A 1,153,433-nucleotide genomic window follows, 5' to 3' on the forward strand; every position below is an offset into this window, starting at 1 on the left:
TGCTGGGAAGCTTATGTCGCTGTGATTCAAAGCACCTGGTCTAAGTACTACTTAGAGATCGCGAATATGTGTGTATGTGCTTTGGATGCTATGGGATATGAGCAATAGCAAACCCTGCTGTGAAGATTTGCCTGGATGCTTTATTAGGATAAAACTACGGACAAACTTCTCAATAGTGCTCCTGAAACTTTTATTAGTTTAAGTGCTGGAACACTTTCTTTTTCTATGAAGCAGCAGTTTCCAGTTTCAAGAGATTTAAAACATTGTCTTATCCTGTTCAACTATACAGATGAAACTCGGAGAAACAAAGCATTTTGAATTTCTTTTTGATAAATATTTGATATATGCTGGCTAATAATGCTGCAATAATGTTGCAATAAGAGATTAATGCCTGACAGATGTCTGTTAACAAATGCCGGATAGATGCTTGTTAATTTGCTGCAATAAGAGATTATCTATATGTTACATGTCATTTATAGGTATTCAGGTGGCCTGGTTAATAGTCACTGGTGAATTTCACTAATATCTTATGAGATTTTTGGAAAAAATGCCCTTTTTTTGCTATGAGTTCCATATGATGTATGATAATAGTATCTGAAAACTATTAAGTGTAGAATTGAATCGTTTTCCAGTATTATACACAAACTACGCAGAGTATTTGTAATGATCTGTGATATATGTAAAGCTCTGTGATCTGCAGCAAGTATTTAAGTGAATATTTAAGACCTCTAAGCAGGATAATTAATTGTGGAGTGTTACAAGTTACTAAGTGTGCTTGCTAGTAAGATAAACACTAACTTAATCACTTGTTTTAATTTAGCCTCAGTGATAAGACCCAGTAATATGAGTAGTACTAATGAGCTTTATCTTAGGCAGGTCTTATATTGTGCAACAGGAAGCATAAGGGTTGAACTTAAACAGTATAAGTCTGTAATGTCAGATTCACTGGAGACAGGTGAAATATGCAACCCAGACTGCACAGATACAAACAGGTGTGTTACCGTTCAATTCAACTGTTGTTTAAAGAGTAATGTCAAATGAGTAAACAGAGACTTAAGCACTCTATATACAGAACCTTAATTCAGAAGCAGAGCCTGCGAGAGGAATCCCAGATGCGGGTAGGTAGAATACTTACAGGGAATAGTGAGCGTGCAGCGTGGTAATGGCTCCGTGTAGCTGGAAGTCTGTATGCTGTCTGTTTATACAGGGAGAGTGCGGTCAGAGCGGTAGCGTGAATCGGCGCTGCAGTGACGTCAGCTGCTGTGAGAGCTTGAAGCAGAAGCTGCTTGTAGCGGCAAAAGGTTTCTCTGATCAGGAGAATCTTGTTTTGGTACTCTAGGTAAGGAGTTGAGCTGCTTTACTTTGGCAATAAACTTCAATAAACCAGCAATGCATCTTGGTTACAAGGAGATTAAATAAGGAAACCTGATCAGCTTAATTGAAATAAAAGGTGGTATGACAGGTTAGATACGCTGTGTAAGGTGGAATGGATTTAGACATGACATATCCCCCCTGCAAAGGAACCCCAAAGGTGTCAAGGCGCGGGTCTTTCAGGATGGCGCCTATGGAAAAGGGACACCAGACGGGGTGCAGAGAGATTGGAGGCCGGCTCCCAAGAATCCTCGGAGGAATCGAATCCAGCCCAATGCACTAGGTACTGAAGTTGACCATGGCAACGCCTAGAGTCCAAGTTAGAGTGGACTTCATACTCAGAATCAGGTGCCGGGGAAGACGGTGGAGGGAGAGGCAGACATTGGGAGGTGTCACAAGGCTTGATGAGGGAGATGTGGAACGTCGGATGGATGCGGTAGGAAGAGGGCAACTGTAGAGTGACCGTGAGAGGGTTGCTGATGGAGATGATGGGAAAAGGCCCCACGAAGAGGTTGTTGAATTTCCTACAAGGAGTAGGTATCCTGAGATTTTTTGTGGCTAACCAAACCAGGTCACCAACCTTGTATACGGGAGGAGCCCGATGTCGGAGGTCATAGGAGCGTTTCTGGGTGGCTTGAGCTTGCTGAATGCTATCCTTGATTACGGTAAATGTTTGTTTGATAGAATTGATCAGGTCATTAACCTGCGGACAAGGAGTGTCAGTTGGAGGTAACGGATGAAATCATGGGTGGAGTCCGTTGTTGGCATAAAAGGGTGAATACCCCGTGGAGGTGTTGGTAGTGTTATTAAAGGCGAATTCAGCGTGTAGCAGGAAAGATAGCCAAGAGTCCTGTTTGTTGGAGCAAAAGCATCTCAAATATTGCTCCAACCACTGATTGGTTCTCTCACATAACCCATTAGATTGCAGATGGTATGCGGTGGTAAGATGTTGTTCAATAGAAAGAGATTGACAGAGATATTTTCAAAACTTGGAGGTGAATTGTGACCCTCTGTCACTGAGGACGGATGTTGGGAGTCCATGTAGTCTAACAACCTCTTTGATGAACAGTTCTGCAGTTTTTTGAGCAGTCGGAAGTGATTCTATTGGAATAAAATGTGCCATTCGTGAGAATAAGTCAACAACGCCAAAAATAACCGTCATGCCGTCGGATTTTGGAAGGTCCACTATGAAGTCCATGGACACACTAGCCCAAGGGCGTTCAGGAATAGGTAAATTCTGTAATAGCCCCAGAGGCAATTGATGTGAGGGTTTACAAGTCTGGCATGTGGGACAGGACTTGACATAATTGTTAACAGACAGTCTCATAGATGGCCACCAGAAATATCTGCAAAGTAGATCTAGGGTCTTGTGTATACCCAAATGACCAGCTAAGGAAGAATCATGGGAGAGCGATATGGCTTTGTTGCGGAGCGAGGGAGGTATATAAAATTTGGAGTGGTTGCAGAGAACTCCGTTGACATCAGGTAAGAGAGGGTAAGAAGATTTTGTTGTATCCAGCTGTTGTTGGGTTTTTAGTTCAGCGAAATGCTTGGAGAGGAGACCTATGATGTGGGACTTGGGGATAATAGTTGAGTAGGAGGGGGCTGTCTGGAGTCTAGCATCCTTACGAGAGAGGGCTTCAGCATTTCTGTTTTTTGTTCCAGGACGGTAAGTGATGGTGTAGGAGAATCGGGAAAAGTAAAGACTCCAGCGGAGCTGACGGGCTGAGAGCGTACGGTTAGTCTGGAGGTATTGCAAGTTCTTATTATCCGTGTAAATCACTATGGGTTGTTCTGCGCCCTCCAATAAGTGTCTCCACTGGTCGAAAGATGACTTAATGGCCAAAAGCTCCTTTTCACCAACCGGATAGTTCAACTCCGCTGGTGTCAGAAGTCTGGAAAAGTAACATACTGCATGGAGTGAGTCGTTTGGAGAGGATTTTTGTGAGAGAACGGAGCCGATAGCGTAGTCTGACGCATCCACCTCTAGGACAAACTGTGCTTTGCTATTAGGTAGTTGTAGAACTGGGGATGTGATAAACCGCGATTTTAGGAGATCAAAGGCGTTCTGTGCCTGGGAAGTCCATAGAAAGGCAGAAGTGGTTTTGGTTAGATTAGTGAGGGGTTTGGTGATGGCTGCGAAATCTTTAATGAACCGTCTGTAAAAATTTGCAAAGCCTAAAAAACGTTGGACGTCTTTTATATTGGAGGGTCTTGGCCAGGAGGTGATAGCTGTGATTTTACTGTCCTCCATCATGATGTTACTTTTACTAATATTGTAGCCCAAGAAGGAAACCTGACTGACATGGAAAAGGCATTTTTCCAGCTTAACATACAATTTGTGTGTCTGTAGTCTGGATAGTACAAGCCTGACGTGATTGATATGTTCTGAGTAGGAAGAAGAGTAGATTAGGATGTCGTCAAGGTAGACCACCAGAAAAGTGTCAAGGATATCCCTAAAGATGTCATTAATGAAGTTTTTAAATGTTGCCGGAGCATTACAGAGACCGAACGGCATAACGGTATACTCGAAAAGACCATACCTGGTCCTAAATGCCGTCAGCCACTCGTCTCCGGCCCTTATTCTAACAAGGTTGTATGCGCCCCTAAGATCCAGTTTCGTGAATATAGTTGCGCCTCTTAACCTCTCAATCAATTCTGGGATGAGAGGTAGTGGGTATCGGTTCTTTACAGTACGCTTATTGAGTTCCCGATAATCAATTATGGGACGTAAGGACCCATCCTTGTTTGTAACAAAAAATATGCCGGCTCCGGCAGGGGAAGTGGATGGACGGATAAACCCCTTCTTTAAATTCTCAGCAATGTAAGACTTTAGATGGATTAATTCGGGTCTTGAGAGGGGGTAAATATGCCCATAGGGTATGGTCACCCCAGGGAGAAGGTCAATGGGGCAATCGTAAGGCCTATGTGGAGGCAATGTCTCAGCCTCCTTTTTGTTGAAAACCTCAGAGAAGTCAAGGTATGGAGAAGGAATGGTAGGAGTAGTTGTGGAAAGCAAGTTGGAATTAGGAAAACACGTGGAAGTACAGTAAGGTGATGAGAAGGATAAGGTGAGAGAATCCCAATGAACCGTAGGTTGGTGTTTTTTGAGCCAAGAGATACCCAGAACGATAGGATAAATTGGAGAAGAGATGATATCAAAAGAGATAGTCTCAGAATCACCAGAAGTAGAGGTAACAAGGAGAGGGATGGTTTGTTGAGAGACTAGACCAGATGCTAGTGGTGTACCATCAATGACTTTAAGAGGCATAGGTGTGCTTTTGAACAAAAAAGGTATTTTATTAACTTCAACTAAACTTAAATCAATAAAGTTTGCACATGCTCCGGTGTCAATCATGGCGTTACAGTTTATCCTGTGTCGATCCCACTGCAAAAGTAAGGGTAAAGTAAGATAGGAGGTAGATAAGTTTTTTGTATGTAAGCAATGTTTAGTTGTGAGTGCCTTACCTAACTTCTGCTTAGAGAGTAAAGGACATTCTTTAACTGTATGTTCAGTCCCCCCACGATACATACAGAGATTGAGTGTACGGCGTCTAGCCTTCTCTTGTGGGGAAAGGGGTCCTCTGAGGAAACTGATATCCATAGACTGTTCAGCTGAAGAACTGGAAGTAGGAGGTGTGGGTAAAACCCTGCGTACAGGAGTAGTAGAAGGATTTCTTTCTTGTCTCCTCTCCCTAAGCCTACGGTCTATAGTGATAGTAAGAGCGTATAACTCTTCAAGGCAGTCTGGTATGCCTACCCTGGCTAGTTCGTCCTTAATGTCCTCCGCCAATCCTAGGCGATACTGGTTTTTTAAAGAAACCTCATTCCAGAGGGAATCCCTGGCCTAGATCTTAAAGCGGGTGATATACTCCTCTACTGGTGTTTTTAGCTGCCTGAGGTTTCTTAGTTTACCTTCTGCAGTAACTTGCCGATAGGGGTCGTCATAAAGGGTAGACAAAGCTTTGAGGAATGCATCTAAAGAGTTTAGGATAGGATCCTGGGTCTCATAAAATGAATCCGCCCAGGCCCTAGGTTCTCCCCTCAAGTAGGACAATATAGTGAGCACCTTGCTCCGGTCAGTAGCATAGGTCCTGGGACGTAAGTCAAACAATAGTAGACAGGCATTTTTAAACTGTCTGAAAGTGGAGCGATCACCAGAAAACTTCTCTGGGTATGAGACCTGAGGTTCAGCCTGGTGGTCGTTACCGGTATTTCTATTAGATAAAACTTCCCTTAAACAGGCTTTGAGGCTCTGGTTCTCTACTTGCAGCTCTCTAAAAGTCTGGGTCAGATTATCTAAACGTTGGTTAAGGCTGTGTAGTTGTGGGGTCACATCAGAAGGCTCCATTTTAATAAGGCTGGTTTATTATGTATTAATCTGTGATATATGTAAAGCTCTGTGATCTGCAGCAAGTATTTAAGTAAATATTTAAGACCTCTAAGCAGGATAATTAATTGTGGAGTGTTACAAGTTACTAAGTGTGCTTGCTAGTAAGATAAACACTAACTTAATCACTTGTTTTAATTTAGCCTCAGTGATAAGACCCAGTAATATGAGTAGTACTAATGAGCTTTATCTTAGGCAGGTCTTATATTGTGCAACAGGAAGCATAAGGGTTGAACTTAAACAGTATAAGTCTGTAATGTCAGATTCACTGGAGACAGGTGAAATATGCAACCCAGACTGCACAGATACAAACAGGTGTGTTGCCGTTCAATTCAACTGTTGTTTAAAGAGTAATGTCAAATGAGTAAACAGAGACTCAAGCACTCTATATACAGAACCTTAATTCAGAAGCAGAGCCTGCGAGAGGAATCCCAGATGCGGGTAGGTAGAATACTTGCAGGGAATAGTGAGCGTGCAGCGTGGTAATGGCTCCGTGTAGCTGGAAGTCTGTATGCTGTCTGTTTAGACAGGGAGAGTGCGGTCAGAGCGGTAGCGTGAATCGGCGCTGCGATGACGTCAGCTGCTGTGAGAGCTTGAAGCAGAAGCTGCTTGTAACGGCAAAAGGTTTCTCTGATCAGGAGAATCTTGTTTTGGTACTCTAGGTAAGGAGTTGAGCTGCTTTACTTTGGCAATAAACTTCAATAAACCAGCAATGCATCTTGGTTACAAGGAGATTAAATAAGGAAACCTGATCAGCTTAATTGAAATAAAAGGTGGTATGACAGGTTAGATACGCTGTGTAAGGTGGAATGGATTTAGACATGACAGTATTAAATTAACGGAGTTTTAAATTAACCTTATACCATTAATGTCTTAGCTGTTGGTACAGCTTATTTGAGTAGTTTTTTGTTAAAGGGAATAGGGAACTAGGATAAGCTATTGGATCTAGATAAACGGGAGTGACTGATGTATGAGATTATATCCTCAGCTTCATGTATGAGTGCACTATCCTTCTGTAGGGGCCTGTCTTGGCTTCTAATATATGATTAGTATATTTGACCTGTCTTAGGTCTCAGACACATTTCACAGGTTTTTTTTTTCTTTTTTTTTTTTTTTCTCTCTTCTTTTTTTGTAAGTTTCGTGTTGCACTTAATGGACAAGTTCTTGTCCTCTACCTCCTATACACCTTTAGCTATGCCGCCCAAGTCAAAGGAAAAAAAGGGACCTAGGACTAGCTTAAGTTCCCACGAGGAGTCTATGCCGATACCTATAGAGAGTAAACAGCTATTACAACATATGTCTGACTTATTTACGCTACAATTTACAGAGATTAAACTGGAGATATCTAATCTTGTGACAGAAGTTAGACAGTTTTCCAGTCGGCTTGATGAAGCAGAGCTCAGAATCTCTAGCTTAGAGGACCAGGTAAATAGCCAAGAAACAATGGTATCTGACCATGAAAAAAGAATGGCTGCTATGCAGGCTAAGATTGAAGACCTCGAAGACAGGTCCAGACGTAACAATATTAAAGTAGTTGGCCACCCTGAAAGCACAGAGTTTAGTGACCTCATATTCTTTGCATCAGTCCTGCTGCCTCAGTGTGTGGGCCTACATAAGCAATCTCCTATGCTAATAGAAAGGGCGCACAGATTAGGATCAATTAAGGATAATCCCAGTGGATCCCCTAGACCTAGGACAATTATAATAAAGTTTCTTAACTTTCAAGATAAGATCTCTATAATGCAGAACTACCGTAAAACTCAGGAATTTAAAATGAATCAACATAGATTATTATTATTCCAAGATTTCTCTGCAGAAACCACTGCAAAACGAAGAATAATGGCACCGTATTGTACAAAATTTATTAATGCCAACCTACAAGCCAGATTAGTCTACCCGGCAAAAATTATAATTAATGTGAATGGCACCACTCGAATAATTACAGATGCTGAATCGGCTCAATCATTATGTAAAGAGCTTAAATTAATTAGAAGGACTAGAATACCAGGTCTTATTTCTTTGATATCGTTAAATTATGAATGGTGTTTGGTTTGTATGTCTGTATGAATGCAGTAAGTGTGAGGTTTGCTTTACTTTTTTTTTTCTTCTTTTTTTTTTCTCTCTCTCTCTCTTCCCCTCTCCCCCTTTCCCTCGTCCCCCTCATTTCGATACACTTATCTTAATAGAATAAAATGAGTATAAACGAACTTAATGTGGGTGGAATAACATCCCCAATAAAAAGAAAGTCAATAAAAAAATATTTAAATTCTTTCAACCCACAAATAGTTTTTCTGCAAGAAACGCATTTAAAACCTGAGGAAGCTCTAAAATTAAAATCTAAATGGGTGGGTAACATAATACATTCACCATATTGTGGGAGGAAAAGGGGAGTGGCGATCTTATTCAATAAGAATTTGCAGTGTGATATTCTCTCCCAAACTATAGACCAGAATGGGAGATATCTCATTTTAGAAGTATTGATTTGTGAAGTGAATAAAGCCACCACGGCGAAACGCGTCAGTGGCATCCCCCCGTTCTTCCCTGTTTGTTGCTTTTAATTAATTTGTTGATCTACTACCTTTATTTAAAAAATGACAACGTAATTTGGTTTAAAATGTATTTGCCGCACTAGCAGTCTTTAGTATATGCTGATCAAGCTATGCCAGCTGGACCACTATACTTTAGATTACTCATATAGGTAATACAGGTATCAGGGTTAGGCTTATCCTAATCTATATATTTATAAGCGGTATTTACAAGGTAACACAGGCATAAGAGTTAGGTTTATCCTAACCTAGATATTTATAAGCAGTATTTAAAGCGGTATTAAAAGGTAACCAAACAAAGGAGTTTACTGACTCCTCATAATAATATTACAAGGTATCTTAATGTAATTATCAATCACGGTATTAACAGGTAAAAGTGAGTAGTTTATTAGGCTCTTTCACTCCTTATAGTATCTTGGGTATTGCAGTACAATTTATCTATAACAGCATTGAGCTTTTCTCAATCTAGATATAAATAACGACAACATTAAGGTATAACAGAGTAATTTATTTTTCATACTCCACGGTAGTACATGGTTACTAAGCACATTTCCAATAGTGTCATCTAGGCACAAGAAAGGAGTTTATTTTTTGACTCCCATGATTTCTTAAGACATCTAAATATACCCACAAAAAACGGTGCCATAAGGTATTAGTGTGTATTTATTGTTAAATTAAAGGCACAGGTAAAAGATTCCAAGTTTACTCATATGAATTCAAAGTTACAGGTCACTCTAATGATCATAGTAATACAATAGTGTGAATCACACTTTGTTCACAAGAAGGTAAACATCCAGGAATTCATTTATAAGGGTATCTAAGACTACTAAGCCAACACAATACGAATAAAGGACACCCCAAGGCATAAGCTCATTTTTAGTGATAATCTATCACCAACATGTGGGATATAAAAGGCACAAGTTCATTTTAAATGACATAATATGGCATTATAGCATAACTCAGAGCTTACCAACCTAGGTATCACCAGGCTAGAGTTTTGAAAATAAGCCAACCAAACCACTGTGGAGGTTAGTAAACCTTGTATAGCAATATATTTTTTATTAAAAAACTCTTATTCTATTTACGCATAAATTACTTCCCAAGTGCTTACCTATAAATATTCTACTTTACAAGTGATACACCGCATACCCATTACCAACTATATATTCTTATATATATCGCTTACTTAGGCCTACCCCAATTAGGTACCATTATCACTACTACATGAGTAACATTTAAAGGCATAACCTTGTCATTTCTCACTAGAGACCTCACATTAACCTAACTGGGGTGTTTGTCTCTATAAGCCAGCAGTGATATTGTCTGGCCTTTTGGTAGTAGATCCAAATTTGATTTTAAAATGTATGTCAATCCCCAGTTTTTAACATGATCTAGTAAAAGTTAAATTTTAACACACATATCTTTATTTTGTCATATTGAAACGTTATTTAGAGTGCTACATTTGTACCCTTTTGTCAGTCTCTCACTGATTCTTTGTCAAGTTTGCTAGTAGGTACAAGCACCAACCCCTATCAGATTAGAAATACTGGAGTATACTGATACCAAGTGTACTCATTACTTCGTAAGGGGAACGTCCAATACATACAATTAATTTGAGTAGTGCCAATGGGGCCTAGTTATCAAGCCGTCAACCTCAAATACGCTGCAATTCCGCAGCGTATTTGTGGCGAGGCTGATTCGCCTTAGTTATCAAAGGCTAGAGACCAGCAAAAGTAGAATTTTGTGACGTAAACTACGATCCGCCGGACTCAGTCCGACACAGATCGATTCTTATGTCACTCCAGATGTTCCGCACACAAGTTCGGCACAATCTGACTACTTTTGCTAGTTATCAAAAAACTAGCAGGTACGCTCGGCACTTTTCCGGCCCAGCGTACCTGGTTTTCAAACCGCCACCCTGGAGGCGGCGGATCCCATAGGAATCAATGGGAGTCTGACCATAGCGAAAGTACAAGTTCGCTGCTGCCAGACATCCCATTGATTCCTATGGGAACTGTCTACACCTAACACCCTAACATGTACCCCGAGTCTAAACACCCCTAATCTGTCCCCCCTACACCGCCGCAACTAAATAAAGTTATTACCCCCTAAACCGCCGCTCCCGGAGCCCACCGCAAGCTACTCTATACATATTAACCCCTAAACTGCCGCTCCCTGACCCTGCCGCAACTATAATAAATGTATTAACCCCTAAACCGCCGCTCCCGGAGCCCACCGCAACCTATATTAAATTTATTAACCCCAAATCTGCCCCCACTACACCGTCGCCACCTATAATACATTTATTAACCCCTATCCTGCCCCCCACTACACCGCCGCCACTGTAATAAAATTATTAACCCCTAAACCTAAGTCTAACACTAACCCTAACACCCCCCTAACTTAAATATTAATTAAATAAATCTAAATAATATTTCTATTATGAACTAAATTAATCCTATTTAAAAATAAATACTTACCTGTAAAATAAACCCTAAGATAGATACAATATAAATAATAATTATATTGTAGCTATCTTAGGATTTATTTTTATTTTACAGGCATCTTTCAATTTATTTTAACTAGGTACAATAGCTATTAAATAGTTATTAACTATTTAATAGCTTACCTAGCTAAAATAAAGAGAAATTTACCTGTAAAATAAAAACTAACCTAAGTTACAATTACACCTAACACTACACTATATTCAATCAGCCAATCAGATTTTTCCTACCTTAATTCCGATTGGCTGATAGAATCCCATCAGCCAATCGGAATTGAAGGGACGCCATCTTGGATGATGTCCCTTAAAGGAGCCTTCATTCGTCGGTAGTCCGTCAGTAAAGAAGGATGTTCCGCATCGGCGAAATGAAGATTCAAGACCCGGCTTGGAAGATGACATCGCCCGGATAGAAGACTTCTTCAGCACCGCTTTGAAGATGACATCGCCCGGATGGAAGACTTTTTCAGCGCCGCTTGGAGGATCACTTCATCGGATGGAAAATTTCTTCAGCGCTGCTTGGAGGATCACTTCTGCCGGTCCGGGTCTCCTCTTCAGTTCCATCGGTGGCTCGGCTGAGTGAAGACGACTAAAGGTAGGATGATCTTCAGGGGATTAGTGTTAGGTTATTTTAAGGGGGGTTTGGGTTAGATTAGGGGTATGTGGGTGGTGGGTTTTAATGTTGGGGGGTTGTATTTTTCTTTTACAGGCAAAAGAGCTGAATTCTTTGGGGCATGCCCCACAAATGGCGCTTTTAAGGGCTGGTAAGGTAAAAGAGCTTTGAACTTTTTTAATTTAGAATAGGGTAGGGCATTTTTTTATTTTGGGGGGTTTGTTATTTTATTAGGGGGCTTAGATTTAGGTGTAAGTAGCTTAAAATTTTTGTAATTTTTTAAAATGTTTGTAACCTATTTTTTTATTTTTTGTAACATAGCTTTTTTTATTTTTTGTACTTTAGTTAGTTTATGTAATTGTATTTAATTGTAGTTATTTGTAGGTAATTTATTTAATTTATTTAATGATAGTGTAGTGTTAGGTTTAATTGTAACTTAGGTTAGGATTTATTTTACAGGTAATTTTGTATTTATTTTAGCTAGGTAGTTATTAAATAGTTAATAACTATTTAATAACTATTCTAACTAGCTAAAATAAATACAAAGTTACCTGTAAAATAAAAATAATCCTAAGATAGCTACAATATAATTATTATTTATATTGTAGCTATATTAGGGTTTATTTTAAAGGTAAGTATTTAGTTTTAAATAGGAATAATTTATTAAAGTATAGTGTAGTGTTAGGTGTAATTGTAACTTAGGTTAGTTTTTATTTTACAGGTAAATTTCTCTTTATTTTAGCTAGGTAGCTATTAAATAGTTAATAACTATTTAATAGCTATTGTACCTAGTTAAAATAAATTGTAAGTTACCTGTAAAATAAAAATAAATCCTAAGATAGCTACAATATAATTCTTATTTATATTGTAGCTATATTAGGGTTTATTTTAAAGGTAAGTATTTAGTTTTAAATAGGATTAATTTAGTTCATAATAGAAATATTATTTAGATTTATTTAATTAATATTTAAGTTAGGGGGGTGTTAGGGTTAGTGTTAGACTTAGGTTTAGAAGTTAATAAATTTATTACAGTGGCGGCAGTGTAGTGGGGGGCAGGATAGGGGTTAATAAATTTATTATAGGTGGCGACGGTGTAGGGGGGGCAGGATAGGGGTTAATAGGTATAATGTAGGTGGCAGCGGTGTCCGGGAGCGGCGGTTTAGGGGTTAATACATTTATCAGAGTTGCGGCAGGGTCTAGGAGCGGCGGTTTAGGGGTTAATACATTTATCAGAGTTGCGGCAGGGTCTAGGAGCGGCGGTTTAGGGGTTAATAACTTTACTTAGTTGCGGGGGGCTCTGGGGGCGCCGGTATAGGGGGTAGAACAGTGTAGTTAGTGTGAGTGCTTAGTGACAGGCTAGCAATAAAGCTGGGAAAAAGCCAAAGAGCAGCGAGATCGGATGAGTGATAACTCTCACAGTCCGCTGCTCATCGCCCCGTGGCTTTTTGACAGCTTTATTTGATAACTTAGGCGAAATTATTCAGGTCCGCGGCGGCATTGTGAGGCGAGCTTAGGCGGGCGTATTGGGTCGGCGAAGGCAGGAAAGTTGACACGTTGATAACTACCCCCCCATTGTCTCTTCTTTCTTCATATTTATTTATTAAACGTAAGACCATTCAAGAAGATCTAAAATTGAGAGCTAAATATCAAGGGAATTACGGGAGATCGGCTAGATCTCTCAATTCTAATTAAAAATAGACAAAGCAGCAAAAGAATCCACAAAATTAGAGTGGCGGGTAAATGTGTTACCAATCCTATTGAAATAAAAGAAGCCTTTTATGAATTTTATAAAAAGATCTATAAGAAGGAAGAAATAAATACTCAGAACAAATTGAGCTTTTGGAATAATCTTAAAATTCCTAAAATATCCGCCCAAGAGCTAGATTTATTAAACTCACCGATTACAGTAGAAGAAGTGATAAAGCAGATTAGAATAGTTAAAACCCATAAAGCTCCTGGTCCTGATCAGCTCCCAATAGAATTATATAACATCTTACTTGAGCATATTCCAGATACGTTAGTGAATTTGTTTAATTCTTACTACATTGAAAATAAAAAGCCATCTAGATATTTATCGGCATCAACCATTACTCTTATACCCAAAAAGAATAAAGACCCAGAAAACATGTCTACATATAAACCAATATCACTATTAAACCGTGATTATAACATTTTTACAGCAATTCTTGTGAACAGGCTGAAAGCCTATATAGGGAAGTTATTCCATTCGGATCAAGTTGGCTTTATGCCAGGTAGAAATGTATCTAAAATTATTCGCCGGGTCCTGACGGTTCTAGATTTCTTTTGGACTAAAAATAAGAGCAAAGCATGCCGAGAGTGATCTAACATGGCTTTACTGGTGATCAATGCCGAAAAGGCTTTTGACCTCATCAATTGGGATCATCTATTTTATTCACTAATGAATTTTGGACTTAAGGGCAATTTCCTAAATATGATATACGCAATTTACCAAAATCCAACCTCGAATTTATTAATTAACTCTGAACTCTCGCAAGACATTATTCTAGAAAAAGGTACACGCCAGGGCTGTCCCCTGTCACCCCTTCTGTTCAACCTGGCACTCGAGCCCTTTGCGGTTAAATTAAGGCAAGAACTATCTGGGATAATGGTTGGTAAAATCAAAATAGTCCTCACCTTATATGCGGATGATTTACTTCTATTCTTGAATGAATCTGACTCATCGATTCAGCACTTCTTGACTCTGGCTAAACAATTCGGGTCTTTTGCTGGTTATAAAATTAATCCAGAAAAATCTGAAATCCTATGGATTACTCAAAATGATACCCCAACGCGTAGATATCCTTTTAAATCAGTAGAAACTATAAATTATTTAGGGGTCAAAATACACAAAGATCCCAATGCTTGGTATAAATTAAATTTTATACCATATTTTTGTAAATATAAAAAAGAGGTAGATAAGTGGATGTTGCTCCCAATCTCATTATCAGCCCGAGTTGCCATGGTTAAGACTATTTTTTTCCCACAATTATTATATTTGTTGCAAAATCTCCCGTTTTTGATTAAGAGCAAAGATACAGCCTTATTTAATAGTATTACAGCTGGGTTAATTTGGAAACATAAGCGTAGACGAATATCTATATATAATCTATCTTTACATACAAATGTAGGAGGCCTGGCACTTCCAAATCTCAGATACTATAACTTAGTTACACAAAGCAAATATATTTTAAACTGGATTACGGAAACAGAGTACTCAACCAATTTACACCTAGAAATGGAAATTGTGGCCCCATATGCACTGAGAGCCCTGATACACCTGGATAAGAAGGAGTTACCCAAATGGTTGGCCCGGATGGGGACACTGTTGAATCCCATCCTGGCATGGCATAAATTATGTGATGAGGTAAAAGTTAACTGGAAATCTTCTAAATATCTTCCAATTTGTGGCAATCCTAAATTTCCACCTGGAATCTCCTCTAGAATTTTCAAGGATTGGTCTAACAAAGGATTCCAAGAAGTGATACAAATCAGAGATAATACATTAGATATGGCAAAGTCATTTGCGGATCTTCAGAAAGAATTTGGGATACATAAACATAGCTTTTTTGCATATTTACAATTGAGACATATGTATGGAAATTGTGGCAGGATAATAAAACTGACTGGAAGTTGGGAGATATTAACTCAGTAATCAACATTTATAAACAGGGTAATATGTCTACTTCTTTTATGTACAATCTATTAATTAAAAAGGCCGGCCAGACCCGCTTAGTGGTATTATCAGAGAAATGGATAATACATTTTCCTCTCATTACCCCTGATGAAATTGAGGGCAGTTTTAGAAGACTACGAAAAACAACTAGCATAATCTCATGGAGAGAATCACACTGCAAACTTCTTAATTTGACATATGTTACGTCCGCACACCTTAAAAAATGGTATCCTACTGGTAATAATGCTTGTTTGAAATGTGGTAATTTGGAAGCAGATATTATGCATTGTTTCTGGAGATGCCCGTTAATTAAGCAGTTCTGGAACAAGGTAAATTTCTGGCTATCTTTAAGTTTAGATGAATCATTCATAATAAGCCCCCAGGATATTTTTTTATGTGCAATTATATAAAAAACAAACAATATAAGATAATTAATACAATGATCTTGGCTGCCCGTAATCTAATCCTGTTAAACTGGAAATCCAGTAGACCTTTATCTTTTCAAATTTATAAATCTTCGATTGCCAATATAATCATTAAGGAGCAATATACCAGTGACTTATATATAGAAGGGAAATTGGAGAAGTATTTCCAAAAGTGGCTGGGTATAATGAAAACTTATTCTACTCCAGCTCAACAACAATTTATATCTATTATAAAGAAAACAACTTTTTTTGATATGTTGATGCAGACAGGTAGACTACCCTTGGAGTGGGCATAAAAACATTATACCAGATAGTATCTGGGCATAGACTTCTTAGAATGTAGGGGCACGAGGGAGGGGTAAGGATGCACGGGAAAGTTTTTTTTTTTCTTCCCTTTTTTTTCCTCTTTCTTTTAGGTGGGTGTGTTGAATTTAAAACTAAAAAATCCACCAATAATGGTTAAATTTCACTGTAAAATTGGAGGTAAAAACTGCAGAAAAGAGGATGCTTTACTCAGATGATTGTGTAAAGGCCACTGTTTGTTTTATCTTATTCATTTGTCCTGGAGGGTTATAATTCATCTCTTTTCTGTTGAGGTAAATGTTTAATTAATATATGCCTAGATAAATAATCTGTTTTTTTTCTTTCTTACTTTTTTATACAGGTATATCTTATAACACAAAATGTGATATTATGTGATATGTTTTGATTACCCTGCGTGGTGAAATAATTATGTGATTGTAACATAGCTTTTGTTATGCCACAATAATGCTGTGATAACACTGTTGGTTTATAAATAAATATTAAAAAAAATAAAAATCAGTAGCATGACCCCCTTTTTTCCCTCTCTGCAAGAGACTATATCATGTGATAAGTCCCACATTTTTTTTTATTCTAATCATTGATGAATATTCGGATACGCCCTTGCTGAAGCTTGTCTGATAGGCCCTTAACAGAGCTGAGCATTGATTGGCCCTCGGAGCTGAACATATAATTGGTTATTTGCGAAACGCCTCCCTGAGCAGCAAAATATCTTAATACCATTTTTGAACTATAGGTGGCAGCAGACAACCAGAAAGTAATTTATTTAATTCAATTGTATTTTATTTTAGCTAATTGTAGTTAATTAATTTAATTTATTTATTGATAGTGTAGTGTTAGGTGTAATTAAAACTTAGGTTAGGATTTATTTTACAGGTAATTTTGTAATTATTTTAACTAGGTAGCTATTAAATAGTTATTAACTATTTAATAGCTATTGTACCTAGTTAAAATAAATACAAAGTTGCCTGTAAAATAAAAATAAATCCTAAAATAGCTACAATGTAATTATTAATTATATTGTAGCTATCTTAGGGTTTATTTTATAGGTAAGTATTTAGTTTTAAATAGGAATAATTTAGTTAATAATAGTAATATTATTTAGATTTATTTAAATAAAAATTAAGTTAGGGGGGTGTTAGGGTTAGACTTAGGTTTAGGGGGTAATAAATTTAATGTAGGTGGCAGCGGTGTAGGGGGGTCAGCTTAGAGGTTAATATATTTAATGTAGGTGGTGGCGGTGTAGGGGGGTCAGATTAGAGGTTAATATATTTAATGTAGGTGGCGGCAGTGTAGGGGGGTCAGATTAGAGGTTAATATATTTAATGTAGGTGGCGGCGGTGTAGGGGGGTCAGATTAGGGGTTAATAAATTTAATGTAGGTGGCGGCGGGGTCCAGGGGCGGCGGTTTAGGGTTTAATACATATAATGTAGGTGGCGGCGGTGTAGGGGGTCAGATTAGGGGTTAATACATTTAATGTAGGTGGCAGCAGGGTCCGGGAGCGGCGGTTTAGGGGTTAATACTAGGATAGGTTTATTGCGGTGTGGGCTATGGCGGTTTAGGGGTAAATAATTAGGCTTATTGCGTTGTAGGGGGTTGTCGGTCTAGGGGTTAATACATTTATTATTAGGAGTGAGAGGGGGGGATTGAGGATATAGGGGTATACGTGTTGGGCTTATTTTTGGGAGGCAGGTTAGACAGTTATGGGAGATTTGATATTTTAGTTAGTTTTCTTAGGCGCCGGCAGTTTCTAAAGTGCCGTAAGTCACTGGCGACTCCAGAAATTTGTAGCTACGCTCATTTCTGGACATCGCTAGTTTATCCGACTTACGGCACTTTAGCAACTGCCGGCGCCATATATGTAATACCACGATGTGCGAGGTGAAACTACGGGCGGCGCGGGTTCCCTCGCTTGTGCCGAAAACTACGCTGTATATCGGATCGCATCCCTGTAGTTTATTTAAAGTTACTTCACAGGTACCCTGACAGGTTGTCTCTGCTTCACATACATACAGTATATGAGAGAGATCTTGCAGTGCTGGAGAGTTCTGCCCTTTTTCAAAAAACAAATTCAGTGAGTTCAGCCTTTTGTGATGTTTGAACTACAATTTCTCTCCAAGCCAGGAAATCTTTGAAAATCAGGGCCATAGAGAGAAGCAGAAACCTTTCACAACTATCTAAGCACCATTTCATGTCCCATAAACTAGCTTTAATGTTGGTATATTTGATTTTTATGTTATCATAGCCATCTATAGCCATCTCCTAGGTCAGGTGACACAGTTGCAACATTGGGATCCTCCCCCTCCAGCAGCTATGAGTACCTGCCTGCTCCTATCTCTCTACTTCTCCTCCTTTGAAGACACACAGAGAGCGATCTTGCGTCTTCCAATCATTTATCTATATACAATACATGTTTTTCAGGTATAAAAACAGAAATATTTTAGTTTAATATAAATTAGGTTGTATAAATAATATGAAGAAATGCAAATTAAAAAAACAATAAAAACAAACAAACTATGAAATCTAAAATGAAACCCTATTCATTCCAATAAAATGACTGTGGTGTGATTGTATTAAAATCCATAGTGCATGTCTGGACTTTTTACTGTTGATATTGTTTCTGGCATCCTGGTATTTAAAAAATTAAAGTGAGAGTGCCCTTATATATATATATATATATATGTGGAAGAAGGTGAGAGAAAGCACAAACGGAGATCTAAGTGTAGATTAAACACCTGGTAAGCCCCATGTATTTTTTACAGACTACTCACAAGATAGTATGTGAAAATAAGCACATAGGTAAAGTTGTATCCTTGAGCAGTGTCCAATGAAGAGAACAGCTTCTGTGGTTATAAGCGTTTTATTAATGTTTAAAACAAGCACTAGCTTTGTATATATCAAGCCGGCTACAGCAGATGGAACCTATAAATTGAGAACACACCTTGCCTAGCCATAGGGCAATGCAATTTCATACAATGTAAGCTAGTCAAGTATAAAATACATAAAACATAAAAACCCCTTAGCTATATTGTTGCTGCAACACACTGCTAGCTAACAAAGCTTCACAGGAGATAGTGGGGGGTAGTTATCAAGCCGTCAACCTCAAATACGCTGGAATTCCACAGCGTATTTGTGGCGAGGCTGATTCGCCTTAGTTATCAAAGGCTAGAGACCGGCAAAAGTAGAATTTTGTGACGTAAGCTTCGATCCGCCGGACTCAGTCCGACACAGATCGATTCTTACGTCACTCCAGATGTTCCGCACACAAGTGCAGCACAATCTGACTACTTTTGCTAGTTATCAAAAAACTAGCAGGTACGCTCGGCACTTTTTCGGCCCAGCGTACCTGGTTTCAATCCCATAGGAATCAATGGGAGTCTGACCATAGCAAAAGTTCATGTTCCCTGCTGCCAGACATCCCATTGATTTCTATGGGAGATGTCTGCACCTAACACCCTAACATGTCCCCCGAGTCTAAACACCCCTAATCTGTCCCCCCTACACCGGCGCAACTAAATAAATGTATTACCCCCTAAACAGCCGCTCCCGGAGCCCACCGCCACTCTAATAAAATGATTAACCCCTAAACCGCCGCTCCCGGAGCCCACCGCAAGCTACTCTATACATATTAACCCCTAAACCGCCGCTCCCGGACCCCGCCGCAACCTATATTAAACTTATTAACCCCTAATCTGCCCCCCTACACCTATAATACATTTATTAACCCCTATCCTGCCCCCCACTACACTGCCGCCACTGTAATAAATTTATTAACTTCTAAACCTAAGTCTAACACTAACCCTAACACCCCCCTAACTTAAATATTAATTAAATAAATCTAAATAATATTTCTATTATTAGCTAAATTAATCCTATTTAAAACTAAATACTTACCTTTAAAATAAACCCTAATACAGCTACAATATAAATAATAATTATATTGTAGCTATTTTAGGATTTATTTTTATTTTACAGGTAACTTTCAATTTATTTTAACTAGGTACAATAGCTATTAAATAGTTATTAACTATTTAATAGCTTACCTAGCTAAAATAAAGAGAAATTTACCTGTAAAATAAAAACTAACCTAAGTTACAATTACACCTAACACTACACTATACTTTAATAAATTATTCCTATTTAAAACTAAATACTTACCTATAAAATAAACCCTAAGATAGCTACAATGTAATTAATAATTACATTGTAGCTATTTTAGGATTTATATTTATTTTACATGTAACTTTGTATTTATTTTAGCTAGTTAGAATAGTTATTAAATATTTATTAACTATTTAATAACTACCTAGCTAAAAGAAATACAAAATTACCTGTAAAATAAATCCTAACACTATCCTTACAATTAAACCTAACACTATCCTTACAATTAAACCTAACACTATCATTACATTAATTAAATAAATTAAATACAAATAACTACAATTAAATACAATTACATAAACTAACTAAAGTACAAAAAATAAAAAAAAAATAAGTTACAAACATTCAAAAAATATTACAACAATTTTAAGCTAATTACACCTAATCTAAGCCCCCTAATAAAATAACAAAGCCCCCCAAAATAAAAAAATTCCCTACCCTATTCTACATTAAAAAAAGTTCAAAGCTCTTTTACCTTACCAGCCCTTAAAAGGGCCTTTTGTGGGGCATGCCCCAAAGAAAACTGCTCTTTTGCCTGTAAAAGAAAGATGGCGTCCCTTCAATTCCGATTGGCTGATAGGATTCTATCAGCCAATCGGAATTAAGGTAGGAAAAATCTGATTGGCTGATTGAATCAGCCAATCATATTGAAGTTCAATCCGATTGGCTGATCCAATCAGCCAGATTGAGCTCGCATTCTATTGGCTGATCCGATCAGCCAATAGAATGCGAGCTCAATCTGATTGGCTGATTCAATCAGCCAATCAGATTTTTCCTACCTTAATTCCGATTGGCTGATGGAATCCTATCAGCCAATCGGAATTGAAGGGACGCCATCTTGGATGACGTTCCTTAAAGGAGCCTTCATTCGTCGGTAGTCCGTCGGGAAAGAAGGATGTTCCGCGTCGGCGGGATGTAGATGGATCCTGAAGAAAGAAGATTGAAGACCCCGCTTGGAAGATGACATCGCCCGGATAGAAGACTTCTTCAGCGCCGCTTGGAAGATGACATCGCCCGGTTGGAAGACTTCTTCAGCGCCGCTTGGAGGATCACTTCATCGGATGGAAGACTTCTTCAGCGCCCCTTGGAGGATCACTTCTGCCGCTCCGGATCTCCTCTTCAGTTCCATCGGTGGCTCGACTGAGTGAAGACGACTCAAGGTAGGATGATCTTCATGGGGGTAGTGTTAGGTTTATTTAAGGGGGGTTTGGGTTAGATTAGGGGTATGTGGGTGGTGGGTTTTAATGTTGGGGGGGTTGTATTTTTCTTTTACAGGCAAAAGAGCAGTTTTCTTTGGGGCATGCCCCACAAAAGGCCCTTTTAAGGGCTGGTAAGGTAAAAGAGCTTTGAACTTTTTTAATGTAGAATAGGGTAGGGAATTTTTTTATTTTGGGGGCTTTGTTATTTTATTAGGGGGCTTAGATTAGGTGTAATTAGCTTAAAATTGTTGTAATATTTTTTAAATGTTTGTAACTTTTTATTTTTTGTAACTTAGCTTTTTTTATTTTTTGTACTTTAGTTAGTTTATGTAATTGTATTTAATTGTAGTTATTTGTAGTTAATTTATTTAATTAATGTAATGATAGTGTAGTGTTAGGTTTAATTGTAACTTAGGTTAGGATTTATTTTACAGGTAATTTTGTATTTCTTTTATCTAGGTAGTTATTAAATAGTTAATAACTATTTAATAACTATTCTAACTAGCTAAAATAAATACCAAGTTACCTGTAAAATAAATATAAATCCTAAAATAGCTACAATGTAATTATTAATTACATTGTAGCTATCTTAGGGTTTATTTTACAGGTTAGTATTTAGTTTTAAATAGAATAATTTATTAAAGTATAGTGTAGTGTTAGGTGTAATTGTAACTTAGGTTAGTTTTTATTTTACAGGTAAATTTCTCTTTATTTTAGCTAGGTAGCTATTAAATAGTTAATAACTATTTAATAGCTATTGTACCTAGTTAAAATAAATTGAAAGATGCCTGTAAAATAAAAATAAATACTAAGATAGCTACAATATAATTATTATTTATATTGTAGCTATATTAGGGTTTATTTTAAAGGTAAGTATTTAGTTTTAAATAGGATTAATTTATTCAATAAGAGAAATATTATTTAGATTTATTTAATTAATATTTAAGTTAGGGGTGGTGTTAGGGTTAGTGTTAGACTTCGGTTTAGGGGTTAATAAATTTATTACAGTGGCGGCGGTGTAGTGGGGGGCAGGATAGGGGTTAATAAATGTATTATAGGTGGCGACGGTGTAGGGGGGCAGATTAGGGGTTAATAAATTTAATATAGTTAATTTAATATAGCTATATTGTTAACATTATTATTGTAGATTAAGAAATTGTTATTACCAGCAAGGCTAAAAACAATTGGCTAGATTACGAGTTTTGCGGTATGAGTGAAAAAGCAACGTTAAGACTCTTTTTCACTACCGCTGGTATTACGAGTCTTGTAGGTATTTCTGTACCGCACACTTTTTTGGCCGTAACGCAACGTAACTACCACAGCTTTCAAAAAGTCCTTTTTCAATGGAACTTCCTTTGCGCCAGTATTACGAGTCTGCCTGGGAGGCTAAAAAGTGAGCGGTATACCCTAAAACTTCAAGATCCATAACGTAAACTGAAAGTCAGTAGTTATGAGTGTTACGCTACAAAGGTGTAACATAAAACTCATAACTAAAGTGCTAAAAAGTACACTAACACCCATAAACTACCTATTAACCCCTAAACCGAGGCCCTCCCGCATCGCAAACACTAAAATAAAATTATTAACCCCTAATCTGCCACTCCGGACATCGCTGCCACTAGAATAAACATATTAACCCCTAAACCGCCATACTCCCGCATCACAAACACTAGTTAAATATTATTAACCCCTAAGCTGCCGCCCCTAACATCGCCACCACCTACCTACATTTATTAATCCTAATCTGCCGCCCCCAACGTCGCCGCCACTATACTAATTTTATTAACCCCTAAACCTAACCTACTAACACCTACTAAATTTAATGTAATTAAAATAAATCTAAATAAAACCTACTATTAATCACTAAATAATTCCTATTTAAAACTAAATACTTACCTGTAAAATAAACCCTAAGAGAGCTACAATATAACATAACTAATAGTTACATTGTAGCTAGCTTAGATTTTATTTCACAGGTAAGTTTGTATTTATTTAAACTAGGTAGAATAGTTACTAAATAGTTATTAACTACAGGTAGCTCTCAGTTTACGCCGGGGTTAGGTTCCAGAAGGAATGGTTGTAAATTGAAACCCAGTTTGTAATGAAAGTCAATGGGAAGTGAGGGAGAAGGGTTCCAGGCCCCTCTCAAAATTGTCATAAGTAACACCTAAAACATTATTTTTAAAGCTTTGAAATGAAGACTTTAAATGCTAAACAGCATTATAAACCTAATAAAATAATTACACAATACAGAATATATAATTAAACTAAGTTAAATGAACAAAAACATTTGCTAAACAGAATTAGAAAGCAAATAAAATAATCACACAACACAGACTTCACTTGAATTTTTCTGCAAACAGTTCTTTCTATGCATTCCAATCTGGACTAATTTATAGACGGGAAGATCTTGTTCCTTTGAAATCTGCTCGATAGCTCAGGTCTGGTTAAACTGATTAATTTCAGCTTGCTTGGCTTTGCTGCAACACAAGCAGACATCTCCACCTACTGGCTATTTTAATCAATGCACTGCTTCTCAATGCTTTTCAATAGCAGTTACATGACTGGAAAAAAAGGTTGTTATTCTGAAACGGTGTAAATTGAACCATTGTAAAACGAGGGCCACCTGTATTTACTAACTACCTAGCTAAAATAAATACAAATTTACCTGTAAAATAAAACCTAACCTGTCTTACACTAACACCTAACCTTACACTACAATTAAATCAATTACATAAATTAAATACAATTAACTAAATTACAAAAAAATAAAAAAAAGAAATTATCAGATATTTAAACTAATCACACCTAATCTAATAGCCCTATCAAAATAAAAAAAGCCCCCCCAAAATAAAAAAAACCCTAGCCTAAACCAATAGCCCTTAAAAGGGCCTTTTGTGGGGCATTGCCAAAAAGAAATCTGCTCTTTTACCTGTAAAAAAAAAATACAAACAACCCCCAACAGTAAAACCCACCACCCACACAACCAACCCCCCAAATAAAATCCTAACTAAAAAAACTAAGCTCCCCATTGCCCTGAAAGGGGCATTTGGATGGACATTGCCCTTAAAAGGGCATTTAGCTCTTTTTCCGCCCAAACCCTAATTTAAAAATAAAACCCACCCAATAAACCCTTAAAAAAGCCTATCACTAACCCCCGAAGATCCACTTACAGTTTTGGAAGACATCCATCCTCAATGAAGCCGGCAGAAGTCCTCAACAAAGCGGCAGAAGTCTTCATCCAACCGGGCAGAAGTCTTCATCCAGACGGCATCTTCTATCTTCATTCATCCGGCGCGGGTCCATCTTCAAGACATCCGGCGCGGAGCATCCTCTTCAATCAACGTCTTTTTGAACAATGAATTCATAGAATTCTGTCTGCCAATCGGAATTCAAGGGACGCCATCTTGGATGACTTCATTTAAAGGAGAATTCATTGTTCAAGAAGACGTTGATTGAAGAGGATGCTCCGCTCCGGATGTCTTGAAGATGGACACGCTCCGCGCCGGATGGATGAAGATAGAAGATGCTGCCTGGATGAAGACTTCTGCCCGGTTGGATGAAGACTTTTGCCCGGTTGGATGAAGACTTCTGCCGTTTCGTTGAGGACTTCCGGCTTTGTTGAGGATGGATGTCGGGTCTTCAAAAACTGTAAGTGGATCTTCGGGGGTTAGTGGTTTATTGGGTGGGCTTTATTTTTAGATTAGGGTTTGGGCGGAAAAAGAGCTAAATGCCCTTTTAAGGACAATGCCCATCCAAATGCCCTTTTCAGGGCAATAGGGAGCTTAGGTTTTTTAGTTAGGATTTAATTTGGGGGGTTGGTTGTGTGGGTAGCACAAACCCAGCTATTTCATATACACAAATTAACCTAAAAATTCAATGTTTTATACATTTTATACTCTGCAGCTGGTATAATAAAGTCATTGAAAATACATTAAAGGGCCATAATACCCAAATGTTTAAACACTTGAAAGTGATGCAGTATAGCTGTAAAAAGCTGACTAGAAAATATCACCTGAACATCTGTATAAAAAAGAAAGATATTTTACCTCAAACGTTTTTCAGTAGCCACATCCCATTGTAAAGGACATCTAAGCAGCATATCAGTATGCCTGTCCCGGGACAGCTAAGGGGTTGAGCCTTGTGCACTCTCATATTATTTCCCTATTCAGTTTAAAGGAAGTTTACAATGAAATCTCATGAGAGTTAAGTCAAATCTCATGAGATCACAGTAAAAGAGTTCATGACCTCAACACTGCTGATGCTGATTGGCTGCTGTTCATTTCTTCATTTTTTTATTATTTTTTCCACCTGCAGCTGGGCTGCAGCTGAGTATAACTTTTTACACAGAACTTACTCTGCTGAGCTGAGGAAATTGTGAGGTAAAATATCTTCCTTTTTTACATAGAGATGCTCAGGTGATATTTTCCTGTCAGCTTTTTACAGTTATACTGCATCAGTTTCAAGTGATTTAGCATATGCGTATTATGTCCCTTTAATGGACCGCGCTGCATGAACTGGTGGAAGAAGATAGGGAAGCGATATGGGAAACTCCTCGGGTTTTCTAAATTTTACCTGGCTTTTTTTTTTTTTTTTTTTTTTAGGGAAACAAAGCAGGGATTAAACACATAACCTGGATTTGACCTGGCCGGTTAGTTTTGCAAGTGATAATTGTAGGGGCAAAATATAATTTACTGTAATTTGTTGAACCCCTTAGTGACCACAGCACTTTTCAATTTTCTTTCCGTTTGGGACCAGGGCTATTTTTACATTTCTGCTGTGTTTGTGTTTAGCTGTAATTTTCCTCTTACTCATTTACTCTACCCACACATATTATATACCGTTTTTCTTGCCATTAAATGGACTTTCTAAAAATACCATTATTTTCATCATATCTTATAATGTACTATAATTTTTTAAATAAAATATGATGAAAAAAATGGAAAAAACACACTTTTTCTAATTTTGACCCCCAAAATCTGTTACACATCTACTACCACCAAAAAACACCCATGCTAAATAGTTTCTAAATTTTATCCTGAGTTTAGAAATACCCAATGTTTACATGTTCTTTGCCTTTTTTGCAAGTTATAGGGCAATAAGTACAAGTAGCACTTTGCTATTTCCAAACCATTTTTTCCCCAAAATTAGCGATAGTTATATTTGAACACTGATATCTTTCAGGAATCCCTTAATATCTCGTCACATGTATATATATATTTTTTATAGACAACCCAAACTATTGATCTAGGCCCATTTTGGTATATTTCATGCCACCATTTCACCACCAAATGCGATCAAATAAAAAAAATGTTAAAGGGACAGTCTACACCAGAATTGTTATTGTTTTAAAAGATAGATAATCCCTTTATTACCCATTCCCCAGTTTTGCATAACCAACACAGTTATATTAATATACTTTTAACCTCTGTGATTATCTTGCATCTAAGCCTCTGCAAACTGCCCCTTTTTTCAGTTCTTTTGACAGACTTGCAGTCTGGCCAATCAGTGCCTGCTCCCAGATAACTTCACGTGCACAAGCACAGTGTTATCTATATGAAATACGTGAACTAACACCCTCTAGTGGTGAAAAACTGTTAAAATGCAATCTGAAAAGAGGTGGCTTCAAGGTCTAAGAAATTAGCATATGAACCTCCTAGGTTAAGCTTTCAACTAAGAATACCAAGATAACAAAGCAAACTTGGTGATAAAAGTAAATTGGAAAATTGTTTAAAATTACATGCTCTATCTGAATCATGAAATTTTATTTTGGCCTAGACTGTCCCTTTAACTTTTTCACAAACTTTAGGTTTCTCACTGAAATTATTTACAAACAGCTTGTGCAATTATGGCACAAATGGTTGTAAATGCTTCTCTGGGATCCCCTTTGTTCAGAAATAGCAGTCATATATGGCTTTAGCATTGCTTTTTGGTAATTAGAAGCCTGCTAAATGCCGCTGCGCACCACACGTGTATTATGCCCAGCAGTGAAGGGGTTAATTAGGTAGCTTGTAGTGAGCTTGTAGGGTTAATTTTAGCTTTAGTGTAGTAGACAACCCAAAGTATTGATCTAGGCCCATTTTGGTATACTTCATGCCACCATTTCACCGCCAAATGCGATCATATAAAAAAAGATTGGTAACTTTTAACAATTTTAGGTTTCTCACTGAAATTATTTACAAACAGCTTGTGCAATTATGGCACAAATGGTTGTAAATGCTTCTCTGGGATCCCCTTTGTTCAGAAATAGCAGACATATATGGCTTTGGCATTACTTTTTAGTAATTAGAAGGCCACTAAATGCCGCTGTGCACCACACTTGTATTATGCTCAGCAGTGAAGGGGTTAATTTGGTAGCTTGTAGGGTTAATTTATTCCAACCCCTCATCCTTCCCTGACCCCCCTCAAACAGCTCTCTTCCCTCTCCCACCTCACAATTGTCACCGTCATCTTAAGTACTGGCAGAAAGTCTACCAGTACTAAAACAAAGATTTTATTTTACTTATTTTTTATATTTAGTCTGCAGTGATGGAACCCCCCTTAGCCCCCAACCTCCCTGATCCCCCCATACAGCTCTCTAACCCTCCTCCCTCTGCCTATTTGCTGCCATCTTGGGTACTGGCAGCTGTCTGCCAGTACCCATTTTACCATAAAAAATGAGTTTTATTATTATTTTTTTTTATATTATAAAGCATTTTCTGTAGTGTAGCTGTCCCCCCTCAACACCCCCCCTCCCCCTCCCAGATCCCTTGCCCAACATTTATCCCCCTCTCCCTCTTTCCCATACATTTACAATAGATTTATGTAAATGTGGCGCACACCCCCCCCACCACGTCCACCCAGCCACACCGCGCACACTACTCTATGAACGGATCCGGAAACCAACAATGGGCCACCCACCAGCCACAGCTCCCACCCACCAACGATCAGCATCATTGAGTGGCCCTCTCTGCATCGGTGGGTAAAAAAGGGTATTGCAGTGATGCTTCAATATCGAGACATTACTGCAGAACCCTGAAAGCGTCTGGAAGCGATAACCATCGCTTCCAGAGCTTCAAACCCCAGAGGATGTGTCAGGCATGTCCTTGGTCCTTAACTGTATTTTTTTGTAGGACGTGCCTGACACGTCCTTGGTCGTTAAGGGGTTAAATAACATTTCCTCGGATTTCATTAAAAATACACACTTGCTTCCTTATCTTATATCTATTTGTAAACCAAAGCTCAATACTTAGAAAGAACATTGGAAAATTAATATTTTATGACTTAAACTATCCTGCACCCCAGTGAGAGTGTAATTTCTTCTGCTGGCTAAGTTTACATAAGTTTAATAGCGACTCCAGTATAGAAACTTTCAGGTTGGTATACCACACGTTAAATCAGCTATTTCAATTGCAGAAATATGGGTACAATCTCTATGTTTTTGAAATAAATCAAAGCCTCTTATCATATTAGAGCTTATTATTTAATTTAAAACTAAAACTGAAAACAGATATTCCTGTCATTATTCTTCCATATAATTTTTTCCCTTCAAAACCAAAATCAAGTCAACATATACTCCTCTTGTTCCACCCAGCACAGAACTGCAGAAATAACACACAGCAGATTCTAGCTTCCTGGACTTCTCTATTATTGTGATCATTGCAGTCATGTGACTGATGTGACGTCAGAAGGTCCCTTAGAAGGATGGGACCTAGCCGCTACCACTGACATACCCACTATATTAATTTCTATTCTGTTAGCAGATGTTCTGTATACGTTATTTTTTTTTGTCAGAATTTACATGAGATGTACATGAGAATTCCAAGCGTTTAAGAGCTGTTTGCCAGCAGACATTACTCTATTATTACGGTAAGTTTGCAGGTTCACTTCATGTATTTGTAATTGTTTGTCTGGACTGTAATTTGTTCCGTTTGGAATCCTGTGATGGCAATATGGACATTTCTTGTGACCATGGTTTTTAACTGTAATTGCAGTGTGGGTCACTACTGTTGTTTGTCACGAATTGCCCGTTCATTCATTTGCGGTGTTTAGGCCATTCAAATTATTAAGGATGGATTTGTGATCTATTTGACTTGCATTGCATTTAAAATACGTTTTTAGTTGGAAAATCAGAGCATAACCAGTGCTCTCTCTGCTTGTGTAGCTACGTTATGTAACAAGTAGTGATGTCCAGTTCGTAAACATGAACCGAACTTCCCATCTCTCTACTAGTGATCTCCGTTTGAGTTTGGCGGGATAGCCAGTGCCAAGTGCCTAAGTTGACAGCATAGGGCGGGGCTTTGTGCTCACTGCCCCCGTCCCTCATCTACATAAAAGTGAGTGGTAACGGGAGAGGCATGAGGTAAGGTATGTGTGTAGTAGCTTTGAGATTTTATCTAAATCTTTGCTTTGAAAATAAATTTCCTCTATATCATTTTAGTTTTACCTGGAATATAAACATTGTGTAGACAAGCATCGGAATGTTACCAGCGTTTGAAAGATAAACCCCCCACCCCAAAACCAAATTAAAAAAAACAAGCTTCATTTTTATGTCCAATTTCAGTGCCATGTTGTATCTGTAGATATAAAGGCTAACTGTATGTGGCTATATATTGTTATTTTATATTCCTTAACTCTGTGTGTTTTATGGGTCAGTAAGTTGTTTTATACAGGTTTGCGTTGATATGTGTCAGTGAGTTTTGTATTTATGTCCCAACAACTGAAACAATTAAATAATTACATTTACAAATACAACATTTAAATGAGCATTAAATAATTTGAGATTGTAATATAAAATGTTTAATTATGTTAATAAAAAAACACTACTTTCTATTATGCTTTCATTGTTTATTTTACTTTAAGGGACACTGAACCCAATTTTTTTCTTTCGTGATTCAGATAGAGCATGCAATTTTAAGCAACTTTCTAATTTACTCCTATTATCACTTTTTCTTTGTGGTCTTGCTATCTTTATTTGAAAAAGAAGGCATCTAAGCAATTTTTTGGTGCAGACTCTGGACAGATACATTTATCCACCAATCAACAAGAACAACCCAGGTTGTTCAACAAAAATGGTATGGCATCTAAACTTACACACTTTTCAAATATAGATACCAAGAGAATGACGAAAATTTGATAATAGGAGTAAATTGGAAAGTTGCTTAAAATTGCATGCTCTATCTGAATCATGAAAGAAATAATTTGGGTTCAGTGTCCCTTTAAGAGTTTCTGTAAAGTAATGGGCGCTGCTTTGTTGGAACCTCTTCTGCTAAGAACAATTAAAGGTATAAATAGATATAAAACAGGCAATAAAAGAAAGTGCAAATATATAATTGTGTGGAAGCATTTCCTTTTACCCCTTAAAGACCAGCGCCGTAACCGTACAACACTGGTCGTTCTGTCCTTAAGGACCAGCGACATACCCTGTACATCGATGCAGTCCTGGGCTTCTCTCTGCCGCGATCTCGCTCAAAATAGTGATATTGCTCTATTTCTGCATGCCCATGAGTGGAGCAATACAGAAATAGATTTGCATAGTTACCGATGTCTGTGGTGGTGCCGATCGTTGGTGGGTGGGAGCATAAGGAGGTCTAAAAGTGTAAGCAAGGATAGAGGCGCCTATGGTGCAGGTAAATGGTGGTACAATGAGTGCTAATAGCCCACTCTAACACAATGTACTCACATTTATTGAAGGCACTCACTTGTGCCTATAGAGGCAGGCTGGATTTTAGCAGCAATCCAGCTGGCTGTAACCGGGTGGAAAGGCTGGTTCGTGGGTGTCAGAGTGCAGGAACTCTATAGTAGCATAGCAAGGTGGTACCAAAACAACACTGAGAGTGGATGTGTAATAAAAAATGGATTTATTTAAAACATATAAAAAAAGTTATTCCACTCATCACAGTGTTAAAAACAGCTGGTACATCAGGAATACATGCGACGCGTTTCTCAGTTACAACTGTTTCATCAGGCCTGTTTTTAATAACAAATTTTTACTCCTTAAATAGGGCTATGCTACTCTAAAACACCCACATCCCTCCCCCAACAATTAGCAAGCCATAAACCAATCAATGTCCCTCAAACAAGTATGGGTCAGCCCCTATGTTTCTATAATGATAAAAATGCTATGATAAGAGTACAATGACTTGTGATATGACTGAATACCTGGCTGCTTCTTTGAATTTGTATATGTATGTGTAACTATTTCGGCATATGATCATAAATTTGCACATATTGATGCATCCAAATTTGCACATACTAATGCATCCAATGCCTCAAAAGATGCAATATATGTGGGATGAAAGTAAATTAAAATAAAACTTATTTTAATTTACTTTCATCCCACATATATTGCATCTTTTGAGGCATTGGATGCATTAGTATGTGCAAATTTGTTGCATCTATTGAGGCATTGGATGCATCAATATGTGCAAATTTTTGACGATATTTATTCACATACATATCACTTTTAAGGTTGTGGATGCAATCATACAAATAATTACATAGCACCATTCATGGACACTAACATCACTGTACACGCCATGACACTTCGTTTTCAATTATAACTTTGAAACCCTTCACTTACATTATTATTTTATCCACATTATGTTTATATTCACACATTTGTATACATATCCCGCATTGACTACATTCTGTGGAAGGATGGCTCCTTTTCAAACTGACACTACTCGGGGTCCGGCATAATAGAGCATGGTGTTTATTATTTTTTTTTTTAAGTGACCAATAATGACCCTCGCCTCAATATTGTATCCGGCATTGGGACCAATGGGATACATTGTTTACAATCACCATGGAACATCCTATCATAGTGTAACAACTAATACACTCCCTCGGTGGGCGTTTACTGTAGGTCAACACCGACGTCAGCAAAGATCAGGGGCACGCCTGCTATTAGCTTTTCTATTGGTAGCCCCACTCACTAGCAACAACTGACGAATAACTTTGATTGACAGTCATATGGACGAATCACAAGCACTAAGCACAGGTGTTTACTAACACACTTTGAGTGACGGCTAGGACGCCCAATCAAAACATAGATTTGACGAATTTTCGTTATTATCAAATATCGGTCAGCATTTTATGATCATATGCCGAAATAGTTACACATACATATACAAATTCAAAGAAGCAGCCAGGTATTCAGTCATATCACAAGTCATTGTACTCTTATCGTAGCATTTTTATCATTATAGAAACATAGGGGCTGACCCATACTTGTTTGAGGGACATTGATTGGTTTATGGCTTGCTAATTGTTGGGGGAGGGATGTGGGTGTTTTAGAGTAGCATAGCCCTATTTAAGGAGTAAAAATTTGTTATTAAAAACATGCCTGATGAAACAGTTGTAACTGAGAAACGCGTCGCATGTATTCCTGATGTACCAGCTGTTTTTAACACTGTGATGAGTGGAATAACTTTTTTTATATGTTTTAAATAAATCCATTTTTTATTACACATCCACTCTCAGTGTTGTTTTGGTACCACCTTGCTATGCTACTATAGAGTTCCTGCACTCTGACACCCACGAACCAGCCTTTCCACCCGGTTACAGCCAGCTGGATTGCTGCTAAAATCCAGCCTGCCTCTATAGGCACAAGTGAGTGCCTTCAATAAATGTGAGTACATTGTGTTAGAGTGGGCTATTAGCACTCATTGTACCACCATTTACCTGCACCATAGGCGCCTCTATCCTTGCTTACACTTTTAGATCTTCTTCCATCGGATGCTGATAGAGAGCTGCCACCTTTTGCTGCCTTTCACAGCCAGCTGGATTGCTGTTAAAACCCAGCCTGCGTCTACCGGCACAACTGAGTGCCTCCTCCTATTGTGAGTACCTAGTGTTCACATAAGTTTGATATTTTGAAATACCTTTTGATCTGCACCATTGGCGCCTCTTTCTTGTTACTTTATCTTAACAGGGAGCATAAGGAGGGTAGGAGTGGGTGGGAGGGACCGCTCGGCCATGCTACAGGGTATAGAAAAAAAAACAACCATGTTTACTGGGTCGCGGCTTGTGTGTATGTTGTAGGGGTGTGTGTTGTATGAGTGTGTGTGTTGTATGAGAGTGTGTGTCTGTGATGTGTGTGTCTGGTGTGTGTGTCTGTTGTGTGTGTCTGGGGTGTGTATGTGTTGTATGAGAGTGTGTGTCTGAGGTGTGTGTGTTGTATGAGAGTGTGTGTCTGGTGGGTGTGTGTTGTATGAGAGTGTGTGTCTGGTGGGTGTGTATTGTATGAGAGTGTGTGTCTGGGGTGTGTGTGTTGTATGAGAGTGTGTGTCTGGTGGGTGTGTATTGTATGAGAGTGTGTGTCTGGGGTGTGTGTGTTGTATGAGAGTGTGTGTCTGGGGTGTGTGTGTTGTATGAGAGTGTGTGTCTGGGGTGTGTGTGTTGTATGAGAGTGTGTGTCTGGGGAGTGTGTGTCTGGTGGGTGTGTGTTGTATGAGAGTGTGTGTCTGGTGGGTGTGTGTTGTATGAGAGTGTGTGTCTGGTGGGTGTGTGTTGTATGAGAGCTTGTGTGTGGTGTGTTTATGTGTTGTATGGGAGTGTGTGTGGTGTGTTTATGTCGTATGAGAGAGTGTGTGTTTCTGTGTTTTATGAGAGAGACAGTATGTGTGGGGTGTGTTTCTGTGTTGTATGAGAGTGTGTGTGTTGTGTGTGTGTGTGTTTTTGTATAAGAGTGTGGGTGGTGTATGTGTGCTATTACCTTGTACAACACTTTAAAGTTTTGCTAAAATCAGGAATAAAGTACGCACATTTTAGTCACTTTGCCAAAAATTGCATCTATTTTGTTTTATATTATTTCAGAAATTTTCAGACCAAGCATATAGGGTCTCGAAGGTATGTGGTATCATGGCACTGGGTCTTCGGAAATAAAGTTTGAAGAACCTTGCTGTAGGTGTGCAGGTAGGAACATGAATTTCAACCCTGGAAAGCACAGAAATAGTGACACAGAACAGCACTATTCATGTTTCTCCCAGCACACCCTGCAGCATCTATAACTCTTAAGTGTCCAGGTAAACATGACCGAGCTGGCAACCCTGGCCTAAAGAGACAGATAAAGGGAAAAAAGTACTTTATAGAGACCAAACCTTTACACGTATATACTGTATATTCAAAATTTAAACAACTAATATAATAAATAAAAAAACAAATGCCTCTACATGAGGGTTGCCACCTTTTGCCCAGCCATTTCCTTGACAGTTTTTGAAGGCCAAGTAAGGCTAAAAATATATTTTAACAATCTTATAGAACCTATTTAAATACTCAGATATTTGCTTTTGCTTAAATGTGTTTTTTCTCTATGTGTGCTTTTGTCCTTGCTGACCATAGCAAACATATAAAAAGTGTGTCACAAGCACCAATGAGGAATGGAGAGTGAGCATTGCATACTGATTACATCTTCTTTAACAATGCCAGATGGGTAGGTCATTTCTACATAAACTTCTAATGTACAGATGCAGGTAGTAAGTGTATCACTGCTTTAAAAATGGATCTTGAGTCTGGACTAATTCACACCATATAAATCTGGTGAGGTAGATTACCAAGCAGGTGTGTATGTATTATTTTGCAGCAGTAAGGTGCTTATACTGTATTTATTTTTAGATGTGGAATAACATATTTCATCTAACTTGTCTATTATATGTGTTTTCCACTGATGTACAGTTTGATGGGCAACTTGGCGCAACATGATAGTTGAGGTACCAGTCACATGGAAATAATATATAATTTTAATTAAAGAGACACATTCAACTATGGTGAGGAATGGATCAAATCAATATGTATGCATATGTGTATAAATACAAACACATACACAAACACAATATTGATATATACATACACATATAACAGAACCAGGCTTATCATTTGAGTATTTGGTAACCGACTTAGTCACTGCTGCTTGAGGGATTGTTTTACATGCCACTGACTTAGCACTAATCTTCAGGGCCCAAAGGAGATCTTTGTGCTCCCTTCTGGACAAAGGACTACCGCCCCCAGGGCTGCGGGCAATCTATTTGCAGGCTAGCAGTAAGGATAAACTTCAGGAGTATCAGAAGGAGGTCTATAGGTGGCTCATTTACGCTAGTTCGGGGCGCAGAGGTGCAACAGTAGGGGTAGAGACAACAGCAGCCTGCAAAAAAACACTGCCCAGCTCCCCTGTGATATGATTCACACATCCCTGCTGCAACGGACCTTCAGAAATTGCAGCCGTGGTGGCTGGCCACCTAAGTGCTGGGCTCCTGGACATTCAGAGGATCACACCACGGGATATGCGCCCTCATTCCAGGGCTGCCCCGGTCATACCGGGACGGGTGGTAATCCTACTCTTCATACTATTGTCAGTATATAGCAGGGTTATAATATAATTTATTTAATAATTATACTTTAAAATAACCCCCAATTAAAATGCATATACAAAACAATTAAAATCAATATTTTATTCCTAAATTATTTATATTAGTTAAAGTTATAAACACATTGAATTATATTTATAGAAACCAGATTATTAATCCGATGATACACACTTATGCTGTTACAATATTCTTTACAAAGCAAACCAAATATACCTTTAAAACTAACCTTATTCACAATGAATCTCCCAAATTAGAGTCGCATTAAAATACCACAATATGGACTGCTCACTTTCGGGCAAGTATAATTAAGCTACTTAGCCCACAAATGATTCTATATAACTCAATTAAAAACATCAGAAATTATATATATATTATTAATGCAAACAGCCAATTTGTCTGAGCTGAAATAAATCTTATTCAGCTAAAATAAGGCAAATGCTAATATATATATATATATATATATATATATATATATATAATTGCACATATCAATTACTTAGCACCAAATATGACTAGTTTTAAACTACACAGGACTATGAAGATGAGCTTAAAATACAAAGTATGCTCTTTAAATTTACCAGCTGTAATCCAACTATAGTCTTAGAATGTCTTTGATTTAAATTAAAAAAAAAAAAAAAAAAAAAAAAATATATATATATATATATATATATATATATATATATATATATATATAAATAGTTTCTTATACTTTACCCAAATAACCAAATCAATGTTTGTTTCCAGAATTTCTCGTGAGTCATCTATGGAGGGTTTACTCACAATGCACAAAGGTTCAGGCCTCAAAATTGTTAATCTTTCTTTGTTCAAGAACGTTTCCCCAAAATGGCAGAGAATATACTTGGCACCAAAGCCTATGTATTTTTGTCCCCAAAAGTTAATGCTTCCTTGAGTCTGTCTGTTATTTCTTAGTGTGTATCAACCTTTATTTCCAAAATAATATATTTTCTTTAATCATTCCCACAAGATTTTGATAGGCCCTTACCGGTGCTTGTCTATGATTCGCCCTTGGATCTGAACATCTCATAGGTTAGTTGGGAGACGCCTCCCTGAGTAGCCATTTATCTTTTGGGTGCGATACCATCTCTGATCTATAGGTGGCAGCAGACACCAGAAATGCAGTTTTATCATCAAATATTGCTGCAGTTTAACTATCTAAAAAAAATGATTATCAAATACACTATTTCTTTATATTAATAAACCTGTCTGGTCATATATCTGTCCCATCTAAGATAATCCAGTATGCATTTTTAGACACCAGACATGATTGTATTTCTAGTATCATACTAGTATTATTTTAAAATGCATTTAAAGTTGCATTTGATTATTTTTCACAGTTTAATCCAAACACAGCATATTTCACATTCAGTACACCTCTTGCTGAGTGCACTAAAACATATGACACAATTTTTGGGACAACCACACATGTATTTGTCAGAGGCCTAAAAAAAAAAAAAAAAGAATCTATTATTAATTTTGAAATAGATTCAACATTTTAAATTGACTGTATAGCTACTTATTAAATTCAGCAAATATTTATCCAACATGCTACTGCTATGCACTGCTTCTTTGGTCCACAAATACACATTTTTATACAATATTGAAAATTATACAATTTGTACTTTAAAAATGAATTTCAGTTACAATGCAAAATGTGTTTCTGCTTAGCTAGCTTGATGTGTATCCAACTCAGCAGGGACAATTTAATACTTGGATGAGGACAGCTGTATCCTCTGAATAAGTTTGTATATTCCCTTATTCTTGCAGACGGAGCGACTGTTTTTTCAGATAGGAATAAAATACTTTACACAGGCCTCTTTTTAAATGGATATTTTGAGATATCCTGGCCTGTAATGTGTACCTAGTCACAGCAAGGGGTCTGTGTCATCTTGAGATTTTACAGATGTGAGTTCCTTTGTTCTCAGATGTTCTGTTAATCAGGAGAAAGGGGGACTGTGTCACAAACAGCCTCACAAATAAGTGGATCATTTGGTGTAGATATATATATATATATATATATATATATATATATATATATATATATATATATATATATATATATATACATACATACATACATACATACATACATACATACATGTGGGACTGTTATTGAAAAGCATTGAGAAGCAGTGCATTTATTAAAATAGCCAGTATGTGGAGCTCTCTGCTTGTGTTGCAGAAAAGATATGCAAGCCAAGCACACAAGCAGGCTGACATAAATCAGTGTAGCTAGCTAGACCTGAGCTATCAAGCAGCTTTCAAAGGAACAAGATCTTCCTGTCTATAAATCCATCCAGATTGGAATGCATAGAAAGAACTGTTTGCAAAAAAATGCAAGTAAAGTCTGTGTTGTGTGATTTTTTAATTAGGTTTATAATGCTGTTTTAGCAATTTTTTTTGTTCATTTAACTTAGTTTAATTATATATTCTGTGTCTAGTGCTGTTTAGCATTTAAAGTCTTCATTTCAAAGCTTTAAAAATAATGTATTAGGTGTTACTTATGACAATTTTGAGAGGGGCCTGGAACCTAACTCCCTCACTTCCCATTGACTTACATTATAAACTGGGTTTCAATTTACAACGGTTTAGATTTACAACCATTCCTTCTGGAACCTAACCCCGGCGTAAACTGAGGGCTTCCTGTGTGTGTGTGTGTGTGTGTGTGTATATGTATATTATTTAATAACACTCACAGATATCCTGACACTATTCTCAAGCTAACCTGCTTTGAAAAAATATATAGCATTTATTATTGTGCAGTATCCCTTTTAAATATGTTTATGTAGTCAGAGATTTACTTATCACTTAACAATAACAAGCTACATTGCACAAGGCAGAATTGGCTTATTCTTTTATTATATACTTTATTTATAAAGCACCAACATTTAAATAAAACAATATTTAAAAAAACTTGTAACAGACAAGACCAAATTTGACAAACAGGAGGAATTGAGGGCCCTATTCCTGTGGGAATTTGCAATCTAGCAGAGTAGAAGGGTGAGAAACAGGAGGCGAGTACCACATGGGCGAGAATGATGTTATTACATAGTTTGATAAGGGCAATTATTGGGTAAGTGGAATTCATTTGTTACGGAGTTGGGTGGTAGGCTTCCCTGAACAAAAATGATTTTAGGTAACGTCAAGAAAGCAGATTAGGGAAAGTGATAGTTCAAGGGAGAGCATTCCAGAGGGTAGGTGCTGCACAAGAGAAGTCCTGCAGGCTAGCATGGGAAAAGGTAATAATCGACGATGCAAGGAGCAGGTCATTGTTGGATCTTAGTGAATGGGCTGGAGTATATTTGTTGATTAGTTAGGCTAGGTAAAGGGAACTGCTTTGGGAAGGGATTTAATTCTGCTGTGAGCTAATGAAAGGACTTACAGAGAGGTGTGGCAGATACAGAGGGACAGCAATGTTGGATTAGCCTTGCAGAGGTAGGTTATTGCAGTAGTCAAGTTGGGGAAAATTCAAGGGAATGGATTATTTGCCTTTGTGGTGTCTGCGCTCAGAAAAGGGTGATTTTTGGAAATATTGCATAGGTGGTTGTGATTGGATGTGGGGGATGAAGGACAGATTTGAGTCAAGTATAACTCTAAGGCAGCAGACTTGGGGTGATAGGGAGATAGTGATGCCGTCGACAGGGGTAGAAAAGTCAGAAATAGGAGTAGGCCTAGAGGGGAGTGTGCTTCTTATTCGGCCAGCTTCTTATTCGGCTATTGATTGCAAACTGCAAAATCAAGCTTTCTGAACAAAATATCTAGCATTTTTATTTTAAATAAAATAATACACTTTCCTGAAACCTAAACAAACATACATTTTGTAAAAAAATCATGTTATATTGTAATTAATAGATGGCAAAAATCTCACAATTTTGGTTATGTTTAGAATAAGTAATTTGTATATTGAAAGGGTAAAATCCTTTAGGCCACTGATTTCTGTGTGGATATATACACGGTGTTAGCCCCTTTATAGAATCTACATGTTTTTAGCCTGGCCCAGTGTTTTTATAGTTAAAAAAAAAAAAAAAATTCATGTCATCCATGCCACCTCATATATTTTACCTTTTCTGAAAAAGTAACTAGTATTTTAAAAGGGTTAAAATCCTTTTGGGCCACTGATTTCTGTGTGAATATGTACAGGGTGTGACCCTTTCCATATGACAGACATGTTCTTAGCCTGGTCCTACACTTTTTATGGAAAACAAAGTGATGCTAATGTTTTCACCTCATATATTTTACCTTTTCTGAATAAGTCACTTGTATTTTGAAAGGGTTAAAATCAATTTGGACTACTCATTTCTGTGTGGAAATATAGAGGGTGTGAGCCCCTTCATACAATCCAGACTGTCCCAAAAGTTTCTATGAAAAACAGGTGCCAACTTTGTCACTTCTTATATTTTACCTTTTCTTAATATGTAAATCATATTTTAAAGGTGTTAAAATCCTTTGGGTCACTGATTTCTGTGTGGTTATTTACAAGGCATGAACCCCTTCATAGGATAAACATGTCTCAGCCAGGTCCAACACTTTTTATGGCAAACTGGTGTGCCAACCATGCCACCTCATATATTTGACCTTATTCTGAATAAGTAACTGGCATTTTAAAAGGGTTAAAATCATTTGGGCCACTCTATTTCTGTATGTATATATACAGGATATGAGCCCCTTCATACATTCTACGTGTTTTCAGACTGGCCCAATGGTTTCTATACAAAAAAAAATACTGGTGCCAACCTTGGTACTTCATATATTTTACCTTTTTTGAATTAGCAATTTTTATTTTAAAAGGGTTAAAATCCTTTGGGCACCTCATTTCTGTGTTGCTATATACAGGGCGTTAACCCCTTCATAGGGTAGACATGTCTCAGCTTTCTATGGCAAATAAACTGGTGCCAATCTTGCCACTTCATATATTTTCCCTTTTCTGAATAAGTAACTGGTATTTTCAAAGGGTTAAAATCCTTTGGGCCACTCATTTCTGTGTGGATATATAGAGGGCTTGAGCCCCTTCATACAATCTATGTTTTCAGACTGGTTCAAAGTATGGCAAATGGGTGCCAACCATGCCACTTTATATATTTTACCTTTTCTGAATATGAATATGTAACTGGTAATTTAAAAGGGTTAAGATCCCTTGGGTCACTCATTTCTCTGTGAATATATAGAGGGTGTGAACCCCTTCATGGGAAAGACATGTCCTCAACCTGATCCAATGCTTTTTTTTTTATATATATATATATATATATATATATATATATATTTTTATTAGAATTTTTGAAAAACAAAAAGGAAATACAGATACAAAACGTCAATATCCATGACATTAACATATAAGTATATGAACTACTTCATGAAACCCCAGCAACAACTTTTAACGGATAACATGGAGGTATCCCCAGGATTGATCTAACAATAAGGAAAAGGTTCTTAGAGACCTTGTAGACCTCTGTATGTTTGCATCTTTATATCTCCATAAGGGCTGAAATATATGGGGAAAGATATCATGAGGGATAAACCTTAATGCAAAAGGGGGGCAATATCTCCCCCTGAAGTCACATATTCTTGTATAAGTGAGGGGTACCAGGATAATGGGGAAAAGGGGGAACAGTGGGAAAGGGAAATGGGGGAAATGAGGGGATGGTTGGGGCTCAGATAAAGCCCTATAATGTGGGTGATATATGTGGGTCAGGGCGCAGTCAAATAACTAAGTGTCGTGGGTAACTGAGTTAGGTTTTCAGTCAGTGTTGTATTGCTCTTTCCAATCTGCCCAGACGAGCGCAAACAGATCAGATTTGTTTAATTTATAGAAAATATCCTTTTCCAAGGTATATATATATATATACACCATATTGTTACAAACTACCGACCAACTAGGAGGTAATTCCTTTTTCCATGAACATGCTATAGAGTGTTTAACAGTCATAAACAAATAAATACAAATATATGCATGGTGTTTAGGTAGGGAATGGAAATTTAAATGGAGAGCTGAGGCAACCAATATGGAAAGCGGGATACCGATGCGCTTTAGAACTTTAAAGAATTCCGCCATAAAGGTTGGATCACGGGGCACTCCCACCAGATATGGTAAGCATTACCCCTATGACCACAATTTCGCCAACATTCGGGTGATGCACTCGGGAACATCCTTGCTAGCCTAGTGGGATAAAAGTTTGACGTAAGTCTCGTACAACGTTGTACAATGGATGGCCTTCTGGGTCAAGGAAAAAGCTCGCTCCCACTCATCAGGAGGAACCCGTTTTCCTATCAACGCGTCCCATTGGAACAAATGGGCAGGCGATTCAGGGCATTGTGTGCCACCTAGTAACATATAATGAAGAGAGAGGGGCCTATGCAACCTATCTCCCCTAACCCATGTAGACTCCCAGAGGGTCAGCGGCCTGGAAAGGTTCGGCTTGAAACCCCAGCTATTTAGAAAACTCTTAATCCTGTGGAATTCAAAAGATAAGTAAGGAGGTGTCTAGATATTTCCACTAATTTGGGAGAACTCCCTGAAAGAGTCCTGGAAAGTCGAGGACCAAAGGTCCGATACAAGGTTGATTCCTAGTTGCGCCCATTTGTTAGGGTGGGAGTCCTGCAGTCCCGAAAGGAGGCCTGCCATGGAAGTGACAGGAGAAGGGTGAGGGGCAATATGCGAATGGTGTCGGATTCTGTCCCAAAAGTCAAGGCACTTACACACCACTGGGTTGATCAGCTCCAGTTCTCTGCGGCAATGTGGTGGGGTCCAGATTAGATCCCGCAGACTGATTTGATGGGGTAGAGAGGCCTCTTCAATCGATTTCCATTTAGAGTCGGACATTTTAACTCCCCATTGAGACACATGGGTGAGCATTGCGGCTTCATAGTACCGGGCAACCGATAGTGAAGCTATGCCACCCGAGGTTTTAGGGAGTTGAAGTAATCTATGCGCAACTCTAGGGGCTTGCCCTGACATATAAATTTTGTAAATCCACTCTGAAATTGGAGCAGTAAATGTTTAGGTATTCTAATAGGTAGGCAACAAAATAAATAAGTTGGCTTAGGGAGAAATTACATTTTCAGTGCTGAAATCTTGCCAAGCCAGGATACATGTTGAAGATTCCAATCTTTATGCAGAGAGCGAAGTGAGGTTAAGAGAGGGAGATAGTTATCTTTAATTATTTGAAGAAGGCTGGAAGAAAGTCGAACACCTAAGTGTAAGACGGAATGGTCTGTCCAGGGACAATTAAAACTTTTTGTAAGGAGGGCCAATTGTGCACTTGTAAAGCCTTTTGTGTACACTTGCGTTTTTGACAAATTCAATTTATAGTACGAATGGGCGCCAAAGGTAGTAAGCACATCTATAAGCCTGGGGATATTTGGCTCAGGGTGTGACGAAAAGAGGGTGACATCGTCAGCAAATAGTGCAATCTTATGCGAGGTGCCCATAAGCGTGACACCCTGGATTTGGGGGTCAGCTCTTATTTGCTTTGCCAAAGGCTCAATCGAGAGGGCAAACAGCAGTGGCGAGAGGGGACACCCCTGTCTAGTGCCATTTGTGATGGAGAAGGAAGGAGAGTGAAAGCCCAAGCCGCTTACAAAAGCAGTAGGAGTCGAGTAAAGGGCTTTAATTGCCACTATGAATTCAGTAGGGAGGCGAAATCGCTCAAGAACCGCCCAGAGATATTGCCATCTGACTCGGTCGAAAGCCTTCTCGGCGTCAAGGGAAATGACCGAGAGTGGCTTCCGGAGCCGTAAAGAAAGAGTGAGGATGTTAAGAAGTCTCCTCGTGTTGTCTGGACCTTCTCGTTGGGGCACAAATCCCACCTGATCCGGATCAATTAGGTAAGGCAGCAGATTGGTGAGCCGGTTAGCTAAAATCTTCGAGTAAAACTTGATGTCAGTGTTTATCAAAGAGATAGGCCTATAACTGGCACATAGGGTTGGGTCCCTGTCAGGCTTTAGTATGGTGACTATATTGGCTTCTAAAAATTCCTTCTGAAAGCGGCCTTCTTTTCTGGCTAAATTATAACATTTTAATAACAATGGGGCAAGCTCTTGCGCGAAAACTTTGTAGAAGTGAACCGGATAGCCATCCGGACCAGGGGACTTAAAAGATTTTGCGTTCTTGCTAACCCTCAGTATTTCTGAAAGAGAGAGAGGGGAGCTTAAGAGGTCTCTTTGTTCTGGGGTGAGTGTGGGAAGCGATAGAGTCTCCAAATAAGTCTGCAGGATATCTTGAGGTGAGGACCTAGGCGACTCAGATGTGGCTATATTGTATAACTTAGTATAATAGTCAGCAAACACCTCACCTATCTGAGATGGGATCTGAAGAAGGGAATCTGAGGACCTTATGGCGTGTATTCGAGATGTCCCAGTCCTATTTCTAATTTTGTTAGCTAGTAAGGTATCGGCCTTATTACTCTTATAATAAAACATATACTTTAGTTTAGTAAGGTTGATCTGAGTTCTGCAAAGCTCAATCTGAGAGATGTGGTCCTTTATTGTAATAATTTGAGATGTAATGTCTGCCCTAATAACACTTCTATTACACTCTTCTAATTGTCTTAACTTAATGTGTGCTTGTGAGAGGGTGAGGCCAGCCTGTTTTCTGCTTGTTTGGTGATAAGGAGGCCTCTAATCGTGGCTTTGGCTGCTCCCCATAGGGTATCATCTCTAACTGATGAGTTGTCGTTGGCTTGAATATAGTGAGCAATCTCTTTACGGAGTTCCTCTCTAAAGGGTACATCTTCTAGAATGTGGTGGGGTAATCGCCATTTGGGTCTCGCACGAGTGGTGTTAGTGGTGGTTATGTCAGCTTGAACTAGGTCATGGTCTGACCAGGCGCAAAGGGATATTCTGGCCTGCGTGACTACGTCAAGGGAGTTGGCTGTGGAGAATATGTAGTCCAGTCTAGAGTATTGTTTGTGGGGATGCGAAAAATGTGTATAGTCATGGTCCTGTGGGTGGAGGGCCCTCCAGATATTATATAGACCTGAGGCTGACATTATATGTCTGAATCTACTGGATAATTGCTTTGCTGGGGAGGGTGCTATATTCTGAGACGTGGCTCTTCTATCTATTGTGTGGTCCCATACCATGTTAAAGTCCCCGACAATGAGGACCCTACCCTGCTGGACCTGTGAAAGAACATGAAGGATGTGTTTAAGGTATCTCGGCTGGTTGGAATTTGGGAGATATATAGAGGCCAGAGTGTGAGTAACATGGTCTAATTTACAGATGAGTATGATATATCTCGCCTGAGGGTCTCTAAACACTTGTATTAGTTCAAAGACGAGACGCTTATGCAATAGTATCGCTACTCCTCTAGCTTTTTTAACAAAAGAGGCAGTTTCAACACGTGTATAGGACTTGGAAGTGTGCCTGAGGGGCTCCCTGTCTAGCCAATGGGTCTCCTGAAGAAATACGACATCAGGGTTGTGATGTTTTAGGGATCTGAGTAATAGACTACGCTTATGGGGGGAATTGAGGCGTCTAACATTGTGGGTCAGTAACCTTATAGAGGGCATAACAAATGGAGAGAGACGGAGGGAAAGAAAACTGTATCAGCCCTAGACTATGTAAAGGACCGGGGGTGTGTAGGGAAGGGTTTTAGGGAAAGGGGGAAGGGAATATAGGACGGGCACAAAAAGAGCGCCCAAAAGTGTGGTGGAAATAGTCCACCTCAAAGAGTCCTGGCGTGGACTTCTAAGTGGGGGCGGAGAACTTGAGATAATGAAACTAAATTACGCGAAGCTGAGAATATCATCAGCCCCGCTCTGCAACATATATGTACTTAAATATAAATAAAGAACCATAAGATTTATCTAGAACATCAAAACAGTATTCAGCAGAACATTCATAATACAGACATAATATATATAGTGCAAATATAGACCTTATAACCATAAAGAATAGAGCAAACCTACAAGAGGCGAAAAGCGCAGGTCCATTAGTTCAAGGATTGACTATGGTTTGGGGTAGCTGTGCTCTTTTAACTCTTTGATCTTTGACAGTCCACTCAGGTGCAGAAGCGCGCAATTTAGGATGAGGAGGATCTCGTTGTGGGGGAGGTTCAGGTCTAAGCCCCCAGTTTGTAAGGAGAGCCAGGCCCTGGGCCAAGGTGTCAGCCACAAAGGTTTGATTGTCCTTAGTAATGAAAAGGCGAGTTGGATATCCCCATCTATACTTATGTAATATACCTTTAAGAGTGAACCTCCCATCAACTTCCTACCCCTATTTAAAGCTCACCACATCACTTCCAAACTGCCTGTTAATTGAAGTGTTTGTCAAGCACACTTCTCTATCCTGAGTTTTAGCTATACTTGGGTTATTTTTTCTGCAGGTCTCTCTACGAAATTATCCGCTTGAAGTTATATGCAGATCCTCATCTACTTACTGAGTTCACATCTTACTTGAAGTTCTGTTCTATTTCCTCAATCCTATTTCAGCATTTCTACAAGCAGGTCTGTGTAACTCCGACGGATCAACTGTTACACGGAACGGATCAGCGAATACCGGAAGTAAGTCACGCTCACACCCCTCCTCGGTTTCACTATCCGCTCGAGCCTGTCTCAGGTAAGACGCTCGGCTCTATACCAACTTAAACCGGACTAAGGTAAATTGCACCCTGATTGTCTTAAAAGATTATATGAACTGTGCATACAATTTACCGTAAGACTGATCTCACCTTCTAAATTGTGATATCGCAACTGAATCACCAATTTGCTAGTTTCTCTCTGAAGTGAAGTCTGATAACGCTTAAAGGACTTTTTGTATATATTATTTTATTTGGTTTGTGAGTGTGTGAAGATGAATGGGAAGAACGTTGATCAATTATTACAACTGAATTTTCCTTGAATTGAACAAAGTAATGTAATTCTCTGAAGCAAAAACTTTACTGTTGCTCTGAATAGCAAAAGACCTAACAATACTCATAGCTTATTACATCTAAGTCATATTACTCAGAATATACATGCCTGTATCTGATAATATGATCTTTACCTCTTAACAATAAGCTCACCGTTTCTGTTCTCATTTACTAGCAATAAGTATCTGAGACATACAAAAGAGCAACAGTACTTTTTATTTAATTGTGACAAGTGTGTTACAGCATTAACAGGCTTCAAACTCGCTTACATCACGCGGTTTATCTTGAGCCACATTTCTAGGGCGTAGTGCCCTATGTGCACGCTCCATGGTATTGATTAGGCCTTCAGGGTTGCCTATTAGGTCATGAAACAAATCCCTCAAAAAGTCCTGCAACTCAGCTGGCGCTACTGTCTCCGGAATTCCACGGAATCTGATGTTATTACGCCTGGATCTGTCCTCTACATCTGCCAACTTGAGTTCTAATTGAGAAATTTGATCAGCCAGGCTTTCTGAGTAAGTAAGAAGATTAGATTGGTCAACCACAATGTCATCTTGCTTTCGTTCAAGAGAGTCCACTCTTTCTCCTATTTCAGAGATCTCTTTTTTGAGCTTGGCAGAACTTTGTTGTATTTCCTGTGTAATGAATTTAGTCTGAGAGGCTAACATTTTCTTTAGCGTTTTCTCAGTTATGTAGTGCTGTGAGGCAGACACAGATTGAATACTAGATTGAGACTCCTCATCTTGCGAGTCAGGGTCACTCAAATCCCTTTGGAGTTCCATGTCTGGACCTTTGGGCTGTTGTGTAAAGTGGTCGTAGACCGTCTTCTTAGATTTTGATGTTGACTTAGGAAGCTTCCTGTCTGAGTGTGGCATGTTGCTAGGGCTAAGCGTTAGCGGCGGCCCACAAAAAAAAAAGAAGGTACTTGAGGTATATTTGCAAATTACTATACGGCTCTGCTGAAAGAGAAAGTTAGTAAATCACATGTACATGGCAAGTATTACTCCAAAGACAGCAGGGCGGGGCTGAGTGTTATATTAATTATATTTGTCACATGTTCGGTGTTATCACCCACATCTAAAACACCAGAACTAGCCCCTCACCTTGGGGAACAAGGGGATACAACCCGAAGGAGGAGAAAAAGGATTTGGAGGTGACCCACCCGAACAAGCCGGGCGGGAGCGGGGAGGTGAGGGATTAGCACACAAGAGTTGACCTTTTTAATTGACAGGCAAATTACAGAAATATAGCATACAAAAGAAAAATACAGTAAGAAGCACAAAGAAGTGAGATACCATGGAGCATAAAGACCCCTCTCGACTCAGGGAAAAAGGGTACGACTCGAAGGAAGGGAAAAAGGGAAGTGGAGGTGACCAGCCTAGACTAGCTAGGCCGGAAAGGGAGAGTCTTGAGGGGATATCTCTTAAAAGTACACTTGTTTAGGTTACAGCTAGAACTATTACTGTAGGGAAGACCTGACTAAGAGGGCACTGGATTTGCTTAGTCCTGGGGCGTTCTACCTGGGGCTGGCCTAGATTAATAAGGCAGGTTTTAGTCTTTATTCTTTATTCATTAGACTTCTAATGTTCTGTGAACTCCGACCCCAAGCAAAAGCAGATTGAGCAGGTAAAGGGAGTCCTGATGGGACCTGTGTGAGGTCTCTTGGGATAGGAGTTATTTATAGGGCTAATGGAAAGTAAACTTTTGTAAATTTAGGAGTAAAGACAATTTAGAAAAATAAAAAAGAGAAACAGAGAGACACTCCACTCTGAGCTTAAGCTGCAGAGACACATAAGCTGACGCAGCAGCCAAAATACATTAAAATCACAGATGTTGCCAATGTCCAGGATGAGGGTCTGTCCTAGATCAGTAATGATTTGAGGTTTAGGCTCAGGCAGTCAGTAGGGTGGGATGGTATAAATAATAGTGTAAATTGAAAACACTTCTTAATCCTAGGATATCCCAAGAAGGAGCCTTATAAAGAACCAGGGTGTAAAGTAACCATGTGGGACTGTGTATATCAATGAGTGCTCGTAGATGGCTTCAGAAGAGCGCACTGGTATTGGCCTGGGCCTAAGCACTATACAAAACTGCCACCTAGGGGGGCACACACAGAAGGGACTTCACCTCCGGAGTAGACTATATTTGTGGAGGGTTTGAGTGAAGGCTGCTCTGGGCCTGTGGCGTGAAAGACCTGAGTAACTTGGGGGGGTTGGTCAAGCAAGTCAATAGGTCCTCCTATAACTGTGAGTGTCTCTGAGGCTGATACTGGTAAGACCGGACCGCGACGTGGGGCTGACTGTGAAGTGGCTGGGATCAGCCGTATCAGGTAACTTGGGACTGGTAGGGGAAGAATGTGTGATAGAGGCAGATTCTGTGCAGATCTGTTGAGAGAAAAAATAGAGACTAGGTATGAAAGGATCAGATTTGTGGGAACTTTTAATAGCTCTCATAAAGAGGTTTCTAATATTTAGAATAAATACATGTGCTAACTACAGATGATGACCTGAAACAAATTATGGGTGATTATATTTCCATCTCTTGGAGGAGAGTACCATCAATTAGGGATTAGTTGCTCAAGAGCCATTTTGTGAAATCTACCCTAAGAAGGATGGTTTGAGGGGTACTTTCCCGTATGGTATCTGTACTTATTGTTCATATATTAAAAATGTAACCGAGATTCATATCTTCCCCAATGGAACTAAATGCATATTTGATTTCTTTAGACGTAGAACTATGCAAGTAATATACTACTTGGAATGTTCCTGTTCCAAATTGTATGTAGAAATGTCTATAAGAGAGTTCATGATCAGACTGGGAGACCATTTAAGTAATATCACAAATGCAAAGAAAGACCAAGAAAAACACAAACAATTGACATCAGTAGCTAGGCATTTTCCTACATGCACACAATTGTAAACCAGAACTGAAATGTTGGATTTTACAGAGAATAAGACGAGGCATTAGGGGTGGTAATGTAGAGAACATGCTGTTACAACCCGAAAGTGGATTTTTTGGCTGAACACACTCATGTCTAACGGGGACAAAGAACAAATTATTCAGCTCATTCCTAGGAAACGTGTACAGATTATTGTTTATATGACAGTAATGATGCTTATATAATAAATTTGACTTAAATTTATGTTTGTGTGGTGATAAGAATGCTTAGTAATTACGATATACAATTTAACATCCAATGTGAAATCACACACGCACACACACCAGTAGTTACATTACAAGATATGAAATTAACAATTAACTGGGTGCGATTTCCAGCAGAATCATTATAGCATTATTGTTACCATAAATTTGCAACTGAGTTCTCATTCTGCGGTTTTTACAAGAGTATTACTATCTGTAATGTGTTTAAAAAAATTCGGTATAAAGCCCTTAGTGAGATAGATAATTTCATAGGGATGGGGCATTAAAATCAATCAGGGATTTTACATAATATGTCTTGTGACAAGGGACGGATATTTATTGGCAATAACAGAATGGGCAATAGAGGCTAACTGACAGTATAGAAATTGTCTGGTATGAGGGCTAATCTCACTATACATTTGCCTGACTACGAAGTATTGATACTAATGCAACATGTGATTGATTCTGGTCTAGGCTAATAAATTATAGGATACATGTCACTGAGACAAGGACAGCCTAGATTTTCAAAAAATATATAGTATAGTAAGGATACACAGATTTGAGAAGTCCCTTAGCCTATGATCATACTTATATAGTGATCTGTGTATAATGAATGAATGAATGAGAGGAGGATCCAATTGTGTAGGGGGTTAATAGTCATTCATTAGTGTTACTTGATGTATCTTTTTGAGAGTCAATTACCTGTTCCAATGAGAATCGTCACCCATACTGTTACTGGCCTCAAATCTACATAACTTTTTCGACTAGATTGTTAATACAATCTCTTTCTGTCAGGGTTTTTTCCCTGCTTTGTTTGCCATGTGCTGCTGGCAGCCATTTTACTCACCTGTCTTGCTGACTCTGGTGCATAGTGTGTGATGCTGCTCATTTCCTGCATGCCCTTTTATGGCCAGACTGGTGTACATCATCTGTGTGAGACAGGTGGCAGTCTCAGAATTGTGATGTCATCACGTAAAGGGCCTCTGTTCAGTATGCTTTGCCCTTGCGTTGTCTCAGACCTGTTTGAGTGCCAGTTCCTGTGTATTTACTGGCTGTCTGACGTCCCTCCTGGTTCCTGATCCCTGGCTTGTTCCTGACTCTGCTGTTCTCCTTGTTCCTGATTCCTGCTCGTCTGACTTCTCGCTTTGGCTCCTGACTCGGCTCGTCTGACTATTCGCTGTGGCTCCTGACTCGGCTCGTCTGACTACCAGCTCTGATTTTGTCTCCTGGCTTGTTATTTGACTTGTGGACTTTTTATTATTTTTTTTTATTAATAAAGGTGTGATTATTTTTGCACTCAGTCTCAGTCTGATTCCTGGCACCCTGATATTTTCATTACTTTAAATAGAAGCTGCCCTTTACTTATTTTTTAAAACTGTCATAGTTTTTAATATAGTTTATTAAAGTTAAGTTTTGTTACCCCAACAATAGCGAGCGTTGTGTCTCTCACACTCGGTCGAGCACCACGCCTCTCAGTTTTGCGCTCAATGGGTCTCTGCCTCATAGCGCGAGTTGGCTGCCATGCACGTGCTTAGTATGGGGCGCTAATCCTCTTAGAGAGCTATTTATTGGCAGGTCTGTCATTTCCTCCTTGCTTGTGTACTGGTTTACTCCTGTTTGCAAGTTCTAATGCTGTGATAGTCTTCTGTGTACCTACTTCTTGCCTTAACTTTGACTACTCTTTTTAATTATGAGTCTGACTGCCTATTTGATTCTGTGACCCCAGGCTTTCATTCGACTACTCTTCTGTCTTGTGATATAGTTGGTTATTGTCCCTCTGATATTAGACCTCCTTGCCTTAATTGACCATTTTTCTCTGGTCTATGTTTTGGAACATCCTTTGCCTGGCCTATCTATACTGATCATGTTCTGGGTTACATCCTTTATGCTGGGACACTGTGTTTTCATCTCACTTCCTAACCAAAGTGTCTCTTTCTGAACGGACATTTACCTCTCTAGGCAGTGATAGCTTGTTTCTTATAAGACCCTCAACATATAGATCTTTGTTCTAGATCTAGTCACATTAAGTCTAATAGATATTTTCTATTCCTTAGAACCTTAGTGATTTTAAGAGTTTTACATGTTAGAGTTTTGCATGTTAAGGTAAGATTCCAGATGAATGTATACATTTCTAAAATGTTTGAATATCTGTCTTACTACTATGTGCTATATTTATTTACAATAGTTTATTCTAATATCTACAGGATACTTGTATTTAAAATGATGTGTATTCTTTATTTAATGTGTTTTAATTTGGGGTTTAAAATAAAATATGAGTATATAGACATTTAAAATGTGTCTTCTCAAAAATGAGAAAAGCTGCATAAAAGGATGAAAATATATTTTATAGAATAGGAGCCTGAATAAAACAAGCAATTATTAATAGGCGACTTTGTCCACATATGAAAGTATAGATGAAATCATTAGAGACTTAAAAGGACTGCTGCTGTAACTGCAAAATCATTATCATGTGTGAATTGTGATGATGTTAAGGGGAGTCTTCAGAAGCTGGTAAATATAGGAACCGTTTTTTTTCTCCCTTTCAAAGAGCTCATCACTACTTTAAAAACTGACATGATTAGATTCCATGTGAAAGGGTAATAAGTGGGACTGGCACTATCTTATCACAATATGATGTATTCAACATGAACAATCCCAAGATATATATTGTAGATAATTATTCTTTTACAGAAGATCATTCTGACTTAAAAATGCTATATTAAAATTGATTTTTTATGTTGGTATATAAAGGTTGCCATGGTAACAGTATACAAAAATCTAAAGGTTTGTGTGGTAGGAGAACCTTTTATTGTGTTTTTGAATACAGCTAATTTCAGTATCTAATTACAAAAAGAGTTTAAAAGGGTTAAAAGGCAATCTTTCAGAATACTGGCTATACACACACACACACGATAGCTGGGTGTTTTGTTCAAAATCCAGGAGAATTTTTTTTTTAGCCTGATTTTTAATGTTTGAGTTTTTATTAAAGTTGTTCTGAAACAAAACTATGAACTTTATCTACGGTTTCAACATAGGCAACATAAATATAATATATTGTATGTTTCTAATAGGTAAAAACAAGTAATACACGGCTTGACAAATAAGAAGAATCATTCATCCATAATTTCTACTACTTTAGGTCTTAATTTGTGGATTATTTTAAATACAGTACATCCCTATATGGAAGGACAAGATTTAAGCTTAAGCAGCTAAATTGAAAACCGTAGTGTGACGTATTTATATATTTAAGTGACTAGCTCTTAAATGGACATTTCTTGTGAACGGTATTTCAATTTTTAACAATCTTTACAATAGACAAGATTTTAATTTTAATTTTTTTTATGTGTGAAATCTTTGTGTAGACCAAAAACATCACAAGGTAGTGGTACTGAATGTTGTTTGCTCTGAGATCTTCACAAGGGGAGAATAAAAGATTCTGCTCTTGTACTTTAAAAGCACAAAAGCTGTTTTTTCTCCCTTTTTTAATTTTTTTTGTATTTTTTAAATATAAAAAGATACATAAAACATACTGAGGTTATTGCAGCCCCAGCATGCTGTTCACTAGGCTTGCACCTTATGTTGGATATACAATTTATGAAGAAATAGGCGCAAGGGAATAAGAGAGTTATTTGTTTTAAAAATAGAATATAAATCTGGTTTTATTAATAGAGATTGTTTTGTAATTTTCTGCTTTGTAAATGGGAACAGTGATAAGTGAGCTATTTTAACCTTTTAACTTTTTATGGTATAAGCTTAGTAGTGCTATATGTAGTGGTAATAATAGATTTTTTAATGTAGGGATTGATCACAATCTGTAATATGATAATTATCTGCGTGTTAAAGTGATTGGTAAATCCTAGTGTTTTTGAACATATAGTGTTTATACACGATTCTGGTAATCCAAAAGTTGTAATTTCTATAGTGCTTTTCTTGCAAATGCTTTTTAAATTGATTATCTTTATCGGAACATTTAAAGAGACATTGATAGGTAGAGTAGAAAAACAAAATTGTGATTACAATTTTAAAAGTTTTTTTTCCGTTATAGATCTCACACTTCTTTAATAGAATATCCACAAGAGTGCCATATAAATTCATTTTGCCATCTGATTTTAAAGTATTAGTTTGTGCATCTGTGTAATCAGATGCTATTTATTAACATAGAAAACATGGTGGATAACTGTGTTGCTATATTTGAACAGGTGCTGCACATTTTTGTTATGATGAATTTGCATTATTAGATGAGCATCAAATCTTATGAGATTCTACAGCTATTTTTCAGAATGATGTCTAATAAAAAACAAAAAGGATGTATATAACATAGAAATAAGTATTAAAGCAACAAAATTAAATATTTTGATCAATAGATATTTTATTAATCTGTGTCCCTTTAATGTGAAGAATGCTACACTAATACTTTGTAAAACAATATAAACTTTAGATAAAACAGCTGAAACATTATTATTCGATGTGTGCCTACGGAATCACAGTTCATCTTTGTACAATGCATTTGACTCCATTTGCTGCTTAACACATCTTAACAAGAAATCTAACATTTAGAAACCATCATATCAACATAGTCATCATGATCCTAGGTGCAAATAATAGAGTGTCACTGTCAATTTTGCTTTCTCACATTTGCTTGCCTTCACTTCATCTGATTTTAATAATCCCTGTCAAGCCACAAACAGTCCACATTACTTTCCTGACACAGGAGCTTTCAAGAAGAAGACAGAATCTCAACATTCATTTAGCCACTACAAAAGAAAGCTGTCCAGCTGGACAAATATTATTTCCACACTTGACAATCTCTATAGTTAAGTATGCCTTTTAATTTTAACTCCAGCTGCCAATGGTTTGATATCAGCTTCTTGCTCAGTATAGATTGACTTGCAGGATTAGCCGAGCAACAATAATAATTGGGCTTCAGGAACCCAACATTTTCTCTAAAAGTGAAGTCATAAACTGAATTTAAGCTTATTGTAAGCAGTTAAAATTAATAATATGTTGCTAGTAGATTCTGATGTGTACTATTGTGACATTCTGTTCTAATAGCCATAAACTGTACCTGAAAAATTTCACATTTTCTTGGAAAGAGTCCACAGCTGCATTCATTACTTTTGGGAGATAAGAACCTAGCCACCAGGAGGAGGCAAAGACACCCCATCTTAAATGCTCCTCCCACTCCCCTCATCCTCCAGTTATTCTTTGCCTTTCGTCCCAGGAGGTTGGCAGAGAAGTGTCAGAAGTTTGTTTTGTCTCTTATGGAGGGTTGTACTCTTCAACATGTGACGGGAGTTTTAAGTAATCCCATCAGTCTCTCAGAGAGGGCCTGGATTAAAGTTAGAGTCCGGTGATGCAGGAAGTGTCTTTCTGCGAAACCATCCCAACTCATATTAACAGCTCCACAAGCAATTAGCGTTGTCGAACTTTACTTTGCTGCCTGCTTTCTTCTCTTAAGTCCATGGCGGAGGCGTCACACTTGAAGGGCCGTTTTCCTGTTCCATGGCGTAGATTCCGGTAAGATCGTTTCATTTTACTTCATCAGTATGTACTGTAACATATTTGCTTCCCGTAAGGTACTATCTTGCGGGGCTTATTAAGTATATAATATAGGGCCTCAGTGAGGCTCCTTTGGTATCTTGGAATAGAGGGTTAATATCTCCTGAGGGGGATGATTGAACAGGTTTTTTTTAAAATTATGTTTGTTATGTGATTCAATCTGCTTATATGTAGTGTTAACTGGACTCTCGGCTTAGAACATAAGGGCCTTTGGAAGTGACGCAACGGTTCACCTTGTGACTGGACGTGTTTACATTCTGGGCTTCCATTTCCGCATTCCTGACCGTGTGGCGACTGAATAATTCTGGTCTGCTAGTGTCTGGCTCCTAGGAGGTGGTGAGTGCCCCAGCCATTGTGGGTGTCAGGTGCCGTTTAAAATTTTCTTTAGTCCATATTATTATATTCTTTAGTTATGGAGGATTCTGATGCTGAGACTGTTCAAATTTCAGATTCAGTTTGTGAAGAATGTGAATTGGCCCCGTTGACACAGGTCAATCAGTTGTGTTCAATATGCCGTTTTAGAGTGCCTTGTTCCTCAGGCTCGGAGAATCAAGGGTCCGCTGAGGCATCCGCCTTTGGGGGTTCTGTCCTTCGAAAGGCGAGTTCCCTACCGCTCCCTACTAATACACATGCGCGTAACCCAGATTATGTTTATCCTCCTTGCAGCACGGATTGTTCACCCCGGAGGTTGCAGCTCGTTTTCGCTTTCACATATTTTTGGCGATTATGCGTCTGCAAAGTCCAGATGTTTATTTGTGTTTGTGCTCGTGCCCTATTGTCCCGGGTCTCCCGGCCTTAGGTGGGCCTATTTAGTTCCCTGCAGGTATAGCTGTCCCTGAGTGTTGTGCCTTTCGTTACAGAATAGCGCACCTTCGTGTTTTACTCAGACACGTTTTTGAGTTGTTAGAGGTTCCTATCCGTAAGGTATACGGGAATCCACAGCATTCTACTTCGAATGGCTCACCTCATTAGACATAAGGGGATGACGTAATCTCCTGATTGTCGGTTATTGAGATCTTTCCCAGTTTTTGTTGGAAGATCAGGGTTCCATTTCGGCTGGTCCTGCCGGTATGCCTGTTTCTTCTTGGGCGCTTACCTACGGGTTGCCTTATATTTATTTTATTTTTTAATCTGGTTAGGATGACTTTTATTTTTGATTACATGTTTCCTTCGGGAACTTTCTCTGGGATCGATTCTCGTTGTTTACTTCTGCGGAAGTTTGTTAAGGGACATGTTAGTCCTATGTTTTGTCTGTTATTCTCTTTCCCTCTGAGTGGGGATATAGGCAGCTTGACAGTTATTGCCCTGTCTGCTGGCTGGTCCTGCTTGGGTTCAGATCTTCTGTCTCGTGGCTTGTTCAGACATGTGGCGCCTGATCTGCCTGGCTGGTACGGTTGAGGCGCTGAGTGCTCACTTTATTTGTGTTTCTTGTTTCTCTTTTACAAGTTTCAGCTAAGCATCTAGGCATCTAAGCATCTAATCTAACGAGGACTCGTGGGTCCGTGAGGCTGGAAGGATTGATTCAGTCCTTTTTGAGCCTTCAGGCTGGTTGACTGGGTCAACAACGTTCCGCTGTGTCACTCCTTTTGCTCCCGATTCTCTCGGGACCTAGAGTATTCTTCCTCACATGGGTGGATTGGGGGTTTAGCGCCTCCTTACCGGCTGCTTAAGGCGGTTCGGCCTTTTGGAGGCTCTAGAAATTTGTCCTGTTGGACGTGTTCCTTCCGTGGTTCTCTTGTCAGTGAGACCTTGGACTTCTCCATGTGGGTTAGGTTTCCTTACGGGGCCCTGGGTTTCCCTTCTGGAGATGGTGGCTCTCTTTTTGATACCCTTTAGATTCTGTCCATTTCTCCTCGTCAGTTGGGTCTCCTTTGGGGACCTGAATTTCCCTTTGAGAGAGTTCTTTTGGACTCTGCTTGGGATTTTTCCCGGACCTGGGGATTTAGGGCTGGTTCGGGGTTCTCCTGTTCCGGATATTTGGGCTATGACCTTTAGTCTGGCTAGTAGATCTGGTGACGGTTGGCCAGATTTCCTGTGGACCGCTACTCATTGGCTTTGTCTACGATCAATGATCGGTTCCCTTGGACAGTTTGCTGAAGTAACCTGATGGCATCGCGGTTCTGCAGGCGAAGGGTTATAGGATAACCACTGCAGCTAATACACCTTGTCTGTGCACTAAGTTTTCAGGGGATTCCTTCCAGGTTCATCTGCATTGGAGAGTGCACTCTAATTCAGCCTGAGGTCTTGTGTCTCGTGGGCAATTGCTCTGTCTCTAATGGCCCCCTTTTTCTTAGGAGGGGCTTGTTCTCCTATGGAGGCCTTGTTTTAGGACTTTTCTTAGATTCAGGGAATGGAACAAAGAGTTTAACCTATTTGGAGTGAGACATGCTCTCTGGGTTGTTCAGTTCTATCTGGAGTCTTGCTGGCTCCGTGTCGAGATGGGCCTTTGCTAGATTCCTCTGGGTCTTCGACTTTGTCGACTGTCTTTATGTTTCCGGGGGGTTCCCGGGCTCTGTGGAATGGCTGAAGCCATTTTTTCCGCTCTTTTTTGAGCGGGTGTTGGGGTTCTTCTGTTCCCCTGTTTTCGGACCTACTGACGCTTTGGCTAGCCCAGCTGGGAGTAGGTCTTGGGATTGTTGTTCCTTGGGGGTGTAATGGTAATGGACCTAGTTGAAGTTCTATGCTTCTCCCCTTTTGGGACTGATGTGTTCGTCTGGCGGCTGGGATTGCCTAGAGGGTGCCCTCTGTCTTGGAGTTTTTACCATCCAATATCTTTTTTTTATTTTTTAAATTTTATTTGGTTTTAAAATTAAAGTTACACTTGGGGACACGCAGGACCCATGTTCGAACAGATACAAACAAAAGGTTCGGACACGCAGGTCCGGATACAGTTGCCATCAAGACATTGATACATCATAAGTAAATTGCAAGGATTTGTGGTGAAAATAATTCACCGAGGTTGAACCCTGATGTGGGCTCTAGATATGAGGGAGCAAGAGGTGAGGCGTATAAATTAATTAGTTTTTCACAAAGCAAAGTTAGTACAAGTTGCTTTAGAATATATTAATGAATTTGATCACATTGATTGAAGAGCAGGTTCTGCAAACATGCTAGTTGATAAAAGGAATAAGTGATTGCTTTAAAGAAGAGGCAAAACTATTAGGTAATGTCAGGGCCAGTTGTAGGAGATAGCTGCTTAGAAACTATATAGAGCAATTCTATAGCTGATGGATAACTATAAGATATCTTATATGGGAGAGGTGACTAGAGGCTTGTGTACTTCAAAAGGAGAAAAATTATATTCCAGCGATACAGAATATCATGTCAAACTCTCAATATACTAGTAATTGAACCTAGCGCACGCGCTGCACCTAGCACACATAGCACATATAGTACCTAGCACACATATTATCTAGCACACATAGTACCTAGCACATGTAATACCTAGTACACATAGTACCTAGCACATACAATACCTAGCACACATAGTACCTAGTACAAGCAGTACCTAGCACATACAGTACCTAGCACACATAGTACCTAGCACACATAGTACCTAGCACATACAATACCTAGCACGCATAGTACCTAGCACAAACAGTATCTAGCACATACAATACCTAGCACACATAGTACCTAGTACACAAAGTACCTAGCACATGTAATACCTAGCACACATAGTACTTAGCACATACAATACCTAGCACACATTGTACTTATCACGTACAATACCTAGCACGTACAATACCTAGCACGTACAATACCTAGCACGTACAATACCTAGCACATACAATACCTAACACATACACTACCTACCGCACACATAGTACCTAGCACGCATACAGTACCCAGCACACACAGTACCCAGCACACACAGTACCCAGCACACACAGTACCCAGCACACACAGTACCCAGCACACACGGTACCTAGCACACACGGTACCTAGCACACACGGTACCTAGCACACACGGTACCTAGCACACACTGTACCTAGCACTCACTGTACCTAGCACTCACTGTACCTAGCACTCACTGTACCTAGCACACACTGTACCTAGCACACACTGTACCTAGCAATGTAATACCTAGCTCACATAGTACCTAGCTCACATAGTACTTAGCGCATACAATACCTAGTACACAAAGTACCAAGCACACATAGTACCTAGCATACACAGAACCTAGCACATACAGTACCTAGCACACATAATGCCTAGCACAGACAGTACCTAGCACAGACAGTACCTAGCACAGACAGTACCTAGCACAGACAGTACCTAGCACAGACAGTACCTAGCACAGACAGTACCTAGCACAGACAGTACCTAGCACAGACAGTACCTAGCACAGACAGTACCTAGCACAGACAGTACCTAGCACAGACAGTACCTAGCACATACAGTACCTAGCACACATAGTACCTAGCACATATAATACCTACCACACATAGTGCCTAGCACAAACATTACCCAGCCCATACAATACCTAGTACACATAGTACCTAGCACACACAATACCTAGTACACACAGTATCTAGCACATGCAGCACCATCCGATATCTTGTTTAGCCGCATTTTACTTCTTAGTAAGTATTCTCTCTTGGGTCGTCCTGATGACGGCTGCATGTTCTTGAGCCTGGTGTTTACCCCGTCTGGGTCTGCTCCACGTATTTGTGTTCAATACTTCAGTATTCTAAGTGCTGATGACTTGAGGATAAGTCTTCAGTTGTTGTTTCGGTGCTTTCTCTCGATGTTGAGAGTAAAGATCGCTGTTCGGATGCCCGGTCCTAGACCTTGTGTTAGTGTTGGTCTGGGCGTTACCTCCCCTTATTTGTCATGGATCCATTTTGGTTTTTATGAGCTAAGCTCGTTCTGGGGGTTCTCCTTTATGGAATTTTGTGGTGTCCTTTGTTTTTTTTCTTGCCCTGTCGCTTTGGGAGTTTTGGGCTAGTGTTCCTTTGGCTAGGAAAGGGTGTGTGGGTAGGGGCCGACCGCTGTGCAACGGTGTCTCCTGGAGGACTGTTGGCTCATTTGAGTCTGATTTGCGGTCTCTAGCTAGGCTTCCGGACTATCTGCGGGTCAGTGTCCTTGGGGCTTTTTTCTTTCAATGTTCTGGGCTTCGGAAGAAACAGGGTTTTGTTGGGTAGTGGTTTCAGGCCTAGTGCCCTCAGAATGGGCCGTCTCTTGTACCCTCACGTCTTGGCATTCATTGTCCTCTATAGCTTGGATATTGTTTTTCCAAAAGTAATGAATGCAGCTGTGGACTCTTTCCATTTATGAAAAAAACATATAATATGCTTACTTGATAATTTTCTTCAGATGGAAAGAGTCCACAGCTCCCCACCCGTATTTGTTATGTGCGGCGTCTGTATTTTTATCTTCTACTGTTCCTTGTTCCTCGGCAGAATGACTGGAGGATGAGGGGAGTGGGAGGAGCATTTAAGCCTTTGGCTGGGGTCTCTTTGCCTACTCCTGGTGGCCAGGTTCTTAATTCCCAAAAGTATTGAATGCAGCTGTGGACTCTTTCCATCTGAAGAAAAGAAAATTATCAGGTAAGCATAATTTGTTTTTTTTCTAAAAAGCAATAACAGGTCCAGCACTGAAATGTTTTATTTCCTACCTGAAAATTTGGTTTTGGTGAATAGTGGTAGGAAAATACAAATGTGTGGCCTTTATGGTGTCTACTGCCGAGTATTTCAATTGTGGATCATTCAACAAGTTTAGACGTCTTATCCATATGAATTTAGAGCTTAAGCTAATATATAATTTTGTTCAATTGTACCTAAATAATACAATAAAACAAAACTTTGATATAACAAATATATCATTTTAATTTTAAAATCCCTTTTTTTAGCATTTGTAAGTGGTCTTTGTGTGGGGACATTTGCTGTTTATAAACTCTGGTATATTTACTATTTTTGGTAATTTTCCTTGCACAAACATTGTTGAGTTGAATTCAGTTCTGCTCTGGGACTATGTGCATTGAATGTCAGTGATCTTTCTACTAAAGGAAGGGTGAAATTTACTTTATTTTCTGAACACTCTGTGTTGAAGAGGAGTATTGTAGGATCATAGTACATAAACAGGTTGTACTGTTTTGGCTCATTTGAATGCACTCTTCAATACTTCCATGGTAAAGATAACATTTTGCAGTACTGGAAAATTGTTGGTGAAGTTTTGGACGGGCTACATCTTTGCCTGTTGATCTAGGATGGACAAACTGGAGGACTGGGACTGTGAAGGTCAACATGTAGACTAATTTGCTGAATTCTAACAAATGTGATTGCACGATTGCTATTCATCCATGCTGTGCATGTAGTCTGAATTGTAACACTTCTCTATTTTTATTTATGCAAATTATGACCCTTAGGGAAGTCTACCTAAGCGCGATGCAGGAATCCAGACGTGGACCTGTTGCTCAGTGTGCCTAGAAGGAAATGGGTGCACCTCACTGATGAGGCCCACACTAGGGCCAAGCATATGTCTGGGGTTTTGGCGTTTCTCTCGTTCAGAGAGGGATAGCCTTGTATTTCGGTGGCTAGACTGTACCGTTAAGTTAGGATCAGACTGCTATGCTACAGGAAAGTTCTCTGTGAAAGGCACATGTTGAGCAAAAAGAATCTGCTTCTTGGGTGGTAACTAACCATAGAACAGACTAATATGCTCTTGTTCGTTCCCAGGTTGAGCGCTTCTCTCTTTTTATTTATGCAACTCTTTATACTATAGTTTTGCCTTCCTTAGATAGGGAGAGTCCATGGCTTCATTCCTTACTGTTGGAAATACAACACTTGGCCACCAGGAGGAGGCAAAGACACCCCAGCCACAGGCTTAAATATCTCTCCCACTTCCTCATTACCCTTTGCCTTTCGTCACGATAGGAGGTGGCAGAGAAGTGTCAGAAGATTCGGAGAGTCCTGAAAAAAGGGTATCTGCCCTTCGAGATACGACTGGAGTTTTAAGTAGTCATGTCAACCTCTCAGTGAGAGTATTGATGAAAGTTAGAGTCTGGAGATGCAGGGAAAGTTTTTCTGTGAAACCATCCAGACTACTGCTAACAGCTCTTAAGCAATCAGTGTTGACAAGTTTCACTGCCTGCTTTCTCTCACTCAAGCCCATGGGGCCTATCTATCAAGGTCCGAACTGAGCTTGATGGCCCTTGTTTCTGGCGAGCCTGCAGGCTCGCAAGAAACAATAGTTATGAAGCAGCGGTCACAAAGACCGCTGCTCCATAACCCTGTCCGCCTGCTCTGAGCAGGCAGACAGGAATCGCCGGAATTGGAGTACGATCAGGTTGATTTACACCACCAGCTGGAGGCCCATTGTCCGCGAGTCTGCAGGGGGTGGCATTGCACCAGCAGCTATTTTGAGCTGCTGGTGCAATGCTGAATACGGAGAGCGTATTGCTCTCTGCATTCAGCGATGTCTTGTGGACCTGATCCGCACTGTCGGATCAGGTCCGCAAGACATTTGATAAATAGGCCCCATGTCAGGAGCGCTGCTATAAGACTGTCACACTTGAGAGGCTGTGTTCTGTTTATTGAACAGTTGGGTTTAATTAGTGTATTCATTATTTACATGCTGCTTTGTGTGATTTTATTTTCTGGGCTCATAGACTGTGTGTTTTTGGCTGGAACAAACAGGTTTCACTTTCGTTTTTTAAAGTGTTGCACAGCGCCTATTAACTTGCAGTACTTTTTATAGCATGTGGTCTATGTTCATTTCCTCCATTCCGTTTCCTCTGTTAACTGTCTGGGTCTAAGAGGTGGTGAGTGCCCCAGTCATTGGGAGTATATAAAAAGAACTCCCAATGGTTGGGGCACTCTTGAGGCATAACCTGAGCTATGGGGGGCTCTGACATGTTAGAAGGTACTTCTTCTGTACTAAATCATACCTGTTTATTTTGTGAGAAAGCCATGGTTTTTCCGCCCGCTCAATTATGTTCCACATGCCTTAACACCGTTATAAAGTCTAAGAAGGGAGACAAGCCTTCTAAGGCTATTAGTCTCTCTGAGCCATCTACCTCTCAGGACTCTGCGTCCCATGAGATTACTACCCTTGCTACATTATCCACTCCACATGCAGTTCCCCGCATCTAATCCTCCATTCGGAGGGGGCCTTCTTGCTGCAGACTTTGCCGCACAGTTACAAACGGCGGTGTCTGCAGCCCTCAGTGCATTACCTCGCTTTAACAAATGCAAGAGAAAGGTTAAACATAGCTCTCCTGACCCTGAGTCATCTAAATATTTATCGGATTTAGCTATTATGTCCCAGTTATCCGATGATGAGTTAACCTCTGTAGCTTCAGAGGGTGAACTTTCTGGGTCGGAGTCCTTAGCGTCTAAGCCTCCTGCTGTGGAGGAACTGTCCTTTAGATCTAAAATTGAGCACTTGCATTTTTTTTATTATAGGAGGCTCTGTTTACGTTAGAGGTTCCAGAGGCCGCGCTGCCTGAAGAACATATGATACCTAAATTAGACAGAGTTTACGAAGACAGGAAAGTTCCTTTGACTTTTCCTGTGTCGGTTAAAATGGCGAACATTTTTAACAACGAATGGAAAAGAATTGGATCTTCCTTTTCCCCCTTGTCTACTTTAAAAAAAAAAAGTTGTTCCCGATCCTGGACTCTCAACTGGATTTGTGGATTGTGCTATCTCTACGCTTGCTAAACGTAGTATACCTCTTGCGGATAGTTCTTCATTCAGAGACCCGATGGATAAGAAAATGGAAACCTTTATGAGAAAGATGTTTCAACATACAGGATTTTTATTTCAACCAGAGGCTGCGGTTGCCAGAGCAGTTACCTACTGGTGCGACTCTTTGTGGGAAATCATTGAGGTGGAGTCTCCCCTCGAGGATATTTAAGACAGAATTAAAGCTCTGAGAATTGTTAATTCTTTTATCTGTGATGCAAACGTGCAAAGGCCTCTTTCTTTGCGGTCCTAGCCCGCTGGGCGCTCTAGTTGAAGTCTTGGTCTGTGTATATGACTTCTAAGTCCAGACTCCTTTCTCTTCCCTTCAAGGAAAATATTTTATTTGGTCCAGGCCTGGACTCCATTATTTCTACGGTTACTGGAGGCAAGCGTGCCTTCCTACCGCAAGATCAGAAGAACAAGTCTAAGGGACGATAATCTTCTAATTTTCGTTCTGACAAATCCCAACGACAACAATCCTCCAAGCCCAAGCAACCCAAGAGTACTTGGAAGCTGGCTCAGTCCTGGAATAAGTCCAAGCAGAATAAGAAGCCCTCCCAAAACAAGTCGGCATGAAGGGGCGGCCCCCGATCCGGGATCGGATCGTTTAGGGGGCAGACTGTCTCTTTTTTTCAGAGGCTTGGTTCAGGGACGTACAGGATTTGTGAGTCATGGAGGTCGTACTCAGGGATACAAGAAAAGCTTCAAATCTCATCTACCCAGGGGCAGATTCCTACTCTTGAACTCTCGTGCATTGAAATATTATTTGCAGGCGACTAAGAATTTTCGCCAGTCTTCTTCTTTATTTGTTTTTTTTTTTTCTGGGAAGCGCAAGGGTCAGAAAGCTACAGCTACTTCTCTTTCTTTTTGGTTGAGGAGTGTTATTCGCTTGGCGTACGAGACTGCTGGACAGCAGCCTCCTGTGAAAATCATGGCTTATTCCACGAGGGATTCTTCTTGGGCTTTCAAAAATGGAGCTTCTGTAGAACAGATTTGTAAGGCTGCCACTTGGTCATCTTTACACACTTTTTCTAAATTTTACAAATTTGATACTTTTTCATTCGGCTGAGGCTTCTTTTGGGAGAAAGGTTCTTCAAGCAGTAGTGCCTTCTGTTTAGGCTAACTGTCTTGTCCCTCACTTATCATCCATGTCCTCTGGCTTGGGTATTGGTTCCCAACAGTAATTATGATGATCTGTGGACTCACCGTGTCATTAGAAAGAAAACAAAATTTATGCTTACTTAATAAATCTATTTATTTCTTGACACGGCCCACCCTGTATTTTCAGACAGTTTATTTTTCTATAAACCTCAGGCACTTCTGCGCCTTATATTACTTCCTTTCTCCTTTCCCTTTGGTCGAATGACTGGGGATTATGGGTAGGGGAGTGGTTTTATCAGCTTTGCTGTGGTTCTCTTGGCCTCCTCCTGCTGGTCGGGAGTGATATTCCTAACAGTACTAATTATGATCCATGGACTCACTGTGTCAAGAAATAAATACATTTATCAGGTAAGCATAAATTTTATTAATGTGATTTGCCTTGGACAAGCATGCTCTATTTAGCGATAGTGGCTCCTACGTGTGTCTAGGGTCTGGTGGTTTAAGGAAATAAGTACTGGAGTATTTCACATCACATATATTTTTTGATTTGTACACATAATTTTTGTTTCTTGTAAAATGCTTCCCATTAGCAAAAATGCTTCTAGTAAAAGTTTTGTACTGTAAATCAGTGACGTAGACACATATCCTGTGAGGGCCTGTAGACTAGTATTTAAGCACCACACCTTCTTAGAGAGTCAGTAGTGCGTAGTATGACACAAATTAAAGGGCCATAATACCCAAATGTTTAAACACTTGAAAGTGATGCAGCATAGCTGTAAAAAGCTGACTAGAAAATATCTCCTGAACATCTCTATGTAAAAAAGAAAGATATTTTACCTCAAAAGTTCCTCAGTAGCCACCTCCCATTGTAAAGGATTTCTAAGCAGCATATCAGTATGTCTGTCCTGGGACAGCTGAAAGGATGAGCCTCGTGAACTCTCATATTATTTCACCAATCCGGTAAAGGAAGCTTACTATGAAATCTCATGAGAGTTAAGTCAAATCTCATGAGATCACAGTAAGAGTTCATGACCTCAGCACTGCTTATGCTGATTGGCTGCTGTTCATTTCTTCATTTTTTATTTATTTTTACCTGCAGCTGGGAGCAGCTGAGAATAACTTTTTACACAGAACTTACTCTGCTGAGCTGAGGAGATTGTGACGTAAAATATCTTCCTTTTTTACATAGAGATGCTCAGGTGATATTTTCCTGTCAGCTTTTTACAGTTATACTGCATCAGTTTAGCATATGAGTATTATGTCCCTTTAAGTCTTCAAACATGCAATAGACATCATGGCCAACTCCCTAAACGAGCATGGTGTTTGAGTGCTGGTGCACAGGCCCTCACAGCATATATGCGCATGCTTCTAAAAAAACTCCCAGTAATAACTTTTACTACAAACATTTTTGCTAATGGAAGTATTTTGCAAAAATGCTTCTATTTAAAATTGAAATGTACCCATGCACATTTTAAATTTTGACCATTCTATCCCTTTAATGTTCCTTTCCAAGATAAAAAGCTTTATTATGGGGTACGACTGCTATTCTTGGCTGAATAAGTAGATGAGTGTTGAAACGATCCAAACATAGATGAATAGAAAAATGAGAAATTAACAATAAAGCAATAAAAAGCTGATCTTCTTAAAGGGACAGTCAACACCAGAATTTCTGTTGTTTCAAAAGATAGATAATCCCTTAAAGGGACATAATACTTGTATGCTAAATCACTTGAAACTGATGCAGTATAACTGTAAAAAGCTGACAGGAAAATATCACCTGAGCATCTCCATGTAAAAAAGGAAGATATTTTACCTCACAATTTCCTCAATTCAGCAGAGTAAGTTCTTTGTAAAAAGTTATAATTCAGTTACTGTCCAGCTGCAGGTAAAAAAATAATAAAACAATGAAGAAATTAACAGCAGCCAATCAGCATCAACAGTTCTGAGGTCATGAATTATTTTACTGTGATCTCATGAGATTTCACTTAACTCTCATGAGATTTCATAGTAAACCTTCTTAAACTGAATAGGGAAATAAGATGAGTGTGCACGAGGCTCACTCCCTTAGCTGTCCCGGGACAGACATACTGATTTGCTGCTTAGAAGTCCTTTACAATGGGATGTGGCTACTGAGGATTTTTTGTGGTAAAATATATTTCTTTTTTACATAGAGATGTTTATGTGATATTTTCTAGTCCGCTTTTTGCAGCTATGCTGCATTACTTTCAAGTGTTTCAACATTTGGGTATCATGGCCCTTTAATTACCCATTCCCCAGTTTTGCATAACCAACACAGTTATAATAATACATGTTTTTCCTCTGTAATTACCTTGTTTCTAAGCCTCTGCAGACTGCCCCCTTATTTCAGTTCTTTGGACAGACTTGCCTTTTAGCCAATCAGTTCTCACGCCTCGGTAAATTCACGTGCCTGAGCTCAATGTTATCTATATGAAACGCATGTACTAACGCCCTCTAGTGGTGAAAAACTGTCAAAATGCATTTCGATTAGAGGCGGCCTTCAAGGTCTAATAAATTAGCATATGAACCTCCTAGGTTTAGCTTTCAACTAAGAATACCAAGAGAAAAAAACAAAATTGTAGATAAAAGTAAATTGGAAAGTTGTTTAAAATTACATGCCCTATTTGAATCATGAAAGTTTTTTTTTTTGGATTTGACTGTCCCTTTATATTTGACAACTTGATTCTGAGGGTAACATATCCTCTCAGGCAGTCTAGACGTAGCCTGTGACAAGAAGAGGCAGCACCTTCATTCAGCAGAAGGCAAAGGCATGCAGGATAGTTTCAGCTGTGTAGACTGCACATCAGAAACTTGTAAATGGTTCAGAAGTTGCATGTACAGTAAATTGTTATAAAAATCAAATTTAAACGTTTGTGATTCAGTGCATTTTAAGACAAAATGCATTTCTATTATTAAATTTACTTTGTTTTCTTGCCGAAAAGAATACGTTCTAGGAATGTGCATTTGGATCCTTTTTAAAGATCTGCATGTTGAAGTAGGTGGCTTCTCGTGCCTATCTTTTTGTAGCTGGAGTGATTCTAGTGAAAGATCCCCACACTAAGATCTGTGCAAATTCAGATCTTAATCTGGGGATCTTTCACTAGACTACGAAAGGATCCGAACGGCAGGAGCGGCTGGCTACTTCAGTATTCAGAGCTTCATGAAAGATCTGAATGCACATCTTCTCCCTGTTAAAAGCTACCTGGTGATTGGTTGTTACACATATTTGTCGTCATGTGTTTAGCTAGCTTGCTGCTCTGGAGCTGACTTTAGCTATGTGTTTAACCCCTTTGTACATAAGTTATATGCATTGTTATTTATAGTCTGTTGGATACAGAAACAAATTGGGTAAACTGTGTGTCTGGCATTTCCTTGGAGGGGTTATAACCCATATAAATCAATTTTGATTGAATATTACACTGCTTCCTTTAATTGAAAATGCACAGAAATAAACAGAACACTATATGTAAACCTAAATAAATATCTAAGACAAATATGACTTGTATGACTACAACACTTTTGTTTGAAAAAGACTAAATGTACGTTTTAAATGAAATATGATTGCTACATCAATAGGTTTCAACAGGACATTTGGATTTGTACCACTGAGCACTCCAGGAGGGAGCATGAGATATTATCTTCTAAAAGGCTGATGTTAAGAGCTTTATTCACATTTTTTTTTCTTCTATCTGCAATGTTGTCTTCAAAATGAACTTTCTAGCACAGTTCACAGTTTCACATAAATCACTTTAAAAGTAATTGATTTTTCTGATGAACTTGACAGTATGTTGAATAATTAGTTCTTTATTTAAAGCTTGTGCACGTCAATCAAAATACATTAGACTGCTTAAAAATAGGAAAATCTTAACTATTACAATTTTTTTACTCTGTGCTATCATTCAGTGGTGCATAAACGTTTAACGATTAATACTATGACAAATGCATTTGCTTATTAAGATTGTAGAAGTTGTATGAACATGTGGTCTTTTTCTTTCTTTCGAAATTATTTCATATTTATTGCCTTTCACTATTTTTCAAGTTTATAGTTATGATCTACAGTAATTTGAGTATTCAATGAGAGAGAAGCACTGAAATAAAATGGTTACTAATAATACAATTAGAATGCTTATTGAATCAAATTTAGAAGTGCCAGCCATAAAAAGGACCTTATTTTTTATTGGTTCCCTGTTATCTGCATTGACCCCAACCTTTAAAAATACTAGTAATGTCAGTGAAATTCAGACCGAGTGGTAAATCTACTCCTATAAGGCATATATCAGATAAAATGTTTTTAAGCAAGAGATACAGTATTAGGAAGTTTACTGGCCAAGTTGTTTAACTTTAATATATTAATCCGTCCTTTACTGATTCTAACCGGTGCACAGAATCACACATTATCATTTGGATACTAATGCTTCAGATGAAGTTGAGGTAGGTATGAGTTGTGGGTGATTCCAGCCATCTATAGTATTCATCTACTTCCAGCTTTAACCAACTGCTATTAGTTCCAAACTGCTTGCAGTTGTTACGTGCAACTACTACTTGGGATAGATCATCTACATATTTCTCCTGCTTACAGCAGTTGATACCTCCATTACTTCTGTAGCAGTCTCTGGCCTCATTGAACTTTTCTGCCTCTGGTTTGTACTTAAACTTACCACTTCTCTAGTGAACAGACTGACAGAGCCTAAATGAAGAGAGTTGCATGCCGTTTTAAGATGCAGGTCACTGTTCTCTATAGAAAATGTTGCCAGCCGGGTGGTATTATAAAGTAGCCAGATTAGGACAGTGTAATGTTAAAACATTTTCTGCTATCCAAAGCACAAATTAATTGCATAATTTACCATAATTGTATTTAATGATAATTTGAGCAATAACCTTTTTTCAGTAAAGTCAGCTGGATGGTGCATCCATTAAAAAGGTCCCGGGGAGAACATTCCTTAAAAATGGTGATCACCGTCAACAACTGCCATAATGGAGACTAAGTGAAAAAAGGAGGAGGTGTGGATCTCTTACAGGAATATGTGAACCCTCATTTGAGAGAATAGAAGCCCTTTAAAAAAAAAGGTACCCCTGGTATTACTATGATAAATGGTGGTCATCTACTCTATGGGCCCAGAGACGGAACTTTTTTCACTTTCTGCGATGAGATTTTTTTTTAGCGAAAAAAATTTCTGCAGATCACTTTAAAATTTAATTTTAAGATCTGTGCAAATTCAGATCTTAATCTGGGGATCTTTCACTAGACTACGAAAGGATCCGAACAGCAGGAGCGGCTGGCTACTTCAGTATTCGGATCCTCATAAAAGATCTGAATGCAAATCTCTAATATTCACATATTCTCCCTGTTGGAAGCTACCTGGTGATTGGTGGTTACACACAAGTGTAGGCATGTGTTTAGCTAGCTTGCTGCTCTGGAGTTAACTTTAGCTATGTGTTTAACCCCTTTGTATATAAGTTATATGCATTGCTATTTATAGTCTGTCGGATACAGAAACAAATTGGGTAAACTGTGTGTCTGGCATTTCCTTGGAGGGGTTATAACCCATATAAATCAATTTTGATTGAATATTAATACTGATAAGAAGATCCGTTACAAGGAAAAAACAAACAGCCGCAAATATTGCAAATAAAGGCCGACTTTATTGAAAGTCAAGGTGAAGCCCAGGTACATACAAGCTCGGGAGGGAGCACAAAAAATGAAACGTCCGACGCGTTTCCTGCCCGGAGGCACTTCGTCCCTGAACCTGGGCTTCACCTTGACTTTCAATAAAGTCGGCCTTTATTTGCAATATTTGCGGCTGTTTGTTTTTTCCTTGTAACGGATCTTCTTATCAGTATTCAAGCTTTTCTCACAAGAGACTGAGGAGTGTCTCTATTTCCGAACACAAGGAGCCTCATCATCCACGGAGAGACACACAACGGACATAAGGTATTTTCTTATCACCCATGAAGGGACACACAACGGACACCAGGTAATCTTTATATGCTTAGATACTGTTTTTTTACTGTCCATACTATTTATACCTTAAGTCAGGAGTTTAATGCTCTCTATTCAACAGTGGATCACACATGAGCATATTTGCACTTATACTGTTACACAGTTTGGAGTATCACCTGCATCTGAACTACAAGTTATATAATTTGAAGTATTACCTGCATGAGTGCAATGCAATCGTAGAGTGTCTGAGTGCGACCAACAAAGTATTGATTGAATATTACACTGCTTCCTTTAATTGAAAATGCACAGAAATAAACAGAACACTATATGTAAACCTAAATAAATATCTAAGACAAATATGACTTGTATGACTACAACACTTTTGTTTGAAAAAGACTAAATGTACGTTTTAAATTAAATCTGATTGCTACGTCAATAGGTTTCAACAGGACATTTGGATTTGTACCACTGAGCACTCCAGGAGGGAGCATGAGATATTATCTTCTAAAAGGCTGATGTTAAGAGCTTTATTCACATTTTTTTTTCTGCAATGAGATTTTTTTTTTTTTAGTGAAAAATGTTCTGCAGGTCACTTTTAAAATTAAATTTAAAATTAGGTGGTTTACAGTAAGGGGCCGATTTATCAATGCCTGTCCGACATGATACGCTGTAGTGTATCATATCCGACAGACATCGCTGAATGCTGACAGCATACGCATTACAGAGGTAAAATGTGTATTATTATAACTGTGCTGGTTATGCTAAACTGGGGAATCGTAATTAAAGTGAAGGTCCATTTTGATGAATTAGTGCCCGGTTTTTAATAAACCTATTAAAAACAAGGGCACTTTAATTCATCAAAATTGACATTTCACTGTTTTCTTCAAAAACTTACCTTTTAATCCTGAATGCAGCTTCAGCGATTTCCCCCGGCTGTTGGAAGCCTCTGCAGACGTCAGAAATGACGAATCAAGTTTCCTCCAATCACAATCCAATCCAAACCCGCGAAGATGGCTTGCAACGGGCGGAAAAAGTGCTGGAGCGGCTGCCAGGATTAAAACGTAAGTTTTTGAAGAAAACGGTGAAATGTCAATTAAAGTGCCCTTGTTTTAATAGGTTTATTAAAAATCGGGCACTAATTCATCAAAATGGACCTTCACTTTAAGGGATTATATATCTTTTAAAACAACAACATTTCTGGTGTTGACTGTCCCTTTTAAACATAAAATTCTTCCACCCCCATGGCCCAGGAACATCCTTGAAGCTGTCAACAAAGGACACTTTGGCGGAAACAAGAGTGCATGGCCAGAACTCTCCCCAGTAGAGCTCATGACAGCTACAGGGCAAACGCATAACATCCATGCAGAAATTAGTTAGAACTTGTCTCCGCTGTACCGCAAGAAATCTGGTTCTTTAGCTTACAACAGGTACTCCACATTACTTTAAAAAACAAGTTTTAATATTTAATGTTACTAAACTATAATGAATAATAAATCATCTTCATTGATTGACATTTTGCATTTTCTAAGCGCTATAACTTTTGTACACTTGGGGTAATTTTTTTTTAAAGAGTATATAAAGAGCTATCTAATTCAATATATTTTGTATCTGTGGCACTTTAAAAGAATATTTCCTTCTTAATATGAGGAGAGCCCACGGCATCATTCCTTACTGTTTGGAAATACTGAACCTGGCCACCAGGATGAGGCAAAGACACCCCAGCCAAAGGCTTAAATACTCCCCCCCTCATATCCCAGTCAATCTTTGCCTTTCGTCACAGGAGGTTGGCAGAGAAGTGTCAGAAGATTCGGAGTAGTTCTTTATGAAGGGTATCTTCGAAAACGGACTGGAGTTTTAAGTAGTCTTGTCAGCCTATCAGTGAGAGCATTGACGAATGTTGGAGTCTGGAGATGCAGGGAGAGTCTTTCTGCGACCGCATCCAGACTGGTACTAACAGCTCCTAAGCAATCAGTGTTGACGAGTTTCACTGCCTGCTTCCATCACTCAAGTCCATGTCAGGAGCGATGCTACAAGACTGTCAAACTTGAGAGGCTGTGTTTCTGTTCCACGGCATAGATTTCTGTAAGATCGTTTCATTTTTTTTACACATATGATAACGCAAGAAGACAGGGTCACGGTGTGGCTCCTTTTATCTGTATGGAATCAAGGGTTAATATCTCCGGAGGGGGATTATTGAACAGTGGGGATTAATCACATAAATTTATTTGATTATGCTGCGACATGTGTGAGATGAGGCTTAGGCAGATGTTGCAACATACAGGGTTTTTTACTTTCGTTTTCGGAGCTGCGCAGCCTGAAAAGCTTGGTGTGCTATTTTGCTATTATAGCAGGGGCGACCCTGCATTGGGCACCATGTGACCAGGTGTGGTAACACTTATTTCCTCTTTCTTGACCATGCGGTTTACCGGAGAAGAGGCGGTTTCTCTGTTTGGCCTGGGTCATAGGAGGTGGTGAGTGCCCCAGCTATTGGGGGTATAAAGGTGCCATTTTTTCTTATTATTCAATACTCTGCTTTGTATGCGCAAGCTATGGAGGATTTTGATGCGTTAGAGGGTACTCCCTCTTTACCTAAATCTAATACCTGTCTATATTGTGAGGAGGCCGCGGTATACCAGCCCGCTCAACTGTGTTCCACATGCCTTGATAAAGTAATCATTAGGGTTGCACCAATACCATTTTTTTAAGACCGAGTACAAGTACCAATACTCTTTTCAAATATTTACCGATATCAATTACCAATACTTTTTTTTATGTCATGACAGTTTACCAAGCACAATACAAACTAATGATTTAAGATTGCTTCTTTATAATTATGAACTGTATCTCAAAAGACATTTTGAAATAATAAAACAGTTTTATGTGCTTGTTGTCACCAAGTTCACAGAACATGTTTATAAAAAAAAATATTTCAATAACATATTAATAATAACAATAAATAACATCTGAAGCAGCTGGGTCTGGAAAGCTACAATTTAAAGGGGTGATTACTGGATGCAATTGGGTTGTAGGGTGCCTATATAACTCAATCTGACATTTGTACTTAATACAAAGTAATATAATTTAATTCTGAAAATAATATTAGGGAAGGATTATCCCAGTAATCCCATTTGAGAAAAATGGGGCATTTGCATTCTACTGACTCAACAGAAAATAGGGCTGGTCTTCATATTTCTCTTGTTAAGTGTATCCAGTCCACGGATCATCCATTACTTGTGGGATATTCTCCTTCCCAACAGGAAGTTGCAAGAGGATCACCCACAGCAGAGCCGCTATGTAGCTCCTCCCCCAGCTGTCATATCCAGTCATTCTCTTGCAAGCCTCAACCAAGATGGAGGTCGTAAGAGGAGTGTGGTGTTTTATACTTAGTTTATTCTTCAATCAAAAGCTTGTTATTTTTAAATGGTGCCGGAGTGTACTGTTTATCTCAGGCAGTATTTAGAAGAAGAATCTGCCTGCATTTTCTATGATCTTAGCAGAAGTAACTAAGATCAATGGCTGTTCTCACATTTTCTGAGGAGTGAGGTAACTTCAGAGGGGAATGGCGTGCAGGTTTTCCTGCAATAAGGTATGTGCAGTTAATATTTTTCTAGGGATGGAATTTGCTAGAAAATGCTGCTGATACCGGATTAATGTAAGTAAAGCCTTAAATGCAGTGATAGCGACTGGTATCAGGCTTATTAATAGAGATACATACTCTTATAAAAGTGTAATATAAAACTTTTGCTGGCATGTTTAATCGTTTTTATATATGTTTGGTGACAAAACATATTGGGGCCTAGTTTTTTTCCACATGGCTGGTTTGATTTTTGCCTAGAAACAGAGGCTTTCCACTGTTGCAATATGAGTGGGAAGGGCCTATTTTAGTGCTTTTCTGTGCAGATAAAAATACTGACAGAGACATTCAGCTTCCCTCTGCATGATACAGGACATCTCTGAAGGGCTCAAAAGGCTTCAAAGTTGTGTTTGAGGAGGCTAACAATCACAGTAGACTGTGGCAGTTGTTGTGACTGTGTTTAAAAAACGTTTTTGTCATTTATTATTCTGTTTTTGTTATTAAGGGGTTAATCATCCATTTGCAAGTGGGTGCAATGCTCTGCTGACTTGTTACATACACTGTAAAAATTTTGTTAGTGTAACTGCCTTTTTTCACTGTTAGTTCAAATTTTGTCAAAATTTGTTTCTCTTAAAGGCACAGTAACGTTTTTTATATTGCTTATTAACTTGCTTTAAAGTGTTTTCCAAGCTTGCTAGTCTCATTGCTAGTCTGTACAAACATGTCTGAAACAGTGGATACTTGTTCATTATGTTTAAAAGCCATGGTGGAGCCCCATAGGAGAATGTGTACTAAATGTATTGATTTCACCTTAAACAGTAAAGATCAGTCTTTATCTATAAAAGAATTGTCACCAGAGGGGTCTGTCGAGGGGGAAGTTATGCCGACTAACTCTCCCCACGTGTCGGACCCTTCGCCTCCCGCTCAAGGGACGCACGCTAATATGTCGCCAAGTACATCAGGGATGCCCATAGCGATTACTTTGCAGGACATGGCTGCAATCATGAATAATACCCTGTCAGAGGTATTATCCAGATTGCCTGAATTGAGAGGCAAGCGCGATAGCTCTGGGGTTAGACGAGATACAGAGCGCGTAGATGCTGTAAGAGCCATGTCTGATACTGCGTCACAATATGCAGAACCTGAGGACAGAGCTTCCGTCTGTGGGTGAGACCTGATTCAGAGATTTCTAATTTTAAATTTAAGCTTGAGAACCTCCATGTATTGCTTGGGGAGGTATTAGCTGCTCTGAATGACTGTGACACAATTGCAGTGTCAGAGAAATTGTGTAGGCTGGATAAATACTATGCAGTGCCGGTGAGTACTGATGTTTTTCCAATACCTAAAAGGCTTACAGAAATTATTAGTAAGGAGTGGGATAGGCCCGGTGTGCCCTTTTCCCCACTTCCTATATGTAGAAAAATGTTTCCAATAGATGCCACTACACGGGACTTATGGCAGACTGTCCCTAAGGTGGAGGGAGCAGTTTCTACTTTAGCAAAGCGTACCACTATCCCGGTTGAGGACAGTTGTGCTTTTTCAGATCCAATGGATAAAAAATTAGAGGGTTACCTTAAGAAAATGTTTATTCAACAAGGTTTTATTTTACAGCCCCTTGCATGCATTGTGCCTGTCACTGCTGTGGCGGCATTCTGGTTTTAGGCCCTGGAAGAGGCCATCCATACAGCTCCATTGACTGAAATTGTTGACAAGCTTAGAACTCTTAAGCTAGCTAACTCATTTGTTTCTGATGCCATTGTTCATTTGACTAAACTAACGGCTAAGAATTCCAGATTCGCCATCCAGGCGCGTAGGGCGCTATGGCTCAAATCCTGGTCAGCTGATATGACTTCAAAGTCTAAATTACTCAACATTCCTTTCAAGGGGCAGACCTTATTCGGGCCTGGTTTGAAAGAAATTATTGCTGACATTACTGGAGGTAAGGATCATACCCTTCCTCAGGACAGGGCCAAATCAAAGGCCAAACAGTCTAATTTTCGTGCCTTTCGAAATTTCAAGGCAGGTGCAGCATCAACTTCCTCTGCTTCAAAACAAGAGGGAACTTTTGCTCAATCCAAGCAGGCCTGGAAACCTAACCAGTCCTGGAACAAGGGCAAGCAGGCCAGAAAGCCTGCTGCTGCCTCTAAGACAGCATGAAGGAGCGGCCCCCTATCCGACAACGGATCTAGTAGGGGGCAGACTCCCTCTCTTCGTCCAGGCGTGGGCAAGAGATGTTCAGGATCCCTGGGCGTCGGAGATCATATCTCAGGGATATCTTCTGGACTTCAAAGCTTCTCCTCCACAAGGGAGATTTCACCTTTCAAGATTATCTGCAAACCAGATAAAGAAAGAGGCATTCCTAAGCTGCGTACAAGATCTCCTTGTAATGGGAGTGATCCATCCAGTTCCGCGGACGGAACAAGGACAGGGGTTTTATTCAAATCTGTTTGTGGTTCCCAAAAAAGAGGGAACCTTCAGACCAATTTTGGATTTAAAGATCCTAAACAAATTCCTCAGTTCCGTCATTCAAGATGGAAACTATTCAAACCATTTTACCCATGATCCAAGAGGGTCAGTACATGACCACAGTGGACTTAAAGGATGCCTACCTTCACATTCCGATTCACAAGAATCATCATCCGTTCCTGAGGTTTGCCTTTCTAGACAGGCATTACCAATTTGTAGCTCTTCCATTCGGGTTGGCTACAGCCCCAAGAATTTTTACAAAGGTTCTGGGCTCACTTCTGGCGGTCCTAATACCGCGAGGCATAGCAGTGGCTCCTTACCTGGACGATATCCTGATACAGGCGTCAAGCTTTCAAATTGCCAAATCTCATTCAGAGATAGTTCTGGCATTCCTGAGGTCGCATGGGTGGAAAGTGAACGAAGAAAAGAGTTCTCTATCTCCTCTCACGAGGGTTTCCTTCCTAGGGACTCTAATAGATTCTGTATAAATGAAAATTTACCTGACGGAGTCCAGGTTATCAAAACTTCTAAATGCTTGCCGTGTTCTTCACTCCATTCCGCGCCCCACGGTGGCTCAGTGCATGGAAGTAATCGGCTTAATGGTAGCGGCGATGGACATAGTGCCATTCGCGCGCCTGCATCTCATACCGCTGCAATTATGCATGCTCAGTCAGTGGAATGGGGATTACACAGATTTGTCCCCTCTACTAAATCTGGATCAGGAAACCAGAGATTCTCTTCTCTGGTGGTTATCTCGGGCCCATCTGTCCAAGGGTATGACCTTTCGCAGACCAGATTGGACAATTGTAACAACAGATGCCAGCCTTCTAGGTTGGGGTGCAGTCTGGAACTCCCTGAAGGCTCAGGGTTCATGGACTCAGGAGGAGAAACTCCTCCCAATAAATATTCTGGAGTTAAGAGCAATATTCAATGCTCTTCTGGCTTGGCCTCAGCTAGCAACACTGAGGTTCATCAGATTTCAGTCGGACAACATCACGACTGTGGCTTACATCAACCATCAAGGGGGAACCAGGAGTTCCCTAGCAATGTCAGAAGTCTCCAAGATAATTCGCTGGGCAGAGACTCACTCTTGCCACCTGTCAGCGATCCATATCCCAGGTGTAGAGAACTGGGAGGCGGATTTTTTAAGTCGTCAGACTTTTCATCCGGGGGAATGGGAACTCCATCCGGAGGTGTTTGCTCAATTGGTTCTCCGTTGGGGCAAACCAGAATTGGATCTCATGGCGTCTCGCCAGAACGCCAAGCTTCCTTGTTACGGATCCAGGTCCAGGGACCCAGAAGCAGCACTGATAGATGCTCTAGCAGCGCCTTGGTTCTTCAACCTGGCTTATGTGTTTCCACCGTTTCCTCTGCTCCCTCATCTGATTGCCAAAATCAAACAGGAAAGAGCATCGGTGATATTGATAGCGCCTGCGTGGCCACGCAGGACCTGTTATGCAGACCTAGTGGACATGTCATCCTTTCCACCATGGACTCTGCCTCTGAGACAAGACCTTCTAATACAAGGTCCTTTCAATCATCCGAATCTACTTTCTCTGAGACTGACTGCATGGAGATTGAACGCTTGATCCTATCAAAGCGTGGCTTCTCTGAGTCTGTAATTGATACCTTAATACAGGCACGAAAGCCTGTCACCAGGAAAATTTACCACAAGATATGGCGTAAATATCTTCATTGGTGTGAATCCAAGAATTACTCATGGAGTAGGGTTAGGATTCCTAGGATATTGTCCTTCCTCCAAGAGGGTTTGGACAAAGGATTATCAGCTAGTTCTTTAAAGGGACAGATTTCTGCTCTGTCTATTCTTTTTACACAAGCGTCTGGCAGAAGTTCCAGACGTTCAGGAATTTTGTCAGGCTTTAGTTAGAATTAAGCCTGTGTTTAAATCTGTTGCTCCTCCATGGAGCTTAAACTTGGTTCTTAAAGTTCTTCAAGGGGTTCCGTTTGAACCCCTTCATTCTATTGATATCAAACTTCTTTCATGGAAAGATCTTTTTCTGATGACTATTTCCTCGGCTCGAAGTGTCTCGGAGTTATCTGCCTTACATTGTGATTCTACTTATCTGATCTTTCATTCAGATAAAGTTGTTCTGCGTACAAAACCTGGGTTTTTACCTAAGGTGGTTTCTAACAAGAATATCAATCAAGAGATTGTTGTTTGATCATTATGTCCTAATCCTTCTTCAAAGAAGGAACGTCTTTTGCATAATCTAGACGTAGTCCGTGCCTTGAAGTTTTACTTACAGGCTACTAAAGATTTTCGCCAAACATCTAACCTGTTTGTTGTTTACTCTGGACAGAGGAGAGGTCAGAAGGCCTCGGCAACCTCTCTTTCTTTTTGGCTTCGGAGTATAATCAATGTAGCCTATGAGACTGCTGGACAGCAGCCTCCTGAAAGGATTACAGCTCATTCTACTAGAGCTGTGGCTTCCACCTGGGCCTTTAAAAATGAGGCCTCGGTTGAACAGATTTGCAAGGCTGCAACTTGGTCTTCCCTTCATACTTTTTCCAAATTTTACAAATTTTATACTTTTGCTTCTTCGGAGGCTGTTTTTGGGAGAAAGGTTCTACAGGCAGTGGTTCCTTCCGCTTAATCCGGCCTTGTCCCTCCCATCATCCGTGTACTTTAGCTTTGGTATTGGTATCCCACAAGCAATAGATGATCCGTGGACTGGATACACTTAACAAGAGAAAACATAATTTATGCTTACCTGATAAATTTATTTCTCTTGTAGTGTATCCAGTCCACGGCCCGCCCTGTCCTTTTCAGGCAGGTATAAATTTTAATTAAACTACAGTCACCACTGCACCCTATGGTTTCTCGGCTTGTTTCGGTCGAATGACTGGATATGGCAGTGAGGGGAGGAGCTATGTAGCAACTCTGCTGTGGGTGATCCTCTTGCAATTTCCTGTTGGGAAGGAGAATATCCCACAAGTAATTGATGATCCGTGGACTGGATACACTACAAGAGAAATAAATTTATCAGGTAAGCATAAATTATGTTTCTCCAACATAGGTGTGTCCGGTCCACGGCGTCATCCTTACTTGTGGGATATTCTCTTCCCCAACAGGAAATGGCAAAGAGCCCAGCAAAGCTGGTCACATGATCCCTCCTAGGCTCTGCCTACCCCAGTCATTCTCTTTGCCGTTGTACAGGCAACATCTCCACGGAGATGGCTTAGAGTTTTTTAGTGTTTAACTGTAGTTTTTATTATTCAATCAAGAGTTTGTTATTTTAAAATAGTGCTGGTATGTACTATTTACTCTGAAACAGAAAAGAGATGAAGATTTCTGTTTGTAAGAGGAAAATGATTTTAGCAACCGTTACTAAAATCGATGGCTGTTCCACACAGGACTGTTGAGAGGAATTAACTTCAGTTGAGGGAACAGTGAGCAGAATTTTACTGCTTGAGGTATGACACATTCTAACAAGACGATGTAATGCTGGAAGCTGTCATTTTCCCTATGGGATCCGGTAAGCCATTTTTATTACAGACAATAATTAAGGGCTTCACAAGGGCTTTTTAAGACTGTAGACATTTTCTGGGCTAAATCGATTCATATATAAACATATTTAGCCTTGAGGAATCATTTTAATCTGGGTATTTTGTAAAATAATATCGGCAGGCACTGTTTTGGACACCTTATTCTCTAGGGGCTTTCCCTAATCATAGGCAGAGTCTCATTTTCGCGCCGGTATTGCGCACTTGTTTTTGAGAAGCATGACATGCAGTCGCATGTGTGAGGAGCTCTGATACATAGAAAAGACTTTCTGAAGGCGTCATTTGGTATCGTATTCCCCTTTGGGCTTGGTTGGGTCTCAGCAAAGCAGATACCAGGGACTGTAAAGGGGTTAAAGATAAAAATGGCTCCGGTTCCGTTATTTTAAGGGTTAAAGCTTCCAAATTTGGTGTGCAATACTTTTAAGGCTTTAAGACACTGTGGTGAAATTTTGGTGAATTTTGAACAATTCCTTCATACTTTTTCGCAATTGCAGTAATAAAGTGTGTTCAGTTTAAAATTTAAAGTGACAGTAACGGTTTTATTTTAAAACGTTTTTTGTACTTTGTTATCAAGTTTATGCCTGTTTAACATGTCTGAACTACCAGATAGACTGTGTTCTGAATGTGGGGAAGCCAAGGTTCCTTCTCATTTAAATAGATGTGATTTATGTGACACAAAATTTAGAGAAAATGATGCCCAAGATGATTCCTCAAGTGAGGGGAGTAAGCATGGTACTGCATCATCCCCTCCTTCGTCTACACCAGTCTTGCCCACTCAGGAGGCCCCTAGTACATCTAGCGCGCCAATACTCCTTACTATGCAACAATTAACGGCTGTAATGGATAATTCTATCAAAAACATTTTAGCCAAAATGCCCACTTATCAGCGTAAGCGCGACTGCTCTGTTTTAGATAATACTGAAGAGCATGAGGACGCTGATGATATTGTTTCTGAAGGGCCCCTACACCAGTCTGAGGGGGCCAGGGAGGTTTTGTCTGAGGGAGAAATTTCAGATTCAGGGAAAATTTCTCAACAAGCTGAACCTGATGTGATTACATTTAAATTTAAGTTGGAACATCTCCGCGCTCTGCTTAAGGAGGTGTTATCCACTCTGGATGATTGTGAGAATTTGATCATCCCAGAGAAACTATGTAAAATGGACAAGTTCCTAGAGGTCCCGGGGCCCCCAGAAGCTTTTCCTATACCCAAGCGGGTGGCGGACATTGTAAATAAAGAATGGGAAAGGCCCGGTATACCTTTCGTCCCTCCCCCCATATTTAAAAAATTGTTTCCTATGGTCGACCCCAGAAAGGACTTATGGCAGACAGTCCCCAAGGTCGAGGGGGCGGTTTCTACTTTAAACAAACGCACCACTATACCCATAGAAGATAGTTGTGCTTTCAAAGATCCTATGGATAAAAAATTAGAAGGTTTGCTTAAAAAGATGTTTGTTCAGCAAGGTTACCTTCTACAACCAATTTCATTCATTGTCCCTGTCACTACAGCCGCGTGTTTCTGGTTCGATGAGCTAGAAAAGGCGATCACTAGTGATTCTCCTCCTTATGAGGAGATTATGGACAGAATCCGTGCTCTCAAATTGGCTAATTCTTTCACCCTAGACTCCACTTTGCAATTGGCTAGGTTAGCGGCGAAAAATTCTGGGTTTGCTATTGTGGCGCGCAGAGCGCTTTGGTTGAAATCTTGGTCAGCGGATGCGTCTTCCAAGAACAAATTGCTTAACATTCCTTTCAAGGGGAAAACGCTGTTTGGCCCTGACTTGAAAGAGATTATCTCTGATATCACTGGGGGTAAGGGCCACGCCCTTCCTCAGGATAGGTCTTTCAAGGCCAAAAATAAACCTAATTTTCGTCCCTTTCGTAGAAACGGACCAGCCCCAAGTGCTACGTCCTCTAAGCAAGAGGGTAATACTTCTCAAGCCAAGCCAGCCTGGAGACCAATGCAAGGCTGGAACAAGGGAAAGCAGGCCAAGAAACCTGCCACTGCTACCAAGACAGCATGAAATGTTGGCCCCCGATCCGGGACCGGATCTGGTGGGGGGCAGACTCTCTCTCTTCGCTCAGGCTTGGGCAAGAGATGTTCTGGATCCTTGGGCACTAGAAATAGTCTCCCAAGGTTATCTTCTGGAATTCAAGGGGCTTCCCCCAAGGGGGAGGTTCCACAGGTCTCAATTGTCTTCAGACCACATAAAAAAACAGGCATTCTTACATTGTGTAGAAGACCTGTTAAAAATGGGAGTGATTCATCCTGTTCCATTAGGGGAACAAGGGATGGGGTTCTACTCCAATCTGTTCGTAGTTCCCAAAAAAGAGGGAACGTTCAGACCAATCTTAGATCTCAAGATCCTAAACAAGTTTCTCAAGGTTCCATCGTTCAAAATGGAAACCATTCGAACAATTCTTCCTTCCATCCAGGAAGGTCAATTCATGACCACGGTGGATTTAAAGGATGCGTATCTACATATTCCTATCCACAAGGAACATCATCGGTTCCTAAGGTTCGCATTCCTGGACAAGCATTACCAGTTCGTGGCACTTCCTTTCGGATTAGCCACTGCTCCAAGGATTTTCACAAAGGTACTAGGGTCCCTTCTAGCGGTGCTAAGACCAAGGGGCATTGCAGTAGTACCTTACTTGGACGACATTCTGATTCAAGCGTCGTCCCTTCCTCAAGCAAAGGCTCACACGGACATAGTCCTGGCCTTTCTCAGATCTCACGGATGGAAAGTGAACGTAGAAAAGAGTTCTCTATCTCCGTCAACAAGGGTTCCCTTCTTGGGAACAATAATAGACTCCTTAGAAATGAGGATTTTTCTGACAGAGGCCAGAAAAACAAAACTTCTAAACTCTTGTCAAATACTTCATTCCGTTCCTCTTCCTTCCATAGCGCAGTGCATGGAAGTAATAGGTTTGATGGTAGCGGCAATGGACATAGTTCCTTTTGCGCGCATTCATCTAAGACCATTACAACTGTGCATGCTCAGTCAGTAAATCAGAGGACCAGAGATTCACTCCGTTGGTGGCTGTCCCTGGACAACCTGTCACAAGGGATGAACTTCCGCAGGCCAGAGTGGGTCATTGTCACGACCGACGCCAGTCTGATGGGCTGGGGCGCGGTCTGGGGACCCCTGAAAGCTCAGGGTCTTTGGTCTCGGGAAGAATCTCTTCTACCGATAAATATTCTGGAACTGAGAGCGATACTCAATGCTCTCAAGGCTTGGCCTCAGCTAGCAAAGGCCAAGTTCATACGGTTTCAATCAGACAACATGACGACTGTTGCGTACATCAACCATCAGGGGGGAACAAGGAGTTCCCTGGCGATGGAAGAAGTGACCAAAATCATTCAATGGGCGGAGACTCACTCCTGCCACCTGTCTGCAATCCACATCCCAGGAGTGGAAAATTGGGAAGCGGATTTTCTGAGTCGTCAGACATTACATCCGGGGGAGTGGGAACTCCATCCGGAAATCTTTGCCCAAATTACTCAACTGTGGGGCATTCCAGACATGGATCTGATGGCCTCTCGTCAGAACTTCAAGGTTCCTTGCTACGGGTCCAGATCCAGGGATCCCAAGGCGACTCTAGTAGATGCACTAGTAGCACCTTGGACCTTCAAACTAGCTTATGTATTCCCGCCGTTTCCTCTCATCCCCAGGCTGGTAGCCAGGATCAATCAGGAGAGGGCATCGGTGATCTTGATAGCTCCTGCGTGGCCACGCAGGACTTGGTATGCAGATCTGGTGAATATGTCATCGGCTCCACCATGGAAGCTACCTTTGAGACGAGACCTTCTTGTTCAAGGTCCGTTCGAACATCCGAATCTGGTCTCACTCCAACTGACTGCTTGGAGATTGAACGCTTGATCTTATCAAAGCGAGGGTTCTCAGATTCTGTTATTGATACTCTTGTTCAGGCCAGAAAGCCTGTAACTAGAAAAATTTACCACAAAATATGGAAAAAATATATCTGTTGGTGTGAAACTAAAGGATTCCCTTGGGACAAGGTAAAAATTCCTAAGATTCTATCCTTTCTTCAAGAAGGATTGGAGAAAGGATTATCTGCAAGTTCCTTGAAGGGACAGATTTCTGCCTTGTCTGTGTTACTTCACAAAAAGCTGGCAGCTGTGCCAGATGTTCAAGCCTTTGTTCAGGCTCTGGTTAGAATCAAGCCTGTTTACAAACCTTTGACTCCTCCTTGGAGTCTCAACTTAGTTCTTTCAGTTCTTCAGGGGGTTCCGTTTGAACCCTTACATTCCGTTGATATTAAGTTATTATCTTGGAAAGTTTTGTTTTTGGTTGCAATTTCTTCTGCTAGAAGAGTTTCAGAATTATCTGCTCTGCAGTGTTCTCCTCCTTATCTGGTGTTCCATGCAGATAAGGTGGTTTTACGTACTAAACCTGGTTTTCTTCCGAAAGTTGTTTCTAACAAAAACATTAACCAGGAGATAGTCGTGCCTTCTTTGTGTCCGAATCCAGTTTCAAAGAAGGAACGTTTGTTGCACAATTTGGATGTTGTTCGCGCTCTAAAATTCTATTTAGATGCTACAAAGGATTTTAGACAAACATCTTCCTTGTTTGTTGTTTATTCTGGTAAAAGGAGAGGGCAAAAAGCAACTTCTACCTCTCTCTCTTTTTGGATTAGAAGCATCATCAGATTGGCTTATGAGACTGCCGGACGGCAGCCTCCTGAAAGAATCACAGCTCATTCCACTAGGGCTGTGGCTTCCACATGGGCCTTCAAGAACGAGGCTTCTGTTGATCAGATATGTCGGGCAGCGACTTGGTCTTCACTGCACACTTTTACCAAATTTTACAAGTTTGATAATTTTGCTTCTTCTGAGGCTATTTTTGGGAGAAAGGTTTTGCAAGCCGTGGTGCCTTCCATTTAGGTGACCTGATTTGCTCCCTCCCTTCATCCGTGTCCTAAAGCTTTGGTATTGGTTCCCACAAGTAAGGATGACGCCGTGGACCGGACACACCTATGTTGGAGAAAACAGAATTTATGTTTACCTGATAAATTACTTTCTCCAACGGTGTGTCCGGTCCACGGCCCGCCCTGGTTTTTTAATCAGGTCTGATACTTTATTTTCTTTAACTACAGTCACCACGGTATCATATGGTTTCTCCTATGCAAATATTCCTCCTTTACGTCGGTCGAATGTCTGGGGTAGGCGGAGCCTAGGAGGGATCATGTGACCAGCTTTGCTGGGCTCTTTGCCATTTCCTGTTGGGGAAGAGAATATCCCACAAGTAAGGATGACGCCGTGGACCGGACACACCGTTGGAGAAAGTAATTTATCAGGTAAACATAAATTCTGTTTTTTCCCCACCTCCTATATTTAGAAAAATGTTTCCAATAGACGCCACTACACGGGACTTATGGCACACGGTCCCTAAGGTGGAGGGAGCAGTTTCTACTTTAGCAAAGCGTACTACTATCCCGGTTGAGGACAGTTGTACTTTTTCAGATCCAATGGATAAAAAATTGGAGGGTTACCTTAAGAAAATGTTTATTCAACAAGGTTTTATTTTACAGCCCCATGTATGCATTGCGCCTGTCACGGCCGCGGCGGCATTCTGGTTTGAGGCCCTGGAAGAGGCCATCCATACAGCTCCATTGACTGAAATTATTGACAAGCTTAGAACACTTAAGCTAGCTAACTCATTTGTTTCTGATGCCATTGTTCATTTGACTAAACTAACGGCTAAGAATTCCGGATTCGCCATCCAAGCGCGTAGGGCGCTATGGCTTAAATCCTGGTCAGCTGACGTGACTTCGAAGTCTAAATTACTCAACATTCCTTTCAAGGGGCAGACCTTATTCGGGCCTGGTTTGAAGGAAATTATTGCTGACATTACTGGAGGTAAGGGTCACACCCTTCCTCAGGACAGGGCCAAAGCAAAGGGCTAACAGTCTAATTTTCGTGCCTTTCAAAATTTCAAGGCAGGTGCAGCATCAACTTCCTCCGCTTCAAAACAAGAGGGAACTTTTGCTCAATCTAAGCAGGCCTGGAAACCTAACCAGTCCTGAAACAAAGGCAAGCAGGCCAGAAAGCCTGCTGCTGCCTCTAAGACAGCATGAAGGAACGGCCCCCTATCCGGCGACGGATCTAGTAGGGGCAGACTTTCTCTCTTAATCCAGGCGTGGGCAAGAGATGTTCAGGATCCCTGGGTGTTGGAGATCATATCTCAGGGATATCTTCTGGACTTCAAAGCTTCCCCTCCACATGGGTGATATCATCTTTCAAGGCTATCTGCAAATCAGATAAAGAAAGAGGCATTCCTACACTGTGTGCAAGACCTCCTAGTTATGGGAGTGATCCATCCAGTTCCGCGGACGGAACAAGGACAGGGTTTTTATTCAAATCTGTTTGTGGTTCCCAAAAAAGAGGGAACCTTCAGACCAATTTTGGATCTAAAGATCTTAAACAAATTCCTCAGAGTTCCATCTTTCAAAATGGAAACTATTCGGACCATCCTACCCATGATCCAAGAAGGTCAGTACATGACCACAGTGGACTTAAAGGATGCCTACCTTCACATACCGATTCACAAAGATCATCATCGGTTTCTAAGGTTTGCCTTTCTAGACAGGCATTACCAATTTGTAGCTCTTCCCTTCGGGTTGGCTACAGCCCCGAGAATTTTTACAAAGGTTCTGGGCTCACTTCTGGTGGTTCTAAGACCGCGAGGCATAGCGGTGGCTCCGTATCTAGACGACATCCTGATACAGGCGTCAAGCTTTCAAGTTGCCAAGTCTCATACAGAGATAGTTCTGGCATTCCTGAGGTCGCACGGCTGGAAAGTGAACGAGGAAAAGAGTTCTCTATCCCCACTCACAAGAGTGTCACGCTCAGCTGCTGGGAAGCTCTGCAGTCCTCTCTGTGTGCTTGATTGACAGGTGTCTGAGCCACCCCTTCCTGATGATGTCACAACCAGGCTTTTTATTTCGGGCTTCCTGTTTCTCCAGTGCCAGTTTGTTTGTTTAACTTTGTGGCTTCTGTGGTGAATTCACTGTGGAATCTCTCTAACTGCTGCTTTTCTGTTGCCAATCTCTTCAAGGACTTACTATGCTGGATTAACCTTCAACCTCCTGATTACCTGTCTCCAAACAATGCAAGTACTGTTTGTTTTGTGAAACTTTCAAACTGCCTGATTACTTGTTGCATACTCTGCAAAGACTGTCTGCACAGTGTTAAACCTCAAACTACCTGATTACATGTTGTTAACTCTGCAAGTTCTGACTACACAGTGTTAACCCTCAAACTGCCTGATTACCTGTTGCATACTCTGCAAAGACTATCTACACAGTGTTAACCCTCAAACTGCCTGATTACTTGTTGCATACTCTGCAAAGACTGTCTGCACAGTGTTAACCCTCAAACTACCTGATTACTTGTTGCATACTCTGCAAAGACTGTCTGCACAGTGTTAACCCTCAAACTACCTGATTACATGTTGTTAACTCTGCAAGTTCTGACTACACCGTGTTAACCCTCAAACTGCCTGATTACCTGTTGCATACTCTGCAAAGATTATCTACACAGTGTTAACCCTCAAACTGCCTGATTACTTGTTGCATACTCTGCAAAGACTGTCTGCACAGTGTTAACCCTCAAACTACCTGATTACATGTTGTTAACTCTGCAAGTTCTGACTACACCGTGTTAACCCTCAAACTGCCTGATTACCTGTTGCATACTCTGCAAAGACTATCTATACAGTGTTTACCCTCAAACTGCCTGATAACAAATTACCTACTCCTGCATTATTAACTGTTTCCTGTTTTACCCTTCTTCTGTCTGAGTATAAGTGGACTATCCCTGCTCTCCTGATTCTGTGGAAGACATTTCCTGAAACCAGTTCCTTATTCAGAAGTCTATCTGGCTGATATCTTGAATTACTTTGGGCACAGGCTAACGCTGCTCCATATCGTGAGTAAATTGTTTTTTGGAGGTTGTCGTGGGGTCACGTCCTGGATTAAACTCAGAGTGCAAGGGTGTTGATTAAGTTCGCCCTAGCATTTGGGTCTTCTTCTGGACATTTCCTAACCTGACAAAGAGTCTCCTTCTTAGGGACTCTTATAGATTCTGTAGAAATGAAAATTTACCTGACTGAGTCCAGGTTATCAAAACTTCTAAATGCTTGCTGTGTTCACTCCATTCCGCGCCCTTCGGTAGCTCAGTGTATGGAGGTAATCGGCTTAATGGTAGCGGCAATGGACATAGTGCCATTTGCGCGCCTTCATCTCAGACCGCTGCAATTATGCATGCTGAGTCAGTGGAATGGGGATTACACAGATTTGTCCCCTCTGCTAAATCTGGATCAAGAGACCAGAGATTCTCTTCTCTGGTGGTTGTCTCGGGTACACCTGTCCAAGGGTATGACCTTTCGCAGGCCAGATTGGACAATTGTAACAACAGATGCCAGCCTTCTAGGTTGGAGTGCAGTCTGGGACTCCCTGAAGGCACAGGGATCGTTGACTCTGGAGGAGAAACTCCTTCCAATAAATATTCTGGAGTTAAGAGCGATATTCAATGCTCTTCTGGCTTGGCCTCCGTTAGCAACACTGAGGTTCATCAGATTTCAGTCAGACAACATCACGACTGTGGCTTACATCAACCATCAAGGGGGAACCAGGAGTTCCCTAGCGATGTTAGAAGTCTCCAAAATAATTCGCTGGGCAGAGTACCACTCTTGCCACCTGTCAGCAATCCATATCCCAGGCGTGGAGAACTAGGAGGCGGATTTTCTAAGTCGTCAGACTTTCCATCCAGGGGAGTGGGAACTCCATCCGGAGGTGTTTGCTCAATTGATTCATCGTTGGGGCAAACCAGAGTTGGATCTCATGGCGTCTCGCCAGAACGCCAGGCTTCCTTGTTACGGATCCAGGTCCAGGGACCCAGAAGCGACGCTGATAGATGCTCTAGCAGCGCCTTGGTTCTTCAACCTGGCTTATGTGTTTCCACCGTTTCCTCTGCTCCCTCGACTGATTGCCAAAATCAAATAGGAGAGAGCATCGGTGATTCTGATAGCGCCTGCGTGGCCACGCAGGACTTGGTATGCAGGCCTAGTGGACATGTCATCCTTTCCACCATGGACTCTGCCTCTAAGACAGGACCTTCTGTTACAAGGTCCTTTCAATCATCCAAATCTAATTTCTCTGAGACTGACTGCATGGAGATTGAACGCTTGATTCTATCAAAGCGTGGCTTCTCCGAGTCAGTCATTGATACTTTAATACAGGCACGAAAGCCTGTTACCAGGAAAATCTACCATAAGATATGGAGTAAATATCTTTATTGGTGTGATTCCAAGAATTACTCATGGAGTAAGGTTAGGATTCCTAGAATATTGTCCTTTCTCCAAGAGGGCTTGGACAAAGGATTATCAGCTAGTTCCTTAAAGGGACAGATTTCTGCTCTGTCTATTCCTTTGCACAAGCGTCTGGCAGAGGTTCCAGACGTCCAGGCATTTTGCCAGGCTTTGGTTAGAATTAAGCCTGTGTTTAAACCTGTTGCTCCCCCGTGGAGCTTAAACTTGGTTCTTAAGGTTCTTCAAGGAGTTCCGTTTGAACCCCTTCATTCCATTGATATTAAACTTTTATCTTGGAAAGTTCTGTTTTTGATGGCTATTTCCTCGGCTCGGAGAGTCTCTGAGCTATCTGCCTTACAATGTGATTCTCCTTATCTGATTTTTCATGCAGATAAGGTAGTTCTGCGTACCAAACCTGGGTTTTTACCTAAGGCGGTTTCTAACAAGAATATCAATCAAGAGATTGTTGTTCCATCAATGTGTCCTAATCCTTCTTCAAAGAAGGAACGTCTTTTACATAATCTGGACGTAGTCCGTGCCTTGAAGTTTTACTTACAAGCTACTAAGGATTTTCGTCAAACATCTTCCCTGTTTGTCGTTTACTCTGGACAGAGGAGAGGTCAAAAAGCTTCGGCAACCTCTCTTTCCTTTTGGCTTCGGAGCGTAATACGCCTAGCCTATGAGACTGCTGGACAGCAGCCCCCTGAAAGGATTACAGCTCATTCTACTAGAGCTGTGGCTTCCACCTGGGCCTTTAAAAATGAGGCCTCTGTTGAACAGATTTGCAAGGCCGCGACTTGGTCTTCGCTTCAAAACCTTTTCCAAATTTTACAAATTTGATACTTTTGCTTCTTCGAAGGCTGTTTTTGGGAGAAAGGTTCTTCAGGCAGTGGTTCCTTCCGCTTAATCCTGCCTTGTCCCTCCCATCATCCGTGTACTTTAGCTTTGGTATTGGTATCCCACAAGTAATGGATGATCCGTGGACTGGATACACTTAACAAGAGAAAACATAATTTATGCTTACCTGATAAATTTATTTCTCTTGTAGTGTATCCAGTCCACGGCCCGCCCTGTCCTTTTAAGGCAGGTCTAAATTTTAATTAAACTACAGTCACCACTGCACCCTGTGGTTTCTCCTTTCTCTGTTTGTTTTCGGTCGAATGACTGGATATGACAGCTGGGGGAGGAGCTATATAGCAGCTCTGCTGTGGGTGATCCTCTTTCAACTTCCTGTTGGGAAGGAGAATATCCCACAAGTAATGGATGATCCGTGGACTGGATACACTACAAGAGAAATAAATTTATCAGGTAAGCATAAATTATGTTTTTTCCAGGGCTGTTTTTTATTCCCAGTCCAGCCCTGACTAAGGATGTTCATCAGAATACAGTATGTTGTGAGCATAATTGTGCAAGATGAGAACTAGCAGTATAATACGCAATCTAGCAATTAGAATATTTTTAAAAAAGTTAGTGGCAAGTTCTTATTAAGGAACAGAAGCATCTCTGTATGTTCAGCTATAAGTCTGTTTCTGCTATCAGTAAGGACGTTTGACGCTAAGCTGAACAGTCTTTCACTTTTTACACTACTGCATTGGTCAGAAAAATATTTTTGGGCCATTAAATCTCAGTTTATTAACTGCCCAGTACTTCAGGGGTTTGTCTGAATGAGGTACAGTGATCTCTCCCAGGTAGGATTCCAGCTGTAAAGCGGCAGGTTTTGGAGCACTGCTCTGACGTAAATAATACAAATAACAGCAATTTGTATTAGCAGAACAGAAGTGAACAATTTTTAGTTAAGTCTCCACTCCAGCTTAATATGAAATGGGAACATGCAGTTTGAAAAATGCCACAAGATGGCGTATGGGTAGGAATTGGAGGTATCATTTTAAGTATCGGTGCATTTGCACGAGCATAAGTACTTGGTTGCTGGAGCGGCTACCTACTGGTGCGACTCCTTATCTGAGTTGATCGAGGTGGAAGGTCTCCTCGACGTGATCCAGGAAAGAATTAAGGCCTTAAGGGTGGATAATTCTTTTATTTGTGATGCAAATATGCAAGTTATTCGCTTGAATGCTAAGGCTTCACGTTTTTCTGTTCAAGCCCGTAGGGCACTCTGGCTGAAGTCCTGGTCTGCAGACATGACTTCTCAATCCCGACTCCTTTCCCTCCCCTTTAAGTGAAAGATTTTATTTGGTCCAGGCCTGGTCTCAATTATCTCCACAGTTACTGGAGGCAAAAGTGCCTTTTTACCACAACAAGCCTAAGGAACAAGGTCCTAATTTTTGTTCCTTTCGTTATGATAAATCCCAACGTCAGCAGTCCTCCACAAAGCCTGACCAATCCAAGGGGATTTGGAAACCGACTCAGTCTGGGAATAAATCCAAGAGCAAGAAGCCCGCAGAGACAAATTCGGCATGAAGGGGTGGCCCTGATCCAGTTCTAGATCATGTAGGGGGCAGACTGTTGCTCTTTTCAGGCCCTTGGTTTGGGGACGTACAAGACCCATGGGTCCTGAAGGTTATCGCTCAGGGATTCAAAATAGGCTTCAAGTCTCATCCATGCAGGGGCAGATTCCTCCTATCAAACCTGTATTCAAGGCCAGAAAAGAGAGGATCCTTTCTGGGGTGTGTGAGGGCTCTCTCCTCCCTAGGAGTCATTGTCCCGGTACCTCTTGAAGAAAGAGGTCTGGGGTAATATTCAAACCTTTTTGTGGTCCCAAAGAAGAAAGGAACTTTCTTCTATAAGATTGGACGAGTCCACGGATTCATCCTTTACTTGTGGGATATTATCCTCCTGCTAACAGGAAGTGGCAAAGAGCATCACAGCAGAGCTGTCTATATAGCTCCTCCCTTGACTCCACCCCCCAGTCATTCTCTTTGCCTACTCTAAGTAATAGGAAGGGTAAAGTGAAAGAGGTTATAAAATGTTAGTTTTTATTTTCTTCAAGCAAGAGTTTTTTATTTTAAATGGTACCAGTGTGTGCTATTTCCTCCCAGGCAGCAGATGGATGAAGACTGCTGCCTGGAGGCTGATGATCTTAGCAGTTGTTAGTAAGATCCAGAGGAGTTCCCACAGAATGGCTGAGGAGTACTTAAGAAACTTCAGTGTGAGGTACGTTTTTCATGCTATAGGCAGTGAGGTATGTTCAGTCATTTTTTTTCAGGAGAGACTGTGTTATTTCAGAATTGGCTGACAGTATCCCCATGAGGGAAAGGGTAAGCAGTAATCCTAAAGTATAAAGAGGGGTATTACTGGACTTGCATATTGGGCTACAAAAAAATGGTTGACACTGATGTTAGGATGTTTGTGGGTAAACGTTTTCATGACTGGGAGTTACAGATAACGTTTTTTATGATAGACGTTTTTCTACTTTATTAAGTATAGTGGGTACACATGGCTTCATTTATGGTTATATGAACCGACATGGCTAGGTTTTAGACCGCTCTGGTGTGGTTATTTTAGGCTGTGAGACATCGAGTGAGATGGACTGGGCCTATTTTTGCGCCTCAGTTGCGCAGTTGTTTTTCCCAGACAAGCAGCAAGCTTCAACTCCTCTGGGCCTTTCAGAACAGTATTGGGCCTAATCGAAGGTTTAATCCGATTTTACAGACCCCTGAGGGCAGGTAGGTGCAGGAGGTGTTTTTATTCAAAGTTAACGTTTTATAGCACAACGTTTTTTTGGTAAGGGTTAAGTATTCCTTTGCTTGTGGGGCAAACTTAGCTGACAAGTTGGGATGCTTTTATCATAAAATTAGGATGATTTTATCGTTTTAAAGCAGTTTTGGAAAAATTGTATGCTTTTTTCTCTTAAAGGCGCAGTACCGTTTTTTCAGTTTGTTATTTTTTCACTAAATAAAGTGTTTTCAAGCCTGTTTGTGGTCATTACTAGCCTGTTGAACATGTCTGACATTGAGGAAAGCCAATGTTCCATGTGTTTAGAAGCCATTGTGGAACCCCCACTTAAAATGTGTCCCTCATGTACTGAAAGGTCCTTGCATTGCAAAGAAAATATTTTAGCTGATAAAAGTATGTCTCAGGATGATTCTCAGTCAGAAGAGAATCAGGTTATGCCATCTATTTCTCCCCAAGTGTCACAACCTTTAATGCCCGCCCAAGCGATGCCAAGTACTTCTAGTGCGTATAATTCTTTCACCCTGCAAGATATGGCCGCAGTTATGTCTACTACCCTCACAGAGGTATTATCTAAACTGCCTGGTTTGCAGGGAAAGCGCAGTAGGTCCGGTATTAGAGTAAATGCTGAGCCCTCTGACGCTTTATTGGCCATCTCCGATGTACCCTCACAATGTTCTGAGTTGGGGGTGGGGGAATTACTGTCTGAGGGAGAGCTTTCTGATTCAGGAAAGATGTTCCCTCAAACAGACTCAGATATGACGACCTTTAAGTTTAAGCTTGAACACCTCCGCTTGTTACTCAGGGAGGTTTTAGCGACTCTGGATGATTGTGACCCTATTGTAATTCCACCAGAGAAATTGTGTAAAATGGACAGATATCTAGAGGTCCCTACTTACACTAATGTTTTTCCGGTCCCTAAGAGGATTTCGGACATTGTTACTAAGGAATGGGATAGACCAAGCATTCCGTTCTCTCCCCCTCCTACTTTAAAGAAAATGTTTCCCATATCTGACAGTGACACCATTCAGGATTCGTGGCAGACGGTCCCTAAGGTGGAGGGAGCTATTTCTACCCTGGCTAAGTGTACAACTATACCTATTGAGGACAGTTGTGCTTTCAAAGATCCTATGGATAAAAAATTAGAGGGTCTTCTAAATAAATTGTTTATTCATCAGTGTTTTCTTTTACAACCTATAGCGGGCATTGTTCCTGTAACTACTGCAGCTACTTTTTGGTTCGAGGCTCTAGAGGAGTCTCTTAAGGTTGAGACCCCATTAGATGATATTTTAGATAGAATTAAGGCTCTCAAGCTTGCTAATTCTTTTATTACATATGCCCCTTTTCAAATGGCTAAATTAGCGGCAAAGAATTCAGGTTTTGCCATTTTAGGGCGTAGAGCCCTGGTCTGCTGATGTGTCATCAAAATCTAAGCTATTAGCTATTCCTTTCAAAGGTAAGACCCTATTCGGGCCTGAACTGAAGGAGATCATGTCCGACATCACTAGAGGAAAAGGCCATGCCCTTCCTCAGGACAAGACAAATAGACTGAGGGCCAAAAAAAATAATTTTCGTTCCTTTCGAAACTTCAAAGGTGGTCCCTCTACCTCCTCTGCCACAAAGCAGGAGGGGAATTTTGCTCAATCCAAGTCAGTCTGGAGACCTAACCAGACCTGGAATATAGGGAAACAGGCCAAGAAGCCCGCTGCTGCTACCAAGACAGGGGCAGACCCTGATCCGGGACCGGATCTAGTAGTATCCTATCCACAAAGATCATCACAAGTTCCTCAGGTTCGCCTTCCTGGACAAGCATTACCAGTTTGTGGCCCTTCTTTTCAGGTTGGCCACAGCTCCCAGGATTTTCACAAAGGTGCTAGGGTCCCTTCTGGCGGTTCTAAGGCAGCGGGGCATAGCAGTGGCGCCCTATCTGGACGATATCTTGATTCAGGCATCAACTTACCAGCTAGCCAAATCTCACACGGACATCGTGTTGGCTTTTCTAAGATCTCACGGGTGGAAGGTGAACATAAAGAAGAGTTCACTTGTCCCTCTCACAAGAGTTCCATTCCTAGGAACTCTGATAGACTTGGTAGACATGAAAATTTTACTGACGGAGGTCAGAAAATCAAAGATTTTAACCACTTGCCAAGCACTTCATTCCATTCCTTGGCCGTCAGTGGCTCAGTGTATGGAGGTAATCGGACTAATGGTAGCTGCAATGGACATAGTTCCGTTTGCTCGCTTGCATCTCAGACCGCTGCAAGTATGCATGCTCAGACAGTGGAATGGGGATTATGCAAATGTATCTCCTCAGATAAATCTGGATCAAGAGACCAGAGACTCTCTTCTCTGGTGGTTGTCACAGGATCATCTGTCCCAGGGAATGTGTTTCCGCAGGCCAGCATGGGTCATAGTGACGACGGACGCCAGCCTCTTGGGCTGGGGTACAGTCTGGAATTCCCTGAAGGCGCAGGGTGTATGGACTCAGGAGGAGGCTCTCCTTCCAAGAAATATTCTAGAACTGAGAGCGATATTCAACGCGCTTCAGGCATGGCCTCAGCTGGCTTCGGCCAAATTCATAAGATTCCAGTCGGACAATATCACGACTGTAGCATATATCAATCATCAGGGGGGAACAAAGAGTTCTCTAGCGATGATAGAGGTTTCCAAAATAATTCGATGGGCAGAGACTCACTCTTGTCATCTATCAGCAATCTATATCCCAGGAGTGGAGAACTGGGAAGCGGATTTTCTCAGTCCTCAGACTTTTCATCCGGGGGAGTGGGAGCTCCATCTGGAGGTGTTTGCACAATTGATTCATCAATGGGGCACACCAGAATTAGATCTGATGGCATCTACTCAGAATGCCAAACTTCCTTTTTACGGGTCCAGATCAAGGGATCCTCAAGCAGTACTGATAGATGCTCTAGCAGTACCGTGGTTGTTCAACCTGGCTTATGTGTTTCCTCCTTTTCCTCTCGTTCCTCGTCTGTTTGCTAGAATCAAACAGGAGAGGGCTTCGGTAATTTTGATAGCACCTGCGTGGCCAAACAGAACTTGGTATGCAGATCTGGTGGAAATGTCATCTCTGCCACCGTGGAAACTGCCACTGAGACAGGACCTTCTCATTCAGTGTCCGTTCCAACATCCAAATCTAGTTTCTCTGCGGCTGACTGCCTGGAGATTAAACGCTTGATTTTATCTAAGCGGGTATTCTCTGAGTCGGTCATATATACCTTGATTCAGGCTCGAAAGCCTGTCACTAGGAAGATTTATCATAAGATATGGCTTAAATATCTTTATTGGTGCGAATCGAAAGGCTACTCATGGAGTAAGATCAGGATTCCTAGGATTTTGTCCTTTCTCCAAGAAGGATTGGAGAAGGGGTTATCAGCTAGTTCCTTAAAGGGACAGATTTCTGCTTTGTCAATCTTACTACACAAGTGTCTGGCAGATGTTCCAGACGTTCAGTCGTTTTGTCAGGCTTTGGTTAGCATTAAGCCTGTGTTTAAACCTGTTGCTCCTCCATGGAGTTTGAATTTAGTTCTTAAAGTTATTCAAGGGGTTCCGTTTGAACCTATGCATTCCATATATATTAAACTTCTATCTTGGAAAGTTCTGTTTTTAGTTGCTATCTCTTCTGCTCGACAAGTTTCTGAGCTATCTGCATTACAATGCGACTCACCTTATCTTATATTCCATTCTGATAAGGTGGTTTTGCATACCAAACCTGGTTTCCTTCCTAAGGTTGTTTCTAATAAGAATATTAATCAGGAAATTGTTGTTCCTTCTCTGTGTCCTAACCCTTCTTCTAAGAAGGAGCGTCTGTTACATAACTTGGACGTGGTTCATGCCTTGAAGTTTTACTTGCAAGCGACCAAGGATTTCCGTCAAACATCTTCTCTGTTTGTTGTCTATTCTGGAAAACGTAGAGGTCAAAAAGCTACGGCTACCTCTCTTTCTTTTTGGCTGAAAAGCATCATCCGTTTGGCATACGAGACTGCTGGACAGCAGCCTCCTGAAAAAATTACAGCTCATTCTACTAGAGCAGTGGCTTCCATATGGGCTTTTAAAAACGATGCTTCTGTTGAACAGATTTATAAGACTTCGACTTGGTCTTCCCTTCATACCTTTTCCAAATTTTCCAAATTTGATAGTTTTGTCTTCTTTGGAGGCTATTTTTGGGAGAAAGGTTCTTCAAGCAGTGGTGCCTTCTGTTTAGGTATCTGTCTTGTCCCTCCCGTTCATCCGTGTCCTGTAGCTTTGGTATTGTATCCCACAAGTAAAGGATGTATCCGTGGACTTGTTGTATCTTATAGAAGAAAAGTAAATTTATGTTTACCTGATAAATTGATTTCTTCTATGATACGACGAGTCCACGGCCCGCCCTGTCAATTTAAGACAGATTATATTTTTTGATTTAAACTTCAGTTACCTCTGCACCTTTTAGTTTCTCCTTTTTCTTCCTATACCTTCGGTCAAATGACTGGGGGGTGGAGTCAAGGGAGGAGCTATATAGACAGCTCTGCTGTGGTGCTCTTTGCCATTTCCTGTTAGCAGGAGGATAATATCCCACAAGTAAAGGATGAATCTGTGGACTCGTCGTATCATAGAAGAAATCAATTTATCAGGTAAGCATAAATTTACTTTTCTGCCCGATTCTGAACCTAAAGTTCTTAAACAAATTCCTATCTGTCCCCTCGTTCAAGATGGAGACGATAAGGTCCTTCCTTCCCTTAGTTCAGGAAGGGCAGTTCATGACCACTATAGATCCTTAAGGATGCTTACCTTCACGTTCCAATCCTCAAGGAACACTTCAATTTTCTAAGGTTTGTGTTCCTTCCAGTTTATTGCACTTCCGTTTGGCCTAGCTACTGCTCCAAGAGTTTTTACGAAGGTTCTAGGGGCTCTGCTAGCAGTTGCCAGCATCATAGTTATAGCAGTAGCTCCATACTTGGAAGATATTCTGGTTCAAGCACCTTCTTGTCGTCTGGCAGAAGACCATTCAAAATCTCTTCTGTTTCTTCTTCGATCTCATGGATGGAAGATAAACTTAGAAAAGAGTTCTCTTATTCACAGTACCAGAGTGGAATTCTTGGGTACTATAATAGACTCCATATCCATGAGAATATTCCTTACAGACCAGAGACGTTGCAAGCTAACTTCTGCTAGTCTTGCCCTCCAGACCTCCTTAAGGGCCTCTGTGGCTCGGTGTATGGAGGTGATTGGTCTCATGGTGTCCAGTATGGACATCATTCCTTTTGCCAGATTCCATCTAAGACCACTTCAACTGTGCATGCTGAGACAGTTCAACGGCGATCATTCGGATCTGTCTCAACAGATTTCTCTGGACAACCTGTCGAGAGAATCGCTCTCCTGGTGGCTCTGTCCAGATCAACTGTCCCAAGAGACATCTTTCTTGAGACCATCCTGGGAGATTGCAACTACGGACGCAAGTCTATCGGGATTGGGAGCTGTTTGGGGTGCCAGGAAGGCACAGGGCTTGTGGACTCAAGAGGAATCCCTCCTCCCGATCAACATTCTAGAACTTGAAGCAATCTTCAATGCTCTGCAGGCTTGGCCGCTTCTGGGTTCGTCCCAGTTTATCAGATTCCAATTAGTCAACATAACCTCGGTGGCTTACATCAACCATCAGGGGGAACAAGGAGCTCCCTAGCAATGAGGGAAGTATCTCGGATTCTGGAATGGGAGGAGGCCCACAACTGCTCGCTGTCAGCGATCCACATTCCAGGTGTGGACAACTGGGACGCGTATTTCCTCAGCAGACAATCCTTTCATCCGGAGGAATGGTCTCCATCCCGAGGTGTTTGCGGAGATTTGCAACAAATGGGGGACGCCAGAGATAGATCTCATGACATCCCGGCTCAATTCCAAGCTCCCCAGATATGGGTCGCTGTCCAGGGATCCTCAAGCGGAGCTAATAGATGCATTAGCAGTGCCTTGGAGGTTCAATCTCATTTACGTTTTCTGGCCGTTACCACTTCCTCGTGTAGTGGCCCGCATCAAGCAGGAGCAGGCATCAGTGATACTGATTGCTCCATTGTGGACGCGAAGGATGTGTCCTCATCTCCTCCATGGAAGTTACCTTGTCACAGGGATCTGCTGGAACAGGGTCCTTTTGTTCATCACAATCTAGATTCCCTGAGACTGACTGTGTAAAGATTGAATGCTTAGTCTTAGCCAAGAGAAGTTTCTCTGTGAGGGTTATTGACACTCATTCAGGCTCGTAAGTCTGTTACTCGTCGAATCTATCACAAGGTGTGGAGAGCATACTTATTCTGGTGTGAAGAGCGGGGTTTAGCCTGGTATAAGGAAAGAATCCTGGCTGCCTTAACCTTTCTCCAGGAGGGTCTGGAGAAGGGCCTTTCTGCCAGTTCCCTGACGGGACAGATTTCGGCCCTTTCTGGTTTGCTACACAGGAGGCTCGCTGAGTTCCCTGACGTGCAATCTTTCATTAGGATCAGACCTGTGTTTAGATCTAACGCTCCACCTTGGAGTTTGATTCTTATTCTTAAGTTTTTATAACGGACTACGTATGAGCCTATGCATTCGATTGGTATTAAATTGTCCTGGAAGGTTCTCTTTTTTTATTGGCTATTGCGTCGGTACGCACAGTTTCTGAAATGGCTGCCTTGCAATGTGAGCCTCCTTATCTGGTGTTCCACACTGATGAGGCTTTCCTACGTACCCGCTTGTGTTTTATACCTAAGGTGGTGTCTGATTGTGGTTCCTTCCTTATGTCCTAATCCTCCTTCTTCAAAGGAACGTTTACTTCATACTCTGGATGTGGTTCGAGCCTTGAAGTTTTTTTTATCTTCAAGCTACTAAGGATTTTAGGCAAACTTCTTCCTGTTTTGTTATCTACTCTGGGAAGCATAAGGGTCTGAAGGCTTCTTCGACTTCCTTGTTTTTTTGGTTGAGGAGTGTTATATCTTAGCTTAGTTTAACTTACGAGTTAGCGGGACTTAGACATACTCAGAAGATTACGGTTTGGATTCAAGCAAGGGCCAGAAGGCCATGGCCATTATGTTGGCTTCTTGGAGGAGGAAAGTCTCCCTCAAAGCGTATTATTTCTCACTGTACTAGATCAGTTCCCACTTCCTGGGCATTTAAAAATTATGTTTCTGTAAAACAAATTTGCAGGGCAGCACCATAGTCATCCCTACATACCTTTTTTTTAAATTCTACCACTTTGATGTTTTTGCTTCCTCAGAAGCAGCTTTTGGTAGGAAATTTGTTCAGGCAGCAGTGTATGGAAATTTGGTGCCTGCCTTTTCAATATTTTTTTAACCCGCCCCCATTAATCATGGACTCCACAGCTTGGGTATTAGTTTCCAGAAGTAATGGACTTGTGGACTCTCACCACCTTCCAAAAGAAAACAACATTTATGATTACCTAATGATAAATTAATTTGTTTCGAGGTGTTGAGGTTCCATGAGGCCCGCCCTATTTAATTCTTAATTTTTTCTTGTGGCAGTTCTAGTTTTGAAACTCATTTCCCTGTTTTTTCCTTTCCTAGTTTTTCTGCTTCTCCTTACTTGCCTATACATAAGACTGAGTTATTAGTGAGGTGGGAGGGATAGAATGCTCTTGGGGTTTTTAGGAATCTTTGTCTCCTCCTAGCGGCCAGGAGTTGCATCCCAGAAGTAATAGACTTGTGGACTCTCACCACCTTGAAATAAATTTTTTATCTGGTAAGCAAAAATTTTGTTATTTATAAACAAACATTCTGTGTGAACAAACATATTTGGAAATGTTAATATGTAACCCTTCTTTATGGTAATATGCATGTCAATCGTAAAAGGTGTGTCCTCCATCTGTAGAGGTACTAATAGGAGTATGTTTGTGTGTGTATTAATTACTTGGTCTTTATAACATCTTCTTGACATCTTTACTGCAATGTATTTGTTTTATACATCTTAAGTCACTGAGATCTGTTGACAAATACATCATCTTCACATACTGTAAGACCATGGTGGTAAAGCAGCATTTAAAGGACCACTCAAAGTTGTAGAATTGCATAATTAACAAATGCATAATAAAAAGACAATGATTTTCAAATAAGTAGTAGATTTTTTTCTGACAAGTTAATTTTTTTTCTCCCATGTTTCAGCCCCCTGTATCACGTGACAGACATCAGCCAATCACAGTCTGGTATACATATACCCTGTGAGCTTGTGCACATGCTCAGTAGGATCTTATTCCCCAGAAAGTGTGCATATAAAAAGACTGTGGAGGACTTCTGGGCAGCGGCCATCTTGATGGTCGCACTGAGCTTCAGCTCCTGAGTCATTCACCACTTCTATCTAAAGTCTCACTTAATTCTTGGTGACAGACCATTTAAATTGGTGGAGAAGCTTGGCTGAAGGCACTCTGATCCAAAACTTTGTATATTGAGGCTTTCCCGTATCACTGAGGCCTCATCTGTCCTCATACCTGCCGTGCCATTGTTGCATGGCCAGTGCCCAAACTTTGTGGGAGAAAGTGTCATACACACTGATGCGAAATGATTAGAGACACTTCACTAACGGCTACTTTTGCCAGACTACTGGATGAACAACTTCAAGCAATTACTGACCATCTGACATGTGTTTGGAGTAGTGCCCGCAAGCCTAAGCCCTCGACATGCTCTTCTAAGGTGCCAGACGCCGTTCTCAAACCTGGCGAGCAAATAAGTTGGGATAAACTTGATTACCTAGAAGGGACCATCGCTGCACAGATCCGGATCGCACACAGTACTGCCGCAAGAAATGGAGACCGGAATGAGGGCCTGGACGGAAAAGAGATCCCTTCTAGGCCAGCAAGCAGGAGCCTCTTAATCCACTTGACTACACAGAGGCTTTCAACACAGAGCGTGAGAGCGAGTGCTGAACTAACCTACTGTACCTCTGCTGGAGGTGTGCTGCATCGAATCGGGCCGTCAGCTGCAGTTTCTGATCCGGAGCGTCTGTCACAACACTGTGAAGGAACGTCGGCTGTGTTCACTCAGACCGCTCTAGATGCTATCAGCCACGGAGCCGCTCTCACCGGTGTAGGCTTCCTGGGTGTGCAGCGCTGCATGCTACCCAGCGCAGAAGTGGGCTTTGTGTCTGCCTGTGAAGATGGCGGTGTCGCTCACTATGAACCAAGTCGCAACCTGATCTGGGCGCCTGCTACTCCCAAGATGGTGAGACTTGGTGCACTACACTTGCAGAACTCTGCCTTCAGGCCGTATGTATCTTCTGCTGGGCCTCAGCCTCATAATTCTTTTACTATTCTGGATGGGGCACACACCATTCTCCACACCTTTGGGATTGCTACGCATGCTATTAAAGTTGGAGTGGGCTAAATAGCGTTGTCAGTAACTAATACTACCCAGCTCTGGGGACATGACATTGGCAGACTCTTTAGTATGACTTTTCTTCTGATCCACGAGTTACCCTTCCAGCAATTTTCCACAGCGTTATCTTTATAATCACATGTGTCATTGCTTTAGAATTACTTTTTTTTTTTTTTTTTTACAGGTCTGAACTCACTGTATGTTCACTGCACAGCTCTAAACTACTTGCTCCACAACAAGTTTTGTAATATAATTTATTCTTCCCATCCTAATTTTACCAAATTCCTGGTGCCAGTGAGTGCTAAGTTATACTTTGTGTAATATGTGTCTATCTACATAATGGTCTAGTCCTTAAGGGGGTACTTCTGGTTTAGAGGGGGTCCCAATACATTGAAGGGGTTAATATACCTATAGAGCCTGAGGGATCTGAGTCCACTGTCTTTGTCTGGCTGTAGTGTTATTGAAAGTGTTATACAAGATTACTACAACTGAGCTATTGCTTTTAGTAATGTTATTTTATGTTCAACTAACTGTCCTCATTATATATATAAAAACTTGTTTTCTCCAACATAGGTGTGTCCGGTCCACGGCGTCATCCTTACTTGTGGGATATTCTCTTCCCCAACAGGAAATGGCAAAGAGCCCAGCAAAGCTGGTCACATGATCCCTCCTAGGCTCCGCCTACCCCAGTCATTCTCTTTGCCGTTGTACAGGCAACATCTCCACGGAGATGGCTTAGAGTTTTTTAGTGTTTAACTGTAGTTTTTATTATTCAATCAAGAGTTTGTTATTTTGAAATAGTGCTGGTATGTACTATTTACTCAGAAACAGAAAAGAGATGAAGATTTCTGTTTGTATGAGGAAAATGATTTTAGCAACCGTAACTAAAATCCATGGCTGTTCCACACAGGACTGTTGAGAGCAATTAACTTCAGTTGGGGGAACAGTGTGCAGCCTCTTGCTGCTTGAGGTATGACACATTCTAACAAGACGATGTAATGCTGGAAGCTGTCATTTTCCCTATGGGATCCGGTAAGCCATGTTTATTACGATTGTAAATAAGGGCTTCACAAGGGCTTATTGAGACTGTAGACTTTTTCTGGGCTAAATCGATTCATTATTAACACATATTTAGCCTTGAGGAATCATTTTATCTGGGTATTTTGATATAATAATATCGGCAGGCACTGTATTAGACACCTTATTCCTTAGGGGCTTTCCCAAAGCATAAGCAGAGCCTCATTTTCGCGCCGGTGTGGCGCAATTGTTTTTGAGAGGCATGGCATGCAGTCGCATGTGAGAGGAGCTCTGATACTTAGAAAAGACTTTCTGAAGGCGTCATTTGGTATCGTATTCCCCTTTGGGCTTGGTTGGGTCTCAGCAAAGCAGATACCAGGGACTGTAAAGGGGTTAAAGTTTTAAACGGCTCCGGTTCCGTTATTTTAAGGGTTAAAGCTTCCAAATTTGGTGTGCAATACTTTTAAGGCTTTAAGAATTAAGCCTACCAAATTTTACAAGTTTGATACTTTTGCTTCTTCTGAGGCTATTTTTGGGAGAAAGGTTTTGCAAGCCGTGGTGCCTTCCATTTAGGTGACCTGATTTGCTCCCTCCCTTCATCCGTGTCCTAAAGCTTTGGTATTGGTTCCCACAAGTAAGGATGACGCCGTGGACCGGACACACCTATGTTGGAGAAAACAGAATTTATGTTTACCTGATAAATTACTTTCTCCAACGGTGTGTCCGGTCCACGGCCCGCCCTGGTTTTTTAATCAGGTCTGATAATTTATTTTTTTTTTTTTTTTTAACTACAGTCACCACGGTACCATATGGTTTCTCCTATGCAAATATTCCTCCTTAACGTCGGTCGAATGACTGGGGTAGGCGGAGCCTAGGAGGGATCATGTGACCAGCTTTGCTGGGCTCTTTGCCATTTCCTGTTGGGGAAGAGAATATCCCACAAGTAAGGATGACGCCGTGGACCGGACACACCGTTGGAGAAAGTAATTTATCAGGTAAACATAAATTCTGTTTTTCATATTATCAAGCCCAAAAGTGGCTATAGTCCAAGCTAACTTGCCTCCGTTAAATGATTTACTGTGGCATACAGGTCCAAAAGTGGCCTTTTTATAAGTTAGGAGGTGTATACTAATATAAAAAGAGAGGTTTCAATCATATTTGCCTATTTATAATTTGTATAAAGTTATAAGCATGTGTCATTTTTATGTGGTGAGGTCTGTATTTACCTCTGTATTTTGTTTTTTGTTCTCTTTAAGTCATGGCGAATTTCATCTGCTTTGTAACTGTTTGCTTAAAACCTCAATAAACTATTTAAAAAAAATAATAAAACAAAATAAAAAAAAAATAATTTGATATTGGAAGTAAATTAGAAAGTGTATTAAAACTGCACGCTCTTTTTGAATTATAAAAGTTTATTTCTTTTACAAGTTACGATGAGTCCATGGATTTCATCCTTGCTTATGGGATATCGCCTCCTGGTCAGCAGGAGGAGGCAAAGAGCACCACAGCAGAGCTGTATATATAGCTCCTCCCACTCCAGTTATTCTCTTTGCCTGTGTTAGTGATAGGAAGAGGTAAAGTGAGGTGTTAGTTTAGATTCTTCAATCAAGAATGGTCTTAGAGAGTTTTAACTAAGGCCCTTCTGTCTTCACAGGACCCCAGGAGGAAGAGAAGGACCTCTTGATACTGTGAGACGTTCATGCTGTTGCTCAGCATAGAGGTAAGGGCAGTCTCTTATTTCTGGGGCTCTGCAGCATATCTCAGAATTGGCTGTACTCTGCCTCTCTGTAGGGGACTATGGGCTCTAGTAAGGGCTTCCCTTTGACATTGTATCATTTTATAACAAAAGGGCAATGTGAACCGACACGTTAATATGTTTGTCTGAGGACTTTCTGGCTTTTGACACGGCTAAGAGTATAACTAGCCTTGAAAGGCTGGGATTGTTTATTGAGGGGTACGCTGGCACTTGTGTCTGTCTGTTTACAGACTATATGTATGACGCTGGGAGTAGTACCGGAGTCGGGTATAATGGACGAAGGGCGGGGCTTGGTTTTCGCGCGCCTAGCCGCACAGTTGTTAGATAACGGTGATCCGATCGGCAGCAAGGTTCTTCACGGCTCCTAAGTCCGCTTGTCTCTGTGAAATATCACAAGCGGTCTTAGGCACGCCGCTCTCGAGGGGACAGTCTTGGTCACGTGGAGGTAGGTAGGAGCCGCAGCGGAGCTGTGGCGAGGTGACTGTTAGATATCCGGAGTGCATATATTTTTCTTTTCACTTAAATCAGTGCCACTTGCAGAGAGTGTGTGTTGTATAGAATGGATGTTTCAATAAACGCGCAGTTACCTCTCTGTTTCTTTGCATTTATCACGTTTTGGCCTTTGCAACAAGTTTGTTTTTTAAAGGCACAGTGCACTCTTTTTTTTGTTTTGTTATCATATTAGGCTGATTATCAGTTGTAATTAGCAGTACCACGACCAAGCTAGTTTTTGCTTATTGTTATCATGGAGGACATTGAACACAGTACATGTTCTATGTGTTTAAATGCCATTGTGGAACCCCCTGTTACTTTTTGTTCCTCATGCATTGAGAGGACATTACAGTTTAGAGAGCAGATTTTCTTTAATAAAAGTATATCTAAGGATGTTTCTCAGCCTGATGAGAGTCAGGAGTCAGAGTATGCAACTTTCTCCCAAAGCGTCACAGCCTTTAACACCCGCTCAGGCGACGCCATGTTCTTCAACTGCATCTGCTGTATTCACCCTGCTGGATATTGCTGCAGTTATGTCATCTACTCTTTCAGAGGCGTTATCTGCTTTGCCAGTGCTGCAAGGCAAACGCAGTAGGAGAGAAGCCCCTGTGGTCCATGCGACTTCTGATGCATTGATGGCGATCTCCGATGTACCCTCCCAGGGCTCTGAATTGTGGGGTATGGAGGCTCTGTCGGAGGGGGATCTTTCTGACTCAGGAAGTACTTTGCCCCCGACAGATTCGGACGTGATGTCTTTCAGGTTTAAGCTTGATCACCTCCGCCTGTTACTCCGGGAGGTTTTGGTGAATCTGGACGACTGTGATTCTATTGTGGTCCCTCCAGAGAAATTGAGTAAGATGGACAGATATTTGGAGGTCCCTTCTTATTCTGACGTTTTCCCTGTTCCTAAGAGAACTTCGGAAATTATTGCTAAGATATGGGAGAGACCGGGTATTCCGTTCTCCCCTTCTCCTGTTTTCAAGAAAGTGTATCCTATAGCTGACACCGTTCGGGATTCTTGGCAGACGATCCCTAAGGTGGAGGGAGCTATTTCCACCCTGGCTAAGCGTACTACTATTCCTATCTAGGATAGTTGTGCTTTTAAAGACCCTATAGATAAGAAATTGGAGGGTCTCCTCAAAAAGATCTATGTTCATCAGGGGGTTTCTATTGCAACCCGCGGCCTGCATTGTTACAGTCACGACTGCGGCTGCTTTTTGGTTTGATGCCCTAGAAGAGTCTCTTAAGACTGAGACTTCTTTGGAAGAAATACAGGATAGAATTAAAGCTCTTAAGTTGGCTAATTCTTTTATTACAGATGCTTCCTTTCAGATAACCAAATTGGTGGCTAAGAGTTCAGGATTTTCCATCTTAGCTCGCAGAGCCTTATGGTTAAAATCTTGGTCTGTGGATGTGTCATCTAAATCTAAGCTTTTGGCTATTCCTTACAAGGGAAAGACCCTGTTCGGGCCTGACTTGAAGGAGGTTATTTCTGACATCACAGGAGGTAAGGGGCACCTCCTCCCTCAAGATAACACGTCCAAACAAAGGGGGCGACAGAGTAATTTTCGTTGCTTTCGAAATTTCAAGGGAGTCCCCTCTTCCTCTTCCACTAAACAGGAAGGGAATTATTCACAAGCCAAATCCACGTGGAGACCCAACCAGTCTTGGAACAAAGGTAAACAATCCAAGAAGCCAGCATGAAGGGTCGACCCCCGATCCGGGACCGGATCTAGTAGGGGCAGACTTTCTCATTTTGTCCAGGCTTGGATAAGAGACGTTCAGGATCCCTGGACACTAGAAATTGTGTCTCAGGGATATCAGTTGGAGTTCAAAAATTCCTTCCCCAGATGAAGGTTTCTTCTTTCACAATTATCTGTAAACCAGATAAAAAGAGAGGCGTTCTTACGCTGTGTAAGAGATCTCTCCTCCATGGGAGTAATATGTCCCTTTCCAATACAGGAACAGGGACAAGGGTTTTATTCCAATCTCTTTGTAGTTCCCAAAAAAGAGGGAACGTTCCAACCTATTTTAGACCTCAAGAGTCTAAACAAGTTTCTCAGAGTTCCATCCTTCAAGATGGAAACTATTCGTACCATTCTTCCATTGATCCAGGAGGGTCAATTTATGACTACCGTGGATCTAAAGGATGCATATCTTCATGTTCCTATCCACAGAGATCATCACAAGTTCCTAAGGTTTGCCTTTCTGAACAAACATTTTCAGTTTGTAGCCCTTCCTTTCGGTCTGGCCACAGTGCCCAGGATTTTCACAAAGGTTCTGGGGTCTCTACTGGCGATTCTAAGACCACGGGGCATTGCAGTGGCGCCTTATCTGGACGATATTCTGATCCAGGCGTCGTCTTATCAACTGGCAAAGTCTCATACCGACATTGTTCTGTCCTTTCTGAGAATTCATGGGTGGAAGTTAATCTGAAAAAGAGTCCGCTACTTCCACAAACAAGGGTTCCTTTCTTAGGAACTCTAACCGACTCTCTGTCCATGAAGATCTTTTTGACGGACGTCAGAAAGTTAAAGATTCTGGATACCTGCCGATCCCTTTTGTCCAATCCTCAGCCGTCAGTGGCTCAGTGCATGGAGGCCATTGGATTGATGGTAGCGGCAATGGACATCATTCCGTTTGCTCGTTTTTATCTCAGACCTCTACAGCTGAGCATGCTCAGACAATGTAATGGAGATTATGCAGATATGTCTCCTCAAATAGATCTGGATCAGGAGACAAGGGACTCTCTTCTATGGTGGTTGTCGCCGGATCATCTGTCCCAAGCGACGTGCTTCTGCAGACCCTCATGGGTGATAGTGACAACAGACTGATAGGATGGGGAGCAGTCTGGAACTCCCTGAAGGCTCAGGGTGTGTGGACTCGATCGGAGTCTCTACTTCCCATCAATATTCTGGAGTTGAGAGCAATATTCAATGCGCTTCAGGCCTGGCCTCAGTTGACTTCGGCTAAATTCATCAGATTTCATCACGACTGTAGCTTACATCAATCATCAGGAAGGAACGAGGAGTTCCTTAGCGATGACAGAAGTAGCCAGGATAATTCAGCGGGCGGAGGCTCACTCTTGTTATCTGTCGGCAATCTACATCCCAGGAGTGGAAAACTGGGAAGCGGATTTTCCGAGTAGACAGACCTTTCATCCGGGGGAATGGGAACTCCATCCGGAGGAATTTGCCGACCTGATTCTCAGGTGGGGCAGGCCGAAGTTGGATCTTATGGCATCTCGTCAGAATGCCAAGCTTCCGAGATACGGGTCCAGGTCCAGGGATCCCCAGGCCGAAGTGATAGATGCCTTGGCAATGCCTTGGTCGTTCAGCCTAGCTTATGTGTTCCCTCCATTTGCTCTCCTTCCCTGGGTGATTGCTCAAGTCAAACAGGAGAGGGCTTCGGTTATCCTCATCGCTCTGGCGTGGCCTCGCAGGACTTGGTATGCCGATCTGGTGGATATGTCATCTCAGCCACCGTGGACGCTTCCATTAAGGAAAGACCTTCTAATTCAGGGACCCTTCCATCATCCGAATCTAGTTTCTCTGCAGCTAACTGCTTGGAGATGGAACGCTTGATTTTATCTAAGCGTGGGTTCTCTGATTCGGTCATTGATACTTTGATTCAGGCACGTAAACCTGTTACTAGAAAGATTTACCATAAGATATGGCGTAAATATCTTTATTGGTGCGAATCCAAGGGCTACTCATGGAGTAGGGTTAAGATTCCCAGGATTTTGTCTTTTCTCCAAGAAGGATTGCAGAAAGGGTTGTCAGATAGTTCCTTAAAGGGACAGATTTCTGCTTTGTCTATTTTGTTACACAAACGTCTGGCGAATGTTCCGGATGTTCAATCCTTTTGTCAGGCTCTGACGAGAATCAGGCCTGTGTTTAGACCAATTGCTTCTCCTTGGAGTTTGAATTTAGTTCTTAATGTTCTTCAAGGGGTTCCGTTTGAACCTATGCATTCCATAGATATTAAGTTATTATCTTGGAAAGTTTTATTTTTAGTTGCTATTTCCTCTGCTTGCAGAGTTTCTGAGCTTTCGGCATTACAATGTGATTCTCCTTATCTTATTTTTCATTCCGATAAGGTAGTGTTGCGTACCAAACCTGGGTTTCTTCCTAAGGTTGTTTCTAACAAAAATATTAATCAGGAAATTGTTGTTCCTTCATTGTGTCCTAATCCTTCTAAGAAGATGCGTCTGTTACATAATTTGGACGTAGTCCGTGCCTTTAAGTTCTACTTACAGGCGACTAAGGATTTTCGTCAATCATCTTCATATTTGTTGTTTTTTCTGGGAAACGTAGGGGTCAGAAAGCATCCGTTTTGCATATGAGACTGCTGGACAGCAGCCTCTTGAACGGATTACGGCTCATTCCACTAGGGCTGTGGCTTCCTCATGGGCATTTAAAAATTATGCTTCTGTTGAACAGATTTGCAAGGCTGCAACTTGGTCGTCTCTTCACACTTATTCCAAATTTTCCAAATTTCATACTTTTGCCTCGTCCGAGGCTGTTTTTGGGAGAAAGGTTCTTCAAGTAGTGGTGCCTTCCGTTTAGGTTCCCTGTCTTGTCCCTCCCTTTCATCCGTGTCCTATAGCTTTGGTATTGAATCCCATAAGTACGGATGAAATCCGTGGACTCATCGTATCTTGTAAAAGAAAACGGAAATTTATGCTTACCTGATAAATTTGTTTCTTTTACGATATGATGAGTCCACGGCCCACCCTGTTTTTCTAAGACAGGTTCTTATTTTTGTTAAACCTCAGTCACCTCTGCACCTTGGCTTTTCCTTTCTCTTCCTAACTTCGGTTGAATGACTGGAGTGGGAGGGAAGGGAGGAGCTATATTTACAGCTCTGCTGTGGTGCTCTTTGCCTCCTCCTGCTGACCAGGAGGCGATATCGCATAAGTAAGGATGAAATCCGTGGATTCATCGTATCGTAAAAGAAACAAATTTATCAGGTAAGCATAAATTTCCTTTTTTGACTTGAGTGTCCCTTTAACATAGCTGAACAAGCTTACGGCTAGATTACGAGTTTTTGTCGGTAATGGTGTGCGGTGCTAACACACAGTTTTTCTTACAGCTCACCTACAGTAACGCTGGTATTACAAGTTTTTAGAAACACAGCGTTAGCCGCAAAAAAGTGAGAGTAGAGCAGAATTTAGCTCCACATCTCACCTCAATATCAGCGCTGTTTATGGTAGCGGTAAGCTGACAAAACGAGCTCGTGCACGGAATCAATGGGTCTGATTCGGCTGAAAAAAAGTCTAACACCTACAAAAAAGCAGCGTTCAGCTCCTAACGCAGCCCTATTGATTCCTATGGGGAAAGAAAAGTTATGTCAACACCCTAACATGAATCCCGAGTCTAAACACCCCTAATCTTACACTTATTAACCCCTAATCTGCCGCCCCCGACATTGCCGTAACCTACATTATATTATTAACCCCCTAATCTTCCGCTCCGGACACCGCCGCCACCTACATTATACTTATGAACCCCTAATCTGTCGCCCCCAACATCGCCAACACCTACATTATAGTTATTAACCTTTATTCTGCTGCCCCCAATGTCGTCGCAACCTACCTACAATTTTTAACCCCTAATCTGCCGCCCCCAACGTCTCCGCCACTATAATAAAGTCATTAACCCCTAAACCTAAGTCTAACCCCCCCCACTTAAATATAATTTAAATACATCTAAATAAAAATACTATTATTAAATAAATTATTCATATTTAAAACTAAATACTTACCTATAAAATAAAAACCATAAGATAGCTACAATATAAGTAATAGTTAAATTGTAGCTAGCTTAGGATTTATTTTTATTTTACAGGCAACTTTGTATTTATTTTAACTAGGTACAATAGTTATTAACTATTTAATAACTAACTAGTTTAAATAAATACAAATATACCTGTAAAATAAACCCTAACCTAAGTTACAATTACACCTAACACTGCACTATAATTAAATAAATTACCTAAATTAACTACAATTAATTACAATTAAATTAAATAAACTAAATTACGAAAAAAAAACCCATTAAATTACAGAAAATAATAAAACAATTACAAGTTTTTTAAACTAATTACACCTAATCTAATCCCCCTAATAAAATAAAAAAAAAAAACCCCAAAATAATAAAAATCCCTACCCTATACTAAATTACAAATAGCCCTTAAAAAGGCTTTATTAATGCTCAATGGTTGAAATGTTCATCTTCATCAGTTATATTGATGGAGTGGGACAAGGCTTCAAAATATAATATATTAAAGGGACAGTCTAGTCCAAAAAAAACGTTCATGATTCAGATAGGGCATGTAATTTTAAACAATTTTCCAATTTACTTTTATCACCAATTTTTCTTTGTACTCTTGGTATTCTTAGTTGAAAGCTTAACCTAGGGGGTTCATATGCTAATTTCTTAGACCTTGAAGGCCGCCTTTTAAGAATGCATTTTAACAGGTTTTTCACCACTAGAGGGTGTTAGTTCATGTTTTTCATATAGATAACACTGTGCTCATGCACGTGAAGTTACCTGGGAGCCATCACTGATTGGCTAAACTGCAAGTCTGTCAAAAGAACTGAAATAAAGGGGCGGTTTGCAGAGGCTTATATATAAGATAATCACAGAGGTAAAATATATATAAATATAACTGTTTTGGTTATGCAAAACTGGGGAATGGTTAAAAAAAGGGATTATCTATCGTTTAACACAATAACAATTCTGGTGTAGACTGTCCCTTTAAGTGCAGCAATGTGTTTTTATTTTCCCCCTTATTTTCAATTTCACTGTGTAATAGGCGAAAAAAGAAAATGTATTTACAATATCCCTTAAACACTCATGCTGTATACCACATCATATTTGTGTTGCTGCAAATATTTATTTTCTATTCACCATATTAACTTTATTTTTTATCTAATTGCAGATGGAAGCACCTTTGAACAAGCGTATAGTTCAATTAACAGGTTTCAGAGATGCAGAGAAAGATGCACTAATTGAACAACTCTTCAAGCTTGATTGCATATTTATTGACTCTGAGGTGGGTAGATATGTTTTTAAAATACATTTTATTAATGGGACTCTTTTACAACTTAACAATAGCAATCAATATCTTAGTTTCAATCCTGAGAATAATCCAGTAAAACAAATGTTATCTTCATTTTTCTGTTTTTATATGGAGATGAACCATTGGATATGGAGAGCTTTGTCACTTTAGTGAATGCCATAGGAATGGGACAGATTGGTAAATTGTAAAGTTCTCTGAATTTTTTTCTGATTTTATGCCAATGAAAAAAAAGTCTGCAACAGTCAAGTATAAAGACGATAAAAATAGAGCTTTTTTGGACTTTGATACATTTTTTAATATACAAACAGCAGTAAGTGTAACGGAGTATTGAAGTAAAAAAAAAAACCAGGCGTTTATTGCTTTTTTTATATTTAATGTGTGCGACTGTATATTAACAAGTGCTTAAACAGACATGAGAGTATCCAGTTTTTATTATTGGATAGCATCAAAAACTTTAATGATGTTTTAAAGAAAAAATAAGCAGCATATGATTTTTTTATTTAAAACTTTCCTTTTTCTGAGCTGAACAGAATATTTTTATTTTATAAGGTGGTAAGAGTCCATGAGCCATTATACCTGGGATTCAAGTTCTGGCCACTAGGAGGAGGCAATGATTCCCAACACTACAAAGTTTTTAGGCCCTCCCATGTCGCTGACCATCCCAGTCTTATCTTTGCCTCCACAGGAAGAAGGTGAAGAATAGAGGTGCTCCAAATTCTTAGTTCAAAGGTGTTCTAAGACCTACTTGAGACCCATTTTCCCCTTACAGAGCCAGGAATAGAAGAGAGGGCAGCATGGGTAGTGACAGAAAAAACCTCTTTGGGAGTCCTTTAGCCTCCTCCTGTTGGATCAGCCTGCTACATGACACTGAATGAGCTCTCTACAGGATGCAGTCTTTTCTGCATTTCAGGAAAGACAGGTGCATGTCAAATAAGTACCTCAGGCATTCACATAGTCAACATACATGTGTGTATATATATATATATATATATATATTTATTATAGCCAGGAGATTGTTGAACATACATCAATCTTATTATTTTCACTATCCCTATTAGACATTTTATGTTAAAGTGAATGTAAATTTTGATGCTGAAGTGCCCGTTTTTTAAAAATTTGATTATAAACAGGGGCACTTTAATTAATCAAAATTTATATTTCACTCGTTGTGAAAAAAATACTTACCTTTTATACTTGACGGACGCTCCAGCTTCCCCCGGTCATCACAAAGCCATTTCTGACATCAGAAATGATGGATCGGCCATCCTCCAATCACTGCTTCCCCCCAGGGGCAATCAGTGCTTGATTCGAAGCCATGATTGGAGGAAGCCGGATTCCACATTTTAAACCCAGGAAGAGGCTTTGCGACGGGCAGAGGAAGCTGGAGCGGCTGTCAAGGATTTTTTCACAACACGGGTGAAATGTAAATTTTGATAAAATAAAATGTCCGCGTTTTTTAATAACCCACCCGAACGATAGGGCTTACACCTATTCTTCCCCTCAGCAATCCCACTCACGTATTGATTACATTATGATGGACGTAAACCAGTCTATCAACAGTTAAAAACATCACTTTCTCTTGTAAGGTGTATCCAGTCCACGGGTTCATCCATTACTTGTGGGATATTCCCCTTCCCAACAGGAAGTTGCAAGAGGACACCCACAGCAGAGCTGTCTATATAGCTCCTCCCCTAACCCCCACCTCCAGTCATTCTCTTGCAACTCTCGACAAGATAGGAAGCATCAAGAGATATGTGGTGACTTAGTGTAGATTTACCTTCAATCAAGAGTTTGTTATTTTTAAACGGTACCGGCGTTTGTACTGTTTTTCTCTCAGGCAGAAATTAGAAGAAGAATTCTGCCTGGAGGTTTGATGATCTTAGCGGTTTGTAACTTAGGTCCATTGCTGTTCTCACACATAACAGAAGAGTATGGGAAAACTTCAGTTGGGGGAACGGTCTGCAGATTACCTGCTTTGAGGTATGTTCAGTATTTTTATTTCAACAACGACTGGGATCATGCTTACAAACAAGGTAATACTCATGTTAATACTCATATTACTTAGTGACAAAACGTTTTACATGTTTCATAAATAGGACGTTTTTTCTCTGAGGGAGATAAGTCTTTATTTGGGGCCTAGTTTTCCACATGGCTAGTTAGATACTCCTAGGAGTATTTTCTTAAGGCCCCTCTGACATCCAGTACATGGTGGGAGGGGCCTATTTCTCCAACATAGGTGTGTCCGGTCCACGGCGTCATCCTTACTTGTGGGATATTCTCTTCCCCAACAGGAAATGGCAAAGAGCCCAGCAAAGCTGGTCACATGATCCCTCCTAGGCTCCGCCTACCCCAGTCATTCTCTTTGCCGTTGTACAGGCAACATCTCCACGGAGATGGCTTAGAGTTTTTTTTGTCTGAGGGAGAAATTACTGATTCAGGGAACATTTCTCAACATGCTGAACCTGATGTGATTACATTTAAATTTAAGTTGGAACATCTCCGCATTCTGCTTAAGGAGGTATTATCCACTCTGGATGATTGTGACAAGTTGGTCATCCCAGAGAAACTATGTAAAATGGACAAGTTCCTAGAGGTGCCGGGGCTCCCAGAAGCTTTTCCTATATCCAAGCGGGTGGCGGACATTGTTAATAAAGAATGGGAAAGGCCCGGTATTCCTTTCGTCCCTCCCCCCATATTTAAAAAATTGTTTCCTATGGTCGACCCCAGAAAGGACTTATGGCAGACAGTCCCCAAGGTCGAGGGAGCGGTTTCCACTTTAAACAAACGCACCACTATACCCATAGAGGATAGTTGTGCTTTCAAAGATCCTATGGATAAAAAATTAGAAGGTTTGCTTAAAAAGATGTTTGTTCAGCAGGGTTACCTTCTACAACCAATTTCATGCGTTGTCCCTGTCGCTACAGCCGCATGTTTCTGGTTCGATGAGCTGATAAAGGCGGTCGATAGTGATTCTCCTCCTTATGAGGAGATTATGGACAGAATCAATGCTCTCAAATTGGCTAATTCTTTTACCCTAGATGCCACTTTGCAATTGGCTAGGTTAGCGGCTAAGAATTCTGGGTTTGCTATTGTGGCGCGCAGAGCGCTTTGGTTGAAATCTTGGTCGGCTGATGCGTCTTCCAAGAACAAGCTACTTAACATTCCTTTCAAGGGGAAAACGCTGTTTGGCCCTGACTTGAAAGAGATTATCTCTGATATCACTGGGGGTAAGGGCCACGCCCTTCCTCAGGATCGGCCTTTCAAGGCAAAAAATAAACCTAATTTTCGTCCCTTTCGTAGAAACGGACCAGCCCAAAGTGCTACGTCCTCTAAGCAAGAGGGTAATACTTCTCAAGCCAAGCCAGCTTGGAGACCAATGCAAGGCTGGAACAAGGGAAAGCAGGCCAAGAAACCTGCCACTGCTACCAAGACAGCATGAAATGTTGGCCCCCGATCCGGGACCGGATCTGGTGGGGGGCAGACTCTCTCTCTTCGCTCAGGCTTGGGCAAGAGATGTTCTGGATCCTTGGGCGCTAGAAATAGTCTCCCAAGGTTATCTTCTGGAATTCAAGGGGCTTCCCCCAAGGGGGAGGTTCCACAGGTCTCAGTTGTCTTCAGACCACATAAAAAGACAGGCATTCTTACATTGTGTAGAAGACCTGTTAAAAATGGGAGTGATTCATCCTGTTCCATTAAGAGAACAAGGGATGGGGTTCTACTCCAATCTGTTCATAGTTCCCAAAAAAGAGGGAACGTTCAGACCAATCTTAGATCTCAAGATCTTAAACAGCTGGCAGCTGTGCCAGATGTTCAAGCCTTTGTTCAGGCTCTGGTTAGAATTAAGCCTGTTTACAAACCTTTGACTCCTCCTTGGAGTCTCAATTTAGTTCTTTCAGTTCTTCAGGGGGTTCCGTTTGAACCCTTACATTCCGTTGATATTAAGTTATTATCTTGGAAAGTTTTGTTTTTAGTTGCAATTTCTTCTGCTAGAAGAGTTTCAGAATTATCTGCTCTGCAGTGTTCTCCTCCTTATCTGGTGTTCCATGCAGATAAGGTGGTTTTACGTACTAAACCTGGTTTTCTTCCAAAAGTTGTTTCTAACAAAAACATTAACCAGGAGATTATCGTACCTTCTCTGTGTCCGAAACCAGTTTCAAAGAAGGAACGTTTGTTGCACAATTTGGATGTTGTTCGCGCTCTAAAATTCTATTTAGAAGCTACAAAGGATTTTAGACAAACATCTTCCTTGTTTGTTGTTTATTCCGGTAAAAGGAGAGGTCAAAAAGCAACTTCTACCTCTCTCTCTTTTTGGATTAAAAGCATCATCAGATTGGCTTACGAGACTGCCGGACGGCAGCCTCCCGAAAGAATCACAGCTCATTCCACTAGGGCTGTGGCTTCCACATGGGCCTTCAAGAACGAGGCTTCTGTTGATCAGATATGTAGGGCAGCGACTTGGTCTTCACTGCACACTTTTACCAAATTTTACAAGTTTGATACTTTTGCTTCTTCTGAGGCTATTTTTGGGAGAAAGGTTTTGCAAACCGTGGTGCCTTCCATTTAGGTGACCTGATTTGTTCCCTCCCTTCATCCGTGTCCTAAAGCTTTGGTATTGGTTCCCACAAGTAAGGATGACGCCGTGGACCGGACACACCTATGTTGGAGAAAACAGAATTTATGTTTACCTGATAAATTACTTTCTCCAACGGTGTGTCCGGTCCACGGCCCGCCCTGGTTTTTTTAATCAGGTCTGATAATTTATTTTCTTTAACTACAGTCACCACGGTACCATATGGTTTCTCCTATGCAAATATTCCTCCTTAACGTCGGTCGAATGACTGGGGTAGGCGGAGCCTAGGAGGGATCATGTGACCAGCTTTGCTGGGCTCTTTGCCATTTCCTGTTGGGGAAGAGAATATCCCACAAGTAAGGATGACGCCGTGGACCGGACACACCGTTGGAGAAAGTAATTTATCAGGTAAACATAAATTCTGTTTTTCGCGCTCTAGATGCGCAGTTTTCCTTCAGACTGAGACATCCAGCTTCCCTAGAGGAGTCCTCTGGCATCTGAGGACCATTTGAAAGGGTTTATTTCTGCACAAAATCGTATTTGAGGGCAGGTAGGAGCCTCACCAGAGCTGTGGCAAGGTGCTCAACTGTCTTTTAACGTTTTTTAAATCCGGTTTGGGGCCTAAGGGGTTAATCATCCATTTGCAAGTGGGTGCAATGTTGCTTTAGTCCCTTACACACACTGTAAAAATTTCAAAGACTTTACTATATTTTTACACTGTTTTGCAGTTTAATTGCTAGCTTTTTTTCTCTTAAAGGCACAGTAACGTTTTTGTTTAATTGCTGTTTCACCTTTATTAAAGTGTTTTCCAAGCTTGCTTGTCTCATTACTAGTCTGTTAAACATGTCTGACATAGAGGAAACTCCTTGTTCAATATGTTTGGAAGCCATTGTGGAACCCCCTCTTAGAATGTACTGAAATTTCTATAAACTATAAAGACCATATTATGGCGCTTAAAGATTTATCTCCAACCGTCGAGGACAGTTGTGCTTTCCTAGATCCTATGGATAAAAAATTGGAGAGTCTCCTTAAGAAAATATTTATACATCAAGGTTTTATTCTCCAGCCTCTTGTATGCATTGCCCCAGTTACTGCTGCAGCGGATTTTTGGTTCGAGTCTCTTGAGGAGGCTCTACAGGTGGAGACCCCGTTAGATGATATTTTAGACAGGATTAAAGCTCTTAAGTTAGCTAATTCCTTTATTTCTGACGCCATTTTTCATTTAACCAAGCTAACGGCTAAGTATTCAGGTTTTGCCATTCTGGCGCGTAGGGCGCTATGGCTTAAGTCCTGGTCAGCAGACGTTACTTCAAAGTCTAAGCTTCTTAACATCCCGTTCAAGGGACAGACTCTATTCGGCCTGGCCTGAAGGAGATCATCTCTGACATTACCAGAGGAAAAGGTGACGCCCTTCCTCAGGATAGGTCCAATAAGTTAAGGACCAAACAGAATAATTTTCGTTCCTTTCGAAACTTCAAGAGTGGCGCAGCTTCAGCTTCCTCTAATACAAAACAAGAGGGAAATTTCGCCCAGTCCAAACCAGTCTGGAGACCTAACAAGGCTTGGAACAAGGGGAAGCAGGCCAAAAAACCTGCTGCTGCCCCTAAGACAGCATGAAGGAGTAGCCCCCGATCCGGGACCGTATCTAGTCGGGGGCAGACTTTCCCTCTTTGTCCAGGCTTGGGAAAGAGACGTCCAGGATCCCTGGGCACTAGAGATTGTTTCCCAGGGATATCTTCTGGAATTCAAAGGTTCATCTCCAAAGGGGACATTTCATCTCTCACAACTATCTGCAAACCAGATAAAGAGAGAGGCATTCTTACGTTGTGTTCAAGACCTACTGGTTATGGGAGTGATCCACCCAGTTCCAAGGGAGGAACAGGGTCAGGGTTTCTATTCAAACCTGTTTATAGTTCCCCAAAAAGAGGGAACTTTCAGACCAATCTAGGATCTCAAGATCCTAAACAAATTTCTCAGGGTCCCATCCTTCAAGATGGAGACAATCTGAACCATCCTCCCTATGATCCAGGAGGGTCAATATATGACTACCGTGGACTTAAAGGATGCTTATCTCCACATTCCGAATCACAGAGATCATCATCAGTTCCTAAGGTTTGCCTTCCTAGACAGGCATTACCAGTTTGTGGCTCTTCCCTTTGGGTTAGCCACGGCGCCAAGAATCTTTATGAAGGTTCTAGGGTCTCTTCTGGCGGTTCTAAGGCCACGGGGCATAGCGGTGGCTCCTTACCTAGACGACATTCTAATCCAGGCGTCGACTTTACAAATCTCCAAGTCCCATACGGACATTGTTCTGGCCTTTCTGAGATCTCACGGGTGGAAAGTGAACAGAGAAAAGAGTTCTCTCTCTCCTCTCACAAGAGTTTCCTTCCTAGGAACTCTGATAGATTCAGTAGAAATGAAAATTTTTCTGACAGAGGTCAGGATATTAAAGCTTCTAACTTCTTGCCGTGCTCTTCATTCCACTTCTCGGCTGTCAGTGGCTCAGTGTATGGAAATGATCGGCTTAATGGTAGCGGCAATGGACATAGTTCTGTTTGCCAGCCTACATCTCAGACCACTGCAACTTTGCATGCTCAATCAGTGGAATAGGGACTACACAGATTTGTCTCCTCTGTTAATTCTGGATCAAGAGACCAGGGATTCTCTTCTCTGGTGGTTATCTCGGGTCCATCTGTCCAGGGGAATGAGTTTCCGCAGACCAGAGTGGACTATAGTGACGACAGATGCCAGCCTTCTGGGCTGGGGAGCAGTCTCGAATTCCCTGAAGGCTCAGGGTTCGTTGACTCAGGAGGAAGCCCTCCTTCCGATAAACATTCTGGAACTAAGCGATATTCAATGCTCTTCAGGCTTGGCCTCAACTAGCTGCGGCCAGGTTCATCAGATTTCAATCGGACAATATCACGACTGTAGCCTATATCAACCATCAGGGGGGAACAAGGAGTCCCCCGGCAATGTTGGAGGTTTCAAAGATAATTCTATGGGCAGAGGTTCACTCTTGCCATCTCTCAGCTATCCATATCCCAGGAGTAGAGAACTGGGAGGCGGATTTTCTATGTCGGCAGACCTTTCATCCGGGGGAGTGGGAGCTCCATCCGGAGGTATTTGCCCAGCTGATTCAACTATGGGGCAAACCAGAACTGGATCTGATGGCGTCTCGTCAGAACGCCAAGCTTCCTTGTTACGGGTCCAGGTCAAGGGATCCCCAGGCAGCGCTGATAGATGCTCTAGCAGTGCCCTGGTCCTTCAGCCTGGCTTATGTGTTTCCACCATTTCCTCTCCTCCCTCGTCTGATTGCCAAGATCAAGCAGGAGAGAGCTTCGGTGATTTTGATAGCACCTACGTGGCCACGCAGGACTTTGTATGCAGATCTGGTGGACATGTCATCCTTTCCACCATGGACTCTGCCGCTGAGGCAGGACCTTCTACTCCAAGGTCCATTCAAACATCTAATCTAATTTCTCTGCGTCTGACTGCTTGGAGATTAAACGCTTGATTTTATCAATACGTGGTTTCTCCGAGTCGGTCATTGATACCTTGATTCAGGCTCGAAAGCCTGTCACCAGGAAAATCTATCATAAAATTTGGAGTAAATATCTTCATTGGTGTGAATCAAAGGGTTACTCATGGAGTAAGGTCAGGATTCCTAGGATATTATCTTTTCTCCAAGAAGGATTGGAAAAGGGATTATCAGCTAGTTCCTTAAAGGGACACATTTCTGCTCTGTCTATTCTTTTGCACAAGCGTCTGGCAGATGTTCCAGACGTTCAGGCGTTTTGTCAGGCTTTAGTTAGAATCAAGCCTGTGTTTAAACCTGTTGCTCCGCCATGGAGTTTAAATTTAGTTCTTAAAGTTCTTCAAGGGGTTCCGTTTGATCCTTTGCATCCCATAGATATCAAGCTTTTATCTTGGAAAGTTCTGTTTTTGGTAGCTATCTCTTCGGCTCGAAGAGTTTCAGAGTTATCTGCCTTACAGTGTGATTCCCCTTATCTGATCTTCCATGCAGATAAGGTACTTTTGCGTACCAAACCTGGGTTTCTTCCTAAGGTAGTATCTAATAAGAATATCAATCAGGAAATTGTTGTTCTGTCACTGTGTCCTAATCCTTCTTTAAAGAAGGAACATCTGTTACACAATCTTGACGTGGTTCGTGCTTTAAGTTTTATTTACAAGCAACTAAGGATTTTCGTCAAACATCTGCATTGTTTGTTGTCTACTCTGGAAGCAGGAGAGGCCAAAAGGCTTCGGCAACTTCTCTTTCTTTTTGGCTGAGAAGCATAATCCGGTTATCTTATGAGACTGCTGGCCAGCAGCCTCCTGAAAGACTTACAGCTCATTCTACTAGAGCGGTAGCTTCCACATGGGCTTTTAAAAATGAGGCCTCTGTTGAATAGATTTGTAAGGCGGCGACTTGGTCTTCGCTTCATACTTTTGCTAAAATATGATACCTTTGCTTCTTCGGAGGCTATTTTTGGGAGAAAGGTCTTACAGGCAGTGGTGCCTTCCGTTTAAGTTCCTGCCTTGTCCCTCCCTTCATCCGTGTCCTAAAGCTTTGGTATTGGTATCCCACAAGTAATGGATGAACCCGTGGACTGGATACACCTTACAAGAGAAAACAAAATTTATGCTTACCTGATAAATTTCTTTCTCTTGTGGTGTATGCAGTCCACGGCCCGCCCTGTCACTTTAAGGCAGGTGTTTTTATTTTTAAAACTACAGTCACCACTGCACCCTATAGTTTCTCATTTTTCTTACTTGTCTTCAGTCGAATGACTGGAGGTGGGGGTTAGGGGAGGATCTATATAGACAGCTCTGCTGTGGGTGTCCTCTTGCAACTTCCTGTTGGGAAGAAGAATATCCCACAAGTAATGGATGAACCCGTGGACTGGATACACCACAAGAGAAAGAAATTTATCAGGTAAGCATAAATTTTGTTATTCTTCCCAGAGTTTGGTCCGACCATTCCATGATTGCATGTACCCTTTCTTGGTCTACAGCCCCACTTTTTCCCTTCCAATGGAAATTAGATGAGAACGTGCTCGATGATCCAATTTACTACACAAAAGTGGAAAAAACACTTATTGAATACTTTGCTATTTATAAGGGCACGGTATTGGATGATAGAACCCTCTGGGAGGCTCATAATTGTGTGCATAGGAGTGAATTTTTGAGTATTAAATCTCATCAAACTAAAGTGAATAATGCGAGCCTAAAGAAAACTCTAGATGAGATTACAGACTTAGAATCAGACCAAATAAAATACCCTAATAACTCCATCATCAAAGAAAACTTGGAAATTCAAAGGAACAAAGTTAAAACCCTCTTAGTTGAGGGTAATTTGCTTGTTTAATATTAAAATTTATAAAGAGGTATTAATTACCATGTATCACATAAATGAAGCTCTATGGGTTATGTTAAATATTATATGTATAATAAAACACAATTTGCAAGTAAAAACATTAAATGAATATTTAATCAATATATGGTACAAAGAATAAAAATGAATAGTAAGTTGTGGCCACAACCGTATTGCGCTTATATAAAAACACTAACCAATCTTAGATAAAAAGACTATGCTGATCTATGCTGATCTGAATGCTGAATCTAAATGCTGTATCTAATACTAACTAACGTGCAATTTCAAAAGTGCAATGTGTAAAATAGAAATTTATACAATTAAATTTCCCTCTGTTATACAAATAAATAAGAATGAGAATAGTTTGTTACAAAAAGTATCAAAAAATATAGATCCGTTCCAAAAATGTCCGTGTATTAATCCTGATTTGTATCGATATATAGGATGTATACATACATATTTTAAATCATCAATGTTGATATAAATGGAGATAATCTTCGGAATAGATGTAGACAAATGTCAAGGTATGAGCAAAGTTTATGAAGTGCAATTCTTAAACCCGTGTAAATAGGTAGGTGAATATCCTGTTGATTGTGCAGTGTACAGCTATTTTAGTAATGGTAGCTATTATGCTAATGTTGTGATCCAGTTGTAATAGTGACTTCCTTATGAGTTCATAGATATTCAGTGTTAGATGAAAAACTTCAGCTGATAGACAGACTTACCTGGCTGTGCTCCCTGGCCGGCGTTAAAGCTGTATGTGGCGGAAGTACTCACAGCTGCTTCACTGTCTGTTGCAGCTAGGTCCTTCTGTTTCTCTCTTGGCTTGTATGTTGGCGGAACAGACCGCTAGATCCTTTATGTCCTTAGTCCTCCTGGATTCTATTGATAGAAGTTGGTCAGTAGGTGATGGTCGAATAACTCCACAGATAACTTTTTCAGTCGGTCTACGCGTTTCAGCACTATACGTGCCTTTATCAAGTTCTTGATAAAGGCACATATTTAGATTCAGCATTCAGATCAGCATAGATAAGCATTGTCTTTTTATCTAAGATTGGTTAGTGTTTTTATATTAGCGCAATACGGTTGTGGCCACAACTTACTATTCATTTTTTATTCTTTTTACCATATATTGATTAAATATTCATTTAATGTTTTTACTTCCAAATTGTTTTTTATTATACATATAATATTTAACATAACCCATAAAGGTTCATTTATGTGATACATGGTAATTAATACCTCTTTATAAATTTTAATATTAAACAAGCAAATTACCCTCAGCTGCAGCAGCGCCTTTCATAAATTCCAATATTTGTTTTCCTTTATCGACTAAGTGGAGAGATCTTAGTCTAGTTTGAAAGGCCAAGAGGGTGAGACAGTGTCCAGACTCTTCTCTTATTAAAACCCTTTTAGCTTACGAATATAAAACCCAAGCTCTTAAATTACAGCAATCCTATTACGATGGGGATAACAAATGTAGTCGCTTGTTTGCACGTAAACTGAAACGGAAAAAATATAAAGCCTTCATACTGGAGATAAAGGGCAAAGACCAAAGAAAATGCTCTACAACCGAACAAATAGCTGAAGCCTTTAGATCCTACTATGAATCTTTATATAATTTAACATCTCCAGATACAGCTTCAGAACATATCATATCTCAGACTAAACAACAGAGAATAAATGCCTATCTAGATAAACTAAAGTTTCCCCAAATTTCTAATGAACAATCCGACTCCCTTAATAAACCCTTTACCAACGAGGAGCTAGAAAAGGTCATTAAAGACCTACCGACTGGCAAAGCCCCGGGGCCAGATGGTTTCACCAATTATTATTACAAAAAACTGAAAGAACACCTAATCCCGCACATTTTACCCATTTTTCTCAGAAAATAACCCATTCCCCAAACAAGCACTTGAAGCACATATATCCGTCATTCCAAAGCCCGGAAAGAGTCTTGATAGGGTAGAAAATTATAGGCCTATATCTTTACTGAATTCTGAAGTGAAGATATATGCAAAACTTCTAGCTATCCGATTGAACCAAATTCTACCGGATATTATTGTTAACGACCAAGTGGGTTTTACGATCAGGGCCCTCCACCTTATTGAATATGCATCATCTAAACAACTTCCCCTAGCCATACTGTCAATGGACGCGGAAAAAGCTTTCGACCGCGTCTGTTGGCACTTCCTTAAATCGGTATTGATAAAATTTGGGCTCGGGGAGCCTATCATCTCTAAAATATTTGCCCTATATGTTAATCCAAGTGCCAAAGTTAAATTAAACGGAACCTTCTCCTACTCGTTTATTATTTCAAATGGCACCAGACAAGGGTGCCCCCTTTCTCCCTTACTTTTCGCTTGCCTGGTGGAGGCTTTTGCCATACAGATACGTGCCCAACAAGATATTAAGGGTATACAGATACAAAACACTACACATAAGATAATGCTCTACGCTGATGACATCTTATTTTTTCTTTCAAATCCAGCAGCCTCAATCCCCCCACGCCTGCATTCTTTTTCGGAGTTCAGCTCAGTTTCAAACTTTCTAATCAATAAATCCAAGTCAGAAATTCTCAACGTCTCGTTACCCCCTGACGACATATGTCTGATAAAACAAATCTGCCCTTTTAAGTGGCAAGTAAAAAAAATAAAATACTTAGGTATTTCCCTGACCCCATACTTAAATGATATATTTGAATCTAATTTTAAACCATTACAAAAAACTCTGATAGCCGAAATGTCCTCGTGGCGCTCCCGAAATATATCATGGCTAGGGAGAATAAATTCTTCCAAAAATTCTATATCTCCTACAAACCCTACCATTCCCTCTCCCTACCCTTTTTCTCAACACCCTACAGAAACAAATACTAGACTATATATGGAATAAAAAACCTGCAAGAATTAATAAGCACATTATGTGCCTAACTTTTAAACAAGGTGGGCTGGGAGTCCCTAATCTAACTAGATATAGACAGTCAATTTTCCTACAAATAATGGCCTGGTTCTCCAATTACAACCAAAAGGCTTGGGTTCGCTTGGAACATGACCTAACGGGCTATACACATCTTGGCGCGCTATGCTGGGGACCGAAAACTAATAAACTAACTTTCCCAATTTATAATGCAATCATACATCTGTGGAGCAGATTGGTAAGCCGGCTACCTGGTTCTCCTTGCATACTTTTTCAAACTTTTTCAAAGTTTTCCAAATTTGACGCTTTTGCTTCGACTGAAGCAGCTTTTGGGAGACAGGTTTTTCAGGCTGTGGTGCCCTCCGAATAGGGTCCGCCTCTTTTTTACCCTCCCGTTTTTTCATTCAGTGTCCTCTAAAGCTTGGGTATTTGTTTCCCACAAGTAATGAATGAAGCCGTGGACTCTCCTCGTACAGATGGAAATGAAATTATCAGGTAAGCATAATTTATGTTTTTTAATAAATTATTTGAATACATAATTTCTCCAATATTGGTGTGTCCGGTCCACGGCGTCATCCTTACTTGTGGGATATTCTCTTCCCCAACAGGAAATGGCAAAGAGTCCCAGCAAAGCTGGTCACATGATCCCTCCTAGGCTCCGCCCACCCCAGTCATTCTCTTTGCCGTTGCACAGGCAACATCTCCACGGAGATGGTTAAGAGTTTTTTGGTGTTTAAATGTAGTTTTATTCTTCTATCAAGTGTTTGTTATTTTAAAATAGTGCTGGTATGTACTATTTACTCTGAAACAGAAAAGGATGAAGATTTCTGTTTGTAAGAGGAAGATGATTTTAGCAGACAGTAACTAAAATCGATTGCTGTTTCCACACAGGACTGTTGAGATGAAGTAACTTCAGTTGGGGGAAACAGTTAGCAGTCTTTTCTGCTTAAGGTATGACTAGCCATATTTCTAACAAGACCATGTAATGCTGGAAGGCTGTCATTTCCCCTCATGGGGACCGGTAAGCCATTTTCTTAGTTAAACATAAAAGAATAAAGGGCTTCAAAAAGGGCTTAAAAACTGGTAGACATTTTTCTGGGCTAAAACAATTGCTTTACTAGGCATATTATGCAGATTCTAACTAATTATTGGTATTATAATCTTGGGGAACGTTTAGAAAAACGTCAGGCACTGTGTTGGACACCTTTTTCAGATGGGGGCCTTTCTAGTTATAGACAGAGCCTCATTCTGGGACTGTATAGGGGTTAAATGTAAAAACGGCTCCGGTTCCGTTAATTTAAGGGTTAAAGCTCTGAAATTTGGTGTGCAATACTTTTAATGCTTTAAGACACTGTGGTGAAATTTTGGTGAATTTTGAACAATTCCTTCATACTTTTTCACATATTCAGTAATAAAGTGTTTTCAGTTTGAAATTTAAAGTGACAGTAACGGTTTTATTTTAAAACGTTTTTTTGTGCTTTGTTGACAAGTTTAAGCCTGTTTAACATGTCTGTACCATCAGATAAGCTATGTTCTATATGTATGAAAGCCAATGTGTCTCCCCATTTAAATTTATGTGATAATTGTGCCATAGTGTCCAAACAAAGTAAGGACAGTAATGCAACAGATAATGATATTGCCCAAGATGATTCCTCAAATGAGGGGAGTAAACATGATACTACATCATCCCCTTCTGTGTCTACACCAGTTATGCCCACACAGGAGGCCCCTAGTACATCTAGTGCGCCAATACTTATTACCATGCAACAATTAACGGCTGTAATGGATAACTCCATAGCAAATCTTTTATCCAAAATGCCTACTTATCAGAGAAAGCGCGATTGCTCTGTTTTAAACACTGAAGAGCAAGAGGGCGCTGATGATAACTGTTCTGATATACCCTCACACCAATTTCAAGGGGCCATGAGGGAGGTTTTGTCTGATGAAGAAATTTCAGATTCAGGAAAAATTTCTCATCAAGCTGAACCTGATGTTGTGACATTTAAATTTAAATTAGAACATCTCCGCGCACTGCTTAAGGAGGTGTTATCTACTCTGGATGATTGTGACAATTTGGTCATTCCAGAGAAATTATGTAAGATGGACAAGTTCCTAGAGGTTCCGGTGCCCCCCGACGCTTTTCCTATACCCAAGCGGGTGGCGGACATAGTAAATAAAGAGTGGGAAAGGCCCGGCATACCTTTTGTTCCCCCCCCTATATTTAAGAAATTATTTCCTATAGTCGACCCCAGAAAGGACTTATGGCAGACAGTCCCCAAGGTTGAGGGGGCGGTTTCTACTCTAAACAAACGCACTACTATTCCTATCGAAGATAGTTGTGCTTTCAAAGATCCTATGGATAAGAAATTAGAGGGTTTGCTTAAAAAGATTTTTGTACAGCAAGGTTACCTTCTACAACCAATTTCATGCATTGTTCCTGTCACTACGGCAGCGTGTTTCTGGTTCGAGGAACTAGAAAAATCGCTCAGTAAAGAATCTTCGTATGAGGAGGTTATGGACAGAGTTCAAGCACTTAAATTGGCTAACTCTTTTGTTTTAGATGCCGCTTTGCAATTAGCTAGATTAGCGGCGAAAAATTCAGGGTTTGCTGTCGTGGCGCGCAGAGTGCTTTGGCTAAAGTCTTGGTCAGCGGATGTGTCTTCCAAGACAAAATTGCTTAACATTCCTTTCAAAGGTAAAACATTATTTGGACCTGATTTGAAAGAGATTATTTCAGACATCACTGGGGGAAAGGGCCACGCCCTCCCACAGGATAGGTCTTTTAAGGCTAATAATAAGCCTAATTTTCGTCCCTTTCGCAGAAACGGACCAGTCTCTAATTCTGTATCCTCTAAGCAAGAGGGTAATACTTCACAACCCAAACCAGCCTGGAAACCAATGCAAGGCTGGAACAAGGGTAAGCAGGCCAAGAAGCCTACCACTGCTACCAAAACAGCATGAAGGGATAGCCCCCGATCCGGGACCGGATCTAGTGGGGGGCAGACTTTCTCTCTTTGCTCAGGCTTGGGCAAGAGATGTTCAGGATCCTTGGGCGCTAGAAATAGTTTCTCAAGGTTATCTCCTGGAATTCAAGGAACTACCCCCAAGGGGAAGGTTCCACAGGTCTCAATTATCTTCAAACCAAATAAAGAGACAGGCATTCTTACATTGTGTAGAAGACCTGTTAAAGATGGGAGTGATACATCCAGTTCCAATAAGAGAACAAGGAATGGGATTTTATTCCAATCTGTTCATAGTTCCCAAAAAAGAGGGAACATTCAGACCAATTTTGGATCTAAAGATCCTAAACAAATTTCTCAGGGTACCATCGTTCAAAATGGAAACTATTCGAACGATCCTACCTACTATCCAGGAAAATCAATTTATGACTACCGTGGATTTAAAGGATGCGTACCTACATATTCCTATCCACAAGGAACATCATCAGTTCCTAAGGTTCGCTTTTCTGGACAAGCATTACCAGTTTGTGGCACTTCCATTTGGATTAGCCACTGCTCCAAGGATTTTCACAAAGGTACTAGGGTCCCTTCTAGCGGTTCTAAGACCAAGGGGCATTGCAGTAGTACCTTACTTGGACGACATCCTGATTCAAGCGTCGTCCCTGTCAAAAGCAAAGGCTCATACGGACATCGTCCTAGCCTTTCTCAGATCTCACGGATGGAAGGTGAACAAAGAAAAAAGTTCTCTGTCCCCGTCAACAAGAGTTCCCTTCTTGGGAACAATAATAGATTCCTTAGAAATTAGGATTTTTCTGACAGAGGTCAGAAAATCAAAACTTCTAAGCTCTTGTCAAGTACTTCTTTCTGTTCCTCGTCCTTCCAAAGCGCAGTGCATGGAAGTAATAGGATTTATGGTTGCAACAATGGACATAGTTCCTTTTGCACGAATTCATCTAAGACCATTACAACTGTGCATGCTCAGACAGTGGAATGGGGATTATACAGACTTGTCTCCGACGATTCAAGTAGATCAAAAGACCAGAGATTCACTCCGTTGGTGGCTGACCCTGGACAATCTGTCACAGGGAATGAGCTTCCGCAGACCAGAGTGGGTCATTTTCACGACCGACGCCAGCCTAGTGGGCTGGGGCGCAGTCTGGGAATCCCTGAAAGCTCAGGGTCTATGGTCTCGGGAAGAGTCTCTTCTCCTGATAAACATTCTGGAACTGAGAGCGATATTCAATGCTCTCAGAGCTTGGCCTCAACTAGCAAAGGCCAAATTCATAAGGTTTCAGTCAGACAACATGACGACCGTTGCATATATCAATCATCAGGGGGGAACAAGGACTTCCCTGGCGATGAAAGAAGTGACCAAGATAATTCAATGGGCGGAGGATCACTCCTGCCACTTGTCTGCGATCCACATCCCAGGAGTGGAAAATTGGGAAGCAGATTTTCTGAGTCGTCAGACATTCCATCCGGGGGAGTGGGAACTCCATCCGGAAATCTTTGCCCAAATAACTCAATTATGGGGCATTCCAGACATGGATCTGATGGCGTCTCGTCAGAACTTCAAGGTTCCTTGCTACGGGTCCAGATCCAGGGATCCCAAGGCGACTCTAGTAGATGCACTAGTAGCACCTTGGACCTTCAACCTAGCTTATGTATTCCCACCGTTTCCTCTCATCCCCAGGCTGGTAGCCAGGATCAATCAGGAGAGGGCCTCGGTGATCTTGATAGCTCCTGCGTGGCCACGCAGGACTTGGTATGCAGACCTGGTGAATATGTCATCGGCTCCACCATGGAAGCTACCTTTGAGACAGGACCTTCTTGTTCAGGGTCCATTCGAACATCCGAATCTGGTTTCCCTCCAACTGACGGCTTGGAGATTGAACGCTTAATTTTATCAAAGCGTGGGTTTTCAGATTCTGTAATAGATACTCTGATTCAGGCTAGAAAGCCTGTAACTAGAAAAATTTACCATAAAATATGGAAAAAATATATCTGTTGGTGTGAATCTAAAGGATTCCCATGGAACAAGATAAAAATTCCTAAGATTCTATCCTTTCTACAAGAAGGTTTGGAGAAAGGATTATCTGCAAGTTCTCTGAAGGGACAGATCTCTGCTTTATCTGTTTTACTTCACAAAAGACTGGCAGCTGTGCCAGATGTTCAAGCATTTGTTCAGGCTCTGGTTAGGATCAAGCCTGTTTACAGACCTTTGACTCCTCCCTGGAGTCTAAATCTAGTTCTTTCAGTTCTTCAAGGGGTTCCGTTTGAACCCTTACATTCCGTAGATATTAAGTTATTATCTTGGAAAGTTTTGTTTTTGGTTGCAATTTCTTCTGCTAGAAGAGTTTCAGAGTTATCTGCTCTGCAGTGTTCTCCGCCCTATCTGGTGTTCCATGCAGATAAGGTGGTTTTGCGTACTAAGCCTGGTTTTCTTCTGAAAGTTGTTTCCAACAAAAATATTAACCAGGAGATAGTTGTACCTTCTTTGTGTCCGAATCCAGTTTCAAAGAAGGGAACGTTTGTTACACAATTTGGACGTAGTCCGTGCTCTAAAATTCTATTTAGAGGCTACTAAAGATTTCAGACAAAGATCTTCCTTGTTTGTTGTTTATTCTGGTAAAAGGAGAGGTCAAAAAGCGACTTCTACCTCTCTTTCCTTTTGGCTTAAAAGCATTATCCGATTGGCTTATGAGACTGCCGGACGGCAGCCTCCTGAAAGAATCACAGCTCACTCCACTAGGGCTGTGGCTTCCACATGGGCCTTCAAGAACGAGGCTTCTGTTGACCAGATATGTAAGGCAGCGACTTGGTCTTCACTGCACACTTTTGCCAAATTTTACAAATTTGATACTTTTGCTTCTTTGGAGGCTATTTTTGGGAGAAAGGTTTTGCAAGCCGTGGTGCCTTCCATTTAGGTGACCTGATTTGCTCCCTCCCTTCATCCGTGTCCTAAAGCTTTGGTATTGGTTCCCACAAGTAAGGATGACGCCGTGGACCGGACACACCAATATTGGAGAAAACAGAATTTATGCTTACCTGATAAATTACTTTCTCCAACGGTGTGTCCGGTCCACGGCCCGCCCTGGTTTTTAATCAGGTCTGATGAATTATTTTCTCTAACTACAGTCACCACGGTATCATATGGTTTCTCCTATATATATTTCCTCCTGTCCGTCGGTCGAATGACTGGGGTGGGCGGAGCCTAGGAGGGATCATGTGACCAGCTTTGCTGGGACTCTTTGCCATTTCCTGTTGGGGAAGAGAATATCCCACAAGTAAGGATGACGCCGTGGACCGGACACACCGTTGGAGAAAGTAATTTATCAGGTAAGCATAAATTCTGTTTTTATTAATAGTAAAAGTTAAGTTTGAACTATTTTTCTCTAGGAATTGGTTCCAATTATGTGTTATTTGAGATATTCATTACTGTTCTTTTTATTTCTAATGTGAAACATATAGAGCCAGCTGAGCACAAAAATGCAATCAGTATGGAGCTCAAATATTGCCCGGTATATTGTCATTAAATAAAAAATAAAGCAACATTATAACTGATCAAGCATACCAGGATCCACATCATGAATTTTGTACTGTAGCCATTTTACCTCTTTCAAAACTTCATATTTAAAGGGACATAAAACAGTATGAAATAACATAAGTATCTAAATATATAATGCAGCCAAAGCTTACCTGCAAAACTGTTTATTTAATAATCTCCATTAAGCCCTTTCATTCAGGCATAGTTTTGTTTGCAGCAAGCTCCCCCCCTGGGCATTTCCATATATTGAAGGTGCTATCCAGACCATAGCTTCTGCAGAATGCTCACATGCACGGTAGTGGGCAGAGTCACATGACACCTGACTAAAGCAGTACACAGTATAATGCTGAAGCTTTCACAAAGCATGTGACATTATCCCCATGGAAACGAGCAAGCCTCTTGGCAACAAACAATGGCAGTACCTGCTGTCCCTTCTCAACCCTCTTTCTTGCATAAGTAATTATCCTCACATGCACATCTTGTTATATGATAGCACAAGGTTTGGACTTGGACACTGATAAGGGGGGTGGAGCAGGCTTCACTTGGCAACACTAAAGTGTAAGTAATTTGACAGATTTTTGGAAATTTTATTAAAAAAATATAAGCTTTTATTTACACTTTTTTTCACACACTGTTTCTCTTGTAAGGTGTATCCAGTCCACGGATCATCCATTACTTGTGGGATATTCTCATTCCCAACAGGAAGTTGCAAGAGGACACCCACAGCAGAGCTGTTATATAGCTCCTCCCCTAACTGCCATATCCAGTCATTCTCTTGCAACTCTCAACACGCATGGAGGTAGTAAGAGAGAGTGGTGAAAAATAGTTAGTTTATTTTCTTCAATCAAAAGTTTGTTATTTTTAAATGGTACCGGAGTTGTACTATTTTATCTCAGGCAGAAATAGAAGAAGAGTCTTCCTGAGTTTTCTATGATCTTAGCAGGTTGTAACTAAGATCCATTGCTGTTCTCACATATGTCTGAGGAGAGAGGTAACTTCAGCGGGAGAATGGCGTGCAGTTTACTCTGCTATGAGGTATGTGCAGTTATAATTTTTTCTAGGATTGGATTAATTTAAGTTAAGCCTGAATACAGTGATTTAATAACGACTGGTATCATGCTTACTCTCAGGGGTAATACCCTTATAAAAATGCAATATAAAACGTTTGCTGGCATGTTTAATCGTTTTTATATATGCTTTGGTGATAAAACTTTATTGGGGCCTAGTTTTTTCCACATGGCTGGCTTTATTTTTGCCTAGAAACAGTTTCCTGAGGCTTTCCACTGTTGTATGAGTGGGAGGGGCCTATTTTAGCGCTTTTTTGCGCAGTTAAAATTACAGACTGAGACATCCAGTTTTCCTCAGAAGTCCCCTGAATGCTGCAGAACATATCCAAAGGGCCTAAAGTCGTTTATTGGGGAAGGTAGGGCCACAGCAGAGCTGTGGCAGTTGATTGTGACTGTTAAAAAACATCTATGTTGTTTTTTTGATCCGTTTTTTGAACTAAGGGGTTAATCATCCATTTGCAAGTGGGTGCAATGCTCTGTTAGCTTATTACATACACTGTAAAAATTTTGTTTGATTTACTGCCTTTTTTCACTGTTTTTCAAATTTTGACAAAATTTGTTTCTCTTAAAGGCACAGTACCATTTTTTATATTTGCTTGTTAACTTGATTTAAAGTGTTTTCCAAGCTTGCTAGTCTCATTGCTAGTCTGTACAAACATGTCTGACATAGAGGAAACTCCTTGTTCATTATGTTTAAAGGCCATGGTGGAACCCCCTCTTAGAATGTGTACCAAATGTACTGATTTCACTTTAAGCAATAAAGATCATATTCTGTCTTTAAAAAAATTATCACCAGAGGAATCTGACGAGGGGGAAGTTATGTCGACTAACTCTCCGCACGTGTCAGACCCTTTGACTCCCGCTCAAGGGACTCACGCTCAAATGGCGCCAAGTACATCAAGGGCGCCCATAGCGATTACTTTACAAGACATGGCGGCAGTCATGGATAATACACTGTCAGCGGTATTAGCCAGACTACCTGAATTTAGAGGTAAGCGAGATAGCTCTGGGGTTAGACGAAATGCAGAGCATACTGACGCTTTAAGAACCATGTCTGATACTGCCTCACAATATGCAGAAGCTGAGGAAGGAGAGCTTCAGTCTGTGGGTGATATTTCTGACTCAGGAAAGATACCTGATTCTGATATTTCTACATTTAAATTTAAGCTTGAACACCTCCGCGTATTGCTCAGGGAGGTTTTAGCTGCTCTGAATGACTGTGACACATTTGCAGTACCAGAGAAATTGTGTAGACTGGATAAATACTTTGCAGTGCCGGTGTGTACTGATGTTTTTCCAATACCTAAAAGGTTTACAGAAATTATTACTAAGGAATGGGATAGACCAGGTGTGCCGTTCTCTCCCCCTCCTATTTTTAGAAAAATGTTTCCTATAGACGCCACCACTCGGGACTTATAGCAGACAGTCCCTAAAGTGGAGGGAGCAGTTTCTACTCTAGCAAAGCGTACTACTATCCCTGTCGAGGACAGTTGTGCTTTTTCAGATCCAATGGATAAAAAATTAGAAGGTTACCTTAAGAAAATGTTTATTCAACAAGGTTTTATCTTACAGCCCCTTGCATGCATTGCTCCTGTCACTGCTGCTGCGGCGTTCTGGTTTGAGTCTCTGGAAGAGGCTTTACAGGTAGAGACTCCATTGGATGACATACTTTGCAAACTTAAGCTAGCCAATTCTTTTGTTTCTGATGCCATTGTTCATTTGACTAAACTAACGGCTAAGAATTCTGGTTTTGCTATACAGACGCGCAGGGCGCTATGGCTTAAATCATGGTCAGCTGACGTGACTTCAAAATCTAAGCTGCTTAACATTCCCTTCAAGGGGCAGACCCTATTCGGGCCTGGTTTGAAGGAGATTATTTCTGATATCACTGGAGGAAAAGGTCATGCCCTTCCTCAGGACAGGTCCAAACCAAGGGCCAAACAGTCTAATTTCCGTGCCTTTCGAAACTTCAAGGCAGGTGCGGCATCAACTTCCTCTAATGCAAAACAAGAGGGAACTTTTGCTCAGTCCAAGATGGTCTGGAGACCAAACCAGACCTGGAACAAAGGTAACCAGGTCAAAAAGCCTGCTGCTGCCTCTAAGACAGCATGAAGGAACGGCCCCCTATCCGGTAACGGATCTAGTAGGGGGCAGACTTTCACTCTTCGCCCAGGCGTGGGCAAGAGATGTTCAGGATCCCTGGGCGTTGGAAATTATATCCCAGGGATATCTTCTGGACTTCAAAGCTTCCCCCCCAAAAGGGAGATTTCACCTTTCACAATTATCTGCAAACCAGATAAAGAGAGAGGCGTTCTTACACTGTGTACGAGACCTCCTAGTTATGGGAATGATCCATCCAGTTCCAAAGGAGGAACAGGGACAGGGTTTTTACTCAAATCTGTTTGTGGTTCCCAAAAAAGAGGGAACCTTCAGACCAATTTTGGATCTAAAGATCTTAAACAAATTCCTCAGAGTTCCATCATTCAAGATGGAAACTATTCGTACCATCCTACCTATGATCCAGGAGGGTCAATATATGACTACAGTGGATCTAAAGGATGCTTATCTTCACATTCCGATACACAAAGATCATCATCGGTTTCTCAGGTTTGCCTTTCTAGACAGGCATTACCAGTTTGTAGCTCTTCCCTTTGGATTAGCTACAGCCCCAAGAATCTTTACAAAGGTTCTAGGGTCGCTTCTGGCGGTCCTAAGGCCGCGGGGCATAGCAGTGGCCCCTTATTTAGACGACATCCTGATACAGGCGTCAAACTTCCAAATTGCCAAGTCTCATACAGACTTAGTACTGGCATTTCTGAGGTCGCATGGGTGGAAAGTGAACGAAGAAAAGAGTTCTCTATCCCCACTCACAAGAGTTTCCTTCCTAGGGACTCTAATAGATTCTGTAGAAATGAAAATTTACCTGACGGAGTCCAGGTTATCAAAGCTTCTAAATTCCTCCCGTGTTCTTCATTCCATTCCACGCCCTTCGGTGGCTCAGTGCATGGAAGTAATCGGCTTAATTGTAGCGGCAATGGACATAGTGCCGTTTGCACGCTTACATCTCAGACCGCTGCAACTATGCATGCTCGGTCAGTGGAACGGGGATTACACAGATTTGTCCCCTCTACTAAATCTGGATCAAGAGACCAGGGATTCTCTTCTCTGGTGGCTATCTCGGGTCCACCTGTCTGAGGGTATGACCTTTCGCAGGCCAGATTGGACAATTGTAACAACAGATGCCAGCCTTCTAGGTTGGGGTGCAGTCTGGAACTCCCTGAAGGCTCAGGGATTGTGGACTCAGGAGGAGACACTCCTTCCAATAAATATTCTGGAACTGAGAGCGATATTCAATGCTCTTCAGGCTTGGTCTCAGTTAGCAACTCTGAGGTACATCAGATTTCAGTCGGACAACATCACGACTGTGGCTTACATCAACCATCAAGGGGGAACAAGAAGTTCCCTGGCGATGTTAGAAGTTTCAAAATAATTAACTGGGCAGAGATTCACTCTTGCCACCTATCAGCTATTCATATCCCAGGTGTAAAGAACTGGGAGGCGGATTTTCTAAGTCGTCAGACTTTTCATCCGGGGGAGTGGGAACTCCATCCGGAGGTGTTTGCACAATTGATTCATCGTTGGGGCAAACGAGAACTGGATCTCATGGCGTCGCGCCAGAACGCCAAGCTTCCTTGTTACGGATCCAGGTCCAGGGATCCCAAGGCGACGCTGATAGATGCTCTAGCAGCGCCTTGGTCTTTCAACCTGGCTTATGTGTTTCCACCGTTTCCTCTGCTCCCTCGACTGATTGCCAAGGTCAAGCAGGAGAGAGCATCGGTGATTTTGATAGCGCCTGCGTGGCCACGCAGGACCTGGTATGCAGATCTAGTGGAGATGTCATCCTTTCCACCATGGACTCTGCCTCTGAGACAGGACCTTCTACTTCAGGGTCCTTTCCACCATCCAAATCTAATTTCTCTGAGACTGACTGCATGGAGATTGAACGCTTGATTTTATCAAAGCGTGGCTTCTCCGAGTCAGTCATTGATACCTTAATACAGGCATGAAAGCCTGTCACCAGGAAAATTTATCATAAGATATGGCATAAATATCTTTATTGGTGTGAATCCAAGGGTTACTCATGGAGTAAAGTCAGGATTCCCAGGATATTATCCTTTCTCCAAGAAGGTTTGGAAAAAGGATTGTCAGCTAGTTCATTAAAGGGACAGATTTCTGCTCTGTCTATTCTTTTGCACAAGCGTCTGGCAGATATTCCAGACGTTCAGGCATTTTGTCAGGCTTTAGTTAGAATCAAGCCTGTGTTTAAACCTGTTGGTCTACCATGGAGCTTAAATTTGGTTCTTAAGGTTCTTCAAGGAGTTCCGTTTGAACCTCTTCATTCCATAGATAACAAACTTTTATCTTGGAAAGTTCTTTTTTTGGTAGCTATTTCCTCGGCTCGCAGAGTCTCCGAGTTATCTGCCTTACAATGTGATTCTCCTTATCTGATTTTCCATTCAGATAAGGTAGTCCTACGTACCAAACCTGGGTTTTTACCTAAGGTGGTATCTAACAAGAATATCAATCAAGAGATTGTTGTTCCATCCTTGTGTCCTAATCCTTCTTCAAAGAAGGAACGTCTATTACACAATCTGGACGTGGTTCGTGCTTTAAAGTTTTACTTACAAGCTACTAAAGATTTTCGACAAACATCTGCTTTGTTTGTTGTCTACTCTGGACAGAGGAGAGTTCAAAAGGCTTCGGCAACCTCTATTTCTTTTTGGCTAAGAAGCATAATCCGCTTAGCCTATGAGACTGCTGGCCAGCAGCCTCCTGAAAGAATTACCGCTCATTCTACTACAGCTGTGGCTTCCACTTGGGCCTTTAAAAATGAGGCTTCTGTTGAACAGATTTGCAAGGTGGCGACTTGGTCTTCGCTTCATACTTTTTCAAAATTCTACAAATTTGATACTTTTGCTTCTTCGGAGGCTATTTTTGGGAGAAAGGTTTTACAGGCAGTGGTACCTTCCGTTTAAGTGCCTGCCTTGTCCCTCCCTTCATCCGTGTACTTTAGCTTTGGTATTGGTATCCCACAAGTAATGGATGATCCGTGGACTGGATACACCTTACAAGAGAAAACACAATTTATGCTTACCTGATAAATTTATTTCTCTTGTGGTGTATCCAGTCCACGGGCCCTGTTATTTGAAGGCAGGTAATTTTTTCATTTATACTACAGTCACCACTGCACCCTATGGTTTCTCCTTTCTCTGCGTGTTTTCGGTCGAATGACTGGATATGGCAGTTAGTGGAGGAGCTATATAACAGCTCTGCTGTGGGTGTCCTCTTGCAACTTCCTGTTGGGAATGAGAATATCCCACAAGTAATGGATGATCCGTGGACTGGATACACCACAAGATAAATAAATTTATCAGGTAAGCATAAATTGTGTTTTTACCTCAGTTGATCCTTTTATAAAATGCACATAACTCAAAATGTTTTATGGCACTTTAAGAAGAATATATATATTCCACAGTACAACTTATGATTGGAATAGCTAAATGTACAAAGCACATACTATAAGATTATAGGAAGCCAGGAATGTATCCCTTAGAGGGACATACTACTCATATGCTAAATCACTTGAAACTGATGCAGTATAGCTGTAAAAAGCTGACAGGAAAATATCACCTGAGCATCTCTATGTAAAAAAGGAAGATATTTTACCTCTCAATCTCCTAAGCTCAGCAGAGTAAGTTCTGTGTAAAAAGTTATACTCAGGGGGCGTGTCTGGGCCAGGTCTGAAGATGGCCGCTTATTTGGGAGCTCTGCTCTGTTGACACCGGGTTAACAACAGCATGGAGGGGAATCTATTGCAGCAGGTACAAGCCCTATTGGAAGACTACGAGAAGTGCATATGTGACCGGTTTGACCGGCTTCTGGTAATAGCTGAAACACAGTACAACGTAACAGAGACTACCGGGCTCATTATGGCGGCTGAGATTGGGCCTAGCTTCAGCTCACATCACAACACCAGGGCAACTGCAGGGAGGTCGCATCGCTACGGGGATTGCTCTCTCACGGACCCTAGTGCCTACGCTATTGGAGCCAAGTGCGGTGCCACAGCAGGGGAACACATGGAGTCTACAGTGCGCGGCTCACTGCATTGAGGATGAACTCAAGTTAGAGCCCGAACTGCTGTGAGGGTCCTTACTAATGCCATAATGCATGCTGGTCCATCTTGCACGGAGCCGCTAGAAATCACCACTGAACTGATCCCTATGCAGGTCTGTAACCCTTCTATACCCAGCGAGGTTGTACCGGGGAGGACAACTGACTCCTTCCAGTGCAACTTTACCCCAGCTTGGATACCGGAGAAAATTCACCCGATGTACCTGAAGTACTGTTCCTGTGGCAAGTTAGTCTGTAAAATCAGACGGGCAGGAGTGGGCTAGTCTGTGGTCTTTGCTCAGGGTTTCAGAGCATATTGTGGCTCAACTTTGACTGTTTTTGCTGCACATATATACTGACTCTCACAAAAGGAACTAACTCTATCTTTAATATGACCTGCTTTCTGCCTGACACCCTGTGTTTTCCAACGTTATCCACAGGACAGACTTCACGGCCATTATGACTACTGTGTGTGTTTCCTCTCCTTAAAATTGTGCTTAGAGACCATACATGTACAGCGCTGCTGTACATGTGTTCCTTAGACAAATAATATATGTTTTAGCCAGTCCATGTTTCTTGAGGTCCCTGCAATTGAACACATAGATCGTATTTACCCTTTGAATATTCATGTATTTGTAATATATGTTTTGTTAGCATTAGATAGATATTGGGAAACCTCATTACTGTATAGGTCTAGGACCGCGTGGCATTATATAAATCTGATGTGCAACTCTGGCGTGACCATGTCATGGACCTTACCAAGCTATCGTAGGAGACCTTGAATCTCTTAACTGCGCACAGCACTGGCTATTGCCACTATAATGTTGGAAAGGGCAAAAGATGTTTATGTAATACATTTAAGGTAGACATTTAGATTCATTTGCTGAAGAAGCTTGCAGTATATCATCCCTATTTCATCCACTCAAATTTTTCTTAAAGATTGCGAACACCTGCAGTTTCAGTCCCAGTCCCAGTCTGGTAGTGTCCCAGTAAATTATTCTCTACATTTCCCCTCCATTCTTTTTCTTTTTTTCTTCTGGCAGAGTTACGCAGTCTCTGCCCTGTCCAAAGAGTCTTATCTGCTCTTTTTGGCCCTAAAAACAATAATATTGATGTGTTCACATGCACAGTCTCCTTTACATCTAGCCTGTTTGTTGATGCACTCCTAGATTGGTTCATCTTTAGCCTGAAGATAGTTAAAAATAAGTTTGTTTATTGCTTTTTCTAAAGTGAATTTGATTGTTAATGATACTACTTACGCCCTTGTCTGACCAATGCAAGCTTTGGACCTACTTCTAGGTTGGTATAACTCTAAAGGCGTGACAGTTACTTGTGTATTTATATATTATTTATATTGCATATATGTCATTATCTTATATTGCATAATGTTCAACTTTTCTGATTTACGTCTATTGATGCCCATACAGGTTTAGCATGAGTCTACAGTTTATTTTATGTTTTCTCTCTAACTCTATATATGAACCTACTGTATTAATGATGCGTCCTCATTTATATCCTAGCTTTCAGATCCCTTAGATGGATCTTTGTACCGTGGACAATATGCAGATAAAGTAATTAAATGAGGCATAATAATGAGGGGTACTGTTCAAATTCAATAAGACATTACGGTGTATTCTGTCAACTAAGGTATAGAATTATATAACTAATGTCCCCTGCATTTTTGTATCTTGATATTGCCCTTCAATGTGTTAATGTTTGTAACTGTTTTGATTGCCTCAATAAAAACACTTTAAAAAAAAAAAAAAAAAAAAAGTTATACTCTGCTGCTCCCAGCTGCAGGTAAAAAAAATAATAATTAAGAAATGAACAGCAGCCCATCAGCATCAGCAGTGATGAGGCCATGAACTCTTTTACTGTGATCTCATGAGATTTGACTTAACTCTCATAAGATTTCATAGTAAACTTCCTTTAAACTGAATAGGGAAATAACATGAGAGCGCACTAGGCTCAACCCCTTAGCTGTCCCGGGATAGACAAACTGATTTGCTGCTTAGAAATCTTTTACAATGGGATGTGGCTACTGAGGAACTTTTGAGGTAAAATATCTTTCTTTTTTACATAGAGATATTCAGGTGATATTTTCTAGTCAGCTTTTTACAGCTATGCTGCATCACTTTCAAGTGTTTCAACATTTGGGTATTATGGCCCTTTAAAGGGAGAGTAAAGCCAAAATGAAATATGATTCAGCTAGAGCACTGGTTTTTAAACCTGTCCTCAGGCCTCCCCAACAGGCCAGGTTTTCAAGAGTACCTTGGATCAGAGCAGGTAAAATAAACATGTTTACTAATCAGCTGATTATTTAACCTGTGCTCCAGATCAGATATCCTCCAATGTAATTTTTGTTATTATATTTGTTTTGTTCCCTTTCTATCTCTTGTTGAAAAGCTTGCCTAGATAGGCTGCAGATCAGCAATGCAGTATTGAGAGCTAGCTGCTTATTGTGAGCTACACTATGCATATTGTCATTGGTTCACCCAATTTGTTCAGCAAGCCCTCAGTAGTGTAATGCTGCTTAGTTAACAAAATTTACCAAGAGAATGAAGCAACAATAAGTAAATTGGAAAGTGATTCAAAAGTGTATGCTCTGTCTGTATTGTGAAAGAAAAAATGTAGTCACAGTTATTTATATACCTACCAGTTACTGGGGCAGAGCTTACTGATCGCAGATATAGATTTCTTCTGTTAAGTGTGATCAGTCCACGGGTCATCATTACTTCTGGGATATTACTCCTCCCCAACAGGAAGTGCAAGAGGATTCACCCAGCAGAGCTGCATATAGCTCCTCCCCTCTACGTCACTCCCAGTCATTCTCTTGCACCCAACGACTAGATAGGATGTGTGAGAGGACTATGGTGATTATACTTAGTTTTATATCTTCAATCAAAAGTTTGTTATTTTAAAATAGCACCGGAGTGTGTTATTACCTCTCTGGCAGAGTTTGAAGAAGAATCTACCAGAGTTTTGCTATGATTTTAGCCGGAGTAGTTAAGATCATATTGCTGTTCTCGGCCATCTGAGGAGTGAGGTAAACTTCAGATCAGGGGACAGCGGGCAGATGAATCTGCATAGAGGTATGTAGCAGTTTTTATTTTCTGACAATGGAATTGATGAGAAAATCCTGCCATACCGATATAATGTCATGTATGTATACTTTACACTTCAGTATTCTGGGGAATGGTACTTCACTAGAATTACACTGTAAGAAATACATAAAGCTGTTTAATAACTAGAGATTATGTTTAACGTTTTTGCTGGAATGTAAAATCGTTTTCATTTGCTGAGGTACTGTGTGAATAAATGTTTGGGCACTATTTTTCCACTTGGCAGTTGCTTAATCTGTTTTTCTGACAGTTTCTGTTCTCCCTCACTGCTGTGTGTGAGGGGGAGGGGCCGTTTTTTGGCGCTTTTATTATGCATCAAATATTTCAGTCAGCAACTCATTGTATTCCCTGCATGATCCGGTTCATCTCTACAGAGCTCAGGGGTCTTCAAAACTTATTTTGAGGGAGGTAATTTCTCTCAGCAGAGCTGTGAGAATTATAGTTTGACTGAGATAAAAAACGTTTATTCTGTAATTTGTTTCCTGCTTTCAGAATTTGTTATCTTTGCTAATGGGATTAAACCTTTGCTAAAGTTGTGTTGTTTACAAGGATTGAGGCTATAACTGTTTCAATTTATTAATTTTCAACTGTCATAGATCTTCTGTGCTTCTTAAAGGCACAGTACGTTTTAATATTATTCTAATTGAATTGTATTTCCAAGTTGCAAGTTTATTTGCTAGTGTGTTAAACATGTCTGATTCAGAGGATGATACCTGTGTCATTTGTTGCAATGCCAAAGTGGAGCCCAATAGAAATTTATGTACTAACTGTATTGATGCTACTTTAAATAAAAGTCAATCTGTACAAATTGAACAAATTTCACCAAACAACGAGGGGAGAGTTATGCCGACTAACTCGCCTCACGTGTCAGTACCTACATCTCCCGCTCAGAGGGAGGTGCGTGATATTGTAGCGCCGAGTACATCTGGGCGGCCATTACAAATCACATTACAGGATATGGCTACTGTTATGACTGAGGTTTTGGCTAAATTACCAGAACTAAGAGGTAAGCGTGATCACTCTGGGGTGAGAACAGAGTGCGCTGATAATATTAGGGCCATGTCAGACACTGCGTCACAGGTGGCAGAACATGAGGACGGAGAACTTCATTCTGTGGGTGACGGTTCTGATCCAAACAGACTGGATTCAGATATTTCAAATTTTAAATTTAAACTGGAAAACCTCCGTGTATTACTAGGGGAGGTGTTAGCGGCTCTGAATGATTGTAACACAGTTGCAATACCAGAGAAAATGTGTAGGTTGGATAAATATTTTGCGGTACCGACGAGTACTGAGGTTTTTCCTATACCTAAGAGACTTACTGAAATTGTTACTAAGGAGTGGGATAGACCCGGTGTGCCGTTCTCACCCCCTCCGATATTTAGAAAAATGTTTCCAATAGACGCCACCACAAGGGACTTATGGCAAACGGTCCCTAAGGTGGAGGGAGCAGTTTCTACCTTAGCTAAGCGTACCACTATCCCGGTGGAGGATAGCTGTGCTTTTTCAGATCCAATGGATAAAAAGTTAGAGGGTTACCTTAAGAAAATGTTTGTTCAACAAGGTTTTATATTGCAACCCCTTGCATGCATTGCGCCGATCACGGCTGCAGCGGCATTCTGGATTGAGTCTCTGGAAGAGAACATTGGTTCAGCTACTCTGGACGACATTACGGACAGGCTTAGAGTCCTTAAACTATCTAATTCATTCATTTCGGAGGCCGTAGTACATCTTACTAAACTTACGGCGAAGAATTCAGGATTCGCCATTCAGGCACGCAGGGCGCTGTGGCTAAAATCCTGGTCAGCTGATGTTACTTCTAAGTCTAAATTGCTTAATATACCTTTCAAAGGGCAGACCTTATTCGGGCCCGGGTTGAAAGAGATTATCGCTGACATTACAGGAGGTAAAGGCCATGCCCTGCCTCAGGACAAAGCCAAAGCCAAGACTAGACAGTCTAATTTTCGTTCCTTTCGTAATTTCAAAGCAGGAGCAGCATCAACTTCCTCTGCACCAAAACAGGAAGGAGCTGTTGCTCGCTACAGACAAGGCTGGAAACCTAACCAGTCCTGGAACAAGGGCAAGCAGACTAGGAAACCTGCTGCTGCCCCTAAAACAGCATGAATTGAGGGCCCCCGATCCGGGATCGGATCTAGTGGGGGGCAGACTTTCTCTCTTCGCCCAGGCTTGGGCAAGAGATGTTCAGGATCCCTGGGCGCTAGAGATAATATCTCAGGGATACCTTCTGGACTTCAAATACTCTCCTCCAAGAGAGAGATTTCATCTGTCAAGATTGTCAACAATCCAGACAAAGAAAGAGGCGTTTCTACGCTGCGTACAAGAGCTCTTGTTAATGGGAGTAATCCATCCAGTTCCACGATCGGAACAGGGACAGGGGTTTTACTCAAATCTGTTTGTGGTTCCCAAAAAAGAGGGAACTTTCAGACCAATCCTGGACTTAAAGATCCTAAACAAATTCCTAAGAGTTCCATCGTTCAAGATGGAGACTATTCGGACAATTTTACCTATGATCCAAGAGGGTCAATACATGACCACTGTAGATTTAAAAGATGCTTACCTTCACATACCGATTCACAAAGATCATTATCGGTACCTAAGGTTTGCCTTCCTAGACAGGCATTACCAGTTTGTGGCTCTTCCATTCGGATTGGCTACAGCTCCAAGAATCTTCACAAAGGTTCTGGGTGCTCTTCTGGCGGTACTAAGACCGCGGGGAATCTCGGTAGCTCCATACCTAGACGACATTCTGATACAAGCTTCAAGCTTTCAAACTGCCAAGTCTCATACAGAGTTAGTGCTGGCATTTCTAAGGTCACATGGATGGAAGGTGAACGAAAAGAAAAGTTCACTCGTTCCACTCACAAGAGTTCCCTTCCTGGGGACTCTTATAGATTCTGTAGAAATGAAGATTTACCTGACAGAGGACAGGCTAACAAGACTTCAAAGTGCTTGCCGCACCCTTCATTCCATTCAACACCCGTCAGTGGCTCAATGCATGGAGGTAATCGGCTTAATGGTAGCGGCAATGGACATAGTACCCTTTGCACGCTTACACCTCAGACCACTGCAACTGTGCATGCTAAGTCAGTGGAATGGGGATTACTCAGACTTATCCCCTTCTCTGAATCTGGATCAAGAGACCAGAAATTCTCTTCTATGGTGGCTTTCTCGGCCACATCTGTCCAGGGGGATGCCATTCAGCAGACCAGACTGGACAATTGTAACAACAGACGCCAGCCTTCTAGGTTGGGGTGCCGTCTGGAATTCTCTGAAGGCTCAGGGACAATGGAGTCAGGAGGAGAGTCTCCTGCCAATAAACATTCTGGAATTGAGAGCAGTTCTCAATGCCCTCCTGGCTTGGCCCCAGTTGACAACTCGGGGGTTCATCAGGTTTCAGTCGGACAACATCACGACTGTAGCTTACATCAACCATCAGGGAGGGACAAGAAGCTCCCTAGCTATGATGGAAGTATCAAAGATAATTTGCTGGGCAGAGTCTCACTCTTGCCACCTGTCAGCAATCCACATCCCGGGAGTGGAGAACTGGGAGGCGGATTTCTTAAGTCGTCAGACTTTTCATCCGGGGGAGTGGGAACTTCATCCGGAGGTCTTTGCCCAAATACTTCGACGTTGGGGCAAACCAGAGATAGATCTCATGGCGTCTCGACAGAACGCCAAGCTTCCTCGTTACGGGTCCAGATCCAGGGATCCAGGAGCAGTCCTGATAGATGCTCTGACAGCACCTTGGGACTTCAGGATGGCTTACGTGTTTCCACCCTTCCCGTTGCTTCCTCGATTGATTGCCAGAATCAAACAAGAGAGAGCATCAGTGATTCTAATAGCACCTGCGTGGCCACGCAGGACTTGGTATGCAGACCTGGTGGACATGTCATCTTGTCCACCTTGGTCTCTACCTCTGAAACAGGACCTTCTGATACAGGGTCCCTTCAAACATCAAAATCTAACTTCTCTGAAGCTGACTGCTTGGAAATTGAACGCTTGATTTTATCAAGACGTGGATTTTCTGAGTCAGTTATTGATACCTTAATACAGGCTAGGAAATCTGTTACCAGAAAGATTTACCATAAGATATGGCGTAAATACCTATATTGGTGTGAATCCAAAGGTTACTCTTGGAGTAAGGTTAGGATTCCTAGGATATTGTCTTTTCTACAAGAAGGTTTAGAAAAGGGTTTATCTGCTAGTTCATTAAAGGGACAGATCTCAGCTCTGTCCATTCTGTTACACAAACGTCTGTCAGAAGTTCCTGACGTCCAGGCTTTTTGTCAGGCTTTGGCCAGAATTAAGCCTGTGTTTAAAACTGTTGCTCCACCATGGAGTTTAAACCTTGTTCTTAATGTTTTACAGGGCGTTCCGTTTGAACCCCTTCATTCCATTGATATAAAGTTGTTATCTTGGAAAGTTCTATTTTTAATGGCTATTTCCTCGGCTCGAAGAGTCTCTGAATTATCAGCCTTACATTGTGATTCTCCTTATTTGATTTTTCATTCGGATAAGGTAGTCCTGCGTACTAAACCTGGGTTCTTACCTAAGGTAGTTACTAACAGGAATATCAATCAAGAGATTGTTGTTCCTTCTTTATGCCCAAATCCTTCTTCAAAGAAGGAACGTCTACTGCACAACCTGGATGTAGTCCGTGCTCTAAAATTTTACTTACAGGCAACTAAGGAATTTCGACAAACGTCTTCTCTGTTTGTCATTTACTCTGGGCAGAGGAGAGGTCAAAAAGCTTCCGCTACCTCTCTTTCTTTTTGGCTTCGTAGCATAATTCGTTTAGCTTATGAGACTGCTGGACAGCAGCCTCCTGAAAGGATTACAGCTCATTCTACTAGAGCTGTGGCTTCCACTTGGGCCTTCAAGAATGAGGCCTCTGTTGAACAGATTTGCAAGGCTGCAACTTGGTCTTCGCTTCATACTTTTTCCAAATTTTACAAATTTGACACTTTTGCTTCATCGGAGGCTATTTTTGGGAGAAAGGTTCTTCAGGCAGTGGTTCCTTCTGTATAAAGAGCCTGCCTATCCCTCCCGTCATCCGTGTACTTTTGCTTTGGTATTGGTATCCCAGAAGTAATGATGACCCGTGGACTGATCACACTTAACAGAAGAAAACATAATTTATGCTTACCTGATAAATTCCTTTCTTCTGTAGTGTGATCAGTCCACGGCCCGCCCTGTTTTTAAGGCAGGTAAATATTTTTTAATCTATACTCCAGTCACCACTTCACCCTTGGCTTTTCCTTTCTCGTTGGTCCTTGGTCGAATGACTGGGAGTGACGTAGAGGGGAGGAGCTATATGCAGCTCTGCTGGGTGAATCCTCTTGCACTTCCTGTTGGGGAGGAGTAATATCCCAGAAGTAATGATGACCCGTGGACTGATCACACTACAGAAGAAAGGAATTTATCAGGTAAGCATAAATTATGTTTTTGATACGTTGGTGTAATGTTAATATTTCCCTTTTCAGATATTTGCCAACTGCACTCACCTTATTGCCAAGAAACCATGCAGAAGTGAAAAGTGGTTAGCAGCATGTGCAACAGGTAATTTTTAAGTATATTACTAATATAAAAATAGGAACATAAAATTAGTATGTTTAAAAAGTAATTGGCAATTGAAACCTATCTTGTAGCACTGCTAATTATCTATTGTGTTCTCATGTAATAGGTAAAATGACTTGCCTAAAAAAATATTTAAACATGAGGAATTGTCTAAAACTGTTAGGATTAAATAATTGTATGGATCTCAGCTGCAGACTAGAAGAAATGTCCCTAGAATAAGGGTGAAGTAGTTTCCTTTATGGTAAACTCAGAATACAGTATATGCGAGTTGTTCAGGAACTTTACTATATAGTTATATTTGTATCACTGTCAAATATGAACTACTATTGCTTAAGTAGTTTTATTATTTCTCAAGTGAAGTTGTTTGATTATAAGTAAGTAAAAGTAAACAGTCTGATTAGTTACTGCAGTAAATATGGTAATGTAGCGTTTTTTTTTGCAATAATATATTATTTGTAACGATAACCTGCAGTATAAGGAACAGTCTCTGTGAACAATGTGTCAGGTTCAATAGGCTGATTCCGGCTTGCTTGGATGAGTCAGTATATACAAAGTAAAGACTTGAGTGAAAAAAGGCTATTGTAACCAATGCGTTACTCAGAGAAACCAGCAAGTCCCTTTCATTGACGGATGACGTCATAGGCAGTCTCCGTATTTTTGCGTAACATATAGCAGAGGAGTTATGCTCCGTATCAAGAAAACAACGGATGATTAGTAAAGAACAAGTTCAACATTAAAAAAGGTAAATCACTGCAGAGTAATGTCAATACCTTGTACAGTTTGGTCACACTAGTTGAAGTAGGCAGAAAACGATCAGAGTCGGTATGTTGTTCAGGCAGAAGCCGGAAGCTGATGGCAGATAGTAGAATAAACTGCAGATTAGAATATAACTGCAGTAGTTGTATAATCGGCAATTAACACCCTAGTAACGAAGAGTTGAAGGAAGGTTTAACAGGAACTCAGGATAAAGTAGTTGCGGGCAGTATCCCCTAGGGTAAATTACTCCAAAGGAGCTCATAGAAGACGTTTGCTTAACAGGCTGCAAACAAATTACTAAGCACCTGGATAAGGTGCTTTGTAGATTTAAAGGGAAAGGAGGAGGAGTTTTGATAATACACTCAGAGCATCCAGCAGAGATTAGAATGATCCTGACATGACCCCCCCCCTCAAACAAGCTGTACCACAGCTTGAGGACCAGGTCGGTCGAGATTCTGGCGATCATATAAAGACAGTAGTTTTGGTGCATGGATATTGAATGACGGCTCCCAAGTATCCTCATCAGGTAGGTAACCTTTCCACCTAACCAAATACTGCAATTGCCCATTGTGGAATCTGGAGTCAATTAACGAGTCCACTTCATATTCTTCATTGTCTTGCAAAATACCTTTAGGTGGTATGACTGATCCTGGAGTTCTCATAGGAGTATAAGGCTTTATGAGGGAGACGTGAAAAGTATTATGTACCTTCAGGGTTGGAGGTAACTGTAGTGTTACGACATTAGCATTTATTATCTTTAGAATAGGAAATGGTCCAATAAACAGACCTAGTTTCTTACTAGGGATCTGCAACTTCAGATTCCTTGTGGATAACTACACTTGATCTCCCACTGCTTAAGTTGGTGGAGGTCTTCTTCTGAGGTCGTAGAAATGTTTTTGATTTTGTTGTGAAGTATTGATATTTTCTCTAAGAATTCTAAATTTTTCTAGGAGAGTGGCTGTCAAGTCATATGCTAATGGACAATCGTTTCTTCCACTACTATTAAACAAAATGGGTATGGATGTAGGGTGGAAACCATAGTTAACTTGGAAAGGAGTCATTTCTCCAACATTGGTGTGTCCGGTCCACGGCGTCATCCATAACTTGTGGGAATATTCTCTTCCCCAACAGGAAATGGCAAAGAGCACAGCAAAAGCTGTCCATATAGTCCCTCCTAGGCTCCGCCCACCCCAGTCATTCTCTTTGCCGTTGCACAGGCAACATCTCCACGGAGATGGTGAAGAGTATGTGGTGATTAGTTGTAGTTTTTTATTTTACTATCAAGAGTTTGTTATTTTAAAATAGTGCTGGTATGTACTATTTACTCTGAAACAGAAAAGGATGAAGAGTTCTGTTTGTGAGAGGAATATGATTTTAGCAGCAGTAACTAAAATCGTTTGCTGTTTCCACATAGGACTGTTGAGATGAAATAACTTCAGTTGGGGGAAACAGTTAGCAGACTTTTCTGCTTAAGGTATGACTAGCCATTTTTCTAACAAGACTGTGTAATGCTGGAAGGCTGTCATTCCCCTCATGGGGACCGGTAAGCCATTTTCTTAATCAAACAGAATAAAGGGCTTAATCTGGGCTATAAAACTGGTAGACATTTTTATGGGCAAGATCGATTGCTTTATTTGGGCTTTTTATAAAGATTGATGTTGATATTCACACTTATAAAATTTGGGGAACGTTTTTTTTAACGTCAGGCACTGGTTTAGACACCTTTTCAGTCAGGAAGGGCCTTCCCTGTAGTAGGCTGAGCCTCATTTTCGCGCCATTACTGCGCAGTTTCTTTTGAGAGCAGGACATGCAGCTGCATGTGTGTGGGTCTGAAAGTATTTGAAAAGGTTCCTAGAAGGCTTCATTTGGTATCGTATACCCCCTGAGTTTGGTAAAGTCGCAGCAAAGGCTGTAGCTGGGACTGTAGAGGGGTTAAAACTTTAACCGGCTCCGGTTTCTTCATTTTAAGGGTTAAAGGTCTCAAATTTAGGGTGCAATGCTTTGAATGCTTTAAGACACTGTGGTGAAAATTTGAACAATTCCTTCATAGTTTTTCACATATTCAGTAATAAAGTGTGCACTGTTTAAAATTTAAAGAGACAGTAACGGTTTTGTTTAAAAACGGTTTTTGTACTTTATTGACAAGTTTAAGCCTGTTTAACATGTCTGTGCCTTCAGATAAGCTATGTTCTGTATGTATGGAAGCCAATGTGTCTCCCCCTTCAAAATTGTGTGATAATTGTGCCATAGCGTCCAAACAAAGTAAGGACAGTACTGCCACAGATAGTAAAGTTGCCCAAGATGATTCATCAGATGAAGGGAGTAGACATAGTTCTACATCATCTCCTTCTGTGTCTACACCAGTTTTGCCCACGCAGGAGGCCCCTAGTACTTCTAGCGCGCCAATGCTTATTACTATGCAACAATTGACGGCAGTAATGGATAACTCCATAGCAAATATTTTATCCAAAATGCCTGCATATCAGAGAAAGCGCGATTGCTCTGTTTTAAACACTGTAGAGCAGGAGGGCGCTGATGATAATTGCTCTGTCATACCCTCACACCAATCTGAAGGGTTCCGTGAGGGAGGTTTTGTCAGATGGGGAAATTTCAGATTCAGGTAGAATTTCTCAACAGGCAGAACCTGATGTTGTGACATTTAAATTTAAATTAGAGCACCTCCGCGCACTGCTTAAGTAGGTGCTATCTACTCTGGATGATTGTGACAACCTGGTCATTCCAGAAAAATTGTGCAAGATGGACAAGTTCCTAGAGGTTCCGGTGCACCCCGACGCTTTTCCTATACCCAAGCGGGTGGCGGACATAGTGAATAAGGAGTGGGAGAAGCCCGGCATACCTTTTGTTCCCCCTCCTATATTTAAGAAATTATTTCCTATGGTCGACCCCAGAAAGGACTTATGGCAGACAGTCCCTAAGGTCGAGGGGGCAGTTTCTACACTAGCCAAGCGCACTACTATTCCTATCGAGGATAATTGTGCTTTCAAAGATCCTATGGACAAAAAATTGGAGGGTTTGCTTAAAAAGATATTTGTACAGCAAGGTTACCTCCTGCAACCTATTTCGTGCATTATTCCTGTCACTACAGCAGCGTGGTTCTGGTTCGAGGAACTAGAAAAGTCGCTCAGTAGAGAGACTCCGTATGAGGAGGTTATGGACAGAATTCACGCACTTAAGTTAGCTAATTCCTTTATTTTAGATGCCGCTTTGCAGTTAGCTAGATTATCGGCGAAAAATTCTGGGTTTGTAATTGTGGCGAGCAGAGCGCTCTGGCTAAAGTCTTGGTCAGCGGATGTATCTTCCAAGACAAAATTGCTTAATATCCCTTTCAAGGGTAAAACCCTTTTTGGGCCTCTAGACAAGAGGGTAATGCTTCGCAAACCAAACCAGCTTGGAAACCAATGCAAGGCTGGAACAAGGGTAAGCAGGCCAAGTAACCTGCTGCTGCTAACAAGACATCATGAAGGAGTAGCCCCCGATCCGGGACCGGATCTAGTAGGGGGCAGACTCTCTATTTTCGCTCAGGCTTGGGCAAGAGATGTTCAGGATCCCTGGGCACTAGAAATAGTTTCTCAGGGTTATCTTCTGGAATTCAAGGAACTACCCCCAAGGGGAAGGTTCCACATGTCTCACTTATCCTCAAACCAAATAAAGAGACAGGCATTCTTACATTGTGTAGAAGACCTGTTAAAAATGGGAGTGATACACCCAGTTCCAACCGTGGAACAAGGAATAGGGTTTTACTCAAATCTGTTTGTGGTTCCCAAAAAAGAGGGAACTTTCAGACCAATTCTGGATTTAAAGTTCCTAAACAAATTTCATCGTTCAAAATGGAAACCATTCGAACGATTTTACCTACAATCCAGGAGGGTCAATTTATGACTACCGTGGATCTAAAGGATGCGTATCTACATATTCCTATCCACAAAGATCATCATCAGTTCCTAAGGTTCGCCTTTCTAGACAAACATTACCAGTTTGTGGCTCTCCCATTCGGGCTAGCCACTGCTCCAAGGATTTTCACAAAGGTACTCGGGTCCCTTCTAGCGGTTCTAAGACCAAGGGGCATTGCAGTGGCACCTTACTTGGACGACATTCTGATACAAGCGTCGTCTCTTTCGAAGGCAAAGGCTCACACAGACATCGTTGCGGCCTTTCTCAGATCTCACGGATGGAAAGTGAACATAGAAAAAAGTTCCCTGTCTCCGTCGACAAGAGTTCTTTTCTTGGGGACAATAATAGATTCTTTAGAAATGAAGATCTTCCTGACAGATGTCAGAAAGTCGAAACTTCTAAACGCTTGTCAAGTTCTTCACTCTGTTCCACGACCTTCCATAGCTCAGTGCATGGAAGTAGTAGGGTTGATGGTTGCAGCAATGGACATAGTTCCTTTTGCGCAAATTCATCTAAGACCATTACAACTGTGCATGCTGAAACAGTGGAATGGGGACTATACAGACTTGTCTCCAGTGATTCAAGTAAATCAGAAGACCAGAGACTCACTCCGTTGGTGGCTAACCCAGGATCACCTGTCCCAGGGAATGAGCTTCCGCAGACCAGAGTGGGTCATCGTCACGACCGACGCCAGTCTAGTGGGCTGGGGCGCGGTCTGGGACTCCCTGAAAGCTCAGGGTCTATGGTCTCGGGAAGAGTCTCTTCTCCCGATAAACATTCTGGAATTGAGAGCGATATTCAATACTCTCAGGGCTTGGCCTCAACTAGCAAAGGCCAGATTCATAAGATTCCAATCAGACAACATGACAACTGTTGCTTACATCAACCATTAGGGGGGAACAAGGAGTTCCCTGGCGATGAGAGAAGTGACCAAAATCATAAAATGGGCGGAGGATCACTCCTGCCACCTATCTGCGATCCACATCCCAGGAGTGGAAAACTGGGAGGCGGATTATCTGATATTTGCCCAGTTGACTCAATTATGGGGCATTCCAGACATGGATCTGGTGGCGTCTCGTCAGAACTTCAAGGTTCCTTGCTACGGGTCCAGATCCAGGGATCCCAAGGCGACTCTAGTGGATGCATTAGTAGAGCCTTGGACCTTCAACCTAGCTTATGTGTTTCCACCGTTTCCTCTCATTCCCAGGCTGGTAGCCAGGATCAAGCAGGAGAGGGCCTCGGTGATCTTGATAGCTCCTGCGTGGCCACGCAGGACTTGGTATGCAGACCTGGTGAATATGTCATCGGCTCCACCATGGAAGCTACCTTTGAGGCAGGATCTTCTTGTACAGGGTCCATTCGAACATCCAAATCTAGTTTCCCTCCAGCTAACGGCTTGGAAATTGAACGCTTGATTTTATCTAAGCGTGAGTTTTCGGATTCTGTAATAGATACTCTGGTACAAGCCAGAAAACCTGTAACTAGAAAAATTTATCATAAAATATGGAAAAGATATATCTGTTGGTGTGAATCCAAGGGATTCTCATGGAGTAAGATCAAAATTCCTAGGATCCTTTCCTTTCTCCAAGAAGGTTTGGATAAAGGATTATCAGCGAGTTCTCTAAAGGGACAGATTTCTGCTTTATCTGTCTTGTTACACAAACGACTGGCAGCTGTGCCTGATGTTCAAGCTTTTGTTCAGGCTTTGGTCAGGATCAAGCCTGTTTACAGACCTTTGACTCCTCCCTGGAGTCTGAATTTAGTTCTTTCAGTTCTTCAAGGGGTTCCGTTTGAACCTCTACATTCCATAGATATCAAGATGTTATCTTGGAAAGTTCTGTTTTTGGTTGCTATTTCTTCTGCTAGAAGAGTTTCTGAGTTATCTGCTTTGCAGTGTAATCCGCCCTATCTGGTGTTCCATTCAGATAAGGTTGTTTTACGTACTAAACCTGGTTTCCTTCCAAAGGTTGTTTCCAACAAGAATATTAACCAGGAAATAGTTGTGCCTTCTTTGTGTCCGAATCCAGTTTCAAAGAAGGAACGTTTGTTACACAATTTAGATGTAGTTCGTGCTTTAAAGTTCTATTTAGAAGCAACAAAGGATTTCAGACAAACGTCTTCTCTGTTTGTCGTTTATTCTGGCAAGAGGAGAGGTAAAAAAGCTACTGCTACCTCTCTTTCCTTTTGGCTGAAAAGCATCATCCGATTGGCTTACGAGACTGCCGGACGGCAGCCTCCTGAACGCATCACAGCTCACTCTACTAGGGCTGTGGCTTCCACATGGGCCTTCAAGAACGAGGCTTCTGTTGATCAGATATGTAAGGCAGCGACTTGGTCTTCCCTGCACACTTTTGCCAAATTCTACAAATTTGATACTTTTGCTTCTTCAGAGGCTATTTTTGGGAGAAAGGTTTTGCAAGCCGTGGTGCCTTCTGTTTAGGTAACCTGATTGGCTCCCTCCCTTCATCCGTGTCCTAAAGCTTTGGTATTGGTTCCCACAAATTATGGATGACGCCGTGGACCGGACACACCAATGTTGGAGAAAACAGAATTTATGCTTACCTGATAAATTACTTTCTCCAACGGTGTGTCCAGTCCACGGCCCGCCCTGGTTTTTTAATCAGGTTTGATGAATTTCTTTCTTTAACTACAGTCACCACGGCACCTTATGGTTTCTCCTATTTTTTCTCCTGTCCGTTGGTCGAATGACTGGGGTGGGCGGAGCCTAGGAGGGACTATATGGACAGCTTTTGCTGTGCTCTTTGCCATTTCCTGTTGGGGAAGAGAATATTCCCACAAGTTATGGATGACGCCGTGGACCGGACACACCGTTGGAGAAAGTAATTTATCAGGTAAGCATAAATTCTGTTTTTAGTGGAGGAGTTTAAAGAATCATTATAAGCATATTCCGCCAGTGGTAGGTACTTTACCCAATCACCTTGTTGTTACAAGCAATAACACCTAAGGTATTGTTCCAACCACTGGTTTAATCTTTCAGCTTGGCCATTCGTTTGAGGGTGGAAGGAGGTTGTGTACCGGTGGTCTATCTGTAAATGGTTACATAACGCCTTCCAGAACTTTGAGGTAAACTGAGTTCCTCGGTCTGAAGTTAATTTGGCTGGTGGTCCATGAAGCTTGACGATGTTATGTATAATAAGTTCAGCTGTTTCAGACGAGGTAGGAAGCTTATGAATGGGTATAAAATGAGCCATCTTAGTAAAGATGTCAATTACTACTAATTTAGTGTTCATATTGCTTGATTGAGGCAGTTCAACTATGAAATCCATGGCTAGTTGTTGCCAAGGACAGTCAGGAATGGGTAATGGCATCAGTAGACCATATGGTGGTCTTTTCTCTGCTTTAGAAGTGGCACAAATAGCGCAGGTTTGTACGTATTCCTTAATGGAATCCCTCATGGAAGGTCACCAATATAATCTTGATAGATGTTCAAACGTTCTTAGTTCACCAGGGTGTCCTGAGAGAGGAGAATCATGGTGGAATTGTAGCAGGTGATGCTGTAAGTCTTTAGGGATGTATAGTTTTTCTTCTTTGTAATATAAACCATCCAATCCTTTCGCTACTATAGGTGTGGGTAGGTGATAATCAGATGTTAAGGATCTTTTGAGCTCCCTTAGAAAACAGGGGGTTAGTCCAACAAACCTTTCAATAGATATAATACTAGTGGTGGGGTTATGATAAATGGGTTTGACGTATTTTCTGGAAAGCGAGTCTGCCTTGCCATTGCGACTTGAAGGTCTATAGATTATGGGGAAATTGAATTGAGTAAAGTATAAGTTCCAACAAACTTGACAAGCTGATAAGGTTTTGTTAGATTGTAGAAGTTTTTGTGGTCTGTGAGTATGATGATTTGTAGGTCAGTTCCCTCGAGGAGATGTCTCCAATGTTCTAGAGCTCTTTTAATGGCTAGAAGTTCCTTCTCCCCAATAGGATAGTTGTATTCTGGGGAACTTAGTACTTTTGAAAAATAAGCAACTGGATGGCGAGGGTCAGTTAATGATGTCCTTTTTGATAATACTGCTCCGATGGCGTAATCAGAAGAATCCACCTCCAGGGTATATTAAAGTTTTGGATCTGGAAACTGTAACATGGGTGCATTCGTGAATTTAGTTTTGAGAGATTCAAAGGCCTTTAATGCTTCTGAATTCCAGAAGAAAGTCTTAGTAGCACTTGTGTATTGAATCAATGGTTTAGCGATTTTCAAAAAATCTTTGATACATTTTCTGTAATAATTATAAAAACCGAGAAACCTCTGTAGTTCTTTCTTTGTAGTGGGTTGAGACCAATTCTATACAGTCTCCACTTTGTCGTCTTGCATACTTATACCAGATGGACCGATGTCATATACCAGAAAAGAAATTTTGTTGGTATTAAATACACATTTCTCAGGTTTTGCGTATAACCTATGTATTCTCAATCTTGAGAGAACACGACGGACATGTTTTATGTGATCTTCTAAAGTATTCGAGTAGATTTATCTATCGTCAAGGAAAACGACTAGACATACATCCAGAAGATCTCTCAACACGTCATTAATAAAGTGTTTGGTTTTCTATTTCAAGGTCTCTTAGTCCTTGTCCAAGTTGTTCAACTCTCTGTGAGAGATTATATACAATTTGTGGTAAGCCTGCTGGTTCCATTTATGTGTTTTAGTAATATGTTAGGATTACATCATTTTATGGATCTCAGCTGCAGACTAGACGAAATGTCACTAGAATAAGGGTGAATTTGTTTCCTGTATGGTAAACTCAGAATATATGTGAATTGTTCAGGAACTTTACTATAAAGTTATATTTGAATCACTGTCAAATATGAACTACTATTTCTTAAGTAGTTTTATTATTTCTCAAGTGAAGTTGTTTGGTTATAAGTTGACAATCTTTTACCACAGGATAAAAGTAAATAGATTAGTTACTGCAGTAAATATGGTAATATGGGAGGAGAGTCCACTGCTTCATTCATTACTTGTGGGAAATAAGAACCTGGCCACCAGGAAGAGGCAAAGACACCCCAGCCAAAGGCTTAAATAACTTCCCCCACTCCCCTCATCCCCCGGTCATTATTTGCCTTTCGTCACAGGAGGTTGGCAGAGAAGTGTCAGAGTAGTCTCTTATGGAGGGTAGTACTCTTCGAAATGGGACTGGAGTTTTAAGTAATCCTGTCAGCCTCTCAGTGAGAGCATGGATGAAAGTTATAGTCCGGAGATACAGGGAGGGTCATCTCTGCAAGACCACCCCGACTCATGTTAACACCTCCTTGGCAATCAACGTTGACAAGTTTCGCTGCCTGCCTTTATTAACTCAAGTCCATGTCAGAAGCGATACTACTAACCTGTCACACTTGAAGGGCCGTGTTCCTGTTCCACGGCGTAGATTCTCGTAAGATCGGTTTATTTATACACATATGATAATGCAAGAAGACAGGGTCACAGTGTGTCTCCTTTTATCTGTAATGCGTGAACAGTCAGGTGAAGATCGGCGTGGCCTTTTTTTGGCGCGTTTTCTCTATAGTGCAGGGGCGATCCTGCATGGCACTCCATGTGACCGGGTGTGGCCTTTTCAACTTCTTGATCGGCGTTTGCGGGAGACGTATCGGTTTCTCCGTGGTCCGGGTCCAGAGGTGGTGAGTGCCCGGCTATTTACTGTATCGCAGTCCGTAATTAAAGGCGCAAGCTTTGGAGGCAGGGGTAAAACTACAGGGGGTGCAGAGTACGCAATTGTGACTGGGCCCCAAGGGTGGGGGCCCATCTTAAAAAAAAAAAAAAAAATTATTTTTTTTAAATGAAAAATGTTGACCTGCCAGAGCCAGATTTTACGTTTAAGATGGTGCTTTTGCACTTTTTACTGAAAGAAGTGCTTGCTATGTTGGAGGTTCCAGAACCGAAACTTCCGGAAGAATCCTAAACTATATAGAGTTTACAAGGACAGGCTGGTGCCTCAGACCTTTCCAGTTCCCGTGAAGATGGCTACGATTATTAAGAATGAGTGGGAGAAACTGGGCTCGTCCTTTTCTCCCTCTACCTCTTTTAAAAAGCTGTTCCCCGTTCCGGACTCTCAGCTTGAGCTATGGGGGCCATTCCTAAGGTGGACGCTCACTAAGTGTACGACTATTCCCCTCGAGGATAGTTCGTCATCAAAGAGCCCGTGCCCGTGGTCTGCTGACATGACTTCCAAGTCTAGATTACTATCCCTTCCGTTTCAGGGGAAAGTTCTTTTTGGTCCAGTTCTTTTTGGTCATATCTCCGGTCACGGAAGGCAAGGGTGCTTTCCTTCCGCAGGATAAGAAGAATAAGCCTAAGGGCTCTACTTTTCGTCCCTTTCGTTCGGCCAAGTCTCAACGCCAGCAGCCTGCTGCGAAGACCGAGCAGTCCAGGGGATCTTGGAAGCCAGCTCAATCTTGGAACAAGTCCAAGCAGAGCAAGAAGCCCGCCGAGACAAAGTTGGCATGAAGGGGCGGCCCCCGATCCGTCGCTGGATCGCATAGGGGCAGACTATCTCTGTTCACAGAGGCTTGGATGAGAGACGTAGAGGATCCTTGGGTTCTGGAGTTTACTACCCAGGGTTACAGGATAGGGTTCAAGACTCATCTGCCCAGGGGCAGATTCCTCCTATCAAACCTATCCTCAAGACCAGAGAAGAGAGAGACGCCATTCTAGAGTGCGTGAGGGATCTTTCCTCTCTCAGATTAATTGTTCTAGTACCTCTAGTAGAAAGGGGTCTATAGTACTATTCAAACCTTTTCGTGGTCCTAAAGAAGGAGGGCATGTTCCACTCAATTGGTGACCTAAAGTGCCTAAACAAGTTTCTGTCAGTCCCATCGTTCAAAATAGAGACGATCAGATCGATCCTGCCCCTATTTCAAGGGGCAATTTATAACGACAATAGACTTGAAGGATGCCTACCTTTACGTGCCAATTCACAAGGAGCACGTCAGGTTCCTAAGATTTACATTTCAGGGCCAACACTTCCAGTTTATGGCCCTACAGTTTGGTCTGGCGACTGCCCCAAGTGTCTTTACAAAGGTTCAAGGGGCGCTGCTCGCAGTAGCGAGAGCCAGAGGTATTGCGGTGGCTCCTTATCTGGACGCTATTCTGGTCCAGGCTCCAGGCACCACGGAGGCGTTTGTTTGCTCACAATATTCAACCCCCTACAAGGCAAAGAAGTCTCTAAGAAACGGTCTTGGTGACCGCAACGACAAATAATAAAAGACTTGCTGAGGATCACAGGAAAGGTAAACTTTACCTAATGGGCATATTGTTTGGAAAATCAACGCCCTGGAGAACTACAAGAACACGGTCTCTGTGATCGCAAAGACAAGTATTCAGGAAAAGACCGCAATCTAACAACCACTATCTGGAGAGACATCGTTACCTGGAAGCACAGAGACACAACAATCTCACAAAGACGCTACGAGGAGAACGGCTTGCACACGGCAGCAAGAAAATAAGAATACCAGCAGGAGACACATCACTTTGGCCACACATACCTACCTTTTAAAAAAAATCCACAAAACGGCTGTAAGGTAAAGAATATCCTAGATAAGACCACATATACCGGTATATTCGGCTGCACTAACCTTCAACAAAGGACATAAAGAGAATAAGTCCCGGGCAATAATTTATGGACACTGGTATATCCAATATCCAAATGTTACCAGGTAGTTGTTTGTAACAAAAGTTTCTAAAAGTCCCATATACAGGATCCTTGGTGATAGATGGTATCTCCAATGTGTGTAGCAGGGCGGCTCCTCTTGAACCCGGTGTGCAGGGCAATCTAAATAAATGTGAGAGCAGAAAGAGGGCGCCTCATAATGTAATCCGTCTTATATAATATGGTGTATAATGGTGGTGAATGTGCTTACCAGGCGTATAGGCACCGTACTGTGACCGGTGCAGCAGGGCGTTTCTTCAGGCAATAAAAACGACCAGTGTTTGGTTGAGAAACGCGTTGCTTTGTAACATGAAAGCGTTTTTACCTTTTACATTATCTCTTTCTATCCTATGGGTTGATACACAAAATGGTTTGTATCACTACTGGAAGCTGTGCAGTGCTGGATTTCAGTGGAAAATCTAAAAGGGAGACCCTGTTCAGTGTGCTAGCCACTATTGAGTGCTAGCCTGCCCTGCTGCACCGGTCACAGTACGGTGCCTATACGTCTGCTAAGCACATTCACCACCATTATACACCATATTATATGAGACGGAATACACTATGAGGCGCCCTCTTTCTGCTCTCACATTTACTGAAAACAAATATGCCTCTGCAAATGAGCTTAACTCTCCAGACTCAAAACTAAGCGTGACAGTTGCCCCTTTAAGTGTCATTGTCCTCTTAAGGTTTTCAGGTCTTAGTTAACTGTGCGGGTTGTGCTTTAACTGTAACGAGGAAGTTATTTCTGCAACAAGGGAGAGTGAACGCTACATTAATGATGAAGACTACAGAAATAATGCTGGTTGTTTGCTTCTACAGAGCACAGCACAGAAGTGTCGATAAGGAGAGGGTTAACAGTTTTTCCTGCTTTCAGGGAGTCTGAGTGCACTATCTTTCAGTTCTGGCTTTTCTCTGAGCGGCCATCTTTTGATACAGCAATGATTATCTCTGCTGAGCGGTCTCTCAGAAGGGTGTATAATTCCCTATACCTGAAACAAGGGGGGTCGTTGTAAGGGTATTTATCAATTTCCTTATAGTTTAAAAAAGTTTTGGAAACATTTAACAGTCGTTATTGTTTGTTATTATACAGTGCTTTTATTCAGTGTAGTAGTGTATGTTGCTACTTTACAGTTAGCTTTGTTATGGAGCAAACTAGAGCTGCCCCTTCTGGATCAGACCAATTGGAGTGTAGATCAACAAACAGAAAAGGGGGCGCCCTAAAAGTAGCAAATAGGGATAACTAGAGTCCAGAGGACAAGGAGTGTGGTGGAAAATGATAAAGGACTATAAATCCTTTTGGAGCACCGCTAAGAGATGGTAGGGTGTTGGTGCAGTGTGATAGATATAAAATATATAATGGTTACTAGTGGGGCAGCAACAGATATAAGTATCTGCAAATAAGTGTATAATACACCCTAAACAAGAAAAGACAATATATATTCCATATAATTGGGGATCTACAGGTTAGATCATAGATTTAAGTCCCTATAAAATATCTAATTGTAATAATAAAAAATGGCATAAAATTGTAATAATCATAAAATAAAATGATACAAAATAACACTTATATAATATATAAATGTATAGAGAAAGTCTCTGATTGGGAGATGGAGGCAGCTATCTGTAGAGATCCAGGCCGGGATCCAGGAACAGCAATCTATAAAGACAAGAGGAGACAGATGCGCCACATGGCCCAATATTGTTTGATCCAAAGCAGAATGATAGGCATGTAAGATGTAAACTCACATTTATGAAAGCACCTCAATCAGTGCTATAGAGACAGTCTGGGATCTATTACAGTCACCCAGAAGACCAACCTCCCCCATAAGGTGTGATGTCTGTATTAAAACGATAAAAGAGACACAAGGTGCCTATATGGCCTAGTATTGTTAGGACAATGGTGAATAAAGACCAGAGATAAGAATGGTACTCACAATAGTAGTAGCATCTCCATTGATGCTATTAGAGCAGGATGGGGTCAATACAGTCACCCAACAGACTTGGTAAAAGGCACTCAGGATAAAACAATGGTCCAGAAATCATACAGCAGTCAGGAAAATGCAAAACAACCCTCAGCACAGGGGACCAGGTCCCAGAAAGGAGGCAGCAAGTGTTCAAAGTAAAACATTACTTTATTAAAATATTAAAATCAAAGGTGATGTGTTTCTCAGCCAATGGCTGTTTCATCAGGCTGTTTCATATAAGATATGTGTGTATATATATATATATATATATATATATATATATATATATATATATAATAAAATCACATGTAGAATTCTTAAAATGTTAAGGAGCACTCCTGAAGATAATGAAACCCTTGTCAGGCATAGGGGTATAAGGGGTGGTATAAAAAAAAGGATAATCCAATTTCTTAGCATTTTTATTTTTGAATTACTGACCCTGACTAACTATGTATTTACCTGAAAATGTAAACCTTTGTGTGGGATTAAAATACTGCTTAGGGTCATTGCAGTTTCCGAGTAGAAAAATAATTAATTAATGGGGGGAGAGCAGATAATTTTTGGCTAATTGGCTAGAGCAGGTAATTATTTAATGTTCCTTTAACAAAACCTTTTAATTTGCCTTTGAAATAATTTGAATCACTGTAGTAGGAGGACACATAACAGTTGGGTGTTTTAAAGTTGTTTCAGTACATGTGGACATTTATCCAGACAAAATTAGTATATTTTATTGGTCTAATGTATATTTGTCTCCCTGCATAATTATAGAATATACTTATTGTAGTTACTGGGAAATATATATTATTTTAATAAATTTGCATTTCTTGCAAAGAAAGGATGGAAAGATCCAAATAGCATATTTAATTTTATATACAATTAAATATAGATTGCATATAATGCAGAGTATCAGTTGTTTCTTTTCTAGGCATCAAAATACATTTGGAAAACATCTTAAAAACCTTACGTCATTAAAAGTTAGAAGAGTAAGAATAGATTAAACTTAATTTAAAAATAATTTTACGGTTTTAATTTCACCTTTTTGGTTGTGCTTTTTTAGCTTTATCAAAAGTCATGTTGCAAAACATTTTAATATAGAAATCTTGAATTTATGCAAAATGGCCTAGATTTAATTCTTTTTGTTAATCTCAGTTGCAGTTTGTCTGCATCCATATTCCTTTTTTGGCTTACAGTTCATTTTATTTCCAGGAAAGTGGGTCCTGACTAAAGACTACATAATTAAGAGTGTTGAAAGTGGCAGATGGCTTGATGAAATCACTTATGAATGGGGATATAACATTGAAAAAGATTCCCATTATTCACCTCAGATGCAATCTGCACCAAAAAGATGGCGTGAACAGTTGACATGCTCTGGTGCTCTAGGGGCCTTCAGCAGATGGAAAGTTGTCCTCCTTTTTAAGGATGGTCGTAAAGAAAGGGAGGCTTTCATCAGGTAAGATGTGACATTCATAAAGTAGACAAATTATTGTTAATAGATACATTTTATATAGTTATTTGTAATAATTTGAAAGGCTTGTTTTGTGTGCAGCAAATGTATATGTAGTCTGAAAAATAGTGCACAGACACTATAAAAAGGGAATAGTATATAGCACTCTGTGGCAACTTAAACCACTGTGAGAAGGATGTATCCATTTGAAGTTTATCAACAGTATAATCAGCCTTGAATTAGGGGAGGCTGTGCAGTTAAAACATAACTTTTATTAAAATATTGGAAAATAAAACTAAAAGAAGTATTTTTTTCCATCTAAAGGGGAGGAGAGTCCACGGCTTCATTCATTGCTTGTGGGAATTAAGAACCTGGCCACCAGGAGGAGGCAAAGAAACCCCAGCCAAAGGCTTAAATACCTCCCTCACTTCCCTCATTCCCCATTCATTCTTTGCCTTTCATCACAGGAGGTTGGCAGAGAAGTGTCAGAAGATTTGGAGTAGTCTCTTATGGAGGGTAGTACTCTTCGGAATGGGACTGGAGTTTTATTTGAGAGCTTTGGTGAAAGTTAGAGTTCGGAGATGCAGGGAGAGTCTTTCTGTGAACTCATCCCGACTCAGATTAACAGCTCCATAAGCAATCAGCGTTGACGAGTTTCGCTGCCTGCTTTCTACACTCAAGTCCATGTCAGGAGCGATGCTACTACACTGTCACACTTGAGAGGCTGTGTTCCTGATCCACGGCATAGATTCTGGTAAGATTGTTTCATTTTTATGCACATAATCATAATGCAGAAGACAGGGTCACAGTGTGATACCTTTTATCTTTATAGAATCAACGGTTGCTGTGATATAAGTGAGATGTGGCTCTGACAATGGGTGGACTTTAGTTTAATTTCCGGGAGTATTTGCGCTGCAGTTTTGGCACGTTTTCTCCCTAGTGCAGGGACGGTCCTTTGAGGCATTCCTTCTGTCGGGTGGGGCCTATCAACTTCGTTGCTTTACCGGCAGTGCAGGAGACGTAACGGTTTCTGTGGTATGGGTCATAGGAGGTGGTGAGTGCCCCGGCCATTGGAGGTTATAAAGGTGCCATTTTTATTAGATTATAACTAGTTCATACTAAAGCCGCAAGCTATGGAGGACTAGGGTACTCCCTCTTTAACTAAGTCTAGTACCTGTGTGTATTGCACGGAAGTTCTGGTAGATCCACCTGCTCAACTATGTTCCACATGCCTTGATAAAGTTACAACATCTCAAAAGAAAAAGATGTCTAGTACTACTGAGCCGTCCACCACTGAAGGCTCCCTGTCCCGTGAGGTGCGTTCCCTACATACATCTCCGAGTACATATGCAGAGCCCCAGGGCATGTCTATTTCTCCTACGGGAGAGATAAGTTGGCCGTCTGATTTTGCAGCTCAACTACTACTACTGGAAGAACCTTTGATTCCTAAGCTTGATAAAGTGTATGAGGACAGGGTGGTACCTCAGACCTTCCTGGTTCCTGTTAAGATGGCTAACATTATTAAGAATGAATGGAAGAGATTAGGTTCTTCTTTTTCCCCTTCTTCCTTTAAGAAGCTGTTCCCCGTCCCGGACTCTTAGCTTGAGCTATGGGGGACTGTCCCTAAGGTGGATGATGCTATCTCTACATTCGGGAAGCGGGCGACGATTCCTCTTGAGGATAGTTTGTCGTTTAAAGCCCATGCATAAAAAGTTGGAGAACATGTTAAGAAAGATGTTCCAACACACAGGGTTTGTTTTTTTTTTGTGCAAGTCTCTATCTGACATGGTCAAGAGGAAGACTCCCCTCGACGAGATACAGGAGAGAAATACGCCCTTGAGGGTCACTTATTCTTTATTTGTGATGCCAGTATGCAAATTATTCGCCTGAACGCAAAGGTGTCAGGTTTTTCCGTATTAGCCCGCAGGGCTCTGTGGCTAAAATCATAGTCTGCGGACATGACCTCTAAGTCTAGACTTCTATCCCTTCCCTTTCAGGGAAAGATCCTGTTCGGTCCAGGATTGGACTCAATCATATCCACGGTTACGGGAGGCAAGGGTGCTTTCCTACCGCAGGATTAAAAGGTTAAGCCTAATGGATCTACTTTTCGTCCCTTTCGTGCGGACAAGGTCCAACGCGAGCAGCCCTCCGCGAAAGCGGATCAGTCCAAGGATACTTGGAAACTAGCTCAGTCTTGGAATAAGTCCAAGCAGAACAAGGAGCCCGCCAAAACAAAGTCGGCATGAAGAGGCGGCCTCCGACTGGTCTCCAGACCAAATAGGGGCAGATTATCTCTCTTCTCCGAGGCCTGGTTGCAGGAGGTTCAGGAACCTTGGGTTCTGGAGGTTGTCGCCCAGGGATACAGGATAGGGTTCAGATCTCATCCGCCCAGGGCAGATTCCTCCTGTCAAATCTGTCTTCCAGACCAGGAAAGAGAGAAGCCTTTCTAGATTGTGTGATTGATCTCTCTTCTCTCTGAGTTATTGTACAATTACTCTCAGCAGAAAGGGGTCTAGAGTACTATTCAAACCTTTTCGTGGTCCCAAAGAAGGAGGGCACGTTCCGCCCATTTCTAGACCTAAAATGTTTAAACAAATTTCTGGCTGTTCCATCATTCAAAATGGAAACGATCAGTTCGATTCTTCCCCTAGTTCAAGAGGGTCAATTCATGACAATAGATTTGAAGGATGCCTACCTTCTTGTGCCGATCCACAGGGATCACTTCAGGTTTCTGAGATTTGCGTTTCTCTTGTTAAGTGTATCCAGTCCACGGATCATCCATTACTTATGGAATATATTCTCCTTCCCAACAGGAAGTTGCAAGAGTCCACCCACAGCAAAGCTGCTATATAGCTCCTCCCACAACTGCCATATTCAGTCATTCTCTTGCAAGCCTCAACATAGATAGGAGGTTGTGAGAGTCTGTGGTGATTTATACTTAGTTTATTCTTCAATCAAAAGTTTGTTATTTTTAAATGGCACCGGAGTGTGCTGTTTTTCTCAGGCAGTATTTGGAAGAAGAATCTGCCTGCGTTTTTCTATGATCTTAGCAGACGTAACTGAGATCCATTTGCTGTTCTCACACATTCTGAGGAGTGAGGTACTTCAGAGGGGGAATGGCGTGCAGGTTTTCCTGCAGATAAGGTACGTGCAGTAAAATATTTTTCTAGGAATGGAATTGACTAAAAATATACTGCTGATACCGAAGTAATGTAAGTAAAGCCTTAAATGCAGTGATAGCGACTGGTATCAGGCTTATTAATAGAGATACATACTCTTATAAAAATGTGTTTTAAAACGTTTGCTGGCATGTTTAATCGTTTTTTAACGTACATTGGTGATAACACTGTAATGTTGGTATAGCCTTAAATGCAGTAAAAGCGACTGGTATCAGGCTTATTAATAGAGATACATACTCTTGTAAAAATGTGTTTTAAAACGTTTGCTGGCATGTTTAATCGTTTTTAACATATGTTTGGTGATAAAACTTATTGGGGCTTAAGTTTTTTCCACATGGCTGGCTTAAATTTTGCATAGAAACAGTTAACTGAAGCTTCCCACTGTTGTAATATGAGTGGGAGGGGCCTAATTTAGCGCTTTTTTGCGCAGTTAAAATTACAAAATGAATTATCCAGATTCCCTCAGCAGTCCCATGAATACTACAGGACATTTCTAAAGGGCTAAAAAGACTTCCAAAATCGTTTATAGGGAAGGTAATCCACAGCTCTGCTGTGGCAGTTTTGTTGTGTCTGTTTTTAAAAACGTCTATGTCGTTTTTTTTATCTGTTTTTTGCATTAAGGGGTTAATCATCCATTTGCAAGTGGGTGCAATGCTCTGTTACCTTATTACATGTACTGTAAAAATTTTGTTTGTTTTACTGCCTTTTTTCACTGTTTTTCAAATTTTTTCAACGTTTTATATATTTGCTTGTTAACTTGATTTAAAGTGTTTTCCAAGCTTATTAGTCTCATTATTAGTCTGTTCTAACATGTCTGACATAGAGGAAGCTCTGTGTTCATTATGTTTTAAAGCCATGGTGGAACCCCATCTTAGAATGTGTACCAGATGTACTGATTTCATGTTAAACAATAAAGATCATTTTTTGTCTTTAAAAACATTATCACCAGAGGATTCTGTCGTGGGGGTAGTTATGCCGACTAACTCTCCCCACGTGTCAGACCTTTTGACTCCCGCTTTAGGGACTCACGCTCAAATGGCGTCAAGTACATCAAGGGCACCCATAGCGTTTATTTTACCAGGGGATTCTGTCGAGGGGAAAGTTATGCCGATTAACTCTCCCCACGTGTCAGACCCTTCGACTCCCGCTTCAGGGACTCACGCTCAAATGGCGCCAAGTACATCAAGGGCGTCCATAGCGTTTATTTTACAAGACATGGCAAAGGTGGTGAATAATACTCTGGCAGCAGTATTAGTCAGACTACCTGAAATTAAAGGAAAGCAGATAGCTCTGGGGGTAGATACAGAGCATACAGACGCTTTAAGAACCATGTATGATACTACCTCACAATATGCTTAGTCTGTGGGTGATTTTTTTGACTCAGGGAAGATGATTTAACCTGATTCTGATATTTCTACATTTAAAATTTATGCTTGAGAACCTCCACTTGTTGCTCAGGGAGGCTTTGGCTGCTCTGAATGAATGTGTACAATCGCAGGGCCAGAGAAATTGTGTAGACTGGATAAATAATATGCAGTGCCGGTGTGTACTGATGTTTTTCCAATACCTAAAGAGGTTTACTAAAAAATTTTTTTTTAATAAGGAATGGGATAGACCAGGTGTGCCGTTCTCTTCCCCTCCTATTTTTTAGAAGAATGCTTTCTAATAGTTACCACCACACAGGACTTCTGGCAGACAGTTCCTAAGGTGGAGAGAAGAGTTTCTACTCTAGCTAAGCGTACCACTACCTCTGGCGAGGACAGTTGTGCTTTTTAGATCCAATAGATAAAAAATGTTTATTCAACAGGGTTTTATCCTGCAGCCCCTTGCATACATTGCTTCTGTCACTGCTGCTGCGGCGTTCTGGGTTGAGTCTCTTGATGAGGCTTTACAGTTAGCGACTCCATTGGATGAATATATTTGACAAGCTTATGCTAGCCAATTCCTTTGTTTTCTGATGCCTTTGTTCATTTGACTAGACTAACGGCTAAGAATTCTGTTTTTTACTATACTGGCGCGCAGAGCGCTATGGCTTATATCATGGTCAGCTGTCGTGACTTTAATAAATAAGCTATTTAACTTCCCTTCAAGGGGCAGACCCTATTCGGGCCTGGTGTGAAGGAGATTATTGCTTATATCACTGGAGGAAAAGGTCATGCCCTTCCTCAGGATAGGAATCAAGGGCCAAAAAAGGTCTAATTTTCGTGCTTTTTAAAACTTCAGGGCAGGTGTGGCATCCACTTCCTCTAAGGCAAAACAAGAGGGAATTTTTGCTCAGTCCAAGGCGGTCTGGAGACAATTGGACCTGGAACAAAGATAAGCAGGCCAAGGAGCCTGCTGTTGCCTCTAAGGCAGCATGAAGGAACGGACCCCTATCCGGTAACGGATCCTATAGGGGGCAGACTTTCATTCTTCGCCCGGGCGTGGGCAAGAGATGCCCAGGATCCCTAGGCATTGGAATTTATACCCAGAGATATCTTCTGGATTCAAAGATCCCCCCCCCCCCCCCCCAAAAAAAAAGGGGAGTTTTCGCTTTTCACAATTATCTGCAAACCAGATAAAGAAGGAGGCATTCTTACATTGTGTACGAGATCCATCCAGTTCCAAGAGAGGAACAGGGACAGAGTTTTTACTCAAATCTGTTTGTGGTTCCCAAGGTGAGGGAACCTTCAGACCTATTTTGGATCTAAAGATCTTAAACAAATTCCTCAGAATTCCGTCATTTAAGATGGAAACTATTCGTACCATCTTAACTATGATCCAGGAGAGTCAATAGAGGACTACAATGGATTTGAAGGATGCTTATCCTCACATGGTGATGCATAAAGATCACCTTCGTTTTTCAGGTTTGCCTTTCTAGACAGGCATTACCAGTTTGTAGCTCTTTCCTTTGGGATATCTACAGCCCCAAGAATCTTTATGGAGGTTCTGGGGTCGTTTTGGCGGTCCTTAGGCCGCGGGGCATAGAAGTGGCCCCTTAGTTAGACGACATCCTGATACAGGTGTCAAACATCCAAATTGCCAAGTTTCATACGGACGTAGTACTGGCATTTCTGGGATCACATGGGTGGAAAGTGAACAAGGAAAGAGTTCTCTATCCCCAATCTCAAGGGTTTCCCTCCTAGGGACTCTGATAGATTCTGTAGAAATAAAAATTTACCTGACGGAGTCCAGGTTGTCAAAGTTTCTAAATTTCTGCCGTGTTTTTCATCCCATCCGCGCCCTTCGTTGGCTCAGTACATGAATGAAATCGGCTTAATAGGTAGCGGCAAGGGACATAGTACCGTTTGCACGTCTACATTTCAGACCGCTGCAACTATGCATGCTCAGTCAGAGGAACGGGGATTACACAGATTTATCCCCCTGTTGAACCTGGACCAAGAGACCAGAGATTCTCTTCTCTGGTGACTATGTCGGGTCCATCTGTCCAAGGGTATGACCTTCCGCAGGTCAGATGGGACAATTGTTACAATGGATGCCAGCCTTTTTAGGTTGGGATGCAGTCTGGAATTCCCTGAAGGCTCAGGGATAGTGGACTTAGGAGGAGACCCTCCTTCTAATAAATATTCTGGGAGTGATATTCCATGCTCTCAGACTTGGCCTCAGTTAGCAACTCTGAGGTACATCATACTCAGTCGGACAATATACACGACTGTGGCTTACATCAGCCATCAAGGGGGAACAGAAGTTCCCTAGTGATGTTAGAAGTCTTACAATAATTCACTGAACAGAGACTCACTCTTGTATATCAGCTATCCATATCCCAGGTGTTGAGAACTGGGAGGTGGATTTTCTAAGTCGTCAGACTTTTCTTCCGGGGGAGTGGGATTTCCTTCGGAGGTCAAGACCAAGCAGGAGAGGGCTTTGGTGTTTTTGACAGCGCCTGCGTAGCCACGCAGGACCTGGTATGCAGATCTGGTGGACATGTCATCCTTTCCATTACGGCCTCTGCTTCTGAGACAGGTCCCTCTACTTCAGGGTCCTTTCAACCATCTAAATAGAATCAATCTGAGATGGGCTGCCTGGAGACTGACCGCTTGATGTTATCAAAGCATGGCTTCTCCGAGTCAGTCATTGATACCTTAATACAGACATGAAAGCCTGTGTCTAGGAAAATTGAACATAGATATGGTGTAAATATCTGATTGTTATGAATCCAAGGGTTACTCATGGAGTAAAGCCTGGATTCCCAGGATATTATCTTTTCTCCAAGATGTTTTTGAGTAAAGGGTTGTCAGCTAATTCCTTAAAAGGGACAGATTTTTACTCTGTCTATTTTTTTGCACCAGCGTCTGGCAGGTATTCTAGACGTTCAGGCATTTGGTCAGGCTTTGGTTAGATCCAAGCCTGTGTTTAAAGCTGTTGCTCCACCGTGGAGCTTAAACCTGGTTCTTAAGGCTCTTCAAGAAGTTCCGTTTGAACCTTTTTTGTTCCATAGATATCAATCTTTATCTTGGAAAGTTCCTTTTGGGTAGCTATTTCCTCGACTCGTAGAGTCTCCAAGTTATCTGTGTAACAATGTGATTCTCCTTATCTGGTCCTTCGTACGGATAAGGTAGTCCTGCATACCAACCTGGGTTTTTTCCTAAGGTGGTATCTAACAAGAACATCACTCAAGAGATAGTTGTTCCATGCTTGTATCCTAATCCTTCCTCAAAGAAGGAACGTCTATTACACAATATTGGACGTGGTTTGTGCTTTAAAGTTTTACTTACAAGCTACTACAGTTTTCATCAAACGTTCACCTTGTTTGTTGTCTATTCTGGACAGAGGAGAGGTCAAAAGACTTCAGCAGCCTCTCTGTCTTTTTGGTTAAAAAGCATAATTCATTTAGCTTACGAGACTGCTGGACAGCAGCCTCCTGAAGGGATTGCAGCTCATTCTACTAGAGCTGTGGTTTTCACTTGGGCCTTTTTTTTTTAATGTGGCTTCTGTTGAACAGATTTACATGACGGAGTCTTGGTCTGCGCTTCATACTTTTTCAAATTCAGCAAATTTGATACCTTGCTTCTTCGGAGGCTATTTTTGGGGGAAAGGGTTTTTTTTTTTTACAGGCAGTGGTAACTTTCGTTTAAGTACCTGCCTTGTCCCTCCCATCATCCGTGTACTTTAGCTTTGGTTTGGAATTAAGCCTGTGTTTAAACCTGTTGCTCCCCCGTGGAGCTTAAACTTGGTTCTTAAGGTTCTTCAAGGAGTTCCGTTTGAACCCCTTCATTCCATTGATATTAAACTTTTATCTTGGAAAGTTCTGTTTTTGATGGCTATTTCCTCGGCTCGGAGAGTCTCTGAGCTATCTGCCTTACAATGTGATTCTCCTTATCTGATTTTTCATGCAGATAAGGTAGTTCTGCGTACCAAACCTGGGTTTTTACCTAAGGCGGTTTCTAACAAGAATATCAATCAAGAGATTGTTGTTCCATCAATGTGTCCTAATCCTTCTTCAAAGAAGGAACGTCTTTTACATAATCTGGACGTAGTCCGTGCCTTGAAGTTTTACTTACAAGCTACTAAGGATTTTCGTCAAACATCTTCCCTGTTTGTCGTTTACTCTGGACAGAGGAGAGGTCAAAAAGCTTCGGCAACCTCTCTTTCCTTTTGGCTTCGGAGCGTAATACGCCTAGCCTATGAGACTGCTGGACAGCAGCCCCCTGAAAGGATTACAGCTCATTCTACTAGAGCTGTGGCTTCCACCTGGGCCTTTAAAAATGAGGCCTCTGTTGAACAGATTTGCAAGGCCGCGACTTGGTCTTCGCTTCAAAACCTTTTCCAAATTTTACAAATTTGATACTTTTGCTTCTTCGGAGGCTGTTTTTGGGAGAAAGGTTCTTCAGGCAGTGGTTCCTTCCGCTTAATCCTGCCTTGTCCCTCCCATCATCCGTGTACTTTAGCTTTGGTATTGGTATCCCACAAGTAATGGATGATCCGTGGACTGGATACACTTAACAAGAGAAAACATAATTTATGCTTACCTGATAAATATATTTCTCTTGTAGTGTATCCAGTCCACGGCCCGCCCTGTCACTTTAAGGCAGGTAATTTTTTTCATTTGAACTACAGTCACCACTGCACCCTATGGTTTTTCCTTTCTCTGCATCTTTTCGATCGAATGACTGAATATGGCAGTTGGGGGAGGAGCTATATAGCAGCTTTGCTGTGGGTGGACTCTTGCAACTTCCTGTTGGGAAGGAGAATATATTCCATAAGTAATGGATGATCCGTGGACTGGATACACTACAAGAGAAATAAATTTATCAGGTAAGCATAAATTATGTTTTCTGGACCAACATTTCCAATTTGTGGCCCTTCCCTTTGTTCTGGCGACGACCCTTAGAGTCTTTACGATGGTTCTGGGGGAGCTACTTGCAGTGGCCAGATCCAGAGGCTTTGCTGTGGCGCCCTATCTGGACGACATCCTAGTCCAGGCGCTGTTGTTCAGTCTCGCAGAGGTTTACTCCAGGGCCCTTCTTTCGTTACTCCAATCTCACGGTTGGACGATAATCTCAGGAAAGAGCTCCCTGATTCCCAGCAACAGGGTGGAGTTCCTGGGAACGATAATAGATTCTATATCAATGAAGATATTTCTCACAGATCAGGGATGCAGGAAGATTGCGACCACCTGTCTTGCTCTTCAGTCCTCCTCCAGTCCCACTGTGGCTCATGTATGGAGGTGATCGGGCTCATGATGTCCAGCATCGATGTCATTCCATTTGCCAGGTTCCATTTCAGACCTCTTCAGCTGTGCATGTTGAGACAGTGGAACGGCGATCATGCAGATCTATATCAACAGATTTCTCTGGATGTTTGGACGAGGGATTCCCTTTCTTGGTGGATCCGTCCGCAACAACTGTCCCAGGGGACATCCTTCCTGAGACCGTCCTGGGAGATTGTGACCACGGACGCGAATCTAGCAGGTTGGGGATGCTGTTTGGGGTGCCAGGATGGCACAGGGAAGGTGGTCTCGAGAAGAGTCTCTACTTCCGAACAATATTCTGGAACTTCAAGCGATCTGAAGGAGTGGCCCCTCCTGGGGTCGTTCAACTTCATCAGGTTCCAGACAGACAACATTACCTTGGTAATTTACATCAACCTTCCGGGGGGGGACGGGGACGAGAAGCTCCCTAGCAATGAGGGAGGCTTCTCAGATATTGGAATGAGTCCCACAGCTGCTCGCTCTCCGCAATCCACATTCAGGGTGTGGAAAACTGGGAAGCAAATTTTCTAAGCAGGCAATCCTTCCATGCCCGCATCAAGCAGGAGCAAGCTTCGGCTATTCTGATTGCTCCGTCGTGGCCGCGGAGGACGTGGTTAGCGGATCTGGTGGGGATGTCATTGTCTTCTTCGTGGAGGTTACCCTGTCGCAGGGATCTGTTGGTACAGGGTCCCTTTCAACATCACAATTTAGACTCTCTGAGGCTGACTGTGTGAAGATTGAACGCTTAGTCTTAGCTAAGAGAGGATTCTCTGAGAGAGAGATTGATACTTCCTGGTTCAGACCAGGAAGCTGGTCACTCATCACATCTATCATAAGGTGTGGAGGACTTTCTGTCCTTTCTCCAGGATGGACTGGAGAAGGGGCTTGCCGCCAGTTCCTTGAAGGGACAGATTTCGGCTTTATCCGTTCTGTTGCACAGGAGGCTCACTGAGCTTCATGATATCCAGTCTTTTGTCCAGGCTCTGTCTAGAATCAGGCCTGTTTTCAGACAGTCCGCTCCTCCCTGGAGCTTGAACTTGGTTCTGAATGTGTTGCAGAGGCTTCCATTTGAACCTATGCACTCTCTTGACATTAAGTTATTTTCTTGGAAGGTTCTGTTTTTGTTGGCAATTGCATCGGCACGCAGAGCATCTGAGTTGGGGGCTTTGCCTCATTATCTGTTTTTTTTATGCTGATAAGGCTGTTCTTGGCACTGGTTTGGGATTTCTTCCCAAGGTTGTGTCTACCCGTAACATCAATCAGGAAATAGCTGTTCCTTGTTTGTATCCTAACCCTTCTTCTCCTAAGGAGAGGTTACTTCATAATTTGGATGTGGTTCCGGCTTTGAAGTTTTATCTTCAGGCTACAAAGGATTTCAGACAGTCTCCATCTCTTTTTGTGGTGTATTCAGGGAAGCGCAAGGGGCAGAAGGCCTCTTCAACTTTTTGTCCTTTTGGTTAAGGATCATGATTTGCTTTGCCTACGAGATAGCGGGACATAAGCCTCCTCTGAGGATCACGGTTCATTCAACTAGAGCTGTGGCTTCTTCTTGGGCCTTCAAGAATGAGTCCTCTATGGAGCAGATTTGTAAGGCAGCTACCTGGTCCTCCTTACATACCTTTACAAAATGTTACAAATTTGACGTTTTTGCTTCGGCGGAAGCAGTTTTTGGGAGAAAGGTTTTACAGGCTGTGGTGCCCACTGATTAGGGTCTGCTTTCTTTGCCCTCCCGTTTTTTTCATTCAGTGTCCTCTATAGCTTGGGTATTTGTTCCCACAAGTAATGAATGAAGCCAAGGACTCCCCTCTCCTTTAGATGGAAAATATAAATTATGCTTACCTGTTAATTTAATTTCCATCGTGGGAGGAGAGTCCACGGCTCCCACCCGTTGCTCCGGTGTGCGGACTTCATTTATTATTCTTCTGGCACCATTTATACCCTGATATTTCTCCTGCTGTTCCTTGTTCCCTCGGCAGAATGACTGGGGGATGAGGGAAGTGGGGGAGGTGTATAAGCCTTTGGCTGGGGTGTCTTTGCCTCCTCCTGGTGGCCAGGTTCTTAATTCCCACAAGTAATGAATGACGCCGTGGACTCTCCTCTTCACGATGGAAATTAAATTATCAGGTAAGCATAATTTATATTTTTTTATTTTATTTTGCTACGTGTTACATAAATAATCAGCTTGTGAAGTATATATAATATTTTTTATTTTCTTGGACTTGCACCACTGAATTGATTTTATAAGAGTGGTATCTACTCAGGTAATCCACTTGAAGAATAAGTATTTTGTTACTCGAGTTCTAATAATGATAAATCAATATGTTTAAACAACAATAGAATTTACACTACTAAATAAACTTGTGAGAATGTATTTATGTTCTTAAAAGACTGCACTATATTATAGATCACTGAATGGATTTTCTAGAAAATGTAGCTTAACATAATTTATGAGCAACCAATTCACGCCGAAGGTTTTTGAAAGAGCAAAAAATAATATTTGTAGCTCTGATAAATTTTAAATTTTTACAAATTATAAAAATTGGCTGCTCTCCTCAAAACATTGTTATAAAAAGTTAGTAACAAACAATTTAAAGATTATAAGCAGCATGCCAAGAATATAGCATTTAAAGGGACAGTCTACACCAGAATTTTTATTGTTTTTAAAGATAGATTATCTCTTAATTATTATTATTATTTAGTTATATAGGGCCAACAGATTCCACAGCGCTGTCCATGGGTACAAAGATAAAAAGTACAGTACAGTACAATACAATACAACATTAGACACTGGACAAAATTAAACAAATGAATACAGGGGGCCCTGTTCCCGTGGGAATTTACAATCTAGATGGGTAGGAGGGTGAGAAACAGGAGGTGGGGACTGCAAAGGTGAGAATGATGTTATTGTGGAGTTAGATGAAGGCAACTATTAGGCAAGTGAATTATTTTGTTACTGATTTAGTGATAGGCTTCCCTGAACAAAAAGGTCTTTAGGGGGTGTTTAAAGGGACACTGAACCCAATTTTTTTATTTCATGGTTCAGATAGAGCATGCAATTTTAATCAACTTTCTAATTTACTCCTATTATCAATTTTTCTATGTTCTCTTGCTATCTTTATTTGAAAAAGAAGGCATCAAAGTTTTTTTTTTTTTGGTTCAGTACTCTGGACGGCACTTTTTTATTGGTGTATTAAGTTATCCACCAATCAGCAAGGACAACCCAGGTTGTTCACCAAAAATGGTCCGGCATCTAAACTTGAATTCTTGGATTTCAAATAAATATACCAAGAGAATGAAGAAAAATTGATAATAGGAGTAAATTAGAAAGTTGCTTAAAATTGCATGCTCTATCTGAACCATGAAATAAAAAATTTGGGTTCAGTGTCCCTTTAAATGAGGATTATTGTGGAGTTAGATGAAGGTAACTATTAGGCAAGGGAATTATTTTGTTACTGATTTAGTGATAGGCTTCCCTGAACAAAAAGGTCTTCAGGGAGTGTTTAAAGGAGGACTGATTAGGGGAGAGTCTGAAAACTCAAGGAAGTGCGTTCCAGAGGGTTGGTGCTACACAAAAGCAGTTTTGCAAAACCTGTATGCTTTTTTTCTCTTAAAAGCGCAGTACCGTTTTTTAAGATTGTTATTTTGTTTGTGGTCATTACTTGCCTGTTTAAGATGTCTGATATTGAGGAAAGCCAATGTTCCATGTGTTTAGAAGCCATTGTGGAACCCCCACTTAAAATGTGTCCCTCATGTACTGAAAGGGCCTTAAATTGCAAAGAACATATTTTAGCTGATAAAAGTATCTAAAAGTATCTAAGCGAGGATTCTCTGAGTCGGTCATAGACACCTTGATTCAGGCTCGAAAGCTTGTCACTAGGAAGATTTACCATAAGATATGGCGTAAATATCTTTATTGGTGTGAATCCAAAGGCTACTCATGGAGTAAGATCAGGATTCCTAGGATTTTGTCCTTTCTCCAAGAAGGATTGGAGAAAGGGTTATCAGCTAGTTCCTTAAAGGGACAGATATCTGCTTTGTCAATTTTGCTGCACAAGCGTCTGGCAGATGTTCCAGACGTTCAGTCGTTTTGTCAGGCTTTGGTTAGAATTAAGCCTGTGTTTAAACCTGTTGCTCGCCATGGAGTTTGAATTTAGTTCTTAAAGTTCTTCAAGGGGTTCCGTTTGAACCTATGCATTCCATAGATATTAAGCTTCTATCTTGGAAAGTTCTGTTTTTAGTTGCTATCTCTTCGGCTCGCAATGCGACTCGCCTTATCTTGTTTTCCATTCTGATAAGGTGGTTTTGCATACCAAACCTGGATTCCTTCCTAAGGTTGTTTCTAATATGAATATTAATCAGAAAATTGTTGTTCCTTCCCTGTGTCCTAATCCTTCCTCTAAGAAGGAGCGTCTGTTGCACAACTTGGACGTGGTTCGTGCTTTGAAGTTTTACTTGCAAGCGACCAAAGATTTCCGTCAAACATCTTCTCTGTTGTCTATTCTGGAAAGCATAGAGGGCAAAAAGCTACGGCTACCTCTCTTTCTTTTTGGCTGAAAAGCATCATCCGTTTGGCATACGAGACTGCTGGACAGCAGCCTCCTGAACAAATTACAGCTCACTCTACTAGAGCGGTGGCTTCCACATGGGCTTTTTAAAATGATGCTTCTGTTGAACAGATTTGTAAGGCTGCGACTTGGTCTTCACTTCATACCTTTTACAAATTTTATGCTTTTACTTCTTCAAGCAGTGGTGCCTTCTGTTTAGGCATCTGTCTTGTCCCTCCCGTTCATCCCGTTCGTCCTGTAGCTTTGGTATTGTATCCCACAAGTAAAGGATGAATCCGTGGACTCGTCGTATCTTATAGAAGAAAAGTAAATTTATGCTTACCTGATAAATTGATTTCTTCTATGATACGACGAGTTCACGGCCCGCCCTGTCAATTTAAGACAGATTATATTTTTTTATTTAAACCTCAGTCACCTCTGCACCTTTTAGTTTCTCCTTTTTCTAACTGTACCTTCGGTCGAATGACTGGGGGGTGGAGTCAAGGGAGGAGCTATATAGACAGCTCTGCTGTGGTGCTCTTTGCCACTTCCTGTTAGCAGGAGGATAATATCCCACAAGTAAAGGATGAATCCGTGGACTTGTCGTATCATAGAAGAAATCAATTTATCAGGTAAGCATAAATTTACGTTTTCTGAGGGGACCCAGGAAGGAGTAAGCACACCATTATTGTTATTAAGTGCAATAGAAAGGCACTTATATTGGGACAGAAAGAACTCTCCTAGTCTGGAGAGGTATTGGGACAGCATTTATGTGCACTGGGGCTTTGGATCATTGCTCTGGTGGTTTTCACTTTATTAAAGTATCCTTTGCTTAGAAATGGTGTTCTTATGTGCTAAAACGGAACAGAGTTTTTTCTACTAATGTGATACGCCCACGATGGGCGGAGCTTCCGAGTTAGCGCCAATTCATTTGCGCGTCGGTCAGGAAGTTAGTCAGATCACATTTTCTATGGTGCTGTCTAGAAACGCATGGTCTGTGTAGAGCATGCGTTTCTAGCACCGGTTGGGAAATCTGTACTGTAGCACTCCGGATTGAGGTTACTAGTGCAGCGCAACGGATTGAGAATTTGCTACTGCAGCGCTGAGCGGATTCAAAGGCACCCGTTTTCCGGTCAGGTAGGAGCAGCTCAGCACGGTTGCTGGGGTGCAGAGGTGGTTTTTCTTTTTTTGGCATAGTTTGGTAGCAAAAATAACTTTATAGGCCTTAAAGTTAAAAAGTTGTCACTTTGAAATTAAAGAGACAGTAACGTCTTTTGAGTTCAATTTCAAATAAAAAGATCAATTGTGAACAAGTATGGACCAATGGGCCTTACAAAATGTTTCTTGCTCCTTGTGTTTTGAAGCTAATGTGGAACCACCAATCCCTTTCTGTCCTACATGTATTGAGAGGACTTAAAATTATAGGGAAAGATTTTTTCTGAGCAAAACTTTTCAAAAGCGGATGCTGCCCAGGGGTCTAATGATGAGGGTCAAGTTATGCCGCAGCTTTCTCCCCAAGCATCCCAAAGTTTACCACCCGCACAAGCAGTGCCCTGCACTTCTGCTCTAGCGCCCGCTGGAGTTACTTTAAAAGACATAGCTTCTCTCATGTCTTCTACAATTTCTGATGCATTACCTGCCTTTCCAATGTTGCAGGGCAAACGTAAGAGGAAAACCAGTCATTCAGTAAGTTCTGACGCCATTGTGGCAATTTCAGAGGTACCCTCCCAAGGTCAAGAAGAGGAGGGTACCGCTGAAACATCTGAGGGTGAAATCTCAGATTCAGAAAGTGTATTGGCTTTGACGGACTCTGAGGCAGTATCTTTTAGATTTAAACTAGAACACCTCCGCCTGTTACTCAGGGAGTTTTTGGTTACTCTGGACTACTGTGACTCCACGGTTGTGGTTGTCCCTATGAAGTCTAGTAAATTGGACAGATATTTTGAGGTTCCTTCTTACTCAGATGTATTTCCAGTCCCAAAGCGAGATTCGGAGATCATTACTAAGGAGTGGGAGAGGCCAGTTATACCCTTTTCTCCCTCTCCTATTTTTAAGAAGATTTTTCCCATTGCGGACTCTTTCAAGGAGACTTGGCAAACAGTTCCTAAGGTGGAAGGAGCTGTTTCCACCCTAGCCAAGAGAACGACTATTCCCATAGAGGATAGTTGTGCTTTCAAAGATCCTATGGACAAGAAGTTAGAGGGTCTACTTAAGAAGATTTATGTTTACCAGGGTCTGCAATGGCAGCCAGCTGCGTGCATTGCTTCTGTCACTAGAGCGGCAGCATATTGGTTTGACGCACTGTCTGAGTCTCTCAGGACTGAGACTTCCTTGGAGGAGATCCAGGACAGGATAGAGGCTCTGAAGCTAGCTAATGCCTTTATTACGGATGCCTCCCTTCAAATTTTTAAGCTGGGAGCTAAGATTTCTGGTTTCTCTTTTCTAGCCCGCAGAGCTTTATGGTTAAAGCCTTGGTCTGCGGATGTTTCCTCGAAGTCTAAGCTTCTGTCAGGTTAGGAAATGTCCAGAAGAAGACCCAAATGCTAGGGCGAACTTAATCAACACCCTTGCACTCTGAGTTTAATCCAGGACGTGACCCCACGACAACCTCCAAAAAACAATTTGCTCACGATATGGAGCAGGGTTAGCCTGTGCCCAAAGTAATTCAAGATATCAGCCAGATAGACTTCTGAATAAGGAACTGGTTTCAGGAAATGTCTTCCACAGAATCAGGAGAGCAGGGATAGTCCACTTATACTCAGACAGAAGAAGGGTAAAACAGGAAACAGTTAATAATGCAGGAGTAGGTAATTTGTTATCAGGCAGTTTGAGGGTAAACACTGTGTAGATAGTCTTTGCAGAGTATGCAACAGGTAATCAGGCAGTTTGAGGGTTAACACGGTGTAATCAGAACTTGCAGAGTTAACAACATGTAATTAGGTAGTTTGAGGGTTAACACTGTGCAGACAGTCTTTGCAGAGTATGCAACAAGTAATCAGGCAGTTTGAGGGTTAACACTGTGTAGATAGTCTTTGCAGAGTATGCAACAGGTAATCAGGCAGTTTGAGGGTTAACACGGTGTAGTCAGAACTTGCAGAGTTAACAACATGTAATCAGGTAGTTTGAGGGTTAACACTGTGCAGACAGTCTATGCAGAGTATGCAATAGGTAAACAGGCAGTTTGAGGTTAACACTGTGTAGATAGTCTTTGCAGAGTATGCAACAGGTAATCAGGCAGTTTGAGGGTTAACACGGTGTAGTCAGAACTTGCAGAGTTAACAACATGTAATCAGGTAGTTTGAGGGTTAACACTGTGCAGACAGTCTTTGCAGAGTATGCAACAAGTAATCAGGCAGTTTGAGGGTTAACACTGTGTAGATAGTCTTTGCAGAGTATGCAAAAGGTAATCAGGCAGTTTGAGGGTTAACACGGTGTAGTCAGAACTTGCAGAGTTAACAACATGTAATCAGGTAGTTTGAGGTTTAACACTGTGCAGACAGTCTTTGCAGAGTATGCAACAAGTAATCAGGCAGTTTGAAAGTTTCACAAAACAAACAGTACTTGCATTGTTTGGAGACAGGTAATCAGGAGGTTGAAGGTTAATCCAGCATAGTAAGTCCTTGAAGAGATTGGCAACAGAAAAGCAGCAGTTAGAGAGATTCCACAGTGAATTCACCACAGAAGCCACAAAGTTAAACAAACAAACGGGCACTGGAGAAACAGGAAGCCCGAAATAAAAAGCCTGGTTGTGACATCATCAGGAAGGGGTGGCTCAGACACCTGTCAATCAAGCACACAGAGAGGACTGCAGAGCTTCCCAGCAGCTGAGCGTGACAGCTTCTGGCTATTCCTTTCAAGGCAAGACCTTATTTGGGCCTGGCCTATCGGAAATTATTTCTGATATCTCTGATATTTCTGATATCACGGGAGGTAAGGGTCATCTTCTCCCTCAAGATAAGAGAAACAAGCAGAAAGGACGACAGAGTAATTTTCGTTCCTTTCGAAATTTCAAAGGAAATTCTTCATCTTCCTCCTCCAAGCAGAAACAATCCAATCCTGTATGGAGACCTAACCAATCTTGGAAGGGAAAGCAATCCAAGAAGCCTGCTGTTGAATCCAAGACAGCATGAAGAGCGAGCCCCCGATTCGGGACTGGATCTTGTAGGTGGCAGACTTTCCTTCTTCGCTCAGGTTTGGGTTCAGGATGTTCAGGATCCCTGGGCAATAGAGATTGTGTCTCAGGGATACAAACTAGAGTTCAAAAGTTTTCCTCCCAGAGGCAGGTTTCTTCTTTCAAGATTATCTGCAAACCAGACAAAAAGAGAGGCATTCTTACATTGCGTAAAAGACCTCTCCACCCTGGGAGTGATTGTTCCTGTTCCGGTTCTGGAGCAGGGTCAGGGTTTTTATTCCAATCTGTTCCTGGTTCCCATAAAGGAGGGAACCTTCAGACCAATTTTAGATCTCAAGATTCTAAACAAATTTCTAAGGGTTCCGTCCTTCAAGATGGAAACTATTCTTTCCATTCTTCCCTTAATCTAGGAGGGTCAATTTATGACAACAGTGTCCCTATTCACAAGGATCATCACAAGTTCCTAAGGTTTGCTTTTCAGGACACGTTTTTCCAGTTTGTGGCTCTTTGGGCTTGACCACTGCTCCCAGAATTTTCACAAAGGTTCTGGGGTCTCTGTTGGCAGTACTTTGGTCACGAGGAATTGGGGTGGCGTCTTATCTGGACAACATTCTAGTCCAGACGCCATCCTTTCAACTCCCTGTCTATGAAGATTTTTCTGACCGAAGTCAGGAAATTAAAGATTATAGATACTTGTCTAGTCCTTCAGTCCACTCCTCGGCCGTCAGTGGCTCAGTGTATGGAGTTAATCGGACTGATGGTGGCGGCAATGGACATATTTCCGTTTGCTCGTTTCCATCTCAGACCTCTGCAGCTAAGCATGCTCAGGCAATGGAATGGAGACTATGCAGACTTGTCTCCTTGAATAACTCTGGAGCAGGAGACAAGGGCCTCTCTTCAATGGTGGTTGTTTCAGGATTATCTCTCCCAGGGAACCTGCTTTCGCAGACCATCTTGGCTGATTGTGACAACAGACGCCAACCTTCTGGGGTGGGGAGCAGTCTGGAGCTCCCTAAAGGCTCAGGGAGTTTGGACTCAGTCAGAGTCTATTCTTCTTATAAACATTCTCGAACTGAGAGCGATCTACAATGCTCTCCTGGACTGGCCTCAGTTAACCATGGTCCAGTTTATCAGGTTCTGGACGGACAACATAACTTCAGTGGCTTACATCAATCATCAGAAAGGAACGAGGAGTTCCTTAGCGATGACAGAGGTAACCAAAATAATCCAGTGGCCGCAGGCCCACTCTTGTTGCCTGTCGGCGATCCACATCCCAGGGGTGGACAACTGGGAGGCGGATTTTTTGAGCAGGCAGACCTTTCATCCGGGGGAGTGGGAACTCCATTCGGAAGTGTTCTCTAAACTGATTCTCAAGTGGGGTCAGCCGGAATTGGATCTCATGGCATCTCAACAGAATGCCAAGCTTCCAAGATACGGGTCGAGGTCCAGGGACCCCCAGGTGGAACTGATATATGCTCTGGCGGTTCCTTGGAACTTCAGTCTAGCATACCTATTTCCTCCGTTTGCTCTTCTTCCTCGGGTAATTGCTCGAATCAAACAGGAGAGGGCCTCTGTGATCCTCATAGCACTGGCCTGGCCTCGCTGGATTTGGCATGCAGATCTGGTGGAGATGACATCTCTGCCGCCTTGGAGACTTCCGTTGAGGAAGGACCTTCTGATTCAAGGGCCCTTCCTTCATCCAAATCTAGTTTTTCTGAAGCTGACTGCTTGGAGATTGAACGCTTAATTTTATCCAAGCGGGGGTTTTCTGACTCGGTCATAGAGACCATGATTCAGGCTCGTAAGCCTGTAACTAGAAGGATTTACTATAAGATTTGGCGTAAATATCTCTATTGGTGTGAATCCAAGAGCTACTCATGGAGTAGAGTTAGGATTCCTAGAATTTTGTCTTTTCTCCAAGAAGATTTGGAGAAGGGTTTATCGCCGAGTTCCCTAAAGGGTCAAATCTTGGCCTTTTCTATTTTGTTACACAAATGTCTGGCGGATGTCCCAGATGTACAATCATTTTGTCATGCCTTGGTCAGGATCAGGCCTGTGTTCAAACCAGTTACTCCTCCATGGAGTCTTAATTTAGTTCTCAAAGTTCTTCAAGGGGCTCCGTTGGAGCCTATGCATTCCTTAGATATTAAGTTGTTATCTTGGAAAGTTTTATTTCTTCTTGCTATTTCTTCTGCTCGAAGAGTATCAGAGCTCTCGGCATTACAGTAAGAGTCTCCTTATCTCATTTTCCATTCAGATAAGGTGCTTTTACGTACAAAATTAGGATTTCTTCCTAAGGTTGTTTCTGATCGGAACATTAATCAGGAGATTGTTGTTCCTTCCTTGTGTCCTAATCCTTCCTCTCAGAAGGAAAGACTTCTGCATAATTTGGACGTGGTCCGTGCTTTAAAGTTTTACCTGCAGGCAACTAAGGACTTTCGTCAGTCTTCTTATTTGTTTGTGGTTTTCTCAGGAAAAACGCAAGGATCAGAAAGCTACGGCTACTTTTCTTTCTTTTTGGCTGAAGAGTATCATACGATTTGCATATGAGACTGCTGGACAGCAGCCTCCCGAGAGAGTTACGGCTCATTCCACAAGGGCTGTTGCTTCCTCATGGGCATTCAAAAATGAAGCTTCTATGGAACAGATTTGCAAGGCTGCAACTTGGTCCTTTCTTCACACTTTTTCAAAATTTTATAAATTTGACACTTTTGCCTCAGCTGAGTCCGCTTTTGGGAGAAAGGTTTTTTAAGCAGTGGTTCCCTGTCTTGTCCCTCCCGTATCATCTGTGTACTCTAGCTTGGGTATTGAATCCCATTAGTAATTAAGATGATCCGTGGACTCATCGTGTCATAAAAAAGAAAAGAAAATTTATGCTTACCTGAGTCCACGGCCTGCCCTGTTTTTGTAAGAAAGGTTAGGGGTTATTGTAAACTTCAGACACCTCTGCAACTTGGCTTTTCCTTTCTTTCCTTAACTTCGGTCGAATGACTGGAGTGGGAGGGAAGGGAGGAGCTATTTAACAGCTTTGCTGTGGTGCTCTTTGCCGCCTCCTGCTGACCAGGAGGTGAATATCCCATTAGTAATTAAGATGATCCGTGGACTCATCGTGCCAAAAAATAAATAAATCTATCAGGTAAGCATAAATTTTCTTTTTTTTGTATTAAGCTTATATGAAGTAGATATCTAAGGTAGAAAGTTTCTCCTGTTTTATTTGTTGTTTCAGGCCTGATATTTAAAGAATGGTTTAGACCTGGTCAGAATTGTGTATATTTCTACTAGGTTCTACTAGGTTAGGTGACATGAATCTTAAAAAAATTATTCTGGGCATTGGTGTCCCCCCCCCCCCAAGATATGGTGAGTCCATGGCATCATTAATTACTGTTGGGAATATCACTCCTGGCCAGCAGGAGGAGGCAAAGAGCACCACAGCCAAGCTGTTAAGTATCATTCTTCTTCCCCTAAACCACAGTCATTCTCTTTGCCTTCGTTCATGGAGGAGGTAAATGTTTTTGGTTTGTGAAGAAATGGAATTTTACTACAAGCAAGTTTTATGTGTATAGCCGTACTCCATGTTAATCTCTTCAGTAAGGGTAATAGTGGCTTTTAAGAAGTTTGGTGGGCCTTGCTGTGTTTTCCTAACATTTTTGCTGCCCTAGTATAGAAAATCAGAGTAGGTTTACTCTGGTCTTTCTTTTATACAGGTCTCTGTGAGGAACTGTATCCTTACATACCTAGTGAGCTGTCTACATGCCGGACAGCAGACTTGGCAGGTAAGTGCTTTTTCTCCAGGTGGGGAGACTATGCACTTAAATATTTTCCTGCATATATTATGTTATGGGTCAAGGTAGTCCTTAAGTAAGGATTAGACTGGGCATGGAGCAGGCACTGCATACAATTTGACTTTATAAGTGAAGGGTTATTTAACTCTATTAGTCTTTTTCTGGGGGAGGCTTATTTTTATCCTCTTTGGGGATTATTCGGCTGCTCTTGGTATTAAGAAAGATTTTGGTTGGCCATCAGTGTTGATGTGACATTTGCAACTTTGCGGTGTGTTTTTTCTTGCTATTATTTCCTCAGGGTCTCTGTTTTATAGGCAGTACGCTATATTCAGCGTAACCAGGAAGTCAAATACTTTCGCGCCTTCACTGTGGCACAGTAGTTTTTTTCCCGGTCACGTGATGCTTTAGTGTAAGACGGAGTGGTGTTGGCTGCAAGAATTTGCGCTCTTCTCTGAAGTCCGGTTGTTTGTGGTGAAATTAAGGCGCAGGTAGGCACCTCAGCCAAGACTGAGGTATGGGGTTCCCTGAGGTGATTTGTTTTGAGCGCATTATCGCTCGGTCAGATGTTATATTTTTTTCTTTTTTATTGTTGTGAGTTTATAGCCTAGCTAATAAGTGGTAGTGTTATGTAGCAATCACTGTAAAGATATACCCTAAGCTGAGGTATGTCACTGGCAAAGTTTGATTTTAAACAGTGGATAAAATTACTGAGATCATGTCTGATACAGAGCAAAAACATGCTCAATTGAATGCCTGTCTTTTGTGTTTAGAAGCTCAGATTGCTTCTCCTGTACAATTCTGTTCCTCGTATTAAGAAGACTGTACAGTGTAAAGAAATAATTTTTATTGCTGAGCCTAATGTCTCTCAGGATGATGCTCTTCAGGTAATGCCACAGCTTTCTCCTGTAACGTCCCAAGCCTCAATGGCGTCACATGCAGTGCCCTGTAGTTCATCTATAACTCCTTGTGGAGTATATTTAAAAGCAGAGATTGCCGCTCAAGTATTCTCAGTGGTATCCTATGTTAAATGGAAAACGTAAGAGAAAACTTAGGGATTCAGATGGCAAGGTTTCTGATTCCAGTAATGCTTCTCAGATGGCTCTAACTCTTAAGTCTGATGAGGAAGATGTGTCAGGTCTTTCTGAGGGTGAAATCTCAGATTTGGACAGTGTAATTCCTTCATCTGAAACTGAAGGAAGTTCTTTCAGATTTAAGCTTTAATACCTTTGTGTTTTGTTAAATGAGGTTTTGGCTAATTTGGACGACTCAGACACTCCTGTCGTTGCCCATCCTAAAAAATCTAGTAAACTTAATAATTACTTTGAGGTTCCTTCTTCTAAGGAGGTTTTTCCAGTTCCAGATTGTGTTATGGATATTATCACACAGTAGTGGGAGAAGCAGGGGATATCCTTTCCCCCATCTCCTATTTTCAAGAAGATGTTTCCAGTCACTGACTCCATAACGGAACCATGGCACACGGTTCCTAAGGTGGAAGGGGCTATTTCTACTCTGGCTAAGAGAACTACTATTTAAAAAAAACATTCAAATGTACTTCCATTAACAGAATGTGGCATGTGCACAGTCTTTTTATATTTACACTTTTTGAATCACCAGCTCCTACTGAGCATGTGCAAGAATTCACAAAATATACGTATATGTATTTGTGATTGGCTGATGGCTGTCACATGATACAGAAGGAGTGGAAATAGACAACTTTTTGTCAGAAAAATAATCTATTACTCATTTGAAGTTCAGACTAAGTGCTATTGTATTGTCTTTTTTTCATACATTTGTTGATTATGCAAATCTACTGTATTTTCTGGTCCTTTAAACAACTTTCCAATTTACTTATATTATTTAATTTGCTTCCTCTAGGTTCTAGCTGCTGATTGGTGGCTGCATATACTGATTGTCATTGACTCACCCATGTGTTCAGTTAGAAACCAGAAGTGCATTGCTGCTGCTTCAACAAATGATTCCAAGAGAATGAAGCAAATTTTATACTAGAAGTAAACTGGAAAGTTGTTAAAAATTGTATGCTCTACCTAAATCATGAAATAAAAAAATGGGGTTTCATGTCCTTTTAAAGGGACAGTCTAGGCCAAAATAAACTTTCATGATTCAGATAGAGCATGTAATTTTAAACAATTTTCCAATTTACTTTTATCACCAATTTTGCTTTGTTCTCTTGGTATTCTTAGTTGAATGCTTAACCTAGGAGGTTCATATGCTAATTTCTTACACCTTGAAGGCCACCTCTTTTCAGAATGCATTTTAACAGTTTTTAACCACTAGAAGGTGTTAGTTCATGTGGTTCATATAGATAACACTGTGCTCGTGCACGTGGAGTTATCAGGGAGCAGGCACTGATTGGCTAAACTGCAAGTCTGTCAAAAGAACTGAAATAAATGGGCAGTTTGCAGAGGCTTAGATACAAGATAATCACAGAAGTAAAAAGTATATTAATATAACTGTGTTGGTTATGCAAAACTGGGGAATGGGTAATAAAGGGATTATCTTTCTTTTAAAACAATAAAAATTCTGGTGTAGACTGTCCCTTTAAATCAAATCCCCCAGCCCATCGACTTTGCTCTATGATCCTGAAGTGTATAAATTCATTACGAATTTGTTTTGTTTTTAAGTTCTGTAAACAAAAAAAAAAGTTCCCTGTTTAAATACTTATAAAACTGCTAATCTGAGGGGGATTATTGAACAGGGTTTTTTAAAATTATGTTTATTATATGATTAAATCTGCCTATGTGTAGTGCTAACTGGGCTCTTGGCTTAGAACATAAAGGCCTTTAGAAGTGAAGCGACCTTATGGTTTGGCACGCTTTTTTGGGACTGTATGGTTCACCTTTCTGACTTTGTCTTCCATTTCTGCATTCCTGACCGTGTAGTGACTGAAAAATTAGAGTCTGCTTGTGTCTGGTTCTAGGAGATGGTGAGTTCCCCAGCCCTTGTACTTGTCAGATGCCGTTTAAGTTTTTTCTTAGTCCATATTATTATATTCTCTATCTAGTTATGGAGGATTCTGATGCTGAGACTGTTCAGATTTCAGATTCTTCGACTTGTGAAGAAGGCAAATTTGCCCCGTTGACACAGGTCAATCAGTTATGTTCAATATACCGTATTAGAGCACCCGTTCCTCGGGCTCGGGGATTCAGGGGTCTGCTGAGCTATCCGCCTCTGGGGGTTCTGTCCTCCAAGAGGCGAGTTCTCTACCGCTCCCTACTTCTACACATGCGGGTAACCCAGATTATGTTTATCCCTCCTTACAGGGCGGCTTGTTCCCCCTGGAGGTTGCAGCTCGTTTTCATTTTCACATATTTTTGGCGATTATGCGTCTGCAAAGTCCAGGCGTTTATTTGCGTTTGTGCTCGTGCCCGATTGTCTATGAGTGTTGTGCCTTTCGCTACAGAATAGAGGGTCTTCACGTTTTACTCAGACACGTTTTTTGAGTTATTAGAGGATCCTATCCTTAACGGATACGGGAATCCGCAGGCTTCTCCTTCGAATGGCTCACCTCATTAGACATGAGGGGATGACGTAATTCCCAAATTGTCTGATTTTGAAATCTTTCCCAGTTTTTTGTTGGAAGATCGGGTTCCGTTTGGCTGGTCCTGCGGGTATGCCTGCTTTCTTCCTAGGCGTTAACCTACGGGTTGCCTTATATTTTCTTTTATCTGGTTAGGATGTCTTTTATTTTCGATTATGTGTTTTCTTCGGGAACTTCTGGGATCGATTCTCTCTGGTTGCTTCTTCGGAAGTTTGTTAAGGGACACGTTAGTCCTAGGTTTGTCTGTTTTACCTTCCCCTTTGAGGGATGATTTAGCCAACTTGACATTTATGACGCTAACTTCGGCTGGTCCTGCTGGGATTCAGATCTTCTGTCCTGTGACTTATTCAGACACGTGATGCCTGTTCTGCCTGGCTGGTCTGGTGGGGCGCTGAGTGCTCACATTATTATTTGTGTGTTTTTTCTTGTTTTTCTTTACAAGTTCAGCTAAACACTCTAAAAAGGATCCGTATGACTGGGAGAATTGTGTCAGTCCTTATTAAGCATTCAATCAGGTGACCGGGTTAGTGGAGTTCCACTGCATCACCCTCTTGGCTCCGCTTCCCTCGGGGCCTAGAGTTTCCTTCCTCTCTTGGGAGGATTGGGGGCTTGGCACCTCCTTACTGCTGTTTTGAAAGGTTTGGCCTTCTGAGGCTCTGGAATGTCCTTGGACTTGTTCCTGCTTTGGTTCTCTTCTTGAGACCTTTTGGACTTCGTCCGTTCTTTGGGTTCCTTTGGGGGACCTAGTTCCCTTTGGGAGTTGGTTCCTTTGTAGGGACATGGGCAGTGTGGTCTCCTTCAGCTCTGTTTAGGGTTTCTTCCCCGGAGCTGGGGGATGCTCCGCATCCATCTTTCATCTTCTCCTCTGATTTTTTGTGGGTGATGTGGAGACTAGCCTTTGTTTGAGTGACTTTGTCCTCAAGGTATCCCCTTGTTCTTGGTCGTAGGGTGGCTATTGCGCCTAGGGCTCTAGTGACCTTGTTTCGATCTTTGCTTCCTTAGCTCCTTGGAGCGTTGGACTCTGGCAAGGGGTGGTCTCGTCTTTTGATCGGGACTTGCAAGTTTTTCTCGTTGTCCATTTTACTTTGGACATTGTATGGTATCTCCCGGGGGTCTGGTTTTATATCAGATGGGGATCTCAGTTTCTGGGTTCTTGTTTTTTTGGGGGGCTCGGACCTCTCCTCACTGTGGTTCTTCCGGTGGCTGAGTATCAGGGTTTTTTCCCTGCTTTGTTTGCCATGTGCTGCTGGCAGCCATTTTACTCACCTCTCTTGCTGACTCTGGGGCATAGTGTGTGATGCTGCTCATTTCCTGCACGCCCTTTTATGGTCAAACTGCTGTACATCTTCCGTGTTAGACAGGTTGCAGTCTCAGAATTGTGATGTCATTACTTATTATTTAAAGGGCCTCTGTTCAGTATGCTTTGCTCTTGCATTGTCTCAGACCTGTTTGTGAGTGTCTGTGTTCCAGTTCCTGTGTTTTAGCTGGCTGTCTGATGTCCCTCCTGGTTCCTGATCTCTGGCTTGTTCCTGACTCTGCTGTTCTTCTTGTTCCTGATTCCGGCTCATCTGACTACTTGCTTTGGCTCCTGACTCGGCTCGTCTAACTACCAGCTCTGGTTTTGACTCCTGGCTTGTTATTTGACTTGTGGACTTTTTATTATTTTTTGTTACTAATAAAGGTGTGATTATTTTTGCACATCTCGTCTCAGTCTGATTCCTGGCATCCTGATACTGATGTTTTTCTTTGTTTCCTTTGTGGATCCCGTTGTGGGTTGTACCGGACTGTTAGGATCTAGAGCTGGTCCGGGGTTCCCCAGTTCCAGGAAACTTGGGCGATGTCCTTTGGTTGGGCTAGTTGAACTGGTTCAGTTGACCAGGTTTTTCTGGGTTCCGATGCCGCCTGGGCTTGCCTTTTGCCTTGGTTGATTTCCCTTGATCGGCTTGCTGGAAGAGTGTGATGGCTTTGCTGCTCTGCATGCAAAGGGGTTCGCTGTGGAACCTCTGCAGCTATGGCACCTTGATCTGTGTGCTAGCCTGTTAAAATCTTCAGGGGATGCCTTCCAGGTCAGGGCGTTGGAGAATTGTTCTCTCGGTTCAGTCTATGGTTGTATCCTGGGGGCAGGTGCTCTGTCCTTCCGGCCCCTTTGCCGGCCCTCTTTGTCTTGGGGGGGCTTATAGCCTTCTTTCGGAAGTGTGGTCCCTATCTTAGGGCTTCTCCTTGCTTTGGGAGGTTAGGACAGACGGGTTAACATATTTAGGAGAGAGGTACGCTCTCTGTGTTGTTCTGTCTGTTTGAAGAGTTATTGGCTCCGCCTTGAGTCTATTTTGGGCCTTTAGCTAGATCTCTATTTCTACAGCCTTGTCGACGGTCTCCATGTGGTATTTCGGGTTGGCACCCGAGCACTAATGTAATGGCTGTGCCATTTTTTCTGCTCGTTGTTTGAGCCTGGGGTTTTTCTGGTACCCTGATTTCGGACCTGCCGATGCTGGTAGTTCTTGAGATCTGTTGTTCTCTCGGATCTTGGGGGCGCATTGGTCCTCGTTGAGGTTCTGGGCTCTCCTTTTATTTTGAGACCTATGTGTAGGTCTGGCGGTTTCGGTTGCCTAGAGTGTGCTTTCTGTAGTGGAGGTCTAGCACTCTACATTTTGGTAGCCGCTTCTAGCAAGTATCCTTCTGTGTCATCCTGAGGATGGCTGCGTGTTATTGACTCTTCGTCTGGGTCTGCTGCATGTAATTTTGCCTGAATTCCTCAGGGTTCTGAGTTCGGATGATGTTTGGTTTCCATTTTCAGTTGTTCCTAGGCACTGGTTGACTTGTTGCCTGGCAAGTAAAGGGTTGCTCTTTGAAACCAGCCACAGCTGTTTGCGCCTTGATCCGAGTGCTAGCTAGCTATTCCAATCCTTGCAGGATGTTGGGAGAATTTTTTCTCTGTTCTGCTACCTGTTCTAAACCTTGTGGTTTTTATTTCGATTGGGCATTATCTCCCCTTGTTGTCAGGACCCATTTAGGTCTTTCAAGCTTGGATTGATGGGGGTTTTTCATTTATGGAGTTTGTGGTAACCTTTCGGTTCCCATTTGGTTTTTCCTTGCATTATTCCTTTGGGAGTTTCGGTGGGGGTTCCCTTCGCTAGTAAACGGTGTGTGTAATGCTTGTGGGATACTCCTCTATCAGACCAAACTCGGCCAGTAGTCTTGTTATCCTGGTGTCGAGTCGGAATGATAGGGAAAATCCCAGAGCAGAGAAAGTTAGTAAGATGAGGAAGGCGGCACTCACCACAGGCAGCACAGTCCCCAGCGGCAACGGCAGAGCAGTCAAAGGACAAACCACTAGAATGGTCAGGCAGGCAGGGTTTGGCAACAGCAAAGCTGTTCAAGGGCACACCACTAGAATGGTCAGGCAGGCAGGATTTGACAACAGTAGAGCAGTCCAATGGCACACCACTAGAATAGTCAGGCAGGCAGCGTACGGCAACAAAGAGGCAATCCAGAACAACAGGGCTTAATAAGCAGAGTAGTCAGACAGGCAGGGATCAGCAGCAGTATATCAATCTTGCAAATTAGGGGCTAAACAGGCAGAGTAGTCAGACAGGCAGGGTTCAGCAGCAGTCCAGCAATTTAGGAGTTAAACAGGCAGAGTAGTCAGACAGGCAGAGTTCAGCAGCAGTATATCAATCCAGCAATTCAGGGGTATTACAGGCAGAGTAGTCAGACAGGCAGGGTTCAAACAAATTAAGGCAATACTGTAGTAACGATCTATCACACCCAGGATCACATAAAGTAACACCTATACTTGGGCAGTGATAGATTGTTATTGAGGGACTTACATAGGTGCAGGCAATGAGCAGGGAAGGAGACGCCGTGCTTCTAGCAACAGCTAGAGCAGCGCAGCGTGACAGTGTGTGGTGGGGGGCTGACTATTGGGCGACGGTGTCTCCCGGAGGACTGTTGGCTCAGTTGTGTCTGATGTTGTGGTCTCTAGCTAGGCTTCCAGGTTATCTGCTGGTCAGTGTCCTTGCGGCCTTTTCCCTTTTTGTTTTCTCGGCTTCGGACGAAGCAGGGAATTTTTGTTGGGTAGCAGTTTCAGGGCCGCCTATTGTACCCTCCCGTTTTGGCATTCAGTGTCTATAGTTTGGGTATTGTTTCCCAAAAGTAATGAATGCAGCTGTGGACTCTTTCCATTTAGGAATAAAAACATAAATTATGCTTACCTGATCATTTTCTTTTCTTGAGGTGGAAAGAGTCCACAGCTCCCCATCCGTCTTTTTTATGTGGGGCATCTTTATTTTTTATTCTTCTGGCACCTTTTCACCCAGATATTTCTTCTACTGTTCCTTGTTCCTCGGCAGAATGACTGGGGGATGAGGAAAGTGGGAGGAGTATTTAAGCCTTTGGCTGGGGTGTCTTTGCCTCCTCCTGGTGGACAGGTTCTTAATTCCCAAAAGTAATAAATGCAGCTGTGGACTCTTTCCATTGGAAGAAAAGAAAATTATCAGGTAAGCATAATTTATGTTTTTGCTTTATTCTCTTGGTATTCTTAGTTGAAAGCTAATTGTAGGAGGTTAATATGCTAATTTCTTAGACCTTGAAGACTGCCTCTAATCTGACTGCATTTTGACCAGTAGAGGGAATTAGTTCATGTGTTTCATATAAATAACATTGAGCTCATGCACGTGAAGTTACCCTGGAGGGAGTACTGATTGGCTAAAAAGCAAGTCTGTCAAAAGAACTGAAATAAGGGGGCAGTTTGCAGAGGCTTAGATACAAGGTAATCACAGAGGTAAAAAGTGTATTTATATAACTGTGTTGGTTATGCAAATCTGGGGAATAAGTAATAAAGGGATTATCTTTCTTTTTAAACAACAAAAATTTTGGTGTTGACTGTCCCTTTAATATTCACTAAGCGCTACCAGATATTAGCTTAAGTAATAATGATTTGGAAAATGTCCTTTTAACATAAAACAACTGGTTTACTTTAAACAATGGATGCAACTTGCATAAATTGCAGTTTTTAATAACTGATTTATTCTTTAGAAGTGGTAAACTTCTAATCATAAAGCATCACCAAAACTGAGCTCCTCATTTTCCCCCCTTCTTCCAAAATCTCCACCCCCAATATCTCTATAACTGTCGACAACCCCATCATTACCCCTACCCCGCATGCCCGATGTCTCGGGGTCACATTTGACTCAGATCTTTCCTTCACTTCTCACATTCAGTCCTTGGCTACAGCCTGCCGCTTCCACCTTAAAAACATCTCTAAAATTAGACACTTCCTTACACAAGACACAACTAAGATTTTAATCCACTCTCTCATTCTTTCCCGCCTTGATTACTGCAACTCTGTCCTCTCTGATCTCCCCACCTGCCGCCTAGCTCCTTTACAATCCATAATGAATGCCTCTGCCAGACTCATCTTCCTTACACGTCGCTCTTCATCTGCTGCGCCTCTCTGCCAATCCCTTCACTGGCTTCCTCTTGCCTCTAGGATCAAACACAAAACTCTCACTCTTACATACAAAGCCCTCAACTGCACTGCTCCCCCCTACATCTCAGACCTTGTCTCCAGATACTCTCCCTCCCGTCCCCTTCGCTCTGCTCATGACCTCCTACTCTCCTCCTCTCTTGTCACCTCATCACACTCCCGTTTACAGGACTTCTCCAGACTGGCTCCCATCTTGTGGAACTCTCTGCCTCGCTCCACAAGACTCTCTTCTAGTTTTAAAAGCTTCAAGTGCTCCCTAAAGACTCTACTGTTCAGGGATGCATACAACCTACACTAACCTTTCTTTATACCAGTTCCTCTCCTCCACTGCAATCCCCTGAACCCTCTTAGCATGTAAGCCTAAAAGTCCAGCTGTTTGTAGATCACCTTCTTAAGAGCTGACTACAACAGTGCAACTCTTGGCAGGGCCCTCTACCCTATAATTGTTTTGTTGTACTCCCCCTTTGTTTATAGCGCTGCAGAATCTGTTGGCGCTCTACAAATAACCGATAATAATAATAATAATAATAATAATAATCATTTTATGTTCTTCTCTATAGAGTTTTGAAGGCTGGACAGGCAAATATATGCAACCTACAAGATTCTAATGAAGAAATTACACATGTTTTTACCAGCAATAAAGGTTTATGTACAGGCATCTATAATAAATTGTTTAAAGGAATCTATCATTCTGTACAGTACCTTGGGAAATATCTCTTGGAGGTAAACACTGCACATGTTTTTTACTATCTTTTTTTTTTTTTAACTATAGTAGAGGTCTAATATATGTGGATGAGATTTTAGAGTTTAGTGTTCTAGCTATATGTTCTCCACTTACATAGTCTGTGAGGTTGTCGTTTTATTTTCTTTCTTTTTTCTAGCAAGTACACATTAAGGCATAAATATGATGGAATTTAAATATTATTGTGTTAAAAAAAATAAAAGGCAATTGTGCCTAATTGATTTCTAGGGCATATAGGCAGCAATTCAGATCAGTGATGGGTTTTTCTTTGAGGGAAGGCTGTTTGTTCTATTGGGTGCTCTCTGGTGCAATGCCTCAGGTTTGTTCAGAAGTATAAAAATTAAAAAAACTCCTGGTGTTAGTAAACTAATCATCTTTATGAAGTAAGGATAATGAATAAATATATTGATTCCTACTATTTATGTAAAATTAGTTTAACAGTACCATTTTTTGCATTGCTTTTTTGCACACACACACAAAATTAGGAAAACATGAATAAAGAATCAAATTACAAAAATTATGATGTACTCTTTTGGTGCTTTTTTATGTATATATAAACTACTTTGAAAGCATAAAATAAAGAATTGTCGTATTGTTCTCACAGGAGCCAATAGTACAAATACCAGAAGAGGTTCAAGCCATCGAAAGTTTTCAAACTAATGATCAAGAAACCTGTAAAGAAAATCTGACAGATAAACAGTTTGCTGACATCAGGCATTCAATATGGAAGCACTTTTGTTACACTCAGGTACAGAACAATAAATTAATATTTGTACAAGTTGTGTTTAAAGAAAATGTATTCTTAGCATGGTAGAATACTGCTGTTTGGATAAACCCTTGTTTACTACCTTGTTTGCTTTCTTTTACAGGCCATTTATCATAAATGTATTAAACAGGATGTTATGGGGCAAAATAAATTTAAGGTATGTTATTCTCATTTAAAAGTAATCTAAACAATAAAGTTTTATATTTATTAAATAATTTATGTGTTTAGATTTATGTATATTTAAAGCTTCTGCTAAATAATAGTTTTTAACAGCAGCAACATTTGGCCACAATCTTAACCATTTCAAACATATTCTAATAATCTAATCATTTAGTTTTCATCCTAGTTGTAGATAATTTTTCTTGTGTGTGATGTTTGTTTATTTATATATATATATATATATATATATATATATATATATATATATATATATATATATACATACATACATACATACACCTTGTGTTAACTATTTTATATATAGTTTGATTTATTTGCTGCGATTTTCAGTGCAAGATATTTCAATTCTCTATTGAACTATTAAAAAACTAAATCGGTTTTAAATAAAAATCCATGTATTGAGTAATTATAGACAATTTAGAAGGGGAGAAATACATAACTTAAGGCTTCTAACAAATAGGCATACTCTGTATGTAAATGAGCAAAAACAAAAGATTAATGCTCCTTGCTTTGGAGACTTTGCCAGAAGCTCATAAACACCTCATAACAACATCAAAGGGTATGCATGAACAAAAAATAAATATCAAAGGAATCGGTCCCAAATAGGCTGCCACCCTTAAATTTACGCACAGTACACATCAGCTGTAAGTAACAGGATTTCATGGGAAACATCCGAGCTATGAAAAACATTGATTATATACTCAGAATTGCTTTGAGGGGAGATAACAGATGTTCAGCCTCCAAATGAGCAAATACACAGTGTTTTCTTGTCTACAGCTTGCCTAAAAGAAAATAGAGCTTGTTTTTTGTGTAAAATGTTCTATAATTACTCATACAAGTATGTGTTTCTTGTGCATCCCCCATCAGTAGTGTTCCGATATTGCTGGGGGGTGTAATTTTGAATAAAGGTTACGTTTGGATCTTTAGTCAACTTTAACCTTCTCCAGAAAATGTATGCTTATTGTCTAGGTTGCTATTAAATCTATATACAAAGCTATAATTTAAATTGGGATCTTAATTGCCTAATATCTGTCTTTGAATAGCAGTGTTTTCATTGCATTACTGTTGCAAAGTGACATTTATTAGGCAGTATCTTTGTGCTAAATATAAAATGGGAAGTGTTCCTATAACATCATTATACATGGGATTTAAAAAAATAAAAATAAATAAATATTGCACTCTTAGTAAAAGTTTGCGTTGGTTTTACTCCCTGGTGGATGAAGCACCAGCCCAGAGGAATAGACTTCTTAGCAGAACTACCCCTTTTAGGCATGCTTGAGTGAACAGGCAGGCAAGACAAGTTTTATTGTACAGGAACTGGAGACTCGGATACTGTAAGCAGGATTGGACAGCTGTAATATCCACTGGAACTGAAATAAGAAGTGCCCTCTCTATGGCCAGGAACTGGTGTGCCCCCTCTATGGCCAGGAACTGGTGTGCCCCCTCTAGGGCCATGAACTGGAGTGCACACTTTAGGGAGCAAAATACAGTAGTGCTCACTTTAGGGAGCCGGAGACTGAAGTGCCCACTCTTAAGGCCGAGACTGGAGTGCCCACTTTAGGGAGCCTGAGACTGAAGTGCCCACTCTTAAAGGGACATTAAACACTTTGAGGTAGTAATATAAAATGATAAATCATATATATAAATAAATGTCTGCAATATACTTTATTTATTTTGTCCCCCTTTCCTGTAATTCCATTCTGAAATTGTGAGCTTTTCAGTTCCTGTTAGAAATGTAAGTGCAGTACACTGTTATATTTCACGCAACCATTGGCTGCACACTTTAGTGACCTATATATAACTGTCCCTTATTGGCCACAACAAAGAAGGTAACCTAAGTTACAAAATGGCAGCTCCCATTATTTTATAGAAAAAAATACATGTATACACTTTAGGGAGCCTGAGACTGGAGTGCCCACTTTAGAAAGCCGTGACTGAAGTGCCCATTCTAAAAGCTGAGACTTGAGTGCCCACTCTTAAGGTCGAAACTAGAGTGCCCACTTTATGGAGCCTGAGACTGGAGTGCCCACTTTATGGAGCCTGAGACTGGAGTGCCCACTTTATGGAGCCTGAGACTGGAGTGCCCACTTTAGGGAGCCTGAGACTGGAGTGCCCACTTTAGGGAGCCTGAGACTGGAGTGCCCACTTTAGGGAGCTGAGACTGGAGTGCCCACTCTTAAGGCAGAGACTGGAGTGCCTACTTTATGGAGCCTGAGACTGGAGTGCCCACTTTATGGAGCCTGAGACTGGAGTGCCCACTTTAGGGAGCCTGAGACTGGAGTGCCCACTTTAGGGAGCCTGAGACTGGAGTGCCCACTTTAGGGAGCCTGAGACTGGAGTGCCCACTTTAGGGAGCCTGAGACTGGAGTGCCCACTTTAGGGAGCTGAGACTGGAGTGCCCACTCTTAAGGCAGAGACTGGAGTGCCCACTCTAAAAGCTGAGACTTGAGTGTCCTCTCTTAAAGGGACACTGTACCCCAAAATTTTCTTTTGTGATTCAGATTGAGCATGAAATTTTAAGCAACTTTCTAATTTACTCCTATTATCAAATTTTCTTCATTCTCTTGGTATCTTTATTTGAAATGCAAGAATGTAAGTTTAGATGCCGGCCCATTTTTGGTGAACAACCTGGGTTGTCCTTGCTGATTGGTGGATAAATTCATCCACCAATAAAAAAGTGCTGTCCAGAGTACTGAAACCAAAAAAAGCTCAGATGCATTCTTTTTCAAATAATGATAGCAAGAGAAAGAAGAAAAATTGATAATAGGAGTAAATTAGAAAGTTGCTTAAAATTGCATGCTTTTTCTGAATTACAATATTAAAAAATTTGGGTTCAGTGTCCCTTTAACCCCTTAACGACCAAGGACGTACGCCACACGTCCTCAAAAAAAATACAGTTAATGACCGAGGACGTGTGGCGTACGTCCTTGGTCTGGAAAGCAGCTGGAAGCGATCCTGCTCGCTTCCAGCTGCTTTCCGGTTATTGCAGTGATGCCTCGATATGGAGGCATCCTGCAATAACCCCCCTTGGCCATCCGATGCAGAGAGAGCCACTCTGTGGCCCTCTCTGCACCGGACATCGGTGGCCGGTATCGTTGGCGGGTGGGAGCTTACGTGGGAGGCGGGTGGGCGGCCATCGATGCTGTGTGTGGAGTGGAGGGGGGCGGGATCGGGGGCGAGACCTACGGGGGCGCGCGCGTGCACGGGGGGGTGGTGGGCGTGCACGGGCGGGAGCGGGTGGGAACCGCTACACTACAGAAAAAAAAAAGTTCAAAGTAAAAAAAAAAAAAAATACATTTTCATCATTATAAATTTAATCTAAGGGATCTGGAAGGGGTTGGGGGTTGGTCTTGGTGGGGGGGAAAGCTACACTACAGAAAAGGGAATTTTTTTTAAGAAAAGCCACATTTTGTACAAAACTGGGTACTGGCAGACAGCTGCCAGTACCCAAGATGGCGCCCATTAAGGCAGATGGGAAGGGTTATAGAGCTGTTTGGTGGGGGATCAGTGAGGTTGGGGTCTAAGGGGGGATCCTACACATTAGCATATGTAAATATGCTTCTTCTTTTTTTTTTTTTTTTTTTTAAAAAAAGGGCCAAATACCTTTTATTTTAGTACTGGCAGAGTTTCTGCCAGTACTTGAGATGGCGGGGACAATTGTGGGGTGGGGGAGGGAAGAGAGCTGTTTGGGAGGGATCAGGGGGTCTGATGTTTCAGGTGGGAGGCTGAGCTCTACACTAAAGATAAAATTAACCCTGCAAGCTCCCTACAAGCTACATAATTAACCCCTTCACTGCTAGCCATAATACACGTGTGATGCGCAGCAGCATTTAGAGGCCTTCTAATTACCAAAAAGCAATGGCAAAGCCATATATGTCTATTTCTGAACAAAGGGGATCCCAGAGAAGCATTTACAACCATTTGTGCCATAATTGCACAAGCTGTTTGTAAATAATTTCAGTGAGAAACCTAAAATTGAGACAAATTTAACGTTTTTTTTTAATTTGATCGCATTTGGCGGTGAAATGGTGGCATGAAATATACCAAAATTGGCCTAGATCAATACTTGGGGTTGTCTACTACACTACACTAAAGCTAAAACTACCCCACTAAAGCTGTTTGTAAATAATTTCAGTGAGAAACCAAAAGTTTGTGAAAAAAATTGTGAAAAGTGAACGATTTTTTGTATTTGATTGCATTTGGCGGTGAAATGGTGGCATGAAATATACCAAAATGGGCCTAGATCAATACTTTGGGTTGTCTACTAAAAAAAAAATATATACATGTCAATGGATATTCAGAGATTCCTGAAAGATATCAGTGTTCTAATGTAACTAGCGGAAATAGCAAAGTGCTACTTGTATTTATGGCCCTATAGTTTACAAAAAAAGCAAAAAACATGTAAATATTGGGTATTTCTAAAATCAGGACAAAATTTAGAAACTATTTAGCATGGGTGTTTTTTGGTGGTTGTAGATGTGTAACAGATTTTGGGGGTCAAAGTTAGAAAAAGTGTTTTTTTTTCCATTTTTTCCTCATATTTTATAATTTTTTTATAGTAAATTATAAGATATGATGAAAATAATGGTATCTTTAGAAAGTCCATTTAATGGCGAGAAAAACGGTATATAATATGTGTGGGTACAGTAAATGAGTAAGAGGAAAATTACAGCTAAACACAAACATCTCAAAAATGTAAAAATAGCCTTGGTCCCAAACGGACAGAAAATGGAAAAGTGCTGTGGTCATTAAGGGGTTAAGGTCGAAACTAGAGTGCCCACTTTAGGGAGCCTGAGACTGGAGTGCCCACTTTAGGGAGCTGAGACTGGAGTGCCCACTTTAGAAAGCCGAGACTGAAGTGCCCACTCTAAAAGCTGAGACTTGAGTGCCCACTCTTAAGGTCGAAACTGGAGTGCCCACTTTATGGAGCCTGAGACTGGAGTGCCCACTTTAGGGAGCTGAGACTGGAGTGCCCACTCTTAAGGCAGAGACTGGAGTGCCCACTCTAAAAGCTGAAACTTAAATGTCCTCTCTTAAGGTCGAAACTAGAGTGCCCACTTTAGGGAGCCTGAGACTGGAGTGCCCACTTTAGAAAGCCAAGACTTGAGTGCCCACTCTAAAAGCTGAGACTTGAGTGCCAACTCTTAAGTCCGAGACGTGAGTGCCCACTCTTAAGGTCGAAACTAGAGTGTCCACTTTAGGGAGCCTGAGACTGGAGTGTCCACTTTAGGGATCCTGAGACTGGAGTGCCCACTTTTAAGGATGAGATGAGTGCCCACTCTACGGCTGAGACTGGAATGCCCACTCTAAGCATGAGACGGGAGTGCCCACTCTAAGTCCAAGACAGGAGCAGGATACAGAAGCTGGGCACACGCCGTAGCTGGATACTGGTACTTGGTATGCACCTTCCGGAGAGCTTGGCTGCAGTTTCTGGGGACTCGCACTTGGTAGATACTATTTGCAGAGCTTGGGTACAGTAGCTAAATACAGGTACTTCACATATACCCTCTGCAGAGCTTGAGGACTGAGAAAAATTAGTGCTTGCAGGCGCCCTCTGCAGGACTTGGTGTTGAAGCAGGATACCAGAGCTACAGGATGGTAAGACAGGCAGGTAACTAGAGATAGTAGTCAGCTGAGTGTCAGTTACCAGGAAACAGTCCAATTAGTCAACAAACACTGGGAGAATCCAGAAGAGTAGTCCGAAATCAAGCCAATTTCAGAGTACCAGGTAAGCAGTCTAATCCTTTATCTGGGGAGATTTAAAAGAGAGGTCAGGAAACAAGCCAGATTCAGGAACCAAGAGAAACATCAAACAACAAGAATTCAGGTTCAATGTCATGGCAGGGAGTGGTCTGTGAGGCTTCCTTAAAGGTCATGATACCCAAATGTTGAAACACTTGAAAGTGATGCAGCATAGCTGTAAAAAGCTGACTAGATAATATCACCTGAACATCTCTATGTAAAAAAGAAAGATATTTTTTTTAAGACACGACGAGTCCACGGATCATCTTAATTACTAATGGGATATTCACCTCCTGGTCAGCAGGAGGAGGCAAAGAGTACCACAGCAGAGCTGTTAAATAGCTCCTCCCCTCCCTCCCACCCCAGTCATTCTCTTTGCCTACGTTAGTGATAGGAAGAGGTAAAGTGAGGTGTTAGATTAGATTCTTCTATCAAGAGTTTATTATTTTAAAAGTAGTGCCAGAGAGTGCTGCTTTGTCCTAGGGTGTAGCCATAGTCCATATCAGTCTCTACAGGATAGCTTTGGTGGCTTTAGAGCAATGGAAACTTGTGGGGCATAATTCTCACTGCGCCTCCCATGATTTACTTGCTGCCCTTATCCTTCAGTCTGAGATATGCATTGACTCAGCATTTTGATATCCTCAGGTCGATGTGAGGGACAGGACCTCTCAAGCCTGATAGCTGCCTTACTGCCAGGCAGAAGTCAAGGTAAGTGCTACTTTTAATTTCTGGGGAAAAGGACTCAGAATTTTTTAATAAAAAAAGCACATATTTCATCATAAAGGGCTTTTTTTGAGGCTAAGTTCTTTGTGTGGGGACATAATACCTTTATTTAAATGAAAAAAGGGTTTCTGTGCAGTGTATTGGGCCAGGGCACTGGGGCTGGAGCAAGTTAAACGTTTAACTGATTTATTAGTTTATTTTTTGAGAGAATGGCTCAGGTGGTTTCACAGTATTAGGTGTGCAGAGCGGTTAGATCACGCCCACGATGGGCGGTCCTTCCGGTTTTGGCGCCATTCCGTAGCGCAGCTCATAGTGCGCTCAGTGAGGTGACTGGTCTTTGCTAGAGTTGCATGAGGAAGAATATCATGCATTTCTAGGGCAGACACGTTTTTTTTCTGGAAAATCAGTTGCCTAATCTGTTTTAGTCATCTCGGCAGAGTGAAGAAAACACTGAAAGACCGTTTTGGACATTGACAATTTTTGGTCAGGTAGGAGCACTTCAGCAGTGCTGAGGTGCAGAGGATATTTAGTTTTTTTATTTGTTATTTATCTGTTAAAGAGAAATTATTAACAAAACTGTCAATTTCAACAAAAAATAAAATAACCGTTTAAAATTTATATATATATAATAAATTTGATAATTTGTATTTGTTATTTAGTAAATTGTGTAAAAACATGGACCAAGGAGACTTGCAAGATGTCACCTGTGCCTTATGTTTTGACGCTAATGAGGAACCACCAATCCCTTTCTGTCCTTCATGTATTCAAAGGACTTTAATTTATAGGGATAAGATTTTTTCAGAGCCAGTCTCTTCTATTGCAGATGTTGTCCAAGAGTCTAATGTTGAAGGTCAATTTATGCCGCAGCTTTCTCCCCAAATGTCCCAAATTTTACCGCCCTCACAAGCAGTGCCCTGCGCTTCCGCTATAGTTCCTGCAGGGATTTTGTTACAAGACATAGCTTCTCTTATGTCTTCAACTATTTCTGATGCCTTATCTGCCTTTCCAATGTCACAGAGCATACATAAGAGAAAAGCCAGAAATTCAGTAAGCGAGGTATTTGACGCAATTGTCGCAATTTCAGACGTATCCTCCCAGCAACCTGAAGAGGAGTGTACTGCAGTAGCTTCTGTAGGAGAAATTTCAGATTCAGAGGGTTTAGTACCCCTGACAGATTCGGAGGTGGTATCTTTCAGATTTAAGCTTGATCACCTTAGTCTGTTTCTGAGGGAGGTTTATTTAATGTAATTAGCAAGAGTCCATGAGCTAGTGACGTATGGGATATACATTCCTACCAGGAGGGGCAAAGTTTCCCAAACCTCAAAATGCCTATAAATACACCCCTCACCACACCCACAAATCTGTTTTTACAAACTTTGCCTCCTATGGAGGTGGTGAAGTAAGTTTGTGCTAGATTCTACGTTGATATGCGCTCCGCAACAGGTTGGAGCCCGGTTTTCCTCTCAGCGTACAGTGAATGTCAGAGGGATGTGAGGAGAGTATTGCCTATTTGAATGCAATGATCTCCTTCTACGGGGTCTATTTCATAGGTTCTCTGTTATCGGTCGTAGAGATTCATCTCTTACCTCCCTTTTCAGATCGACGATATACTCTTATATATATACCATTACCTCTGCTAATTTTCGTTTCAGTACTGGTTTGGCTTTCTACAACATGTAGACGAGTGTCCTGGGGTAAGTAAGTCTTATTTTCTGTGACACTCTAAGCTATGGTTGGGCGCTTTTTTTATAAAGTTCTAAATATATGTATTCAAACATTTATTTGCCTTGACTCAGGATGTTCAACATTCCTTATTTTCAGACAGTCAGTTTCATATTTGGGATAATGCATTTGAATCAATCATTTTTTCTTACCTTAAAAAAATTTGACTTTTTCCCTGTGGGCTGTTAGGCTCGCGGGGGCTGAAAATGCTTCATTTTATTGCGTCATTCTTGGCGCAGACTTTTTTGGCGCAAAAAATCTTTTCTGTTTCCGGCGTCATTTGTGTCGCCGGAAGTTGCGTCATTTTTTTTACGTTCTTTTGCGCCAAAAATGTCGGCGTTCCGGATGTGGCGTCATTTTTGGCGCCAAAAGCATTTAGGCGCCAAATAATGTGGGCGTCTTATTTGGCGCTAAAAAAATATGGGCGTCACTTTTGTCTCCACATTATTTAAGTCTCATTTTTCATTGCTTCTGGTTGCTAGAAGCTTGTTCTTTGGCATTTTTTCCCATTCCTGAAACTGTCATTTAAGGAATTTGATCAATTTTGCTTTATATGTTGTTTTTTCTCTTACATGTTGCAAGATGTCTCATGTTGCATCTGAGTCAGAAGATACTTCAGGAAAATCGCTGCCTGGTGCGGGAACTACCAAAGCTAAGTGTATCTGCTGTAAACTTTTGGTAGCTGTTCCTCCAGCTGTTGTTTGTATTAAATGTCATGACAAACTTGTTAATGCAGAAAATATTTCCTTTAGTAAAATACCATTACCTGTTGCAGTTCCATCAACATCTAATGTTCAGAGTGTTCCTGATAACATAAGAGATTTTGTTGCTGAATCTATTAAGAAGGCTATGTCTGTTATTCCTCCTTCTAGTAAACATAAAAAGTCTTTTAAAACTTCTCTTTATCCAGATGAATTTTTAAATGAACATCATCCTTCTGATTCTAATGATTCTTCTGGTTCAGAGGATTCTGTTTCAGAGGTTGATGCTGATAAATCTTCATATTTATTTAAAATGGAATTTATTCGTTCTTTACTTAAAGAAGTCCTAATTGCATTAGAAATTGAGGATTCTGGTCCTCTTGATACTAAATCTAAACGTTTAGATAAGGTCTTTAAATCTCCTGTAGTTATTCCAGAAGTTTTTCCTGTTCCTGGTGCTATTTCTGAAGTAATTTCCAGGGAATGGAATAAATTGGGTAATTCATTTACTCCTTCTAAACGTTTTAAGCAATTATATCCTGTGCCGTCTGACAGATTAGAGTTTTGGGACAAAATCCCTAAAGTTGATGGGGCTATCTCTACCCTTGCTAAACGTACTACTATTCCTACGGCAGATGGTACTTCCTTTAAGGATCCTTTAGATAGGAAAATTGAATCCTTTCTAAGAAAAGCTTATTTGTGTTCAGGTAATCTTCTTAGACCTGCTATATCTTTGGCGGATGTTGCTGCAGCTTCAACTTTTTGGTTGGAAACTTTAGCGCAACAAGTAACAGATCATGATTCTCATAACATTATTATTCTTCTTCAACATGCTAATAATTTTATCTGTGATGCCATTTTTGATATTATCAGAGTTGATGTCAGGTTTATGTCTCTAGCTATTTTAGCTAGAAGAGCTTTATGGCTTAAAACTTGGAATGCTGATATGTCTTCTAAATCAACTCTACTTTCCCGTTCTTTCCAGGGTAATAAATTATTTGGTTCTCAGTTGGATTCTATTATCTCAACTGTTACTGGTGGGAAAGGAACTTTTTTACCACAGTATAAAAAATCTAAGGGTAAAAACAGGGCTAATAATCGTTTTCGTTCCGTTCGTTTCAACAAAGAACAAAAGCCTGATCCTTCATCCTCAGGAGCAGTTTCAGTTTGGAAACCATCTCCAGTCTGGAATAAATCCAAGCCTTTTAGAAAAGCAAAGCCAGCTTCTAAGTCCACATGAAGGTGCGGCCCTCATTCCAGTAAACCCAGTGAAAGCTCAAGCATTTCTGAAATGTGTTTCAGATCTAGAGTTGGCTGGAGTAATTATGCCAGTTCCAGTTCTGGAACAGGGGCTGGGGTTTTATTCGAATCTCTTCATTGTACCAAAGAAGGAGAATTCCTTCAGACCAGTTCTGGATCTAAAAATATTGAATCGTTATGTAAGGATACCAACATTCAAAATGGTAACTGTAAGGACTATCCTGCCTTTTGTTCAGCAAGGGCATTATATGTCTACAATAGATTTACAGGATGCATATCTGCATATTCCGATTCATCCAGCTCACTATCAGTTTCTGAGATTCTCTTTCCTAGACAAGCATTACCAATTTGTGGCTCTGCCGTTTGGCCTAGCAACAGCTCCAAGAATTTTTACAAAGGTTCTCGGTGCCCTTCTATCTGTAATCAGAGAACAGGGTATTGTGGTATTTCCTTATTTGGACGATATCTTGGTACTTGCTCAGTCTTCACATTTAGCAGAATTTCATACGAATCGACTTTTGTTGTTTCTTCAAAATCATGGTTGGAGGATCAATTCACTAAAAAGTTCATTGATTCCTCAGACAAGGGTAACCTTTTTGGGTTTCCAGATAGATTCAGTGTCCATGACTCTGTCTTTGACAGACAAGAGACGTCTAAAATTGATTTCAGCTTGTCGAAACCTTCAGTCACAATCATTCCCTTCGGTAGCCTTATGCATGGAAATTCTAGGTCTTATGACTGCTGCATCGGACGCGATCCCCTTTGCTCGTTTTCACATGCAACCTCTTCAGCTCTGTATGCTGAACCAATGGTGCAGGGATTACACAAAGATATCTCAATTAATATCTTTAAAACCGATTGTACGACACTCTCTGACGTGGTGGACAGATCACCATCGTTTAGTTCAGGGGGCTTCTTTTGTTCTTCCGACCTGGACTGTAATTTCAACAGATGCAAGTCTTACAGGTTGGGGAGCTGTGTGGGGGTCTCTGACAGCACAAGGGGTTTGGGAATCTCAGGAGGTGAGATTACCGATCAATATTTTGGAACTCCGTGCAATTTTCAGAGCTCTTCAGTCTTGGCCTCTTCTGAAGAGAGAATCGTTCATTTGTTTTCAGACAGACAATGTCACAACTGTGGCATACATCAATCATCAAGGAGGGACTCACAGTCCTCTGGCTATGAAAGAAGTATCTCGAATTCTGGTTTGGGCGGAATCCAGCTCCTGTCTAATCTCTGCGGTTCATATTCCAGGAATAGACAATTGGGAAGAGGATTATCTCAGTCGCCAAACGTTGCATCCGGGCGAATGGTCTCTTCACCCAGAGGTATTTCTTCAGATTGTTCAAATGTGGGAACTTCCAGAAATAGATCTGATGGCTTCTCATCTAAACAAGAAACTTCCCAGGTATCTGTCCAGATCCCGGGATCCTCAGGCGGAGGCAGTGGATGCATTATCACTTCCTTGGAAGTATCATCCTGCCTATATCTTTCCGCCTCTAGTTCTTCTTCCAAGAGTAATCTCCAAGATTCTGAAGGAATGCTCGTTTGTTCTGCTGGTAGCTCCAGCATGGCCTCACAGGTTTTGGTATGCGGATCTTGTCCGGATGGCCTCTTGCCAACCGTGGACTCTTCCGTTAAGACCAGACCTTCTGTCGCAAGGTCCTTTTTTCCATCAGGATCTCAAATCCTTAAATTTAAAGGTATGGAGATTGAACGCTTGATTCTTGGTCAAAGAGGTTTCTCTGACTCTGTGATTAATACTATGTTACAGGCTCGTAAATCTGTATCTAGAGAGATATATTATAGAGTCTGGAAGACTTATATTTCTTGGTGTCTTTCTCATCATTTTTCCTGGCATTCTTTTAGAATTCCAAGAATTTTACAGTTTCTTCAGGATGGTTTAGATAAAGGTTTGTCCGCAAGTTCCTTGAAAGGTCAAATCTCTGCTCTTTCTGTTCTTTTTCACAGAAAGATTGCTAATCTTCCTGATATTCATTGTTTTGTACAAGCCTTGGTTCGTATAAAACCTGTCATTAAGTCAATTTCTCCTCCTTGGAGTTTGAATTTGGTTCTGGGGGCTCTTCAAGCTCCTCCGTTTGAACCTATGCATTCATTGGACATTAAATTACTTTCTTGGAAAGTTTTGTTCCTTTTGGCCATCTCTTCTGCCAGAAGAGTCTCTGAATTGTCTGCTCTTTCTTGTGAGTCTCCTTTTCTGATTTTTCATCAGGATAAGGCAGTGTTGCGAACTTCTTTTGAATTTTTACCTAATGTTGTTAATTCCAACAACATTAGTAGAGAAATTGTAGTTCCTTCATTATGCCCTAATCCTAAGAATTCTAAGGAGAAATTATTGCATTCTTTGGATGTTGTTAGAGCTTTGAAATATTATGTTGAAGCTACTAAGACTTTCCGAAAGACTTCTAGTCTATTTGTCATCTTTTCCGGTTCTAGAAAAGGCCAGAAAGCTTCTGCCATTTCTTTGGCATCTTGGTTGAAATCTTTAAATCATCATGCTTATGTTGAGTCGGGTAAAACTCCGCCTCAGAGGATTACCGCTCATTCTTCCTAGTTTCTACTTCCTGGGCGTTTAGGAATGAAGCTTCGGTTGATCAGATTTGCAAAGCAGCAACTTGGTCTTCTTTGCATACTTTTACTAAATTCTACCATTTGATGTGTTTTCTTCTTCTGAAGCAGTTTTTGGTAGAAAAGTACTTCAGGCAGCTGTTTCAGTTTGAATCTTCTGCTTATGTTTTCATTTAAACTTTATTTTGGGTGTGGATTATTTTCAGCAGGAATTGGCTGTCTTTATTTTATCCCTCCCTCTCTAGTGACTCTTGCGTGGAAAGATCCACATCTTGGGTAGTCATTATCCCATACGTCACTAGCTCATGGACTCTTGCTAATTACATGAAAGAAAACATAATTTATGTAAGAACTTACCTGATAAATTCATTTCTTTCATATTAGCAAGAGTCAATGAGGCTCACCCTTTTTTGTGGTGGTTATGATTTTTTTGTATAAAGCACAATTATTCCAATTCCTTATTTTTTATGCTTTCGTACTTTTTTCTTATCACCCCACTTCTTGGCTATTCATTAAACTGATTTGTGGGTGTGGTGAGGGGTGTATTTATAGGCATTTTGAGGTTTGGGAAACTTTGCCCCTCCTGGTAGGAATGTATATCCCATACGTCACTAGCTCATGGACTCTTGCTAATATGAAAGAAATGAATTTATCAGGTAAGTTCTTACATAAATTATGTTTTTGATTACTTTGGATGATAGTGACTCCACAGTGGTGGTTGTCCCTCAGAAGTCTAGTAAACTCTACAGATATTTTGAGGTTCCTTCCTATACAGTTGTATATTCCAGTCCCTAAGAGAGCTACTGAGATTATTGCAAAGGAGTGGGAGAGACTGGGAATTCCTTTTTCTCCCTCTTCTATTTTTAAGAAAATGTTTCCAATAGCCGACTCTGTTAAGGAGGCTTGGCAAACTGTTCCTAAGGTAGAAGGAGCTGTTTCTACCCTTGCTAAAAGAACTACTATTCCCATAGAGGATATTTGTGCTTTCAAGGACCCAATGGACAAGAAGTTAGAGGGGTTACTCAAGAAGATTTATATACACCAGGGTCTGCAGTGGCAACCGGCTATGTGCATTGCCACCGTTACTAGTGCAGCGGCATATTGATTTGATGCACTGTCCGAGGCCCTCAGGACTGAGACTTCTTTGGATGAGATCCAAGATAGGATAAAGGCTCTTAAGCTAGCAAATGCCGTTATTTCAGACGCTTCCCTTCAAGTTATCAAATTGGGAGCGAAGATATCGAGTTTCTCTATCTTGGCCCGCAGAGCCTTATGGTTAAAGCATTGGTCTACGTATGTGTCTTCTAAGTCTAAACTTCTATCCATTCCTTACAAGGGGAAGGCTTTGTTCAGACCCGATCTGAAGGAGATTATTTCTGATATCACGGGAGGTAAGGGTCATCTTCTCCCGCAAGACAAGAGAAATAAACAAAAAGGACGACAAAGCAATTTTTGTTTCTTTCGAAATTTCAAGGGAAATTCTTCATCTTCCTCCTCCAAGCAGGGACAGTCCAAACCTATATGGAGACCCACCCAGTCTTGGAACAAAGGAAAGCAGTCCAAGAAGCTGGTTAGTGATTCCAAGACAGCATGAAGGGCATGCCCCCGATCCGGGACCGGATCTGGTAGGGGGCAGTCTTTCCTTCTTCGTTCAAGCCTGGGTTCGGGATGTCCAGGATCTCTGGGCAATAGAAATAGTGTCTCGGATACAGATTGGAGTTCAAGAATTTTCCTCCCAGAGGCAGATTTCTAATTTAAAGATTATCTGCAAATCAGATAAAGAGAGAGGCGTTTTTACACTGTGTAGGAGACCTCTCCGCCCTGGGAGTGGTTGTTCCCGTTCCAATTCAGGAACAGGGACTGGGGTTTTATTCCAATCTATTCGTGGTTCCCAAAAAAGAGGGAACCTTCAGACCGATTCTAGACCTCAAGAGTCTAAACAAGTTTCTCAGGGTACCGTCCTTCAAGATGTAAACTATTCGTTCCATTCTTCCATTGATCCAAGAGGGTCAATTTATGACAACTGTGGATTGAAAGGATGCGTATCTACATGTTCCCATTCACAGGGATCATCACAAGTTCTTAAGGTTTGCCTTTCTGGACAAACACTACCAGTTTCTTCAAAGGTTCTTCAAGCAGTGGTGCCTTCCGTTTAGGTTCCTGTCTTGTTCCCTCCCTTTCATCCGTGTCCTGTAGCTTTGGTATTGTATTCCACAAGTAAGAATGAAATCCGTGGACTCGTCATATCTTGTAGAAGAAAAGTAAATTTATGCTTACCTGATAAATTGATTTCTTCTACGATATGACGAGTCCGCGGCCCACCCTGTTATTTTTAAGACAGATTTAGATTATATATATTTTTTGTAAACTTCAGTCACCTCTGCACCTTTGGCTTTTCCTTTCTCTTCCTAACTTCGGTCGAATGACTGGAGGTGGAGGGAAGGGAGGAGCTATATATACAGCTCTGCTGTGGTGCTCTTTGCCACTTTCTGATAGCAGGAGGATAAATCCCACAAGTAAGGATAAAATCCGTGGACTCGTCATATCGTAGAAGAAATCAATTTATCAGGTAAGCATAAATTTACTTTTTTAAACAATAACAATTCTGGAGTAGACTGTCCCTTTAAGACATGTTGTATTTTATGCAATGTCATGTCAAATATAGGCATGTTCTGCCTTGGAGCTCTCACCAACTTATGAAATAAAATAAAATATATGCTTACCAGATAAATGAATTTCTTTCATGATTGTGAGAGTCTGCAAACCCATCCCTTCATTGTATACAGTTGTTGTTGGTGTCAGGGTGCCAGGAATCAGACTGAGACAAGAAGTGCAAAAATAATCACACCTTTATTAATAGCCAAAAATAATAAAAAGTCTACAAGTCAAATAACAAGCCAGGAATCAAAACCAGAGCTGGTAGTCAGACGAGCCGAGTCAAGAGCCAAAGCGAGTAGTCAGACAAGCCAGAATCAGGAACAAGGAGAACAGCAGAGTCAGCAACAAGCTAGAGATCAGGAACCAGGAGGGACGTCAGACAGCCAGGTAATACACAGGAGCTGTCACAAACAGGTCTGAGACAACGCAAGGACAAAGCATACTGAACAGAGTCCCTTTAAATAATAAGTGATGACATCACAATTCTGAGACTGCATCCTGTCTCACACAGATGATGTACACCAGTCTGGCCATAAAAGGAAGTGCAGGAAATGAGCAGCATAACACAGTATGCACCAGAATTAGCAAGAGAGGTGAGTAAAATGACTGCCAGCAGCACATGGCAAACAAAACAGAGAAAAAACCCTGACAGTTACCCTCCCCTCAACGACCCCTCCCCCGCGGGAGGACAAAAGGCTTATTGGGGAAACGGGCATGGAAGGCACGGAGGAGGGCGGGAGCATGAACATCAGAGGAGGGAACTCATGATCGCTCCTCCGGACCGTAGCCCCTACAGTGAACCAAATACTGTACGCGGCCCCTGGACATACGAGAGTCAATAATGCTGCTGACCTCATATTCCTCATGGTTGTCAACAAAGATAGGACGGGGACGAGGCAACACAGTGGTAAACCGATTACAAACCAATGGTTTCAAGAGGGAGACATGAAAAACATTGGAGATGCGCATAGTAGGAGGAAGGTCAAGAGCGTAGGCCACAGGATTGACCCGTCGGAGTATTCCAAAAGGACCAACATAACGGGGAGCCATTTTATTGGATACGAAGATTCAAGTTGTGGGAGGACAGCCAAACTCTCTCACCAACCTGGTAGGAAGGCGCGGGCAGACGCCTACGATCAGCCTGGAACTTTTGGCGCTGCATAGAACGATGAAGGCAATCCTGAATCTGCACCCACGTAGAACCGAGTTGCCGGAGATGCTCCTCCAATGCCGGAATACCTTGAGACATGAATGAATCGGGCAACAAGGATGGTTGAAACCCATAATTCGCCATGAACGGGGATAACTTGGAGGAAGCATTAATAGCACTATTACGAGCAAACTCTGCCCAAGGTAACAGTTCAGACCAATTATTGTGGTGATCTGAGACATAGCAACGGAGGAACTGTTCCAGAGCTTGATAAGACGGTTCCGCAGCCCCATTGGATTGAGGATGATATGCCGAGAAGGAAAGCTGGATCCCCATTTGAGCACAAAAGGAACGCCAAAATCTGGAGACAAACTGGCTACCCCGGTCTGACACTATCTCCTTGGGTAACCCATGTAAACGGAAGACCTCCCGGGCAAAAATTGAAGCAAGCTCCTGAGTGGTAGGCAACTTCTTCAAGGGAATGCAATGTGACATTTTTGAAAAACGGTCAACCACCAGAAGGTTAACAGTATTGCCATTGGAAAGAGGGAGCTCGACAATGAAGTTGATGGAAAGATGTGTCCAAGGACGCTCACCGTTAGCAATAGGTTGAAGAAGACCCACAGGAAGACGTCGAGGATCCTTTTTCTGTGCACAAACTGAGCAGGAGGCAACATACGCAGCAACATCAGAACGAAGACCTGGCCACCAGAATTGTCGAGTGACAGACCAAATCATTTGGTTCTTGCCTGGGTGACCTGCGGCTTTAGGATAGTGGTAAGTGTGCAAAAGTTTAGTTCGAAGATTCTCAGGAACAAAACACTTACCACTAGGTTTCTCAGGAGGTGCATTGGTTTGTGCAGCCAGGAACTCCTCCCCCAAGGGAGAAGTCAAATTAGTACGTATGGTAGACAAAATATGGTAAGGAGGTATAACTGGAGCAGGTGCAGACTCCTCCTTGGACAGAGGGGAAAATTGTCGAGAGAGGGCATCAGCCCTAACATTCTTACTACCAGGCAGGTAGGAGACCACATAATTAAACCGAGACAAAAATAGCGCCCTCTGGCCTGTCGGGGCGACAAACGTTTTGCTTCAGATAGATAAGTTAAATTCTTGTGGTCAGTAAGAATGAGCACTGGCACGCTAGTACCCTCGAGAAGATGCCTCCATTCCTTGAGTGCCAAAATGATGGCCAGTAATTCCCTGTCGCCAATTTCATAATTGCACTCCGTTGGAGACAATTTCTTAGAGAAGAAACCACACGGGTGCAAGGAACCATCAGGCGTAGGACGTTGAGACAAGAGGGCACCTACTCCAGTCTCATTGACCTCAAGAACGAAAGGCAGGACAGGGTTAGGATGAGCCAGAACTGGAGCGGCAGCAAAGGCAGTCTTAAGACTATCAAAGGCCTTAATGGCAGTAGGTGACCAATGGAGTGGATCATTCTCTTTACGGGTCATGTCTGTGATAGGTTTGACCAAGGAAGAAAAGTTTTTAATAAACTTTCTATAGTAATTGGCAAAAAACGTTGAATAGACCGAAGACCAACTGGGTGAGGCCACTGCAGAACTGCAGATAACTTGTCAGGATCCATGGAGAACCCTGCAACGGAGATAACATAACCCAGGAAGGTTACTTGAGTGTGATGGAACTCACATTTCTCGAGTTTACAAAACAGGCCGTTCTCACGTAGGCTCTGAAGAACCCGTGTAACATCAGAACGATGAGCCTCAAGTGTGGGTGAGTGTATGAGGATGTCGTCCAAGTAAACCACAACACACTGTTGCAACATATCTCGTAGGACATCATTAATAAATTCCTGGAAAACAGCAGGAGCATTACATAGGCCAAAGGGCATTACAAGATACTCATAATGCCCGCTCCTGCTGTTTTCCATTCGTGGCCCTCCATGATCCTAACGAGATTGTACGCTCCTCTCAAATCAAGTTTAGTAAAGTCAGTAGCTCCCTTGAGGCGGTCAAAGAGTTCCGTAATGAGCGGAATAGGGTAAGCATACTCAATGGTAAGATGATTAAGACCCCTATAATCGATGCATGGTCTTAACTCGCCACCCTTTTTCTTCACAAAGAAGAAGCCAGCTCCTTGCAGGAGAGCAGGATTTGCAGATGATCCCCCGCGACAGAGCATCGGCAACATACTCCTCCATAGCACAATTCTCCGCAACAGACAGAGGGTAAATCCGGCCCCGAGGAGGAATGGCTCCGGGTTGCAGGTCTATGGCACAATCGTAAGACCGGTGAGGAGGCAACGTACAGGCACGCACCTTGTCAAAAACGTCTGGAAACTCTCGGTACTCCTCTGGCAATTGAGATACCTAAGAAGTGCACCAGACTGGTTTCCGAAGACAAGTAAAAAAAACATTGCGGAAACCACGACAAAATTTCGGACCTGCGCCACTCGAGGCTGGGATTGTGCTTTTGGAAAAGAGAAAGAGAACAGCACTCCTGAGATAGAACAAAAGCTAAAATAACTTCTATGCCTGTTCATTTATATTGCAACTCGGGGTGCGCGTTCTTTTAGCACGCTATGCCCCTTCACAGAGAAAAAATATCCTGTAGCATATCAGTCTGATCCTAGCTTTTGTTCTATCTCAGGAGTGCTGTTCTCTTTCTCTTTTTTCACATTTTTGTAAATTACGCTTGGGTCTCCATAAGAGTAATGGGTAATCCAGACGTGGATCCCGTGCACACATGCCCTTAGAGAGACACAACTGCACCTCACTGACGAGGCCCACAGAAGGCCGAAACAATCGTCTGGGGTTGTTGCTTCCCTTGTTCAGAGAAGAATTGCCTGGTATTTTGGCGCTGGACTGTCATTGGGCAGGATCAGACTGATATGCTACAGGATATTTTTTTTTCTCTGTGAAGGGGCATAGTTTGCAAAAAGAATGCGCACCCTGAGTTGCAATATAAATGAACAGGCATGGAAGTTATTCTAGCTTTTGTTCTATCTCAGGAGTGCTGTTCTCTTTCTCTTTTTTCACAATTGTGCTTTTGGAGCCAGGGGTAACCTAGAACAACTGGAAAATGTGGAGAGTTTTTTACCTGGAACTAGAAGGTTTCAAAATGGAGAGCCCCAACAGCCATATATAACGGAGCAGTTTCGTGAGTGCAGGCTGAAGGGGCCTGCCATCAATGGCCTCAATAGCAAGCAGAACGGACCGAGGCAAAACAGGAATGGAGTGCTTTGATACAAAAGCACTGTCAATGAAATATCCCGCAGCACCGGAGTCAACAAGAGCCTGGGTGACTATGGAGGAGTCCACCCAGGAAAGGACAACCGTGACCAAAGGTTTCTCCTTTAGCGGTTCCGGGGACGAGGATTAACCACCCAAGGTCTGCCCCCGACAGGACTTTAGGTGTGAGCGTTTCCCGGCTGTGTAGGACAAGGCTTCAAAAGGTGGCCCTGTAACCCACAATAGAGGCAGGGCCCTTCCCTCCTCCTAAATGCCCTCTCGGCCGCGGAGAGACGCGTGAATCCCAACTGCATCGGCTCAGCAGTACCTGGTGACTCGGGACCATTAGGCATGGGAGGAGAGGGAGGCATGGGTGGGAACGAACATGTAGGAGACAACGGAACAGGAGGCTTCCGCAAGAGCTCCTTGAAAGAGTGCCTCTCACTTGGTCTAATGTCAATTAGGATCAAAAAAGACACCAATGCCTCAAGATCTTTTGGTAAATCTCTGGCAGCAACTTCGGCTTTAATCGCATCAGAGAGCCCATGAAAGAAGGCTGCAAAAAGGGCTTCATTGTTCCAACCTACCTCTGCGGCATGCGTACGGAACTCAATGGCATACTGAGCAACAGATCTTGTACCTTGCTGAATGGACATGAGTCGTTTAGCAGCAGAGGAGGAGTGAGCCGGAACATCAAGTACCCTTCGAAAGGAGGCTACAAATTCAGGGTAATTTGAAATCACAGGTTTATTAGTCTCCCACATGGGATTAGCCCAGGCAAGAGCTGTGTCAGAGTAACGAGATGAGAAATCCCAACTTAGCTCTGTCAGAGGGAAACGCCTGAGGTAACATCTCAAAATAAATGTCCACCTGGTTCAAAAACCCTCTGGACTGATTAGGATCGTCTCCATAACGCTGAGGTAGAGGTGCAGAACCGGACATGCTCCTGGTAGAACTAGGTGCAGCAGCGGAAACAGGAGCAGCCATAACTTGCGGGACACTTTGGTCCTAATGTGCAGTGCGAGTCAGCAGGGTTTGAAGGGCTAGTGCAAATTGATCCAAGCGTTGGTCCTGTTCATCCATCCTGGAAATTATGGCAGGTAAAGGTGGATTATTAGACTCATCAGGATTCATGGCCCTTGCGTAATGTCAGGGTGCCAGGAATCAGACTGAGACGAGAAGTGCAAAAATAATCACACCTTTATTAATATCAAAAAATAATAAAAAGTCCACAAGTCAAATAACAAGCCAGGAATCAAAACCAGAGCTGGTAGTCAGACGAGCCGAGTCAGGAGCCAAAGCATGTAGTCAGACAAGCCGGAATCAGGAACAAGAAGAACAGCAGAGTCAGGAACAAGCCAGAGATCAGGAACCAAGAGGGATGTCATACAGCCAGGTAATACACAGGAGCTCTCACAAACAGGTCTGAGACAACGCAAGGGCAAAGCATACTGAACAGAGGCTCTTATAAATAATAAGTGATCCTGTGTGAGACTGCATCCTGTCTCACACGTATGATGTACACCAGTCTGGCCATAAAAGGAAGTGCAGGAAATGAGCAGCATCACACAGTATGCACCAGAGTCAGCAAGAGAGGTGAGTAAAATGGCTGCCAGCAGCACATGGCAAACGAAACAGGGAAAAAACCCTGAGAGTTGGAACTTGTTTTGCACTTAATTTGCTTCTCTTGACTTATTACTTTCTAGTTTCCTTCTATCTACTTGGTAATATGTATGACTAAGACACTCTGGGAGGATGTGAGAGTTCAAAGTTCTGGTATGTAGGGGTGTTTTGCATCATTCTAGTGGACATGTAATCTACGTGTGATAATCTTGTGGACTCTCACCATCATGATTTTTATTTATTTATCAGGTAACCATAAATTTTGTTTGTGCAGATTTCCCAAGATACAGACAATTCTGGTGGGGGTGGGGGGGAGGTGGATTTCTGGCCTCTCACACCCTCACTGATTCAAGCAGACTGGTAATAAAGGGGAGGCGTTATGAATTTTTATGAAGTTTTATGAATGTTTTTTACCTCCTACTGAAGACATGAAATTATAGCCTTTACATTCCTGATATATGGTAGGTGTGCGTGTGTGAATAAATGGATTGATCTGTAAAATTGTTATTAAATTATTATGCTAATATAAAATGTTTTATTTTTAGATGAAACCTTTTAATAGGAGCCAAGTAACGTTAAACAGGATTGAATGTTTACTAGATGGCCAGTTCTTGGCTGAAACATTTGAAGAACTTCATCGTCTTTTACCCGTTGTGCCACCTGTGCATTTTATTCAAATTCTTCTAAAGCACTTGATACAGGTACAAGCTTTTGGTAAGCTTTCTAAGAACAAAATACAAGCTTGTTTTAGATCGGTAGGCTTTTTAAATGTAGTACTGTTTTTTTTAACTTTTTTTTTTATTGTTCTGAGATAAGTCAAAGAGGGTGGTAGAATGGCTGTCGCTGATGGGGTTTGTTTTTCAAACTCATGAATTATGTTATTATGTAGTATTACTTTTGCAGAGCTTTTTTTTATTCCTTTTGATGTACACATTACAATATTAGTTTTCCGTTATCTTGGTGCATTTTTTTCTGTTTGTTTTTTTTTTCTTTAAAGTACACAAAGATATATTTTTGTTGCCTTCTAAATTCTACTGCATTTAGAATTTGGATTATGGTAAAATACAGATAAAACACATTACGTAAATGTAAGCCTCTGTACTGAAAGATACATTAAAATTGCTCAAACCTTAGGCCATATAAAGGGGATTGTACACAACAAAAATGTAAAGCTCACACTTGTCTTCTTAAAAAAACAAAAATAAAGTGGTAATTGGCAAGAGTCGATGAGCTAGTGATGTATGGGATATACAATCCTACCAGGAGGGGCAAAGTTTCCCAAACCTCAAAATGCCTATAAATACACCCCTAACACACCCACAATTCAGTTTTACAAACTTTGCCTCCTATGGAGGTGGTGAAGTAAGTTTGTGCTAAGATTTCTACGTTGATATGCGCTTCTCAGCATTGTTGAAACCCGACTCCTCTCAGAGTACAGCAAATGTCAGAGGGACGTGAAGGGAGTATTACTTATTGAATACGATGATTTCCCTTTTCATTGGTTCTCTGTTATCAGTCGTAGAGATTCATCTTCTACCTCCCTTTTCAGATCGACGATCTACTCTCAATTTACCATTACCTCTACTAATAACTGTTTCAGTACTGGTTTGGCTATCTGCTATATGTGGATGGGTGTCTTTTGGTAAGTATGTTTTTTATTACTTAAGACACCTCAGCTATGGTTTGGCACTTTATGCATTTATATAAAGTTCTAAATATATGTATTGTACTTATATTTAAGCAAAGGAAAAATGGTTAACACTTTGTCCGTGTGTGAGCAAAAAAGCCAAGCCTGGCACCGGGACTAAGTCGACATAAACACCCCCAAACAGTACATGTATGAGCCAATAAGAGAGGTGTACCTTGAGCACTGAAGAGAGAAAGTCCTGTATATGAACGGAGCGATATCCGATGGCAGCGTGTCTGCCGACTTCTCTTCCGCCTCTGCGCAAAACCCGGTCTGCAGCTCTGTAGACGTCACCACGTGACGTTAGGAAGGGGGTGTGTGTTGAAAGTCTGTGTATTCACCCGGCCCAGCAGTTAATGAGGAGTGATAACCTGGACTCAGTAGCTGGTCAAGGACATCAAAAAGCAAAAGGTGGAGTCCCAGGTCGATAAAGTAAAAACAATTCTTTATTAGATTCGTTAAAAGTTGAGTTCTTGTGAGACGCAGCTCACACGGTCACAAAATCAGCCAAGAAGTGTGGAGAAATGAGCGTAGCACCAATGGCTTACATGTTTCGGCTAAATGCCGTAATCATAGCCTAAGGTGCTAAGCCTGAGAAGTCATTAAGAAAGGTAAAAAACAATCTGATTGGCTAAAACACTACAAGAATTAAAAATGTACGCCCATTTTAACACACCTTGCATGCACATTAAAGTTAACCCTATGTATGCCATAATATATTGAAGCAAGAGTATATTAGAAGATATAAAATGTGAAGTCTCTAATTCACACATCACAGAGTCCTTCACTGAGGCATGTGATGTCTTAAACTTACAGCACTTATACTCCGAGTCTTCTCTTAGCCAGGGAACAATCAACAATGCTGCCACCTTTAAGGACAAGTCTAAATTCTATCCCATCCAATCTAGAGGCCAAATTATAGAGACATTTCACTCTCGGGTGGAACGAGATTTGCAAACTCTTAATGACAATTCTACAGGTTACACCCAAAATTTGCCCAAAAGATTAAGAAAGGCAATGAGTACATTACAAAATGACACGAATATTGTCATACGCCCGGCTGATAAAGGTGGCAGCATTGTTGTTTTAAATAGGTCAGATTATGTGGCAGAAGCACACCGCCAATTGTATAATCCACAAGAGTACACTCCATTGACCACTAATCCCACAGTTAGATTTAAGAATGATCTTCTTGAAATTTTGGACGATGGTGTTGAACATGGGTTTCTCAATGAACAGACTGCTTCATTTATGTATGTACAACATCCTAAGACACCCATGTTCCACCTTTTTCCAAAAGTTCACAAATCTTTAATTAATGTCAAGGGACGCCCCATCGTCAGTGGGGTAGATTCCTTACTAGAAAGACTCTCATCCTGGCTTGACACTATTCTGCAGCCCTTGGTGAACACTTTACCATCTTTTACCAAGGACACAAAACACATTATTAATCTATTGGCTAAGCATAAGTGGAATGACAACTTTATGTGGGTTACAATAGATGCAGTCTCCTTGAACTCCTCTATACCCCATTCAGAAGGTATTATGGCTATAAAATTCTTTTTAGCTAATTATACAGATTACACTGAGAACTTCCAAAGCTTTATCATTCGTGTACTAGAATTCCTACTTACACACAATATCTTTTGTTTTGAGACTAACTATTACCTTCAGAAAAGAGGTACAGCAATGGGGGCAAAATTTGCCCCCTCATATGCGAATCTCTACCTTGGCTATTGGGAGATTAACTGCATCTATGGAGATATTAATCCCTACAGGTCATCTATATATTTCTATAAGAGATATATAGATGACCTGTTATGTATCTGGTCTGGCCCTTCAGAGGATGTGCCCAAATTTGTCTCCTGGCTGAATCAGAATGAGTTGAACCTGAGCTTCACCTTTATTTCTGATCCAGTGAATATTGACTATCTTGACCTAACACTCACTGGTAACTGTAATGGCACTATCTCTACAAAGGTTTTTCGTAAGCCAATATCAGGTAACACACTTTTACACGCTAACTCTTGTCATCCCACCAACACTGCCTATGCTGTGGCGAAAGGCCAATTTATGCGGATAAAAAGGAACTGCAGCAGAGAGGAGGATTTTGAACATGAAGCTAGCCTACTAGAAAATAGACTGAGATCTAGACAATATTCTAAAAGACACATTAAACAGGCAAGACAACAGGTTAATCTCATCCCCAGACAGTCAATGTTACTTGATAAATGCAAGAATACTAACAGCAACTTTCAGGGTATTTACTTTGTAACAGAGTACAGTGCTCAATACTCTGAAGTTTGCAATATTATCAGAAAACATTTTCCCCTCCTAATTGCAGATGACAAGCTTACTGATGTAGTAAAAAATGGTATCAGATGCTCTTATAAAAAATGTGCCACTTTGGCTTCAATTCTATCTCCGACACAACTTAGACCAACCACACAACATACTAGCTCTTGGCTGAGACATCAGGGCATGTATAGATGTGGACATAAAAAGTGTAAGCCATGTGACTATGCACAAATTACGACAGAATTCAGATCAACTGTAACAGGGACTGTTTATCCTATTAAATCTTGTTTAAATTGTACCAGTACCAACGTCATATACCTTGTCACCTGCATCCTTTGCAATATTAAATATGTTGGTCTCACGTCTAGGGATGTTAACTCTAGAATAAGAGAACATATCTCCTCCCTAACAAGGGGCACGGCTACAACTCCTTTAGTGCAACATTTTGCCACCAAACACAACTGCTGCCTTGACTCGTTTAGGTGGATAGCTATCGAAAAAGCCAAGGTCCCTATTAGGGGGGGAGATATAGATAGAGTCCTAGCTAAACGTGAAACCTTTTGGATTTTTCAATTAAAAACCAGACTTCCTCAAGGTTTAAACTCCAAATTTGATCTGATTAATTTTTGGGAGTAAATTTATATGACATTATCTTGACTGTTCTACTTACACACTCTGATATATTCCTATATATCCTGACATGTTTTAAGGTGCTTGCATTTTGTCTACTCTCTAAATAGTTTTTGTTCAAGATCACATGCTTTGTATAATCTGTATTGTGTGCTAAATATAGTGCAGTTATATCTACATGATTCATTTCGGCAGCGGTTCAGTTGTGGTATTTACATGATGTATATAGTTATATTTATATATCATATACACTTATATACAGTGTTAATACACCGTAAACAACTTTCACTGCCCCTTTTCCCACATATTAACATATAAATATAACCATATATATATATATATATATATATATATATATATCTGTTCCCCCCCCCCTTTTTTTCTATACGTGTACTAGGCAGACTAATGTAACCTTGAGTCATAGTTTATTGTGTGGACACTATTTTTACTATTTTTATTTTTATATTTGTTATTATTCTATATTGGCTTTTTCCTCATTTATTGCAGTTGTATTTAAGCCTTTAATAACAGTAATACAGGTACACAATAGGTTTTTATTATTTACACTGTCACACTTCCTTAGTGACAATTGTGCCGTATAGTTGCTTCTTAATCTTTCCTCTTTTTCTTCCCCTTTTCTACTATTTTTCATCTACTCCTTTTCATGCACTTTTACACCTCCTATCCCTTCACATTTTATATCTTCTAATATACTCTTGCTTCAATATATTATGGCATACATAGGGTTAACTTTAATGTGCATGCAAGGTGTGTTAAAATGGGCGTACATTTTTAATTCTTGTATTGTTTTAGCCAATCAGATTGTTTTTTACCTTTCTTAATGACTTCTCAGGCTTAGCACCTTAGGCTATGATTACGGCATTTAGCCGAAACATGTAAGCCATTGGTGCTACGCTCATTTCTCCACACTTCTTGGCTGATTTTGTGACCGTGTGAGCTGCGTCTCACAAGAACTCAACTTTTAACGAATCTAATAAAGAATTGTTTTTACTTTATCGACCTGGGACTCCACCTTTTGCTTTTTGTTGTACTTATATTTGCCATGAGTCAGGTTCATGTATTTCCTTCTGCAGACTGTCAGTTTCATATTTGGGGAATAAAAACATTTTTTTATAAAACAATTTCTTACCTGGGGTTTAGTCTTTTTTTCAATTGACTACTTCTTGCAAATTGCGGGCGGTATTAGGCCCGCGGGTGCGCCAAATGCTAAATTTTATTGCGTCATTCATGGCGCGAAAAATACGTCTATGATGCAACTTCGTCATTTCCGGCGTCATAGTTGACGCCAAAGCCTTACACACGGTTGCGTCATTAGTGACGCGAGTGTGTCATTTCCAGTTATTATTAGCGCCAAAAAAGTTTTCAGTTACGTTGTGCGTCATACTTGGCGCCAAATTTTTTCATTATTTTATTACCCCATTGATGTTTACCTCTTGCCTTTTTCTCTATCAGAGGGCTATGCTATTTGCATTTTTTCCCATTCCTGAAACTGTCATATAAGGAAATTGATCATTTTGCTTTATATGTTGTTTTTTCTTTTACATTTTGCAAGATGTCTCAATCTGATCCTGCCCCAGAAGTTTCTGCTGGAACATTGCTGTCTGACACCGGTTCTACCAAAGCTAAGTGCATTTGTTGTAAGATTGTGGAAATTATTTCGCCGAATGTCATTTGTAATAGTTGTCATGATAAACTTTTACATGCAGATAGTGTGTCCATCAGTAATAGTATATTGCCAGTTGCAGTTCCTTCAACTTCTAATGTACATGATATACCTATGAATTTTAAAAAATTTGTTTCTGATTCTATCCAGAAGGCTTTGTCTGCATTTCCACCTTCTAATAAACGTATAAGGTCTTTTAAAACTTTCAAATGACCAACAACATAATAATTTATCCTCTTCTGATGAGGATCTATCTGATACAGAAGATCCTTCCTCAGACATTGACACTGACAAATCTACTTATTTATTTAAAATAGAGTATATGCGTTCTTTATTAAAAGAAGTGTTAATTACTTTAAATATTGAGGTAACCAGTCCTCTTGACGTTCAGTCTAATAAACGTTTAATTGCTGTTTTTAAACCTCCTGTGGTTTCTCCAGGGTTTTTTCCTATTTCTGAGGCTATTTCTGATATAATTTCTAAGGAATGGAATAATCCAGGTACTTCTTTTATTCCTTCTTAAAGGTTTAAAAAATGGTATCCTTTACCAGCAAATTCTATAGAGTTTTGGGAAAAAATCCCCAAAGTTGGTGGGGCTATTTCTACTCTTGCTTCCTTTAAGTATCCTGTAGATAGGAAGCTTGAATCTTATCTAAGGAAGGCCTATTTATATTCAGGTCATCTTCTCAGACCTGCAATTTCTTTGGCTGATGTTGCGGCTGCATCAACTTTCTGGTTGGAGAATTTAGCGCAACAAGAATTGGATTCTGACATATCTAGCATTATTCGCTTACTGCAATATGCTATTCATTTTATTTGTGATGCCATTTTTGACATTATTAAAATTGATGTTAGATCCATGTCTTTAGCTATATTAGCTAGAAGAGCTTTGTGGCTTGGAATGCTGATATGACATCTAAATCTAGATTACTATCTCTTTCTTTCCAAGGTAATAATTTATTTGGTTCTCAGTTGGATTCTATTATTTCAACTGTCACTGGGGGAAAAGGAGTTTTTCTGCCTCAGGATAAAAAACCTAAGGGTAAATCTAAGGCTTCTAACCGTTTTCGTTCCTTTCGTCAAAATAAGGAACAAAAACTCAATCCTTCCCCCAAGGAATCTGTTTCCAATTGGAAGCCTTCCTCAAATTGGAATAAATCCAAGCCATTTAAGAAACCAAAGTCAGCCCCTAAGTCCACATGAAGGTGCAGCCCTCATTCCAGCTCAGCTGGTAGAGGGCAGATTAAGGTTTTTCAATGATATTTTCAAGGATATTTGGATAAATTCTGTTCAAAATCAATGGATTCAGAGCATTGTCTCTCAAGGGTATCGAATAGGATTCAGAGTAAGACCTCCTGTGAGAAGATTTTTTTCTCTCACGTATCCCAGCAAATCCAGTAAAAGCTCAGGCTTTCCTGAAGTGTGTTTCAGACCTGGAGTCTTCAGGGGTAATCATGCCAGTTCCTTTTCAGGAACAAGGTTTGGGGTTTTATTCAAATCTATTCATTGTCCCAAAAAAGGAAAATGTATTCAGACCAGTTCTGGATCTGAAAATTTTGAATCGTTATGTAAGAGTACCAACTTTCAAGATGGTGAGTATAATGACTATTCTGCCTTTTGTTCAGCGAGGACATTATATGTCCACAATAGACTTGCAGGATGCATACCTTCATATTCCGATTCATCCAGAACATTATCAGTTCCTGAGATTCTCTTTTCTAGACAAGCATTACCAATTTGTTGCTCTTCCATTTGGCCTAGCAACAGCTCCAAGAATCTTTTCAAAGGTTCTAGGTGCCCTACTCTCTGTAATCAGAGAACAGAGTATTGCTGTGTTTCCTTATTTGGACGATATCTTGGTACTAGCTCAGTCTTTACGTTCTGCAGAATCTCACACAAATCAACTAGTGTTGTTTTTTTGGAAACATGGTTGGAGGATCAATTTACCAAAAAGTTTCTTGATACCTCAGACAAGGGTCACCTTTTTAGGCTTCCAAATAGAGACAGAGTCATGGACACTGAATCTAACAGACAAGAGACGTTTAAAATTGGTTGCAGCCTGCCGGCACCTTCAGTCTCAGTCTTTCCCTTCAGTGGCTATGTGCATGGAAGTTTTAGGTCTCATGACTGCAGCATCGGACGCTATCCCCTTTGCTCGTTTTCACATGAGACCTCTACAGCTTTGTATGCTGAACCATTGGTGCAGGGATTATACAAAGATATCACAATTAATATCCTTAAATCCCAATGTACGACACTCTCTGACGTGGTGGATAGATCACCATCGTTTAGTTCAAGGGGTTTCTTTTGGTCGACCAACCTGGACTGTGATCACAACAGATGCGAGTCTTTCAGATTGGGGAGCTGTTTGGGGATCTCTGACAGCACAAGGGGATTGGAAATCTCAAGAGGCGAGATTACCAATAAATATTTTAGAACTCCGTACATTTCTCAGAGCTCTTCAGTTTTGGCCTCTGTTAAAGAGAGAACCGTTCATTTGTTTTCAGACAGACAATATCACAACAGTGGCATATGTCAATAATCAGGGTGGGACTCACAGTCCCCAAGCAATGAAAGAAGTATTTTGGATACTTGCTTGGGCGGAATCCAGCTCCTGTCTAATCTCTGCGGTGCATATCCCAGATGTAGACAATTGGGAGGCGGATTATCTCAGCCGTCAGACTTTACATCCAGGGGAGTGGTCTCTCCATCCAGATGTGTTTTCTCAGATTTTTCAGATGTGGGGTCTTCCAGAGATAGATCTCATGGCCTCTCATCTAAACAAGAAACTTCCCAGATACCTTTCCAGGTCCAGGGATGTTCAGGCGAAAAGTGGATGCACTGACACTTCCTTGGTGTTATTATCCTGCTTACTTTTTCCCGCCTGTAGTTCTCCTTCCAAGAGTGATCTCCAAAATCATCATGGAACAATCGTTTGTGTTGCTGGTGGCTCCAGCATGGCCACACAGGTTTTGGTATGCGGATCTGGTTCGGATGTCCAGTTGCCAGCCTTGGCCACTTCCGTTAAGGCCGGACCTACTGTCTTAAGGTCCGTTTTTCCATCAGGATCTCAAATCATTAAATTTGAAGGTATGGAAATTGAACGCTTAGTACTAAGTCATAGAGGTTTCTCTGACTCAGTGATTAATACTATGTTACAAGCCCGTAAATCTGTCTCTAGAAAGATTTATTATAGAGTTTGGAAGACTTACATTTAATGGTATTCTTCTCATAAATTCTCTTGGCATTCTTTTAGAATTCCTAGAATTTTACAGTTTCTTCAGGATGGTTTGGATAAGGGTTTGTCTGCAAGTCCCTTGAAGAGACAAATCTCTCCTCTTTCTGTTTTATTTCACAGAAAGATTGCTATACTTCCTGATATTCCCTGTTTTGTACAGGCTTTAGTCATTAAATCAATTTCTCCTCCTTGGAGTCTTAATTTGGTTCTGAAGGCTTTACAGGCTCCTCCATTTGAGCCTATGCATTCTTTGGACATTAAACTACTTTCTTGGAAAGTGTTGTTCCTTTTGGCTATCTTTTCTGCTAGAAGAGTTTCTGAGCTTTCTGCTCTTTCTTGTGAGTCTCCTTTTCTGATTTTTCATCAGGATAAGGCAGTTTTGCAGACTTCTTTTCAATTTTTAAGGTTGTGAATTCTAACAACATTAATAGAGAAATTGTTGTCCCTTCCTAAGAATTCTTTGGAAAGATCCTTACATTCTTTGGATGTGGTAAGAGCTTTGAAATATTATGTGGAAGCTACTAAAGATTTCAGGAAGACTCCCAGTCTATTTGTTTTATTTTCCAGTCCTAGGAAAGGTCAGAAGGCTTCTGCTATTTCCTTGGCTTCTTGGTTGAAACTTTTGATTCATCAAGCTTATTTGGAGTCGGGTCAGGCCCCGCCTCAGAGAATTACAGCTCATACTACTAGATCAGTCTCCACTTCGTGGGCCTTTAAGAATGAAGCTTCAGTTTATCAGATTTGCAAAGCGGCAACTTGGTCCTCTTTGCATACATTTTCTAAATTCTACCGTTTTGATGTATTTGCTTCTTCAGAAGCAGTTTTTGGTAGAAAAGTTCTTCAGGCAGCTGTTTCAGTTTGATTTTTCTGCTTTTGATTTGAGTTTTTTTCTTTCATTTATGAGAATAAACGTGTTTCTTGTTTGGGTTGTGGATTCATTTTTTCAGCGGAAATTGGCTGTTCTTATTTTTATCCCTCCCTCTCTAGTGACTCTTGCGTGGAGTTCCACATCTTGGGTATTGCTATCCCATACGTCACTAGCTCATGGGCTCTTGCCAATTACATGAATGAAAACATAATTTATGTAAGAACTTACTTGATAAATTAATTTCTTTCATATTGGCAAGAGTCCATGAGGCCCACCCTTTTTATGGTGGTTATGATTTTTTGTATAAAGCACAATTTTTTTCCAAATTTCTTTTGTTGATGCTTTCTACTCCTTTCTTTATCACCCCACTGCTTGGTTATTCGTTAAACTGAATTGTGGGTGTGGTGAGGGGTGTATTTATAGGCATTTTGAGGTTTGGGAAACTTTGCCCCTCCTGGTAGGATTATATATCCCATACGTCACTAGCTCATGGACTCTTGCCAATATGAAAGAAATTAATTTATCAGGTAAGTTCTTACATAAATTATGTTGTTTAAAATAAGATACAATTTAACATATTTCAATTCATGAAAAGATAAAACCAATAATAATATTAGTATTGCTTAGAAACACCAGTTTAAAAAAAATTAACACATTCATCCAGGTAAAGCCTAACAGATGCTACCTGAAAAGTATACAAAAAACCAGAATCAAATGCTAAGATGTGTGAAGTCAGATGCCAAAAGTATAAGAATAAATTAAATTTGTGATCTCCAGAATACTAATAATGTCTGAACTGATGACCTGTGCTCTCTGTCAGACAGCCTAGATGCTGTTTACAACTAGAAGTACATTTTGTTGATCATGTTTCCTTTAAGACAGATCTTATTAAAACACAGTACATCTGCAGTCACTCATCGGCCCATCCACTTCTTGCTGCATTCTTTTCTGGCACAGTAGCAGGGATCATTATGCATTCTAGGAAACATGAATGCACATTGCAGGAGCTATTTATTTTCCCTACTCTATATATTCATTATACATTATATATATGTCTGCATCAGGTAAGGAAAGGGGGCACCCCTTGTCTGTTACCTGTTTCTGTTGACCATGACAGCCCTAAGAAATATACAGCCATAATCTAAGATGCCTGTTTACAGTCTGGCAAAACTTTTATGCTTTGGTGTTGCTCAAGTAGTGTTACTGAATACTTAACCCCTTAAGGACCAGCGACGTACCCTGTATGTCGCTGGCCTTTTTTTGGGACTTGATTTTTTTATAGCGCAGTCTTGCCACCAGCGTTGAGACTGCTCTATTCCACAAAGCCTGCTGGAGGGAGGGCATTAATAGCGTGTTCTTGATAGACTTGTGCTATTATGTCCTGAAAACCCCCTTAACGACCAGTGACATACAGGGTACATTGTTGTCTTTAAGGGGTTAACCAACTTAACACAGATTCTTAGTGCTCCATCTGACCCTACAGGATCCTCTGATGTGTCAGTCAGCTGTCCATTCTCTTTTTTCCACACAATACATTTACAATGTCTTAGTTATTGGAACTGGTAATATCTCACAGGTTATAAGTGGTCCAATGCTTTCTCCTTCCACACCTGTGCAAACACGTCTCCTTTCCTTCTTAATATGAGGAGAGTCCACAACATCATTCCTTACTGTTGGGAAATACTGAACCTGGCCACCAGGAGGAGGCAGACACCGCAGCCAAAGGGTCAAATACTCCCCTTACTTCCCTCATATCCCATTCATTCTTTGCCTTTTGTCAAAGGAGGTTGGCAGAGAAGTGTCATAAGATACAGAGTAGTTCCTTATGAAGGGTATCTGCCCTTCGAAATGGGACTGGAGTTTTAAGTAGTCTAGTCAGCCTCTCAGAGCATTGACGAATGTTAGAGTCTGGAGATGCAGGGAGAGTTTTTCTGCGAATCCATCCAGACTCGTATTAACAGCTCCTAAGCAATCAGTGTTGACGAGTTTTACTGCCTGCTTCCATTACTCAAGTCCATTACAGGAGCGATTCTACAAGACTGGCAAACTTGAGAGGCTGTGTTTCTGTTCCACGGAATAGATTCTGGCAAGATTGTTTCATTTTTTTTATACACATATGATAACGCAATAAGACAGGGTCACATTGTGACTCCTTTTATCTGTAATAAAATCAAGGGTTAATATCTCCGGATGGGGATTATTGAATGGGGGGGGATTAATCACATATTTTATTATGAAATTAATATGCTGCGTCATGTGTGAGATGAGGCTCAGGCAGATGTTGGAATGTACAGGTTTTACTTTCGTTGTGTAAGCTGCGCAGCCTGAAAAGTTTGGCACTCTTTTCCTATAGCATTGGCGGTCCTGCATTGCGAGCCATGTGCCCGGGTGTGGTCACACTGACCGTGCGGTTTACCGGAAACAAAGCGGTTTCTCTGTTGGGCCTGTTATGTTAAATCATAGCCAGGGTACTTAACTTAAAACTGACATTACCACATTCATAGTAGACTATTTTTGGGTTTATTGTCTTTGGGCCCAAGGATTTAAAAGTCTCTGGGCTGGCGAGATGAGTTAAGAAATCTCGCCAGTACTCCTATTTCCCTGGTAGAATGATCTAAAGCCACGTTTTACCCAGGGTGTCTTGCTAAGGGTCATATACTGCATTTTCGTTTGGGAGGAGATGCATACTTACAAAAGGGCACAATAAAATTTGTTTTTTAAAAATTATTACAAAACAAATAATTGAACTAACTGAAAAACCTCTAAGCGTGGTCACTACTAAATCCCCTCAATCTTCTCGAATCCTGGTACTTGATACCCTCTCCTTTCTTTAAAATTCTTAACACGCTCAGGCCTTTATTGATTCAGGGGCAGCTGGAATTTTTTTGGATCACCGTTTCATGATTCAGGCAGGGTTAGCTCTTCTGCAGAAAAAACACTGTCTTAAAATAACTGCTCTGGATGGCACTCCCCTTGGATCAGGTTTAATACATTTTGAATCAGAACCCCTAACCATGACTGTGGGAGTCTTTCATACTGAACAGTTGCAGTTCAATGTAATTCATTCTCTAGCACAACCAGTAATCCTTGGTCTTTCTTGACTCCGTATACACAATCTACAGTTCGACTGGACTGAGGAACAGTTGGCCTCCTGGGATACATCCTGCTTCCACTCCTGTCTGACTAAAGTTACTTTATTACGCCACATCCCCATTGCCAGCCTACAGACCCCTTCAAGCCTTCCCTCAATTTACGTGGGTTTTACTGATGTGTTTGAAAAGAAAGCAGCTGATGTGCTGACACCCCACCGTCCTTACGACTGCAAGATTGACCTCTTTTCTGGAGACCAACTTCCTAAAGGGATGACCAAGGCCGTGGAGGAGTATATTCAAGGGAACCTAGCTAAAGGTTTTATTCGCCCTTCCTCTTCTCCTGCCGGGGCTGGCTTCTTTTTTATCAGTAAGAAGGATGGTGGGCTCTGACCCTGTATCGACTACAGGGCCCTTAACAACATCACTATCAAGAATCGCTATCCTTTTCTGTTAATCACTGAACTTTATAATTCGCTCCAGAATGCTCGCTACTTCACTAAGTTGGATGTACGTGGGACATATCTTGTTCGTATATTACCAGGGCATGAATGGAAGACTGCCTTCAACACAAGGTCAGGGCATTACGAATACCTTGTAATACCTTTCGGCTGTGTAATGCCCCTGCTGTCTTCCAGGCATTTGTCAACAATGTCTTCCGTGACCTGCTCAATCGCACTGTCATCGTCAATCTGGATGACATCCTTATTTTCTCCTCCACCCTTAAGGATCATCATGAACATGTGAGACAGGTACTTCTTCGCCTCAGAGACAATTCCCTGGTAGCCAAACTGGAGAAATGTGAATTTGACAAAGTTCAGATCCAGTTCCTTGGCTATGTTATCTCGAAGAAGGGTTTTGCCATGGATCCTTCTAAGCTCACCGCAGTCCTGGAATGGCCTCAACCCACCACATTAAAGGAACTACAGAGATTCTTGGGGTTCTCTAATTATTACCGCACGTTTATAAAAAAACTTCTCCCAAATAGTTGCTCCCCTCACTGAGTTAACTAAACGGAACAGAGACTGCAAAAACTGGCCTCCCGAAGCCGTGGATGTTTTCTCTCACCTAAAAAAAAAAAAGGCCTTTTGTTCTGCTCCTGTGCTCCGCCATCCTGATCCTGACATGCAGTTCACTTTAGAGGTTAACGCCTCTGATATTGGAGCTCAGGAAATCTAGAGGCGCCACATAGAGTAGTACAGTCTTGCACAGAAATACCAGCAGGATACCCAAAATCTCTATAGATTGGCCTCTCACCAGATGTTGCGGCACAACCGGAGTGCCAGACCAGACGGCACGGGACCTTCACAGTCGCCCGTAGGACACAGCGGCAGCTTAATGCACGTCCCAACAGAGCAGGTACCGGGGCTATCCAGTCAGAAAAACCAGAAGGCCAAAGGTCAACAGGTATCAGATTCGTTGAATACACAAAGGAGCACGAATAGTTAAAAGTACAATCTTTATTTTGTACACAGTGTTGATAGCATAACAACGTGTTTCTCAGCTTGCAATACCAGCTGTTTCATCAGGCTACATCATGGGCTCCTGGGTTACCTGCCTGACCATTCTATTGGTTTACCCTTGAACTGCCTTACCAATGGATTCCCTACCTATTGCCGTCAGAGACTATCCTGTCTGTTTCAGTCCTTCAAGTGGTTTACCCTTGAATTGCCTAACCGCTGATTCCTACCTGCTACTGCAAAAGACTACCCTGCATAGTGTGAGTACTATTTACCTCATTTTGCGAACTTTCTCTGCTCTGGGATATTCCCTATCATTCCAGCTTGATGCCGGGATAAGAAGACTACTGGCCAAGTTTGGTCTGATAGTGGAATATCCCACGAGCATTACATAAACAGCATTATAAACCCAATAAAATAATCACACAACACAGAATGTATCATCAAATGAAGTATAATGAACAAAAACATTTTTTTACCTGCATTTTTCTGCAAACAGTTTTCTGCATTTTTAGCATGTTAGATACTATAGGGTCTGCAGCTATTCTAGGCATTCCAGTCTGGACTGATTTATAGGCACCCTGACCTTCAAGCAGCTGAGCAGGAAGATACAAGGGAAGTGGCTGCTAGATCTTGTTCCTTTAAAAGCTGCCTGATAGCTCGGGTCTGGTTACACTGATTAATTTCAGCCTGCTTGGCTTGCATATCTTTGCTGCAACACAAGTGGACAGCTTCACCTACTTGCCTGCCCTTTTTTTAATCAATGCACTGCTTCTCAGTGTTTTTCAATAGCAGTCACATGACTGAAAAAAAGTGTGTTATTCTGAAACGGCGCAAAATGAGGGCCACCTGTGTGTATATAGAATAAATGTGATGAATATTGGAATGTGAAATATTCATGTTTCAGGTCGGGTTTAATACACTTGAATAAACGCGGTTGGGTTAGCTTGCGAGTATGGGTGTTAGCGCACTCCATTGAAGTCTATGGGAGAATACGTTAACACAGTCACAATATTCAAAGTTCCACTTTTTGCACACTTTGGGTTATTGATCGCGCTTTAAATTTTTTCTTTTAATATGTAATAGAGTGCAAAATAGCGCTCCACTCATAATCTAGCCCTGAATTTGATATATAATGTAATATTGTATACTTGTTGACTGCATCAGTTTAACTCTTAATATTTTTTTTCCTTTTATGTTTTATTTTGCCTTGCATAGGGGAATGTCGTAAAAAACTGCTTTGGACGTTTTTTTGATATATTATATTCATTACTGAAAAATCATCCTCCATGGGAATCTCCACACATGTTGCAATATTACCTTGATTTTCTTCAGTGTCCCATTTGTAATAAAGGCTCATGGTCTTTTATTGAAATGCTAATTAGGTAAGTGAAAAGGTATGTCTTTCTAAAATAATGCTTTGCTATTGTTTTAACAGTTTATATCTTAATGATTCTGTGACATAGCAGTTTCAGTCCTGTACCCTCTGTAATTTTATATCACAGTTTAAGTTGTATCGGTGTATTTTACCATAACCTGACATTTTTAAATGTAATTTCAATTTGGAGTTGTAGTAATTTTTTTAGATTGATTAATAGTTATTGTTGGTTCAATTTTATGCAGTAGTTAGTTATATTTCAGGTTCGGACGATGCATAGTTTTGAGTACTGGCCTTGCCAAACCAGAAGATTGACAGCCCTGAAGTAAAAATAACCCTTGTTGTCAAAAGTCTATATGATTTTAATAAATAGATTCCAAAGCATTTGTACACTTATTTTAAAATAAGGATTTTATCTTTTTTATGTGCATAGTTTTAAGCATGATCAAATGTTGATTAAAAAATAATATGAATAGAGATCTTGTTTTTTAACACATTTCATCTGTTCCTGTGATTGACCAAGAGTATTTCCCCTCCTTGGCAATGGAGATTACACAATGTCAAGACAGCACAGAAGGTTTTTTCTTCTGAACTTAACATCACAGGTTTTAGAATTATTCAAGACAGTTAATATTTTTGATACAGGGCAATACATATCATTCACAAACAGAGTTTGCTTGTGAACGTTTAAGTTGGTCAGTAGTGATGTTAAGTATATACGTTTCTTTTTTAATGTGGATGCTTTATCACACATTTATGGGCCTCCCAGATATCAAATTGAGAAACATCAGGAGGTGTGTTGTTAACAAAATATTCAGTGATTGACTGTGAGATTTGTTGCCCCACCGATAGGTCCGATAGGAGATAGTCCTCCAGTCTCCATATAAAGTCTTGTATTGGTTTAGTTGGCCAAGTTAGTGTACCTATCACTGATGCATGATCTGAACAAGTCAGCGGGGCAATTTGTGAAGAGTTGAACAACGACCAACCTGTTACATCTGTGAATAGTCAATTCTAGTATAAAGTTTATGGGGATATGAGTAAAACGTGTAATCACTTTTCTCAGGGTTAGAAACCCTCCAAAGATCATGCACACATACACCTAGATCACGAGTTTTGTGTTAACCTTAAAAAGCAGCGTTGAGAGGTCCCAACGCTGCTTTTTAACGCCCGCTGGTATTACGAGTCTGGCAGGTACAGGCTCACCACTCACTTTTTTTTCCGCGACTCGAGCATACCGCAAATCCACTTACGTCAATTGCGTATCCTATCTTTTTAATGGGATTTGCCTAACGCTGGTGTTACGAGTCTTGGAAAAAGTGAGCGGTAGACCCTCTCCTGTCAAGACTCCTACCGCATTTAAAAGTCAGTAGTTAAGAGTTTTATTGGCTAACGCCGTAACATAAAACTCTTAACTAAAGTGCTTAAATATATTAACCCAGCCAATAGAATGCGAGCTCAATCCTATTGGCTGATTGGATCAGCCAATAGGATTTTTTCTACCTTAATTCCGATTGGCTGATAGAATTCTATCAGCCAATCGGAATTGAAGGGACGCCATCTTGGATGACGTCACTTCACTTAAAGGTACCGTCATTTGGTGTTAGTCATCGGAAGGAAGAGGATGCTCTGCATCGGATGTCTTGAAGATGGACCCGCTCCGGATGGATGAAGATAGAAGATGCCGCCTGGATGAAGACTTCTGCCTGTCTGGAGGACCTCTTCTGCCTAGATAGGATGAAAACTTCGGACCCTCTGGAGGACCACTTCTGCCCGGTTGGGTGAAGACGTCTCAAGGTAGGGTGATCTTCAGGGGGTTAGTGTTAGGTTTTATTAAGGGGGGATTGGATGGGTTTTAGAGTAGGGTTGGGTGTGTGGGTGGTGGGTTGTAATGTTGGGGGGGGGTATTGTCTTCTTTTTTTTACAGGTAAAAGAGCTGATTACTTTGGGGCAATGCCCTGCAAAAAGCCCTTTTAAGGGCTATTTGTAATTTAGTATAGGGTAGGGATTTTTATTATTTTGGGGGGCTTTTTTATTTTATTAGGGGATTAGATTAGGTGTAATTAGTTTTACATTTTTTTAATTATTTTATTTTTTTATGTAATTTAGTGTGTTTTTTTTCTTCGTAATTTAGTTTATTTAATTTAATTGTAATTAATTGTAGTTAATTTAGGTAATTTATTTAATGATAGTGTAGTGTTAGGTGTAATTGTAACTTAGGTTAGGATTTATTTTACAGATATATTTGTATTTATTTTAGCTAGGTAGTTATTAAATAGTTAATAACTATTTAATAACTATTCTACCTAGTTAAAATAAATACAAAGTTTCCTGTAAAATAAAAATAAACCCTAAGATAGATACAATGTAACTATTAGTTATATTGTAGCTAGCTTATGGTTTATTTTATAGGTAAGTATTTAGTTTTAAATAGGAATAGTATTTAAGAATAGTATTTTTATTTAGATTTATTTAAATTATATTTTAGTTAGGGTTAGGGTTAGACTTAGGTTTAGGGGCGGCAGATTATGGGTTAATAATTGTAGGTAGGTTGCGACGACATTGGGGGCGGCAAAATAGGGGTTAATAACTATAATGTAGGTGTTGGGGGCAGCAGATTAGGTGTTCATAAGTATAATGTAGGTGGCGGCGGTGTCCGGAGCGGCAGATTAGGGGTTAATAATATAATGCAGGTGGCGGCGATGTCGGGGGCGACAGATTAGGGGTTAATAAGTGTAAGATTAGGGGTGTTTAGACTCAGGGTTCATGTTAGGGTGTTAGGTGTAGACATTTCCCATATGAATCAATGGGGCTGCGTTAGGAGCTGAACGCTGCTTTTTTGCAGGTGTTAAACTTTTTTCAGCCGAATCAGCCCCATTGATTCCTATGGGGAAATTGTGCACGAGCACGTTTTACCTGCTCACCGCTACCGTAAGCAGCGCTGGTATTGAGGTGAGATGCGGAGCTAAATTTTACTCTCCAATCACTTATTTGCGGCTAACGCCGGGTTTAAAAAAACCTGTAATACCAGCGTTGTTTGTAGGTGAGCGGTGAGCAGAAATTGTGCGTTAGTCCTGCAAGCCTTACCCACAAAAACTCGTAATCTAGTCAATAGTTTTTTAAGATAATTGTTAGTGCGGGTAATTTGTGATACTTGTGTTCGAGCAATCCAGCATAGGGTTTAATGGTAAATTCAAGTCTCCACACATTATCAATATTCCTTTTTGGTGTTCTAGAATAAGGTCAGTCACCGTTTTAATAAAATGTGATTGTTTAACATCCGGGGTATATAAAGATACCAGAGTGACTGAGCGTCCATAGAGTAAACCTATTAATATAATGTATCTTCCCTCCCTGTCTCTAATTATTTTAATTGCTGCGAATGGTATGTTTTTCTTAATTAGGATCCCAACTCTGTGTCTCTTAGATTTAGGGTGTGATGCATAATAGCATGTGCCAAATTTAAAAGTCAGTGGTTCTCTGCTTTTAATAAAATGAGTTTCTTGGACAAAAACCAAGTCCGTTTTGTTTCTGTCAAAGTCTCTAAGTGCCTGGGATCTTTTAGATGGGATGTTAAGGCCTTTGACATTAATTGTTTGAATCCGGAGGGTGTCTAACGGTTTTGTGGGGTGTTGTGTTTTAGCCATTAAGAAATAAAATGATAGGGGTTATGTGCAGGTCTAATGAGTACATGACAACTATAATATAGTGTTGTATTATTGTTTATGGTGTAGTGTATGTGAACAAATTTAGCAGCAAGAGGAAAAAGAACAGATATATAACATTTTACATGTAATAAAAACATTAGGATTGTCAAAAGTGACTTCGGCGAGGAAGTGTTTTCCTCGTCATTGCCCATTTAAACATATTCAATGGTGAACAGAATAAGAAATATAATATGTGCACAAACTCTAATATTCTTAACGTAGGGTAGCTGCCTACCCAAACCCATACCTGTGTATAAAAGGGAAAGACGTGCTAACCGTCTTCTAGCGAGAAACCCACAGGTCATATTGCTCCAGTTGCTATGCTGTGTTGGCCTGACCTCCCCACCCAGCTCCCGCCCACCAAACGCAGATTGATATAGCTGTTCATAAAGTTTATATTGGTAGAGCGGGCTCCCCGCGAAGGTACATTCATTCAATAACAATGTCAAACCATCAACAGTAACTATACTATAACCCAAACATAAAACCCATACCCCGTGAGCCCAGGTAATCCCGGGGTCTCAGGGTCATAAATAAATTAAATTAATAACCTTTAGCAATTTTATACACACTTTCGTTTTGTGTTATCATTGCTTGTGTATGTTATGCTAAGTATTCCCAGTAGGGATAGCCTAAAACCAAGTCCCCAACTCTATTTATTAAGAGCATGGGTATTGTGAACATATGAAATATTTCTACATTATCATTCAGAATTGTGAACTTAAGTCTTATACATACAACCTTTATTCAGATGGTTATGCATCTGGAAAGTGTCATCTCAGGTACAGTCCATCACTAAACAAAATTGATGACACTTCATGAAAGTAGAGGATCTTCAGCTCTTTTTTTTCTTGAAACTAGAGTCCATTGAGAGTTGTGTTGATTTGCAATGTCTCTTGAAGCAGAGCCACGTGCTGGCTGTCTGAGGCTGTGGTTGCTGAAATGTTAGGCCAAGGCTTTTAGAGATCTTCTGGGTTTTTATAAATTAAAGTTTCTTTCATGTAATTGGCAAGAGTCCATGAGCTAGTGACGTATGGGATATACAATCCTACCAGGAGGGGCAAAGTTTCCCAAACCTCAATGTGCCTATAAATACACCCCTCACCACACCCACAATTCAGTTTTACAAACTTTGCCTCCTATGGAGGTGGTGAAGTAAGTTTGTGCTTAAGATTTCTACGTTGACTTGCGCTTCTCAGCATTTTGAAGCTCGATTCCTCTCAGAGTACAGCGAATGTCAGAGGGATGTGAAGGGAGTATCACCTATTGAATGCAATGGTTTTCCTCACGGGAGAGCTATTTCATAGGTTCTCTGTTATCGGTCGTAGAGATTCATCTCCTACCTCCCTTTTCAGATCGACGATATACTCTCATATACCATTACCTCTACTGATAACTGTTTCAGTACTGGTTTGGCTATCTGTTATATGTGGATGGGTGTATTTCGGAAAGTATGTTTTTTATTACTTAAGACACCCCAGCTATGGTTTGGCACTTTATGCATTTATATAAAGTTCTAAATATATGTATTGTACTTATATTTGCCATGAGTCAGGTTCATGTATTTCCTTGAGCAGACTGTCTGTTTCATATTTGGGGAAAATAAACATATTAAGAAATATTTTTTCTTACCTGGGGTTTAGTCTTTTTTTTAGATTGACTACATTTTTCTTGCAAATTGCAAGCAGAACTAGGCCCGCGGGTGCGCCAAATGCTAGACTTTATTGCGTCATTCTTGGCTCGAGAATTTTTTGGTGCGAAAGTACGTCCGTTGACGCAAGTTTGTCATTTCCGGCGTCGTAGTTGACGCCGAGTCCTTACACAGGGTTACGTTGTTAGTGACGCAAGTGTGTCATTTCCGGATATTGTTGGCGCCAAAAAAATTTCAGTTACGTTGTGCGTCATACTTGGCGCCAAATATTTTCATTAATTTATTACCCCATTGATGTTTACCTCTTGCCTTTTTTCTATATCAGAGGGCTATGCTATTTGCATTTTTTTTCCCATTCCTGAAACTGTCATATAAGGAAATTGATAATTTTGCTTTATATGTTGTTTTTTCTTTTACATTTTGCAAGATGTCTCAATCTGATCCTGTCTCAGAAGTATCTGTTGGAACTTTGCTGCCTGACATTGGGTCAACCAAAGCTAAGTGCATTTGTTGTAAGATTGTGGAAATTAAATCTCCGAATGTCATTTGTAATAGTTGTCATTATAAACTTTTACATGCAGATAATGTGTCCATCAGTAATAGTACATTGCCGGTTGCAGTTCCTTCAACTTCTAATGTACATGATATACCTATGAATTTTAAAGAATTTGTTACTGATTCTATTCAGAAGGCTTTGTCTGCATTTCCACCTTCTAATAAACATAAAAGGTCTTTTAAAACTTCTCATAAAGTTGATGAAATTTGAAATGACCGACAACATAATGATTTATCCTCCTCTGATGAGGATCTATCTGATTCAGAAGATCCTTCCTAAGATATTGACACTGACAAATCTACTTATTTATTTAAAATAGAGTATATTTGTTCTTTATTAAAAGAAGTGTTAATTACTTTGGATATTGAGGAAGTCAGTCCTCTTGACGTTAAGACTAGTAAACATTTAAATGCTGTTTTTAAACCTGTGGTTACTCCAGAGGTTTTTCATATTCCTGATGCTATTTCTGATTTGATTTCTAAGGAATGGAATAAGCCAGGTACTCCTTTTATTCCTTCTTCAAGGTTTAAAAAATTGTATCCTTTACCAGCAATTTCTATAGAGTTTTGGGAAAAGATCCCCAAAGTTGATGGGGATATTTCTACTCTTGCTAAACGTACCACTATTCCTATGAAAGATAGTACTTCTTTTAAAGACCCTTTAGATAGGAAACTTGAATCTTATCTAAGGAAAGCCTATTTATATTCAGGTCATCTTCTTAGGCCTGCAATTTCTTTGACTGATGTTGCGGCTGCATCAACTCTTTGGTTGGAGAATTTAGCGCAACAAGAATTGGATTCTGACATATCTAGCATTGTTCGCTTACTGCAACATGCTAATCATTTTATTTGTGATGCCATTTTTGATATTATCAAAATTGATGTTAGATCCATGTATTTTAGCTAGAAGAGCTTTGTGGCTTAAATCTTGGAATGCTGATATGACATCTAAGTCTAGATTATTATCTCTTTCTTTCCAAGGTAATAATTTATTTGGTTCTCAGTTGGATTCTGTTATTTGAACTGTTACTGGGGGAAAGGGAGTTTTTCTGCCTCAGGATAAAAACCTAAGGGTAAATCTAAGGCTTCTAACCGTTTTCGTTCCTTTCTTCAAAATAAGGAACAAAAATCTAATCCTTCCCCCAAAGAATCTGTTTCCAATTGGAAGCCTTCCTCAAATTGGAATAAATCCAAGCCTTTTAAAAAAACAAAGTCAGCCCCTAAGTCCGCATGAAGGTGCGGCCCTCATTCCAGCTCAGCTGCTAGGGGGCAGATTAGGGTTTTTTATGGTATATTTAGATAAATTCTGTCCAAAATCAATGGATTCAGAGCATTGTCTCTCAAGGGTATTGAATAGGAGTCAGAGTAAGACCTCCTGTGAGAAGATTTTTTCTCTCACGTATCCCAGCAAATCCAGTAAAAGCTCTGGCTTTCCTGAAGTGTGTTTCAGACCTGGAGTCTTCAGGGGTAATCATGCCAGTTCCTTTTCAGGAACAAGGTCTGGGGTTTTATTCAAATCTATTCATTGTCCCAAAGAAGGAAAATTCATTCAGACCAGTTCTGGATCTGAAAATTTTGAATCGTTATGTAAAAGTACCAACTTTCAAGATGGTGACTATAAGGACTATTCTGCCTTTTGTTCAGCAAGGACATTATATGTCTACAATAGACTTGCAGGATGCATACCTTCATATTCCGATTCATCCAGAACATTATCAGTTCCTGAGATTCTCTTTTCTAGACAAGCATTAACAATTTGTTGCTCTTCCATTTGGCCTAGCAACAGCTCCAATAATCTTTTCAAAGGTTCTAGGTGCCCTACTCTCTGTAATCAGAGAGCAGGGTATTGCAGTGTTTCCTTATTTGGACGATATCTTGGTACTAGATCACTCTTTACGTTCTGCAGAATCTCACACGAATCAACTAGTGTTGTTTCTTCAAGACATGGTTGGAGGATCAATTTACCAAAAAGTTTCTTGATTCCTCAGACAAGGGTCACCTTTTTAGGCTTCCAGATAGATTCAGTGTCCATGACTCTGTCTCTAACAGACAAGAGACGTTTGAAATTGGTTGCAGCCTGTCGGCACCTTCAGTCTCAGTCATTCCCTTCAGTGGCTATGTGCATGGAAGTTTTAGGCCTCATGACTGCAGCATCGGACACGATTCCTTTTGCTCGTTTTCACAGGAGACCTCTCCAGCTTTGTATGCTGAATCAATGGTGCAGGGATTATACAAATATATCACAGTTAATATCCTTAAATCCCAATTTTCAACACTCTCTGACGTGGTGGTTAAATCAACAGCGTTTAGTTCAAGGGGCTTCCTTTGTTCGGCCAACCTGGACTGTGATCACTACAGATGCAAGTCTTTCAGGTTGGGGAGCTGTTTGGGGATCTCTGACAGCGCAAGGGGTTTGGAAATCTCAATAGGCGAGATTACCAATCAATATTTTAGAACTCCGTGCAAGCTCTTCAGTTTTGGCCTCTGTTGAAGAGAGAACCGTTCATTTGCTTTCAGACAGACAATATCATAACTGTGGCATATGTCAATCATCAGGGTGGGACTCACAGTTCCCAAGCTATGAAAGAAGTATTTTGGATACTTGCTTGGGTGGAATCCAGCTCCTGTCTAATCTCTGAAGTGCATATCCCAGGTGTAGACAATTGGGAGGCGGATTATCTCAGCCGTCAGGCTTTACATCCAGGGAAGTGGTCCCTCCATCCAGATGTGTTTTCTCAGATTGTTCAGATGTGGGGTCTTCCAGAGATAGATCTGATGGCCTCTCATCTAAACAGGAAACTTCCCAGATACCTGTCCAGGTCCAGAGATGTTCAGGCGGAAGCAGTGGATGCGCTGACACTTCCCTTGGTGTTATCATCCTGCTTACATTTTCCCGCCTCTAGTTCTTCTTCCAAGAGTGATCTCCAAAATCATCATGGAACAATCGTTTGTGTTGATGGTGGCTCCAGCATGGCCACACAGGATTTGATATGCGGATCTTGTTCGGATGTCCAGTTGCCAACCTTGTCCACTTCTGTTAAGGCGGACCTACTGTCTCAAGGTCCGTTTTTCCATCAGGATCTCAAATCATTAAATTTGAAGGTATGGAAATTGAACGCTTAGTACTAAGTCATAGAGGTTTCTCTGACTCAGTGATTAATACTATGTTACAAGCTCGTAAATCTGTCTCTAGAAAGATTTTTATCGAGTTTGGAAGACCTACATTTCATGGTGTTCTTCTCATAAATTCTCTTGGCATTCTTTTAGAATCCCTAGAATTTTACAGTTTCTTCAAGATGGTTTGGATAAGGGTTTGTCTGCAAGTTCCTTGAAGGGACAAATCTCTGCTCTTTCTGTTTTATTTCACAGAAAGATTGCTAAACTTCCTGATATTCACTGTTTTGTACCGGCTTTAGTTCGTATTAAGCCCGTCATTAAATCAATTTCTCCTCCTTGGAGTCTTAATTTGGTTTTGAAGGCATTACAGGCTCCTCCATTTGAGCCTATGCATTCTTTGGACATTAAACTACTTTCTTGGAAAGTGTTGTTCCTTTTGGCTATCTCTTCTGCTAGAAGAGTTTCTGAGCTATCTGCTCTTTCTTGTGAATCTCCTTTTCTGATTTTTCATCAGGATAAGGCGGTTTTGCGGACTTCATTTAAATTTTTACCTAAGGTTGTGAATTCTAACAACATTAGTAGAGAAATTGTTGTCCCTTCCTTGTGTCCTAATCCTAAGAATTCTTTGGAAAGATCCTTACATTCTTTGGATGTGGTGAGAGCTTTGAAATATTATGTTGAAGCTGCTAAAGATTTCAGGAAGACTTCTAGTCTATTTGTTATATTTTCTGGTCCTAGGAAAGGTCAGAAGGCTTCTGCTATTTCATTGGCTTCTTGGTTAAAGCTTTTGATTCATCAAGCTTATTTGGAGTCGGGTCAAGCCCCGCCTCAGAGAATTACAGCTCATTCTACTAGATCAGTCTCCACTTCGTGGGCTTTTAAGAATGAAGCTTCAGTTGATCAGATTTGCAAAGCGGCAACCTGGTTCATTTACTAAATTCTACCGTTTTGAGTTTTTTGGTAGAAAAGTTCTTCAGGCAGCTGTTTCAGTTTGATTCTTCTGCTGATGTTTCAAGTTTTTCTTGTCATTAAAGAATAAATTTATAATTTGGGTTGTGGATTATTTTTTCAGTGGAAAATGGCTGTTTTTTATTTTTATCCCTCCCTCTCTAGTGGCTCTTGCGTGGAGTTCCACATCTTGGGTATTGCTATCCCATACGTCACTAGCTCATGGACTCTTGCCAATTACATGAAAGAAAACATAATTTATGTAAGAATTTACCTGATAAATTAATTTCTTTCATATTGGCAAGAGTCCATGAGGCCCATCCTTTTTTATGGTGGTTATGATTTTTTGTATAAAGCACAATTATTTCCAAATTCCTTTGTTGATTCTTTTTACTCCTTTCTTTATCACCCCACTACTTGGCTATTCGTTAAACTGAGTTGTGGGTGTGGTGAAGGGTGTATTTATAGGCATTTTGAAGTTTGGGAAACTTTGCCCCTCCTGGTAGGATTGTATTTCCCATACGTCACTAGCTCATGGACTCTTGCCAATATGAAAGAAATGAATTTATCAGGTAAATTCTTACATAAATTATGTTTTTGCCATCTTTTTGGACCAGGAGGCTAAACGGAAATCCCCATCTGTATCTTATTTTATTCTCCTGTAAGACTGTGGTTATGAACCTAAGGGAACAACGTTTTTCAATTGTAGTCGGACAAAAATCCAGAAAAATTTGTAAGCTATGGTCTTGGAAAGATATGGTGCCCTGGGTTCTTGCTTTCTTCCATATAGCCTCTTTGTGTGAAAAAAAAAGCAGACTTCAGGATTATGTCTCGGGGGGACTCGTAGGTTGAGGTCTTGGACGTAGGGCTCTATGAGCTCTTTCCAGAGACCGTTCGGACAGTTCCAGCGAAGGATCAAGTTGTTTAAAAAGTTGGAGTAGGTATGTGACTATATTTTCATTTCATTCTCTGACCCTTAGATTTCTGCGTCTGTTTCTATTGTCAATATCCTCCACTTTTAATTGTAGGTCTTGAATCACAGAGTCTTGGCAGCTTGAATGTTGGTTATTGTTGCTAACTATGGCCTCCAGGTGTTCTTGTCCCTCTTTTAGGTATTCAATTCTGGATCCTAATTCATTGATATCTTTTCGTATAGTGGATATTTCAGACTTGATGAAGGATTTGAGGTCTGCAATGTCAAATTTGGATGGAAGTGCTGCTTTAGTATTTTGAATTTGAGATAACTGGTACAGCGAGGCCTGAGGCAGCTGCGTAGGGGTTGGAGTCGTCATATTCAGGGGTTGTTTGTCACCTTGTATCTGATATGGGTCTTGGTCTTGTTGAGAGAAGAATGAGCTGACAGATGGAGTCTTAGAGGACGTCAGTTTCCTGCCCAATCTGTAAGATTTCCTAGCTGCCATATGCAAAGAAGGGGGCAGAGATGTCTTAATGGGTAGCTCGATTAGGTGTTATTGGGGGCCTGTAGCCCATGCACCATGCGTACACTGTATGGTTAGCCCCTTAACGTTAATAACAGGTTCTGGTTTCTATTTCTTGCCTCTTATTTCTCCCCAAAGAAAACTTGCTAGTGCTGTAGCTTTAGTTTATGTTTTTCACAACTCTGTGAAGTTTGTTCAAGATAGAATGCTTATATCTCAGTTAGTTAAGGGCACTTCCTAACCCCTGTGGTATGCATATTATGAATAGCTTGAACGGCATATTCCAGGGTTGTTATTTCAGCATACAGACTTGTTATACTGTCAGGAGAACCAGACTAATACCCCATTGATGTAGGAGTGCACAAGGGCACTAGGTGTGCGGTTTTTTGAAAAGTAGGTTTGTGACACTATTAGGTGCAGCATGACCTCTTTTGTTTTATGGGGCTTTATGTTACAAAGTTAGTTTTAGCGCGTCTTCTTGTTACTCTCTTTTTAGCGCATTATCGACTCACCTTGCAATCTTAGTGTACGGCAGATGCGGCTTCATTTTCCTGTGTTTGGTCCTGCTGCAGGTTCAATTGTGAGTTGGTTCGTCCTTCTATTTCTGCCCACCGGAGGCTCGAAAGGCACAGGCCTAAATCCAAGATGGCGACCGGGCGTGATCGCGGAGCTGGAAGATGTGCTGAATAACTGCACCGATCAACAGTGCATCTTACCAAAGTCTCTGTCAGCCTGCTCCAGGGGTTTGTATTAATTATAGGTAGCTATTCACCTAATTTCAAGGCATTTGGGGGCCAATGACGTGGAAAATGTCACGGAGCTTCACTGAGGTGCAGCCATTTCCTTGAATGGCTACGCTCCGCCTCCGCATAATTTGTTTTTTATACAACAAAATATTTCACGTAAGTATTATATTTTATTATGATTATAACAAGGTATTTTGTATTTGTCAATTTTGATTGAATTTGATATGCATATACTTACTAATCCAGCACATAGGAATATAGGTAGTTTTCGATAAGAGGATGAAAATATATTGTTATGACTCCTAGCATGTCTTCTACAGCAGCCTTTTACTCTCGACCAGGAGGAACTTGATTATGAGCCTTAGGAGATGGTGAAGGAGGAGATTCTACTGCAGAGGCTGTGCATTGTGGGTTTTTATCCTGCAGTTTCCACCTGTATTGATTATCTCCTTTGCCACCATCATCACCAGTTGTAGAGCAGCCAGTTAGTGAATCGGTGTCAACCACTACCCATGTTGCTAGTTGCCACCTCCACTAGTAGTGTATTGTGAGCAAGAGTTATGAATGTAGGGGCTAATTCTTTTGGCACAAGTAGTTAGTGTGTGCCCCGTAGCACAACAATTTTGTAAGAGAAGTTCATCACCCACTCTAAAATAAGTCAGCAATGGCGAATCAAGTCATTTAGAAATTAAGTGCTGGGCCATTTATTTAACAGAAATCTCCATAATGATTGCTGAATTATGCATGCTAAACAGGCAGCTTGAATTTGTTATTGTGTTACTGCAGCTAGAGTACTTGTAAGAAGTAAAATGACTTGAACATCATCCTTCAGTTGAACATCCGGTGATGGCAAAGGCAAGTGAGAGAGGGAATCAGCTGTCACTTTTTAATTTCCTGCGATATACTCATATTTAAAAGAGAGTAGTCTATTTGACTATTTAGCAGTGTGGTTTCCTGTTTGACCCATTCTGTTTGTAGTTAGTAAAGTTGATATGGGCCTATGATCAGTACGCAGTTTGAATACATGTCCCCATAGATTCATTTATCTTTTATGATTTAATTAAATAGTTATTTATAACTATATATATATATCAGAACTGGCTGGCATTTATTTCCCTGTATGGGAATGGGGTAAGCAGTAAACCTATTATCCAGAAGGGTGTTACTGGAGTCCCTGGATTTTATTTTTAGATAGTTGACATTATAAGTCTGTTAAGATGAGGGGTAAACAAAATAATTTTCGTTCCTTTCGGAACTTTAAAGGAGGACCCTCCGCTTCCTCTTCTTCCACAAAGCAGGAAGGGAATTTTACCCAATCTAAGTCAGTCTGGAGACCCAACCAGAACTGGAATAAAGGTAAACAATCCAAAAAGCCCGCTGCTGCTCTAAAACAGCATGAAGGGGCAGCCCCCCATCCGGGACTGGATCTAGTAGGGGGCAGACTCTCTTTCTTTGCCCAGGCTTGGGCAAGAGATGTTCAGGACCCCTGGGCACTAGAAATAGTGACCCACAGTTAACAATTGGAATTCAAAGACTTTCTCCCAAGAGGTAGATTTCATCTTTCAAGATTATCTGCAAACCAGATAAAAAGAGAGGCGTTCTTACGCTGTGTAAAATACCTTTTTACCATGGGAGTAATTTGTCCAGTTCCAAAATTGGAATAGGGACAGGGGTTCTACTCAAATCTATTTGTGGTTCCCAAAAAAGAGGGAACTTTCAGACTCATCTTAGACCTCAAGTGTCTAAACAAGTTTCTCAGAGTTCCATCATTCAAGATGGAGACTATACGAACAATTTTACCAATGATCCAGGAGGGTCAATATATGACTACCGTGGACTTGAAGGATGCTTACCTTCACATTCCTATCCACAAGGATCATCATCAGTTTCTAAGGTTTGCCTTCTTGGACAAACATTATCAGTTCGTGGCTCTTCCCTTCGGGTTGGCCACAGCACCCAGAATCTTCACAAAGGTTCTAGGGTCTCTTTTGGCGGTTCTCAGACCGCAAGGCATAGCAGTGGCGCCTTATCTGGACGATATTCTGATCCAACATATCATCTGACAAAATCTCACACGGATACAGTGTTGCCTTTTCTGAGAACTCACGGTTGGAAGGTGAACATAGAGAAAAGTTTACTTGTTCCACAGACAAGAGTTCCTGTCTTGGGAACTCTGATAGACTCGGTAGCCATGGTCAGAAAATCAAAGATTCTAAATACTTGCCGAGCACTTCAGTCCATTCCTCGGCCATCAGTGGCTCAGTGTATGGAGGTAATTGGATTAATGGTAGCGGCAATGGGCATCATTCCGTTTGCTCGCTTTCATCTCAGACCGCTGCAGCTGTGCATGCTCGGTCAGTGGAATGGGGATTATGTGGATTTATCTCCTCAGATAAATCTAGATCAAGAAACCAGAGCTCTCTTCTTTGGTGCTTGTCGCTGGATCATCTGTCCCAGGGGACTTGTTTCCGCAGACCCTCGTGGGTAATAGTGACAACGGACGCCAGCCTTCTGGGCTGGGGTGCAGTCTGGAATTCCCTGAAGGCTCAGGGTGTTTGGACTCAGATGGAGTCTCTACTTCCAATCAATATTCTGGAACTGAGAGCAATATTCAATGTGCTTCAGACTTGGCCTCAGTTGGCTTCGGCCAAATTCATCAGATTCCAGTCGGACAACATCACGACTGTGGCCTATATCAATCATCAGGGGGGAACAAGGAGTTCCTTAGCGATGAGAGAGGTATCCAAGATAATCCGTTGGGCGGAGGCCCACTCTTGTTATCTGTCAGCAATCTACATCCCAGGAGTAGAGAACTGGGAAGCGGATTTTCTAAGCCGACAGACTTTTCATCCGGGGGAGTGGGAACTTCACCCGGAGGTATTTGCCTCATTGATTTGCCGATGGGGCAAAGCGGAATTGGATCTGATGGCATCGTGACAGAATGCCAAGCTTCCAAGATACGGATCCAGGTCGAGGGATCCCCAGGCCGAACTGTTAGATGCCTTGGCAGTGCCTTGGTCGTTCAGCCTAGCTTATGTGTTTCCACCGTTTCCTCTCCTTCCACGCGTGATTGCTCGAATCAAACAGGAGAGAGCTTCTGTGATCCTGATAGCGCTTGCGTGGCCACGCAGGACTTTGTATGTGGATCTAGTTGACATGTCCTCTCTACCACCATGGAAACTTCCTTTGAGACAGGACCTTCTCATTCAAGGTCCTTTCCAACATCCAAATCTGACTGCGTGGAGATTGAACGCTTGATTTTATCGAAGCAAGGATTTTCTGATTCGGTTATCAGTACTTTGATACAGGCTAGAAAGCCTGTCACTAGAAAAATCTATCATAAGATATGGCGTAAATATCTTTATTGGTGTGAATCCAAGGGCTACTCATGGAGTAAAGTTAGGATTCCTAGGATTCTGTCTTTTCTCCAAGAAGGATTGGAGAAAGGCTTATCAGCTAGTTCCTTAAAGGGACAAATTTCTGCGTTGTCGATTTTGTTTCACAAACGTTTGGCAGATGTGCCAGATGTTCAGTCTTTTTGTCAGGCTCTAACCAGAATTAAGCCTGTATTTAGACCAATTACTCCTCCCTGGAGTTTGAATTTAGTTCTTCGAGTTCTTCAAGGGGTTCCGTTTGAACCTTTGCATTCCATAGATATGAAATTATTATCTTGGAAAGTTCTGTTTTTGGTTGCTATTTCTTCTGCTCGAAGAGTTTCTGAGCTTTCAGCGTTACAGTGTGATTCGCCTTATCTCATTTTTCATTCTGATAAGGTGGTTTTACGTACTAAACCTGGGTTTCTTCCCAAGGTTGTTTCCAATAAGAATATTAATCAGGAAATTGTTGTTCCTTCCTTGTGTCCTAATCCTTCTTCTAAGACGGAGCGTCTGTTACATAACCCGGATGTGGTCAGTACCTTAAAGTTTTACTTACAGGCAACTAAGGATTTTCGTCAATCATCTTCATTATTCATTGTTTATTCTGGAAAGCGTAGGGGTCAGAAAGCTACGGCTACCTCTCTTTCTTTTTGGCTGAGAAGTATCATCCGCCTGGCATATGAGATTGCTGGACAGCAGCCGCCTGAAAGATTTACGGCTCATTCTTCTAGGGCTGGGGCTTCCACATGGGCCTTTAAAAATTATGCATCTGTTGAACAGATTTGTAAGGCTGCGACTTGGTCGTCCCTTCATTCTTTTTCCAAATTTGATACTTTTGCTTCTTCTGAGGCTGTTTTTGGGAGAAAAGTTCTTCAAGCAGTGGTGCCTTCCGTTTAGGTCTCTGTCTTGTCCCTCCCTTTTATCCGTATCCTGTTGCTTTGGTATTGTATCCCACAAGTAAGGATGAAAACCGTGGACTCGTCGTATCTTGTAGAAGTAAAGGAAATTTATGCTTACCTGATAAATTGATTTCTTCTACGATACGACGAGTCCACGGCCCTCCCTGTCAATTTAAGACAGATTATATTTTTATTATTTATAACTTCAGTCACCTCTGCACCTTTTTAGATTTTCCTTTCTCTTCCTATAACCTTTGGTCGAATGACTGGAGGTGGAGGGGAAGGGAAGAGCTATATATACAGCTCTGCTGTGGTGCTCTTTCCACTTCCTGTTAGCAGGAGGATAATATCCCACAAGTAAGGATGAAATCCGTGGACTCTTCGTATCGTAGAAGAAATCAATTTATCAGGTAAGCATAAATTTACTTTTTCATCAGTGACAACTAAATACAGCAGCTATTTCCCTTAATTTCATGGTCATAATATTGTAATCCCCCTTTTCAAACCATTTTACTTTTGTATGCAAGCTTTTACTGGAAAAAGTTTTGGATGGCCATGCTCAGCATGCAATCTTTCATCTTATCCTTCGGCCTCCTGACAAGTACTGCTACTTCACTACTTAGTATGCCACCAGGAACCACATCACAATTTTCAAGAAAGGCATTCACCTTGCTCAAGAGATGAGTGAACAAGGCTATGATTTAAAATAGACTGACAGTGTTTGTCTCAAGTTATCTGTGATATACCTAAATGGCTTAAGGACTGCCACTAACTGACCAGTCATGGTCTTCTCATCTCTGACTAATGGGCTCCCAATTCAAATTAATTGAAAGGAAGACATAGCTTGGAGGATAGCCCTCTGCTGCTCTAATATTCCACTATCTCAAAAGTGGATTTCTACCTAGTAGTGATGTCTTGCTTAAGACATTGCTGGGAAAACCCTTCCTTCTCCTGTTCCTGCCTAAGAAGGTGACTGCTTTTAGTACTGCTGTGGAAGTGACCTGCAATCCTTCTGCTCTGCAGTCTTATGTTTTGTGTTTGACTGAAATGCAGTTTTATAAAAGCAGATCAAGGAATATGTGCACCAAATTTCCAAATGTAAGTTTTGATAAAGAACAACAGGAATATAATGAGTTTGGATGAAAGGCTTCTAAATGTAATTCAAAGTTGTGGCACGTCTTTGTTTTGTCACCTTGAAGGTGTATTTATGGGGTTGGTTTACTAAAATCTAGAAGGCGGCTTTTTGCTGTTCCTGCTCTTTGGTGGTCATCGGTCATTGACAAATCCTTGGGGAACAGCTAGGCGCACATCTTTTTGTTTTGTTTGGACTTGGATTCTTCCATATGTTTCAGGCCATACCTTTGTCCCAGAGGCAGGAGTTCATAATGACAACTAAAGGTTGGAGGCCGTCCCGGGAGTCGCTGCAGTATTGATGCACATTCCACACGTTTGTGCATTTCTCGATTTTTCCCTCCCTTCACCAATGCATCAGTTTCAAAGTAGATCTCCCCCTTCTGTTTAAGGTGGACTTAAGAGGGATACTACTCTTGCTCACTTTAAATGAATTTGACAAGGACTTCATAAACAGTCTACAAGGATAACTTGAAATGGATTTAAGAAACAGGTGGGTGTGTGAGATTGTGAGAAATTTAAGCAATTCATTGAAAACAATTGTTGCAAAAGTGATGCATTTCTCAGTGTCTTAGCACCATTTCATCAGGCTCATGAAATGGAGCTAAGACACTGAGAAATCTGTCGCTTTTGCAACAATTTTTTTTAATAAATTGCTTTTAACTTTACTTCTACTACTATGTATCCTCTGTGTATTCGGGGACGCTTTAATCTCCTGCTAGCTGCACTTCTGGACTTTGAGTCTAAATTGAAAATCTGCTTGGGAGCAGATTAGAGCATTGGAGAAGAGTTATCTCTCGTTACCGGAGGAGAGTCTGCCGGGTGACTCAGAGGATTTGGCCTGCTTGATATGCATGATCTAGTGCTTTCTCAAATGTGAGTTAAACCATACACCTTTTTAGCACCCCTATCCTGTGCTGTTTGCCTACCCTATGATGTGACTTCTATAATTCACATTTCAGGCTCTCCTTCCTTGGCTGCTGGGACCACCTCTCATGCTCTTGCCCGTCTTTCATGCTCCTGCCCGTCTCTGAATTGAGTCTCCAAGTATAATTAACTACAAATTTGTTATGGTGCATGTGTGAGAAAGTGAGGAATTGGGATACTTATGGGGTATTTGAAAAATAATGAAAGTTGAAAACAAATTACGGAAAGATTGTGGTGGAAAGTTAGAAGGGAGACAATAGGGAGGGTGGTGGGAAAATGTAGTATAGTGAATAATTGAAAGAGGAAAAAGGAATGCAGAGTCTTCAAGGTAGATGAAATGAAGTATTTATTAGGAGCAGGCTTATCTTCAGACACAGGTAAGCTCCTATCTTACGCGTTTCGCGCATGAGCACATGCGCTTCATCAGAGATAATGGTCTCTGCTGGTCAGGGTCTCTATAAAGGTGTAGGTAACCAATCAGAAAGGGTGTCATGTTAACCCTTAAGGTGTGTGAAAACCTACACAATTTGGTTTTCTAATGACATGGTGTACACCTGGCCTAGAGGTCCCGAGCAGCAGATTACATTCTTGAACAGATAATATGCTATACAGAAATATGAATGCATTATGCTTGAACAAACAATTTTCCAATAATTGATTTATCAATAGTTAACTTTGATGCTGTTGCAATGCTTTTATGATGTTATAAAGATTAGTGGAGATGATAGTTTAGTGCATTTAAAAGAGAGCTGTAAGTGAAAATATGTGTATTTGTGTACAAATACTTTCCCTTTTTTTTATATTTTTTTGAATTATGAAATAAGGCAGTTGTATAAAAACATGTTTAGACTTTGACTGCTTGTATTAAGGTAAGCCAAGATGACCACATACAGAATGAATATATTGTATTGCTCTCTATAAGGTCCCGCCATGTGTTTCATTCTTTTTAAAGTATGTATTTTTTAAGGCAGTTACACAAAGGCATAGTGAACTTTATCAATTTGTGTTAAAGTGGACCTTACATGGTCACTAACAAAGAGAAAGCATTATGTGGCTGTCTGCAAAGCCATAGTTATATATAACAACTATTATTTTATTTTACTCTCTATAAAGCAGCAGCAATTAAAAATCATGATGATACATTAAAATGATTAATAACATTTTTAGGACGTTATGGTAGTATCTAAAAATTAGCACTCTATTAGCTAGGGGGTTCTGTGTGAGCCCCTGGCTGATGTGATATTATATATAATATATTTCACATAATTAGTTATGAAACTGTAAAAAGGACTAACTAATAGTCCTAATTTACTAATGTGTTTTTGGATCTAACCCTAAAGATAGAATACTGGGTTATGTTAAGGCATTGGTTCATAACTAGATGGTTTTAACAGTGCTAAGATAATAAAATATAAGGCAAATGGATGGGTTATGTTAAAAACATTTTCTCATGACATAGTTTATGAAAAATTCTTTTTTAATTCTTTCTTTGAGTCATTTTTTTCCTTTTTTAATTTGGGAGGGATGGGTTATGCTTAAATTAGTAAAGCATAGACAATTTTAGCAAACCTTTGGTGGGAATGAGGAAGAGAGAGGGAGAGTAGTGTACTATATTGAAATAACCTTAAGGCCTATATATATGCTATAGGAGCTAACAGGTTAAACCCTATAGTAAATATGGATATTGAAGGATTTAGTAATATTTGTATCCATGTTATTGGAGAACCTAAGGACTGATGTGGTATATATATAGTGTGTTAATATTGATCTTGTCTATAAATTTTGTATGCTATGTTACTGAAATATATCTTGTTTACTCTATATATAGATTGACATCATATCTTTTATTCATGCCTTGTGGTGTTCTAGTTTGTAACATGAATATCCAATATACTTCTCTTTTGGACAGCATCTTGTTTCTGTCACCCCCTAGTGGATTATTTGATATATGTTCTATGGCTTTAAATGTGAAATGGCTAAGTCTGTTATCATGTGTGTGAAAATGTTTGGCCACTGGTGTCCTAGGGAGTTCCTCTTCTATTGATAAGAGGTGTTCTCTTATACGGTCCTTCAATGGACGTGTCGTGATCCCTATGTATTGTTGTTGGCAGTGTGTACATGTGATTAGGTATATTACATGGGTGGACGTACAGTCCATTCTATTAGTTATTGGATATGTTTTGTGTGTCTCTGAGGAACTGAACGTTAGGCATTTTTCAGTATATTTGCAACTTTTGCATGGTACATGGCCACATCTGTAATTGCCTTTGGAAGGACTTAGCCAATTAGTGGTTGGTGAAATTTTGTTATGAAATTTGTGTGTGATCTTATCACGTATGGTTGGTGCTTTTTTGGCTACAAATCTTATATGTTGCTGTAATTTGTTTCTCAAAGTGATGTCACTATTGAGCACTGGTAGATATTTCTTAATGATATTTTTGATAATGTAAAATTGATTGCTGTATTTAGTTACAAAACAGATATTTTCTTTGGTTGTGAAATTTTCATTGTTGCTTCTACTAATTGTACCTGTTATAGTTTTTTTGTTATTGTTGTTGAGTAGTGTGACCCTATCTGTCCTTGCTACTTGGGATTTAATTTTGAGTAACACACTTTTTCTGTAGCCTCTAGATGTGAGTCTATTAGTGAGTTCATCTGCTTGTTTGAAATATAATTGGAGGGTACTGCAGTTTCTCCGTAATCTTAAATATTGGCCCTTGGGAATGCCTTTTTGCATGTGTGGGGCATGACAAGAGTCAGCTCTAAGTATAGTGTTTCTTGATAGGGGTTTTCTAAATGTGCTAGTGATGATGTTTCCTTCATCATTGTGCTCTAGTGTGAGATCTAAAAAGTTGATGATCTTATCATCATTTAGATGCGTAAATGACAGGTTAAGTGTATTGTTATTGAAGAAATCGAGGATTTCTTGAATAGTAAGTTCAGTGTTTTTCTTGTAGATGAATATTAGATCGTCTATAAATCTACCATATACTACTACTTTGTCCTCGAGGGCCAGCCCACCCCCAAAAAGGTATAAATGTTCGAAATACCCCATATATGGTTTGCATAAGAGGGGGCGAATTTGGCTCCCATGGCTGTGCCGCATTTTTGGAGGTAGTACTGGCCCTCGAAGACAAAGTAGTTGTGTGTAAGAAGGAATCTTGTGAGTTCTTCAAGAAATGTGATGAATTCTTCAGGATAACTGGTGTGTCTCTTTAGCATATGTGTGAGGGCTTTTAGACCTTCCTCATGGGGGATGCTAGAGTACAGGGCTGATGTATTGAATAATTGATATTGATATTCCTGTAATTACCAAATACTTTTTATTGCAGTTTATTGTTTGACTTCTCCTAGTAAAAATTGTTCTGGTTCCTCTATGTTCTCATGTCCCAGTTAGCACTGAATCTTTTAATTGTTGGAATTTGCTAGCAGTGTAATGTTGCTGCTGAAAATAATGTTTTGTGGGCTTCTCATAGGCGTTAATGCATTTCAACGAATTTTGTTTTGAAAGAAATTCTGATCCAAATTTTCAGCGAAAGTGAACGCGGCCACAAACGAAATTCTGCCTACCCGAATCTGTCGAAAATTCTGAACCAAAATTTTTGCCTGTGTACGTCTATTATTTTTCCTTATATATTCCTTATTATATTTTTCCTTATATGTGGCATAGGTCACAGCACAAGTAATTATGGTGCAATTCTAACTAATCTGTCCAAAAGCAATGCATATACATAGATCTATATAAATATTTAATTAAAGATTAGAATGATAAAATATGATTGCGCAAGTCACAATCATAGTAATCGTTAAGGGTGTTGCTTAGTGTTGATATAATCTTAAAGGGAAATTCAAGTCAAATGAAACTTTCATGATTCAGAGTATGCAATTTTAAACAAATTTTCAATTTAATTTTGTTACCAAATTTGCTTTTCTTGGAATCCTTAAATAGTATATCTATTTAGAGCAGCAGTGTGCTGCTGAATGCTAGCTGGTGATTGGTGGCTGCACATACATGTCATGTAATCTTACTAGGGCCCTTAAGATCAAAACTGCAATGAGGGATCCTTTGTAATGTTGAAAAAAACGGCAAAAAGGTCAGTTCAGATTTTATTTTCTACAAGTACTATGTGCCAGGGATACTGTTTTGTCTTCAGATTGTGAAGTTTCATCTGATATTTCTTTTTTTGTTTGTTTAAAGTTTAACATATTCGTTCTCTTTTAAAGGAGTTCTTAATTACTTTAAGGGTTAAAGATCCTAAAGTTTCTGATGATACGCCTTGTAATCATTTAAATTAATTTTCTCTTGCAAGGTGTATCCAGTCCATGGATTCATCCTTTACTTGTGGGATATTCTCATTCCCTACAGGAAGTGGCAAAGAGAGCACACAGCAGAGCTGTCCATATAGCTCCCCCTCTAGCTCCACCCCCCAGTCATTCTCTTTGCCGGCTCTAAGCACTAGGGTCTCTCTATGGGAGGGTAAAGTGAATGTGGTGTTAGAATTGTAGTTTTATATCTTCAATCAAAAGTTTGTTATTTTTAAATGGTACCGGTTTGTACTATTTACTCTCTAGCAGAAAAGTGATGAAGATTTCTGCTGAGAGGAAAATGATTTTAGCATGTTGTAACTAAAATCCACTGCTGTTCCCACACAGGACTGAGGAGTACCAGAAAACTTCAGTTTGGGGGAACAGTTTGCAGGCTTGACTGCAATGAGGTATGTTCAGTCATTTATTTCTAGACAAGACTGAGATAATGCTAGAAGACTGACAAGATCCCCATGTGGGGAGGGTAAGCTATGTTCTGAGACTTAGTAAAGAATTGAATGCTTACATAACAGGGCTAATTAGGCTGGTTGACACTAACTCAGGGCAATCGATTATTTGTTTAAGAAATACTCGGAGACACTTTTTAAGCACTTTGGAGTGTTTTTCTGGGGTTATTTTCCACATGGCAAAATTTAGTCACTCAGAAGTGATTTTTGTAGGCCTCACAACTCCAGAGTGGAGTGGGAGGGGCCTAATTTCGCGCCTCAGATGCGCAGTTAGAATTGAAAGACAGTTCATGCTGCTTCACATGGAGGGTCCAGCCGCTGATTGAGGGCCTAACAGAAGCTTTTTTCCCCCAAAACTGATCCCTAAGGGCAGGTAGGGCCACAGCAGTAAGCTGTGGCAAGGTGCTGTAGTTAGTTAACCGGTTGCTGGCTTTAGGCTGCTCCGGTTTGGACATTAAGGGGTTAATCGAAGAGTCTCAGAATTATCTGCCTTACAGTGTGATTCACCTTACCTGGTGTTCCATGCAGATAAGGTAGTTTTGCGTACTAAACCTGGTTTTCTTCCTAAAGTGGTTTCTAACAAGAATATTAACCAGGAAATTGTTGTTCCTTCTCTGTGCCCCAATCTTTCTTCGAAGAAGGAACGTCTGTTGCACAATCTTGATGTAGTTCGTGCTCTAAAGTTCTATTTGCAAGCAACTAAGGATTTCAGACAAACATCTTCCTTGTTTGTTATCTATTCTGGTAAGAGGAGAGGTCAGAAAGCGACTGCTACCTCTCTTTCCTTTTGGCTGAAAAGCATCATCCGTTTGGCCTATGAGACTGCTGGCCAGCAGCCTCCTGAAAGAATTACTGCTCATTCTACCAGAGCAGTGGCTTCCACATGGGCTTTCAAGAATGAGGCTTCTGTTGAACAGATTTGTAAGGCAGCGACTTGGTCTTCACTGCATACTTTTGCCAAATTTTACAAATTCGATACTTTTGCTTCTTCGGAGGCTATTTTTGGGAGAAAGGTTTTGCAAGCAGTGGTGCCTTCCGTTTAAGGTACCTGTCTTGTTCCCTCCCTTCATCCGTGTCCTAAAGCTTTGGTATTGGTATCCCACAAGTAAAGGATGAATCCGTGGACTGGCTACACCTTGCAAGAGAAAACAGAATTTATGCTTACCTGATAAATTACTTTCTCTTGCGGTGTATCCAGTCCACGGCCCGCCCTGGCAATTAAGTCAGGTAAAATTTTTTTGTTTAAACTACAGTCACCACTGCACCCTATGGTTTCTCCTTTTTCTTCCTAACCTTTGGTCGAATGACTGGGGGGTGGATCTAGAGGGGGAGCTATATGGACAGCTCTGCTGTGTGCTCTCTTTGCCACTTCCTGTAGGGAATGAGAATATCCCACAAGTAAAGGATGAATCCGTGGACTGGATACACCGCAAGAGAAAGTAATTTATCAGGTAAGCATAAATTCTGTTTTTTTAAAGACTGTTGTTCATCTCCCTGAGGTTTTTCCTGAGGTTGTTGTTAATTTTGCTGAGGTTTTCCCTGTCTACGGAATGGTCTAAGGCAGGTAATTCCTTTACTCCTTCTGCAAGGTTTAAAAAGTTATATCGCTAGGGGGAACTTCCGGTAGGTGGCCATGATTAGTTGCAAGACTGCCTGCTCCACCAGCTAACAGAACAAATCTGCCCTAAATCTGCTCTTGACTATACCATCATGTGAAGATCTATGCTGCTTGTAAAACAGATGAATGCATTCTTCAGATATATACCACTATTTCCAGGTCTGGTGTCAGCTTCAGTCCCCCGGAGATCATAACAGGTTACAGCCTTTTCTCTACCCCCCGGCAGAGTACCCTAGCATCTTTGTCGTTACTGTGCAGTACACTTGCCAACCACTACAGGGACTTCTAATTAACAGTATCCGTACAAAGATGGACCCTTCAGCTGAACTTATACTAACCCACTTGCCTGGACACCTATGGCTACCCTACTATAATCTCAGACACTTCACCTCTCACTGACAATGAATAGATTCCTGCTATACCTCCCACCCGCGCACAGTGCATACAGACTGATGGCATGGCACCCTCTGACCGCCAAGAAAAAAGGAAAAAAATGTGCTGGCACAAGTCTCCTCTAAGGGGAGCTCTTCAAAAACTAAACATAAAATGAAACTTAACAATTTAATAAACAAAAATCTGCAAACATATAATATAGCCTCAAAATATATATAAAAGTTTATAAACAATCATGTGGGAGAAAAGGCAGCTCTCTGTCATAGGATGGTCAGGATCCTGATGATGCAAACAATCTGGAAGAAGAAAACACAGAGGCGTCATCCCTCTGACTGCGATACACAGGAGCTTGAGATCGGGAGTTACATTGAAGCTGAACCACAGCCTTTTACTTTAAGCGTGCATGCTGTAGTCAATGGTGCCTTCCCCACAGTCATTTCTGCAGATGCCATGGAGTCAACATTATGAGGAGTTAGTGGTCATGATCTTGTGGGGCCCTTGTCACTCTCCAACTCTTCTATTCTGAATTTTCTAGATCTGTGGCCTCAGGAATGATGCTGCAACAGCTTTGATGCCTCTCTACTTACCACAGTTCACCCTATTAGTTAAGTTTGGTTTCAGAGAAATAGCGATATACACTGGTCTGAGATTTCAATATCTGGGCTTTTTACTGGCAATAACAAAATTCCACAATGAGTGACTCACTTATTATTCTATTGGTGACTTCTTGTTTCCTTTATAACTGTTCTAGTCTGAGCTCATGTACGCTGATTGTCACAAAAGAAAGCATAGGCTTAATGTTTACTTTTTTTTCTTCTGTGGCATCCCCAAACAGATTTTGCTGTTGGCAAATGTTTCTGAATGTTCTTTTATTTCCTCCCTACACACCTACCCTAAGTTTATTTGTACTACATATACTCCATTATATTGTCGCGATTTGTTCACAAGGGGGGAGTTGTTTAAAGGAGTTATTGTGTTATGATGGGTGTTATCTTGTCATTTTATATTGGTGTCTGATTTTTCATATCTACATATCAGTGTTTGGATAAGACATATCCTTAGCCCTCCATATACAGAGCTTAATCTCTTCTACATATATTTGCTGTGACACAGTTCCTGACCTGGTGTTGGCGGCCGAGATAGCAGGTTTCGCCAAGATTACAATAGAAAACCACTGTATGCATTTGCCAACGACATAGTTTAATTCATAGATTTTATTTCTCTAGTCTCAGACAACACTGGGATTTCATATACATTAGACTGCCCCTCTTATTGAGATGTAGCCTGCTCATCTGCCTTAAAACATATGGTTTGCCAACTAGCTAGACTGATTGAAACAGAAAATTTAGCAAGTATATATATGATACACAGAGGAATATCCATTTATAGGGGATACAGTTCATCATTCAATCAATTTAATCATTAACAGGGCAGGTGACAGTCATTTTATATTCGGATGTTATCTCTGATGCCTACTGTTTTTTGTTTTTTTAATCAGACATATGATTATTGCCCACTCCAGAGCATGTTTTCTTCTCCTCCAAAGAGGCAATCATACCAGTCAGTTGTAGTGTGTAGTGCCCCTTCCACTGCTTAGTTTAAAATTATTCTATATAACTCTGACCCTACTTTTAAGGCTGATTGTTTTCGGCTTTACAGAAGCTCCTTCTTTTCTTCCTAATGGGAAAGAGTCCACAGCCACATTCATTATTTATGGGAAAATAAGAACCTGGCCACCAGAAGGAGGCAAAGACCCTCCAGCCAAAGGCATAAATACTCCTCTCACTTCCCCTATACCCCAGTCATTCTTTGCCTTTCATCCCAGGAGGTTGGCAGAGATGTGTCAGAAGTTTTCTTTTAAAATTATTTTACTTTTATTTCTTTTTCATATTTCTCTACCCTTCGACATGGGACGGGAGTTTTAAGTAGTACTGTCAGTCTCTTGTGAAGGGTCTGGGCGAAAGTGAGAGTCCGGAGATGCAGTGGGAGCTTCCCCTGCGACACCATCCCCACTCATATTCACAGCTCCGTTTTCAGCACTTGGCATTGCTGAACTTTGTTTCGCTACATGCTGTCTTCTCTCAAGTCCATGACGGAGGCGATGCTGCTATTTGTCACACTTGAAGGGCTGTGTTCCTGTTCCACGGCGTAGATTCCGGTAAGATCGTTTCATTTTATTCCGTTATCTGTAATGTGATTATTATGACAGTTAAGTATGGGCCTCGCCGAGGCACCTTCTGCTCCGATCTGGGAATCATGGGATAATTCCTCCTAAGGGTGGATTAGTGAAAGGGGAAGGGTTTTTGTTTATCATGTTTCTTATGTGATTCAACCTGCTTGTGTATGTGCATGGGAGCTCTGCGGCCGAGACATATGCCTATGTGGCACATATTGGCTTGCTCTTTCGGTTGTGGTTTACACGGCCTAGAACTATACGTTTGGGTTATGCCTATTTTATTCAGACTTGCTTAACTTTTTCTGTGGGCCTAGTTTTTCCGCTCTTTAGTGGCGCGCTTTTTGGGATTTCACTGGGCATCTGGTGACCGGGCGTGTTTTTACGCTTGGGTGGGGTTTCTTCCCCTTCTGCATTTCTGACTAAGTTGCGACGGAGGAAAGAGTCTGCTCCGCTGAGGTCTGGTCATAGAAGGTGGTGAGTGCCCCCAGCCATTGTGGGTGTCAGGTGCCAGTCGCTGTTTTTCCCCCCAAATCCCTGTTTATTTTGTGCAGTCTTAAGCCATGGAGGATTCCAATGCTGGGGCTATTTTTATATCCGATTCTGAGTCATCCTCGGATGAGGATTGTAATTCTGTGTCGTCCTCAGATGAGTACCGTCATTTGGCCCTGTTATCGCAAGTCTGCCAATCTTGTCTCTCATGCCTGGATAGTTTGCCGGGTCCGTCGGGCTTCTCCTCAATCGCATACTCCTTTTACTTTTGAGGTTGGCCCCGAGATTTCGGGACATTTTCGATTTAATATTTTAATGGTGCTGATTCGCTTGCAGGACCCTGAAGTTTCCTTGCAGTTGTGTGCCTGTCTGCCTATTCTGGGTGTTCAGACCGTGAATGGCACTATAATATTCCTACCGGGGTGGTTGTTCCCCCTTGTTGTTCTTTTCGTTATAGTATTGTGCCACTGCATGTTCTATTACGACTGTTTGACTTATTTGGGGATACTTTCCTTTATGGTCGGAGGACTTCTCAGTTCTCGCAAGGTTCTCCGAGATAGGCTAGTTGGGATGTGTCTCTCCCCGGTCGGTCTACTGTGAGTTTTCCCAGTCTTTTTTTCTGGAGGTTACAGTTTCCGTTTGGCAGGTCCTGCGGAGACATAGTTCCTTCTGGGCGGATGCCTGCGGGTGACCATGTTTTTTTTTTTTATCCGGTCCGGATTATTTTTCTTTCTTTTTTCCCTATGGGAATTCTGGGATGGCTTGATTTAAGTTCTTCTATGGAAGTTGTTCCCGGATTTATTCCAGAGTTTTTTGTGTGACCTGTTACTTGTTAGTGACGCATGTTGCGCCTGGCTGGTCCGGCGGGACCTACTGACTCTCTTGTTCAGTTATTTGTTTTAATACACAATAAAAGGAAGAAAGAAAGAATTACACTATTCTCACGGACCTTCGGGTCTGGATGTTGGGAACGCTTGGGCTGGGCCATGTCAGTCCGCACCCAACATCGGGACCGGTGGTATCTCACAGCGTTCTTTTGCATCCCTGATCCGAGGGGTGTGGTCCTTACCGTGTGGAGCGGTTATGTCCTTTTGAGCTGCTGTTGATGGTTCTACTAGAGTCTTTGCCATCGTGTAGTTTAGGCTGTCATGCAGAGGTGGCCAATGTCCTCTTCCTCCACCCCTGGGATCTTTTTAGGCTCTGATAGGATTTTGGATTGACCTTTCCGGTCTTGTCGCTGGTGCCCTGGTCGTCTTTATCGCCCCTTGGGGTGTTAGGACCTAGGTGGGCTTTGTTCTTGGAGTCCTGTGCCTCGGGTCTACGGATTAGGGTTTTTTTCTCTAATGGACTCGTGCTGCAGGTTTTTCACAGTATCTCTTGGATTTTGATTCAAGCTTCTTTTTCCTCGTTGAGATAGCCTACCAGCTTGTCCAGCTTGGGGCGTGTCGCCTCGGGCGCTGACTTATGGAAGTCTGGTTTCCTCCTTTCTGATTCTGGCGGGGATCTCGGGGGAGAGTCTACGGTTCTGGCAGTCTAGCTCTTTATCTTATCTGTATGTCCCTGTTATGCCCCTGGGATTTGGGGTTGGGTCAGGATGGGTCCTATTGTCTCCTTTGTTAGGGAGTCAGGGGTATTTTTGTTTTGATACCTTTGTTGAGGATGGGCACTGGGCCTTTTTGTTAAGGGCTTCCCTTATCTTATTCCTCTTTCGTGTCTAAGACTAGCTCTAGCTTGGTTTGACCTCCTTTTCCCCTTTGTCTCTGTCTTCAGGAGACTTTGTAAAGGCGCATAGGTTGGGATTGTTGGTCGCCTTGCTGCTTGTGTTACGAGGGCTCGAGCGGTTGCTCTCAGTCTTTACCCTTTGGGTTCTGGGAGGTCTGTATTCCTTTCTGTCCTAGGGTTTGTGCTGGTCACTCAACACTTTAGGCGTTCGGTGCCTGTTCAATCATTTGTAAATTGGTTGGGTGCCCTGGGGACACTTGCTCCCTTTCTTGCGTTTTTCTGAGGGACTCTTGCTTCTTTTGGATTTGCTTTACTGCCTAGTAAGCGGAAGGTGTGCTGTTGAGAAACAGCTGCAGTTATTGTACCTTGTCTGCTGGCAAGCTATTGAGCCTAGGTGGCCTAATTGTTAGCTTGTCTGTCTAGGAAGCTGCAGTTCTTGAGTTTGTACTCAGCTGCGATTGCTTGCTATTTTATATCTGATGTCTGTGGGTTTGCCCCTAGGGATTGTGTCCTCGGGTCTGGTTTTCCCGGGGTTCTGGTCGTCTTGCTCAAGCGTGTCTGGTGGTCCTACGGTTAGCTTTGCTACCCAGCTTGCAGAAGGTTACTGTTGTCTCCAGGGCAACTGTTGCTCCTTGAATGCTAACATGCACTTTAGGGTCCCATGTGAGGCGTTTTTCTGAACCTTCTGGGGGAGTTGGATCTTTGGGATCTCTTTGTTCAGAAGGGTTAATCAGGAAGGATGTTCCGCTGCTCTTCGGCCTATAGTGGTTTAGTGTTCTGCACAGTTTCAGTTGCGCAGGAGAGGGATGTTTCGTATCCGTTTTCGGATGGGGGCTCTGCTTATTTTTGCTCCACTAGTTGTTTTTGTCATCCTTTCCCTGTCTCTCTCCTGAGAAAATTTTTCCTTGCTTGTGAGGCGTCCTCAGTCTCTTGTGGTCAGGGGTGTAGAACTTGGTCTGTATTCCTCATAGACATCCACGAACGCTGAACGCTGAACCGCTCAAAGCCCCGAACCAGCTTGTGACTCAGCTTGTGAGTGGGAGGAAAGGTATCTTTGCCTACTGGCTTTTAAATGGAATAATAAAGTATCTTACTTTTAATTCAGTTTTATTTTTTACTCTGCTTGTTGCTGCCGCAACCTCTTGTTTTTGGTCTGTATTCCCCTGCTCACTGGGGTGGGGGCTTTTCATTCACGTCCTCGTTTATGGGGTGACGCGTTTCCACACGGTCTCTCTGTTTTACGTTTGTTGGTCCTTGAGATTCGTTTGTTTCTCTCTGGTCCTTTCTTGACTTTTCATATAGTCTGTTTGGTTGTAGCCTACTGTGTGGCTCCGGGTTGTCTCTTTTGTCACCCTGGACGGTGTTCCTTTTCTTCTGTCTTGTCTCTTCCCTCTGAGAATTTTTAGTCGGGTTCCCTCATTTGGTTGAAGGGCTGTGGTGGGGTTGTTGCCCCTGTCAGATGCTGTCCTTGTGGTGGGTGCTCTCGTTTGGGCCCACTCGTGGTTCTATCTAGGTTCTTTGGACTGTTGGTAGATTTGTGTTTTTGGGACCGCTTTTTCAAAATGTTTGTTGATCCCTGTTTCGGACGAACTGGGAACGTTTTCTTGGGAATCTGTTTTTAGGTTGGTGCCTTTATTAGTTTGCCTCCTACCCTCCTGTTTTGGCATTCTGTGTCCTCTTTGGCTTGGGTATAAATTTTCCATTAGTAATGAATGTGGCTGTGGACTCTTTCCCATTAGGAAGAAAAACATAAATTATTCTTTCTTCCGTGGGAAAGAGTCCACAGCCCCCCGCCCGTTTTTTTTCTTGGGGGGGGGGGCGTTGTTGTTTTTTATCTTCTGGCACCCTTTCACCTTGATGCTTCTTCCACTGTTCCTTGTTCCTCGGCTGAATGACTGGGGTATAGGGGAAGTGGGAGGAGTATTTATGCCTTTGGATGGTGGGTCTTTGCCTCCTCCTGGTGGCCAGGTTCTTATTTTCCCATAAGTAATGAATGTGGCTGTGGACTCTTTCCCAGGGAAGAAAAGGAAATTATAAGGTAAGCATAATTTATGTTTTAGAACAAAAGTATTAGCAGCTACAAGAGTAGCAACTTATTCCTTGGATTTAGTATATCTTTACAAGCCCATTTGGAGACATTGCAGCCCACCAAGCAACTTTACTTCCTGCTACAAACATAGCTTGATTTAAGCACTTATAGAGTTTCTAAAACAATACTAATACTTTCTTGGTTTGTTCTTTTCATAGTTACTAAAGTTTAAAACTTAGGTTTACTCAAACTGGGATCCAAAAGTGATCCCTGTTTTTCAATTGCCTTCTTTGATTGTCATTGTTTTCATTATTGGTAAAGTGAGGTACAAGAGCGACCTCCTTTTATCATCTGGAAGGCCTTAAGACAGGTTTCACAATGCATAATATATATATATATATATATATTATATATATATATATATATATCACAATAAAAGACAGAAAGCTGTTAGGGATACCCCTCTAGCTAACCCTACAGCGCTCCTAAGGTGTAGAGGTACGTACTAGTAATTCTAAAATACCCCTATATACGTGGTATACACCTATACTCTCCTATTAACTGCCAGTCTCCAAGTAGTCGGAGGATTTCCCAATACCTCCCAAAAAGATATGTGTACACAAGATGTATAGAGATGGCGCTGTTAGAGAGAGGTGAGTAAGTGTAAAGACCTATTAAGGTCTATAAATAATGCACAGTAAAATACCAAAGTGTCGCTAATATTTAGACAATAGGTACAGAAAAAGGTACTATATACAGTTAAAAATAGCTGTGAATGTATCCAGAATTGTAAATGAAATTTTAAGGTGTACATAGATATATGACCTATATAAGGTTAGTCAAGGTATAGTCCTTTGATGTAATCACAAATTAGCAGATAAAATGGAATTTCAAATATGATCTTCCAATCCAGTGTGTGTCCCCCTAAGGGTATGCACTTACTTTAATAACCCTCAATCAGATGAGGTAAGAATGATTCGATAATACTGAGCAAGGATGTCGCCTCTTAGATATGCAGTCACTGGCAGATGAAACTTTCTTTCTTTATTAGGAGCTTGTGCCCTTCTTGGTGTCCTGGTAGATGTAAACTTCCAATCTCGGTCACCATAACATGTAAGAAAGTCAGAGAAGAATATATAGTGTATTACAGTTTATTAATATTACATATATATTTAAACAGACAAATGAAAACTCACATTTAAAAACCTCTACAACAAGAGGTATGACAAAGGCATATAACAAATAATCCCAGGTACAGCCAGTTTAGGATTATTTGTTATATGCCTTTTTCATACCTCTTGTTGTAGAGGTTTTTAAATGTGAGTTTGCATTTGTATGTTTAAATATATATGTAATATTAATAAACTTTATTACACTATATATTCTTCTCTGACTTTGTTACATGGTATGGTGACCGAGATAGGAAGTTTACATCTACCAGGACACCAAGAAGGGCACAAGCTCCTAAAAAAGAAATAAAGTTTCATCTGCCAGTGACTGCATATCTAAGAGGCGACATCCTTGCTCAGCATTATCGAATCATTCTTACCTCATCTGATTGAGGGTTATTAAAGTAAGTGCATACCCTTAGGGGGACACACACCGGATTGGAAGAAGATCATATTTGAAATTCCATTTTATCTTCTAATTTGTGATTACATCAAAGGACTATACCTTGACTAACCTTATATAGGTCATATATCTATGTACACCTTAAAATTTCATTTATAATTCTGGGTACATTCACAGCTATTTTTAACTGTATATAGTACCTTTTTCTGTACCTATTGTCTAAATATTAGCGACACTTTGGTATTTTACTGTGCATTATTTATAGACCTTAATAGGTCTTTACACTTACTCACCTCTCTCTAACAGCGCCATCTCTATACATCTTGTGTACACACACATATATATATATATATATATATATATATATATATTCCCTTCTTGTTAAAATTCTAAGTATACAAGATTGTAAGTGAACAATATATGTGCAGATGTCTAACCATATTTCATGTATCGTTATGTAACTTGCCTGTTATATTTTTGGTTGTGAACCTCAATAAAAACAATAAAAAAAAGTTATATCCTTTACCTGTTGCTAATTTAGATTTATGGGAAACAGTTCCTAAGGTGTATGGGGCCATTTACACTCTGCCTAGGCGTACTACTATTTCTTTTGAAGACAGTACTTTTAGACAGAAAGTTAGAATCTTTTCATAGAATGGCCTTTTTACATGCAGTTTATATTCTCAGACCAGCTATTTCTATTGCTGATGTAGCTGCTGCTTCTGCTTACGGGCCTAGTCTTTGAGCAGTATTCTGATGACTCTGTTAGTGGAAATCTATTGGGTTTGCTTCAGGGTGCCAATTCTTTTGTTTGTTATGCTGTTTTCTTCCTAATGGGAAATAGTCCACAGCCGCATTCATTACTTTTGGGAAATAAGAACCTGGCCACAGGAGGAGGCAAATACACCCCATCCAAAGGCTAAAATACTGTGGTAGCCTTATGGATTCACTGCTGTGCAGGCGAATGGGTTTGCAGTGTCTCTGCTGCAGCTATTGCACATTGCATGTGTGTTAGCAAGCTAATTCCTTAGGGGGATTCCTTCCAAGTTCATCTGCGATGGAGATTGATCTCTCCTTTAGCCTGTGGCTTTGTGTCTTGTGGGTAGGTGCTCTGCTTTTTTGGCCCCATCCCTTTTCTTAGGGTTGGGGGCTTATTCTCCTTCTTATAGAGGTGTGGTCCTTTTTTCTAGGGATTCTCTTGGATTCAGAAGGGTTGGAACTGAGAGTTAACCTTTCAGAGAGGGGTGTTTTTCTCTGGGTTGTTACGTTCCATCTGGAGTGTTGCTGGCTCCGTGTCGAGACTATGGTGGGCCTTTTGTTAGATTCCTTTTGGTCTACGGCCTTGTCGTCTGTTTCTAAGGAGTGAGGTTGGCACCCGTGCTCTGTTGGGATGGCTGTGGCCATTCTTCCGCTCAGTTTTGAGCTGGTGTTGGGGTTCTTCTGTTCTCCTGTTTCAGATCTGCCGATGCTTGGGCTGGCCCGGGTGGGAGTGGGTTCTGAGATGCGTCTTCAGGATCTAGGTTGGCATAGTAGCTAGTTCCCTGGGCTTGCAAGCAGAAGGTCCAGGGTTACCATACACCTTCGGTTCTGAGTGTAACCTATCTATCCTGGGGATGCAGTGAGCCTCGTTGAGGTTATGTGCTTCCCCTTTTGGAACCTTGTGTGTAGGTCTGGCGGCTTTGATTGCCCTCTGTCTGGAAATTTTCTTTTGCAATCTGTTCTCTTGCTGGCCGATTTTTACTTCTCAGCAAGTATTCTTCTGTGCCATCCTGATGATAGCTGCATGTTCTTGACACAGGGTTTTTCGTCCGGGTCTGTTACTTTAGTATTCTTGGTTTTGATGATGTGAGGACTCCGTCTTCAGTTGTCTTTCGGGTTCTTTGCATGATGTTGAGAGAAGGTTGTCTCTGTTTAGATGCCCGGTCCTAAACTTCTGGTTTCTGCTTGGTCTGGGCGTAGCCTCCCCTTGTCTTTCAGTATCCATTTGGATCTTTGTGAGCTGGGCTCGCTATTGGGGGTTTTCCTTTTATGGATTTTGTGGTGAACTTTTGGATTCCCTTCGGTTCTTCCTTGCCCTATCCCTTGGGGAGTTTAGGCTGGTGTTCCCCTCTTTAGTGAGTGGTGAGCATTGAGGGGCCGACTGTTGGGCGACGGTGTCTCCTGGAGGACTGTTGGCTCAGTTAAGTCCGATTTTGCGATCTCTAGCTAGGCTTCTGGACTATCTGCTGGTCAGTGTCCTTGGGGCATTTCCTTTTTAAAGTTTTCTTGGCTTCGGACGAAGCTGGGTTTTTGTTGGGTAGTGGTTTCAGGCTCGGTGCTCCCAAAATGGGCCGCCTATTGTACCCTCCCGTTTTGGCATTCACTGTCCTCTTTAGCTTGGGTATGGTTTTCCCAAAAGTAAAGAATACGGCTGTGTACTCTTTCCCATTAGGAAGAAAAACATAAATTATGCTTACCTGATCATTTCATTTTCTTCCGTAGGAAAGAGTCCACAGCCCCCCCCCACACACGTTTTTTTGTATGGGGTGTCTTAGTTGTATTCTTCTGGCACCTTTCACCCTGATATTTCTTCTACTGTTCCTTGTTCCTCAGCAGAATGATTGGGTGATGAGGGAAGTGGGAGGAGTATTTACGCCTTTGGCTGGGGTGTCTTTGCCTCCTCCTGGTGGCCAGGTTCTTATTTACCAAAAGTAATGGATGCGGCTATGGGCTCTTTCGCACGGAAGAAAATGAAATTTTCAGGTAAGCATAATTTATGTTTTTTTGATATTATGAAGATTAATGTCAAAAACATGTCTTTGGCAGATCTAGCCAGGAGGGCCTTGTGGCTTAAATCCTTGCCTGCTGATATGATAGATCTAAACTTTTGTCTCTTTCCTTTGACGAAATAAATTATTTGATTTGTATTTAGATTATATTATTTCTCCTGTTACTATAAGTAAATGGGCTTTTCTTCCTCAAGACAAAAAGTCTAGAGGGAAATCCAAATCTTCTTATCGATTTTGTTCCTTCCGTCAGAATAAGGAACAGAAAACTGACACTTTTGCTCAAAAGAAAGGTTCCCCTTGTTTAGTCTGCAACAAGTCAAATAGTGTAAAAAAATCTATTTCTACAACCAAAACTGCACAAAGGTGCGGCCCCCGAACCCTGGGTTTGGAATATTGTTTCTCATGGATATCCAATAGGATTCAAAACAAGGACTCCCAGAGGAAGGTTTTTTTATGTCCAATGTTCAAGCTTTTGTTCAGTCTCTCTGAGCTCTGGAAGCTCTGGAAGGAATGTACTTTTAGACCAGTTCTAGATCTTAAAGCTCTGAACAGGTTTGTAAGGATTCCATCTTTCAGAATGGAAACTGTCCGGACTAGTCTGCCTTTTGTTCAGAAAGGTCAGTTTATGTCCACAATAGATTTAAAGAATGTTTACCTTCATGATCCTATTCACAGAGATCATTTCCAGTTTCTGAGGTTTGCCTTTCTGGACATGTATTTTCAGTTTTTTTTGCTCTTTAATTCGTTCTGGCTACAGCTCCAAGAATATTCACAAAGGTTCTGGGTGCCATTTTGTTTGTGTTCAGGTCTCAGGGTGTTGCACTGTTTCCATACCTGGACGACATCTTGGTTCAAGCTCCATCCTTTCCTTTAGCAGTATGTCACACCAACCGACTTTTGTTGTTTCAAACAAAGGTAACATTATTGTGTTTCCAAATAGATTCAGTATCCATGAGTCTTTCTCTAACAGAGCAAAGAAGGTTGAGATTGGTGTCAGCTTGTCTGAACCTTCAGTGTCTCTCGTTCCCTTTAGTGGTTCTGTGTAAGTACTAGGTCTCGTGATTGCATCCTCAGATGCAATTTAATTTGCTCAATTTCACATGAGACCTCTTCAGCTTTGTATGCTGCGTCAATGGTGCAGGGATTATACTCAGCTGTATCAAAGGATATTTTTGGATCCCAGTACAAGTCAGTATCTAACTTGGTGGCAGTATCATCAGTTAATTATTTAGGTTTGTCTTTTTTCTTTTTTTTTTACTCATCCTACCTGGACTGTGATCACTACAGATGCAAGTCTTTCAGGTTGGGGAGCTGATTGAGGTCTCTAACAGCACAGGGAGTTTGGGATCCTCAGGAGGTGAGGTTACTAATCAATATTCTAGAAATCTGTGCAATTTTCAGGGACCTTCAAGTTTGGCCTCTGTTGAAAAGGGAGCTTCATCTCAGTTTCCAGACAGACAGTGTCACAGCAGTAGCTTTTATCAACCATCAGGGGGAACTCGCAGTACCCTGGCAATGATGGAGGTGTCTCAGATTCTCTCCTGGGCATAAGCCAATTCTTGTCTAGTCTCTGCAATTCATATTCCAGGAGTGAACAACTTTGAGGCAGACTTTCTCAGTCATCAATTTCTACATCCAGGGCAGTGGCTTATTCACCAGGATAAGTTCAGTCAGATTGTGATCTTTGAGGTCTCCCATTTGAACAATCCTCTCAGGTACTTTGTGTGGTCCAAGGATCCTCGGGTAGAGTTAGTGGAGTTAGTAGTTCCCTGGCCTTTTCAGCCTGCTTATTTGTTTTCTCCACTAGTTTTTCTTCTTAGTGATTTCCAAGATAAGGCAAGAGAAGTCGTCTGTAAACCTGATTGCCCCAGCATGGCCTCACAGGATTTTGTATGCAGTTGTTATTTGGCTATATCGTCTGCTAGTAGAGTTTCTGACTTATCTGTTCTTTCTTGTGAACCTCCTTATCTGTTTTTTTCATCAGGATAAAGCTGTTTTACGGACATCATTTAATTTTTTGCGTAAGGTGGTTTATTGAGACAACTTTAGCAGAAATATTGTTTTTCCTTCTTTGTGTTCTAATCCTAAGAATGCTTCTGAAAGATTTTTGCATTATTTGGATGTTGTTAGGGCATTGAACTATTACATTGATGCTATGAGGGATTTTAGTCAAAGTTCCAGTTTGTTCGTTCTTTTTTTCTTGTCCTAGGAATGGTCAGAAAGCTTCTGCTATTTCTTTAGCCTCTTGGTTTAAACTTGTGATTCACAATGCTTATTTGGAGCCAGGTCAGCCTCCACCGCAGTGGATTATTGCTCATTCTGCTAGGTCAGTTGCCACTTATTGGGTTTTTAAGAATTAGGTTTCTGTTGATCAAATTTGCAAAGCAGCTACTTGAACTACGGTTTTCTACATTGCAGCTCAGTGGCGATGTTGGTGGACTTTTGCTAAAGTTGCAATCCTGATTATATCCTAAGAGAGACACATTGCCACTCGACAGCGCAACAAGGTTCAGCCCACTTTTGTTAGAATATACCGACTGACTGCTAGCCTAGCGAACCCAAACTGGCAATTTCTTGTAGGTGGTTGAATGTTTTGAATATTGGGGCCCCTATGGGATCAGGTAGCTCCCAGTATTGTATTGCTGTTCAGAAGCCTACTTTTTTAACAAAGGATACCAAGAGAATGAAGCAAAATATAATAGAAGTAAATTGGAAAGTTGTTTTAAAATGCGTGCTCTATTTGAATAATGAAAGTCATACTCAAAGCATATTTTTATTTCTTAAATGTCCACAGTGTGCAACCTAATAAAATATACATGTACTTTAACAAAGATAATATTTTTTTCTATCTTAACATGTTATCAATTAGTGTTTTTATCCTGTTTGTAACTGTAGGTCGTGTTTTGATGAAAAACTTTGCTTGTGCCATCAGTCTTCAGGTCTGGAAATAGATCCTGATAACTGCAGAGCAATGCTTTCAGCTCTCCTAAAATTCATTGCTTGTGTAATGCAAGAAGAGGCAAAAGCATTGAGCTTACGGTAAGTTATCATTTACATTTGTTAGTTTATTTATTTAAGTTAAATACATGTTGTTTGTATTGTAAAGGCAAATAATTTGCTTAATTCAAAATCTAAATATTTTTGAAAAATATATTATGGGCTTTATACATGGTTATTGCATCTCTGCAAGAGATTTAGTTTTTTATTCTTAAACGGGAAGAGTCCACAGCTGCATTCATTACTTTTGGGAATTCAGAACCTGGCCACCAGGAGGAGGCAAAGACACCCCAGCCAAAGGCTTAAATATCTCCCCCATTTCCCTCATCCCCCAGTCATTCTTTGCCTTTTGTCTCAGGATGGCGTCAGAGAAGTGTAAGAAGATTGAAGATAGTCTCTCATGGAGGGTAGTACTCTTCGAAATGGGATTGGAGTTTTACGTAATCCTGTCAGCCTTTCAGTGAGAGCATGGGTGAAAGTTAGAGTCCTGAGATGCAGGGAGAGTTTTTCTGCGAAACCATCCCGACTCATATTAACAGCTCCTGGGCAATCAGCGTTGACGAGTTTCGCTGCCTGCCTTTATTCACTAAAGTTTATGTCAGAAGCGAGGCTACTGTCTGTCACACTTGAAGGGCCGTGTTCCTTTTGCACGGCGTAGATTCCAGTAAAATCGTTTTATTTCGATTTGTAAATGTAATGTTACCGAAAGAAGTCAGGGTCCCAGTGGGACTCCTTTATCTTATGGAATAAAGGGTTAATATCTCCTGAGGGGGGTTATTGAACAGGAGGGGCTTTAATCATGTTTGCTATGTGATTTTGTCTGCTATTGTGTAGTGATACTTGGGCTCATGGCTATTCGGACATAACAGCCTTATTTCATCAGTTTTCACAGTCCTAGAGACTGGCGTGTTTTTTTGGCTTACACGATGCACCTTGTTACCGGGTGTGGTCACGTTGTATTCCATTTCCACACCTTAACCGAGTGGCGACGGAGAGAGTCTATTCGTTAGTTGTCTGGTTCACAGGAGGTGGTGAGTGCCCCAGACATTGAATGTGTAAGGTGCCGTTAGTGTTTGTCCATAATTGCAATCTCCAAATTATGGAGAATTCTGATTTTTTTGAGTCGGATATCTCCGATTCGGAGTATACGTCTTGCGAAGAGTTATCCATGCCCATCAGTAATTGTTCGGATTGCCTTTTTTTTTTTTTTTTTTAATACTTTTATTTATAATCCAAGACATTATCCATGAACCAATGTTAACAAAATTTAAACACATAATCATAATCAAAAGAAATTATACATATGTTCATTCACATAATACTATATTTAATTATACATACTAGTATATTTTAACTAATCAGCGTATTAGTATAACATAATCAATCTACTCAATAACACTTCTTGGAGTTTTTTTAGTTTTTTCGAACCTTCCCTGAACCCTCTCCTCCCTCCCCCCCCCATGCGGAAAGGCAATCTACCTAAACCACAATCTCACGAGGAAGGGAAGAGGAAAAAAAAAAAAACCCAACTCTACCACTATCTCTTCCTTAAGCTTACCAATTCCCTAGTAAAACAATTTCTGTATTCCTGAAAGGAAAGATTATATGATTAATTTCTGCCACAGGGAATATCCTTAAAAAAACTGCCCATTTATCAAAAAATCTTTTAATGTCCTGATCGTTGTTTAGGTCCGCATCTCTCTGCTCTAAAATACATTGCTTTTTTATGCTATTTTTAATCTCAGGGATGCTTGGAATTGCAGGACTTTTCCACTTTTTACAAATTAAATATCTAGTAGCGAGAATTGTTGATATTATTATACCTTCGTTATTTTGTCTACCAGATTCTTTCCTAAGACAAAATATTATCTGATATAATGTTAATGTAAGACCTGTTATCTGTAGCACATTTTTAAGCCAGTATTCAACCTTAGCCCATAGATTTTTAATCTTTGGGCAATACCAGAACATATGTGCTAAATCAGCTGCCTGGAGCGAGCATTTCGGACATTTATTAAACCCTCTATTGGTACATCCGAAGCCTCTCCTAGGGGTAAAGTATGCCCCATGCAAAAGCTTTACGTGCGCCTCTCTCCAGGTTGCAGATAATGTTACTTGGGCAATTTTCTTGATTGATAACTGAATAGTTTTCCTTTCAATATTATTCTGGGGAATTAATATATCCCAATAAACAACCATGTTTGCCAGTATTGAAGCCCCTTTATTTGTACTCAGAAGATGATAACACGGCGCAATCGACATATGACCATTTCTTGTTAAAACCAACCAATTCTCCAATGTGCCCAATCCCCAGTCCCAGCCCTCTCTCCTGACCAAATCCTGGACAAAGTGTCTCAGTTGCAGATATGCAAAGAAGTCCTTATTGGACAAATCAAAGTCCATTTTTAATTTCTGAAATGTTTTTATACATTTCCCTTCTTGATCTATTATTTGAATTACCTTTGTTAATCCAGCAGTGTGCCATTTTCTAAATACCTCCGAATACAGACCGGCTTGAAATATGGGGTTTCCTATTATAGGCAAAAGATAAGAGACTTTATTGTTAATAGTTAGAAACGATGCTATTTTATGCCAGGCTTTGAGTGGATTAAAAATGGTTTTAAATTTTTTAATTTCTGCTGGAATGTCTTTAAGTTCTAGATGTGTCAACGCAACTGGAGAGTACGGATGACACACACTAGACTCAAGGTCATTATTCAGTACATAATTATTAGTTGAGATCCAGTCTACTACTATTCGAGCTAGAAAGGAAAAATTATAAAACCTTATATCTGGCAGAGCGAGACCTCCACTCTCTCTTGGTGCCGTCAGTTTCATAAGGGATATCTTTGACCTTTTATTTTGCCACAAAAACTGAATAAGAGAGGTATTGATCGATCGAATATCTTTCCCTAAAAGGATTATTGGTGTATTTTGAAGTATGTAGAGTAATTTTGGAAGGAGGGCCATCTTAAAAAGAGCTATCCTTCCAGAAAGTGATAATGGAAGTTTTTGCCAGATCAGGAGCTTTTCCTTAATTGTTTTAACTACTGGGGGGATATTAAGCGCGTAAAGATCTGAAGTTCTTGTCGGAATGTGAATCCCTAAATATTTAAAAGAGTCTGTTACTTGATGAAAGGGGGTTTCCAATATAGAAGTATTATTCTTCCTAAGCCAAAATATCTCTGATTTAGCCATGTTTACTTTATATCCAGAGAATGATCCAAAATGTTCCAGTATCTGGAAAAGTTTTGGTAGATTCAATTTAGTATTTGCCAGATAAAGCAGCAGGTCATCTGCATACAGACCTATTTTTATTTCAGTATTACGAATTTTTATACCATCCAAAAGATGGCGAATTTTAATTGCCAAGGGTTCAATGGAGATATTGAATAAGAGTGGGGAGAGAGGACACCCCTGCCTTGTCCCCCTACCTAGTAAGATAGAAGAGGAAGTAGTATTATTCACTATCAGTTTTGTAGAAGATTGTTTATATAAATTTCCGATAAATTCAAGGAAATTACCTCCGAAACCGAATCGCCTTAATGATGTTTTAATATGTTCGTGAAATATTGAATCAAAGGCTTTTTCAGCGTCGATAGAGATGATAGCAAGATCAGGTGTGTCCTCCCCCCCGCTACTGGGTGTAATCTCAAAATATTCTGTCACTAACAATACTTCTCTAATTTTTGCGGCCGAATTACGATTATTTAAAAAGCCTGATTGGTCAGTATGAATAATTTCTGGAAGAATCCCTTGCAGTCTTGACGCTAGAATTGCAGTGAGGATTTTATAATCGGCGTTTAACAAGGCAATTGGTCTGTAAGATTCTTTACAATTAGGGTCCTTTCCGCCCTTTAGTATTAGAGTTGTATATGAACTAGAGAATGATGGAGAAATCGAGTTACCCTTTGTGAAAAAACTATTAAAAAGTGTACAGAGATGCGGGGAAACTTCACTAGATAGTATCTTATAAAATTCACTAGGGAGACCGTCTGGACCTGCTGCCTTATTGAGAGAGAGCTCAGATATTATCTTCTCTATTTCTTCTATAGAAATAGGAGCATTTAGATTATTAGACATTTCTACTGTAATTGTCGGATACGTAATATCTCTCCAGAAATCTAAAGATTTCTGTGGATCGCTTGTTTTAAATGAATAAAGCTCCTGATAATATTCATAAAATATATTTAAAATTTCATCAGATTTGGAAGTTTGTAATCCTTTATTATACAGTTTGTCTATTACAGGTTGTTTTTTCTCGTTTTTGATTAATTTGGCTAGCATCTTACCCGATTTATTCCTGTATTTATATAATTTAGCCTGCATTCTTAATTCTCTTTGTGTTTCTTGTGATAATACAAAAGTATCTTTCATTTTTTACCTTAACATATTTCGCCCAGTTTAATGGTGTTTTGTCTAGCAGATACTGGTTATAGGTATTAGTTAACCGTTGACCTAACTCTCTTTCCCTGGATCTAATTTTTTTTTGTAAAGCGATACTATATGAAAGTATTTCCCCTCTCATTACCGCTTTCGCAGTATCCCAGAATAACTCAGGGCAGCTCAGATGTTCTTTGTTAAAATGTGCATACTCCTTATATTTGTTTATAAGCCAGTTCTTAAATTTCATTTCTGATATTAGAAAATAGGGAAAGAAGAATCGCGGTGAAGCAGAACGTGAATATGATATCTGAAATTCAAGAACAATTGGTGCATGATCTGAAAGAATAATTGACAATATATCTGATTTTACCCCGTTCATTAACATATGTTCGTCAATTAAAAATAGGTCTATTCTAGAGAGTGTTTTGTGTGCCTTCGAGAGACAGGTAAAACTCTGAGTAGAAGGGTTTTGGTATCTCCAAACATCTCGCAACGCTAAATTTTGCATGATTCTTTTAAACATCTTGCATTCTAAATTATCTTTCTTTTGTTTCAACTGTTTGACATCTTGTCTTAACCTATCAATTGGGCTTTGTGGAGCCATGTTAAAATCTCCACCCAAAATTAAACACCCTTCCGAATAGGCTAGCAATTTAGATTGGAGAGAGGTCCAGTATTTTGAATCAAATACATTAGGGCCATATGTGTTGCACAGCGTATACATCCTCCGAGAGATCTTTATTTTTAGCATGACATATCTCCCCCCTGGATCAGCCTCAAAATGTACCACTTCAGTGTCAATTTTTTTCCCTATTAAGATTGCTACTCCTTTCTTTCTCTTAATACTAGGTGCGAAGTATATTTCTTTTACCCACGCCGTCTTAAGTTTTAAAGATTCTTCTGCCGATAGATGAGTTTCTTGAATGAAACCTATATCAGTCTGAATTTTTCGAAGCTGAGTAAGAATTGCTTTTCTCTTAATAGGGGTAGATATGCCACCCACATTCCATGACACTATTTTACATTTGTTACTGCTCATATTTATTTATATATGGGGAGATAATAATAATGATGACGAGAGAGAAAAAAAAAAAAAAAAAATATTCCTCCTTTCCCCCTCCTCTTTCTTATGTACAGAAAAATACGTACATTCCGCATGGGAGGAGATTAAACATTGAGACCCATGTTGCACCAAGGAATTATTCACCTTAAAAAAAAAAAAGGAAAAAAAAAGAAAAAGAAGACCTGTATATTTTGCCATGTCTAGAGTCTTATTGTTTAAACCTACTGTCATCGGACCGGAGAATTCAGTGTTTTATAAAAGCTCTCAGCTAGGTGAGCTTCTTCAAAGAAGTGTGTAACATCATTAACTTTAACCTTTAGCTTATAAGGGAATATTATAGTTGCCTGATATCCTTTTTGTATAAACCTAGTACAGATAGGAGCGAGCTCCCTTCTTTTTGCTGCAGTCTCTGCAGAAAAATCCTGAAACATAAGGATTGTAATACCTCCAACTTTAACTGGCTGTTGCTTACGATAGTGCTGAAATAAAGTAAGTTTGTCTTGGAAGTTTAACAATTTAGCTATAACAGGTCTAGGTTTAGTTCTAGTTTTGTTCTCCATACGAATTGGGCCTACCCTATGCGCTCTCTCCACTGGGATAGGATAGAAGATAGATGGCAATTTTAAGATTTTAGGTAGAGTTTCTGATATAAAATTAACAAGATTATCAAATTGTTGTTCTTCTGGAAGTCCTATGATTCTTATATTGTTTCTCCTAGTACGATTTTCTAGGTCTTCTAACCTGTTTTGTATTTTTTGTAAATTGGTGTTGACAGCTTCCAGGTTAGAACTGTGCGCTGTTGTTAGATCTTCCAGGTCCGAGACACGCTGCTCGGCCTCCTGCAATCTATTAGAAAACTGGCGGACTTCCTGCGTTAGTGAGCAGAAGTCTTGTTTGATTTCAGCTCGAAGAGCCTCAAATTTGTGGGAGAGCGCATCTGATATACTAGCAACAAGGTTATGAAGGTTAGTAGGTTCTTGTACCATTGGCATGTTTAGTAGAGCTGATTGTGTATCTGCGACTGTCTCTTGATTACCCTTCATTTTCCTGTCCCTCTGCCTCGCTGCCATGGCCGGAGAGAGAATCTTGGGTGAAGCGTGAAGAATTTTATCCATGTGCCAGTGATCGAAAAATTTACAGATAGAGGAGGAGTGATTAAAGCAAGATTGCGTGAAGATTAGTGCTAAAGTGAAGTGATTGTGACTTTAATTTAAGAGCAGAAAGCTTTCTCTAATTGACGGTGAAGGTAGATGTGAAGTGATGATCAAGTGAAGGAAAAAATAAAAATAAAAAAGAGGGTAAAAGCCCCCCGCCTAAGAAGGGGGAGAAAAAGTGAAAAGAGCAGTGATATTTATTTACGTGAAAGAAGTCCAACCACGGATGCGAGAACCAGAGGGAGATAAAGATACGAGATTATGTCAAATCTATTTAGCAGAGCTAATGGCAATAGCTCTTTTCAAATGTTACCTTGCTTCACTATCTGTACTACAGGCTAATAAAAACCAAAAAAAAAAGAAAAAATATTACTTGTGAAGTAAGGAAAAATAACCTAGTAAGACTAAGTTACAGGAGTTATTTCAGCTATTCAAATCCTGATTCTATGGACTGTGCCTCTACTCCCTTGTACCTTCTTAACCTCTTCTTGACTTGTTGCCCTTTTTTTCTAGGTAGATATACTTTTACCAATGTATTATATCATACTTTAGCATGTGAAGGTATTTAGTTAATATCCTTAGATCCTTCAGCGTTCAGTTATAAGTTATACATTTTTACATTTTAGCTCCCATAAAGCGTATAGACCCTGTATTTTATTTTAAGAGCTTGGACTCTGAAGTAAAAAAAAAAAAAAAAAAATTTTTAGGAATAGCAGAATATTTAGAATTTCTCCGTCCAATTCTCACAATTAAATTTCAGAAAATTGCATAATATATCTTTATCTTATGCGAGAGAAATAATATTTTAGATAGGCAACATTTTTGAAAAAGACAATGAAACAAGAAGAACCACTGTAGAAAAAAAATAATTCCTGCATAGCATTCTTTTACCCCTTGTGGTTAATCCTTATAGTTAATCTAGTTTTACTCAGCTTGTTTTCAGAAGTGTAAATGATATCATCTATAATGACCCTTCAATTATCAATTTTTAACCAAAATAAAAAAATAAAAAAAGTAATAAGCAGACCCAAAAAATTTAAGGAGTAATAGAGCTTAGAATTTTCAGATCATTACTCTCTTTAACTGTCAATGCTAGTTTAAGTAGCTCTAGCCTGCTGGAGCGTTTGCTTGTTCAGTGAAATTTGAGAGACTTCACATGCGTATTCTTCTCGCCACCTTTCCTTGGATTTCAGAGATCAGCGTCCAGCTAAAGGACAGGTGGCCAAGAAGGTCCTAATGTATACAGTGTTTGCCACTATCAAAGAAAGCCCAGCAGTCAGATGTGATGAAGCGTGCCAATTATCACAGCTCTCTGTATACCCCTGATGTAGTATACGCTAAAGGCAACAAGCAGCTCCAGCCGACTAAATAAAGCGTAGCTTAGGGACAACTGCTTTTTAAGCATACAGGGTATCTGAATCAACAAAGTTCAAGCGGAGGAAGACAAAATACAGATTTTCAGCCCTGTAAACACAAGGATAGATCAATCCGGCTATGAGAAATAGCAGTCTAAAATCCAGAAATAAAGAAACCTTTAACAATGCAACAATTTTCAGCTTTTGGTATTTTGTTGTTATTTTATGATTCTGGTCATATGCTCCTTCCTTCCCACTGCTAGGGCTTTTCTCCCTCCTTAGGCTTAACCTCCCATTTTCTTTCTCTAGTGAATTGCAATGCTCTTTACTCTTAATTATGTCCCCTTCTCCTCCTTTGTAGCTTAATTATAACCTCCCGTATCTCAAAGTACAGTTCCTGGGGTATGTCCCCCTCCTGTGGGAGTTTTGCGGTCTCTTTTTTCCCCCCTTTTTTTCTTCTTTTAAAGTGCTATGAGGGTAAGTTATTAGAGGGTCTATGTTAGCCAAAAAATAACAGGTTTAGCGCTATTTTGCAAGAGTTGTTAATCCAAAATTGGCCCCTCTCCTGAAACAGACAATCAGAGCGGATCAGGTTATACACGGCTCACCTTATACCACTGCTTTCCCCTCAGCGCCGATAGATACTTCCAGAGGCAAGAGTCCAAATGGTATGTCCGACTTCTACCTGCGCTGCAGATCTCACAGCCCCTCCTCCTCTCTCGCAGCACCGGTGGGAGAGGAGCGAGGGACACCGGCTCCAATTGCCAGAGCGGGGTAGAGCAGCCGAACAGGCGATGAGGTCCCTCAGCGACACAGCAACTCAACCCCCTCTCTCGCAGCACCGGTGGGAGAGGGGGGGGGGGGTCCAGGGAGAGAAAGGACCAATCCGGATCCTCAGCTACAACGAGAGAAGGCTCAAGCTGTCAATCATGTGGGAAGTCGCCGCCGTGCAGCGCAGTTCCTGGCAGAGACACAGCAGCCAGTGTAAGTGCGGTCAGGGAAGGGGAGGCTTTAGAAAAGCCGGGAGCGGTAAGTCCTGGAGAGGGGAGAGAATAAAGCAAAAGTCTTTGGCTAATAAAAAACTTATTGCTGGGTTCTTGTATCTTGTGCTTTGAGTTTATGAAAGAAGGGTATATTGGGAGGAAGCCCAGAGGGGGTTTTTAAAACACCACGCTTTTCCTAGAAGTAATAGGCAGGTTGATTTGGGCCGCAGTGTAAATTCCAACAGGGCTTATGCAAGGAAACAGTGCGATGGAAATACACTGTTAGGTTCCCGGAGCGATATAGCTAACTGTCCGTGTAGCAGCCCCCGTCCTTGGGGCAGGGCGCGAAAACCAATTACCGCCAGCAGCTGTAAGGACTGGAGCAGGGAGCACAGCCACAAGTGCTTGCTCCTCCTCCACCGGAAAACCCTCCTTCCGATTGCCTTTTTAGAGTACTCTCTTCACCCGCATCAGGGATTTTAGAGTGCGTTGAGCCATCCGCCCCTGTGGATTCCATGTCCCGTGAGGCACGTGCCCCAGAACCTTCTTTTGCTACGCAAGCAGGTGTCCCTATGGCTGTTACTCCTCCGGAAGGCGCTTTGTTTCCTCCAGAAGTTACAGCACGGTTCCGCATGGCCATATCTATGGCGCTGGCGCATTTATATCTTCCTAGAGAGGTATTTTTAAGATACTGTCCGTGTTCTGTTAACCGGGGTTTGTCGGACGTGGGATCGCCTGAGTCAGTTAGACCTTCTGGGGAAGCAATGGCCTCTGAGGCTTCAGGGGCCCCACCCTCGGGACCGAGGTCGCCCATTGATCCGGCGGGGGAACATTTTGTCTTCCGTTATAGACTGCCAAGTCTTCATGTTTTAGTAAGGTATGTTTTGGCCGTGCTGGAGGATTCCAGCCCTACTGGGCCGTGGGATCCTCGGTCTTCTGTGCCGGAAGGCAAACTGGATTAGACGTGTGGGGATGAAACAATCTGTTTAATGTCTCCGTGTTTCTTTTCTTTTGAGTATCTGTTCCAGTTCTGAGCTTGGGCCTCTATAATCGGCTGGTCCGGTTGGCGTGCCATTTTCCTTTGGGCGTTCACCCTCAGGTGCTGCCTTTATTTTATTTATTCCAGTTAGGATATATTTGATTTGTTTTAGGAAGCTCATGTCTGCTATAATTTTCCATTTTGGGAGCATTTCTTCTCTGGAACTGATACTTGCGATTTTGTGGTGGCGAGGGCACTTCCTTTAAAGCTGCATGCTTTCTATATCAGAACTTAGTTATAATTAAAGTTTATGTTTTTCTTGGACAGTTCAGGTGTTCCTTGTACCAGGCAGGTACTGGTTGGGCACTAGCTGCTGTTCCTTAAGGTTCATGTCAACCACGTGGTGATGGTGTGCTGGTTATCCTGTTGGGTGTTGAGTCGTTCACTTTGTTTGGGGTTTTCGTTTTATGTTTATTTATCCAATACTTGAGGAGGTGTTTTCGTTTCTTATACGTCAACCTGCTCCTTGTCCTCGATGAACGGAGTGTCGAAAGGGATTGTATAGGTCCCCTCCCGTTCCTTTTGTGGGAATCCGTCTGACTCCTCTTGGGTTTTGGAGGTTTGCATGACCGCTGGACAGTTGGGATACCAGTTTGGATGATGATTTTCATTTTAATCTTGGTATTCCGGGTGTCTGTTTTTATTGTGGCCTAGTCGCTGGTACCCCTCGAGGTTGCTGGGACTGTTTTTTTCCCTTCTTGAGTGGTCTGGTCACCTGAGTCCGGAAGTTTGGGTATGTCCGGTTCCCCTTTTTTCAGTATATCGCAGGCTCTCATAAGATGGAGCGTAGGGGTTGGGTTACTCTTCTTTCTCCCGGCAACCGCCTCTGGTCTTCTTCTCAGAGGGAATTGTGGGGTTGTCTGTTATTCCTGGTACAAGGATTTCTGGGAAGCTGATCCTGTGAGTAGCTTTGGCTCTCCAACTAAGGGGCTGGTTATGCTTGGCGGTGTAGCCTAGTTGGTCGCCCAGTTGCCCACATGGCTAAGGTTCCGTGTTGAATCCAGCTATTGTGGTATGTTCTCCATTATAAGGAGCCCCGTCCCTGGTAATCTCCAGGGTCCCTGGACTTGGAGTGTTGCACTTGAGCCTCTAGGAGCTCTTGATTTCTGGGGTTGCAAGTGAAGGGTTAGGGTTCGGCTCCACCTACGGGTGCGGGTTGCCATCTCTGAGGCCTGTCTAGATGTCTTTCTATGATCTTGGTCTGAGTCTCTTGCGAGTGTCCAATGTTCAAGGACATTGGGGTGTGGAATACACTACCTAGAGTGCCCTTTTAAGTATGAGGCAACTTGGTGGTTCCTCAGGACATACGGCCTGTCCCGAATTTTGGGGAGAGCCATGTCTCTTGTCTGAGATTTTGGGGTCCAGGTCGCTGCACTCGGTCCTGGGCGGTTCAGTTTCAAACTTTAGGGTTTAGAACATCCGCTTGTCCCTTTGGGTGGTTTGTTTTTATCTCTCATGGGAGATTTGGTATCTACCTGAAGGTTTGTTTTCTGCCTTTCAGGTGGATCTACGGTTGTCGCCAGTGGCAACTTTTGCATTTAAAGCTCAAGGTTGTTTGTCTTAACTGAGCTGGTATTGTTTTACCATTCTATTTGGTCTCTTTGCGTTGCCTATGGCTGGGGAAGCGGTCCCCTTGGCTTTTGTCCTTTTGGGGAGGATTTTGGAAGTAAACAGTTTCCATGGAGACCTATGGGTCCTTATCTTCTCGTTCGAAGATTCTTTTCTTCTCTCCTTGCGTTTTGGATGTCAGAAGGGCTGGCTCTGGTTCTAGGGTATTGTTGTAGCTCTGAGCCCTATCTTCCCTTTTGGGAGTGTTCCTTCTTTAGAGACGGGAACTGTGTAAGCTTTTTGGAACCCGAGCACGTAGAGCCAGCTGTAGTAGCCTGAAAGTTAGCTTAGCTGCCTAACAAGAGGAAGGTTTGCAGTTTGAAACCAGCTGCAGCTACTTGCACTTTGAATGTGTGCTCGCAAGCTTTATATTTCTGTCATGGATTCGTTGTAGCATGCCAGCTTTTAGTAATTGGTCAGAGTGGTTTTCCAATGGGTTAGTTTCCTCTTCGGCCCTCCGCTCTCTCTTGAGGCGGACGTTGCCAGCCCGTTTTTGGGGTTCCTCGGAGGGGAGGTCAGGGATCTGTCTACTCTCTTGGGTCTGACCATGTGTTTTCTGTTGGCCCTGTTATCCTCCCTGGTGGGGGGTTCACGGGTGTTTCTTCCTCCACTGGTTGCATTGCATCTGGTGTTGGATGTCTTCTGGGCTCCGGATTTTCCTGGTCGGCAGTTACCGTCGATAATTCGGCACTCTCTGTGGGATGGGGTCCCATGATCACTGAAGATTCAGCTTTGCTGCCCTGGAGCTGGAACTCACAAGTTCTGTCAGTTGGGGTTTTGTGTTTCACAGAGAGCCCTCTTTTTTTCTGCTAGGACAGTTAGTTTTTCCATCCTGTCGGTGGGCTCTGTGTTTTTCCTTTGGTCATGATATGGTTTTCCTACCTATATGTGGCTAGTTTTAGCAGTTGTGTCTACTAGACTATGGTTCAGTGGGGAGCTTGCGGCTTCCTTGGCGCACCATAAGTTATATGGTGTTAGAGGAGCTGAGGGTGGATTGTTATTCTTCCTAGCGATCGCTCTCTCATAGGTTGTGAGTCTCCCTTTGGGAGATGGACTTTCTAGAGAGTCTTTTTCCTGGGTGGTTGTCTTGTAATAACCTTTGTTTCGCTTTGTCTTGGGGTTTCTTACCCTTTTCTGACGGTCCTTTGGATCTCCTTTGGGTACTCCTTTCTCCTCTTCGGGGTAGGTTGAAGTGCTTTTCCTTCGGGTAAGTTTGTGCGATTTGGCTCCCCGGAGGCACTGTGCTCAGTGGAATCTAATTTTGAGTGGTCTCCAGCACGGCATGCCGGTTGTTTAACTGATGGGCAGTTACTTTTGTTTTCAGTTTTTCTATGGGTAATTTCAGGCTGTGGTGCCCTTCAAAGGGGCCACCTTCTGTACCCGCCCTTTGTTTGCATGGAGTGTCCTCTATAGCTTTTCTTCTATAAGGTACGACGAGTCCACGGATTCATCCTTTACTTGTGGGATATTATCCTCCGGCTAACAGGAAGTGACAAACAGCACCACAGCAGAGCTGTCTATATAGCTCCTCCCTTAGCTCCACCCCCCAGTCATTCTCTTTGCCTATTCTAAGTACTAGGAAGGGTAAAGTGAAAGAGGTGATAAAATATTAGTTTTTTGTTTTAAAAAGTACCGGTGTGTACTATTTACTCTCAGGCAGCAGATGGATGAAGACTTCTGCCTGGAGGATGATGATCTTAGCATTTGTAACTAAGATCCAGTGCTGTTCCCACAGAGGCTGAGGGGTACAAGAAAATTCAGTGTGAGGAACGTTTTCATGCTGTATAGCAGTGAGGTATGTTCAGTCATTTTTCCTGGAGAGACTGTGTATTTCAGAGAGGCTGACAGTATCCCCATGAGGGTAAGGGTAAGCAGTAATCCTAAGAGCTATATAAAGGCATTACTAAGCTTGCATAAGGGTCTAATTACAAAGATGGTTGACACTGAGTTTTGAATTTTTGTGGGCAAACGTTTTATGAACTGGGAGTGCTGTTAACGTTTTGTGGGCAATAACGTTTTTTGGGCAACTTTATTGAGGGTACACTTGGCTTATTTTTTGGGTCTCAGAACCCACATGGCTAGTTTAAAACCGCTCTGGTGCGGTTCTTTGAGGCTGTAGAGACATCAAGTGCGATGGTCGGGGCCTATTTTCGCGCCTCAGATGCTCAGTTGTTTTCACTCAGCAAGCAGCAATCTCCAACTCCTGAGGGCCCTTGTGGATGTTTTGGGCCAAATCGAAGCTTTAACCCCATATTTACTATCCCTGAGGGTAGGTATGCACCACAGCAGGGCTGTGGCAAGGTGCTGGTGGTGTTTTTTCCGGATTTAGGCCTAATTTCAATCAGGTTTGCACATTAAAGGGTTAAATGTTAAATTTCCTTGTGGGGCAAACTTACAGCGTACAACTATACCTATTGAGGACAGTTGTGCTTTCAAAGATCCTATGGATAAAAACTTAGGTTGAGGGTCTCCTAAAGAAAATATTTGTTCATCAGGGTTTTCTTCTCCAACCAATAGCGTGCATTGTTCCTGTAACTACTGCAGCTGCTTTTTGGTTCGAGGCTCTGGAGGAGGCTCTTCAGGTTGAGACCCCATTAAATGATATTCTGGATAGAATTAGGGCTCTCAAGCTAGCTAATTCTTTCATTACAGATGCCGCTTTTCAACTAGCTAAATTAGCGGCAAAGAATCCAGGTTTTGCCATTTTAGTGCGTAGAGCGTTATGGCTTAAGTCCTGGTCTGCTGACGTGTCATCAAAATCTAAGCTTTTAGCCATCCCTTTTAAGGGTAAGACCCTATTCGGGCCTGAACTGAAAGAGATAATTTCAGACATCACTGGAGGGAAAGGCCATGCCCTTCCTCAGGATAAGACAAATAAGATGAGGACCAAACAAGATAATTTAGGTGGTCCCTCTGCTGCAAAGCAAGAAGGGAATTTTGCTCAATCCAAGTCAGTCTGGAGACCTAACCAGACTTGGAACAAGGGTAAACAGGCCAAGAAGCCCGCTGCTGCCACCAAGACAGCATGAAGGGGTAGCCCCCGATCCGGGACCGGATCTAGTAGGGGGCAAACTTTCTCTCTTTGCTCAGGCTTGGGCAAGAGACGTTCAGGACTCCTGGGCTTTAGAAATCGTAACCCAGGGGTATCTTCTAGATTTCAAAGATTCTCCTCCAAGGGGGAGATTCCATCTTTCTCTATTGTCTGTAAACCAGACAAAAAGAGAGGCGTTCTTTCGCTGTGTAGAAGACCTATATACCATGGGAGTGATCTGCCCTGTTCCGAAAACAGAACAGGGGCAGGGGTTCTATGCCAATCTGTTGTGGTTCCCAAAAAAGAGGGAACCTTCAGACCAATTTTAGATCTCAAGATCCTAAACAAATTCCTCAGAGTCCCATCCTTCAAGATGGAGACCATTTGGACTATTTTTCCAATGATCCAGGAGGGTCAATATATGACCACCGTGGACTTAAAGGATGCGTATCTACACATCCCTATCCACAAAGATCATCACCAGTTCCTCAGGTTCGCCTTTCTGGACAAGCATTACCAGTTTGTGGCTCTTCCCTTCGGGTTGGCCACAGCCCCCAGAATTTTCACAAAGGTGCTAGGGTCCCTTCTGGCGGTTCTAAGGCCGCGGGGCATAGCTGTGGCACCTTATCTGGACAAAAGATCTCACGGGTGGAAGGTGAACGTAAAAAAGAGTTCACTTATCCCTCTCACAAGAGTTCCATTCCTGGGAACTCTGATAGATTCTGTGGACATGAAAATTTTTCTGACGGAGGTCAGGAAATCAAAGATTTTAACCATCTGCCGAGCTCTTCATTCCATTCCTCGGCCGTCAGTGGCTCAGTGTATGGAGGTAATCTGACTAATGGTAGTGGCAATGGACATAGTTCCGTTTGCTCGCTTGCATCTCAGACCACTGCAACTATGCATGTTCAAACAGTAAAATGGGGATTATGCAGATTTATCTCCTCAGATAAATCTGGATCAAGAGACCAGAGACTCTCTTCTTTGGTGGTTGTCACAGGATCATCTGTCCCAGGGAATGTGTTTCCGCAGGCCAGCATGGGACATAGTGACGACGGACGCCAGCCTATTGGGCTGGGGTGCAGTCTGGAATTCCCTGAAAGCACAGGGTTTGTGGACTCGGGAGGAGGCTCTCCTCCCGATAAATATTCTAGAACTGAGAGCGATATTCAACGCACTTCAGACGTGGCCTCAGCTGGCTTCGGCCATATTCATAAGGTTCCAGTCGGACAATATCACAACTGTAGCATATATCAATCATCAGGGGGGAACAAAGAGTTCTCGAGGCTACCAAAATAATTCGATGGGCAGAGACTCACTCTTGCCATCTATCAGCAATCTATATCCCAGGAATGGAGAACTGGGAAGCGGATTTTCTAAGTCGTCAGACTTTTCATCCGGGGGAGTAGGAACTCTATCCGGTGGTGTTTGCACAATTGATCAGCAATGGGGCACACCAGAATTGGATCTGATGGCGTCTCTTCAGAACGCCAAACTTCCTTGTTACGGGTCTTGGTCAAGGGATCCTCAGGCAGTACTGATAGATGCTCTAGCAGTACCCTGGTCGTTCAACCTGGCTTATGTGTTTCCACCATTTCCTCTCCTTCCTCATTTCATTTCCAGAATCAAACAGGGAGCTTCAGTGATTTTGATAGCACCTGCGTGGCCACGCAGGACTTGGTATGCAGACCTTGTGGACATGTCATCTCTTCCACCATGGACTCTGCTACTGAGACAGGACCTTCTGATTCAAGGTCCGTTCCAGCATTCAAATCTAATTTCTCTGCGGCTGACTGCTTGGAGATTGAACGCTTGATTTTATCCAAGCGGGGTTTCTCTGAGTCGGTCATAGATACCTTGATTCAGGCTCGAAAGCCTGTTACTAGGAAAATTTATCATAAGATATTTTGTTCTTTCTCCAAGAAGGATTGCAGAAGGGGCAATCAGCTAGTTCCTTAAAGGGACAGATATCTTCCTTATCAATTCTACTGCACAAGCGTCTGGCAGATGTTCCAGACGTTCAGTCGTTCTGTCAGGCTTTAGTTAGAATCAAGCCTGTGTTTAAACCTGTTGCTCCGCCATGGAGTTTGAATTTAGTTCTTAAAGTTCTTCAAGGGGTTCCGTTTGAACCTATGCATTCCATAGATATTAAGCTTCTATCTTGGAAAGTTCTTAGTGGTTCGTGCTTTGAGGTTTTACTTGCAAGCAACCAAATATTTCCGTCAAACATCTTCTTTGTTTGTTGTCTATTCTGGAAAACGTAGAGGTCAAAAAGCTACAGCTACCTCTCTTTCTTTTTGGCTGAAAAGCATCATCCGTTTGGCATACGAGACTGCTGGACAGCAGCCTCCTGAAAGGATTACAGCTCACTCTACTAGAGCGGTGGCTTCCACATGGGCTTTTAAAAATGATGCTTCTGTTGAACAGCTTTGTAAGGCTGCGACTTGGTCTTCGCTTCATACCTTTTACAAATGTGATACTTTTGCTTTTTCGGAGGCTATTTTTGGGAGAGAAGTTCTTCAAGCTGTGGTGCCTTCTGTTTAACCATCTGTCTTGTCCCTCCCGTTCATCCGTGTCCTGTAGCTTTGGTATTGTATCCCACAAGTGAAGGATGAATCCGTGGACTCGTCATACCTTATAGAAGAAAAGTAAATTTATGCTTACCTGATAAATTAATTTCTTCTATGGTACGACGAGTCCACGGCCCGCCCTGTCATTTTAAGACAGATTATATTTTTTTTATTTTAAACTTCAGTCACCTCTGCACCTTGTAGTTTCTCCTTTTTCTTCCTGTACCTTCGGTCGAATGACTGGGGCGTGGAGCTAAGGGAGGAGCTATATAGACCGCTCTGCTGTGGTGCTCTTTGCCACTTCCTGTTGGCAGGAGGATAATATCCCACAAGTAAAGGATGGATCCGTGGACTCGTCGTACCATAGAAGAAATTAATTTATCAGGTAAGCATAAATTTACTTTTTTCTTGTGTTTCCAAAATTATGCTTACCTGATAATTTTCTTTTCTTTTGACGGGAAGAGTCCACAGCTCCCCCCCGCTTTTTTTTGATGATGCGGCTGTAAAAAAGTTTCTTCTTCTGGCACCTTTTTCACCCTGATATTTCTCCTATTGTTCCTTGTTCCCTTGGCAGAATGACTGGGGGATGAGGGAAGTGGGGGAGGTATTTAAGCCTTTGGCAGGGGTGTCTTTGCCTCCTCTTGGTGGCCAGGTTCTGAATTCCCAAAAGTAATGAATGCAGCCGTGGACTCTTCCCGTCAGAAGAAAAGCAAATGATCAGGTAAGCAAAATTTAAGATTCTAAAATATTTTATTTTAGAATTTTTAGAATAAAAGCCCATTATTCACTGTGTTCATTTAAAATACTTAAAAAAAATTGTAGTAGAAATTATTTTAAACCAGAGAAAATGTATAAGATTATTAGTTAATTACAGTAGCTGGTATAAGAAAATTTCAAGAAAATATTGAAAAACAAAATTTATGTCACTCCCCTACCCATAATGCCCAGTCATTTGACTGAAGGGAAATGGAAAAGGAATAACACAAAGGTGTAGAGGTGCCTGAAGTTTAGTAAAAAAATAACTGTTAAAAAAGGGTGGGTTCGTTAACTCTCCATATCCGGAAAGAAAGAAATATATCAGGTAAGCATAAATTTTATTTTCTTTCCTAAGATATGGAGAGTCCACAACGTCATTCAATTACTAGTCTGAGCCAATACCCAAGCCAGAGGACACTGAATGAACAGGGAGGGAGAAAAAGACAGACAGACCTAAATAGAAGGCACCATCGCTTGAAGAACCCTTTTCCCAAAAAAGGCCTCAGCCGAGGCAAAATTATCAAAGTTGTCAAATTTAGAAAAAGTATGCAGAGAGGACTAAGTTGCAGCCTTGCAAATCTGTTCCACAGAAGCTTCATTTTTTAAAGCCCAAGAAGAGGAGACAGCCCTAGTGGAATGAGCTGTAATTCTCTCAGGAAGCTGCTGTCCAGCAGTCTCATAAGCAAAACGAATCATACTTCTCAACCAGAGGGAAAGAGAAGTAGAAGTAGCCTTCTGACCCTTACGCTTTCCTGAGAAACAAACACAGTTGCTGTAGATAGAATTTTAGAGCACGCACAACATCCAAGTTGCGCAACAGACGTTCTTTATGAGAATAAGGATTGGGACAGAGAGAAGGAACAATTTCCTGATTAATATTTCTATCCGAAACCACTTTAGGATGAAACTCCAATTTAGTATGAAGAACCGCCTTATCCGCATGAAAGATAAGTAAGGCGAATCACACTGCAAAGTCAAGAGTTCTGAAACTCTCTGAGCAGAAGAGATAGCAATAAGAAACAAAACCTTTCAAGATAGCAACTTAATATTTATGGAATGCATTGCCTCAAACGGAGCCTGCTGCAAAACTTTAAGAACAAGATTAAGGCTCCAAGGAGGAGCTACAGGTTTAAACACAGGCCTGATTCTGACCAGGGCTTCACAAACGGATTGAACATCTGGCACATCCGCCAGATGCTTGTGTAACAAAATAGATAATGCAGAAATCTGACCTTTCAGAGAACTGACTGACAACCCTTTCTCCAGACCTTCCTGGAGAAAAGACAAAATTCTAGGAATCCTGACCCTACTCCAAGAGTAGCCCGTAGATTCACACCAATAAAGGTATTTACGCCATGCCTTATGGTAAATTTTTTGAGTAACAGGCTCATTTTTTTGAGTAACAGACTCAGAAAATCATTCTCCAAGCAGTCAGCTTCAGAGAAACAAGATTTGGATGGAGGAATGAACCCTGAGTTAGAAGGTCCTTCCCGAGAGGCTCCAAGGTGGCCAAGATGACATCTTCACTAGTTCTGCATACCAGATCCTGCAAGGCCATGCAGGAGCTATTAGAATTACCTATGCTCTCTCTTGTTTGATACGTGCAATAACTTGTGGAAGGAGCACAAACGGAGGAAACAGGTATGCTAGAACGAAATCCCATTGAACCGCAGAGCATCTATCAGAGCGGCCTGAGGATCCCTTGACCTTGAACCGTACCTTGGAAGCTTGGCCTTCTGCCGAGACGCCAACAGATACAACTCCGGCACCCCTCATTTGAGGGTTAACCTAGAGAACACCTCCGGATGGATAGCCCACTCCGTGGGATGAAATGTCTGTCTGCTCAGGAAATCTGCTTCCCAGTTGTCCACTCCACTAATGTGGATGGCAGATAGAAAACAATTGTGAGCTTCCGCCCCTGAATAATCCGTGCCACCTCCTTCATTGCTAGGGAACTCCAAGTTCCTCCCTGGTGGTTGATGTAAGCCACTGAGGTGATGTTGTCCGACTGAAACCTAATAAACCGGCCTAAAGACAATTGAGGCCAAGCCATCAGATTATTGTAAATTGCTTTCAACTCCAAGATGTTTATGGGGAGAGCAAACCCCTCCCGAGTCCATAGTCCCTGAACCTTTAACCAGTCCCAGACTGCTCCCCAGCCTAGCAGACTGGCGTCCATGGTCACTATCACCCAGGAAGGTCTCCAGAAGCATATGCCCTGAGACAGATGGTCCTGAAAAAAGCCACCACGGAAGAGAGTCTCTTGTCGACTGGTTTAGATCTATCCTCTGAAACAGATCCAAATGGTCTCCATTCCATTGTCTGAGCATACATAATTGCAGAGCTCTCAAATGGAATCGAGCAAAGGGAATGATGTCCATGAAAGCGTCCATAAGATCAATTACCTCCATACATTGAGCCACTGATGGCTGAACAGTAGACTGAAGAGATAGGCAACAGGAGAGAATTTTGGATTTTCTGACCTCCGTCAGAAAATTTTTCATAGATAGGGAATCTATAATGGTCCCTAAGAAAACCACACTTGTTGCTGGAACAAGGGAACTCTTTTCCAGATTCACTTTCCAACCGTGGGAACGTAGAAAAGATAAGAAGATCTCTGTATGAGAGTTTGCTTGTTGAAAAGATGGCGCCTGAACTAATATGTTGTCCAGGTATGGCGCCACTACAAATCCACACTGCCAAGAGAGCCCCAGAACCTTTGAGGAAATTCTGGGAGCGGTGGCAAGTCCAAGTGGAAGAGCCACAAACTGAAAGTGTTTGTCTAGAAAGGCAAATCTCAGGAATTTGTGATGATTCCTGTGGATGGGAACATGAAGATACGCGTCCTTCAAGTCTATGGTCGTCATGAACTGACCCTCTTGGACCAAAGAAAGAATGGAACGAATGGTTTCCATTTTGAAGGACGGTACCCTGAGAAACTTGTTGAGGCACTTTAGGTCTAAAATGGGTCGAAAAGTTCCCTCTTTTTTGGGAACCACGAACAGATTTGAATAGAATCCTAGACCCTGTTCCCTTACTGGAACTGGAACCATCACTCCCAGGGAGGAAAGGTCCTGAACACAGTTCAAGAATGCCACTCTTTTTACCTGGTCTGCAGATAATCTGGGACATCTTATCTCTACGCTTGACCAAACAGGGAAAGTCTGCCCCCCACATGATCCACTCCCAGACCGGGGGCCGACCCTTCATGCTGACTTAGACTCAGCTAAGGGTTTCTTTGATTGCTTCCCCTTATTCCAAGATTGTTTGGGCTTCCAAGGAGACTTGGACTGCTCCTGCTTGGAAGAGGGAGAGGAAAACTTTTGACCTTTGAAGTAACAAAATGAAGGAAATTTACTTTGACGTCCTTTGAGTCTGTTCTTCTGGTTTTGCGGTAGAAAAGTCCCTTTCCCACCCATAATATCAGAAATTATTTCTACCACACCAGGTCTGAACAAGGTCTTAGCCTTGTAAGGAAGCGCCAGAAGCTTGGACTTAGAGGTAACATCAGCTGACCAAGATTTTAGCCACAATGCCCTACGGGCTAGGACAGAGAAGCCAAACATCTTGACTCCCAGTCTAATAACTTGCATCTTAGCATCAGAAATAAAGGAATTGGCTAGTTTGAGAGCCTTAATCCTATCTTTCATATCCTTCAGCGACAAAGTGTTGCTCCAATAAGATGCTGCACTTGCTACTGTGGCATTACAAACTGCAGGTTGCCATTGAAGACCTTGATGAACATACATCTTCTTTAAATAAACTTCCAGCTTTTTGACCATGGGATCCTTAAAGGAGCAGCTATCCTCTATAAGGATCGTAGTTCTCTTAGCCAGAGTAGAAATAGCCCCTTCTACTTTAGGCACCGTGCGCCAAGAATCTTTAATGGAGTCAGCAACAGGAAACATCTTTTTAATACAGGAGACGGGGAGAATGGAATCCTTGGCTTCTCCCATTCCTGTGAAATAATCTCCGTCACACGGTCTGGGACAGGAAAAACTTCCACAGAGGAAAGAACATCATAGTATTTATTAAGTTTACTAGACTTCTTAGGGTTGATAATGACAGAAGTATCGGAGTCGTCCAAAGTAGCCAATACCTCCTTTAACAGTACACAAAGGTGTTCAAGCTTAAATCTGAAGTTTACTTCTTCAGTATCAGATAAAGGAATAATACTGTTCGAATCTGAGATTTCACCCTCAAAGGCTACTAACGTGTCCTCCTCATCACACTTATGAGGGAGGGCGACCTGCGTAGCAGTAGGTGGAACAGAAACCTTACTATCTGAATGTCTAATTTTCCTCTTGTGTTTTCCCAGCATAGGAAAAGCAGATAATGCCACAGATACCGCATAAGATACCTGTGCAGCAAAATCTGCAGGCACATAAACTCCTCCAGGAGGCTGAGAGGAACTGCAGGGCACTGTATGTGACGCCGTAGAGCAGAGCTTTCCAAACTTTTCATGTTGGTGACACACTTTGTAGACCTACATCATTTTGCGACACAGTAATTCAGTTGTACTAGCAAAAAGGAGGTTAAACTAACTTGTTTTAAGAGATACGGACACATACATAAATTATATAATAATAAAATGCATTTACAATTAACAGTATGTATGTGCAAGAATAAAAAAAAAAATAATAACACCAATAGCTACTTACTATTTTAATGGGATGTATGAGGTTGATGGGATGAACACAGTTTCGGAATATTTGGTGTAATATTAGATAAAGACACTCGCATTTCATCATCAAGCATTTTTAAGCTTCCACTTCCTATCCATATATCAAGAGCAGGAGCAGCAATGCACTACTGGGAGCTAGTTGCAAAAAATAAACACTGACTTCTGACTTCAGCTCAGCGTTTAAGCTGTCACCCTCAGAGCTCTGTGAGTCCGACTGACTACTGCCCGCACTGCAAATACACTGCTGTCCCACTCACTGGCTACACTTGCAGTCACGAGCCAATTAAGGAGACTACACGTGCAGTCAGGAGCCAATGTGCCGCCAAATCCGCCAATGGTAATAGTTTAAGTTCCCACTGAGCTGTGCCAATTGGTTAAGATGATCTGTGACCCACTAGGTATCAATCACGTGTCAACCATGTGATATGTGTAGCAGGCAGGTGGAAAGTCAGAAACCAAAAAAAAAAAATTAAAAAAATTAATTAAAAAAAATTTGTGCTGAAGCAGGGACACACCTACACACTGCTGCCGACACACTAGTGTGTCCCGACACACAGTTTGGAAAGCACTGCCGTAGAGGCTTGGGACGTATTAGGAGAAAGCTGTGGCATTGCCTGAACAGCATCATCCTGCGAGACACTGGGCTCAGAGGGCAACAATTTATCTTTAAATTGAAGTGTTCTAGCTAAGCATGCAGAACAGAATTGCATAGGCAAAAATAAATTGTGCCTCAAGGCATAACAAGCATTTGTCAAAAGACTTGGTCCATGTCCATAATACTAAATAAAAAATTCCCCAAATTGTAGAATTTCAAGTCTCCAAGACCTAGAAAACAAAAGCACTTACCTGCAGTCTACCAACTCACAAAGGGTGAAAGGACACATAATCCTTACAGAGACCTGTAGAAAAAGATAGAACAGAGTAACCAACTCTGGCTTTCTGTTCCATGGGCAGAAGAGATTGATGTGGACTCGCCTAAACCCAAACCCAAACCTTGCTTGCAGGGAAAAGTACCAGAAAAAGGAATTAATTTCTTCAGACACCAAACTTCACCTCCTCTATTGACAGAGGCAAAGAGAATGACTGGGTATTATGGGTAGGGGAGTGACATTTAACAGCTTTGCTGTGGTGCTCTTTGCCTCCTCCTGCTGGCCAGGAGTGATATTCCCACTAGTAATTGAATGACGTTATGGACTTTCCATATCTTAGGAAAAAAAATTGTGTACCGTTACTTTCTAAGTATGTGTTTAGAATTTTTTGTATTTAAAGTAAAATTTGTTTTTTTTTCTACAATAAATGTCCTTTTTTTTAATTCTTTTTTCCTTAGACTTTGTGAAAACATAGATTTTCACCACCATAGAGCATTACATTCATCAATAATAGTCAATATCTTTTGGTCGGAAAGCAGAACACAAAGGCTTTTAACCGATGTAATGATTACTTTAACAGACTTTGTTTTGAGAGGCCATAAAGACATGTGTCGTAAAGAAAATGTAAGTCCTTGTATTTGAAAGTTCACTCCATTGTATTGCAGATAAAATATTTGTATTGCCTCTGATTTTAAATTAATGTTTAATCCTAGAATTTTTGGAATGCTAGGGTTTACCAATGCTATAAATAAAGGGTACGTTCAGTCATGAAGTATAAAAACTTCATGCTGAAAGTTTCTTTATTTGTATTAGTTTATGCTGAGTTGACGGCAAAACACAATTTTTTCAATGAAGTGACATTTCCACCTGTTAGCCAGTAGCGTGCTATCCATCCAGCATAAAGCCAATTGGCAAGCACAGCTATTGGCTAAGAAGTGGAAACGTCATCTCATTTAAAAAATAGCATTATGCAGTGGTTGGCTAGAGGTGCTCAGATCGGCATAAACTGAAACAAATAAAAAAAACTTTAAGCATGAAGTTTTTTTTATACTTCATGACTGAAAGTCCCCTAATATAGCACTGGTAAATACTAGCGTTTCAAAATCGCTAGGATTTTCTATCACTTTAAAGGGATGTTAAACTCAAAACTTTATCATAAAAATGTTTAATTTTGTTAAATAAAAAATAAATATTGCAATGCACTTTCATGATCTATTTTGCTTACTTTTTCTATAATTTTATCTTAAAATTGTAGTCTTTCTATTTTTTATTTGCATAACCCTTACATGCCTACATGCTGCATATTGGTTGGGTGGTATGTGCAGAAGCTCATGTATATCTGTAGAGCTGCAACAACTAATCAATTTTTAAAATAGTTGTCAACGAATCTCATTATTGATTAGTTGGTTTGCACACCAGCTGCTTAACTCCGATGAACTCCTGTCCATGGTATTGTGTTTAATTGTTATCTCCTAAGCCTAAAGGATGTCTACAGACGTTTACTTTTCACTTTTTCAGGACAGTATAAGTTTCTTTTTAAGTTTACAACTAGGCTTTGCATGATATAGTCCCAAGCTTGTTATTTACACCTAACCCTAGATTGATGGGATTTGTTATTTGAATTGATGTGCACTATTATCTGTTTGCACAATTATTAGCTGATTGCTTGCTTTTGCTGACGAGACGCTAAATTCAGCAGCTCCTACAGCATGCTAAATAATCTACGGATTATCACACAACTAATATGCCATCCTTCAATAATATCCTGCATTTTAATTGAGGAGAAGGTTTGGAGTCGGATGATACCATTATCCCTGTGATCTAGCTACCAGAAGACCCAAACCGACCTAGATTGAAGCTAAAGGTCTGAGTCACCTTACTAACATCACCCCCCACGGTCTTACATCTAGCCAGGTAAAGTCATCTCTCTATCATTCCATAATGGAGGAGTCTTATATAAGCATATTTATACTAATGGAGGAACTGGAGTGCAAGGTAGAAGGGAGCTTCAACGATCTCCTGGCCACTGTCAGAAATACGCATATACAAGATGGCGCTTGACAACTTGCAAGCTATGGAACAGTCACTACTGAGCAGACCGAGAGCCTATCCACCACAAAACAGCCTTCAACACCCAAGGAGGACAGTTCTGGTGGAGTCTCAGAATATTCCACAGATATCAGCACAGATAGAGGAATAGATCGTCATTTCGTTGACAGCTAAATATGCCGCACTGAAATTATGCCGAGGATGAGGCGGGTGAACACTGCCTACGATAAGAGGTCTTCACTGATCACGGAATGTCAGAATTTGCGGTACTTGATCCCTCCCAGACCGTGCTCCCGTGATGAACTGAAGCTTGATCACTTACATCTGGGCCCGTACCTGGGAGGTGTGGCCGACTCCCGCAAATGAGCTCTTGTGTTTATTTTTCATTCAACTAAGGGTCATATGGAGTGGGAGGTGAGAGACTCGATGTCTGGACTTTTGCTCTCTTGTGAGCTGAGCATCCCATTCAAAAGAACAGTCACTTACTGTTACATCCAGACCGACTATAGATCTGGTGTAGGTTAAAGAAACTCTTTACTTAATCTAGAGGATTTCACTCTACACACCCGGAACTGAGTTATAGTATATGTTTGAGAACTTCTCTAGTGTTTGCCAATGTTCATTATTTGTTTCTATCTAATTCAATTATAGATGTTTATGATGCAGTATGGTTTGCAGTACATAGAGATTTTGTGAGAACTGAACTGGAGTAACTAGCTTCAGAATTTGTCTTACCCACTGTATTGGAAATGTTAACCATACTAGATATCCAACCCATATACTATCATGTGAATATTACTAGTTTTCTCCTATAAATAACGACATTTCTGAAGCTTAGACTGCATAAATCTGTATTTTGTGTAATCAAATGTTCTATCTGCTGACTAACTATTATACTACTGTCTATGTCAGTATATGTTTGAGAACTTCTTTAGAGTTTGCCAATGTTTGTTGTTTGTACTACTACTGACTAATTACTATACTAACTACTATGTCCGATATAATTCCATAATCTTCCATTCAGATGCAATTTGTATATAGAAAATCAACGAAGACGCCTAGTTCTCTGTAGTAACAATCTGTACCATGAGGTAGCTTGAGGTACAATTAAGGTGCATATTGACACTATAGGCTCTTATAGCATTATATCTGAGTCTTGCTACTCTGAATTGCATATACAATAGAAACTGCAACTTGCCCTATGTCAACTAGCTAATAGACCTAATGAACTATTGCACATACACCATTACTAAATTGAGCATACGATGTCTGAACCAAGCTCACTTATAAATTAGTATGCTCTTATAGAACTCCTCAACTTTGTAGATGACATAAAACTCAAAGATTACATAGATCCACAGCTCCCTCACTTGTTAAGTCACAATAAGTTAGTTTATTTTGCTTTACCATAAGATTATCCAGACTACATACATATCTGCAGTTCCTCCTCTACCAACATTTGCCCAACTCCTCTACTAACATATGATAGAACCAGTTTAATATTCTAATTTTACATCCCCTATATTATCTCAAGCGGTGTTTACCCGCTGTTAAACATAATTTCTTAAGTGTCATTAGACCCCATTGGGGTCCATAGTATGACTATCATATTTGGCTCATCTTTTAGTTACCAAATGGTCCATGAGAGGCCAGCTAAACAGTCGTTTACAAATTGCTATAATTATTATAAAATTGAGGTTACATAAATCCATGTTATGTCATCCACCCTTTTTCTTACTTATAACATTGTTTATTGTTCAACTGGATTTATGCCATTTAAGTTTCATGGTATGTATTGTAAATTTACTTTATTACAAAACCTCATTAAAAGAATATTTAAAAAAAAAAACACACAAAAAAATCCCACTTTAAATTGGTGGTGTGTTAACAAAGATAAATATCCCACCCTGGCAATATTGTCAAAACCCTACTTATGCATCTCAGGCCCCTCAACCCCATCTGAGCGCCTCTTCTCTGCTGCAGGCAAAATAGCTTGCAAAAAAAGAGCCAGTTCAACTGGATTTATGCCATTTAAGTTTCATGGTATGTATTGTAAATTTACTTTATTACAAAACCTCATTAAAAGAATATTTAAAAAACAAAAAAAAAAACAAAAAAACCCCACTTTAAATTGGTGGTGTGTTAACAAAGATAAATATCCCACCTTGGCAAAATTGTCAAAACCCTACTTTTGCATCTCAGGCACCTCAACCCCATCTGAGCGCCTCTTCTCTGCTGCAGGCAAAATAGCTTGCAAAAAAAGAGTCAACCCCAGCCAGGAGCATCTGGACATGTTGACATTTTTGCATTTCAATACAAAGTTTCTGAAATAACGAATAACAGAATGTTATAAACAGTGACAATCTACCTCTTTCTAGTTCTACCTCTTTTCAAAATGTTTGTTATTTTGCTTAATTATAAAAATGTGCTCTGCTGCTTGTGTTAGAGTAAAGTTTTAGTCTGAAGTTTTTTATATGTAACACTCAGTATGTGCATTTTATTTTAAATGCAGGAAAAAAGTATAGCAGTCCCCGGGTTACGTACAAGATAGGGACTTTAGGTTTGTTCTTAAGTTGAATTTGTATGTAAGTTGGAACAGGCACTTTTTTAGGTGAAACTCTAGCCAAACATTTTTGTTTTGTTTTGGATAGCATAGGATAAAGTTTGTTTTGCTATCTGTGCCCCTGTTCAGAACATTTCACATCACTTTCTGTCCTTGTGACAATTGGATTTCTCCAACATAGGTGTGTCCGGTCCACGGCGTCATCCTTACTTGTGGGATATTCTCTTCCCCAACAGGAAATGGCAAAGAGCCCAGCAAAGCTGGTCACATGATCCCTCCTAGGCTCCGCCTACCCCAGTCATTCTCTTTGCCGTTGTACAGGCAACATCTCCACGGAGATGGCTTAGAGTTTTTTAGTGTTTAACTGTAGTTTTTATTATTCAATCAAGAGTTTGTTATTTTGAAATAGTGCTGGTATGTACTATTTACTCAGAAACAGAAAAGAGATGAAGATTTCTGTTTGTATGAGGAAAATGATTTTAGCAACCGTCACTAAAATCCATGGCTGTTCCACACAGGACTGTTGAGAGCAATTAACTTCAGTTGGGGGAACAGTGAGCAGTCTCTTGCTGCTTGAGGTATGACACATTCTAACAAGACGATGTAATGCTGGAAGCTGTCATTTTCCCTCTGGGATCCGGTAAGCCATGTTTATTACGATTGTAAATAAGGGCTTCAAAAAGGGCTTATTAAGACTGTAGACTTTTTTTGGGCTAAATCGATTGATTATTAACACATATTTAGCCTTGAGGAATCATTTTATCTGGGTATTTTGATATAATAATATCGGCAGGCACTGTTTTAGACTCCTTATTCTTTAGGGGCTTTCCCAAAGCATAGGCAGAGCCTCATTTTCGCGCCGGTGTTGCGCACTTGTTTTTGAGAGGCATGGCATGCAGTCGCATGTGAGAGGAGCTCTGATACTTAGAAAAGACTTTCTGAAGGCGTCATTTGGTAGCGTATTCCCCTTGGGGCTTGGTTGGGTCTCAGCAAAGCAGATACCAGGGACTGTAAAGGGGTTAAAGTTCAAAACGGCTCCGGTTCCGTTATTTTAAGGGTTAAAGCTTCCAAATTTGGTGTGCAATACTTTTAAGGCTTTAAGACACTGTGGTGAAAATTTGGTGAATTTTGAACAATTCCTTCATGTTTTTTCGCATTTGCAGTAATAAAGTGTGTTCAGTTTAAAATTTAAAGTGACAGTAACGGTTTTATTTTAAAACGTTTTTTGTACTTGTTATCAAGTTTATGCCTGTTTAACATGTCTGAACTACCAGATAGACTGTGTTCTGAATGTGGGGAAGCCAGAATTCCTATTCATTTAAATAAATGTGATTTATGTGACAATGACAATGATGCCCAAGATGATTCCTCAAGTGAGGGGAGTAAGCATGGTACTGCATCATTCCCTCCTTCATCTACACGAGTCTTGCCCACTCAGGAGGCCCCTAGTACATCTAGCGCACCAATACTCCTTACTATGCAACAATTAACGGCTGTAATGGATAATTCTGTCAAAAACATTTTAGCCAAAATGAACACTTATCAGCGTAAGCGCGACTGCTCTGTTTTAGATACTGAAGAGCATGACGACGCTGATATTAATATTTCTGAAGGGCCCCTAACTCAGTCTGATGGGGCCAGGGAGGTTTTGTCTGAGGGAGAAATTACTGATTCAGGGAACATTTCTCAACAAGCTGAACCTGATGTGATTGCATTTAAATTTAAGTTGGAACATCTCCGCATTCTGCTTAAGGAGGTATTATCCACTCTGGATGATTGTGACAAGTTGGTCATCCCAGAGAAACTATGTAAAATGGACAAGTTCCTAGAGGTGCCGGGGCTCCCAGAAGCTTTTCCTATACCCAAGCGGGGTGGCGGACATTGTTAATAAAGAATGGGAAAGGCCCGGTATTCCTTTCGTCCCTCCCCCCATATTTAAAAAATTGTTTCCTATGGTCGACCCCAGAAAGGACTTATGGCAGACAGTCCCCAAGGTCGAGGGAGCGGTTTCCACTTTAAACAAACGCACCACTATACCCATAGAGGATAGTTGTGCTTTCAAAGATCCTATGGATAAAAACTTAGAAGGTTTGCTTAAAAAGATGTTTGTTCAGCAGGGTTACCTTCTACAACCAATTTCATGCATTGTCCCTGTCGCTACAGCCGCATGTTTCTGGTTCGATGAGCTGATAAAGGCGGTCGACAGTGATTCTCCTCCTTATGAGGAGATTATGGACAGAATCAATGCTCTCAAATTGGCTAATTCTTTCACCCTAGACGCCACTTTGCAATTGGCTAGGTTAGCGGCTAAGAATTCTGGGTTTGCTATTGTGGCGCGCAGAGCGCTTTGGTTGAAATCTTGGTCGGCTGATGCGTCTTCCAAGAACAAGCTACTTAACATTCCTTTCAAGGGGAAAACGCTGTTTGGCCCTGACTTGAAAGAGATTATCTCTGATATCACTGGGGGTAAGGGCCACGCCCTTCCTCAGGATCGGCCTTTCAAGGCAAAAAATAAACCTAATTTTCGTCCCTTTCGCAGAAACGGACCAGCCCAAAGTGCTACGTCCTCTAAGCAAGAGGGTAATACTTCTCAAGCCAAGCCAGCTTGGAGACCAATGCAAGGCTGGAACAAGGGAAAGCAGGCCAAGAAACCTGCCACTGCTACCAAGACAGCATGAAATGTTGGCCCCCGATCCGGGACCGGATCTGGTGGGGGGCAGACTCTCTCTCTTCGCTCAGGCTTGGGCAAGAGATGTTCTGGATCCTTGGGCGCTAGAAATAGTCTCCCAAGGTTATCTTCTGGAATTCAAGGGACTTCCCCCAAGGGGGAGGTTCCACAGGTCTCAGTTGTCCTCAGACCACATAAAAAGACAGGCATTCTTACATTGTGTAGAAGACCTGTTAAAAATGGGAGTGATTCATCCCGTTCCATTAAGAGAACAAGGGATGGGGTTCTACTCCAATCTGTTCATAGTTCCCAAAAAAGAGGGAACGTTCAGACCAATCTTAGATCTCAAGATCTTAAACAAGTTTCTCAAGGTTCCATCGTTCAAGATGGAAACCATTCGAACTATTCTTCCTTCCATCCAGGAAGGTCAATTCATGACCACGGTGGATTTAAAGGATGCGTATCTACATATTCCTATCCACAAGGAACATCATCGGTTCCTGAGGTTCGCATTCCTGGACAAACATTACCAGTTCGTGGCGCTTCCTTTCGGATTAGCCACTGCTCCAAGGATTTTCACAAAGGTACTAGGGTCCCTTCTAGCTGTGCTAAGACCAAGGGGCATTGCTGTAGTACCTTACTTGGACGACATTCTGATTCAAGCGTCGTCCCTTCCTCAAGCAAAGGCTCACACGGACATTGTCCTGGCCTTTCTCAGATCTCACGGATGGAAAGTGAACGTGGAAAAGAGTTCTCTATCTCCGTCAACAAGGGTTCCCTTCTTGGGAACAATAATAGACTCCTTAGAAATGAGGATTTTTCTGACAGAGGCCAGAAAAACAAAACTTCTAGACTCTTGTCGGATACTTCATTCCGTTCCTCTTCCTTCCATAGCTCAGTGCATGGAAGTGATCGGGTTGATGGTAGCGGCAATGGACATAGTTCCTTTTGCACGCATTCATCTAAGACCATTACAACTGTGCATGCTCAGTCAGTGGAATGGGGACTATACAGACTTGTCTCCGAAGATACAAGTAAATCAGAGGACCAGAGACTCACTCCGTTGGTGGCTGTCCCTGGACAACCTGTCACGAGGGATGACATTCCGCAGACCAGAGTGGGTCATTGTCACGACCGACGCCAGTCTGATGGGCTGGGGCGCGGTCTGGGGATCCCTGAAAGCTCAGGGTCTTTGGTCTCGGGAAGAATCTCTTCTACCGATAAATATTCTGGAACTGAGAGCGATATTCAATGCTCTCAAGGCTTGGCCTCAGCTAGCGAGGGCCAAGTTCATACGGTTTCAATCAGACAACATGACAACTGTTGCGTACATCAACCATCAGGGGGGAACAAGGAGTTCCCTGGCGATGGAAGAAGTGACCAAAATGATTCTATGGGCGGAGTCTCACTCCTGCCACCTGTCTGCTATCCACATCCCAGGAGTGGAAAATTGGGAAGCGGATTTTCTGAGTCGTCAGACATTGCATCCGGGGGAGTGGGAACTCCATCCGGAAATCTTTGCCCAAGTCACTCAGCTGTGGGGCATTCCAGACATGGATCTGATGGCCTCTCGTCAGAACTTCAAAGTTCCTTGCTACGGGTCCAGATCCAGGGATCCCAAGGCGGCTCTAGTGGATGCATTAGTAGCACCTTGGACCTTCAAACTAGCTTATGTGTTCCCGCCGTTTCCTCTCATCCCCAGGCTGGTAGCCAGGATCAATCAGGAGAGGGCGTCGGTGATCTTGATAGCTCCTGCGTGGCCACGCAGGACTTGGTACGCAGATCTGGTGAATATGTCATCGGCTCCTCCTTGGAAGCTACCTTTGAGACGAGACCTTCTTGTTCAGGGTCCGTTCGAACATCCGAATCTGGTTTCACTCCAGCTGACTGCTTGGAGATTGAACGCTTGATCTTATCGAAGCGAGGATTCTCAGATTCTGTTATCGATACTCTTGTTCAGGCCAGAAAGCCTGTAACTAGAAAGATTTACCACAAAATTTGGAAAAAATATATCTGTTGGTGTGAATCTAAAGGATTCCCTTGGGACAAGGTTAAGATTCCTAGGATTCTATCCTTCCTTCAAGAAGGATTGGAAAAAGGATTATCTGCAAGTTCCCTGAAGGGACAGATTTCTGCCTTGTCTGTGTTACTTCACAAAAAGCTGGCCGCTGTGCCAGATGTTCAAGCCTTTGTTCAGGCTCTGGTTAGAATTAAGCCTGTTTACAAACCTTTGACTCCTCCTTGGAGTCTCAATTCAGTTCTTTCAGTTCTTCAGGGGGTTCCGTTTGAACCCTTGCATTCCGTTGATATTAAGTTATTATCTTGGAAAGTTTTGTTTTTAGTTGCAATTTCTTCTGCTAGAAGAGTTTCAGAATTATCTGCTCTGCAGTGTTCTCCTCCTTATCTGGTGTTCCATGCAGATAAGGTGGTTTTACGTACTAAACCTGGTTTTCTTCCAAAAGTTGTTTCTAACAAAAACATTAACCAGGAGATTATCGTACCTTCTCTGTGTCCGAAACCAGTTTCAAAGAAGGAACGTTTGTTACACAATTTGGATGTTGTTCGCGCTCTAAAATTCTATTTAGATGCTACAAAGGATTTTAGACAAACATCTTCCTTGTTTGTTGTTTATTCCGGTAAAAGGAGAGGTCAAAAAGCAACTTCTACCTCTCTCTCTTTTTGGATTAAAAGCATCATCAGATTGGCTTACGAGACTGCCGGACGGCAGCCTCCCGAAAGAATCACAGCTCATTCCACTAGGGCTGTGGCTTCCACATGGGCCTTCAAGAACGAGGCTTCTGTTGATCAGATATGTAGGGCAGCGACTTGGTCTTCACTGCACACTTTTACCAAATTTTACAAGTTTGATACTTTTGCTTCTTCTGAGGCTATTTTTGGGAGAAAGGTTTTGCAAGCCGTGGTGCCTTCCATTTAGGTGACCTGATTTGCTCCCTCCCTTCATCCGTGTCCTAAAGCTTTGGTATTGGTTCCCACAAGTAAGGATGACGCCGTGGACCGGACACACCTATGTTGGAGAAAACAGAATTTATGTTTACCTGATAAATTACTTTCTCCAACGGTGTGTCCGGTCCACGGCCCGCCCTGGTTTTTTTAATCAGGTCTGATAATTTATTTTCTTTAACTACAGTCACCACGGTACCATATGGTTTCTCCTATGCAAATATTCCTCCTTAACGTCGGTCGAATGACTGGGGTAGGCGGAGCCTAGGAGGGATCATGTGACCAGCTTTGCTGGGCTCTTTGCCATTTCCTGTTGGGGAAGAGAATATCCCACAAGTAAGGATGACGCCGTGGACCGGACACACCGTTGGAGAAAGTAATTTATCAGGTAAACATAAATTCTGTTTTTCAGTATTTTGGATTATCCTGGAAAGAAGGATTGTCGATAAAGCTCTATTTTCTCTGTATGTAAGTACGAGTTGTACTTAAGTCGGATGTCTGTAACCCGAGGACTGCCTGTATATATTTTTTATAGCCGATTAATCGAAAAAGTATTCGTCCTATTTATCGATTATGATTATGCAGCCCTATATATCTGTTCATAATTGACCACAGTAAGGGAAGTAAGATGTAAAGCAATCAAGGTTTTTTTTAAGGGGTAATTAATTTATAATGCCCCCTGGTGGAGGCTTTTAGCCAAAGTCTATAGAGGGTGTTTATTTACAACAAACTGACCATACACCTACTACATTTTTACCAGCTTTATTCTCCCTTCTAGATGAGTCTGGCACTTTAAATTACTGTTAGCTTAACTTTGAAAAACCAAGGCTTACGGGCTTAAAATTATTTTATACAGTCTTTCAGGAACGCAAAATGTAAATGTTCTTTTCTGTTGTAAAATGATGATGGAACACAATCCGCGATAGCATATGGGATATATTTCCTGCCACTAGGAGGAGGTCAAGAACCCATATTATAGCTTCAAATCCCACCCATCTCTTTCTTAGTTTTGTTCTTGGTTTCATAAGAGTTGGTTAAGAATAGAGGTGTTTCCAGCTACTTGCTTATGGATTTAAATTTGGGAGCTCAGACCAATGTGATACCCATAATCCGTATGAATTATCATTCACAAAAAAGACAGAAGAGAAACTTCACAGCAGCTGAATAATACAGGGACATAAGAATACCCTGTTATGTGCCCAGTATTTCCCTCAGAGATTTCAGCCATAACTACCCTCAGGCATTGCGGAGACTCGTCCTTTGCCTCCCCCTGAGGGACACAGGTATTTCCTACTGCAATCCTCTGCGGTACCCAATACCTGCACTGGATGGACTCTCTACTGGATACTGCTGCAGCTGCATTGATAAAGATTTGATATGCCTGCTTAAGGTAAGTGACTTTACACAGCACACACACAGCTCAGAGGCTATTTGAAGGTACTCTGATACAAGTACAGCATAGCCAGCATTAGCTTGCTCTTCTCATGACACACTTTTTTTTTTTATTTTTTTTTCTCTACCTACCCTATTCTTAGCCACTATTGTTACATAGCCAGGTAACAATAGTGCCCTTTACATCCCCCTGGCAGCTCTGAGGAAATACTTATGGCACTTACTGTGCACAAAAATGGAAATTCAGAGGGCGAGTCTACCTACAAATGGCTCCATTTCCATCAGTAACTCGGTGCATGGAGGCGGTGGGTCTTATGGTAGCTGCTTCAGGCGTAGTTCATTTTGCCCTTCACTTTTATTGTCTATGCTACCTCAATGGTCAAAGAATGATCTAAATTTGGAACAACAGATAGCTTTGGATTTCCTCATCAGACAAGCTTTTTCTTGAGTACACAAAGTCTTTCTTTGACCCTTGGGACATACTTCTTTCGTCAGTCTTGGTCTATTGTGCCAGCAGACACCAGTCTCTCAGGCTGTGGGTCGGTCTGGGTTTCTCGAAGAGTGCAAGCAGTTTAGTCACCTCTAGAGGCAAAGTTACCAACCAACATTCTGGAGCTTTGAGCGATTATTCAGGTTTTTCAACCCTGGCCCCTATTGAAGGAAGAAAAGTTTATCCATTTTCATTCGGACAATATCACGGCGGTGGCCAAAATAAAAAATCAAGGGGGTACTCACAGTCCACCAACCATGCAGGAAGTGTCTGAAATTCTGTCTTTGGCAGAGAGGAATTATTGTTCCCTATAGGCAATTCACATACCAGGTATGAGCAACTGGAAGGTGGATCATTTTAGCAGTCTATAGGGTTATCCAAGAGAGTGGTCTTTCCATTAGGACATTTTTGAGCGCTTATTGTTCAAATGGGGCTTACAGGACATAGATCTTATTGCATCGCTCTTAACTCACAAGCTTCCAAGGTATTGTGCAAGATCAAACAATCCAAAGGCTCATATGATAGACACTTTGGTATGTCCATGGGAGTTTCAACTAGAATACCTGTTTCCATTGTTCTTCTACCAAGAGTCATTACTCAGATCAAACAGGAGTCAACGTCATTAACATTAATTGCTCCAGTCTGGCACTGCAGGACATGGTATGTAGATCTATTGCAGATGTCCTCTTCTCTTCCATGGATTCCTCCTCTAAGACAAGACCTGTTGTCTCAGGAATTCAAATCTTTAAATTTAATTGTGTGAAGATTGAATGCTTAGTTTTGAGACATAGAAGTTTTTTAGATTCGGTCATTGAAACTTTGATGCAGGCCAGAAAGCCAGTGACACAAAAGATTTATCACAAATATTTGGAAGGCTTATTTCTTCTACAAGATACAACGAGTCCACGGATTTCATCCTTACTTGTGGGATATTATCCTCCTGCTAACAGGAAGTGGCAAAGAGCACCACAGCAGAGCTGTATATATAGCTCCTCCCTTCCCCTCCACCCCCAGCCATTCTCTTTGCCTGTGTTATACTAGGAAGAGGTAAAGTGAGGTGTTAGTTTTATTTTCTTCAATCAAGAAGTTTTTTATTGTACATGGTAGCGGTGTGTACTATTTTCCTAATGGGGTTATGGAAGAAGATTTCTGCCCTGAGGTTGATGATCTTAGCAGTTGTAACTAAGATCCACGCTGGTCCCTACAAGATTTCTGAAGGTAATATATGAGACATCTTCAGTGTGGAGACCTGTTTCATGTTATAAGCAGCATTAAGGTATGTGCAGCCTTTTATTTCTGAAGAGACTTGTTATATCAGAACTGGCTGGCATTTATTTACCTGTATGGGAATGGGGTAAGCAGTAGACCTGTTATACAGAGGGGTGTTACTGGAGTCCCCTGTTTTTTATTCTTTGCTAGTTGACATTATAAGGGCATTATATGACACTATGGGAGAGGCACAAAGAAAAACGTTTATAGAGTTTTTATTTTTTATAACCAGTATGACTTACTGGGATGTGTTTTGGGGTGTATATGTGTTTCCACTCAGTTTGGTGTAAAACCTCTTCTCCATGCGGTTGTGTTTGGGCCTACTCCGGCATAGACCTTAAGGGGCGGGGCTTATTTTCGCACGCTCAGATGCGCACTTCCTTCTGACTAGGCTGCAGCAAGCAATAACTCTGGTTGCTCCTGGACAGTGTATCTCTGGTCCGGAGTGTTGGCAGGTCGTTTCGAAGTACCCTGGGGGCAGGTAGGCAGGGGGTATTTTTGGTGTGAACTGACGTTTTGTTGATCTAAGTTACTTTAGAGCCTTATTCTCCCCTTACTACTGGGGTGCAGTAATTTTTGGATAAACCAACGAGTTTTAGTTAAATTTTGAGACAATTTAACGTTATTTAGGCAATTTTGGAATTTTTTTTCACTTTTTCTTTTCTTAAAGGCGCAGTACACGTTTTTCAAAAAGTTTATTTAAGCAATAAATAAAGTGTTAAACGACTTCTGTGGTTATTACTAGTCTGTTCAACATGTCTGACATTGAGGAATCTCATTGTTCTATGTGTTTAGAAGCTATTGTGAAACCCCCTTTAACATTGTGTACCTCTTGTACAGAAAGAGCCTTACATTGTAAAGACCATATTTTAGGTCAAGAAAGTGTGTCTAAGGATGATTCTCAGTCTGAAGAGAATCAGGGTATGCCATCCAATTCTCCCCAAGTGTCACAACCTTTAACGCCCACACAAGCGATGCCAAGTACTTCTAGTGCGTCTAATTCCTTTACTCTGCAGGAGATGGCTGCAGTTATGTCAACTACCCTTACAGAGGTATTATCTAAATTACCAGTGTTGCAGGGTAAACGCAGTAGGTCAGGTATTAATGTAAATACTGAATCCTCTGATGCTTTATTAGCTATTTCCTATGTACCCTCACAGTTTTCTGAGTTGGGGGTCAGGGAATTGCTGTCTGAGGGAGAAATTTCAGATTCAGGGAATGTATTACCTCAGACAGATTTGGACACTATGTCCTTTAAATTTAAGCTTCAACACCTCCGCCTGTTACTTCGGGAGGTTTTAGCGACTCTGGATGATTGTGACCCTATTGTAATACCACCAGAGAAATTGTGTAAGATGGATAAATATCTAGAAGTACCTACTTACACTGATGTTTTTCCGGTTCCTAAAAGAATTTCGGAAATTATAAAAAAGGAATGGGATAGACCAGGTATACCGTTTTCTCCAACTCCTAATTTTAAGAAAATGTTTCCCATATCAGACACCATTTGGGACTCGTGGCAAATGGTCCCTAAGGTAGAGGGAGCAATATCTACCCTGGCTAACCGTATAACTATACCCATTGAGGACAGTTGTGCTTTCAAAGATCCTATGGATAAAAAATTAGAGGGTCTTCTAAAGAAATTATTTATTAATCAGGGTTTTCTTTTACAACCTACGGCTTGCATTGTTCCAGTAACTACTGCAGCAGCTTTTTGGTTTGAGGCTCTGGAAGAGTCTCTTAAGGTTGAGACCCCGTTAGATGACATTTTGGATAGAATTAAGGCTCTCAAGCTAGCTAATTCTTTTATTGCTGATGCCGCTTTTCAAATTGCTAAATTAGCGGCGAAAAATGCAGGATTTGCTATTCTAGCACGTAGAGCGTTGTGGCTCAAATCTTGATCTGCTGATGTGTCATCAAAAACTAAGCTTTTAGCTATTCCTTTTAAAGGTAAGACCCTTTTTGGGCCTGAATTGAAGGAAATCATTTCTGACATTACAGGAGGTAAAGGCCATGCCCTACCTCAGGATAAGTCCGTTAAGATGAGGGGTAAACAAAATAATTTTCGTTCCTTTCGGAACTTTAAAGGAGGCCCCTTCACTTCCTCTTCTTCCACAAAGCAGGAAGGGAATTTTACCCAATCTAAGTCAGTCTGGAGACCCAACCAGAACTGGAATCAAGGTTAACAAACCAAAAAGCCTGCTGCTGCTACTAAGACAGCATGAAGGGGCGGCCCCCGATCCGGGACCGGTTCTAGTAGGGGGCAGACTCTCTTTCTTTGCCCAGGCTTGGGCAAAAGATGTTCAGGATCCCTGGGCACTAGAAATAGTGACCCACGGTTATCAATTGGATTTCAAGGACTTTCTCCCAAGGGGGAGATTTCAACTTTCAAGATTATCTGCAGACCAGATAAAAAGAGAGCCGTTCTTACGCTATGTAAAAGACCTTTATACCATGGGAGTAATTTGTCCAGTTGCAAAAGCGGAACAGGGACAGGGGTTCTACTCAAATCTATTTGTGGTTCCCAAAAAAGAGGGAACTTTCAGATCCATCTTAGACCTCAAGTGTTTAAACAAGTTTCTCAGAGTCCCATCATTCAAGATGGAGACTATCCGAACAATTTTACCAATGATCCAGGAGGGTCAATATATGACTACCGTGGACTTGAAGGATCATCATCAGTTCTTGGCGTCAAAATATCAACTGACAAAGTCTCACACGGACACAGTGTTGTCTTTCCTGAGAACTCACGGTTGGAAGGTGAACCTAGAGAAAAGTTCCCTTGTTCCACAAACAAGGGTTCCTTTCTTGGGAACTCTGATAGACTCGGTAGCCATGAAAATATTCCTTGCGGAGGTCAGAAAATCAAAGATTCTCAATACTTGCCGAGCACTTCAGTCTATTCCTCGGCCATTAGTGGCTCAGGGTATGGAAGTAATTGAATTAATGGTAGGGGCAATGGACATCATTCCGTTTGCTCGCTTTCATCTCAGACCACTGCAGCTATGCATGCTCGGACAGTGGAATGGGGACTATGCAAATTTATCTCCTCAAATAAATCTTGATCAAGAGACCAGAGACTCTCTTCTTTGGTGGTTGTCGCCGGATCATCTGTCCCAGGGGACTTGTTTCTGCAGACCCTCGTGGGTGATAGTGACAACGGACACCAGCCTTCTGGGCTGGGGTGCAGTCTGGAATTCCCTGAAGGCTCAGGGTGTCTGGACTCATGTGGAGTCTCTACTTCCAATCAATATTCTGGAACTGAGGGCAAATTCATCAGATTCCAGTCGGACAACATCACGACTGTGGCTTATATCAATCATCAACGGGGAACAAGCAGTTCCTTAGCAATGAGATAAGTATCCAAGATAATCGGTTGGGCGGAGGCCCACTCTTGTCATCTGTCAGCGATCTACATCCCAGGAGAAGAGAACTGGGAAGCGGATTTTCTAAGTCGACAGACTCTCTCTTGTAAGGTGTATCCAGTCCACGGATTCATCCTTTACTTGTGGGATATTCTCCTTCCTAACAGGAAGTGGCAAAGAGAGCACACAGCAGAGCTGTCCATATAGCTCCCCCTCTAGCTCCACCCCCCAGTCATTCTCTTTGCCGGCTCTAAGCAATAGGGTCCCTCTCTGAAGGGTAAAGTGAATGTGGTGTTAGATTTGTAGTTTTTGTTCTACAAGCAAAAGTTTGTTATTTTAAATGGTACCGGTGTGTACTATTTACTCTCCAGCAGAAAAGGGATGAAGATTTCTGCAGGTAGGAAGATGATTTTAGCATGTTGTAACTAAAATCCACTGCTGTTCCCACACAGGACTGAGGAGTACAAGAAAACTTCAGTTGGGGGGAACTGTTTGCAGGTTAGGCTGCAATGAGGTATGTTCAGTCATTTATTTCTAGACAAGACTGTGATAATGCTAGAAAAGGACTGATAAAGATCCCCATGAGGGAAGGGTAAGCTTTATTCAGAGACTAAGTATGGAATTACAAGCTTACATAACAGGGCTAATTTATGCTGGTTGACACTATTTTATGGCAAGTTGACACTTTTTTATGGCAAACGGTTTTTATTAATAAATATCGTTTTTTGAGACACTTTGAAGGTCCCTTTGGGTTTCTTTCAGGGGTTGTTACCCACATGGCTAATATTATAACTCTTAGGAGTGTTTCTTTAGGCCTCACAGCACCGGAGTAAGGTGGGAGGGGCCTATTTTTGCGCCTCAGATGCGCAGTTAGATTGACTAGATCTTCAGGCTGTTTCACATGGAGGGTCCTGCTGCAGTTTGAGGGCCTATAAGAAGCTTTTTCCCCACAAATCTGGTTCCTAAGGGAAGGTAGGGCCACAGCAGAGCTGTGGCAAGGTGCTGAAGTCTTTTTAACCGGTTGTTAGCTTGTTATTGATCCGGTTTGGGCATTAAGGGGTTAATCGTTTTTCTTGTTAGTTGTGCAATCTTACCAATGCTTTAGGTACATACTGTGAAAATTTCAAAAAGTTTGCTGCATTTTTCACTGTTTTGGCCCAAGATGATTCTCAGACAGAAGGTAATGAGGTTAGCCCGTTAACCTCTCCCCAAGTGTCACAACCAGTTACGCCCGCTCAAGCGACGCCTAGCACCTCTAGCGCGTCTAACTCTTTTACCTTACAAGACTTAGCGGCAGTTATGGAAAATACCCTCTCAGTATTTTTATCTAAGCTGCCCGTGTTACCTGCAAAGCGTGATAGCTCTGTTTTAAGAACAGATTATGAGCATTCTGACGCTTTAGTAGCCGTATCTGATATACTCTCACAACGCTCTGAAATGGGGGCGAGGGATGTGCTGTCTGAGGGAGAAATTTCCGATTCGGGAAAGGTTGCTCCACAGACAGACTCAGATACGTTGGCTTATAAATTTAAACTAGTACACCTCCGCTTATTGCTCAGGGAGGTATTAGTTACTCTGGATGACTGCGACCCTTTGGTGGTTCCAGAGAAATTGTGTAGAATGGACAAGTACCTAGAATTTCCTGTTTACACTGATGTGTTCCCGGTCCCTAAGAGGATTGCGGATATAGTAACTAGGGAGTGGGATAGACCAGGTATTCCGTTTGTTCCCCCTCCTGTTTTTAAGAAAATGTTCCCCATATCTGACACCACGCGGGACTCGTGGCAGACGGTCCCTAAGGTGGAGGGGGCTGTTTCTTCACTTGCTAAACGCACAACCATACCAATTGAGGACAGTTGTGCTTTTAAAGACCCTATGGATAAAAAATTAGAAGGTTTACTTAAGAAAATTTTTGTTCATCAAGGTTTTCTTCTCCAACCTATAGCGTGCATTGTTCCTGTAACTACTACAGCTGCTTTCTGGTTCGAGGCGCAGGAAGATGCGCTCCAGACGGAGACCTCATATGAGGACATTATGGACATAATTAAGGCTCTTAAGCTGGCTAATTCTTTTATCACAGATGCCGCTTTCCAACTAACTAAGTTAGCGGCAAAAAATTCAGGTTTCGCCATTTTAGCGCGCAGGGCGTTATGGCTAAAGTCCTGGTTGAACATCCCTTTCAAAGGAAAGACCCTCTTTGGGCCTGAATTGAAAGAGATTATTTCAGAAATCACTGGGGGAAAAGGCCATGCTCTCCCCCAGGACAAGTCATTCAAGACGAAGAACAAACAAAATAATTTTCGTTCCTTTCGGAATTTCAGGAGCGGTCTCGCTTCATCCTCCCCTGCTGCAAAGCAAGAGGGTAACACTTCACAACCCAGGGCAGCCTGGAAACCTTACCAGGGCTGGAACAAGGGTAAACAGGCCAAGAAGCCTGCAGCTGCCTCCAAGACAGCATGATGGGGTAGCCCCAGATCCGGGACCGGATCTAGTAGGGGGCAGACTCTCTCTCTTTGCTCAGGCCTGGGCAAGAGACGTACACGATCCCTGGGCCTTAGAGATTGTATCCCAGGGATATCTTCTAGAATTCAAGGACTCCCCTCCAAGGGGAAGGTTCCATATTTCTCGTCTGTCTACAGACACGACAAAGAAAGAGGCGTTCTTACGCTGTGTAGAAGACCTACATACAATGGGAGTGATCCACCCAGTTCCAATTGCGGAACAAGGGCTGGGGTTTTACTCAAACCTGTTTGTGGTTCCCAAAAAAGAAGGAACTTTCAGACCAATCCTGGATCTCAAAATTCTAAACAAATTCCTCAGAGTCCTATCATTCAAGATGGAGACCATTCGGACGATCTTACCAATGATCCAGGAGGGTCAATATATGACTACCGTGGATCTGAAGGATGCGTATCTACACATTCCTATCCTCAAAGATCATCACCAGTTTCTCAGGTTCGCCTTTCTGGACAAGCATTATCAGTTTGTGGCTCTCCCTTTCGGGTTGGCCACTGCTCCCAGAAATTTCACAAAGGTGCTAGGGTCCCTCCTGGCGGTGCTAAGACCGCGGGGCATAGCAGTGGCGCCTTATCTAGACGACATCTTAATTCAGGCATTAACTTTCCAAAGAGCCAAGTCTCACACGGAAATTGTAGTGGCCTTTCTGAGGTCTCACGGGTGGAAGGTGAACATCAAAAAGAGTTCTCTCTCCCCCCCTCACAAGAGTTCCCTTCCTAGGAACACTAATAGACTAGGTAGAAATGAAAATATTTCTGACGGAGGTCAGAAAGTTAAAACTCTTAACTACTTGCCGAGCTCTTCATTCCATTCCTAGGCCATCTGTAGCTCAGTGCATGGAGACAATCGGATTAATGGTAGCGGCAATGGACATAGTCCCTTTTGCACGGATACATCTCAGACCACTGCAACTATGCATGTTCAAACAGTGGAATGGGGATTATGCAGATTTGTCTCCTCAAATACAGTTGGACCAGGAGACCAGAGATTCTCTTCTCTGGTGGTTGTCTCAGGATCACCTGTCTCAGGGAATGTGTTTCCGCAGACCAGAGTGGATCATCGTAACGACCGACGCCAGTCTGTTGGGCTGGGGTGCAGTCTGGGACTCCCTGAAAGCTCAGGGCTTATGGTCTCGGGAAGAAGCTCTTCTCCCGATAAACATTCTGGAACTGAGGGCGATATTCAACGCGCTTCAGACATGGCCTCAGCTAGCTGCGGCCAAATTCATCAGATTTCAGTCGGACAACATCACGACTGTAGCTTACATCAACCATCAAGGGGGAACAAGGAGTTCCTTAGCAATGATGGAAGTAACCAAAATAATCAGGTGGGCGGAGGATCACTCTTGCCACCTCTCAGCAATTCACATCCCAGGAGTAGACAACTGGGAGGCGGATTTTCTAAGTCGTGAGACTTTTCACCCGGGGGAGTGGGAACTCCACCCGGAGGTATTTGCCCAGCTGACTCAGCTATGGGGCACTCCAGAATTGGATCTGATGGCGTCCCGTCAGAATACCAAACTTCCTCTTTACGGGTCCAGGTCCCGGGATCCTCAGGCGTTGCTGATAGATGCTCTAGCAGCGCCTTGGTCCTTCAATCTGGCCTATGTGTTTCCACCGTTTCCTCTCCTTCCCCGTCTGGTTGCCAGAATCAAACAGGAGAGGACGTCAGTGATTCTAATAGCGCCTGCATGGCCACGCAGGACCTGGTATGCAGACCTAGTGGACATGTCATCCGTTCCACCATGGACTCTGCCAATGAGGCAGGACCTTCTACTTCAAGGTCCTTTCAAACATCCAAATCTAATTTCTCTGCATCTGACTGCTTGGAGATTGAACGCTTAGTTCTATCAAAGCGTGGTTTCTCTGAGTCGGTTATCGATACCCTGATTCAGGCTAGAAAACCTGTCACCAGGAAAATCTACCATAAGATTTGGCGAAAATATCTTTGTTGGTGTCAGGATTCCATTTCATGTTTTACTTCTCTCACTTCTCATCACATGGTTCTCTCACTTTCTTGTTACTTAAGGCTCCACCTGTCAGCAAACAGGTGCTTAGTTATTTTCATTAGCAGGAGTAACAGCTTACACACAGTCTCTGAGCTGCATTGTTTTTCTCAAACCAACTGCTTTCACAAAGGACTGTTTGCTTGGATTACTCTGTACTATTTTCTACAAGGATTACATCCCCTGAAATATCCTGTTTGCATCCTTGGACTTACAGCTAAGTTACCTCTTAATTTTATTCCTTGCATACTATTTGAGAACTTAACTGCTGAATTGCTATTGTACACTTACAGCATCACTCTTAATTTAACTGGAGCTGACAGGCACTGCAGTTTTCTAAATAACTCTGCACACTATTTCATACTGGGGAATCAATGTCTCCTTTCTCACTTCATAATATATATGCTGCTTTAAGAACAAGACTTTGAGCTTTAAGTTTCAAGCTTGAACTGAAGAGGATTTAACTATTTCAAAATAAAAACTGTTACTTTGTTTTGCAACTGCAAGTCTGGGCATCTTGCCAAATTCCTCTCTTACTCTGCAGCAGTTGCTCTCAATAAACACAGTTACAAAGTTGCAGCTACAAGACAACTGAAGCATTCTCTGTGACTTGTTAAAAGTATATCTCTTGCAAACCAAGCTTACTTCTTACAAGGATTAACCAACTCTCTCCTGCATTACATGTTTATTTAATGTAAGCTTAAAAAAGAATTTTTGTTCTCTCAAGTTCTTTAAATTAGAAGCATATTTTTCTTCTATCATTTTTTCATTATTTTTTCCATACTGTGCCAGTCTAACAGTATTGGAAATATTGTGCTTAGAAGGATTCATGTTGTGATAGTACTAACAGCATTGAACCTCTAACTTAATATTAATTCACCACAGGTTTACTGGTCTATGCTCACCTAAATAGCCCAAAAACCCTGGTGATACAAAACAATAATTGATCTGCAGTTGCGTTCCACTTACATAGTTGAAATAGACTTTACATAATAACTAAGCCCTACAATGGAACCAGCAGATCTCCCAACAATTGTTTATAACCTTTCTAAATGAGTGGATGAACTTAAGCAGGGTCTCAGGGATTTAAAAGTAGAGAATGAGACCCTTAGGAAGGGTATTCAAGATTCAGTTTCTAGCAAACCTGTTCCTGCACAGCCTGTTACTGAGCCAATCATTGCTCCGCCAGATTTTTTCCATGGTGACAGACGTCAGTATCGTCAATTCAGAAATGCTTGTGTACTAACATTTAGTCTGAAACCTGTCACATATCCTAATGACAGGACCAAGGTGTTGAGCATGATTACTTATCTACGTGGGGAACCCCGCATTTGGGCAGATACTTTGTTTGAGTCAAACAGCCCTCTTCTGTCCTCTTTACAGTCCTTCCTTGCTGTTATGGATGAGTTATATTCAGATTCCAACCTCCAACATACAGCGGATGATAAACTGAGGAAGTTAAAACAAGGCAACCGACCAGTCGAGACCTATATTACTGAATTTAAACAACAAGCTATTGATTCCCAATGGAATGCAGTTGCTCTTAAAAGTCAATTTAGATTAGGTCTGTCTGATCAGGTGAAAGATGAACTTGCTCGTATAGATATCCCAGACTCTTTGGAAGCATTTATGAGATTGGTTATGCAGATTGATAGGAGATTAAGAGAAAGAAAGACGGAACGCCAGCACACAGAGCCGTCCTATAAAAGGCCTACTCACCCCATTCAAACAACTTCCACTGCTCATTCTTCTAGCAGTGCTCCAGAGGCTATGGAGATTGGCTTCATTCGAGGCCCCCTCACTTCTGAAGAAAGATTCAGACGTAAATCCAAGGGACTTTGCATGTATTGCGGTTCCGCTGCTCACTCTGTTCAGGATTGTCCATCTCTAGGCAAGAACAAGAACCGTAAGTCATTTTCTAGTTTGACTTCTCTATTGGTATATGACAAACCCATTCACTGTATTCTACCCCTCTCTTTACAGTGGGACTGCAAACAGCTGAAGAAAGAGGCCATAATTGATACAGGCGCACAAGGAAACTACATGGATGCTTCTATTGCATTAACAAATAAAATACCACTCATAAAAAAAATTGTCTCCTGTTTTTATTCGAGTAGTGGATGGGTCTGAAATTTTTTCAGGACCTATAATACAACATACCATCCCCATTCTGGTTACCACCTTTGACTCACATCAAGAATATATCACGTTTGATATTATCAGTTCTCCACTCTTCCCTATTGTCTTAGGTTTACAATGGCTTCGATTACATGAACCAACAATAACTTGGAGTTCTCTTGACATCAAATTTAATTCTAAATACTGTCAACAAAGTTGCTTACATCCTACAACTCTTTTACATATTACTGAAGTGCCCAGTATCCCCAAAGCTTACGACAAATTTAAAGAAGTCTTCAGCAAAAAGCAGGCAGACAGCTTACCTCCTGATCGGACCTACGACTGTCCTATTGACCTCAAACCAGGAACCACACCTCCATACGGCCATCTATACCCTCTCTGTCAACCAGAGTTGGACCATCTTAAAACCTATTTAGATGAAAACCTGAAAAAAGGCTTTATTCGCCCCTCCGTTTCACCTGCCGCAGCTGGTTTCTTCTTTGTCAGAAACAAAGACAACTCACTTCGACCTATAATTGATTTTAGGGAGTTGAACAAAATAACCATCAAAAACCGGTATCCCTTACCACTCATCCCCGAACTTATCGAACGCCTTCAAGATGCAATTTTTTTTACCAAGCTTGATCTTAGAGGGGCTTATAATCTTGTTCGAATAAGAGAGGGTGATGAGTGGTTGACCACATTCCGTACGAGATATGGTCTCTTTGAATATCTTGTAATGCCCTTCGGGCTTACTAATGCTCCGGCCACATTTCAGTTTTTCGTGAATGATGTTTTCCATGACCTTCTTGACATCTGCGTTGTGGTATACCTGGACGACATCCTTATTTATTCCAAAACTTTAGAAGATTACGTGAAGCATGTTAGCTGGGTCTTGTCAAGACTGCAAGTGCATAGACTTTACGCTAAACTTGAGAAGTGTCTTTTCCACGTTACTGAAATTGATTTCCTGGGTTACAGTATAGGACCCAATGGCATTCAAATGCAAGAAAATAAGGTAGAAGCCGTGAGAAACTGGCCACAACCCACTAACAGAAAAGAATTACAACGCTTTCTAGGTTTCAGTAATTATTACCGCAAATTTATTAGGAACTTCTCCCAAAAGATAAAACCTCTTTCTAGACTCACCAGCACCTGTGTGCCATTCCGTTGGGATAAAGATGCCGATGAGGCCTTTCGCAACCTGAAGACCTCATTCACTACTGCACCTATACTACAATTTCCAGATCCTTCCCTCCAATTTGTCCTCGAGGTCGACTCTTCAGATTTTGCTCTTGGCGCTATTTTCTCCCAAAGGAAATGTCTTACACAACCACTTCATCCAGTAGCTTTCTATTCTAAGCTACTCTCTCCAGCCGAGATTAACTACTCCATCGGAGAAAAAGAACTTCTCGCAATTAAACGTGCTTTCGATACATGGAGACTCATAATCTATACAGATCATCGCAACCTGGAATTCCTGCAGAAAAATAAAACTCTGTCCAGTAGACAAGTAAGATGGAGCCTGTACTTTAGCAGGTTTAACTATCTTATAGTATACAGACCTGGATCTAAAAATGGGAAGGCTGACTCTCTCTCCAGGAGAGATCCCAGACCACCAAATTATCAAGAAGTTACTTCCATCATACCTGCTGACAAATTCTTGGGCCTGATGCCTACATTTAAAACTCAACTCCTTACTGCTCTACAGTCAGATAATCAGAGATCCCATCTACATCTGACTCAAAATGCTGATTTCTGTTATCACGACTCCAAGCTATATATCCCAGAATCTCTCAGGAATGACTTGATTAAACAACATCATGATCCTCCTTTGCTTGGACACCCTGGTATCAAAAGGACATTAGATCTCTTATCAAGACTTTATTGGTGGCCAAACTTGTCTGATTCCGTCCATAATTATATACAACACTGTGATATCTGTATCACTTCTAAAAAGGATAGAAATAAACCTTATGGTCACCTAATACCTATGGATATCCCTGAAAGACCTTGGGCTCATATAGGTATGGACTTTATTGTTGAACTTCCTTTAAGTTCTGGATTTAATACTATTCTTGTTGTTACAGATATTCTCACAAAGATGGCTTTATTCATTCCGTATCACAAGGTACCCACATCCACGGAGACTGCTCAACTTTTCCTGAATGCGGTTGTACGCTTCCATGGGATCCCGAACATCATAACAACCGACAGAGGAGCTCAATTTACTTCAAAATTCTGGAAATCCCTCGCCCAACATCTACAGATTGATCATCGACTTAGTACAAGCCTTCCATAAGCAGACCAATGGTCAAACTGAAAGGTTAAACCAATGGCTTGAACAGTACATCCGCTGTTACTTCTCATACCAACAAACAGAGTGGGCCCGGTACCTATACATGGCAGAATTTGCATATAATAATAGTAAAAACAGTTCAACCAATTTGTCTCCATTCTTTGCGAATTACGCTTTCCACCCTAACTTCTTCATCCATGACTCAATTGCCCCAACTTCTCAACCGGTTGATGACCTTCTACAAAAGATAGCGGAGAATTTTCATTCCTTGCGTCTAAACATCCAGAACGCACAAGCTATACAAAAGAAGTACTATGATCTCCGTAGAAGACCTTCTCCTGTCTATGCAGTAGGAGATAAAGTCTGGCTTTCAACCAAAAATATCAAAATACCTGTTCCCAGTAAAAAATTAGCTGGCTTATTTATCGGACCCTTTACAGTAAGCAATATTGTTAATGCCAATGCAGTTACTCTTGATCTTCCATCATCATTACCTATTCACCCCACCTTCCATGTCTCGCTCCTGATACCGGCTTCTTCTACCTCAATGACTAAAACTATTCTTCCCCCTGATCCGGTGACATTGGATGTTGACATATTTGAGGTCCAAGACCTATTGGACTCTAGATACTACAATGGTCAGTTGCAATACCTTGTGAGGTGGAAGGGTTTCTCGCCAGATGACGACAGTTGGGAACCGCACACCCACATCAATGCCCCTCGGTTGCTCTCCCGCTTCCATAGACGCTATCCACATAGACCCAGGCATCAAGCCGAGGATCGGCTTCCTTGAAGGGGGGCTTATGTCAGGATTCCATTTCATGTTTTACTTCTCTCACTTCTCATCACATGGTTCTCTCACTTTCTTGTTACTTAAGGCTCCACCTGTCAGCAAACAGGTGCTTAGTTATTTTCATTAGCAGGAGTAACAGCTTACACACAGTCTCTGAGCTGCATTGTTTTTCTCAAACCAACTGCTTTCACAAAGGACTGTTTGCTTGGATTACTCTGTACTATTTTCTACAAGGATTACATCCCCTGAAATATCCTGTTTGCATCCTTGGACTTACAGCTAAGTTACCTCTTAATTTTATTCCTTGCATACTATTTGAGAACTTAACTGCTGAATTGCTATTGTACACTTACAGCATCACTCTTAATTTAACTGGAGCTGACAGGCACTGCAGTTTTCTAAATAACTCTGCACACTATTTCATACTGGGGAATCAATGTCTCCTTTCTCACTTCATAATATATATGCTGCTTTAAGAACAAGACTTTGAGCTTTAAGTTTCAAGCTTGAACTGAAGAGGATTTAACTATTTCAAAATAAAAACTGTTACTTGGTTTTGCAACTGCAAGTCTGGGCATCTTGCCAAATTCCTCTCTTACTCTGCAGCAGTTGCTCTCAATAAACACAGTTACAAAGTTGCAGCTACAAGACAACTGAAGCATTCTATGTGACTTGTTAAAAGTATATCTCTTGCAAACCAAGCTTACTTCTTACAAGGATTAACCAACTCTCTCCTGCATTACATGTTTATTTAATGTAAGCTTAAAAAAGATTTTTTGTTCTCTCAAGTTCTTTAAATTAGAAGCATATTTTTCTTCTATCATTTTTTCATTATTTTTTCCATACTGTGCCAGTCTAACAGTATTGGAAATATTGTGCTTAGAAGGATTCATGTTGTGATAGTACTAACAGCATTGAACCTCTAACTTAATATTAATTCACCACAGGTTTACTGGTCTATGCTCACCTAAATAGCCCAAAAACCCTGGTGATACAAAACAATAATTGATCTGCAGTTGCGTTCCACTTACATAGTTGAAATAGACTTTACAGTTGGTGTGAATCCAAGGGTTACTCATGGAGTAAGATTAGGATATTGTCCTTTCTCCAAGATGGTTTGGAGAAAGGATTGTCAGCTAGTTCTTTAAAAGGACAGATATCTGCTTTGTCTATTCTTTTACACAAACGTCTGGCGGAGGTACCAGACATTCAAGCGTTTACTCAGGCTTTAGTCAGAATCAAGCCTGTTTATAGACCTGTGGCTCCGCCATGGAGTCTGAATTTAGTTCTTTCAGTTCTGCAAGGGGTTCCGTTTGAACCTTTACATTCCATAGATATTAAGCTTTTATCTTGGAAAGTTTTGTTTTTGGTAGCTATCTCTTCTGCTCGAAGAGTTTCAGAGTTATCTGCTTTACAGTGTGACTCACCTTACTTGGTGTTCCATGCAGATAAGGTAGTTTTGCGTACTAAACCCGGTTTTCTTCCTAAGGTTGTGTCTAATAAGAATATTAACCAGGAAATTGTGGTTCCTTCTCTGTGTCCTAATCCTTCTTCGAAGAAGGAACGTCTGTTACACAATCTTGATGTGGTTCATGCTTTAAAGTTCTATTTACAAGCAACTAAAGATTTCAGACAAACAACTTCATTGTTTGTTATCTATTCTGGTAAGAGGAGAGGTCAGAAGGCGACCGCTACCTCTCTTTCCTTTTGGCTGAAAAGCATCATCCGTCTGGCCTATGAGACTGCTGGCCAGCAGCCTCCTGAAACAATTACTGCTCATTCTACCAGAGCAGTGGCTTCCACATGGGCTTTTAAAAATGTGGCTTCTGTTAAACAGATTTGTAAGGCAGCGACTTGGTCTTCGCTGCATACTTTTTCCAAATTTTCCAAATTTGATACTTTTGCTTCTTCGGAGGCTATTTTTGGGAGAAAGGTTTTACAAGCAGTGGTGCCTTCCGTTTAAGGTACCTGTCTTGTTCCCTCCCTTCATCCGTGTCCTAAAGCTTTGGTATTGGTATCCCACAAGTAAAGGATGAATCCGTGGACTGGATACACCTTACAAGAGAAAACAGAATTTATGCTTACCTGATAAATTACTTTCTCTTGTGGTGTATCCAGTCCACGGCCCGCCCTGGCTATTAGTCAGGTAGATTTTTGGTTTAAACTACAGTCACCACTGCACCCTATGGTTTCTCCTTTTTCTTCCTAACCTCCGGTCGAATGACTGGGGGGGTGGAGCTAGAGGGGGAGCTATATGGACAGCTCTGCTGTGTGCTCTCTTAGCCACTTCCTGTTAGGAAGGAGAATATCCCACAAGTAAAGGATGAATCCGTGGACTGGATACACCACAAGAGAAAGTAATTTATCAGGTAAGCATAAATTCTGTTTTTCATCCTGGGGTGTGGGAACTTCACCCGGAGGTATTTGCCTCATTGATTCTCCGATGGGGCAGACCGGAATTGGATCTGATGGCATCTCGACAGAATGCCAAGCTTCCAAGATACGGATCCAGGTCAAGGGATCCTCAGGCCGAACTGATAGATGCCTTGCAGTGCCTTGGTCGTTCAGCCTAGCTTATGTGTTTCCACTATTTTCTCTCCTTTCACGCGTGATTGCTCGGATCAAACAGGAGAGAGCTTCAGTAATCCTGATCGCGCCTGCGTGACCACCGTGGAAACTTCCATTGAGACAGGACCTTCTCATTCAAGGTCCTTTCCAACACCCAAATCTAATTTCTCTGCAACTGACTGCATGGAGATTGAACGCTTGATTTTATCAAAGCGAGGATTCTCTGATTTGGTTATCAGTACTTTAATGCAGGCTAGAAAGCCAGTCACTAGAAAAATGTATCATAAGATATGGCGTAAATATGTTTATTGGTGTGAATCTAAGGGTTACTCATGGAGTAAAGTTAGGATTCCTAGGATTCTGTCTTTTCTCTAAGAAGGAGAAAATTTCTGCGTTGTCAATTTTTGTTTCACAAACGTTTGGCAGATGTGCCAGATGTTCAGTCTTTTTGTCAGGCTCTAACCAGAAAATAAGCCTGTATTTAGACCAATTACTCCTCCCTGGAGTTTAAATTTAGTTCTTCGAGTTCTTCAAGGGGTTCTGTTTGAACCTATGCATTCCATAGATATTAAATTATTATCTTGGAAAGTTCTGTTTTTGGTTGCTATTTCTTCTGCTCGAAGAGTTTCTGAGCTTTCAGCGTTACAGTGTGATTCGCCTTATCTCATATTTCATTCTGATAAGGTGGTTTTACATACTAAACCTGGTTTTCTTCCCAAGGTTGTTTCCAATAAGAATATTAATCAGGAAATTGTTGTTCCTTCCTTGTGTCCTAATCCTTCTTCGAAGAAGGAGCGTCTGTTACATAACCTGGACGTGGTCCGTGCCTTAAAGTTTTACTTACAGGCAACTAAGGATTTCCGTCAATCATCTTCATTATTCATTGTTTATTCTGGAAAGCGTAGGGGTCAGAAAGCTACGGCTACCTCTCTTTCTTTTGGCTGAGGAGTATCATCTGCCTGGCATATGAGACTGCTGCACACGAAAATGTCAGCACTCAGGGATAAATGCACGTCACCAACAAGACCTCTGCTCACAAGTCCAATGCAATAACAAAAACAGTCAGGAAGGTGACAGCAAAGATCTAATATTTATTAGATAAGACAGAGAATGGGCAACGTTTCGGGATGTTATCCCTTATTCATGCCATGCCAAACAAACAATTCTCACACCTTTATATACCTAAACACCACTAGGTGGCGATAGAGAGAATTTAACCCTATCAATACATCAAATGTAAAAAGCATACATACACAGATTGTAGCAACATAACATTTCATATAAATGCATCTCATTTTTCAAAAAATTGATATGTGTACAGAGACATTTAAAATCTATGTAATTACCAAAAACATTATTTTTATCTGCAGAAAGCCAATAAGTAACAAGCAAATGACTAACTGATATATACAACTATAGAAAAATAGATAGATCCCATTCCTTATTCATATATCCAAAAGGATTCCTTCTTCAGCAATTGCTCCCTATCTCCTCCCCTACGTGGCAAGAAAATTTGATCAATTATCTGAAATTTTAGTTGGCTAATTGAATGGCCAGCAGTCACAAAGTGATATGCAAGAGAGGCTTTTAGATTTTTAGTACGTATATTACTTTTATGTTCAATTATGCGGTCTTTAGCGCTACGGGTCGATTCACATATATAAACCATCCCACATGGGCATTTAACCATGTAAATTATAAAAGTACTAAGGCAGGTATAGTGACCCTTAATACTATATTTCTTGCCCGTATGGGGATTATAGAATACAGAGCCTTTTGACATATTACTGCAGCATGAGCATCCTAAACATGGAAAACAACCTTTATTACAAGAGGAAATAAATCTAGTTTTAGAAATACTTTTGGGGCCTATGTCTGCTTTTACTAATTCCTCTTGTAAGTTTCTACCTCTCTTAAAGGCTGGCATAGGATAATCCTTAAATTCTTTAATATCAGGATTGCAGTTAGAAAGTATACTCCAATGTTTTCTAATAATGCGCTGAATATCATGACTTTGAGCATTATATTGTGAAACAAAAATGGTTCTAGGGGTTTGGGATTTTTTGTCCACTTTAGATTTTAAGAGAGAATCTCTTGAGATAGATCTTACTGCATTTATATTTTTAGCAATCATATCTTGTGGGTAGCCCCTATCCTTAAATCTTTGGCCCATTTCAGCCAACCTTTTATCTACCAAATCCTCAGAAGAAACAATTCTACATACACGAAGCATTTGGCTATGTGGTAAAGACTTAATGAGGGAAGGTGGGTGCGTACTATCAAACCTAAGTAGGCTATTGCGGTCAGTTGTTTTTCTATATAAATCTGTAATAAAGGAATTACCAACCTTAGTAATTCTAACATCTAAAAAATCCAAAGACTCTTCACTCCATGTGAGCTTAAATTTAATGTGGTTGGTAGATGAATTCAGTTCTCCTACAAAACTTTCCAGGGTTCCAACGTCGCCCAGCCATATACCGAAAATATCATCAATATAGCGCCACCAAGTGGCGCCATATTGAATGAACAATTTGTTACAAAATATATATTTCTCTTCATAAACATTCATAAAAATATTGGCATAATTCGGGGTGACGTTGGAACCCATGGCAGTCCCCTGCAATTGTAGATAATAATCATCTCTAAACAAAAAATAATTACCATATAGGGATGATAGAGAGCAATTGCATAAAATAGTCTATCTGACTCATATTGTACTTTTTATCTGATGACAAGGTGTAATAAACTGATCCATTCCACTGGTGTGAGTTATAGACGTATATAAACTCTCAACGTCTAAACTAAAAAGTATAAATTTATTTGTAGTCAAATCCAGGGCATTCAGTTTAATCAGAAAGTCACCAGTGTCTTTAACAAATGAACTGGACATTTCTACATATGGACGCAAAATTTTATCCAAAAAAATGGAGATGTTAGTAAAAGCAGAGTTAGTGCTGGCAACAATTGGGCGGCCAGGTGGCTTACTTAGATTTCTCCAACATAGGTGTGTCCGGTCCACGGCGTCATCCTTACTTGTGGGATATTCTCTTCCCCAACAGGAAATGGCAAAGAGCCCAGCAAAGCTGGTCACATGATCCCTCCTAGGCTCCGCCTACCCCAGTCATTCTCTTTGCCGTTGTACAGGCAACATCTCCACGGAGATGGCTTAGAGTTTTTTAGTGTTTAACTGTAGTTTTTATTATTCAATCAAGAGTTTGTTATTTTAAAATAGTGCTGGTATGTACTATTTACTCTGAAACAGAAAAGAGATGAAGATTTCTGTTTGTATGAGGAAAATGATTTTAGCAACCGTTACTAAAATCCATGGCTGTTCCACACAGGACTGTTGAGAGGAATTAACTTCAGTTGGGGGAACAGTGAGCAGTCTTTTGCTGCTTGAGGTATGACACATTCTAACAAGACGATGTAATGCTGGAAGCTGTCATTTTCCCTATGGGATCCGGTAAGCCATTTTTATTCAGACAGTAAATAAGGGCTTCACAAGGGCTTATTAAGACTGTAGGACATTTTCTGGGCTAAATCGATTCATATATTACACATATTTAGCCTTGAGGAATCATTTAATCTGGGTATTTTTGTTAAATAATATCGGCAGGCACTGTTTTAGACACCTTATTCTCTAGGGGGCTTTCCCTAATCATAGGCAGAGCCTCATTTTCGCGCCGGTATTGCGTACTTGTTTTTGAGAAGCATGACATGCAGTCGCATGTGTGAGGAGCTCTGATACATAGAAAAGACTTTCTGAAGGCGTCATTTGGTATCGTATTCCCCTTTGGGCTTGGTTGGGTCTCAGCAAAGCAGATACCAGGGACTGTAAAGGGGTTAAAGTTAAAAACGGCTCCGGTTCCGTTATTTTAAGGGTTAAAGCTTCCAAATTTGGTGTGCAATACTTTTAAGGCTTTAAGACACTGTGGTGAAATTTTGGTGAATTTTGAACAATTCCTTCATACTTTTTCGCAATTGCAGTAATAAAGTGTGTTCAGTTTAAAATTTAAAGTGACAGTAACGGTTTTATTTTAAAACGTTTTTTGTACTTTGTTATCAAGTTTATGCCTGTTTAACATGTCTGAACTACCAGATAGACTGTGTTCTGAATGTGGGGGAAGCCAAGGTTCCTTCTCATTTAAATAAATGTGATTTATGTGACACTGAAAATGATGCCCAAGATGATTCCTCAAGTGAGGGGAGTAAGCATGGTACTGCATCATTCCCTCCTTCGTCTACACGAGTCTTGCCCACTCAGGAGGCCCCTAGTACATCTAGCGCGCCAATACTCCTTACTATGCAACAATTAACGGCTTGTAATGGATAATTCTATCAAAAACATTTTAGCCAAAATGCCCACTTATCAGCGTAAGCGCGACTGCTCTGTTTTAGATACTGAAGAGCATGAGGACGCTGATGATAATGGTTCTGAAATGCCCCTACACCAGTCTGAGGGGGCCAGGGAGGTTTTGTCTGAGGGAGAAATTTCAGATTCAGGGAAAATTTCTCAACAAGCTGAACCCGATGTGATTACATTTAAATTTAAGTTGGAACATCTCCGCGCTCTGCTTAAGGAGGTATTATCCACTCTGGATGATTGTGAGAATTTGATCATCCCAGAGAAACTATGTAAAATGGACAAGTTCCTAGAGGTCCCGGGGCTCCCAGAAGCTTTTCCTATACCCAAGCGGGTGGCGGACATTGTAAATAAAGAATGGGAAAGGCCCGGTATACCTTTCGTCCCTCCCCCCATATTTAAAAAAATTGTTTCCTATGGTCGACCCTAGAAAGGACTTATGGCAGACTGTCCCCAAGGTCGAGGGAGCGGTTTCTACTTTAAACAAACGCACCACTATACCCATAGAAGATAGTTGTGCTTTCAAAGATCCTATGGATAAAAAATTAGAAGGTTTGCTTAAAAAGATGTTTGTTCAGCAAGGTTACCTTCTACAACCAATTTCATGCATTGTCCCTGTCACTACAGCCGCGTGTTTCTGGTTCGATGAGCTAGTAAAGGCGATCGATAGTGATTCTCCTCCTTATGAGGAGATTATGGACAGAATCCGTGCTCTCAAATTGGCTAATTCTTTCACCCTAGACGCCACTTTGCAATTGGCTAGGTTAGCGGCGAAGAATTCTGGGTTTGCTATTGTGGCGCGTAGAGCGCTTTGGTTGAAATCTTGGTCAGCGGATGCGTCTTCCAAGAACAAACTCCTTAACATTCCTTTCAAGGGGAAAACGCTGTTTGGCCCTGACTTGAAAGAGATTATCTCTGATATCACTGGGGGTAAGGGCCACGCCCTTCCGCAGGATAGGTCTTTCAAGGCAAAAAATAAACCTAATTTTCGTCCCTTTCGTAGAAACGGACCAGCCCCAAGTGCTACGTCCTCTAAGCAAGAGGGTAATACTTCTCAAGCCAAGCCAGCCTGGAGACCAATGCAAGGCTGGAACAAGGGAAAGCAGGCCAAGAAACCTGCCACTGCTACCAAGACAGCATGAAATGTTGGCCCCCGATCCGGGGACCCGGATCTGGTGGGGGGCAGACTCTCTCTCTCTTCGCTCAGGCTTGGGCAAGAGATGTTCTGGATCCTTGGGCACTAGAAATAGTCTCCCAAGGTTATCTTCTGGAATTCAAGGGGCTTCCCCCAAGGGGGAGGTTCCACAGGTCTCAATTGTCTTCAGACCACATAAAGAGACAGGCATTCTTACATTGTGTAGAAGACCTGTTAAAAATGGGGTGATTCATCCTGTTCCATTAGGAGAACAAGGGATGGGGTTCTACTCCAATCTGTTCATAGTTCCCAAAAAAGAGGGAACGTTCAGACCAATCTTAGATCTCAAGATCTTAAACAAGTTTCTCAAGGTTCCATCGTTCAAAATGGAAACCATTCGAACAATTCTTCCTTCCATCCAGGAAGGTCAATTCATGACCACGGTGGATTTAAAGGATGCGTATCTACATATTCCTATCCACAAGGAACATCATCGGTTCCTAAGGTTCGCATTCCTGGACAAGCATTACCAGTTCGTGGCGCTTCCTTTCGGATTAGCCACTGCTCCAAGGATTTTCACAAAGGTACTAGGGTCCCTTCTAGCGGTGCTAAGACCAAGGGGCATTGCAGTAGTACCTTACTTGGACGACATTCTGATTCAAGCGTCGTCCCTTCCTCAAGCAAAGGCTCACACGGACATAGTCCTGGCCTTTCTCAGATCTCACGGGTGGAAAGTGAACGTGGAAAATAGTTCTCTATCTCCGTCGACAAGGGTTCCCTTCTTGGGAACAATAATAGACTCCTTAGAAATTAGGATTTTTCTGACAGAGGCCAGAAAAACAAAACTTCTGAACTCTTGTCAAACACTTCATTCCGTTCCTCTTCCTTCCATAGCGCAGTGCATGGAAGTAATAGTTTTGATGGTAGCGGCAATGGACATAGTTCCTTTTGCGCGCATTCATCTAAGACCATTACAACTGTGCATGCTCAGTCAGTGGAATGGGGACTATACAGACTTGTCCTCCGAAGATACAAGTAAATCAGAGGACCAGAGACTCACTCCGTTGGTGGCTGTCCCTGGACAACCTGTCACAAGGGATGACCTTCCGCAGACCAGAGTGGGTCATTGTCACGACCGACGCCAGTCTGATGGGCTGGGGCGCGGTCTGGGGATCCCTGAAAGCTCAGGGGTCTTTGGTCTCGGGAAGAATCTCTTCTACCGATAAATATTCTGGAACTGAGAGCGATATTCAATGCTCTCAAGGCTTGGCCTCAGCTAGCAAAGGCCAAGTTTCATACGGTTTCACAATCAGACAACATGACGACTGTTGCGTACATCAACTCATCAGGGGGGAACAAGGAGTTCCCTGGCGATGGAAGAAGTGACCAAAATCATTCAATGGGCGGAGACTCACTCCTGCCACCTGTCTGCAATCCACATCCCAGGAGTGGAAAATTGGGAAGCGGATTTTCTGAGTCGTCAGACATTACATCCGGGGGAGTGGGAACTCCATCCGGAAATCTTTGCCCAAATTACTCAACTGTGGGGCATTCCAGACATGGATCTGATGGCCTCTCTCGTCAGAACTTCAAGGTTCCTTGCTACGGGTCCAGATCCAGGGATCCCAAGGCGACTCTAGTAGATGCACTAGTAGCACCTTGGACCTTCAAACTAGCTTATGTATTCCCGCCGTTTCCTCTCATCCCCAGGCTGGTAGCCAGGATCAATCAGGAGAGGGCGTCGGTGATCTTGATAGCTCCTGCGTGGCCACGCAGGACTTGGTATGCAGATCTGGTGAATATGTTATCGGCTCCACCATGGAAGCTACCTTTGAGACGAGACCTTCTTGTTCAAGGTCCGTTCGAACATCCGAATCTGGTCTCACTCCAGCTGACTGCTTGGAGATTGAACGCTTGATCTTATCAAAACGAGGGTTCTCAGATTCTGTTATTGATACTCTTGTTCAGGCCAGAAAGCCTGTAACTAGAAAAATTTACCACAAAATATGGAAAAAATATATCTGTTGGTGTGAATCTAAAGGATTCCCTTGGGACAAGGTAAAGATTCCTAAGATTCTATCCTTTCTTCAAGAAGGATTGGAGAAAGGATTATCTGCAAGTTCCTTGAAGGGACAGATTTCTGCCTTGTCTGTGTTACTTCACAAAAAACTGGCAGCTGTGCCAGATGTTCAAGCCTTTGTTCAGGCTCTGGTTAGAATCAAGCCTGTTTACAAACCTTTGACTCCTCCTTGGAGTCTCAACTTAGTTCTTTCAGTTCTTCAGGGGGGTTCCGTTTGAACCCTTACATTCCGTTGATATTAAGTTATTATCTTGGAAAGTTTTGTTTTTGGTTGCAATTTCTTCTGCTAGAAGAGTTTCAGAATTATCTGCTCTGCAGTGTTCTCCTCCTTATCTGGTGTTCCATGCAGATAAGGTGGTTTTACGTACTAAACCTGGTTTTCTTCCAAAAGTTGTTTCTAACAAAAACATTAACCAGGAGATAGTCGTGCCTTCTTTGTGTCCGAAACCAGTTTCGAAGAAGGAACGTTTGTTGCACAATTTGGATGTTGTTCGTGCTCTAAAATTCTATTTAGATGCTACAAAGGATTTTAGACAAACATCTTCCTTGTTTGTTGTTTATTCTGTAAAAGGAGAGGGTCAAAAAGCAACTTCTACCTCTCTCTCTTTTTGGATTAAAAGCATCATCAGATTGGCTTACGAGACTGCCGGACGGCAGCCTCCTGAAAGAATCACAGCTCATTCCACTAGGGCTGTGGCTTCCACATGGGCCTTCAAGAACGAGGCTTCTGTTGATCAGATATGTAGGGCAGCGACTTGGTCTTCACTGCACACTTTTACCAAATTTTACAAGTTTGATACGTTTGCTTTTCTGAGGCTATTTTTGGGAGAAAGGTTTTGCAAGCCGTGGTGCCTTCCATTTAGGTGACCTGATTTGCTCCCTCCCTTCATCCGTGTCCTAAAGCTTTGGTATTGGTTCCCACAAGTAAGGATGACGCCGTGGGACCGGACACACCGATGTTGGAGAAAAAAGAATTTATGTTTACCTGATAAATTACTTTCTCCAACGGTGTGTCCGGTCCACGGCCCGCCCTGGTTTTTTAATCAGGTCTGATAATTTATTTTCTTTAACTACAGTCACCTACGGTATCATATGGTTTCTCCTATGCAAATATTCCTCCTTAACGTCGGTCGAATGACTGGGGGTAGGCGGAGCCTAGGAGGGATCATGTGACCAGCTTTGCTGGGCTCTTTGCCATTTCCTGTTGGGGAAGAGAATATCCCACAAGTAAGGATGGACGCCGTGGACCGGACACACCGTTGGAGAAAGTAATTTATCAGGTAAACATAAATTCTGTTTTTTTATGCACTTTTGGTAAAGTGTAGATTACAGGGGTGCAGGGTTTCTCAATTTTCAAAAAAACAGCAACATCTTTGCCTATAATACCATTTCTTAATGCAATACATATACAGTTGTCAATTTCTTTTTGTATATTAAATATTGGATTGTAAGCCAATTTTTTATAGACTGCTGTTTCATTGAGTTGAGAATAAATCTCATTAATGTAGTAATCTTTATCTAATAACACAACTGCACCTCCCTTGTCAGCCCTTTTTAAAATTATGTCAGTTTTTTCCTTTAGGGAGTGCAAAGCATGTGTATGTTCTTTAGATAGATTATTAGCCTTTTTGAGAAAATTCTTGTTTTTATATTTTTCGATTTTATTCTGTAAACGGCAAATATCTTTCTGTACTAAAGACATTTGGAAATATTAATCACGTTATTAATGACAGATTGTCCCATATCTACCATCCCTTCATTGCGCTCTGCGACAGCGAAAGAGACGTGGAGGCCACAAACACCAAGGCAGAAACAAACGCCAAAAAGAAAAAGCAGGAACGTCAACTGAGGTCTACGTCCCGTCACTGAGACCCGTGAATATCAAGGCACCGGATGGCTTGGCAAGAGATATAGCAGAGCGCAATGAAGGGATGGTAGATATGGGACAATCTGTCATTAATAACGTGATTAATATTTCCAAATGTGAACTTTCAGATAAAGAACTGGAGCTATTTGAATAAGGGCTTTGCTTTCTGCCCTGTTAAGAAAGATATTTGCCTTTTACAAAATAAAATCGAAAAATATAAAAACAAGAATAAAAACAAGAATTTTCTCTAAAAGGCTAATAATCTATCTAAAGAACATACACATGCTTTGCACTCCCTAAAGGAAAAAAACTGACAATAATTTTAAAAAGGGGCTGACAAGGGAGGTGCAGTAGTGTTATTAGATAAAGATTACTACATTAATGAGATTTATTCTCAACTCAATGAAACAGCAGTCCTATAAAAAATTAGTTTACAATCCAATATTTAATATACAAAAAGAAATTGACAACTGTATATGTATTGCATTAAGAAATGGTATTATAGGCAAAGATGTTGCTGTTTTTTTGAAAATTGAGAAACCCTGCACCCCTGTAATCTACACTTTACCAAAAGTGCATAAAAATCTAAGTAAGCCCACCTGGCCACCCAATTGTTGCCAGCACTAACTCTGCTTTTACTAACATCTCCATTTTTTTGGATAAAATTTTGCGTCCATATGTAGAAATGTCCATTTAATTTGTTAAAGACACTGGTGACTTTCTGAATAATATGTAGGTGTATACTCAAGCGCCAACTGACACCTATAGGCCCGGCAGTGGTGAAACCTAGCTTTCACCAAAGATAAAATTACAGTAAAAAGAATAGAGTGACCAGGTGCCAACTTACGGAGGCTAGGTGTGAAGGATAACAGCAGGAATTTATTATACAAAAATTAAAAGCAAATTAGACGGTTAAAATTCCTATCTCATGGATCCATGAATCTTACAATAAAAATATTACAATACAATAAATGAATATAATAAGATATATGTGGGTCTAAATAGACATATGTGTATGGCTTGATAAAAAACTGATGCCGCTGAGGATGGTACAAACAAAAATTCAAAAATTCAAGAATACAATTAGATAATAGTGACCATATAGTGATGAAAAAATGTCCAGAAAGTGGTGTCCAAAAAATTAAATCACTAGTGATAACTTTGGGTAAATTAAATCACAAGAAACAATCACAGACAAAAAATCTTCAAAGATGTGTCAGAAATATGTCAGCAGAGTGTCCCAAAGATAGCAGTCCAAACAAATGAGCGCAATCCAAAACAATGAAAAATTGAGTGTTCCACAAAATCTTTTTAAAAAAAACGTGGTTCAAAAAAGATACATTAAAGATACTTTAAATTAGATGATGCAAAAAACAAAAAACATAACAATTGTGCTGGTGAAAAAAGAAATCCAAATAGTTATGAAAAACTTTTCCTCCTGTTTTCTTCCGATGTGAGATGGTCAATTTCACAGGACAGAAGAGAAACCCATATTGAAAACAAACTGTGTGTGCAATATACAAAAAAAATTTTCCTGTGAAAAAGGAAAGAAATGCAAACAATGTGTAGCAGGTTTATGAATAATAGCTCCAATAGAATTAGGCTTACCAGTCTACGCGTTTCGGCCCCTCTTCCGGTGGGTAAAGGCTGCCGTTAATTGCAGCTAGCTCGAATTTTCTTTGTTATTTTACATGATCTATATAGCCGGTTGTTGCGGTTTGCTAAATTTTCTATATTTTCTATTTTCTAGTTGGGTGAATTAAACGATTCGTATTTTTAGTTATGCCGGTAACCCGGCTCTCCCATTGGATATGACGTCACCTGTTGGCCGCGAGGTGATAGGATATATGTAGAGGGGGTGTGTTGACAGTCTTTAGTGTTACTTATGGTTTTTTAATAATAAAACTATCAGCTGAGTGAATTAGTTATATATTATTACTATTCAGTGAAAAAACGAATAGAACTTAAATCAAATCATGAAATGTATTAGATATATTTATGCTTCGATTACTTAAAGCATAATGTTAAGCCGAAATTTCTTATGTATTGTCAGAACTTTCATTACTAAAAATATAAAAAGAACTTTCATTACTAAAAATATAAAAAGAATAAATATAGAGCCACCTATATAATATATAGAGAGATCCTATAATGATGCTAGTTTAAGCGGTATCGGACGTGTCTTCTAGACAGAAGTTAGTCTCTGATGGAGTTGGTGTTACAATATATAAGTATATATGATATTTATATGCTTCAATTTCTTATGAGATATCAAGAGCTTTAATTTCTTATGAGATATCAAAATATAACTAGACCAACTAGAAAATAGAAAATATAGAAAATTTAGCAAACCCGCAACAACCGGCTATATAGATCATGTAAAATAACAAAGATAAATTCGAGCTAGCTGCAATTAACGGCAGCTTTTACCCACCGGAAGTGACGTCACCAATATACGGAGATTACACTCTCGAGTTGAAGTTCAACATTCTTAACATCTTTAATTTTTAGGTCTAATTTTTATGCCACACATTAACACTACATGAAAGTTCCAATAAATGAGGGACTTGAATAAAAGGGATATTTAGAGAAATATTTTGCACCAAAACCGGAAGTAACTGCAATATTGCACATCCGGTCAAACAAAGCAGACAGCTATAAAAGGCCACTAGTAAGTACAATAACCAGTCTTGATAAAGGCCTAGAGGGGCCGAAACGCGTAGACTGGTAAGCCTAATTCTATTGGAGCTATTATTCATAAACCTGCTACACATTGTTTGCATTTCTTTCTTTTCACAGGAAAAAATTTTTTGTATATTGCACACACAGTTTGTTTTCAATATGGGTTTTCTCTTCTGTCCTGTGAAATTGACCATCTCACATCGGAAGAAAACAGGAGGAAAAGTTTTTCATAACTATTTGGATTTCTTTTTTCACCAGCACAATTGTTATGTTTTTGTTTTTGCATCATCTAATTTTAATGTATCTTTAATGTATCTTTTTTGAACCACGTTTTTTTAAAAAGATTTTGTGGAACACTCAATTTTTCATTGTTTTGGATTGCGCTCATTTGTTTGGACTGCTATCTTTGGACACTCTGCTGACATACCGTATTTTTCGCTCCATAAAGACGCACCTGACCATTAAGACGCACCTAGTTTTTAGAGGAGGAAAACAAGAAAAAAAATACTAACCCTAATCCACCCTAAACCCCAAACCCTAATAACCCTAAACCTTAACTCGCAGTGCCAATTTTTGTAGGAAAACAAGTTTTATTTGATGGCTTCTCTTTACAATCAGGAAGTGACATGTTATACAAACTTAATTTGTTACTAACAGGCCCTGGTCAGTTTAGGAGACGTTCCCCTGGATTTTATTGCAGCTATTTTTTCACCAGCAACACAGATTGGGACAGTATACTTCCAGGTGTTTCAGAAGAGGAAATAAATTGTTAGTGCATATTACCCACTTTATTTATCATTTCTGTGGTTGTGATTAGTAGAGTCAGTTTATTTATGTAACAATTCAATAATTCCCCATTATTAAAAAAAAAGAAAAAAACCTTTAAAAATATACACTGTATAATAGCCACTGAAGGTGGATTTTGGCAGAGACTGAAGAGCTTGCTTCACCGAGTTTCCATGTGTTTTATAGCTTGCAACGCATAACGACCAGCAGAATCCTGCAACAGCTTATGGTCAGTCCCAGCAGCTATCATAGTACTAGCCATGTCTTATGAATACCGGTATATACCGTATTAGTTGTCACCGTTTTAAATGATAAGCAGCATAGTGCCGGGAAACACAGACAATGAGGACCCCAGGCATCAGCCTGATAGAAGCAAACGTGTTACCAACAAGGTCACTTCCTGCACTCACTGACAAGCAAGCCGCAGTGCAATTTTTAAAACTTTAAGTGCTAATTTTTAAATTCACCGTACCATAAAAAAAAAATCACCTGCTCCTGAAACTGTAAAAGTAGGTGCAGCATAAGGCTCACCTGTTAACAGTGTTCTTTAAACCGGAATAAGTTTCGTAGCACTAGCTGCAGCAGGCCTTCACACAGCAGCTTCACTCAGATTAGCCCCCAGTCTCGGCTGAAAAAGCTCTGCCCTGCACCGCAGACACTGTGTGTTGGTTATACAGTGCTTCCTCATTCACTCAGACAGTGAAAGATACCGGTAACCTGCGCCCCCCGGCGCACAGGGAAGTGGAAACTCATTTAGGGGATGTGACACCATCTATACTGATCCGGACAAATTATTAAAGCAGTTACCGGTACTTTAGTGCTGTACATTTTTCTTTTTCCAATGTGACACCCATCGCCCACTGTTAACCCTGTTAAATTGGTAAATACCCTAAACATGCTAGACCAGGGTCTGCATAGCTCCATAAGGACGCACAGACATTTACCCCTTACTTTTGAGGGGGGGAAAAAGTGCGTCTTATGGAGCGAAAAATAACGGTATTTCTGACACATCTTTGAAGATTTTTTGTTGTGATTGTTTCTTGTGATTTAATTTACCAAAGTTATCACTAGTGATTTAATTTTTTGGGACACCACTTTCTGGACATTTTTTTCATCACTATATGGTCACTATTATCTAATTGTATTCTTGAATTTTTGAATTTTGTTGTACCATTCTCAGCGGCATCAGTTTTTTATCAAGCCATACACATATGTCTATTTAGACCCACATATATCTTATTATATTCATTTATTGTATTGTAATATTTTTACTGTAAGATTCATGGATCCATGAGATAGGAATTTTAAAACCGTCTAATTTGCTTTTAATTTTTGTATAATAAATTCCTGCTGTTATCCCTTCACACCTAGCCTCCGGTAAGTTGGGCGCCTGGTCACTCTATTCTTTTACTGTGACTTTCTGAATAAACTGAATGCCCAGGATTTGACTACAAATAAATGTATACTTTTAGTTTAGATGTTGAGAGTTTATATACGTCTATAACTCACACCAGTGGAATGGGATCAGTTTATTACACCTTGTCATCAGATAAAAAGTACAATATGAGTCAGATAGACCTTTTCTGTTGCAAGATGTATCCAGTCCATCCCGGATTCATCCTTTACTTGTGGATATTCTCATTCCCTACAGGAAGTAGCAAAGAGAGCACACAGCCAAAGCTGTCCATATAGCTCCTCCTCTAGCTCCACCCCCCCAGTCATTCTCTTGCTGGCTCTAAAGCACTAGGGCTCTCTCTCGGGAGTGTAAAGTGAATGTGGTGTTAGAATTGTAGTTTTATTATCTTCACATCAAAAGTGTTGTTTATTTTAAATGGGTACCCCCGGTTTGTACTATTTACTCTCTAGCAGAAAAGTGATGAAGATTTCTGCTGAGAGGGAAAATGATTTTAGCATGTTTGTAACTAAAATCCACTGCTCGTCCCACACAGGACTAGAGGAGTACCTAGAAAACTTCAGTTGGGGGGAACAGTTTGCAGGCTTGACTGGCAATGAGGTATGTTTCAGTCATTTATTTCTAGACAAGACTGAGGATAATGCCAGAAGACCTGACAAGATCCCCATGGGGGAGGGGAGGGTAAGCTATGTTCACAGACTTAGTAAGGAATTGAATGCTTACATAATAGGGGCTAATATACTGGTTGACACTTATTCAGGGCAATCGATTGTTTGGCTAAGGAAAAATCGTTTTGCAAGACACATTGAAAGCCCCTTTTGGGGTTTTTCTGGGGGTTATTACCACATGGCTGTTTTTTAGTCACTTAGGATGTGATTTACTAGGGCCTCACAGCTTCCGGAGTAGAGTGGGGAGGGGCCTAATTGCCTCAGATGCACAGTTAGAATTGCAGAGAAGTTCATGCTGTTTCACATGGAGGGGTCCTGCTGATGTTTGAGGGCCTAAAAGAAGCTATATTCCCCCAAATCTGATCCCTAAGGGAAGGTAGGGCCACAGCAAGGCTGTGGCAAGGTGCTGTAGTGATTTAACCAGGTGTTGGCTTTAGGCTGCTCCGGTTTGGGCATTAAGGGGTTAATCGTTTTGAAACTTGGGGTGCAATCTTATTAAGGCTTTAGCTACATACTGTGAAAATTTCAGAAAGATTGCCGCATTTTTCACCGTTTTGTAAAATTGTGTGCTCTTTTTATCTCTTAAAGGCACAGTAACGTTTTTTGCAAATTGTGTTTTTTATTTGATTAAAGTGATTCCAAGCCTGTTTGTGTACTCTACTAGTCTGTTAAACATGTCTGACACTAAGGAAAATCCTTGTTCAATGTGTTTAGAAGCCATGGTGGAACCCCCTCTCAGAATGTGTCCCACTTGTACTGATATGTCTATACACTTTAAAGATCATATTGTTGCACTTAAGAATGTGGCCCAAGATGATTCTCAGACTAAAGGTAACGAGGGTAGCCCGTCTGCCTCTCCCCAAGTGTCACAACCGGTTACGCCCGCGCAAGCGACGCCTAGTACCTCTAGTGCGTCTAACCCTTTTACATTACAAGACTTAGTGGCAGTCATGGATAATTCTCTTACAACCTTCTTATCTAAACTGCCCGTGTTACCTACAAAGCGTGATAGCTCCGTTTTAAGAACAGATTATGAGCATTCTGACGCTTTGGTAGCCGTATCCGATATACCCTCACAATGCTCTGAAGTGGGAGCGAGGGATTTGATGTCTGAGGGAGAAGTCTCTGATTCAGGAAGGGTTCCTCCCCAGACAGATTCAGATACATTGGCTTTTAAATTTAAACTAGAAAACCTCCGTGTTTTACTTAGGGAGGTATTAGCTACTCTGGATGACTGTGACCCTTTGGTGATCCCAGAGAAATTGTGTAAAATGGACAAGTACCTAGATGTCCCTGTTAACACGGATACGTTTCCAGTCCCTAAGAGGATTGCGGATATCGTTACTAGGGAGTGGGATAGACCAGGTGTCCCTTTTGTCCCCCCTCCTGTTTTTAAGAAAATGTTCCCCATATCTGACCCCATGCGGGACTCGTGGCAGACGGTCCCTAAGGTGGAGGGGGCTGTTTCTACACTAGCTAAACGCACAACCATACCAATTGAAGACAGTTGTGTTTTTAAAGACCCTATGGATAAAAAATTAGAGGGTTTACTTAAGAAATTTTTTGTTCAACAAGGTTTTCTTCTCCAACCTATTGCCTGCATTATTCCTGTAACTACTGCAGCTGCTTTCTGGTTTGAGGCGCTGGAAGATTCGCTCCAGACGGAGACCTCATATGAGGAAATTATGGATAGAATTAAGGCTCTAAAGCTAGCTAATTCTTTTATCACTGACGCCGCTTTCCAAATAGCTAAGTTAGCGGCGAAAAAAATAAAAAAAATTAAAAAATTCAGGTTTCGCCATTTTGGCGCGCAGGGCGCTATGGCTCAAGTCCTGGTCGGCCGATGTGTCGTCTAAATCCAAGCTTTTGAACATTCCTTTCAAAGGGAAGACCCTATTCGGGCCTGAATTGAAAGAGATTATTTCAGATATCACTGGGGGAAAAGGCCATGCTCTCCCTCAGGACAAAGCCTTTAAAACAAAGAACAAAGCTAATTTTCGTTCCTTTCGCAATTTCAGGAACGGCCCCGCTTCATCCTCTCCGGCTGCAAAGCAAGAGGGTAACGCTTCACATACCAAGGCAAACTGGAAACCTTACCAGGGCTGGAATAAGGGTAAACAGGCCAAAAAGCCTGCAGCTGCCACCAAGACAGCATGAAGGGGTAGCCCCCGATCCGGGACCGGATCTAGTAGGGGGCAGACTCTCTCTCTTCGCTCAGGCCTGGGCAAAAGATGTACACGATCCTTGGGCATTAGAGATTGTAGCCCAGGGATACCTTCTAGAATTCAAGGACTCTCCTCCAAGGGGAAGGTTCCACATTTCTCGTCTGTCTACAGATCAGACAAAGAAATAGGCGTTTTTACTCTGTGTAGAAGATCTACATACAATGGGAGTGATCCACCCAGTTCCAATTGCAGAACAAGGACTGGGGTTTTACTCAAACCTGTTTGTGGTTCCCAAAAAAAGAAGGAACTTTCAGAGCAATCCTGGATCTCAAAATTATAAACAAATTCCTCAGAGTCCCATCATTCAAGATGGAGACCATTCGGACAATCTTACCAATGATCCAGGAGGGTCAATATATGACTACCGTGGATCTAAAGGATGCGTATCTGCACATTCCTATCCACAAAGATCATCACCAGTTTCTCAGGTTCGCCTTTCTGTACAAGCATTTTCAGTTTGTGGCTCTTCCTTTTGGGTTGGCCACTGCTCCCAGAATTTTCACAAAGGTGCTAGGGTCCCTCCTGACGGTTCTAAGACCGCGGGGCATAGCAGTGGCGCCTTACCTAGACGACATCTTAATTCAGGCGTCAACTTTTCAAAGAACCAAGTCTCACACGGAGATTGTATTGGCCTTTCTGAGGTCTCACGGGTGGAAGGTGAACATCAAAAAGAGTTCTCTCTCCCCCCTCACAAGAGTTCCATTCCTAGGAACCCTGATAGACTCGGTAGAAATGAAAATATTTCTGACGGAGGTTAGAAATCTAAAACTCTTAACTACTTGCCGACCTCATTATTCCATTCCTCGGCCATCTGTGGCTCAGTGCATGGAGACAATCGGACTAATGGTTGCGGCAATGGACATAGTCCCTTTTGCTCGGATACACCTCAGACCACTGCAACTATGCATGCTCAAACAGTGGAATGGGGATTATGCAGATTTGTCTCCTCAAATTCAGTTGGACCAGGAGACCAGAGATTCTCTTCTCTGGTGGTTGTCTCAGGATCACCTGTCTCAAGGAATATGTTTCCGCAGGCCAGAGTGGATCATCGTAACGACTGACGCCAGTCTGTTAGGCTGGGGTGCGGTCTGGGACTCCCTGAAAGCTCAGGGCTTATGGTCTCGGGAGGAAACTCTTCTCCCGATAAACATTCTGGAACTGAGGGCGATATTCAACGCTCTTCAGGCATGGCCTCAACTAGCGGCGGCCAAATTCATCAGATTTCAGTCGGACAACATCATGACTGTAGCTTACGTCAATCATCAGGGGGGAACAAAGAGTTCCCTAGTGATGACGGAAGTAACCAAAATAATCAGGTGGGCGGAGGATCACTCCTGCCATCTCTCAGCAATTCACATCCCAGGAGTAAACAACTGGGAGGCGGATTTTCTAAGTCGTCAGACTTTTCACCCGGGGGAGTGGGAACTCCACCCGGAGGTATTTGCCCAGCTGACTCAGCTATGGGGTACCCCAGAGTTGGATCTGATGGCGTCCCGTCAGAACACCAAACTTCCTCTCTACGGGTCCAGGTCCCGGGATCCCAAGGCGGTATTGATAGATGCTCTAGCAGCGCCTTGGTCCTTCAATCTGGCTTATGTTTTTCCATCGTTTCCTCTCCTACCGCGTCTGGTTGCCAGAATCAAGCAGGAGAAAGCTTCGGTGATTCTGATAGCGCCTGCGTGACCACGCAGGACTTGGTATGCAGACCTAGTGGACATGTCATCTGTCCCACCATGGACACTGCCAATGAGGCAGGATCTTCTAATACAGGGTCCGTTCAAGCATCCAAATTTAGTTTCTCTACGTCTGACTGCTTGGAGATTGAACGCTTAATTCTATCAAAGCGTGGGTTCTCTGAGTCAGTTATAGATACTCTGATTAAGGCTAGAAAGCCTGTCACCAGGAAAATCTACCATAAGATATGGCGGAAATATCTTTGTTGGTGTGAATCCAAGGGTTACTCATGGAGTAAGATTAGGATTCCCAGGATATTGTCCTTTCTCCAAGAAGGACTGGAGAAAGGATTGTCAGCTAGTTCCTTAAAAGGACAAATATCTGCTTTGTCTATCCTGTTACACAAGCGTCTGGCAGAGGTACCAGACGTTCAAGAGTTTGCTCAGGCTTTAGTCAGAATCAAGTCTGTCTATAAACCTGTGGCTCCGCCATGGAGTTTGAATCTAGTTCTTTCAGTTGTTATCTTGGAAAGTTTTGTTTTTGATTGCTATCTCTTCTGCTCGAAGAGTTTCAGAATTATCTGCCTTACAGTGTGATTCACCTTACCTGGTGTTCCACGCAGATAAGGTAGTTTTGCGTACCAAGCCTGGTTTTCTTCCTAAAGTTGTTTCTAACAAGAATATTAACCAGGAAATAGTTGTTTCTTCTCTGTGTCCTAATCCATCTTTGAAGAAGGAACGTCTATTACACAATCTTGATGTAGTTCGTGCTTTAAAGTTCTATTTACAAGCAACTAAGGATTTCAGACAAACATCTTCCTTGTTTGTTATCTATTCTGGTAAGAGGAGAGGTCAGAAAGCGACTGCTACCTCTCTTTCCTTTTGGCTGAAAAGCATCATCCGTTTGGCCTATGAGACTACTGGCCAGCAGTCTCCTGAAAGAATTACTGCTCATTCTACCAGAGCAGTGGCTTCTACATGGGCTTTCAAAAATGAGGCTTCTGTTGAACAGGTTTGTAAGGCAGCGACTTGGTCTTCACTGCATACTTTTGCCAAATTTTACAAATTCGATACTTTTGCTTCTTCGGAGGCTATTTTTGGGAGAAAGGTTTTGCAAGCAGTGGTGCCTTCCGTTTAAGGTACCTGTCTTGTTCCCTCCCTTCATCCGTGTCCTAAAGCTTTGGTATTGGTATCCCACAAGTAAAGGATGAATCCGTGGACTGGATACACCTTGCAAGATAAAACAGAATTTATGCTTACCTGATAAATTACTTTCTCTTGCGGTGTATCCAGTCCACGGCCCGCCCTGGCATTTAAGTCAGGTAAATTTTTTTTTGTTTAAACTACAGTCACCACTGCACCCTATGGTTTCTCCTTTTTCTTCCTAACCTTTGGTCGAATGACTGGGGGGTGGAGCTAGAGGGGGAGCTATATGGACAGCTTTGCTGTGTGCTCTCTTTGCTACTTCCTGTAGGGAATGAGAATATCCCACAAGTAAAGGATGAATCCGTGGACTGGATACACCGCAAGAGAAAGTAATTTATCAGGTAAGCATAAATTCTGTTTTTTATGCAATTGCTCTCTATCATCCTATATGGTAATTATTTTTTGTTTAGAGATGATTATTATCTACAATTGCAGGGGACTGCCATGGGTTCCAACGTCGCCCCGAATTATGCCAATATTTCTCTTGTTAAGTGTGTTCAGTCCACGGGTCATCCATTACTTATGGGATATATTCTCCTTCCCAACAGGAAGTTGCAAGAGGATCACCCAAGCAGAGCTGCTATATAGCTCCTCCCCTCACATGTCATATCCAGTCATTCTCTTGCAACCCTCAACAAAGAAGGAGGTCGCGAGAGGAGCTGGAGTTTTTACTTAACTATTCTTCAATCAAAAGTTTGTTATTTTAAATGGCACCGGAGTGTGCTGTTTTTCTATCTCAGGCAGTATTTGGAAGAAGAAACTGCCTGCGTTTTTTTTCTATGATCTTAGCAGGCGTAATTAAGATCCACTGGCTGTTCTCGACATTCTGAGGAGTGGGGTAACTTCAGAAACTGGGAATAGCATGCGGGGTCCTCCGCAAATGAGGTATGTGCAGTACTTTATTTTCTGGGAATGGAATTGACTAAGAAAATACTGCTGTTATCGTATGATGTAAGTACAGCCTTAAATGCAGTAGTGGCAACTGGTATCAGGCTGATAAATGTATGCGCAGTCGAGTTATTTTCTAGGGACTAGAATTTGACTGAGAAAATACTGTTAAAACTGAAATAATACTTAAGCCTTATCTGCAGTGGTAGCGACTGGTAGCGGGCTTAGTGATAGCTTTGCATGACATTGGAAAATGTTGTTTTTTAATAAAACGTTTACTGGCATGTTATTCGTTTTTTGTGAGGTACTTTGGTGATAAATCGCTTTGGGCATGATTTTTTTCCACATGGCTAACATATTTTTCTGCATGGAAACCGTTATATCAGGGCTCCCACTGTTGTGATAGGAGTGGGAGGGACCTTGTTTTAGCGCCTTGTTGCGCAGTTAAAATTCTTGCACAGTCTTCCTGCTTCTTCCTCCTTGATCCAGGACGTCTCTAGAGAGCTCAGGGGTCTGCAAAATTCATTTGTGAGGGAGGTAATCAGTCACAGCAGATCTGTGACAGTGTGCTGACTGTGATTAAAAGCGTTAAATCTTAATTGATATCTGTTTTATCCGTTTTGGGTATTGAGGGGTTAATCATCCTTTTGCTAATGGGTGCAATCCTCTGCTAATAATACACTTCTTGTTAAGAATTGTTTAATTATATCTGTATTTTTGAAGCGCTGCAGCGTTTTTTATATTGCTTGTAAACTTATTGAAAGTGATTTCCAAGCTTGTTAGTTTCATTGCTAAGTCTGTTTAAACATGTCTGATTCAGAGGAAACTGTTTGTTCATTATGTTCAAAAGCCAATGTGGAGCCCAATAGAACGATGTGTACCAATTGTATTGATATTGCTTTGAATAAAAGTCAATCTGTACCGATAAAGAAACTATCACCAGACAACGAGGGGGAAGTTATGCCGCCTAACTCTCCTCACGTGTCAGTACCTGCGTCTCCCGCTCGGGAGATGCGTAGGATTGAGACGCCAAGTACATCTAGGCCCTTACAAATCACTTTACATGATATGGCTAATGTTATGAAAGAAGTATTATATAATATGCCCGAATTAAGGGGCAAACGCGATAGCTCTGGGTTAAGGATAGAGCGTGCGGATGACACGAGAGCCATGTCTGATACTGCGTCACAATTTGCAGAACATGAGGACGGTGAGCTTCATTCTGTCGGTGACGGTTCTGATCCGGGGAGACCGGATTCAGAAATTTCAAATTTTAAATTTAAGCTTGAGAACCTCCGTGTGTTACTAGGGGAGGTATTAGCGGCTCTGTATGATTGCAACACTGTGGCAATTCCAGAGAAATTGTGTAGGTTGGATAGATACTATGCGGTACCTGTGTGTACTGACGTTTTTCCTATACCAAAAAGACTTACAGAAATTATTAGTAAGGAGTGGGATAGACCCGGCGTGCCTTTTTCCCCTCCCCCGATATTTAGAAAAATGTTCCCTATAGACGCCACCACACGAGACTTATGGCAGACGGTACCTAAGGTGGAGGGAGCAGTTTCTACGTTAGCCAAGCGTACCACTATCCCGGTGGAGGATAGCTGTGCTTTCTCAGATCCAATGGATAAAAAATTAGAGGGTTATCTTAAGAAAATGTTTGTTCAACAGGGTTTTATATTGCAGCCTCTTGCATGCATTGCGCCTGTCACGGCTGCAGCGGCATTCTGGTTTGAGTCTCTGGAAGAGGCGATTCGCACAGAGCCGTTGGATGAGGCTTTGAGCAAAGTTAGAACCCTTAAGCAAGCTAATGCGTTTCTTTCAGATGCCGTAGTACATCTAACCAAACTTACGGATAAAAATTCCGGATTCGCCATACAGGCGCGCAGAGCGCTCTGGCTTAAATCCTGGTCAGCGGATGTAACTTCCAAGTCTAAGCTACTTAACATTCCTTTCAAAGGGCAGACCTTATTCGGGCCCGGCTTGAAGGAAATTATTGCTGACATTACGGGAGGTAAGGGCCACGCCCTTCCTCAGGACAGGGCCAAACCTAAGGCCAAACAGTCTAATCTTCGTGCCTTTCGTAACTTCAAGGCAGGAGCAGCATCGACTTCCTCCGCTCCAAAACAGGAAGGAGCTACTGCTCGTTACAGACAGGGTTGGAAAGGCAACCAGTCATGGAACAAGGGCAAGCAGGCCAGAAAGCCTACTCCCGCCCCTAAGACAGCATGAAGACAGGGCCCCCTATCCGGAGACGGATTTAGTGGGGGGCAGAGTTTCTCTCTTTGCCCAGGCTTGGGCAAGAGATGTGCAGGATCCCTGGACGTTAAAGATTATATCTCAGGGATACCTTCTGGATTTCAAAACCTCTCCTCCACAAGGGAGGTTCCATCTTTCGAGGTTATCGACAAACCTAGTAAAGAGAGAGGCATTTCTACAATGTGTACAAGACCTCTTAATCATGGGAGTGATCCACTCAGTTCCGCGATCGGAACAGGGACAAGGATTTTACTCAAATCTATTTGTGGTTCCCAAAAAAGAGGGAACCTTCAGACCAATCTTGGACTTAAAGATCTTAAACAAATTCCTAAGCGTACCATCGTTCAAGATGGAAACCATTCGAACCATCCTACCCATGATCCAAGAGGGTCAATATATGACCACGGTGGACTTAAAGGATGCTTACCTTCATATACCGATTCACAAAGATCATTATCGGTACCTAAGGTTTGCCTTTCTAGACAGGCATTACCAGTTTGTGGCTCTTCCCTTCGGGTTAGCCACGGCCCCGAGAATTTTTACGAAGGTTCTGGGCTCACTTCTGGCGGTACTAAGACCACGAGGCATAGCGGTGGCTCCGTACCTAGACGACATTCTGATACAAGCGTCAAGTTTTCAGAATGCAAAATCTCATACAGAGATAGTTCTAGCATTTCTGAGGTCTCATGGGTGGAAAGTGAACGTGGAAAAGAGTTCTCTGTTACCACTCACAAGGGTTCCTTTTCTAGGGACTCTTATAGATTCTGTAGAGATGAAGATTTACCTGACGGAGTCCAGGTTATCAAAGATTCTCAATGCTTGACGTGTCCTTCATTCCGTTCCAAGCCCATCAGTAGCTCAGTGCATGGAGGTAATCGGCTTAATGGTCGCGGCAATGGACATAGTGCCATTTGCACGCCTGCATCTCAGACCGCTGCAACTATGCATGCTCAGTCAATGGAACGGGGATTACTCAGATCTGTCCCCTTTGCTAAATCTGGACCAGGAGACCAGAGATTCTCTTCTCTGGTGGTTGTCACCGGTTCATCTGTCCAAAGGAATGACCTTTCGCAGACCAGATTGGACGATTGTAACAACGGATGCCAGCCTTCTAGGCTGGGGAGCAGTCTGGAATTCCCTGAAGGCTCAGGGATTGTGGACTCAGGAGGAGAAACTCCTCCCAATAAACATTCTAGAATTAAGAGCAATATTCAATGCTCTTCTAGCTTGGCCTCAGTTAGCAAAACTGAGGTTCATCAGATTTCAGTCGGACAATATCACGACTGTGGCTTACATCAATCATCAAGGGGGAACCAGGAGTTCCCTAGCGATGTTGGAAGTCTCGAAGATAATTCTCTGGGCAGAGTCTCACTCTTGCCACCTGTCAGCGATTTACATCCCAGGCGTAGAGAACTGGGAGGCGGATTTCCTAAGTCGCCAGACTTTTCATCCGGGAGAGTGGGAACTTCACCCGGAGGTATTTGCTCAACTGATTCGTCGTTGGGGCGAACCGGATCTGGATCTCATGGCATCTCGCCAGAACGCGAAGCTTTCTTGTTACGGATCCAGGTCCAGGGACCCGGGAGCGGTGCTGGTAGATGCATTAACAGCCCCTTGGGTTTTCAACATAGCTTATGTGTTTCCACCATTTCCGTTGCTACCTCGGCTGATTGCCAGGATCAAACAGGAGAGGGCATCGGTAATTCTGATAGCGCCTGTGTGGCCACGCAGGACCTGGTATGCAGACCTAGTGGACATGTCGTCCTGTCCACCATGGTCTCTTCCTCTGAGGCAGGACCTTCTAATTCAGGGTCCTTTCAACCATCCAAACCTAATTTCTCTGAGACTGACTGCCTGGAAATTGAACGCTTGATTCTATCAAAGTGTGGGTTTTCGGATTCGGTTATTGATACATTAATACAGGCTCGGAAACCTGTGACCAGAAAAATTTACCATAAGATATGGCGTAAATATTTTTATTGGTGCGAATTCAAGAGTTACTCATGGAGTAAGGTTAGGATTCCTAGGATATTAGCTTTTCTACAAGAGGGTTTAGAAAAGGGTTTATCCGCTAGTTCGCTAAAGGGACAGATTTCAGCTCTGTCTATTCTTTTACACAAACGTCTGGCAGAGAATCCAGACGTCCAGGCCTTTTGTCAGGCTTTGGCTAGAATTAAGCCTGTGTTTAAAGCTGTTGCTCCTCCGTGGAGCTTAAACTTGGTTCTTAAAGTTCTTCAGGGTGTTCCGTTTGAACCCCTTCATTCCATTGATATTAAGCTTTTATCTTGGAAAGTTTTGTTTTTGATGGCTATTTCCTCGGCTCGAAGAGTCTCTGAGTTATCTGCCTTACATTGTGATTCTCCTTATCTGATCTTTCATTCAGACAAGGTAGTACTGCGTACTAAACCTGGGTTTTTGCCTAAGGTTGTTTCTAACAGGAATATCAATCAAGAGATTGTTGTTCCATCATTATGTCCTAATCCTTCTTCAAAGAAGGAACGTCTTTTGCATAATCTAGACGTGGTCCGTGCTCTGAAGTTCTACTTACAGGCAACTAAAGATTTTAGACAAACTTCTTCTCTGTTTGTCGTTTACTCTGGACAGAGGAGAGGTCAAAAGGCTTCGGCTACCTCTCTCTCTTTTTGGCTTCGTAGCATAATACGTTTAGCCTATGAGACTGCTGGACAGCAGCCTCCTGAAAGAATTACAGCTCATTCCACTAGAGCTGTGGCTTCCACCTGGGCCTTTAAGAATGAGGCCTCTGTTGAACAGATTTGCAAGGCTGCAACTTGGTCTTCACTTCATACTTTTTCCAAATTTTACGAATTTGACACTTTCGCTTCTTCGGAGGCTGGTTTTGGGAGAAAGGTTCTACAGGCAGTGGTTCCTTCTGTTTAATGTTCCTGCCTTGTCCCTCCCATCATCCGTGTACTTAGCTTTGGTATTGGTATCCCATAAGTAATGGATGACCCGTGGACTGAACACACTTAACAAGAGAAAACATCATTTTTGCTTACCTGATAAATTTATTTCTCTTGTAGTGTGTTCAGTCCACGGCCCGCCCTGTCTTTTTAAGGCAGGTTCTAAATTTTAAAATTATAACTCCAGTCACCACTGCACCTTATAGTTTCTCCTTTCTCGTCTTGTTTCGGTCGAATGACTGGATATGACATGTGAGGGGAGGAGCTATATAGCAGCTCTGCTTGGGTGATCCTCTTGCAACTTCCTGTTGGGAAGGAGAATATATCCCATAAGTAATGGATGACCCGTGGACTGAACACACTACAAGAGAAATAAATTTATCAGGTAAGCATAAATTATGTTTTTTATGAATGTTTATGAAGAGAAATATATTTTTTGTAACAAATTGTTCATTCAATATGGCGCCACTTGGTGGCGCTATATTGATGATATTTTCGGTATATGGCTGGGCGACGTTGGAACCCTGGAAAGTTTTGTAGGAGAATTGAATTCATCTACCAACCACATTAAATTTAAGCTCACATGGAGTGAAGAGTCTTTGGATTTTTTAGATGTTAGAATTACTAAGGCTGGTAATTCCTTTATTACAGATTTATATAGAAAAACAACTGACCGCAATAGCCTACTTAGGTTTGATAGTGCGCACCCACCTTCCCTCATTAAGTCTTTACCACATAGCCAAATGCTTCCTGTACGTAGAATTGTTTCTTCTGAGGATTTGGTAGATAAAAAGGTTGGCTGAAATGGGCCAAAGATTTAAGGATAGGGGTTACCCACAAGATATGATTGCTAAAAATATAAATGCAGTAAGATCTATCTCAAGAGATTCTCTCTTAAAATCTAAAGTGGACAAAAAATTCCAAACCCCTAGAACCATTTTTGTTTCACAATATAATGCTCAAAGTCATGATATTCAGCGCATTATTAGAAAACATTGGAGTATACTTTCTAACTGCAATCCTGATATTAAAGAATTTAAGGATTATCCTATGCCAGCCTTTAAGAGAGGTAGAAACTTACAAGAGGAATTAGTAAAAGCAGACATAGGCCCCAAAAGTATTTCTAAAACTAGATTTATTTCCTCTTGTAATAAAGGTTGTTTTCCATGTTTAGGATGCTCATGCTGCAGTAATATGTCAAAAGGCTCTGTATTCTATAATCCCCATACGGGCAAGAAATATAGTATTAAGGGTCACTATACCTGCCTTAGTACTTTTATAATTTACAGGGTTAAATGCCCATGTGGGATGGTTTATATAGGTGAATCGACCCGTAGCGCTAAAGACCGCATAATTGAACATAAAAGTAATATACGTACTAAAAATCTAAAAGTCCCTCTTGCATATCACTTTGTGTCTGCTGGCCATTCAATTAGCCAACTAAAATTTCAGATAATTGATCAAATTTTGTTGCCACGTAGGGGAGGAGATAGGGAGCAATTGCTGAAGAAGAAGGAATCCTTTTGGATATATGAATTGGGGTCACTTAGTCCCAAGGGAATGAATAAGGAATGGGATCTATCTATTTTTCTATAGTTGTATATATCAGTTAGTCATTTGCTTGTTACTTATTCGCTTTCTGCAGATAAAAATAATGTTTTTGGTAATTACATAGATTTTAAATGTCTCTGTACACATATCAATTTTTTGAAAAATGAGATGCATTTATATGAAATGTTATGTTGCTACAATCTGTGTATGTATGCTTTTTACATTTGATGTATTGATAGGGTTAAATTCTCTCTATCGCCACCTAGTGGTGTTTAGATATATAAAGGTGTGAGAATTGTTTGTTTGGCATGGCATGAATAAGGGATAACATCCCGAAACGTTGCCCATTCTCTGTCTTATCTAATAAATATTAGATGTTTGCTGTCACCTTCCTGACTGTTTTTGATATGAGACTGCTGGACAGCAGCCTCCTGAAAGAATTACGGCTCATTCTACTAGGGCTGTGGCTTCCACATGGGCCTTTAAAAATGATGCTTCTGTTGAACAGATTTGTAAGGCTGCGACTTGGTCGTCCCGTCACACTTTTTCCAAATTTTCCAAATTTGATACTTTTGCTTCTTCTGAGGCTGTTTTTGGGAGGAAAGTTCTTCAAGCAGTGGTGCCTTTCGTTTAGGTCTCTGTCTTGTCCCTCCCTTTCATCCGTGTCCTGTTGCTTTGGTATTGTATCCCACAAGTAAGGATGAAATCCGTGGACTCGTCGTATCTTGTAGAAGAAAAGGAAATTTATGCTTACCTGATAAATTGATTTCTTTTAAGATACGACGAGTCCACGGCCCTCCCTGTCAATTTAAGATAGATTATTTTTTTATTTACAATTTCAGTCACCTCTGAACCTTTTAGTTTTTCCTTTCTCTTCCTATAATCTTCGGTCGAATGACTGGAGGTGGAGGGGAAGGGAGGAGCTATATATACAGCTCTGCTGTGGTGCTCTTTACCACTTCCTGTTAGCAGGAGGATAATATCCCACAAGTAAGGATGAAATCCGTGGACTCGTCGTATCGTAGAAGAAATCAATTTATCAGGTAAGCATAAATTTCCTTTTTTGAGGGGTGTTCTTCCAGAGAGTTTTCTTGGTATTCCTTTAGGATTCCTAGAATCCTTCAGTTTTTTTATAGGATGGCCTTGACAAGGGTTTGTCTGCTAGTTTTCTAAAAGGTCAGATTTCTCCTTTATCTGTTCTTTTTCATAGGAAGTTGCCAAATTTCCTCCACGTGGTAGTTATAATTAGACCAGTTGTGAAACCTGTTTTTCCACCATGCAATTTGAATCTAGTTCTCTCTGTATTGAACCAATGCATTCTATTGACATCTACTATTATCTTGGAAAGTACTTTTCCTATTAGCAATCTCTTGAGCAAGGAGAGTTTCTGAGTCATCAACCTTGTCCTGTGATTGTCCATTTCTAATAATCACAAGGATAAGGCTGTACTTTGTACTGAATATAATTTCTTTCATGTAATTAGCAAGAGTCCATGAGCTAGTGACGTATGGGATATACATTCCTACCAGGAGAGGCAAAGTTTCCCAAACCTCAAATGCCTATAAATACACCCCTCACCACACCCACAAATCAGTTTTACAAACTTTGCCTCCTATGGAGGTGGTGAAGTAAGTTTGTGCTAGATTCTACGTTGATATGGGCTCCGCAGCAGGTTTGAGCCCGGTTTTCCTCTCAGCGTGCAGTGAATGTCAGAGGGATGTGAGGAGAGTATTGCCTATTTGAATTTAATGATCTCCTTCTACGGGGTCTATTTCATAGGTTCTCTGTTATCGGTCGTAGAGATTCATCTCTTACCTCCCTTTTCAGATCGACGATATACTCTTATATATATACAATTACCTCTACTGATTCTCGTTTCAGTACTGGTTTGGCTTTCTACTACATGTAGATGATTGTTCTGGGGTAAGTAAGTCTAATTTTCTGTGACACTCTAAGCTATGGTTGGGCACTTTTATATAAAGTTCTAAATATATGTATTCAAACATTTATTTGCCTTGACTCAGGATGTTCAAACATTCCTTATTTCAGACAGTCAGTTTCATATTTGGGATAATGCATATGAATAAATCAATTTTTTTCTTACCTTAAAATTTGACTTTTTTCCCTGTGGGCTGTTAGGCTCGCGGGGGCTGAAAATGCTTAATTTTATTGCGTCATTCTTGGCGCGGACTTTTTTGGCGCAAAATTTTTTTTCTGTTTCCGGCGTCATACGTGTCGCTGGAAGTTGCGTCATTTTTGACGTTTTTTTGCGCCAAAAGTGTCAGCGTTCCGGATGTGGCGTCATTTTTGGCGCCAAAAGCATTTAGGCGCCAAATAATGTGGACGTCTTTTTTGGCGCTAAAAAATATGGGCGTCACTATTGTCTCCACATTATTTAAGTCTCATTAATTATTGCTTCTGGTTGCTAGAAGCTTGCTCACTAGCATTTTTTCCCATTCCTGAAACTGTCATTTAAGGAATTTGATCAATTTTGCTTTATATGTTGTTTTTTCTATTACATATTGCAAGATGTCTACGATTGGCCCTGAGTCAGAAGCCACTTCTGGAAAAATGCGTAACTGAGTTTCAGTTCTACCAAAGCTAAGTTCATTTATTTTAAATGTTATAAATGTTTATCTTTAGCTATGGTTTGTAATTAGTTATTATGATATACTTTTACATGCAGATTCCATTAGTATTTATGCTTTATACATTTCCATTCTTAAGTACAAGAAATGTTTAGAAGATTTATAAGAAATATTTTTTCTGATTAAGGCTTTGTCTGACTTCGTGCCTTCTAATACAATTTTTAGGTCTTTTCCACTTCTTTTTTAATTATTGAAGTTTCAAATGACCAACAACATACTGATTTATCCTTCTCTGATGATGTTTTTTTCTCTTTCAGAAATTTTCTTCATCAGATATTGACACTAACAAATCTACTTTTTTATAAATTTTTTATTAAAGTACATTTGTTCTTTGTTGAAGAGGTGTTGATTATTTTGGATATTAAGGTAACTAGTTCTTTAAGACTAGCTGACACTATTTCTGCCTTTTTATTCTTCTGTGATTTCAGAGGTTTTCTTTCCAATTCCCCATACTAGGGAATGGAATAGGCTGAGAATTCTCTTTTATTCCTTCTCTAAAGGTTTTAAACTATATTTTTTGCCAGCAGTTAAATTCAATTTCAATTTATTGGGGCTATCCCTACTCCTACTAATTATGCTATTGTTTCTATAGCAAAATAATATTTATTTTCCTTTATATATATATGTATCTTATTTATGGAAAATTATTTAGTTTCAGGTACTTTTCTTGGTCCTGTGATATTGCAATTGCTTCATTTTTTCTGTTTACTTTAAGATCAAGTATCAGATTATGATTTATTTTTGCATTTTTAAAGGGACAACATTTACTAGACTAGGTGCTGTTGCATTTGTCTTGTTGTTTTGCATTTTGCAAGTCCTCTGTTTTGACTTGTCCTTTAAACTGGACTATCATGCTAATGATTTCATTTGTGTCTTCATTTTATTGAATATATTCGCAAATGAGGGTTAATCTATGTCTTTAGCTATTTTAGCTAGAAGAATTTTGTGATTTAAAAAAAAAAAAAAAAAAAAAAAGAAAATCCATATTTCTTTTGTTCTAAGATAATCAATTATTTGTTTTATAATTGGATTCAATTCTTAACTGTTACTATGGGCTTCAAGATTGAGTTCTAAGACTAAAACTTTAAGCTTATACTAGTTTGGTTGTTCTTATTAAGGAACGAATTCCTGAGTTCTTTCCCAAGTAACATGTTTATAATTGGGGTTCGAATCAGCTCCCTAATATTGCGATGTACGTGCCGTATTCCAGCTTGGCTGGTAAGGGGCAGGTTAAGACTTCATTGAAATTTATTTTGGTTCTATTTTGTCCAAATTTCTTTGATTTTATTCCAGTAAGGCTAACACTTTCTTTCAGTGTGTTCCTGTCCTATATATTCTGGGTACTGTTGAAGCATGGCTGGGCACCCATGGGGTTCAAGCGCTGCTCAGACCTGGAATCTTCTGGGGTATTTCTTCCAGTTCCTTTTTTAGGAACTGGGTTTTGGAGTTCTATTCCAACTATTCTGCCTTTTTATGCTCACTGATAGCATTATTTGTTTTCATTAGATACAATAAATGCATATTTTTCTTTTTTCTGTTTTCATTCAGATTATTTCCTGAGGATGCGGAATCTCATATGATTCACTTTGCTCTTCAGGACATAGTTAGAGGATCTTTTTTTCAAAAGTTCTTGATTCCTCACGTAAGGGTCACCTTTTTTAGGTTTCCAGATGGTTTATGTCACTGTCTTTGTCTCTATCGAACAAGGGACAATTTGTATTGGGTTCCGTCTGTCGGTCCCTTTAGTCTCTATTATTTCCTTCAGTTGCTATTTATGCATAGAAGTTTTAACAGCATTGGATTCAATTTCCTTTGCTCGTTTTCAATGGAAAGATCCTTTCCGGCTTTTTATGAGTGTTGTTTTCTTCTAGAACATGGTTGGAGGATCAATTAACCAATCAGTTTGTTGATTCCTCAGACAAGAGTAACCTTTTTTAGGTTTCCAGATAGATTCAGTGTCCATGACTCTGTCTCTGTCGGACAAGAGACGTCTGAATTTGGTTTCAGCTTATCGAAACCTTCAGTCTCAATTATTCCTTCGGTAGCTTTATGCATGGAAATTCTAGGTTCTTATGACTGCTGCATTGGACGGGTTCCCCTTTGCTCATTTTCACATGCGACCTCTTCAGCTCTGTATGCTGAACCAGTGGTGCAAGGATTATACAAAGATATCTCATTTAATATCTTTAAAACCGATTGTTCGACACCCTCTGATGTGGTACAGACCACCATCGTTTAGTTCAGGGGGCTTCTTTTGTTCTTCCAACCTGGACTGTGATCTCAACAGATGCAAGTCTGACAGGTTGGGTAGCTGTATGGGGGTTTCTGACAGCACAAGGGGTTTGGGAATCTCAGGAGGTGAGATTTCCAATCAACATTTTGGAACTCCGTGCAATTTTCAGAGCTCTTCAGTCGTGGCCTCTTCTAAAGAGAGTCGTGCATTTGTTTTCAGACGGACAATGTCACAAATGTGGCATATGTCTATCATCATGAGGGACTCACAGTCCTCTGGCTATAAAGGAAGTATCTCGAATACTTGTATAGGCGAAATCCAGCTCCTGTCTAATTTCTGCTGTTCATATCCCAGGTATAGACAATTGGGAAGCGGATTATCTCAGTCGCCAAATGCTACATCCGGGCGAATGGTCTTCACCCAGAGGTATTTCTTCAGATTGTTCAAATATGGGGACTTCCAGAAATAGATCTGATGGCTTCTCATCTAAACAAGAAGCTTTCCAGGTGTCTGTCCAGATCCAGGGATCCTCAGGCGGAAGCAGTGGATGCATTGTCACTTCCTTGGAAATATCATCCTGCTATATCTTTCCGCCTCTAGTTCTTCTTTCAAAAGTGATTTCCAAACTTCTAAAGGAGCGTTCGTTTATTCTGCTGGTGGCTCCAGCATGGCCTCACAGGTTTTGGTATGCGGATCTTGTCCGGATGGCTCCATGCCATCCGTGGACTCTTCCGTTAAGTCTAGACCTTCTATCACAAGGTCCTTTTTTTCCATCAGGATCTCAAATCCTTAAATTGAAGGTATGGAGATTGAACGCTTGATTCTCAGTCATAGAGGTTTCTCTGACTCCGTAATTAATACTATGTTGCAGGCTCGTAAATCTGTATCTAGGATGATATATTATCGAGTCTGGAAGACTTACATTTTTTGGTGTTTTTCTCATCATTTTTCTTGGCATTCTTTTAGAATTCCTAGAAATTTACAGTTTCTTCAGGATGTTTTGGATAAGTTTTGTCTGCAAGTTCCTTAGAAGGACAAATCTTTGCTCTTTCTGTTCTTTTTCACAGAAAGATTGCTAGTTTTCCTGATTTTTATTGTTTTGTACAAGCTTTGGTTTGTATAAAACTTGTCATTAAGTCAATCTCTCCTTCTTGGAGTCTGAATTTGGTTCTGGGGGCTCTTCAAGCTCCTCCGTTTGAACCTATGCATTCTCTGGACATTAAATTACTTTCTTGGAAAGTTTTGTTTCTTTTGGCCATCTCTTCTGCTAGAAGAAGTTTCTGAATTTTTCTGCTCTTTCTTGTGAGTCTCCTTTTCTGTTTTTTCATCAGGATAAGGCGGTGTTGCGAACTTCTTTTAAATTTTTTCCTAAGGTTGTGAATTCTAACAACATTAGTAGAGAAATTGTAGTTCCTTCATTATGTCCTAATCCTAAGAATTCTAAGGAGAGATCATTGCATTCTTTGGATGTAGTTAGAGCTTTGAAACATTATGTTGAAGCTACTAAGAATTTCCGAAAGACTTCTAGTCTTTTTGTTATCTTTTCCAGTTCTAGGAAAGGTCAGAAGGCCTCTGCCATTTCTTTGGCATTTTGGTGGAAATCTTTGTTTCATCATGCTTATGTCGAGTCAGGTAAAACTCTGCCTCAAAGGATTACAGCTCATTCTACTAGGTCAGTTTCTACTTCCTGGGCGTTTAGGAAGCTTCGGTTGATCAGATTTGCAAAGCAGCAACTTGATCTTCTTTGCATATTTTTACTAAATTCTACCATTTTGATGTGTTTTCTTTTTCTGAAGCAGTTTTTGGTAGAAAAATACTTCAGGCAGCTGTTTCAGTTTGATTCTTCTGCTTATAATTTCAGTTTTTTTCATTATAAGATTTAAACTTTGTTTTGGGTGTGGATTATTTTCAGCGGAATTGGCTGTCTTTATTTTATCCCTCCCTCTCTAGTGACTCTTGCGTGGAAGATCCACATCTTGGGTAGTCATTATCCCATACGTCACTAGCTCATGGACTCTTGCTAATTACATGAAAGAAAACATAATTTATGTAAGAACTTACCTGATAAATTCATTTCTTTCATATTAGCAAGAGTCCATGAGGCCCACCCTTTTTTTGTGGTGGTTATGATTTTTTTGTATAAAGCACAATTATTCCAGTTCCTTATTTTTTATGCTTTCGCACTTTTGTCTTATCACCCCACTTCTTGGCTATTCGTTAAACTGATTTGTGGGTGTGGTGAGGGGTGTATTTATAGGCATTTCAAGGTTTGGGAAACTTTGCCCCTCCTGGTAGGAATGTATATCCCATACGTCACTAGCTCATGGACTCTTGCTAATATGAAAGAAATTAATTTATCAGGTAAGTTCTTACATAAATTATGTTTTTGTTTCTAAAGTAGTTTCTACGGAAAATAGCAATCAAGAAATTGTTGTTCCTTCATTGTGTTCAGATCCTGCTAACTCTATGGAAAGGCTATTACAGTGAGAGCATGGATGAAAGTTAGAGCCCGGAGATGCAGGGAGTGTCGTCTCTGCGAAACCATCCCGATTTATGTTAACAGCTTCTGGGCAATCAGCGGTGACGAATTTCGCTGCCTGCCTTTATTCTCTCAAGTCCATGTCAGGAGTGATTCTACTCACCTGTCACACTTGATGGGCCGTGTTCCTGTTCCACAGCATAGATTCTGGTAAGATCGTTTCATCTATACACATATGATAACGCAAGAAGACAGGGTTACAGCGTGTCTCCATTTATCTGCTAGAATCAAGGGTTAATATCCCTGGAAAGGGGATTATTGAACAGGGGGACATTTATGCATACTATTTTTATTGTGTTAATGATATTTTATGTGTGAGATGAGGCTCTAGCAATGTGTGAACAGTCAGGCACACTTTCTCTATAGTGCAGGTGCGGTCCTGCATGCCACTCCATGTTACCGGATGTGGCCTCTTCAACTTCCTCTTTCATGATCGGCATTTGCGGGAGACGTAACGGTTTCTCTGTGTTCCGGGTCATAGGAGGTGGTGAGTGCCCCGGCCATTGGTGTATAAAGGTGCCATTTAATCTATCACAGTCCGTATTAAAGGCGCAAGCTATGGAGGACTCTGATATGTTAGAGTATACTCCCTCTTTAACCCCTTAATGACAACTGACGTACCAGGTACGTCCTGCAAGATCTGTCAGTTAGTGACAATGGACGTACCTGGTACGTCATTTGTCTAATTAGATCTCAGGGTATTGCAGTGATGCCTCAATATTGAGGCATCCTGCAATACCCTTTTACAAGCATCCGATGCAGAGAGACACTCTGTAGCCCTCTCTGCACCGGTAGCGATGGTGCCGTTCGTTGGTTGGTGGGAGCTTAGCAGGGAGGCGGGTGGGCGGCCCATCGCTACCCGGCATCCGGTTCCTGTAAGTGTAATGTGCACGCCGGATGCCGGGAGCATGCGTGAGGGTGACTGCGGGGGCGCGCGCGCAGCAACCACTGCCACCAATGATCCATGAAGTGAGAGGGAGGGGTGCAGCTACACTACAGAAAAAGTTATTATCGAAAACAAAAATAAAAAAAAACGTAGTTTCTCCAACATTGGTGTGTCCGGTCCACGGCGTCATCCTTACTTGTGGGAATATCTCTTCCCCAACAGGAAATGGCAAAGAGTCCCAGCAAAGCTGGCCATATAGTCCCTCCTAGGCTCCGCCCACCCCAGTCATTCTCTTTGCCGTTGCACAGGCAACATCTCCACGGAGATGGTTAAGAGTATGTGGTGTTTAGTTGTAGTTTTTTTATTCTACTATCAAGAGTTTGTTATTTTAAAATAGTGCTGGTATGTACTATTTACTCTGAAACAGAAAAAGATGAATATTTCTGTTTGTGAGAGGAAGATGATTTTAGCAGACAGTAACTAAAATCGATTGCTGTTTCCAAATAGGACTGTTGAGATGAAGTAACTTTAGTTGGGGGAAACAGTTAGCAGACTTTTCTGCTTAAGGTATGACTAGCCATATTTCTAACAAGACTGTGTAATGCTGGAAGGCTATTATTTCCCCTCATGGGGACCGGTAAGCCATTTTCTTAGTCTCAAACAGAATAAAGGGCTTAATATGGGCTATAAAACTGGTAGACACTTTTATGGGCTAAATCGATTGCTTTATTTGGACATTTTATACATGTTTATGCTGATAATTCACACTTATAAACTTGGGGAAAGTTTTTTAACGTCAGGCACTATGTTAGACACCTTTTCCAGTCAGGAAGGGCCTTCCCAGTTGTAGGCTGAGCCTCATTTTCGCGCCATTACTGCGCAGTTGTTTTTGAGTACAAGACATGCAGATGCATGTGTAAGGACCTGAGAGTAGTTGGAAAAGTTCCTAGAAGGCGTCATTTGGTATCGTATTCCCCTCTGGGCTTGGTAAAGTCACAGCAAAGGCTGTAGCTGGGACTGTATAGGGGTTAAATCTGTAACCGGCTCCGGTTTTGTTATTTTAAGGGTTAAAGCTCTGAAAATTGGTGTGCAATACTTTTAATGCTTTAAGACATTGTGGTTAAATTTTGGTAAATTTTGAACAATTCCATCATATATTTTCACATATTCCGTAATAAAGTGTGCTCTGTTTAAAATTTAAAGAGACAGTAACGGTTTTGTTTTAAAACGGTTTTTGTGCTTTATTGACAAGTTTAAGCCTGTTTAACATGTCTGTGCCTTCAGATAAGCTATGTTCTATATGTATGAAAGCCAATGTGTCTCCCCCTTCAAAATTGTGTGATAATTGTGCCATAGCGTCCAAACAAAGTAAGGACAGTACTGCCACAAATAATGAAATTGCCCAAGATGATTCCTCAAGTGAAGGGAGTAGACATGGTTCTACATCATCTCCTTCTGTGTCTATGCCAGTTTTGCCCACGCAGGAGGCCCCTAGTACTTCTAGCGCGCCAATGCTTATTACCATGCAACAATTGACGGCTGTAATGGATTACTCCATAGCAAATATTTTATCCAAAATGCCTGCATATCAGAGAAAGCGCGATTGCTCTGTTTTAAACACTGAAGAGCAGGAGGGCGCTGATGATAATTGTTCTGTCATACCCTCACACCAATCTGAAGTGGCCATGAGGGAGGTTTTGTCAGATGGGGAAATTTCAGATTCAGAAAAAAATTCTCAACAGGCTGAACCTGATGTTGTGACATTTAAATTTAAATTAGAACATCTCCGCGCACTGCTTAAGGAGGTGTTATCTACTCTGGATGATTGTGACAACTTGGTCATTCCAGAAAAATTATGCAAGATGGACAAGTTCCTAGAGGTTCTGGTGCACCCCGACGCTTTTCCTATACCCAAGCGGGTGGCGGACATAGTGAATAAGGAGTGGGAGAAGCCCGGCATACCTTTTGTTCCCCCTCCTATATTTAAGAAATTATTTCCTATGGTCGACCCCAGAAAGGACTTATGGCAGACAGTCCCTAAGGTCGAGGGGGCAGTTTCTACTCTAAACAAGCGCACTACTATTCCTATCGAAGATAGTTGTGCTTTCAAAGATCCTATGGATAAAAAATTGGAAGGTTTGCTTAAAAAGATTTTTGTACAGCAAGTTTACCTTCTTCAACCCATTTCGTGCATTGTTCCTGTCACTACAGCAGCGTGGTTCTGGTTCGAGGAACTAGAAAAGTCGCTCAGTAGAGAGACTCAATATGAGGAGGTTATGGACAGAGTTCACGCACTTAAGTTGGCTAACTCTTTTATTTTAGATGCCGCTTTGCAATTAGCTAGATTAGCGGCGAAAAATTCAGGGTTTGCAATTGTGGCGCGCAGAGCGCTTTGGCTAAAGTCTTGGTCAGCGGATGTATCATCCAAGACAAAATTGCTTAACATCCCCTTCAAGGGTAAAACTCTCTTTGGACCAGAATTGAAAGAGATTATCTCAGACATCACTGGGGGAAAGGGCCACGCCCTCCCACAAGATAGGCCTTTCAAGGCCAAGAATAAGTCTAATTTTCGTTCCTTTCGTAATTTCAGGAACGGACCGGCCTCTAATTCTGCATCCTCTAAGCAAGAGGGTAATGCCTCACAGTCCAAACCAGCCTGGAAACCGATGCAAGGCTGGAACAAGGGTGAGCAGACCAAGAAGCCTGCTACCGCTAACAAAACAGCATGAAGGAGTAGCCCCCGATCCGGGACCGGATCTAGTGGGGGGCAGACTCTCTCTCTTTGCTCAGGCTTGGGCAAGAGATGTTCAGGATCCCTGGACGCTAGAAATAGTTTCTCAGGGTTATCTTCTAGAATTCAAGGAACTACCCCCAAGGGGACGGTTCCACATGTCTCACTTATCCTCAAACCAAATAAAGATACAGGCGTTCTTACATTGTGTAGAAGACCTGCTAAAGATGGGAGTGATACACCCAGTTCCAATGACGGAACAAGGAATGGGATTTTACTCAAATCTGTTCGTAGTTCCCAAAAAAGAGGGAACCTTCAGACCAATTCTGGATTTAAAGATCCTAAACAAATTTCTCAGGGTACCATCGTTCAAAATGGAAACCATTCGAACGATTCTACCCACTATCCAGGAAGGTCAATTTATGACTACCGTGGATCTAAAGGATGCGTACCTACATATTCCTATCCACAAAGAACATCGTCAGTTCCTAAGGTTCGCCTTTCTGGACAAACATTACCAGTTTGTGGCCCTTCCATTCGGATTAGCCAATGCTCCAAGGATTTTCACAAAGGTACTCGGGTCCCTTCTAGCGGTTCTAAGACCGAGGGGCATTGCAGTAGTACCATACTTGGACGACATTCTAATACAAGCGTCGTCCCTTTCAAAAGCAAAGGCTCATACAAACATCGTTCTGGCCTTTCTCAGATCTCACGAATGGAAGGTGAACATAGAAAAAAGTTCTCTGTCTCCGTCAACAAGAGTTCCCTTCCTGGGAACAATAATAGATTCCTTAGAAATGAGGATCTTTCTGACAGATGTCAGAAAGTCAAAACTTCTAAGTGCTTGTCAAGTTCTTCATTCTGTTCCACGTCCTTCCATAGCTCAGTGCATGGAAGTAGTAGGGTTGATGGTTCACTCCGTTGGTGGATATCCCTGGACCACCTATCCCAGGGAATGAGCTTCCGCAGACCAGAGTGGGTCATTGTCACGACCGACGCCAGTCTAGTGGGCTGGGGTGCGGTTTGGGAATCCCTGAAAGCTCAGGGACTATGGTCTTGGGAAGAGTCTCTTCTCCCGATAAACATTCTGGAACTAAGAGCAATATTCAATGCTCTCAGGGCTTGGCCTCAGCTTGCAAAGGCCAGATTCATAAGATTCCAATCAGACAACATGACGACTGTTGCGTATATCAATCATCAGGGGGGAACAAGGAGTTCCCTGGCGATGAAAGAAGTAACCAAAATAATACAATGGGCGGAGAATCACTCCTGCCATCTATCTGCGATCCACATCCCAGGTGTGGAAAACTGGGAAGCGGATTATCTGAGTCGTCAGACATTCCATCCGGGGGAGTGGGAACTCCACCCGGAGATTTTTGCCCAGTTGACTCAATTATGGGGCATTCCAGACATGGATCTGATGGCGTCTCATCAGAACTTCAAGGTTCCTTGCTACGGGTCCAGATCCAGGGATCCCAAGGCGACTCTAGTGGATGCACTAGTAGCGCCTTGGACCTTCAACCTAGCTTATGTGTTCCCACCGTTTCCTCTCATTCCCAGGCTGGTAGCCAGGATCAAACAGGAGAGGGCCTCGCTGATCTTGATAGCTCCTGCGTGGCCACGCAGGACTTGGTATGCAGACCTGGTGAATATGTCATCGGTTCCACCATGGAAGCTACCTTTGAGACAGGACCTTCTTGTTTAGGGTCCATTCGAACATCCAAATCTGGTCTCCCTCCAGCTGACGGCTTGGAGATTGAATGCTTGATTCTATCAAAGCGTGGGTTTTCAGATTCGGTGTTTGATACTCTGGTTCAGGCCAGAAAACCGGTAACTAGAAAGATTTACCATAAAATATGGAAAAGATATATCTGCTGGTGTGCATCCAAGGGATTCCCTTGGAATAAGGTAAAAATTTCTAAGATTCTTTCCTTTCTGCAAGAAGGTTTGGATAAAGGATTATCTGCGAGTTCTCTAAAGGGACAGATTTCAGCTTTATCTGTCTTACTACACAAACGACTGGCAGCTATGCCAGATGTTCAAGCATTTGTTCAGGCTCTGGTTAGGATCAAGCCTGTTTACAGACCTTTGACTCCTCCCTGGAGTTTAAATCTAGTTCTTTCAGTTCTTTAAGGGGTTCCGTTTGAACCTCTACATTCCATAGATATTAAGTTGTTATCTTGGAAAGTTTTGGTTGCTATTTCTTCTGCTAGAAGAGTTTCAGAGTTATCTGCTCTGCAGTGTTCTCCGCCCTATCTGGTGTTCCATGCAGATAAGGTGGTTTTGCGTACTAAGCCTGGTTTTCTTCCAAAGGTTGTTTCTAACAAAAATATTAACCAGGAGATAGTTGTACCTTCTTTGTGTCCGAATCCAGTTTCAAAGAAGGAACGTTTGTTACACAATTTGGACGTAGTCCGTGCTCTAAAATTCTATTTAGAAGCTACAAAAGATTTCAGACAAACATCTTCTCTGTTTGTCGTCTATTCTGGTAAAAGGAGAGGTCAAAAAGCGACTTATACCTCTCTTTCCTTTTGGCTTAAAAGCATCATCCGATTGGCTTATGAGACTGCCGGACGGCAGCCTCCTGAAAGAATCACAGCTCACTCCACTAGGGCTGTGGCTTCCACATGGGCCTTCAAGAACAAGGCTTCTGTTGATCAGATATGTAAGGCAGCGACTTGGTCTTCACTGCACACTTTTGCCAAATTTTACAAATTTGATACTTTTGCTTCTTCTGAGGCTATTTTTGGGAGAAAGGTTTTGCAAGCCGTGGTGCCTTCCGTTTAGGTAACCTGATTTGCTCCCTCCCTTCATCCGTGTCCTAAAGCTTTGGTATTGGTTCCCACAAGTAAGGATGACGCCGTGGACCGGACACACCAATGTTGGAGAAAACAGAATTTATGCTTACCTGATAAATTACTTTCTCCAACGGTGTGTCCGGTCCACGGCCCGCCCTGGTTTTTTTAATCAGGTCTGATGAATTATTTTCTCTAACTACAGTCACCACGGTACCATATGGTTTCTCCTATATTTTTCCTTCTGTCCGTCGGTCGAATGACTGGGGTGGGCAGAGCCTAGGAGGGACTATATGGCCAGCTTTGCTGGGACTCTTTGCCATTTCCTGTTGGGGAAGAGATATTCCCACAAGTAAGGATGACGCCGTGGACCGGACACACCGTTGGAGAAAGTAATTTATCAGGTAAGCATAAATTCTGTTTTTTGGGCGAAAACTGGGATCTTGATAGCTCCTGCGTGGCCACGCAGGACTTGGTATGCAGACCTGGTGAATATGTCATCGGTTCCACCATGGAAGCTACCTTTGAGACAGGACCTTCTTGTTTAGGGTCCATTCGAACATCCAAATCTGGTCTCCCTCCAGCTGACGGCTTGGAGATTGAATGCTTGATTCTATCAAAGCGTGGGTTTTCAGATTCGGTGATTGATACTCTGGTTCAGGCCAGAAAACCGGTAACTAGAAAGATTTACCATAAAATATGGAAAAGATATATCTGCTGGTGTGCATCCAAGGGATTCCCTTGGAATAAGGTAAAAATTCCTAAGATTCTTTCCTTTCTGCAAGAAGGTTTGGATAAAGGATTATCTGCGAGTTCTCTAAAGGGACAGATTTCTGCTTTATCTGTCTTACTACACAAACGACTGGCAGCTATGCCAGATGTTCAAGCATTTGTTCAGGCTCTGGTTAGGATCAAGCCTGTTTACAGACCTTTGACTCCTCCCTGGAGTTTAAATCTAGTTCTTTCAGTTATTTAAGGGGTTCCGTTTGAACCTCTACATTCCATAGATATTAAGTTGTTATCTTGGAAAGTTTTGTTTTTGGTTGCTATTTCTTCTGCTAGAAGAGTTTCAGAGTTATCTGCTCTGCAGTGTTCTCCGCCCTATCTGGTGTTCCATGCAGATAAGGTGGTTTTGCGTACTAAGCCTGGTTTTCTTCCAAAGGTTGTTTCTAACAAAAATATTAACCAGGAGATAGTTGTACCTTCTTTGTGTCCGAATCCAGTTTCAAAGAAGGAACGTTTGTTACACAATTTGGACGTAGTCCGTGCTCTAAAATTCTATTTAGAAGCTACAAAAGATTTCAGACAAACATCTTCTCTGTTTGTCGTCTATTCTGGTAAAAGGAGAGGTCAAAAAGCGACTTATACCTCTCTTTCCTTTTGGCTTAAAAGCATTATCCGATTGGCTTATGAGACTGCCGGACGGCAGCCTCCTGAAAGAATCACAGCTCACTCCACTAGGGCTGTGGCTTCCACATGGGCCTTCAAGAACAAGGCTTCTGTTGATCAGATATGTAAGGCAGCGACTTGGTCTTCACTGCACACTTTTGCCAAATTTTACAAATTTGATACTTTTGCTTCTTCGGAGGCTATTTTTGGGAGAAAGGTTTTGCAAGCCGTGGTGCCTTCCGTTTAGGTAACCTGATTTGCTCCCTCCCTTCATCCGTGTCCTAAAGCTTTGGTATTGGTTCCCACAAGTAAGGATGACGCCGTGGACCGGACACACCAATGTTGGAGAAAACAGAATTTATGCTTACCTGATAAATTACTTTCTCCAACGGTGTTTCCGGTCCACGGCCCGCCCTGGTTTTTTTAATCAGGTCTGATGAATTATTTTCTCTAACTACAGTCACCACGGTACCATATGGTTTCTCCTATATTTTTCCTCCTGTCCGTCGGTCGAATGACTGGGGTGGGCAGAGCCTAGGAGGGACTATATGGCCAGCTTTGCTGGGACTCTTTGCCATTTCCTGTTGGGGAAGAGATATTCCCACAAGTAAGGATGACGCCGTGGACCGGACACACCGTTGGAGAAAGTAATTTATCAGGTAAGCATAAATTCTGTTTTTTGGGCGAAAACTGGGTACTAGCAGACAGCTGCCAGTACCCAAGATGGTGGCATATAGGTAGCAGGGCGAGGGTTAGAGAGCTGTTGGGGGGGATCAGGGAGGTTGGGGGCTAAGGCAAGGGTCCATCACAGCTGAATAAATATTTAAAAAATAAAAATAAAATAAACACCTTTTATTTTAGTACTGGCAGACTTTCTGCCAGTACATAAGATGGCAGGGACAATTGTGGGGTGGAGGAGGGAAGAGAGCTGTTTGGGAGGGATCAGGGGGTGGGATGTGTCAGATGGGAGGCTGATCTCTACACTTAAGCTAAAATTAACCCTGCAAGCTCTCTACAAGCTACCTAATTAACCCCTTCACTGCTGGGCATAATACAAGTGTGGTGCGCAGCGACATTTAGCGGCCTTCTAATTGCCAAAAAGCAACGCCAAAGCCATATATGTCTGCTATTTCTGAAAAAAGGGGATCCCAGGGAAGCATTTTCAACCATTTGTGCCATAATTGCACAACCTGTTTGTAAATAATTTCAGTGAGAAACCTAAAGTTTGTGAAAAAATTATTAAAAAAGTAAACAATTTCTTCTGTTAAGTGTGATCAGTCCACGGGTCATCATTACTTCTGGGATATTACTCCTCCCCAACAGGAAGTGCAAGAGGATTCACCCAGCAGAGCTGCATATAGCTCCTCCCCTCTACGTCACTCCCAGTCATTCTCTTGCACCCAAAGACTAGATAGGATGTGTGAGAGGACTATGGTGATTATACTTAGTTTTATATCTTCAATCAAAAGTTTGTTATTTTAAAATAGCACCGGAGTGTGTTATTACCTCTCTGGCAGAGTTTGAAGAAGAATCTACCAGAGTTTTGCTATGATTTTAGCCGGAGTAGTTAAGATCATATTGCTGTTCTCGGCCATCTGAGGAGTGAGGTAAACTTCAGATCAGGGGACAGCGGGCAGATGAATCTGCATAGAGGTATGTAGCAGTTTTTATTTTCTGACAATGGAATTGATGAGAAAATCCTGCCATACCGATATAATGTCATGTATGTATACTTTACACTTCAGTATTCTGGGGAATGGTACTTCACTAGAATTACACTGTAAGAAATACATAAAGCTGTTTAATAACTAGAGATTATGTTTAACGTTTTTGCTGGAATGTAAAATCGTTTTAATTTGCTGAGGTACTGAGTGAATAAATGTTTGGGCACTATTTTTCCACTTGGCAGTTGCTTAATCTGTTTTCTGACAGTTTCTGTTCTCCCTCACTGCTGTGTATGAGGGGGAGGGGCCGTTTTTTGGCGCTTTTACTAAGCATCAAATATTTCAGTCAGCAACTCATTGTATTCCCTGCATGATCCGGTTCATCTCTACAGAGCTCAGGGGTCTTCAAAACTTATTTTGAGGGAGGTAATTTCTCTCAGCAGAGCTGTGAGAATTATAGTTTGACTGAGATAAAAAACGTTTATTCTGTAATTTGTTTCCTGCTTTCAGAATTTGTTATCTTTGCTAATGGGATTAAACCTTTGCTAAAGTTGTGTTGTTTACAAGGATTGAGGCTATAACTGTTTCAATTTATTAATTTTCAACTGTCATAGATCTTCTGTGCTTCTTAAAGGCACAGTACGTTTTAATATTATTCTAATTGAATTGTATTTCCAAGTTTGCAAGTTTATTTGCTAGTGTGTTAAACATGTCTGATTCAGAGGATGATACCTGTGTCATTTGTTGCAATGCCAAAGTGGAGCCCAATAGAAATTTATGTACTAACTGTATTGATGCTACTTTAAATAAAAGTCAATCTGTACAAATTGAACAAATTTCACCAAACAACGAGGGGAGAGTTATGCCGACTAACTCGCCTCACGTGTCAGTACCTACATCTCCCGCTCAGAGGGAGGTGCGTGATATTGTAGCGCCGAGTACATCTGGGCGGCCATTACAAATCACATTACAGGATATGGCTACTGTTATGACTGAGGTTTTGGCTAAATTACCAGAACTAAGAGGTAAGCGTGATCACTCTGGGGTTAGAACAGAGTGCGCTGATAATATTAGGGCCATGTCAGACACTGCGTCACAGGTGGCAGAACATGAGGACGGAGAACTTCATTCTGTGGGTGACGGTTCTGATCCAAACAGACTGGATTCAGATATTTCAAATTTTAAATTTAAACTGGAAAACCTCCGTGTATTACTAGGGGAGGTGTTAGCGGCTCTGAATGATTGTAACACAGTTGCAATACCAGAGAAAATGTGTAGGTTGGATAAATATTTTGCGGTACCGACGAGTACTGAGGTTTTTCCTATACCTAAGAGACTTACTGAAATTGTTACTAAGGAGTGGGATAGACCCGGTGTGCCGTTCTCACCCCCTCCGATATTTAGAAAAATGTTTCCAATAGACGCCACCTCAAGGGACTTATGGCAAACGGTCCCTAAGGTGGAGGGAGCAGTTTCTACCTTAGCTAAGCGTACCACTATCCCGGTGGAGGATAGCTGTGCTTTTTCAGATCCAATGGATAAAAAGTTAGAGGGTTACCTTAAGAAAATGTTTGTTCAACAAGGTTTTATATTGCAACCCCTTGCATGCATTGCGCCGATCACGGCTGCAGCGGCATTCTGGATTGAGTCTCTGGAAGAGAACATTGGTTCAGCTACTCTGGACGACATTACGGACAGGCTTAGAGTCCTTAAACTAGCTAATTCATTCATTTCGGAGGCCGTAGTACATCTTACTAAACTTACGGCGAAGAATTCAGGATTCGCCATTCAGGCACGCAGGGCGCTGTGGCTAAAATCCTGGTCAGCTGATGTTACTTCTAAGTCTAAATTGCTTAATATACCTTTCAAAGGGCAGACCTTATTCGGGCCCGGGTTGAAAGAGATTATCGCTGACATTACAGGAGGTAAAGGCCATGCCCTGCCTCAGGACAAAGCCAAAGCCAAGACTAGACAGTCTAATTTTCGTTCCTTTCGTAATTTCAAAGCAGGAGCAACATCAACTTCCTCTGCACCAAAACAGGAAGGAGCTGTTGCTCGCTACAGACAAGGCTGGAAACCTAACCAGTCCTGGAACAAGGGCAAGCAGACTAGGAAACCTGCTGCTGCCCCTAAAACAGCATGAATTGAGGGCCCCCGATCCGGGATCGGATCTAGTGGGGGGCAGACTTTCTCTCTTCGCCCAGGCTTGGGCAAGAGATGTTCAGGATCCCTGGGCGCTAGAGATAATATCTCAGGGATACCTTCTGGACTTCAAATACTCTCCTCCAAGAGAGAGATTTCATCTGTCAAGATTGTCAACAATCCAGACAAAGAAAGAGGCGTTTCTACGCTGCGTACAAGAGCTCTTGTTAATGGGAGTAATCCATCCAGTTCCACGATCGGAACAGGGACAGGGGTTTTACTCAAATCTGTTTGTGGTTCCCAAAAAAGAGGGAACTTTCAGACCAATCCTGGACTTAAAGATCCTAAACAAATTCCTAAGAGTTCCATCGTTCAAGATGGAGACTATTCGGACAATTTTACCTATGATCCAAGAGGGTCAGTACATGACCACTGTAGATTTAAAAGATGCTTACCTTCACATACCGATTCACAAAGATCATTATCGGTACCTAAGGTTTGCCTTCCTAGACAGGCATTACCAGTTTGTGGCTCTTCCATTCGGATTGGCTACAGCTCCAAGAATCTTCACAAAGGTTCTGGGTGCTCTTCTGGCGGTACTAAGACCGCGGGGAATCTCGGTAGCTCCATACCTAGACGACATTCTGATACAAGCTTCAAGCTTTCAAACTGCCAAGTCTCATACAGAGTTAGTGCTGGCATTTCTAAGGTCACATGGATGGAAGGTGAACGAAAAGAAAAGTTCACTCGTTCCACTCACAAGAGTTCCCTTCCTGGGGACTCTTATAGATTCTGTAGAAATGAAGATTTACCTGACAGAGGACAGGCTAACAAGACTTCAAAGTGCTTGCCGCACCCTTCATTCCATTCAACACCCGTCAGTGGCTCAATGCATGGAGGTAATCGGCTTAATGGTAGCGGCAATGGACATAGTACCCTTTGCACGCTTACACCTCAGACCACTGCAACTGTGCATGCTAAGTCAGTGGAATGGGGATTACTCAGACTTATCCCCTTCTCTGAATCTGGATCAAGAGACCAGAAATTCTCTTCTATGGTGGCTTTCTCGGCCACATCTGTCCAGGGGGATGCCATTCAGCAGACCAGACTGGACAATTGTAACAACAGACGCCAGCCTTCTAGGTTGGGGTGCCGTCTGGAATTCTCTGAAGGCTCAGGGACAATGGAGTCAGGAGGAGAGTCTCCTGCCAATAAACATTCTGGAATTGAGAGCAGTTCTCAATGCCCTCCTGGCTTGGCCCCAGTTGACAACTCGGGGGTTCATCAGGTTTCAGTCGGACAACATCACGACTGTAGCTTACATCAACCATCAGGGAGGGACAAGAAGCTCCCTAGCTATGATGGAAGTATCAAAGATAATTCGCTGGGCAGAGTCTCACTCTTGCCACCTGTCAGCAATCCACATCCCGGGAGTGGAGAACTGGGAGGCGGATTTCTTAAGTCGTCAGACTTTTCATCCGGGGGAGTGGGAACTTCATCCGGAGGTCTTTGCCCAAATACTTCGACGTTGGGGCAAACCAGAGATAGATCTCATGGCGTCTCGACAGAACGCCAAGCTTCCTCGTTACGGGTCCAGATCCAGGGATCCAGGAGCAGTCCTGATAGATGCTCTGACAGCACCTTGGGACTTCAGGATGGCTTACGTGTTTCCACCCTTCCCGTTGCTTCCTCGATTGATTGCCAGAATCAAACAAGAGAGAGCATCAGTGATTCTAATAGCACCTGCGTGGCCACGCAGGACTTGGTATGCAGACCTGGTGGACATGTCATCCTGTCCACCTTGGTCTCTACCTCTGAAACAGGACCTTCTGATACAGGGTCCCTTCAAACATCAAAATCTAACTTCTCTGAAGCTGACTGCTTGGAAATTGAACGCTTGATTTTATCAAGACGTGGATTTTCTGAGTCAGTTATTGATACCTTAATACAGGCTAGGAAACCTGTTACCAGAAAGATTTACCATAAGATATGGCGTAAATACCTATATTGGTGTGAATCCAAAGGTTACTCTTGGAGTAAGGTTAGGATTCCTAGGATATTGTCTTTTCTACAAGAAGGTTTAGAAAAGGGTTTATCTGCTAGTTCATTAAAGGGACAGATCTCAGCTCTGTCCATTCTGTTACACAAACGTCTGTCAGAAGTTCCTGACGTCCAGGCTTTTTGTCAGGCTTTGGCCAGAATTAAGCCTGTGTTTAAAACTGTTGCTCCACCATGGAGTTTAAACCTTGTTCTTAATGTTTTACAGGGCGTTCCGTTTGAACCCCTTCATTCCATTGATATAAAGTTGTTATCTTGGAAAGTTCTATTTTTTTTTTTTTTTTTTTTGAAAGTTCTATTTTTAATGGCTATTTCCTCGGCTCGAAGAGTCTCTGAATTATCAGCCTTACATTGTGATTCTCCTTATTTGATTTTTCATTCGGATAAGGTAGTCCTGCGTACTAAACCTGGGTTCTTACCTAAGGTAGTTACTAACAGGAATATCAATCAAGAGATTGTTGTTCCTTCTTTATGCCCAAATCCTTCTTCAAAGAAGGAACGTCTACTGCACAACCTGGATGTAGTCCGTGCTCTAAAATTTTACTTACAGGCAACTAAGGAATTTCGACAAACGTCTTCTCTGTTTGTCATTTACTCTGGGCAGAGGAGAGGTCAAAAAGCTTCCGCTACCTCTCTTTCTTTTTGGCTTCGTAGCATAATTCGTTTAGCTTATGAGACTGCTGGACAGCAGCCTCCTGAAAGAATTACAGCTCATTCTACTAGAGCTGTGGCTTCCACTTGGGCCTTCAAGAATGAGGCCTCTGTTGAACAGATTTGCAAGGCTGCAACTTGGTCTTCGCTTCATACTTTTTCCAAATTTTACAAATTTGACACTTTTGCTTCATCGGAGGCTATTTTTGGGAGAAAGGTTCTTCAGGCAGTGGTTCCTTCTGTATAAAGAGCCTGCCTATCCCTCCCGTCATCCGTGTACTTTTGCTTTGGTATTGGTATCCCAGAAGTAATGATGACCCGTGGACTGATCACACTTAACAGAAGAAAACATAATTTATGCTTACCTGATAAATTCCTTTCTTCTGTAGTGTGATCAGTCCACGGCCCGCCCTGTTTTTAAGGCAGGTAAATATTTTTTAATTTATACTCCAGTCACCACTTCACCCTTGGCTTTTCCTTTCTCGTTGGTCCTTGGTCGAATGACTGGGAGTGACGTAGAGGGGAGGAGCTATATGCAGCTCTGCTGGGTGAATCCTCTTGCACTTCCTGTTGGGGAGGAGTAATATCCCAGAAGTAATGATGACCCGTGGACTGATCACACTACAGAAGAAAGGAATTTATCAGGTAAGCATAAATTATGTTTTTTTTTATTTGATCGCTTTTGGCTGTGAAATGGTGGCATCAAATTTACCAAAATGGACCTAGATCAATACTTTGGATTGCCTACTATACTACACTAAAGCTAAATTAACCCTACAAGCTCCTTAATTAACGCCTTCAATGCTGGGCATAATACACGTGTAGTGCGCAGCGGCATTTAGCGACATTCTAATTACCAAAAAGCAACGTCAAAGCCATACAAGTCTGCTATTTCTGAACAAATTGGATCCCGAGAAGCATTTACAGTGAGAAACCTAAAATTGTGAGAAATGAAACTTTTTTTTTATTTGCTCGCATTTGGCGGTGAAATGGTGACATGAAATATACCAAAATGGGCCTAGATCAATACTTGGAGTTGTCTACTACACTACCCTAAAGCTAAAATTAACACTACATGCACCCTAATTAACCCCTTCACTGCTGGGCATACTACACGTGGGGTGCACAGCGGCATTTAGCAGCCTTCTAATTACCAAAGAGCAACGCCAAAGCCATATATGTCTGTTATTTCTCAACAAAGGGGGTCCCAGAGAAGCATTTACAACCATTTTTGCCATAATTGCGCAAGCTGTTTGTAAACAATTTCAGTGAGAAACCGAAAGTTTGTGACAAAATTTGTGAAAAAGTGAACAATTTTTTTTATTTGATCACATTTGGCAGTGAAATGGTTGCATGAAATATACCAAAATGGGCCTAGATCAATACTTTGGGTTGTCTTCTAAAATAAAATATAGACATGTCAAGGGATATTCAGGGATTCCTGACAGATATCAGTGTTCCAATGTAACTAGCGCTAATTTTGAAAAAAAGTGGTTTGGAAATAGCAAAGTGCTACTTGTATTTCTCCTGTTAAGTGTGATCAGTCCACGGGTCATCATTACTTCTGGGATATTAACTCCTCCCCAACAGGAAGTGCAAGAGGATCACCCAGCAGAGCTGCTATATAGCTCCTCCCCTCTACGTCACACCCAGTCATTCTCTTGCACCCAACTAATAGATAGGATGTGTGAGAGGACTGTGGTGATTTTACTTAGTTTTTATAACTTCAATCAAAAGTTTGTTATTTTAAAACAGCACCGGAGTGTGTTGTTCCTTCTCAGGGAGAATTTGAAGAAGAATCTACCTGAGTTTCTGTATGATTTTAACCGGAGTAGTTAAGATCATGTTGCTGTTCTCGGCCATCTGAGGAGTGAGGTAAACTTCAGATCAGGGGACAGCTGGCAGGTTCACCTGCAAAGAGGTATGTAGCAGCATATTATTTTCTGAGAATGGAATTGACTAGAAAATACTGCAAATACCTATATAAAGTAAGTTCAGCCTTAAATGCAGTAGTAGCAACTGGTATCAGGCTGTCATGTATGTATATTTTCACTTCAGTATTCTGGGGAATGGCATTTCACTGAAATAATACTGTTTACATAAAGCTTTAGCCTATTTTGCAGTAAAAACGGCTTGCAGCAGGCTTTTTATGACAAATTCATTTATTGATGTTAAACGTTTTTGCTGGCATGTGAAATCGTTTATTTTTCTGAGGTACTGGGTGAAAACTTGTTTGGGCATTAGTTTTATCCACTTGGCGGGCATTTTGTTTAATTTATGACAGTTTACTGATCTCCCTCACTGTTGTGTGTGAGGGGGAGGGGCTGAATTTGGCGCTTTTACTACGCATCAAAAATTCAGTCACAAGTCTGTTCTTCTTCCCTGCATGATCCGGTTCGTCTCTACAGAGCTCAAGGGTCTTCAAAAGTTATTTTGAGGGCGGTAATCACTCACAGCAGACCTGTGAGATTGTGCTTGACTGTGATAAAAAACGTTACATTCTGTACATTTTTTCTGCTATTAAAGGGCTAGTTTTCCATTGCTAATGGGGGCAATCCTTTGCTAAAATTGTATTTTTACTGGGAAAAAATTTGATTTCATAAAATTATCTGTTTTATTGTACTCAACTGTCATATCTTTCTGTGCTTCTTAAAGGCACAGTACGTTTTTTTCATACTATTTGTAAAAGTGAATTGAAAAGTATTTCCAAGTTTGCTGGTTATTTGCTAGTGTGTTAAACATGTCTGACTCAGAGGAATATCTCTGTGCTATATGTGCTAAAGCCAAAGTGGAGCCCAATAGAAATTTATGTACTAATTGTATTGATGCTACTTTAAATAAAAGTCAATCTGTACAAATTGAACAGCATTCACCAGACAACGAGAGGAAAGTTATGCCGACTAACTCCCCTCACGTGTCAGTACCTGCATCTCCCGCTCGGGGGGTGCGTGATATTGTAACGCCGGGTACTTCAGGGCGGCCATTACAAATCACATTGCAGGACATGGCTAATTTTATGACTGAGGTTTTGTCTAAATTACCAGAACTTAGAGGGAAGCGGGACCACTCTGGGGTGAGAACAGAGTGCGCTGATAATACTAGGGCCATGTCAGATACTGGGTCACAGTATGCGGAACATGAGGACGGAGAGCTTCAATCTGCAGGTGACGGTTCTGATCCTATGAGAGTGGATTCAGACATTTCTAATTTTAAGTTTAAGCTTGAAAACCTCCGCGTACTGTTAGGGGAGGTATTAGCGGCTCTGAATGATTGTAACACCGTTGCAATTCCAGAGAAATTATGTAGGCTGGATAGATACTATGCGGTACCTGACTGACGTATTTCCTATACCTAAAAGGCTTACAGAGATAATTACTAAGGAGTGGGATAGGCCCGGTGTGCCCTTTCCCCCCCTCCTGTATTTAGAAAAATGTTTCCAATAGACGCCACCACACGGGACTTATGGCAGACGATCCCTAAGGTGGAGGGAGCGGTTTCGACTCTGGCTAAGCGTACCACTATCCCGGTGGAGGATAGCTGTGCCTTTTCTGATCCAATGGATAAAAAATTAGAAGGTTACCTTAAGAAAATGTTTGTTCAACAAGGTTTTATATTGCAACCCCTTGCATGTATTGCGTCTGTCACGGCCGCAGCAGCCTTTTGGTCCGAGTCCCTGGAAGAGACTCTTGACTCAATAACTATAGAGGAAATTTCAAACAAGCTTAAAACACTTAAGCTAGCTAATTCATTTGTTTCAGATGCCGTAGTACATTTAACTAAACTTACGGCTAAGAATTCCGGATTCGCCATTCAGGCACGCAGAGCACTGTGGCTAAAATCCTGGTCAGCTGATGTTACTTCTAAATCTAAGTTACTCAACATACCTTTCAAAGGGCAGACCTTATTCGGGCCCGGTTTGAAAGAAATTATCGCTGACATTACAGGAGGTAAAGGCCATGCCCTGCCTCAAGACAGAGCCAAGCCGAAGGCTAGACAGTCTAATTTTCGTTCCTTTCGTAATTTCAAGACAGGAGCAGCATCAACTTCCTCTGCACCAAAGCAGGAAGGAGCTGTTGCTCGCTACAGACAAGGCTGGAGACCTAACCAGTCCTGGAACAAGGGCAAGCAGGCCAGAAAACCTGCTGCTGCCCCTAAGACTGCATGAATTGAGGGCCCCCGATCCGGAAACGGATCTAGTAGGGGGCAGACTTTCTCTCTTCGCCCAGGCTTGGGCAAGAGATGTCCAGGATCCCTGGGCGTTAGAGATCATATCTCAGGGATATCTTCTGGACTTCAAATCCTCTCCCCCAAAAGGGAGATTTCATCTGTCAAGGTTGTCGACAAACCAAATAAAGAAAGAGGCGTTTCTACGCTGTGTACAAGACCTGTTACTTTTGGGAGTAATCCATCCGGTTCCGCGGTCAGAACACGGACAGGGGTTTTACTCAAATCTGTTTGAGGTTCCCAAGAAAGAAGGAACCTTCAGACCAATCTTGGATTTAAAGATCCTAAACAAATTCCTAAGAGTTCCATCGTTCAAAATGGAAACTATTCGGACAATTCTACCCATGATCCAAAAGGGTCAGTACATGACCACAGTGGATTTAAAGGATGCTTACCTTCACATACCGATTCACAGAGATCATTTCCGGTATCTAAGGTTTGCCTTCCTAGACAGGCATTACCAGTTTGTAGCTCTTCCATTCGGGTTGGCTACGGCTCCAAGAATCTTCACAAAGGTTCTGGGTGCTCTTCTGGCGGTACTAAGACCGCGAGGAATCTCGGTAGCTCCATACCTAGACGACATTCTGATTCAAGCTTCAAGCTTTCAAACTGCCAAGTCTCATACAGAGTTTGTACTGGCATTTCTAAGATCGCATGGGTGGAAGGTAAACGAAAAGAAGAGTTCTCTCTTTCCACTCACAAGAGTTCCCTTCTTGGGGACTCTTATAGATTCTGTAGAAATGAAGATATACCTGACAGAAGACAGGTTAACAAAACTTCTAAATGCTTGCCGTGTCCTTCATTCCATTCAACACCCGTCAGTGGCTCAATGTATGGAGGTGATCGGCTTAATGGTAGCGGCAATGGACATAGTACCCTTTGCACGCCTACACCTCAGACCGCTGCAATTGTGCATGCTAAGTCAGTGGAATGGGGATTACTCAGATTTGTCCCCTACTCTGAATCTGGATCTAGAGACCAGAAATTCTCTTCTGTGGTGGCTTTCTCGGCCACATCTGTCCAAGGGGATGCCATTCAGCAGGCCAAACTGGACAATTGTAACAACAGACGCCAGCCTGTTAGGTTGGGGCGCTGTCTGGAATTCCCTGAAGGCTCAGGGATCATGGACTCAGGAGGAGAGTCTCCTGCCAATAAACATTCTGGAATTGAGAGCAGTTCTCAATGCCCTTCTGGCTTGGCCCCAGTTAACAACTCGGGGGTTCATCAGATTTCAGTCGGACAACATCACAACGGTAGCTTACATCAACCATCAAGGAGGAACAAGAAGCTCCCTAGCGATGATGGAAGTATCAAAGATAATTCGTTGGGCAGAGTCTCACTCTTGCCACCTATCAGCAATCCACATTCCGGGAGTGGAGAACTGGGAGGCGGATTTCCTAAGTCGTCAGACTTTTCATCCGGGGGAGTGGGAACTTCATCCGGAGGTCTTTGCCCAAATACTTCGACGTTGGGGCAAACCAGAGATAGATCTCATAGCGTCTCGACAGAACGCCAAGCTTCCTCGTTACGGGTCCAGATCCAGGGATCCGGGAGCGGCCCTAGTAGATGCTTTGACAGCACCTTGGACCTTCGGGAGAGCTTATGTGTTTCCACCCTTCCCGATGCTTCCTCGATTGATTGCCAGAATCAAACAGGAGAGAGCATCTGTAATTCTAATAGCGCCTGCGTGGCCACGCAGGACCTGGTATGCAGATCTAGTGGACATGTCATCCTGTCCACCTTGGTCTCTGCCTCTGAGACAGGACCTTCTGATTCAGGGTCCTTTCAAACATCAAAATCTAATTTCTCTGAAGCTGACTGCCTGGAGATTGAACGCTTGATTTTATCAACACGTGGATTCTCTGAGTCAGTAATTGATACCCTGATACAGGCTAGGAAGCCTGTTACCAGAAAGATTTTTCATAAAATATGGCGTAAATACCTATATTGGTGCGAATCCAAAGGTTACTCTTGGAGTAAGGTTAGGATTCCTAGGATATTGTCTTTTCTACAAGAGGGTTTAGAAAAGGGTTTATCCGCTAGTTCCTTAAAGGGACAGATCTCAGCTCTGTCCATTCTGTTACACAAACGTCTGTCAGAAGTTCCAGACGTTCAGGCTTTTTGTCAGGCTTTGGCCAGGATTAAGCCTGTGTTTAAAACTGTTGCTCCGCCATGGAGTTTAAACCTTGTTCTTAACGTTTTACAGGGCGTTCCGTTTGAACCCCTTCATTCCGTTGATATAAAATTGTTATCTTGGAAAGTTCTATTTTTAATGGCTATTTCCTCGGCTCGAAGAGTCTCTGAGTTATCAGCCTTACATTGTGATTCTCCTTATCTGATTTTTCACTCGGATAAGGTAGTTCTGCGTACTAAACCTGGGTTCTTACCTAAGGTAGTCACTAACAGGAATATCAATCAAGAGATTGTTGTTCCATCCTTGTGTCCTAATCCTTCCTCAAAGAAGGAACAACTTCTGCACAATCTGGATGTAGTTCGTGCCCTAAAATTTTATTTACAGGCAACTAAAGATTTTCAATAAACATCTTCCCTGTTTGTCGTTTACTCTGGTCAGAGGAGAGGTCAAAAAGCTTCGGCTACCTCTCTCTCTCTTTGGCTTCGTAGCATAATACGTTTAGCCTATGAGACTGCTGGACAGCAGCCTCCTGAAAGAATTACAGCTCATTCCACTAGAGCTGTGGCTTCCACTTGGGCCTTTAAGAATGAGGCCTCTGTTGAACAGATTTGCAAGGCTGCAACTTGGTCTTCGCTTCATACTTTTTCCAAATTTTCCAAATTTGACACTTTTGCTTCTTCGGAGGCTATTTTTGGGAGAAAGGTTCTTCAGGCAGTGGTTCCTTCTGTATAAAGATCCTACCTGTCCCTCCCGTCATCCGTGTACTTTTAATTTGGTATTGGTATCCCAGAAGTAATGATGACCCGTGGACTGATCACACTTAACAGGAGAAAACATAATTTATGCTTACCTGATAAATTCCTTTCTCCTGTAGTGTGATCAGTCCACGGCCCGCCCTGTTTTTTATGGCAGGTCTAAATTTTTAAATTATACTCCAGTCACCACTGCACCCTTTAGCTTCTCCTTTCTCGTTGGTTCTTGGTCGAATGACTGGGTGTGACGTAGAGGGGAGGAGCTATATAGCAGCTCTGCTGGGTGATCCTCTTGCACTTCCTGTTGGGGAGGAGTTAATATCCCAGAAGTAATGATGACCTGTGGACTGATCACACTACAGGAGAAAGGAATTTATCAGGTAAGCATAAATTATGTTTTATTGCCCTATAACTTGCAAAAATGCAAAAAAATGTAAATGTTGGGTATTTCTAAACTCAGGACAAAATTTAGAAACTATTTAGCATGGGTGTTTTATGGTGGTCGTAGATGCGTAACAGATTTTGGGGGTCAAAGTTAGAAAAAGTGTGTTTTTTTCCATTTTTTCCTCATATTTTTTTATAGTAAATTATAAGATATGATGAAAATAATGTTATCTTTAGAAAGTCCATTTAATGGCGAGAAAAACGGTATATAATATGTGTGCGTACAGTAAATATATTAAGAGGAAAATTACAGCTAAACACAAACACTGCAGAAATGTAAAAATAGCCCTTGTCCTTCAGGGTAAGAAAATTGAAAAGTGTTCTGGTCATTAAGGGGTTAATTAAATCTAATACCTGTGTTTATTGCGAGGAGGTACAGGTTGAACCACCTGCTCAACTGTGTTCTACATGCTTTGATAAGATTACAATATCTAAGAAGAATAAGATATTAAGTAATACTGAGCCGTCTACCAGGTTTTCCGTCCCACGAGGTGCATTCCCAACATTCATCCCTGATTACACATGTAGCTCCTGAAGGCCCTACTAATCCTTCCGCGGGAGGGGCCTCGGGGCCGCCAGCTGCAAGAGGCGGTTTCTGCGGCCTTCCATGCCCTACCACGCCCTGCGAAGCGCAAGCGAAGGGAAAAAGTTTTCCGTCCTAGGGGTCATCTTGGAGCGTTTGCGCTTTTTACTGAAATAAGTGCTTGCTATGTTGGAGGTTCCGGAAACTTCCTGAAGAACCTTCGATTCCTAAGCTAGATAGGGTTTACAAGGACAGGGTGGTTCCTCAGACCTTCCCAGTTCCCGTGAAGATGATTAAAAATGAGTGGGAGAAACTGGGCTCTTCATTTTATCCCTTTACCTCTTTTAAAACACTTTTCCCCATTCCAGACTCTCAGCTTGAGCTATGGGGGGCTATTCTTAAGGTGGATGGAGCGAACTCCACGCTCTCTAAGCGTACGACTAACGATAGTTTGTCATTCAAAGAGCCCATAGATAAAAAGTTGGAATCCATGTTGAGAAAGATGTTCCAGCTCACAGGGTTTGTTTTCCAACCGGCAGCGGCGATCGCTGCGGTGGCTGGAGCGGCTACCTATTGGTGTGACGCACTGTCAGCTATGATCGAGGTAGAGACTCCCCTCAAATAGATATAGAAGATTATGGCCTTAAGGGTCGCAAATTCTTTTATTTGTGATGCAATTATGCAGGGTATTCGCCTGAATGCTAAGACATCAGGTTTTTCTGTTTTAGCCCGTAGGTCTCTGTGGTTAAAGTCGTGGTCTGCTGACATGACTTCCAAGTCTAGATTACTATCCCTTCCGTTTCAGGGGCAGGTTCTTTTTGGTCCAGTCCTGGATTCTATCATATCCATGGTCAAGGGGGGCAAAGGTGCTTTCCTTCCGCAGGATAAGAAGAATAAGCCTAAGGGCTCTAGTTTTCGCCCCTTTCGTTCAGGCAAGTCTCGACGTCAGCAGCCTGCTGCGAAGACCGAGCAATCCAAGGGATTTTGGAAGCCAGCTAACTCTTGGAACAAGACTAAGTAAAAAAAAAAGAAGCCTGCAGAGACAAAGTCGGCATGAAGGGGCGGCCCCCAATCCGTCGCTGGATCGCTTAGGGGTCAGACTTTCTCTGTTCGATAAAGGCTTGGATGAGAGATGTACAGGATCCTTGAGTTCTGGAGGTTATCACCCAGGGTTACAGGATAGGGTTTAGGTCTCATTTGCCCAGGGGCAGATTCCTCCTGTCAAACCTATCCTCAAGACCAGAGAAGAGAGATGCCTTTCTAGAGTTTGTGAGAAATATCTCTTCTCTCTAAGTAATTGTCCCAGTACCTCTAGTAGAAAGGGGTCTAGGGTACTATTCAAACCTTTTTGTGGTCCCAAAGAATGATGGCACTTTCCGCTCAATTCTGGACCTAAAGTGCCTAAACAAGTTTATGTCAGTTCAATCTTTCAAAATGTAGAAGATCAGAACGATTCTGCCCCTAGTTCAAGAGGGGCAATTTATGACAACAATAGACTTGAAGGATGCTTACCTTCACGTGTGAATCCATAAGGACCACATCAGGTTCCTAAAATTCGCGTTTCTGGACCAACACTTCCAGTTTGTGGCCCTACCGTTCGGTCTGGCGACTGCCCCAAGAATCTTTAGAAAGGTCCTGGGGCGCTGCTTGCGGTAGCGAGAGCCAGAGGTATTGCAGTGGGTCCTTATCTGGACGATATTCTGGTCCAGGCTCCATCCTGCAGTCTCGCGGAGGACCACTTGAGGGCTCTTCTTCTTCTCCTTCGATCCCATGGATGGAGGATAAACAAAGGAAAGAGTTCTCTGGTTCCCAGCAACAGGGTGGATTTCCTGGGTACGATAATATATTCCATATCAATGAAGATATTCTTGACAGTGCAGAGACGTTCCAAGATTACGTCCAGCTGTCTTGCCCTTCAGACCTCCTCAAGGCCATCCATGGCCAGGTGTATGGAGGTGATTGAGCTCATGGTATCCAGCATAGATATCATTGCATTCGCCAGGTTCCATCTCAGACCTCTTCAGTTATGCATGTTGAGTCAATGGAACGGCGATCACTCAGATCTATCCCAACCGATCTCTCTGGACAACCGAGTGAGGGAATCCCTCGGTGGATCCGTCCGCGACAGCTGGCCCAGTGGATATCCTCCTTGATGTCATCCTGGGAGATTGTGACCACTAACACAAGTCTGTCAGGATGGGGAGCTGTTTGGGGTACCAGAAGGGCAGAGGGCAAGTGGACACGACTCTACCAATAAATATTCTTGAACTTTGAGCGATAATTAACACTCTGAGGGCTTGGCCCCACTTGGGTTCGTCCTGATTCATCAGATTCTAGTCAGACAACATTAGCTCGGTGGCTTACATAAACCATCAGGGGGGAACGAGAAGCTCCCTAGCCATGAGGGATGTATCTCGGATTCTGGAATGGGCAGAGACTCACAGTTGTTCGCTCTCAGCGATCCACAATCTGAGTGTGGACAACTGGGAAGCAGACTTTCTCAGCAGACAATCGTTTCATCCGGGGGAATGGTCTCTCCATTCCGAGGTGTTTGCGGAGATCTGCATCAGATGGGGGATGCCAGAGATAGACCTCATTGCGTCCAGACTCAACATCAAGCAACCCAGATACAGGTCGCGGCCCAGGGACCCACAGGCAGAGCTAATAGATGCCTTAGCAGTGCCTTGGGAGTTCTACCTAATTTACATTTTTCCACCGTTGCCACTTCTTCCTCGACTGGTGGCCCGCATCAAACAGGAGCAAGCTTTGACCATTCTGATTGCTCCGTTGTGGCCGCGGAGGACGTGGTTTGCGGATCTGGTGGGGATGTCATCGTCTCCATGGAGGTTGCCCTGTCGCAGAGATCTGCTGGTTCAGGGTCACTTTCTACACCAAAATCTTGATTCTCTGAGGCTGACTGCGTGGAAATTGAACGCCTAGTCTTGCTTGGCCAAGAGAGGTTTTTCTGAGAGAGTTATTGATTCTCTCATCCAGGCCAGGAAACCGGTCACTCGTGGCATCTATCATAAGGTGTGGATGGCCTACTTATCCTGGTGTGAGGAACATGGATATCCCTGGAACAAGGTTAGGTTATCCAGAATGGTCTAGATAAGGGTCTTGCAGCCAGTTCCTTAAAGGGACAGATTTCGGCGTTATTGGTGCTGTTACACAAGGAGCTAGCGGAGCTGACTGATATTGAGTCTTTTGTTCAGGCTCTGTCTAGGATCAGACTTGTGTTTAGATATTCTGCTCCTCCTTGGAGCTTAAATTTGGTTCTTAAGGTGTTGCAGAGGTCTCCGTTTGAGCCTATGCATGCGCTTGACATTAAGATTCTTTCCTGGAGGGTTCTATTTATTTTGGCTATTGCATTTGCTCGCAGAGTCTCGGAGTTGGCGGCCTTGCAATCTGAGCCCCCTTATTTGTTTTTTCACGTGGATAAGGCTGTGCTTCGCACTGGGTTGGGATTTCTTCCCAAGGTGGTGTCAGATCGTAACATCAATCAGGAGATAGTATTTCCTTCTTTGTGTCCTAACCTTAAATACTTTTACAAAGTTATACAAATTTGATGTATTTGCTTCGGCGGAAGCTGTTTTTGGGAGAATGTTTCTGCTGGCTGTGGTGCCCTCAGTATAGGGTCCTCCTCCCTTTACCCTGCCATTTTTTGTTCATTCAGTGTCCTCTAGAGATTGGGTATTTGTTCCCACAAGTAATGAATGATGATGGAAAACATAAATTATGCTTTCCTGATAATTTCATTTCCATCTGTGGGAGGAGAGTCCACTGCTCCCGCCCGTTTGCTCAGGTGGGCGGACCTAAATGTAATATTATTCTTCTGGCACCATTTATACCCTGATATTTCTCCTACTGTTCCTTGTTCCCTTGGCAGAATGACTGGGGGATGAGGGGAGTGGGGGAGGTATTTAAGCCGTTGGCTGGGGTGTCTTTGCCTCCTCCTGGTGGCCAGGTTCTGAATTCCCACAAGTAATGAATGAAGCAGTGGACTCCGCTACCACAGATGGAAATGAAATTATCAGGTAAGCATAATTTGTTTTTTCTACAAGAGCAGTTGCAACACTGTGTGTTTTTAAAAATTATGCATCTTTGGTCAGATTTGCAAAGCTGCAACATAGTCTTATCGGCATACTTTTTCCAAATGTTATTGCATTGATGTTTTTGCTTTTTCGCAAGCAGTTTTTGTTTGCTATTTGGCTGTGGTGTCGGCTAAATAGGAACTCTTATAAAAATTGTCCCACCCTTTCTTTAACATAGATTATCTGCTTGGATATTAATCCCATATGTTATAGAGGACTTTGGACCATCATTATTTTACAAAAGAAAACACAATTTATGCTTACCTGGCACATTATTTTAGAATGATGATGGTCCACAGGTCCTGCCCTTTTCAATTTTCGGAAGACAGTTCTAATGACATCTCTATAGACCCTGCTTATTCTTTCTACCTATATGTCTCCTATTTTCTACTTGGCTATACATTAAACTAGGAAGGGCAACAGTGTTACCTGGCTATGTCCCTGATAAGAATAGGGTAGGTATAGACATGGAAAAAATAAAAAAGTGTGTCATAAGGAGAGCAAGCTAAGTCCCCTGGCTATGCTGTACCTGTGTCAGAGTACCTTCAAATAATCTTTGTGCTGTGTGTGTGCTGTGTAAAGTCACTTACCTTATGCAGCACCCCTCCATGGGCTTTCCTGGCATGTCAAATCCTTGTCAATGCATCTGCAGCAGTATCCAGAAGAGAGCCCACCCAGGTCAGGTATCGGGTACCGCAGATGATTGCAGTAGGAAATACCTGTGGCCTTGAGGGAGAGGCTAAGGACAAGTCCCCGCAACGCCTGAGGGTAGTTATGGCTGAAATCTCTTGGGGAAATACTGTGCATAACAGGGTATTCTTATGTACCTGTATCATTCAGCTGCTGTGAAGTTTCTCTTCTGTCTTCTTTGTGATTGATAATTCCCACGGATTATGGGTCTCACATTGGTCTGAGCTCTGAAATTTAAATCCATAAGCAAGTAACTGGGAACACCTCTATCTCAACCAATTCCTACAAGGACAACTGAGAGAGGTGGAAGGGATTTTAAGTTCTTATATCGGTTCTTGACCTCTTCCTAGTGGCGGAAATATATCCCATTTGTTATGAAGCACTGTGGTCCATCATCATTCCGAAAGAAAATAATGTATCAGGTAAGCAATTTTGTTTTTCGTTGTCCACTACATGAGTTAAACATCTAGGAGTTTTTTCTTCCCACAACATTTCTACTCTTATTTCCTCCAATATCACTCCCCTGTTGTCTTTCTTTACTGATAGCACCAAAAGAGGTGGGATGTCCCCTGTCTATATTGGTGGGCTAGAATATCATCCTTAAAATGAACCTTATCCAAAGTAATTTAGTTATTCTGTTTTTTAGTGATTACTATTCCTAAATCTCTTATTGCCCAATTTTAGAAGGTATGCAACACGTTTACTTGTTGAAACAGGTGGCCTAGGATAGTCATGAGGATCCTGCATCAGCCCATTTCGTCAGGAGAAGCAGCTGTCCTTAGTTTTACTGCTTATTATGAGGCATGCTTGTTAGTTCACATTTTAGCATAGGAGGTAACTGACTCTGATAACAAATGTAACAAGCTTGCTGACCTCAGGAAGACTTAATGTTAAACTTTATAGTTACACTTAATAGAATACACTTTGGATAGCCTAATTCTATTAATTATTACTGGTAGCTTTACAAGATTCCCTCCCACATTATGGACAAACTTTTTTGTAAAAATACAATTGGTGCTCCTACTTACCTCTAGAAGTGTCTTTTGCCACCTATTCCACTCAGATTTAAATATATTAAAATTTGTAGTTTCCTGCATTCTGGGGCTTCCTAGACCACCCACCTAGGCAGCTGACTGATTGGAAAAAGAGATGGGCGATAGGGCAATCAATCACTAAAATGCTAATGATTTAAACATTACAAGACAGTCTTGTTTGTGAAGACTGCTTATATTTGGCAGTGGGAGAGTTATTTGACATTTGCTGCAACCCTCAAAGCCTGGAGTAAGGCAATAATTTTACTAAAAAAAAAATAATTGCACCACACTGCTCAATCTGTATTTTCTTCTTAAAACAGGGAGAGTCCACAGCTGCATTCATTACTTTTGGGAAATACAGAACCTGGCCACCAGAAGGAGGCAAAGACACCCCAGCCAAAGACTTAAATACCTCCCCCACTTCCCTCATCCCCCAGTCATTCTTTGCCTTTCATCACAGGAGGTTGGCAGAGAAGTGTTAGAAGTTTACGGACTAGTCTCTTATGGAGGGTAGTACTCTTCGAGATGGGACTGGAGTTTTAAGTAGTTCTGTCAGCCTTTCAGTAAGAGCATGGATGAAAGTTAGAGTCTGGAGATGCAGGGAGAGTCTTTTTGCGAAATCATCTCGACTCATATTAACAGCTCCATAAGCATTCAGCGTTGACGAGTTTCGCTGCCTGCTTTGTTCACTCAAGTCCATGTCAGAAGCGACGCTACTATCTGTCAAATTTGAAGGACCGTGTTACTTTTCCACGACATAGATTCCGGTAAGATTGTTTAATTTTCCTTTCACTATGGGAATATAATGTAATGATAGAACACAGGGTCTCAATGGGACTCCTTTATCTTTATGGAATCTAGGGTTAATATCTCCTGAGGGGGGTTTTAATCATATATGTTTATGTAATTCTATCTGCTTATGTGTAGTGATGTTGGGGCTCATGGCTTTTAAGGAACGTACAGGTTTTTTGAGCTACGCAGTTTTTAAGGAACTGGCACACTTTTTCTTGGCCTGTTGGTTGCACCTCGTGACCGGGCGTGGTCACGTTTTCGTTCTCCATTTCCTTTTTCTTGACCTAGTGTCGGTGGAGAGGGTCTGTTCTCTACTTGTCTGGGTCATAGGAGATGGTGAGTGCCCCAGCCATTGGGGGTGTGAGGTGCCATTTATTTTTTTCTAAAAATTGTCCGGTAAAGTTATGGAGGATTCTGATTTTTCTAAGGAGGATTTCTCGGATTCAGATTCTGTTTCCTGCTTAGATTGTATGGAGGCCAGGGTAATCCAGTCCATTCAATTATGTTCCGTATGCCGTATTAGAGTGCTCTTTTCTTCCTCTAGTGAGAGATTAGAGACCGTTGAGCCATCCGCCTCTGAGGATTCTGTGTCCCATGAGGTGCGTTCCCTGGAGTTTTTTGTTCCTACACAGGCAGTTGTCCAAAAAAGTTACCCCTTCTCCGTAAGGAGGTTTCTTTCCACCAGAGGTTGCTACTCAGTTGCTCATGGCCATATTTCTGGCATTGGCACATTTACAGCTTTCTGAGGGCCAGCTAAAAGCTTATCCGTGTTCTCTTAGCCTGGGGGCTCCAGGTGAGACGGGTCCTTTCTCTGGGGGAGCAGTTCCCTCTCAGGCTTCAGGGGTACAGTTGTCAGTGTCGGGGCCTTTGAATGCCCCGCCAGAGATGAGTTTTGCCTTTAGATTCAGAATGCGTGTACTGCTGAAGCAGGTAGTGGGGGCCTTGGTGGATTTCAGTCTTTATTTACCACTGGATCCTCAGTCTTCTGATTCTGATGGCGAACAGCGCTAGACGAGTGGAGGGATGTGAATCCTACTCCTGATTGTCTTTTGTTTGTGTATCAAATCCCATTTCTACGCTCTTGAGGAATCAGGTCTCTGACAGGCTGGACCTGTTAGTGTTTCTATTCCTTTTGACGTTTTCACCTGCGGGTGCTGCCTACTTTATTTTGATCCGGTTAGAATGTGTTTCTTTTATTCCGGAGCTCGAGACTGTTATAATCTTCTTTTTAGGAAATTCTTTTCTTCTCTGGGATTTGGATACTAGCGATTTTATGATAGCGATGGTTGTTGCTTCCGACGGAAGTCCCCAAAAAAATAAATGTTAAGACAATGTTTAAGCCTCAGAGCTTATTTGTTTGTCTGTTTGTTTAGTCTAGCCCTAGTAGGGTTTAGAACTTTCAGTTAGCCCTTTACCAATTCGGTTGTACCCTGGTCAGCAGACTGGTCCTGGTTGGGTACTAGTTCTCTATGTTCCTTTGAGGTTATATCAGACATGTTGTATCCTTGACAACAGGCTTGTCCTGTTTTGAGTACTAAGTTTGCTTACTTCTTGTTAAGAGGTTGTTTTCTTGTCTTACAAGTTATTGGAGGCCCTTCGTTTGTAGATATCTGACTGGTCCTGGTTTATCTCATCTTGGTGGGCCGTCCGACGTTGGTTCATACTCAATACTAAGTGTTTTGTCCCTGCATAGCTTGCATGGCTAGCTGGGTTTACGAATCCTGCTGTGGCAGTATATTTGTAGTTCCTTAGGTTCTTTGGACAGGAGCTGGAGTCCTCTCTTCTGAGGGTGATCAGATGGCTGCTCGGAGCTCTTCAGTACCTGGTGAGGGGGTGTTTGTTCCCCTCTATTGGTACTCCTTTGTTAATTGAATTATCCTATTTTAAGATCTCCTTCGCCAATGCTTTTATCCTTTTTTTTGAGGTTTGTTGTACTTTTCGTTTCCCCTTGTCCTTTGGGGTTGGACTTCCGGTTTTCTGGTTTAGCAGTATCCTCTTTTGATCCTTATACTTGGGGATCTGGGGGATCTTTATACAGTCTCTCTTGCCGTCGCCTTCTAGGAGTTTTTAGGATGTTCGTTCATTCATTAATTCCTTGTGCTATAGGTTTTCCAGGGTTGATCCAGTCTGGATCTTTAGAGACTGTCATATTTTCTCAATCAGGGATTAATTCCAAGGTTGGAGCTCTGATCTCTTTTGCCTCCTTCTTTATCTTCAGACTTTGTAAGTGTGATCCTAGAAGCCCTTTGGGGCTGAGCGACCAGTCACTGGGATACATTTTGAGAGATCAGAGTTCAAGACCCCATTGGGGTTTGGCAGTGTTTGCATCAACTCTGGTGCACTTTCTTTTCTAGAAAGAGTAACTTGGCCTTTTAATCCGGCTTCTGGTTTTGGGGGTCCGGATCTTTAACCTAACCCTTGTCTTTAACTTGGCATTTGGTTGATCTGTTTTCCAGATTTTTATATTCTTGAATATGTCCGGCGTGCGGTAACAAGTTTGGTTTCCCAGGCCCGGGGATCTCTCCTTATTCCTACTGGGGGCGGCTCTTTTCTCTCTTTTGAAGAGATGGAGGATGTTTTTACTGGGATTTTCTCTGCTGGAGTATTCATGGGTTTCTTCGTTTTCCTTCTTTTGGAAGGATCTGGTCTACTGCACCATTCCATTTGGCTCCTCCAGAGGTAGTTTCCTCTTCTGACTCTAGGAGTTAAGTGGATGAAGGTTTTTTTTCTTGTCTGAAGTGTACCCTGCCTTCGGGTTTCTGAGGGAAAGAGAGGATAGGTATCCTGGAGCCCGAGCTAGTCTCTCAGGGTGTCGGTGCCTCTTTCCTCCTTCTTTCTCCTTTAGAAATCATGGCTGGAGATTCGTTATCTGATCTCTGGGCCTTGGCGATGCTGGGATTTTTTTAATTTTATTTTTTAATCTCTTTTGTCCTTGGGACATTGACAGTCACTTCTCTGATAGACTGTTTGATCGGAGTAGGGGTTAGGAATTCTGACTGCTCTGTTTGGGCATCAACCACGTATCTCGTCTCCCTAAGGATCCTTACTTAGGTTGGGAGGCCTTACAGTTGGTTCGGGACCCTTCCCCTAGCGGGTAGTTTTTTCTTCCTTATTGGTTAGGGTGTTGTCCTCCCTTACCCCGTTTTCTAGTAGGGCGGGAGTTGGTCCTCCCTGCTTTCTGAGTTTTTGTCTCTTGTTCCTTTCCAAGAATGTCCTGGTGCATGTGTGCTAGCTACTCGGTTGGCTAGTTACTATGGTTTGATGTTTAGTCTTACTGCCTAGCCGATGGAAAGCTTTTGTTTGTGGCGTACACGGATGTTACTATTCCGTTCCTGTTCTGCTCCCGGGTTTTTTTTTCTGACCTACGGGTGTTCATTTTCCTGTGCTAGTTAGCTGTCTATGTTTCGGTAGTCTTGTTCTACCTTTTTGTCCTTCCGGGACTTCGGTTTCGATTAAGGCTTTACTTTGGTTCCTTTTGGATCCATGTAGGCGGTGATCTGGAATTTTTCCTTTATTGGCTCTCCTATGTCGGTAGAGTATTTTTCTACGCAACTTCGTTCTCTTGGAGCCTGGTAGCTGCTCTTTTTTGAGTTATGCTAGGGGCTTCTCTCTCTGTTTTTTCCTTGAATCTCGGGGATTGTTTCTGGAGGTTCTTTCGAACCCTCTTATCTAATTCTTCCCTTCTTTCAGTTAGGCAGAATGTGGTGTGGGAGTTTGTTTGTTGTTCCCCTTGCCATTGTTCATGGAGAGGTTTTTTATTTGTGTGCTTCTAGACAGAGAGTGGGACTTTTGTCTCCTCAGAGGCGTTTGTGCTCAGTGGAGTCCAGAATTTAGAGTGATCTTTACCTGGCATCCTTATGGTTCTTATTGATGGGCATTTGCCTTGTCCTCTTTCCATATTTTTGTTCTTCCTGCTTCTGTTGAATTAGTTTTATCAAGAATCTGGGTTGTGTCAGGCTGTGGTGCCATCAGATTGGGCCACAACCCGCCCGTTAGCATTCAGTGTCCTCTATAAGCTTGGGTATTGATTTCCCAAAAGTAATGAATGCTGCTGTGGACTCTCCCGGTTTTAAGAAGAAAAACTTAAATTATGCTTAACTGATAATTTTCTTTTCTTCTGTACGGGGAGAATCCACAGCTCCCCGTCCGTTTTTTTCTGTGGACGGCCTTAAATTCTTTTTTATCTGTTCTTCTGGAACCTTTTTTTTTCACCCTGATATTTCTCCTACTGTTCCTTGTTCCCTTGGCAGAATGACTGGGGGATGAGGGAAGTGGGGGAGGTATTTAAGCCTTTGGCTGGGGTGTCTTTGCCTCCTCATGGTGGCCAGGTTCTGTATTTCCCAAAAGTAATAAATGCAGCTGTGGACTCTCCCCGTACAGAAGAAAATAAAATGTTCAGGTAAGCATAATTTAAGTTTTTAAAGTTCTACTGCACTGGCGTTCAACTCTTTAAAATGTCTAATTCCACTTCCCCACTCTGCTGGAGTAATTGTGATAACTTGGGCACTTGTTCACATGTGGTGGGATTATCTTAAGATGGGTTGTTCTATCTTTTACCCTACAAGCTTCTGCTTCATTGTCAGAATATTTGTGTATATTTATTTATGGCTGTTAAACTAGCAATAGCTAGGTCTTGACAGCTAATGGCTTCTCCCAAGTGGTCCTGGGTCATTACAAATCTGAATTATCTGGAGTCCATTAAATTAAATGTATTTTCTCTCCATAATCAGGTCAATCTTGATAATCTAACCTGGGAACTATAGAAGTTAAATTTCTAGGTCACATGTGGGTTGTTCTAGTGATCTGGTTTTCTCATATTTGGCGTCAGGATATATAGCATCTCAAATCTTTTTTTCCCAACCTTCTTTTCCAGTGGAACTTATTTTCAGAAATTATTAATGCGAGCTAGTGCATAACACTATCTACATTGCTTATGTTTACCGATGCTTGAGCAGTTTAACTTTTTTATTTTCCTTCTTTTAGTTTCTTTATTCAAGCTGCTTCACATCAACATAGTAGATTAGTAGATTTAAAATTTGTTATTTAACATTTGCATTATGTGCCTTATAAGATGTTACAGGTCCCTCAGTGTTTTTTACTATTCTTTTCTTTTTAATGGCAGTGAGAGGCCATGAATCTGTTCATTTAACTATGGGAAAATACTTCACCCAGCCACCAGTAGGAGGCAAAGAGACCCTCAACAAGACTTTACATATGCCTCCCATTTCCTCTTCCCTCTCAGTAGTACTTTGCCTCGTTTCATGGAGGTAGGCAGAGGTGCTGTGTTTAAAGAAGATTTGAGCCCTCATTTTGATAGTTTTCCTTCAAGAGAGGGCAGGGGAAGTGAGACTATGTAAACCTCTAAGTAGAGGAATGGTCTATAGGCTGCTGGTAGTCTCTAAGAAGTTTATCATGCCTCTTTACCAGCTTCTGAAGCCATTTTCCTTTTCTCCCTGCAAATGCCAGTGCCACTTTATTCTGGATGAGTCTGGACTTAGAGGGTAAGTCTTTATTTTCCTATATCTACCCATGAAAGGGGTTTAGGGACTGCCAGCTACATACAGGTGTAATCAAAAATTAGGAAAGGTTTGTTGGAAGAGTAACCCCTAATACGGTAAACTCCACAGGGCTGCTGAGACACACTCTTGAACTCAACTCTCATACAGCTCGTGTGCACTCCGTATTGGCTACGTTATAATAGCCCAGAGGATCAATGCCCCATAAGGTTTCCTACCCTGTCAGGACAAATACTGCTACGGTCCCACCGCTTCTTATAGGTAAAGTCCCAAGAGGTGAAAAAGCAAGCAATATCAAGCTGTAAAATATTCAGATCATGGAAGCACGTACCTTCTGTTTGCCACGGGACCGTTAGGACATTCACTTGGAGCAGTCTGTAGAGTGCCGCTCTCCTCCGTGTATTCAATGCCTCTGTCCGTACCAACGGTTACGTGCAATCCCCGAATGACCTCCACTATCGGTGCGGTAAGTAGCTCCTCCTCCTGTTGGCGTCCCAGACGGTGTACGTGCTAAGCGGTCAGGAACTTGTAAACACCCGGCTCCTGTGCTCACTCAAAAAGAGGGCCACTAATAGCAAATGTAAAAAGAAATAAGAGGAGCACAGGCAAGGGTAGATTGCAAGTAAAAATACATTTATTACAAGTCGCGCAGAGGCGCAAAATGAGTGAAAAAAACACGTTTATATATCAAAAAACAAATGTGAACAAACAGTGTGAGGGGGGAAAATAACCACCCCGGGGTTAGAAACTGTACAAAAGTCTATCTTACAAGCTGTAGACAAGCAGGTAGACGCGTTTCAGCAAATAGCCTTACTCATTACCTGTTTAAAACATTTGTGAGGTGCTCTATAAAAACTAACAGCCTGTCTTCCCATAGGTTTGCAGGGACACACCCCCTTCAAAGGCAACCAATGGGTAGATATTACATGAACAGCAGTTCCTGTATACAATGCTGGTTTTCAAGGAAAGCACTATAACATATAATCAATGCATATTTATAGAAAATACATACATGCACCTTAGCAGTTAAACAAAAAGCAAAATAAATAATAAGTATGTTCTAAAGGAATGAATAGAAATATGGTATCAATCCATGATCAGCAAGTAATCGCGCCGCCCAGATTAGTCGTCAGTATCCCACGCTCACTGAAACACAATATAATATAACATTCCATCAGTTAGTATGCAACGTGAGGTTTAGACCTTAGACTAACGCTATATTGTTACAAAGGGGGGATACAAACAGCATGGAGAGAAATACAGCATGGAGAGAAATACATTAACTGTAATGATTAATCAGGTGGAAGAGAGCGCTGAGAGCATTATAACACTAATATGTGGGTGTATGCGCTAGTTACAGCAGCGAGTATCGTGGGGTGATTAAATGAACCCATAAACAATGATGTACACTATACTATAGGGGCCATATCTCAGACAAGCCGTTGCTGCAAAAGCTAAAGGTTTAGCAGTGGTGGTATATAGTGGATATGGACAGATAGTAAAAAACAGGAGTATACATGTGTATATATAGTCACAAAGCCAAGCCGATAGCTCCCCTAGACTAAACTGTCTTAGACTAAACTGTCATGCTATGCTCAATGTGAGTTTAACGTTACCAGAATATGGGACACACCTGTGTGGCCCGTTCAGTACAGCCTAGTCATATAAAATGGTGATACAATATAATATATCATGTTGAGGGAGACATTGGTAATTCACTCAACCTCGGGATAAGGCAAATACTAGGACCCCAAGACCGGGGCAAAGGGAGGTCAAATATGTAAACCAAAGACCCCTGCAGAAAAGGGGTGAATGATGTGGGATCACCAAAAATTAATAAGGTCGTACTCAGAGTTGAGCCCTTCTGGAACCCTCGTCCTCAATTTAAAGATCCAGAAGGCTTCCCTTTCCCCCAGTCTACGGGTCCTATCCAGTCCTCCCCTGAGTGGAGGAATTTTTTCTATAATGGTCCAGGTGACTGATGTGATATTCTTGGAATGTGTGCCTGAGAAGTGTTGTACTAGTGGTGTGGTAAGTACACCTGCCCTTATGTCAGCAAGATGTTCCTTAATGCGGGTTCTGGCCTCCCTAGTGGTGAGACCTACATATTGGAGGGAACAATCTCTGCAATTTATGACATACACAACATATGTAGATCTACAATTAAGGCAGGAATCTATCCTAAATGTCTGGCCTGTCGTCAGTGAGCTGAATTGATCTCCTGTGGCCACCCTTTCGCATGCCACACACGTACGGTGGTGGCAGCGAAAGGTGCCCTTACAGCTCAGCCATGAGGAAGCTGGAGGTCCTGTCTTTCTGAGCTTTGTCGGTGCTACTATGTTGCCAATTGTTCTGTTCTTTTTGTAGGAGTATCTTAAACCCTTTTCTACTACTTCCTGCAGTTTGTCATCTGCAGATAGCATACTGAAATTCCTTTCTACTATCTGACAGATGTCCCTGTATTGTCTCGAATACTCTGTCAAAAAGATGACTTTATCATCTTTAGTGCCCAGGGTATTGGATTTACCTTCCTTCATTTTGGAAGGTTCAAGGAGTCTTTCCCTGGGTATACCCTTAACTATATTTCTGGCTTTGGATATGACAGTGCTCTTGTAGCCCCTTTCCTTCAATCTCCTTGTCAATTCATCCTCTTGTTTATCATAAACCCCTGCATCACTGCAGTTCCTTTTAAGGCAGATGAACTGTCCTTTAGCTACCCCCTTAAACACTCCTTGTGGATGGCAGCTCTCCGCATGCAACAAAGAGTTGCCTGAAATGGGTTTACGATAGGTCTCTGAGACAATATGTTGGCCCTGGATACCTTTGAGAGTCACATCAAGAAAATTTATGGTATTGCACTGTATTTCAATTGTGAAGTGTATACCCAGGGAATCATCATCCAGACTCCCGATGAATGACTGTAAATCAGAGTCGCTAACCCCCCATATAAATAGGAGGTCGTCTATGAAGCGACCATACCAGATAACACCAGATTTTAGAGGATTTCTTTCACCATAGACGTGGGACAGCTCCCACCAACCCATAAATAGGTTGGCATAGGATGGGGCGATTTTTGGCCCCCATAGCCGTCCCACGTCTCTGGAGAAAGAAATCCCCCTCAAATTCAAAGTAGTTGTGGCTAAGAAGGAAGTTTGTTACTTCTACCACATAGTCCACAAATCCAGAGTCCAATCCATACTGTCTTTCCAGGAAGAAGCGGATTGCCTGTAATCCTTTTTCGTGTGGAATGGAAGTATACAATGACTTGACGTCAGCCGTAAGCCACACATAATTTTGCTTCCATACCACACGTGAAAGGAGATTGAGTACATGTTTAGTGTCCGAAAGGAAACTCCACAAAGAGCTCACCAGTGGCTGTAATACCTGATCAAGCCACTCTGACAAGTGCTCCAACAGAGACCCTATACCGCTGACAATTGGCCTCCCCTGCACATTTTCAACGGACTTGTGGACCTTGGGCAGGTGGTTAAACGTGGGAATAGCCGGGTTAGACACATTTAGGTAATCACGTGTGTTGGCATCTATGTACCCTAATTCCACTCCATCATCTACAAGGGAGGCCAACTGCCCTCGTCGGGTCACCTCTACAAGGGAGGCCCTCGTCGGGTCACCTGGCAGAGCAGCATAATCATCAGTGTTTCTCAGTTGTCTGTACGCTTCCTCTCAGAAGCTATTCGCATTGAATACCACTATAGTACCACCTTTATCGGCGGCCCTCACCACTATTCCATCATTTTTAGCCAGGCTGTCAAGAGCCCTCTTTTGATGAATATAAATGTTATGTTGCTGCCCTCTCTCTGACTTATAGTACAATCTAGTGAGGTCCTGCTCTACCCTCTGCCGGAATTTCTCTAGGACCTGCCCTCTATTTTGTATAGGGTCAAAAGAGGACTTACACTTAAAAGATGGTACCTGTACGGCCCCTCCTTCAACCATATTACCCTCTTCCTCTAATGTTTTCATTCATCGGGAGTCTGGATGATGATTCCCTGGGTATACACTTCACAAATGAAATACAGTGCAACACCATAAATTTTCTTGATGTGACTCTCAAAGGTATCCAGGGCCAACATATTGTCTCAGAGACCTATCGTAAACCCATTTCAGGCAACTCTTTGTTGCATGCGGAGAGCTGCCATCCACAAGGAGTGTTTAAGGGGGTAGCTAAAGGACAGTTCATCCGCCTTAAAAGGAACTGTAGTGATGCAGGGGTTTATGATAAACAAGCTGATGAATTGACAAGGAGATTGAAGGAAAGGGGCTACAAGAGCACTGTCATATCCAAAGCCAGAAATATAGTTAAGGGTATACCCAGGGAAAGACTCCTTGAACCTTCCAAAATGAAGGAAGGTAAATCCAATACCCTGGGCACTAAAGATGATAAAGTCATCTTTTTGACAGAGTATTCGAGACAATACAGGGACATCTGTCAGATAGTAGAAAGGAATTTCAGTATGCTATCTGCAGATGACAAACTGCAGGAAGTAGTAGAAAAGGGTTTAAGATACTCCTACAAAAAGAACAGAACAATTGGCAACATAGTAGCACCGACAAAGCTCAGAAAGACAGGACCTCCAGCTTCCTCATGGCTGAGCTGTAAGGGCACCTTTCGCTGCCACCACCGTACGTGTGTGGCATGCGAAAGGGTGGCCACAGGAGATCAATTCAGCTCACTGACGACAGGCCAGACATTTAGGATAGATTCCTGCCTTAATTGTAGATCTACATATGTTGTGTATGTCATAAATTGCAGAGATTGTTCCCTCCAATATGTAGGTCTCACCACTAGGGAGGCCAGAACCCGCATTAAGGAACATCTTGCTGACATAAGGGCAGGTGTACTTACCACACCACTAGTACAACACTTCTCAGGCACACATTCCAAGAATATCACATCCCTCACCTGGACCATTATAGAAAAAATTCCTCCACTCAGGGGAGGACTGGATAGGACCCGTAGACTGGGGGAAAGGAAAGCCTTCTGGATCTTTAAATTGAAGACGAGGGTTCCAGAAGGGCTCAACTCTGAGTACGACCTTATTAATTTTTGGTGAGCCCACATCATTCACCCCTTTTCTGCAGGGGTCTTTGGTTTACATATTTGACCTCCCTTTGCCCCGGTCTTGGGGTCCTAGTATTTGCCTTATCCCAAGGTTGAGTGAATTACCAATGTCTCCCTCAACATGATATATTATATTGTATCACCGTTTTATATGACTAGGCTGTACTGAACGGGCCACACAGGTGTGTCCCATATTCTGGTAACGTTAAACTCACATTGAGCATAGCATGACAGTTTAGTCTAAGACAGTTTAGTCTAGGGGAGCTATCGGCTTGGCTTTGTGACTATATATACACATGTATACTCCTGTTTTTTACTATCTGTCCATATCCACTATATACCACCACTGCTAAACCTTTAGCTTTTGCAGCAACAGCTTGTCTGAGATATGGCCCCTATAGTATAGTGTACATCATTGTTTATGGGTTAATTTAATCACCCCACGATACTCGCTGCTGTAACTAGCGCATACACCCACATATTAGTGTTATAATGCTCTCTGCACTCTCTTGCACCTGATTAACCATTACAGTTAATGTATTTCTCTCCATGCTGTATTTCTCTCCATTCTGTTTGTATCCCCCCCTTTGTAACAATATAGCGTTAGTCTAAGGTCTAAACCTCACGTTGCATACTAACTGATGGAATGTTATATTATATTGTGTTTCAGTGAGCGTGGGATACTGACGACTAATCTGGGCGGCACGATTACTTGCTGATCATGGATTGATACCATATTTCTATTCATTCCTTTAGAATATACTTATTATTTATTTTGCTTTTTGTTTAACTGCTAAGGTGCATGTATGTATTTTCTATAAATATGCATTGATTATATGTTATAGTGCTTTCCGTGAAAACCAGCATTGTATACAGGAACTGCTGTTCATGTAATATCTACCCATTGGTTGCCTTTGAAGGGGGTGTGTCTCTGCAAACCTATGGGAAGACAGGCTGTTTTTATAGAGCACCTCACAAATGTTTTAAACAGGTAATGAGTAAGGCTATTTGCTGAATAGACTTTTGTACAGTTTCTAACCCCGGGGTGGTTATTTCCCCCCCTCACACTGTGTTTGTTCACATTTGTTTTTTGATATACAAACGTGTTTTTTTCACTCATTTTGCGCCTCTGCGTGACTTGTAATAAATGTATTTTTACTTGTAATCTACCCTTGCCTGTGCTCCTCTTATTTCTTTTTACATTTTCTTTTTACATTAGCTACATACAGGTCCCTTTAGAAGTTTAGAGGATCAGGGGTCCCTCTCCCAGTGGCGAAATACCCAGGTACTGCTGTATCTTGCTGAGGGATATATCACTGCTCTACAGTTTATGGGCATTTATTCCTCAATAGGAGGCATATTCTTTAGGCATGAGCAGTCGGATTGGGAATGCCTCTGCCATGAGGGTTTTTTACTTGAGGGCCAGAGTCTGGTCATTGTATGAGATACCTATTATTTATTGGGTACTATTGGTCAATGCTTGTACTGATTTTGACACAGAAATCCACCTGATAGCAATAGGAGCAGAGCGATCCGGTGCACAATCCTTACGGTGCGCAGGCTTCCCAATTAAAATGGTCCGGAGGGTAGGGAGTCCCTGCCCAGCAAGGCTTGTTAGATTTAAAGGGAAACAGATTGTTTTCTGCTATTGGGGCAATTATATGGTGTTTTATTTACTTTGTGGGATTTTCATTTCACTATGGAGGAGTCTAAGGGTTCTCAAACTAATGCAAGCTCGGGGGATATGAATACATTTTCCTTTAATAAATGTATGCTTTGTAACAAAGAAACTGTTCGTCCCACTGCTCAGTTATGCAATGCATATCTTCTGTGCTGAGGTCTCATTCTGGGGACAGGAGTACTCAAGGTAGACCCCTTTCACCTGTTATCCCTGCTGCTGCAGGTTCAAATGCTTTGCAGGCTGCTGACTGTTTTGAAATGCCTGTACTAAAGGAGTTACCACACCAGCAGTACCCTGCGGCTCCTCTTCTCAGGTTACTTCTGGTCCATATCTTTTTCCTCCTGATTTTTCTGCTCATTTACAATCTGTAGTTTCTGCTGCCCTTAGCGCTATGCGTATTGCAGTCAAACTGAAAAAGAAGGTTAAGCATGCTGCTTCTGGGGACAGATTTTGTAGCTCTATGGAGGCTGGGGCTGTTAGTAATTCAACATTCTCTGAGGAGGTGTATTATTTCGCTATCTCTAACGGTGAGCTTTCTTCTTCTGATTTATCTGAAAAAAAGGATGCAGTACCGGAAGAAGTTAATTTTAAGATTGAATATCTGAGATTCCTTCTTAAGGATGTTTTTTCCACGTTAGATGTTCCTGAGCCGTCTGAGACTAAGAAGACTTATAAGTTGGACTTGGTTTACAAGCCTTGGTTTCAGATATTATCTCTTAAGGAATGGAAGACGCATGGGGTTCCCTTTTCTCCTTCATCTACAACAGGTATACCCTGTTCCTGACAGCGATCTGGAGTTGTAGACCACCGTTCCTAAGGTGGATGGGACAACTTCCACTTTGACTTAGCGTACTACTATCCCCCTTGAGGACAGTACTTCCTTTAAAGATCCTATGGATAGAAGACTAGAAGGTTACCTGAGAAAGGTGTTCTTCCGATCAGGATAGCTTTTTTATCCAGCCGTTGGAGTGGCAGAAGTTGCTGGTGCGGCCACCTTCTGGTCTGACATGCTATCTGAGTTAATCACGGTGGAGTCCCCACTAAAAGATATTCAGGAGCGTAATAATGCTCTGAAGATTGTGAATTCTTTCATTTGTTACACTATTATTCAAATTATTCGTCTGAATGCTAAGATTTCTGGATTTGCTGTGTTGGCGCGAAGGGCGCTTTGGCTTAAATCCTTAGTCGGCTGGAAGTGTTATCAAAATCAAAATTATTATCCCTGGCCTTTAAGGGTAAGTCCTTATTCGGTTTATGTTTGGACTAATTTCTACCGTCACCGGGGATAAGGGCGCACTCTTATTTTAGGATAAGAAATCCAGGTCTCAAGCTCGCGTTGAGGGCACTTTTCACTCCTTTCTTTCATGTAATTAGCAAGAGTCCATGAGCTAGTGACGTATGGAATATACATTCCTACCAGGAGGGGCAAAGTTTCCCAAACCTCAAAATGCCTATAAATACACCCCTCACCACACCCACAATTCAGTTTTACAAACTTTGCCTCCGATGGAGGTGGTGAAGTAAGTTTGTGCTAGATTCTACGTTGATATGCGCTCCGCAGCAAGTTGGAGCCCGGTTTTCCTCTCAGCGTGCAGTGAATGTCAGAGGGATGTGAGGAGAGTATTGCCTATTTGAATGCAGTGATCTCCTTCTAAGGGGTCTATTTCATAGGTTCTCTGTTATCGGTCGTAGAGATTCATCTCGTACCTCCCTTTTCAGATCGACGATATACTCTTATATATACCATTACCTCTGCTGATTCTCGTTTCAGTACTGGTTTGGCTATCTGCTATATGTAGATGAGTGTCCTGGGGTAAGTAAGTCTTATTTTCTGTGACACTCCTAGCTATGGTTGGGCACTTTGTTTATAAAGTTCTAAATATATGTATTCAAACATTTATTTGCCTTGACTCAGAATGTTCAACTTTCCTTATTTTCAGACAGTCAGTTTCATATTTGGGATAATGCATTTTAATTTAACATTTTTCTTACCTTAAAATTTGACTTTTTCCCTGTGGGCTGTTAGGTTCGCGGGGGCTGAAAATGCTTCATTTTATTGCGTCATTTATGGCGCGGACTTTTTTGGCGCAAAAATTCTATTTCCGTTTCCGGCGTCATACGTGTCGCCGGAAGTTGCGTCATTTTTTGACGTTATTTTGCGCCAAAAATGTCGGCGTTCCGGATGTGGCGTCATTTTTGGCGCCAAAAAGCATTTAGGCGCCAAATAATGTGGGCGTCTTATTTGGCGCGAAAAAATATGGGCGTCACTTTTGTCTCCACATTATTTAAGTCTCATTTTTTATTGCTTCTGGTTGCTAGAAGCTTGTTCTTTGGCATTTTTTCCCGTTCCTGAAACTGTCATTTAAGGAATTTGATCAATTTTGCTTTATATATGTTGTTTTTTCTCTTACATATTGCAAGATGTCTCACGTTGCATCTGAGTCAGAAGATACTACAGGAAAATCGCTGTCAAGTGCTGAATCTACCAAAGCTAAGTGTATCTGCTGTAAACTTTTGGTAGCTATTCCTCCAGCTGTTGTTTGTATTGATTGTCATGACAAACTTGTTAAAGCAGATAATATTTCCTTTAGTAAAGTACCATTGCCTGTTGCAGTTCCTTCAACATCTAAGGTGCAGAATGTTCCTGATAATATAAGAGATTTTGTTTCTGAATCCATAAAGAAGGCTATGTCTGTTATTTCTCCTTCTAGTAAACATAAAAAATCTTTTAAAACTTCTCTCCCTACAGATGAATTTTTAACTGAACATCATCATTCTGATTCTGATGATTCCTCTGGTTCAGAGGATTCTGTCTCAGAGGTTGATGCTGATAAATCTTCATATTTATTTAAAATGGAATTTATTCGTTCTTTACTTAAAGAAGTACTAATTGCTTTAGAAATAGAGGATTCTGGTCCTCTTGATACTAATTCTAAACGTTTAGATAAGGTATTTAAAGCTCCTGTGGTTATTCCAGAAGTTTTTCCTGTTCCTAATGCTATTTCTGCAGTAATTTCCAAAGAATGGGATAATTTGGGTAATTCATTTACTCCTTCTAAACGTTTTAAGCAATTATATCCTGTGCCGTCTGACAGATTAGAATTTTGGGACAAGATCCCTAAAGTTGATGGGGCTATTTCTACCCTTGCTAAACGTACTACTATTCCTACGTCAGATGGTACTTCGTTTAAGGATCCTCTAGATAGGAAAATTGAGTCCTTTCTAAGAAAAGCTTATCTGTGTTCAGGTAATCTTCTTAGACCTGCTATATCTTTGGCTGATGTTGTTGCAGCTTCAACTTTTTGGTTGGAAACTTTAGCGCAACAAGTAACACATCGTGATTCTCATGATATTATTATTCTTCTTCAGCATGCTAATAATTTTATCTGTGATGCCATTTTTGATATTATCAGAGTTGATGTCAGGTTTATGTCTCTAGCTATTTTAGCTAGAAGAGCTTTATGGCTTAAAACTTGGAATGCTGATATGGCTTCTAAATCAACTTTACTTTCCATTTCTTTCCAGGGTAACAAATTATTTGGTTCTCAGTTGGATTCCATTATTTCAACTGTTACTGGTGGGAAAGGAACTTTTTTACCACAGGATAAAAAATCTAAAGGTAAAAACAGGGCTAATAATCGTTTTCGTTCCTTTCGTTTCAACAAAGAACAAAAGCCTGATCCTTCATCCTCAGGAGCAGTTTCAGTTTGGAGACCATCTCCAGTCTGGAATAAATCCAAGCCAGCTAGAAAGGCAAAGCCTGCTTCTAAGTCCACATGAAGGTGCGGCCCTCATTCCAGCTCAGCTGGTAGGGGGCAGGTTACGTTTTTTCAAGGAAATTTGGATCAATTCTGTTCACAATCTTTGGATTCAGAGCATTGTTTCAGAAGGGTACAGAATTGGTTTCAAGTTGAGACCTCCTGCAAAGAGATTTTTTCTTTCCCGTGTCCCAGTAAATCCAGTAAAAGCTCAAGCATTTCTGAAATGTGTTTCAGATCTAGAGTTGACTGGAGTAATTATGCCAGTTCCAGTTCCGGAACAGGGGATGGGGTTTTATTCAAATCTCTTCATTGTACCAAAGAAGGAGAATTCTTTCAGACCAGTTCTGGATCTAAAAATATTGAATCGTTATGTAAGGATACCAACGTTCAAGATGGTAACTGTAAGGACTATCTTACCTTTTGTTCAGCAAGGGAATTATATGTCCACGATAGATTTACAGGATGCATATCTGCATATTCCGATTCATCCAGATCATTATCAGTTCCTGAGATTCTCGTTTCTGGACAAGCATTACCAATTTGTGGCTCTGCCGTTTGGCCTAGCTACAGCTCCAAGAATTTTTACAAAGGTTCTCGGTGCCCTGCTGTCTGTAATCAGAGAACAGGGTATTGTGGTATTTCCTTATTTGGACGATATCTTGGTACTTGCTCAGTCTTTACATTTAGCAGAATCTCATACGAATCGACTTGTGTTGTTTCTTCAAGATCATGGTTGGAGGATCAATTTACCAAAAAGTTCTTTGATTCCTCAGACAAGGGTAACCTTTCTGGGTTTCCAGATGGATTCAGTGTCCATGACTCTGTCTTTAACAGACAAGAGACGTCTAAAGTTGATTACAGCTTGTCGAAACCTTCAGTCACAATCATTCCCTTCGGTAGCCTTATGCATGGAAATTCTAGGTCTTATGACTGCTGCATCGGACGCGATCCCCTTTGCTCGTTTTCACATGCGACCTCTTCAGCTCTGTATGCTGAAGCAATGGTGCAAGGATTACACGAAGATATCTCAATTAATATCTTTAAAACCGATTGTTCGACACTCTCTAACATGGTGGACAGATCACCATCGTTTAATTCAGGGGGCTTTTTTTGTGCTTCCGACCTGGACTGTAATTTCAACAGATGCAAGTCTCACAGGTTGGGGAGCTGTGTGGGGATCTCTGACGGCACAAGGAGTTTGGGAATCTCAGGAGGTGAGATTACCGATCAATATATTGGAACTCCGTGCAATTTTCAGAGCTCTTCAGTTTTGGCCTCTTCTGAAGAGAGAATCGTTCATTTGTTTTCAGACAGACAATGTCACAACTGTGGCATACATCAATCATCAAGGAGGGACTCACAGTCCTCTGGCTATGAAAGAAGTATCTCGAATTTTGGTTTGGGCGGAATCCAGCTCCTGTCTAATCTCTGCGGTTCATATCCCAGGTGTAGACAATTGGGAAGCGGATTATCTCAGTCGCCAAACGTTGCATCCGGGCGAATGGTCTCTTCACCCAGAGGTATTTCTTCAGATTGTTCAAGTGTGGGAACTTCCAGAAATAGATCTGATGGCGTCCCATCTAAACAAGAAACTTCCCAGGTATCTGTCCAGATCCCGGGATCCTCAGGCGGAGGCAGTGGATGCATTATCACTTCCTTGGAAGTATCATCCTGCCTATATCTTTCCGCCTCTAGTTCTTCTTCCAAGAGTAATCTCCAAGATTCTGAAGGAATGCTCGTTTGTTCTGCTGGTAGCTCCGGCATGGCCTCACAGGTTTTGGTATGCGGATCTTGTCCGGATGGCCTCTTGCCAACCGTGGACTCTTCCGTTAAGACCAGACCTTCTGTCACAAGGCCCTTTTTTCCATCAGGATCTGAAATCCTTAAATTTAAAGGTATGGAGATTGAACGCTTGATTCTTGGTCAAAGAGGTTTCTCTGACTCTGTGATTAATACTATGTTACAGGCTCGTAAATCTGTATCTCGAGAGATATATTATAGAGTCTGGAAGACTTATATTTCTTGGTGTCTTTCTCATCATTTTTCCTGGCATTCTTTTAGAATACCGAGAATTTTACAGTTCCTTCAGGATGGTTTAGATAAGGGTTTGTCCGCAAGTTCTTTGAAAGGACAAATCTCTGCTCTTTCTGTTCTTTTTCACAGAAAGATTGCTATTCTTCCTGATATTCATTGTTTTGTACAAGCGTTGGTTCGTATAAAACCTGTCATTAAGTCAATTTCTCCTCCTTGGAGTTTGAATTTGGTTCTGGGAGCTCTTCAAGCTCCTCCGTTTGAACCTATGCATTCATTGGACATTAAATTACTTTCTTGGAAAGTTTTGTTCCTTTTGGCCATCTCTTCTGCCAGAAGAGTTTCTGAATTATCTGCTCTTTCTTGTGAGTCTCCTTTTCTGATTTTTCATCAGGATAAGGCGGTGTTGCGAACTTCTTTTGAATTTTTACCTAAAGTTGTGAATTCCAACAACATTAGTAGAGAAATTGTGGTTCCTTCATTATGTCCTAATCCTAAGAATTCTAAGGAGAAATCGTTGCATTCTTTGGATGTTGTTAGAGCTTTGAAATATTATGTTGAAGCTACGAAATCTTTTCGTAAGACTTCTAGTCTATTTGTTATCTTTTCCGGTTCTAGAAAAGGCCAGAAAGCTTCTGCCATTTCTTTGGCATCTTGGTTGAAATCTTTAATTCATCTTGCCTATGTTGAGTCGGGTAAAACTCCGCCTCAGAGAATTACAGCTCATTCTACTAGGTCAGTTTCTACTTCCTGGGCGTTTAGGAATGAAGCTTCGGTTGACCAGATCTGCAAAGCAGCAACTTGGTCCTCTTTGCATACTTTTACTAAATTCTACCATTTTGATGTATTTTCTTCTTCTGAAGCAGTTTTTGGTAGAAAAGTACTTCAGGCAGCGGTTTCAGTTTGAATCTTCTGCTTATGTTTTTCGTTAAACTTTATTTTGGGTGTGGATTATTTTCAGCAGGAATTGGCTGTCTTTATTTTATCCCTCCCTCTCTAGTGACTCTTGTGTGGAAAGATCCACTTCTTGGGTAGTCATTATCCCATACGTCACTAGCTCATGGACTCTTGCTAATTACATGAAAGAAAACATAATTTATGTAAGAACTTACCTGATAAATTCATTTCTTTCATATTAGCAAGAGTCCATGAGGCCCGCCCTTTTTTTGTGGTGGTTATGATTTTGTATAAAGCACAATTATTCCAATTCCTTATTTTATATGCTTTCGCACTTTTTTATCACCCCACTTCTTGGCTATTCGTTAAACTGAATTGTGGGTGTGGTGAGGGGTGTATTTATAGGCATTTTGAGGTTTGGGAAACTTTGCCCCTCCTGGTAGGAATGTATATCCCATACGTCACTAGCTCATGGACTCTTGCTAATATGAAAGAAATGAATTTATCAGGTAAGTTCTTACATAAATTATGTTTTTGCCAGAAAAAGTGCCAAAAAAAGCTCAGCTTCTAATAAGTCAGAGACCTCCTAGGAGCACCTTGAAAACCAGAACAAACAGTCCAAGATGCCAAATCCCAATCCCAAATTGGCATGAAGGGATGGGCCCCAACCTGGGGTCAGGTGGGGGGCAGACTGTTGTTTTTTTTTTTTGGAAGTTTGGGCTCAGTCTGTCCAAGAACAATGGGTTCTGGACATAGTTTTCGGGAGTTAGAAGATAGGATCCTCCTTTCAAGAGTTCCAGGAAATCCGGTAAAGGGAGGGACTTTCTAATGATGTGTAGAAGATCTAATATCCATGGGGGTTGTCGTACCAGTTCCTCTCAGAGAGGAAAGGGTTTTTATTCCAACCTGTTCATTGTTCTAAAGAAGGAAGATTCCTTTCATCCAATTCTGGATCTCAAGTGTGTAATCAGGTTCTTGAAGGTCTTTCAAGATGGAAACTATCAGATATATTCTTCCTCTGGTTCAGGAGGGTCAATTTATGACCACTATAGACTTAAAGGATGTGTATCTTCATGTTCCCATACACAAGGAACATCATCAATTCCTGCAGTTTGCTTTTCTGGACAGACATTATTAGTTTGTAGCTCTGCCCTTTGGCCTAGCTATGGCTCTGAGGATTTTTGCAAAATCCTGGCAGTGATCATATTGCAGGGAATTTCTGTGGCACCTTACCTGGATGATATCTTTGCTCAGGCACCATCTTTTCATTTAGCAAAATCTCATATGGAGTCTCTACTCTTGTGTCTACCAATTTGGAAAAGAGCTTGCTTGTGCCAAGCACAAGGGTGTGTTTTCTAGGAACTGTAAGAATTCAGTTTGTTTGATCATTTCTCTCACGGATCAGCGGAGGGAAAAGTTTCAATTGGCCTGTCGTTTTCTGCAGTCTACCTCTCAGCCTTCAGTGGCTCATTGCATGGAGGTGGTCCGTCTCATGGTGGTCGGCATCGGATGCTATTCTGTTTGCCCGCTATAATCTGAGACCTCTACAGTTATGCATGCTCAACAATGGAATGGGAATCATGCAGACTTGTCTCAGGTCATTCATCTGGACCCTGGGACAAGAGAATCTCTCTCTTGGTGGCTTTGCACAGAACCAATTCTTCTGGGCAGATCTTTTCTTCTTCCCTTATAGGAGATAATAACAACTGACGCGAGTCTGAGGGTCTGCGGAGCTTTTTGGAGTTCTCTGAGGGCTCAGAGAACCTGGAGTTTAAAGGAAACTACTCTTCCTATCAACGGCCTAGAGCTGAGAGCAATTCTCAGTGTTTTTCTGGCTTGGCCTCAGTTACGTACCGTCCCCTTTATTTGCTTTCAGTCGTACAACATCACAACAGTAGCTTACATCAATCATCAGGGCAGAAATGTCTACTCCTCCGTGGCGGTTACCTCTGAGACTGGACCTTTTAGGGTCTGTTATTTTATCAAAATCTAGAATCTCTGAGGTTCACTGCGTGGACATTGAATGCTTAGTTTTGCCTCAGAGAGGATTCTCTGAGTCTGTTATTGATACTTTGGTTTAAGCTAGGAAGCCGATTACTAAGCGTATATATGTCACAAAGTGTGGAGAACTTATCTATCTAAGTGTGAAGATAGGAGGTTCTTCTGCCATAGGGTTCAGATTCGGCAGATCCTTCAGTTTCTTTAGGATGGTCTGGAGAAGGGTTTGTCTGCTAGTTCTCTTAAGGGGCAGATTTTTGCTCTTTCCGGTTTGTTACATAAAAGGCTGGCTAGGTTGCCAGATGTTAGTCTCTGAGTTATCTGCTCTGCAATGTGATCCCTCTTACTTGATGTTTCATTGGGATAAGGCTGTTTTGCGCACTAAGGTGGATTTCCTACCTAAGGTGGTGTCCACGCATAATATCAATCAGGAAATAGGTGTTCCTAGTCTTTGTACTAATCCTCCTCCTTCTAAGGAAAGGTTATTACATAATTTGGATGTGGTTAGCGCCATGAAGTTCTATATTCATGCTGTTCCGTTGTTCTTCTTCCTTCTTTGTTCTGTATTCTGATAAGTGCAAGGGGCAGAGGGCCACTGCTGTTACCTTATATTTTTGTCTTAGAAGTGTTATTCGTATGGTGTATTTGGAGGCAGGTCAGCAGCCTCCTTCTTAAATGACGGCTCATTCTACTCGTGATGTTTCTTCCATCCTGGGCCTTTAAGAATGAGTCTTCAGTGGAACCGATTTGTAAGGTGGCTACTTGGTCTTTGGACTCTCACTGCCATTAGAAAGAAAACATAATTTATACTTACCTAATAAATTATTTTCTTTCTTGGCAGTAAGAGTCCACGAGCCCGCCCCAATATATTGGTAGTGGCGGCAGTCATTTGGCACCTTAATACCCGTTTTGTCTCTCTACCTTTCTTTATCCTCAGCTTGAACTACTGAGAGGGTGGAGAGTTGGGGGTGTATTTGCCTCCTCCTGGTGACCTGGTGAAGTATTTTCCCATAGGCAAATGAGTAGATTCATGGACTCTAACTGCCAAGGAATAAAATAATTTATGAGGTAAGCATAAATTATGTTATTCATACATTTTGGACTAAAAATTTTGCGCATCTTTGTTTAGTGTCCTTATTTTCTTTTGCTTATGCCTGACACATCATTGGAGATCAATATAATTCTACGACAATCCACTGAATGTGCACTAATTTCAAGGTTTTATTATGTTCTGTCATCATAAACCAGTGCTGACATTAGATAAAAACATTTTTCTTGTTAATGTTATTCTTGTTGTGTTGGGTATCTTGTAATTTTTTTTATAAAACACATACACACACACAAACACACACACACACATATATATATATATATATATATATATATATATATATATATATATATATATATATATATACAGATATCATAATTTTTTTTTAAATGAATTTTCCTGTAAGTGTCCAAATCTGTTTTGTTTCCTTCACCATATCTTAAAGAGACAGTCTACACCAGAATTTTTATTGTTTTAAAAGATAGATAATCCCTTTATTACCCATTCCCCAGTATTGCATAACAGGTATATTAATATACGTTTTATCTCTGTGATTATCTTCTATCTAAGCCTTTGCAAACTGCCCCCTTATTTCAGTTCTTTTGGCAGACTTGAATTTTAGCCAATCAGTGGTGACTCCTAGGTAACTCAGCGTGTGTGAGCACAGTGTTATCTATATGACACACATGATCTAACACCCTCTAGTGGTGAAAAACTGTTAAAATGCATTCAGATAAGAGGCGGTCTTCAAGGTCTAAGAAATTAGCATAAAAACCTCCTAGGTTTAGCTTTCAACTAAGAATACCAAGCAAAATTGGTGATAAAAGTAAATTGAAAAGTTGTTTAAAATTGCATTCCCTATCTGAATCATGAAAGTTTATTTTAGACTAGACTGTCCCTTTAAAGTAAAAAAATAACTAGATATTAACATTCAAATAACTTGGCTCATAACTCTGGTTATTGCTTACCAGTGATACCCTTCTTTTTAGGGAACTGGAACTTGCTTATGCTTCTGTTTATATACCCTTGAGATAGTCTGTATAATCCACTTTGAAATTGTGTGACCCTGTTAGAAACCTCTAGGAATGACAAATACATTATCTGTCTTACAGTATGACAAAAGTCTATAAGCATTAAACTATATTCAAATGTAGAAACAGTCTTCCCAGGGCTACTGACTCCTCTGGGTGAAAAATGATAAAACAATATCTTGACTTCTGTGGAAAACTGAAACCACTTTAGGTAAAAACTCAGTAACAGTCCATAAAAAGCTTACTGATGAACAACTAAGAAAGGCTCTTTAACAGACAACGCATGAAGCTCAGACTCTCATCTGCCCAAATTGATGGCCTTCAATGTGAGAAACAATAATAAAATGTTCTGAATAGGTTAGAAAGGAGAATCCAAACCAAAGAAGGATTCCATGAAGGTAACATTTTTCTAGGTTAAGGTGGGGATATGAACAGGCCATAAAGGACTGGGTGACTGGAGGCTTTTGAACCCATCTAATCCCTGAGATTGCAGAAATGCTGAAACCTAAACTCTTAAAGTTATGGATGCAAGACCTTGACTGTAATCATCATGTAAAAGTGGTCAGTGAAGCATTATGTCAGGTCATCTAGACAGAAAAAGTATTGCAGATTGTGTAATAAGCACTAGATGTAGTTTTTTCCTTGTCTGCAAAGTGTATTGGTGTTGAAATCTCCATCTGTTTAAACCGAGACTTCAGCAGCCAAGTCATCAGTCTGAAATGCCATGAGTCTCATGTTGAATTAACACTCTCAGATAGATTACAAGTTTTACGTTATGACTCAAAAAGCATCTTTATGGGCCATAACGATGCTTTTTCCCTACTGCTGCTATTACAAGTCTTGTCAGAATAGCTGTACCGTACACATTTTTGGTAGTCACGCAACGTCAGTACCGCCAATAAAATGGGAGTTCAATCCTTTTGGCTGATTAGATTAGCCAATAGGATTAAAGCTCAATCTTATTGGCTGATTGGATCAGCCAATATTTTTTCACCTTTAATTACTATTGGCTGATAGAATTCTATCAGCCAATAGGAATTCAAGGGACGCCATCTTTGATGACGTCCCTTAAAGGGAATCTTCAGTGTACGGCTAAGACCGTATGAAGAGGATGCTCCGCGCCGGATGTCTTGAAGATGAACACGCTCCGCGCCGGATGGATGAAGATAGAAGATGCTGTCTGGATGAAGACTTCAGGCCGCTTCGATGAGGACTTCTGCCCGCTTGGATGAGGACTTTGCCAGCTGGATGAGGATGGATGTCTGGTCTTCCAAAACTGTAAGTGGATCGTCGGGGGTTAGTGTTAGTTTTTTTTTTAAGGGTTTTTTGGGTGGGTTTTATTTTTAGATTAGGGTTTGGGCAATGTAAAAGAGCTAAATGCCCTTTTAAGGGCAATACCCATCCAAATGCCATTTTCAGGGCAATGGTTAGCGTAGGTTTATTTAGATAGGTTTTTATTTGGGGGATTTGGTTGTGTGGGTAGTGGGTTTTACTGTTGGGGGGGGTTGTTTGTATTTTTTTTTACAGGTAAAAGTGCAGATTTCTTTGGGGCAATGCCCGGCAAAAGGCCCTTTTTTAAGGGCCATTGGCAGTTTAGTGTAGGCTAGGGTTTTTTTTTTTGGGGGGGGGGGGTTATTTTGATAGGGCTATTAGATTAGGAGTAATTCGTTTTTAATTTTTGATAATTTCTTTTTTTATTTTGTGTAATTTAGTGTTTTTTTTGTAATTTACATAATTGTATTTTATTAATTTATTTAATTTTATTGTAATGTTAGATGTTAGTGTAACTCAGGTTAGGTTTTATTTTACAGGTAAATTTGTATTTATTTTAACTAGGTAGTTAGTAAATAGTTAATAACTATTTACTAAATAGTCTACCTAGTTAAAATAAATACAAACTTACCTGTGAAATAAAAATTATTTATTAGATATATTGTAGCTAGCTTAGGGTTTATTTTACAGGTAAGTAAGTATTTTTAAATAAGAATTATTTAGTTATTAATAGTAAGTTTTAGTTATAATTATTTTAATTATGTTAAAGCTAGTGGGGTTAGGGTTACGTTAGGTGTTAATATATTTATTTAGTGTTAGTGATGTGGGAAGCCAGAGGTTTAGGGGTTAATAACTTTATTATAGTGCCGGCGGCAATATTGGGGGCGGCAGATTAGGGGTTAATAAGTGTAGGTAGGTGGCGGCGACGACGTTGGGGCGGCAGATTAGAGGTTAATAAATTTATGTAGATGGCGGTGACGTTGGGGGAGGCAGATTAAGGGTTAATAAATTTATGAAGGTGGCGACAACATTGGGAGCGGCAGATTAGGGGTTGATAAGTGTAATGTAGGTGGCAGTGATGTTAGGAGCGGCAGATTAGGGGTGTTTAGACTCAGGGTTTATGTTAGGGTGTTAGGTTTAAGCATACATATTTTTTCCCCGTAGACATCAATGGGGCTGCGTTACGGAGCTTTTCATTCCGCGATCGCAGGTGTCAGGGCACAGGTAAATACATATTTATATATATATGTATGTCAGTAGGACAGGGAAATGTGTTTATGTATGAAACCATATTTTTATCAGATATTACTGGAATAAGGTTTAAATTCTGATGTCAGGATTTGATTTGCAAAACCCCCACAAGTTTGAATAAACATTTCAGGACTAAACTACAGACAGGATGTCTCCAAAGGCTTGACACTAAAGCATTTGCTCACTAGATGAAAATACAAACATGTTTTACCATAATTGAGAGTTAACATAGCCTTTGAAGCCCACTTCCTGCTATAGAAAAAAACAGCATTTTGATGCATAGATCAGGATACCATTTGTTTTTCAAAGTCGAAATGTGTGATAAACTCCCTACTCCTCACAGAGGAACCTGTTAGTCTAGTTTCAAATGACATGTTTTGTGAGAATGTCAGCATTACTCTCAGGTACAAAAAGACCCCATGTGGTGAGTAAAAGACGAAGAGTCTGGGGAGGGTAACACAGAGAAAACACATGGCTCACAATGAAATTTTAAAACATCTATGTTATAGGCAAGTAGAATACACTTCAGCATTATAAGAGAATATATATATTTTTAATGGATATATGACGGTCTTTTATATGATAATAAATTTAAACACATGAATATATATTGAAATTAAACACATTATATTAAATAGATAATTGCTGCATGGGATATTTATATAGGAAATAAATTCAGAATTAGTATATAATAACCATTTTAATCCCAAATTTGAAGTGCATATATACAACATAAATTTTCTATTTTTCAGATGGATCATAGAGGAGTGCATTCAGGCAGAACTATTGAAACTATTGAAAATGTGAATGTGTATTTGGATAGAAATGCCAGGATACTGATAAAATTGTAATGCATTTTAAGCTAATAATTAGCAGTATTAAATTGCCTTAATACAATACAATGTTAATAATATAACATATTTGGTATCAGAATAATCAGAAAAATAATCTAATACTACCCATCTATAATTGGGGTTATATATGATTAATGCAGAGAGTGTAATCTGATTAAATAACCATTTTATGAGAATTCTTAACTTGTTAAAAATGCTTAGAAATTTTAAAGGTGAATTTGTTTTGTCTGTATATCTGCTGCCACCTAAGGGCCAATACCGGTAGGACAGTTAAGGGAATTTAACTGTTCAAAAGATGCGTTGCCATGGTAAACATGCTCAACTCCGTTAAGGGCCAATCCAATCAGGTATTCAAAATACCCAATCAAAAGAGACAAGGAGGGCCACCCATAATTTACCCATGATGGAAAACTAATATAAAGTGAATGCAATATAGAGAAGGACAGATTTTCTGCTGAAGCTAAAACTTGTAACTGGTTCCTGCTGGGCGTGAAATACCATTTACTCAAGCAAAGCTAATCTACCTTTCTTATTGATTGCGATATACACTTATTGGTGATCTGAGGTAAAATAGTTCCTATTAAGGAATATTGGATATCGATTGCTCTTTACCCTGGTAACGTATTCAAGGTTATTGGTAAGACTATTAGTTAAATTCTAAGTCACTGCAGTTTAAAGTACAGTTGAAAGATTTAAAGAAGCAGTTTGTATTTCAAGTTAATATTTCATAAGCCTAGGTATTGTTTAAATTTGTATCTGGTAGGCTAAGTGATTTATCTGTGAAAGTTCTGGTGTTTTAAATCAATATTGTATTAGGATAAATTGCAGTTAAATAGCATAATATATATATTATCCTATTGTTTATAAGCACTGTTTAGGATTGTATTGCTTGGATGTTAAAAGTTAAAGGCTGATTTGTGAAGGTAAATTTTTCTGGGCTTTGTAAGAAGGATAGCATATCTTAATAGTCGGTTTTAACGTATATAATATTGTGTCATATTCTGGTATTGCAAATATATTTCAAAATGTTCATGAATATTAACTAAATAAAAGAATTCAGGTATTTATATTAATTGTATGGTTTCTAGTAGATGCATGTTGGTTAAGGGTTTCTATTTTTAAGGATAATTATTAAATATATTGTGTTATAACCCTGCCATAAGCTGATATATTATTTGGAGAGCACTACTTAGATTTTCATAAATATACTGACACACGTGTGAGGCTAGGCTCTCCCCATTGATGTCTATGGGGAAATTGTGCACGAGCACGTCAAAACACCGCTTGTATTTATGTGACGTATAAAGCTCAACACAACCATGTCGCCCGCACAAGCCGTTTTTTTTGCAAACCTGTAATAGCAGCGCTATGAAAGGTGAGCGGTGAAAATAACATACAAGTAATTAGCGAGCCATCCATAACGCAAAACTCGTAATCTGGCTGTTTGTAGGTTAATTCTTATTTGAACTTCTAAAATCCTGCTTTAACATTCTGTACTCCTGGGAGGTGGACTGCTGTAAGATTTTGCAGATTCTTCTATGCCCATGCAAATATTGGTGACACCTCCCTGAGAACCTGTAGGCTTTGTGTACCTCCCTTACGTTGGATAGGACCCGGCAGTCCTGTTGTTTGTCATTATCCTCACTTGCTTTCCTCTTAACAGATTTTCTAATATTGACAGTGCTTGAAAAATGGCCCATATTTCCAGAAGATTTGACGATCGGGTCTGACTTTCCTTCTCCCACATCCCCTGAGCATAGGACCCCTGACACACAGCACCCCTGCCATGCTTGCTGGAATCTGTCTGTAGAGAATACCAATCTGATTCTATCAGAGGAAGACCCCTGGAGAGATTTGACACCTTCACCAAGACCCCTCTTGAGTTTCACCGGAAAAGGAATTAACTGAGAGATCCAGATGTCTTTGATGACATAGAAGAAAGTGAAATAGAAAAGACTGCATTCTCCATCTTGCCCATTTCACCATGTGGATGATTGAGGACATGAGGCCCAACATCATCATCCAAAGACAGGTGGTGATCAGTCTGTACAATGGAAGCCTTCTGAAAAACCCCTGTAGAAAGTGAATCCTGAGCTGGGGTATAGATACCAGGCCTTTACTTTGTGGGATTGAGCTTCCAAGAAGACTATTGACTGGGTAGGCTCCAATTGACTTTTCTGGAAGTTAACAAGCCAGCCTTGTTGTTGAGGAAACTGAAGCAGCTTATCTCTGTGTAGATGTGCTTGTGGAACTGAATCTACACCCAGCTGAATGTTGTCTAATGGATGACTAAAAGATCCCTGATTCGAAGTTCATCACCAAGGGAATCAATATCTTAGTAAAAAATCAAAGGACTGCTGAAATGACAAAAGGAAGTGCAGGAAACTGGAAGTGTCGATCTCCTATGACAAACATCAGATACTTACTGTGAGCTTCTGTGATGGGAACAAGGAAGTAAACCTTGCCAATGAGGTAAGAATTCAGCTTCAGAAGGTCCAGAACAGGTCTCCACCCTTCTTTCTGACCACAAATAGAGAGGAGTAGAATCATTGATCTTGCTGAGACCCTGGAACCCTCTTAATGACTTCTACCGCTTACAAAATGCTGAATTGCTTCCAACTTCATTACATCCTTTGGGATTGGTGACTTTAACAAGCAAGGATTTCACTTTGAACTCTAAATGATATCCTGTTTACTGGAGCTGCAAAACTCAGCTGTCTTGAATAGTGTCTGCTTAAATTTCTCTGGAGAGTCACCCCCCTATTAGAGGCATCTGGATAGGCAAACCACCATTGCTTCCTGGACTGATTAGTCTGGTCGGATATTCCACACCCTCTTCTCTGTTTTTACAACTGCGACTTCTAGTTCTTGGATTGAAAGGCATCCCTCCTAGGGAAAGACTTGAAAGCTTGGTATTGGCACATCTGCCTTTGATTATAAGAAGGAAACGTACAATATTTATGAGCCTGGGGTAAAAAGGAACTCTTAACCCCAGAACATTTGGAGATCAAGAGGTCTAACTCTTTACTAAACAACATTTTTCCTTTAAATGGTAAACTCAGGATATTAATCTTGGAACTGGTATCTGCATTTTAATGGTGTAACCATAATGTCAGTCTAACTAGGTTGACTGTAATCATAGATTTGGCATTCAACTCTAGCATCTCTGTAGCAGCAACAAAACAATAGGAAGTGACTATCTTTAAATCTGAAAGAAAATGTATAAAGTTTTGATTTTCAGGAGATGAGTGTAATACATTAGTAGACCAAACATCTGAGGCTTTGAGAATTTAGAACATGGCTAATCGAGGATGGAACCTAGTCGCCTGCTGTAAATATGATCCATTCTCTTATCCATAACATCTCTAAAAGAATCTGCATTATCAGTAGGAAGGAGCATGTTTTTTGACAGCCGAGAAATAGCAGCACCCATTTTTGAGAGGGTTAAAAAATTGAACATGCACGGTCTTAGGTTAAAGAAACAATTTAAATATGTTTACAGACAGCCCTAGTTGTTTCTTAAAATTACTAAGGTTAATGTCCTTAATGGCCTCAGATAAAGGAAAGTAATCGTATATCTCTGACCTGTTCATCTTCATTCCCCAAGGTCCCTTTAATAGCCTTTATAAAACCACATAGGGCAGCAGAATTATATGGGGTAGAAACATCAGGTGTAGCAGAGGCAGTTTCCCCCATTAGCAGCAGAATTACAACAGTGTAAAGTTTCTGCAGCAGCAGATTGCCCAGAAAGAGTGTGTGTGGCAGTTTATGCAACTAAGCTTCCACCATATATATGTCCAAAGCAAGCTTTACATAACTTCTTGTAAACAGTATCACAAAGTGAACAGATGGGCTTTGTCATGGGCTCAAGGCCAAAGAAAGAAAGAAAACATACAAGCATATACAAAGTATGCAAAATCACATAGATGCAAAAGTAATTCCCAGAAAAGCAGTCCATCAATGGGGGGAATTACCCTACTTTTATTCAGGTAGTCAGGGGGAGTGGTCAGCTCTGTCCTCACCCCCCCTAGATAGGGCGCTCTCACTAATTAGTATTACCAGGAGCGCCAAGATAGGGTTCTACTGTAGCCTTTTGGGTTTCTTCTTTTTTAAATATATAAAAGCTGTGAGCACTTTATCATAGACTCTTAAGAAATGTTACATTAACTACATGGATGTTAAAGTACCAGACATTAAAGTATGCAATATTTTGATATTTTTTCAGTAGAAATATGTGTAAAACTTACTTAAATAGCTTTACTTAATTAATCTGTGTGCTTGTTCTTTAATTTTATGTTCAGGTCTTTTTACAAGAAATTGTATATTACTTGAATGGAATGCTTGGATCAGCTGTAGAATATTGGATACTTCTTGGCTTTTATCTTGACAAAAATATGATTCATCAAGTGACCAACGATCTGGCATTCTATATTTGTGTTCCTTGTGAAGGTGAGTGATATTTGTAAGCAATGAACAGTGTGTTGCTGTATATAATTATTGGAATAACTAAAACATACAGTCATCTGATTACATTTTTTGCCTGTGGCTGTGTGATATGAAAATTAATTGCAAGACTATTTTTAAAGCAGGGTTTTCAACCTAGCACTAAGATTTTCCACTGCTTCTTATGTGTCCACCTTCATTTCCCAATATTTTGTAATGTTTTTGTCATGGTGGTACTTTTTAGCAGATTAATTTGAACTATTAAAGAATACTTTCTTCTGTAGCTGACTTACTTGTGTGAAAGTATAGTATGACATTTCTCTGTGGTCCCAAACAGATTCAATACCTGTTAACATTTACAACACATAGAATGCCTAGCCATGTGACTTAATCCATGCAGCTGACAACAAGCTTAGATCTTGTTGTTTGTAACTAGCTCAATTAGGTCCCCTGTGACATGACCCAGAGTAAATGTTTCTGTGTTTGTGTTGCAAGTGTAAGCAGTTTTGTATATTTTACTAAAGCATTGAACATTTGGAGATTGTTTATATCAAAATATACAATTATTAGCCCTTTAAGTGTTCCCATATTGGAAAAGTTGGACACCTTTGACTTACAGCAAATATTTGGGTAAGTGCTGTGGGTACGTATAGTGGTTCAAATCCAATATTTTTATAGTCGCTACCAGGGCTGTGCAATTATTCGCATGATGCAATTTATCGCAATAGGAGGCTACGCAATATCTGAATCACATGAGGCTGCAATTTTTTATCCAAAAAAAAAATATTTTTGAAATGGCTTCCTTAATATATCATACAAAGTTCACAGGAGATCTAGCAATGCAGTCACAAGGTAAAGCGTGCAAAGCTGTACGGTTACTGCAAACAAACAACAAATAGAACAGCAGCACTGCTTCAATGTTGCAATCTACATTTATTATAAAATAAAATACACTACATTTCAGGCATTATGCTCTTATTTATGTTAGGTACACAAATGCTCCAGTCCAACCAAGCTGCAGCACTGATCACTCCTCCAGGGAGTGGACCGGGAAGCGTCACATCAGTGTCACAGCACGTAACACTACTGCCACTACTTACCTCATGGTTTGTTGCAAAGTGGCAGTACTCTTTTCTCTGGCCTATTTACTCTACAGTGCAAACTGCAAGGGGAATAAACCACTGTTTAAACAGTTAGATGCATTTTTTATGCAAAATGTATGTTTAAAAAATATTTGAATCAAATCTCAATATTTCATTAAAAAATCATGATTTTTTTTTTCTGTATCGCACTATCTTGGGTATTGTTGGTCTGTGTTTCTTTATCATATATCTTTAACCTCTCTTCAAACCTTACTAAAATTGTAATCTTTATGTTGATTGTTCAAGAAATGTTCCTCAGTCTGTTTTACATTCTTTTGTAATATGTTATTATTGTCAATATATATTGGTTTCCAGATTTATTTTCTTTCTGGCTGTTTTTATTGCACTAGTGGTAGGAAATCACCAAGATCCAAACCCTTCCAACTATTTTTTGTTTTATAAAAAAAAATGTCCAAATTGAATGAACATCAAGTACCAAGTAAATGAGACTAATATTGATCTATGCAAATAAATTGCATCCCACACGTTAAGGGGACAGGAATGTATAAAAAGCTAACAACATGCAAAGAGATTTCCCACTGCTAAATTGTAACAACATGAATTCTAAAAGCTTTATGGTATTAAAATGTAGTTCCTAATCCACAAACAATAGCTTTGTAGGTTTTCCTAGATTTTGATTATTAAAAAAAATAAAGAATATGGGGGAAAAGGAGATGGTGTGCATTAATTAATAAAAAGATTAAGGTGCATAGTAATGCTGAGGCTGTGAGTATTTCTTTCATGTAAATGGCAAGTGACGTATGGGATATACATTCCTACCAGGAGGGGGCAAAGTTTCCCAAACCTCAAATGCCTACAAATACACCTACCACCACATATATACTTCAGTTTTACAAACTTTGCCTCCTATGAAGGTGCTGAAGTAAGTTTGTGCTTGATTTTTATTATTTCTTCTATGATAAGCGCTTCTAAGCATTCTGACGCCCAATTCCTCTCAGAGTACAGTGTTTGTCAGAGGGACATGAAGAGAGTATTGCCTGTTGATTTTTATGGTTTCACTCATGGGAAATCTTTTCAAAGGTTCTCTGTTATATGTCGTAGGAATCCTACCTCCCTTTTCAGATCGACGATATACTTTTATACCATTACCTCTGCTGATAGTTTTCAGTACTGGTTTGGCTGTCTGCTATATGTGGATGAGTGTCTTCGGTAATTATGTATCATTATTTAATAGACTCTCAGCTATGTTTGGCGCTTTATGTATTAATATAAAGTTTTAAATATATGTATTTACTTATATGTGCCATGAGTAAGGTCTATGTGTATTTCCCTTTGCAGTCTAACAGTTTCAGTATGAGAATCATGTTTAAGGAAGTTATTTAACAACATAAAAAAATAATTCTTCTTACCTGGGGTTTAGTCTTTTTTCCAATTTGACTTGTTTTTTTACTTAAAATGTGCGGGCAAATCTAGTCTTGCGAGGGCGCAAAATGCTGTCATTTATTGCGTCATTTTAGGCGCCAAAATGTTTTGGCGCCAATTTACGTCTTTAATGTCGCAAGTTTCGTCATTTCCTGCGTCTTTATTAACGTTAGTTTGTTTGGCGCGAAGTCGTGCTTGTTATGACGCAAGTTGTGTCATTTCCGGATATTGTTTGGCGTTAAAAAATTATTTTTTTTTTATTATATTACCCCACTTCCTTTATGCTCCCTGCTCTCTTTATATTCTAGAGGGCTATGATGTTTGCTTTTCTGCTTATTTAGCATATGCATTTTCTCCCATTCCTGAAACTGCTATATGAGGAAATTTGATATTTTGTTTAAATTTTCTTTTTTCTTTTACATTTTGCAAGATGTCTCAGTCTGATCCTGTCTCAGAAGCTACTTTAGGAACCATGCTGCCTGAATACAGTTCTACCAAAGCTAAGTGTATCTGTTGTAAGCAAACTGAGATTATATCACCGGCTATATTATGTTACAGTTGCCATGATAAGCTTTTGCATGCCGATAATGTTTCTGTTAGTACTAGTACAGCACCTGTTGTTTCCTCAACATCTAATGTACATGATATCCCTGTTGATATGAAAAGTTATATTGCTGATGCAATACAGAAGGCTACGTCTGCTATTCCACCTTCTAATAAACGTAAAAGGTCTTTTAAAACTTTTCATAAAACTGATGAAATTTGTGATGACCGACAACATACTAAAATATCCTCCTCTGAAGAGGATCTCTCTGCTTCAGAAGATCCTACTTCAGACATTGAAATTGATAAATCTTCTTATCTTTTTAAGCTTGATTATATTCGGCCTTTGTTGAAAGAAGTATTGGTTACTTTAGGTATTGAGGAGTCTGATCCTCTTGATAACAAAACCAGTAAACGTTTAAATTCTGTTTTTAAACCTTCTGTGATTACTCCTGAGGTTTTTAAACCTTCTGTGACTACTCCTTCCCCTAAAGACTCTGGCTCCAGTTGGAAACCATCTTCAAGTTGGAATAAATCCAAGCCTTATAAGAAACCAAAGCAATCCCCCAAGACTGCATGAAGGTGCGGCCCTCAATCCAGTTCAACTGGTGGGGGGGGGGGCAGATTAAAATTATTTCAAAACATTTGGGCAGATTCTTTTCAGAATCAGTGGATTCAGAACATTGTTTCTCAAGGGTATCAAATAGGTTTCAGAGAAAGACCTCCTGTGAGAAGATTCTTTCTCTCTCACGTTCCAACAAATCCTATGAAAGCTCTGGCTTTTCTGAAGTGTGTTTCAGATCTGAAGCTTTCAGGGGTGATTATACCAGTTCCACTTCAGGAACAGGGTCTGGGTTTTTATTCAAATCTATTCATTGTCCCAAAGAAAGAAAATTCATTCAGACCAGTTCTGGATCTGAAGTTTTTGAATTGTTTTGTAAGGATCCCAACTTTCAAGATGGTGACTATAAGCACTATTCTGCCTTTTGTTCAGCAAGGTCATTACATGTCCACAATAGTCTTACAGGTCGCTTATCTTCACATTCCGATTCATCCAGATCACTATCGGTTTCTGAGATTCTCTTTTCTAGACAAGCATTACCAATTTGTCGCAATTCCTTTTGGCCTATCAACAGCTCCAAGAATCTTTTCGAAGGTTCTCGGTGCCCTTCTATCTGTAATCAGAGAGCAGGGTATTGCAGTGTTTCCTTATTTGGACGATATCCTGGTACTGGCTCAATCTTTTCATTTAGCAGAATCTCACACAAATCAACTAGTGTTATTTCTTCAAAGACATGGCTGGAGGATCAATTTACCAAAGAGTTTCTTGATTCCTCAGACAAGGGTCACCTTTTTAGGTTTCCAGATAGATTCAGTGTCCATGACTCTGTCTTGAACAGACAAGAGACAAATAAAATTGGTTTCAGCCTGTCAAAACCTTCAGTCTCGATCATTCCCTTCAGTGGCTATGTGCATGGAAGTTTTAGGTCTCATGACTGCAGCATTGAACGCGATCCCCTATGCTCGTTTTCATATGAGGCCTCTGCAGCTTTGCATGCTAAATCAATGGTGCAGGAATTATACTCGGATATCACAATTGATATTCTTAAATCCCAGCATTCTACTCTCTCTGACTTGGTGGTTAGACCATCATCGTATTATTCAAGGGGCCTCTTTTGTTCGTCCTTCCTGGACTGTAGTCTCAACAGATGCAAGTCAGATTGGTGAGCTGTCTGGGGGTCTCTGACAGCACACAGGTTTGGAATCCTCTAGAGGCGAGGTTTCCAATCAATATCTTAGAACTCCGTGCTATTTTCAGGGCTTTTTGCAGTGTTTGTGTTTAGCTGTAATTTTCCTCTTACTCATTTACTGTACCCACTCATATTATATACCGTTTTTCTCGCCATTAAATGGACTTTCTAAATATACGATTATTATCATCATATCTTATAATTTACTATAAAAAAATATAAAATATGAGGGAAAAAATGGAAAAAAACCCAACTTTTTCTAACTTTAACCCCCAAAATCTGTTACACATCTACAACCACCAAAAAACACCCATGCTAAATAGTTTCTAAATTTTGTCCTGAGTTTAGAAATACCCAATGTTTACATGTTCTTTGCTTTTTTTTGCAAGTTATAGGGCAATAAATACAAGTAGCACTTTGCTATTTCCAAACCACTTTTTTTCAAAATTAGCGCTAGTTACATCGGAACACTGATATCTTTTGAAGACATCCCAAAGTATTGATTTAGGCCCATTTTGGTACCATTTCACTGCCAAATGCGATCAAATAAAAAAAAAATTGTTCACTTTTTCACAAATATTTTCACAAACTCACAAACTTTAGGTTTCTCACTGAAACGATTTAAAAACAGCTTGTGCAATTATGGCACAATTGGTTGTAAATGCTTCTCTGGGATCTCCTTTGTTCAGAAATAGCAGACATATATGGCTTTGGTGTTGCTTTTTGGTAATTAGAAGGCCACTAAATGCCGCTCTGCATCAAACGTGTATTATGGCTAGCAGTGAAGGGGTTAATTAGGTAGCTTGTAGGGATCTTGCAGGGTTAATTTTAGCTTTAGTGTAGAGATCAACCTCCCACCTGACACATCCCACCCCCTGATCCCTCCCAAACAGCTCTCTTCCCTCCCCCAACCCACAATTGTCCCTGCCATCTTAAGTACTGGCAGAAAGTCTGCCAGTACTAAAATAAAAGCTATATCTTAAAATGTTTTACTTTTTTAGCATATTTACATATGCTGCTGTGTAGGATCCCCCCTTAGCCCCCAACCTCCCTGATCCTCCCCCAAACAGCTCTCCAACCCTCCCCCTCTAAATTATTAGGAGCCATCTTTGGTACTGGCAGCTGTCTGCTAGTACCCAGTTTACAAAAAAAGATTTTATTTTATTTTTTTCTGTAGTGTAGCTTCCCCCCCCCCCCCCAAAGATCAACCCCCCTCCCAGATCCCTTAGATACTTTTTATTTTTATTTCCTTCCCCCTCTCTCCCACTTTTCTTACATAAATTTTCTGTAGTATAGCGGTTCTCACCCGCTCCCTCCCCGTGCACATGACTGCCCGCCGCCTTCCGTGCACGCGCGTCCATGCGTGCCCCCGGCGACTCCGCCCCCAATCCTGCCCCCCTCTCTCTACAGGAAACCATCGATGGCCGCCCACCTGCCTCCCACTTCGGCTCCCACCCACCAACGATTGAGGCCATCTCTGCACCGGAGGGGTAAAAGAGGTTATTGCAGGATGCCTCGATATCGAGGCATCACTGCAATAACTGGAAAGCGGCTAGAAGCGATCAGGATCGCTTCCACTGCTTTCCCAGACCGATGATGTGTAGGGTACTGTAATGATATGTGTTGTATGTCAGAACAAGTGATGGAAAAGTTCTGGTACCTAGTATCCTCTATTGTAGGACCACTCAGTCTCACACCAAACCTTGGATTCACACAGATCTAACTTATAGGAATCCAGTTATGCTCATTGAACTGAGGGTCACTACTGTAGGGTACAGAGTGAAAACGGAGCTGTCACGCAACCAGATTATTATGATAGATATGTATCAACAGATAAATATGATATAAAGGTATCTACTGATAAATATGATAGATATTCCTCCAAGGTAGTATATATATATATATATATATATATATATATATATATATATATATATAGCAGGGGAGTCACACAAGCACAGCAGGCAGATAAAATATATACAGAAGTCACACACACTCAGACACACAAGCTGCCATAGTGTAGCATATAAGGCAGAGATTATAACCCCCAATGCAGTTTGAATGGCACACTTAAGTAGCAGAGGTTAGAAATGAGTGTGTATAAAGACAATGTTATTGTACTAAAGCACAAGCCCCAAAATGTATTAGTTGAGGCAGATAACAAGGCCTTGTCCAGGAGTTGTTGTAGATATAATTACTGTATGAATAGGCAGCAGCTGAGGTGTTAAAGACAGGTTGATATGGTTATGCTGGGATATGCAGATAGTAGATGATATGGCAGACCATAGTAATAATAAGCAAAACAGTCACTTAAGGTTGCGGTATACAGATAGCAAGCGTAACAGTGTCATGCAGTAATCCAGCAATGATAAGCAATGAGTATGGCAGACAAGGTAACTTTACAGGTGAGGATAGCTAAACAGTCACTTAAGGTAGCGGTATTCAGATAGCAAGCGTAAGAGTGTCATGCAGTTATCCGGCAGAGGTAAGTAAAGTATACAGACCAAATCTTTGTAGTATTGCAGGGACAGCGTGTCAGCAGTAGCTGGTAAGTTCGTTACCCATGAAGGAGAGAGAACGCGGTACACACGCTGAGAGAATGCTGAGATGCCGGGTGTGACGTCACACACACCCGGAGTAACACAATAGCTGAATCTTTTGTTCCGGAATAGCTGCAGTTAGCTGATGGAGGTAAACTGGCACAGAGGAGCTGAGGACAGCAGGACTCAGCAGAGTTTAAGAAGCTCAGGTAGGTAATCCCACTAGACAGAGGAATAGGGCAAGGTTTCTTCTGCAGGAGTCACTTAAACAACTGAATCAAATTACCAAGCAGTGAGTATAGAGAGGAGGGGCCTTAAATAGGGTAAGAGGAGTGAGATTTAAAGTGACAGACTTGATATGCTAAAATCCCTGACAGAACACCCCCCTCAAGGAGCCGCTCAGCGGATCAAGGGCCTGGACGGTGGGGATTCCTCCGATGGAATAAGGACAGGAGACGTGGAGCCGTGACATTCGTAGCAGGCTCCCAAGAATCCTCTTCAGGACCATATCCCTTCCAACTGACCAGATACTGGAGGTGGTTTCGGAACTATCGTGAATCCTGAATGGACTCAATCTCATACTCCATCTCATCTGCCACATGAGTTTGAGACGCACCCATTGTGGGCGTAGCCCTAATGGAACCATAGGGTTTTAGAAGTGAGACGTGAAACGTTGGATGTATTCTCATGGAAGAAGGCAGCAGGAGCATAACTGCATTAACATTAACAACCTTCTTAATGTCAAAAGGACCCAAATAAAGAGAAACAAGTTTCTTGGATGGTACCTGTAATCTTAAATTTTTAGTGCTCAACCAAACTTTGTCGCCCACCCTATATTCAGGAGGTTTGGAACGTCGTAGATCATAATGACGTTTTTGTGCAGCTTGAGCATCATGTAGTATTTGTTTTACACTGGCGAAGCCTTTGGACAGAGTGTTGACCTTGTCATTAACAATCGGTATGGGTGAGTTATTAGAACTCTGAATATCATAAGAAGGATGGAACGCGTAGTTAAGAAAAAATGGAGTCATCTTAGTGGAGGAGTTGAGCATGTTATTATGAGCAAATTCAGCAGTAGACAGGAGTGAATGCCAATTGTCTTGTTCTAGGGAACAATAACAACGGAGGTACTGCTCCAGAGCTTGATTTGTTCTCTCAGTCTGCCCGTTGGTTTGGGGGTGAAAAGCAGTACTTAGCTTTCTAGAGATGTTGAGGGATTGACATAGATGATTCCAAAACCTGGAGGTAAACTGTGATCCTCTGTCTGTAGTAATGGAATTCGGTAAACCATGTAGTTTAACAACATGATCTATAAAGAGGTTAGCTGTTTCAGAAGCTGTGGGTAGACCTCTATGCGGCAAGAAATGGGCCATTTTAGAAAATAGATCAACCACTACTAATATAATGTTAAAGTTTGCAGAAGGTGGAAGATCAACAATATAGTCCATGGCAATGTCCGCCCATGGTCTTTCAGGTATGGGGAGAGATAGAAGATAACCATAAGGACGTTTATGTTGATGTTTTTTAGTGGTGCAAAGTAAACAAGTTTGAATATATTGACTGACTGTATCAGTCATTTTGGGCCACCAATAATTCCTTGAAAGAATATGAACAGTCCTATGTACCCCAGGATGACCTGCTAATGTTGAATCATGGGCTGCTGCCAATACCTGATTCCTAAGAGCCAATGGTACATAAAGTTGGATATCATGGTAGTAGAACTCATCAGAGTGTTTCTCCTGTTAAGTGTAGTCAGTCCACGGGTCATCCATTACTTATGGGATTATAACTCCTCCCTAACAGGAAGTGCAAGAGGATCACCCAAGCAGAGCTGCTATATAGCTCCTCCCCTCTACGTCATATCCAGTCATTCTCTTGCACCTAACTAAAGTTAGGACGTGTGAGAGGACTGTGGTGTGTTAAACTTAGTTTTTATTTCTTCAATCAAAAGTTTGTTATTTTAAACGGCACCGGAGTGTGTTGTTTGTTCTCAGGCAGCATTAGAAGAAGAATCTGCCTGAGTTTTTCTATGATCTTAGCGGTCGTAACTAAGATCCACTTGCTGTTCTCGGCCATTCTGAGGAGTGAGGTAACTTCAGAACAGGGGATAGCATGCAGGGCCCACCTGCAAGGAGGTATGTGCAGTAAATTATTTTCTAAGGAATGGAATTGACTGAGAAAATACTGCTAATACCGATGTAATGTAAGTGCAGCCTTAAATGCAGTAGTAGCGACTGGTATCAGGCTGATATGTATGTATGTATACTCTGAGGTATTTCTGGGGAATGGAATTTCACTGAGAAAATACTGTCAATATTAAAGTAATATTTGAGCCTGCACTGCAGTGAAAGCGACTAGCAGCAGGCTTATTCATAACACTTTATAATTTTCAATTTTTAAAACTTTTACTGGCATGTTAATCGTTTTTTCTGAGGTACTTGGTGATAAAACTTTATGGGCATGATTTTTACCACATGGCTGTCGTTTTTTTCTGAATAAAAACAGTTTACTGAGCTTCCCCACTGTTGTAATATGAGTGGGAGGGGCCTATTTTAGCGATTTATTGCGCAGTAAAAATTTAGTCACAGTCTTCCTATTTCTTCCTCCATGATCCAGGACGTCTCTACAGAGCCCAGGGGTCTCCAAAATTAGTTTGAGGGAGGTAATTAGTCACAGCAGACCTGTGACAGTGTGTTTGACTGTGATAAAAACGTTTATTATTTCAACTGTTATCCGTTTTGGGTATTAAGGGGTTAATCATCCTTTTGCTGGTGGGTGCAATCCTCTGCTAACTTTATACATTTTCTGTTAATATTTGGTTGTTTTAACATATTTGGTTCATGGTTAATTCAACTGTGTCACATTTTTATGTTTCTTAAAGGCGCAGTAGCGTTTTTTATATAGCTTGTAAATTTATTTAAAAGTTTTTTCCAAGCTTGCTAGTGTTATTGCTAGTCTGTTTAAACATGTCTGATACAAATGAATCTGTTTGTTCACTATGTTTAAAGGCCAATGTGGAGCCCAATAGAAATTTGTGCACTCAATGTATAGATGTTACTTTGAATAAAAGTCAAACTTTATATGTTAAAAAAATATCACCAGACAACGAGGGGGAAGTTATGCCTCACGTATCAGTACCTTCGCCTCCCGATCAGGAGGTGTGTGATATTGTGGCGCCAAGTACATCAGGGCGGCCCATACAAATCACTTTGCAAGACATGGCTAATGTTATGACTGAAGTACTATCTAAATTGCCAGAATTAAGAGGTAAACGCGATCACTCTGGGGTAAGAACAGACTGCGCTGATAATAGTAGAGCCATGTCTGATACTGCGTCACAATTTGCAGAACATGAGGACGGAGAGCTTCATTCTGTGGGTGACGGATCTGATCCAAGTAAACTGGATTCAGAGATTTCAAATTTTAAATTTAAGCTTGAGAACCTCCGTGTATTACTAGGGGAGGTATTAGCGGCTCTGAATGATTGTAACACGGTTGCAATTCCAGAGAAAGTATGTAGGCTGGATAAATATTTTGCGGTACCGGCGTGTACTGACGTTTTTCCTATACCTAAAAGGCTTACAGAAATTGTTAACAAGGAGTGGGATAGACCCGGTGTGCCCTTTTCACCCCCTCCTATATTTAGAAAAATGTTTCCAATAGACGCCACCACACGGGACCTATGGCAGACGGTCCCTAAGGTGGAGGGAGCAGTTTCTACTCTGGCTAAGCACACCACTATCCTGGTGGAGGATAGCTGTGCTTTTTCAGATCCAATGGATAAAAAGTTAGAGGGTTACCTTAAGAAAATGTTTGTTCAGCAAGGTTTTATATTACAACCCCTTGCATGCATCGTGCCTGTCACTGCTGCGGCGGCATTCTGGTTTGAGTCTCTGGAAGAGACCCTTAGCACAGCTCCATTGGATGAGATTATGAACAAACTTAAAGCCCTTAAGCTAGCTAATTCATTTATTTCTGATGCCGTAGTACACTTAACCAAACTTACGGCTAAGAACTCCGGATTCGCCATTCAAGCGCGCAGAGCGCTGTGGCTTAAATCCTGGTCAGCTGATGTGACTTCTAAATCTAAATTGCTTAATATTCCTTTCAAAGGGCAGACATTATTCGGGCCCGGCTTGAAAGAAATTATCGCTGACATTACTGGAGGTAAGGGCCATGCCCTGCCTCAAGACAGGGCCAAACCAAAGGCTAAACAGTCTAATTTTCGTGCCTTTTGTAACTTCAAGGCAGGAGCAGCATCAACTTCCTCCGCTCCAAGACAGGAAGGAACTGTTGCTCGCTACAGACAGGGCTGGAAACCTAACCAGTCCTGGAACAAGGGCAAGCAGGCCAGAAAACCTGCTGCTGCCCCTAAGACAGCATGAAGTGAGGGCCCCCGATCCGGAAACGGATCTAGTGGGGGGCAGACTTTCTCTCTTCGCCCAGGCTTGGGCAAGAGATGTCCAGGATCCCTGGGCGTTGGAGATCATATCTCAGGGATATCTTCTGGACTTCAAAGCTTCTCCTCCACAAGGGAGATTTCATCTTTCAAGGTTATCAGCAAACCAGATAAAGAAAGAGGCGTTTCTACACTGTGTACAAGACCTCTTACTAATGGGAGTGATCCACCCAGTTCCGCGGTCGGAACACGGGCAAGGATTCTATTCAAATCTGTTTGTGGTTCCCAAAAAAGAGGGAACCTTCAGACCAATCTTGGACTTAAAGATCCTAAACAAATTCCTAAGAGTTCCATCGTTCAAAATGGAAACTATTCGAACCATCTTACCCATGATCCAAGAGGGTCAGTACATGACCACAGTGGATTTAAAGGATGCCTACCTTCACATACCGATTCACAAGGATCATTACCGGTATCTATGATTTGCCTTCCTAAACAGGCATTACCAGTTTGTAGCTCTTCCCTTCGGGTTAGCTACGGCTCCAAGAATCTTTACAAAGGTTCTGGGCTCTCTTCTGGCGGTACTAAGACCGCGAGGCATAGCGGTAGCTCCGTACCTAGACGACATTCTGATACAAGCGTCAAGTTTCCAAACTGCCAAGTCTCATACAGAGTTAGTTCTGGCATTTCTAAGGTCGCATGGGTGGAAGGTGAACGTAGAAAAGAGTTCTCTATTGCCACTCACAAGAGTTCCCTTTCTAGGGACTCTTATAGATTCTGTAGAAATGAAAATTTACCTGACGGAGGACAGGTTATCAAAACTTCTAAATGCTTGCCGTGTCCTTCATTCCATTCAACACCCGTCAGTGGCTCAGTGCATGGAGGTAATCGGCTTAATGGTAGCGGCAATGGACATAGTACCATTTGCGCGCCTGCATCTCAGACCGCTGCAATTGTGCATGCTAAGTCAGTGGAATGGGGATTACTCAGATTTGTCTCCTCTGCTAAATCTGGATCAAGAGACCAGAGATTCTCTTCTATGGTGGCTTTCTCGGCCACATCTGTCCAAGGGGATGCCCTTCCGCAGGCCAGATTGGACGATTGTAACAACAGACGCCAGCCTTCTAGGTTGGGGCGCAGTCTGGAATTCCCTGAAGGCTCAGGGATCATGGACTCAGGAGGAGAGACTCCTTCCAATAAACATTCTGGAATTAAGAGCAATTTTCAATGCTCTTCTGGCTTGGCCTCAGTTAGCAACTCTGAGGTTCATCAGGTTTCAGTCGGACAACATCACGACTGTGGCTTACATCAACCATCAAGGAGGAACAAGGAGTTCCCTAGCGATGATGGAAGTCTCAAAGATAATTCGCTGGGCAGAGTCTCACTCTTGCCACCTGTCAGCGATCCACATCCCAGGCGTGGAGAACTGGGAGGCAGATTTTCTAAGTCGCCAGACCTTTCATCCGGGGGAGTGGGAACTTCATCCGGAGGTGTTTGCCCAACTGCTTCATCATTGGGGCAAACCAGATCTGGATCTCATGGCGTCTCGCCAGAACGCCAAGCTTCCTTGTTACGGATCCAGGTCCAGGGACCCGGGAGCGGTGCTGATAGATGCTCTGACAGCACCTTGGGTCTTCAACATGGCTTATGTGTTTCCACCTTTCCCGATGCTTCCTCGATTGATTGCCAGGATCAAACAGGAGAGAGCGTCGGTGATTCTAATAGCGCCTGTGTGGCCACGCAGGACCTGGTATGCAGATCTAGTGGACATGTCGTCCTGTCCACCATGGTCTCTGCCTCTGAGACAGGACCTTCTGATTCAGGGTCCTTTCAAACATCCAAATCTAATTTCTCTGAGGCTGACTGCATGGAGATTGAACGCTTGATTCTATCAAAGCGTGGATTCTCGGAGTCAGTGATTGATACCTTAATACAGGCTAGGAAACCTGTTACCAGGAAAATTTACCATAAAATATGGCGTAAATACTTATATTGGTGCGAATCCAAGAGTTACTCATGGAGTAAGGTTAGGATTCCTAGGATATTGTCTTTTCTACAAGAAGGTTTAGAAAAGGGTTTATCTGCTAGTTCGTTAAAGGGACAGATTTCAGCTCTGTCTATCCTTTTACACAAACGTCTGGCAGAAGTTCCAGACGTTCAAGCTTTTTGTCAGGCTTTGGCTAGGATTAAGCCTGTGTTTAAGACTGTTGCTCCGCCATGGAGCTTAAACTTAGTTCTTAACGTTCTGCAAGGTGTTCCGTTTGAACCCCTTCATTCCATCGATATCAAGCTGTTATCTTGGAAAGTTCTGTTTTTAATGGCTATTTCCTCGGCTCGAAGAGTCTCTGAGTTATCGGCCTTACATTGTGATTCTCCTTATCTGATTTTTCATTCAGACAAGGTAGTTCTGCGTACTAAACCTGGGTTCTTACCTAAAGTAGGCACTAACAAGAATATCAATCAAGAGATTGTTGTTCCATCATTGTGCCCTAACCCTTCTTCAAAGAAGGAACGACTTTTGCACAATCTGGACGTCGTCCGTGCCCTGAAATTTTTTTTGCAGGCAACTAAAGATTTTCGTCAAACTTCTTCCCTGTTTGTCGTTTATTCTGGACAGAGGAGAAGTCAAAAAGCTTCGGCTACCTCTCTCTCTTTTTGGCTTCGTAGCATAATACGTTTAGCCTATGAGACTGCTGGACAGCAGCCTCCTGAAAGGATTACAGCTCATTCTACTAGAGCTGTGGCTTCCACTTGGGCCTTTCAGAATGATGCCTCTGTTGAACAGATTTGCAAGGCTGCAACTTGGTCTTCACTTCACACTTTTTCAAAATTTTACAAATTTGACACTTTTGCTTCTTCGGAGGCTGTTTTTGGGACAAAGGTTCTACAGGCAGTGGTTCCTTCGTTGTAAAGATCCTGCCTGTCCCTCCCGTCATCCGTGTACTTTTAGCTTTGGTATTGGTATCCCATAAGTAATGGATGACCCGTGGACTGACTACACTTAACAGGAGAAAATATAATTTATGCTTACCTGATAAATTCATTTCTCCTGTAGTGTAGTCAGTCCACGGCCCGCCCTGTTTTTTACGGCAGGTCTAAATTTTAATTAAACGCCAGTCACCACTGCACCCTATAGTTTCTCCTTTCTCGTATGGTTTCGGTCGAATGACTGGATATGACGTAGAGGGGAGGAGCTATATAGCAGCTCTGCTTGGGTGATCCTCTTGCACTTCCTGTTAGGGAGGAGTTATAATCCCATAAGTAATGGATGACCCGTGGACTGACTACACTACAGGAGAAATGAATTTATCAGGTAAGCATAAATTATATTTTTTCTAAGTTGAGGTGTCTTGTTAAGGAATCCTCCTTCTGTTGAAGCTTTAGTGTTTCTAAGAAGTCATTTGTTAAGCGGATAATCCTATCCGCAGGTATCACAGCGCCAGGAGTCAGATGATTTTGTGGTTTAGGAGGTATACGGGAGAGGGTATCAGCCTTGAAATTCTTTGAGCCTGGACGATAAGTGATCACATCAAAACGTGAAAAGAAAAGGCTCCAACAGACTTGGCGAGAAGTCAAGGTCTTATTTGTCTTCAAGTACTCCAAGTTACGATGGTCGGTATCGATAGTAATCGGGTATTTTGTACCTTCTAAAATATAGAAACATAGAAACATAGATATTGACGGCAGATAAGAGCCATAGGCCCAGCAAGTCTGCCCCACCTTACCTAACAGTATAAACTTATCTAGTTCGTAGGATAGCCCTATGCTTGTCCCATGCATTTTTAAAGTCCCCCACAGTGTTTGTTGCTACTACCTCTTGAGGAAGTTTATTCCATAAATCAATCACTCTTTCTGTAAAGAAGTGCTTCCTCAAATTACTCCTGAATCTACTACCCTTTAGCTTGAGCTCATGACCCCTTGTTCTTGAATTTTCCATTTTATGTAAAATACCCACAGCCTCAGTTTTACTAAACCCTTTAATGTACTTGAAAGTTGCTATCATATCACCTCTTTCCCTTCTCTCCTCTAAGCTATACATATTTAGGTCATTGAGCCTATCCTGGTAAGTTTTATTTTTTAGACCATGTACCATTTTGGTAGCCCTCCTTTGCACAGATTCAAGTTTGTTAATATCCTTCTGAAGATATGGCCTCCAGAACTGCACACAATACTCAAGATGAGGCCTAACTAATGATCTATAAAGTGGCATAAGAACCTTACTATTTCTGCTGCAAATACCTCTACCAATACATCCAAGCATTCTGCTAGCCTTACTCGCTGCCTTACTACATTGTTTACTAAGTTTTAAATCATCTGAAATAATAATTCCCAAGTCCTGTTCCTCGTCTGTAACAGTCAGTAAAGTGTCATTGAGTCTGTAATTAACATTTGGATTTTTCTTCCCTAAATGCATTATTTTACACTTTGCTGTGTTAAACTTTAGATCCCAGTCGTTTGTCCAATCCTCCAATTGTTGTATATCACTTCTCATTTTGTCTACCCCCCCTGGAACATCCACTCTGTTGCAAATTTTTGTATCATCTGCAAAGAGACATACTTTCCCCTGTAGCCCTTTGCTGATATCGCAGATAAATATGTTAAACAAAACAGGCCCCAGAACTGACCCCTGAGGAACACCACTAGTAACAGCCCCCTCTGCTGAATGAACTCCATTTACTAAGACACTTTGTTTTCTGTCCTTAAGCCAGCATTCCACCCAGTTCACAATTTTTGAATCTAGACCAAGGAGATATAGTTTGTGAATAAGTTTATTGTGTGGGACGGTGTCAAATGCTTTGCTGAAATCTAGATATGCTACATCAACTGCTCCTCCCTTGTCTAATACTTTTGTTACATAATCAAAGAAGTCAATTAGATTAGTCTGACATGATCTCCCTGAAGTAAAACCATGCTGATTTTGGTCCTCTAAATTGTTTGTCTTTATGTAAGTCATAATTCTTTCCTTTAAGAGGCTTTCCATTAATTTCCCTACTACTGAAGTTAAACTAACTGGCCTGTAGTTGCCAGATTCTTCTCTACTGCCCTTTTTATGAAGAGGTATTACATTTGCTATTCTCCAATCATCTGGGACAGCTCCTGTTAATAGTGACTGATTAAACAGATCAGTTAATGGGACAGTTAGCACTGAACGAAGTTCTTTTAAAACCCTTGGATGAATATTATCAGGACCCACTGCCTTTGTAACATTTATTTTTGATAATGCTAACAAAACCTCATCCTCTGTAAAAAGATTACTGTTAAGCTTGTTTCTATTTTGCATAGCATCCCTTAATGTAGACATTGTATCTTCACAATCTTTAGTGAAAACAGAACAGAAGTAATCATTGAGACAGTCTGCAATCTGCTTATCTCCTTCTATTATTCTACCATCAACTGATTTCAATTTTACTATTCCTACCTTATTTTTTCTTCTTTCACTGATATATCTAAAGAATGTTTTGTCCCCATGTTTTACTGACTGTGCTATCTTCTCTTCTGCATCAGCTTTAACCTTCCTAATTAACTGCTTAGTCTTTTTTTGTTGGAGTCTCCATATTTTCATATCATCATCTGCTTGTGTGTGTCTGTAATTTTTATAAGCTATCTTTTTTGTCTTTACAGCATGTGCTACTTCTTTGGAAAACCAAATTGGTTTCCGCTTTCTTTTACTTTTACAGACATGTCTAATACAGTGTGCGGTTGCATCTAAAATGGCACCTTTCACAAATTCCCACTGTTCTTGAACCCCTGTAATAAGATTTTTCCCCTTTAAATAGTTTTTTAGGTATTCTCCCATTAATGAAAAATCTGCCGTCCTAAAGTCTAAAACTTTTGTTTTAGTCTGGGTGTACAGTTCCTGAACATGAATACTAAACCAAACAGATTGATGATCACTGGATCCTAAGTTCTCACCTACAGACACATCTGAAACTGTATCACTGTTTGTAAGTATTAGATCTAATATAGCTTCCTTACGAGTTGGTTCCTTGACTAATTGTTCAAGTGATTCCCCTAGCAGAGATTCAAGAATATACCTGCTTCTAGCCGATCTAGCAGAAGGAATCTTCCAGTCTATATCTGGCAAATTAAAGTCCCCCAATACTATAACCTTACCCTTCATGGTCATTTTGGTTATTTCATCTAATAACAGATTGTCCAGTTTTTCATCCTGCAATGGAGGCCTATATACAACCCCTATTCTAAAAACATTTTTATCTCCAATTTCCAAAGTCACCCAAATACTTTCCACCTCATCATTTGTTCCTACAATTTCAGTAACCTTTATATTTTCATTTACATACAAAGCAACTCCTCCACCTTTCTTTCCTACTCTGTTCTTTTTAAATAACCTGTATCCAGGTATGACTATGTCCCAGTCATGCAAATCATTGTACCATGTTTCTGTTATAGCTACTAAATCCAAGTTGCCCCTAGTCATTATTGAAATGAGTTCAGGTAATTTATTTCCTAAGCTGCAAGCATTTGTGCTCATGGCACGAAGAATTTTTCTACTAGAATTTCTAGAATTGTTACTTGGACTAACAGTTTTGGCATGCTGTGGGGGGCAGGTGGATATATTAATGCTACCCCCCTTTATTAGTTTAAATGATTTCTAATAAAGTATTTGAACTCCTCTCCCAGATACTCTGTTCCTTTAGCATCCAAATGCAAGCCATCTCTCCTAAATAACCTAGTATCTTTCCAAACAGAGCTATAATGGCCAATAAAACCAAATCCTCGTTCCCTGCACCACTTATCTAACCAAGAATTAAATGTTGTTATCCGCTCCATCTTTCCTGCTTCCTGGTCATACACAGGTAAAATAGCAGAAAATGATAGAGTTGATGCCACAGTCTCTAAATGATTACCTAGGTCACAAAACTCTTTCTGAACAGCAGCAACATGATTACTAGCCAGATCATTTGTTCCTAAATGTTTAGCTATTTCCTCCCTTAACAGGGAAAACTGCTTACAAACAGGACAGCCCCTAAATCTCCAAAAAGTAGAACGATTAAAAAGTGCAAAACACCCATTGCACTGTATCTGAGACATTTTAAACTATGCAACACTTTAACAATAAGAAAAATATAAGTATTATTTTCTACTGAATAAGCCTGAATAACCCTGAATAACTCCTGAAATAACTCAAATATCCTTATGTATTTAATCCTTTTGTAGTTTGATCTCTTTGCTAAGAAGCAGAGCTAAATGTTTAGCAGAGCTAAACAGATCTCTTTAAATACCCTCAGAAAGATAGGGTGGGGTCCCTCCTAATTGCTCACCTATGCAAACAATCTAATTGTTATCTAATTGCAATACTAAAAACCAGAATACAAAAGAATGTAAATTAACTCAAACCTTTAACTATTCAATTTCTGTAGTGAAACTAATTCACAGTTCAGGTCTACCACCTATAAAAAAACAAAATATAAAGTTAATAGAAATACAAAATATATTATCTGAAAGTACAAACTATTCAAGTAACAACAATTTAAAAGAGAAATGTTATATACCTTTCTGAAATAACTCAAATATCCTTATGTATTTAATCCTTTTGTAGTTTGATCTCTTTGCTAAGAAGCAGAGCTAAACAGATCTCTTTAAATACCCTCAGAAAGATAGGGTGGGGTCCCTCCTAATTGCTCACCTATGCAAACAATCTAATTGTTATCTAATTGCAATACTAAAAACCAGAATACAAAAGAATGTAAATTAACTCAAACCTTTAACTATTCAATTTCTGTAGTGAAACTAATTCACAGTTCAGGTCTACCACCTATAAAAAAACAAAATATAAAGTTAATAGAAATACAAAATATATTATCTGAAAGTACAAACTATTCAAGTAACAACAATTTAAAAGAGAAATGTTATATACCTTTCTGAAATAACTCAAATATCCTTATGTATTTAATCCTTTTGTAGTTTGATCTCTTTGCCTCCAGAACTCCAATGCGGATTTGATGGCAAGCAATTCTTTATCTCCAATGCCATAGTTAATTTCAGCTGAACTCATGACACGAGAATAAAATGAGACTGGGTGCAAAGGCTCTTTTTGGGAGACCCTCTGGGACAGAACAGCCCCAATTGCATATTCAGAAGCATCAACCTCAAGCGTAAAATGACAACTGGGATCTGGGAATTGCAGTATAGGGGCTGAAGTAAATCTGTTCTTAAGGGTAGTAAAAGAATCTTCAGCTTTTCTATCCCATGAAAATTTGATATGTTTTCTAGTTAGACTGGTTAGAGGTCTGACAATGTGTGAAAGATCTTTAATGAATTTTCTATAAAAATTCGCAAATCCAAGGAATCTCTGGACAACTTTTTTGCATCTGGGTACAGGCCATCTAAGTATGGCTTCTACTTTACTGGTTTCCATGGTAATGCCAGTGGGGGAGATACAATAACCCAAAAAGGATATGGTGTTGGTGTTAAATATACACTTCTCTAACTTGGCATAGAGATGATGATGCCTTAATCGAGATAGGACTTGTTTTACGTGTGATAGATGGTTTTCATAAGTGTCAGAATATACAAGAATGTCATCCAAATAGATAACTATACAGACATCCAATAGATCATGGAACACGTCATTTATAAAGCACTGGAAGGTGGCTGGGGCGTTACATAGCCCGAACGGCATCACCGTATATTCGTAGAGTCTGTAACCTGTACGGAAAGCCGTTAACCATTCATCCCCTGCTCTCATCCTGATCAAATTGTAAGCGCCTCTAAGATCGAGCTTGGTGTAGATGGTGGCACCCTGCAAGCGTTCAATTAGTTCAGGAATGAGAGGCAGGGGGTATCTGTTTTTCTTAGTGCATTTGTTCAGTTGTCTATAATCTATAATGGGGCGTAAACTGCCGTCCTTGTTTTTCACAAAAAACATGGCAGCGCCTGCTGAAGAGGTAGATGGTCGTATGAACCCTTTTTTCAGATTTTCATCTAAATATTTCTTAAGGTGAGCCAATTCTGGCTGAGATAAAGGATATATGTGACCATAAGGAATGGAACAATTAGGAATAAGATCTATAGGGCAATCATAACTTCTATGTGGTGGAAGTGTGGCTGCCTCAGCTTTATCAAAAACATCTGCATATTCCCTATAACAATCAGGTAGTGTGTCTACAGTTACATGACAAAGTGTATGAGAGTCAGTACAAGATTGCTTACAAAACTGAGAATCAAAAACTACTGTCGCTTCTGTCCAGGAGATAGTGGGATTATGTTTAGACAATCACTGAATACCAAGTATCAAAGGTTATACAGAACTTGGCAGGACATCAAAAGACATTAGTTCTCTATGCCCAGAAGCTAAGGTAACAGTAAGTGGAACAGTGTGGTGTGAAATAGGACCTGAACTAAAGAAGGAACCGTCAACCAAACGGATGGATAGTGCAACACTCTTCTTTATTAGTGGTATTTTGTGCTTAACAACAAAAACTAAATCTATGAAATTCCCAGATGCTCCAGAGTCAACTACGGCCTGTACGTCTGTCTTCTGGTGATCCCACTGTAATGAAAGAGGGATTGATAAATGGGGTGAACTACTGTCAACCAGATTCACTGTGTGACTATTACTTGATCTCTTACCCTTCTTTTGACGAAGGAGAGATGGGCAATCCCTCACGCCATGATCCTTTTCAGCACAATACAGACACAAATTCAGCAGTTTGCGTCTAGCTTTCTCTTCGGCCTTAAGTGGCCCTCTGATCACAGCAACATCCATGGGTTCGTCGGTGTTCCTAGTAGAATGGGAAGGAAGGTTGGAATGATACGGGGTGTATTTCCTAGATGTGTTGTCTGCTGTGGACTTCTCAAATTTCCGTTCCCTGAGTCTTCGGTCAATACCAATACACAAAGTCATTAGAGCCTCAAGGTAATCTGGAATTATACCTCTGGCAAGTTCATCTTTTAATGAATCACTCAGACCCAAGCGAAATTGATTCTTCAAGGCCGGATTGTTCCACAAGGTGTCAGGGGCCCACCTTTTGAAGTCTGTTATGTATTCTTCTACCATCCTTTTCCCTTGGCGTAAAGATCTTAAAGCAGTCTCAGCAGTATTCTGCTTGTTATGATCCTCATACAAAAGGGACATTGCGGTAAAAAAGGAATCAAGAGAATTTAGTATGGGGTCATCAGTCTCGTAGAAGGCGTTAGCCCAGGATCTAGACTCTCCACGTAAGAAGGAAATTACAGTCAAAACACGTATTCTATCAGTAGGATAAGACTTTGGTTTCAAAGTAAACATAAGAGTGCAGGAATTTCTAAAGTCTCTAAACATAGACCTATCCCCAGAGAATTTCTCAGGGGGGGCTTACCACAGGCTCAGGTGTGGTCTCTGGTGTAGGAGGTTTATTTGCCAAATGCTGATTAATAAATTTCCTAATGTTCTCGTTCTCAATTTGTATCTCCCTTAAGCCCTGTAGCATATTGTCCATACTTTGGGCTAGAGAACCCACTCTGTTAGAAAGTTCACTTAGCTCCATGATAGAGGATAGAGGTACTATAGAGGCTTGGTAATATGTAATGATATGTGTTGTATGTCAGAACAAGTGATGGAAAAGTTCTGGTACCTAGTACCCTCTATTGTAGGACCACTCAGCCTCACACCAAACCTTGAATTCACACAGATCTAACTTATAGGAATCCAGTTATGCTCATTGAACTGAGGGTCACTACTGTAGGGTACAGAGTGAAAACGGAGCTGTCACGCAACCAGATAATTATGATAGATATGTATCAACAGATAAATATTATAGAAAGGTATCTACTGATAAATATGATGGATATTCCTCCAAGGTAGTATATATATATATATATATATATATATATATATATATATATATATATATATAGCAGGGAAGTCAAACAAGCACAGCAGGCAGATAAAATATATACAGAAGTCACACACACTCAGACACACAAGCTGCCATAGTGTAGCATATAAGGCAGAGATTATAACCCCCAATGCAGTTTGAATGACACACTTAAGTAGCAGAGGTTAGAAATGAGTGTGTATAAAGACAATGTTATTGTACTAAAGCACAAGCCCCAATATGTATTAGTTGAGGCAGATAACAAGGCCTTGTCCAGGAGTTGTTGTAGATATAATTACTGTATGAATAGGCAGCAGCTGAGGTGTTAAAGACTGGTTGATATGGTTATGCTGGGATATGCAGATAGTAGATGATATGGCAGACCATAGTAATAATAAGCAAAACAGTCACTTAAGGTTGCGGTATACAGATAGCAAGCGTAACAGTGTCATGCTGTAATCCGGCAATGATAAGCAATGAGTATGGCAGACAATGTAACTTTACAGGTGAGGATAGCTAAACAGTCACTTAAGGTAGCGGTATTCAGATAGCAAGCGTAAGAGTGTCATGCAGTTATCCGGCAGAGGTAAGTAAAGTATACAGACCAAATCTTTGTAGTATTGCAGGGACAGCGTGTCAGCAGTTGCTGGTAAGTTCGTTACCCATGAAGGAGAGAGAGCACGGTACACGCGCTGAGAGAATGCTGAGATGCCGGGTGTGACGTCACACACACCCGGAGTAACACAATAGCTGAATCTTTGGTTCCAGAATAGCTGCAGTTAGCTGATGGAGGTAAACTGGCACAGAGGAGCTGAGGACAGCAGGACTCAGCAGAGTTTAAGAAGCTCAGGTAGGTAATCCCACTAGACAGAGGAATAGGGCAAGGTTTCTTCGGCAGGAGTCACTTGAACAACTGAATCAAATTACCAAGCAGTGAGTATAGAGAGGAGGGGCCTTAAATAGGGTAAGAGGAGTGAGATTTAAAGTGACAGACTTGATATGCTAAAATCCCTGACGGGTACGTCCTCGGTCGTTAAGGGTATTTTTTTGGAGGACGTACCCTGCACGTCGTCAGTCGTTAAGAGGTTAATGAGAGAACTTTTATTTCTTTCATGTAATTAGCAAGAGTCCATGAGCTAGTGACGTATGGGATATACATTCCTACCAGGAGGGGCAAAGTTTCCCAAACCTCAAAATGCCTATAAATAAACCCCTCACCACACCCACAATTCAGTTTTACAAACTTTGCCTCCGATGGAGGTGGTGAAGTAAGTTTGTGCTAGATTCTACGTTGATATGTGCTCCGCAGCAAGTTGGAGCCCGGTTTTCCTCTCAGCGTGCAGTGAATGTCAGAGGGATGTGAAGAGAGTATTGCCTATTTGAATGCAGTGATCTCCTTCTACGGGGTCTATTTCATAGGTTCTCTGTTATCGGTCGTAGAGATTCATCTCTTACCTCCCTTTTCAGATCGACGATATATATGTAGATGAGTGTCCTGGGGTAAGTAAATCTTATTTTCTGTGACACTCTAAGCTATGGTTGGGCACTTTGTTTATAAAGTTCTAAATATATGTATTCAAACATTTATTTGCCTTGACTCAGAATGTTCAACTTTCCTTGTTTTTCAGACAGTCAGTTTCATATTTGGGATAATGCATTTGAATTAATCATTTTTTTCTTACCTTCAAAAATTTGACACTTTTTTCCCTGTGGGCTGTTAGGCTCGCGGGGGCTGAAAATGCTTCATTTTATTGCGTCATTCTTGGCGCGGACTTTTTTGGCGCAAAAAATTATTTTCCGTTTCCGGTGTCATACGTGTCGCCGGAAGTTGCGTCATTTTTTTGACGTTATTTTGCGCCAAAGATGTCGGCGTTCCGGATGTGGCGTCATTTTGGCGCCAAAAGCATTTAGGCGCCAAATAATGTGGGCGTCTGATTTGGCGCTAAAAAATATGGGCGTCGCTTTTATCTCCACATTATTTAAGTCTCATTTTTTATTGCTTCTGGTTGCTAGAAGCTTGTTCTTGGCATTCTTTCCCATTCCTGAAACCGTCATTTAAGGAATTTGATCAATTTTGCTTTATATGTTGTTTTTTCTCTTACATATTGCAAGATGTCTCACGTTGCATCTGAGTCAGAAGATACTACAGGAAAATCGCTGTCTAGTGCTGGATCTACCAAAGCTAAGTGTATCTGCTGTAAATTTTTGGTAGCTATTCCTTCGGCTGTTGTTTGTATTGATTGTCATGACAAACTTGTTAATACAGATAATATTTCCTTTAGTAAAGTACCACTGCCTGTTGCAGTTCCTTCAACATCTAAGGTGCAGAATGTTCCTGATAACATAAGAGATTTTGTTTCTGAATCCATAAAGAAGGCTATGTCTGTTATTTCTCCTTCTAGTAAACGTAAAAAATCTTTTAAAACTTCTCTCCCTACAGATGAATTTTTAAATGAACATCATCATTCTGATTCTGATGACTCTTCTGGTTCAGAGGATTCTGTCTCAGAGGTTGATGCTGATAAATCTTCATATTTATTTAAAATGGAATTTATTCGTTCTTTACTTAAAGAAGTACTAATTGCTTTAGAAATTGAGGATTCTGGTCCTCTTGATACTAATTCTAAACGTTTGGATAAGGTATTTAAAGCTCCTGTGGTTATTCCAGAAGTTTTTCCTGTTCCTAATGCTATTTCTGCAGTAATTTCCAAAGAATGGGATAAATTGGGTAATTCATTTACTCCTTCTAAACGTTTTAAGCAATTATATCCTGTGCCGTCTGACAGATTAGAATTTTGGGACAAAATCCCTAAAGTTGATGGGGCTATTTCTACCCTTGCTAAACGTACTACTATTCCTACGTCAGATGGTACTTCGTTTAAGGATCCTTTAGATAGGAAAATTGAATCCTTTCTAAGAAAAGCTTATCTGTGTTCAGGTAATCTTCTTAGACCTGCTATATCTTTGGCTGATGTTGCTGCAGCTTCAACTTTTTGGTTGGAAACTTTAGCGCAACAAGTAACACATCATGATTCTCATGATATTATTATTCTTCTTCAGCATGCTAATAATTTTATCTGTGATGCCATTTTTGATATTATCAGAGTTGATGTCAGGTTTATGTCTCTAGCTATTTTAGCTAGAAGAGCTTTATGGCTTAAAACTTGGAATGCTGATATGGCTTCTAAATCAACTCTACTTTCTATTTCTTTCCAGGGTAACAAATTATTTGGTTCTCAGTTGGATTCTATTATTTCAACTGTTACTGGTGGGAAAGGAACTTTTTTACCACAGGATAAAAAATCTAAAGGTAAAAACAGGGCTAATAATCGTTTTCGTTCCTTTCGTTTCAACAAAGAACAAAAGCCTGATCCTTCATCCTCGGGAGCAGTTTCAGTTTGGAAACCATCTCCAGTCTGGAATAAATCCAAGCCAGCTAGAAAGGCAAAGCCTGCTTCTAAGTCCACATGAAGGTGCGGCCCTCATTCCAGCTCAGCTGGTAGGGGGCAGGTTACGTTTTTTCAAGGAAATTTGGATCAATTCTGTTCACAATCCTTGGATTCAGAACATTGTTTCAGAAGGGTACAGAATTGGTTTCAAGATGAGACCTCCTGCAAAGAGATTTTTTCTTTCCCGTGTCCCAGTAAATCCAGTAAAAGCTCAAACATTTCTGAATTGTGTTTCAGATCTAGAGTTGACTGGAGTAATTATGCCAGTTCCAGTTCCGGAACAGGGGATGGGGTTTTATTCAAATCTCTTCATTGTACCAAAGAAGGAGAATTCCTTCAGACCAGTTCTAGATCTAAAAATATTGAATCGTTATGTAAGGATACCAACGTTCAAGATGGTAACTGTAAGGACTATCTTGCCTTTTGTTCAGCAAGGGAATTATATGTCCACAATAGATTTACAGGATGCATATCTGCATATTCCGATTCATCCAGATCATTATCAGTTCCTGAGATTCTCTTTTCTGGACAAGCATTACCAGTTTGTGGCTCTGCCGTTTGGCCTAGCTACAGCTCCAAGAATTTTTACAAAGGTTCTCGGTGCCCTTCTGTCTGTAATCAGAGAACAGGGTATTGTGGTATTTCCTTATTTGGAACGATATCTTGGTACTTGCTCAGTCTTTACATTTAGCAGAATCTCATACGAATCGACTTGTGTTGTTTCTTCAAGATCATGGTTGGAGGATCAATTTACCAAAAAGTTCATTGATTCCTCAGACAAGGGTAACCTTTCTGGGTTTCCAGATGGATTCAGTGTCCATGACTCTGTCTTTAACAGACAAGAGACGTCTAAAATTAATTACAGCTTGTCGAAACCTTCAGTCACAATCATTCCCTTCGGTAGCCTTATGCATGGAAATTCTAGGTCTTATGACTGCTGCATCGGACGCGATCCCCTTTGCTCGTTTTCACATGCGACCTCTTCAGCTCTGTATGCTGAATCAATGGTGCAAGGATTACACAAAGATATCTCAATTAATATCTTTAAAACCGATTGTTCGACACTCTCTAACGTGGTGGACAGATTACCATCGTTTAATTCAGGGGGCTTCTTTTGTGCTTCCGACCTGGACTGTAATTTCAACAGATGCAAGTCTCACAGGTTGGGGAGCTGTGTGGGGATCTCTGACGGCACAAGGAGTTTGGGAATCTCAGGAGGTGAGATTACCGATCAATATTTTGGAACTCCGTGCAATTTTCAGAGCTCTTCAGTTTTGGCCTCTTCTGAAGAGAGAATCGTTCATTTGTTTTCAGACAGACAATGTCACAACTGTGGCATACATCAATCATCAAGGAGGGACTCACAGTCCTCTAGCTATGAAAGAAGTATCTCGAATTTTGGTTTGGGCGGAATCCAGCTCCTGTCTACTCTCTGCGGTTCATATCCCAGGTATAGACAATTGGGAAGCGGATTATCTCAGTCGCCAAACGTTGCATCCGGGCGAATGGTCTCTTCACCCAGAGGTATTTCTTCAGATTGTTCAAATGTGGGAACTTCCAGAAATAGATCTGATGGCGTCTCATCTAAACAAGAAACTTCCCAGGTATCTGTCCAGATCCCGGGATCCTCAGGCGGAGGCAGTGGACGCATTATCACTTCCTTGGAAGTATCATCCTGCCTATATCTTTCCGCCTCTAGTTCTTCTTCCAAGAGTAATCTCCAAGATTCTGAAGGAATGCTCGTTTGTTCTGCTGGTAGCTCCAGCATGGCCTCACAGGTTTTGGTATGCGGATCTTGTCCGGATGGCCTCTTGCCAACCGTGGACTCTTCCGTTAAGATCAGACCTTCTGTCTCAAGGTCCTTTTTTCCATCAGGATCTGAAATCCTTAAATTTAAAGGTATGGAGATTGAACGCTTAATTCTTGGTCACAGAGGTTTCTCTGACTCTGTGATTAATACTATGTTACAGGCTCGAAAATCTGTATCTAGAGAGATATATTATAGAGTCTGGAAGACTTATATTTCTTGGTGTCTTTCTCATCATTTTTCTTGGCATTCTTTTAGAATACCGAGAGTATTACAGTTTCTTCAGGATGGTTTAGATAAGGGTTTGTCTGCAAGTTCCTTGAAAGGACAAATCTCTGCTCTTTCTGTTCTTTTTCACAGAAAGATTGCTATTCTTCCTGATATTCATTGTTTTGTACAAGCTTTGGTTCGTATAAAGCCTGTCATTAAGTCAATTTCTCCTCCTTGGAGTTTGAATTTGGTTCTGGGGGCGCTTCAAGCTCCTCCATTTGAACCTATGCATTCATTGAACATTAAATTACTTTCTTGGAAAGTTTTGTTCCTTTTGGCCATCTCTTCTGCCAGAAGAGTTTCTGAATTATCTGCTCTTTCTTGTGAGTCTCCTTTTCTGATTTTTCATCAGGATAAGGCGGTGTTGCGAACTTCTTTTGAATTTTTACCTAAAGTTGTGAATTCCAACAACATTAGTAGAGAAATTGTGGTTCCTTCATTATGTCCTAATCCTAAGAATTCTAAGGAGAAATCGTTGCATTCTTTGGATGTTGTTAGAGCTTTGAAATATTATGTTGAAGCTACTAAATCTTTCCAAAAGACTTCTAGTCTATTTGTTATCTTTTCCGGTTCTAGAAAAGGCCAGAAAGCTTCTGCCATTTCTTTGGCATCTTGGTTGAAATCTTTAATTCCTCTTGCCTATGTTGAGTCGGGTAAAACTCCGCCTCAGAAAATTACAGCTCATTCTACTAGGTCAGTTTCTACTTCCTGGGCGTTTAGGAATGAAGCTTCGGTTGATCAGATTTGCAAAGCAGCAACTTGGTCCTCTTTGCATACTTTTACTAAATTCTACCATTTTGATGTATTTTCTTCTTCTGAAGCAGTTTTTGGTAGAAAAGTACTTCAGGCAGCGGTTTCAGTTTGAATCTTCTGCTTATGTTTTTCATTAAACTTTATTTTGGGTGTGGATTATTTTCAGCAGGAATTGGCTGTCTTTATTTTGTCCCTCCCTCTCTAGTGACTCTTGTGTGGAAAGATCCACATCTTGGCTAGTCATTATCCCATACGTCACTACGTCTTACATGAAAGAAAACATAATTTATGTAAGAACTTACCTGATAAATTCATTTCTTTCATATTAGCAAGAGTCCATGAGGCCCGCCCTTTTTTTGTGGTGGTTATGATTTTGTATAAAGCACAATTATTCCAATTCCTTATTTTATATGCTTTCGCACTTTTTTATCACCCCACTTCTTGGCTATTCGTTAAACTGAATTGTGGGTGTGGTGAGGGGTGTATTTATAGGCATTTTGAGGTTTGGGAAACTTTGCACCTCCTGGTAGGAATGTATATCCCATACGTCACTAGCTCATGGACTCTTGCTAATATGAAAGAAATGAATTTATCAGGTAAGTTCTTACATAAATTATGTTTTTGCTTTCAGACAGACAATATCACAACTGTGGCGTATGTCAATCATCAGGGAGGGACTCGAAGTCCTTTAGCAATGAAAGAAGTATCACGGATACTTTCTTGGGCGGAATCCAACTCTTGTCTAATTTCTGCGATTCATATCCCAGGTGTAGACAATTGGGAAGCGGATTATCTCAGCCGTCAGACTTTGCATCCGGGGGAGTGGTCTCTCCATCCAGATATGTTTTTTCAGATTGTACAGATGTGGGGTCTTCCAGAAATAGATCTGATGGCTTCCCATATAAACAGGAATGTTCCCAGATACCTTTCCAGGTCCAGGGATGCTTAGGCGGAGATAGTGGATGCGTTAGCAGTTCCTTGGTCTTACCAACTTGCTTATATTTTTCCACCTCTAGTTCTTCTTCCAAGGGTGATTTACAGCTCACACCTACAGCAATATATCAGAAAATCTCCCTGCAACTTCTAAGCTCACACTTTGAAATAAATTTCTAAAAACCTGGGTAGGTATCGAATCTAAATAGTCTAATAATAACTATATATGTTATACATATCCCCAATAGATCAGAATGAATACAATTGGACCTTATGATTAAAATAATTCAATATGTATTTCTCTAGACTAACCCAAACCACTTTTTATCAGATTTTGAACTTCTTAGTAAATTCTTAAAAAATTCTTAAAAAATGCAAGGTGCTGCAGGTTTCAATATCAAATAAATTTTTATTACACAAAATCCAGATAATTCTAGAAGAATTCAGAGTATTCAAATAAGTATAAAATCACTTAAATACTGTGACACCGGTGTCCATTAATCTAAAAAAAAAAAAAAAAAAAAAAAAAAAAAAAAATGAGAATTAAAATTACTAATGTACTTAAAAGACTTTCGAGCAAACTTTAAACAAATAATTGTAACGCTCTAATCAGAAAAAGGTTCTAGAACAGTTTCCAACCACTATGTATAGCTGTTAGCAAAAAAACAGTATTTTTTAGATTAATGGACACCGGTGTCACAGTATTTAAGTGATTTTATACTTATTTGAATACTCTGAATTCTTCTAGAATTATCTGGATTTTGTGCAATAAAAATTTGTTATTTGATATTGAAACCTGCAGCACCTTGCATTTTTTAAGAATTTTTTAAGAATTTCCTAAGAAGTTCAAAATCTGATAAAAAGTGGTTTGGGTTAGTCTAGAGAAATACATATTGAATTATTTTAATCATAAGGTCCAATTGTATTCATTCTGATCTATTGGGGATATGTATAACATATATAGTTATTATTAGACTATTTAGATTCGATACTTACCCAGGTTTTTAGAAATTTATTTCAAAGTGCTAGATCGCCTCTTTTGGCGCCGCCTCCACCCTTTGTTACTTTTAAATCTTTTTAAATCAATTGCACAATTGTGAGAGGTGCAATTAGGAGGTAGGCAAGTCTGGTTATTCTACCATTGGTCTACACTAACCTTGAAAGTAACTTCTAAGCTCACACCTACAGCAATATCTCTGAAAATCTCCCCGCAACTTCCAAGCTCACACCTACAGCAATATGTCTGAAAATCTCCCTGCAACTTCTAAGCTCACACCTACAGCAATATTTCTTAAAATCTCCCTGCAACTTCCAAGCTCACACCTACAGCAATATCTCTGAAAATCTCCCTGCAACTTCCAAGCTCACACCTACAGCAATATCTCTGAAAATCTCCCTGCAACTTCCAAGCTCACACCTACAGCAATATCTCTGAAAATCTCCCTGCAACTTCCAAGCTCACACCTACAGCAATATCTCTGAAAATCTCCCTGCAACTTCCAAGCTCACACCTTCAGCAATATCTCTGAAAATCTCCCTGCAACTTCCAAGCTCACAACTACAGCAATATCTCTGAAAATCTCCCTGCAACTTCCAAGCTCACGCCTACAGCAGAACAATTCAAGAACAAGGGGTGATGATCTCAAGCTAAAGGATTGTAGATTCAGGAGTAATTTGCAGAAGCACTTCTTTACATAAAGGTTGATTGTGTCAGACTGAAACGAGAAGTGCATAAATAATCACACCTTTATTAAAAGCAAAAAATAATAAAAAGCCCACAAGTCAAATAACAAGCCAGGAGTCAAAACCAGAGCTGGTAGTCAGACGAGCCGAGTCAGGAGCCAAAGCGAATAGTCAGACGAGCCGGAATCAGGAACAAGGAAAACAGCAGAGTCAGGAACAAGCCAAGGATCAGGAACCAGGAAGGACGTCAGGCAGCCAGGTAATACACAGGAACTCTCACAAACAGGTCTGAGACGCAAAGGCAAAGCATAATGAACAGAGGCCCTTTAAATAATAAGTGATGACATCACAATTCTGAGACTGCATCCTGTCTCACATGGATGATGCACACCAGTCTGGCCATAAAAGGAAGTGTAGGAAATGAGCAGCATCCCCCACAATGCACCATAGTCAAGAAGAGAGGTGAGTAAAATGGCTGCCAGCAGCACATGGCTAACAACAGGGAAAAAACCCGACAGTACCCTCCCCTCAACGACCCCTCCCCCGCGGGAGGACAAAAGGCTTATTGGGGAAGCAGGCATGGAAGGCACAGAGGAGGGCGGGAGCATGAACATCAGAGGAGGGAACCCAAGACCGCTCCTCCGGACCGTAGCCCCTCCAGTGGACCAAATACTGTACACGGCCCCTGGACATACGAGAGTCAATAATGCTGCTGACCTCATACTCCTCATGGTTGTCAACAAAGATAGGATGGGGACGAGGCAACACAGTGGTAAACCGATTACAAACCAATGGTTTCAAGAGGGAGACATGAAAAACATTGGAGATGCGCATAGCAGGAGGAAGGTCAAGAGCGTAGGTCACAGGATTAACCCGTCAGAGTATTCGAAAAGGACCAACATAACGGGCAGCTAATTTATTGGAAGGCACACGAAGGTTCAAGTTGCGGGAGGAGAGCCAAACTCTCTCACCAACCTGGTAGGAAGGTGCGGGCAAACGCCTATGATCAGCCTGGAACTTTTGGCGCTGCATAGAACGATGAAGGCAATCCTGAATCTGCACCCACTTGTAACAGAGTTGCCAGAGATGCTCCTCCAAAGCCGGAATACCCTGAGACATGAAAGAATCGGGCAACAAGGATGGTTGAAACCCATAATTCGCCATGAATGGGGATAACTTGGAGGAAGCATTAATAGCACTATTACGAGCAAACTCTGCCCAAGGTAACAGTTAAGATCAATTATTGTGGTGATCTGAGACATAGCAACAGAGGAACTGTTCCAGAGCTTGATTAGACCGTTCTGCAGCCCCATTGGATTCAGGGTGATATGCCCAGGGAACTTCCCTGTCCCTCCCACTTTCTGAAACTGTCAGTTTTAGTTTACAATGGAGCAAGTAGAAAATGCAATGTAAGTTGTAAAAGATACACAGAAATATACAAAGTATGATCCTAATTTATTAAAGTAACAAACTTTTAAAACATAGTCCAAATTTGTAAAATCACTGCTTGATCTAAATTTATTAAAATATAAAATTCAAAGTGCAAAGCTTAAAAGTGATAATAATGAAATTAACCCATCTGAAGTCTAAAGTAATATAAAATATAATGCACATAGTGTAAGTTTAACAAAACTCATCATGCAGTGCTATGTCGCACTGGGCTTATCTCTTTCATATGCAGAAATGAGAGAAATCTCTCAGTGCTGGAGAGTTCAACCTTTTTTCTTTTGAGCATTGAGTGAGTTCATCCCCTGTGAAGTCTGCACTACAATTTTTCTCCAAGCTGGTATATCCTTTGATCATCAGGCCCTGATAGAGGTGAAGCAGAAGCAGGATGCTGGAAACAGAGAAAAATAAGATGAGAGATGTAGTGGGATGAAGGGATGTGTTGGTCTTTGTAGGTGTACAAATGCATATTGGGTCATGTTCCCATAGTTTACGTTGAGAATCTGTTTAATTAAAAAATAGTTTTTTCAAATGCTTATATCTTTGGAGTGGAATGACATATTTTGGCAGTTAGATCCGGACTGGGAATCAATGCAAAACTGGAAAATATAAAGTTATTTAGTAGTTAAGAATTTAGAAGGTTTAGTAGTTTTTGAGATATTTGAGATTGAAAAAACAGCGGTATGTGTTTAAAATTCCATAGGCTTAATTCGGACAGTCTAAGAATCAGCTGCTTGGATTTGTCTGAAAGCTGGTATTTGAATAGATTGTGTTGTGAGAATCTGCTTTTGCACTGGGTGAAATGTTGTCTGATTAGTGTTTTTTTAGATATTTTTTTTATTGACTCAAAGTGGCATAAAACATGTTAAACTTTCAGTCTACGTATCCTAAAATCGCTAATTAAGTAAAAGTAGTTTGCATATTAAAAAATTGTTTAAAAACTGCTGGCTTAAATAAGCAAAAATTCTTACCTAGCCATGCTGGCTGATCCACCCTTGCAACACTCACTCTCACTCTAGGTATTAACATAAGTTTTTTGCCATTTAATATATATATATATATATATATATATATATATATATATATATATATGTGTGTGTGTGTGTGTATGTATGTATGTATGTGTGTATGTATATATATATATAATATATATATATATATATATTTAGATATATAGCTGAACACAAAACTTGCACTCTCTGGTCTTTTCTTGAAAAATCCTTTACATTGAAAGTAGTGACGTTTCGGGGACAAAGTATCCCCTTCCTCAGACACAGTGTATACATGATGCAAACAAAATATAGCAAACACTTAACCCCACACACACACAATTAGGACCAAAAAATGCCAAATGGTAGTCATAGTGACTACCCAATCACATAGTAAACAAATAAAATGTATATCTTAATACAAAGAAAATAATGAACAAATCTATCTGAGCTTAATAATAAGTGCAAGTGAATTAATCACATGTGACATGTATCGCATAACCAGAGCAATATGATCTAAATGAGGGAGCAGGAGCGTGCAAAAAATTAAATGCACATTAACAGGCGTATCTTACTCAGACCGCAACATAATAACCATATGTCAAATTTCATAGATTACACAGAACAATGTGGTCAAAAACAGATCAAGGCACATTATAAATTGATGAGACTCCATGGAGCCGTTGTTAATTACAGAACCTTAACGGCATAATTTAAAAGCATTGTCCAAATACTTCCTGAAGGGGCACATGCATGATAGACCCAATCAACAGCCAACATCAGCGTTGCTATGGCAACGCACCGTTCAATGCCGAAGTACTCGCAATAGTAGGGAAAGACCCAATCAGCAACAGGAATCAAGTTAACCAACGATACGTGGTCACAGCAAAACACGGCCGCTGCACAAGAGAGAAGAAAACACATGTTAAAGACATCATATCCAATAAGCGCATCACAGTGGAATTAGATGAACCACTTAATAGCCCTGACAATATACACCACCATCATTACATAAATGCGTATTATACATGGGGGATCATAGTCTATTGGGAATAATTGGTTTACCAAGTCAGGTACATAGTGGTGTGCATAATAGTATGATCTATGTGTAGTATGGATTGGAGCCTATGACAAGAGGATAAAGTTGAAACTGAACTCAAAAAAATTACACAATTAAACTAATAGAGGCAAATGTAAATATCTTGTTCCCAAGAGAGTGTAGGGGAAAAATGTTTAATGCACTATACCCCAAAATAAGAAAGTGAACCCTCATTGTCAATGACTATAAAGTCTCGTAGTTATAAAAAACAGTGCCAGTCTATGACAGTATTGAGTCCATTAGGTTGCACAGTGCTCAGATGATAGATCCACCTCGCTTCTGTTTGCAGGAGTATCTTGTTCCTATCACCCCCATGTTTCAGAGGGGGGATGTGGTCTATCAGGACAAACCGAAGATCATTCACCGTGTGGCCGGCCTCCAAGAAATGCCTCACCATTGGCTGCTCGCTCTTCTTGTTCTTTATGGCAGTCCTGATGGCTGATCTATGATTGGCAAAACGTATCCGGGCATTATCTGAGGTCTTACTAACATAAAACCTCCCGCAGCTACAATTCACCACATGAGTGGTGGTACAGGTGATAAAGTGCCGAATAGAGAATCTCTTATTGGTATGTGCATGTCCAAAAGTAGGGCCAGGTACTATAGCGTTGCAGGTCGTGCACCCTGCACACCTAAAGCAACCCTGTTTTTTATTATATTGGAGCCAATTAGCTTTCTTGTAGCAGTGGGAATGGTCCGTGATCATTAAAGTGTCCTTTAGATTCTTGTTCCTTTTATAGCCCACTCTGGGATGTTGCCATGTATTAAATGGAAGAGATGGATCACTTTTAATGATGTTCCAATGCTGGTTAAGGCTCTTGCCCACATTGCTGGTGGCAGGACTGTATAAAGTAGTAAAGGTCAGGCGTGGTGTACTGTCCTTAACTTTGTCGGCAGCCGTGAGTTCGGAGCCATCAAACATTTTTTTTGCTTTGGTCGATAAGCCTTGGATTATAGCCTCGCTGTACAAATTTGCAAGCCATTTCAGACAGTTGAGACTGTCTCATTGGTGGTTCACTGTTATTTCTGGCTACACAGGTCATCTGTGCCTTAGGGATAGCTTTCAGTAAAGATGTCGGATGGTTACTCGTTGCGTGTAGCAGTGAATATCTATCCGTGGGTTTGCAATAGAGGGAAGTTCTCAATTGGTTTTGTTCTTTCTTAAAGATCTTCAAATCCAAAAATTCAATTGCACTTTCATCGTGACTGAGTTTGAATTTCACCGGGTTGTCCAGAGCATTCAAGTGGTCAAACCAACTCCTTAGTTCTTCCACTGTACCACTCCATACAATGAAGAGGTCGTCAATGCAGCAACGATAAAACCTCACCTCAGGTTTATCAAAGACACCCATCACTGTTACCTCATACTTCTCTATAAATAAATTTGCCAGGGAAGGAGCCACATTTGACCCCATGGCCGTCCCCGATACTTGTTGGAAAAAGCAATGTTCAAAACTGAAATAATTGAGCCTTAGGCTTAAATCAAGCATCTGGATAAGGAAATCATTAGGGGGACCGATGTACGGGTATCTATTTAAAACCTCCATCACACATTGCTTACCACTTTCGTGCGGTATGATAATATATAGACTGGTAACATCGGCAGTCGCAAGGATCCATGTGTCTTCAACATGGAGTTTCACCACTTCATCAATCAGCTGTGAAGAATCACGTACATAAGATTGCATGTTTCTTACTAGAGGTTGCAAGAAGTGGTCAACAAAAATTACTAGTCTTGAAGTGATTGAATTGCGTGCTGAGACAATCGGTCTACCCGGGGGTCTTTCCATGTTCTTATGGATTTTCGGCAGCGTGTACAATATAGGGCAGGAAGGAAAATCCAACTTCAAATACTTAAAAGTATTCTCATCTATCCAACCAGAGTTGTAACCCTGTAGAACCGCTTCGTCAATAATACTCTTGAACTCCCCTGTTGGATCACTCTTTAGTGGCACATAGGTAGTTTCATCACTCAACTGCTGGAGTATTTCCTCCCGGTAAAAGGGGTAATCCAGGACCACCACCGCACTCCCCTTGTGCGCTGTCCTAATGACAATATCCGGATCAGAGGACAAGGATGTGATGGCTTCTTTTTCATCTTCTGAGAGATTGTTACGGTATTTCACCTGTTCCATTCCCTTAACATCCTGCGACACCATTCTCATGAAGGTCTTTATACTCGGATTCAAGCTGTGTGGATCGAAGGTACTTGTACATTTAAAAGGATGGCCTGGAGCTTGAGTATCTGTATCTTTAAAAAAATATTTTAGTCTCAAGGACCTTTGGAATTTCTGGCAGTCAATGTAGGTATTGAATTTGTCGCTTCTGCGGGTAGGGACAAAACTAAGACCCTTGTTAAGAAGACTTTGTTCAGCAGAGGTAAGGGGCTGGTGGCTGATGTTTACGACCAAATCCGTCCCCAAATTTGGAGTCTGTAAGTGGGGCCTCCCCCTCGTTTTATTTGGCCAGCTCTTGTAGTGACCCCCTGAAAAAACTGCTGTGTACTTCCAGATGCATTGGCAGGGCCACTGCCACTCTGAGGCATATCACTATCAGAGCCGGAACTGCTATATACGGTTTGAAGTGATTGCTTGGTATAATAGCGTTGGTGCCTCCTCCTCTGTGTATAGGGTCCCCGATTATTGCCCCCTGTCAGCCAACGATTCACTCTTTTGTCCTTATGATCCTTGCATACAGTCTGCAATTTCCTATTCTTAAATTGGATGAGATTATCCTTATATTCCTTAACTTGAGTAGCTAGCTTATCCAACCATGTTTCAGAAGTTTCCTCCCTTAGGACTTGGGTCTTCTTTGTCTCACATTCATGTATCTCCAGTTTAACTTCATCCAAAAGTGCTCTCATTTCTTCTGTAACAAGTAGTATTAAGTTGAGTGAGCACTTGTTGAGAATTGCGCACCAGCACTTAAAAAAATCACGGTTCACTCGTCCAATCGTGGGAACGTTTCTTATGCGAAACCCCCTGGGGATTAGCTTCCTTCTATAGTATTCGGAGATGTATATGCCATGGAGTTTCACATCCATCTCTTTTTTCTTTAGTTTCAATAGTGCCAAATAAATGGCATTAGCTGACTCATCTCTTGCCATATCCTCATCAAGAGCAAACAGGATTCTAGCCTCATCATTGTCTGTGAAAGTTAACACTTCTGTATCCTCCACATCAGTATCCATATTGTACTTTGGTTACAAAGTGCAGTGCACGTGAAAAGTGCTAAAGTGCAGAAAGGTCCCTGGGGAAGAGGTTATCTACTTGTGGGTGTATCAACAAGATAAATACAGTAACAAGGGAGAGCACTCTCACTCAGTACACACACACACACACACACACATATATATATATATATATATATATATATAATTTTATTTTTTGCATTATTTTTTTAAAGTGAAAAAAAATTCACATTATAAAATTGTAAACAGTTTTTTTTTAATTTTGTTGAATCTGTTCTATAAATATAGATATTGTGAGCCCAAATGTTTATTAGTTTCAACTTTATATACCCTCACAGATTTTTCACTGGAAGAAAAGCAAAAGTTCATCTGCTCCATAACGTCCCCTTGGCTTCAAATGTTAGTTGCGGAAGCAGTCTTTAAAACCTTTTGTATGACAAACAAGCTTCAACTTTCTTCTGAACCTTTATCCTTAGAAAAATTGGTAAGCAAATGTGTACTCTGTTGTTACTTAAAGGGACACTGAACCCAAATTTTTTCTTTTGTGATTCAGATAGACCTTTTTTGGGGGGGTTTAGAACTCCGTACAGCACTTTTTTTTATTGGTGGGTGAATTTATCCACCAATCAGCAAGGACAACCCAGGTTGTTCACCAAAAATGGGCCGGCATCTAAACTTACATTCTTGCATTTCAAATAAAGATACCAAGAGAATGAAGACAATTTGATAATAGGAGTAAAATAGAAAGTTGCTTAAAATTTCATGCTCTATTTGAATCACAAAAGAAAAAATTTGGGTTCAGTGTCCCTTTAATTCAATACGTGAATTTTGAATTTATTAACAACACATTGGGTTTTACACTGCTCAGGTTTTATGTTGTATTGCTTTTGCTTATTTGCATACATTCCAAAATGGAGCTGTTTTTTTGAAAACTATAGGCTTATACAAACATTTTAATAGTGAAATGTATTCCTAAAGCAATTTGTCTTAATAATTGACATACACATTATGAAGGCTTATACTTCTAAAATAAACTGCTGTTGATTGCAGTTATTTAGTTTAAATCCTACATCTTTTCTTCCCCATCACAAACACAAGCAAAATATTTTAAAAGTGTTCGTTCTACAGGATAAAACATAATGGGCCAGATTACAAGTGAAACTTTAACTCAAGAGTTTTTGCACTCAATGGGTTGCACTCATATAATGAATTGAAAGTAAACTGTTTTCATTTGCTCGCTAACCTGACAAGCACAAAAAGCCAAACTTAGAATATTGCACGCTCGTTCACATATTCCCCCATAAAAGTCAATGGAGAGAAAAAAGTGGAAAAATCACCCGACTCTTGGGCAAAACCGATCACATATTCTCATGTGCCTTAACCCAACATGAAAATATTAATATTTCACATTTTAATGCTCTTCACATAGAAGAACATGTTCTATTTATTCATAAATAACATTTTATGCATGCACGGATAAGCTTACAGAATAGGACTGCACTAACCGTCTTGTATTTAACTACAGTGTTAAATATGAGATCAATAGTTAAAGGGACAGTCAACACCAGAATTTTTGTTGTTTAAAAAGAAAGATAATCCCTTTATTACCCATTCCCCAGTTTTGCATATCCAACACAGTTATAATAATACATGTTTTACCTCTGTAATTATCTTGTATCTAAGCCTCTGCTGACTGCCCCCTTATTTCAGTTCTTTTGACAGACATGCAGTTTAGCCAATCAGTGCTCACTCCTAGGTCACTTTACGTGCATGAGCTCAATGTTATCTATATGAAACATGTGAACTAATGCCCTCTAGTGGTCAAAATGTATTCAGATTAGAGGCAGTCTTCAAGGTCTAAGAAATTAGCATATGAACCTCCTAGGTTTAGCTTTCAACTAAGAATACCAAGAGAACAAAGCAAAATTGGTGATAAAAGTAAATTGGGAAGTTGTTTAAAATGACATGTTCTATTTGAATCATGAAAGTTTTTTTTGGACTTGACTGTCCCTTTAACACACTCACGGCTCCTCTAAACGGGATATGGACCAAACCAGTAAAAAGGTCATAAACAGCAGGGGAATAAGCGAGCAAATGTGGAGAACTGTAAACCGTACAAGGCCGGCTCCTATCATGGGATCACATAAAGTAGCAGTGTATTATGCAAAGAAGCGCATGCGCACTAACAGCAGTGAGCGCAGGTAGCTCAAAGTATATGACATGATGAGTGGCTCCTAATTGGAGGAAACGGGTATGCCTCTATGGTCAGGCACAAACAAGTATTCAAAACAGTATGGAATACACACCTACTAGAGTGCAAGGTGTAGAATAAACTAGACAACATAGATGCTAATATACAGCATGAGCGTGTATAATATACAGAGATGATAGAAAGAAATACTGTTACAGATAGTAATAAAGAGCACATAAGATGGATATGGGATAGGCCAGTGCAGGCAACAAGATAGTATAGTGGACGGGTCAAACTAATGTGTAAAAATAAATGCCAAGAAGACATATACTACAATACAGGCTATATATTAAAAGGACATGACCCCGTACACCTCCCGGCTATCGCAGAGTGTTGTTGCTGTATAGTGCAGTGTTAGAGGTGACAGATCCAGGCCCAAGGGTATTTATTGGCTCAAAATCAGGCATGTTCAAAAAACTTATGGATTTACAAGGGCCGAGTAGTACGAGTACAGGCCTATCCCATATGCATCCTATGTGCTCCTGATTACTATCTGTAGCAGTATTCCTTTCTATCATCCCCGTATATTATACACCCTCATGCTGTATATTAGCATCTATGTTGTCTAGTTTATTCTACACCTTGCACTCTATTAGGTGTGTATTTTATACTGTTTTGCATACTTGTTTGCGTCTGACCATAGAGGCATAGCCGTTTCCTCCAATTAGGAGCCACTCATCATACCATATACTTCGAGCTACATGCGCTCACTGTTGTTAGTGCGCATGCGCTGCTACTTTATATGATCCCATGATAGGAGCCTTGTACGGTTTACAGTTCTCTACATTTGCTCGCTTATTCCCCTGCTGTTTATGACTGTTTACTGGTTTGGTCCATATCCCGTTTAGAGGAGCTGTGAGTGTGTTAACTATTGATCTCATATTTAACACTGTAGTTAATTACAGGCCGGTTAGTGCGGTCCTATTCTGTAAGCTTATTCGTGCATTTCCTACTTTAACCCGATCTGGATGTTGTTTTTCAGCTCTGTATGTGATATTCCTATGCTCTCATACACCTTATTTACACATCTGTTTCGGTCCTGCGATTTCACTTTGTATATGTTACTGTGTGTTCAAGATTTGTATTAGAATGTAGCACTATCACTTAGTATGATTGTTTCACTTGGATTGTATACATTGTATAGTGTGTATTATGTATGGGGGCTGGTTGCCCTGACAACCAGCTTGGCAGTTTTTCGCACATTGGGGAGGGTCACTGGTGGGTATAAATATTCTGTGTTCACTCTGTTATGTTGGTCTGATGAAGGGGAGCATTCCCCGAAGCGTCACTTATTAAAAGCAAGTTCTGCATTTATCAAGTCCAGTGAGTGCTTTCTCCTGTTTTGCTGTACTTTATCCATATTCAGCACCCTGGCATGTAAAGACTGTTTGTGAGAGTGCACCTGTCTCTGCCTTTTTATATACTGTATATATATATATATATATATATATATATATATATATATATATATATATATATATTAATTGGAGTAGCCGTGTTAGTCCAGTGATTTAGATAACATACTTTCTCCAACATAGGTGTGTCCGGTCCACGGCGTCATCCTTACTTGTGGGATATTCTCTTCCCCAACAGGAAATGGCAAAGAGCCCAGCAAAGCTGGTCACATGATCCCTCCTAGGCTCCGCCTACCCCAGTCATTCTCTTTGCCGTTGTACAGGCAACATCTCCACGGAGATGGCTTAGAGTTTTTTAGTGTTTAACTGTAGTTTTTATTATTCAATCAAGAGTTTGTTATTTTAAAATAGTGCTGGTATGTACTATTTACTCTGAAACAGAAAAGAGATGAAGATTTCTGTTTGTATGAGGAAAATGATTTTAGCAACCGTTACTAAAATCTATGGCTGTTCCACACAGGACTGTTGAGAGGAATTAACTTCAGTTGGGGGAACAGTGAGCAGTCTTTTGCTGCTTGAGGTATGACACATTCTAACAAGACGATGTAATGCTGGAAGCTGTCATTTTCCCTATGGGATCCGGTAAGCCATTTTTATTCACACAGTAAATAAGGGCTTTACAAGGGCTTATTAAGACTGTAGACATTTTCTGGGCTAAATCGATCATATTTAGACATATTTAGCCTTGAGGAATCATTTAATCTGGGTATTTTTTGTAAAAGAATATCGGCAGGCACTGTTTTAGACACTTTATTCTATTGGGGCTTTCCCTAATCATAGTCAGAGCCTCATTTTCGCGCCGGTATGGCGCACTTGTTTTTGAGAACAGCATGACATGCAGCTGCATGTGTGTGGAGCTCTGATACATAGAAAAGTCTTTCTGAAGGCATTATTTGGTATCGTATTCCCCTTTGGGCTTGGTTGGGTCTCAGCAAAGCAGATTCCAGGGACTGTAAAGGGGTTAAATATAAAAACGGCTCCGGTTCCGTTATTTTAAGGGTTAAAGCTTCCAAATTTGGTGTGCAATACTTTTAAGGCTTTAAGACACTGTGGTGAAATTTTGGTGAATTTTGGGGGACTATACAGACTTGTCTCCGAAGATACAAGTAAATCAGAGGACCAGAGACTCACTCCGTTGGTGGCTGTCCCTGGACAACCTGTCGCTAGGGGTGACCTCCCGCAGACCAGAGTGGGTCATTGTCACGACCGACGCCAGTCTGATGGGCTGGGGCGCGGTCTGGGGATCCCTGAAAGCTCAGGGTCTTTGGTCTCGGGAAGAATCTCTTCTACCGATAAATATTCTGGAACTGAGAGCGATATTCAATGCTCTCAAGGCTTGGCCTCAGCTAGCGAGGGCCAAGTTCATACGGTTTCAATCAGACAACATGACGACTGTTGCGTACATCAACCATCAGGGGGGAACAAGGAGTTCCCTGGCGATGGAAGAAGTGACCAAAATCATTCAATGGGCGGAGACTCGCTCCTGCCGCCTGTCTGCAATCCACATCCCAGGAGTGGAAACTTGGGAAGCGGATTTTCTGATTCGTCAGACATTGCATCCGGGGGTGTGGGAACTCCATCCGGAAATCTTTGCCCAAATCACTCAACTGTGGGGCATTCCAGACATGGATCTGATGGCCTCTCGTCAGAACTTCAAGGTTCCTTGCTACGGGTCCAGATCCAGGGATCCCAAGGCGACTCTAGTAGATGCACTAGTAGCACCTTGGACCTTCAACCTAGCTTATGTATTCCCGCCGTTTCCTCTCATCCCCAGGCTGGTAGCCAGGATCAATCAGGAGAGGGCGTAGGTGATCTTGATAGCTCCTGCGTAACCACGCAGGACTTGGTAGGCAGATCTGGTGAATATGTCATCGGCTTCACCATGGAAGCTACCTTTGAGACGAGACCTTCTTGTTCAAGGTCCGTTCGAACATCCGAATCTGGTCCTACTCCAGCTGACTGCTTGGAGATTGAACGCTTGATCTTATCAAAGCGAGGGTTCTCAGATTCTGTTATTGATACTCTTGTTCAGGCCAGAAAGCCTGTAACTAGAAAAATTTACCACAAAATATGGAAAAAATATATCTGTTGGTGTGAATCTAAAGGATTCCCTTGGGACAAGGTAAAGATTCCTAGGATTCTATCATTTCTTCAAGAAGGATTGGAGAAAGGATTATCTGCAAGTTCCTTGAAGGGACAGATTTCTGCCTTGTCTGTGTTACTTCACAAAGAGCTGGCAGCTGTGCCAGATGTTCAAGCCTTTGTTCAGGCTCTGGTTAGAATCAAGCCTGTTTACAAACCTTTGACTCCTCCTTGGAGTCTCAACTTAGTTCTTTCAGTTCTTCAGGGGGTTCCGTTTGAACCCTTACATTCCGTTGATATTAAGTTATTATCTTGGAAAGTTTTGTTTTTGGCTGCAATTTCTTCCGCTAGAAGAGTTTCAGAATTATCTGCTCTGCAGTGTTCTCCTCCTTATCTGGTGTTCCATGCAGATAAGGTGGTTTTACGTACTAAACCTGGTTTTCTTCCAAAAGTTGTTTCTAACAAAAACATTAACCAGGAGATAGTCGTGCCTTCTTTGGGTCCGAAACCAGTTTCGAAGAAGGAACGTTTGTTGCACAATTTGGATGTTGTTCGCGCTCTAAAATTCTATTTAGATGCTACAAAGGATTTTAGACAAACATCTTCCTTGTTTGTTGTTTATTCTGGTAACAGGAGAGGTCAAAAAGTAACTTCTACCTCTCTCTCTTTTTGGATTAAAAGCATCATCAGATTGGCTTACGAGACTGCCGGACGGCAGCCTCCTGAAAGAATCACAGCTCATTCCACTAGGGCTGTGGCTTCCACATGGGCCTTCAAGAACGAGGCTTCTGTTGATCAGATATGTAGGGCAGCGACTTGGTCTTCACTGCACACTTTTACCAAATTTTACAAGTTTGATACTTTTGCTTCTTCTGAGGCTATTTTTTGGGAGAAAGGTTTTGCAAGCCGTGGTGCCTTCCATTTAGGTGACCTGATTTGCTCCCTCCCTTCATCCGTGTCCTAAAGCTTTGGTATTGGTTCCCACAAGTAAGGATGACGCCGTGGACCGGACACACCTATGTTGGAGAAAACAGAATTTATGTTTACCTGATAAATTACTTTCTCCAACGGTGTGTCCGGTCCACGGCCCGCCCTGGTTTTTTAATCAGGTCTGATGATTTATTTTCTTTAACTACAGTCACCACGGTATCATATGGTTTCTCCTATGCAAATATTCCTCCTTAACGTCGGTCGAATGACTGGGGTAGGCGGAGCCTAGGAGGGATCATGTGACCAGCTTTGCTGGGCTCTTTGCCATTTCCTGTTGGGGAAGAGAATATCCCACAAGTAAGGATGACGCCGTGGACCGGACACACCGTTGGAGAAAGTAATTTATCAGGTAAACATAAATTCTGTTTTTCTTCTTAAACGGGGAAAGTCCACAGCTGCATTCATTACTTTTGGAAAATACAGAACCTGGCCACCAGGAGGAGGCAGGCACCCCAGCCAAAGGCTTAAATACCTCCCCCACTTCCCTTATCCCCCAGTCATTCTTTGCCTTTCATCACAGGAGGTTGGCAGAGAAGTGTCAGAAGTTCGAGATAGTCTCTTATAAAGGGTAGTACTCTTCACAATGGGACTGGAGTTTTAAGTAATCCTGTCAGCCTCTCAGTGAAAGCATGGATGAAAGTTAGAGTCCGGAGATGCAGGGAGAGTCTTTCTGCGAAACCATCCCGACTCATATTAACAGCTCTATAAGCAATCAGCGTTGACGAGTTTCGCTGCCTGCTTTTTTCACTCAAGTCCATGTCAGAAGCAACGCTTCTATCTGTCACACTTGAAGGGCCATGTTACTGTTCCACGGCGTAGATTCCGGTAAGATCATTTCTTTTTCCTTTTCAATGTGGGAATGTATGTGAATGTAGAAGACAGGGTCTCAGTGGGACTCCTTTATCTTTATGGAATCAAGGGCTAATATCTCCTGAGGGGGGTTATTAAACAGTGGGGGGCTATTGGCTATTATGGAACATACTCTCCTTTTTGAGCTGGGAAGTTCTTGTAGATTGGCGCACTTTTCTTTGGCCTACATGGTGCACCTTGTGACCGGGCTGGGTCACGTTTTTGTTTTCCATTCCATTTCCGTATTCTTGACCGTGTGGCGGCAGAGAGAGTCTGTTTTTCTCTACTTGTCTGGGTCATAGGAGGTGGTAAGTGCCCCAGCCATTGTTGTTGTAAGATGCCAATTTTTTTTTGTCCATGATTTTAAATATTCAAGTTATGGATGATTCTGATTTTTTGGAGACGGATGTCTTCGGGGCCAGGTTCGTCAGATACCCCGGCGGAGGTGAGTCTTGGCTTCTGATTTAGACTGGCGCGCCTTTGTGTCGTGCTGAGGTATGTGTTGGCAGTGTTAAAGGAGCCCAATTGTGACGAGTCGTTGGTTCCTCAGTCTTCTGCTCCAGACGGCAAGCAGTGTTAGACGAGTGGGGGGATCAAGATCATTCTCCTTGTCGTCTACTTTTTTTTTGTGTATCTCATTCCCAGTTCTGAACTTTTGGGGGAATCGGGTCTCAGACTGGCTAGTCCTGTTAGTGTGACGATTTTTCCTGGGCGTTCACCTGCGGGTGCTGCCTTCCTTTATTTTTATACAGTTAGGATGTATTTTATTTCTTTTTGTAGGCTCAAGACTGTTGTAGTTTTTTCCTTTGGAAAACTTTTTCTTCTCTGGGATTTGATACTAGCAATTTTGTGGTCGCGGTAGCTGTACTTCCGCGGAAGTTATATAAAAATAAAAGTTTAGACATGGTTTAGGTCTCAGAGCCTACATGTCTACTGTTTGTCTGTTTATTTAGTCTAGCCCTGCTAGTGCTTAGACCTTTCAGTGGCCTTGAACAGTTCTGTCACGCCCTGTATATCAGGCTGGTCCTGATTGAGTACTAGTTATAACTGTTCCTTGGGGCCCATATGAGACACGTTGCGCCTTTGACAACCGGCTGGTACTGTTTTGGTACTGAGTTTGCTTACTTCTTGTCAAGAAGTTGTTTTCTTGTTCTACAAGTTATGAAGGCCCTTATATCCTAGATGTTAGGCTGGTCCTAATTTATTCATCCGGGTGGGGCGTTTGATGTTTGATGTACTCAGTCCTGGTGTCCTTTCCCTGCATAGCTAGCAGGGTTAGCTGGGGTTACGGATCCTGCAGTATACTTGAGGTTTCCTGAAGTCTTTTGGTTCTCCCCTTCGATAGAGGAGGGGGTTCAATGACTCCATAGAAATCTTTCGTATCCGGTTTGGGGGGGGGGTTTACTTCTCTATGGTACTTCATTCTGGATTGCATTGTCCTGATTAGTCCTAATGTCTTTCGACAGGGCCATTTCCTTATGGTCGAGGTTGGTTGTGTACTTCGTTTCCCTTTTTCTTGGGGTCAGTCTTCCTGTCGTCTGATAGAGGAAATCTGGTCCTTAGGGTCCTTTTTCTTATGATATCCTTTTCTGATCCTATTATTTTTGGGGTCTGGGGGATTGCATGTTGTCACTTTTACATATGTACGGTTGCCCCTGCTTGGGCGATTCGGTTGAGTTCCGTCGCCTGCTAGGAGTTTTAGGATACTCGTTCATTCATCAATTCCCCGGAATTTGATCCAGAGTGGATCTTTAGAGACTGTCATATTTTCTCAAACAGAGATTACTTTCTAGTTTTAGTTCTGATCTCTTTTGGGTCCTGTTTTCGTCTTATTTGATGGGTGGGGATCCGAGAAGCCCGTTGGGGATGAGTTCAGTCTCTGGGATTCTTACATGGGAGATCAGTGTTTAAGACCCGTGGGGGCATGGCTGTGATTGCATCAACTTTGGTGCAAGGTAACCTTCAGATGGAGTACTCTTGTGGTTGTTCCTCAAGGATTATTTGTTTGGTTCCGGCTTCGGGTTCCCAGGTGTCCGGTCTTTTACCCTAGTCCTGGTCTTCGACTGGGCATTTTGGTTGCTCTTTTTCCAGATCTCATAGATGTTGGATCTGGTCGGTTGAGTAGCAGGTTGGGTTTCCCGATCCTGGGAAAATCTCCTTGTTCCAACTGGCGGGTTCTTTTTCTTCCTTCCGGAGACATGGGAATTTCTATACTGAGCTGGCTGTAGTGACCGGAGGGTTTCCTTAGCTGCCTAGCAAGCCGATTTGGAGTTTGAAGACCAGTTGCCACTTTTTGCGCCTTGCATGTGGGCTAGTAAGTTGTCGGGTCTCCGATTTCCTTCTATTGGGAGAATCTGATCTACTGCATTTATCCTGTTGGCTACTCCGGAGGTCGTTTTCCTCCTCTGATCCCAGAGTTCAGTGGGGTTTATCTCCCTGCTTTGTGTGCTGGACGTCATGAGTTTGTGTCCACCTGGAAGGTTGGCTTTTCATGTTACATACCATTCTGATAGTTGTTAGTCAAGGGTCTCTCTTGGTTGAATGTACCTTCCCTTCCCATTCTGAAGGGAAATGTGGATAGGTATTTTGGAACCCGAGCTAGTCTCTCTGGGGGTTCTAGCCTCTTCCTCTTTCCTTTCCGGGGTATCTTGTGGCTGGAGATTCGTTGCTAATCTCTGGGCCTGGTCGTTAAGGGGAATTTTTGTTCTCCCTGGTCCTTTGGACTTTACCAGTCGCGTCGGTGCTGGGACGGTTTGCTTAGAGTAGAGGTCAGGAATTCTGACTGTTCTGTTGAGCATCGACCGCGTATCATAAGGGGCTACTCAGTGCTCCTTCCTTACGTGAGAGGCCTTGCGGTGGTACCTTCCCTCTGTGAGTTGCTGGTTTTTCATTCTTGGTCAGGGTGCTGTCCTCCCTTGTGCTCTGGTAGGGGGGGGGGAGTTGATCTGCACTGTTTTTTAGAGTTTTTTCTCTCCCAGGATGGTTCTGGTACAAATTTCCTATCTACCTTCTTGTCCAGTTTTTGTAGGCTTGACGCTTAGTTGGACCGCCTAGCAGATGGAAGCCTGCGGCTTTTGACTGTGGCGTAAACGGATATTCCTATCTGTTTTGTCTGTTCTACTCCCGGGGTTTTTTTTACCCTCTGGTGTTCAGTTTTCCATCTAAAGGGGAGGAGAGTCCACGGGTTCATTCATTACTATTGGGAATTAAGAACCTGGCCACCACAAGGAGGCAGAGACAACCCAGCCAAAGGCTTAAATACCTCCCATACTCCCCTCATCCCCCAGTCATTCTTTGCCTTTCATCACAGGAGGATGGCAGAGAGGTGCCGAAGTTTAGGAAGTCTCTTATGGAGAGTACTACTCTTCACTATGGGACGGGAGTTTAAGTAGCCCTAACAAGCCTTTCAGTTGAGGGCCTGGGTGAAAGTTTGAGTCTGGAGATGCAGGGAGAGCTCTCCCCTGTGACACCATCCCGACTCATATTAACAGCTCCTACAGCAATCGGCGTTGACGAGTTTCGCAGACTGCTTTCTTCTCTTAAGTCAATATCAGGAGCGATGCTACGACCTGTCATACTTGAAGGGCCATGTTCCTGTTCCACGGCGTGGATTCTGGTAAGATTGTTTCCTTTTTTATTATATTGATAACACAGAAGACAGGGCCACAGTGTGGCGCCTTTTATCTTTATAGAATCAAGGGTTAATATTCCTGGTAAGGGGATTATTGAACAGGGGGGTTTATACATGATATTCTTTATTGTGTCATTCCTGCGTTATGTGCGGGATGAGGCTCTGGCAATGTGGTGGAAGTGACAGGTTAATTTCCGGGAGTTTTGCGCACCCTTTTTTGTCACGTTTTCTCCTTTGGGCAGGGGCGATCCTGTTAGGGCTCTTCACTTCCGGTCTGATCTGCGACGAAGGAGACAAAGCGGTTTCTCTAGTCCGGGTCCTAGGAGGTGATGAGTGCCCCGGCCATTGGCGGTTATAAAGGTGCCTGTTCTTAATTTTGCTAATTAAGATAAAAGTTATGGAGGATTCTGACGCGTTGGAGGGTACTCCCTCTTTATGCTCCAGACTAACAGACTATGAGCAACAGGCTGAAGTGTTAGCAGAGAGATTTAATTCAAGAGGCTATAAAGCTGGAAACACAAATAAAGCTATTGAAAGAGCAATAAACACCAATAGGGAGTCCCTGTTGGGATATAAAGAAAAACCAAAAGAAAATAGCGATAGAATCAAAGTACCATTCATAACTGACTATCATGCAGATCATAATATTATAAAGAGGATTGTCAGAAAACATTGGTACCTCTTAAAAGAGGACAATATTTTGGGAGATAAAATTTCTAATAACCCTAACTTTGTTTTTAAAAAAGCTGCAAACTTTAAAACGATCCTGGCCCCTAGTGAAAGAAGAAATATTAAACAAAAAGATCAAATAGGTAATAACCTTATGGGGTTTTTTCCCTGCTACACCTGTAAAGCTTGTAGTCATAGTAATAAGATAAAAAGCATACTGATAAATAATTCAGAGAAACCCTTCAAAATAAAGGATAATAAGATGCACCCATAAAAATGTAATATATGTTCTAAAATGTACTTGTAATCTCTTTTACTTTGTAGAAACAAAAAGAGCTGTCAGAGACCGGATTAGAGAACACATCTGCAACATCAAGAATGGGGTTGAGGATACTCACTTATACAAACATTTTAAAACAATTCACAAAGGCAACACCAAAGATATCTCATATTGTGGAATACAGAAAGTAAAAAAACACTGGAGAGGTGGAAACATAGAAAAGAAATTGCTGATAATGGAAAAAGAATTAATTTACAAGTTTAACACTTTATTTCCAAAAGGCTTAAACTCAGAGCTAGACCTTTCCCCTTTCCTTTTCGAATAGTGTCCAGTATAGTCAATCAACTGTTATCCTACACGCTGTCACTTTCACACTAAACAATATGGATGCACATATCACTACACTAGAAGTAGATGTAAGATAATAGATATCACATCTAATGATAACTTAAAATTTGCACCAACACTTTAACACTAATCTATCTCTCAATTTTTGAGTGATTAAAGTTTTAAGATTAAAATTATCAGGTTTTTAAATCTGCTATTTTCAAATGTAGTATTATTATGTTTTCCTTTGCACTATATTATATATTTTTTATAAGCTTAGAACAATAGCTATAATGGTTTGATATCAATTAGTTTGGTAGCTGATAGCATAAGAATAGATGATAGGGTACTGTTTTTATTTCAATATTATGTAATTTTTCATACAATATGAATAAGGGGATATGTGTGTACTCATATGTATGACATAAGAAAATGAGAGACTAAAAGTTAATAACTCTAAACCATGGGCAAGAATGAACAGCGAATGAGAATCTACGTTAAGAGGAAAATATCAAATTAAAATAATTCTTCACCTTTTAACGTACCGAAACTTGGACCTTAAAAGCAAAATGATACCCCACAAACTAAAAGTCCACCTTAACTAAGGCTAATTTAGGCTGAACCAATCAGGTTTCTGCTACACCTTTAAAGGCAGATGAAGATTCAGTCACACTTATCTTGATAAAGCTCTGTAATAGAGCGAAACACGTTGAATGTTGTGACTATCATTGGAACAACTCTGAATGTTGTGATCATCTATCATTGGAACAACTCTACTTTGAATTCTATAACCCGGGTTATTTTGTCATTCTACTAAGATCTCTCTAAGTGCAGGTATCAGCAGATATCCACCCTCTATTTGGAGGTAGACGCTTATCCGAAGTGACCATAAGGACTTTGCTTTCTTTTTTCGAGTTGCAAGGAGGAACGAGCCCCCCGAGTGTCACCGGTGACGTCAGACGCTAAGTCACATGCGGTGAACTCGAGTGTGTTGTGTAAGATCCACAGTTGCTAGTTTGAAATGGCTCTACAGATATATAACGTTTTCAAGGTAATATGTATCTTTTTTGCCTATAACATCAGCTGATTTCAGAATGTTTCACGCTACAGAGGCATAAAATTTAAAGGTAACAAGAACTTTGTGTGGTAAAACTCATGTTTCGGAACCTTTTTCCAATTGTGCTGTTCACTGCCTGAAGGTTTCTGTTTGCTTATATAGTGGAAATCCACCTACATTTGCTAGAGGAGCTCCTCGCTATCATTTGGGAACTTTTTGAATTAATACGATCTCTTAAATACCATTTGAACTGTGGTTTCATGAACTTAATTAACGCATTTCTGTGGTTTTAGTTTTTAGTAACCTTTTGAGTACCATTTAATCAGATTTTTTAATTTTTATTAAATATTTTTATCATAGATTTTGTGTATTTTTATCTGTTACTTGCTATTTTAGATTGTGTTTATTTGCTGGGGAGACGTCCCCTTCATATTGCTACCCCTGTATACATAAATATTTCTTATGCTTCTTAGCTTAATATCTATACATGATTTTGCACGGTTTATATTTGCAATAAATATACGATTTGTTATATCATAACACTGACTTTCTCCTTTTTTACTGACCATTTATTTGGACACTTTTACCTTCTAATACGTAGTGCCACTCATAGATATTTCTTCATCTATAAACCTATATTGATACTCCCTGATACCTTTAGCTTTTTTAGCACCCTTACACTCTCCCTTCTTTTCCCATTACTCCCTCTTTATCTAAGTCTTTTACCTGTGTTTATTGTGAGGTTCTGGTAGAACAGCCTGCGCAACTATGTTCCACAGGCCTTGAAAGAGCTACGACATCTAAAAATTAGAGAATGTCTAGTACTACTGAGCCGTCCACCTCTGAGGGCTCTCCGTCCCGTGAGGTGCGTTCCCTAATTGCGTCCTCTATACCACATGCAGCGCCCCAGGGTCCGACTGTTACCCCTTCGGGGGAGATTTGCTGTCCGCCAGATTTTGTGGACTAATTTCAAACGTCAGTTTGATCCATGCTTTACCGCGTTCTGCTAAGCGCAAGCGTAGAGCTTTCCAGAGCCGTCCGACTCAGGATTCATCTATGTAGGAAACTCCTGCCGACGCTTCGGAGGGGGTTCCTTCTGGTTCGTAGTCCGTGTCATCTAAACCTCTGGCGACGGAGGAGCCTGGGTATAGGTTTAAAATGGAGAATTTGCGTTTTTTGCTGAGGCAAGTGCTTGCTACTCTGGAGGTTCCGGAGCTGAAGCTTCCGGAGGAACCTTCCATTCCTAAGCTAGACAGGCTGTATGAGGACAGGGTGGTGCCCCAGACCTTCCCGGTTCCTGTAAAGATGGTAAATATTATAAAGAATGAATGGGAGTGATTAGGTTCTTCCTTTTCCCCTTCTTCTAACTTTAAAAGCTTTTCCCCTTTCCGGAGGCCCAGCTTGAGCTGTGGGGAACAATTCCCAAGGTGGATGGAGCTTTCTCCACGATCTCTAAGCATACGATTATTCCTCTAGAGGATAGCTCGTCGTTCAAGGAGCACATGGATAAAAAGTTGGAAAACATGTTAAGGAAAATGTTTCAACACACAGGGTTTGTTTTTCAAATGGCAGCGGCCGTCGCCGTGGTTCCCGGAGCTGCGTTATATTTCATCTGTCAGAAGTCAACTCAAGGGCTCTGCTTCTGTTACTTCAATCTCACGGTTGGAAGATCAACTCCGGAAAGAGCTCCCTGGTTCCCAGCACCAGGGTGGAGTTTCTGGGCACGATATTAGACTCCGTGTCCATGAAGATATTCCTCACAGATCAGCGACGCAGGAAGATTGCGTCCGCCTGTCTTGCCCTTCAGTCTTCAAGGAGTCCCTCAGTGGCTCAGTGTATGGAGGTGATTGGGCTCATAGTCTCAAGCATAGACGTCATTCCATTCACAAGATTTCATCTCAGACCTCTTCAACTGTGCATGTTGAGACAGTAGAATGGCGATCATTCCGATCTGTCACAGCTGATATCCATGGATGCGCGGACTCGGACTTCCCTCTCTTGGTGGATCTGTCCGGTCCAGTTGTCCAGTGGGACATCCTTCTTGAGACCGTCCTGGGAAATTGTGACCACGGACGCGAGTCTGACAGGATGGGGAGCTGTTTGGGGTGCCAGGATGGCACAGGTAAAATGGTCTTGACTGGAGTCTCTTCTTCCGATAAATATCCTGGAACTTTGAGCGATCTACAATGCTCTGAAGTTGTGGCCCTGTCTAGGGGAATGCAACTTCATCAGGTTCCAGACGGACAACATTACCTCAGTGGCATACATCAACCCCCAAGGGGGTACGAGGAGCTGCCCAGCAATGAGGGAGGTGTCTCGGATTCTGGAGTGGGCGGAGGCCCACGGCTGTTCGCTCTCAGTGATCCACATCCCTGGAGTGGACAACTGGGAAGCGGACTTTTTCAGCAGGCAAACATTTCATCAGTGAAAATGGTCTCTTCACCCTGAGGTGTTTGCAGAGATTTGTCTCACATGGGGGACGCCAGAGATTGATCTCATGGCTTTCTGATTAAACTGCAATCTTCCCGATACGGATCGAGGTTAAGGGACCCCCAAGCGGATCTGATAGATGCGTTGGCGGTACCTTGGGAGTTCAGTCTAGTGTACATTTTTCCTCCGTTACCAATTCTGCCTCGTATAGTGGTACGCATAAAGCAGAAGGGAGCGTCGTCCATTCTGATTGCTCCTTCGTGGCCGCGGAGGACGTGGTTTGCAGATCTGGTGGATATGTCATCCTCTCCTCCGTGGAGGTTACCCTGTTGCAGGGATCTGCTGGAACCGGGTCATTTTCAACATCAGATTCTAAATTCTCTGAGGCTGACTGCGTGGAGATTGAACGCTTAGTCCTAGCCAAGAGAGGTTTTTCTGAAACCGTGATTGATACTCTAGTTCAGGCAAGGAAGCCAGTCAGTCGTCGCATCTACCATAAGGTGTGGAGAGTTTACTTGTCCTGGTGTGAGAGACATGGATATCCTTGGCACAAGGTGAAGGTATCCAGGATTTTGTCCTTTCTCCAAGAGGGTTTGGAGAAGGGTCTTGCCGCTAGTTCCTTGAAGGGACAGATCTCGGCTCTATCAGTGTTGTTGCATAGGAGGCTCTCTGAGCTTCCTGACATTCAATTCTTTGTTCCGGCCCTGTCTAGAATCAGGCCTGTCTTTAGACAGTCTGCTCCCCCGTGAAGCTTGAATTTGGTTCTTAAGGTTTTACAGAGGGCTCCGTTTGAGCCTATGCATTCTCTTGACATAAGGATCCTGTCTTGGAAGGTTCTTTTCCTGTTAGCCATCGCATCGGCCCGCAAAGTTTCCGAACTTGCGGCCTTGCAACATGAGCCCCCTCATCTGGTGTTTCATGCGGATAAGGCTGTTCTTCGCACAGGCTTGGGTTTTCTTCCCAAGGTAGTGTTTGACCGTAACATCAATCAGGAATTAGTTGTTTCTTCTTTGTGCCCTAGCCCCTCTTCTTCTAAGGAGAGGCTACTTCATAATCTGGATGTGGTTCGTGCCTTGAAGTTCTATCTTCAGGCGACTAAAAATTTCAGACAATCTGACTCTCATTTTGTAGTCTATTCAGGGAAGCGCAGGGGTCAGCGGGCCTCTGCTACTTCTTTGTCTTTTTGGCTGGGGAGCTTGATCCACCTCGCCTATAAGACGGCGGGACACGAGCCCCCTCAGAGGATTACGGCTCATCCACTAGAGCAGTGGCTTCTTCTTGGGCCTTCAAAAATGAGGCTTCTATGGAGCAGATTTGTAAGGCGGCTACCTAGTCCTCTTTACATATTTTCACAAAGTTTTACAAATTTGACGTCTTTGCTTCTGCGGAAGCTGTTTTTGGGAGAAAGGTTCTACAGGCTGTGGTGCCCTCAGTTTGAGGGTCTGCCTTTGCCCTCCCGGTCTCATTCAGTGTCCTCTATAGCTTGGGTATATGTTTCCCAATAGTAATGAATGAAGCCGTGGACTCTCCTCCCCTTTAGACGGAAAACATAAATTTTATTTCCATCGTGGAGAGGAGAGTCCATGGCTCCCACCCGTATCTCCGGTGGGTGGCCCTAAATCTAATGTTTTCTTCTGGCCCCATTTATACCCTGATATTTCTCCTACTGTTCCCTGTTCCCTCGGCAGAATGACTGGGGGATGAGGGGAGTGGGGGAGGTATTTAAGCCTTTGGCTGGGTTGTCTTTGCCTCCTCCTGGTGGCCAGGTTCTTAATTCCCTATAGTAATGAATGAAGCCGTGGACTTTCCTCCCCACAATGGAAATAAAATTATCAGGTAAGCATAATTTATGTTTCTTAGTGCTGTATAGCGTTCTGTGGTAAGATATAGGGTTCTTCTTTTTGTCCTATTAAGTCTTCGGTTCTGGTTAGGACTTTACATTGGTTCCTTGGGATCCATGTAGGAGGTGGTGTGGAGCTTTCCTTCTGTTGCTCTCCTCTGTCGGTAGAGTATTTTCTACGCAAATGTTTTCCTAATACAACCTTGTAGTTTGCTCCTTTTGAGTTATGCTAGGGTCTTCTTCATTGGTTTGCCCTTGATTTTTGGGGGTTTGTTTAGGTGGTCTTTTGGACTTCCTTATCTGATCTTCCTTCTTCTGGAAGATTGTGAGGGGAATTTTGGTGTCCCCTTTCCCATTGGTCAGGGAGAGGTTTTTCCCTGACAGGATCAGCGAGATTTTTGTCTCCTCAGAGGCTTTGTGCTCAGTGGAGTCTAGGGATCTGAGTAGTCTCTAGCAAGGCTCTTTATGGTTCTAACTGATGGGCAGTTACTGGGTCCTCTTCCTTTTTGTCTGTTCTGTGTCTGTGGACGCAGTTTTTTTATCAGGAGTTTGTGTTATATCAGGCTGTGGTGCCCTCAGAATGGGCGACCTTTTTTGTTCCCGCCCGTTTGCATTTAGTGTCCTCTATAGCTTGGGTATTGTTTTCCCAAAAGTAATGAATGCAGCTGTGGACTCTCCCCATTTAAGAAGAAAAACTTAAATTATGCTTACCAGATAATTTTCTTTTCTTCTGACGGGGAGAGTCCTAAGCTCCCGCCCGTGTTGTTTTCATGGGGCGGCCTTGAATTTTTGTTCTTCTGGCACCTTTTTTCACCCTGATATTTCTCCTACTGTTCCTTGTTCCCTTGGCAGAATGAATGGGGGATGAGGGAAGTGGGGGAGGTATTTAAGCCTTTGGCTGGGGTGTCTTTGCCTCCTCCTGGTGGCCAGGTTCTGTATTTCCCAAAAGTAATGAATGCAGCTGTGGACTCTCCCCGTCAGAAGAAAAAAAAATTATCTGGTAAGCATAATTTGTTTTTTTATTGCACTAACTATACATTTATAAGTTGACAAGCTTTCGGAAGTATTCCTTCCTTTTTCAAGTCTTAAGCAATACTGACCAATTCAATGGAATTTTAAGATTATATCTTGAAACACAGAATGGCTAAAAAGGACAGAAGAAAAAAAAAGAAATAATAATAATGGCAAAAGTATGGACATAGGCTTACCTGAGTACCTATGTATAAAGAGTGTGAATTATACAATGTAATAGAATATATGAAAGTACATTACAAATATTTTTGAAAATGTGTTAAGAACCCAGAGTCTACATTTAGTCCAGAATTTAGTGAGTTTAAGTGCATTATCATTTTCATTTCAAATGTTTTTCTTTCCATGGTGTTTTTGAAGTTGCCTCTGAAATGGTGACCAACAGATCAACTACAACCTCAACAACCAATGATCAAACATCCACAGACAATAACAGCACCTCATTCAAAACACAAACTGTCACCAACCAAGAAAACCACCCAGAAAACTCAGGGATTGTGAACCTTTCAAACTACCACCTGTCAGGACCAGCAATTTCAGTACTGTCTAAATGATTATCATTCTGTCCAAGTACAAATCTAGACAACATCCAACTCTACTCAGACTTAGAAGAATTCTTCAGGAGATTGCGGCTAAAGAAATTTTTCTATAACAAAGAAAATACCAGCACTATGGAGGACTACAATGGAAGCAAAATGAACACAAACTTCATACCCGCACCAGTACGCAACACAAAATTGGACAGCTATATTGAAAACTTCTGGTTGAGAACTGCATCCAAGGTTAACACACAACAGAAAAAAATAATATATAACCTCTCACATTTTGAAAAAAAAAAAGCGCTATTAAAAAAACGAAATAATGAAAATATTACTATTAAGCCTGCGGACAATGGAGGAGCAGTCGTGATCATGAATACAGAGGGCTACATCACAGAGGGAAATAGACAATTATCTGATCACACTTATTTAAAAAAAAACTGGAAAAGAACTACACCCAGGAATACACTTAGCAACTTAGAAAATTAATAAAAACATTCCCTAAACATGCGCAACATAAACTGGACAAATTGGTGCCCTCTAACCCTAGCATTGGGACATTTTACATGCTCCCAAAAATCCACAAACCAGGGAACCCAGGGAGAACAATAATAACAGGCATGGACACTCTAACTGAGCAAATATCGGGCCTAGTGGAGAATATTCTTAAGCCCTTAGTTATTAACACCACTAGCTTTATAAAAGACACCACTGATTTTCTTAACAAAATCAGCCAGATAACAGAATTGTCAGAGGATACCATACTTGTGACAATGGACATGGAATTCCTGTATAGCAATATTCCACATAAAGATGGTATTTATGCCTGCTTAAACTTTTTTTCCTCTGACAACCCTTACCAGAGATATAGTGCTTCTACAGTCAGTAAACTTACAGAATTTATACATACCCACAATTATTTAATCTTTAATAACTCCATCTATCTACAAGCCATGGGAACAGCCATGGGCACCAAAAAGGCACCACAGTACACAAACCTCTTCATGGCTTACTTAGAACAGAGATTCATAGCCACTCACCCTCACAAACCCTTCAAATACTTTCGCTACATAGATGATATTTTTATCATAGGGACAGAAAGAGAAAAAACTTAGAACATTTTCATAAATCATTTAATCTATTTCATGCATCAATCAAGCTTAAAATGAAGCTTCCTGGATACAACAATATCCATCACAAATGGCAAACTGCACTCATCTGTATACAGGTAACCAACAGATAGATGCAGTTACTGTACAGCTACAGCTCCTACCAGATATCACAGAATTTGCTCAGACACCAAGGATCGTGACCAACACCTCATCACACTGTCCCAATCATTCAGAGAAAAAGGTTACCAAACAAGGGTAATAAATAAAAAAATTAACTCTGCCCTCAATACTTCATGTGAACACATCCTACAATACAGGGAAAAGAAAAACATATCACTCATCTCACTAGTATTCAAATACAACCCTGCTCTGGAAGGTATACGAAAAATCATAAAAGACTTACAGCCACTTCTCATAAAAGATCCCCCACTCAAAAAAATATTTCTACAACCCCCAATCCTGGCATTCAGGCAACCATCTAACTTAAAACAGAAACTGGTCCATAGGAAGCTACTCCTTGAGAGAAAGAACACTCAGAATGGAACCAAGAGCTGCAATAAAGCTCTCTGTTAACTATGTCCAAACATTTGTGAAAGCAGCACAGCAAATCACAATAACAAATTCTATAACATTAAAGGGGCATTCTCATGTATATCTGCAAATGTGGTATACATGATACATTGCACTGCATGTGAAGTGGGATGTTAGTTTGGAGAAACAAGCCAAAAACTGCACCTTCGGATGAAATTACACAGGCACTCAATCAAAATTCACTGTGAAAAAAAATACTGTACCCCTGTTGGTCACCATTTCACCCAATCTGACCACTCCATCGAAAACATCAAAATCAAGATTCTCAGAGGCAACTTCAAAAACACCATGGAGGAAAGAAAAACATTTGAAATGAAAATGATAATGCACTTCAACTCACTAAATTCTGGACTTAATCTAGACTCCGGGTTCTTAACACATTATTAAAAAAAATTGTATGTACTTTCATATATTCTATTACATTGTATATTCCACACTCTTTGTACATAGGTACAAAGGTAAGCATATGTCCATACTTTTGCCATTATTATTATTTCTTTTTCTTTTTTTCTTCTGTCCTTATTAGCCATTCTGTGTTTCAGGATATAATGTAAATTCCATTGAATTGGTCAGTATTGCTTCAGACTTGAAAAAGGAAGGACTACGTCCGAAAGCTTGTCAACTTATAAATGTATAGTTAGTCCAATAAAAAAGTATCATTGCTCATAAATAGTTAGAACATATTCTTCTATGTGCAGAAGATTGGAATGTGAAATATTTACGGTAAATACACATTATAACACTTTATTAAATATGAATATTGCATAAATATAATTTCACATGTTTTCATCTACTTAACTTCAAAGGACTCCAATTCACTTCTCTATATGTCTATATATGTTTTGATATGCATTTATGGGTTTATATGTGTAATTATGTATGTAAATACATCTTTAGACATGAATCGCCCTTGGCATGCCCTTTTTTAACACCTGAGACGTCATATCTTTGATCCCTTATAACTTTTGTGTGCAATATTTTTTGTGAATTATTTTTATTAGATAGTGTTATTATGAGTGTAACTATGCTTTGTAAGGTATTTTTGATAAATTTTGTTCAACTTGTTTGTTTCGCAAAACAGTTAACCAAAACTCTGAAGTCGCGGTAATACCAGAGATAAGCCCACTCGTAATCTGGCCCAATATTATTAAAGTTAAAACTGCATAAAAATCCTAACATTTATATTTATAAATTTTACAGAAACTATGGCCTAGATTACGAGTTGTGCGTTAGGGTTAAAAAGCAGCGTTAAGGGGTCCTAACGCTGCTTTTTAACACCCTCTGGTATTACGAGTCTTGAAATGACAGGCTCACCGCTCACTTTTTTGGTCAGACGCCCAAATACCGCAAATCCACTTACGTCAATTGCGTATTCTATATTTTCTATGGGACTTGCATAGCGCCGGTATTACAAGTCTTCCAAAATGTGAGCGGTACAGCCTCTCCTGTCAAGACTGATACTGCATTTAAAAGTCAGTAGTTAAGAGTTTTATGGGCTAACGCCGTAGCATAAAACTCTTAACTATAGTGCTAAGAAGTACACTAACACCCATAAACTACCTATTAACCCCTAAACCGAGCCCCCCACATCGCAAACACTAAATAAAAATGTTTAACCCCTAATCTGCCGAACCGGACATCGCAGCCACTATAAAAAATATATTAACCCCTAAACCGCCGCCATCCCACATCACAAACACTAGTTTAATTTTATTTACCCCTAACATCGCTGACACCTACCTACATTTATTAACCCCTAATCTGTCACCCCCAACGTCGCTGCAACACACTAAATTACAGAAAATAATAAAATAATTACAATTTTTTAAAACTAATTACGCATTATCTAATCCCCCTAATAAAATAAAAAAGCTCCACAAAATAATAAAAAGCCCTATACTAAATTACAAATAGCCCTTAAAAGGGCCTTTTGCGGGGCATTGCCCCAAAGTAATCAGCTCTTTTACCTGTAAAAAAAAGTACAATACCCCCCCAACATTAAAACCCACCACCCACACACCCAACCCTACTCTAAAACCCACCTAATACCCCCTTAATAAAATCTAACACTAACCTCTTGAAGATCACCCTACCTTGAGAAGTCTTCACCCAGCCGGGCCGAAGTCCTCCACGAAGCCGGCCGAAGTGGTCCTCCAGACGGCAGAAGTCTTCATCCAAGCTGGCCAGAAGAGGTCCTCCAGACGGACAGAAGTCTTCATCCAGGCGGCATCTTCTATCTTAATCCATCCGGCGCGGAGCGGCTCCATCTTCAAGACATCCGACGGGGAGCATCCTCTTCCAACGAAGTCCAACTGAAGAATTAAGGTTCCTTTAAATGACGTCATCCAAGATGGTGTCCATTGAATTCCGATTGGCTGATAGAATTCTATCAGCCAATCGGAATTAAGGTAGAAAAAAATCCTATTGGCTGATGCAACCAGCCAATAGGATTGAGCTCGCATTCTATTGGCTGATCCAATCAGCCAATAGAATGCGAGCTAAATCCTAGATCAGCCAATAGGATTTTTTCTATCTTCATTCCGATTGGCTGATAGAATTCTATCAGCCAATCGGAATTCAAGGGACGCCGTCTTGGATGACGTCATTTAAAGGAACCTTCATTCTTCAGTTGGACTTCTTTGGAAGAGGATGCTCCGCGTCAGATGTCTTGAAGATGGAGCCGCTCCGTGCCGGATGCCGCCTGGATGAAGACTTCTGCCCGTCTTGAGGACTTCTTCTGGCCGGCTTGGATGAAGACTTCTGTCCGTCTGGAGGACCACTTCGGCCGGCTTCGTGGAGGACTTTGGCCCGGCTGGGTGAAGACTTCTCAAGGTAGGGTGATCTTCAAGGGGTTAGTGTTAGGTTTTATTAAGGGGGTATTGGGTGGGTTTTAGAGTAGGGTTGGGTGTGTGGGTGGTGGGTTTTAATGTTGGGGGGCTATTGTACTTTTTTTACAGGTAAAAGAGCTGATTACTTTGGGGCAATGCCCCGCAAAAGGCCCTTTTAAGGGCTATTTGTAATTTAGTGTAGGGTAGGGCTTTTTATTATTTTTGGGGGCTTTTTATTTTATTAGGGGGATTAGATTAGGTGTAATTAGTTTAAAATTTTTTTTAATTATTTTCTGTAATTTAGTGGGGGTTTTTTCCGTACTTTAGATAATTGTTTTAAGTTGTATTTAATTGTATTTAGTTTAGGTAATTAATTTAATTAATAGTGTAGTGTCAGGTGTAATTGTAACTTAGGTTAGGATTTATTTTACAGGTAAATTTGAATTTATTTTAACTATGTAGCTATTAAATAGTTAATAACTATTTAATAACTATTGTACCTAGTTAAAATAAATACAAAGTTGCCTGTAAAATAAAAATAAACCCTATGTTAGCTACAATGTAACTATTAGTTATATTGTAGCTATCTTAGGGTTTATTTTACAGGTAAGTATTTAGTTTTAATTAGGAATATATTAGTTAATGATAGTTATTTTATTTCGATTTTATTAAATTATATGTAAATTAGGGGGGTGTTAGGGTTAGACTTAGGTTTAGGGGTTAATAACTTTAATATGTTGGGGGCGGCAGATTTGGGGTTAATAAATATAATGTAGGTTACGGCGATGTTGGGGGCAGCAGATTAGGGGTTCATAAGTATAATGTAGGTGGCGGCGGTGTTCGGGGCAGCAGATTAGGGGTTAATAATATTATGCAGGTGGCAGCGATGTTGGTGGCAGCGGATTCGGGGTTAATAAGTATAATGTAGGTGGCGGCGATGTTGGGGGCAGCAGATTAGGGGTTAATAAGTATAATGTAGGTGGCGGCGGTGTCCGGAGCGACAGATTAGGGGTTAATAATATTATGCAGGTGTCGGCGATGTCGGGGGCGGCGAATTAGGGGTTAATAAGTGTAAGATTAGGGGTGTTTAGACTCGGGGTTCATTTTAGGGTGTTAGGTGAAGACATAAAAAGTATTTCCCCATAGGAATCAAGGGGGCTGCGTTAGGAGCTTTAGGCTGCTTTTTTGCAGGTGTTAGGTTTTTTTTTTTCCAGCCAGCTCTGCCCCATTGAATCCTATGGGAAAATCGTGCGCAAGCACGTTTTACCTTCTCACCGCTAGACATAAGCAGCGCTGGTATTGAGGTGAGATGTGGAGCTAAATTTTGCTCTCCGCTCACTTTTCTGCGGCTAACGCCGGGTTTGTAAAAGTCCGTAATACCAGCGTTGTCTGTAGGTGAGCGGTGAGCATAAACTGCTCGTTAGCACCGCACAGCCTTACCGACAAAATTCGTAATCTAGGCTTAAATTTTCAATCTTAATACAAGGAGAGTCCACTGCTTCATTCATTACTTGTGGAAAATACAGAACCTGGCCGCCAGGAGGAGGCAGACACCCCAGCCAAAGGCTTAAATACCTCCCCCACTCCCCTCATCACCCAGTCATTCATTGCCTTTCGTCACAGGAGGTCAGAGAAGTGTCGGAAGATTCGGAGCAGTCTCTTATGGAGGGTAGTACTCTTCGGAATAAGACTGGAGTTTTATTTAGCCCTGTCAGCCTTTCTGTGAGAACTTGGGTGAAATTTAGAGTCCGGAGATGCAGGGAGAGTCTTTCTGCAAAACCATCCAGACTCGTATTAACAGCTCCTTAAGCAATCAGTGTTGACAAGTTTCACTGCCTGCTTTCTATCACTCAAGTCCATGTCAGGAGCGATGCTACAACACTGTCAAACTTAAAAGGCCATGTTCCTGTTCCATGGTAAGATTGTTTCATTTTTTATACCTGTAATGATAACGCAAGAAGACAGGGTCACAGTGTGACTCCTTTTATCTGTATAGAATCAAGGGTTAATATCTCCAGAAGGTGATTGTTGAACAGGGGGGGATTTATACATTATTGCTTTATTGTGTTTTTTGCTGCAACATGTGTGAGATGTGGCTCTGGCAATGTGTGAACAGTCAGGTTTTTTCTTCAATTTGATTATTGCGCAGCCTGTTTAGTTTGGCGTGCTTTTTCTCGGCTGCAGGGTCGGTCCTGCATGGCACTCCATGTGACCAGGTGTGGCCTCATTCCATTAATTTTCCTGACCCTTGGTTGCAGGAGACGAAAGTGTTTTCTCTGTGGGCCTGGGTCATAGGAGGTGGTGAGTGCCCCGGCCATAAAGGTACCATTTATTTTTTTCTATAGTCCATATTAAAGGCGCAAGTTATGGAGGACTCTGATGCGTTAGCGGGTACTCCCTCTTTGCCTAAATCTAATGCCTGTGTTTATGGTGAGGAGGCTACGGTTTATCCTCCTGCTCAACTATGTTTCACATGCCTTGATAAAATAGGGGTATCTAAAAAGAACAAGATGTTTAGTTCCACTGAGCCATTCACCTCTGAGGGGTCTCCGTCCCGCAAGATGCGTTCCCTACTATCATCTCTGATTACACATGCAGCTCCCCAGTGCACTACTAATCCTCCTGTGGGAGGGGCCCTGTGACCGCCAGATTTTGCTGATCAGTTGCAAACGGCAGTGTCTGTGGCCTTCAATGCTTTACCTCGCACTGCTAAGCGCAAGGTTAAATATTGCTATCCTTCCCAGGGGTCATCTACTCCGTTGGATGTATCTGAGACTAGATTATCCGCTGATGCAGAGGACTCCGATACTTCGTAGGACTCTTTCTCTGGGTCGGAATCTGCTGCTTCTAAACCTCCGGCTGCTGAGGAACCAGAATTTAGGTTTAGGATGGAGCACTTACGCTTTTTATTGCAAGAGTTGTTGGCTACTCTAGAGGTTCTGGAACCGAAGTTACCGGAGGAACCTTCTATTCCTTAAGCTTGATAAAGTTTATGAGGACAGGGTGGTGCCCTAGACTTTCCCGGTTCCCGTAAAATGGCGAATATTATTAAGAATGAATGGGAGAGACTTGGTTCATCTTTCTCCACTTCTTCTTCGTTAAAGAAATTGTTCCTGGTTCCTGATTCTCAGCTAGAATTGTAGGGATCTGTCCCTAAGGTGGATGGAGCGCACCACTATCCCACTCGAGGATAGTTCGTCGTTTAAGGAACCCATGGATAAGAAATTAGAAACCCTGTTAAAAATAAAATGTTTCAGCACACAGGGTTCGTATTTCAGCCCGCAGCGGCCGTGGCGGAAGCCTCTACCTATTGGTGTGACTCTCTATCAGAGATGATCGAGGTGGAAACTCCCCTCAATAAAATACAGGAAATAATTAAAGTCCTGAGGGTAGCTAATTCGTTTATCTGTGATGCAAGTATGCAGATTATTCGTTTAAATGCCAAGACATCAGGCTTTTCTGTTCTGGCCCGGAGGGCCCTGTGCTTGAAGTCATGGTCTGTTGACATGACGTCCAAATCTAGATTACTTTCCCTTCCATTTAAGGGAAAGGTTCTTTTTGTCCAGGCCACGGTCACGGGGGCAAGGGTAACTTTCTAACGCAGGATATGAAGAATAAACCAAAGGGATATTAATTTACATCCCTTTCGTTCGGACAAGTCCCAACGACAGCTGCCTGCCGCAAAGCCTGAGCAGTCCAAGGGATCTTGGAAACCATCTCAGTCTAAAACCAAGCAGATCAAGAAGCCCGCCAAGACAAAATTGGCATGAAGGGGTGGCCCCCGATCCGTCTCTGGATCTCGTAGGGGGCAGACTATCTCTTTTCGTTGAGGCTTGGATGAGAAACGTGCAGGATCCTTTTGTTCTGGAGGTTATTGCCCAGGGTTACAGGATAGGTTTCAAAACTCACCCTCCCAGGGGCAGATTCTTCTTGTCAAATCTATCGTCCAGACCAGAGAAACGAGATACCTTTCTAGAGTGCGTGAGGGATCTCTCCTCTCTAAGAGTAATTGTACCAGTACTTCTAGCAGAAAGAGGTCTAGGGTACTATTCAAACCTTTTCATGGTTCCAAGGAGGGCACGTTTCGCCCGATTCTAGACCTAAAGTGCTTAAACAAGTTTGTCGGTCCCATCGTTCAAGATGGAGACGATACAGTCTATTCTGCCCTTAGTTCTGCTTACCTTCATGTTCAAGTTCCTAAGATTCGCTTTTCTGGACCAGCACTTCCAGTTTTTAGCTTTCCCCTTTGGTCTGGCTACTGCCCCAAGAGTCTTTACGAAGGTTCTAGGAGTTTTGCTCGCGGTGGCAAGATTCAGAGGTATTGTAGTAGCACCTTATCTGGAAGGCATCCTGGTCCAGGCTCCGTCCTGCCGGCTGACAGAGGACCATTCAAGAGCTCTTCTACTTCTTCAACCTCATGGATGGAAGATAAACTCAGATAAGAGTTCTCTGGTTCCCAGTACCAGAGTAGAGTTCCTGGGCACGATAATAGACTTCATATCCATGAAGATATTCCTGACAGACCAGAGACGATTCAAAATTTCCTCCAGCTGTCTTGCCCTTCAAACCTCCTCAAAGCCATCTGTGGCCTGGTGTATGGAGGTGATTGGGCTCATGGTATCCAGTATAGATGTCATTCCATTCCCCAGGTTCCATCTCTGACCTCTTCAGTTATGCATGCTGAGGCAATGGAACAGCGATCACTCTGATCTATCCCAACAGATCTCTCTGGACAACCGGGAATCCCTCTCTTGGTGGCTCCGTCCAGATCAGCTGTCCCAGGGGACATCCTTCCTGAGACCATCCTGGGAGATTGTGACTACGAACGCGAGCCTCTCAGGATGGGGAGCTGTTTGGGGTGCTTGGAAGACACATCTTCCGATCAACATCCTGGAACTTCAAGCAATCTTCAACGTTCTGAGGGCTTGACACCTCCTGGGTTCGTCCCAGTTCATCAGATTCCAGTCGGACAACATTACCTCAGTGGCTTATATCAACCATCAGGGGGGGATGAGAAGATCCCTAGCCATGAAGGAAGTATCTCGGATTCTGGATTGGGCAGAGACCCACAACTGCTCGCTGTCAGCGATCCACATCCTGGGTGTGGACAACTGGACTGCTCGCTGTCATCAATCCACATCCCGGGTGTGGACAACTGGGATGCGGATTTTCTCTGCAGACAATCGTTTCATCCGGGGGAATGGTCTCTTCACCCCAAAGTGTTTGCAGAGATTTGCAACACATGGGGGACTCCAGAGATAGATCTCATGGCGTCTAGACTCAACTTCAAGCGGTCCAGGGATCCCCAGGCAGAACTGAGAGATGCCTTACCAGTGCCTTGGGGATTCAACCTAGTCTAAATATTTCCACCATTACCACTTCTACCTCGATTAGTGGCCCGCATTAAGCAGGAGCAAGCATCAACTATTCTGATTGCTCCGTCGTGGCCCCGGAGGATGTGCTTTGCGGATCTGGTGGGGATGTCATCATCTCCTCCATGGAGGTTGCCCTGTCATAGGGATCTGCTGGTACAGGGCCCCTTTGTGCATCAAAATCTAGATTCTCTGAGGCTGACTGCGTGGTGATTGAACGCTTAGTCTTAGCCAGGAGAGGGTTTTCTGAGAGTGTGATTGATACTTTCATTCAAGCCAGGAAGCCGGTCACCGACGCATCTATCATAAGGTGTGGAGGACCTACTTACTCCGGTGTGAGACTCGTGGATATTCCTGGCAGAAGGTCAGAGTATCCAGGATACTTATCTTCCTCCAGGACGGTTTGGAGAAGGGACATGCCGCCAGTTCCTTAAAGGGACAGATTTTGGCTCTATCTGTGTTGTTACACAAGAAGCTCGCTGAGCTTCCTTATATACAGTCTATTGTTCAGGCTCTATCCAGGATCAGGCCTGTATTTAGACATTCTGCTCCTCCTTAGAGTTTGAATCTGGTTCTTAGGGTTTTGCAGAGGGCTACGTTTGAGTCTATGCAGTCTCTTGACATTAAGATACTGTCTTGGAAGGTTGTTTTTCTACTGGCTATTGCTTCGGCACGTCTCTGAGTTGGCGGCCTTGCAATGTGAGCCTCCTTACCTGGTTTTTCATGCTGATAAGGCTGTCCATCGCACTGGATTGCGATTTCTCCCTAGGGTTGTGTCTGATTGTAACATTTATCAGGAGAATGTAGTTCCTTCCTTATGTCCTAACCCTTCTTCTTCGAAGGAACGGTTTCTTCATAGGGATGTGGCTTGAGCTTTGAAATTTTATCTTCAGGCTACAAAGGATTTTTGTTGTCTATTCGGGGAAGCGCAAAGGGCAGAAGGCTTCTTCCACTTTTTGGCTGAGGCACATGATTCGCCTGGCTTATGAGACAGCGGGACATAAGCCTCCTCAGAGGATTACGACTCACTCAACTAGAGCTGTGGCTTCTTCTTGGGCCTTCAAGAATGAGGCCTCTATGAAAAAGTATGTAAGGAGGACCAGGTAGCCACCTTACAAATCCAAAGTTTTACAAATTTGACGTGTTTGCTTCGGCTGAAGCAGCTTTTGGGGGAAAAGTTTTACAGGCTGTGGTGCCCTCAGACTAGGGTCTGCCTCTTTTTTTACCCTCCCATTTTTATTCAGTATCCTCACAAATAATGAATGAAGCCGTGGACTCTCCTCGTATTAAGATGGAAAACATAAATTATGCTTACCTGATAATTAAATTTCCATCTGTACGAGGAGAGTCCACGGCTCCTGTCCGGTTCTCCGTTGGGCGGACCTAAATTTCTTTTGTTTTTCTTCTGGCACCATTTATAACCTGATATTTCTCCTACTGTTCCTTCTGGGTTGTGTCAGGCTGTGGTGCCATCAGATTGGGCCACAACCCACCCGTTAGCATTCAGTGTCCTCTATAAGCTTGGGTATTGATTTCCCAAAAGTAATGAATGCTGCTGTGGACTCTCCCGGTTTTAAGAAGAAAAACTTAAATTATGCTTATCTGATCATTTTCTTTTCTTCTCTACGAGGAGAATCCACAGCTCCCCATCCGTTTTTTTTCTGTGGACGGCCTTAAATTCTTTTTTATCTGTTCTTCTGGAACCTTTTCTTTCACTCTGATATTTCTCCTACTGTTCCTTGTTCCCTCATCAGAATGACTGGGGGATGAGGGGAGTGGGGGAGGTATTTAAGTCTTTGGCTGGGGTGTCTTTGCCTCCTCCTGGTGGTCAGGTTCTGTATTTCTCACAAGTAATGAATAAAGCCGTCGACTCTCCTCGTACAGATGGAAATGAAATTATCAGGTATGCATAATTGTTTTTTTGTTTATTTTTTAAATCATAAAACATACACATACATAAGATAGTATCCAGAAATTATATATTTTGAAAGTTGAATACAATAGAGTAAATGGCTGATCGCTTAAAAAGGCCTTTTAGCGTAATAGTGGCATGCTATATTTTTGTTAGAGCATTTTATTCTTAATCAGATTCCTTTGTTTTAACCCTTTAAATTGATTAAATACGTAGGTAAAGCTACCTATCCCACTTCAGATCAGGTAACAGCTGGTGAGAAACTAAATGGGTATACATATATATTTCACTCACTGTCCATATAATCATCAGAATAAGTACGTTCCAGGTGTTCTAACTCTTTTGAAAGAGTTAAACATAAAGGTATTTGTTTAAAAATAGATTATTTTATTTTTTTATTAGAAGCTCCCCCTAAATGTTTAAAACACATCAAGCTTAAAGTGAAGGTAAAGTTTTAACAAGCTGAATACAGTAATGAATTTGTCATTATTTAAATAAGGTAATCCCTAACTTTCTCCAACATAGGTGTGTCCGGTCCACGGCGTCATCCTTACTTGTGGGATATTCTCTTCCCCAACAGGAAATGGCAAAGAGCCCAGCAAAGCTGGTCACATGATCCCTCCTAGGCTCCGCCTACCCCAGTCATTCTCTTTGCCGTTGTACAGGCAACATCTCCACGGAGATGGCTTAGAGTTTTTTAGTGTTTAACTGTAGTTTTTATTATTCAATCAAGAGTTTGTTATTTTAAAATAGTGCTGGTATGTACTATTTACTCAGAAACAGAAAAGAGATGAAGATTTCTGTTTGTATGAGGAAAATGATTTTAGCACCGTAACTAAAATCCATGGCTGTTCCACACAGGACTGTTGAGAGCAAGTAACTTCAGTTGGGGGAACAGTGTGCAGTCTCTTGCTGCTTGAGGTATGACACATTCTAACAAGACGATGTATTGCTGGAAGCTGTCATTTTTCCCTATGGGATCCGGTAAGCCATGTTTATTACGATGGTAAATAAGGGCTTCACAAGGGCTTATTAAGATTGTAGACTTTTCTGGGCTAAATCGATTCAGTTTTAAAACATATTTAGCTTTGAGGAATCATTTTATCTGGGTTTATTGATATTATAATATCGGCAGGCACTGTATTAGACACCTTATTTCTCTGGGGCTTTCCCAAAGCATAAGCAGTGTCTCATTTTCGCGCCGGTGTGGCGCACTTGTTTTTGAGAGGCATGGCATGCAGTCGCATGTGAGAGGAGCTCTGATACTTAGAAAAGACTTTCTGAAGGCGTCATTTGGTATCGTATTCCCCTTTGGGCTTGGTTGGGTCTCAGCAAAGCAGATACCAGGGACTGTAAAGGGGTTAAAGTGTTAAAACGGCTCCGGTTCCGTTATTTTAAGGGTTAAAGCTTCCAAATTTGGTGTGCAATACTTTTAAGGCTTTAAGACACTGTGGTGAAAATTTGGTGAATTTTGTACAATTCCTTCATGTTTTTTCGCAATTGCAGTAATAAAGTGTGTTTAGTTTAAAATTTAAAGTGACAGTAACGGTTTTATTTTAAAACGTTTTTTGTACTTTATTATCAAGTTTATGCCTGTTTAACATGTCTGAACTACCAGATAGACTGTGTTCTGAATGTGGGGAAGCCAGAATTCCTGTTCATTTAAATAAATGTGATTTATGTGATAATGACAATGATGCCCAAGATGATTCCTCAAGTGAGGGGAGTAAGCATGGTACTGCATCATTCCCTCCTTCGTCTACACGAGTCTTGCCCACTCAGGAGGCCCCTAGTACATCTAGCGCGCCAATACTGCTTACTATGCAACAATTAACGGCTGTAATGGATAATTCTGTCAAAAACATTTTAGCCAAAATGAACCCTTGTCAGCGTAAGCGTGGCTGCTCTGTTTTAGTTACTGAAGAGCATGACGACGCTGATATTAATATCTCTGAAGGGCCCCTAACCCAATCTGAGGGGGCCAGGGAGGTTTTGTCTGAGGGAGAAATTACTGATTCAGGGAACATTTCTCAACAGGCTGAACCTGATGTAATTGCATTTAAATTTAAGTTGGAACATCTCCGCATTCTGCTTAAGGAGGTATTATCCACTCTGGATGATTGTGAAAAGTTGGTCATCCCAGAGAAACTATGTAAAATGGACAAGTTCCTAGAGGTGCCGGAGCTCCCAGAAGCTTTTCCTATACCCAAGCGGGTGGCGGACATTGTTAATAAGGAATGGGAAAGGCCCGGTATTCCTTTCGTCCCTCCCCCCATATTTAAAAAATTGTTTCCTATGGTCGACCCCAGAAAGGACTTATGGCAGACAGTCCCCAAGGTCGAGGGAGCGGTTTCTACTTTAAACAAACGCACCACTATACCCATAGAGGATAGTTGTGCCTTCAAAGATCCTATGGATAAAAAATTAGAAGGTTTGCTTAAAAAGATGTTTGTTCAGCAGGGTTACCTTCTACAACCAATTTCATGCATTGTCCCTGTCACTACAGCCGCATGTTTCTGGTTTGATGAACTGATAAAGGCGCTCGATAGTGATTCTCCTCCTTATGAGGAGATTATGGACAGAATCAATGCTCTCAAATTGGCTAATTCTTTCACCCTAGACGCCACTTTGCAATTGGCTAGGTTAGCGGCTAAGAATTCTGGGTTTGCTATTGTGGCGCGCAGAGCGCTTTGGTTGAAATCTTGGTCGGCTGACGCGTCTTCCAAGAACAAGCTACTAAACATTCCTTTCAAGGGGAAAACGCTGTTTGGCCCTGACTTGAAAGAGATTATCTCGGATATCACTGGGGGTAAGGGCCACGCCCTTCCTCAGGATCGGCCTTTCAAGGCGAAAAATAGACCCAATTTTCGTCCCTTTCGTAAAAACGGACCAGCCCAAAGTGCTACGTCCTCTAAGCAAGAGGGTAATACTTCTCAAGCCAAGCCAGCTTGGAGACCAATGCAAGGCTGGAACAAGGGAAAGCAGGCCAAGAAGCCTGCCACTGCTACCAAGACAGCATGAAATATTGGCCCCCGATCCGGGACCGGATCTGGTGGGGGGCAGACTCTCTCTCTTCGCTCAGGCTTGGGCAAGAGATGTTCTGGATCCTTGGGCGCTAGAAATAGTCTCCCAGGGTTATCTTCTGGAATTCAAGGGACTTCCCCCAAGGGGGAGGTTCCACAGGTCTCAGTTGTCTTCAGACCACATAAAAAGACAGGCGTTCTTACATTGTGTAGAAGACCTGTTAAAAATGGGAGTGATTCATCCTGTTCCACTAAGAGAACAAGGGATGGGGTTCTACTCCAATCTGTTCATAGTTCCCAAAAAAGAGGGAACGTTCAGACCAATCTTAGATCTCAAGATCTTAAACAAGTTTCTCAAGGTTCCATCTTTCAAGATGGAAACCATTCGAACTATTCTTCCTTCCATCCAGGAGGGTCAATTCATGACCACGGTGGATTTAAAGGATGCGTATCTACATATTCCTATCCACAAGGAACATCATCGGTTCCTAAGGTTTGCATTCCTGGACAAACATTACCAGTTCGTGGCGCTTCCTTTCGGATTAGCCACTGCTCCAAGGATTTTCACAAAGGTACTAGGCTCCCTTCTAGCGGTGCTAAGACCAAGGGGCATTGCAGTAGTACCTTACCTGGACGACATTCTGATTCAAGCGTCGTCCCTTCCTCAAGCAAAGGCTCACACGGACATTGTCCTGGCCTTTCTCAGATCTCACGGCTGGAAAGTGAACGTGGAAAAGAGTTCTCTATCCCCGTCAACAAGGGTTCCCTTCTTGGGAACAATTATAGACTCTTTAGAAATGAGGATCTTTCTAACAGAGGCCAGAAAAACAAAACTTCTAGACTCTTGTCGGATACTTCATTCCGTTCCTCTTCCTTCCATAGCTCAGTGCATGGAAGTGATAGGGTTGATGGTAGCGGCGATGGACATAGTTCCTTTTGCGCGCATTCATCTAAGACCATTACAACTGTGCATGCTCAGTCAGTGGAATGGGGACTATACAGACTTGTCTCCGAAGATACAAGTAAATCAGAGGACCAGAGACTCACTCCGTTGGTGGCTGTCCCTGGACAATCTGTCTCAAGGGATGACGTTCCGCAGACCAGAGTGGGTCATTGTCACGACCGACGCCAGTCTGATGGGCTGGGGCGCGGTCTGGGGATCCCTGAAAGCTCAGGGTCTTTGGTCTCGGGAAGAATCTCTTCTACCGATAAATATTCTGGAACTGAGAGCGATATTCAATGCTCTCAAGGCCTGGCCTCGGCTAGCGAGGACCAAGTTCATACGGTTTCAATCAGACAACATGACAACTGTTGCGTACATCAACCATCAGGGGGGAACAAGGAGTTCCCTAGCGATGGAAGAAGTGACCAAAATCATTCTATGGGCGGAGTCTCACTCCTGCCACCTGTCTGCTATTCACATCCCAGGAGTGGAAAATTGGGAAGCGGATTTTCTGAGTCGTCAGACATTGCATCCGGGGGAGTGGGAACTCCATCCGGATATCTTTGCCCAAGTCACTCACCTGTGGGGCATTCCAGACATGGATCTGATGGCCTCTCGTCAGAACTTCAAAGTTCCTTGCTACGGGGCCAGATCCAGGGATCCCAAGGCGGCTCTAGTGGATGCACTAGTAGCACCTTGGACCTTCAAACTAGCTTATGTGTTCCCGCCATTTCCTCTCATCCCCAGGCTGGTAGCCAGGATCAATCAGGAGAGGGCGTCGGTGATCTTGATAGCTCCTGCGTGGCCACGCAGGACTTGGTATGCAGATCTGGTGAATATGTCATCGGCTCCACCTTGGAAGCTACCTTTGAGACGAGACCTTCTTGTTCAGGGTCCGTTCGAACATCCGAATCTGGTTTCACTCCAGCTGACTGCTTGGAGATTGAACGCTTGATTTTATCGAAGCGAGGATTCTCAGATTCTGTTATCGATACTCTTGTTCAGGCCAGAAAGCCTGTAACTAGAAAGATTTACCACAAAATTTGGAAAAAATATATCTGTTGGTGTGAATCTAAAGGATTCCCTTGGGACAAGGTTAAGATTCCTAGGATTCTATCCTTCCTTCAAGAAGGATTGGAAAAAGGATTATCTGCTAGTTCCCTGAAGGGACAGATTTCTGCCTTGTCGGTATTACTTCACAAAAAGCTGGCAGCTGTGCCAGATGTTCAAGCCTTTGTTCAGGCTCTGGTTAGAATCAAGCCTGTTTACAAACCTTTGACTCCTCCTTGGAGTCTCAATTTAGTTCTTTCAGTTCTTCAGGGGGTTCCGTTTGAACCCTTACATTCCGTTGATATTAAGTTATTATCTTGGAAAGTTTTGTTTTTAGTTGCGATTTCTTCTGCTAGAAGAGTCTCAGAATTATCTGCTCTGCAGTGTTCTCCTCCTTATCTGGTGTTCCATGCAGATAAGGTGGTTTTACGTACTAAACCTGGTTTTCTTCCAAAAGTTGTTTCTAACAAAAACATTAACCAGGAGATTATCGTACCTTCTCTGTGTCCAAAACCAGTTTCAAAGAAGGAACGTTTGTTGCACAATTTGGATGTTGTTCGCGCTCTAAAATTCTATTTAGATGCTACAAAGGATTTTAGACAAACATCTTCCTTGTTTGTTGTTTATTCAGGTAAAAGGAGAGGTCAAAAAGCAACTTCTACCTCTCTCTCTTTTTGGATTAAAAGCATCATCAGATTGGCTTACGAGACTGCCGGACGGCAGCCTCCCGAAAGAATCACAGCTCATTCCACTAGGGCTGTGGCTTCCACATGGGCCTTCAAGAACGAGGCTTCTGTTGATCAGATATGTAGGGCAGCGACTTGGTCTTCACTGCACACTTTTACCAAATTTTACAAGTTTGATACTTTTGCTTCTTCTGAGGCTATTTTTGGGAGAAAGGTTTTCCAAGCCGTGGTGCCTTCCATTTAGGTGACCTGATTTGCTCCCTCCCTTCATCCGTGTCCTAAAGCTTTGGTATTGGTTCCCACAAGTAAGGATGACGCCGTGGACCGGACACACCTATGTTGGAGAAAACAGAATTTATGTTTACCTGATAAATTTCTTTCTCCAACGGTGTGTCCGGTCCACGGCCCGCCCTGGTTTTCTAATCAGGTCTGATAATTTATTTTCTTTAACTACAGTCACCACGGTACCATATGGTTTCTCCTATGCAAATATTCCTCCTTAACGTCGGTCGAATGACTGGGGTAGGCGGAGCCTAGGAGGGATCATGTGACCAGCTTTGCTGGGCTCTTTGCCATTTCCTGTTGGGGAAGAGAATATCCCACAAGTAAGGATGACGCCGTGGACCGGACACACCGTTGGAGAAAGAAATTTATCAGGTAAACATAAATTCTGTTTTTTCTCCAAATATATTATATATTTATGAAATTAAACTTGTTTATAATTCCCTACCGATCCGATCTTGACGTATTAAGGGAACTCCATTATAATACCAATAGGCATGCGCAAAACAGGAACGCGCTTGGATTACAAGAGGAAGAAAAATTTTTTAGCTCATGCGCAGATCATCCGGGAGGCGGATGACGTCGATTGACGGCCGCCTAAGGGGAAGATTTTCAATAAGCTCAAAAAAAAACATGACCAACCCAGGGGAAAAAAAAACGGGTTGAATTTGCGGACCAAGAAAAAGTAAGTGTGAGTAAAAACGCAGAAAACTTAGTTTAGAATCACAATTAAAAAAATTATCAAAAAAACTCATTGATTTTGGGGAACAAATATTATTACAGTTTTACTTAAAGGTAACTTTACCTTCACTTTAACTTCACAATATCTTTCACACCTTGTAAAAGTTCAAATCATGTAGGTAAATGCCTAGATTAAAACTACTACTAAAATTATTCAAATATGTGACCAAATATTGTTATAAAAAGATAAATCTGCCTTCTTTATAATAACAGGGTATAATGAAACTGAACTTTTCACAAGAAAAAAACGTAAGCTTCTGGAGCTCACATTGTGCGAAAAATCAGGGCAACCACAGCCACAGATAACAGCTCATGAATCAAATGTGAGCGCACTGCTAGCTGTATGGCATACAGGATTAAGTAATTTTCTATCTGATCTTGAATGTAGGTCGTCTCATCAAGAAGAATCAAAAACATATGCTTGTAGGAGAAAGACATTTATTCCAAACACTGTTTTTATTCGAATTTAGCATTGATATAATCCATTTTAACTTTTAAGGCTTTTAGACCTTAATTCATGGAATTTTATCATTATTATTATTTTAAATTTTTTTATTATTTTTTTATGGCTGCACCTCACTGACAAGGCCCAAAGAAGGCCAAGACGATTATCTGGGGTTGTCATGTTCCTTATTCGGAGGAGGGTTGCCTGGAATTTTGGGGCTAGACTGACATCGATTGCATGATCAGATTTATATACTTTAGAAAAGTTCTTCACAGTTGGGCTAAAAGAGGCTGCTCCCAGGTGGTAACTCGCTATAGAACAAGCTACTGAGCTGTTGTTTGTTCCTGGTAGAGCGCTTCTCTTTCTTTACATATTTAATTGATTGTTTAACTTATTCTTTCTGCCTTTACACACCTGAACACTTGTTTAGGTAACTGTAAAGTTTTCCATTTTCTAAGTATTTATTAAGTTTTCTTCCAGTTATATAACACATTCAGTTTAAATAAAACTCTTGTTGCTTTTTCTTTCATAAGTTGGTGAGAGTCCGGAATCTATTACTCCTGGGATTCAACTACTGGCCACTAGGAGCAGGCAAAGATTCCCAAACTTCCAAGCGTACTTCATCCCTCCCACTTCACTGGTATGCCAGTTTATTCTGCCTCCCAGGACATAGGTTAAAAATTGAGGTTATCTGGCTTCTTTGATAAGAGGGGTCTCAGATTGATGTGAGGCCCATTTTCCTCATAGAAAGCTGCTACTGTGAGACAAAGGGGAGATTGGAGTAAAGGGTAGTGACAGTATTACTCCCAGTATAGGAGTTAGTCAAAAGCCTTCCACAGGTGTTTTGGGGACTGGTCCCTTAGCCTCCTCCTGTTGGGTCAGTATATTACACATATAGATACTCTGCTGTAATGTGCTCAGCACTGGATGGGCTTTCTACTGCGAGCAGTAATCCCTGCATATGGTAAGCACGGTAGAATGAGTGCAGTTCTGGTAAATATATACAATTATCTTTTCTTTCTAATGGCAGTGAGAGTCCACAAATTCATTCATAACCTATGGAAAATACTTCACATGACCACCAGGAGGAGACAAAGAGGCCCCAAACAAAGCATTTAATATCCCTCCCCCTTCCCCTACCTCTCAGTAGTTCTTTGCCTTGTTTCATGGAGCTTGGCATAGAGAGGCGTTCTTCTGAATATTCAAGTTTTCATTGTTCTCATTGGATTGTTTCCTGCAAGAGAGAGGGCAGGGGAGCTGTTGTAAGCCATGTTATTCTCTTAGTAGTATATTCTTGCAGTTATGAGAACTCTGGTAGAGGTCGTCATTTGATTTCAGGTAACATAATTAAGAGCCCTTAAGAAGCTGCACCAGGTATTTTTGGCTGACAGGACTAGTCGCTAAGACCCGGTGCGCGCTGCTATCTGCTGCTCATATCCATGTGGGGATAACATCGGCGAAAGGTAGGGGGTTCTCCTTTGAGTATTTTTTGTTGTTGAAAAACAGGTGCACAAATTGGAAATGGTATTTAAACCTAAGATAAAGATCCCTGAAGTGTTCCCAGTACCTTCTGTGTTGGCAGATCTTATATCCAAAGAGTGGGAAAAGCCCGTTGTCCCTTATTTCTTCTTCTCCAAGTTTTAAGAAGATGTTTCCGGTGCTGAATAACCATCTGGAAGTATGGTCCATTGGTGCCATTTCCCTGTGGCTAAAAGCACTACTATACCTCACTACAAAGATCCTATGAATAGGAAATTAAAGCGTTACCTAAGAAACTAGAGGCAGAACTTTTTTTCATTTTCTGCAATGAAATTTTTTTTGGTGAAAATTTTTCTGCAGTGTCTTTGAGGTGCCAGTGTTGCTGTGTTCTTTGCCCTTACTCAGTGTGCATGAGGACAGCTTCATGTACAGCTTTGCTTATGTCTACATACATACACATACACACACATATATTTATATATATAGAGAGAGAGAGCGCCCAACCTGTTTTTCATCACTATGGTATTTTAAATAAAGTGTGTTTTTTATCAAGAAGCCTGGATCTTCATCCTTTTTGTTTACATACACATATATATATATATATATATATATATATATATATATATATATACTGTGTGTATATATATATATATATATATATATATATATATATATATAAATCAATGTAAATATTTGCATATGAAATTAGCACATCTAGGCAAGTATCCCCGCATGCTTTTCCCCAGAAATTCTTAATATACAATGTTTCCAATGCACACGAGAATTGTGGGTAAGATATGCAAATTAGATATGCAAATTCTCAGTTCTTTTGCTTCAATATACTGTTTTGACACAGCGATCCTTTTAACAGGATTATGATAGCAAACCAGAAATCACTCACTAGACAAGCCTGTTTCATTCTTTTTGGAACTCATCAGTAGGAGATAGATTTCTGGTTGCTGCATTGGTAAAGCTATTTTCATGGTTAAACCAAAATTCATTAAAATTATGGGGGGAGATAAAAAACTGAAATTAAAATCCTCCATGTCTCAAAATTAAATCAATGTACATATTTGCATAGGAAATTAGCACATCTAGGCAAGTATCCCTGCATGCTTTTCCCCAGAAATTCTTAATATACAATGTTTCCAATGCACAAGAGAATTGTGGGTAAGATATGCAAATTAGATATGCAAATTCTCAGTTTTTTTGCTTCAAAATACTGTTTTGACACAGCGATCCTTTTAACAGGATTATGACAGCAAACCAGAAATCACTCACTAGACTGATGAGTTCCAAAAAGAACGAAACAGGCTTGTCTAGTGAGTGATTTACACACACACACACAAACACACATATATACACACACACACACACACACATATATATATACACACACATACACACACACACATATATATATATATATATACACAAATACACACACACATATACACATACACACACATATACACACACACTCACATATGTACACACACACACATATATACATACACACACATATATAGAGACACACATATATATATATACACATACATATACATATATATACACACACACACATGCATACATACTCACATACACATATTAACACACATGTATTAAAAAACTAAATCTGGCTCCTAAGTATATTGGTTGGCTCCTAGACTCCTAGAATAAATGTTGTTAAGCCCTGACTTACCTTTTCTGCAATGTGCTATTACCCTGTTCCGCACTGGAGTGCAGGAAAGGGGACGAAATTGAAAAGAGAGGAGAGTAGTTAATATTTACACTGAGATAAAACGGAACAGTGACACCTGCAGGTAGAAATTAAAAGTGCAGGCAAATTTTTTTTAGGCAGACACACTACAGTTTCTGCGATGAGATCGCACATTGCACAGTTTTCTGCCTTGGGGCCTAAGAAAGGTTTCCATCTTAATGGGAGGAGAGTCCACTGCTTTATTCATTACTTGTGGAAATTCAGAACTTGGCCAGCAGGAGGAGGCAAAGATACCCCAGCCAAAGGCTTTAATACCTCCCCCACTTCCCTCATCCCCCAGTCATTCTTTGCATTTCGTCACAGGAGGTTGGCAGAGAAGTATCGGAAGATTAAAGATAGTCTCTTATGGAGGGTAGTACTCTTTGAAATGGGACTGGAGTTTTAAGTAGTCCTGTCAGCCTCTCACTGAGAGCATGGATGAAAGTTAGAGTCCGGAGATGCAGGGAGAGTCTTTCTGCGAAACCATCCAGACTCAGATTAACAGCCATCAGGACTGGAGAATCCCAGTCCTGATGGGTCGAGGGGTCCTCGTTCTTCTGTCCCGGATGGCAAGCTGGATTAGACGGGGGGGGGATGAAGTAATCTCCTGATCGGAACAGCCAATAGAATGCGAGCTCAATCTGATTGGCTGATCGGATCAGCCAATCGGATTGAACTTGAATCGGATTGGCTGATTCCATCAGCCAATCAGAATTTTCCTACCTTAATTCCGATTGGCTGATAGAATCCTATCAGCCAATCGGAATTCGAGGCACGCCATCTTGGATAACGTCCCTTAAAGGAACCTTCATTAGTCGTCGGAAGAAGAGGATGGATCCGCGCCGGAGGTCTTCAAGATGGAGCCGCTCGTCATCGGATGGAAGAACATAGAAGATGCGGCTTGGATGAAGATGTTTGCCGGTCCGGATCGACTCTTCTGCCCGGATAGGATGAAGACTTCTGCCCGAAGATGGAATTCTTTAACCGCCGCTTGGATCAAGACTTCAGCCGGAGGATGGACGTCACTCTTCAGCCCCCGCTTGGGCTTGGATCAAGACTTCGGAGGCTCTTCTGGACCGATCGGGACCCAGTGTGGTGAAGACAAGGTAGGGAGATCTTCAGGGGCTTAATGTTAAGTTTATTTACGGGGGGTTTGGGTTAGATTAGGGGTATGTGGGTGGTGGGTTGTAATGTTGGGGGGGGTATTGTATGTTTTTTTTTTACAGGCAAAAGAGCTGAATTCTTTGGGGCATGCCCCACAAAGGGCCCTTTTAAGGGCTGGTAAGGTAAAAGAGCTTTTCTATTTTAATTTTAGAATAGGGTAGGGCATTTTTTTATTTTGGGGGGCTTTGTTATTTTATTAGGGGGCTTAGAGTAGGTGTAATTAGTTTAAAATTGTTGTAATATTTTTCTAATGTTTGTAAATATTTTTTTATTTTTTGTAACTTAGTTCTTTTTTATTTTTTGTACTTTAGTTAGTTTATTTAATTGTATTTATTTGTAGGTATTTTATTTAATTAATTTATTGATAGTGTAGTGTTAGGTTTAATTGTAGATAATTGTAGGTATTTTATTTAATTAATTTACTGATAGTGTAGTGTTAGGTTTAATTGTAACTTAGGTTAGGATTTATTTTACAGGTAATTTTGTAATTATTTTAACTAGGTAGCTATTAAATAGTTATTAACTATTTAATAGCTATTGTACCTGGTTAAAATAATTACAAAGTTGCCTGTAAAATAAATATTAATCCTAAAATAGCTACAATATAATTATAATTTATATTGTAGCTATATTAGGGTTTATTTTACAGGTAAGTATTTAGCTTTAAATAGGAATAGTTTATTTAATAAGAGTTAATTTATTTCGTTAGATTTAAATTATATTTAACTTAGGGGGTGTTAGGGTTAGACTTAGCTTTAGGGGTTAAAAAATTTATTAGAGTAGCGGTGAGGTCCGGTCGGCAGATTAGGGGTTAATACTTGAAGTTAGGTGTCGGCGATGTTAGGGAGGGCAGATTAAGGGTTAATACTATTTATTATAGGGTTATTGAGGCGGGAGTGAGGCGGATTAGGGGTTAATACATTTATTATAGTAGCGGTGAGGTCCGGTCGGCAGATTAGGGGTTAATAATTGTAGGTAGTTGGAGGCAACGTTGTGGGGGGCAGATTAGGGGTTAATAAATATAATATAGGGGTCGGCGGTGTTATGGGCAGCAGATTAGGGGTACATAGGTAAAATGTAGGTTGCGGCGGTGTACGGAGCGGCAGATTAGGGGTTAATAATAATATGCAGGGGTCAGTGATAGCGGGGGCGGCAGATTATGGGGTTAATAAGTGTAAGGTTAGGGGTGTTTAGACTCGGGGTACATGTTAGGGTGTTAGGTGCAGACTTAGAAACTGTTTCCCCATAGGAAACAATGGGGCTGCGTTAGGAGCTGAACGCTGCTTTTTTGCAGGTGCTCAAAATGCCCCATTGTTTCCTATGGGGGAATCGTGCACGAGCACGTTTTTGAAGCTGGCCGCGTCCGTAAGCACCGCTGGTATTGAGAGTTGCAGTGGCGGTAAATTATGCTCTACGCTCCTTTTTGGAGCCTAACGCAGCCCTTCTGTGAACTCTAAATACCAGCGGTATTTAAAAGTGTGGGGGGGGGGAAGCCAGCGTTAGCTACGCGGGTCGTTACCGACAAAACTCTAAATCTAGGCGTATGGGTTTTCAGAGGAACATATTCAGGTATTCTGATGCTGTTTTTCGAGGCTCCCGGGGATCGTTTGTCTTTCGTTGCTTTATCATGAGTGCGAATTAGCACTCTGCGCAGAGGAGGGGGTTCTATCTTTCTCCCTTTAGTTTTTCAGGGCGTTACTTTGGTCCCTTGGACTCCGTGCAGATAGGGGTTTGGGATTTTGCTCCCTTGCTCTGCTAGGTCAGTAGGGTTTTTCGTCGGTTTTGCCCTGTTTCATCGTTATTTTCTCTCTTGGAGTTACCCTTGGGTTTTTTTCTTCAAGATGTCCTAGTTCTTTTGTGTTTCTGGAGGTTCTTCCGGGCTCCCTTATCTGAGTCCTCCTTCTTCCCTTCTGGGAGAATGTGGATGTTTCCCTTCCTTCTGGTCGGGGGTGACTTTATTTGCAGACACAGAGCCTGCGGAACTTTGTCACCTCAGAGGCTTTTGGGCTTGGTCGAGTCTAGAGATTCTGAGCGGTCTCTAGCAAGGGCCTTGCTGGTTCTAACTGTTGGGCAGTTACTTGTGCCTTTTCCTTTTTGTCCTTCTGCTCCTGGTGAAGCAGTTATTTTTCGGGAGTTTTGGGTGTTTTCAGGCTATGGTGCCCTCAGTTTAGGGTCCGCCTCCTTTTGCCCTTCCATTTTTTTCATTCAGTATCCTCTAGAGCTTGGGTATTTGTTCCCAGAAGTAATGAATGAAGCAGTGGACTCTCCTCCCATTCAGATGGAAAACATAAATTATTCTAACCTGATAATTTTATTAACATCTGTGGGAGGAGAGTCCAGTGCTCCCGCCCATTTCTCTGGTATGCGGACCTAAATGTAATTTTATTCTTCTGGCTCCATTTATACCCTGATATTTCTCCTACTGTTCCTTGTTCCCTTTGCAGAATGCCTGGGGGATGAGGGAAGTGGGGGAGATATTTAAGCCTTTGGCTGGGGTGTCTTTGCCTCCTCCTGGTCGCCAGGTTCTGAATTCCCACAAGTAATGAATGAAGCAGTGGACTCTCCTCCCACAGATGGAAATGAAATTATCAGGTAAGCATAATTTATGTTTTTTTCTTCTGGAGGTTTGCTTTTCCAGCCTGCTGTAGGTATTTCAGCAGTGGCGGGGGATGCCACCGTTTAGTGTGATACGTTATCTGAACTGATTTTGGTAAAAACTACCTTGGAGGATATCAAGTTCGCATTTGGGCCCTAAAAATGGCCAATTCTTTTATTTTTGATGCAATTATCCAAATCATTCATCTCAATGTTAAGACCTCTGGATTTGCTGTACCCGCTACGAGGGCTCTCTGGTTAAAATCTTGGTCAACAGACATGGTTTCCAATTCAAGGCTCCTCTCCCTGGCTTTTTAAGGAAAGAGCTTATTTGGGCCAGTCCTGGGTTCTATTATTTCTACTATCACTGGTGGTAAGGGCGCTTTTCTGACAAGAAAGATAAATTTAAAGGACGTCCTATGGGACATTTCCGCTCCTTTCGTCAAAACAAGGCATAGAGGAGCACTTCCACTCCCAAGTTTGAAACACCCAAAACTACCTGGAAGCCTAACCCGGTGGGGAGCAAGGACAAACAGCCTAAAAATTTACCCCAAACCTGGGCTCAGGTCAAGTAGGGGGAAGGTTGTCTCTGTTTCAGGAAGTTTGGGCCCAGTCCGTTCAGGATCCTTGAGTTCTAGACATTATAACTCAGGTGTACAAAATAGGTTTTCGATCTCCCCCTCCAAGGGCAGGTTTCTCCTGTCAAGGATTTCAGGGAAGCTGGAAAAAAGAAGAGCATTCCTAAACTGTGTGCAATTTATGAGAGTTGTCGTCCCAGTACCCCAAGTAGAGAGGGCAAAGCGATTCTATTCAAATCTATTCATCGTTCCCAAAAAAGAGGGAACGTTTTGTCCCATCTTAGACCTGAAGTGCCTCAACAAATTCTTAAAGGTACCTTCCTTCAAGATGGAGATTATCAGGTCCTTCTCCCCCTTGTTTAGGCGGGTCAGATTATGACCACCATAGATCTGAAGCATGCATACCTTCACATTCCCATTCATCAAGATCATTACCAGTATCTTCATTTTGCTTTTCTAGAGAAGCATTACCAGTTCATAGCTCTTCCATTTGGTTTAGCTATGGCTCCGAGGATCTTTATAATAGTCAGGCTGCAAGGGATTGCTGTGGCGCCATACTTGGATGACATCTTGGTTAAGGCGCCATCTTTAATTTAGCAAACTCTCACACAGAGAACTTGCTTCGAACGCATGGCTGGAAATGAAATCTGGAAAAGAGCTTTTATTCCAAACACGAGAGTAAACTTCCTAAAGATCATCATAGATTCTGTCAGCATGCGTATTTATCTCACAAATTAACGCAGAGAGAAGCTTCATGCTGCCTGCCTGCCGTCTACTTCAATCCACTCCTTGGTCTTCGGTGGCTCTATGCATGGAGGTGGTAGGTCTTATGGTTGAGGCTTCGGACGCTATTAATAACCATAAATGTACTTCTTTTATCACATTTGCTTTGTTTCTATGATATTCTTTGTAGGCATCTGGAGCACTACATGGCAGAAAATAGTGCTGCCCTCTAGTGCTCTTGCAAATGGATAACATTCTTGCAAAACTGCTGCTATTATACTACTCCAGAAATGTGCCGGCTCCTTGGTATTTTTTCAATAAAAGATACCAAGAGAACAAAGGAAAACATTCAGGTTCAAGCTCCATCTTTCCCTTTAGCAGAACACCAAGCGACTCTAGTTGTTTCTTCAACAAGATCGTTGGAGGAACAATTTTTCCAAAAAGATTCTTGATTCCTCTAACAAAGGTAAGTTTTTGGGGTTTGTAAATAAATTCAGCCTCAATTATTCTTTCTCTAACAGAGCAGAGAAGGTTAAGTTTGGTGTCAGCCTGTCTGAAACTTCAGTCTCCTTCTTTCCCCTCGGTTGCTCTTTGTATGGAAGTTCTAGGTCTGATGATGGCAGCTCAGATGCTATTCCATTTGCTCATTTTCACATGAGACCTCTTCAACTTTGTATGCTTCTGCTTTGTCAATGGTGCAGAGACTATACTCAGCTATCTCAAAATATATTTTTTCATCCAAATACAAGTCAGTCTCCCCACCCCCTAGCCTTTCCTGGTCTACAAAGCTTTGACTCCTTAATGCAGTGATTTCCAAACTGTGTGTCGTGACACATTAGTGTGTCGGCGGCAGTGTGTAGGTGTGTCCTTGCTTTAGCACAATTTTTTTTAAATTTAAAATTATTTTTACATTTTTGTTTTGTTTCTGACTTTCTGCCTGCTACGCATATCACGTGGTTGACACGTGATTGATACCTAGTGGGTTACAGATCATCTTAACCTATTGGCGCAGCTTAGCGGGAACTGAAACTATTCCCATTGGTGGTACATTGGCTCCTGACTGCACGTGTAGACTTCTCAATTGGCTCGTGACTGCACATGTAGTCAGTGAGTGGGACAGCAGTGTGTTTGCAGCGCGGACAGTAGTCAGTCGGACTCGCAGAGCTCTGAGGGCAGCAGCTTAAACGCTGAGCTGAAGTCAGAAGTCGTGTTGTTTTTTTGCAGCTAGCTCCCAGTAGTGCATTGCTGCTCCTGCTCTTGATATACGGGTAGGAAGGGATAGCTTAAAAATACTTGATGATGAAATGCGAGTATCTTTATCTAATATTCCACTAAATATTCAGAAACTGTGTTTATCCCATCAACCTCATACATCCCATTAAAATAGTAAGTAGCTATTGGTGTTATTAAACTTTTTTTAATTCTTGCACATACATACTGTTACTTGTAAATACATTTAGTTATTATACAATTTATGTATGTGTCCGTATCTCTTAAAACAAGTTAGTTTAACCTCCTGTTTGCTTGTACAACGGATTACTGTGTCGCGAAATTATGTAGATCTAAAAAGTGTGTCACCAACATGAAAAGTTTGGAAAGCACTGCCTTAATGTAAGACATTCTTTTGAGCAATGCACCTTTTTTTTTTTTACATTTTTTACCTTATAATAATGTAATGTAAGACCAAGAGCAAAGGAAAAAAATCTATTCAAGACACACTTTAAAAAAATGTATAAAAAAAAAAAAACTAATTTGCAGTGAGATTTTCAACTGCTGCAATATATTGTTAAATTGCTTTATTTTCTAGCTAATCAACACATTGCAATTGAGTTGGTGCTTTAGTATTACTGACTATTTTAAAATAATTTTCATTTCAAAATGACCTGCAGAAAGTTTTTCACTTAAAAATAAAAATCTCATTGCAGCAAGTGAAAAAAGTTCTGTCTCTGGTTCATTGATAACTAATCCCAAACAAGTTTACAGACAGGGTTAACCCATTATAGTTTCATTATTCTCTGGGCAATGTTTTCACTGTGTTTTTTCCTATACTACAGTAATTATCACAATTTTGTGTGACAGATTCTTAAAATATCTCTGAAAAATGACACCTTATTTTGTGATGGAAAACACATGTTCATCTGATTAGTTTGTTTAAAAAAGTTCCCCTTTCATAATACCCTTTTTGACTGTTTTATTTTGCAAAGGATAAATTGATGATTTAAAGGGACAGTCTACACCCAATAAATAATTCTGATTACTTATCGTTACATACCAGAGAAGCATCCTGCAACTGGTCCTACATCTATAAACTATCTATTATCTATAAGAAGTACATAAAACATTTACATTTTCATTGTTTGTTAGGAGCCGAAAATCGCCACCAAGTTCCACCAACCTATTGCGTGTATATTGTGGTATGTCTATTGCATGTATATTGTGGTATGTTAAGTTTCTCCTATTATGATCAACTCATGAATACGTTTTCCTACTTGCACACACTGATTTATGCATGTGCCTAATGAAATAGCTATAAAAAAATTAAACGTGCATTGCTAAACTGTCATACAAGAAAACAGCTAACTGAACAGGAAGAAAGCTGTCGACTATACTTGGCGGCCATTTTTTGCTTGCAACAAACGATGATTATTTAAAAGTTTCATGTACTTCTTGTGGAACCTGTTTGTCTGGTATGTAACAATAAGTAATAAAGAATAAGTATTGGGTCTAGACTGTCCCTTTAGGGACATTATACACTAGATTTTTCTTTGCATAAATGTTTTGTAGATGATCCATTTATATAGCCCATATAGGTTGTTTTTTTTTTTTTTTATTGAAATTTTTGCTTATTTTTAAATAACATTGCTCTGATTTTTAGACTCATAACCAAGCCCCAAAGTTTTAGGAGAATACCAACGTATACCTACTCCAGCTTGCTTCTGTTTGTGTAAAGGGTCAATCCTTCTTTATATGAGGAGATTCCATGGCTTCATTCCTTACTTGTGGAAAATACAGAACCTGGCCACCAGGAGGAGGCAAAGACACCCCAGCCAAAGGCTTAAATACCTCCCCCACTTCCCTCATATCCCAGTTATTCTTTGCCTTTCGTCACAGGAGGATGGTAGAGAAGTGTCGGAAGATACGGAGTAGTTTCTTATGGAGGGTATTACCCTTCGGTATGGGACTGGAGTTTTAAGTAGTCTTGTCAGCCTCTCAGTGAGAGCATTGACGAATGTTAGGGTCTGGAGATGCAGAGAGAGTCTTTTTGCGAAACCATCCAGACTCGTATTAACAACTTCTAAGCAATCAGTGTTGACGAGTTTCACTGCCTACTTCTATCACTCAAGTCCATGTCAACAGCGATGCTACAAGACTGTCAAACTTGAGAGGCTGTGTGTTCATTTTATGCTTAGAAAAAAAATGGGGTTGCAGACACGAGTATGATGCGAAATTAAAGTAAATGTATTAACAGGTAGTGCAAAAGCACTGCATGAGTAAAAAATACAAATTAAATGTATATACATATCGTGGAGGGGATAAACGCCCCGGGGTAAAATACTGAAAACAGTGTGAACATGAGCAGGAAACGACAGGTAAACGCGTTTCAGCACTTAGCCTTACTCATTACCTGATTAAAGGAAGTACATAGAGTGATTTAAAAACACCCGCCCACTCCTCTATTGGTCAGCCGGGATACTCCTCCATTCAGAACCGGACCAATAGGTAACGCTTGTCAAAAACCTTAGCAGCTCTACATTTAACATAAACAGTGTCAAATAACAAACAAAACTATGTTCATACATTAATTTGGTTGAAGTATTTAACTCAAAAAAACCCTGTCAATCCGACTCCAGGGTAAAGCCTCCGTGTTGACTGATAGTAGCTTCACATCCGCTCTCACTGAAATATAATGTAATATAACAAATTATTAGTGTGTGCGTGCGTCTACCAGACTGCAGAGTAACATTAACCAAAAAATGTGTTTGAAAGCGCATCTCTCCCTTCAATGTTTAGATCTGCTAAATATACAGGAGTACACTTGCCTCTTATTATACTGATATTTACTAGGATTAACATTGAAAATTGAGTAAGAAAGAACATATTTCCCTAGTATGACCCGGTCTGCAAAATGTACTAAGATGCTCTAGCCCCTAATTGTTCTGTCAATCTCTAAAGATAGGATATTGTGCAGTGTTGGCTATGCAGAGACATGCAATCTGTCTAAATGTGTTCCCCAAATATATAGTTAATATAAGAGGGTTCCATTCGGTCAATGCTACTGGGAAGGAGCCTGAACTCTCCCCAGCTCAATTTAAAGTGCCAATCCGGGGGAACTGTGGGAAATTTTATACTGACATTAACAGGCCTAAGATAATCAGAATGACCTCCACATGTGAAATGTGCAGGAGCTTAATATGAGAACTAGAGGCAAATGTTCGTGTGATATTAACTATACAGTTGCTTGTTAACTGTCTACATGTGCTCCCCTGATTACTAATTGGTACATGTGGATTTATTTAGGTTAGTGTCTAGAGGAATAGCCTGATCAGTCCATTTAAGGCATGCCAATCAGGGGGGACCGTGGAATAGTATTGAACATGCTTTAATTTAATCAAAATATCACTGGCCACCTAGAGGCCATAACTAGGGGGAATATAAATGAAGTGACAAGACCAGAGTCTTGACTAAAGATGGTCTGGCCAGAGAGTTGGCAAAGGTAACTCACCAAAAATTGATGAGATCAAACTCTGAGTTGAGGCCTTCTGGAACTCTGGACCTCAGCTTAAAGATCCAGAAAGCCTCCCTCTCTCCCAACCTACGATTTCTATCCAGACCACCTCTGAGTGGAGGTACCTTTTCAATAATTGTCCAAGAGAAACTCAAGATATTTTTTTGATGGACCCCCGAGAAGTGTTGTATCAGAAGGGTAGTAAGTACACCTGCACGTATGTCTGCCAAATGTTCCTTGATACGGCTCCTGGCCTCCCTGGTGGTTAACCCTACATACTGTACAGAGCACTCTCTGCAGTTGATGACATATACAACATATGTTGATCTACAGTTAAGGCAGGAGTCTATCTGAAATGTTTGGCCAGTAACTGTTGAACTAAAGTATTCTCCTGTGGCTACCCTCTCACAAGCCACACAAGTACGATGGTGACAGCGAAAAGTGCCAGCTTAACCATGATGAGGTGGGAGTAATTGATCTCTTAATTCTCGTGGGTGCCACAATGTTGCCTATTGATCTACTTTTTTTTGTAGGTGTACCTCAAACCCTTGTCTACCACTGTTTGTAGGTCATCATCTGCAGATAACAAATTGAAATGCTTCTTCACTATTTGACAGATATCTTTGTACTGTCTCGAATACTCCGTCATGAATATCACTTTCTCATTTCGCCCATTCTGTGGGTCACATTCGCTCTCCCTGTGCTTTAAGGGTGCTAGCAGTCTATCCCTAGGTATGTCCTTCACTACTCTTCTAGCCTTAGATATAATGGATCTGCTGTACCCGCTATCCTGAAGTCTCTTAATAAGGTCATCTGCTTGTTTCTCATATATTGCTGTCTTCATGCAGTTTCTCTTTAAACGGATAAACTGCCCTTTTGCCACCCCTGAGAATACCCCTTTTGGGTGACAGCTTGCTGCATGCAAAAGTGAGTATTACTTGTTTCTGCATTGCCAACACTCCACAATATCCTATCTTTAGAGATTGACAGAACAATTAGGGGCTAGAGCATCTTAGTACATTTTGCAGACCGGGTCAAACTAGGGAAATGTGTTCTTTCTTACTCAATTTTCAATGTTAATCCTAGTAAATATCAGTATAATAAGAGGCAAGTGTACTCCTGTATATTTAGCAGATCTAAACATTGAAGGGAGAGATGCGCTTTCAAACACATTTTTTGGTTAATGTTACTCTGCAGTCTGGTAGACGCACGCACACACACACTAATAATTTGTTATATTACATTATATTTCAGTGAGAGCGGATGTGAAGCTACTATCAGTCAACACGGAGGCTTTACCCTGGAGTCGGATTGACGTTTTTTTTTTTTAGTTAAATACTTCAACCAAATTAATGTATGAACACAGTTTTGTTTGTTATTTGACACTGTTTATGTTAAATGTAGAGCTGCTAAGTTTTCTTCTGTTAAGTGTGATCAGTCCACGGGTCATCATTACTTCTGGGATATTACTCCTCCCCAACAGGAAATGCAAGAGGATTCACCCAGCAGAGCTGCATATAGCTCCTCCCCTCTACGTCACTCCCAGTCATTCTCTTGCACCCAACGACTAGATAGGATGTGTGAGAGGACTATGGTGATTATACTTAGTTTTATATCTTCAATCAAAAGTTTGTTATTTTATAATAGCACCGGAGTGTGTTATTACCTCTCTGGCAGAGTTTGAAGAAGAATCTACCAGAGTTTTTACTATGATTTTAGCCGGAGTAGTTAAGATCATATTGCTGTTTCTCGGCCATCTGAGGAGAGGTAAACTTCAGATCAGGGGACAGCGGGCAGATTAATCTGCAAAGAGGTATGTAGCAGCTTTTATTTTCTGACAATGGAATTGATGAGAAAATCCTGCCATACCGATATAATATCATGTATGTATATTTACACTTCAGTATTCTGGGGAATGGTACTTCACTGGAATTACACTGTGTACATAAAACTTTTTAGCCTATTTTGCAGGGACTAGCAACAGGCTTTTTAATAACTCTTAATTTATGTTAAACGTTTTTGCTGGAATGTAAAATCGTTTTCATTTTCTGAGGTACTGAGTGTATAAATGTTTGGGCACTATTTTTCCACTTGGCAGTTGCTTGATCTAATTTCTGACAGTTTCTGATCTCTCTCACTGTTGTGTGTGAGGGGGAGGGGCCGTTTTTTGGCGCTTTTGCTACGCATCAAAAAATTTCAGTCAGCAGCTCATTGTATTTCCTGCATGATCCGGTTCATCTCTACAGAACTCAGGGGTCTTCAAAACTTGTTTTGAGGGAGGTAATTCTCACAGCAGAGCTGTGAGATTGTAGTTGACTGTGATAAAAAACGTTTATTTCTCCAACATAGGTGTGTCCGGTCCACGGCGTCATCCTTACTTGTGGGATATTCTCTTCCCCAACAGGAAATGGCAAAGAGCCCAGCAAAGCTGGTCACATGATCCCTCCTAGGCTCCGCCTACCCCAGTCATTCTCTTTGCCGTTGTACAGGCAACATCTCCACGGAGATGGCTTAGAGTTTTTTAGTGTTTAACTGTAGTTTTTATTATTCAATCAAGAGTTTGTTATTTTGAAATAGTGCTGGTATGTACTATTTACTCAGAAACAGAAAAGAGATGAAGATTTCTGTTTGTATGAGGAAAATGATTTTAGCAACCGTCACTAAAATCCATGGCTGTTCCACACAGGACTGTTGAGAGCAATTAACTTCAGTTGGGGGAACAGTGTGCAGTCTCTTGCTGCTTGAGGTATGACACATTCTAACAAGACGATGTAATGCTGGAAGCTGTCATTTTCCCTATGGGATCCGGTAAGCCATGTTTATTACGATCGTAAATAAGGGCTTCACAAGGGCTTATTAAAACTGTAGACTTTTTCTGGGCTAAATCGATTCATTATTAACACATATTTAGCCTTGAGGAATCATTTTATCTGGGTATTTTGATATAATAATATCGGCAGGCACTGTTTTAGACACCTTATTCTTTAGGGGCTTTCCCAAAGCATAAGCAGAGCCTCATTTTCGCGCCGGTGTTGCGCACTTGTTTTTGAGAGGCATGGCATGCAGTCGCATGTGAGAGGAGCTCTGATACTTAGAAAAGACTTTCTGAAGGCGTCATTTGGTATCGTATTCCCCTTTGGGCTTGGTTGGGTCTCAGCAAAACAGATACCAGGGACTGTAAAGGGGTTAAAGTTCAAAACGGCTCCGGTTCCGTTATTTTAAGGGTTAAAGCTTCCAAATTTGGTGTGCAATACTTTTAAGGCTTTAAGACACTGTGGTGAAAATTTGGTGAATTTTGAACAATTCCTTCATGTTTTTTCGCAATTGCAGTAATAAAGTGTGTTCAGTTTAAAATTTAAAGTGACAGTAACGGTTTTATTTTAAAACGTTTTTTGTTCAGGCTCTGGTTAGAATTAAGCCTGTTTACAAACCTTTGACTCCTCCTTGGAGTCTCAATTTAGTTCTTTCAGTTCTTCAGGGGGTTCCGTTTGAACCCTTGCATTCCGTTGATATTAAGTTATTATCTTGGAAAGTTTTGTTTTTAGTTGCAATTTCTTCTGCTAGAAGAGTTTCAGAATTATCTGCTCTGCAGTGTTCTCCTCCTTATCTGGTGTTCCATGCAGATAAGGTGGTTTTACGTACTAAACCTGGTTTTCTTCCAAAAGTTGTTTCTAACAAAAACATTAACCAGGAGATTATCGTACCTTCTCTGTGTCCGAAACCAGTTTCAAAGAAGGAACGTTTGTTGCACAATTTGGATGTTGTTCGCGCTCTAAAATTCTATTTAGATGCTACAAAGGATTTTAGACAAACATCTTCCTTGTTTGTTGTTTATTCTGGTAAAAGGAGAGGTCAAAAAGCAACTTCTACCTCTCTCTCTTTTTGGATTAAAAGCATCATCAGATTGGCTTACGAGACTGCCGGACGGCAGCCTCCCGAAAGAATCACAGCTCATTCCACTAGGGCTGTGGCTTCCACATGGGCCTTCAAGAACGAGGCTTCTGTTGATCAGATATGTAGGGCAGCGACTTGGTCTTCACTGCACACTTTTACCAAATTTTACAAGTTTGATACTTTTGCTTCTTCTGAGGCTATTTTTGGGAGAAAGGTTTTGCAAGCCGTGGTGCCTTCCATTTAGGTGACCTGATTTGCTCCCTCCCTTCATCCGTGTCCTAAAGCTTTGGTATTGGTTCCCACAAGTAAGGATGACGCCGTGGACCGGACACACCAATGTTGGAGAAAACAGAATTTATGTTTACCTGATAAATTACTTTCTCCAACGGTGTGTCCGGTCCACGGCCCGCCCTGGTTTTTTTAATCAGGTCTGATAATTTATTTTCTTTAACTACAGTCACCACGGTACCATATGGTTTCTCCTATGCAAATATTCCTCCTTAACGTCGGTCGAATGACTGGGGTAGGCGGAGCCTAGGAGGGATCATGTGACCAGCTTTGCTGGGCTCTTTGACATTTCCTGTTGGGGAAGAGAATATCCCACAAGTAAGGATGACGCCGTGGACCGGACACACTGTTGGAGAAAGTAATTTATCAGGTAAACATAAATTCTGTTTCTGTAATTTTTCTGCTATCAGAGTTAGTTGTCTTTTGCTAATGGGAACAAACCTTTGCTAAAGTTGTGTTGTTTACAAGGATTGATGCTATAACTGTTGCAAGTTTATTTGCTAGTGTGTTAAACATGTCTGATTCAGAGGAAGATACCTGTGTTATTTGTTCCAATGCCAAAGTGGAGCCCAATAGAAATTTATGTACTAACTGTATTGATGCTACTTGAAATAAAAGTCAATCTGTACAAATTGAACAAATTTCACCAAACAGCGAGGGGAGAGTTATGCCGACTAACTCTCCTCACGTGTCAGTACCTGCATCTCCCGCTCGGGAGGTGCGCGATATTGTGGCGCCCAGTACATCTGGGCGGCCATTACAGATAACATTACAAGATATGGCTACTGTTATGACTGAAGTTTTGGCTAAATTACCAGAACTAAGAGGCAAGCGTGATCACTCTGGGGTGAGAACAGAGTGCGCTGATAATACTAGGGCCATGTCAGATACTGCGTCACAGCTTGCAGAACATGAGGACGGAGAGCTTCTGTCTGCGGCTGACGGTTCTGATCCGAACAGATTGGATTCAGATATTTCAAATTTTAAATTTAAGCTGGAGAACCTCCGTCTATTACTAGGGGAGGTGTTAGCGGCTCTGAATGATTGTAACACAGTTGCAATACCAGAGAAAATGTGTAGGTTGGATAAATATTTTGCGGTACCAACGAGTACCGACGTTTTTCCTATACCTAAAAGACTAACTGAAATTATTACTAAAGAGTGGGATAGACCAGGTGTACCGTTCTCACCCCCTCCGATATTTAGAAAAATGTTTCCAATAGACGCCACCACACGGGACTTATGGCAGACGGTCCCTAAGGTGGAGGGAGCAGTTTCTACTTTAGCTAAGCGTACCACTATCCCGGTGGAGGATAGCTGTGCCTTTTCAGATCCAATGGATAAAAAGTTAGAGGGTTACCTTAAGAAAATGTTTGTTCAACAAGGTTTTATATTGCAACCCCTTGCATGCATTGCGCCGGTCACGGCTGCAGCGGCATTCTGGATTGAGTCTCTGGAAGAGAACATTAGTTCAGCTACTCTGGACGACATTACGGACAGGCTTAGAGTCCTTAAACTAGCTAATTCATTCATTTCGGAGGCCGTAGTACATTTAACTAAACTTACGGCTAAGAATTCAGGATTCGCCATTCAGGCACGCAGAGCGCTGTGGCTAAAATCCTGGTCAGCTGATGTTACTTCTAAGTCTAAATTACTTAATATACCTTTTAAAGGGCAGACCTTATTTGGGCCTGGTTTGAAAGAAATTATCGCTGACATTACAGGAGGTAAAGGCCACGCCCTGCCTCAAGACAGGGCCAAACCTAAGGCCAGACAGTCTAATTTTCGTTCCTTTCGGAATTTCAAAGCAGGAGCAGCATCAACTTCCTCTGCCCCAAAACAAGAAGGATCTGTTGCTCGCTACAGACAAGGCTGGAGACCTAACCAGTCTTGGAACAAGGGCAAGCAGGCCAGGAAACCTGCTGCTGCCCCTAAAACAGCATGAATTGAGGGCCCCCGATCCGGGATCGGATCTAGTGGGGGGCAGACTTTCTCTCTTCGCCCAGGCTTGGGCAAGAGATGTCCAGGATCCCTGGGCGCTAGAGATAATATCTCAGGGATACCTTCTGGACTTCAAATACTCTCCTCCAAGAGAGAGATTTCATCTGTCAAGGTTGTCAACAAACCAAACAAAGAAAGAGGCGTTTCTACGCTGCGTACAAGAGCTCTTGTTAATGGGAGTAATCCATCCAGTTCCACGGTCGGAACAGGGACAAGGGTTTTACTCAAATCTGTTTGTGGTTCCCAAAAAAGAGGGAACTTTCAGACCAATCCTGGACTTAAAGATCCTAAACAAATTCCTAAGAGTTCCATCGTTCAAGATGGAGACTATTCGGACAATTTTACCCATGATCCAAAAGGGTCAGTACATGACCACTGTGGATTTAAAGGATGCTTACCTTCACATACCGATTCACAAAGATCATTACCGGTACCTAAGGTTTGCCTTCCTAGACAGGCATTACCAGTTTGTAGCTCTTCCATTCGGATTGGCTACAGCTCCAAGAATCTTCACAAAGGTTCTGGGTGCTCTTCTGGCGGTACTAAGACCGCGGGGAATCTCGGTAGCTCCGTACTTAAACGACATTCTGATTCAAGCTTCAAGCTTTCAAACCGCCAAGTCTCATACAGAGTTAGTACTGGCATTTCTAAGGTCACATGGATGGAAGGTGAACGAAAAGAAAAGTTCACTCGTTCCACTCACAAGAGTTCCCTTTCTGGGGACTCTTATAGATTCTGTAGAAATGAAGATTTACCTGACAGAAGACAGGTTAACAAGACTTCAAAGTGCTTGCCGCACCCTTCATTCCATTCAACAACCGTCAGTGGCTCAATGCATGGAGGTAATCGGCTTGATGGTTGCGGCAATGGACATAGTACCCTTTGCACGCTTACACCTCAGACCACTGCAACTGTGCATGCTAAGTCAGTGGAATGGGGATTACTCAGACTTGTCCCCTTCTCTGAATCTGGATCAAGAGACCAGAAATTCTCTTCTATGGTGGCTTTCTCGGCCACATCTGTCCAGGGGGATGCCATTCAGCAGGCCAGACTGGACAATTGTAACAACAGACGCCAGCCTTCTAGGTTGGGGTGCCGTCTGGAATTCTCTGAAGGCTCAGGGACAATGGAGTCAGGAGGAGAGTCTCCTACCAATAAACATTCTGGAATTGAGAGCAGTTCTCAATGCCCTCCTGGCTTGGCCCCAGTTGACAACTCGGGGATTCATCAGGTTTCAGTTGGACAACATCACGACTGTAGCTTACATCAACCATCAGGGAGGGACAAGAAGCTCCCTAGCAATGATGGAAGTAACAAAGATAATTCGCTGGGCAGAGTTTCACTCTTGCCACCTGTCAGCAATCCACATCCCGGGAGTGGAGAACTGGGAAGCGGATTTCTTAAGTCGTCAGACTTTTCATCCGGGGGAGTGGGAACTTCCTCCGGAGGTCTTTGCCCAAATACTTCATCAGTGGGGCAAACCAGAGATAGATCTCATGGCGTCTCGACAGAACGCCAAGCTTCCTCGTTACGGGTCCAGATCCAGGGATCCAGGAGCAGTCCTGATAGATGCCCTGACAGCACCTTGGGACTTCAGGATGGCTTACGTGTTTCCACCCTTCCCGATGCTTCCTCGATTGATTGCCAGAATCAAACAGGAGAGAGCATCAGTTATTCTAATAGCACCTGCATGGCCACGCAGGACTTGGTATGCAGACCTGGTGGACATGTCATCCTGTCCACCTTGGTCTCTACCTCTGAAACAGGACCTTCTGATACAGGGTCCTTTCAAACATCAAAATCTAACTTCTCTGAAGCTGACTGCTTGGAAATTGAACGCTTGATTTTATCAAAACGTGGTTTTCTGAGTCAGTTATTGATACCCTAATACAGGCTAGGAAGCCTGTTACCAGAAGGATTTACCATAAGATATGGCGTAAATACCTATATTGGTGCGAATCCAAAGGTTACTCTTGGAGTAAGGTTAGGATTCCCAGGATATTGTCTTTTCTACAAGAAGGTTTAGAAAAGGGTTTATCTGCTAGTTCATTAAAGGGACAGATCTCAGCTCTGTCCATTCTGTTGCACAAACGTCTGTCAGTAGTTCCAGACGTTCAGGCTTTTTGTCAGGCTTTGGCCAGGATTAAGCCTGTGTTTAAAACTGTTGCTCCGCCATGGAGTTTAAACCTTGTTCTTAACGTTTTACAAGGCGTTCCGTTTGAACCCCTTCATTCCATTGATATAAAGTTGTTATCTTGGAAAGTTTTATTTTTAATGGCTATTTCCTCGGCTCGAAGAATCTCTGAGTTATCAGCCCTACATTGTGATTCTCCTTATTTGATTTTTCATTCGGATAAGGTAGTTCTGCGTACTAAACCTGGGTTCTTACCTAAGGTAGTCACTAACAGGAATATCAATCAAGAGATTGTTGTTCCTTCTTTGTGTCCAAATCCTTCTTCGAAGAAGGAACGTCTTCTGCACAATCTGGATGTAGTTCGTGCCCTAAAGTTTTATTTACAGGCAACTAAGGAATTTCGACAAACGTCTTCCCTGTTTGTCGTTTACTCTGGTCAGAGGAGAGGTCAAAAGGCTTCTGCTACCTCTCTTTCTTTCTGGCTTCGTAGCATAATTCGTTTAGCCTATGAGACTGCTGGACAGCAGCCTCCTGAAAGAATTACAGCTCATTCTACTAGAGCTGTGGCTTCCACTTGGGCCTTTAAGAATGAGGCCTCTGTTGAACAGATTTGCAAGGCTGCAACTTGGTCTTCGCTTCATACTTTTTCCAAATTTTACAAATTTGACACTTTTGCTTCCTCGGAGGCTATTTTTGGGAGAAAGGTTCTTCAGGCAGTGGTTCCTTCTGTATAAAGAGCCTGCCTATCCCTCCCGTCATCCGTGTACTTTTGCTTTGGTATTGGTATCCCAGAAGTAATGATGACCCGTGGACTGATCACACTTAACAGAAGAAAACATAATTTATGCTTACCTGATAAATTCCTTTCTTCTGTAGTGTGATCAGTCCACGGCCCGCCCTGTTTTTTAAGGCAGGTAAATATTTTTTAAATTATACTCCAGTCACCACTTCACCTTTGGCTTCTCCTTTCTCGTTGGTCCTTGGTCGAATGACTGGGAGTGACGTAGAGGGGAGGAGCTATATGCAGCTCTGCTGGGTGAATCCTCTTGCATTTCCTGTTGGGGAGGAGTAATATCCCAGAAGTAATGATGACCCGTGGACTGATCACACTACAGAAGAAAGGAATTTATCAGGTAAGCATAAATTATGTTTTTTGACAAGCGTTACCTATTGGTCTGGTTCTGAATGGAGGAGTATCCCGGCTGACCAATAGAGGAGTGGGCGGGTGATTTTAAGGCTAAGTGCTGAAACGCGTTTACCTGTCGTTTCCTGTTCATGTTCACACTGTTTTCAGTATTTTACCCTGGGGCGTTTATCCCCTCCACGATATGTATATACATTTAATTTGTATTTTTTCACTCATGCAGTGCTTTTGCACTACCTGTTAATGAATTTACTTTAATTTCGCATCATACTCGTGTCTGCAACCCCATTTTTTTTTCTAAGTATTTATCAGTGGCCTTCTGGAGTTAACAGACACTGAGAGCGAATCAGGTCCTGACTGCGGCCCACATTACCTAACATTGGCTTACACGGGAGTAAGTGAAACCTTTCTATCCGCTACTGGGGGCGGATCTAAACACAGCCTGAAGACTCGTCAGGACGAGAGCTTTCGGTATTAAGAAGAGGCATTGACCCAAACGAAGGCAAAAGGAGTCCGGGGATGACTGAAGGTATGTGCTTCTCAATTTATTGTTTCCTGAAATGTCAAGTTTGAACTCACGACCAGGATTACCATTTGAGAATATACTGAGAGTTTTCACGGCTACACATATCCTATAGGGGCAGAGGAACCCTCTTGAGGATATTTCCTCCATTATATGTTTCACATTTGCCTATCCTAATGAATACGGATTGAATTGCCTTTGATTTGGGTTTAATACAATAACGGTATACATATAACCACAGGAGACAAAGCAGTTTATCTGTGGGGCCTGGGTCATAGGAGGTGATGAGTGCCCCAGCTATTGGGGGTATAAAGGTGCCATTTATCTTTTTCTATAGTCCATCTTAAAAGCACAAGCTATGGAGGACTCTGATACGTTAGCGGGTACTCCCTCTTTACCTAAATCTAATACCTGTTTTTATTGTGAGGAGGCTATAGTATACCTGCCTGCTCAATTATGTTTCACATGCCTTGATAAAGTAATTATATCAAAGAAAACCAAGATATTTAGTACCACTGAGCCGTCTACCTCTGAGGGGTCTCCATCCCGTGAGGTGCGTTCCCTGCATTCATCTTCTATTACACATGCAGCTTCCTATTGCATCCTATTGCACTGATAATCCTCCTTCGGGAGGGGCCCTCTTACCGCCAGACTTTACTGAACAACTACAAACGGCAGTCTGCCTCTAAACCTCCGGCTGTGGAGGAACCACACTTTAGATTTAGGATCGAACACTTACGCTTTCTGTTAAAGGAAGTTTTGGCTACTTTAGAGGTTCCAGAACCTAAATTACCTGAGGAACCTACTATTTCTAGACTTGATAAGGTCTATGAGGACAGGGTAGTGCCACAGACTTTCCCAGTTCCCGTAAAGATGGCGAATATTATTAAAAAATGAATGGGAGAGAAATGGTTCTTCTTTTTCTTCTTCCTTTAAGAAATTGTTCCCGGTTCCGGACTCTCAATTGGAGTTGTGGGGTTCAGTCCCTAATGTGGATGGCGCTATCTCCACGCTTGCTAAGCGCACTACTATCCCGCTTGAGTATAGTTCGTCGTTTAAGGAGCCCATGGATAAGAAGCTAGAATCTCTGTTAAGAAAGATGTTTCAGCACACGTGGTATTTGTTTCAACCGGCAGTGGCGGTTGCTGCGGTGGCTGGAGCCGAGGTGTTTGCAGAGATTTGCAACAGATGGAGGATGCCGGAGATAGATCTCATGGCGTCCTAACTCAATACCAAGCTACCCAGATAAGGGTCGTGGTCCAGGGATCCTCAGGCAGAGCTGATAGATGCTTTAGCAGTGCCTTGGAGATTCAGTCTAGTTTACATTTTTCCACCGTTACCACTTCTCCCTTTTGTAGTGGCCTGCATCAAGCAGGAGCAAGCTTCAGCAATTCTAATTGCTCCATCATGGTTGCAAAGGATGTGGTTTGCGGACCTGGTGGGGATGTCTTAATCTCCTCCATGGAGGTTACGTTGTCGCAGGGATCTGCTGGAACAGGGTCCTTTTGTTCATCAGAATCTAGATTCTCTGAGGCTCACTGCGTGGAGATTGAACGCTTAGTCCTAGCTAAGAGAGGTTTTCTCCTACATTGGTGTGTCCGGTCCACGGTTTCATCCTTACTTGTGGGATATTCTCATTCCCTACAGGAAATGGCAAAGAGAGCACACAGCAAAGCTGTCCATATAGCCCCCCTCTGGCTCCGCCCCCCAGTCATTCTCTTTGCCGCTCTGAACAAGTAGCATCTCCACGGGGATGGTAAAGAGTATGTGGTGTTAGTTGTAGTTTTATTTCTTCTATCAAGAGTTTGTTATTTTAAAATAGTGCCGGTTTGTACTATTTACTCTACAACAGAAAGTGATGAAGATTTCTGTTAAAAGAGGAGTATGATTTTAGCACCAGTAACTAAAATCCATTGCTGTTCCCACGCAGGACTGTTGAAACCAGAGAACTTCAGTTGGGGGAAACAGTTTGCAGGCTTATCTGCTTCAGGTATGATCAGTCACTTTTCTAACAAGACCTAGTAATGCTAGAAGACTATCAGTTTCCCTTATGGGATAGGTAAGCCATTTTCTTAGACTCAGTTACAGAATTAAGGCTTATAATTGGGCTCTATGCTGGTTGACACTATTGTGGGCTAAATCGATTGATTTTTATCATGTTTATTTGACTTTTGGAGTGTTTGACAAACTTTGAAACACTTTTGGGGACGTTTATTTGCGCCTGGCAGTTGTTTAGACACCTAATCTTGTCAGAAAGGCCCCTTCACTCTGGAATGCAGAGGGAGGAGGCCTCATTTTCGCGCCTCAGTTGTGCAGTTACTTTGTCTAGGCAGTGCATGCAGCTTCACGTGAGAAGGTCCAGTGGCTTAGAAAAGGACTCAGAGAGGCTTATTACTGTTGGGAATAACCCCTAAGGAAGGTAAAAGCCGCAGCAAAGTCTGTGGCAGGGACTGTAGTGTGTTTAAACCGGTCAATTGTGATTTTTTTTAGCTCCGGTTTGGTCATTTAAGGGTTAAGAGTCTTGAAATTTGGTGTGCAATACTTTTAAAGCATTAAGACACTGGGGTATAAATTTCATAAAGATCGGATATTTCTTTGATGTTTTTTCAATCATTCAGAAAAAAGTGTGCCCTTTTTATTATTTAAAGAGACAGTAACGGTTTTGTTTAAAATTGTTTTTATTGCATTAAAAACCTGCCTAAGTCTGTTTAACATGTCTGTACCATCAGATAGCCTATGTTCTGTGTGTATGGAGGCCAAGGTGGTTCCCCCTTTAAATGTATGTGCGAATTGTGCCATGGTGTCCAAACAGAGTAAGGACAGTACTGTCACAGTTAATAATGTTGCCCAAGATGATTCTTCTCAAATGAAGGTAGTGGGGATAGTTCATCATCCTCTCCTTCTGTGTCAACACCAGCTTTGCCCGCGCAGGCAATACCTAGTACATCTAGCGCGCCAATGCTTGTTACTATGCAGCAATTAACAGCAGTAATGGATCATTCTCTAGCAGCTCTTTTATCCAAACTGCCAACATTTCCTAGAAAGCGTGATTGCTCAGTTTTAAATACAGAGGATGAGCAAGTAGGCGCTGATGATAATTTATCTGTTATACCCTCACATCAATCTGAGTTAGCAGTGAGGGAGGGTCTGTCTGAGGGAGAAATTTCTGACTCAGGAAAAATTTCTCAGCAGGCAGAACCTGATATTGTGGCATTTAAATTTAAGCTAGAACATCTCCGCGCTCTGCTTAAGGAGGTGCTAGCTACCCTTGATGATTGTTATACTTTGGTGATTCCAGAGAAGTTGTGCAAAATGGACAAATTCTTAGAGGTCCCAGTGCACGCTGATGCTTTTCCGATACCCAAGAGGGTGGCGGACATAGTGACTAAGGAGTGGGAGAAGCCAGGTGTACCTTTTGTTCGTTCCCCATTGTCGACCCCAGAAGGGATGCATGGCAAACGGTCCCTAAGGTAGAGGGGGCAGTTTCAACGTTAGCTAAGCGCACAACTATTCCTATAGAAGACAGTTGCGCTTTCAAAGATCCTATGGATAAAAAATTGGAAGGATTGCTTAAAAAGATTTTTGTTCAGCAGGGTTTCCTTCTTCAACCAATTTCGTGCATTATTCCTGTCACCACGGCGGCGTCTTTTTGGTTCGATGAACTAGAAAATTCGCTCCAAAAGGAGACTCCATATGATGAGGTCATGGACAGAATTCACACACTAAAGTTGGCTAATTCCTTTATTTTAGATGCCGCTTTTCAATTGGCTAAATTAGCGGCAAAAAATTCAGGTTTTGCAATAGTGGCGCGCAGGGCGCTTTGGATAAAATCTTGGTCGGCGGATGTGTCGTCCAAAACAAAATTGCTTAATATTCCTTTCAAAGGTAAGACCCTTTTCGGGCCAGAATTGAAGGAGATTATTTAAGATATCACTGGGGGAAAGGGCCATGCCCTCCCACAAGATAGGCCTTTCAAGGCTAAGAACAAGTCTAATTTTCGTTCCTTTTGCAATTTCAGGAACGGACCGGCTTCTAACTCTGCAGCCTCTAGACAAGAGGGTAACACTTCCCAGCCTAAGCCAGCATGGAAACCATTGCAAGGCTGGAACAAGGGAAAACAGGCCAAGAAGCCTGCTGCTGCTACCAAGACAGCATGAAGAGGTAGCCCCCGATCCGGGACCGGATCTAGTAGGGGACAGACTTTCTCTCTTTGCTCAGGCTTGGGTAAGAGATGTTCCGGACCCCTGGGCACTAGAAATTGTCTCTCAGGGGTATCTTCTAGAGTTCAAGGAACTTCCTCCAAGGGGAAGGTTCCACATGTCTCGCTTATCTTTAGACCAGATAAAGAGACAGGCATTCTTACGTTGCGTAGGAGACCTATTAAAAATGGGAGTGATACACCCAGTTCCAACAGCGGAACAAGGTCTGGGGTTTTACTCAAACCTGTTTGTAGTTCCCAAAAAAGAAGGAACTTTTAGGCCAATTCTGGATTTAAAAATTCTAAACAAATTCCTCAGAGTTCCATCATTCAAAATGGAAACCATTCGGACAATTTTACCAACGATCCAGGAGGGTCAATATATGACTACCGTGGACCTAAAGGATGCATACCTGCATATTCCTATCCACAAAGATCATCATCAGTTCCTGAGGTTCGCCTTTCTGGACAAACATTACCAGTTCGTGGCTCTTCCGTTCGGTTTAGCCACGGCTCCCAGAATTTTCACAAAGGTGCTAGGGTCCCTTCTAGCGGTCCTAAGGCCGAGGGACATTGCAGTAGCACCTTACCTAGACGACATTCTAATTCAAGCGTCGTCCTTTCCCAAAGCAAGGGCTCATACAGACATTGTTTTAGCCTTTCTCAGATCTCACGGGTGGAAGGTGAACATAGAAAGGAGTTCCCTGTCCCCGTCCACAAGGGTTCCCTTTCTGGGAACAATAATAGACTCTGTGGAAATGAAGATTTTTCTGACAAAGGTCAGGAAGTTAAAGCTTCTAAACGCTTGTCGAGTTCTTCAATCTATTCCTCAACCCTCCATAGCTCAGTGCATGGAGGTAATAGGACTAATGGTTGCAGCAATGGACGTGGTTCCTTTTGCTCGAATTCATTTAAGACCATTGCAACTGTGCATGCTCAAACAGTGGAATGGGGATTATGCAGACTTGTCTCCCCAGATACAAATGGACCAGGAAACCAGAGACTCGCTCCTCTGGTGGTTATCTCAGGATCACCTGTCTCAGGGAATGAGTTTCCGCAGACCAGAGTGGATCATTGTCACGACCGACGCCAGTCTCTTAGGCTGGGGCGTGGTCTGGGACTCCCTGAAAGCTCAGGGTCTATGGTCTCGGGAAGAGTCTCTTCTCCCGATAAACATTTTGGAACTGAGAGCGATATGCAATGCGCTCCTGGCTTGGCCTCAACTAGTGAAGGCCAGGTTCATAAGATTTCTGTCGGACAACATGACGACCGTAGCGTACATCAATCATCAGGGAGGAACAAAGAGTTCCCTGGCGATGAGAGAGGTATCCAAGATCATCAAATGGGCGGAGGATCACTCCTGCCATCTATCTACAATTCACATCCCAGGAGTAGACAACTGGGAGGCGGATTATTTGAGTCGTCAGACTTTCCATCCGGGGGAGTGGGAACTTCACCTGGAGGTCTTTGCCCAGTTAACTCAACTACGGGGCATTCCAGATATGGATCTGATGGCGTCTCGTCAGAACTCCAAGGTTCCTCGCTACGGGTCCAGATCCAGGGATACCAAGGCGACACTAGTAGATGCATTGGTGGCGCCTTGGTCGTTCAATCTAGCTTATGTGTTTCCACCGTTCCCTCTCCTTCCCAGGCTTGTAGTCAGGATCAAACAGGAGAAGGCCTCTGTGATTCTAATAGCTCCTGCATGGCCACGCAGGACTTGGTATGCAGACCTGGTGAATATGTAATCGGCTCCACCATGGAAGCTACCTTTGAGGCAGGACCTTCTAGTGCAAGGTCCATTCGAACATCCAAATCTAGTTTCTCTGCAACTGACTGCTTGGAAATTGAACGCTTGATTCTATCTAAGCGTGGGTTTTCGGATTCGGTTATAGATACTCTGGTTCAGGCCAGAAAACCTGTGACTAGGAAGATTTACCATAAGATATGGCAAAAATATATCTGTTGGTGCGAATCCAAGGGTTACTCTTGGAGTAAAATTAGAATTCCTAGGATACTTTCCTTTCTCCAAGAGGGTTTGGATAAAGGTTTGTCAGCTAGTTCTCTAAAAGGACAGATATCTGCTCTGTCTGTCTTGTTGCACAAACAGGCGTTTGTACAGGCATTAGTTAGAATCAAGCCTGTCTACAAACCTGTGACTCCTCCATGGAGTCTAAACTTAGTTCTTTCAGTTCTTCAAGGGGTTCCGTTTGAACCTTTACATTCCATAGATATTAAGTTACTATCTTGGAAAGTTCTGTTTTTGGTTGCTATTTCTTCTGCTAGAAGAGTTTCTGAATTGTCTGCGTTGCAGTGTACTTCACCCTATCTGGTATTCCATACAGATAAGGTAGTTTTACGTACCAAGCCTGGTTTTCTTCCAAAAGTGGTTTCCAACAGGAATATTAACCAGGAAATAGTTGTTCCTTCTCTGTGTCCGAATCCAGTTTCGAAGAAGGAACGTTTGTTACATAACCTAGATGTGGTTCGTGCTTTAAAATTCTATTTAGAAGCAACAAAGGATTTCAGACAGACATCTTCTTTGTTTGTCGTCTATTCTGGTAAGAGGAGAGTTCAGAAAGCTACTGCTACCTCTCTTTCCTTTTGGCTAAAAAGCATCATCCGTTTGGCCTATGAGACTGCCGGCCGGCAGCCTCCTGAACGAATTACAGCTCACTCTACTAGAGCTGTGGCTTCCACATGGGCCTTCAAGAATGAGGCTTCTGTTGAACAGATCTGTAAGGCAGCGACTTGGTCTTCTCTGCATACTTTTGCCAAATTTTACAAATTCGATACTTATGCTTCTTCGGAGGCTGTTTTTGGGAGAAAGGTTTTGCAAGCTGTGATGCCTTCCGTTTAGGTTACCTGACTTGTTCCCTCCCTTCATCCGTGTCCTAAAGCTTTGGTATTGGTTCCCACAAGTAAGGATGAAACCGTGGACCGGACACACCAATGTAGGAGAAAACAGAATTTATGTTTACCTGATAAATTTCTTTCTCCTACGGTGTGTCCGTTCCACGGCCCGCCCTAGCTTTTAGTCAGGTTTAAAATTTTTATTTTTCTGTACACTACAGTCACCACGGCACCTTATAGTTTCTCCTTTTTCTCCTAACCGTCGGTCGAATGACTGGGGGCCGGAGCCAGAGGGGGGGCTATATGGACAGCTTTGCTGTGTGCTCTCTTTGCCATTTCCTGTAGGGAATGAGAATATCCCACAAGTAAGGATGAAACCGTGGACCGGACACACCGTAGGAGAAAGAAATTTATCAGGTAAACATAAATTCTGTTTTTCTGAGAGAGTGATTGATACTCTCATTCAAGCTAGAAAGCCGGCCACTCGTCGCATCTATCATAAGGTGTGGAGGACCTACTTATTCTGGTGTGAAGAGCGTGGATTCCCATGGCATAAGGTCAAGGTGTCGAGGATTCTTTCCTTTCTTCAGGATGGTTTGGAGAAGAGCCTTTCTGTTAGTTCCTTAAAGGGACAGATTTCGGCGCTACCTGTGTATTTGCACAAGATGCTCACTGAGCTTCCTGATGTGCAGTCTTTTGTTCAGGCTCTGTCTAGAATCAGGCCTGTGTTTAGACCTACCGCTCCTTAAATCTAGTTCTTAAAGTTTTGCAGTAAGCTCCATTTGAGCCTATGCATTCGGTTGACATTAAATTACTGTCTTGGAAGGTTCTTTTTCTTCTGGCTATTGCTTCTGCACGCAGAGTCTCTGAGATGGCGGCCTTGCAATGTGAGCCTCTTTACCTAGTTTCTCATGCTGATAAGGCTGTTCTTCATACTATGTTGGGTTTTCTTCCTAAGGTCATTTCTGATCGTAACATCAATCAGGAGATTGTGGTTCCTTCCTTGTGTTCTAATCCTTCTTCTTCAAAGGAACGGTTACTTCATCATTTGGATGTGGTTCGGGCTTTAAAATTCTCTCTTCAAGCTACAAAAGATTTTAGACAGACTTCTTCCTTGTTTGTTGTCAATTTTGGGAAGCGTAGAAGGCAGAAGGCCTCTTCCACTTCCTTATCTTTTTGGTTGAGGAGTATTATTCGCTTAGCATATGAGACAGCGGGATATAAGCCTCCTCAGAGGATTACGGCTCACTCAACTAGAGCTGTGGCTTCATCTTGGGCCTTCAAGAATGAGGCCTCTATGGAGCAGATTTGTAGGGCGTCTACCTGGTCCTTCTTACCTTTTCAAGATTTTACAAGTTTATGAGAAAAGTTTTGCAGGCTGTGGTGCCCTCAGAATAGGGTACATGTTTCCCACAAATAAGGAAAACATAAATTATGCTTACCAGATAATTTACTTTTGTTCTGTATGAGGATAGTCCATGGCCCTCACCTGTGTTCTCCATTGGGCAGACCACATTTTTTTGTTTATTCTTCTTGCACCTTTTATACCCTGATATTTCTCCTACTGTTCCTTGTTCCCTTGGCAGAATGACTGGGATATGAGGGAAGTGGGGGAGGTATTTAAGTATTTGGCTGGGGTGTCTTTGCCTTTTCCTGGTGGCCAGGTTCTGTATTTCCCACAAGTTAGGAATGAAGCCGTGGACTCTACTCATACAGAATGAAATGAAATTATCTGATAAGCATAATTTATGTTTTTCATATGCAAAGGAAGGGGAGGGGGAGTGTCTGCTATTTCCCACTTTCAGTGGTTGTTCCAGTAACCTTTTAAACAGAGCTAAACTGGAAGCTTCTAAGTAAGTTTTTAAACAGTTTTATACTGGATTTTTATATCAGTATTTGTGCATATTATTCTTAATAGTAGTATCTATTGCATTCAGTTATATGAAAATTTGGTGTATACTGTCCCTTTAATATTCCCCAACAATTATTACTTATCCTTTTTTCTAATATTGATGTGTAAAGTACCAGTGTTTTTTAGTAAACCATAATCATTGGGTTTATTTGAATGTTGATGAATACATCAGGATGTATATTCTAAATCAGGAATACTTAATCCTAAACAAGTTTTTAAAAAGACATTTACCTATGATTGTTTCATTATTTTCAGAAAAATCATCAAGATGTTGTTCTTGCAAATGAATGTTTGAAACCTTTTGAGCACAGTTTGCGTAAGAATCTAGTTAAGATCCAGTTATTGCCATAAAAAATAGTAATTGTATCAGCAGGGTTAAAACATATTTGAAATACTCATGATGTAGAATAAAAACTGTAGTCCTTATAAAGTTAATTAATTATTTGTTACTTTGTCCTTTGGCTGCCAAAGTGAAATACAGTATATTACATAGTAATGCATTGTAGTCCGCTCTGTTAGCAAAGGGGTCATCATGTTGATATGTCATCCATGAATTCTAGCAATCATCAAAGATAATTATATCTGTTATCTGTACACGTTTTTCCTGATGTGTAAAACAAATTCTCCTTTCCTGGTCAAAAATGGGTCACAATATCTCCTAGGTCGAGGTGCATATGCTAGTGCCACTGTTTTGCCTTAAATATTTTTGTTAATAACCATCATTTGAAGAAGCAAATAAGACGCTGAATCACTGTAATGAAATAGGAATACTTGCAGGACTTATTGTAGTGTTTAAAGATGCGTGGAATTTAAAATTTAACTTTAAAAAATGTGTGAAATATGAGATTATTTTTTTTTAATTCTACACTATAAATGTATTGTAAAACCATTTTAGAAAGATATAAATGCAAGCTAAATATTACCCCTTTGTATAATGATGATCTAAATTTAACTTTATTTGGTCTCAATTGGGGTCAGTGATCTTTTTTTCCAAATCAGAGGTGGCAGGTGAGTGCTTCAGGCTGCTCTATTAAGAGCCAACATACAATTCTTTATAAAGCCCCTTGGGGATAGCCTTGCACATGTTTCATTATATTATGTGCCAATTTCATAACCTCACATTCGGCAAATAAATTTATTTTGCTGACTGCATATGCTATTACTACATGCAATTAAAAAAAACTCATAATGTTGATAAACCTTGATTTAATAGGACACAAAACAGCCCTGAACTAGTTGTTTAATTGTATTAAAGCATGTTGGTGAATATATGCATTTTTTGTTGTTAAATGCTTTTGTTACAAAATATTAAGTGCCAGATTACGTTGAACGCGTATTGCTTTTGAGAAAGCGATATTTGCACTCCACTGAGTAACAACAGCGAACACTAATGTCCACTGGTATTACAAGTTGACAGCAATGCGAACGTGAGCTTGCGTTCACATTGCTGGGAAGCATTGTGCTCACAAGAGCGTGCTTCCATAGGCTCTAATGGCACACAGCATTAGAACCTAGCGCAGCGAAGGGGGTAAGTAGCGCAGCAATTGCAGCAAAGTGTAAATATATATGTAAATGACTATATACATATATATTTGTGTTAATATGTGTACATTCACATATTAACATCCAACTACCGCCCTATTTACCTCCTCCCTCTTGCCTCAAACTTCTCGAAAAACTAGTATATGCACGCCCATCCCATTTCCTTACGTTAAGCTCCCTTCTTGACCCACTGCAATCTGGATTTCGTCCCCATCACTCCACAGAGACCGCTATTGTTAAGGTTACCAACGACCTACTTACAGAAAAATCAAATGGCCACTTCTCTCTGCTTATCCTCCTTGATCTGTCCACAGCCTTTGACACTGTTGACCACCCTCTTTTGCTCCAAACCCTCCAATCCTTCGGCATCTGTGACACATAACCTTTTGTGGCTCTCTTCTTACCTGTCAAACCATACCTTTAGTGTAGCCTTCTCTGGGGCCTCCTCTGCGCCGTCACCACTTTCTGTCGGAGTACCGCAAGGCTCTATCCTCGGTCCCATTCTCATCGCAATCTACACGTCATCACTAGGTTCCCTAATAAAGTCCCACGGTTTCCAATATCATTTGTATGCCGACGACATCCAAATCTACTTCTCTGCACTAGACCTATTTCCTTCCTTGCTAACCCGTGTCACTGTTTCTCTCAAATCTCTTCCTGGATGTCCTCTCACTACCTCAAGCTAAATCTCTCCAAAACTGAGCTCCTCATTTTCTCCCCTTCTTCCAAAATCTCAACCCCCAATCTCTCTATAACTGTCGACAACTCCATCATTACCCCTACCCCGCATGCCCGATGTCTCGGGGTCACATTTGACTCAGATCTTTCTTTCGCTCCTTACATTCAGTCCTGGGCTAAAGCCTGCCGCTTCCACTTTAAAAACACTCTAAAATTAAACACTTCCTTATACAAGACACAACTAAGATTTTAATCCACTCTCTTATTCTTTCCCACCTCGATTACTGCAACTCTGTCCTCTCTGGTCTCCCCACCTGCCGCCTAGCTCCTTTACAATCCATAATGAATGCCTCTGCCAGACTCATCTTCCTTACACGTCGCTCTTCATCTGCTGCACCTCTCTGCCAATCCCTTCACTGGCTTCCTCTTGCTTCTAGGATCAAACACAAAATACTCACTCTTACATACAAAGCCCTCAACTGCACTGCTCCCCCCTATATCTCAGACCTTGTCTCGAGATACTCTCTCTTCCGTCCCCTTCGCTCTGCTCATGACCTCCTACTCTCCTCCTATCTGGTTACCTCATCGCACTCCCGTTTACAGGACTTCTCCAGGCTGGCTCCCATCTTGTGGAACTCTCTGCCTCGCTCCACAAGACTCTCCCCTAGTTTTGAAAGCTTCAAGCACTCCCTAAAGACTCTACTGTTCAGGGATGCATACAACCTATGCTAACCTTACTTTATACCAGTTCCTTTCCTCCATTGCTATCCCCTGAACCCCCTTAGCATGTATGCCTATGAGTCCAGCTGCTTGTAGATCACCTTCTTAAGAGCTGACTACAACAGTGCAACTCTTGGCAGGCCCCTCTACCCATTTGATCCCTATAGTTGTTTTGTTGTACTCCCCCTTTGTCTATAGCGCTGAGGAATCTGTTGGCGCTCTACAAATAACCGATAATAATAATAATTAACACATAAATATATGTATACAAATATATACATATATATTTAAAGGGATCCGTAGACCAAAATGTAAAGGCACTTTTCAGTGCCGTTTTTTTTTTTTTTTTTTTTTTTATAACAGCCTACAGCCGCCGACTTTAGCCCCCAAAAACTTTTAAGTGCAGTTTTTTGGGTGGTTTTCCATCTTAATACGAGGAGAGTCCACGGCTTCATTCATATACTTGTGGGAATACAGAACCCGGCCACCAGGAGGAGGCAAAGACACCCAGCCAAAGGCTTAAATACCTCCCCTCGCCTCATCCCCCAGTCATTCTTTGCCTTTCGTCACAGGAGGATGGCAGAGAAGTGTTGGAAGATTCGGAGTAGTCTCTTATGGAAGGTAGTACTCTTTGGAATGGGACTGGAGTTTTTAGTAGTCTTGTCAGCCTCTCAGTGAGAGCATTGCCAAATGTTAGGGTCTGGAGATGCAGGGAGAGTCTTGCTGCAAAACCATCCAGACTTGTATTAACAGCTCCTTAAGCAATCAGTGTTGATGAGTTTCACTGCCTGCTTTCTATCACTCAAGTCCATGTCAGGAGCCATGCTACAACACTGTCAAGATTCTGGTAAGATCATTTCATTTTTTATATCTGCAAGAAGACATGGTCACAGTGTGACTCTTTATCTGTATAGAATCAAGCGGGATTATATCTTTCCCGGTTCCCGTAAAGATAGCGAATATTATTAAGAATGAATGGGAGAGACTTTGTTCATCTTTCTCCCCTTCTTCTTTGTTTAAGAAATTGTTCCCGGTTCGTGATTCTCAGCTAGAATTGTGGGGATCTTTCCCTAAAGTGGATGGAGCTATCTCCATGCTCGCTAAGCGCATTACAGGTATACCCCACTTTACGGCGATTTGCTTTATGGCGATTCGCTAATACGGCGCCACCGCAAACCCGGAAGTAGTTTCTCAGCGCGGCACAGCGCAGGACTTTGACATCGCAAGTAAGGAGAAAAATTGCATGCGGTCTCAAAATTTTTACAGAGTACGACTTTAGGGTTGCTAAAACTGTGCAGTCCAGTATTGTACTGTACCGGATAATCTGGTAAATCCATAATTATACCGTTCTTCATAAGCATTACAGTATTTTTTGTCCATTAAAGGTACAGTACAGGATTATTTGTTAAGTCCATACAGTAATTGTACCGTACACACAAGTTTAGTTCTTCATAAGCATTACAGTATTTTTTGGCCAATAAAGGTACAGTACAGTACAACTACCAGTATATGCAGTGTTACTGTATGTACTGTACTGTATACAGTATTATTGTCATAATACCTTTGTGCTTACCTTGAATAGTACAGGTAAGCATTTCATATGCCTCCATCTCCACATAAAATAAGGATCTGGCATACAGTACAGGTACAGTAGAGTACTGTACATTAGGTTATGGTTTATGGTATGGTATAGGCATATGAGATTATTACCTGTACTATTCAAGGTAAGCACAAAGGTAAAACCAATCATTGCAATAGGAGCAGACTATCTTTTTTTTCATGGTTTTTTTTTCATAATTTAAAAATTCACTCCCAGTATCATCTCTGTTTTGTATTTTAGTCTTTACACATATTTTATTTCTACATTTCTACAATGGCTCTGGCTTCAGAGGATCCGTAAGCCTCTTACATTTAATCAAAAGTTGGAAATGATAAAGAAGAGTGAGCAAGTCATGTCCAACTCAGATATAGGCCGCAAGTTAGGTTTGGCTCGCCAAACAGTTAGCACATGGGTGAACGCTAAAGAAAAATACTTAAAAGAAGTAAAAAGTGCTACTCCAGTGCACACAAAAGTGATTCGCAAGAGAGACAACTTTATTGCTGAAATGGAGAAGCTGCTAGTGGTTTGGATAGAAGATCAATCCAGCCACAATGTTCCTTTAAGCCAAGCCATTATTCAAAGCAAGGCACTATCCTTGTTTAATGCAATGAAGACTGAAAGAGGTGAGAGTGCTAAAGATGAAAATTTTGGTTTAAGGAAGAAGGAGGTTTAAGGAAAGAAGTCATCTGCACAACATTAAAGTGCAAGGGGAAGCAGCTAGTGCAGATGTTGAATCTGCAGAGGCTTTTACAGAAGAGCTGGCTAAAATTATAGAAGATGGTGGTTACACCACACAGCAAATATTTAACATTGATGAAACAGGCCTTTTCTGGAAAAAATGCCATCTAGGACATTCATTGCAAAGAAGGAAAAGTTAATGCCAGGATTCAAAGCTGCAAAGGATCGACTAACACTGCTTTTAGGTGCTAATGCAGCTGGGGATTTGAAGCTGAAGCCTATGATGATCTACCATTCTGAGAATCCCAGGGCTCTGAAAAACTATGCTAAATCTAGCCTGCCTGTTTACTACAAATCAAACACTAAAGCCTGGATGACTGCAAGTCTATTTACAACATGGTTTACAGATTATTTTAAACCCACAGTTGAAGCCTACTGCAAGGGAAAAAAAATTCCTTTTAAAATTTTAATGCTTACTGACAATGCACCTTCTCACCCACAAGCTTTAATGGAAATGTACAATGAGATTCAAGTTGTTTTCTTGCCTGCAAACACCACATCTATTCTTCAGCCTATGGATCAGGGAGTGATTGCAACCTTTAAAGCATATTATTTGAAGAAGATATTTACTGCTGCTATAACTTGATGGTGCTACACAGAACAAATTAAAAGCCTTCTGGAAAGGATTTACAATTCTAGATGCTATTAAAGCTATTAGAGATTCCTGGAATGAAGTTTCAGAATCAGCATTGAGACGTGTGTGGAAAAAGCTAATCCCCACCTTTATGGATGATGTTCCCGGCTTTGAGACTTCGGTAGAGGAAGTCAATGCTAGCGTTGTGGACATGGCTAGACAACTGGAACTAGAAGTGGAGCCTGAAGATGTTATGGAATTACTTGCATCTCATGACCAGCCATTGACAGATGAAGATTTGATTATGATTGAAGAGCAAAGAAGACTGTTTCTTGAAACTGATGGTTCTACTGATGAAGACCCAGTTTGCATTAAGGAAATGCCAACAAAAGAATTAGAGGAATATATTAGTTTAATTGAAAAGGGTTTGGCAGGTTTGGAGCAGATTGATGGCAATTTTGAAAGAAGTTCTTCAGTTAATAAAATTGTGTCAAATGGAATTGCATGTTATAAAGAAATACTTCGAGAAAGGAAGCGTCAGTCCATGAAGCAAACCTCTTTGCTATCATATTTTAATAAAGTCCCACAGCCATCATCATCACCTTCAACATCAAGACCTAATGAATCTTTGTCAAGTTCTCCACCTTCAAAACTGATTTGCATTGAAGACTCAGATGATGGATCATAAGCAAAGGTAAGCAATAAAGCACATACCACTGTATTGTACTACATGTTGTACTGTACAGCACCTGTATACAGTATATGTATCCCTTTCTACTGTCTGCATAACTGAATACAGTAGTGTACTGTGTTGTGCTAGCATTATTGCACACCTATATATGTTATTTCAAACATCTTTTTAAGCTTTTAAACACACTGGCAAGTGAAAAACAAGTGAAAAATGCCTTGACTCACTTTAAGGCGGTTTTCACTTTACAGCGGGGCTCCGGTCCCTAACCTGCTGCATAAGCGGGGTATACTTGTACTATCCCTCTTGTGGATAGTTCGTCGTTCAAGGAACCCATGGATAACAAATTGTTACCCTGTTAAGAAAAATGTTTCTGCACACAGGGTTCGTATTTCAGCCTGCAGCGACGGTCGCTGCGGTGGCGGGAGCCGCTACCTATTGGTGCGACTCTCTGTCAGAGATGAACGAGGTGGAGACTCCCCTCGATGAGATACAGGAAAGAATTAAGGCCCTGAGGGTAGCTAATTCGTTTATCTGTGATGCAAATATGAAGATTATTTGCTTGAATGCTAAGACATCAGGCTCTTCTGTTCAGGCCCGGAGGGACCTGTGGTTGAAGTCATGGTCTGCTGACATGACGTCCAAATCTAGATTACTTTCCCTTCCATTTAAGGGAAAGATTCTTTTCGGTCCAGGTCTGTACTCTATCATATCCATGGTCACTGGGGGCAAGGGTGCCTTTCTACTGCAGGATAAGAAAAATAAACCTAAGGGTCCTAATTTTTGTCCCTTTCGTTCGGACATGTCCCAACGACAGCAGCCTGCCGCAAAGCCCGAGCAGTCCAAGGGATCTTGGAAACCTTCTCAGTCTTGGATTAAGACCAACCAGAGCAAGAAGCCCGCAAAATCAGCATGAAGGGGTGGCCCCCGATTCGTCTCCGGATCTCATAGGGGGCAGACTATCTCTTTTTGCGGAGGCTTGGATGAGAAATGTGCAGGATCCTTGGGTTTTAGCGGTTGTTGCCCAGGGTTACAGGATAGGTTTCAAAACTCACCCTCCCAGGTGCAGACACCTCTTGTGAAATCTACCGTCAAGCCTGGAGAAACGAGATGCCTTTTTAGAGTGCGTGAGGGACCTCTCCTCTCTAGGAATAATTCTTCTGGTACCTCTAGCAGAAAGATGTTGTGGTCCCAAAGAAGGAGGGCACGTTTCACCCGATTCTGGACCTAAAGTGCCTAAACAAGTTTCTGTTGGTCCCATCGTTCAAGATGGAGATGATAAGGTCTATTCTGCCCTTGGTTCAAGAGGGTCAGTTCATGACCACGGTAGACTGGGACGCCTACTTTCATGTGCCAATACACAGGGATCACTTCAAGCTCCTAAGATACGCTTTTCTGGACCAGCACTTCCAGTTTGTAGCTGTCCCCTTCGGTCTGGCTACTGCCCCAAGAGTCTTTACGAAGGTTCTGGGAGCTTTGCTCGATGTGGCGAGATCAAGAAGTATTGCAGTAGCACCTTATCTGGACGACATCCTGGTCCATGCTCCGTCCTGCCCGCTGGTAGATGACCATTTGAGAGCTCTTCTACTTATTCTTCGATCTCTTGGTAGATAAATTTAGGAAAGTGTTCTCTGGTTCCCAGTACCAGAGTGGAGTTTCTGGGCACGATAATAGACTCCATATCCATGAAGATATTCCTGACAGATCAGAGACGTTGCAAAATTGCTTCCAACTGTCTTGCCCTTCAAACCTCCTCAAGGCCGTCCGTCGCTCCGGTGTATGGAGGTGATTGGACACATAGTATTAAGTATAGATATCATTCCATTCGCCAGGTTCCATCTCCGAAATCTTCAGTTATGCATGCTGAGGCAATGGTACAGCGATCACTTGGATCTTTCCCAACAGATCTCTCTGGACAGCTGGGCGAGGGACTCCCTTTCTTGGTGGCTTCGTCCGGATCAGCTGTCACAGGGGACATCCTTCCTGAGACCATCCTGGGAGATTGTGACTACGGACGCGAGTCTCTCAGGATGGGGAGCTGTTTGAGGTGCCAGGAAGTCACCGGGCAGGTGGAGTTGGGAGGAATTGCTCCTTCTGATCAACATCCTGGTACTTTGAGCGATCTTAAATGCTCTGAAAGCTTGGCTCCTCCTGGGTTCATCCCAGTTCATCAGATTCCAAACGGACAACATTACTTCGGTGGCTTACATCAACCACCAGGGGGGAATGAGAAGCTCCCTAGCCATGAGGGAAGTATCTCAGATTCTGGAAAGGGCAGAGACCCACAACTGCTCGCTGTCAGCCATCCACATCCGGGTGTGGACAACTGGGAAGCAAATTTTCTCAGCAGACAATCATTTCATCCGGGGGAATGGTCTCTTCACCCCGAAGTGTTTGCAAAGATTTGCAACAGATGGGGAGCTCCAGAGATAGATCTCATGGTGTCCAGACTCTTTCAGCTACCCAGATACAGAGCTCCGGAGATAGATCTCATGGTGTCCAGAAACTTTCAGCCACCCAGATACAGGTTGCGGTCCAGGGATTCCCAGACAGTGCCTTGGGGATTCAACCTAGTCTAAATATTTCCACCGTTACCACTTCTACCTCGAGTAGTGTTTATATTTAAGTTTATATTTCTGTGCTAATGTTTGTTATTTTTTATTATTTTTCAGGCAAATAATATTTGTATATTCTTGCGTTCACATTATTTGTATATTCTCATAGTGCCAAATTTATTATATGTATACGTTATTTATTTTATAAGTATATATTTTTCTTGTTAAGACATTGTAATTCTAGTGACATGTTTTGCCCACATTTATTTGTCTTTCATGATTGGCTATACAATAATTAGCCCTTTAATTGCTGTGATTGATTAACAGCTCTGTATTTAAGGCACTGAATTATGGGTATCAGACATGGTCACTGAGGATTACTATGTAGCAACATAAGGAAACGCGTCTGACCTAATTTGTTCCCTATCCTGCTGCCTGTCTTTTGCTGTCATTTTCTTACGTGTTGGAGTACTTTGCTATTTGGCATTTTTGGCTAGTTCAGCCGTTTTGTCCACATGTTCATAATAAGCAGGTAACTACTTGGCATTTATTACTTGTTGAGTCTCATTTGCTGCCGGGTGCCCTGGACTTTGCTGATCCTGTACATCGAGTAGTGGCCCACATCAAGCAGGAGCAAGCATCAACTATTCTGATTGCTCTGTCGTGGCCGCGGAGGATGTGCTTTGCGGATCTGGTGGGGATGTCATCGTCTCCTCCATGGAGGTTGCCCTGTCACAGGGATCTGCTGGTACAGGGCCCCTTTGTGCATCAAAATCTAGATTCTCTGAGGCTGACTGCATGGAGCTTGAACTCTTAGTCTTTCACAAGAGAGGGTTTTCTCCAAAATTGGTGTGTCCGGTCCACGGCGTCATCCTTACTTGTGGGAATATCTCTTCCCCAACAGGAAATGGCAAAGAGTCCCAGCAAAGCTGGCCATATAGTCCCTCCTAGGCTCCGCCCACCCCAGTCATTCTCTTTGCCGTTGCACAGGCAACATCTCCACGGAGATGGTTAAGAGTTTTTTGGTGTTTAAATGTAGTTTTTTATTCTTCTATCAAGTGTTTGTTATTTTAAAATAGTGCTGGTATGTACTATTTACTCTGAAACAGAAAAGGATGAAGATTTCTGTTTGTGAGAGGAAGATGATTTTAGCAGACAGTAACTAAAATCGATTGCTGTTTCCACATAGGACTGTTGAGATGAAGTAACTTCAGTTGGGGGAAGCAGTTGGCAGACTTTTCTGCCTGAGGTATGACTGGCCACATTTCTAACAAGACTTTGTAATGCTGGAAGGCTGTCATTTTCCCTATGGGGACCGGTAAGCCATTTTCTTAGATTAAGTAAAAGAATAAAGGGCTTTATAAGGGCTTAAAAAACTGGTAGACATTTTTCTGGGCTAAAACGATTACTTTGCTAAGCATATTTGGCAGATTATAACTCTTTATAGTTATTATAATCTTGGGGATTGTTGTTAAAAAACGGCAGGCACTGTATGGACACCTTTTTCAGATGGGGGCCTTCTCTAGTCATAGGCAGAGCCTCATTTTCGCGCCACTAATGCGCAGTTGTTTTTGGAAAGCAAGGCATGCAGATGCATGTGTGAGGAGCTAAGAACCACTGAAAAAGCTTATAGAAGGCGTCATTTGGTATCGTATTCCCCTCTGGGCTTGGTTGGGTCTCAGCAAAGCAGATACCTGGGACTGTATAGGGGTTAAATGTAAAAACGGCTCCGGTTCCGTTATTTTAAGGGTTAAAGCTTTCAAATTTGGTGTGCAATACTTTTAAGGCTTTAAGACACTGTGGTGAAATTTTGGTGAATTTTGAACAATTCCTTCATGCTTTTTCGCATATTCAGTAATAAAGTGTGTTCTGTTTAAAATTTAAAGTGACAGTAACGGTTTTATTTTAAAACGTTTTTTGTGCTTTGTTGACAAGTTTAAGCCTGTTTAACATGTCTGAACCATCAGATAAGCGATGTTCTATATGTATGAAAGCCAATGTGTCTCCCCATTTAAATATATGTGATAATTGTGACATAGTGTCCAAACAAAGTAGGGACAATGATGCCACAGATAATAATATTGCCCAAGATGATTCTTCAAATGAGGGGAGTAAGCATGGTACTGCATCATCCCCTTCTGTGTCTACACCAGTTTGCCCACACAAGAGGCCCCTAGTACATCTAGTGCGCCAATACTTATTACCATGCAACAATTAACGGCTGTTATGGATAATTCTATTGCAAATATTTTATCTAAAATGCCTACTTATCAGAGAAAGCGCGATTGCTCTGTTTTAAACACTGAAGAGCAAGAGGACGCTGATGATAACGTTTCTGACATACCCTCACACCAATCTGAAGGGGCCAGGAGGGAGGTTTTGTCTGAGGGAGAAATTTCAGATTCAGGAAAAATTTCTCAACAAGCTGAACCTGATGTTGTAACATTTAAATTTAAATTAGAACATCTCCGCGCACTGCTTAAGGAGGTATTATCTACTCTGGATGATTGTGACAATTTGGTCATTCCAGAGAAATTATGTAAGATGGACAAGTTCCTAGAGGTTCCGGTGCCCCCCGATGCTTTTCCTATACCCAAGCGGGTGGCGGACATAGTAAATAAGGAGTGGGAAAGGCCCGGCATACCTTTTGTTCCTCCCCCTATATTTAAGAAATTATTTCCTATAGTCGACCCCAGAAAGGACTTATGGCAGACAGTCCCTAAGGTCGAGGGGGCGGTCTCTACTCTAAACAAACGCACTACTATTCCCATAGAAGATAGTTGTGCTTTCAAAGATCCTATGGATAAAAAATTAGAGGGTTTGCTTAAAAAGATGTTTGTTCAGCAAGGTTACCTTCTACAACCAATTTCATGCATTGTTCCTGTCACTACAGCAGCGTGTTTCTGGTTCGAAGAACTAGAAAAGTCGCTCAATAAAGAATCTTCGTATGAGGAGGTTATGGACAGAGTTCAAGCACTTAAATTGGCTAACTCTTTTATTCTAGATGCCGCTTTGCAATTAGCTAGATTAGCGGCGAAAAATTCAGGGTTTGCTATCGTGGCGCGCAGAGCGCTTTGGCTAAAGTCTTGGTCAGCGGATGTGTCTTCCAAGACAAAATTGCTTAACATCCCTTTCAAGGGTAAAACACTGTTTGGTCCTGATTTGAAAGAGATTATTTCACGCCCTTCCTCAGGATAGGTCTTTTAAGGCTAAAAATAAGCCTAATTTTCGTCCCTTTCGCAGAAACGGACCAGCCTCTACTTCTACATACTCTAAGCAAGAGGGTAATACTTCTCAACCCAAACCAGCCTGGAGACCGATGCACAGCTGGAACAAGGGTAAGCAGGCCAAGAAGCCTGCCACTGATACCAAAACAGCATGAAGGGATGGCCCCCGATCCGGGACCGGATCTGGTGGGGGTCAGACTTTCTCTCTTTGCTCAGGTCTGGGCAAGAGATGTTCAGGATCCTTGGGCACTAGAAATAGTTTCTCAAGGTTATCTCCTGGAATTCAAGGAACTACCCCCAAGGGGAAGGTTCCACAGGTCTCAATTATCTTCAAACCAAATAAAAAGACAGGCATTCTTACATTGTGTAGAAGACCTGTTAAATATGGGAGTAATTCATCCAGTTCCAATAGGAGAACAAGGGATGGGGTTTTACTCCAACCTGTTCATAGTTCCCAAAAAAGAGGGAACGTTCAGACCAATTTTAGATCTCAAGATCCTAAACAAATTTCTCAGGGTTCCATCATTCAAAATGGAAACCATTCGAACGATCCTTCCTACCATCCAGGAAGGTCAATTTATGACCACGGTGGATTTAAAGGATGCGTACCTACATATTCCTATCCACAAGGAACATCATCAGTTCCTAAGGTTCGCTTTTCTGGACAAGCATTACCAGTTTGTGGCACTTCCATTCGGATTAGCCACTGCTCCGAGAATTTTCACAAAGGTACTAGGGTCCCTTCTAGCGGTTCTAAGACCAAGGGGCATTGCAGTAGTACCGTACTTGGACGACATCCTGATTCAAGCGTCGTCTCTGTCAAAAGCAAAGGCTCATACGGACATCGTCCTAGCCTTTCTCAGATCTCACGGATGGAAAGTGAACATAGAAAAAAGTTATCTTTCCCCGTCAACAAGAGTTCCCTTCTTGGGAACAATAATAGACTCCTTAGAAATGAGGATTTTTCTGACAGAGGTCAGAAAATCAAAACTTCTAAGCTCTTGTCAAGTACTTCATTCTGTTCTTCGTCCTTCCATAGCGCAGTGCATGGAAGTAATAGGATTGATGGTGCAGCAATGGACATAGTTCCTTTTGCACGAATTCATCTAAGACCATTACAACTGTGCATGCTCAGACAGTGGAATGGGGATTATACAGACTTGTCTCCGACGATTCAAGTAGATCAAAGGACCAGAGATTCACTCCGTTGGTGGCTGATCCTGGACAACCTGTCACAGGGAATGAGCTTCCGCAGACCAGAGTGGGTCATTGTCACGACCGACGCCAGTCTGGTGGGCTGGGGCGCGGTCTGGGAACCCCTGAAAGCTCAGGGTCTATGGTCTCGGGAAGAATCTCTTCTCCCGATAAACATTCTGGAACTGAGAGCGATATTCAATGCTCTCAAAGCTTGGCCTCATCTAGCAAAGGCCAAATTCATAAGGTTTCAATCAGACAACATGACGACAGTTGCATATATCAACCATCAGGGGGGAACAAGGAGTTCCCTGGCGATGGAGGAAGTGACCAAGATAATTCAATGGGCGGAGGATCACTCCTGCCACTTGTCTGCAATCCACATCCCAGGAGTGGAAAATTGGGAAGCGGATTTTCTGAGTCGTCAGACATTCCATCCGGGGGAGTGGGAACTCCATCCGGAAATCTTTGCCCAAATAACTCGATTATGGGGCATTCCAGACATGGATCTGATGGCCTCTCGTCAGAACTTCAAGGTTCCTTGTTACGGGTCCAGATCCAGGGATCCCAAGGCGACTCTAGTAGATGCACTAGTAGCACCTTGGACCTTCAACCTAGCTTATGTATTCCCACTGTTTCCTCTCATTCCCAGGCTGGTAGCCAGGATCAATCAGGAGAGGGCTTCGGTGATCTTGATAGCTCCTGCGTGGCCACGCAGGACTTGGTATGCAGACCTGGTGAATATGTCATCGGCTCCACCATGGAAGCTACCTTTGAGACAGGACCTTCTTGTTCAAGGTCCATTCGAACATCCGAATCTGGTTTCCCTCCAACTGACTGCTTGGAGATTGAACGCTTGATTTTATCAAAGCGTGGGTTTTCAGATTCTGTAATAGATACTCTGATTCAGGCTAGAAAGCCTGTAACTAGAAAAATTTACCATAAGATATGGAAAAAATATATCTGTTGGTGTGAATCTAAAGGATTCCCATGGAACAAGATAAAAATTCCTAAGATTCTATCCTTTCTACAAGAAGGTTTGGAGAAAGGATTATCTGCAAGTTCTCTGAAGGGACAGATCTCTGCGTTATCTGTTTTACTTCACAAAAGGCTGGCAGCTGTGCCAGACGTTCAAGCGTTTGTTCAGGCTCTGGTTAGAATCAAGCCTGTTTACAGACCTTTGACTCCTCCCTGGAGTCTTAATCTAGTTATTTCAGTTCTTCAAGGGGTTCCGTTTGAACCCTTACATTCCGTAGATATTAAGTTATTATCTTGGAAAGTTTTGTTTTTGGTTGCAATTTCTTCTGCTAGAAGAGTTTCTGAGTTATCTGCTCTGCAGTGTTCTCCGCCCTATCTGGTGTTCCATGCAGATAAGGTGGTTTTGCGTACTAAGCCTGGTTTTCTTCCGAAAGTTGTTTCCAACAAAAATATTAACCAGGAGATAGTTGTACCTTCTTTGTGTCCGAATTCAGTTGCAAAGAAGGAACGTTTGTTACACAATTTGGACGTAGTCCGTGCTCTAAAATTCTATTTAGAGGCCACTAAAGATTTCAGACAAACATCTTCTTTGTTTGTTGTTTATTCTGGTAAAAGGAGAGGTCAAAAAGCAACTTCTACCTCTCTTTCTTTTTGGCTTAAAAGCATTATCCGATTGGCTTATGAGACTGCCGGACGGCAGCCTCCTGAAAGAATCACAGCTCATTCCACTAGGGCTGTGGCTTCCACATGGGCCTTCAAGAACGAGGCTTCTGTTGATCAGATATGTAAGGCAGCGACTTGGTCTTCACTGCACACTTTTGCCAAATTTTACAAATTTGATACTTTTGCTTCTTCGGAGGCTATTTTTGGGAGAAAGGTTTTGCAAGCCGTGGTGCCTTCCATTTAGGTGACCTGATTTGCTCCCTCCCTTCATCCGTGTCCTAAAGCTTTGGTATTGGTTCCCACAAGTAAGGATGACGCCGTGGACTGGACACACCTATGTTGGAGAAAACAGAATTTATGTTTACCTGATAAATTACTTTCTCCAACGGTGTGTCCGGTCCACGGCCCGCCCTGGTTTTTTTAATCAGGTCTGTTGAATTATTTTTTCTAACTACAGTCACCACGGTATCATATGGTTTCTCCTATGCATATTTCCTCCTGTACGTCGGTCGAATGACTGGGGTAGGCGGAGCCTAGGAGGGATCATGTGACCAGCTTTGCTGGGCTCTTTGCCATTTCCTGTTGGGGAAGAGAATATCCCACAAGTAAGGATGACGCCGTGGACCGGACACACCGTTGGAGAAAGTAATTTATCAGGTAAACATAAATTCTGTTTTTTGTCATCTGTAGGACCGCCCCTTTTAGGGAGGTTCTGATTCTGTGATGTTAAAGTTTTTCTTTTACAAAGCTATGACGAGTCCATGGATTTCATCCTTACTTGTGGGATATTAACCTCCTGCTAACAGGAAGTGGCAAAGAGCACCACAGCAGAGCTGTATATATAGCCCCTCCCCTTCCCCTCCACCCTCAGTCATTCTCTTTGCCTGTGTTATACTAGGATGACATGGTAAAGTGAGGTGTTAGTTTTAGTTTCTTCAATCAAGAAGTTTTTTATTTTAAATGGTACCGGTGCGTACTATTTTCCTCAGGGGGATATGGAAGAAGATTTCTGCCCTGAGGTTTGATGATCTTAGCATTTGTAACTAAGATCCATCCTGGTTCCCACAAGACTTCTGAAGGTAACCATGAGACATCTTCAGTATGGAGACCGGTTTCATGCTACAAGCAGCATTAAGGTATGTGCAGCCTTTTTTTCTGAGGAGACTTGGTGTATCAGAACTGGCTGGCATTATTTCCCTGTATGGGGATGGGGTAAGCAGTAAAACCTATTTTAATAAGAGGGGTGTTACTGGAGTCCCTATATTATATTTATCATTAGTTGATATTTGGGCATTATGTGACATGGGAGACAATGTAAAAAGCGATGTTTTATGTTTTTTATTTTTGGCACTTAAAACTTATTGGTTTTATGCTTGAGGGTTGTAATTGTGTGTTTATTTCTACTTTAGTGCAAAACTGCATTCCCATGCAGTGTTGTTTGGGCCTACTCCAACTTTTGCCCTTAAGGGGCGGAGCTTATTTTGGCCCATTTCCTTCAGGCTTAGCAGCAGCAAATAGTAACTCGGTGGCTCCTGGACTGTGTAGCTTGTCTGAAGGGTTGGAAACTTGATTCAAAGTACTCTGGGGGCAGGTAGGCGCCACAGCAGAGCTGTGGCGAGGTGTAGAGGGTATTTTTATCTATCTTTTGACTAGATTTTGATATAAGTACTTCTAAAGCCTTATTTCTGCCCTTGCTTCTGGGTGCAGTAATTTTTGGATTAACCAACGATATTTAAGTTAAATTTGGGAATAATTTAACATTTTTTGTGTGTTTTGGAAAAATTGTTCACTTTTTCTTTTCTTAAATGCACAGTACACGTTTTTTCTAATCTTTTTTTTATGCTATAAATAAGTGTTTAAACGACTTTTGTGGTATTACTAGTCTGTTCAACATGTCTGACATTGAGGTTTCTCATTGTTCTATGTGTTTAGAAGCTATTGTGCAACCCCCTCTAACATTGTGTAACTTTTGTACTAAAAGGGCTTTACAATGTAAAAAGCATATTTTAAATAAAGTAAGTGTGCCTAAGGATGATTCTCAGTCTGAAGAGAATCAGGATATGCCATCCAATTCTCCCCAAGTGTCACAACCTTTAACGCCCACAAAAGCAACGCCTAGTACTTCTAGTGCGTCTAATTATTTACTCTGCAGGAGATGGCTGCAGTTATGTCAACTACCCTTACAGAGGTATTGACTCTAAATTACCAGTGTTGTAGGGTAAACGCAGTAGGTCAAGTATTAATGTAAATACTGAATCCTCTGATGCTTTATTAGCTATTTCCGATGTTCCCTCACAGTGGGACATAGTGTTGTCTTTTCTGAGAACCCACGGCTGGAAGGTGAACATAGAGAAGAGTTCACTTGTCCCAAAAACAAGGGTTCCTTTCTTGGGAACTCTGATAGACTCGGTAGCCATGAAAAATTTTCTGACGGCGGTCAGAAAATCAAAGATTCTAAATACTTGCCGAGCACTTCAGTCCATTCCTCGGCCATCAGTGGCTCAGTGTATGGAGGTAATTGGATTTATGGTAGCAGCAATGGACATCGTTCCGTTCGCTCACTTTCATCTTAGATCACTGCAACTGTGCATGCTCGGACAGTGGAATGGGGATTATGCGGATTTATCTCCTCAGATAAATCTGGATCAAGATACCAGAAGCTCTCTTCTTTGATGATTGTTGCCGGTTCATCTTTCCCAAGGGACTTGTTTCCGCAGACCTTCGTGGGTGATTGTGACAACAGATGCCAGCCTTCTGGGCTGGGGTGCAGTTTGGAACTCCCTGAAGGCTCAGGGTGTTTGGACTCAAGTGGAGTCTCTACTTCCAATCAATATTCTGGAACTGAGAGCAATATTCAATACGTTTCAGGCGTGGCCTCAGTTGGCTTCAGCCAAATTCATCAGATTCCAGTCGGACAACATCACGACTGTGGCATTTATCAATCATCAGGGGGAACAAGGAGTTCCTTAGCGATAATAGAGGTATCCAAGATAAGCATTTGGGTGGAGTCCCACTCTTGTCATCTGACAGCAATCTACATCCCAGGAGTAGAGAACTGGAAAGCAGATTTTCTAAGTCGGCAGACTTTTCATCCCGGGGAGTGGGAACTTCACCCGGAGGTCATTGATTCTCAGATGGGGCAGACCGGAATTGGATTTGATGGCATCTCGACAGAATGCCAAGCTTCAAAGATACGGATCCCGGTCAGGGGATCCTCAGGCCGAACTGATAGATGCCTTGGCAGTGCCTTGGTTGTTTAGCCTAGCTTATGTGTTTCCGCCGTTTCCTCTCCTTCCACGCGTGATTGTTCGAATCTAACAGGAGAGAGCTTCAGTGATCCTGATAGCGCCTGCGTGGCCACGCAGGATTTGGTATGCGGATCTAGTGGACATCTCCTCTCTGCCACCGTGGAAACTTCCATTGAGACAGGACCTTCTCATTCAAGGTCCTTTCCAACATCCAAATCTAATTTCTCTGCAGCTGACTGCGTGGAGATTGAACACTTGATTTTATCGAAGCGAGGATTCTCTGATTCGGTCATCAATACTTTGATATAGGTTAGAAAGCCTGTCACTAGAAAAATCTATCATAAGATATGGTGTAAATATCTTTATTGGTGTGAATCCAAGAGTTACTCATGGAGTAAAGTTGGGATTCCTAGGATTCTGTCTTTTCTCCAAGAAGGATTGGAGAAAGGGTTATCAGCAAGTTCCTTAAGGGGACAAATTTCAGCTTTGTCAATTCTGTTTCACAAACGTTTGCCAAATGTACCAGATGTTCAGTCTTTTTGTCAGGCTTTATCTAGAATTAAGTCTGTATTTAGACCCATTACTCCTCCCTGGAGTTTGAATTTAGTTCTTCGAGTTCTTCAAGGGGTTCCGTTTGAACCCATGCATTCCATGGATATGAAATTGTTATCCTGGAAAGTTCTGTTTTTAGGTTGTTTCAAATAAGAATATTAATCATGAAATTGTTGTTCCTTCCTTATGTCCTAACCCTTCTTCTAAGAAGGAGCGTATGTTGCATAATTTGGATGTGGTCCGTGCCTTAAAGTTTTACTTACAGGCAACTAAGAATTTCCGTCAATCATCTTCATTTTTCATTGTTTATTCTGGAAAGCGTCAGAAAGCTACGGCTACCTCTCTTTCTTTTTGGCTGAGAAGTATCATCCGCCTGGCATATGAGATTGCTGGACAGCAGCCTCCTGAAAGAATTATGACTCATTCTACTAGGGCTGTGGATTCCACATGGGCTTTTAGAAGCGATGCATCTGTTGAACAGATTTGTAAGGCTGCGTCTTGGTCGTCCTTTCACACTTTTTCCAAATTTTACAAATTTTATAATTTTGCTTCTTCTGAGGCTATTTTTGGGAGAAAGTTTCTTCAAGCAGTGGTGCCTTCCGTTTAGGTTCCTGTCTTGTCCCTCCCTTTCATCCGTGTCCTATTGCTTTGGTATTGGTTTCCCACAAGTAAGGATGAAATCCGTTGACTCGTCATATCTTTGTAAAAGAAAACAAAATTTGTGCTTACCTGATAAATTACTTTATTTTACGATATGACGAGTCCACGGCCCACCCTGTAAACTTCAGTCACCTCTGCACCTTTTAGCCTTTCCTTTTTCTCTTCCTATACCTTCGGCTGAATGACTGAGGGTGGATGGGAAGGGGAGGGGCTATATATACAGCTCTGCTGTGGTGCTCTTTGCCACTTCCTATTAGCAGGAGGTTAATATCCCACAAGTAAGGATGAAATCCGTGGACTCGTCATATCGTAAAAGAAAGTAATTTATCAGGTAAGCATAAATTTTGTTTTTTTTGGTGCTTTTCTTCATTTCCTGTAAGAGTGAGGTGCGCATATTTCACTTAGCTCTGCTAATTAGAAGGCTTCTTGCTATTTTTGCGTCTCTGGATATCCGGATTGTAAACGGGTTAATTTTTTCCCTCAGTTTGCTGCGGGTTGCAGGACAGGTAGGGCACCTCAGTAATTCTGCTTAGGTGTAGAATGTTGCCTGGGGTATGTTTTTCTTGAGAACATTTATTTAAGATCGTTTTTTTGATTCTGTATTAAGCCTTTGTTTAAAAAAAAAAAAAAGGTTTCATTTTTTATTTGCTTCTTTTTTTTTGTATTATGGATCAGGAGGCTGTGTAGGATGTTACCTGTAGCTTATGTTTTGCTGCCCAGGTGGAACCCCCAGTACCTTTTTGTTCTTCATGTATTGAAAGAACTTAAGCTTATAGAAATAAACTTTTTGACCCTGAGCCATCATCAGCTAAGGCAGATGCTTTTCAGGAGCCTCCTGTTTCAGATGTGCCGCAGCTTTCTCCTCAAGCATCCAAATCCTATTCATCTGCGCATGCAGTGCCCTGCGTTTCCTCTCATGCTCCGTCTGGAGTTACTTTGCAAGATATTGCTGCCCATGTATCTTCTGCGGTATCTGAGGCGCTGTCTGCTTTTCCCATGCTGCAGGGAAAACCAAAAGGAAATTTAAAGAAACAGTAAGTAAGGTTTCTAATCCAGAGGTGGCTAATTAAAGTATTTCCTCTCAGAAGTCTGAGGATGAATGTTCCTTGGGTGCATCTGAGGATGAACTTTCGAATTCAAGCAGTATAGTTCCTTCTGTTGATGCTGAAGTTGTGTTCTTCAGATTTAAGCTGGAACTCCTCCGCTTGTTACTGAAGGAGGTTTTGGTTACCTTAGATGACTCCGATACTACTATCATTGTTAACCCTAAGAAGTCTAGTAAGCTGAACAAGTATTTTGATGTTCCCTCTGCGGTGGAGGTATTTCCTGTTCATGATCGTGCTTCTGAGATTATTGCACGAGAATGGCAGAGACCTGGTATTCCTTTTTCTCCATCACCAATTTTTAAGAAGATGTTTCCTATAGCTGACTCTATTAAGGAATCGTGGCAAACAGTTCCTAAGGTGGAAGGAGCTGTTTCCATTTTGGCTAAGAGGACTACTATTAGTTGTTCTTTTAAGGATTCAATGGATAAGAAATTGGAGGCATTATTAAATAAAATGTATGTTCACCAAGGTCTTCAATGGCAGCCTGTGGTGTGTATTACTTCTGCTACAAGTGCTGCAGCTTACTGGTTTGATGCCTTGTCTGATTCTATTCAGACAGATACTCCTCTTGAGGAAATCCAGGACAGGATTAAGGCTCTTAAATTAGCTAATTCTTTTATTACGGATGCTTTCTTACAGGTCATTAAACTGGGACAAAAATATCTGGTTTTGCTGTTCTAGCTCGCAGAGCCCTTTGATTAAAATCCTGGTCTGCAGTTGTTTCGTCTAAGTTATAAGCTATTCCCTACAAGGGTAAGACCTTGTTTGGGCATGGTTTGGCTGAAATTATTTCAGATATCACAGGTGGAAAGGGATATTTTTCTTCCTCAAGATAGAAAGAAAAAGCAGAAAGGACATCAGAGTAATTTTAGTTCCTTTCGTAACTTTAGAGGTAAACCCTCCGCTTCCTCTTCCGTCAGGAACTATCCAAGTCTTCCTGGAAGTCTGGTCAGTCTTGGAACAACGGGAAACAGTCTAAGAAGCCTGCGGCTGACTCCATGTCAGCATGAAGGGTCGGCCCCCGATCCAGGAATGGATCTTTTAGGGGGCAGGCTTTCTCATTTTGCTCAGGCTTGGATACGAGATGTCCCAGACCTGTGGGTTGTGGAAATTGTATCTCAGGGGTACAAGATAGAATTCAAGACTTTTCCTCCCAGAGGCAGGTTTCTTCTCTCAAGATTATCTGTAGACCAGATAAAGAGAGAAGCATTCTTAATCATTTTCTCAAAGGTCCTGGGGGCTCTTTTGGCAGTGATCCGGTCTCTGGGCATTGCTGTGGTGCCTTATCTGGACGACATTCTGGTTCAGACGCCGTCTTTTCAACAAGCAAACTCTCATACGGAGATCTTGTTGTCTTTTCTTCGCTCCCGCGGTTGGAAGGTAAATCTGGGAAAGAGTTCTCTGATTCCAGCCACAAGAGTAGTTTTTTTAGGGATCATAATAGACTCCCTACTAATGAAGATATTTCTGACAGAGGTCAGAAAAACAAAGATCTTCGACTCTTGTCTTGTCCTTCAGTCCTCTCCTCGGCCGTCAGTGGCTCTATGTATGGAGGTAATTGGTCTGATGGTAGCTTCCATTAAGGCATTGGAACAGGGACTATGCAGATCTGTCTCCGCAAATAGTTCTGGATCAGGCGACAAGGGACTCTCTTCTGTGGTGGTTGTCTCAGGAACACCTCTCCCAGGGAACTTGCTTTTGCAGACCTTCCTGGGTGATCGTGACCATAGATGCCTTCTAAGTTGGGGAGCAATTTTGGGGTAATTGAAGACTCAGGGTCTTTGGACTCCGGCGGAGTCAGTTCTCCCTTTATACATTCTAGAACTGAGAGCGATTTTCAATGCTTTACTGGCCTGGCCTCAGTTAGTCTTAGCCCGGTTTATCAGGTTCCAGTCAGATAACTTAACATCCGTGGCATACATCAACCACCAGGGGGATGTCTTGGCCATGACAGATAATCCAGTAGGCGGAGTTTCACAACTGTTGTCTTTCTGTGATCCACATCCCAGGTGTGGACAATTGGGAGGCGGATTTTCTGAGCCGACAGACCTTTCATCCGGGAGAGTGGGAACTCCATCCGGAAGTATTTTCCAGTTTAATCCTCAATTGGGGGCAGCCAGAACTGGATGTCATGGCTTCTTGGCAGAATGCCAAGCTTCTGAGGTACGTCTTGAGGTCAAGGGATCCACAGGCTTTCTTGATAGATGCTCTGGCAGTCCCTTGGAATTTCAGTCTAGAATACATATTTCCTCCGTTCACTCTCCTGCCAAGAGTCATTGCTCGGATCATGCAGGGGAGAGGGTGTTGGTGATTCTCATAGCGCCGGCGTGGCCTTGCAGGATCTGGTATGCAGATCTAGTGGAAATGTTGTCTCTACCTCCGTGGAGACTCCCTCTGAGGAAGGACCTTCTACATCAGGGTCCTTTTCTTCATCCAAATCTCGTTTCTCTGAAGCTGATTGATTGGAGATTGAACGCTTGATTTTATCTAAGCGTGGGTTTTCAGAGTCAGTCATTGAGACCATGATTCAGGCTTCTAAGCCTGTGACAAGAAAGATTTACTATAAGATATGGCGTAAATATTTGTATTGGTGTGAATCCAGAAGCTAGTCTTGGAGTAGAGTCAGGATTCCTAGGAGGGTTTGGAGAAGGGTTAGTCAGCTAGTACTCTGAAAGGTCAGATTTCTGCATTGTCTATTTTGTTACATAAGCGTTTGGCAGATGCGTTTGGCAGATGCGCTATACGTGCAATCTTTTTGTCAGGCCTTGGTTAGGATTAGGCTTGTGTTTAAGACCGTTACTCCTCCCTGGAGTCTTAACCTTGTTCTTAGAGTTTTACAGCAGGCTCCGTTTGAACCTATGCATTTTTTAGATATTAAGATGTTATCTTGGAAGGTTTTGTTTCTTCTTGCTATTTCTTCTGCTCTGAGAGTTTCGGAACTCTCGACTCTGCAGTTTGATTCTCCTCTTATTTTTCATTCTGATAAGGTGGTTTTACATACTAAATTAGGTTTCCTACCTAAGGTTGTTTCAAACAAGAATATTAATCAGGAGATTGTGGTTCCTTCTTTGTGTCCTAATCCTTCTTCTCCTAAGGAGCGTTTGTTGCACAACTTAGATGTTGTGCGTGTATTGAAGATTTTCAGGCGACTAAGGACTTTCGTCAGTCTTCTGCTTTGTTTGTTTGTTTTTCTGGGAAGCGCAAGGGTCAGAAAGCTACAGCTACTTCTCTTTCTCTTTGGCTAAGGAGTATTATTCGTTTGGCCTATGAGACTGCTGGAAAGCATCCTCCTGAGAGAATCAATGCTCATTCCACGAGGGCTGATTCTTCTTCCTGGGCATTTAAAAATGAAGCTTCTATGGAACAGATTTGCAAGGCTGCAATTTGGTCCTCTTTGCATACTTTTTCAAAGTTTTATAAATGTGATACTTTTGCCTCAGCTGAGGCTTCTTTTGTGAGAAGGGTTCTTCAAGCAGTGGTGCCTTCTTTTTAGGTCTACCTGTCTTGTCCCTCCCTTATCATCTGTGTCCTCTAGCTTGGGTATTGATTCCCACTATTAATTGATGATTCTGTGGACTCACCATATCTTAGGAAAGAAAGAAATTTATCAGGTGAGCATAAATTATGTTTTTCTCTGATGTTTTCTGCACAACAGCATGCCACGGGTGTCTTCCCAAGCCTCCTCCTGTAATGACCAGATGTTATGACCATGGGATATTTCTCTAAACAACCTCAATCCATGGGCTTTAAAGGCCCAAGTTTTTCCTTTGTCATTTAGACAGAGCATACAGTTGTGAAACAGTTTTCAATTTACTGTTGTTTTGAGCACTACATGGCAGGAAAAATTGCTGCCATCTAGTGCTCTTGCAAATGTATAACATTCTTTCAAAACTGCTGCCATATTGTGCTACAGACACGTGCACGCTCCTAAACTTACCTTCCTAATGTTCAACAAAGGATATTATTATTATTACAGGTACATATTGCCAAATCCAGGATTCCGAAATTTAAACTTATTCTGAAATCCAAACTTTTTAAATAATTTTATGATATAAAACTACATCTAGGTTACATGTATAAGCTGTATTATGACATGTATATAATGCCTAAATGGCACAAGGTATTCATGTATACACAAATATTCTGAAATCCAAACCTTTTCCGGTCCCAAGCAGTTTTCTTTTTATCATCAGTTATTTACCTAGAGAATGAAGAAAGTTTGATAATAAAAGTAAATTAGAATGTGTTTCCCTCATATCCATTGCGCTACTAGTCCAAATATCTCTTAGCCTGCTTTTTGGAGTAAGACTCTTATTGTATCAGCTACACAAAATATACAGACAGGAGAAAAATGTGTATACAATAAAAAGCTTAAAGGGACATGAAGCCAAACATTTTTTTTCCTTGATTCAGAAAGAGAAAATAATTTTAAACTCCTTTCCCTTTTACATACATTTTCTAAATTGCACTTGGCTGAGCCAATAATATGAAGCATTTATAAGCTGCCACCAATCAGCAGTTCCTGAGCCTACTTATGTATCTTTTCAACAAAAAATACCAAGAGAACTAAACAAATTAGATAATAGTAAACTGGAAAGTTGTTTATAATTGCACGTTCTATCTGAATCACGGGGGGGGGATGTGGGTTTTAGGTTTCTTTAAAAGCATCCAAATGTGCTTTTTAAATGTATATTTAGTAATATAAACAATGATAGTTATGTATATCACACTGTGAACCACTTATGTTCATGGGACCATCATTACCTTTTTATTTTCTTTTATATATATATATATATATATATATACATACAAACTCACACACATATATCTATATGCATACATATACACATACATACATACAGACAGACATATGAACACACACAAACATATATATATATATATATATATATATATATATATACACACACACACATATATTAGGGTTGTGCAATTAATTGCAATATGAGGCTGTGCAATATCTAAATTGCAAGAGGCTGCAAACTGTCTAAAACAGATTCCTCAATGTGTCATGTCAATCACACAAAAGCTCCAGTCCAGTCCAGCAGTAGTACTGATCACTTCTCCAGGAGGCAAAGCAGGAAGCATCATAACAGTGTCATAGTACGTAACGCAACTGTCACTATATTACTTGCCTCGTGGCTTTTTGCTCATTAAAATCTCTATATTTAATTTTAAAAATTGTGATCCCCATCATGTATATGATACACACACATACACACTCACATACATTTTTATATATATATATATATATATATATATATATATATATATATATATATATATATATATATATGTATACACATACATATACACACACATTTATATATGCACACACTTACATAGAACACTTCAAAATACTTTCTACTTAACAGTAAACCTTATAAGAACAGAAAAACAACCCTGAGCCAAGTGGTTTTAGCATCTTTACATAGCATACGTTTGCATACAGTTTTATGCCAATGAAATATAACCGTTTGTATTATGTAAATATACAAATATTGTGTGTTGTTAATGCTGTCCACTTTACTGGTGTTTACTATTCTAATGATATGATAATCAAAACATTGATTAAACTTTTCTTTGTTAAATGAGACACTTTGTCATTGCATTACAGAATAGCTAAAGAGCTACCGTAGAGCTGAAATAATATGATTTTATGATAGCTGCAGGATTTCATTTTAGAATAATGCATAGCTTTTGCAAATCACAAACTTGTTTCGATAAACACAAGCACTAACTATGTTTAGTAATGTATGTACCAAATTTGCCAACAGATCTGTAAATACATCCCATCTTTATGGCAAGTGGGAACATGTGGCAATGAAAAAGTGCAGAAATTCAAAGGAAAAAGAAAAATAGGACAGCGGCCTTGCCTGGAGTCTCAAAGGGCTTTACTGATGCTAAATGGTGAAAACCAGAACCCAGACGAAGTGCTGCTTGATCTGCCGTAAGTAATACCTATAACATCACCATTAATTCTGCTTTCGGGGACAGCATTTGACCTGACACATATTTTGAACTTTACATGACCTTTGTTGTTGTCTGAAAATTAATCTGACTGTCAGAAAGCCCTTTTGTGTTTAACCTACAACAGATATTAGTAGTTCTCCACTGATTTGTTCTTGCACTGCCTGAAGGGCACAAGAACAGTTTATTTAAGTACTGAACAGGTTAATCCACATACTAATTAGAATGTTTTCCCAGAAGGAACAACCTTGTTTAATAATTAGCAATTGAATGACCTTAATCTGTAAATGTCCATTAGGGTTTAAAATAACCATTTAAAATTACATTACGTAGCATTTTACTTAGCTATGTCTTCCGTAATGGGTAATATTATGGAGGATCACAATTTTATATACTACTAGACCAATAAACTGAGTGCATGATATTTGTAAGCATCACAGTTTTGTGGGGGAGTTGTTTTTTGTCTTGTTTTGTTTTTTTTCTTTTAATAAGAATTGAAAGCTGCTTCAGTTTAAACTTTGGAGTGGATTTGTTTTTATCATATATATTTTTTCTAAAGCAAACAGCTATTTTAGAACCTGTTATTTCTGTTAGTTCATGTTGTAACCATTCATAGATAGATAGATAGATAGATAGATAGATAGATAGATAGATAGATAGATAGATAGATATGGCTTGAAATTTCCACTAGTCCCAGGCGAGTAATAAATTGTGGCGAATGAGTAAAACATTTTTACTTTCCCCTATCTTTAAAGGGACATGATTCAGACAGAGCATGTTTTTTTAAACAACTTTCTAATTTACTTCTATTATCAAATTGTCTTTGTTCTTTTGGTATATTTTGTTGAATAGCAGGGATGTAAGCTCAGAAGTGTGCACCTGTCTGCAGCACTATATGGCAGCAGTTTTGCAGGAATCTTATTCATTTGCAAGAGCACTAGATGGTAACACTATTTTCTGCCATGTAGTGCTCCAGAGATCTACCTAGGTATCTCTTCAACATAGAATAACCTGGGCGCAAAGCAAATTTGATAATAGAAGTAAATTGGAAACTTTTTTTTTATTATTATTTTATCTTGAGTTTCATATCCCTTTAACATTGAGTGGACAATCAAGATGCTTTTTCCCTTTGGGCTAGTAATTTTTAAACTCTTGACTAGTAAATTATAGTGATATTTTTATTTATTTATTTATATATATATATATATATATATATATCCCATTTAACTGCTTTGTATAAGCATCTGTTAAATCATTCAATTGTTTCCTAATTAAGATCTTCAGACAGGAAATATAATACGATAACTGAATGATTCAACATTAGAAAGGAGTCATGTTTTGAGATGGTTTTAAGGCCTACAGGTGTGGACCTATTCAGCTGCTAAAATGATGATCAGCACAAAGGAAATTCTTGCTTCTTCCCAGAGTATAAAAAAAACATCTCATAACCCTTTTTGACCCTATGTTAATTTCATCCCAGTCATGCTGCAGGTGTGTTTCCTGAGTAGGTGGAGAACCAAATCTATTGAAATTTCATACAGTAATAAGTTGCTGGCTTCAGGCCAGGTTAGGTTCATGTTGAAAATGACCTGATCATGGTCATGTTTAACTGCATCTTCCATTCCCATAAGCTTTTTTTTTCTTTTATAAATCAGACATTCCAATAGCCCCTGACCTAGAACTGCTTTTTACTATAGCACTGAGTGCTCTCGTTCTTTCTTTGGATCTTCCATTTATTTAAGCCCTCTGCTATGTCCCCAACTTACAGTATATTTTTTGTTAAAAGCAAAAAAATGGCAGACAATGCCAGACACAGCAGCAGTATTGAAGAATTCACTTTATTTCATAAGGTGGTGAGAGTCTCCAAGCCATTACTATTGGGAATTCAATTACTGGCCTGCAAGAGCAGGCAAAGATACCCCAACACTAATACAAAGGGGATCTTTGATCCTGTATTTCACTTCATAAGGTGAAAAAAGGGGCATAAGAGAGTACTTGACTGTATAATGTAATTCTCCTGCAGGAGTTGTGATTCATCCTCCTCCTGTTTGGCCATGTAGATGTACTCCCTCAATGAATTCTCTACTTTTCAATTCAATATTGCATGGGTCACTCTGATCCAGGAATGTGAGGCAGAAGCGTGCACAGTGGAGTGGGTGTCCTTCTGTGTAAGTACCTTTTGTCACTCACACAGCCTAAAGGCTATTAGTAGGTACATAGGATTAACATAGCCAGAGGACAACTTGCAGGTAACACAGATTAAGAGTGTACAAGTGTGTCATACTGTTTTCTTTCTAATGACACGATGAGTCCACAGATCATCTAATTACTAATGGGATATATCACTTCTGCCCAGCAGAAGGCGTCAAGGAGCACCACAGCAAAGCTGTTAAATATCACCTCCCACCCCAGTCATTCTCTTTACCTATGTTAGAGCAAGGAAGTGGTATAGTTAGGTGGTAAGATTCTTCAAGCAAGATTTTATTATTTTTTAAGTAGTGCAAGATTGTGCTGCTTTGTCCTAGGGTGTAGCCGTAGTCCACATCAGTCTCTTCAGTAGAGCAATGGTGACTTTAGAGCAATGGGAACTTGTGGGACATAATTCTCACTGCGCCTCTCATATACTGATGCTGCCCTAACTCTGGAAGCCTGAGTAAAATTACTCAGTCTTTATCTTTTCTCTTGTTAAGTGTATCCAGTCCACGGATCATCCATTACTTGTGGGATATTCTCCTTCCCAACAGGAAGTTGCAAGAGGATCACCCACAGCAGAGCTGCTATATAGCTCCTCCCCTCACTGCCATATCCAGTCATACTCTCAACTAAGATGGAGGTCGTAAGAGGACTGTGGTGTTTTATACTTAGTTTATTTCTTCAATCAAAAGTTTGTTATTTTTAAATGGTACCGGAGTGTACTGTTTATCTCAGGCAGTATTTAGAAGAAGAATCTGCCTGCGTTTTCTATGATCTTAGCAGAAGTAACTAAGATCCTTTGCTGTTCTCACATATTCTGAGGAGTGAGGTAACTTCAGAGGGGGAATAGCGTGCAGGTTTTCCTGTAATAAGGTATGTGCAGTTAAAATATTTTTCTAGGGATGGAATTTGCTAGAAAATGCTGCTGATACCGAAGTAATGTAAGTAAAGCCTTAAATGCAGTGATAGTATTGGTATCAGGCTTATTAATAGAGATACATACTCTTATAAAAGTGTATTTTAAAACGTTTGCTGGCATGTTTAATCGTTTTTTACATATGTTTGGTGATAAAACTTATTGGGGCCTAGTTTTTTCCACATGGCTGGCTTGAATTTTGCCTAGAAACAGTTCCCTGAGGCTTCCCACTGTTGTAATATGAGTGGGAGGGGCCTATTTTGGCTTTTTTTGCACAGCAAAAATTACAGACACAGACATCCAGCTTCTTCCTGCATGATCCAGGACTTCTCTGAAGGGCTCAAATGGCTTCAAAAGTCGTATTGAGGGAGGTAAAAAGCCACAGTAGAGCTGTGGCAGTTGTTGTGACTGTTTAAAAAACGTTTTTGTCATTTGTTATTCCGTTTTTGGTATTAAGGGGTTAATCATCCATTTGCAAGTGGGTGCAATGCTCTGCTAACTTATTACATACACTGTAAAAATTTCGTTAGTGTAACTGCATTTTTCACTGTTATTTCAAAATTTGGGAAAATTTGTGTTTCTTAAAGGCGCAGTAACGTTTTTTATATTGCTTGTAAACTTGTTTTAAAGTGTTTTCCAAGCTTGCTAGTCTCATTGCTAGTCTGTTTAAACATGTCTGACACAGAGGAACCTACTTGTTCATTATGTTTGAAAGCCATGGTGGAGCCCCATAGGAGAATGTGTACTAAATGTATTGATTTCACCTTAAACAGTAAAGATCAGTCTTTATCTATAAAAGAATTATCACCAGAGGGTTCTGTCGAGGGGGAAGTTATGCCGACTAACTCTCCCCACGTGTCAGACCCTTCGCCTCCCGCTTAGGGGACGCACGCTAATATGGCGCCAATTACATCAGGGACGCCCATAGCGATTACCTTGCAGGACATGGCTGCAATCATGAATAATACCCTGTCAGAGGTATTATCTAGATTGCCTGAATTAAGAGGCAAGCGCGATAGCTCTGGGGTTAGGAGAGATACAGAGTGCGCAAATGCTGTTAGAGCCATGTCTGATACTGCGTCACAGTATGCAGAACATGAGGACGGAGAGCTTCAGTCTGTGGGTGACCTCTCTGACTCGGGGTAACCTGATTCAGAGATTTCTAATTTTAAATTTAAGCTTGAGAACCTCTGTGTATTGCTTGGGGAGGTATTAGCTGCTCTGAATGACTGTAACACAGTTGCAATTCCAGAGAAATTGTGTAGGCTGGATAGATACTATGCGGTGCCGGTGTGTAGTGACGTTTTTCCTATACCTAAAAGGCTTACAGAAATTATTAGCAAGGAGTGGGATAGACCCGGTGTGCCCTTTTCCCCACCTCCTATATTTAGAAAAATGTTTCCAATAGACGCCACTACACGGGACTTATGGCAGACGGTCCCTAAGATGGAGGGAGCAGTTTCTACTTTAGCAAAGCGTACCACTATCCCGGTTGAGGACAGTTGTGCTTTTTCAGATCCAATGGATAAAAAATTGGAGGGTTACCTTAAGAAAATGTTTATTCAACAAGGTTTTATTTTACAGCCCCTTGCATGCATTGCGCCTGTCACTGCTGCGGCGGCATTCTGGTTTGAGGCCCTGGAAGAGGCCATCCAGACAGCTCCATTGAATGAAATTATTGACAAGCTTAGAACGCTTAAGCTAGCTAACTCATTTGTTTCTGATGCCATTGTTCATTTGACTAAACTAACGGCTAAGAATTCCGGATTCGCCATCCAGGCGCGTAGGGCGCTATGGCTTAAATCCTGGTCAGCTGACATGACTTCAAAGTCTAAATTACTCAACATTCCTTTCAAGGGGCAGACCTTATTCGGGCCTGGCTTGAAGGAAATTATTGCTGACATTACTGGAGGCAAGGGTCATATCCTTCCCCAGGACAGGGCTAAATCAAAGGCCAAACAGCATCCTTCCCCAGGAGCAGCATCAACTTCCTCCACTTCAAAACAAGAGGGAACTGTTGCTCATTCCAGACAGGCCTGGAAACCTAACCAGTCCTGGAACAAGGGCAAGCAGGCCAGAAAGCCTGCTGCTGCCCCCAAGACAGCATGAAGGAACTGCCCCCTATACAGAAATGGATCTAGTGGGGGGCAGACTTTCTCTCTTCGCCCAGGCGTGGGCAAGAGATGTTCAGGATCCCTGGATATGGCAGTGAGAGGAGGAGCTATATAGCAGCTCTGCTGTGGGTGATCCTCTTGCAACTTCCTGTTGGGAAGGAGAATATCCCACAAGTAATGGATGATCCATGGACTGGATACACTACAAGAGAAATAAATTTATCAGGTAAGCATAAATTATGTTTTTTCCACAGGTCCATGTGAGGGAGAGGACCTCTCAAACCTGGTGAGCTGCCTTGATGTCTGGCAGATTGATGAGGTAAGTGCTGAATATTTTCTGGGGTAATGAAAGGAAGACTCAGAAACAATTTGGGCACTTTATTTAACAATGATGGGACACATACATAAAGGTCTCAGAAAGATTTTGGGCTCTTTATAATAATGGCATATATTCTCCTATATAGTAGATAATATGCAGACAGCTGGATACAGGCACTGGGGCTTAGGTATAGTTGGCTCCAGGAATAAGGTTGTTTCACGGCTCTTGGCGGTGTTATTTTTAGAAGCAATATGCCGCCTGGGAGAATACTTTCTTTAAGATGCCCACAAGGGGCGGAGCTACTGGAGGTGGCAATTGAGTTGGGCGCCTCTTCTCCCTCACTTCCTAGTCCGAAGGCAAGGAGAATACAGCCAAATTTTAGGTGACGCATGCTTTTGAAGAGAGTCATGCGTTTCTAGGACCAGAGGCCGGTCTTCCATTACTTCTATCGAGTTCCGGATCTGTTGCTGGAAGGGACGGTTTCTAACAGTGAGAGCCGATATCAGCAGGGCAGGTAGGCACCTCAGCAAAGTCTGCTGAGATGCAGAGGTGTTCTGCAGGATTATTTAGTTAGGTTAACTTTTCTGCAGTTAAAAAAGTAAAAAAAAGTTACTGTTTAAAACTTAGTGACATCAACGTTTTTTTGTTTTTAATTTTTAATAAAAAAATTTGAGTTGTCTTCTACAAGATATGACGAGTCCACGGATTTCATCCTTACTTGTGGGATTTATCCTCCTACTAACAGGAAGTGGCAAAGAGCACCACAGCAGAGCTGTATATATATCTCCTCTCTTCCCTCCACCCCCAGTCATTCTCTTTGCCTGTGTTAGTAATAGGAAGAGGTAAAGTGAGGTGTTAGTTTTAGATTCTTCAATCAAGATATTTTTTATTTTAAAATGGTGCCGGTGTGTACTATTTTTCTCAGGGAGAAATCATCAGTCTGGATTCCTGAGAGGAATGAAGAGATCTTTTTTCTACCCTGAGATTGATGATCTTAGTAGACGTTACTAAGATCCATTCTGGTTCCCACAGAGTTTCTGAATGTAGTGCAAGAAAAATCTTCAGTGTGGAGACCGGTGTCATGCTACAAGCAGCATTGAGGTATGTTTAGTCTTTTATTTGAGACTTGTTATATCAGAACTGGCTGACATTATTCCCTGTAAGGGAAAGGGTAAGCAGTAGACATATAGGAATTATGGGTTACTGTGTTTACTAGTGCAAACATATGGGTTACTACGGGGCTTGACACTGGGAGAGGCAGCTGTGATATTTGCTATGTTTATTGAGGGGTAAACAATATGGCATAATAAATGTGTGCATAGGCACTTTTGGGGACCACATGGCTCTTTGAAACCGCTTCCCATGCGGTTATGGTGTTTGTTAATACGACGTCCATAGTGGGCGGGGCCTGTTTCGCACGCTCAGACGCGCAGTTTCTTCCTCACTAGAAGGCAGCAGGCACTAGCTCCGGTGGGGCCTAAAGTAGATATTCAATCACCGGATCGTTGTTGAATCTTTTCTGAGGTGCAGGGGCTGTTATCATTGTTTAAAGTTTATTTACCAGATAATAAGACTTTTTACAGGGTGATTTAGCTTTGCTCTATTAGTGTAATAATTTTTGGCAAATTGAACTGCTTAGTATAATTTTTTAGTAATAAAAAATCGTTCTTGCTGCAGTACAGTAAAATTGTTGCGCTTTTATTATTTAAAGGCGCAGTACGTTTTTTCTGAACATTTTTTTAATCAATTAAAAGGGTTAAAAACGACTATTGTGGTTATTGCTAGTCTGTTTAACATGTCTGAACTTGAGAAAACTCCTCTTACTTTGTGTACTTCTTGTACTGAAAGAGCCTTACAATGTAAAAAGCATATTTTATGTAAACAAAATGTGCCTAAGGATGATTCTCAGACTGAAGAGAATCAGGATATGCCGCCTAATTCTCCTCGAGTGTCACAACCTTTAACGCCCACCCAAGCGACGCCGAGTTCCTCAAATGCGTCTAATTCTTTTACTCTGCAGAATATGGCTGCAGTTATGTCAACTACCCTTACAGAGGTATTATTTAAGTTACCAGTGTTACAGGGTAAATGCAGTAGGAAAGGAATCAATGTGAATACTGAGTCCTCTGATGCTTTGTTGGCTAATTCCGATGTACCCTCACAGGGATCTGAGTTGGGGGTCAGGGAACTTTTGTTTGAGGGAGAACTTTCGGAATCGGGAAGTGTGTTACCTCAGACAGATTCGGATGTCATGTCCTTTAAATTTAAGCTGGAACATCTCCGCCTCTTACTTAGGGAGGTTTTAGAAACTCTGGATGACTGTGACCCTATTATGGTACCACCAGATAAATTGTGTAAAATGGACAAATATCTGGAAGTTCCCGCTTACACTAATGTTTTTCCGGTTCCTAAGAGAATCTCAGAGATTATAAAGATTATATACCGTTCTCTCCTCCTCCTAATTTCAAGAAAATGTATCCCATATCAGACACCATTCGGAACTCTTGGCAAACTGTCCCTAAGGTGGAGGGAGCTATATCTACCCTGGCTAAGCGTACAACTATTTCTATTGAGGACAGTTGTGCTTTCAAAGACCCTACGGATAAGAAGTTAGAGGGTCTTCTAAAGAAATGATTTATTCATCAGGGTTTCCTTTTACAACCGACAGCCTGCATTGTTCCAGTTACTACTGCAGCGGTTTTCTGGTTTGATGCTCTCGAAGAGTCTCTTAAGGTTGAGACCCCTTTAGAGGATATTTTAGATAGAATTAAGGCTCTCAAGCTAGCTAATTCTTTTATTACAGATGCCGCCTTCCAAATTTCTAAGTTGGTGGCTAAAAAAGCAGGATTTGCCATTTTAGCGCGTAGAGCGTTATGGTTAAAATCGTGGTCTGCTGATGTGTCGTCTAAGTCAAAGCTCTTGGCTATTCCTTTCAAGGGTAAGACCCTATTCGGGCCTGAGTTGAAGGAAATCATTTCTGACATTACTGGAGGTAAAGGTCACGCTCTACCTCAGGATAAGTCTGTTAAGATGAGGGGTAAACAAAATAATTTTCGTTCCTTTCGGAATTTTAAAGGAGTACCCTCTTCTTCTTCTTCTTCCACAATGCAGGAAGGGAATTTTGTCCAATTCCGTCTGGAGACCCAACCAGTCTTGGAACAAGGGTAAACAACCCAAGAAGCCCGCTGCTGCTACAAAAACAGCATGTAGGGGCGGCCTCCGATCCGGGACCGGATCTAGTAGGGGGCTGTCTTTCTTTCTTTGCCCAGGCTTGGGCAAGAGATGTTCAGGACCCCTGGGCACTGGAAATCGTGACCCACGGGTATCAACTGGAATTCAAAAATTTTCTCCCAAGGGGGAGATTTCTTCTTTCACGATTGTCTGTAAACCAGATAAAAAGAGAGGCGTTCTTACATGGATTTTACTCAAATCTCTTTGTGGTTCCCAAAAAGAGTGAACGTTCAGACCTATTTTAGATCTCAAGGGTCTAAACAAGTTTCTCAGAGTTCCATCCTTCAAGATGGAAACCATCCGAACAATTTTACCAATGATCCAGGAGGGTCAATATATGACTACCGTGGACTTGAAGGATGCATACCTTCATATTCCTATCCACAAGGATCATCATCAGTTCCTAAGGTTTGCCTTCCTGGCCAAACATTTTCAGTTTGTGGCTCTTCCCTTCGGTTTGGCCACAGCACCCAGGATCTTCACAAAGGTTCTAGGGTCCCTTCTGGCAGTTCTCAGGCCGCGGGGCATAGCAGTGGCGCCATTATCTGGACGATATTTTAATTCAGGCGTCAACTTATCATCTGCCAAAGTCTCATACAGACACAGTGTTGTCCTTTCTGAGAACTCACGGGTGGAAGGTGAATCTAGAAAAGAGTTCACTTATTCCACAGACAAAGGTTCCCTTCTTTGGAACTCTAATAGACTCTATAGACATAAAGATGTTTCTGACGGAGGTCAGGAAGTCAAAAATTCTAAATACCTGCCGAGCCCTTCAGTCCAATCCTCAGCCATCAGTGGCTCAGTGTATGGAGGTAATTGGATTGATGGTGGCGGCAATGGACATCATTCCGTTTGCTCGGTTTCATCTCAGACCACTGCAACTGTGCATGCTCGGACAGTGGAATGGGGACTATGCAAATTTATCTCCTCCGATAAATCTGGATCAAGAGACCAGAGACTCTCTTCTTGCTGGTTCATCTGTCCCAAGGGACGTGTTTCCGCAGACCCTCGTGGGTGATAGTTACAACGGACGCCAGTCTTCTGGGCTGGGGTGCAGTCTGAAATTCCCTGAAGGCTCAGGGTGTATGGACTCAGGTGGAGTCTCTACTTCCAATCAATATTCTGGAATTGAGAGCAATATTCAATGCGCTTCAGGCATGGCCTCAGTTGGTTTCGGCCAAATTCATCAGATTCCAGTCGGACAACATCACGACTGTGGCTTACATCAATCATCAGGGAGGAACGAGGAGTTCCTTAGCGATGACAGAAGTATCCAAGATTATTCGATGGGTGGAGGCCCACTTTGTTTTTTCTGGAAAGCATAGGGGTCAGAACACTACGGCTACCTCTCTTTCTTTTTGGCTGAAGAGTATCATCCGCCTGGCATATGGGACTGCTGGACAGCAGCCTCCTGAAAGAATTATGGCTCATTCTGCTAGGGCTGTGGCTTCCTCATGGGCATTTAAAAACGATGCTTCTGTTGAACAGATTTGCAAGGCTGCGACTTGGTCGTCTCTTCATACTTTTTCCAAATTTTACAAATTTGATACTTTTGCTTCTTCTGAGGCTGGTTTTGGGAGAAAGGTTCTTCAAGCAGTGGTGCCTTCCGTTTAGGTTCCTGTCTTGTTCCCTCCCTTTCATCCGTTTCCTGTAGCTTTGGTATTATATTCCACAAGTAAGGATGAAATCCGTGGACTCGTCATATCTTGTAGAAGAAAAGTAAATTTATGCTTACCTGATAAATTAATTTCTTCTACGATATGATGAGTCCACGACCCACCCTGTCATTTTTAAGACAGATTTAGTTTTTATTATATTTTTTACAAACTTCAGTCACCTCTGCAACTTTGGCTTTTCTTTTCTCTTCCTAACTTCGGTCGAATGACTGGAGGTGGAGGGAAGGGAGGAGCTATATATACAGCTCTGCTGTGGTGCTCTTTGCCACTTCCTGTTAGCAGGAGGATAAATCCCACAAGTAAGGATGAAATCCGTGGACTCGTCATATCGTAGATGAAATTAATTTATCAGGTAAGCATAAATTTACTTTTTATTTGCTATCTTGATCCATTGTGAGTCAAAATGGACCAAGAGGCTTTGCAAAATGTAAATTGTTTATGTTTTGATGCCTATGTGGAACCACCAATCCCTTTCTGTTCCTCATGTATGAGAGAACTTTAACTTATAGAGATGAACTTTTTTTTGAGCCAACATTTTCTAAGGCGGATGTTGTTCAGGAGTCTAATGACAATGTTCAATATATGCCGCAGCTTTAATCTCCTCTATAATAAATGGTGTATTTAACCTGTCTCTATCAGTGTTGGCTAGAGAGGGAAGAGCAAGGTTATAAAGGAATTGAGTTATATTAGCCACAGGGGGGTTCAGTCAAATTATATAGCTTTTCATAATAAACCCGGAATGCCTCTGATGATGAAACTTCCTTCCCACCTGTTTTGGCTACTTTTAGGATACACAATATATCGATTCTACATTTCCATTTTCTAGCGAATATTCTGCTTCCTTTATTGTTTCCCTCAAAAAAAATGTTTTAGGTTTATTAAAGGGACAGTAAACCTTAAAAATAATGTTATATAATTCTGCACATAGTGCAGAATTATATAACATTATATTAGCCAAACTTTGTAAATCATAATATTGCCTTTTTATTTTGTAAAAATACCACTGTTTTACAGACCCGCTCTCTGTACTCTGCTGAGCGGGTCTGTTGTTTTTACTGAGCGCATCGGGCCAGCTGTATAGTCACAGCCCGGCCCGACCGCGCCATTAGACACAGTGCAGCTCGCTCCCGCTCTGTCTGACAGCGAGAGCGAGCTGCACTGTGTCTAACGGCGCGGTTGGGCCGGGCTGTGACTATACAGCTGGCCCGATGCGCTCAGTAAAAACAACAGACCCGCTCAGCAGAGTACAGAGAGCGGGTCCGTAAAACAGCGGTATTTTTACAAAATAAAAAGGCAATATTATGATTTACAAAGTTTGGCTAATATAATGTTATATCATTCTGCACTATGTGCAGAATTATATAACATTATTTTTAAGGTTTACTGTCCCTTTAAAGGCAGATTTTTTACAATCTTTAGCAATTATTCCGTTCAATTTCAGTTTATATTCCTCTAACTGTGTCAGTATTGCTGAATTGGAGGGATCAGATTTATGTGCCTTCTCTAGACAATCTATTTTATTTAGAACAGTGGAATAGAAGTTCCTATGTAGTTTCAAATGATGGGCTTTTATACTTAAAGGGCCACTAAACCCAAAATCTTTCTTTCATGATTCAGATAGAAAATAGAAATTTAAACAACATTACAATTTACTTCCATAATTTATTTGGCTTCATTTTTTAAATATCACATGATGCTTCTATGTGCAGCAACCAATCAGCAGCTTGTGAGCATATCTAGATATGCTTTTCATCAAAGAATATCAAGAGAATAAAACAAATTAGATAATATAAGTAAATTAGAAAGATGTTTAAAATTGCATTCTCTTTCTAAATCATAAAAGAAAAAATGTGGGTGGCATGTCCCTTTAATAGTTCCCCTCTCATGACTACCTTGTGTGCTTCCCATGCCTGCTTAATATTTGATACAGAGTTGGAGCTGTGTAAAAAATAAATTTGTAAGGCTTCTTCTAATTGTTGGGCATACAGAGGGTCATCTAGTAAGCTTCCTTCCAGTCTCCAAACATAATTAGATTTAGGCATGGTGTCCCAGTGAACTACACAACCGACCATCAAGTAGTCTGTCCAGGATATAGGGTATCAGAACCTTTAACCAGGGAGAGGCTAGTGATGTCTGCCATTATATAATCTACCCTCGAATATCTGGACTGTAAGTATGAGTAAAATGTGTAATTTTTTTGTCCATATGTAACACCCTCCAGACATCATGTAATGCCAAATCTCTAAAAACAAATTTAATCCTATGTATTAGTTTGTGTGGTGCTGACAAGGTTCCATTTGAGTTATCCAATAGTGGGTTCAATGTGCAATAAATATTACCACATACTATTAAAGTGCATTTAGCTACATCTAATATTAAGTTAGTTATTTTTTTTAAAGACATATTGTGCTACATTAGGGCCATATATGTTAATTAGTGTGATCTGTCTGTTGTATAATATGCCAACTAGTATCAGAAACCTTCCCTGTTTATCCTTTATGAGGTTATTGACCTGAAAAGGAATATTTTTCTATACCAATATCCCTACTCCATTCTTGATAGTGATATGGGAGGCCAGAGGTTTAGGGGTTAATAACTTTAGTATAGTGGTGGCGACATCGGGAGCAGCAGATTAGGGATTAATAGTTTTATGTAGGTGGCGGCGATGTTGGGGCGGCAGATTAGGGGTTAATAACATTATTATTATTATTAATAACTGTATGTAGGTGGCGGCGATGTTGGGGGTGGCAGATTAGGGGTGTTTAGACACAGGGTTTATGTTAGAGTGTTAGGTTTAAACATTAGTTTTATTTTCCCCATAGACATCAATGGGGCTGCGTTACGGAGCTTTTCATTCCGCGATTGCAGGTGTTAGACATTTTTTTTGCCGGCTCTCCCCATTGATGTCTATGGGGAAATCGTGCACGAGTACGTAACAGTAGGGAGATCTCTTCAGTGGGGTAGTGTTAGATTTTTTTAAGGGGGATTGGGTGGGTTTTAGAGTAGGGTTGGGTGTGTGGGTGGTGGGTCTTAATGTTGGGGGGTATTGTATTTTTTGTACAGGTGAAAGAGCTGATTACTTTTAAGGGCTATTTGTAATTTAGTATAGGGTAGGGAATTTTATTATTTTGGGGTTTTTTTTTATTTTATTAGGGGGATTAGATTTTTTCTTTTCTGTAATTTAGTGTTTTTTCCCCCGGTAATTTATTTAATGATAGTGTAGTGTTAGGTGTAATTGTAACTTAGGTTAGGATTTATTTTACAGGTAATTTTGTACTTATTTTAGCTAGGTAGTTATTAAATAGTTAATAACTATTTAATAACTATTGTACCTAGTTAAAATAAATACAAAGTTGCCTGTAAAATAAATATAAATCCTAAGCTAGCTACAATGTAACTATTAGTTATATTGTAGCTATCTTATGGTTTATTTTATAGGTAAGTACAGTATTTCGTTTTAAATAGGATTAATTTATTTAATTGTGTTAAATTTATTTCGTTTAACCCCTTAAGGACCAGCGACGTACCCTGTATGTCGCTGGCCTTTTTTTGGGACTTGATTGTTTTATAGCGCGGTCTTGCCACCAGCGTTGAGACTGCTCTATTCCACAAAGCCTGCTGGAGGGAGGGCATTAATAGCGTGTTCTTGCTAGACTTGTGCTATTATGTCCTGAAAAAACCCTTAACGACCAGTGACATACAGGGCACATTGTGGTCATTAAGGGGTTAATTTAAATTATATTTAAGTTAGGGGGAGGTTAGACTTAGGTTTAGGGGTTAATAAATTTAATATAGTAGCGGTGACGTTGGGGTCGGAAGATTAGGGGTTAATAAATGTAATATAGTAGCGGCGACGTGGGGGGGGGGCAGATTAGGGGTTAATAAATATAATGTAGGTGCCGGCGATGTTAGGGGCAGTAGATTAGGGGTTCATAGGGATAATGTAGGTGTCGGCGGTGTCCGAAGCGGCAGATTAGGGGTTAATAATATAATGTAGGTGTTAGCGATAGCGGGGGCGACAGATTAGGGATTAATAAGTGTAAGATATGGGGTGTTTAGACTCGGAGTTCATGTTGGAGTGTTAGGTGCAGACATAAAATTAATTTCCCCATAGGAAACAATGGGGCTGCTTTTTTGCAGGTGTTAGGTTTTTTTTCAGACAGCTCAGCCCCATTGTTTCCTATGGGGAAATCGTGCACAAGCACGTTCAGCCAGCTCACCGCTGACTTAAGCAACGCTGGTATTGAGGTGAGATGTGGAGCTAAATTCTGCTCTACGCTCACCTTTTTGCGGCTAACGCCAGGTTTAAAGAGACCCTGTAATACCAGCATTGTCTTAAGGGAGCAGTGGGGAAAAAAGGCTCGTTAGCCCCGCAAGCCTTACCGATAAAAACTCGTAATCTAGCCGTTAAACTCTCTAGATTTCAATATATAGTATAGGTGTGTGAATAATACCTCTAAGAATCATGTATCTATATATCTAGCTAATACTCTATCTGTAATTATAAAGTCCTTGCTTGCACAGTCAACTTTAGCACAGTTGTTCAGTGTAATAGATTCTGTCTGCTTAAAATCTCTATATATTAATATTTAGTATAGTTTATGAATAACACCTTTGAGAATCATTTATCTAGTTATGAAACATTGTACTTGGTTTGTATAATATCAAGCAGTGAGATACAAACAATATCTTTTGTAGCCGGGTATTAATAAATTTAAAAATAATTCTGTAACAAGAGAACCTGTTAATATGTGGAATGTCAGTTTATGAGATTAAAGCTATCTAGCTAATACTCTATCTGTAATTATAAAGTCCTTGCTTGCACAGTTGTTTAGCATAGCTGCTCATTGTAATAGATTCTGGGGGATATTTATCAAAAGTATGTCTGACCTGATCCGACAGTGCGGATCAGGTCCGACAGACCTCGCTGAATGCGGAGAGCAATACGCTTTCCGTATTCAGCATTGCACCAGCTGCTCTTGTTAGCTGCTGGTGCAACGCCGCCCCCTGCAGATTCGCGGCCAATCGGCCGCCAGCAGGGGGTGTCAATCAACCCGATCGTACTCGATTGGGTTGAATTCCGGCAATGTCTGTCCGCCTGCACAGGCGGACAGGGTTATGGAGCAGCGGTCTTTAGACCGTTGCTTCATAACTGATGTTTCTGGCGAGCCTGCAGGCTCGCTAGAAACACGGGCCCTCAATCTCCGTTCGGAGCTTGATAGATAGGCCCCTCTGTCTGCTTGAACTCTCTCGATATCAATATATAGCATAGGTATGTGAATAATACCTCTGAGAGTCATGTATCTAAATATGAAACATTGTACTTGGTTTGTATAATATCAAGCAGTTAGATGCAAACAATATTTTTTGCAGCCGGCTATTAATAAATTCAGAAATAATTCTGTAACAAGAGGACCTGTTAATATGTGAGATTAAAGCTATCTAGCTAATAGTCTATCTTTAATTATAAAGTCCTTGCTTGCACATCTATTCAGTGCAATAGATTCTGTCTTCTTAAGCCCCTTCTATAGCGGGGGCTAGATTAACGTTTAACTGACTTGTTTCATTAACATAGCACAACATCTGAGTAAGCGATTAAAAAATGAGAGTATGAACTCTCTGAAGCCAGACCCCTGACACGTGTTTCGATCACACTTCCTCAGAAGGGTTACACGCCGGCTGTTTGGTAAATATATTTACTGGTTCATAAGTCCCACCTTGTGTGTGGGATTGGATGATCATGAGGAATTATCTTGATTCTGATTGGTAGGATTGCATGTCAATCATGTTTAGGCATCCAATTGGGATACATTTTTCATTTGAAGCCTTATGCTATACTCTGTTATATGTTGCGAACTTCTGCATGTTGGTTGTGATAATATATGTTACTTTGCGAACTTATGCATGTGGGTTACGATACTATATGTTACTTTTATCAAGTTCTTTATGTTACTGCTGAAGAATAAGTTCTAAATGGTCTTATTGTACATACTTTCACTTGTTGTGTGTATTTTATATTATACCACAGAGATATTGTTTGGTAATAGGACCATATGCAGGGTTTTCAATCTGTTTATTACAGGTTGGTATTTGTAATAAAGGTATTGAATACATCAGTAGCATGACAATAATGACAGATGTTTTAAAGACAGAAGCAAGATTACGCAGAACACTGTGTATACCATTTCTGACATATTTTAATAGAGTATCATAGGGGTATGGTGTCTAATAACGTGGGTTGTTTATCAATTTCTAGGGCAATAGATACCAGTGCTGTTTTGAAGAGGAAAGTAGTTTAATTTAGTTAACATTAGTATGTAGATTTTAAGGGTGCAGTAATAAATGTTTCCAAATATTATGTGAAAGTCAGTTTCTATGAATTTGTTACTTAAAAGTGTGTTATATTAAGAGTGGTTGTGTGCACATATAGTTGAAGAGGTAGGTCGCATAAAAAAAAAATGTAATAATAAAGTGAAGTGGATGTGAAGTATATAAAAAAAAAAAAAAAAAACTTAGTGATGGAGTGTCACAAATGAGTTGCCTTATTAAATATTGTGTATTATTGCTTACTAAGTGTGCACACTTGCATAGTAAAGTGTTAACTAATTAACATAAATAATTATTTAGAGACTAAGTGAAAAGTGCCTAGAAAAGGGATGAAGGACTTAATCAAACATTATTAAGTAAGTAGTAATGAGCTGCGGTCAATGTGCAGAATTAAATATATTTGGTTGTGATGTAATATAATTATAGGTATACAAAGTAATTGTTATATTCTTTGAGTCCTTTAGGTTGTATTGAGTCTAATAGATATATCCATCTACATTCTGACTTTAAAAGTGCTTCTTCCAGATTTCCTTCTCTTATGCCCAGAGAGATTTTCTCTATCACAGTATACAGTGGGGCAAAAAAGTATTTAGTCAGCCACCAATTGTACAAGTTCTCCCACTTAAGAAGATGAGAGAGGCCTGTAATTTTCATCATAGGTATACCTCAACTATGAGAGACAAAATGTGGAAACAAATCCAGACAATCACATTGTCTGATTTGGAAAGAATGTATTTGCAAATTATGGTGGAAAATAAGTATTTGGTCACCTACAAACAAGCAAGATTTCTGGCTCTCACAGACCTGTATCTTCTTCTTTAAGAGGCTCCTCTGTCCTCCACTCATGACCTGGGCACGTCTGAAGTATGCTAGAGAGCATTTAGATGATCCAGAAGCGGATTGGGAGAATGTCATATGGTCAGATGAAACCAAAGTAGAACTGTTTGGTAGAAACACAACTCGTCGTTTTTGGAGGAGAGAGAATGCTGAGTTGCAACCAAAGAACACCATACCTACTGTGAAGCATGGGGGTGGCAACATCATGCTTTGGGGCTGTTTCTCTGCAAAGGGAACAGGACGACTGATCTGTGTACATGAAAGAATGAATGGGGCCATGTATCGTGAGATTTTTAGTGCAAACCTCCTTCCATCAGCAAGGGCATTGAAGATGAAACGTGGCTGGGTCTTTCAGCATGACAATGATCCCAAACACACCGCCCGGGCAACGAAGGAGTGGCTTCGTAAGAAGCATTTCAAGGTCCTGGAGTGGCCTAGCCAGTCTCCAGATCTCAACCCCATAGAAAACCTTTGGAGGGAGTTGAAAGTCCATGTTGCACAGCGACAGCCCCAAAACACCACTGCTCTAGAGGAGATCTTCATGCAGGAATGGGCCAACATACCAGCAACAGTGTGTGACAACCTTGTGAAGACTTACAGAAAACATTTGACCTCTGTCATTGCCAACAAAGGATATATTACAAAGTATTGAGATTAACTTTTGATATTGACCAAATACTTATTTTCCACCATAATTTGCAAATAAATTCTTTCCAAATCAGACAATGTGATTGTCTGGATTTGTTTCCACATTTTGTCTCTCATAGTCGAGGTATACCTATGATGAAAATTACAGGCCTCTCTCATCTTCTTAAGTGGGAGAACTTGCACAATTGGTGGCTGACTAAATACTTTTTTGCCCCACTGTATTTCAAGTCAGTGATTTCACTTTTGTGAATTTTTAGAAAATGTCGTGCCACTGATGTGATAGTTTTACCTTTGGATACATCCTTTATATTATTGGCATGCTCCAAAATTCTTACCCTGGCTTCGCGGGTTGTCATGCCTACATAAACTTTCTTGCATGAGCAAAAAAGAACATAGATCACTCCTGTCGACCGACATGTATAGTGTTGTTCTAATTTAGGAATTTTTTCTGTTTTGTCAGTGATTTGTTTGATTTTAGTTACATATGTACATGCTGAACATGAACCACATGGGTACATTCCTGGGTCTTTTGGTGTTTTCTTTGGGATATGAATGTAGTGGCTTTGAACCAACTGATCTTTTAGATTTCTGGGTCTTTTGTACTCTGTGGTTATTTTATGCCCTATCATAGGTGCAAGTGTGGTATCATTTTGTAGCATGTGCCAATTTGTATTCATAATCCCAATTACCTGTTGCATTTGGGGATTGTATATGGTAATTAATCTTGGACATATTTCTTCTTGATTTTTGTCTTTACGTTTTAATAAGTTGTTTGTTTCTATCTTGTTTTAAAGCTGCCATTCTGGCTAATTTCACTGATCGTTTACTATATCCTCTTTGGATTAGTCTTTCCATCATTTCAGTGCTTTCTTGTAAATATGTTGTACATTGGAGCAATTTCTTCGCAGTCTTATGAATTCCCCTTGGTTAGTGTTAGGTTTAGGGGTTAATGGATTTATTTAGTGGTAGTGATGTGGGAGGCCAGAGGTTTAGGGGTTAATAACTTTAGTATAGTGGCGGCGACATCGGGAGCGGCAGATTAGGGGTTAATAGTTTTGTGTAGGTGGCGGAGATGTTGGGGCGGCAGATTAGGGGTAAATTACATTATTTTGGGGGCGGCAGATTAGGGGTTTATAACTGTATGTAGGTGGCAACGATTTTGGGGGTGGCAGATTAGGGGTGTTTAGACTCAGGGTTTATGTTAGAGTGTTAGGTTTAAACATTAGTTTTATTTTCCCCATAGACATCAATGGGGCTGCGTTACGGAGCTTTTCATTCCGCGATCGCAGGTGTTAGACATTTTTTTTGCCGGCTCCCCCATTGAGGTCTATGAGTACGTAACAGCAGCATTTGATTTCGGTGCGGTATGGAGTTCAATGCAACCATATCACCCGCACAAGCATGCTTTTTTTAAAACTCATAATAGTAGCACTATAGGGAGGTGAAATAACGCCGCTTTTGTGGTGTTCATTAAAATTTCTATAGCGCTCAAAACTCGTAATCTAGCTGATAGTATATAAGAATTTTTAAATGGACAGTGCACTGGAAAAATATTTTACAAACATAAAGTCCAATCAAACTCCCTATTGAGTCCTTTTGGAACAAAAGTATCAAATTTATTAATCCAAAACATCTCCCTTTTCTTTAAAAGATGCTCCCTGTCTCCTCTCCTCCTTGGCCTATGTATTCTTTCTATTACTTGAAACCTACGTTGGCTGATGTTATGGCCCATTTTAAGGAAATGAGAGGCTGCAGGAGCATCCTTGTTCATACACCTAATATTGGATTTGTGTTGGTTAATCTTCTCTCTTATCTCCCTGCTTGTTTCGCCAGTATATACAAGTTTACACAGACATTTAATTAAACAAATTGCAAATTCTGATCTACAAGATTAAATGTTCTTGGGTCTTATATTTAGTTCCTAGTAAAGAATGATAGAAATAACTGCCTTTTATCATAGAATTTACAGTTTAACACACAACAAGCACGGAAAGCACCCCATCTTGGATGTACTTATTGTACCTTGAATTGTACATGTATTACTCCTTATATCTGCTTTGACATTGTATTTTTTTATGTTTGTATTTCTTTTATAAAGCTGGTAGGGGATATTCAAAAAATCTTTTGACATGTGGATTACATTCCTTTGATATAGGAATTGTGTTTTCTTACAATACTTATGATTTTATTACTCAGTTTACTATATGTAGAGACAAACACCAGTCTATTATTATCCTTTTTTACTTTCTGTTGTAATATATTCTTGCCTCACTTAGTCTAATTCATTCTGTATTAATCTTGCTGGATATCCCCTATCCATAAACATTTTTGCCATCTTATTTAATTGTACATCATCCCTTCTTTTCTGAATTGTATTTGGGCTGAGATCCATATAGACCACCTCATTATCCATGAATGTTATATTTCTCAATTTTCATGCTTTAGTCCAGATTTCCTCCTTGTCTTTAAATCTCAGGAATCTCTATATAACATGTCGTGGTAGAGCAGCTTTAGGTGGCGGAGGTCTAAGGGCCCTACGGATTCAGTCCAAATCTATCTTTGAGGCTTATGGATTCATTTTAAGGTGGCTTGGTGATAAACTGTTTCAGGAATACCACGGATTCTCAAATTGTTTCTCCTATTTCTTTTGTCCAGGTCATCCAGCCTATCTTGAAGAGTAGTCAATCTTGAATTGTGGATATTTGCTTGAGTCATAATGGAATCTGTTAGGGCATTCAGGGTTTCTTGTGTCTCCTCTAAATCTTCAACACGGTGTCCCACATCTGTAATATCTTTTCTAAGGGAAGCCAGTTCAGATTTTATTAGAACTTTCAGCAAGTCAATATCCGCTTTAGATGGAAGATTTGCTATATCTGCCTGTATCTGTGTCGCAAAATTGTCTAAAAAGGACGATACTGATAAGGAATCCTGTTGAGTGATAGCAGATGCTGTAGTACCATGTGTTTCTTTGGCAGTATCTTAAGATGAACTAAAAAGGTGCTCACAGAACCTGGCAATGAAGTTTGTTATTTGGGCGTTTTATCCAGCTTTGTAGATTTCTTAGACTCCATCTTGTTAAAAAGTCACACTTTAATTTGCACTTTATTTAAATAATGGTATAAGTAGATGGTATATCCACTATTTGCAATGTAGCAGGAGAGAGTATTATGTGGATTCTAATATTATAATCCACTATCAATGTTTAATATATTTTTTTATGTCCAGTATGCCTCTACAGTTATAAACAGTGCAATAAAGTGAGAAATCAGACTCCGGCTGTCATCTTGTTAGAATCTGACTTAAGAGATTATGCATGGAGAGTACCAGACCTCTAGTGTTTTAGGAGCTGATATTTGGTTGAATACCCCACTATGATTCAGCATGTCAGGTTTATGATACAGAGAGGCTAGTATGAGAGGTGCAGGCTGTAACGGCCATCTGAGATATGAAGGCCTCTAGGTAACCCAGCTTTTAGCTATTAGGGTGCATATTGATCCTCATATCAGTTTCTTGTTGGTCTGTTGATGCTTTGAATATCAGGGCCTGAGACCTTATGGTCTCTTGTTTAAGCCTCTCTTTTCAAGATGCTTTACCAGAGGCAGGGATTCTTATTTACAGTTTCCAAAGGGCCCCTGTACCTATTCGGTATTTCAACTATCTTTCCTTTATTCATTTATTTTTTACCACCCTGAGGCATAGTTAGAATCAATCAATAATCAGTATTTCTGATTGCTCCAGCTTGATTATACAGAAATGTTTATACAGACCTAAATTTGATGTCCAGTCTTCCTATTTGGTCGTCCCAATGACTCAATATTCTTCTTTTTCTTACAAATTAATGGTTAAGGACTTATCTGCAAGTTTTTTTTTAAGATCTCTGATATTCAGTTTTTTGTTCTAGATTTCTCCAACATTGGTGTGTCCGGTCCACGGCGTCATCCTTACTTGTGGGAATATCTCTTCCCCAACAGGAAATGGCAAAGAGTCCCAGCAAAGCTGGCCATATAGTCCCTCCTAGGCTCCGCCCACCCCAGTCATTCTCTTTGCCGTTGCACAGGCAACATCTCCACGGAGATGGTTAAGAGTATTTGGTGTTTAGTTGTAGTTTTTTTTTTATTCTACTATCAAGAGTTTGTTATTTTAAAATAGTGCTGGTATGTACTATTTACTCTGAAACAGAAAAAGATGAAGATTTCTGTTTGTGAGAGGAAGATGATTTTAGCAGACAGTAACTAAAATCGATTGCTGTTTCCACATAGGACTGTTGAGATGAAGTAACTTCAGTTGGGGGAAACAGTTAGCAGACTTTTCTGCTTAAGGTATGACTAGCCATATTTTTAACAAGACTCTGTAATGCTGGAAGGCTGTCATTTCCCCTCATGGGGACCGATAAGCAATTTTCTTAGTCTCAAACAGAATAACGGGCTTATTATGGGCTATAAAACTGGTAGACACTTTTATGGGCTAAATCGATTGCTTTATTTGGACATTTTATACATGTTTTTGCTGATAATTCACACTTATAAACTTGGGGAACGTTTTTTAACGTCAGGCACTATGTTAGACACCTTTTCCAGTCAGGAAGGGCCTTCCCAGTTGTAGGCTGAGCCTCATTTTCGCGCCATTACTGCGCAGTTGTTTTTGAGAGCAAGACATGCAGATGCATGTGTGAGGACCTGAAAGTAGTTGGAAAAGCTCCTAGAAGGCGTCATTTGGTATCGTATTCCCCTCTGGGCTTGGTAAAGTCACAGCAAAGGCTGTAGCTGGGACTGTATAGGGGTTAAATCTGTAACCGGCTCCGGTTTCGTTATTTTAAGGGTTAAAGCTCTGAAAATTGGTGTGCAATACTTTTAATGCTTTAAGACACTGTGGTGAAATTTTGGTAAATTTTTAACAATTCCTTCATATTTTTTCACATATTCAGTAATAAAGTGTGCTCTGTTTAAAATTTAAAGAGACAGTAACGGTTTTGTTTTAAAACGGTTTTTGTGCTTTATTGACAAGTTTAAGCCTGTTTAACATGTCTGTGCCTTCAGATAAGCTATGTTCTATATGTATGAAAGCTAATGTGTCTCCCCCTTCAAAATTGTGTGATAATTGTGCCATAGCGTCCAAACAAAGTAAGGACAGTACTGCCACAGATAATGAAATTGCCCAAGATGATTCCTCAGATGAAGGGAGTAGACATGGTTCTACATCATCTCCTTCTGTGTCTACGCCAGTTTTGCCCACGCAGGAGGCCCCTAGTACTTCTAGCGCGCCAATGCTTATTACCATGCAACAATTGACGGCTGTAATGGATAACTCCATAGCAAATATTTTATCCAAAATGCCTGCATATCAGAGAAAGCGCGATTGCTCTGTTTTAAACACTGAAGAGCAGGAGGGCGCTGATGATAATTGTTCTGTCATACCCTCACACCAATCTGAAGGGGCCATGAGGGAGGTTTTGTCAGATGGGGAAATTTCAGATTCAGGAAAAAATTCTCAACAGGCTGAACCTGATGTTGTGACATTTAAATTTAAATTAGAACATCTCCGCGCACTGCTTAAGGAGGTGTTATCTACTCTGGATGATTGTGACAACTTGGTCATTCCAGAAAAATTATGCAAGATGGACAAGTTCCTAGAGGTTCCGGTGCACCCCGACACTTTTCCTATATCCAAGCGGGTGGCGGACATAGTGAATAAGGAGTGGGAGAAGCCCGGCATACCTTTTGTTCCCCCTCCTATATTTAAGAAATTATTTCCTATGGTCGACCCCAGAAAGGACTTATGGCAGACAGTCCCTAAGGTCGAGGGGGCAGTTTCTACTCTAAACAAGCGCACTACTATTCCTATCGAGGATAGTTGTGCTTTCAAAGATCCTATGGATAAAAAATTGGAAGGTTTGATTAAAAAGATTTTTGTGGAGGCTTCCGGTGGGCGGGCTTATAGGCAACAGCTCTGGTGTCCAGCTCCGTGAGGACTGTGTGCTATTAATAACATTTGTGGCAAAGTTTGGAGCCCGAATCTATTGGCCCTTGGCAGCAATCGTGCCCGGGCACTAGAGAGATTGGAGTGAACAACTTTCCCCCACCGAAGTCCATGCTTTGACTACTTGGCTGAGGACTTGTAAAAGTACGCCATCTTGGCCTGTAACAGAAGCGGCACGGAGCGAAACTCTCAGCGGCGCCTGAGAGGTGTGAGCGCCTACTGGATCCTGTGACAAGCAACACACGGGCAGACCTGCTTAACCCTCCTGATCGGGTAAGATCATTGGCCCAGAGAGCCCATTCTGTGGGAGACGCGTAAGTGGAGCCACGTGGGGCAATAGCCGCGCTGCCGAATCCAAGCTACAGGCGGTGAGTGAGACAGAGGAGAGTGAGGCAGCATCGGCTACATCCTACCCTGAAATTGCTGGCAGCGGGGTAGTGGCGGGGCTACTCCCGAGTTGGCAGCGGCTTTTCTTGTGGTGCAGTGGATTGGCGGCTTACCTAGGACGCTGGGCCAGTTTCCTATTGCTGCACGGATCGGAAGACCGGCTTCATACGGCTGCGGTTAAGACCCAGCTGCTACTTGACCAAATCCAAAGGTAACAGTTGTACCCGGGGCTAAGGCAGAATACACACGACTTAAGCTGTCTCCCTGATAAGGCCAGAACACAGTGGTCTGTATAATAATCAGGAGACGGTTGGAGGTCTCCCCACACTAATTTTAGTTCTAGTGGGGCACAAGTTTGGATGATAAGCCCTTGGACTAGCACGGGTAATACATTATACCATAAACTGTCGGCTAATAAGTAGATTGGGGAACTCAAGGTGTGAGGACATACAAGTGCAGCTGGTAACTCAGGAACACTGACACTTATAATTACGCACCAGTCTGCTTCCATACTGCATCTCTCTGGCAAGTCATTGAGAACAGCGCAAAGCACCTGCACGCAGATCCCTGACTTCAAGGATAGCAATCTAATTGTGTAAACGTCTCTTGTATATACACTGGCCTGTTGGTTTGGCCCTTTGTTTTTCCCCTCTTCATTTCATTACAGTAATGACTAGAGACACACTACACAATCATGAGTATTTAAAGCAGGCCAGTATCTAACCTAAGTCTACATTCTTCAGATACTTACCTGATACTCCACTGGAACTGCAATTTGTTTCTTTTTGATGTATATGTAAACCACAGGTGCAACATACAGGTGCAAATTCACCTTTCTTTTACAGGATTTAACCATATCTTTCTGTCACAGGACTGAAATGTTTAATGATATAGGGATTTCATAACTGTATGTATGTATGCTACATCTAACCTCTGTCTGTATTGTTTAGCAGATCTTTTGTAGTTCATTATAAAGGGGGTTATTGATATACATATACCTCTCTCAGAGTGGTGGAAATAAGTGTTTGAGAGGGGGGTTAGGTACAACTCATAAACATCTGAGATAACCATTGTAGATGTAGGACGCCTAGGAGTGTATGGAGAAATACCTTATCCCAAACACAATGGCTAACCGTAATAAAAACTCTGACCGTAGGGCCAAACTAGGCGCAGACATTGGCACTCAGGCCTCAACTTTTGACACCATGCAAGAAGGGCAAACTTTAGACCCACACCCCATAGTCAAACAAATCTCCACGCTGTTCCTCCCAAAAATAGAAAATTTGCAAAAAGGTGTAGATACACTAGCAGAGGAGGTCAAGCAATTTTCAGCAAGAGTCACTGAGGTGGAGAATAGGGTCTCAGACCTGGAAGATACACAGCATGTTAACTCGGGCAAAATTGTAGCTTTAGAGAAACACACAGTAGAGTTGCAACAGAAAATAGATGACTTAGAGAATAGGTCGAGGCTAAGCCCACATGGCGCTGTTATCAGGATTAGATCAGTGCCAAGAAGGAATATGATGCGCTGCTGGCATATCAAGCTTCCCAAACATTGTTGAGAGGTAGGGGTAGATACTATAGATACAGTGATAAATCAGGTAGACTGCTGGCCTCTTTGGTTAACCTAAAGTCCTCCAGGCGCTTTGTAGCTGCGATTAAGGATGAAAATACTTTGATTAAAGATCCTAAGCGGATTGCGGAGACATTCGCTGCTTACTATTCCAAACTGTATGCGAGTAACCAGGGGACCTCGGAGGAGATAATGAGTGAATTCTGGAACTCTATAAAACTCCCACAGGTATCAGAGGAACAATTAAACAAGCTTAATGCACCCATTTCCACAGAGGAAGTGGATAAGACGATCCTGTCCCTGAAATTAGGCAAGGCAGCGGGCCCGGACGGGCTACCTATAGAGTTCTATAGACTATTGAACTCTAGAGTGACACCAATATTAACTGATCTTTATACGGGGTATTTTTCAGACACAACAAAACCGGCTAGGGCCTTTTCGGCTGCGTACATCACCCTTATTCCCAAGGCGGGCAGAGATACCCTTCTCCCGGAGTCTTATAGGCCAATATCATTGTTGAACTCCGACTATAAGATTCTGACCAAGCTAATAGCGGAGCGCCTCAAATTTATTCTGCCAGACCTGATCCATGAGGATCAGACGGGATTCATGCTGGCAAGATCCTCAGTGACAAATGTGCGTAGGATACTGCAGATCCTACAGCATTTTTGGAATACAAAGCAAGTGGGGGAAGGGGGGAAGCTCCCGGAGGCCTTTCTGTTGTCCTTGGACGCAGAAAAGGCCTTTGATAGAGTGGAGTGGCAACACCTTCTGCATACGCTGACCAGGTTTAACTTCTCGGGTTCCTTTGTCTCATTTATTGCGAACCTCTACTCCTCCCCCATCGCTAACATATGTGTCAACAACCTATTCTCTTCTGATGTCGTGTTGCAGAGGGGTACGAGGCAGGGTTGCCCTTTATCCCCCCTATTATTCAACTTGGCTTTGCAGCCCCTGGCGGTCAAACTGCGTCAGATATTTCCGGGTATTGAAATAGCGGGCTGCACACAACATCTCGCATTGTATGCGGACGATATGCTCCTATTTGTCCAGGATCCTAAAATCCACATACCATCCATTATTCGCACGCTGCAAGACTTCGGGTATTTTTCAGGTTATAAAGCTAATATGCAAAAATCTGAGATTCTGTGGCTGCATGGGGGTAGGGGAGTAGATCAAGACTATCCATTTACAATAGCAAATCAGGTGATTACTTATCTGGGTATTCAGATACACACGAATCCTCACAAATTATATTCAGTTAATATGACTCCCCTGTGCGCTAAGTTGAGCAGCCAGATGAGAAGTTGGAGATCTCTTCCCATCTCACTGGCGGGTAGGGTCAGTCTTCTTAAGATGGTAATTCTGCCCCGCCTCCTCTATCCTATGCTCATGCTACCACTGTTGCTTACTAAAGGAGATGTGAAATCTCTAAACTCGGCTCTACGGTACTTCATTTGGCGAGGAGGCAGGCCTCGTATCTCAATGGCCAAGATGTCCCTAAGTTATACTAATGGTGGTATGTCACTGCCTGACTTTAGGCTTTATAATTGGGCAGCTTTGATACGCTTGGTACTTGATTGGCAGGTGGGCACACAGCATTTCTATAGGCATAATTTGGAGAGGGCCACTTTGGGAGGAGTTTCCTTGGCGTACCTACCGCACATGACACGGTCAAAGGCAGCTACATCCTTTGAGGGGAACTTATTATATAGGGATCCCATAAGGGCATGGCATCTGGCTCATAGCTTCTTAACCAGAGGGAGTCTAGGTTCTACCTACCTTCCCTTTAGCGGTAATCCAGATTTCCCAGCGGGCATGGACTCAAAACCATTTCGGCAATGGGAGGAACTTGGCTTGAGAAATGTGGGACAGATAGTGGAACCACTAACGAAAACTTTTAAATCCTTTGCTGTGTTACAAAGGGAATACAATCTCCCAAATGGCCATTTTTATGCGTATCTGCAAGTACGCCACTATGTGGATACATTGGGAGGGCTCCCCATTTCTGCTCACTCAATCCCTGTTTAAAATGGACAGATTCTCCTTATCGGAGATATATCAAACCCTTTTACAACGGAGACTACGCCTTATTCAACCAACCCTGTTGGCGGGATGGCAGAGAGAGGGTCTGCGGGACACTACATGGGAGGAGGCTCGGGAAGGGTTAGAAAAGATCAGGAGAGCCACTCTGTCTGCTAATCTGACAGAGACACAGGTCAGATTCTTGCACAAAGCATACCTGACTCCTAAAAGCCTTGCCAGATGGATCCCTGAATGGCCTAATAAATGCTCTAAATGTTCTGCGGAGTCCCCGGGCCTGTTGCATAGTATTTGGGAATGCCCTCTGATTAGACAATTTTGGAGCAAAATGCAATATTGGGTCAATACAAAAATGGGCATACAGATGGACTTTACGCCTAAGGTTATACTATTTTTGCAATGGGAACGACAACACAGACAACATGACTCTTAACTGACCTTACTTATACTGCTAGCGAGGAAAGCCATACTTAACTTCTGGACAAAAAACAAAGGACCAACAATGACATACTTCAGGAATATGCTGAAGGATCAGCTATTTGTGGAACAAATTGATGTTAGAGTAGATGTGGGAAACAGACTGAATTTATTTTTGAGAAAATGGCATAGGCTAATATTAACTTTTGAATTAGAGGTGCAGCGACAGGTACTGGCACCTTTTCGCAACTCAAGTATATTTCTAGAAGACTCACTGCGGGGAGACTGGAATCACATTGTACTTCAATGAATCCTTCCCTTGTTTCTGTGACTCCCCCCACTCCCACCACTACCCCCCTTTTTCCATTTTTTTTTTTTTTCTCCCTCTCCCTCCTCTTTCCGGACCACCAAACTCTCTATGTTGGTTCAATACTTTGAATTGCAGGCCTCACATTGCAACGGCTGCTTATGTTATTTAAAAGGTTAGGTTAGTTTTGTTCTGTTTTTTAGGGGTTAAGGAGTTAAGAGAGAAGAGGTTTTCTCTCTAATAAATGACAAAATTTGAGAGTTGGATACATGTGAACTCTGGATAAGCTTGAAAATAATAATTTATTGGTAACTGCTCAAATATGTAATGATAAACATTGTTCTGAAATTGTATGATGTAATATTGATTTGTATGGATATCATCACATGTTCTCTCTCAATAAAAAGAATTTAAAAAAAAAAAAAAGATTTTTGTACAGCAAGGTTACCTTCTACAACCCATTTCGTGCATTGTTCCTGTCACTACAGCAGCGTGGTTCTGGTTCGAGGAACTAGAAAAGTCGCTCAGTAGACAGACTCCATATGAGGAGGTTATGGACAGAGTTCACGCACTTAAGTTGGCTAACTCTTTTATTTTAGATGCCGCTTTGCAATTAGCTAGATTAGCGGCGAAAAATTCAGGGTTTGCAATTGTGGCGCAAAGAGCGCTTTGGCTAAAGTCATGGTCAGCGGATGTATCATCCAAGACAAAATTGCTTAACATCCCCTTCAAGGGTAAAACTCTCTTTGGACCAGAATTGAAAGAGATTATCTCAGACATCACTGGGGGAAAGGGTCACGCCCTCCCACAAGATAGGCCTTTCAAGGCCAAGAATAAGTCTAATTTTCGTTCCTTTCGTAATTTCAGGAACGGACCGGCCTCTAATTCTGCATCCTCTAAGCAAGAGGGTAATGCCTCACAGTCCAAACCAGCCTGGAAACCGATGCAAGGCTGGAACAAGGGTAAGCAGACCAAGAAGCCTGCTACCGCTAACAAAACAGCATGAAGGAGTAGCCCCCGATCCGGGACCGGATCTAGTGGGGGGCAGACTCTCTCTCTTTGATCAGGCTTGGGCAAGAGATGTTCAGGATCCCTGGACGCTAGAAATAGTTTCTCAGGGTTATCTTCTGGAATTCAAGGAACTACCCCCAAGGGTAAGGTTCCACATGTCTCACTTATCCTCAAACCAAATAAAGAGACAGGCGTTCTTACATTGTGTAGAAGACCTGTTAAAGATGGGAGTGATACACCCAGTTCCAATGACGGAACAAGGAATGGGATTTTACTCAAATCTGTTCGTAGTTCCCAAAAAAGAGGGAACCTTCAGACCAATTCTGGATTTAAAGATCCTAAACAAATTTCTCAGGGCACCATCGTTCAAAATGGAAACCATTCGAACGATTCTACCCACTATCCAGGAAGGTCAATTTATGACTACCGTGGATCTAAAGGATGCGTACCTACATATTCCTATCTTCAAAGAACATCATCAGTTCCTAAGGTTCGCCTTTCTGGACAAACATTACCAGTTTGTGGCCCTTCCATTCGGATTAGCCAATGCTCCAAGGATTTTCACAAAGGTACTCGGGTCCCTTCTAGCGGTTCTAAGACCGAGGGGCATTGCAGTAGTACCATACTTGGACGACATTCTAATACAAGCGTCGTCCCTTTCAAAAGCAAAGGCTCATACAGACATCGTTCTGGCCTTTCTCAGATCTCATGGATGGAAGGTGAACATAGAAAAAAGTTCTCTGTCTCCGTCAACAAGAGTTCCCTTCTTGGGAACAATAATAGATTCCTTAGAAATGAGGATCTTTCTGACAGATGTCAGAAAGTCAAAACTTCTAATCGCTTGTCAAGTTCTTCATTCTGTTCCACGTTCTTCCATAGCTCAGTGCATGGAAGTAGTAGGGTTGATGGTTGCAGCAATGGACATAGTTCCTTTTGCGCGAATTCATCTAAGACCATTACAACTGTGCATGCTGAAACAGTGGAATGGGGACTATACAGACTTGTCTCCAGTGATTCAAGTAGATCAGAAGACCAGAGATTGACTCCGTTGGTGGATATCCCTGGACCACCTATCCCAGGGAATGAGCTTCCGCAGACCAGAGTGGGTCATTGTCACGACCGACGCCAGTCTAGTGGGCTGGGGTGCGGTCTGGGAATCCTTGAAAGCTCAGGGACTATGGTCTCGGGAAGAGTCTCTTCTCCCGATAAACATTCTGGAACTAAGAGCAATATTCAATGCTCTCAGGGCTTGGCCTCAGCTTGCAAAGGCCAGATTCATAAGATTCCAATCAGACAACATGACGACTGTTGCGTATATCAATCATCAGGGGGGAACAAGGAGTTCCCTAGCGATGAAAGAAGTAACCAAAATAATACAATGGGCGGAGAATCACTCCTGCCATCTATCTGCGATCCACATCCCAGGTGTGGAAAACTGGGAAGCGGATTATCTGAGTCGTCAGACATTCCATCCGGGGGAGTGGGAACTCCACCCGGAGATTTTTGCCCAGTTGACTCAATTATGGGGCATTCCAGACATGGATCTGATGGCGTCTCGGCAGAACTTCAAGGTTCCTTGCTACGGGTCCAGATCCAGGGATCCCAAGGCGACTCTAGTGGATGCACTAGTAGCGCCTTGGACCTTCAACCTAGCTTATGCGTTTCCACCGTTTCCTCTCATTCCCAGGCTGGTAGCCAGGATCAAACAGGAGAGGGCCTCTGTGATCTTGATAGCTCCTGCGTGGCCACGCAGGACTTGGTATGCAGACCTGGTGAATATGTCATCGGTTCCACCATGGAAGCTACCTTTGAGACAGGACCTTCTGGTTCAGGGTCCATTCGAACATCCAAATCTGGTCTCCCTCCAGCTGACGGCTTGGAGATTGAACGCTTGATTCTATCAAAGCGTGGGTTTTCAGATTCTGTGATTGATACTCTGGTTCAGGCCAGAAAACCGGTAACTAGAAAGATTTACCATAAAATATGGAAAAGATATATCTGCTGGTGTGAATCCAAGGGATTCCCTTGGAATAAGATAAAAATTCCTAAGATTCTTTCCTTTCTGCAAGAAGGTTTGGATAAAGGATTATCTGCAAGTTCTCTAAAGGGACAGATTTCTGCTTTATCTGTCTTACTACACAAACGACTGGCAGCTATGCCAGATGTTCAAGCATTTGTTCAGGCTCTGGTTAGGATCAAGCCTGTTTACAGACCTTTGACTCCTCCCTGGAGTTTAAATCTAGTTCTTTCAGTTCTTCAAGGGGTTCCGTTTGAACCTCTACATTCCATAGATATTAAGTTGTTATCTTGGAAAGTTTTGTTTTTTGTTGCTATTTCTTCTGCTAGAAGAGTTTCAGAGTTATCTGCTCTGCAGTGTTCTCCGCCCTATCTGGTGTTCCATGCAGATAAGGTGGTTTTGCGTACTAAGCCTGGTTTTCTTCCAAAGGTTGTTTCTAACAAAAATATTAACCAGGAGATAGTTGTACCTTCTTTGTGTCCGAATCCAGTTTCAAAGAAGGAACGTTTGTTACACAATTTGGACGTAGTCCGTGCTCTAAAATTCTATTTAGAAGCTACAAAAGATTTCAGACAAACATCTTCTCTGTTTGTCGTCTATTCTGGTAAAAGGAAAGGTCAAAAAGCGACTTCTACCTCTCTTTCCTTTTGGCTTAAAAGCATCATCCGATTGGCTTACGAGACTGCCGGACGGCAGCCTCCTGAAAGAATCACAGCTCACTCCACTAGGGCTGTGGCTTCCACATGGGCCTTCAAGAACGAGGCTTCTGTTGATCAGATATGTAAGGCAGCGACTTGGTCTTCACTGCACACTTTTGCCAAATTTTACAAATTTGATACTTTTGCTTCTTCTGAGGCTATTTTTGGGAGAAAGGTCTTGCAAGCCATGGTGCCTTCCGTTTAGGTAACCTGATTTGCTCCCTCCCTTCATCCGTGTCCTAAAGCTTTGGTATTGGTTCCCACAAGTAAGGATGACGCCGTGGACCGGACACACCAATGTTGGAGAAAACAGAATTTATGCTTACCTGATAAATTACTTTCTCCAACGGTGTGTCCGGTCCACGGCCCGCCCTGGTTTTTTAATCATGTCTGATGAATTATTTTCTCTAACTACAGTCACCACGGTACCATATGGTTTCTCCTATATTTTTCCTCCTGTCCGTCGGTCGAATGACTGGGGTGGGCGGAGCCTAGGAGGGACTATATGGCACAAGTAAGGATGACGCCGTGGACCGGACACACCGTTGGAGAAAGTAATTTATCAGGTAAGCATAAATTCTGTTTTAGTACCAGTAAGTCCAATAGTTAGACATTTCCTCTTCTTCAGAACCTTAGTGGTTTTAAGAGAAATATAAACTCTTCTTTTAAACCTATGAATGGTTTAAACATTCTGTTTATTTTGAAAAGTGATTGTTTTGTCTGTTCTATTTTCACCAGCAGTGTGTGGTTTGTTTTACTTTGAATTTTACTTAGATTTTTTAAAGTTTATGGTTTATTTCATTTGTCCACATATTAGTTAGAAGACTACAGTGGTTCCTTAGTAGATTTAGCAGTAGAAAACTGCAGCATGTTGTACATGCATAGGCCTTCATCAATGCTAGTGTAAAACATCTTCTTGCTGTGTATGAAATAATTCTTTACTATTTCTATTGAATATGATTTGTGGATTAACTGTAATAGAAAATAATTATTTTATTTGTGTAACTCCTGTATTTTGCAGAGTTTGTCCAAAACTGAGAAGAAGAACTGACGGAGGGTCTGTTTGCAGCAAAGAGAATCTACCAGGCATCAGGCAAAATGCAAAAGGTATTGGCTACCTGGAATGTTAAATGCAGTAAATTATGTTTTTCCTTAAAGTGATTGCAAAGTTTAATGATTTAAAGCCCAGTATTTAAAATTAAACTTAAAAACAGGGGCACTTTAAAGTGAAGGTCAAAGTTTACAAAGCAGCCATTTTGTTTAAAAACTTACCTCTCTCCTCTTCACAGCTGGAGCAGCTTCCCCCGCCCCCAAAACCTCTCTTCATACGTCAGCTATGAAGAATCCGGCTTCCTCCAATCACGACATGGCCTCAGGCAATGTTTGCTCTGGGGGGGAAGCCGTTATTGGAGGAAGCCGGATTCGTCATTGCTGATGTATGAAGAGAGGATCTTCGGACGGGGGAAGCTGATCCGGCTGTGAAGAGGAGAGAGGTAAGTTTTTAAACAAATCGGCTGCTTTATAAACTTTGATGAATGAAAGTGCCCCTTTTTTTAATAGTATTTTTAAAAACCGGGCTTTCATTCATCAAAGTTGACCTTCACTTTAAGTCATTAAACTTTACAAACACTCTTTCTTCTACAAGATATGATGAGTCCACGGATTTCATCCTTACTTGTGGGATTTAACCTCCTGCTAGCAGGAAGTGGCAAAGAGCACCACAGCAGAGCTGTATATATAGCTCCTCCCTTCCCTCCACCTCCAGTCATTCTCTTTGCCTGTGTTAGTGATAGGAAGAGGTAAAGTGAGGTGTTAGTTTAGATTCTTCAATCAAGAAGTTTTTTATTTTAAAATAGTGCCAGTGAGTAGTATTTTTCTCAGGGAGAAATCAACAGTCTATTACTTCCCAAAAGAAAAGTGAGACATCTTACTTTATGCTGATGTTGATGATCTTAGCAAACATTATCTAAGATCCATGATGGTTCCCACAGCGCAGCTGAAGGTAGTGTAAGAAAAATCTTCAGTGTGGAGAACGGTGTCTTGCTACAAGCAGCATTGAGGTATGTTCAGTCTTTTGTTTCTGGGGAGACTTGATGCATCAGAACAGGCTGACATTTTTCCCTATATGGGGAGGGGTAAACAGTATGCACTATATGTAAGGATTTGGTGTACCTGGAATCCCTTTATACTGATTGCAAAGTATGGAAATATATCTTTGACTATTCAAGGGCTGGACGCTGGGAGCTGCGGTTTTGCTTAAGGGCTGTTAAATTACTGGCCTGAGGGAGTACAGTGTCACAATGTTTCAGTGTATATAAGTGGGCACATGGCTTAAATTTTTTTCAGTCGACATGTTTGTTTTACTTGCGACCCCTGCGGGTCTTAGTTAGATTAGAGTTACGCCCACGGTGGGCGTGGCCTATTTTCGCGCGCTCAGGACGCGCAGTATCATCCGGATCGCATAAGAAGCAGCATCTGGGGCTCCGGTGGGGCCTAAGTTGTCTCGGCTTTCGAAGGGTCTTTAAAGCTATCAGACAACAGCTGTGTATTCCGGGGGCAGGTAGGCGCCACAGCAGAGCTGTGGCGTGGTGCAGGGGCCAAATTAAGTTAATAATAAAATTTATTGTGTATTACATATCTCAGCAAGTGGATGCAATACTGATAGAGTATTTTGGGCACATCAAATTAATTTTTATTGCCACAAACACATTTTTTGAAGATATCAGAAAAATAGTTGCGCTTTTAAAATTTAAAGGCGCAGTACAGGTTTTGTTACATTATCATTTTTACCTATAATTTGAACTCAGAGCTCAATATTTTACGCAAAGAACGACTATTGTTAATATTGCTATTGTTCTATGTGTTTAGATGCCACTGTGGAACCCCCTCTGACTTTTTGTCCCTTGTGTACTGAGAGGGCCTTACAATGTAAAGCACAGATTTTATGTAAAGAAAATGTCTCTAAGGATGATGGGTCAATGTGAATACTGAGTCCTCTGATGCTTTATTAGCTATTTCTGACGTACCCTCACAGGGATCTGATTTGGGGGTCAGGGAACGTCTGTCTGAGGGGGAACTTTCCGATTCGGGAAGTGCGTTACCTCAGACGGACTTGGACGTCATGTCCTTTAGATTTAAGCTTGAACACCTCCGCCTGTTACTTTGGAAGGTTTTAGCGACTCTGGATGACTGTGAATCTATTGTGGTACCACCAGAGAAATTGTGTAAAATGGACAAATACTTAGAGGTACCTGCTTACACTGATGTTTTTCCGGTTCCTAAGAGAGTCTCAGAGATTATTAAGAGGGAATGGGACAGACCGGGTATCCCGTTCTCACCCTCTCCTAATTTCAAGAAGATGTATCCAATATCTGACACTGTTCGGGACTCTTGGCAAACAGTCCCTAAGGTGGAAGGAGCTATATCTACCCTGGCTAAACGTACAACTATTCCTATTGAGGACAGTTGTGCTTTTGAAGACCATATGGATAAGAAATTGGAGGGTCTTCTAAATAAATTATTTATTCATCAGGGTTTCCTCTTACAACCAACGATCTGCATTGTACCAGTTATCACTGCGGCGGCCTTCTGGTTTGATGCTTTAGAAGAGTCTCTTAAGACTGAGACTCCTTTAGAGGATATTTTAGATAGAATTAAAGCTCTTAAGCTGGCTAATTCTTTTATTACAGATGCCGCCTTTCAGATTGCCAAATTGGCGGCTAAGAATGCAGGATTTGCTATTTTTGCGCGTAGAGCGTTATGGTTAAAATCTTGGTCGGCTGATGTGTCATCCAAATCAAAGCTTTTGGCTATTCCTTTCAAGGGGAAAACCCTATTCGGGCCTGACTTGAAAGAGATCATTTCTGACATTACGGGAGGTAAGGGTCATCTCCTACCTCAGGATAGAACTGCTAAACTGAGGGGTAAACAAAATAATTTTCGTTCCTTTCGGAACTTTAAGGGAGTCCCCTCTTCTTCCGCCAAGCAGGAAGGAATTTTGCTCAGACCATGTCTGTCTGGAGACCCAACCAGGCATGGAACAAGGGTAAACAACCCAGGAAGCCCGCTGCTGCTACCAAAACAGCATGAAGGGGCGGCCCCCGATCCGGGACCGGATCTAGTAGGGGCAGACTCTCTCTCTTTGCCCAGGCTGGGGTAAGAGATGTTCAGGATCCTTGGACACTGGAGATCGTGTCCCAAGGGTATCAGCCGGAATTCAAAAGTTCTCTCCCAAGGGGGAGGTTTCTTGTGTAAAAGACCTCTCTACTATGGGAGTAATTCGTCCCGTTCCAAGACTGGAACACGGACAAGGGTTTTACTCAAATCTTTTCATGGTCCCCAAAAAAGAAGGCACGTTTCGACCCATTTTAGATCTAAAGAGTCTAAACAAGATTCTCAGAGTCCCATCCTTCAAAATGGAGACAATTCGAACAATTCTGCCATTGTTCCAGGAGGGTCAATATATGACTACCGTGGACTTAAAGGATGCATACCTTCATATTCCTATCCACAAGGATCATCATCAGTTCCTAAGGTTTCCTTCCTGGACAAACATTTTCAGTTTGTGGCTCTTCCCTTCGGGTTGGCCACAGCACCCATGATCTTCACGCAGGTTCTAGGGTCCCTTCTGGCAGTTCTCAGGCCGCGGGGTATTGCAGTGGCTCCTTATCTGCACGATATTCTGATCCAGGCGTAGTCTTACCATCTGACAAAGTCTCATACAGACATGGTTCTGTCCTTTCTGAGGACTCACAGGGTGGAAGATGAATCTAGAAAAGAGTTCATTAACAGACAAAGGTTCCCTTCCTGGGAACTCTAATAGATTCCATATCCATGAAAAAATCTCAGACAGTGGAATGGAGATTATGCAAATTTGTCTTCTCAGATAGATCTGGATCAGGAAACATGAGACTCTCTTCTTTGGTGGTTGTCTCAGGATCATCTGTCCCAAGGGACGTGTTTTCGCAGACCCTCATGGGTGATAGTGACAACGGACGCCAGCTTTCTAGGTTGGGGTGCAGTCTGTAATTCCCTGAAGGCTCAGGGTGTGTGGACTCAGTCGGAGTCTCTTCTTCCAATCAATATTCTGGAATTTAGAGCAATGTTCAATGCGCTTCAGGCGTGGCCTCAGTTGGCTTCAGCCAAATTCATTCGCTTTCAGTCGGACAACATCACGACTGTGGCTTACATCAATCATCAGGGAGGAACAAGGAGTTTCTTAGCGATGACAGAAGTATCCAAGATAATTCGGTGGGCGGAGGCCCACTCTTGTTATCTGTCAGCAATCTACATCCCAGGAGTGGACAACTGGGAAGCGGACTTTTAAAGCAGACAGACGTTTCATCCGGGGGAGTGGGAACTCCATCCGGAGGTCTTTGCCACTCTGATCCTCAGATGGGGCAGACCGGAGTTGGATCTGATGGCATCTCGTCAGAATGCCAAGCTTCCAAGATACGGATCCAGGTCAAGGGATCCTCAGGCCAAACTGATAGATGCCTTGGCAGTGCCTTGGTCGTTCAACCTAGCTTATGTGTTTCCACCGTTTGCTCTCCTGACTCGGGTGATTGTTCGGATCAAACAGGAGAGGGCTTCAGTAATTCTAATCGCGCCTGAGTGGCCTTGCAGGACTTGGTATGCCGATCTAGTGGACATGTCCTCTCTGCCGCCGTGGAAGCTTCCATTGAGGCAGGACCTTCTCATTCAGGGACTCTTCCAACACCCAAATCTAGTTTCTCTGCAACTGACTGCTTGGAGAATGAACGCTTGATTTTATCTAAGCGGGGGTTCTCTGATTCGGTCATTGATACTTTGATTCAGGCACGTAAGCCAGTCACTAGAAAGATCTATCATAAGATATGGCGTAAATATCTTTTTTGGTGTGAATCCAAGGGCTACTCATGGAGTAGAGTTAGGATTCCCAGGATTCTGTCTTTTGTCCAAGAAGGTTTGGAGAAAGGGTTATTAGCGAGTTCCTTAAAGGGACAAATCTCTGCTTTGTCAATTTTGCTACACAAACGTTTGTCAGGCTCTAACCAGAATTAAGCCTGTGTTCAGACCAATTGCTTAGTTCTTAATGTTCTTCAAGGGGTTCTGTTTGAACCCATGCATTCCATAGATATTAAGTTGTTATCTTGGAAAGTTTTATTTTTGGTTGCTATTTCTTCTGCTCGTTGAGTTTCGGAGCTTTCAGCATTACAATGTGATTCGCCTTATCTTATCTTCCAGTCTGATAAGGTGGTTTTACGTACCAAACCTGGTTTTCTTCCTAAGGTTGTTTCTAATAAGAATATTAATCAGGAAATTGTTGTTCCTTCATTATGTCCTAACCCTTCTTCTAAGAAGGAGCGTATGTTGCATAACTTGTTTTTACTTGTAGACGACTAAGGATTTCCGTCAATCATCTTCATAATTCATAGTTTTTTCTGTAAAGCGTAGGGGTCAGAAAGCTACGGCTACCTCTCTTTCTTTCTGGCTGAAGAGTATCATCCGCCTGGCGTATGAGACTGCTGGACAGCAGCCTCCTGAAAGAATTACAGCTTATTCTACTAGGGCTTTGGCTTCCTCATGGGCATTTAAGAACGATGCTTCTGTTGAACAGATTTGCAAGGCTGCAACTTGGTCGTCTCTACTACTTTTAAAAATTTTTAAAAATTTGATACATTTGCTTCTTCTGAGGCTGGTTTTGGGAGAAAGGTTCTTCAAGCAGTGGTGCCTTCCGTTTAGGTCCCTGTCTTGTCCCTCCCTTTTCATCCGTGTCTTGTAGCTTTGGTATTGTATCCCACAAGTAAGGATGAAATCCGTGGACTCGTTATATCTTGTAGAAGAAAAGGAAATTTATGTTTACCTGATAAATTTATTTCTTTTACGATATGACGAGTCCACGGCCCCCCCCTGTCATTTTTAAGACAGGTATATATTATATTTTTGTTAAACTTCAGTCACCTCTGCACCTTTGGCTTTTCCTTTCTCTTCCTAACTTCGGTCGAATGACTGGAGGTGGAGGGCAGGGAGGAGCTATATATACAGCTCTGCTGTGGTGCTCTTTGCCACTTCCTGCTAGCAGAAGGTTAAAATCCCACAAGTAAGGATGAAATCCGTGGACTTGTCATATCGTAGAAGAAATAAATTTATCAGGTAAGCATAAATTTCCTTTTTTTTTTTTTTTTAAATACTTACTATTTCTTACTATAAACATAGCCCCGATCCTCCGCGCCGCATCTCCTTCTGTATTTAGCATATCGATGACGAATCCAGCTTTCTCCAATTGTTGCATGCCCCACGAGCTGGACACCAAAGGGGGCACGCCACGATTGGAGGAAGCCAGATTCATCATTGATTTTCTCAATACAGAAGGAGATGCAGGTGGAGGATCAGCGGTATGTTTACCGTAACTAAATAGTAAGTATTTTTTTTATATTTTTTTTTAAAGTGTCTTTGTAAAGTTTAATGAATTAAAGTGCCAATGTTTTTAAGCTTATTTTTAAATAATGGGCTTTAATTCATTAAACTTTACAATCACTTTAACCCCTTCCCTGCTGATCTTATTTCTCGTCCTTTTAATCTTTAGCATGTATTGCATGTGAATGTAATTTTTTTTTTCTGCATTTACCCACAAATCATAATGAATCCAAATGGGTAGATAGAGAATAGAGCTTATGACTGTTTACCTTATACTATTGGAAATTTGTATCTCAAATACTGCAGTATCTATTCCTAAGCTAGACCTCTAATGTTATGTTTTTGTTTTTTTGGTTATTATTATTTATTATTGAGAATCAAAACATTACATACAAAATGCAATACATTAGCATACAAGAATACTGGCACAAGTACTTATGGCTAAAGAAAAGACAGCACAATCTCATGTATACAAACTCAATATACTATTTGGTCTGTAAGATATTTCCATAAAATAAAAAAAGTATTAACAACCCTCTATTTTGACTTCCTTGGAAAAGCTAAGGCCATTCTTGGGCCTCCATGTACAACGAATAAAGAAATTAAAAATAGTTTTTTTTCTCCTTTAAATATAGCAAAGGACCGTCCGGAAAATGCAATTAGTTGACAACCCACCATTAAATATTAGAAAAGTTACTAGAAGGTTGTCTGTCGGTGAGTGAGCCTAAGACACTGAGATAAGTAGGGCTAACATAACATAGTAAATGAGGTTGAAAAAAGCAGAAGCCCATCGATTTCAACCTATACAAATCTTAATATACTTACAATAGAAGCTCCAATTGATCTTAAAATAATCCCATTACAAAAGGTGACCCGTTTAACACAAACAATCATATCCCAGAATTCTGCTTCTAGCCAGAAATCTATCTAAACTATTTTTAAATTTATCTAAGGTATTGGCATTTACTGCCTCCTTAGGTAATGAGTTCCACAATTTGATTGCTCTTACAGTGAATAAATTTCTCTTGTTAAGTGTGTTCAGTCCACGGGTCATCCATTACTTATGGGATATATTCTCCTTCCCAACAGGAAGTTGCAAGAGGATCACCCAAGCAGAGCTGCTATATAGCTCCTCCCCTCACATGTCATACCCAGTCATTCTCTTGCAACCCTCAACAAAGAAGGAGGTCGCGAGAGGAGTTGGAGTTTTTACTTAATTATTCTTCAATCAAAAGTTTGTTATTTTAAAATGACACCGGAGTGTGCCGTTTTTTGTATCTCAGGCAGTATTTGGAGAAGAATCTGCCTGCGTTTTTCTATGATCTTAGCAGACGTAACTAAGATCCGCTGGCTGTTCTCGACATTTTGAGGAGTAGGGTAACTTCAGAAAGAGGGTAATAGCATGCGGGGTCCCCCGCAAATGAGGTATGTGCAGTACATTATTTTCTGGGAATGGAATTGACTAAGAAAATACTGCTGTTACCCATATGATGTAAGTACAGCCTTAAATGCAGTAGTAGCGACTGGTATCAGGCTGATAAATGTATGCGCAGTTGAGTTATTTTCTAGGGACTAGAATTTGACTGAGAAAATACTGTTAATACTGAAATAATGTTTAAGCCTTATCTGCAGTGGAAGCGACTGGTAGCAGGCTTAGTGATAACTTTGCATGACATTCAAAATGTTGTTTTTAAAACGTTTACTGGCATGTTATTCGTTTTGTGAGGTACTTTGGTGATAAATCTTTTTGGGCATGATTTTTTTTTTTTCACATGGCTAACGTATTTTCTGCATAGAAACCGTTATATCAGGTCTCCCACTGTTGTAATATGAGTGGGAGGGACCTTGTTTTAGCGCCTTGTTGCGCAGTTAAAATTCTAGCACAGTCTTCCTGTTTCTTCCTCCTTGATCCAGGACGTCTCTAGAGAGCTCAGGGGTCTTCAAAATTCGTTTTTGAGGGAGGTAATCCGTCGCAGCAGATCTGTGACAGTGTGTTTGACTGTGATAAAAGCGTTAAATCTTAATTTGATATCCAATTTTGGGTATTGAGGGGTTAATCATCCTTTTGCTAATGGGTGCAATCCTCTGCTAATTAATACTTTTCTCGTTAAGAATTGTTGACTATAACTGAATTAGTTTTCCTTGTTATTCAACTGTATTTTTAAAAGCGCTGCAGCGTTTTTTATATTGCTTGTAAACTTATTGAAAGTGATTTCCAAGCTTGCTAGCTTCATTGCTAGTCTGTTTAAACATGTCTGATACAGAGGAATCTGCTTGTTCATTATGTTCAAAAGCCGATGTGGAGCCCAATAGAAATATGTGTACCAATTGTATTGATATTACTTTGAATAAAAGTCAATCTGTACCGATAAAGAAATTATCACCAGACAACGAGGGGGAAGTTATGCCGTCTAACTCTCCTCACGTGTCAGTACCTGCGTCTCCCGCTCGGGAGGTGCGTAAGATTGAGGCGCCAAGTACATCAAGGCCCTTACAAATCACTTTACATGATATGGCTAATGTTATGAAAGAAGTATTATACAATATGCCCGAATTAAGAGGCAAGCGCGATAGCTCTGGGTTAAGGACAGAGCGCGCTGATGACACGAGAGCCATGTCTGATACTGCGTCACAATTTGCAGAACATGAGGACGGTGAGCTTCATTCTGTCTGTGACGGTTCTGATCCGGGGAGACCGGATTCAGAAATTTCAAATTTTAAATTTAAGCTTGAGAACCTCCGTGTATTACTAGGGGAGGTGTTAGCGGCTCTGAATGATTGCGACACGGTGGCAATCCCAGAGAAATTATGTAGGTTGGATAGATACTATGCGGTACCGTTGTGTACTGACGTTTTTCCTATACCAAAAAGACTTACAGAAATTATTAGTAAGGAGTGGGATAGACCCGGTGTGCCCTTTTCCCCTCCTCCGATATTTAGAAAAATGTTCCCTATAGACGCCACCACACGAGACTTATGGCAGACGGTCCCTAAGGTGGAGGGAGCAGTTTCTACTTTAGCCAAGCGTACCACTATCCCGGTGGAGGATAGCTGTGCTTTCTCAGATCCAATGGATAAAAAATTAGAGGGTTACCTTAAGAAAATGTTTGTTCAACAAGGTTTTATATTGCAGCCTCTTGCATGCATTGCGCCTGTCACGGCTGCAGCGGCATTCTGGTTTGAGTCTCTGGAAGAGGCGATTCGCACAGCACCATTGGATGAGACTTTGAGCAAAGTTAGAACGCTTAAACTGGCTAATGCGTTTGTTTCGGATGCCGTAGTGCATTTAACCAAACTTATGGCTAAAAATTCCGGATTCGCCATACAGGCGCGCAGGGCGCTATGGCTTAAATCCTGGTCAGCAGATGTAACTTCTAAGTCTAAACTATTTAACATTCCTTTCAAAGGGCAGACCTTATTCGGGCCCGGCTTGAAGGAAATTATTGCTGACATTACGGGAGGTAAGGGCCACACCCTTCCTCAGGACAGGGCCAAATCAAAGGCCAAACAGTCTAATTTTCATGCCTTTCGTTACTTCAAGGCAGGAGCAGCATCAACTTCCTCCGCTCCAAAACAGGAAGGAACTACTGCTCGTTACAGACAGGGTTGGAAAGGCAACCAGTCATGGAACAAGGGCAAGCAGGCCAGAAAGCCTACTTCCGCCCCTAAGACAGCATGAAGACAGGGCCCCCTCTCCGGAGACGGATCTAGTGGGGGGCAGACTTTCTCTCTTCGCCCAGGCCTGGGCAAGAGATGTACAGGATCCCTGGACGTTGGAGATTATATCTCAGGGATACCTTCTGGATTTCAAAACTTCTCCTCCACATGGGAGGTTTCATCTGTCAAGGTTATCAACAAACCTAGTAAAGCAAGAGGCATTTCTCCAACATAGGTGTGTCCGGTCCACGGCGTCATCCTTACTTGTGGGATATTCTCTTCCCCAACAGGAAATGGCAAAGAGCCCAGCAAAGCTGGTCACATGATCCCTCCTAGGCTCCGCCTTCCCCAGTCATTCTCTTTGCCGTTGCACAGGCAACATCTCCACGGAGATGGCTAAGAGTTTTTTGGTGTTTAAATGTAGTTTTTATTCTTCAATCAAGAGTTTGTTATTTTAAAATAGTGCTGGTATGTACTATTTACTCTGAAACAGAAAAGAGATGAAGATTTCTGTTTGTAAGAGGATAATGATTTTAGCAACCGTTACTAAAATCGATGGCTGTTTCCACACAGGACTGTTGAGATGAATTAACTTCAGTTGGGGGAAACAGTGAGCAGACTTTTGCTGCTTGAGGTATGACACATTTCTAACAAGACTTGGTAATGCTGGAAGCTGTCATTTTCCCTATGGGATCCGGTAAGCCATTTTCTTAGTTTTAAATATAAGAATAAAGGGCTTCACAAGGGCTTTAAAGACTGGTAGACATTTTTCTGGGCTAAAACGATTACTTTATAAGCATATTTAATGGTTTATAACTTTGAAGAGTTATTTTAATCTTGGGAATTCTGTTAAAAAAACCGCAGGCACTGTATTGGACACCTTTTTCACTGGGGGCCTTTTCTAGTCATAGGCAGAGCCTCATTTTCGCGCCACTAATGCGCAGTTGTTTTTGAGAAGCAAGGCATGCAGATGCATGTGTGAGGAGCTCAGATCCACTGAAAAAGCTTATTGAAGGCGTCATTTGGTATCGTATTCCCCTCTGGGCTTGGTTGGGTCTCAGCAAAGCAGATACCAGGGACTGTATAGGGGTTAAATGTAAAAACGGCTCCGGTTCCGTTATTTTAAGAGTTAAAGCTTTCAAATTTGGTGTGCAATACTTTTAAGGCTTTAAGACACTGTGGTGAAATTTTGGTGAATTTTGAACAATTCCTTCATACTTTTGCACATATTCAGTAATAAAGTGTGTTCAGTTTAAAATTTAAAGTGACAGTAACGGTTTTATTTTAAAACGTTTTTTGTGCTTTGTTATCAAGTTTATGCCTATTAACATGTCTGAACCATCAGATAGACAATGTTCTGTATGTTCGGAAGCCAAGGTTCCTCTCCATTTAAATATATGTGATGAATGTGACAAACAAAGTAGGGACAATGATGCCACTGATAATAATGTTGCCCAAAATGATTCCTTAAGTGAGGGGAGTAAGCATGGTACTGCATCATCTCCTTCTATGTCTACACCAGTCTTGCCCACTCAGGAGGTCCCTAGTTCATCTAGTGCGCCAATCCTCCTTACTATGCAACAATTAACGGCTGTAATGGATAATTCTATTAAAAACATTTTAGCCAAAATGCCCACTTATCAGCGAAAGCGCGACTGCTCTGTTTTAGATACTGAAGAGCATGAGGACGCTGATGATAATGGTTCTGACATGCCCTTACACCAGTCTGAAGGGGCCAGGGAGGTTTTGTCTGAGGGAGAAATTTCAGATTCAGGAAAAATTTCTCAACAAGCTGAACCTGACGTTATTACATTCAAATTTAAATTGGAACATCTCCGCGCTCTGCTTAAGGAGGTGTTATCTACTCTGGATGATTGTGACAATTTGGTCATTCCAGAGAAATTATGTAAGATGGACAAGTTCCTAGAGGTCCCGGTGCCCCCCGAAGCTTTTCCTATACCCAAGCGGGTGGCGGACATTGTAAATAAAGAATGGGAAAGGCCCGGCATACCTTTTGTCCCTCCCCCTATATTTAAGAAATTATTTCCTATGGTCGACCCCAGGAAGGACTTATGGCAGACAGTCCCCAAGGTCGAGGGGGCGGTTTCTACTCTAAACAAACGCACCACTATCCCTATAGAAGATAGTTGTGCTTTCAAAGATCCTATGGATAAAAAATTAGAGGGTTTGCTTAAAAAGATGTTTGTTCAGCAAGGTTACCTTCTACAACCAATTTCATGCATTGTTCCTGTCACTACAGCAGCGTGTTTCTGGTTCGAAGAACTAGAAAAGTCGCTCAATAAAGCATCTTCTTATGAGGAGGTTATGGACAGAGTTCAAGCACTTAAATTGGCTAACTCTTTTACCTTAGACGCCACTTTGCAATTAGCTAGATTAGCGGCGAAAAATTCAGGTTTTGCTATTGTGGCGCGCAGAGCGCTTTGGCTAAAGTCTTGGTCAGCGGATGTGTCCTCCAAGAACAAATTGCTTAACATCCCTTTCAAGGGGAAAACGCTGTTTGGCCCTGACTTGAAAGAGATTATTTCAGACATCACTGGGGGAAAGGGCCACGCCCTTCCTCAGGATAGGTCTTTTAAGGCTAAAAATAAAACAAATTTTCGTCCCTTTCGCAGAAACGGACCAGCCTCAAATTCTAAATCCTCTAAGCAAGAGGGTAATTCTTCTCAAACCAAGCCAGCCTGGAGACCGATGCAAGGCTGGAACAAAGGTAAGCAGGCCAAGAAGCCTGCTACCGCTACTAAGACAGCATGAGATGCTGGCCCCCGATCCGGGACCGGATCTGGTGGGGGGCAGACTCTCTCTCTTCGCTCAGGCTTGGGCAAGAGATGTTCAGGATCCTTGGGCACTAGAAATAGTTTCTCAAGATTATCTCCTGGAATTCAAGGAACTACCCCCAAGGGGAAGGTTCCACAGGTCTCAATTGTCTTCAGACCAAATAAAAAGACAGGCATTCTTACATTGTGTAGAAGACCTGTTAAAAATGGGAGTGATTCATCCTGTTCCATTAGGAGAACAAGGGATGGGGTTTTACTCCAATCTGTTCATAGTTCCCAAAAAAGAGGGAACATTCAGGCCAATTTTGGATCTCAAGATCCTAAACAAATTTCTCAGGGTTCCATCGTTCAAAATGGAAACCATTCGGACAATTCTTCCTACCATCCAGGAAGGTCAATTCATGACCACGGTGGATTTAAAGGATGCGTATCTACATATTCCTATCCACAAGGAACATCATCTGTTCCTAAGGTTCGCCTTTCTGGACAAGCATTACCAGTTTGTGGCACTTCCATTCGGATTAGCCACTGCTCCAAGAATTTTCACAAAGGTACTAGGGTCCCTTCTAGCGGTGCTAAGGCCAAGGGGCATTGCAGTAGTACCTTACTTGGACGACATACTGATTCAAGCGTCGTCTCTGCCACAAGCAAAGGCTCATACAGACATTGTCCTAGCCTTTCTCAAATCTCACGGGTGGAAAGTGAACGTAGAAAAAAGTTCTCTATTCCCGTCAACAAGAGTTCCCTTCTTGGGAACAATAATAGACTCCTTAGAAATGAAGATTTTTCTGACAGAGGCCAGAAAATCAAAACTTCTAAGCTCTTGTCAAGTACTTCATTCTGTTCTTCTTCCTTCCATAGCGCAGTGCATGGAAGTAATAGGTTTGATGGTTGCGGCAATGGACATAGTTCCTTTTGCGCGAATTCATCTAAGACCATTACAACTGTGCATGCTCAGACAGTGGAATGGGGATTATACAGACTTGTCCCCGACGATCCAAGTAGATCAGAGGACCAGAGATTCACTCCGTTGGTGGCTGACCCTGGACAACCTGTCTCAAGGGATGAGCTTCCGCAGACCAGAGTGGGTCATTGTCACGACCGACGCCAGTCTGGTGGGCTGGGGCGCGGTCTGGAAACCCCTGAAAGCTCAGGGTCTATGGTCTCGGGAAGAATCTCTTCTCCCGATAAACATTCTGGAACTGAGAGCGATATTCAATGCTCTCAAGGCTTGGCCTCAACTAGCAAAGGCCAAATTCATAAGGTTTCAATCAGACAACATGACGACTGTTGCATATATCAACCATCAGGGGGGAACAAGGAGTTCCCTGGCGATGGAAGAAGTGACCAAAGTAATTCAATGGGCGGAGATTCACTCCTGCCACTTGTCTGCAATCCACATCCCAGGAGTGGAAAATTGGGAAGCGGATTTTCTGAGTCGTCAGACATTTCATCCGGGGGAGTGGGAACTCCATCCGGAAATCTTTGCCCACATAACTCAATTATGGGGCATTCCAGACATGGATCTGATGGCGTCTCGTCAGAACTTCAAGGTTCCTTGCTACGGGTCCAGATCCAGGGATCCCAAGGCGACTCTAGTAGATGCACTAGTAGCGCCCTGGACCTTCAACCTAGCTTATGTATTCCCACCGTTTCCTCTCATTCCCAGGCTGGTAGCCAGGATCAATCAGGAGAGGGCTTCGGTGATCTTGATAGCTCCTGCGTGGCCACGCAGAACTTGGTATGCAGACCTGGTGAATATGTCATCGGCTCCACCATGGAAGCTACCTTTGAGACGGGACCTTCTTGTTCAAGGTCCGTTCGAACATCCGAATCTGGCCTCACTCCAACTGACTGCTTGGAGATTGAACGCTTGATTTTATCAAAGCGTGGGTTCTCAGATTCTGTCATTGATACTCTTATTCAGGCTAGAAAGCCTGTAACTAGAAAAATTTACCATAAAGTATGGAATAAATATATCTGTTGGTGCGAATCGAAAGGATTCCCATGGAACAAGATAAAAATTCCTAAGATTCTATCCTTTCTACAAGAGGGTTTGGAGAAAGGATTATCTGCAAGTTCTTTGAAGGGACAGATTTCTGCTTTATCTGTTTTACTTAACAAAAAGCTGGCGGCTGTGCCAGATGTTCAAGCTTTTGTTCAGGCTCTGGTTAGAATCAAGCCTGTTTACAAACCTTTGACTCCTCCTTGGAGTCTCAATTTAGTTCTTTCAGTTCTTCAAGGGGTTCCGTTTGAACCCTTACATTCCGTAGATATTAAGTTATTATCTTGGAAAGTTTTGTTTTTGGTTGCAATTTCTTCTGCTAGAAGAGTTTCAGAGTTATCTGCTCTGCAGTGTTCTCCTCCTTATCTGGTGTTCCATGCAGATAAGGTGGTTTTGCGTACTAAACCTGGTTTTCTTCCGAAAGTTGTTTCTAACAAAAATATTAACCAGGAGATAGTTGTGCCTTCTTTGTGTCCGAATCCAGTTTCAAAGAAGGAACGTTTGTTGCACAATTTGGATGTAGTTCGTGCTCTAAAATTCTATTTAGAGGCTACAAAGGATTTCAGACAAACATCTTCCTTGTTTGTTGTTTATTCTGGTAAAAGGAGAGGTCAAAAAGCAACTTCTACCTCTCTCTCCTTTTGGCTTAAAAGCATCATCCGATTGGCTTATGAGACTGCCGGGCGGCAGCCTCCTGAAAGAATCACAGCTCATTCCACTAGGGCTGTGGCTTCCACATGGGCCTTCAAGAACGAGGCTTCTGTTGATCAGATATGTAAGGCAGCGACTTGGTCTTCACTGCACACTTTTACCAAATTTTACAAATTTGATACTTTTGCTTCTTCTGAGGCTATTTTTGGGAGAAAGGTTTTGCAAGCCGTGGTGCCTTCCATCTAGGTGACCTGATTTGCTCCCTCCCATCATCCGTGTCCTAAAGCTTTGGTATTGGTTCCCACAAGTAAGGATGACGCCGTGGACCGGACACACCTATGTTGGAGAAAACAGAATTTATGCTTACCTGATAAATTACTTTCTCCAACGGTGTGTCCGGTCCACGGCCCGCCCTGGTTTTTTAATCAGGTCTGATGAATTATTTTCTCTAACTACAGTCACCACGGTATCATATGATTTCTCCTATGCATATTCCTCCTTTACGTCGGTTCGAATGACTGGGGAAGGCGGAGCCTAGGAGGGATCATGTGACCAGCTTTGCTGGGCTCTTTGCCATTTCCTGTTGGGGAAGAGAATATCCCACAAGTAAGGATGACGCCGTGGACCGGACACACCGTTGGAGAAAGTAATTTATCAGGTAAGCATAAATTCTGTTTTCTACAATGTGTACAAGACCTCTTAGTGATGGGAGTGATCCACCCAGTTCCGTGAACGGAACGAGGACAAGGGTTTTACTCAAATCTATTTGTGGTTCCCAAAAAAGAGGGAACCTTCAGACCAATCTTAGACTTAAAAATCTTAAACAAATTCCTAAGGGTTCCATCGTTCAAGATGGAAACCATTCGGACCATCCTGCCCATAATCCAAGAGGGTCAATATATGACCACAGTGGACTTAAAGGATGCCTACCTTCACATACCAATTCACAAAGATCATTATCGGTACCTAAGATTTGCCTTTCTAGACAGGCATTATCAGTTTGTAGCTCTTCCCTTCGGGTTAGCTACGGCCCCGAGAATTTTTACAAAGGTTCTGGGCTCACTTCTGGCGGTACTAAGACCACGAGGCATAGCGGTGGCTCCGTACCTAGACGACATTCTGATTCAAGCGTCAAGTTTTCAAAATGCAAAGTCTCATACAGAGATAGTTCTAGCATTTCTGAGGTCGCATGGGTGGAAAGTAAACAAGGAAAAGAGTTCTCTGTTACCGCTCACAAGGGTTCCTTTTCTAGGGACTCATAGATTCTGTAGAGATGAAGATTTACCTGACGGAGTCCAGGTTATCAAAGATTCTCAATGCTTGCCGTGCCCTTCACTCCATTCCAAGCCCATCAGTAGCTCAGTGTATGGAAGTAATCGGCTTGATAGTCCCGGCAATGGACATAGTGCCATTTGCGCGCCTGCATCTCAGACCGCTGCAACTATGCATGCTAAGTCAGTGGAACGGGGATTACTCAGATCTGTCCCCTTTGCTAAATCTGGACCAGGAGACCAGAGATTCTCTTCTCTGGTGGTTGTCACGGGTTCATCTGTCCGAAGGAATGACCTTTCGCAGACCAGATTGGACGATTGTAACAACAGATGCCAGCCTTCTAGGCTGGGGAGCAGTCTGGAACTCCCTGAAGGCTCAGGGATCGTGGACTCAGGAGGAGAAACTCCTACCAATCAACATTCTAGAATTAAGAGCAATATTCAATGCTCTTCTAGCTTGGCCTCAGTTAGCAACACTGAGGTTCATCAGGTTTCAGTCGGACAACATCACGACTGTGGCTTACATCAATCATCAAGGGGGAACCAGGAGTTCCCTAGCGATGTTGGAAGTCTCGAAGATAATTCGCTGGGCAGAGTCACACTCTTGCCACCTGTCAGCGATCTACATCCCAGGTGTGGAGAACTGGGAAGCGGATTTTCTAAGTCGCCAGACTTTTCATCCGGGGGAGTGGGAACTACACCCGGAGGTATTTGCTCAACTGATTCGTCGTTGGGGCAAACCGGATCTGGATCTTATGGCATCTCGCCAGAACGCCAAGCTTCTTCGTTACGGATCCAGGTCCAGGGACCCAGGAGCGGTGCTGGTAGATGCACTTGCAGCCCCTTGGGTTTTCAACATAGCTTATGTGTTTCCACCTTTTCCGTTGCTACCTCGACTGATTGCCAGGATCAAACAGGAGAGAGCATCGGTGATTCTGATAGCGCCTGCGTGGCCATGCAGGACCTGGTATGCAGACCTAGTGGACATGTCGTCCTGTCCACCATGGTCTCTACCTCTGAGGCAGGACCTTCTAATTCAGGGTCCTTTCAACCATCCAAACCTAATTTCTCTGAGGCTGACTGCTTGGAGATTGAACGCTTGATTCTATCAAAGCGTGGGTTTTCGGATTCGGTTATTGATACATTGATACAGGCTCGGAAACCTGTTACCAGAAAAATTTACCATAAGATATGGCGTAAATATTTATATTGGTGTGAATCCAAGAGTTACTCATGGAGTAAGGTTAGGATTCCTAGGATATTGGCTTTTCTACAAGAGGGTTTAGAAAAGGGCTTATCCGCTAGTTCACTAAAGGGACAGATTTCTCTTGTTAAGTGTAGTCAGTCCACGGGTCATCCATTACTTATGGGATTATATCTCTCCCCAACAGGAAGTTGCAAGAGGATCACCCAAGCAGAGCTGCTATATAGCTCCTCCCCTCACATGTCATATCCAGTCATTCTATTGCAAGTCTCAACAAAGGAGGTTGTGAGAGGAGACAGGAGTTTTTTACTTAATTCTTCAATCAAAAGTTTATTTTAAAATGGCACCGGAGTGTGCTGTTTTTTCTCTCAGGCAGTATTTAGAAGAAGAAGATCTGCCTGCGTTTTCTATGATCTTAGCAGACGTAACTAAGATCCACTGGCTGTTCTCGCGCATTCTGAGGAGGGGTAACTTCAGAAAGGGGAATAGCATGCGGGGTCCTCCGCAAATGAGGTATGTGCAGTATAATATTTTCTAGGAATGGAATTGACTAAGAAAACACTGCCGTTACCAATATGATGTAAGTACAGCCTTTAATGCAGTAGTAGCGACTGGTATCAGGCTGTTAAATGTATGCGCAGTTGAGTTATTTTCTAGGGACTAGAATTTGACTGAGAAAATACTGTTAACACTGAAATAAATGTATAAGCCTTAACTGCAGTAGAAGCGACTGGTAGTAGGCTTAGTGATAACTTTACATAACACTGGAAAAGTTGTTTTTAAAACGTTTACTGGCATGTTATTCGTTTTGTGAGGTACTTTGGTGATAAATCTTTTTGGGCGTGATTTTTTTCCACATGGCTAACGTTTATTTCTGCATAGAAACCGTTGTAACAGGTCTCCCACTGTTGTAATATGAGTGGGAGGGGCCTTTTTTAGCGCCTTGTTGCGCAGATAAAATTCTAGCACAGTCTTTCTGCCTTTTCCTCCTTGATCCAGGACGTCTCCAGAGAGCTCAGGGGTCTTCAAAATTCAATTTTGAGGGAGGTAATCAGTCACAGCAGACCTGTGACAGTGTGTTTGACTGTGAGAAAAACGTTAAATCTAAAATTGATTATCCGGTTGTGGGTATTGAGGGGTTAATCATCCGTTTGCTAGTGGGTGCAATCCTCTGCTAAATTCATACATTTATTGTTAAAATTGTTGGCTATAACTGAATTAGTTCATTGTTATTTCAACTGTGACAGTTTTTTTTTTTTTTTTTTTTGTGTGTTTTTAAAAGCGCTGCTGCGTTTTTTCATATTGCTTGTAAATTCACTGACAGTTTTTTTCCAAGCTTGCTAGCCTTCATTGCTAGTCTGTTAAACATGTCTGATACAGATGAATCTACTTGTTCATTATGTTTAAAAGCCAATGTGGAGCCCAATAGAAATTTGTGTACCAATTGTATTGATGTTACTTTAAATAAAAGTCAGTCTTTACCGGTAAAGAAATTATCACCAGACATCGAGGGGGAAGTTATGCCGTCTAACTCTCCTCACGTGTCAGTACCTTCGCCTCCCGCTCAGGAGGTGCGTGAGATTGTGGCGCCAAGTACATCAAGGCCCTTACAAATCACTTTGCATGATATGGCTAATGTTATGAAATAAGTATTATCTAATTTGCTAATTTGATGACACGAGAGCCATGTCCGATACTGCGTCACAATTTGCAGAACATGAGGACGGAGAGCTTCATTCTGTGGGTGACGGATCTGATCCGGGGAGACCGGATTCAGAAATTTCAAATTTTAAATTTAAGCTTGAGAACCTCCGTGTATTGTTAGGGGAGGTGTTAGCGGCTCTGAATGATTGCGACACGGTGGCAATCCCAGAGAAATTATGTAGGCTGGATAAATACTATGCGGTACCGGTGTGTACTGACGTTTTTCCTATACCTAAATGGCTTACAGAGATTATTAGCAAGGAGTGGGATAGACCCGGTGTGCCTTTTTCCCCTCCTCCGATATTTAGAAAAATGTTCCCAATAGACGCCACCACACGAGACTTATGGCAGACGGTCCCTTAGGTGGAGGGAGCAGTTTCTATTTTAGCCAAGCGTACCACTATCCCGGTGGAGGATAGTTGTGCTTTCTCAGATCCAATGGATAAAAAATTAGAAGGTTACCTTAAGAAAATGTTTGTTCAACAAGGTTTTATATTACAGCCCCTTGCATGCATTGCGCCCGTCACTGCTGCGGCGGCATTCTGGTTTGAGTCTCTGGAAGAGGCTATTCGCACAGCTCCATTGGATGAGATTATGAACAAGCTTAAAGCCCTTAAGCTAGCTAATGCATTTGTTTCGGATACCGTGGTGCATTTAACCAAACTAACGGCTAAGAACTCCGGATTCGCCATCCAGGGGCGCAGAGCGCTATGGCTTAAATCCTGGTCAGCAGATGTAACTTCTAAATCTAAATTGCTTAATATTCCTTTCAAAGGGCAAACCTTATTCGGGCCCGGCTTGAAAGAAATTATTGCTGACATTACTGGAGGTAAGGGTCACACCCTTCCTCAGGACAGGGCCAAATCAAATGCCAAACAGTCTAATTTTCGTGCCTTTCGTAATTTCAAGGCAGGAGCAGCATCAACTTCCTCCGCCCCAAAACAGGAAGGGACTGCTACTCGTTACAGACAGGGTTGGAAAGGCAACCAGTCTTGGAACAAGGGCAAGCAGGCCAGAAAACCTGCTGCTGCCCCTAAGACAGCATGAAGTAAGGGCCCCCTGTCCGGAAACGGATCTAGTGGGGGGCAGACTTTCTCTCTTTGCCCAAGCTTGGGCAAGAGATGTCCAGGATCCCTGGGCGTTGGAGATCATATCTCAGGGATATCTTCTGGACTTCAAAGCTTCTCCTCCACAAGGGAGATTTCATCTTTCAAGGTTATCAGCAAACCAAATAAAGAAAGAGGCGTTTCTACGCTGTGTACAAGACCTCTTATTAATGGGGGTGATCCACCCAGTTCCGCGGTCGGCACAAGGGCAAGGATTTTATTCAAATCTGTTTGTGGTTCCCAAGAAAGAGGGAACCTTCAGACCAATCTTGGACTTAAAGATCCTAAACAAGTTCCTAAGAGTTCCATCATTCAAAATGGAAACTATTCGAACCATCCTACCCATGATCCAAGACGGTCAGTACATGACCACAGTGGACTTAAAGGATGCCTACCTTCAAATACCGATTCTCAAGGATCATTATCGGTATCTAAGATTTGCCTTCCTAGACAGGCATTACCAGTTTGTAGCTCTTCCCTTCGGGTTAGCTACGGCCCCAAGAATCTTTACAAAGGTTCTGGGCTCACTTCTGGCGGTACTAAGACCGCGAGGCATAGTGGTGGCTCCGTACCTAGACGACATTCTGATACAAGTTTTCAAACTGCCAAGTCTCATACAGAGATAGTTCTGGCATTTCTGAGGTCGCATGGGTGGAAGGTGAACGTGGAAAAGAGTTCTCTATTACCACTCACAAGGGTTCCCTTCTTAGGGACTCTTATAGATTCTGTAGAGATGAAGATTTACCTGACGGAGGCCAGGTTATCAAAACTTCTAAATGCTTGCCGTGCCCTTCATTCCATTCCACACCCGTCAGTAGCCCCGGTGCATGGAAGTAATCAGCTTAATGGTAGCAGCAATGGACATAGTACCATTTGCGCGCCTGCATCTCAGACCGCTGCAATTATGCATGCTCAGTCAGTGGAATGGGGATTACTCAGATTTGTCCCCTCTAATAAATCTGGATCAAGAGACCAGGGATTCTCTTCTCTGGTGGCTTTCTCGACTCCATCTGTCCAAAGGGATGACCTTTCGCAGGCCAGATTGGACGATTGTAACAACAGTTGCCAGCCTTCTAGGTTGGGGCACAGTCTGGAACTCCCTGAAGGCTCAGGGATCGTGGACTCAGGAGGAGAAACTCCTCCCAATAAATATTCTGGAATTAAGAGCGATATTCAATGCTCTTCTAGCTTGGCCTCAGTTGGCAACACTGAGGTTCATCAGATTTCAGTCGGACAATATCACGACTGTGGCTTACATCAACCATCAAGGGGAACCAGGAGTTCCCTAGCGATGTTGGAAGTATCAAAGATAATTCACTGGGCAGAGTCCAACTCTTGCCACCTGTCGGTGATCTATATCCCAGGCGTGGAGAACTGGGAGGCGGACTTCCTAAGTCGTCAGACTTTTCATCCAGGGGAGTGGGAACTTCATCCGGAGGTCTTTGCTCAACTAATTCATCGTTGGGGCAAACCGGAACTGGATCTCATGGCTTCTCGACAGAATGCCAAACTTCCTTGCTACGGATCCAGGTCCAGGGACCCGGGAGCGGCGCTGATAGATGCTCTAGCAGCCCCTTGGGGTTTCAACATGGCTTATGTGTTTCCACCATTTCCGCTGCTTCCTCGGCTGATTGCCAAGATCAAACAGGAGAGAGCATCAGTGATTCTGATAGCACCTGCGTGGCCACGCAGGACCTGGTATGCAGATCTAGTGGGCATGTCGTCCTGTCCACCATGGTCTCTACCTCTGAGACAGGACCTTCTAATTCAGGGTCCTTTCAACCATCCAGATCTAATTTCTCTGAGGCTGACTGCATGGAGATTGAACGCTTGATTCTATCAAAGCGTGGCTTCTCGGAGTCAGTTATTGATACCTTAATACAGGCTCGGAAACCTGTTACCAGAAAAATTTACCATAAAATATGGCGTAAATACTTATTTCTCCAACATAGGTGTGTCCGGTCCACGGCGTCATCCTTACTTGTGGGATATTCTCTTCCCCAACAGGAAATGGCAAAGAGCCCAGCAAAGCTGGTCACATGATCCCTCCTAGGCTCCGCCTTCCCCAGTCATTCTCTTTGCCGTTGTACAGGCAACATCTCCACGGAGATGGCTTAGAGTTTTTTAGTGTTTAACTGTAGTTTTTATTATTCAATCAAGAGTTTGTTATTTTAAAATAGTGCTGGTATGTACTATTTACTCTGAAACAGAAAAGAGATGAAGATTTCTGTTTGTAAGAGGAAAATGATTTTAGCAACCGTTACTAAAATCGATGGCTGTTTCCACACAGGACTGTTGAGAGGAATTAACTTCAGTTGGGGGAACAGTGAGCAGACTTTTGCTGCTTGAGGTATGACACATTCTAACAAGACGATGTAATGCTGGAAGCTGTCATTTTCCCTATGGGATCCGGTAAGCCATTTTTATTACAGACAGAAAAAAAGGGCTTCACAAGGGCTTTTTAAGACTGTAGACATTTTCTGGGCTAAATCGATTTATATATAAACATATTTTATACTCCATAGCCTTGAGGAATTATTTTAATCTTGGGAATTTTGTAAAATAACCGGCAGGCACTGTATTGGACACCTTATTCTCTAGGGGCTTTCCCTAATCATAGGCAGAGTCTCATTTTCGCGCCTGTATTGCGCACTTGTTTTTGAGAAGCATGACATGCAGATGCATGTGTGAGGAGCTCTGATACATAGAAAAGACTTTCTGAAGGCGTCATTTGGTATCGTATTCCCCTTTGGGCTTGGTTGGGTCTCAGCAAAGCAGATACCAGGGACTGTAAAGGGGTTAAATATAAAAACGGTTCCGTTATTTTAAGGGTTAAAGCTTCCAAATTTGGTGTGCAATACTTTTAAGGCTTTAAGACACTGTGGTGAAATTTTGGTGAATTTTGAACAATTCCTTCATACTTTTTCGCAATTGCAGTAATAAAGTGTGTTCAGTTTAAAATTTAAAGTGACAGTAACGTTTTTATTTTAAAACGTTTTTTGTACTTTGTTATCAAGTTTATGCCTGTTTAACATGTCTGAACTACCAGATAGACTGTGTTCTGAATGTGGGGAAGCCAAGGTTCCTTCTCATTTAAATAGATGTGATTTATGTGACACAAAATTTAGAGAAAATGATGCCCAAGATGATTCCTCAAGTGAGGGGAGTAAGCATGGTACTGCATCATCCCCTCCTTCGTCTACACCAGTCTTGCCCACACAGGAGGCCCCTAGTACATCTAGCGCGCCAATACTCCTTACTATGCAACAATTAACGGCTGTAATGGATAATTCTATCAAAAACATTTTAGCCAAAATGCCCACTTATCAGCGGAAGCGCGACTGCTCTGTTTTAGAAAATACTGAAGAGCATGAGGACGCTGATGATATTGTTTCTGAAGTGCCCCTACACCAGTCTGAGGGGGCCAGGGAGGTTTTGTCTGAGGGAGAAATTTCAGATTCAGGGAAAATTTCTCAACAAGCTGAACCTGATGTGATTACATTTAAATTTAAGTTGGAACATCTCCGCGCTCTGCTTAAGGAGGTGTTATCCACTCTGGATGATTGTGAGAACTTGGTCATTCCAGAGAAACTATGTAAAATGGACAAGTTCCTAGAGGTCCCGGGGCCCCCCGAAGCTTTTCCTATACCCAAGCGGGTGGCGGACATTGTAAATAAAGAATGGGAAAGGCCCGGTATACCTTTCGTCCCTCCCCCCATATTTAAAAAATTGTTTCCTATGGTCGACCCCAGAAAGGACTTATGGCAGACAGTCCCCAAGGTCGAGGGGGCGGTTTCTACTCTAAACAAACGCACCACTATACCCATAGAAGATAGTTGTGCTTTCAAAGATCCTATGGATAAAAAATTAGAAGGTTTGCTTAAAAAGATGTTTGTTCAGCAAGGTTACCTTCTACAACCAATTTCATGCATTGTCCCTGTCACTACAGCCGCGTGTTTCTGGTTCGATGAGCTAGAAAAGGCGATCATTAATAATTCTTCTTCTTATGAGGAGATTATGGACAGAATTCGTGCTCTCAAATTGGCTAATTCTTTCACCCTAGACGCCACTTTGCAATTGGCTAGGTTAGCGGCGAAAAATTCTGGGTTTGCTATTGTGGCGCGCAGAGCGCTTTGGTTAAAATCTTGGTCAGCGGATGCGTCTTCCAAGAACAAATTGCTTAACATTCCTTTCAAGGGGAAAACGCTGTTTGGCCCTGACTTGAAAGAGATTATCTCTGATATCACTGGGGGCAAGGGCCACGCCCTTCCTCAGGATAGGTCTTTCAAGGCCAAAAATAAACCTAATTTTCGTCCCTTTCGCAGAAACGGACCAGCCCCAAGTGCTACGTCCTCTAAGCAGGAGGGTAACACTTCTCAAGCCAAACCAGCCTGGAGACCAATGCAAGGCTGGAACAAAGGAAAGCAGGCCAAGAAACCTGCCACTGCTACCAAGACAGCATGAGATGTTGGCCCCCGATCCGGGACCGGATCTGGTGGGGGGCAGACTCTCTCTCTTCGCTCAGGCTTGGGCAAGAGATGTTCTGGATCCTTGGGCGCTAGAAATAGTCTCCCAAGGTTATCTTCTGGAATTCAAGGGGCTTCCCCCAAGGGGGAGGTTCCACAGGTCTCAATTGTCTTCAGACCACATAAAAAAACAGGCATTCTTGCATTGTGTAGAAGACCTGTTAAAAATGGGAGTGATTCATCCTGTTCCATTAGGAGAACAAGGGATGGGGTTCTACTCCAATCTGTTCGTAGTTCCCAAAAAAGAGGGAACGTTCAGACCAATCTTAGATCTCAAGATCCTAAACAAGTTTCTCAAGGTTCCATCGTTCAAAGTGGAAACCATTCGAACAATTCTTCCTTCCATCCAGGAAGGTCAATTCATGACCACGGTGGATTTAAAGGATGCGTATCTACATATTCCTATCCACAAGGAACATCATCGGTTCCTAAGGTTCGCATTCCTGGACAAGCATTACCAGTTTGTGGCACTTCCGTTCGGATTAGCCACTGCTCCAAGGATTTTCACAAAGGTACTAGGGTCCCTTCTAGCGGTGCTAAGACCAAGGGGCATTGCAGTAGTACCTTACTTGGACGACATTCTGATTCAAGCGTCGTCCCTTCCTCAAGCAAAGGCTCACACGGACATTGTCCTGGCCTTTCTCAGATCTCACGGATGGAAAGTGAACGTAGAAAAGAGTTCTCTATCTCCGTCAACAAGGGTTCCCTTCTTGGGAACAATAATAGACTCCTTAGAAATGAGGATTTTTCTGACAGAGGCCAGAAAAACAAAACTTCTGAACTCTTGTCAAATACTTCATTCTGTTCCTCTTCCTTCCATAGCGCAGTGCATGGAAGTAATAGGTTTGATGGTAGCGGCAATGGACATAGTTCCTTTTGCGCGCATTCATCTAAGACCATTACAACTGTGCATGCTCAGTCAGTGGAATGGGGACTATACAGACTTGTCTCCGACGATACAAGTAAATCAGAGGACCAGAGATTCACTCCGTTGGTGGCTGTCCCTGGACAACCTGTCACAGGGGATGAGCTTCCGCAGACCAGAGTGGGTCATTGTCACGACCGACGCCAGTCTGGTGGGCTGGGGCGCGGTCTGGGGACCCCTGAAAGCTCAGGGTCTTTGGTCTCGGGAAGAATCTCTTCTACCGATAAATATTCTGGAACTGAGAGTCAATGCTCTCAAGGCTTGGCCTCAGCTAGCAAAGGCCAAGTTCATACGGTTTCAATCAGACAACATGACAACTGTTGCGTACATCAACCATCAGGGGGGAACAAGGAGTTCCCTGGCGATGGAAGAAGTGACCAAAATCATTCAATGGGCGGAGACTCACTCCTGCCACTTGTCTGCAATCCACATCCCAGGAGTGGAAAATTGGGAAGCGGATTTTCTGAGTCGTCAGACATTTCATCCGGGGGAGTGGGAACTCCATCCGGAAATCTTTGCCCAAATTACTCAACTGTGGGGCATTCCAGACATGGATCTGATGGCCTCTCGTCAGAACTTCAAGGTTCCTTGCTACGGGTCCAGATCCAGGGATCCCAAGGCGACTCTAGTAGATGCACTAGTAGCACCTTGGACCTTCAAACTAGCTTATGTATTCCCGCCGTTTCCTCTCATCCCCAGGCTGGTAGCCAGGATCAATCAGGAGAGGGCATCGGTGATCTTGATAGCTCCTGCGTGGCCACGCAGGAGCTGGTATGCAGACCTGGTGAATATGTCATCGGCTCCACCATGGAAGCTACCTTTGAGACGAGACCTTCTTGTTCAAGGTCCGTTCGAACATCCGAATCTGGTCTCACTCCAACTGACTACTTGGAGATTGAACGCTTGATCTTATCAAAGCGAGGATTCTCAGATTCTGTCATTGATACTCTTGTTCAGGCCAGAAAGCCTGTAACTAGAAAAATTTACCACAAAATATGGAAAAAATATATCTGTTGGTGTGAATCTAAAGGATTCCCTTGGGACAAGGTAAAATTTCCTAAGATTCTATCCTTTCTTCAAGAAGGTTTGGAGAAAGGATTATCTGCAAGTTCCTTGAAGGGACAGATTTCTGCCTTGTCTGTGTTACTTCACAAAAAGCTGGCAGCTGTGCCAGATGTTCAAGCCTTTGTTCAGGCTCTGGTTAGAATCAAGCCTGTTTACAAACCTTTGACTCCTCCTTGGAGTCTCAATTTAGTTCTTTCAGTTCTTCAGGGGGTTCCGTTTGAACCCTTACATTCCGTTGATATTAAGTTATTATCTTGGAAAGTTTTGTTTTTGGTTGCAATTTCTTCTGCTAGAAGAGTTTCAGAATTATCTGCTCTGCAGTGTTCTCCTCCTTATCTGGTGTTCCATGCAGATAAGGTGGTTTTACGTACTAAACCTGGTTTTCTTCCGAAAGTTGTTTCTAACAAAAACATTAACCAGGAGATAGTCGTGCCTTCTTTGTGTCCGAATCCAGTTTCAAAGAAGGAACGTTTGTTGCACAATTTGGATGTTGTTCGTGCTCTAAAATTCTATTTAGATGCTACAAAGGATTTTAGACAAACATCTTCCTTGTTTGTTGTTTATTCTGGTAAAAGGAGAGGTCAAAAAGCAACTTCTACCTCTCTCTCTTTTTGGATTAAAAGCATCATCAGATTGGCTTACGAGACTGCCGGACGGCAGCCTCCTGACAGAATCACAGCTCATTCCACTAGGGCTGTGGCTTCCACATGGGCCTTCAAGAACGAGGCTTCTGTTGATCAGATATGTAAGGCAGCGACTTGGTCTTCACTGCACACTTTTACTAAATTTTACAAGTTTGATACTTTTGCTTCTTCTGAGGCTATTTTTGGGAGAAAGGTTTTGCAAGCCGTGGTGCCTTCCATCTAGGTGACCTGATTTGCTCCCTCCCTTCATCCGTGTCCTAAAGCTTTGGTATTGGTTCCCACAAGTAAGGATGACGCCGTGGACCGGACACACCTATGTTGGAGAAAACAGAATTTATGTTTACCTGATAAATTACTTTCTCCAACGGTGTGTCCGGTCCACGGCCCGCCCTGGTTTTTTAATCAGGTCTGATAATTTATTTTCTTTAACTACAGTCACCACGGTATCATATGGTTTCTCCTATGCAAATATTCCTCCTTTACGTCGGTCGAATGACTGGGGAAGGCGGAGCCTAGGAGGGATCATGTGACCAGCTTTGCTGGGCTCTTTGCCATTTCCTGTTGGGGAAGAGAATATCCCACAAGTAAGGATGACGCCGTGGACCGGACACACCGTTGGAGAAAGTAATTTATCAGGTAAACATAAATTCTGTTATTGGTGTGAATCCAAGAGTTACTCATGGAGTAAAGTTAGGATTCCTAGGATTTTGTCCTTTCTACAAGAGGGTTTAGAAAAGGGTTTATCTGCTAGTTCATTAAAGGGACAGATTTCTGCTCTGTCTATTCTGTTGCACAAACGTCTGGCAGATGTTCCAGACGTTCAGGCTTTTTGTCAGGCTTTGGCTAGGATTAAGCCTGTGTTTAAGACTGTTGCTCCGCCGTGGAGCTTAAACTTAGTTCTTAAAGTTCTTCAAGGTGTTCCGTTTGAACCCCTCCATTCCATTGATATTAAGCTGTTATCTTGGAAAGTTCTGTTTTTGATGGCTATTTCCTCGGCTCGAAGAGTCTCTGAGTTATCTGCCCTACACTGTGATTGTCCTTATCTGATTTTCCATTCAGACAAGGTAGTTCTGCGTACTAAACCTGGGTTTTTACCTAAGGTGGTTTCTAACAGGAATATCAATCAAGAGATTGTTGTTCCTTCATTATGTCCTAACCCTTCTTCAAAGAAGGAACGACTTTTGCATAATCTGGACGTAGTCCGTGCCCTGAAGTTCTATTTACAGGCAACTAAAGATTTTCGTCAAACTTCTTCCCTGTTTGTCGTTTACTCGGGACAGAGGAGAGGTCAAAAGGCTTCGGCTACCTCTCTCTCCTTTTGGCTTCGTAGCATAATACGTTTAGCCTATGAGACTGCTGGACAGCAGCCTCCTGAAAGAATTACAGCTCATTCCACTAGAGCTGTAGCTTCCACCTGGGCCTTTAAAATGAGACCTCTGTTGAACAGATTTGCAAGGCTGCAACTTGGTCTTCACTTCACACTTTTTCAAAATTTTACAAATTTGACACTTTTGCTTCTTCGGAGGCTATTTTTGGGAGAAAGGTGCTTCAGGCAGTGGTTCCTTCTGTTTAAAGTTCCTGCCTTGTCCCTCCCATCATCCGTGTACTTTAGCTTTGGTATTGGTATCCCATAAGTAATGGATGACCCGTGGACTGACTACACTTAACAAGAGAAAACATAATTTATGCTTACCTGATAAATTTATTTCTCTTGTAGTGTAGTCAGTCCATGGCCCGCCCTGTCTTTTTAGGCAGACCTAAATTTTAATTAAACTCCAGTCACCACTGCACCCTATGGTTTCTCCTTTCTCGTCTTGTTTCGATCGAATGACTGGATATGACATGTGAGGGGAGGAGCTATATAGCAGCTCTGCTTGGGTGATCCTCTTGCAACTTCCTGTTGGGGAGAGATATAATCCCATAAGTAATGGATGACCCGTGGACTGACTACACTACAAGAGAAATACATTTATCAGGTAAGCATAAATTATGTTTTCTGCTCTGTCTATTCTTTTACACAAGCGTCTGGCAGGGAATCCAGACGTCCAGGCTTTTTGTCAGGCTTTGGCTAGAATTAAGCCTGTGTTTAAGGCTGTTGCTCCTCCGTGGAGCTTAAACTTGGTTCTTAAAGTTCTTCAGGGTGTTCCGTTTGAACCCCTTCATTCCATTGATATTAAGCTTTTATCTTGGAAAGTTCTGTTTTTGATGGCTATTTCCTCGGCTCGAAGAGTCTCGGAGTTATCTGCCTTACATTGTGATTCTCCTTATCTGATCTTTCATTCAGACAAGGTAGTCCTGCGTACTAAACCTGGGTTTTTGCCTAAGGTTGTTTCTAACAGGAATATCAATCAAGAGATTGTTGTTCCATCATTGTGTCCTAATCCTTCTTCAAAGAAGGAACATCTTTTGCATAATCTAGACGTGGTCCGTGCCCTGAAGTTCTACTTACAGGCAACTAAAGATTTTCGACAAACTTCTTCTCTGTTTGTCGTTTACTCTGGACAGAGGAGAGGTCAAAAGGCTTCGGCTACCTCTCTCTCTCTTTTTGGCTTCGTAGCATAATACGTTTAGCCTATGAGACTGCTGGACAGCAGCCTCCTGAAAGAATTACAGCTCATTCCACTAGAGCTGTGGCTTCCACTTGGGCCTTTAAAAATGAGGCCTCTGTTGAACAGATTTGCAAGGCTGCAACTTGGTCTTCACTTCATACTTTTTACAAATTTGACACTTTTGCTTCTTCGGAGGCTGTTTTTGGGAGAAAGGTTCTACAGGCAGTGGTTCCTTCTGTTTAATGTTCCTGCCTTGTCCCTCCCTTCATCCGTGTACTTTAGCTTTGGTATTGGTATCCCATAAGTAATGGATGACCCGTGGACTGAACACACTTAACAAGAGAAAACATAATTTATGCTTACCTGATAAATTTATTTCTCTTGTAGTGTGTTCAGTCCACAGCCCGCCCTGTCTTTTTGAGGCAGGTTCTAAATTATAACTCCAGTCACCACTGCACCCTATAGTTTCTCCTTTCTCGTCTTGTTTCGGTCGAATGACTGGATATGACATGTGAGGGGAGGAGCTATATAGCAGCTCTGCTTGGGTGATCCTCTTGCAACTTCCTGTTGGGAAGGAAAATATATCCCATAAGTAATGGATGACCCGTGGACTGAACACACTACAAGAGAAATAAATTTATCAGGTAAGCATAAATTATGTTTTTATGTTGCTGTGGAGTAAATCTCCTTTCCTCCAGCCTTAAATTGTGACCTCTTGTCACAAACTATTTTCTTGGAACAAACAAAGCTTCTGCCATTTCTGTATTTGGGCATTTATTTTATTTATATAAAGCAATTATGTCACCTCTCAAGCGCCTTTCCTTCCTAGCTGATGAGAGTCCATAGCTTCATAACGTGGAATATATTCCAGCCTATCAGAGGTGCTCTACTATCAAGAGTTTATTATTTCATTCCTAAGATATAGTGAGTCCACGACGTCATCATTTACTGTTGGGAATATCTCTCCTGGCCAGCAGGAGGAGACAAAGAGCACCACAGCCAAACTATAAGTATCACTCCCCTTCCACAAACCCCAGTCATTATCTGTGCCTTGGTGCATGGATGAGGTGAAGTTTTGGTGTCTGATGGAATTCACTTCAAGCAAGTTTTTATCAAGTTTTGAAAGCCAGAGTAGGTTTACTCTGTTCTTTCCCCTTTTTTAAAGGTTTGGGTCTAGCTCTATTCCACATTAATCCCTGCAGTAGGGTAGTGGTGGGTTTAAAGCAGTTAGGAACTTGTCATGTGGGCCTTGCTGCGTTTTCCTAACATATTTGCTGCCCAAGTACAGAAAGCCAGAGTAGGTTTACTGTGTTCTTTCTTTTTTCACAGGTCCCTGGAAGGAGTGGCGTCATTCCACACTGTGTGAACCGTCTGACTGCCGGACGGCTCGATGGCAGGTAAATGCTTGTATGTCTTCTGGATGGGAGACTTGCACCTTAAGAATCCCTGCTTTAATTTTGGGGACAAAAAGATCCTAAGTAGGAATCAAAATTTGGCAGTATGCAGGCACTTTTGAATATGTGTGTTGGAGACTAATGGTTTAATCCTTCATGCGGTCATGAAGGAGTTAACTTCTTTTTCAGTATGGCTTTGTTTTGTTTTTGTAATGCAGGGGAAATATTCCTTTAATATATGAGCTCCCTATTAGTCTTTATTAACACTGAGGATTTGATGTTTCTGTCACTATGTACGTTTATAGTCACAAGCGGTTATGGTAGTTCTGTGTAATCTAGCCTTTCAGCTAGTTCTCTATCTTGGAGTCGGTGGTTAGAGCTTAGCCTGCACAGGTCTATGCTCACTTTTCTGTAATAGGCAGCTCTGATGCCGGTCACATGGTTTCCTAACCTTCCGCTCCTATCCACACTATCGGAGCTGTGTCAGCTGTGTGCTACTCGCAAGAGGAGTCCAAGGAGGTTCTCACTTCGTTCCTCTGCTCTCCTGGATCCGGAAAGGGCATGTAGGCACCTCAGTTTAGCTGAGGTGTGGAGGCTGCACTGTGGGGGTTAGCTCTAAGAAATATTGCTTACAAAAATTTCTATTACTGCTCTGAGGAAAATTGGTGACGTTCCTGATATATTAAACGTACCTTTTCTTTAAGTGACAGTATACATTTTTAAAATCCACACAATTTATACAAAATTTAATTTTATTTAAATAGTTGTTTTTTTTGTGAGGCCATGTCTGACTTGGAGCAGGAGGCGGCTCTCATGAACTCGTGCCTATTGTGCCTGGAGGCCCAAATTGCCTCCCCTATGCGGTTTTGTTCCACATGCTGAGCCCAATGTCTCTCAGGATGATGCTGTTCAGGCAATGCCACAGCTTTCTCCTCTAACGTCCCTAGCCCCTATGGCGTCATATACAGTGCCCTGCAGTTCCTCTCAATCTCCTGGGTGAGTTTATTTGCAAGCACAAATTGCTGCCCAGGTATCCTCTGTGGTATCTGCGGCATTAGCTGCCATTTCCATGCTACAGGGTAAACGCAAGAGGAAATTTAGAGATTCAGATACTAAGGTTTTTGCTCCAGTTTCGGCTACCCAAGTTGCCCTTTCTCATAAGTATGATGAGGAAGATATGTTGGTAGCCTCTGAGGGTGAAATCTCAGATTCGGACAGTATAATTCCTTTATCTGATGCAGAAGTTGTATACGTCAGATTTAAGCTTGAACACCTCCATGTACTTGTAAAGGAGGTTTTAGCTACCTTGGACGAATCCGATAACTCTGTCATTGTCAAACCTAAGAAGTAAAATACTATTAAATTTGACCAGCTCAGACACCCACACAGACAATCAAAGGGGAGCGTCTCCCAAAAAACGACTCCTCAAAGCATATAAAGTGTTAAAAAGTGTAATGATTGCGCAAACAATGCTAAAGGTGGAAATATATAGTAAAATAAAAACCAATGTGACTAATCAGTGGACTTAAAATAAGGTCAGAAAAAATAATTACAAAATTGTGCTCAATAAAATGAGTCTAACTTATGTGTGCAATAAAATAAATGTGCAAAACATAAATATATGCAATGACAGTGTGCAATAACAGGTGTGATAAAAACCAAGCTGGAATATACTGCGAGTATCCGTTTGTTCTTTAAAAAGTCATATCCAAAATCTAATACATTTATTAGATAAACAGAAATAATCATATAAAAATAGATACAAAATACAATTGCGGCCGCAGTTAAAATACAAATAAAATCGAATTAGACTAATTACATTGGTTTTTATCACACCTGTTATTGCACACTGTCATTGCATATATTTATTTTTCTCCAACATAGGTGTGTCCGGTCCACGGCGTCATCCTTACTTGTGGGATATTCTCTTCCCCAACAGGAAATGGCAAAGAGCCCAGCAAAGCTGGTCACATGATCCCTCCTAGGCTCCGCCTTCCCCAGTCATTCTCTTTGCCGTTGCACAGGCAACATCTCCACGGAGATGGCTCAGAGTTTTTTGGTGTTTAAATGTAGTTTTTATTCTTCAATCAAGAGTTTGTTATTTTAAAATAGTGCTGGTATGTACTATTTACTCTGAAACAGAAAAGAGATGAAGATTTCTGTTTGTAAGAGGAAAATGATTTTAGCAACCGTTACTAAAATCGATGGCTGTTTCCACACAGGACTGTTGAGAGGAATTAACTTCAGTTGGGGGAAACAGTGAGCAGACTTTGGCTGCTTGAGGTATGACACATTTCTAACAAGACTTGGTAATGCTGGAAGCTGTCATTTTTCCCTATGGGATCCGGTAAGCCATTTTCTGAATTTTCAATATAAGAATAAGGGCTTCACAAGGGCTTTAAAGACTGGTAGACATTTTTCTGGGCCAAAACGATTACTTTATAAACATATTTAATGGTTTACAACTTTGGAGAGTTATTTTAATCTTGGGAATTCTGTCAAAAAAACGGCAGGCACTGTATTGGACACCTTTTTCACTGGGGGCCTTCTCTAGTCATAGGCAGAGCCTCATTTTCGCGCCACTAATGCGCAGTTGTTTTTGAGAAGCAAGACATGCAGATGCATGTGTGAGGAGCTCAGATCCACTGAAAAAGCTTATTGAAGGCGTCATTTGGTATCGTATTCCCCTCTGGGCTTGGTTGGGTCTCAGCAAAGCAGATACCAGGGACTGTATAGGGGTTAAATGTAAAAACGGCTCCGGTTCCGTTATTTTAAGAGTTAAAGCTTTCAAATTTGGTGTGCAATACTTTTAAGGCTTTATGACACTGTGGTGAAATTTTGGTGAATTTTGAACAATTCCTTCATACTTTTGCGTATATTCAGTAAAAAAGTGTGTTCAGTTTAAAATTTAAAGAGACAGTAACGGTTTTATTTTAAAAACTTTTTTTGTGCTTTGCTATCAAGTTTATGCCTATTAACATGTCTGAACCATCAGATAGACGATGTTCTGTATGTTCGGAAGCCAAGGTTCCTCTCCATTTAAATATATGTGATGAATGTGACAAACAAAGTAGGGACAATGATGCCACTGATAATAATTTTGCCCAAAATGATTCCTTAAGTGAGGGGAGTAAGCATGGTACTGCATCATCTCCTTCTATGTCTACACCAGTCTTGCCCACTCAGGAGGCCCCTAGTGCATCTAGTGCGCCAATCCTCCTTACTATGCAACAATTAACGGCTGTAATGGATAATTCTATTAAAAACATTTTAGCCAAAATGCCCACTTATCAGCGAAAGCGCGACTGCTCTGTTTTAGATACTGAAGAGCATGAGGACGCTGATGATAATGGTTCTGACATGCCCTTACACCAGTCTGAAGGGGCTAGGGAGGTTTTGTCTGAGGGAGAAATTTCAGATTCAGGAAAAATTTCTCAACAAGCTGAACCTGACGTTATTACATTCAAATTTAAATTGGAACATCTCCGCGCTCTGCTTAAGGAGGTGTTATCTACTCTGGATGATTGTGACAATTTGGTCATTCCAGAGAAATTATGTAAGATGGACAGGTTCCTAGAGGTCCCGGTGCCTCCCGAAGCTTTTCCTATACCCAAGCGGGTGGCGGACATTGTAAATAAAGAATGGGAAAGGCCCGGCATACCTTTTGTCCCTCCCCCTATATTTAAGAAATTATTTCCTATGGTCGACCCCAGGAAGGACTTATGGCAGACAGTCCCCAAGGTCGAGGGGGCGGTTTCTACTCTAAACAAACGCACCACTATCCCTATAGAAGATAGTTGTGCTTTCAAAGATCCTATGGATAAAAAATTAGAGGGTTTGCTTAAAAAGATGTTTGTTCAGCAAGGTTACCTTCTACAACCAATTTCATGCATTGTTCCTGTCACTACAGCAGCGTGTTTCTGGTTCGAGGAACTAGAAAAGTCGCTCAATAAAGCATCTTCTTATGAGGAGGTTATGGACAGAGTTCAAGCACTTAAATTGGCTAACTCTTTTACCTTAGACGCCACTTTGCAATTAGCTAGATTAGCGGCGAAAAATTCAGGTTTTGCTATTGTGGCGCGCAGAGCGCTTTGGCTGAAGTCTTGGTCAGCGGATGTGTCCTCCAAGAACAGATTGCTTAACATCCCTTTCAAGGGGAAAACGCTGTTTGGCCCTGACTTGAAAGAGATTATTTCAGACATCACTGGGGGAAAGGGCCACGCCCTTCCTCAGGATAGGTCTTTTAAGGCTAAAAATAAAACGAATTTTCGCCCCTTTCGCAGAAACGGACCAGCCTCAAATTCTACATCCTCTAAGCAAGAGAGTAATTCTTCTCAAACCAAGCCAGCCTGGAGACCGATGCAAGGCTGGAACAAAGGTAAGCAGGCCAAGAAGCCCGCTACCGCTACCAAGACAGCATGAGATGCTGGCCCCCGATCCGGGACCGGATCTGGTGGGGGGCAGACTCTCTCTCTTCGCTCAGGCTTGGGCAAGAGATGTGCAGGATCCTTGGGCGCTAGAAATAGTTTCTCAAGGTTATCTCCTGGAATTCAAGGAACTACCCCCAAGGGGAAGGTTCCACAGGTCTCAATTGTCTTCAGACCAAATAAAAAGACAGGCATTCTTACATTGTGTAGCAGACCTGTTAAAAATGGGAGTGATTCATCCTGTTCCATTAGGAGAACAAGGGATGGGGTTTTACTCCAATCTGTTCATAGTTCCCAAAAAAGAGGGAACATTCAGGCCAATTTTGGATCTCAAGATCCTAAACAAATTTCTCAAGGTTCCATCGTTCAAGATGGAAACCATTCGGACAATTCTTCCTACCATCCAGGAAGGTCAATTCATGACTACGGTGGATTTAAAGGATGCGTATCTACATATTCCTATCCACAAGGAACATCATCGGTTCCTAAGATTCGCCTTTCTGGACAAGCATTACCAGTTTGTGGCACTTCCATTCGGACTAGCCACTGCTCCAAGAATTTTTACAAAGGTACTAGGGTCCCTTCTAGCGGTGCTAAGGCCAAGGGGCATTGCAATAGTACCCTACTTGGACGACATACTGATTCAAGCGTCGTCTCTGCCACAAGCAAAGGCTCATACGGACATTGTCCTAGCCTTTCTCAGATCTCACGGGTGGAAAGTGAACGTAGAAAAAAGTTCTCTATTCCCGTCAACAAGAGTCCCCTTCTTGGGAACAATAATAGACTCCTTAGAAATGAAGATTTTTCTGACAGAAGCCAGAAAATCAAAACTTCTAAGCTCTTGTCAAGTACTTCATTCTGTTCTTCTTCCTTCCATAGCGCAGTGCATGGAAGTAATAGGTTTGATGGTTGCGGCAATGGACATAGTTCCTTTTGCGCAAATTCATCTAAGACCATTACAACTGTGCATGCTCAGACAGTGGAATGAGGATTATACAGATTTGTCCCCGACGATCCAAGTAGATCAGAGGACCAGAGATTCACTCCGTTGGTGGCTGACCCTGGACAACCTGTCCCAAGGGATGAGCTTCAGAAGACCAGAGTGGGTCATTGTAACGACCGACGCCAGCCTGGTGGGCTGGGGCGCGGTCTGGAAACTCCTGAAAGCTCAGGGTCTATGGTCTCGGGAAGAATCTCTTCTCCCGATAAACATTCTGGAACTGAGAGCGATATTCAATGCTCTCAAGGCTTGGCCTCAACTAGCAAAGGCCAAATTCATAAGGTTTCAATCAGACAACATGACGACTGTGGCATATATCAACCATCCCAGGAGTGGAAAATTGGGAAGCGGATTTTCTGAGTCGTCAGACATTTCATCCGGGGGAGTGGGAACTCCATCCGGAAATTTTTGCCCAAATGACTCAATTATGGGGCATTCCAGACATGGATCTGATGGCGTCTCGTCAGAACTTCAAGGTTCCTTGCTACGGGTCCAGATCCAGGGATCCCAAGGCGACTCTAGTAGATGCACTAGTAGCGCCCTGGACCTTCAACCTAGCTTATGTGTTCCCACCGTTTCCTCTCATTCCCAGGCTAGTAGCCAGGATCAATCAGGAGAGGGCTTCGGTGATCTTGATAGCTCCTGCGTGGCCACGCAGAACTTGGTATGCAGACCTGGTGAATATGTCATCGGCTCCACCATGGAAGCTACCTTTGAGAAGGGACCTTCTTGTTCAAGGTCCGTTCGAACATCCGAATCTGGCATCACTCCAACTGACTGCTTGGAGATTGAACGCTTGATTTTATCAAAGCGTGGGTTCTCAGATTCTGTCATTGATACTCTTATTCAGGCTAGAAAGCCTGTAACTAGAAAGATTTACCATAAAGTATGGAAGACTTATATCTGTTGGTGCGAATCGAAAGGATTCCCATGGAACAGGGTAAAAATTCCTAAGATTCTATCCTTTCTACAAGAGGGTTTGGAGAAAGGATTATCTGCAAGTTCTTTGAAGGGACAGATTTCTGCTTTATCTGTTTTACTTCACAAGAAGCTGGCGGCTGTGCCAGATGTTCAGGCTTTTGTTCAGGCTCTGGTTAGAATCAAGCCTGTTTACAAACCTTTGACTCCTCCTTGGAGTCTCAATTTAGTTCTTTCAGTTCTTCAAGGGGTTCCGTTTGAACCCTTGCATTCCGTAGATATTAAGTTATTATCTTGGAAAGTTTTGTTTTTGGTTGCAATTTCTTCTGCTAGAAGAGTTTCAGAGTTATCTGCTCTGCAGTGTTCTCCTCCTTATCTGGTGTTCCATGCAGATAAGGTGGTTTTGCGTACTAAACCTGGTTTTCTTCCGAAAGTTGTTTCTAACAAAAATATTAACCAGGAGATAGTTGTGCCTTCTTTGTGTCCGAATCCAGTTTCAAAGAAGGAACGTTTGTTGCACAATTTGGATGTAGTTCGTGCTCTAAAATTCTATTTAGAGGCTACAAAGGATTTCAGACAAACATCTTCCGTTTGTTGTTTATTCTGGTAAAAGGAGAGGTCAAAAAGCAACTGCTACCTCTCTCTCTTTTTGGCTTAAAAGCATCATCAGATTGGCTTATGAGACTGCCGGACGGCAGCCTCCTGAAAGAATCACAGCTCATTCCACTAGGGCTGTGGCTTCCACATGGACCTTCAAGAACGAGGCTTCTGTTGATCAGATATGTAAGGCAGCGACTTGGTCTTCACTGCACACTTTTACCAAATTTTACAAATTTTATACTTTTGCTTCTTCTGAGGCTATTTTTGGGAGAAAGGTTTTGCAAACCGTGGTGCCTTCCATCTAGGTGACCTGATTTGCTCCCTCCCATCATCCGTGTCCTAAAGCTTTGGTATTGGTTCCCACAAGTAAGGATGACGCCGTGGACCGGACACACCTATGTTGGAGAAAACAGAATTTATGTTTACCTGATAAATTACTTTCTCCAACGGTGTGTCCGGTCCACGGCCCGCCCTGGTTTTTTAATCAGGTCTGATGATTTATTTACTCTAACTACAGTCACCACGGTATCATATGATTTCTCCTATGCAAATATTCCTCCTTTACGTCGGTCGAATGACTGGGGAAGGCGGAGCCTAGGAGGGATCATGTGACCAGCTTTGCTGGGCTCTTTGCCATTTCCTGTTGGGGAAGAGAATATCCCACAAGTAAGGATGACGCCGTGGACCGGACACACCGTTGGAGAAAGTAATTTATCAGGTAAACATAAATTCTGTTTTTGCACATTTATTTAATTGTACACATAAGTTAGACTCATTTTATTGAGCACAATTTTGTAATTATTTTTTGTGACCTTAATTTAAGTCCACTGATTAATCACATTGGTTTTTATTTTATTATATATTTCAACCCTAAGAAGTAAACTTAATAAATACTTTGATGTTCCTTCCTCTGTGGAGGTTTTTCCTGTGCCAGACCGTGCCACAGAGATTATAGCACAGGAGTGGAAGAGGCCGGGGATTCCTTTCTCCCCATCTCCTGTCTTTAAGAAGATGTTTCCTGTTGTTGACTCCATTAAAGAGTTGTGGCAAATGGTTCCTAAAGTAGAAGGGGCCATTTCTACTCTGGCTAAGAGAACTACTATCCCTATTGAGGATAGCTGCTCCTTTAAGGATCCAATGGACAAGAAACTGGGGGCTTATTTGAAGAAAATATATGTTCATCAAGGTCTCCAATGGCAACCTGCAGTGTGTATTGCCACTGTGACAAGTGCGGAAGCCTATTGGTTCGATGCATTGTCTGAATCTCTTCAGGTAGAAACTCCCTTAGAGGAGATCCAAGACAGGATTAGGGCTCTTAAGCTAGCCAATTCCTTTATTACTGATGCTTCCCTGCAGGTTATTAGTTTGGGAGCCAAAATATCTGGCTTTGCTGTACTGGCGCGCAGAGCTTTGTGGCTGAAGTCTTGGTCAGCCGATGTTTCGTCTAAATCCAAGCTTCTGGTGATTCCTTACAAGGGTAAGACCTTGTTTGGACCCGGTCTAAAAGAGATTATTTCTGATATCACGGGTGGTAAAGGGTCTTTTCTTCCACAAGACAAGAAAAGTAGACCAAAAGGAAGTCAGAGTAATTTTCGTTCCTTTCATAATTTCAGAGGAAAGTTATCCCCTTCTTCTTCCAAGCAGGAACAGTCCAAGTTGTCTGCAGACCTGATAAAAAGAGAGGCGTTCTTGAAAGGTGTACAGGATCTTTCCTCCCTAGGAGTGATAGGAACAGGGTCTAGGTTTCTATTTGAATCGGTTCGTGGTTCCCCAAAAAGAGGGAACTTTCCAACCTTTTTTAGACCTAAAGTGCCTAAACAAGTTTCTCAGAGTACCGTCCTTCAAGATGGAAACTATCTGTTCCATTCTTCCTTTAGTGCAAGAGGGTCAGTTCATAACGACCATAGACCTGAAGGATGCGTACCTTCATGTTCCCATTCACAGGGATCATCACAAAGATTTGCCTTTCTGGACAAACATTTTCAATTTGTGGCTCTTCCATTTGGCCTTGCCACAGCTCCTAAAATTTTCTCAAAGGTTCTAGGGGCTCTCTTGGCAGTGATCCGGTCTCGGGGAATTGCAGTGGCGCCCTACCTGGACGACATATTGGTTCAGACACCATCTTTTCAACAAGCAAAATCTCATACAGAGATCTTGTTGTCTTTTCTACGTTCCCACGGATGGAAAGTGAATCTGGAAAAGAGTTCCCTTGTTTCAGCTACAAGGGTAGTTTTCTTAGGGACCATAATAGTTTCCCTATCAATGAAAATATTTCTGGCAGAGGTCAGGAGAGCCAAACTTCTTGCCTCTCTCTCCAGTCTACAGTGGCTCAATGTATGGAGGTAATTGGTCTGATGGTCGCTTCCATGGACATCATTCCCTTTGCTCGATTCCATTTGAGAGCTTTGCAGCTTTGAGTGCTCAGTCAATGGAACGGGGACCATACAGATCTGTCTCAGAGGATAGACCTAGATCAGTCAACGAGAGACTCTCTCCCGTGATGGCTGTCTCAGGAACATAAGTCTCAGGGCAAATGCTTTTGAAGACCTTCCTGGGTGATTGTGACCACGGACGCCAGCCTGTGGGGCTGGGGAGCAGTCTGGGACTCATTAAAGGTGCAGGGACTTTGAGCTCAGGAGGAGTCGTCTCTCCACATCAACATCTTGGAGTTGAGAGAGATTTTCAATGCTCTGGTGGCTTGGCCTCAGTTGTCCTCTGCCCAGTTTATCAGGTTCCAGTCAGACAACATAACATCAGTGGCTTACATCAACCACTAGGGAAGAACTCGGAGTTCCTTAGCCATAAAGGACGTGGCTCGAAATGTTCAGTGGGCAGAAGTTCACAATTACTGTCTATCTGCCATCCACATTCCAGGAGTGGACAACTGGGAAGCGGATTTCCTGAGCTGACAGACTTTTCATCCTGGGGAGTGGGAACTCCATCCGGAGGTATTCTCCAACTTAACCCTCAAATGGGGGGTGCTGGAGTTGGATCTGATGGCGTCTCGGCAGAATGCCAAACTTCCAAGGTACAGTTCAAGGTCAAGAGATCCACAGGCTGCTCTGATAGATGCTCTGGTGGTCCCCTGGGATTTCAGGCTGACATACCTGTTTACTCCGTTTGCTCTCCTTCCATGAGTAATTGCTCGTATCAAACAGGAGAGAGCGTCAGTGATTCTAATAGCCCCTGCATGGCCTCCCATGATCTGGTATGCAGATCTAGTGGAGATTTCGTCTCTCCCACCTTGGAGACTGCCTCTGAGGAAGGACCTTCTGATCCAGGGTCCCTTCCTTCATCCAAATCTTGTTTCTCTGAAGCTGACTGCTTGGAGATTGAACGCTTAGTGCTGTCTAAGCGTGGGTTTTCTGAGTCAGTCATTGAGACCATGATTCAGTCTTGCAAGCCTTTTACTAGAAAGATTTGCCATAAGATATGGCGTAAATATCTTTATTGGTGTGAATCCAAGGGCTTCTCTTGGAGTAGGGTCAGGATTCCTAGGATTTTGTCCTTTCTCCAGGAAGGTCTGGAGAAGGGTTTGTCAATCAGTACCCTGAGGGGTCAGATTTCTGCATTATCTATTTTGCTACATAAATGTCTGGCGGACGCCAGATGTGCAATCTTTTTGTCAGGCCTTGGTCAGAATCAGGCTTGTGTTTAAGTCTGTTGCTCCTCCTTGGAGCCTTAACCTTGTTCTTAAAGTTTTGCAGCAGGCTCCGTTTGAGCCATTACATTCCATAGATATTAAGTTGTTATCTTGGAAGGTTTTGCTTCTTATTTCTATCTCCTCTGCATGGAGAGTCTCGGAACTCTCAGCTTTGTAATGTGATTCACCTTATCTTATCTTTCATGCTGATAAGGCGGTTCTTCGTACTAAGTTAGGTTTCCTTCCTAATGTTGTTTCGGATAGAAATATTAATCAGGAAATTTTTGTGGGAGGGACTAAAGCTCTGTGAGGGTTCTTGACCTCTTTCTGATAGGCTGGATTATATTAGGAACCAAAGAAAAACAAACTGGCACTACACTGTAATAATAGGTGAGATAGGAATTATAAAATTCCGGTGCTACCCCTCAAAAATATAATTCGAACAAAGGGACAGGAAGGTAAGGGGTTACTATAGCACTCACTCTCACTCTCATAGGAGATATAAAGTAAAACCATTCATACTTTATTAGTCATAAGTTAAAACCAGGATAAACATCCCTAGTGGATAAATTATACTACCCACAACCACCTATTTAACAATAATAAAAGCAAAGGGGGCCCTCCTAACACTCCTCTGTTTCCTGGCCGATAACTGGAAGCGTCGGCATCAGGTGGCTGGAGTGATAGGATGAGCCAGTAAAGAACGTGCTGTACAAACGCGTTTCGGCTATTAGAAAGCCTTTATCAATGTTTCACATTTAATGCCTAAAATAGTAAGCCGAGGCTCCGATGTTCGGAGCTTAATATCTCTCCAGAACACCGGTTAGTAGCCAATCCGGGATCTTTCCCAGACTCCACCTTCGTGTCCTCCAATCGGTTACGGGCTTGGTTCACGCCCATAGGAAAGTATTCTTCCGATTGGAGTAGTGCCTTGACATTGGTGGATTATCATGCGTAATTCGCGTCCATAAGAAAGTCTCCATCTGATTGGAGCAATACCACACGCTTTGTCATTGGTGTAATATCGGCTCTGTGAATTCTGCATCATATAGCTACTTAAGCCTCAAAAACGAAAAACCCATATGCACCCATAGATTAATCCATCAAATAAGTCATTCGTCAAACTGATGATTTCTTACTATTTACAGATTTATGGAGACATAAGAAACGCTAATAATATTATATAACCAAGGTAGTTTGTTATGTAGTTTGCAGGCTTAAAATACTCTGTGTTTAGAGATGTAATCTCCATACAGAGATATGTATTCGTATATGATAAATACCAGCAAACCATAACTATACACTCAAACATATAATCCTATGCACACCTATGTGTACCGCAAAATTCATATATTGGACTATACCCATATAAATTAAGTATTGTTAAATCTCTTACCAGCATAGGGAAGATGTAAATACATTACCCCTAGGATTGAAGATATAAAGTCATATATGGTGGCCATTAGCTGTTACAAAGTTAACTCCATATCAAGCAGGCTGGATTATATCCCACATGTTATGAAGACTCAAATTATCATCTTATCAGCCCAAAGAAATTATTAAGTATACATTCTTTTTTTTTCTAAAGAAAGCAGACCCAGTTTGACTAGCCTTTCCCCATAGTTTACATTTTCCATTCCCCTTATTAGTTTTGTTGCCCTTCTCTGAACTTTTTCTAAGTCTGCCATTTTTTTTTAATTTTTTTTTAGATTTGTTCCCAGAACTGCACTCTATACTCAAGGTGGGGACCCCACTGAATATCTTTGTCAAATCTTAGTATGATAGATTAACTAGTACTCGTTGCTCCATGTCCTTTATCCAGTTATTTATCCAGGAGCTAACATTTTCAGCTATTCCCAGTCCCATCATTTTGTACATTAATCTCTCATTTGGTACTGAATCAAACACCTTTGTAAAATCCAAGTATATCACCCAATTCCTCGTTATCTATATTTTCCTTCAGTTGGCAGTAAGAGTCCACAAAAACATTCATTACCTGTGGGAATACTATTCCTGGCCACCAAGAGGAGGCAAATAAATCCCAAACAAAGGCTATAAAGCCCCCTCCCACTTCCCCTACCCTCCACTAGTTATTTGCCTTGTATCATGGAGGTAGGCAGAGAGAGAGAGAGGTGTTGTGTTAAGAAGAAATTATGTTTAAGATGGAGTGGCTCGGTGAGCTAGGGATAATATATCCAAATAAATCTCGACGGAGAATTGGTGTATATTGCGCTGGTCGACACTGGGTTTCCCATGCCTCTTTCCAGTTTAACATAAATCCCCTGTCTGATAAAGCGGTGTGTTTGACACTAAATTACAGACACATGATAGATAAGTTTGCCACTCTTTCATGGTATTTTGTCTAATGAAGAGGTGGGATGGGTACTGTTCCTACGCTAGGATTTGTGCTTTGTGCACATTTCTATCCTTTTATGAACCCAAGCCATAGGGGCAAGAGGGTTGCGTCTTGTCGCATTGATTACAGGACAGTGACCAGTGTTACATATTCCCTGTCATGTGGTGTAATAGAATGCTAGGCTTTGAGTTTCTACAGGCCGCAGCAGTGGGTAGTGATTCGTTCCCGCGTTAGGGTGTTTTGGGGGGTTTTCGCACCATTTCTGCTTCATTTCCACTACGCCGTAGTCCTGTGGGAGAGTGGTAGCAACGCAGCTCAGCCATTCCGGAGTGGGTAAGACGCCCTAAACCAGGGCTTATAAGGGGACAGTTATTTAGTGCGTGCAATCTAAATACCTTGTTGTGTGTTCACGAATAATTTTTAGTTCATTATGGACAATTCTATGTTATTAGAGAGTCTGGAGGAATCTTCCTTGTGACTTCTCTAGATAATACTAAATGTATGCTTTGCAAGTTATCAACTGAACACCTTCCGGCACAGCTTTGTGTTAATTGCTTATCATATGTCCTGACGTCTCACGCAGGAGGCCCAAGCGGTCAGACTGTGGAGGAGCCCCCTCGGACTCTGTGACTGGCAAGGCCTACTACGGCTTCTCAAGCCCTGGCTGATGCATTTTCTTTCCGCCCGCATTGAGGCGGCTGTGTCTGCCGCCCTGAACGCTAGACAAATATCAGGGAAAAGGAAAAGAAAGGCGAAGCATTGTTCTTTGAAAGGGAGCCCTGGGGTGAAACTTTTGTTTCACAGTATCCCCCTTTGGTTCATCTCTTGTGTATACTGAAGAAAATAACTGGTTTAGTACCTCAGCTTCCTCCCTGTCACTGTTAATCATGCTACCCTTCACACCTTTCAGGGTTTGATTTAGAATCATTTGCAATTAATCCTTCATTTTCGATTTTGGCCAATTTAATTGCGTTTTTGCATGCTTTGTTACATTCCTTATATATTTGGAATTTTGAGTCTGTACTATTTTCTTTGAAAAATGTATATGCCCTACATTTTTTCCCAATTTCTCTTAACACATTTTTATTTACCCACATTGGCTTGGATTTATTTATTTCACTGTTAAAAACATGTGGTATGTGTTGATATGTATATTTATTTAACAGTACTTTAAATGTTATCCATCAGAGGCGTAACTAGAAACCACAGGGCCCAGGTGCAAGAATCTAAGAAGGGCCCACCCCCCCAAAGGGCCCCCACCCACCCCAAAAAAAGTGAATTTGATACATATCCTTTTTTTTTTCTTTTTTTTTACATTTAACACAGAAAAAAAATGTGAATCAGATTACATGTCTGCAAAAGGAGGTACCCTGTGCCCACAGCCTGTGAGATGGTCTGACCCCCTATTACTGTATACAGTGACACTGTTTAACCCACCAGTACTGTATATAGTGACTTAGTGACACAGTCTGTAATCTGCCGGTGAGATGGCTGGCCTGACCCTACCCGCCACAGCACTTTATAAAGTGACCACAGTAGTCTGTGACATGGTCCAGCCCCTCTCCCCCTTCTGTATATAGTGGTACTGTATAGTGACACTGTTTACCCCCTGCCCCCCCCATGCTGTAGAAACAAGGTCTGTAATTTGCTGGTTCCACAAACATACACACATATACATGCATAAATACACACCTAGTCACATACATACACACACATAAACACCAATGGGTAAAACAGAAACACTAACCCCTGTAGTCAGAGACACTAGTGAAGCATCATGTCACACTCACATGATATCAGTGCAGGCAGTGTGAGGATTTGTCAGGGATGCTATTCTCCAGATTTTCCGCATCAATGCTAAGAACGCAAGTTTTGCGGTTATGGCCAGGAGAGCACTGTGGCTCAAGTCGAGGTCTGCGGACAACCTCTCTTAGTCTCAGCTTTTATCCTTGTCCTTTAAGGGCAAGTCTCTCTTTGATCAAGGTCTGGACTCTATTATTGCTACGTTTACAAATGGCAAGGGTTCTTTCCTACCACAGGATAAGAAATCTAAGCCTAAGAATCGTTCGGGGGATTGTTTTTGTTCCTTTTATCCAAACAGGAATGTTTTCAAACCTGTTGCTGCCCGTGGAGTTTAAATCTAGTTCTTAAGGTTCTTCAAAGAGCTCTGTTCAATCTTCTGCATTCTGTTGATATCAAGTGGTGTTCTTATTGGCTGTTTCCTCTGTGCGCAGTGTCAGAGCTTTCAGCTTTGATGTGTAATCCTCTGTATCTGGTGATTCCTCAGGATAAGGCTGTGTTGAGGACTCAACTGGGCTTCTTATCTAACATGGTAAATACTCTTAACATCAATCAGGAGATTGTGGTTCCTTCTCTTTGTCCAAACCATCTTCCTCTAAGGAGAGACTGTTGCACAATTTGGATGGTGTCAGAGCGGTGCAGTGACAGAATGCCGACGGATAGAATGCCAAAGCATGTTCCGAGTTCGGCTGAGGTTAGATACGATACAGAGTGCCCTGTTCTAATCACAGCCTCAGGCACCGCAATCACCTCTGGGAACCTAACCATGGTTTCCAGCCCGCGCATCTTGTAGTTCTCTGTCTGGGAAACACTATCGAATCTATCTATCTATCAAATCTATTTATCTTTTTTCTTTCTATCTATTGAATCTATCTCGTGGCCGGACTGTTATTTGACGGCCACTTGTCTATCGGAATATTATCCGTCGGATAAATGTCCGTCGGATAACAGTCCGGCCACGGGTCAGAGCGTTGAAATTCTACCGTCATGCTACTAAGGAGTTTTGTAAATCTTCTTCCTTTATGTATACCGGTAAGAGCAAGGGGCAAAAGGCCTCAGCTATTACTATCTTTTTTTGTATGAGAAGTTTGATCAGTATGGCTTACAGGGATGCGGGCCAGGAGCCTCCCTCGAGAATCATGGCCTATTCTTCTTGTCCAGTATCTACTACTTGGGCCTTCAAAAATTATGCGTCAGTTGACCAAATCTGTAAGGCTACAACGCGGTCTTCGTTACATACAAATACAAATTCTCTCACTGCCAAGAAGGAAATTATATTATCAGGTAACCATACTGTTAGTTTTTACTTACTTTCTCTTAGAATCTAATTAGATTAGTTTGACATGATCTATTTCTTATAAAACCATACTGATTCAAACTCATAATCTTGCTTACACGAATATACTCAATATAATCCTTTATAATCCATTCAAATATCTTCCCCACTATTTATGTCAGACTGACTGGTCTATAGCTTCCTGGATCAGCCCTGCTTCCCTTTTTAAACAGTGGTACTTCATTAGCTTGACACCAGTCCTGGTGTTCTATGCCTGAGGATAATGAGTCTTGAAAAATTAAGAGTAGAGGTTTGGCTATAACATTGCTAAATTCCCATAAAATCCTTGGGTGTATTACATCTAGGCCGTGATTTTGTATTTTCTATATTGTTTCAAAGTATCCCCCTTTGGTTCATCTCTTGTGTATACTGAAGAAAATAACTGGTTTAGTACCTCAGCTTCCTCCCTGTCACTGTTAATCATGCTACCCTTCACACCTTTCAGGGTTTGATTTAGAATCATTTGCAATTAATCCTTCATTTTCAATTTTGGCCAATTTAATTGCTTTTTTGCATGCTTTGTTACATTCCTTATATATTTGGAATTTTGAGTCTGTACTATTTTCTTTGAAAAATGTATATGCCCTACATTTTTTCCCAATTTCTCTTAACACATTTTTATTTACACACATTGGCTTGGATTTATTTATTTCACTGTTAAAAACATGTGGTATGTGTTGATATGTATATTTATTTAACAGTACTTTAAATGTTATCCATCAGAGGCGTAACTAGAAACCACAGGGCCCAGGTGCAAGAATCTAAGAAGGGCCCACCCCCCCCCCCCCCCAAAGGGCCCCCACCCACCCCAAAAAAGTGAATTTGATACATATCTTTTTTTTTTACATTTAACACAGAAAAAAATGTGAATCAGATTACATGTCTGCAAAAGGAGATACCCTGTGCCCACAATCTGTGAGATGGTCTGACCTCCTATTACTGTATACAGTGACACTGTTTAACCCACCAGTACTGTATATAGTGACTTAGTGACACAGTCTGTAATCTGCCGGTGAGATGGCTGGCCTGACCCTACCCGCCACAGTACTTTATAAAGTGACCACAGTAGTCTGTGACATGGTCCAGCCCCCCCCCCCTTCTGTATATAGTGGTACTGTATAGTGACACTGTTTACCCCCTGCCCCCCCATGCTGTAGTAACAAGGTCTGTAATTTGCTGGTTCCACAAACATACACACACACACATATACATGCATAAATACACACCTAGTCACATACATACACACACACACACATAAACACCAATGGGTAAAACAGAAACACTAACCCCTGTAGTCAGAGACACTAGTGAAGCATCATGTCACACTCACATGATATCAGTGCAGGCAGTGGCAGGTCAACGTTTTTTTATTGTAAAAAAAAATATATATTTTTTTTTAAGCTGGGCCCCCCAACCTTGCGACCTCTGCACCCCCTGTAGTTCCGCCCCTGTTATCCATTTATCCTCTCTATTTTTTTTAGAGAATACTTTGCCCCAATTTATGTTATTGAACAATTTCCTAAAATCATATAATTTTGCTTTCTTAAAATTAAAAGTCTTAGTTGAACCCTTATAACACTGCTTATGGAAAGTGATTTCAAATTTGACCATGTTATGATCACTGTTACCCAAATGTTCTTTGACTTCTATGTTTGATATTATATCTGTATAATTTGATAGCACTAAATCCAATAAAACTTTATTCCTAATTGGCTTCTCTAACAAAAAGTTATCCCTGAGAACATTTGAAAATCTATCTCCCTTAGCTGTATTACTCGTTTCATTGGTCCAGTATATGTTGGGGTAGGTAAAATCTCCCATAATTACAGCACTCGTATTATTAGCAGCCTTTCCTATTTGCATTAGTAATTGAGTTTCCTCCAAATGTTGGGGCCTTGCAGCATATTCCTTGTAAAAAATGTTAGGGTTTTTCCCCCTCTTTATTTAAACCACCTGGTCTCTACATTACTACCAGTATCATCTCATCATAAATATCTTCCTTTATTGTAGGTTTAATTTCAGGTTTAATATAAATGCTATTCCTCCACCCCTTTTATTACTCCTGTCCCTACTAAAGTGTAACCCTCTAAGTTAACTGCCCAGTCACGTGAATCACTCCACCAGCTTTCATTTATTTTATTTTTTTAACATCTGTTGACCTAACTTATATTGTAATACATATATTTACTGATGATTGCTATGGATTGAAAGGGAAAGAAAATCAAAAAATTTCCAATTATGTAGACCTGAAATAAATCATTTTCCTCAGAAGGGGAGCTTATGTCCTTAAATTAACTACATTTTTGCCTTTATTGAGGCATGGGCTACACATGGTAATGGCCAAAATCTACAATAACATCTAAAGTTTTTTGGGTATGGGTCGAAAAATGGCAACATAACGTAGCGTGCCTTAGATGTATGTCAAGTTGAAGATTTAACATATGCTTGACTACTCATTGATTTGGAGACCTAAGGTTGATCCGGTCTTATCTAGCTTAAGTATACTCTGCGGGTATTCAGTGCATTGGCCCAAGTTAGGATCTCCAGGTGTGAGAGGGTGGGTATGAGGGAAGGTGAGGTAAGGAGAGGGAAGGTGCACAAAGAAGGGTGGGAGGGCTGGTAAGTACCTAGGGGGGGTCAGGGGCAGGAGATGACTCATGGATTGTTTTTTGGTCATCCCGAGTTTCTCTAAACATAAACCAGGTTTCCCACATGGACCAGTAGGCATCCTCTTTATTGAGATTCTGATAGAAACCCCTTTCCATCTTAGCAAACTGGTCAACTGTTTCAATTACCATAGACAAGGCAGTGGGAGCAGGATTCTTCCAGTTTCTAGCCACATTAATTTTCATTGCTGCGAATATGAAAATCAGGAGTCTCGAAATGGATTTTGGCAACTTAGGGAGGAACTAATTGAACAGAGCCACCTCTGGCTTTATTTTGACCTTTCCACTCAGCTTCTTGCAAAGTAGGAACACCTGTCTCCAGGTAGGGGCTAGAACCGGGCAAGACCACCAGATGTGGAGATCTGAGCCTCTCTCTCCACATTGCCTCCAACAGAGGGGAGAGTGAGAAGGAAACATCTGGGAAAGTCTGAGGGGAGTGTAGTGCCAGCGAAGGAGGACCTTCATATATAATTTGATAGAATTGACTCAGTGTAAAGTTTTCTTTGTTAATGTTATGGCTCTATGTATCTCTTTATCGGATAAAAATTTGGAACAGTCAGACTCCCAGGCCCTGACCTGCCAGAGCCTATCAGTGCTAGAACATTTCAGGATTGCTTCATAGTGCAATGACAGAGTTTTTGGTAATTAAGAGCCACTTTCCCAAATCTTCTCCCAAAGAGTTAGGTCTCTCAATCCTCCTCTGGGGAACCCCCAGTAAATTAAGAGACTACACAGTCTCGTGTATTCAAACTCGAGCCGTGGGGGAAGTTGTTAGGAAGATCAAAATCAGCCTGGTTTATGGTCTTCAAAGAGTTCCGAGAGTAGAGTTGGGAGATCGAACGAATACCTGTCGACCTCCATTGGGATCCATGTGAGTCTGGAAGAGCGGTAAGAAGACCCGGGATCGAGTGGATAGGGGATGGATGGGGGGCAATGTCAGGATAAAGCTTTAGGTCTTTCCATGCCTCGAGGCCCTCCCGGACAACATAATTATGTACTTTTAGTTCCTTCCACTTATAAGTGGGAACCCAAGGTAGATCACTTAGTAGCATACCCACTGGCAGTGAGAACTGTTCGACACCCTTCTATCTCTGAGTTTCCCCATAATTATTCCATGCCAAGATATGAGACAGCCTTGTCGTTTCATAGTAACTTCCTATGTTCGGCATAGAGACTCCCCCTCTTTCGAATCTTCTATGAAGAGTTTTGCCTGATATTCTTGGTTTTCCTTTCTGCCAGACAAATTTCCAAAACATGGATTGAAGGGTATGTAGGATGTTTTTTGGTACATTCAGTGGCAAACATCTAAAATAATAAAGTACCTTAGGAAGGATTGTCATTTTTAAGGACGCTATACAGCCCAACCAGGAAACCTCTCAGAAACTCCAAGAGTTTACTAGATTTTGAGATAATAGTTGGAGTCTCTGACATGTTTAATGTCTGGGCCTAGCTGAACTCTGAGGTGTTTTATAGTATCTGTAGACCACTTAAAATCATATGAAGAATGAAGGATCTCCATTTCAAGCCTTGGTAAGTTAAGAGGGTGGGCCTCCGTTTTGGAGAGGTTTACTTTATAATAACCAACACCTAGATTACAAACTTTGCGCTAAACAGGGTGTGAAACTAACGCCAAAAAAGTTGCGTTATTTCACCCTCCATAACACTGCCTTTACGAGTTACTAAAAAGCCTCCTTGTGCGTGCGATATGGTGGCGTTAAGCTCCATACAGCACAAAATCCAAGGGCTGCTTTGACGTGCTTGTGCACGCTTTCCCCCATAGACATCAATAGGTAGAGAGTGTTAGAAAAAAAACTTACACCTGAAGTGCGGAAATAAAAAATTCTCCGTAATGCAACCCCATTGATGTCTATGGGGGGAAAAAAGTTACGTTTTAAACCTAACACCCATAAACCCCAAGTCTAAACACCCCTAATCTGCCATCACAGACACTATAATAGTTATTAACCCCTAATCTGCTGCTTCCAACATCGCCGACACTAATAAAAGTTATTAACCCCTATTCCGCCACTCCCCGACTTCCCCTCCACTATAATAGTTATTAACCCCCTAATCTGCCGCTCCCGACATCGCCACCACTATAATATATTTATTAACCCCTATTCCGCTGCTCCCCGACATCGCTGTCACTATAATAAAGTTATTAACCCCTATTCCACCGCTCCCCGACATTGCCACCACTATAATAAATTTATTAACCCCTATTCTGCCATTCCCCGACATTGCCACCACTATAATAAAGTTATCAACCCCTATTCCGCCGCTCCCCAACATCCCCGCCACTATAATAAAGTTATTAACCCCTATTTCTCCTGTTAAGTGTGGTCAGTCCACGGGTCATCATTACTTCTGGGATATTAACTCCTCCCCAACAGGAAGTGCAAGAGGATTCACCCAGCAGAGCTGCTATATAGCTCCTCCCCTCTACGTCACCTCCAGTCATTCTCTTGCACCCAACGAATAGATAGGATGTGTGAGAGGAGCGGCCATTACAAATCACATTACAGGATATGGCTACTGTTATGACTGAAGTTTTGGCTAAATTACCAGAACTAAGAGGTAAGCGTGATCACTCTGGGGTGAGAACAGAGTGCGCTGATAATATTAGGGCCATGTCAGACACTGCGTCACAATTTGCAGAACATGAGGACGGAGAGCTTCATTCTGCGGGTGACGGTTCTGGTCCAAACAGACTGGATTCAGATATTTCAAATTTTAAATTTAAGCTGGAAAACCTCCGTGTATTACTAGGGGAGGTGTTAGCGGCTCTGAATGATTGTAACACAGTTGCAATACCAGAGAAATTGTGTAGGTTGGATAAATATTTTGCGGTACCGTCGAGTACTGACGTTTTTCCTATACCTAAGAGACTTACTGAAATTGTTACTAAGGAGTGGGATAGACCCGGTGTGCCGTTCTCACCCCCTCCAATATTTAGAAAGATGTTTCCAATAGACGCCACCACACGGGACTTATGGCAAACGGTCCCTAAGGTGGAGGGAGCAGTTTCTACTTTAGCTAAGCGTACCACTATCCCGGTGGAGGATAGCTGTGCCTTTTCAGATCCAATGGATAAAAAGTTAGAGGGTTACCTTAAGAAAATGTTTGTTCAACAAGGTTTTATATTGCAACCTCTTGCATGCATTGCGCCTGTCACGGCTGCAGCAGCATTTTGGTTTGAGTCTCTGGAAGAGACACTTGAATCAGCTCCATTAGATGAGATTACACACAAGCTTAAAGCCCTTAAGTTAGCTAACTCATTTATTTCGGATGCCGTAGTACATTTAACTAAACTTACGGCTAAGAATTCCGGATTCGCCATTCAGGCGCGCAGAGCACTGTGGCTAAAATCCTGGTCAGCTGATGTTACTTCTAAATCTAAATTGCTTAATTTTCCTTTCAAAGGGCAGACCTTATTCGGGCCCGGGTTGAAAGAAATTATCGCTGACATTACAGGAGGTAAAGGCCATGCCCTGCCTCAAGACAGAGCCAAACCTAAGGCTAGACAGTCTAATTTTCGTTCCTTTCGTAATTTCAAAGCAGGAGCAGCATCAACTTCCTCTTCACCAAAACAGGAAGGAGCTGTTGCTCGCTACAGACAAGGCTGGAGACCTAACCAGTCCTGGAACAAGGGCAAGCAGGCCAGGAAACCTGCTGCTGCCCCTAAGACAGCATGAATTGAGGGCCCCCGATCCGGGGACGGATCTAGTGGGGGGCAGACTTTCTCTCTTCGCCCAGGCTTGGGCAAGAGATGTCCAGGATCCCTGGGCGTTAGAGATCATATCTCAGGGATACCTTCTGGACTTCAAATCCTCTCCCCCAAGAGGGAGATTTCATCTGTCAAGGTTGTCAACAAACCAAAGAAAGAGGCGTTTCTACGCTGCGTACAAGATCTTTTATTAATGGGAGCGATCCATCCGGTTCTGCGGTCGGAACAAGGACAAGGGTTTTACTCAAATCTGTTTGTGGTTCCCAAAAAAGAGGGAACTTTCAGGCCAATCTTGGATTTAAAGATCCTAAACAAATTCCTAAGAGTTCCATCGTTCAAAATGGAAACTATTCGGACAATTTTACCCATGATCCAAAAGGGTCAGTACATGACCACAGTGGATTTAAAGGATGCTTACCTTCACATACCGATTCACAAAGATCATTACAGGTATCTAAGGTTTGCCTTTCTAGACAGGCATTACCAGTTTGTAGCTCTTCCATTCGGATTGGCTACGGCTCCAAGAATCTTCACAAAGGTTCTGGGTGCTCTTCTGGCGGTACTAAGACCGCGAGGAATTTCGGTAGCTCCGTACCTAGACGACATTCTGATACAAGCTTCAAGCTTTCAAACTGCCAAGTCTCATACAGAGTTAGTACTGGCATTTCTAAGGTCGCATGGATGGAAGGTGAACGAAAAGAAGAGTTCTCTCTTTCCACTCACAAGAGTTCCCTTCTTGGGGACTCTTATAGATTCTGTAGAAATGAAGATTTACCTGACAGAAGACAGGTTAACAAAGCTTCAAAATGCATGCCGTGTCCTTCATTCCATTCAACACCCGTCAGTAGCTCAATGCATGGAGGTGATCGGCTTAATGGTAGCGGCAATGGACATAGTACCCTTTGCACGCCTACATCTCAGACCGCTGCAATTGTGCATGCTAAGTCAGTGGAATTGGGATTACTCAGACTTGTCCCCTACTCTGAATCTGGATCAAGAGACCAGAAATTCTCTTCTATGGTGGCTTTCTCGGCCACATCTGTTCAGAGGGATGCCATTCAGCAGGCCGGACTGGACAATTGTAACAACAGACGCCAGCCTACTAGGTTGGGGCGCTGTCTGGAATTCTCTGAAGGCTCAGGGACAATGGAATCAGGAGGAGAGTCTCCTACCAATAAACATTCTGGAATTGAGAGCAGTTCTCAATGCCCTTCTGGCTTGGCCCCAGTTAACAACTCGGGGGTTCATCAGGTTTCAGTCGGACAACATCACGACTGTAGCTTACATCAACCATCAGGGAGGGACAAGAAGCTCCCTAGCAATGATGGAAGTATCAAAGATAATTCGCTGGGCAGAGTCTCACTCTTGCCACCTGTCAGCAATCCACATCCCGGGAGTGGAGAACTGGGAGGCGGATTTCTTAAGTCGTCAGACTTTTCATCCGGGGGAGTGGGAACTTCATCCGGAGGTCTTTGCCCAAATACTTCGACGTTGGGGCAAACCAGAGATAGATCTCATGGCGTCTCGACAGAATGCCAAGCTTCCTCGTTACAGGTCCAGATCCAGGGATCCGGGAGCGGTTCTGATAGATGCTTTGACAGCACCTTGGACCTTCGGGATGGCTTATGTGTTTCCACCCTTCCCGGTGCTTCCTCGATTGATTGGGTTCCTGCCTAAGGTGGTCACTAACAGGAATATCAATCAAGAGATTGTGGTTCCATCTTTGTGTCCTAATCCTTCTTCGAAGAAGGAACGTCTGCTACACAATCTAGATGTAGTCCGTGCCCTGAAATTTTATCTACAGGCAACTAAGGATTTTCTGGTATCCCAGAAGTAATGATGACCCGTGGACTGACCACACTTAACAGGAGAAAACAAAATTTATGCTTACCTGATAAATTCCTTTCTCCTGTAGTGTGGTCAGTCCACGGCCCGCCCTGTTTTTTATGGCAGGTAAAAAAAATTTGAATTATACTCCAGTCACCACTACACCCTTTGGCTTCTCCTTTCTCGTTGGTCCTTGGTCGAATGACTGGAGGTGATGTAGAGGGGAGGAGCTATATAGCAGCTCTGCTGGGTGAATCCTCTTGCACTTCCTGTTGGGGAGGAGTTAATATCCCAGAATTTATCAGGAATTTGTTTAGGTTCATCAAGGTTTTCTTCTCCAACCTATTGCGTGCATTGTTCCTGTAACTGCTGCAGCTGCTTTCTCGTTCGAGGCTCTAGAAGAGGCTCTTCAGATGGAAACTCCATTAGAGGATATTATGGATAGAATTAAGGCCCTTAAGTTGGCTAATTCTTTCATTACAGATGCCGCTTTTCAACTGGCTAAATTAGCGGCAAAGAATTCAGGTTTTGCCATTTTAGCACGCAGGGCGTTATGGCTTAAGTCCTGGTCTGCTAATGTGTCATCAAAATCTAAACTTTTGAACATCCCTTTCAAAGGAAAGACCCTATTCGTGCCTGAACTGAAAGAGATTAAAACAGGATGAAACAAATAAAATGAGGACCAAACAAAATAATTTTCGTTCTTTTCGGAACTTCAAGGGTGGTCCCGCTTTAGCTTCCCCTACTGCAAAGCAAGAGAGGAATTTTGCCCAATCCAAGTCAGTCTGAAGACCTAACCAGGCTTGGAACAAGGGTAAACAGGCCAAGAAGCCTGCAGCTGCCTCCAAGACAGCATGAAGGGGTAGCCCCCGATCCGGGACCGGATCTAGTAGGGGGCAGACTCTCTCTCTTCGCTCAGGCTTGGGCAAGAGATGTTCACGATTCCTGGGCTTTAGAAATTGTGTCCCAGGGATATCTTCTGGATTTCAAAGACTCCCCCCCAAGGGGGAGATTTCACATTTCTCAATTGTCTGAAAACCAGACAAAGAGAGAGGCGTTCTTACGCTGTGTAGAAGACCTACATACCATGGGAGTGATCCCCCCAGTTCCAAAAGCAGAACAAGGGCTAGAGTTTTACTCAAACCTGTTTGTGGTTCCCAAAAAAGAGGGAACTTTCAGACCAATCTTGGATCTCAAAATTCTAAACAAGTTCCTCAGAGTACCATCATTCAAGATGGAGACTATTCGGACTATTCTACCTCTGATCCAGGAGGGTCAATATATGACTACCGTGGACTTAAAGGATGCATATCTACACATCCCTATTCACAGAGATCATCATCAATTCCTCAGATTTGCCTTTCTGGACAGGCATTACCAGTTTGTTGCCCTTCCCTTCGGGTTGGACACGGCTCCCAGAATTTTCACAAAGGTGCTAGGGTCCCTTTTGGCGGTTCTAAGACCGCGGGGCATAGCAGTGGTGCCTTATCTAGACGACATCTTAATTCAGGCGTCGACTTTCCAGCTAACCAAGTCTCAAACGGACATCGTGTTGGCTTTTCTGAGATCTCACGGGTGGAAGGTGAACATACAAAAGAGTTCTCTCTTCCCTCTCACAAGAGTTTCCTTCCTAGGGACTCTGATAGACTCGGTAGAAATGAAAATATTTCTGACGGAGGTCAGAAAATCAAAACTTAACCACTTGCCGAGCTCTTCATTCCATTCCTCGGCCATCAGTGGCTCAGTGTATGGAGGTAATCGGACTCATGGTAGCGGCAATGGATATAGTTCCTTTTGCCCGCCTACACCTCAGACCACTGCAACTATGTATGCTCAAACAGTGGAATGGGGATTATGCAAATTGATCTCCTCAAATACATCTGGATCAGGAGACCAGAGATTCTCTTCTCTGGTGGTTGTCTCAGGACCACCTGTCTCAGGGAATGTGTTTCCGCAGGCCAGAGTGGCTCATAGTAACGACAGATGCCAGCCTGCTAGGCTGGGGTGCAGTCTGGAACTCCCTGAAAGCACAGGGCTTATGGTCTTGGGAGGAAGCTCTCCTCCCGATAAACATTCTAGAACTGAGAGCGATATTCAATGCGCTTCAGGCGTGGCCTCAGCTAGCTGTGGCCAAATTCATCAGATTTCAGTCGGACAACATCACGACTGTAGCTTATATCAATCATCAAGGAGGAACACAGAGTTCTCTAGCGATGATGGAGGTAACCAAAATAATCCGATGGGCGGAAAGTCACTCTTGCCATCTTTCAGCAATCCATATCCCAGGGGTAGAGAACTGGGAGGCGGATTTTCTAAGTCGCCAGACTTTTCATCCGGGGGAGTGGGAACTCCATCTGGAAGTATTTGCCCAGCTGACTCAGCTATGGGGCACACCAGAATTGGATCTAATGGCGTCCCGTCAGAACGCCAAACTTCCTTGTTACGGATCCAGGTCCTGGGATCCCCAGGCAGTACTGATAGATGCTCTAGCAGTGCCCTGGTCCTTCAACCTGGCCTATGTATTTCCACCGTTTCCTCTACTTCCACGTCTGGAGAGAGCTTCAGTGATTTTGATAGCACCTGCGTGGCCACGCAGGACTTGGTATGCAGACCTGGTGGACATGTCATCTGTTCCACCGTGGACTCTGCCGATGAGGCAGGACCTTCTAATCCAAGGTCCATTCAAGCATCCAAATCTAATTTCTCTGTGTCGGTCATTGATACCCAGATTCAGGTTAGAAAGCCTGTCACCAGGAAAATTTATCATAAGATATGGCGAAAATATCTTTCTTGGTGTGAATCCAAGGGTTACTCATGGAGTAAGATTAGGATTCCTAGAATATTGTCTTTTCTCAAGGATTGAAGAAGGGATTATCAGATAGCTCCTTAAAAGGACAGATATCTGCTTTGTCTATTGTTTTACACAAGCGTCTGGCAGATGTCCCAGACATTCAGGCGTTTAGTCAGGCTTTAGTCAGAATCAAGCCTGTATTTAAACCCGTTGCTCCGCCATGGAGCCTAAACTTAGTTCTTAAAGTTCTTCAAGGGGTTCCGTTTGAACCTATGCATTCCATAGATATTAAGCTTCTATCTTGGAAAGTTCTGTTTTTAGTAGCTATCTCTTCGGCTCAAAGAGTTTCTGAGTTATCTGCTTTACAGTGTGACTCACCTTATCTTGTTTTCCATGCAGATAAGGTGGTTTTGCATACCAAACCTGGATTCCTTCCTAAGGTTGTTTCTAATAGGAATATCAATCAGGAAATTGTTGTTCCTTCGCTGTGTCATAATCCTTCTTCAAAGAAGAAACGTCTGTTGCACAATCTTGATGTGGTTCGTGCTTTAAAGTTCTACTTACAAGCAACTAAAGATTTCCGTCAAACATCTTCATTGGTTTATTCTGGTAAGCTGAGAGGTCAAAAGGCTACGGCTACCTCTCTTTCTTTTTGGCTGAAAAGCATAATCCGTTTGGCTTATGAGACTGCTGGCCAGCAGCCTCCGGAAAGGATTACTGCTCATTCTACTAGAGCAGTGGCTTCCACATGGGCTTTTAAAAATGAGGCTTCTGTTGAACAGATTTGTAAGGCGACTTGGTCTTCGCTTCATACTTTTTCCAAATTTTACAAATTCAATACTTTTGCTTCTTCGGAGGCTATTTTTGGGAGAAAGGTTCTACAAGCAGTGGTGCCTTCCGTTTAAGGTACCTGTCTTGTCCCTCCCTTCATCCGTGTCCTAAAGCTTTGGTATTGGTATCCCACAAGTATGGATGAATCCGTGGACTCGATACATCTTGCAAGAGAAAACAGAATTTATGCTTACCTGATAAATTTCTTTCTCTTGCAATGTATCGAGCCCACTGCCCGCCCTGTCTGTTTAAGACAGGTAGTATATTTTTATTTAAAAAACTTCAGTCACCTCTGCACCCTATAGTTTCTCCTTTTTCTTCCTAGTCTTCGGTCGAATGACTGGGGGTGTGGAGCTAAGGGAGGAGCTATATAGACAGCTCTGCTGTGGGTGCTCTCTTTGCCACTTCCTGTTAGGAAGGAGAATATCCCACAAGTATGGATGAATCCGTGGACTCGATACATCGCAAGAGAAAGAAATTTATCAGGTAAGCATAAATTCTGTTTCCACCACTCCCCAACATCGCAGACACTATAATAAAGTTATTAACCACTAAACCGCCGGCCTCCCACATCTCCACCACTAAATAAACCTATTAACCCCTAAACTACCAGCCCCCCACATCGCAAAACACCCCCGACATCGTCGCCACTACAATAAATATATTAACCCTTAAACCGCTGCTACCCGACATCGCCGCCACTATAATTATTTATTAACCCCTATTCCGCCGCTCCCCGACATGGCCGCCACTATAATAAAGTTATCAACCCCTATTTCGCCGCTCCCGACATCGTCGCCACTATAATAAAGTTATTGACCCCTACTCCGCCACTCCCTGACATCGCCACCACTATAATAAAGTTATCAACCCCTATTTCGCCTCTTTCCAACATCGCCGACACTATAATAAAGTTATTAACCACTAAACCTCCCACATCTCCGCCACTAAATAAACCTATTAACCCCTAAACCGCCGGCCCCCCACATCGCAAAACACTAAATTAAACTATTAACCCCTAAACCTAACACTCCCTAACTTTAAATTAAAATTACAATATAACTATCTTAAAATAAATAAAAACTTATCTGTGAAATAAAAATAAACCTAACTATAAAACAACCAATTAAAAAATCTAAATTACAAATTTAAAAAAACCTAACACTACGAGAAAAATTATAAAATCTAAAATTACAAAAAATAATAATCCTATTGGCTGATTTGAACAGCCAATAGGATTTTAGAAGCTCTCATCCTATTGGCTGATTTGAATTTAAAGAATCAAATCAGCCAATAGGAGTGCAAGGTACGCCATTTTGAAATGGCTACCTTGCATTGAAGCTTCAGTGTACGGTAGGGACTGTAGAAAGAGGACGCTCCACGCTGGATGTCTTCGCCGCTCCGCGCCGCTGGGATGAAGATAAAAGACGCCCCCGCGATGGATGAAGATGTCGCCACCTGGATGAAGACTTCTCCCCGCCTGGATGTACGGACTTCAGCAACCGTGAGTAGATATTCTGGGGTTAGTGTTAGATATTTTTATTTTTGGGGTTCAGATAAGGGTTTGGGCTTTTGAAAAGAGCTAAATGCCCTTTTAAGGGCAATGAAAAAGAGCTGAATGCCCTTTTAAGGGCAATGCCCATACAAATGCCCCTTTAGGGGCAATGGGTAGCTTAGCTTTTTTTTTTAGAGTTAGGTTTTTTTTATTTTATGGGATTGGTTGGGTGGTGGGTTTTAATGTTGGGGGGACTTTGTATTTCTTTTACAGGTAAAAGAGCTGTTTAACATAGGGCATTGCCCTACAAAAGGCCCTTTTAAGGGCTATTGGTAGTTTGTTGTAGGCTAGGGGGTGTTTTTATTTTGGGGGGCTTTTTTATTTTTATATAAATAGATTAGATGTAATTGTTTTTATTTTTGATAATTTAGTTTATTATTTTTTGTAAGCTTAGTGTTTTTTATTTTTCATAATTTAGTATTTATTATTTTTTGTAATTTTAGATTTTTTTATTTTTCCCATAGTGTTAGGTTTTTTTAAATTTGTAATTTTGATTTTTTTTTAATTGGTAGTTTTTTTTTATTTTATTAGAATAGTAAGGTTAGGTTAATTTATAGTTTAATGCTAGGTTTATTTTTATTTCACAGGTAAGTTTTTATTTATTTTAAGATAGTTATATTTTAATTTAAAGTTAGGAGATGTTAGGTTTAGGTGTTAATAGTTTAATGTAGTGTTTTGTGATGTGGGGGCCGGCGGTTTAGGGGTTAATAGGTTTATTTTGTGGTGGATATGTGGGAGGACGGCAGTTTAGGGGTTAATAACTTTATTATAGTGTCAGCGATGTCGAGGAGCGTTGAAATAGGGGTTAATAACTATATTATAGTGGCAGCGATGTCTGGGAGCAGCGGATTAGGGGTTAATAAATTTATTATAGTAACGGCGATGTCGGGGAGCGGCGGAATAGGGGTTAATAAATTTATTATAGTGCCTGCAATGTCGAGTTAATAATTTTTATTAGTGTCGGCTATGTTGGGAGCGGCAGATTAAGAGTTAATAAATTTAATAGTTGGGATGTGGGTGGGCGGCAGATTAGGGGTTTATAGGTTTAATATAGTGTTTGCGATGCGGGAGGGTGGCGGTTTAGAGGTTAATAGGTAGTTTATGTTAGTGTATCTTGTAACACTTTAGTTATAAGTTTTGCGCCACAAAAATGTTTCACAAAACTCATAACTACTGGTCTCAGATGGCAGTATGGATTGTGTCGATATAGGCTGTAACGCAAGCATTTTAGCCTCACCGCACAACCTGTAATACCGGTGCTATGAAAATCCCACACAAAAACGTCATTTTTTTGAGTGCGGAATAAACGTTGTGTAACAGGCTAAAATGCTTGCAGTATAGCAATACCGACACGACTTGAAATAGCTGCGTTACTGCTTTTACGCTGAAATTGCCATTTTTTCAGCGTTAAAAGCCGTAACGCAAAACTCGTATTTTAGGTGTATGTTTGCTAAAGTGGTCGATAATTTCAAACACTTCTGGGAGAGAACCTATCGGGATTGTGAGGAATAAGGTGATATTATCAGCAAATTGGGCAATCCTTTTGCCTTCTCCGCTGACTTAAAGACTTTGGAGTTTTTTTGGAGTTGCAAATCACCTGAGCTAGCGGCTCAATCGCTAAAGTGAAAATCAACGTGGAGAGGGGGCATCCCTGCCTAGTTCCATTTGGTATTTGAAATTCTGAAGATGAAAACCCCATTCCCCTGACTCTAGCATGGGGGCAGAATACATTGCCTGTAGCGCTTTAATTACTTCACTAGGGAATCCAAATTTAGTAAGTACCTCCCATAGATATACCCATCTGACCCTGTCAAACACTTTTTCTGCGTCTAGAGACAGGGCCAGCATGGGCATCTTCCATCTCGCCACCTCCGAGAAGATGCTAAGGACCCTTCTGGTGTTACCATACCGCCATCTGAGACCAGTAGTTATGAGTTTTGCGCCACAAAAATGTTTCACAAAACTCATATCTAAAGTGTTACAAGGTACACTAACACCCATAAACTACCTATTAACCTCTAAACCTCCACCCTCCCACATCACAAACACTATATTAAACCTATTTACCCCTAATCGCCCACCCACATTGCGATTATTAAATAAATGTATTAACTCCTAATCTGCCGCTCCCGACATCGCTGACGCTAATAAAAATGATTAACCCTATTCCGCCGATCCGCGACATTGCTTGAGGTGAATCCGACCTGATCCGGATTAATTAGTTTTGGGCGTAAACGGCAAATGCGATTTGCCCAAAGTTTTGCATACAACTTCACATTTAAATTGATCAGGGAGATGGGGCGATAGCTACTGCATTGGGTTGGGTCTTTCTCTTGTTTTGGAATTGCCAGTATGGAGGCTTAAAGGAATTCCTTGTTAAAGGAGCCGCTATTTCGTGCCTCAGAAGTTTAGAAGAACCAGGGAAAGCAGGGGACGGAATGTTTTGTAAAAACAGTTGTGAAACCATCTGGGCCCAGGGCTTTTGTGTTTTGCATATGTTTTAATGTTAATTGGAGCTCATCGGGGGAGAATGAAGCCAACAGGTCCTCCTTAACAGATTCCTCTAGGGAAGGGAGGTTGAGGTTCTGTAGAAATGCTGTGATAGAGTCCAACGGCAACTCAGGAGTAGTTTCAGACCAGCTCAAATTATACAGATTGGCATAGTAGATAGCAAAGGTTTCTCCAACGTCCTTTGGTGAAGAGACTAGCATACCTTCTCTATCTATAGCCAGAATTCTGGAGGCCTTGGTAGTATGACAGTTGTTTGAATCTATCACAGGCATGTCGTACTCTCTCCAGTTCTTTATTCTTAATTTGGGTTTTTAGAGAAGTTATCTTCTCTGCAATGGCTGGAGAGGGGTTGGACTTAATGATAGACTCTTTAACTCTTAATTTAGTCACTAGGAGACCTATCAGGGCACTCCTCTGTGATTTAAGTGCTGCTTGCTTTTGGATACAGATTCCTCTAAGGTAGGCTTTAAGGGTGCCACAAAGAATTTGGTATGAGGTCTGTGGGTTTTCGTTAAAGGATAAGAATTCTACTATGGAAGACTGGATCAGGGGTTTAAAATTCGGGTCTTCCCACAAGCCCTTTGGAAGTTTCCAAGATGGAAGGGAGGAGAGTTTGGTATGTGGATAGTGTGAAGGTCAAGATATCATGTTCTGACCATGAGCATACTCTGATCTGAGATTTAGTGACTTTGTCCAGAGTCCAAGAATCTGTAAAGAAATTATCTAATCTGGAGTTTTAGTTATGTGGTTTATAGAAAAAGGTGAAGCTGGGGTGAAGAGCCCGCCAGATATCATAAAGATTATATTGGACAACATAGGATCAGAGTTCCACTTTTATTTAATCTACCTTAAGCAAAAGGTCTCTCAAGAAGCTGGGTTGAGCTTGGTTGGGTGCATACAAGTTAACCAAGGTGTAAAGGGCACCATTTAATTTACATTGAAGGATCAGGAATCTACCCTCTGCATCAGATTCAAGATATAACTGTTCGACCCCTAAATTTCTATAGAAGAATATTGCTACACCCCTCGATTTGTCAGTGTAAGAGAAATAGACCAACGTGGGATAGTCTGGTAGACTAAATGTTTTGGGAAGCGATGAGGGCCAGTGTGTTTCCTGTATGATAAGGACTGCAACGCTAAGGGATTTCATTTAATTATTTAACATACTTCTCTTTCTGGGGGAATTAAGGCCTTTAGCGTTTAGGGATGCATTTATACTGATAATATCATAGTTCTCTTCTGTACATAAAAGCTACAGCTCCCCCATTTTACCTATCTTGCTTCTTGCATTTGTTGTCATACATTTCATTATCATGTGCCTTTCTGCTGCTATATGGTGCGCTTTCCTCCAAACTTTCTAATTTGACATTTCCTAAGTGTACACTTCTGTTATCCCTTCCTTGATATATTTTAGGTGTGTCATATTCACAGACTAATCTGTCTGTTCTATTATCCTTGGACTGAACCTCCCCCCCCCCCTTTGCCTTGTTTAAAAGATTATCTAAGCATGCTACCTTCCTCTTCCCCCCAACACACCTGCACCCATGTCATTCAGGCGCAATCCATCCTTTCTGTACATATTGCACCCAAGTCAAAAGTCAGTCTAGTGCTCTAAAAAGTCAAACCCCTCATTTTGGGGGATGGAGTTTCACAGGAGGAAGGAGGAAGTTTTACAGGGGGAGCATTGAGTTTTAAAGTCCTTTTGATGTCCAGCAAATGCGCTTACAGCGTGATTTGTCATTTTACACTGAAATAGGCTATGCATTGCAGGGAGAGGAATGGCGGTGTCTATAACAAAATTAAAAGGTGATTATTTATACATTTCTACAATAATTCTAATCAATGAAAGTGCCCTTCATTTACTTTTTTATTACAAATAATGTTGAGCATATAGCTTAACTTTATAATTACTTTAACCAGAGCTCTGAAGTTGCACTATCCCAACGCACGTTAATTTCAGTTGTTCTCAAGTGAATCCGTTTACTTTCAACTTGCAATACGCGCGCTACAAAGTGTTGTGGTAAACAACTTGTAATCTAGCCCTAGTTTCATTATGTTAGTTTGTTGGGCTGGAGTAAGGCATTGTTGTCAAAGCAGATTCCATCAAGATTATGTGTTTTCCTGAATGCCCGTTACACAATGCAGCTCTTAAAGTGATAAAAGAGACATTTTTAATTGTGCCTTTCAATTTGCATACATACATTTGCAAAAATTCTTCTGCTAAGGGTTTCACAAGTTTTATGAAATTGTGTTTCTAAATATTTTTTAAGGGCCTCGTCATACCTACGAGACTTCTTAAAATATTTCACCTGAGCTGCAAGGTTTTGCATTTTAGGCCCTAAGACATATTGTAGAAGTCTTTATAGCAATAAATCATATTTCGGCTGTAATAGATTTCTCTGAGTCTGATATTTAAGAAAAGAGTAACAGTTTGCTGCTCATCAGCTTGTACAGTCAAGTGCTTTCAAGATAGCAGGCACTTAAGCACTTGTAACCATGTATCAGCAGAGAGAAACACTGTACAGTATTTTAGGTAGGCCTGACACACCATGTAGATGCAAGTCTTTTCCCTGAATTGTCCAAGTATTGTTGAGTGTTTCAAATATAAGGCTATTATTCATTGTCAAAAATCAGTTACATCTCTCTTACAACACAAATAGAGCATGAAGCATTTATTCTTCCCTATAATTAAACTGTAGAAGAAAACAGGGTTTGGAAATATGAAAAATGTTGCAGTGTTCTCATTCAAATCCAATGGGAATTTTCTGCCTACTTTATGTTTGTAGAATTCAGTGTTGTGTATTATGGCTATTGCTACCAGTGGAGCAGCAGGTACTACTACAATTGTGTGGCCCTAGCAACTTACAGTTGGCCCCTTGGTGCTTCTTACACTTTGTTAAGGATACATTTTTTATGTTTGCTGCTGTACTATACTTGTGTTCCAGTCCTCGTCCTCAGATATACTTTTATAGCTATCCGCCATATTTAGTAAATGTTAATCTTTCGTTAAGTCTTTAAGACTTCTTCCCTTAAAGGGATATGAAACCCATTCTTTTTCTTTCATGACTCAAATAGAGCAGACAATTTTAAGCAACTTTATATTTTACTCCAATTATCAATTTTTCTTTGTTCTCTTGGTATACTTTTTTGAATGAGCAGCAATGCACTACTGGTTTCTAACTGAACACATGGGTCAGCCAATGACAATCTGTATATATATGCAGCAACCAATCAGCAGCTAGAACCTAGGTTCTTTGCTGCTCCTGGGCTTTCCTAAATAAACCTTTCAGCAAACGATAACAAGAGAAAGAAGCAAATTAAATAATAGAAGTAAATTGGAAAGTTGTTCAAAAGCGTTCTGAATCATGAAAGATTTTTGGGGGGTTTCATGTCCCTTTAACTATATTTACACCCTTATCTTCATGTTGGTCAAGCTTTGTTTCTCTCTATTATGGTAGTATAACTTAAAGGGATTTTTGCATAATTAGACTATTTTATGAATGAATCTGAATTGAAAACCTGCAAGCCAATAAAATAAAATAACCTCACTTTTATTGAAAGTAACACAAATATGCTACACAATAATTTTACCAAGAGAAAAAAAACAGGCAAAAAACAATAATGCCATTTTCAGCCAAAATGTTTCTTCGACCAAATTTCGGTGCATCCCTACTTAAAACAATATTAAATATCAATATATCAGGGCTAGATTATGAGTGCCCTCATGTTAACTCCGCTAGATAGAGGCTTTTTGCGCATGCTGGGTTGCGCTCGTATTACAAGTTGAAAGTAAAAAGTTTGCGCGCAAGCATAGACCCGATGCACTTTTCATCTCCCATAAGAGTCAATGGAGAGCAAAAAAAAAAACACTAACACCCATACTCGCATGCTGACCCGACCACATATATTCAAGAGTTCTAAACCTGCAATGAAATATTAATATTTCACATTACAATGTTCTTCACATAGCAGAGTATGTTCTATTTATTCTTAAATAAATATTTTTTTATATATATATATATATATATATATATATATATATATATAACCCATATAGCTATACCTATAAATATATAAGAATAGATATGTATTTTACATGAACATTATCAGCTATATATAGAAATATGTAATAAAAAGTACATTGTTTTCTATGTGAAAAACATAGGAATGCAAAATATACGTTGTGCATATCTAGTTTCGCGATTTAGAATTAAATGCGGTCAGGTTAGCATACATGAAAAACGTATTATTCTTAAGGCATTATTGAAATATTACATATAAAATTGTTAAAAATATATATATTACAGAGGGGGTGTCTAAACAGTGATCCCAAGAGGATACATTTTTGAGAGCTCTTGAAAGAATCTCCTGTAATCCGCCATTTACTAAGAGAATATAACAGCACCTGCTACAGCTTAGCTTATATTATAGAACCTTCAATTAATGAATATATACAGGCAGCCATTTACAGCGGCGGCTTATTTTAAGGCCAAAACCACTTCCTTCCCCCGATACCCCGGGTTATCTTGAAGAGATTCATCAGTAAAATACTTGCTTGATAATTTGCTTCACCAGCATCTACTCCTTTATTTGACTTTGTAGTCTAAAATCAGCTGTAATCCGGAAACCAGCAACCAAGTGGGGGGGAAAATCTGCTACAACACTGCTTAAAATTGGAAAACCTCCTGTCGTCTTTATATGAAAATATGCCATCTGGACAAGATCTAAACCCACTTGAAATACATAACACCTTCTACAAGATCTGCATTGTCAGATATGATGCTAATGACACCGCAGATATGGTCTCGCACCAAGACACCAGGGGAGATACTCCACAATGGAAACCTCACAATGTTGAGACATATCCTCCACAACATAACCTATTACTACCAACCCTTGCCTATAATTACACCAGCATTTCTGCGGCCTCACGATCACCCTGCCGATTCAGAGCGAGGAGCCTTTTGCATCGCACCCGCCATTGGGTCCAGACATCGCCACTACTTTAGAGGGTCCAAATGAAAAAATTACATCTGCAATAGATTTAAACCCACCTGAGAATAAATACATACCACTCTCCACAAGATCCATGGTATCCGATACTAATGATACTACAGATCCGAGATTTTAAAGGAGATCCACCACAACAGATGCTTCACAATGCTGAAACATATCCTATACGATATAACCAATTAATACCCCCCTTTGCCAATAACTACTCCAGCACTACCATTAACCCTACAGATGCCTTACCGACCCGGAGAGAGAAAGCATTTGCAGCGTGCCTGCCATTGGGCCCAGACATCGTCTTCACTCCAAGTACTGTTCAATTAAATTGGAGCTTCTTGCAACCCATGTTTTTGCACATCGATCCCATAAAACTAACTTTATCTCCTCCTGATATACCATCCGCAAAAGGAGCTCCTAATTTTAATATGGCACAGTGTATTTGATCTGATTCAACATCTGTTCTCTTCAATGGCAGCATATGTGAGACCTTCTAAATCTCCATCATGGATGGACTACCTATTCCCAGAAAATCACTACTATAAAGCCATACCAGAGTTATCCCTCAGAATGTTTGTTGAGACTCTTAAAAGCCCAAATACTTTATTTATGCCTACCTTTTAGCTTTACGAGTGGGCACACAGCTGAAGCAACTAGATTGAAAATGCTGCTATGTACACTCTGATAATTTAAATAATTGAAATACTGACTAGTGGACAGTGTATGTAAACTTAGAATTATTTGATTTCCCCTTTTTGGCAAATGAAGTAACTAAAAGAATTTGGCAGAAAACATCAAAGATTTAGAACTACTGAACTCCCAGTCAGCTTTTAATACTTATGGTCAGATTTTAATCCCTCTGACCAACCCCCCCCCCCACACACACACACACACACACACACACACACACACAATTTTCTGACCATTATAATACATGTCAATGGTTATCCCTGAATTTATATTACCCTGATTGATCCCTGTATCCTACAGCCGAGGTTGGGGGATCTCGCCGAGCATAGCTTTCAATATTTACTAAGCCACTCTACAGTTCATAGATCTGGAGTATATTACTTTACCTGACTCAAAGACCAACATAGCGTTAACGGCTTCTCAATTTGCAATTCCTTTTGTTTAACTTTTTTTAAGACTATGTATATACATTATCCTCTACAATAATACATTCCTGAAGGTATAACTTAGTTTAAGGTCCTCACTAGCTCACCCTATAATTACTATAAAATACCACTCTAGTTTTATATACACTTTCTTTTAGGCACTTGTCCCTATTTCTTTTGACAAAAAGCAAGCGTGCAATTTGGATGCTAAGGTGCTGGTTCAACTTTTCTTTATTTATCTTTTCTTTTGGTCTTGTTGATGAGCAGAGGCTGAGGGTCCAAGAGTGGCCCTAAATTTATCTTTTCTTTTCACACTTGCTCTATAACCTCTAAAACTTGCAATTTTTGAGTTTATAAAACCCTATATTAAATAAGATGTTTAGACCTCAAAGGTACATGAGTGATCTTTAGTTGCGCTAATAGGGTCAAAAAGAGGACACCGTTATTGTCTATTATTGCTTAATAAGTATTGTTTATTATCTTGCAACGAGAATGTATTTTGTATACTTGTATGCTTATTGCTTCATTTTCTGTATTAGTTATTACAAATTATTAATGTACTGTAAAATATTCTAAATAATCCAAAAAATATATCTATATATTTTACAGTATGTTTAATTTTTAATATTTGTGATTTTTTAAAAATATGTTATATGCAATATTTCAATAACACACATTAAGATTACTAAGTTTTCATGTGCGCTAACTGGACAATCTAAATCACGAAACCCAATGCGCCAAACGCATATTTTACATTCCTATGTCCTCCACGTAGAAAATAATGTACTTTTTATTATTAAATATATATTTCTCTTGTAAGATGTATCGAGTCCACGGATTTATCCATACTTGTGGGATATTCTCCTTCCTAACAGGAAGTGGCAAAGAGAGCACCCACAGCAGAGCTGTCTATATAGCTCCTCCCTTAACTCCACCCCCCACCCCACCCCCAGCCATTCTCTTTGCCTGCTTAACTGCTAGGAAGGGTAAAGTGAGTGTGGTGACAAAAATGAAAATATTTCTGACGGAGGTCAGAAAATCAAAACTTTTAACCACTTGCCGAGCTCTTCATTCCATTCCTCGGCCATCAGTGGCTCAGTGTATGGAGGTAATCGGACTCATGGTAGCGGCAATGGACATAGTTCCTTTTGCCCGCCTACACCTCAGACCACTGCAACTATGCATGCTCAAACAGTGGAATGGGGATTATGCAGATTTATCTCCTCCAATACATCTGGATCAGGAGACCAGAGATTCTCTTCTCTGGTAGTTGTCTCAGGACCACCTGTCTCAGGGAATGTGTTTCCGCAGGCCAGAGTGGCTCATAGTAACGACAGATGCCAGCCTGCTGGGCTGGGGTGCAGTCTGGTACTCCCTGAAAGCACAGGGCTTATGGTCTCGGGAGGAAGCTCTCCTCCCGATAAACATTCTAGAACTGAGAGCGATATTCAATGTGCTTCAGGCGTGGCCTCAGCTAGCTGCGGCCATATTCATCAGATTTCAGTCGGACAACATCACGACTGTAGCTTATGTCAATCATGAAGGAGGAACACGGAGTTCTCTAGCGATGATGGAGGTAACCAAAATAATCCGATGGGCAGAGACTCACTCTTGCCATCTTTCAGCAATCCATATCCCAGGGGTAGAGAACTGGGAGGCGGATTTCCTAAGTCACCAGACTTTTCATCCGGGGGAGTGGGAACTCCATCCGGAAGTATTTGCCCAGCTGACTCAGCTATGGGGCACACCAGAATTGGATCTAATGGCGTCCCGTCAGAACGCCAAACTTCCTTGTTACGGATCCAGGTCCCGGGATCCCCAGGCAGTACTGATAGATGCTCTAGCAGTGCCCTGGTCCTTCAACCTTGCCTATGTATTTCCACCTTTGCCTCTCCTTCCACGTCTGGTTGCCAGAATCAAGCAGGAGAGAGCTTCAGTGATTTTGATAGCACCTGCGTGGCCACGCAGGACTTGTTATGCAGACCTGGTGGACATGTCATCTGTTCCACCGTGGACTCTGCCGATGAGGCAGGACCTTCTAATCCAAGGTCCATTCAAGCATCCAAATCTAATTTCACTGCGTCTGACTGCTTGGAGATTGAACGCCTGATTTTATCAAAGCGTGGTTTTCTCTGAGTCGGTCATTGATACCCTGATTCAGGCTAGAAAGCCTGTCACCAGGAAAATTTATCATAAGATATGGCGAAAATATCTTTCTTGGTGTGAATCCAAGGGTTACTCATGGAGTAATATTAGGATTCCTAGGATATTGTCTTTTCTCCAAGAAGGATTGGAGAAGGGATTATCAGCTAGCTCCTTAAAAGGACAGATATCTGCTATCTTGTTTTCCATGCAGATAAGGTAGTTTTGCGTACCAAACCTGGATTCCTTCCTAAGGTTGTTTCTAATAGGAATATCAATCAGGAGATTGTTGTTCCTTCGTTGTGTCCTAATCCTTCTTCAAAGAAGGAACGTCTGTTGCTCAATCTTGATGTGGTTCGTGCTTTAAAGTTCTACTTACAAGCAACTAAAGATTTCTGTCAAACATCTTCATTGTTTGTGGTTTATTCTGGTAAGCGGAGAGGTCAAAAGGCTACGGCTACCTCTCTTTCTTTTTGGCTGAAAAGCATCATCTGTTTGGCTTATGAGACTGCTGGCCAGCAGCCTCCTGAAAGGATTACTGCTCATTCTACTAGAGCAGTGGCTTCCACATGGGCTTTTAAAAATGAGGCTTCTGTTGAACAGATTTGTAAGGTGGCGACTTGGTCTTCGCTTAATACTTTTTCCAAATTTTCCAAATTCGATACTTTTGCTTCTTCGGAGGCTATTTTTGGGAGAAAGGTTCTACAAGCAGTGGTGCCTTCCGTTTAAGGTACCTGTCTTGTCCCTCCCTTCATCCGTGTCTTAAAGCTTTGGTATTGGTATCCCACAAGTATGGATGAATCCGTGGACTCGATACATCTTACAAGAGAAAACAGAATTTATGCTTACCTGATAAATTTCTTTTCTTTCATGTAATTAGCAAGAGTCCATGAGCTAGTGACGTATGGGATATACATTCCTACCAGGAGGGGCAAAGTTTCCCAAACCTTAAAATGCCTATAAATACACCCCTCACCACACCCACAAATCAGTTTTACAAACTTTGCCTCCTATGGAGGTGGTGAAGTAAGTTTGTGCTAGATTCTACGTTGATATGCGCTCCGCAGCAGGTTGGAGCCCGGTTTTCCTCTCAGCGTGCAGTGAATGTCAGAGGGATGTGAGGAGAGTATTGCCTATTTGAATGCAATGATCTCCTTCTACGGGGTCTATTTCATAGGTTCTCTGTTATCGGTCGTAGAGATTCATCTCTTACCTCCCTTTTCAGATCGACGATATACTCTTATATATATACCATTACCTCTGCTGATTTTCGTTTCAGTACTGGTTTGGCTTTCTACAACATGTAGATGAGTGTCCTGGGGTAAGTAAGTAAGCTTATTTTCTGTGACACTCTAAGCTATGGTTAGGCACTTTTTTATAAAGTTCTAAATATATGTATTCAAACATTTATTTGCCTTGACTCAGGATGTTCAACATTCCTTATTTTCAGACAGTCTGTTTCATATTTGGGATAATGCATTTGAATCAATCATTTTTTCTTACCTTAAAAAATTTGACTTTTTCCCTGTGGGCTGTTAGGCTCGCGGGGGCTGAAAATGCTTCATTTTATTGCGTCATTCTTGGCGCTGACTTTTTTGGCGCAAACATTTTTTTCTGTTTCCGGCGTCATACGTGTCGCCGGAAGTTGCGTTATTTTTTGACTTTTTTTGCGTCAAAAGTGTCGGCGTTCCGGATGTGGCGTCATTTTTGGCGCCAAAAGCATTTAGGCGCCAAATAATGTGGGCGTCTTATTTGGCGCTAAAAAATATGGGCGTCATTTTTGTCTCCACATTATTTAAGTCTCATTATTTATTGCTTCTGGTTGCTAGAAGCTTGTTCACTGGCATTTTTTTCCCATTCCTGAAACTGTCATTTAAGGAATTTGATCAATTTTGCTTTATATGTTGTTTTTTCTATTACATATTGCAAGATGTTCCACGTTGCAACTGAGTCAGAAGATACTTCAGGAAAATCGCTGCCCGGTGCTGGAGCTACCAAGCTAAGTGTATCTGCTATAAACTTTTGGTATCTGTTTCTCCAGCTGTTGTTTGTATTGAATGTCATGACAAACTTGTTAATGCAGATAAAATTTCCTTTAGTACTGTTACATTACCTGTTGCTGTTCCGTCAACATCTAATTCTCAGAGTGTTCCTGATAACATAAGAGATTTTATTTTTAAATCCATTAAGAAGGCTATGTCTGTTATTTCTCCTTCTAGTATACATAAAAGTCTTTTAAAACTTCTCTTTTTTCAGATGAATTTTTAAATGAACATCATCATTCTGATACTGATAATGGTTCTTCTGGTTCAGAGGTTTCTGTCTCAGAGGTTGATGCTGATAAATCTTCGTATTTGTTCAAGATGGAATTTATTCGTTCTTTACTTAAAGAAGTATTAATTGCATTAGAAATAGAGGATTCTGGTCCTCTTGATACTAAATCTAAACGTTTAAATAAGGTTTTTAAATCTCCTGTAGTTATTCCAGAAGTGTTTTCTCTCCCTAATGCTATTTCTGAAGTAATTTCCAGGGAATGGAATAATTTGGGTAATTCATTTACTCCTTCTAAAACGTTTTAAGCAATTATATCCTGTGCCATCTGACAGATTAGAGTTTTGGGACAAAATCCCTAAGGATAATGGGGCTGTCTCTACTCCTGCTATATTTTTAGCGGATGTTGCTGCAGCTTCAACTTTTTGGTTAGAAGCTTTAGCGCAACAAGTAACAGATCATAATTCTTATAGCATTATTATTATTCTATAACATGCTAATAATTTTATTTGTGATACCATCCTTGATATCATTAGAGTTGATGTCAGGTATATGTCTCTAGCTATTTTAGCTAGAAGAGCTTTATGGCTTAAAACTTGGAATGCTGATATGTCTTCTAAGTCAACTTTGCTATCCCTTTCTTTCCAGGGTAATAAATTATTCGGTTCTCAGTTGGATTCTATTATCTCAACTGTTACTGGAGGGAAGGGAACTTTTTTACCAAAGGATAAAAAATCTAAAGGTAAATTTAGGTCTAATAATCGTTTTCGTTCCTTTCCTCACAACAAGGAACAAAAGCCTGATCCTTCATCCTCAGGAGCGGTATCAGTTTGGAAACCATTTCCAGTTTGGAATATATCCAAGCCTTATAGAAACCCAAAGCCAGCTCCTAAGTACCCATGAAGGTGCGGCCCTCGTTCCAGCTCAGCTGGTATGGGGCAGATTACGTTTTCTTCAAAGAAATTTGGATCAATTCCGTTCACAATCTCTGGTTTCAGAACATTGTTTCAGAAAGGTACAGAATTGGCTTCAAGTTAAGGCCTCCTGCAAAGAGATTTTTTTCTTTCCCGTGTCCCAGTAAACCCAGCAAAGGCTCAGCATTTCTGAAATGTGTTTCAGATCTAGAGTTGGCTGGAGTAATTATGCCAGTTCCAGTTCTGGAACAGGGGCTGGGGTTTTATTCTATCTCTTCATTGTACCAAAGAAGGTCAATTCCTTCAGACCAGTTCCGGATCTATCAATATTGAATCGTTTGGTAAGGATACCAACATTCAAGATGGTAACTGTAGGACTATCCTGCCTTTTCTTTAGCAAGGGCATTATATGTCTACAATAGATTTACAGGATGCATATCTGCATATTCCGATTCATCTAGATCACTTTTAGTTTCTGAGATTCTCTTTTTAGACAAGCATTACCAGTTTTGTGGCTCTACCGTTTGGCCTAGCATCAGCTCCAAGAATTTTTTCAAAGGTTCTCGGTGCCCTTCTGTCTGTAATCAGAGAACAGGGTATTGGTATTTCCTTATTTTGGACGATATCTTGGTACTTGCTCAGTCTTCACATTTCGCAGAATCTCATACGAATCGACTTGTGTTGTTTCTTCAAGATCATGGTTGGAGGATCAATTTACCAAAAATTCCTCAGACAAGGGTAACCTTTTTAGGTTTCCATATAGATTCAGTGTCTATGACTCTGTCTTTGTCAGACAAGAGAAGTCTAACATTGATATCAGCTTGTCAAAACCTTCAGTCACAATCATTCCCTTTGGTAGCCTTATGCATGGAAATTTTAGGTCTTATGACTGCTGCATCGGACGCGATCTCATTTGCTCGTTTTCACATGCGACCTCTTCAGCTCTGTATGCTGAACCAATGGTGCAGGGATTACACAAAGATATCTCAATTAATATCTTTATACCGATTATACGACACTCTCTGACGTGGTGGACAGATCACCATCGTTTAGTTCAGGGGGCTTCTTTGTTCTTCCGACCTGGACTATAATCTCAACAGATGCAAGTCTTACAGGTTGGGGAGCTGTGTGGGGGTCTCTGACGGCACAAGGGTTTGGGAATCTCAGGAGGTGAGATTACCGATCAATATTTTGGAACTCTGTGCAATTTTCAGAGCTCTTCAGTCTTGGCCTCTTCTGAAGAGAGAGTTGTTCATTTGTTTTCAGATAGACAATGTCACAACTGTGGCATACATCAATCATCAAGGAGGGACTCACAGTCCTCTGGTTATGAAAGAAGTATCTCGAATTTTGGTTTGGGCGGAATCCAGCTCCTGTCTAATCTCTGCGGTTCATATCCCAGGTATAGACAATTGGGAAGCGGATTATCTCAGTCGCCAAACGTTGCATCCGGGCGAATGGTCTCTTCACCCAGAGGTATTTCTTCAGATTGTTCAAATGTGGGAACTCCCAGAAATAGATCTGATGGCTTCTCATCTAAACAAGAAACTTCCCAGGTATCTGTCCATATCCCGGGATCCTCAGGCGGAGGCAGTGGATGCATTATCACTTCCTTAGAAGTATCATCCTGCCTATATCTTTCCGCCTCTAGTTCTTCTTCCAAGAGTATTCTCCAAGATTCTGAAGGAAAGCTCGTTTGTTCTGCTGGTAGCTCCAGCATGGCCTCACAGGTTTTGGTATGCGGATCTTGTCCGGATGGCCTCTTGCCAGCTGTGGACTCTTCCGTTAAGACCAGACCTTCTGTCGCAAGGTCCTTTCTTCCATCAGGATCTCAAATCCTTAAATTTTAAGGTATGGAGTTTGAACGCTTGATTCTTGGTCAAAGAGGTTTCTCTGACTCTGTGATTAATACTATGTGACAGGCTCGTAAATCTGTATCTAGAGAGATATATTATAGAGTCTGGAAGACTTATATTTCTTGGTGTCTTTCTCATCATTTTTCTTGGCATTCTTTTAGAATACCGAGAATTTTACAGTTTCTTCAGGATGGTTTAGATAAAGGTTTGTCCGCAAGTTCCTTGAAAGGACAAATCTCTGCTCTTTCTGTTCTTTTTCACAGAAAGATTGCTAATCTTCCTGATATTCATTGTTTTGTACAAGCTTTGGTTCGTATAAAACCTGTCATTAAGTCAATTTCTCCTCCTTGGAGTTTGAATTTGGTTCTGGGGGCTCTTCAAGCTCCTCCTTTTGAACCCATGCATTCTTTGGTCATTATATTACTTTCTTGGAAAGTTTTGTTTCTTTTGGCCATCTCTTCTGCCAGAAGAGTCTCTGAATTATCTGCTCTTTCTTGTGAGTCTCCTTTTCTGATTTTTCATCAGGATAAGGCGGTGCTGCGAACTTCTTTTGAATTTTTTACCTAAGGTTGTGAATTCTAACAACATTAGTAGAGAAATTGTGGTTCCTTCATTATGTCCTAATCCTATGAATTCTAAAGAGAAATCATTGCATTCTTTGGATGCTGTTAGAGCTTTGTAATATTATGTTGAAGCTACTAAGTCTTTCCGAAAGACTTCTAGTCTATTTGTCATCTTTTCCGGTTCTAGAAAAGGCCAGAAAGCTTCTGCCATTTCTTTGGCATCTTGGTTGAAATCTTTATTTCATCATGCCTATGTCGAGTCGGGTAAAACTCCGCCTCGAAGGATTACAGCTCATTCTACTAGGTCAGTTTCTACTTCCTGGGCGTTTAGGAATGAAGCTTCGGTTGATCAGATTTGCAAAGCAGCAACTTGGTCCTCTTTGCATACTTTTACTAAATTCTACCATTTTGATGTGTTTTCTTCTTCTGAAGCAGTTTTTGGTAGAAAAGTACTTCAGGCAGCGGTTTCAGTTTGAATCTTCTGCTTATGTTTTCATTAAACTTTATTTTGGGTGTGGATTATTTTCAGCAGGAATTGGCTGTCTTTATTTTATCCCTCCCTCTCTAGTGACTCTTGCGTGGAAAGATCCACATCTTGGGTAGTCATTATCCCATACGTCACTAGCTCATGGACTCTTGCTAATTACATGAAAGAAAACATAATTTATGTAAGAACTTACCTGATAAATTCATTTCTTTCATATTAGCAAGAGTCCATGAGGCCCACCCTTTTTTTGTGGTGGTTATGATTTTTTTGTATAAAGCACAATTATTCCAATTCCTTATTTTTTATGCTTTCGCACTTTTTTCTTATCACCCCACTTCTTGGCTATTCGTTAAACTGATTTGTGGGTGTGGTGAGGGGTGTATTTATAGGCATTTTAAGGTTTGGGAAACTTTGCCCCTCCTGGTAGGAATGTATATCCCATACGTCACTAGCTCATGGACTCTTGCTAATATGAAAGAAATGAATTTATCAGGTAAGTTCTTACATAAATTATGTTTCTCTTGTGATGTATCGAGTCCACGGCCCGCCCTGTCTGTTTAAGACAGGTAGTATATTCTTATTTAAAAAACTTCAGTCACCTCTGCACCCTATAGTTTCTCCTATTTCTTCATAGCCTTCGGTCGAATGACTGGGGGGGTGGAGCTAAGGGAGGAGCTATATAGACAGCTATGCTGTGGGTGCTGTCTTTGCCACTTCCTGTTAGGAAGGAGAATATCCCACAAGTATGGATGAATCCGTGGACTTGATACATCACTAGAGAAAGAAATTTTTCAGGTAAGCATAAATTCTGTTTTATATATATATATATATATATATATATATATGTTAATGTTCATGTAAAATACATATCTATACCTATATATCTATAGGAATAGATATATAGGTATATATAGATAAATGTATTTAAGAATAAAAAAGGACATTATCCTGTAAGTGAAGAAAATTGGAATGTTAAATATGTACAGTAAATATACAGTAAAACAAATAAATACATGTGCATTAACATATACACTCACCGGCCACTTTATTAGGTACACCTTGCTATCTATGTAACTCTATTTTAAAGCCTTTTGCAGGCCTTTTTTTCTCTAACACCTGAGACCTCATTTCTTTGAGTCCTTATAAAGTTTCAATACAATATTTTTGAAAATATTTTTTATCAGACAGTGTTATTATGAGTGTAGCTGTACTGTTAAATGTATTTTTGATGTTTTTTGTGTTACTTTAATGTCTCACGTAACAGTGAAGTCACGCTAACCTGAGGCACGCTAAATAAAATTGCACTCAAGCAAACACGTTCATAATCTAGACCTAAATGTAAAGTGGTATAACAAAACAAAAACAAATTAGTCTAATCATAATGTAAAATATGTATACTTTCACTTAGCTATACATGTATATGTAAGGGCCATTTTTTTAGTACAATTTATGTTTCTGTCTTATCGTCAGTCGTCAAAACAGCTTACTGGGAAGCAGCAAACCATCTGCTAAAGGATTTAAAATTGTGAATTATCCTTTACTGTGTAGAGGCACTCGTGCTTGGCCAGAAACATTCATTTGAATTAAGCCATAAATGCTGTGTAAAAGGACGACTCATGTAATAGAGGTTCATGAATAATTTTAAGGGAGGGCAACTGCAGACTCTAAACTTTTATTACTTGAAAATCAAGTGTTTTTGGAGTTCACTGTTCATTTTGAGCTTTTATTGTATGTCATAGAAGCTTTAAAATCTCAACTGTGGAAAGGAGGGGTTGAGCTCAGAAATAATTTTGCTGTTAAGCCTTGAGAAGCACAGTCTCACTGCTGAGTTTGTACTAGACCAGAAGATATCTGCCTGTTTTTTAATAAATATTTTTAACGTGTTTTTCCTGGATATAAATGAAGCCGTTTTTCTCATTATCGAGCATCTTGGCACACAGTCAGGTACCCTAGTTTTATGCACTTTGATTATTTTTCTCACATATCTTATCTTAGCTGGTATTATCTATTAATTTTTTATGGCAGGAGAGACAGCCCTACATACAGCTTGCATAAACAACAAAGTGAAGAAATTGATTCTGCTGCTCAGTTTGCCTGGAACTGACATTAATGTAAAAGGTGAGTCCTTCATGTTTTTCTTTATTTAGAATTGTTCAAGCAGACTTCATTCCCTAGCAATCTCTGTTTCTTTTAAGGTCATAAATCCCAGACTGAGAAATCTACTTTTTACATGTGTTTGGGGTCCTATATAATGAAATATAAAGATAGATATATATATATATATATATACATATATACATATATATATATATATATATATATATATATATATATATATATATATATATATATATATATATATGTCATACTTATTGTGGTGTGCTTGTAGGACAACCACATGTTTTAAAGTGCAGTGTTGTTAGCAATTTTTTTTTTTTTTAATTGTTGCTTATTGATATCTCAGACTATGCTGGCTGGACGCCTTTGCATGAAGCTTGTAACCATGGTAGCACAGAATGTGTCCAGGAAATTTTACAGCGTTGTCCAGAAGTAGACTTGCTCAGTCATGTGGATGGTGTGACTCCCTTACATGATGCTCTTCGAAATGGACATGTGGAAATTGGCAAATTGCTCCTTCAATATGGGGGTAAGTGGATTTTTTTAATATTTAGATTGTCAGTGTTTTGCTACCTACACAAACTATTAATGCAATTAAACCTTTTGTTTCATATTTTCATATATTTTTTTGTCAGCTTCTTCTTTGAAATTTTTTAAGGGAAAAAAATATCTAAAAATATGCTGTATTTACTTATTTCATTTGACTTTACATTTTATGGGCCAAGTGATGCAACAATGTATTATGCAATTCATTTTTAGAAGTACTGTACCACATACTTTAATTTATTTTTACAATTACTGTTTTAGTGAAAAGAATGTTTAAAATACTAAACAAGTAGATATTTTTCACTTTATTTCAACTTATAATACATTTAGTGTTCTAGATGTTTGTTTTAATACGCTTAATGACTGTTAACAGACAAATACACTTCTTTGATTGTCACAGTCATTGCCTGCAATACATAATTATTTTTAAAGGTGTGTGTGTTTTCTTGTGTATATATTAGTGATCTCTCTCTAGCCAATATTAAGCTAAAACTAGCTGTTTTTACAATTTTACACAAATTATCATTAATGTATGTTAAATTATGCAATGATTTTGTGCTTCAGATAGCAGCAAATTTTGTTGTCATATTAGAAAGTATTACAGTCCTACCTGCTACTTTATAATGCCACCAGGCTGACAAAATTTTCTGTGGAGAACAATATATATATATATATATATATATATATATATGTGTGTGTGTGTGTGTGTGTGTGTGTGTATATATTTACTTAGTGTGTGCCCTGTTTCTTCTGTGTTGTTTAACTTAAGGCTTCTTCTGCCCTCTAAAGGCCACTTGGTGTCTATTTTGACGTTATTAGATCAGTTCAGATCCTGATCAATCTTCACACTTGTATTTAGTAAAGTGTGATGTTCAGTCTCTTAGGTATTTTATTTATCAACAGAGGTATGCTTGTGACATGCCAAGCCAATATCTGGTTAGACTTCAATCTGTCTAAGTGATGTAGCAGCCAATATTAGATTGAATTCAGATGTCTTGTGAAAAGTGGCACAACACTGACAGTTGTGCAGTTTTTCCTAGACTTAGAAGAATAGATAGTGGATGATTCTTCTGTCCTAGGGGAGAAGATCTACTTAAACTTGCATTTATCAGGGTCTAGAAGTACAAGTTCTTGCAGTGTGCAGACTCTCTGGCTATGTCACATTCTAATGTCTGGCCTGTCAGTAAAGCTGACACGAGTCTATTGACAACAGTGTTTGAAAATCAGGGTAGATTTGCAAAGTCTTACCATATTAAATAAGATGTTTTAACTTGCAGTAATTTGCCTGACAGCAGTTGGACTATATATAGTCCATAATGAGGAAAGACACTCACCGTTTCTTAACAATACAAAAACTTTTAATAGAGGGTATGGGAACACATATAATGGTGAGTTATTTTTCCTCATTCTGGACTGTGTGTATATTATTGAGAGTACACCCCAGGGAGGCTGTACAGAAAGAATGCTTTACGTGAGTGCTTTACCACGTGGACCCTAAATATTAGATTGAATATATATATATATATATATGTGTGTGTGTGTGTGTGTAAATACACCAGACTGCCTTGACCAATTCTTAAATTTCACTGAAAATCATAACTATATGTTGAACTTTTGTTCTGTATGATGGTTTAATTGAAAACATTTAATCTAAAAAAAATGAAGGTGAAAAATAGAAACCTAAAATATGCCGTTTGCAAAAATATTCAACCCTCTGCTCTAGAAGCTTCATGTTTACACAACTGAGAAAAATGCCTTAATGACAATAACATTATCTAACAATTGGCCTCCTACCTGTGAGACATCAAAGTAACAATAATTTTAAAATAAAGAATAAAGAGCATTCTATAGCAGTAAGAGATATGGTACTCAACTGCATCACCTAAAGGGGCATTAAACTGCTGGATACAACTACCCCCATGAATGGTTACTACTCACTATGTTATTGCATTTCATCCTGTTCCTGCAGGTCTTTTCAAATCTGCTCTACTATTTTCATAGGTTAAAGGTGCCAGATAATGAACATATGCCTCTTTGTACTGGGGGCTTCCATCTTGAAGCTCAGGTATTCTCACAGCTTGTGACATAAGCTGTGCACACTCACAAATCAGTAAAATTGGGTCTTTTTTAACAGCTATATAATGTTATTCGGTTTAGGGTGCATGATACAAAGCAGGAGCTTTACTTTTTGCTGTGGCGGCATTGCTCTATATTATTGTTGACTGTTAAAACTGTAATTAATATTTCTCTTGTTAAGTGTGTTCAGTCCACGGGTCATCCATTACTTATGGGATATATTCTCCTTCCCAACAGGAAGTTGCAAGAGGATCACCCAAGCAGAGCTGCTATATAGCTCCTCTCCTCACATGTCATACCCAGTCATTCTCTTGCAACCCTCAACAAAGAAGGAGGTCGCGAGAGGAGCTGGAGTTTTTACTTAACTATTCTTCAATCAAAAGTTTGTTATTTTAAATGGCACCGGAGTGTGCTGTTTTTCTATCTCAGGCAGTAGTTGGAAGAAGAAACTGCCTGCGTTTTTTTCTATGATCTTAGCAGGCGTAACTAAGATCCACTGGCTGTTCTCGACATTCTGAGGAGTGGGGTAACTTCAGAAAATGGGAATAGCTTGCGGGGTCCTCAGCAAATGAGGTATGTGCAGTACTTTATTTTCTGGGAATGGAATTGACTAAGAAAATACTGCTGTTACCGTGTGATGTAAGTACAGCCTTAAATGCAGTAGTAGCAACTGGTATCAGGCTGATAAATGTATGCGCAGTCGAGTTATATTCTAGGGACTAGAATTTGACTGAGAAAATACTGTTCACACTGAAATAATACTTAAGCCTTCTCTGCAGTGGTAGCGACTGGTAGCAGGCTTAGTGATAGCTTTGCATGACATTGAAAAATGTTGTTTTTAATAAAACGTTTACTGGCATGTTATTCGTTTTTGTGAGGTACTTTGGTGATAAATCGCTTTGGGCATGATTTTTTTCCACATGGCTAACATATTTTTCTGCATGGAAACCGTTATATCAGGGCTCCCACTGTTGTGATTGGAGTGGGAGGGCCCTTGTTTTAGCGCCTTGTTGCGCAGTTAACATTATTGCACAGTCTTTCTGCTTCTTCCTCCTTGATCAAGGACGTCTCTAGAGAGCTCAGGGGTCTGCAATTTTCATTTGTGAGGGAGGTAATCAGTCACAGCAGATCTGTGACAGTGTGCTGACTGTGATTAAAAGCGTTAAATCTTAATTGATATCTGTTTTATCCGTTTTGGGTATCGAGGGGTTAATCATCCTTTTGCTAATGGGTGCAATCCTCTGCTAATAATACACTTCTTGTTAAGAATTGTTTAATTATATCTGTATATTTGAAGCGCTGCAGCGTTTTTTATATTGCTTGTATACTTATTGAAAGTGATTTCCAAGCTTGTTAGTTTCATTGCTAAGTCTGTTTTAAACATGTCTGATTCAGAGGAAACTGTTTGTTCATCATGTTCAAAAGCCAATGTGGAGCCCAATAGAACGATGTGTACCAATTGTATTGATATTCTTTTGAATAAAAGTCAATCTGTACCGATAAAAAAGCTATCACCAGACAACGAGGGGGAAGTTATGCCGCCTAACTCTCCTCACGTGTCAGTACCTGCGTCTCCCGCTCGGGAGATGCGTAGGATTGAGACACCTAGTACATCTAGGCCCTTACAAATCACTTTACATGATATGGCTAATGTTATGAAAGAACTGTTATATAATATGCCCGAATTTAGGGGCAAACGCGATAGCTCTGGGTTAAGGACAGAGCGCGCTGATGACACGAGAGCCATGTCTGAGACTGCGTCACAATTTGCAGAACATGAGGACGGTGAGCTTCATTCTGTCGGTGACGGTTCTGATCCGGGGAGACCGGATTCAGAAATTTCAAATTTTAAATTTAAGCTTGAGAACCTCCGTGTGTTACTAGGGGAGGTATTAGCGGCTCTGAATGATTGCGACACGGTGGCAATTCCAGAGAAATTGTGTAGGTTGGATAGATACTATGCGGTACCGGTGTGTACTGACGTTTTTCCTATACCAAAAAGACTTACAGAAATTATAAGTAAGGAGTGGGATAGGCCCGGTGTGCCTTTTTCCCCTCCCCCGATATTTAGAAAAATGTTCCCTATAGACGCCACCACACGAGACTTATGGCAGACGGTCCCTAAGGTGGAGGGAGCAGTTTCTACGTTAGCCAAGCGTACCACTATCCCGGTGGAGGATAGCTGTGCTTTCTCAGATCCAATGGATAAAAAATTAGAGGGTTATCTTAAGAAAATGTTTGTTCAACAAGGTTTTATATTGCAGCCTCTTGCATGCATTGCGCCTGTCACGGCTGCAGCGGCATTCTGGTTTGAGTCTCTGGAAGAGGCGATTCGCACAGAGCCGTTGGATGAGGCCTTGAGCAAAGTTAGAACCCTTAAGCAAGCTAATGCGTTTGTTTCAGATGCCGTAGTACATCTAACCAAACTTACGGCTAAAAATTCCGGATTCGCCATACAGGCGCGCAGAGCGCTCTGGCTTAAATCCTGGTCAGCGGATGTAACTTCCAAGTCTAAGCTACTTAACATTCCTTTCAAAGGGCAGACCTTATTCGGGCCCGGCTTGAAGGAAATTATTGCTGACATTACGGGAGGTAAGGGCCACGCCCTTCCTCAGGACAGGGCCAAACCAAAGGCCAAACAGTCTAATTTTCGTGCCTTTCGTAACTTCAAGGCAGGAGCAGCATCGACTTCCTCCGCTCCAAAACAGGAAGGAACTACTGCTCGTTACAGTCAAGGTTGGAAAGGCAACCAGTCATGGAACAAGGGCAAGCAGGCCAGAAAGCCTACTCCCGCCCCTAAGACAGCATGAAGTCAGGGCCCCTTATCCGGAGACGGATTTAGTGGGGGGCAGACTTTCTCTCTTTGCCCAGGCTTGGGCAAGAGATGTGCAGGATCCCTGGACGTTAAAGATTATATCTCAGGGATACCTTCTGGATTTCAAAACCTCTCCTCCACAAGGGAGGTTCCATCTTTCGAGGTTATCGACAAACCTAGTAAAGAGAGAGGCATTTCTACAATGTGTACAAGACCTCTTAATCATGGGAGTGATCCACTCAGTTCCGCGATCGGAACTGGGACAAGGATTTTACTCAAATCTATTTGTGGTTCCCAAGAAAGAGGGAACCTTCAGACCAATCTTGGACTTAAAGATCTTAAACAAATTCCTAAGGGTACCATCGTTCAAGATGGAAACCATTCGAACCATCCTACACATGATCCAAGAGGGTCAATATATGACCACGGTGGACTTAAAGGATGCTTACCTTCATATACCGATTCACAAAGATCATTATCGGTACCTGAGGTTTGCCTTTCTAGACAGGCATTACCAGTTTGTGGCTCTTCCCTTCGGGTTAGCCACGGCCCTGAGAATTTTTACGAAGGTTCTGGGTTCACTTCTGGCGGTACTAAGACCACGAGGCATAGCGATGGCTCCGTACCTAGACGACATTCTGTTACAAGCGTCAAGTTTTCAGAATGCAAAGTCTCATACGGAGATAGTTCTGGCATTTCTGAGGTCGCATGGGTGGAAAGTGAACGTGGAAAAGAGTTCTCTGTTACCACTCACAAGGGTTCCTTTTCTAGGGACTCTTATAGATTCTGTAGAGATGAAGATTTACCTGACGGAGTCGAGGTTATCAAAGATTCTCAATGCTTGCCGTGTCCTTCATTCCGTTCCAAGCCCATCAGTAGCTCAGTGCATGGAGGTAATCGGCTTAATGGTCGCGGCAATGGACATAGTGCCATTTGCGGGCCTGCATCTCAGACCGCTGCAACTATGCATGCTCAGTCAATGGAACGGGGATTACTCAGATCTGTCCCCTTTGCTAAATCTGGATCAGGAGACCAGAGATTCGCTTCTCTGGTGGTTGTCACCGGTTCATCTGTCCAAAGGAATGACCTTTCGCAGGCCAGATTGGACGATTGTAACAACGGATGCCAGCCTTCTAGGCTGGGGAGCAGTCTGGAATTCCCTGAAGGCTCAGGGATCGTGGACTCAGGAGGAGAAACTCCTCCCAATAAACATTCTAGAATTGAGAGCAATATTCAATGCTCTTCTAGCTTGGCCTCAGTTAGCAAAGCTGAGGTTCATCAGATTTCAGTCGGACAATATCACGACTGTGGCTTACATCAATCATCAAGGGGGAACCAGGAGTTCCCTAGCGATGTTGGAAGTCTCGAAGATAATTCGCTGGGCAGAGTCTCACTCTTGCCACCTGTCAGCGATTCACATCCCAGGCGTAGAGAACTGGGAGGCGGATTTCCTAAGTCGCCAGACTTTTCATCCGGGAGAGTGGGAACTTCACCCGGAGGTATTTGCTCAACTGATTCGTTGTTGGGGCAAACCGGATCTGGATCTCATGGCATCTCGCCAGAACGCGAAGCTTCCTTGTTACGGATCCAGGTCCAGGGACCCGGGAGCGGTGCTGGTAGATGCATTAGCAGCCCCTTGGGTTTTCAACATAGCTTATGTGTTTCCACCATTTCCGTTGCTACCTCGGCTGATTGCCAGGATCAAACAGGAGAGGGCATCGGTAATTCTGATAGAGCCTGCGTGGCCACGCAGGACATGGTATGCAGACCTAGTGGACATGTCGTCCTGTCCACCATGGTCTCTTCCTCTGAGGCAGGACCTTCTAATTCAGGGTCCTTTCAACCATCCAAACCTAATTTCTCTGAGGCTGACTGCCTGGAAATTGAATGCTTGATTCTATCAAAGCGTGGGGTTTCGGATTCGGTTATTGATACATTAATACAGGCTCGGAAACCTGTGACAAGAAAAATTTACCATAAGATATGGCGTAAATATTTATATTGGTGCGAATCCAAGAGTTACTCATGGAGTAAGGTTAGGATTCCTAGGATATTAGCTTTTCTACAAGAGGGTTTAGAAAAGGGTTTATCCGCTAGTTCGCTAAAGGGACAGATTTCAGCTTTGTCTATTCTTTTACACAAACGTCTGGCAGAGCATCCAGACGTCCAGGCCTTTTGTCAGGCTTTGGCTAGATTTAAGCCTGTGTTTAAAGCTGTTGCTCCTCCGTGGAGCTTAAACTTGGTTCTTAAAGTTCTTCAGGGTGTTCCGTTTGAACCCCTTCATTCCATTGATATTAAGCTTTTATCTTGGAAAGTTTTGTTTTTGATGGCTATTTCCTCGGCTCGAAGAGTCTCTGAGTTATCTGCCTTACATTGTGATTCTCCTTATCTGATCTTTCATTCAGACAAGGTAGTTCTGCGTACTAAACCTGGATTTTTACCTAAGGTTGTTTATAACAGGAATATCAATCAAGAGATTGTTGTTCCATCATTATGTCCTAATCCTTCTTCAAAGAAGGAACGTCTTTTGCATAATCTAGACGTGGTCCGTGCTCTGAAGTTCTACTTACAAGCAACTAAAGATTTTAGACAAACTTCTTCTCTGTTTGTCGTTTACTCTGGACAGAGGAGAGGTCAAAAGGCTTCGGCTACCTCTCTCTCTCTTTTTGGCTTCGTAGCATAATACGTTTAGCCTATGAGACTGCTGGACAGCAGCCTCCTGAAAGAATTACAGCTCATTCCACCAGAGCTGTGGCTTCCACCTGGGCCTTTAAGAATGAGGCCTCTGTTGAACAGATTTGCAAGGCTGCAACTTGGTCTTCACTTCATACTTTTTCCAAATTTTACAAATTTGACACTTTCGCTTCTTCGGAGGCTGGTTTTGGGAGAAAGGTTCTACAGGCAGTGGTTCCTTCTGTTTAATGTTCCTACCTTGTCCCTCCCATCATCCGTGTACTTAGCTTTGGTATTGGTATCCCATAAATAATGGATGACCCGTGGACTGAACACACTACAAGAGAAATAAATTTATCAGGTAAGCATAAATTATGTTTTTTTGAAAAAGCAGTCTTGCAAAACATGTTATGGGAGTGAGAATCTAGTGATTCTCCTTTTTAATCAGCAAATCTTCATGTCCTTCCAGAAATCCTGACCAAACCTTGATAGTGCCTAGTATAATTGTGTTGGTGGCATAGCCACGTTATATATAACTGTGTCTCTACTGGTCTTAAATTGAGTTTGCATTCAGCAATCTATTAACCGTGACAGCATCTAGCACAATCCTGTTGGTGGCTTCACCACACTATACTTATCAGGGTCACCACAGGCCCTATACGGTGTTATAATCCACTACATTAGGAAATGTGTTTAACATAATGTTGGTGGCATAGCCACATTTTATATAATCAGCATATTGCTTACATTACGATTTCTACTTGTAACCGAGCGTATAAATATAGCAAGGATAAATATAGTCACACTTGTTCTAATAAGTCCACAGCCGCATTCATTACTTATGGGAAATAAGAACCTGGCCACCAGGAGGAGGCAAAGACACACCAGCCAAAGGCTCAAATACTCCTCCCACTTCCCCTATCCCCCAGTCATTCTTTGCCTTTCGTCCCAGGAGGTTGTTAGAGAAGTGTCAGAAGTTTAACATTTTACAAAAGCAGTAATGTTATTTTATTTTTACTAAAAAAAAGTGTCTCTTATGGAGGGTAGTACTCTTCGCAATGGAAAAGGAGCTTTAAGTAGTCCTGTTAGTCTCTCAGTAAGGGCCTGGGCGAATGTTAGAGTCCGGAGATGCAGTGGGAGTTCTCTCTGCGACACCATCCTGACTTGTATTAACAGCTACCTGCTGTCTTCTCTCAAGTCCATGGCGGAGGCGACGCTACTATCCTTCACAGTTGAAGGACCGTGTTCCTGTTCTACGGTGTAGATTCCGGTAAGATCGTTTTATTTTAGCAATATGAATGTTGTTTTGTGACAGATAGGTATGGGTCTCAGTGAAGGCTCGTCTGTACGGATCTGGGAATCATGGGATAATTCCTTCCTTGGGGGGGTTTGTGAACAGGTAAGAGTTCTTTAATCATGTTTCTTATGTGATCACTCTGCTTGTGTAGTGTGTTCTTGGCTCTGGGGCTGAGACAAATTCAGGGGATTTGCTTGATGGACTTGGTTGGGCCTTTTTGCCGCCTTTTTCTGGCGCACTTTTTTGGGACTGTACGGTTACCCTTATGACCGAGCGTTGTTACTCTGGGTTTTACGCTTCCGCATTCCTGACCGTGTGGTGACGGTGACAGTCTGTTTAGTTTGGATATGGTCAGATATGATCAGGTCAGTTCCGCTTCAATGTCTTAATGGCACTGGTTCGCCTGCAGGACCCAGAGGTTTCTAAGCGGTTGTGTTCCTGCCCGACAATCCCGGGTGTTCTGTTTCTATGCAGTTTCTCCCGGGGGTGAATATTCATCCATGTTGCACCTTTCATTATCGGATGTGCAGTCCTCGAATGGTGCTTCGAGCTAGACTAGGGGTGTGGATCATCTCCTGTCGGTCGCTCGTGTTTTTCCCAGATTTTTTATTTTGGCGGATGTCTTCAGGCTGCCTTATTTTCTTTCATCCGGGTAGGATCTTTTTTATTTCATTATTCCTTCGGGAATTTCTGGGATGGACTTGCCTTTTATTACTTCCATGGAAGTTGTTCACGGACTTGTTAGGTCCGGAGTTTTGTGTGCACCTTGTTAAGTTGTCAGTGACGCTTCTTGCGCCTGGCGGGTCCAGCGGAACCTTGAGTGTTTGTTTTATTGTTATATTGTTTGTTTTCACAAATTACGCTATACATCTACATTGCGGACTTTCGGGTCCGACTACCGGGAGAGATTGGGCGTGCCAATCTATTCCGGGGCTTGTGTCGGTGGTTTTCCGTTGCATCGCTTCTGCCTCTCCCTATGGGGGGCGGGGCTTTCTCCGCTAGGGCGGATTTGGGCCTTGGTCTTGGATCTTGCTGTCTTTTGGGGGGTTTAGGCTCCTCAGGTCTCTGAACCTCGTTTCGTTCTGCTTTTTAATGGATCCCTTCGTGGATGGTTCGCCTCTCCCCTGTTTCTGGAGGTCTCCTCTAGCAGAAACTCGGCTCTGGTTCTAGGTTTTTACAGAATGCTATTCCACCCTCTTTGGGTCGGGGGCGGTCGTGGGACCCTAGTTTCTGAATGTCGCAGAGTTTGTCTCTGTGTCAGGGGTCCTATCGCCTTGAGATCGGTTCTGCGTTTTCGCGGTCCTTTTTCTCTGGGTTTTCTAGAATTCCCAGGTTTTTTTCGGGTTACTTCCTCGGGTGAGGAGTGTCTGACCGGAATTTTGTTTGGGGTCTGGCTCAGATCTTGTTCGACTAGGAGTTTCAGTTCGTGGAAGACTCTCTGTGACATACTCCTTCAGGACTATTGCGGATCTGGGATTGGACTGGGGTTTTCCGGGTGGTGTGGTATAATTTTGTTTATACCTGTTCCTTTTTTTCCCTCCGGTATTCGGGTTGCATCTTGAAGAGGTTCTTCGTTTTCTCTCTTTTAGAGAGTCTGATTTCTTCTTCTGGCTTTTTGGGGCCTTTGTTTCTGTGAGGGAATGTGTTCTGAACTTCCTTTGGAGTCTGTTGGGCTTTGACCTTGAATCAGCATTCCTGTGGGGTGCCTCGGTAAGGGTCGCTCTGTCCTCATAGCTTGCACAACAGCATCAGTTGTGGGGCCCCGAGATTGCTCCTCGGGTAGTCTCTGCTCCCTTTGGGGGCTGGCTCGTTTTGGGTCGGTTCCCTTGTCCTCAGTCTTCCCTTGGGGGACTTTTGTCTCTCTGTGGGTGTTTTCCTGGTTAGTCCCTGGTTCAGGGATGGAGATACCCTTGGGAATTGGCGTCTGTGTTCGTTGTTCCTCTGGTTTTGATGGGACTCTGCCCGTGTTTCTGGTCACATTATTTCGCTTAGGATCTTAGTTTTACTAGTTCTTTCTGTCCCGGCCTCTTTTATGGTTCGAGACGAACTCCTTGGTTCCCTTCAGCAGGGGAGCTTGTCAAAGAGGTTTATTCCTTTTGTTCTCTGACTTGCACTAGGGCGTACTACTGAGCCGTCTGCATGGTTTTTCTGTTTCTTGGGAGACTTTTCTTTTTCGGTCTTCTCCCTGGTCGCGTTTGACTGCTGATGTCCTTTTTTCTTGGTATCTGGTGAGGTTCTTTTGAGTCTTGTGAGCTTTTGGAAGACAGAGTTCTGGTTAGTTATCCCTCTACCTTACTTCTTCCTTTGGGGAGTTGTTGGTCGGGCCCCCTTTATAGGGGCGTGTGTCTGGGATCTGCCTTTGGGTGATATTGTGCTTCGAGTCCTACTGGCTCGGTTGCGTTGCGTGTGGTTTTTAGCCAGGCTTGGGACTGTCATTTGTGTCCTTGGGGCCATTTTTCTTTATGATTTTTGTTCCCGTTTTTTGGATGAAGCAGGACTTTTTTCTTTATGGGATGTGGTCCAGTTCTGGTGCCCTCTGATTGGGCCGCCTCTTACCCTCCCGTTCTTGGCATTCAGTGTCCTCTTTGGCTTGGGTATAATTTTTCCACAAGTAATGAATGCGGCTGTGGACTCTTTCATATTAGGAAAAAAACTTAAATTATGCTTACCTGATAATTTAATTTTCAGCCCCCCGCCCGTTTTTTTGAGGCGTTTTTCGTGTAGAGTCTTCTGGCACCCTTTCACCTTGATATTTCTTCCACTGTTCCTTGTTCCTCGGCAGAAGGACTGGGGGATATGGGAAGTGGGAGGAGTATTTGAGCCTTTGGCTGGTGTGTCTTTGCCTCCTCCTGGTGGACAGGTTCTTATTTCCCACAAGTAATGAATGCGGCTGTGGACTCTTTCCCACGGAAGAAAATGAAATTATCAGGTAAACATAATTTAAGTTTTGTGCAATACCAGAAAGTAGCTTTCCTAACCATCATATATATTATCAACCTTACCTGGGGGTCGATCCGATATAAATCGTCGCCCGCAAAAGCCGGCGACGCCAATATTTGCGCGGGTTTGGTATCACATATACGGTGTAACCTAGAAGTTACGCCCGTATATTTCTGCCGTCGCCCGCAGTTTTTTGGGCCATAGGCAGGTATACCAAACCCGCGCAGTTTGGTATCCAATATGCAGCGTAAGGACTTACGTGGCGAAAATGGAGAAAACTTACTCCATTTTCACCTCGCCACAAAAAGCAGCCGTAGTAAGCCTTACGCTGACTATTGGAGCCCCGTAACTTCCTAAACTGGCTGCTAAAATAAACCTAACACCTAACGCATGCGCAATGTCTATCTCCCTGTCAACCGCGATCTGCTAAAATAAACCTAACACCTAACGCATGCGCAATGTCTATCTCCCTGTCAACCGCGATCCCCCCCCCCCCCCCGAAATCCCTAATAAAGTTATTACCCCCTAAACCGCCGCTCCCGGACCCCGCCGCCATCTACATAAACTAACCCCCTACTGTGAGCCTCTAAAACCGCCGCCATCTACCTTATCTATCCCCTAATCTGACCCCTTACACCGCCGCCACCTATATAAAAATTATTAACCCCTAATCTAATCCCCCTATACCGCCGCCAGCTATATTAATATTATTAACCCCTAATGTAAGCCCCTTACACCGCCGCCATCTCTATTAAAATGATTAACCCCTAATTTAATCTACCTACCCCGCCGCCAGCTATATTATCTATATTAACCCTAAGTATATTATAGTTAATATAGGTATTACATTATATATATTAACTATATTAACCCTAATTATATTAGGGTTAATATAGTTACTATAGTATTTATATTAACTATATTAACTCTATCTAACCCTAACTAAATTTATATTAAATTAATCTAATTCATTTATAAACTAAAATATTCCTATTTAAATCTAAATACTTACCTATAAAATAAACCCTAAGATAGCTACAATATAATTAATAATTACATTGTAGCTATGTTAGGGTTAATATTTATTTTACAGGTAAATTGTTAATTATTTTAACTAGGTATAATAGATATTAAATAGTTATTAACTATTTAATATCTACCTAGTTAAAATAATTACCCAATTACCTGTAAAATAAATCCTAACCTAAGTTACAAATACACCTACACTATCAATAAATTTAATAAACTACAAACATCTATCTAAAAATACAATTAAATTAACTAAACTAAATTACAAAAACAAACAAACACTAAATTACAAAAAATTAAAAAAAGATTACAAGATTTTTAAGCTAATTACACCTATTCTAAGCCCCCTAATAAAATAATAAACCCCCAAAATAAAAAAAATTCCCTGCCCTATTCTAAATTAAACAAATTTCAAAGCTCTTTACCTTACCAGCCCTTAAAAGGGCCTTTTGTGGGGCATGCCCCAAAGAATTCAGCTCTTTTGCATACAACAAATACAATCCCCCCCCCCCATTACAACCCACCACCCACATACCCCTATTCTAAACCCACCCAAACCCCCCTTAAAAAAGCCTAACACTACCCCCCTGAAGATCTCCCTACCTTGTCTTCACCACACCGGGCCGAACTCCTGATCCGATCCGGGCGATGTCTTCCTCCAAGCGGCAAAGAAGAATTCTTCCTCCGGCGATGTCATCCTCCAAGCGGCAAAGAAGAATTCTTCCTCCGGCGACGTCTTCCTCCAAGCGGCAGCAAAGTCTTCATTCTTCCGGCGGCATCTTCAATCTTCTTTTTTCGCTCCGCCGCCGCGGAGCATCCATCCTGGCCGACTGCTGAACTTGGAATGAGGTACCTTTAAATGACGTCATCCAAGATGGCGTCCGCCGAATTCCGATTGGCTGATAGGATTCTATCAGCCAATCGGAATTAAGGTAGGAAAAATCTGATTGGCTGATTGAATCAGCCAATCAGATTCAAGTTCAATCCGATTGGCTGATCCAATCAGCCAATCAGATTGAGCTCGCATTCTATTGGCTGTTCCGATCAGCCAATAGAATGCGAGCTCAATCTGATTGGCTGATTCAATCAGCTAATCAGATTTTTTTAACTTAATTCCGATTGGCTGATAGAATCCTATCAGCCAATCGGAATTCGGCGGACGCCATCTTGGATGACGTCATTTAAAGGTACCTCATTCCAAGTTCAGCAGTCGGCCGGGATGGATGCTCCGCGGCGGCGGAGCGAAGAAAGAAGATTGAAGATGCCGCCGGAAGAATGAAGACTTTGCTGCCGCTTGGAGGAAGACGTCGCCGGAGGAAGAATTCTTCTTTGCCGCTTGGAGGATGACATCGCCGGAGGAAGAATTCTTCTTTGCCGCTTGGAGGAAGACATCGCCCGGATCGGATCAGGAGTTCGGCCCGGTGTGGTGAAGACAAGGTAGGGAGATCTTCAGGGGGGTAGTGTTAGGCTTTTTTAAGGGGGGTTTGGGTGGTTTTAGAATAGGGGTATGTGGGTGGTGGGTTGTAATGGGGGGGGGGATTGTATTTGTTGTATGCAAAAGAGCTGAATTCTTTGGGGCATGCCCCACAAAAGGCCCTTTTAAGGGCTGGTAAGGTAAAGAGCTTTGAAATTTGTTTAATTTAGAATAGGGCAGGGCATTTTTTTTATTTTGGGGGTTTATTATTTTATTAGGGGGCTTAGAATAGGTGTAATTAGCTTAAAAATCTTGTAATCTTTTTTTTATTTTTTGTAATTTAGTGTTTGTTTTTTTTTGTAATTTAGTTTAGTTAATTTAATTGTATTTTTAGATAGATGTTTGTAGTTTATTAAATTTATTGATAGTGTAGGTGTATTTGTAACTTAGGTTAGGATTTATTTTACAGGTAATTGGGTAATTATTTTAACTAGGTAGATATTAAATAGTTAATAACTATTTAATATCTATTATACCTAGTTAAAATAATTAACAATTTACCTGTAAAATAAATATTAACCCTAACATAGCTACAATGTAATTATTAATTATATTGTAGCTATCTTAGGGTTTATTTTATAGGTAAGTATTTAGATTTAAATAGGAATATTTTAGTTTATAAATGAATTAGATTAATTTAATATAAATTTAGTTAGGGTTAGATAGAGTTAATATAGTTAATATAAATACTATAGTAACTATATTAACCCTAATATAATTAGGGTTAATATAGTTAATATATATAATGTAATACCTATATTAACTATAATATACTTAGGGTTAATATAGATAATATAGCTGGCGGCGGGGTAGGTAGATTAAATTAGGGGTTAATCATTTTAATAGAGATGGCGGCGTTGTAAGGGGCTTACATTAGGGGTTAATAATTTTAATATAGATGGCGGCGGTGTTAGGGGCTCACTTTAGGGGGCTATAGATATAATATAGCTGGCGGCGGGGTACGGGAGCGGCGGTTTAGGGGTTAATAGCTTTTTTATTGTTAGGCTAGTGAGGGGGGATAGCGGATAGAGGGTTAGACAGTGCGGGCTATGTTAGGGAGGCTTGTTAGACAGTGCGGGCTATGTTAGGGAGGCGTGTTAGACAGTGCGGGCTATGTTAGGGAGGCGTGTTAGACAGTGCGGGTGTTTTAAACTTTAGTCAGGTTTTATAGGCGCTGGCAGATTCTAACGTGCCGCAAGTCACTGGCGACGCCAGAAATTTGTACTTGCGCAGATTTCTGGACATCGCTGGTTTGTGAGACTTACGGCACGTTAGCATCTGACGGCGACTTATATGGGATGGCTCGAGTTGCGAGCTGAAACTGCGGGCGACGCCGGTTCCCTCGCTTGCGCCGCAAACTGCGATCTATATCGGATCGCGCCCCTGCTATTTTAAGCAGCAGCAGGCTGTGTCTTACACACTAGCGATACCGCTTAAATCTTTGAGCTACCATCCGTCATCATACCAATATTATACGTTGATACACCTGGACATTCAGCAGCAAGTTCCTCTGTGCCTAAGAGGGCAACACTATTAGTAATTAATATTGTAACATTGGCGTGTTTGTTATTGCCTAATAAAGACTATTATCTTTTCCTCTCAGCAATCACTCTTTCACACTAATAATATAAGGCAACAGAGTGTACTCTCTTACTCAATTTTTATTAGAACGCACCTCTGTTCTATATTTTACCACACAGCCCTGTGTTGATAGTAGACCGCCACGCTCCTTACAATACCAGGTCTAACAAAATGTTGGTGGTATAACCACATCAAATATAAACGGTATAACGCTTACATTTACAAGTGTTAATCCACGTAATAACTAATTCTTTGTTCATATTAATTGTGTACAGCACCTCTCCCCCTAATTAACAGCTAATGGATGGTGATAAGAATAATATCCAACGATTATTAAAATAGGGGACTACATCTGGTAGTGCCGCTATTCTCTCCCCTTTGAAGTAATCATAAAGATTGCAGCTGCTTCCTCAGCATCCATATAGCATTTTGCCATATTTCTCATTTTTGATCTGAGAGATTATGCTGCTGAAATCTCACAGATCAAAGAAAAAATATCAGTGTACCATTTTAGCCATTAATATCCCAGGAGTGGACAGTCTGGAAGCAGACTACAGGGAGTGCAGAATTATTAGGCAAGTTGTATTTTTGAGGATTAATTTTATTATTGAACAACAACCATGTTCTCAATGAACCCAAAAAACTCATTAATATCAAAGCTGAATAGTTTTGGAAGTAGTTTTTAGTTTGTTTTTAGTTATAGCTATTTTAGGGGGATATCTGTGTGTGCAGGTGACTATTACTGTGCATAATTATTAGGCAACTTAACAACAAACAAATATATACCCATTTCAATTATTTATTTTTACCAGTGAAACCAATATAACATCTCAACATTCACAAATATACATTTCTGACATTCAAAAACAAAACAAAAACAAATCAGTGACCAATATAGCCACCTTTCTTTGCAAGGACACTCAAAAGCCTGCCATCCATGGATTCTGTCAGTGTTTTGATCTGTTCACCATCAACATTGCGTGCAGCAGCAACCACAGCCTCCCAGACACTGTTCAGAGAGGTGTACTGTTTTCCCTCCTTGTAAATCTCACATTTGATGATGGACCACAGGTTCTCAATGGGGTTCAGATCAGGTGAACAAGGAGGCCATGTCACTAGATTTTCTTCTTTTATACCCTTTCTTGCCAGCCACGCTGTGGAGTACTTGGACTCGTGTGATGGAGCATTGTCCTGCATGAAAATCATGTTTTTCTTGAAGGATGCAGACTTCTTCCTGTACCACTGCTTGAAGAAGGTGTCTTCCAGAAACTGGCAGTAGGACTGGGAGTTGAGCTTGACTCCATCTTCAACCCGAAAAGGCCCCACAAGCTCATCTTTGATGATACCAGCCCAAACCAGTACTCCACCTCCACCTTGCTGGCGTCTGAGTCGGACTGGAGCTCTCTGCCCTTTACCAATCCAGCCACGGGCCCATCCATCTGGCCCATCAAGACTCACTCTCATTTCATCAGTCCATAAAACCTTAGAAAAATCAGTCTTGAGATATTTCTTGGCCCAGTCTTGACGTTTCAGCTTGTGTGTCTTGTTCAGTGGTGGTCGTCTTTCAGCCTTTCTTACCTTGGCCATGTCTCTGAGTATTGCACACCTTGTGCTTTTGGGCACTCCAGTGATGTTGCAGCTCTGAAATATGGCCAAACTGGTGGCAAGTGGCATCTTGGCAGCTGCACGCTTGACTTTTCTCAGTTCATGGGCAGTTATTTTGCGCCTTGGTTTTTCCACACGCTTCTTGCGACCCTGTTGACTATTTTGAATGAAACGCTTGATTGTTCGATGATCACGCTTCAGAAGCTTTGCAATTTTAAGAGTGCTGCATCCCTCTGCAAGATATCTCACTATTTTTGACTTTTCTGAGCCTGTCAAGTCCTTCTTTTGACCCATTTTGCCAAAGGAAAGGAAGTTGCCTAATAATTATGCACACCTGATATAGGTTGTTGATGTCATTAGACCACACCCCTTCTCATTACAGAGATGCACATCACCTAATATGCTTAATTGGTAGTAGGCTTTCGAGCCTATACAGCTTGCAGTAAGACAACATGCATAAAGAGGATGATGTGGTCAAAATACTCATTTGCCTAATAATTCTGCACTCCCTGTATTTGAGTCGTCAGACTCTTCATTTGGGGGAATGGTCTCTCAGTCAGGAAATTTTCGATCACATCTTGACTCTCTGGGGGAGACAGGCATAAATCTCATGGCTTCTTGTCAGAATCATAAATTACCAAGGTATGGTTCGAGATTAATGGTACTCAGGCGGAGCTGATTGATGCGTTAACAGCTCCTTGGTAGTACAATCTAATAAACCCGTTTCCCCCGATTGTGCTTCTTCCACGTGTGGTAGCACATCTCAAGCAGGAACATGTTCCAACTATTCTGATAGCTCCGTCATGGCCTCGCAGGACCTGGTACGTGGATCTGGTGAGGATGTCCGCTGCACTTCCTTGGCTTCTACCTCTGAGATCCGACCTCCTGTCTTAGGGTCCCTTCTTCTATCAAAACCTACAATCTCTCTACCTAACAGCATGGAGATTGAGTGGTGATCCTCTCACAGAGAGGTTTCTCTGATTCGGTGATTGATACTTTGAAACAGGCCTGTAAGCTTGTTACTAGCAAGATTTACCGTTAAGTATGAAACAGAATTTGTCCTGGTGTTCTAAACAGGGTTATTCCTGGCATTCTGTACAAATCCCTCAAATTCTCCATTTTCTACAGAAGGGCCTTGATACGGGACTGGCAGCTAGTCCCTTAAAAGGTCAGATTTCGGCTTTGTCTGTGTTGCTACACAGAAAATTAGCTTGATTACCTGATATTCAATCATTTGTTCAGGCTCTACACAGAATAAGACCGGTAATTAAATTATCCACTCCTCCTTGGAATTTGAATCTGGTTCTAAATGTTTTACACCCTCCTTTTTGAACCTATGCCCAGTTTGGATCTAAAACTACTGACTTGGAAGGTACTTTTTTGTTGGCCATTTCTTCTGCATGTAGAGTGTCAGAATTATGGGCCCTTTTTTGGGAGGGACCTTATTTTATTTTCCAACAGGATAAAGTGGTTTTGAGGACAAAATTGGTTTTCCAAATGAAAATATCAATCGAGAAATAGTTGTTCCTTCTTTGTGTGCTAAATCTCCAAAGTAGAGATTATTACATAATTTGTATCTGATTAGGGCGTTAGGTGACTAAAGCTTTTTGTCAGTCTTCTAGCCTATTTTTGTGGTTTTCTGGTAAGTGTAAGGGTTCAAAGGCAACTGCTGTGTCTTCATCATTTTGGTTGAAGAGCATGATTAATATAGCTTACTTGGAAGCTGGCCAAGATCCACCTGTCAGAATTACTGTTCATTACACTCGTTCAGTATCTACTTCTTGGGTTTTCAAGAACGAGGCATCTGTAGAGCAAATCTGCAAAGCTGTGACTTTGTTTTCTCTTCATACCTTTACACAATTTTACCATTTTTATGTCTTTGCCTCAGCGGAGGCTGCCTTTAGTAGACAGGTTCTCCAGGCAGAGTTACCTAGTAAATAGGTGTCTGCCTGTAACATATCTCAGCCTAATGTCACTATCCCTTTAAGACTGCCTTTCCTGATTCTGACATTCATGCTGTGTATTTACATTCAGCTTGCCTGCCTGATTAATCATTCATGCACCTGATTCCCTCAGCCTCTTTTTAAGTCTTCTCAGGTCTAATGTGCTTTGCATTAACTTTGAAGTTGTGTTCCTGAAAAAAACTGAGTTCTGTGGTTGATCCTGCATAAATCCTGCCAACATATTCAAGCTTCAGTGTTTCCTATTTCCTCTGCCTAAAATCATCAAATCGCAAGTATCCAAATAATTCCATTTTGTTACCTGGACACTGCTACTTAACAAACTCTGAACTTTATTATAAATCAAGCTTTCTTAGTTATCATCACTCTCTAATTATAACAACAGCATCTTACTCAGAACTTTATAACTATTCTCTGCAACAAGTTGTCATAGCTGAAATATCCTTCTACAAATATGTTAACATATTCAGAACTCTGCATCTATGTGTTCAGTTAAAAGCTTTCATGTGATTCTCCAATATATGCCCAAACAGTAATTGAGGCTTTAAACTTGCAACTTGACTATCACCTGTGCTGCTCTGATTATTACTGACATACAGCGCTATATAATATTATGAACTGTGAACCTGCAACAAACCTTAGTTTGCATATATATGCACAAATGTAATTAATGCCTAAAACTTTCAACTTGACTATGACCTGTGCTGCTCTATTTAATTCTGACATACAGCTCTATATAATATTATGTACTGTGAACCTGCAACAAACCTTAGTTTGCATCTAAGTGTCAATCTTTTACCAGTTTACTCTGAAGCCTGAACATTCCACATTGCTATATTTTTCTCTCATTGAAACCTGCAGCTACTCCTATTAACTAACTATAAGTCACAGTGAAGTCAGAATATATTGTATACAATTATTGCACTCTCCATTTATTCTACAATAACTTCTAGCAACTATGAATCACAGAATATCATCTATCCACGCCCAGGATACTCTTTCCTGGGTCAGGGGTCGGTGTCTTCAAATCCCTACCACTGCCCTGAGGGTCTGTGTCCTGAGTGCATGTACACCGGAACATGACAGAAAGTTAATGCCTAAAAAAGGATCTGCAGTGGTAGTGGATGCACCGACCCTCAAAGGAAAATAAAAAATTACAACCTATCTCAGATCCAAGCTATCCCTAAAGGAAAAACAGAAGATTTTCATACTTTTAAAAATTTAAAGACATAGTACTCCCATTCTAGACTATCCTCTACTCATGTTCGTGGTTACCATTTTGGTGAAACTGATCCTGAATCTGACTATGAAAATGAAGAGGATGTATCCATAGATTCAGCAGAAAAAATTCAGATCTTTAAAGATTTAAAGAGACAGAACCACTTTTCTAGTATTTCATCTACTCATGTCCGTGACTTCCATTTTGGTGAAACTGATTTTGAGTCTGACTATGTAAATGACGTGGACGTATACATAGATTCAGCATAAAAAATTAGACCTTTAACAATTTAAAGAGACACTACTACTGTTCCAGAATACCATTTACTCCTGTTTGTGATTCCCATCCTGGTGATACTGACTCTGAGTTTGAATATGTCAACGAGGAGGATGACTTCACAGACCCAGCTGAACTGGCACTAGACTGGTATGAGCGCAACTTTAATTCGCCACAAACTCAGACAAAACCTCAACCTATTGGCTATAATGACATCCTTGGTAGCTATATTTACAATATAGATGATACAGACAGCTCCCATCATGAAACCTCTCATGGAAATACTGATCTTCCTATTTCTGATATTCCCATGGATTCTGTAGATTGGACAGATTCAGAGCTGGAAGAAGAGACATCTGGTTTACAGACTGCTGTTTGAAGAAATGGTCCCCTCAACTACTATGATGATTTATTACTTCAGAATGATGCATCCAGTGATGAAGTGAATTTCTGTTCTCAACCTGATATAAGGTACTCCAGGCCACAGTGGCACCACCCTAAGAAGCCTCATATTGGGAAGAAATATCAGTTATCTAAGCTCTCTAAAAAAAAGAAGAAAAAGAAAATCTTTCTTCCTACAGAAAATCAGAAGCGTAAAGAGGAAACTAAGCCTGAATCTCCTGTTTCATTTTCTGTTGTGCCAGATCCTCTATTGTCTCATGATACACTCCACACCAAGCTGGATGTTGTCTCTAGTCGCCATCAGTCTGTTTTTAAAGCACTTAATGGTTTATCTTCTCAAACTCTACAATTACAAACACTGCTTTCAACTACTGATTCCTTACATCCCTCTCATGCTGCCTCAATGTCTGTAAACCCTGTGCTAGAAGCAAAAGATAATTTTGATCCAGATATACAACCTTTTAGTTTTCCAGAGGTAGTCCCTGGAGAATTTAACCCTGTAATTCAAACTAAAATAAGTATGCCTGCTGAACCCCAGAAAACCTCTCAGTCAGAATCTTGTATCACAATTCCTCCGCATCTACCTGAGAGTGGCATATTTCAGTACACTCCACCTTTTCAAAATTCTTCTGTTACTGCATCTAAGAAAATGTTTTCCTTGGGAGATACTGCGCATCAACCTACATTTTCTACTACATCTGTTCCCTGTACAGGAATTTCTGATACTGAACCCTGTGAGGACAACATTGAACCTAGTTCGCAAGTGGAATGACTTGACCCTGAAACTTGTACAAAAGTTCTTCAAAAAGATTCCCCAGTGGCTATTCCTGTCCCTGTTTTCCATAATGATACTACTAAACCTGGCATCAAGGTGGACTCTCCTGTTTTTGACCCTGGTATGGGTATTCCTTTGTTTAACCCAGAAATGGGTGTAATAATACTTGATCCTGAAGATAGCCATGCGCTCTGCTCAGAAGCGAATATGGTTCTTGGCTCTAAAGTGGATCTTGTAAATTCTTTGTTTGTGAACCCTGAAGAAAGCCTTGCCCTCTGCTCAGAAGAGAGTATGGTTCCTGGCTCTAAAGTGGGTTCTTTTTCTATAGTTGAACCTTGCCCTGGCATGGGCATTCCTTCACCTGATCCTACTGAGGATATTCCTGAACCTTGCCCAAATGTGGGTACTTCTGAACCTTGCCCTGGCATGGACATTCCTTCACCTGATCCTACTGAGGATATTCCTGAACCTTGCCCAGATGTGGGTATTCCTGAACCTTGCCCTGGTGTGGGCATTCATATACCTGATCCTAATGAGGACACTCTTGATTCTGAATCCAGTAAAGGCACATTTGATATTGAACCAGAAGAAGGCAAGAACTGGTCAACTCTTGCTCTCTACACTCCTATCTCCTACTTTGAAGAAAGCCCTGCTATTGGGTTAGAAGTAGCTATAGCTTTTTCTTTTGGAGTATATCTAATCCTCAGCCAAGAGGTTAATTCTGAGCATACTCAAATCTCTGACCCAAAGGTGGTTAATCTGGTTATCAATCCAGAATGCTGCATCTCTATTTCTGAAGTTGAGGAAAGCCTATTCATATGTCTAGGACTGGGTGCCTTTTCATTGGCTGTGTACATGGTCATCTATCATGAAGAACATCCGCCTATCAACTCTCAGGATGATTCTGTTGTAGGAAGCTCATTGTATGTCACGTTCATGCATTCTCACGATGACTACAAGAAAGATGACTTCAAGTTTTACTCTCATCATTGTCAAGATCTTTTGATACCTGAATTCTATGGCCTTTGCTTTGTCATTTTACTTTTTCAAGAGATCTCCAACCCACCTTTCTTGATTTCCGATTATTCTGACATTCATGCTGTTTTGGGCAGTATTTACATTCAGCTTGCCTGCCTGATTAATCATTCATGCACCTGATTCCCTCAGCCTCTTTTTAAGCCTTCTCAGGTCTAATGTGCTTTGCATTAACTTTGAAGTTGTGTTCCTGAAAACTTTGAGGTCTTTGGTTGATCCTGCATGAATCCTACCAACAAATTCAAGCTTCAGTGTTTCCTATTTCCTCTGCCTAAAATCATCAAATCGCAAGTATCCAAATAATTCCATTTTGTTACCTGGACACTGCTACTTAACAAACTCTGAACTTTATTATAAATCAAGCATACTTTTGGTTATCATCACTCTCTAATTATAACAACAGCATCTTACTCAGAACTTTATAACTATTCTCTGCAACAAGTTGTCATAGCTGAAATATCCTTCTACAAATATGTTAACATATTCAAAACTCCGCATCTATGTGTTCAGTTAAAAGCTTTCATGTGATTCTCCAATATATGCACAAACCGTAATTGAGGCTTTAAACTTGCAACTTGACTATCACCTGTGCTGCTCTGATTATTACTGACATACAGCTCTATATAATATTATGAACTGTGAACCTGCAACAAACCTTAGTTTGCATATATATGCACAAATGTAATTAATGCCTAAAACTTGCAACTTGACTATGACCTGTGCTGTCTGTTTAATTCTGACATACAGCTCTATATAATATTATGTACTGTGAACCTGCAGCAAACCTTAGTTTGCATCTAAGTGTCAATCTTTTACCAGTTTACTCTGAAGCCTGAACATTCCACATTGCTATATTTTTCTCTCATTGAAACCTGCAGCTACTCCTATTAACTAACTATAAGTCACAGTGAAGTCAGAATATATTGTATTCAATTGTTGCACTCTCCATTTATTCTACAATAACTTCTAGCAACTATGAATCACAGAATATCATCTATCCACGTCCAGGATACTCTTCCCCGGGTCAGGGGTCGGTGTCTTCAAATCCCTACCACTGCCCTTAGGGTCTGTGTCCTGAGCGCATGTACACCGGAACATGACACTGCCTTACTTTTTTCCCACCCAAATTTTTTTTCTGGACTCCACAGCTTGGGTATAGGTTCCCAAGAGTAAAGATTGTGAACTCTCACTACTATTAGAAAGCAAACATAATTTATTCTTACCAGATAAATGTATTTATTTCTTGGTAGTAAGAGTCCACGAGCCCACTATGGTGATGACCGTCCTAGTTTGCACCTCTTTACCCTACTGTCTTTCTTACTTATTTCCTCGGCTATAAATACTACTGGGAGAGAAGGGGAAGTAGAAGGGATATATGTTAAGCTCTGGTAGGGTGTCTTTGCCTCACTACCATTTTATGTGGCAGGGATTATAGGAGTCTCTGGGACACGTCTCACTTTTCACTCTCTCTAGAAAATGCTAAACTGTATAGGACTTTAGGGGTTATACCATTGATTAGATTTTGAGAGATGGAACCTTTTCCTTTTTATGCCAGTGCATAAATAAAAGCACTTTATTTCTTCTATAAAGGTAAGACGAGTCCACGGATTCATCCTTTACTTGTGGGATATTATCCTTCCCTACAGGAAGTGGCAAAGAGCACCACAGCAGAGCTGTCTATATAGCTCCTCCCTTAGCTCCACCCCCAGTCATTCTCTTTGCCTACTCTAAGTACTAGGAAGGGTAAAGGGAAAGAGGTGATAAAATAGAGTGATCTGCCCAGTTCCGGAAACAGAACATGGGCAAGGGTTCTACTCCAATCTGTTTGTGGTTCCCAAAAAAGAGGGAACTTTCAGACCAATTTTGGATCTCAAGATCCTAAACAAATTCCTCAGAGTCCCATCCTTCAAGATGGAGACCATTCGAACTATTTTGCCAATGATCCAGGAGGGTCAATATATGACCACCGTGGACTTAAAGGATGCGTATCTACACATTCCTATCCACAAAGATCATCACCAGTTCCTCAGGTTCGCCTTTCTGGACAAGCATTTCCCGTTTGTGGCTCTTCCCTTCGGGTTGGCAACGGCTCCCAGAATTTTCACAAAGATGCTAGGGTCCCTTCTGGCGGTACTAAGGCCGCAGGGCATAGCTGTGGCGCCTTATCTGGACGATATCTTAATCCAGGCGTCAACTTACCAACTAGCCAAGTCTCACACGGACATCGTTTTGGCTTTTCTAAGATCTCACGGGTGGAAGGTGAACGTAAAAAAGAGTTCACCCCTCTCACAAGAGTTCCATTCCTGGGAACTCTGATAGATTCGGTGGACATGAAAATCAGGAAATCAAAGATTTTATCCATCTGCCGAGCTCTTCATTCCATTCCTCGGCCGTCAGTGGCTCAGTGTATGGAGGTAATCGGTTTAATGGTAGCGGCAATGGACATAGTTCCGTTTGCTCGCTTGCATCTCAGACCACTGCAACTTTGCATGCTCAAACAGTGGAATGGGGATTATGCAGATTTATCTCCTCAAATAAATCTGGACCAAGAGACCAGAAACTCTCTTCTTTGGTGGTTGTCACAGGATCATCTGTCCAAGGGAATTTGTTTCCACAGGCCAGCATGGGTCATAGTGATGACGGACGCAAGCCTATTGGGCTGGGGTGCAGTCTGGAATGCCCTGAAAGCACAGGGTTTGTGGACTCAGGAGGAGACTCTCCTCCCAAATCCTAGAACTGAGAGCGATATTCAACGCGCTTCAGGTGTGGCCTCAGCTGGCGTCGGCCAGATTCGTAAGATTTCAGTCGGACAATATCACGACTGTAGCATATATCAATCATCGGGGGAACAAAGAGTTCTCTAGCGATGATAGAGGTTACCAAAATTATTCGATGGGCAGAGACTCACTCTTGCCATCTATCAGCAATCTATATCCCAGGAGTGGAGAACTGGGAAGCGGATTTTCTAAGAGGTCAGACTTTTCACCCGGGGGAGTGGGAACTCCATCCGGAGGTGTTTGCACAATTCATTCAGCAATGGGGCACACCAGAATTGGATCTGATGGCATCTCGTCAGAATGCCAAACTTCCTTGATACGGGTCCAGGTCAAGGGATCCTCGGGCAGTACTGATAGATGTTCTGGCAGTACCCTGGTCGTTCAACCTGGCTTATGTGTTTACACCATTTCCTCTCCTTCCTCGTTTGATTGCCAGAATCAAACAGGAGAGAGCTTCAGTGTTTTTTATAGCACCTGCAGGACTTGGTATGCAGACCTGGTGGACATGTCATCTCTTCCACCATGGACTCTGCCACTGAGACAGGACCTTCTGATTCAAGGTCCGTTCCAGCATCCAAATCTAGTTTCTCTGTGGCTGACTGCTTGGAGATTGAACGCTTGATCTTATCCAAGCGGGGGTTCTCTGATTCGGTCATAGATACCTTGATTCAGGCTCGAAAGCCTGTCACCAGGAAAATTTATCATAAGATATGGCGTAAATATCTTTATTGGTGCGAATTCAAAGGCTACTCATGGAGTAAGATCAGGATTCCTAGGATTTTGTCCTTTCTCCAAGAAGGATTGGAGAAGGGGCTATCAGCTAGTTCCTTAAAGGGACAGATATCTGCTTTATCAATTTAACTGCACAAACGTCTGGCAGATGTTCTAGACGTTCAGTCGTTCTGTCAAGCTTTAGTTAGAATCAAGCCTGTGTTTAAACCTGTTGCTCCGCCATGGAGTTTGAATTTGGTTCTTAAAGTTCTTCAAGGGGTTCCGGTTGAACCTATGCATTCCATAGATATTAAGCTTCTATCTTGGAAAGTTCTGTTTTTAGTTGCTATTTCTTCGGCTCGAAGAGTTTCTGAACTATCTGCATGGCAATGCGACTCGCCTTATCGCCTTATCTTGTTTTCCATGCTGATAAGGTGGTTCTGCGTACCAAACCCGGATTCCTTCCTAAGGTTGTTACTAATAAGAATAATAATCAGGAAATTGTTGTTCCTTCTCTGTGTCCTAATCCTTCCTCTAAGAAGGAGCGTCTATTGCACAACTTGGAAGTGGTACGTGCTTTAAAGTTTTACTTGCAAGCGACCAAAGATTTTCGTAAAAACATCTTCTTTGTTGTCTTTTCTAGAAAACGTAGAGGTCAAAAAGCTAAGGCTACCTCTCTTGCCTTTTGGCTAAAAGCATCATCCGTTTGGCATACAAGACTGCTGGACAGCAGCCTCCTGAAAGAATTAAAGCTCGCTCTACTAGAGCGGTGGCTTCCACATGGGCTTTTAAAAATGATGCTTCTGTTGAACAGATTTGTAAGGCTGCGACTTGGTCTTCGCTTTATACCTTTTCCAAATTTTACAAATTTGATACCTTTGCTTTTTCGGAGGCTGTTTTTGGGAGAAAAGTTCTTCAAGCAGTGGTGCCTTCTGTTTAACCATCTGTCTTGTCCCTCCCGTTCATCCGTGTCCTGTTGCTTTGGTATTGTATCCCACAAGTAAAGGATGAATCCGTGGACTCGTCTTACCTTTATAGAAGAAAACTAAATTTATGCTTACCTGATAAATTGATTTCTTCTATGGTAAGACGAGTCCACGGCCTGCCCTGTCATTTTAAGACAGATTATATTTTTTTGATTTAAACTCAGTCACCTCTGCACCTTGTAGTTTCTCCTTTTTCTTCCTGTACCTTCGGTCGAATGACTGGGGAGGTGGAGCTAAGGGAGGAGCTATATAGACAGCTCTGCTGTAGTGCTCTTTGCCACTTCCTGTAGGGAAGGATAATATCCCACAAGTAAAGGATGAATCCGTGGACTTGTCTTACCATAGAAGAAATCAATTTATCAGGTAAGCATAAATTTCGTTTTTTTGCCAGGTGATCATTGTTACTACAGTGATCAGATGGCTTTAAAAGCAAAACTTAAATATAAATTTAAGAGAGGGGCTTGTCCACTACCTAACAAACCTTATTTGGATTCTGTAAAAAAAAAATTTGAATAACCTCCCTTAGAGACCACCTCCCCAGCAATACTCTGTGTGCTTTGTATTTAACATTTCATTATTTTTTTATTTTTTACATTTAGTGGCACCCCATGTGCACCATTTTTCAAATGAGGGGTCTTGGAGGCTTGTAGCTGCTAAGAGAGCTGAGGGGTTTGAAGATCCTCCCCCATTCAGCTCCCTTGTAGCTACCAATTCTTTCATTAAACCTGGCAGTGCCGCCACTAGGCCACCAAGGAGCCCTAGCAAATATTTGGTCCTTCGAGTAATACTAGTTGCTTGTCACTGCTTTAATTTATTCCATTAAATTAACAATAATTTGTTGAACATCAAGGGCCAGATTACGAGTGGCGCTCTAACTGTTGCACGCGAGCAATATCGCGTTTAACGTGGGTGTTTGCACGCGTATTATGAGTTAAAAATAAACTTGTTCTCTTGAGCAATTGAATTTAACCCGAGTTGGGTTATCGGAACCTCAGAACTCTGGTTAACTTACACTTTAATAAAAAGTGTCACCAACAACATCAAAAATACATTAAAAAGTACAGTAAAACTCATAATAACCGTCTGATAAAATGTATTTTAAAAAAAATATTGCATTTAAAAGTTATAAGGGCTAAAATATATAAAGTCTCAGGTGTTTTGGGATTGGGGGGGGAACAGTTGCAAAGGGCTTTAACATAATGATACATACATATACATGTTTAAATATGTATCTGTATATATAAATATATATAGTATATATATATATATATATATATATATAATTTCCAAAGTAGACAAGGTAAACCTACTAGAAGCTATACCCAGTGAAGGGGTACCCAAGAAAGTACTGGACTTACCACTATATTTGGTTATATATATATGTATATTTCTCCTGTTAAGTGTAGTCAGTCCACGGGTCATCATTACTTATGGGATATTAACTCCTCCCCAACAGGAAGTGCAAGAGGATCACCCAAGCAGAACTGCCATATAGCTCCTCCCCTCTAGGTCACACCCAGTCATTCTCTTGCACCCAACTAATAGATAGGATGTGTGAGAGGACTGTGGTGATTAAACTTAGTTTTTTATATCTTCAATCAAAAGTTTGTTATTTTAAACGGCACCGGAGTGTGTTGTTTCCTTCTCAGGCAGAATTTGAAGAAGAATCTACCTGAGTTTTTGTATATGATCTTAGCGGACGTAACTAAGATCCGTTTGCTGTTCTCGGCCATTCTGAGGAGTAAGGTAACTTCAGATCAGGGGACAGCGGGCAGGTTCACCTGCAAAGAGGTATGTTGCAGTATATTATTTTCTAAGGAATGGAATTGACTGAGAAAATACTGCTAATACCGATATAATGTAAGTACAGCCTTAAATGCAGTAGTAGCAACTGGTATCAGGCTGATTTGTATATATGTTTACACTTAAGTATTTCTGGGGAATGGCACTTCACTGGGAAAATACTGTATGCATATAACTTTTAGCCTAACTTGCAGTGTGAGCGACTAGCAGCAGGCTTTTTAATGACATTTCATATATTAGATTTTAAACGTTTACTGGCATGTTAAATCGTTTAATTATCTGAGGTACTTGGTGAAAATTGTTTTGGGCTTTATTTTCCACATGGCTGTCGTTTGTTTTAAATTAAAACAGTTTACTGAGCTTCCCTCACTTTTGTAGTGTGAGTGGGAGGGGCCTATTTTGGCACTTTTACTACGCATCAGAAATTCAGTCACAGTCTGTCTTTTTCTCCCTGCATGATCCAGGACGTCTCCACAGAGCTCAGGGGTCTTCAAAACTAGTTTTGAGGGAGGTAATCACTCACAGCAGACCTGTGAGACTGTGCTTGACTGTGATAAAAACGCTTATATTTTCAATTGTTATACGTTTTTTTCTGATATTAAGGGTTAATCATCCATTGCTAATGAGTGCAATCCTTTGCTAAATTTGGTTTCTATAACTAATCCGGTTCATTGTTATTCAACTGTGACAGTTTTTTGTGTGCTTCTTAAAGGCACAGTAACGTTTTTACATATTGCTTGTAAATTTAGTTGAAAAGTATTTCCAGGCTTGCTAGTCTAATTGCTAGTTTGTTTAAACATGTCTGACACAGAGGAATCTCTTTGTGCAATATGTTCAAAAGCCAAGGTGGAGCCCAATAGAAATTTATGTACTAATTGCATTGATGCTACTTTAAATAAAAGTCAATCTGTACATGTTAAGCAACATTCACCAGACAACGAGGGGGAAGTTATGCCGACTAACTTGCCTCACGTGTCAGTACCTGCATCTCCCGCTCAGGAGGTGCGTGATATTGTAACGCCAAGTACATCAGGGCGGCCATTACAAATCACTTTACAAGACATGGCTAATGTTATGACTGAAGTTTTGTCTAAATTGCCAGAACTTAGAGGTAAACGAGATCACTCTGGGATGAGAACAGAGTATACTGATAATGCTAGGGCCATGTCTGATACTGCGTCACAATTTGCAGAGCATGAGGACGGAGAGCTTCATTCTGCGGGTGACGGATCTGATCCAAATAAATTGGATTCAGACATTTCAAATTTTAAGTTTAAGCTGGAAAACCTCCGTGTATTGCTAGGGGAGGTGTTAGCGGCTCTGAATGATTGTAACACAGTTGCAATCCCAGAGAAAATGTGTAGGTTGGATAAATATTTTGCGGTACCGACGAGTACTGACGTTTTTCCTATACCTAAGAGACTTACTGAAATTATTACTAAGGAGTGGGACAGACCCGGTGTGCCTTTCTCACCCCCTCCTATATTCAGAAAAATGTTTCCAATAGACGCCACCACACGGGACTTATGGCAAACGGTCCCTAAGGTGGAGGGAGCAGTTTCTACTTTAGCTAAGCGTACCACTATCCCGGTGGAGGATAGCTGTGCCTTTTCAGATCCAATGGATAAAAAGTTAGAGGGTTACCTTAAGAAAATGTTTGTTCAACAAGGTTTTATATTACAACCCCTTGCATGCATTGCGCCTGTCACGGCTGCGGCAGCATTTTGGTTTGAGTCTCTGGAAGAGACCCTTGACTCAGCGACATTAGATGAGATTTCACTTAAGCTTAAAACCCTTAAGCTAGCTAATTCATTTATTTCTGATGCCGTAGTACATTTAACTAAACTTACGGCTAAGAATTCCGGATTCGCCATTCAGGCACGCAGAGCGCTGTGGCTAAAATCCTGGTCAGCTGATGTAACTTCTAAATCGAAACTACTTAACATACCTTTCAAGGGGCAGACTTTATTCGGGCCCGGTTTGAAAGAAATTATCGCTGATATTACGGGAGGTAAAGGCCATGCCCTGCCTCAAGACAGAGCCAAACCCAGGGCTAGACAGTCTAATTTTCGTTCCTTTCGTAACTTCAAGGCAGGAGCAGCTTCAACTTCCTCTGCTCCAAAACAGGAAGGAGCTGTTGCTCGCTACAGACAAGGCTGGAAACCTAACCAGGCCTGGAACAAGGGCAAGCAGGCCAGAAAACCTGCTACTGCCCCTAAGACAGCATGAAGTGAGGGCCCCCGATCCGGTAACGGATCTAGTGGGGGGCAGACTCTCTCTCTTCGCCCTGGCTTGGGCAAGAGATGTCCAGGATCCCTGGGCGTTGGAGATCATATCTCAGGGATATCTTCTGGACTTCAAAGCTTCTCCTCCACAAGGGAGATTTCACCTTTCAAGGTTGTCAACAAACCAGATAAAGAAAGAGGCGTTTCTACGCTGTGTACAAGACCTTTTACTAATGGGAGTGATCCATCCAGTTCCGCGGTCGGAACACGGACAAGGGTTTTATTCAAATCTGTTTGTGGTTCCCAAAAAAGAGGGAACCTTCAGACCAATATTGGATTTAAAGATCCTAAACAAATTCCTAAGAGTTCCATCATTCAAGATGGAAACTATTCGTACAATCTTACCCATGATCCAAAGAGGTCAGTACATGACCACAGTGGATTTAAAGGATGCTTACCTTCACATACCGATTCACAGAGAACATTACCGGTATCTAAGGTTTGCCTTCCTAGACAAGCATTACCAGTTTGTAGCTCTTCCCTTCGGGTTGGCTACGGCTCCAAGAATCTTTACAAAGGTTCTGGGCTCTCTTCTGGCGGTACTAAGACCGCAAGGAATTTCGGTAGCTCCGTACCTAGACGACATTCTGATACAAGCGTCAAGCTTTCAAACTGCCAAGTCTCATACAGAGTTAGTACTGGCATTTCTAAGATCGCATGGGTGGAAAGTGAACGAGGAGAAGAGTTCTCTCTTACCACTCACAAGAGTTCCCTTCTTGGGGACTCTTATAGATTCTGTAGAAATGAAAATTTACCTGACAGAGGACAGGTTAACAAAGCTTCTAAATGCTTGCCGTGCCCTTCATTCCATTCAACACCCGTCAGTGGCTCAATGCATGGAGGTAATCGGCTTAATGGTAGCGGCAATGGACATAGTTCCTTTTGCACGCCTGCACCTCAGACCGCTGCAATTGTGCATGCTAAGTCAGTGGAATGGGGATTACTCAGATTTGTCCCCTACGCTGAATCTGGATCAGGAGACCAGAGATTCTCTTCTATGGTGGCTTTCTCGGCCACATCTGTCCAGGGGGATGCCCTTCAGCAGGCCAGACTGGACAATTGTAACTACAGACGCCAGCCTACTAGGTTGGGGCGCTGTCTGGAATTCCCTGAAGGCTCAGGGATCATGGACTCAAGAGGAGAGTCTCCTTCCAATAAACATTCTGGAATTGAGAGCAGTTCTCAATGCCCTTCTGGCTTGGCCTCAGTTAGCAACTCTGAGGTTCATCAGGTTTCAGTCGGACAACATCACGACTGTGGCTTACATCAACCATCAGGGAGGGACAAGAAGTTCCTTAGCGATGATGGAAGTATCAAAGATAATTCGCTGGGCAGAGTCTCACTCTTGCCACCTGTCAGCGATCCACATCCCAGGAGTGGACAACTGGGAGGCGGATTTCCTAAGTCGCCAGACTTTTCATCCGGGGGAGTGGGAACTTCATCCGGAGGTCTTTGCCCAAATACTTCGACGTTGGGGCAATCCAGATATGGATCTCATGGCGTCTCGCCGGAACGCCAAGCTTCCTCATTACGGGTCCAGGTCCAGGGACCCGGGAGCGGTCCTGATAGATGCCTTGACAGCACCTTGGACCTTCAGGATGGCTTATGTGTTTCCACCCTTCCCGATGCTTCCTCGTTTGATTGCCAGGATCAAACAGGAGAAAGCATCAGTGATTCTAATAGCGCCTGCGTGGCCACGCAGGACCTGGTATGCAGATCTAGTGGACATGTCATCCTGTCCACCTTGGTCTCTGCCTCTGAGACAGGACCTTCTAATTCAGGGTCCTTTCAAACATCAAAATCTAATTTCTCTGAAGCTGACTGCATGGAAATTGAACGCTTAATTTTATCAAAGCGTTGATTTTCGGAGCCAGTAATTGATACCTTAATACAGGCTAGGAAACCTGTTACCAGGAAAATTTACCATAAGATATGGCGTAAATACTTACACTGGTGCGAATCCAAGGGTTACTCATGGAGTAAGGTTAGGATTCCTAGGATATTGTCTTTTCTACAAGAAGGTTTAGAAAAGGGTTTATCTGCAAGTTCTTTAAAGGGACAGATCTCAGCTCTGTCCATCCTTCTACACAAACGTCTGTCAGAAGTTCCAGACGTTCAGGCTTTTTGTCAGGCTTTGGCCAGAATTAAGCCTGTGTTTAAGACTGTAGCTCCACCGTGGAGCTTAAACTTAGTTCTTAACGTTTTACAGGGTGTTCCGTTTGAACCCCTTCACTCCATTGATATCAAGCTGTTATCTTGGAAAGTTCTGTTTTTAATGGCTATTTCCTCGGCTCGTAGAGTCTCTGAGTTATCAGCCTTACATTGTGATTCTCCGTATCTGATTTTTCATTCAGATAAGGTAGTTCTGCGTACTAAACCTGGGTTCTTACCTAAGGTAGTAACTAACAAGAATATCAATCAAGAGATTGTTGTTCCATCATTGTGTCCTAACCCTTCTTCAAAGAAGGAACGACTTCTGCACAATCTAGATGTAGTCCGTGCCCTGAAAATTTATTTACAGGCAACTAAAGATTTTCGACAAACTTCTTCCCTGTTTGTCGTTTATTCTGGACAGAGGAGAGGTCAAAAAGCATCTGCTACCTCTCTGTCCTTTTGGCTTCGTAGCATAATACGCTTAGCCTATGAGACTGCTGGACAGCAACCTCCTGAAAGGATTACAGCTCATTCTACTAGAGCTGTGGCTTCCACTTGGGCCTTTAAGAACGAGGCCTCTGTTGAACAGATTTGCAAGGCTGCAACTTGGTCTTCTCTTCATACTTTTTCCAAATTTTACAAATTTGACACTTTTGCTTCTTCGGAGGCTGTTTTTGGGAGAAAGGTTCTTCAGGCAGTGGTTCCTTCCGTATAGAGATCCTGCCTGTCCCTCCCGTCATCTGTGTACTTAGCTTTGGTATTGGTATCCCATAAGTAATGATGACCCGTGGACTGACTACACTTAACAGGAGAAAACATAATTTATGCTTACCTGACAAATTCCTTTCTCCTGTAGTGTAGTCAGTCCACGGCCCGCCCTGTTTTTTAAGGCAGGTCTAAATTTTTAAATTATACTCCAGTCACCACTGCACCCTATAGTTTCTCCTTTCTCGTTTGGTTCTCGGTCGAATGACTGGGTGTGACGTAGAGGGGAGGAGCTATATGGCAGTTCTGCTTGGGTGATCCTCTTGCACTTCCTGTTGGGGAGGAGTTAATATCCCATAAGTAATGATGACCCGTGGACTGACTACACTACAGGAGAAAGGAATTTATCAGGTAAGCATAAATTATGTTTTTTATATATATATATATGTTTATATGTGCATGTTTGTACATATGTATTTATGTTTTACTGTATATTTACTGTACATATTTAACATTCAAATGTTCTTTTTATCTTAAATACATATTTCTATGTATGTGTTTATATACCTATATCTGCATATCTATTCCTATAGATCACTGGTTTTCAAACCTGTTCTCAGGCCTCCCTAAAAAGCCAGATTTTGAGGATATCTGACCTGGAGTACAGGTGAAATAATCAGCTGATTATTAAACATGCGGCTAGATTACGAGTTGTGCGTTAGGGTAAAAAAGCAGCGTTATGAGGTCCAAACACTGTTTTTTTATGCCTGCTGGTATTATGAGTCTTGCAGGTTTAGGGGCACCGCACACTTCTGTGGCCTTACCGCAAAACGACTTACGTAAACTTCGTAAAGTCTTTTTTCTATGGGACTTCTATAGCACCAGTATTACCAGTCTGTCCTGGGAGGCCAACAAGTGAGCGGTATACCCTACCCTGTCAAGAGTCCTAACGCATTTAAAAGTCAGTAGTTATGAGTTTTATGGTACAACGCCGTAACATAAAACTCATAACTAAAGTGCTAAAAAGTACACTAACACCCATAAACTACCTATTAACCCCTAAACCGAGGCCCCCCGCATCACAAACACTATAATAAAAAAATTTAACCCCTAATCTGCCGATCCGAACACCGCCACCACCTACATTATATTTATGAACCCCTAATCTGCTGCCCCCAACATCGCTGACACCTACATTATATTTATTAACCCCTAATCTGTCGCCCCCCCCAAACGTCGCCGGCACTATAATAAACATATTAACCCCTAAACCTCTGCACTCCTGCCTCGCAAACATTAGTTAAATATTAACCCCTAATCTGCCGCCCCCAACGTCACCGCCACTATATTAGTTATTAACCCTTAAACCTAAGTCTAACCCTAAACCTAACACCCCCTAACTTAAATATAATTTAAATAAATCTAAATAAATATTCCTATCATTAACTAAATAATTCCTATGTAAAACTAAATACTTACCTATAAAATAAACCCTAAGCTAGCTACAATATAACTAATTGTTACATTGTAGCTAGCTTAGGGTTTATTTTTATTTTACAGGCAAGTTTGTATTTATTTTAACTAGGCAGAATAGTTATTAAATAATTATTAACTATTTAATAACTACCTAGCTAAAATAAACACTAAAGTACAAAATAAACACTAAATTACAGAAAATAATAAACAAATTACAGATATTTAAACAAATTACACCTAATCTAATAGCCCTATCAAAATAAAAAAGCCCCCCCCCCAATTAAAAAAAAACCTAAACTAAACTACCAATAGCCCTTAAAAGGGCCTTTTGCGGGGCATTGCCCCAACGTAATCAGCTCTTTTACCTGAAAAAAAAATACAAACAACCCCCCAACAGTAAAACCCACCACCCACACAACCAACCCCCCAAATAAAATACTATCTAAAAAAAACTAAGCTCCCCATTGCCCTGAAAAGGGCATTTGGATGGGCATTGCCCTTAAAAGGGCAGTTAGCTCTTTTGCAGGCCCAAAGTCCCTAACCTAAAAATAAAACCCACCCAATACACACCAACATTAACCCCCTAAACATCGACTTACCGGGAGACGTCTTCATCCAAGCCGGGCCGAAGTGGCCCCCCAGACGGGCAGAATTAAGGTAGAAAAAATCCTATTGGCTGATGCAGTCAGCCAATAGGATTGAACTTCAATCCTATTGGCTGATCCAATCAGCCAATAGGATTTAGCTCACATTCTATTGACTGTTCCAATCAGGATTGAGCTTGCATTCTATTGGCTGATTGGAACAGCCAATAGAATGCAAGCTCAATCCTATTGGCTAATTGGATCAGCCAATAGGATTGAAGTTCAATCCTATTGGTTGATTGCATCAGCCAATAGGATTTTTTCTACCTTAATTCTGATTGGCTGATAGAATTCTATCAGCCAATCGGAATCTAAGGGACGTCATCTTGGATGACGTCACTTAAAGGTACCTTCATTCAGCTTTAGTCGTCACATGAAGAGGATGCGCCGCGTCAGATGTCTTGAAGATGTACCCGCTCCGCGCCGGATGGATGGATGAAGATAGAAGATGCCGTCTGGATGAAGACTTCTGCCAGTCTGGAGGACCACTTCGCCCGGCTTGGATTAAGACTTCTCCCGGCTTCGTTGGGGACTTCGGCCCGGCTTGGATGAAGACTTCTCCCAGTAAGTCGATCTTCAGGGGTTTAGTGTTAGGTTTTTTTAAGGGTGTATTGGGTGGGTTTTATTTTTAGGTTAGGGACTTTGGGCCTGCAAAAGAGCTAACTGCCCTTTTAAGGACAATGCCCGTCCAAATGCCCTTTTCAGGGCAATGGGGAGCTTAGGTTTTTTTAGATAGTATTTTATTTGGGGGTTGGTTGTGTGGGTGGTGGGTTTTACTGTTGGGGGGGGGTGTTTGTATTTTTCTTTACAGGTAAAAGAGCTGATTACTTTGTGGCAATGCTTATTATTTTCTGTAATTTAGTGGGGGGGGGGGGGTTGTACTTTAGCTAATTTAATTTAATTTTGTTAATTGTATTTAATTTAGTTAATTTATTTAATTATAGTGTAGTGTTAGGTGTTATTGTAACTTAGGTTAGGTTTTATTTTACAGGTACTTTTGTATTTATTTTAGCTAGGTAGTTATTAAATAGTTAATAACTATTTAATAACTATTCTACCTAGTTAAAATAAATACAAACTTGCCTGTAAAATAAAAATAAACCCTAAGCTAGCTACAATGTAACTATTAGTTATATTGTAGCTAGCTTAGGGTTTATTTTACAGGTAAGTATTTAGTTTTAAATAGGAATAATTTATTTAATGATAGGAATATTTATTTATATTTATTGTAATTATATTTAAGTTAGGGGGTGTTAGGTTTAGGTTTAGGGGTTAATAACTTTAATATAGTGGAGGAGACATTGGGGACGGCAGATTAGGGGTTAATAAATGTAGGTAGGTTGCGGCGACATTGTGGGCGTCAGATTAGGGGTTAATAAATATAATGTAGGTGTCAGCGATGTTGGGGGCAGCAGATTAGCAGTTCATAAGTATAATGTAGGTGGCGGTGTTGTCCGGAGCGGCAGATTAGGGGTTAATAAATAAAATACAGGTGTCGGTGATGTCAGAGGCGGCAGATTAGGGGTTAATAAGTGTAAGATTAGGGGTGTTTAGACTCGGGGTTCATGTTAGGTGTAGAAATAAATTTTATTTCCCCATAAGAATCAATGGGGCTGCGTTAAGGAGTTTTACGCTGCTTTTTTTGCAGGTGTTAGACTTTTTTTCAGCCGGCTCTCCCTGTTGATTCCTATGGGGAAATCGTGCACGAGCATGTATGACCAGCTCACCGCTGACTTAAGCAGCGCTGGTATTGGAGTGCGGTAAGGAGCAAAATTTTGCTCAACGCCCATTGCTGCATGTAAGTGAGCGGTGAGACAAAACTGCTCGTTAGCACCGCATAGCCTCTAACGCAAAACTCGTAATCTGGGCCATAGTTTGTAAGTATGAGTTGTCTGTAACCCGGGAACTGCCTGTATGTATATATATATATATATATATATATATATATATATGTGTGTATTTAAGAGTAAAACTGACATTATCCTGTAAATGAAGATATGTTATAAACACATAAATACACAATACTTTGCAGTGAAGTAACGGAAAACATTTTTAATCATATTTATGCAATATTCATTTTAATAAAGTGTTTAATTATGTATTTTTTGTAAATATTTCACTTTCCAATGTTCTTCACATAGGGGAATATGTTCTTTGTTTTTTTAAATAGATATTCCTATGTATATATCTATACCTATATATAATATATATACTCTATGTGTGTGTGTGTATGTATGTATATACAGTATATGTGTGTTTATATATATATATATATTTCTAATGACACAGTGAGTCCACAGATCATCAATTACTGTTGGGAATATCACTCCTGGTCAGCAGGAGGAGGCAAAGAGCACCACAGCAGAGCACCACAGTCATTCTCTTTGCCTCTAGTGCAAGGAGGAGGTGAAGTAATTAGGTGTCTGTATAAGAAATTCTTCTATCAAGGTTTTTTGTTTAGAAGTCTGAGCAAGCTTGCTCTGATCTTCTATCACAAGCTGGGTTTAGTTGTATTCCACGTTAGTCTCTTCAGTATTGCTGTGGTAGCTGTTAAGCAGTTAGGAACTTGTAAAGGGTGCTTTGCTGTGTTTTCTTAACATGTTGCTGCCCTAGTATAGAAAGCCTGAGTAGGTTTACTCTTTCTTTTTACACAGGTCTCTGTGAGGAGCGGCATCCTCTCATACTTGGTGAGTCTTCTGACTGCCAGACGACTAGAAGCAGGTAAGTGCCTTTTGTTCTTCTGGGGCTAGAAGGCTGGCACTGAAGGGGTTAAGACCCTCTGCTTTTTAATGGGACATATCCTTATGTCCCTGGTTAAGATAAACGCTCCTTTAAGGATGGAGGCCTTTATGGACAAGTGTGGCATCTTTTGGTACGATGCCTTCATTGCCTTGTCTGATTCCTCAGAAGGGCTTTTAGGCCAATTTTTTATTTCTGTTGCTACTTTTCGTTCCTTTGTAACTTCAAGAAGTTCTTCCTCTTTGTCTTCCAAGCAGGAGTAGTTCATATCCTCTTGGATCAGGGGGGAATAATTAAAGAAACCCGCAGTTAACTCTCATTCAGCATGTAGGGTTTGCCCCCGATCTAGGATCGCATCCTGTGGGGGACAGTCTGTTTCAGTTTTTCTCATGCCTGGATACGAGATGGCCTAGATCTCTATAGGGCTGTAGATATAGTGTTCCAGGGTTACGAATTAGAATTCAACGCCTTCCTCCCAGGAACAGGTTACACCTCTCAAGATTATCTGCAGCCCAGATAAGAAGAGAGGCGTTCTTGACATGTGTTCAGGATCTTCCTCCCTGGGAGTGATTGTTCCAGTTTAGGAACAGGGTTTGGTTTTTTTTTCCATTCTATTCGTAGTTCCAAGGAAGAGGGCATTTCTTGTCCTAATTTGGACCTGAAATGTTAAAACAGTTTCTCAGAATACCGTCCTTCAAGATGGAGACTATTCGCTCCATTCTTCCTTGGTGCAAGAGGGTCAGTTTATAACGACCTTAGACCTAAAGGAGGCGTACCCCCAGATTCCCATTCAAAAGGACCAAACTCTCTCAGTTTGTGGTTTGCCACGGTTCCCAGAGTTTTCTCAAGGATTTCTGGGCCACGATTCGGTTTCGGGATTGCAGTGGCGTTCTGCCTAGACGACTTGTTGGTTCAGGTGCCATCTTTCTACAAGCGAAATCTCATTCAGAGGTTTTTGTAGTCTTTCTTCGCTCCACGATTGGAAGTAGAGATGGAAAAGAGCTCCCTTGTTCCCGCTACAAGGGCAGTCTGCTTAGGGACTATAATTGATCCCTATCAATGAAATTCTTTCTGATGGAGGTCAGAAAAGTCAAGATCCTTCCTTTTGCCTCTCTCTTCAGTCTACTGTTTGGCTTCAGTGGCTCAGTGTATCAAGGTAATTGGTCTGATGGTGGCTTCCATAGACATCATTCCCTTGCTCAATTTCGTTGAGAGCTCTGCAGTTGTGCATGCTCAGACAGTGGAATAGGAATTATCCGGATTGTCTCAGAGAATAGGTCTGGATCAGTCGACAAAAATATTTTTCCTGTGGTGGCTTTCTCAGGAACTTCGGTCTCAGGACACATGCTTCGGAGACCTTCCTGTGCGTTTGTGACCGTGGACACCAGCCTGCTGGGCTGGGGAGGAGTCTGGGACTCGTTGAAGGCGCAGGAGCTTGGTTCTGGGAAAAGTCTTCTCTCCCCTTTATCATTTGAAGTTGATTTGCAATGCTCTGATTGTTTGGCCTCAGTTGTCTTTAACCCAGTTTATCGGGTTCTAGTCAGACAACATAGCCTCTGTGGCTTACATCATCCTTCAGGGAGGAACGCTTGAGTTCCTTAGCCATGAAGAAAGTGTTTCATATTTTTTCTGTGGGCGGGTGCTCACAGTTAATGTCTATTTGCCATCCACATTTCTGGAGTGGACAACTGGGAAGCGGATTTCTGAGCAGACAGACTTCCCATCCCGGGGAATGGGAACTCCGTTCGGAAGTGTTCTCCAGGTGAACATCCTATTGTGACTTACCAGAATTGGTTCTGATGGGGTCTCGTCAGAACACCAAGTTCCCAAGTTCGTTTTGAGGTCAGGAGATCCTCAAGCCTTTCTAATAGTTATTCTGGCAGTTCCTTGGAACTTCAGGTTGGCATATCCCTTTCCTCTGTTTGTTCTCCTTCCACAAGTCAGCGTTCAGATCAAGTAGCAGAGAACATTGGTTTTTATAATAGCTTCTGCGTGGCCTCGCAGTATTTGGTAGACGGATTCAGTAGAGATGTCTTCTCTGCCTCCGTGGAAACTTCATCCAAATATCGTTTCTCTGAAGCTGTCCGCTTGGAGATTGAACGCTTGATTTTAAGTAAGTGTGGGGTCCCGAATCGGTCATTCAGACCAATAAGTCTATCCTAGAAAGATTTACTATAAGGTATGGCAGGATCCCAAGGATATTTTCTTTTCTCCAGGAATGAAAAGGGCTTATCTGTTAGTACCCTCAAGGGTCAGATTCTGCTCTATCCATTCTGCTGCCAAGCGTCTGGCGGACGTGCCGAATGTGCTATCCTTTTATCAAGCCCTGGTCAGAATCAGGCCTGTGTTGATCCTCCTTGGAGCCTTAACCTTGTTCTGAAAGTTTTTCAACAGGCTACATTTGAGCTTATGCATTTCATAGAAATTAAGTTGTTATCCTGGAAAATTTTGTTTCTTTTTGCTGTTTCTTCTGTTCGGAGGGTTCCGAACTCTCAGTTTTGCAGTGTGATTCTCTTTATCTTGCATTTCAGGAAGATAAGGCAGTTCTTCGTACAAAGTTTGGTTTTCCTTCTAGGGTGGTTTCGGACAGAAAATTAATCAGGAAATTGTTATTCCTTCTCTCTGTTCTGATCCTTCTTCTGATAATGAACGTCTTTTGCACAACTTATATGTTGTGCGGGCCCTTAAGTTTTATCTTCAGGCTTCAAAGGACTTTGTCAGTCTTTTGCATTGTTTATTGTTTTTCTGGTAAACGTATACGCCAGAAAGCTACTGTCACTTCTTTTTCTCTCTGGTTGAGTGTGTCCGTAGGGCTTCTGTGACTGCTGGATAGCAGCCTTCTTGGAGAATTACAGCTCACTCCACTACAGCGGTTTCTTCCTCTTGGGCCTTCAAGAACGAGGCCTCTGTAGAACAGATTTGTAGGCGGCAATTTGGTCTTCTTTGCACATTCTTTCTAAATTCTTTAAAATGTATGTTTTTGCCTCGGCTGAAGTTTCTTTTGGGAGAAAGGTTCTGAAAGCAGTGGTGCTTTCTGTTTAGGTTACCTGTCTTGCCCTCCCGTATCATCCGTGTCCTCTAGCTTGGGTATTGATTGCCAACAGTAATTGATGATCGTGTTAAATGCATAGGTAAAGTACCGTGCTGGAGCCACAGAAATTGCCACTTGTCCAATCAGCAGCCATAGTCGCACGACCCAGCTGTGCAGCTTGCTCTGCTAGTTGGATCAGTGATAGTTTCCACGTGGGGCCAGCAGTTCTCTGGAACCTTTGCAGGGGTTAAACACATAAATATGCAGGTTTGATAATGATAAAATGACATGCTCCAACTACTGAGAGCATGTAATCATTTTACCATAACATCTCTTTAATAGTATTGATACAAAGAAGCCAATGTCCCTTCTAATGGGTATTTCGGAGGTGGCAAATTAATATCAACCAGACTGATCTGATTAAAGTGATTGACAACCCCTGCTGTTAATGGAGAGCAGGTGGTGGTTTTGCACAATAGTGTTCTTTTGCAATATTAACTACCGCTAGCAATGTTCCTTCTTATAGGAAGGCTTATCTCTGCCTACATCTCTAACTCTTCATCTTTATCTCTCATTCCCTCTCTTTCCCTCATAACATTTGCAAAGGTCTTGGATAAATAAATGTCTTATTTGATTAATAAATTTAATAAATGAGCTTTACATGCTTAAAATAAGTTTACATGTCATATTTATTAAATAACATTTTCTTATTTTTTCAGGACCAGCAGTTTTACAATGTAAGGACTCTGATGGGAGATTTCCACTTGATTATATCACGTCAGCGCAACTAAAGAAAGAACTTTTTGATATTGTACAAATAAATGAAACTATTGAAGATTTTCATAAACGTACAGCTCAAGAATTTCACAACTTCAAAATAGAGTTTAGTGCATTTTTGCTCTCAAGAATGTTGTTAAATCTCTGTTCACTTTATGTTTTGCCTTTAAGTTCAATTGATGCTAAGACTTGCAGAAATGCAGCTAATTTTATTAGGTATGCTAGGTCTAAAGAAACAACCATTTCCTTCAACTGCTTGATTGTAGAACGCTGTATAGAAGATTTTCTCACTATGCAAAAATTGTCTGACTTGCTTCAGGCAATACCAGAGAGTGTTAGACACAGTGATGGATTTCTTGTACAGTTTCTACTTGCCACACTGCAAAACATGAGCAGCTCATCTTCACTAGTTAAAATAGAGAGTGAATAATAAACTTTTAATTAACATTTTTAAAAAATATATATTCTTTACAGAATACTGCATAACATTTGTTTTGCAATCACCAGTTGTACTATGACACTGAACTACATCTAAAATGTATTCCTCGATAAACATGCAGAACTATTGGCCCAAAAAGAAACACAATAGTAAAATATACCTGAACTGAATTGTCTCAGATTAAACTGATTTTGTTTTTACTGTCATTCTAATCTTATACTAAGACAGAAGTGGGTTCTGTTTTGTTTTAGACCTAGCACAACTTTTCATTTATAAAATAAACAGTTGGTAAAAAATGAATCCCTTTAAAGCAGATGTCTGCCTCCATTTTAAAAAGATATTTTATTTCGAAGGTTGCAAAGATTGTTGTATCAAACTTTGTTGAAAGTAATTTGACAAAGTATAGTTATGTGTGTTTATCAAAAACGTAGGAGATGGAAATGCAGTGTTTTATTATGATGTCAAGTGAAAAGGATAATGTCTTTATCAGAATTTATCAGTATTTTGCATATCCATAGTTACATAGAACTGTACATATTAGTATTAAAAGGACACTAAACCCAATTTTTTCTTTAATGATTCAGATAGAGCATGCCATTTTAAGCAACTTTCTAATGTACTCCTATTATCAATTTTTCTTAGTTCTCTTGCTATCTTTATTTTAAAAGCAGAAATGTAAAGCTTAAGAGCCGGCCCATTTTTGGTTGAGAACCTGGGTTATGCTTGCTTATTGGTTTGCTAAATGTAGCCAACAATAAGCAAGCACTATCCAGGGTGCTGAACCTAAAATGGTCCGGCTCCTAAGTTTTACATTCCTGCTTTTTAAATAAAGATAGCAAGAGAACAAAGAAAAATTGATAGTAGGAGTAAATTAGAAAATTACTTAAAATTGCATGCTCTATCTGAATCATTAAAGAAAAAATTTGGGTTTAGTGTCCCTTTAGGTAAAATAATGTGAAATTAAAAAGTATTTGTTAACTTTACATTACAAAATAATACAACTAATTGTTCAGTATATGCATCCACATTTTCAAGTAAGTTATTCCATTTTACTACTGAGTTATAAATAAATTTTCATAGATCACAGCGTTATCTTATTCATATTTTTGTAAGTAAATTTAAGTGCTGAGATTATCATTGTGTTCTCCTGTTATCTCAAGGTGAGTTTTTGCACGAGTCTATTTAATTGCATGCACGTCTTTAAGTGACTACTTCAGGCAATTCTTTGTGCTCTTAGAATTTGTATGTAAATATATGTTTAAAAGTTACATTTATATTTAAAATAAATACATTTAGAGATGTGTCTTTCTTTTTCATTCTTACAATTATCATAAGTATAAATGAAGCCTTTAGTTTTTAGTATGTTGAAAATAGTTCAGGTTAATTTGATAATAGTAATCTCCAATAAGGGAAGATATGCATGCAATATAATTAATTATTGCTTATGGTTCTTAATAAACAAACATAATTGTTATATGTGGGCTCTAGTGCACCAGGATGCTTGTAATTGTTCCATAACAGTACCCAGTTTCTTTCGTAAGATGGTGAGAGTCCATGAGATCATCACATGTGGGATTATACTCCGTGTCCACTGAAACCTCTTGCTCTCCCAGAATCCCTCAGTCACATTTTTGGTTGAATAATGCTGATCTACAAAATACAAAATGGGATTCTCTAACCTATTTGAGACCCTATTTTCTCTTAAGAGAGCCTAAAACCAGGACAGAGAGGTGGACCGGAGTTTTCAGCCAGGTAGTGAAAAATCTTCTAGTGCAAAGATGTTACAGGCCTCTTAAGTGAAATGTGGCCATGTCTACCATGCTGCTCATTGTATGCTGATGCTGTGCCCCCAGGCAAAATGTGGATTCATTCATTTATCTCCTGGTTTAGAGTGGACACGCATAATCAGATCCTTTTCACCATGCGTGCACTGTCTCGGGTGTTTATTGGATATATCCGGAAACTGAAGTGAGCACAGTAGACACAAGTGCAGGCAGGTAAGTACAAATGCACATCATAGCTCATTGGCTATGCACAACGACATGTATGCATGGGTCACAATTTTATTTCCAGTTTGTGCTTACTTTGGCCCTTTTAAATTTAGTGTTGCCAGGCTTATCGCTTTCTGGTGTTTCTGGAGCTACTGCAGCAGCCATTACTTTTTAGGAGTTTACTTCACTTATAACACAGGGGACCAGTGTAAGAACAGTTGAATAGCACTGGTACACTTTTTGGCATGCTTTTAGTTTACCTTCTTCACTGAAGTGCAGTAGCCATTTTCACCTGTCAGAGAGCTAGTGGAGGTGGTAAGCTCACTTTAACTTTATGCTACAGGGTTAATTTATTTGCTTACTATTTACACTTAATTATTAAAAGTACTGCAACTTATTCTCTGCAGTTTACCTCACTCTATGCCCTATCTAGTGACTCCTTTATACATTGCGCCTTATCTATATTGCTGACCTATCATTACCCAATTCTGTGCCCATTTAATTTTAATTGTAGTTAGGGTACTCCAGTGTTGTCTTATTCCCAGACTTTCCAGTGGTCTGCATTGACCAGAACTTCTACCCAAGAAATTGCCACTGAAATTTCTTACTCAGCTATTTCTGAGTTAATGACTGCTAGGCCTCAAGACGCATGCATGGAACAAGCAGTGATCTTTCTCAGACCTTTAGCTCTTCTGGGATTTGTCTTCAATTCCCCTTTGACACAAGGGGTTGTTTTGGAGGTGGATGACCTTCCTACATCAGATAATTAGCCTGTTAAAATAATTGATTTTTTTTTTAAGGCAATTTCTAAACAGCCTCCTACCTTGCCTGTTCCTTACTTAGCTTCTGATATGATTTCTAAGGAATGTAACAAACCATGTGTTCCCTTTTGTTCCTTCTGCATAATTTAAAAAAAAAATCCTTTCTGCTAAAGCGGGGATTTGGGCAAAAAGTTGCTAAAGTAAATGGGGCAATGTACACTTTTTTGCCAGATGGACTATCATTCTTTTGTAAGACAGTACCTTCCATGGACAGAAAATGGTCCTTCCAATTAGCAGGTTATATGTTTAAACTAGCAGTCAGCATAACTTGTGTAGATATGATATGCATTAAGGCTAAGAGAGCTGTTACTAGCAAGATGTGCCTTGTGACTTATCAAAAAAAAAAAGTCTGGGTCAGAAGATCTAGTTTCTAAGAACAGATTGTTGTAATTTGCTTTTCTTTCCCAAGATAGGGAGAGTCCACGGCTTAATTCCTTACTGTTGGGAAATACAACACCTGGCCACCAGGAGGAGGCAAAGACACCCCTGCCATTCTTTGCCTTTCCTCACGTTAGGAGGTGGCAGAGAAGTGGCAGAAGATTCGGAGAGTCCTGAAAAAGGGTATCTGCTCTTCGAGATAGGACTGGAGTTATAAGTAGTCATGTCAAACTCTCAGTGAGAGTATTTATGAAAGTTAGATTCTGGAGATGCAGGGAAAGTTTTTCTGCGAAACCATCCAGACTACTGCTAACAGCTCCTAAGCAATCAGTGTTGACGAGTTTCACTGCCTGCTTTCTCTCACTCAAGTCCATGTCAGGAGCACTGCTATAAGACTGTCACACTTGAGAGGCTGTGTTCTGTTCCACAGCATGGATCCTGGAGGTAAGATCATTTACATTTTTACACCTAAATTGCTATAACAGGGTCACAGTGTGGCTCCTTTATACCTTGATAGGATCCAGGTTTAATATCCTCTGAAGGGGGTTTATTGAACAGTTGGGGTTAATTACTTGTAATAACAGTGCACTCCATGTGACCGGGTGTGGTCTATGTTCATTTCCTCCATTCCGGCTGATACTTGAAACTGAGGTGAGCGTTTCCTCTGTTAACTGTCTGTGTCTAGGCAGTGGTGAGTGCCCCAGTAATTGGGAGTATAAAGGGGCAGTTTTCTATAATAAAAAACGTTTTTATTTGTTTCCTTCTGTGGGTATAACCTGAGCTATGGAGGACTCTGACATGTTAGAAGGTACTCCTTCTGTACTAAATCATACCTGTTTATATTGTGAGGAGGCCATGGTTTTCCTGCCCACTCAATTATGTTCCACATGCCTTAACACCGTTATAAAGTCTAAGAAGGGAGACAAGCCTGCTAAGCCGTCTATCTCTCAGGACTCGGCGTCCCGTGAGATTTCTACTCCACATGCAGTTCCCCGTAGCACATCTAATCCTCCATCCGGAGGGGGCCTTCTTCCTGCGGACTTTGCCGCGCAGTTACAAACGGCAGTGTCAAACGCAAGAGAAGGGTTAAACATAGCTCTCCTGAGCCGGAGTCATCTAAATATTCATCGGATTTAGCTATTATGTCAGTTATCCGATGATAAGTTAACCTCCTTTACCTTCTGAGGGTGAACTTTCTGGGTCGGAGTCCTTAGCATCTAAGCCTCCTGCTGCGGAGGAACCGTCCATTAGATTTAAAATTGAGCTCTTGCATTTTTTATTAAAGGAGTTTCTGTCTACGTTAGAGGTTCCAGAGGCCATGCTTCCTGAAGAACCTATGATACCTAAGTTAGACAGAGTTTACGAAGACAGGAAAGTTACTTTGACTTTTCCTGTGCCGGTTAAGATGGCAAACATTATTAAGAACGAATGGGAAAGAATTGGTTCTTCCTTTTCCCCCTCGTCTACTTTTAAAAAGTTGTTCCCGGTCCGGGACTCTCAACGGGATTTGTGGGGCTCCATTCCTAAGGTGGATTGTGCTATCTCTATGCTTGCTAAACATACTACTATACCTCTTGAGGATAGTTCTTCATTCAGAGAGCCGATGGATAAGAAAATGGAAACCTTTCTGAGAAAGATGTTTCCACATTTTTGTTTCAACCGATGGCTGCCGTTGCCGCGGTTTCCGGAGCGGCTACCTACTGGTGTGACTCTTTGTCGGAACTCATTGAGGTGGAGTCTCCCCTCGAGGATATTCAAGACAGAATTATTAAAGCTCTGAGAATTGCTAATTCTTTTATCTGTGATGAAAACATGCAAATTATTTGCCTAAATGCAAAGGGCTCTGGTTGAAGTCTTGGTCTGCGAATATGACTTCTAAGTCCAAACTCCTTTCTCTTCCCTTCAAGAGAGAGAGATTTTATTTGGTCCATTATTTCTACGGTTACCAGAGGCAAGGGTGCCTTCCTACCGCAAGATAAGAAGAACAAGTCTAAGGGACGACAATCTTCTAATTTCTGTTCCTTTCGTTCTGACAAATCCCAACATCAACAATCCTCCAAGCCCGAGCAACCCAAGAGTACTTGGAAGCCGGCTCAGTCCTGGAATAAATCCAAACAGAATAAGAAGCCTGCCAAAAACAAATCGGCATGAAGGGGCAGCCCCTGATCCAGGATCGGATCATGTAGAGGGCAGACTGTCTCTTTTTTCAGATGCCTTGTTCAAGGACATACAGGATCCGTGGGTCCTGGAGGGGGTATCTCAGGTATACAATTCTTATCCACCAAGGGGAAGATTCCTTCTCTCAAATCTGTCTACCAGACCAGAAAAGAGGGATGCCTTTCTAGGGTGCGTTCAGGATCTATCCTCCTTAGAAGTTGTTGTCCCGGTGCCTATCGAAGAAAGAGGTTTGGGGTTTTATTCAAACCTTTTCATGGTCCCAAAGAAGGAGGGAACTTTCCGCAAAATTCTTGACCTAAAGTGCTTAATCAAATTTCTCAGTGTCCTTTCCTTCAAGATGGAGATGATAAGGTCCAACCTTCCTTCAGGAAGGCCAGTTTATGACCACTATAGATCTGAAGGACACTTTACCTTCATGTTCCAATCCACAGGGAACACTTTCAGTTCCTGAGGTTTGCATTCCTGGACCAGCACTTCCAGTTCATTGCCCTTCTGTTTGGCCTAGCTACTGCTTCAAGAATCTTTAAGAAGGTTCTGGGGGCTCTTCTAGCCATTGCCAGAACTCAGGGTATAGCAGAAGCCCCATACTTGGACGATGTTCTGGTGCAAGCACCATCCTTTCGTCTTGCGGAAGAATTGTCGTAGTCCCTTCTCAGTCTTCTTTAATCACATGGATGGAAGATAAACTTGGAAAAGAGTTCTCTTATCCCAATTACCAAGGTGGAATTCCTGGGTACTGTCAGCCATATAGAATCAGTCCAGGATTAGACCCAACTGCTAGAGAGAAACTTAAAGCAAGTTGAGGATGTTCCATTAGAGTGATCAGGCCAATCAGAGGTCAGTATCCCTTTAAAGCAGGCAGAGGATGATCCATTAGAGTGGTCAGGCAAAGCAGAGGTCAGTATCAATTTAAAGCAGGCAGAGGATAATCCGTTAGAGTGGTCAGGTAAAGCAGAGGTCAGTATAACTTTAAAGCAGGCAGAGGATGATCCGTTAGAGTAATCAGGCAAAGCAATGGTCAATGTCCCTTTAAGCAGATTTAAGGATGAGGCAGCAGAGTGGTCAGGCAAAGCAATAGACAATGTCCCTTTAAGCAGATTTTAGGATGAGACAGCAGAGTGGTCAGGCAAAGCAATGGTCAATGTCCCTTTAAGCAGATTTAAGGATGAGGCAGCCGAGTGGTCAGGCAAAGCAATTGACAATGTCCCTTTAAGCAGATTTTAGGATGAGGCAGCAGAGTGGTCAGGCAAAGCAATGGTCAATGTCACTTTCAAGCAGGCAGATATAGGGATGAAGCAAAAGAGTAGTCAGGCAGGCAATGGTCAAAGTTCATTTAGGCAGATTTAGGGATTAGGCAATAGAGTAATTAGGCAGGAAATGGTCAAAGTTCCTTTAGGCAGATTTAGGGATTCAGCAATAGAGTAGTCAGACGGGCAATGGTTAAAGTTCCTTTAGGCAGATTAATTATAAGGCACTCATGGTCAGTGTAGGAGCCAGGAAGCGAAATCCGACAAACTGGCGCCAAAGAAAAGCCCCGCTGGGAATTTAGAGAGGTGTGTGACGTCATTGAGGAGTGCCATAGAGAGAGCGCGTCTTGTTACTAGGAAAGTGATACGACAGAGGGAGAAGACAGTTCCGGGAGCCGCAGAGACACGGCGATGATCGGAATCGTGACAGATACTATAATAGACTCCATATCCATGAGGATATTTATAACAGACCAGAGACGTTGAAAGCTAACTTCGGCATGTCTTGCCCTCCGGACCTCCTTGAGTCCCTCTGTGGCTCAGTGTATGGAGATGATTAGTCTCATGGTGTGCTGCATGGACATCATTCCTTTAGCTAGGTTCCGTCTCAGACCTTTACAACTGTGCATGCTGAGGCAGTGGAATGGCGATCATTCAGATCTGTCTCAACAGATTGTATTAGACAGCCGGTCGAAAGTATTGCTCTCTTGGTGGCTCTGTCCAGATCATCCGTCCCGAGGGACATGCTTCTTAAGACCATCCTGGGAGATTGTGACTACGGGCGCAAGCCTATCCGGATGGGGAGCTATTTGGGGTGCCGGGAAGGCAAAGGGGTTGTGGAATCAGGAGGAGTCCTCCCTCCCGATCAATATTTTGGCAATACAGACAATCTTCAAGGCCTTGCCACTTCTGGGTTTGTCCCAGTTTATCAGACTCCAATCAGACAATATAACCTTGGTGGCATCAACCATCAGGGGGGGAACAGGAAGTTCCTTGGCGATGAAATATCTCAGATTCTGGAGTGAGTGGAGGCCCACAGCTGTTTGCAGTCAGCGATCCACATTCTGGGTGTGGACAACAGGGAGGCGGATTTTCTCAGCAGGCAATCCTTCCATCCAGGGGAATGGTCTCTCCATTCCGAAGTGTTTGCAGAGATATGCAGCAAGTGGGGGACGCCGGAGATAAATCTCATTTCGTCCCATCTCAATACCAAGCTACCCAGGTACCGGTCACAGCTGTTCGCAGTCAGCGATCCACATTCTGGGTGTGGACAACAGGGAGGCGGATTTTCTCAGCAGGCAATCCTTCCATCCAGGGGAATGGTCTCTCCATTCCGAAGTGTTTGCAGAGATATGCAGCAAGTGGGGGACGCCGGAGATAAATCTCATTTCGTCCCATCTCAATACCAAGCTACCCAGGTACCGGTCAATGGATCACCAAGCAGATCTAATAGCAGTACCATGGAGGTTCAAACTCATATATCTTTTTCCTCCATGACAGCTTCTTCCTCGAGTGGTGGCCTGCATCAAGCAGGAGCGGGTATCAGTAATCCTGTTTGCTCCATCGTGGCCGCAAAGGATGTGGTTAGTGAATGTAGTGGGGATGTCCTCATCTCCTCCGTGGAAGTTACCTTGTGGCAGAGACCTGCTGATACAAGGTCTAGATTATCTGAGGCTGACTGCGTGGAGTTTGAAAGCTTAATCTTAGCAAAGAGAGGTTTCTCTGAGAGTGTCATTGATACTCTTATTCAAGCTCGTAAACCAATTACTCAGCGTATCTACCACAAGGTGTGGAGGACCTACTTATTCTGGTGTGAAGAGCGTGGTTTTTCCTGGCACAGAGTTAAGGTTGCCAGGATCTTATCTTTTCTCCAGGATGGGCTAGTTCCTTAAGGGGACAGATTTCTGCCTTGTCGGTTTTATTGCACAAGAGACTGGCTGAACTTCCAGATGTGCAGTCCTTTGTTAAGGCTCTGATTAGGATCAGACCTGTGTTTAGATCTGAGGCTCCTCCTTAGAGCCTAAATCTTGTTCTTCGGGTTTTGCAACAGGTTCCGTTTGGGCCTCTGCATTCCACTGACATTAAATTGTTATCTTGGAAGGTTCTCTTTTTATTGGCTATTGCTTCTGCGAGCAGAGTTTCTGAGATCTCTGTTTTGCAATGTGAGCCCCCTATCTTCCCAATCTTTTTGGTTAAGGAGTGTCATCCGCTTAGCTTACGAGACAGCGGGACATCGTCCTCCTGAGAGGATAACGGCTCATTCCACTAGAGTAGTGTCTTCCTCTTGGGCCTTTTAGAAAGAGGCCTCTATGAATCAGATTTGTAAGGCGGCTACCTGGTCCTCCTTACATACTTTTTCAAAATTTTACAAGTTTGATGTTTTTGCTTCGGCTGAAGCAGCTTTCGGGAGAAAAGTTTTGCAGACTGTGTTGCCCTCAGAAAAGGGTCTGCCTTTTCCTTTTTGTTCCCTCCCATTATTCATTCATTGTCCTCTGGATCTTGGGTATAGTTTTCCCAACAGTAAGGAATGAAGCCGTGGACTCTCCCTATCTTAGGAAGGAAAACATAATGTATGCTTACCAGGTAAATTCCTTTCCTTCCGTATAGGGAGAGTCCACGGCCCTTCCCGTTTTTTCTTGTCTATGGGCGGTCCCCTATTATTTATTTTATTCTTTTGGCACCATTTATACCCTAAAGTTTCTCCTACTTTTCCTTGTTCCCTCAGCAGAATGACTGGGGTAATGAGGAAGTGGGAGCGATATTTAAGCCTTTGGCTGGGGTGCCTTTGCCTTCTCCTGGTGGCCAGATGCATTTCCCAACAGTAAGGAATGAAGCCGTGGACTCTCCCTATTAGGAAGGAAAGGAATTTATCTGGTAAGCATAAATTATTAGGAAAAAATCTCTTTGGCCCAGGATTAGATGCAATTATTGCCACAGACACTGGAGATAAAGAATCTTTTCTGGCTCAATATAAAAAAAATCTAAGGGCAAAAAGAGGCCTTCAGGAAGTTTTTGTTCTTTTGCAGCAGTGAAAAATATAGAGAAACTTTTGCTTCTTGCCAGCGTTTAGGTTCTCCCAAAACCTCTTCAAAGTGCAATGCTTCTTGATCTAAAAGCAAAAAGGCCAAGAATCCATCCGCCTTTAATTCTACATGAAGGTGCAGCTCCCAGATCAGATTCTAGTAGTAGACAGATTGAATCTTTTTCTGGAGGATTAAAATAGATATGTTCAGGATCCTTGGGTTTTGGACAAAAATGCTCAAGTGTATCGAAAAACATTTCATTCAAAGCACCAGAGAGGAAAATAAATTCCTCAAGAACCAGTAAAGGTCAAAGCCTTCTTAGCTTGTGTTCAAGATCTAGAATTGATGGGACTCATAGTTCCAGCATCAGAGCTAAATCAGGGGTTTTACTACAATTTTGAGACAGTTATTGTCTCAAAGAAAGAGGACATGTTTAGTCCTATCCTAGACTTTGATCACATTTTTAAATGTTCCCACCTTCGCACTATTCCACCAATAAAAGACTTTTAATGTGCAACTAACCTTTAGTGTCTTCATTACCCTTTCTTTTATGTGCTATTCACATTATACTTTCTTTAGTGCAAGAAGATCAGTATATGTCTATCGTAGACTTCAAGGATACCTATCTACATATCATGTCAGATTCCTCAGATTTGCCTCTCTGAACAGACATTATCAATTTGTGACATCCGGTCTAGACACAGCTCCCATACGCCTAGATTTAGAGTTCTGCGGCCAAAGGGGTGCATTAGCTACGCATGCTTTTTTTCCCACGCACCTTTTAAATACCGCTGGTATTTAGAGTTCACAGAATGGCTGGGTTTTCAGTGCGTTAGGCTCCAAAAAGGGAGCATAGAGCATAATTTAACGCCACTGCAACTCTAGATACCAGCGGTGCTTACGGACGCGGCCAGCTTCAAAAATGTGCTCGTGCACGATTCCCCCATAGGAAACAATGGGGCCATTTGAGCTGAAAAAAAACCTAACACCTTCAAAAAAGCTGCATTCAGCTCCTAACGCAGCCCCATTGTTTTCTATGGGGAAACACTTCTTACGTCTGCACCTAACACTCTAACATGTACCCCGAGTCTAAACACCCCTAACCTTACACTTATTAACCCCTATTCTGCCGCCCACGCTATCGCTGACCCCTGCATATTATTATTAACCCCTAATCTGCCGCTCCGTACAACACCGCCACCTACATTATAGCTATGTACCCCTAATCTGCTGCCCCTAACACCGCCGACCCCTATATTATATTTTTTAACCCCTAATCTGCCCCCCTCAACGTCGCCTCCACCTGCTTACACTTATTAACCCCTAATCTGCCGAGCGGACCGCACCGATACTATAATAAAGTTATTAACCCCTAATCCGCCTCACTCCCGCCTCAATAACCCTATAATAAATAGTATTAACCCCTAATCTGCCCTCCCTAACATCACCGACACCTAACTTCAATTATTAACCCCTAATCTGCCGACCGAATCTCGCCGCTACTGTAATAAATGGATTAACCCCTAAAGCTAAGTCTAACACTAACACCCCCCTAAATTAAATATAATTTAAATCTAACGAAATAAATTAACTCTTATTAAATAAATTATTCCTATTTAAAGCTAAATACTTACCTGTAAAATAAACCCTAATATAGCTACAATATAAATTATAATTATATTATAGCTATTTGAGGATTTATATTTATTTTACAGGTCACTTTGTATTTATTTTAACCAGGTACAATAGCTATTAAATAGTTAAGAACTATTTAATAGCTAAAATAGTTAAAATAATTACAAAATTACCTGTAAAATAAATCCTAACCTAAGTTACAATTAAACCTAAAACTACACTATCAATAAATTAATTAAATAATATACCTACAATTACACCTAACACTACACTATCAATAAATTAATTAAATACAATATCTATAAATAAATACAATGAAATAAACTAACTAAAGTACAAAAAATAAAAAAGAACTAAGTTACAAAAAATAAAAATATATATGTATATGTGTATATTTACAAACATCAGAAAAATATTACAACAATTTTAAACTAATTACACCTACTCTAAGCCCCCTAATAAAATAACAAAGCCCCCCAAAATAAAAAAATGCCCTACCCTATTCTAAATTAAAAAAGTTCAAAGCTCTTTTACCTTACCAGCCCTTAAAAGGACCTTTTCTGGGGCATGCCCCAAAGAATTCAGCTCTTTTGCCTGTAAAAAAAAACATACAATACCCCCCCAACATTACAACCCACCACCCACATACCCCTAATCTAACCCAAACCCCCCTTAAATAAACCTAACACTAAGCCCCTGAAGATCTTCCTACCTTATCTTCACCTCGCCGGGTATCACCGATCGGTCCTAGCTCCGAAATCTTCATCCAACCCAAGCGGGGGCTGGCGATCCATAATCCTGCGGCTGAAGAGGTCCAGAAGAGGCTCCAAAGTCTTCATCCTATCCGGGAAGAAGAGGCGATCCAGACCGGCAACCATCTTGATCCAAGCGGCATCTTCTATCTTCATCCGATGAGGAACGGCTCCATCGTGAAGACCTCCAGCGCGGATCAATCTTCTTCCTCCGACGTCCAATTGAAGAATGACGGTTCCTTTAAGGGACGTCATCCAAGATGGCGTCCCTCGAATTCCGATTGGCTGATAGGATTCTATCAGCCAATCGGAATTAAGGTAGGAAAATTCTGATTGGCTGATGGAATCAGCCAATCAGAATCAAGTTCAATCCGATTGGCTGATCCGATCAGCCAATCAGATTGAGCTCGCATTCTATTGGCTGTTCCGATCAGCTCAATTCTTCAGTTGTTGTAATATGAGTGGGAGGGACCTATTTTGGCGTTTTTTTGCACAGCAAAAATTACAGACACAGACATCCAGCTTCTTCCTGCATGATCCAGGACTTCTCTGAAGGGCTCAAAAGGCTTCAAAAGTCGTATTGAGGGAGGTAAAAAGCCACAGTAGAGCTGTGCCAGTTGTTGTGACTGTTTAAAAAACATTTTTGTCATTTGTTATTCCATTTTTGGTATTAAGGGGTTAATCATCCATTTGCAAGTGGGTGCAATGCTCTGCTAACTTATTACATACACTGTAAAAATTTCGTTAGTGTAACTGCATTTTTTCACTGTTATTTCAAAATTTGGGAAAATTTGTGTTTCTTAAAGGCGCAGTAACGTTTTTTATATTGCTTGTAAACTTGTTTTAAAGTGTTTTCCAAGCTTGCTAGTCTCATTGCTAGTCTGTTTAAACATGTCTGACACAGAGGAACCTACTTGTTCATTATGTTTGAAAGCCATGGTGGAGCCCCATAGGAGAATGTGTACTAAATGTATTGATTTCACCTTAAACAGTAAAGATCAGTCTTTATCTATAAAAGAATTATCACCAGAGGGTTCTGTCGAGGGGGAAGTTATGCCGACTAACTCTCCCCACGTGTCAGACCCTTCGCCTCCCGCTCAGGGGACGCACGCTAATATGGCGCCAATTACAGGGACGCCCATAGCGATTACCTTGCAGGACATGGTTGCAATCATGAATAATACCCTGTCAGAGGTATTATCTAGATTGCCTGAATTAAGAGGCAAGCGCGATAGCTCTGGGGTTAGGAGAGATACAGAGCGTGCAAATGCTGTTAGAGCCATGTCTGATACTGCGTCACAGTATGCAGAACAAAGAGTTCTCTATCACCACTCACAAGAGTCTCCTTCCTAGGGACTCTTATAGATTCTGTAGAGATGAAAATTTACCCGACGGAGTCCAGGTTATCAAAACTTCTAAATGCTTGCCGTGTCCTTCATTCCATTCCACGCCCGTCAGTGGTTCAGTGCATGGAAGTAATCGGCTTAATGGTAGCGGCAATAGACATAGTGCCATTTGCGCGCCTGCATCTCAGACCGCTGCAATTATGCATGCTAAGTCAGTGGAATGGGGATTACTCAGATTTGTCCCCTCTACTAAATCTGGATCAAGAGACCAGAGATTCTCTTCTCTGGTGGCTTTCTCGGGTCCATCTGTCCAAGGGTATGACCTTTCGCAGGCCAGATTGGACGATTGTAACAACAGATGCCAGCCTTCTAGGTTGGGGCGCTGTCTGGAACTCCCTGAAGGCTCAGGGATCGTGGACTCAGGAGGAGAAACTCCTCCCAATAAGTATTCTGGAGTTAAGAGCAATATTCAATGCTCTTCTAGCTTGGCCTCAGTTAGCAACACTGAGGTTCATCAGATTTCAGTCGGACAACATCACGACTGTGGCTTACATCAACCATCAAGGGGGAACCAGGAGTTCCCTAGCGATGTTAGAAGTCTCAAAGATAATTCGCTGGGCAGAGTCTCACTCTTGCCACCTGTCAGCGATCCACATCCCAGGCGTAGAGAACTGGGAGGCGGATTTTCTAAGTCGTCAGACTTTTCATCCGGGGGAGTGGGAACTCCATCCGGAGGTGTTTGCTCAACTGGTCCATCGTTGGGGCAAACCAGAACTGGATCTCATGGCGTCTCGCCAGAACGCCAAGCTTCCTTGTTACGGATCCAGGTCCAGGGACCCGGGAGCAACGCTGATAGATGCTCTAGCAGCTCCTTGGTTCTTCAACCTGGCTGTAAGGGATACTGTGCCTTTAATTCATTCTACCTGTTAATTGGGTAAATCCCCTTTAAATAGCAAGAACAACTAAGCATCATTGCTTAGTTATTCTAATTCGTTTCTACGAACACCTGAGTGCCAAGCCTCTTTTCCAAGTTCAGTAAGCTGAATCTCTCATCTCTGCACGACTAAGCTGTGTCATTACCAGCTCCACTACAGGACAGGATTCCTCACTTACCTTCCTTCAACTTACTGGAGATTGAGTATTTCGACCTGGCAAGCTGTACTTTACTCAAAATCCTTAAACAGCAAGTATTTACATTTTACTTTGTTTATTGCCTTCCATGCAGTATTGAACTACAATTCCCAGAAGGCCTCTGGACTAAAACCAGAACTTCCTGTTAAACACAAACCAGTGTCTCACAGCACAGCTCAATACCAGAGTGCTGACAGGTAAAAGGGATAACTCTCTGCTGGGGAATAAGGTATCAAATTGAGACATTAACAACTATCTTTGCCTAATACATTTCTGGGAAACTGAAAGCATTTCAACATCTCTGCTTTATCGATGTATTGTGGAACTGTGTAATAAGACTACTAAGCCTTTATACTTTATAATATTCTGTGATAATCAAACAATATATCTGCTTATAATTGTTCTCCTCAGTTGTTTTTCACAAAAGGATAGCTAAGTTAAATTACCTTTCATTCCTGATATTTGATACTCTGAATTCCACATCTATTTGCCATTTCTTTCTCTTTTATAAACTCTATCAGAACCACATTAGTTTTGGTTCTTATGACACAATCATTCTATATTAACTCACTGCTGTATCAGATTGCCTTAAAGAAATTGGGTACTCACTACTAGCAGTGATACAAACATATTATAATATCTGTATTTTGTGTTCCTTTATTGGATATTCCTTACATAATAACTAAGCCTAAAAGATGGAACTGGAACCAACAGATATCCCACAAATCGTTTATAACCCATCACAGAAAGTTGATCAACTTGCACAAGCAGTCCATGATGTGCAAATTGAGAATCAATCTTTAAGAGCTATTTTAAGGGATTCTATAAGTCTTAGATCAACACAACAGGAGAATACCCCAGAACCCCAGGTTATGTTACCAGAACCCTTTTCTGGAAACCGTAAACTCTATAGACAGTTTAAAAATTCCTGTCAACTCTTGTTTCAATTAAAACCCAGAACATACCCAACTGAGAGGGTTAAGGTTCTGAGTATTATTTCATTCATGAGAGGTGAACCCCGCTCTTGGGCGGATAATCTATGTGAGACAGAAGATCCACTATTGGGTTCACTAGAAGAATTTTTTGAAGCTCTTGATAACCTATATCAAGATAAAGATGTACAATTAACTGCAGAATCCTCCATGAGGAATCTTAAACAGGGTAAGAGGCCAGTCGAGGACTATGTCGCTGACTTTAAGCTATATGCATCTGACTCCCAATGGAGCCAAGTTGCACTTCGCAACCAGTTCAGACTTGGTCTTGCTGATAGTCTCAAGGATGAGCTTGCCAGAGTCGAATTACCAAAATCTCTAGAAGCATTAATGAGAACAGCCACACTGTTAGATCGCAGACTACGTGAAAGACGTGCTGAACGATTTAACTCTGATATTCGTCCGAAAGTTTATTCAGGACAAAGCTCACGTGACCTACCTACAACCTCAAAAGCGGCTGAACAACCTATGGAGATAGGTATAGCACGAGGACCGCTCACACCTGAAGAAAGACTTCGACGTAGGATTAAATCCTTATGTATGTACTGTGCCAACCCACAACATACTGTCCATGATTGTCCTATCCTCCAAAAGAATAAACGCAGTAAGTCTGGTTATACTTGTACTACAATATTGACTGTACATAACCCAGCTTATTTCACTCTATCCCTCTCTCTACAGTGGGATCAAAGACATCTAACGATTGATGGGATTATAGATTCAGGAGCCTACGGCAACTTTATTGATTTGCAAATTGTTAAATCTAATAAAATCCCCCTTATTCGCAAAACAAAACCTATCTGTGTCCGTGTGATTGATGGTTCACCCATAACTACAGGTCCTGTTACACATCAAACCATACCCATTCACATGTCCTCATTTGGTCATAGCGAATTCATTTCATTTGATGTTTTACCCTCTCCAAACTATCCTGTAGTATTAGGAATTAACTGGTTGCAACAACACAATCCACTTATACAATGGTTACCTGCACATATTAAGTTTAACTCACAATTCTGTATTGAACATTGCACCAATAACCAAACTTGTCTAAATATTGAATCATCAGAATCTCCAATTCCTACGGAGTATTCTAACTTCAAGGATGTATTTAGCAAGACTGAAGCTGAAAACCTACCACCACATAGACAGTACGACTGTCCCATCGATTTACATCCCGGAGCAGCCATCCCATATGGACACCTTTATCCACTCAGTCAGCCGGAACTTGAGCATCTCAAGGCTTACCTGGAAGAAAACCTCAGGAAGGGGTTTATTAGACCATCTACTTCCCCAGCAGGAGCTGGCATTTTCTTCGTGCGCAATAAGGATTCATCTATCAGACCTATCATCGATTACCGACAATTAAATAAAGTAACGATCAAGAATCGCTATCCGCTACCGCTTATACCAGAGCTCATTGAGCGTCTGTCAGAAGCCACCATATACACCAAATTGGATTTAAGAGGAGCCTACAACCTCATCAGGATTAAAGAAGGGCATGAGTGGCTAACTGCTTTTAGAACCCGATATGGCTTATATGAATACCTCGTTATGCCATTTGGGTTGTGTAACGCCCCTGCCACATTTCAGCACTTTATTAATGATATTTTTCACGATCTCTTGGATACTAGTGTTGTTATATACTTGGACGACATTTTAATTTATTCAAAGAATTATACTGATCACGTAGATCATGTAACAGAAGTACTCCGACGATTAAGATTACACAAACTATATGCGAAACCTGAAAAATGTTTGTTCCATACTGACAAAGTAACTTTCCTGGGATATAATTTATCCCCAACAGGCTTTGAAATGCAACAAGAAAAGGTTGAGGCTGTTTCCAATTGGGAAATACCTAAGACCAGGAAAGACCTTCAGAGATTCCTGGGTTTCTCAAATTATTATAGGAAGTTTATTAGAGATTTCTCAAAAGTTGCTAAACCTCTAACAAAGTTGACTAGTATATCTATTCCATTTCAATGGACTTCAGAAGCTGATGTAGCGTTTAACACCTTAAAAAGCCTTTTTACTACAGCACCTATTCTGACATTTCCAAATCCTTCATTCTACTATATCTTAGAAGTCGATTCCTCTGACTTCGCAATTGGGGCTGTATTATCCCAACAAAAGGATCTCATTAGTCCCTTACACCCCATCTCTTATTATTCCAAAGTTATGACACCAGCAGAGAGGAATTATCCGATCGGAGACAAAGAACTTCTTGCTATAAAACAGGCTCTTGAATACTGGAGACATCTTTTAGAAGGAACAATACACCCTATCAAGATTTACACTGACCATAAAAACCTACAATATTTACAATCAAACAAAACATTATCCGCAAGACAAGTTCGTTGGAGCCTCTACTTTTCTAGATTCTCTTTTAACATTATTTATAGACCAGCGAATAGAAATGGGAAGGCGGACGCGCTTTCAAGGTTACCTCAGAAACCTGAACCCCAAAACTATCCAACGGAGATTATTCCTAAACACCAAGAGACCGAACAAGATCACTCAACACATCAAATCAAGTCTGGGATTTACTATCGCAAAGGGAGGATCTATGTACCTGTTTCACTGAGAACAAAACTTCTACAGATCCATCATGATACTCCCCTTTCGGGACACCCTGGAATCCAACGTACTCTAGAGTTACTCAAAAGGTCTTTTTGGTGGCCAAAGATGAGAAAGAGCGTTCAACAACATATTCAAACTTGCATTATATGCAACACATCCAAACCAGAGAGAAAACCTCCGTATGGGTTACTCATGTCACTCCCTATACCCACCAAACCATGGCAACATCTATCGATGGACTTTATCGTTGACTTACCTCCATCAAAAAAATCAAACTACGATTTTTGTGGTAGTAGACATTTTCACAAAAATGGTCCATTTCCTACCTTTCCACAAATTGCCAACATCCGCTGAAACATCTCAATTGTTCTTAGACAACATAGTAAAACTTCACGGAATACCTTCTATCCTCACAACAGATAGAGGAACACAGTTCACCTCTAGGTTTTGGTCAAAATTATGTGATCTCACTCAAATAGATCATAGATTTTCTACCTCATTCCATCCATAAACAAATGGCCAGGCAGAACGCGTGAATCAGTGGTTGGAACAATACATAAGATGCTTTTGTTCCTTCCATCAAAACAATTGGGTTGACTTCATATCTACCGCTGAGTTCGCTTACAATAACTCTATTAATTCATCAACAAAACTCACACCATTTTTTGCTAACTATGGATATCATCCCACCTTTCTACTGGACTCAAATGACGACTTAAATTTTCCTCTGGTGGATGACTTACACAATTCACTAGTTGATAATTTCAACTTCATTCACCGGAATATCGAGGACTCGCAAGCTGCACAAAAAAAGTTTTATGATTTACGCAGAAGATCCCCTCCAAATTACTCCATCGGAGAGAAGGTTTGGTTGTCCACAAAAAACCTGAAGCTACAATTACCCAGTAAAAAGTTGGCAAGTCTTTTCATCGGTCCATATCGCATTAAAGGTATAGTTAATCAAAATGCTGTCACTCTCGAACTTCCTGATAGCCTTCGTATTCACCCAACTGTACATGTGTCACTTCTAAAGCCTTATATGGAGCAGAGGGATACCACCATTTTACTACCTCCTCCTCCACTCCTCCTCGACCCAGATGAGTTCGAAGTTCAATCCATTCTGGACTCCAGATTGCGTCAGGGTACCTTACAATATCTTATTCGGTGGAAGAATTTCTCTTCCGATGAGGATTCTTGGGAACCTGCTTCTAATATCAATGCTCCCAGGTTGATCTCTTCTTTTCATCGCCGTCACCCCGACAGACCTCATCCAACCGCTGTGGAACAGCGTCCTTGAGTGGGGGGTCCTGTAAGGGATACTGTGCCTTTAATTCATTCTACCTGTTAATTGGGTAAATCCCCTTTAAATAGCAAGAACAACTAAGCATCATTGCTTAGTTATTCTAATTCGTTTCTACGAACACCTGAGTGCCAAGCCTCTTTTCCAAGTTCAGTAAGCTGAATCTCTCATCTCTGCACGACTAAGCTGTGTCATTACCAGCTCCACTACAGGACAGGATTCCTCACTTACCTTCCTTCAACTTACTGGAGATTGAGTATTTCGACCTGGCAAGCTGTACTTTACTCCTAATCCTTAAACAGCAAGTATTTACATTTTACTTTGTTTATTGCCTTCCATGCAGTATTGAACTACATTTCCCAGAAGGCCTCTGGACTAAAACCGGAACTTCCTGTTAAACACAAACCAGTGTCTCACAGCACAGCTCAATACCAGAGTGCTGACAGGTAAAAGGGATAACTCTCTGCTGGGGAATAAGGTATCAAATTGAGACATTAACAACTATCTTTGCCTAATACATTTCTGGGAAACTGAAAGCATTTCAACATCTCTGCTTTATCGATGTATTGTGGAACTGTGTAATAAGACTACTAAGCCTTTATACTTTATAATATTCTGTGATAATCAAACAATATATCTGCTTATAATTGTTCTCCTCAGTTGTTTTTCACAAAAGGATAGCTAAGTTAAATTACCTTTCATTCCTGATATTTGATACTCTGAATTCCACATCTATTTGCCATTTCTTTCTCTTTTATAAACTCTATCAGAACCACATTAGTTTTGGTTCTTATGACACAATCATTCTATATTAACTCACTGCTGTATCAGATTGCCTTAAAGAAATTGGGTACTCACTACTAGCAGTGATACAAACATATTATAATATCTGTATTTTGTGTTCCTTTATTGGATATTCCTTACACTGGCCTATGTGCTTCCACCGTTTCCTCTGCTCCCTCGACTGATTGCCAAAATCAAACAGGAGAGAGCATCGGTGATACTGATAGCACCTGCGTGGCCACGCAGGACCTGGTATGCAGACCTAGTGGACATGTCATCTCTTCCACCATGGACTGTGCCTGTGAGGCAGGACCTTCTAATACAAGGTCCTTTCAATCATCCAAATCTAATTTCTCTGAGACTGACTGCATGCAGATTGAACGCTTGATTCTATCAAGGCGTGGCTTCTCCGAGTCAGTCATTGATACTTTAATACAGGCTCGGAAGCCTGTCACCAGGAAAATCTACCATAAGATATGGAGTAAATATCTTTATTGGTGTGAATCCAAGAGTTACTCATGGAGTAAGGTTAGGATTCCTAGGATATTGTCCTTTCTCCAAGAGGGTTTGGACAAAGGCTTATCAGCTAGTTCTTTAAAAAGGACTGATCTCTGCTCTGTCTATTCTTTTGCACAAGCGTCTGGCAGAAGTTCCAGACGTCCAGGCATTTTGTCAGGCTTTGGTTAGGATTAAGCCTGTGTTTAAAACTGTTGCTCCCCCGTGGAGCTTAAACTTGGTTCTTAAAGTTCTTCAGGGAGTTCCGTTTGAACCCCTTCATTCCATTGATATTAAACTTTTATCTTGGAAAGTTCTGTTTTTGATGGCTATTTCCTCAGCTCGAAGAGTCTCTGAGTTATCTGCCTTACATTGTGATTCTCCTTATCTGATTTTTCATTCAGACAAGGTAGTTCTGCATACCAAACCTGGGTTTTTACCTAAGGTGGTTTCTAACAGGAATATCAATCAAGAGATTGTTTTTCCATCATTGTGTCCTAATCCTTCTTCAAAGAAGGAACGTCTTTTGCATAATCTGGACGTAGTCCGTGCCTTGAAGTTTTACTTACAGGCTACTAAAGATTTTCGTCAAACATCTGCCCTGTTTGTCGTTTACTCTGGACAGAGGAGAGGTCAAAAAGCTTCGGCAACCTCTCTCTCCTTTTGGCTTTGGAGCATAATACGCTTAGCCTATGAGACTGCTGGACAGCAGCCCCCTGAAAGGATTACAGCTCATTCTACTAGAGCTGTGGCTTCCACCTGGGCCTTTAAAAATGAGGCCTCTGTTGAACAGATTTGCAAGGCTGCGACTTGGTCTTCGCTTCACACCTTTTCAAAATTTTACAAATTTGACACTTTTGCTTCTTTGGAGGCTGTTTTTGGGAGAAAGGTTCTACAGGCAGTGGTTCCTTCCGTTTAAGTTCCTGCCTTGTCCCTCCCATCATCCGTGTACTTTATCTTTGGTATTGGTATCCCACAAGTAATGGATGATCCGTGGACTGGATACACTTAACAAGAGAAAACATAATTTATGCTTACCTGATAAATTTATTTCTCTTGTAGTGTATCCAGTCCACGGCCCGCCCTGTCCTTTTAAGGCAGGTCTAAATTTTAATTAAACTACAGTCACCACTGCACCCTATTAGGGTTTATTTTACAGGTAAGTATTTAGCTTTAAATAGGAATAATTTATTTAATAAGAGTTAATTTATTTCGTTAGATTTAAATTATATTTAACTTAGGGGGGTGTTAGTGTTAGGGTTAGACTTAGCTTTAGGGGTTAATCCATTTATTACAGTAGCGGTGAGATTCGGTCGGCAGATTAGGGGTTAATAATTGAAGTTAGGTGTCGGCGATGTTAGGGAGGGCAGATTAGGGGTTAATACTATTTATTATAGGGTTATTGAGGCGGGAGTGAGGCGGATTAGGGGTTAATAACTTTATTATAGTAGCGGTGCGGTCCGCTCGGCAGATTAGGGGTTAATAAGTGTAGGCAGGTGGAGGCGACGTTGAGGGGGGCAGATTAGGGGTTAATAAATATAGGGGTCGGCGGTGTTAGGGGCAGCAGATTAGGGGTACATAGCTATAATGTAGGTGGCGGTGGTGTACGGGGCGGCAGATTAGGGGTTAATAATAATATGCAGGGGTCAGCGATAGCGGGGGCGGCAGATTAGGGGTTAATAAGTGTAGGCAGGTGGAGGCGACGTTGAGGGGGGCAGATTAGGGGTTAATAAATATAGGGGTCGGCGGTGTTAGGGGCAGCAGATTAGGGGTACATAGCTATAATGTAGGTGGCGGTGGTGTACGGGGCGGCAGATTAGGGGTTAATAATAATATGCAGGGGTCAGCGATAGCGGGGGCGGCAGATTAGGGGTTAATAAATATAATATAGGGGTCGGCGGTGTTAGGGGCTGCAGATTAGGGGTACATATGGATAAAGTAGTTGGCGGCAGTGTACGGAGCGGAAGATTAGGGGTTAAAAAAGTTAAATATAGTGGCGGCGATGTGGGGGGACCTCGGTTTAGGGGTACATAGGTAGTTTATGGGTGTTAGTGTACTTTAGAGCACAGTAGTTAAGAGCTTTATGAACCGGCGTTAGCCCAGAAAGCTTTTAACTACTGACTTTTTTCTGCGGCTGGAGTTTTGTCGTTAGATTTCTAACGCTCACTTCAGCCACGACTCTAAATACCGGCGTTAGAAAGATCCCATTGAAAAGATAGGATACGCAATTGACGTAAGGGGATCTGCGGTATGGAAAGTTTCGGCTGGAAAGTGAGTGTTAGACCCTTTCCTGACTGACTCTAAATACCGGCGGTAGCCCAAAACCAGCGTTAGGAGCCTCTAACGCTGGTTTTCACGGCTACCGCCCAACTCTAAATCTAGGCCATAGTGTTTACCAAAGTACTGGGAGCCCTTTTGTCAGTGGTGCAAGCTCAAGGTATATCTGTAGCTTCATATCTAGATGACATTCTGTTACAGATTTCTTTTCAACTGGCAGAGACTCACACCCACGCAGAGTTCACACTGCTTTGCAGTCAAGGTTGGAGAATCAGTCTACCAAAAAGTTCCCTAATTCCTCAAACTCACGTTTCCTTTCTGGGATCCATCATCCACACAGGGTTGATGCATCTATTTCTAATGTAGCAATGCAGACCCAAATTACAGAGCGCCCGCTCTCCAACTCGATCTACTTCCTACTGTTGCTCAGTGCATCAAAGTTTTCGGTCTAATGTTAGCTGCTTCAGATGCAGTACCCTTTGCCAAGTTTCATCTACATCCTCTAGAATGATTTCCTAAGGTCCCAACATCAGTCAAAAAACTTTGTGGCAGACTCACCATTCCCAATCCAAGTAGCATCTTTCATTTGTCCTATGGTTACCACAGATGCCAGCTTGAATAGTTAGGGAGTAGTCCATGAGAGCATATCATTTGTGATAAATCCATCTTGCAACTGGCTTTATGCAATCTTTTTAATAATTTTATTAATGACTTGGAGCAAGGATTAAATAGCAACATCTCTATTTTTGCAGATGATACATAGTTGTGTAAAGGTCATTAGGTCACAGCAGGATGAACTTGCGTTACAAGGGTATCTGCAAAAATTAGAAGTATAGGCAGGTAAATGGAAAATTAGATTTAATACGGGAAAATACAAGGTTCTACATTTTGGAAGTAAAAATAAGCAAGCAATGTATTATTTAAATGGGACTAGACTTAGTTAAACAGAGGTAGAAAGTGATTTGGGAATAGTAATAGATAACAAGCTAAAGATGGGTGCACAATGCAGGGCAGTGGCTTCTAAGGCTAATAAGATACTAGCATGTATTAAAAGAGCCATTGATTCAAGGGAGTAAAACATAATTCTGTCACTATATAAATCCCTGGTAAGACCTCACCTTGAGTATGGAGTGCAGTTCTGGGGACTGATCTCAAAAAAAGACATTGCAGACCTAGAAAAAGTTAGCTATTAAGGTGAACTGAGAATTTAAGCTATGCGGAGAGGTGTTAGCCAAACTGGGTCTGTTTTCTTTAGCAAAAAGGCGCTTGAGAGGTGACATGATTTAGTTTATAAAAATATATTCAAGGCCCATATACAGAGATGGCAGAGGTCACAATTTAAGGCTTTAGGAAATTAGATTCAATCTCCTGCAATGGAAACGTTTTTTCAGTGTAAGGGCAATAAAATTGTGGAACTCATTACCAAAGGAGGTAGTGAATGCCAATACCTTACATACATTTAAAAAAAATTGAATACATTTCTGGCTAGAAACAGAATTTAGGGATATGATTGCTTGTGTTAAATGGCTCACCTTTTAATGTGATTAATTTAAGCTCAACTGGAGCTTTTGTTGTAAATATATTAGATTTGTATAGGTTTAACTCGACCAACTTTATTCTTTTTTCAAACTCATCTACTATGTTAAGGTGTCTATCACTTGATCCACAAAACTTCTCTAGAGACAAAATTGAGCGTTCAATCCTAATATCAAATTGAGAGATTTGAGAACTTGAGAGAAAAAGGGGACTTTGAAGAGAAAATCCTTCCTGAGAGAAAGATGCCAAGGCTGGCTGGAAGACATTTGTATCCGATCTGCATACCTAGTAGCAAAAAAAGGGGGTTAAATAAACTAGCGCTTAAGAGTTAATATCCCTTGCCCTATTCTCCTACTATCTACTTCCCAGATAGAAAGGTGTATAAAGTGAAAAAGTTATGGAGATTAGGCGCTTAATCTGCAAAAGGGATAAAGGTGTGTATGGAGGTCGTTAGCTAAATATGTAGAAAAAACTGGACCTTGGACAGAATAAGTGAAAAATTCTTCTACAATTTATTTTCAAAATAAAAACATGATAATACCAAGATAAAATAAATCACAATCCCTAAGTGTTGCAACACTATATCGATCAATTCATAAAATTTCTAAAATTCAGATATACATTTGTTTCATACACAAATAAAAGGATTTATCTGCTCTTTTGTATCCTTTGTTCAAAGATTTTAGATAGAATGTATTCTTTTATTTCAACACAATTAATAATATTTGTCTCTATTTGATATTTTATATCTATATTTCATCAACTTTAAAATTACAAATATGTAGCAAAAACTAACAATTAGTTAAAACAATTTAAATGCAAGATTATAAATGGTGTCCCCACAATGGCTGTTTACTTATATTGGTTGTAATTTTGTGTATCTAAAAAGTTCATCAAAGCATTTGTAAGTAATTGGAGATAAATTACTGAGGGCTGTGTTCTTTATCCTTATATTTATGTTGTGATATATTACGGTTTCACAGTTACCTCTTTGTATCCTCAGTGAGCTTAATTTGTAGAAAAGGAATGTTCCAAACAGTGTTTAGGGGTGATTTTCTTACCCTCTCTTGTGAGCTGTTACTACTCACGGCTTCCCAGCGGTTCCTATGTGTCCTCAGTTTGACTCTCAGACAAGGGGTTCCGGTAGGTAATTTTCTTTGTGTTACCTTGTCACTGGTCTTTGTAGAAGTGCTCTGATTACAGCACCAAACTGTAGACAATCCTTTTGTTTCTGTAACTTGCGCAAGTTAGCTTTTGTGTTTGTAGTTCCTCAATCTCCTGCACTTAAGTACTTCTGTACGCAGGAAAAAACAGGCTTTTTCTTTCTTGGTGTTCACACAGATATCAACATGTTTCGCCAGCAACCCTGGCTTTATCAAGATAAAGTGTGATCACACCTTACACCTTTATATAGCACCTAGTAGGCCATGCCAGAGCAATCAAAATCATAGAGGCCCTTTCTTGTTTTATCCTGGATAGTAGGAAAAATATAAATCAGACTGAACAACCAGGGAATCACTAATGTATCTATCAGTCGTTTGTGGATACTAAGGTAGTTTGTGATTCAAGCGAGAGGCCATATCTATGTCTGGCCTGCCCCAAAGATTTACAGTCTAGTCGAATACCTCCTGGTTCAAGGACCATTTGCTGTGGTGAAGGTATTGGGGATTACCCAGGTGTCCACACCCGCAATGTGGATTGCTGGAATCGTGCAGTGATGTCGTTCTGCAAAAGTCAGAATGCAGGCAATCTTTTTCAACACTAAGGTGCTTTGAGTACTGCCTTGGTGACTGATGTACGCCACTTCTGTGACATAGTCTTACCTCAGAAAATACTCCTGTCTTAACAAGAACCAACTCTGAAGAGCTCAGAAGATTGCATGTAGTTCTAAGATGTTGACTGATAACTTCACCTTCTGAGGAGACCAAAGTCAGACTGATCCCTAACCTGACAGGCTTGTGTCTGTGGTGAATAACACTTAAATTGGATGAAGAAAAGAGGCCCCCTGAATCAGAGATTAGTGAATTTGCCAACAAGTCAGAAATTGTCTTATCTTGAAGTCTAGAGATCTTGTGAGACAGGTTGTTATAATCTCAGTTTTATTATTTCAACATTTGTAGTTGAAAAGGACGTAAATGGAATCTGGCAAAAGGTACGGTATCTAAATTGAAGCACTGTAGGAAAATAAGATTGTTGAAGGACACAGGCCTTCTGCAGTTTGAATCAGCATTGATCTGTAGGAGATAGTCTAATTGACAAAGAATATATGATGAAACCCTGGTTTGAGAAAGTAAAGAGCTTTTCTGGAGGTTGATTTTCCAACCACGGATACAAAGTACAGAAGAACTTTGTATGCTTCTAAACCAACTGGGGAGAAATAGCCTCTACCAGAATGTCATCTAGGTAAGGAGCACTGCAATATCCTTAGACTTAAAGGGAGCACCACAAATTGGTAATGCCTATTTAGAAATGCAAATCTGAGGAATTTTGTATGGTCCCTGTGAATAGGGATATGTAAATTTGTTCAGAGTTTTTAGATCCAAAATGGGCAAGAAGTCCCTTCTTTCTTTGAAACAATAAACATGTGTGAATAGAACTCTTGATTGTGTACTTCTATTGGGACCGGAGTAATCACTCTCATAGCGTCTAGGTCTGTTACACGTTAAATGTTTAACAGACAACTGAAAAAGTTTGTCTTCACTCTTACAGAACAGAGTATGGATTAGGGGCCACACCTTCATGCTGATTTGGAGGAACGGGTAGGCTTTTTGTTTTGTTTGGACTTAGACCAAGAGGAACCAGATTTCCACTTAGACCTAGCGGTGTCTACCTGTTAAGACACTAATCTTTGCATTTTGGAGTGATGAAAAGAGTTAAAAAGTCCAGCAAACGTAACCCAGCCATAAGCTTTTTGGTCTTGTGGCAGGAAAACACCTTTACTTCCAGTGACTGTTGCAATAGCAGCTTCCAGTACAGGTCCAAACAAAATCTTTCTGTGTCTGCTGTTAGATACTATAACAGCAGTCCATGGCTTGAGTCATAAGGATTTTCTAGCCAGAAGTATCTTATCAGCCCTCTTTGCATTAAAGGGACACTGAACCCAATTTTTTTCTTTTGTGATTCAGATAAAGCATGAAAATTAATCAACTTTCTAATCTATTCCTATTATCAAATTGTCTTAATTCTCTTTGTATCTTTATTTGAAATGCAAGAATGTAAGTTTAGATGCCGGCCCATTTTTGGTGAACAACCTGGGTTGTCCTTGCTGATTGGTGGGTAAATTCACCCACCAATAAAAAAGTGCTGTCCTGAGTCCTAAACCAAAAAATAACAACTTAGATGCCTTCTTTTTCAAATAAAGATAGCAAGAGAACGAAGAGAAATTGATAATAGGAGTAAATTAGAAAGTTGCTTAAAATGCTCTATCTGAATCACAAAAGAAAAACATTTGGGTTCAGTGTCCCTTTAATGCAAGTTGTTTCAATACCTGCTTCACAAATTAAGCTGTTCGCAGTCTTGACCAACCTAAATTAATCCTGAATTTCTTCAAGGAAAGCTGTGACGTCACTGCTTCTTGGCAGATAAGGTCAGTAATGTCATACCTGACAAAATAGAGATAGCACCATCCACCTTTGGAATATTCTCCCATACCTCCATTTTTCAGATCATAAAGGTAACATGTTGTTTAATTTGGAGGAGGGAACAAAGGAAACATCTAGTTTGTTTCATTCCTTGTTAATTAGGTCAGAAACTAAATCATGAACAGTAAAGGTAGATGGCTTATTTGGGGGCTGTCTCAAAGAACCTACCAATATTTTTAACAGATTGTTTGTCTGCAGATGTAGGGTACTCAACCTCCAAGGCAATTAAAAATATCCGTAAATGAGCATGTATGTTCTCCAACCTAAAATTAAAGGGCACATCTGCTACTTAATCAGAAGGGAGATCCTGGGTTTCTAAACATTTTCGGTACAGGAGGAGGATTCTGATTCAATTGTATTGCAAGGTACAGGGTACTTAGACGGTTACTCCTTAGGTATGTCCTAGATCAGTGTTTTTCAACCAGTGTGCCGTGGCACACTAGTGTGCCGTGAGAGATCCTCAGGTGTGCCGCGGCAGACTGACAATCATTATGATTGTTTGTAAATGAATGTCAATATGTCATGTATAGTTTGTAGGAGGCATGGCATGACAGCACAGTACAGTGTGTGTGTGTATATATATATATATATATATATACTGTGTATATATATCCTGTATTAGGCTACAATGTGTGATTTTGGGATGCTGGTGTGCCACAGGATTTTTTAATGTAAAAAAGTGTGCCACGGCAAAAAAAAGGTTGCAAATCACTGTCCTAGATAATCCTTGGGCCTTCTATCCTTTGCATTCTTTTGTGCTTAACTGTTGGAGGCATGACAGCTATTATCTGTGAAATTGCAGAGTAAATATATAGTTTAAAATTAGAAGACATGTCAGTAGAGATGTCCTGGGGATAACCTGGTGGGTAGTAAATCCCTGAGCACTATGTTGCATTACTCTGTCAACATACAGCGCACAAGAGGCATAGCTGAGTTGGGGGGATCAGCATTGTGTCCTAAGATGTTATCTGCCCCAGTTAGCTCCATAGTAATTAGTATATTAAGGATAGTTAAGGTATTTAAAATTAGATGGCCACACAGAAATACAGCAGCAGAGTCACAGAAAAGGTTAACCCCCTAAGCGGTAAACACAAATGTTGGCACAATGTAATACTGAAGTCCTTAGAAGGGAATAAGAAACAATTCGGTACTGTCTTTAAAAAGGAAAATGTGTTTTAATATGTAAAAAGTGTAATTATTTACAGTGACTTTAAATGTTAAAAATTGTTATTTCAATAGCATTTTGGGCTGAATTTTTAATTAAGGCCAGCAAAGCAAGGGATTCAAAAAATGAATTTGGCACCTGAGTATATAACTGGCCATTACCCCCGAGACCTCCTTCCCTGCTTGAGATGATATCTACCACACTGCAGAGCAGTTACATTTAAACCAGTAAATATAAAACAATAGTAACCCATTTTTAGGTATTTTTCTTTTTAAAAGGGCCTAAAACTGTATGTAGTGTTAAATGGTGGTGACTAGTTCCCCAGGCTATGGGAATGGTGTATATGATCATGCTAATAACCTGCGGGCTATGAAGGTAAAATCAGCAGCGCGCTGTAGACAAGGGGATTGGAGGTCATGACCACGTTTTACCTGGAAGGTTGGTAGCATCTCCTCACTGAGAGACGATTTTTACTGCCTGGCTGAACTTTCCGCTCCCCTGCCCTGTTATTAGGTTCTCTGAGGAAAATAATGGGTCTCAGTTTGAGAACCCCTTTGTAATGATGTGAAAATCAGCACTACAAGTTTCACCATCAAAATGGACTGGGAGGGATTACAAGTTCTTTTATGTTGGGTGTTTTGCCTTATCCTATTAGACTTTAATCCCACATGTGGCGGCTTGTGGACTCTATCCATCTTTTGAGAAAATGGGGGTTTTGGAGCACAATCCACATTGTCCAATCCAATTATCTGTTGCTGTGGAGTATGCATGAACTGCCAGTGTTGAGGAGGATGAGTCTGCTGGGGTTCATAACCCATAACATGATATGTTGTCTCCGAGGTAGATGGAGAAGGGCCTGATACATCCTCCACCTCATATGCCCTGGGCTACAGCGTATAACCTTCTGGGAGGCTGATATAGGAGATAGTTTCACCATAGACATCCTCATCCTCCTCAGTGAATGTAGGAACATCCTGCTGTGGTGTTGGTGCAGCTTCATACTCCTGTTCGGAACCTACAAATAAATATATGTATACATTATCTAATAGAATATATTACTTTGAAGCATAACAATACAAACAATTATATTTATTATATTTGTGTATATATGTACATACATACATACCCCCATACACACATACATGCATACACACATACATATAGTGTTTGCTTTGAAATTCTAGCATATATGACCATAACTGATTAATCTTTATAGACTGTGTCTTAAAGGAACATTGTTAATGATAGATTTATATGAAATATTTGATATTTATTTATTATTATTGGATATTATATTATCAATATCCTTGCTTGTTGGAGCAGATATACTATACAGAGTGCTTGCTGAACATATTAAATACAACTATGTAAATTGACATTTGTAGCTAAAAGCAGATGGATAATTATGAACGAAATATATATACATCATATATTTGGTTATATTTAATATAGAATATTCACCTTCATACACCTTTTCAGGTGGCACAGAGGTGTCCATTGTCCCCTTACATTCTAGGACAGCTTCACCCGAGATGACGTTGGGCAGTATCTCCTCCCATGACTTCAGGTGAATCTGCTTACTAGGACCACCACCTGTCCCATGTGCATATTTAGCCTGCTGTGCCATCTTCACCTTGGTTTCCCTCCTGCCGTCATGATATCAATGTTTTAGGCTGGCAGTAGAACAATTGTGTCCTAAGCAGTTGACTGGCACTCGTATCTCCTCCCACAATTTATTCCTGACACTCGCTCTCAGGTTAGGGTTCTCCAGCTGAGGTGCCCTCTCCAAGTAGGCCTCAACCAGAGCTTCCTCCTCGAAGTACCTCTCCTCTCTTAGCCTGCCCTTCACACCTGAAGGGCCAGCAGGCACAGACTCTCCCTTCTATGACTGGGGGCCAGCCCTCTCTCCCTCCTCTGTCCCTGCAGGCTGTGACATGCTACCACCAGCCCCACCCCCACTTGCCACAGTCTGCCCCACTCTCCATTTTCTTTGTGTGCCTAGTTGAGGCTGACTCCTGCTCACTCCTCCAACCTCCACTCCTCTTCCACCCTCTCCTTCCCTCCTCTGCCAGGTTTGAGGAAGGACAAATCCTCCACCCAAACCTTGGCTCCTAGACCTGCCCATACTACTCCCTACTTCCCCCTCCCTCTACCCCCCTCTCCACTGCCCTCCCCCTAGCCACCCCCTTCCCAACTTCAATAGACCTATCCATCCCCTTTTCCTTCCTTTTTTTAAATATGCTTTTTATTGATTTCCAAATACACCAAAACCTTAAACAAAATATTCTTATAACATTTATAATACATTAATCATTACAATTGTTCAAAACCAAAAAAAGAAAAAAAATGCGTGATTATAGTATTTATACTCATATATAGGATCCAATCGAAGCCCTTCCTAGGGTAATGGATACAAAGAACAAGTCATGTCTTATCTTGAATTACATTCCGTTCAAGTATAATACCATACATAACAACTTGACCACAACATGATTGTGAAATACCTAAGCAATATAGTAACAAAAAAATATTTCCCCTAGGGAGAAACTTGGGGACCCTCCCTGCAGACTTAACCTGTTATCTACATGGAGTCAGAAAATATACTATACTTATAAAAAACATATCATCCATCATGCCATAAACACAAAAACCAAACATTCACTAAACAAAACAAAGAGAACAATACGAAAACAGCCCGAGACAAGCCCAAAGAAGAACAAGAGAGAGAAAAAAAAAAAATCAATCCCTCATTCCTCTCCATCCCCCCCCCCTATCCTATAGTGTCAACAGCACTACTGGACCACCCTCTAGGAAAGCGGCCTGTAAGAATGTTTTGGAGAACAACAATAGAATTACTCATTGGCTTAACCACTTGAATTTGGACATTGTTCGGGAGAGATTTGATAATTCCCTCCCATTTTAGGAAAAATGCCTGTACCTGATCCATATTTGACTTCTCTATATTGTATTGTTAATTGCATAACAACTGCTTTCTTAAATTCTGAGAATTTTGGGGCATGTGCTGCTTTCCAGGTTTTAAATATGAGGTTACGAGCGAGTATCAATAAGGTATTACATGATTATTCCCGGACCAGATCGACATTTTACTAGGAGTAATATATACATTATATAATATTTTTAAGTGTGACTCACGCCATGCTGTGGGAACCCAGGATTCGTTAATTACTTTGATGCTTCCTTGTATATCTGCTATACCTATATCTGGGAAGTATTTTAACCAAGTCAACTGTATGTATGTAATTTGCCTTAATTTGCTATTAGTGTTTAAGATATTATAAAAAGTTGAGATTAAGAATTTTTCCTGCCTGATATATTTTTATCCCTACCGCAAGTGGGCCCATGGACCAATTTGGTTTAAGTTCTTTTTGAATATCTGATAGGTAATGTCGAATCTGTAGATAGGCAAAGAAGTCTTTACTATGTATTCCATACTTGGAACAAATGGAATAGAATGAGTCAATTACATCATTTTATAACAATAATTGTTTAACATATTTTAGACCCTTCTCCCACCAGCCCTGGAAGACTTGAGAATCATAGCCTGGTTGAAAATCGGGATTTCCCTGAATTGTTAAAAATTCGGTTGCATGAGGATTAACCTGAATTTCAAGACAAAATTTCTGCCATGCCCAGATAATATTCTTGAACGTCATTAAGTTATTGACATTGCAGGGCAGTTTCCTAATTGGACAATGCAGCAAGGCGTTTAGATTAAATGGGGCGATGATATTAGACTCACACTGATATAGAGTAAGATATTCTTTTCCAGTAATCCAATCAATGGCGAATTTGAGTAGAGCAACCCAATTATAGTATTTAATGTTGGGAAATGATAGCCCTGCTGCCATGTTATCATTCATTAGCCTTGTTAAAGCAATCCGTGGTTTCTCCCCTTTCCATATAAACTTAGTGGACATTTGATTAAATTTCAGGACGTCCTTGCTTCTGAGCATTACAGGAATATTTTGTAAAAGATACAGTATTTTAGGGAACAATATTGTTTTTATTAGCATGATTTGTGGTATAAGTGAAATCGGGAGATTAATCCAACTATCTAATTGTTTCTGCGTTTCCCTCAAGCAGATTGAGATATTCATATCATACCATTCCAATGGGTTATTACTCAAGACTATACCTAGATAACTTATGTATTTGGTTTCCTTGAATGGATGTTTCATTTGACTTTTTGCTGGTTTCGTTATCCATAATAATTCGGATTTATTGAAATTAATTCTATACCCCGAGACTGAGCCAAAAAGTTGCATAATTGATATAAGCTTCGGCAAATTAACTTCAAGATTATTTAAAAAAAACAGTAAATCATCTGCATATAGGGAAAAAATAAACTTATGCTCCCCGATACTAATACCGTCTAAATGATCACGTAATATTATAGCCAATGGTTCAAGTGAGATATTAAATAATAAAGGGGATAATGGACAGCCTTGCCTAGTGCCTCTGTACAGGGAGAAAAAATCTGTAGACGTTTTGTTTATAATGAGAGCCGAAACTGGGTTACTGTATATTAACTGGACAAAGTTACTAAAATGCCCTCTAAATCCGAATTTTTCTATAGTCGTGAACAAGTGACCCCAACTTATGTAGTCGAATGCTTTCTCTGCATCTACAGATAAAATGGCAGCATCCGATCCCTTCCGCTCTTTACTTGTGTATTATTCCAAAGATAATCTAGAATAATCATGATCTTTCTAAGATTCTTAACTGGGCTTCTCCCCTGCATAAAGCCTACTTGGTTCTCGTGTATAATATCTTTAAGGACCGGTTGTAATCTACTAGCAATGATTGATGTTAACAACTTATAGTCTGTGTTTAAAAGCGATATAGGTCTATAAGACTCTACAAACTCTGGGTCCTTTTTTCTTTAAAATAAGAACAACGTTGGATGCAGTAAAGTATTTAGAACATCTTATTTGTGAACTAAAATATTTATTGAACAGACTACACAATGTTGGGGCCACCTCTTCCTGTAAAATTCTATAGAAGTCTGTAGGGAGGCAATCTGGTCCTGAAGCTTTGTTGAGTTTAGCTTGTTTAATAGCCAAAGTAATTTCTTGCTCTGTGATTGGTGAATTTAAGTTATTTAGATCTTCTTGCGAAATTCTAGGTAAGATTCGCTTGGACCAGAACGCCTCCCTATCTGCATAGCTAGAAGGTTCTGCATTGTAAATTCCTTGAAAATAATTATAAAAAACTTTTTTTATATCTTCTGTCTGCGTGAATCTATTCCCATTCTGTCTGATAGCGGTTATAAGATTACTATCTTTTGGTTTGGCGATTCTGGCCAAATATTTTGCAGCTCTTCCAGTGAACCCTCGGTAGAGGGCTTTTTGTTTTAATCCCTCTCGTATAGCCTTTTGTTTTAGGAAGATATCCCACTGTGTTTTAGCTTCGACATATCTATTCCAATTTACACTTGATCTGGATGCGATATAGGCATTATACATATTTCTTACTGTATTTGAGAGTTGTAGTTCTTTTTGTTTAATTTTTTTTTTAATCTGCACATATAAACCTTAATTTGTCCCCTGAGTACAGCCTTTGCAGCTTCCCAATAAGTTTCCGTTTTCTCCCAATAACCCTGGTTGAAACTATGATATTCTGCCCATTTGGTCTTTAAAAAATTCTGAAATTGACTGTTTGTTAGTAGATATTTAGGAAAAAATAAACTGTTATTTCCCTCCTTTTTAAATGCATTACAACCAAATTCTAATGAGATGATTGCGTGGTCTGACAAAACAATATATTTAATGTCAGTCTTACAATCAAGCCCCATCAGGGCCTCAGCAACCAGGAATTAATCTATCCTAGATAAGCTATGATGACCTGGAGACATACATATATATGCCTTGATATCAGGATGTTGGACTCTCCAGATATCTCTCACCCCAAGTTGACTAGAGAATTTTTGAAATATGCGAGTCTTCCTATCCTTCCTGTATACATCCCTCTTCCCAGTTCTATCCATATTGGGAAGGGGCGTGAGATTAAAGTCCCCCACTATTATTAAATTTGTCTCAATATACGCGAGTAACTTATCTATAAGTCCATTCCAAAATTGACTATCTACTACATTGGGCCCGTATACATTACAGATTACAAACAAAATTGAGTTGATTCTTATTTTGAGTATTTGGAATCTACCTCCAGCATCCTTTTCCAAGCCTATCATCTCATATGCTAGTTGCTTATTAACTAAGATAGCTAATCCTTTCTTCCTATTTTCCCCAGCTATTGCGATAACATCTCCTACCCATTTCATTTTTAATTTCAATATTTCTAAATCTTTTAGGTGGATTTCCTGTAGCATTGCCAGATCAGGTTTATATAAGTCTAATTGTTTAATGATAGCTTTCCTCTTTATTGGAGAGGTTATTCCACCTACGTTCCAAGAAAGAAGATTCAGAGGATTCATATCTAGTCCTTTCCTAATAGCTATAGTATTACAGTGGGGAGCCCAAGTACCTTAGCAAAAAGGACGAGGAGGGGAGACAGGAGGGAGAGAGATGAGGGGAGAGAGAGAAAGAGAGAGAAAAAAAAAAAAAAGAAAGAAAGAAGACAAGAGAAACACCCTATAAGCATACATCCTTCCAACATGCACACCATCAGATTCATACTCTTCCAATCCATATTTACAAGTCTAACGAATCCTGGCTAGCTGTCCTAGGATCCCTTGATCATTGTATACCCTGCTCCTTACAGAAAACCTGTGCCTCTTTACTCGTATTTAGAACAGATTGTGATCCGTCTATTGTTACTACTAGCTTGGCCGGGTATATCATTTTTACATTGTACTTCGCATTTAGTAACTTGGAGCAGAATGGAGACATCTCCTTCCGCCTTGCTGCAGTCTCGCTAGAAAAATCTTGAAAGATTAGGATTTTATGCTGGTCTATGATAAGTGGATATACTTTCCTGTATTGCCTAAGAAAATGCATTTTGTCCTGAAAATTTAGAAACTTTAGTACTATAGGCCTGGTGGAGATATTATCTTTTCTCATGTATCTCACTGCACCTGTTCTATGTACCCTCTCTATAGATATTGGTATGTCAGTGTTAATTTCGAGACTCTGAGGGAGAGTGACCGTAGCAAAATGCATCAGGTCGAGGTAGTTACTATCTTCTGGAAGACCGATAATTCTAAGATTATTACGCCTAGATCGGTCTTCCAGGTCCTCTATCCTAGTCTGTAATTTGTCAATTCTCCTATTGTATTCAGCATTAGTAGATTTGGCTATATTAAGTTTATCCTCAATCTCAGAGATTCTGGTCTCTGCTTCTAGAAGCCTTGTAGAAAATTGTCTTACTTCAGCCGTGAGACTGTTTATGTCCTGCTTAATCTGTGTTTTCATGCTATCCAATTGTGGGGTAAAAATGTTGGTAATCTGTACTATCAGTTTCTGCATATCTAGATGTGCCTCAGTCTGTATTTGCGATGTTTCTAGTGTCTGGTCGGCACGTTTCGCCTTTTTTTTTTTTCTCTGTTTAACGGGCATATTAGAAGAAGAATTCCTAGATACTATAAATTTGTCCATATGCATACAGATTCTACTAGCCCTATTATAAGGCCACTGGTGGCAGTGTTATCACATCAATTAGTGTATGAGAAAATTAGTTCATTATATATGTGAATTGGATTGAGTCTATGCTAAACTGTAGACTCTATATTCAGATCCCACAGACACGGGAATGACAAGAGCGACTACAAAATACAACACAAAGAAGAGACAGAAAAAAGAGACAGAAGAGGAAGAAAAATGGTAAAAGAAGAAAAAGGGTGCTGGTGACTATGTGTACTGAGCCCGCAGAGCTCGAGGTGAGCCCAAGGGAACAGAGGAAAAAGAAAGGAAAAAAAGAGAAGAATGTAAGAGTGGCCTATATAGAGGAAATTATACTCTCTATATTTTATGACTTCACAAAGATTATGCCCTAGGCAAATCTACCTGTATCCCCTCTATTGGAGATCTACGTCTTCCAAAGTCAACACAAAACAGAATAATTACACATCAATGTTGTCATTATACACTTCTCAATATCTTATAAACTATATATATATATATATATATATATATATATATATATATATATATATATATATATATATATATGAGAATCTGAGAACAATACTACTTCAGCAATATTTATAGCCTCTTATAAGGTTCTATTAGAAGATAGAGTAGATGAATGCCTAGTTGATGATAGTAGTAGATATTATCCTATGCCTCCTACACCACTTGCCCCAATGTATAGGGATTTTAGGTCAGTATAGGTGCAATTATCTTTTTATAGTAGCATAAACATATGAATTAAATGTTTATCAAGCCATGAACAATAATTCTTAACAAGACAGCGCTTACCTTAACCTTTATGTTTCACTTTACTTCTAATTTCAGTGTAAATTGTCTCAATATTCAAATGACTCTGTTCCTAAAAACTCTTTAAATTGCATTAAAAAACACTGATTAAAATTTACATGTGCCTAAAATATGAGAATGTCACACCGATTAATACTTCGTTTCTAATCTTAAATGGTATACACACTAAATATTGCAAGGTATGACAATACCGATTAAATGTACCTTTATGCCTCACGGAGTATGGTAAAAAGTAGCGACGATAGAACTTGATGGAGCTCTGTTCAGGAAGGAAAATATGCTCCTGTTCGTACATTGCCATGTATATATTGGCATACAATGGGGCCATGTTTGACCCAATTGCAGTGCCTAGTGTTTGAAGATAAAACACATTTTCAAATCGAAAGTAATTTTTAACTAACCAGAGCTCCATCAATTGGATCAAAAATTAAATTGGGGGAATGGTATAATGTGCATTGTCAATCAGAATTAGTCTGACCATCTCAAGTCCATGTATATGTGGGATAATGGTATATAAATTGACAAAGTTTATTGTCACTAAAATGTCTGTTGATTGTATATCACTAAGCTTATGTAATTGAGAAATAAGTTCAGCTGAATCTCGAAGGTGTGAGGCGGACATACAGGAGCTGGAGGAAATCAAAGGTGAGACACCCTTAAATGTTTATCACAAATTACTACACTTAGAGAAAAAGGAGATTGATTATTATTTACATGCAGTGTATTTATCTAAATATAATAAGGATAGATTCATACCACGAAGATTTAGGATTAAAAATATCCCTACTTTGGGGAGAACAAGCATGGTATTCTGTAAAAGGTGGTGCGGCATTTTCAATAAGTGCTCGCACAACCTAATGCTTTTAGTCATTGAGGAGGTGTCTAGACTTAAAGGGACACTGAACCCAAATTTTTTCTTTTGTGATTCAGATAGAGCAGGCAATTTTAAGCAACTTTTAAATTTACTCCTATTAGCAATTTTTCTTCGTTCTCTTGCTATCTTTATTTGAAAAAGAAGGCATCTAAGCTTTTTTTTCGTACAGGACTCTGGATAGCACTTTTTTATTGGTGGATGCAATTTATCCACCAATCAGCAAGGACAACCCAGGTTGTTCACCAAAAATGGGCCGGCATCTAAACTTACATTCTTGCATTTCAAATAAAGATACCAAGAGAATGAAGAACATTTTGTAATAGGAGTAAATTAGAAAGTTGCTGTGTTCAGTGTCCCTTTAAGGCTGTGATTAAATCAGATATTACATTAATTAAAGACAAACTGTTACATATTCTCAGTCAAGATTCAGGGACTGATTGATTAAATAAACTATCTGCCCAAGTTGCCAAATATAAACAAGAATTACTTGCTTTTAAAAATAAAAAATATAACACAGTTGAACATGATTACAGATAAAGAAAGGTATATAAGTAGTTATATGGCAAACAGGATACACCTTTTCAAAGAAGGGGGAGATACAACAAAAATAGAAGAGTGGATTTTGAGACAGTGGACAGTAGTGGAGGGTACTCCTCCGGGAGTGAAGCTATCACCAAACGTACTGCAACGGCCACCAGTGGGGTTAGTACCAGGTCTTCACAGAGACATCCTTTAACTGCGGGGTCAGACACCGACACAATAGGAGGGGCGGTCAGAAACACCACAACTACAACAAAGAAAAGCACTGCTCGCAAACAGAAACCATAGTATACAATTTGAGCTCACGCTCTTTATCTAATACAGAACTCTTACTATTGAATAAGGGCTTGTCTTTCATCCCTACCCCTAAGTGTGATGCCTTTGATCTGCAAGTTGATCTGTGTCGTTTTCAACATCAGTTGAAACTAAAAGATCATTTTAAAAATAGCCCAGCATATATACACAAACCCTTTAAAGCAAGTAGCACCTATGAACCAACTAATACACACGTGTCCATTAAAACATTTACTAGGATGTATAATTCTGACATCATAAAACATAAAGTGTCTGAGTTTGTTACTTGGGATTATCTGACAGCTGATGAGAGAATTGCTCTGAAAACAGCACCATTGTGATTAGGCCCGCTGATAAGGGCGGGACCATTGTGCTGTTAGATTACACACAGTACCAGACAGATGCACTACGGCAACTTAGTGATGCGTCCACCTACCGTAAATTAACATTTAATCCGACCAATATGTTTAAGTCACAGGTGGATACATTTTTGAGTTTAGCGTTGAATGCTAAGTATATCGCTGAGGATGTATTTCACTATCTGACAGTAGACAGCCCAATTTGTCCTATATTGTATCTGCTACCTAAAATACACAAATGTTTGAATAGTCCCCCTGGGCGTCCGATTGTTTCCGCAGAGGATTATTGTTTCAACCCCTGGCTGAATATATTGATTATTTTCTACAGCCCGTGGTCCAGTCTACCCCTTCCTATCTTCGAGATTCGGCTGAACTTATTTCTCAATTACATAAGCTTTTTGATATACAATCAACAGACATTTTAGTGACAATAAACTTTGTCAATTTATATACCATTATCCCACATATACATGGACTTGAGATGGTCAGACTAATTCTGATTGACAATGCACATTATACCGGTCCCCCAATTTAATTTTCAATTGATGGAGCTCTGTTTAGTTAAATATTACTTTCGATTTGAAAATATGTTTTATCTTCAAACACTAGGCACTGCGATGGTGTCAAACATGGCCCCATCGTATGCCAATATATATATGACAATGTACGAACAGGAACCTATTTTCCTTCCTGAACAGAGCTCCATCAAATTCTATTGTCACTATATAGACAACGTCTTTCTTAACAGGAGAGACAGTGTATCATCCTTACTAGATTGGTTCCACCAACTCAACTCAATTAATTCTACTGTACAGTTTAAAATTGAGAATGATTTGGATCGGATACACTTCCTAGATGTACATGTCAACCTATGTCGAATCTGAAACATCTGATTCGTATGAGAATGGTGGAGACCAACCCTAGGCAGGAAGGGCATGGAGACCAACCCTAGGCAGGAAGACCCTCGGCACCCTCTGGTGTCTTCATTGACACTCCGCAGCTATCATCACCCGTCATGCCCTGCGTCTCCGTAATAGCAAGGCAAACTGTATCAAGTTCACGATCTCCATTGCCTGTCATACTCTGCAAGGGAGCAGGTTCAGGAGTAAGGAGCTGTTGTGCAGAGGTGTCAGGTTTTGGGCTTAATGTTGTGTTTTGTCTGCGTGAGTCTTTCCTTTTAGGCATAATTAAACAGGTACAACGTTTTAGGAAATAAAGAGATGGTTTTATTTATAGGATAAAGCAATGTAGAGATATGCAATTAGATACGACAAAGTCTATAGGTTGTAGTATAAGGCAGGAATACAGTTCTTTGTAATAACAGGCAGGAATGCAGTGCTTTGTAATAACAAACAGGATATTTGCATATGCTGTAGACTGGAACTCTGTAATAACACTCAGGAAAGCAGGTCTTTGTAATAACAAGCAGGATACTTGCATATGCTGTAGAACTGGAACTGTGTAGTTTCAGGCAGGAAAGCAGAGCTTGTATAACAGACAGGATACTTGCATATGCTGAAGACTAGAACTGTGTAATAACACGCAGGAATGCAGCGCCTTGTAATAACAAGTAGGATACTTGCATATGCTGTAGACTGGACACAGTTGTAACAAACTGGAAACTTGCATAAACTGCAAACTGGTACTTTAAGGAAACTTGCATAAACTGCAAACTGGTACTTTAAGGAAATTTGCATAAACTGCAAACTGGAACTTTGTAGAAACAAAGAGGATACTTGCATAAACTGCAAATTGGAACTTTGTAGAAACAAACAGGATATTTGCATAGACTGCAATTTGGAACTTTGTAGAAACAAACAGGATATTTGCATAGACTGCAATTTGGAACTTTGTAGAAACAAACAGGATATTTGCATAGACTGCAATTTGGAACTTTGTAGAAACAAACAGGATATTTGCATAGACTGCAATTTGGAACTTTGCAGAAACAAACAGGATATTTGCATAGACTGCAATTTGGAACTTTGTAGAAACAAAATAGACTGCAATTTGGAACTTTGTAGAAACAAACATGATATTTGCATAGACTGCAATTTGGAACTTTGTAGAAACAAACAGGATATTTGCATAGACTGCAATTTGGAACTTTGTAGAAACAAACAGGATATTTGCATAGACTGCAATTTGGAACTTTGTAGAAACAAACAGGATATTTGCATAGACTGTAATTTGGAACTTTGTAGAAACAAACAGGATATTTGCATAGACTGCAATTGGAACTTTGTAGTAACAAACAGGATATTTGCATAGACTGCAATTTGGAACTTTGTAGAAACAAACAGGATATTTGCATAGACTGCAATTTGAACTTTGTAGTAACAAACAGGATATTTGCATAGACTGCAATTTGGAACTTTGTAGAAACAAACAGGATATTTGCATAGACTGCAATTGGAACTTTGTAGTAACAAACAGGATATTTGCATAGACTGCAATTTGGAACTTTGTAGAAACAAACAGGATATTTGCATAGACTGCAATTGGAACTTTGTAGTATCAGGAAACAAGCAAGCAAAAGTTCCTGAGTCAGTCCTTAGGAAAGAGAGTTTTAGGCAAGATCAATTGCCAGGAAATCAGTCCCAAAAATGAAACACAGTGCCAAGGGATTATCCAGAAGAGTAGTCAGTAATTGAAGCAGAAATCAGGAACCAGGAAATCCAACAAATCTGTATTTCACACAGGATACAGGAGCAGAGAGTGTTTCAGAGTATAACTCTCAATGTGAAAGCACAGAATTGCAAACAAACCTCCCAGATAAAGCAGGCTGCTGATTAAATGATTTGTTTCAGCTGGCAAGCAGGTGGAGCCAGAGAGCCAAAGTTGCAGCAAACAGAAAAACACAATATTCTTTTCCTGTGATCAAGCCACCTGGTGGCATAGTGGTAAAACAACAGGCTGGGAAATAACAGCTGCAGAAATAGAGACAGGTCCCAGGTTCAATTCCAGGCTGAACCCTGACATTGCCAAAGAATAATGAAATGAATTGTGTGGATTGAAACCCCTTTTTATAATGCCAAGTTCAATAATTGATTGAATAACTTATGCGCCACACATTACATAACATGCAAATTAATGACTGGTTTTCTGTATTTTCGCGTCATTATGCGAGCACAAAAATGTATGCGTCATTGTACGTTCACAAAGTTTTTCTTTAGAAGGTAATATGTATGGAATCACCATCCAGGTGAGTTCACCAGCTGTAAATACAGGTGTATGCTTGAGATTGATTGTGCAATTAACTAAATTACTTATTCACAACACATGAGTATTTAGCTATGGATAAAAATCAATACTATGTTTTTCTGTTTTTGGATGGCAGCGTCGTGGAGGCTTAAAAGGTCAATGATTATATGGTGTTTTCAGACAATGTGGTGTATTAACATTGCCAAACATGGCTTAGAAAGAGAATGCAATGTTGAACATATTGAAATGTAATTAGAGTGCAATATTTTACAGTCTCTTGCAATCCTTTGGGTGAAGGAGAAGGCCATTTTAAATGTATTTTGCATGCAACAGTTTTCATTGTCTTGCTATCCTTTGTTGGCAAATATTTGCAGAGTGAATTGAGGAATAAAGTGGTGTATTAACATTTCCAAACATGACTTAGAAAGGGAGTGCAATGTTGAACATATTGAAATTTAATTATTGTGCAACAATTTTCATTGTCTTGCTTTCCTTTGTTGGTAAATATTTGCAAAGTGAATTGAGGAATAAAGTGGTGTATTAAAGGGACACTGAACCCAAATTTTTTCTTTCGTGATTCAGATAGAGCATGCAATTTTAAGCAAGTTTCTTATTTACTCCTATTATCAATTTTTCTTCATTCACTTGCTACCTTTATTTGAAAAAGAAGGCATCTAAGATTTTTTTTTTGGTTCAGAACTCTGGATAGCACTTTTTTATTGGTGGATGAATTTATCCACCAATCAGCAAGAATAACCCAGGTTATTCACCAAAAATGGGCCGGCATCTAAACTTGCATTCTTGCATTTCAAATAAGATACCAAGAGAATGAAGAAAATTTGATAATAGGAGTAAATTAGAAAGTTGCTTAAAATGGCATGCTCTATCTGAATCACGAAAGAAAAAATTTGGGTTCAGTGTCCCTTTAACATTGCAAAACGTGACTTAGAAAGAAAATGCTATTTAAAAACTTTGTATTGGTTACATTTGTCTTAGCGTCTAAAAACATCACAAACATTTGTCCTTAATGCCTTGCACCAATGCCTAGTCCATTATGTCAACTTCTATGGCATCCGCGGCCTCGGAGGTGGCGGTTTGAATGATAGGTGCGCTGCGTCGGAGTAGACGCGAGCGTAACTGTTGAATTTTGATAACTTTGTAAGAGGTTCAAATAGTGTCGATTAGGAGGGCGAATAATCAGAATTCCGCACGAATACCACATTTTTCCACTTGAATAACACAAGCATCGATCTGCATCGAATTGAGATTGCGGGAGCGTATATTACGTCACAAATTTCAACATTTGACAATCTGAACGCTTTGTTAACTACGGCGGATCAATCTCGCGTCAAATACGACGCGGGATTCAAGCGTATTGTCAGTTGACGTTTTGATAAAGATACCCCTTAGTCTTAGCCAAGCGAGGTTTCTCTGAGAGTGTTATTGACACTTTGATTTAAGCTTGTAAGCCGGTTACTCGATGCATCTCCCATAAGGTGTGGCGGACTTATCGGCACTGATGTGAAGGGTGAAGGGTTTTTCTTGGCATAAGGTTAAGGTTGCCAGAATTTTATTCTTTCTCCAGGATGGGCTGGTGAAGGGTCTATCTACTAGTTCCCTGAAGGGACAGATATCCGCCTTGTCGGTGTTGCTGCACAAGAGATTACCTGAGCTTCCGGATGTGCAGTCCTTTGTTAAGGCCCTGACTGGGATCAGGCCAGTGTTTAGAAGGGTGTCTCCGCCTTGGAGTCTCAACCTTGATCTTCGTGTGTTGCAGCAGGCTCCGTTTGAGCCAATGCATAATGTTGACATTAAACTATTATCCTGGAAGGTTCTGTTTCTGTTGGCTATTGCCTCTGCTCACAGAGTCTCAGAGATTTCTGTCTTGCAATGTAACCCCCTTACCTTGTTTTTCACGCGGATAAGGCGGTTTTCGTACTAAGTTAGGTTTCCTTCCGAAGGTGGTGTCAGATCGTAACATTATCCAGGATATTGTTGTTCCTTCCTTGTGTCCCAATCCTTCCTCGGCAAAGGAACGTTTGCTCCACAATTTAGATTTGTGCCTTGAAGTTTTATCTTTAGGCTACTAAGAAGTTCAGACAATATTCATCTTTGTTTGTCATCTATGCAGGTAAACTTAGGGGTCAGAAGGCCACTGCGTCTTTGCTGTCTTTCTTGTTGATGAGTGTCATCCATCTAACTCATGAGACAGTGGGACAACAGCCTCCTGATAGGATAACGGCTCATTCCACTAGAGCTGTAGCTTCTTCCTGGGCCTTTAAGAAAGAAGCATCTATGGATCAGATTTGTAAAGCGGCTACCTGATCCTCCTTACATACTTTTTCTAAATTTTACAAGTTTGATGTGTTTGCTTCAGCTGAAACAGCTTTCGGGAGAAAGGTTTTGCAGGCTGTGGTGCCCTCAGATTAGGGTCCGCCTCCTTTTTGTTCCTCCCGTTATTCCTTCAGTGTCCTCTGAAACTTGGGTATGGTTTTCCCAACAGTAAGGAATGAAGTTGTGGACTCTCTCTGCCTTATGGAAAGAAAACAAAATGTATGCTTACCAGATAAATTCCTTTCTTTCCTGGCAGGGAAAGTCCATGACCCAGCCCATAAGATACTTTTGTTTGGGCGGCTCCTTTTTTATAATTTCTTCTGGCACCTTTATACCCTGATGTTTTTCCTACTTTTCCTTGTTCCCTCTGCCAAATAACTGGGAGGATAGGGGAAGTGGGAGGGATATTTAAGCCTTTGGTTGTGGTGTCTTTGCCTCCTCCTGGTGGCCAGGTGTTGTATTTCCCAACAGCATAAATTTAGTTTTTTTCCAAATTGCTTGCTCTATCTTAATCATGAAATTTTAATTTTTAGTTCTGTGTCCTTTCAATATAGTACATTATTGATCTTGAGAGTTGATTAATTCACCATAGCTACAGTGCTATACTTATGCAAGAAGCTAATTAAAGTCATTGTTCTGAATAATGCGTAGCTTTTATCAGCAATATATTACTAAATTATACCTACATGCAAAACAAACATTTAAAAAGCATTTACTTTGTTATTTGCAAAACTACTTGAACATGTTTGGCTTGCTGTAAATGAGTGTGCTCACTGCTCTAAGTAACTACTCTCTACTTTGCAGTTGATTTATGCAATTTGCAGCATTTAGAAGGAAACCTGGGCTAAATAATTTGCTTTTCTGTGTGGAACAAGCACAATTTTTACAGCAACAGCAAACTAGATAAATACTGAATGAACATTGCAAACTGTTTTTTTTTTATATACTATTGATAATTGAACATTTTACAGAACATTGTCCATTTAATATACTGCAAGGTGATGGCAGCTTCTTAAATACTAAAACTGAAATGTGCCAAATAAATTTCCTTTTTATGATATAAGGATTGGATAACGTTTCTTCTTTCCAGATTGCAGTGATTCATAAAATACTGTTACTCTTGCCTGGTGACAGGACCCAATTAATGCTAGTAAAACACATTTAAGTTTCATATCCTGAAAGTCTTAGTATGTTCTGAAATACAGCAACAAATAATCTTTCACAACAGAAACCCACTCAAGCATCTGTGCACCAGAATGTATAAAAAGGCCTGCCGGCTTACTCTTGATGAGCAGGTTGTCTGATACAAATTACTTAGTGCAGTGATGAATTGAGCATATACACCAACCACAGTATCACTGTAATAGGCCAAAGTTTAATAAAATAATAATGTGCTGCTCAGGTGACACATACAACTGTTGAAAATGAATCTGTTGTATTATTCAAGCATATTAAATTCCATTTTTTTTAGTGCTGGTTTGAGCTTAGCTTGAACTCTTATTCGTTGCAAACGAGAAAAAAAATTCCTATAAAGTTTGCAGTCTTTCAAAAATGTTCTGAGCCAATGGGAAATGAAGGTATAATTTGAGCAAGTTAAAGGGATCCAAAAGTTGCCTCCAACACTATTATTTGAGGATTTGAAAAGGAAATAATTAAACTGATTGCATTCAAGAGACTCATAACATCCACATTATTGTTACAGTTGGAGTTATAATTAATTATCTTTGTAAGATTTACAAAAATATTTTATTGTGAGAATTGTACCCTTGCCAACCATATTTAAGAATTTGCCTTAAAGGGATATGAAACCCATTTTTTTTCTTTCATGATTCAGATAGAGCAGTGTTTCCCAAACCCAGTCGTCAGGACCCTTAAGAGGCCATATCTTTATTATATCTTAACTAGAGCACAGGTGAAATAATCAGTTCACCCATCAGCTGATCAGTTCACCTGTGCTCTAGTTAAGATATAATAAATATGTGGCCTGTTAAGGATCTGAGGACTGGAGTTGGGAAACACTGAGATAGAGCATGCAATTTTAAGCAACTTTCTAATTTACTCCTATTATCAATTTTTCTTCTTCCTCTTGGTATCTTTAGTTCAACAAAAGAAAATGTAAGCTTAGGAGCTGGCCCATTTTTGGTTCAGCACCCTGGGTAGCGCTTGCCGAATAGTGTCTACACATCACAGACTCATATGTATGCACGTGAACTCTTGCACATGCTCAGTAGGTACTGGTGTCTCTGAAAATGTGCTTATAAAATACAGGAGTACATCAAATGAAATTGATTTATCAGGGTAGATTTATCAAGCAGCGGATGTTGCAATCTACCCCTGTAGTTTCAGGTTCCCCTGAAATATAAGTTAAGAAGAAGCTTAAGACCACTGCTCCTTAACTCGTCCGCCAGCTCTAAGGTGGCAGACAGCAATCAGCCTGATCAGATACGATTGGGATGATTGACACCCCCTGCTTGCGCCCGATTGGCTGCGAATGTGCAGGGGGCAGCATTGCACAAGCATTTCACATTAAATGCTTGGGCAATGATAAATGCTGACACATGATAAATCGGCCCCATCATATTCAAGCATGGGTATAATTCTGCGGCTTGTTTAAATCTATTATCTATGTTGCCTTAGTGACTAATGGATATTCTTTACTATTTTAAGCCAAAAACTAATTTGATTATTTTGTAATGTTTCCTAGTGCTGGTGTGGCTTTTAATAGTTCACACCCATGTTTTAATAAATATTATCAATAAATAAAAGTTATGGATAAACACCTTAGGTTATGCGGCATTTGGAGTTAATTTCTAGAACATTAGAGTGCTATGAAGTGTATTATATCCAGTGTCTGTACTGATTTGTAAATTCTTCATTTAAAATAGTTTAGTCTTTATTTATATGGTGTATGAGATGTTTAACAGATTTATTGTACATTCTACGTCTAGTTAAAGTCCAGTGGATGAAATTGTGGTAATGCTATTTCCTTTTCCTTCTATGTTTCTTTCATATAAATGGTAACAGTAAACTACAGGAGTGTCTGTTTATAATTGATGTGACATATTTAGTTATAATGTTATTTTAGTTAATTAATTGAGGTCATATTAATACATTTCCCAATATATTTTCTTATATCATATAATTAGCATTTTGGTAGTTTATTAGTAGAAATAATACAGCACATGGCCGCAACAAAAGCATGGGCATAATTTATAGAACAAGTCAAATACTGCCTAAGGTGTTTGTAAGTGCAACAGCAGCAATAACCGGAGGCTTTGCCTAAGGTTTCCTGACCATTGTGCATAGGTAAAAAGCACCCGAGGCTCCTTTCTGTCTATTGAATGGAATCTATAGACAGTCTGAAATATCCATCTGAAATTGCGCACATAAGTCAAGATTATTTTGCATCACTATTATGGATTATTAACAAGATTTAAAGTGTAGATAATTACTGAATGATCTGCTTCTCAGTGATATACATAGGTAATAAAGGAGCACCCATTTTAATAATTTGTACACAACAATATTGTATAGTAACTTGGAAGATCTTTGTTATTGATTCCAAAGCAATTCTCCTAAATAAGAAAAAAAGTCCATATCACTCTTAACATCAACAATACTTCTAAGGTGGCAAATAATTTGACATTTCTTTATCCAGGAGAAACTGATTCCTAAAATTCTAGTTGTCTTGGCCAAAGTATTTAAAATGGTTGCTGATGTGTTCCATCCTGTATATAGGACTTTTTCAAAGTGCTGCAAATATAAAATACTACCATGAGCTATTGGTTATTAATATCTTATGCTCACCAATAAAAACCTACTATATCCTATATCCTATTGTTTTTATATACCTGGTTGCTGTCATAGCACAGCCACTGAGCTTAGACAACGTGAGCACCCAATTGGCCATTACCAGCACAAGGCAGTGCTGCTTTACTTGTGAGTACCCTTTTACTAGTATATATAGGAAATAGTCTATTGACAGACACAAGGAGGCGTCTTCTGTTTTGTGACTTTTTTTTCCCATTAATTCAGATGTATCTACATAGTTGGTCTAAGTTCAAGTCTATGGTCCCTTCTGATATATTTCCTAAAGGGGCATCTGAGGCAACAATGTCTTGGCAAAATTTTCTTTGAGATGTTTTGGTATTTCTTTCATAAAGGTGGTGAGAGTCCACAGTCCTTTACTCCTGGGAATTATACTCCTGACCTCTAGGAGGTGGCAAAAATTCACAAAACTCCAAGAGGAGGAAGGTGAAGAACGGAGGTGTTCCAGTTGTTTGTGAGCAGGGTTCTCTGACAGATTTGAGACCCAGTTTCAGAGAGCTACTGTTTGGACAGAGGGAATTCTTTGGAGTATGGGTAGTGGCACAAAAACACCCTGTGGAAATTAGTCACATTCCTGCCACAGGTGTCGCAGGGACCGGTCCCATGCCTTCTCCTGTTGGACTAAACTTTATACTCCACATATTTAGTTCCTCTGCTGTGATACGTAGAGCACTGGCTTAGCTATCTACTGGAATCAGTTCTTCTCTGCTTATGGAAAGTCCAGTAGTGTGGCTGCCTGTCAGTTAAGTGTGGGGGTTGTTGTTTGACACCTGCATAGCCTGTAGGTTATTACTAGATGCTCACTTATGGCTATATCATAACCTGGGGACCATTATGTCAGGCATTGTATATGGCATGGTTATACAAATATCTTATTTCACCCTATGTAGGCTTGGAGGGGCGTTAAGTCTTTTTTATTATTAGTGCAAGTGTGCACATTGGCTTTCTTTTGTGCTTGTTTCCTGTTGGTGCACTTTGGCTTATTAGTGTGTGTTGTTGTTTTTCATGCATCAGCTTTTTGTTTGCGCTTTTTTAACTCCTTAAATAATATATGCATTTTGCGCTCACACTAGTAGGTGCACTACTTCACCTATACGTGATAGGTTTTTAGCATGCTAAAAGTTTTGCGCGTTCAGTTTCTTTGTTCGCCTCTGTATGTTTGGCCTAATGTCGGGTTAGTGCTCATCCAATGTTATATGGATATTTAACGCTCCTTAAGCTTGCTTAAGCCTCTGGTGAGGGGGTAAGATTGGCATACTAAGAGCTGCTTTATTTGGGTTTAAGGTTACTTTGCTTATCCTGCCTTTATTGTTATTGTTATGTTTAAATCATTGTCTTTTGATTTACTCATTACTACTGTTAATATTTTGTTCATTATGGAGCATATTGATCCTATCCCCTCTTCTGTTAATACTCTAATAGGTCCTGAACACTTTCCTACTAATGTTAAGTGTATTTTTTGCAAGCTGGTTGATATAATCCCCACTGCTCAGCTTTGCAAATCATGTAGGGATAAACTTATGTATTCTAATCAGTCCAATGCTGCTCTTGCTTCTTTTCTGTCCTCCCTCTATTTGTTCTAAACAGGGGAGTTCTTCAGATTTTGCTCCATGATTTAAAGACTTTGTATGCTCTACTATATCTGAGATGTTGGTGGCTATGCTCTCTTCAAGTAAGCATAAGAAGGAAGTGAAGAAAATGTGCATTTAAGTAAAATAAAACTGACACATAATGGATTTAAATGTTATAGTATATGTCTAATTTAGCATAAACAGTTTGTAGTACATAAAGAAAACCCTGTATCCAAACTGCTTGGGACTGGAAAAGATTTGTAGTTTGGATTTCATAATATTTGTATGTTTGCATCTATAAAACGGGACCACGTGTAAATATCTTACATCATTTAGACAATATTTACATTTCATAGATAGTACAGCTTATACATGCAACCCAAAGCCAGTTTTATATGCTTTTTAATATTTCTGTATACACAGTACCATCAGAAATATACTACAGTAATATAATTAAAAAGGTAATAGTTGCTATTGTAAATAAACCTAGACTAGCATTTGCATTCTAGAACACACAAAAAAACAATTTTTAATAATTCTATTTAAAAATAAATATTAATGAAAAAGTTTGGATTTTGGTATAATTCTGGATTTTGGAATTCCGAATTTGGGGCTTTGTACCTGTATAAGCAAACCATCTACCATAAGTATCTGTTTAAGAGACTAATAGATAGGGGAACCATGGGTTAAATCACAAAGTTACACAAATGTTTTATTCTGTGAATTTGTTCTGCTCTGCTAAAATTACAGCCTTGCTACTAAAGCTGTTACCCTCAAAAGTATACCTGTGCCAGAGACTTTAACCCCTTAACAACTATTATGTACCCTATATGTCGCTGGTCATTAAGGGTTTTCCTGGCTAATTTCTAAGACTGCACTATTATACCCTCCCTCTTGCAGGCCTCCTCAAAAAACAAGCTCCGCTGGTCATTAAGAAGTTAATCAGCCAGTGTCAATATTTTATAGTCTTAGTATTGCAGCCCCTGTTAAAGCAGTGATAGAGGGATGATCCAATTGCAAAAGAAACAATGCCTGTAGCAGCAAAAATTAAAGGCTAATCATATGGAGACTGGATATTAACAGGCTAGTTAAATAAGGATAAAGGTAAGGTATATTCCAGTAAATGGCAAACAGAGTAACTGGAACAAGAGATACTGCAAGGCTGGAGCAATCAGGTTATAAAGCCCAGCCATGCAATTGGCAAACAGTGTAGCAGTATCATACACAAATGTCAGAAGAAATAATAATTACACAGACTTATTCAACACAAGACAGGTTCATGCAACACATGGGTCCTGAGCAGTGTGTTGGAGAAACGTATAGATCTTGTCATACAATACCTGTGGTCAGCTGTGAAAGGAAAAGACAAAAACTGGCATAAACTACTGGTTCAGAGACAGTGCCACTAATCTCAAAAACACTGTTAGACAGCCAGCAACAAATCCCATCAGTTTCCATGATTCTCAGAATGCAGGCACAGTCAGGGAGATTGTGGGGAAAATAGGATCACTTGACTTTATTAAAACAGAGCAGTATTATCATATCCTTAAAGGGCCATAATACCCAAATGTTTAAACACTTGAAAGTGATGCAGCATAGCTGTAAAAAGCTGACTAGAAAATATTACCTTAACATCTCTATGTAAAAAAGAAAGATATTTTACCTCAAAAGTTCCTCAGTAGCTACCTCCCATTGTAAAGGATTTCTAAGCAGCATTTTAGTGTGTCTGTCCTGGGACATCTTAGGGGATGAGCCTTGTGAACTCTCATATTATTTCACCAATCAGGTAAAGGAAGCTTACTATGAAATCTCATGAGAGTTAAGTCAAATCTCATGAGTTCACAGTAAGAGTTCATGACCTCAGCACTACTGATGCTGATTGGCTGCTGTTCATTTCTTCATTTTTTTTTTTTACCTGCAGCTGGGAACAGGTGAAGTATAACTTTTTACACAGAACTTACTCTGCTGAGCTGAGGAGATTGTGAGGTAAAATATCTTACTTTTTTACATAGAGATGCTCAGGTAATATTTTCCTGTTAGCTTTTTACAGTTATACTGCATCAGTTTCAAGTGATTTAGCATATGAGTATTATGTCCCTTTAACCTTATTATAGTCCAAATATTGATACATGAAATGTCTGTTTACATAATTTGCTGAAATATGATCTTTTGCGAAAATGTATTTAGTGATCTATCTGCAAAGTTTACCATTACATTTAATAGTTAATTGTGTAGATATATAATTTGTAAAGCACCTAGAAGGTTTAATAATATAGTATAAATGAAATGTTTCAGGTGTAACGGATATTTTTGTCTAATCATTATCACCTAGATTACGAGTTATGCTACAGGGAAATTAACGAATGCAACAAAAGTTGCGTTATTTAACCCCCTATAGTGCAGCCATTACAAGTTTTGAAACAGCCGGCTTGTGCGTGCGATATGGTGCTTTTAAGCTCCATACCGCACAAAATTTAAGCGCTGTTTTGACGTGCTCGTGCACGCTTTCCCCATAGACATCAATGGGGAGAGTTGGTCAGAAAAAAAAGCCTAACATCTGCAATCGCGGAATGAAAAGCTCCGTAACGCAGCCTCATTAATGTCTATGGGAAAAAATAAAGATATTTTTAAACCTAACACCCTAACATAAACCCTGAGTCTAAACACCCCTAATCTGCACCTCACCGACATCGCCACCACCTACCTACAGTTATTAACCCCTGATCTGCCGCCCCTGATATCAAAGCCACCTAAATAAACCTATTTACCCTTAATCTGCCGCTCCCTATATCATTGCCACTATACTAAAGTTATTAACCCCTCTGCCGCCACACCCCGACATCGCCCACACTATATTAATGTTATTAACCCCTATTTTGCTGCTCCCCGACATCGCTGCCACTAAATAAAGTATTTTCCCCTAAACCTCTGGCCTCCCACATCGCAACACCCTAAATTAAACTATATTATCCCCTAAACCTAACCCTAACGTAACCCTAAACCTAACCCTAACACCCCCTAACTTTAACATAATTAAAATAGAGCTAAACTAAAGTTACAATTATTAACTAAATAATAACTATTTAAAACTAAATACTTACCTGTGAAATAAAACCTAAGTTAGCTACAATATAACTAATAGTTATATTGTAGCTAACTTAGGTTTTATTTTTATTTCACATTTAAGTTTGTATTTATTTTAACTAGGTAGACTAGTTAGTAAATAGTCATTAACTATTTACTAACTACCTAGTTAAAATAAATACAAACTTACCTATGAAATAAAACCTAAGCTGCCTTACACTAAAACCTGCCCTAACGTTAACAACTCTTTTGCTACAAAACAAACACCCCCTAACTGTATACAAACCCCCACCCCCCAAACCAACAAAATAAATTAAAACCTAATCTACCCATTGCCCTGAAAAGGGCATTTGTATGGGCATTGCCCTTAAAAGGGCATTTAGCTCTTTTGCTGCCCAAGCCCTAATCTAAAAATAAAAACCCACCCCAAAACGAAAAAAAAAATACATTACACAAAATAACAAACAAATTATCAAAAATAATAAACATTATTCCTATTCTAATACCCATTTTAAAAAAAAACACCCCAAAATAAAAAACCTAATCTAGAATAAACTACCAATAGCCCTTAAAACGGCCTTTTGTAGGGCATTGCCCTAAGTTAAACAGCTCTTTTACCTGAAAAACAAATTACAAAGACCCACTAACATTACAAACCCCCACCCCCCCAAACCCACAAAATAAATCCAATAGAATGATAGCTACTTAAATCCTATTGGCTGTTCAAATCAGCCAATAGGATTTAAGCAGCTCTCATTCTATTGGATGATGAATCATCCAATAGAATGAGAGCTGCTTAAATCCTATTGGCTGATTTGAACAGCCAATAAGATTTTAGCAGCTCTAATTCCTATTGGCTGATTCAAATTTTTCAGCCAATAGGAATGCAAGGGACGCCATTTTGAATTGCATACCTTGCATTAAAGATTCAGTGTAAGGCGGCGACCGTATGAAGAGGATGCTCCGTCCGGATGTCTTCAGGATGGACCCGCTCCGAGCCGCTGGGATCAAGATAGAAGATGCCGCATGGATGAAGATAGAAGAGGCCGCTTGGATGAAGACTTCTCCGTCTGGATGAAGATAGAAGAGGCCGCCATGATTAAGACTTCTCACCACCTGGATGAAGATAGAAGAGGCTGCCTGGGTGAAGACTTCTCGCCGCCTGGATGAAGATCATTCAAGCGGGACTTCAAAAACTGTAAGTGGATTGTCAGGGGTTAGTTTTTTTTTAGATTAGGGTTTGGGCAGCAAAAGAGCTAAATGCCCTTTTAAGGGCAATGCCCATACAAATGCCCTTTTCAGGAACAGCCAATAGAATGCAAGGTCAATCCGATTGGCTGATTGGATCAGCCAATTGGATTGAACTTCAATCTGATTGGCTGATTGAATCAGCCAATCAGATTTTTTCTACCTTAATTCCGATTGGCTGATAGAATCCTATCAGCCAATCGGAATTCGAGGGACGCCATCTTGGATGACGTCATTTAAAGGAACTGTCATTTGTCGGGAAGTCGTCGGCCAGGATGGATGTTCCGCGTCGGAGGTCTTCGGGATGCTGCCGCTCCGCTCCAGATGGATGAAGATAGAAGATGACGCTTGGATGAACACTTCAATCGGATGGAAGACCTCTTCTGCCGCGCTTGGATGAAGACTTCAACCAGATGGAGGACCTCTTCTGCCCCGCTTGGATGAAGAATTCGGCTCGGCTGGGTGAAGACGACTCAAGGTAGGGAGATCTTCAGGGGGTTAGTGTTAGGTTTTTTTAAGGGGGGTTGGGGGGTTTTAGAGTAGGGGTATGTGGGTGGTGGGTTGTAATGTTGGGGGGGTTATTGTATTTTTATTTACAGGTAAAAAAGCTGATTACTTTGGGGCAATGCCCCGCAAAAAGCCCTTTTAAGGGCTGGTAAAAGAGCTGATTACTTTGTAATTTAGGATAGGGTAGGGCATTTTATTATTTTGGGGGGCTTTTTTATTTTATTAGGGGGCTTAGATTAGGTGTAATTAGTTTAAACTTCTTGTAATTTTTTATTATTTTCTGTAATTTAGTGGGGTGGGTTTTGTACTATAGTTTAGTTTATTTAATTGTATTTAATTTTAGCTAATTGTAGGTAATTTATTTAATTAATTTATTGATAGTGTTATGTGTATTTGTAACTTAGGTTAGGATTTATTTTACAGGTAATTTTGTAATTATTTTAACTAGGTAACTATTAAATAGTTGCAAACTATGATAAATAGGGAGAAAATAAGGAAGAGTAGTCCAAATAAAAAGATAGGGAATTCAGCACTCTCATATACACATTTAAAGAGACAGAGATATAAGTATCTCAAGGTATCAACCTAAGTATTAAGATAAATAGAGCAGAGTGTGGAGCCAGGTGGAAACCCAGAATAAAGACTTGACAACTAGCATGCTTGCAAGGCACTCATAATTTTATTATTTACAAAAAGCAACAAAATTCTTAGTAAAGGTCATGTGACCATAAAGGTAATTTGAAACAAAATTTAATAAAAAATATGAGCTAAAAAGCTAAGTGAGACGTCTCATGGGAAAATAAAGTGTCTAAAAAATTGTTCATGCTAAATGCTGCTGCTTTACTAATATCCTGTTTGTCAGAAGTTATGCAAATTTTACTATACAATACCCATCTTTAAAACACATACGGCTAGATTTAGAGTTTTGTCGGTAACGACCCGATAAGCTAACGCCGGCTTTTTTCTGGCTGCACCATAAAAATAACTCTGGTATTGAGAGTCCACATAAAGGCTGCGTTAGGCTCCAAAAAAGGAGCGTAGAGCATATTTAACGCAGCTTCAACTCTCGATACCAGAGTTGCTTACGGACGCGGCCAGCCTCAAAAACGTGCTCGTGCACGATTCCCCCATAGGAAACAATGGGGCTGTTTGAGCTGAAAAAAAACCTAACACCTGCAAAAAAGCCGCGTTCAGCTCCTAACGCAGCCCCATTGTTTGCTATGCGGAAACACTTCCTACGTCTGCACCTAACACTCTAACATGTACCCCGAGTCTAAACACCCCTAACCTTACACTTATTAACCCCTAATCTGCCGCCCCCGCTATCGCTGACCCCTGCATAATATTATTAACCCCTAATCTGCCGCTCCGTAAACCGCCGCTACTTACATTATCCCTATGTACCCCTAATCTGCTGCCCTAACATCGCCGACCCCTATATTATATTTATTAACCCCTAATCTTCCCCCCACAACGTCGCCTCCACCTGCCTACACTTATTAACCCCTAATCTGCCGACCGGACCTGAGCGGTACTATAATAAAGTTATTAACCCCTAATCCGCCTCACTAACCCTATAATAAATAGTATTAACCCCTAATCTGCCCGCCCTAACATCGCTGACACCTAACTTCAATTATTAACCCCTAATCTGCCGACTGGAGCTCACCGCTATTCTAATAAATGTATTAATCCCTAAAGCTAACCCTAACACTAACACCCTCCTAAATTAAATATAATTTACATCTAACGAAATTAATTATCTCTTATTAAATAAATTATTCCTATTTAAAGCTAAATACTTACCTGTAAAATAAATCCTAATATAGCTACACTATAAATTATAATTATATTATAGCTATTTTAGGATTAAAATTTATTTTACAGGTAACTTTGTATTTATTTTAACCAGGTACAATAGCTATTAAATAGTTAAGAACTATTTAATAGTTACCTAGTTAAAATAATAACAAAATTACCTGTAAAATAAATCCTAACCTAAGTTACAATTAAACCTAACACTACACTATCAATAAATTAATTAAATAAAATATCTACAATTACCTACAATTAAACCTAACACTATCAATACATTAATTAAATACAATATCTACAAATAACTACAATGAAATAAGCTAACTAAAGTACAAAAAATAAAAAAGAACTAAGTTACAAAAAATTAAAATTTTTTTACAAACATAAGGAAAATCTTACAACAATTTTAAACTAATTACACCTACTCTAAGCCCCCTAATAAAATAACAAAGCCCCCCAAAATAAAAAATGCCCTACCCTATTCTAAATTACTAAAGTTCAAAGCTCTTTTACCTTACCAGCCCTGAACAGGGCCCTTTGCGGGGCATGCCCCAAGAAGTTCAGCTCTTTTGCCTGTAAAAAAAAACATACAATACCCCCCCCAACATTACAACCCACCACCCACATACCCCTAATCTAACCCAAACCCCCTTAAATAAACCTAACACTAAGCCCCTGAAGATCATCCTACCTTGTCTTCACCATACCAGGTTCACCGATCCGTCCTGGCTCCAAAATCTTCATCCAACCCAAGCGGGGGCTAGACATCCATCTTCCGGCGGCTGAAGAGGTCCAGAAGAGGCTCCAAAGTCTTCATCCTATCCGGGAAGAAGAGTAGATCCGGACCGGCAACCATCATCTTCCAAGCGGCATCTTCTATCTTCATCCGATGAGGACCGGCTCCATCCTGAAGACCTCCACCACGGACCCATCTTCATCCGGCGACGTCCAACTGAAGAATGACGGTTCCTTTAAGGGATGTCATCCAAGATGGCGTCCCTCGAATTCCGATTGGCTGATAGGATTCTATCAGCCAATTGGAATTAAGGTAGGAATATTCTGATTGGCTGATGGAATCAGCCAATCAGAATCAAGTTCAATCCGATTGGCTGATCCAATCAGCCAATCAGATTGAGCTCGCATTCTATTAGCTGTTCCGATCAGCCAATAGAATGCAAGCTCAATCTGATTGGCTGATTGGATCAGCCAATCGGATTGATCTTGATTCTGATTGGCTGATTCCATCAGCCAATCAGAATATTCCTACCTTAATTCCGATTGGCTGATAGAATCCTATCAGCCAATTGGAATTCGAGGGATGCCATCTTGGATGACGTCCCTTAAAGGAACCGTCATTCTTCAGTTGGACGTCGCCTGATGAAGATGGGTCCGCGGTGGAGGTCTTCAGGATGGAGCCGGTCCTCATCGGATGAAGATAGAAGATGCCGCTTGGAAGATGATGGTTGCCGGTCCGGATCTACTCTTCTTCCCGGATAGGATGAAGACTTTGGACCCTCTTCTGGACTTCTTCAGTGGATGTCTAGCCCCCGCTTGGGTTGGATGAAGATATCGGAGCCAGGACGGATCGGTGTGATACCCGGTGAGGTGAAGACAAGGTAGGATGATCTTCAGGGGCTTAGTGTTAGGTTTATTTAAGGGGGGTTTGGGTTAGATTAGGGGTATGTGGGTGGTGGGTTGTAATGTTGGGGGGGGTATTGTATGTTTTTTTTTACAGGCAAAAGAGCTGAACTTCTTGGGGCATGCCCCGCAAAGGGCCCTGTTCAGGGCTGGTAAGGTAAAAGAGCTTTGAACTTTAGTAATTTAGAATAGGGTAGGGCATTTTTTTATTTTGGGGGGCTTTGTTATTTTATTAGGGGGCTTAGAGTAGGTGTAATTAGTTTAAAATTGTTGTAATATTTTTCTGATGTTTGTAAATATTTTTTTATTTTTTGTAACTTAGTTCTTTTTTATTTTTTGTACTTTAGTTAGTTTATTTCATTGTAGTTATGTGTAGGTATTGTATTTAATTTATTTATTGATAGTGTAGTGTTAGGTTTAATTGTAACTTAGGTTAGGATTTATTTTACAGGTAAATTTGTAATTATTTTAACTATTTTAGCTATTAAATAGTTCTTAACTATTTAATAGCTATTGTACCTGGTTAAAATAAATACAAAGTTACCTGTAAAATAAATATTAATCCTAAAATAGCTATAATATAATTATAATTTATGTTGTAGCTATATTAGGGTTTATTTTACAGGTAAGTATTTAGCTTTAAATAGGAATAATTTATTTAATAAGACATAATTAATTTAGTTAGATGTAAATTATATTAGGGGATTAGGGGTTAAAAAAATTTAATCGAGTTGCGGCGATGTGGGGGGACCTCGGTTTAGGGGTACATAGGTAGTTTATGGGTGTTAGTGTACTTTAGAGTACAGTAGTTAAGAGCTTTATGAACCGGCGTTAGCCCAGAAAGCTCTTAACTACTGACTTTTTTCTGCGGCTGGAGTTTTGTCGTTACATTTCTAACGCTCACTTCAGACACGACTCTAAATACCGGAGTTAGAAAAATCCCATTGAAAAGATAGGATACGCAATTTACGTAAGGGGATCTGCGGTATGGAAAAGTCGCGGCTGAAAAGTGAGCGTTAGACCCTTTTTTGAGTGACTCCAAATACCGGAGGAAGCCTAAAACCAGCGTTAGGAGCCTCTAACGCTGGTTTTGACGGCTACCGCCCAACTCTAAATCTAGGCCATAGATCCTATATTTATATCATGGCAGTATTGACCCTTAACTTTGGGACTGTCCTCTGATGTTGGTGTTGTGTTTTAAGACTTGGTATAGTTGCATTCTGCATATGATTGTGCAAAGCTTTTTTCTGTGTTTATATTTCACTCCAAATTGAAAAATATGCATTCTAAAGTATTCTTGTGATTGTATTATTCTGGCTCAATGTTTATGTGAACTGCATAGATCCTCATTATATTATTATGACAACATTACCCTCATATTACTCTTTCTTTTGGGGTTGTCCTCTAATAGAGGTGTTGCATTGTCACTATTATATTTAGCCACTCTTTTTTTAGACACTTTATTTTCCTATGAGACGTCTCACTTAGCTTTTTAGCTCATATTTTTGATTAAATTTTGTTTCAAATTACCTTTATGGTCACATGACCTTTACTAAGAATTTTGTTGCTTTTTGTAAATAATAAAATTATGAGTGCCTTGCAAGCATGCTAGTTGTCAAGTCTTTATTCTGGGTTTCCACCTGACTCCACACTCTATTTATCCTAATACTTAGGTTGATACCTTGAGATATTTATATCTCTGTCTCTTTAAATGTGTATATGAGAGTGCTGAATTCCCTATCTTTTTATAAGGACTACTTTTCCTTATTTTCTCCCTATTTATAATAGTTTGCAATACTTATATAGGGTCTGCACCTCTAGTTTGATATTACTACACAGAGCTAAAATATTGGTAAATGGCTCCCTTATCTCCATTTTTTTTTTTTTAGCTATTAAATAGTTATTAACTATTTAATAGCTATTGTACCTAGTTAAAATAAATACGAAGTTGCCTGTAAAATAAATGTAAATCCTAAAATAACTACAATGTAACTATTAGTTATATTGTAGCTATATTAGGGTTTATTTTATAGGTAAGTATTTAGTTTTAAATAGGAATAATTTATTTCATTATAGTAAATTTAGTTAGTTTTACTTAAATTATATTTATGTTAGGGGGTGTTAGGGTTAGGGTTAGACTTAGGTTTAGGGGCTAATAACTTTATTAGCGGTGACATTGGGGTCGGGAGATTAGGGGTTAATAATTGTAGGTAGGTGGCGGCGATGTTAGGGAGGGCAGATTAGGGGTTAATACAATTTATTATAGTGTTTGCGAGGCGGGAGTGCGGCGGTTTAGGGGTTAATACATTTATTATAGTGGTGGTGATGTCCGGTCGGCAGATTAGGGGTTAATAAGTGTAGGTAGGTGGCGGCGAGGTTGGGGCGGCAGATTAGGGGTTAATAAATATAATATAGGTGTCGGCGATGTTAGGGGCAACAGATTAGGGGTTCATAGGGATAATCTAGGTGGCGGCGATGTCCGGTCGGAAGATTAGGGGTTAAAACATTTTAATATAGGGTTTGCGATGTGGGGGGGCCTCGGTTTAGGGGTTCATAGGTAGTTTATGGGTGTTAGTGTACTTTGTAGCACTGTAGTTAAGAGCGTTATGTTCGGGCGTTAGCCCATAAAGCTCTTAACTACTGACTTTTTTTGCGGTTGGAATCTTGTCGGTAGAGGCTGTACCGCTCACTTCTTCCAAGACTCGTAATACCACCGTTAAGCAAATCCCATAGAAAAGATAGGATACGCAATTGACATAAGGGGATTTGCAGTAGCCTCGAGTCGCGGAAAGAAAGTGAGAGGTAGACCCTTTCCTGCCTGACTCTAAATACCAGCGTTAGATAAAAAGCAGCGTTAGGACTAGTGATGTCGCGAAGTTAGCCGGTGAACAGTTCCCGGCGAACATAGCTTGTTCGCGTTAGCAGCGGCGTGCGAACATATGCAATGTTCGATCCGCCCCCTATTCTTCATCATTGCCTAAACTTTGACCCTGTATCTCACAGTCAGCAGGCACATTCCAGCCAATCAGCAGCAGACCCTCCCTCCCAGACCCTTACACCTCATGGACAACAGCCATTTTAAATTAATTCGGAAGCTGCATTGCTAGTGAGAGGAGGGACAGTGTAGCTGCTGCTAATTTAATAGGGAAATCGATAGCTAGGCTAGTGTATTCAGTGTCCACTACAGTCCTGAAGGACTCATCAGATCTCTGCTGTAAGGACAGTACCCCAAAAAGCCCTTTTTAGGGCTAGAACATCAGTCTTTTTTTTTCTTTTTTTTCTTTGTAATCTAATTGCATTTGCCTGCCTGTCAGCGTGTGTCAGGCTCAAAGCATATACTGTGCCTACTTGCTCAGTGCCACCACTCATATCTGGTGTAACATTAGTGTAAATTTAAAAAAAAAAACTTTTACATCAGTCTGCTAGTGTAATCTAATTTCAGTTGCCAGGCCAGCCTGCCACTGCCATCCTGTGTGTCAGGCTCACAGCATATACTGTGCCTACTTGCTCAGTGCCACCACTCATATCTGGTGTAACATTAGTGTAAATTTAAAAAAAACAACAACTTTTACATCAGTCTGCTAGTGTAATCTAATTTCAGTTGCCAGGCCAGCCTGCCACTGCCAGCCTGTGTGTCAGGCTCACAGCATATACCGTGCCTACTTGCTCAGTGCCACCACCAGTCATATCTGGTGTAAAAGTAGTGTAAATTTAAAAAAAAAAACTTTTACATCAGTCTGCTAGTGTAATCTAATAGCAATTGCCTGCCTGCCACTGCCAGCCTGTGTGTCAGGCTCACAGCATATACTGTGCCTATTTGCTCAGTGCCACCACTCATATCTGGTGTAACATTAGTGTAAATTTAAAAAAAAAAAAACACTTTTACATCAGTCTGCTAGTGTAATCTAATTTCAGTTGTCAGGCCAGCCTGCCACTGCCAGCCTGTGTGTCAGGCTCACAGCATATACTGTGCCTACTTGCTCAGTGCCACCACTCATATCTGGTGTAACATTAGTTTAAATTTTTTTAAAAAAACTTTTACATCAGTCTGCTAGTGTAATCTAATTTCAGTTGACAGGTCAGCCTGCCACTGCCAGCCTGTGTGTCAGGCTCACAGCATATACTGTGCCTACTTGCTCAGTGCCACCATCAGTCATATCTGGTGTAACCGTAGTGTAAATTTGAAAAAAAAAACTTTTACATCAGTCTGCTAGTGTAATCTAATAGCAGTTGTCTGCCTGCCACTGCCAGCCTGTGTGTCAGGCTCACAGCATATACTGTGCCTACTTGCTCAGTGCCACCAGTCATATCTGGTGTAACATTAGTGTAAATTTTAAAAAAAACTTTTACATCAGTCTGCTAGTGTAATCTAATCTCAGTTATCAGGCCAGCCTGCCACTGCCAGCCTGTGTGTCAGGCTCACAGCATATACTGTGCCTACTTGCTCAGTGCCACCACTCATATCTGGTGTAACATTAGAGTAAATTTAAAAAAAACAACTTTTACATCAGTCTACTAGTGTAATCTAATTTCAGTTGCCAGGCCAGCCTGCCACTGCCAGCCTGTGTGTCAGACTCACAGCATATACTGTGCCTACTTGCTCAGTGCCACCACCAGTCATATCTGGTGTAACCGTAGTGTAAATTTAAAAAAAAAAAACTTTTACATCAGTCTGCTAGTGTAATCTAATAGCAGTTGCCTGCCTGCCACTGCCAGCCTGTGTGTCAGGCTCACAGCATATACTGTGCCTACTTGCTCAGTGCCACCAGTCATATCTGGTGTAACATTAGTGTAAATTTAAAAAAAAAAAACTTTTACATCAGTCTGCTAGTGTAATCTAATTTCAGTTGCCAGGCCAGCCTGCCACTGCCAGCCTGTGTGTCAGGCTCACAGCATATTCTGTGCCTACTTGCTCAGTGCCACCACTCATATCTGGTGTAACATTAGTGTAAATTTAAAAAAAATAACTTTTACATCAGTCTGCTAGTGTAATCTAATTTCAGTTGCCAGGCCAGCCTGCCACTGCCAGCCTGTGTGTCAGGCTCACAGCATATACTGTGCCTACTTGCTCAGTGCCACCACCAGTCATATCTGGTGTAACCGTAGTGTAAATTTAAAAAAAACAACTTTTACATCAGTCTGCTAGTGTAATCTAATAGCAGTTGCCTGTCTGCCACTGCCAGCCTGTGTGTCAGGCTCACAGCATATACTGTGCCTACTTGCTCAGTGCCACCAGTCATATCTCGTGTAACATTAGTTTAAATTTTTTTTAAAAAACTTTTACATCAGTCTGCTAGTGTAATCTAATTTCAGTTGACAGGTCAGCCTGCCACTACCAGCCTGTGTGTCAGGCTCACAGCATATACTGTGCCTACTTGCTCAGTGCCACCATCAGTCATATCTGGTGTAACCGTAGTGTAAATTTGAAAAAAAAAACTTTTACATCAGTCTGCTAGTGTAATCTAATAGCAGTTGCCTGCCTGCCACTGCCAGCCTGTGTGTCAGGCTCACAGCATATACTGTGCCTACTTGCTCAGTGCCACCAGTCATATCTGGTGTAACATTAGTGTAAATTTAAAAAAAAAAAACTTTTACATCAGTCTGCTAGTGTAATCTAATTTCAGTTGCCAGGCCAGCCTGCCACTGCCAGCCTGTGTGTCAGGCTCACAGCATATTCTGTGCCTACTTGCTCAGTGCCACCACTCATATCTGGTGTAACATTAGTGTAAATTTAAAAAAAATAACTTTTACATCAGTCTGCTAGTGTAATCTAATTTCAGTTGCCAGGCCAGCCTGCCACTGCCAGCCTGTGTGTCAGGCTCACAGCATATACTGTGCCTACTTGCTCAGTGCCACCACCAGTCATATCTGGTGTAACCGTAGTGTAAATTTAAAAAAACAACAACTTTTACATCAGTCTGCTAGTGTAATCTAATAGCAGTTGCCTGTCTGCCACTGCCAGCCTGTGTGTCAGGCTCACAGCATATACTGTGCCTACTTGCTCAGTGCCACCACTCATATCTCATGTAACATTAGTGTAAATGTAAAAAAAAAAATTTTTACATCAGTCTGCTAGTGTAATCTAATTTCATTTGCCAGGCCAGCCTGCCACTGCCATTCTGTGTGTCAGGCTCACAGCATATACTGTGACTACTTGCTCAGCTCCACCACCAGTCATATCTGGTGTAACCGTAGTGTAAATTTGAAAAAAAAAAACACTTTTACATCAGTCTGCTAGTGTAATCTAATAGCAGTTGCCTGCCTGCCTGCCACTGCCAGCCTGTGTGTCAGGCTCACAGCATATACTGTGCCTACTTGCTCAGTGCCACCACTCATATCTGGTGTAACATTAGTGTAAATTTAAAAAAAAAAAAAACTTTTACATCAGTCTGCTACTGTAATCTAATTTCAGTTGCCAGGCCAGCCTGCCACTGCCAGCCTGTGTGTCAGGCTCACAGCATATACTGTGCCTACTTGCTCAGTGCCACCACTCATATCTGGTGTAACATTAGTGTAAATTTAAAAAAAAAAACTTTTACATCTGTCTGCTAGTGTAATCTAATTTCAGTTGCCAGGCCAGTCTGCCACTGCCAGCCTGTGTGTCAGGCTCACAGCATATACTGTGCTTTCTTTCTCAGTGCCACCACCAGTCATATCTGGTGTAACAGTAGTGTAAATTTAAAAAAAAAAAACTTTTACATCAGTCTGCTAGTGTAATCTAATTGCAGTTGCCAGGCCAGCCTGCCACTGCCAGCGTGTGTGTCAGGCTCACAGCGTATACTGTGCCCACTTGCCCAGTTCCACCACTCATATTATCTTGTTTAAAAGTAGTGTAAGTGTACATTTAAAAAAAAAAAAAATTTTGACTGTGAAACATCAGTCTGCTTTTTTGTGTCAGGCTTACAGCGTATACTGTGCCCACTTGTCCAGTGCCACCACTCATATTATCTTGTTTAATAGTAGTGTAAGTGTACATTTAAAAATATAAAAATTATTTTGACTGTGAAACATCAGTCTGCTTTTTTGTGTCAGGCTCACAGTGTATACTGTGCCCACTTGCCCAGTGCCACCACTCATATTATCTTGTTTAATAGTAGTGTAAGTGTACATTTAAAAATAAAAAAACTATTTTGACTGTGAAACATCACTCTGCTTTTTTGTGTCAGGCTCACAGCGTATACTGTGCCCACTTGTCCAGTGCCACCACTCATATTATCTTGTTTAATAGTAGTGTATGTGTACATTTTAAAAATAAAAAAAACTATTTTGACTGTGAAACATCAGTCTGCTTTTTTGTGTCAGGCTCACAGCGTATACTGTGCCCACTTGCCCAGTGCCACCACTCATATTATCTTGTTTAATAGTAGTGTAAGTGTACATTTAAAAATAAAAAAACTATTTTGACTGTGAAACATCAGTCTGCTTTTTTGTGTCAGGCTCACAGCATATACTGTGCCCACTTATCCAGTGCCACCACTCATATTATCTTGTTTAATAGTAGTGTAAGTGTACATTTTAAAAATAAAAAAAACTATTTTGACTGTGAAACATCAGTCTGCTTTTTTGTGTCAGGCTCACAGCGTATACTGTGCCCACTTGCCCAGTGCCACCACTCATATTATCTTGTTTAATAGTAGTGTAAGTGTACATTTAAAAATAAAAAAACTATTTTGACTGTGAAACATCAGTCTGCTTTTTTGTGTCAGGCTCACAGTGTATACTGTGCCCACTTATCCAGTGCCACCACTCATATTATCTTGTTTAATAGTAGTGTAAGTGTACATTTTAAAAATAAAAAAACTATTTTGACTGTGAAACATCATTCTGCTTTTTTTGTGTCAGGCTCACAGCGTATACTGTGCCCACTTGTCCAGTGCCACCACTCATATTATCTTGTTTAATAGTAGTGTAAGTGTACATTTTAAAAATAAAAAAACTATTTTGACTGTGAAACATCAGTCTGCTTTTTTGTGTCAGGCTCACAGCGTATACTGTGCCCACTTGTCCAGTGCCACCACTCATATTATCTTGTTTAATAGTAGTGTAAATGTACATTTTAAAAATAAAAAAACTATTTTGACTGTGAAACATAAGTCTGCTTTTTTGTGTCAGGCTCACAGCGTATACTGTGCCCACTTGTCCAGTGCCACCACTCATATTATCTTGTTTAATAGTAGTGTAAGTGTACATTTTAAAAATAAAAAAAATATTTTGACTGCGAAACATCAGTCTGCTTTTTTGTGTCAGGCTCACAGCGTATACTGTGCCCACTTGTCCAGTGCCACCACTCATATTATCTTGTGTAATAGTAGTGTAAGTGTAAATTTTAAAAATAAAAAAACTATTTTGACTGTGAAACATCAGTCTGCTTTTTTGTGTCAGGCTCACAGCGTATACTGTGCCCACTTGTCCAGTGCCACCACTCATATTATCTTGTTTAATAGTAGTGTAAGTGTACATTTTAAAAATAAAAACAATATTTTGACTGTGAAACATCAGTCTGCTTTTTTGTGTCAGGCTCACAGCATATACTGTGCCCACTTGTCCAGTGCCACCACTCATATTATCTTGTTTAATAGTAGTGTAAGTGTACATTTTAAAAATAAAAAAACTATTTTGACTTTGAAACATCAGTCTGCTTTTTTGTGTCAGGCTCACAGCGTATACTGTGCCCACTTGCCCAGTGCCACCACTCATATTATCTTGTTTAATAGTAGTGCACTGTCAGTGTACATTTAAAAAAAAAAAAAAAATTGACTGTGAAACATCAGTCTGTTTTTTTGTGTCAGGCTCACAGCGTATACTGTGCCAACTCACAGTAGCTTGCACGCATAGTAGCACTAATCGAAAAAAAAAATGACAGGCAGAGGCAGGCCAACCCGCAGGGGCCGTTGTGGTCATGGTGCTGTGATTCCCTTTGGCCATAGAATAATGCCCAGTGTTAGGCCACGTACCATGAACACTATTTCTGATGAAATAGTTGACTTTATAACACAGGACACCCAATCTTCTACAGCTTCCGCTTGTAACCTTGACGCACCATCCTCCTCCTCTAGCTTAGCTTCGGGCACCTCTCAACTTACCACTCGCCCGCCTGCCACCACCACCGACACTAGCACCACAGCCGCCTCACTTGATCTGTCAGAGGAGTTATGTACACCTCAGTGTGAAGAAATCAGTGATGCGCAACCATCATTGACATAGGATGTAGATAACTGTGATATGTCTCAGTCAGGCAGCATTACAGACATGGACGACACACGGTGTGATGATGATGATGATGTTGTACCCGCCGTTGCTTCCGTTGTTGAGTTGTCAGATACAAGTGAAGGGGTTGATGATGACGATGCGTCCGTGGATGTCACGTGGGGGCGCCTGGTAGAAGAGAAGAAGAACAGGGGGAAAGTTCAGATGGGGAGACAGAGAGGAGCAGGAGGAGGAGACGAATTGGAAGCAGGGGGAGGTCATCGCAAGGAGCTAGTGGCACAGTCAGACAGCATGCATCGGCACCCGGGGTCAGCCAGACAGCACGCCAATCAACGCATGCTGTTGCCACCACCAGAATGCCGTCATTGCAGAGCTCAGCAGTGTGGCATTTTTTTATGTGTCTGCCTCTGACAACAGTAATGCCATTTGCAACCTGTGCCAAAAGAGTCGTGGGAAGTCCAACACCCACCTAGGTACAACTGCTTTGCGAAGGCACATGATCTCACATCACAAATGCCTATGAGATGAACACATGAGGACAAGCAGCACACAAACTCAAAGCTGCCATCCTCCTCCTGGTCAAGCATCTTCAGCTATGTCAACCACTGCTGTGCTCCTTGCCACCTCTGAACCATCCGCCAATCCGTCTCTCTTCCGGAGCAGTTCCTGCTCATCTGCCCACAGTCAGGTGTCTGTCAAGGACATGTTTGAGCGTAAGAAGTCAATGTCACCAAGTCACCCCCTTGCCCGGCGTCTGACAGCTGGCTTGTCTGAACTCTTAGCCCACAAGCTGGTGGAGTCTGAGGCGTTAAAAAAATTTGTAGCTATTGGGACACCGCAGTGGAAGGTACCCGGCTGAAATTTCTTTGCACAAAAGGCAATCCCCAACCTGTACTCGATTGTGCGATAGGAAGTAATGGCATGTCTGGCACACAGTGTTGGGGCAAGGGTCCATCTGACCACTGATAGCTGGTCTGCAAAGCATGGTCAGGGCAGGTATATAACCTACACTGCGCATTGGGTAAACCTGCTGACGTCTGCCTAGCATGGAATGCCTGGCTCTGCAGAGAAGTTGGTGACACCGCCACGATTTGCAGGCAGGCCTGCTGCCACCTCCTCTACTCATCCTACTCCATCCTCTTCCATAACCTCCTCGGCTGAGTCCTCTTCTGCTGCTGCGTCTTGCTCCACATCAACGGCACCCACCGAGCTCCCCAGGTACTATTCCACATCCCGGATACGGCAGTGTCACGCCGTCTTGGGATTGACTTACCTGAAAGCAGAGAGTCACACCGCAGCAGCACTCCTGTCCACCCTGAACGCACAGGTGGATCAGTGTCTGACTCCGCACCAACTGGAGATCGGCAAAGTGGCTTCTGACAACGGAAGTAATTTGGTGGCGGCATTGAAATTGGGCAAGTTGACACATGTGCCGTGCATGACACATGTGTGTAATCTGATTGTACAACGCTTTGTGCATAAGTACCCAGGCTTACAGGACGTCCTGAAGCAGGCCAGGAAGGTGTGTGGCCATTTCAGGCGTTCCTACACGGCCATGGCGCACTTGTCAGATATCCAGCGGCGAAACAGGCTGCCAGTGAGGCGCTTGATTTGCGACAGCCCGACACGTTGGAATTTAACACTCCTAATGTTCGACCGCCTGCTCCAACAAGAAAAAGCCGTTAACGAGTATTTGTATGACCGGGGTGCTAGGATAGCCTCTGGGGAGCTGGGAATTTTTTTGCCATGTTACTGGACGCTCATGCGCAATGCCTGTAGGCTCATGCGTCCTTTTGAGGAGGTGACAAACCTAGTCAGTCGCACTGAAGGCACCATCAGCGACATCATACCATTTGTTTTCTTCCTGGAGCGTGCCCTGCGAAGAGTGCTGGATCAGGCCGTAGATGAGCGTGAAGAGGAAGAGTTGTGGTCACCATCACCACCAGAAACAGACTTATCAGCATCGCTTGCTGGACCAGCGGCAACGCAGGAAGAGGATTGTGAGGAAGAGTAGTCAGAGGAAGAATGTGGCTTTGAGGAGGAGGAGGAAGACCAAGCACAACAGGCATCCCAGGGTGCTCGTTGTCACCTATCTGGTACCCGTGGTGTTGTACGTGGCTGGGGGGGAAGAAGATACCTTCAGTAAGATCAGTGAGGACAAGGAACGGGACATGAGTAGCTCGGCATCCAGCCTTGTGCAAATGGGGTCTTTCATGCTGTCATGCCTGTTGAGGGACACTCGTATAAAAAAGCTGAAGGAGAACGAACTGTACTGGGTGTCCACGCTACTAGACCCCCGGTATAAGCATAAAGTGCTTGAAATGTTACCAAATTCCTGCAAGTCGGAAAGGATGGAGCAGTTCAAAATAAATTAAAAAATATGGTTTACAAAGCATATAAGGGTGATGTCACAGCACAACGGGAATCTAACAGGGGAAGAGATGAAAGTAATATTCCTCCTCCCACGACCACGCTGACAAGGACAGGATGCTTTACAGACATGTTGTTGATGGAGGACATGCGGACCTTTTTAACTCCTATTCATCTCCACAGCCCTTCGGGGTCCAGCCTCAGAGAACGACTCAACCGACAGGTAGCAGACTACCTCGCCTTAACTGCAGATCTCGACACTCTGAGGAGCGATGAACCCCTTGACTACTGGGTGTGCAGGCTTGACCTGTGGCCTGAGCTATCCCAATTTGCCATAGAACCTCTGGCCTGCCCCGCTTCAAGTGTCCTGTCAGAAAGGACCTTCAGTGCAGCAGGAGGTATTGTCACTGAGAAGCGAAGTCGCCTAGGTCAAAAAAGTCTCGATTACCTCACCTTTATTAAGATGAATGAGGGATGGATCCCGAAGGGACTGACATTGGGCGATACATTCGAGTAAAAAAGGCCTGATGAGATGAGCTGCCTTGGGCTCAAAATGGTCCACACGCTGCTGTATTTTATCTCCGAATGCAGGATGACTTGCGTGACTTATCCGCCACCAACTAGGGTTCAAGCCACCATGTTTTAGGGCACTTTCTGCCAGGGAAACAAACAACAATTTTTCTGGCCACTGCTACAGCAGCGTCTGCAACAATGCCTAATTTTTCAGGCATGTGTACATGCCAAATTTTTCTGGCATCTGGTGCTGCACTGTGGCTTCAAAAATCAAACAAAAAAAAAGGCACATAACAGGGATTAAACTGATAGGAATAGAACTACTTAACACACCACTCCTATCTGGTGGCACATTAGATTGCACGCGCAGTGCCCCAAATTTGAAGTAGGAGCACCGACCAAGCATCTTTTTCCATCTCCCGGTTCCTAAAATCATCTCCGGGTTCCTTAAATCGATGCCATACCTGTACTCGATTGTGCAAAAGGAAGTAATGGCATATGGGGTCTTTCATGCTGTCGTGCCTGTTGAGGGACCCTCGTATAAAATGGCTGAAGGAGAACGACTTGTACTGGGTGTCCAAGCATCTTTTTCCATCTCCCGGTTCCTAAAATCATCTCCGGGTTCCTAAAATCGATTCCATACTTGTACTCGATTGTGCAAAAGGAAGTAATGGCATATGGGGTCTTTCATGCTATCGTGCCTGTTGAGGGACCGTCGTATAAAAAGGCTGAAGGAGAACGACCTGTACTGGGTGTCCAAGCATCTTTTTCCATCTCCCAGTTCCTAAAATCATCTCCGGGATCCTAAAATCGATGCCATACCTGTACTCGATTGTGCAAAAGGAAGTAATGGCATATTGGGTCTTTCATGATGTCGTGCCTGTTGAGTGACCCTCGTATAAAATGGCTGAAGGAGAACGACCTGTACTGGGTGTCCAAGCATCTTTTTCCATCTCCCGGTTCCTAAAATCATCTCCGGGTTCCTAAAATCGATGCCATACCTGTACTCGATTGTGCAAAAGGAAGTAATGGCATATGGGGTCTTTCATGCTGTCGTGCCTGTTGAGGGACCCTCGTATAAAAAGGCTGAAGGAGAATGACCTGTACTGGGTGTCCAAGCATCTTTTTCCATCTCCCGGGTCCTAAAATCATCTCCAGGTTCCTAAAATCGATGCCATACCTGTACTCGATTGTGCAAAAGGAAGTAATGGCATATGGGGTCTTTCATGCTGTCGTGCCTGTTGAGGGACCCTCGTATAAAAAGGCTGAAGGAGAACGACCTGTACTGGGTGTCCAAGCATCTTTTTCCATCTCCCGGTTCCTAAAATCATCTCCGGGTTCCTAAAATCCATGCCATACCTCTACTCGATTGTGCAAAAGGAAGTAATGGCATATGGGGTCTTTCATGCTGTCGTGCCTGTTGAGGGACCTTCGTATAAAATGGCTGAAGGAGAACGACCTGTACTGGGTGTCCAACATCTTTTTCCATCTCCCGGTTCCTAAAATCATCTCTGGGTTCCTAAAATCGATGCCATACCTGTACTCGATTGTGCAAAAGGAAGTAATGGCATATGGGGTCTTTCATGCTGTCATGCCTGTTGAGGGAACCTCGTATAAAAAGGCCGAAGGAGAACGACCTGTACTGGTTGTCCAAGCATCTTTTTCCATCTCCCGGTTCCTAAAATCATCTCCGGGTTCCTAAAATCGATGCCATACCTGTACTCGATTGTGCAAAAGAAGGTAATGGCATATGGGGTCTTTCATGCTGTCGTGCCTGTTGAGGGACCCTCGTATAAAATGGCTGAAGGAGAACGACCTGTACTGGGTGTCCAAGCATCTTTTTCCATCTCCCGGTTCCTAAAATCATCTCCAGGTTCCTAAAATCGATGCCATACCTGTACTCGATTGTGCAAAAGGAAGTAATGGCATATGGGGTCTTTCATGCTGTCGTGCTTGTTGAGGGACCCTCGTATAAAATGGCTGAAGGAGAATGACCTGTACTGGGTGTCCAAGCATCTTTTTCCATCTCCCGGTTCCTAAAATCATCTCCGGGTTCCTAAAATCGATGCCATACCTGTACTCGATTGTGCAAAAGGAAGTAATGCATATGGGGTCTTTCATGCTGTCGTGCCTGTTGAGGGACCCTCGTATAAAAAGGCTGAAGGAGAACAACCTGTACTGGGTGTCCAAAATCATCTCCGGGTTCCTAAAATCGATGCCATAACCTGTACTCGATTGTGCAAAAGGAAGTAATGGCATATGGGGTCTTTCATGCTGTCATGCCTGTTGAGGGACCCTCGTATAAAATGGCTGAAGGAGAACGACCTGTACTGGGTGTCCAAGCATCTTTTTCCATCTCCCGGTTCCTAAAATCATCTCCGAGTTCCTAAAATCAATTTTTCTGGCCACTGCTACAGCAGCGTCTGCAACAATGCCTAATTTTTCAGGCATGTGTACATGCCAAATTTTTCTGGCCTCTGGTGCTGCACTGTGGCTTCAAAAATCAAACAAAAAAAAGGCACATAACAGGGATTAAACTGATAGGAATAGAACTACTTAAAGGGACAGTCTACACCAGAATTTTTATTGTTTTAAAAGATAGATAATCCCTTTATTACCCATTTTCCAGTTTTGCATAACCAACACAGTTATATTAATATACTTTTAACCTCTGTGATTATCCTGTATCTAAGCCTCTGCAAACTGCCCCTTTTTTCAGTTATTTTGACAGACTTGCAGTCTAGCCAATCAGTGCCTGCTCCCAGATAACTTCTCGTGCACGAGAACAGTGTTATCTATATGAAATACATGAACTAACACCCTCTAGTGGTGAAAAACTGTTAAAATGCAATCTGAAAGAGGTGGAATTCAAGGTCTAAGAAATTAGCATATGAACCTCCTAGGTTAAGCTTTCAACTAAGAATACCAAGAGAACAAAGCAAAATTGGTGATAAAAGTAAATTGGAAAATTATTTAAAATTACATGCTCTATCTGAATCATGAAAGTTTATTTTGGCCTAGACTGTCCCTTTAACACACCACTCCTATCTGGTGGCACATTAGATTGCACGCGCAGTGCCCCAAATTTGAAGTAGGAGCACCGACCAAGCATCTTTTTCCATCTCCCGGTTCCTAAAATCATCTCCGGGTTCCTAAAATCGATGCCATACCTGTACTCGATTGTGCAAAAGGAAGTAATGGCATATGGGGTCTTTCATCCTGTCGTGCCTGTTGAGGGACCCTCGTATAAAATGGCTGAAGGAGAACGACTTGTACTGGGTGTCCAAGCATCTTTTTCCATCTCCCGGTTCCTAAAATCATCTCCGGGTTCCTAAAATCGATTCCATACCTGTACTCGATTGTGCAAAAGGAAGTAATGACATATGGGGTTTTTCATGCTATCGTGCCTGTTGAGGGACCGTCGTATAAAAAGGCTGAAGGAGAACGACCTGTACTGGGTGTCCAAGCATCTTTTTCCATCTCCCAGTTCCTAAAATCATCTCCGGGTTCCTAAAATCGATGCCATACCTGTACTCGATTGTGCAAAAGGAAGTAATGGCATATGGGGTCTTTCATGATGTCGTGCCTGTTGAGTGACCCTCGTATAAAATGGCTGAAGGAGAACGACCTGTACTGGGTGTCTAAGCATCTTTTTCCATCTCCCGGTTCCTAAAATCATCTCCGGGTTCCTAAAATCGATGCCATACCTGTACTCGATTGTGCAAAAGGAAGTAATGGCATATGGGGTCTTTCATGCTGTCGTGCCTGTTGAGGGACCCTCGTATAAAAAGGCTAAAGGAGAATGACCTGTACTGGGTATCCAAGCATCTTTTTCCATCTCCCGGGTCCTAAAATCATCTCCAGGTTCCTAAAATCGATGCCATACCTGTACTCGATTGTGCAAAAGGAAGAAATGTCATATGGGGTCTTTCATGCTGTCGTGCCTGTTGAGGGACCCTCGTATAAAAAGGCTGAAGGAGAACGACCTGTACTGGGTGTCCAAGCATCTTTTTCCATCTCCCGGTTCCTAAAATCATCTCCGGGTTCCTAAAATCGATGCCATACCTCTACTCGATTGTGCAAAAGGAAGTAATGGCATATGGGGTCTTTCATGCTGTCGTTCCTGTTGAGGGACCTTCGTATAAAATGGCTGAAGGAGAACGACCTGTACTGGGTGTCCAACATCTTTTTCCATCTCCCGGTTCCTAAAATCATCTCCGGGTTCCTAAAATCGATGCCATACCTGTACTCGATTGTGCTAAAGGAAGTAATGGCATATGGGGTCTTTCATGCTGTCATGCCTGTTGAGGGAACCTTGTATAAAAAGGCTGAAGGAGAACGACCTGTACTGGTTGTCCAAGCATCTTTTTCCATCTCCCGGTTCCTAAAATCATCTCCGGGTTCCTAAAATCGATGCCATACCTGTACTCGATTGTGCAAAAGGAAGTAATGCATATGGGGTCTTTCATGCTGTCGTGCCTGTTGAGGGACCCTCGTATAATAAGGCTGAAGGAGAACAACCTGTACTGGGTGTCCAAAATCATCTCCGGGTTCCTAAAATTGATGCCATAACCTGTACTCGATTGTGCAAAAGGAAGTAATGGCATATGGGGTCTTTCATGCTGTCATGCCTGTTGAGGGACCCTCGTATAAAATGGCTGAGGGAGAACGACCTGTACTGGGTGTCCAAGCATCTTTTTCCATCTCCCGGTTCCTAAAATCATCTCCGAGTTCCTAAAATCAATTTTTCTGGCCACTGCTACAGCAGCGTCTGCAACAATGCCTAATTTTTCAGGCATGTGTACATGCCAAATTTTTCTGGCCTCTGGTGCTGCACTGTGGCTTAAAAAATCAAACAAAAAAAAGGCACATAACAGGGATTAAACTGATAGGAATAGAACTACTTAAAGGGACAGTCTACACCAGAATTTTTATTGTTTTAAAAGATAGATAATCCCTTTATTACCCATTTCCCAGTTTTGCATAACCAACACAGTTATATTAATATACTTTTAACCTCTGTGATTATCCTGTATCTAAGCCTCTGCAAACTGCCCCTTTTTTCAGTTATTTTGACAGACTTGCAGTCTAGCCAATCAGTGCCTGCTCCCAGATAACTTCTCGTGCACGAGCACAGTGTTATCTATATGAAATACATGAACTAACACCCTCTAGTGGTGAAAAACTGTTAAAATGCAATCTGAAAGAGGTGGGCTTCAAGGTCTAAGAAATTAGCATATGAACCTCCTAGGTTAAGCTTTCAACTAAGAATACCAAGAGAACAAAGCAAAATTGGTGATAAAAGTAAATTGGAAAATTATTTAAAATGACATGCTCTATCTGAATCATGAAAGTTTATTTTGGCCTAGACTGTCCCTTTAACACACCACTCCTATCTGGTGGCACATTAGATTGCACGCGCAGTGCCCCAAATTTGAAGTAGGAGCACCGACCAAGCATCTTTTTCCATCTCCCGGTTCCTAAAATCATCTCCGGGTTCCTAAAATCGATGCCATACCTGTACTCGATTGTGCAAAAGGAAGTAATGGCATATGGGGTCTTTCATGCTGTCGTGCCTGTTGAGGGACCCTCGTATAAAATGGCTGAAGGAGAACGACTTGTACTGGGTGTCCAAGCATCTTTTTCCATCTCCCGGTTCCTAAAATCATCTCCGGGTTCCTAAAATCGATTCCATACCTGTACTCGATTGTGCAAAAGGAAGTAATGGCATATGGGGTCTTTCATGCTATCGTGCCTGTTGAGGGACCGTCGTATAAAAAGGCTGAAGGAGAACGACCTGTACTGGGTGTCCAAGCATCTTTTTCCATCTCCCAGTTCCTAAAATCATCTCCGGGTTCCTAAAATCGATGCCATACCTGTACTCGATTGTGCAAAAGGAAGTAATGGCATATGGGGTCTTTCATGATGTCGTGCCTGTTGAGTGACCCTCGTATAAAATGGCTGAAGGAGAACGACCTGTACTGGGTGTCTAAGCATCTTTTTCCATCTCCCGGTTCCTAAAATCATCTCCGGGTTCCTAAAATCGATGCCATACCTGTACTCGATTGTGCAAAAGGAAGTGATGGCATATAGGGTCTTTCATGCTGTCGTGCCTGTTGAGGGACCCTCGTATAAAAAGGCTGAAGGAGAATGACCTGTACTGGGTATCCAAGCATCTTTTTCCATCTCCCGGGTCCTAAAATCATCTCCAGGTTCCTAAAATCGATGCCATACCTGTACTCGATTGTGCAAAAGGAAGTAATGGCATATGGGGTCTTTCATGCTGTAGTGCCTGTTGAGGGACCCTCGTATAAAAAGGCTGAAGGAGAACGACCTGTACTGGGTGTCCAAGCATCTTTTTCCATCTCCCGGTTCCTAAAATCATCTCCGGGTTCCTAAAATCGATGCCATACCTGTACTCGATTGTGCAAAAGGAAGTAATGGCATATGGGGTCTTTCATGCTGTCGTGCCTGTTGAGGGACCTTCGTATAAAATGGCTGAAGGAGAACGACCTGTACTGGGTGTCTAAGCATCTTTTTCCATCTCCCGGTTCCTAAAATCATCTCCGGGTTCCTAAAATCGATGCCATACCTGTACTCGATTGTGCAAAAGGAAGTAATGGCATATAGGGTCTTTCATGCTGTCGTGCCTGTTGAGGGACCCTCGTATAAAAAGGCTGAAGGAGAATGACCTGTACTGGGTATCCAAGCATCTTTTTCCATCTCCCGGGTCCTAAAATCATCTCCAGGTTCCTAAAATCGATGCCATACCTGTACTCGATTGTGCAAAAGGAAGTAATGGCATATGGGGTCTTTCATGCTGTAGTGCCTGTTGAGGGACCCTCGTATAAAAAGGCTGAAGGAGAACGACCTGTACTGGGTGTCCAAGCATCTTTTTCCATCTCCCGGTTCCTAAAATCATCTCCGGGTTCCTAAAATCGATGCCATACCTCTACTCGATTGTGCAAAAGGAAGTAATGGCATATGGGGTCTTTCATGCTGTCGTGCCTGTTGAGGGACCTTCGTATAAAATGGCTGAAGGAGAACGACCTGTACTGGGTGTCCAACATCTTTTTCCATCTCCCGGTTCCTAAAATCATCTCCGGGTTCCTAAAATCGATGCCATACCTGTACTCGATTGTGCTAAAGGAAGTAGTGGCATATGGGGTCTTTCATGCTGTCATGCCTGTTGAGGGAACCTTGTATAAAAAGGCTGAAGGAGAACGACCTGTACTGGTTGTCCAAGCATCTTTTTCCATCTCCCAGTTCCTAAAATCATCTCCGGGTTCCTAAAATCGATGCCATACCTGTACTCGGTTGTGAAAAAGAAGGTAATGGCATATGGGGTCTTTCATGCTGTCGTGCCTGTTGAGGGACCCTCGTATAAAATGGCTGAAGGAGAACGACCTGTACTGGGTGTCCAAGCATCTTTTTCCATCTCCCGGTTCCTAAAATCATCTCCGGGTTCCTAAAATCGATGCCATACCTGTACTCGATTGTGCAAAAGGAAGTAATGGCATATGGGGTCTTTCATGCTGTCGTGCCTGTTGAGGGACCCTCGTATAAAATGGCTGAAGGAGAATGACCTGTACTGGGTGTCCAAGCATCTTTTTCCATCTCCCGGTTCCTAAAATCATCTCCGGGTTCCTAAAATCGATGCCATACCTGTACTCGATTGTGCAAAAGGAAGTAATGCATATGGGGTCTTTCATGCTGTCGTGCCTGTTGAGGGACCCTCGTATAAAAAGGCTGAAGGAGAACAACCTGTACTGGGTGTCCAAAATCATCTCCGGGTTCCTAAAATCGATGCCATAACCTGTACTCGATTGTGCAAAAGGAAGTAATGGCATATGGGGTCTTTCATGCTGTCATGCCTGTTGAGGGACCCTCGTATAAAATGGCTGAAGGAGAACGACCTGTACTGGGTGTCCAAGCATCTTTTTCCATCTCCCGGTTCCTAAAATCATCTCCGAGTTCCTAAAATCAATTTTTCTGGCCACTGCTACAGCAGCGTCTGCAACAATGCCTAATTTTTCAGGCATGTGTACATGCCAAATTTTTCTGGCCTCTGGTGCTGCACTGTGGCTTCAAAAATCAAACAAAAAAAAGGCACATAACAGGGATTAAACTGATAGGAATAGAACTACTTAAAGGGACAGTCTACACCAGAATTTTTATTGTTTTAAAAGATAGATAATCCCTTTATTACCCATTTCCCAGTTTTGCATAACCAACACAGTTATATTAATATACTTTTAACCTCTGTGATTATCCTGTATCTAAGCCTCTGCAAACTGCCCCTTTTTTCAGTTATTTTGACAGACTTGCAGTCTAGGCAATCAGTGCCTGCTCCCAGATAACTTCTCGTGCACGAGCACAGTGTTATCTATATGAAATACATGAACTAACACCCTCTAGTGGTGAAAAACTGTTAAAATGCAATCTGAAAGAGGTGGGCTTCAAGGTCTAAGAAATTAGCATATGAACCTCCTAGGTTAAGCTTTCAACTAAGAATACCAAGAGAACAAAGCAAAATTGGTGATAAAAGTAAATTGGAAAATTATTTAAAATTACATGCTCTATCTGAATCATGAAAGTTTATTTTGGCCTAGACTGTCCCTTTAACACACCACTCCTATCTGGTGGCACATTAGATTGCACGCGCAGTGCCCCAAATTTGAAGTAGGAGCACCGACCAAGCATCTTTTTCCATCTCCCGGTTCCTAAAATCATCTCCGGGTTCCTAAAATCGATGCCATACCTGTACTCGATTGTGCAAAAGGAAGTAATGGCATATGGGGTCTTTCATGCTGTCGTGCCTGTTGAGGGACCCTCGTATAAAATCGCTGAAGGAGAACGACTTGTACTGGGTGTCCAAGCATCTTTTTCCATCTCCCGGTTCCTAAAATCATCTCCGGGTTCCTAAAATCGATGCCATACCTGTACTCGATTGTGCAAAAGGAAGTAATGGCATATGGGGTCTTTCATGCTATCGTGCCTGTTGAGGGACCGTCGTATAAAAAGGCTGAAGGAGAACGACCTGTACTGGGTGTCCAAGCATCTTTTTCCATCTCCCAGTTCCTAAAATCATCTCCGGGTTCCTAAAATCGATGCCATACCTGTACTCGATTGTGCAAAAGGAAGTAATGGCATATGGGGTCTTTCATGCTGTCATGCCTGTTGAGGGACCCTCGTATAAAATGGCTGAAGGAGAATGACCTGTACTGGGTGTCCAAGCATCTTCTTCCATCTCCCGGTTCCTAAAATCATCTCCGGGTTCCTAAAATCGATGCCATACCTGTACTCAATTGTGCAAAAGGAAGTAATGGCATATGAGGTCTTTCATGCTGTCGTGCCTGTTGAGGGACCCTCGTATAAAAAGGCTGAAGGAGAACGACCTGTACTGGGTGTCCAAGCATCTTTTTCCATCTCCCGGTTCCTAAAATAATCTCCGGGTTCCTAAATTCGATGCCATACATGTACTCGATTGTGCAAAAGGAAGTAATGGCATATGGGGTCTTTCATGCTGTCGTGCCTGTTGAGGGACCCTCGTATAAAATGGCTGAAGGAGAACGACCTGTACTGGGTGTCCAAGCATCTTTTTCCATCTCCCAGTTCCTAAAATCATCTCCGGGTTCCTAAAATCGATGCCATACCTGTACTCGATTGTGCAAAAGGAGGTAATGGGGTCTTTCATGCTGTCGTGCCTGTTGAGGGACCCTCGTATAAAATGGCTGAAGGAGAACGACCTGTACTGGGTGTCCAAGCATCTTTTTCCATCTCCCGGTTCCTAAAATCATCTCCGGGTTCCTAAAATCGATGCCATACCTGTACTCGATTGTGCAAAAGGAAGTAATGGCATATGGGGTCTTTCATGCTGTCGTGCCTGTTGAGGGACCCTCGTATAAAATGGCTGAAGGAGAACGACTTGTACTGGGTGTCCAAGCATCTTTTTCCATCTCCCGGTTCCTAAAATCATCTCCGGGTTCCTAAAATCGATTCCATACCTGTACTCGATTGTGCAAAAGGAAGTAATGGCATATGGGGTCTTTCATGCTATCGTGCCTGTTGAGGGACCGTCGTATAAAAAGGCTGAAGGAGAACGACCTGTACTGGGTGTCCAAGCGTCTTTTTCCATCTCCCAGTTCCTAAAATCATCTCCGGGTTCCTAAAATCGATGCCATACCTGTACTCGATTGTGCAAAAGGAAGTAATGGCATATGGGGTCTTTCATGATGTCGTGCCTGTTGAGTGACCCTCGTATAAAATGGCTGAAGGAGAACGACCTGTACTGGGTGTCCAAGCATCTTTTTCCATCTCCCGGTTCCTAAAATCATCTCCGGGTTCCTAAAATCGATGCCATACCTGTACTCGATTGTGCAAAAGGAAGTAATGGCATATGGGGTCTTTCATGCTGTCGTGCCTGTTGAGGGACCCTCGTATAAAAAGGCTGAAGGAGAATGACCTGTACTGGGTGTCCAAGCATCGTTTTCCATCTCCCGGGTCCTAAAATCATCTCCAGGTTCCTAAAATCGATGCCATACCTGTACTCGATTGTGCAAAAGGAAGTAATGGCATATGGGGTCTTTCATGCTGTCGTGCCTGTTGAGGGACCCTCGTATAAAAAGGCTGAAGGAGAACGACCTGTACTGGGTGTCCAAGCATCTTTTTCCATCTCCCGGTTCCTAAAATCATCTCCGGGTTCCTAAAATCGATGCCATACCTGTACTCGATTGTGCAAAAGGAAGTAATGGCATATGGGGTCTTTCATGCTGTCGTGCCTGTTGAGGGACCTTCGTATAAAATGGCTGAAGGAGAACGACCTGTACTGGGTGTCCAACATCTTTTTCCATCTCCCGGTTCCTAAAATCATCTCCGGGTTCCTAAAATCGATGCCATACCTGTACTCGATTGTGCAAAAGGAAGTAATGGCATATGGGGTCTTTCATGCTGTCATGCCTGTTGAGGGAACCTCGTATAAAAAGGCTGAAGGAGAACGACCTGTACTGGTTGTCCAAGCATCTTTTTCCATCTCCCGGTTCCTAAAATCATCTCCGGGTTCCTAAAATCGATGCCATACCTGTACTCGATTGTGCAAAAGAAGGTAATGGCATATGGGGTCTTTCATGCTGTCGTGCCTGTTGAGGGACCCTTCTATAAAATGGCTGAAGGAGAACGACCTGTACTGGGTGTCCAAGCATCTTTTTCCATCTCCCGGTTCCTAAAATCATCTCCGGGTTCCTAAAATCGATGCCATACCTGTACTCGATTGTGCAAAAGGAAGTAATGGCATATGGGGTCTTTCATGCTGTCGTGCCTGTTGAGGGACCCTCGTATAAAATGGCTGAAGGAGAATGACCTGTACTGGGTGTCCAACATCTTTTTCCATCTCCCGGTTCCTAAAATCATCTCCGGGTTCCTAAAATCGATGCCATACCTGTACTCGATTGTGCAAAAGGAAGTAATGCCATATGGGGTCTTTCATGCTGTCGTGCCTGTTGAGGGACCCTCGTATAAAATGGCTGAAGGAGAACGACCTGTACTGGGTGTCCAACATCTTTTTCCATCTCCCGGTTCCTAAAATCATCTCCGGGTTCCTAAAATCGATGCCATACCTGTACTCGATTGTGCAAAAGGAAGTAATGGCATATGGGGTCTTTCATGCTGTCATGCCTGTTGAGGGAACCTTGTATAAAAAGGCTGAAGGAGAACGACCTGTACTGGTTGTCCAAGCATCTTTTTCCATCTCCGGGTTTCTAAAATCGATGCCATACCTGTACTCGATTGTGCAAAAGGAGGTAATGGGGTCTTTCATGCTGTCGTGCCTGTTGAGGGACCCTCGTATAAAATGGCTGAAGGAGAACGACCTGTACTGGTTGTCCAAGCATCTTTTTCCATCTCCCGGTTCCTAAAATCATCTCCGGGTTCCTAAAATCGATGCCATACCTGTACTCGATTGTGCAAAAGGAAGTAATGGCATATGGGGTCTTTCATGCTGTCGTGCCTGTTGAGGGACCCTCGTATAAAACGGCTGAAGGAGAACGACTTGTACTGGGTGTCCAAGCATCTTTTTCCATCTCCCGGTTCCTAAAATCATCTCCGGGTTCCTAAAATCGATTCCATACCTGTACTCGATTGTGCAAAAGGAAGTAATGGCATATGGGGTCTTTCATGCTATCGTGCCTGTTGAGGGACCGTCGTATAAAAAGGCTGAAGGAGAACAACCTGTACTGGGTGTCCAAGCATCTTTTTCCATCTCCCAGTTCCTAAAATCATCTCCGGGTTCCTAAAATCGATGCCATACCTGTACTCGATTGTGCAAAAGGAAGTAATGGCATATGGGGTCTTTCATGATGTCGTGCCTGTTGAGTGACCCTCGTATAAAATGGCTGAAGGAGAACGACCTGTACTGGGTGTCCAAGCATCTTTTTCCATCTCCCGGTTCCTAAAATCATCTCCGGGTTCCTAAAATCGATGCCATACCTGTACTCGATTGTGCAAAAGGAAGTAATGGCATATGGGGTCTTTCATGCTGTCGTGCCTGTTGAGGGACCCTCGTATAAAAAGGCTGAAGGAGAATGACCTGTACTGGGTGTCCAAGCATCGTTTTCCATCTCGCGGGTCCTAAAATCATCTCCAGGTTCCTAAAATCGATGCCATACCTGTACTCGATTGTGCAAAAGGAAGTAATGGCATATGGGGTCTTTCATGCTGTCGTGCCTGTTGAGGGACCCTCGTATAAAAAGGCTGAAGGAGAACGACCTGTACTGGGTGTCCAAGCATCTTTTTCCATCTCCCGGTTCCTAAAATCATCTCCGGGTTCCTAAAATCGATGCCATACCTGTACTCGATTGTGCAAAAGGAAGTAATGGCATATGGGGTCTTTCATGCTGTCGTGCCTGTTGAGGGACCTTCGTATAAAATGGCTGAAGGAGAACGACCTGTACTGGGTGTCCAACATCTTTTTCCATCTCCCGGTTCCTAAAATCATCTCCGGGTTCCTAAAATCGATGCCATACCTGTACTCGATTGTGCAAAAGGAAGTAATGGCATATGGGGTCTTTCATGCTGTCATGCCTGTTGAGGGAACCTCGTATAAAAAGGCTGAAGGAGAACGACTTGTACTGGTTGTCCAAGCATCTTTTTCCATCTCCCGGTTCCTAAAATCATCTCCGGGTTCCTAAAATCGATGCCATACCTGTACTCGATTGTGCAAAAGAAGGTAATGGCATATGGGGTCTTTCATGCTGTTGTGCCTGTTGAGGGACCCTCCTATAAAATGGCTGAAGGAGAACGACCTGTACTGGGTGTCCAAGCATCTTTTTCCATCTCCCGGTTCCTAAAATCATCTCCGGGTTCCTAAAATCGATGCCATACCTGTACTCGATTGTGCAAAAGGAAGTAATGGCATATGGGGTCTTTCATGCTGTCGTGCCTGTTGAGGGACCCTCGTATAAAATGGCTGAAGGAGAATGACCTGTACTGGGTGTCCAAGCATCTTTTTCCATCTCCCGGTTCCTAAAATCATCTCCGGGTTCCTAAAATCGATGCCATACCTGTACTCGATTGTGCAAAAGGAAGTAATGCATATGGGGTCTTTCATGCTGTCGTGCCTGTTGAGGGACCCTCGTATAAAAAGGCTGAAGGAGAACAACCTGTACTGGGTGTCCAAAATCATCTCCGGGTTCCTAAAATCGATGCCATAACCTGTACTCGATTGTGCAAAAGGAAGTAATGGCATATGGGGTCTTTCATGCTGTCATGCCTGTTGAGGGACCCTCGTATAAAATGGCTGAAGGAGAACGACCTGTACTGGGTGTCCAAGCATCTTTTTCCATCTCCCGGTTCCTAAAATCATCTCCGGGTTCCTAAAATCGATGCCATACCTGTACTCGATTGTGCAAAAGGAAGTAATGCATATGGGGTCTTTCATGCTGTCGTGCCTGTTGAGGGACCCTCGTATAAAAAGGCTGAAGGACAACAACCTGTACTGGGTGTCCAAGCATCTTTTTCCATCTCCCGGTTCCTAAAATCATCTCCGGGTTCCTAAAATCGATGCCATACCTGTACTCGATTGTGCAAAAGGAAGTAATGGCATATGGGGTCTTTCATGCTGTCGTGCCTGTTGAGGGACCCTCGTATAAAATGGCTGAAGGAGAACGACTTGTACTGGGTGTCCAAGCATCTTTTTCCATCTCCCGGTTCCTAAAATCATCTCCAGGTTCCTAAAATCGATGCCATACCTGTACTCGATTGTGCAAAAGGAAGTAATGGCATATGGGGTCTTTCATGCTATCGTGCCTGTTGAGGGACCGTCGTATAAAAAGGCTGAAGGAGAACGACCTGTACTGGGTGTCCAAGCATCTTTTTCCATCTCCCAGTTCCTAAAATCATCTCCGGGTTCCTAAAATCGATGCCATACCTGTACTCGATTGTGCAAAAGGAAGTAATGGCATATGGGGTCTTTCATGCTGTCATGCCTGTTGAGGGACCCTCGTATAAAATGGCTGAAGGAGAACGACCTGTACTGGGTGTCCAAGCATCTTTTTCCATCTCCCGGTTCCTAAAATCATCTCCGGGTTCCTAAAATCGATGCCATACCTGTACTCGATTGTGCAAAAGGAAGTAATGGCATATGGGGTCTTTCATGCTGTCGTGCCTGTTGAGGGACCCTCGTTTAAAAAGGCTGAAGGAGAATGACCTGTACTGGGTATCCAAGCATCTTTTTCCATCTCCCGGTTCCTAAAATCATCTCCGGGTTCCTAAAATCGATGCCATACCTGTACTCGATTGTGCAAAAGGAAGTAATGGCATATGGGGTCTTTCATGCTGTCGTGCCTGTTGAGGGACCCTCGTATAAAAAGGCTGAAGGAGAACGACCTGTACTGGGTGTCCAAGTATCTTTTTCCATCTCCCGGTTCCTAAAATAATCTCCGGGTTCCTAAAATCGATGCCATACCTGTACTCGATTGTGCAAAAGGAAGTAATGGTATATGGGGTCTTTCATGCTGTCGTGCCTGTTGAGGGACCCTTGTATAAAATGGCTGAAGGAGAATGACCTGTACTGGGTGTCCAACATCTTTTTCCATCTCCCGGTTCCTAAAATCATCTCCGGGTTCCTAAAATCGATGCCATACCTGTACTCGATTGTGCAAAAGGAAGTAATGGCATATGGGGTCTTTCATGCTGTCATGCCTGTTGAGGGAACCTTGTATAAAAAGGCTGAAGGAGAACGACCTGTACTGGTTGTCCAAGCATCTTTTTCCATCTCCCGGTTCCTGAAATCATCTCCGGGTTCCTAAAATCGATGCCATACCTGTACTCGATTGTGCAAAAGGAGGTAATGGGGTCTTTAATGCTGTCGTGCCTGTTGAGGGACCCTCGTATAAAATGGCTGAAGGAGAACGACCTGTACTGGGTGTCCAAGCATCTTTTTCCATCTCCCGGTTCCTAAAATCATCTCCGGGTTCCTAAAATCGATGCCATACCTGTACTCGATTGTGCAAAAGGAAGTAATGGCATATGGGGTCTTTCATGCTGTCGTGCCTGTTGAGGGACCCTCGTATAAAATGGCTGAAGGAGAACGACCTGTACTGGGTGTCCAAGCATCTTTTTCCATCTCCCGGTTCCTAAAATCATCTCCGGGTTCCTAAAATCGATGCCATACCTGTACTCGATTTTGCAAAAGGAAGTAATGCATATGGGGTCTTTCATTCTGTCGTGCCTGTTGAGGGACCCTCGTATAAAATGGCTGAAGGAGAACGACCTGTACTGGGTGTCCAAGCATCTTTTTCCATCTCCCGGTTCCTAAAATCATCTCCGGGTTCCTAAAATCGATGCCATACCTGTACTCGATTGTGCAAAAGGAAGTAATGGCATATGGGGTCTTTCATGCTGTTGTGCCTGTTGAGGGACCCTCTTATAAAAAGGCTGAAGGAGAACGACCTGTACTGGGTGTCCAAGCATCTTTTTCCATCTCCCGGTTCCTAAAATCATCTCCGGGTTCCTAAAATCGATGCCATACCTGTACTCGATTGTGCAAAAGGAAGTAATGGCATATGGGGTCTTTCATGCTGTTGTGCCTGTTGAGGGACCCTCGTATAAAAAGGCTGAAGGAGAACGACCTGTACTGGGTGTCCAAGCATCTTTTTCCATCTCCCGGTTCCTAAAATCATCTCCGGGTTCCTAAAATCGATGCCATACCTGTACTCGATTGTGCAAAAGGAAGTAATGGCATATGGGGTCTTTCATGCTGTCGTGCCTGTTGAGGGACCCTCGTTTAAAATTGCTGAAGGAGAACGACCTGTACTGGGTGTCCAAGCGTCTTTTTCCATCTCCCGGTTCCTAAAATCATCTCCGGGTTCCTAAAATCTATGCCATACCTGTACTCGATTGTGCAAAAGGAAGTAATGGCATATGGGGTCTTTCATGCTGTCGTGCCTGTTGAGGGACCCTTGTATAAAATGGCTGAAGGAGAATGACCTGTACTGGGTGTCCAACATCTTTTTCCATCTCCCGGTTCCTAAAATCATCTCCGGGTTCCTAAAATCGATGCCATACCTGTACTCGATTGTGCAAAAGGAAGTAATGGCATATGGGGTCTTTCATGCTGTCATGCCTGTTGAGGGAACCTTGTATAAAAAGGCTGAAGGAGAACGACCTGTACTGGTTGTCCAAGCATCTTTTTCCATCTCCCGGTTCCTGAAATCATCTCCGGGTTCCTAAAATCGATGCCATACCTGTACTCGATTGTGCAAAAGGAGGTAATGGGGTCTTTAATGCTGTCGTGCCTGTTGAGGGACCCTCGTATAAAATGGCTGAAGGAGAACGACCTGTACTGGGTGTCCAAGCATCTTTTTCCATCTCCCGGTTCCTAAAATCATCTCCGGGTTCCTAAAATCGATGCCATACCTGTACTCGATTGTGCAAAAGGAAGTAATGGCATATGGGGTCTTTCATGCTGTCGTGCCTGTTGAGGGACCCTCGTATAAAATGGCTGAAGGAGAACGACCTGTACTGGGTGTCCAAGCATCTTTTTCCATCTCCCGGTTCCTAAAATCATCTCCGGGTTCCTAAAATCGATGCCATACCTGTACTCGATTTTGCAAAAGGAAGTAATGCATATGGGGTCTTTCATTCTGTCGTGCCTGTTGAGGGACCCTCGTATAAAATGGCTGAATTAGAACGACCTGTACTGGGTGTCCAAGCATCTTTTTCCATCTCCCGGTTCCTAAAATCATCTCCGGGTTCCTAAAATCGATGCCATACCTGTACTCGATTGTGCAAAAGGAAGTAATGGCATATGGGGTCTTTCATGCTGTTGTGCCTTTTGAGGGACCCTCTTATAAAAAGGCTGAAGGAGAACGACCTGTACTGGGTGTCCAAGCATCTTTTTCCATCTCCCGGTTCCTAAAATCATCTCCGGGTTCCTAAAATCGATGCCATACCTGTACTCGATTGTGCAAAAGGAAGTAATGGCATATGGGGTCTTTCATGCTGTTGTGCCTGTTGAGGGACCCTCGTATAAAAAGGCTGAAGGAGAACGACCTGTACTGGGTGTCCAAGCATCTTTTTCCATCTCCCGGTTCCTAAAATCATCTCCGGGTTCCTAAAATCGATGCCATACCTGTACTCGATTGTGCAAAAGGAAGTAATGGCATATGGGGTCTTTCATGCTGTCGTGCCTGTTGAGGGACCCTCGTTTAAAATTGCTGAAGGAGAACGACCTGTACTGGGTGTCCAAGCGTCTTTTTCCATCTCCCGGTTCCTAAAATCATCTCCGGGTTCCTAAAATCTATGCCATACCTGTACTCGATTGTGCAAAAGGAAGTAATGGCATATGGGGTCTTTCATGCTGTCGTGCTGAATTGCTGAAGGAGAACGACCTGTACTGGGTGTCCAAGCGTCTTTTTCCATCTCCCGGTTCCTAAAATCATCTCCGGGTTCCTAAAATCGATGCCATACCTGTACTCGATTGTGCAAAAGGAAGTAATGGCATATGGGGTCTTTCATGCTGTCGTGCCTGTTGAGGGACCCTCGTATAAAATTGCTGAAGGAGAACGACCTGTACTGGGTGTCCAAGCGTCTTTTTCCATCTCCCGGTTCCTAAAATCATCTCCGGGTTCCTAAAATCGATGCCATACCTGTACTCGATTGTGCAAAAGGAAGTAATGGCATATGGGGTCTTTCATGCTGTCGTGCCTGTTGATTGACCCTCGTTTAAAAAGGCTGAAGGAGAATGACCTGTACTGGGTATCCAAGCATCTTTTTCCATGTCCCGGTTCCTAAAATCATCTCCGGGTTCCTAAAATCGATGCCATACCTGTACTCGATTGTGCAAAAGGAAGTAATGGTATATGGGGTCTTTCATGCTGTTGTGCCTGTTGAGGGACCCTCGTATAAAAAGGCTGAAGGAGAACGCCCTGTACTGGGTGTCCAAGCATCTTTTTCCATCTCCCGGTTCCTAAAATAATCTCCGGGTTCCTAAAATCGATGCCATACCTGTACTCGATTGTGCAAAAGGAAGTAATGGCATATGGGGTCTTTCATGCTGTCGTGCCTGTTGAGGGACCCTCGTATAAAATGGCTGAAGGAGAACGACCTGTACTGGGTGTCCAACATCTTTTTCCATCTCCCGGTTCCTAAAATCATCTCCGGGTTCCTAAAATCGATGCCATATCTGTACTCGATTGTGCAAAAGGAAGTAATGGCATATGGAGTCTTTCATGCTGTCATGCCTGTTGAGGGAACCTTGTATAATAAGGCTGAAGGAGAACGACCTGTACTGGTTGTCCAAGCATCTTTTTCCATCTCCCGGTTCCTAAAATCATCTCCGGGTTCCTAAAATCGATGCCATACCTGTACTCGATTGTGCAAAAGGAGGTAATGGGGTCTTTCATGCTGTCATGCCTGTTGAGGGACCCTTGTATAAAATGGCTGAAGGAGAACGACCTGTACTGGGTGTCCAAGCATCTTTTTCCATCTCCCGGTTCCTAAAATCATCTCCGGGTTCCTAAAATCGATGCCATACCTGTACTCGATTGTGCAAAAGGAAGTAATGGCATATGGGGTCTTTCATGCTGTCGTGCCTGTTGAGGGACTCTCGTATAAAATGGCTGAAGGAGAACGACCTGTACTGGGTGTCCAAGCATCTTTTTCCATCTCCCGGTTCCTAAAATCATCTCCGGGTTCCTAAAATCGATGCCATACCTGTACTCGATTGTGCAAAAGGAAGTAATGGCATATGGGGTCTTTCATGCTGTTGTGCCTGTTGAGGGACCCTCGTATAAAAAGGCTGAAGGAGAACGACCTGTACTGGGTGTCCAAGCATCTTTTTCCATCTCCCGGTTCCTAAAATCATCTCCGGGTTCCTAAAATCGATGCCATACCTGTACTCGATTGTGCAAAAGGAAGTAATGGCATATGGGGTCTTTCATGCTGTTGTGCCTGTTGAGGGACCCTCGTATAAAAAGGCTGAAGGAGAACGACCTGTACTGGGTGTCCAAGCATCTTTTTCCATCTCCCGGTTCCTAAAATCATCTCCGGGTTCCTAAAATCGATGCCATACCTGTACTCGATTGTGCAAAAGGAAGTAATGGCATATGGGGTCTTTCATGCTGTCGTGCCTGTTGAGGGACCCTCGTATAAAATTGCTGAAGGAGAACGACCTGTACTGGGTGTCCAAGCGTCTTTTTCCATCTCCCGGTTCCTAAAATCATCTCCGGGTTCCTAAAATCGATGCCATACCTGTACTCGATTGTGCAAAAGGAAGTAATGGCATATGGGGTCTTTCATGCTGTCGTGCCTGTTGAGGGACCCTCGTTTAAAAAGGCTGAAGGAGAATGACCTGTACTGGGTATCCAAGCATCTTTTTCCATCTCCCGGTTCCTAAAATCATCTCCGGGTTCCTAAAATCGATGCCATACCTGTACTCGATTGTGCAAAAGGAAGTAATGGCATATGGGGTCTTTCATGCTGTCGTGCCTGTTGAGGGACCCTCGTATAAAAAGGCTGAAGGAGAACGCCCTGTACTGGGTGTCCAAGCATCTTTTTCCATCTCCCGGTTCCTAAAATAATCTCCGGGTTCCTAAAATCGTTGCCATACCTGTACTCGATTGTGCAAAAGGAAGTAATGGCATATGGGGTCTTTCATGCTGTCGTGCCTGTTGAGGGACCCTCGTATAAAATGGCTGAAGGAGAACGACCTGTACTTTGTGTCCAACATCTTTTTCCATCTCCCGGTTCCTAAAATCATCTCCGGGTTCCTAAAATCGATGCCATATCTGTACTCGATTGTGCAAAAGGAAGTAATGGCATATTGAGTCTTTCATGCTGTCATGCCTGTTGAGGGAACCTTGTATAATAAGGCTGAAGGAGAACGACCTGTACTGGTTGTCCAAGCATCTTTTTCCATCTCCCGGTTCCTAAAATCATCTCCGGGTTCCTAAAATCGATGCCATACCTGTACTCGATTGTGCAAAAGGAGGTAATGGGGTCTTTCATGCTGTCATGCCTGTTGAGGGACCCTCGTATAAAATGGCTGAAGGAGAACGACCTGTACTGGGTGTCCAAGCATCTTTTTCCATCTCCCGGTTCCTAAAATCATCTCCGGGTTCCTAAAATCGATGCCATACCTGTACTCGATTGTGCAAAAGGAAGTAATGGCATATGGGGTCTTTCATGCTGTCGTGCCTGTTGAGGGACTCTCGTATAAAATGGCTGAAGGAGAACGACCTGTACTGGGTGTCCAAGCATCTTTTTCCATCTCCCGGTTCCTAAAATCATCTCCGGGTTCCTAAAATCGATGCCATACCTGTACTCGATTGTGCAAAAGGAAGTAATGGCATATGGGGTCTTTCATGCTGTTGTGCCTGTTGAGGGACCCTCGTATAAAAAGGCTGAAGGAGAACGACCTGTACTGGGTGTCCAAGCATCTTTTTCCATCTCCCGGTTCCTAAAATCATCTCCGGGTTCCTAAAGTCGATGCCATACCTGTACTCGATTGTGCAAAAGGAAGTAATGGCATATGGGGTCTTTCATGCTGTTGTGCCTGTTGAGGGTCCCTCGTATAAAAAGGCTGAAGGAGAACGACCTGTACTGGGTGTCCAAGCATCTTTTTCCATCTCCCGGTTCCTAAAATAATCTCCGGGTTCCTAAAATCGATGCCATACCTGTACTCGATTGTACAAAAGGAAGTAATGGCATATGGGGTCTTTCATGCTGTCGTGCCTGTTGGGGGACCCTCGTATAAAATTGCTGAAGGAGAACGACCTGTACTGGGTGTCCAAGTGTCTTTTTCCATCTCCCGGTTCCTGAAATCATCTCCGGGTTCCTAAAATCGATGCCATACCTGTACTCGATTGTGCAAAAGGAAGTAATGGCATATGGGGTCTTTCATGCTGTCGTGCCTGTTGAGGGACCCTCGTATAAAATGGCTGAAGGAGAACGACCTGTACTGGGTGTCCAAGCATCTTTTTCCATCTCCCGATAGGGGACGTAACAGGGATTAGACTGATAAGAATAGTACTAGTTAACACACCACTCCTATCTGGTGGCACATTAGATTGCACGCGCAGTGCCCCAAATTGGAAGTAGGAGGACCGACCAAGCATCTCATCTCTGTTTAATTCCTGTTCTTGTAGGACAGTTAATGGGTCAGTCATGTTGCACAGCTCCTCAATGTGACAAATCTTCCTGGTTAGCTCGTCGTTCTCTTTTTCCCAGCTGCTGGATCAGATCAGAGATTGTGAGTAAAACCTGCTCCTGCTGCCGGGTGATCTCACTCAGGACTTGCTTCCCTAAGTCTTCCAGCTGTTTCCTGCTGTCCCTAATCAGGGCAATCAGTCTCTCTGTTACACCAGCTGCTTTCTCTTGCACCCCTCTCCTGTGCTTCTGCAGACTCTGGACTCTTTTCTCAGTCTCCTCTCTCTTTGTGGTCAGTTTCTGCAGAACATTTCTGTTTCTTTTTCTTCTTCTCAGAAGCCTCATTCAGCAGCTCAACCTGGTGTCCCCTGTGCTCTAAGGCCAGGGAGCAGGACACACAGATACAGGCAGCATCCTCAGTGCAGTAATATAATAGGAGCATCTTGTGAGTGGAGCATTTTCTGTTACCCCAGGAAGTGATTGCACGCGCAGTGACATCAGTGAGGACAAGGAACGGGACATGGCTAGCTTGGTATCCAACCTTGTGCAAATGGGGAGTTTGCTGTTGTGCAAATGGACTGTTTGCGGTTGTTTGCGGTGCATTAAACGGGGAGTTTGGTCTGTTACTGTGAAGCGGGCGTAACCCTTACACTACCTGAACGATACAACATCATACCTGTTGTTTTAAAGCACGTTATTCCAAACAATTTAGGAATTTTAGGTGATTTATGCCCTTTATGGATTAAAAACAGACTCTGCATCAACTTTTCCATCACTTTTGTGGCCAGAAAGAGTCCCTGTGGGTTTTAAAACTCGCCTGCCTATTGAAGTCAATGGCGGTTCGCCCGGTTCGCCCGTTTGCGAACTTTTGCGGAAGTTTGCGTTCGCTGTTTGCGAACGCAAAATTTTAGGTTCGCGACATCACTAGTTAGGACCCCTTAACGCTGCTTTTTATGGCTAACGCAGAACTCTAAATCTAGGCGATAGTTTGCTTAACTCAGTACATACCTATTAACAGACTCCATTATGTAATTTCAAAAGATATTTAACCAACATGTCTTAACGTGTTATTTTACAAAAAATATCCTAAAATTATTAATGATTTCTCAAAAAGCAGGACTTGCTTTGTACTTCTTTTTACGTTTTCTGAAAGGTATTAATCAAGTAATTCAGTTTATCATTTTGGCCACCAAAGTTTTTCAGGGCATACCTCCCTGGTTTACTAAGTGCCATAGAAGATATTTACTTAAAAATTCAACATCAAACATTTTTATATGAATAACATATGAGCCTGAAGTCTACCACTTCAAGACTGTTTTTTTTTTTTTTTTTCTCCAACTACATGACGAATTGCTTGCTTTGTGATGTCTTTTCAGCTTGAACACCAAAGAGCTGGGGTAGATCATTAGGATTTAAGGATATGTCAATTTATCAACCTGTCTATCTTTCCCACGTTAAATGGATTTTTTTCAATAAAACTTTTAACCTATTAACCAAATCCAGACTCAGCATAATGTTCCATTCCTTGTTGACTGTTATACAAAAAAAAAAAATGAGATGACTTGTAAATGGCTTACAGAATGTTATAATTTTGGAGCTGTACACTTTAAGTATATTGCTCATTACCTATATATACAGCCAAAATTAATATATCTGTACTACAGATTCTGTGTTTTATTTGATTAATAACGTGCTAGCTTTCCACATTTACCTGCTAACTCAGTAACCACAGCCTCATATCCAGCAGTAAAAGGGAATTTTAACTATTATTTTCTTGCAGAACATTTTCAAGTCAGCTATTCTGTAAATGCAAACAAGTTTGTAAAGTTACCCTTTAAAATTATTGTCTTTCATTGACCAAGTCTGTTCAAAAATAGCCAACAATTAGAAAAACAGCAGTTCAGATATCCACTATAATTTATAAATAGCTCAGGTTTAAGGGACAGTCAAGTCCAAAAAAAACTTTCATGATTTAAATAGGGAATGTAATTTTAAACAACTTTCCAATTTACTTTTATCACCAATTTTGCTTTGTTCTCTTGGTATTCTTAGTTGAAAGCTAATTCTAGGAGGTTCATATGTAAATTTCTTAGACCTTGAAGACTTCCTCTTATCTGAATGCATTTTGACCACTAGAGGGCATTAGTTAATGTGTTTCATAAAGATAACATTGAGCTCATGCACGTGAAGTTACCCTGAAGTGAGCACTGATTGGCTAAAAAGCAAGTCTGTCAAAAGAACTGAAATAAGGGGGCAGTTTGCAGAGGCTTAGATACAAGGTAAAAAGTGTATTTATATAACTGTGTTGGTTATGCAAAACTGGTGAATGGGTAATAAAGGGATTATCTTTCTTTTTAAACAACAAAAATTCTGGTGTCGACTGTCCCTTTAAACACAACTTCAAGCAGTCAAGTTTGACCAACTTTAGTCAACTCTTTCCAGCAAATTCTTGTTTTTTCCCAGATTAGCCCCCAAAGCAAACTAATAATAACTCTTAAAATTATCTCAAAAAGCCTTTGAAAGGTGACTCGAAAATGCATTGTGATCGCCAAGAACTTTTTGACTCCATAGGGAAAATAAAGCTTTTACTGAGGATCCAAAAACCTGTTTGCTAGTGCAGGAATCACCCCAAAGCAGCTGCCAATAGATTGTGATTGAGGTCTTACTTTGTTCTCTTGCATTCTTTGTTGAAAAACACATACTTATCCTCAGCATCAGCAATGCATACCTAGGTAGGCTTAGAAAAAAACTGAGAGGTAGTTGCTGATTGGTGGCTGCACATATTACGCCTCTTGTCATTGGTGTGCAGCTAGTTCCCAGTAGTGCATTGCCATTCCTTCAACAAATCATGAAATAACATTGTTTGGATTTCATGTTCCTTTAATATATTTTTAATCCCTTTGCAGGTGTTAAACACACATTTATATGCAAACACTAGGGCAATAACACTTTTTTGCACTCTTATGTCCCATTAAGTGTTTTTTATTGTTCTCCATTTAAAAAAGCGACTTTTCACGTTATCTCAAAAACGCTGAACCAATTTATTTTAAATTGCCAGAGGTTCAAGTAATAGGAATACCAAGTTAAATATCCAAATTTGAAAATTGCTTAAGTATATATATATATATATATATATATATATATATATATATATATATATATATATATATACACACACAGTATAAATATTCAATAGAAAAAAGTTCTCTCTCAAATGTAAAAGCCAAGAAATCCTTGATGTAAGTATTTTCTTAATGGAACTTCTAAACATAAAAGGCTGTTATAATGTTCTCTGAAACATAGAGAAGTATATTTCACATTTTAGGTATCATGGGATTTTTACAATATTCTTCTGATGTGCAAAACTGCTGCAGTACCTGAAAATCACCAATGCTTATGTCAAAAAATATCTGGAACTATATAAACCCAGAGCCTCTCAAAAGTAAAATAAATAAATAAATAACCTTACAGAACAGAGAAATTAGAAATAGAGCATTGATTTATAATGAATACAATAACAGAACATTCACATCACAAACATTCCATGTAAACTATATTACAAATAAGTCTTTACCAATACAGGTAGAAAACCCTTTATCCAAACTGATTGAGACAGAAAAAGGTTTGGATTTTGGCATAGTTTGGATTTTGGAATATTTGCATCTGTAAAATGGGAAAGTTTGGAGAGGGGATGAAACCAAGTGTAAATAACAATATATTATGTCATTTAGGCAATATTTACATGTCATAATACATCTTATACATGTAACCTAAAGGTTGTTTTATATTATTTTTAATACTTTTATTTATAAAGTACCATCAGACAGATAGTACAGTACAGAAAGGTAATATTTGTTGTTAGTTTTGCAGCTGCATATGCACAAATGTTGTGGGGAGCCTGTGCACCAGTATTTAAGTTTGGAGAGTTGGTGGTGGTGTGTATTGTGTCTGCGAAGACTAAATTTGTTTCAGACAAGCAACTGCTGACTCTCTAAGAGGGCATGGAGTTTGAGTAGTGGTGCGCGGTGCACTCACAGTATTTGTGCGTATTCTGCTGAAAAAAACGTAATAACTTTTACTAGAAGCATTTTTTGCTAATGAAAGTATACTGCAAAAATGCTTCTATTTATAATTGAAATACAACCATGCACATTTGAATTTAGACCTTTCTGTCCCTTTAAAATGACTTTGCTATATTAACCCCTTAATGACCAGCATCGTACCCTGTACAACGCTGGTCGTTATGCCCTTAAGGACCAGCAGTCCTGGGCTTCTCTCTGCTGCAATCTCGCTAAAAATAGTGAGATTGCACTATTTCCGCATGCCCCATGAGTGGGGCACTGCAGAAATAGATTTGCAGAGTTACCGATGCAGAGAGGGCCACTCTGTGGCCCTCTCTGCATCGGACAGCAGCGGTGCCGATCGTTGGTGGAAGCCATAGCAGGGAGTCAGGTAGGTGGCTCATCGCTGGAGCTGTTCCGGTAATGCCGGGGATCTAAGTTCCAGTCATGCGCAAGAGCACACAAGGGGGCGGGAGCACGCGCTTGCGTGGGCCCCGCTTTAAATCACAACAAGTGATCAAGTATAAGGGAAGATGGGAGAGGGAGGGGGGAATAAAGAAGAAATAAAGGTTGGGAATGGGATCTGGGAGGAAGGGGGGTATGGAGGGAGCCAACCTAAAAGATAGGGATTAAAAAGGATAGGGTAAAAAAAAAATTAGGTAGAGGGGGGAGGGTTAGAGAGCTGTTTGGGGGGATCAGGGAGGTTGGGGACTAAGGGGGGATCCAACACTGCAAAAACATAATTTATGTAAGAACTTACCTGATAAATTCATTTCTTTCATATTAGCAAGAGTCCATGAGCTAGTGACGTATGGGATATACATTCCTACCAGGAGGGGCAAAGTTTCCCAAACCTCAAAATGCCTATAAATACACCCCTCACCACACCCACAATTCAGTTTAACGAATAGCCAAGAAGTGGGGTGATAAAAAAGTGCGAAAGCATATAAAATAAGGAATTGGAATAATTGTGCTTTATACAAAATCATAACCACCACAAAAAAGGGCGGGCCTCATGGACTCTTGCTAATATGAAAGAAATGAATTTATCAGGTAAGTTCTTACATAAATTATGTTTTCTTTCATGTAATTAGCAAGAGTCCATGAGCTAGTGACGTATGGGATAATGACTACCCAAGATGTGGATCTTTCCACACAAGAGTCACTAGAGAGGGAGGGATAAAATAAAGACAGCCAATTCCTGCTGAAAATAATCCACACCCAAAATAAAGTTTAACGAAAAACATAAGCAGAAGATTCAAACTGAAACCGCTGCCTGAAGTACTTTTCTACCAAAAACTGCTTCAGAAGAAGAAAATACATCAAAATGGTAGAATTTAGTAAAAGTATGCAAAGAGGACCAAGTTGCTGCTTTGCAGATCTGGTCAACCGAAGCTTCATTCCTAAACGCCCAGGAAGTAGAAACTGACCTAGTAGAATGAGCTGTAATTCTCTGAGGCGGAGTTTTACCCGACTCAACATAGGCAAGATGAATTAAAGATTTCAACCAAGATGCCAAAGAAATGGCAGAAGCTTTCTGGCCTTTTCTAGAACCGGAAAAGATAACAAATAGACTAGAAGTCTTACGAAAAGAATTCGTAGCTTCAACATAATATTTCAAAGCTCTAACAACATCCAAAGAATGCAACGATTTCTCCTTAGAATTCTTAGGATTAGGACATAATGAAGGAACCACAATTTCTCTACTAATGTTGTTAGAATTCACAACTTTAGGTAAAAATTCAAAAGAAGTTCGCAACACCGCCTTATCCTGATGAAAAATCAGAAAAGGAGACTCACAAGAAAGAGCAGATAATTCAGAAACTCTTCTGGCAGAAGAGATGGCCAAAAGGAACAAAACTTTCCAAGAAAGTAATTTAATGTCCAATGAATGCAAAGGTTCAAACGGAGGAGCTTGAAGAGCTCCCAGAACCAAATTCAAACTCCAAGGAGGAGAAATTGACTTAATGACAGGTTTTATACGAACCAAAGCTTGTACAAAACAATGAATATCAGGAAGAATAGCAATCTTTCTGTGAAAAAGAACAGAAAGAGCAGAGATTTGTCCTTTCAAAGAACTTGCGGACAAACCCTTATCTAAACCATCCTGAAGAAACTGTAAAATTCTCGGTATTCTAAAAGAATGCCAGGAAAAATGATGAGAAAGACACCAAGAAATATAAGTCTTCCAGACTCTATAATATATCTCTCGAGATACAGATTTACGAGCCTGTAACATAGTATTAATCACAGAGTCAGAGAAACCTCTTTGACCAAGAATCAAGCGTTCAATCTCCATACCTTTAAATTTAAGGATTTCAGATCCTGATGGAAAAAAGGACCTTGTGACAGAAGGTCTGGTCTTAACGGAAGAGTCCACGGTTGGCAAGAGGCCATCCGGACAAGATCCGCATACCAAAACCTGTGAGGCCATGCCGGAGCTACCAGCAGAACAAACGAGCATTCCTTCAGAATCTTGGAGATTACTCTTGGAAGAAGAACTAGAGGCGGAAAGATATAGGCAGGATGATACTTCCAAGGAAGTGATAATGCATCCACTGCCTCCGCCTGAGGATCCCGGGATCTGGACAGATACCTGGGAAGTTTCTTGTTTAGATGGGACGCCATCAGATCTATTTCTGGAAGTTCCCACATTTGAACAATCTGAAGAAATACCTCTGGGTGAAGAGACCATTCGCCCGGATGCAACTTTTGGCGACTGAGATAATCCGCTTCCCAATTGTCTACACCTGGGATATGAACCGCAGAGATTAGACAGGAGCTGGATTCCGCCCAAACCAAAATTCGAGATACTTCTTTCATAGCCAGAGGACTGTGAGTCCCTCCTTGATGATTGATGTATGCCACAGTTGTGACATTGTCTGTCTGAAAACAAATGAACGATTCTCTCTTCAGAAGAGGCCAAAACTGAAGAGCTCTGAAAATTGCACGGAGTTCCAAAATATTGATCGGTAATCTCACCTCCTGAGATTCCCAAACTCCTTGTGCCGTCAGAGATCCCCACACAGCTCCCCAACCTGTGAGACTTGCATCTGTTGAAATTACAGTCCAAGTCGGAAGCACAAAAGAAGCCCCCTGAATTAAACGATGGTGATCTGTCCACCATGTTAGAGAGTGTCGAACAATCGGTTTTAAAGATATTAATTGAGATATCTTCGTGTAATCCTTGCACCATTGCTTCAGCATACAGAGCTGAAGAGGTCGCATGTGAAAACGAGCAAAGGGGATCGCGTCCGATGCAGCAGTCATAAGACCTAGAATTTCCATGCATAAGGCTACCGAAGGGAATGATTGTGACTGAAGGTTTCGACAAGCTGCAATCAACTTTAGACGTCTCTTGTCTGTTAAAGACAGAGTCATGGACACTGAATCCATCTGGAAACCCAGAAAGGTTACCCTTGTCTGAGGAATCAAAGAACTTTTTGGTAAATTGATCCTCCAACCATGATCTTGAAGAAACAACACAAGTCGATTCGTATGAGATTCTGCTAAATGTAAAGACTGAGCAAGTACCAAGATATCGTCCAAATAAGGAAATACCACAATACCCTGTTCTCTGATTACAGACAGCAGGGCACCGAGAACCTTTGAAAAAATTCTTGGAGCTGTAGCTAGGCCAAACGGCAGAGCCACAAACTGGTAATGCTTGTCCAGAAACGAGAATCTCAGGAACTGATAATGATCTGGATGAATCGGAATATGCAGATATGCATCCTGTAAATCTATTGTGGACATATAATTCCCTTGCTGAACAAAAGGTAAGATAGTCCTTACAGTTACCATCTTGAATGTTGGTATCCTTACATAATGATTCAATATTTTTAGATCCAGAACTGGTCTGAAAGAATTCTCCTTCTTTGGTACAATGAAGAGATTTGAATAAAACCCCATCCCCTGTTCCGGAACTGGAACTGGCATAATTACTCCAGTCAACTCTAGATCTGAAACACATTTCAGAAATGCTTGAGCTTTTACTGGATTTACTGGGACACGGGAAAGAAAAAATCTCTTTGCAGGAGGTCTCAACTTGAAACCAATTCTGTACCCTTCTGAGACAATGCTCTGAATCCAAAGATTGTGAACAGAATTGATCCAAATTTCCTTGAAAAAACGTAACCTGCCCCCTACCAGCTGAGCTGGAATGAGGGCCGCACCTTCATGTGGACTTAGAAGCAGGCTTTGCCTTTCTAGCTGGCTTGGATTTATTCCAGACTGGAGATGGTCTCCAAACTGAAACTGCTCCTGAGGATGAAGGATCAGGCTTTTGTTCTTTGTTGAAACGAAAGGAACGAAAACGATTATTAGCCCTGTTTTTACCTTTAGATTTTTTATCCTGTGGTAAAAAAGTTCCTTTCCCACCAGTAACAGTTGAAATAATGGAATCCAATTGAGAACCAAATAATTTGTTACCCTGGAAAGAAATGGAAAGTAAAGTTGATTTAGAAGCCATATCAGCATTCCAAGTTTTAAGCCATAAAGCTCTTCTAGCTAAAATAGCTAGAGACATAAACCTGACATCAACTCTGATAATATAAAAAATGGCATCACAGATAAAATTATTAGCATGTTGAAGAAGAAGAATAATATTATGAGAATCATGATCTGTTACTTGTTGCGCTAAAGTTTCCAACCAAAAAGTTGAAGCTGCAGCAACATCAGCCAAAGATATAGCAGGTCTAAGAAGATTACCTGAACACAGATAAGCTTTTCTTAGAAAGGATTCAATTTTCCTATCTAGAGGATCCTTAAACGAAGTACCATCCGACGTAGGAATAGTAGTACGTTTAGCAAGGGTAGAAATAGCCCCATCAACTTTAGGGATCTTGTCCCAAAATTCTAATCTGTCAGACGGCACAGGATATAATTGCTTAAAACGTTTAGAAGGAGTAAATGAATTACCCAAATTATCCCATTCTTTGGAAATTACTGCAGAAATAGCATTAGGAACAGGAAAAACTTCTGGAATAACTACAGGAGCTTTAAATACCTTATCTAAACGTTTAGAATTAGTATCAAGAGGACCAGAATCCTCTATTTCTAAAGCAATTAGTACTTCTTTAAGTAAAGAACGAATAAATTCCATTTTAAATAAATATGAAGATTTATCAGCATCAACCTCTGAGACAGAATCCTCTGAACCAGAGGAATCATCAGAATCAGAATGATGATGTTCATTTAAAAATTCATCTGTAGGGAGAGAAGTTTTAAAAGATTTTTTACGTTTACTAGAAGGAGAAATAACAGACATAGCCTTCTTTATGGATTCAGAAACAAAATCTCTTATATTATCAGGAACATTCTGCACCTTAGATGTTGAAGGAACTGCAACAGGCAATGGTACTTTACTAAAGGAAATATTATCTGCTTTAACAAGTTTGTCATGACAATCAATACAAACAACAGCTGGAGGAATAGCAGATACACTTAGCTTTGGTAGATTCAGCACTTGACAGCGATTTTCCTGTAGTATCTTCTGACTCAGATGCAACGTGAGACATCTTGCAATATGTAAGAGAAAAAACAACATATATATAAAGCAAAATTGATCAAATTCCTTAAATGACAGTTTCAGGAATGGGAAAAAATGCCAAAGAGCAAGCTTCTAGCAACCAGAAGCAATAAAAAATGAGACTTAAATAATGTGGAGACAAAAGCGACGCCCATATTTTTTCGCGCCAAATAAGACGCCCACATTATTTGGCGCCTAAATGCTTTTTGGCGCCAAAAATTACGCCACATCCGGAACGCCGACATTTTTGGCGCAAAATAACGTCAAAAAATGACGCAACTTCCGGCGACACGTATGACGCCGGAAAAGGAAATAGAATTTTTGCGCCAAAAAAGTCCGCGCCAAGAATGACGCAATAAAATGAAGCATTTTCAGCCCCCGCGAGCCTAACAGCCCACAGGGAAAAAGTCAAATTTTAAGGTAAGAAAAATGTTAAATTAAAATGCATTATCCCAAATATGAAACTGACTGTCTGAAAATAAGGAAAGTTGAACATTCTGAGTCAAGGCAAATAAATGTTTGAATACATATATTTAGAACTTTATAAACAAAGTGCCCAACCATAGCTAGGAGTGTCACAGAAAATAAGACTTACTTACCCCAGGACACTCATCTACATATAGCAGATAGCCAAACCAGTACTGAAACGAGAATCAGCAGAGGTAATGGTATATATAAGAGTATATCGTCGATCTGAAAAGGGAGGTAAGAGATGAATCTCTACGACCGATAACAGAGAACCTATGAAATAGACCCCGTAGAAGGAGATCACTGCATTCAAATAGGCAATACTCTCCTCACATCCCTCTGACATTCACTGCACGCTGAGAGGAAAACCGGGCTCCAACTTGCTGCGGAGCGCATATCAACGTAGAATCTAGCACAAACTTACTTCACCACCTCCATCGGAGGCAAAGTTTGTAAAACTGAATTGTGGGTGTGGTGAGGGGTGTATTTATAGGCATTTTGAGGTTTGGGAAACTTTGCCCCTCCTGGTAGGAATGTATATCCCATACGTCACTAGCTCATGGACTCTTGCTAATTACATGAAAGAAATAATATGTAAAAAAAAAATAATATATAAAAAAACAAAAAACTTTTATTTTAGTACTGGTAGACTTTCTGCCAGTACTTAAGCTAGTCGTGACAATTGTGAGGTGGGGGAGGGCAGAGACCTGTTTGATGGGGGTCATGGAGGGATCAGGGGGTGGGATGCGTCAGGTGGGAGGCTGATCTCTACACTAAAGCTAAAATTAACCCTACAAGCTACCTAATTAACCCCTTCACTGCAGGGCATAATACAAGTGTGATGCACAGCGGCATTTAGCGGCCCTCTAATTATCAAAAAGTAATGCCAAAGCCATAAATGTCTGCTATTTCTGAACAAAGGGATCCCAGAGAAGCATTTACAACCATTTGTGCCATAATTGCACAATCTGTATGTAAATAATTTCAGTGAGAAACCTAAAGTTTGTGGAAAAAGTTAGTGAAAATGTGAACAATTTTTTTTATTTGATCGCATTTGGTGGTGAAATGGTGGCATGAAATATACCAAAAATGGGCCTAGAACAATACTTTGGGTTGTCTACTAAAAAAGAAAATATACATTTCAAGGGATATTTAGGGATTTCTGACAGATATCAGTGTTACAATGTAACTATCACTAATTTTGAAAAAAAAAATGGTTTGGAAATAGCAAAGTGCTACTTGTACTTATTGCCCTATAACTTGCAAAAAAAGCAAAGAACATGTAAACATTTTGGGCTCCATGTACTAAGCAGTCAGCGAGCTACCCGCAACAAATCTCGCGTCAAAATTCGCAAACTGATATGTACAAAGCCGTCAATTATGTTAAAACTCGCATCTTTAAAATTGCGAGCGTACTTATCCGCCAAACCTCGCTACCGCTCCATTTTTCACTGTAATTAGACACATTTGACCACCAACTCGCCAAAAACGAATGTACTAAAAAATCTATTTGTCCGCTCGCTACAATTTCCGCTCCCACCTCGTTATTTTTGCCTCGCCACCTTTTAGGTGGCGGGCAAGGTACAAAACAATAGGAAAGTCAATCTAGACGCCAGTCTAGACATATATAAAAGGCAGTAATATCAGCATTGTACTTACAGCATAACTGGCGTCTAATTTGTCTCTCATTTCCATGTACATAAATTGCGCCCAATTTGTCGACTGTAATTAAAGAGTAATCTATTTAAATTTGTATTGTATAGTTGTCAATCTTTATAATTATTTTTATATTAATATTTATATATTATCAGATCCAGATGAAGCCATATCCAAATTGTAAATAAATATTACAAAAATAACGCTCTGTTATCACTCTTCAAAAAATTTTGAACAATAATAAAGTTGTTTAGATAAGTTGAACTTTTATAGGAGCAAAATTCTATTCCCGCGACTACTATGATGTTCGTGACACCTTGCATGTCACGTGTTAATAATTGGCCAGACAATTCAACTGAAAGTTAAGTACATCAGCTTAGTCGCGGCGAGCGAGGCGTCAAATTTATCAACAATCCGCAACTGCTCGCGGCGGGCTAGACTTGTCTATTTATTGGGGGAATATTAGTACATAGCGACAGCGGACACCATTTCGCCCGCGGCGAGTAACGGCGAGTTTATCCGCGTCTACAATGACGGATGAATTGACTGCTTAGTACATGGAGCCCTTTGTATTTCTTAACTATTTTAGAAACTATTTAGAAACTATTTAGCATGGGTGTAGATGTGTACAGATTTTGGGGGTCAAAGTTAGAAAAAGTGTGTTTTTTTCCATTTTTTCAACATATTTTATAAAAAATGTTATAGTAAATTATAAGATATGATGAAAATAATGATATCTTTAGAGAGTCCATTTAATGGCGAGAAAAACGGTATATAATATGTGTGGGTACAGTAAATGAGTAAGAGGAAAATTACAGATAAACACAAACATTGCAGAAATTTAAAAATAGCCCTGGTCCTTAAGGGTAAGAAATTGAAAAATGGTCTGGTCCTTAAGGGGTTAAAGCACAATAACTTTAAAAACTATCATTAATATTAAAATTTGAATTTGTTTTCTTAAATCATTCCCACTGCCAAAATCACCATAATGCTGCCATCTAATTTTGCTGGATAGTTGTAACATATCTCAGCCTAATGTCACTATCCCTTTAAGAAATCCTTCTCTGACTGCTGCATTTGGGCAGTATTCACATTCAGCTTGCCTGCCTGCCTGATTAATCATTCATGCACCTGATTACCTCAGCCTCTTTTTAAGCCTTCTCAGGTCTAATGTGCTTTGCATTAACATTGAAGTTGTGATCCTGAACAACAGAGGTCTGTGACTGTTTCCTGTATGAATTTACCAACTATTTCAACCTACAGCATTTTCTATTCCAATGCCTAAAATCATCAAATCGCAAGTATCCAAATAATTCCATTTTCTGTTTCCTGGACACTGCTACTTAACAAACTCAGAACTTTATTATAATTCAAGCATACTTTTGGTTATCATCACGGATCTTTTCCAGATAAGCCCCGCCAAAAAGTTAACCCCCGCCACCCAAAAAAGATAATAAAAAAGCATCCAAACTTCCTACACAGCAGTTTGTTCCAGTCCGCAGCTTCAGGTGTTTTATCCCTTTACTTGTGTGGGCAGATAACCAAAACGTCCGGTTGTGTGTGTGTTTTTTAACAGCAGTTACGGCACTCTGATTGTTCCTTATAACCAAAACGTCCGGTTGTGTGTGGTTTTTTTTAACAGCAGTTACGGCACTCTGATTGTTCCTTATTTAAATGTAATGGCCGCCTAAAGACTCTTATATTATAATAGTTATTGTGTGGATAGCTGACCATTAATATAGTCGTTGATTGCTCTCCCATATTATCGTTAAATTTAACTCCTGCCTGTCTCAATTTGAGTGGCGCTTCTAGTGGTATTCTTTGCTATAGTACCTCCTACAAATACACAGTAGCCTTTGCTAAAATATTATAACTCTTTCCTACTAGTGAGTCAATGTGACAGTTGTATCATCGTATATTATCACTACTAGGAGCTCAATATAATAACTTTTCTCTACGAGGGAGTCTATGTGACAGTTGTCTCACTTTATATTATTCCTACCAGTTCTGGGATCTTTTCCTTAGTTTAGAAGGTTGTCAGAAAGTTCATTGTCTTTATGGCGCAGGTCTGGTCAAGGTTGCGTGCGTGCATTGCGTGCGTGCATAATATTGAAAGTGGCGGGGCTTAACTTTTCGCGCGTGCACTTTTTGCATTAGTGGCGGGGCTTATCTGGAAAAGATCCATCATCACTCTCTAATTACAACAGCATCCTACTCAGAACTTTATAACTATTTCTCTGCTACAAGTTGTCATTGCTGAAATATCCTGCTGCAAATATGTTAACATATTCTGAACTCTGCATCTATGTGTTCAATTAAAAGCTTTCCTGTGATTCTCCAATATATGTTCAAACAGTAATTGATGCCTTAAACTTAACTTTCACCTGTGCTGCTCTGCTAATTACTAACATACAGCTCTTTATAATAATATGTACTGTGAACCTGCAACAAACCAAGTTTGCATCTAAATGCACAAACAGTAATTAATGCCTAAACTTGCAGCTTGTCTAAGTACCTGTGCAGCTGTGCTTTAACTCTGACATACAGCTTTATATAATATTATGTACTGTGAACCTGCAACAATCCATAGTTTGCATCTAAGTGTCAATCTTTTACCAGATTACTCTGAAGCCTGAACATTCCACTTTGCTATATTTTTCTCTCATTGAATCCTGCAGTTACTTCTATTAACTAACTATAAGTCACAGTGAACTCAGAATATATTGTATACAAATGTTGCACTCTCCATTTATTCTACAATAACTTCTAGCAACTATGAATCACAGAATATCATCTATCCACGTCCAGGATACTCTTCCCCGGGTCAGGGGTCGGTGTCTTCAAATCCCTACCACTGCCCCGAGGGTCTGTGTCCTGAGCGCATGTACACTGGATCATGACAGAAACAGAATGTTAATGCCTAAAAAAGGGATCCGCAGTGGTAGTGGATGCACCGACCCTCAAAGGAAAATAAAAAATTACAACATAACTCAGACCCAAGCAATCCCTAAAGGAAAAACAGAAGATTTTCAAACTTTAAAAAATTTAAAGACACAGTTCTCCCATTCTAGACAATCCTCTACTCATGTTCGTGGTTACCATTTTGGTGAAACTGATCCTGAATCTGACTATGAAAATGAAGAGGATTTAACCATAGCTTCAGCAGAGAAAATCCAGGCTTTCAAAGATTTAAAGAGACAGAACCACTTTTCTAGAATTTCATCTGTTCCTCATGTTCGTGGTTTCCATTTTGGTGAAACTGATTCTGAGTCTGACTATGTAACTAAAGGAGGATGACTTCACAGATCCAGCTGAATTGGCATTAGACTGGTATGAGCGCAACTTTAACTCGCCACAAACTCAGACAAGACCTCAACCTATTTGCTATAATGACATCCTTGGTTGTTATATTTACAACATGGATGATACAGACAGCTCCCATCATGAAACCTCTCATGGAAATACTGATCTTCCTATTTCTGATATTACCATGGATTCGTTAGATTGGACAGATTCAGAGCTGGAAGAAAGGACATCTGGTTTGCAGACTGCTGTTAGGAGTAAAGGTCCTCTCAACTACTATGCTGATTTATCACATCAGAATTATGCATCCAGTGATGAAAAAGGTTTTCTGTTCTCAACCTTACTACAAGCCACAATGGCAGCAACCTAAGAAGCCTCATACTGGGAAGAAATCTAAGCTCTCTAAGAAAAAGAAGAAGAAGAAGAAGAAGAAGAAAATCCTTCTGCCCACAGAAAATCAGAAGTGCAAAGAGGAAACTCAGCCTGATTCCCCTGTTTTAGATTCTGTTGTACCAGACCCTCTCTTGCCTTTTGACACTGTCAACACCGAGCTGGATGATGTCTATAGTCACTATCAGTCTCTTCTTAAAGCATCTAATGGTATCTCTTCTCAGACTCTACAACAACTACAAAAACTGTTTCCAACTATTGATTTCTTGCATCCCTCTCATGCTGCCTCAATACCTGTAAACCCTGTGCTAGAAGCAAAAGATAATTCTGTTCCAGATATACAACCTTTCAGTTTACCAGAGATAATCCCTGGAGAATTTAGCTCTGATATTCAAACTCAAATAAGCATGCCTGCTGAACTCCAGATAACTTCTCAGTCAGAATCTTGTGTCACAATTACTCCGCATCTACCTGAGTGTGGCATATTTTAGTACACTTCACCTTCTCAAAATTCTTCTGTTATTGCATCTAAGAAATTGTTTCCATTGGGAGATACTTTGCATCAACCTACATTTTCTACTACATCAGTTTCCTGTACAGGAATTCCTGATACTCAATCCTGTGAGGACAACTTTGAACCAAGTTCGCAAGTGGACATTCTTGAACCTGAAACTTGTACAAAAGTTCTTCAAGAAGATTCCCCTGTGCCCATTCCTGTTCCTGTTTTCCATGATTATACTACTAACCCTGACATCAAGGTGGACTCTCCTGTTTTTGACCCTGGTATGGGTATTCCTTTGTTTAACCCAGAAATGGGTGTAATAATACTTGATCCTGAAGATAGCCATGCCCTCTACTCAGAAGCGAGTATGGTTCTTGGCTCTAAAGTGGGTCTTTTTAATTCTTCGTGCATGAACCCTGAAGAAAGCCTTGCCATCTGCTCAGAAGAGAGTATGGTTCCTGGCTCTAAAGTGGGTTCTTTTTCTTTCTCTATAGTTGAACCTTGCCCTGGCATGGGCATTCCTTCACCCGATCCTACTGAGGATATGACTGAACCTTGCCCAGATGTGGGTACTTCTGAACATTGCCCTGGCATGGGCATTCCTTCACCTGATCCTACTGAGGATATTCCTGAACCTTGCCCAAATGTGGGTACTTCTGAACATTGCCCTGGCATGGGCATTCCTTCACCCGATCCTACTGAGGATATTCCTGAACCTTGCCCAGATGTGGGTACTTCTGAACATTGCCCTGGCATGGGCATTCCTTCACCTGATCCTACTGAGGATATGACTGAACCTTGCCCAGATGTGGGTATTCCTGAACCTTGCCCTGGTGTGGACATTCATATACCTATTCTTAGTGAGAACACTTTTGATTCTGAATCCAGTAAGGAGACATTTCATTTTGAATTAGAAGATGGCAAGAACTGGACAAATCTTGCACTCTACACCCCTATCTCCTAGTTTGAAGAAAGCCCTGCTATTGCGTTAGAAGTGGCTATAGCTTTTTCTTTTGGAGTATATCTAATCCTCAGCCAAGAGGTTAATTCTGAGGATACTCAAATCTCTGACCCAAAGGTGGTTAATCTGGTTATCAATCCAGAATGCTGCATCTCTATTTCTGAAGCTGAGGAAAGCCTATTCATATCTCTAGGACTGGCTGCCTTTTCATTGGCTATGTACATGGTCATCTATCATGAAGAACATCCACCTGTCTACCCTCAGTATGATTCTGTGGTAGGAAGCTCATTGTATGTTACGTTCATGCATTCTCACGATGACTACAAAAAAGTTGACTTCAAGTTTTGCTCTCATCATTGTCAAGATCTTTTGATACCTGAATTACATGGCCTTTACTTCGTCATTCAACTTTTTCAAGAGATCTCCAACCCTCCTTTCTTGATTTCCGATTGGACTCACTACCTCCATACACCTACTACCGATTCTCCATATCAATTTTGTTCTCTCTCCTTTTGGATTGTATTGGGCGCCCGGAGGTCGCCTTTAAGGAGGGGAATCTGTAACATATCTCAGCCTAATGTCACTATCCCTTTAAGAAATCCTTCTCTGACTGCTGCATTTGGGCAGTATTCACATTCACCTTGCCTGCCTGCCTGATTAATCATTCATGCACCTGATTACCTCAGCCTCTTTTTAAGCCTTCTCAGGTCTAATGTGCTTTGCATTAACATTGAAGTTGTGATCCTGAACAACAGAGGTCTGCGACTGTTTCCTGTATGAATTTACCAACTATTTCAACCTACAGCATTTTCTATTCCAATGCCTAAAATCATCAAATCGCAAGTATCCAAATAATTCCATTTTCTGTTTCCTGGACACTGCTACTTAACAAACTCAGAACTTTATTATAATTCAAGCATACTTTTGGTTATCATCACTCTCTAATTACAACAGCATCCTACTCAGAACTTTATAACTATTTCTCTGCTACAAGTTGTCATTGCTGAAATATCCTGCTGCAAATATGTTAACATATTCTGAACTCTGCATCTTTGTGTTCAATTAAAAGCTTTCCTGTGATTCTCCAATATATGTTCAAACAGTAATTGATGCCTTAAACTTATCTTTGTGTTCAATTAAAAGCTTTCCTGTGATTCTCCACTATATGTGCAAACAGTAATTGATGCCTTAAACTTAACTTTCACCTTTGCTACTCTGCTAATTACTAACATACAGCTCTTTATAATAATATGTACTGTGAACCTGCAACAAACAAAGTTTGCATCTAAATGCACAAACAGTAATTAATGCCTAAACTTGCAGCTTGTCTAAGTACCTGTGCAGCTGTGCTTTAACTCTGACATACAGCTTTATATAATATTATGTACTGTGAACCTGCAACAATCCTTAGTTTGCATCTAAGTGTCAATCTTTTACCAGATTACTCTGAAGCCTGAACATTGCACTTTGATATATTTTTCTCTCATTGAATCCTGCAGTTACTTCTATTAACTAACTATAAGTCACAGTGAACTCAGAATATATTGTATACAAATGTTGCACTCTCAATTTATTCTACAATAACTTCTAGCAACTATGAATCACAGAATATCATCTATCCACGTCCAGGATACTCTTCCCCGGGTCAGGGTTCGGTGTCTTCAAATCCCTACCACTGCCCCGAGGGTCTGTGTCCTGAGCGCATGTACACCGGATCATGACAATAGTTTAATTGAATATAAGCCAAACATTGGGGAAAAAACTATGACAACAACTTAAAGGCTATGGGGCCGATTTATCAAATGGCGGGCAGACATGATTCGATGTAGCGAATCATGTCCACCCAACAACACTAAATTCCGACAGCATACTCTGTCGTCATTTATCATGCCCCTTCAAACTAGCTGCCAATTGGTTGAAAAGAGATTGGATATTCAAACAAGTTGATCCAAACATACCTCAAAATTAAGGTATTACAAAAGAGAAGAAGGTGCCACCAAAGTGCACCGTTTCTTCAGGTGTAATGACCTAATGAAACGGTCATGTTAGATTGTGAAACGTTGTGTTTTTAAGATTAAAGTCTTTTTATTCTATAATAAACTATTTCCATGAGCATCATTTTAAGTATATTTTAAACCATCATAGTTTGTGAATACCTCACGTAGTCTGTGGAGGCTTTTACGAAGCTGGGAAAGTTACAAGGTACAAGTTGGTAACTGCAGTTTTTCAACAACATCCATTCTGAATCCCATTTTGGGCAGCTGACTAGAGGTTTGAGTGGCCTGGAGAACACGGGGAAAGTTGTCTGGACGACTTTAAGAGTCCAGGAAGCCCTTGTAGCATTTCCCAAGTGCCTATAATCCTGTAAGTACATGGAATTGTGCGCTGGCTTTTACCTGCCTCATTGATTGTGCACTATGGTGAGGCCTTCTTCTCTTTTTTAATAGCTTATAGAACACGAATTTGAACACCAAATGAAAAAGCAGCTTGCTGCGGTTATTTGGATATTTGTGGGACATTCCCCTCGATGTCCTGGGAGAGTTCCACCCATAAATTGGATAAGTGCATTTGAACTATAATCACCACATGACTTTGCACTGTTTTTCAGCACCATTTGATATGTTATATTACGATACATTGTGACATATTTTTTATTACTTTTTATTTAGATGTTTTGTTCTCTGAAACACATAGATATTTTGTTCTCTGATACACATAGAGCATCTTTGAGAATGTTGTAACATTTACAACCACATCACTTGATATTTGATACTTAATATATTTGAGTGTTTTAGTATTTAGTTCACCATATTGGGAATATTTTTTTTTTTTTTTTTAAATAAATGTTTTTATTGAATGTTTTCCAGTTTGTTTTATACAGAAGGGAAAAAAAAAAAAAAAAAAAACAAAACAAAACAAGAATTCTGATATCACAAGTACAATACAACTCTCGCAGAACAGCAACCCTGTAATTGTATCTGATTAGCCCATATGCAAAAGAAAGAGAGAGAGCAGTGAATAACAATACATTACATTACAGTATTATAGCAGGCCACATCTGTATTTGACACTTCAGCCTATACCTCTGGTTTGATAATACCCAGAATGTCTACTCAATATTAGCGCATCCAATTTACATTATATATTTATATTTTGTATACCTCAAAATTAACCACAATCTATTTCAAGAAACAAAAGATTACAGTTTTGGAATGCCTTCACAGTTCCTGGACTTATTATTGGTAAGGTTTAGGTTGATCTCAAACATACACTGCATACAAAAATCATTTGAATGCTGTGATTTCTCCCAGAAGTGGTCATGTGAAGTACTGACTAGACACCACATTTCTGATTTAATTTTTTTAGTCAGTAAAATTCAGCAAATAAACAGTAACTAAGCTTTAAAATATGTTGTGTTTGGGGGCGTGTCCATGCAGTGTCCTGGAACGGACGCAATTCCTGAAGGCTCCAGCAGAATCGACACTAAACCGCTGATTAAAGTGTCTAAACGGCAGGATTACAAATAAATAACACTAAGATACCGTGATTCTAGCAGTCGCGGTCTTACAATCACCTTTCTTGCCGTTTTTATGACTCTGGGGACTCAGTTTGGAAGTATATGGCCTAGGGCGGCGGCCCACTATTAGGTACCCACCCCCCCCCGGGAAGAAACGGGTTATTGGGGCTGTCGGTTAACCCGACTTACCAATTCTTCATTAGCACACAGCCTTAACGGATCAGGGGGCAGACCCTGCGCACCTACAGCAACAGGGAAAGCTCTTCTATTTGCTTGTAAAATACTCACATCAAGCGGAGGAGGTTAAACATGGCGGAGGAGCGCTTCCAGAGTAACTATGAAGCACTAATGGCGAACTTCATCACACGCTTGCAGAAACTGATAGAAAGGGCTCCTTACGACTGTCTTCTGCAGCGCTTAGAGGGAGCACAGGAGAGTGAGGCACCCATTAATGAACATACACCGGGGAAAACCCGCACAGGTTTCATAGTGGCCAATTCTTCCCCTATAACACAAGAGCTGCACGGACCGGAGCATGCACAGAAGGCGGGCTTACTCACCGGAACGCACAGGGGTAAAGTACAGCTCATGCAACAGCAGATCTACGCTCTAAGCAATAATTTTGGAGCACAGCGAGATAAGGAGTTAAACGGAACGGAACTGCCCCTGGTGGTTACAGAACCGCTAAGTCAGATCACCGGCCCTGCCCCACAGACAGCGGCAAAGAAGCTCGCGGCAACGCGGTCTCTTCATCAAATAGCCACCGGGCCAGGGTCTCCCAGAGCAGAAAAGTCAGAGTCAGCATCCAAGACCGGGCCGCTGTACAGCACTAAACCAACAGTGAGAGACTTGCTATCACCCTTAACAGGTCACGACTATAGATCAGCTCGCCCTTCCGAAACACTCTGCAGCAAGGCACCAGAGACACTGCTCAGTTTGGAGGGACATTTGGCTCCAATAGATAAACTGATTACAACTGGGGAAGATAATTTTCTCACTTATGTGGCGATGCTGGTATGGGCTTTTTGGAGTTTAGATACTGGCTGAGAGCCATGCTGCATAGAAATGTCAGATTGTTAAATTATATAAGGTAGTAGCACTATGTACAAGTTTAGTTTAAAAGTCCTGTTGACTGTTTGTTGTTCACAGTTTTAGCGTTGTCAAATTGCGAGGGTAATGTGTTGGGGGATGATCACACTCATACACTTATGCAACATGTAAGCGCCGCTCTGTGTAAATATTTAATAAGGAATTTCTGTTTGGTTGTCCGAGCCACGTTGTGTATAACTACTTCAGCAGCACAGTAATAGACAGAACCAGGCACTATGGCATAGGTCTCACAAAACCCTTTCGTTATGATCACCAAAAGACATACTAACCTTAAAAATAAAATGGCAACCTGTGCTAATCCCTTTCTGACAGATCTAACCCACTAATATATCACCCAAACTCCTCTCAAATCTGGCCTTTAAGACGCCCTATATGCGTATCTCCCCACCTTACATGAAAGGTTGTTTAGATATACTTCAGAAGGCATTTAAAGTAGATCTAACCTGGAGTATACCCCCACGCTCCTTTCGTAGCGTATAACTAATGCTTCCTAATTTCATATTCACTCATCTAAATATAGTATTGCCAGCGGAAAAGAAATTTTACTATAACACAAAGAATAAAGCGGCTTAATTAAGACCTAACCCCTGAACGTGATATATCATTTTAGCCCCCTGACCTCAGATCATACATAATATTCACACATTTATTCCCCCATAATCTATTTTTACGCCATAATAAGCTTTACCCCTTACATATATGTGGCCCAATTTTAAAATTTACAAGCATGATTTAGAGTTAAAGCATATATGTTCTATGTATCCCATACTATAACTGTTGATTTCGCTTTATTTCAATCTCTCCCCATGTCTCTATCTATTACTCACACATATGTTACGACCCAAGAGTGGTCTACATAACCAGAGGTTGGGGAACAATGAAAACATACACCGCACTTAAATGGTTCCTTCCAATGATGAAATGAATGTTCATAAGCGTGTCTCACACCTTTTTACAGTTTTTCTTTTTTTTTTTTTCTTCAAAGGTTTATTGTGACAAAGCATTTTACTGTAACAGCTTTGATGTATGTATACATTCAACCTATGATGTGTATGTTTAAAGTATCAAAATAAAGCTCTTTTGAAAATTAAAATATGTTGTGTTTATGTTTGTTCACAGAGGTGGCACTGACTTCTTTTAATTTAGAATAGCAACACAATTTGGTATTTTGTACCAACACTTGTATACAGCTTTATATGTATCATACATACACAACACCCAACAAGTACACACTGTGGCTCTTAACTATCTTTGCTCCAAAAATAGCATAGGAATTGAAGATGTTTGCAATTAGAGTGTTGTTTTAGTGAATCTGGTCCACTGGCATGCATTCACATAAGTATGAATAACTCTCCACTAAGAAGCATCCCACAGTTGCCTATGCTATCTTGGCATGATTAGTTTTTTTTTTTTTAAAGGAACAGTCTACACCTTAGTCATCTAAAATGACTATTGTTTCTGGCCACTTTGAATTGGCAGCCAAGGTCAGCCCACTGATACCATCATGATCTGGGCTGCATATGGCATCCAATCACAAAAGACTCACTAGTTGGATTCAACAGACTGTCAATGCTATTCAGCAGAGTAACTAGATGCAGCGCAGATCGTGATGTCATCAGTGGGCAGAGCTTGGCAGCCATTTTAAACTGGCCAGAAACAATATTCTTTTTAAAATAACTTTTTTACTGTTACTGCTGCATGATATAGAAAGAGGTGCAGGAGGCTATTTGTAACTTAATCTAAGGTAATACTTTAAGATGATTAAGGTGTAGACTGGCTCTTTAATTAACAATCACCTAGATTACGAGTTTTGAGCGCTATATTGAAATTGCCGAACGCAACAAAAGTCACGTTATTTAATTTCCAATAGTGCTGCCATTACAAGTTTTCAAACATACGCTTTTTGCCTGCGATATGGTTGCGTTGAGCTCCATACCGCACACAATCAGAGCTCTGCTGAGACGTGCTCATGCACGATTTTCTTTTCCCATAGACATCAATGGGGAGAGCCGGCAAAAAAAACAACCTGCGATTGCGGAAACAAAAGTTCTGTAACGAAGCCCCATTGATGTCTATGGGGAAATAAAAATACAGTTTAAACCTAACATAAACCCCGAGTCTGAACACCACTAATCTACTGCCCCCAACATCGCTGACGCCTGCCTACAGTTATTAACTCCTAACCCACGATATCGCCGATACCTAAATAAAATTATTAACCCCTAATCTGCTGCTCCTGATAGTGCCACCACTATACTACATTTATTAACCCCTAAACTGCCAGCCCCCCACTTTGCAACAAGTTAAATTAAACTATATTAACCCCTTAAACTAACCTTAACGTAACCCTAACATCCCCTAACTTTAACATAATAAAAATATAGCTAAATTAAATTTACAATTATTAACTAAATAAAACTATTAACCCCTAAACCGCCAGGTATTATTTAGTTAATAATTGTAAATTTAATTTAGATCTAATTTAATTAGGTTAAAGTTAGAGGGGGTTAGGCTTAGGGGTTAATATAGTTTAATTTAGCTTGTTGCGATATGGGGGATATCGTAACAAGCTAAATTAAACTATATTAACCCCCTAAGCCTAACCCCCTCTAACTTTAACATAATTAAATTAGATCTAAATTAAATTTACAATTATTAAATAATACCTATTTAAAACTAAATACATACTTACCTGTGAAATAAAACCTAAGCTAGCTACAATATAACTAATAGTTTTATTGTAGCTAGCTTAGGTTTTATTTTTATTTCACAGGTAAGATTGTAATTATTTTATCTAGGTAGACTAGTTAGTATTAACTATTTATTAACTACCTAGTTAAAATAAATACAAACTTACCTGTGAAATAAAATCTAATCTGCCTTACACTAAAACCTAACATTACAAAAAATACTATCATTACAAAATAAAAAACCCTACTCTAGAATAAACTACCAAGGGCCCTTAAAAGGACCTTTTGTAGGGCATTGCCCTGAGATAAACAGCTCTTTTGCTAAAACAAAAAACACCCCCTAAAAATATACATTACACAAAATAACAAACAAATTATCAATAATAAAAACATTATTCCTATTCTAATACCCATAAAAAAACCAGCCCAAAATAAAAGACCTAATCTAGAATAAAATACCAATGGCCCTTAAAAGGGCCTTTTTTAGGGCATTGCCTTAAAGATATCAGCTCTTTCATTTAATTTTTTTTTACAAAGACCCACTAACATTACAAACCCCTCAAACCCACAAAATAAAAAAAAAACTATCTAAAAAACCTAAGCTACCCATTGCCCTGAAAAGGGCATTTGTATGGGCATTTCCCTTAAAAGGGCATTTAGCTCTTTTACTGTCAGACCCTAAACTAAAAAATAAAACCCACCCAATAATCTCTTAAAAAAGACTAACACTAACCCCCTGACGATCCACTTACAGTTTTTGAAGTCTTCATCCAGGCGGCCACTTCAATCTTTATCCCGGCGGCGACATCCTAATCCAAGTGGCGAGAAGTCTTCATCTAGACGGCTTCTTCAATCTTCATCCAGGTGGCATCTTCTATCTTGATCCCGGAGGTGCGGAGCGGGTCCATCCTGAAGAATCCTATTGAATAGCCAAAAGGATTTTAGCAGCCCTAATTCCTATTTGCTGATTCAAATTTTTCAGTCAATAGGAATGCAAGGGACGCTATCTTAAATCGTGTCCCTCCCTTGCATTGAAGATTCAGTGTACGACCTTATGAAGAGGATGCTTTGCGCCGGATTTCTTCAGGATGGATCTGCTCTGCGCTGGCTGGATGAAGATCGAAGAGGCCGTCTGGATGAAGACTTCTTGCCCCCTGGATGAGGACTTCGCCGGCTGGATGAAGATCCTTCAAGCTGGACTTCAACAACTGTAAGTAGATTGTCGGCGGTTAGTGTTAGTTTTTTTTGGGTGTTTCTTTTAAATTAGGGTTTGGGCAATGTAAAAGAGCTAAATGCCCTTTTAAGCGCAATGCCCATACAAATGCCCTTTTCTGGGCAATGGTTAGCTTAGGTTATTTTTTTTATTGGGGGGTTGGTTGGGTGGTGGGTTTTACTGTTGGGGGGTGTTTGTATTTTTTTTACAGGTAAAAGAGCTGATATCTTTAGGTCAATGCCCCACAAAAGGCTCTTTTAATGGCCATTGGTAGTTTATTGTAGGCTAGGGTTTTTTTTATTTTGGGGGGGCTTTTTTATTTTGATAGGGCTATTAGATTATGTGTAATTCTTTTTTATTTATGATAATTAGTTTGTTATTTTTCATAATTTAGTGTTTGATTTTATTGTAATTTAGTTAGTTTTAGTAGTTAGGATTTTTTATTGTAGTTTAGTTTTATTCAATTGGTAGTTAGTTTAATTTTAGATTAATAATTATAATAGTTTAATTGTTAGTTTAAAATTATTTTTTTCATTTGACAGGTAAGTTTTAATTTAATTTAAGATAGGGAAATTGTAATTTTAATATAAAGTTAGGGGGTCATTAGGTTTAGGAGTTACTAGTTTAAATTAATTTATTTCATTGTGGGGTGCTTTTGGTTTAGGGGTTAATAGTTTATTTTAGTATATTTCATTGTGGGGGACTTGCGGTTTAGGGGTTAATAGGTTTATTATATTGGCAGTGTGGGCGGACAGCAGATTAGGGGTTAATAATATTTAAATAGTGTTTGTGATGTGTGAAGGTGACGGTTTAGGGGTTAATAAGTTTATTATAGTGGTGACATTGTCGGGGAGAGGCGGAATAGGGGTTAATAAAAAATTTTTGTGCCGGCAATGTCGGGAGTGGCAGATTAGGGGTTAATAAATTTAATATAGTGTTTGCGATGCGGGAGGGCCTCGGTTTAGGGCTTAATATGTAGTTTATGGGTGTTTAGTGTACTTTGTAACACTTTAGTTATAAGTTTTATGCTACAGCTTTGTAGTGTAACACTCAAAACTACTGACTTTATATAGCGGTACAGATCTTGAGGTTTTAGGCTATGATGCTCACTTTTTAGCCGTACCGCAAAACTCGTAATACCGGCGCTATGGGAATCCCCTGAAAAAACGTAATTTTTAAGTGTGCGGGACTGACGTTGCGTTACAGGCTAAAAGGTGTGTGGTACAGCTATACCGACAAGACTTGTAATAGCTGCGGTGCTGTTTTAACGCTGAAAATGCCATATTTTCAGCATTATGAGCTGCAACGCAAAACTTGTAATCTAGGTGAAAGAAAGAAAAAAAGAGGGGGATCATGCTAAAACTTAAACAAATAGCTTAAACTAAAAGAAATCTGTTATGAATTTTAATTATTTTTTAAATATGCTCAAATATTTGCGTATGAAAAGAATTAAAGGTACATTAAACTGAAGCTCTTTTCAGAATCATTCTCTTGTTTTAACCCTTTACAGTTGCCAGTTGGTAATCTCCTTTTCATACTGGGCATCACCATCTTTGAGCTTATGTATAATTGCACCCAGTGGTAAACATTTCACAGGTCAGTTATGTTGCTGTGCAAAACAGAATGAGAAGCAGTCTGCCAGGAACGAACAGCAGCATCAATAGCTTGTTCTATGGCCCGGTTGCCACCTGGTAGTAGCTTCTTTCTGCCCAATTGTGCTTTTCACAGAGGAAAACTTTCCTGTAGTATATCAGTCTGATCCCGCCTACATGGTCAGTCCAGCACCGAAATACCATGCAATTCTCCTCTGAACAAGGAACATGACAACCCCAGACGATCGTTTCGGCCTCCTTTGGGCCTCGTCAGTGAGGTGCAGCCATATCCCTCTAAGCACATTGGGCAAGGAGTCCACGTCTGGTTTCCCCCATCACCCTTAGGGAGACTATCCCCAGGGTCATATTTACATATGCAAAACAGAATGAGAAGCAGTCTTCCAGGAACGAACAGCAGCATCAATAGCTTGTTCTATGGCCCGGTTGCCACCTGGTAGTAGCTTCTTTCTGCCCAATTGTGCTTTTCACAGAGGAAAACTTTCCTGTAGTATATCAGTCTGATCCCGCCTACATGGTCAGTCCAGCACCGAAATACCAGGCAATTCTCCTCTGAACAAGGAACATGACAACCCCAGACGATCGGTTGTCATGTTCCTTGTTCAGTGGAGAATTGCCTGGTATTTCGGGCCTGGACTGACCTTACTTGGCGGGATCAGACTGATATACTTCAGGAAAGTTTTCTTCTGTGAAAAGCACACTGGTCTAAAAGAGGCTGCTTCCGGGTGGTAAATCGCCATAGAACAAGCCACTGAGCTGTTGTTCGTTCCTGGTAGAGCGCTTCTCTCTTTGTATGCAAATTATTATGACCCTGGGGAAGTCTCCCTATGGGTGATGGGGGAAACCAGACGTGGACTCCTTGCCCAGTGTGCTTAGAGGGATGTGGCTGCACCTCACTGACGAGGCCCATAGGAGGCCGAAACGATCGTCTGGGGTTGTCATGTTCCTTGTTCAGAGGAGAATTGCCTGGTATTTCGGGGCTGGACTGACCTTACTTGGCGGGATCAGACTGATATACTTCAGGAAAGTTTTCTTCTGTGAAAAGCACACTGGTCTAAAAGAGGCTGCTTCCTGGTGGTAAATCGCCATAGAACAAGCCACTGAGCTGTTGTTCATTCCTGGTAGAGCGCTTCTCTCTTTGTATGCAGTTATGTTTCTGACCTTTTCACAGTTGTACCATGTACTTCAGATTAGCACACACACTACAGAGCATGAAGTTTACATTTTTGCTGATTTTATACCCAGTTTAATATAGATCACTTGAGAACAGGTGAAATAAACAGCCAATTAGTAAACATGGTTATTTTACCTGCTCTCACCCAAGGTAACCCAAGGTAATCCTAAGGACAGGTTTGAAAACCAATGATATAGGTCAATGCAGTACTGCAAAAATGTAAAGCTCCCCCACTAACTTAGTGGCAAATTAAGCAGTAAAATAGTTAACACTGTTTTTGTCACAGATACCTAAGATCCTAAATGGTGTCACCCAGTATGAAGATGTGGAACTTGAAGAACAACGGCACCTGTAAAGGGTTAAAACACTACTAGACTGGAGTTGAAGACAGCTTTTATGCACAGTAGAATAAAACAACAATATTTCTTACTTGTTCAAGACCAGTGGGCTATGGAAATTTACTACTGTGTGTGTGTTTGCCAGACTATGACAAGTTTATAAGCTGAGTGAAATAGCAAATTCTTTTTTTTCTTTAAAAAAATTAAATTAAGAAGTAACTTGGGACTGCTTCAATAATTAGCTGAAAAGTCTACACATCATTAAAATATAAATTCAAACGATCTGCATATGAACAATGTATTTAACTTTTTTTTTTCAGTTATGACCTTAAATAAAGGTGCTTTACACAAAATGTGTTCGACAAATATTCTGCTGTCACCAGTACTAAATGAATGACTTCCCTTTTTGTACTGAAATAAAATCTATGGCAGGTTAAAAGGCTGCTTTGAAACATCATTGGCTGTTGCTCATGTTGGAAAGGTCTTTAAGCAAGTGCTTAAATAAAAAAAACATCACGTCAACAGCAAAGAATCTGTCAAGGAGCTATGTCACATTCCATCAACTTTATATACAGGATAAAGAAGGTGGTGCATATGTCACTCCGTTTGATGGCCCTGATAAAAGTTATTAATCCAAACGTTCTCAGTAATCTGCTTTTACATTATAATTCTCATAAAAGACAAGAGCCACTGTATAACTCAAAGGAAATGTGGCATTTATAATGCATTCTTTGATAGTCTGGTAATTGCCAGCATCTACACATGACATAAATCTCCTCCAAAAAGATTCCCACAGCACAGTGTCTTTTTACTTAACAGGCAAATTCATAGCAAAATAACACTGTAATGAATTGCAAAATGTAAATGCATTTTATAAGTAAATTAATATAGAAGCAGCAGTTTAGGATACATAGGGAAGCAGGCAAAGACATTAGAAGATATGAAATACAGTATAAAAGCATTTAACTATTCCATCATTTTGTAACTTTAAGATAATTTGTTCAATCTTATTTTTTTTATTTTTTGGTACAAGAATTTTGAAAGAAAAAAAAAACATTCCCTGTAGATTGTTTTTGTTTTTTTATTATTTTACATAATATATCCACTCAAATACGTTGGGCTTGATCACAATCTTGTTTGCTCTTGAAACTCAGAATCTTTAATGCTCAAAATAAAACAGAAATTGTTATCTGACTCATTTTTTTTAATCCAAAAATCAAATACGCGCAATTAACAATAATCAAAATTGCGCTTTGTGGGTTTAGCTATTACATTACTGGTTAAAGTGTTGTTGACTGATTCCTTATCATAGTGAGCTCCATGTACGAAAGCGTCAGTTTGCTCGCTGACAGTGTGTCTGTTTGATTCGCTAGAACTCGCGCATAGCGAGACGCTCGCCATATGTACTAAAATTCAGCTTAAAAATTGTCTCGCCTAATTCGCATCGAGCGCCGGCGAATGATTGATACATCTGACGCCTCGCTATTATCGAATGTACTATTGTCAGTCAAGTTTGTCCCACGTGACTGTAAGGTGTCAGAAACGTCACATTTGTCACGGGAAGTAACTTCAGCGCTATATAAAGTCCACTTTATCTATTTTTTCAGACAGAAATTTTACTGATCCTGAATCATTTCCAGCTTATATATTTAGTAATAATAAATTAAGTATGGCAACTTCAGGATCCGATTCGCAGACAAACAAATCCAAGAATCCACACTTCTCACACCAGCAGAACCTGGTTCTTGTAGATATGGTACTGGACTCTTATGACTATTTATTTGGTTGTCGTGCGAAGCAAACTTCCAGTCACTGCAAAAAGAGTATATCTGGACTCGTATCAGTGATGCTGTCAGTGCTCAGGGCTCCGGGAAAAAGGATGTTGACCAGATAAAGAAAAGGTACAACAACATTAAAAGATTTGCCAAAGCAAAATTGGCAAAAGAAAAAAAATCTTCACATGCTACTGGAGGTGGACTAGCTTATGTCGCAGATCTGACCAATTGCAAGCAGAGACTGGTGCAGCGTTTAGGCCCCGAAGTTATCATTGAGATTACAGATGATTGTGACAGCGACCTAGGAGGTATTAAAGGGACACTGAACCCAATTTTTCTCTTTCGTTATTCAGATAGAGCATGCAATTTTAAGCAATTTTCTAATTTACTCCTATTATCAATTTTTCTTCGTTCTTTTGCTATCTTTATTTGAAAAAGAAGGCATCTAAGCTTTTTTTTGTTTCAGAACTCTAGACATCACTTTTTTTTTTGGTGGAACAATTGATCCACCAATCAGCAAGGACAACCCAGGTTGTTCACCAAAAATGGGCCGGTATCTAAACTTACATTCTTGCATTTCAAGTAAAGATACCAAGAGAATGAAGAAAATTTGATAATAGGAATAAATTAGAAAGTTGCTTAAATGTTGATGCTCTATCTGAATCATGAAAGAAAAAAATTGGGTTCAGTGTCCCTTTAAATTTAAAAAATTGAATTTCTTAAATTTTAATTATTTTAATAGAATGTTAATCATATTTGAATTATATAGTACAGTAGTGTAGCCAATCTATTATTAGTTCAAAAATTTTAAAGATACATGTTACTTTGCGACTATTTTGATAATCAAACATATAGGCCTATCATGCTAATATTTTATGATGCATTTTCTATTGTATTTAACTGATATTAAAAAGTGTCAATTGTAATTCTTACTTTATAGAAAGTACCTCTATCACACTTGGCACTTTCTATTTTTAATTTCTTAATTATTAATTGTTTAGTATTATTACCAGACACAAATTTTAAAAAAATGGGATATTCTTCATCAGAACCATTTTTTTATCCAGTAAATTTAAGACTGATCACAATATTATTAGTCACAGATGAACAACCATTTTCGTTAAATATTTGCTTTCGTTGCTTCATCCATGGAGCACATTTCAACATGTTCAATAATGTCCTAATTCCAATTTTTTTGGTTTTTCATTCTTATCAACTATTTAAAAGTCACAATATTCAATTCTTTAATCTATATATATTAAAAAAAAAAAAAAAATCAATATTGTTTTTCCAGCATGTAGGCCCCATATTTATCCACGAATATGATAACAATTTTGGATTTATTTTCAAGTGTTATTTTATTTTCTAACCTTTTTGGTTCATATGCAAATTTATTTTGGCTTTTAGGAAGCCAAGAAAGACTAAATTAAAAAAAAATTACGTAATAAATTAGGTTCATAGTTCACGTGATTCATATAGATGACAATCTTCTCATGAAAGTGGATTTGCAGAGGATTAAGCACTAGTTGTCTACAATGCAATAAAGAACTGTCTAGTCTGTAGAGGCTTGGATCAAAAACTACCCATGATCTAATTGAATCTTTGTTTAAAAAATAAAAAAAGGATCTAGCTTGTCTCTAGTGTTATATAATTAGACATAAAATTATGTCTAAAAAAGTAATTTAAATTTTTTACAATATGGCATTTTTTTATTTTAAATTTGAATTTTAAAATTGTATTTAATCTATTTTTTTCAAACAATAATAAAGTTTTTTCAAAAATGCTTATCTGTAAGACATGAGATACCATTGTCAACCCTAAGAATGGATATATGAAAATGAAAGCCTTTGGATTCATGGCTTAGAGTAAATTTAATCCTTTTTTATTTTTAATGAAGAGTCAACTTCCTTTTTTTTCCACCTTAAATACATTTGCATGAGCTAAATGTTATCTATATGAAAGACATGAAATCACACCCTCTTGTGTTGATAAAATGTCATAATGCATTTTAATTATAGGAGGTCTTTAAGGTCCAAAATATTTAACAATTGAACCTCAAAGTTTTATCTTCAAAATAATAATACCAATGGATAATAATGCTAAATCTTGCTTCTAAGTATATAGTATATTTTTTTTAGAATTAATTTCCCCTTTTCAACCATGAAATGTTTGTGGGTGATAGACTGTCCCTTTAAATAACATTGACAAATAATTTGCATATTTTTTCTAGTGTATTGTCCTTGTACTTCTAGAAAAATGAATTGTACATTTTTTTTATATTAATCGTTTAACAGCTTGACCACAATTTGTGACGTCTCAGGGTGGCAATGAGGAAGCTGCATGCAGTGCATCAACATCCGCAGCAAACTCAATGCCATGTGGTGTTGTTCTACATGGACAATTATTTTGCAGCACCTCAACAACTAGCCACACCATGTTATCAGCTGATAGCTGATACCCTACCCGATATAAGGACCAGCACTCCGAAAACAAGTGTTGGTAGAGGTACAGGTAAGAAAATTCATTATTAAAAAAAATCTAAAGAAAAAAGTAGTAACTTATGATATTTAAATATTACATTTCTAATTTGATAACTCTAGACCAAATATTTATTATAACACTGTATATACAGTATATCTGTGTGTGTGTATATATATATATATATATATATACATATACAGTATATATTTGATTAATTAGCAGGCATAAATAACACATTCCATTCACTTTCTAAGCATATCTAGATGTCAAAGATATGCGTGGGATATTCTGCTGTAAAACACTGTTAAGGATGTTTCAATTTAACGATAAAAAAAAATATTAGGCTTTAGTTATTCATTTTTTTTAAACATTGATACAATAAAGATAATGTAGTTTTTTTTTTTTATTGAATTGGACAATAAACCATAAATGTATTATTTAATGAATATGATAGAGCATGTAATTGTAATAAACTTTTGAATTTACTTCTATTAATAATTTTTATTTGTTCTATTGCTATCTTTATTTTAACAACTTAAATGTGATGCATATAATTAAGAAACTGTGCCATGCTATCTTATTGGTTGGTAAATGTAAGGCTCAAATGAGCAAGCACTATACATGGTGCGGTAACGTATACCTTCAGGCTTTTAACCTCTCCATTCCTTCCATTTAAATAAAAATAGCAATAGAAATAAGAAAAATTGATTCTTGCTTTAAATTATAAAGTTTCTTTAAATTGCATGCTCTTTCCGAATACTTAAAGATTTAAAAATTGGATTTATTGTCCCTTTAATGTTGATCATATTTCATACACTATATATTTCAATCTTTAAATAAATACAATAAACCAATTTTTTTTGTTTTCTTAGCTGATCTTGGACAGTTGTTTAGGAGCATGACTGCAAGACCTCCACGGTTGTTTGATGGTGAGTATGTCTACATCAAATACATATGAATAATATTCCCCAAAAAAACATTATTATCATTGATAGTGACATATAATATTTACACCAAACCATCTTGGTCCTTTCAGAACACACACTATTTTACAGAAAAACAGCCGGATCCTGCCGGATCTATGTCTAATGTAGACAGATACACACAAAAGTAATTGTTTTCCACACAAACGCATCCAGACAATTCTGGATCCAAAAATATTTTACTCAAAAACTTCAGGATACTTTCTTAATATATACTTTTTATCAAATAAACTGTCGTATCCTGCTATATTTTTTGTCTAATGTAGAAAAAATTCTGAACGGACCCAAATGCTTATGATAAAAAAAATAGTAGATCCAGAAGTGTCTGCATGTGTTTGTGTGGAAAACAGTAAAATTTGTCTATATCTGTCTACATTAGACATGGATCAGGTAGGATCCAACTGTTTTTCATTAAGAAAGTGTTGGTTCTGAAAGGACCCGGATGTTTTTGTTTTAAAATTGGTCAATCCAGAAGTGGCTGGATGTTTTTGTGTGTAAAACACTTACATTTGTGTATATATGTCTAAATTAGACATGGATCCGGCAGTATCTGTCAAGATCCTGCAGGATATGGCTTTTCACCACACCTTTAATTTTACCTATTTGTAAATAATAATTTTTTGTATTTAATTTTATAATTAATAATTGTTTTTAAATTTTGCAGATTCGGAAGAATCATCAAGGGAAATTATGTTAAATATGGTCCCTGTACAACTTGCAATACCGGCAATAGAGGAAACTCAAAACAGGGATCGTGAAAGTGAGACACTGAATTATTTGGATGATATGGTGGATGCACAACCACAGGAAATCCATGAACCTGTTCTAATAGAATCTACAGTTGAAGGAACTGCACAGCCAGCTCCACAACCAGAACAAGTTCGCCCAGTGGTACCTGTACTATATCACTAGATGGACAGATTTAAGATGTGTGTCTCAATGAAATGATCTCACTTGCTAGATAATATAGGGTGGATCATAGAGTTGCAAAATATAATAATTACACGCATGGACAGAAGTTCCTAATTAGATGAAAGACAATTACAACTAGACAGAGAGAGGTTTGAGTGGCAGAGGTGGATGGATGAAGAACACAAAGAGCAGATCAATCATTCTTTACGCCTCGCAGAACATACACTCAATGCTCTTTTGTCCATTTTAAGGGAAAGAGAGAGACTATATGACCCCAAGAGGTCGAGACATGACTGATTTTTTTAACATTTTTTTTTAGTATTTATACATAGATCTATTATTTTTTTGTGTTTTCAATTGTTATTCACAAATTTTATTGTTAAAAGTGCACTTTATTTGCAATTGTCTATTTAACTTATATATTAATCGTGGTTTTTAAGTTAATTTTTTTATTTTAAATGTTTATTTTCAAAAATTAAAATTAAAAAATTTATATTACCCTTTCAAAAACTCTTTTTTGTTTGCATTGAATTTTTTTAATTTATTTTCAAAAACATTCTTTGTAAAAAAAAAAAATCAAAAAACTATTAGCAAATTTTGTTTTATAGAAGAAAATTATATTTCGGTTTTAAAAGTCAAACCTTTAATCAACATATAAAATATCTTACAAACAATTGAAAGAAAATACTTTTAAATGGCATGTTTTTGGTACAGAAAATCAACTTGTTCCATCAACATTCCCATCATGGCCCTCATTCTTGCCATTTTAATTTTGAAATTGTCCTCAAGAAAAGTTTGTGTGCTCTCATCTTGTTTTTCCTCTAAACATTTCAGACCTAGAAATAATTTTGAAAACAAATTGAAATTACATTATAATCAAGTGACAGAAAGGAACAATATATATTTATTATATAGATATCTCTCTTTATACCTTCTTCTGTTTAATGTATGATATACATATTATTTCAGTCTGCACAATTTTATACTCTAATATATAAAGATCATTTGAACCAGAGGCTATAGAAAAATTAAATATTAAATTAAAAATTAATCAATAATTGCTTTGAAATTATTTAGATTTTGAAGAATGGGAAAGAAAAAAAATATACCTTTGTCTATCATATCTTTGATTGGATGAACCATATTTTGTTCCGTCACATTAATTTTAGTAGATTCAATGCCATCCATTTGTATTTCAACTTGTACACTTTTGTCACATAATTGACATTTTAAACCATTTCCAAATTCTGAAAATCAATTGTAAATTATTTTACTACTTTGGTCTCTCTTAAAAACCACAATCAAAATAATATATATATATATATATATATATATATATATAATACCTTGGTATACATTTTCTATATTTCTATTTTCCTCTCTTCCATACATAAAATAGTCATCAATTGGACTTGGGTCATCTTCATCAAGATCAAAATAATAATGTTTTCCCTTTGTAACCAAAGGATCCTCCTCATATGAACATTCCAGAATATTTACATGTACATTATATTATGAAATAGAACATTGACAAATTCAAAACATTTTTTATATTCTTTTCGATTCAGGCATTTATTTATTATATCAATTATTTTCAAATTTTAATCCTTGTTAGACATTTCTTGTACTAGTAATTTACCTTTTTGAGTGTTGACAGACAAAGTTTTCACTCCCCTGCTTTTTGGAGATATTGGTCTGTCCATCAGTGTCAAAGGAAGGGGTGGTGAAGATAGCCTACTATTTGGAGTTTCAATCCTGATTTCTCTTAAATATTGTGGAATCTTTTTCGACTTAGACTTTGTTTTTTTCATATCTATTTGTAATTTTTTTTTATTTTTAATATTTTATAGACTGTTATTTACTAATCCATTAATAGAAGTAGAATGTTTGCTAACCCTTTAACTTTTTATTATTTTGTGCATGCTTACTAACATTCTTCGGCTAGATTACGAGTTTTGCGGTATGAGTGAAAAAGCAGCGTTATGGCTCTTTTTCACTACCGCTGGTATTACAAGTCTTGCAGGTATAGCTGTATCGCACACATTTTTTGGCCGCAACGTAACTACCGCAGCTTTCCAAAAGTCCTTTTTCAATGGGACTTCCTTATGGTTTTTATGCTACAACGCCGTAACATAAAACTCATAAGTAAAGTGCTAAAAAGTACACTAACACCCATAAACTACCTATTAACCCCTAAACCGAGGCCCTCCCACATCGCAAACATTAAAATAAAATTATTAACCCCTAATCCGCCATTCCGGATATCGCCACCACTATAATAAACATATTAACCCCTAAACCGCCATACTCCCGCATCGTTAATATTATTAACCCCTAATCTGCAGTCCCTAACATCGCCGCAACCTACATTACTGTTATTAACCCCTAATATGCTGTCCCTAACATCGCCGCCACTATACTAAAGTTATTAACCCCTAAACCTAACCCTAAGTCTAACCCTAACACCCCTAACTTTAATATAATTAAAATAAATCTAAATAAAAATTATTATTATTAACTAAATAATTCCTATTTAAAACTAAATACCTGTAAAATAAACTCTAAGCTAGCTACAATATAACTAATAGTTACATTGTAGCTATCTTAGGTTTTATTTCTATTTCACAGCTAAGTTTGTATTTATTTTAACTAGGTAGACTAGTTAGTAAATAGTTATTAACTATTTACTAACTACCTAGTTAAAATAAATAGAAATTTACCTGTAAAATAAAACGTAACCTGTCTTACACTAACACCTAACCTTACACTACAATTAAATAAATTACATCAATTAAATACAATAAACGATATTACAAAAAACAAACACTAAATTACACAAAATAAAAAAGAAATTATCAAATATTTAAACTAATCACACCTAATCTAATAGCCCTATCAAAATAAAAAGCCCCCCCAAAATAAAAAAAACCCCTAGCCTACAATAAACTACAAATGGCCAATAAAATTCTATCAGCTAATCGGAATTAAAGGGTAAAAATCATCCAATAGGATTGAGCTTGCATTCTATTAGCTGTTCCAATCAGCCAATAGAATGCAAGCTCAATCCTTTTGGCTGATTGCATCAGCCAATAGGATTTTTTACCCTTTAATTCCGATTGGCTGATAGAATTCTATCAGCCAATCGGAATTCAAGGGACGCCATCTTGGATGACGTCCCTTAAAGGAAACTTCATTCTGGAAGAGACGTCGATTGAAGAGGATTCTCTGTGCCGGTTGTCTTGAAGATGGAGCCGCTCCACGCCGGATGGATGAAGATAGAAGATGCTGTCTGGATGAAGATTTCTGCCGGCTTGGATGAAGACTTCGGCCCGCTTTGATGAAGACTTCTGCAGGCTTCGATGAGGACTTCTGCTGCTTCGTTGAGGATAGATGTCGGGTCTTCAAAAGCTTCAGGGGTTAGTGTTAGGTTTTTTTTAAGGGTTTATTGGGTGGGTTTTATTTTTAGATTAGGGTTTGGGCGGAAAAAGAGCTAAATGCCCTTTTAAGGGCAATGCCCATACAAATGCCCTTTTCAGGGCAATGGGGAGCTTAGGTTTATTTAGATAAGATTTTATTTGGGGGATTTGGTTGTGTGGGTAGCGGGTTTTAATGTTGGGGGGTTGTTTGTATTTTTTTTACAGGTAAATGAGCTGATTTATATGGGGCAATGCCCCGCAAAAGGCCTTTTTAAGGGCTATTGGCAGTTTAGTTTAGACTATGGGGTTTTTTTGTTTTTTTTTAGTTTTGATAGGGCTATTAGATTAGGTGTAATTAGTTTAAATATTTGATAATTTCTTTTTTATTTTGTGTAATTTAGTGGGGTTTTTTGTAATTTAGTGTTTGGTTTTTAATTAATGTAATCTATTTAATTGTAGTGTAAAGTTAGGTGTTAGTGTAACTCAGGTTAGGTTTTATTTTACAGGTAAATTTGTATTTATTTTAACAAGGTAGTTAGTAAATAGATAATAGCTATTTACTAACTAGTCTACCTAGTTAAAATAAATACAAACTTACCTGTGAAATAAAAATAAAACCTAAGATAGCTACAATTTAACTATTAGTTATATTGTAGCTAGCTTAAGGTTTATTTTATAGGTAAGCATTTAGTTTTAAATAGGAATTATTTAGTTAATGATAGTAATTTTTATTTAGATTTATTTTAATTATATTAAAGTTAGGGGTGTTAGGGTTACACTTAGGGTTAGGTTTAGGGGTTTATAACTTTAGTATAGTGGCAGCGATGTTGGGGACGGCATATTAGGGGTTATTAAATGTATGTAGGTGGCTGCGACATTGGAGGCGGCAGATTAGGGGGGGGTAGTTATCAACGTGTCAACTTTCCTGCCTTCGCCGGCCCAATACGCCCGCCTAAGCTCGCCTCACATTGCCGCCGCGGACCTGAAAAAATTTGCCTAAGTTATCAAGTAAAGCTGTCAAAAAGCCGCGGGGCGATGAGCAGCGGACTGTGAGAGTTATCACTCATCTGATCTCGCTGCTCTTCGGCTGTTTGACAGCTTTCTTGCTAGCCTGTCACTAAGCACTCACACTAAACTACACTGTTCTACCCCTATACCGGCACGCCCGGAGCCCCCCGCAACTAAATAAAGTTACTAACCCCTAAACCGCCGCTCCTAGACCCCGCTGCAAGTCTTATAAATGTATTAACCCCTAAACCGCCGCTCCTGGACACCGCTGCCACCTACATTATACCTAGTAACCCCTATCCTGCCCCCCCTATACCGTCGCCCTCTATAATAAATTTATTAACCCCTATCCTGCTGATCCCGCACCTCACCGCAAATAAATAAATAGTTTAACCCCTAAACCGCCGCTCCCTGAACCCGCCGCAACCTATATTAAATTTATTAACTCCTATCCTGCCCCCCCTACACCGTCGCCACCTATAATAAATTTATTAACCCCTATCCTGCCCCCCCTAAACTGTCGCCACCTATAATACATTTATTAACCCCTATCCTGCCCCCCACTACACCGCCGCCACTGTAATAAAATTATTAACCCCTAAACCTAAGTCTAACACTAACCCTAACACCCCCTAACTTAAATATTAATTAAATAAATCTAAATAATATTTCTATTATTAGCTAAGTTAATCCTATTTAAAACTAAATACTTACCTATAAAATAAACCCTAATATAGCTACAATATAAATAATAATTATATTGTAGCTATCTTAGGATTTATTTTTATTTTACAGGTAACTTTCAATTTATTTTAACTAGGTACAATAGCTATTAAATAGTTATAAACTATTTAATAGCTTACCTAGCTAAAATAAAGAGAAATTTACCTGTAAAATAAAAACTAACCTAAGTTACAATTACACCTAACACTACACTATACTTTAATAAATTATTCCTATTTAAAACTAAATACTTACCTGTAAAATAAACCCTAAGATAGCTACAATATAATTAATAATTACATTGTAGCTATCTTAGGATTTATATTTATTTTACAGGTAACTTGGTATTTATTTTAGCTAGTTAGAATAGTTATTAAATAGTTATTAACTATTTAATAACTACCTAGCTAAAAGAAATACAAAATTACCTGTAAAATAAATCCTAACCTACGTTACAATTAAACCTAACACTACACTATCATTAAATTAATTAAATAAATTAACTACAAATAACTACAATTAAATACAATTACATAAACTAACTAAAGTACAAAAAATAAAAAAAGCTAAGTTACAAAAAATTAAAAAAATAAGTTACAAACATTTAAAAAAATATTACAACAATTTTAAGCTACTTACACCTAATCTAAGCCCCCTAATAAAATAACAAACCCCCCCAAAATAAAAAAATGCCCTACCCTATTCTACATTAAAAAAGTTCAAAGCTCTTTTACCTTACCAGCCCTTAAAAGGGCCTTTTGTGGGGGCATGCCCTAAAGAATTCAGCTCTTTTGCCTGTAAAAGAAAAATACAACCCCCCAACATTAAAACCCACCACCCACATACCCCTAATCTAACCCAAACCCCCCTTAAAATAACCTAACACTAATCCCCTGAAGATCATCCTACCTTTAGTCGTCTTCACTCAGCCGAGCCACCGATGGAACTGAAGAGGACATTCCGACCGGCAGAAGGGATCATCCAAGGGGCGCTGAAGAAATCTTCCATCCGATGAAGTGATCCTCCAAGCGGCGCTGAAGAAATCTTCCATCCGGCCGTTGTCATCTTCCAAGAGGCGCTGAAGAAGTCTTCTATCCGGGCGAGGTCATCTTCGAAGCCGGGTCTTGAATCTTCATCCCGCCGACGCGGAACATCCTTCTTTCCCGACGGACTACCGACGAATGAAGGCTCCTTTAAGGGACGTCATCCAAGATGGCGTCCCTTCAATTCCGATTGGCTGATAGGATTCTATCAGCCAATCGGAATTAAGGTCGGAAAAATCTGATTGGCTGATTGAATCAGCCAATCAGATTCAAGTTCAATCCGATTGGCTGATCCAGTCAGCCAATCAGATTGAGCTTGCATTCTATTGGCTGTTCCGATCAGCCAATTTTTTTAAATGTTTGTAACTTATTTTTTTTATTTTTTGTAACTTAGCTTTTTTTATTTTTTGTACTTTAGTTAGTTTATGTAATTGTATTTAATTGTAGTTATTTGTAGTTCATTTATTTAATTAATTTAATGATAGTGTAGTGTTAGGTTTAATTGTAACTTAGGTTAGGATTTATTTTACAGGTAATTTTGTATTTCTTTTAGCTAGGTAGTTATTAAATAGTTAATAACTATTTAATAACTATTCTAACTAGCTAAACTAAATACCAAGTTACCTGTAAAATAAATATAAATCCTAAGATAGCTACAATGGAATTATTAATTATATTGTAGCTATCTTAGGGTTTATTTTACAGGTAAGTATTTAGTTTTAAATAGGAATAATTTATTAAAGTATAGTGTAGTGTTAGGTGTAATTGTAACTTAGGTTAGTTTTTATTTTACAGGTAAATTTCTCTTTATTTTAGCTAGGTAAGCTGTTAAATAGTTAATAACTATTTAATAGCTATTGTACCTAGTTAAAATAAATTGAAAGGTACCTGTAAAATAAAAATAAATCCTAAGATAGCTACAATATAATTATTATTTATATTGTAGCTATATTAGGGTTTATTCTATAGGTAAGTATTTAGTTTTAAATAGGATTAACTTAGTTAATAATATAAATATTATTTAGATTTATTTAATTAATATTTAAGTTAGGGGGGTGTTAGGGTTAGTGTTAGACTTAGGTTTAGGGGTTAATAGATTTATTACAGTGGCGGCGGTGTAGTGGGGGGCAGGATAGGGGTTAATAAATGTATTATAGGTGGCAATGGTGTAGGGGGGGCAGATTAGGGGTTAATAAATTTAATATAGGGTCAGGGAGCGGCGGTTTAGGGGTTAAACTATTTATTTATTTGCGGCAAGGTGCGGGGGGCAGGATAAGGGGTTACTAGGTATCATGTAGGTGGCGGTGGGCTCCGGGAGCGGCGGTTTAGGGGTTAATATGTATAGACTAGCTTGCGGTGGGCTCCGTGAGAGGCGGTTTAGGGGTTAATATGTATAGAGTAGCTTGCGGTGGGCTCCGTGAGCGGCGGTTTAGGGGTTAATATGTATAGAGTAGCTTGCGGTGGGCTCCGTGAGCGGCGGTTTAGGGGTTAATCATTTTATTTAGTTGCGGCGGTGTAGGGGGGACAGATTAGGGGTGTTTAGACTCGGGGTACATGTTAGGGTGTTAGGTGCAGACATCATCCATAGGAATCAATGGGATGTCTGGCAGCAGCGAACTTGTACTTTCGCTATGGTCAGACTCCCATTGATTCCTATGGGATCCGCCGCCTCCAGGGTGGCGGTTTGAAAACCAGGTACGCTGGGCCGTAAAAGTGCCGAGCGTACCTGCTAGTTTTTTGATAACTAGCAAAAGTAGTCATATTGTGCCGCACTTGTGTGCGGAACATCTGGAGTGACGTAAGAATCGATCTGTGTCGGACTGAGTCCGGCGGATCGAAGTTTACGTCACAAAATTCTACTTTTGCCGGTCTCTAGCCTTTGATAACTAAGGCGAATCAGCCTCGCCACAAATACGCTGCGGAATTCCAGCGTATTTGAGGTTGATGGCTTGATAACTACCCCCTTAGGGGTTAATAAGTATAATGTAGGTGTCGGGGATGTTAGGGGCGGCAGATTAGGGGTTAATAAGTGTAGGTAGGTGTCTGCGATGTCGGGGGCGGCAGATTAGGGGTTAATAAGTGTAATGTAAGTGTCGGCGATGTCAGGGGTGGCAGATTAGGGGTGTTTAGACTCAGGGTTTATGTTAGGGTGTTAGGTTTAAACATAAATTTTCTTTCCCTATAGGAATAAATGGGGCTGCGTTACGGAGCTTTACGCTCCTTTATTGCAGGTGTTAGGCTTTTTTTTAGCCGGCTCTCCCCATTGATATCTATGGGGAAATCGTGCACGAGCACGTAAAACTAGCTCAAAGCAGCGCTGGTATTTGAGTGCTGTATGGAGCTCAATTTTGCTCAGCTGACATATTGCCTGCTAACGCCGGGTTTATGAAAACCTGTAATAGCAGCGCTATAGGAAGGTGAGCGGTGGAAATAACTTGCAAGTTAGTACCAAGCCGCTCTTACCACAAAACTCATAATCTAGCCGATTGTTACTAAATGTTTGCAAACTTTAATATTAATTTAATTTGTTCCCAATTTTTAATACTGTTTCTATACTGGAAAAAAAATAAAACATGGCACAGTTATTGATATGACTATAAATAACAAATAATAGTTATACTTACAGGTTCTTATTAGATTTTTAGTTGAATTATAATATTTTGGCTCCCTACGCCTTAAATCGCTGTACTTGCATAGACATTGACATCTGGTCCTTTTTATATTTGATACTCTGTAAATCCTTCTTAACATTTCATATATAATATGATCCAGACTGTCCTGCTTTACCAATCTAACTCCTCCCATACGATGAGGAAAATAGCGTTCCATAGCATATACCAGGGTGACAATTTCTCCTGCAGTAAAAGGCTTCTGTAGGGACATCTTTGTATGGGACAACACAACTATACTTGTCAATCAAATTGACGAGTGACTATATTCCATTGCGATAATTAAATTATGCTTTTTTTAAGAAAATAAACATTATTTATAAGTCAACTAACCCATACTAACAACAATTTTATATTACATTTAGTGTTTACATACTAGTATTTATTCACTATTTTTTAACATAAAAAAATGTGTTCTCAATTTGTTTTAAAACTACATTCCCCATGATGCTTTACCATTTTTAAGATGCTTAAGCATCATGGGAAATTGATTTAGAAAACATCTGTAGAGTCAAAGTTGTCGACCACACCTAACACTACTAATACAGTTATTGATAAATTTGTTATTCATTTGTTTTTTATTCCCTTATTATGTAACAAAATTGGTCAATAAATAAAGAATATTTAAATATTTAAAGAACTTTTATTTTATACATTGTACCTTTTTTCAGTATGTTGCAATATGCAAATTTTTATGATAAAATTCTTCTATATAGGTTTATTTGTGTGTTTTTTGTCTTTAAAGAAATCATAATTCAATGTAAGTAACAAAATGAGAATTGTTTTCATTTTAATTACAGTTGTATGTAATCAATGCCAATACTATTAACTACGATGTTTACAAAAATGAATACAATAAAAAAAGATATTGATATGTTCAATTTTTTTTTAATTGGACAACAATATGACATAAAGACATTTAACTAATTACATAATTTGCAGATATATAAGCAATATTTAGCGACCATGAAACAATATGTTTTAATAAAAATCAATTATTAAAATATTGGTTAGAAACCATGTCCCTTGTGGCCATGCCACGTCTGTTTGGATTATCCCTACAAATTTCCTCTGGAAAATCTTCTAAGGGCATGAGACTATCATCCACAATGGGGCATCCTCTTTTGGTGGCAATATTGTGCAAAACACAACAAATATTATTCTAGCAACTTTCTCTGTAGAATAATACATTGCACCGCCAGATCTGTGCAGACATTGGAACTGCATTTTCAATAATCCATATGTCCTCTCAATGACACCCCTTGTAGTCTTGTGTGCCTCATTGAACTGGATATGTTCCCTGAGTTGTGAGTTATTATAGGGTGTCAGAAGCCATTCATAACAAGGGTAACAAGGGTAACCAGCATCCCCTGTAATGAAATATGTTTTCAATAATTATAATAAACAATATCAATCATTTAACCTATTACAAATATATATATGTAATATTTATCTTAACATTTATAAATGTTGTATTAATCTATTTAATTAAAAAATTTTGTTGAACAATAATAAATTGTAATTACTAATTGATACTAATTTGACGCTATCATCTTGAGTTAATAACAAAATTAATTATTGGATATTTAAACAATATTTTCAAATTACAATTTATTATTGTTCAACAAAATTAATACAGAATTTATAAATTTGTTGATAAATATTAAATATATAAATTTGCAATCGGTTAAATGGACAAAAAAAAATACACAAGAAAATTATCAAATTTGGCGCCAGTTAAGCTTTCCTAATAACCATCCCTCTGGCATCTCTCCATTCTCAAACTTTTGATACAGTCCGGTCTGCCTGGGTAATTGGATCTTACGCTTATTATTCTCATTTTTGGTTCACACACCATCTGTACATTCAGAGAATGGCAAGACTTTCTGTTCCGATAAATCTCCTCCCATAAACATGGCGGTCTAACTGCAATATGGGTACAGTCTATGCCCCAAGCACATTTGGCATCCCTGCCACACGATAGAATTGAGACTTTATCGATTGCCACACTTCTGTGGTAGATGGTAGACAAACATATTCTGGGAATATATGCTTAAGTGCATCGATAACTTTGGTTAGATGTCGCAAAAAGGCAGATTGACTGAAACCAATGATAAAGCTGGACACTGCCTGAAATGATCCAGTGGCAAAAAAGTGCAAGGCAGCCAGAAACTTGAGGAGTCCGGGAATGACCATTGAACGTGCCATCACTGGCTCTAGGAAATGTGCAATTTGAGCATATAAAGTCAATATTGAATGTCAATCCAGACGGAACCTTTGAATAACCTCTTTATCGGAAAGGCCATCTAAAGGAACTCGATGAAAGGAATACACGCCGTACCGCAATCTCCTTCTTCTGACAAAATTTTCGATGGCATCAGGTTCCCGAATTTGCCTTCTCCCCCTGATTTGCATCAGACGAAGAATATATAGCTGAAGAAGTGTCTCCATGGCTACCAGGATCAACAGTGAGTAAAGATTACAGTCTATTGACCTTCTTTTATATGACTTGTAGGTGTATATCTTATAGACCCAATTGTTTATTATTGTGCCTGCCACCTTTAAGCTGGCAAGGGATTTTTCATGAGCTAGGTGCGGAAAAAGTAGCGTGCATAGAAATAGATTGTTTAGTAATTACTGTTTATTGCGAGATTTCTGTCAAGCGAGTATGTTTTAGCTACAAAAAAGACCAGAATATCAGAGTTGCGGACAAGTTCGCTCGACACTTGTAAATGTCAATTTTCCAATGAATTCAGGGCATAGTACATACGATGTTGGATCCGCACCCAGAAATTTATACGTATACGTATATGGAGCCCAGTGTGCAATTAACCTGCTGTGCTCCAAAACCATAGAGATATTACAAGGTAGTTTAGTAAGTAGCTGGAACTACGTTTGTATGTTGCAGGCTCAGGGCTGGATTGAACTGGGCTCAACTCTGAGTAGACAACAGCAGATGAGTGGCTTTTTATTTATTTTTTAATTGATTGAGTAGCAATTGTATCTGTTTGATTATGTTGCTTCCTAATGTCATCCAATATGGTAGAGGTAATTTTACAGTGTTTTGCCAAAGTGCAAAACCAAGGTTAGATTTAAAAAAAAAAAAGAAGCTTTGGGGTACTCAGTAATGAGGGGAAATTTTTGTCTTATCAAGTCCTTTTAGCTGTGGAATTTGTGAAAAATATCCTCAGAAATGTATCACTTGTCAAGACTTTGGATTTTTGTCAGTAAAACAAGACTGGCATGTTATGTCTAGAACCTAATTTAAAGGGATACTGAACCCAAATTTTTTCTTTCGTGATTTTAAGCAACTTTCTAATTTACTTTTATCAATTTTTCTTCATTCTCTTGGTATGTTTATTTGAAAAGCAAGAATGTAAGTATAGATGCCGGCCCATTATTGGTGAACAACCTGGGTTGTCCTTGCTGATTGGACAGCACCAATAAGCAAGTGCTGTCCATGGTACTGAACCAAAAATTTGCTGGTTTCTTAGCTTAGATGTCTTCTTTTTCAAATAAAGATAAGAAGAGAACTAAGAAAATTTGATAATAGAAGTAAATTAGAAAGTTGCTTAAAATTGCATGCTGTATCTGAATCATGAAAGAAAAAAAATTGGGTTCATTATCCCTTTAACAAATACAATAATGAAAAAACTTGTTTGCAGATAAACAATGAAAATGAGACTTCCGGTAGGCGGGACTTGATAGCGGCAGCACAGACTAGGAGTTCCGGTCCTCGAAGTACCCTAACTTGTGATTAACTGCTATTGCCGATAATCCCCATGCATAATTCTTGCTGGGCAAGTGTCAGTGACTCTGCACCAGCCGAGTGCCAATCGTGAAGGGCATTTTCAATCCGCCCTAGCCCCTAGAGGAACAGTGCAGAGCGCGAAAGAAGATAAACACCATTTTGGAGACCAAACAAGGCCGAAGCTGCAGATACACCAGTGTCATCCGACACAACCCTGCACATATTCACAGACTGCTAAGCTGAAAGAACTGGCGATTCTGAGTTGAGGCGAGACAGCCTCTGTACTACGGATCCGTTATTTGAGGGCCATGCGGTGCACACTCCACAACTTACCATCTTAGCCCATGATAGATACCGTGGCGGCAATATTCCTAGCGCCCCATGCGTATCTCTGGTGCAACTCTTAAAAGCCCTAAACTTACTAATGAGAGTGGTGTCCAAAGTGGGAAAAGCATACACGACCCATGGTAGTAGTCTCCTTACTCTTGGGGTCAGCTGAAGCGAGAGTGGGATCTCCTAATAAGGCCTGATAGCTGACTTATAACATCAAAGACTCAGATACCTAAGAAAAAGGCGCAGCTTGGGGACTATTGTTGTCTAATTCACCCAATCTACCAAATATACCTAAATTTTATTATCCCATAGCTAGAAGAGCTAAATTTTTTCTTTCCCCTCCATTGGGGACAACTTGGCAAGAAACACTTTTTACATCTGAATTGCAGATATGTGCTGTTATTGTTGTTCTGCTCTTTATCAGAACAGGCTGGTCCTGTGACAACTAACCAATTTCAGAAATAGAGACGAGCTTAGACGTGACATTTGCTGCTTTTAAAAAAAATTCAGGCAAGTGGGCTACCTTGCTCTTTATATATATTGAAGGTCTTTGTAACCGACATGCCCACTGGGAGCACCGCATGGAACTATCCAGATAGGTCTCTAACCTGCACCCTGCTCTTTTACCTCCACATTGAGCGGATCATTACTACTTTGGATTCATCTGATGAATGTAGACAAATACTTCTAGATGCTGCCACCTTTGCCTAGTGACAAAATGAGTCAAAGATCCAAACCTGCGGATAAAAAAATACGTCAGACCATAGCGGTACAAGCAGAAATTAGCCCTCAGAGAGATACCGGTGGGGAGCATATTGGAGAGCAGGCCCACCTTATGCAAGAATTAAAGTAATTCTTCTTGCCCAAAATTGAATCTCTTCAAGCGGGAATGGATACCCTCACGAGTGAAATTCATCAATATGCCACATGACTCTCTACTGCGGAAACAAGAATCTCTAATGTGAAAGATAGGCAAACAGAGGCAAGCGCCTCACTTCAGCAGCTGATTAGGCACAATAAATCTCTGCAGGAGAGAATCAACGATTTAGAGAATCACAGCCGTTGCAACAATTTGCGAATAGTGGGGGTTCCAGAGAAGGTTAAAGGAAAAGATCTTTTGGCCTTTACAGCTTTAATTTTCCCAAAAACCCTGGGCATCTCACAGGATATTTTGCCTTTGGATGTGGAAAGGGCGCACAGAATCATTCCAGAACGTAATCTGGAGAACAGTAAAGACAGACCTAGACAAGTCATTTTCAAATGCCTTAAATTTTAAGAGAAATTGAGAATCCTCAGAGCTCACAGAGCACAACATGAGGTGTCCTATGAAGGTCACCACTTACTGCTCTTTCAAGATTATTCTTCAGATGTATCAAAACTGTGTAAAGAATTTGCACCCTTGTGCTCTCGTCTTCATCAACAGGGTCGTCAGGTGGCCCTTCTCTACCCGGCTAAACTCCGTCTACAGATGACTAATGGCCCCAAGTATTTTCATTCTCCTCAAGCACTTGAAACTTATTTAACAACTAAAAGGCTTCAAGAAGATGGCTGAACTGTTGTTCTGTCCTTAACTACAGATACGTAACTATGTCTATGTCTTTCTTTGTATATTGGTAGTGATTTAATCATTTCATAATATGTATTCATGTTAGCCTCAAATTTTGGGGTTCTGTTTTTGGTTCCAAGAGTTAATTCATTTTTTATTGTTTATTCCTGTTTACAAGTTGTAAACAGCCTCATGGCCCACGCAGTTTAAGGGAACATCCAATCTATATAAGTCCTTTAAAATTACAATTAGCCTGCATCCTACTATACGTTCATGAGGGGAAGTGAGACTAGATATGTACTGGTCTACAATGAGTTCTTACATATCCTTTATTGATATATTGCTGAGAAAAATGATATTCTTCTTACTTATAATACTCATCACCCAGAGTTCGTATAACAAGAGAATATTTGACTCATCGATACATACCTACTTAGATATGATAGACCTTTCACTAATTTATTTGACATTCCTAGACAGGGAGAAGACGGTAGGGGGGGATGCAGCAATTGTTTTATTTGTTCTCCCTACCTCCCCACGGCTTCCCACATTAAGTTTTATTAGCCTACTGCATGGAATAATAATAGTAGTAGTTATATCTAAAATCCCTAACTCCCAATACTTCCTGTATGGTAAATTCTGTTCAGTATCATTTGTTATTGTTCTACAGGGATTGTCAACCCTACAGCTCGGTTCGAGGACTAATTTCTCCCCTATTTTTTACCCTCTGCTTATTCTTTACGCTGCACTTCTAGCTTATCTACCCAGGGAATGTGGTTTACATTCTCACTCTTTGAAGTTTTCTGACCCTCGTACACTATAACCGGGCACTTTCCTTTTTTTATATTCCCAAATGTTGTTCTCCTATTATTGACTATATTTATTTATTACAAGTGTATTTTCACATGTATTGGGGTTTACATACTGGCAGTGCACTGCTTTTTTTGGAATCTTATGTTGAATCTGTGGGGGTTTTGGTGTTATTTCTGAATTGTGTTTATTGGTGTTTATTTATTCTCTCTCCTTGGCTTGTGATGTATGTTTGACTCTCTTGACCTCAGGCGGGTTCTTGTGATGTTGTGGGTTGGAAGGGGGGGGGGTCGGAGGGGAGAAAACTGGAGGTCCCCCCCCCTTCTTTTTTAAATTTAATCTTTTTATTATCTTTTAACAGGTGTACAGAAAATGCAATGATACATATATTTTCTAACAAACCAAGTCAATTTTAGCGTTTAGCTGGGTATACATCAACATCTGTGTTGTGCATGCCACAGTTACGGGAAAAAAAATTGAAATAAAAGAATTCATTACTTGCAAAAGTAAAAATGTGATATATTTGTTGCAATGTGGCTGCAAAATCCAGTATTTAGAACAAACGTCCAGATTTTTAAAAACAAGAATCATGGAACATCAAAATAAAATAGAAAAGAATCATGATGACCACGGAGTGCCGCTACACTGCAACAATTGTGAACATTTCACAAAAGAATCCTTTCTATGGATAGGAATTGAGAAGGTTGAACTTCATTGGAGGGGTGGTAATCTGGCAAAACAACTAGACCAAAGAGAATTAAAATGGATACATACACTGAGAACATATGCCCAATGGGGTCTAAATAAGGACACAAAAATTGCTGCCTTTGTCTAAAAAACTCTTAACATATGAAAGGGGGGCAAAATAAATGATAAATTCAAAAGGTGAAAATATGGGGCCTAAATAAATCAGTAACATTTTTTGTTCTTGTTGAGGTGAATACGAGTATAAGGACACAAAAAAAAAAAAAGAAAAAAAAAGCTGTTTTTGTCTTAATAACCTTCAACATATGAAAGGGGGGCAAAACAGATGATAATCTATAATGTGTTCCTAAGAAAAAATGGGGCCCGAATAAACCAGTAAAATTTGTGTAAAGTGAATACTGAAAAACATTAGTACATGAAAGGGGGGGCAAAATAAACATGTATTTATACAGACAGTTCATGTTATATCATCACACTTAATGTTTATATATACACATATTGTACAAAAGAATATAATTCTCACACTTAATTTCAAGAAATTATATGCAACACACAAGTCGCTGTGTCAATATTTAACATTCAATAAGTATAGAAGTCTATTTATAATATGGATGTTTAATTATGAAAAGTATCTATTCTAACTTGTAACAAACTTCTAACTGGCAATATATTCTACCTCCTCTAAATATTTGGATAAGTAGAATTCATATAAGAAACTTTGTATCTGTGAATAACACTTATGTCTTTTTATTTTGAGAAAAAAAGAAAAGGCAATCAATATCACTATATCAGAAACTGTTTTTCATTGGACATTCGATAACATGTGATACCCACTGACATATCAGACCTGAATGGGAACCTATAAAAGAGAACTACCTGAAAGGGAACTACATCACTATAACATCACTATACCAGAAACTGAATTTCATTGGACAACCTATAACATGTGATCTTCACTGGCATACCGGACCTGAAAGAGAACTTGATTTTAATCCTAGACATTTAAGATATAAGGGCAGATTCGAACATAAAGTGTATGACAGACTTTTTTCCGAACTTGCTCTGTGTGACATCTGGAGACGTAGACACACGACTGACAGGACTACACATGCTTGTCCAAAAAGGCGGGATCCCTATCCAGGATTGATTTATTTCTGGTCTCAGATTCACTAATTACCCAAATTAGCCAAGAGGTGATCCACAACATTTTCATCTCTGACCACGCCCCTATAGAAATAGTACTTCAACACTGCAGGCCACACTCAAATCTGACGAGAATAGGTCAGGCAAACGTTTAGCGTCTCTGGTAAACAAGTGCTCAGCCAGAAGAGAAGTGGCAGCCTTTAAATACGAGAACAAAATATTCAAAACCCCAGAGGAAATAGCTCAAGGTTTTGCATCTTACTTTAAGCACCTTTACACTAGGCAATCAGGACCCTCGTCTGTGACACATGACTCCTTTTGGCAATCTTTTAAACTTCCTCAACTCATGGAGGAACTTTTAGACTTTCTCAACGCGGCCATCACGGTGGAGGAACTTGACCTCACGATAAAATCCATGACTCAGGATAAAGCCCCAGGCCATGATGGACTCTCGGCGGATTTTTACCAGATGCTTCATCCGCAGGTGTCCCCTATCTTAACTAACATATGCCTAGATTTAGAGTTCTGCATTAGCCATCAAAACCAGCGTTAGAGGCTCCTAACGCTGGTTTTGGGCTACCGCTGGTATTTAGAATCTTGTAGGTAAGGGTCTAACGCTCACTTTCCAGCCGCAACTTTTCCATACCGCAGATCCCCCTATGCCAATTGCGTATCCTATCTTTTCAATGGGATCTTTCTAACGCCGATATTTAGAGTCTTGGCTGAAGTGAGCGTTAGAAATCTACCGACAAAACTCCAGCCGCAGAAAAAAGCCAGGAGTTAAGAGCTTTCTGGGCTAACGCCGGTTCATAAAGCTCTTAACTACTGTGCTCTAAAGTACACTAACACCCATAAACTACCTATGTACCCCTAAACCGAGGCCCCCCCCACATCGCCGCCACTCTATTATAATTTTTTAACCCCTAATCTGCCGACCGCACACCGCCGCAACCTACATTATCCCTATGTACCCCTAATCTGCTGCCCCTAACACCGCCGACCCCTATATTATATTTATTAACCCCTAATCTGCCGCCCCCAATGTCACCTCCACCTACCTACAATTATTAACCCCTAATCTGCCAACCGGACCTCACCACTACTATAATAAATGTATTAACCCCTAATACGCCTCACTAACTAAACCCTAATATAGCTACAATATAAATTATAATTATATTGTAGCTATTTTAGGATTTATATTTATTTTACAGGCAACTTTGTATTTATTTTAACCAGGTACAATAGCTATTAAATAGTTATTTACTATTTAATAGCTACCTAGTTAAAATAATTACAAAATTACCTGTAAAATAAATCCTAACCTAAGTTACAATTAAACCTAACACTACACTATCAATAAATTAATTAAATAAAATACCTACAATTATCTACAATTAAACCTAACACTACACTATCAATAAATTAATTAAATACAATACCTACAAATAAATACAATTAAATAAACTAACTAAAGTACAAAAAATAAAAAAGAACTAAGTTACAAAAAATATTTTTTTTTTTTACAAACATTAGAAAAATATTACAACAATTTTAAACTAATTACACCTACTCTAAGCCCTCTAATAAAATAACAAAGCCCCCAAAATAAAAAACATGCCCTACTCTATTCTAAAATTAAAATAGAAAAGCTCTTTTACCTTACCAGCCCTTAAAAGGGCCTTTTTGGGGGCATGCCCCAAAGAATTCAGCTCTTTTGCCTGTAAAAAAAACATACAATACCCCCCCAACATTCCAACGCACCACCCACATACCCCTAATCTAACCCAAACCCACCTTAATTAAACCTAACACTAAGCCCCTGAAGATCTCCCTACCTTGTCTTCACCACACCGGGTATCACCGATCGGTCCTGGCTCCGACGACTTCATCCAAGCCCAAGTCTTCTATCAAGCGGCATCTTCAATCTTCTTTCTTCCGGATCCATCTTCATCCCGCCGACGCGGAACATCCATCTTCACCGACGACTTCCCGACGAATGACGGTTCCTTTAAGGGACGTCATCCAAGATGGCGTCCCTCGAGTTCCAATTGGCTGATAGGATTCTATCAGCCAATGGGAATTAAGGTAGGAAAATTCTGATTGGCTGATGGAATCAGCCAATCAGAATCAAGTTCAATCCGATTGGCCGATCCAATCAGCCAATCAGATTGAGCTTGCATTCTATTGGCTGATCGGAACAGCCAATAGAATGCAAGCTCAATCTGATTGGCTGATTGGATCAGCCAATCGGATTGAACTTGAATGTGATTGGCTGATTCCATCAGCCAATCAGATTTTTCCTACCTTAATTCCGATTGGCTGATAGAATCCTATCAGCCAATCGGAATTGAAGGGACGCCATCTTGGATGACGTCCCTTAAAGGAGCCTTCATTCGTCGTTAGTCCGTCGGGGAAGAAGGATGTTCCGCGTCGGCGGAATGAAGATGGATCCTGAAGAAAGAAGATTGAAGACCCCGCTTGGAAGATGACATCGCCCGGATGGAAGACTTCTTCAGCGCCGCTTGGAAGATGACATCGCCTGGATGGAAGACTTCTTCAGCGCCGCCTGGATGATGACTTCATCGGATGGAAGACTTCTTCAGCACCCCTTGGAGGATCACTTCTGCCACTCCGGATCTCCTCTTCGGTTCCATCGGTGGGTCGGCTGGCTGAAGACAACTCAAGGTAGGATGATCTTCAGGGGGTAGTGTTAGGTTTATTTAAGGGGGGTTTGGGTTAGATTAGGGGTATGTGGGTGGTGGGTTTTAATGTTGGGGGGGGTTGTATTTTTCTTTTACAGGCAAAAGAGCAGTTTTCTTTGGGGCATGCCCCGCAAAAGGCCCTTTTAAGGGCTGGTAAGGTAAAAGAGGTTTGAACTTTTTTAATTTAGAATAGGGTAGGGCATTTTTTTATATTGGGGGGCTTTGTTATTTTATTAGGGGGCTTAGATTAGGTGTAATTAGCTTAAAATTGTTGTAATATTTTTTAAATGTTTGTAACTATTTTTTTTATTTTTTGTAACTTAGCTTTTTTTATTTTTTGTACTTTAGTTAGTTTATGTAATTGTATTTAATTGTAGTTATTTGTAGTTAATTTATTTAATTAATTTAATGATAGTGTAGTGTTAGGTTTAATTGTAACTTAGGTTAGGATTTATTTTACAGGTAATTTTGTATTTCTTTTAGCTAGGTAGTTATTAAATAGTTAATAACTATTAATAGTTAATAGTTAATAACTATTAACTATTTAATAACTATTCTAACTAGCTAAAATAAATACAAAGTTACCTGTAAAATAAATATAAATCCTAAAATAGCTACAATGTAATTATTAATTACATTGTAGCTATGTTAGGGTTTATTTTACAGGTAAGTATTTAGTTTTAAATAGGAATAATTTATTAAAGTGTAGTGTAGTGTTAGGTGTAATTGTAACTTAGGTTAGTTTTTATTTTACAGGTAAATTTCTCTTTATTTTAGCTAGGTAGCTATTAAATAGTTAATAACTATTTAATAACTATTGTACCTAGTTAAAATAAATTGAAAGGTACCTGTAAAATAAAAATAAATCCTAAGATAGCTACAATATAATTATTATTTATATTGTAGCTATATTAGGGTTCATTTTAAAGGTAAGTATTTAGTTTTAAATAGGAATAATTTAGTTAATAAGAGAAATATTATTTAGATTTATTTAATTAATATTTAAGTTAGGGGGGTGTTAGGGTTAGTGTTAGACTTAGGTTTAGGGATTAATAATTTTATTACAGTGGCGGCGGTGTAGGGGGGGCAGGATAGGGGTTAATAAATTTATTATAGGTGGCGACGGTGTAGGGGGGGCAGATTAGGGGTTAATAAGTTTAATATAGGTTGCGGCGGGGTCCGGGAGTGGCGGTTTAGGGGTTAAATTATTTATTTAGTTGCGGCGAGGTCCGGGATCGGCAGGATAGGGGGTTAATAACTTTATTATAGAGGGCGGCGGTATAGGGTGGCAGGATAGGGGTTAATAGGTATCATGTAGGTGGCGGCGGGGTCAGGGAGCGGCGGTTTAGGGGTTAATACATATATTATAGTTGCGGCTGGGTCAGGGAGCGGCGGTTTAGGGGTTAACATATTTAGTATAGTGGCGGTGGGCTCCGGGTGCGGCGGTTTAGGGGTTAATACATATATTATAGTTGCGGCGGGGTCAGGGAGCGGCGGTTTAGGGGTTAACATATTTAGTATAGTGGCGGTGGGCTCCGGGAGCGGCGGTTTAGGGGCTAATACATTTATTTAGTTGCGGCGGTGTAGGGGGGGCAGATTAGGGGTGTTTAGACTTGGGGTACATGTTAGGGTGTTAGGTGCAGACATCTCCCATAGGAATCAATGGGATGTCTGGTAACAGCGAACATGAACTTTCGCTATGGTCAGACTCCCATTGATTCCTATGGGATCCGCCGCCTCCAGGGCAGCGGATTGAAAACCAGGTACGCTGGGCCGGAAAAGGGCCGAGCGTACCTGCTAGTTTTTTGATAACTTGCAAAAGTAGTCAGATTGTGTCGCACTTGTGTGCGGAACATCTGGAGTGACGTAAGAATCGATCTGTGTCGGACTGAGTCCGGCGGATCGAAGCTTACGTCACAAAATTCTACTTTTACCGGTATCTAGGGCTTGATAACTAAGGCGAATCAGCCTCGCCACAAATACGCTGCGGAATTCCAGCGTATTTGAGGTTGACGGCTTGATAACTACCCCTCAATTCCTCTAATAGTTTTCAGTATTATTAGTTTTTAAAAACATTGTTTACTATGGAATAAATCATTTAGGTAACCTGCTCTGTTTTCATTTCGCATAGTGACCTCTTGTAAACATTTTAAGATATTCTGTGTTATACTGCAAACATTTATTATAATGTTTGTCATTACCCAAAATTTATCAGCAATTTAATATTCAAGAGATACTGCTAATTCAGCAATTACAATTAGGAGACAATCAAATATGTTAATCAGAAGATCAGGTTGCACTATTTTGTAAACATTTAATCAAATCTGAATCCTCTAAATATTATCATTATCTGTCTATTTTGAGCATCCAGGGTTCATACTAATAATGGCTGCTAAATTTAATTTTCTTATTTTTTATAAGAAATTATTGCTGACAAAAATAGAAGTCTGTGTTTAAAAAGTTTTCGGTAATTTTTTTACTTACACATTGTAAAATCAAGAACAGGCAGGTGCCTGCGTGAGCTTTGTGTTGTTTCTCTTTAAGTTTGCAGGACCCTGAGTGCTCAGGTGTTCCAACGTTTAGTTTGATTAAGCTACCTCACACAGACATTCCTTTAGGCCAAGCTTGTACTTATATATGGCATCCCAAGTTAGTCAGGATAACAGTTCTTGTATGCTTCATCTAGCCTTATGTAAATGAGCACAATTAGTCCCAAGTACCATATTAATGTAATGAATACACAGGAGTCTGCTCCACAAATGCCTCAGGACCGATTTTATGGCTGTCTCATCCCTTTCTTGTAGTGCTGCTTTGGTACTATAACCATGATCACAGCAGCTAAAACAAGAATTAAAGGTTATTTCAATTTTAATTACAACTAATACAGAGCTATCAGTTGTGTTCATTCTACTAATTATAATTGGCTAATAGGTATTAGGTATAAGTGTTGATTGTTCCTATAAGATAATGACCATTAGTGTAAAGTACTAATCAGCCAATGAGATTAAGACAATCAGTTTCCTACTAATGCTCAAAATATTATTTGTACCTATCAACCAAAGGCTATTAATAAGAAGTAGGTATTGACCAATATACATGAAGTGCACAGCTAATATAGCAGATCTTTCTTAAAGGGATAGAATGGTCAAGGGGAGGGGGAGGGAAGACAGAATTGGGGAAACAAAGCTGGGAAACATTTTTTTAAAACAAAAGGAGTATGTAATATATTTTTTTATAATGATGTTTATTACATGTTGTTCATATATTTAAATTTAAAAAAAAATGTAACCTCTAATATTATTTCTAAAAACTATATTACATGAAGACTTTTTTAAAATAGAGTTATGCGACTTTATGTAATTGTAATATGTGTACCGAAGACAAGAACATCCTAGAATACATTCAAATACTAAGAAAATACTAAGGATACAATTCTCAAATAAAAGAGAAATATACGGAACATTTATGTGTCTCATGGCACTTCAGGGAAAAGGTCTCAGTTTATTTTGCTTGTAGAGGCCTAGTTTTCATTGAGACAGTAAACTTTGGAAAATGTTGGTAAAAATGTTTTTCTCCATTAAAGTCTAGGGAGAAGTTTTTGTTACCACGTTTCCACACCATCTCAAGGGAAACTTGGCCATAGTTGGTATAGCTGATTGATTGTTGAAAGCTATCTGTCTGAATTCTGAAAATGGATCCATATTTTAGCTGCATTAGTTTATCTTCATAAGCGTTATCTAAAATTATGACTTGATTCTGCACTCCCATCACAGCAGTGTTAACCTGTAATCTGACCACTAAATTGTTTGTTTGTTTTTTTATCCTCCCCCGTAAATTGATGAGACCAACATCCAGCATTTGAAAACATTTCCACAGTGCAATTTCTTCAAAATAAATACTTTTCTAGATGCTACCAGGATGACAAAACACAGCCTTGCATGCCAGAGGTGTCCTAAAATTAACATAAAAAAATGCTTAAAGGGACACTGTTCCCAAAGATTTTCTTTCGTGATTCAGATTGAGCATGAAATTTTAAGCAACTAATTTCTAATTCTAATTCTTTCTAATTTACTCTTATTATCAAATTTTCTTCATTCTCTTGGTATCTTTATTTGAAATGCAAGAATGTAAGTTTAGATGCCGGCCCATTTTTGGTGAACAACCTGGGTTGTCCTTGCTGATTGGTGGATAAATTCATCCACCAATAAAAAAGTGCTGTCCAGAGTACTGAAACAAAAAAAAAGCTTAGATGCCTTCTTTTTCAAATAATGATAGCAAGAGAACGAAGAAAAATTGAGAATAGGAGTAAATTAGAAAGTTGCTTAAAATTGCATGCTCTTTCTGAATTACAAAAGAAAAAATTTGGGTACAGTGTCCCTTTAATGAAATTAAATAAGGAGAACCATAATTAATGAAAGTGCAGAAACAATCCTTTCCCTTTGTGACAGCTGCATAATCACTAAGGGCTTCACCACCAGCAGCATATTCAAGTAAACAAGTGTTGCAAACAACTGCCTTCAAAAAGTACACAATACCTTCATTTATAGACACCTGAAAATCAGGAAAAAGTTGATCAAGCTCTTGCAAAAGCAATATATTCTCCTGCAATAGGTCACCCAATCAGATTCTTCTCTTAGGGAAGCATTGGTCAATGTATATCTATGAGAAAACTCACAACAAGAGAACTATAGTTCTCTCATAGAGGCCCCCTGTTAGAACCTCTTCTTCCTTCCCCTTTAAGCATTAATTGTCAGCTCGCATACCTGTATATAGGAAGCCTCCTTACATTCACTTGTTGCTGGTTTATTGAAGAAGCCTGACTGACTTTTGACTGTCAGGTCCAATTTTCATCCTTATTTATATATTTCTCAACTCTTTCCTAAAGCAACATACCAAGAGGTGTATCCATTCTGCCTAATTCCTTGCAGCTTCCAGATCTAAGTCACTTTTCCCCTACCTTCCATTCCGGATTACTGAATCAGCACTTAGCCTCACGGACCGGGAGCGCTTGCTGCCAGCAGTCTGTGATGTCATCAGATACTGCCGCTTAACTCCTCTGTATCAACATCCTGGGTTGCAAGTAAATGGACTATATACCTGGCTGCAATAGTTGTTAACTGTATCACTTACTCTGTTATTTGCAGTCTACCACCTAAACCCCTTGCTTGTGACATTCTCATCGCGTAGCTCTCTAGCTATATCCAGATACCAGGTTACTTCCCTTCCAAGCCTACTCTGCAAGTGATCAAGCTCTCCTGTGACTCAGGTACAGTCTTCCAGTTTCTCCTTGCCAGTATACATCTGTCAAATATATTTAAATTGTATTTGGCATAACATTATTTGGCTAAAGTAAGTCAGTTACGTTAAAACCAACCTTTCATTTTGGTTGTTTACCGTATCTGTCACATTCACAAACTACTGATTATTGCCGGAACAAATAATATAGAATTTAGATCAGCGGAACTGCTACATATCTATAAGGATAAGAACACCACAACTCTTAACTCTAGTATTTAAACATATTAGGTAGGATAAACCTACAGACATTACACTCCCAATGAACAAAAGTGCTGCAAGGTGGCGATATATTCAAAAGGGATCTGACTGGATGTCGAGAATGCTGACAAAATATTAAAAAGTGCCGACATTACTGTTTAAAGGCAGCATCACCCCTAGAGGCATTTTACTATACATCACTATGGGTGGCAATGCTGGGAAATATTTTAAGTGAAGGATCCCTTTTTTTAGGCACGAAGCCTAATAAATATACCTATTTTGTACCCCTAAACCAATATAACCCACCACCACAAACTAACCCTACACTAATTAAATTATATATTTATGTTTAAATATTAAAATGAACATACAAAAATAACTACATTTTAAATTATATAAAATACTTTGTGTAGGCAGTTTATGGGAGTTGGCTGTGCGTTCCAGGGGGAGTATTGGGAAGACATTATGTAAGTGTAGGCGGTCTGTGGGAGTTAGCTGGGCGTTACAGGGGAATGTAGCTAAGCCATGACATAGGTGTAGGCAGCGCTATTCAAGTGAACTGTAACATGTGCCTTGACCTGGGACTACCCTATAAATTCCAAACAAACACTCTAGCTGTTGTTTTGGTAGCTCTATTTCTGAAGTATTGTTTTTTGTTTCTACTAATATACCCTCAAAACTTTGTCACAGTTCCTGCTTATTGGCTTACATGACTTTTGACTGTTTTCTGCACTTAAAGTGACAGTCTACTTGAACATGTTTATTGTTTAAAAAGATATATAACCCCTTTATTACCCATTCCAGGGACAGTATAAAAAAAAAATATGAAGTAGGTGTAGGCATTCTGTGGGAGTTAGTAGGATGTTCCAGGAGAGTAAGCCATGTTTGTTTCGCCACCTTTTCAGTGGCAAGACTTTACAGTGTGAGGCAAGTAGCGTAGGTGTAGTTACAGTCAGGTCACACAGGAATTATTTGAAACATTGCCACTCGTTGGAACTTTGTGGGTCTGCCCTCTTTTTTTTTTAATATATTGACAGACCAACAGACTTTTTTAAAGTGCCTTCTTATGAAAAGGCCACTGTAATAAAAGAGGATTAAGAGAACCTCCTAAATACCCCTAAAGCACTACAGCAAGCTAAAGTGCTTCAGGGGTCTGGATTGTCTTTTTTTTTTATGGAAATTAGTTAGTTCCCTCTGGTTGATGGTATGAATCAGTAGGAGGATTCAACATATCCAGACCTTGTAGTTCCATTGGTAACAAAAAATTATCTTTATAAAAACAAATTTAGTTTATTACTTACTAAATAAGCTGTACTATTATTTCAAGCATATTTTTTATACAGACTGCATTTTATGTTTCCAATGTAACAAAATTAATTTCAAATTGGAAGAATACTCTGCTCTGCATTTCCACCCCCAATTTTCTTTGTGGAAATGTTGCATCTCCTCTAGTTCTAACCATGCTAAGAAGCATATGAGGGTTAGCACTGCTGGTGCCTCAGGGTGTGCTATGTTATGTTTCACTCTCGATCAAGAGAAGAAGTCACCCCTGTACTCAAGGTAAGAGAAGATACATGGATATGTATAAATATGCATTTATTTTATTAGAAATATATTGACACTAGAGTTGGATTTTCCATAAGACAGGGTGGTCAGTTTTCTATGGTTACATTACATACTGGGGGTGATTGTTTCCAGTTTTTAATTGCTTCTATTACACTACTAGCTAGTATTACTGCTCTTTTATTAATGTAAATTGATCTTGATAAATACAGAAAAATCCACTGAAACAGATTGAGCAGTTTTTAGATTTTGGAATAATTTGTATCAGACTTTTGAATAACATGTTTAAGACAACTAACTCTTGTGAGCACTGTCCAATGAGTGTGTTATCCAGTTTGTGTATGGTTCTCACTATGGGGTCAGTAACAATCCTTTAGAAAAATGTATCTGATGTTTTTTTAACAGAAAAACACCATTAATGTCAATGAAGATTTTTGTAGATAAATCATTTGATAATTTTTTTCTAAATGTTTCAGCCTCCCATGAAGAGTGCACCTTGAAACCAGAAGAAGTATAGTAATTACTGCTCCACAGAACTAAAAATTCAATACGTTTACACTACCTAGGGGACTGGATCTAAACATTTCTGATCTTTTGCTGCAATCTGTTTAGAAGTGTTAGCCCAGTATTCAATGGCTAACCAATTAGAGCCAGAAGAACCATACGTCTTATAATATAATAATAATAATAATAATAATAATAATAATTAAAATCCTTGTTCCTTAAAGCATGCTAAACCAATAAGATAGAAACTGGAATTTTAGATGACAAAGCTCAAGCGTAAGCCTAGAGAAAGTTTATTCTGAACTGATCGTATAGGAGGCAGATAAGTACATTATTAATAAGGTATTTGCAAGTTAAACAGTTACATAGTAATATAGGTTGAAAGAGGCTCAGTTCCATAGAGTTCAACATTTCCTGTTACTACTGTTCAAGTATTTACCCTCCTCTGCACATTTTAATTGCATGTTTATTTATGGTGCAACAATACATAACTGAATTTATTTTTATTTTCCTGGGGCCACAAAACTATGGCACAGGTTTTTAGTTTTGCTTTCCCTTAGGGGCCACAAAAACAAAGGTAGAGGTCCTTGTGTGGCACATGGGCCACCATCCTTGATCTAGAATAATATTAATCTGCCACTTGCCTGCCCAGTCCCCAATTTATCCAAGTCCCTTATTAGAGAAGTAACATCCTGTTCAGACTCTATTATCTTACTTAATTTTGTGTTATATTTTTTGATGCTCCTTTAACGATTGTTAATAAATAGATTAAAGAGAAGTGGAGTCAAGACATAGGGGTAGATTTATCAAAGCTTAAACTGATAATATGCTAGAATCCCGCGTCAAATTCGATGCGAGATTGATCCGCCGTAGTTCACAAAGCATCAAGATCATCAAATGTTCAAATGTGTGACATAATATACGCTCCTGCGATCTCAATCCGACGCAGATCAATGCTTGCGTCATTCCAGATGTTTCAAATTCACATTCGACTCTATTTGACCCTCTTCCCAATTTATCAAACATTGAACAGATATACTCATGTCAATTCCGACGCAGCGTACCTATCGTTCAAACCACCACCCTTGAGGCCGCGAATGCCATAGAAATCAATAGGAGTCTGAAAAAACAGGTTATGTTCGATGTTGCAAGACAATGAAGCATATTAGATAATAAAAGTAAATTAGAAACTGTATTAAAATTGTATACTCTTTCTAAATCAAACAATATTATTGCTCCAAATTTGGTGCGAAGTATTACTCCAATCTTGGTGCACTAGTAGATATAGAGCTAAAAATGAAATAAATACATAACATAATATAGCTAACTTTTTTTGTTGATAAATCTATTTGCATCATGTTTAAGGCATGTAATACAAGTCCCACTCTCCACTTCGCACCAAATTTGACGCAACACTTTTCGCACCAAATTTGACGCAATACTCTTAAACAACCCACAAACTAGTGAAATTTTCCACCACTTTTGATTGGGAAATGCATAATCACATGATTTATGACATCAGCCAATCTGATTTAAATATACATTTTCTACTATCACTAACAAATCAAATTGCTCTATACTTGTGTCATTGATCACTCATCAGAACTTGGAAGTACCATTTGTTACATGGTGTATTATACTGTACTTTGAAAGTATGTATATGTGAAATTAGTATTAAAGTTAAACATTGATGATGACATTAGGACACACAGTGTAATATTTTAGACAATGTTTATAAAATTTGAATGATGTTTGATTCAATATAATCTTACGTTGACAGCTCAAAGGGATAGTTTACCTAACATTAAACTGTCATGATTCAGATACAGCAGACATTAAAATCACCTCTTTACTGTCATGCTATTTTCAGTGGTTTTCTTCCTTCTCTTGAATTTAATTTTCATTAAGAAATGTCATCTTATATGCCAGCCCATTTTATAACACCTGTGTAGGGGTGGTGTTTAAAACTAGACTGCAATCAGGAGGGGTTACAGAGGTGCAGAGAGAAAACTGGCCCAGCTCTTAAAATATCCATTGATTGCAAATAAATACATATGATACCCTGATTATTCATGCTCAGAATGCTCAGAATAATATATTTACACTACATACATATAGTGGTATAAATAAACACAGAGATATGAAAGACAACATTGCTTAGAACAAAAAAAGGAATTTAGGCACATGTAAATATGTTTGCAAAAGATTTCTGACATAACACACATATATATACAAGTATGTGCAAAGATAAATGTACAAATTCTAGCATTAATAATCATTTTAAAAAACAAAAAAACGTGAGAAAGGCATATCATGATTTATAGAAATACAAACACACATTAATTTATATGGAAATGTCATATATCAGTTTTTTTGTATAACAAATACATAGAAGATAACTTTCTATGAGATATTATTGTTTGTTCAGGTATAAATCTAGCTGTATCTTGGACATTAACAGATAAAAAATAAAAGATTAGCTTTAGAGAAATGTGTTTGTTCATGGACAGTATATTTAATGGTATAATGTTGGAAAAAACGGAATATCCGCAACATTGATGACTCTTATTTATCAACAGTCTGATTCTCATCGCTCCATACTTGATGCTCGTGTTTTTGACCGACTTTTTAATAAATAAGGGCGTTGTATGTAGATTTGCGGCAGCAATGTCTGGCAAGCGTATTGACTCTAGCGAATGCATCGAGATTGACGCAATGATAAATAGGCCCCATAACGTGGACCCAGGACAGTTAATGATTGCTAATAACATAACTCATTTACTCACTGGTTATAGGATAGAAGTTTAAAAAATAATAATAATTTTCACATAATCAAACTAAATATAATACACTTTGATAATTTGTGATTTAGTCATTAAATACATATACAAGTTTTATTTAAGGTAATGTGCAGCTCAGTAAAAGATCTATTAAAATGTTAAGTAACAATGTTCTTTTCATTTTGCTTGGTTTTAATCAAAATAAAGGTGACATATTAATCTCATCTTGAAATGTAGTACAGAGATTGAGGGGTCCTTTATTTTTCAGCCTGGGTATGAGAATTTAATTTTACCTTATTCATTATTTAGCAGTGCATTACCATAATTTTCCATAACATTAAATGTTGCTAATGCAGCAAAGATTCCCAGATATGCTTCCCACTATATACCCAAACCCTATTTCTCTTAATGCAAACTGTCAAAACCCCTCACTATAATACGTGCATAGTTCGCATAAACCTTCTGCATACTCCCAGTTTATTATAATAAAAAACTGAGCAACTAAAGGCCCACTGTATACCAAAATATATCTATATCTTATGCATGTACTAGTAAAGTATTTTTAGTACACTTGATACAGTAGTGTGCAGATGCCCATTTCAAGTGGGGTTGGGAGATTATGTGGAAACTCTACCCATTGACTCTTCAGAGTTAAATCAAGTCTTGTATACAAAAAAGCAAGTATACACACACATGTATAAAGACATACAGACAGAAAGATAGATAGATAGATAGATAGATAGATAGTGTCAGGATTCTGCTAAGTTACTTCTACCAATCACAACGATCTGCTGCCCTCAGATCCTCCTTACTATACGTGCTTAGTATTGTGTTTAGAAGCTCAAAGCAACTACCTCCATACTCAGCCCTGCTTCATCTGATTTGCAAACTCTAACTGAAAGGTTAACAGTGAATTATTGAACCCACGGAATTCATCATTCATCTGTGGTAAGACTTTCATTCCACTAACTAAAGTTAGGAAGATTTCAACAAACCAAGGTAATCGAATTCCTCATTATTGTAGCAACATTTCTCTACGTGTGCTTATTTCCCCTTGGACTGTTTCTTACGTGCAAGTTGTGTTTATCACTCATAGTCTCTGTCAATATCGGATGACATACTTCAAACCTTAAAAGACAAACTTGTTACAAACGTGTCTAAACTAACCTTTTTTGATTGTTACTATTTGCGCACGAAAGCACCAAGGAGATTGACGTCATCGAAGTCATGCCTCCTTTCCGTAGCCGACAGAGTCACATTGACTGTGACAGGTCAGCGAGGTCAGATGTGCATAGAGAATTGCAAGGTAAACATACCCACCTGACTGACAAACTGTTGAATTACTTGCTACTGTGAATGTAGGAATATCTGATAACCTTAAAGTTCATATCTCAACCTAATCGTCATTCAGTCAAGTGAGAGTAATTCTTGATCCACAACTACAGTAACATTTAAATAAAATTTTACTGTTCACATTAAATAATAACTACTTAGTAACAACTTTGTTATTGATAATTCACTATACAATTAGAGGGCCATTAAAACTTCATAGTGGTTCTAAACTGTAAAGTGATACAAACAAATCTATTTGTTTAAGTTAAATCTGCAGCTGAGTTTCACAAATCCTTGCATTAACCTGGGGAACAAACTCACCGGGTAACAATCCTGATATAATACTAAGCCAAAAAAAAATATTCAACATGTAACCAGCAGATTTACCACAGTTTGTTTACTCTTTGTCACAAAAGGTAGACCAAATGGCTCAGGGCCTACATGAATTACAGGTGGAGAATCAATCATTACGCAATATTATCAAATACTCAATTACTGTTAAACCACACAACAGGAAGTACCACCTGAACCTCAAGTCTCTATGCCCGACACTTTTGCAGGGAATAGAAAGATGTACAGACAATTCAAGAATGCATGTCACCTAGTATTCAAATTGAAAACTAGAAGCTATCCTACAGAAAGAATAAAAGTTCTCACTACAATTTCCTTCTTAAGGGGAGAGCCCAGAACTTGGGCAGATAATTTATTTGAAAATGACGATCCTATCCTAGGGTCCCTTGAAGAATTTTTTTTTCAGTATGGATGAACTCTATCTAGATAAGGATATCCAACTTACAGCTAAAGCCTCTATGAGGAATTTAAAACAAGGAAAAAGATCCGTCAAAGAATATATACTGGATTTTAAGCAATATGCAGCTGACACACAGTGGAATGCTATTGCCTTACGTAACCAATTCCGATTAGGACTTTCGGAGGGTTTGAAGGATGAGCTAGCTAGAACGGATCTGCCCAAAACATTAGAAGCTTTGATGAAGCTGGTTACCCGGATCGATAGATTGTTACGTGAGAGAAAGTCTGAAAGAGGTTCATCAGACCACCAAGAGAAGACCTGTACGAGCTTGTTTACTCAACATCTACAAAACCCCTAGACTCAGACGGAACCTATGGAGATTGGAGTGTTAAGAGGTCCACTTACTTCTGAAGAACGGGACAGAAGACGAAACAGGAATTTATGTATCTATTGCGCATCACCCGCACTGTCAGGTTAGGAAATGTCCAGAAGAAGACCCAAATGCTAGGGCGAACTTAAACAACACCCTTGCACTCTGAGTTTAATCCAGGACGTGACCCCATGACAACCTCCAAAAAACAAAGTACTCACGATATGGAGCAGAGTTAGCCTGTGCCAAAGTAATTCGAGATATCAGCCAGATAGACTTCTGAATAAGGAACTGGTTTCAGGAAATGTGTTCCACAGAATCAGGAGAGCAGGGATAGTCCACTTATACTCAGACAGAAGAAGGGTAAAACAGGAAACAGTTAATAATGCAGGAGTAGGTAATTTGTTATCAGACAGTCTGAGGGTTAACACTGTGTAGACAGTCTTTGCAGAGTATGCAACAGGTAATCAGGCAGTTTGAGGGTTAACACTGAGTAGACAGTATTTGCAGAGTATGCAACAGGTAATCAGGCAGTTTGAGGGTTAACACTGTGTAGACAGTCTTTGCAGAGTATGCAACAGGTAATCAGGCAGTTTGAGGGTTACACTGTGTAGTCAGAACTTGCAGAATTAACAACATGTAATCAGGTAGTTTGAAGGTTAACACTGTGTTGTCAGAACTTGCAGAGATAGCAACAGGTAATCTGGTAGTTTGAAGGTTAACACAGATTTATCAGTACTTGTTGAGATTGGCAACAGGATATCAAGCAGTTTGAAGGTTTACACTGAATAATTGTATTTGCAGAGTTTGGAAACAGGTAAACATGCAGATTGAAGGTTTCACAGAAATAACAGTATTTGAATAGTTTGGCAGTACACAGAGTAGTCAGAATTTGCAGCAGGTAAACAGGCAGTTTGAAAGTTTCACAAAACAAACAATACTTGCATTGTTTGGAGACAGGTAATCAGGAGGTTGAAGGTTAATCCAGCATAGTAAATCCTTGAAGAGATTGGCAACAGTAAAGCAGCAGTTAGAGAGATTCGACAGCAAATTCCTAACAGAAGCCACAAAGTTAAACAAACAAACGGGCACTGGAGAAACAGGAAGCCTGGAATAAAAAGCCTGGTTTTGACATCATCAGGAAGGGGTGGCTCAGACACCTGTCAATCAAGCACACAGAGAGGACTGCAGAGCTTCCCAGCAGCCGAGTGTGACAGTGCCCCCTCCTCAAGGACCCCTCCGGGGGACCCGACTGGGCCTGGCAGGGTATTTCTTGTGAAAAGACTTGACAAGAACTGGAGCATGAACATGAGAGGCCGGTTCCCAAGATCGTTCAGAGATAGGATAACCCTTCCAAGGGACCAGGTAGTACAGCCGATTGCCCCGTAGCTTGGAATCGAGAATCTGGCTGACTTCAAACTCAGAAGTGGAGGAGGTGGTTTACTCTTGATAGAGTACCAATTGTAGATGACAGTCTTGAGTAGGGAGACATGAAACACTGGATGGATCTTGAGAGTCTTTGGTAAGGCCAGGCAGTATGCTGAAGAACAAACTCTGGAAACAATTTGAAAAGGTCCAATGTACTTAGGACCCAACTTGGTACAAGGTTGTTTTAGACGTATGAATCTGGTGGATAAAAATACTCTGTCTCCAGTACGAAGTAAAGGAGCCTTGCACCTTCTGCGATCAGCATATTTCTTATGTCTTAAGGAAGAAGAGAGTAGATTTTGACGAATGAGTTGCCAGTGATTACTGAGATTTTTCACTATACGATCTGCTCCAGGGACTTCAATAGAACTGGTAATCATAGCAAAGGTTCTAGGTTCAAATCCATAAGCTGCCTTAAAGGGAGAGGTCTGTAATGAGGCGTTATAACCTGAGTTGTGAGCTAATTCCGCCAAAGGCAATAACTGAGACCAGTTGGAGTGGTGATCGTCTACATAATGTCTAAGAAAAGATTCCAAGGCTTGATTTACACGCTCAGTCTATCCGTTGGATTGAGGATGGTGTGCAGTAGAAAGTGATATGTTGATTCCGAAGTGCTTACAAAAAGACCTCCAAAATTTGGAAACAAATTGGACTCCACGATCTGAGACTATGTCAGTGGGAAAACCATGTAAATGAGATATATGTAGAACAAAGAGTTCAGAAAGTCTTTGAGCTGAAGGCAAGCGTGGAAGAAGTATGAAATGCGCAGACTTGGAGAACCGATCCACCACTACCCAAATGGTCATATTTCCAGCAGAAACAGGAAGATCTGTAACAAAGTCCATGGATAAGTGAGACCAAGGGTAATGAGGAATAGGAAGAGGGCGTAATAGACCAAACGGTCGATGAGAAGATTGTTTGTTCGAAGCACAAGAACTACAAGCAGCAATATAATCCTTAACATCCCTCCTCATAGTGGATCACCAAACATGCTGCTTCAGTTTCCACAATGTATTGGTTATTCCAGGATGACCTGCTGAAATGTTGTCATGAGCCCAACGTAGAAGCTTAAGACATAATCCTTTGGGTACATACAGGATACCAGAAGGTAGTTTGCAAGAAGATGGTACCCGGACTTGAGCAGCATGTAAAGCCTGTACTGGAAAAGAGGATACTTGAGCCAAAACTTTGACTGGACGTAGTATAGGTTCTGAATCCAATGGAGAAGGTTCAGAAGATTGGAACTGCCTAGATAAAGCATCTGCCTTGGAATTTTTTGAACCAGGAACATAGGAAAGTACAAAATTAAACCTGGAGAAGAACAAGGCCCACCAAGCCTGACGAGGATTGAGACGTGTAGCTGTTTGGAGGTATAAAAGATTCTTGTGATCTGTCAGAATGAAAAAAGGTTGACTGGTACCCTCTAACCAGTGCCTCCATTCATCCAAAGCTAATTTTATAGCCAAAAGCTCCTTATTGCCCACATCATAATTTAACTCGGCAGGATTGAATTTTTTCGAAAAGAACGCCACAGGATGTATCTTGCTGGTAGTCGGATCACGTTGGGAGAGAACAGCTCCAGCTGCTATAGAGGAAGCGTCAACCTCCCAAATAAACTGGAGATCAGGAATTGGATGACTGAGAAGAGGTGCAGAAGAAAATGCTGATTTTAGCGTTTCAAAAGCCTGTACTGCCGGAGAGGACCAGTTCTTACAATTTTGCCCTTTCTTAGTAAGAGAAGTGAGTGGAGACGTGATGTCAGCAAAGTTCTTTATAAACTTCTATAGTAATTGGCAAAGCCAAGAAACCTCTGCAGGGATTTGAGAGTAGTTGGTCTGGGCCAGTCTTTGATAGCCGACAGTTTAGCAGGATCCATCTCAAAACCTGATTCAGAAATGATATACCCCAAAAAGGGGATGGAACTCTGATGAAAAGAGCATTTCTCCAATTTAGCGAACAGGGAATTGTCTTGTAACCTCTGAAGTACCAGTCTTACATGATGTACATGTTCCTGTAATGTTTTCGAATAGATCAGAATGTCATCGAGGTAAATGCTAACAAATTGATTTAGATAATCTCTGAAGATTTCGTTAACAAAGTGCTGAAATACTGCTGGTGCATTGCACAATCCGAATGGCATTACTAGATACTCGTAGTGACCAAATCTAGTGTTAAATGCCGTCTTCCATTCATCTCCTTTACGGATTCTGACCAGATTGTAGGCCCCACGGAGATCTAACTTGGAAAAAATAGAAGCACCTTGAAGACGATCGAATAACTCAGAAATGAGCGGGAGAGGATAGCTGTTTTTGACAGTAATCTGATTCAAGGCTCGATAATTAATACAGGGACGAAGACCTCCATCTTTTTTCCCAATGAAGAAAAAACCTGCACCCACAGGTGAAGAGGAAGGACGAATAAATCCTCTGGCTAAGTTGTCCTTTATGTATTCCTCAAGAGAGACATTTTCTTGATGAGAGAGGGGATAGGTCCTTCCATTAGGTAGAGGAGCCCCTGAATACAATTCGATAGGACAGTCAAATATCCGGTGTGGAGGTAACGTCTCAGCCTCTTTTTTAGAAAACACATCACAAAAGGCATGATAGTAATTAGGCAATGATTCAGGAACTTCCACCATAGCTACGACAGGACAAGATGGTTTAGAGGGATTTTGCAGGCAATGTTTGAAATAGGTAGTTCCCCAGGAAATAAGTTCTCCTTTAGACCATGAGAAAACTGGATCATGAAGCTGCAACCAAGGTAACCCCAGAATCAATGGTATGTGGGGAGAAGAGATGACATCAAAACGAATAATTTCAGAATGAAGTATGCCCACAGTCAAAAGAAGAGGAATGGTAGAATGTTGTATGATACCAGTACCTAGAGGCTGTCCACTGACAGTAGTTACCTTAATTAACTGTTTCTTGGCTTGAAGAGGAATCCTGAGAGAGTCGGCAAAGTTTGAATCAATGAATACTTCAGCAGCTCCAGAATCGATGAGAGCTTGAGCTCGAAACTTGGTGTCTCCAAAAGAGATAGTTACAGGAACAAAAAGTTTAGAATTGAGGGAAGACATGGGATTCTGGCTTAACTCTGTCCCTCTATCAAAAGTTAAGCTTTGGTTTTTACTGGCCGGATAGGACAGTCCTTCAGTAAATGTCCTTTGGTACCACAATACAGACATAACCCAAGAGTACGCCTTCTATGGCGTTCAGCTTCTGACAATTTAATAGCTCCTACTTCCATGGGTTCCACAGACTCAGGAGATTAGGAATTATTATTAGAAAGACTTGAGGTTCGAATAGGAGGTCCTTTGCGAAAGGCTGCCCGTAAGGCTCCATGGTTTTAATCAGTTTCTGCGGCTAAAGTCCTGAATTCAATAGCATATTGATCTACCGAAAGGGATCCCTGTCTCAGATCCAACAATCCTGCCTCAGCAGCTGCAGACCTCCCAGGCTTGTCAAAAACAGAAGAAAAAATGGACACAAATAATTCCACATCCTGTAGTAACGGATCATTCTTCTCTAAAAGAGGGGACACCCAGGCTAGAGCCTTACCCTTCATGAGGGAAATAATAAAGGTGATTTTGGAAGTAGAATTGGAAAAAACTTGAGGATTGTTTCTGAAGTGTAAACGACACTGATTAAGGAATCCACGGCATTCTTCAGGATTACCGTCATATTTATCTGGAAGTGGGATTCGTGGTATATTCTGTCCAACAGTTTGAAGTGGATTAAAGACAGCATTGGTGCTAGTAGCAGTGGCAGCAGGAGTCGCCGTAGCTTGAGAAGGAGCGGAGAGGTTATGTAGCAGAGCAGTAATCTGGTCAAGCTTGGAATCCAAAGATTGCAAATGATCAGAATGATTTCCTAGAAGTTGCCCTTGTAGAGCCACAGCCCTGGATAACTCATCAGGGTCCATATTATGGCCCGTTTGTACTGTCACGTTAGGAAATGTCCAGAAGAAGACCCAAATGCTAGGGCGAACTTAAACAACACCCTTGCACTCTGAGTTTAATCCAGGACGTGACCCCACGACAACCTCCAAAAAACAAAGTACTCACGATATGGAGCAGGGTTAGCCTGTGCCAAAGTAATTCAAGATATAGCCAGATAGACTTCTGAATAAGGAACTGGTTTCAGGAAATGTGTTCCACAGAATCAGGAGAGCAGGGATAGTCCACTTATACTCAGACAGAAGAAGGGTAAAACAGGAAACAGTTAATAATGCAGGAGTAGGTAATTTGTTATCAGGCAGTCTGAGGGTTAACACTGTGTAGACAGTCTTTGCAGAGTATGCAACAGGTAATCAGGCAGTTTGAGAATTAACACTGAGTAGACAGTCTTTGCAGAGTATGCAACAGGTAATCAGGCAGTTTGAGGGTTAACACTGTGTAGACAGTCTTTGCAGAGTATGCAACAGGTAATCAGGCAGTTTGAGGGTTACACTGTGTAGTCAGAACTTGCAGAATTAACAACATGTAATCAGGTAATTTGAAGGTTAACACTGTGTTGTCAGAACTTGCAGAGATAGCAACAGATAATCTGGTAGTTTGAAGGTTAACACAGATTTATCAGTACTTGTTGAGATTGGCAACAGGATATCAAGCAGTTTGAAGGTTTACACTAAATAATTGTATTTGCAGAGTTTGGAAACAGGTAAACATGCAGATTGAAGGTTTCACAGAAATAACAGTATTTGAATAGTTTGGCAGTATACAGAGTAGTCAGAATTTGCAGCAGGTAAACAGGCAGTTTGAAAGTTTCACAAAACAAACAGTACTTGCATTGTTTGGAGACAGGTAATCAGGAGGTTGAAGGTTAATCCATCATAGTAAATCCTTGAAGAGATTGGCAACAGAAAAGCAGCAGTTAGAGAGATTCCACAGCGAATTTCTAACAGAAACCACAAAGATAAACAAACAAACAGGCACTGGAGAAACAGGAAGCCCGGAATAAAAAGCCTGGTTGTGACATCATCTGGATGGGGTGGCTCAGACACCTGTCAATCAAGCACACAGAGAGGACTGCAGAGCTTCCCAGCAGCCGAGTGTGACATTCCGTTAAAGATTGTCTCGTGCTCCTAAAGAATAAAAGACGTAAGTTCTTAACCATTCATTCCTCACATATTAACCACAAGAATTCCTCTTATTGTATTTTATCTCTCTTATTGCAGTGGGATCAAAAGCAACTGAACTCTGATGCCATTATAGATTCTGGTGCATCAGGAAATGTTATTGACTCCGCCTTTGTCTACAAAAATAAAAATCCAGTCATTACAAAAAAATCTCCAGTTAGAATACGAGTAATCGATGGCTCCACAATTGAAACTGGACCTATAACACATTAGACCATTCCTATTCTAGTAAAAATTAAAGAAGGTCATACAGAGTTTGTAACCTTTGATATCTTACCTTCCCCTCATTTTTCTATCGTGCTAGGAATTACTTGGTTGCGATTACATCAACCTACAATTGATTGGTCAACTTCAGAAGTAAGGAATTCCTCATACTGTCAAAATACCTGTTTCCCTCAACATACTCTCATGCAGACTCTATCAGATGCACAGTCAGACAAAATCACATTACCCACAGAATATGAAGATTTTGCAGACGTTTTCAGTAAAACTGAAGCAGAATCATTACCCCCACACCATATCTATGACTGCCCAATACAATTACAACCTAGAGCTACTATTCCTTATGGGCATTTATATCCATTGAGCCAGCCTGAGTTGGAACATCCTAAAGAATATTTAGAAGATAACATACGTAAAGGATTTATCAGGCCATTCACCTCACCTGCAGGAGCAGGAATATTCTTCATGCGGAATAAAGATGCATCACTCAGGCCCATAATTAACTACCGAGAACTCAATAAAAGAACTATTAAGAACAGGTACCCTTTACCTCTTTTCCCCCGAACTGATTGAACGGTTATTCAAGGCCACCATATTCACAAAGCTTGATCTCTGGTGTATGTATAATCTCATTATAATAAAAGAAGGGGATGAATGGCTCACAGCATTTAGGACAAGAGATGGACTTTATGAATATTTAGTGATGCCTTTCGGCTTATGTAATGCCCCAGCGTTTTTAGAGATCTTTTGGATGTGTCCTTAGTTATCTATCTCGACGACATTCTTATTTATTCAAACAACAAAACCGATCATGTCAAGCATGTTCGTTGGGTACTCTCGAGATTAAGAGTGCATAGATTATACGCAAAACCCGAAAAATGTGAATTCCACACTGACAAAATCTAATTCTTCGGATACACAGTAACACCAAATGGAATTCAAATGCAGGAAGATAAGGTAGAAGCAGTTAAAGACTAGCCCTTACCTAAAACCAGAATAGAACTCCAACGATTCTTGGGGTTCTCTAACTATTATCGAAATTCATCAAAAGGTTTCTCAACGTTCGTAAAACCACTCACCAGGCTTACTGGAACAACCATGTCCTTCCAATGGACTCCAGAAGCTACTACAGCATTCAACAAATTAAAAGTGTGTTTTACATCTGCTCCTATACTCGTTTCCTGACCCTAATCACCAATACATATTGGAAGTGGATTAATCAGATTTTGCTATTGGTGTGGTTTTATTCCAGAAAGACACTCTGACAGCACTAAGTCATCCAGTTTAATATTTCTCAAAAGCAATGAGTCCAGCAGAAAGAAACTACTCCATCAGGGCCAAAGAACTCCTGGCTATTAGACGCTCCTTAGAACATTGGCGACATTTATTGGAAGGCACCAAGTTCCCAATTATCATTTATACAGACCATAAGAATTTGCAATATCTACAAAGTAATAAAACCTTATCAGCAAGACAGGTTCGTTGGAGTTTATACTTTGCACGTTTTGACTTTAACATAATATATAGACCTGCTTCTAAAAATGGAAAAGCTGATACCTTCTCTCGTTGTTTAGAAAAACCTGATATAACCTGTAATAAAGACATAATTCCAAATGAACGGTTCTTTGGAATCACTTGTCAAATTATTTCGGACATTAGACGATCTTCAGAACGGGAAAAGAATCTTCCACTCACCTCATTAAGGAAAGAGGCAGGCAGGGATATTCTATTATAACGATAACATTTACGTACCAAGCGATTTAAGGTTACAGGTGGTAAGGAATTACCATGATTCCCCTATGTCAGGACACCCTGGAATAAAACAAACCTTGGAACTACTATCAAGAAAGTTTTGGTGGCCAAATATGACAGACACAGTGAAAGAATACATACAAACCTGTCTTATATGTGTTACTAGGAAGTCCAAGAAAAAAACGTCCTATGGACTCCTCATGTCTCTACCTGTTCCACAGTATCCTTGGCACCACTTATCCATGGACTTCATTGTGGAATTGCCTACTTCCAAAAACCAAAACACAATTCTGGTTGTCATGGATATCTTCACAAAGATGGTTCACTTTATACCATTCCATAAACTTCCAACATCATCAGAAACTGCTACCCTGTTCTTGAATAACATAGTGAAACTACATGGATTACCTGATATAATTACGACAGATAGGGGAACTCAATTTACCTCTCAGTTCTGGAACAAATTATGTAAAATAACTCAAATTGACCACCGATTCACCTCTGCATTCCATCCACAGACTAACGGTCAAGCTGAAAGAACAAATCAATGGCTAGAACAATACCTCAGATGCTACTGCTCATACCATCAAGATGATTGGGTAAACTACCTACCTATGGCGGAATACTCCTTCAACAACTTAGAAAATTAATCTACTAAGATGACCCCTTTCTTTGCAAATTATGGGTACCATCCCTCATTCTCCCTAGTATCTGATGTTGCTGCAAATTCTCCACCAGTTGATGAGTTACGTAATTCCCTACTGGAAAACTTTAAAATCATACAAACAAATATACAGAAAGCTCAAGCCTTTCAAAAGCATTTCTACGATCTTAGACGGAGATCACCCCCTAAATACCAGGTTGGGAATTTGGTCTGGCTCTCCACCAAGAACATGAAATTTCAAATTCCAAGCAAAAAGCTATCTACACTTTTTATTGGTCCGTTCCCTATTTTAAGGGTAGTTAATGACAACGCAGTCACTTTGGATTTACCATCAACTATGAAGATACACCCGACATTCCATGTTTCCTTGCTCAAGCCATATGTATCCACAAGAGATCCAGGAACCCTACTACCACCTTCCCCCCAATTACTACAGGAAGATGAGTACGAAGTACAAACTCTACTTGATTCACAATATTATAAGGGCGAGCTGCAATATCTAGTTCGATGGAAAAACTATTCTCCAGATGAGGATACCTGGGAACCTTCCACCAATCTGAATGCGCCCAGGCTTGTGGCCTTATTTCACCGAAGGTTTCCCAATCGACCTAAACCTCAAGTTGTGGAACAGCTTGCTTGATTGGGGGGTCATGTCAGGATTCTGCTAAGTTATTGTTTCTTTAAATACTTCTACCAATCACAATGATCTGCTGCCCTCAAATATCAGATCCTCCCTACTATCCGTGCTTAGTATTGTGTTTAGAAGCTCAAAGCAACTACCTCCATACTCAGCCCTGCTTCATCTGAATTGCGAACTCTAACTGAAAGGTCAACAGCGAATTATTGAACCCACGGAATTCATCTTTCATCTGTGGTAAGACTATCATTCCAATAACTAAAGTTAGGAAGATTTCAACAAACCAAGGTAATCGAATTCCTCATTATTGTAGCAACATTTCTCTACGTGTGCTTACTTCCCCTTGGACTGTTAAACTAAACTGTAAAGTGATACAAACAAATCTATTTGTTTAAGTTAAATCTGCAACTGAGTTTCACTAATCCTTGCATAAATCTGGGGAATAAACTCAACGGGTAACAATCCTGATAGATAGATAGATAGATAGATAGATAGATAGTAGAAGTAAAGAACTGGTTCAGCTAGGGTTATTAGGTTTACTGGGAAAATGTGATCCCAAAGATAAACATCAAGGTTTTAGGTGCAAAACTGCAAACTCAAAGCAGCAGGCACCTCTGAGGCTGAGGAGTGCGACAGTAATAGGAATGTGTTGCATTACCAAGAACCGTCACTGAACACAAGATCCTACTATAGAACTAACAATTAATTTATGTGGTCAAACTAATGATGCATCACTATACTGAAAATACTACACTTTTTACTATTGCCTCTTGACCTAGTAATCGGGCTAGTATGTTGTAGTCACACACACTGGTTTACATACTTTGCATTCATCTCAGTAACATATTTCTTTGTATTCAGGTACACCAATCGATTTATCATAATCACCCTTCATGTACAACGCAACTTTTTTGCAATATTTGGCATAGCAAGAAAGAACGTACTAAATGGTTATATCAGCTTTGTTATTTTATTGAGAATATTTTAGTAGACAAGCAACAAGTGATTACAAGTTGTAGAACGCAAGCCAGTACAGATGAAGGCCAGTGGAGAAATGTCTGCGTTCATTCGGATTTACACATTTCAATATGCCATAGAGCTGTATGGATTGTGCAAAAGCCGTATTCTGCCACAGAGAAAAACTGCATCACAGACAGTTGAATAGAGGCCTTAATTCTGGTGTTACTGATAAAGCATAAAGCATCCATAAGGCTTTGTATAATATGGCTTTATATATCCAAAGTAATCCCTTTTAAGGTGTACTTAATGCTTGTGAAAAATACAGTGGGCGTACCCTATGAGCAATGCAAGCATTTGATCAATATTTATTGATTTATTACAGTTTATATTATATTATTTAAAATAAACATTTTCAAAATAATCTCTTAAATAGCTGTTTCACAATCATTAAAAATATACTCATTTTAATTCATTCCATCTCCTATCTTCATTTCTAATAATGGACATATTTACCATTAAAGGTCTATGTGGACCTATAAGCTTATTGCCATGCACATAGTTGTTACTGTGTGTTTTGAAATGATCAAATTAAATGTTTGATGAGGAAAGGCATACACTCAATAGACTCCCACTATGCTTTGTGATTAGGATATAGAAGATTCTTAGTAGGATATATTCTTTAATGGGACATTAAACACTACATACATTTCATGCACCTCTATCTAATTATGGGAGCTGCCATTCTGGAACCTAGGTTACACTGCAGGTATCTGAAGTAAAGTTACTGCACATGTGCAAAAAAACGTCAGCACTGGAATACAGTGAAAGCTAGATTTCAAAATGGCGGCACCCATGACTAGAGGGAGGTAGAGAATAACCTCAATGCTACTCCTTATCAAATGTATTTAGTGTTTAGTGCTATTCATTCTTAAGCATTATGCTAAAAGGGCAGGAATTAAGATGATACATTTGCATAGTGTTTTACTTAGAATGTTATGGTAAAATGGCACATAACTTTAGGTATAAGATTAACCTCTCAAATGCCAGAGAGAGCTGTTATGTATTATTTTCTAATTTATTGCAGCACTATCTAGACCACTGGTTTTCAAACCTGTCCTCAAGCCTCCCTAACAGGCCAGATATTGAGGATATCAACTAGAGCACTGGTGAAATAATCAGCTGATTAGTAAACATGGTTATTTTACCTGCTCTCACCCAAGGTAGTCATGAAAATCTGGCCTGTTAGGGATGCCTAAGGACAGGTTTGAAAAACCATTGCTAGGCTAGACCAAGGAGCCAAATTATCAAGCTCCGAATGGAGCTTGATTGCCGGAAACAGCAGTTATGAAGCAGCGGTCTAAAGACTGCTGTTCCATAACTTGTCCCCCATGCTCTGAGGCTGCGGACATCAATCCATCCGATCCTATACGATCGGGCTGATTGACTCCCCCTGTTAGCGGCCAATTTGCCGCGAATCTGCAGGGGGCGGCATTGCACAAGCAGTTCACAAGAACTGCTTGTGCAATGATAAATGCCGACAGCTTATGCTGTCGGCATTTATCAATGTGCGGCAGACATAATACACTACATCGTATCATGTCCGCTCGCACTTTCATAAATCGGCCCCCATATCTTAACTCAACCCTAAACCTAACAGGGACATCTTAAGTGGTGCTACAGCTAACTAAATGTTGTGATATTTTGAATGTGACATTTTGGAAATACTTTCACAGAGCCATCTCAACAGAATAACAGCCAAAAATCTTATGTCTTTGATTTTCAAACATCACATTGCATGCATAAGGAGGTTACACGTTATTTCCCTATGACATGTCACTGGCCAATAGCAAGGTTCTAAGACCATATCAATTATATAGAAGAAGTCTGGTCCAATTTAGTACATTATTTTGTCCATCTATGGCAAAGTTGATTATATCAGAGACGTTTTGACATGCATTGAAAAAAACACAGAGAGAAAAATGCATACATAACTAAAAATGTCTAAACCCCATTAGGATATTTCCTTGCCTCCATTTTGTCAGTTTAAATGTTTACTTTAGATTCATTTCCTACATATTTGCTTTGTTGAACATGTCTCTAAATAGCACAATTTACATTGATGTGAAAAAAGTACATTTACAAAATGATAACAAAATAGTTTTAAATAAACACATTATTAAAAGTGTCATCTTCAGTATTATTGGCTGTGAGCAATTCACACATTTAACAGTAAGTTTTAAAACCTGTTTTTTACAATTCAAATAACTTATTTTGGTTTACAGTCTGAGACCACTGACTAAAATACAATCATCTAAATTAAATACAGAAATTTAAACATTTTGACATTTTAAAGAGAAATGTTACTCTTCATAAATTCTCCTTTATCATTAACGTAAATGTGAAAAAGACAAATTTTAATGATGTAAACCTGTGTTTTTCTTTATTTAATACTAAAACCAATGTTACAATTCCTGTTCCTACTTCTCTTCTGCAAGACAGCCAGAAGATAAACTGCCAATCAGCATAGTCTTGCTGGACTTTGTTGTGATCTTGTGAGGTTTCAGAACAAGTTTCCTTGATGCTTAAATTTCCTCAGCAATTGGGATGTGGCTACTGTGGAAATTTTAAGGTAAAATATTTTCCTGTTTTACATATGCTTATGTGCACATACCTCTCACAACATTCGTGGCTAGGTATTAGAGACTCAGGAGGTTGAGAGAGACTTCTGTGGACAGGGTTGTTTAAAGAGGGGGTGAGGTCACAAGTTGATAGTAGGCGGTAAAATGGATGCAGCTGGGCAGTCAGTGGGCGTGTCTAGTGGTTTGTGGGCATGCCTAAGTGGTCTATATGCAGGCTAAGGGACATTCGGCATATAGGGACATATGAGGGACAATTAGGGACAGTTAAGATGCCTGTGGGCAGCATGTGGGTAACATTATACAATTGTATACCCTAACTTAGCAATTGTACCTGCTGTAATGAAGCTATAATTAAGTAGCCCCTATATTCAATAATCGTTTATTTATATTTATTTTTACAGGGAACTGCAATATTTATTCATAAGAGCACCTAGCTCATTAATGTACTTCTGAGCAGTTGTAACTTACTACTATTATTCTGAAATACATGTAAAGCATCTATAATCCCTTTAGAACTGCACTTTTAAAGTCCTTTTAAATGTGTCAGTCCCTTTTACACACAATTCTTGGGAAAAAAAATATGCTAGATATTTTCCAATGAAAATAGAAATATTATGGGAATGCATATTACCAGGTTTTAAATGGGTAGTGAGAACGCTTCCTTAAAATACACCATGAGATGCTTGAGATGCACTGTTAAATATTGTTTTAGTCATAGGTAGGGATATTATGTTCTATGAAGTTACATATATGTTTACTATAGATGGATAAAGTACCCTATTTTCTGCTTAACAGATTGGACAAAACCTTTAATAGCTAGCAGTAAAATAGCATTATAAATCTTACTATGCTCTGGTGACGGACCGCTATGTCACTACTCTCTGTATGCACCTCAGCACCTAGCGCTTACATAAATCCCCCTGATTGGCTGCAATGAGTACTGATGGAAGCATAGAGCATAAGATGGAGGATGAGGGTAACAATCATTATGGCATTCTCCTTCTAAATGGTTTTATGCAGGCAGTTTAGCATATAGTTTTATTGATTTAGAGCAGTTTATTGCAGAAATATCTGTAGATACCAGGTTTTACTTATGTGTCAGGGCAGGTCATGTGCCATTTTATAAAGGTGCATAATTTAAAACTAATTACATTTCTTAATTAGTAAAGTGTCTATGTTTGATTACGGCTTATGAAACATATGGCAACAAATCCAATATCATTCTGTCTCATTTGTAATTTTTTTAGGATAATACACCTCTGTATTCAGTTTGTTGCCAGGTCCCATTGCCTTGGAGTGGTCAAGAGTATAATCTTAAAGGCCCAGTAAAGTCAAAATTAAACATTTAGGATTCAGACACAGCATGGAACCCCCCCCCCCGAGTTACTTCTATTATCAAACTTGCTTTGTTCTCTTAGTGTCCTTTCTTGAAGATTAAACCTTGGAACGCTGATAGGAGCTTAGGAGAGTGCACAGTCTATAGCAGCAGTATTTGCAACAAGTATAAGATTGCTATAAACATTGTTGCAAGTACTGAAGCCAGATGACTAAAGACACATGCATGCTCGCCTAGGATTAGTCGTTAAATGGATATTAAACAGTTCTCCTTTAGAAAAAAACTACAAACAACACATGTTTTTTTTTTTTAAATGAGCACTTAGAATTTCTCATTGTAGCCACATTTTTGGAACTCAAAGGACCGCTAAATACAGTAGATTTGCATAATCAACAAATGCATAATAACAAGACGATGCAATAATACTTACGGGCATATGTATCAAGCTCCGAATGGAGCTTGATGCCCTGTGCTTCTGGCGAGCCTGCAGGCTCGCCAGAAACAGCAGTTATGAAGCAGCGGTCACAAAGACCGCTGCTCCATAACCTGTCCGCCTGCTCTGAGCAGGCGGACACACATCGCCGGAAATCAACCCGATCGAGTACGATCGGGTTGATTGACACCCCCCTGCTGGCGGCCCATTGGCCGTGAGTCTGCAGGGGGCAGCGTTGCACCAGCAGCTCTTGTGAGCTGCTGGTGCAATGCTGAACACGGCGAGGGTATTGCTCGCCGTATTCAGCGATGTCTGTCGGACCTGATCCGCTCTGTCTCTAGAGGCCTTAGTCTGAACTTTAAATGAGTAGTGGATTTTTTTCTGACAAATTTCAAACTTATGTCTATTTCCACTCCCACTGCATCATGTGACAACCATCAGCCAATCACAAATTCATATATGTATTTTCTGTGAATTCTTGCACATGCTCAGTACGAGCTGCGGACTCAAAAAAGTGTAAATATAAAAAGACTGTTGACATTTTGTTAATTGAAGTAAATTGGAAAGTTATTTAAAATTACATGCTCTATCTGCATTATAAAGGTTTAATTTTGACTTGAGTGTCCTTTTAAGTTGCATTCTGCCACTTCTAAGCATGAGCAAACAAGACACTTACTGTCCCTCAGATCAAGTTACTCTAAAAGACTTATGACATGTGGCCAGATAAGCCTTCCTGTAGAGACCCCGGCCTCCTTGTAGGTCTGTGACAGGAAGTAATGGACACTGCACAAATTAAGTTAAAATAAAGAAATGAAAGTTAAAATCCCTTTAAAATGATGAATAATACATATTGAAATTATTAAAGGGATATGAAAGTCAAAATTAAACTTGCATGATTCAGATAGAGCATGCCATTTTAAGACACTTTAAAATTCACTTCTATTTTAAAATGTACTTTGTTCTCTTGATATCTACATATCTTACACTACTGGCAGCTAGCTGCTGATTGGAGCCTGCGCACATTTGCCTCTTGTGATTGGCTCACTAGATGTCTTCAGCTATCTCACAGTAGTGCATTGCTGCTCCTTCAGCAGATTATAACAAAAGAATGAAGCAAATTTGATAAAAGAAGTAAATTGGAAAGTTGTTTAAAAGTGTATGTTTTACCTGAATCATATCCCTTTAAGTATAACCCACTGTTTACTGCTTTTTTCATTACAACAAAGAAACAGACTGTTTAATATTCCTTTAACAAAGGATACCAAGATAACTAAGCAAAACTGATCATAGAAATACATTGGAAAGTTCCATTTACTTTTAATTTTGAATTCAATGTCCCTTAAAGGATCCATTTCGGATACTGACTTAAAAAGGAATATGTGTTCGGATATCTCACAAGTAAGGAAATGCAGCCTTTATTTTTCTTTCAGACTGACCTTTTGTTGTAGACATTCGTGATACAGCAAGAGAATCGGACAAGAATTTAATTCATCGTTTTAGTTCTGTCCATGTTAGGTAAATAGTTATACCTGGGAATTTAAATATATGATGTCATGACATAGAGTTCACAAAAACGTGAGCTAATTTTATTGACATGACGGACTCATCAGGCACTGAATGCAAAAGTGCATAATATTATTCACAAACTAAAATAGTTGCTCTATATATTTAAATATATTTTTGGCTAATGCAGTTGCATACACAAGTATGTATTGTTATGAAAGCATATTTCAGCCACTTAGCATCAGTCAATGTTCAGTGCAATCTAGCATACATACATAGCAACTAAGTTTTTTTTAGTTTGCTGATTAAATAATTTCTTTCATAGAATCACACTATTGGCTAGAGCAAAGCATTCACACAGCGAGAGATATACTCCGAAATTGTATGAAATTAGTTTTTGTACAATGATATCTGCCTCTGTACAATATTTACAAATTGTCTCTATCATGATAAAAAGGTACAACAGAATGTAACATAAACAATAAAATTCATGTCCGGCCGTATGGCTTTCTCTTATCTTCTACAGCAAATCCCATTCTCCTTGATGCATGGAGGCGACTAGCCGAGATTATTTTTCTTCTTTTTACTTGGACTTTGGTTAGCATCTGGTTTCAGTTCATGATACTGCACCTGTTTAAACAGAAGTTGAGACACAACAGTGGTCAATTGGCCGTAGTATTTTAATACAAAAAAATATAAAGAGAATCTTTTTTTTCTTTTTTTTTTTGGCCTGGGAAAAATTCTAGGCTTCTTATTAGAGTGGGAGTTGCAGCTGGGAATCAAAAACAATCCACTGAAAGATCTAAAGTGAGATATGGAATTAGCAATAAGAAGGTCTGCCAAGAAGTTCAGATCTGCACTCTTTTCCCATCATAGTGAAAATAAACAGCTTCAGTATAAATATTCTGAGAATAGAATATCTCCTATTACATTTCCATGTACTTACATACTGTACATCTATATGTATCAGTAACCTGATGAGTGGTCATTGCAATGCATTGTAAGAAACAAATCGTACCCACAGTAAGTGTCCTTCAGTACCTACAGTCTTTGCCATTAGAAGACTTTTTCATAGAAATAGAAAATTACTGCCCCAATTTGAATTCAGACATTGGTTATTACTAAGTCGTCCCGTTTGCTGCACTATGATGGGCAATTTCAAGAGATATAAAATATTATACATAAAATTGTAATATAATTAAAGTGTCTCCCTGTAGAGACCTGTAGTTTAATCCCTGATTGCACCATTTTGCAGACTTCAAAGCTGACCTGAGATCATATTTAATAGTACTACAGGTATTTCTTTCATGTAATTAGCAAGAGTCCATGAGCTAGTGACGTATGGGATATACATTCCTACCAGGAGGGGCAAAGTTTCCCAAACCTCAAAATGCCTACAAATACACCCCTCACCACACCCACAAATCAGTTTTACAAACTTTGCCTCCTATGGAGGTGGTGAAGTAAGTTTGTGCTAGATTCTACGTTGATATGCGCTCCGCAGCAGGTTGGAGCCCGGTTTTCCTCTCAGCGTGCAGTGAATGTCAGAGGGATGTGAGGAGAGTATTGCCTATTTGAATGCAGTGATCTCCTTCTACGGGGTCTATTTCATAGGTTCTCTGTTATCGGTCGTAGAGATTCATCTCTTACCTCCCTTTTCAGATCGACGATATACTCTTATATATATACCATTACCTCTGCTGATTTTCGTTTCAGTACTGGTTTGGCTTTCTACAAACATGTAGATGAGTGTCCTGGGGTAAGTAAGTCTTATTTTCTGTGACACTCTAAGCTATGGTTGGGCACTTTTTTAATAAAGTTCTAAATATATGTATTCAAACATTTATTTGCCTTGACTCAGGATGTTCAACATTCCTTATTTTCAGACAGTCAGTTTCATATTTGGGATAATGCACTTGAGTCAATTATTTTTCTTACCTTAAAAATTTGACTTTTTTCCCTGTGGGCTGTTAGGCTCGCGGGGGCTGAAAATGCTTCATTTTATTGCGTCATTCTTGGCGCAGATTTTTTTGGCGCAAAAAATCTTTCTGTTTCCGGCGTCATACGTGTATCCGGAAGTTACGTCATTTTTTGACGTTCTTTTGTGCCAAAAATGTCGGCGTTCCGGACGTGGCGTCATTTTGGCGCCAAAAGCATTTAGGCGCCAAATAATGTGGGCGTCTTATTTGGCGCTAAAAAAATATGGGCGTCGCTTTTTGTCTCCACATTATTTAAGTCTCATTTTTCTTTGCTTCTGGTTGCTAGAAGCTTGTTCCTTGGCATTTTTCCCCATTCCTGAAACTGTCATTTAAGGAATTTGATCAATTTTGCTTTACATGTTGTTTTTTCTCTTACATATTGCAAGATGTCTCACGTTGCATCTGAGTCAGAAGATACTTCAGGAAAATCGCTGTCTGGTGCTGGAACTACCAAAGCTAAGTGTATCTGCTGTAAACTTTTGGTAGCTGTTCCTCCAGCTGTTGTTTGTATTAATTGTCATGACAAACTTGTTAATGCAGATAATATTTCCTTTAGTAATGTACCATTACCTGTTGCAGTTCCATCAACATCTAATGTTCAGAATGTTCCTGATAACATAAGAGATTTTGTTTCTGAATCCATCAAGAAGGCTATGTCTGTTATTCCTCCTTCTAGTAAACATAAAAAATCTTTTAAAACTTCTCTTTATACAGATGAATTTTTAAATGAACATCATTCTGATTCTAATGACTCTTCTGGTTCAGAGGATTCTGTCTCAGAGGTTGATGCTGATAAATCTTCATATTTATTTAAAATGGAATTTATTCGTTCTTTACTTAAAGAAGTACTAATTGCTTTAGAAATTGAGGATTCTGGTCCTCTTGATACTAAATCTAAACATTTAGATAAGGTCTTTAAATCTCCTGTGGTTATTCCAGAAGTTTTTCCTGTTCCTGGTGCTATTTCTGAAGTAATTTCCAGAGAATGGAATAATTTGGGTAATTCATTTACTCCTTCTAAACGTTTTAAGCAATTATATCCTGTGCCGTCTGACAGATTAGAATTTTGGGACAAAATCCCTAAAGTTGATGGGGCTATTTCTACCCTTGCTAAACGTACTACTATTCCTACGTCAGATGGTACTTCCTTTAAGGATCCTTTAGATAGGAAAATTGAATCCTTTCAAAGAAAAGCTTATCTGTGTTCAGGTAATCTTCTTCTTAGACCTGCTATATCATTGGCTGATGTTGCTGCAGCTTCAACTTTTTGGTTGGAAACTTTAGCGCAACAAGTAACAGATCATGATTCTCATAATATTATTATTCTTCTTCAACATGCTAATAATTTTATCTGTGATGCCATTTTTTATATTATCAGAGTTGATGTCAGGTTTATGTCTCTAGCTATTTTAGCTAGAAGAGCTTTATGGCTTAAAACTTGGAATGCTGATATGTCTTCTAAATCGACTCTACTTTCCATTTCTTTCCAGGGTAACAAATTATTTGGTTCTCAGTTGGATTCTATTATCTCAACTGTTACTGGTGGGAAAGGAACTTTTTTACCACAGGATAAAAAATCTAAGGGTAAAAACAGGGCTAATAATCGTTTTCGTTCCTTTCGTTTCAACAAAGAACAAAAGCCTGATCCTTCATCCTCAGGAGCAGTTTCAGTTTGGAAACCATCTCCAGTCTGGAATAAATCCAAGCCTTCTAGAAAAGCAAAGCCAGCTTCTAAGTCCACATGAAGGTGCGGCCCTCATTCCAGCTCAGCTGGTAGGGGGCAGGTTACGTTTTTTCAAAGAAATTTGGATCAATTCTGTTCACAATCTTTGGATTCAGAACATTGTTTCAGAAGGGTACAGAATTGGTTTCAAGATAAGACCTCCTGCAAAGAGATTTTTTCTTTCCCGTGTCCCAGTAAATCATGTGAAAGCTCAAGCATTTCTGAAATGTGTTTCAGATCTAGAGTTGGCTGGAGTAATTATGCCAGTTCCAGTTCTGGAACAGGGACTGGGGTTTTATTCAAATCTCTTCATTGTACCAAAGAAGGAGAATTCCTTCAGACCAGTTCTGGATCTAAAAATATTGAATCGTTATGTAAGGATACCAACGTTCAAAATGGTAACTGTAAGGACTATCTTGCCTTTTGTTCAACAAGGGCATTATATGTCCACAATAGATTTACAGGATGCATATCTGCATATTCCGATTCATCCAGATCATTATCAGTTCCTGAGATTCTCTTTTCTGGACAAGCATTACCAGTTTGTGGCTCTGTCGTTTGGCCTAGCTACAGCTCCAAGAATTTTTACAAAGGTTCTCGTGCCCTTCTGTCTGTAATCAGAGAACAGGGTATTGTGGTATTTCCTTATTTGGACGATATCTTGGTACTTGCTCAGTCTTTACATTTAGCAGAATCTCATACGAATCGACTTGTGTTGTTTCTTCAAGATCATGGTTGGAGGATCAATTCACTAAAAAGTTCATTGATTACTCAGACAAGGGTAACCTTTCTGGGTTTCCAGATAGATTCAGTGTCCATGACTCTGTCTTTGACAGACAAGAGACGTCTAAAATTGATTTCAGCTTGTCGAAACCTTCAGTCTCAATCATTCCCTTCGGTAGCCTTATGCATGGAAATTCTAGGTCTTATGACTGCTGCATCGGACGCGATCCCCTTTGCTCGTTTTCACATGCAACCTCTTCAGCTCTGTATGCTGAATCAATGGTGCAGGGATTACACAAAGATATCTCAATTAATATCTTTAAAACCGATTGTACGACACTCTCTAACGTGGTGGACAGATCACCATCGTTTAATTCAGGGGGCTTCTTTTGTTCTTCCGACCTGGACTGTAATTTCAACAGATGCAAGTCTTACAGGTTGGGGAGCTGCGTGGGGATCTCTGACGGCACAAGGAGTTTGGGAATCTCAGGAGGTGAGATTACCGATCAATATTTTGGAACTCCGTGCAATTTTCAGAGCTCTTCAGTCTTGGCCTCTTCTGAAGAGAGAATCGTTCATTTGTTTTCAGACAGACAATGTCACAACTGTGGCATACATCAATCATCAAGGAGGGACTCACAGTCCTCTGGCTATGAAAGAAGTATCTCGAATTCTGGTTTGGGCGGAATCCAGCTCCTGTCTAATCTCTGCGGTTCATATCCCAGGTATAGACAATTGGGAAGCGGATTATCTCAGTCGTCAGACGTTGCATCCGGGCGAGTGGTCTCTTCACCCAGAGGTGTTTCTTCAGATTGTTCAAATGTGGGAGCTTCCGGAAATGGATCTGATGGCGTCTCATCTAAACAAGAAACTTCCCAGGTATCTGTCCAGATCCTGGGATCCTCAGGTGGAAGCAGTGGATGCATTATCACTTCCTTGGAAGTATCATCCTGCCTATATCTTTCCGCCTCTAGTTCTTCTTCCAAGAGTAATCTCCAAGATTCTGAAGGAATGCTCATTTGTTCTGCTGGTAGCTCCGGCATGGCCTCACAGGTTTTGGTATGCGGATCTTGTCCGGATGGCCTCTTGCCATCCGTGGGCTCTTCCGCTAAGACCAGACCTTCTGTCGCAAGGTCCTTTTTTCCATCAGGATCTCAAATCCTTAAATTTAAAGGTATGGAGATTGAACACTTGATTCTTGGTCAAAGAGGTTTCTCTGACTCTGTGATTAATACTATGTTACAGGCTCGTAAATCTGTATCTAGAGAGATATATTATAGAGTCTGGAAGACTTATATTTCTTGGTGTCTTTCTCATCATTTTTCTTGGCATTCTTTTAGAATTCCGAGAATTTTACAGTTTCTTCAGGATGGTTTAGATAAAGGTTTATCCGCAAGTTCTTTGAAAGGACAAATCTCTGCTCTTTCTGTTCTTTTTCACAGAAAGATTGCTAATCTTCCTGATATTCATTGTTTTGTACAAGCTTTGGTTCGTATAAAACCTGTCATTAAGTCAATTTCTCCTCCTTGGAGTTTGAATTTGGTTCTGGGGGCTCTTCAAGCTCCTCCTTTTGAACCAATGCATTCATTGGACATTAAATTACTTTCTTGGAAAGTTTTGTTCCTTTTGGTGATCTCTTCTGCCAGAAGAGTCTCTGAATTATCTGCTCTTTCTTGTGAGTCTCCTTTTCTGATTTTTCATCAGGATAAGGCGGTGTTGCGAACTTCTTTTTAATTTTTTCCTAAGGTTGTGAATTCCAACAACATTAGTAGAGAAATTGTGGTTCCCTCATTATGTCCTAATCCTAAGAATTCTAAGGAGAAATCGTTGCATTCTTTGGATGTTGTTAGAGCTTTGAAATATTATGTTGAAGTTACTAAGTCTTTCCGAAAGACTTCTAGTCTATTTGTTATCTTTTCCGGTTCTAGAAAAGGCAAGAAAGCTTCTGCCATTTCTTTGGCATCTTGGTTGAAATCTTTAATTCATCATGCCTATGTCGAGTCGGGTAAAACTCCGCCTCAAAGGATTACAGCTCATTCTACTAGGTCAGTTTCTACTTCCTGGGCGTTTAGGAATGAAGCTTCGGTTGATCAGATTTGCAAAGCAGCAACTTGGTCCTCTTTGCATACTTTTACTAAATTCTACCATTTTGATGTATTTTCTTCTTCTGAAGCAGTTTTTGGTAGAAAAGTACTTCAGGCAGCGGTTTCAGTTTGAATCTTCTGTTTATGTTTTTCATTAAACTTTATTTTGGGTGTGGATTATTTTCAGCAGGAATTGGCTGTCTTTATTTTATCCCTCCCTCTCTAGTGACTCTTGCGTGGAAAGATCCACATCTTGGGTAGTCATTATCCCATACGTCACTAGCTCATGGACTCTTGCTAATTACATGAAAGAAAACATAATTTATGTAAGAACTTACCTGATAAATTCATTTCTTTCATATTAGCAAGAGTCCATGAGGCCCGCCCTTTTTTGGTGGTGGTTATGATTTTTTTGTATAAAGCACAATTATTCCAATTCCTTATTTTATATGCTTTCGCACTTTTTTCTTATCACCCCACTTCTTGGCTATTCGTTAAACTGATTTGTGGGTGTGGCGAGGGGTGTATTTATAGGCATTTTGAGGTTTGGGAAACTTTGCCCCTCCTGGTAGGAATGTATATCCCATACGTCACTAGCTCATGGACTCTTGCTAATATGAAAGAAATGAATTTATCAGGTAAGTTCTTACATAAATTATGTTTTTTGACATACACAGTTGTTTGCAAATTTGGTTCTAAGAAGATTTGTCAAAAATCTTGTGAAAAACACTGTGTGCTCACAGCTCCCATGGTGATAGAGAATTAGCCATGTACATTTGCATGGAATAATTATTGTACATGCACAGTGCTGGTGATTACTACTCTTTACATTTAAATGTATTCTTGTTTAACTCATGGCAGCTGCGTACACTGAAATGATACCTTTATTACCTATTTGTGATCTGCTTGTAGGTGAACATACTTGTGATAAGCTCATAAGAGAGAAGGCAGAGCTTAATTTGGTCATATCAATGTAATGTAATAATAGTTCTGATATTTTTACTGTAGTTAGTAATTCTTAAATAATGACAAAGCCTACAGCCAATATTGGTCTCAATGCATCAAACTACCTTACTAACACGTCTCTCCGGCATGGCTATATTAAAATGTAGCAACCGTTTCTGATCTCCATCAGCCATTTTACTTAATAATGCTGATTAATTTCCTATACCTCCCATTTATCTAGTAAATCAACAGCATGGTATAAAACATGATCATGTGAGATTGGTGAGGCTGGTAAAGTTTAAGAGGCTGGAGAGATCACTTAATTAATCTACCTAGTAGGCAAGATTCACTAAGAACAATCTTCAAGCTTTCCAGTACCTATGTTATTTTATGGAGTCTATTTAATAAAGCTCATATTCCTCCCATTTCTTTACTAAATTGGCCACATAGAATGACTTAGAAAATAGAGAGACTAGTGAGTTGGAGACATTGGAGGAGCTAGAGTACTTATAATGTATCTACAACACTGAATGTAGCTTTAATAGCTCAAAGTAGTTCAACAATGTTCTAGAAACACCTTCCTGCTCGTTATCATTTAATATACATTAAACTCAACAATTTATATCATTAATATGAAAAGAACTATTTAAACATAAAAAAATAGAGAACTTTTTTATATTTTAGCTGTAATGTGTCTGTTCCTGCCTCTGTGCGTATGTCCATGTATGTGTGTGTGTGTGTGTGTATCCCTGCCTCAGTGTGTGTGTGTATCTCTGCCTCAGTATGCATTTGTGTATGTGTATCCCTGCCTCAATGCGTGTGTGTGTGTCTGTGTGTATCCCTGCCTCAGTGTGTGTGTGTGTGTGTATCCCTGCCTCAATGTGTGTGTGTGTGTATCCCTGCCTCAGTGTTTGTATGTGTATCCCTGCCTCAATGCGTGTGTGTGTCTGTGTGTATCCCTGCCTCAGTGTGTGTGTGTGTATCCCTGCCTCAGTGTGTGTGTGTATCCCTGCCTCAATGTGTGTGTGTATCCCTGCCTCAGTGTTTGTATGTGTATCCCTGCCTCAATGCGTGTGTGTGTCTGTGTGTATCCCTGCCTCAATGTGTGTGTGTGTATCCCTGTCAGTGTTTGTATGTGTATCCCTGCCTCAATGCGTGTGTGTGTATCCCTGCCTCAGTGTGTGTGTGTATCCCTGCCTCAATGTGTGTGTGTATCCCTGCCTCAGTGTTTGTATGTGTATCCCTGCCTCAATGCGTGTGTGTATCTGTGTGTATCCCTGCCTCAATGTGTGTGTGTGTATCCCTGCCTCAGTGTGTGTGTGTGTGTATCCCTGCCTCAGTGTGTGTGTGTATCCCTACCTCAGTGTGTGTGTGTGTGTATCCCTACCTCAGTGTGTGTGTGTGTGTATCCCTACCTCAGTGTGTGTGTGTGTTTATCCCTGCCTCAATGTGTGTGTGTGTGTGTATCTCTGCCTCAGTGTGTGTATGTGTATCCCTGCCTCAGTGTGTGTGTGTGTATCCCTACCTCAGTGTGTGTGTGTGTGTGTATCTCTACCTCAGTGTGTGTGTGTGTATCCCTGCCTCAGTGTGTGTGTGTGTATCCCTGCCTCAGTGTGTGTGTGTGTATCCCTGCCTCAATGTGTGTGTGTGTGTGTGTGTATCCCTGCCTCAGTGTGTGTATGTGTATCCCTGCCTCAATGCCTGTGTGTGTCTGTGTGTATCCCTGCCTCAATGTGTGTGTGTGTGTATCCCTGCCTCAGTGTGTGTGTGTGTGTGTGTGTATCCCTGCCTCAGTGTGTGTGTGTATCCCTACCTCAGTGTGTGTGTGTATCCCTACCTCAGTGTGTGTGTGTGTGTGTATCCCTACCTCAGTGTGTGTGTGTGTGTTTATCCCTGCCTCAATGTGTGTGTGTGTGTGTGTGTGTATCTCTGCCTCAGTGTGTGTATGTGTATCCCTGCCTCAATGCGTGTGTGTGTATCCCTACCTCAGTGTGTGTGTGTGTATCTCTACCTCAGTGTGTGTGTGTGTATCTCTGCCTCAGTGTGTGTGTGTGTGTGTGTATCCCTGCCTCAGTGTGTGTGTGTGTGTATCCCTGCCTCAATGTGTGTGTGTGTGTGTATCCCTGCCTCAGTGTGTGTGTGTGTATCCCTGCCTCAGTGTGTGTATGTGTATCCCTGCCTCAATGCCTGTGTGTGTCTGTGTGTATCCCTGCCTCAATGTGTGTGTGTGTATCCCTGCCTCAGTGTGTGTTTGTGTGTATCCCTACCTCAGTGTGTGTGTGTGTGTATCCCTACCTCAGTGAGTGTGTGTGTATCCCTACCTCAGTGTGTGTGTGTATCCCTACCTCAGTGTGTGTGTGTATCCCTACCTCAATGTGTGTGTGTGTATTCTTGCCTCAGTGTGTGTATGTGTATCCCTGCCTCAATGCGTGTGTGTGTCTGTGTGTATCCCTACCTCAGTGTGTGTGTATCCCTGCCTCAGTGTGTGTGTGTGTATATCCCTACCTCAGTGTGTGTGTGTGTGTATCCCTACCTCAGTGTGTGTGTGTGTGTATCCCTGCCTCAGTGTGTGTGTGTGTATCCTTGCCTCAGTGTGTGTGTGTGTATCCCTGCCTCAGTGTGTGTGTGTGTATCCCTGCCTCAGTGTGTGTGTGTGTTTCTGTGTGTATCCCTACCTCAATGTGTGTGTGTGTGTGTGTGTATCCCTGCCTGTGTGTGTGTGTATCCCTGTCTCAGTGTGTCTGTGTGTTGTGTATCCCTGCCTCAGGGTGTGTGTGTGTGTCTTTACTCCTGTCACTGTGTGTTTGTCTATCCTTACCTATGTGTGTTTATCAATGCCTCTTTATGGGTGTCTATATTAGTTTTATCTTTATAAGTATGCACAAATAGTGTTTTATTCTTAGTAAGAGTGTATAAAAGAAGAATATAAATGTTTATTAAAATGATGCATATGCCAAATTTAAACTTCAAAAAGTAGGCTGCTAGGCTTCTTCCTAGGGCTAGTAGATGTTGGACATACTTTTAAACCACTGTGTGCGTGTGTGCATGTGAATAGCTAGGCCACCCAATGTTAAAGATAGGAAAAAGTCACACTAGAATCTCTCGAAAAACAACTGACAGGGTGCCAGGAACAAACTCTAATATAATCCATGAATAATGTCCGTTCTCAGGACTATGGGTGGACTGCATAGCACCTCAAGCATAAAAAATATATTTTTCAACACACATACATCAGAAAAAACATATTAAAACACCCTCTTTGTAAAATTACTTTTGTGCCCCTTTACACTTATTCTGTCATAACCAAAGGTGGTTCTAAACCACAAAAGGAGCTCCAATTTTAAACCAAGGGTTCGGAGGTAGTGGGACCTCTTATATTAATTATTCCTACCTTTATTTTTTTTTAATCTCCCTTCTCATCCTTTACCTCTCCCCATGCTCTGTATAGAGCACTAACTATGTAAATATGATTTAGGGTTCTACAGTTATAGATGGAGAGGCATAACCTCATGTAGAACTGCCACTGGTAATAAAAGAAGTCACCAGTTTATATCACTGTTATGACTGTTACACATCCTGCACATATTATTGTAATATAATAGACATAATACTCACCACTTGTACATCAGAAGGAACTCTAGACAGGAAGTCCAGAAGCTCATTGTTGTCAATCGCATAAGGGCATCGAATTTTCTTTGTAAATTTATTAATACCTGAAACAATAGATGCAAGTGATGTTTACTATCTTATACATCTGTTCATTTCTTATTCTGTGCTAAATATCACTGTATAGTCTAAATGCACTGCATTTTACACATCTGAGCTACATCTTTATAGATCAATCTAACATTGTAGTGAGCAGGGGTGGTTGCTTCTATTCTTTATGGTTCATCATGTAGAACTTCGAAACAAATGATCTCTTTTTGAGTGCTGGGCAAGCAGATTTAAAGACACGTTTGACAACAATATGAAAACCATCTGACTATTTCATAATATTGTGTAACCAGAAAGCTAAGAGGGATAACAGTTTGTGACAAATCAAACCACATTCATAGTCCAAGCATCATCCTTTGTAGCCTTCCATCAGAATACACAAGATGGTGGTATCTCAGGCTCTTTCTTCTGCCCCTACTGACATCACCGCTTCTACTGTAAAGTAGCTTAAACTAGCACTTCCTAAGATATTGAGCTCCATAACTGTATAATTTATTTTGCCAGATGCATGTACAATCAACAATTCATAAAATTCAAAGTGAAACTTTCATGGTTCAGATAAGAGACATTTCATTTACTTTTATTATAAAATCTACTTTGTTCTCTTGCTATCCTTTGCTAAAAAAAAATCACCTTTTGTAGCAGCCAAGGTGATAAGGCAATACAATTTGTCTGACTACTTCTTATATTCAGGCCATATTCCCTTATCAAATATGGTATTTAACATAAAACCCCCCAGAAAGGATGACAAGATCTTCATAACTGATGAAACAAGTAATGCATTATTTTGTGTCTAGGACTAGATTTGGTTTAATTAATAGACTTCAATTGTTTCTTGTTATTTACTTCTATTCTTTACACTAATTAACATGTAACGGTACTATGGTGACTTATACAGAATAACTGAGGTATACGGAGGTAACATTCTCTTAACAAACTAAAACCTGTAAAATCAGAGGTTTGGTTTTTATATTCCTGCTGTCAAAATATATTTATCAGAGCATTATGTGTTGGGGAACCAAAAACTTGGCCCTCCTCTCTGTGCCTTGGCAGAAGTGCTGCCATAAGGGAGATCTCTGTGAAGACCTTTGTATCTAATAAACTGCATGTGCCAACACATGCTTAAATCTCTTTAGTGCTGGGGTTGCTTGTGATACATTATGTTGCATTCACTACCACATTAAACCATTAAACATAAAGTGGTCCGTTAGGACCTGTTGACTTTAGGCTGTTTATGTTAGTAAATATGTTTCCAGATCTCTGTAATATGATACAAGAAATTAAATCCTTATTCTCTACTATTTACTGCACCCTAAAAGCAAAATGCTGGAATGCTTTTTGACACATCAGTTAACAAAACAGATGTGTATATTTTGAAAATCATGTTTGCTCTATGTGATTGCTGATAATTGTTAGTTATAAAGTGTTGGTGTATTCAGTAACACAGTACAAGAATGTTTAAATGCATGCAGATAAATGTAGCCACCAATAAAAAAGCGCTATCCAAGGTGCTGGACCTAAAACGGGATGGCTCCTAATCTTTACATTCATGCTTTTTAAATAAAGATAGCAAGAGAACAAAGAAAAATTGATAATAGGAGTAAATTAGAAAGTTGCTTAAAATTGCATGTTCTATATAACTCATTTAAAAATTTGGGTGTAGTATCTCTTTAAACGGATAGGAAAGTTAAAATTAAACTTGCATGATTCAAATAAAGCATGTTATTTTAAGACACTTTTTAAATTTACTTCTTTTTTCAAATGTGCTTTGTTCTTTTGGTATACTTTGTTGAAAAATAATACACACATATCCTACACTAGTGGGGGCTAGCTGCTGATTGGTGCCTGCACACATTTGTCTCATGTGATTGGCTAACTAGATGTGTTCAGCTAGCTGCCTGTAGTGCAATGCTGTTCCTTCAGCAAAGGAAGGTTGTTTGAAATTGTATGTTCTAACTGAATTATAAGAGAAAATTTGGGGCTTTCCTGTTCCTTTAAATGCTCATATCCATGTAAAGTATTTTCCACAAACGTGTTACTCAAGCACTCCTACTCAACTTCATGAAAGGTTTTTATATATGGAATAGAGAATTCTGCTCTTACGACAACTTACATTCTATTAAAGGGACAGTAAAGTCAGAATGAAAAAAGAACACACAATTTTAAACAAGTTTCCAAATTACTTCTATTATCCAATTAACTTAGAACATAGAAACGAAGGGGCTGATTATCTAAACCTCGCCAGATCAGATATAGTTTTTCATGCAGACCCTAGCAGGGGCTGTCTTGGTGGAATTATCTTAATAAAGGGGCAGTCCCTGTGAGTGTTGAGATGTCTCCTATTGAAATGAATGGGGCTTGCTGTAAAGGGAATCTTCACTGTTTAGGGTAAAGTTAGCAGTGAGCAGGGGACGCACTTTTAAAATGACAACCTGCAGCCAATAAATCACATTACGCTGCTTTCTGTGTATAGCATCTTACATTCACCTATATTTGTCATGTGTTTTTCTATTAGGGTATTAAGTAGTTTGAGTATTTTGTCACAACTTCACCACCTTTTCATTTGCGTGAAAAAACATTGAGAGCTGTAGAGCAGAAAGGTTTAGATAATTACACTGGGATTTGAGGGAAAATTTAATACACACCCATGTTCAGCCATTTTAGGAAAAAACAATTACGCTTTGGATTTTGTATTAAGAAATACTAATTTTTATGTTTTTTTGCACATCCATTGTTCTTAAATTATGATTTACAATGTGCAAATTTAAGACAATATATTTCTGTTTAATTTACACACAAATTTTAAGTTTTTGAAAACAAAACAAAACAATATTTAGTTAACAATTTTGCTATGATTTTTGATGTTCCTTAACAATGCAGTTTTTTCCTGAATATTTATGTGTGAATGGTTTGCTTATTCATTTTGTATAATTTTTAAATTCCAATTTTAATTGTGCAATTTTGCAATGTATGCATCTCCTTTTCCATACAAAAATGCAGTATACGACCCTTAGCAAGACATCCTGTTTTTAGGGTAAAATGTGGCTTTATATAATTCCACCAGAGAAACAGAAGGACTGGAAAGCATTCTTAAATAATGTCGCCAGCCCAGAGACCTTTAGATAATCGGCCCCATAGATTTTGATGGCAGTTAAAGGGACAGTCTAGGCCAAAATAAACTTTCATGATTCAGATAGAGCATGTAATTTTAAACAATTTTCCAATTTACTTTTATCACCAATTTTGCTTTGTTCTCTTGGTATTCTTAGTTGAAAGCTTAACCTAGGAGGTTCATATGCTAATTTCTTAGACCTTGAAAGCCACCTCTTTTTAGAATGCATTCTAACAGTTTTTCACCAGTAGAGGGTGTTGGTTCACATATTTTATATAAATAACACTGTGCTCGTGCACTGAAGTTATCTGGGAGCAGGCACTGATTGGCTAAACTGCAAGTCTGTCAAAAGAACTGGAATAAAGGGTCAGTTTGCCGAGGCTTAGATACAAGATAATCACAGAGGTTAAAAGTATATTATTATAACTGTGTTGGTTATGCAAAACTGGGGAATGGGTAATAAAGGGATTATCTATCTTTTAAAACAATAAACATTCTGGTGTAGACTGTCCCTTTAAGAAGCATAGGCCCAACAAGACTGCCCATAATTTCCTAAAATTATAAAAAAAGTCCCCCCCCCCCAGTATTTTTTATTACCACCTCTACTGGAAGTTTATTTCAAGAAGAAGTACTTCCACAAATCCCCCCTGAACTACCCTTCAACTTAAGATCATGACCCCTTATTCAATTTTTCTTTTTAATGAAACACACTCGCAGCCTCAGCTTTACTAAGCCACTTAAGATACTTAAAAGTTACCATCATATAACACTCTTTCCCTTCTCTCTTCTAAGCTTTATATATTTAGGTAATTGAGCCTCTCCTGGTAAGTTTTATTTTTTAGACCATCTACCATTTTACTAGCCATCCTTTGAACAGATTCCAGTTTCTTTATATCCTTCTGGATATATGGCCTCCAGCACTGTACACGGTACTCAAGATAGGTTCTCTTGGTATCCTTTGTTAAAGGAGCAATGCACTATTTGTAGCTACTAATGGGAGCTAGCTGAATACATTTGTTAAGCCAATAAAAAGAGGCATACATGGGCAGCCACCAATCACCAGCTAGCTCCCAGCACAGCTGTTCATGTGCCTACCTAAGGAATACTATTAAAAAAATAAATAATAATAATTAGATAACAACTAAGTTGTTATAAATGTTTAATTTTTAATTTACTGTCCCTTTAAATGTCTACAAACAGTCAACTAGAAAGGCAAGAATAACTAACTCTAAAGGACATTTATACTAAATGGTTCCATAAAATGTTAAATGGACAGTCTAGTCAAAATGAAACTTTCATGATTCAGAGCATACAATTTTAAGCAACTTTCTCATTTACTCCTAATATCAAATTTTCTTCGTTCTTTTGGTATCTTTATTTTAAAAAGCAAGAATGTAAGCTTAGGAGCTGGCCCATTTTTGGTTCAGCACTTGGGTAGCGCTTGCTGATTGTTGTCTAAATGTAGCCATCCAATCAGCAAGCGCTATTCAGGTGCTGAACCAAAAATGGGCCGGCTCCTAAGCTTACATTCTTGCTTTTTAAAATAAACATACCAGTAAATTAGAAAGTTGCTTAAAATTGCATGCTCTATCTGAATCATGAAAGTTTATTTTTTACTAGACTATCCCTTTAACCTTTACATATTGAAAGATTAACACAGGTAAGAACGTGCAAAGTCTGTAATCTTTTCTGGATTCTAGTTTTTTTTTTATGTGTTGTTGTATAAACTCAAATGTTGAGTTTAATGATGGTTAAATAATTATAGACAAAATTATGAAATGTGGTTATTTTATTTAGATTAATCAATGGCATTTGGGACTCAGAGCACAGTCCTATGTAAGTCTACTATATTATTATCTATAAGAAATATATTAAACATGACACATTGCATTTATGACCTAAAGATTCTGACAGAGCACCTGGGAATCTCAACAATTCTTGACATATAGGTATAAACTCTGGTAAATAGGAGAAAGGCTCAAAAACTGAATAAGTCACATGATGAAAGCACATAGAAAAGAAACTATCAAATGTAAAACATGTAATTCCTGGTTCAGCAACAATCCTCTGTGGAGTAGGGATTATATAGAGGGATAATACATTAATGTGATGAGGGATGATATGGTAATCGTATGTATTAATTATCTTATTTAGATTGCCTCAAAATGTTACATTATATTAAATCAATCTAAAAAGTCATATTATAGAAGAGGGATGGAATAAGCCAGCTCCTTATTTCTGAATAGGTAAATAAACTTAATGACACCATTACGTTACATAATTATGCCTTAATTTATATCAATAAAGATCTGATAATGCAGGATTCTGTTGAACTATCTGTGCTTTTTTAATAGTGCTTCTGCCAAGAAAACCTGAAGATTGCTTATTCCTAGAGTTAAATTAAAAGACTATGGTTTACATAGTTTGTGTTAATTTAAAAATGCAAATCATTAAACTATTTGGCTGGTGTAAAGTGTTATCAGCTTCCTTTTTTCCTATTTTAGGTACTTTCTCATTCTGTAATACAAATACTCAAAAAACTGGACAGCTATTAAGTGTAACCCCAACACCATTAAACATTCAGGAGCTTTGAAGTTTTTAGAAGAACATTAATATTTCAGAGTATGTTGTTTCTAATCTCTAACCCAGTCATATAAAATACTTACTTTGGGCCACCTTCACCTGTGATCAACTCAGCTGCAACAGAAACAAATATATTTGTTCTTATTTTATTTTGAACTACTGTCCTCTTTATTTAGGGGGAAATTGGAGCAACTTTTTTTATTAATCAGATGTCTGACCTCTGGATAATTGTGCTAAGTGCAGAGTTAAACCGCAAGCTCGCAGGTGCATTAACCAACCACTTGTAATGGCTGGTAGTTTAACTTGCGCCCGTAAAAGGACAAATTTGTCCCTTTATGAGCATGCGTTAAAATAGCGCTCCCCTTGTAATCTAGCCCTAAATATTATAAATATAACAATCTTGCATGGTGACTATCAACTTTAAAAAGCTGGTATGACAAGATGAAATTATAGATTTTTTATTAAATAGACTGAAATGATTATTTTAAAATGTGATTAGGCATTTAATTAATTTTACTCTTTCAAATTGTATTGGTTTGTTAATTTTCATTAGAGGCTGTGCTTTGCTAATTTAAATAATATTTTTACGGTGTAATAGAGGCCCTGATGGTGAATTTATGGAACCAATGGAGAAGTGGCAAGAAAAAGTTTTCGAACCACTACTCTAAACTAACTTTTAATAAATGTGCAGATTTTTAAGAATTAGTTTACCTACCCCACAAAAGGACAATGTATCTTAGTGGTATTAGGTACAAAACGACTGTAAGAAGGCAGAAGGCAATTATAGTCAGCCAAGTTAAAAACGGGACGGTCCAGTTGAATGTGCTGCAAGAAAAAATGAATAAGTCACAGTTATAGCAGTATGATCATTTATTCATGACTTTTTGAAACTAGAAGAGAAACTGCAGAGACAAATTATGCTACATACACTGTATACCCTCACAACATTATAGGGCACGGAATTTAAAATTAGACAGAACATACAAACTTTCCAATTTACTTCTATTTTCTAATGTCTTCTTTCTCTTATTATATGCTTTGTTGAAACATGACTCCTTTACATACAGAGATAGGCTCAGGAAAGTGCACATGTTTTGAGCAGAATGCAGGAGCAGTGTGTGAAGCAATGTTATACAAGCAACCTATAGAGGGAGCTTTAGCGTACGTGAGCTTCAGTCACTCTTCAGTAAAACTCTATTGTAAATGTATTTGGAAAGCTAGAAGCACTGGTTAATAAAGACACCTGTTTGAGCTCAAACTGAGAGTGCAACTGTCTATGTATAGAAGACATACAAACAGTGTGTGTGAGTATTACTAATGGAACACAGAGCTTTGGGTGTTTTCTGCAGTCAACTAGCATTGCCTGGTGCAGCCTCTTTACACACACTACTGCCACATAGGGCTCAAGACACATGCACACGCCTGAGCCCATGTTACTATGCCTTCCTAGAAAAGGAATACGTGTCAACCAGGGAGAGAAACTAACTGTAATTTTCATTTTTTAAAGGGACATGAAACCTAATTTTTTTCTTTCCTGATTCTGATAGAGCATGGGATTTGAAACAACTTTATAATTTATTTATATCATCAGATTTTCCTTCTCTTGCAGCCAGACTGCTCACACAACAGGCTATTTAGGTTGACATTGCGTGTGTGTAATAAAACATGCTTCTATTAAACAAATAAAAGAAGATATTTTCATATAAATACAGCTAATAATAGATGTTGCACAGGAGTATAGTATTACAAGACTGACCACTTAGTGAATGGATTGGGACTAGAGAGTGGTTCCCATTCTGTAACTTGTTGGTCTCAACATTATTAGTGTATTTTGGTCCCCTAGTCAATGTTTATATCTTGCCATAATACATGGGTGTTATATAGATTGTGACAAGTAATTCAGCTCAGTACTTTTATTTTTTTGTAATTTTTTTTTAATTAAAGCAAAATTATTTTATGTATTATTTTAGTAAATCATATGCAAGTTAAATATGTTGTTCTAATTCAAACTACTTTATTTTGAAAAACATATTTAAAAATCTTTCAATAGTAGTTAATAGTGTTATTGCATCTACTTGACTGTATAATTGTACTAGGCGATAATCCTGCCCAGAGGGCAGTCTATGTTTAAAAAATAGAAACCCCCAAACTAAAGTTACAAAAAAAATAAAAAATGCTAAATTACAGAAAAAATTAAACAAAGCTATCCAAAATAAAAAATTTAAACCTAAACTAATACCCCTATAAAAATAAAAATTCCCCCACAAAATAAAAACACCCCCTAATCTAATACTAAACTACCAATAGCCCTTAAAAGGGCCTTTTGTAGGTGTATTGCCCTAAGTTAAACTGCTCTTTTACTTAAAAAATTACCAATTACCCCTAACAGTAAAACCCCCCACCCAACCTACCTCCCCAAAATAAAAAAAACCTAACACTCAAAAAACCTAAGCTATCTATTGCTCCAAAAGGGGCATTTGTATGGGCATTGCCCTTAAAAGGGCTTTCAGCTCTTTTACTTCCCTTAAAAGGGCAATTAGCTCTTTTACATTTCATTAAATCCCTAATCTTAAAAATAAAAAAAAAATCCTAAAACTAAGCCCCAGATAGGTACTCACCGTTCCTAAAGTCCAGCGGTAAAGATCTTCTTCCAGGCGGGTCCATCATCTTCTATCTTCATCCGGAGCGAAGGCGGCACGGAGCGGAGGTGTGGAGCAGTCTTCCCTGATGCGCGTATCCGGAGCAGCGTTCCTCAGCGGCGGTTCTCAGTGGTGGTCCTCAGCGGCGGTCTTCAGAGATGGCCATCCTCAGTGGTGTGGATGCTCCTCTCCGGCGTACACTGAAAACTAAATGCAAGGTACCACTTTTAGTTTGGGGTAACTTGCATTCCTATTCGCTTAAATTTTGAAATCAGCCAATAGGATTAGGATTTAAACATTTCAGCCAATAGGAATGCAAGGTACCCAAATAAATATGGGGTACCTTGCATTCAATCTTCAGTGTGCGACGGATGATCGCATGAAGAGGAGCCTACACGCCACTAAGGACCGCCGCCATTGAAGACCGCCGCTGAGAACCGCCACTGAGGACCACTGCTGAGGATCCGTGCATTGGGAAAGCCAGCTCCGCACCTCCGCTCGGCGCCTCCAACGCTCCGGTAGAAGATGATGGAGCCGTCTGGAAGAAGACCTTCTTCGCCGGATTTTTAAGATTAGGAATTTAATGGACTGTAAAAGAGCTGATTGCCCTTTTAAGGGCAGTAAAATAGCTGAATGCCCTTTTAAGGGAAATACCCATACAAATGCCCATTTAGGGGCAATGGGTAGTTTAAGTTTTTTTATTTGGGGGTTTTGGTGTGTGTGAGGTTTTTCACTGTCAGGAGGGACTTCTTTGAAATGTAAGAGCTGTTTAACTTAGGGCAATGCCCTATAAAAGGCAATTTTAAGGGCTATTGGTTGTTTAGTTTAAATTAGGGAGATTTTTTTTTTTTTCATAGGGATTAATTTTTTTTTTTTTTTTTTTGATAATTTTGTTTATTTTTTTCTGTAATTTTAGAAATTTTTTTGTAATTTAATGTTAGGTTTTATTTAAGTGTAACTTAGTATTGGGGTTAACTTAGGGGGTGTTAGGTTAGGGGGCTTAGTAATTAAATTAGTTAGTGTTGTGGGGGCTTGGCGGTTTAGGAGTTAATAGGTTAATTAGGTTTATTGCGATGTGGGGGTCTGGCAGTTTAGGGATTAATAGGTTAATTAGGTTTATTGTGATGTGGGGGGTTGGCGTTTTAGGAGTTAATAGGTTAATTCGGTTTATTGTGATGTGGTGGTTTGTCAGTTTAGGGTTTAATAGGTTAATTAGGTTTATTGCGATGTGGGGGGTTGGCGGTTTAGGGGTTAATATTTGAATTATGTTATTTGCAGATTAGGGGTTTATTACTTTATTATTTTGTGATGTTGGCGGTTTCAGTTTGTTAATACTTCGTGTGGGAGGTTAGTTTTTTTTGTTATACATTGTGCGATTCTTTCACCACCCTGCCATTTTCGGAATCCACCGGGCGTGCGCAGCTAACATTCCTTTGAGGATGCGTGTGCAACTGGCGACACCGACGGACGTGTTACAAATGCGATTATAGTATAGATAAACATGCACTACATTAGTTCACGTGTCTGTCTTTGGTGCTTGCATTCAAATGTTAACAAATTCAAAATGAAGTGCGTACTTACTTCTTTATCCTCTCTCCAATGGAGGCCACTTCATCTAGAACATTCTGTACACTGACACACACCTCCTGGATGGCATAGAGTTTGTTCATAAATCCTTTCTTTTCACTGTCCTACAAAGTAATGTTATAGAGGTGATTAGGAGAGGCATCTGTAGTCATGTGCATGAGCTGTGTAATTTATAACGAGGATTTGGCCCTTCCAGTGCAGTATTAGGGCAGTTTTAATTTTGTTTAATAGAATCAGCACCTAACTATAGGAAGGAGGGATAGCAGGACAGAACTCCAAATAAGAGCAAACAGCAGAATGATTCACGGTCAAGTAACAAATAGTTTCTAGTTTAAGATGCATTAAACACAAACATTTTCAAATATGCAAAGGGTAGCAGCCTAAATCTACAGGGATCTCATGATCTGCAGGACTAATTAGACCACAGCACACATTCGACTAGATTACAAGTGTTGCGGTACGGATTTTAACGCTGAAAAATTAGCCATTCCAGCGTAATGGCCAGGAACGCATATTACAAGTCGTGTTGGTATAGCAATACCGCAAGCATTTTAGCCTGTAACGCAACGTCCATTCCAAACTCAAAAAATTATGTTTTTGCGTGGGATTTTCATAGCGCCCGTATTACAGGTTGTGCGTTCTGGCTAAAATACTTGCGTTACAGCCTATACCGTCACGATCCATACCGCCATCTGAGAGCAGTAGTTATGGATTTTGTGTAACCTATTAACCCCTAAACCGACACCCTTCTGCATTGCAAATTATATAATAAACTTATTTACTCCTTATCTGCCGCCCACCGACATCACCAACACTATTTAAATATATTAACCCCTAAACCGTCACTCCTCGACATCGCCGCCACTAAATAAACATATTAATGCTTAAACTGCCAGCCCCCCCCCCACATCGCAAAACACTAAATTAATCCATCCATCTCCATCCAGGCGGCGAGAAGTCTTCCATCGCGGGGGCGTCTTCTATCTTCAAATCATAGGATTTTAGTAGCTCTAATCCTATTGGCTGTTTTGAACAGCCAATAGGATTTCAGAAGCTCTCATCCTATTGGCTGATTTGAATTTGAAGAATCAAATCAGCCAATAGGAATGCAAGGTACGACATTTTGAAACGGCTACCTTGCATTCAACTTCAGTGTATGGCAGTGACCGTATGAAGAGGACACTCCATGCAGGATGTCTTCACCGTCCAGGATGGCTCCGCTCCACGCCACGGGATTAAGATAGAAGACGCCACCGCAATGGATGAAGGTGTCGCCACCTGGATGAAGACTTCTCGTCACCTGGATGGAGATGGATGTCCGGACTTCAGGAACTGTGAGTAAATTTTATGGGGTTAATGTTAGGTATTTGTTTAAATGTTTTGGGTGGGGTTTTTTTTTAAATTGGGTTTTTTGGGCACTTGTAAAAGAGCTGAATGCCCTTTTAAGGGCAGTAAAATAGCTAAATGCCCTTTTAAGGGCAATGCCCATAAAAATGCCCCTTTAGGGGCAATGGGTATTTTAGGATTTTTTAGAGCTAGGTTTTTTTATTTTGGGGGGTTGATTGGGTGGGGGGTTTACTGTTGGGGGACTTTGTATTTTTTCTAGGTAAAAGAGCTGTTGAACTTAGGGCAATGCCCTACAAAAGGTCCTTTTAAGGGCTATTGGTAGTTTATTGTAGGCTAAGGGGTGTTTTTATTTTGGGGGGCTTTTTATTTTTATAGGGCTATTATTAGATTAGGTGTAATTGTTTTTATTTTTGATAATTTAGTTTATTATTTTTTGTAATCTTGGTGTTTTTTATTTTTCGTAATTTAGTGTTTATTATTTTTTGTAATTTTAGATTTTTTTATTTTTTTCGTAGAGTATTTTAGATTTTTTAATTGGTAGTTTTTTTTAATTTTATTAGAATAGTTATGTAGTTAGGTTATTTTATAGTTTAAATTTAGGATTTTTTTTTATTTCACAGGTAAGTTTTTATTTATTTTAAGATAGTTATATTGTAATTTTAATTTAAAGTTAGGGGGGTGTTAGGTTTAGGGATTAATAGTTTAATTTAGTGTTTTGTGATGTGGGGGGGCTGGCAGTTTAGAGGTTAATAGGTTTATTTAGTGACGGCGATGGTGGAGGCCGAAGGTTTAGGGGTTAATATATGTAAATAGTGTTGGCAATGTGGGGGGCCAGAGGTTTAAGGGTAATAGGTTTATTTAGTGGCGGCAAAGTGGGAGGCCGGAGGTTTAGGGGTTAATCATTTTATTTAGTGTTGGCGATGTCGGGGACAGGCGTATTAGGGGTTAATAACTTTATTTAGCGTCAGCGATGTCGGGGGCAGCAGATTAGGGGTGTTTAGACTAGGGGTTTATGTTAGGGTGTTAGGTTTAAACGTAACTTTTTTCCCCCATAGACATCAATGGGGTTGCGTTACAGAGATTTTTTCATTCGGCACTTCAGATATGTGTGATATGTGCAGTATGGAGCTTAACACCACCATATCACATGTACAAGGAGGTTTTTCAGTAACTCGTAATTGCAGCGATATGGAGAGTGAAATAATGCAACTTTTTTGGCATTAGTTTCGCACCCTGTTTAGCGCAAAACTCGTAATCTAGGTGATTTGGACTAAGATGCACAAGGATCTAGCGGTTCCTTGATTACTGTTATAAAGTAAGCTTTACTCTAATTTGCAAGGTGTTTGTCTGTGTTTTCTATGGGTGACACTACCCAAGAGTCACTTTTATGCGTACAGGGTGCACATCATACTTTCTGCAGCTGATAAGTGCTGTAATACAATTGAACCTTAAAAGGACATTAAACACCTGCTGCTTTTGCTTAAAAAGTTTCATGTCCCTAGAGAGGAAAAAAAAACATTATATATCCGGCAAATGCTGCAAATCAATAGAACATTTAGGCAATCTTCAGCATTTTGAAAACCTTTTTTGCTTTTTTGACCTCTCTAGAGAACAAATAACTTTTTTTTTTACACAAAAGCAAAACTTTGTTTATTCACCCACAGATAAACAAACTGTCTGATATTATTCCCTACCTGTAACTTTTAAAGTAACATAAATCACATTTGGAATTTCCCACAAAATGCTTAAAGGGACAGTAAAGTCATAATTAGACATTCATGGTTTAGACAGAGCATACGATTTTAAACAAATTTCCAATTTACTTATATTATTTGCTTCGTTCTCGAGTTATCCTTTGCTGAAAGGTTTATTTTGGAAAGCTCAGGAGCAGCAAATAACCTAAGTTCTAGCTGCTAATTGGTGGTTGCATATATATATACTGATTGTCATTGTCTCACCCATGTGTTCAGTTAGAGACCAGTAGTAAATTGTTGCTCCTTCAACAAATGATACCAAGAGAACTAAGCAAATTTGAAAATAGAAGTAAACCGGAAAGATGTTTAAAATTGTATGTTCTACCTAAATCATGAAAGAAAAATTTTGGATTTCATGTCCGATTTATCGGTTTAAACCTAAAAAAAAACCCCAGCTCTTAATTATACTTTTATTACTTATTTTGCTGCCTTTTCCAGTTAAATCTGAAAATGATGTCATGAGAATTGGAAGTGCAAACTCCAGATTTCAGAAGCCTCACCCTATTACGAGCTGGATTACGAGTGGCGCACTAACTGTAGTGGGCAATTAATATGGAGTATTTTGCAGCTCTTTGCACTGCACACAACGGAAATAGCGTGCCTATTATGAGCTGAAAGTAAATGCGTTTGCTTGAGTGCAATCAAATTTAACGCATGTCTGGTGTCCGCAACTTCAGATATCTGGTTAACTGTTATGCAAGACAAAAACCTGGCGAACGCGAAAAGCCTCCGTCTAGCGATCTAAATGCACAAGCGGGAGCACTAAACAGCGCTCCACTCGTAATCTAGCCCTATAGAGGTATTCGGGGGGGGGGGGGGGGGGTGAAAGCAAACCACCTTGGCTCTTTATATATAAGCATACTATACAGTATGTACAAAAAGCAGATATCTCTGCTGCACGTTTTTTGTTTTTTTTGCTCCACCTCCCAGAAATATTTTGCGGTTGCCTATACCCTGCTTCATTTTTCATAGTGAATATTGATCAGTGCAGCAGTTCACTTAAATGTGTCAGTATGAGGCCTCAGCAGAAGAGATTAGAAGTTTTTAAAATGATACTGCCAATTAATTAAAACTTGTATGGGGTTATTAAATGTATTTCACCTTTAGATTTAAGAGAGAAAAATGGAAAATAAATGGTAAGTATAAAATCTCAACAAATGAAATACAAAGGGCTCAAGATTAATGTAAAATTCAGTTAAATCACTTGTAAATATCTTTATTATGACTCATATTTCTATCTCTTTTTAAGCACCATCCATATTATAGTATTTACTGGAAAGCGTTTTCATTTAATTCAGTATTATGAAGAGCATCCTTCTTTCTGTTTTAAAAAAAAAAAGATGGTGTGTTAACTGTAATGAGTCACTCTACTGACTGAGTTTTATATCCAGATTAATAAGAATATTAATAATACGGATTTATTATAGGTCAGCTTTCACGTCCTGGCGTTAGTTTTTTCTTTGCTTAGGATAATGAAAGCGCTCAGTTGCCTATCTCTTTATAGATTTCCCAGAACCACATAACCAAGAATTACAGGTTTTACACGTCCTAAAAGTTGCATTGAACTTGCAAATTTCCACTAAGCAATGCAAAACAGTCCAGGAAAGAGGACGACTCAGCTTTGTTTAAAGTAATTCCACATGTCCCAAAAGTCATTGGCTGTTTTCTATTTCCTGCTGAAAGACATGCAGTAAAAATAATCTTTGCTAGGGAAATGATGTGTACATTTTTCCCAGCATTGAACTGTGTTATCAAATAGACCCCATGAAGCCGCATCAGCAAAAAAAATAACCTCTATTATCAATTCTTCATACATTTCTGGTATTTCCTTTGCAAACAAAAAGATGGGCTGTGACTGGATCCAATTTAATTATTTATATGACTCAAAATTCCAGGTGCAGCAATCAGGCAAAACACTACTAATAACTTTATCCTTATTTTTACATATCTGAACACACACATAGATAAAATAATATCTTTATTTTTCTGTAGCCAAGGAATACTATACAGTAGAGTGGGGACCAAGCAAGTGCGTGGGCTTTTGTCAAACTCTCCTTGTGTAAGTAGCCACTTCTAAGAATCCTAAAGTATTGCAAATGGTGTTAATCAGGCAGTTTTTGGTAGATAGTAACTACTTTGTATGAAGCTATACTCGGCACATTGGATATGGATATATAAGTTATGTTGTATTTGCAAATATAATGTTGATTAGACCAATGGAAATACTGTTTCATATATATGTATGTCTGCGTGTGTGCGTGCGCGCACGTGCTCATAGAAATTATCACTATAATTTACTAGTCATGAGGGAGAAGGTTACTAGTCCACTCAACATTAAAAATAGGAACAAAGTACTACAATTTCCTATTTGCCCAGGACTAGTGAGAATTTCCAACTCTGTGTATGTGTGTTTATATATAAATATATATTAACTGTTGAATATAGCTAGAAAGTTATTTTCATTTAATATTTTCCTTAAAGGACCACTCAATGTAGTAGAATTGAATAATTAACAAGTGCATAATAAAAAGACAATTATTTAACACCTACTCTGAATTTAAAAAAAAGAAGTAGATTTTTTTCTGTCAATTTTATTTTCTCTCTCATTTTTCGGCCCCCTGTATCATGTGACGGCCATCAGCCAATCACAGACTAGTACGTATACCCTGTGAGCTTCTGCACATGCTCAGTAGGATCTTGTTCCCCAGAAAGTGTGAATATAAAAAGACTGTGCCAAATTTGATAATGGAAGTCAACTGGAAAGTGTCTTAAAACGACATGCTCTTTCTGAATCATAAAAGTTCTATTTGACTTGAGTGTCCCTTTAATATAAGATTAAAGAAATGAGCAATCATTATTATGATTCACACACATTAATCATGCTGTACATGCACAGAAAGCACATGCACTTGGATATATAGATAGGGTGTCCCTATTCTTTGAGCTACTCATATACTAAGGAACAATGAAGTATAAAAAGTATACACCTCGACTTCCATGATATCAGGTTGCAGAAACAGCACCAGCAATGACTTTTAATTATCCGTAATATCAACTTGAATGCAGAAACAACTCAAGTTTATTCTACAACCTTACTTGTCAAATATTGCATATCAAGTACTACTGTAACCACTGTAATAACTTTATTGTACACCTTTGTTATTGAAAAACTTTACACCTCAAACCTTCTAAAAGCTGCCATTATACATAACAGGAAATATTTTAGTTAAAGGGATGTAAAACCCGAAAATTTTCATATAGAGCATACAGTTTTAAACATCTTTCCAAATTATTATTATCAATTTTGCTTAATTCTATTGGTATACTTTGTTGAAGGAGCAGCAATGTAATACTGGGAGCTCACTGAACTCATTGGTAAGCCAATAAAAAGAGAAATATAAATACAGCCACCAACAAAGGATACCAAGAGAACAAATTAAATAACTGAAGTAAAATGGAAAGATGATTTAAATTAAATGCTCTATCTGAATCATGAAGGAAAAATTGGGTTTAAGAGTACATTTTTCTCTTCTAGTCCTAGTTCAGGACTAGTGGACTATATCACCAGCCCAGGGATAGGAACGGACCAAGGCTGTGGCGGACATTTCTTTCATGTAATTAGCAAGAGTCCATGAGCTAGTGACGTATGGGATATACATTCCTACCAGGAGGGGCAAAGTTTCCCAAACCTCAAAATGCCTACAAATACACCCCTCACCACACCCACAATTCAGTTTTACAAACTTTGCCTCCGATGGAGGTGGTGAAGTAAGTTTGTGCTAGATTCTACGTTGATATGCGCTCCGCACCAAGTTGGAGCCCGGTTTTCCTCTCAGCGTGCAGTGAATGTCAGAGGGATGTGAGGAGAGTATTGCCTATTTGAATGCAGTGATCTCCTTCTACGGGGTCTATTTCATAGGTTCTCTGTTATCGGTCGTAGAGATTCATCTCTTACCTCCCTTTTCAGATCGACGATATACTCTTATATATACCATTACCTCTGCTGATTCTCGTTTCAGTACTGGTTTGGCTTTCTACAAACATGTAGATGAGTGTCCTGGGGTAAGTAAATCTTATTTTCTGTGACACTCTAAGCTATGGTTGGGCACTTTGTTTATAAAGTTCTAAATATATGTATTCAAACATTTATTTGCCTTGACTCAGAATGTTCAACTTTCCTTATTTTTCAGACAGTCAGTTTCATATTTGGGATAATGCACTTGAATTAATCATTTTTTTCTTACCTTCAAAAATTTGACTCTTTTTTCCCTGTGGGCTGTTAGGCTCGCGGGGGCTGAAAATGCTTCATTTTATTGCGTCATTCTTGGCGCGGATTTTTTTGGTGCAAAAAATTATTTTCCGTTTCCGGCGTCATACGTGTCGCCGGAAGTTGCGTCATTTTTTGACGTTATTTTGCGCCAAAAATGTCGGCGTTCCGGATGTGGCGTTATTTTTGGCGCCAAAAGCATTTAGGCGCCAAATAATGTGGGCGTCTGATTTGGCGCTAAAAAATATGGGCGTCGCTTTTGTCTCCACATTATTTCAGTCTCTTTTTTTCTTTGCTTCTGGTTGCTAGAAGCTTGTTCTTTGGCATTTTTTCCCATTCCTGAAACTGTCATTTAAGGAATTTGAATAATTTTGCTTTATATGTTGTTTTTTCTCTTACATATTGCAAGATGTCTCACGTTGCATCTGAGTCAGAAGATACTACAGAAAAATCGCTGTCTAGTGCTGGATCTACCAAAGCTAAGTGTATCTGCTGTAAACTTTTGGTAGCTATTCCTCCGGCTGTTGTTTGTATTAATTGTCATGACAAACTTGTTAATGCAGATAATATTTCCTTTAGTAAAGTACCATTGCCTGTTGCAGTTCCTTCAACATCTAAGGTGCAGAATGTTCCTGATAACATAAGAGATTTTGTTTCTGAATCCATAAAGAAGGCTATGTCTGTTATTTCTCCTTCTAGTAAACGTAAAAAATCTTTTAAAACTTCTCTCCCTACAGATGAATTTTTAAATGAACATCATCATTCTGATTCTGATGACTCTTCTGGTTCAGAGGATTCTGTCTCAGAGATTGATGCTGATAAATCTTCATATTTATTTAAAATGGAATTTATTCGTTCTTTACTTAAAGAAGTACTAATTGCTTTAGAAATAGAGGATTCTGGTCCTCTTGATACTAATTCTAAACGTTTAGATAAGGTATTTAAATCTCCTGTGGTTATTCCAGAAGTTTTTCCTGTTCCTAATGCTATTTCTGCAGTAATTTCCAAAGAATGGGATAAATTGGGTAATTCATTTACTCCTTCTAAACGTTTTAAGCAATTATATCCTGTGCCGTCTGACAGATTAGAATTTTGGGACAAAATCCCTAAAGTTGATGGGGCTATTTCTACCCTTGCTAAACGTACTACTATTCCTACGTCAGATGGTACTTCGTTTAAGGATCCTTTAGATAGGAAAATTGAATCCTTTCTAAGAAAAGCTTATCTGTGTTCAGGTAATCTTCTTAGACCTGCTATATCATTGGCTGATGTTGCTGCAGCTTCAACTTTTTGGTTGGAAACTTTAGCGCAACAAGTAACAGATCATGATTCTCATGATATTATTATTCTTCTTCAGCATGCTAATAATTTTATCTGTGATGCCATTTTTGATATTATCAGAGTTGATGTCAGGTTTATGTCTCTAGCTATTTTATCTAGAAGGGCTTTATGGCTTAAGACTTGGAATGCTGATATGGCTTCTAAATCAACTCTACTTTCCATTTCTTTCCAGGGTAACAAATTATTTGGTTCTCAGTTGGATTCTATTATCTCAACTGTTACTGGTGGGAAAGGAACTTTTTTACCACAGGATAAAAAATCTAAGGGTAAAAACAGGGCTAATAATCGTTTTCGTTCCTTTCGTTTCAACAAAGAACAAAAGCCTAATCCTTCATCCTCAGGAGCAGTTTCAGTTTGGAAACCATCTCCAGTCTGGAATAAATCCAAGCCTGCTAGAAAGGCAAAGCCTGCTTCTAAGTCCACATGAAGGTGCGGCCCTCATTCCAGCTCAGCTGGTAGGGGGCAGGTTACGTTTTTTCAAAGAAATTTGGATCAATTCTGTTCACAATCTTTGGATTCAGAACATTGTTTCAGAAGGGTACAGAATTGGTTTCAAGATGAGACCTCCTGCAAAGAGATTTTTTCTTTCCCGTGTCCCAGTAAATCCAGTGAAAGCTCAAGCATTTCTGAATTGTGTTTCAGATCTAGAGTTGGCTGGAGTAATTATGCCAGTTCCAGTTCCGGAACAGGGGATGGGGTTTTATTCAAATCTCTTCATTGTACCAAAGAAGGAGAATTCCTTCAGACCAGTTCTGGATCTAAAAATATTGAATCGTTATGTAAGGATACCAACGTTCAAGATGGTAACTGTAAGGACTATCTTGCCTTTTGTTCAGCAAGGGCATTATATGTCCACAATAGATTTACAGGATGCATATCTGCATATTCCGATTCATCCAGATCATTATCAGTTCCTGAGATTCTCTTTTCTGGACAAGCATTACCAGTTTGTGGCTCTGCCGTTTGGCCTAGCTACAGCTCCAAGAATTTTTACAAAGGTTCTCGGTGCCCTTCTGTCTGTAATCAGAGAACAGGGTATTGTGGTATTTCCTTATTTGGACGATATCTTGGTACTTGCTCAGTCTTTACATTTAGCAGAATCTCATACGAATCGACTTGTGTTGTTTCTTCAAGATCATGGTTGGAGGATCAATTTACCAAAAAGTTCATTGATTCCTCAGACAAGGGTAACTTTTCTGGGTTTCCAGATAGATTCAGTGTCCATGACTCTGTCTTTAACAGAAAAGAGACGTCTAAAATTGATTTCAGCTTGTCGAAACCTTCAGTCACAATCATTCCCTTCGGTAGCCTTATGCATGGAAATTCTAGGTCTTATGACTGCTGCATCGGACGCGATCCCCTTTGCTCGTTTTCACATGCGACCTCTTCAGCTCTGTATGCTGAATCAATGGTGCAAGGATTACACAAAGATATCTCAATTAATATCTTTAAAACCGATTGTTCGACACTCTCTAACGTGGTGGACAGATCACCATCGTTTAATTCAGGGGGCTTCTTTTGTGCTTCCGACCTGGACTGTAATTTCAACAGATGCAAGTCTCACAGGTTGGGGAGCTGTGTGGGGATCTCTGACGGCACAAGGAGTTTGGGAATCTCAGGAGGTGAGATTACCGATCAATATTTTGGAACTCCGTGCAATTTTCAGAGCTCTTCAGTTTTGGCCTCTTCTGAAGAGAGAATCGTTCATTTGTTTTCAGACAGACAATGTCACAACTGTGGCATACATCAATCATCAAGGAGGGACTCACAGTCCTCTGGCTATGAAAGAAGTATCTCGAATTTTGGTTTGGGCGGAATCCAGCTCCTGTCTAATCTCTGCGGTTCATATCCCAGGTATAGACAATTGGGAAGCGGATTATCTCAGTCGCCAAACGTTGCATCCGGGCGAATGGTCTCTTCACCCAGAGGTATTTCTTCAGATTGTTCAAATGTGGGAACTTCCAGAAATAGATCTGATGGCGTCTCATCTAAACAAGAAACTTCCCAGGTATCTGTCCAGATCCCGGGATCCTCAGGCGGAGGCAGTGGATGCATTATCACTTCCTTGGAAGTATCATCCTGCTTATATCTTTCCGCCTCTAGTTCTTCTTCCAAGAGTAATCTCCAAGATTCTGAAGGAATGCTCGTCTGTTCTGCTGGTAGCTCCGGCATGGCCTCACAGGTTTTGGTATGCGGATCTTGTCCGGATGGCCTCTTGCCAACCGTGGACTCTTCCGTTAAGACCAGACCTTCTGTCACAAGGTCCTTTTTTTCCATCAGGATCTGAAATCCTTAAATTTAAAGGTATGGAGATTGAACGCTTGATTCTTGGTCAAAGAGGTTTCTCTGACTCTGTGATTAATACTATGTTACAGGCTCGTAAATCTGTATCTAGAGAGATATATTATAGAGTCTGGAAAACATATTTCTTGGTGTCTTTCTCATCATTTTTCTTGGCATTCTTTTAGAATACCGAGAATTTTACAGTTTCTTCAGGATGGTTTAGATAAGGGTTTGTCCGCAAGTTCCTTGAAAGGTCAAATCTCTGCTATTTCTGTTCTTTTTCACAGAAAGATTGCTATTCTTCCTGATATTCATTGTTTTGTACAAGCTTTGGTTCGTATAAAACCTGTCATTAAGTCAATTTCTCCTCCTTGGAGTTTGAATTTGGTTCTGGGAGCTCTTCAAGCTCCTCCGTTTGAACCTATGCATTCATTGGACATTAAATTACTTTCTTGGAAAGTTTTGTTCCTTTTGGCCATCTCTTCTGCCAGAAGAGTTTCTGAATTATCTGCTCTTTCTTGTGAGTCTCCTTTTCTGATTTTTCATCAGGATAAGGCGGTGTTGCGAACTTCTTTTGAATTTTTACCTAAAGTTGTGAATTCCAACAACATTAGTAGAGAAATTGTGGTTCCTTCATTATGTCCTAATCCTAAGAATTCTAAGGAGAAATCGTTGCATTCTTTGGATGTTGTTAGAGCTTTGAAATATTATGTTGAAGCTACTAAGTCTTTCCGAAAGACTTCTAGTCTATTTGTTATTTTTTCCGGTGCTAGAAAGGGCCAGAAAGCTTCTGCCATTTCTTTGGCATCTTGGTTAAAATCTTTAATTCATCTTGCTTATGTTGAGTCGGGTAAAACTCCGCCTCAGAGGATTACAGCTCATTCTACTAGGTCATTTTCTACTTCCTGGGCGTTTAGGAATGAAGCTTCGGTTGATCAGATTTGCAAAGCAGCAACTTGGTCCTCTTTGCATACTTTTACTAAATTCTACCATTTTGATGTATTTTCTTCTTCTGAAGCAGTTTTTGGTAGAAAAGTACTTCAGGCAGTGGTTTCAGTTTGAATCTTCTGCTTATGTTTTTCATTAAACTTTATTTTGGGTGTGGATTATTTTCAGCAGGAATTGGCTGTCTTTATTTTATCCCTCCCTCTCTAGTGACTCTTGTGTGGAAAGATCCACATCTTGGGTAATCTTTATCCCATACGTCACTAGCTCATGGACTCTTGCTAATTACATGAAAGAAAACATAATTTATGTAAGAACTTACCTGATAAATTCATTTCTTTCATATTAGCAAGAGTCCATGAGGCCCACCCTTTTTTGTGGTGGTTATGATTTTGTATAAAGCACAATTATTCCAATTCCTTATTTTATATGCTTTCGCACTTTTTTATCACCCCACTTCTTGGCTATTCGTTAAACTGAATTGTGGGTGTGGTGAGGGGTGTATTTGTAGGCATTTTGAGGTTTGGGAAACTTTGCCCCTCCTGGTAGGAATGTATATCCCATACGTCACTAGCTCATGGACTCTTGCTAATATGAAAGAAATGAATTTATCAGGTAAGTTCTTACATAAATTATGTTTTTTCAAAGTGCAGACGTTAGTGAAGGACACCAAGGTACATTTCAAATTAAAAACATCAAAAAACAAATGAGAGGGTAGTGGATACATGGTGGAATAGCCATCCAGCAGAAGTGGTAGAGACAGTGAAGTAGTATAAACATGCATGGGATAGGCATAAGGTTATGCTAGATATAAGATAAGGCCAGGACCTAATGAAAGTATTCAGAAAATTGGGCAGACTAGATAGGCCGAATGGTTCCTATCTGCCGACATATTCTATGTTTCTATAAGTCAGGAGAGCGACACTTTGCTGTCAAATGGGCTGCACGTTGGACGCCACTGGTCTAGTTCCACAAGTACAAATTAGTCATCTAATCAAACAAGTTTAAAATAACATTTATATAAAGACTGCTTGTGGTATTACCTTTTAATGAGAGTCTGCAACTCCTGACCAAACCAACCTACCTTGATGTTAATTGCATGATCATCATAGTTGGTTACTTACTTGGTTTAAGTAAGGTTTGTCAGAGTAGGCAGCGGTCTTCTACACACAGACACCAGCACCACGCTGCCGCACAGATCAAGGAATTGGGATGGATCACGACTCATGGTTAGTTGACTGAAGGCAGCTTCCTGCCTCCCCGACTTTCCCGCTACTAACCGTGGCGCCGCTTGGGTCAAGGAGGTGTGAGGACCAGCATTCATCTCTCCTACTCCTCCCTCCCCTCCGCAAAACGGGTGGTGGACACAGCAAGAGCCAGTCATGGACACCAGTGTCCGTGTACGGACACCTTGCCTATCCCTGCACCAGCCTACTGTCCGTGTTACAAGCACATTCCAGTCACCCCAGGGCATAATCATAGGGGAGCATTCTGTGGTAATGATGTATTCAAGGGAGGTTAAATCCTGTTGATGGAATACAGAGCAAACAACAATAACAAGGCTCTATGTCCTGATATCCTCAGCAGTTTTTTTGTGTGCCACTAAAGAGTCTCTGACATGTTGCCTGATACATTTCCATAGAAAAGCTAGGAAGGCAGATGAAAATGTCACAGTTGATTCATTTGGGCTGATTTATTAAATGTCTGGTGGATGCTGTAGGCATTTATCATTGCACAAGTAGTTCTAGTGAACTGCTTGTGCAATGCCGCCCACTGCAGATTTGCAGCCAATTAGGGGGGTTTCAATCTACCCAATCCTATGAGATTGGGCAAATTGATGTTTGTGCATTTTCTGTGGATGTCTGTGAGGGTGTGTGCATGTGTTTGTCTTTGTGTATTTTCTCTGGATGCCTCTGTGAGGGTGGGTGTGTATGTCTGTGTTTTCTGTGGATGTCTCTGTGAGGGTGTGTGTGTGTATGTATGTCTGTGTTTTCTGTGGATGTCTCTGTGAGGGTGTGTATTTTCTGTGGGTGTCTCTGTGAGGGTGTGTGTATGTCTTTGTGTGTTTTCTGTCGATGTCTCAGTGAGGGTGTGTATGCATGTCTTTATGTGTTTTCTGTGGGTGTCTCTGTGTGTGTGTGTGTATGTCTTTGTGTGTTTTCTGAGGCTGTATCTGTTGGTGTTTCCTTGGGTGTATGTGCAAGTTTGAGTTTGTGTGTGGGTGTCCATTGTCTGTTCCTTTTTAGGACATTTTGACCTTACTACTGATTATTCACATATTTCTACAGACTTTGAGACTTATGAGACCTTTCCGGAAGTCACCAATCGACCATTTAACCTTTAAATTATTGTTTAGGCAGTTCAGGGCCCTTCCTTTCAGCCACTGCATGCTGTTATCATTTAGTTGGCATCTTCCTTTACAAAAAGATAATCAGAACTCCATATTTTGTTTTCTAAATCTCCTTTTTTTTTTTTTTTACAAAACTGTAGTTTACCTCATTACCTGTCAGGGCAATGTAAACAAGTGCTAAGTGTCTGTTTAGGTGTCTGTGTCTGAGTTTCTTTGCGTGTTTGCTAAAGTGTCTGTATGTGAATCCTTATGTGTGAGTGTGTATGTGTGTGTTTCAGTGTATTAATGTATGTCTGTGTGTGTGTATGTTACTACCTTTACAACATTTCCAAGTTTAAATAGACAATTAAGAATAAAGTGCATATACGTTTTAGTCACTTGGTCAAAAATTGCACATGTCAAAGGAGGGGGGGGGGGGAGGGGGCCTGATCAATGGTTAAGTCAGATGCCCCAAAATTTCTAGTGGCGGCCCTGACTATACTGCATATTACTGGCAAGCACTGTTTATCAATTACTGGCAACAGGAAGGTTTAATCACTGTCTTCTATACTGCTGGCAGAAGGGATGTTATATTCTGCTATCTGGTGACTAATGAGTTATAAGAAAAAGATTTGGCAGTCCTGGGGCCTAGGATGGTAATCACAGAATACCTGGCAGGTTGTAACCTTTTGGGGCCTTTCTATCAAGATCCGAATGGAGCTTGATGCCCCGTGTTTCTGGCGAGCCTGCAGGCTCACCAGAAACAGCAGTTATGAAGCAGCAGTCACAAAGACTGCCGCTCCATCTCCGCAATTCAACCCGATCGAGTACGATCGGGTTGATTGACACCCCCTGCTAGCAGTCGACTGGCCGCGAGTCTGTAGGGGGCGGAGTTGCACCAGCAGCTCTTGTGAGCTGCTGGTGCAATGCTGAATACGGAGAGCGTATTGCTCTCCGTATTCAGCGAGGTCTGGCGGACCTGATCCGCACTGTTGGATCAGGTCCGCCAGACTTTGATAAATTGGGGCCTTTATGTTATACCAGGTAATTGCCTGGTGCTCATTTAGATTTATTCATTACTGACAAAACAAACAAACATGGAAGGTGTTGCATCTAATAAATCAGGGCTCGACAAATACCAGACAGAAGGGCACTAGGGTGCCTAAAATATACCCTGGTAATATGCCCTTTAATCCTGGCATGGTGATTAGGGAAAGGATCTGGGGTATAGATTATTTTCTTTACCGGCATAGTAACTTGTTCTAACTTGCATAAGCCACAACAGACAGGCACAGCATACATGGATCACTATAATTTGGAATGGGCAAGGTAGTTAAATTACTTCTTCTGCATGCATTCTCAGCAGTCAATAGGGTTAAATCACATCTGCATGTGCATTATAGGATATCAATAGGTTAAATCACTGTAGGTATGTGCTACACAACAATGCTTTAACTATTTCATTGTCACTGTTTCTGGCAATCGAGGGTATACATAATTTCCACATGTGTCCTCTAGGCAATAAAGGGGTTAAATTAAGCAGTGCATGTAAATGGTAGTCCATGAATTAAATGCCAGTTATGTTTGTCTTGCTATCCATCAAGTGCAGTAGCAGACCTACTCAGGGGGCCCTGGTGCACTATTTTATTTATTAATTTGTGCCCCCCCCCAATGGTAACTCAGTATTAAGCAATAGCAGTAATATACATGCTGCTCTGTATAATGATTTTGAGGATAGATAGATAGATGGGCCTGCAAATGGCACTAATAAAATGCTCCCCTGCATTAGGATTGTACATATTCTGTACATGCCTATGTACAGACTGGCTGATATGGGCGCCCCAGCGCTTAGACCCTGGTGCCACCGCACCTGCTGCACCAATGGTAGTTCTACCCCAGATCAATTGGTTTTATAAGTGCTTCATGCTGTTACAGGCACAACAAATGATTTATGTGTGTTATTAGTAACTAAATGGCTAAGCCTCTGTATGTGGGTTATTGCCAACCCCCAGGTTAAATAACCATGGGCCAGATTACAAGTGACACGTTAAATGATAGCAAGGGACGCATTAAGCAGTATCGATAGACTACGCTAACATTAGCGTGCAACTTGATATTATAAGTCCATGGTAAACCACATTTACTAGAGACAGGTTAGCGCGGCCGACATCACTCTAGTGCGACCATGCCAAATAGTGCTGATATTGCAAGTTGTAAGTTATAGATTGCCCTCGAGAGCAAGCCGAAACTGCGGTAGAATATTTAGTGAGAACTAAAAAAAAAGTTTTTCACAAAACACATCAAAAACATATTAAAATAAACTTTTACACTCATATATACACTTTTTAATAAAAAAAATATATAAATTATAAAATAGCCATAAGGTGATTAGGGCAAACTGTCTGCAGCCATAGTAGAGGTTAAATCTCGACAAAGCCAACATATTACTACAGTAGGAGAGGTTATTAACCGTTTCTTATAAAACCCTTCAGTGGTCATATATTGGTGCTCTTCTTTTTTTGAATAGCCATAAATTAAATATACTCTATTGTCTTGGCCGCTGGCAACAGAGCAAGAATCCAGTGTAAACATACTGATATATACGGGGGAAAACAAAGTAGATTAGGTACTTAAAGTGTAGCTCTTTAGCTGGCAAATAATAAGCAACTTTTCACAGACATAGATAGTCTTAAATCATTTGACAACTTAACACTAGATAGAAATAAATGTAATTGGCTCTAGACCCTTAAAGGTGTAAAGAAAACGCTTTACTGGCAAGACTGTACCACAATATACTATACTTCATATATATTATAGAGTCAATAAATGTTAATTACAGCAAACACCACAGCAAAATATGCTAAGAACAAAGATAAGGCTAAGCCATTAATGCCCAATATTGTAGATAAAGGTGGAGAATATGAGCTTTCAGAGTTCAAAAAATGGTGCCGAATTATCAAGCTCCGAATGGTCGGCATTCATCGATGTCTGTTGGACATGATAGGCTGAGCGGATCATGTCAGACAGACCGATGATAAATTCGCCCCTAAGAGTTGTCATAGAAAAGTCCTTCTCTCAAATAGATTCTCTACCAGCATCTTATCTATACCATAATGGCACTAATGGCATTATCATAATATAAGAAATCTAAATAGCTATATTATAGGCCCCTTTTAACATAGCCCAAAATACAACATTGCGGGATTATAGGAGAAAAATAAATTTGCATCTCAAAAACTACAGACATCTTTAACTCAAGCATTATGAAATAAGTTTAAGTACAAAGGGCATCTGGTTAAGGATATAACATAGTAAACATTAGCTGCTAAAATCTAATATTCATGCTGATATATTCTAAACTAACAGTGCAATAAAGATCACTTGAATCAGATTTAGGTGAATTCTGAATAATACCCCACAATATGTAGGTCATAATGATAATACAACTTACAGAATAGAGGCATAACAAGCACTCAACAAGAAAACATTGGGTTTCAATTATAAAAAAAACCCAAGTTCTGCTTCCACCTAGAAGCAGTTTTAAATATGAATCCCCCACAATCTGCAGAATCGCAAGGATATTTAAGCCATGGGGCACAGTTGAACCGCCACTGTCACTATTATATTTCAAAGGTGTCAGTGTCTGTAGATGAGGCTCTTCAATCTTTAGGAAGCTTTTACCAATGTGGCCTCCAAATGTATCGCTGTCACTGCATCTTGGTTCCATTCAAATCTAGTGATGTACATGATGCCTGCAGCATCCTGAAAATACAAGTACTAACTGTCGCCCTGTGTCCCACTGGAGCCACCTCCGCAGATGATATCGTCCTCTCCAGACAATGGTCCCACTGCTCTCGACTATGGATGACAAGGCTGTAGTAAGGGTAACAAGACTGGGGCTCTAAAGCACAGCTGTCCTCACCTAGTACAATGATGTGGCCCGCGATAGTATCCTCCATGAAAGCAGTGGCGAGGAAAGGGCTAAACGCCCCTACAAGCATCTACATGAAATTAGTGTTGTAATCATCCAGCATTCTAAGTTCAGTCAAAATTCCAATAGAAGCCTCAATGGTCAACAGGTTTATATGGTGGGGGTTATAAACTAACTGCTTTAATATAAATCACAACAGAGTCCAAAGCAAAAAGTAAAATAAATCCAAGTTCACTGAAAAAATGTATTAAAACAAAACTGTGATCGGAAACAAAAAAAGCCATGGTACACAGGACCGATATAGCTCACATTATACACGTTTCGGATCCTGCCTTTCTCAATGACCTTCAGCTAGATTACGAGTTTTGCGTTATGAGTGAAAAAGCATTGCTATTACAAGTCTTGTAGGTATAGGTGTACCGCACACCTTTTTGGCCCTCACGCAATGTCAGTACCGCACTTTTAAAAAAGTCCTTTTTCAATGGGACTCCCATAGCGCCGGTATTACGAGTTTTGCTGTGAGACCAAAAAGTGAGCGGTACAGCCTAAAATGACAAGATCCGTACCGCCATCTAAAGTCAGCAGTTATGAGTTTTACGCTACAAAGCTGTAGCATAAAACTCATAACTAAAGTGTTACAAAGTACACTAACACCCAAAAACTACCTATTAACCCCTAAACCGAGGCCCACCCACATCGCAAATACTAAAATAAAATTAATAACCCCTAATCTTCCGCTCCGGACAACGCCACAACTTAAAAAATGTATTAACCCCTATTCCGCCGCTCCCCATCATCGCCACTATAATAAACCTATTAACCCATAATGCCCTCCCGCATTGTAAACACTATTTAAAGCTTGCAATAATAAACCTATTAACCACTAAACCGCAAGCCCCCCACAAAGAAATATACTAAAATAAACTATTAACCCCTAAACCTCTGGCATCCCACATCACTACATAAATATATTAACCCCTAAACCTAACCCTAACGTAACCCTAAGACTAAGTCTAACCCTAACACCCCCCAACTTAAATATAATTAAAATAAATCTAAAAACTAAATACTTACCTACAAAATAAAACCTGAGCTAGTTACAAAATAAATAATAGTTACATTGTAGCTAGCTTAGGTTTTATTTTTATTTCACAGGTAATAGTGTTTATATTTTTTGTAATGTAGATAATTGTATTATATTAATTTAATTTATTTTATTTTATTTTATTGTAATGTTAGGTTTTAGTGTAAGGCAGGTTAGGTTTTATTTTACAGGTAACTTTGTATTTATTTTAACTAGGTAGTTAGTAAATAGTTAATAACTATTTACTAACTAGTCTAACTAGTTAAAATAAATACAAACTTACCTGTGAAATAAAAATAAAACCTTAGCTAGCTACAATATAACTATTATTTATTTTGTAGCTAGCTTAGGTTTTATTTTTATTTCACAAGTAATAGTGTTTATATTTTTTGTAATGTAGATAATTGTATTTTATTAATTTAATTTATTTTATTGTATTGTTAGGTTTTAGTGTAAGGCAGGTTAGGTTTTTTTTTACAGGTAACTTTGTATTTACTTTTACTAGGTAGTTAGTAAATAGTTAATAACTATTTACTAACTAGTCTTCCTAGTTAAAATAAATTCAAACTTACCTGTGAAATAAAAATAAAACCTTAGCTAGCTACAATATAACTATTATTTATTTTGTAGCTAGTTTAGGTTTATTTTATAGGTAAGTATTTAGTTTTAAATAGGAATTATTTAGGTAATAATTGTAAGTTTAATTTAGATTTATTTTAATTATATTAGGGTGGTTAGGGTTAGACTTAGGCTTAGGGTTACGTTAGGGTTATGCTAAGGTTTAGGGGTTAATATATTTATTTAGTGTTAGTGATGTGGGAGGCCAGAGGTTTAGGGGTTAATAACTTTAGTATTGTGGCGGCGACATTGGGGGCGGCAGATTAGGGGTTAGTAACTGTAATGTAGGTGGCGGTGATATCGGGAGCGGCAGATTAGGGGTTAATAAGTGTATTTAGGTGGCGGCGATGTTAGGGGTAGCAGATTAGGGGTTAATAAGTGTATTTAGGTGGTGGCGATATCGGGAGCGGCAGATTAGGGGTTAATAACATTATGTAGGTGGCGGTGATGTCGGGGGCGGCAGATTAGGGGTGTTTAGATGTGGTTTTATGTTAGGGTGTTAGGTTTAAACATAACTTTTTCTTTTCCTATAGACATTAATGGGGCTGCGTTACGGAGCTCCTTTTTTTCCGCGATCGCAGGTGTCAGGCTATTTTTTTGCCGGCTCTCCCCATTGATGTCTAATCATGCACGAGCAAAACACCTCTTATATTTGGGTGAGATATGGAGCTCAACGCCACCATATCGCCCACGCAAGCCAGGTTTTTAAAAACCTGTAATAGCGGCGCTATAGGAAAGTGAATTAACGATTATTTTGTGGTGCTAGTTAATTTCCCTATAGCGTTGAAAACTCGTAATCTAGCTGAATGTTAACTAACTGCTTTACCGTGATTCTGGGAAGGGGGTGTTGAAGTCTTGTAGAAGGCCACCACCAAAGCTTCAACGGCCCAGACCACTGTGCAAGTAGATTAAGTGCAGAAATGTTGGTATCATTTGTTTCAGCAAAACATTATTAGGTCAAAAATGCCACTTTTAGGGTCAGATGTTATAAGTCCCTTCAAACAATCAGCAGCTTATCAGCTCACATCTTGCAGCTCCTTGTATTGTGACCTTCCATGATCGCTGCCCAGGAACATTGTTAACGTGTTTTACTGTGTTTTGAATAGAAATTCCTATGTTCTTCACTTAGAAATTAGTTTTTTTTATTTTTAAATATATAAAATCTCTCTCTCTCTCTCTCTCTATATATATATATATATATATATATATATATATATAGATATATTCATATAGATATATAGATAAAGATATATTTTTTTACAAAAAATAATCATGTATATAAATATCTGTTTAAAAATAAAAAGAACATTTTCTTGTAAGTGAGGAACATTGTAAAGTATTTCTAATGCACGTTCGGCTTTAACACAGTTGGTTTAGTGTAGTGTTGGGTTACCAAATGAGCGATAACTTAGAGATTTCTTCAGCGTTTGAGCGTCGCGATACCCAGTAAGTTAGTGTGCCAGAGTCTTTCGCTCACGTGCTGCTTTTTTCTTTTAACTTCTAATACATACGTTAATCCAACTGGAAATCTGTCCCCATGTGAGATTTTACTGCCAACAATGAGGTTAAAACTTTGTATCTAGAAAAACTTTTGTATCTAGAAAAACTATATATAGCCCCTTAATGACTACGAGTTACCCTGTACGTCGCTGGTCATTAAGTGATTGTGTTTCTCTAGTAGCGAGTGCAAGACCGCACTATTAGAGCCTCCCAGCAGCGAGACTGCGCTATTGAAAGCGGCACCCCCATAGAAAGACATTAAGGGGATAAACTATGTACTTATTTAGCAGAAACTAACAACCACAATAATCACATAAAGTACACGTGATTACTTAGTTCATTTTCAATAAAGTTTAGCATCATTTTGTATTTTTGTTTTTAATTTACACTGATTCTGCTTATCATATACTTTTCATTAAACTCTTCACCAAAAATATTTAAATTCATTAGAAAAAAAAACAGTTTGCAAAGTTTTTAACTTTTTTAGTTCTATTGCTTTAAAATCCATTAGAACCATTCACCTAGATTACAAGTAGATCCAAGCCATCTTGGATGACGTCACTTAAAGGTACCTTCATTCGTCGTTAGTCCGTCGGATGAAGAGGATGCTCCATGTCGGATGTCTTGAAGATGGAGCCGCTCCGCGTCGGATGAATGAAGATAGAAGATGCCGTCTGGATGAAGACTTCTGCCCGTCTAGAGGACCACTTCGCCCGGCTTGGATGAAGACTTCTCCCGGCTTCGTTGAGGATGGATGTCGGATCTTCAGAACAGTATGTCGATCTTCAGGGGGTTAGTGTTAGGTTTTTTTAAGGGTGTATTGGGTGGGTTTTATTTTTTGGTTAGGGACTTTGGGCCGCATTAGAGCTAACTGCCCTTTTAAGGGCAATGCCCATCGAAATGCCCTTTTCATGTCAATGGGGAGCTTCGGTTTATTTAGTTAGGCTTTTATTTGGGGGGTTGGTTGTGTGGGTGGTGGGTTTTACTGTTGGGGGGGTTGTTTGTATTTTTTTTTTACAGGTAAAAGAGCTGATTACTTTGGGGCAATGCCCCGCAAAAGGCCCTTTTAAGGGCTATTGGTAGTTTAGGCTAGGGTTTTTTTTATTTTGGGGGGGCTTTTTTTATTTTGATAGGGCTATTAGATTAGGTGTAATTAGTTTAAATATCTTGTAATTTGTTTATTATTTTCTGTAATTTAGTGTTTTTTTTTTACTTTAGCTAATTTAATTTAATTTAGGTAATTGTATTTAATTTAGTTAATTTATTTAATTGTAGTGTAGTGTTAGGTGTTATCGTAAATTAGGTTAGGTTTTATTTTACAGGTACTTTTGTATTTATTTTAGCTAGGTAGTTATTAAATAGTTAATAACTATTTAGTAACTATTCTACCTAGTTAAAATAAATACAAACTTGCCTGTAAAATAAAAATAAACCCTAAGCTAGCTACAATGTAACTATTAGTTATATTGTAGCTAGCTTAGGGTTTATTGTATAGGTAAGTATTTAGTTTTAAATAGGAATAATGTAGTTAATGATAGGAATTTTATTTATATTTATTTAAATTATATGTAAGTTAGGGGGTGTTAGGGTTAGGGTTAAACTTAGGTTTAGGGGTTAATACATTTAGTATAGTGGCAGCGATGTTGGGGGCGGAAGATTAGGGGTTAATAAATGTAGGTAGGTGACGGCGCTGTTAGGGACGGCAGATTAGGGGTTAAAAATATTTAACTATTGTTTGCGAGGCGGGAGTGCGGCGGTTTAGGGGTTATTATATTTATTATAGTGGCGGCGACGTTGGGGTGGCAGATTAGGGGTTAATAAGTGTAGGTAGGTGGCAGCGGCGGCATTGGGGCCGGCAGATTAGGGGTTAATAAATATAATGTATGTGGCTGAGATGTTGGAGTCAGCAGATTAGGGGTTCATAAGTATAATGTAGGTGGCGGCGATGTCCGGAGCGGCAGATTTGGGGTTAATAAATATAATGCAGGTGTCAGCGATGTTGGGGGCGGAAGATTAGGGGTTAATAAGTGTAAGATTAGGGGTTCATGTTAGGGTGTTAGGTGTAGACATAAATTTTATTTCCCCATAGGAATCAATGGGGCTGCGTTACTGAGTGTTACGCTGCTTTTTTGCAGGTGTTAGACTTTTTCTCAGCCGGCTCTCCTTGTTGATTCCTATGGGGAAATCATGCACGGGCACGTACGACCAGCTCCCCGCTGACTTAAGCAGCGCTGGTATTGGAGTGCGGTAATGAGCAAAATTTTGCTCAACGCTCACTTCTTGTCTTTTAACGACGGGTTTGTAAAAACCTGTAATACCAGCGCTGCAGGTAAGTGAGCGGTTAGAGAAAACTGCTCGTTAGCATCGCATAGCCTCTAACGCAAAACTCGTAATCTAGCCGTATGTTTTGTCATGGGATTCCCATAGCACTGGTATTACAAGTTTTGCGTTCTGGCTAAAAAGTGAGCGTTACAACCTAAAATGACAAGATCTAAAGTCAGTAGTTAAGAGTGTTACGCTACAAAGTACACTGAACACCCATAAACTACCTATTAACCCCTAAACTGAGGCCCTCCCACATCGCAAACACTATATTAAATTTATTAACCCCTAATCTGCTGCTCTCTACATCACCGCTACTAAAAAAATGTATTAACCCCTATTCTGAGGCACTATAATAAGCTTATTAACCCCTAAACCGCCGCCCTCCCGCATCACAAACACTATTTAAATATTATTAACCCCTTAAAAGGGCCTTTTGTGGGACATTGCCCCAAAGATATAAGCTCTTTTACCTGTAAAAAGATACCCATTGCCCTGAAAAGGGCATTTATATGGGCATTGCCCTTAAAAGGGCATTTAGCTCTTTAACTGCCCAGACCCTAAACTGAAAAATAAAACCCACCCAATAAACCCTTAAAAAAAAACTAACACTAACATCCACCTACAGTTTTTGAAGTCCCGCTTGAAGGATCTTCATCCCGGCAAAGTCTTCATCCAATGCGGAAAGAAGTCTTCATCCAGGCGGCCTCTTCTATCTTTATCCAGCTGGCGAAGTCCTCATCCAGGCGGCAAGAAGTCTTCATCCAGGCGGCCTCTTCTATCTTCATCCAGTCGGTGCGGAGCGGGTCCATCCTGAAGACATCTGGCATGAAGTATCCTCTTCATACGGTCGCCGCCGTACACTGATTCTTCAATGCAAGTAACGCAATCCAAGATGGCGTCCCTTGCATTCCTATTGGCTGAAAAATTTGAATCAGCCAATAGAAATAAGGGCTGCTAAAATCCTATTGGCTGTTCAAATCAGCCAATAGGATTTAAGCAGCTTTCATTCTATTGGCTAATTCGAATTAGAATAGGATTAATCTATTTTTTTGAATAATTTCGGTTTATTTTTTGTGATGGTAGGTTTTAGTGTAAGGCAGGGTTTTATTTCCCAGGTAAGTTTGTATTTATTTTAACTAGGTAGTTAGTAAATAGTTAATAACTATTTACTAACTAGTCTACCTAGTTAAAATAAATACAAACTTACCTGTGAAATAAAAATAAAACCTAAGCTAGATACAATATAACTATAAGTTTTATTGTAGCTAGCTTAGGTTTTATTTCACAGGTAAGTATTTAGTTTTAAATAGGTATTATTTAGTTAATAATTGTAAATTGAATTTAGATCTAATTTAATTATGTTAAAGTTAGGGGGGTTAGGGGTTAATATAGTTTAATTTAGGTTGCTGCAATGTGGGGGCTGGCGGTTTAGGGGTTAGTAGGTTTATTTAGTTAATAACTGTCAATTTAATTTAGCTATATTTTTATTATGTTAAAGTTAAGGGGTGTTAGGGTTAGGTTAAGGGTTACGTTAGGGTTAGGGTTATGTTAGGGTTAGGTTTAGGGGTTAATATAGTTTAATTTAGCTTGTTGCGATGTGGGGGGCTGGCGGTTTAGGGGTTAATAAATGTAGTATAGTGGCGGCGATATCGGGAGTGGCAGATTAGGGATTAATAATTGTATTTAGATAGCACGATATCGGGAGTGGCAGATTAGGGGTTAATAACTGTAGGCAGGTGCCAGCGATGTTGGGGGCATCAGATTAGGGGTGTTTAGACGTAGGGTTTATGTTAGGGTGTTAGGTTTAAACAGTATTTTTATTTCCCCATAGACATCAATGGGGCTGCGTTACGGAACTTTTGTTTCCGCGATCGCAGGTGTTAGGTGTTTTTTTGCCGGCTCTCCCCATTGATGACTATGGGGAAATCGTGCATGAGCACGTCTCAGCAGGGCTCTGATAAAGTGCGGTATGGAGCTCAACGCAACCATATCGCACGCAAAAGGCCTATGTTTGAAAACTTGTAATGGCAGCGCTATAGGAAATTAAATAACGTAACTCGTAATCTTGCTGACTGTTTGGATTAGTTGAGTTATCCAAAGGGCATTGCTGTTGAACTTACTAGGGCATAAAAGTGTGAAACAAATATGTTCTAATGAGTTAGGGCATTTTGTTACTGCTAGCTTATAACAATAGCAAAGTTTATTTAATGATTTGTTTAGGTAAATAATTTAGGGCTAGTTTACAAGTGGAGCGCTAATATATTGCGCACCCGCAAACAGACAAATTTGCCTGTTTTCTGGCGTGTGATAAATAGCCAGCCATTATAAGTGCCCCACAAATTAATCAGCGGTCAGACCTCTGGTTAATTTTCTAAATGTCCCCCAAATGCCACCAAAATTTAATGTGTAGTGCAAGGGGGGGGGGGATATAATCCTAGGCCAACTAGGCGGATGCCTAGGGCAGCAGATTTGGGAGGGGCAGCACATCTGCCCTATCCTCTCTCTAAAAGACAGCACACAGTACAGCGAGGGATAAAGTGCAGGCTTTTATAGAGAAGACAAGGCACATGCGCTGATTAAGGTCGCACTTCACAGGCAGTGCTCCTTTAAACCGTTGCTTCATTTAGAGCTGCCGGCATTTTTGCAGTGGAAGCGTTCTTGGTGAGAAACTTGCCCGGGGATATGCTTACAAGGTGAGGCTGGAGGAGAAGACCTTGTGCCGATATGCTGCCTCCCCTTGTCAGCTGTGGTTGGTCTGTAAGCGCAGTGCTTATTACAGAATTTTGAGTGCCTAGGGCAGCACAAAACCTAAATACGTCACTACTGTAGTGTTTTTTTTTTAATAAAAAATATGAGAATTTTTTTAATTAAAAAAATAACATCAATAAGCAGTTATAAGGAGTTTAAAGTGGTGGGTATAGTGTATTAGAAAAAAACGGCACTAAAAGTGCCTTTAAATTGCGGTCTATAGGAACTGTGTGTTCTTAATAAATATATATGTATATGCTTATATACATATATTATGTGTTAATATGTGTGTATATATACACATATAAATACATAAATATACATATATATTCATATACATATATATTTACATTTTCTGCCCATCCCTGCTCAACTTACCCCCTTCGCTGCGCTAGTTCTCATGCCGTGTTTCACAGAATGACAACGAGGCTCCCATTGGAGCCAATGTCCTTCTCAGCTCAATGCTATGTCCTTCTGAACACAATGGGGCCCATTTATCAAGCTCCGTATGGAGCTTGAAGGGGTGTGTTTCTGGCGAGCCTTCAGACTCGCCAGAACCACCAGTTATGAAGCAGCGGTCTCCATAACCGCTGCTTCATAACCTGTCCGCCTGCTCTGAGGAAGCGGACAGAGATCGCGTGAAATCAACCGGATCGAATACGATCAGGTTGATTGACACCCCCTGCTAGTGGCCTATTCTGCAGTGGGCGGCGTTGCACCAGCAGTTTACAAGAGCTGCTGGTACAATGCTGAATGCCGAGAGCGTATTGCTTTCCGCATTCAGCGATGTCTGTTGGACATGATCTGCTGATCGGATTATGTCGGACAGACATTTCATAAATAGGCTCCAATGTGTATTTTTCATTATTTTTATTTTAATACTAATCTTATGGAGCTTAGCACTCAAAATGACCAAAATGTGCACACGACCTAGTAGTATATGTGTATGTCTTACAGAAAATTCTGTGTTTGAGTATCTTATTCCCCATGGCTGAAGTGGGAACATTCCTGGGTACAGCTCTCTCTAAAAGAAAATTTTAAACACTTCTTAAAGTAAAATTTCTCTTTCATGATTCAGATAGAATATACAATTTTCAAACAACTTTTTATTTGCTACAGTTATCAAATTGTCTTCGATTTTTTTGGTATCCTTTTTTGGAAAGCAGGAAGGTAAGCTTAGGAGCTTGCATATCTCTGCAGCACTATATGGCCGCAATTTTGCAAGAATGTTCCTGTCATGGAGTGCTCCAGGCATACATACGCAATCTATCTAGATATCACTTTAACAAAGAATAATATGAGAATAAAGCAAATTTGATTACAGAAGTAAAGTGTTTAACAAAATGTATGCTCTGTCTGAATCAGGAAAGAAAAATGTTGTGTTTCATGTCCCTTTAAATTAAGTGTAGTATTTTGTGTAGTTAATTTTGCAAGCGTTTTTATCTTTTGTGATACATCTGAAAAAGAAATGTCCCTGCTTTGTTGCATCTGAGTGATATATATTTGTTTCACATCTTTTACACAGCCATATTATTTTTTATATAATATGCAATGTTACAGTAAATTTAAAAGCGATAGTTTTCTGGGTAATAATACATAGTATGTCTGTAAGACAAACTATTGAATTCATCTTGATAATACCTCAATCTGATAAAGCACAATTTCTCCATTTATCAGAAAGAAGAATGGGCATTTTTCGAATTCGCATTTTGCTGAAATTCCTTTTATTTCAAAATGAACCATCTTTTATTCCAATACACATTTTATTATTCTCTTTACACAATCTAGTGTGTTCATCATGTCCAGTAATAACAAGAATAATTTTTTTGTGTGCCTGATAAATAGACTTACAGAATTGAAGGGATACCTAGGGCTAGACTTAAGGCTGTAAGGAGGACAGGGGTGTACATCTTCGCCCCTGTCTGCCTTACTTTGCATCTAGTGGGCAGCAATTATGCTGCCCACATTTACCATTGCACACTATTGCACACTATTTATCAAGCCGTCAACTTACTTGTATTGGACGGCACCAATACGCTCACCTAAGATCGCCTAACTTCGCTGCCGCTGAATACGTTCTTCAAAGTTAGCAAAAAAGCTGTCAAAAAGCCACGCACCAAGTACGGCGCGATGAGCAGCGGACTGTTGTTAACTGACAGTCATCGATCTTGCTGCTCTTCTGCTTTTTCCCATGTTTATTGGTATACTGTCACCAAACACCCACACTATACTACACTGTTTCACCCCTATCAAGCTGCTCACGGACCCCGCCGCAACTAAATAAAGTTATTAACCCCTAAACCGCCGCTCCTGGAGCCCACCGCCACTCTAATAAAAGTATTAACCCCTATCCTGCCGCTCCCGGAGCCCACCACCACCTACATTATGTTATTAACCCCTAATCTGCCGCCACCAAAATTATACTTATTAACCCCTAATCTGCCATCCCCAACGTCGCTGCCACTATATTAAATTTATTAACCCCTAAACCTAAGTCTAACCCTAAGACCCCTAACTTAAATATAATTAAAATAAATCTAAATAAAACCTACTATTAATAAATAAATAATTCCTATTTAAAATTAAATACTTACCTATAAAATAAACCCTAAGCTAGCTACAATATAACTAATAGTTACATTGTAGCTAGCTTATGCATTATTTTTTATTTTACAGGCAAGTTTGTATTTATTTTAACTAGGTAGAATAGTTATTAAATAGTTATGAACTATTTAATAACTACCTAGTTAAAATAAATACAAAAGTACCTGTAAAATAAAACCTAACCTAAGTTACACTAACACCTAACACTACACTATAATTAAATCAATTAAATACAATTACCTAAATTAAATTAAACTAGCTAAAGTAAAACAAACACTAAATTACAGAAAATAATAAACAAATTACAGATATTTAAACTAATTACACCTATTCTAATAGCCCTATCAAAATAAAAAAGCCCCCCCAAATAATAAAAACCCCTAGCCTACACTAAACTACCAATATCCCTTAAAAGGGCCTTTTGCGGGGCATTGCCCCAAAGTAATCAGCTCTTTTACCTGTAAAAAAAATACAAACAACCCCCACAACAGTAAAACCCACCACCCACACAACAAACCCCCCAAATAAAAAACTAACTAAAAAACCTAAGCGCCCCATTGCCCTAAAAAGGTCATTTGGATGGGCATTGCCCTTAAAAGGGCAGTTAGCTCTTTTGCGGCCCAAAGCCCTAACCTAAAAATAAAACCCACCAATACACCCTTAAAAAACCCTAACACTAACCCCCTGAAGATCGACTTACTGTTCTGAAGACCGGACATCCATCCTCAAGGAAGCGGCAGAAGTCTTCATCCAACCGGAGCATTCTCTTCCTTCCGACGACTACCAACGAATGAAGGTTCCTTTAAGTGACGTCATCCAAGATGGCGTCCCTTAGATTCCAAATGGCTAATAGAATTCTATCAGCCAATCGGAATTAAAGTTGAAAAAATCCTATTGGCTGTTGCAATCAGTCAATAGGATTCAGCTTTCATCCTATTGGCTGTTGCAATCAGCCAATATGATTGAGCTTGCATTCTATTGGCTGATTGGATCAGCCAATAGGATGAAAGCTCAATCCTATTGGCTGATTGCAACAGCCAATAGGATTTTTTCAACCTTAATTCCGATTGGCTGATAGAATTCGGAATCTAAGGGACGCCATCTTGGATGACCTCATTTAAAGGAACCTTCATTCGTCGGTAGTCATCGGAAGGAAGAGGATGCTCAGCGTCGGATGTCTTGAAGATGGAGCCGCTCCGTGCCGGATGGATGAAGATAGAAGATGCCGTCTGGGTGAAGACTTCTGCGGGCTTGGATAAAGACTTCGGCCGCTTCGTTGAGGACTTCTCCCGGCTTCTTGGAGGATGGATGTCAGATCTTCAAAACTGTAAGTAAATCTTCTGGGATTAGTGTTAGGATTTTTTTAAGGGTTTATTGGGTGGGTTTTAGTTTTAGATTAGGACTTGGGCTGCAATAGAGCTAAATGCCCTTTTAAGGGCAATGCCCATCCAAATGCCCTTTTCAGGGCAATGGGGAGCTTAGGTTTTTTTAGTTAGGGTTTTATTTGGTGGGTTGGTTGTGTGGGTGGTGGGTTTTACTGTTGGGGGGTTTGTATTTTATTTTACAGGTAAAAGAGCTGATTACTTTGGGGCAATGCCCCGCAAAAGGCCCTATTAAGGGTCATTTGTAGTTTATTGTAGGCTAGGGTTTTTTTTTATTTTGGGGGGGCTTTTTATTTTCATAGGGCCCTTAGATTAGGTGTAATTAGTTTAAAGCTTTGATAATTTATTTTTTATTTTTTGTAACTTAGTGTTTATTTTATTTTGTAACTTAGTGTTTGATATTTTTTGCAACTTAGTTTTTTGTAACTTTGTAATTTTTAAGTGTAGAATTAAATTATTTGAGTAGGGTTAGGTGTTTAAATATATAATATAGTTAATTTAATTTGTAGTTTAATGTAATTTTAGTATAAAAGTTAGGTTAGATTAATTATTAATTTAATATAGTTTAATGTAATTTTATTACATAACAGTTAGGGTAGATTACATAACAGTTAGGGTAGATTAATTAATAGTTTAATATAGTTTAATGTAATTTAGTATAACAGTTAGGGTAGATTAATTAATAGTTTAATATTGTTTAATGTAATTTAGTATAACAGTTAGGGTAGATTAATTAATAGTTTAATATAGTTTAATTTAAATCTAAACATAAGTTTAAATTTATTATAAGATAGGGATGAGTTAATATTTAATGTACAGTTATCGGGTTGTTAGGTTTAGGGATTAATAGGTTAATTAGGTTTATGGCGATGTGGGGGGCTGGCAGTTTAGGGGTTAATACATTTATTTAGTTGCGGTGGGCTCTGGGAGCGGCGGGATAGGGGTTAAAACTTTATTTAGGTGGCGGCGGTGGCGGGGCGGCAGATTAGGGGTTAATAAGTATAATATAGGTGGTGTAGGGGGCGGCAGACTAGGGGTCAATAAGTATAATGTAGGTGGCGGCGGTGTCGGGGGCAGAAGATTAGGGGTGTTTAGACTCTGGGTACATGTTAGGGTGTTAGGTGTAAATGTAACTTTTATTCTCCCATAGGAATCAATGGGATATCGGGCAGCAGCGAACATGAGCTTTCGCTGCTTTCAGACTCCCATTGATTCCTATGGCATCCGCCGCCCAGGGCGGCGGATTGAAAATCAGGTACACTGGGCCGGAATAGTGGCGAGCGTACCTTGTAGACATTTGTTAACTAGCAAAAGTAGTCAGATAGTGCCGAATTTGCATTCGGAACATCTGTAGTGAAGTAAGCATCAATCTGTGTTGGCTGGCGGATCGTATGTTACGTCACAAAATTCTACTTTTGCCGGTCTGTAGGCTTTGATAACTAAGGCGAATCAAGCTCTCCACAATTACGCTGCGGAATTCCAGCGTATTTGCGTTTGATGGCTTGATAAATAGGCCCCTATGGCTAGTGTGCAATGCCACCCCCTGCACGCGTGCAGCCAATCGCATCACAAGCAAGGGCCGCCAATCTACTGAGGAAATGTTGAGGTAAAATATCTTCCTTTTTTACATAGAGTTGTTCAGGTGATATTTTCTAGTCAGCTTTTTTACAGCTATGGGGTATCATGTCCCTATAAGCAAAATCAGTATAAAATTTAAACTAATACAGCAATATTGTGTACTTCTTGTTATTTTGTGGCTGATAAACTCAACTACCCTAGCTCTACTGGTGGAACTGGAAAGTGCACAGGTCTGCATGTCTGACCAGAAATCATTGGTTTATACTATCATTCTAATGTAAAAAATAAATAAATAATCATTTTTCATTACTAACCCTAGTTTAATATCTATTTAATACCCACAAAGAGGGTAACACATAGATGCTCAAAAGCCGCTTGTATTCTATCTTCAGAGCAGAACACAGCTGGTGAGTCAATCAAGAGCCCCAGTCACATGTAACCACCAAAGAAATGAATTTCCCATAAGCGATCATGCGTATTTAAGAAGTCTCGTCAGTACTATTTTGTTTTTCGAAAGAGAAATTTTAGCTTGAGAGCTGTTTATCTCTTTATGCAGGACTTTGGATGTGAAGGAGGTACACCTATATTACAAAAAAAGCCAAAAAGATTTTCTGTGATTTCTCTCCTTGCAGAGAAGTTTTTGATCATCAGGCTTATAGAGATATTCTTTAGTTTTAATAGCAAATTGAATGTAAACAAGGAAAACATTAACTTGCATATGCAAATCCAACAGGCCTCGACCCTGATTTACCTGTTTAGTCTGTTTACAAAGTCTTAAAAAATCCTATAAAGCACAGTGCTTGATTAGAAATGGTTTAATTTAAAATGACCCCTGCAGTCATGGTACATACTGGCAGAAACAGGTGAGATGGAACTGCAGACTATAGGTGGTAGATCTGCTCAGTCTAAAGAAAGTTCCTGTGCTTGTGTTATAGGCTGATTTGTAAGTTTCCTCTGTTGCTAAGGGAGAGGAGGAGGTCTATACATGTGAGGTGGAGGACCCTTGGTTGTCCAGCAGATGTTTGATGTTCTGCTATGAAAAGTATAACCCCAGCTGCTCAACTTATGCCTGGTCCCTGAACCATACATGTGTGGAAAGGAGTTTTAATCCTCAGGCCTAGATATGCTGATTTTACTTCATCCGGCATATTTGAATTTGAAGCTGGAAATTCTTTAATTTATGTAGCTGATATATTGGACACATTCAAATAGAGTTCTGTTTTTGGTATAGTAGAAATAACTGGTGATTTCAATTATTATCTGGCTAATGATTTCTGAGGAGTCCATGATTGCTAAAGACCTAGTGTGGTGTTTATGTTTAGATTGAATCTTTTACTTTAGCAATGTTATAAAAAGTATCACAAACATACGGCTAGATTACGAGTTGTGCGTTAAGGTAAAAAACCAGCGTTAACAGGTCCTAACGCTGCTTTTTTACGCCCGCTGCTATTACGAGTCGTGCAGGTATAGGTGTACCGCACACTTTGTTGGCTTTACCGCAAACCGACTTACATAAAGTTCGTAAAGCCTTTTTTCTATGGGACTTCCATAGCGCTGGTATTACGAGTTTGTCCTGGGAGGCCAAAAAGTGAGCGGTACAGCCTATACCGACAAGATCTGTACCACATTCTAGTAGTTATGAGTTTTACACTAAAACCCTGTAGCATAAAACTCATAACTAAAGTGCTAAAAAGTAGACTAACACCCATAAACTACCTATTAACCCCTAAATTGAGGCCCTCCCGCATCGCAAACACTAAAATAAAATGTTTAACCCCTAATCTGCGCTCCAGACATTAGCTGCCACTATAATAAACATATTAACCCATAAACCGTCGCACTCCCGCCTCGCAAACACTACTTAAATATTATTAACCCCTAATCTGCCGCCCATAACATTGCCGCCACCTACATTATACTTATTAACCCCTAATCTTCTGCTCCGGACATCGCCGCCACCTACATTATATTTATTAACCCCTAATCTGATGCCCCCAACATCTCCGCCACATACCTACATTTATTAACCCCTAATCTGCCGTCCCCAATGTCGCCACCACTATTCTAAATTTATTAACCCTTTAAACCTGTCTAATCCTAACCCTAACACCCCCTAACTTAAATATAATTTAAATAAATCTAAATAAAATTCCTATCATTCCCTAAATTATTCCTTTTTAAAACTAAATGCTTACCTATAAAATAAACCCTAAGCTAGCTACAATATAACTAATAGTTACATTGTAGCTAGCTTAGGGTTTATTTTTATTTTACAGGCAAGTTTTTATTTATTTTAACTAGGTAGAATAGTTATTAAATAGTTATTAACTATTTAATAACTACCTAGCTGAAATAAATACAAATTTACCTGTAAAATAAAACCTAGGTTACACTGACACTACACTACAATTAAATAAATTCCCTAAATTAAATACAATTAAATAAATTAGCTAAATCACAACAAAAAAAACACCTACCTGTAAAAAAAAATACAAACACCCCCCAACAGTAAAACCCACCACCCACACAACCAACCCCCCAAATAAAAGCCTAACTAAAAAAACCTAAGCTCCCCATTGCCCTGAAAAGGGCATTTGGATGGGCATTGCCCTTAAAAGGGCATTTAGCTCTTGATGGCGTCCCTTAGATTCCGATTGGCTGATAGAATTCTATCAGCCAATCGGAATTAAGGTAGAAAAAATCCTATTGGCTGATCCAATCAGCCAATAAGATTGAACTTCAATCCTATTGGCTGATCCAATCAGCCAATAGGATTAAGCTTGCATTCTATTGGCTGATTGCATCAATCCTATTGGCTGATTGCCAAGGATTGCAAAGGATTTTTTCTACCTTAATTCTGAATGGCTGAAAGAATTCAATCAGCCAATCGGAATCTAAGGGACGCCATCTTGGATGATGTCACTTAAAGAGATATTCATTCTGAAGAAGACGTCGTTTGAAGAGGATGCTCCGCGCCGGATGTCTTGAAGATGGAGCCACTCCGCGTCAGAAGGATGAAGATAGAAGATGTCCTCTGGATGAAGAATTCTGCCCGTCTGGAGGACCACTTCTGCAGGCTTCGTTGAGGACATATTGCTGCTTGGATGAAGACTTCTCCCGGTAAGTGAATCTTCGGGGGTTAGTGTTAGGATTTTTTAAGGGTGTATTGGGTGGGTTTATTTTTTAGGTTAGGGCTTTGGGCAGCAATAGAGCTAAATGCCCTTTTAAGGGCAATGCCCATCCAAATGCCCTTTTCAGGGCAATGGGGAGCGTAGGTTTTTTTAGTTAGGGTTTTATTTGGGGGGTTTGGTTGTGTGGGTGGTGGGTTTTACTGTTGGGGGGTGTTTGTATTTTTTTTTTACAGGTAAAACAGCTGATTTCTTTGGGGCAATGCCCCACAAAAGGCCCTTTTAAGGGCTATTGGTAATTTAGTTTAGGCTAGGGTTTTTTGTATTTTGGGGGGGCTTTTTTATTTTGATAGGGCTATTAGATTAGAGGTAATTAGTTTAAAGGTCTGTAATTTGTTTTTTATTTTCTGTAATTTAGTGTTTTTTCTGATTTAATTTAATTTATTTAATTCTATTTAATTTAGGTAATTTATTTAATTGTAGTGTAGTGTTAGGTGCTAGTGTAACTTAGGTTAAGTTTTATTTTACAGATAAATTTGTATTTATTTTAGCTAGGTAGTTATTAAATAGTTAATGACTATTTAGTAACTATTCTACCTAGTTAAAATAAATACAAACTTGCCTGTAAAATAAAAATAAACCCTAAGCTAGATACAATGTAACTATTAGTTATATTATAGCTAGTTTAGGGTTTATTTTATAGGTAAGTTTTTCATTTTAAATAGGAATTATTTAGGTAATGATAGTAAGTTTTATTTAGATTTATTTTAATTATATTTAAGTTAGGGTTGTGTTAGGGTTAGATTTAGGGGGTTAATAAATTTAATATAGTGGTGGCGACGTTGGGTCGGCAGATTAGGGGTTAATAAATGTAGCTAGGTGGCGGCGATGTTAGAGACAGCAGATTAGGGGTTAATAATATTTAACTAATGTTTGCGAGGCAGGAGTGTGGCGTTTTAGTTTTTTTTTATATGTTTATTCTAGTGGCGGCGATGTCCGGAGTGGCAGATTAGGAGTTAATAATTTTTTTTTAGTGTTTGCGATGCAGGACGGCCTCAGTTTAGGGGTTAATAGGTAGTTTATGAGTGTACTTTTTAGCACTTTAGTTATGAGTTTTATGCTACAGCGTTGTAGTGTAAAACTCATAACTACTGACTTTAAAATGCAGTATGAATCTTGATGGTATAGGGTGTACCGCTCACTTTTTGGCCTCCCAGGACAAGCTCATAATACCGGCGCTATGGAAGTCCCATAGAAAAAAGACTATACGCAATTTGCGTAAATTGATTTGCGGTACCCCTAAATCTGCAAGACTCGTAATAGCAGCGTTAGTAAAAAAGCAGCGTTATGAGGCTTAAAGCTGCTTTTTACTCATAACACAAGACTCGTAATCTAGCCGAAAGTTGGGAAAAAGCCGAATAGCAGCGAGATCGATGACTGCTAGTTAACAACAGTCCGCTGTTCATCGCCCCGTACTTGGTGCGCGGCTTTATGACAGCTTTTTTGATAAATATGGAGAGCGTATTCAGGTCCGCGGCCGCGATGTTAGGCGAGCGTATTGGTGCCGGCGAATGCAGCATAGTTGACGGCTTGATAAATAGGCCTCTCAGTGTGCATATAAAAACAATGTGCACATTTTAATAATGTGCCCCATGTTTATCCTGATTTAAAAACATATGTTAAATTTGACCCGAGCCTATGTTCCAATAGTGTTATACTTTTGCACAGCATGTTATACGTTCATGTAAGAATCCTCATATTTATTAAGCAGCGATTTCTCACTACAATACTGCTAAATATACTAACATTAGAGTAGAACTGCTAGCTCCAGACATTCTTTCCTTTAAAAAAAAAAAAGAAAATATTACCCTCTTTGGAAAAACAACCACAGGTGGATTATCATATATAAATGCTATGGTACTTGTTTCAAAAGAAACCTACGAGCTATATAAATATGCTTTATTTTCACAGAGGATGTCAATAAATGATTTTTTTAAATCCTTCAATCTGCAGTTCTGTTGAGACCAGCCCAATAGCTTCTTCAGGAGCGATTAGCACTGCCTGGGCGCCTCCAAATGGTCCCCTGTAGGGTTGCACCAGCAGTACGCTTTACAATGTGACACTAAAGACTGGAGTGCTCAAAAGAAAATAAAAGGGAACTGTTTGATTTGCAGATTTAAAAATCTTTTCCAATAATTTAACACAGCCAGTCTGAGCTTGAAAAAAGGGGTCATCGTTCAGTTAAACCCCGCTGTCAGTTACAGATGCAATATACGTATATTTTGAACAGGAGAGCTTTTTTATTATTAAGTTCTGCAGGATACTTGTAAACTTAAAAGGTAGCAACAATTAGGTTTTATATTCTCACAAATCCTAGCATTGTCAAAGATGTGTCCTCATGCCCCTTTTCAACCCCTGGTACTTGGTTCTTTTGAAGCCATTATTACCATAGACAAACTCTCAGAGATACAAGGTCAATGCACACCATTTGTGAAGACAAAAATACTCTTGTAGGTTTTCTTTCAAACTTAAAAGTTTTCTCAACATTTATTTCATATTACTTGGGACTAGCCACAAAAAGCAGTTAAATGTACTGCTACCAGATGATAGGCAAACTGTCTTCATTATAATGATATCTGTCAAGACTTCAGTTCTCAATAAAAAGTTATATATATATATATATATATATATATATATACTGTATATATATATATATCTATATATATATCTATATATCTATATATATATATATATATATATATATATATATATATATGTTAGTTAATAATATTAAAATATATTAATTTAGAGGTACCTTACCCTGTATATTCCCATAAAGTCAAATCTAGTAAATAACTCACAACTAAATTAAAAGTCATGGAGTTATGGCTGCTCGCTAATTTAGTGTACGTTATTTTCATTGCTCACCTTTCATAGCGCTGCTATTACAGGTTTTTTAAAAAAGCAGGCTTGCGTGGGCGATATGGTGGCATTGAGCTCCATACCTCACCCAATTACAAGCGCTGCTTTGACGTGCTCGTGCACGATTTCCCCATAGACATCAATGCGGATAGTCGGCTAAAAAAAAGAAAGAAAAAAAAAAGCCTAACACCTTCAATTGCGGAATGAAAAGCTCCGTAACGCAGTACCATTGATGTCTATGGAGAAAGAAAAAGATACATTTAAACCTAACACCCTAACATAAAAACCACGTCTAAACACCCCTAATCTGCCGCTCCCGACATAGCCGTCACCTACATTACAGTTATTAACCCCTAATCTGCCGCCCCAACATCGCCACCACCTAAATAAAACTATTAACCCCTAATCTGCCACCCCCGACATCGCTCCCGCCTACATTACAGTTATTAACCCCTAATCTGGTGGCCCTAACATTGCCGCCACCTACATTACAGTTATTAACCCCTAATCTGCTGCCCCCAACATCGCCGCCACCTACATTATAGTTATTAACCCCTAATCTGCTGGCCCTAACATCGCAGCCACCTACATTAGTTATAAACCCCTAATCTGCCACCCCCAACATCGTTGCTACCTACCTACATTTATTAGCCCATAATCTGCCGCCCCCAATATCGCCGCCACTATACTAAAGTTATTAACCCCTAATCTGCCGGCCCCGACATCGCCGGCACCTAAATAAAACTATTAACTCCTAATCTGCAACCCACCGACATCGCCGGCACCTAAATAAAACTATTAGCCCCTAATCTGCTGCCCCCGACATCGCCGCACCTACATTACAGTTATTAACCCCTAATCTGCTGGCCCTAACATTGCCGCCACCTACATTACAGTTATTAACCCCTAATCTGCCGCCTCCAACACCGCCGCCACCTACATTACAGTTATTAACCCCTAATCTGCTGGCCCTAACATCGCTGCCACCTACATTACAGTTATTAGCCCCTAATCTGCCACCCCCAATGTCGCCGCCACTATACTAAAGTTATTAACCCCTAGACCTCTGGCCTCTCACATCACTAACACTACATAAATATATTAACCCCTAACCTAACTAAATCTAAATAAAACTTACAATTATTACCTAAATAATTCCTATTTAAAACTAAATACTTACCTGTAAGATAAAACGTAAGCTAGCTACAATATAACTAATAGTTACATTGTAGCTATCTTAGGTTTTATTTTTATTTCACAGGTAAGTTTGTGTTTATTTTAACTGGGTAGACTAGTTAGTAAATAGTTATTTACTAGCTACCTAGTTAAAATAAATACAAAGATTACCTGTAAAATAAAACCTAACCTGCCTTACACTAAAAACTAACATTACAATCAAATAAAATAAATTAAATTAATCAAATACAATTATCTAAATTACAAAAAAATAAATAAATACTAAATTAAACAAAATAAAAAACGAAATTATCAAAAATAAAAACGAATTACTCCTAATCTAATAGCCCTATCAAAATAAAAAAGCCCCCCAAAATAAAAAAAAACCCTAGCCTACACTAAACTGCCAATGGCCCTTAAAAGGGTCTTTTGCGGGGCATTGCCCCAAAGAAATCAGCTCTTTTACCTGTAAAAAAAAAATACAAACAGGTAAAAGAGCTGATTTCTTTGGGGCAATGCCCCGCAAAAGACCCTTTTAAGGGCCATTGGCAGTTTAGTGTAGGATAGGGTTTTTTTTTTTTTGTATTTATTTTAGCTAGGTAGTTATTAAATAGTTAAAAACTATTTACTAACTAGTCTACCTAGTTAAAATAAATACAAACTTACCTGTGAAATAAAAATAAAACCTAAGCTAACTAAAATGTAACTATTAGTTATATTGTAGCTAGCTTAGGTTTTATTTTATAGGTAAGTATTTTTTAAATAGGAATTATTTGGGTAATAATTGTAAGGTTTATTTATATTTATTTTAATTATATTTAAGTTAGGGGGTGTTAGGGTTAGACTTAGGGTTACGTTAGGGTTAGGTTTAGGGGTTAATAGTTTATGTAGTGATGTGGGAGGCCAGAGGTTTAGGGGTTAATAGTTTAATTTAGTATATTTCGTTGTGGGGGGCTTGCGGTTTAGTGGTTATTGGGTTTATTATAGCAGCGGTGTTTGCGGACGACAGATTAGGGGTTAATAATAATATTTAAATAGTGTTTGCGATGCGGGAGGGCGGCGGTTTAGGGGTTAATAGGTTTATAATAGTGGCGACGATGTCGGGGAGCGGCAGAATAGGGGTTAATACATTTTTTTAAGTGGCTGCAATGTCCGTAGCGGCAGATTAGGGGTTAATAATTTTATTTTAGTGTTTGCAATGCGGGAGGGCCTCGGTTTAGGGGTTAATAGGTAGTTTAAGGGTGTTAGTGTACTTTGTGAAAGTTTAGTTATGAGTTTTATGGTACTCATAACTACTGACTTTAGATGGCGGTACGGATCTTGTCATTTTAGGCTGTACCGTTCACTTTTTGGCCTCCCAGGCAAACTCGTAATACCGGCGCTATGGAAGTCCCATTGTAAAAGGACTTTATAAAAAGTGTGGTACTGACGTTGCGTGACGGCCAAAAAGGTGTGCAGTACACCTATTCTGACAAGACTTGTAATAGCGGTGTTAGGGAAAAAGCACTGTTATGGGCGATAACGATACTTTTTGGGTCATAACGCAAAACTCGTAATCTAGCTGTATGAGAACAAGAGCTAAAAACAGAATATAATGGGGAGATACTTGCAGAATGTATCAGGTGAGAAAGGTGGTGAGAGAAAAAAAGAGATTAAAGTGGGAAGCAGAACAAGAAAATAAATGGAAGATGAAATAAGGCTATAGAATATAAAGAAAGATAAATTTAACGTGGGGAAGAGGTAACTTATAACTACCCCAAAATCCAATCTGTTTGTGTTCAGAGGTCTACCCTAACCATAGATAACGCAAACATATAAGCGCTATTGTGCGCTAACATCACTGGCACACAATCAATAGTGCATCATTATTTTTCTAGTGCTCACAGCCGTTGCTCAAAAGCGCTGATATAATAGACGTCTATATTGGTGCCCAGTAAAATAAATTTCATATATTGCTTAAGGACTAAGCCATTGGTGCTCAAGTAGTAGAGTTAAGTATAAAACACTTCATAAATACACACACACACACATATGTATATATATATATATATACTGTACATATACAAACACACACACACACATATATATATATATTTATATATATATATATATATATATATATATACAGTATTTATATACACATTTGACACCTTCCGAGTTCTCCCCCTTGTCATATTGTCATATACTATATCCCTTTAATTCTGCCACAAAACCTTGTTTTCATTACTAAACCTTTTCTTTATACATACTGCACATGTGCTGCAGACCGCCATCAGTGGAGGAATCATTGTCGGCTGCAGTGCACGAGTTGGCTTAGGTCCCTCACTGCTGGCTCTGAGCAGACACGGCCGCTGACCCAATCTGCAGTGGTAGTTGCAAGTCCTAGCTGTACGACTACTACTGCTGATTAGGTGACCGGCAGTTTCCTCTAGAGACCTTTAGCTCTCTAGAAGAGCTAAATGTTACAATTAGGATTGCACTCAAGAACAATACTTAAAGGGACAATAAAAATTAAACTTTTATGATTCACATAGTGCATGCAATTTTAAACAAATTTCCAATGAACTTAAATTTGCTTCATTCGCTTGGTATCCTTTGATAAAAAGGATTCCCAGATAGGCTCAGGAGCAGCAATGTACTACTAGGAGCTAGCTTCTGATTGGTGGTTACACATATATGCCTCTTGTCATTGGCTCACCAGATATGTTCAGGTATCTCCCAGTGGTGCACTAATGCTCCTTCAGCAATGGACACAAAGAGAATGTGACAAATACTATAATAGATGTTAAATGGAAAGTTGTTTAAAATTAAATGCTCTATCTGTATTATAAAATATCCTATAATATAAAAGGCCAAGTGTGTTTGTCCGAAGCTGTCATGCGCAGTAGAGATTGCGCAAGAACAAACACACCTGGCCTTCAACAAACTAACCTCCTGGCATTTGGGGCCATCTGGACCTGACAGGGGCGGGGCCAGGGGTGACGCAGGCATGGTGGGGCGGGGCCGGGTGTGAGGTGGATGGGGCCGTGCGGCTGTGAAAGAGAGAGCTCAAAAGAGGGGGGATAGAGAGAGAGCAAAAGAGTGGGGAATAGAGAGCAAAAGAGTGGGGAATAGAGAGCAAAAGAGTGGGGCATAGAGAGCAAAAAAAGGGGGATAGAGAGAGCAAAAGAAAGGGAGACAGCAAAAGAGAGGGGGGAGGGAGAGCAAAAGAAAGGGGAGAGAGAGCAAAAGAGGGGGGGAGAGAGAAAGCAAAAGAAAGGGAGAGAAATAGCAAAAGAGAAGGGGGAAAGAGAGCAAAAGAAAGGGGGGGAGAGAGAGAGCAAAAGAGAGGGGGAGAGAGAGAGCAAAAGAGAGGGAGAGAAACAGCAAAAGAGAGGGGGGAAGAGAGCAAAAGAAAGGAGAGAGAGAGCTAAAGAGGGGGGATAGAGAGAGCAAAATATGTGGGATAGAGAGAGCAAAAGATGGGGGATAGAGAGAGCAAAAGAGAGGGGGAGAGAGGGAGAGAAACAGCAAAAGAGAGGGGGGAAGAGAGCAAAAGAAAGGGTAGAGAGAGAGCAAAAGAGGGAGGATAGCGAGAGCAAAAGAGGGGGGATAGAGAGAGCAAAAGAGAGGGGGTAGAGAGAGAGCCAAAGATGAGGGATAGAGAGAACAAAAGAGAGGGGGATGGAGAGAACAAAAGAGAGGGGGGATAGAGAGAACAAAAGAGAGGGGGGAGAGAGAGCAAAAGAGGGGGGAAAGATAGCAAAAGAGAGGGGGGAGAGAGAGCAAAAGAGAGGGGGGAGAGAGAGCAAAAGAGAGGGGGAGAGAGCAAAAGAGTGGGGTAAAGAGAGCAAAATAGAGGGGGGAGAGAGCAAAAAAAGGAGGGGGAGAGAGAGCAAAAGAGAGGGGGAGAGAGAGAGCAAAAGAGAGGGGGAAAGAGATGGCAAATGAGAGGGAGAGAAACAGCAAAAGAGAGGGGGGAGAGAGATCAAAAGAAAGGGGAGAGAGAGCAAAAGAGGGGGGATAGAGAGAGCAAAAGAGGGGAGAGAGAGCAAAAGACATGGGGGAGAGCGCAAAAGAGGGAGGAAAAGAGAGGGGGAGAGAGAGAGAGCAAAAGAGAGGGGGAGAGAGAGAGCAAAATAGAGAGGGGGAGAGAGAGAGCAGAAGAGAGGGGGTGAGAGAGAACAAAAGAGAGGGGACAGAGAGAGCAAAATAGAGCAGAGATAGAGAGAGAGAGCAAGGGGTGGAACCGCTGTACTGCAAAAAAATGGCCCGTGTATACGGGCTTTAGGACTAGTATATATATATATATATATATATATATATATATATATATATATATTTAGAAAGAGCATACAATTTTAAACATTTTTCTGATTTATTTTCATTAGCAAATTTGCTTCATTTATGTTATCCCTTGTTTAAAAAGCAGCAAGCACTACTGGGAGCTAGCTGAACCCATATGTTGAGCCAGTGACAAGAGGCATATATGTGCAGCCACCAGTCAGCAGTTGCAGTAGTGCATTGCAGCACCTGAGCCTACCTAGGTATGCATTTCAGCAAAGGATTGCAATAGAAGAAAACTGGAAAGTTGTTTAAATTTGCATGGTCTATCTTAAAGGGACCTAAAACCCTAACATTTATTTCATTATTCAAATAATTTTAAACAACTTTCCAATTTACTTCTATTATCTCATTTACATACCTAGGTAGGCTCAGAAGCTGGTGCTAGCTGCTGATTGGTGGCTGCACATATATGCCTCTTACTATTGGGTTACCGATGTGTTCAGTTAGCTACTAAAAAAAAAGGATTGCATCTGAACATTTGAACATCTCTATGTAAAAAAGGAAGATATTTTACCTCAAAAACAATTCTGCTTACAAGAGTAAGTGGTTTGTTAACAGTTATACTTCAACTACTGTCCAGCTGCAAGTTGAAAAAAAAAAACAATAACCAATCAGCATCAGCATTGCTTTGCAGTGAGCTTTAATTGTAAACTTCCTTAAACTTAATGGGGAAACTTCCTTAAACTGAATAGGGAAATAACATGACTGTGCCTGCACATGCCAGATGCACACTCCCTTGCAAGTCCTGGGACTAAATTCCCTTTACATTTAGGTAACTATCTTCCTTTTTACATAGTGCTGTTCGGGTGATATTTTCTAGTCAGCTTTTTACAGCTATACTGCATCACTTTCAAGTGTTTCAACATTTGGTTATCATGTCCCTTTAACTTGACACTTGTACAAATAGCACAATTAGCGTGCTAATAGCACTCCTTACACTATCTATTAAAAGTACAAGTGTTGAAATGCTTTGTTAAAAATATTTAACCATCTACTTGTAATACAGGATTGTGTGTTATTCAAATGCATTCCACTTGCAATCTATTCAATTATAACTTTAGCCCAATTATTTTTGTTATCTCACTGTAACTTCATGCCCCCCATTATCATCTCTAAATAGATCATAATACAATATTGTGTTTACAAACAATGCCATACAAATAAGCGGCTATACTGTACCTAAAAAAATAATATTTAAAGGGATGGTAAACGTTGGTTAAGATGTTACATAATTCTGCATTATGTGCAGAATTATCTAACATAAGGATGGCCTTTTGCTTGATTTTTTTTCTAATTACCTAATTTGGCTCCTAAAACTAAACTTACCTTATGCACAAAGCCGTCCTCTTATGCGCTGCAGATTTTTCAACTACCGCATCACGGGCTCACTGTCGAATCCCAGGGCCCAATCGCGCCATTCAGCTATATGTAGCGAGCTCCTGCTCTAGGTAAAGCTGTCGCAGTAGTGCCCTATGCATAGTTGAATGGCACGATCGGGCCCTCTGTGATTAAACAATGATCCCATTCTGCACATAATGCAGAATTATGTAACTTGTTAACAAAAGTTTACTGTCCCTTTAATATAGAGGGCTAGATTACGAGTGACCCACTAGGTGTTGCATGCGAGTGAAAAGGGGTTTATCCCGGCTCTTTGTGCGCATCGGAACGTAAGTAGCAGGGGTATTAAAAGCTAAAAGTAAATGTGTTTGCTTGAACACAATTGAATTTAACCTGTGATGGGACAGAGTGACTTCAGATCTCTAGTTAAAGGGACAGTTTACTCAAAAAAATTCTCCCCTTTAATTTGTTTCCAATGATCCACTTTACCTGCTGGAGTGTATTAAATTGTTTACAAATAGCTCCTTTACCCTTATATTGGCATTTGAAATAGTTGATTTAGCAAGTGGTATCCCTACCTATTCTGAAAGTTTGCGGCCGCATGTCCAAGCTATAGATAAGCTTTGTAAACACATCCAGCAGAAGAAATTACACACCCAGTGGAGTATAGAAGATATAAGGTAATACAATGATGATTTTCCATTGTTCTCTCCAAGTATTGGTGATTGGTTTATGGACAGATATAAGATAAAGAAGCAGGTATATGTACACAATGTGATACAGTAATGAGATCTGATTATACCTACAAGCTCAACCCATTTTATTAGGTTGTGGCTTCAAAACACAAAATCAGAGCTTTAATATACACAAATAAACCTTAAAAGCTATTTTTCATACATTTTTTACTCTGAGTTGGTAAAAAAAGCAATTGTAAACACATTAAGGGAAAACTATTTTTCAGTATACTGTCCCTTTAACTGTTACACTCGACTAAAAAATCAAAAATACATTGTACAGTACAGTTGCACTCATGATAACACTGTCTGATAAAAAAATATTTAGACAAAATTCATAAAAAATGATCTGAGGTCTGCAAAAGGCTTTAACTTAGAGATACATACATACATATACATGCCTAAATATGTATGTATATACTGTATATATATATATATATATATATATATATATATACATATATATATATATATATATATATATATACACATGCATACTGTTTATTTATATATATATATATATATATATATAAACACATAATGTAGATAAATATATACATATATATGTATAACTGTGTACATATGTATTTATATGTGTATATATGTATATGTATACGTATAAGTGCATTAAAGCCTTTTGCAGTTAAAGGGACAGTCTAGTCAAAATTAAATTTTTTAATTTACTTTCATCATTAAATTTGCTTTGCTCTTGGTATTCTTTGTGGAAAGTTAAACCTAGGTAAGCTCATATGCTAATTTCTAAGCCGTTGAACTGTCTCTTATTTCAGTTAGACAGTTAGACACTGCTAATTCATGTGTGTAATATAGATAACATTGTGCTCACTCCCATGGAGTATTTTAAGAGTCAGTACTGATTGGCTTAAATGCATGTCTGTCAAAAGAACTGAGATAAGGGGGCAGTCTGCAGAGGCTTAGTAGCCAGGTAATCACAGAGGTAAAAGGTGTATTAATATACCAGTGTCGGTTATGCAAAACTGGGGAATGGGTGATAAAGGGATTATTGATTATCTATCTTTTTAAATAATAAAAATTCTGGAGTACTGTCCCTTTAAATAACTGAAAAGAAGAAAAATCATATTTATGAAATATTCATATTAAATAAAGTATTTACTGTAAATATTTCACATTCCAATGTTCTTTTCACATAAGGGAATATGTTCTAAGTATTTTTAAATAGAGATTAATATATATATATATATACAGGGAGTGCAGAATTATTAGGCAAGTTGTATTTTTTGTATTTTTGAGGATTAATTTTATTATTGAACAACAACCATGTTCTCAATGAACCCAAAAAACTCATTAATATCAAAGCTGAATATTTTTGGAAGTAGTTTTTAGTTTGTTTTTAGTTTTAGCTATTTTAGGGGGATATCTGTGTGTGCAGGTGACTATTACTGTGCATAATTATTAGGCAACTTAACAAAAAACAAATATATACCCATTTCAATTATTTATTTTTACCAGTGAAACCAATATAACATCTCAACATTCACAAATATACATTTCTGACATTCAAAAACAAAACAAAAACAAATCAGTGACCAATATAGCCACCTTTCTTTGCAAGGACACTCAAAAGCCTGCCATCCATGGATTCTGTCAGTGTTTTGATCTGTTCACCATCAACATTGTGTGCAGCAGCAACCACAGCCTCCCAGACACTGTTCAGAGAGGTGTACTGTTTTCCCTCCTTGTAAATCTCACATTTGATGATGGACCACAGGTTCTCAATGGGGTTCAGATCAGGTGAACAAGGAGGCCATGTCATTAGATTTTCTTCTTTTATACCCTTTCTTGCCAGCCACGCTGTGGAGTACTTGGACGCATGTGATGGAGCATTGTCCTGCATGAAAATCATGTTTTTCTTGAAGGATGCAGACTTCTTCCTGTACCACTGCTTGAAGAAGGTGTCTTCCAGAAACTGGCAGTAGGACTGGGAGTTGAGCTTGACTCCATCCACAACCCGAAAAGGCCCCACAAGCTCATCTTTGATGATACCAGCCCAAACCAGTACTCCACCTCCACCTTGCTGGCGTCTGAGTCGGACTGGAGCTCTCTGCCCTTTACCAATCCAGCCACGGGCCCATCCATCTGGCCCATCAAGACTCACTCTCATTTCATCAGTCCATAAAACCTTAGAAAAATCAGTCTTGAGATATTTCTTGGCCCAGTCTTGACGTTTCAGCTTGTGTGTCTTGTTCAGTGGTGGTCGTCTTTCAGCCTTTCTTACCTTGGCCATGTCTCTGAGTATTGCACACCTTGTGCTTTCACTCCAGTGATGTTGCAGCTCTGAAATATGGCCAAACTGGTGGCAAGTGGCATCTTGGCAGCTGCACGCTTGACTTTTCTCAGTTCATGGGCAGTTATTTTGCGCCTTGGTTTTTCCACACGCTTCTTGCGACCCTGTTGACTATTTTGAATGAAACGCTTGATTGTTCGATGATCACGCTTCAGAAGCTTTGCAATTTTAAGAGTGCTGCATCCCTCTGCAAGATATCTCACTATTTTTTACTTTTCTGAGCCTGTCAAGTCTTTCTTTTGACCCATTTTGCCAAAGGAAAGGAAGTTGCCTAATAATTATGCACACCTGATATAGGGTGTTGATGTCATTAGACCACACCCCTTCTCATTACAGAGATGCACATAACCTAATATGCTTAATTGGTAGTAGGCTTTCGAGCCTATACAGCTTGGAGTAAGACAACATGCATAAAGAGGATGATGTGGTCAAAATACTCATTTGCCTAATAATTCTGCACTCCCTGTATATATATACAGTATGTATATATCAATATATATATATATATATATATATATATATATATATAGCAATATCCGTTCAACCCCTCAAGGTAGAAAAACGCTTCACTCTCCGGACTCTTTCAAAATCCTTTATTAAGTATCCAGCATCAAATGACAAAGTTCCCAAACGTTTCGATACCAACTGGTATCTTTTTCAATGGGTAATCAAAACATATCTATCCCAAAAGAAGATTCCTTCTTTTCCAGGAATCTTCTTTTGGGATAGATATGTTTTGATTACCCATTGAAAAAGATACCAGTTGGTATCGAAACGTTTGGGAACTTTGTCATTTGATGCTGGATACTTAATAAAGGATTTTGAAAGAGTCCGGAGAGTGAAGCGTTTTTTCTACCTTGAGGGGTTGAACGGATATTGCTATATGTTTTCAACGCAGCACCCCGGCGGATGTCTTATGTCACAGTGAGTGCACCTGTCTGGATATTTGTATATATATATATATATATTAATCTCTATTTAAAAATGCTTCCCAAGCAATATTTACATAAAAACAGTCCTCAGGGAGGACTCGCCATGTTGCTTTAAATCCGTGCTTTAATTATAGTGTTAATGTTTTTGGGGTATAACCTTTGCTCTTTTACATCCCCTCATCAATGGTGGTACATGGTTGGGTATACGTTCAGCACTATAATCTAAGAAATCCGATCAACCGGTGGCACTCTATTTTTTGGATTCTGGTCATTCTGTTAAGGATATATACGGTTCAGAATCATCGACCATGTACCACCATTGATGAGGGGAGGTAATAGAGCAAAGCTCCTTCTCTAAATAGAAGCTAGATGGATTTATGAGTTGGAAAACTTGAACCCTAAAGGCTTAAATATTCAAACCGGTTGGCAATGCTTCTTATGAATTAGAACTCTCTGTGTAGATATCTCCCTGTAGATAACTTTTTGCTTTTGATTTGTCTCCATGATATCCATGAGAAGGGAGGCTCATTATATATGATGATCATCAATGAGAGTCCAATTTCCAAAAAAATGCATGACAAGCGAGTCTCATCACATATTATTGCTATCAATGAGAGTCCATATTCTAAAATACATCCTATGCGAGAAAAGAGGGAAATGTTCTTCTGTAGGACACTCTTGTATGAAGGCTGTGACACACTGCAAGTAGAGCGGCGTGCAGCGTGTAGATGCAGCTGTGCGCGCTCAGTGTTTCTTGCCTTTTCATCTCTGAGCACTCTGCTGCGTCACATCGCTTAGCTGAGCGTTTAGAGATTAAATATTTGAACTTCAGAAGCGGTGTGAAGCAGCTGCTTCGCCTCGCGCGGCATCGCTTGCAGTGCGTCACAGCCTTTAGGGTTTGTGATGCAAAATGTTTTTAAACTAGTGATATGGAAAACATCTGATACTACTTGTCATTGTTATGAGTTGTTTCACATTCATGTGTGATATTTTTCATGCTGCACTTTGATGGCTAGACATATGGATTATGCAAATTTATATACAATTTTTTTTTGTTAAATGTCATAGGATAACTATTTTGGCCATCATTAAATAAGATTCTGTAGATTAGATCTATAAAAGAGCATATGTTAATATAGCTTGGATTGGATAGGATTCTCTACTAAAGTTTGATTTTTTTAAGAATAATTTGAAAATAGTGTAATTGAAATACATCTATATTATTATATATGTACTGCATCTGACCAATATCATGCCTATCATTTTGTATATCTTATGGTTATTGTGTGTTTTTAATATGTTTTTATTGTCACTTCACAATTATTATTCACTGTATATACACACACACCATTGTCACATGGGCTCACTCAGTCCTTGCTGTGATTCACGGGACTAGTAATCACCCTTCATTGATTGCCATTAGTGGTATTTTTATAACAATCTAGCCATGATACAGAGATAAATCTCCATTATATGTTATGAGGTTACTTAAATCTTGAATACGAGATAATAATGGTCATCTTGAGTTTGAATAAGGGGCCACACGTCTATTTAGGTTAAGGTGATATTTCGATATTCACTAAGATCCATTTTTATTGATGACTCTGGTGATCCATGATGTCAGGGTTAAACTTATTACTTGTACGATGTGTTATTCATACATGGATCTGGTCTATAGCAACTATTGGGTACGTTAGATACATAGATAGGTTTTATACAACACATATCGCATTAGTTTGAGTATCATTTTCCATATATTTATCGATTGAGTCTTAGGGTTATGTTTACATGTTGTGGATATACGCCTTGTGGGCGGGTCCTCCTGGTGCAGTAGCCTATCCGAGTTGTGATCTAGTACTACACGCGAGTGGCGTCACTGTTTATTTACATTTTCTACATACACGCCCCTGTGGGTGTGTTAAGCAAGAAGGTATCCTTTTAGGAAGTAAAACGTCAGAGTGATGCAGGACTGAAGGTGGAGACTATATACGCTGCACCAATAGATCTTTTTTTCTTTTCTTTTTCTTTTTCCTTCAGTTAATTGTTTTTTTTACATTGGTGCCCAATATATTATGTTATTCTACAAGCGGCATTGGAGTTTGACGGGTGATCGCTGTCTTATGCAGGTTCATGGCAAGGACTGATGAAGTCTGATTGTGAACCATGGCCGGACTTTTAGCCGACGGACACTTGGCCGACGGACACTTGTCCGACGGACATTTGGCCGACGGACATTTGGCCGAAACACAAGTGGCTGTCACATAACAGTCCGGCCACGAGATAGATAGATTTGATAGATAGATACATAGATTAGATAGATAGATCAATAGATGCAATAGATACATTTGATAGATACGATAGATAGATAGATTTGATAGATAGATAGATAGATTTGATAGATAGATAGTTTCCCAGACAGAGAATTACAAAACGTGCGGCATGGAACCCATGGTAAGGTTCCCAGAGGCAGTTGCGGCGCCCGAGGCTCTGATTAGAACAGAGCACTCTGGAACGTATCTGCCCTCGGCCGAAATCGGAACATTCTTTAGCTTTCTGTCTGTCAGCCAAATGTCCGTCTGCCAAATGTCCTTCTGCCAAATGTCTTTCAGCATTTTGTCAGAGCACCATTGTGAACATATTGGTAGTTTATAGGAATTCATTTATCATGCATCACATTCCATTATAAGCATATTGTAGTTGTCTATTTTGCACACAAGTTTTATGAGAGTTTTGCACACGGTCCATTTTGATTGAAAAGGGCTATTTAAGTTTGTTTCACGCATTGTTTACTTGTGGTTGCTTTGCTGGTGAGTGCTGATCTCTTTGTACATATATATATTATATATATATATATATATATATATATATATATATATATATATAAATAAATAAATAGATATTTTAACAAAAAAAAGTCACATATATGGGGGTGTTGTGGATTGTGGCCCACAAGTGTTTTGTGAGCAAAACTGCAATTGGAGATTCAAAATCAATATGCTGTGGGCGAGGTTGGGCTGGCAGTTAGCAGAATCAGTGAAAGGGCAGAGATACTAAACCATGACAATTTACAATAGGCAAGATGGTTGGGAGCTCTGGTCTGCAAATGAGGTTAACCATACTGCTAATATCCGCTCCATTGCTTCATTACTGTAACCTAAATGAAAGCATCTGATTAACCAGTGACAAGAAGCATATGTGTAAAGCAATCAATCACCAACTAGTTGCAAGTATGGAGCTGATTTTAACAATACCTAACTTTAAGAAAAATCTTGCTGTCTGATATTCTGTAAACGCAAGTCCTTCATATGAATAGGTAGTACAAGTCAATAATAATAGCTGACTTGCTATTAGAAGTATAGCAAGTTAGCAATTCACAAATAACGGACTTGTTAATTCCAGTGGTCTCTAAAGTTAAAGACTGCAAATTTCAAACTTGTTAAACTTCCTATAATTAAGTTTTCAATCATAACTGTAGCATGTCACATAAAATCTCTGACTTTAAGGGGGAAAAAATGCATTCTGTAAACTTGGTGCAAAGTTGGTATAAAAATAAAAAAAAATCAAACAGTCAGATTACAGTTTAGGTAAAGTCGATTCAGATTAAAAAAAAATCCGCTTCTGAATGACTTTTCTAGCAAATAAAGTTTGTTCTCAGAGGCTTTTTACAAGATAGAAATCAGTGATGTGCAGTCACTAGAGGCAGGTGAGGCAGTGCTTCACCTCTCATATGGGCAAAAATATATTTTTTTTTATTGGCTTTAAAAAAAATAAAAAAAAAAATTGTAATTTTTTTCCCCCCAGCATTTTTTTCTCTCACAGCTACATGTTGTGCAATGGAGAGGCACAAACAGGTCTGCCCACTATTACACAACATGCTGCGCCATCTACTGGATGAAAGTGGTTAAGATCATTGCATGGCCCATTAACTGCTTATTTGAGGCAGTCCTATTTGGGCTGACCCAATCCAGTGAGAGGCATTAGTAAGTGGAACTTAGGGTTGGGGCTGGATGTTAAATCATATAAAACAAAACAAAAACGGAAAAAAACAACTTTCATATATTTTGTTGCTGTCCTGTGAACCTGCTAGCTTTGCTAAAGTGAAAAAGAGAGTTCTGTTCTTCCCCTCTAAGTGCAGTGGAATGTGCCACTGTCACTTCCTGAATCCTTACAGAGCAGGAAAGGGAGAGAGGCACAGAGAGCAGTGTTTCAGCCACATTTTATTGAAGTAAGATTTTACTGAAAGGGATTCTGTTAGTGAAAATGATAATTTAATGAATGTGGTTTAGTGTTTTTTTACTCTTTTACAGCAGGGCCGTTTTTGTATTTTGTTTACTCAAACTTTACACCCACTAACTTAGCAGCTTGCCTCTGTACTTCACACTAAACTATAGACTCATTTTCTGAACTCTCTGTAGCTCCGCTGTTTTATTACTTTAAAATGCAGTGGTCCCTCTCACCCCCCTTGTGTGTGTGTGTGTTTCTCTCTCTATATCTATCCATCTCTCTCCTTATGTGTTGTTCTCCCCCATGGTCTCTTTCTCTCTCTGTCTGTCTTCCTCCCCCTCTGACTCTCTCATCCCTTATGTGTCTCTCTAACTCTCTGTGTGTGATTGTGTCTCTCTCTCTAACCCTCTGTGTGTGATTGTGTCTCTCTCTTTCTCTCTCACCCTCTGTGTGTGATTGTGTGTCTCTCTCTCTCTTTCTCTCTCTAACCCTCTGTGTGTGATTGTGTCTCTCTCTTTCTCTCTCACCCTCTGTGTGTGATTGTGTCTCTCTCTCTCTCTAACTCTCTCTCTCTCTAACCCTCTGTGTATGATTGTGTCTCTCTTTCTCTCTCTCTCTAACCCTCTGTGTGTGATTGTGTCTCTCTCTCTAACCCTCTGTGTGTGATTGTCTCTCTCTCTCTCTCTCTCTCTCTCTTTCTCTCTCTCTAACCCTCTGTGTGTGATTGTGTCTCTCTCTCTTTCTCTCTCTCTCTAACCCTCTGTGTGTGATTGCGTGTCTCTCTCTCTCTTTCTCTCTAACCCTCTGTGTGTGATTGTGTCTCTCTCTTTCTCTCTCTCTCTCTAACCCTCTGTGTGTGATTGTGTTTCTTTCTCTCTCTCTCTCTCTCTCTCTCTCTCTAACCCTCTGTGTGTGATTGTGTGTCTCTCTCTCTCTCTAACCCTCTGTGTATGATTGTCTCTCTCTCTCTCTCTCTCTCTCTCTCTAACCCTCTGTGTGAGATTGTGTCTCTCTCTTTCTCTCTCTCTCTCTCTCTCTAACCCTCTGTGTATGATTGTGTCTCTCTCTATTTCTCTCTCTCTCTAACCCTCTGTGTGTGATTGTGTCTCTCTTTCTCTCTTTCTAACCCTCTGTGTGTGATTGTGTCTCTCTTTCTCTAACCCTCTGTATGTGATTGTGTCTCTCTTTCTCTCTAACCCTGTGTGTGATTGTCTCTCTCACTCTCTCTTTATTTCTCTCTCTCTAACCCTCTGTGTGTGATTGTGTCTCTCTCTCTTTCTCTCTCTCTAACCCTCTGTGTGTGATTGTGTCTCTCTTTCTCTCTCTCTCTCTAACCCTCTGTGTGTGATTGTGTCTCTCTCTCTCTAACCCTCTGTGTGTGATTGTGTCTCTCTCTAACCCTCTGTGTGTGATTGTCTCTCTCTCTCTCTCTAACCCTCTGTGTCTCTCTCCCCCCATCTCTCTCTCCCTTTCCCCCCCCCCCCCGAGTGCTTTTCTGTGTTTCTGTCTACCTTTTATTTATTTAATTAATGAATTGGTAGTGCCATCTGATGTGTGGCTTTATTTAAAGGGGTGAGGTCAAGCGCCCCACCATCTTTTAATTTCACCAGCCGCCACTGGATCAAGACATTTTTATATTTACTGAATAATGAAAGAATCTATAAGCATAATTTGCAGCATTAAAGTAAAAAGTATGTTTTAAACATATTTTAATGGTCATGGATTTCTAGATCTCATAATCAGAGCAAGCATTGTGTTATCTGGCAAGAGTTTCTGTTACAATCCTTTTAGACTAAAATCAGATGTTTACTAAGTTGACCAGTTTTCCAAGACACCATTTAAAGGGACATGAAACCCATATGCAAATTTAAATAACTTTCCAATTTACATCTAATATCTAATTTTCTTCATTCTTTTGATATCCTTTGTTGAAAATCATATCTAAATATGCTCAGTAGCTGCTGATTGGTGGCTGCACATAGATACCTCATGTGATTGGCTCACCCATGCGCATTGCTATTTCTTTAACAAAGGATATCTAAAGAATGAAGGCGTATCCTAGCCACTGCCTCACCAGCCTCTGACGTCACTGCACGTCACTGATAGAAATACATATGTAAACCTCGTCAACTACTTAAAGTGATAGTAAACTTTAAATAATCAAATGCCATAAATATAATCTTTGCCATTAAAAAAATATATGTGTACCTTTTTTTTTTAATCTATCTGTGAAAGGGTTAAGTTAGTGCATATAGTAATGCTTCTATTACAATGTTATGCCGGCCCACATGGATTATTTTTTAGGACAATTCCAGTGAACATCCAATCAACATGTGTGTCAGTTGACAATCTTGAAGTCCAGCCCCTTTAAAGCCCATAGAAAGCCTATGTAGAGAGTGTATGTGACTGCTCTGTACATCACAGCCCAGCCAAAAGAGGAAATGAAGGGGGGCGGAGGAACAGACAATACCAATTAAGATTATAAACCTTTTATTATAATATATATATACACTTAAAAAAAAAAATTATGTGGTTTTACTAATATATGTTTTATTGCAACATTCTTATTGTCTGCAATTTATCATCACTTTAACATTCCTGCTTTTTCAAATAAAGATACAAAGAGAACGAAGAAAAAATGATAATAGGAGTAAATTAGAAAGTTGCTTAAAATTGCATGCTGTATCTGAATCGTGAAAGAAAAATTTTGGGTTTACTATCCCTTTAATTTTCACTTATCAAAGCAGTACCAAGCTATGATACTTGATTGTGATTTTCCCTAACACTTATGCAAGCTATACAAGTCTTAGGGGTCGTTTTATTAACAGTCGGACGGACATGATCCGCTGTAGCATTTGCTGTCGGCATTTAACATTGCACAAGCAGTTCTGGTGAACTGCTTGTGCAATGACGCCCTTTGCAGATTCGCAGCCAATTGACCGCTAGCAGGGGGTGTCAATCAATTCAATCGTATGAGATCCGGCAGATTGATGTCCGCAGCCTCAGAGGAGGCATACAAGTTAAGGAGCAGCGGTCTTAAGACCGCTGCTTCTTACCTCCTGTTTCCAGAGCGCGGAAACAGGGGCATTCAGGGCCTTAATAAATTGGCCCCTTAATTCCTTCAAACTCCATCCAATATACTTATATAGGGCTAGATTACGAGTTGCAAGCTAAAAGTTTGTGCAAGCAATAATGGGTTTATTGCAATATTCATATTTAATAAACTGTTTATTTACCGTAAATATTTCACATTCCAATGTTCTTCAAATAGGGAAATATGTTTTAAGTATTTATAGATGTTCCTATATATATATATATATATATATATATATATACCTATATATAATCATATATATATATATATACTGTATATCTATATATATATAGATATACACACAGTACGTTTTACCAAAAAACTAAATATTTATTTATGAATAAATAGAACATATTCTCTATGAGAAGAACATTGGAATGTGAAATATTATTTCATGTCGGGTTAGCGTACTTGGTTAAACGCGATCGGGTTTGCATGGCTTGTTGGGTCTTAGTTTTTTCTTCTCTACTTTTCACAATCTGTTAAAGTCTACGGTGGAATACGTTAATGCGGTTGCGGTATTCTGAGTTTAAATTTTTGAGTGTGTTGGGTTAGTGCATGAGCGAAAACTTTTTACTTTCAACTAGTAACGTGCATGCTAATCGACCAGTGCAAAAATCTGAAGTTGAGCGCACTTAATATTAATTATTAAATTTACACTGTTGATGATGCCAAGTCCAGGTTAAAATCAGAAACATTTTAAACATCCTATCCCATTCTCATGCAGAGAGTAAGATTGGCAAAATACATGTTTTATACATAATTACTATAACATGCTTAGTGACTGAACCAAGCAAAGGTTTAAAAATTAATTTCAAGGTAGATTAGTATCTGCTCCAACCTTAGTTTTTCATTGAATAAGCTTTCTGCATATAATTCCTCATTATGCTTCTCCCTGTAAACGGTCCAACTGTCTGTATAATTTGTTTTGCATTGTTTTATTATTGTGCTTTCTAGAAGTGACCAGGTGTTGCCTCGTTATATGTAATGGTTTATGTGAACAGAGATTTTGTAAAGGTTTATTTTTTTTATTTATTGTTTTCATCACCTTTTGCAATACACTTTATTTTTTTACCCCTTTCTGCACTTTAATAGATAAAATGTTACCTTAAATGGAGTAAAAATGTTTCATTTTAAATATTGCCATTAAGCGGTAATCTCCATAACATGCTGTTAGGGATGTTATAGTCACGTTCATAGGTGTCTTAAAGGGCGGGGCAAGAGGGGACAAAGGACGGAACAAGATGGGACAAAGGCCACCTTCGAATTTTCCCAATTGTTTATGAAGTTAAAACGTACACTATAGCTGTCATCTCAGGTAAAGAAGGATCTCACTGTCTTCAACTCAGATAGCACTGACCCATGTTCCTTCTTTCTTTCTTATTTGCTGTTATGTTATTTTATTTCTTACCCTTCTCCACACCAGAAATATTTCTGTGGTTGCTCATGATAATACAAGAGACATTGAATATTATTTTATATTATAGAATTTATTGTCTAATCAATAACTAAACTACTTTGCTCACAAGCTGCAAGGAGCGGATTTTTCCATTATGATAACGATTACTGATTATACACCTATATTTAATACAGAGTATAAATTTGTGTCTTTTCCACACAAAAAATCACTAAGAGTTGCCAAATAATCAAAGGTTTTGAATTGAACTCATTGAGTTCAATTTTGGAAATAGGCACCTTTTCTATTCTACTAAATTCATAATGATGATGAGTGAAGAGGCCATTCCATAATAGGATATGAATATATGCAACCAATGCCTGGCAAACCTCTAACACACTCAACAGTAAATTATCATGAATTCAAATCATCTTTATTAGTGTAACCCCCTGGCCATTGGCAGAAGGGTTACATTGGCACCACTGAGAACCATCTGGCAGTGTTGCGTACCACTCTGCAGTGTCACTCAGGGATGAGTGATTGGGTGAATCTGTAAATCCTGAATGGTTTCAGTACGAATGCGCAGTGGACTAAAATACTGCTAAGTAACAAACCTTAATATCAATAAAGACAGAGAGACTGCCTGAATTAAATAATCCAGGGAATCAGCATCCCACATCTTCATGAAAATGCAACAATGAATTTGTTATATGACATGTGCTTAAGAAAATGTAACAGAGAGATAATATTCTCTGATGTCTCTTATGCAGACTACAATTCATTATATGATCAAGCAGAAGATATTGCAACGAAATGTAAACACAGCATCATTATGTTGTACCAAGTGTTCTATAAACCCCCTTCTCCCAAGGTTGCTGATTATCACATGAGCTAAAAAAGGCAGCTTCCTTTGTTATTCTTTAGGCCTCTAAAACTTAATAAATTCAGGCCAAAATGTATATGTATATAGCACTTTTTTAAATAAATCCACATCATTTCCAATTTTAGAGAATCAAATTTGCTTTTATGCGATGACAGGCGCATATATAATTCAAATTTATTAATATGTATGTGTTCTTTTGTTTTTAAAGAATACTGACTGCAACAAAGTATTTTCTTATCATGGATATGAAAACAGATATTCACTTTATAGTGATGCGCAAGCCCACAGCAACCACTTTACTACTAGACCAGTTAGTCACATCAGAGTTGATGTCATTAACATGAATAATAAAATCCCCCATGACATAAGGACTGCAATTGCACTAAGGAATATTCATATTTCCAGGTCACTGTCATTAGGACGCAGTGGGTTACAGACATAGAAATGCAGGGGGGGGGGGGGGGGGTTGCTCTAAACAGATACCAGTATTCTACATTATAAATCCCCCTCTTGTGCAAAGTAGGTCACTGGGACTGTACAATATATATTTCAAAATATTGAATAAGTGAAATACACACAGAAGTCACACTCACCAGTACACGGATTCAATAACGCCTGTCATCTACAGCACTTGGCAGAACGTTTTTGTATTTATTGTGCAGTAAATAAAGCTTAAATGCTTTGTAGCCTGGTTGCAATCTATCTACCCATTCACAGCCCAATAACAGCAGGGAATAAAAGCTGCCATCGACTAATGTCTTTTTTTTTCCACCTCTGTGTGTCTCTTTCCCCAAGATTTCATTATTTTCTACTGGATCTGTACACTGTCATATCTAGGGCACCGCAACACTAAATAAACAGGGAGATATGATTCTAAAATACTTTATCACTGAAATAAATGGTTTTATCGGAAACAATAGCACAGAGGCTGAAGGTAGATTTGAGAATACTGTGCTATTCAAACCATTTCCAAAGAATAGAGGATCGTAAACACAAAACGTACCCTCCCTTTTGGAAAAAGATCTGCACATTCCTATTTCTGACAGTTAGAGATTACATAGTGTAACACTTCAGAGACGCTATAGTGTGTCACAGGCTGGATAGTACATAGATTCCCATACTGCTGAAACCAATCATATAGTTTTCAAACAGCATTGAAAAGCAGTCTGCCATTCAAACAGCTGTTCTGAGTCTTATCTGCCACTTCTGCGTTAAATAATATTTGCTAAAATTCTGCATTCAAGAGCTTGTTTATTTTTACCTATATTTATTCAAAACAAATTTGTGGTTTAGAAATTGTTCCTTAGCATAATTACGTTCCGCACAGTTGAATCTTAAACAATTATTTCTTTTATGCAGGCCTCAAATATGACACAACTATTGTGAATTTCTTAGAATAAACAGATTCAACTAAAAACAGAATTTAACGCAAGATTATTTAGGCAAATTTGTTTATATGCTTTTTCTTTTGTGCAAATCTACACAACCTGCATGAAAGTATTTATCAAGCAGTAAAAAGCTCAGTGCTCATTTGACAGAAATATATTAATAAAGAAATGGATGTGTTTTAATATTGCATTTTAAACAAGTAAAGATTTACACATATGTAAGTGTGAAAAAATATATATATAATATGTGCTGTAATTCACTTGAAGTCTTAGATTCAAAACTATAACGAGTCAGTTTTTAATTTCTGAAAGCTTATTAACGTCATAAATTGTATATCAAAGTATCTGTAGAAAAGTCACTGCCAAAGTGGTAAACAGGAGACCCATTTTAGTAAATAACCATTAAGAGGCTCAGATAAATAATGTTTCTGTTTCCAAAATCAAATAAACAAGTTGCACTTGCTATAATTTGTACAATCTGTAATCTTAAAAGGGCATAGTTAGCAAAATGTTTCTGTCATGTATATAAGGGAATATCAGTAAATACATTTTACCATGAAAATGTTTACCAAGAAAAAGCTGTTTAAATTGAATTCAATTTGTTTTCATTTAGATGAACAAGAGATACATTTTAAGTATTATGTCCAGGAGGGTCAAGTCCTACAAAACAAAGTGTGGGAACTCGCCAAGACTTCCACCCTCCCTTACAAATAATATTGTTTTATTATATATATATATATATATATATATATACTCACACTTACACACACACTGTATTTATATGTATATAATCTATAGACTTTGGTTAATGAAAGCAAATTAAATCCAAGGAAGCGTTGAATGGTTGCCTTTGGGTCTGAGAATCTCATTTAAGGTGCAATAGTTCTATTTTTGCTGAGGGGAGCTAAATAACCCCAGAACAAGCCACACAGAAATGTAAGCACCATGTGTAATAAAAGATAATCAAGATAATATCAATAACAGGGGTGATAACACAGCAGGACCGCTGACAGTCTTACATTTAGTGTATTGCAGGAAGTGTTACTGCCCATTACTAGAGGATCTCACTATCCCTCTAACAGACTGTGGTCCAGCTCCTTCCACCAGCAGCAGCAGTATTTATTGGAGTGTTTCTGTTCTCTGTCCAGAGGGAACTTATTTCCTCCTGCAAAAATAGTGCAGGAAATCTGTTCCCATGCGTTCCCGCAAGACTTGACCCCTGATTATGTCCGATTATTAAAGAAACAGAACATATGACCTTTTTTTTTTAATTTCTCTAGTGCCAAAAAAAAAAAAAGGTGTGTGAGGGGGTTATGCTTGTGATATGTGCCACTGTCAGCCAACAAGGCAGTGGGAGTTCTGCTTATCAGCCAGTGAGCAATCAGTAGTAGACCATTACACAAAAACACTTCTTGTTAGCATCAAAATCAAAATAAAAACTATAAAGTTTTAAGTTAACCTTTTTAATGCAAACAAAATGTGTTTAAATTGTTCTCTTTAATATGCAACACATTTTTTAGACTTAAAGTGAAAGTCAATCCTAGCGTTTGGGAAATGCTAGGAATAACCTTTGGAACAAATAAAGGGGACTTTCAGTCATACAGGCCCATTTATCAAGCTCCGTACAGAGCTTGAAGGGCCGTGTTGCTGGCGAGTCTTCAGACTCGCCAGAAACACAACTTATGAAGCAGTGGTCACAAAGACCGCTGCTCCATAACCCTGTCCGCCTGCTCTGAGCAGGCGGACAGGAATCGCCGGAAATCAACCCTATCGAATACGATCGGGTTGATTGACACCTCCTTGCTGGCGGCCGATTGGCCGCGAGTCAGCAGGGGGCGGCGTTGTGAGCTGCTGGTGCAATGTTAAATGCGGAGAGCGTATTGCTCTCCGCATTTAGCGAGGTCTTGCGGACCTGATCCGCAGTGTCAGATCAGGTCCGCAAGCCCTTTGATAAATGGGCCTGATAAAGTCTAAAATACTGAAAGCTCCTTTATTTGTTTCAAGCGTTCGCCGCACTGAACTGCTCAAGCAACCAATGGCAGAATGCTGTTTTGCTGAGAGGTGACGTTTCTACCTCTTAGTAAATAGCTGTGCATTCCAGAAGGTGCCAAGCCGGATTTCCTGCAAGACTATTGGCTAAGAGGTGAAAACTTCACCTCACAGCAAATAGCGTTCTGCTGTGGGCTGCCTGAGCAGCTCGGTGCGGTGAACGCTTGAAACAAAAAAAGAAGCTTTCAGCATTAAGTATTTTATACTTCATGACTGAAAGTCCCCTTTATTTGTTCCAATGGTCAATCCTAGCGTTTCCCAAACGCTAGGATTGACTTTCACTTTAATCATTCTCATAAATGTTATATAATAATAATAATAAATATCCATAACAGTGTTTTGCATAATTTCCATAATGCAATATAACGAAAAACATATAATTTCTACCAGCATATAAAATCAAATCAAATTACTGTCTACCTTATTTTCTTAGACTTTGCATACTGCACACTTGTCAATTAAAGGGACTGGGGTACTTTCCGGAAACTAGAATATTTGCCCTGGTGGTTGTGGTGGGTGCAGGAGTGACAGACCTGCCAACCAATGACAATCTCTCATGGTCCAGGATGGTCTAGGAATGCATGAGTAACTTCTTCCAAACCATAAAAACTGTAACCTAAAAGCTGTGATGTTTTAAGGCAGCAAGGTGATTGTTTATTTAAACACTTGCTCAAACTATGAAATATAAAATACTTCATCCTGAAAGTACCTTTATTTGTCTGAAGCGTTTGCCATGCTGAGCGCCACAGGCAGCCCACAGCAGAATGCTATTTTGCTGTGAGATGATGTTAGGCAATTGCGTGCTATCAATCCAGCATGGTGGCAGCTGGACCACACAACTATTGGCTAAGAGGTGGAAACGTCACCTCACAGCAAAATAGCTTTCTGCCGTGGGCTGCCTGAGGAGCTCAGTGCGGCAAAAGCGTTTCACAAACATTAGAAATTACCATCACTTTAATAGCCCAAGAATAAAAATGTGACCTGTTAGAACTGCTTGAGGGCTGGAGATGAGAAACCCTGTGCTGGACCACTGTTTTCTTAACTTTTTCAGACTTTTAACTCTTGAGGCTTCAGGATATTGATGAAATCCTAGAAATCCAAACCACATTCACAGTCATCTTTCATATAATTTCCCAAAATGTCACCAATATTTACACATACCCTCTTCTCCCATTTATTTAGATACCTGCATTTTTTTTATTTTCTCAGAGAAACAAGGATCTTATGGGCCCTAACATCAATAACACACAAAAACGAGTCAAGTGGTTAATGATGTTATTACTATAACAATCATTTCCCAGCTATAAAGACATTAAACTTCTCATTTGATAGGTTGTAATGCCCCTTTTTCAAATGACTATAGAAATATGTTATAAGTAGGCATGTGCATTAAGAGGTTTCCGATGCCTCCCAATGAGGAAGATGGCGCCCGCTCATGGTGTTTGGCTCTTTACGGAGCCAGATTTTCTTGTGAAAGTGCAACACACTAAGATCTGTGCAAATTCAGATCTTGGTACATTGCACTTTTACAAGAAGAAATCCAACTCCAATAAGAGCTGAACACCACAATTGGCCACCTTCTTCTGAATTTGGAGGCATCTGAAACCTCCAAATGCACAAGTCTATTATGATATATTTCTATAGGGATGGAGTGATACTTTATAGTTGCTGTACCCTTTAAAAATAAAATTAAAGGTCTTAAAAATACGTAATTGTTATGACAATCACCAACCAGTTGGATGGACACAGGGCACTCAATACACCTTGTATGAAAGAGGGAATTACTCTTTAAAAACAAGGAGTCTCATGCACGTCTAAGTAGAAAGTTATTGTTAAATAAAAACCCTTCCACATAAGGCAGAGGGGGATAAGTGGCTACATAATGGTTTCCTAACCCTTTAAAAAAAAATATCTTGTTTTAATTTAATGATTATATGCATTTTAGGGCAACAATTAGTGGAGGTTCTCCTCTTTTAAATGAGGGTCCAGGTGGAGCAATAGTGTGCTCTACTGCCACAGCCAAAATGGCTTTTTGGATGGTGCTCAAGATATTGTGCTGCCTGGGTCCGAGAATGCAGTGACTCCCTCCAGTAGTAACATCACTGATTAGCATATCAACATACTAACATGGGCGCTGACCTTACTAAACCTGCCTTCCTGCCTGCATGCAACCAATGCTTATGCACAAATGTCCCACCATGAATGTCCCCTCTGACAGGTTCTGTGTCTTGGTGCATAATGAGGTTATGCTGCTGGTAGCCTACAGCTTCAACCAAGGAAACATAGGACAGGGGTGGTCTGGGTCTGACAGTCAATGATTTAATGCTGCCCCTTGTCAAGTGCTGCCTGGGCCCATTGGACCCACTTAATCCCATGGTTGAGCTGGCCCTGTGCATGCTAGAGAGACATGCAATTTCTAATTTGAGTAGCATGTCCTAATAGATGGAGAAGAGATGGAAATCTGGGCTCTGTAACAGTGCCCCCTCACACCACAGACAAAAGAGAGTTGTTATTAGATGCAAAACAAGCTGATATGGAAAATAACAGCAGCAGAATATTTTCAACAATATCTCTAGATTGAATTTATGTCCATAAAGAACATATTTTAAAGGAACTGTTATTGTACCTCATGTTGAATTATTGTTTATATTTAAAGTGAGAGCTTAAAAAATGTAGCAACTCCCAGTGAAATTAGGCACCAACAAAAAAAAGATCAAAACTGAATTGTGCATGTGTTCAATACAATTTCAAATAGAAACAGTTTTGCAATATACCTCCATTAGCAGAAATGCTTCAAATAGTTATTACTATTTCAGCAGCATGCACACACATATGCTGTAAGGACCCCTGTACCAGTAATCAAACACCATGCCTACTCAGAGAGTCAGCAGTGGCTTGTATGATACAAATGAAGTCTTCACAGACATAATACCCACCCCCGCCAGCCCTCTGAGCAGGTATTGTGTTTGAATACTGGTGCACGACCCTGCGAAAAAAATGATGATACAGTTTTTACACCCAGATTTGCAGCTGGTTAGAATGATGTACAATATATACTTCCTTCCACAATACAAAAGTGCATTTCAGTTAAATTGTTTTCATTCATTTTCCACTGATATTTAAATCACATTACAGATAGCTGGATGAAGTTGGAAATAAACAGATAGCTGGCGGATTTGCAGTAGTGCAAGATATTTTTTTTCCTCAGTACATTTCATGCCGGAGGTTATGACTTAACTGTAAACCTGTGAGAGTGTTAAATAAGATAATGTTAAAAATTATACATTATAGATGGGGAATTTTTGCAAGTACAGAGGAAACAAATTCTTTTGGGATTGATGCTCCTAATGTGACTATTTTCATCTGTAGAACATACAGAGAAACAGAATGAGTATATTAATATATAGTTCATAATCATTTTAATTACATAATCTATATATACAAATTTACACCTAACATTACAGCCCTCGTCAGACTGCTATCAAATTAATTTTCTCTTTAAAGCAGAAGCAACAGCCCTTTATAGTCAAATTGCAAACGCCAAATTATTAGTAACTATATAGAGACTGACACAAATTGGCAGTGCAAGGATTTTTCAAGAAACCTCTATTCTAGTTTTAAAATGATAATAATTTAAAAAGCAATATTGTGGCTGACTAACAAGATGGCCCCTTGGTCAAGCTGATAAGACAGGTTCATGTGTTTTAAATTGTGTGGCAAATGGCAATCAGAAAGTAACCATTAAAAACTCCACGCAACTCTTACCCACAATAAACCCCATAGATAAATAGCACAATTAACTCCTAGAACACAAAGTCAATAGCCTTGTAAATTGTTCAAGTCACTTTTATATATATAAATTAATATATATATATAATATATAAATGTATAAATGTATAAATTATATATATATATATATATATATATTAATATATACAATATATAAATTAATATATACACATATCTGAAATTAATCACTGCACAGCAAAAAATCTGCATGCAAAGAAAAAATGTTTTATAATTGTTTAAACTACCATGCCTTATCTATCTTATCTCCTTTACTATGGCCAGTTAGAGACAGATGTTAGTGAGTTTTTGCACTGATCAAACAATCACTGTGCATCATGTACAAGGATCAGGTTTCTGAAAGAACTCCAGCCTCTATGGGGGAAGTGAAAAAGTAAAAGATTTGTATTTAAATTACAGGAAAAGCAGGAAAAACAAATAATAAAAAAAAACTGCATTGCAAAGTCAGTTTTACTGCTACTAATAATTAAAGGGACATAAAAGTACAATAAGAAAATGATCTATTTGGAGAAGTATCGTCTTACTGCACTATTGCTAGTATATTATGTGTTTAAACCCTATATAAATTACACAAAACGGATGGGATATCTCTTTTTACTCTCAGAAAATAAAAGAAAAAACACTTCACAAATTTGGATTATCACTTTTTTTCTCGTTTCCTCCCTCTTAATTTTTCCTCTTTGTTTAGTTTCCTGTAATCAGTATGGACTGAGAGGATGTGTGTTTTATTGAAATTATTTTGTAATGTTTCTTACTGGTTTTGCTACTATGTATATTGTGTTGTTGGAATCCTTGATCAATAAAAATATAAAAAAACAAGACTCAAAACATCTGTTTGACCCCTACAAAGGGATTAACCTCTTTGCAAGCAACAGTGCAATCCTGAAATGCTCTAACACAGAGCATTTTGCACTTTCCTGCAACTTTAGATATGTTATATGGTTAATTCTTTACAGTAGTACAAGAGGTTTTCAGAAACAAGGATTGTGTATTGTGAGAGATCAGTGGTCAGATAGGTTACCTATGAAAACAAAGTGACCGTATACATCCATTTCTTAAAGGAACAGTCTAGTCAAAATTAAACTTTCATGATTCAGATAAAGCATGAAATTTGAAGCAGCTTTCTAATTTACTCCTATCATCAATTTTTCTTCGTTCTCTTGGTTCCTTTATTTGAATGCAAGCATAGAAGCCAGCCCATTTTTGGTTCAGCACCTGGGTATCGCTTGCTGATTAGTGGCTACATATAGACAAAAATTAGAAAGTGCTACCCAGGTGCTGAACCAAAAATGGGCCAGCTCCTCTTGTTTTTTCAAATAAAGATACCAAGAGAACGAAGAAAATTTGATAATAGGAGTCAATTAGAAAGTTGTTCAAAATTGCCTGCTCTACCCGAATCATGAAAGTTTAATTTTGACTAGACTATTCCTTTAACGGGACAGTAAACACAAGAATTTTTGTTGTTTAAAAAGGTAGATAATCCCTTTATTACCCATTTTCCCATTTTGCATAACCAACACAGTTATAATAACATACTTTTACCTTTGTGATTACCTTGTATCTATGGCTCTTCAAACTGCCCCCTTATTTCAGTTCTTTTGACTGCATTTTTAGCCAATCAGTGCTTGCTCCTAGGAGCTTCATGTGCCTGAGCTCAATGTTATCTATATGAAACATGAACTAACTCCCTCTAGTGGTGAAAAACTGTCAAAATGCTTTCAGATTAGAGGTGGCCTTCAAGGTCTAAGAAATTAGCTTATGAACCTCCTAGATTTAGCTTTCAACTAAGAATATCAAGAGAACAAAGCAAAATTGGTAATAAAAGTAAATTGGAAAGTTGTTTAAAATTACATGCCCTATTTAAATCATGAAAGGTTTTTTTGACTTGACTGTTCCTTTAAGACGCTTGTAGATATATGCAATAATCTTCCAGCAGAAGTGGTAAGAATATGCAACAGAAGACTAAAAGAAGCCTTAGCCATGCAAAAAACATATGTTAAAGGGCCATAATAGTCAAAAAACACAAAAGGAACTGTTATTTAAGGGATAGTCTACCACAGAATTATTATTGTTTTAAAAGATAGATAATACCTTTATTACCTATTCCCCAGTTTTGCTAAACCAACACAGTCATATTAATATATGTTTTACCTCTGTGATTACCTTGTATCTAGGAACCTTCTTCCAGCCCCCCGATCACTTGACTGTGACTGTTTATTATCTATTGTCTTAAATTTAGCATTGTATTGTGCTAGATCTTAAATAACCCCCTGTGCCTGAATACAGTTTTATCTATATAGCCCACGTGTACTTTCTGTCTCTTTGTGTTGAAAAGAGATTTAAAAAGCATGTGATAAGAGGCAGCCCTCAAAGGCTTTGAAATTAGCATATGGGCCTACCTATGTTTAGTTTAAACTAAGAATACCAAGAGAAAAAAGCAAATTTGATGATAAAAGTAAATTGGAAAGTTGATTACAATTACAATTCCTATCTGAATAATGAAAGGTTAATTTATACTAGACTGTCTCTTTAATTATCATTTTGCAAAAGACACAGACAAAGAATGATTAACTCCTTTTTACTATACAGAGTACTTTCTAATTAACACCTCTTCACAATTTACCCCTTCCTGTCTAATAGAACAGTGACCAGATATTCTGATGTTTAACACCCTTCAGACAATGGCGCCTATCTATCAAGCTCCGAATGGAGCTTGAGGGCAGGCTCGCCAGAAACAAAAAAGACCGCTGCTTCATAACCCTGTCCGCCTGCTCTGAGCAGGCGGAGAGACATCGCCGGAAATCAACCTGATCGAGTACGATCGGGTTGATTGACACCTCCCTGCTGGTGGCCGATTGGCCGCGAGTCTGCACGGGGTGCCATTGCACCAGCAGCTCACAAGAGCTGCTGGTGCAATGCTGAATACGGAGAGCGTATTGCTCTCCGCATTCAGCGAGGTCTGTCGGACCTGATCCGCACTGTCGGATCAGGTCCGACATACCTTTGATAAATATCCCCCAATGGCTAGATGACTCTTTCTAGAAGTGGATGAGGTGAGCGCCAAAGGCTAGGTAAACAATCAGAAAATAGCTTCAAATTTTGACAGGCATAAAATATACAGTTTTAATGAAGTATACAATTATAGAAAAAAACAATGTTGGCTATTACAATAAAATACATGGATCCATGCTTAAAAATTATATATAAAAAGAAAATAATACTATAAAATCGCAATAAAATCACAGTATCACAATGCTTGATGCTACATATAAATGCAGACAATATGTGAATAACAGTAATGAAGCAGCAAAATAGCTCCTTGATTTACATGTAGTCTCTTTCTGATAGAAAAAAATACATTAGAAGTATAAAGAACTAGAAAAGGTTGCACAAATGTCCATATTTAAAATAGTACCAAACCCAAAAGTAAGTCAATGGTGATAAAAAGTGACTAACTGGTGATGTGAAGAAAAAGTCCTTGTGTTTAAAAATAATAAAAAAATAATCAAAAAATCATCATAAAAGTATAAAAGTGTGTATCACAAAATCCTTGTGCAATTATATGTGAAGTGATGTCTCAAAAAAAAGGATAAATTTCAGTAAAAAGTGAATAAGATAAAGTTTATAAATCCCAATGATTAAAGTTGGATATTGATGAATTCCTTGTGTCTTCTAAAAATCCATAAATTTCATCAGTGAGTGAACAATCAGAAAAAATGTGGAAATAACCTGTTGAAAAAGAAAAAAAAACAATACTGCAGACAATATAAACTTTTATATTCAAGTATAGGTAATAAGCTTACTTTGATATGTCGACGCGTTTCGGCCTAAAACTAGGCCTTTATCAAGGAGCTATTTTACTGCTTCATTACTGTTATTCACATATTGTCTGCATTTATATGTAGCATCAAGCATTGTGATACTGTGATTTTATTGCGATTTTATAGTATTATTTTCTTTTTATATATAATTTTTAAACATGGATCCATGTATTTTATTGTAATAGCCAACATTGTTTTTTTCTATAATTGTATACTTCATTAAAACTGTATATTTTATGCCTGTCAAAATTTGAGGCTATTTTCTGATTGTTTACCTAGCCTTTGGCGCTCACCTCATCCACTTCTATAACTGTTACTTTTAAGGTTCAGTAGGGAACCTATTGAGGAGAGCTAAGGTAATTTATTTGCGCAGGGTGGACTCACTAACACATTAAAGCTAGATGACTCTTTCTACCAGATGATATATAATGATTAACCATTTTCTTTTAGAAAACACAGTGATTATCCTACTTCATACTGTATGTGTCTTACATTGCTCATTACATTTCTGTAACTAGGTGACAGATGGATAATATGTGGTTGGAAGTTAACAAAGCATTGGTCCAAATAAAAATGGCGGACAAATTATATGCTAATAGTAGCTTTCTATCATATGAGAATTATATTAAAGGGAATAACACAAGTTTGGATAGAGACAAAATATAATATGCACTTTAATTACTTTACCTGCAAATGTATACTGCAGTGCCTCGCCGTTAACCCTTTCTTTTTAGTTTCTGAATTGTAAAGCTCTAACTCCCCCCACAAATTTCCTCCTATGGCTGTATCTATATCTACTGTTGTTTTGGTAGAATGCAAAAGTGCGTAGGAATTATCTGCTGGAGCATGCCTAGAAGCTGTGAACTCAGTTGAAATACAATGCCTGTGTCTAAACACTGATAAGGGGGTGGAGTTGGCTGCTCCAGGCAGCTTAGCTATGCAATTAATTTTGCTTATTTTTGAAAATTATTTTAAAATACTTGCCAGCAATTTTTAAACCATTTTGTTATATAAACTATTTTTTAATTAATTAGCTCTTTTAGGATATGCGCAGCACTCAACCTATTTTATGTCCCTTTAAAGGGACTTTAACCCAAAATACATTTCATGCACTTCCCTCTAATCATGGGTGCTGACATTTTTGAACCTAGGAACCTAGGTATCCGAAAAAGATTCTCCACATGTGCAAACAAATCAGCAATGGAACACAGTGAAAGCTATATATATCACCCTGACTAGAGGGAGGCGGGGAATAACCTCATTATCATACTTATAACATGTACCGTATAATGTCCCTTCAAGGGGAAAATTAAAGTAAAAATGTAAAATTTAACTTTCATGATTTAAAAAGAAAAAGCAATTTGAAACATTTCTATTTATTTCTATGATCACATCAGCTTCTTTCTCTTGGTAACCTTTGTTGAAAAATAAACTTAGGTAGGAACTGCAATGCACTATGGGTGCTAATTTGATCACAGAAGTAAATAGTAATTTATTTATTTTTAATTGCTTGTTGTAAATCAGTAGAGTTATGTTTTACTTCTCTGTCCCTTTAATGGCACTGAGTGACAGATGATAACAATTCTTGAATTCATTTAGAAATAAACAATGCAAATATAAAACACAGTCATCTGGCTTGGTGTGTTTCATTTAAACCTAAGTCAATCACATCCACTGTTTAATTCCCCTCAGTTAAAAACCATTTCATGTACAGGCTCACATTCAAGTTGGGTTCAGATTGGGAAAATTAATCCAAACCCAAGTTGGGGGTCATGATCAGCTGGCTTGCTTTTTGGCTTCCTATTCCTCATTTTTGCACTATTTAGTTGATAGGTGGCATAGAGGGTGAGAGCTATGCCAGTAAAGTTCCCTCTTGGCTGTGGCAATGTAATAGAAATGCTAAAAGGCAAGAGTGCTGGGTCATTTGGGCACAAACAATGGAACAGCTGTGATTGGAGATCTGAAGCCTAGAGTGAACTTTATCTGTATCCATTTACCACTTTTTATTTCTCCCACCTGTCTAATACAGTCCTCTAGTGGCCATGTATGATATGACGCCTACAATTTGCTTGCCTCTCAGTAGTAGCGTTGGGGACATTAAAGATGGTTTTTTTTGCATTCTTAGCTTATACAATGTAGATGGCATACAATGAAACAGGCAATATTTCATGATGCCACTAAGACTTAAAAAACACTAACACTATATTACTGGTGCTTAATGTAAACACAAGTGCATGCCCTAAGTAACTAAAAGGGAAAATAATCTTAATTTTAATATTTTGATTGTTTCATATCTCATTAACTATTGTTACCTGTTATATAACATTTGTTTACAGCACAGAATAAATATAGCTATAAAACTATCTATATCTGTAAGCAAAATAATATATATATATATATATATATATATATATGACATGTATCATAAACTTCAAAGGCTCTATCAAGCAACAGGTTAATATGTGTGTTGCTGGCCGGTGCATTTATGATACAAGGCATTAACACCTTAACTGCTAGAGAAAGATGCAAAGGACTGGGTTGAAATTGTTATTAGCCAATGGAAGCAAATACATAGGGCACCTGCATGGAACTAAGGATAACCTTTTGAAATCTATATTTATAATGTTTTATATTCACTATTCTATTACAGATGACAGCCAGAAATAAATGTACTAGCTAATATATAGGCTTTTCTTAATCAAATGCAATTCTAATCTAGTAACTGTAATAAGAATCTAATTTTTTTGTGCCCACGGGCACCAGCAATGCAAATCTGGTCCTGGTTAAATTCTTTTTGGCAGCAAAATGGTTAAATTAAAAAATGAATATTCAGGTTGTAACTGTCAAATGAAATAATTGCATTTCTTAAACTAATTTGATTGTATATGAGTCTTTTTTCCCCCCTTGTCCATATGCTGCTAAAAGATAAGTCAGCTTTTCTTATTAAACTGTAAAAGACATAATTGTGTATGAATTGTGATCTGATTTGGCATTACATGGTGCAAAAGGTGACTCATATTCTTTAATGTAACCCATTAGAAGAACGAAAGAATGAAATCTGAGGACCTGATTCAAAAATTGCGTGACTCTGAGGTCAACTCAATGGAAAACTAACTTGTTCATCTACACTGGACATTAAGTACCGTGACAAGCAAACCGAATACACCACTGTAACAATCAATAAAGGCATTCTATTAGCAGACTGCAACAGCTGTATGTACCTCTATCATGTTCCATAAGTGTTCCAATGGATTGTACATTTACGGATTACACAGCTGATAATGAAACTGCATCAGTTCCCAGGCTGACATTGTCATAACATGTCATTTAACTTATTTGATATAGAGTCACCATGTTTTTATCATATGTCTAAGTACAACTGCCTTCAGTGCGCTACAGTCTGCAATGGAGTGTACAAAAATTAGCAGCTATAATTAACATGCAATATAGCAATCAAAAAAATACACAATTTGTTATTCACCTTTCCCTGTGTTAGTTTGCGTGTTTTTAAAAAAATAAAAATAAAATTGCACCTTTATGGTAAAAGTTGCAGATTAACAAGCCAGGCATAAAACAAGCCTAGTTGCATAGGGAAAAATTACTAAACAAAAATATTAACATAACACATAGACATAGGCTTGTCTGGAATTATCTGCACAAGTCACTAAAAGCTGTGTAGCTGTGTGTGAGTGCTGGTGAGTGCCCAGGGCTGTGGGTTTAATAGTAACTCGGGATGTGTAAACAGTCAGGTCTGAGACTGCAGTCCATTTCCACGTGCTGTATGTGTCTAGGAAAATAGCAAAGAGCCTCTGCCACACTTGTTTGTATCTCAGTTTGTTTGGTTGAAGACTTGCATTGTGTGGCTGTAGGTTAGGGACCTAGGAAGGGAGAAACTTTGATGTTGTTCTGGCTTTTTTATATGTCCTTCATATTAACTAGGATAAGAAAAGAAGTATGGGAAGTGGAGCTTTTAATATTCTGAATAAAACCAGGAAATGACTCATCACCAGTACCAACTCTACTCCTGATATGAAGCTTTGCTGCAACATTTTTTTTGCATCACCATTTTTTTAAGGTCTTTAGTTTATTTAACTATAACACACTATAAAATACCATGAAGAATTTGCTTAAAATTCCAATTTTACAGAAACCTCAGAAAGGTTCCAGTTCTCTTACCCCTCCAATATGTATGTGGTTGTGTGCAAACATTAGCAAACTGGATTATTGTAGCTAATGACAAAAACATTAATACTTTGCCCCAGCCAGTAATTTTGTAGCCATAAAACAAGCAGCACAGGTTGAAAAATAAGCTCAGTCACACACATCAAACAGTCTGAGTAGAAATATTTCTTTCCCTAGTGAAAAAGTGACTCATATCTACACACGCTTTAAAGAAAGACACTTTTCATAATCACCCAACTATTTGCTAAGTAAGAACACATGGTCTGCCTTACGCAAAGCCCACCAGAGGTCTATGTAGAATGTAAAACAGGTGCTTTACGTTTGTGCCATGTAATACCCCCCGTCTGCCATAGGTTACAGGACTAATAGCTGCCTTGTGGCAAATCAAGGGAAGCTCAGACACCAGGCATGGCAGAACATCTGGGACACATTTGCATACCTGTAACATATGCTTCAAGTTCAATTAAAGTCAGTATTTGGCACACTTATTCATTTTTTTTTTACTTTTATCCCATGAAACAGTCCTCTGACTTCATTTTCATGTGATCGCAGATCAGAATTGATAAATGTAAGAGCAGGGAGCAGTATTTTGTTGCTGTCTTAGCAGCACATTGCTATATATTTGTTTGACAACTTAATTAAAAATAATTATAGCACTGGAAATCACTGATAATGACTATAAATGGCACTGTTATGCCTGGGAATTAGTGGTATTAATTATAGGTTAATAGTAGCATTTAATACTCTCAAATAATATTAACAGATGAAAATATTTGTGTTTTCAAAGAATATATGACAAAGATTGAACATATTTAACATTTAAAGGGACATAAAACCCAAAATTTCTCTTTTATGGTTCAGATAGAACATACGATTTTAAACAACTTTCCTATTTATTTCTATTATCAAATTTTCTTTGTTTTCTTGTTAGCCTTTGTTGAAAAGCAGGAAGGTAAGCTCAGGGGCGCGATCCGATATAGATCGCAGTTTGCGGCGCAAGCGAGGGAACCGGCGTCGCCCGCAGTTTCAGCTCGCAACTCGAGCTATCCCATATAAGTCGCCGTCAGATGCTAACGTGCCGTAAGTCTGACAAACCAGCGATGTCCAGAAATCTGCGCAAGTACAAATTTCTGGCGTCGCCAGTGACTTGCGGCACGTTAGAAACTGCCGGCGCCTATAAAACCTGACTAAAGTCTAAAACACCCGCACTGTCTAACACGCCTCCCTAACATAGCCCGCACTGTCTAACACGCCTCCCTAACATAGCCCTACACGTCTAACCCTCTATCCGCTATCCCCCCTCACTATCCTAACAATAAAAAAGCTATTAACCCCTAAACCGCCGCTCCCGTACCCCGCCGCAACCTAATAAAGTTATTAACCCCTAAACCGCCGCTCCCGTACCCCGCCGCCAGCTATATTATATCTATAACCCCCTAAAGTGAGCCCCTAACACCGCTGCCATCTATATTAAAATGATTAACCCCTAATTTAATCTACCTACCCCGCCGCCATCTATATTATCTATATTAACCCTAAGTATATTATAGTTAATATAGGTATTACATTATATATATTAACTATATTAACCCTAATTATATTAGGGTTAATATAGTTAATATAGTTACTATAGTATTTATATTAACTATATTAACTCTATCTAACCCTAACACCCCTAACTAAATTTATATTAAATTAATCTAATTCATTTATAAACTAAAATATTCCTATTTAAATCTAAATACTTACCTATAAAATAAACCCTAAGATAGCTACAATATAATTAATAATTACATTATAGCTATGTTAGGGTTAATATTTATTTTACAGGTAAATTGTTAATTATTTTAACTAGGTATAATAGATATTAAATAGTTATTAACTATTTAATATCTACCTAGTTAAAATAATTACCCAATTACCTGTAAAATAAATCCTAACCTAAGTTACAAATACACCTACACTATCAATAAATTTAATAAACTACAAACATCTATCTAAAAATACAATTAAATTAACTAAACTAAATTACAAAAAAAAAAAAAACACTAAATTACAAAAAATAAAAAAAAGATTACAAGATTTTTAAGCTAATTACACCTATTCTAAGCCCCCTAATAAAATAATAAACCCCCAAAATAAAAAAAATTCCCTGCCCTATTCTAAATTAAACAAATTTCAAAGCTCTTTACCTTACCAGCCCTTAAAAGGGCATTTTGTGGGGCATGCCCCAAAGAATTCAGCTCTTTTGCATACAACAAATACAATCCCCCCCCCCCCCATTACAACCCACCACCCACATACCCCTATTCTAAAACCACCCAAACCCCCCTTAAAAAAGCCTAACACTACCCCCCTGAAGATCTCCCTACCTTGTCTTCACCACACCGGGCCGAACTCCTGATCCGATCCGGGCGATGTCTTCCTCCAAGCGGCAAAGAAGAATTCTTCCTCCGGCGATGTCTTCCTCCAAGCGGCAAAGAAGAATTCTTCCTCCGGCGACGTCTTCCTCCAAGCGGCAGCAAAGTCTTCATTCTTCCGGCGGCATCTTCAATCTTCTTTCTTCAGATTCTATTGGCTGATCGGAACAGCCAATAGAATGCGAGCTCAATCTGATTGGCTGATTGGATCAGCCAATCGGATTGAACTTGAATCTGATTGGCTGATTCAATCAGCCAATCAGATTTTTCTAACTTAATTCCGATTGGCTGATAGAATCCTATCAGCCAATCGGAATTCGGCGGACGCCATCTTGGATGACGTCATTTAAAGGTACCTCATTCGTAGTACAGCAGTCGGCCGGGATGGATGCTCCGCGGCGGCGGAGCGAAGAAAGAAGATTGAAGATGCCGCCGGAAGAATGAAGACTTTGCTGCCGCTTGGAGGAAGACGTCGCCGGAGGAAGAATTCTTCTTTGCCGCTTGGAGGAAGACATCGCCGGAGGAAGAATTCTTCTTTGCCGCTTGGAGGAAGACATCGCCCGGATCGGATCAGGAGTTCGGCCCGGTGTGGTGAAGACAAGGTAGGGAGATCTTCAGGGGGGTAGTGTTAGGCTTTTTTAAGGGGGGTTTGGGTGGTTTTAGAATAGGGGTATGTGGGTGGTGGGTTGTAATGGGGGGGGGGGGATTGTATTTGTTGTATGCAAAAGAGCTGAATTCTTTGGGGCATGCCCCACAAAAGGCCCTTTTAAGGGCTGGTAAGGTAAAGAGCTTTGAAATTTGTTTAATTTAGAATAGGGCAGGGATTTTTTTTTATTTTGGGGGTTTATTATTTTATTAGGGGGCTTAGAATAGGTGTAATTAGCTTAAAAATCTTGTAATCTTTTTTTTATTTTTTGTAATTTAGTGGTTTTTTTTTTTGTAATTTAGTTTAGTTAATTTAATTGTATTTTTAGATAGATGTTTGTAGTTTATTAAATTTATTGATAGTGTAGGTGTATTTATAACTTAGGTTAGGATTTATTTTACAGGTAATTGGGTAATTATTTTAACTAGGTAGATATTAAATAGTTAATAACTATTTAATATCTATTATACCTAGTTAAAATAATTAACAATTTACCTGTAAAATAAATATTAACCCTAACATAGCTACAATGTAATTATTAATTATATTGTAGCTATCTTAGGGTTTATTTTATAGGTAAGTATTTAGATTTAAATAGGAATATTTTAGTTTATAAATGAATTAGATTAATTTAATATAAATTTAGTTAGGGGTGTTAGGGTTAGATAGAGTTAATATAGTTAATATAAATACTATAGTAACTATATTAACTATATTAACCCTAATATAATTAGGGTTAATATAGTTAATATATATAATGTAATACCTATATTAACTATAATATACTTAGGGTTAATATAGATAATATAGCTGGCGGCGGGGTAGGTAGATTAAATTAGGGGTTAATCATTTTAATAGAGATGGCGGCGGTGTAAGGGGCTTACATTAGGGGTTAATAATATTAATATAGCTGGCGGCGGTATAGGGGGAATAGATTAGGGGTTAATAATTTTTATATAGGTGGCGGCGGTGTAAGGGGTCAGATTAGGGGATAGATAAGATAGATGGCGGCGGTTTTAGGGGCTCACAGTAGGGGGTTAGTTTATGTAGATGGCGGCGGGGTCCGGGAGCGGCGGTTTAGGGGTTAATAACTTTATTAGGGATTTCGGGGGGGGGGGGGGAATCGCGGTTGACAGGGAGATAGACATTGCGCATGCGTTAGGTGTTAGGTTTTATTTAGCAGATCGCGGTTGACAGGGAGATAGACATTGCGCATGCGTTAGGTGTTAGGTTTATTTTAGAAGATCGCGGTTGACAGGGAGATAGACATTGCGCATGCGTTAGGTGTTAGGTTTATTTTCTAGTTAGTTTAGGGAGTTACGGGGCTCCAATAGTCAGCGTAAGGCTTCTTACGGCTGCTTTTTGTGGCGAGGTGAAAATGGAGTAAGTTTTCTCCATTTTCGCCATGTAAGTCCTTACGCTGCATATTGGATACCAAACTGCGCTGGTTTGGTATACCTGCCTATGGCCCAAAAAACTACGGGCGACGGCAGAAATATACGCGCGTAACTTCTAGGTTACGCCGTATATAGGATACCAAATCAGCGTAAATATTGGCGTCGCCGGCTTTTGCGGGCGACGATTTATATCGGATCGACCCCCAGGAGTCTGAATGTGTCTGCAGCACTATAAGGCAGCAGTTTTGCAACAATGTAATACATTAGCAAAAGCACTAGATGGCAGCACTATTTCCTGTAATGTAGTTTTCAAGATATTAGGGCGTTTGGGGACGTGTTGTCTCCATTTTTAACTGCAGAATGTGCGAGTGTTAGCTTCTTTAAAATAAATAACGTTCTTTATACTTAACTTCAGTTGGCATCCTTAGTGGAGCAATAATCCTAACTCACAACGATTACTTAATTTATGTAAATTCATATAGTGGTTACTTCAGTGGGGAGTGGTAAAACTGTAGCTACGAGCGGAATTGTGTTTACCGGTGATGTGTGTGAGAGACATGCATTTACTTTACGTTAAGCTAACGTTACTATGGTGATTATCAGTCACCAATGGGGGCAAGCAAATTGTAGCCTCTTAACACTACTGATGTATGGTGCTTTTGCGGTATATTTAACTACCTGCTATTTTGGTCACTATCATATGACTACCACAGTGGGATGGGTTCCTTTAAATATTACCGAGTCGTAATAGCTTACAATTTCCAGTATTAGAGGAATATATCTTTAGTTAAGCAGACTCATATGGAAATAATATAGTAGAACTCCAATGGACTATTAGTACTATTATTACATTGTTATCACAGTGGAAGAGGGTGTGCTACAAATGACCTACCTTACAATAATAAATAATAACAATAAATAATACTATTTAGTACCTGAATATTGTATTATCAGCTAAGCTGACAACTGTAGAACAATATAATATAATAATCTCCTATTTAAGTCATTCTCCATTTTTAATATACTAACAACCAATCACTACAAGTTATCTAGATAAATCCAATAGTATAAATTGGAGGAAAGTATAATGACATAGTATTAAAATGATAAGGTTGGAAGTTACAACTAACCATATTATGTTGAATTGTTACATTATTATACAGTAAATATCATTTTGTTCTACTACTGGCAGCTTATACATGCTCACTTGGAGCAATATTATTAATAACAAAAATAGATAACTCATATTCGCACATATTGCGTCTTAATATTATATTTCTATACAGTTGTTATTAATTTTTATACAATTATTCACTCTGTCTATAGGTGGCTAATACTACTAAACTGACATCAGGTAATACTCAGCTGTTCAAAATTGACTATACTACTGGTAGATAAATAGAACTCTACCCAAACTATTTGTTCCAACTATCCAGTTACTTTAGGTTCACTAAAGTATTACATTTGTGATACTTTTAAGTGAGTAGTTATATTTGTTAATAGTGCATTGTATCACCATATTGCCTACCACTTTATAGTTGTGTGCACACTTTATAACTACTCCTATAGGTCATCAATACTCTTTCTCAAGAGGTCCAGATTACTTATTCCATAGTGGGCATATCTGCTAGCAAACAGTGCTAACATTGTGCCCTCCCTGATTATTATCCTAACTTGTCCGTTACCACACAGTTAGCCACTATCAATAATAAACAACTGTAATAGTAATTGTGTTTTATTTTTGTGTGTTTGAGAATATTACCCTGCTAAGAAGCTACCCCATCACTCCTCTGTGTTTTTAATACACATCATTATTTTTTAATTTTTATTAATAAAAGCTAAGTTTTACCCCTAGTACTGGGGGTTTTCTTATGTTTCTTGGGAGCCCCTTGTTCAGTAGTTCATGTGTTGTGGAGTGCTATTTATGTACACACTTTTTTCTTCTGCTGCGCATTAGAAAACAGTTTTTCCAGTTTCTGTTTCTACTTTGTGTACAGCCCCCTAAGCCTTTATTACCCTCCTATATTAACCCTTGTTATTTACACAGGGGTACGATTCCATTTCATCCCCAAGGGCAACACGAGTAGTGCCATCGTTTTCTTTTTCTTCTTGTAGTTTTCAAGATATGTTCACGCTACCTTTCTAGATATCTAGATATCTCTTCAACAAAGAATAACAGAAAAATGACGCAAATTTGATATTATTATTTTTTAATTGTATGCACTGCTTGAACATTTTTGAGTTTTATGATAATAGAAGTAAATTGGAAAGTTGTTTAAAATTGTATGTTCTATCTGATTCATGAAAGAAAATGTTTGGGTTTTATGTCCCTTTAACTGCTGCTCTTTCATATGCATGATATAAATATTGTGAGCAACTTGTCTCTTTAGCAGCTTGAAAGCTGTCAGTTAATTTTTTTTAAATTAACTTTACTTCTTGGTATCATCCAGGTAGGCTCAGGAGCAGCAATGCACTACTGCTACCTAGCTGGTGATTGGTGGCTGCATAGATATGCCTCTTGTCATTGGCTCACCTGCTGTGCTCCGCTAGCTCCCAAGTAGTGCATTGCTGCCCTGGAGCTGACTCTAGCTAGCGCCTAAAATATTAGCGCTATTGTGCTCTAACACATCTCAAGTTTAATCAATAGTGCTTTTATTTTTGCATTCATAGTAATATGTAAGAGCTCAAGGGGAAGTCTAGGACATGCTCTCATTGAGTGCGCTAAATACCTCACATAATAAACTTCTATGGAGGCACACTGAAAGACTAATCAAGGCGATCACCCAATCGCTAATCTGAAGGTGCACTAACATTTAAACTATGTTTATATACAATATATATATATATATATCCTGTTATATAAAAGGCCAAGTGTGTTTGTCCAAAGCTGTCATGCGCAGCAGAGACAGCACAAGGACAAACACACCTGGCCTTACCTGGCAATCCATGCTGTTTGCTGTGAAAGTGGGCGTGACCGATGGGAGCATGGGTGTGGCCGGGCGGGACTGTGGGCATGGCCGGACGAGACCCGACATGGTTGGGGGGTGGGGGGCATGGTGGGGAGCGTGGCCGGGCATGGTCGGCGCAACAGAGAGGGGAGAGAAATAGAAACAGAGGGAGAGACAAAAAAGAGATAGGAAAGAGAGGGGGAAGAGCAGAAGAGAGGGGGAGAGAGAGCAAAATAGAGGGGAGAGAGACAGAGCAAAAGAGAGGGGGGAGAGAGGGGGAGAGAGAGAGTAAAAGAGAAGGGGGAGAGAGAAAGCAAAAGAGGGGGGAGGGAGAGAGCAAAAGAGAGGGGGGAGAGAGCAAAAAAGAGGGATAGAGAGAAAGAGAAAAAGAGAGGGATGGAGAGAGAGAGCAAAAAAAGGAGAGAGAGAGACAGAGCAAAAGAGAGGGGGAGAGAGAGCGCAAAAGAGAAGGGGGAGAGAGAGCGCAAAAGAGAGGGGGGAGAGAGAGTGCAAAAGAGAGGGGGAGAGAGAGAGCGCAAAAGAGAGGGGAGAGAGAGAGCAAAATAGATGGGGAGAGAGAGAGTGCAAAAGAGAGGGGGAGAGAGAGTGCAAAAGAGAGGGGGAGAGAGAGCGCAAAAGAGAGGGGGAGAGAGAGAGCAAAATAGATGGGGAGAGAGAGAGTGCAAAAGAGAGGGGGAGAGAGAGTGCAAAAGAGAGGGGGAGAGAGAGCGCAAAAGAGAGGGGGAGAGAGAGAGCGCAAAAGAGAGGGGGAGAGAGAGCGCGCAAAAGAGAGAGAACGCAAAAGAGAGGGGGAAGAGAGAGAGCATAAAAGAGAGGGGGAGAGAGAGCACAAAAGATAGGGGGAGAGAGAGCAAAAGAGAGGGGGGAGAGAAAGCAAAAGAGAGGGGGGAGAGGGAGCAAAAGAGAGGGGGAGAGAGAGAACAAAAAAAGAGGTGGAGTGAGAGAGAGCGCAAAAGAGAGGGGGAGAGAGCCCAAAAGAGAGGGGGAGAGAGAGCAAAAAAAAAGAGGTGGAGCAAGAGAGAGCGCAAAAGAGAGGGGGAGAGAGCGCAAAAGAGAGGGGGAGAGAGTACAAAAGAGAGGGGGAGAGAGTACAAAAGAGAGGGGGAGAGAGATAGCAAAAGAGAGGTGGAGCGAGAGAGAGCGCAAAAGAGAGGGGGAGAGAGCACAAACAAGAGGGGGAGAGAGAGAGCAAGGGATGGGACCGCTGTACTGCAAAAAATGGCCCATGTAAACGGACTTTAGGACTTATATATATATATATATATATATATATATATATATATATATATATATATTGTGATTTAAAGAGATATGGTATATGACAAGATGATGGACTAAGAAAGGGCTCAACGGTAAGTTTGTGTGTGTATGTATGTATGTATGTGGTGACTTCCTACAGTAGCGGACCTACTCAACAGAGGGCCCTGGTGCAAAACATATTTTGGGCCCCCAAAGATAACTCAGTAGTAAGCAATAGTAATAATTTACATGCTACTCTGTATAATGATTTTGAGGACAGATAGATGAACCTGCAACCTGTCCTAATAAATGACTCCCCTGCATTAAGATAGTGCACACCTATCTATAGACTGGCTGCTATGGGCCCCTTGAGCAACTGAGCCCTGGTGCCACCGCATTTGCTGCACCAATGGTAGTTCCACCCCTGCTTCCTCATCAGCAAACTGATTTTGTACTAGTCAGAGAGCGATGCCACTCAAGAAAATGCACCTTGAGGGAGATATCACATGATAAGAGTAAATGAAGCTTGTGAGAGTGCTCCCTATCTACAGATTTGTGCAGAGATAAGCTCATGCAACCATAATCTACTGCACTGGTTGTACCAAGCCCTGTGTCCAGTGGTCACATTAGTATCAGCTCTCCAAAGGGCAGGAGGAAGTAGATACCAAACAGAGTAGCTAACAATCAAGAATTACTGATATGCTATTCGGACACTTCTGCAGTATTGTTACTTTAAAAAGTGTTTTGTAAGAAAAAAATACTTTTTATGGTATTCATAAATCTTTTTTTTCTCTACTAGTGAAGATGTGCTAGATTTTCCATTATATTTTCCATCTATAAATGTTATCAACAACATTTAACTAAATATTTACTCTCACTATCATGACATACAGAATGTGGTTGTTACAAAACTGATAATAAGCCACTGACTTGCTAGCTGTCCTTATTTTTCCTGGGACACTCATAGTTTTTGACTTCCTGTTCTGCAATATAATTGTCTTGGGTGTCTGTTGCACATTGTAGAGATCTGCCCTGAAGTGTGGTTCTGGCATGGATGCCTCACTGTAGGAATCACATATTAAAACTTTGTTGGTCGTTTATGCATGAATTTTTGTGTCAGAGGGGCCGATCTATCATAATGCGAGCGGACATGATCCGCTGTAGCGGAATTTATTATTGCATTCTAGTGAAATGCTTGTGCAATGCCGCCCCCTGCTGCTAGCATTGGGTGTCAATCATCCCGATCATATATCCGATCGGGCAGATTGCTGTCCGCCGCCTCAGAGGTAGCGGACGAGTTAAGGAGCAGCAGTCTTAAGACAGCTGCTTCCTAAATCCTGTTTCCAGCAAGCCTGAAGGCTTGCGCAGAAACAGGTGAATACGTGGGTTGATAAATCGGCCCCATGGTCTCCATTTTCTATTAGAATAGAATAATAAAATAATAATATATCTAATTTGGTGAACTGGTATTTGTGAATATTCCATCTTTTTTGTGCATAGCACATATCTCACATCATTTACTAATGGCTTTCTGGGACAGGGAGGTGAGGGGGACTTGAGGGTAGTACCATGATCAGAGGGATGAGGCAGCAGGAGTGCTGTGTCTGAAGCAGATGTGTCATCGTAGGGATGGGCATTGTTAGGGAGCATCATGGGCAGTGCTTGACAGTCCCTATAAATTGTGAGATTTTCACTGACTGAGGACTTGAGGGAGGGACAGTAGATCTCCAAACCAGTGACAACCCAGAAATATTAAGGACATTAGGGAGGTTTAACAGTGTGTGCAATATTTTCATTTTAAGGGTAGAGCTCTAGGAACTGTTCAGTGCCTTATTGATCAAATTATTACATTTGCTACATTTTCTTAGCCTTCTTTGTTGAAGAAGCAGCAATGCACTACTGGGAGCTAACAACACATCAGGTGAGCTATATGCAGCCTCCAATCAGCAAGCGCTACCCAGGTGCTGAACCAAAAATGGTCCGGCTCATAAGCTTACATTCCTGCTTTTCAAACAAAGATACAAAATAGGAGTAAATTAGAAAGTTGCTTAAAATTGCATGCTCTATCTGAATCGTGAAATTTGGGTTTCATATCCCTTTAAAATCTATGTATATTGCAGTTATAATTCAGTCCAAAGATAGCAGTCAGTTATGTAGAAATGAGTCTAGACTCAATATGCGCACAAAAGTCTTTGCCACTTACCAAGTCTTTCATGGTCATAAACAAACATGATTTTAAACCATCTGGACAGACAGAAGATTTGCTCAAGGGTCAGAGAATGCATTAACATGAACAGCATTAAACCTGAATTTGCCCTGGAACTATAATTTTTTTGTTATGTTGCAAACACCATTGCTACCACTGAATGCAAATCCTAAGCATTGTTGATGCAAAGAAAAAAACTAAAAACATCATGCCTGATCTCTATATCTCTGCATATTCTCTTTAACATTAAACTCTATCCCATGGTTGCACCACTGAGAGTTCAGCCAAAAACAAACAATATAATCGGAATTTCAGTATACCCAAAGCGCTAACAACACAGAAGAATAGCCGTAAAAAGATGTCTGAGAACACTCACAGAGAAAGTGGATTATCCTCAAATAATAGAGAGAGTTAAAATACAGCTATATTATCAGGCTGACCTTCACAATAAATCACAGATTTACTGCCAGATATGAATGCTTAGAATATTACTTCTTAACATTAGATCAAACACTAACATGTGCTCTGTTCCTTAATATAATATTTGATGCAATTTGGACCATGTAGGAAAGCAAAACCTTCCCCTGAGAATTCTTATCCAATCTGTTGCACTCGAACTGAGCGCGAGCAAGTTCACTTGGGAGTGTTATGCTCACATGCCTTTTGAAGTGTAGGTGTACAGAGAAAACCGTTAAGGGTATAACAAATCACAATGAGTTTTTTGACATTTCTAGTGCTTTCTGCCAGAGAGTGAGTTCTTACTGTGTTATGTAACTATACATCTCAACTAGAAGCAAAGGTCATAGTTATAAATTAAGAATTGGTTTTCTTTTTAATATAACATAATTCAAGACCAAGCTGTTCCAGGTTAAAATGTTAGACACTTCTGAACCAGTATAATCTGAGTGTTCTGTGCTATGCGTAATATTTTCTTGTAAATAACATTCTAACTCTGAAATACTGAAATTACAGGCAATATTTGTGTGCTTTATATATATATTTTTTTAAACAACTTTGTGATGTGCTTTTAATGATATTGCAATTTAAGATTTTTTAATGTGTTCTATGACTTAAGCTTTAATATAAAGTGATATTAGCGCTCCACTGAGTAATACCAGCACACGCTAATGTGCGCTGTGGTATTACAAGTTGACAGTGATGCGAACGCGAGTTCGCATTTGCATCTCTCTTTCTCTCTCTTTCTCAGTCTTTCTCTCGCTTTCTTTCTCTCTCTTTATGGCAGTGTATGTAACTATATATAATATTGCTATGTTGCAAACACTGATGTCAGATGGCTACAAACACGTGCACGCTCCTGAACTCACTTAGGATTAATCATCAACAAAAGTTGCCAAGAGAACTAAGAAAAATTGATAATAGTAGTGGATAAAAAAGGTGTGTAAAATGTCACAATCTATCCAATAAATTTAAGTTTCATTTTGACTTTACTGTCCCTTTAAGCGTATGCACATTGAGTTGGCTCTGGAGTTGGTACCTGAGATATGTAAAAAGTGCCCGTCTGGAAGTTAAAAAAACTGCACAGAGCAAATTTTTTTAACTACATGCTGGGCCCGGGACAAGGACCAGATTTTACTCTGTAGAGCTCCAAGGTAGCGGTACGCTAGATTCCCTTTTCCCATATACCATAAATATGGAAGTGCATGCGCCAAACAAGTATTACTGTGATTTTTGCAGTTGCATTACCCTATGCTGTAATTCAATTCTTAATACAAATCTGTGAATCTATGTCCCCAAACACAAACATCATCCATACACTTCATAGCTAACAATAAAATAACATTAGTATTGTGTTAAATCATAAGGTAAATGATATTACATTTCCATTGGCATTCTTTAGGGTGATAACCCCTTGAGTGCTAATGACGGCTCTGAGCCGTAACAGAGTTTCCCACTCTAGTGCTAATGACGGCTCAGAGCCGTCACTAGCACTGTCCCAACTTGAGGAAGATCTGGGGGCTCCCACCCCCTCCTACCCCGGCGATCGGTGCTGCATAATGAAAGGCATCGCTGGGGCTTCCGTTCTGTGTGGTGACGTCACACGCAATAAACGTGATGACGTCACCGCGCAACTTTATTTAACATTAACAATGTTAAATATAGGAGCAGGGGGCATGCTGCTTAGAAGCCTGTATCTCAGGCATCTAAGCAGGTACAGACCCCCAAGACCCACCGTTGGATAGGTAATCGCCTAACCTTTCCAACGGTGTAAGTCTTGGGGATCTGAAATAAATAAAAAAAAAAGTAAAAAAAAATAATATTAAATAAAAAACCCTTTAATAAAACCTTAGCACCCAGGTGGGAAAGTGCTTAGCACTCAAAGGGTTAATATGAGCTATGCATTAGGTTTTGTTAGCAGCAAGAAGTAAATAGCAGCCTATATTACTCTATTATATGATGCCTATTTAAAATCAAACACTTCAGATTCAGGAAATAGTATTCAAAATCAAGAATTGTGACATTTTCAAGTGTTTCTTGTGATATATTGCGATTTAATGTGAGATACTGTGATATATTGTGCATGACCATTCTGATTTACTGCATGAAAAGGGTGTTCGCATTTTTCCAGCCTTCGCTTGCATTTGTCAATTATAACATTTCTATTCAAAACAAAAAAATCGCGCCCCGGGCTAATTCACATCAAAAATGCTAAAAAAAAGTTCACATTTTCTTGCTGACAAATTCCATTGTAAGTGATGGGGCAAAAAGAATCCAAGACAGCAGCAGCACATATAGAAAAATGATTTACATGTGTTTTTGTGGCTCCAATTGTTCATCTGGGCACCCTGCAACAATTACTTGTTACTGAAGCATAAAAATCAGCAACTCCACTTAAAATATTTGTTATAACTAACCTGTCTGAAAGGCAAAATACTAACTTTTATATGTAAACAAGCATTTTCCATTCTTTTTTTTTATTAAAGGGACACTGAACCAAATTTTTTTCTTTCGTGATTCAGATAGAGCATGAAATTTTAAGCAACTTTCTAATTTACTCCTATTATCAAATTTTCTTCATTCTCTTGGTATCTTTATTTGAAATGCAAGAATGTAAATTTAGATGCCGGCCCATTTTTGGTGAACAACCTGGGCTGTTCTTGCTGTTTGATGGATAAATTCAACCACCAATAAAAAAGTGCTGTCCAGAGGTCTGAACTGATAAAAAAAAGCTTAGATGCCTTCTTTTTCAAATAAAGACAGCAAGAGAACGAAGAAAAATTGATAATAGGAGTAAATTAGAAAGTTGCTTAAAATTGCATGCTCTATCTGAATCATGAAAGAAAAATTTGGGTTCAGTGTCCCTTTAAGCATGAAAATGCACTAGGTATTGATGCAAATTGTAAGCATGCTTGAACGTGCGGTGAAGTCCTATATAATTTATTTAACAAGTGTAAATACCACACACTGGTTATTTATTGCACATTCGGGCCACACATTTTGGTGGGTTCCCAAAGAGTTAAAGGGATATTCCAGCCAAAATTGGAAACCACATGGGTGCATTCCAGTATTGAACAGAAGCATTTCTGTAATATACATACATTAGCTAAAATGCTTCTAATAAAAGCTATAGCTGTTTCAAAAGTGTATTTAAGTATGCACCGTGCACCAGCATTTTAAACACAGCACTTGCTCAGAGAGCCTAAGGTGCATGTACCATCTGGTAATGACTCAATTTGTTCATTGCTGACATGATACAAGCCCCACTGATGATCTGAGCAGCTGCAATATTTAAAATGTAGGTGCAGTGACACTATCTAGCTATGCTTCACATGCACGTGCAGAGAAAAATGCTAGCACTTATACAGTGATAACTTCTACTAGAAGCATTTTTGCCAATACATGTATATTGCAAATATGTTTCTATTCAAAGATGTAATTAATCTATGTGCATTTAAATTTTGACCCGAATGTCCCTTTAATACTTTCACTATTGCTTATTTAGCTTTATGTTGTCAAGACTTCTAGAAACAAGGTAAGGGTTAATAATAAAATGAGGGGGAAAAAATGTATTCTTAAGAGATCAATTTTAGGAACAAAATAGAGACTGCTGGCAAAAATGCTCTCAGTCCTTTTATAAATATAAGTAATACCCTTTTTCACAGGTTTAATTGTAACTTCTCATCTTTTGAAGGTTCCTCTAGCGGCAAAGAGATTTCAGCTATTGTAAAAACGCAGACAGCTTCAGAGCTTTATCACTGCGCTGTTGTATGTAGCAAAGTAGTCCTGCTAGCACAAGCCTTAGCTTTTGTGGTACAAGGTCACTCTAATTTCCTCCCTCTGGTTTTCATATTCCCAGAAGGACGACCAATCCAAGTACTATCATATCCTGATTCCTGACAAAATGAATTGTGGAAACAAGCCTGTATTTCTTTCTTTCTTTCTCTCTCTCTCTTTTTTTTTTTTTTTACTATGGTTGAATTGGTCAGCCCAGATACAAAGCCAAAACCTTAACCCCTCCATTGCTGGACTCAGTTGAAATTGGGCTGTATTTAAAGTAAATGTGAATTCTATTAAATCAGCTGCCTCCTAATAAATCTTTTAGCCATCTGTATCATAACCGCTAGGTTAAAAAAAAAAAAATAATTAAGATTGATTATATATTTTAATAAGTAACTTTGTTGCGATTACCTATCTTCCTCCTCCCACCCGGCACTTCCATGTTCTTCACATTCTGACGTATAGAGCGGTCCCACCTGCTCTATACGTATGTGTGAATGGCGCATCCGTGGAGCTATATTTTCTGCGCATGCACATAATTTCTTTGATCGATCAATTTTCAAAAATGTATTAATAAAATATATTGCCATTTCAGCATTCGCAATAGATTATAGCCTGTCTGGAGAATAACAATACCATAGTTCTTTGTTTAATGTTTATTTTAGAATTGTAATGCTCATTTCAGAATTTAGTTCTATAGCGCATTGGTTCTGAATGGGGATAACATTTTCTAATGCATGCGCAAAAGAAGCGCATGACATTTCTAAAAAGGGATTGAACGCCCTGGGGGGGGGGGGGGGGGAGGATTAGCAAGAGTACCTGTCAGTCATTTTAATAATGAGGGACAATATGATGGGCGGAGGAAGCGCGGCAATAAAACAGAGATAAAAAAGTATATTTTATGATTTATTAATAACATTTGGAAAGTCGATGAATTAAAGTCCCCCTTATTTGAATTGCTTCACATTATTGCGTTACACACTAGAGGTGACTTTACATTCACTTTAATGGAAAAAACAGTGCTAACTGATAAGCTGCAAACTTAAAAGTTGGAGCGAATAGAAATAAGATGAATATGGCTTTCAATTTACAAAAATGAATAAAAATGAGTCTGGAGTTAAAAGTCACTTTTCTATTTTGCTTTCATAGATGAGTATCCAAGATATTTTAGAGGTAAACAATTAAAAAAACAACAACCCAGAAATGAATATAAGCAAGAATGAAGTTAAAAGGACATTGCACATTGTACACAAAATGTGTATGAAAAAATATATTTAAATAACACTAAAAGGAAACACATTTTGTGCACAATTAAAACGGTATTGTTGCTCATTAGCAGATAAGGACAACTCCTGCAGCTTTATAGGTGGAAATGGATGTACTGCTAGAAGCCTGATAGGAAAAAAAAATGTTTTAGTCAACAATGAAAAACAGGCCTGGACTGAGCATAGAGCATACAAGGCTGGTTTTCTTAGCTCCGCCCAGTTCACTGCATTGTTATTTGTGCATGATGCAGATCTATCCCTGCCCTGTCTATGACTGCCTTACTGTGTGCCAGGATGGTCCCACCCCTGCCCTGTTTCTTGTCCCCCAGCATTACATAAAGCTGCTTAATGACTCCCTGCAGTGCTGTCTCTTCTGAAGGGTTGGCATTCAGTGCAGTATTGGTCTGTGACCACTTCAGACGATTCACAACAACTGAGTAGGTCAAGAGTGTGCACGGATTGTTGTCACTCATATCAAAATAACTCTGTTCTACTGTCTTGTCACCTAGGGGTCAATTTACTAATGTGCGAGCGGACATGATACGATGTAGCGTATTATGTCCGCTGAGCGCTGTCGGCATTTATCATTGCACCAGCAGTTCTTGTGAACTGCTGGTGCAATACCGCCCCCTGCAGATTCGCAGCCAATCGGCCGCTAGCAGGGGGTGTCAATCAACCCGATCGTATCCGATCGGGTTGATTTCTGTCCGCCGCCTCAGAGCATGTGGACAGGTTATGGAGCAGCGGTCTTTAGACCACTGCTTCATAACTATTGTTTCTGGTGAGCCTTCATGGGGCATCAAGCTCCGTACGTAGCTTGATAAATTGACCCCCTAGTGTCTACCTGTTGTCTGTCCCATAGTATATAATTGCATACTGACCATTTTGTCTATCTGTAAACTATAAATTTGGGTTTACCTGTGTCTTGACCTTTTGGCAGGGGCCAAACTACAGAGATTTCAGAGGTCTGAATTAATACCGGACCCAACACATACTTCAGAAGGTAGTGGTATTACCAGAGGGGGGCCGGGTGGTGCTTGGACTCCACCTACATCATGGCTGGCCCCTCTGTGTGCCCTTAAACCCACAAAAGAGGGCTCAAAGTGAAAGTGTAGACATTTGCCTCTATGATGGCAGGGTTTCCAAGATAACTGACACAGTCACAGAGAAGCAGGTCCTATTGATGCTGCCTGTTTGTATGTGATTGTGTCTGTGGTGTGTTTGTGTGTGCATGTGGGTGCCTGTGGACATTTGTGAGTGTTTTTTCTCTCTGATAATACTTAATGACAAGTGCTCAGGTGGCTGTTATTTTGACTGTGGCTACACAGGCCAATGAGCAATATGAGTTTATTTTTTTAATGTGAACTTTAATAGGTTCCATTTTTTTATGACATTTCATTTTTTTTTTACAATTTAACCCCTTAAGCCAAATGGACATAGGTACTACGTCACACAGTACTTTTCCCAGAGTAGGTACCTGCGTTTAACACTTTGTTGAATAATGCAGTCCCCACTGTCAGCTGAAACAACGGAAACTATAGCTGGGGCAGAAGGCATCTGTTTTCATATAGTAAGGGAGTGCTGATCAAGCTCCGTTATGACGGTAGATCGCTGATATAGACAGTGGCACAGACAGTGCCACTGTATCGGGTGTGTGGGGCCATGGGATGTTTCGGAAATATGAAGGAAGGTAGGTTGGCAGTCCATTGCAAGAGGCGGGAGGGAGGGGAGGGTTCGCTACACTAGGAGGGGACTAGAGGGCGGTGGGTCCCCACAGTGAGCTCCTTGAGAGAGAGGTAGGGAAGTTGGTCGATGGGATATCCCTACCTGACAAATTAATGTATTTCATGATGATCATGAGACACATGTGGGAAACTACTTTCCAGTCCACTAGGAGGAGGAAAAAACACCCCAACAAACCAGAGTCTTAAATCCTTTCCACTTAGCCTAAATCTTCAGTCATATATACAGCCATATATAAATATAGAGGACACAGAGAAACAGGAAAGACAAAGCAGGGCGCCGCTAACTGTTCAAAAGAAAGGATGGGACACCATAAGATAAGCATACATTTTGTTATCTTTCATCAGATGGTGGAAGTCCACAAGACATCACATATGGGAATCTATACCCAAGCAGCCTAGTCCGTAAAATCACCATGTAATAGGGATGGACAAAAACAGTTAAGACATGTACGTTTCTGATTTAAGGTTCTGGTGTTTTGTCCCCCTCCTAGTGGACTGAAGGGTAGTTTCTTTTACTCTTTATATCATAGTTTGCTTCAAATAACGTAAAAATGAACGTATAAGTACACTTATTGCTCGGACTAATTTAATGCATATACACACACACACATATATATATATATATATATATATATATATATATATTATATATACAGTATATATATATATATATTTATTAGATATGTGCATTATATACTTCATTAGTAGATCTTAGTGTGTTGCACTTTCACAAGGAGAAATCCAGCTTCCAAAAGAGCTGAATGCCGTGAGCGACTGCCTTCTTCTGAACTTGGATATCTAACAAAGTATAGAATGCACATACCTAATATATAGATATGTGATAGATAGAGAATATCCCAAAACATCAAGGGATTTTACTTTTAATTGTACTCTTCTGTAACAATTGTTTGCTTGGTGGTGTACAGTAATCTCTGCATTGTTTCCTGTTAACAAAAGTTTTAGTTCGTATACCTGTGCTTTCTTGTGCACTTTAAGACATATGAAACCCCCAAATTATATACAGTTTTAACATATTTTCCAATGCACTTTAACTATCATATTTGTTTGCTTCCCATGGCATTCTTTGTTGAAGAGATACCTAGGTAGGTTTGTGGAGCATATATGGCAGGAAATAGGGCTGCCAGCTAGTGCTCTTGCAAATGGATAACAATCTTGCAAAACGTCTGCCATGTAGTGCTCCAGACACATGCACGCTCCTGAGATTATGTCCCTGCTTTTTAACAAAAGATACCAAGAGAATGAAGAAAATGTGATATTATAAGTAAATGAAAAAGTTGTTTAAAATTGCATGCTCTATCTGAATCCTGAAAGAAAAATCGTAGGTTTCATGCCCCTTTGAATAAGTATTTGTAGTATGTGTGCAAACAGACAATACCCAGTAATATATGCATGCTTGTCTGCAGTTGACCTCTGTTGCTTTGAATTCTAAAAGAGTGCATATGACTTACTTGTCTGCTCAGGACACCATTCACTTTCGGATAAAGGTCACTAGAAGAAAAGGTGGATGCTGCAAGCAAACTAAAAAGATCTTATCCAACCAAGTGTGACAGATTGCATTTGTCCTGATGATGAGTGGTTGGATAGACAGACAGACGGATAGATAGAAAGATAGATAGATAGATAAATAGATAGATATAATGTCAGGTTAAAGCAAGCTACAAGTCTGACATAGGGTTAATGGGACTCCAGATATTTAAAAGGCACATTTAAATATGAAAATGCAGATGCATTTCAGTTTTGAAGCTGCCTTAGTTTTATTATAAATATTTTATTTATTTATATTAATGAGCTTGATACATGGGGGCCGATTTATCAAGGGCCAAATGGCCCCTGATGCCCCTGTTTCCGCACAAGCCTTCTTAAGACTGCTGCTCCTTAACTTGTCTGCCGCCTTTGAGGCTGAGGACATCCATCCGCCTGATCGTATACAATCGGGTTGATTGACAACCCCTGCTGTCGGCATTCAGCGATGTCTGCCCCCATGAGTTAGACAGTTAACAATGTAGGTCATATCGTTAAAACTAATTATGTATATAATATATATAGCAAAATATGGCAAAATTAACCATTTTCAAAGAACAATATTCCAATTCACTACTTATTATGTCCTACAAAGATGTGCTGTCCTGTTTATTTTCCACCAATATGTTCCTATTCCAGTCAATTACCAACATCTCTGCTGGACTCGGGTTACTCAAGTCAATGATCTCTTGTGCTACCTTCAGTTATTCTGTATGAATCCTCTATGAAATATCTTTTAAAACATTTATAAAAGGTAATCTTGACACCCACAATCTTTAGACCCATTTTCTGCAGGAATTTCCTTTATTGTTTCCTTAACTCTTTCTAAGCCATATTTCTCAACTCTTCCCAAATCCATCATCTTATATACATTTATGGCGCTGCACACAAACAATTGAATACTCTTAACCTGTTTCATTAATACACTGAATAGATAGCCTTATGCCTATGACTAACTTTCTAAAATTCTTAATTTTATTTGTCACTACCACTATAACATAGCATTCACACCTTCAGGTCACCAAGATTAACCCCTTAAGGACCAGCGACGTACCCTGTATGTCGCTGGCCTTTTTTTGGGACTTGATTGTTTTATACCGTGGTCTTGCCACCAGTGTTGAGACTGCTCTATTCCACAAAGCCTTCTGGAGGGAGAGCATTAATAGCGTGTTCTTGCTAGACTTGTGCTATTATGTCCGGAAAAAACCCTTAACGACCAGTGACATACAGGGTATATTGTGGTCATTAAGGGATTAAAAAACAACAACAAAACACCATGGGGCCACGGGGGTGGGGGTACTGGGGCAGAGCCATCATTCAAGTGTAGCAGACATACTTTCAGAAGGCTCTACTTATTGTTCAGGACTGTGTCGTGGGAATTTTGGTGCTGCCGTGTAGCGGATAGGCTACCAGTGAGGTCTCTTCATACCAACCAGGTCGCAGACCCACGACAGGCATACAGGCTCTACACCTGACTTTATCTCACACCTAGAACTCCGAAAGGGTCGGGGCTCCACTCCGGAGTAGATACAAAGTCTCTTGCTAGCACCATAGACGAGAGGTGAGACCCTAGCAGCTTCATTGCCAGAACAAGCAAAAAGACACCAACATTAACAGATCACCCAGGCCTACACGACCGCACCGGGTGTACAGTGACCCGTGATCTTAAAGGACACACAGCTTGCGGATACATCCCGGTGTCATCCAGACCACCAGTCCTGCAATCACAGTGTGGACAAGGTGAGGCTTATACACCCAGTAAATTGAAGATAGTGAAGGGGGTCCGCCATTTTACCGCCATATTACCTGTTAAGTGTGCAGCACTACCACTCCACTTCTTATCACAAAGAGGGTAACATGTAACAATTGGGCACAAAACGTTTTATAAATATGGAAGATAATACAGTTTCAAGGTGCAACTAGGAGGCTATTTCTTCATTTCAGCCCTTATATTATACACCAGTGTGTCATTTCAAGAACTGCCTTATTTTTATTAAGAGAGGGCCTGCTAAAGGTTAGAAATAGTCAAGCACAGGAACCCCCAGTTGTTATAGTGATCTACAGCAAGGGATCTTAAACTATGCTTAGCCCCTGTAATCAGTAGTGACACATCTTCAGTTCCTGGGCTCTCTTCACATTGAAATTCAGCCTTACGCTCACGATTAACGGGGGCAGGATACCCATATATCGCCCAGTTTAACACCTATACAGATCTTATTAAGCTATCAAACATCACACTATTGGAGCATTGTAATTAGTTACTAGTGGGGATTTCCTTGCTGGTTATTTCCCCTCTGAGATCTGAGGAGAGTTTTTTAAGAGACTTTTTTCAAGCCTTCATCCAACAAAAGGTTTAAAGGTGCACTACACCGCTTGCTCAGTGAATGGGCTGAGGGAACCACAGTTGCGCCTCCCTGAAACAACAAGCTCCTAATTTTACTGAAAGGCTAACTCCAAAAAATATGTCCCTCCTCACCCTTCCCCACTCCCAACGTTAGAGCGGGTCATATCCTCTGTCCTTTTCCCCTCAGTGTCCAGTAATGACATAGCCCCTGAGGAGGGTCACATATAGATCCAGAGACACTATTAGTACACCTACTACCAAGCCACTGCACTTTTTCTTTCACGGCCTCTCAATGAGTGCAAACATGGCTTAATATCCTAAGGCCATCTCTACCCAGGGGGCCGATACAGAGTCTTGGAGTCTCATATAGCTAAGAATTAGACCACAGGGCACTACCATGCCACAAGGTAACAGGAAGAAACAATCGGCTACACTCCCAAAGAAATCCTTGGCCGATCACATTAATGCCGCTACTCACATTGAGAATGCCTCCCATAACCTGGGGATAATTCCTCAATCCGAGGTCTTGATACGAAACACACCTACACCCCTAACCTCCACGGGTACCATGGATGGCACCACAGCCTCAGCAATAGTCGATACCTTAACAGACCGAATGAAGAACTTGGAGGAGACTCTCACCAGAACCATTCGGGGCTCAGTTGCCGAGTTGTGGAGAGACATTGGTGCTATCAGCGAATGCACCGAAGCTTTAGAACGTAAGCAAGAAGACTTAGTCATAGAACAAGCTAACTTGATTACCCACTCGCAACATATAGTGGACCACGTTGATATTATTGAGGCAAAAGTAGCAGATCTTGAAGATCGTTCTAGACGGAAAACAATCTCAGATTCCGTGGCATATCGGAAGACGTCTCTCCCAGTGAACTTGGGGACTTCATTCTGGGATACTGCAAACACCTTAAACCAGCTACAATTCCCCAGCCCCCCCCCCACCATCCTTCCACCACTCTTCTTTTCACTCTATTGGCCCTAACCCAGACCTCATAGATCTTTCTTCCCTTTACCCCTAGTCCTATCCCTCTCATTCACCAATATCAATTTCTTCCATACTAATTCTTCTCCCTTTTCCCTTCCCCTCCCCTCTAGCTTACAAATTTATTTATTTCTTTTTTTCTTTTTTCTTTCTTTCTCGGCAATGGAATTTTAAACTATGGCATACTCTCCTCCTCTTACCTTCACTACGTTGAATACCAGAGGGCTGAATTCTCCAACAAAGAGAAGCCTACTAGTAAAATATCTGACATCGCTTAAAACAGATGTCGGATTCCTCCAAGAGACCCATTGGGTAGGTGGAGAGGAGATGAGACTTAGAACTCAATTATTCCCCTATATATATTCTGCTTCCTATATAGGGAAAAGCAGAGGGGTTGCTATTTTGATCAGTCGAAATCTCTCTTTTCAATGCTTACATGTAGAACAAGATTCGGAAGGGAGGTATGTAATGTTGGTATGTAAACTGAATAGCTGCACATTTACACTAGTTAATATATATGCTCCCAATCAAGGCCAATAGAAATTCCTCAGAAAGACGTTTTATCTTATGGATAAAATTAAACAGGGAACCCTCCTTATAGGAGGAGACTTCAATTTGATATGGGACCCGGAGCTAGATAAGAGTTTCTCCAATCCGGGCTCTAGTGATGCATATATTAATTTATCTGCCCCAAAGTTTCGAGACCTGGTGTACCAGTATCAGCTCTTCGACATCTGGCGCTCTCTACATCCTACAGATAGCGATCGTACTCCCAAATAGACTATTTTTACTGATTCTTGGACCCTAAATAGCATACGAAAGGCTAAAATATCCTCTTGTCCGTGGTCAGACCATGATGCAGTAAACATAACTTTGCCTGGGAACACAACGCTTACATCCAGACCAGGGTGGAAATTCCCTCAATTCCTCTGGGCAGATCCCTTATTTCTAGGGTCGTTGCAAGAAACAACCACTGACTTCTTTCGAAATAACACAGAAGAGGAAACTTCCCAGCAAACTAGATGGGGAGCTTTCAAGGCATATATTTGGGGTTTCTGTATTAGTAAACTGGCTAAGGTCAAAAAAGATAAGGGTGCACCTTTAGGCAAATTGATGTGTGACCTTAGGCAGGCAGATAGGTTGAACAAAACCAACCCTACTCTAATTCTCTCAGACAAAATTTTACAACTCAAGGCCCTTATTAGGGACAGAGAAACTGAAAGAGTCCAAGAGGCTGCGACAAGATTTAAACAGCGTATGTATTCTAAAAGTAACAAGGCAGATTCGCTTCTAGCGAAAAAGCTTCATCAGAAAGAGGACACAGCGGCAATCCCCTCTATATCGCATGAGGGCCGTACCGCATACACTTCTGCAGATATTGGGACAGTGTTCGCGGAATTTTATTCCAAGTTATATAATATTGAGGAACATGAGCGCCCTAACTCAGTGTCGCCCCAGGAAATCTCGAATTTCTTGAAAGGCTTGAATTTACCACAGCTGGCGGAGGAGGATGATGAAAAGTTAACGCAACCATTCTCATTAAGAGAGGTTGAGGAAGTCCTAAAACAGATCCAAAATAACAAGGCTCCTGGACTGGACGGCTTCACAGGGACGTTTTATAAAAAACTGAAACCACAAATAGTTACAATATTGAGAAACCTCTTTAATGAGATCAGGGAAGCAGGGACGATCCGAAGAGAATTTTTGGAGGCTACTATCATTCCCATTCCAAAGCCGGGAAAAGATCAGACTGAATGTAGTAATTACCATCCCATTTCTCTCATTAATTTAGATACTAAATTTTATTTGAAGCTTATAGCGAATAGGATTGTCCATCTCCTCCCAATGATAATACACCACGATCAAGTTGGTTTCACGTTGGTTAGACAGGGCCCAGACAACACCAGAAGACTGATTTCAGTCTTCACGGAAGCACAAAGACTAAACATCCCTATGGTGGCCCTGTCATTGGATGCTGAAAAAGCCTTCGACAGGGTCAGATGGGATTATATTTGGGAGGTTCTTCGGGCCTTTGGATTTCCCGAACCCTTTATTAAGGCGGTTAAAACCCTATACTCAGTTCCACATGCCCCGGGTGAAGGGAATGGGATTCTGTTCCTCGAAATTCCCAATCCGCAACGGGACTAGGCAAGGATGCCCTCTTTCACCGCTCATCTTCGCGCTTGCGATGGAACCTTTTGCCAAAAATATTAGACAATCGGATCTGATTACTGGGGTCCCTCTTCTCCCCCCCAGAGAAAATAGTTATTTTCGCAGATGATGTGACCCTACTCCTAACGGAGCCACTATGTTCCATGCCTGCAGTTTTCAATGTGATTCATCATTTTGGTGAAATGAGCTACTATAAAATCAATTATAAAAATACAGAAGGATATCCCATACAGATGGACCACTCCACTTTACTAAGACTTCAATCTCTCTTCCCATTTTCCTGGTCAACACAAAACCTCAAGCACTTGGGTATATTCCTGAGTGTTAACCCGGATCATTAATCCACAATCTTAAACTACTGTTGGAGAAATGGGACTTCAAAGAATTGTCCTGGCTAGGGAGGGTCGCTTCAGTTAAAATGTCCTTGATCCTGAAGGTGCTATATTTGCTTCGCTTCATTCCGCTCAATATTCCACACTCCACTTTGTTTCATATACATAAACTATTTTCTCGCTATATATGGCAAAATAAAGCACATAGAATAGCCTATAATACGCTGCAGAGATCATTCCCACGTGGGGGGATAGCGGCACCTAACATCTTCACCTACTATGAAGCAGCAAGGCTTTCCCATGTTACAGCATGGGGCATCAAAGAAGATAAACCGGGATGGTACTCCCTGGAGGCCTCGGAAATGCCAGGCGATTTAGAACTCTTTGATTTAATTTGGGTCCCCAATGCTAGAAAACTCATGTCCCACTTTCCTAATATTGTGGTACAACATAACCTATTAACATGGGAATCCCTGAAAAGTCGACTGTTGATTGCTCCCCATCCTTCATCAGTGCATCACATGGCAGGTTTATTTTGGGATCTCAAAAATATCCATTCGAGAGACTGGAGACAAAAGGATTTTCAACTACTGAGGATTTTTTTGACCAAAACCAAACTCTTAATTTGACCCTGATATCTGCGAGATTTGAGCCTGCTCCACCCTGGCTACCATTTGAATCTCTTCGAGTCCTTAGCTTTTTTAAGTCCTGGGGATTCCTCACAAACTCTGTTAGGAGACCTACTCCCTGGGAGATCAGATGGAGAAGTGGGACTAAGTTCCCCAAACCTCTTACAATTCATTATAACTTACTCCTGTCGGACCTTACCCCAGGTGTACCGTGGCAATATAAAGCATGGATTAGTGAGATGGGTATTAATTTCTCTGATCATGACTGGGAATGCGCTATCTCACTCACTAAAAAGACCATACACTGTGTTACTATGCTGGAAGTATATATAAAAGTGCTCCTGAAGTGACATAGAACCCCAGCCCGACTTGCCAAAATGTACCCCCAGGCCTCGCCCTTGTGTTGGCGAGGTTGTGGAGCAACGGGTACAGACCTACATATCTGGTGGGAGTGCCCGAAACTAACTTCATTATGGGGGGAGATCGGAAGCCTATGCAATTCTTTGAAACTTATTACTGAGATTTCACCCTCCACCGCTTTTTTACATATAATAGCCAATGATACGCCTCAGATGTCGAGGAGACTGCTGATATACATTTTTACGGCAGCAAAGCTGTGCATCTCTCGGGCCTGGAAGTCCCTTGATCCTCCAAAGCCTCCTAGAAATCAAAGCTGTAATAAACTACATGGCTAGCATGGAAAGATATTTCTTTAATTCGATTGATCAAATGGAGACTTACTGGCTAATATGGGATACCTGGTTCCATAAATAAGGACAATCCTATCTGCCGTGCTAAACTCTATGAACAAGAAGGGAGGAACCACATTCTGCCCGGGATGTTTTTTTTTTTTCTCTTCCTCTTCTCTTTCCCTTTTTTTCTCCCCTACTCCTTTTCACATTCTCTTCCCCATGATTCCGTGAATAGACATCGTATTGTCTAGCTACTAGTCATTCTGAGAATTTACTATGTAATTCTGTTCAATACTACTGATGTACATAATAAGCACGTTTCTATTGGATATTTTACCAACCCTTGTTGATAATGTGACATACCATTAGTGTTTGCTAAATGTTTTGATACAACAAAATGTATCCATCCAAATATTTTCAATAACTTGACACTCTGTATACTGCTGTGTTTGATGAATCTATCTTTATTGGTTAATATTGTGTATACATTTATATTCAATAATTATTTGTTTATTTCTGCAAAAATCTTTCAATAAAACAATTTTGAAAAAAACAAACAAAAAAACCCACCATGGGGCCAAAATATCAAGCTCCGAATGGAGCTTGATGCCCCTGTTTCTGCGCGAGCCTTCAGGCTCGCCGGAAACAGTAGTTATAGACCGCAGCTCCATAACTTGTCCGCTGCCTCTGAGGCTGCGGTCTTCAAACAGCCCGATCCTATACGATCGGGCTGATTGACACCCCCTGCTAGCGGCGGATTAGCCACAAATCTGCAGGGGGCGGCATTGCACAAGCAGTTCACCAAAACTGCTTGTGCAATGATAAATTGGCTACATCGTATCATGTCCGTCCGCACTTTAGTAAATCGGCTCCCATAAGTCTTTTAGGCATGCAGTATTCCAGAAGGTTAGTGAGGGAAGTGGTCAAATGATAGAATACCAGCAGAAAGTACTTTGTTCATGATGTAATTGCAAGGAATGGTTTTAGACTGCAATATTTTGAAGTGTTAATAGATGGCATAAAGTGAATAATTAAAGGGACAGTAAAGTCAAAATTAAATTGATTGGACAGAGCATGATATTTTAAACAACATTCCAGTTTACTTCTATTATCAATCTTGCTTAGTTCTCTTAGTATCCTTTATTAAAGAGTAATCCTAGGTGAGCTCTGAAGCTATTTGATAATAGAAGTAAACTGGAAAGTTGTTTTTACTTTTTTTTTTTTTTATTAAATGCATTTTCTCCATCAGCAGAGCACTGGGCATGTAAAAGATATCCTTCCAAATTAAAGGGACGTAAAACCCAAATTTTTTCTTTAATGATTCAGAAAGAGAATACGATTTTAAAAAAGTTTGCAATTTACTTCTATAATCAAATTTGCTTAGTTGTCTTGTTATTCTTTGTTGAAGAGATACCTAGATAGGTAACGTGCACATGTCTGAAACACTACATGAGAGGAAATAGTGCTGCCATCTAACGCCCTTGCTAATGTATAACATTGTTGCAAAACTGCTGCCATATAGTGCTGCAAACACGTGCATGCTCCTCAACTTACCTTCCTGCTTTTCAACAAAGGATAACAAGAAAAAAAGAAAATTTGCTAATAGAAGTAAATGTCTAAATCATGATTAAAAAAAAATTGGGTTTCATGTCCCTTTAAGGACAGCTAGCAACTCTGAGGTTTTAGGGTACTGCAGTAATGAACAGCTGTGCATATCACCCCATAGAAGCCCCAATGATTGTGACACAGTGATTTTTACACAATTCTTTATTACAAATAGAGGGCTATTTGCAACACTCAAGGCAGGACAAGTTTTTGTCCTTCAAAAACAGTTGTCACGGCAGTTATCTTCAAAAGCTCTGTCAAATTCCAGACAAGCTGAATTATATTTGCTCATGGCTGAAAAGAAAAATTTGACCCAGCTCTGAACAAAAAAAAAAAAAAGAAAGAAAAAGACAAAGATTTATAGTTCTCTGTCCCTTCTTGCAAAATACAGTAGCATTGTTAATGTGATAAACAGTCTGTCCAATTTTCTAGGCTAAAACCTAAGTCCTTTTTCTTCCCCTCTAACTGTCTGTAAAACAAAAAAAAGCCAAAACCAGTGTCATGCCTAAAATCTCCTATCCCCAGGTACCTGAGAAGGATAATTACCTTGTCATCTTTGTCGTCCTCCTCTTCCTCGTCCTCTAACATGTCCTCCATTACCTGCAGACACAAACAGCAGCACGTCACCAATTTACACAGAAGTAAAGTCTTGCTCTTGTCACTTTCAAAAACAGTTTAGTGGAGAAAACTTTATGAAGAAGCACGGTAAAAGGACGAAAAGAGGTTTAAGGACAATATTCTGTTGTGTGAAAACAATATGTTTGCTGTATGAACGCATTCCAGCTAGTCTAACATATAATTTGCTAAATAAAACAGTAAATGTTCCTATTTACTGTACTTCAGTGTACTCTGAGCAAAGTATAGAGCATATTAACCCTTGCAGTATTTAAAAAAAATAACTAATGTTTTGCACCGCTTACACCATGCTGCCTCTACACTGTGAGCTTTTTTAACTTCTATGTAGGTAGACAGTACAACCAATCAGAACCCTGCTTCAGAAGCTCTGTCCTTTTATATTCATGACCTAACATGAACAGAAGTGCAAAGTGATTTTGATTGGCTGTACCCCCATATGACAGTTTAAGCACAACAACAAAAATACTTGCAACTGATAAGAGGCATGGCAGCTTAGAAGTTTGTTTTTAGCATCATATTTCCTACTAGCCAATTACCCAATATTAATTTATTAAGTAAATATTTATTGGCTCAATACAACTATATCCATTATTATACAGGTGAGGTACATAAGGGCTGTGAACACAATACAAAGTAAATTCTCCAAGTATTTTTTATATATATATAAATATATATATATATATATATATAGTATTTCAGCAAATCCATTTTTCTTTATAACAACATCAACAGCAATTAATGTATTAACTATACCCATTAAATTTAAGCAACCTTTGAGAAGCTACATAAACTGTTTAGTGAAGTAAAAAAAATAAAATCTAGGTTTGAATTGGGGAAAAAAAAGAGACAGGCTAATTGTACTCATCTGCATGTCCAGGATGCTGATATAGCCACCGTTTAAACATCTCTGGGATCATTTAGTAATGTACATTAGTGTTATTGTGCAAACTAATGGTATTAATGAGCCTTTCATTATATTCACATTATGTCGTGGGAGACATAAGGAGGTAACATGAACCTGTGAAGATAGATTTCATTTTTGTCTGCTATATTTTAGAATTCTTTACCCTACAGAATAATCATAGTAATTGCTGCAATGATTTTCTTCTGCTCAGCTATGTGTGTAATCCTTATCAAAAAGGATTATAAATTGCATATAGTGTAGTGCTGATGAGCTTTTATACTATGATAATATCTTTAGTTTAACATTATGTTGTTCGGAGACTCTTTCAGCCATAGGCTTGTGCCAGTCATTCAACGCATTGCTGTTGGTCCTTACATTGTGATGGGGGGAAAATACAGAATTATACCTGAGAAAGGATGATGTGTGAGACTGTGGGAGTGATGGGGAATGGCAGCTGAAGTGGGATAAGAAGTACGTGCGCAGAGTGTGAGGGAGAGGGGGAAGCAACCCATTGAAGAAAAATGAGTGGGAGAAGTAGTATGAGAAATAGGAACTGAGGCGAGATGATTAGTGGGAAAGGCAGAGAGAAATGAGGAGTGGGACAGGCAGAGAGAGATGAGGAGTGGGACAGGCAGAGAGAGATGGGGAGTGGGACAGGCAGAGAGAGATGGGGAGTGGGACAGGCAGAGAGAGATGGGGAGTGGGACAGGCAGAGAGAGATGAGGAGTGGGACAGGCAGAGAGAGATGAGGAGTGGGAGAGGCAGAGAGAGGTGGGGAGTGGAACAGGCAGAGAGAGATAGGGAGTGGGAGAGGCAGAGAGAGAGATGAGGCGTGGGACTGGCTGAGATAGATGGGGAATGGGGCAGGCAGAGAGAGATGGGGAGTGGGACAAGCAGAGAGAGATGAGGAGTGGGAGAGGCAGAGAGAGATGGGGAGTGGGACAGGCGGAGAGAGATGGGGAGAGGGACAGGCAAAGAGAGATGGGGAGTGAGACAGGCAGAGAGAGATGGGGAGAGGGACAGGCAGAGAGAGATGGGGAGAGGGACAGGCAGAGAGAGATGAGGAGTGGGACAGGCAGAGAGAGATGGGGAGTGGGACAGGCAGAGAGAGATGATTAGTGGGACAGACAGAGAGAGATGGGGAGAGGGACAGGCAGAGAGAGATGAGGAGTGGGACAGGCAGAGAGAGATGGGGAGTGGGACAGGCAGAGAGAGATGATTAGTGGGACAGGCAGAGAGAGATGGGGAGTGGGACAGGCAGAGAGAGGTGGGGAGTGGGACAGGCAGAGAGAGATGATTAGTGAGACAGGCAGAGAGAGATGGGGAATGGGACATGTGGAGAGAGATGGGGAGTGGGACAGGAAGAGAAAGATGATTAGTCAGACAGGCAGAGAGAGATGGGGAGTGGGGCAGACAGAGAGAGATGGGAAGTGGGACAGGCAGAGAGAGATGGGAAGTGGGACAGGCAGAGAGAGATGGGAAGTGGGACAGGCGGAGAGATGGGGAGTGGTAAAAGGTAGAGAGAGATGGGGAGTGGGACAGGAAGAGAGAGATGGGGAGTGGGACAGGCGGAGAGATGGGGAGTGGGACAGGCAGAGAGAGATGGGGAGTGGGACAGGCGGAGAGATGGGGAGTGGTAAAGGCAGAGAGAGATGGGGAGTGGGACAGGAAGAGAGAGATGGGGAGTGGGACAGGAAGAGAGAGATGAGGAGTGGGAGAGGCAGAGAGAGAGATTGGGAGTGGGACAGGCAGAGAGAGATGGGGAGTGGGACAGGCAGAGAGAGATGGGGAGTGGGACAGGCAGAGAGAGATGGGGAGTGGGACAGGCAGAGAGAGATGGGGAGTGGGACAGGAAGAGAGAGATGGGGAGTGGGACAGGAAGAGAGAGATGAGGAGTGGGAGAGGCAGAGAGAGAGATTGGTAGTGGGACAGGCAGAGAGAGATGGGGAGTGGGACAGGCAGAGAGAGAGATGATTAGTGGGACAGGGAGATAGAGATGGGGAGTGGGACAGGCAGAGAGAGATGGGGAGTGGGACAGGCAGAGAGAGATGATTAGTGGGACAGGCAGATAAAGATGGGGAGTGGGGCAGGCAGAGAGAGATGGGGAGTGGGACAGGCAGAGAGAGATGAGGAATGGAACAGGTGGAGAGAGATGATGAGTGGGACAGGCAGAGAAAGAGATGAGGAGTGGGACAGGCAGAGAGAGATGGGGAGTTGGTCTGGCAGGGAGAGATGGGGAGTGAGACAGGTGGAGAGAGATGGGGAGTGGGACAGGTGGAGAGAGATGGGGAGTGGGACACGCAGAGAGTGATGGGGAGTTGGACAGGCAGAGAGAGATGATTAGTGGGACAGGCAGAGAGAGATGATTAGTGGGACAGGGAGATAGAGATGGGGAGTGGGACAGGCAGAGAGATATGGGGAGTGGGACAGGCAGAGAGAGAGATGATTAGTGGGACAGGGAGATAGAGATGGGGAGTGGGACAGGGAGATAGAGATGGGGAGTGGGACAGGCAGAGAGAGATGGGGAGTGGGACAGGCAGAGAGAGATGGGGAGTGGGACAGGCAGAGAGAGATGGGGAGTGGGACAGGCAGAGAGAGATGGGGAGTGGGACAGGCAGAGAGAGATGGGGAGTGGCACAGGCAGAGAGAGATGAGGAGTGGGACAGGCAGAGAGAGATGGGGAGTAGGTCTGGCAGAGAGAGATGTGGAGTGGGACAGGCAGAGAGAGATAGGGAGTGGGGCAGGCAGAGAGAGATGATTAGTGGAGCAGGCAGAGAGAGATGGGGAGTGGGACATGCAGAGAGAGATGGGGAGTGGGACAAGAAGAGAGAGAGATTAGGAGTGGGACAGGAAGAGAGAGATGATTAGTGGGACAGGCAGAGAGAGAGGAGGAGTGGGAGAGGCAGAGAGAGATGAGGAGTGGGACAGGCAGAGCGAGATGGGGATTGGGTCTGGCAGAGAGAGATGGGGAGTGGGACAGGCAGAGAGAGATGGGGAGTGGGACAGGCAGAGAGAGATGATTAGTCGGACAGGCAGAGAGAGATGGGGAGTGGGACAGGAAGAGAGAGATGAGGAGTGCGACAGGAAGAGAGAGATGAGGAGTGGGAGAGGCAGAGAGAGAGATTAGGAGTGGGACAGGCAGAGAGAGATGGGAAGTGGGACAGGCAGAGAGAGATGGGGAGTGGGACAGGCAGAGAGAGATGGGGAGTGGGACAGGCAGAGAGAGATGAGGAGTGGGAGAGGCAGAGAGAGATGGGGAGTGAGACAGGCAGAGAGAGATGGGGAGTGGGACAGGTAGAGAGAGATGGGGAGTGGGACAGGCAGAGAGAGATGGGGAGTGGGACAGGCAGAGAGAGATGGGGAGTGGGACAGGCAGAGAGAGATGGGGAGTGGGACAGGCAGAGAGAGATGATTAGTGGGACAGGCAGAGAGAGATGGGGAGTGGGAAAGGCAGAGAGAGATGGGGAGTGGGACAGGCAGAGAGAGAGAGAGATGAAGAGTGGGAGAGGCAAAGAGAGATGATTAGTGGGACAGGCAGAGAGAGATGAGGAGTGGGAGAGGCAGAGAGAGAGATGGGGAGTGAGACAGGCAGAGAGAGATGGGGAGTGGGACAGGTAGAGAGAGATGGGGAGTGGGACAGGCAGAGAGAGATGGGGAGTGGGACAGGCAGAGAGAGATGAGCAGTGGGACAGGCAGAGAGAGATGAGGAGTGGGACAGGCAAAGAGAGAGAGATGAAGAGTGGGAGAGGCAGACAGAGATGAGCAGTGGACAGGCAGAGAGAGATGAGGAGTGGGACAGGCAGAGAGAGAGAGATGAAGAGTGGGAGAGGCAGAGAGAGATGAGGAGTGGAGCAGGTGGAGTGAGATAAGGCGTGGAACAGCTGGAGAGAGATGAGGAGTGGGACAGGCAGAAAGAGATGGGGAGTGGAACAGGCGGAGAGAGATTATGAGTGTTACAGGTGGAAAGAGACGAGGAGTGGAACAGGCAGAGAGAGATGAGGAGTGGTACAGATGGAGAGCGATAAGGAGTTGTACAGGCGGAGAGAGATGAGAAGTGGGAGAGGTGGAGAGAGATGAGGAGTGGGAGAGGCAGAGAGAGAGATGAGGAGTGGGAGAGGCAGAGAGAGAGATGAGGAGTGGAACAGGTGGAGAGAGATGAGGCAGTATAGTATTTGTTGTGCCCACTATATTTCATATTATTTCTTTTTTATTTACTCTAGAATGACTACCGGCACTCTGGATAGCAGCAAGAAGCAAGAGAGGCGGAGAGAGATGAGAAGCGGGAGAGGCGGAGAGATGAGGAGTGGGAGAGGCAGAGAGAGATGAGGAGTGGGAGAGGCGGAAAGAGATGAGGAGTGGGAGAGGCGGAGAGAGATGAGGAGTGGGAGAGGTGGAAAGAGATGAGGAGTGGGACAGGCGGAGAGAGAGATGAGGAGTGGAACAGGTGGAGAGAGATGAGGCAGTATAGTATTTGTTGTGCCCACTATATTTCATATTATTTCTTTTTTATTGGCTCTAGAATGACTGCCGGCACTCTGGATAGCAGCAAGAAGCAATCTGTAGTTTTCAGAAATTATAAACAATATTCAGGGTTTTCAGATAATGTGCATAAATAAAAAGAGAGAAGCGCTCAACCTGGGAACGAACAATAGCATAATAGCATGTTCTATGGCTAGTTACCACCCTAGAAGCAGCCTCTTTTTGCTCAATATGTGCCTTTCACAGAGAAGAACTTTCCTGTAGCATATCCGTCTGATCCTGACTTCACAGTACAGTCCAGCACCGAAATACCAGGCAATCCCTCTCTGAACAAGAGAAACGGCAAAACCCCAGACATACGTTTCGGCCTAGTGTGGGCCTCATCAGTGAGGTGCAGCCATATACCTCTAGGCACAATGAGCAACAGGTCCACGTCTGGATTCCTGCATCACACTTAGGGAGACTTCCCTAAGAGTCATAATTTGCATAAATAAAAAGAGAGAAGCGCTCAACCTGGGAACGAACAATAGCATAATAGTGTGTTCTATGGCTAGTTACCACCCTAGAAGCAGCCTCTTTTTGCTCAATATGTGCCTTTCACAGAGAAGAACTTTCCTGTAGCATATCAGTCTGATCCTGACTTCACAGTACAGTCCAATACCAAAATACCAGGCAATTCCTTTAGATAATATGTCTGTGGATTGCAAAACAATATAAATGTAACTACCAAACTTCTGTAAGGCTAGCTTAACACATCTGGGGCGCGATCCGATATAGATCGCAGTTTGCGGCGCAAGCGAGGGAACCCGCGTCGCCCGCAGTTTCAGCTCGCAACTCGAGCCATCCAATATGCGGCGCCGTCACTTGCTAAAGTGGCGCAAGTCTCACAAACCAGCGATGTCCAGAAATCTGCGTAAGTACAGATTTTTGGAGTCGCCAGTGACTTGCGCCACGTTAGAAACTGCCGGCGCCTATAAAACCTGACTAAAGTCTAAATCACCCGCACTGTCTAACACGCCTCCTAAACATAGCCCGACACGTCTAACCCTCTATCCGCTATCCCCCCTCACTAGCCTAACAATAAAAAAAGTTATTAACCCCTAAACCGCCGCTCCCGTACCCCACCGCCAGCTATATTAAATCTATAACCCCCTAAAGTGAGCCCCTTACACCGCCGCCATCTATATTAAAATTATTAACCCCTAATGTAAGCCCCTTACACCGCCGCCATCTATATTAAAATTATTAACCCCTAATGTAAGCCCCTTACACCGCCGCCACCTATATTAAAATTATTAACCCCTAATCTAATCCCCCTATACCGCCGCCATCTATATTAATATTATTAACCCCTAATGTAAGCCCCTTACACCGCCGCCATCTCTATTAAAATGATTAACCCCTAATTTAATCTACCTACCCCGCCGCCAGCTATGTTATCTATATTAACCCTAAGTATATTATAGTTAATATAGGTATTATTACATTATATATATTAACTATATTAACCCTAATTATATTAGGGTTAATATAGTTAATATAGTTACTATAGTATTTATATTAACTATATTAACTCTATCTAACCCTAACACCCCTAACTAAATTTATATTAAATTAATCTAATTCATATTATAAACTAAAATATTCCTATTTAAATCTAAATACTTACCTATAAAATAAACCCTAAGATAGCTACAATATAATTAATAATTACATTGTAGCTATGTTAGGGTTAATATTTATTTTACAGGTAAATTGTTAATTATTTTAAAGGACCAGTCAACACAGTAGATTTGCATAATCAACAAATGCAAGATAACAAGACAATGCAATAGCACTTAGTTTGAACTTCAAATGAGTAGTAGATTTTTTTTCTGACAATTTTAAAAGTTATGTCTTTTTTCATTCCCCCTGTACCATGTGACAGCCATCAGCCATTCATAAATGCATACACATACCATGTGACAGCCATCAGCCATTCACAAATGCATACACACTTATTCTTGCACATGCTCAGTAGGAGCTGGTGACTCAAAAAGTTTAAATATAAAAAGACTGTGCACATTTAGATAATGTAAGTAAATTGGAAAGTTTTTTAAAATGGCATGCTCTATCTGAATCATTAAAGTTTAATTTTGATTGAGTGTCCCTTTAACTAGGTATAATAGCTATTAAATAGTTATTAACTATTTAATATCTACCTAGTTAAAATAATTACCCAATTACCTGTAAAATAAATCCTAACCTAAGTTACAAATACACCTACACTATCAATAAATTAAATAAACTACAAACATCTATCTAAAAATACAATTAAATTAACTAAACTAAATTACAAAAAAAAACAAACACTAAATTACAAAAAATAAAAAAAAGATTACAAGATTTTTAAGCTAATTACACCTATTCTAAGCCCCCTAATAAAATAATAAAGCCCCCCAAAATAAAAAAAATTCCCTGCCCTATTCTAAATTAAAAAAATTTCAAAGCTCTTTACCTTACCAGCCCTTAAAAGGGCCTTTTGTGGGGCATGCCCCAAATAATTCAGCTCTTTTGCATTTAAAAACATATACAATAACCCCCCCCCCCATTACAACCCACCACCCACATACCCCTATTCTAAACCCACCCAAACCCCCCTTAAAAAAGCCTAACACTACCCCCCTGAAGATCTCCCTACCTTGTCTTCACCACACCGGGCCGAACTCCTCATCCGATCCGGGCGATGTCTTGCTCCAAGCGGCAAAGAAGAATTCTTCCTCCGGCGATGTCTTCTTCCAAGCGGCAAAGAAGAATTCTTCCTCCGGCGACGTCTTCCTCCAAGCGGCAGCAAAGTCTTCATCCTTCCGGCGGCATCTTCAATCTTCTTTCTTCGCTCCGCCACCGCGGAGCATCCATCCCGGCCGACGACTGAACGACGAATGAGGTACCTTTAAATGACGTCATCCAAGATGGCGTCCGCCGAATTCCGATTGGCTGATAGGATTCTATCAGCCAATCGGAATTAAGTTTGAAAAATCTGATTGGCTGATTGAATCAGCCAATCAGATTCAAGTTCAATCCGATTGGCTGATCCAATCAGCCAATCAGATTGAGCTCGCATTCTATTGGTTGTTCCGATCAGCCAATAGAATGCGAGCTCGATCTGATTGGCTGATTGGATCAGCCAATCGGATTGAACTTGAATCTGATTGGCTGATTCAATCAGCCAATCAGATTTTTCTAACTTAATTCCGATTGGCTGATAGAATCCTATCAGCCAATCGGAATTCGGCGGACGCCATCTTGGATGACGTCATTTAAAGGTACCTCATTCGTCGTTCAGTCGTCGGCCGGGATGGATGCTCCGCGGCGGCGGAGTGAAGAAAGAAGATTGAAGATGCCGCCGGAAGGATGAAGACTTTGCTGCTGCTTGGAGGAAGACGTCGCCGGAGGAAGAATTCTTCTTTGCCGCTTGGAGGAAGACATTGCTGGAGGAAGAATTCTTCTTTGCCGCTTGGAGCAAGACATCGCCCGGATCGGATGAGTAGTTCGGCCCGGTGTGGTGAAGACAAGGTAGGGAGATCTTCAGGGGGGTAGTGTTAGGCTTTTTTAAGGGGGGTTTGGGTGGGTTTAGAATAGGGGTATGTGGGTGGTGGGTTGTAATGGGGGGGGTATTGTATATGTTTTTAAATGCAAAAGAGCTGAATTCTTTGGGGCATGCCCCACAAAAGGCCCTTTTAAGGGCTGGTAAGGTAAAGAGCTTTGAAATTTTTTTAATTTAGAATACGGCAGGGAATTTTTTTTATTTTGGGGGGCTTTATTATTTTATTAGGGGGCTTAGAATAGGTGTAATTAGCTTAAAAATCTTGTAATCTTTTTTTTATTTGTTGTAATTTAGTGTTTGTTTTTTTTTGTAATTTAGTTTAGTTAATTTAATTGTATTTTTAGATAGATGTTTGTAGTTTATTTAATTTATTGATAGTGTAGGTGTATTTGTAACTTAGGTTAGGATTTATTTTACAGGTAATTGGGTAATTATTTTAACTAGGTAGATATTAAATAGTTAATAACTATTTAATAGCTATTATACCTAGTTAAAATAATTAACAATTTACCTGTAAAATAAATATTAACCCTAACATAGCTACAATGTAATTATTAATGATATTGTAGCTATCTTAGGGTTTATTTTATAGGTAAGTATTTAGATTTAAATAGGAATATTTTAGTTTATAAATGAATTAGATTAATTTAATATAAATTTAGTTAGGGGTGTTAGAGTTAGATAGAGTTAATATAGTTAATATAAATACTATAGTAACTATATTAACTATATTAACCCTAATATAATTAGGGTTAATATAGTTAATATATATAATGTAATACCTATATTAACTATAATATACTTAGGGTTAATATAGATAACATAGCTGGCGGCGGGGTAGGTAGATTAAATTAGGGGTTAATCATTTTAATAGAGATGGCGGCGGTGTAAGGGGCTTACATTAGGGGTTAATAATATTAATATAGCTGGCGGCGGTATAGGGGGATTAGATTAGGGGTTAATAATTTTTATATAGGTGGCGGCGGTGTAAGGGGTCAGATTAGGGGATAGATAAGGTAGATGACAGCGGTGTAAGGGGTTCACATTAGGGGATAGATAAGGTAGATGGCGGCGGTTTTAGGGGCTCACAGTAGGGGGTTAGTTTATGTAGATGGCGGCGGGGTCCGGGTGCGGCGGTTTAGGGGTTAATAACTTTAATAGGGATTTCGGGGGGGGGGGGATCGTGGTTGACAGGTAGATAGACATTGCGCATGCGTTAGGTGTTAGGTTTTATTTAGCAGATCGCGGGTGACAGGGAGATAGACATTGCGCATGCGTTAGGTGTTAGGTTTATTTTCTAGCTAGTTTAGGGAGTTACGGGGCTCCAAAAGTCAGCGTAAGGCTTCTTACGGCTGCTTTTTGCGGCGAGGTGAAAATGGAGTAAGTTTTCTCCATTTTCGCCACGTAAGTCCTTACGCTGCATATTGGATACCAAACTGCGCTGGTTTGGTATACCTGCCTATGGCCCAAAAAACTACGGGCGACGGCAAAAATATACGGGCGTAACTTCTAGGTTACGCCGTATATAGGATACCAAACCAGCGCAAATATTGGCGTCGCCGGCTTTTGTGGGCGACGATTTTTATCGGATCGACCCCCTGGAGAGCCAATGATGATTGATAATAGGAGTAAATTGGAAAGTTGTCTGCAATTGTATGCTTTTAAACTAAACATTTAACAGTCTTACAAGCCTAATTATTACTGCATCTATTATATACATTTTGATGTACCTCTCCTGAAAAAACCCATTGATGATGCATCATTTTAATGATGGCCTCAAAATAGTAGTTACTTTTACTAACCACTAGGGTTGCCAAGTGTCTGTCCAGTATTGAACTGGACAGTCCCAGGTTTTAGAAGGCTGTCCAGTAAAATCTATACAAAAATACTGGACACTTTAAAGGAACATTAAACCCAATTTTTTTTCTTTCATGATTTAGAAAGAACATGCAAAAAATTTTAAGTATATTTTTTTTATTGAGACAAACATAAAATAGGTACAATAATACGAACCCACATGGGTATGTGCATATGATTTACATATGTAAAAGAAAAACAATGAACAATAATCTTATACAATGACGTAAGAATCATTATCTTTTGGTTAACGCACACATGATTTTATATTTACAGGTGAGTGTAGAAGTGGGAATTCTCGTAGGTTAATGAAGGGTCTCTGTTTTATGGTATAAGGATTATTGCAAATATTATTTTACTTAGTTATATCCATGATTTGTGAGGAATTGGACTAAATAGTCCACTCTTTGCTAGCTGAAGTGGTTATTGGATAAGAATATTGTTCGAGGTTAGAGGAAACACTCGGAAACAGGAGAATGTGTGTCAGTACAGAACATGCAATTTTAAACAACTTTCTAATTTATTTATTTTATCTATTTTGCATCATTCTCTTGATATCCTTTGCAGAAAAGCATATCTAGATAGGCTTAGTAGCTACTGATTGGTTACTGCACATAGATGCATCATATGATTGTCTCACTCATGTGCATCACTATTTCTTCTACAAAGGATATCTAAAGAATGAGCAAATTAGCTAATAGAAGTAAATTGGAATGTTCTTTAAAATTGTATTCTCTACCTGAATCATTGAAGACATTTTTTGGGTTTAGTGTCCCTTTAAGTCCATTTTTTAAAGTCCCCTGAGTGATCGACTAATTGTGAAGGCCTCATGCTTCTATACATTAGAAATTTGGCCCAAAAAGAAGTGAACCTATACATGCGCAAATCTGACTACTACTGGCAACAAGGAGGGTTAAAATACATTCACTGTCTTATGTGTTTCTAGGAGTCTTAGGGGAGATAAACAATGCTGTGTGCAACTGAAAGCCAAGGGTAAAATCACTGATTTGTGTGTGAGTGACAGCCAGGGATAAAATCCGTTTCAGAATAACAACCTTTTTTTCCAGTCATGTGACTGCTATTGAAAAGCATTGAGAAGCAGTGCATTTATTAAAATAGCCAGTAGGTGGAGCTGTCCGCTTGTGTTGCAGCAAAGCCAAGCAAGCTGAAATTAATCAGTTTAACCAGACCTGAGCTATCGAGCAGATTGGAATGCATAGAAAGAACTGTTTGCAGAAAAATGCAAGTGAAGTCTGTGTTGTGTGATTATTTTATTAGGTTTATAATGATGTTTAGCAAATGTTTTTGTTCTTTTAACTTAGTTTAATTATATATTCTGTGTTGTGTGATTATTTTATTAGGTTTATACTGCTGTTTAGCATTTAAAGTCTTCATTTTAAAGCTTTAAAAATAATGTATTAGGTGTTACTTATGACAATTTTGAGAGGGGCCTGGAACCTATCTCCCTCACTTCCCATTGACTTACATTATAAACTGGGTTTCAATTTACAACAATTTCGATTTACAACCATTCCTTCTGGAACCTAACCCCGGCATGAACTGAGGGCTACCTGTACTGATATTCTGTGTGTGTGTCTGAAAACTGCCTTTTTAATACAAAAAGAAAAAACATATACAAAAAGTAAAAGCTTTAAAAAAAAATAAAAATGAAAGACATACACAAAAAAACAACATATAAATACTGTACAACTACTTTCAGTCTCAAAAGTGCTATAACTACTATGCTGACAAAAGTTTGATAAATGTGTTTCCATTTATTTTGTCTGTTTTGATTTGTTCCATCTAGATGCCTTTAATAGGCTCCTATTCTTGACACTGGCTTTCAACGCAAGCTGCGAAGCAGGGCATAGTCTTTAGTCTTTCAAATCCTCATCCAGAGAGCTTTGCAGCCCCTGACCTGCCGGATAAATGCGCTGGTTCACCTCTGTATGATAGAAGTGTTTATCAAGGATACATGCTTCACATTATAATGCAGTCTGTCTCTTGTCCATCTTAACAGAGGTGAAAAGGCCATTTAAATCACCTCTTAGGACCTTTAGGGATAAAAAATGTGGTGATTTCGGTGAAGGTAGTAAATGATATGGCAGGCCAGAGATGATCTTGTAGCTTGGAAATATAAAAAGAGACTAGATTAAGTTATTTTTGTCATAGAACATGGTGCTTTTCGTAAATGTTTTCATCTATCATGAAATACAGAAGCAAAGGGTCATTGGGTGGATAGCAAAACTCTATTGAGTCTACTGTCAGATCCCATATAGTTAAGGAATTGCAGAGTTCTTACAGGGAAGATAATATGGATCAAGCTAAGAATGACAGTTTAAATGCTGATTGAAAGTGTTAGCTACATTACCCTTTATTCACTGAACAAAATACTCTGAAATCTATTCAGGTCTCGAGATTATAACTCGTTTGTGAAAATAGAATGATGTGGTTTTAGCACTTTTTCATAATGATATAGACTTGTGAACTTGTTTAGAGCCTTCACGTTACTATTATTTATCAAGGTTAATGCCGATATAAGATCAAAAAAAGTTATGTTATAATATATATAAAAAAGGATAGTTTCTCACTTTAAAGAAATAGTTTCTTTCATAATTCAGATTGAGCATACAATTTTAAACAATTTTCCAATTTACTGCACATGGGGGAGCCAATGACATGAGGAATATATGTGCAGACACCAATCAGCCGCGTCTGAGCCTAACTAGGTATTTTTTTTGCAACAAAGGATACCAAGAGAATGAAACTTATAAGATAATAGAAGTAAATTGGAAAGTTGTTTAAATTGCATGCTTTCTCTAAATCATGAAAGAACCTATACATGAAAAACTTTGTGTTTCCCGTCCCTATAAAGGGACATAAAAGGAGAATAGTAAAATGCCTTTTAAAGGGACATTGGAGACAATAATTTCTTGATTCAGACAAAGTGTATCATTTTAAACAACTTTTCAATTTATTTCTGTTATCCAAATCTGAATAGTAGGTTTAGGAATAGCAATGCACTACTGGGAGCTAGCTGGACACATGTGGTGAGTTAATGACGGGAGACATATAGGTCAGGCACCAATCACCAACTAGCTCACTTCAGAGCATTACCAATTCTGAGCATACCTAGGTATGCTTTTCAACAAAATATACAAAGCAAATTTAAAAATAGAAGTGAAGTTTTATAACTTTACTAACCTTTATTAATATTGCACTGTTCTTTAGAGATAACTATGTTTTAACTACCACAAAGGGGTTAAACACATACTTAAAGTCAGCAAACTGCTGACATATAGTGCTTTAGACCAGAGTTCTTCAAACTTTTTTTCCCAAGACCCAGTGCAATGATACCACATACCTTTGCGATCCTATTTTTATGCTTGAGCCTGATTGTAGTCAAACTTTAAAGTGTTGTAATAGGTAATAACACACACTCTCATATAACAAACACACACCACACACTCTCAAACAACACACACCACACAAACACACCACACACACTCTCATATACCACACACACACTCTCATATAACACACACACAACACACACACTCTCATATAACACACACACACTCTCATATAACAAACACACACCACACACTCTCAAACAACACACAGCACACAAACACACCACACACACTCTCATATACCACACACACTCTCATATACTACACACACACTCTCATATAACACACACACACCACACACACTCTCATATAACACACACACTCTCATATAACACACACACTCTCATACAACACACACCACACAAACACATCACACACACTCTCATATAACAAACACACACCACACACTCTCATACATCACACACACTCTCATAAAACACACACTCATATAACACACACACACCACACACTCTCATACAACACACACCACACACTCTCAGATAACACACACTCTCATATAACAAACACACACTACACACTCTCATACAACACACATCACACACTCTCATATAACACACACTCTCATATAACAAACACACACCACACACTCTCATACAACACACACCACACAAACACAACACACACTCTCATATAACACACACTCTCATATAACACAGACACCACACACTCTCATACAACACAAACCACACACTCTCATATAACACACCCTCTCATATAACACACACACACACACCCTCTCATATAACACACACACACCACACACTCTCATATAACACACACACTCTCATAAAACACACACAGGTATATTTACCAATGTGCGAGCGGACATAATACGACATAGTGTATCATGTCCGCCGCACATCGCGGCACATCGATAAATGCCGACAGCATACGCTGTCTGCATTTATCATTGCACCAGCAGTTCTTGTGAACTGTTGGTGCAAAGCCGCCCCTGCAGAGGGTGTCAATCAACCCAATCGTATTTGATCGTGTAAATTTCTGTCCGCCGCCTCAGAACAGGCGGACAAGTTATGGAGCAGCGGTCTTTAGACCTCTGCTTCATAACTTCTTGATAACTTCTGTTTCCGAAACAAGGGGCCTCAAGCTCCTTACGGAGCTTGATAAATATGCCCCACACTCTCATATAACACACACTCTCATATAACACACACCACCACACAAACACATCCAAAACACACTCTCATATAACACACACACTCTCATATAACACACACACACTCTCATATAACACACACACACCACACACACTCTCATATAACATAAATACACCACACACACTCTCATATAACACACACCACCACACAAACACATCACACACACACACTCATATAACACACACTCTCATATAACACACACCACCACACAAACACATCACACACACACACACACTCATATAACACACACACTCTCATATAACACACACACACTCTCATATAACACAAACACACCACACACTCTCTCATATAACATAAACACACCACACACACTCTCATATAACACAAACACACCACACACACTCTCATATAACATAAACACACCACACACACTCTCATATAACACTCACACACCACACACACTCTCATATAACATAAACACACCACACACACTCTCATATAACACACACACACACCACACACACTCTCATATAACACTCACACACCACACACACTCTCATATAACATAAACACACCACACACACTATCATATAACATAAACACACCACACACACTATCTTATAACAAACACACACCACACACACTCTCATATAACACGCACACACTCGCATATAACATAAACACACCACACACACTCTCATATAACATAAACACACCACACACACACTCATATAACACACACACACACACCACACACTATCATATAACAAACACACACCACACACACTGCTGAGATTGAAGTTGCTCCATTAAACTAGCCCTAAATATAAAAAGGCAGGATTGCCCCTGCGAAATCTTGTTTCACGCTGTTCGCTGTTATGCTTTGCTATTTCAAAGCTAACATTCTCCTGAACTTTTTTAAAGTTTTGTTTTGTGCATATGCTAGATTGGAATTTTGTAGAGAGGGTGCATTTTTAAATTTTTCATTTTTTTTTGCTTAGTAAGGTTTTGAACTTGTTTTTGAGATGCCAATATCCTTGACAGTGGAACTGGTTCTATGTGGTGGGAAGATAGCTGCTGAGATTGAAGCTGCTCCATTGATTGCCACCCAGTGCACTGAAGAGGCGAGCATACAAATCTTTCTAAATTCACAAATTTTCGAGAGATGAAGTTACAGCAAGTTTTTTAGCGAGATAATAGTTTAACAAACACATTTTTTAGGCCAACATCACCTAAATATACTCTGATATTTGCAATTCTGTATTAGCTTAAAGAAACAAGGATCTATAAACCGTGACATCTACAACACGCCAAACTAAGCTGGTATCTGCTGATAGGTGGACATTAGTACTCTGACAATCTCATGATAGCTAAATGGTTAACTAAATCCCTTATTTAAAAGGTGGGACACAATCTTTCACTTGAGAGGGTCTATTTCAATGGCAATGTCCTACCTTTGAGAAGGAGATGAGACCTTTCATTGGAAAGAGGGTTGCATTCCCGCTATGAGTTTTATGAGGGAGATAGGGGCTCTGAAAAACCTCACTTGGCCTAATGTGACAGGTTATCACCATTTCAAATAGAGGGGTATATAATTCCTCATTCAAATGAGGGAGAGGGAGAACACAACATGCTTCTATTTTTACAGAAGAGAAACCAGACAGCATTATGCCTCATTATAATATTAGCATCCCCCCACCTATAAAACAAGGATGTGGAACATTCTATCTGTGGATTCAGTATCTATGTTATAACTAGGGATCAAGCTATAATACAGACAAACACAATTAAAAAAATTAGGATAGTGCATCAAAGTATACCATAATCCAATCCAAAAGTTGCTGGACACGGTCTTACAGCTGAAATATACTAGCTGGTTGCGCTGAGTGTGTCCTTTAGAACCAGACTGAACAGATATCTACTCCCTAGAAAGCAATATGGAGGTTGAAAAGGTAATGTCATTAGCAGCTATTATCTTCTGTGGCTATAAATGAGGAGCCTATATCTATAACAAGTGTAGCACATATGTGTAAGAAATTACAGTGGGTTGTTGTTAGGGGCTAGGTGTATTACAATATTGGATAGTTGGGAGTAATAGCAATTATCTGTTACTGGATCTCTAGCTGCTAAGAAGATAAAGGTGCTAGTTATGAGAAGTAGCTCCATTAGGACATATGGTAAACCCATGTGTGCGGCATTTGGTTCTTAAATGTAGAGGCAATGTCATGAACAAACCACATAGTCTCAGCCTGTCCATAGCGTTGGACTAAACATCATTTTGTAGCTGTTAAATGAGAACAGTATGAGTGTTTAAGGGATCCTTATTTATATTAAAACCATTCTACAGGGAGTGCAGAATTATTAGGCAAGTTGTATTTTTGAGGATTAATTTTATTATTGAACAACAACCATGTTCTCAATGAACCCAAAAAACGCATTAATATCAAAGCTGAATAGTTTTGGAAGTAGTTTTTAGTTTGTTTTTAGTTATAGCTATTTTAGGGGGATATCTGTGTGTGCAGGTGACTATTACTGTGCATAATTATTAGGCAACTTAACAAAAAACAAATATATACCCATTTCAATTATTTATTTTTACCAGTAAACCCAATATAACATCTCAACATTCACAAATATACATTTCTGACATTCAAAAACAAAACAAAAACAAATCAGTGACCAATATAGCCACCTTTCTTTGCAAGGACACTCAAAAGCCTGCCATCCATGGATTCTGTCAGTGTTTTGATCTGTTCACCATCAACATTGCGTGCAGCAGCAACCACAGCCTCCCAGACACTGTTCAGAGAGGTGTACTGTTTTCCCTCCTTGTAAATCTCACATTTGATTATGGACCACAGGTTCTCAATGGGGTTCAGATCAGGTGAACAAGGAGGCCATGTCATTAGATTTTCTTCTTTTATACCCTTTCTTGCCAGCCACGCTGTGGAGTACTTGGACGCGTGTGATGGAGCATTGTCCTGCATGAAAATCATGTTTTTCTTGAAGGATGCAGACTTCTTCCTGTACCACTGCTTGAAGAAGGTGTCTTCCAGAAACTGGCAGTAGGACTGGGAGTTGAGCTTGACTCCATCCTCAACCCGAAAAGGCCCCACAAGCTCATCTTTGATGATACCAGCCCAAACCAGTACTCCACCTCCACCTTGCTGGCGTCTGAGTCGGACTGGAGCTCTCTGCCCTTTACCAATCCAGCCACGGGCCCATCCATCTGGCCCATCAAGACTCACTCTCATTTAATCAGTCCATAAAACCTTAGAAAAATCAGTCTTGAGATATTTCTTGGCCCAGTCTTGACGTTTCAGCTTGTGTGTCTTGTTCAGTGGTGGTCGTCTTTCAGCCTTTCTTACCTTGGCCATGTCTCTGAGTATTGCACACCTTGTGCTTTTGGGCACTCCAGTGATGTTGCAGCTCTGAAATATGGCCAAACTGGTGGCAAGTGGCATCTTGGCAGCTGCACGCTTGACTTTTCTCAGTTCATGGGCAGTTATTTTGCGCCTTGGTTTTTCCACACGCTTCTTGCGACCCTGTTGACTATTTTGAATGAAACGCTTGATTGTTCGATGATCACGCTTCAGAAGCTTTGCAATTTTAAGAGTGCTGCATCCCTCTGCAAGATATCTCACTATTTTTGACTTTTCTGAGCCTGTCAAGTGCTTCTTTTGACCCATTTTGCCAAAGGAAAGGAAGTTGCCTAATAATTATGCACACCTGATATAGGGTGTTGATGTCATTAGACCACACCCCTTCTCATTACAGAGATGCACATCACATAATATGCTTAATTGGTAGTAGGCTTTCGAGCCTATACAGCTTGGAGTAAGACAACATGCATAAAGAGGATGATGTGGTCAAAATACTCATTTGCCTAATAATTCTGCACTCCCTGTATATGCCCTCTAGTTAGCAATACACATATTATATATGAAAGAAGAGACAATTGAGATAAATATATAGATAACCATCTAAATAGAATGGGGAAGATGGTTAAGTTATAAATAATAATGCCTCCGTTAAGATCTAGATTACCCTATACCACACGCATAAGAGACAGAACCAGGACCTTTTAGAATGTTATGTCCACGATCACTCCCATGTTATTTAAGGTGCGTCAGACGACATTCAGCTACCCGGGCTGGGGCACATGATAATTACAGAGGACACTCAGTATGCAAGATGTCTGAAGGGAAGCCCCAGGTACTCGTTGCTATTGCGAGGCCTTGGAATCTAGTCTCTGGCACCATATGGTATTGGATGATATGGTATGCCTCACCCAGCTGTGCAGGGTTTGATGAGTTAATCTCTATATCATCCCAAAGTCTCCCAGCGATCGGCCGCATCCCCAGGGGGTTCAGGACTAGGTATCAACATTGGGCATAGAGCAGCAGCTTAGATCTCATAAACGGGTGGTTGTCATATAGAGGTGCTCCCCATATTTCTACTTCGTACTGGAAGCTCAGCAACTATGCATGGTTCATCCGGGTTGTGAAGAATTCCTACGTTGCACACTTCTCCTTTTGCTTTATGTAGATCGAATGCAGTATTAGCAAAGCTGCAGGGCTTGTCTGGCTCATCATTAACATCATACTTTATTTCTATGAGTCTCGCGAGGGAGCTATACTGATACTCCATCTTATGGGATATCTGCTCCAAGAGGGCTATGACTTCTGTTTCCATTGCAAGATAATATGGCTTGATAGTCTCCTGCTTTCTCGAGCGTCAGACTCACCAATGTAGCCAGTCTATGGGAGTTTATGTATGGTGGCTCAGCATGCTGGAATCAGTAGATTAGCCTTCTAGCCGGAGGGGTGTTGAAGAATCGAGTAGGCCGCTGTCGCATGCGATCTTGAGCATTCCAGTAGGAGTCTTATACTTCTCATATTTCCATAAGAGCCATATCTCATGACTCCTATTCTTCCCCTCGGTATTTGTGTGAAGTTATAAGCAAGGATGGGAATAAAATGAAGAAATAAGCTGTAGAATGTGTAAATTACAGTCAGAGCTATGGTATTTTGCGACTTAGCATGGCCGCTGCTAGGACACCCCCCCCCCGTAATTCCCTAATTTTAAAGGGACACTGAGGTCAAAATTAAACTTTCATTATTCAGATAGAGCAGGCAATTTTAAACAACTTTCCTATTTACTTCCATTAACAAAATGTGCACAGTCTTTTTATATTTACACTTTTTGAGTCACCTGCTCCTACTGAGCATTTGGAAGAATTCACAGAATATACGTATGCTTATTGTATTTATCTCCAACCATCCGTTTATAGTTTGATAATTAGTTTCATTGCTTAAGCATCTTTTTTGATCACAACAAGCAACACTACCATTCTCAAATATAGGGCTAGATTACAAGTGGCTCAGTACTTGTATTTTTTTGTGATAGCGAAAACACCGCTAACGTTAAGCTTTTTGCGCTATTCAGGTTGCCCTGGTATTACAAGATAAAAAAAAACGTATTTTGCCCTAGCTTTAATCCAAATACTGTGAAAAAACTAGTTTAAGTTTTTGTGTGCGTGTGCATGTATTCTCCCGTAGAGATCAATGGAAAACAAAAAACCTAACACCTTTAAACCCCATAGCCTTTTCACATTCCCCATAGAAGTCAATGGAGAAAAAAAGTTGTTGAAAAATAAACACCCATTGCGCATACAACATAGCATATTTGCATTAGTAAATGTAAAATATTTAGAGTAAATACCTAGTTAAAATCTTTATTAAATATGAATATTGCATAAATATGTTTTATCACATTTTTATTATTTATTTATATTATTACAATTGCTACTGTAATACTGTGCCTTAAGTGTTTAACTGGTTCCCTAATATCTTCATATTCCTTTTTGCTGCCTTTTGTCTCTATAACAAACTACATTATTCAATTACTTCTTCTCCACCTGCACTGTTCTTTAGCCCATCTCTCTTAAACTCACCTTACTTTTGTACTCACGAACTTTACCTATTCCTAAACACTCTCTCTCCCCCCTGCACCTTGTTTCAAAAGCAGTCTCATTACTGAAAATTTGTATCTCATCTCATGTCACTCTCCCTCTTGCTTTTACTAACTGCTGGTGACATCTCCTCTAATCCTGGTCCCCAACAACTGCCTAGCCGTGCACATCCATGTATACCATCCTACAGACTCAAAAAACAAAACTCTGACAATCTTACTCACATTCCTCTTGCATCAAAAGCCACTACCCCTTTTACTTGTGCACTCTGGAACTCTCGCTCTGTTTGCAACAAACTCACTTCTATACATGACCTCTTTATCTCCCACTCCCTCAACCTTCTGGCCCTAACAGAAACCTGGCTCTCTCCCCTAGACACATCATCCACTGCTGCTCTGTCACATGGGGGTCTCCACTTCAGCCACACTCCTAGGTCTGGTAATAGACAAGGAGGTGTTGTAGGTATTTTACTTTCCTCTTGTTGCACCTTTCAACAAATATATCCTATCTCTTCCCTCACATTTTCCTCATTCGAAACCCACATGATTCGCTTATTCTCTCCTCTTTCTATACGTGTTGCAGTCATATACCGTCCTCCTGGCTCCTCAACTCAATTTCTAGATCACTTGGCTGCCTGGCTACCTTATTTCCTTTCCTCAGACAACCCTTCCCTCATTCTTGGTGACTTCAACACCCCTCTTGACAATCCCACTGCCTCTTCTGCAAAACAACTTCTGCAACTCACTTCCTCTTATGGTTTGTCACAATGGACTTATTCTCCCACTCACAAAGATGGTCACTTCCTTGACCTGATCTTTAGCTATCGATGCACTCTCTCAAACTTCACAAACTCCCCCTTTCCTCTCTCTGACCACCATCTTCTTACTTGCAACATTTCATCCCTCCATACAACTCTCCCTCCTTCTGCTCCTCACACCAAACTTCACAGAAGCATTATGTCATTAGATCAACAACAGCTTTCTAATTCCCTCAAACCTCTCCTCTCATCCTTCTCCTCCTTTTCCTGCCCTGACCAATCTATCTGCCACTATAATTCCACCCTTACATCCGTCGTTGACAATCTCGCCCCTCTTACCATAACACGGAAATCAAACATTCATCCTCAGCCCCCTGGCATACTCCTCTGAAACTATACCTATGCAGATGTTCCCGTACTGCTGAGCGGCACTGGAGAAAATCTAGGAGTTCAGCTGATTTTCAACGTTACAAATTTATCTTGAACTCCTACAACTCTGCCCTTAATTTCCATAAGCAACACTACTTCTCTGCTCTTATCTCTAATCTTTCTTTAAACCCAAAACGTTTGTTCTCTACTTTCAATACTCTTCTCCGCCCTCCCCCACCTCCTAATACAACTTTTCTGTCAGCTCAAGACTTTGCCAACCACTTCAATAACAAAATCGACTCCATCAGAAATGAAATCAGCTCTCAACATAATTCAATTCTCTCACCCCCTCAAATGCTCTCAATAAACCACAACCCACATAACCTTAAACTTAGCTCATTCTCCCCTGTTACTGAGGAAGAAGTTTCGGCACTTATACTGCGCTCTCACCTCACTACCTGTCCCCTTCACCCTATCCCCTCACAGCTACTCCCCTCCCTCTCTGCCACCCTTACCCCTATACTCACACACACTTTCAACCTCTCCCTCAGCACCGGTATATTTCCCTCATCGCTGAAACATGCACAGGTCACACCTATCCTCAAAAAAACCTTCCCTTGATCCTACCTCCCCATCCAACTACTGTCCTATTTCCCTCCTCCCTCTTGCGTCAAAGCTTCTTGAAAAACTAGCTTATGCACGCCTATCCTATTTCCTTACAATAAACTCCCTCCTTGACCCATTGCAATCAAGATTTCATCCCCATCACTCCACAGAGCCAGCAATTGTTAAGGTTACCAACGACCTACTTACAGCAAAATCAAAAGGCCACTTCTCTCTGCTTATCCTCCTTGATCTGTCCGCAGCCTTTGACACTGTTGACCACCCTCTTTTGCTCCAAACCCTCCAATCCTTCGGCATCTGTGACACAGCCCTCTCGTGGCTCTCTTCCTACCTGTCAAACCGTACCTTTAGTGTAGCCTTCTCTGGGGCCTCCTCTGCCCCGTCACCACTTTCTGTCGGAGTACCGCAAGGCTCTGTCCTCGGTCCTCTTCTCTTCTCAATCTACACGTCATCACTAGGTTCCCTAATAAAGTCCCATGGTTTACAATATCATTTGTATGCTGACGACACCCAAATCTACTTCTCTGCACCAGACCTATCTCCTTCCTTGCTAACTCGTGTCACTAACTGTCTTTCTCACATCTCTAACTGGATGTCCTCTCACTACCTCAAGCTAAATATCTCCAAAACTGAGCTCCTTATTTTCCCCCCTTCTTCTAAACTCTCCACCCCCAATCTCTCTATAACTGTCGGCAACTCCATCATTACCCCGCATGCCCGATGTCTTGGGGTCACATTTGACTCAGATCTTTCTTTCACTCCTCACATTCAGTCATTGGCTAAAGCCTGCCGCTTCCACCTTAAAAACATCTCTAAAATTAGACACTTCCTTACACAAGACACAACTAAGATTTTAATCCACTCTCTCATTCTTTCCCGCCTCGATTACTGCAACTCTGTCCTCTCTGGTCTCCCCACCTGCCGCCTAGCTCCTTTACAATCCATAATGAATGCCTCTGCCAGACTCATCTTCCTTACACGTCGCTCTTCATCTGCTGCACCTCTCTGCCAATCCCTACACTGGCTTCCTCTTGCATCTAGGATCAAACACAAAATTCTCATTCTGACATACAAAGCACTCAACTGCACTGCTCCCCCCTTTATCTCAGACCTTGTCTCCAGATACTCTCCCTCCCGTCCCCTTCGCTCTGCTCACGACCTCCTACTCTCCTCCTCTATTGTCACCTCATCACACTCCCGTTTACAGGACTTCTCCAGACTGGCTCCCATCTTGTGAAACTCTCTACCTCACTCCACAAGACTCTCTTCTAGTTTTAAAAGCTTCAAGTGCTCCCTAAAGACTTTACTGATCAGGGATGCATACAACCTACGCTAACCTTTCTTTATACCAGTTCCTCTCCTCCATTGTTATCCCCTGAACCCCCTTAGCATGTAAGCCTAATGAGTCCAGCTGTTTGTAGATCACCTTCTTAAGAGCTGACTACAACAGTGCAATTCTTGGCAGGGCCCTCTACCCATCTGATCCCTATAATTGTTTTGTTGTACTCCGCCTTTGTTTATAGCGCTGCGGAATCTGTTGGCGCTCTACAAATAACCGATAATAATAATAATACCGATAATAATATATATATTTGTGTACATATATATTAATGTTTTTATATGTGTATATATGACTGTAAATACATATACTGTATTCACATATAAATACATTAATATACATATATACATCTATAAACATATATATACATACAAATATATCTTTAGCAATGTATATTTATGTGTCTCAATGTTTAAAGCACTGTGCCTGCTTTTTTTTTCTAACACCCGAAATCTCCAATCTTTGAGCCATATAACTTTTTTGTGCAATATTTTTTTTTATATTTTTTAAAAAATTTTTTTATTCTTTAGTATTTTTTATTAAACAAAGTCAGCAAGTGTACAGCTATAAGAAAATCATATTGACAACATAATACAAGGGTTTATCAGTTTTAGCTTTGAACTTTCTTCTTTTGAGGGGTCAAGTCCTTGTAAATGTCTTTGATTTACTGCAACACAATTTTTTTTCATTTATTTAAGGGATCAATGTGGGCTCGTTTAAAATAATTTTTATTAGACCGTGTTAATATGAGTGTAACTGTACTTTTACAAACTATCACCTAGATTAAAAGTTTTGCACTAAACAGGGTGCGAAACGAATGCAACAAAAGTTGAGGTATTTCATCCCACCATAGTGCTGCCATTACGAGTTTCTGAAAAGCCTCCTTGTGCATGCGATATAGTGATGTTAAGCTCCATACCGCACAAAAGCCAAGGGCTGCTTTGACGTGCTCATGCACGCTTTCCCCCATAGACATCAATGGGGAGAGAGTGTTAGAAAAAAACTAACACCTGAAGTGCGAAATGGCGATCGCCGTAACGCAACCCCATTGATGTCTATGGGGAAAAAAAGTTACATTTAAACCTACCACCCTAACATAAGGTCAGGAAGCGCTGCGGAATCTGTTGGCGCTTTATAAATAAATAATAATAATAATAAACCCCAAGTCTAAACACCCCTAATCCGCCGTCCCCGACATCGCAGATGCCTAAATAAAGATATTAACCCCTAATCTGCTGCCCCGACATCGCCGACACTAATAAAAGTTATTAACCACTATTTCACCGCTCCCTGACATTGCCGTCACTGTAATAAAGTTATTAACCCCTATTCAGCCACTCCCCAACATCGCTGCCACTATAATAAAGTTATTAACCCCTATTCCCCGCACCCCGACATTGCCGCCACTAAATAAAGTTATTAACCCCTAAACCTCCGGCCTCCCACATCTCCGCCACTAAATAAACCTAATAACCCCTAAACTGTCGACGCCCCACATCACAAAATACTAAATTAAACTATTAACCCCTAAACCTAACACCCTGCTAACTTTAAATTAAAATTACAATATAACTCTATTTAAATAAATAAAAACTTACCTGTAAAATAAATATAAACCTAACATTAAAATCTAAATTAACCTAAAAAAAACCTACCAATTAAAAAATCTAAATTACAAATTTTAAAAACCTAATACTTCGAAAAAAACCTTAAAAAATCTACATTACAACTAAAAAAAAACAAATCCTACGAAAAATTTAAAATATCTAAGTTTACCAAAAATAATAAACACTAAAATCATGAAAAATAAAAAACACTAAGATTAAAAAAATAAACGAAATTATCAAAAATAAAAACAATTACATCTAATCTAATAGCCCTATAAAAATAAAAAGCCCCTGCCAAAATAAAAACACCCCCTAGCCTACAATACACTACTAATAGCCCTTCAAAGGGCCTTTTGTAGGGCATTGCCCTAAAGAAATCAGCTTTTTTACCTGTAAAAAAATACAAAGTCCCCCCAACAGTAAAACCCACCACCCAACCAACCCCCAAAATAAAAAACCTAACTCTAAAAAAAAAACCTAAGCTACCCATTGCCCCTAAACACAAAATGATATATCAGCGCTAATCAACTGAAGAACTCCTATACAAATCTAAAAACGGTGTATAGTAATGGTTAAAAAATATTATAACGATTAAAAATACTCAATCTGGTTCAATAGAACATATCACTTGAACACTACTTTAACTTTACCCTTGATAAAGTTCGGCCGAGTTCCGAACGAAACGCGTAGGGATATTCTGGGGCTTGTAGTCAGTCTTCACTGACAGTTGTGCAGCCCGAGAGGTATCTACCTGAAGGGGGACGCTCTGAATCCTGCGCCTTACTGACGTCAGACGCCGACTTGTCGTTGATGGCTTGTTTCCATCACGGACGTTTTGTTTGTCGAGTAGGACCCAGACTGCCGCTGGCTTTGACCGTACTATACTGTGTTTTTTGGGGAATGTCTACGCTTACCTGAGTGTAAGTTTCTATGTTTATTTATTTTGTTGTACCGAATAAATTACTCAAGACTGTTTTTGCGCTTTTTTCACTCCTTTTGTCCTACCATTGCCCCTAAAGGGCATTTGTATGGGCATTGCCCTTAAAATGGCATTTGGCTCTTTTGCATTGCCCTTAAAAGGGCATTTAACTATTTTTCAAGTGCCCATCCCTAATCTAAAAAACAAAACACCCAATAGGATGAGAGCTACTGAAATCCTATTGGCTGATTTGAACAGCCAATAGGATTTCAGTAGCTCTCATCCTATTGGCTGTTTTGAACAGTCAATAAGATTTCAGAAGCTCTCATCCTATTGGCTGATTTGAATTTGAAGAATCAAATCAGCCAATAGGAATGCAAGGGACGCCATTTTGAAATGTCTTCCTTGCATTCAACTTCAGTGTACGGCGGCGACCGTATGAAGAGGACACTCCGTGCAGGATGGGATAAGCTTCCAGGATGGCTCTGCTCTGCGCCGCCGGGATGAAGATAGAAGACACCGCCAGGATGGATAAAGACTTTGCCGCCTGGATGAAGACCTCGCCGCATGGATGGAGATGGATGTCCAGACTTCAGAAGCCATGAGAAGAACTTCTGGGGTTAGTGTTAGATTTTTTGTTGTTGTTTTGTTTTAGATTAGGCATGGGCACTTGAAAAAGAGCTAAATGCCCTTTTAAGGGCAATGCAAAAGAGCTAAATGCTCTTTTAAGGGAAATGTCCATACAAAGTTTTGTATTATGAGATTGTTTGTTTTTCTTCTCTCTCTTAGCATGGGTGTACATGAATTGAAGCAGACCGGGTGGGTGTACGTATATAGACTCCTACCATGTGAATATAATGAATCTATTTTTGATGCTCAAGTTGTCAGTTGATATAGTTTAATTTTAAGACATGAGTAAAATAACCTTTATATTTACTGTATTTAAAAATGTTTTTTATCAAACTTTTACACAATATAAGGGTTGTCATTTGCGCTCGCAAAGAGCATTGAAATGTCATATTATAATATAGCCTGGGGTAAACTTATTAACAGCTATGGCTTCAACTACCACCTCTATGCTGATGATACCCAGATCTACCTTTCCACCCCTGCACTCTCTCATTCTGTCAATTCTCACATCAGCGACTGCTTATCTGGCATTTCCTCCTGGATGGCCTCTCACCACCTAAAAATAAACATTTCCAAAACCGAACTACTTCTAATCCCCCCTCTAACTCTACTCCAGTTTCTAATTTTTCCATCACTGTTGGCGGCACCACTATCTCCCCATCACCCCAAGTCCGCTGCCTCAGAGTCAAATATGATTCAAATCTGCCCTTCATTCCCCACATCCAATTGCTCTCTTTATCCTGCCGCAACCACCTACGCAATGTCCCCACCTCCTGTTTCCCATCATCCCACCCATCTAGATTGTAAGTTTCCACGGGAATAGGGACCTCAATTCCCCCTGTATTTATCTGTAAAAATTTTGTTTTTTTATTGTATTGTTTCTCCGTTGTACTTTTATCCTTGTACCCATGGGCAGCGCTGTGGAATCTGTTGGCGCTTTATAAATAAAGAATAATGATAATAATAGCCAAGAACACTGGTCTGGAGCGGTGCGTATTTCATCCCCTTTAAAGTTATAACTAACCAACTCTCAAATTTTTATTTTTTTATAACTGACTTTAAGTTACTGAAAGATACAACGTGGGCGGAGCAGCTCCCCAAACGTTACAAAGTTTAGTCAGTAGTTTTTGAATATTAATAACAAAGTGATTATAGAAAATAAGAAAAAGAAGAAAACTTTCTACTACATTTTCTATGGTATTCATGTACATTCCAGGTGTGTGGGTAGTTTACAAATCATAGTATTGTAAATATGTAACATTGAGATGGTGAAGAAGGTTTGGAAAGAGGAAAGGTGAAGAAAAATAAAAGAGGGCTGTTCCATAGTCTATTACAAATCTGAATAGGTGTGGTTATGTTCGAGACAATTCTGTCACGGCTTTTTGTTAATATTGTTTAGCTATATATCTGTAGCTTTATTTTGTGATTTTAAAGTACACGTTGAATCCATGAGGTAAGTTCTTATTTATAGTGAGGGAGATTTTTCATGCTTATTTGGGCTTTGGTTTCTGTTTCTAAGGCATTGTTTCCATTCGTTTAGCATTTCTGCATAAGTGTCCATTTTAGCATTTTTAACATAGTAGTACTCTTCTAGTTCTAAAAACTCTGAGACTCGGCAAGTCCATATTGATAAAATTGGGGCCTATTTGCTTTTCCAATTTATAGCTAATAGGTATTTTACACTATTTGTCATAACCCACTCTCAAATTCTTATGTTATTTTGTTTAAACCTTTCATTAAAGCTCAAAAACATCCCCATTCTTTAGTTAAATGTGTTCCATAATTTAATATAGGAACAGAGCAACACATTACTAGAAATATTTTCTCCAAAAGACACTAAGGATACAAATTATCATACTGTAAACAGAAGGTCAAATATCCAGCATGTGTACATTAAATAAATCAATTCCCCGTGTGACATCAGTATTGGGGCTTGTCATTACTGCTAATGTAGTAGATTTATTTATATGGCATACTCAGATATGCAAAATAGTACACACTACAGAATGCTTTTCAAAGTTGGTAGGTTAGTTAAACTATATTTTGCAGCCTTTATAATGTGTTTTCCTTCTATATAATTTAATTGACCCACATAGTAGACATATTTGGGACACATATAAACAGTTGTCAAGCTTTCTTAATTCTGGAAATGTCTCCATCTACTGGATTTGTCCATTTATAAATGTAGCACAGTCAGCTGCTTCCGTCATTTCTCTTAAAATCTGACTACATACTGTATACAAATTATTATTTTCTGAAGGTAAATTGGGTTTGCAGTTTTTTCCTTTAAATTATGTTTTCCTATACCTCTCTTTGAATCAAGTAGTATTAATCAAACAAAGGAAGGGCACAGGGGAAATCAGACAGATTTAATGCAAGCAGTTAAGTGACATGACCTTCTGTAATGTCACTTGTCACAGACTTATATGCCACATACTGGTAGAATGTCTTGAAGGAAACTGATGCTTGTTTCTGTTCCTTGAATGTAAAACTAATACAGATGACATTTTAAAATAAATACAAAGGCAGCACAGAGATATTGTATGTCACTTCTTTTATGGCCAAAGTCAAAGCATTTAAAGCACTGGATTCCCAATCTTGCGCACATGTACGTGTTTATGAAAATTTATGAACAGATTCTGTGTTTATTTATTTTTTCTATCATTGTTATTTCTCTCTCTCACTCACTCATACTCACTCATTCTCTCTCTCTCACTCACTCATACTCACTCATTCTCTCTCTCTCACTCACTCAAACTCACTCATTCTCTCTCTCTCTCTCTCTCTCTCTCTCTCTCTCTCTCTCTCTATATATATATATATATATATATATATATATATATATAAAACACTAAGCTACTTTACAGGTATATTTATTTTGTAATTATTAATTATAACATTTTCAATTATTTATTTTTAGTCTACTTAAAGGTACATAGAACCCCCAAAAAAATATTTCATGATGCAGAGTCTAAAATTTAAAAAAAACAACTTTCCAATGTATTTCTATTACCAAATTTACTTAATTCTCTTGGTATTCTTTGTTGAAAACCATGTAGGAAGGTGTAGGAGGGTGCACATAGCAGGATCAATATATGGAAAGTTTTATAACTGTATTATACATTTGTAAGAATGGTAGGTGGCAACAGTGTTTCCTGTCATGTAATGCTCTAAAAATGGGCACACTACCTACCTTTGTTTCTCTTAAACAAAGAATACAATAAGAACAAAGTAAATTTGGCAATAGAAGTACACTTGCAACTTTTTTTACATTGTATGCTCTGTCTGAATCACAAAAGAAAAAAAATCTGTGTTTCATGCCTCTTTAAGGAATACCAATCTCTGTGAAAAAGATGGACACTGCTTATATTTAGTGCTACTATGTTCAAATAACCTAAAAGTAGTACTGAAATTTCACAGAAATATTTTGGGCCAGAAGGGGAGGGTTAACTGCTCTAGAAGTAAGCTTTCTGTGTGTGCTAGGTAGTGCTCGTATCACAAAAAAAAGCCAAACTTCAAATATCATGTATGCAATAACGTATTCCCCCATAGAAGTCAATAGAGCAAAAAAGTGGAAAAAAAGACATGATTATATATAGGTATAGATATATACAGATATATATATAGTAATATCTATTTATAAATACATAGAACATATTCTGCTATGTGCAGAACATTGGAATGTGAAATATTTACAGGTAATGCACAGTATTACACTTTATTAAAAATGAATATTGCAAGTATGATTTTACCTGTTTTCTATCTGCAAAGGGTTCCAATGCCCTTATATATATATATATATATATATATATATATATATATATATATAGTCCTCCTTATAGTAAATCCGGCCTCCTGTGTCACCTGCCTGGGTGCTAGCATGTAGCAAATATCACCAAAGAAGAAAGGACTCACAGGACTTCTTAGTAGTGGGTTAATCAAAATGGGCTAAATTTTATTGACGTTTCGGGGTTCACACAGACCCCGTCTTCAGAATGAAAAAGCCGTGACAAAAACAGACAATATATAGTGTATCACAAAATAAATTAAATACTCACAACAAACACCTGTGTCCCATAATGTAGTCCCCATGTGTGTCAGTGGAACGCACGCCATGCGTGTCAAGAAAACCGGGAGTAGTCCTATTTCCGGATATATCATATAAATATATATATATATAAAAATATACATTCTCTAACATTAAAAATGTGACATCTGTGCCTTATGTGCTTGTATCACAAGCTTAATGTGTAAGAATCTCCCCTCCAAATGTAATATTGAACTGTCAGTGAAAAAATCATCTTACTATAACTACTAACAGTGTTATGAACGAGTGTGGAACGCATATGCGTTCCAGACTACCGGAAAACACCTCATTTCCGGTTTGGCGAATCAGTGTAAATTCTGTTAGTACCACCAAAGGGGTGGTACCTTATGTGACTCCCCAAAACCACACAGCCCTAGAGAGATGCCTCCACCAAAAGGTGTATGACTACCCTCATGCCTCATGTATACATCCCTAACCAACTCTCGCACCCCAGTATGTTTCTAGTGCCATCACCTAGATTATGGCCCTAAAGTCTGGTATAGAGTTCAGCCCCCCTGGATAGATGGTTCAAAGGCGATGTATCCATTTTGCTTCACGTTTAAGTAACAGTTTCTTCCTGTCCCCTCCTCTCTCTCCGGTTTGGGGACATGACCAATCAAAATGATCCTGATGGATGCCACAGGATGTGCTTTAATGAGACAATGGCGTGCAACTGGTTGTTCGGAGTGTCCTGTGTCCAGGGCCTGTCTAATAGCTAGACGGTGATTGGCCATCCTCTCCCTCTTGGTTCCTTGGGTCTTACGCACATAGAACGAGGAACATGGGCACACCAACAAGTACACTACATGGGTAGTGGTGCACGTAATCGAGTGTCGAATAAAGTAGACTTTGTTTCTGTGTAGTGATGGAAAGACTTTGTGGTTATCATGGCGTTACAGGTAATGCATCCTATACATCTAAAGCAGCCCTTAATGTTGGTCTTAAGTGAAGTTTGGTAACATAATTTGGGGTCCGTTTTCACCAACAAATCTCTCGGGTTCGTGCATCTTCTATACCCCACCATGGGCCTGACTTTTTGTGTAAAGGGTAATTTACTGTCAGTTGATAGTATAGTACAGTGCTTGTTCAATACACTGCACATCCTTTTATTGTTTGGGGCAAATGTGGTGCTCATGATCAGAGGAGTACGAGGATCCTCAACTCGTTCTTTGTCTGTATTAGATTCAGTGTTTTTCATATCATCAAGTATATTTTCAAGCATGGCTCTCTTGTACCCTCCAATTGAGAGTCCCCTACTACTTTGTCTGTGTTGTTTCTACCAGTTCTCATAAATTGAGATTTCACTATACCTTTGAATAGTGAGGGAGGATGGCAACTTTCTGCCCTCAAAAGGGAGTTGCGATCCGTGGGCTTGGAGTACAATGTTGTACCCAATTTGTTATCTTTAATGAAAATTGAGATATCCAGAAAGTGTAAATTTTGCTCCTCAATGTTGATCTTAAATCTGACTGTTGTGTCTGTGTTGTTGATTCTATTAAACCATAAACTCAGTGTGTCTCTACCCCCTCTCCAAATAAGAAAGACGTCATCAATGTAACGTTTGTAAAAAAATAATAGAGGGATTAGGATTTGACCATAAATATATGTTCTCAAACGCAGACATAAATGTATTGGCATAGGCCGGGGCCATATTAGACCCCATGGCCATGCCTGTGCGTTGAACATAAAAAATATCTTCAAATCTGAAAAAAATTCTTTTGAGGCAAAGCTCAATCAAAGCTATAGTAAATTCAATTGGTGGGCCATCATAGCCATCAAAATCAATTAAATGCTCCCTAATTGCTCTCAGCCTTTCCTCGTGGGGAATGATGGTATACAGATTGTTCCCATCTAGACTCACCAATAAGTCACCCTCTTGAATCTGTATTTGCATTAATAGGGTGATCAATTCTTGGGTGTCTAGAAGGAAGGATCTAATGTTCCTGACCATGGGCTGTAACACAGTGTCAATGAATTGAGCAACTGGTTGAAAGATTGAACCCCGGGCAGACACAATCGGCCTGCCAGGGGGTTTAATCAGAGATTTATGAATTTTTGGTATTGTATACAGAATGGGTGTCACTGGATGATCTGTTATACAAAAGTCACGTATTTGTTAATTAATAAAGCCCTGTGTGTATCCCATCCATAGGGTATCATCAAGTTCCTTCTTAAACGGAATAGTGGGATCAAATGTTAGTTTAGTGTAGGTTGTTGTGTCACCTAATTGTTGTAAAATGTCCTCCGGGTAGTCAACATAGTCCATAAGGACTATGGCTCCACCCTTGTCTGCCGGTCGAATAATTAATTGTAAGTTCAATCTTTCAACCAGTTGCTCAATTCATTGACACTGTGTTACAGCCCATGGTCAGGAACATTAGATCCTTCCTTCTAGACACCCAAGAATTGATCACCCTATTAATGCAAGTACAGATTCAAGAGCGTGACTTATTGGTGAGTCTAGATGTGAACAATCTGTATACCATCATTCCCCACGAGGAAGGGCTGAGAGCAATAAGGGAGCATTTAATTGATTTTGATGGCTATGATGGCCCACCAATTGAATTTACTATAGCTTTGATTGAGCTTTGCCTCAAAATAATTTTTTTTAGATTTGAAGATATTTTTTATGTTCAACGCACAGGCACGGCCGTGGGGTCTAATATGGCCCCAGCCTATGCCAATACATTTATGTCTGTGTTTGAGAACATATATTTATGGTAAAATCCTGATCCCTCTATTATTTTTTACAAAAGTTACATTGATGACGTCTTTCTTATTTGGAGAGGGGGTAGAGACACACTGAGTTTATGGTTTAATAGAATCAACAACACAGACACAACAGTCAGATTTAAGATCAACACTGAGGAGCAAAATTTACACTTTCTGGATATCTCAATTTTCATTAAAGATAACAAATTGGGTACAACATTGTACTCCAAGCCCACGGATCGCAACTCCCTTTTGAGGGCAGAAAGTTGCCATCCTCCCTCACTATTCAAAGGTATAGTGAAATCTCAATGTATGAGAACTGTTTGAAACAACACAGACAAAGAAGTAGGGGACTCTCAATTGGAGGGTATGAGAGATAGATTTCTGACTAGAGGATACAAGAGAGCCATGCTTGAAAATATACTTGATGATGTGAAAAACACTGAATTTAATACAATTTTCAAAGTTATTGGTATACATGTGTGGGTGCCTAACAATCTAAGAAAATTCTGGCATAATATTTTACACTATGTGGATTAATTTATTAATTTATGTATGACCTAGAATTTTTTTTTTTTTGTATGAGCATTGTATATCAGTGTTTAATTTGCTTCTGATTATTTGGAGACTCCAGAGTGTTTGAAATGATAAGACAGGGCATGAAATGTAACTGTAGTTCTTTAGAGACAAAACAGGGCAGAACGACATGTTGTAGTACTTAGTAAGGATATTTTATTTAATCTGGGATATTTACAGACAAGTGAGTCGATTTATGAGATTCAAAGATACTTTTTTATGATTTACCCCCAGTTGACACATGCCTAACTACGGCTTACATGACACATACTAGATGCATTCAGTCTTAAGATTTCAGTGTGCACCGGCGTGATTGGCTATTGGAGCTGTCAATCATGAGTGGCGACGTCACTTCCAGTAATACGAAACTGTAGTGACACACATTGGGATTGAATTACCTACAATAGTACATTCTCTGGGAGGATTGAGCCTATGGGGTCTAAACAATTAAAATCAGAGAGGTATATTGACACAAGATTTGTGGTACTAACAGAATTTACCCTGATTCGCCAAACCGGAAATGAGGTGTTTTCCAGTAGTCTGCTACGCATATGCGTTCCACACTCGTTCATAACACTGTTAGTAGTTTTTCCACTGACAGTTCAATATTACATTTGGAGTGGAGATTCTTACACATTAAGCTTGTGATACAAGCACATAAGGCACAGATGTCACATTTTGAATGTTAGAGAATGTATAACATAAGTTATTTATATGATATATCCGGAAATATGACTACTTCCGGTTTTCTTGACATGCATGGCGTGCGTTCCACTGACACACATGGGGACTACATTATGGGACACAGGTGTTTGTTGTGAGTATTTAATTTATTTTGTGATACACTATATATTGTCTGTTTTTGTCACTGCTTTTACATTCTGAAGAAGGGGTCTGTGTGAACCCCGAAACGTCAATAAAATTTAGCCCATTTTTGATTAACCCACTACTAAGAAGTCCTGTGAGTGTATTTATGTGTTTAAACATATTTATGTGTTTAAATATAAATGAATATATATATATATATATATATACATACCTTATTAAAGAGTTTTGCTTCATTTAAAGACCCGGTGAGTGCCTTTCATTTTGGACTGTTTGTATTGTACTCTAAAGTGCACCCCAGGCAGAAATATACTTGCTTTATGTCTCTGAGAGTGCTGCACCACCATTGATTATTATATACATATATATATATTTACTGTGTATATATATATATATATATATATATATATATATATATATATATATACAGTATTTACATCACTCCAGGCTTAATCCAGAGAGGGAGGAACTGAGATATTTCTGTTTATCTGATTCTATAGCTGGCAGAAACAAGAGACTGGACATATCTGTCCTGAAGAAGGCCCAATCAGCGGCCCGAAACGTCAACAATTACAGTATGAACTGGATGGATTATAAATAAAAATTAATTTGGATTATCATATAAATATGCCTGTGAGTGCCTTTCTATATAAATGATTGACATATGCACAAAATTGAGGACAGCACCCGGGCACTGACTACACCCTTAAGGTTGGAGTGCTGGGCTACCAGATAAATATATATATATATATATATTACACACACACACATATATATATATATATATATATATATATATATATATATATATATATATATATATATATATATACTGTGTATATATACATACATATATATCTTTAGACATGTATATGAATGCATCTCTATGTTAAAGCCCTTTGTCTGCCTTTTTTTTTCTTTTAACACCTGGGACCTCATATCTTTGAGCCCTTATAACTTTTTGTGAAATATTTTTGTTAATATTTTTTATTAGATGGTGTTATAATGAGTGTTACTGTACGTTGTAATGTATTTTTTGATGCAATAAACCCCTTTTAGTTTGGCCGTAACTGTTAACGCTCCACTCCTATTCTAGTTCTTTGTCAGATAATGAACTATATGGGGCCGATTTGGAGCTTGATGTCCTTGTTTCCGCTCCATAACTTGTCCGCCTGCTCTGAGGCTGTGGACAGAAATCCACCCGATCGAATACGATCCGGTTGTTTGACACCCCCCTGCTAGCGGCCGATTGGCCGCAAATCTGCAAGGGGCGGCATTGCACCAGGTGGCATTGCACCAGCAACATCTTATCATGTCCGCTCGCACTATGATAAATCTACCCCTATCTATCAAGTATAGATGCTCTGTTTAGAGAGATGGCGACCAATTTACCAACAGTCAGGTGGACATAATCGCACATCGGATCATGTCCGCCCGACATTGCTGAATGCCAATAGCATACGCTGTTTGCATTTAATATTGCACTCTGGTGAACTGCTTGTGCAATGCCACCTCCTGCATGTTCGCCGCTAGCAGCGGGTGTCAATCAAACTGATCATATCTGATCGGATCGATTGCTGACCGCCGCCTCAGAGGTGGCGTACGAGTTAAGGAACAGCGGTCTTAAGACTGCTGCTTCTTGACTCCTGTTTCTGGCGAGCCTGAAAGCTTGCACGGAAACAGGTACATTAAGGGCCATTCGGCCCTTACTAAATAGGCCCCATGGTCTTAATCAATGGCTCATTACATGTAGTAAAGCCAATATACCTTAACTAGATATTTTGGGCTCCATTTATTAAAACGTGGGCGGAGATGATTTGCTGCTTGTACAATGCCACCACCTGCTCGCGTCCGGCCAATCTTGCATAAGCAGGGGCTGTCAATCATCCTGATTGGATCAGGATTATTTAACTTTGCAACACTTTAAGTGGCAGAGAGGCTAATACTTAACTTGTGTTTCAGGCTCTCTCATACAAACCTGAAACGCTGTGTTCTAAAGCTGCATTCGTAGCTTAATAAATGAGGCCCTTTATTTTAAAGGAATATTAAGGCACATGAAATTCAGATTCAATTTAATTCTGTTATAACATTTACTTGGTTCTTTTGGTATTTTTTGTTGAAGGAGCAGCAATGCACTACTGTTAAATAGCTTAAGTAGCAGATCACGTCTGTCCGACATCGATAAATGCCGACAGCATAAGTTGTTGGCATTTATTATTGCACAAGCATTTCTGGTATCCGATCGGGATGATTGCTGTCCGCCACCTCAGAGGTGGCCGATGAGTTAAGGAGCAGGGGTCTAATGACCGCTGCTTCTTAACTTAAGTTTCAGATGGACCTGAAACTTTGGGGGTAGATTACAGCATTCGCTGCTTTATAAATCTACCCTATAGGGTGAACCAATGACAAAAGTATGTATGTGCAGCCACCAATCAGCAGCTAGCTCCCAGAAGTCCATTGCAGCTCCTTCACTTTTTCAACAAAGGATACAAAGCAAATTATCTAATAGAAGGAAATTAGAAAGTTACTGAATTACACATTTTTTTTCTAAATCATGAAAGTTTAATTCTGACTTCACTGTCCCTTTAAAGTCTTTTTGTTGCATCTAAAAGAGGGTGTTTTTAGAAATGTTTTCCAGTTTTTTTGTGCTTAAAGTCATGTTCCAGCAGAGATGGTTCTAGAACTAAATCATTTGGAGGGCAGAACCATTTTTGTTGTAAAACCTCATACCACTTCGCTTTTTTCTTATCATCACTTTATAACCTTTTTTTTTTTTTCATTTAAATCAAATATATTATAGAAAAAAAGTAATACTTTACTGCGATAGATGTGCCGTGGTGCTACCTCTGGTGACTAAACAGTTAAATCTACACACTTGCACAGCAGATGTTACAAACCACCATAACATTTCTAGTCTACATGCACGGAGCATATGTACTTGTATCTGGAGCCCATTAAGCTCAACCTTCTGACTGCATCAGCAAACCATAACATGTGTCTGTGTGTCATTAGATTTACAGTGCCTATGTGCATATGTGTCATATTGTACTGCGGTGGATAGAGAATCCCAAAGACTTCTGTGGGGCCATTGCAGCTGTGCCGAGGTGCCTTAAACATTAAGGGCTAGATTACGAGTGGAGCTCTAATAGCTACACGCAAGTGAAAATGGGTTTATAGCGGGGGTTTGTGCGCATCAGGTTTTTCACTCATATTACAAGTTGAAATGAAACGCGATCGCTTGAGCGCAATTTCAGTTAACGTTTGTCAGGTTACTGTGAACGGCTCAGAGCTCTGGTTAACTGTTTCGTAAAACAAAAATGTGTCACAAAATACATCACAAATACATTACAAGGTACAGTTACACTCATAATAACACTATCTATTAAAAATTATTAAAAAAACAATTTTCACAAAAATGTTATAAGGGTTCAAAGATAGGAGGTCTTTTTTAGAAAAAAAAAAGGCAGACAAAGGGCTTTAACATCGAAATACATACATATACATGTCTAAATATGTATGTGTGTTTGTGTGTATATACTGTATATATATATATATATATACATATATATATATGTGTGTGTGTGTACATTTGTATGTATGTATTTCATTTGTATTTACAGACATATATACACATAAGTGCATATGTTACGTACACATCTATATATATATATATATATACTGTATATATATATATATATATATATATATACTGTGTGTATATATATATATATATATATATATATATATATATATTTATATATATATAAGTGCATTGCCCTTTGCTGTTAAAGGGATACTAAACCCAAAACATTTCTTTCATGATTCAGATAGAGAATACAATTTTAAACAACATTTCAATTACTTCTATTATCTAATTTGCTTTATTCTTAAGATGTCCTTTGTTGAAGAAATAGCAATGCACATGGATGAGCCAATCACACAAAGCATCTATTTGCAGCCACCAATCAGCAGCTACTGAGCATTTCTAGATATGCTTTTCAACAAAGGATATCAAGAAAATAAAGCAAATTAGATAATAGAAGTAAATGTTAAAGTTGTTTAAAATTGCATGCTTTTTCTAAATCATGAAATAAAAAAATTGGGTTTCATGTTCCTTTAAGTAGATGAAAACATGAAAAAAAATATTTATGCAATATTCATATTTAATAATGGTTTTAACTATGTATTTACTGTAAACATTTCACATTCCAATGTTCTGCACCAAAATACCATCAGATATATCTAGAATTTATGTTTTTTGAATAAATAGAACATATTCTTCTATGTGAAGAATATTGCAATGTGAAATATTCATATTTTCATGTCGGGTTAGCGCACTTGAGAATATGCGATCGGGTTTGTGCGCGAGTAGGGTGTTCCATTGCTCAATTGTTTTCTATGGGGGAATAGGTTACTGCTCGCGCAATATTCTAACTTCGGCTTTTTATGAATGTCGGGTTACTGCGCGAGTGAAACAGTTTACTTTCAACTTGTAATACGAGCGCAATCTGACGCGCGCAAAATGCTTACTTCTAGTGTAGTTAACACTGAAGCTGGAGCGTTAAATAATGCTCTACTTGTAGTCTGGCCCTCTATCATTTATCTAAAGTTAAATTCTTTAAAACTACAATAATGTTCCTACTTGTTTTATTAGCAATGTTTATTGAATATTGCACCATTATATTTTATAATTATACCTCAGTATTTAAATGGAGAACAGAAAAAAATGTGACCTTGGATCATAGCAAGTGCAACTATCAGGACGACCAGACCTTAAAAATGACTGTGAGAATATATATTGAGGTAGAAAAACTGACACAGTAACAAGAAAAGCATTAGCACCCACTACTGAAACTGTCTTGATATTCTCATAGACAATTACAATTATTTGTGTGCTGAATACATTTTGCCTGCTGCTCAGTAATTCACTGATTTTTACTAGAATATGCGACTTTAATTTGAGCAAGAAATTACTTCTCTTGAACTGCACTTATTACATGAAAGCGGATTTGATCAACAGCTACACTATTATTAATGATGTAAAAGGAATTTATGGAATGTTATAGAGTAAATAATACCTTTTGAAAGGTTTGGTAACCTTTAGACTATTGTCAGTTAGACACATACCCCTCAGACACTTAAAGGGACATGAAACCCAAATTTCTTCTTTCATGGTTTAGAAAAAATGTTAAAACAATTTTAAACAAATTTTAAACAACTTTCTAATTTACTTATATTATCTAATGTGCTTCATTCTCTTGAACAAAACAAAACAAAACAAAAATATAAACATAACACATAGAAAGTCTGGCACTCTCTTGCAAGCACACAGCTAGATTTAAAGCAAAAAATGGAAGTGTTAGTGTTAGTTACAGCATTTAGCCAAATGGTTTAAACAATGTTTACGTTTCCCTATCATAATAAATGTGTTGGAAAGTGTGTCAAAGTTCTACATTTTAGGGAAATGGGTGTTAATTTGCTGATTTTGGACCAGATTAAAAGTGGGGCACTAATTAACTCTCCCGCTCAAGCGTTTACTTCACTAGAAGTTTGTCTTTTTCCGCTTGTCGGGTTGGAGAAAAGAAGTGGAAAAAAATCCTAACACCCTACTCGTGCAGAAACCCAATTGCATTTTCTCATGTGCGCTAACCCGACATAAAAATATGAATATTTCACTTTCCAATCTGATGGTATTTTGGTACAATATATATTTATACCTATACTGTATACACATATCTTATACTATAAATGCGTTTGTAATGCATCCGTCGCCGTGGTCGGAAGCCAAAAGAATGTCGCTGCGGTCCAGCCAAACGCCTGCATCACCAAGCCACGCCTCTGGCTTTCGGCAAGCCATGCCTCTCATTCGCACGCTGACCAAGCTACGCCTCTTGCTTGCGCCAACACCGCCTCTCACTTGCATGCTGTCCCCAAGCCACTTTCTGAATATGTATGTGTGTGGTTATAGTGTGTGTATGCGATTACACACTGGGAGCTAGCTGGTGATTGGCGATTACACACTGGGAACTAGCTGGTGATTGGCAATTACACACTGGGGCAAAACCACGCCGAGCCACACCATCTTTGAGCCTTTAGACATTTTGCGTGCAATATTTTATTTTAATAATTTTTATTAGATGGTTTTATTATGAGTGTAAGTGTACTTTGTAATATATTTGTGATGTGTTTTGTGCAACTTTTTTGTTTTGCGAAACAGTGAACCAGAGCTCTGAGGACCTTGTAATCAATCTAGCGTAAATCGCGATTGTGCTCAAGCGATTGTGTTTACTTTTAACTCGTAATACCAGCGGGAAACCCAACAAGCACAAACACCCAAGATAACCTCTATCGCTCGCACGCAAACATTATCACTCCACTTGTAGGGGCCTATTTATCAAAGGTCTGCCAGACCTGATCCAACAGTGCGGATCAGGTCCAACAGACCTCGCTGAATGCGGAGAGCAATACTCTCTTCGTATTCAGCATTGCACCAACCCGATCATACTCGATACACAGGCTCTCAAGCTCCATCAGCTTGATAAATGGGCCCCGTAATCTGGACTTTTAGAATCTTGTCCTAATCTTTAATACAGCTTTGAGATGTGCTATAATCAGCCAGTTAGCATAAATAATGCAGTATGCAAAGCATAATTTCAATTATCAGGAAACGTTTTTTAATATGTTTAAATGCTGTTCATAGGTAGACATGGTAACTTTTCAAATCAATATATCATTTATAGGTAACAATGGACACAAGGCGAATGCTCAATATTACAAGTAAATAAATTAAAGTAAAATGTGTGCTATTATTATGCTCCCTTCAATATCTGGCACTTGATAAATGGTTGTATATAGAATATTCATTAACATATTAATTATATGTTTCATATTTCAGCAGCAGATTTGAAACAAATTAATTCTGACATCTGCAGGCACTTTCAGAAATTTTGTAAAATGAGCTAAAATTAAACTGGTTTGCTCTGCTGCAAAATGACTTGATTTTTTATTTCACTGTGTGATATGATTGGTATTAGTTACTTTGTGGCAGAATTCGTTAACAAAAGGAAACAGAATATTATAAACAGGCCCTTTACCATGGGCTAGGTTCCGAGTGGAGCACTAACTGTTACGCGCAAGCGATAAGGGGTATATTGCAGCACATTATGGGCCAGATTAGGAGTGGAGCACAAAATTGCGATTACTGCTCTACTCAGTAATACTGGGGCATGCAAATGTGCGCTGGTATAACAGGTTCAGCGCAATGCACACGCGACCTTGCATTCACATTGCAGGGAAGCTTTGCGCTCACGATGGGAGCCTTGTTCTCATGCCATGAGACACAGCAGAGAACCTAGTGCAGTGAAGTGGGCAAGTCATGCAGCGATGGGCAGCAAAGTGTAAATATATATGTATGTGAATATATGAACATAATCATATACATATATATTTACAGAGAACACACAGTCCCCATAGACTACAAAGTAAAGGCACTGCTAGGGTTTTTTCTAACACCCAACACCCGCTCACTTAAACCCCTTAAAACTGCTTTGTGCAGTTATGTTTTGAAAAATTAAAGATGCTACATTTTGGGGGCAATTTGGGGCAATTGGGAGACAATTTTAAAATTAACCAGTGATCTGATCTCTGGTTAATTTTCAGAGTGTTAATTGTAATGGCTGGTTATTTATTGTGCGCCCGTAAATGGGTGAATTTGCCTGTTTATGGCTGTGCGATAAATTTGCGCTCCACTTGTAATTTAGCCCTTTTTGCGTTGGAAGTATTCAGTGTTAGAATGTTATTTCTAAAATGTTTGTGTTTGTTTAATAAAAATTATTTTCCATATAAAATTGCTGTAAAGCATACATAAAAAACACACAAATATATTTGCAAATGATACCAGTATCTAAAATGTTAGTAATAAAAATGCTTCAACTCCAATATAAATGTCTGCCTAACACACAAATTGTCCATACATTCTTCCAAACATGCATACAACCACATAGCTCTGTGTAGATATCAATTGAATGACAAATATTCTCCAAAAATATGTAGCAGAAACTGGTTTGAGATGTATTATTTCCCCGTAAATAGCCGTAACACAGCAATGAAATTTTCTCAGCGGTCAGATTCAGCAATCCACACGTTTCGGTTGTAAGAAGGCTTTACAGCCGCTGAGAAAATTTCATTGCTGTGTTACAACTGAGAATAACCCAGAGGGAGACTACAAAGGGAAGAAACAGACCAAGTACCCCACATTTGTAGTACCCCATTGGAGGTAATTTTCACATTTCGAATGTGAACACTTTGAGCACTCAAATACTCTTATCAACATTTGGGATATCCTGTATAAAGAATGAGAGAATAGCAGCATTGTGATTGGCTGCCAACAGGTCACGTGGACAGTGACGAATGTCAATAGAATTAAGACACTCATCATCAAACACAAACCATTAATAAGATACTGCTTTAAAGGGATACTAAACCCAAATATTTGCTTTCATAATTCAGATAGAGCATGCAATTTTAAGCAACTTTCTAATTTACTCCTATTATCAATTTGTCTTTGTTGTCTTGGTATCTTTATTTGAAAAAGCAGGAATAAAGGCTTTGGAGCCGGCCAATTTTAGGTTAAGAACCTGGGTTGCTCTTGCTTATTGGATGGCTAAATGTAGCCACCAATCAGCAAGCCCTATCCAGGGTACTAAACCAAAAATAGGCTGGCTCCCAAACTTTCATTCCTGCTTTTTCAAATAAAGATATCAAAAGAACAAAGAAAATTTGATAATAGGAGTAAATTAGAAAGTTGCTTAAAATTGCATGCTCTATCTGAATCATGAAAGAAAATATTTGGGTTTACTATCCTTTTAATAGAACCTCTGTTGGGAACACCTTACCTTGTTCATTCCATCTGTTGTTTAAGAGACATTGTTGCTAGCAACATATGATTGTTGCATTATTTTAAATAGCCTTGTATTCTTGCCAAAAAAGCCTGATTGTAGCCTTTTTAAACAGATGTTAAAGAGACATTGTTGCTAACATCACGGAAATAATACATATCGAACCAGTTTCTGCTACATATTTTTGGAGAATATTGGTCATTCAATTGATATCTACACAGAGCTCTGTAGTTGTCTGCATGTTTGGAAGAATGTATGGATTTGAAGCATTTTTATTACTAACATTTTAGATACCGGTATCATTTGCAAATATATTTGTGTGTTTTTTATGTATGCTTTACAGCAATTTTACATGGAAAATAATTTTTATTAAACAAACACAAAAAATGTTTTGAAATAACATTTTAACAACCAGTCTTTGTTTTGAGTCATTTAACATTGAATATCTGAACCTGCATACTATTTGCGCTACCTTATATTGTTTTGTTCTATAATACTGTTTATGAAAATATGTATCTTTACCTCTATATCTATAGGAATAGAGATATATAGGTATAGGTATATACAGATATATATATATAGAAATATGTATATAAAGGGATAGTAAACCCAAAAAATGTTTCATGATTCAGATAGAGCATGCAATTTTAAGCAACTTTCTAATTTACTCCTATTAGCAATTTTTCTTTGTTCTCTTGGTATCTTTATTTGAAAAGCAGGACTGTAAGCTTAAGAGCCAGCCCATTTTTGGTTAAGAACCTGGGTTGCACTTGTTTACATTTAGCCACCTATCACAAGCGCTAGCCAGGGTGCTGAAACCACAAATGAGCCGGCTCCTTGGTATCTTTATTTGAAAAGTAGGAATAAAAGCTAAGGAGTCAGCTCATTTTTGGTTTCAGCACCGTGGCTAGCGCTTGTTATTGGTGGCTAAATGTTAACAAGTGCAACCCAGGTACCAAACCAAAAATGGGCTGGCTCTTAAAGGGACATTAAACACTTTGAGATGGTAATATAAAATGATAAATTGTATATATTAAACAACTCTGTAATATACTTTCATTATTTATTTTGTCCTCTTTGCCTGTAATTCCATTCTGAAATTGTGAGCTTTTCAGTTCCTGTTAGAAATGGAATTGCAGAACACTGTTATATCCCACACAGCCATTGGCTGCATACTCTAGTGACCTATTTATAACTGTCTCTAATTGGCCACAGCAGAGAAGGTAACACAAGTTACAACATGGCAGCTCCCATTGTTTTATAGACACTAAAACTTTACACTTATTTTCTCACTATTTAAACAACTAATGAAACTTTAAAAATAAAATCTACATGTTAGTCATGGACTAATCTTTTCTTTGAATGCATCATTCTATCTAGCACGTATTTAGTGTTTAATGTCCCTTTAAGCTTACAGTCCTGCTTTTCAAATAAAGAAACCAAGAGAACGAAGAATAATTGATAAAAGAAGTAAATTAGAAAGTTGCTTAAAATTGCATGCTCTATCTGAATCATGAAAGAAAGAAAAATTGAGTTTACTATCCCTTTAACCCTTTGAGTGCTAACGACTTTCCCACCTGGGTGTTAAGATTTTTTAATGTTTTTTTTGCACAAAATTTTTTTAACGTTTTTTTTCAGACCCCCAAGACATACACTGATGGAAAGGTTAGGCGATTACCTTTCCAATGGTGGGTCTTGGGGGTCTTTAGCTGCTAAGATGCCTGAGATACAGGCTTCTAAGCAGCATGCCCCCTGCTCCTATACTTAACATTGTTAAGTATAAATAAAGTTGCGCGGTGACGTCATCACGTTATTGCGCGTGACATCACCACGCAAAACAGGAAGCCCCGGCGATGCCTGTCACTCTACAGGCATGATCGCCGGGGTAGGAGCGGGTGGGAGCCCCCAGATCTCCCTCAAGGTGGGAGAGTGCTAGTGAGTGGGAAACTCTGTGACGGTTCAGAGCCGTCGTTAGCACTCAAAGGGTTTTAAGAATAAACAGAACATATTCTGCTATGTGAAGAAAATTGGAATGTGAAATATTAGTATTTCATGTTGGGTTTAGTGATCAGGGTTTTTTTTTTTTTGCAGTTTTCATGCTCTATTGACTTCTATGGGAGATGAAGTTAACATAGTCACGATAATTTTTTTGCTCGTGATATTTTTTTACTTTCAACTTGTAATACAAGTGCAACCTTACGCATGCAAATAGCCTCTGTCTGGCAAAGTTAAATAGCGCTCCACTCGTAATCTAGCCCCATATTTCTATTGGGTTTTGTACAAAAGTACAGTAATTACTGGCCAGCTGAGTATAGTTCTAAGGCAGCTGTTTCTCAATTCCAGTCCTCAAGGAGCCCAAACATGTTAGAGTTTAAGTTTTTCCCTTCTAACTCTGTTCATTAGCTTGCTCATTATAACTGTCTCACCTGTGCTCAAATAGGGAAATACATACTCTTTATTATATAAGAAGGGTCTGGCCATCTGGAATAATGTAATATACAACCAACTGGAATAATGGGCAGGCTGGACTTTGAATTTAGCCTGCTATGTCTTACCTCCATTTATAATAAAATAGTTTATGGAGGAGGACTGTGCTGGGGATCATGTGGATTAAGTGGATGTTTAATAGAAAGAAGACGCAAATGGTAAGTAAAGTTGTTTTACTTACAGGTGATTTTAGAGAATTTAATTAAAATGTTTGTTAAAAATCAAATTTTTAAAACTTTTTTTTCAAACGGATTTGCGATGGGTGATTAACATTGGTGGAATTTTAAGAAAGGGGCCCCTTAGAAGGTTGATACATTTTAGGGGGTATATGCATTTTAGCATCTGGTTAGGGTTAATTTAGCTGTGGTGAACACGGTTATGCATGTTGGTTTCAAGGGTTGTGGTAAGGGTTAATTGATATAGGATCATTGTGGTTAGGATAAACTTTGGTGGGGGGGGGGGGGGCAGCTGGAGGGCTGTAGTTAGGTCTAGCTAGTCTCAAGTGCGCTAACCCAACAGATCTCTGGTTAATTTTATAAATATGCCCCAAATGTCCCCAAAAATACAGTGTAGTGTATTTTATTAAAAAATAAAGATGGCAGCATCTTTATTTTTTAACAGAATAACTGCACTAGGCAGTATTTTGGGGTAATGTTTGCTGGAGTGGGGTGTTGAAAAGTGCCTTTACATTGCGATCTATGGGAACTGTGTGTTCCCAGTAAATATATACTGTATGTATATAATTATATACACATAATAACACATAACTATATATGTATATAATCATATAAATATATATTTAAATGTGCTGCCATCGCTGCGCTACTTAACCCTTTTGCTGCGCTGAGGTTCTGATGCCGTATCTGAAGGCATCAGAACGAAGCTACCATTGGAGCCTATGGAAGCACACTCTCGTGAGTGCAATTTTTCCCAGCAATGCGAAAGCGTGCGCTGGTATTACACAGTGGAACACAAATATCCTTCTCATGAAAGCGATATTTAGCGCTCCATTTTTAATCTGGCCCTATGTATCTGTGTTGAGGGATTTCAAAATTTAAAACACAAAAGTCAAATTCCTTTTAGCAATTTACTTTTAGCATCAAATTTACTTTGTTCCCTTGGGATCCTTAATTGAAAAGCATACCTGTATAGGCTCAGGAGCAGTAATGCACTACTGGGAACACACTCATAATTGATGACTACACACATATACAGTATCTGTTGTCTGACTCACCAGATATGTTCAGCTAGCCGCAGAAGTTTAACAGATAGTTATATGCAAAACATTGCAATAATAAAGAGCACCAATACATTAAAGCACTTTAATGTCATTTTAAAAACTGAGGACAGTTGTGATAGCAGGAAAACAATGTACAGATACATTTTTTGTAAATACTCATCTGATGTAGTTGAATTAATTGTAGCACTTGATTTGTCAATGAATGCTAAAATATTTTACTTGTATAGAAATTAAGCAACCCACTTGACCTTAAAGGACCACTCAGTGCAGTAGAATTACACAGTTGACAAGTACATAATAAAAAGACAATGCAATAGCACTTACTCTGAATTTTAAATAAGCAGTAGACATTTTTTTCTGACTATTTTTATATTTTCTCCTATATTCCGGCCCCCTGTATCATGTGACAGACATCAGCCAATCGCAGACTAGTATACGTATACCCTGTGAGCTTGTGCACATGCCCAGTAGGATCTTGTTCCCCAAAAATGGAATGTAATTAGAAAGTGTCTTAAAACTGCTCCTCTATCTGAATCATAAAAGTTTATTTTTACTTGAGTGTCCCTTTAATAAATAAGTATCAAACGCAATGCTGGGCAATCAAGACGGTTTATTTAGCACATTAAATATAAATTCTGCATTTTAACTTTGGAGCTGTGTCTTGCTGTAGATCCTAGAAGATGAAATTGGAATGGCTGTGCATTTATTCCTACTTTATGTAGTCTGCAGTATGATGGCTAAATTAGCGTCTAATACACTTGTAATATTTATAGTGCCAACACTTAGTTAAGCAACCTTTATGTAAGATTTATGTTGATTTCTTAATTTCTCATTTAATGGCGAATTCCAAAGACCATGTTTCATAAAGATAATTCTCCATTTAAATTCACCAGCCCATTAAATATTAAAATTATGTTTCTTATGCAGTGTAGAACAAATTTGTCCAGCTTCAGCGATTATTTGCACTCATAAAAATTAGGCCTGATTAATAAAATTTAAATGCTTGATTAAGTTGACATTTTCATGTTTCACTTCTGATTTATGAAAATTATTCAGTGTTTGAGCCTTAATATTAGAGGTGCTGCACAGTGGTTAGATTTTTTTCCCTTTATTGCAGTTGATACCATTATGTGTACAGAGATGTAACTTGCTTGCAATTAAAGTCACAGAACAGATTCCATGGGTTAGCCACAAATGCTGCCAGTAGTTTATCAAGTCTAATACCGACACAACAGGGGTCTTATGGATTATAATCTAAAATAACATAAATATTTGGGGAAATTAAAAACAAATATATATATACAGTATATATACTGTATAATATATATACAAATAATAAAACTTTCCAAAGTACTTCTATTATCAAACTTACCTCATTCTCTTGGTATCCTTTGTTAAAAAGCATAACCTAGGTAGGTTCATGAATGTGCTCATGTACTATAAAACAGCAGAATGCAAATATGCATTTAACAATGTTATGCATTGCTCAAACACTGCAGCCATTTAGTGCTCAAAAGCAGCCATATATTTCTCCAGACATGTACACTCTAACTACCTAGGTATGCTCCTCAACAAAGAATACCATGAGAACAAAGTAAATTTGATAACAGAAGTAAATTGAAATATTGTTTTTTAACCGTTTGCTCTGAATCATGAAAAAAAAATGTTTTGAGGGGGTTTGACGTCCCTTTAATAAAAAATAAAAATGCTGTAGAAGTTATAAGGGAAATTATAGAAAAACTTTTAGTGCCAGATTATGCACTAACTTTAAACCTTCAAAATGAACCATAGAGAAGCATATAATCTAGGCATATAATATAAAAAACAATAGGTGAAAAATACTAGAAAATGTCACTATTCTTTTTCAGTGGAGTCATTATCATTATAGGTACATAGAACAGAAAGACAGTAATAGAAAGTGTACTATTTACCTTGATATTGAGGTCAATATTGATCCTGCACTAGATTACAAGTGCAAAAATATTAGCAATATTGTGCATTAATATCGCTCAAGTGCAATCAACAGCAATCCCAGCACTTAGATTGTTTGCTCATATTAAAGCCCAAAGTTATCTTTTATAGCTCAAGCCATATTCTAGTGCATGCAAACCTCTGCATGTTGGATCCCTCACTTAAAGGGATATTCCAGCCAAAATTGGAAACCACATGGGTGCATTTCGGCATTGAACAGAAGCAATTTTGTAATATACATGTATTAGCAAAAATACTTCTAATAAAAGCTATAGCAGTTTCAAAAGTGTATTTAAATATGCACCGTGCACCAGCATTTTAAACACAGCACTTGCTCAGAGAACCTAAGGTGCTTGTACCATCTGGTAATGACTCAATATGTAGATTGCTGACATGATACAAGCCCCAGTGATGATCTGAGCAACTGCAGTAATTAAAATGTGGGGGTAGTGACAATATCTAGTTATGCATCACATGCACGTGCAGAGAAAAATGCGAACACTAAAACAGTGATAACTTTTGCTAGAAGTATTTTTGCTAATACATGTATATTGCAAATATGTTTCTATTCAAAGATGTAATTAATCTATGTGCATTTAAATTTTGTCCGGAATGTCCCTTTAAGAGACCTGCGCTATCAATTGCACTTAACTTGTAATCTTGCCCTTCATTTTTAATCACTATAAAAATGTGACTAGCAGCTGGTGCTTTTAGCTACTAGGGTATGCCAACCTTGTACTCAAGTATGTGTGCACTACAGTTTTATATGCAGGCATGCATGCTGTGAGGCAGTGTATTTCAACCGTGGTCCTCAATTACCCCTAACAGGCCAGGTTTTCATTATAGCTGAACCAGCGCACAGGTGAATTATCAGCTGATTAGTAACCATGGTTACTAACCTGCTCTCACCCATCAGCTGATTATTTCACCTATGAACTGGTTCAGCTATAATGAAAACCTGGTATGTTGGGGGTAATTGAGGACCGTGGTTGAGAAACAATTCTGTAAGGGACTGGCAATGTCACACTAATGTCAATGAAACCTTGACGCTCCCTAAGAAAATGCAGACAGGTACCCTTGCCTCTCTTGTAAATGTTGATGTAGCATATGTCAAACAGGAGTGTGATGAACATGTATCATAGCCAAAAAGCTGTCTCTGACCTCAATTTAACTGACAGGACAATTGTGTATGTGGGTACCTATTTGCTATACAACCAGCCAAAAGGCTACAAGCTCTCATAATGAGACCACCATCATTAAAATAAATCTTTCATTGTCATTACAATAAAAGAAAATAGGAAGATCTGGTGCTATCCTGATTTAAATTTGAATCTTGCAACAGCAACATCTAAGTTTCTAGTAACTAAAAATTAAATATTGGGACATGTTTATTGGTTTTATTATTTTTGTGAGCAAAACAAAGACTGCAAAATATAACTGTGCTGTTTGCATTACAGTACATAAAGCTATTGTACTGCACGCTGTACATCATCCAAAAACCTACTGTGGGAAGGACTCTCTTGTAGATTACTGTGCATTAGAGGGCAGTTACTGTAACGTTCAGCCATATGCTCATATCTAATAAAACCTCCAACATTGCTGCAATCATATCATAGCAAGCACTGTCTGCGGCTGTTATCTCGTTTATGCCTGTGGCTAGAAAACTGAACAGCCAGCTAAGATATTAAGATATCTCTATTTTTGGCACTGTGCAATACTTCTCTGCTGTATCATGATGTTACTGCAATTAATTAAAGTATGTGTCTAAACTGGGGATTGACTTGAGAAAATGCACAAGTCTGGTGCTAAATATTATGTGATCCTCTATAAATAATGAGGCATCTATATTATTGATAGTATGCACTGTGTATTTCCTATTGTATGCATCTATGGTTAGTATCAGCTGTTTGTGGAGAAACTGCAAAGTGTATCAAAACTGGGGCAGGAAAGTAATCCCACTGGGTACTCATATATAGTTTAATATTTATCCGTTCGGTAAAAATTAAAATTCAGAGAAAGCAAGAGTTTTGTTTTCTTATTTTATAACGTTAAACTCTACATATACTTATTTTCTATAAATTGGTGAAATGACCACACCTTTTTATTGGCTGCTGACCAATCAGTGAGTCACATAAAATAATAGCACAAAAGACTCTCATCCCAAGTAGCACCATAGGTCTTTCATAATGAAACACACAGTTCCACTGCTCCATAGGCAATATTCTATAGAAAACGTCCTTCTAGAAAATAGGGAAGGAAGATAAGAATGACTCACCGTATCCTGAGACCGGTTATCCTTGCCAGATATGATTAAGAAGTAGTTCCATGCTAGTAACAGTAACAGTGCAAGTGGAATCATGTAGATCTCAAAATTCCAAACCACAAGGAGAAATACCTAGGGAAATAAAAACACACATCAATGGTTAAAAACTGTATTTAGGATATTACTAAAGTGCATTGCAAACTAATGTAAATCTATTGTGTTAGGCAATAATGTGAAAAGAGTGTCAGAAAAAAAAGTAGTGCATTAAAAGAGCACTGGACATAGTACAACAAAAAAACCTTCATTTTTTTTTTTTTTTACTTGAAACTAGGTTAGATCTTTATAAATCAATTGACACTGGTAGCTGTGTGAAAACTAATGTAAGTATTCAGTATACATGTGAGATGAATAACAGCATCAATATCATGTTTGCCACTATTTATAACATTCTCCATAGTTTTGGATGATATATATATTCAAGTTGTGGTTCCTAAAGTGGGTGATGCTGCCCTCTGGGGGTCATTTGGATTACTGAGTGGAAAACTAATAAACATGAGAGGTGGAAGGGGTGCTCAGATTACCATAAGGAGGGCTAGTGGAAGAGGATACTAGTGGGCTCCTTCAAATGCTTTTATTGTAGTTTGCTGTGCTTTCACTAAGATGCTTAAAGTAACACAACTTTCTAGCTTTGTGTTTGAAGTTATAATGCTCTATGGTAGCAAAACGTTTCCTTTAATTATAGCGATGGGTTAGCAGCAGCTTGCACTCTCTCTGACTGTGATAGATAGCAGCCACTTGTAGAGACGGCTCACATCCTTTGTTTTATAATGTATTTTCATTGTACTGTTCATTGTTGTACTAATTATTTCTCTCATATTTAGCGGACTCATAAAGTTAATGTACAATTATGATCATAGCAAAGAAATTGATTCTTGCACAGTAATTATCAACTTCAAAAATTTGTAAAATAAATGTAATTAATTAAACTAAAAAATAATTTGAATAAATGTTATCAATGATATATATATATATATATGTTTAAGGTTAAGGTAGGTGGGTGCTGATAGTGAGATTATGGAGTCAATGGGGCACTGGCCAGAAAAAGTTTGGGAACTGCATTAGAGTTTTCCAACCTAATGGTAAGAGGAAAAAAGTTTGCCTCTCCAGTGAATTTACTTATTATACTATCTATCTTTTCTGATTTGCAGGACTTTCATAGTTTTGGGAGCTCTTCCCTACATTCCTTATTCTGCTTCTTCTACCCTAAGAAAAACCCAAATACCAAACCCTTTCTATGTGGCCCATAACCAATGAAAATATATTTTCTTAAGGAAACCAACAGCACCCAAATGCCTTGTTTACTTTTACCAATAGCAAACATGACCCTTTGAGAAAAAAAAAAAAACACTAGCCCCAAAGTCCATCTTCACAATTCTCCAGCATATCTATCCCCTGCTAGCACACAGCTACCCCATACATCTAGTACACTGAAAAGTAATGGGCCTTGAAGCTTGTTGGTAATGTAATTACTGCTAAACATTTCCAGCCAGCAGTCTGCTCTCAGGTAATTGTTCATTGTGAAGCTCTGTACAAAAGTTTTTATATTTTGAACCATACATTTTACATATTGTTTACTTGCTTTCACCTTTATTTTAGACATAACGTAATGGGCAAAGGCACTGTTTTATCTGTTTTGGTCAATCTGTCATCCTCCAGCTGTTTCCAGGTTTTGTCTTTAATAATTGGGGTTCCACTCTGTTTTGGCTTCTTTGTATAACAGACCCCTTATTTTGTCTCTGGACATTACATTTTTTCTTCTTGCCCTAACTTTAGGTTTTGTGCTAAATCTTGCTCTCTATTCTAAGTCATTCTAAGATTAGTCTGCTGGCAAATTATCTGCTGTATCTTTGGACTTCTCTTGACCTTCAACCTGACAGTGAGAACTTTGTCCTTCTGACTGAAAATTTGACTGATATTTCCACAACAGTATCAACAATAATGTTGAATAAAGGTAATCAATAAGCCTATAAGAAGTAAAAGGAAGTAAAAAATATTTGTAAGGGACCAAACAAAGATTTACTTTACATCTGCTCAGCCATGAAGGCAAGCATTGGCAAAAACCTGAAATCCACTGCAATGATCATCCCTTATAGTGCCACATTAAATGACATGCATAAACTGCCATCTCATAATTATTATCCAACTAAACACTTGTAATATTATATTTTTTATTATAGTAGATAAAAAACTCCACAAAACACCCTTGAGACGGTTCTACTTTTTCCACACTGGTAAAATTATTGATAGAAGAGAAGCAGTAATGTGAAAGGAATTACAATGAGTTCACCATGCATTCAAGAACAGTTCAACCTATTTATATTACTGATTAACACTGAATCATTATTTAATACCAAAGACCTTCATCTCACTGGTGTAGCAATGTCAGATGAACTGGCTGATGTTGCAAATGTCAAGCCTACTACAGCACGCCTGAAGGTCCTTTTGTTGGAAATCAGAAGTGATTAGGAAAAAGTCTAATGCTGTGGATAACAGTAAACATACATAAGAAGAAATTGCTTTTAGCACAGCTGCGCGGAATAATAACGATACCAGTGATCAGAGCATTGAAAACCAAGTCATCAACCATTCACTGCAGAATGAACCCTGCAGGGCATTCGCGCACTACAAGAAAAAAAATGATAAAAAATCCCTAAGGTAATGAAATGATTAAGCAATGATTACAAAGGGACGCTAGCAAGGTGAATAAAAGGTTCCTAATATGAAGTCTTGATTGGGGTGGAACTGTGCTTATCTTTTCAGTTGCATGGTAAGGCCGTCACAAGGCAGATATTTTTTAAGGCAAATATTTAATTGAGAATTTTTTTTTTTGTTTAGAATAATTCAAGCTGTTTTCAGTTGCTAGCACGATATTAGATAACCGCACTTCCTTTTAAAGACAACCTACTTCAGTACTTCAAAACTGATAGTTTAATATAAAAAAATCAAGTAATAAATTTGACATTTATCTCCCTTTACCATAGTGTGATAAATAATATAAGAATTAAATTATATTTGAGTATCTCATTCATAGCTAGTAAATATTTTTTTAAAGCAAATTATTTTATTAAATGGTCTGTAGCACATAACATTAATTATGAGAGGTGTATTTTTAAGCAGTCATGAAATACATTATTATATAGAAAAAACTGTGGTATTCAATAACAAGATTATAGATTACTCATATTTCTATCTAAACGATAAACTTAATATTTTAAGGGAGCGTACACGTCAGGCAATCTTGACTTTCTTTACTATATTATTTGATACCAGTTTTACTGAAAGACTTTGTCATCTATCAGTTATTCTCTATGTAAAATACTAGCGTTGCAAGTGGCTTCTGAATTTGCCATCTTCAGCATCTGATATTCTGTTTGTATGTAATTATTTTAACTTTAAACTAATTATATAAACTAATATGCTTAAATGTTTCTATCATATTTCTGTGTCCCTCCATTACTCCGTTATAAATAATAAGTGTATCAAATCTTTTCCATGTATTTCCTTTTTTTTTTTTTTAAAACTATGGATTGTGTTTCTAGAACTAGGGTTTCCATAATTGTTCTCAGTTTATGTTCTGCAGGAGAACATAGTGAACTATAGGGTAGCATTAGTTATTTATTGTTTTTGTTGCTAATACCTTTTCCTATGCAACCAAGTATCTGTTTCACTTTTTCCTACTGGAATAATTCATGTTTTACTTACCTTTAAAGGGACACGAAATCCAACAAAAATCTTTCATAATTCAGATAGAGCATGCCATTTTAATCAACTTTCTCATTTACGTCTATTATCAAATTTTCTTCATTCTCTTGCTATCTTTTGCTGAAAAAAGCTCAGAAGTGTGCACGTGTCTGGAGCACTAAATTTTAACCATTTGTACTGCAGCTTAATAAATGGAGCCCTACGCATGTTGTGCACATTATATACTTTTTACTAATGTATGTATAGGGTAGCAAGTTAATAAGTGGAGTAAATGTTCTCTAATGTTAAAAAAGGGTTGTACTTTAATTTCTAAGAGTTAATCTTTTAAAAAATGATTTCATGTTGCAAAGTAATATTGACATACTTAAAACCCCCCAAATATTTTGTAGTCCAGTAACAAATTATCTGCATATTATTTTGATAATTACACCTTTTCCAGGATTAATTTTTTCCTATATCTTTAATTCTATCTAATTGGAATCTAATGGGGGTATATTATTCTTTTCTTTTTTTTTAGGGTAGGCATAGTGATGTCAGTCTGTTTAGCAAAATGTAATCATAGGTCAGGTCAGTTCATATAAGAAGTCCAGCTGCAATAATAATTATTAAAATATGCTAATGCACAGATATTAATAATAGTTGTATTTGTACACAAATAAAGGTACACATTAAATATGGCATTTAGTAACAGTAAACCAATATATAGGGAGTGGGAAAGGAAAAGTAAGAGGTTAGGGAGTGGAAACTAGATGGAATGGAAGAAGGGTGATTAATTGGGGAGGAATGGGCCCTTGCTAGGGATAACCAAATGTGTATTGTATTGTAGGAAGAAATACAAAAGATATAGATGAACTAAGCTTTTAATACTCCCTCAAAAAACTACCTCTTCAGAGAAGTCTACAATCCAAAAACATGCCACCCTCAAATGACCATGGCCAACAATCAACCGTTCACCACAAGTTACTCCTCCATCTTTTGTCTCCAACAACCAATTAGATTGTTAGCGACCCTAGGAGCTGCATATCTGATACCTCAATTCCTCCTGTATTTGTTTGTCAAATGTTGTCTCTTACAAGTTTTGTATAATTGTTGTATTTAAAAGAATTGTACTATGGACAGTTGCTGTAGAATATGTTGGGCACTTTATATATAAAGTATAATAATAATTGTACCCCCTGTATAGTGCTGGCAGAATCTGTTGGCACATTACAGTAATATTAATGCCAATAATAATAATAAAGGTGGGGATATCTAATATGGGAAGTTATGAAAGGACAAACTATAAAAAAGTCAGACTTGTGGTTAGATATTATATAGTATCATGTATGTCTTCCTTTAACAATATATGTAATCATATTTTTAACTCATCTACATCTCAGCACCAGACCTATCCCATTCCTTACTAACTCTTGTCACTAACCATCTTTCGAATATTTCATTGTGGATGTCCTTTAACTACCTTAAGCTAAATCTCTCCAAAACTTATTTTGCCCCCTTCTTTCAAAGTCCCTACCCCCCTAGTATTATCTAACTGGTTGATAATAACATCATTACCCCAACCTTGCATGCCGATGTCTTGGGATCACACTTGACTCAGATCTCTCACTCCCCACATCCAGTCTTTGGCCAATTCCTGCCGCCTCCACCTTAAAAACATCTCCAAAATTCACCACTTCATCACACAAGACACAACTAAGGCTTTAATCCACTTTCTCATCTTTTTTCATCTGGACAATTGCAACTCAATCCTATCCGGCTTCTCTAGCTGCCGTCTATCTCCCTTACACACTTTACAGCTTTGTTTACATCAGAAGGACAAGGAAGACATAGAAACTATTAAGCTGCTAAATAAAAGCATTACCTGTACAATTTCCTACATTTACTTAAAAAAATGATGATAATAATTATTATTAGTTAAAGAGGTATGCATAACATATACTGTATATCAGTATATAGTTGCTATTACATGTTTTTTATTAAGCTTAATCAAACATTTAAGGGGATATTACAGTTTTAGTTGTAAGCCCCTTTAATAAAAGAATAACTATCAGAAGATAATCATTATAAATAAGTTATCATATTTGTGTTCACATCTTCCTAGTTAAATACTATATTATGCAATTTTTGCAAATCAGGGAAACATTTTTAAAGATGTCCTCCATTTAAAAAACCATAGGCAACAGGACAAGAAGTCATTGTCTTATCAGCCTGTTTTAAGGCATTCTTGATGTCAGTCAATAAGAAATTTCTATCACACAGCAATAAGCTGGGTTCCCTGCTTGGTAAAAGACAAGACTTCAGCTGCCTCCAGGAAACCATCAAAAATTTCCTAGAATTTTCCCAGGAGAAACACAACACATTATTACTGCATAGGGGCATTCTAAATATATGTACATTTTTTTTCTTCTCTTCTTTTTTTTTTAAAGAACCTTATAATTGAGTTGAGACACTACAGCAACCTATTGTGGAATGTGACATTTCTTTCCTCCGACATATATATCTATTTCTACCTGAGTGACAAAGTCTTCATGAAAAAAATCCCTGTTTTGTAAAACATTTTAAAAAACAACCATAAAAGAATAAAATGTTAATCCAAATTCAGATAATTAATACATGTGCTCATATATATGTCGGATTTTAACCCTCAAAAAATGTTTGTAATTGTAGTAATTTCTCCACAATGCTTATTGTTTCCTATACATATTTATAGCATTCTCCCATCTTGCAATGCCATTCTCCACATCCTTTCTTATCTTTTCACAGTTTCTTGTCATATAACTATTGCTTCGTCCCCTATACTATATAATTCTACCCAATATTTAGACAACTGAGTCCAGCTTTTAAGATTCTCTTGATACTGTAGGTCACTGAAGGTTAAGGACTCTCATCTTCTCATGTGAACTAGTGTAATGTTTACAGCAAAAAGCATTGCAGAACTTTGTAGGGCAGAAACCATTAACAGTATTAATGCGCTAACAAGATTCATTTGTTAGAAATGACATTGGCTACAGATATTGAACTAGTAATAGAGTCTATCTATGTTAGATAATTTAACAAAAAATGCATCTTATGATAAATAGGAGGTCTATCCTGACAAAAATATAGAATGAGCAGCTGAATAAAAACATTATTTTATCATGACTGTGCACTGGCCTGATATGTACCCGTGCACAAACAGGCTGAAAGGGCTGAGAAGCCCACACACAAAGTGCTAGAGCCAACCTGCAACCACCTACAGAACTTAAAGGGATACTAAACCCACATTTTTTTCTTTCATGATTCAGATAGAGCATGCAATTTTAAGAAACTTTCTAATTTAATACTAAATGTAGCCACCATTCAGCAAGCGCTACCCAGGTGCTGAACAAAAATGGGCGTCTCCTATCCGTACATTCCTGCTTTTTCAAATAAAGATAGCAAGAGAACAAAGAAAAATTGATAATAGGAGTAAATTAGAAAGTTGCTTAAGAATGCATGCTCTATCTGAAGCATGAAAGAAATCATTTGAGTTTAGTATTCCATTGAAAGCACATATTCCTACACAAAAGAAACAGACCTGTATGTCACATTTATATGTGTGTCACATTGTCTGACTTCCTTGTCGCAGGATGAAAGACATTGTCACCCAATGAAAGAGGCCAGACAGTGCTAGGAGATATCTGAACACATAGGGGGAGTCAATGACAAGAGACATTTATGAACAGCAACCAAACACCAACTAGCTCCCAGTAGTGCATTGCTGCACTTGAGCCTACCTAGGTATGCTTTTCAACAAAGGATACCAATAAAACAAAACAAGTTATATAATAGAAGTAATTTGGAATGTTGTTTAAAATGGCATGTTCTCTCTGATTCATAAAAGTTTCATTTTGACTCTACTGTCTCTTTTACACTAGTGGTTTCCTATATTCGTATACCCTGTTTTAAGATTTGTTTTGTTGTTGTATATTATAGGATAGATTATGTTGCAGCTGAAATACTTATTTACTTTTTTTTTATTATTCCCTTATGTCTATGAAGGTTTTTATGATTCAATAAGCTTTTATTATTATATAGAATTGAACTGAAATTTGAGAGCTTAGTTTTATAAAAAAAAAAAAAAAAAATCAAACTTCTATAAACAAGTGATAATATTAATATCATCATTAAATTGAGTTTTGTCTTAATGGCCAATGTGATTTGATACTTAGGTCCTAATGATTTAAAGCTTTCCACACAGGTGAGATGATCTAAAATCATAATTTATGCTTATCAGATAAATTCCTTTCCTTCCTGGCAGGAAGAGTCCATTACTTTATTCCTTACTGTTGGGAAATACAACACCTGGCCACCAGGAGGAGGCAAAGACAACCCAGCCAAAGGCCTAAATATACCTCCCACTTCCCCTATCCCCCAGTCATTCTGCCGAGGGAACAAGGAAAAGAAGGAGAAACATCAGGGTATAAAAGGTGCCAAAAGAAATAATATAAAAAGAGAGCCAATCATCAAAAAAATAAATTACAGGTGGGGTCGTGGACTCTCCCTGCCAGAAAGGAAAGGAATTTAACTGGAATCATAAATTATGTTTTCCTTCCATAAGGCAGGTAGAGTCCATAACGTCATTCCTTACTGTTGGAAAAACTATACCCAAGTTCCAGAGGACACTGAATGAATAACGGGAGGGAACAGAAAACAGAGGCGGACTCTATTCTGAGGGCACCACAGCCTGCAAAACTTTTCTCCTGAAAGCTGCTTCAGCCGAAGCAAACACATCAAACTTGTAAAATTTAGAAAAAGTGTGTAAGAAGGACCAGGTAGCCACCTTACAAATCTGATCCATTGAGGCTTTGTTCTTAAAAGCCCAAGAGGAAGCCTGTGGTCTAGTGGAATGAGCCATTATCCTCTCAGGAGGCTGTCGTCCCGCTGTCTCATAAGCTAAGCAGATTACACTCCTCAGTCAGAAAGATAGAGAAGCGAAGTAGCCTTCTGTCCCTTACGCTTCCCCGCATAGATGACAAACAAAGAGGAAGATTGTCTGAATTCCTTAGTAGCCTGAAGATAAAACTTCAAGGCATGAACCACATCTAGATTGTGAAGCAAACGTTCCTTCGCTGAAGAAGGATTAGGACACAAGGAAGGAACAACAATTTACTGAATAATGCTATATTTCAACACCACCTTAGGGAGGAACCCTAGTTTAGTGCGTAAAACTGCATTATCAGCATGAAAAACCAGATAAGGGGGATCACATTGCAAAGCAGAAATCTCAGAAACTCTGCACGCAGAGGCAATAGCCAACAAAAAAAGAACCTTCCAAGATAACAATTTAATGTCAACAATATGCATAGGCTCAAACAGAGCCTGCTGCAAAACACTAAGAACAAGATTGAGGCTCCAAGTCTGATCCCCAGATCTAAAGACGGGTCTGATCCTAGCAAGAGCCTTTACAAAGGACTGCACATCTGGAGTCTCAGCCAATCTTTTGTGTAGTAACACTGACAGGGCTGATATCTGTCCCTTCAGGGAACTAGCAGATAGACCCTTCTCCAGTCCATCCTGGAGAAAAGATAAAATTCTGGCAACCTTAACCTTATGCCAGGAAAAGCCACACTCTTCACACCAGTACAAGTAAATCCTCCACACTTTATGGTAGATGCGACGAGTAACTGGCTTACGAGCTTGAACCAGAGTGTCGATAACACTCTCAGAGAACCCTCTCTTGGCTAAGACTAAGCGTTCAATCTTCATGCAGTAAGCCCTAGAGAATCTAGATTTTGATGAACGAAGGGACCCTGTATCAGCAGATCTCTGCGACAAGGCAACCTCCACTGAGGAGATGAGGACAACCCCACCAGATCCACAAACCACGTCCTTTGCGGCCATGAAGGAGCAATCAGAATCACAGATGCTTGCTCCTGCTTGATGTGATCCACCACACAAGGTAATGGAGGAAAAATATATATGAGTCTGAACCTCCATGGTACTGAGAGGGCATCTATCAGTTCTGCCTGAGGATCCATTGACCTCGACCCATATCTGGGTGGTTTGGTATTGAAGAGTGATGCCATGAGATCTATCTCCAGTGTCCTCCACTCACTGCATATATCTGCAAACACCTCGGGGTAAAGAGACCATTCCCCTGGTTAAAGGATTGCATGCTGAGGAAGTCCACTTCCCAGTTGTCCACACCCTGAATGTGGATCGCTGACAGCGTACATTTGTGAGTCTCCGTCCACTCTAGAATCTGAGATTCTTCTCACATCACCAAGGAACTTCTCGTTCCCCCCTGATGGTTGATATAGGCAACCGAGGTTATATTGTCTGATTGGAATTTGATATACTGGGACGAACCCAGAAGGGGCCAAGCCTTCAAGGAAGGCATTGAAGATTGCCCCGAGTTCCAAAATATTGATCAGAAGGAAGGACTCCTCCTGAGTCCACAGACCTTGTACCATCTTGGCACCCCAAACGGCTCCGGAAAGGCTTGCCTCCGTAGTCACAATCTCCCAGGACGGTCTCAAAAAGCATGTGCCTTGGGACAGATGATCTGGACAGAGCCACCAGGAGATTGAGTCTCTCAACAGGCTGTCTAGCACGATCTGTTGAGACAGATCTGAATGGTCGCCATTCCATTGTCTCAGCATGCATAGTTGAAGGGGTCTGAGATGGAATATGGAAAAAGGAATGATGTCCATGAAGGACACCATGAGTCCGATTACCTCCATACACTGAGCCACTGAGGGTCTCGAGGAGGCCTGGAGGGCAAGAAATGCAGTAGTTAGCTGTCAATGTCTCTGATCTGTGAGGAATATTCTCATGCATATTGAGTCTATTATAGTTCCCAGAAAATTCACCCTTGTACTTTGAGTAAGAGAACTCTTTTCCAAGTTTATCTTCCATCCATGTGATCGAAGAAGATTGAGAAGGGACTCTGAATGTTCTTCAGCTAGACGAAAAGATGGTGCCTATACCAAGATATCATCCAGGAAAAGCGGTACTGCAATACCTTGTGTTCTGGCAATGGCTAAAAGAGCCCCCAGAACCTTTGTAAATATCCTTGGAGCAGTAGCTAGGCCAAAGGGAAGAGCTATGAACTGGAAGTGCTTTTGCAGAAAAGCAAACCTCAGGAACTGACATTGTTCTCTGTGAATCGGGACGTGAAGGTATGCATCCTTCAGGTCTATTGTGGTCATAAACTGTCCTTCCTGAACCAGAGGAAGGATTGACCGTATTGTCTCCATCTTGAAAGAGGGAACACTCAGAAACTTGTTTAGGCATTTTAGGTCCAGAATTGAACGAAAAGTTCCCTCCTTCTTTGGAACCATAAAAAGGTTTGAATAAAACCCCTAAACTTCATTCTGCTGTAGGTACTGGGACAATTACTCCTAGAGAGGAGAGATGCCTTACGCAACCTAAGAAGGCAGCCTTCTTTTCTGGTCTTGTAGACAGACTGGAGGGTAGGAATCTGCCCCTGGGCGGATGAGACTTGAATCCTATACTGTATCCTTGAGATACAACCTCCAGGACCAGAGGGTCCTGCATGTCCTGGAATCAAGCATCGGAAAAAAGAGACAGTCTGCCCCCTACTTGATACGATCCCGGATTGGGGGTCGCCCCTTCATACCAATTTGTTCTTGGCGGGCTTCTTAGTCTGTTTGGACTTATTCCAAGAGTGAGCTGGCTTCCAAGTACTCTTGGGCTGCTTGGACTTGAAAGAGGACTGCTGTCATTGTGACTTGTCAGCACGAAAGGAACGAAAATTAGACAGTTGCCGTCCCTTAGGACTATTCTTCTTATCCTGCTGTAGAAAGGCACCTTTCCCTCCGGTAACCGTAGAGATAATGGAGTCCAGTCCTGGATGAATAAAATCTTCCCATTGAAGGGAAGAGAAAGGAGTCAGGATTTAGAAGTCATATCCGCAGACCAAGACTTTAACCAGAGAGCCCGGCGGGCTAGAAACGCAAAGCCAGCAGCCTTTGCATTTATGCGAATAATCTGCATATTTGCGTCACAGATGAAGTGCTTCAACTCTCTCCTGAATATCCTCAAGGGGAGTCTCCACCTCAATGAGCTCCGACAGAGTGTCGCACCAGTAGGTAGCTGCTCCAGCAACCGCGGCTACAGCTTCCGCCGGTTGAAATATAAACCCTGTATGTTGAAACATCTTCCGCAGAAAAGTTTACATTTTCTTATCCATAGGCTCTCTAAAAGAAGAACTATACTCCAGAGTGATAGTAGTATGCTTAGCCAGTGTAGAGCTAGCATCATCCACCTTAGGGATGGAGCCCCATAAATCTAATTGAGAGTTAGGGACCGGGAATCATTTTTTTAAAGTAGACGAGGGGGGGAAAGAAGTTCCTACTCTTTCCCATTCATTACTAATAATATTCGCCATCTTAACTGGCACAGGAAAAGTCAGAGTGACCTTCCTATCTTCATAAACCCTGTCTAATTTAGGGATCTTAGGTTCCTCCGGGAGTGTAGCCTCTTGGACCTCTAGTGTAGACAGAACCTCCTTTAATAAAAAAAACGCAGCTGCTCAATTTTAAATCTAAAGGAGGGCTCCTCTGCTGAAGGATGTTTAGAAACTGAAGTCTCCGACTCAGAAAGTTCACCCTCTGAAGCTACAGAGGTTAACTCTTCCTTGGATAGCTGGGATATAGTAGCTAAATCCGACAGATATTTGGATGACTCTAGGTCAGGAGAAATATGTTTTTTTTGTTTTTTGTTTTATTTAATTTTTATTCAGAAAAAAAATATCAATAATAACAACAAAGGTAAATTTGTAAATAACATCAGTAAATAGTGCAACAATTTCATTGTATTACATTTTACATAATAGATACATTCAGAAGGGGGATATGTAAAGCAGAATAATCCAATATCCATGAATGTTCAAGACCCCCCGAACCATCTGGAAGGGATCATTACAGGCCCAACTTATAGAAAAGAGACAACCTGTTTTTCATTTGTCTGAATGAAATAGCATTATACACATTTTACATGAGACCATGAGAGAGCTGTCATTACCAACATCATAATGTAACCATTGCGTGCGTAAGTATAGAGTGTTAAACTAACCGTTTCAAGCTTGTGCTTAGCTATAAAATGAAAATGAAAAGGGGGAGAGGAGGAGGGGGAGAGAGAAAGAAAGAGAAAAAAAAAGGGGAGAAAGAAGGGGAGAGTGGGAGAAGGGAGGAGGAGGTTTCATATTGAGGGAGAGGATAGGGATAAGGGAGGGGGGGGGGACTATGTGAGGTTACCTATATATCCATGCAGAATTATAGGATTAAGCTACTACAGAGGCAGAGTGTATGCAGAAAGGGACAAGGCTCACAGTCAGGAATTATTCCAGGCCATATGCCCAGATCATAATCTGAAGGTCTTCTGATCCATATATGTGGGAGACGTATGATTCCATTGTCTTTACGAACCCTAAGATATCAACCACCTGATCCCAGGAGGGTGGGGTTCGCTGTAGCCACATTTGAGCTATAGCCAATTTTATTGCTAGGAATAGGTAGATACAAAATAGTTTATGCGGCAAAGTCAGGTGAGTGGGTAGTATGTGGAATAGACCCATGCTCGGTGATAACAGCATCTGGATACATTTCGTGGTACAGTACTGGATTTGCGGGCATAACCACCAAATATGTTGTGGGGTCCCCAGTGCCTCGCAGCCTCTCCAACACTTAGGAGAGTTAACAGATGAGATTTTGAACAGGCGGATAGGCGTCATGTGCCATTGTAGGAGGACTTTAAGGAACAATTCGTACAGAGTTGTACAATGTATAGCTTTTCTAGTTAACTGAGTTGCGGTCCTCCATAGTTGGGGTTCATGCATGAGATCTAGAGAAGATTCCCAGTGTCTTATTAGGGGAGATTTATGAAAAACCGGAGGATTTAGGATGTCTAAATATGATAGAGACAGCAGTCTCTTAGGGGGAAGTGCTGAATCCCACCTCATCTCCCATCTAGTTCTGGCTCTCAAGGAGTCGCTATCAAAACCCCATCATCTGAGGAAGCTACGTAGTCTCCAAAATTCAAAATGTAGGATTGAGGGTGGATTAAACTTCCGAAGGAAGGCTTGGAGGGTAAGCAGTTTATCACCGACATAGAGGTCTGCAACATTAGTTAGGCCCATATTAGACCAGATATTCGGGTGGGTATCAGGTAGAGATAATAATAACCCTCTATGTGAATGAGCTGGTGATGGGTGTGGGGCAACATTAGACAGATTATGAATCTTATCCCAAAATTTCAAGTTTGACCTTATGATAAGATTAAGAGAAAGAGCGGGTGGTCTGGCATGTTTGGGGATCCATACCAGATCCCTCAATGCGTATCCCTCTGGAATAGATGCTCAATTGCAGCCCATTTACTTTCTAGGGTTGAGCCCCATTGGGTCACTTGGGACAACCTTGCAGCTTCATGATACCTCAATATGCCAGGAGCCGCCACTCCCCCCGCCAGTATTGGCTGTTGCAGTATGTTAGTAGCAATTCTAGGGGCCTTGTTGCGCCAAATAAACCTGTTACAGTGTTGTTGGAATTTGTGAATTGTGGATCTGGGGATTGGGATGGGTAGAGAGCGAAAGAGATAGGTCAATTTAGGGAGAAGGCTCATTTTAAATGCAGCGATTCGTCCCAGCCAAGATAAAGAAGGGACATGTTTCGGTAGATTTTTCAATGGCCGATAGTAAAGGGGAGAAATTTAGATCAATTATGGTTGGTATATGGTGGGATAGATAAACACCTAGATGTTTGATGAGGAGAAATATGTTTAACCTTTGTCTTGCATTTGTTAGAGTAAGGTAAGGCTCTCAGGGCTGCAGACACTGCTGACTGTAACTGTGCGGTAAAGTCCACTGGGAAAAGGCCATCCCGAGGTGAAGGATTAGTTGAGCCATGGGGAACTGCATGTTAATGTAGAAAGGGTAGTCATTTCTTGGGACCCAGATTCCTGAGAAGTAGACGGCTCAGAAGGGCTAATAGCGCTATGAGTATTAGCAGGCTTGTCTCCCTTCTTAGACTTTAGATCAGTGCTTAGGCAAATGCAACAAAATTGAGCAAGCTAAAAACCACAGCCTCCTCATAATATAAAAAGGAATTATTAATCAGTAAAGAAGGAGTGGAACCTTCTAATGTAGTATCAGAGTCCTCCATAGCTTTGTATATACCAACAAAAAGACAAACAAAAAGAAACACTTTTATTTAACAAACGGCACCTTACTCCCAATGGCTGGGACACTCACCACCTCCTAGACCATGACAGCTAACAGTGAAAACGCTTTCCTCAGGAATGTTGTCTGCAGTAGGATCTTAGGAAATGAAAGAGACTGCACCTGGTTACGTGGTGCGTAAGACAAGACTTCCCCTGCTATGAAAAAGGGCGCTAAGCTATTATGAGTTGCGCAACACATCAAAAACAAAAGTGAACCTGTTTGTTCCAAGCCAAAAACACACTGTCTATGAGCCCCCAAAAACCCTCTCACATTAGGCAGATATAAATCCCAAAGCTGTTCAAATAATCTCCCTGAAGGAGATATTAACCCTTGATACTACTGAGGTATAAAGGATCTACACCATGACCCTGTATAGCGTTTTAAAGTGTATATATAAAAAACGGTCTTACCCTCCAGGATCCATGCTGTGGAACAAGCACAGTCTCTCAAGTGTGACAGTCTTGATGCAGCGCTTCTGAAATGGAATTGAGTGTAGAACAGCTAAACAGTGATTGCTCAGGAGCTGTTAGCGACATTCTAGATGGGTTTGCATAAAAACTTTCCCTGCATCTCCAGATTCTAACTTTCATCAATACTCTGAGAGGTTGACATGATTACTTAAAACTCCAGTTCTTTCTTGAAGGAAATAAACCCATTACAGGACTATCCAAATCTCATGACACTTCTCTGCCACCTCCTATAGTGATGAAATGCAAAGAATGACTGGGGGATAGGGAAAGTGGGAGGGATATTTAAGCCTTTGGCTCGGGTGTCTTTGCCTCCTCCTGGTGGCCAGGTGTTGTATTTCCCAACAGTAAGGAAAGAAGTAGTGGACTCTCCCTGCCTTATGTGCAATAAAGCACTGCATGACATGACAGTTCTGCTGCATTTACATTTTGTTTTTTGTGCTTTGTATTTTAATCTTTATACTTCAGATTAAGTTATATTACATTTAAACTTCACACTTTTTATTTTGTATTTTATTTTGTATACAGTAGTAGGTTTAGGATTGTGATTTTTATTCTGATAATGCTTTCACAGTATCATGCTTTGTATATTTATATGTATCTTTTACAAATTACATTGCACTTTGCATTTCTTCTTTAAACTGACAGCTTCATTAATTTCTATGGGCCTGATAAACAAAGATTCTCTAGTTTAGAGAGAAACTCACTGAATCCTAAAAGAAAAAGGGCAGAACCTAGAAGTCCCATAGAAAGTAATGAAGCTCTCTGGGATACAGAATTTTACAGGGGAGGAGACGGTAACTGTAAAACACCTAGAGCTAATAAAAAAGGCTCAATTACAAATTAAACTGAAATGTTTATACTACAATTTAACTTGCTTTAGCCTTTAGTTTTGTATGTATTACTATTCTGTCTGTTAAAAAAGTGTATTGTGAATTTTGCATACAGAAAAAATCCCAACGGATTAGGTGACACTGCAAAGTATTAAAATCTAGCCTTTACGATGTCTATTAAAAAAAATAAGTATGCAGTAGGTTTTTGGGGCATAGCGGCTAGCTCACAAGCCCCTATAAAATTGTTGACAAAGTGCCATAACAAGCATAAAATGTGCAGGACTCCAATAGGGGCTTGTCAGGTGGTCACTATGCCCCAACAATCTATTGCATACTTGTTATTTTTAATGGACATATTAAAGTTTTTTTTTTAATACATTGCAGTGTCTCCTAATCAGTTGGGATTTTTTTTTCTGCATGCTGATTGTATTATTCAGGGCAATTTGGTGGCTCTGATGTCATCACTCATCGCCACTAGGTATGTCCCACATGGGAAGCCGCAATGAAGCCAACTGGACAAAGTGGCACTTGTGGATCCACTCCAGAAAGCTGTTGAATGGTTGAAGCTTTATACATTAAGAGCCTATTGCAGAACTGGTGAGCGATTTAATTGTTTACTTTTCAAGTGTTGGATATCATTACAGTGCAGAGCGTGTAAGTTTATATTTCTTATACTGCAAGGCTTTATACATATATAGACAAGATCTCACTGGAGGAAAAACAACTTAGTTTTGTTCCTTATATGAGGATACTCTCACATAATCCCATATAAGCAAGGATCGTCATTTTATATATACAATTGCAATTTAACATCACACGCCACGTGCATGCTGTCCTATCACAGTGCGCCCGAGTTCGCCACTGAATTAAATGTACCGACAGCTTTAGCCAGTGCGGGAGTGCAGTACATTTAGTTCAATGTTGTTTTTCAAAAAGACAGAATCAGAAGAGGTTGGCAAAGAACACAAGGTATATATAGCTTTGTGGGCTTAATTCTCACAAAACTCTTTTGTTTTAAAGGTATCGTTAAGTTAATGGTATAGCACAGAATTATGTAACATTAATTTTTAGATTTACTATCCCTTTAAGCTGAAGAACTCTGCTGTATAACATTTATTTTCATCCCAGCGGTAGTCTCCTATCTTCCTCCATCTTCTTATTTATGGCTGCCCACATCATCTTTCTGCGGTCACCAGCGCTCACTGAATTTTAAACGCAAGGTACCCCCTTTATATAGGGGTACCCTTGTATTCCTATAGGATGATTTTCAAATTCAAATCAGCCAATAGAAAACATTTTCATTTTATTGGCTGATTTGAATTTAAAAATCAGCCAATAGGAATGCAAGGGTACCTCTATATAAAGGGGGTACCTCTCAATAAAAAATTCAGTGCGCGGCTTGTGACTGCAGGAAGACGATGTCGGTGACGGAAGATAAGAAGATGGATGAAGATAGAAGACCGCGGCCGGAATGAAGATAGAAGACCGTGGCTTCAACTTTGGTGAGTACCATCTTTGGGGTTTAGAGATAACATTTTTTATTATTATTATTATTATTTGTTTGGGCAGAAAAAGAGCTAAATGCCCAGCCTAATGCCCTTTTCAGTGACATTTTTAGAGTAGGTTTCTTTTTAGATAGCATTTTTTTCGAGGGGGGTTTCTTTTAGAATGATGTGGGGGGGGGGGGGGTTCTAAGAAAGAGCTAGTAACTGTAGGGCAAATCCCCAACCAAAAGCCCTTGCTATTGCTATAGTTTAGTGTTAATATAGTTTTTGTTATTTTGAGGTGTTTTTTTAAGTGGGGTTTTAGAAAAGGCATCTGTTTTTTTTAATTTTTGGTAATTTGTTTGCTTTTTTCTGTAATGGTAGTTTTTTTGTAATTATAGTTTTTTTTAATGTTTTAGTGTTTTTTTGTAAGGTGATGTGTTTTATTAAGGTAAAGTTAGGCTTTTTTTAAGGTAAGGTATGGTTAGTATTTTTTTGTAAGGTTAGGTAAGTTTTTTTGTAAGGATGGGTTAGTTTTTTTTTTTGGAAGGTTAGTTTTTTTAGGGTAACTTAGGGGGGTGTTAGGTTAGGGAGGTTAGCTGGTTAGGGGGTTTAGATATTAGTGGTTATTTGGCAATGCGGGGGTGTGGCAGTTTAGGAGTTAATAGAGTAGTGGGTTATTTTGCGATGTGGGGGTATGGCGGCTTAGGGGTTATTAGAGTAGAAGGGGCCTATCTATCAAGCTCCAAACAGAGCTTGACGGCCCGAGTTTCTGGCGACCGCTACTCCATAACCCTGTCCGCAATGTCGGATCAGGTTCGCAAGACATTTGATAAATAGGCCCCGAAGTCTCATGGCAATTCGGGTTAGTACGCAAGTATAAGTGTTAGGTTTTACTTCCTCTTGCATTAGATATTCAATAGAATGGATGATATTTGTGGCATATGACAAATCTAAATTGCTGCCAAATGTGACTTCAATCAGAGATAAGAAGCTTTAAAATTTGTTACAACACTCTTTTTATATATACAAAAAAAAACAACAACTGGGAATTCAAAGACTCTTTAAGAAAAGTTTTATACGCTTCTTAAACTCTTAACGAAGTATACTGAAAAAAAAAAGTGCAGAAGTCCCTGAATAATTAACTTCTTTATTTTTTCTAATCTCAAAGCAGAGGAGCTATACATGAATATATATTTTCTGCATGAAAAAAAACGAAAAAAAACTTTTTTCATTTTTTTTTTTTTTAAATGAAGATAAGATGAGATTTTTAGTTAGGACAAAAGATGCGACAATAATTCTATCCTCATGGTCTTTCTTTAGATTTTATCTAAGCAGGAACAATGAACTTCTATATTTCAGTCAGTTTCTATGCTTATCAATTGAAATCTACAGTTGAGAGTTGTGATAATGCATGTATTAAATGATCATTCAGAGTGGCATGTGAGAGTATCCCTTGTGTAACACACTTCAAAAAAATAATTTAAGTTAGAATACTGAACATCCTGCTCTTACTGCAAACCATAGCATCTATAAAAGAGAATATCCTCCAAATGATTAACACCTTACCGCTCAAGAAACAAAGCCTGCCCTTTTATACTGGCAGCTGTGGATCATTAGCTCTAGTGATGAGACCTATGTGATTAGAATTTTTCTTTCTAATTAAGTGATGAGATTCTCTCTATAACTATCTTCTCAGTCAAAACTGAGAGGTAGAATTTCCATTTTACCAGAAAGTCCCTTTGCTCTTGAACAATAAAGTTACTTGGCTTATTTTTTTTTAAATGTCTCTTTATTCATTTTTTGCAACCTAACTCCCTTTAATTTCACAATTTAATTAAATATATAACCTATAATGGATTTTATTTAGAAGGTTATAGCATTTATGGAGCCGTCATTGATTATATCTATAATACTGGTAAATATGTTCCACCTATTAATTATATTGATAGTGTAAATGAGCTATCCTCTGATATTTTTTTTATAAAAAATAATCTGGTGTCAATGAGACTGGCTTCCAAAATGATTAAGTATAAAATGTTATCATGTGTCAGAAACAACTTAGCCATAACAAAACAAGAAAAACGACATACAATAATATGAAAATTTCTGAAAATGTCCTTCAAACTTTAATATAAATAAACAGCTGGGGATAGTATTTTAATTAGAAATATAATGTATCAAAACGATCCCCTGTCTCTTTTAATATATAGTAACAGGACTCTGTAGAGGGTGCACAATATACTCTAGGGCACATACTAGGAATTTAGTCTGGTTATCTCCTCTTTCAGATTGTACAGTCTTGCTGGAATATATTTTTTTTATAAGAAAAAAAAATTATTAGAGAAAATGTTTGGAAATTTTCCATTCATCAAAACTATTAGGTAATTATTATCCTTTTTTGTAACTTACAAGAGAGATGTAATGTGTTCTGTTCCTGAGAGAATTAGCACCTGGTGACTGTTACAGACAAACTGATTTTTACTGAAAAGATGACCAGCGGATTTAAAGCTGGAGAGCAGTGCCAGGTAGAGTTCTACAGAAAGGGTACAATTCACATAAAATCCTGTAGGCAAAATCAAGATATCTAATTAGATTTGACTGCAGACTGTACATGGGGTATATAAATCACAGATGTGTCCCATTTGGCTGGCATTGTGTGGGAACGTTCTTAATTTGTTTTTCAGTGACAAACTCCTGCTATGGAAATACAAGTGCTACTATACTGGTGTATGTATATACCTGCCTCTACTACTTGTTGTCAGCTCAAGCCCTTTTAACCAGTGCCAATGCCACCACATTTTTTTATACAACCCACTAAAGCCTCAGAGAGCCCACCAAAAACCTGTACTTTTTCCAGTGTACATTTAATTTATTAAATCCATTCCAGGTTGCATCATATAAAATGCAGGCAGATATTCAGATATCTAATTTCATTATCTGGCCTAAGACAATAAGGGGTCAATTTATCAAAGGGTTCGCCAGCCTCCCCCCCCCCCCCATGACTGCAGGTTCCCACAAGAGAACCTGCAGTCCGTATTTATGAAGCAGTGGTCATCTTGTCCGACCGGGGAGATTGAGAGCTCCTGCCCGAGCGTGATTGGCTGTGTGCGGGCAGGGGGGCAGCATTTTTCATTACATTCTTGTTCAATGCTGAATTCCGGCAGCAGAATTCAGCTCTGTGGCGGACAGGGGCGCGTATATGTATACCCCTGTCCTCCGTAGCTTGATAAATCGACCCCATAGTCAGTAAAGGAAGAATGCAACAGAATACAGAATGGAAAGAAATATCACTTAGAGCCTCACATGGGCAACCCTCACTCAACTCTATAAAGTGGTGAGCTGCTTTCCACAGATAGTAATGAAGCTCTCTGCTTTGGAGGATCTCACATGGAACAGTGAATGTGATAAGGAACAACTGGCACTGATATATATTTTTCCCCAAGAAAATACAAATCAGATTATGGAGTTTTCAATGTAAATAAACTTGCATTATCTCCTAGTTTTGCATATTTTGAGACAAACTCACCAGCTTATATTTGGTAAAACTGAAAAATCTGCAGGAATAACATGTTTAAAGAATAAGATAAGAAGTGTGATAAAACTTCAGACATGCACAAGGAGCCCTCTCACCAAGGCTACAAGACTCCCTTTATAGTAGGAAAATAAAGTATTCTTCAGATTTTGTACTTTTTAGTTCAAGTTTAACTTTTGCATTTTGACATTGCATTGTATATACAATTTTATTTTTATGAAGAACTTTAAATACGATTTTTTTCCTGCATGCTATGAATACAAAGTTTACTGTACAATTTAAAGTCACAATTTGCTTTTTTAATACAAATTGTAATGCTTATTGTAAATATAATTTTTAAGTAATACTTTAATTACAATTTTTACTGTACATTGAATTGCCAATACATTTTTTAAACTGCTTATTTTACTGAGCACTATGAGGAAAATTAATTTTAATGTTCCAATAATTCAGGTTCAGTTATTTCGGTGTAAAGAAACTCAATGTTTCAGTACCATACAACATGTCCAGACAACATGATGTACTAGAATATATATATTCATTTATTTGTTTACTCTGTTTTACGTATGTAGATATATATATTTATGTTTTTTTTTACCACAAATCAGTGTCATTAACATTATTCACCTATCAAATGCTCTGGAATTTGATAGTGCTTTACAAATAAAAGATAATAATATTGATTATTATAATTGTGAATTTCTGGTAACATGTATCCTGAAATGCTCATATATAGATGTTTATAAGGATCAAATTCCATGTCCATCATATAGTTGTAAAGAGACAAATCTGTGTGCCCTAGCACAAGGTGAAAAACCTCAGTGTAAGGAAGTGATCAGCAGGGGCGGGGCTGCCATTTGTGCTGGGGGGCCCAAAGCAGCCAGTCTATACAGTGCAGAATGTGTGCAATCTTAATGCACGGGGGGCTTTTATCATTGCATTATCTAAATCATTGTTTAGAGAAGCATGTATATTTTTGCTGATGCTTACTACTGAGTTACATTTGGGGGCCCCCCAAAAAATGTTTTGCACCAGGCCCCTTTGTAGAGTAAGTCTGTTACTGATGATCAGTATGCAGTAAATATTACAACAAACATAGATATTCTACATTAATATCAAATCTGAAATTGTATTTTGTTGCTTGAGCCAAGTAGTGATGAAGAACACAATGTATTGCCAATGGCTGTACTGCTGTAGCCTCTTTAACAGCTTTGTGACCAAGGTCAATAAAAAAGGCATCTTTTACTGAAATGTATTAGCCTTATTACACCTTGATGTCTGTACTCTGTACATCTAGCTGATTAAATAAACTGTGATTTTCTAGTGTACCATCTATTTCCATTCTTCGGTATTAGCTTTTGGAAAATTGATCTTAATTGTAAAAGTGATACAACTTCTGTTATGCTATAGTAAATACAATAAGAGTACAGAGGTAATATAAAACATTAATTAGCAAGCTATTTTTTCCCCAAAAAATACTGCATCAACATAATGAAATAAGCAAATCCCCATTACATTTCTTATTCTCTAATACAAGTGATGCAATAATGTTTGGATTTCTATTTCCTTTCCGATAACCTACATTTACAAGTAGCCAATATTAAACTGCAATACATGTTTTCTATGCTTAACTTCTGGTTTCAGTGTAAAATATAGACTTTGCTAAAATACCAAATTGCTGATACAGTGTTGAAAAGACAGAGGTAGAGAGAGATATTTATGTAAATTCTTTCACAATCTCATGCTCGAGTGTCTAATCAGGTACAGATGATCATTCATATCCCTATTAAGTATGCATGTAAATATTTCCACAATCTGAATATATTAATGTATGTATAACATTACTACAATGCTAATGTTTAAATTAGATGATAATTATAATGAGAACAATTATAATTTGCAATGCAATGTATTATCAACTTACTTAAATAAAGAATTATTGGGAAGTTCTTTGATTTGCCACACTTAATAATGATAAATGAACACCATGGCTAATGGCTAGGATCATCATCTGAATAAACATGGGCACTGTTATCCCTAAGAAACCAAAAAGTCATTTTAATGGCTTTTGTTCCACTGTAGCGTTTACAGTGATGGGGAAAAAAAATGTTGCATTTCTCAAGGGTTCCATGACTATTATTTATTATGCATTAGCTTAGAAACATAAAGATTTAATTTCACATTCCCATAAGGCATCAGAGATTTGACCATTTAACGTTTGTTTTTATTTTGCAGAAAATATGGACGATATCTTGAGCAACCACATGTGTCTCATTTGGCTCAGTTCCAGATTGTGTGTTTTTTTTTGAAGGGGAGAGGAAGATTTTGTTACAGTAACGTGTACAAGTTTCACTCTTTATATTGGACAACAAAGTCTTGTTCAGTTGTTAGGAACAGTACAAGTGATGATAATGCTTACACAGCTAAAACACAGGAACTTGACATCTTGCCTACAAGTGTGACCTTTCATCTTGAAACCAAGTATAAAAAAAAACACCTCTCAGCATTGCTAAACTACTTACCCTGATAACTTGCACAGTGTAGTGTTTACATCTCATGATTGCATTAGCTGTGACCTTCCACCAGCAAGTCAAGTTCTCCCATTATTTTGATGAAAAATTGCCTTAGATTGTCTTACATTGTCTGGTGCTCCAGTCTACTGTACATGATAACAGAACCTTAAAGCATTCTTATTCCTAGATACTGCAGGTCTTAATACTGACATATATTTTGTAGAAGGTATGAAACTTTAAAGAGTATAATCTTGATTAAGGATTAAACTATTAAAGTGATATGAAACACAAAAAAAATAAATATATTTTATGATTCAGACAGAGGGGCATATTTATGATTGTGCGAGCGGACATGATCCGATATAGCGGATCATGTCCGCTGCACATCGATAAATGCCGGCAGCATACACTGTCAATATTTATCATTGCACCAGCACTTCTTGTGAATTGCTGGTGCAATGCCGCCCCCTGCAGATTCGCAGCTAATCGGCCGCTAGCAGGTGGTGTCAATCAACCCGATCGTATTCCGTACGGAGCTTGATAAATATGACCCAATGCATGCAATTTTAAACAATGTTCTAATGTTCTTCTATTATCAATTTGTCTTTGTTCTCTTGGCATATTTTGTTGAAAGGCAGGCACTTTAGAAGACGTCCAATTTCTGGAGCACTTTATAGCAGCAGTTTTGCAAGAATGTTATCCATTTGCAAGAGCACTAGATGTCAGCACTATTCCTTGCTATGTAATGCTCCAGGTGCCAACCTAGGTATCTCTTCAACGCAGAATATCATGGGAACGAAGCAAATTTGATAATAGAAGTAAATTGGAAAGTTTTTTTTTAAATGGTACAGTGGCCTCTATTTATCAAGGTCTGTCGGACCTGATCCAACAGTGCGGATCAGGTCCGACAGACCTCGCTGAATACGGCGAGCAATACGCTTGCCGTATTCAGCATGGCCGTATTCAACGCCGCCCCCTGCAGACTCACAGCCAGTAGGCCGCCAGCAGGGGGGTGTCAATCTACCCGATCGTACTCGATCGGGTTGATTTCCGCAATGTTTGTACGCCTGCTCAGAGCAGGCGGACAGGTTATGGAGCAGCGGTCTTTGTGACCGCTGCTTCATAACTGCTGTTTCTGGCGAGTCTTAAGACTCGCCAGAAACACGGGGCATCAAGCTCCATTTGGAGCTTGATAAATATGTCCCAGTATGTTCTATCTGAATAACAAAATAAATTGTGTGGGTTTCATATCCCTTACAAGAAATAATAAAATCTGCTTACTGAACTTTATAATAATTTTTTTTGGTATTACCCATTTAATTATTTTATTAAAAACTAATTTAAACATCCAAATGCATCCAGAGAATTCTATATTAGGGAGACAAAAACTTTTTTTTTTGTATGTAGGTCTGGTTCATTAATGATGGGATTGTCTGGGGTTCACATTACATCACACAAAAAAATAAGCTACATGGCATAGATCACCCAAGACAAAGCAAAATGAGAAATCGGACAAATGTGCACTCACAAATGCTGCAGCACTCCAATGTGCTGATTAAGGCTGAGCCCTACACTTGTAACTATTACTGATATAATAGAGATTGGTTGTGTCACACTGGGGAGAAAACAGATTCCACTTGTTTTCTCTATCACAATTTGTTTGTTATGAATATCAGACACATTGCTATATATATATATATATATATATATATATATATATATATATATATATATATATATATATATATATATCTCAACACATTATTCAAGGATAAGCACTAAATCAAAAAAGAAACAAGACAATGAATATAGGAACACATTACCCCAAGAATATTATAAATACAGATAAATGTCTCCGTACTTGGAATGTCAAACAATATGAAACAATTATGTAGCCCATAACAATTGACATCAAAATATGATAAATTTAATAAATGAAAAGAAAATGCATAAAAGAAAACATCCTAAATCTAATGCATAAACAAACAAAAATACAAACAAACATAACATATAAAGCACACTGGGTGTCCCCAGTTAGAAAGGAGCAAATAATGGATGTCAGTCAAAAATCAGGAGCATGTAGTCAATCCCATCAACTTATGAAACTCATATAATGTGTACATTGATAGGAAAAGCCATGGGTATGATAAGGTAGGATGCAGGCAATAAAGCAAAAGAACAAATGTAGCAGTTCATGCAAATATAGCAGTGTGGTTTGACACAGAGTCTAGCAATAGCAAAGAAATAAAGTAGTTCACGCAATGCAGTTCATGCATATATAGCAATGTAATATGCGTGATTATACGTATATATATATATATATATATTACAAATTTACATATTTTTTATATTCTCATTTTGCATATTTTGATAATTGATATTTATTTTAACCTGGGGAGATCTACTAACGTTACCATAACACTCAGGTAACGTCATGCTGCCATTGTGTGGGAAAGGCTTTTGATTGGTTTATTAATCCTTTACCAGGCTCCAAGTTATTAGCAGTTTTATGCCTGATGAAACCACAATACTAGCTAAGCAAAACGTTGCATATTCTGCTAAATGTTTTATTATAGCCCATGTTGAGCTTTTTATTACTGTTTTTAATACACATTTTGTATGTTTCACTTGGATGTGGCTTTTGGATCACTTATAGAGTTGGGAGTTAGGAGCTCAGTGGGTTGAACCACTGTTATTTAGCACATTGGAGTGCTGCAGCATTTTTGAGTGCACATTTGTCTGTTTTCCTATTTTGCTTTATTGTCATGGGTGATTTATGCCATATGGTGCAATATTTGATTTGATGTTTTGTAATTGCATCAGGAAGAACACTGGTTAATAAAAAAAATTGCTACCTCTTGGTGTGGATGTTATTCACACCGTTTTCTTGTAGAACATATCATATTTAGGTGCGCCCCCTGTTATTACCTAATGGGGAATTATTTTGGGGGATCCCCATTACATAATACTATTGGGCCTATTTACTATGGTGCGAGCGATCGCACCATATGATGCTGTCGGCATTTATCATTGCACCAGCAGTTCTTGTGAACTGCCGGCGCAATGCCGCTCCCTGCAGATTATCAGCCAATCATATGGAGGTAAAGCCTGATGAAACGGCATTGTTAGCCGAGAAACGCGTTGCAAAGCAACTTTTAAATGTTTTTATTAAACTGAACTTTTTATCACTCTTCCTTGCTCCTGTGGGTTTGTGATCACCCATAACCAACAGCTTTTGGATCCCGTATTCAGCTGTTTGTTGCAGCCTATCACGGAGGTCGTCTAGAGAAACCGGATCCTCGTTACCATCACCTGGGCATCAGCATTTGTTTGGCAGAGTCGCCATTGAGGAGTCAGCCGAACGGCTCTGAAGTTTCGGTCTATCTATTATTGCACTGCATGTGCATATATGTTTGTGAGTATATTACTTTAAGCACAAACGGTTGTTTTTCAATTATTGGAACTTGCTGCACAAAGAGCGCCTCTTCTCTTTCTGTTTTTCAGGACACCTTTACTTTCTGCTTACAACTTGGAGAGAGCAGCTTACCATTGGATTGATGAACTTTACATTATATTTTTAACCTATCTTGGGTTAACACTTACTTTAAGAGACTTTATTTATATATTATTTATTTTTTATGTTTGTTTATTCATTTTCATTTATTAATATATTTTGGCACAATTTTTATTAATTAAGTTTACAACTGGTATTCCTATACTAAGATTTTTTATTTGGCGCACCACTGTTTTCTTGTGGTTAGCACAGCGGTTGTACTGTGTTTAAACCACATTTGTTGTTTTACCATATCATATTTAGGTGCGCCCCCTGTTATTACCTAATGGGGAATTATTTTGGGGGATCCCCATTACATAATACTATTGGGCCTATTTAGTATGGTGCGAGCGGACATGATCCGATAGAGTGGATGATGTCCGCTGCACATCAATAAATGCCGACAGCATACGATGTCGGCATTTATCATTGCACCAGCAGTTCTTGTGAACTGCTGGTGCAATGCTACTCCCTGCAGATTCGCAGCCAATCATATGGAGCTTAAAAATATGCCCATGAGACTTATGCAGAAGTAAATGCCTCAAAATAAAATTAGGTTATAAACACCTTTTAGTTAAAATGCAGAATAAATTATTTAGAATTAATACATTTCATTTAACTGCATATACTAATATTTAACAATAAATGATACAAATACACATGCTTAATTGCATAATGAGAAGTGTGTAACTTTTGCTCAGTAAAACAAACAAACAAACAAACAAAAAAAACATTGGCAATCCCTCAGTCGATAGTTTGAAAATACTGTTTTTACTACTTTAGATAAAAATAAAGGCATTAAAAGTTACAGACATCCCAAGCTGCAAAAACTCATTTTCAGGGAGGTGAGCCCCCCACTGTGCCCCTTTACTATACTACCGTCACTGCGTGCCAACCATACTATAGTACCTCACTGGTACCGACCACCTCACTATAAAACCTCACTGTAACCCCCTCTATATAGTACCTTACTGTACCACCTCATGGTACCACCTCACTATAGAACCGTCACTGTACCAACTCTGTATAATACTCACTGTACCACCTCACTATTGTACCCCCCAGCCCCCCAATTCCGAATTACTCAGGTGCTTTGATTATGAAATAGTTGAAAATGTTATCACAAAAGGTATGTGAGAAAAAATTCACATGTAAATGAAAAAAGACAAGATGAACCTTGCATTTATAAATATATATTACCATTTTATAGCTATAAGTATGGGAGTCTGCACAATGTAAAGTATGGGAGTCTGCACAATATAGCGTATAGGAGTCTGCACAATATAAATATGGGAGTCTGCCCAATATAGAGTATGGGAGTCTGCACAATATAGAGTAAAGGAGTCTGCACAATATAGAGTATAGGAGAATATAGAGTTTGGGAGTCTGCATAATATAGAGTTTAGGAGTATATACAATATAGAGTTTGGGAGTCTGCACAATATAGAGTATAGGAGTCTGTACAATATAGAGTTTGGGAGTCTGCACAATATAGAGTTTGGGAATCTGTACAATATAGAGTTTGAGAGTCTGTACAATATAGAGTTTGGGAGTCTGCACAATATAGAGTTTAGGAGTCTGCACAATATAGAGTTTAGGAGTCTGCACAATATAGAGTTCATGGAGACTGCACAATATAAAGTTTGGGGAGTCTGCACAATATAGAGTTTAGGAGTCTGTACAATATAGAGTTTGGGAGTCTGCACAATATATAGAGTAATGGTAAGTCTGCACAATATAGAGTTTAGGAGTCTGCACAATATATTGAGTATGGTAAGTCTGCACAATATAGAGTTTAGGAGTCTGCACAATATATAGAGTATGGTAAGTCTGCACAATATGGAGTTTAGGAGTCTGTACAATATAAAGTATGGGAGTCCACACAAAATAGAGTATGGGAGTCTGCACAATGTAAAGTATGGGAGTCTGCACAATATAGAGTATAGGAGTCTGCACAATAAAAATATGGGAGCCTGCACAATATAGAGTATGGGAGTTTTTACAATATAGAGTTTGGGAGTCTGTACAATATAGATTTTAGGAGTCTGCACAATATAGAGTACAGGAGTATATAGAGTTTGGGAGTCTGCACAATATAGAGTTTGGGGGTCTGCACAATATAGAGTTTGAGAGTCTGCTCAATTTAGAGTTTTGGAGTCTGCACAATATAGAGTATAGGAGTCTGCACAATATAGAGTATAGGAGTATATAGAGTATGGGAGTCTGCACAATATAGAGTTTAGGAGTCTTCGCAATATAGAGTATAGGAGTCTGCACAATATAGAGTATAGGAGTATATAGAGTTTGGGAGTCTGCACAATATAGAGTTTAGGAGTCTGTACAATATAGAGTTTGGGAGTCTGCACAATATAGAGTATAGGAGTCTGTACAATATAGAGTTTGGGAGTCTGCACAATATAGAGTTTGGGAGTCTGTACAATATAGAGTTTGGGAGTCTGTACAATATAGAGTTTGGGAGTCTGCACAATATAGAGTTTGGGAGTCTGCACAATATAGCATTTAGGAGTCTGCAAAATATAAAGTTTGGGGTGTCTGTACAATATAGAGTTTAGGAGTCTGCACAATATGAGTTTAGGAGTCTGTACAATATAGAGTTTAGGAGTCTGCACAATATAAAGTTTAGGGAGTATGCACAATATAAAGTTTGGGAGGTCTGTACAATATAGAGTTTCAGAGTCTGCACAATATAGAGTTTGGGAGTCTGCACAATATAGAGTTTGGGGAGTCTGCAAAATATAAAGTTTGGGTGTCTGTACAATATAGAGTTTAGGGAGTCTGTACAATATAGAGTTTAGGAGTCTGTTACAAATAGATTTGGGAGTCGTGTACAATATAGAGTTTAGGAGTCTGCACAATATATAGAGTATGGTAAAGTCTGCACAATATAGCATTTTGGAGTCTGTATAATATAAAGTATGGAGTCTGGCAAAAATATAAAGTATAACAATCTGCACAATATATACAGTAGAGTATGAGAGTCTGCAGATCTCACCTATATCAGGTCTGTCTGCTATGTCTCACACTGCACTAGAGCTCAGGAAGGGGAGAAAAAGTCTAGAGAGGAACGCAGTAACTATATAACATTGAGCTACAACAGAACAGTGACACCTAGAGGTAGAAATTTAAAGTGTAGGCACACATTTTATTTTCTCTGGCACCACTCTTTCCAGGAGATTGTTTTTGATTTGCAGGTGTCAGGGAGCAGCTTTTCAATACGGAAGACTCCCGAACTTCCGGGAGAGTTGGGATGTCTGCAGTTACTGAATATAATGGAAATAAAACAGTTTAAAACCTAAGGACAGATCCTAGAACCCAATATATATTGAAAAAAAAATCATTCCTTTATCAATATAACATGACCAAATATAAGTTAGAGAAATTCACATATACTAGAAAAAGGCTTTAAAGGGATAGCAAAGTCCAAATTAAACTTTCATGATTCAGATAGGGAATGTCATTTATAACAACTTTCTAATTTACTTAGTTGAAAGCTAAACCTAAGTAGCTCAACTAAGTAGGCTCATATGCTAATTCTAAGCCCTTGAAGCCAGAGGCATAGATACAAGGTAATTTACAGAGGTAAATGTGTATTATTATAACTGTGTTAGTTATGGAAAAACTGGGAATGTATATAAAGGGATTATCTATCTTTTTAAACCACAAAAAGTCTGGTGTTGACTGTCCCTTTAATACATATCAAAAGACCATCAGGGTGCACAGAATGTTGACCTATGTCCTTTATTTAAACTTTTAAGTACAGTATCTATGGTCCTTTCAAGAAACCATCAATCAATGAATACACCCCCTGCAACACTGATAATATTATGCCGTTTGCGTGCTAACAACAGCTAATAGTTCACATTCAGGTGCTAACGACAGCTCTGAGCCATCTCTAGCACTCCCCCACCTTGATGGAGGTCTGAGGACCCCCATCCCCCTTCCTCGATGATCTAGCCTGGATACTCACAGGCATTTGCCGGGGCTTCTCTCCCCTCGCAGTGACGTCACGCGCAATGACGTGATGCACGTTCATCATGCAACTTTATTTAAAGCTGACAGTTGTCAGTTAAAGGGGAGATGGGGCATGCTACTTAGATGTCGCCTGTATCTCAGGCATCTAAGCAGCTACAGAGCCCCAATCGTCTTTGGGGGTCTAGAATAAAAAATAAAAAGTTTAAAAAAAAAAAGTTTAAGTTTAAAAAAATGATTTGGGGGTCTCTAAAGGTACATAAATATATATAAAAATTGCCTAGAGACCCCCAAAATCCTTTTTTTTAAAAAAAAATAAACTTTGTTTATTTTTGAAAATAAATATTGGTTTAAAGTATTATAGGCTAAATAATCACTGTGGTAACGAGCGTTACCGCAGTGATCACCTAGCTGAGAGAATGTCACATTCCCTTTAACAATATGGACCGATATTATATTTGTAATCCCATGATCACTTTGGATAATATGGTTACAAATTAACAATGGTAGAGGAATGCTATTTAAAACCCCCCACCAAATAATAAATTTATTATCAGTCTTTTAGCGTGCATGGTAGATGAGTAAAACACCCTCTTTACACAGATCTCTCAGTCTTTCAAAACTTCTGTATTTTTACTAAATTATATATTTTCTAGCGACACAATTCCTTTAAAAATATCTATTTATTTTGTAAAGAGAATTATGCTAAGCGTCTTAGTGCTGAGCAAGCAGCCAAGTTCTCTATGAACTTAGACTCGGATTCCTTCACTGATGATGCATATGGTATATAAACACAATATTTCTAGAAAGTACACACTATGCCGCATAAAATTAGGGGACACATGTATTGCTAGCACAAAAATAGACAATGGGGCCTATTTTATGAATGGCCTGTCGGACATGATCCGACATTACGGATCATGTCCGACAGACCGTCGCTGAATGCGGAGAGCAATACACTCTCCGCATTCAGTATTGCACCAGAAGTTCTTGTGACTGCTGGTGCAACGCCGCCCCCCTGCAGATTCGCTAGCAGGTGGTGTCAATCAGCCCGATCGTAGTCAATCGGGTTGAATTGCAGCGATGTCTGTCCCTCTCCTCAGAGCAGACAGACAGGTTACGGAGCAGCGTCTTTAGACTGCTGCTTATAACTGGTGTTTCTGGTGAGCCTGAAGGGCTCACCAGAAACACAGGCCCTCAAGCTCCGTACGGAGCTTGATAGATATGCCCCAATGTAATAATAAGTGGGAATATGGCTCTTTGCGGATTTTTTTTTTTTTATGCAAAGCACCATATTCCATTAATATGTTGCGCACCTCATTTATGTGCTAGAGATACATGTAGCCCCTCATTTAATAGACAAATGGTGTACTTTCTACAAATATGTGCTTTGTGTACCAATTTAAATTTTTTCAAGTGGCTAGAACTGTTTAATTGCAGACATGGGCAATCTTAAAATTGTCTAAAAAAATTGCCTTTTAACTTTTAATGGGTATACATTTTTGGAAAGTACACCCCTTGGCGCATCAAATAAGGGGCTACATGTATTGCTAGCACAAGATAGACAATGCAATAATAGTGGAATAAGACTCTTTGCTTAGAATTAATTTTATTTCAAGCAATGCAACTTATTCCATTAATTGCTGCACATCCCAAATTCATTGTAGAAATACTTGTAGCCCCTCATTTGATGCATCTAGGGGTTGACTTTCTGCAAATGTGTGGCTTTGTGTACTCCATTTAATTTCTCAGGTGGCTAGAACTGTTTAATTGCTGAAAACAGAACAGTAAATTATAAGATGCTGTTTTTGATAATTTATTAAATTGACATGCCTGCAATAAAACAAGGATAAAAAAAAACAGTGAAATATTCTTAATTTCTGCTTATTTCAAACAGGCTACCTATTACAAATATTTAACCCCACAGGTTTTGATTAAGAAGAGCTTAGAAAAATAAAATTACCATACAATTATTTATTGAGTCAGGAGTAAAAAAATACACTTTTTTCACATTTTACGCGCTATTTTTTTAAAGCTGATGATACATACACATATAATAATGGTATATATTGAATCTACTGTGTCTGCTGAAAAAATCAATATATAGTTTGTATAGTTTATTCACACAAACTTCTAAAAGTGTTTAAACTGAACTGCAACAAAAAGTTTAAAACCAGCTTAGCACACAGGTGGGAAATGGCTTAGCAGTCAAAGTGTTAAAGAGTTTTTTTGGATCTACATAAAATGTAAACATTGTAATATATTAAAAGGCCAAACACTTGGTAAATACAAATTTACAAATCTAAGCAACAAAATTGTTTTAATTTTTTCTAATGAGACAACACATGGCTCTATGTACTAAGCAGTGTAAGCTGCTTTTGGGGGCCCTTGAGGTGCAGGCTAGCACATATGAGTCTTCTTACCGCACATTAAGAAGCAGAGGTCATACAAGCATTGCACATTCAATCAGGGTCATTGGAAGGCTTCTGCTCTCACACTATTTGTTGCACAAGTGAATAACAGGCTTGTGAAGACAAGTGGACAGGTTCCCTAGTTGAGAACATGGTCCTCTAGTTTGTTAGTACATGTAGTAATCTGATCACAAGAGCGCAATCCTATGATGCTTGTCAGGTTACTGCGACTGAAATCCTTTCATAAAGGCTAGTGTGCAAAATTTTTTAAATAAATACACATAAATACATTCAAAATTACAGTGTACACTCAGATAACAGTATCTGATAAAATAATTCTTATATCATACATGTCTAAATATGTGTGTGTATATATATATATATATATATATATATATATATATATATATACAGTACAATATATATATATATATATATATATATAAATAAATATATGTACAGATAGTATTTAAATATTTGTGTTTTACTGTATATTAACTGTACATATTTCACATTCCAATGTTCTTTACTTACAGGATAATGTAATATTTATTGTAAATAAATATTTTATATATATATATATATATATATATATATACCTATACCTGTATATCTACTCCTTTAGATATATAGGTATAATTAGACACAGTGTAGTTACTGGGTTGTGAAAGCGCTCATTTTGTTTCACCCTCATTAGATGCCTGTAGTGAATACTTGCAAGCTTGTAGCCGGCACAATGGAGAGTGGGTGTAAGAGAAAGGAAAAATGGGTATCAATGCCGCATAATGCATGTCCGCTCCACTCGCTCATACAATCCACATAGAAACCAAAAAGATAAAGCACACTGTACAATAATGATCTATACGAAAAATTTAAATCCAGCTTCTTTATTATTTATTCATAAAACCAAGACAATATTCGGCACACAGAAAATCAAACAAGCGGTGTAGACATGGTCATCTGCAAACGCATTTCAGAACACGTTTGCTGGTGACCATGACTACGCTGCTTGTTTAATTTTAATGTGGAGCGAAAGCGCTTAATAGGGTGCCATTGTAATCTGGCCCTTAGTTGTATAGAATACAGGGGGGGGGGATTTACTTATGCGAACAGCTGACGCAAGAGAGTGCTGACATGACAGATATCTGACATTTTCCATGTGTCAGTCAGACAAACCGGACATTGCTACAACAAATCAAAAACGTATCACAAACCTGAAAATTATTTGAAAAACTGTTTGAAAAACAATATGAGATTAATTTGTAGAAATAAACTTTCTAAAATGTAACTTACGTCAAAAAATCAATTCTGTAATAACACGGCAACATGAGCCTCCAAATCTGAAGGAAAAACATATTCAGATTGAAGATGATTATCAATTTGTATTCAACAAATCTAACATGAACTACTTATTTAGCAACATAAACCCTGGGCATCTAAATCAGAAAGCAGCTGGTGCCAGTAACCTCTATTCTAGTTTTCTTATCAGTAGGCTCAGATTTAGGCACTAAATGTAGTTTCAAATGTGAACTAATATGTCTGCCAATAATAGCCATTAGCTTTATAAATATCACAATAAGAAAACACAGATTACAAGTGGATCGCTATTTTACGCTACCGCACGAACATTAACTGTGCTAGAAGTAAACTTTTTGTGCATGTTGGGTTGAGCTCGTATTATGAGTTGAAAGTAAAAAGTTATCACTTGCGTGCTATCTTGATACAAACAAAAAGTCGAACTTAGAATATTGCGTGTGCGATTACCTTTTTCCCCCATAGAAGTCAAATTCTCAAATGCGCTAACCGACATGTTTTTCACATAGCAGAATATGTTTATATCTACATATATCTGAAGTTTTTTTGGTACAATATATATCTATATATACTGTATATATAAATATACATATATAAATATATATATTATACACACAAGATTACATATAGGTATGGATTATATACAGACATAAAAAGAAAGATCTATTTAGATATACTATGAACATATTACTCTATGTGAAAAACATCGGAATGTGAAATATTTACAGTAAATACACAATATAACAACTTTATTAAATATGAATATTGCATAAATATGCTTTACATGTTTTTATCTACTTAACTGCAAAGGGGCTCCAATACACATATATATTTATTTTTTCTACATCTGAGATCTCGTACTTTAAACCCTTATAACTTTTTTGTGCAATTATTTTTTTGAATAATGTTTATCAATAGTGTTATTATGAGTGTAAGTGAACAAATTAATTTTTATGTGTTTTGTGAAACTTTAACCAGAGCTCTGAGATCGCGGGTAATAACACTAGCGTAAATTACGATTGTGCTCACACGTTCACATTTACTTTCAACTTGTAATACAAGTGCAATTTAACTTGTGCCCAAACGAACGTGGAAAACCCGATATTGCTTGCACGCAAACGATATTGCTCCACTCTGGCCCCATACTGGGGTTTAAAAGGTATATATATGCATATAAAAAGTGCTTAAACAAACTTGAAACGTATGCAGCTTGATTAAAACAAGGTACTGTCAAACACATGTCATAAGTAAAGTGAAGCCATGTAGCAGATAGTGGTCCAGTGCCAAGTTTGGAGTTCCTACGGAGTGATTTGAATCTTCAGCAAGGGGATAAAGCTGCAGAGTGCAAACAGAGGACCCATACATAGTGTTTTTTTTGTGTGAGTATATTTTATTGTGCATTTGCATTCTTATTAACCCTTTAAGGACACAGCTTTCAGTTTGCTCAAGTGTTTTATGACGGAAAAATTCCGTCATATGTCCTTAAGAGGTTAATAAATTAGATTTAAATCGTGCATTTGGAATTTTTGTTATTTTGCACATTAGGTTTATAAAGCATTGGTAAATCAGACAAATAAAATGTTTTTTGACTCATAGCAATCTGATTAAGGGAAAGTATATATTAGATTATATAGATATATGTGAGTAGGCATATTAAAATGGGCAACATTTCAAAATTCTCTATATTTTTTAAAAATATAAAGTGCCAGATTACGAGTGGCGAGCTAACAGTTATGTGCAAGCAAAGGGGATTTATCGTGGGTGTTTGAGTGTGTAAGGTGTTGGGCCCTATTACAAGTTGAAAGTAAACGCGATTGCTTGAGCGCAATTGAAGTTAACGCTCGTCAGGATATCGCATCTCAGGGCTCTGGTTAATTGTATCGCAAAACAAAAAAAGTGTCACAAAACACATGAAAAACATATGAAAAGTACAGTTACATTTATAATAACACTATCTAATAAAAATTATTTATAAAAAATATTGAACAAAAAAGTTATAAGAACTCAAACATATGAGGTCTGAGGTGTTAGAAAAAAAGACTGCAAAAGGGATTTAACAGAGATACATACACATGTATAAAGATGTATATGTATGTATGATATATGTATATCTATATCTATATCTATATGTATATGTATATATATATATATATAATATACATATGTTTAAATGTGTGTACAGATATATTTATATATGTATTTTACAGACATATATACACATATAAACACATAAATACATATGTATAAATATATAGACATATATACAAGTACATTGGAAACATTTACAGTCAAGTAGATGAAAACATGAAAAAGCATATTTATGCAATATTCATTGTAAATAAAGTGTTTTACTGTGTATTTACTGTTAATATTTCACATTTCAATGTTCTTTACATAGTAGAATATGTTCTATGTATTTATAAATAGATATTCCTATATATATATATATATATATATATATATATATATATATATATATAAATATATATATCTTTATATATATATATATATATATATACCTATATGCTGTATAATTATATATATATAATATATATATTTATGATTTCTTGGTCATTTTTCAGAGAATATGAATTATAACACAAAAACTTTTCTTTCACTCATGGTTAGTGTTTGGCTGAAGCCATTTATTATCAATCAACTGTGTTTACTACCCAAATGACCCTGATCAAAAGTTTACATACCCCAGTTCTTAATACTGTGTATTGCCCTCTTTAACATCAATGACAGCTTGAAGTCTTTTGTGGTATTTGTGGTTGAGGCTCTTTATCTTCTCAGATGGTAAAGCTGCCCATTTTTCCTGGCAAATAGCCTCCAGTTCCTGTAAATTCTTGGGCTGTCTTGCATGAACTGCACGTTTGAGATCTCCCCAGAGTGGCTCAATGATATTGAGGTCAGGAGACTGAGATGGCCACTCCAGAACCTTCACCATATTCTGTTGTAGCCAATGACAGGTCGACTTGGCCTTGTGTTTAGGATCAATGTCATGTTGGAATGTCCAAGTACATCCCATGCGCAGCTTCTGGGCTGATGAATGCAAATTTCCTCCAGTATTTTATTATAACATACTGCATTCATCTTGGCCATCAATTCTGACCAAATTTCCTGTGCCTTTGTAGCTCACACATCCCCAAAACATCAGCGATCCACCTCTGTGTGTTCACTGTAGGAATGGTGTATCTGTCATCATAAGCCTTGATGAGTCCTCTCCAAATGTAGCGTTTATGGTTGGTGGCCAAAAAGCTCAATTTTGGTCTCATCACTCCAAATGACTTTGTGCAGAAGGTTTGAGGCTTGTCTCTGTGCTGTTTGGTGTATTGTAAGTGGATACTTTGTGGCATATTCGTAGTAATGGCTTTCTTCTGGCGACTCGACCATATGCAGCCCATCTTTCTTCAAGTGCCTCCTTATTGTGCATCTTGAAACAGCCACACCACATGTTTTCAGAGAGTCCTATATTTCACCTGAAGTTATTTGTGGGTTTTTCTTTGCATCCTGAACAATTTTCCTGGCAGTTGTGGCTGAAATTTTAGTTGGTCTACCTGACCGTGGTTTGGTTTCAACAGAACCGCTCATTTTCCACTTCTTGATTAGAGTTTGAACACTGCTGATTGGCATTCTCAATTCCTTGGATATCTTTTTTATATCCCTTTCCTGTTTTATACAGTTCAACTACCTTTTCCCGCAGATCCTTTGACAATTCTTTTGCTTTCCCATGACTCAGATTTCAGAAACGTCAGTGCAGCACTGAATAAAAGATGCAAGGGGTCTGTCAGGAGTCCAGAAACTCATTGACCTTTTATACACACACATACACACACTAATTACAAGCAAACAGATCACAGGTGAGGATGGTTACCTTTAATAGCCATTCAAACCCCTTTGTGTCAACTTGTGTGCATGTTATCAGGCCAAAATCACCAGGGTATGTAAACTTTTGATCAGGGTCACTTGGGTAGTTTCTGTTGTCATTATTATTTAAAAAGAGTAAACACAGTTGATTGAAAATAAATGGCTTCAGCCAAACACTAACCATGAGTGAAAGAAAAGTTTTTGTGTTATCATTCATATTCTCTGAAAAATGGCCAAGAAATCATAAATTCTGCCAGGGTATGTAAACTTATGAGCACAACTGTATATATATGTATATGTTGTACCAAAAAAACATAATATATATTTAGAAATATGTATTTATGAATACATAGAACATATTATGCTTTGTGAAGAACATTTGAATGTGAAATATTCAGATTTTCATGTAAGACTAGCGCACTTGAGAATATGCGATTGGATTTCGGCCTGAGTAGTAGGGTGTTTTTTCCACTTTTTTTCTCTATTGGCTTATATAGGGGAATACGTTAACATGATATTCTAAGTTCGGCTTTTAGCATGCAAACGAAAACTCTTTAGTTTCGACTTGTAATACGAGTGCTACCTGACGAGCAAAATGCTTATTTCTAGAGAGCTAGCGTGTGAGGGGGAGCATTAAATACTGCTCCACTTAATCTTTCCCAAAATTCACATCAATATTGGTAAAGCCATGCACATATATTCATGCTAATTCCAAAAGAAATAGAACAAAAAATGCAATTTTCTGCTTTTTAATTACAAATATAGACACGTAGACAATTTATTATAGCCACAAGTTAAATTTGTTTATAATCAATCTCTCTCTGTAAATTCTCTTTACTGCATATTTGTTTTCCTTAAAGGACAATTCCAGCCAACGTTGGAAACCATATGAATGCATTTTAGTTTTAAATAAAAGCAAAAATGCTTCTAACAAAAGCTATATCTGTTTTAAAAGCATATTTAAATATGCACTATGCACCAGCATTTGAAACACAGCACTTGCTTAGACAGTCTAAGGTGCCTGTACCATCTGGTAATGACTACATTTGTTAATTGCTGACATGATACAAGCCCCACTGGCACTATGTGCAGCTGCAGTATTTAAAATGCTGGTGCACTGAGAATATCTAGCTATGCTTCACATGCACGTGCAGAGAAAAATGTTAACACTTAAACTGCAATATTTTTTATTATAAGTATTTTTGCCAATACATGTATATTGGAAATATGTTTCTACTCAAATAACAGAATTTATGCTTACCTGATAAATTACTTTCTCCAACGGTGTGTCCGGTCCACGGCGTCATCCTTACTTGTGGGATATTCTCTTCCCCAACAGGAAATGGCAAAGAGCCCAGCAAAGCTGGTCATATGATCCCTCCTAGGCTCCGCCTACCCCAGTCATTCGACCGACGTACAGGAGGAAATATGCATAGGAGAAACCATATGATACCGTGGTGACTGTAGTTAGAGAAAATAATTCATCAGACCTGATTAAAAAAAACCCGGGCGGGCCGTGGACCGGACACACCGTTGGAGAAAGTAATTTATCAGGTAAGCATAAATTCTGTTTTCTCCAACATAGGTGTGTCCGGTCCACGGCGTCATCCTTACTTGTGGGAACCAATACCAAAGCTTTAGGACACGGATGAAGGGAGGGAGCAAATCAGGTCACCTAAATGGAAGGCACCACGGCTTGCAAAACCTTTTCCCAAAAAATAGCCTCTGAAGAAGCAAAAGTATCAAATTTGTAAAATTTGGCAAAAGTGTGCAGTGAAGACCAAGTCGCTGCCTTACAAATCTGGTCAACAGAAGCCTCGTTCTTGAAGGCCCATGTGGAAGCCACAGCCCTAGTGGAGTGAGCTGTGATTCTTTCAGGAGGCTGCCGTCCGGCAGTCTCATAAGCCAAACGGATAATGCTTTTAAGCCAAAAGTAAAGAGAGGTAGAAGTTGCTTTTTGACCTCTCCTTTTACCAGAATAGACAACAAACAAAGAAGAAGTTTGTCTGAAATCTTTAGTGGCCTCTAAATAGAATTTTAGAGCACGGACTACGTCCAAATTGTGTAACAAACGTTCCTTCTTTGAAACTGGATTCGGGCACAAAGAAGTACAACTATCTCCTGGTTAATATTCTTGTTGGAAACAACTTTCGGAAGAAAACCAGGCTTAGTACGTAAAACCACCTTATCTGCATGGAACACCAGATAGGGCGGAGAACACTGCAGCGCAGATAACTCAGAAACTCTTCTAGCAGAAGAAATTGCAACCAAAAACAAAACTTTCCAAGATAATAACTTAATATCTACGGAATGTAAGGGTTCAAACGGAACCCCTTGAAGAACTGAAAGAACTAGATTAAGACTCCAGGGAGGAGTCAAAGGTCTGTAAACAGGCTTGATTCTAACCAGAGCCTGAACAAACGCTTGAACGTCTGGCACAGCTGCCAGCCTTTTGTGAAGTAAAACAGATAACGCAGAAATCTGTCCCTTCAGAGAACTTGCAGATAATCCCTTCTCCAAACCCTCTTGTAGAAAGGATAAAATCCTAGGAATTTTTATCTTGTTCCACGGGAATCCTTTAGATTCACACCAACAGATATATTTTTTCCATACCTTATGGTAAATTCTTCTAGTCACAGGCTTTCTAGCCTGAATCAGAGTATCAATTACAGAATCTGAAAACCCACGCTTTGATAAAATCAAGCGTTCAATCTCCAAGCAGTCAGTTGGAGAGAAACCAGATTCGGATGTTCGAATGGACCTTGAACAAGAAGGTCCTGTCTCAAAGGTAGCTTCCATGGTGGAGCCGATGACATATTCACCAGGTCTGCATACCAAGTCCTGCGTGGCCACGCAGGAGCTATCAAGATCACCGAAGCCCTCTCCTGGTTGATCCTGGCTACCAGCCTGGGAATGAGAGGAAACGGTGGGAAAACATAAGCTAGGTTGAAGGTCCAAGGGTGCTACTAGTGCATCCACTACAGTCGCCTTGGGATCCCTGGATCTGGACCCGTAACAAGGGAACCTTGAAGTTCTGACGAGACGCCATCAGATCCATGTCTGGAATGCCCCATAATTGAGTTATTTGGGCAAAGATTTCCGGGTGGAGTTCCCACTCCCCCGGATGAATGTCTGACGACTCAGAAAATCTGCTTCCCAATTTTCCACTCCTGGGATGTGGATTGCAGACAAGTGGCAGGAGTGATCCTCCGCCCATTGAATTATCTTGGTCACTTCCTCCATCGCCAGGGAACTCCTTGTTCCCCCCTGATGGTTGATATATGCAACTGTCGTCATGTTGTCTGATTGAAACCTTATGAATTTGGCCTTTGCTAGATGAGGCCAAGCTTTGAGAGCATTGACTATCGCTCTCAGTTCCAGAATGTTTATCGGGAGAAGAGATTCTTCCCGAGACCATAGACCCTGAGCTTTCAGGGGTTCCCAGACCGCGTCCCAGCCCACCAGACTAGCGTCGGTCGTGACAATGACCCACTCTGGTCTGCGGAAGCTCATTCCCTGTGACAGGTTGTCCAGGTTTAGCCACCAACGGAGTGAATCTCTGGTCCTTTGATCTACTTGAATCGTCGGAGACAAGTCTGTATAATCCCCATTCCACTGTCTGAGCATGCACAGTTGTAATGGTCTTAGATGAATTCGTGCAAAAGGAACTATGTCCATTGCTGCAACCATCAATCCTATTACTTCCATGCACTGCGCTATGGAAGGACGAAGAACAGAATGAAGAACTTGACAAGAGCTTAGAAGTTTTGATTTTCTGACCTCTGTCAGAAAAATTCTCATTTCTAAGGAGTCTATTATTGTTCCCAAGAAGGGAACTCTTGTTGACGGGGAAAGAGAACTTTTTTCTATGTTTACTTTCCATCCGTGAGATCTGAGAAAGGCTAGGACGATGTCCGTATGAGCCTTTGCTTTTGACAGAGACGACGCTTGAATCAGGATGTCGTCCAAGTACGGTACTACTGCAATGCCCCTTGGTCTTAGAACCGCTAGAAGGGACCCTAGTACCTTTGTGAAAATTCTCGGAGCAGTGGCTAATCCGAATGGAAGTGCCACAAACTGGTAATGCTTGTCCAGAAAAGCGAACCTTAGGAACTGATGATGTTCCTTGTGGATAGGAATATGGAGGTACGCATCCTTTAAATCCACCGTGGTCATAAATTGACCTTCCTGGATGGTAGGAAGGATCGTTCGAATGGTTTCCATTTGAACGATGGAACCCTGAGAAATTTGTTTAGGATCTTGAGATCTAGAATTGGTCTGAACGTTCCCTCTTTTTTGGGAACTATGAACAGGTTGGAGTAAAACCCCATCCCTTGTTCTCTTATTGGAACTGGATGAATTACTCCCATCCTTAACAGGTCTTCTACACAATGTAAGAATGCCTGTCTTTTTATTTGGTTTGGAGATAATTGAGACCTGTGGAACCTTCCCCTTGGGGGTAGTTCCTTGAATTCCAGGAGATAACCTTGAGAAACTATTTCTAGTGCCCAAGGATCCTGAACATCTCTTGCCCAGGCCTGAGCAAAGAGAGAAAGTCTGCCCCCCACCAGATCCGGTCCCGGATCGGGGGCCATCCCTTCATGCTGTTTTGGTAGCAGTGGCAGGCTTCTTGGCCTGCTTACCCTTGTTCCAGCCTTGCATCGGTCTCCAGGCTGGTTTGGGTTGAGAAGTATTACCCTCTTGCTTAGAGGATGTAGAAGTAGAGGCTGGTCCGTTTCTGCGAAAGGGACGAAAATTAGGCTTATTCCTAGCCTTAAAAGACCTATCCTGAGGAAGGGCGTGGCCCTTTCCTCCGGTGATGTCTGAAATAATCTCTTTCAAATCAGGACCAAACAGTGTTTTGCCCTTGAAAGGGATGTTAAGCAATTTTGTCTTGGAAGACACATCCGCTGACCAAGACTTTAGCCAGAGCGCTCTGCGCGCCACGATAGCAAACCCTGAATTTTTCGCCGCCAATCTCGCTAATTGCAAAGCGGCATCTAGAATAAAAGAGTTAGCCAATTTAAGTGCATGAACTCTGTCCATAACCTCCTCATACGAAGATTCTTTATCGAGCGACTTTTCTAGTTCTTCGAACCAGAAACACGCTGCCGTAGTGACAGGAACAATGCATGAAATTGGTTGAAGAAGGTAACCTTGCTGAACAAACATTTTTTTAAGCAAACCCTCTAATTTTTTATCCATAGGATCTTTAAAGGCACAACTATCTTCTATGGGAATAGTAGTGCGTTTGTTTAGAGTAGAGACCGCCCCCTCGACCTTAGGGACTGTCTGCCATAAGTCCTTTCTGGGGTCGACTATAGGAAATAATTTCTTAAATATAGGGGGAGGCACAAAAGGTATGCCGGGCCTTTCCCATTCCTTGTTTACTATGTCCGCCACCCGCTTGGGTATAGGAAAAACATCGGGGGGCACCGGAACCTCAAGGAACTTGTCCATCTTACATAATTTCTCTGGAATGACCAAATTGTCACAATCATCCAGAGTAGATAATACCTCCTTAAGCAGTGCGCGGAGATGTTCTAATTTAAATTTAAATGTTACAACATCAGGTTCAGCTTGTTGAGAAATTTTTCCTGAATCTGAAATTTCTCCCTCAGACAAAATCTCCCTCCTGGCCCCTTCAGATTGGTGTGAGGGTATGTCAGAAGCGTTATCATCAGCGTCCTCTTGCTCTTCAGTGTTTAAAACAAAGCAATCGCGCTTTCTTTGATAAGTAGGCATTTTAGATAAAATATTTGCAATAGAATTATCCATAACAGCCGTTAATTGTTGCATAGTAATAAGTATTGGCGCACTAGATGTACTAGGGGCCTCTTGTGTGGGCAAAACTGGTGTAGACACAGAAGGGGGTGATGCAGTACCATGCTTACTCCCCTCATCTGAAGAATCATCTTGGGCACTATTATTATCTGTGGCATCATTGTCCTACTTTGTTTGGACACCATGTCACAATTATCACATATATTTAAATGAGGAGACACATTGGCTTTCATACATATAGAACATTGTTTATCTGATGGTTCAGACATGTTAAACAGGCTTAAACTTGTCAACAAAGCACAAAAAACGTTTTAAAATAAAACCGTTACTGTCACTTTAAATTTTAAACAGAACACACTTTATTACTGAATATGCGAAAAAGTATGAAGCAATTGTTCAAAATTCACCAAAATTTCACCACAGTGTCTTAAAGCCTTAAAAGTATTGCACACCAAATTTGAAAGCTTTAACCCTTAAAATAACGGAACCGGAGCCGTTTTACATTTAACCCCTATACAGTCCCCAGGAATCTGCTTTGCTGAGACCCAACCAAGCCCAGAGGGGAATACGATACCAAATGACGCCTTCTATAAGCTTTTTCAGTGGATCTTAGCTCCTCACACATGCATCTGCATGCCTTGCCTTCCAAAAACAACTGCGCATTAGTGGCGCGAAAATGAGGCTCTGCCTATGACTAGAGAAGGCCCCCATCTGAAAAAGGTGTCCATACAGTGCCTGCCGTTTTTTAACAACAATCCCCAAGATTATAATAACTATACAGCGCTATAATCTGTCAAATATGCTTAGCAAGTAATCGTTTTAGCCCAGAAAAATGTCTACCAGTTTTTTAAGCCCTTATAAAGCCCTTATTCTTATACTTAATCTAAGAAAATGGCTTACCGGTCCCCATAGGGAAAATGACAGCCTTCCAGCATTACAAAGTCGTGTTAGAAATGTGGCCATCATACCTCAGGCAGAAAAGTCTGCCAACTGCTTCCCCCAACTGAAGTTACTTCATCTCAACAGTCCTGTGTGGAAACAGCAATCGATTTTAGTAACGTTTGCTAAAATCATCTTCCTCTCACAAACAGAAATCTTCTTCTCTTTTCTGTTTCAGAGTAAATAGTACATACCAGCACTATTTTAAAATAACAAACACTTGATTGAAGAATAAAAACTACATTTAAACACCAAAAAACTCTTAGCCATCTCCGTGGAGATGTTGCCTGTGCAACGGCAAAGAGAATGACTGGGGTAGGCGGAGCCTAGGAGGGATCATATGACCAGCTTTGCTGGGCTCTTTGCCATTTCCTGTTGGGGAAGAGAATATCCCACAAGTAAGGATGACGCCGTGGACCGGACACACCTATGTTGGAGAAATGTACTTTATCTATTTTTTGCTGTGAACATCTTCATAAAATTTGGACATTCAGTCTGAGTTAAGTCAACTTTGAAACAAGATATCTCTAGAACTATTCAAATGATTTGCAAGCTCACAAGGGAAGCTCTCTATAACTGTTATCCTGTCTTTACAGCATCTCCTATAAACTAGTTTGAATATATAAAATATAAAGCAAATATAAAATGTAAAGAGAGGATAAGTCAAAGATATCATCTCTATCTCAAATTAAACAAAAAATTGTAGATTTTCCTCTAGATACGCTTACGTTTCATTTGCATAAAAAACAGAAACACCTTACTTTCTTAAAGGGACACTGTACCCAATTTTTTTCTTTAGTGATTCAGATAGAGCATGCAATTTTAAGCAACTTTCTAATTTACTCCTATTATCACATTTTCTTCATTCTCTTATTATCTTTATTTGAAAAAGAAGGCATCTAAGCTGTTTGTTTGTTCAGAACTCTGGACAGCAGTTTTTTATTGGTCGATGAATTTATCCACCAATCAGCAAGGACAACCCAGGTTGATCACCAAAAATGTGCTGGCATCTAAACTTACATTCTTGCTTTTCAAATAAAGATACCAAAATAATGAAGAAAATTTGATAATAGGAGTTAATTATAAAGTTGCTTAAAATTGCATGCTCTGTCTGAATCACGAAATAAAAAATTTGGGTTCAGTGTCCCTTTAACACTCAAAATGTATCAGCTCTATCAGCTCAATATGCTCCATTAGAAAGAAATCCATATTTGAGAAACTTTATTTTGCTATGCGGCTATTTTTGCTACATTGAAAAGATATCTATATATGGGAAACTGCACTTAAACAGTAATAATTATTTAAACCAGTACTATAATTGCTCTATTCTATCTATCTATCTATCTATCTATCTATCTATCTATCTATCTATCTATATCTCTATACATACATACTGTATATATATATATATACTTCGGCCATTTTAATAGAGACAGTAACAATCTGCTTGCCTGTGCACTTTAGTAAAAAAAAAAATGTCTCCATATTTCCTTCTGTAGGTCAATGATATACCAAAAATAATTACTCCTAGGATGTTCACATTTTTATGCAAGATTTCGCAGGTTCTCACTCGGCAAGGAACATTGTGCTCACTTTGCCTCAAGAAATGTAAAACCTTTACAGATTCATATGATCAGCTATCTTATTACAGACTTAACTTCAAGGATCTGGCAGATAGGAAAGGTCTTTAAATCAAATGTCATTCTGTTTCGTAAAAGCCTGAAAAAAACCCATAGATAGTGCATGAAATCTTTTTGCTAGAATGCACGGAACATATTGCTCTTCATAGTGGCTGGGCAGTAACTTTCATTGATTCAGAATGTATCAACCAAAATAGATTAACAAGATTAAGTTGCTATTTATTGAAATGTTATAAAATAAGACTTTTATTTCAAAGTAATTTGAATATACATTAGCAAACAATTACAAAAGATGTATTTGTTTTATTCTGTTTCTGTTTTACTAAATGTGTATAGCACAATAGTTTGTGCTGGGTTATCCCTTTAATATTTAGTAGTTTACTTTGTAGTTTTGTTTTATCCTGATTTATTTTGTATATCATACTGTGTAACCATAAGGTTCCTACACCATTCATTTTTATTCCACATCAAAGTGATCAACACATTTTCATTTTCTGGAGGGGTGGAAAGGGTAAAGCTATACTTTTGTTAATTTGCAAATTTTGAGAATGATTTGATGTAACCCAATATAATTCCTTGATAATTACACCCATAACACGTTATAATAATAAATACATTATTATATAAATAGTATTAATAATAAATACATCCCAATATAAAATACACCTTAGAAAGTGTTCTGTAGTTTCTTGTGTCTAAATTTGTGTCAATTTGGCTGATTTTTCAGAGGGGGAACCTTCTGCAAATAAAAGCGAAATCAAGGCATGTCCTTTATACCAGGTGGGTGCACTATGACAGGTCTGTCACGAAGAAGAAAGCTTTCCTGCCACAGAGTCAAGACTTTGCATTCCTTTTTATTTATGTTATGTATTTTTTTTTTGCCTAAACCTCATAACTTCCTTTGACATTTTAAATTACTTTATGGAAGTCAAAGATAAAAGTGTTATCAATTTGCTTTGTGAATACTGACATTTAAAGAAATTTAAACCTCAAATCCTCTGATCACAATCATTAGAGAAGCAACAGCTGAGTGCTTGATGCGACATCATGCCATATTAAAGTTTTTATTTTATATTAAAGAAGAAAGAAATGTACTATAGAGGAAAGCACCCCCTTACATGAAAGCACTTCTCTATATGATTGTTATAATAAAGAATATAAAGTGCTTAAGTACTTGATTGCAAACTGCAGCAATTTAATATGTGCAGAAAGCATGTTGGTGACTTGCTGATATAAAGGGACAACAAGTATTTCCCCATAAATGGATTAAAGTAATAATAAATGTGCTGTGTAAAACTGTAAGATAAGCAGATATGGCTAATTTAAACATTTTTGATGAAAACTCAGTTTATCTTTGTACCTTATATGTAGCGCTGCAAGCTCATCTCACCTTATGGAACTAAATTTAATCAAATTATGAGTTATTTTTTTTTTTATTGTTCCTTTAAGTTTTTTTGCTCAGTTTAATATCATTTCTCTACATGCATTATTTATATCTATTGTATTTCATGAATTTCTTCATTAAGGCGACAGTAAAGTCAAAATGAATATGTTATAATGCAGATAGAGCATGCAATTTAAAAAAAACTTTCCAATGTACTTAAATGATCAAATTTGCTTCAGTCTCTTAGTATCCTTTGTTGAAAAGCATACTTACAGAGGTTCAGGAGCAGCAATTCACTGCTGGGAGCTAGCTGGTGAGCGGTGGCCTGTGGTTTGGACTTCATATTGACAAACTATTGTCCAAACTGTACCCTAAAATTGGATCCCTTTTTAGAAATAAATCCTGTCTATTACTTGAGGTTAGGAAACGTATTGTACAACAAATGCTGATCCCGTCAATCGATTACAGGGATGCTGTGTATGCGCCTCGGATGCATCTCAGTAAACTTGCAACTCTTTATAACTCGATATGTCTGGCAATGTGATTACAAATATCATCATTGTGATATGTTAAAAGAAATAAACTGTTTCTCGTCTGACTCTAGATGCTTTCTTCACTTCTCTTGCCTTGTCTTGTCTATAACCACTTTTCTGAGAAAATCCTGCGCTATCTGAGCAGTAGCCCTCCCCTGCCCCCATACTGTAAAATCTATAGATATATTCTATGGATTATTTAGAATATTTTACAGTATATTTAATTATTTTTATTCATTTTTAATAATATTTTATATGTAATATTTCATTGATGTGCCTTAAGAATACTACATTATCATGTGCGCTAACCCGACCCTGTTAAGATCTAAATTGAGAAAAACAATGCGCAAAACGCATAATTTTATATTCCTATGTTCTTCACATAGAAAACAATGTACTTTTAATTATTAAATATACATTTCTTTATATATATATATATATATATATATATATATATATATATATATATATATATATATATATATGATTCTGTTCATGTAAAATACATATATAGGAATAGATATGCAGGTATAGGTATATGTATAAATATGTATTTAAGAATAAAAATAACATTATCCTGTAAGTGAAGAACATTGGAATGTGAAATATATACAGTAAATATACAATAAAAGCACATATAAAACACATAAATATACATTTATATATACATATGCAGACATATATTATATATATATATATATATATATACGTTGATTGGAGTAGCCTTGTTAGTCCAGAGATTTAGATATCAAAATATCAAGAGTATTGCATTGAGCAATGATACTTTTTATTGGACTAGAAAGAAAAAGGAAAGAAAGAAAAAAGCAATAATAATAATGACAAAAGTGTATGTCCACACTTTTGTCATTATTATTATTGCATTTTTATTTCTTTCCTTTCTTCTTTTTTGACTATCTTATATTCCCCTATATACCTAATTTCCCATCTTTATTCATATTGATTCTATGTTGATATATAACTTTATGTCAGTATATGCTTTGTGTATAACCATATATTTCCCCTGCCTGTTATCCTTTACTGACACTGTCTGCCTATGTCTCCTAAACCCCCATCATGATTTTTACGACACCCCCTCCCCCCCCTGCATTCAGACCTCTGTAACACTTTCAGTCTTTTTAGCCATCCTATGTTTTAATATATAATCTGTAAATGCCATCAAATTGGTCAGTATTGCTTCAGACTTGAAAAAGGAAGACACTCTTCCGAAAGCTTGTTCTTTTATAAATGTATAGTTAGTCCAATAAAAAAGTATCATTGCTCAATGCAATACTCTTGTTATTTTGACATATATATATATATATATATATATATATATATATATATATATATATATATATATACACACAGTACATTGCCATGTAACATTATCCAGTAGTTGCAGGACATGGGTAGTATCTCTCACATAGGTAGGTATTAGTTTAACTATGGGCTGTAAAAATAGATCGACCCATTTTGATAACGGCTCCAATAAGGACCCAATACCTGCAACTATTGGTCTCCCCTTTACGTTCACAACACTCTTGTGGACTTTCGGGAGATGAAAAGATGATCCGCTGTAACCCCATCCATCAAGCCCTCTTCTACAATTTCATCAAGCAAATGGGATAACTCCTCTTTGAATCTCGCAGTAGGATCCCCTGACAGAACAAGGTAGGTGTCACTGTCATTCAGTTGTCTGGTGGCTTCAGCAAGGTAATCTACCCTGTCCAAGACCACCACACTACCCCCCTTGTCTGATTGCCTGATTACTATTCCACTGTTCTTTTGTAAGTTAATGAGTGCTTCACGTTCCTTAAACAATAGTTTGTGTCTATGCTCATCTGTTTGCTCAGTTAATGTTGAAAGATCCTCTAAAACTCTCAGATGGAATGTTTCTAGGAGTTTACCCCTAGCATGTATGGGGTAAAAATCTGATTTGTTTTTGGGTTTAGATCTAGTCAATGTATACCTAGTCTCAGGGTCAGCAGAGCTTTCATGATTAAGATCCTCAAGTGTGATGACGGCACATGCATCACCAATATTTAGGCTTGTCCCTCTTACTTCAGGGTCTTTATTGATAATATTGCCATCATGTTGTTGATAATCACCATCATGAAAAAATCTTTTTAGAGTTAGATCCCTAACCAATTTATTAACGTCCAAAATTGTTTCAATTACGTTACCTTGATGAGGACGTGGGGAGTGGAAAAATTATTTCCACTCTCTATAGAAAGCCCATTTCAGGCAATAGTCTTCTACACGCCCATTCTAGTCACCCCCAACATGTATTCAAAGGCATTGCTAAGAGTCAGTTCCTACGAGCTAAGCGAAATTGTTCCCTTGAAAGTGATTTTCTGTCTGAAAGTAAACAACTCAGAGATAGAATGATTGTTAGGGGATACCCCAAACAAACCATTAACAAGGCATTTTTTGAGACTAAAGGATTAAAACGTGATGCTTTACTAAAAATAGAAGGGGTTCAAGACAAAAAAATAAACCAGACAGATGATTGCAAACCCAAATTCATCACGTCTTTTTCCAATCAATATGATGCGGTCTGTAACATTGTTAAGAAAAATCTTCCTATTTTAATGGGAGACAAGTCTCTCAGACACACTATAGAAAAGGGGTGCATGTTTGTCCCTAGAAGAAATGTCACTTTGGGGAACATATTAGTACCTAGTATGCAGAGAAGTGACAAAAAAGTGATCAGTTCCTGGTTACATCATAATGGGACATTCAAATGCAGCAGAAAGAACTGTGGTTCTTGTGACCACATTCGCAACTGTGAAACATTCCAATCTACTGTTACTGGACAAATATTTCCTACTAAAGGATGCATAAATTGTAGGAGCACATACATCATCTATTTGGTGGAATGCAGTCTTTGCCAGAAACAGTACCTAGGAAGAACAACAAGGGAAGTTGGCAAACGTATAAAAGAGCATTTGTCTTACATATCTAACAAAGTTACTTGCTCAGCGCTACCTAAGCATTTCATTGAGATGCATGATCAAAATACAAAACACTGAGATGGCAAGCTATTGAACAAATTAGAAAACCACCTAGAGGTGGAGATAAATTTCCAATTCTGTGCAAACAGGAAACTTATTGGATATTCAAAATGAAAAGCTTGTTACCTTTAGGTTTTAATTCTGAGTTCGACATCATTAACTATTGGCAAAGATGATCAAGCATTATCTTTGGGTGTTCTAGTATCTAGTTCAATTGGAGATGTATAAACATTTATTATCATTGCTTTATCTTAATGTATGTTTTGAGAGCAATATGTATAACTATGAATGTGTCCAATGAATAGTAAGGTATTACCAACATTATGATTTAATGTTTAAAGATTGTTATCAATGTTTGACTATATTTATTTCTCACATGATTCATTATCATACTATGAGATGAGCTTTAAGTTAGTACATCATTCTGCCAAAGTTTTACCACATATCCTTGTTCCAATAGTTTACAATTATAAGTATGAAGACATGTATATGCTTAAATATATTCTTATATTGTATGTTTCTGTATTCCAACTGATAAATTTAGTACATAACATCTCTATATTCTTGTACATTTTATATGTAATGATATGATATTTGCTTAAAGGGTCTATCTGTGTCCTTTTCACCACTTTATGCTTAAATGGTTTAACAAATTGTATATGTATATCCATTTAATAAGTATGATTCATTGGTGTCAGTACATATGGAGTTAAAATTTCTGATTGTTTGTTTTTAGCCAATCAGGATAAGATACATGCTATTTAAATGTATGTTACACATGCTATGCATTAGTCTATGATTACGGTCAGGGAGACCGAAACCGGTCAGACTACATTCTGAAATTTTACTGCTTGTCCTGTTGTTTTATCCTGGAATAAAGCACAACGTTTTTTGATATACCTATGGTTGGCTGCTGGAAGTTCTTTACTTTATCTCATACATATATATATATATATATATATATATATATATATCTTCAAAAATTGATGCTTGTTACATTATAAGACAAATAAAATAAAAAAAACTAACAGCTATGTTTGCTAAAACATAGAGATAATTAACATACATACATATAGCTAGATTACAAGTGGTGCGCTATTATATATATTTTTGCCCATGAGCAAACTTTGCAAGAAGTAATGATTTAACACGGGTTAGCGAGCGTATTACAAGTTCAAAGTAAAGTTTGAGTGTGAGCTAAAACCGACAGTTGTTAACTTCAGGACGTCAGATATCATGACTGTGTTAATTTCTCCCCATAGACTTTAGTGGAGCATGCTGAATAAAAAAACGTAACACTTATAGTTTGCATACAAACCTGACCCGATCTATTGCGCTAAACCCGAAGTGAGTTATGAATATTTTACATTCCAATGTCTTTCACATAGAAGACAATGTTATTTTTTATTTTTTAAATATTTATTTCTATGTATAACTGATGATCTATACATATTTATTTATATGAATATATACAGGTATAGAAAAATATACACAGATATAAATATAATACATATATATATATACAAATATATATCTGGTCTGAGGACGGGGGCAACCCCGAAAACGTTAACTACATTAAAGAATTATACTTTTAAAAAACGGTGAGTGCCTTCCCATTGTTTGAATTTATATATAAATATATATATGACTATAGTTTTTTGTTATTACTGTTGCTCCATTTATCATGTAAAATAAGCCTTCCATTTATCTATTTTCCTCCTTTTAAGGGATTTTAAAGTCACAGTTTTTCTTAGTTCCATCTCGAATAAGACATTTTAAAATGTATTTTTTAACATATTTGCCTGTGAGGAAAAAGTATGGTTTGGTATTTATGTCCTTGAGTTGTGTAAATGTCCATCAATTGAGCTGTGGGATTTGTCCTTTAAAAGCCAACAAGCAATCTGTCCCTAAGGATGAGTTATACACAAAAATACATTTACCATTACAAAAATTACATTTATACATTTAGTTCCAAAATCATTTTAAACATCTAAATTAAACTTTTTTTCCCTAATAAAAAAAACCATTTTAACAGTATTTAATATTTAAGTGCTTTTCAATAAGAATTTACTTTTTCTACCATTACATAAATAATTTTGTTAATGAATAAATGAACTAATCAACAAATGTGTTTGTTTATTTGTTTGCTGTGTTAATGAAAAAAAAAAAAAAATGCACGTCTACTGAGAATCACTGGAATATCTGGTGCTGTTGAATCCCTTTTCTTTCTGCTAGTCTAACATAAACACTAACCTGCAGTAAATGACTGAAAAAGCTGTCATCTGACGCCACTTCTGAAAACTCCCAGAGCTTGATGGATATATATACAGTATTTAGTCAATGAGTAATAATTTCTTTACAAAGGATCATTAAAATACATCACAAGATCCTTCAAATACAATTAGGGCTATTAGCACCAAATCATTGATATGAAGCAGTTTTTAAAGAGTTTATAGATGTTTGTAGCAGCTACAGTTAAATAAGTGCATATTGATTGCTCTATCCACTGTAGACAGAATTTGCTCCCTTGGGCTCTAGCCAATGGAATGAACAGCAAGACGGTTAATGAATGGATGAGTAAATTAATTAGAAAATGCATGAATAACAAAGTGGGGAACTTTGTAAATAACAGAATGACTAGATAAGAGCTTGTGACTTGGGAGTGAGTGTACAAATAACTTGATGAATGGAAGGATTTAGAAATTAGTGATTGAGTACCAGGCCAAATGCATGTGTGCAAATAAATTAAATCTTGGAGATTTGTGTATAAATTAATGCTTGAATAATTTAATATTGTCTGGATGAGTGATACAGATGCCTACAACTAATTGTAAGAAATCTAATTATAATTGGGAACACTTAATTCAAGATCTCACTGCATTACTTTAATATTCTTCCTTGGGCTAAAAGTGAGAAGGTAGGTAGTTCAAGACACCACATCTGAACTTATTGCAGTGTCTGGCATTTATAACACAAAAAGCTATTTTTTTTTCCACTTGCAAGGAAAGTGAGCACATTTTATAGGTTATAAATCTATCTATATATATATCGGTCTGTCTATCTATCTATCTATCTATCTATCTATCTATCTATCTATCTATCTATCATGGACAACCATCCTAGTTATTGAGTTCAGGTGTTTTAGCCACACTCATTGCTAACAGATGCATACAATCCAACACATAGCCATGAAATATCCATAGACAAACATTGGCAGTACACTGGGTCATACTGAAGAGCTCAGGGACTTTAAATGTGGCTCAGGATACCAACTTTGCCTCAAGTAAATTTGTGAAACCTTTGCCCTACTAGATCTGCAAATGTAAGTGCTATTTTCGAGGAAGCATCTAAAAGCAACATCAGTCCAGCCATAAAGTGGTAGACCACTTAAACTCAAAGAGGGGGGATGCATCTTCTCAAGTTACATCATTGTAGTTATATAGATAGGCAGTATGTGAGTTGCAAACAGATCATTTCAAATTTGCCTATAGCAATTTATTATGTATTACAACACTTGAAAAATAGAAATGGCTATATTTTTACTTAAAAACACATTATATTAATGTATGTACAATATTTTAGGAATGCTATGTAATTACTGGTAATAAGCAGCTTAATAGAGCACTAGCGTATGTATTTATTTATCTTAAAAAAAAACTATGTTCCTGTTTTCCTTATCAGCCAGTTTCTATCCCATGATCAAGATGTGCACTGCCTGTGAGTATTAAAATTAAAATAAACAACTTTCACTTCTCCGTTTTCATACAAAAGTATGTTTATTATTTTTTTAAATAATTCCCTTTGACATTAATATTTGAAACTTCTTATTTAAAAACATTCCTATTGTCGCTTAAACTGTGTGATTGTCAGAGGTTGAGAGGCCACCCGTATGCTCATCCTGCATCATTTTCCTTCAGGGTAAATGTAGAAATGTCCAAGGTATGCCTCAGATCTGCCCACTACACACTCAACTCTGCCCACTACACACCCAACTCTGCCCAACTGTCCCACAACAAGACTGGCTCACCAATGACACACCCATGAGCCAAGTCTCTCCTGGTGTGGCTCCGCCCACAAAACACCAGTGAGCCATACTCATATATGTCCACAATTGTCCTCAGTGGCACCCAGTACTTTATTGAAACTAAACCGTTAGACTTATTCCTTCAAGGTTTACACAAGGAATATAATTTTAAAAATTCATCTGCATATTATTTTTAGGCTAATCTTTGCTTTACATATATGATTATATCTCACATTTATTTACTATTTAATGTCCCTTTATATGTACATTCCTATTCCTATTTAACATAAGTCTCTTAGAATGTGAAATTGGGATGAACAGGAGAATTTCTTAGGTGTGTTTAGTTTTCTCACAGCTCTCAGAGTGTTCATAAGGCTGTTTACCCCTGCAGAAATTTCCACAATTTCATTATTTAGAAAAGTGTGAGAATAGGAGATAAAATGATTAAAAAAAAAAAAAAAAAAAGGAAAATGGTGATATATAAATGTAAGATAAAGTTAACTTCCATGCATGCACCAGATTTTCATTTATTTTCTTTATGTGGAGATACTTTATCAGCACCAGGTGCCTGCAAGAACAGACCTCCCAACTATCACTATTTGAGGGACAGTCCTTAATTCTGAGGTCTATCCCGGTGTCACTCTGAAACAGCTATATGCCCTAATTTGCAGAATCCTCCTTTGATTAATGTCCCTTTAAACTGTAATGATTCAGATAGAGCAAGCAATAGTAAACAACTTTCTAATTGACTTATACTATGAAATTTTCATTGTTCTCTTTGTATCTCTTGTTGAAGAGTAGGCTCATTACTGGAAGCTAGATGAGCACATCTGTTGAGCCAATGACAAGAGGCATATATGTGCAGCCACCAATTATCAACAACTGAATTGTAGCAATGTATTACTGTTCCTGAGCCCACCAACACTGAAAACAGCTCATCATCAGCCGATAATGATCAAATGCTATATTTTGATCAATCTCTATGTGTTTGTCAAAGGTGTTAAACAGATAATTAAAGTGAGCTTAAGAGCAGCAATGCACTACTAGGACCTAGCTGGTGAGACGAGGCAAATGTGTGTAGCTACCAGCTAACTCCCAGTAGTGCATTATCATTCCGGAACCTATCTACGTACAATTTTCAACAAAGGATAAAAAAAAAAAGAAGTATATGTGACAATAGAAGTAAACAGAAAATTCTCTTTACATTGCAAGATCTATCTCAACCATGAAGGTTTATTTTCCACTTTTATGTCCCTTTAAAATCTGTGGGAATGTTTGTAGCTAAATCATTTAATTTGCTTTTCTAATGTACTAGAATGTACACAAAAATAGATAACTAATTAACCAATCTCTAAGAAACATGATCACAAATATGTATTGTAGTCATGAGCAAACAATTATATGTTAAGTGTTTGCATGTGATGAAAACATAATTATAGCTTGCCACAAAATAATAAAAAAGAATGGCTTTATTGCACATCATGAATAGAGCCTGTGAGGAGAATTTAACAATCTGCAGTCATACACACAGGAGTGTCATCACCAAAAATTACATAAATTCTTCTTTCTCATTGGCTCCTTTTTTTCCTTCCGTGTAGATCTGCTAAATGCCTTTGAAAACACTGGTTACATATAGAATTTCCTTTGTCTCCCCAAATAGAATTTTAGAATTATCTTGGATGTATTGTGTGTGTCATAATGTAATATGCAGTTCTCTTTGATTGTAATATATCCCTCAATGCTAATGAATTTGAATGTCATTTCATTTATCTAATGGAATATTGCAGGGTTTTCAAATCTGAGCCCATTGCAATCTATTGCTCAACACAGTTATAACCCATGTATCTAACACATCTCTAAAGTAATGTCCATATAAACACCACCTTTATTTACATGGGGACAATTCAACACAGTTATTCTAACTAGAAAACATATTTTAAGTTATCTGATAAACACATTTTTGGAATTTTCAAATTCTATCTTATACCAGTTGAAAGCACAATTTGTCTGTTTAGAGTGGCATTTCTTGGGTGTTTGCATGTCATTGTTTAGTTCACATGTCAATAAACCAAGTAGAAAATATGGTTCCAATAACTCGTTTAAGCTATTAAATTTTTATGCTAATTAAATAGGACTATTTGATTTATATCATCACAATTATTGGTGCGGGGGTTTAAAAATTAATTATAAAACAAATCAAAATGATAAGAAATGATTAATTTCCCATTTGTCCTGAATTAATATTATTAGACACTACTTTAATATACACTACTTTAATAGACACTACTATAAAGAAGACTATGCATAGATGTTAATCTAAAAATCCAGTATAAAACCTTTTAAAAAACTAACGGCTAGATTTAGAGTTTTGTCGGTAAGGACCCGCGTAGCTAACGCCGGCTTTTTTCTGGCCGCACCATAAATATAACTCTGGTATTGAGAGTCCACATAAAGGCTGCGTTAGGCTCCAAAAAAGGAGCGTAGAGCATTTTTAACGCAGCTTCAACTCTCGATACCAGAGTTGCTTACACAAGCGGCCAGCCTCAAAAACGTGATTGTGCACGATTCCCCCATAGAAAACAATGGGGCTGTTTGAGCTGAAAAAAACCTAACACCTGCAAAAAAGCCGCGTTCAGCTCCTAACGCAGCCCCATTGTTTGCTATGCGGAAACACTTCCTACGTCTGCACCTAACACTCTAACATGTACCCCGAGTCTAAACACCCCTAACCTTACACTTATTAACCCCTAATCTGCCGCCCCGCTATCGTTGACCCCTGCATATTATTATTAACCCCTAATCTGCCGCTCCGTAAACCGCCGCTACTTACATTATCCCTATGTACCCCTAATCTGCTGCCCTAACATCGCCGACCCCTATATTATATTTATTAACCCCTAATCTGCCCCCCACAACGTCGCCTCCACCTGCCTACACTTATTAACCCCTAATCTGCCGAGCGGACCTGAGCGCTACTATAATAAAGTTATTAACCCCTAATCCGCCTCACTAACCCTATAATAAATAGTATTAACCCCTAATCTGCCCTCCCTAACATCGCCGACACCTAACTTCAATTATTAACCCCTAATCTGCCGACCGGAGTTCACCGCTATTCTAATAAATGTATTAACCCCTAAAGCTAAGTCTAACCCTAACACTAACACCCCCCTAAATTAAATATAATTTTAATCTAACGAAATTAATTAACTCTTATTAAATAAATTATTCCTATTTAAAGCTAAATACTTACCTGTAAAATAAATCCTAATATAGCTACAATATAAATTATAATTACATTGTAGCTATTTTAGGATTAATATTTATTTTACAGGCAACTTTGTAATTATTTTATCCATGTACAATAGCTATTAAATAGTTAAGAACTATTTAATAGTTACCTAGTTAAAATAATTACAACATTACCTGTAAAATAAATAATAACCTAAGTTACAATTAAACCTAACACTATACTATCATTAAATTAATTAAATAAAATACCTACATTTAAAAATAGTCTGGATAAATTTCTGTATATAAACAAAATTCATGGATATGATTGCTAGTATTAAATGGGTCACATTTTAATGGGGTTATTTAAGCTTAACTGGAGCTTTTTGTAAGTATTTTAGATTTGTATAGGTTGAACTCGATGGGCTTCAGTCTTTTTTCAACCTTATCTACTATGTTACTATGTTACAATTACCTACAATTAAACCTAACACTAGTCTATCAATAAATTAATTAAATAAAATACCTACAATTACCTACAATTAAACCTAACACTACACTATCAATAAATTAATTAAATACAATATCTACAAATAACTACAATGAAATAAACAAACTAAAGTACAAAAAATAAAAAAGAACTAAGTTACAAAAAATAAAAAAATATCTACAAACATAAGAAAAATATTACAATTTTAAACTAATTACACCTACTCTAAGCCCCCTAATAAAACAACAAAGCCCCCCAAAATAAAAAATGCCCTACCCTATTCTAAATTACTAAAGTTAAAAGCTCTTTTACCTTACCAGCCCTGAACAGGGCCCTTTGCGGGGCATGCCCCAAGAAGTTCAGCTCTTTTGCCTGTAAAAAAAACATACAATACCCCCCCCCAACATTACAACCCACCACCCACATACCCCTAAACTAACCCAAACCCCCCTTAAATAAACCTAACACTAAGCCCCTGAAGATCTTCCTACCTTATCTTCACCATACCAGGTTCACTGATCCGTCCTGAAGAGCTCCTCCGATGTCCTGATCCAAGCCCAAGCGGGGGGCTGAAGATGTCCATGATCCGGTAGAAGTCTTCATCCAAGCGGGGCAGAAGAGGTCTTCCATCCGATTGAAGTCTTCATCCAAGCGGGGCAGAAGAGGTCTTCCATCCGATTGAAGTCTTCATCCAGGCGGTATCTTCTATCGACATCCATCTGGAGCGGAGCGGCAGCATCCTGAAGACCTCCGACGCGGAACATCCATCCTGGCCGACGACTGAACGACGAATGACGGTTCCTTTAAATGACGTCATCCAAGATGGCGTCCCTCGAATTCCGATTGGCTGATAGGATTCTATCAGCCAATCGGAATTAAGGTAGGAATATTCTGATTGGCTGATGGAATCAGCCAATCAGATTGAGCTTGCATTCTATTGGCTGTTCCGATCAGCCAATAGAATGCAAGCTCAATCTGATTGGCTGATTGGATCAGCCAATCGGATTGAACTTGATTCTGATTGGCTGATTCCCTCAGCCAATCAGAATATTCCTACCTTAATTCCGATTGGCTGATAGAATCCTATCAGCCAATCAGAATTCGAGGGACACCATCTTGGATGACGTCATTTAAAGGAACCGTCATTCGTCGTTCAGTCGCCGGCCAGGATGGATGTTCCGCGTCGGAGGTCTTCAGGATGCTGCCGCTCCGCTCCAGATGGATGTCGATAGAAGATGCCGCCTGGATGAAGACTTCAATCGGATGGAAGACCTCTTCTGCCCCGCTTGGATGAAGACTTCTACCGGATCATGGACATCTTCAGCCCCCTGCTTGGGCTTGGATCAGGACATCGGAGGAGCTCTTCAGGACGGATCGGTGAACCTGGTATGGTGAAGATAAGGCAGGAAGATCTTCAGGGGCTTAGTGTTAGGTTTATTTAAGGGGGGTTTGGGTTAGCTTCGGGGTATGTGGGTGGTGGGTTGTAATGTTGGGGGGGGGGGTATTGTATGTTTTTTTTACAGGCAAAAGAGCTGAACTTCTTGGGGCATGCCCCGCAAAGGGCCCTGTTCAGGGCTGGTAAGGTAAAAGAGCTTTTAACTTTAGTAATTTAGAATAGGGTAGGGCATTTTTTATTTTGGGGGGCTTTGTTGTTTTATTAGGGGGCTTAGAGTAGGTGTAATTAGTTTAAAATTGTTGTAATATTTTTCTTATGTTTGTAGATATTTTTTTATTTTTTGTAACTTAGTTCTTTTTTATTTTTTGTACTTTAGTTAGTTTATTTCATTGTAGTTATTTGTAGATATTGTATTTAATTAATTTATTGATAGTGTAGTGTTAGGTTTAATTGTAGGTAATTGTAGGTATTTTATTTAATAAATTTATTGATAGTCTAGTGTTAGGTTTAATTGTAGGTAATTGTAGGTATTTTATTTAATTAATTTAATGATAGTATAGTGTTAGGTTTAATTGTAACTTAGGTTAGGATTTATTTTACAGGTAATGTTGTAATTATTTTAACTAGGTAACTATTAAATAGTTCTTAACTATTTAATAGCTATTGTACCTGGTTAAAATAATTACAAAGTTGCCTGTAAAATAAATATTAATCCTAAAATAGCTACAATGTAATTATAATTTATATTGTAGCTATATTAGGATTTATTTTACAGGTAAGTATTTAGCTTTAAATAGGAATAATTTATTTAATAAGAGTTAATTAATTTCGTTAGATTAAAATTATATTTAATTTAGGGGATTGTTAGTGTTAGGGTTAGACTTAGCTTTAAGGGTTAATACATTTATTAGAATAGCGGTGAGCTCCGGTCGGCAGATTAGGGGTTAATAATTGAAGTTAGGTGTCGGCGATGTTAGGGAGGGCAGATTAGGGGTTAATACTATTTATTATAGGGTTAGTGAGGTGGATTAGGGGTTAATAACTTTATTATAGTAGCGGTGCGGTCCGCTCGGCAGATTAGGGGTTAATAAGTGTAGACAGGTGGAGGCGACGTTGAGGGGGGCAGATTGAGGGTTAATAAATATAATATAGGGGTCGGTGGTGTTAGGGGCAGCAGATTAGGGGTACATAAGGATAACGTAGGTGGCGGCGCTTTGCGGTCGGCAGATTAGGGGTTAATAAGTGTAGGTAGCTGCCGGCGACATTGTGGGGGGCAGATTAGGGGTTAATAAATATAATATAGGGGTCGGCGGTGTTAGGGGCAGCAGATTAGGGGTACATAAGGATAACGTAGTTGGCGGTCGGCAGATTAGGGGTTAAAAAAATTTAATCGAGTTGCGGCGATGTGGGGGGACCTCGGTTTAGGGGTACATAGGTAGTTTATGGGTGTTAGTGTACTTTAGAGTACAGTAGTTAAGAGCCTTATAAACCGGCGTTAGCCCAGAAAATTCTTAACTACTGACTTTTTTCCTGCGGCTGGAGTTTTGTCGTTAGAGTTCTAACACTCACTTCAGACACGACTCTAAATACCGGAGTTAGAAAGATCCCATTGAAAAGATAGGATACGCAATTGACGTAAGGGGATCTGCGGTATGGAAAAGTCGCGGCTGAAAAGTGAGCGTTAGACCCTTTTTTGACTGACTCCAAATACCGGAGGTAGCCCAAAACCAGCGTTAGGAGCCTCTAACGCTGGTTTTCACGGCTAACGCCAAACTCCAAATCTAGGCCTTATTTAGAAGCTCCCAGTTTAGCACTGTTAAACATGTTAGGCAGGGACACCCACTGAAATGGGCTGAAAAGCATAAAGAGTACACTCCCCCATCCCCTGCATATGAAAAGACCCTTTACACAAACAGGAGCAAGCTGGAGCAGGTAGACAACAGTCTACTTCTAAAACTTTAGGGCTTGGTTAAGACTCTGAAAATCAGCACAATGATATTTAAAAATAAGCAAAACTATAAAATAAAAAAAAATAAAAACCTGTATAGGATATATAAATGGATAATCTACAAAACATTTATGCAAAGAAAAATCTAGTGTACAATTTGTCTTTAATAAGTAAAGTATCATAAACGGGTCATGTGATCAGGGCGGACTGGTTTTGCTACACAAAGGAAAGGTTTAGGGGTTATAGTTGAGTGAAGCCTAGATTACATCAGAACTTCACTGGACTTCTTTTAAAACAACATGTCAGAGGATTTAAACAATATTTTCCCACAGGCCTGCTGTAAACTTTTAAGTGATATATGTGTAAGTGTAGGTTCTGTTTTGTTTTAAGTCCTATTTTATTCTCAAAAATTCTGTTTTGCATCTAATTTCGTTTTTATTTTTGTATATTTTTTATTTTATGCAATTTGGCACCGTATAACATTTATTTATCTGAACATTTAAATACATTCCTATACTTAAAACCAAAGTAACCCCTCCCCCAAAAAACCCCCACCTATCTTTAAAAAAAAAACTATCCTAACAAAAGATGCCCTGAAAAGAGCATCAGTGATTAGAGACATTAAACACTAAATAATAGATAGAATGATGCATTCAAAGAAAAGACTAGTCTGAGAATAACATGTAGATGTATTTTTTTAATGTTTTGTTAGTTGCCTGTAAAGCAATGAGAGCTGCCATGTTGTAACTTAGATTACTTTCTCTGCTGTGGCCAATTAGAGACAGTTATAAATAGGTCACTAGAGTGTACAGTCAATGCCTCTGTTAAATATAACAGTGTTCTGCACTTCCATTTCTAACAAGATCTGAAAAGCTCACAATTTAAGAATGGAATTACAAGAAAATGGGACAAAATAAATAATAAAAGTATAGTGCAAATGTTTTTTAATATATACAGTTTATAATTTTATATTACCATCTCAAAGGGTTTAATGTTCCTTTAAGCTCTTTTGCAATAAAATAAAAATATAAACTATCCTAAAAAAAGATGCCCTGAGTATAGAGATTTTTTAATGCAAAAAGAGCTATACACTTTAACTAAGGAACTGCCCGACAAATGCCCTTTACAGGGGAATTTTTAGAGTAGGTTTATGTGTTAGTTTAAAAAAATTTTAAGGTGGGCTTTTTGAAATGTGGACTTTAGTCTTAGGATTGGTCTTACTGGTTGGGTTTTTTTTTTTTGGTAAAACATTTTTTTTGTAATGCTACCACATTGCATAGTCTTCATCAGACATGACGTGTCCATGGATTCATGTTGTTTTTGCCAAATTCGGAGCCTGTCATCAACATCACGCACAAGGAACTTCGACTCGTCAGACCAAGTGACCATTTTCCAGTCTTTAATGGTCCAGTGCTAGTGTTGTTGTGCCACAGAAGGCATGCTCTTTTGTTCTTCTCTGATAACAATGACATCCAATGTGTCTGGCGGCTTCTGTATCCCCTAATGGTGCATTGTGATATATTTTTCTCTGCACCAAGGATGAATTCTGAAGTGATTTGGCAAAATTGTGGCCTGTCTGTTTGCTTGCACAAGTTTAGCCATCCTCCTCTGACCTCTCTCATCAACAAGTGTTTTTCTTCCATAGGACTGCTGCTAACTGGAAGTTTTTTGTTCATTTTTTGTTCATTTCTCCATTCTCGATACACCCTTGAAACTGTGCTAACTTGAAAAGTACAGGAGTACTGCCGTTTCAGATACGCTTCATCCAGCATGTCTTGCACCAACTATCATGCCATGTTCAAAGTCCATAAGATCACTACTCTTCCCCATTCTTGCTGCAGTTTGAATGCTTAAAGGGACATTAAACCCAATTTTTTTTCTTTCATGATTCAAATAGAGAATACAATTTTAAACAACTTTCTAATTTACTTCTATTATCTAATTTGCTTCATTCTCTTGATATTCTTTCCTGAAAAGCATATCTAGATAGGCTCAGTAGCTTCTGATTGGTGGCTGCACATAGATGCATCATGTGATTGGCTCACCCATGTGCATTGCTATTTCTTTAACTAAGGATATCTAAAGAATGAAGCAAATTAGATAATAGAAGTAAATTGGAATGTTGTTTAAAATTGTATATAAATATAATTTATTTATTTTTAAGTGGATGCTCTATCAGAACCAATAAAGTTTATTTTTCTGTTTCAAACCATCTTTTTGCTCTGTTTTTTTTTTTTACTCTCATAAGATGTCTAATAATTCACTACCATATACAGATGTATACCATATGCAGGTCAGATAAGACTTAATTGTTTATTATTAGTTTTTATATAGTATTAAAATCATTATTTTTAAATATAGAACATTTTATTACTAATTTATGAACTTCAGGCCCCCGTATTCACCTGTTTAAATGAGGTCTTATCATTTCACCATTCCTCTGAGATAAGATTAGTTATGTAAAGTATTCACCCCATACAACCGAGAAAGAACAAAAAACAGTTGTTAATCAGGCAGATGTTATTATCTTCACCTGCATATTTCAGAAATGTAGGCTGTCTCCCAGAAGTCTGCTGGATTTTACATATTCTTCATAAAGCAATGTCAGTAATAAACATATCACACAATATCACAATGTCATACTGCACCTCCCTGCTCACTGCGTCTAGATGTCAGCCACAGCAACTACAGGAGTCAGATCACAGCTCACAGCAGGGTCTGTGCAAATCCCTCAGCTTCTTCCACCTCAGGCACTAGTTCTTCAAACATATTGCATTGAAGAATTAGTTTAAAAACTGGGTCTCTGTTTAACCCATCTTACAACTGCTTAGCAATGCATCATAGGCGCATCTTGCAGTGAAAAGCTCATATGTACAGATAATGCATTTAGCCAAGTTAAAAACACTAGCATTTCTTTAATACATTTAATATAATATTTTGTAAGATGGACAAATTCACTTATTTTAAAAAGCAAAAGTATTTGCTTGCTTTTCTTGTAATTCACCCCCCCCCAAATGTGACTTCACTACCCTTAGTGAGGGTAGAGTACACCAAGCTAAATATGTGTAATTAGTTAATCAATACAGCAGGTCATTTATATGTGACCATGATTGGCTACAAGCAGTATGTTTTTGGGTTTCAAAACATTATAAATATATATATATATATATATATATATATTTGGACTTGTAAGAAACTAGAGAGGATGAGTAATAAAATAACAGAGTAAACTTTTACTATTCTGACTAGTAACCCCCCCCCCCCCAACCAATAGTGATATAAAGGCTTAAAGGGACAGTAAAGTCTAATTTAACTTTCATGATTCAGATAGAGCATGCAATTTTATACAACTTTCAAATTTACTTCTATTATTAAATTTGCTTTGATCTTTTGGTATTCTTTGTTGAAGACTAAACCTAGGTAAGCTAATAGGAGCTTAGGAGTGTGCATGTGTCTATGGCAGCAATGTTTGTAGCTATGTATAACATTGCTATAAACAATGTTGCAAACACTGCTGCCAGATGGACGTATATATACTTTGTGCAGCACTTTGGCTATCGTACCGCACAACGTATGTATACATCTGAGCTGCAGGAAGCTCCAGCAGTTTGGCTGTTAAGTTACAGCTGAGAGCTAGAGTTCCTGGGCTCCAGGCATCTCTCCGCATATGGAACCGGAGCTAGATCAGTGCTCCGGAACTGTATGAGGGCAGATGCCAGATCGTTACACACAGTGACACTGTGTGTGTCAGTCACCGTCTGTAACGATCATCTGCTGGTGCCGGCAGGAAGTTTGGGAGGGAATCCGGGAGGCGGATGGGTGGTCCAGGCACGGAAGGGGGAGGGAGTGGGAGGACCCTACAATGCAGAAAATAAAAATAAAGGAAGAGGGAGAGAAGGGAAGGGGTGCTACGCTACAGAAAAAAGGTGGTGTGGGGGGTTACAAACTAATGATCAAAATAAATAAATAAATAAATAAACAAATAAATAATAACATTTTATAGGTACTGGCAGACAGGTGCCAGTACCTAAGATGGCAGGCATAGTTAGAGGGGGGAGGGTTAGAGAGCCCTTGGGAGGGATCAGGGGGGTTGGAGGGTAAGGGGGGATCCTACACGGCAATAATATATATATATATATATATATATATAAAACAATAATAATAAAAAGCCTTGATTTTCGCATATTAGCAGACTGTCGACCAGTAGCTAAGATGGGGGTGACCAGTAGTGGGGTGAGGGAAGGAAGAGAGCTGTTTGGGAGGGATCAGGTAAGGATCAGGGGGTGGGAGGAGTTAGGTGGCAGGGTAATCTCTACACTAAAGTTAAAATTAACCTTAAAAGGTACCTGATTAACCCCTTCACTGCCGGGAATAATAGAAGCGTAGTGCACAGCTGCAGTTAGCGGCCTTCTAATTACCAAAAAACAATGGCAAATCCATGCATGTCTGCTATTTCTGAACAAAGGGGATCCCAGAGAAGCTTTTACAATAATTTGTGCTATGAATGCACAAGCGGTATGTAAATAATTTTAGTGAGAAACCCAAAGTTTGTGAAAAAGTTAAAAATATTTTTATGTGATCGCATTTGGCAATGAAATGGTGGCATGAAATATACCAAAATGGGCCTAGATCAATGCCATGGGTTGGCTACTTAAAAAAAGATATAGTTTTGACAGGTAAATAGAAAAAACAAGGCTTTTTCTGTTTAAATGGAGTGATAGCAAAATGCTAAAAATTCTCTGGTATATTGGGCAGGTTTTTCTCTGAAAGTCCTGGTTAAGATTAAGACACGTGTATGCTCCTAAACTCACCTAGGATTACTCTTTAGCAAAGGATACCAAGAGAACTGATCAAAAATGATAATGGAAGTAAATCGGAAAGTTGTTAAGAATTTCATACTCAATCCAATTAATTTAGGCTTAATTTTGACTTTACTGTCTCTTTACAGGGATATAAAATCCAAAATTGTTCTTTCTTGATTCAGACAGAGGAATTTTTTTTTTTTTTTTTTAAATCAGTTTCCAATTTTCTATTATAAAATTTATTTCACTCTCATGGTATTCTTTGTTGAAGAGATATCTAGGTAAGTAGCGTGCCCATGTCTGGAGCACTATATGGCAAGAAAAAGTGCTGCCATCTAGTGCTCTTGCAAATGAATAACATTCTTGCAAAACTGCTGCCATATAGTGCACACTTCTGAGCTTACTTTCCTGCTTTTCAACAAAGGATACCAAACATATTAAGAAAATCTAAAAACAGAAGAAAATAGGAAATTTGTTTAAAATGACATACCATATCTGAATCAGGAATGAAACATTTAAGGCTTCATGTCCCTTTAAACACCTCTTGCTCTTGTGTAACCGTGCCTTCCCCTACTCTGTAGATAGGCCAAAAGATTTTTTTAAAATTCTGCTCAGTCCCTAAACCAGCTCTTTAAAGCATTTGCAGGTGACATAATTTGCTTTTTGGCTTCTCTAGGGAGCGTAAGACAAGCACCGTTTTTAAACAAAAAGAGGAGTTGTAATGTTCTTTTAAAAACACAGGTGTCTTATTGTTGTATGGATGTTAATTAATTTTCTTCTGAACTTATGTCCCACAACTTGTACAAAAACATGAGATCCTTTGTTGGGAAGACAAACCTATCCTCTTTCATATGAGATATTAGATGTCGTACTCCGATGCTCACTAGGCATTTTTGAGGAAGTAATTGTTTCCCTCTCATTAAATGCAAGAAAGAAATACCTTTAAATAGCTATTAACTCAACTGTGCAACTTTATTCAACACTGGTCATAATACAAATACATGAGATCAAAACAAAAAACAAAAGGTATAAAAACAATATACAATAAGAAAAGCACAAAAGTTGCAATTTGCTATTTATTTTTGTGCTGGACCATTACTGTCTATGGGGCATGCAGTGTATGATTTGATTGGCTGTGCCACCTGCCCACAAGAAGATTAAAAAAAATAGAATAGCCTTATAATAGATTTCAGAACTAGACAGTGCACCATATTTATATAATATTGATATGGTGACATTTTTTAAACATACTGTGCACATTGAATATATTAAAGGGATATGAAACCCAATTTTTAGAACATGCAATTTTAAATAACTTTCCAATTTATTTATATCATCTAATATGTTTTGTTCTCTTTGAATCATTTGTTTAATGACTAGGTAGTCTGAGAAGGTGATGGTTGGTGACTGCACATATATGCCTTTGTCATTTGCTTTCAGCTAGCTCCCAAAGATACATTACTGCTCTTTCAACAAAGGATACCATAAGAATGACGCAAATTAGATAACGTCAATTGGAAAGTTGTTTAAAATTGTCTGAAAAAATGTTGGTTTTGTGTCAATTTAAAGTCCCTTTCTGCATATTTATTCAGTTCCTCCTCTTATTTTTTTATTTATTTAGAAATAAAAACCTTGCACCTTTCACTCTCATATCCATTTACAATTTCACATCACCTCTCCCTTTCTTTTTTACTCACTTCACTATATTCCTTTCTGTCTTCTTAAAGGAACATATAACCCACACTTTTCTTTCATGATTTAGATAGATCATGCCGTTTTAAACAACTTTCTTATTTAAAAATATTATCACATTTTGCTTGTCGGTATATTTTTTTGAAAAGCAGAAAAATAAGATCATGAGTGTCCACATGTCTGGAGCACTATATGACAGCCGTTTTGCAAGAATGTTATTCATATGAAAGAGCACTGGATGACCGCACTATTTTTCTTTGCATAAATGTTTTGTAGATGATCCATTTATATAGCGCATACAGTTTTATTTTTTTAAATGTATAGTTTTGCTTATTTTTAAATAACATTGCTCTAATTTTAGACTCCTAACCAAGCCCCAAAGTTTTAGGTGAATACTGACGTATGCCTACTCCAGCTTGCTCTTGTTTGTGTAAAGAGTCTTTTCATATTCAATGGGGGAGTGTCTGATATTTCCCACTTGCAGTGGGTGTTCAAGGTAACATTTTAAACAGAGATAAACTGGAAGCTTCTAAGTAAGTTTTTAAATGGTTTTATACTGGATATTTATATCAGTATCTGTGCATATTATTCTTTATAGTAGTGTCTATTACATGCAGTAATATGAAAATTGGTGTATACTGTCCCTTTAAGATCTGAGGAACAGATGTAACTATCTAAAATGCATATGATATAATTCTTATTATGGAATTTAAGTTTAATAAAAAAAATGTATTACTGTTACTGCTATACAGGGAGTGCAGAATTATTAGGCAAATGAGTATTTTGACCACATCATCCTCTTTATGCATGTTGTCTTACTCCAAGCTGTATAGGCTCGAAAGCCTACTACCAATTAAGCATATTAGGTGATGTGCATCTCTGTAATGAGAAAGGGTGTGGTCTAATGACATCAACACCCTATATCAGGTGTGCATAATTATTAGGCAACTTCCTTTCCTTTGGCAAAATGGGTCAAAAGAAGGACTTGACAGGCTCAGAAAAGTAAAAAATAGTGAGATATCTTGCAGAGGGATGCAGCACTCTTAAAATTGCAAAGCTTCTGAAGCGTGATCATTGAACAATCAAGCGTTTCATTCAAAATAGTCAACAGGGTCGCAAGAAGCGTGTGGAAAAACCAAGGCGCAAAATAACTGCCCATGAACTGAGAAAAGTCAAGCGTGCAGCTGCCAAGATGCCACTTGCCACCAGTTTGACCATATTTCAGAGCTGCAACATCACTGGAGTGCCCAAAAGCACAAGGTGTGCAATACTCTGAGACATGGCCATGGTAAGAAAGGCTGAAAGACGACCACCACTGAACAAGACACACAAGCTGAAACGTCAAGACTGGGCCAAGAAATATCTCAAGACTGATTTTTCTAAGGTTTTATGGACTGATGAAATGAGAGTGAGTCTTGATGGGCCAGATGGATGGGCCCGTGGCTGGATTGGTAAAGGGCAGAGAGCTCCAGTCCGACTTAGACGCCAGCAAGGTGGAGGTGGAGTACTGGTTTGGGCTGGTATCATCAAAGATGAGCTTGTGGGGCCTTTTCGGGTTGAGGATGGAGTCAAGCTCAACTCCCAGTCCTACTGCCAGTTTCTGGAAGACACCTTCTTCAAGCAGTGGTACAGGAAGAAGTCTGCATCCTTCAAGAAAAACATGATTTTCATGCAAGACAATGCTCCATCACACGTGTCCAAGTACTCCACAGCGTGGCTGGCAAGAAAGGGTATAAAAGAAGAAAATCTAATGACATGGCCTCCTTGTTCACCTGATCTGAACGCCATTGAGAACCTGTGGTCCATCATCAAATGTGAGATTTACAAGGAGGGAAAACAGTACACCTCTCTGAACAGTGTCTGGGAGGCTGTGGTTGCTGCTGCACGCAATGTTGATGGTGAACAGATCAAAACACTGACAGAATCCATGGATGGCAGGCTTTTGAGTGTCCTTGCAAAGAAAGGTGGCTATATTGGTCACTGATTTGTTTTTGTTTTGTTTTTGAATGTCAGAAATGTATATTTGTGAATGTTGAGATGTTATATTGGTTTCACTGGTAAAAATAAATAATTGAAATGGGTATATATTTGTTTTTTGTTAAGTTGCCTAATAATTATGCACAGTAATAGTCACCTGCACACACAGATATCCCCCTAAAATAGCTAAAACTAAAAACAAACTAAAAACTACTTCCAAAAATATTCAGCTTTGATATTAATGAGTTTTTTGGGTTCATTGAGAACATGGTTGTTGTTCAATAATAAAATTAATCCTCAAAAATACAACTTGCCTAATAATTCTGCACTCCCTGTACTGTGATTTTGCCATCTGAATTGCTGGACTAACACAAATACCTTCAACTGGTTAAGCCCGTGATTGGCTGTTTGAACAAAACTGTCTTTACTCAGGGAATGGACCTCTCTACAGTTCTCGTTTTCATGCAAAAATAAGCAATCAAATAAATGAATAAAATCTCTTTCAAATGCATCAGAGAATATTTTGGCATATTCTATCTATTTAGCATATCTGGATGCTTTCCCTGTCTGGTGGGTTTGTTTTCATCCTTCCTTGCAACACTTGGCTTCATGACGGTTAATTTCCAATGTTTAAGCACGTCATTCAGGCTCAACAAGATGGTCGCGATGACTGTCATCAACCCAATAAATTCTGACCTTCATTTTTCGAAATGTAACATTCTCTGTACAAGATCTTATAAACTGTTCTTTTATTCCAACGTCCTGACTGATTTAATACATACAGTATGCCTCAATCTGAAACGCATTCAGGCAATGTTAAGCTGCACAGTTCTACTGTTATCTTTTGAAACTTCATTGGTAAATTATAATATAGCATTTAGCAATCACATAAAAGTCAATTCTAATAAGATTTTGAAAAGTAATATCACTTATTATAGAAACCTTTAAAGGGACACTCAAGTCAAAATAAAATTTTATGATTCAGAAAGAGCATGCAGTTTTAAGACAATTTATTTACTTATTTATTATTATCATTTTTTATTCACAGTATTTTTATTTTCACACTTCCTGGGGGACAAGATCCTACTGAGCATGTGCACAAGCTCACATGGTATGCATATACTAGTCTGTTATTGGCTGAAGTCTGTCACATGATACAGGGAGCCGGAAAATGGGAGAAAAAATACATTTGTCAGAAAAAAATCTACTGCTTAATTGAAATTCAGAGTAGGAGGCCTATTTATCAAATGTCTGTCAGACCTGATCCGACAGTGGGGATCAGGTCCGACAGACATCGCTGAATGCGGAGGTCAATACGCTCTCCGTATTCAGCATTGCACCAGCAACTCACAAGAGCTGCTGGTGCAACGCTGCCCTCTGCAGACTTGCGGCCAATCAGCCGCCAGCAGGGGGATGTCAATCAACCCGATCGTACTTGATCGGGTTGAATTGTGTCGATTCCTGCCTGCCTGCTCAGAGGAGGCGGAAAGGTTATGGAGGAGCGGTCTTTAGACCGCTGCTTCATAACTGCTGTTTCTGGCGAGTCTTCAGAGTCTTCACGGGCCCACAAGCTCCATCCAGAGCTTGATAAATGGGCCTCTATGTGTTCAATCATTGTCATTTTATTATGCAATTCTTCTGCATTTAGCGGTCGTTTAACTTTGTAATATTTTACCAAGCAGCCTTCTCTGGCAGGCAAGGTGTTAAAATTAGAATGTAGTTTTGTGCACATGCAGTAAAATTCCTCAGAAACGACATATTGCAGAAAACAGAGAAGTTTGTTATATAAACAAAAATGCTTTCTGTTTTCTCTTTAGAGAAGAAATATTCAGCTTTTATTATAGAGAGCAAAATGCATCATACATATTTAACATTTGTTGAAAGTTAAGTTTAAGCATCTAGAGCGTAGGAAGTTGATATCTTAGAAACACTAATAATATATGAATATTTTACCGTAATAGGATCTTGTGTGTGTGTTTTTTTTAATAATACTGTAGTTGTGCATTTTAATGAATAACAAATTGACACTTATAGACTACTGATTAATGGAGGAATTGAAGGAACTCTAAGTAATATCAAAAGTATTTTGTGTGCTATTATATTGTAGTTTTGAGGTTTATTGGAGTTCACAGTATTTACTAATGGTGTTTCTAGAAGACTGGCACTTACCAAACAGCATTTAAACCAAAACATTTGGGAACTAGACTAACTACACACAATCATGCTTGAAGGGTCATTCTAGTTCAAATAACATGCTCTAATTTGTTAGTGACCCTGTACTTCTATGTGTTTAACCAATATAACAGTAGTGAATATGCACTAAAAAGGTCCAAAGCTGCTTATGCAAGCTCCTATACTTTTTTTTATGTTTTTTAACCAATATTGATGTTTTTTACATTGTACTCAAAACATTTCTCTGCCCCATCTAAAAGACGTTTTCAAAATATATTACAGTGCTTTGTTATTGTTTAATTTTTTAAAGGGACAGTCTAGTCAAAATTAAACTTTCATAAATCAGATAGGGCATGAAATATTAAACAACTTTCCAATTGACTTTTATCATTAAATTTGCTTTGTTCCCTTGGTCGTATTTTTCAAAAGCTAAACCTAGGTAGACTCAAACTGTTTGCTAAACCGTTGAAAACCGCCTCTTAGCTCAGAGCATTTTGAAAGTTTTTCACAGTTAGACAGTACTAGTTCATGTGTGTCATATAGATAAACATTGTGCTCACTCCCGTGGAGTTATTTAGGAGTCTGCACTGATTGGCTAAACTGCATGCCTGTCAAAAGCACTGAGATAAGGGGGCAGTCTGCAGAGGCTTAGATACTAGGTAATCACAGAGGTAAAAAATATATTTATATAACGGTGTTGGTTATGCAAAACTGGGGAATGGGTAATAAAGGGATTATCTATCTTTTTAAACAATACAAATTCTGGTGTAGACTGTCCCTTTAAAGAATGTTCCTGTGAGGAATTAAACCTAGCAAACAGTGAGCAACATATTCCTGGGACCCAGCTGTAAAAATGCATGCATTTCCTGTTAGTTTTTCTTTAAAAGGACATGAAATCCATCATTTCTCTTTTGTGTTTCAGAGAGAGTATACCATTTTTAAAAGGTTTCCAATTTTCTTCTATTAGCAAATTTGCTTTGTTCCCATGGTATTATTTGTTGAAGAGATACCTAAGTAGGTGACTAGATCAGTATATGGCAGGAAATAGTCCTGCCATCTAATGCTCTTGCAAATGTATAACATACGTGCATGCTCCTAAGTATACATCCCTGCTTTTCAACAAAATATACCAAGAGAATTCATAAAATGTGATAATAGAAGTAAATAAGAAAGTTTTTTTGCTTTTTTTTAAATTGTATGCTCTGTCTGAAAAATGAAAGAAAATTAGTTCCATGTCCATTTAATTCTAAAAATCTTTTATAGTCTTTTCAATGAAAAAAACAATGTTTTTTAATATGCTTAAAGGGACACTGAACCAATTTTTTTTCATTTATGATTCAGATAGAGCATGCAATTTTAAGCAAATTTCTAATTTACTCCTATTATCAATTTTCTTCATTCTCATGGTATCTTTATTTAAAAAAGCAGGAATGTAAGCTTACGAGCCAGCCCATTTTGGTTCAGCACCCTGGATAGCGCTTGCTAATTGGTGGCTACATGTAGCCAGCGCACTACCCAGCTGTTGGATCGTAAGCTTACATTCCTACTTTTTAAAATAAAAATACCATGAGAACGAAGAAAAATTGATTATTGGAGTAAATTAGAAAGTTGCTTAAAATTGCATGCTCTATCTGAATCATGAAAGAAAAAATATGGGTTCAGTGTCCCTTTAACTTTTGCAGATTCATATAGATGATACAAAAATTTTAATAGTTTGCCTCATTCACTTTTTAACAAAAGATAAGTAGTTGAATAGTAACGCCCCTTAGTGATTTCATTGTTGCTACCTGGCACAGTTATGACCATATCTGTGAAGTATAGGATTGAAAAATATGTGCAATACTTTTTGCTAATTTTTCTAAAGACATCCAATGCAATTATACTGTAAGGCTGTGTCTGTGCACTATCATGTGTGGGTATCTAGTGATTTCTCCAACTTGCTGTGGACACACAACGGAGAATGAGATGAAATTTCCCTAAAAATACCTCCTGTTATTCTAGCATTACTGACAAAATTACTAAATGTAAATATCTTGTCATTTTCATAAAATTATTTTAAAAAAATAAAATTTTGTTTCTGCAAGTATTCAACATATTCAGATACACTTTTAAATATGCGTTAAATTAACTATGTTTTCCAAAGATCCCATAACAGTGTTATTTTACTAATTTCTCTTTCTTTCTCTACTTGGAGAGGTTTTATGAGACCTAAGAGCTTGGATTTAATAAAATCAAGCTCAAAGGCTCACACTTTAAATGGAACATATGTTCATCCCTTCCTATTAAAAACATATATTTTCTGGATTGTTCTTGTTAGCAATCTTTTATAAAACGGCTTTGTTTGAGCAGAGCATAGTTGCTTACATAATACTATAAAACACTCAGGGTTAGATTAACAAGTTGAGAGCAAAATATTGCTCAACTTAGTAATACCAATGCATGCAAATGTGCGCTGGTATTACAAGTGAGGTGCAATGCAAACACGACCTCACGTTCACATTGCACGGAAGCATTGTGCTCATGAGAGTGAGCTTCCATGGGCTCCAATGGGAGCCTTGTTCTAGCCCAGTGAAGGGGGGTAAGTCACACAACGATGGGCAGCATCGTTTTTTTTTCTAACACCCCACAGCCGCCAACTGTGTAGTTTAAAAAAAATTCTAAAAAATGCTACATTAACAAAAAAAAGGGACCTCACATTATTTGGGGAGCAATTGGGGGACATTTAAAAGATTAACCAGATGTCTGATCTCTGGTTAATTTTTTTGAGCGCTAACTGCTACCGCAAGCTCACGGTAGCAATAACCAGCCACTTGTAATGGATAGTTACTTATTGCGCTCTCGTAAATGGGCGAATTTGCCTCTTTGCGGGCGTGCGATAAATTAGCGCTCCACTTGTAAGCTAGCCTTCAGTCTAGTATTTTATGTGCATATATCAAAACTCCAACTGTAAATTAGACCTATATCTCCTAAAATAAAGAAGAAAGAAACATATTGATCTATTTAAACGGATAGGAAAGTCAAAATTAAACTTGCATGATTCAGACAGCGTATGTCATTTTAATTTCTTTTAAATTATTTTCTTTTTTTAAATTTAGTTTGGTTTCTTGGTCTCCTAAAAAAAATAATATGCACATATCTATTACTATTGGGAGCTAACTGTTGATTGGTTGCTATACACAGATGTCTCTTGTCATTGGCTCATCAGATATTTTCAGCTAACTCTCAGAAGTGCATTACTGCTATGGATAATGGAGCTGAATTTAAGTAGGTGCTTGATCCCTTTTCTGGTGTTAAACACACAATTTTATACAAGTAATAGTGCCTAAACATAAGGGGCCCCATTACATATGTGGCGTTGCCCGCAAAAGCCAGCGACGCCGGTTTTTTACGTGAATTTGGTATTACATATACGGCTTAGCATGCAAGTTACACGCGTATATTTCACCCGTCGCCCGCAATTTTTACTCCCATAAGCTAACATTGGACCGCATTGCAAATCGGTATCCAATATTCAGCGCAAGGACTAACGAGGCGAAAATGGAGAAATCTTACTCCATTTTCACCTCGCCATACAAGGCAGCCGCAGCAGGTATGGGAGCACCGTAACTCACGAAAATGTGTTAAAAAATAAACTAACACCTAACGCATGCGCAATATCTATATAACTGTCAACCGCAATCCCCCACCGCAATAACTAATAAAGTGTATTAACCCCTATATCCGCCATCAAACCTACACCTTAATTAATACAAGTATTAACCCCTAAACCGCCAAAGCCCACAATGCAATAAACCTATCCCCCTAACATAACACCCCATCATCTAGCACCCCCTAACCTAAATTAACCCAAATTACCTAAATTACAAAATACTAAAGTTACTATTAAAATAAAAAACCTAACACTACTTTAAAAATAAAAATAAACTAAGTATAAATTAAAGGCACAGTCTAATCAAAATTAAAATTCTGGTGTAGACTGTCCCTTTAAGCTACATAAAATAAAAAACAAAATTACCAAATTTTAAAAAAATGATACCTATTCCCTATAGAAATAAAAAGCACACCCAAAAAAAAACACCCCCTACTCTAAGAATAAACTACCAGTAGCCCTTAAAATGGCTTTTTGCAGGGCATTGCCCCAAGATAATTAGCTCTTTTACAACAAAATACACAAAGTCCCCCTAAACAGTAAAACCCCCCCACCCACCAAACCCCCAAAATAAAAGAACCTAACACTAAAAAACCTAAACTACCCATTGCCCTGAAAAGGGCATTTGTTGGTCATTGCCCTTAAAAGGGTATTTAGCTCTTTTACTGCCCACCCTAATCTAAATAAAACAAACCCCCCCAAAAAAACCTAAAAAAAAATCTTAAATCTAACCCCCAGGTTGGTACTCACCGTTCCCGAAGTCCGGCGGAGAAGGTCCTATTCCAGGCAGTGAAGTCTTCTTCCAAGCGGCGACCTCTTCTTTCTTCTTCCAGGAACATCCGGCGCGGAGAGGAGCTGAAGACCGATGACTGCGGAACTGAAGACCGATGACCCTGGAACTGAAGACCGACGACCCTGGAACTGAAGACCGGCGACCACAGTGCCATGGAGCATGGAGGTTCCTCTTTGTACGATCTCCACCGTACACTGGATAGAGAATTCAAGGTACGTGATTAAAAATTGCGTCCCTTCAATTCCTATTGGCTGATTTGATTCTTCAAATTCAAATCAGCCAATAGGATGAAAGCTACTCAAATCCTATTGGCTGTTCAAATCAGCCAATAGGACGAGAGCTACTGAATTTCTATTGGCCATTTTTAATTGCGTACCTTGAATTCTCTATCCAGTGTACGGCGGAGATCGTACGAAAAGGATCCTCCACGGCTCCATGGCTCCGCGGTCGCCGGTCTTCAGTTCCAGGGTCGCTGGTCTTCAGTATAGGGTCGCTGGTCTTCAGCTCCGTGGTCATTGGTCTTCAGCTCCGCTCCGCGCAGGATGTTCCTGGAAGAAGAAAGAAGAGATAGCCGCTTGGAAGAAGACTTCACCGCCTGGAACAGGACCTTCTCCGCCGGACTTCAGGAACGGTGAGTACCAACCTGGGGGTTAGACTTAGGTTTTTTTAATTTTTTTTGGGGGGGTGTTTGTTTTAATTAGATTCGGGTGGGCAGTAAAAGAGCTAAATGCCCTTTTAAGGGCAATGCCCAACAAATGCCCTTTTCAGTGCAATGGGTAGTTTAGGTTTTTGAGTATTAGGTTCTTTTATTTTAGGGGGTTTGGTGGGTGGGGGCATTTTACTGTTAGGGGGGACTTTGTGTATTTTGTTGTAAAAGAGCTGATTATCTTGGGGCAATGCCCTGCAAAAAGCCCTTTTAAGGGCTACTGGTAGTTTATTCCTAGAGTAGGGGGTGTTTTTATTTTCGGGGGGCTTTTTTATTTTCATAGGGATTAGGTATAATTTTAAAAAATTTGGTAATTTCCTTTTTTATTTTATGTAATCTTAGATTTTTTTATTTTCTGTAATTGTAGCTTAAAGGGACAGTCTACACCAGAATTTTAATTTTGATTAGACTGTCCCTTTAATTTATACTTAGTTTATTTTTATTTTTAAAGTAGTGTTAGTTTTTTTATTTTAATAGTAACTGTAGTATTTTGTAATTTAGATAATTTGGGTTCATTTAGGGGGTGTTAGGTTAGGGGGTGCTAGGGTAGGGGTTAGGTTTACTGCGTTGCGGGCTTTGGCGGTTTAGGGGTTAATACTTGATAGGTTTATTGCGTTGTGGGCTTTGGCGGTTTAGGGGTTAATAATTTAGTTATTACTTACGATGTGAGTTTGATGGCGGATATAGGGGTTAATAGTTTAATTAGGCATATTGTGTTGTGGGGGGTTGTCAGTTAAGTGGTTACTACATTTATTATTAGTTTGAGAGGGGGGATTGCGGATATTAGGGTTTTACGTGTCAGGCTTATTTTTATGAGGCGTTTTAGACTTTTACGGAGATTAGATTTTTATTTTACTTTTCTTAGGCGCCGGCAGTTTCTAAAGTTCCTTAAGTCACTGGCAACTCCAGAAATTTGTATTGACGCTTATTTCTGGACATCGCTAGTTTCTTCCGACTTACGGCACTTTATGAACTGCCGGCGCTGTAAATGCAATACCCTGATGTGCGAGGTGAAATTACGGGCGGCGCGGGTTGCAGCGCTTGTGCTGAAGCCTGCGCCATATATGTAATCTCACCCAAGGTCTTTAGTATGTGATGCATGTTTACTCAAAACTTCACAATAACATGATGTGCTATGTGATGAATGAATGAAGTAGGCAATGACTAAAAAACCAGCATATCTATGTGCACTGAGTAATAAAGTCCTACTACTAAATTTAGTGTTGTGTCCCTTTAAACGATTTCACCTTGACAAGCAATTATTGTCTTAAAGGGCCATTATGGTGGAACATTACATGCTTTTATTTTTTATACCTTAGAGCAGGTTATTTTCTATCAATTCTGCTCTACTGTGTATTTAACCCCCACAAAGGGTTAAACACACAGTAGAAGTTCCATTCAAGACCCGGATTAGAGCATGTAATAATTTGACTATCCTTTAAGAGACATGAAAGTCAAAATGTAACTGTAATGGCTCTGAATTGGAATGCAAGAGATATGAAACTTAAAGCATACAATTTAAAAAAAGTTTCCAATTTACCTCTATTATCAAATTTGCCTTGTTCCCATAGTATCCTTTTTTAATGAGATACATAGGGTCGGTGTCTGGAGCACCATATGACAGCAAATAGTGAGTTAACAATTTAAACAACTGTTTAAAATAATATCTTGGCCCTTGTTTGCTTAAATCTAAACTAACGCTTGTAGAAAGTTGAATTTTTACAAAATGTTAGTTTTAAAGTGACATAAATATATATTAAATTGTTTATGGCACAAAACATAAATTGATGCACCAGAGAAAAATGTCAAAAATCACTTTAGCTGCATACAAAAGCCTCTTAGGAATCAGAATGTAATGGCATAAAATATTTACTATGTTTTTCTAAAACAAATTTAAAACAGACAATTGAAATGCACATGAATGAATTGTAATTTTGAAAGCATTTTTGTTATTCACATGTATTAGTACAAATGTTTCTATTGTAAAAGTTACCCCTGTTTCAGTGATTTTACTGTGCATGGAACATATTTACATATGCTATATGCACTCTTATTCAAGTACTGCTTCAGCTCAGAGAGCCTGCACAGGTATGTTTTTACCAGTGATGATGTAAACTGAGTTATTAGTGTCACAATATATAGGGGCCGATTTACTAATGTGCGGGCAGACGTGATAGGCTGTAGCTGATCATGTCCGCCGCACATCGATAAATGCCAACAGCATACGCATAGTGAAATGCTTGTGCAATGCTGCCCCCTGCACATTCACAGCCTATCGGCCGCTAGCAGGGGGTGTCAATCAACCCGATCGTATTGCTGTACGCCGCCTCATAGGTGGCGGATTATTTAAGGAGCAGAGGTCTTAAGAAATAGATGCATTGACGGGTTGATAATCGACCCCATGGTCTAAGATCAAGCATGGTATTCAATGCAGGTGCACATGGCATATGCACGTATGCTCTTTGCACACTAAAATCTGGAGCTGAGACTTTTTTTGGAAAGACGTGTTTATTACAAGAATGCTTCTATAGAAAACTGAAATGTATTCATGTTAATTTTTACTGTTATATCTCTTTTGGGCCCCTGTGATCTAAAGCTCTCTGCTCAAGTGAGATGATTAAAGATGTTTTATCAGTATGGCAAGGTCCCTCAGAGAATGTTAATAAACGCACATTTGATTATCTCAATATGCAGGGTTAGGAATACAGAGTGTAGACACCTACATTACTATACAAGGTTTAAATAAGTCCCAAAGACTTCATGTGATTTCTCTCCATGCTGGCGAGTTTAATCATCCGGTCATTGTATCATACAGTTATGCCAATATGATGCAACAGTCTGCATGTGAGACTACAATGACATTTTACTTATGGATTTTCCGTCGTTTGGTTTTATAATTTATCATCAGTGTACTATGTCTACAAATCTATTAGGGTTGTATAAATACATCCTTCTAATAACTGTTGCTATATTATGATGTCTCTAGACATGAACTTAAAATAAAGCATAATCCTATCAGTCAGGCACACACAATGTTCTTGTAGTGTGAATAAGCCTATTACATTCGCCTATAAGTGGACAAAGGTGTCTCATAAGTAGAAAAGACAGGTGCGCTCTGGCAGGTTTCCCAATGTTTTTATTGGCATTTCACATTCCCCAATTGCTGCAATCTAAGATGGCTTCTTTTCTTTTGCTGGCCCTTTTTGTGCAGCCAGATTTCACCCTGCTATTCTGAGTCCCAGTTAGACAGGTGTGGCTTTGTCCTTCTGGTTCATGACACTTGGCACAATGAAGCTCACCTTTCAAGGCTTAGGGAACATTACACTTCATTCAAAATAGCTTTCCTTCCCAGACATGTTTAGCCACACTTCACCACAGAAATGTTCAGGCTCTGCTGAATCTTAAACATGATGAGGCTGTTAGAAGACTTAAAAGCCAAGTAAAACAAAGACCTGTGCTGATATTTCTCTTCTGAAACCCTTAGGTGGCTATGTAGAAGGTGGGCTCATCTAGAAACAAATATATCTGTGGTATAAAATTTAAACTAACTTTTATCAAGTGTGCAATGTAGACGGCCACACATGAATTCTTTTGTAATGCTACTCCTGTGACTGACAAGAGGCCAGACACATAATCTATTCAGTTAGTCTAAAAAGAATTTTATTGAGGTACAATGATTAATTTGTAGATAACGTCAGAGGAGATTGTGCACAGGAAAGGGACTGAGGGTCACATAAAGATTTCACCACAGTTGCAGCTTTTGTCTATATATCAGGCCTGAAACATACACCAAAGAATAAACTTTCTTGAACTTAAAATGCTTACCATGAATTGTCTTAAAGGACATACCAGTGAATAAAAAATACTCACATTACAGCATTTTATTATTGCACAATTAATTACCTAACTATGGAGTTGATCACAATCTACCGGTTCATAAATATCTGCATATTAATGGCTGCAGATGAGCTGTTTTTAATGTATATGCAATCAGTCATTGTGTATCGGTGGCACTTTTTTTTTTAATTATCAGTGTTGCAAAAAAAAGTCGTTTGCTTAATATGTGCCAGTCCTGTTTGTTCTGAACTCAATCCAAATTCTCAATAATTATGAACACATTTTTTTCACTTATTAAATTGCACATCACATCTCAAATGACTCGATAAATCCACATTTCAACTTATTACCAGGTACCCCCCCAAAAAAATTACCCCCACACTATTGGATGACAATAGGAAGCAACATCACAAAACAGGTAAAATGTTATGTGCTAAATTAATTGAAGCTAATAATAAGTACTTGAACACCAATAAAAATGATCAAAAACCAATAACACAAATACACGTGCCCACTGTAAACATAATGCCCGTTCCAATCCCTTAAAAACACATTCACACATATATCTATGGTTCTGGAACACAATAGGTTAATCACACACATTTCACCTATTAGCTTCATTTAGCACAAATAAAAGAAATCAATCACCTTACACATATTTCAACCAGTTATGTAATAAGTTAAAAGCTTTTAAATTGGATTTTTAGATCAGTATCTGTGCATATTCTTCTTTATAGTAGTGTCTGTTATATGAAAATTGGTGTACACTGTCCCTTAAAGGGTGTTTAAACTCTGCAAAGGGTGGGGATTGGCAGGTACATTAATTTTCCTTTACTGAATTACTCACTGGGTATATATACCAGGGGTATATATTTTTGTCAAAGTTAACTAGGCCTGTGCCTAGGGCAGCAGGCTTTAAGGGGGCATCACATTTTGAAGAACAGCTTGGTTTCATGATGCAGGTCTTATGATCTTCAAGGGTATCGAAATGGTTTGTAACTTGTCTAATGGTGACTTAAATATGGTAATGAAAATTACTGCATGCATTTCTATATAAGTGAATTATTTACTGCTTAGTATGTATGTGAAAAACATGTTTGAGGCAAATATGTGCCAAATGGGAGTTTGTGTGTGGGGAGGCAGGAGATTTCTTAGTGCCTAGGGCAGCACTAAACCTAACTATGCCCATAATATATACATATATATATATATATATATATATATATATATGCAATTATGTTTGAAAAATGAATTCATATTTGAGATATTAGATTCAGACCTGTAAGGTTCAGCAAACATTACACATTATATACATGCAAGTTTTGCAGCATTTTTCTATCACGTTTGCAAGAACTATATTGTTTCAGAAATCATAGTGAAAAATATCATAGATATGATACAGAAACGTCAAACGGATCTTGCAGATTAATATTATGCAGAGATGTGTTTTTTACTGATACACAGTATTAATCTGACTAGACTTGGCATTTCTATGGTGTTTAGTATCAGATCACAGGTGGATCTGCAGCTGTTTCTTCATGAAATGGGTAAGCTGTTTTAAAACATAGAAACACATCCTGTAGTCTACCTTCTATAAGGTTATCGTCCTTAAGTCCGCATATCAAAATACAAGTAAATAATCTCCTTGCAAAGCTCGCCAAGCAGCCTTTTTCCACAGCACACTAGCCATGTAAAACCTTCAATACACTCTTTGAATGCCAAATTGCAAACCCCTATCTTGCTTGTAGCTGCTAGAGTAACAGGTATGATGTTTCAGGGTAACTGGGGATGACCTTTGGGTTTTTTTTTGCATAAGGTCGCTCATAACAAATTAAATCTTTTCCTGCCTCAGTAAACTTAATACAGAGGTGTAATGTGATACAGTAGCAACAGTTTTTTTTTTGTCTTTTAACTTGCTTGTTCAAGGATGTCAGCAGTAATATACAACAGGGTATGTCTTGATTTTGAGATAACTGCATAACATCCAGCCATCTGAAAAAAATGTTCTTTTATTACCGCTATTGCCTATGCTGTGTATGAGAAGTTTCAGCACATATGTGTGTGTGTGTATGTATATATATATATATAGCTATATC

The 1,153,433-nt window shown here is 40.2% G+C and overlaps 2 protein-coding genes and 1 long non-coding RNA gene across 3 annotated transcripts in view; 2 read left to right on the forward strand and 1 right to left on the reverse strand.

The window, feature by feature from the left end:
- Nucleotides 1-28,920: 28,920 nt before the first annotated feature.
- On the forward strand, nucleotides 28,921-715,667 carry SLF1 (SMC5-SMC6 complex localization factor 1). Its single transcript, XM_053701493.1, has 18 exons — nucleotides 28,921-29,068; nucleotides 112,959-113,072; nucleotides 148,331-148,406; nucleotides 163,930-164,173; nucleotides 196,100-196,262; nucleotides 196,886-197,029; nucleotides 197,151-197,204; nucleotides 219,137-219,292; nucleotides 234,764-234,930; nucleotides 273,855-273,998; nucleotides 297,913-298,078; nucleotides 421,380-421,527; nucleotides 460,057-460,202; nucleotides 556,582-556,754; nucleotides 590,486-590,571; nucleotides 670,727-670,819; nucleotides 671,166-671,348; nucleotides 714,554-715,667. The coding sequence occupies exons 2-18, from the start codon at nucleotides 112,959-112,961 to the stop codon at nucleotides 715,039-715,041; spliced, it is 2,745 nt and encodes a 914-aa protein (XP_053557468.1). The 5' UTR covers nucleotides 28,921-29,068; the 3' UTR covers nucleotides 715,042-715,667.
- Nucleotides 715,668-890,827: 175,160 nt separating this feature from the next.
- Nucleotides 890,828-1,153,433, reverse strand: part of MCTP1 (multiple C2 and transmembrane domain containing 1) — a 1,142,062-nt gene continuing 879,456 nt past the window's right edge. The window contains exons 16-21 of the mRNA XM_053701494.1: nucleotides 1,068,404-1,068,523; nucleotides 1,015,629-1,015,682; nucleotides 912,882-912,991; nucleotides 909,377-909,486; nucleotides 902,868-902,965; nucleotides 890,828-892,428 (exon numbers count right to left, since the gene is read on the reverse strand). Of these exons, the coding sequence (XP_053557469.1) occupies nucleotides 892,357-892,428; nucleotides 902,868-902,965; nucleotides 909,377-909,486; nucleotides 912,882-912,991; nucleotides 1,015,629-1,015,682; nucleotides 1,068,404-1,068,523 (564 nt within the window). The 3' untranslated portion in view covers nucleotides 890,828-892,356. The remainder of the gene's footprint in view (nucleotides 892,429-902,867; nucleotides 902,966-909,376; nucleotides 909,487-912,881; nucleotides 912,992-1,015,628; nucleotides 1,015,683-1,068,403; nucleotides 1,068,524-1,153,433) is intronic.
- Nucleotides 1,094,408-1,095,898, forward strand: LOC128648684 (uncharacterized). Its single transcript, XR_008400614.1, has 2 exons — nucleotides 1,094,408-1,095,603; nucleotides 1,095,693-1,095,898. It is a non-coding gene; the product is annotated as an uncharacterized LOC128648684 (long non-coding RNA).

Source organism: Bombina bombina, chromosome 2 (assembly GCF_027579735.1).
Source record: "Bombina bombina isolate aBomBom1 chromosome 2, aBomBom1.pri, whole genome shotgun sequence".
NCBI classification, from domain to species: domain Eukaryota; kingdom Metazoa; phylum Chordata; class Amphibia; order Anura; family Bombinatoridae; genus Bombina; species Bombina bombina.

Excerpts from the sequence above, each read along its gene's own strand:
- SLF1 (XM_053701493.1), top strand. The coding sequence starts at position 112,959 with ATGGAAGCACCTTTGAACAAGCGTATAGTTCAATTAACAGGTTTCAGA. Across the intron at positions 148,407-163,929 it reads GTTAGCAGCATGTGCAACAG|GAAAGTGGGTCCTGACTAAA; the intron begins GTAATTTTTAAG and ends TTTTATTTCCAG. Across the intron at positions 273,999-297,912 it reads GCAAAAGCATTGAGCTTACG|ACTTTGTGAAAACATAGATT; the intron begins GTAAGTTATCAT and ends TTTTTTCCTTAG.